Source organism: Syngnathus scovelli, chromosome 5, assembly GCF_024217435.2.
Source record: "Syngnathus scovelli strain Florida chromosome 5, RoL_Ssco_1.2, whole genome shotgun sequence".
NCBI classification, from domain to species: domain Eukaryota; kingdom Metazoa; phylum Chordata; class Actinopteri; order Syngnathiformes; family Syngnathidae; genus Syngnathus; species Syngnathus scovelli.
In genome coordinates this window covers 5,725,057-6,780,883 of record NC_090851.1, presented here as the reverse complement: position 1 = coordinate 6,780,883, position 1,055,827 = coordinate 5,725,057, and the positions used below count along the sequence as shown (strand labels likewise).

Here is a 1,055,827-nt window from a genome sequence, read left to right as displayed (position 1 = left end):
TGTCCGTTAACGACTGGCGGCCGTGCGTAAAAAGAGCGTTGTGGAGGAGCGCCTACACACAGGAGGAGGTTCGACTAGTGAAGGAGTGGGAGCCTCAAGGCTGGGGTTGATGATTGACACAAAAAGCCCATCCCACCACCCTTACGTTTTTCTTTTTTTCCTCCAGTATCAGTGATTATGGTCCCGGTAAGAGCTCTGGGACCGTTAGTTGACGTATGGAGGATGCGTCATGGGCGGATACGCACCAGTGCGAAATTGAAACTCGTTTGCATATCTCCAAAATGTTATTATGATTGGCAATGGTGGTCCCATCTTGCATGGCATCCTACTTTGACTCGCCCCACCCATCCATACATCAACCCCTCTCCAAAGTGGCCATGGAGAGTGAAAAACACTCTGGTTAAGTAAAGATAAAGCACAATGACTGTGGAGCATAAGTGACTCAATTAAACATCCACAGGTAATATTGAACTCAAAAATTAAGTAAAATATTGTTTTTGCCAACAAGCATACAAATGGAAGTGTAAAGGTTTTGAATTTTGAAATGCCCTAATATTTCAGCCTCTTCAAATATTTCCTTAGGCTTCCATGACAGTGCTTGCATGTTCTCGTCTTAGTTTTTTAAAATATTCTGGAAGTGAATTCAGAGATTTGTTTTTCAATACATTGAATACATGATTGACTTTAATTGCTAAACATGTCTATATGACCCCCAAAAAGTTGGGGTGCATTGATGCACTTTGACCCCAACATGAATCATCCCTCCTGCACAGGGAATTTTTAACATGTTCAAAAAATAATGAAAACTGTTGCAGAACATCTGGTGGACATTGGGCGATCTTTTGTGACCTTGAACAAACTGTACATTTGCCAACAGTCGAAAATGTTTGCCCTGAGTGTGATGAGGACTTTAATGACTTTCTGAGCAGGTCAGCCCATCCCCTTCTTTTATGCCCACTCGTGCCAAATGTCTAGTATCTGCCAGGCAAAGCATGTCAGTCCAGCAGGTTTAACTTGATTAGGTGTTCCCTCTTTCCCTCTTCACTAGTTCATCAATCTCCCCCAAACCCATTTGCACTGACACACACTCTCTCATGCACCTCCAATGGAAGCTAGCGGGCCCCCTCATTCACATTGTCATGACCGCACAAAAGGGCTTATTTTGGGTGTGTGTGCATGCTTTCAGAGGGGCCCAGTTGTTAAGAAGAGAAAAAGGTGTGAGGGGAAACATTGGAGCCTCTGGCAAAGTCGATCACTAAGGAAAGAACAAAAAGTGGAACTTCTTAGGCCGAACAAAATCCAATCATCCATCCAATCATCCAATCATCCGATCATCCAATCATCCAATCATCCAATCATCCAATCATCCAATCATCCAATCATCCAGTCATCCAGTCATCCAGTCATCCAGTCATCCAGTCATCCAGTCATCCAGTCATCCAATCATCCAGTCATCCAATCATCCAGTCATCCAGTCATCCAATCATCCAGTCATCCATCCATCCAATCATCCATCCATCCAATCATCCATCCATCCAATCATCCATCCATCCATCCAATCATCCATCCATCCATCCAAACATCCATCCATCCATCCAAACATCCATCCATCCATCCAAACATCCATCCATCCATCCAAACATCCATCCATCCATCCAAACATCCATCCATCCATCCAAACATCCATCCATCCATCCAAACATCCATCCATCCATCCAAACATCCATCCATCCATCCATCCAAACATCCATCCATCCATCCATCCATCCATCCATCCATCCATCCATCCATCCATCCATCCATCCATCCATCCATCCATCCATCCATCCATCCATCCATCCATCCATTCATCCATATATTTTTTTATGAAGTAGCAGACACTCACGCAGATGCATGCACACTAAATATAATAAGTCCAACATTGAGAAAGAACCTCTTTTCAAAGTGGTATCACCTAACCTTTCATATAGACTAAGGGAGGAAAAATAAAGACATCACAGTGAAAACACCCGACTCAGTTCCTGTCGTAATTATGCAGAAATGCTGAGAAACGGAGCTTGAATGAAATATAGCTGCGAGAAAATCATGCCCTACAAGAATGGAATTCAGAGATAATGAAGGTTTTGGACTGGAGTGTGATTGTGTTTGTATGTAAATGAGTGTCAGTAGGTGAAGTGTAATTAGAGATGTTGTTCACCCGTTTCCTCCATATTACAATGAGAAGCACTTCTGCAAACTGGAAATGGCGAGCCAAAAAATGCTGAATAAAATGCTGGCTGTGGGCAACTGTAGACAGGAGTGTGCCATCTTTGTAAATGATGGATATAGAATACATAAAGTTCGGATATTTTTATGTGGCACAATATAGGATACAAAGCTTCTTGTTATTATATTTTATATAGTTGCAAAGCCTATTTTTTAATCCTGTCAATGAGGTCCAAGTTAAAAGAAACATACATTGCACCAATGAAAAACTGTGTAAAATTGTCACAGCTTATAACTAACTACTGATTTTCCCATTAAGTTTTTTGGGCATTTTTTAGGCTGTTGAAGTAAATAACAAAGAAGAAACATTTTACAATTTTACAACGTAGGTGCCCCTTACTCTCAATTAGCTCATTCAATAGATGCACCTTCCTTATAATAGTGTTAAGTGCTTAGTATTTATTTTTATTTTTTTAGTTATAGTTATACATTAATGTCCACAAATGACAAATGAGGAATTCTGGACAAGCTAAACAAGACTTGCCTCGACTTGTTTTATGAATCTTGGAAAAATAAGCTTAACAATAACTTTGCCAATGAATTCCTTAAAGTTTGAAGAAGTTTGGTCTCAAGAGTTTGACTTGTACAGAATTGCTGTTTTGCTCCAGCTAAGACGCCTCATGTTACATTCCCATTTTGAAAGAGAAAAATATCTCACAGCAAGAAATAGTAGTTTGTGTCAAAAATAGTTCCATCTGAGTACAGAGATATGCACACCTATAAACAGTCTTACTGTTGAGAAAGAAAATGAAAACATGCACACTTCTAAAGCCAGTGCAAGAGAAAAGCACAAAAACAGTGCCAGGTTGCGGCAATGACATACACTTACTGTCTGACAACAAAAGATGTGTGGAAAATGTCTTAGCTGCCACATTCAACCGGAGCTTTCAGACTTTTAAACAGCGGAGGGCCACAGATGCTTGTTGTCCTCATCAGAGGATTTGGTGAAGTGAGAGACAAGAGAAGAAGAGTGACTGAATCGCCTCGCCTCCTCATCTCTTTCCCGGCGGAGAGTTTCGGGTGTCTGTGTGTTTTGTTTGGACTTCAGTGTAAAAAAAAAAAAACACAACAAAAACACAGAATCATCACATCATAGTTGTAAGGATCCCTTCCAGACAGAACTTTTTTGTTCTACGCCTCATTCTTCCAATTGCAAGCAGCAACCCTAACCCTAATACCGATGCTACACATCTCAACTCTGAGAGAAGCAGAAGCTCATTGCCTTCTGTAAATGTGGAAATTGAAAAACATTCTGCTTAAAGCTGTTGCTATTTTAATGATTGACTGTGCTGTTTGTGCATGTGTGTGTGTGTGTGTTTGTGAGATTGACCTTGCCGTGCCTGGAAATGTTGACAGATAGATGTTCTCCGAAGAGCTCGGAGGCTAAGTGAAAGCTGCCCTGACCTCCTGCCTTGTGCACATTAGAGCAGGTTTCTTTTGACCAATCAATACAGAGCCCAACGACTGATAAGAAAATACACATGCACATTTAAAGCGAGATATCTGCGCTGTCTCGAATAACAACCCTAGTAATGGAACGTTGCCAGTTTTAGCATTACAATAGCGATATGCAACAACAATTAGATTATGGCATGAGTAAAATTGACTTAGTATTGATTTATTCAAACCACTTTCTCTTCTGTAAACTGAAATATAAAAGTATACAAATATATTGATAGAAGGACGCCGGCACCATTTGAATTTTCTCTGCAGCCCTTGTGGACTTTGCATGTTCGCCACATGTTTGTGAGTGTGAATGTTTGTTTGTCTCTATGTGCCCTGCTATTGGCTGGCAACCAGTTCAGGGTGTCCCCTGACTACTGCCCAAAGTCAGCTAGGCTTGGCTCCAGCGTGACGATAAGCATTTCAGATAATGTATGGATGGAAATGTGGCCAAATGCATATGCTTAAATGATATTCTTATAACAGGCTTTTCAAAATTATTTGGCCGGCTAGTGCATGCTGGACTGGCTGCCAGCCTATAACAGAATAACCACAATTAATTCATCGTTTTAGTCCGAAACCCAGTGAAACACTACAAAGGATCATACTCAATGTCAACAACAGTGATGGGATAAAGTACGTGTGCCACTCATTGAACTACATCGAGTGGCTAACCCCAAAAGAAAAAGAAAAACTTTCACAATATTCTCTCGGTCTTTTGTGACAGACACAAAAAAACCACATGCACGCACATGCCCACAAGGATCATGCAGCACGCCCACACGTGACTGCAAACACCGCTCTCCCACACTTCAACAAGCCACAAAAACACAGAGACAAGCACCTTTCTTTCACATCCGCACACGATCACAACACTGATTACAGGTGAAGCCTCGTACACACACAGCGAGCGTGCGGCAGATGAATGCATCCAAGGAAGGCTGCTGTTGAGAGAAAGGATTTCAGGAAGCACAACAGCGATCACATCACACTCAAGGGAGGGATGAGTAAAGTGATCCATTCCTGTCTCACTCTGACCTTGTTCACGCTCGCCAAAAGACCTGACTTACAAGACCAAACCGAATATGATAGCTTCCATCTTTGCCTCTATTCAACCCCTCCGCCGCTTTTTCCCTGGTAATAAATCGTGCTGTAATTACCAGGCAGGATCAATAACTGTGGCATCACTCGCTCACTCCCCTCATCAGCTCATCTCCCAGCGGGCTGCAGCTGACACTAACATGTTCATCCCTGCTTCCATTGACCCGCTGCTGATAAAACATTGCGTCCACTTTCATGTCCAAACATGCATCCTGAAACACACATTTGAACGCACGCGACGAGTATACGCGAGAGGATCAAGCTATTCCGCACCGATGTGGACCGGGGCATAAGTAGGCGAGCTGGACGCCACACTGGGAGGCCTTATAGGTCTCAGTTGCTATTGGAGACGTCTCCCCGGCTCAGCAACCAACAAAGACGTGCCGTTCTCTCCCAGAATAGCTCGCCAGGCTCCTGTCTAATGAAATGGTGGCCAAGGATGAACATCACATGGGCAGTCACGCAGTGTTGAACTTAGTGTGTTTGCCGTTGACAGAAAAAGAGAGAGACGGTGTGTGTGTGTGCGTGCTTGTGAAAAGGGCACATGAGCATGGCGCCTCATAGGAACAATCATGCAAAGGTAATCAAATGATGTTTACTAGGAAATTTGAAATATCCAGACAACAGTAGCAATTTTCACTCTTAGAAATTGCTGACTTGTAAAAGTCACTCACACCCACATTTCCACAAACGTGTGTCAGCAAGAGGGACAGGACTCATTTTAATCATCAAAATGTTTTTGCCTTCATTCACTGTCAGTGAGAGAAATTAAGATTTTTAGAAATGAATATATTTGTGTTGAATACTATATACAATATAAATACATGCATTTAATTGTTTGATTGATTTGCTTAATTGTCTTTTTTTTTTCAATAAATGCACGTAACACGTCTGTACATTTGAATATACTCTTGACTGACAGTATGTTTTTCAACGAGGGTGAGTAGAAGTTAGTACAGCTTGACGTGATGAGTAAAAAATAGAAGTGTTGATTGGAATGGAAGCTCCTTTGTCATGTTGAAAATGAAAGTGTACATCTGGAAACGTGCGTGTGCGCCTCACACTGGGATGAGACCTACAGAGAGTGTCTATGATTAACTGCTCTGTCAGAAGTGGGTACGCTCTGGGGCGGGAAGGGCAGAGGAGTGGGAGGGGTTGAGAGGGATGGGGGGGCGGGGGGGATCATTAGGGGGGGGGGCTCAGGTCTTTGGGCTTTCTGGAAGTTGGTTTCGGGGAGGCTAACCATGGTCACCCTGTTTTACAGCACGGATGAACATTTCTCGATAACCCGTCCTGCAAACTTCTAAAGCAAAATCTCTTTACATAAGTGCAGAGCAGAATCAGATGGGGTGGATGATTGCGCTGCAAATGTGTAGGTGTGTGTCGGCTCTTATCGCAATCCTGCAGTGGAATGGGAGGCAGGATATTGGTCGACTGAAAGCCTTTTCCTTTCTCAACAAATCAGAATGGCAAACGCATACTCACTGGTCTCACACACACATGTACACACATAAACAATGTGCGCCTCCTCTATTTTCTCCCATTCGTCACAGGGCTTGTTGTTCTAATACCGTGGATATTTGCTCAAGGTCCCCATGGTGGGGAGCTGTGTTGAAGAAAATCTCTGCATTCCGCACACAGCCCGCGTAGACAGGTATTGGAAGAAAGGGCAGGACATTTTTGTTGCTCAATGCCTTGCATCTGCAGTGGTTCCTTAATGCCACAAATGATGCACCCTTAAAATTGCTGGATTAAAAATTGAATCGATTCAACTTTAGGTTGTTCTGCAAAAAAAAAAAAAACAATTTGATGTGTTGTTTTGTGCTAAACACGCCTAAATACCCAACTTCCTGCGTCTATTTTCATCACTTTAAACAGGTTAATAATGTGAAGAAAAAAAATACTAATAACAGGGCAAATGGACTATGTCCATTCGATGTGCAGCAAAGTTCGAACATGATCGAGATTTCTTTTTGACTGAAAACATGGCACTAAGAAACTCCACATTAACCTAATTCAGATTGTACTGTAAGCTAATGTTCATTTTATGTTGACATAAAAAAGATTGATAACAGATTAAAAGTAAACACTGCTGCCAAAAGTTGCCACGTGTTGCATGATGAAAGAAAAACTGAAAAATGTAATCTGTAAAGAAATGGGACAACTCGTATGTTAATAGGACTACCTCAATCATCCAGACATTCCTTGAAATCTATCTACATCACACAATGACCCTTAAACATTTGAAAGTGTGACTAGTTGAGCAAGAAAATCTAAAAATGAACAGAGTTTTACCCTTGATCTCAGCAAGCTCTGCCATCTTGTAACAGATATCCCGTTAAACCGAACAGAGCTTTTGGTTCTGGAGAAAAAAAAACCCACAGTGTTTGAAGATCAGTTGAAAATTGCACCTGGCACTGGACTGAAAAAGAACAAGTACTGTTCAATGACCTCAGCTACCTCGACTATCTTGGATCAAACTATGCTGGAAAATTCATCCATCCATTGTAAACTATTCACCCTGTTCAGGTTCACGGGTAAGCTGGAGCCGATCGCAGTAAAACACTCATCTCCTGACTTTGAAGCAGATGTTCGAACCAACGTGCCACCAATGCTGGAAAATCAAGTTTCAAGTCAAGTCAAGTTTATTTGTATAGCCCTAAATCACAAACAGTCTCAAAGGGCTTCACATAGCCAAAATTGACAATTATTCTCAACGCATCCCCTGATCATAAGCTCCCAAAAGGGCAAGGAAAAACTCAAAAAACCCCTACCAGGGGAAAATGAGAAACCTTGAGAAGGGACCACAGATGGAAGGATCCCCCTTTCAGGATCACCAGGTTATAATGGATGCAGAGAGTACACAAGTAATACATGATATGAAAATCAATGAAAAAAAATGGATGTCGGAGGTGTCCTCGATTGTCCTGGCAGTGTCCTCAAGGGGGCCGAGCCGCAGCTCCCCCATCCCGAACTGGTCCCCGAGAATCCAGCCAGCCGCTAACCGCTTTCGAGCCACCTAACCCCCTCCCCAGCCGGGGAGGAGGTGGGCAGAGAGAACAGAACAAACTCCGGCCAAATCGGCCATCACAAGTTAGTTAAAGGCCATCTCATAGAAATGTGTCTTTAAACGTGTCTTAAATGTTTCTACTGAGGTAGTAGTTCTAATATCCATTGGTAGGGCATTCCAAAGCTCTGGAGCCCGAATAGAGAATGCTCTAGACCCTGCAGACATTTTCTTGGCCCTCGGTATAACTAAAAGACTAGCGTTTTGCGAACGAAGGTTACGAGACGGAACATAAGGAACGACTAGGTCGACGAGATATGAAGGCGCTAAGCCATGCAGTGCTTTATAGGTTAGTAGAAGAACCTTGAAGTCACATCTTAAATGGACCGGGAGCCAATGTAATTCGGCTAATATTGGGGTAATGTGATCAAATTTTCTTGACCGTGACAGCAGCCTCGCAGCGGCATTTTGGACTAACTGTAGACTTTTAATACTGGATTTAGGAAGACCAGAGAACAATACATTACAGTAGTCCAGGCGCGACGTGACGAACGCATGTATAATAGTTTCCGCATCCCCAGTCGAGAGGATAGGACGAATCTTAGCAATATTACGAAGGTGAAAAAACGCAATCCTGGTTATATTCTTAATGTGTTTTTGAAAGGAGAGCGTTTGGTCAAATATTACCCCGAGATTAGTTGCTGTATCACTCTGAGTGATAGTACGGTTATCTATAGTTATAGTGGTTTGCTTAAATAAATGTTGATAACGAGTAGGACCAATTATCAACATCTCAGTTTTATCCGGGTTAAGACGAAGGAAATTGAGAGACATCCATTGCTTAATCTCCGCAAGGCACGCCTCGAGATTACAGCAGTCCTGTGGATCTGTCATCGATAACGGCATATATAATTGGGTGTCATCCGCGTAGCATTGAAAACTAATATTATATTTACGTATTATGCCCCCAAGCGGAATCATATAAATATTAAATAAAATCGGTCCGAGTACCGATCCCTGTGGGACACCACAAGTAACATTATAAAGCTCAGAGGACGTATTACCATGGACCACTCGGTGCGTCCTGCCTGATAGATAGGAATTGAACCAGCTTAGTGCTGACCCTGAGATACCAACACAACTTTTAAGACGCCCTAATAAAATATCGAAGTCTACAGTGTCAAAGGCAGCACTAAGATCAAGTAGTAACAATACAGACGCCGTATTTGAATCCATAGCTATGAGGAGATCATTAGTCACTTTAGCAAGTGCTGTCTCTGTAGAATGATTGGCTCTAAAACCAGACTGAAAAGAGTCATATCGATTATTATCGACCATGTAATCAATAAGCTGCTGTGCTACTACTTTTTCGAGAAGTTTTGCTATGAATGGGAGGTTTGAAACTGGCCTATAATTACTGAGACAGTCCGGGTCAAGATTTGCTCGCTTAAGTAGTGGTTTAATAATAGCGGTTTTAAAGGCCATTGGCACTATCCCAGAGGAAACAGACAGATTGATTATATTTAAGATGGACGGTCCTAAAATTGGAAATAATTCTTTAAGTAGTTTGGCTGGAAGCGGGTCGAGTAAACATGTTGTTTGTTTAGCCGTACTAACCAATTTTGTAAGCATTTCAAGGGACACGCTTTTAAAATTTGAGAGGGTTATTGCATGATCCCCAGCGCTAGTAACCGGCGGAGCGATTGGCATGGTATTCTTGATCTCGTCCCTAATGGACTCAATCTTTTGAGCAAAAAATTTCATAAACTCGTCAGCTGAGTGGAAGGAGCTATCGGGGGTCGGCTGGCGCAGAGTTAGCTTTGCCACTGTATCAAATAAGTATTTAGGATTATTTTTATTAAGATTAATGACTTGCGAAAAATAACGAGTTTTTGCTAAAATAAGCGCATCTTTATATTTCAGGAGGCTGTCCTTCCATGCCTGATGGAAAACCTCAAGTTTGGTTAAACGCCATCTGCGCTCATGCTTTCTACATAATTGTTTAAACGTACGTGTTTCATCTGTGAACCACGGAGTTGGCCATCTACGGCGAGTTTTCAGACGTAGCGGTGCCACAGAGTCGATGGCTTTTAATAATGTCGCATTGAATTCATTTGTAAGATTATCGATAGAGCCACTGTACGCGGGAAACATGGCGGTTGCCGGCGACAGTAACTCAGATAGCGCAGTTGCAGTCATGGAGTTTAAATTACGGCTGCTATAATTCTGATTGCTCTCTTGTCTTTGACAAGGAACTAAAATTTCAAATTTTATTAAAAAATGATCAGACAGAACAGTAGTGTATGGCAGTACTGTTATATTTGAGGTTGCTAGTCCTCGGGATAATACCAGATCTAAGGTATTTCCATTCTTATGCGTTGCTGCCTGTACAGCTTGCGTAAAACCAAACGTATCGATTAAAGTTTGAAATGCCGAAGTCAGTGGTTCCGACGGTGAATTCATGTGGATGTTGAAATCACCCATGATAACTATATTATCTGCATTTGTCACTAGATCAGCCACAACTTCTGAAAATTCATCCAGGAAGCCAGAGTAAGCCCCGGGTGGGCGGTAAATAACAACAAGATAGAATGACGGTAACGCAGTGGATCGCACAATGAGAACTTCAAATGTTTTAAATACGTGAATTGAGCGAGGCCTAAATCTAAGCTCAGAATTTGAGATGAGGGCGACACCCCCACCCTTTTTTCGAGGACGAGCCACATGCGAGCTCACAAAATTTGGAGGCGAGGCCTCGTTAAGTGGCAGCAGTTCATTAGGTTTTAACCAGGTCTCGCAAAGACCAAAAACGTTTAGATTATGTTCCGTGATAAGGTCATTAACGAGAACTGCTTTCGTATGAAGTGATCTAATATTCATAAAACCGAATTTAAGTGTAATTGGTTGATCAGGGTGCGTATCTATCGAAGGATTTTTAAACGGGATGCGAGTAAAATTGTGTTCTCTAGGCCTAATATCACCTCTCAAAAGTTTATTAGGGCGGTGGGATGAAACGACCGTGGGAATTTGATGATGAGTATTTGTTACACATGTGAAGTTATCTAAAACAGGCACCTTCTTCTTCTATATAAAAATCTTTTTTTTTTATATATATATAAACATTCGTAACAATGCCAAAAAGTCTGTCTTTATTCCAGTGGTCGTACGTGATGAATGAAGACAAATAAACTAATCAGAGAAGAACCCAAGCCCTAACATTGACCTCTTCTGTTTTACAGATGAGCTTGAAGGTTGGGGATCATGGCAAATTTTAGCTCAGACTTTCTGTTTCTATTGAATGTATCTTCTGAAGTCTTCTGCAAATAATACATTTGGATGCCCTTACTTATACCGTTTGAAAGTTGTGGCTCACTAACGTGCTCTAGGATTTCTTAACAATGTTTACGTTTGTGTCATCTGCTGTTTTGCTTGATCGTACATGATCATTCATGATCCATCCAACAGCTGTTACCATGAATACCTACGGTTTGCTTCTTTTACTACAGGAAGTTCCAAACGGTAGCAGATCTTCTTGTGGGTTCCTCTGTTCTGAAGGCTCAGCGGACTGTGAGCACATAGCGAAGCACTTCACTTCCTTCAGTAGTATGTGTTTTTTCTTGTTGCTGAGTGTCGCTTATGAAAGGCTATTATTTGCCCACTTCACCTGCACTGGCCTTGGCGCTGTAAATCACCGGCTACCACTTAGCTTTCTAACACCCTATTCACAAGCTGGCCACAATAGACCCACAACACGTTCATTCAGCCGTTCCCTCGCCACCACCCCCTCTTGCTATTCAACTTTCTTTCCTCCCGCCATCCCCTTCTTTCTCAGGCTTCCCTCCTGCCACGCTAAGCTGCTTTCCCCGCTTTTACTTCTTTCTTGTCGACTACTCCTTCCTCCCCCATATGCAACCCTTGTCCGTGGTTTTGTCTTGTGCAGGGGGCAGCGCTTTCCCATGCACCTGCCAGCTCATAAAAGCATCTACACGTGCACTCTATTTTTTTAAGTTTGCCAAAATCAAAAGCAATTTTCTCACCCTTTGAATGAAGCTTTAAAAGTGCTGCTTGTGAAGAAAAACAAATAAACAGCTCCCTCCGGGGAGAGGAGCATCACGTTTGATTGTTCTTGTCATCTTTAAACAATCTCTTTGCAGTTTCACTGGTCGGGGTGTTAAAGTGGCAAAAAGAAACGCAGAAGCACATACGGCTCCAACGCAAATATGCGTGCAAAGACCAGCGTTGAGCGTCAGGTGCCATCATCTTCATGTAGGCCATGTAGCAAGTATGAGCAAAGGAGAGAGATAGATACGAGATAGGAGAGAGAAAAGTGCCAAGAAATGATTTATGACCTGAAAAGACAGATTAACTCCACTGGCTGCCTAAGTGGCCCTGAAACAAGCTGAATTACAGCCTGGACCAGGAGGAGAAGAGAGGTGGAGAGATGGAGGAGGAATGAAACTGAAAGGTCAGCGCTATGGCCGCGTTGAGAAAGAGAGCAGATGACAGTATGGAAGAACGGATTGTCACGCTGGAATTGGAAGATGAAAAGGTCAGAGGTAAAGAGGAAAAGATGGATTGAAGACTACCGGGGGAGGCGTCCACTTGAGAGGGGCGGAGTTTGTCCCAGAGTATTTCGCAGTTGTTTGGGTGAGCTAATGAGGTTGTTTTAGTTATTTTCAGAAAAAGCAAGCAGTGAGTGAACGTTATCTCACCTTCAAAACGTTGGTCTTGAGAATTTTCAAAATAAATGTATTTCATTTTGTTGTGCTGTAAACGTATTTCCAACAAACTTGCCAGTAGAGAACCCTTTTGGTGAGTTCTCCGACATCCAACGTATCCTTGCAAGAACATTTTAGAGTTCTGTCATTTACATGGATCAATGTCAGCCATTTGTCAGAGATGCTAAGGGCCCCTTTGCGGGTATTCCTGACAGCCGCATGTTGTCGTTGCAGTTTTGAAGTAGCGCTTTATTTAGTGATATGGGCCAAAGTCAGAAAGCCCCCGGAGCCCCTTTCAGTATATGCTAATAAAAAAAAATTCACAAATCCTAAAACATGTTTATATATTACTTTTTTAAAAAAAATAAAATCCTGTTAAATTATCTTGTGAACATGATAGTTTTTCCAGCCGGGTCGTCATAGCTCTGGTTATTCAGTCATTTGACACCCTCCAACCCTCCTAAATGGATTAAGGATTAGGAATAGCTCATATCTGAGGAAATAAATGCAGACAACTAGTAATCCCATAATACAGCAAGATTCAAGTGAAGGGAAAAATACACACGCTTGTTAGCTGCAGGTCTTTTCCATCTCGCTTCATGTCACACACGGTGGTCTGTGGTTGAGCAGTTGTGGTCTACATATGTGCTTGTTGACTTCTGCCTGTAGCATTTGAACAATAACAAAAACATTCAGGTAATTAACACTGCAAAATTGAACTCCAGCATTGTTTTAAATGAAAACAAAGCTGGTGGAGAATGGACGGTTTGGGTAGGCGACATCCATGCAGCTATCCACTTATCCTTACTTTGGTCCGAGGTGTGCTAGAGGCAAATCCCGCTAACTTGCGACCTGCTACGCCGATTGGAACCAAGAACTTTGAAATGCCAAGGACATGGCTCCCCATGTTGCACTGTGCTACCCAATTACAATTTTCAAGTCATTTCCTGCTTCGATATCCTCACAATATACTATTAAAGCTCATACTAGTGATATTTGCAAGACGACATGAAGCCAAATGTAAATTCTCCCCCGTCTCCTTAACTCCACGAGCATGTACAAATGAGTGAGGCCAGACCATAAATACAAACAGACCTTTTCGGAAGCATTCAATAGGAGCTGCTGACAAATGAGGAAGCTGTTCACCATTAGCCCCAGGTCCTGTTAATGTCACTTACGTTTATTAACTTACTGTTTTTATGTTTATTCAGCAAGCACACACACACACACACGGAGGGTTACACCGTCTTGTTCCATTAAGCGTGAACGTGTTTATGGTCTCCTGCATGTGAGTTATGCACCTAGTCGCTAATTGCAGACAAATCGCTTTGCCGCACACAATCATTCGTACCTTTTTTGATGTTTAATTTCAACAGTTGATTACCGGCGGAGTTTACCATCGCCATCGCTCTTCCTCCGCCGCCGGGACGACTCATCCGTCTTCTCGTAGGCCCGCTGCTGCCGCGCATACGTAATGAGTTCTCTCTGATGAACAGAGGGATGGATTTCATAAATCACGCTCTTGTTTGTAACAGCTTCTCTCTCTGTTTCCATTTCAATTAATATAGTAGAGCGTAATGGAAACACTGATAGTTTAGAGACTTACAGTCCAGCTAGATCATTTCCTGTTCAATTTGATAGCAAACTTGCTGGAACACCCTTCCAATGACACCTGAGAAAAATATTGTTCATCACTTTTCTTACATTGATTCTTTTACGTCTGTCTCCTTTCCAGTAATAAGTCTGCACCCAATATAAAGCCAGCAAGGCAGGTCACACAAGTATATTTGCCGACTTACAGCAGTAGATATTTCTGTTTTGTAAATGGGACCCGGTGGACTTTTATTGTGTCTGGGTTGTATTGAATCGAACGTCACATCTGAACTCACACACACAAATTGCTGTTTGTGACAGGGAAGTGGTCAATAACACACGCAGACATTACACATGATGAACCCTTTAAGGCTGTCATAAGATGCTGTATCAAAATGGCTGTCAACATTTACTCAAATAACGATGTGCTTACTCAACTGCAGATAGTACAAGCCATCTTGGGAAAAGGCCCATTTCTTTCTTGCTAGGCCCGCTGCTTCCTGTCAATTGGTCAAAGGAGAACTGCAACTTATGTGTTATAAAGAGACTGAATGTGTTTTTGTAGATCCTGATCAAGACTGAATTTCAGACCGACACACTTCCCTCACTTATAACAGAAGATGTCCCAGTTTTTTGGCTGGGGTTACGATAAGTTGACGAAAAGCATCAAAATGACTGGAGACATTTTAGTGTTACAATGTTTAAGTTGTACATATAAGCTCCAATGTGAAGTCTATTCCACTTGCTTTTTTTCATCAAATATTATTTTAATTAAATCATTTCTTATGGCTTGTTGGAAAAAGAAAATGTTCTGTCACTGTTGTGAAGGTTAGAACTCAGACCTCCAGCTGTATGTGCTACCTGCAATGAAGTTAATTGAAGAGATGAGTTTTTTTGTGTCTTGTTTTTCTCCTTTCTGTTGAGTTCATTGTCGTGCCACTATGATGTCACACTATTTACAGAGCTCGTGCAGCGCTCACCTAATCAGGGGCTGGTGAACTGAAACAAACTGGAATGCTTAGTGGATATGTGGCTGCAGGGGGGTCCTAGGTTTACGACAGATTTCTGTTACCGCGGGTGGTGATTTGTGTGCAATCACAACGCGCCGTGGTCCATTACTTACCGACACTAATAAAGTCATAGTTACAGGAAATATTGCAGTGAAACTGTGCTGTACCTGTAATGTTGTGGAAGCTTCTCTTGTGCATTTACACAAAATGCAAAATGTAAGCCAGGCTTCGCCTTGCGGGATACAGTTTTTACTGACTGCTTTCTGCGATCGGAAAATAAACCTGGAACCTAAATTGATTTGCTTGTTTTTATCTCTCGGTCTATTTCACATTGGACACTTGTATAAACCAGGATATGTGGATTTTTACAACCCAATTTAAAAGCATGTGTGAGAGACGGCATGTGTGTTTGTGTATTCCATTTTAGGCTCAATTTTCTTCAGTAGCCTTTTGTCTTCGCTCTTGACCCTCAGTGACTTCTTACTGGATGAAACAAGCAGCCCAGTTCTCCGGGGATATTTGCACCTCCCACCTCAGCGTTCTGCTAACAGATTCATTTTGCTCAGCTAAATAAATAGCATCTTTCATTGTTCCTGTTCGAGACTCCTGCAGGCCAAATAGCTTCAGTCATACAATGTGTTTGTGTGTGTTTGTGGGTGAGTTGTACATTTTGTGTTTTAGGCATCATAGAGAATGCACAACCATGCGTTTCTGCACCGTCTCTCTTGTGCTCCAAATGATGTGGCAGGCTCGCCCCTGGCATTTGGAAATTGGTGTTCGATCCTAAGCGGGGGACGGCGCGCCTTCAGGCTAGCTATTAGCTGTGTGCTAAGCTAAAAGAATGCAAATACATGCCCGGGGTTAAGCAGAGGGATCATTAAAAGGCACTCAGTGTCTTCAATAATACAACAGGTGATGCATGGTCACACCGAGGCGATGCTTATACCAATTGTTCTTCAATAAAGCTCCAGTGACACTATGGCTTGCTTGCTGAGAGGTCAAGGAAAGTTCACTGGAATGTTTTAGACGGGCAATGACTCTGCAGGTTATGGACTTTTAAGGTCACATTGATGTATTTATTACCAATTTACAGACTGCACATGGGGACATGGACTTGAGGGGCTTCTGTGCAGGAGCACTTAAAAACAACTATTAGCCAGGTTAACATGGAGACTTTGAACATCTCTGGCTATCTTTTTGGATGTGACGTGATCTATTCCGATAAAAACGTTTCTTCGGTAAGACTGCGATTTTAAAGTGCGCATGTGATGACGTCACTATGCTGTCATCCACCGACCAGACGCAGCTTGGCTATTCTGATTGACTTCTTTACATTGGAAAAAGGAATACACTACTCCTGTGAAGAAGAATGATTTGTATGTTTTAGTTTACATGGAGCATTTAATTCAAACCAGACTCAATCACTTTCCTTTCACTTCCTCACTGAACTCCCCTGAAGAACAGGTTAATGACACTGCAATCTTCTACTTTCATTATCGTATACATAAGGCCTTACGCTTTCTGTCAGAAGTAAATTAAGGTACTGGTTTCTGGCATTATTGCTCAGGCTTGGAGGAAGTTTGTGCTTTACTGATTGTTCTTGTTTAGCAGTATTTTTGTGGCTTAGAGCCACAGTGTATCATACTATAAAGTCTCTAATGGTGTGCTTTGGTTCAGTTTCCCTTGGGATAAGTGAGTATGAGTGTTTCTCTCTATATATATGTGTCCTACAACTGACGAGCAACCAATCTAAGGTGTAGTCTGCCTTTTGCCTAGAGTCAGCCAGGAACGGCTCTTGCTCCCCACAAAACTAAAAAGGGCTATAGAAATAGATGGATTGAATTTGCTGTGCTTCAAATGATGATTTTCAGACAGCATTTGTCACACTTATTTTTGTCTTATAAGATATTCCTTCATTTGTCTAACATTGGGGAAGCTAAAATGACAAAACATACGATATCCTAATCTGTCTAATAAGAGCGGTCAGGTTGAGTGGGTCATTTCCATCCTGCCTCGATGGGGAGTGTGTCAGCAAATCTACCACAATAACACACTCGCACAATGCAGTGGGAGCATGCTGCGATGGTGTGTCGATGCGGGTGACCAATGATGTTATTTTTTTTTTTTCAACACACTCACACAATGCAGTGAGAGCATACTGTGATGGCGTGTCGATGCCGGTGACCAATGATGTTAATTTTTTCAGGACCGTGTGTTGTGAACACTAATGGATTGTGGCTTTGCGAGTGTGTGTTTATACATGTGTGTCAATGTCTGTAAACCTCAGTGAAAACGTTTTGCACATTACCATTCCACCATTGCTGTGTTTTACGGAGGGGGCTAGTCCATTTTGTCCACTGGTGTATGACCGAGTGCACGTTTGTACACACGCATCACAGCTCCGCTTGTTCCACTGATTCCCATTTTTGCTGACAGGAACGAACACAGTGCCGGTCCAGGAGAGCGGCGAGCCGAGACAAGGGGAGTCAAATGGGAGCGGAAGGGATGCGAAAGGAGGAGGAGGAGAAAGAGCGACAGGAGAGGAGAAGCACATCGGACACGACCTATTTATCACCCGGACTTCTTGCATCCTGCTAGAGAGGAGAAAGAAGTGATGAACACCGCAAGGCCCGGACGATAGAAATTGAAAGCTACACAAACAAGGAATTGGATGTGTATGTCAACTTTAAGGCCTGTCTCTCTGCTTGTGTTGTTGGCCTCATCAGCCTCCAACCCTGAAAGCTTTAACCCCCGGCTGATATGCTGGAGCAGCAGTGGATGAATAGCAAAGGCGGGGTCCTTGGGTGGGGGGTGGGGGGGGAGTGGCTGCTGTTTTGCTAAGAATCTCCCCACAGAGAAAGCCACTGTTACCAAGGAAAGAGTGATGGAATGTGCCCTTCAAAAGAAACCAAATCATCCTGTTTAACAAAATACCAAGAGAGTGCTTAGGCCTCAATAAAAGCCTGTCAATGTCTAAGAAAATGTGATGCGCAGCTACTAAATTATACATTTAACTTCCACATCCAATTTCACTTTCCACACTATTATGTGCGTGTGCGCGTGTGCATGTGAGAGAGAGCCAAAGAGCTGCAGGGTGAACACAATATGGGTTTTTATGCTCACAAACCAATTTAGGGCCTGAAATGAGATCTAAAGTAGCGTCTCAGCATGCTCTCTCATAATTAATTGAATAGAACTAAAATAATGATATCTGAGGAGCGATACTGATTGTCACAGTTTATTTTTGACAGCTGGCTCGAATACTTTCGAGCATTATGGCAGAATGAACAAAAGACTTCAAAATCTGCATGGCCAATCGGAGCTGAATTCTTTTTTTTTTTTTTTTTGTGGAGATCAGGAAAAGAGAAAAAGTGAGTTTTTAAGCAACATTATATGCCAAATGGTATGTTTGGAAATGTGCTTTTGTTGTATTTGTGGAATATAAAATAGGTTGAAGACTAGGGAGAGTTTTTCCCTCTCCTGACATTTGGACTAAGGAAAAGCCTCCTGTACCACCAGTAGGGTGATAAATTGCATGGCTAAAAAGAAGCGACACCTGTCAGCTACCCCCTACCTGGTGCAAACCGGACCGGATAAAAAAAATAAAAAATAAAATGCTCTCACTCAAAACATCATCCAAACACCACTGAGCACAAAACTGGATAGATTGGAGCCAGGTGTCACCTTGAACTGTCATTTCTCTCATCAGGAAATGCACCAAGCTGTCAGTGTACAAATGAAGTGTGCGTTTAACACACGACACCACTCAACAATGTACGCAGGGACTGTGTGCACTTGCGTGGCACATTGTGTTTATTGGCGTGTATACCCAAACCACTTTCCACTCAGCTAGTGTGAAGCCGCCACAAGCAGGGAAGTGCAGAAACGGATGCCAGGCGACAGACAGCAAGTTAATCATGTGATTCACTTTGAAGAGCAGCTATTGCGTGCAAACACACACAAATTCTATTATGGGATATTTAGTGTGTTCAAATTGTCATTTGCAGAGGTGGGCATTTTAGTACAAATAGGTGGAAATTAAGATTTAGTCTCTTGTTAATAACTAAAAATGATTCTGATTGTTTTTGTATTGTTAATTTAAGTGCACATATTAGGGAAGTGTTGAATTAGCTTTTTGTGGCCTCTACAGAAAGCTTGTTCTTCCACAATTTAAGGGCACGGGCAGATTGTAAAGCCATATGGTGATAAGGTCACCAGTAATTCACTTTAAGTCTTCTTTAGCTCTCCTCCATGTGTTGTTTTATTTTCCCCAAGCTTGCAGCTGGCTAACGCACACTCACATCATCTCAATTTAAGCTTGTTGTTTTGTGACTGGCCAGCTTAGAGATTTCAGCAGTTATTGTCTGGCAAAGTGTAACACACGTGAAGCAAATGTGTTACTTTGAACTGTCTTGAGCAGGTGGACTTTCTTGAAGGATTTACATCTGATTTATATTGCATTCAAACCATCGTGTCATGCTAAAAAAAAAAAATCGCATCCAAATTTAGTTATTCTGAATTAAAGAGAGAGAACTATACATTTTTATTCACTTCATAAAATTCATCGTAACATTCTGTATTATTTATGATCTTCGCCTAATGATATAAAATACCTTCCAGGAATCAACATCACAGCTTATGGTGCATGACAGATGAGTTCCTCTCATTTGCATACTGTGCAGGAATCCCCCCGGATTTCTTATTAAACATTTCCGCATGGTGCATTCTGCTTTATTCCACAAATCCAAGCTTTAGGATTAAAAAGGGTGAAGGGCTAAAAAATATGCATTTGAAATTATTTATACCCATTTGTGGGAAAACACCAAGTGGCAAAAGCCACATAAACATGACAAAATGAATTAGATCAATGTAGATTCAGAGCCTGCAAGTATACGGCTCAAAAAGTGGTCACGTTATACATATTTATGTTGTTCTGCTTTTACTTGAAATTAATCAGGATCATATTTCTGCATTTCCTATTGCTTTGCTTACATTAACTGTCTTATTTTGTCTTATTTAACTTGCCACGATACACAAATTTTTATCAAAGCTTTTCAGCTCCACACCCAAATTAGATGACTCCCCAGGACCCAAACTAACAAACCACTATACACCGTCTTGAAACATCCGCAATCTTAGTAATGCCAACTACTAGCATTGCTCAGGAACATTAGTTTACAATATTGACAGATGCATCTTCTTAATTAATATTAAAGTTCTCTTCAATAACTCTATCACTGTATGTTTTTAAAGTGTAGTATTATAAAGTTTTCTTACTGAAAACACATTATAAACATCTTTGTTGATGTTTTGGTGAAGGCTGAAAGGAATTACCGTATTTTCCGGACTATAAGGCGCACCGAACTATAAGGTGCACCTTCAATGAATGGCCCATTTTAAAACTCTGTCCTTATATAAGGTGCACCAGACTATAAGGCGCACCATTAATGCATCATGTCAGATTTTTAATCCAAATCAAATCATTCTCCATTTTATCTTTTTTATTTCAACTTCAGACGCAACAAATTATTTTATAATCACAAAATAATGATCCATAGTCTTTTTGATTCATGATTGATAGTCTTCAGCGGGCCACTTATGACTGATTTCATGACACAATGCTTCAGGCCAGTTTAAATTTAGGAATTTGGTCCATATATAAGGCGCACCAAACTATAAGGCGCACTGTCGGCTTTTGATATAAAATTTTAGGTTTTTAGGTGTGCCTTATAGTCCGGAAAATACGATAATAGCAATCCCATTCATTTAATGAGAAAAGGTGTTTTGAGATAAGAGTGATATGAGTTATGAGCATGTTCACAAACCAAATTAAATGTCCTCTGTTTTTCCACAATATAATCTTCTCACTGAATTGCTGCGCAGCAGGAAGTGGCTGACAAATTGAGAGCCAAGTGACTGACACACTGACTTTGTGGCCATTACATCATCATTGTTGTTTCTGGAAGAGAGGGTATGAAGGACCTGTGCAAGCTGCAAATTAATCATGCGTCATTAAGTTCATATTTCGTGTTCAAGTGTTTCATAGTGTGAAAAAATGGAACAGATTTCATTGTGCTAATTGTTGGCCAGGTGCTAAAGTTCAATGAGAATATTTGGTTCCAAAAGTCTTGTTGCTCTGTGAACCTGTTGTAAGGTCATGAGATTGCCTCGTTTAGAGTCAGTTTGCGTCATAATTTAAGCATTTGAATTCAAGTGGGAATAAAGGTGACGTCAAAGTAAAATAAAGCCTTGTCACATTGTCTGATACGAACACCAATTAAAAGACCCTTATGATAGTGCCAGAATTTGAAAATTAAAATCAATATAAAAATCTTAATTTAATATCAGACATAAATCTCACAAAAAATAAAAATGTCTCAGAAAACATTGTGTATTTGGCTGCCTATGAGGAGAGAATATCACATGATTGAAAAACACTCCTGCAAGATTTGGCCAACTAACAAAAGGAAAATTGACACAGTGTGACCGTTCAAAATGGACAAAAATTACACCCTGCTCACATAAAACTCAAAGACCATTTGTCGGTCAAAATAAAGAAAAGTGTCATCATGTTCATTTTATGGTCCCTACAAAAAGCTTCTGGACAGGACTGTACTGTTTTCCTGGATTATTTTATTATTTTATTTTTTTACTTCAATTATTTCTGTCAGTCTGTTAGTGTTTGGCTTATCAGTACCGGCACTAAAATACTGATGCCGCTATACTAGATACCCACAACAGCCAAGCCAAAATATCAGCATTCCATTTTTAACACTAATTTGGAGTGACAAACAAACACTGTGAGCATCTACCATAGTAGAGTGACAATAACAATGATAAAAGTTGACAAGCTACCAGTATTCCTCTGTGAGTAAAAGTAACTTCTCATATTGGGAAGATGTCAGTGTGTTTTAGCTGTACAAACAATAACCTTTTTTGACACTGCTGAAATATTAAAGCAAATCATTATTATTTTGCTCGTAGAGTTTTGTAGTTCGACACCAATGTAGCTATTTCCCCCCATTCTATTTTTACTTTAAATAAAGTCTGTGTTAATAATAAAGTCTGTGTTAATAATTAATAAACTAGTCCAAAATGGAATATGGGTTATATCAAACGTTCCCGCATTATTTCCTAAATAACTATAGCGCAGTGAAATGTTATCTATCGATTTATTCATTCATTTAAGGTTGGCTTGGCTTCCATTTCCTTCCATCCATTTTCTATGGCTCTTCTCCTCATCGGGGTCTCTCCCAGCTGACTGAGGCGATTATCCCCTGGTTTGATAGATGCTCAAATATAGGCAGGGCACAGGGTTAAAAGACACAGCATGAAAACTATTTGATTGAAATGTATTTTCTGGAAGCAGCAAAAAAAGGAGGAGTCAATAAGATTTTTTTCAATTTTGTTAATCCATCTATCTTCAATACTGCTTACTCTCACAAGCGCTAGGGTTGAGCTGGAACCTATCCAAGCTGACCTCCAGAGGTGAGGGTACACCCTGGACTGGTTACTAGCCAATCACTGGGAACAGATAAACACTGGTTCACAATTTTATTCCCTCTTATGGTCGATATAGATGTGCACGTTTCGTAATGCAGCCCATTGCTGGTGTCGTACTGTGCTTCGCAAGTTGTGACTTAAATGTTTTATTTCACAGTCAATGGCAGCAGAAGCAACATTGAACAATGAAAAAAAACGAGGAAAGTGTTCTAAGGTCTATTTCTATGACACTGTGATAACCGTTAATAGCTCTGTCAGGCTATAAACCTTTGAAAGCTTTGATTGGGTAATTGCCCCAATTAAGAAATAATAGACAGATGAAATAACATTAGCGCAACTTCCCTCGATTCTACTCTCATATTCATGAGCGACACCACACATTACAACAATCCAATGCAGCAGACCCTGTAATGTCAAACAACGTATGTAGTACATTATCTGCACCTCAGAATTTGTCCAAAATTGCAACATGAGGTAACTCAAAAGAAACAAAACTTCAATTTGGTGTGAATCAAAAGATTAACTTTAGAGGTATGTCTTGCATTTTCTTTGGCTTATCTAACCTCAATTGATTCATTTATGTTGTTGATGTTGTTGTTGTTATTACCGTATTTTCCGCACTATAAGGCGCACCGGATTATAAGGCGCACCTTCAATGAATGGCCCATTTTCAAACTTTGTCCATATATAAGATATATACATTTGGCCCGCGGGCCGGACTTTGGACACGCCTGATTCTAGTGGCTCAATATTGGTCCATATATAAGGCGCACCGGATTATAAGGCGCACTGTCGGCTTTTGAGAAAATTGGAGGGTTTTAGGTGCGCCTTATAGTGCGGAAATTACGGTACTCTATTTTTGGATAAGTGACTTTTGTCTCTTCCCTGTCGAGGGTCGCCCCAGTGAGTCACTCGTATAGGTTTGTCACACTTTTTACACCGGATAGCCTTTCTGAAGAAGCCTGTCTGTCAAACCCCAGACATAGAGTTGGCCATTGACCACACGCCGACATCTTTTGTAGTCATACTATATGTGGACTCACATTTTAAAATTTTAATTAGAGGAATACGAGCATTCAAGTTGTTGCTCTTGTCATTTTTTTTTTTTTATTCTGTGATAGTTTCTCAGTATCCTTGCTCATCCGTGGTCTCCCTCGTCCAGTGTTTATTCTTGTGCCTCTAGCTGGCTTCCTCCCTGTGCCTCCCCTGCAAGGCTGTTTACGTTACTGAATCATTAGCCACACAACAATATCACACTCCTCGCAGACCTTTTGACTTTGGAGAAAAAGTAGCTGAGGGCAAAACTGTCAGCCGGGCAGAACATCCGCTTTATGACCGTTGTCTTGGCAACAAAGAGAACGAAAACTCTGTGCAAGTGGTAATATACAATTGTTTGAAAAGTTTCTTTTCACTAAGTTATGCAGGATGTGTATTTGTTTGCATGTACATTGCAGCCACACACTTGGTAACGTGCAACATAAAAAACGTGTTTGTGACTTGACATATAAAGTTCCTTTGCAGTTAGGAGAAAAGATTTTCTTACCCCCCCCCCAAAAAAGAAATCTCATCAGAAATGCAGAACCACAATAATTTCCCTTTCTTTCCCCATGTATCCAGCTCTTTCCTTGTCTATCACTCACACAATGAGGAACCCCTTGATTTCCTTCCTGGCCTGACCCATTTTAAAGAGCTAACTGTTGAGGAGGAGCTGATGAAACTGCTAGTGTGCATGCACTGAACAAATGTAAGGATATACAATTGTATTCTGAACAACCACATGACAGCAAACATACAGAACCTAATGAGATCAAGAGCTGAAATCCAAAATAATAATTTTGAAAAGATTATAAAGGTCTCAATGGTTATTATTGTAGTCGTTAGCAATGGTATACAACTGAGAGGCATCGTACTTGGAAATTCCCAATGAATGAATGAATGAATGAACGAATGAATCAACGAATGAATGAACCAACAAACGAACAAATGACATTAATCAATACCCACGCGTACTATATCTCTATATCTGTCAGTGTATTCATGAAACCATGCAAGCTTGCCGTGGCTTATCATTACCTTGCTTGTAGGTCACAATTAAGTATTCAGTGCGTGTGTGGGGGGGCGTGGGTTTTTTTCTGGCTGTTTGTGTGTGTGTGAGTGTGTGTGTGTGTGTGTGTGTGTGTGTGTGTGTGTGTGTGTGTGTTTGCTTTGTATCTGTACTAGACAGGCACAATGTTGCATTAACAGTGCAGCACAATGAGGAATTAGATGTTATTGTTGTTGGAATTTAATTTAATTCCATTAATAATTCAGATGAAAATATGCCAAGTTTACCTCTTCTTTTGTGCAGCATACTCCATTTTCTTTATTCTCATATTAGTTCTGTCATGCTCTCATTAAAAGTCTATATTGCATTGTGGCATATGCAAAAAGATTGATGTGAATGAGAGGGGAAATGCAAAGATATAGTGGAGCCACATCGCAGCTTTGTCTGCAGTTTCACTCTTCTCGCTGTTTTTCTAACGCCTTAGTGGCCAAAGACATTTCACGAACATTATGCGCCAACGTCAAACAAAATCTGACTTTTGCTAAATATGTGAGGAATTTTCTGTTAAAAAATTCAATGACTGACAAATGATTTCAACTCAAAAGCTTTACAACGATATATCATTTGATTATCGCTACTTTAATAAAAAACGATCTTGACAAAAGTAAAAAGTAAAGTAAGATTTTTATGAGGTTCAACCATTCAAGGTTCATTTCAAATTGCGGTGAGTAAAGGTCATGAACATGGCCTGATTTGGAATAATTTGACCTTTTTCCTCTTTTGGGAGACTTCCAGAATTAATAGTTGTCTTGCCCTGGCAGTGAAAAATAATGTTTGGTGTAGCTTGTCAACAGCTCATGAAATTAGACAAAAAATGCTGTATCATCTTATTATATTTATGAATACCACCCACACACGTGACACAAAGTGCATTTCCGACAATCCTCCTCTGCTAAGATCAAGATGATCAAATCAACTTCAACACACAACTTCAACAAAAGCAAGCTTGAGTTGTCTTCTCGAATCGTTCAATCCTGTCTCCCTCTCAAGGCGAGCCCCCCCGCATTCCCCACGAGTCACGTCGTCATGCCAACCAGACACGATAAGATTGCACCTCAACTTCACTGAGGCACAGGCGCATTTAGAGTCACTGTCGTTGCTTGCGGCAATTCCGCCAAATCTTACGGCTATCCTCAGTAGGAGTAGGGCTTGTTTGGTTTCTGCAATGTTGAAAGCTTTCTAAGGAAGTAGCAGGTCGACCTTTGGACTAGCTGCTGCACTTTCCAAAGTTTGATTAAATAAATAAATAAATAAATAAATAAATAAATAAACAAATAAAGGGGGTTTGGGGTTATTTGAACACTCAGCCGCAATAAAATCCACAATAAAATGTGTATTATATAAAGTTAAATCTCATGAGTCAGCGGATTTTTCAAAAACAAAATGTAAACACCCTAAGAGAAATGCCATTTAGTGCCATTCCCAGATCAAGTCATGGCGTGAAAAACATGCCATTATTCCAAGGCCAGCCTGCCCATTCATGATTCATATACGCTAGGTCCTTGCTGCGTGTGCGTCTTTACGACGTCGAGGCCTGATTGATTCGATCAAAATGAAAGCCATTGATTCTGTCATGAATTAACAGCGGCAAATTAACATAAATTCAAATGGCCGAGTTGCATTTTAGCTGAGACTTTAATGGAGTGCACACACACAAACATGAACCCACGCACAAACATACACACACGTGTGATCCCACGCACAAACACAAAACCAACTGTCAGCGTGCTTTCTGTCATAAGTGCTTACCAAATAGTGAGATGCAAGTATGCAAATTGCACGTGAGACCTTGCAAACACACTTGTGTTTGATACTCTCATCTCAGCACAAACGCAACCATGCAGATCAGTAAAAGGGCTACTTTCAAATTATTTTTACGGAACATCAACGTTTTCAACAAATTACTATCGGTAAGTAACTGTCGACGAGTTTATCCCTGATGGACGACTGAAACAAAAACAATTGTTCTTGGTGAAGTTAATTGACCTTTTGCTCTGTTTACAGTTATTAAAAATCAATAGGACTCATTTCAACCAGGGGCGCGTCGCTATCTTTATTAGTTTAGGAACACGCGTATATATTTGAAAAACCTGAAAAGACTTTAAATGAGAAACCCTGCACATGATAAGCGGAAAAAAAAGTCAAGCCTGTGCTTATCGTACAGGGCCACATTTTCCAGTCATTTTTAAGTAGTAGTACTTGATCTTTTTTCATTATATATATTTGTATATATATGGATATATGGAAATACATAACTCTCCATATGATAATTGCAGTTGATGTAATAGAAGACTGTAATACACTTTACACACTTGTCTTTTAATACTAGCCGGCACCATGTTTGAAGCAAAGTCGCTCCCCGCAGTTATCAAGTCAAGTCAAATTTATTTATTCAGCCCTTAATCACAAAAGAGTGCCAAAGGTCTTTCACGAGTACACCAACTCACAGCTGTCGATGAGCATCGGAAAAGAGACACTATTGCCAATACTCTTTGCCAATAAATATCATGGCAAAAGACAACCCACAGCACCGCTTGGGATCAATGCAACACCATTCTTTCAGTCTCTCTGTGCAGCCTTGGTGGTTGGGGACCACTGATCTAGATTATTTAAATAAATTAATTTAGTATATGATATGCAGATGATTGCTCTGGCCAGAAAGCTGATTTTCCAGTCCATCTACAAAAGTAGGCAGGTATGTAAAAGGTGTATGACGATGTTGACATACTCAGAAAAAAAAAAAAAGATCATTATAAATACAGATTAGGCACTATTAGTAGTTGTGTGTAAAAGAAATAACAAAATTCAGAAAAAAAATAATTGATAGCTCCCTTTGGCTTGAAGCTATTTCAAACCTTTCTTCTGTGCTGTCATTTGCAGTTCTGAGTTTTTATTGCTTTGTTTTTCTTGCGGACAATAAAACTGAATTTATAACATTTTGGATATACGCTCCTTTAACTTGTTATAGATGATGATCATTATTTCTCTGAACTATTTTTAAACATCTTTTTGAGATGTTTATGATATAGATTGTTCCATGCTGCAAGCAGCTTTGAGAAAAAGATGGGAAATCTTTCACTTTGTCAGTTGGAACACAAGTGTGTTCATCTTGCCAAAATACTGAGTCACACTTACATCTGTTTTTTCAGACTTATTCATGTAGCAATGTATTACTGAGTTTGTCCAATAGAAATACTTTTCAAACCTGATTTGTGTTTTCTTCATGCCACATCACATCACAGCCTGAGGTCATTTTGTGCTACAGTGGAACTTCTACAGTTGAATGAACCTGTGGTCTGAACCCTCTGGAATTCAATCAAAATGTTGACGGAAAATAAGATACTCTCAGAGTCTTAACACTCAATTGTATCTTGGGAAACTCACATTCAAGTGTCACTTTGGCAAGATCCAGTTCCTGAGGTATAAGGTGGTAAAATTTAACTGTTCACTTGCATGGTGATTATGAAATGTTAGGACATTATTTGAAAACTTCATGAAAAAGTTTTGTCGGGTCTTTTCTATTTGCAGGAAACTGTTGACATTTTAGGCAATATGATATTCTTCTGTTTCATAGTATCACAACCGCCATTTTTTTTTTTTTGACAATGCCAAAAGAAATCACTAGCACACTAGCATCATCACTAATGTCGATAATCCTTTTCAACAACCTGTAGTACAACATAAACGGCACAGTTAATTCCCTTTAACAGCTATAAACCTGTTGTCGTGCTATTTATGGATTCCTAGGTGCCACACTTCTGTTTAAATGGTTTTGCTGGATTTGTAAGCAATCTTAGACTGCAATTATGGCACTTGATGCATTCAGCTAATCATTGACATTCGAACAGGGGGTTTGACGCACACCATTGCAAACTGATGATTGGTAGGGCAAAGAAAAGATGCAGAGTGGGAGATTAAATGGAAAAGGGAGAGAGATGATACAAGGTGCTCACCCACCCAGATGCCATCCAGTCATTTGCAAGCGTGAGAGTGAGAGCCAGATAAGAAGGAAGAGGATGAGTGGCAGATGAATGAATGATGCCGCGGAGCACTTACTGCTGCCTTAATTGGATTTGAATAGGTTGTCATTGTGTGCAAAAGCACTGCGGAGGGAAGAGACAATTGAAGATGCACGCCACATGTGCATCCATAAAAACAGGCAAAGAGGCTGTAGGTAAAAAGATAAAAATAGGATGCCTTGGATCCATTTGACTTCAGTCATTTGTTTTGCAGTTAGAGAAAAACAAGCCTCTGATGGAAAGTCCTTTAGTAATATACTTGAGTTTGATGGAATAACAACATTTGTCCTCATAAAACACAACTAATTAGTGGCTCTATAACAATGATGACCAATATTATAGCCTCGGTGTTTAGGGGATTGAAGGATTAGGCTGATGAATGCTTCCTTCTTTGTGGCTGTTGGACTCCAACAATTAAACAAGAATATAAAGCTCATTTACATTCACTCAATCTCTTTCGGGGTGTTTGTCGACCTCATCTAAATTGTCTTGGCAAATGTAATATAGCAAAAAAAAAAAATTGATGCAATAAAATATAACTCAAATGCCTAAGTGATGCATGTGTGTAGAATGAGGGACACAGAGTTAAAATTAAATTTGCAAGTGGTCGTGCCTCATCCGTGTGCGTTTTTCTACACACATACACACACACACACTTAATTCCTGGACTTGTAGTGTAATTTTTACCCCTCATTGGAAGATAACATGCAAGATGGTTGCCCCAGTCTATTATTTTTGTCATCAGAATGTGGAAGAGTTCAGTATGTGTACAAACAGTGTGTTATTTATGAACAGCTGTTGTCTGTGTCCCTCAACACAAATCAATGTACGATACTGCTTTGCATGAAAATGGCTGAACAAAGTCATATAGCTCGGGGCCTTGTTGATGCTTCACACTCAAGCGTATCACATCGAATGTTTCGCTGCGCATGACAATGTGGGTGAGACGGGACCGAAACAGACAACGGATGTTTGTCATGTTAGCATCATATCAAAGCATGAGTCAGACTGTAGGATCATCCCTCATCGAGCAGACATGTTGTCTTAACAACTGCGATAAAAAGACGCTATACGAGGATGTGTATGAGAGGAGGTGAGGGAGAACGAAAATGAGTCAGTAAAGGTGATGAAGTGATCCAGAGCAACAGAAAAGCAGACAGGGATAGCGATAAAACGGAAAATTGCCATTGGAGTTGATTAGAGCACATGGAGACAGGTTCAAAGGAGAGGAGACAATCTAAAGGAAATACAGTAAAGGAATGAGGTAGTGCGGTCATTCCGAGAATGAAGTCATTTTCTCCAGACGCGGAGAACGTTACGGGGCTCTGGCGAGCATCTTGGGAGAGGGCTGACAGAGTAATGGATCACCACCAAGTGCACGTGTACGCACACATGTGCACACATGTACACACACAGACACGCACACACAAAAGGTATTATTAGAGTGGGCAAGAGCATTTAATCGTAGGTGCCCCGAAGCCCCGCCTTCCACTCATTGGGTTTTGTGCATAGAAGAATCTCACTTCTTCCATGGGATCGGAGAGATAAAACACAGGATTAAAAGCCCATCAGCAAGTAGTCATTGACTGTGTGAGAATCTAAACTTCACAGCAACTCTGTGACAACCCCCCGAAGTGCACCCTGAGGGGGAGCAGCCAGCCAGTCCACGTCAACTACGGCCTCGATTGCCTCCTGCCACAGGCCACCTCCTCCTATTAGGTGCCCTTAACCCCGTCACGTAAAAAAAAGTCTGTCAAAAAAATTTATGTAGCAATTGGGCTATACTTCCAGCACATTAAAAAGTCATTAATAAAAAATCCATCCAACCATCAATTTTCATGAGGACTTGCCCTTAGTAGGGTCACAGCATGCAGCTGAGAGTCAAACCCCAAATTTCAGAACCGTGAGGGGGTCCACAGTGCTGCCCATATTCATAAAGAAATACACAGTTATTTTACGATTCTAAAATAAAAAGCAATAGCTTTGAAATGGATATATTTTCTCTGTATAAAAATCATTTGAAATCTTGTAAAAACAGCCAACAGCAGGATACACGTAAATGTTAATTTGCAGATTAATTCACTCAGTAAACCAAACTACTGTATATACAAATTTACACCACTGCATAGTACAATTATAGTAATAAATACTCAGTGGGGTATTGTTATTCATCAAAACAGCTCATAAAGGCAAACTTTCTTTAATATGTATTCTTGTATTGTTAGAGTGTGGAATTGTTGTAAAATCTGCACCACGTTAAACCCCCACATGATAAATATTGGGGGAAATAACTCGTTTCTCTTTGGCTGTAAACTGCAAACAGTCAAAGTAATCAATGCACATTTCTCCTCAGCACCTTTCCAGTGCCAGTCAGATATGTTCTTCAAAATTTTATCACAACTTTTTTTTTCAGGATGACTGAATCACTCATGGCAGCTCGGTGGCGCACTGGGTAGCACGTCCGCCTCACAGTTAGGAGGGTGCGGGTTCGATTCCACCTCCGGCCCTCCCTGTGTGGAGTTTGCATGTTCTCCCCGGGCCCGCGTGGGTTTTCTCCGGGCACTCCGGTTTCCTCCCACATTCCAAAAACATGCTTGGTAGGCCGATTGAAGACTCCAAATTGTCCCTAGGTGTGAGTGTGAGTGAGATTGGTTGTCTGTCTCTGTGTGCCCTGCGATTGGCTGGCAACCAGTTCAGGGTGTCCCCCGCCTACTGCCCGATGACGGCTGGGATAGGCTCCAGCACGCCCGCGACCCCCGTGGGGACTAAGCGGTTCAGAAAATGGATGGATGGATGAATCACTCATCACTTGCTGTTCAAAAACAAACTGTCACACTACATCAAGTCTTTTAAGTGTCTTTTGATTGTAGTAAATAAAAAATGCATTGACGTGTAGATGGTTTTACTTCTATTTTTTTCCCATTTTATTTATATTCTTTCAAATCACATTAATGATCGCTGGCCAGCACAAAGGAAAATGAGTGACAACGTTGAAATGTGCCAAGTGTTTTAAGACAACCAATTGAGGAATCCTTGAATAGAAACCAGCGAAGCCAACATGTCAGGAGATCTGACGGCTTTGACAACTTTGCTTTGCATAACAGCCAAGTAATAACACCCAAGTTTGCGTTGCTTTAGAGCTCAATAAATATGTCTTTCTTTTTCTTCACAAGTCAGTGGGAGAACAGCAGCGTGAGTGCACAATTAATAAAAAAAAAAAAAATGTGGGGGAGTGATAATTGTATCACCACTCCTTCTGGCCATGACAAGATATGTGCCTCGGATTTTAACTTTCACTCATTAGGCACAACTATGTTTACATGCAGTCAATGACCCTTTTAAAATCTGAATATTGCTAGTAGTTTTTAAAGGCCATGTAAACAAATATCGGAATAAGAAAAAACTCAACGTGGTTTTACAAGTTCAGGCAGAAATAACAGAGCATGTTATTTTGCACCTGCATAGATTGTACCTCATGTCAGATCAGGAGTGTTTTTCCTCTTCTTACTGCAAGTAAATAATAAAAAATCAGTCACTTTGAAATTCATCTCATGTCTGGCCATATGTGTAACCACTGCCTTGCTCCATTTGATTAGATTTGAATGTTGCTAGTGGTTATGGGGATTGGCAAAACAGAGACGTGACAATGGTCAAGGCAGAAGTCATTCAAACCAAAACAAAGGATTGCATGAGCCACAATAGATGCACAAAAGAAAAAAAGAAAAGTTGTGTTTCTTCTTAGCAAAAATACTCAAGTCAAATTTATGCTGCACTAAAACGACTGCAGAGCACAATTTATCCAAAACGTTTAGTAGATATAATATCATAAATATACAGTAGTGCATTAATTCCCAACTCTGATTCGGCCTGCACTGTTGCAATATCCTAAAAACAGCACTGGGCTATTTACATCCATCACACAGAAATGCTGATAAACATCTGGACAGACATCCAAATTGACAGATGGCTCTTGTATTAGGACAAGCATGCCTTTTGTGAGTGAGACAAATTACCAGACTGACATACACTAAATCTACTGGGATACACTGGAAAAGGACACATGAGGAAGGAAGGAAGCAAAAGTGGGACTCAGTGACAAGCATACGCACATCTTTTAAGTGTGTATGCAGATGTGTGAGTGTGTTAATGTGTGTAGCCTGGGTTCGTATGTGTGTGTGCATGAACGGACGTCTGTGTCATACCACTCCGGCCATTAGAGAGGCACTCAATGAAAGCAGTAACATGGTGCCAAAACAAGGTGCTAAAAGTCTAAATGTACTGATGGAGGAGGGCTAACATGCACTGACACACACACACACACACGTAAGGAGAAGAGGGACAAGAGCTGTACAGTCAACTTATACTGTAGCTCAGTATTCCACATGCGCATAGTAATGTATGATGAGTGGTGCATGTACCCTTAATTCAAATCTGTAGAAAATGCCAGCCATTCCCCTAAGCCTAGTCTAAATGACAAATTTAATTCATTGAGTTAATGAATGCAGCAAAGGAGTGGAGTACAATATGAAATAGTTACGGTGAAGCAATAAGAGAGGCGGCGTAAAGTTCTTTCTTTTCGACCTTGATGTGCAATTTTGCGGCCTGTTCGCCTTAAGGAAAGCATAAACATCCATTTGGAAGCTTAATAGGAAGTCATGAAACTGCTGCTTGTATGCTGTACGTGTGTACCAAAGCCCCCCCACAGGCCCTTAAGTGGTGTGTATTTATAGAGTGTGTGTCTCTCAGGCCCACCGGCTGGTTATATGAGCCTCTTCTAATGGCCGGGAGGATAGGAAACATCTATAGTCATGTTTCCTAAAAACACACACTCGGTTAGAAACATGCACAGGCTTTTAATGTGGCTGGCTTAAACTGACCTTTTATACATGACTCGAAAGCAAGCACGTAGAACGGCATTGGAGTTCGGCAGCATGCTGATAAGAGGTCGAACCAAAACTCGATTTTAGATTTAAAAAGAAAAAAGGGATGCATGCTTCTTAAGTCCGATGGACGGTCCCATTTTTATTTATTTCACCCTGCCTTTGTAGAATGTCCCTCTAGCTTAGGTATCATCCTTTCTCTTGTCCTTCATCTGAACCAGCCATACACAATGTTCACATCTGTACACACCCTCTGTGTGTGTGTGTGAGTGTGTGAGGCCAGGTGGCACTGCAACAGCAGCAATTTAACTGATGCTCCCACCATATGGTTGGAGTGATAGCATTAGAAAACCTGCGCTGAACCTGAAAACGAGATGAAGGAGACAGATCGGAGGGGCGGGCCACAACGCACTACACAGCGCATTGTGCTGAAGTGAATATAGAAATTACAAAAACATATGTTGTGCACTCAGGCCAGAACGTATAAACATCTCCTCTATAAAACATCTCCAGGTGGGCGTGCAAGCGCATAGATGCAAGATGACCAAGATGTTTGCAGGCAATGCTCAGAAGTGTGCACGAGCGCAAGCAAATGCACACACATGGACAAGTGGAGACATAAGCTTGAATGGTTTTTGGTGTTTTCGCAATCCTGGTGATTTATGCTTTAAAACTGATTGAATTTGTCTAGGTGGAATCTCAACCATATGCCCTCATTAACATCCCTCTGTCCTACTCTAAGCTTTGTGTAGATACTATTTTAATCTTAAGTGGGAACTTAAATGTGCTGCTGATGAAACTGTAAACAAAAAACGGACCCAACAATTGCAGTGTTTTCTTTTAAGTCTTACACAATATTGGAAACGCCTTTGATAATTTTAGAACAAATTATGTTTATTATTCATCAGTCAGTAGGACAACTGTGGCGTTGTGGTTAGCATATCTGTCTTACAGTTCTTGGGGTAATTTCTTATTTCAAAATATAATACACCAAACAAATGAGAAAAGTATTACAATCAATAAAAAAAATTACAGGTAATGTAGAATAGTAATGTCAAAATGTTTCAATATGTTTCTAAAATCAATTTAACTATGGATATAATCATCTGTTACTATAAGGCTTTGAAAATACTTTGTGGAAATTGTAAATGTTGTGAGATGGTTCCAAAATAAAATGACAGGTGTTTTATTTTCATATTGCATGTACAATTCCGTTTCCCCTTTAAATTTAACGAGAGGAGTTGGGTAAATGCTTTTTGGAAATCTGTGATGAAACTCAATTAAAAGCTTGAAATACATACTTGATATGACTTCAGCTGCTTCTCAGCTCATTAGTGGTTTTTTTCTGATTTGAATAAAGCTGCTACACTGGCTTCTCAAATGTAAATAAAACATGAAAACTGTCTGAAAAAAAACACACAAATATGTGCATAATGGTGCATGAAAATCTTTTCAGGAAGTCACCTTGACTCGCATTGCACAATCCAAACAACATTTGCACTTCTGAAAGTGAGGAGCAACCCTCGCAGGAATGTTGACTCACAATATGTTCATGTAAACGTGTGACCCACGGAGAGGCTACATAGAGTCATCTCCAGCTGCCTGAGAAGGATGAGCCTCCACTTTAACCCATCCTAGAGAAAAAACAAACAAACTGACAGCGACGATCCCTCGGAGAGTCACAGAGGAAGGGACGCGAGGACTAATTGTGTACTGTATTTGAAATGTTAACCCATCTAAATATTGAAATTGTATCCACTTTCTGAGAGATGTCAAGTTGGATTTTCTACACGCCGCCCCCGTGTGCCTCTCCGAGGAGAGCTGACATGCTTGAATGGCGTGGACATAAGATCATTTTGTGAGAAAGTGAAAGAATGGTTGTGATGAAAATGAAAATTTAAGGAGAGACAAAGCAGAGAGGAAGAAAGGGGAAGTAAAAAATGATGCAGCACCTTAGAAAGAGCATAAAGCAGCAAACTACTGTACTATCTTTTACTGTCCCATGTGCCATTTTATGTTCAATTTCTCCCCCAATGAACTCCAATGAACTGAACTGCACATACACCAAATAGTCTGCGTTATTTATTGTACAACGGTGCCCTACCAGCCATCACAACAAGCAGATGGTGCCGTTTTTATTTCTAATGGGTTTTTTATATTCAATACAAAGGAGTGATTAAAAGCACAAGGGGTGCTGGGGTTGCAATTCCCAAAATCTATTTTATATTTAATACAGAACGGTGATTCCATATGCAAAGCTAATGTCTTTAAATAAACCCGTGTCTTGCAGTTGGTTGCCCTCAGTGCACTTTTGTGTCTAAGGTCCAATGAACGTGTGTATCGAATGTAAATGTCTAATCATTGGCCACAGATGATTTTTTACGCACGAGTCTTGCTCGGGCTCCTCCCAGCCTCGCATGGTCCATTTCTTCTTTTTTAATCTCGGAGGGAACTCGCTCGCAAGGCCTGATTTATTTAGCACCTCCACCCCAGCTGGTTCACTTGTCATTAATTTAGTGGGTGTCGCATTTGCATGAGCAGTCAGACGCCCCTACACGCAACATACATGGACTTCTTCTCATCCATAAACATGCAATCTCTTATTAGTACTCCCCACAGAGCTAAGGCATTTGGTGTGAACCACTAATGAGCCCACAATTTGACCTAAATATTCCAGTCAAAGATGCGCCGCCTACCACCCTGAGTTTGTTATCTGGAATCTGTCTTGTCTGTTGTTGTTCATCACTTCGCGAGACAAATGTGTGTTTTTCTGTTTGTTTCACTAATAGGAGGGACCGCACCATGAACAAGAAACGTGTTAATGTCCTCACGCGAGCAAGGTGAAGGGTATGAATAAATGATCACAAGACAAAGGCAGCCGCCGTCTACGATAACAAATACTGCGTGTGTACGTCTGAAAGAAATTGTACGTATATTTGGCACGTTTGAGCCTGTTCTGTCATTCACGGCTCACTTACCCACTTAATATTGAGACAAAGCATAACATTGATTTCGGCATGACTCCATTAACATTGCCGCCATATTGCACGCACACATTTACAAAGGAAGATGATATTCAATTCTTGATAGACATTTTCATAAAATGCCACGATGAAGCCAGGATTTTACAGTCGTCCTGATACGTGTCAAAAGAAGTTAATTAATGGATCCATAATCATCCAAAATTAGACACCCTGAAAAAAAGCAATTGGTTTGTTTTTTTGGAGTTGCGGTGGAAGCATGTTAAGCCTAATGGAGAGGAGGGAAAGGCAGAGAGGACCAAATGAGGCCGTAAAAATGTCATCAACAGGCGTTAAGGAGATGAAAGTGGAGCCGCGTGTTAGTTGTACACTGCATGTTTGGGAACTTCCCTGTGGACATTTGACTGTAATCTGACATTCAGGGCAATGAAATCAAAGTTCTTGATGCCACACTTTTATGCCATCCTGCTGTACGATAGAACTACTTTTATATTGACCACACATTGTGACGGAAGTAAAAGTTGTGTTTCAACCTCATCTGATGGAGGGAAAGGGAATAAAACAAAACAAACAACTAAGAAAAAATATTATAAGTAGGGTTACGCAATGAATAATGATTTTCACAAAAATCTTCTACCCTATGTGTAGATGATTAATGAATAATCCTTTACAATACAATACTGATACATTTTTCATTGGCCATTCACGATTATGGGTAGTTTCTTCAATTAAGACAAAAAAGCAAGATTTAGTGTGAGGACACTAGTGGGAAAATCCCTCATTCCAAAAATATGCACGTAAGACTCATTCAAGACTAAAGTCCAAGTTGAGATTACATTGACCTCTCACTGTTACACAGCAGCACTTTAATCAATGAAAATTATTCTAATTATGACGCTATTGTAACTCCTTTGACCACAGAATTCTCTGGAGGTACTCATTGGCAAGATTTTCCAGTGCACGTGTCGGTTCCCAGAACAAATTGGACGCATGTGAAAGAGGAGGTCAATGGTCGGCAGTTAATACCCGTCACATACGTACGTATATGCTAACGAAGGACACCCTGTGGACTCAAACCAGCAACCTCGACACCCGGAAGCCTACGATCGCCACATTTAAATACAAGCAGTACAACAATGAGTAGTTGCCCTGCAATAAACGTACAACAGTAATATAATCATATACCGTATTTTCCGCACTATAAGTCGCACTGGATTATAAGGCGCACCTTCATTGAATGGCCCATTTTAAAACTTTGTCCATATATAAGATATATACATTTGGCCTGCGGGCCGGACTTTGGACACGCCTGCTGTAGTGGCTCAATATAGGTCCATATATAAAGCGCACCTGATCATAAGGCGCACTGTCGGCTTTTGAAAAAATGTGAGGTTTTTAGGTGCGCTTTATTGTGCGGAAAATACGGTACATGAGGAAAATGTATGAGTGTGCAGAGCAAGCCTGTGTGTCTCAATGATGGTTTGCCAAGAGCAATAAAATGTCGTTTGGCAAAGAGCATAAAAGGGTTAAATATTTCATTGTAGATACTTTGCCCTGCAGTGACCAGCGTCCATTATGGGACATGGTTCAACATTCACAGGGAACATACACACTGGTATCCATGCTAAGCAATGAAATTTTGGGGCAATACACTTTCTGCTGTATGCATTCTTCCTTTTACAGTAATATTTCTGATTCCTTATGACTAGTCTGAAAGTACCACTGTGAGACGATCCTCCGGGCTGCCGTGTAACATTTACTGCAAGTTTTTATGTTCAGGGACATGCGTTTGACTGATGGCTAATCATTACATTTTGGACTTGGACGATATTGAATTTTGCTTTAATATTCCAATTGTGTCGTCACGAATGCTTTAATGCTTTCTAGTGCCGTTTTCTTCCATTTTTAATATCGCTCTTCAAAAAAGCCTCTAATAACATAACAGTTGTATTGAGTTGATGGATTCATGGTATCACTGTAACCATTATGAGTTGCCAAACACTATTATTGAAATTCGGCCCACTCAGTTGCCTCGGGCTTTTTAAGTAAGACACTCGATACTTTTGAGTGAGTGTTTGCAGGTCAAAGAGGTGAAAATCTACATTTATAGCGGAGAGGAGTTCTTTACTGATGGTGGAGAGGTGCCAAATGCACTTGTTATACATGCACAACATAATATGCACACACTCACACAACACACACTGATGTACACACTTTTTTTTACCGCAAACAGTACATGGGGAACGCTTCACATATACAATACAGTCTTGTACAAGTTGGGTGCATTTGAGTAATATTGTCTGCTGCCATTAAAGGTCTAAAGATGGATACAAAAGGGACTTTGCCAGCATTGGCGTGTGTGCATCTGTGTAGCTGTTCAACGTGACTGGGGAATATTTTGGATATATTAGTGGAGGCCATTTAAAGAAAGTGACCCACCATTGCTCCCAGTAGTTTTCCGAGTCGTCTTAAAAGCATCACCATCTTGTTAGGAAATGTGTGAACTATGACATCTTTCCTCTCCCTACTTCTTTTCCTTGAGCCTTGATTGCAGAGAGAAAAAAAATAACTGCATATTGTTCAGGCTTTTGCAAGGGCTTTATTGTTCTCTCCGGATTTGATTATAACTGGTCATCTCATTGAAAGAGGAGGAATTGCAATTACATCAAGATTTGGAATTAAGCAGGCAAGAAAATGACTTCCAACGAGTAGATCCTTATTTTTCTTTTGGCTGTGAAGGTCAGGCCACTTAAATCCTTACTTTTAATTATGTAGAATAGGTTTAGGGTTGTCATTTAAAGTAGGTGACTTTCACATGTATTTATGTATAAGTGAAATCTAATAAATAATAAAATATTTATTTATTATATTACTTATATATTATTTATTTATTGTATATTTATTTATTTATTCATTTATTTATTTAAGCTTAAAAGATGTGCACGTGCGTGCATGCTGTGCAGAGAAGCCGTGTTGATGTCACGGCAGCTGGCGGGCACGAAAGTCTTGATTAATGATTTGGCATTTTGACAGTTATAAAGGACATTTGAGGCCCTTGGTAGAATGAACGCACAATAGCAGCTGATGTATTACAGTCCAAAATTTGTCACCTACATAATGAAAATACACTCACGCTCACTCACAAAATTAGGAACACCAGCGACATCCAATTATTGCAGATCCAAAAGAGCTCCCAATTCACCCCTTACAAGGATTAACATCCTTGCCGATGATGACAAAACATTATAATTCTACATGCATGTCATCATGTCTGCCTCACAGTTACGGGGAGTTTCATTTCAGCTCTGGTAGTCCTTTGCAAAGTTTTCATGGAATTCCACATTCCTAAAATATAGAGCTTTTTCTCTTGTGACAAGTCTGGGGTGTAACTGGCTGTTCTCCCAAAGCCTGCTTGGATGGATTCCATCTTACTCATAACCTGAGGAAGATGTCTTCCCTTCAGATAATGCTCAGTTTTGATAGAAACTATACACCAATGCTCTTTATTAAAGCCGATTTTTGATGCAACCTTCATAGTCAATATCAAATTTGCCAAGTGTATCTAACAAAAGTGGACAGCAAAGGTTCAGTTTGAAACAAAGCAACTTTTTAAAACGAAGTACAGCTCTTTGGATTTTTGACAGGAGGAAGCAATGGATAAAGAAGCGCATAACATTCACATTCTCTTATCCTCAAACGCACACGCACGTAAACACACAGGCAAAATCTGGCTTTCACGCAGTACATCGATACAGTTCCGATTCTGTGACGGTGTGAATGTGAGTGTGAATGTCTGTCTGTCTCTTTATGTGCCCTGAGATTGACGGGCAACCAGTCCAGAGTGCAGTCGATCTTTTGCCCGACATCAGTTCTCACACACCCTGAACAGGTTAATTGGGATAGTAATAGATAGATGAATATTACAGCATGAATAATAATTTCTTCCTATAGGCAAAACAAAACAACAAAAGTGAGTTCCTTGAATGTCTAAAGATGGATACAAATGGAGCTTTTTCAGCATTGGCATGTGTGTGCGTGCGTGCGTCTGTGTGCGTATCGAGGAGTCGCTGTGAGCAAAAGACGGAATTAAAGTCACCGTGGATCTTCAAAGCTTTTGACAGAGTGTAGAGTAGCACGCCAGGATGAAAGTGACACTGATGACAAGTGCACCACAAGGCACACAAACACATTCGCTCCCCCTCGGGCGCACGCTGATATTATACATGCAACCTGCTGCATACAATGGGAACATACTGACAGATGTTTACGGGAAGGGAGGAAATGTTCATAAAAAATAAACTCGGTGGGGAAATGTGAGTGAGCGTAGAAAAGCGAGTTGTGTTGTTCAAGGGCGCATGCAGCTTAAGGGATTGAAGAAAGTGGGAGAGTCCTCGTACATCATCCTCAGAATAATTGGCATTCTCATGTTTTCTTCATCTCATAATGACTTGGGATAAGTTGCCCACGTGTCATGGTGTTTTAAGTAGCGGTCGACGGAGCTCATGACAGCCACGCACTTTTTTATTAAACCTTTTTGTGAAGGGTTTGTCATCCATTTTTCTTTTGAAGGATTTGCAACTGTGCTCACATCCCATGTTGATTGTGCTCCCACACCAACTCTTATCTGATTGGATCCTCCGAGCGCCCAAAGGGATGGTCCGCAAATAGGTCTATGATCTGATTGGATTGCAGGCCCCCTGGAGGAAGGTTACGAGGGAGGTCAAAAAGAAAACCGATGCTAGCTTTGGGATAGCGCAGACGGGCTTGCTGGGGCAAGCGACACACACCAAACAGGCCAAGGTCTCTCAGGAGGTTTGAGTGAAGTGTTTTGCGACAGTGGAGGGAGCGTGGCGAAGACTAGATGTGCGGTCATGACTCAAATACAGACACACACAAAAGGGCCATTTCTGATTTGAATTTAAAGGTGACATGGAGTAGCTGAATCCAATCCCCATATTCAAAGAATTGTAAGCGGAGAACGTCCTTGAGGAACATTAATGTGATAAATTCATAGATCAGACTGTAAAATGTTTGATTCTTAAATTCTATTGTTTTGACTCTCCACAGAAATCATGCTACTATTTAAATTGACTTGTCTCTGCACACTGAGATTTTTATTTCTAAACTCAACAAACGTCATTGCATGGCCCTTTCCATGTAAGGAAAAACATCCTCTGAAGGATATACTCACTTTTGCTGGAACATGAAACTCAAAATCACCTAGCACGTTGTTGTCACATGCACTTAGTCTAAAAGAGTTACCAGAGAAGTTTACTCTCAGCAAAGCACTCATTTGTGAGCCGCCATAAATATGTAAACTCACTTACCGGCAGAGTTAAAAGGCACGATCAATAAGTGCATTACAGTACGTGTGGCACCACAGATCTAACTGGTAAAAAGGAACAACATTGAAACTAATTAAGAAGTTTTAAGATATTTATAAACGTATAATAATGTGTGCCCATTTCAGGGTGTAGTCTGCCTCTTTAGCAAAGCCAGCTGGGATCGGCTCCAGCTCCCCGCGACCCTGAACGGCACACTCAGTATGATTTTTATACATTTGGAAATATTGACGAAAGAGAATATTGTTTGTGACCTAACTTGCAGAGTTCATTGCAATGAATACCTCGTATAGCAAACCCATTTGTTTTGTTGAGCCACTGTTTTTAAGCAATTCCCTGACATCAGCTCATCCATATTAATGCTGTTATCTGCTTGTTAATAGGCATCCCATCAGGTGCTATGAGGGAGGATGCCGTTAATGATGCACAGGATTGTTTTATCGCATGTTCTTATCCGACATTTAATCTGATGGATATGTTGGCACAATTGCAGAAGGTAGATTAAAGTCGATGAGCAAAAACTGAACTGAATTTGAAAACTGAAGCGGGCAGGGATCTTCTGATTCATGTCACATTCTTGGGAAGTATAGTTGCAATGTTTTAAACATATCGAAGCATCTTGAATTTAAAGAGTGTCTACATGAGTCATTTTGATCAATGAGAGTAAACAAAAAATATGTTTTATTTTTAAATATCATGGCTTCATATGGGTTAATATTGGCCGTACCGAAACAGCCGTGCTTCAAGTCCTATTTTCAAAAGGTTGTTGATGATTTAGAGGAAAGGGCCAAGATCCTTTTTGACACAACAAATGGTGGTGGCCCACCTAAATATGTTTTTTTATACGTCTTGTTACTATAGGCCAATCAGTTTCTTATTTCCTTCAACTATCTTGGTCAGATGACTCGGATTTTGTAATTAGTCTGTCTATTTAGCTCCCTTGTCTCTGTTCAGTTCTTGTCGCGTCATTGACTTTCTTTGCTGATACAACAACATTCAGGTTTTATGAGAAATGTTGTGGCTGATGCTTCTTTGGTTTTTACCCTCTGCTCAGGTTTTGGGTTTTTCTCCAGTGTTGTTTTGTTGTTTTTTTTCTTTGTTTTACCCTTTCCGCAAAATGTCTGATCCAATTACATTCCGCAGACATGTCACACACTACATTGAACAATTTGCCATGAATCTGTTTTATGCAAAAGAATAAACAGAGTAGATTTCAAATCACAATTTTCCAATCCAATTATGGTCACTGCGTTTGTATTCAAACTCAGCAGTTGAAAAAAAACAAAAAAAACAGATATGTATGCCAATAAGTTAATATTGAAATTGAATAAATAAAATTTATTTGACTAATTACAGTGAATGGCTTATGTTTTTAATTCCCAGAAGAGAAGCTTATGATTTGGTTGATGGCGGGCAAAGAAGTGCGCATTCGCTACCAACTTGTGCATGCCCTCTCAATTTCACAAGTACACAAGCACATGTGACAGCCGTCTGAGAAGAGATAGAAATAGATCACGCCCAGGCCTGTCATTGCAGGAGAGAGTCATAATTAGAGAGGCAATGGAGACAGGAGGTGTGGAAGACAAGAGAATGAAAGCAGGGGAGGGAGTAGAGTAAAAAATAAAAAAAATCCAAGGATGAGGAGCGAGAAGGTGACGGAGCGTGTGGGAGGAGAGAAGAGAGAAATGGAATCAAAATGGGGGAGAGAACAGGTTGCATGACGTCTTGTTGGTTGGCTTTCTAAGGAAGAAATCGAAAAGAACAGCTTGTACAAGGAAGGGGAGAAGATGTTTGAAAAGGTTGCAGTCCTACATGTTTCATTATGTGTCAACGAAAGCCTAAATTGTCTGAGATCTCTTCAATGAATTATATTAAGATTTCATACCCATCTTGACAAGGGAATTTGCTGGCTGGAATTGCATGAAAATTTGATGCCAAAACGTGATGATCTTAATTTGATATACCGAGTATCAGGATTTTGAAGTGCTCAATGCTGTCTGAACTGTAGTCATTTTCACTTAAAGCAATAATCCTGAATTATCAACACTACTTCACCAGTTTCGGATAGTCTTGTCAATTTTTCTTCCAAACTATTCTTTCATTCAAAAGTTCCACACTACGGCACTTTAAAGAGCAACAGACATGTGAATATTCGAACAGACTCAAAACAGCCAAGTTATCGGAAGACTAAAGCCTGAATTCAATATTGGATGAATCAAGTGTCACTACTTAGTACTTAGGAGAAAAAAACGGTGCAGCCAAGTAAGCTTATTTTTTTTTCCTGATTTGTTTGGTTGGGCTCAATGTTCTCCGCCAAATGTCGGCAGAGGATGTGCCAAGCTGTCACTAGGCTGGCTGCCAGCGTACCGCTGCAAACTGTCGTTGTTCCAATAGAAATAAAAATAAATGGCCTCTGCGTCTGTGGATATCTATGGTGTTCTGCTAACGCGTCTATCTCCTTTGCGCTACTCTGTCGACATTTCTACTTGACCTTCTCCTCCAACACGGACACACACACATACTTTGGAGGTGCACTCAACATGCACAACGCAAAGCCACTTTGAACAGACGTGTTTTGACGACTTGTATTTGATTCCACATTCTATGGCACACGGGGCGCTGAAAGAAACGAAAACAAATGGCATCTCAGTGTATTGTTAAACAGAGTCACACCTTTGGTGAAGGAGAAAGATGAATGATTCATAATGCAAAGCATTTAAAGTCCACTGAAATAAGCAGGCTACTAGAAATGAGAGGGATGAGTACACAGACACACACAAACGCACACACGTACATACTTTCTGTCTTGACTAACTTGGCTGAGCCAAAGTCCACTTTTCAGCCTGCAGACAGCTAATCAATGAGGAGAACAGCAGAAAATATGATAACATGAGCGAGCACAAAGAGAGAGCACATGCTACTTGTGGACACCACACACAAACCCACAAATACACACCCTGATGCACAAACACTGAATGTAAAGGTCATCAGCAAGTCTGACTGGCTGCCAATCAATAGAAGAAAGAAGCGAAACACTGTAACGACTATTTGGGAATTTGGAGTATTTTGTTCCGCGAAACTCTGAATGTTGTTGTCGGTGTTGGCTGACCTACAAATGTCATCAACAACCCAAATAACATCAGCACATTTAATTTTGTTTTGCCACAGCAGACACCATTTGTCAAAAATCAATTAAGTGTACATCTCCCCGGTTTTGTCTGGTAGGAATGTCATTTTTTTATATTTTTGCACCAGATATTATTGACATGCACGTTTAAAACTGCATTTTATTTTTCACTAGTAACAATTTTTCACATGCTCACGTGCCAAGACAAGTGTTGATAATGTCCCCACAAGTCATTATTTATTTAACATTGAGGATAATTGGCTAACAATAGCTGGCAGTTTTTAAGTATGTAGTGAGAAATATTTATGGCTAATAATTTATTGGCCATCACCCAGGGATTGGACTGTGTATGCGGATTGAGTCTGCACAGGTACAGTTAAAGATTTGCTTGGGGAATTAGTTTTATATTTACTTGTACACACACACAGGCACAATATCCATGCATTGACGGACTCCATTTTCAAGGAAAAATGTAGAATGCTTTACCTCTGCAGAAACATCCCCCTGCCAATTTTATTGGGGGCATGTGTCACCAACATTGGCGGCACAAAGTCGCACTGTATTTACCACATCACCGTCATACACACGCACACGGTTACACACAGAAATGAGGTAGTCCCTAGGGAAAGTCATGTCTTTCTGCTTCATAATCTATCTCCATTAGGCACTAGTGATAGGTTCTGATTAATGTGCACACTGGCAATAAACATGGACGGAAAAATAATACGAATACTGACTGGAACTCTTATTAGCCCATAAAAAAAACATTGCAGTCATGATGATGCATAATTGTTGTGATAGTCACAAATGAAAATTTAGCTTCAAACATTTCAGTTTGAACACATTTTGCTGTTTTTCACATTCACTGCATACACATTTATATGATTTATGGATTGTGAATTAATTTACTGATGGCATGGAATTTAATTTGTTCTCTCTTTTTATATCAACTAAGAATAATATATTGTTGTCCAGAAAATCCCATTTATGTATTTTACGTGTGACTATATTTGTGATACACTGAATGACTTAAAATTAATCATAATGTATAATTAATTTGAGCAAGTGTTATGATAAGTCTGAAATCTGTCATTCACAGCTTCAGTATGAGTTATCATTACGTGGAGATTTCTGACACCTATTAATCAACACCAGTAGACATAATCACTGACAGCCACATGCTGTAAAATCCCATGAATAAAACATATTCATGTATGAATAATTTTTGCCCCGAAACAAAAAAAAAAAAAACTTTTAAATTGAGGAGGTGTATCATGAAGATTATTCAGTCATCAGATGTTTAGTGACCAGTACCTTGGCGGTATCTAAAAGAAAAATATTGCAAATGACTTGTATTGCCTTGAAACAGTACCATCAGACGATTTCTAGAAAACACATCAGACAAAATGAAAGCACTTTAGTTTTCCTGAGATATGACCAAACAAAGTGTCCGAACATTTTCATAAGTATACAGTTCTAGCCAAAATCATATTACACAATACATTACAACTTTATTTATATGGCGCATTTCACAACAGTAATTTGTTACAATTAATTGATTTAAGACAAATCTGGAGGCAGTCTTTCTTCCTAAACAGTGGAGGGGGGCTTTCTCACAGCTTAGTTTGATTTTTTTTTTTTATTTGCTTCAATCAGTCATGCCAACGTAATATTGGCATATTCAACCTTGTTTGGGAAGATATAGCATAGCATATGCCACCGATAAAATACAAGAGTGCCAATAGTTGTGGCCAGAACTGAATGAAAAAGCAACGGAGCCTCTCGAAAACACATCAACGTAACACACAAATACCATTTCTGTATTTCTTCAGACTGTCAGACAGCTACATTCCCGCAATTTCCAACTCTCCAGCTGTACCTTTAACCTGTGCTATCTCCCTTCAAATTCTTCCAAGGTCTATGCAATCTGTCTACTGCCACCTTCCAACCCCAACTCAAGCAACAGATCCAGATAAGTCCCTCACGGTCCTCCTTTCATTATATAAGCAAAAGATAGATTTGAGTCAAGAGCATGTTTGCATCAGGAGCCCAGCAGACAAGCTTCTCCACTCTCTGTGACACAACCCCTAGATGCAGCCATTTAATTTCCACTCATGTCCAGCTTTGTTCGATCCATAAGCGCTCTCCCTGGGTGACATGCATGCCCAATATGTGACCGGTGGACACATGCGCACGACAACACAGATGGACAACTGTGTACTATTTCCCCTGTGAATTTGACTGGCACAGTTGAGTGGGAACATTGAACCAGATGCTCTTTAATCCTGTAATGAGAAAACCAGGCAAACACGTGCACAGTCGCACGTGCATACGCACGCACACAATAATCTGGTAGACAAAATGCTGTTCTTTTAATCTGGGTCCTTGGCCCTTATTATGATGAGACGAAGATTCCTTCCCCTATGTTGCAACTAATCATGTATCGTTTAGCTCATCACACACGCAAACACGCAGAGACACAAATGTTTTTTTTTTGTGTTGCCGTCTGTTTCGTTCTAACAAGAGAAGGACAGCCAAGATGGGGAGCAGAAAGACAGGCAGATGTGTCTGCAACAGTCACACCTACTCAACAATCTGGATTGGTTTGGCTATAAGGAAACGGGTCACCATGCACCAGATTTGTGGATGGAACAAATATTTGTGTGATCATGTAATGCAAGTTATTATTAATATGGATTGACAGTGTTTATTCCTGTAATTATAAAATGTTGTGAACCTGGCACTTTTATAAAAAGTTAGGCTTTTTTTGATTCAGAGGATTATTTCTTGTTTAGAAAGTCTTCCACAAACTCAAATTAGCTGCCACAATTTCTCAACGGCAATAACTTGGTTTAGTCTTTCCTTGAACCTAACAAGAGATTAAAGCAAATCACAGGTTTTGTTTGGGCCAAACAATTGTGATGCCAGTGTCGTGGCACTGAGATATGCATGTTAAGTGAACCTGACAGTGAGATGGCTGCGAGGGTGAAGAAGGGGAGTAATTACAGATGCGCCCAAACACATCATTCCCCAGCATCGCCGGGCAAAAAACAATCAATAACACTTCTCCTCACTTGCGCTGTCACCTGATCTTAAACGCAAAAATTTTCACACTTGACAGAGCAGGCAAAATGCACATAATCGATGCAAGGCTCTCACATGGAGGACCGCATGCTTTTGATTGCCGCAGGATATGAAGGGTTGATCAATTCATAAATATCTGTGTTTAGAGAAGCACCATTGTCTCTTCTATTTGCGTACTTCCTAAGGCTTGCCTGCTAACCGTTTGTATATATATATATACACACATATACTATATATACGTATATATATACACACATATACTAACTATATATATATATATATATATATATATATATATATATATATTCCCAACAAATGTGTCCCTGCGTATCCTAGACGCCTTTCAGGTACACCCGCTGTTTCATGTGACGTGTGTCGGTTGGTTGAGTGGGTGACATATTGCTTCGGTCCCGTGAGTCTAAAACAATGTTGCGTCTGGTGGTGCCAATAAATCTATGGAAACTATTAGCTGCTGTCCTGGGATTCCACCTCATCATTTAGAGACAGTTATTGGCGCACAAGCACATGAACACGTACGTACACGCACATTCCATCCTGCACAATCGTCCAATTCTGTATGTGTATTCCATTGTGCTTGGAGTTTCTGAAAGCCTCGTGCTTCCAGTGATTTGAGCTAATCTCTTGATACCCTCACCACTTTTTTATCTATTCCATCCATCTAAACCGAAGGATTTGTCTGGTGCTGTGCAATCCAGCCAAATACCTGAAGCTAGAGGCTTTGTGTCTGTGTGTATGATGTTCATCAATTAGAGGTAAAAATGGGAACAAATATGTGAACAAATGCAATCACATCTTTGCATTTTTTTTTATTTGTCAACTACTTATTGTACTCTTTCGGAAGAATAATCGCATTATTTGTACTTTTTCCTCAAGCCAGCCAAACCACACACATACGCACGATGGCCTTACTTCCACCGCTAACCCCTGTCTCCATCCCCTCATCTTTTCATTTCGCCAATGTGCTTACCTCTTTATCCCCTCTCTGCCTCCCTCCATCCCTTGAGGAGAAAGATGCTATCTGTTCCCCTCCTGTCACCTCCGCATTTCCCCTCCCATCCCTGTCCTCTTGACCTATGTCAAGGACAAAGCAGCTCAAAACAGCAACTTTATCCATCATTCTATCCGTCTATCAATCCGTTTTCCCATCTCTCCATCAATCAATCTCTCAATCAATTGCCACACCACAAGTACAGACTTGACAATCCATCTCTCAATCAATCCATCTATATCTCAATAAATCAATCAATCAATCTCTCAATCAAATCTATCTCTCAATCAATCCATCTATCTATCTCTCAATCAATCCATCTATCTATCTCTCAATCAATCCATCTATCAATCTCTCCATCAATCTCTCCATCAATCTCTCCATCAATCTCTCCATCAATCTCTCCATCAATCTCTCCATCAATCTCTCCATCAATCTCTCCATCAATCTCTCCATCCATCTCTCCATCCATCTCTCCATCCATCTCTCCATCTCTCCATCTCTCCATCCATCCATCCATCCATCCATCCATCCATCCATTCATCCATTCATCCATTCATCCATCCATTCACCCATTCATCCATCCATCCATCGTCCGTCCGTCGGTCTGTCCATCTGTCTAAATAAAATTTTGATTCCCTGTGGAATTTGTTTGCTCACCAACTCTCCAACTATTCCTGTTGTTTATTGATAACAGGAACGCATAACAAACATGACCACTATTGTGCTTTTATTGAGTGAAAAAACCTTTCGGTCCCTTTCAACTGAATGGTTGGTGGCCGCGTGGCACAGATTTGTGCTCAATCATCAACCTGCTCTCGACTCGTGTGAGTAAAGCATACCTGTTCTAGAAAACTAGTTCTTACCCTCCAATCTTTACACCACTATACCTTTATCCCAATCTTTTAAAGAGCTGTTAAGAGATGTCAGGGATGACACTGATTCTACAATTTGCATTCTGGGTAGGAGTAATGCTCCAGTCAGCACCCGATTATGACGTTACTAATCCACTGGAATGTTAAAGAATAAAAAATGAGAGGAATGGAAAAACAATCCCCTGCTAACTTGTGAGGTAAACCCAAGACACTGAAAGTCAAAGTGAAGCTTTGCTAGCTACACGAAAATGAGGGGACAGAAGACGGCTGTAAATATTAAAAAATGATCTGAAGGCTTTTGACTCTTTGAGTGAACGAAGAAAGAATGTGATCGCATGAGGCAGCGTATAAAGAATGCATGGGTAAACAAAATAAATCAATCATTACCTCCATTATACACGCACGATGCAGGACTAATGCGCAGCGTGCTGCCCACACCAAGATATCAGCAGGTGCTCAAACTACCCCCATTCTGTAGGCCCAAATTATATTTATTTCAAAGACACTTAAAAGCATGCAGTGTAGCAATCTGCTACTTCAGTCTAATCTGAAATTGTTGGACTGAAGGAGTAGTCTAATTTCAGATACGGTATGGCTGTTTAAAAAATAATAGCAGCAACGTCATGGCTGTCTCATTCATATATGCAAACCTCGAGGAAAAGAGCAGCAGTCTGCACACTGAGGCGCAGAACTGGCATCGTTTGAGCAAAGGGAAGAGATAGAAGACTGCTCCTCTCACCTCTCACTTCAGTAGGTCAACAGCATCTTTACTCCAGAAATCGGCCTTGTCAATAATTTACACGGCTTCATCAATATTTCAATCACAACAAGCCTTATTTCTGTCCTGCCTGTAACACTGAATCTTTAATGGTCAACGGAATTCAACGGTAGAGAGTTGAAATGCGCATGCGTGTCCATCTATTGGCACATGAACTGCTGACTGCCATTCACACCAAGCAGCGTTAACATGAGCAGCATTATATCACTCAAGGCTATGCTGCTGATTAAACAGAAATAAGTTTTTTTTTTGTTTTTTTTTTTAACTGCCTCATCAATGGAGAGTGTCTTATCTCTTCTCAGTGGCAAGTGTTGTGAATTCATGCTGCAATGTCTGGCTAGTGTATGAAGAAAGTTTGTGAAGTGATTTAAAAAAAAGAAAAAAAAAGTGGGAAAGCTTTGACATTGTTGACATTGCTGAGAGCTATAACAAGTCAAAGCTCGAGTGCTGTTGCAACAATCGTTTCGGAAACTTTTTTCTTTGTGTATGCGCACAGAAAGATTACAGTTAATAGGGAAAATATATATAACATTTGAATCTTGACTTAGTTCCGACAAGGGGAATTTAAACAATGAGGGAGGGCACAATTTTTCATCACTGTTTCGTCACCCACAAATGATCGCCCGCTACCTGACCATGTGACAAAAATGGAAGAACGTGCAAAGTCCACAAAAGCCCAGATTTGATCCTCAGAACTCTGAGACAAAGAGGCTAATTCTATACGAGGGCCACAAGGACCGCTGCCTTCATTCACTGATTCTTTGAGTTCTTTCCTGTTGAAACCAAAGATGATTAAAAACAAGAAACTTTTGATTAAAAACAAACTTTTGAATACAATATGCTACACATTCCCATTATCCTCGCCTCGTCTCAGACAAGAGCATAAATGCATTGTCTTTACTGATCAGACCGTCTGAATGTAATCATTGGCAAAATGGCCCGACTTCTCGCCAGGTACCATTGAGCTGACATGAATTTGAGATGCAAAAAAAGCACTTATCCTGGCATCATTGACATGTAAATACTAATGGAGGGAAATGGCAGATGGAGAGGGAAGCGGGAAAAACAGAGAGGGGGAGTCAAAGTGACAGAAAAGCTTTTGAGGTCTGAAGTACTGTAATAGTCCTCGTTGAAATGAATCTGATGGTATTCAGATCGACACAATCTTGGATGAGCCTCAAACTCACAGAGAATCGTCTCCTTGCAGTGTCAGTCGTACGCAATTTAGTCGCAGGGTATGCTGAAAATGGCGTCGTCAGCGTGTCACGCGCCAATGGCGGCCTGTGCTGCGTGTCGGGCCCGTGCCGTATGAGTGATGACAGCCGGCAACTGGCTTCCGTTGGGATCTAATCAAATGTGGAGGGCCCACGTGGCTGCAGACCGATAGAGAGGCGCGCTAACAGAGCTGCTCAAGGGAGACTCATCCATCAAGCACAGAGCGCCAGGCTGCCGCTCGCAAAGATGGAGAGCTCGCTGACGGGCTCCTCAGTGTGTGTGTGTGTTTGCTTGAACACGCGCATGCTGATAGGTGCGCGGATATCTGCTGTTTAAGATAACCACATTTGATATCTGACATGAGTGTTTACACAGCGTTTTGAAGGTGGATGATGACTTTATTGAGGCAGCAACCACTCGTGCACTACTCTGTCTACTATGCTGTTTGCAAATGTCAATTTCCCCTCCAACTGTTATGTTATGAATCACACATTCAACACAATTTGTCCACATTTGATACTGCACAAATCAAATTTAAATTTGAGTGAAACCAGTGAAACAGAATTGCTCTGTCAACATTGACAGCCACTTGTTGGGAGGCAGAGTATCTAGAGCACAATCATCTGTGCCCCATTTGCTAACAAACACATTGACATATGTCAGTCACGTTGCTCCAGGCTGTTTGAAAGGTAAACGGGAAGTCATATACCTGTAAAAAACTAGTGACGTTACAATGAAGCTTCAAATTTGCTTCATGAACCAGTTGTCATAAAGGAGTCAAAAGGTTGATGAGGCAAATTTGAAGCTTCATTTTTCCATCACTCTTCTTTGAATCAATGGATTAAGTCAATTTCCATTATTTCCTGCAAAAAACATGTTTTAGGGGTCACATTAGATTAAATTCAGCAAGTTGTAGACAGTAAAATGCCTTCATTCATTCATGTTATTAATGTCAAGCCAGTGTAGCCTGCCTGTTTCAAGGCCCAAAAAACGCAATACATGGCAAGTTAAACAATTGTTTTAGAGTGCAAATCATAGCTTGGATACCTTTGTCCTTACAAATCTGAAAACAGAGTTGTGATCAAAGAAAATGAAATATGTGATTGGGATCAAATTGTACACTGAGCTCAAAGGGAACGTGTGTGCGCGTGTGCAAGTGCGTGTGTTAATGTGCGTTTGCGTAAACAGCACACCTATGAGGTCAGTACCTAATCCCAGCAGCCCACACGTCTCCACTGACCTCTTTGTTATTGCTGCTGTCTGAGATGTGTCAGGGCCGCACCATTCAAATCATACCTTCTTGATGTTTCCAGCGCCGATTAAACGGATAGCAAATCCTAGATGCTCATTGTTGAATTTAGAAAGGACAGCTTAAAAAAGGACTTTTAAACAATTTAAAAGATCATCTCAAACCTTGACACAAAGATTGTATTGCTAAATATTGATTGTTACCTGTAACGAGCCTGAGAGCAGTGGCTTATACTTTCACAAGCTTGTATATTGGGGGGGGGGGGGGGGGGGGGGGTAAGCAGAGCATTTGATACTTTCAGCATGACTTAATGTTTATTTAGTATTTTCTGAAGAGTTTTCAATCACACACATAATTAAACATCTGGCTTGGAAAGTCTCTCCAATCCAATTCGCAATTTATCACAGATATGGAGAATGAGCCTGCACGCTCCGCTTTCGGGGACGTTTGAAACAAAAGTGAAAATATAGGGAGCGACGGCTGGAAAACTGTGGGAAGGAATTAAAGGAAGAGTGGAAAATAAAAGAGGTTGAGTCGAAAGCGGGGAAATTAATTCAGAGTGGAGAGGAGCACAGAGTAAATTACAGAGAGGCTCAATGATTTTTTTGTGCCAGGAGAACATTTGGCCAACTCTCTTCTTGTGGGTGACACACACAAGGCATCTGTCCATTTCAAAGTCAGTGTGTGTGTGTGTGTGTGTGTGTGTGCATGCGTGGGTGCACGTGTGTGTGCGTGCAAATGTAAGATTTGACATGTGGTCACTGGAGTTTAGAGATTACAGTCAGAGGTGAGCCAAACTGACAAGTGTTGACATCCAAACTACATGATTTATTTCTGATTCCAGCCTAATACCCTTTCCCAACCCTTTCACAAACACAAACACACACACACACACACACACACACACACACACACAGGACTGATTGATATAAAAACTGTCAGTCTCTCCTTCTTGCTGCCAGGCTTCTTCTAGCTACATGTTGACACATTGACAGGATTTGATCTATCCATAAACACTGACACAAACATACACACAGATCAATGGGCCAATGAGGAAAAAAAAAAAAAAAAAAAATCACAGGTACCTTCAGAACTCTTCAAATGTTTCTTTTTTTGGTACTTTTTTATTTTTCTTTGTTTGCCGGTATGGGTCCCGGAGCAAACACCTGTTTTTTTTTTATTTTATCGTTTTTTTTTATTTTTATAGAAATGTTATATTGAAAGGCTATAAGTGTTTTTAGTAGAATATTTTGGATTATAAAATCAACTCTTTTCCCACCCATGAATTTCATATCAGATGTCCGTACCGCTGGTGCCCTCACACTCTCGATTGTGACCACAACGAAATTAAATTGGACCACTCCGCCATAAAGGCTGCCTATAACCCACCCAGAAAACACGCAACCTTTATCCCAGAAACAAGAACCATACGAATAACATTTCTGCTTAACAGTATTTTGTACATTTTCACTTTCATGCTGGCTGCCTGAATGGAGAGAAAGCAGTTTGGTCAGAACCAAAATTTTAATCAGCACCCATTATAACAATCTCCTCTGAAGTGTGCCCTTCCGGCCACTTAAATTCTGGCTTGAAAAGTCACAGACGGTAGTTTATGAACTTTAACAAGCCATGTTTCACACGTTAGTATGCACCCCAAGATTTTGATGTTGGCACATTTTTAATTGGAGTATAAAAACTGGGACTGTCACAACGGACTAGAATTACGTCAGCACCACCCTTTCTCCTCGTGCATGTGTTGCGAGAGCTTTGCATCAGATCTTCACAGATTTCAGCTTTCGTCCATACAACAGGTCCTTCAGCTGTTGGTGGGGATAGAAAACTAAAGTGGAAATAGCTAAGCCATTTTTGGTCATGGAATAACACTGCCTTCTACTGGATTTGAAGGAAACTACTCGATGGGTGCAAGTAGACTACCTTTACACAATAATATTCAACTAAGCCTGATTTTTTTATCTTTTATTTTTGAGGAAAACAGGGGAGAGCTCGCACACACTTGTGGACAACACAAATACAAAGATTTGAACCCAGATCTCATGATTTGGAGGCAAACATTCTAACTACTGTAATGCCAAAACAGCATTTGATTATGTTCAGATAAAAGAAAAGAGTGAAGAATGGAAAAGGGCTTAAATTAATTAAGCTTTCTCTAAGCTCACGCAAAAGGGTTCTCACCAATGCTCTCCTAATATTATCATTCCTCCTATCTGTTTTAATTTAGTTTTCAATGAACATGCATGTTTTTTTAAATGTGGGCAGAAGTTGACAGTTGGAAAATCCACACACCAAGACCTGATTCCAGATTTGAACCCAGTGACCTCTTGATGAAGGCAGCCATACTATAACATTTGGAAATCAAGTGCATGTTGGACAAAGATTAATGCAGCAATGCAGTGAGAAGGTCATGATGACACGATAACATCTTCCTACTGAACACAGGCCACCATTAAATCGAGCACTAGGAAGATGTCTTGAATCCTCATCTCAGGCCTGTCTGGTGTGTCAGCAAACGCAAAGGGTGCCAGATTGCACCAGTGGTGGCCACAAAAGAAAACAGCTTGAAAGGTGTAAATTAAACATAGCTGCAGACGTTTGCAAGCATGATGAGCGAAAGAGGTCTGCAAGCCTCCACAGGCAATGTGAATAATTAACAGGACCAGTGAGCGAAGCCGGGTACCAGGCTGGGTGTTTTGTTACCCCACCTTCACTCAGCATGGGTATTCAGCATTAGATAACCGTATCTGTCTTCATGGCTTGTGTGGAGCTGGCTACTTTAGATGATTACACTATCTGATTTCTGTAGAAGCCTCTTGCTGTGAGGTAACGTTTCCAGACAGAAAGTCTATACCAGCGCTCCCCAACCTTTTTTTGCGCCACAGACCGGTTACATGTCAGACAATATTTTCACGGACCGACTTTAATATAAATAATAAATTTATAATAAATATATGAATACGATTAAATAAAATGACAAAACAAATACAAAGCGCATTAAAAAATAAAATAAAATAAAACTCACCATGATCCAACATGTATCTGCTCTGTAACTTTGTTTCGGTCGCGGTGACCGCAGAAAATTCCGATGGAAAGGGAAGCAGGATTTTCCGTACATTTGTGGCGATCGCGGGATCTTCTACCTTGATTTTAATGCAGCTTTCTTTTTCTTGGAAATTGTAACCTCTTCTTTTGCATCCACATTGTAGGCATTTTTCCTCTTTCCAAACATCTCTTTTTCTTATATATTTCGCTCGCTTCGGGACGGGACCGGGACGAGCGTCTTGACCTGGATTTACCTGTGTTAAGAGGCACAGGTGCACCGACGGATGCAATTTGGGGAGAATCCCCCAAATTTTCATATTTTTCAAAATAAATTCTTACTCATTTTTGGTAACTTTGCGGGCTCGACTGGGGAAACATGACCGGGACGAGCGCCTTGACCTGAATTAATTGATCGTCGATAATATATATAATATATATATGTTTTTTTTTTTCTGTGCGGCCCGGTACCAAATGACCCACGGACCGGTACCGGTCCGCAGCCCGGTGGTTGGGGACCGGTGGTCTATACGACCTCTTATCAAGCTGAGACCCAAAACATCATCAACTTGGATATCTGTATTAATCATTTTCTTTATTTATTTAAATGTTGCTTTTAGCAAAGTGACCAACAAACGTAAGCATGACTTCTGCAAAGCTTTTTATTGAGCATTAGTATTTTGTTTACATTGCAATATTTACAACACATAATGGGAACATTTTAAAATCAAGGTAAAGTAGTTTAAAATCCAAACTAAAGAATGAAATGTAGGGAAACACGGTTGAATTCTCATGTTCATTAAAAAAAAAAAAAAGTGAAGCTACAGATTAAAACAGGAGCTACAGTAGAACATCTTTTACAACATTAATACTGAAATAAGCAAATAACAATGTAAATTCATAATTTTGCTTCTGTGTCTTTCCAGACCCTGTTCATAGCTTGTGAAGCACTTGATGGCCAACAAACCTGAGAGCTGCATGTATTACTGATGATGAAAATGATCATTCAGGTATGTTTTCAGCAGGCATAGGTCAGTGTCATTGCAGCTCACAGGAGAAAGAATGACAAGAAAGCTTTCATCAACTTACAATAGGTTGCTGATCAGTTAAATAATTCACTAATGCACTGTAATGTATTACAGGCTCTTTTCAAGAGAATTCATGAGGATTTTGTGTAAAAAATGCATTGATAGAAAATGGCATTATTATGCTTGCTCGGAGAACCCACGTTATTTTAAAATAAACATTATGAAAGTTGGTCCTCACACTAACAAAAAATAAAATGTCCATTACAGCAGCTTGCGCAGGCATGTTGTCAATCATGTTGCTAGGGAATAATATTGTTATGTGCATCATACACGCTTGTAAAATTCCTGAACAAATCAGCACTAATTTCCAGTAATTAATTAAATAGTGTCTTTTTAAAAGGTAGTTAAATAGTGTATTTTTAAAAAGTAGTTTTAACAGGAGACTTTCTTTAAATGCTCAGAACTAATGTATCGAGGCCTTTGTCTGGAAGACTTGGCCCAAATGAAGGTCTGCGAGGCTGTATGGGTACAATATTTTCCTATAACGCAAAGTCATCATTTTCTTCAGACAGTGCCTCTGCTCTTTGCCTCAATTCCGGACACAACAAATTTAACTTACAGAATTGAAAACAACCAACTCATTAATTATGCCCGGCTCCAGTCAGTATAGGTCACCCTTTTGTCTCACCATACAATATACCCGCCCTGCATCTGCATATAGACTTTACAGCAGCCTATTTACATTCCGGATACATATCAAAACGTCATGGAGCAGATTTACACAAAATGAAAAAAATGTTTTGAAATGATGAACTCCTTGATAGACAGACAGATAGACAAACAGACAGACATCGCTTTCCCGTTTGGGAACTAGTGATGTGCCAACAGCTGTCTGCACGATATTCACTAATTCCAGCTTGGAATTAACCAGTTGCCCTAAATAACATATATTCTCTTGTTATTCGTACCTGCAAAGTGATCAAAGCATCCAGACGTGATTTTTACTACGTATTTGCAGTTTCACAGTGAAAGTAGGTCCGTGTGTACTGGCACCTACAATTCAGTTTCTACGGCCCCACAAAAACCTGCAAGAATCATGACAAGCAAGTCTTTTTTTTGTCACATAGACAATTTTACAATGCTTGGTCGTCTTGGTTGTATATATGACGTCAAGCAAAACCCATGAACAGGAGATGCGCCAGCATGCTGTAAAAGCCAGCTAACAATGTTGGAAGGATCGACATTCCCATCAAAGGCATTGAACAAACATGGAAATTAAATTGTAACTTGCTCCTTTCTTAACTGAATTTCATGAGCTTTACTTTTTTTGTCAAGGCCAACGTGTGTCCTATCAAAATAATTTTAAAAAGTTGGTATTTTTATCACACATGAAATGTGTTTAGGACTTTACTTATTCATATCTGGGGTCTTAATACAAGTGCTAATACCCATAATCTATCAAATTACTATGCAGATAATACTTCAATTTTTAAGTATGGATACCCAATTCTGGGAGCGCATAATATTTGAATACAAAGAAAATTTGGGGTATGTGTGTATTGTTGTTGGGACAATACGGTAATGCATCCTTGGGTAGCTCGAAAGATGATATAGAAATTCGATTATTATTATTATTATCATCTCATATTACATATACTCTTATTATTATTTTATTATACACTACATTTGCTTATACATTAAACCTGCATGCATAAAAGTAAATCAAACCATTTCACTCTCAGGTAATCACATCCAGGGTGTACATTTACTTCTGCACTCACCAACCGAACAACATGGAAAGAATGAGATTACAGTTTTATATTTATAAATCTTAATAGTAAATCTAAGTATTCGCAATCTTAGTCATATTAATCCAAATTAGTTTGTCAGCTCCCAATGACAACCACACGCTCACAAATGAGCAACCCAACCAGTGATTCAACCTGGTCAAAAATCAATAGATACTGTAACTATCTGACCGATATATACATTAAATAGATATGGATTCAAAACTACATTGACAGGGGAAATCAGACAAATCAGCAGCTGACCAAACCGATACTACCAATTTCATTAGTCATTCATCATTAATTTTTGAATTACTTTTATTTGTAAACATACACCCTAAAAGCAGTCTAGCAGAAATTGACTCGCATCATGTGATAATAATCTAATTAAACGTGACATTCGGGGGAATTATCTGACAGATTTACTATATTTAAGACAGAGGACGATTTCACAGGTGGGGTGTAATTCAGACAGTAACCATACATAAGTAAAACTTGACATAACATTGGGGATATTAGAGCGACTGCATATCCATCATCATGCTACCACACCACAAAATAAGTCCATTAAATAAATTAAAATAAGATAAAACATCCATTGTTAAAACTCGTTTATACAGTAATAAATAGATGTGCCCTCGGGCTGATGCAGACACTCGGTGAACTTCTCATTAAATATTCCCAAAATTTTAAAAGTTCATGTGTGGTTAGTGATGTCGCCATCATGGTCATTCCACTCTTAGAAGGCCAGAAAGATGTGCTGGAGAAAAGTGTTTCATCCTCAGTGTTCCAATTTGGTGATATGCTGCAGCAGTTGCTATTAGATTTTAAATTCTCCTCGGTGGGCGCACTTTCACACATACACACAGACACAAGCGCTCCATACAGATATTGCATATCCTTCTTCACTTGCCTCTTGATGCAGACCTAACAAGGGCTTTCCTCTGAAGCTTTCATAAAAAATAAAAACCGAGGGTTCACAGCCTTGAGCAACTGCCTCCTCATCCCTCTTGGCCATTTGAGAAAATTAATTCACCTTCTTCTCCGTCTTTAAGGAGCCGTTGCCTTTGTGTTTACCGTTGGACAAGCAGTGGCAGTATCCATTAACCATGTTTCCCTCCTCCCTGGAAACGCCGCCTTCTTGGCTCTTGTCACCATATTTTGCCCTCAGTAACCGTCCCAAATGTCGCAAGGCAAAGACAGAGATAACCAAGGCTGACCCTATGGTGAAAATCACATCCAGCAAGAAGTACTGGTAGAGGGAAATGTCATATACAGCAGAGCGCAGGTGACCCGTGCCATTGTGCCGCAGGGTATAGTTGATCCAGTAGGCGGCTCTTGTCACTGGGTGGTCTGGCTGGTCTTTGTGGATAGTAGAGAGAATGGTTGCCCGCTGTCGGTACCTGCAGAGTGGTAACCTTTTTTAGGTCATGTAAATTAATCGCGAAACACAAGCCCTAATGACAATACACTGAAGCCACTTGCATTTTTTTCTTAGGGGAAAAATGTATCCTAAATGTAGACAAATTGGTCATATTGTATGACAATGATATCAGTCTGCATCATGACATTGTTTTGGCAAGTCTGTACTTTCAGCGCAATGTTGAACAGAACCAAAGTTTATATGGTGTGCTAAATTTGGATTTTCAGGAAAATAATTTGAAATGCAATCTCAGTGTGTCTGGCATGTGAACAGAGGTGATCCTAAAATGCGCAGAAGAAATGAAATCACTCAAAATCTTGTGTTTGCTGAAATACACGTGGTCTAGCGTGTAGCTCATCTTTTTATTATCTCATCTATAGAAGAGATCTAAAGAAGAGCAATTCAGGAGGAGATAGAAATAGAGTACTTTGGGTAAATGAGGCGCTGCTTTTCGCTCTAATTTCATGGAGACGTCAATGAGACGTCTATTTTATGCTTCATGTGAACAAAAACAATAACAATGTGTCAAATTAAATGAAATACAGTAGAAAAGCCATCTCACCTTGGGTCATTTATGACAGTGAAGAGGGCATTGTAGAGGTCATCTGCGCTCATGCTTTTCCAGTGCAACATAATGCCCATACCTTTGGCAGTAACACGGGTCATTGTGTCGTAGTGGTCTCCAAACAGGGGTACACCCACCACTGGCACCCCGTGGTACATGGCTTCAAAGATACTGTTCAGCCCACCGTGACTCAAGAAGGCTCTAATGTTGGAATGACCTTATCAATAAAAGACATGAGTTGTTGTGTGATTATTTTTTTTTTTTATATGTGCAAATAACGCTGGCAAAGGTTTAATAAGATTGACACCAGTGACTCATGCACATTAGAATGCGGCACTATGAATGTCGTTTTGTAGTTGCAATGCTAAAAATGTTTGCCAATTTTTGCATTTTTTATTCAGTGTTAAAAGCTAAAACAAAACAGAACTACTCATACCAAATAAAGTCAAACAGACAGTCATTCAGGACTGCACATTCCTATTTCCTGAGACATCCACAAAATAAAGTAGGCAGGAGAGGAAGGATTTGTGAAGGAGGTGAACCATTGTGGGTACACTAAAATGCATTCTAAACGCTGAGCAGAGCTGTCCTGAAATGCTCTTGTGAACTCACCCAATAAATCATTCTGAGGCATCCAATCAACAAGCTTGGTGTTGCTGCCGATGTTGCTGGGCGGAACACCAGAAAATCTGTTTTGAAAAAAAAAAAGGGGTGTAAGCAAGACCATAATTCACATTTTACATCATGATTATGAATAAATGCAATCACTGACCTACTTTTGCCACAAATCTGTGACAAAGGTCACTGCCAGACATTCAAGTCTAAAAATGAACACCTGATATACTTGGTCTATTATTTAATGGCATCCTTATATTAAGTCTATGATGAATTGTTTTGATTACGTCACCCCCCTCATGCACATTATTCAATAGTCTTAAATTGATGTCTGTATATTATTTTCATATTTTCAGGAAGAGGGGAAAATTTGCATCAGTTTAACACATTTGAATGATGTACAAGCCATGTACAGTACATGATCAAAATAAGTCAACCTTTTTCAAAGATGTGAAGCACAATTCAACGTGTCAGAGATGTATATTACGGAACACAAACATGGATTGCTAATACAAGATGGAAGAAACTGGTCATAATTTCCCATTGTGGAAAAAAGTTACAACTGGTCTTGAATGGGATTTCATTTCCCATTCTAACACAAGCAGCAGCCAATGCAGACACATCCGTTCGTCAAAATCTTTTATCTCACTATCTGCAACAAAACACTAAGTCACTGTGCTGCCAATCAAGGCCTACATTCATGCAGGCCAATGATCAATGACACGATTCATTGGGCTTGATCCCACCTCATTTCCTCAGCCCCCTTCAAAGCCGATTTTTCTACAAATGTAATCGCCTTGAGTGTCATACTTGGTGGCTATAACAACATTGTTAAGAATATCAAAGTCATTCAATATTGGTAGGGGAAAAATATGTCAATACTGACACTCTTAGTCAATGACTGGTTCAAAAAATGAAAAAATAGAATAGTATCTCATATTTGCTAGTCTCTCTTTTGTGTCATTGTCTATGGGTCAGTGTGATGAATAGGTAAATGATTACATAAAATTGAATTCTCTGCTCACGGACCAAGCACAAACATTTACCCAAAGTTCATGTTGAACCCTTTGTTACTGATTTATTTGCAGAGCACATACTCATGCCTGACTTATCATTCATTTTTTTTTGTGGCCAAAGCAAAGAAGTAAAACCATTCACAGAAACCCCAGCTATGCAGCAAACACCCTGTACCGTACGTGAGAGAGTTTACGTTCGACAATGATTAACTAAGTGAATTTTCCAGCCCTTTTGTACTGCCACTTAGTGTGATAAATTGGTTCATTCCATCTGTGAAATCCTTGATTACAATAACACATGAGTCATCAAGAGAAGTGAGTCTTAAGTGCTCCATTTTCAATACCAATTGTCCTCATTCAGGTTCACGGGTGAGCTCAGGGTCAGAGACAGCGTCTTTGAGTATGAGCCACGGTGGCCATGTCAGAGCCCCAGATTGCCAAAAGCTACACAAAAATGCCCAGAAATTAATTCATTCTCATTTCTCATAAGAATATAATTTTCAAAAAGCCCCACCAAATAGTTTCAGGGGAAAAAATATTGTCGCTTTATTTTTTTTTAATGTTCCTGTTTTGATAGCTATTTTACTATTCCAATATACTGTGCAATATCTAATGGCAGTATTATTTACTGAATGACGCATTAATTAAAATGTTTGTGATATCCATCCATCCATTTTCTGAACCGCTTAGTCCCCACGGGGGTCGCGGGCGTGCTGGAGCCTATCCCAGCCGTCATCGGGCAGTAGGCGGGGTACACCCTGAACTGGTTGCCAGCCAATCGCAGGGCACACAGAGACAGACAACCAATCGCACTCACACTCACACCTAGGGACAATTTGGAGTCTTCAATCGGCCTACCAAGCATGTTTTTGGAATGTGGGAGGAAACCGGAGTGCCCGGAGAAAACCCACGCGGGCCCGGGGAGAACATGCAAACTCCACACAGGGAGGGCCGGAGGTGGAATCGAACCCGCACCCTCCTAACTGTGAGGCGGACGTGCTACCCAGTGCGCCACCGAGCCGCCCTGTTTGTGATATTTTAAGCAAATTACTCAAGTACTCAAAACACGATGTTCCAATGAAGATGGTTTCTTGCATAAATTTCATGTGCATAAAAAATCTAGTTGTGTACCCTATTAGTCCAACACATGTTTTTAGAATGCATGTGTTTAGAATGTAGGAAATAACTAAAGAACCCAGAGAAAACCTGAGGAGAGCAATCAACCACTCGAGTGAGACCAGATAAAAACCGGCCGCACAGTTTTAATTCAAAGCAAGCCAGGAAAATATATAGCAGCAAAATCAGAATGTATTACGTGAAATATTCAAATTTCAAAGCAGAGGTGCTTGAGAAACAAGGTGGGAAAATATCAGGACAATTAAGTGGAACATTTCCACCTCATTTACTCTGATAGCTGTGACGAATAAACAAGGAAAGGGTGGTACGTTACCTCCAGATGACTTGCTGGGGTAGCCTGGCGAGAGCTCCTGCCAGTTTATGTGCAATGTCATGGGAAAGGTACTTCACCCCAGCGCCGAAGGACACAACAACAAAGCCGTGCTCTGCTGTATCGTTAACCCATTCTTCAAAGTCCTGTGGGAATATGTAAAAAAATAAATGGAAAAAATGACAAATTTGTATTATAACACGCAATGTTCACTGCTTCACTTCAAGTTATGTAAATTATGTTATTACTTGTTGTAGAGTTTCATCATGTGCAGTTTCAATTTGGAAAAATGAACAACGAACGAAACTGATTTCTGGCCAAATAGGCAAAACTTGCCTTTAAACAAGATTGTAGTTGACTTGTGTTATTTTATAGAGTGATTGTGTCAACAGCAATAAAGATTACAGTATTGATATACATGAGGCTTTATCTAGCGTTTATGATTTAACGGGGTCTGAGGTCATAAAACGGATTCAAAATGTTGTTAGAGGGTTGTCTTGCTGATAAAGAAGGAAATAAGTCAGTCATATAAAACCTCGTTCCAGGTCCAAATTGTTGTCAATGTCAGTTTGATTTCCAGGCTTCTATTTGAATACCTAATGTCCCATTTCCATCTTTACTAAGTGAATAATCACAACAGGATATTTTAGTAAGCAAAAACGCTGCTGCTGCTGCAGCGAAATGGGTACCGATTATCATACTGCAGCATCAAAAGCCAACATGCAGCAATCGTTTTGCACCAATTTGTTTATTTTTGTCATTTATCACTCAGGGATGTTAACAGGATGGCGTGACACTGGTCACTGCTCAAGGAAGGATCAGAGAGGAGCCATGTCTGAGTCTTCCACATCCAACAGACGGCGGTAAATGGTCCAGCTGTGGCAGCTAAAACCGGCCCTGGCACGGAGTAACTGCAATGGCACACTGTGCTCTGTGTCCAAGCGGAGCAGCCTGCTTGTCCCTACAAGGAAGCCACAGTGACCCCATAAAAAGTCTCAGTGTCCCCTGGCTTCTGCCAAGAACAATGGCCTCGTTCTCCCTGCGCTTACATTCTAACTCCCTCACACATTAGGGCACAATGCTCCCTCTTGGCCAAAGAGGCATTCCAAAACGTCCACGCAGAAGATACCAACGACCCGCGCTGTCTTTGTCCAAACCGTGGACTAAGTCCCTCCTACCATCACCCTCAGCTGTCCGTCAGTCTCTTCCCTCTAGTATCTACTACATCGATTTAAACCAATGACATGAGTTCAACCGGAGTCAAATTCCTTATTTGGCATGCACAAACTTGGCCAATAAAGCTGATTCTGATTCCTCAGGCTGCTTTGTGTACAATTTAGCGGGGACATGCAAGTAATAATAAAAAGACACAAAGAAAGCATGACAAATAATATAAATATTTCATAAAATGTTTACAGCAACGACAGTTTGTGCAGAAAAGATGTGAATTAGCTACGACTTCTGTCCCGGACGTTTATTTGAATAAAGTGTCTAAGGTTAATTGATGGTCAAACTGTTAATTTTGACCCTTGGGGCGGAAGCCATCAGTTCATTGTCGATTCTGACAACATGATGTCGATGAATCTTTGAGGAGTGTTCAAAGTTATACTATAGAAGAGAAAACGATTAAATGTAAAGATAGCACATCGTCTATTTATTTTTAGTATGTTGGCACATGGCAGCTTGCAACTCACATGTGGCAGTGGATTTGCTGGTCTGGTGAGGATGCCTCCGACGTACACCACGTGCGGGAGGGTGGGCCGGGGGAACTCCAGCGCCAAGTCGGTGCACAGCATCCACATCTGGCTGCCTCGCACCAACTCGGTCATAGGTACTTGCGGCTTTATTCCATGCTTCATCATGATGCGGTCGTACTTGGGGATCACGATAAAATGGACTCCAAAGTTCTCTAAGAGGTAGACGATTGTGTTGGAGATCCGTTGGAACAGTGACATGCGGTCGGTCAGCAGCGAGTTGAAGACGGGCACGTACGAGAGCGGGGCCGGGGCTCCCACCTCCGTGGGGTACCACAAACCTGTGCTGACCACGGCATATTTCAAGCCGAGAATATGCCCGAGAACAAACCCGCACATTTCATTGGGGTCCACCAGCAACAAGTCAAACTTGACCTGCTTGAGGCGGTCCATGACCTCTTTATTGCCTACTACTGCATCGCAATTCTGACTGTAGTGTTCAAGAATGTCAAAAAGCTCCAGAAATGTAAGGCGGCCTGAAAAGATGTTGTCAACTTTCGACTGCAGGAAACTCTCGGCTGTGCTGCTGTTGAACACGCCAGGGTAGCGCTGTAGTTTATAATGAGGGGAAGGGAGTACCTCGCGACCCTCCGAGACAAGGAAATGGATCTCATGGCCCTCGTGATGCAGAGTGTTGGCCAACGTCTTGAAGATGTACATATGCGATTCAAACAGGGTTGGTGGGACCACAATGATTTTGGCAGCCCACGATGTGCCGAGATGCCACGTCACGAGGCCGAGGAGGACAAGTAGTGATGAGGGCAGGAGCATGGCTAAAATGAGAGAAAATAGTCATATTAAAACACATACTTGTATAACTTATTCAACTGTGCACGCTCCATCACTGACACGCTGTGGGTAGCACTATCGTCACCCCCCCCCCCAGAAAAAAAAGATACAGAAGAAGAAACAGTTGCTCTGTTCACAAACACCAACACAAAGAGCAATTCTTGAGTTTTATCACCTCATCTATGGCATAATATTCATATATTCCTTCTTCTACAAACAGAGGAAATGTTTATCATAGAAAATTATGAACATTTTGTGAATGTTTCATGAATATAAAAAAGGCACATGGTCACACTGTGGCTTTGCAAAAAGATGGAGTCTCACTGGACTGGCCTGAATGCAACACTCGAGAACATGCAACCAGCAAGCATCAAAGTGTGAGACAAAAGCTGAAACTCAGGGTCTGTTTTCATGGGACTTTGTAAAGTGGTGTCGTATGGGCCACAAAAGCACCCATAACATTGTGGTGCAAATAGTGATTTTATTTTGATTTATTTTTTTAAATACTACCTCAGTAGAAACAACTGAAATCAAGTGTATTCTATAATAATTTTTTTTCAGAGTTAATAGAAAGTACGTACATAATATAGAATAAAAAGGGTTTCTAGTTATTATCTATTAGCCTCACATCATGATATTTTACTGGTGCATATTTTAAGCCACACAGGCCCATGCACGGGTAGTGTTTTCAAATACTGCAACTGTAAGAAAAAAAGAGAAGAGCTTGCGGGCATACGACACTGTTGTTCAAGTTCAACCAGTTTTGTTTTTTTTCCCTTGGGATATATCCTAGAAAGTGGTGGTAGTAATATGCATGTATTGCCAAAACTACTGCAGCTGTTGTCATGATGCTATCTGTAACGTCCCGTTTCAAATACATTATCATGCTAAAATGTTAAGGTGGAGCTTGTAAGGGGAAAACAACACTTGCCGTTTTTTTTTTTGCTGAGTCACAAACCAGTTTATAGAAGCAGTCTACACAACATCTCGTCAAGCTTTCATCATCAACAACATTATCTCATCTAATGCAATGACGGTATACGTGAAAAGTTAATATCAGCCGTAAGTATCAAATTCATTTTCTTTCACTTTACACATTCATTCATGATGACTTGCTCTCATACTATCACTCTAAGGATCACCACACATGAACTGGTCCGACAAGCTGTCTTGCTCCATTAGTAGATGCCGACTACACCAACAAAACACAAGTCAGCTGTCAAAGTGCAGATAGCAGGCAAGAACAAGGCCAGAAAGCTCATCCATGCAAGGGTGCATTACTATTTGCAGAACGGGAGAGACGTTGTTAATCCAGGAGCAAATATGCATGACTGTTGCAAATATTTGACGATACATTAACATGTAAAATATGATTAAGAGTCATGTAACAATTCAAATACAATATAAACCTAAAATAGGGTTTTCTTGTAGATGTCAAGCAGCTTCATGTTTCATTTGTTCCAACTCTTGTTTCATAATATCAAAGTGGGTTTTACAATTAGGGGTTTCTGCCTCAGGATAATGCTAAATTGAAAATATTTAAAAATTTAAATGTAGTTAACTATGTCAACAGTTTATTGTAGACATTGACTTAAAAGGATCATAAAAGCACAAAGTTGAATATGTATTGACACCAACAAGTGGAAAAACACGACTCTAACTCAACACGCAAGCCCAAATGCAACTGTAAAATATGATTAAGAGTCATGTAACAATTCAAATACAATATAAACCTAAAATAGGGTTTTCTTGTAGATGTCAAGCAGCTTTATGTTTCATTTGTTCCAACTCTTGTTTCATAATATCAAAGTGGGTTTTACAATTAGGGGTTTCTGCCTCAGGATAATGCTAAATTGAAAATATTTAAACATTTAAATGTAGTTAACTATGTCAACAGTTCATTGTAGACATTGACTTAAAAGGATCATAAAAGCACAAAGTTGAATATGTATTGACACCAACAAGTGGAAAAACACGACTCTTAACTCTTGTTTCATAATATCAAAGTGGGTTTTACAATTAGGGGTTTCTGCCTCAGGATAATGCTAAATTGAAAATATTTAAACATTTAAATGTAGTTAACTATGTCAACAGTTCATTGTAGACATTGACTTAAAAGGATCATATAAGCACAAAGTTGAATATGTATTGACACCAACAAGTGGAAAAACACGACTCTAACTCAACACGCAAGCCCAAATGCAACTTTGTGGAATAATTAGATTGGGAACGACTGATGTAAGCAATAAAGAACAAAAAAAAAAATTAACGAGTTGCAGTAATAGGAAACGCGCCACCCTGGAGCGATTTCACGCGTCATTTGTACCCTTGTGCAGGAGTGTCGGTGAACGCAACACGGTCACCTGGTTACACCTGTACCTCGAGAGGGCTTTGACTGAGCAACAATTCGGGGCACTATAAATAACTTTTAATTTGTAAAATTTCACTGTCGTTTTGCTGTCCGATCGGGGGGGAAATCAAGTTAGATTAACCTGAAAGTGCGTAACACCTGTCCGAGGTGTTTCTGGCCATACCTTGTGACTTGAATGTTGTTCCGGATCGGAGGAAAACGCCTCTTTTGGTTCTGTTCCCTTGAGGTGAAGGTCAACTTGGGAGCCCAGGAGTGGTAGAAAAGTGATATCAAGAGTACAGCGCATGTATGTTGCCAAATGGTTGCCCAGGTTTGGAGGACGGCAACCAGAGGGAGTATTCAACCAACTGTAGCTGGGTCCGGTGGCGGAGGGAGGAAGGCGGGACTAGCAGCGACCCAGGGAGGGATGGAAATACGGGGAGTGGCTGAAAATGGCCCGCGGTGCTCGGTTGAGGAAAGAGAACAATGAGGTGGGCGAGACTCTTGGTTTGTGTTACAGGTTGGTGTTGATGGTGTCAGCATTTGGGATGAGCCCTATAGGGGACGGGACTTCACCTGACTTGTGTTTGACAGCAACAGCCTATAAAAAAAAAGATCTCACTCCCCTTAACATTAAGTGTCAGTGGTGGTCATGGTCCAGGAAAGCTTCCACATCTGGCCCAAGGCCTGGTCAGAACCCTAGCCAATTTATCTAATCCAAATTTACAAAATTAATTGACCTTGCTTGTCTAGCATATTTAATTGTTCATATTAATTTCAATTTACTCTTCTTACCATTTGATTTGAAATCGGGAAATTGGTAATTCGTCTGACTATAAGGTGAATTTTTCCCCGATTTTTGGCGCCTCCTAGAGTCCACAACATCTGCCGTCCTTGGGCCTGGAACATGCACAAGGGTCTTTGAAATCTTAAATGACTGTTTTATCAGTGACACACCACACTCAAAGATTAAAAAAATCAGGCAATGAACAGTTTTATTTGTCTTATTTTATTCTGCTATGGTTATCTCAACACAGAGCACCACACACATAAATATTCTGATGTCTACCTTATTCCAAGGCTCCGGGAGTCTTTGTGTAAATCATGGGTGCGACTTCCGGTATGAACCACAACCAGAAGTGTTTTGTTGACATGGTAACTGGTTGTGCGACTCCACAGTTACAGACTTTAACCATGTGGGAACACTAATTGTCGCCGTTTAAAACATTTCAATCCCACTTCCAATATTTGCAGGATGCGAGGGGGACATTTAAAAAGTGGCCAGCGACAACAGTCGCTGTTTAGCTACTTTCTAAACTTCTCAGAAGTTGAGGCAGTGAGCAATCTCAAAAGCTTTTAGGTCTATCATTACTTGCAGAGTAATTCCGTTTCCTGATAAATAAAACACGTTGCGTTTTTGGGTGGAAAAAATGGGCCACACTGGCCTCATTTAAGAATAAATGGCTTAGATGATTTGAAAAATATAAAGGTGGGAGGAATCTGGCACTTCACAACACTCACTTTCATGTAGAACTTCTAAAGGATTGGTTTTTGGTGAGGCTCCATATTAAAATATTGTGAGTTGGTGAGTTTCCTATTGGTGAATTATCAATCGGGAGTAGTTTAATGTAAAAGGACATCATATTGTTTTTGAAATTTTCCACCACTGAAAAAAACAAACCGCAGGACTAAACATTTTTATTTTAATTCCTCTCTCTTTTAATTACAACTCTGTGCAATTTATGAACAATTAGGTCTCAGGCGGAGCTCAACACCTCCAAACATTCTTATCAGGCAGAAAAGAGTGGGAAACCTTAAGCTCTTCAGGCTGTAGTTTGGTTGTTTTACGCTGATACTGGGATTTTGAGAGTCACAACACAAAGAAGCTCATCTGTTTAAATAGTAAACACACACCCACACACGTGAGGGGTTTGCAAATGCCTTGTAATTTGGGGGATGGGACCCTTATTGTGTGTGTATTTAAACACAAATAATTGTTTCTTTGATAACACTCATCTGTTAGTGTGTGCACTCACACCACCTCCCAACAGCTCCCTATCTTCTTCCATACATCCACAGCTCCAACCTTGGTAATCTTTTACCATGAGACCAAACTAAATCACTACATTAGAGAATATCCAACCTCTTTGCCCTTTAAATAGAAGCCGACAAAGCAGAATAATATGTAGATTTTTGTGTCCATGAAGTCTTACGAGATTGGTACTGGTTTCAAATGATCGCTAGATTCAGGCCTCATAAATCGCTTTTTCTTGGGACACAAAACTAAACAAGAAGTGTAGTAAGAATTTGTTGACCAGATTTGTTGATCTGTACGCAAAACATGTAAATGTCCCATTTCAGCGAGTTCTCTCTGAGTGACAGGTGACTCAATACCAAATCGCCCATGACTCCTTCGATGCACCAAAACGAGAAACGAGAATGCACCAAGACAGTGCAAAAACACACTCATGATTTCTCCTTTTGTACTCTTTATCTTTGCTTCACTCTCTCTTTACACCTCTTTCTTAACACTGCTCTCTTTCACCTCCTTCCTTCCCATCTCCTGTCCCCTCACATATCAGGTGTGTTACCTGAGCTCTACATGAATTCTTAATCACCCCAAGACACCCAATCTACGCAATGACGAGGACAGATATCTCCTGTGAGGACTTATAGTGTTTGTCCATGTCTATACATGTGCATATGGGGGAGTGTGCATGTTGAAATAAATACATAATACATGATACCATAATTTCCAAGTACTCGTGTAATCAATTGTATCACGTTCTGAATTTGGAGAGTCTTCAACACGTATGAGTGAGGAGGTACCATACTCATGTTACCCTTTTAGGTAATAAAACAAGGATGAATGGTTATGGATCAACAACCTTTTATGAGGAAAAAAAATATCCTTCACATCCTCACAGATGCCCAGAATTTAGAAAATTATTTTGTCAATTCACAAACACAATTACTGGGTCACCACATTTAAAAAATTGAAAGATCTTGAGGTGTGGACCAAGCCTTAGTCAAATACTTTACTTTGCATTCAAAGGCTCTCGTGTACATAAATCGTCTCCCATTCTACGTTTGAGTTCCATTAAGATGTCTGCTTATCTTCAGTAAATGACAAAAATGGTCATTATTCCAGATAAGAGCCTCTTTGTGTACTTATCTTATCTTGGCCAAGTGCTTTTTACTGCTTACTGGTAGCTCATTTAATCCCGAGTGAGTACTCTAAACACTATATAACGGCTTCGTGACTTTCAAGTTTTAAACCTCTATGTTCATAAAGTTGACTGACACTTTTGTGATGTCACAGACTTCCTAAACACATCATCATCATGTAGTATCGGCACAACCAATGCAAAATCAACATAAACATTCTGCCTCATCTAGTGCAGTTTTATATAATAAATAGAATTTTAATTATGAACATGGAATCCATCCTAAAAGTTTAGGAAATTCTGTGCAATTCAGCATATATTATTTTAGGAATTCATGGATGACTGGATCAGATTCTGAGGAAAAATATGCATCCAATACAACTATCAGTCAAAAATACAAATCCCAACAATTATGTTTTTCCTGACGTACTGTAAACAAAATGCAATATTGTATCAAGATTCTTTTTGGTAGATAAATGTAATGACAAGTTATGGCCACTAGAGAGAGCACAAATACCTTGGCATAAAGCTCAGCATCAGTCCTTATAATTAGACAAGACATTTTCAATGACAACATGGTAACATTGTTTTTATCCCTGCCAGATGTTACATGTTTGGCATCACTGTACATACAATAACTTGTGACATAGAAACTGCAACTGGCGCCTGACATTTTTACATATTCAATTCAATGGAAAGAAAATATCTCCCTTTTTAGAAAATAGTATGTCATTGTCACGTCAAAGTAAAAAATGGTGACACATGCATCGTTGTTGTTGGTTATTTTTTTGCTTCATTGAAATGACAGAGTTGCCAGTAAAGGTCTTACATCAATGAGAATGGAGGTCAAAACACTCCGCCATCAATTCCCTAGATCAAGTCTGTTGTCTTCCCACTCACACCCTCCACAACTGACTCTTGGGCGACTTTTCCTTCCCAAAGCTCACTCACTGGCTATGTAATCAGTCGTCTCAGCACTGGTCATTTTCTCTCTGCCTGCCTTATCGCTTCCCTGCAGTTTCCTTCTATGTCATTACTCTGCTATTAGCGTTGCATCCTGAGGCTGAAACGCTGACCTTATAGCCACAGCTATGCTCAAAACATCTGCCTGTGCAAGATAACACAATCACCTTGCTTACTTCTAGCTGCATAAAACAATGCCCAAGAACAAATGCACCTATAGATTTGTTTTTTGCACTAAAGAAGTCAATTCACGTATAGGAAGCAAACACCACATTTGGCAAACTGCTTGCTTATTCCTCAAAAACATTTTGATTTTATTGCTTTCCCCCCCCCCCCAAAAAAAAGAGATTTTTGAGTATTTCCTATTAATTCAAATGTTTGAAAATGATCAATCTATGACTTTTATTGGTAGTTAATATTTACAACGTTCATTAACATTTACAATATTTTTATTTATACCACCAATTGGCATGTTTCAATCAGGCCCCCATTGACAAGGCGTAACCAATCATTCTGTTTAACGTGCAGCCACAAAGGACGATGTGAGAGGCACAGACTGCATTCATTACCATCCAACCTTTTATAGTCAAGTCAAGTTTATCTGTATAGCCATTAATCAAAAAAGAGTCTCAAAAGGCTTCAGGGGCTCACAGTTCACAAAAATCAATGACATCTACTGGTCTAGACCCTCTCTAATCAGGCCAGAAAAAACTAAAAGAAAACCCATTTAAGGGAGGAAATAAAGAAAGAAACCATGATAAGCGATCATAGATGCAAGGAGCCCCTTCAAGGGTGAAGAGGCTGTAATGGATGCCAAGTGGGCAGCATTTATCGCATGATATGATGCTGTATGATGTAGGTTAAAACAGCATGACAGTCCATTTAATAAAATGAAGCACCACACTTAGACGCCTCTGGAGAAGTGGCTCCCTTTCGGAACTGCCCCAGTCGATCTATGCAAGAATAGTCTGCAGCATCACCTTTGGAGAAGTGGTCCTCCTCAAATCTTTTCCAGGCTGGTTGATGCAGAATTCTTACAGGAGAGGATAAGCGGAAGTATAATAGGCCAAAATCTATGCAAATATAGCTCAAGTGACAACTCACATAGTCAAATGTAGTAACTTGAGAAAATAAGTAAATATTATTTTCATCATCAAAGACCAGAATAAAAACCAATATAACTTTTTGCGCTGTCCTTCGAACATCTTGATTAAAATATGCCTAAAAAAACGTAATAGCCTTACCTTGACAAAGAACACGTTTAATTTCTTTGGCACTCACTTAATTATCTGAATATCAGTCAAACTGGAACGTTTCACCTTGCAACTGACTCAAGTTCAGTCTGTTTGGTCTCGCATGACAGAACTTGCTTGTACAGTTTTGAATTCTAGCGAGTGTTCCGCTACAGTAAGCTACCCCTTACTCTCTTCTGATAGATTTTCAACAGTTTTTTTTTTTTAAAAACGAAATCCTCTCACTTCACCTCCCTGGTTGCTCTCATTTCCTCTACCCCACAGCCCCCCGCCTTCTTAGTGAGCAGGTGCACCGGGACAAAGCTACTGAGCTGTGAAATCTCCACTCCTTGAGACACATTTCATGCCTCTCCTATCAAAATGCATACACACGGGATGTCGACCTACTTTCCTCCACGATTCGTATCTTTTTTCCTGTGTGTGTGTGTTTAAATGCAAGTATACCATTATAGGTAAGTGTGAAACATTTTTTGGAGGGGGGGGGCAGAGGGTATTTTGATATTAGCATAATTAAGAAGTTTGTAAACTTTTGGGTAAAATTGTTGGTGCTTGTATGCAAGCTCACAGGCATATGTGTGAGCTTGTCTCTGTCTGTTGCTGACCACATCTACATCTTTAATTTCTGAGATTTGAATAATGTATGAGGTCCACACACGCTTACGCACACACGCACTTTACTGTTTCCATTTAGACAAATATCACCCACACACTCTTATCACAAACGTTTTGTTGATGTGAAAGAGCAGAGCATTACGTTAGCTTCTTGAGTTTCCTGAGAACAGATTGCCTGTCAGCTTGAACTACGACCCCACCTCAAAGCTTTTTTTCTGGTATAACCTGTGTGAAGAAATCTTTCAGCAGTTTAGTGGTCCAACCAACCCAAGGAGCTCTCATGATTTAGTGATGCATGCTTCATAATACTAATTTGACTTTCATCTCTCATATCTGAACCCTGTCATCATTCCTGTATGCCCACACGCACGCTCATCTTTGTCCACCACCTTTTGTGAGTATGACTATTTGAAGCTGCAGCCTTGGATAGTCTCTATACGGCAACTGTGCGTACTGACATTTTGACCCCTCTGACTACCTACATAATAGCAATTCCTCCCGTAGCTCATACTGTTTCGTTTTTTTTTTCACGCCGATAGCTGTCTTGCTGGACTGAATTCCTTTCAAATACACAAAACTAAGTCAACTGAGCACTTCAATGAGTGCTTTGATAAGTACCCTTGAAATGTCAGACATTAACCATGTCCACAAGCGAGTCATCACCAGTGAGAGTGCTTCCTGCTGGCATCCCCACCACAACGCACACAAGACAAACCATATGTTGAATAAAAAATATTGGTAAGTATTATCATCATTCCCATATGAATAAATATTTTTGAAAAATACTGTATTCCCACCTTTGCGTCAACAGTGTAAGAAAGGTATAGAACCATTTTTCTGAGAAAATACAAGGCAATAATTAAACTAATGTTCTTTAGTATGTTTATGAACATTTGTAGAAAATATTTGTTATCTTTTGATACAATTTTCCCTGTGTGCGAGTAGCTTGGGATGGATTCCCACTCAGTCATGCAGTGTCTGCTGTACACTAGAGCTTTGGTATCCTGCAAGTACTTTTATAAAAATGTTTTTGTCAGCCCTCCCAACTCTGCTAAAGCAACTATAATAAATATCAAGGTAACAAATCTGCTGTCTACTACCTGTTTCACTTCCAAGCATAAACACAGAAACATAGCATTGTGCCACTCTCCTCCACAAATCACTCTGAGTGGGTCACCAAGGTGCGTTTTTTTTTTTCAACCGGACAATATCATCTCCGAGCATCAGTTTACAGTACTGAGCCATCCCTTGCCAGGAATGTGCCTAAAACCCTCATGAGTCACCACTACCAAGCGAGAGTGTTAATGGCTCTGAGCAGAAACAGGGGATACATAAAGGACACCAACACAGACTTACATTTTTGTGTATAAAGACCTGATTATGATTAACAATAATGAATACAATAATACAATAAAATATTAAATACTCAACAAAGTGCTTTGTTGAAATAAAAATACTAGTCATAATATCAGAAAAATCATTAAAATTGACAGTACAGTAAAAACTTGGAGTAAAGTCATATTAGCATTTCTCTCCCAGGGTGGAATCAAAAATCTTGATGGCATAGGTCAGTGGAGCAGAACAGCAAAAACACTGAATCGGATCCTCTGTGCAGTGGATGTATATATATAAACAATATAAACAATAGTATCATTTGCTTATAAAATGTGATCCTCTGAATAACATTGTATCCTTAACATGATAGAAAACAGACAGTATTTAATTCTATTCAGTAACTAACGTTGTTAATACTCCCTGTGCAGTGTGACATGAAGAGTACCACTGCCACCTACTCTAGTGGATGTGCAACTACACTTTATTCGTTTGCAGCAATAAGAGCACGTACACGTCTTTGGTTGTTTGCACGGCGCGTCATTCAAGGTATGACCATTACTGCTTAAAACATACGTTACGATTGGTTAATTGAAGACTTCTGCCTTAGATCCGAATGTGACTTTGAGTGGTTCGCTGTGATTATCTGGCGGTCATTCCAGGGTGACCCCTCCTCTCGCACAAATTCAGCAATCCTAGCCTATATGTATGATAAAATGGATGGATATTTTAGTTGCGTTATATTTCGAGACAAACGCTTTATTTTCTCAGCGATAAAGCCAACGTAATTCCACTACAGTTACCCTATTGCAGCCTCCTCAAGAAGAGAAAGGAGAATGTCAGCGCGCGCGCACGCACTGTGTCCTGCGCGTGCACGACACGCTGCGCACAGACTGCATGTGTAGAGAGAGAGAGGGGGAGAGCGAGCTGATATCAAGCGGTGACGGCGAGCAGCAGAGAGCACATATAGTTTAGACGAGCGGATGCGACAAGGTAAGCACGGAGGCAAAAAAGCTGAACACCAACACACGACTACACTGCATCGACGTGATTTCCCCTCGTGTTTGTTTTTGCTTTGCAAGACGGACCTGACGTCGTTGTGTTGGTTTGTTTGTGTCCGCAGATGCTGAGCGTCGCCTTGCTGTGCGTGTGCGCCGTCACCCTCGGACGCGTCTCGTCTCGTTCTGACAGTGGCAATTTTTTGGACGATAAGTGGCTCACTGGAAGATGGGATAAATTCAGAGATGTAAGTCACGGTTCGCCACCAGCTAACACCCCCCCCCCCCCCCCCCCCCCATCCTGTTTGTGTGGATACGCGTTTCTCTTTGCGCCTAACGGGCCCGTCGTTGGTGCGTGTACGTGAGCGTGTCTCAGTCACGCGCTCCCGGTTGGATATACTATGCATACAATGCAAATGAACCCCCGCTTGACAAAGATTTGCTTTGACACAACACATACTTGCATTTCCTTCTTAAATGCGTGCAGGTATGAGGCTTGATTGTTACCTGATCTTTGCACGCTTGTGTCGTTTATGTCACAAAATGGCCAAATGACACACTGCGACTAAAGTTCCGGAAGTCTATTTAAAACAATATTATCTAGCCTCTAGTGGTTTCCCTCTTCACCTTCTCTCAAGTAGTGAGTGTGCTTTGTCCATGGTGTTCTTGGTTCAAATAACAGGCTTAAAGTAAGGTGCTGTCAGCCACCATTACCCAGACATGCCTAAGGCCACTTAGTGCTGCTGCTCATTGTCGTAGCGAAAGCATCCAGCCTCTCATCATCATGAGCTCGGCTGCAGAGTGGCCTCCGAGCAGATTCTGTGCTGGCTTCATCATCTTTTTCAAGGGGAGCATGTACATTAAGCGATGGAAAAAAAAATATCCTTTACATGAGTCCTTTAAACACCAGCATCTTTTTATGTGCAGAAACACAGGTATGCCTACAAGAGCAGCATTTAAAAAGCTGTGTTCTTACAAAATATTGCTTTTACAAACAATGCTATCCATTGCTTGACATTCATTTAACAATACGTTGCTTGTTATTGTGGTTGCCATATGGTAGATTGAAGCAGTAGGCTCTGAGAAATAAGATTTTTTTCAGCCAGGGCAAATTTTCATACTCAGCCAAACCTCGATTTAAAGGGTTTAACCCAAATTAAATAGTGTCTCGTCCACTCCTTTGTTGTCAGTCTGTCAGCTCCAGAATTGCTGTTATTTAATGGCGCTGTGGCGCAATTAACTAAGACTAGTCCACATATTTCCATATAGTACATGTATCTATTTACAAGAATTTTATACTGTACTGGGCATATTTATGCCATGAAAAAAACTAAAATTTGGTAGTTTGTTGGGTAGGTTTAGACCGTTAAAGGTGTACAGATTTTGTTTAACAGTCTACTATCTAAACTTGACTGAACCAAGTACATAATGTGTTCTAAATTATATATAACAAACATTCACAGCACACCAGGAAACAAAAATAAGTTGATACACAGTGTAACTACCTTCTGCTATCTTGTGGAGAAACATTTTATTTATTTATGTTTCACCACAAGTTGCTGGCTGAGATAAGAACCAAAGATTCATTATGTGTATTTGAGACTGCAGTGTACCCAATTTTATATAATGCATCCAGTGAAAGTAGAATGTCATGCATTTTAGTTGGAGTGCATGTTTCTGGGTTCAACAAGCAGCAATGATTTGGACTTGCTCGTACTTGCTGAAAATATTGTGTACATGCATGTGGTTAAAAAAAATGCAATGGAGATAGCACACTTTTCACTCCCATCACTTTTAATGGGCGGGTCTTGGCCTTTCATGCTGCACAAATGAAGTTGCATTTTTCTCAGAATCTCCCCTCGTGAGATATTTCGTATCAAGGAGAGAAATTAAAGCAGGGTTAGGGTTAGATTCCTTAAGACCGCATCACTAATTTTACAAGATAGTTCTTGTTTTCTTAAAATTGTTTTCTACTTTGTGTATCACACATAAAACAATTCAAGTGGAAAGTGAGTTGAAAGCCAAAGAGGAATTGTGATTGTGTATGACATCAGTCACATGGTCTTGTATTTGAAGACCGCAGGAAGATTCCCTCTGCTTGCACTTAAAGATTTCTTTGAATTGTATTTTCCGTAGTCACGTGATGGCTTGCAACGCTCTGGGAACTTCCTGTTCCCACTGGACACAACCACAAATGTTTCTTAGCAACAGACACAAAAGTCAAATGTTACCATGCTAATAAGTCATATTTAATGCAATTTTTCTCATTTTGCTATTTGGATTCATTTCAAACAGGACAAAACAACACTTGCAGTCAATCGAAAAGAGTTTCTCAAGCACATTTTATTCTTACTGTATTTGCACTTATTCTATAATAGGCTTTACTTGATTTAAATGTTATTTCAAGCATATACTGTCTGACCTTTATCTTTACAACCATAAGTGGGCCTCCTGCTAAGTGCACAAGATAGGATCTTGGCCACTGATTTAATGGAACTCCTGTTGGGAGAGCGCCTGGGGCTCTCTGAGCTGCATCTCAATTTTTAGACTTTGTAGAATCGAGTTCAGTGATTAGCTGCTGTGGAAGGTTGGGAAAGCCCCAAAAATGAGGTCTGATATAGAGCGTGACACGTCTTGTCGGACACATTATTGCTTGTTTGCTCATAGAGCACATCTTTAAAAGCGGTCTCTTCATTTCTGGTAGGAGAGTTCTAATACAGAAAGCAAACCACTACTTACAACAATACATGTTCTTTGAGCAGAAATTTCTGCTGGTTTAGAAGGTGCAAATATTTGATCATTGCACAGTGCTGGCAACCCGCCCTCCATCACTGCATTGATTTATTACTTTTCAGCAAACTGAGAAAGTTAAAGAGTAATAAAAGCTTAATTTGCTTTGGAGTACAAAATCTCCTTTAGTTCGTGGATAGTGAACAATGCAACGAAGGTAGCGACCTCGAGGCCTTTTTCCACTTGAGAGCACCTCATTGTTGATCTGTGCGTGCGTCAGTGAGTGCGTGCTTGAACCAGACGGGCAGAGTACAGGGAAAACCTGAGCATTTCTCTTGTTGAACATTAAAATGGAAAATAGAGAGGAGGAAGCCATTAGGGCATAATTAGCAATGGATGGAAGGAGTGGAGGGGATCTATTTTGAATACAGTAGATGGAAACAAAGATGATAGAAGCAGTTATTAAATGTAACATTTTTCTCGTGTTTATCACGTGCAAAATAGATGAGAAGCGCTAATAGGTCTTGAGAGTCACAGTATTTGGTTTGTGTGCGTATGTGCAAATGATGAGAGAAGACTAAGTACGAGAGAGAGCCAGAGAGAGAGAGAGGTGGAGAGAGAGGGTGACAGAGGTTGAAAGGAGATGGAGCAATAAAGTGAATATGTTCTATATTTAGACACTCAGGAAGCAATTAGATCAGCCATAGCTGACTTTGGCTTTTCTCTGTTTTGGCAAAAGTAAACAGGTGATTGCATGAGTATTGTGAGGCACATTTTATCCACTCATCTGTCTGTCTGCACAACAACTGTTTTGATGATGATTCTGTATGTTGTTTGTTTATTGAACGATGTGAACAAAGAATGAATCAGTCCGAGAAAGAACATTTTTTGGTTGCTTTGCTGTTCTGATTAAGGTCCTGGCCTCCATTATGCAATGTTTTCCTCATCTATGCATATTACAGTACCTCCTGACTTGAATTCATTTCTTTGTAAGGTAATATGATGACCTTGTAGAGGGAAAAGATGAAAAGTGTGGCACAATTGCATCAGCAATAAAGTACAAGGAGGCAGTAATAAGAACAAAAAAAAAGAAAGACTTGCCCCCTCTTGACATCACAGAAGGGAGGCATGAGGGAAAGAGGAGGAATACTTGACATTAAAATGTCATCCTTTGGAAAAAAAAGAAAACAACACACCAGAACACATACGTATTCATTTATGTATAGACCACTTGCAAAGTATTTTATGCTAATATGCAATATCTTTTTTTTTTGAGTTAGTGGTTAGGTAAGTAGTTTTGAATAAAACAATTCTTTCTTAATCCAGAGTGAATAGATAAACATACTGAATGATACATTATAATGCCCCGAAATGAAAATTCATGGCCGAAACTCAAAATGAGGAACCTGAGGCGAGGCTATAACCAAAATACCTAAAAAAAATTCTAATTAATGCAAACACCTGAAAATAATTTTCTTACCTGGGTTGTTTTTCCTTTAAGAGCTTTGCATCTTCAGAAGGGGGGGGGGATGCTGTTTAACTTTTCCTTTTCACTTTGATTTGCATGGCCTGAAATAAAGTAATAGAAAAGTAGTTTACGCATTTGCAATCCGTGCTATCTAATAATATACATTTAATGTTCCAGTTATTACAGGGATGAGTCGTTCTTATCAATGTGACCAAAACATTTGTTTTCAGGAAAGGTTTCATCAGGCGGCTCCTGCTGATTAATCACATTACGTTTAGGTCACACAGTTAGTCACGTTGTGGGAACACGCTGATCTTTGTTAGTCAGTGCTAATGTGGCCTACGATTTAAAAACGTGTTCTTGTATTTCACACACTGTAAAAGGTTTGAAATGGTCTCACAAAAAAACATACACAACTAACTTATCTTTTATAGTGTTTTCTATAAGCCATTGTTAGTCATGTTATCCAATGTTTGCTTTTTTTTTTTTTTTAGCTGTTCAGTTTGATGAGATTCTCCGCGCTACGCTCACGTCAGAGCATTATCTTTGCTGAACACACGCGTGCCCTGAGCGTTGGTGATTGATGCTCACCGACACTTTCATCCATTTCTCTGATAAAGAAACCACTAACAAAATGATTTCCTTGTGCTCTTTTTCTATCATGCCTTCCCTAAAGGAAGTAGAGGTTCGTATAGATCCTTTCATCGGCTTTGAATTGCTCATGTTTATTTACGTGTCTAAGAAGTCTATTTTAAATGGTGTCCTTATTGTTCATGTTACCTTGTTTCAGGAGCCAGGGACATGGACGCCCTCCAAGCCCTTTGATCAAGGTCAGTGTCAATGGAATACCCACAATGATTTTTTTTTTCACAGTTCCATGTATACACACACACATTTGTAGGGTATAATTGTTACTAGGGTTGGGCAAAATTACCCTAAAATTAAATACTAGATTTTTTCCCACCTCCCAATTCCAAATTTTCAATAGAATTTCCCTCTCTTCAATAAAAAGAATTGCCAGTACATGCCAGTTTGGTTGACTAGTTTTTAATAAACATTTTATGGCAAGGAAAATAAGGCTGTCGACAACATGAGGCTTTAGCACGTCACCCCCGCACAGAAAACTTTCTCTGATGGACCACTTAGGGATAGTAAGGCATTTCTAACTATTTTATTCAGCCTAGATGTTCATTTTTTGTGACTGTACTGTTGAGTCACTCTTGTGACATCACACCACCTAAAAGTAGTTGGTTAAAAAATGAGTGATAAAAAGACTGAAATTCACGGACAAACATGATATCTTAGTGAATATTCATTAACGATGAACCCTGCGATATTATACTCTACATTTTCTTTTTTGTGGGCCACCACTCAAATTAAGTAGAAAAAAAAAGAGTGTGAAAATTTGCAAGGTACGACAGAAGGCTAAAACTCATTCCCAGAGCCTGCCAAGTTTCTGTTGTCACTCACTAGGCCCCGCCCCTTCAATGAAACAACGCTTGTCTGGACTTTCGCTTTGTCCCACCATACAGTAATTTCAGTTTAAATAACCCTCTTTAATTCTCTGTCATTGTTTAATTGTGTATTATTTATACAATACAGTGTTATTTTTCATTATTCTGAACATGTAGCAAAACCTATTGTGGTATTTTGTGTCTGCTGGCAGGATTAAAGGAAGCCGAAAAAAGGAATGAAAGTCTAATTTCTCCTCCTCAGTTGTGCTGGCGTGCTTATCTAATGAAGCCAGCCAACATGCCTGGATAGAAAGACTTAATGGCAATGAAGAGAAGCTGCTTGCTCAGTCACATGCACTTCGTTTGCTCTCAAATTGAAATTTACCGTTCGTTGTCGTGGCCGTTTGTCATCTGACACACGATGGGCTATCTCCCCTTTTATCCTCAGGCGACTAATCATCTAATAAAAGTAAATGACAGCGGCAACATCATTTTTATCCCTCCATTCACCTTGATTCGCCATTGTAGTAGAGAGGGTGATAAATGCATACTTGCATCCCAAGCCCACTAGGACACCAGCGCGTAAAAGTCACAAGTGTAACCTCGAACACATCATATCCACACTGGACATGACAGGGAAACAATAGTATTAGAGAGTGCGTTGGAGGATGGAGGCTGTGTAATCTAGCAAAGCTGCTCAGGGATTACCCTAAGGTTCTTTAGCGGAGAGGTCGCTCACAAACTGTTCTCAGATCAGTTCGGGGCCTCAGATCCTCTCTCTACATGTGGAGTATGTACCAAAGGCAGATCTGCGATCAGTGCCGGCTGCTTTGTGTTTACAAATAAAGATCACACCTTCAGGCTAACGTTGGTATCTTAATCATCTCTCTTAAAAGTTCGGCGTCACTGTCATCTGCTACCAGATCAGTTGAACGAATCTCCGCACTGATGTGAGGTCAGGCGTGGCATCTATAACGAGTTCCGTCTGTTTTTAGCGTTAAGGATACTTACGGTATTACGGATTTAGGTTTGGCGTGGGAGAGACATTAGTGGCTCGAATTACCGTGCGCAAACAGATGTCTCACACATATCCATGCGGCTCGGAAGGATCAAAATGAAAGTACATGCTTTGTCTAAAGAATTGCTGACGCATCTGAGAAAGAACAAAACGAACATTTAATCCTAGGAGATTATTCTCTCCTTGCCTCCGTGTGCTTATTGTTTCTAGAAGCCTCTCTTGGAAAGAGGACCGAGCAAATTCAAAATATACACACTTAAAAGAGTTCTTTTTGTGTTTGTAGGCCTTGATCCCGCCAAAGACCCGTGTCTGAAGATCAAATGTGGCCGCCACAAGGTGTGTGTGGCTGAGGACTACAAAACAGCCACTTGTGTCAGCCAGAGGAGGGCTAGGTAATCAACAACACACACACACACACACACACGCACACACACACACTCACTGGTCATGTTAATTGCAGTCAGATGTTTCCATATGACAAAGCTGCAAATGAAAGATGAATGTTGGCGCATCAGCAGCAAATCAACTTTTTATTACTTGCCATGGCTCCATAGCAGCCTGCTGTGTTGTCTATTCACTTATTTAAGTGGCAGGAAAGCGCTTAGACCAGAGCGCTTTTCCGATGTTTGCGACTCCTCTACTGGTTGCTCGGCTCCCTCGTGACGGCGGCTGTTGAGTCCAATTACCAAAGTACTGATGTAAAAGTCTGCCAAGTTATGTGAATGGGCCTTGAATATGATGAGTTTGTTGTGTGTGTTTGGTGGGGACACTGCAGATAAGACTGAGGACAGCAACGCCATGCTGACCTCATTTCTTATTCATCGCAATACATAGATATCAAATGAGAATATAACCACACACAAATCCTCAATTTGAGCTTCCTTATCACCGTGTTGATTTTCTCCAGCTTTAAAGATGCCAGTGTGTACCAGAGTCCTGGCTCCAAGTGCAAACCTTGCCCCGTGATCCACCCTTCCCCTGTTTGTGGAACCGATGGTCACACCTACTCCACCAAGGTACCATCAAGTGCACTCAGTAGTGTAACAAAATCTCTATATTGTAACTTTGGATGACTTTGTTTTGCCTACGGGGACTAATGACTTATTAATCAATTGGGCATTATGTTTCAAATATTCGTATTGCTGGAACTGTATGTTCTCAACTCCTGTTTCATTGCCGGTGTTCAATTGAGCAGAATGATGCTGCCAGAAGGGTTTTGTGCGAAAGTGTTTGTACCTTGTTTGACTGCAGGTAAAATCATTTTCCCCTTTTAGACTACAACCAACAGAATTAGTTTGTTGTTGTTTTTACGCCTTAGTGCTGCACTACTTGCCACTCAGTTTTATTTGTCCTTGTTTAATTTGTCACAACACCCACAAAAGTGGAGTTGCTCATTGTTTTGTTCCTTTAACAACCAAGTGCTGATGTTATGACAGTAATTGTGCAAAATTAGTGAATAAATTACTCCTTCATAACTAGAAATGATGCTGTTGAGGATTTGAATGAAGGGGTACAGACATTTCTTTTCACCTTTTGTGGCAAAGCTAACAAACAAACTTGCGACCCTCCACAAATGTTTCTTCCCTGGCTCAAAGTTCAACCACCTCAATGAATTATAGAAGTCAAGTTTATTACAGCCTACAAAAAGCCAGCGGTGCCCAAGACTTTGAGACAGTAGGCTACTGTTCCTTCTTCAATTACATGGATATCGTGATTGCATTGCAGAATTTCTGCAAAATATTGCAATAATATTGTATCGGGACTTTTCGGCGATCCCCACCCCTTGTACATATAAACTAAGAAGAAACACGGGATTCGCATTACTTTCCTCATAATGTGACTCACGCTTTTCTCCTTCTACTGTTTCATTGCATTAGTGCAAGTTAGACTACCAGGCATGCATCACTGGCAAGAAGATTATTATCAAGTGCCCTGGCATGTGTCCTTGCCCCGCTCAGCCTGAAGAGAGCTCCACAGAGCGGAAAGGTGAGACCCACCCACACACGTACAGGCTCTAAAAAGATGGATACTGTGGTGCACGATCAGGATGAACAGGCAAATGATATCCTGGCCCCTTTTTCAAGCTCATTGATCACCTGAAGTGATTCCGTCGCCTCTTAGCCACCAAAAGGAAGGAGCGAGGCAATAAAGCAGCATCATTAATCATTACTGTTGTTCTCTCTCAGTGTGCAGCGAGTCTGAACTCAAAGAGGCGGTGGGTCGACTGAGAGACTGGTTTAGAGTGCTACATGACAATAGCAACCAAAACAGAAAGATCCAGAAGAACAGTGAGTAGCAACGTTTACGTGTATCCTCTTAATTAATTGTTTGAATTAAACACATAATATATGATTATTTGTCACTCCCAGAATTTGAGGTTGGGGCGTTACCTGTATGCAAAGATCCTCTCGGATGGATGTTCTCGAGACTGGACACAAACTTTGACCTCCAACTGGACCAATCAGAGATCAAGAGCCTCTACGTGGACAGGAATGAGCCTTGCTCTGACGTCTTCTTCAAGTCCTGTGATACACGCTCTGATAAAGTTATTTCCAGCTCTGAGTGGTGTACCTGTTTCCAGAGGTACACAGGTAATAAATATCACTTGTTAGAACGTAATTCCGTTTGATTATTAGGTTAACATTTTTTTGGGTGTATTTAAAACACTCGCATGTCACATAGACTCACTTCCAAATTTTAAGCACAACACTGGAAAACTTTGCTGACTTGGACTGCTGTAGAAAATACAGGAACACAAATAGTATCACAACGTTCACACCAACGGGAGCCTTTTTAGTAAGGCAGACGTGTGCAGTTTGTAACCACAGTCACTCCTCGTCGCCTTTCAGACTCCCCTTGTAAAGCTGAGCTGTCATCCATCGGCAAGAAGCAAGTGGGAAAAAAGCTACTCGGTAAGCACAAACTAACACACACACCCATGCTAACAATCACGCTGCTTCCTCCAATCATTGTGTGTTTTGGCTCTCGTCTCACAGGCCAGTATCTGCCCTCCTGCGACGAGGACGGATACTACCGCTCGCACCAGTGCCACAGCAGCAGCGGTCAGTGCTGGTGTGTGGATCGCTATGGCAACGAGCTGGCCGGCTCGCGCACCCATGGCCCGGCTGACTGCGGTAGGTAAAGTCATGTGAGAGAACTGAGAACAGGACACCTCTAAGGATAAAAAAGTTTGGAAATTGAAAAACTTACTTCTGCTTAGTTAAGAAAAAATAAGAAATAAATAGCACTGGATTTTATTTTAGTGGCTTTGAGAATATAAAAAAAAAAAGAAATCAAGCATTATACCAAAAGTTAGGAGGCATATAGGTGCTCATGGAACTTGGAAATTCAACTCAAGAGTCAAGCTACCACTGTTTAGGAAATGATCAACATTTTTTAGAGGGCATGTGTCGGACAGCCGATTAATCGGTTAGTTAATAGTGTCAGAACTATTGTGAATGTTTGGATGAAGTTTGTCTGTAGGCAGGCAGAAGCTAGTTTGCTTTGCTAACTAGAAAACAAAGCTTAAATAAATGATGGAGCAACTTCTGCTCCAGCTCGTTTCTTGGCTGATTTGCTGAGCTTCGGAGAGTCACGCTAGCTGAGTTTTGTATTCATTTCAAATCAAACTCTCGGAAGATTGCTTTCACGCACAGAAACGTTTAGACAGTCACTTGTGACATTTTGGATTGTTCTTTGTTTTTAGGTGTGATTTTAGAGTCTTCTGGAGATCTCGGTAGCGGGGACTCAATGATCACCGAAGACGATGAAGATTCCTTTGTTCTCAATGACCAGGCTGGGATGGATGATGAAGACGACGACGATGACGACGACGATGAATATTTGTCGTAATTTAATTGTATTCTTTTTTTTTTTAAGAAAAGAAAAAAGAGAAACTGTTTGTTTGGTCAAACTGCACGTTTCTAGGCAACCCCCCCCAACCCCCAGGCAGATATTTCATTGTACTAACAGCCTAAGGACTAATCTGTGTATTCTTTGTTTTTACCTATATAGCAAAAAAAAGATGTTTCATTTTTCTTTTCATTTTACGCCCTACTGTTAGCTAATGGCATTTGTTGCCACGGGTGCCGTTGACAACAAAAATAGCCAATCCTGTGCTTTGGATGTGGTCACATTTGCAAAACGCTCCCCTTTCATTGGACACGCGTGTCCTCTAGTGTGTCCTGTCCTTGTACACCACTCAAGAGTGTTGATGCCTGAGGCGCGCTATTTAAGAGATTTCCCTCTTCCTCTTTATCCCTCGCTCTCTTGCTCCTTATCTAATGTTCCTGTGTATAGGTGGGATGTCGATGATGTAGATAAGAGACTATTGCACTCTTGAGGTTTCTTTTCATCTCCATTCGTAACTGTGACTGTGGAAAAACGAGCAGGGTTAAACACGCTTTTTTGCTGGAAGCGTTGAGACAAAAAAAATGGAGCTGGAAACCTATATTTAAAAAAAAAACAAAAAACAAATCATCTCAAAAGGCTCAGCTCCCGATTAGTGCTTAGAGGGAGGGAAAAAAGCCAGAGGCGTCGAGGGTGAAAATGATGATGTATTTTTCTAATCCATTGTTGGATGATTACAGAGGATTTGTTGTAGCATGTTCAAACGCTGCGTGATGTTGCAGCGGCCAACTTCAAAATAGCGTGTACAGATTGAAACACGGCTAACAACAAATCACATAAAAGATGTTTACTGAGCTTAGGAGAAAAAAAAACTGCTGTACAGTAAATGTTATGCGATTTTCTTTTTGGGGGTCTTATTCAATTCGAAAAGAAGAAATGTGTTGCACAGGAAAAGAGCCACACAGCCATGTGGGGTGATGAAAAGGTGAAGGTGTGCCTTTTTCTAGCATGGACAGGTGATAGACTGAACGTGGCTTAAGATGATCTGATCGGGAAATTACCTGAGAGGGACTTTACTGTCTGGCATTTCTCATACTGTAGCTCCTGTTCTCCTTTCTTTCGTAGGATCGCTAAAACGTAGAGAAGCACACAAGCTATTTAGGGGCTAAAGATGTTTAATTCCGCTGGATTTAAACATTTTATACATTAGTACACTGACGAGGGAAGATGGAAAAAAAACGAGATTGGAGATTAATTTATAAGATATTAGAAGCTTTGCTCATGTGTGCAGCCAAACCTCGTGGAGTCACTGACAAAGAGATGGACAAACTATGGGTTGGGTTTTTTTCTGTTTAACTTGCTTGACACTTGTAGGAGAAATTGACAGTAATAAGCACACTTTAAAAAGTCAAACTCAAATGCCATATTAGTTGTATGTCTTTGCAGTATCATCTCAGAGCAAAATACCCGGTCAAGTTACCGTCACAGGGCCTCACAAATCAATTCTGCTGGAAAGTGGTGCTCATGGGCAGAACTAAATGTGTAAGCAAGAAGTTTTGAGAATTGTGTCTATAAGGAGAAAATGCCTGTAAATCTGAGTCTGTTTTGTTCAACAGTTGTATTTTACAGAAGAATTGTATTCAAGCATCAGAGAACACAATTAGAACAGTCTTTAAATAGAAATATACTGTCTTTCTATTGGATGATTTTATTGAACTCCAAGGTTTTATTGAAGTGAATATCTGTTACAAGCTTCATAGAAAATAGTAGACATAGCAAAATGTGATAAATCGCAATTCTAGACAATTGTGCGATACATAAAAACATAATAATTGAGAACAGTGGCGTCATCATATGGGATATATATATATATATATATATATATATATATATATATATATATATATATATATATATATATATATATATATATATATATAGCCCATATGATGACGCCACTGTTCTCAATTATTATGTTTTTATTCTATGTAAAGATTCATCGTCTCCCACATCCCACGTTTAAATGTTGTGCGCTCAAGATCGCGACATGAGCTAAAAATTGTATCTCTTGAAGTATGACATTCTTTTTCTTCTCATAGAACCTGTTATTGATTTTTATTTGAAATTTATGGTATAATATCATAAACAAATGTAGGGTGCCCAGTGGGACACATTGTGGTCTAGATCATTAAACGGTTTATTTTTCAAGTAGGTCTTGATATTTCTAAAGTGTGCCATCTGTGACCCTAATAGTTTTTGGTTTGGCTCTCTTAACATGGAATTCCACTTCAAATCAAGAAATTCTGATAAATAATTCTACTTGCAAACTTGACTGGCTTAGAGTAGACACTGTAGCTATTCTTAACACTGTCTTGGTTAGCGTCTAAAGCTTCTGGGCATACAGATGCATTTATTTTTTTTGTTTTTCTTTTCTTTCATTTTTTTTACAGTGTACCTATGATTTGCTGAAATAAAAAGCTATATTGACCATTGCTTGCATCCTGCATTCTTTGCAAACACAATCCCCTCATTGTTTCACTTCCTCCCTGACTTTCATCTTGTATGTACTGTAGTAGTGAGGAAACAAGGAAAGTTTTGTTATAAGTGAAAATAGCATGAGCTGCAAAGTTGATGAAATACACTGCTGATCTTGTCCTGGGATCAGAGTGATTAAAATAAGGCGTGGATTAAGCACACTTATGCATAACTTAAAGCCATTTTAGAGGTGGGAGTGACAAAGCGCTTATTTGTCCGCAGTGACGTGTATGAGCGAGTGTGCGTGTTTAGCGACATCACTGCATTATGTAGGAGGAGAACAGCTTAATATTTTATGACTTATTTCATGACTTACAAACACTATAGGCTACAGTGCATATACACACAGCAGGTATGAGCTTCAGTGAATTCATTACAGTGGGAAGCAAACTCAACATTGCAGTGTTAAGACAGGTACACTGACCTGGAAAGAGTGTTTCCCGACAAGATGCAGGGACCGTCATAACATTTGTTTGTGAGGTAAAATCCTATGATAGAAATATTATTAAGAGAGGTACAAATTTTCAAGCATTAGTTTATTTATTATTGTTAATACTGTATTGGTAGTGGTACCTAAGCTTTATGGAAAAAAGTCTCATTACTGGGGTATTGCAGTCTTTATTGCGGAACAGTTATGCATAATAGCTATTATATAGCTACACAATGAATTTAAAAAGTCTACACACCCCTGTATATATGGCATTGTTTTGTGTTTATGATTTAAACATTGAGACCAAAAAAATGTCAAATGTTTTTTTAGTTTTAGTATTTTTTAGAGTTTAATTGCAAAAAAGCTAAATCCTATGAGAGAGAGAGTAAGTAAAAAAATAACGTAATAAGTGTGTGCAGTCTTAGAATCAGGATGTGGATGTGTTCAGAATCAACCATCACATTCTCATGTTAATGTAAAGGTTGGTACAATGCTGCTACCTTTTAAAGTCTCTCTATTTAAACCTTAGAAAACGATGTCTCACTGGCTTTTTCTGACATTTAAAGTTGCATCTTAAGGCAAAGAGAGTGTCCAGAGCAACAGTTATATGTCACTATTCAAAGGTATCAATTAGTAGAAGTGTACAACATTTAAAAAGAAATAAATATGTCATAGGTCCCAATGAAAAAAAGTCAAGTGTAGAAAATATGACATTACCAAGAATGATGAGGATGAAAATTGGTAGAGAGGCTGGCAAGAGGTACTGAAAGAGTAGCAAGAATTTCTGGCAAGTACTGACAATTTAATTTAATAGTGCATGTGTGTTGTAGTCATATGATCAATCAAGCACTATTCGGAAGCTCGTCTGTATGTAACGTTTTTCATTGTTTGAATTTTGTACATACGCCAGTGTGCATGCCAGCGCGTTGGCAAGCACTTCTGAGTAAATGTCAAATGGTCATTTTAACACGCACTTGTGCGCTCCCTGTGTGCTCAGCCTGTGGAAATATGCATAGATGCAATCTCAGAGGCTCACTTCCACCCAGTTGTTGGACAAGGGCCAACAATACAAAAATGATCTGTGGCGAGAGAATGGTGAAGCTGTAATGGGAAGTGCCTCAATTTGCAGGAAGCACTTTTGATGTTCGGAAATCAGGTTTCTTGGATAAGCAAAGGGTCTGTGACGCACGTTCTGTTTTTCCGGGATTTTTTTTTTTTTTTTTTTTTTAGTTGACTGTTATGGTGGTATAGTGCTATTTTTCATAGAAGTGCATGCAATGTATATGTACAAACATTTCATTAGGTACACACCTGCAAACCAAAGTCGGCATTTTCAAACTTGATATGCTTTCAAAATAGAGATGAATTCCTTTTTTGGGCTTTCCGTGATTTATTGTTCCCTGCCTGTTCCCATGACTGTGAGAGGGGAACAAAATAAATAAAAGGACCTATCCTAAAAGACACCAATGGAAAAATATGGTGCTTTGTTTTTAATTGCCATTATGCCACCCAAATTTCATTATGTAATTTTATCATTTGTTTTATACTCAGTCTCACTAATTGATGTTTGCACAGCTCTTTTGATTGTGCAATTCCAATTGTTAAAAGGAAGGACTGAGCTTTGAGTCGAGGTGCTGAGGAGGCAGGATGGCTCACTTTAATGGTGCCTATGTTGGTCAATACACACTGACACACGCACGCACAGAGGAAGCTCATGTTTCTGTGGCTGAATCAGCACGCACATTAGCGAGTGGGACGGGATAGGTTTAATGGCTTTAAACTATTTTCCATTTGATGTGGGCCTTTTTTCCCCACCCACAGGTCAAATCCTTATTTTATCATATATTATGTTGTGAACACAACACAACACAACAACACAACAAATGATGAACACTGCTTGTTAAGATAAATACCACAAGGCAACTACAAAATCCAGTTCCTATTCTATAATGGGCTCTGGTTGTACTAGGTTCATCTTGTATTTCCTTTTTCAAATCACTTCACTGGTTTCTTTTATATCAAACAAATTATTTTAGGTTCATTACCTGACATGTTTCGGCGGTTTCTTCCGCCTTCATCAGATGAACCTAAAATAATTTGTTTGATATAAAAGAAACCAGTGAAGTGATATAATGGGCGCCGTTATGAAATGCAGTATTGTACATTTGCTAGGTGCCAAATAAGTTCTAATAGTGTCATAATAACAATAGTTATCATTCTGTTAAACTTCACTACCAGGGATGTGGTGGCAATTGGGAAATTTAGGACAAGACCCGAATAGCCAGTCAATTCTAGGCTGATATGGCACAGCAATTTTTCTCTATCCCTATATAATTTCCAATACACACAAAATTATTACAAACTGGTGGCACAGTGGACTGTTTACTTTGAATACATTCTTACTGTTAGTGCCTGACATCAGAGCCAGTATTCGTTTATCAGATAAACCAATGAGCAAGTAAAAATTGTATTTTTCTTACAAGTGTTACAGCATCACTTTTCTACTTTTTGTATGACTCAATACTCACTTATGAAAATGTCAAAGTAATTCAATGTTCTGAGAAAAAAAAAAGTGTAATCATACATCCTGTGGCTGTGGCACAGGTCTGAAAGAAGGAGGTGTTTTCCTGTTTTTTTCGGCCTCTCAACAAAGGGCTTCCAGGAACGACTGGCGCTCCGCGAGTACTAAAGGGATCACTTAGCTGTGACTGGCCATCAAGTGCTGCTCCTCTGTACTCCTGCTTTATGGGAGGAGACAGGCAAAGCACACAAAGAGAGCTTTCCCATCAATAACCTAATGGCTTAGTGGCTTGATTCCGCAATGGAAGTCAAATGGGCACCAGGCAGTAATGTATGCATCAGTGAGATTGTGTGTCATCGTGGGGATGCAATTTGGTGGCAATTTTCTCAAAAAGCGGAAACATTTAATTTTATATAATTATAAATTGTAATTAATTAATTAATTCCGTATCGTATCTTTTTATTCCTTCCTTATGAACTACAGTATGTCTTGTTCATTTAAATTCGATGCATTTCTGCCCCCTGCTGTTTAGGAATGGCGGTGCTTACTTTAAGGAAGAAGGTTGTAGATTACAGAGCTCAACACAGGATATCTTTTTTTTTTTATATTTGAAATACAAAAACAAGTAAACAATCAAACAGTTATTACAAAGCTGAAAAAAGTACACCGACTGTTTTTAGTTTCCAAACATGTTAAACCATGTTAAAACGGTTGTCAGCGAGTTTTAAAACGGAATCAAAACTGCATTTGGGGTTTAAGAAAGGCATTTTGAAAAACTTAGAACACCGCTCCAAAATGTAGTGTCATAAGAACAAAATAGAACAAAACAAAGACTCTTCTGCCAGCCTTATTACTACATTTCTTGCTTCTATGTAGCACCCATCCTCATTTTGAAAAACTTAGAACACAGCTCCAAAATTTAGTCACAAGAACAAAATAGAACAAAACAAAGACTCTTCTGTCAGCCTTATTAATATATTTCTTGCTTCTATGTAGCACCCATTCTCATGTCTGCAAAGTAAAAAAAAAAGTCAATTCATTCATTAGAATAAACTCACACAACCATTTCACAGCTAACATTTGAACTCACCATGGGCTTCATCTCACGTCCACTTCCGTCCTCAGGCTTGTAACGGCCACTTTTCTTACTGTTCTCAATATATTCCTGCCCAAAAAAGCAGATTTCTATGATATAGTGGGGCTTTGCACAAAAAAGACAAGTGTGAAATCAATACAGTATGTAAGCACTGGTACCATTAAAGTTTTGTCCATGAAGTATTCCCGACCGGCGCTGCCGTCGTTGTACTTGCTGTCGACGGCAAAGCAAAGGAAGAGAACGTCCACTACGTTCTCGAACACCGAGAGGAAACAGTGGGCCACCATGTAGGCGAACACGCAAACGATGATGAGGGGAAGGACCCACACGGTGTACTCGCGCTGGTAGTTCAACGCCAGCACGCCGGCAAATGCCGTGCAGGCCACGATGAGCACCTATCATGCAAAAATTAGTCAGGGTGGAACAACATCAATTCTGAGGGATGCAGAGAACTCACAAAAGTGAGTACATGCCTGACATTTTTATATATGTTTATCTTTTATTACTTACGAGTCACATGACTGTGGGAAGAAAAATGGCTAAATAAGCCCATTTTCACTTCGGGGTGGCGGCACTGTTGTTGCCGCATATGGTTGCGTGTAGTTATTTTAGGGGATCGTAAATATACACTCTTATACAATCTTACTACATTGCAGCAAGTTGTTGTTGCTTTTGTGAAAGATTTACAAAAACATGTGGGGTGTTCATATTTTTGGTGAGATAATGTATTTGAGGGCTTAAGTACCTTTCCCAAAAAGAGCACAAAGTCGCCCACGGTGTTGATGGTCGCTACTCGCACGGCATTCTCCACCAGGATGACAAAGGCATCACGAGCTGACGTGCAGAAACTGGTGCTGTTGATGGCTGTGGCTGTGTAAGCATTCTATACAACCACACAAGTCATGAAATCTGAGAATGATCTCACCCGGCCCAAATCCTAACTGGATCTCACTTACTTGATTCAAGTATGCCAGACACTTCTCCAAACACCATAAGCAGCACACGCATGCTTTTAGCATGCAGCGAGCACACGCATTCTCCTGGAAAGAATATAGTCATCGTCACCAAAGTAACTACATGAGTTTAAAATGTGTTAAATCTTTCCCAGGGAGGCTCACTTTTCCCTTGAGTTGACTGTGGATGTACGTCAGAATGAGACGAGGGATCTTGACTAGAGTGATGATGAAGGAGCCTTTGGCCAGAGTACCCAGATGGTAACGGAAGGTACGAACCGTTGCCGACAGGATGGGAGTGGCCGGCATGTTAGATTTATTCCTGCAGAAGAGGAACTTTGAAAATATGGATAGCATCCAGTAAAAAATATTACAGTGGAATCCATTCAACCAAAATATTTCATAAAAGTAAAACTAGGGGAAAAAAAAGAAAGAAAAAAAATGAAAGGAGAATCTACAATATTGATGGGGCACCTCGATCAATGACTAATTAATTAATTACCTCAATTTCCAATTAAATTTAAATTCATTGAATATGCATGGTTAAAATAGTCCACAATTTCACATAATTATTATTTTTATGAATAATATCTATAATTCATACATTTGCTATAGATGAGCAATCTCACAATGTCCCCAAGAACTTTGTATGATACTGTGTACACTACAATTAAACTCTACCAGACTCTGACTTGTCTTTACCGCGTGAAGTAGTAGGTGACCACAGCACCGGCGATGGTCATCTGCTGAAAGGCGAGGATGAACTCGCTGATCCAAATGAGACCCACTGCGTGATACCAGACTAAGTACTGAGCGGGTCCATTCATGGGATACTCCACCATATTTGTAGAGTTGTTCTTCACCGGGTTTCCTGCAGAGGAAAGAAATGATGCACACGTTGGATTACATCATTCATCCTCATCATTTTCACTCTGGTTTAACTATGAAAGTACTGTAAGCACATGAATTATGTCGTACAGAGTTGACTCGCACAGCTTAGCGGCTAAACTTTGCTCAGAATAATTATGAGTCAACTGCACAGCCGAAAAGAGAAGTGGGAGACGAGGAGAGAAATGGCTCTTTGACTTTGTCCTCCCACACCACGAGACTGGCACAAGTTTCCGGATGTGGGAGTTAAGTTGCGCCATGAGATCAGGACAAAATGTCACAAAAGAAACTTCCTGGAAGTTGGAAATGACCTTACCATCAACTTATTTAGCAACGAAATAAAATGGACCGTAACACATGCAAAATAAATGCTTTTTTATGCTCTGAAACCAGAAGGACAGTGCATTCAACCTGCAAGTCCAAGGAGGAGAAACACGGCCAGCCAATAGACCCAGAAGAGCATAAGGCAGAGGAAGGTCCAGAAAGGCTGCAGGACCAGCAGGGGAATGTGTATGAACACTTTTCCAGCCACGTGGAACAGAGAAATGGTGAGGGCCACGCGCTTCCTCAAGAAGACCATGATCAGCAGGAGAACCACCTGGAGGACAGAAAGTGGTTTCCAAAAGCCTTAGATTTTATCTCATGACAACTTTGCATCTTGTGTTCTGAGGCTTTCATTCTTTGAAACCTCGTGTGTTTGAAAACATCAACAAATGTGTTCCGACATACCGTGAAAACAGTGGCGCAGATGGCATACACGAGGAGCGCCTTGACATTATCGGCCGCCACTTCTTTGCCAAAGACAGAGGCGGTGTTGTTCTTGAGGGCGTTCCTGTGGTCCACATACAGCCACCAGAGGACGCCTGTCGCTCCTGCAAAATAGTTGCACGCCCGCTTTTCTATTACACTGTATTTGAGCCACCTACACTTTTTTTTATTTTTAATAATACAACACGACAGCATGTGATGAGTTACCAATAGTTCCAATGACCACCAGAATAGTGAGAATCCACATCAGCACTTTGGAGATGTAACGGATGACGATCATCATGATCAGAGAAAGAACTGCATCAAACAAAACAAAAGGTTTCTTCATAATTCAAATAATGGAAAGCTTGGACACCGTGGCTGAATTTGCAAACAGTTGTTTTGAAGAACGGATTATGTTTGTACTCAGTCATGTGTGCATTGTGAGACAAATGAGACTTCACCTAAGGACAGCACACAAAGTCCCACAATGATGTCCTTGCTGGCCATTACTCCAGCGACGACTCGGCGAAAAACATTGTTGTCACTGATGAATGTGAAAAAGGAGAGGGCCAATTCCGCGTAGCAGCCGACATCCGCTGGTATGCATCGGCGGAACAGTGGCACTGATTTACTGAGGCAAAGAAAGGGCCCAATTGAAAATTTGGTGTAAGCGCGCTGATTGCGAAGAAAACTTTTAAACATTCTTTACCTTGCTGGAACTGGGAGCTTGGGACATTTGGTTAATCGATCAGTGTGGCCCGTGTATCTTGCTGGACTGATATCATAGGTGCAGAGCGCAGATCCTTTGAAGAGAAAGATTAATTACGGAGTAAAAATTAATTATGGAAATAATTGTCAAGCTTGAAGACAGCATAAATGCAGTTAGCAGAATTACGGTCGTTTTTGGCTGCACTTGAATTAGAAATTCAAGCACCACACATTTTTGTGATCCTTTTCTCACCATTAGTGAGCGCAAACTGCTTTAAATCATTATAGGTGTTCAGTTCAGCGGCAGGACATTTGGAGACGCACAAAGCCACACTCTTCATCTTCCTGTTTATGATGTCGATGTTGCATGGGTCCAGAAAGAATACATACCTGACAGAGACAAACACAAATGTCAATGACATGCTACGTCATCTAGTTTTTGTTTAGTTTCGTATAATACATCAAATAAACACACAGTTGCCCATGAGGCCATTAGAATGCAAGACTGGACTTTTAGTGAAGGAAGAAAATAAAAAAAACGGTGACATTAGCCGCCCCGCTGCACAGTTGTCTCTTTGTACCAGAAAAGGCTGGCTGGAAAAAAATCAAGCATCAATAAAGCATGCGCCATTCTTTGAGTAATACTGGCCATGTAGGCTGAATGCTACTAGAACTTTTATAGAAATTAAGTGTAAGGTCACAACCTAATTTCTCAGAAGGTAAAAAAAAAAAACAAAAAAAACATTCAATATATGTTCTTTCATTCAGATATGTGAGGAATGTAGTAAGCAAGAACACACAAGTAAGCACGATGTCCCGAGGGCTGATTTAAAATCAGGAATGATTCAATATTTTGCCAGACCATTATTGGAATTCATGCTTTTCTAAGCACACAGTGTTGCTTTGAAGTTTTAATATCCACCAGCTAACTTCTTTTTACGCTAGCATGACAATTAAGAATGTTGAAGAGCGTCATTGTCTTAAAAAAACATTCCATTCCATTACTTCCTATAATGGGAGGGGTGGCTATATTTGAACTTCCCAGTGGAAGTTGAGCACCATCCCAGCATGAATAATGTTCAACCTGTTTCAACTGTAGGTGTTATTCGAAGCACTTTCAAGGCTACCTTTGGAGCCCAGAAAATGATGATGTGCAGGTTGGGCTTGAAAAATATAGTACAGAGATAGATGCATGCGCTGCAAGCGACTCACTTGTTTTCCAGCATGTTCCGGCCGCTAAGCTCAATGCCCTGGATCTTGGTGTTGTTGTGACCACAAACATTACCGTAGCTGTCATATCCCGATATAAGTCGCGAGGCAGCTCCCGTGGCGATTGTGAAGCCACATATACAAAGCTGCATGACACAAATAATGGAATGTTAACAAAAGGGGATTTTTTTTCCAACATCCTAAGTGTGCCTGCAGGAGAACGTGGATGATTGCAAAGCTATTGTTGTTCATTTATTTGAGTAAATTGTTTCGTCTGCTACTTTTTCGCCACAAACTCTATGGTTTGGTCATGTGCAACAATGCTGACCTTTGACCTTTGCTCTTAATCAACTGCATGTCTTATAAAGACATCAAAGGCAATGACAACAGCACCTGTTGCACTGCAAAACTGTTTGGATTTCTACATGATTAAGCAGTCTTGAGTTTCCTCTTGTCTGTTTTAGAATGTTAATGTCGATCGCAATGATATGTTTTGTGAGGTCACAACAATATAAACATTGCAAAAATCCAACAACATGTCTACCAAGCAACTTTTCAATGGTACACTTACCATTCCAAGGCAGAAGAGCATGAAGATGATGAGCCATGGGATATCCGTACAACTGCGATCCTTCAACGGGCTCCAGTCACGTTTACTCTGCCAAGACATGAACAGATATATACTTGCGATCGATTATTTTAGTTTTGGGTGAGCGGGGCAGTGTCAAGCCCAATGGTGGTTTGCACGATCCCGTTGTTGTGGCTGTGCTGGCTAAACAAGCCGCCTTTGTCTGAAAAGTGACGTGAATTGTTACACACACACAACATCAGACGTGCGCTACTGTTCAGATGTTGCGCCTATCGATCGATTCTTTCCATTTTGGCTCAACCTACCTCCGTGCTGCTGCAACATCCCATTGTAGAAAAGAAAAAGACAGCTGTGCGTGTCGAGTGGAAAAATAAAACTTTCGGCGCGCTTTATTTCACTAAAGTTGAGTTGTCCTGTCTCCACAGCTTATTTCTTTCGTTCTTTGCACCAGTTTAAACTGCAGCCATCATTTAGATCACAGTAAAGTTATGGTATTAAGCGACGGACGCCATTTTTCGCTAACTTCCCCCAGGTAAACACGGAAGACAACAAACTTCTTTTTGGTGCCTTAAGAAGCTACCGGAAATATCAACGCCCCAACGCGATAGAGCCCAGACACACCCACATTGTTGAGTTTTTTTCCCCCTTCAATTTATAAACTTTGTAAAATTATAGCAAATAATATTTATCGCATCTTTAGGTCTTTTATTTGAGAACCATTTCGTCTGCAGTGTGAATGAAAGCTCGCATTTGTTAAAGTTTTGAATTTCCCAGTGTTAGGCAACGCACCAAAGACTGATGCTTAATTCAAACCGTGCGTGTGTCTTTGGGAGGCGTTTGCAAGTAACGAAACTTAAATTGATATTTATATGCTTTTGCAGCAAATGTCTCTCGTAAAACAGCTTTTAAACGCTAATCAAAATGTTCTTCCAGTAGCTGCCAGTAGGCTACACCGCTGAAAACGAAATGTAGGGGGCCTCAGGTCTGCATGTATTCGCTTTTGCCGGCCGTCAATTGAATTAAAAGTAGGAGTGCTTAAGTGGAAGGAAAAAACGTGGTCTTCTAAATAATTAGGGGTAAGTATACTCTATAAAAAAAAACTACTCTCCAATACTAATTCCTGAAAAACTTGATTTGTATTATTTGTTTCAATCAGAACATTGACTTCAACCAGACAGACATATAAAATAGCAATGTGCATATTCCCCTATCATTTTAACTCAATGATTAATTAAATCTTTGGAGGGAACATAATGGAATTGAAATTATTTTATTTGTTTAATCTCATGCAACAACACAAGAGGGAGAGATCATATTAAAACATCTACAATTTGTTGTGATTCTTGATCGATTTGACTTAATTGACTCAAATGAGTCGACTAGAGTTTGTAGACTGAAATGCAGATATTTTAAAGCAGACAGTAGACCTTTTTATCTGGTCTGTAACATAAACAGACTGAATGTGAGGGCAGGGGGTTCTGCCTCTTGACCGCGGGTCGCATGAATTGTTTCTGCCCTGCTTCACATAAATTATAGTCACTTTAAAAACGTTGCTTCTGTGTGGGGGCTGTGGAAAATTCTGTGCATGGTCATGAGAATGCCCGGTTCATTGCTTGTGGACACGCTGAATTGGTGAAAAAGAGTCAAGTGACAGCGCTTCAGGCAGAAGTCTCTCTGATGAACCAAAACAAAAAGATCACTCAAGCAAGCATAAACACCGGTAATGTATATGCGAAATAATAAAAGTACCATAGCTCAATGTAAGAGTGTAAAATAGTGTGTTTTCTAAAAATAAAATAAATACTCAAGTCAAATTGGAAAAAAATATGTTAGATCTAAACTGCATTGACATGTACAATGTATCCAGAAAGTTATATAAGTAAATGTAACACAACAACAAAAACCCCAAATGAAAGCTGAGTGAACGGATAAATAAATAACAATTCCAATTCAAACCCTGTTTTATAGGCATTGCTTTACTTTTAAAAATTATGTAACCATATCTGCCAAATAGTTAGTGGATCTTATATTGTGTTTCGGTGGTGTTGTCCACTCTTCCCCTAAACACAACAGGCCCACTTAGTATTTCATTGAATGAATGAATGAAAAGTCTTGAGGATCACAGTCCATTTACAGGAATTTGAGTTTGGCGTCCCCTACTGCTTGTGCATTGTTATTGCAACTTACCTATTTCCTGATTTGATTAGAGTCAGACAGTGGTTCAACTTAAACTTGCTGATGGAGAACATCGTCCTCATTCTTTGCTGTTGGCTTCCCAGATCCACACTATTTAGTAAGTCAAGGCAAAAGGCTGTCTTTGTTTCCCCTTGCTTTGGAATTCTGAATTCAATTCTCTTGACATCTTAATCGACACACAACTCCCTTTTCATAACATGGCATTTCTAGTTGGGTTGAGTACTTTCCCCCACTTCAAGCAAATGTCTCATCACATGAATGTGGCTTGAATGAATTCATCGCTTCCTAGAAATTAAGGACATTTGATTTTCTCAGAAAGGTCAAGAGTTAACTTTCAGATTGTTTAGTAGCGAATTCAAATTTTAGAGGTGCAATGTCTTTTTGCGGGAGCGGTCTCCACGGTTGCAAGGTTGCAAAGAAATTCGCCAGACATTTGCAAACACTTTTTTGTCAGTTCTTAACAAGAAAAAACTTTTTGCAACCGTTAAAACCGGCGAACATCTCTGTAACCTTTTGCAACCTCGAACGAACCCTGACCAAAACAACAACAACATTGGAACCATACGCAAACACTTACTTTGCCACTCAGTGAGATACGGGCTCATTGTTTAAGCATGGAAGCAATAACGTGTAAATAAATCTTGTAAGACTCAATCAGCTGAAGCGCATTACGCAAAAGAATGAGAGCAGGTGTTGGGAGGATGCAGTTGGCAACAAAATGCAAACATCACATCATGACGCCACTCATCTCCAGGCTTTTTGAAACTCAAAAGTGACAGCACACAAATGCTTTGGCAACAGTATTGAAGGACAACACATTTTCCTGGATCTCTTCTGGAAGAGTCCAAGCCAGTGCTGCACATGTTTTGGCCGACTCCTGGCTGGGTGCGAGAGGGGAAATAGTGAATATAGCACATCACTATTCTGGCCCACTGAGCACAAGGATGGATTGGCCCTCAAGGGAATCCATTTGTCACTGAGTCCAAAGAAACAATTCACAGAAAGCCATCTTTGTGATTACGACCAAGATGTAATTGTCTTGAAGCCTTTTGGATGAATGATTTTGTTGTGTTGGAACATTACGCGTGTTTTCAGTTTCGCGATGAGAAGCAGTTGACCTCTTTTTGTGAAAGCAAACATCATCTGTGCACATTCCAAGTTGATTCTCAATTGCTACGATTCACATGTCAGGAAGACAATCGGTATAAAAGGCTAAATGTGCATGAGACTTTAAGTGAAGTATAGAAAATACAGACCAGATTCTAAACGGGGAACATCTTGCCGTAAAACAATTTGCCCTGGATGACACAAATACATCCAACCAAGGAACACACACACACAGAAAAACACACGCCCCCATTAAACAAAAAAAAGATTAGATAGATTTTTTTAGCCTGGAGACTGTTCTGGTCACTACCCTCAATAACTTGTACTTCCTGTTCCCACGGCAAGTTGCACCATAAACTGTGGTCACAGGCCAAAGCCCCCTAGGGTTCCCCCGGCAATGATTTTTCGTCGGCTCATTTGATACCGCATATGCTTTTAAATTTCCTATACACCTTGTAGCAGCTTGTCATTTTCTTCTCTCTTGTCCATTAGTCGAGAATTAAGATAGAAGTCCTAACTTTCTTCACCAGTTGTTTATTATATTAGGAAATTTAAAAAATTGCTATCCAATTCCCGGCAAGAATAAATTTAAAATTACTGCGTCTTGGAGAAAGCTTGAGACTCCAGTAGATTGGTTAGGAGGAGAACTCTAGTGTCACCTACTTTTCCCTTAATGGGCAGACCCGCTCCGAAACGATTTTCAATGCCAGTGATTTAGAGTGACGTATTTTTCCAATAATAAACTAAAGTGGTTAGGAATGTGTGGCTGTTTCCTTTGGGGCGTCACTGCTCCACTTAAGACGCTAAAGTGAGGGATTATGGAGTGAATCGCAAATGGGTCATTTTTAAACATTTTTGTGAATAATGTTCCCATGTGCTAATTTAAAAGACGTGTCCAAAAAATCGCATCAACATTTGTAATTTTGTAGCTCAGTAAAACACTTCAATACTTCAGCCACAAATTAGAGTCTTGAAAGTAAAAAATGCACAAACAAACCATTCCTTTTTCCTAAACAGAATTAGTACAAGAAAAATAACATTAGGTCATCTGAGCTCAGTTCATCATGGCTGTCTTCGTGCGGCTTGTTGCTCCTGACTCACCATTAGCAAACCTCTGGAAGCTGGCATGATAGTTCACTGTCATGTTAAGTACAGAAACCAAAAAAGATGGTTGCCTCCTAAACTTGTTGTCATTTTTTTAATGATAGTCAAGTCTCCATTCTTTTAAATACATACTGCTTATCCTGTTGGTGGCCATCGGGACTGCATCCCAACTGCACACTAGCTACTGGATTCCACTTCATTTTTCGTGGTCGGTTTTCCATACCCAAATAGTACCACAGGAAACGGTGAAATCCATGTCCCATCAAGCAGGAACGAAGATATTTACTTCTCAGCACATGTGCGTGGAGACTGAGAGCTGCAGTAAAATGGGCCACTGCAGAAAACTGGAGACCGTAGATTATAATACTCCAATGTCAAGCGCTAACTGCGGTGCCGGTGTTTCTTTTCGTCATATTTAACTGTGTATATAAGGATGCGGTGATGACTAAGCTACTTCACTAATTAGCCCCCCCAAAGTGGTTATGTCACCGTATAGTATTGGTTGCAAGAAATAGTGCCTTATTTTTCCAGTGGGAAAATGATCAACAGCATTTTGAGCAAAGTAGGAAAACAGGGCATTATGGGGAAAGGTGAATCACAGCCACCACTAGTTTGTAGTCAGTGGAAATCATCCCATTCAAATTGCATGGATGTCACTAATGTGATCAAAGTAGAAACTAATCCAAAGTAGGGCAGCGGCCGATTGATGCTCCACCACACTGTTGCAGTTCACTTCCAACCACGAGACATTTGTTGTCTCACATGTTGTTGGTTGAACACTTGTTTGCAAAATGTCATTGATAGATCACAGTATGACGTGCATGGCTTACCATGCGGCCGTGCAAGGGGGTCTGAATGCTGTAGGGAGGCTTTCGTTTTTTAAATTATAGAGCTAGAGATAGATGTCTACAGGCGGTAATGAGTGGATTGCCTGAGTCACGGTCACTTCAATCGGCAGCCGCATCCACGGCGAAGCCACTGTGGCCAACCAAATCTGTATTTCGTTACACTGCGCTCGGTATAACCGCAGAGTACATCACGTGATATATTACAGAGAATTTTTTGTTGAACTTGGATCTTTTCATTTAAGTACGACCATCTGTGTCCCTTAAGAGTTCAGAGTGACTGTTTCCCAGCAAGACACCCTCAAAAAAAGCTCATCCGTCGCACATCTGGATGACCCGCAGGTTAAAAGGCCGAGATCGGAGGCATAGTCGAATCGCAGGGTGTTCCATTCCGGTTTTCCAGATTTTTGTGTTGCATGATTTTGATGAATGCGGTCACAATTTGGGATGACTGACATTCAGCAACAAAGCAAATTTTGGAGTGACACAAGTTTGTAGGCAATGGAGTTCAGCTGATTCAGGCTGGGAATGTTGTGCTGCTGTTGCGCCTCGCCGCACAGAGACGGAAAGGCGTCACACAATGATTAGCCGGCTTTGTCGGCAGTAAAAATACTATAAGCCACGTTGACACGTCTCTGTCACTAAATACTGGATTGCGATACATAACACAATGATACAACCCCTTTGTGGTGTTTTTCTTTGCACATATTTATCTACGTCTGTAGTTTTTGCAACCCCATTCTGGGAATTTTGAATTCAAATAATCTGAAAACCAGAACAGAAAAAAAAGTAGGTTCCATCTGTTTGCACTGATTATTTAATGTTGATCTACGGTGCACTACAGTTATGTGTTGGTGTGTTTTATCAGACATTCTTGTGCAGTTGCAGGACTGCACATTTTGGGTAAGAGTATGCCTTAGATAGAATTGCTGGAGTGAAGAGAGCTTTTTTTTTTCTGAGCCCAGTGCTCAGGTTCTTATAGGGCAGTCTGTGTATTATTAAACTCATTGGTAGAAGTATTTTTGCTAGGCTGTAAGAAAATGGACAGGTTCACTGAAGCGAGTAAATCACAGTTTTGTGAAAAAAGGACACATGTGAAGATGTTTCCAAAATAGCGAGGAACGTTGTAAAAGTGGCAAAACGTGTGAGTGGAGATTGAGTTAATATATGCTGTCAGTACGTTGTGCAAGTTATAAACTGGGGGTTGGGGCTGGTAGGATGTGACTCAGACTCCCTGTCAAAATCAGCGGGGAGGAGACCTGATGAGAGAGGGATCGAATGGAGAAGACGAGGGGAGGAGTGGGGGAAGGCAAAGCCGGCCCCTCTTACACCACCCAGCTCTCGGCATTCGGCGTCAGCAAAAACACTAATGTGATCAAGATGGAAGATGTCTTTGGACTTTCCACTGCTTCTGGGCTTTCTGTCCGTCTTTGGGGTGCTCTTCAGCTCGCCGACCGCTTTACGGGGAAGCTACCGACTCCAGTCAGAAACCTCAAGTGAAGACGGCCAACAACTTCTCAGACGGATATGGAATCATATTCCCTGAAGATTGCACTGATTTCACTCAGTGGATGAATGAAAGCGTGAGAGACTTCCACATATTTCTGGCAGACAGCACTCGGAGCAGATCAGAAGCCAATTTGTTGGTTATCACCAGATGTTTTACTGTTGACTTTATGTCTTGATAATCGTATCATAAAAGGCTGTCATCACTTACCACTAGAAGAAGAAAAAAGAGAAGCACACAGGTGACTCTTGGTTGCTGGGCTGAATGAGAGATTGGAGGAGTTTTTCAACTTTCGTCATTCATAAGATCTGCAGGTTCATGCACAGGACGCAGATGACAGTTGGCATCAGCCTATGTGACTTCTAGGAAACAAAAGGTAAAAAAAGAAACGAAAAAGTGAAATAACTGAACTGTTTTGAAGTTGCGTAATTTAAAGCAATCTTTTGACATCATGGGCTTAATCAAAATACACCATTTTATAGCCATTATTTTTGATTATTTTCTCAAAATGTTAATTCTGTCAAGCTGCTAATGGTAATTTCAAAGCATCAGTTTCTTCTGACTGGGTGGGGAAATTGCGCATACATACAAATAAACTGCTTGACTGTCTTCAAGTGTTAAAGAGAAGAAAATTAAACAATTTAAAAGCTGTTCAAATGTTAAATTTGAGTTGTCATGGCTTTCAATGCATAACATTGATAACAAAACCATATTGGTCTTCTCACATCCATGTCTTATTCGTCCTTTTCATCCTCAGTCAAAAGCATCCCTATGGAATAGCGCTGGCCACCAATAATGCCAGTTGCTATTCGCAAGAGAAGTTGGGAGGATCATGTGACTCATCCCTCAGGATTACAGTATAGCTATGATGATCTGGATCTGATCTGTTGCCATGGTGTTGACAGCGAGGGGCTTTGGAGGGGTTCAGGGGCTTCCAAGCAAGGTCGATGGACAAGGTGTACCTCCATGCCAGAGGGCTGCCACCAACTGTTCACAGATGAGCTGACTCCGAGTCCAGATGTGGCCACCTCTGGAGTACATGAGATCCAATCGGAGGATGTGAAGCTGACAGACAATGTTAAAGCTCCGCTTGAGATGAAGTTCATTTGCAGCCTCCACAAATGTTTGGATGGGGCTGTTCAATTTAACTGCGTTTCCCAGAGTGACAAACACGGCGCAATGATTTTCTGTGCAACGGACAAGAGTGCTCAGGAAGCTGTTGATGGTAAAGAGAAAGTTGGCACGGAGAATGACGATGATGTCTTTAAAAACTCACATATCTGTCGCAATGAGCAACAATGCATCTCTATTTCTTCAAACAATGGGCCTCCACTGTTGCAATCTGCTGCTGGACAGCCTGGCAAGCCTCCAAATTGTTCGCACACAAAGGAGGGACATGCAGATAGTGACGGCAGACCTCCTGAAATCTCAGAGGCCACACCAAAGTCGCGCTCTGCTACTCAACACGAACCTCGGAATGACCTCCCAGATGTTGAGGAAGTGATTTCCATCCCTGGCCATGCTGGCGCAAAGATAACCTTGGATGTCGGTGTGCTCAGTTCACTCAATAAAATGGATAGTCTGCTTGTGATGTCATTGGCTAACAAAGCTGTGGAGCCGCTTGTGACCTCAGCGGGAGAAGGAAAATATGACAAAGGAGCAATTGAACCCTGGACCACAGATTCATCTGACAAACTGCTTGGATTAAATAACCCAGAGACTCTAAATGAAAAATCAGGACATGAGCTCCTTTCCAGAGACATTCAAGAAGGAAAGCAAGATCCTGCTGGAGCATGGGATACGGCCCCCGGTTGTGAAATGCCCGCTCAGACGCTGTCGGAGCAGCGTGATTCCGAAACAAGAGCAATGAAAATGTCTCAGGAGGAGGAAAGAAGTGATCCAGAGCGCTGTGAAAAAATTGAAGATGTCAGTTTAGGACCTATCACATCAGCTGATATTTGTGCCAAAGTTCACTGTTGCTTGGCCAACAGTAAAGTGCCGTGTGAGCAAGAAGAATCGCGCAAGTTAGAGGAAGACCAGACACAGAAAATCATTATTCAAGAAGCCGAGCCCATTTTGACGATGACCACTGCAAGTCAGCCAAACAAAGACTTTGATGAAAGTTCTTTATCATTGGAAACGATCCCAGAGGTGAACCAGGTTGAAGCAGCGGGTAGCCGTGCACCTGCTCCAAAGAATCTCACCGCAACTATTCACTGCCAGAAAGATGATGAAAATGCAGCAAGAGAAAAACACCCCCAAAAGCTGCTTCCACTCTTAGCAGAGGTCAACAACGTGATCCCGCCGGAGGGACTCCATGGCAACGAAGCCTCTGGTCGCCTCAATGAGTCACCTGGCTCTGAGATGGCAGATGGTGAATGCCACACGCAATCGGCCGACTCTAGGACGGAGCAAACGGACAACGCCGTGCAGGAGGATATTCCCTGTGACATATCTCCCGTCAATCCGGCTTTTGATGGAATGCGTGAGTCCGGAATTCAGAAGGAGGAGGAGGAAGTGAAAGTGCGCATTAAGAAGGTAAGGATGAAGATATTGATTGAGGTATTTTAACTTTGCGAGACGGTTATTGGGTGTTAGTGGTTTACTGGTTAATGCGGCACACTTTTTTTCTTTTCTAAACTAACATACACAGCCTATGAATCATTTTTGTCCCACACTTGGCCAACTTCTCGGAAAACAATGACTTCACTCTCACATGTGTAAAATATTTGTGTGCGTGTGTGTGTGTGTGTGTGTTTTGTAGTGCTGATATGTGACCTGTTTGTCTATCTTAACAACTCATTTCCAAATAAAGTCCTATAATTGTGTGGCGACTATGAACACAGAGATTTGAATGCGCAACTTCTTGCCCGGATGAAAGGTTCGAGATTCTAGCATAATTGCACACTGGGCTATTTACACTTTCTGGTCTGCTCAGTGAGCACAGTAAAGTGCTCCAAATGGATTTAGGCTCGCTGTTACAAAGAAAAAAATAATAAACAGTCGTTTATTAATTTGGTAATTGTAATTGAAGCAGTTAAAAGTTGGCAGCGAGCCCAAAATAATTAATGACAGCCCAAGAAGCACATTTCAGCATGACTGATTTGTAATTTTTTTTAAAGGTAGTTATGAAAATCCCTTCATTATCTATTACAATTTGTTTTTCTTTAACAGGGTAAGCATATTTATTACCTATAAATCCAAGAGGCTATCTTTTAATCTGGATGGGGTTGTCCCTTTGTTTGCATGTAATTTCCTGTCTAGAGAAGGTATTTCTCAAAAAATGCCCCACTGAGTTTTGGTGAGAGTTTTCAGATTGTAAGCATGATGATTATTATTAAACATTAAAAAGCAAATCAAAGTTTTTAATTCAACCTACTTTGTGTAGATGTGAAGCTGTAATGTGAAACCAACGTTCAGTCAGATCTGAACGAGAATTATTTATATTGTACTTCTTTTCAACACAGACAAACTATATGTTTTATGTTGTAGTATTATGCAATAGAAAGATACACAATCGAGAATTTCCAAACAAAATGTCAAGTACATTAAAATTATAAAAAGAATGAAAATAGGGGATGCGTGTCATTCATCACAAAGACAGTCTCAGCATCTTTTGCCACTTCTTTTGTCACCACCCTGCCAAAAGATATATATTTAGCCCATACAAACTAAAAAATGTCGCCATTGTAAGAATCTACAACTGGACAAAACCGTGAAGCGATTGCCTTACTGAAGGAGTTGATGATTTTGGTGGCCTGCCAACGTCAGGTTGGTTTTATGGCCATTGTTTATATAATTTGTTACATTGTGTCACTGTGCTTTTATTATATGTTTTTAGTGAAGTACTTATTATAGTCCGCACTGGAAATGCTTTAATGCCATACTGGCAACCGCAGTTTTGTTTGCCTTGAGTCACAAACCTGGAATAGGCTATGATGCTCACTCGGTGAGTGACCCATGTGAACAGTGAGAGTCGCCTACTTGACATTATGGTTGTGTGGATTCTTAAAAGAATGTGTACACTGTGCAGACATTACTTCAAACATTTGAGTAAATCAACAATTGGGCTCTTCGTAGCACATCCGGCTTTACTCTTACATACCAGCAGGGATGACGTCAATCCTCCAGGAAGTCGACATCACAGGTTTTGGTGGGGCCTTGCTAAATTAGGTCTGCATCAATATCATAGGCATCCTTAAAATATTGCATTTGAAGAGCAAAGATTCTGACTTGTGGAACTTCTTAGGTGTGTAACCACAAAAATGTAAGACAATTCATTCATGAGCAGAGGCAATTGTTTTACCATATGGTAATTTTAGCCACAAGGTTTTTCACCATTTTATATGAAAATAGATATTAATATTACTGTCAAAAAGAGGAAGTATTTGGTCTCAAATATGCAAAAGATGCAAAAAGATTTTGAAATACTATATGGATTAAACAGCTGGATCTTATGATAGATGATGACAATTCTGTACAAGACGTTCAATTCATGATGACGTCCCACGAGGCGCATGTTGTTGTGGATCGAATTAGTAAAACCAAACCCATCTGGTGTGCGTAATGACTTTAGATTAACTTGATATTGGGCTTTGTTACTGTGTTTATTTGTTTTAGCAACAAGGATTTATCCTGACCTCAGGGCCAATCTGGCTCAATAGTCATCTGTCTGGCAACAGACGACTTGGCTGTAAAAGACCTTTCTCTCTCTCTCTCTCTACATCTGTCTGTCTCAATTTCTGTTCTCATTTCACAAGAAAGCCCTCACCTTTGTGTGAGTGCACCGCTGTAGCCCGTTGTAGATTTGGCAAACTCTCTTTTGCAAACAATTTCATTTTAAGAAAGGAACAGCAACTACGGGGTGTAAGGAAATAAAATCAAAGCAAAGAAAGGGGAGGGAAGTCTCCAGCAGTTTAGTGTGGGAACTGTCTTGCATTAAAAAAAACAGGAAGTGGAGAGGAATGTAATGGGATGAGAGAAAAAGAGCACCCAAACCACCAGAACACCCCATAAAAAGACACAGACTTGCCCTACACTTGTTTTTCCACTTTGCTGTTTTGCGGTTGCTGTTGTTGCTGTCCCTCACCAGATGCGTTTGTTCATTCAGCGAGGCCTCGTGAAGATGTCATTGTTTTACCATGACAGTGTGTCTTTGTGATACTCTGCTAAAGAGGCAGAACATGGCAATGTGCGCCGCTACCAGCCAGGAATGTCAGTGAATGCACAAATGTGAGAGATTTTGTCAAGACACACGAGCCGCAATCTAATGGGAGCACAATTTGGTAGGCCACTCGGGCATTCGCTCAGACAGAAGTCATTAAGACAATAATGTCAAATATTGGTCAAGCTCAATCCACCATAGGATGGCATCAACTTCAGATTTGCTTGAATGAAAATGAAAAGTTCCTTGGCACCAAAATGGCACCAAAACAATACTTTTAAATCACACAAGGCATTAATTGTCTTGAGGACAAAACCAGCAAATACTAGGTGTATTTTTTGGCAAACTAACAGAGAATGGGTCCAGCCCCTAACCCCCCAAAAAGTGAATTTGTGGCACGCCAATTGTGAATAATAGAGTTCTGAGAAAGATAGGGATGTTTCCTTGGCAACTTATTGTGTTGCATTCCATCTATAAGTCACAAACACACAAAATCTGAATGTGATTACTTTCCTCCGTCCACACCCATCGGACCGCATTCGAACATGTTTTCGATTTGTATTTCTTCGCCTACATAATTCAATGTGATTTCCTAGGAGCAGAGGGAGCCTAGTCTTACGTTCACATGTTGCCATGCCTCCCTCCGTACCTTTGCAGGAACATAGAGTGCCTCACTGTCCTATGAGCTCACCCTCATTACGCTTTTTAACGAGTTGAGTTTACGGCGATTGTAACAAGGTTTGTATGGTTCCAGCCTTGTGATGTCATTGGTTTGTTTTTGTGTGGAAGGAGGCTCAGGCTGTTAGTCCCACTTGTTGCTGGAGACAATCAAAAAGAAATGAAAGCATGTCTGCCTTGTAAAGTGGGGCTTGCCTTACTAGAAGAACACCACCTGGGGTCACTGTGAGGCTTTTAGTCACTGTTGAAGAAGTGAGCTGTGCAGGTTTATTAGGTACAACACAGCTGCGGTTGTTGTCTCTTGGCCCACTATGCAATGACACAGTTTGCTATCCATCCATTTTCTGAACCGCTTCAATTCATTAAGGTCAAGTAATCACGAGGACAAACACTCCAGGTCACAAGTTACATTATCTTAACTTCTGAGTAATCACAGAGTATAATCATCAAATGAAAAATGCTTTCAATTGGAAGTTTATATTTATCCAAACAACTATCTGCTATATTGTACCCTTCACTGATGCTTTTGTTTATTTGTCTGAAATGTGTTTTAGACAATATGTCAGTGCTTATGTTTTCCCCCATATACTATATTCAAAGATATTCAAAATAATTCAGTTCAAGTTATTATTATTTTTTCACTTTTATAGGACTCATGCATTATACAAGATGAAAATACAGTTATCTACATAGATAGACTTTTTGTTTTATGTTACTGATATTTCCTTTGGAAAAATGTCCTTTCAGCGAGACCATGCTCGTCTGGACTCGATGGTGCTGCTAATGATGAAGCTGGACCAGTTGGATCAGGAAATTGAAAATGCCTTGAGTGCCAACTCTTCCATAGGCAGCACCCCCACCCTCCCTCGGAGACGACAACTGGTACGAATTCTAATGCAATCTACGTATACTTGAATAAATGCAAGGGAAAACACAGACATTGTATACTTTCTTGATGCAGGACTTTGATTTGGAATCTTCATATATTTATGGTCATGCTACACCAGCTAAAGGCACCCCAACAACCCTTGGAGCAAAGCCTAAGAGTGGGGTAAGTTGTCTTTCTCATCATTGTATAAGTCTGTAATTGAAAGTATGCATGTAATATTGATTTCACAGTGCAGGATGTTTTCATGTTTCATCGTTTGTACTGTTCTGCACAGCACTTTAAGTAGTGAAACAGATTCATTGTGTAATGGTTTGGATAAAAAGAGCAAACACACTCTTTGTGTTCATACACTTACTTGGAGTGAACCTTCCAATTGTAAGAATCTGCCGGCAACACTTAAAGCTCAGCCAAGCAGACGTTAAAACGCTATAATTAGCCGCTTCCAGAGATCTAGACCCATTCGCCCCAACAAAAAGGGTCAAGGGGTGCCCGAGAGTTGAGACACCAGGAAAGGGGAGTCACGAGGGGTGCGCTTTGTGTGAGACACCCCTCCTCAAACCCTTTTGCTTGCTCACTTAATGACATTGTCAGCCTTACAAAGCAAAGTGGACACAAAGCTAATCATTCGAGAATATATTTGGAAGGAATGATGCTTGTTTCTATTCTCATGTCCAAGGTGTTTCTGTTGGGGAAAACAATGGCTTTATCAAATTCCACCATTATCTGTTGTGATTCCATGCTCACGTAGTCACGTCAAGTTTGCGAAGAGTGTAGGCTAATTTTAGACAAGGTATGCAACATACACATGACCTTTGGTGTTCTATAGATATGGGCAACACTTCCCATAACCTCTTTTCTTAAAGTCATCCCAATATGATAAAAATTGCTTTTACAACAAGATTTTTATTTTTATTTTTTATCATAATCTTACAGGAATATATGAGGACTGTAAGGAATTTTGCCTCCCCAAAAAATAAAATGAATAAAGGTGAGAAAATAACTTAGAAACACCAGGTGGCTGCTCACACGTTTCAGGTCCAGTAGGTCTTTCACAAAACAACCTTTATTCTGCGAACCGAATTCAGACAAACAGCACTTGAACTTCAGTTCATGTTGGCACCTAAGGCATTTTTTCCAAAGTCTTATGCCAGATTTTGTAGAATCTACTGGGCAAAAATATGTGTGTATGATTTATAGTTTGGCCATTGGAACCAGGGTGAATTTGCATTAGCATTCCTTCCATCCCGTGCAGGGATAACTGGTGTTTGTGCTATTACTGTCCCCTTCGCACCCACTGGCACATTCTGTAACACTTGGGTGTGATTGTACCTAGTACATACTTGCGGCATTCTGTCTTTTATGTAACCATGATAAGTGAGGAGTTGGTATGTGGCTATGGATGTTTTTGATGAGTGAGCATTCACTGAGCAAGCTCTATATCACTTAGCCTATATACCGCTGTGGGTTGAAGGGAACAGATTATCAGCCTCTTGCCAGCATGCCTATTGTTAGCCTTAAGCAGGTGGCTGTTTTCCTTGTATCAAATTTGTGTCTAATCTCGAGCGGATGTTGTGTCACAGCAGGTGTTATACTCTCAGTGTCCAACTGCTATTCTTTGACCCGAGTGTGTTTGTTGGCAAGATTCTTTTATTTATTTAGTGCAGCAGGTGTCTCATAGTGTTGTTTGGCTCGTATTATTGTCCTGCAACAGGTGGTTCTTCCATAAACCACATTTCTGTTAATGGTCTTGAAATATCGACGTGTGAGAGATGATTTTGAATTATCCTTATGTTAACCAAGTCACACTCTAGATTTGTCGCACCATCTCACGTTGTCAAGATTAATTCATAACACAGCTAAAGACCTCCCACTTAAACATCTAACCATGTACACATGATCACCAATCCGACCAAAGATTGTTCATCTTGCACAATTTCAAATTATCACTTGTTTTGTGTATGGATTCTGAAACTGTATCATAACCGGATGTCATATTGATACCAGCAAAATTACCGTACATGGCTTTAATTATGTAATCTGCAATGACAAATGCAATTTATATGTGGCGTAAGAGCCATTTGTTTTGAGCCTCTATTTTTAGGGGTCAGTGGCTGTAGAGGATATGCCAAGCCATAGAGGCGGGTGGAGGCTGCTGACCCCTGACCACCTTCCTCTCAAAGTTACAGTCGGAAACAACAGATCAGTCACCTTGAGTGCCGAGCTTTCTCACCAGTACAACATATGCGGTATCCCTTCAAGAGATGTACCACTAAACTGGCTGTCAAATTCAGCAAAGAGGTGCATTCTTACAGATACTATGGTGACAGTTACAAATCTATATCAAGCCTCATCCAAACATTCCATTACAGGGAAACTTTTGACCTCTCGCAGGGATTTTTTTTTCTAAAACCCGCCAGACAGAGATGCAGCCAAAACCGACTGAAATGTTGCACACACGTTTTCATGAGTGGCCCACCAAAGATTGAAAACAAGCAAAAATACTAAATAAGTTATTGCGATATAGGTTTGACAACAAACATATATGTTTGAAAACAATTTCATTGAGGGCCGCTGCCATTATCAAAAAATTATGAAAAAAGGTGCTTTGTTTGAATGTCACTGCTGAGTAAATATTTTTTATATATATTTTTTGAATAATGAATATTTATGCCATTAATTTCTGTCTCATCGCATCAATGAATGTGAGACCTTTACTTGGTATTTTTTTTGTTTCACAGTAGTGTGTAGCAGGCATTAGACAATGCTATTTTAAAAGTGACTTTTGTCATCTTTCGGTAGGGTTGTCAGAATTTCACGGTGAAATCCGAATCTCCCAAGTATCCGTTCTAGACTTTTATGTCTTTTGGTGGAACCATTTGTTGGAGATATTTTTATTTTAGTTTGACGAGTACCTTCCTTCTTGTCAGTAGGTTATGTATGTGCATGGCTCTTTATCTGTCTGTAGTTAGTGGACAATAGAAGAGTTGTGGTTTGCGTGCTAAGGTCGTAAGCAGATCTCTGCTCTGTCCTTCCTCTGTGTTCCGGTTTGGTTCCCTCTCAGTCCCCAAACATCCTTTGTCCCCGACAGCCCCTCCTCAAGGTCCTGTGAAATGCTTAACTTTGCTGCCTTTCCTTTAACTCTTCATGGCCACTATGCCTCATGCCTGTTGTCAGTCAACAACCAATGCAAAGCTCTGTGATGGTAACGTTAGCATTTACTTTGCTTGGGATGAATCCAACCACTGCTTGGCCAGGAACTGAATTCCAATGGTTACTCTGGCCACGACAGACACTTTGTATGGTGTCACTGTCCCCAAAGTCACTCACACTCGATTTAGCGGAGCTCTAATAAGGAGACAGATACAGACCTTAAAAAAAGTCACAAAAAGCATAAAAAAGTTGTGATACAGGATATGGAAATTGAACCTCAACTCCCTAAAGGAAATCATGTTTTTTTGTTTATGTCAAGATGAGCACTTCAGGAATGAAAAGAAAGCAGACGGGGTACTAATAGTAGATTAAAAGTTAGGTTTAATCAAATTGATCTTTGCCTTTGATGCTCACGTTGATAAATTGGGCATTCCACTTGTGTTCTGATTATACAGCCACAGAAACATACTTTTAAATGGATCCCTCTAACAGTGTCAAAATTAGTTTTTATATTTAAAGACAGAATTTTGAACACAGCTGTCGCTTCGCCTATAGTGAGTGCACTTGCACGCACTTAGCAGTGCACTTTACATTTTCCCAAATACACAAAATTGTACTGCCAAAATAGTTCATAGTGTGCCAAAATATTTCAAATGTGAACTCTCCCTTTCAGCATCTTTGAGGCGGGCAAATATCCAAGTGTGCTTACTGGCCACTTAGCACGTATTTTATGGAATGGTGATTAAATCACATGCCAAGTATGCTATATTGACTCAGTGTTTTTACAATAAATCATGTGTCAGCCTATGTAAAGACATCACTCAGCTGTTTTGTCACTAACAACCACAAATTGATAGTGTTGGCTCGCAGTGAGTCAGTGAATCGAACCCCACATTTGTTTCATAACTGAGACTGTAAAAAAGTAAATGGAATGGTTACACAGTGATGTACATGTTGACAGTAAATGCTATGGATGACTCTAAAAAGCAAGCATCTGGAAACCCCCCTGCAGCCTGCAGAAAATAAACCGCAATAAATCCAAGAAGTGACAAACAAGATCGCACGCACAAACAAACACACACTGTCTGGTTTCTGTGTTTCGTGGAGACCTTTGTGCTTTGGTACTCTGTTTCAACGCTGCTTTGATATGATCAATGACATCACAAAATACGTCTAAAAGAGTTTTTAGTGTGGTCATGGATTAATGTAAATATTTTCAAGACACCACTGTAGTTGCTTGAAAAATTTGAATGCACATGCACACACAAATACACACACACACACTTACACACATTACTGTATGCTATAAATGCTGAAACACGCACTAAGGAATGCATTAAATAATTTTAAAATTAAGACAAAGTTTGAACTATCGCAGCAGTTAATTATCGGCTGGCCTATATGCCTTAAATGCATTGCTGGAGTCAATGAATAGTCTTCATTCTTAGGTTACAACAGCAACAACAACTTAAGTAAATGCAATAAAGTTTAGACTCAGCTATGTCTAGTCTTCCTCCAAAGACAATAAGCTGCTGTGGTGCCACCGTCGTCTCCCTAAATGTAATCTCTCTTTGTGTTGTTAACCATCTCTGTTTTCTCCTAATAAAACCTGTGGCTAATCGACAATCAGGCATTTTTACTGCATTTGGGATTATGAGGATTATCACTATTAACCCAGGTCACTCAGACAAAAAATTCCACCTAGTAAATGAGAAAAGGTGATGGCGTTGATTTATTGATTTATAATTTAACTAAAAGCTTAGTTGCCTTTTAATTCGATACATTTGATAAAGCTTTCGGATTTTTAAACAATTTTAATTCCTGCCTTTTTCTGATGTTGTGTTTGTGATGCTTCAATAAAATTATAAAGCAGTAAAGTAGATATTCATATGATCATGGTCATCTGCCTGAGTGATGGATATATTGGGTCGTACATGTGCTTTTTCTACCTGAGATTAGTCAAGTTATAGTCTTGCCCGCCTCATCCTGAAGCCTGTTGCATGTGATTACTCTTGCAGACAAAATTGTGTACATACAGTATGTCTTGACTCTGGACCAAAGCTTTGTAACTGTGTACAATGGTTACAGGAAATATAACAGGGAATGCAACACAATTTACACAATCAAATGTGTGAAACGTGTACTCCCAAGAAAGCTATTGAAAGCTTTTAATAGGGGAAGAAATTGAAATGCAGTCAGATCACATTTTGTTTTCACATAGTACAATCTAAGTGTGTGTCCATAAGGCTAATAATCTGGTCAAGGGTACACAACAAGGCCATTTATTCTCTGAATTCCCTTTGTGTATGCATATAATGAATTATATCATCCAAACACACAAGCCACGAGGGAACGAGTTGGACATATACAGAAGTAAGCAGCTGTGGGTTCAGTGCATTGCTCAAGGTCACGGTGGTTCTCAGGAAGCAACTCAGCCACATTCCTCTGTACATAAAGTGCGTTGTTTTTTTTGTATCGATGTTGACCCCAGCCTCCCCGCCGTTATTTTATTTTTTTTTTATAACAAATAATGACCAGTTTGAACCAACATCTGGACACTCACACTTCAGATAGGAATGGTCATACCATTACAAAGTTATCGCATCACGGGCCAACTGACATATGGAAGCTATCAAAATGTGTTAATGTAACATAGAGGGTGAAAGTATGAGTGGAGGAGAGCAGGTGGGGGCAAGATTTTAGAGGAGAAGTGTAACATGAAATTGTTTCCCACGTCCCCCGGCACATGTGTACGTGGGCCTTGGCCCAGCATGGAGAATAAATTCTTCTATAAGTGCAGGGCAGCAAGAGCATATCAGGCTAATAGAAAAATTAAAAGTAATGGGCTCCAGATAAACACTCAAAGGACTCTGTACAAGTGTGCTCATGTGCACCCACAAAACAACCTCTAGGTCGCACGTACACACTTTTACCTTATTTGTAGTACTGGAGCCAAGAGCTTACTTGAGCCATTTGCATCAATTTGGCCGTTTGTGCTAAGCAGTGGAGAAAAAAAGGTTTGGGTTAGCTTGAGCTCCCCCTAATCCTTGACCAGCACAGACCATGGGTGGTCACACGTACACATGCACACCACAGCTGTAGAGCAAGCAAGAGGGGGGGGGCTTGAGCGGGTGTGAGTCTGTGGTGGCCTTTAGTCATGGTGTTTTACTAGAGCGGCGCGATGACGTGATTTATTTGGGTCATTATTTGACACAGAAACAAGAAATCAAAGTTGATACTGAAGAAAAAAAACATATTTACACTGGGATGACACCTTCGACGCAAGAGCCTTTATTGCATAACAGCAAATAAAGGGAACTTTCAAAGGCAATCATAAAAAAATGAAAATATTGAACTCACAAACGCTCATAAAACATAGATATGGACCCAGGATTGGTTTATCACTCAGGCACACATACTTCTCAGTCATTTTATACTCACACATGTGCAAAGCAAACATACCAAACCTCATGTGCCCCCAACAGAACCTATTTCCAGAAAATAAGTGGCAGTAAATGAGGCAGCTGACGCCTATTGCATTGCAATTGCAGCTTACAGCTCCCCGGTGGACACCTGACACGGGCCGGAACAACCTCGCCCCTGGGACCAACCTGCTCTGTGGCATGTCAGAGGGAAATTCAGGGTGAAAATCAAGAAAATATGCGCCCACCGTGCTATGAAAACAGTGGTACTCACTGGTACCCATTCATCCGCATTCCTGCACGGCTCTGCAGTCTCTCACATTTATTTCACTGTAATTGCTATTATGAGGGAAACATAGAGTTGTGTGGAGGGGAAGATTTATACTGTGTAAATGACTTCATGGGTCAATGACAGGAACTCGTGGTGTGGTGTTTACACAATAGCGAGGGTGCACACTGCTGAACTGAAATGTCTTGTTAGCGCCGGACATGGACCTCCCATATGGAGACATTTATACATTACCATTCCATCTTCAAGTGTTAAACTTGAAATGTTGCAATGTTCCAGCGCTAGTATCTCAAATTAGTTTGTTCTCAAGTCAAAGTAAAAATTTATTGATTTTTGTACCACTACAGGATATACTTTATTTGACTATTCTCTGATATTTTGGAAACAGTACCATAATCATACCACACCATAACGTTGTAATCCATAAATTTAGACTATTGGATATTCTTGTGGTCACCAATTACCTATTAGAAAGTTTCCGCTCAGTGAATATGAGCGTAAATGATTTGTCTGTGCCCTTTTTTTACCCAGAGTCAGTCGGAATAGATTCCAGCACACATTTCTTGCATAATATCATACAGTCTGTTCCTATAACCTTGTGTTCTTTCCAGCTAAAATATATCATTTCAACAACATAAAGCCTCACTGACTCCAAATTTTGGCAGGAGATAAATCAGTTGAGGCCAGACAGCCATAGGGGGAGAGAGACCTTTTGTACGTAATACATAAAAAGCCCGAACGATTCATATTATTGTCTTTAGCCTGCCTGCGTGCACACACATACACACAAAGGAATGTAGCGAAGTCGTTTTAGGCTAACATTACTTGAGTCAAACAGCGGCTGTAATAGCACTGAACATAAATTTGTCTCAGAAGTTACCTCAGTCTTGTTCTGCTTATCCTGCTGATTTAATAACCGTTAAGTCTAAGGTCTGTGGCCTTCCCCTTGGGTCTACTTTGGGGTCTTTAGTTGGCAATTAACTGTAAATGTAATTGTCCAAAAAGTCACGTTTTACTCACTACTTAGCCCAACCACAGGCTTACAACATGTACAAACCTGGCAAGATTTATCACAAGTGATAGACTTGCTTTGACTTTTACCTATCTTCGAAAAGAAAAGGATCAAACCGATGAGTGCAAAGACAACACTTCATCTAGGGCTCCATGCCATGAATGAATGAAAGCATTTTCAACAGAGTGTGTCACGCTTGTCACGTTGCGGTGGTTCATAAAATATAAAAGCTCTCATGAGGATGGTGAAACAAAGGCACATGGTTATAGTTAAGCTTTCTATTGTCTTCTAATTCATTTTTGGTAGTAATCCACACAGTAATGTCAATGCAAATGATGAAGATGTCACAAATTATAGCAATAGGCTATAACTGCGCTGTCAGTGTGGTTTGGATGCATTTTTTATGAACTTCTGCACTCAGGGCGGTCTCGCGTGGTCTTCTTTATTCTGCCCATCACGGCATTCTTGACATAGTTTTCAGAAACAGGAGATGAGGTTGAAACTTTTCCAATTCTCTTACCTTTAATTTGCGGAAAATAACCATCCGTTTGACAAGTCATTTTTTACATCAACAATGCTGGTGATGATTCCGTTACGTATTTAATAACAAAGTAAAAAATAAAACTTGCCACTTCACTGACAGAACAGTTCCAGATCTTTTTTTTTGCACTGATGCTGAGGCTTCATCTATTTAGAAAAAAAAAAAAAATCTCTTTATCAGCTGGGGCTATGTTCACTCTTGTCTAGTGGAGTTAGATTACTTTCAGTCTTTATTCACATTCCAAATATAAACTGACACAAAGAACTTTCAAAGGATGTTTTTTCCTGAGAGTAGCCCTTGGTGAGCACGTGCAATGTTTTTTTCTTTTTATACCATCAGCAGCTACTGGCATGGCATGCAAAGCACAGCCGATTTTTTCGCAAGGCAGTGTGAAGAGGGATCATGTGGACATCAGCTGTTTCTATCAAAAGTCATCAGAACATTAGACAAAAAACATCCCAGTTTAGGTATGTCATTTTTGTGTTAGCACAACCCTAATTAGCAACGGGAGCTCATTCTATTGATACAAATACCAGGAGGACACATTCATTTTGTACGGGGGTAAATTAGAAAACAGGGACGACTGCCACAGAGAATGTACCTTGTCTTCCTTCCCTTGTCTGAGCTCTTCCAGCGGAGTGTGGATTAAAACAGGTCAGGGTGTGGGGGTCAGCCAAGGAACCCAGGGTCAAAAGTCAGAGGCAAGAAAGACCTCTGCATTCCAATCGACTGCTGCCCACCATGCACACACTTGCACACGTCTCACACGCACGCAACCCCCCCCCCCCCCCCCCCCCCCCACACACACACACATAAACACAAAAGCCAACCACAATACACATAGAGTACCTGCATAATAGTTTTCCTTGTGCCAACATTATGTTGATGCAGATTTTGTTTGTGGCCAAGCCCAAGCTTGAACCATTACATTCCCAGAATGAAGATGTTATTGCACAAACCTCTCAAGGGCACGTATGTCATCCTTAAGTCAACAATGGATCAAAGCACATCTTGCTGTACTTGGGAAATACTAATGATGCAATATTTATAAAGGAGGGTTTGTAATCTTTGCCATAACAGACACAGCTGGACATTTCTTTATTGTCCAGTCTGAAGGTGTGTCACAATTTAAAACTATTTAGCTCAAAGAGTTTGAAGTTACACAAAGTTTTTGTTTATCAATGTTAATGGGATTTGGTTGCAGTCCGTAATTTCTTTCTTCTTGTTTTCAGAGTTCTGCAGTTCCAGAGAGGACAAAAGCAGGTCAGTGATTTTAGTGTGTTGATACACAGCTTGCATTTGTATAGCCACATACCTTTGGTGTGGTTTCTCATCTGTTAGAACACGTTAGTGTTGCCTTTATTGTTGACAAAACGCAATTGTCTGCATTTGTCCTGATGTGCCTCAGTCTGTACTCATGTGAGGAGCATTTGTAGTACAGTTGCTGATATCATTGTCCGGTAATCGTCGTGGCGCAAGAGAGGGAAGGAGGGAGTGAAGGAGAACAGGATCTGGTCTGATGACTCGCTTGATGTCCGTCTTGATAAGAACCCAGACTCATCTAGCGGACCATCTAGCCTGACGCCTTTCCAAGATAAGAGCCAGACTGGTTGTCGAGCCTGATGCCCAAAACATTTGACCTGCATCTGTTTACCCATTCCAGTCAAATCTCACTCAACTATTTGTGCGTTGGTGTCAGCAATAGAAAAGGTTCATGACAATTCTGCCTGCTGGTCCAGGGAAGTGTCTAACTGTGTGTGGTCCATCACAAATAATACCTGGACCCACATCAGAACATTACAAAGGAGAATTAAATCCATATACAAGTGAATATATTGCATGCCGTCATGCATTAAGACGGATGAAACTTTTAGTCTTCCTTCTGAATGTTGGTTGAATTACAATTACACAACATTTAGGCGATGTCCTACTTAATGCAGCTACAAATCATCAGCTAAAGGAATTTTTCTATAATCTGTTCCGTAGTTATCAGCCCATATGACTTCTTGCAGCTGAATAGCCTTCAGTGTCTTCGCATTATGTCAAAACCTCATGATTCTTTACATCATCTACTTTATGAATCCAATTTAAGAACATTCCCTCTCTGGCTCCACTCTGTCAGCAAAACCAGTCATACATGGATGGACGGCAAGCGGCTGGTGGTGGTCAGCGTTCATTAAATATCCCCGCGTGTCCTCAGTCCTTTGGTAAACATAGCAGGCGAGGTGGTGTGACCTGGGGACGAGGCTTTCATAATGCTCCCTGCTGTTGCAAAGCCTGCTGGGAGTCCTCAGTCACTATTGCTCTGTCTCGCCATATAATTACTGCCACTTGCTGTGAAAGCCTTTCATAGAAAATGTGCAAAAGCTGTCAGTTCATACCCTTCTATCACCCTTTCTAGACAAAATTCACAACCTTTTTTTAGATAACTGAAGTTTGCAGACTTGATGCCAGCTTCCAAAAGTTTTTTCTATCATTTTACTTCATTTAAATCAGTCTGCAAGCAAGTTATGTAAGCACCGTGCTGCTTCCGTGTGCTGCATGGGGGAGTATAGAAGGGGGTGGGTTATGTTGGAAGTCAGTGGAGTTTTTGAGGGCCTTGATTAAGCACAAAGCCTAGTGTTCATTGTGGTACTTCAAAGAGCCCTCTGTATCACCATTAAAGTCCCTGGGAATGACACGTTTGTGACAGTATTACGTCTCACGCAATGCCCTAAAGGCTCCCGTTGCTTTGCCATGAGAGAATTGTCCATTCATGGTTCATTTATATCTCTATGACAACTGAAGCACTTTAATGATCAACGAGAAGCTCCAAAAGCTGTTCTGCTCTGACACTTCATGTCCTCTTTGCTGTTGTGGGTGAAACCAAGCGTGCAGTCAGCGTCACGTCTGTCCTGCCTCCTTTAGGGGGAAAACCTGTCTCGCCATTCACCTACACCAGTCATACTACATTGCATTTTTTTTTATTTGTGGCCTTTATCCAGTTGTGGAAATCTCTAATTAACAAGAAAATATTTTAAAGTGGTTTCTTTATGTGGCAGATTTTTACCGATAGCTTTTCACATATTCTATTTTATGATGAATAAGGCTTTACTGTCGTAAACATCAGTCAATCAAAATCAGCTTCATCTTTCCAAGTCATACAAATGTTTTACACAAGGAATGATGGCTATATAAGAATGTATTTTTAATGTCATAATTCTGTCAGCACCTTGAAGCACATTATTTCATAACTGAATGTGGGTTCTTGCCTTTAATTGCCTCTGAGCTTGTCAGCACCCATTTGAAAGATTCTTGGGATGTCTTCATATTCATCTTGGCTGTAACTGAGGTTTATATCACCACCCTGCTGTCCTGATTTAAATATGAGTCAGTGGAAATGTATAAACAGAACACAATGACGGGCAAGTAAGCAGGTGTGGTCTGACCCTTCACCTTTCACTTTGGACACTCGGTTGACATGACTACCTCGTTTTTAGATGGAAGAAAGGAGTGCTGAAGGAAAAGGGAAAGCGAAAGCATCCTCAATTGTTTTATGCCACGAAGAACTGCTATTTTGAGCTGGCTCTCACTTTTTGTTTTGGTTTCTTTCATGTCATTAGTCTCACTACAACCACTGGAAATGATTTTATTTTTATAATAATTTGATCATAATGCAGAAAAGAACCATCTATTATTTTGTACTTTGTATCTCAGTTATAGAAGTGAAATAAAATAAGAAGCAGAATTTTCAATTATTTTGGCTTGTTATGAGTTGGCTGAGATGAGTCGTCAGAAATATTCTAAATTCTATAAGGAATGCCGCAAAAAAAATATTTCCTGTATCTAATGTCAAGTCTGGAATTAGTGCCGATGGCTTGTCTGGCTCTGTCCTTATCCTCGATTTACTTCCCCTTCAAGTGTGAATTATGACACAATAACGTGCCCTATCTTGCTTGTTTCATCCAGGCACAAACAAAATTCATCTATTTATTAAATTAGGATGGCTATATGGATACATATTCCATATTTCCATTGAGCATATATACAAGGATGTAAACGTGTCACCGTCAATTAGAATTGACAATCTGAATCAATTACATAATCTGAGTTGTTCAAATTTAAACAATGTCCAACCCCATTTAGGATACAGAAATGTGATAATTCTGTTTATCAACATGAGTCACTGATCTTGTGACCGCAGCCCCATCACCATCCTTTGGAATCCACCAAAAATGGATGGCTGAATCCAAATACCCTTTGAGGACCTTGGAGGGTTGAAAGATGAAATAAAACACCCCTAGTCTGAAGCCAAATCCAAATTAGCTCGTGACTGATGTTTGTTTTTCTCTTACTGTTCCTGCTTTTTTAGACTGTCCTATCCTACTTTTTGCCGCATATCCAGAAATAGCACAAGAGTCACTGTCTTTGTGCAAGGTCACATTCCTTGCTTTCCGCATCAGTCTAACAGCCCTCCGCCAAAACACTAGCCCCTCCCCTCTCGCTCGCCTCCGCTTCCTGTGTGGAGACTGGTACTGTATGCATTCTATTATGTTTCACACTTCGCATTTCAACCCGTGGTAAATACATTCGCAGATGCAGGCTTTGGTGGAGTTTAGACCCCAAGGAACGCTTTGTTCCTCCTCTTCTTTCCCATGTATTACATCTGAGCCCCTTTTACGTTTTTTTGACAGATGTCTGTGCTTCACTGGCACTCTGGGAAGGAAACCAAGCCACATGAGGGGGAAGTAACAACAGGAAGCCCTCTTGCTTGACTGCCAGAGTTTTAACAAAACCATCTCTAAAAGAGTTTTTCCAATCTGGAATGTCATTGATCATATGGTTTATCAAGATTTTTGCTGAACTGGACAAAAACATATTTTAAACATAACCAGGCTACTGGAGAAATTTATTCTGAAAACTGATAGGGCTGTGTTTGATTTTGAACTCTTTGTTTTTAATCAAATTTTACCATTGAAAATAAGTGCTAGTGAAAGTAAAAAATATGGGAATCCATCCTTATCAGTCTCTGCAAACCACAAGGGGCCATAAAGTCAACTGGCCGTGATGAGTATAATGCTATCAGCAGACTGTGCTGGGGACATTACCTTCTCTAGTCAGAGCAATCAGCATGAGTGCTTCATTTTCTTGCTTGAATGTGTTTGTCCTCAACGGCATTCTCCACTAAGCACTAACACATAACTGCATTCTCTCCTAAGCACTGTGAACAGTGCATATGACTCACAGTTGGACATGCACACTAAACCCATACATCCAGCCTATGGGTAATTTATTAGGCAACAAACCAATAATGATTATTTCTAAAATAGCATTCTTGCAGCACATTGATTTGTACTGAGTTATCATCAGTTAATTGAAACCTTTTGAGCTGATCATTTTCAAATAACCAGTAGAATCTATTAAGCAAATTGAAATTTCAGATTACTGTTCTTGATATTAACGAGCATGTTATGTACGGAGCACTGCACGGTTTTGTAAAAATGCTTTCACTACCCTGTTATCATTTAGCTGTTCAATAGCTTTAACTTGAAGCACACATTTTTAATCATGTCTAGATCTTTTGTGTTATCGTTATTACTGTATTTAACTAGCAGTGCTGTTCGAGTAAGACGGATGTGAAAAGTGATTACCTTGAATGTTATAATACAACCAGAGGTTCTATGGTGATACACCAATTTTGATGACTACCAGTGATTTCTTAACTGCCATTAGCGGATATCAAATTCTCATAGTACTACCTACAGTCTTATCCCCGGTGCCCCACAACTCCATAGGTAGAATGCCGTTTAGTTAAATCTTCCATTCAAAATCAGTCACTTTCCAAACATGAGCTCTCCCTTTCTTTTAAGAATTTATGCGGCATATGAGTTAACCTGTCTCTTGCCACAGTGTCCCCTAATGGACAATTTGCTGTACTGTGCAGGTATATGCCTAAAGCTGTTTATTCTGGTACGTAAATGGATACAATGACGATGGGAAATGTTAGTTGTACCTTTAAAGCACTCAGATATGCGCTGTGACCACTGAAGCTTGAGTCAGAAAGCACTTACTCACACTTACAGTATATTCACACGCACGCACACACGCGCACACACACACACACACACATCCACTAGAGAGAATAGAATATGAGAGTATTGCGGCACTGGCTGGATGTGTCCCAGCCGTTACCGCATTGAAGCTTGCTGCAGTAGATGGGAGTGTACAGTCCAGACTGGAAGTGAGCAGAGTGAGAGCCAGGAGGAGGCAGAAATCTATGCAAAAAAAACAAAAAACAGGCTGAGTTCAGGTAGACGATTTATACTATATTTTAAATATTCATCCAAACAGAAGAAGGTGCGAAGCAGTATAGATGCAAGATTTAGGAAGGTGCGTAAACAGACCTGATCATCAGCGGACATAGGTGAGGAAAAAGAGATTAGAGGCTGATCAGCTGGAGGTGTCTGCAGCATGTCTCGCTCCATCAGACTACTCCTTCTGCAGAAGTCCTTCAGTGGCCAAAACACACCCTCTAGCTCCAGAACCTTAGATATGATCAACAGAAATGTTTGGGAAAGCCGGTTGACAGGTAAGTGGGCTGACCACAATGTTATCTTAGAGATAATATTCCCTATGCTAGTATTTGTACAGTATGTTTGTATCTATCAGGTTGTTGTGATGTCTTGGTTGTTGACAATATAGTGGTTCACTTGGCTGTTTTTCCTGCAACCGTAGTGGGATCATTTCCCACATGTGTGACTGTCAGTGATTGTCTGTGGTCTATGATTGGATGCTGACTAATCAAGTGATGATCCATATCTGTTTACGTGGCTGGGTATTAGACGCACTGATATAATTTGTCATCTTAAAATGAAGCAGTGTGATTTAATTTGTAGTACTTTGGCCAGTAGTGTTTTTTTTGTGTAGATGGAAAGGCGCATCTTCTCTGGAAATGACAATTACGTTCCATTTACAATACATTTCTATGAAACACATCATGACTCATGCTTATCTCAGAGACATATACAAATTTAGCATCCGACTGTACTCATATGGGTCAATTCGACATTCTTCTGCATGTTGAACCATGCACAGGAGATAATGTTCTATCTCATAGGAGATCGAATGTAAGTTGCAATCATAATAACTTACCTGAAAGATCAATAAATGTCTAGACGGAAATGTTGGAGGCTGCTATATAAATTTGTTCATATATACAGTAGTCTGTCATTAGCTTCGTGTAATGCTTAAAAGTTATTTTGTGCAGCTTTATCTGTGCCACTAGAAGAGCGCGTGTGTGGTTCCTCATCCTTTCAAACTAATGAGCCAGTAGTGCATAGTAAGGATGCGGCCCATTAGTCTGCTTTTAACTCCCTGTAAAGCAGTTTGCCTCTTAGTCTTATGTTTGGTACTCTAACTTAGTATACTGTAAATGCATCAGCAGACTTGATGGCTCAACAGTCTCATTCATGCTGGGCCACACATACTTGACCATCCATACCTTTCTTAGGCACGCTTAACACACGCAGTCCGGATTGTTTGACCTTTGTGAATAATCCATACTCATTCATTTATATATAAATCCATCCATTTTCTGAACCACTAATTCTTCACTAGGGTCTCGGGTGTGCTGGAGCCTATTTCTGCAATCTTTGGGCAGAAGGCGGGGTACACCCTGAACTTTTCGGCAGCCAATCGTAGTTTGTTTATATATATGATGCATGAATGACTTTGGTTGGCAATAATTCACCTTGTATTATAAAAATTATATTATTGATGGAAAAAAAATAACTGTTTCTTTCACGTGCAAAAGATATTATCTACAAGTTTCGGCCACTTCAAAATTCCTAATAGATGGATGTGATTATCTTCAAGAAGTAATAGTGTAATGTGATGTTTGGTTGCATCGTCTGAGAGGCCTCAACACCCTCAGAATCGATATAGGTGAAATAATTTGTTTTTCCTGGCTCACCGTTTGACCTCTCTATTGAAGTAAACTACACGAGGTCATAAATATCCATTTGAAAACTTTTTTTCCAGGATTTCACATTCTATAGGCATCTCTCACAGTCTGTAGCCCGAAGGAAGCCCATCAACCTGCAGTCACTGTTAAATGACCGCAAAAAACAATTCACTGATTGATTCTGACAATGCTAAAGAGCTGCTGTCCTGTTACCTGTCATGGTTAAACCTGCACTTTTTTCCTGTTTAGTCATCAAGCTGTATGCATACTATATGTGTAAAACCTGACGTCCTTTCACTTGATGTATGCGTGTTTCCGGGTCATAAAGTGCAGGAACACTTTGTTTTGTCCCAAGAGGGACGTGCTTAATCAGCGCATTTGTGACCACTATGGCTTGACACGCTTTAAGGCTAAAAGTAATTTTATTGCTCAAGGCACTGAGGGGAAATTGCATTGTGTTGCACAGCATACTAATACTATTGTAAATGTAGTTTCTGCAGTTATGATATGTTTAAAACTAATAATGAGATTTAGCACAGAAGCTGTCAGCTATCAAAAATTTACTTAATATTGGTAATGTTCCGTTTTAAATGATACTGTCAAAGAGCTTTTCATTCAACAATATATTATTGTAGTAGTTTGCAATGGTGAGTTGTGCTACAGCAAACCATTTAGCCTCTCAAGTGTATAGAAATAAACTATTCACAATATTAGAATATGATCCTGAAGCACCACTGGGTGCAGTTAAATAACAGTGTCAATCCCAATGTAACTGTAGCTTGGATGATTGATTGACCGATCGATTGATTGAATGTCAGTTTGGTCATTTAGATAAAGAACATCTTTAATGTTTATACACCATAGCATGTGATGCAGGCATGTGATCCTTAATGACGGATTTAGATAACTTGTATACTTGCGGCATGGCCCAAGTGCATCCAGAGTCACATGTCTTGACATCCAATAGTTGTTGAAACTTCTTTTGATGCCCATGTGATCAACTCACATATTTCAGCATGTTTACAGCTCCAGGGGAAAAAACATGTATCAAAGAACACTGAGGTTATTCATTGACAAAAACCCAGCTGCCTCACAAGTCTTTGTGCGCTCTGTCCACTGGATATTTCCAGCACTGCTTCATCACATCGTCCCCTAATTAAATAATTCCCTTTGTTGCTTTCCAGACAGATTAGTGATAAGCTACGGGTCAAACTTGTTTTTCTGTTTTTTGTTACTTTAACATCATCTCAATTAGGCAATAAGTAGTGTATCCCAGTTCTTGGCAAACAAGGGATGTGAAAGCTGATATCTTTAACAAATATTACAAAAAGTAACATTTTGGAATAGTACCAAATCTTCTATAAGTTCTGAAATCAACTGTTTAGTGTTTTAATATTGTGAAATGATTATCCTACACCCAGGTCTGCATGTTCGGTCCTTCCTGTTCGAAATGGTAATTGCAGCTTCTAGAGAGGTCAAAGGGTATCTGCTAGCTGACTGATAGTAACTAAAAAGCAAATGGTGATCTGTCATCATCCCTGCCTGGAGAAAATATCCTCTAGTCCAGTAGTCCTGTGACCTTTTGTGCACCTGACAAACACTACAACAGCGTGGTTTTCTAGTTAAAGAGTTTGAGTACTAGTCTGGCAGCCCAGACCTGTTTCCTTTTCAAAATGAGACCCCGGACTGTTGAGCCACAGAATGTGATGTGAATTTAACACACAAAGCAAAAATCACAAGACACATTTGTGTCATGCCTGCTAACAAGGTCACCAGGCTAGCAGCTCTGTTACACAACATAACACATAATCAATCTTGTATCTTGGCCCTGTGACCCTGGTTGAGTTCACCCTCGCTTTCAAATATGAGGTGATACTGCAGCAATATTTTTGAAAATTCAAATGTAAACCAAAAGTTAACATTCGGGTAAAATGTATTGGCTCATTAAATCACACAGGACATCCTCTAATAATCAGAGGCCACTTTTCTTTGAATGTTCAGGCAGTGTCTGCGTCACTAAGGCCTTTTTCTATCCACATTGCTAAATCCAGAGAGCTTACCCACTTGTGGACATTTGTGTGGCCCAGTGATGTTAACCAACATGCCAAGTAAATGCATCTTCTGTTCAAAACAAGCCCTCATGTGTTCCAAAGGGCTAAAACAAAAATAATTGCAGGTCGACTGCCACTGGTTGAGAAATGTCAACGAAAGTCAAATAAGTCAGCTTTCATTATGGGTTTGGTTGTGACTCTGTACTCTGTGTAAGGAGGCCATGTGTGCTCCTTACTACCAATTTCACCCATCCCTGTATTGAGTGCATACCAAATTGCGTTAAATAAGCATTACCAAACATAAGACAAATTGTGTGAGTGTATGCTACTCAATAGCCCTTTTCACGCTGCTTATTTTCCACCTTGAACATCACCGACACCATTTTTTGCCAGCTTGTGTGGTAGTATTAGGGACATAACAGAAGCTGTGTTAGTATGTGGAGTAGCAGGATATAATCTGACAAGTCATCATGGAAAATGTCATGCTGGACCGACATCCCATAGACTTTATGTACCATAATTTCTGGACTATAAGTCGCACCTGAGTATAAGCCGCATCAGCAAAAATTCGGGAAAAATTCTGTTTTATTCATACAAGTACGTCACATTTGACTATAAGACGCAGATGTTTAATTTCCATATGTAAGACATTATGCGCAAATTATACAATATCATCGAAATCATGAAAAATCCATAGATAAGGCGCACTGGACTATAAACCGCAGAGTTCAAATCTTGTGCAATGAGTAGATTATAGTCCGGAAAATAGGCTACCTTTTTATAATATTTATTCAAAAGAAGGGTGCTTTACTTTATGAAAAACACCAGAAGAAACACAGCAGAAGATGATACACCGCATATTATTTGAGGTATCTTTGAGTGTTTTCAAATTCTTTTCCACTTGTGTGGCATTTGAAAAGATTTGAAAATTTAATGCTTGAGGCACATCTGCCAACCGACTCGTGTTCACATTCCTCATAAAATTTTGTGGTTAACTTTTTATGCCTGCATAACCATAAGAATGTTAGCATGGTAGTCAGGACTTAACCTACGGTTAAAAAGTTTTCTGATGGTGACAGATAACCACAGAATAATTCCTGTGAATCCTTTTTCTCGGAAGGCGTGTTAGGAAATAATTGTTCTAAAGGTTATCAGTTAATTTAGAAGCTACTCTGTCATAAGAAGTTTATTCAACGGACTTTTCAGAGTAATGTGTCTTGCTGCATGTGCACACCTCCTTGTGCATGAATTGTAATTGTGAAGTGGCAACCAGGCTTTTGTGTGTGACTCAAGAGCACGACAGTGGGGGTCCAATGACATGTTCCGGTCTACTCGGGCCTCGCATAACGTTAAATGACACAAATGTCCTGTGTCCATTGTGGGCCTACGGGGACTCAGCGGGATCATTTCACGCCTCAAGGATGTCCAAAGAGGAAGTCAGAAGGGGCGCACTGCCGTGACATCAGCAGAGGTCTCAGTGAATAAAAGCGCAGCAGGCATCCATGTAGCAAATTAGCCTCAACAAGATATTCTTACCCCAAGAGCTTTTCAGAGCTTTATCTGCTCCTGAAAAACAAACGTCAACAGCGTTCATCCTCTGGTTCTCCTTGACAATTCAAAATCTGAACTCAATTTTCCAGTGAGCATTTTTAAATTAGTGTTGTATTGAACACTTTTTTTTTTCTAGGCTCCTCCAACTAACATGATGGAAAATCTAGATGCTTTCACATTTAGGCCAGGCCCCTCAGTTTGCGTCTATAAAAAGAAACAGATTATTATTTTATTACGGATGGATAAAAGCTCCACTGTCTCCCCAGTGTAATGCCAGCATCCATCTAGTCATGGTGAAAAAGTAGGCCAGCTTCCTCTCATTTCTGTTTGTTCTTAGTAGACCTTTCTTGAAGCCGGCATGTGTCTCGTAAGCATATAGAGCCACACTTAAATGTGTTCGCTGGCTACTGTATGTCTTCACAAAGAAAAATATTCATCCCATGTTTTAGACAGTTTCGAATTTCCGCTCCAATGAACTGATGTCAGTTTGAGTCTCCCTTTCCTCGTAATGTCTGTTCATGTGATTTGAACTGATTGTTGTATGATGATATACGTGAAAGGTAGGCACTGAACGCGTCATTTATATGTGGGACGGTGAGCACTCTTAAAATATTTATGATTGAGTTAGAGTCCTTCAACACGGTTCCTGTTCAGTGATTTAAAGCCCCCTTGTTTCTGCCCCCATGCATTCACAAGGCCGCTTGTTTCGAACCCTCTGGAATGTTTTGCTAAACCCAGTGACTCGAGCAAGCTCACGCCAAACTTGTTTACTTTGCGTCCTTCGCCACCCCCCCCTCTCCTTCAAGTCTTTTCTCACTTTCTCTTTTTAGCAGGTATAGTGCTTTAAATACACCGTCATGAACAGACGTGTTTTATTGATTACCAGTTTCTGATTTATTCTGTCCAATGAGAGAGCCTTACCATTTGATCCTCTGAGTAGCTTGTAGCACAGATGCTTCAAGAAATGATGTCTACTTTCTTTTAAATGAAATCTAAATGATTGTTATGTGTGGTCTCACACTCCATACAGAATCACAATATTACATTGATACTTTATTATGCAGTTAAATACCCAAGGTTGAATACATTATTAACCACTGGGAAATGGGGTGGATGGGGAAAAAAAACAAATACTCGGACTATTTCCATTTCAATTCAATTTTTGGACTGTTCCACTGTACAAAAAGTTGATACTTTGCAGTCTCATAAATGAAAATTATTGGCAATAGTAATTACGTACTAAGAATTTCATATTGAAAAAATATATATATTTAAAATTTTGGTAGAGATTTACTGCTGAAATGAAATGAACAAATCCATTAAGCAAGATACTATTAGTGATATACCTTCCCCTCAATTTCTTCCTTTAAATTAAAAAATGAACAACAATTAAAAATAAATTGTATTTCTGTGGTGCCTTTTAAGTATGCAAAATTCTATTGAGCCACATCATTTATTTCTTTTTCTGTTAGTCCAAATAGTCACTCAAGTGAGACGTTAAGGACTTTTCAGCCATACCACAAGAATCCCACTTGATGCCTGCTCTTGACTTCCCATTGTCATGTTGGCTGCTCATGCCTTCACTCCAGCTGGAAGGCCATGTGATTGTTAGGCATAGAAAAACATCTCCACTCCCTCAAACACTCAGACATCCAGAGAGAAGCTGGAAAAACAAACCCGCTTAAGTAACCACTGACGATTCACTGCAATGGAGCGCAGATCCTTGCAGTGCTGATACTCATTGAAGCCTCGATTCAGCACAGCTTAGAGTCTAAAGTGGTGTGCGCAAATATTTGCACACATTGTGGAATTTGCGCCTGCCCGATGCTTGAGAACGTCTGATTTCACACCGCAGATTTTCTAGTGTGTCTAGCCAACACCTTTGCTCCTGTCAGCAGAAATGCTGCAAGTGCTATTGTGAAAAAGGCTGCTTCTTTGCTTCTGATATCAGTTGCAAAAATAAATGATCATCTTCCCAAAATCTATGGAAAAAGGTCGAACAAGATTTTTGATATATAGCAATTTGATGGCGTGAGAGCTCATCACCGGTCATTAAATTTGAAAGAGTCACATTCCGTTTGAATCTTTTCCAGATGGGTACTAACAACATCTTTTAGTACACCATTAAAGCAACTTCATCTCTGGTGACTTAACTGCCTTTCGGGGTGCCTGATCTCATGGTATGTTGCTTGTTTACTCTTCGGTAGGCCTTCATTTCCTGTGTCTGTTGCCTTTTCAGGGTCTCACGGGCCTTGTTTTTTGTTTTTTTTTTGTGCTTAGTTATGTCGTGTATTTTTTTTAGTAAATCCTTTTGCTCTTGTTGCTATTTCTGATTGGGAGCGTTAATGTAACTCTTAGGGTTGAGTCATTTGTACATTAAATAACATTTTTTTTTTAAAAAAACGCCTATCCATTCATGCAAATTAAACATTGACAAAAATGTTTGTGTCGAAATATATAGTGGTGCAAGAGCACAAGCACATATATAATTACATTTGTAATAAAATTGCGCTGATACGATTTATATAAAATGCATGCATTTATATTTTTACAAATGGCAAATTATTAAACAATATATAGTATGATATTTGAAATGCAACTGTCCCTTTTGATTCAAATGCCGGGAGCTCTTTGGAATTTTTTAGAATTATTTATGTTCTTTGTGCAACAACCCTCTTTGTTGCTTAAAATACGTATAATACATACTCACGTAAAATTATGTATAAACTATGATCATAATATATACAGTATACTGATCGTCTCTCATATGAGCATGCAAAGCTAGATGAGCACCTCTGTGTCTACTTTTTCGTACAAATAAAGTGGACCTGGAAAACGTGATTCCATCTATTCATGCACTTGACTTCCTGGCAGAATTTTCCATTTCTAGTACTTTATGTAAGGATATGGTGATGCAGTTTCTGTACATCAGTGATGGCCTTGAAACTTTTACCAATACATTTTGGGAAATTGTACTCTTCAAACTTTGTGGGAATAGTTTGCGTAAGGCACTTTTCTATTTCAGCATGACCACACAAAGCAACATCCATAAGGGCATGCTTGGATTTGGTGTTTCTGAGAAGCACATCATGGATGCGTTCAGGCTTGCAGGGCCATTTCTAAGAATTACAAAGGTTTTGCCAGGGGGAAATATCCATGTCGTACTGTATCCGTCCGTCTGTCTGTCTGTCTATATCAAATGCCATCATCTATCCGATGTGTAGTTAAAGTCAAGACTGACTGACAAAGCTGCCAGTTCATTCCAATGGAGTCATTTATCGTGCTTCAGCATAATCTAGACAGAGCAGCCACTTAATGTGTCTTTTCCGCCTTGCTTTTAAGATGTGTTGTCACCGACCTTTCACCTTTTGGTCACACAGGGAGTGTAACCCCTATTGTCCCCAGAATAGATGAACACAAGGCGACTGAGTGTCACCCTCCGTGTCCAGGCCGACCTCTCCCTTTTACCTCCTTATTGCTGGTCGAGCATAATACGAGCAGTGGAGCGCTTAGCATTAGCACGTTGGTGAAGTGACACTTTGACAGCCCAATGCCTTTGTGCGTGTGTGTGTGTGTGAGGTCAGGGTCGGTTAACACAAAGTGTGGCTAGCTTTTCCTGAAAAAACACCTTCAAATGTCACACTCATTGCTCTCCAAACACGATCTGAATCGTAACCAAGCAGCAGCCCCTTTATTGGAAGCACTTATGGAAATATTTTTTGCATGATGCCCAAGGTGACGTTGGATACCCATTATAGAATTTTATCTGGGTTTTTTTTCCCCTTTTGTTTGAGTATTTGTGTGTGTGTTATCCGGTTTCTTAAATAACTTTCATTTGAAACTTAATGAGTACTAAACTGCTTGGGCTTTTCTTCTCTTTGACAGACTATGTTGGATTAGTATAGGTGTCATGTGAACCGCTCAAGCGGCCTCTTCTAAAATGCATACAATGAAACGTGAGCTAGAGAGGCTAGTTATGTCTGATGCATCATGAGCATGCACAGTGTATGCCCAACTATAGGTGGTGCTGAGAAAAACTACTGGACTGTTTCCCAGTATTATCCTTCACCCATTGCTGGTAAAAAAAAAAAAAAATTAAAGAAAAGTGTGACATGTTATTATTAATAACTGTGACGCCATGACGTTGACCTACATTTACACTGAAATATTATGCTGAAACATCAAGCCAGTATTTTTCATGTATGGCCTTCCCTGTTTTATGTTTCCTGTCCACTCTAATTTCTTCATTCATGAGAGAAAGGGAGTCAGTGGATAAACAGAGAAAAGGTCAACAACGAAAACCAGAGAAAAAATCTGCTGGGCATATGGTGGATCAGTCACTACTGCCACTATCCAGCTGGACGGGATTAGTTTTCCTACATGCACAGAAGTTGAGCGATCTTCCCCACGGGACTGATGAGGAGCAGGACGATGAGGGCGGCTTCTGTTCATCTGTGAAAAAACTCACCTCAGCACTGTCCATTAGCTCTTCATGTGAATAAACCAACAAATAGCAGAAGCTGAAGTATGGATGAAGGTCTCCTATCCATAAAATGTATCAGTGTCAGATAGCAGACTGTTAATCATACTGGCAGGAAAAGCTCAAACTAAATTTGATTAAATGTCTCACTGCTGTGACTTCATTACAGTATCTTTTAATGTGCCAGAATCTAGAGGAAAAATAATGCATTCAGGTAGAAATTGCTCGCTAAACGATTTCTTGTAAATCATTTTACTGTGCAATTCATCGTGAGGTTCTTTCCACACCGTACTAGGAGATAGCTGAATACCTGCTTTATTTCTGGTGTTTATTTGTATTATACAGAATTCCTTAGATTCCTGTCCACACCATTTGAGTCAGCCATTCATGAAGGCAAACATTTGAAATATCCAAGTCGAGCTGTAATCATCAAGAGCCGTCTCTGTTGGTCAATGTTTATTGAAATCCACCTGAAAAGTACGACAAGCATGCAAATGCGGTGTGCCCTTGTATTTGTCAGTATGCTCGAAACAAGGGGAAAGAAATGTCTGGAACGGTTTCATTCCCACATATGCTAGGCATCTATCCTATTAGTGTCATGCCCATCTCTGGTATAGTAGGTCAAGGTTGTCGCCTGGGTAATGAGTTAATGTCAGGACAATGTCTGCCTTCCTGCTGGGATTTGTCAGATGAGCTAAAGGGCAGATAAATGCTTGCACACTGAGCACAATTCAGGTAAAATCACTTTACCATGAATGATTAATAATGTGTAATTATTTTATTATTATAATTATTGTTATTTTGGTCAGTTTTTAAAAAAGATCATAAAATCAAATTTGAAAACGCGTGCTTAGGTTGTTAAAACGCGATTGTCATAAAATTCTGTTCTCCATTCCATTCAGGGGTTTAATTGCACCCTCAGGAGACACATTGGATTGATAGTTGTTCGCAGCTGCAGAACAGAAGCATTTTTTTTTTTATTTGTCATGTTGAAATTTCGTGTGTGCATGCGTGCGTGCGTGTATGTTTGTTTAACCGTATTAAAGATGTCAACATCGGCCAAAAATGTTGTCTCCTGCTAAGTTACTTTTCCCCACCCCTCTCTGCATCATCTTGAGAAGTTTAGCACCTCACTTGGTTACCTCTAGGACCGCTCAGAATCTCCCATAACGCTGCTGTTTGCTGCCAATCTAGCCATCTTTCAGCTGGTGACCAACTCTCTAGCTATTATGCCCATTGATCTACTTTCTTTCAGTCTTTCATTTATTGGTCGATTCTGTTTACTTCAACGATCAAACTACCAGGTTTTTTCTCTCCACCAGGCTGTGTCTCTGTACAACTTGGTACTTAATGGGCCGGGCCAGTGGTTGAAGACTGCCGATATAGAGAATGGTTGGATGAATGGAAAGATTCTAAGCGTATTTATTTCAGTCCTGGACGTATGGATTGGCCATAGGGCATCCCTCCTCTTTTCTAGCTTTCTTTGATCTGCAGAAGCGTTCTATCATCTTATCTTCAGAAGAGTGACAACAAGGGAGCCGTTAGAAGCTGAAAGTCAGCCAAAATCTCTCCAAAAATTCAAAGCATTGCTGTCGGGGCTGGCGGTCGCACTTTTGCATTGAAGGCTCTGGATCAGTGAGAGGCTCCTGGCTGAACCTGGTTTGTGTTTCTCCTGACAGTCTCGATGTCTGCGTGCTTTGTCACATGCCCCATGAGAGGTCGGAGTGGGTCGCAGGTCAGGGCAGGCGAGACTAAAGCATCAACTTCCTGTGTTACCCGTACGTGATACTGCACACAGAAAGAATGAACTTACGTATTTGCAATTGACTTCATTTGTGTAGGAAGCGATCACACAAGTTATAAGCTGAAATGAATATGAGGAAAGATATTTCTAGTTTTTTTTTTCTCTTTCACAAGGAAAATTGTGCATGGGAATATATGATTGCCGTTTGATTTGAAGTTAGCAGGGCACACAAAAATTACAAAACAAAAACATTGAATTCTTGGGCATATCAGGATAAAGGTGAATGCCTTTCAGACAAATAAACACAAATAGAGCAAACATTTTTCAGGTATGTTTGAGGAATTAATTTTCCCTTTTTTCTGTATGTCTCACAATGGAAGAATTCCCCCAGCCTTAGAACAAATAGCGGTATAGTCTGTTAAATGTGTAAAGTCTATTACCACACTACTTAAAACCGCTATAGTTTAGTCAAAACAACGTTTTATTTCTTCCATGTATCACCCAACATGTTCATCCAAGCTTCTATTCACGCATGAATTGAACCACCTACATAAAGTCATCTTTTGCCAACTTTGTCAGCTCCACCCGCACCCAGGGCAACTCAACATGACATCACCTCACTAAAATCTTCACCGCAGTTTTACTACACTAAGGCGTTAACAATTGTGTGATGACCAATTCGTTTGTTGTGTTGATTATGAGGATGATTCATTTTGGTTTCCTGTGTGAAGTTTTCACATTCTTTCTGTGTCTATATGGGTTTTCTCCGAATACCCATTCAAGTGAGTGTGTGGCTCTGTTTGTGTACCCCTTGGCTCTTGCCTGAAGTCACCTGGGATCGGCTCCAGCTCAGCAAAGACCCTAGTGACGACGAGCACTTCACAAAATGGATGAATGGAAATGTATGCTCATTTTTGAAATATTGGTTGGGTGTGTTCGGGTTGGAAAACCTGACTCGATGCCTTCTAACTTGTTCCAAAAAGAACAGGGATTTTTAAAATTTCCAGCCAGAGCGTCATTCCTATAATATTTAGCTGGTTTCCACAACACTTTGAACATGTAGTCAGCCACACAACCTCCTTCTGTGTTCCATCTATCACACTTTGTTGTGGCTTGTTTCATCCACTTCCTGTCTATAAAAAAAACACGGTGCTATTAAACACTTGAGTTAATGTCCATAATTATCCAACATTTACAATAGTTTTGTAAGCAATAAAGATTGGCATACACTTCCTTCTTTCCTTTATTTTTACAGCCCAGATATACCTGCTCAAATCACGATCATCTTTTTCCTCAAAATGCCTTTCTGTGTTCTCCCAAATTCCTCACAATTACCCTAAGGCTCTGCTTTTCCGCCTCTTTCCTTCTGTTGGCCTAAAGCAACAAATTCATAATCTTCATTTCCCTACCCTTGACTAATGCGCTAAATAGGAGCAACAATCCACTCTATGTGTGAGTTCTTTGGTTTTATTAAACTTACAAGTACTGTTCTAAAAATTGGGAACACATTCTTGAAGTATTCCAGCGATCTGAACTGGATAACAAATATTATCATGGTCTTGCTGATTTCCAACAAGCATGTCTTTGGACACGTTTTAGTTTCTTTGTGCGTGTGATAACCTACACACCTTTCACATTGTTGACTTTAGCTTTTACACCTAAGTGTTGGCCAATCGTTCTCTCTGCCATTGTTAGAATGCCAACGATAAACTGCAGCCACATATGGTTGTGCTTTATCAGAGATTTTCATGCTGAAGGAATGGTATTTATCCAGTAAATCAAAATTTGACATTGTCAGAGTTTCGAAAGAAAAAAAATACAATGTCTGATATGTATCACTAGCCAGTCGTTAGCGCTTACGTAATCTGTTTTGAGCAAGAACCTAAATGTTATGAAAAAATTATCGAGTCGATCCTTTTGTCATTGGTCCACCTTCTTTGCATGTAATGGGGAAAAAAAGTTATTTAACTGATAAATAAAAACGTAATACCTCAAATATCGGATCGCCAAAGGTCACACAGTTAGATATTTGACTGAAATTACCGTGAAGAAGTGTTTAAATTCATGCCAAAAAAAACTCCAAGTTGAACCTCCAGTATCAGCTACATCTCACCAGCTGTCAACAGACTGTCCAAGTCAGTGTTCTGCCTATTGCAGTAGAGTTCACGTCAGCAAGTAGCAAGGCGTCAAGCCAAAGCAGTTAAAACATTGCCTATGCAGTATTTATGAAAGATGGCAGCAGTTTGGAACCCTTTCCATCAATTGAATTAATTTGACCTCACATGCATTTGACATTATTTTCTTTATTTTGAAATCCCAAATTTATGTGACACATCAGGACCAAACAAATAACATGAATGTTTGAAATGTCTGCCTTAAAACCCATGTTTATGTTTTGTAAACGTGCAGACAAGCACATTCTCAAGACACCATCACCCTAAAAGCCCATTATCCTCAGTGCACAAAGCAATTGTTCAGAAAGCCTTCCTGCCTAGCTAGTCTTAGTTTTCCTGCTCCTTCTTGTGCAATATTATCTCCTCTTTCTGCAGCAGTCATCCAGTAGGTCACTTAATAAAAGGGTGATTAGACAAAAATAGCTTAATTTATTAATAAAATTCAAAATATATCCCAGGAAAACGTATGTCGATTGTTTTTGTACGTGTGTGTGTATGTGTGTGTACGTGTTAGCCCCCATTGTGATGGTGGTCAGTCCATCAAAGCCCGGAGAGGGTGTCGGCAAGGCATTTGGGCCGCTGTCTGCCTCACACTTCCTTTGTTTGTGTGTGTGGGTTTGAGTTGGTCTCTCTTGACTTCCTCATCACTGTTGTATGCTTGGAAGCATCTCATGCTCTCTCCAATCACTACCCTCACTGGCACACATAAACACACACTGTTGTTATCTATAATTATGTCAGTGAAATCATTCCTTCAGATTACAATTTCCCCCAAATTTATTTTATATAAAACCTCACAAGAAAATAGATATGCTGCTATACTTACATGAACATATAGAAACCGTGTCTTCCAGGGGTCAATCTCAATGGAGTCCTAATTCTTTTATACCTTTAGTGAGTCTTTGTTGACACGGCCTTGGGTAAGTGTGTGTGCGTGCGTTGAGATGGACTTGCATGTCGCTCCCCTGACCCTCACCTGGCCTCCTTGTTTTAGGTTTGAGAAAGAGCTTACACCCCCTGAAGGTGAGCCAGAAGGAGGGGTGAAGCATTGGAAGGAGAATGCAGGGTAGTTTAGGATTTTTATTATTCTACTTTTCTGCCTTCCCCGTTACAGATGTGTTTTCCACATTAAGTCTAGAAGGTTTGAAAGTCAGTCTTTATGCTCATTTTCATCCTCCAGACGCAACTTCCGTGTTAGGGGTCAGAGGTGGCACTGTAGAGGTTACAACCTACAGCTGCCGCTGCACTCAGCAGCGGCGAGATGCAATTAAAAATAGCTGCAGTTAGTTTTGATTTAAGACCTGGGATCGCAACACCAGTGGTGGAATTGCCTTTTTTTTTTTTTGCAGAGGTTTGGGGGGGCATGGGGTGGCCAAAGAGATCTCAGGGGATCTGCAATAAAATAGTTTTTGTGGATCCCCTGAAAGAAAGAAATGTTGCTTGATCAAAAGACTAAAATGTGAGACTGAGTTTCCCTTGTTTGGAAATGCGGGGGGAAAAAAACTCCTAAAAAGATTTCCTTAAAAAAATAAAATGGCAAACTCCCCCAAACATTTGAACATTCTTAACTGTCACGCAAGGGTAAAAAAAAAAAGAGTTGTTGTGTACGCACAGTAAACTTTGATGACTAAATGATGGACGTGGTGACAGACTGAGATAACTGCTTGCGCTCAGGAGGCGAGTCATTTCAGATAAAGACATCAATAACACGACTCACGTTCCGGTACATTCCGTTCCTCTTCTGTTCTTTTACATTTGCTTAGTACTCCCACTACAGTAAAGACTGAGACATGACCCCCCCCCCCCTTTTTTTTTTTTTTTTTATAAAGACTGTCATCACGGACACCCTTACTGTGTAGAAATTACAAAAACACAAAAAAAAGCTTTTCGTTCCTTATTAAAATGAAGTCCCCCATGCTAAGCAGAAGTGAAAGTTTCTAAGTTGATACAGCTTCCTCTTCATGCTGTTCTTGTGTATTTCTCACAGCAAAACAATGTGAGCTTTACAGCTCCTGCCACCATCATTTCTAAGCAGGCTTGCTTGACCCATGGCTAGCTTAGGGTAGCTCTAAAGTCGAGTTTGTGGTGCAAGCCTCTGGGTGGTCGTGTTTTGTAGCTTGGGGATTTGGCCTTGTTTGGTAATCTCTTCGTCATCTCTCATTCCTCTCTTTGCTTATTCTCTGTGTCCTTCTCCTGCATCAGCCTGAGCTTCCAGACACAACTATATCTGTCCATAACTTTTTTATAAGTTGAAACAATCACATTCCCGCTGTAAACCTTTCATACTTTTTTTCAAATATGTCATCATTACTATTACGTTGAATTTGCCCTTTTCTTACTGGCTAGAAAAAAAATCTGAAAATCACAAACTGCCACACAGAAATTGCATGTCCTTGAGGATGGGGGGTGGAATCCTCGGGAACTGGAAAAGGCTGTTTTGAATTAGATGAGTTAAAACGAATCCTATGCACAAATTTCAAACACGTGCATAGTATCATCTGCCAAAATTTGAAACATATGAGGAGCCAACGTATTTCCCAACCAATGTGATTATGTCCCAAATCATGGTTTGTTCCCCACCATGCTTTTTTTTAATGTCATTGTTCAGGTCACATGTCAAACTACTTTTTTTTTTTTTTTTTTTTTTCAGTGACAGAATGAATGACATTTGTATTGAAAAAACAATTAAAAGGAAAGTGCAATATGTTTTTCATGTTTGCAGAAAAGTAACAGTTTGAACATTGGGAATTATTATGATACAAAAAATATCAAGAGTGGCATTTGTTGGAAGTTGTATTTATATGTCATTAAAAAACAAACACATTGATTGTCATGACGTCCGCTTGCCAGAACTTGAGCTGCGCTATTTCTTTATGAACCAGGTGTTATTGTGCAAGCGAACGTCATGACATTTGATTTATATCATCTTTATAATGAAGACCTACTTTTGAAGAACAGTCAAGTAAATACTGTGATAAGTTACTAAGGGCCACATGAAAATGTGGTGGATTACCAGATGCGCCTTGAGTTTGACACCCGTGATTTAGAGTCTTCAATAAAGTTAACATACATGTTTTGGGATTATGGGAGGAAGCTGGTGTTCCAATAGAAACCCACACAAGCATAGGGAGAACATATCCAGAGCTTCATGTGGGGCAGATGTTCTTACCACAAGGGGTACGTGCTGACCCCACCCACCACCACTTTTTTTCGTGTAAACATACGTAGGTGATCCCATTCCTGCGTTTGTTCTTGCGAGTAGCGCCAGCGCTCGTGTTGGACGTGCGTCAAGCGCCCAGAGGCTGACATCCGCGCACAAAGGAGCGCCTCTCCGGCTCTACTGATATGCAAAGCGCCTCCCGGGAGAGCTGCCTGACATTCATACTGAACGGCAACAGCACTTTCGATTTTATAGCAACTCTTAAAAGTATTTGGGAAAACTCAATTTGGAATCCAAGAAGAGGAGCCAGTGCGTCGTGACGCGTCACGGTGAGGCCGTCCACGTCCAGTATAGCCCGGATTGTTGAGAGCCGCTCCAAAGTCGCTTGGTTGTCAGTCCTCATCAGGTGGAGAGCAGCAGCGGGGTGGGTGTATGGGTGGAGCCACGGCACAGTTGGCCATTCCAAAAGCTTGAATCACTCCTCCTCTCCCCATTCAAGTTCCTGCCGTGGACCGCTCCACGCAAGCAGCCCTCGGCGTCGGAAGAAGTGTAAAATTTTGGGACTGTTTTGCTGCCAAATTAAATGATAACCATGGATTTACAGCGTCCCGCACGGCTCACAGGACATTCTCTGCCGAATTTATAGAGGGACTTATGTCTGGATTTATTATGAGGGCTTTGATGTAACTGAGGACCAAAGTCGTCGCGAGTCGAGATTCTTTTTATTTTATTTTAATGCTAAGGACACGCTGATATGATATTAACACGTAAGTTTTTTTTTCCAATTACAGCATATATATATCTTTACTTACAAAAGGTATTTTATTTGGTGATATTTGTATTCTAAAGATATGATTTGAATTCAAGCAAAACGTTGGTCTTACAACGGTCTTATTCTCAGATCTGCGTTACTTGTGTCTCACTTAGAACTCAGTATGGTTTTACCTGTTAATATATTGGATCAAGCTATACAGTAGCTATTAGTTTTCTCTTTTGGTACAAATAGAATAAACTGCATTAGTATGGAATGTTTATTCCTGCACATCTGGCTAAGAGGAGAATGACTGATCACTAAGATGTGAACTGCGGTTGAGACAACCAAGTACTGTCCTATCTTGTTCAAATAATGACTGCATCAGGACCCTCTTTGTCACTTCATTTACTTTCTTGTAAAGGCTCACAAGAGCCCTTGCCTTTTTGCCCAAACTTAACCTTTTGCTAATGAGGGGAGACGAGATGAAGCTGTATAAAATCCTCTTTTCAGCTGTCCTGCCTGGCTTAACTTGATTTGTGTGCTTTTGCTCTTGAGTTAAGACTCTCTCTCTTTTTTTTTTTTTTATAAGGCACAGGCTTCCTTATCAGATACTGTATCTCGGTCACTGGACTAGATATAAGACGGGAAAGTCCTAACGACTACTTCGGAGCAAGCTCCAACACACTTGTAGACATCATGGCATCACAGCACAAAGTCTTGGCATTGTTTACAATACTAACAATGAGTGATCTAGCTGTTGAATGTTTCACAAACCCCAGTTAGATTTTAGGCTCCACGTCTATGTGATTTATTGACAGGGAATGATTGCTCCAAAGAGAGAAAAAAAACTGAAGGAAACCGACTTCAGCTTCTCCGCTTTGTGAAACAGGAAGTGAGCTGAGGCCTTATCTGCAGGATTTCACATCCAGCTGGCGCACGGCTCACATCCCGTGAGAAAACGCACATGTGCATTAATGCTGTCACCTCTTGGCTGAATGAAACACCGTTTTGGCCTCTGAAGGCAAATGAATCAAGTGGGTCCCGGGCTAGGTAGGCTCCCATCTGTCTGTAGAAAGCTTATCATGAGTTTGAATACGCATGGTCACCTGATCCCAGGATTTAGCCCCTCTGTGTGAGCATTAATCTATCATCGGCAAGGACAGTGTCCATTGGCGTTAACCAACATTGATCCATGCAGCTGTGCTTATGTGTACATGTGTCTCAAAGTGAAAAGAATTATGCTAGTAGTTTCTTTTTTTTTTTTTTTTTTCATGTGTGATTGTGGGGACATTGCTTGAGGCAAGCCAGATGGTGATAGTGCTGCCACTGTCTCACAAAGCAAGAAGCAAGCATGTTTTTTCATGGTGCACCAGCTGTCTCAATAATGGAATAACTCGACACCCGCTCACCGCAGAAATACATATGCCATCGACCATTTTTGCATTCCAGAACAGCGCTGTAGTCCGCTTTTGTACCCTGTCAGTCATGTGCCATGAGTCATGCCCCCTATTCTATGTGCTATTGACAAGTGGCATAGTTTTTCCACTCCGTTAATTTTCTTGCCATTTCAATCATATTATTGGAGTGATTCATGGTGGACAACAGTTTTCCCAAGTTCAATGGGACCATACAATTTGGATTAGTAGGCCAACCAAAGCTTTCAGAAGAGTCCATAGAGAACATAGGACTACTATTAGTCACAAAGAGCCTCAGTGGCAAGACCGTCTTGTTTTTCCATGTGACAATCATGAATTATGACTTCTTGTCTTGGTAAGTTCTTGGTGTTGATAACTTTTGAGCCACAGTCTCATTTATCACCTCCCCTGTCTTGACCCACTTTGCAACCCCTTCAGAAAGAGCCTCTCAGTCCTGCAGTTGATAAGAACCTCACCTGACTGCAGTTTTGGGGTTGCGTTGCAGTTGGCGCTGCGAGGCCTACCAGCGATTAGGTTATTCCAGATAAGCCTCATGACAGTTGTTAGTCAAGCATTCTTTTCAATCTGCCAACTTCAAAGCCTCAGCCATGGTGATAACTGTATTCAGGCTCTTGACCTCCAGTCCGCCGTGTCTGCAGTAGATCCTTTGAGGTGGGAGGCAGCATCCTTTGTTTGCGAGCCGCTGAACAAAGTCCCACTGGATCTGAGCATTCCAAATTGGCCAAGCAAGACCCCGCGGCCTCCTGCGATGGAGGGAAACTCTGGCCGGCAATTGTGAGAATTTCCTGCCACAGGAAAAGAAGAAGAAGAGAAGGGTGAGCGGAGTTGAAATGAACCCAGGGAGAAGAGGCGTTGAGAGTACAAAAAAAGGAAAAGCAGGGAAAATACCGCAATGGTTAATTTTAGAATTGGACAAGAAGTAGCTGGAGAGCAGCTGTGATTGTTGCACTGGTTATTCTAAATAAATGTAGTGGGAAAATTCACTGGAAATTGTAATGTAATCCAATCCCGATTAGGACCAGCAAGGCTCTCATTAGTTATGCACTAATAGTCACTCTCATCACTCTTCCCTGCTCCTTTTACCCGCCATAGTCATTGTGTTTTGAGTTCTCTCTGCGAACTTCATATCTATATCTGATTCTCTTAAATTTACTGGATTAAATAGTTTAGATATATCATTTGTATCCAGACCAGATCAATTCATCTTCAACCAGAGGCAGGATTAAGGCAAAAAAAAAAAAAAAAAACATATAGAAAATGTGTCAGTTCTAATAGCAGAATATTTTCACTCAGGAAATGGCTTGCTGTTGGGTCTTTCTGTTCCTCCTTGAGCTCCAAGGCTGAAGTCAACTGGGTCAAACTGACACAGAGCTGACAAAGTACTTGTCAACTCACAAATGTTTCCGACTCCCTTCATCCTCCACACTTTCTTTCATTCCTCATACATCCGGAAAAACATTTGTCACTACATGAGCTAAATTTGAAGAGGAATTTGTCCTGAACGTGCACCTAAGGAATTCTGTGGTCAGTTTTTACCATAACTTTCCCATGATACCTTGTAATTTCCCTGCTGCTTTAAGGCCTTGAGTCTGTAGTTCTGGTCTGTGAGCTTTCAAGTGATGTACTTCTCCCTGGCACATATAATCAAACGCCAACCTTGTTATCAAAGTGCGGATTGTTTCTATTTCTAACAGTATAAAAGTGCTGTAAAACATTTATGGATTTACAGCCGCCGCAAGCGTGAGGACGTTTGGTGCGTACATATAATCCCAGAAGCCATTGTTTGCCTTGGCTGCCTCCCCACCTATTATCTAGCCAGGAACAAACGAAGGCAGGGCCTTCCAGACAGACTGGTGGTCAACGGCGACTGCAACGCCACTCGCCTCTCTTCCTGTGAGGAAAGCAGGAAGGGGAAGTGAGGCCGTACCCGGGCGAGGCCAAAGGAATTGGGACGGACACTGCGGAAGACCCACAAAAAAAAAAAGATATAAACAGATTAAATTTGGAAGCAAGGGTGGCTCTGGATTGGATTTCTGTGACCGGGGTCTGCCAATATTTTGATTATTTAGTGACTTCTATTGATGGAATGTTTGTGCCAGATTCATCATGCCCTGTCCATTAGCTGTTACAAACCAAACATGGAGAAATGTCCACATTGTGGTTGCTGTTGTAGTTTTGTGTCTTTGAGGCCCACCAAAATCTAGTCACATGGGGTGTGTCATCCGATAGCCTCTCTCCTAAGCCACTTATTGGATCTCATATTCTTTTCAGGGGGATTTGGGGGATGAAACCTAACCATGTGTTTGCATGTCTAATTTGCATTTTAAAAGCTTTACCGTGTTTACAGTGGTTTGTCTTTCAACATGAGAATAGTCCTTGTAAACACACACACAAAACCGTTTGCACACGCAGAGATACAGAAGAAAACTCAAGAATTCCAGCTCTTTTCAGATGTTTGGATATTTTCCCTTTCTTTTAGTACCCCCAAAGTACGGGTGTAAACACGGACACGTGCTCACACAACTACCGACAAATAACGGTGACAAATATAACTCATTTGTCAAATAAAATAGGTGTAAAACACTTGTTAATAAGTTATTTGTCACATAGGTGCATGCTGGTGTCAGACTTGTTGCGTCAAGAGCTGCCGGGCCCCTGCGGAGGCAAAGTGTAGACCCTGCGTTGATCATGTCACACCTTGTTGTTAGTGGGTTAGTCTGCCGTCTAGGCTTGTTGTTGGTATGTAAAGGAATATATATGGTGCAGACAAGACGCTTTGGAGCAGCAGCAGGAGCAGGTTTATGACCCCATGTCTGTCAAACATATTTTTCCCGAAAGCATGAAGTCAGTTTTTAGTCTCACTTTCATCTGTTTTGTCCTTATTACTCATCTTGGATACTGAATTTGTGTTCTTCTGACTTTTATGTTGATTGAGGCTTTAAAGGTTACCTCGAGGTGCCAATTCACATTTTACATGTTGTTAGATTAATATCTTCCTGTAAGTTCATGTGAATAGTTTTCCGTCCATACAGCCCGCTTTCATCTGAAATTCTTACCACCATCCCTTCCTGCCTTTGTAACGCTTGTTTTGTTGACAAGTGTTTCTCATGGTTGTGCTACATTCGTACTAGCTGTCACAACACTTAAGACGGCATTGTAAAGTCAGCTCCTGTCGGCTCAGAGACAGGACCCTGTCTGTCTTCTGACTACAAAGAAACTATTACTGTGGGGGGGACGTAGACAATTGAGGAGACAGGGGTGTGGGCAACCATTTGGCATGTGTCGTCTAAATGACGTTCGCAGGTAATTGAGATGCTTGCTACTGTAGTCCAAAGTGGATTTCATTCAATCATTTGTACTATTTAGTTTAAATGTCTTTACTGCTGAGAAATAAATAAAAACATTACTATCATATATTTGTGAGAAGACCCCGAGATATTTTTGTGTCTATGAAAATTTGTATTATGAATACATGATATTAATTAATGGCCAATGGGAACATGTTTAAAACAAGGCCGTTTCAGAGTTTGAGTTGGGGGGGGAAAAAAAAAAAAACGGTCAGCGTATCAGCTAAAGAGCTTAAGTGGCACACACTTGGTGTGTTAGGGGGTTAACACCATTTGCACGAAAGATGCTTTTGAGTTCCAGCTTTTAAACCATGTGAGAGGAGAGTGACCAAGTGTGAGATAGCTAATGAGGTCAGCAGGTTCAACTTTGATAAGCTGCGAATGTATGAAAGCAATGTGTGCAAAATCGCACATCCACCCATGCATCCCAAAACTAATTGGACCTCGGCTAACTTGGGGCTAGAGCTAGGCAATTTGATTGGTAGTGTATTTGTTCACGCAACTGGTCCAGGCTCAATTCCCGGTTGAAAGCCTCCAGTGATGAGTTCAACGGAAAACTGCACAATCGCAGGGATATTGTCAATGGGCTTCAAGTGAGCATTAGGTCCAGCAACATGACGCAATATGCAAACAACTGAATTAGACATTGTGATGATAAAGTTTGTGTCATGCAATTGTTTTCACATTCTTTGCGCCTGTCATTTTTATTTACATCCTGTATGTATGTTATGAATCATAATTTCTATTTTTTGTGTCATTTAATCTGACAAGCCTCTGGGTTCTTTTGTGTTTTTTCTTCTGCAGAGATTGAAGCCAAAGAAGCCTGTACCTGGCTGCGAGCAGCAGGCTTCCCACAGTATGCCCAACTTTATGAAGGTCAGCATCCTCCTACTGATATTAGTGAGAGTAAATTTGTAATTCTGAGAATTCTAGAAGAAGCAACGACTTCAAGCTTAAGTATTCCTGGCGAGTTGATAAACTGACCTAATTGTATTACACTTAATTGGGATTTAAAGGAGTGCACAGTTGATCTTAGTTTACACTCTTGACAGCGGACCAAACTGTGAGTGCACAGTTTTCTATTCTTTAAGTAGATGTAATTATGCCTTTTTTTTTTTTTAACCGTGCATAGTTGTCATGCATGTTTAGTGCACGTGTCCCACAGGAAGAACATTCCAGAGTTGTGTAGGCGGAGCGGTTATAGCAACAGCGTTAAATGTAGATCAGCACCGCCAGCAATGTTTGTGTTCCAAACATTAACTTAAATTGGACTATATATCAAACTATAACTCTAAGCACCAAAGGTCTTTCTACTTGTCATCCTAAACGCGCCAAAAAATGTCTGACCTATTCACTTCCAACTATGGTATAGCATCACTTTAACCTTCCCTTATGTAACTCTAGGACAAAGTTATATTTTTCAGCAACTCGTACTTCATTCCCACTCTACCGTAAAAGGTTTTTTTTATCAGAGAGAACGACTCTTTGTGTTTGTGAAAAGATGATGGATGAGTCTCAATTTATACACTCGTATGGCACGAAACTGAGAAAAACTAAAAACTACCAACCCTTCACTTTGCTGGCTTCACAACTACACAAAATTGGGAATTTTCCTTCTCTTGTATCCATAGGACAATCTCTATTGTCGGCACTGCCAAGATTATTGCCCCACTAAAGATAAGCAAACTGATAGGCCTGTGTCGGCACCGAAAGATCAGTGCTGGTATTCCCTCAATAGTATTTACTTATCATCACTCCCCTAAGGGTTTGAATGCAAGATTCCCATTTGGGGTTGGGCCAGGAAATTCCAACAAGTAGCCCATGGTGTGTTCTAATAACACTGCTTGTGTACGTGTCTCAGTGTTGGACCTGTGTCCACTTACTTGCACAGTAATTTGTTGTTAATGAGGTTGACTGGAGAGCAGAAAGAATTAGGAGGAAGTTGGCGCTCCAAGCTGCAGTGGAGTGAGTACCTATTGTCATTCTTCAATCAATCGCTCAGTGCTCCACATCCCCCCTGCCTGCTGCCTCTGAAAGCTGCAGCTGGGTTTGTTTGGTCGGATGAGATGCCACTTCCTCTTTTAGCTTTTCATGCCGGCTGTATGGGGGAGAAGGTGGGCCGGAAGACCTCGGTGGGTGTTTGGGTGCGTGTTGTTAGGACTGATCTGACCTCTCTCCCTGCAGATGCCCAGTTTCCCATTGACATCTCTTCAGTCACCAGGGACCACGACTTCCTTGATCGAGATGCCATTGAGGCTCTCTGCAGGTGAGACGCATCCTTTTTCTGACCTCTGATGTTCCATTGCCTGTTTTCTGTACTTGTCTTTTGGCGCTACCCAGGGTATGACTTCGAAAGAAAGTTACTGTTACTGTTGGGATGAAAGAATGACATGATAAGCACATGACTCTCGTCTACTGTTACCTTGTGACTCTTTTTTCAATTCTTTGTTTAAGAAAGCCTGTTTAGTGTGCATTAAAGTAACAATGGTCACATATAGTAGTACTGTATTTTCCGCACTATAAGGCTCACCGGATTATAAGGCACACCTTCAATGAATGGCCCATTTTAAAACTTTGTCCATAAATAAGATATATACATTTGGCCCGTGGGCCGAACTTTGGACACGCCTGTTGTAGTGGCTCAATATTGGTCCATATATAAGGCGCACCTGATTATAAGGCGCATTGTCGGCTTTTGAGAAAATTGGAGGTTTTTAGGTGCGCCTTATAGTGCGGAAAATACGGTATTGCGGTAATAATTAGCATAGAAGGAGAGAGTGAAAGAGGTTAATGGCCTTTTAATGAAGCTTTGTTCATCAAATTCCAGTTTTGAGTAATAAAGCACAGCAGGTGTCCCTTCATACATCTGGAAGCTATCATATCAATGTCTCCTCCCTCAGCTGCTGCCACCCACCTCCTCTTGCTAAACTATTCCTCAGTTTCCATCCCTTCATCTCACCATTGTTACGTGATCTCCTCTAAAAGCTCTCCAGAGGGTCCCCGCCACTCTCGCTCCCCTTCACCAGGTGGCTGGGGGATAAGCTTTCTGTCCCCTCTCCGAGATTTCGTAGCCACTTCAGCAGATTACATTCTCCCCCTTTTGCTGTCTCCCTCTCTTTGGCTTCCCACTCATGTGGGGATTATCCTTCAGCAGTTCATTAGGCAGCCTGGGAGCAGATCACCCTCTGTCTTTTTCTTATATTCCCGCTTTTCGTCTATCCTGAAGGTTGAGGAATCAATATTAAATATAATCGATTGCATGTTTGTCTTTCCTTGCAGGAGGCTCAAAACTCTCAACAAGTGTGCTCTAATGAGACTGGAGATATCACCGCAAAGAAAAAGGGTGGGTTTAAAGTACATCACTCATTCTCCGAAACCACGTTTGCATTTCATCACCTCGACAACCAAACTTTCATATAAAGGAAAAACTGTTCACTTCAAGGAATATAACAAGTTTCTCTGTGTGTGTTTCAAGTCATGTAGAACCTGATGGCCACTTTGAGACAAGAATTGCTGTCTTTCAAGCAAATTAACCTTAATTCTCTAATGGTCTTAAGTGCTACACAGTAACACCCTTGTCCCGTGTTTGGTGCTATTCATTGGGATGACCCTCTGTGTGTCACCTTTCATTTCGGAGTTGGCCAGTCAAAGAGGTCATTTGGCTTCCAAGTGGGATGACAAGCAACCCCTTAGACAACATAGGAATGCATTGACTCCCTGATGGTGCTCTTAAATTCTTGTCTAACCGGCTGTGTTGTGGTAATAGAATACAATAGAACTATCTTCATCTCTCATGAGCACACACATTTGGTCCATCACAGTAGTAGATGCATATTAAGCACCCACGGACTAGTTTAAATTATCAGTATCTTGCTCAAGGACACTGTGACTGTGATTCCAGAGGGGGATGGTCCATCACGGTGGCAGGTGATGATTTTAGCCACTTGACCACAGCTGCCCTCTTTTTGTCCATTCTGTCGGTAATAACAGTTTTCATTCCGCACAGTGATGTTTGCAATATCCAGCGTAGTGGAGAATGATTTGATGGACTGATAAGATATCTGCAGAATGTTGACAAATGTTTGAAGGCGTATTTGGCCTATCAGCTGCTGTCTATTGTTATCTCACATTCCAACCAGCATAATAACATCAGAAACAAGCCACTGTGGAATGTGTTAAAACATCCCCTAACACCCTCCGCTCCATTATCTTCATAAATCATTAATAAAAGTCTGATTAAAATGTGTTTTACACTGACCAAAGTCCTTTTAGCAATTAATTAAAGTGAGCTACAGAATATTTTTTGAAGATCTTTGCATTCGGGTTATTAACTGCTAATTTCCAAGCATAAAAGAGGTTGTGGTTATCCTAGGTTATTTAGTGTTCACAGGGTGGTGAAGTGAGGTCAACAGTGGAATCTGGGAGAACAGACTCGAAGTGTAGAATGACAAACACGGTATTGATGAGCAAGTCTGACGCAGCTAAAATACCGATTTGATAAAGACAAGAGGACGTGACCTGTCTGTCTGGCTGTATTGTGATATATAGGGGCCATAACGGAATTTGCTGAAATCCCTCAAGGGACCGAGATAGATTAACCAAACTGGGGGAGGTATGCGTTTAAGGAAGATGCATGTGTGGTAAATGTGGCTCCTTTATTATCTGGTGCGCAAATATCTTCTGTGAAGTCAGGAAGCTGTAAAACATGTTTTCTGGTCGACATGAATGAAACTGCTTTAAGTTATGCATGAGATAGATGTAATGACTTCAAACACATACGGCTTGAAAGTACGGTTGAGCGTCTGGAAGAGGGAGCTAATTTACTCTCTTGCTGTCTCTAATCCAGAGTGAAGACTCCGATGAGGATGAGCCTTGTGCCATCAGTGGCCGCTGGACCTTTCAGAGAGACAGCAAGCGCTGGTCCAGGATGGAGGAACTGGATGTTTTCTCCTCATTGTGCACAGATGGCGCGCAACCACCTTCAGTAAAGGACCAAGTATCCAAAAAGACTAAGATGGCCCTGTGCGAGGGAAACAGTTCCGAGAGTGTGCTGACTGATCTCAGTGAACAGCCTGAAGTGGGCTCCATCCATAGCAGTGGTAGCGGCGGAAGAACAGAGGAGAAGAGTTTGCCAAACGAAGCCATTCCCGTTGGAGCCACGCGCGCGAACTCTGTTGCGAGCATGTGTTCGTCATCAGGCACGGGCGGGTCAGTGTGTGCTAATGAGGATTCTCTGTCTGATGGGCTACCACCATCACCCTTGGAGCTCGGACAGTTCACCTTTGATCTGAAAATGGGAGAACTTGGAGGAAGTCTAGACCGTGGCGGTAGCAGTGGTAAAAGCACACGGTCACGAGCCAAAAGCTTCCTCAAGAGGATGGAGAGTCTTCGTCTCCGCAGCGGCACCACCTCCAAGAGAAAGAAGAAAGGGAGCATCAGTGGCGGGAAGATAGAAATCAGCGGTCCTGTCATCAAAGAGGGTCTTGATGATGACAAGTTGCGGAAACTGAACTGTGTGGACATCCCGAGTCTCAACCTGAACCAGAACCTTAATCACCATCCAACTCAGACTATGACACTCAACAGGAATCGTTCTGTATCTTACTCGACTCAAACTAGCAACGGTAGCACTGGAAGTACTGGGAGCAGCCAATCAGAAGCCAGCAGCGGCAGTGCAGTGAGCACACCAAGCCCAGTGACCCGCGCTCGTAGCCACAGCATTGCAGCAGGCTCCGGTAAGAGAGGGGGGATGTACTTGGAGGGATTTGATCCCTTCAGCGTTCCCCAGCAAGCATCCGATCGGCAGCCTACACCAACGCCCAAATCGGCCCCGCCTATCCCGTGCCAAGCAAATGTTGATATGAGCATTGACGAGCAGAACCGAAGAAACAACCACAGAGCTCAGGAGAATGGCAGCCAAGCAGAGGAAGGAGATGAAGGCAGGATCTTTTTCTATTTACCAGAAGGTCACAAGCCAGGCACTTTCCCCAAAGCTTTGCAAGATGGGAGTTCACCCAATAACAACGGTAATGATAATGGGAACGCTGTGATCCTGAGGGGACGGCAAAGTAGACGCCTGCGTCGAGTCTCGTCCGGCTCAGTGGATAGCCGCCTCAGTTTTTACGACAACGTCCCATACTCAGAGCGAGAGGAGGCTCCGGAAGGGGAGGTACAAAAACTGGAAGAAGTTCTCCAACATGTGAGCGGCCTGCAGCGCTTTGTGAACGCCTGGTCCGAGGCTGTGGTGGCCGGTGAGGAGGACGATGAGGATGAAGAAGAGGAGGAAGGAGACTCGGATTCAGCGTTAGACTCTGCCTCGCCATGCCCGTCCTCCCCTCTGCAAAACCATCTTGAAGAGGCTGAGAATGGAAGTGACCAAGACAGCACAGGAAACCCGCTAGGGGAGGGCGAGGAAGGGATGAGGGAGAGGAGGGACTCTGGGGTTGGGGCATCCCTAACAAGAACCAGCAGGTTAGTCAACAACCCCGACAACCTATATCTTTCCATTTCTGTTTGATATACATTTTGTACAAACTACTCATGTTTTAGTAAACATTTTTAGAAGAAGAAAGATGTTTTAGTTTTTGATACTTTACAGATCTTTGATTCTGTAAATCCGCAGACAAGCATTATTTGATTATATGGAGAAAAAATGTCATGGTCCAATAGAAAGACCAAGTCTCTACCAACACAAAGTACTCTATGGCAGGAGACAGCAAAGGATGAACAGGGGACACGCTTCCGACTGCTCTCCTTATGTAATTCTCTGGAATGCTGCTTGGTCTCCATAGGGACCGTTGCTGCTTTTCTAGGAATCCGCCGACCGACCGACAGCCTTGCATTTGGAGATTGGGGTTTCTCGACAATCTCTTGATTGATGTGTACACAAATCCCTGTAATCCTTAAAACCGTCACTTGCCTGATAATACTGCAAGAGGTGTTTGTACAAAGTATACATGTGTGACTGTGAATTATGCTCTTAGTTTGTATGCAAACTAAGATAGAAAAAAAGCACAACTGTTTTTTTTCCCCAGCCAACTTTCTTCTTAACATCTGCCATTTCCCTCTTTTTTCCCCCCTGTGCTCCAGGCCACAAAAACTCCGCTGGGTGAGCTTCCATAACTCCCATCGGCCCAGTTTGGCCTCCGCCCAGCTCCAGATTAGCTGCCAGTCTGTACTGCAGATGAATCTTCTTCAGAAGCTCTCGCTGCTACAGCTCACCGCCCTGCTTGAGAGGCACACCCCAACAAACAAACATGGTTTCAGCTGGTGAGTCGATTGGATGACAACACACAGAGTGAAGATTACAGTTTATTGAAGTGTGAAGAAAATTGCAGCCTGGGTCTCAATCAATGCTTACGTCTCCCAAGCCCGTCTCAGTTTCCGCCAACTGCAGGTCATTGTATAGTGTGGTGATGGCTTTCGTCAGAGCTTGGGTTTCACATTCTTTTCCCAGACCTGTAATTGCTGGGAAGGGGCTTACATTGTCTTTTACTCGAAGGGGCAATCATTGTTGTTCACACGCATGGTGTTACAAGAGCTGGAGGCTGGAAATTTCTGTCCTGAACAATTATCGTCCACCTTTCCATCTCAATCACGTCCAATTCCTTTAACTATATCCTCCATTCCCCTTAGCCATCTGCATGTAGTTTCTTTTTTTTTTTTTTTCTTTTTTTTTATAAATATACTCATGTGACTTACACCAAAATTGCAGGGGGAAATCCACAGGCTTGAGATATTTATAGGACCAAAAAATTAAAGTTAAAACAAATGGACAAAAATCATCTATTTTGATTCTAGTTGTAAATTAAAGTACTATACATTGTTGTCTGAATAAGAAGGGTATACATAAAATTTCTGTGAAGAAAATGGAGTCATAATTGATGTGTTTTTCTGAGTCCATTTTTTCCATCTTGAGGTCATTTTTGAGGACAGGAATAGAATTTCTGGGCTTTGCTCAAAGACAGAGGCCACTTGTTGGCAGCTGGAGCCCTCTACATATTCAAAATTCCAAGTCAGGGTCATAATTTTCTCTTTTTGCGATGTACTCTTAAAATGTGCTTCTCAGAATAAGTCTGAGGCTTCATAACGTCGCCACTGACAAAGATGCGCTGGTTTACAATCAAGTTTTAAGCATTGGTATCTTAAACACTCTGATAAAATTGCTAAAAACATGCACAGTCATCAATGTGGTGATACATTTCAGAGCTAGTGCTAAACCAGAGGCTAGCGCTAAAACCAAAGTCCATGGACACACAACAAACACACAAACGGGTACAATTTGTGTGAAGAGAGAATCCTCCCCTTTTGTCACAGTATAGTACATCCCACCACGACTCCAAAATCTACACCTCCCAGTCTTTCCCGCCTCCCCTCTCGTAAATCCGGAGACAGGATTTGTCATGCCTCCGCACTTGCACATAAAATATTCTCGCAAACTCTTTAGATGCCAGAGGTGTGGTCAAGTGTCTTCACTCAGTAGTAAATGTAAACATGCAATGGATAACTACCAGAAAAATGTGACTAAAAAACAATTTTATTGATTGCAGAGTAGATTCATTGTAATCTCAGAATTCATTTGAAAAATGTATTGATTGGATAAGACACGATAAGTAATGACAAGAATGTTAACTTTGGAGTAATACTCTTAAGTTTCCTTCTCATGTTGTCTCGACACCACTTGAGGGCCCTTGTTTTATAAAAATAAATTGTGTTTCATGGTCATTTTGTGCACTCCAGGGGTTGAATTTTTAAGTGTACCTCAATGGCTTCTGACTTCCATAGTAAATATTGATGAGCTGTTTTTTGGGGTGTCTATCTCTTAATTGCAGGGCTGTTCCAAAGTTTATGAAGCGAATGAAGGTGCGAGACTACAAAGGAAGGAATGTGTTCGGTGTTCCGCTGCAAGTCATCGTCCAGCGCACTGGTCAGCCCCTCCCTCAAGGCATCCAGCAAGCAATGCGCTATTTGCGAAACCAGTGCTTAGACCAGGTAACGTGTCACACAACGGACTCTTTTAATAATGTACTCTGGTAGCTCAAACACTCTTATTTGACAGATTTTTCAAACAATTTCTTCTTGAAGAGTTACATAACCCAAAGACAAATTATTATTTTTATTTTTTTTGTAAATATCAAAGCTACTTTATGTGTGCGTCCATGTTTTTCCATTCTGTCACACATGCTGAGGCAAAGGGGCCCAGAGAGAGTCAGCCTGTAGATGTTACATCACCATTCGCTGTTTAACTCAAAACAATAAAACAGATTAGGACTGTGCGTACCTTCAAAAATGTGGGATGAGTGTTTAATGGCAAAACAAAAGGTGATCAGGTGCGTTTTTGCAGACTCCTTGTGCTTTTTTGTTGTTGTGTGTGTACATTTTGCACCAAGTCTTGCTGATGTCCTTTCCAGCTAGCTGTTTCATCGTATCTTTTATTAAAAGGTAACACAACTCGGTGTGACGTAACCATGTTGGAAGTAAGCTAGAGATTTGTTGGATTTGTAACAATTTGTATTATCCAACAGAGGAACAGCATCTCAAAAGACTTTTTGTATTTTTTTGGGAGGGTTGCCAGATTAGAGTTGATACACAATATTGTGACTCATTGAGAGATTAGGCTTCAAAACCTTCCACATGGATGAATGACATAACTGTTGCTATTTCTGTCCAGGTTGGTCTTTTCAGAAAATCAGGAGTGAAGTCACGTATTCAGGCTCTTCGTCAGATGAATGAAGCCGGCGGGGCTGACGGGGCCGGCGTTACCTACGAGGGCCAGTCTGCCTATGATGTCGCCGACATGCTCAAACAGTACTTCCGAGATTTACCCGAGCCGCTGCTCACCAGCAAACTCTCCGAGACCTTTCTTCAGATCTATCAGTGTAAGAATAACGCGTCTGTTTTGAATTGAGTTATTTTGATTTATTATACTCACTGTAATCCCCTGAGGGGGAATTTTATTGTTATTTGTGTTGCATCCATCACTCACCAGCAACCACATCACACACACATTCAAGGAGTATGAGTGAAAGGAGTGCACACACAATGCTGAACTTTAACCTTGGGGGTGGGATTGATGCCTTGCTCAAGGCCACCGCAACAGTAGTCTAGAAGCCAAAAACCAAGTCCCTTCAGATAAATTATAGTGGCCCCATTTTTTTACCTGCTTTCTTTTCGTCTTTTTTTCCAGACCTGCAGGGCACAATTTTCATCATTTAATAACCAAACAAACAAGTGTAGGAAATACCTTTGGGATGAGGTTTCACAGAATTGGTCCTTTTACTCACTGAAGCCTTGTTACGTTGTGAAATGTTTGCTTAAGGTGCAAGAAAACATAAAGCCATACATAACTCACGCACGCGCACTCACACACGCACACGTAGTCTCTTACATAACCCACTTACTCACTCATGTCATATCCCACTTAAACATGTTCCGTCCTCCCAAAGTGTTTCCAGATGCACAAAGCAGATAATGAAAACTGACAGATGTTACTGGCGACATCTTTCCATGCAGACATGCCCAAAGAGCTTCGACTCCAGGCCGCCCGGGCCGCCGTGCTGCTGCTGCCCGACGAGAATCGCGAGGCGCTGCGGACCCTGCTGTGCCTGCTGAGCGACGTGACAGCCAGCGTCGGGGAGAACCAGATGACCCCCACTAACTTGGCTGTTTGCCTGGCGCCGTCTGTATTCCATCTCAACACCCTGAGGCGCAAGGAGAGCTCCTCACCAAGGTACGTTTGTATGTGTTTGCGCATGTGTTCATCGGTTATTTTATTTAAATCAATGGTCGGCGTTGACAGTTAGTGGCAGCTTACATAAGATGTTTGCCATACCTTGCACAAACAGGAAAAGGGTCATACTAAAGAAACAAAAGAGCAGGATACTGTACAGTAGATTCAGAGAGTGCTGTTTGAGAGAGACAGATTATTCTATCGAGAAAGTTTGTTCAGCAGGTGTAAGCAGCCTTTTTTCCACCATAGGTCTCTGTCCTAATGATGAATGCTGTTTCCTAATCTCACTGTGTTCCTCTTCTTGACCGTCTTTTTCCACTCCCTTGCAGGGTGATGAACAGGAAACAGTCTCTGGGAAAGCCGGACCAAAGAGACCTGAATGAGAACTTGGCCGCGACCCACGGCCTGGCGCACATGATCATGGAGTGCAGAAAACTCTTCAGGGTAAGTTTTAATCTACAATTTATAGTACTTGAGAAATAGGCCCATCAAAAAGTAGTGTTTGATTTACAAGTAATTGTCACCCATCATAACAAATGATTCATAATTTTCCTTAAATTCCTCAAAATGGTGGCACAGCATTACTTTGGTCTATAATTAGCTTCTGACTTCACCTCAAGCGAATAGGTGTAACTGAATCACGAATGTACGGGGAAACACTGCATACGGGTTCTAGCCTAAAATGGTGCCTCGGGTGTATCTGTTGACAGCATGTTGCCTCTTGCTAAAGCAGCAATATTATTAGCAAGTCGCTGGTATGCTGGTGTTTGTCCCGACAACAGACATTTGGTTACATAACTATTTGATCCGGTCCATGCTGTCTTCCTCTTCAACACTGCTATGGTAACGCGAGATAAATATTTGCCACTACAGTGCAGTCCAGCAAAAAAGCAGAAATATCTTTGTAAGAGTGTCCGCAAGGAGAGCGCTGGAGCGGATCAACGAGAAATAATCAGCCTACTACACAATTACTAATCCAATTTCAATCCCAAAGTCTGGCGCAGTTACTGCCCGCTGACATGCAACAGCGCTCGCCAAAGGGACGACACGCTGTGGGTCATTAGGGTTGAGCGCTTAATCAGATTGTGGGAGAGCTTCCTGTCATGGTCGCAACCCTCAGTCACTAACAGAGTTACCTAGCCAATAATTGGCCTTTAATTAAATTTTTCTTTCCGGTCAAGGCCCATAAAAGGAGTCTTTAATTGACAATAATTTGTTTGTTTTTCTCCAAACCCTTTGTTATGAATTTGATGCTTTTTTAAGCATCAGTTAGAACTCTGAAAAATGGCAGACAGCAAAAAGAAAGTGATAAATTACCAGAAAGAGGACATGATGTTGTTTCATATGCTTATACTCCCCCGTGCTTGATCCCTTTTCCCATGACATAAGTAAAGTGCTGTTGTCTGGAAAGGCCTGGCCTCTCATCTGTAATTTGTAATCTACTAGATTTTGTGAGTGCAAAAAAAACCCCATCAACCTACTCCTTGTAAAATTGGCCTTAAAAGTATCGGGCTCTATTAGCAAAGGCCTAAAAACTGTGTCGCCCATCGGCAAGATTGGTAGATAACGATCGCGCGTGATATGTTTAGTTATGTAACCTCATAACATCTCCATCTTCCAGGTTATAATTGTACTGACTTATCCCTAGTGATGAGTGTTGCTTTACACTCGTAAGTCAGTGAGTGTGCACCAAATCTGGTTTAAATCATGCTCTCGGGAATGAAAACAAAACATCTGTGCTGATTTTCAATGGAAGCCGTTAAAACCAACGGAATAAAAATCCCAAAGTATCATAACCTTGCTCACTTAACAACTCTGAGTAAAGCTCCTCTTGTGCTCCTGCAGATCCCCGAGGAGATGAGTCGTTGTAGGAACTCTTATGTCGAGCAGGCTCTTCTACCACGACGCTTGGAGGAGCTATCGGGTAGCGACTCAGGTGGATACCGGTCCTACCTGCGCGACGCTCTTGACGCTCTCCTCAAGGAGGCCAAAGACAAATTTAAAGGTTACGACAGCTTCTCCACTCCGGAACAAGCTGAGCTGGCCTATCGCAAGGTAATTCATCACCTCAAACACTTATCACGTATCCTAAGTATGTGCCTCGTGGAGATGGGTCCAGCCTTCGCAAACTATTGATGAACGAGCGTTTAAAAAGGAATGGGTAGTCAGTCAGCATGTCTCCTGAGTGTAAACAGGCCGTCAAAGTGTCTTCTCCGCTGTCTCTGTTTCCTGTCCTGCCTTCCTCGCTGTCCTTTTTCTCTAAATATCTTGTGGAAAAGCAGCAGTTAGCGTTTCCTGTATTGAGGAACGCGTCCGTGTGAAACTAGCCTGGCCCTTGGCTTCTCATTCCCCTCCCCAGCACTGGACCCTGTCCCAATATGACATCAGCTCGCCCCACACACACACACACACTCACACACACACACACACACACACACACCAATCTCCCTAAAGGCAACATTTCCCATGTTTAGTGTGTAAGGCCTCTCAAAGCGGGGTTATCTTAAAGTCACAAGGCTTCAGGATTCAACGTGCCGTCTTTATCATCTGATGGAAGGAAAAAGCAGCTGACTTGGCTGGAGGGCAGTCAGAGCACAAGCAGATTGTTGTGCCTGAACGCATCGCTTCATAAATCAATAAATCAATGACACACATCACTAGCAAGACCCTAAAGCAGAGAACAACAAAACTATAGAGATACACCGATTAATCAATAACTTCATCAAGGGGCAACAGTCAGGCACTTTGCATGGCTAGTGAATTTTGACCTCATCATACACGTTTGGGTGGGCTAGAGCCAAGATTGGGAACCAGCAGGCCCCCTCTCAGGTCCAACATCAACAAAATGTTTTACTGGATGAGTGGACCAAAAAAAAAATCCCACAGATGCACTCCAACATCTTGCGGAAAATTGAGTCTTGATTAGATTCATCTGTTTATTTCTTATTATAGAAAACCAAATCATTTCGCTTTTTCATTTCATTTCACAAACACACTTTGGTAGTGAGCGCTTGGTGTTTCTTTGTCCAGGTACACGACGGCTTCCCACTGAGGCTGTGGAAGGCAACCGTGGAGGTGCCTGCATCTCCGGAGGAGGTCCTGACCCGGATTGTGAGGGAGCAGGCACGCTGGGATGAGGACCTGTACGAGAGTCGCGTGGTAGAAAGCTTGGACGAGAAGACCGAGGTCTACCAGTATGTGCGGAATACCATGGCCCCACACCCCATGAGGGACCATCTGGTGCTCAGGTAAAGATCTCTAAATCTTGACCTTCTGTCAGCTGTCATGCTTGTGAGCTAATATATTTCTTTTACACACTAGAACATGGATAACAGACCTGCCAAAAGGGGCGTGTGCCCTGGTGTCTACATCAGTGGATCACAGCGCAGCGCCCGTGGTGGGCGTGCGCGCCAACGTTTTCCTCTCACGCTATTTTATCGAGCCCTGTGGAGCCAACAAGTCTCGGCTCACGCACATTTCCAGAATTGATTGCAGGTCAGTGTTTTTTTATTATTATTATTATTTTACTTGGACATTGATATTAGTCTCAGGCTTTACTCACACTGACAGCCCTAAATCCTTTTTTATTATAGTCAGCTTGGTTATATGAAGTCTGAACAGCAGAAATCCCATGAAATACAATTTTTATAAGACATATTCAAACCTTGTGGAGGCAGTATGTGGACACCCTGGTCTTTCAGAGCAGTTGTCAGAGACAGAAGTCAAATTGTTTAAACAGCAAGTGATAGACCCCACACATGTCGAAGGGGGGAAAAAATATCACAACAGTCCCCAACCAACAGGACCCAAACATACCTCAGAGAGAGAAGCACCATTATGCCACAGGGCATCCAGATTGATGGAAAATACCAACTAGTAGTAGTGATGGAAGAGGAATGATATTTTGATTGTAGTGGCAAACTCTCCTTGTTATTTTTATTTACACAAACACACATCGTTGCGATCGCAAATACGTATTGTCAATCCCAATTATTTTCCAAGCACCTTACACCACAAGAAAATCACTCGGTAAAATCTTATGTATCTCAACTTTCCATACCCAATCTTGTTGCTGCAGCCGACTATTGTACTCCATTTTGCGTCAAATTATTTAAGACTTAGAACAATGAACAGAATTCTTAGACATGAACATCGCCATCTTATCGACCAAAATGTCATTACCACTGCAACCCGTGCAAATTCAAAGTGCCTGGCATGACTAGTCTTCCGTGACCAAATCAAAGTAGAACTTCGGAAAGGGATTTGACTAACGAACTGGATGAAGCTCCGGTGTGAACAAGGGCTTTTTGAATGACGCTTGAGTGCCACAAGTTGACACGCTCTGCTGTCTGCTTACACAGGGGTCGCTTCCCAGAGTGGTACAACAAACTGCACGGACACTTGTGTGCTGCCGAGGCGGCACGGATTCGTGACTCCTTCGTGTTGCCCACAGATAAATGAGACTCCCGGAGAGAGGAAGGCCATCCTCCATCTCATTACAAACACAGGACAAACCTTGGCTCCTGGATTTGAAGGACTTTGTTGTTGATGTTTTTTTAAACCGTATTATTGATGTTACCATTTAATATGCCCTCTGGTCCTGCCATTTAAGTATTTATGTGGGTGAAAGAACATTGATGAGATGGGATGTGTGGCTTTATCCAAAGAGTGATATTGCTTCTGAGAAGCAAAGGTGACTGACTGCATGCGTAACGAGAGCAAACAATAGTTAAGGTCAACATACTCCAGTGTACATACACTAACTACTCTTTTCACACTTAATATTAATGCTGTCTCTCTTGTTTTACATTCATCTTTTTTTTCTGTTACGTGGGAGGAAGCGCATACAATATTTATGATGTCGTGAGGATTGATGAGTGCATGGGTGAGAACAGACGTGAATGTGCTGGCTCGGTTTGAGATGATTTGTGGATCGGAAAGGATAGGATAACAAAGTGGTGGCTGGCTCACCAAAAGCAGCAGGAAAGCACCATGACACCTCTCTGAACGTTCCATTACGAGGAGTGATTAGTGTTGAAGACCAATTGACACAAGTGGACCAAATAAAAATAAAAAAAGCACCCTTTATCTTTCTAGACATCTCCACAGAGTAAATTTAACAGTATGACGTATTTCCACAAACGTATTTTGAGTCCTAAGAATATTGACTGTCACAGTGCATGAAAACACAACACGTTCAACACAAAAATGAAAACCGTAAGAGAAAAGGTCCTTTTATAAAGGAGGAGATTTTACAGGTTTTACTGTAAAGATGCATGTTAATGCGCTTTTACAAAAAATATGGAAGACAAGTTTCTCACTGTGTAGTTGTTCACTTGTTTTAACAGAGCTTCCTGCATACTTCACCTAAGCCATCATCCATATCGTTCATGTAACCGTCTCTATCAAACAACACATGACTATGATCGTTAATTTAAAACAAATATATTTATACCTCAGATATATGTTTGTTTTGTATCCTTTCGTTGTATTGTATTGTAAATGTTGAGCTCTGTTACGGAAATGGGGAAAAAATGCTTTATCTTTTTTATTAATATTATTTCTGTACAGTTTAATCAAAGTGCACTATTAAATGTATTAAAATAAACACTGGTGATTTTCTGATGTAATATCGGGGGTATCGCGAGGCCACGCCACAAATAATTCCTCATAATCTCGGTGGTAATTTGTTTGCTTGTTCTGATCCAGGAGTGGATTACTTTTATCGCCACATTCAACTATGCCAGTTAAGCACCGATAGTGCCAACAAGGAGCTGAGGGGAGGTCAGTACCGGCCGCTGCATTTCTACATTCCGTTCTCTCAATTGCATCTTGCATAACATGTCGTACAGTACTTTCATATTGCCCAAAACAAAGGGGCTCATTGTAGCACAGCTGCTCCAAAGCCAGCGGCCTGGAAGGGGGCACATGTAATGAGACCTGGTAGAACGCAGACCGCCGTCACGGTTGAAATTGTTCACATTCATAAATGTGCACCTCCTGCATGTCCTCGAATTCTTGAATGATCTCTTCAACAGTCGTAGGAAATCACAATGTTGCAATCTATCGGCCCACGGGCTTTTTACATGTAGTTCTTGGCCACCGTGTTGGTGACTGCTGGTGTAATACAATGAAAATGAAAAATGAAAACTACTTAACACTGCAGAGTGATCATAGTTTACTCAGCAGGAAGACTCTTTTCTACGCCCAAGTTCCATTTCTGGGTCCATCGGCATAATTTAAAAACAAAGCAGACGATGATGTTTTTAAGGCTAAGGTTTGTTTGACTTTTAAACCCTGTCTTTCTAGAACTATAAGTTAATTGTATCTCTTGATGATTTCTTTTTTTTACTTCGAATGCTCCATTGCAGTGGAGGTAAGTTACTATCACAACAACTTGGTTGTGTAATGTTATTTTTGGGTTCATCAAAAGGAGAAAATTGTGTACCCTGTAGACACTGTGAACTTAGGTATCAGGTGCTGCCTGTTGTTGTTCTTTTGACAGTGTATTAACTTTGGACCATGCGTTGAAGCTCGTTCCAAGTGTGACAGCTGTAGCAAGTGGCAACTTGACTGGGACAACTATGCATTTGGTTTACGTGCCGGTGCTCTCGCTCCCTCGATCACTCTTCACTTGGCCATGAGGAGCTGGCAAGGAGCCACAGCCTCCAGAAAGCCTCCAGTTTTGGAGATTTCCTTGTATGTATCTCATTAACAACAAGCGCTGCCAGCCTCACGTCATCCTGAAACACATGCGCTGGGATGTTAAGAGATGCGCATTTTGTGCCGAGAACCCAAACACGGCAGGAAGATTATGGAGGGCCAGATAAGGCTGACCCTGAGTCAGCATGCATTCCTCCACACTTGTCTGAGATTCAACCACAGAAGTGTTCCCACATTGATAAATGAGTACAAAACATCTAAGTGCACGCTTGCATGTGATTGTGCGTTTCTTCATAAGAAACTCTTGTCCTCGTTTGCATCTTAGGCTTAGCCAGATTGTTATTTACATTATTTTCAACAAAGCAAGCACGTAGAGGAGAGGAGGGTCCGTCAGGAGGTCGAATCTCGGATTCAGGAGTGTGGTTTTTGTCCTGGCCGTGGAACAGTGGACCAGCTCTATACGCTCGGCAGAATACTTGAAAGAGGGAGTTGGCTCGACCAGTCCACGTGTTTTGTGGACCTGGAAAAGGCGTTCTACCGTGTCCCTCGGGGAGTTCTGTTGTGGGGGCTTTGGGAGTACTGGGTACCGAACCCACTGATGAGGGCGGTTCGGTCCCTCACCACCAATGTCAGAGTTTGGGCCGCAGTTCCGTTAGAAAGTCAAAAGGGTTCAAAAATGCAACTGGTTCATGAAGCTTCATTTTCCTGTTATATACAGTTTCCGACTAGATAAGTTCAACATATACTAAGTTAACACAAAAATAGGTTGAAAGTCAAGGTTACCATTCAGTGACATCTTGAAAGAGAGAAGAATTTGACTTTATTTTAACATCTCGTGAGTCTATATTACATTCAATAACAGATGTTCAATATAGCCAGAGATCATTCTTAAGTCTACATATTTTCTACATGTGCTCATGCAGATAGATGATCATACCGTACATAGCATTCCGTCACGTCATGTAAGGAGAGCAACATTTGCCCGCTGGCCTCTTTACCACTCTGAACATTTGAGTAGCTGTGTCTGGGTAGAAGGAATCCCACATAGCTGCCAAATATGACACACGTTATGGGTCACAGTTGATTAGTACTGTGCTTGTACGTGTATGTCATTGTTTTATTGCATTAGATTTGTGCTACAGATAACACATTCAGTCGCTTTTTCTAGTTGGAATTCCATGTGAGGATACATTTGATGTTTGACAGTTTTGTTATTATTTTGTTTATTTGCGAAGGCACTGTTGCCGTCGCAACGCTGAGTTACACAACGCTAAAAATGAGGGTTTAAACCTGCATAAAAACTCATAAACGTTTGCAAACACATTTTGCTTAGCAATAGAATCAATATTTCATTAGTTAATTGTGTGATTAAAAAACATTCAGTAGTATGATGGTTATCAGCAGCACGCTCTACAAATTTTCAAAAAAGAAGCCCCAGTTGTACGTTTCACCTTGCGCTACAAAACTGAGGTGGTACATATAAGAGCCATTGAACATATCCACATAAATTAATTCAGCAGGTTGCTTTTGCTGAGCATATCTTGAAAGATCAACCCTGCCCTCTGGTGGCCCTTTGGAAATCATATACTCACCCCAAAACAAATCACACCTTCATCCATCTATCTTCTACCGCTTATCCAGGGTCGGGTCGTGGGGGCAAGAGTTTTAGGAGGGACGCCCAGACTTCCCTCTCCCCATCCACTTCATCCAGCTCATCCAGCACGGTTGAACGCCTTCTCCACGTCCACATAACATACGTGGATTGGTTGAGCGAACCTTCATGCACCCTCAAGGATCCTGCTGAGGGTATAGAGCTGGTCCACTGTTCCACGACCAGGACGAAAACCACAATGCTCAATGACTCAATGATTTGACCTCCCAACAGACCCTCCTCTCCAGCACCCCTGAATAGTTCTTATCAGGGAGGCTGAGTAGTGTAATTTGGACCCACCCTCCAGTCCCCCTTCTTAAAAAGGGGGACCTCCACCCCAGTTTGCCAATCCAGAGGCACTGTCCCTGATGTCCACGCGATGTTGTAGAGGCGTGTCAGCCAGGACAGCCCCACAACACCCAGAGCCTTTAAGAATCCCAGGAAGATCTCATCCACCCTCGGGCCTTGCCATCAAGGGGCTTTTTAACTACCTCTGTGACTTCGACCCACCCCAGAGATGGGAGAGCCCACCTCAGAGTCCCCAGCCCCTGCTTCCACAATGGAAACCAAGGTCTTTGGCCGCCACCCAGCTCACTTTGCATCTGACCCCTTTGGCCCATCCAACAGGTGAGCCTATGGGAAGGTGGACCCACATTGTCTTTTTGGGTTGTGCCCGGCCGAGCCCCATGGGTGAAGGCCCGGCCACCAGACGCTCGCCTTCGAGCCCCGACTCTAGGCCTGCCTCCAGAGGGGGGGGCCGGTGACCCATACCTGGAATAACAGGATCCATTTTTATGCATCACTATAAAGGATCTATAAACTGTGCTTTGTCTGGCCCCTCACCGAGGACCCTTTTACTATGGGTGACCCTGCCAGGGCCTGGTATTACGAGTATGTATACAAGACGAATACTGGGAGACCTTCAAGCACTACTTCCTCGTTAGTATAGTGGACAGTATCTCCGCCTGTCACGCGGAAGACCGGGGTTCGATTCCCCGACGGGGAGTTCTGTATTTTCTTGTTTTCCAATTTTTTTCTTTTCATTTCCAAGACATCACAATTTACATATTGCTGAAGCTCCGGATCGAAAAGTACCAGCGCCAGGTATTTGATTGACACCAGCCTTATTTCAAGGCAATGAAAACTCATAAATCAACACAAACTCTACATATTTAAACGGATCAGCTGATTCAAACTGAAATTTTCTGGCTTTATTATTTCAAAATAAAAGCTTAGATTTAAATGTTGGTGGGTTTCCTTCTAATTTCCACTCTAGACCAATTCAAACCGTTCCAACGCCTAACAAATTGTCTTTTCTGACCATGCATTTGTTCAGCACTGCAGTCTGGTGGTCATTTGGAAAAACATACACCCAAAACCAAACCACACCTCTTCAAACTTAATAATTCAACAAAATCACAAATCTTGCACATTATTTAAGAAACCAAGAAGATAACATTATTTAAGAAACCAAGAAGATAACGGTAAATTCTATTTTCATTCTATAACACTACCACAAATAATGATAATATTGAAATAAATAGAGAATAACAAAGAATTTATATCTCAGATCCGTTTTGAATATGACAAGTGGTTCATGAAGCATCCTTTTTGGGCCATTATATCCAGAGGAATTAGCAAATTCTTAAACATTTATATATTTTAAAACTGCTGAAATGTAACAGCAGTTCCTCGTTAGTATAGTGGACAGTATCTCCGCCTGTCACGCGGAAGACCGGGGTTCGATTCCCCGACGGGGAGGATAACCTTTTACTTGTTTTTCCCTTATGGCTGTCTGGAATTTTGAATTGCTGAAACTATGAATGGATAAGTACAGGTATCGTACAGATACTAGCCACATTTCTCTCTTTTTTAAATTCACTTTCTTAAATTGTTATTTCGGTATCAAGGAACGTCTTGTAGAACCAATAATTCCTTCACGTCCTCTTTGCGGTTATGAAACTTGACTCAGGCATGGTTTTGTAACCCAGTCGCACCGGCCAATCACGGGCGATCCTTTCCTCATGTGACGTGGGTTTTTATGTAACGAACGAGCGTACACAGAGAAAGTCAGTAGAGGACCTACTCGAGGAGATGAATAGTTTCGTTAACCGAGGAGACAGATATTACTCGTAACATTTTTCTTTCATCATGTCGCTCCAGGAGCCAGGTGAGGAAGCGACGGGGGAGAGGAGCGCTTTTGTGATAGGCACCGAAAAGGATGACGTCCCCGAGCAGGCGGACGTAGACCACCATCAGCTCATCCTGCTAAAAGCCAATGCTTTAACCTCGGAAAACTCCCTTAAAGAGGCCATTTACTGGTTCTCGATGGCCTCGCGCTACGGGCCCGTGAAACCCGAACAGCTAAGCACGTTTGTGGACTGTATAGTGCGAAATCTAAAAGATAAGACTGCCTGCGGGTCGGTCTCGCCGCCCAAGCTGGACTCGAAGGAGCAGGATAGCTGCTGGAATCAAGTGTTTGACTGCCCTAGTTGCAACAGTTTTTTAGGGGAACCCGTGACGTTAGCGTGTGGACACTCATTCTGCAAGAGATGTTTGCAACGAGGGCTGCTCTCCAGGTGCAAGTTGTGCCACGAACCGGTCAGATGCGAAGGCAAGCCCAACGTGATTTTGTGCGGACTCTTAGCCAAATGGTTCCCCAGCGAGGTAAAACGGTTCAAAAGACTAAGCGAAGTGGATGAACTGTGTCTGCGGAATCGCTGCGTGGACGCCGTGAGGCAAGCGAGCGATATGATCCAAGCAGGTGAGTTGTAAACTTTATTCAACGGGATTTATTTTGACAGTGGACGTTTGCTTCCTGCAATTGAGCATGAACCTTAGTTACGTAGACACGCCTTGAACGGGTTGGCCCCTCGCCGGGATACGTGAATGCGTCCGCCGTATTGAATGTGGCAAATGTCAACTTTCGCTAGAATTTGCAATGTACACAAAGTCAATCCCCCACTCATACAGTAATATGTTTCACTGAAAATATAAGCGAATGTCGTAAAAGCTAAGGAAGATTTATTTTAAAAACTAAACGTGATATATTACGTCCTTTTGTTGTTCAACTGGGTTTATTGTCAAGCAGTTACCATAGCGACGCCGTTAACGGTCTGCGCCGAGTTTACGAAAGGTTCACACACGGCGCATGCGCGTCGGGGTCAGCTTGCGTAAGTTAGGTCGTGACACTTATTGCAGGTTTTGTAACTTGCGGGGGGGCTGGTCTTATTGGTTATATATGCTGCAGTGCAACCAATGGCTTTTAGACAACGAAAATGGTCATATGCATCACTTGTGACTCATGATTAGGCCTCTTAGGTTTGGTAACACGACAACAATATGAAAGAGGGGGAAAAGGTGGCGACTGTTTTCCTGCAGCAGACTGTGAAAGTAGCAGGCATGCAGTTTGAGGAAATGCATTTGAACATCATTAAATAATCCAATACCATTGTTCTTGCACGACATTGCAATGGTTATTTATAAGTGGGTCAATGGGGTAAAGGTATAGTTACGCCAGCAGAATGCAAATAGTTCTTGAATTGCTCTTGTCATTGCAGAAAGAATCTTGATCATCCCGTTAATGTAAAATGCCAACGTCCCCCAAACAAATGACTACATGAATGCATTTGTTCCTAAACACAGTTTTTGGTTGTATCTTAGTTTTGTGTAAAAATCTAAAGACAGCTGACTAATTGTCTAATGCTCGTGTAGACCTCTGCTTAAAATGCAATACAATACAATAATATACAATAATATCTTTATTTATATAGCGCTAGCACCACTTTCACTTTTTGCCGTAACAAAGTGCTTTACAAAGACCTAAAATGATACAATACAAAAATAACAAATTACATTAAACATTGGCAATAATACAAACATAATAACTATCCCCCCATATGACTTGTTGTTTGAAGCGGTTATACCCTTCACCAGTGGCTCGAAGGGGTCTGCTCCAGCTAAATTGGGAAAAGAAACACTACCTCAAGCATCCATTGACGAAAAGAGAGACTTGAGAGGATGGTTCAGTTCTCCTGTCCCAAATAGACCCGTCCGATTCAATTTCAATTGCCGATTGACAGTTGTCATTGTTGTTGGGTTTTTTTTTTAATCGTGACACAAACCTAACATTCACACAATGTTTTTTGAGCTGCTTGATAATAGGAAAATTCAAAATAATTTCTCTTGCCTCTCTTTTTGCTCCCCATGCTCTTTGAAGAACCCAAAACAACAGCCGATGTACGACTCTCAAGAGCAGAAGCATATACATCTCTAAAACAATTTGATCTAGCTCTGGAGGACATTGAGTTTTGTCTTGCATCTGGCTGTTCCGCTGAGGTAGGTCAATTTCAGTCAAAAATCAATCAGAATGAAAACATTCTTCATTTTTACTTTTTTTTTTTTTTTACCTGCGTGCTCCAAGTAGACCAATCTTTGATCTTTTGTAGCATTTATATATATATATATATATATATATATATATATATATATATATATATATATATATATATATATATATATTATTTAAAAAAGCACACAAGCAGCATCACACCAATATTTTTATCACCAGCTCAAAACAATGCAAATATGTCAGTGTTTGTTTTACTAAAGCAGTGACCACTAATTATTTACGTTTGTTGTTTGCTCTTTGTCAAAATATGTTAGTTAGATGTACACCGTTGACTTTCACTTCAAATTACAAGCGAAGACAACAGCATGGTTCCTTTGTTTTTGTTTGTGCCTTGAAGCTGCAAATTCGGTGATTGTAACAACCTACTAAATTTGATGTTACGTCCTGGTAGGCTTTGTTTAGGAAAGCCACGGTGCTTCAGGAGATGGGCGAAGTAGATCAATCCCTCCAAGTCTTCCTCAATTGCCTTGCTGTGGACGAAAATTTCCCCTGCGCAAAACGACAAGTAGAAAAGGTGAGCTAACACATCTCATTATGTGATGTTGTCTGACTAAGTTGTGGCCACAATCTAATTTTCTGCCTTTTATTACTGTTTGTTGTAAACGCTATAATCTTTGTTGAGAGACATAGACATGTAGTAGCCAATGTGAGTCTTGAGTAAGTCTTTTAGGAGAAGTTAAGGTGTGGCCTACGAGGTAGCTCGAGGTGCATTTAGTGCACCCAAGTCACCAATTAAAACCCAAAGGTGTGGTATTTTTGCCTCGTCATGATCCTGATGACAGATGTGCCATGTTAAGCAGGTCAAAAAGTTAAGCCGACACCCCTAAATGGAACGCAGAAACGAACGCATTAAATACTCAACATAAAAGAGGTAGCAGGAAGTAATTATAGTATTACATTGACTTAACTTGAGAAATAAACCGATAAACAGTTTCACTTGCCACCGCTGTATCATCTTGGTTATGTTCGCTAAAGAGCAGGTCTTGTGACTTGACCAAATTAGCTTTAATCAACAGAACCAGCTCTGTCGCTGTTATGCAAGAGGAACACAGTTGACTCATTGTATACTGTTGAACCTGATTTTTAAAGGCACTTTTATCTGCTCAACATGTTTCGATATGAAATTCTCACTGTTGCCTAATCTTTGTGTAATTCTCTGTGTAAACTATCGGACTGCCTCGTTTAGTATCAAAATGTTTTTAAGAATGATAACGAATACATCTTATGTTGTCTTTGTAACAATGATTCCAAGTGCCGTACGTCATACACATTCATGTGAAAGTGTTTTTTTTTTTCCTGCCTCATGGGGGCATGTCAGAAAAAAAGTTTGAGAACTTTTGCTGTACAACAAGATTGCATAAGCAAGTCTGGTAACTCATCTTATTTTTTTTTCTCTCGCGAAGTTGTTGAATTTGAATTAAACATGTCTGCTGCTTGCAGCAAAGCAGATATATCTGTTTTCAAACCAATTATGATCATTTGAAATTGCAATGAAGTGATTTGATGACATAGTGAATGCTGTAGAAAGTTTTTACCTTACACGCTGACAGGAACCTTGGGGGTGTGACTTAGAGCTCATAATGACTCATAAGAAGCTATTATTAGAATAGGTAGACATACTTTCTTGGCTCTGCACATTTATTCATTTGTAAGTTTAATATGAGAATGAAACTTTTGAAATTGACTGACAGCAATTTGTGCTGTGTTTTTATGAGATACTTGGTTTTGGAACATTTTTTTATGGTTTCCATGAGACTTACCACCTTTTTATTGGACAGTGACAATATTTTTGTTTACACCAATTCCAATTGTTATCTTGTCAGATGATTGTCAGGGTTTCTGCAGTTGTTGAGGCCTACATAATTGACAGACAGATCACATGCTGTTTGTTTTCGACAGATTTTGTGTGACCTGCTCTCTTCGGCTAACGACAACATCAAGGTCGGCCTGAGGGAAACGGCGCAGAATACGTCACCCCACTTGCGCAGTAAAAGCCTTGTGGCCGGTGCCCAAGTTGGGTCACAAATTCCAGTCCAAAGACAAAGCCAACACCATGTCCGCGCTGTGTCGGCACACCAGCAAACAGACAAGCAGGAGGTCAGATAAGTCAAGACAACCATTGTAATTATTTGAATCATATTGCATTGCTTTCCTTGATAGCACATGTAGCACTGTAAATAAAATAATAAATGAATCAAATCTATTATAAAATTAATTGACAACTATTTTAATAATTGAGTAATCGTTTAGAGATATTTAGCTTAACATTTTCCAAATCCTCGGATTTCAATCTCTCAACAGTAGTTATTCTCTTATTTTTGTAGTTCTTCATGAAAGTAGACTGAATATGTATTGTTTCATCAAAAATATATTTGCAAACATCTGCTTTTACATGAAAGACAATGACCAAAACCGGTAACCAAATCTGTTTTTAAAAAAGTGAAAAGAGGTAATCAAACCCTCTTGTGTGAGATTACTTTTTTTTTCCCCCCTTAACAATAAACAAATGGCCAATACACTAAGAATTAGTTAATAAGCAATAATTGGGAAAATAAAATGTTTTTGTAATACACTTTGATGATAAAAAAATTATCAGATTATTTGATTAATTGATCAAGTAATCAATTTGAAAATTATTTGATCGTGACTGTCCCATGTATTAATTTGAATTGTTACCTTTGTGCCACAGAAACGCTGGGAGAGTCTTGAGCGTACCAGTCTGAGTCGAGCTCATTCCCTGCGATGTAGCGGCCCCAGTTCTGGCGAGCTGGGACTGAAGAGGGTGTGCTCCGCCCCTCAGCTTGGGGACCAGGAGAAGGCAAGTCTGCTGAAGAGGAAGTTGTCCATTTCTGACATTGAGCCTTGCATTGTGGACAGCGGAAGTAGCAAGTATAAAAAGCAAGGTATTGTGCGGCACTTTTCTCTCTCTCCTGGTTTTCTTTTGTAATTGCAAACTGATTATTCTTACAAAAAAGTGCATGAGTCATAAAGATTAAGTTAACCTCATGTTCTCTGTCTCCCTCAAGGTGTGAAAACTTCTCCCAAAACAGCAACCAAAGCTAAAGCTTACAAAAGTGTTCTTAAGGATCTCATTGATGCCAATGACCTTGAGTGCTCTCTCTGCATGAGGTGAGCCCACGTGTGCGCTCTTTAGAATCTGAATGATGATATAATTACAGCATTAGTCTCTGGGATTGACCATGAGACAAAGCGCTTTGGGGGCCCATGAAGAACCGAAAGAAAGTAGCAATGAAATGAAATGAAATGAAATGAAATGAAATGAAACACACTTAATCTGTAGGTATATAAAATAGACAGTTAACTACCCATTCAATATGAACTACGCATAAGTAATTCCAAGTCAAAGCACGGCTTAGGTAGGAATCATTTGGGGCATGAACAATGTAGTTTCTACAAAAATACATCCTGCACTGATGAAACTTGATAATGAACCTTGAAAGGCATGTCTAATCAGGCCAATGCTATGTCCAAACCAGGTTATTTTACGAGCCTGTGACGACGCCATGTGGCCACACCTTTTGTAAAAGCTGCTTGGAACGCTGCTTGGACCACACGCCACATTGCCCCCTGTGCAAAGAGAGCCTAAAAGAGGTAAGGGCATGCCTGCATAGTGACTGATCTTTTCTCTATCATGTATGATTAATTATAAACCTCTCCCTCCTCGGCAGTATCTAGCGTGTAGAAAGTACACTGTGACAAGCATACTGGATGTGCTGATCAAACAGTATTTTAGTCAGGAGCATGAGGTGAGATCCAAGATTCACCTGGAGGAGACCAGAGAGCTATCTGAGTAAGTTAGCTATTGCTTCCCTTTCCTTATCTCCATTTAGAGTCAGCTTGTAATTTTCTCCTGTTCTGTTCCGACTGCAGCTTGACAAAGAACGTGCCTATCTTTGTTTGTACCATGGCGTACCCTACGGTGCCTTGCCCGCTGCATGTATTCGAGCCACGTTATCGCCTCATGATCCGCCGCTGCATGGACACGGGCACGCGGCAGTTCGGGATGTGTATCAGCGACCCCCAGAAAGGGTAAGCGAAAGGGTTTTGTGTACGTCGCATTTTCATGAGCTCTTGATACTGGAAGAACTTGCACACAAGGATCATGTGACTGATGACATCAAGTAATTAGTTACATAAGAGGGAATGCTGCCAAACATCTTGACAAAATTAACTCCGTGGCATCCACCGTGACAGGTTTGTCGACTACGGCTGTATGCTCATCATCCGGAGTGTTCACTTCCTGCCTGATGGTAGATCCGTGGTGGACACTATCGGAGGGAAGCGCTTCAGAGTCCTGTCCCGAGGAATGAAGGACGGCTATAGTATTGCTGACATTGAGCATTTGGAAGACACGAGGGTACGAACTGTTCCCTGAAATGTTGCTTTGTCCTACAGTACCTGAGTAATTTACTCTTTCACTTGGCACAACACAGAATCCAACCGTCACCGGTGTGTTCATTATTGGCTCTTAGGTGGAAGCCAGAGAAGAGCTCGAGAGCCTGCAAGAGCTCCATGATGCTGTATACAATCAAGCCCGTGTCTGGTTCCAGAATCTCAAGATCCGCTTTCACAACCAGATTCTTCAGCACTTTGGACCAATGCCCGAGAGAGAAGCTGATATCCAGGTACAACTCTTGACCTCCTCGGTATAAGACAGATAATGGCCAGTGCCTCTGAATCGCTACACAAATGCGGTCCTTCCCAACTCTGGGATCAATTTTTTGAGAAAAATGCAGATTTGACAGTCAATTGCTTGTTTACTTTCGTTTGGGAAGGCCTACATTACTGTGGGCTTAAGAGCCTTAGAGGTGCATAATAGCACGTTGTGGTTGGGGGGGGTGCTCGCCTCTTTACGCCAAAGAGGATTACATCTCGACTCCCTCGACAACCTGCGGGGCGGAGCCTTTTGACAGTATTGGCTCAAGAGCTTTATGGGTGCTTCATAGCTAATCCTACCTCTACTGTTGCATCACAAGTGTCATGGAGAAAATCCCCTTGTCGGTATGGGAGACGGTCGAAGCTACAATGAAGTACAGCTATGATCACATTCATGATTACTTCCGGTTCCCTAGTGGATGTACTTAGTAGATATCCATTTGTGGGTACACAAAATTGAGAAGAATAAACACACACGTCAACATTAGCCTACCCTTAAGTCATGTGCTTGTTTGCTGTCGTATTACAGGTGCAAAAGCATGTGAGAATAATTTAAAACAATTTCCAAAATTGTGGTGTTCAATTCAAATGAGGAAACTCGTATTCTAGATTTATTAAACACATGGTAGAATAAATCTCAAAGGGCCGATTACCCCTTTTTATAAGCAATATTGTAATAAAATGACTTGGTGAATTTTGGGGTTTGTTTGCTGTAACTTTCACAATATATTTAAAATTATGAAAAATATCAACTATTTCATCTATGTGTACTGAATCTTTACATGAGTTTCAGTTTTTGAAATTAAATGAACGAAAATAAATGATCCCTAATCTTATAATTTGTTGAGATGTGCCTGTATACGGCAGTTCCTTTCAGATTTTTTTTTCCTCCCCCCTTTTTTTTTCTTAACAAGGCGACTCCTAACGGACCTGCGTGCTGCTGGTGGCTACTGGCTGTGCTGCCCATCGACCCGCGCTACCAGCTGTCTGTCCTCTCCATGACCAGCCTCAAAGAGCGTCTGGTGAAGATCCAGCACATTCTCACCTATCTGCAGAGCATCCCCAACAGTTAGGAGCTTCCTCGTCTCGCCTCCACCACGCCGCCAATTGGAAACTTTAATGAACCCCTACATCCGATCCTTCCGCTCACAGCTATGCTGTGAAAATATTCTTGAACTTGCGGAAATGTGGCCAAACTGCCTCAGGGATTCTTCCAGTGACGCACAATATTTTGTTTCCGCAAACATGAATCACGACAGATCAAGTGGCTCTCACCTTTCTGGAATATGGTGAGGAACTTCCTGATGCACAGTAGTGTTGTCAAGGCTTGTGTACACCATTGAAGTGGACATCATTGAAATGGACTGAGGATGTTGGTTTGGGTCACGTCCCACCTGTTGAAAGTGGGGTGGAAGGGGAGCGGGCAAGATTCTGTTGGGAAAATCCAGAATGCTGCACAAACAACTACAAGAAGATAAAAGGTCTACATAATACCCAAGTGCAACCAAACTGACATTGATGGTTTACGCTGGCCCTGTTATTGAACAATAATCAGATTGCCCACATGGTTGTTTTGTTTCCACTGTCTTATTCACTCTACTTCCATCATGTCCCAAACTTCCTGTTGACATCAGATATGTTGTTTCCATGTGGCCATGCTCAAATACTCACGACCACAAATTGTCATCCTGAATGCACGCTTGTCAAAATCTTCCTCCCTGGACTATTTACTGCAAAAATCTTCCAAGGCTTGACACTTAGAACGGGAGTTATTTATGAATCCAACTACTTCTCAATATCACAATATTCAGTTACTCCTGCTGAATTAAGTGGAGAGATAACAAATGTTTGTATATTGTGACCTTATTTTTTTGTGTAGACGTTTTGAATAGGGGATATTGCAATATGAAGCCACCAAACCAGTGTATATGCATCTAGAAGGCAAACCTTTAATATTATTAATATTCCATAGACGCCCCTCTCTCTCTGCTTCCATGAGAGAACCTGTTGCCTTACACTCTATGAATTTGTGGTTTGAATTTACACTACACTTGGTTTACCATTCTTTTACATCTTGATGTAAAGTATCATCAAATTAGGATTTATTTTTCCAGCAGTCCAAAGCACCATTTCTTCACTACGTTGGAAAGATACAAGTTCATGGCTGCTTTATGTAAATCAGTTGTAAAGACATTTTTTTTATCTTGCGATTTCCTCTGTGTGTTAAGTTAATAAAAATTCTTTTTTTTTAGTAGGGTCTAGTTGGGCCTCTGTGTTTTCCTTTAACGTTGCCTTTCTGTATATTCACGCTTTGTAGCTTCATTTCCCCTAATTAGCAAAATTGTAATTATAGGAAATATTTGGAAAATACTTCAATGGCCTTAAATTCAAACTACCATATTTATTGGACCATACGTCGCACCTGAATATAAGCCACACCAGCTAGAATTAGGGGGAAATCCAGTTTTGTTCATATATGACACACCAGACTATGAGATGCAGGTGCTTTAATGTTTAATTTTCATATGTAAGAGAATATGCACAAATTATACAATATCATAAAAATCCATAGATAAACCGCACTGGACTACATGCTGCAGTGTTCAAAGCGTGTGCGAAAAGTAGCGGTTCATAGTCTGGAAAATACGGTAAGTAAAAAAACAAAAAAAACTATATGCGTAGCCCCAGTTAACCCATTCCAGCATCTTATTTGAGATAAATATTTATAAATCACTTGTATCAGTCAAGTTTACCCCTTCAGCCCTAGTAGGTAGAAAAAAATCCTAAATTGTCACAGACTGAAATGACTTATCCCCTCTTTAGTGCATGAACGTGTACCCTTTGCTGCCACAAGGGGACGACAAAGCAGCACCAATGTTCTACTATTACTGTGCTTTATACTCACATTGCACTAACTGCCTCTTTATTTTGAAAGCAAAACATCACGGGACAGAAAGAAGTAACTCAGATGAGCAGTGATTGTGGTGCCAGCCTCACCCGCCATCAGAGATCACCGAGCAGAGAGCATCATCATGAACTCTGCGGAAGGAGACAGAAGGTGATGATCACAAAATGATGCTGGTGTACATTATTATCATCTCACACTGGGTCTATTCATACACCTAAAAGTTTCACACATGGTGATGTGATGACATCAACAGCAAGTTAATGAACCACAGAAGTGGCGATCTGCTAGAAAGAACAAAAATAAATGGGTGAGGCCATTTCAGTTTAATATCACTTTTTGGCCCATACCTTTTTTCAGAATGCAAGAAAAACTGAATCAAATACTTACTGCGCCCGTCCAACAAAACTCCGTGCCCCCTGCCTGCCCCCCCCCTAGTGAAATTAGTCTAGAACCGCCCCTGAATTAGAGCCAGTAGAAACCCTGGTCATTGTATTAAAACCAAAGTCCTCAAACTCATACAGAGTTAAAATGAGTTGAAGGCAGCAACTGATTAGATTACCTCCGCCTTTATTAGCTGTATCAGAGATTCTAGTCCCTGCCCATCAAGCCAGCCAATCGTCTCTATGAAATCCATTCCAAATCAACTCACCCAACCTAATCACACCTATTGTCTCACAGGAAGCCTTCTCATTGTCTACATGCACATGGAGCTTTTGACTGGATGGGCACTTAAGTTTAATGCCAGATTAACCCACTATCGTTAGCCTTCATGGAGACTCTTATGTTTCTCTGGAAACCTAAAAGAACATTGCCACTAATTAAAGAGATATTGTTGAAGAATTTTTTTTCATTTGAATTTATTCTTAACAAAATTGATGAATATAGTTGCCAGAAGAAGCAGCCTTTGAATGCTTCTACTGCGCACTCAATATAACATACGATTATTTGTGAATTATGAATAATTCAATATAGCAGTCATCTTTTATACAACTTTATACCACATGCACATATTGTATTATGCATAATATGAATATATTCTTTGCATATTTTCTAACTGATTGGCTGCATAAAGTAGGATGCCTGATTATTAAGATCTACAGAACTTGAAACTGAGCCAAAGGGAGGACGGAAGGGGGCAAAAGTAAAAAGAAAAAAAAAATATATTAAAACATTGTGACTCAGCCGCGTTGTATCCCTGTATATGCTGCAAGCGCTTTTCCCCATATACTGTAAATCAGTTTGATGTTCTTTATACAAGGCTTGTGATGGCTTTTCAAAATGATGATGTGATTTTGATGACACCTATTGTGGTGAGGGGCAGCAGGAGGCACAAATCTATAATCCCACTCAGGGCCTATTGGAAGGTCTACATGCGGGGCATTCATTTATTGTTGCACCTTGTTAGACATTCTGACCATGTGACACCTTCAAACTGTGCCCTAGGGGCTCGTTGATGATGCCGAGAAGGAGTACTTGCTTATGGATCCCTTTTCACTGTGACACGCCTTTTTAAATGTTCTCGATAATTGCAACGATTGGATTGCTGTGACGAGACAAAACAAGTCACACTTTTGTGTGCTAAATCATGCATTCCCCTGCAATCGTGTGTGTGTGTGTGTGTGTGTGTGTGTACGTGTGTGTACATATACGACGTGTATTTCCTCAGCAGGTAATGCAATTTCTGCTAAGTCCTTGAGCTGTCCATCCCAGTGTGTTCTCAATGTGTCGCATGTGACACACGTGCAGGCATGTGTATTGATTGAGGAAAAAGCACAATTAGATTGCAAACCTCCAAGGCAAGGCTCCTTCATGTAATCGAGCCTTTTTGCCCTCTTCCTCTCTCTTGTTTATCGTTTGCTCTTGTGTTGTCTTCTAGTAGCTTTGTTTGTTTGGTGCTTCCTGCCTTGTGTTGAAGTGTTTGTTCAATATATTTTTTGACTCACAGCCAGACTATTAATCACACTTACACTATTAGAAGAAAAATTAGGCATAATTGCCAAATTCTTCATTTTTTCTCACATTGTGATAATGGATGGATGCATTCATATTTTGCTCGTATTTTGTCATATATTTTGAAAGGCATTTCGTCATACGTCTTGGTAGGAAGTGCATGGACCTACGTGGCCCCCCAGTATCACAGATGAAAAACTGTGGCCCCCTCCAGCATTCAATGCTCATTCCCGAGCCTATCCCAGCTGACCTAGGGCATGAGTATTACCAGGTCCCAACGAACTTAAATCATTGCTGCTTGCTCATTGATTTTTCCGGTGACGAATGTTTAAGCCTTGGTGACTTGCAGTCATTCGACTAGCTCTATGTCTCGTTCTGTCCTTGACGTTGTTCTTTCCCCCAGCTCAGCTGCTCACCATCAAAGTCGATGTTGCCGTCTTTGTTTAGGTCAATGTCACCGAGAATTTCCTCTAGCTCGCCTTTCTTCAGCTTCTCACCAAGCAGGGTCTTCATCCCATCCTTCAGCTCTTCAAGCGTGATCTTACCATCCCCATTACAGTCAAACTGCAAATGAAAGTCAAACCAAAGGATGTGGAGGATTAGAAGAGTAGAAGATGAGAGGAAGAAAAGGAAACTTTTTGGATAAACAGAACACAAACAACAGCGAGAGTTTTAGGGGTTATTAAAAGCCGCATTAAACAGCCAATTAAAGTGTTCTTCAGATAGAGAAGAAAGCAATTGGATGTTATGGAGCTTCTACGCAGCTCTGTGCGGCCCCTTGAAAGCTGCAAACAGCTTAAAACTACAGATGGGGCAATGCTGACTCATGACATGTTAGTCCACAAGTGAGAACGTCTTTGGAAGTGAGGAAGGGGCTGGAAGCAAATTTTCATTTGCACCCACCATGGTGCCTAGAGTCACTCATGTGTCTCTCCTTTGACTGATTATTTATGGTGCAATGACGCAAGAAACACTTCACTGAAAACATATGACCAATGTGTTGAAAAATAAAAGTGCTAACAAGCTAGACTGAGAGCAACATAGCCAATTAAGTTGTATTTTTGGTGTTGGCAAAAAGGCTACAGTCACATGAAAATGTGTTTAGTCTTTAAGCCAAGCATCTCTTAGGAGCAGCTCCTTCAATTGTGCAAATGATAACGATTTTTTGGAAGAAGTGATAAATATTAATCATGAAATAATAAAGTAACGTTTTATTACTTTTAAAGTAATCAACTCCAGCCATACAGTAAGGTACTGCTATGAGAGCACATTAATTCCAGACAAGCTCTTAATTGTATTTTTAACTGGAGTGACAAAAGAGTCAAACAAAATCATAAACCAGTTAGTGGATGTAATAAAAGGCTCCTAAAATATGATCCTATTTGATGCATGAGACTATATTCCAAATAAGACTCTACCCATATAAATAAAAACCGAGTGCACCGTAGCATTTCAAGCATTCTTTAATATTTATTAGCATAAACGCCCTTTATGTCAGTGTCATGCATTCGACAGTCATGATTAATAACACCCCCCTCACGCACACACACAGTGCTCGGGTGAGAGGCTTGCTTACAAATTCCAGGAAATAACCTAATTTGTCTTGGCCACATCATGATTTTGCTCGGAGGACGGGGTGGGACTTAGAAATCTTGTTTTTCTGACTTTGGGACCTAGATGGGCCTGCAGTGGGGATTTACACAACTTAATCCACCTCTTTATAATTGGACTATTATAATACAATTACAAAATCATAATAATTTAATACGATACTAAAACACAATATGTACAGTATGTATAATTGTTTTACCTACTTGAGCAGGTCGGGAATCAATATGTGGACTTTATATGTTTCTACCCTTGCTTATGTGGGATGCCAAAAGCATTATGGGTTGGGTTAGATTTTAATTTGTCACTGTATTGTTCGTACATTAAGTTCAATACCATGTGAGCTGTTAAGGTAAATTAATATTGTGTGTGGCACTGTTGGTTTAAATGAAGGGTTTAACTGAATGGCAACTCAGTGTACTTTCAGTCATATGTTCAACTGTCACAGAGGAGTTAAAAAAAATGCAACGACCGGTTCATGAAGCAAATTTGAAGCTTCATTTTCCCTTCACTACTTTTAGTACAACCTCCTCACATAAGACCTACACACTTTCGATGGCATTGAATTTATTTATTTATTTATCTATTTATTTATTTATTGCTGTGATTCTTACCTGTTTGAAGGCGCAGCGGAGCTCCTTGAGCCCAACCATGTGAGCTGTCTCAGCCAGCATCCTCGGGCCCATTAACTCACAGAAGTCATCAAAGTCCACGTGGCCACCCCCTGCAGACGGAGAGCAACGCTTGTATATGCAGGTGGGCAATATTAGCATTGTTTATGCTGATCAAAGCAAAGCAATGACATTTTTACTGCACATTAATCTGTTTTAATGTAATGTTTTTTGGCCACCTGAGGGCAGTAAAACAAAGTGATGGCACAGCAACAAGTCAAACTCTCCTAATGAGTGTCTGCAAACGCTTATTTAAACATTAGCCAGGTGCTTAGTTATCTCTCAGGTATGGTGGATCCATCCACCTGGTTATTTACTTTTGGCTCTGTCTGGATTCATTAGAGAAAATATAGAAACTATCTACCTCGTCAACTGCTCAATACTTAAAAGTGCTATGATTTAATCACTTCTAAATATTTGAATGTGCTGTCATTTAATCACATATTACTGAAAGATGAAGTGTAATTACGACAGAATGGAACTGCAGAATATTACAGCGCAAGAGTCAAACTCATGGCCTGGGGGCCACATTTTGCCCACTACATCATGAAAGGGATCACACAGGAAGACATGCATGATGTGCCTTTAAATGTAACATACAGAGTTCTTGATGTACGTCAAAATGTTATACGTACACCTGACTATCTTGAAAGATTAATTGATGCAAATGAAACACCCATTTTGCATTCTGCTCATACTGTTCAGGGTAAAGTTGGAGAAGCCATGCTAATTGCTAACCTAACCTAACCTAACCTAACATTATCATAAAACACAGGGAAGTGCTTGCATAATTGATTACATTCGGTGAAGATGTGGACTTTTTCCACTGGCTTCTCAAGATAGACATTAGCTCGCCAGCCACTGGTTGACTGGTTAGCTGCCATATGCTTGTCACGTGATTTTTTCTTAATGGTGACAGTTGGAACAAATGATTCCAAATATAATGAGTTTCAAAGGGAAAGAGGTTGAACAGAACAGACTGACATTGGTTCCACTAGAAAAGCTTTGTGGGCATTTAATGAATAAAATGTTGTGTTTCCCCCCCATTATCATTGACTTGCAGCAGCAAATCAAAATGGTAATTTAAAAAAAACAGCAGCTGAAAAACTCAGAAATGTGAGACAGCTAATTATGTGATTTTCTCCCAGCAAATGATTTTCTTAGTTGCCCTTAAGGTAAGGTACATTTTTCTTGTGGAGCAGCAGTCTGGGATTTTTTTTTTTTTTTCTACTTTTAAGTGGGTCAGCCTATAATCACAGTACGGGGAAAAAACTAAAAAAACCCTTAACTAAACGTCATAGGAGAAACATTTTTTTTTTTCAACTGAGTGTGCTTGACTGGTTATGGAAAAAAATATATAATTTCATGGTATTCTTGGCTCCATAGAGATTTAACAAGAAAAGAACTAAAGCCTCCCTGTAGGGTCAATTTAAATGAGTAGCATGCATGAATAATTCAAATCACTGTATACAGTACAAATGTGAGAAAACACAATTTGCTCATAGCTGTGTAGCCTGTAGATGCCTTTATCATCTATGTCTAGATAGATAGGTAAATATCTTTCAATTTTGACATTAATGTTACCTGCTCTTGTCGTTAGGACAACTCAAGCGTTAAATTTGTTGAAAACATGCCAAGTGGCATAGTTACAACGATAGAAATAACATCTGGACTCAGGTCCTCTGAGATTACAGCGAGGATTCTCTCAAAACTTTATGTTTTGTTTGTGAGCAGCATTATTTAGGGAATAAATGCTTTCGTGTCTTGTGTGACATTGACTAAGTATAGTATCGCTTCAGTTCTGATGAAGTCATGATATTTTTTCTGTTACATTTAAGGTTTATGGTCATTTAAGGAGCTGGTCATATTAATGGTGCCATAAAACACATCAATTGATGATCTCCTGTAAGTTAGTGTCTTCTGGAATATCAAAGGCACCCGTTAGATTTGGCTCTCCCTTCATGTCCCATTTTCTCAGAATTCATAATGTAAAAGCTGAACAACTCAGTGCCTGTTTTTGTTTGTTGAAATAGAATCAAGAGCAGCCCCATTTGTGACGACTGAGAGGGAATATCTCAACACACGCTTCAACATACAGGGTGAGGGCCATTAATCAGTCTGCAAAATGTCCCTGGCTTCAAAGACAAACATCATTTCTGCACATGGCAGTAAAAAAGTGCTGCACACATGTCACGATGTTACATATTACACACACTTGCTCACCTGAGATAGACTTATCAATCATTGAATGACTGACATTGAATTCTGAGGGAGGAATGACATGCACGCAGTCGCATACAAAGCTGAAAAAATTAATACAAACATCTCATCTTGATCTGCTGGATGATCTCGATCAGTTCCATCTCCGTAGGCATGTAGCCCATAGTCCTCATGCAGTCAGCAATGTCTTTGTAATGTATGAATCCATCCGCATCATAGTCAAACTCCTTGAAGGCCTCTCGCAACTCTAACACACACAAAGACGCACACAAATCTTTAAAACGGTGAAGAGACCAAGAGATATAAACTCAAAAATATGATATAACAAGATGTGTCACGGATCGATGACAGATGGCAGCATCATAGTAACTCGGTCCTGCTAATACTATCTTTCCTACTGTTTCACTCTATAAAAATGACTGCTGTGAAAATGGTCGTTAAAACAATGAAGCTGTGCTGGGCTGAGACATTAATACATAAGCAGTTCAGTCAACACGTCTCCAGGCAGATAAACTTCCCTCCCTCCTTACAAAAACTCCTGTATCTAATGAGAACCGTTTGAAAGCTTTTTATTAAAGGCAAAATATTGAAATGAGAATGAGAGCAGACTGTGCCTTTAGAACACAACAAACGACAGATGTGATTTTAAGATAGAACTGTAGTCACAAAGCAGAATGGCATATCTTCACAGACGTAAATCTAAGCATGCTTGTCAAAGTTCAGTGATGCAATTGACACGTGGCTGCCCCCGTCACCCAAAAGGCATCTTACCATCTAACTCCAGGGGCATTAACTCTCGCTCCTATGCAGCACAAGGAGGAAAAACAATGGATTTAGTTACATGGCAGGATTGGAATAGAAGATAGAAAAATCACCTTGATTTTTAAAAAGGTCAAATTCCCTTGAGAAACGCTCCAGAGATAATCATTTTGTTGGAATATCACGTAAATCATGTCGGCACAGCCGCATGCTGACAATAAACTAATGGGATTTCACCCTGCAACATTTCTTTCACATTTGCAAAATGACGCAAGATGATACACTCCTTACACACGCGCACACACACACACACACACACACGCTGGTCTACAGCTGCAGCTTCCAGAGGGACCCGGCATATGCTTAAGCTATGTGCATACAAACACACACCCACACGTAAACAAATGTAACGGTGAGGCGTACTGATTTTGCTCTGTTCAGACAGCGAAAGATGGCTGGCTGCATATCCTTGCCAGTACAGGAGCACAAAACACATCATTTGCATATCTTCTTGTGTGTGGAACGTTCTGTATTCTCTGCTGTATTCATTTGACATTTGCTCAGGCTCACTCTCCCTCTCCTTCTCCTTCTGTTTCACCGAGCCATCCACCATAACGCTTTTCATGCAAAACTGTAAGTCAGGAAAACAAACTGTAAAGTGTAGCAAAGGTTGAGTTTCAGTTCTTAAAGACGTGCAGCATGTCTAACAGGGCAGGAATGCATTCTGATCGAACCCTGCCCCCCCCCCCTAAAAAAACAGGCTTGTTTTTGAAAAGTGACAAGTACCTTGTTTGTTGCCCACGAGCGTTAATGGCACCTAATTTGCCTCAGTCCTCAAAACAATTGTCTCATTTGCATATTTGTAAACACGCACTGTATACAATTTGCATATATAATGTTTACTTGCGCTGATTAAAAAAAAATGAACCAAAAATTAAACAAGTATGGTTATTAAGATAGTGCACCTTAAATAATAACAATAATAATAATAATAATAATAATAATAATAATAATATTGTGTTAAATATTATAATAGTGTAATATAATAGTGTTCAAATGGTACAGAGCTACGCACAATTTGTCTCCAAAAGCATCATCACACCCACATAGCAAGGCGAGGAACATGAAAGCTCGCATGTTCTTAGATAAGACTTCTGGAGATGCTGCTTGGCACAAAGCCCCAGGATATCTATAAGCTCAAAGAAACTTGACTGGCACCCCAGTTTAGGAAGCATATAAAAGCCTCTGATCATTTTTTTTCTTTCTTGAAACCGCACAACATTTTAACATGGAAATGAAGGCCGTATAATCAAGTCAGAAGTAACAACTACAACTCAACGTTTATAGCATTTGTGGTTGGCAGTTTTATTGACATTCTTGTTAAATTGACACTTGCAGTCCCTTCTTGGTAATTGGAATTTTTTAACAATGATGATTTGCTTGCCACCAAGGCCTATTGCATGTGGCTGAATATTTTGCTGAGAAACCAAATCTGGGATATGTATAGTCACCACCCCTCCAAACAGTTTTGTGGTTAGGGTTAGGGTTAGGGTTTTTTTTTTTTTTTTACTGATCCCAGAAGAACAAAGAATAATTGTCAATTTTTGTCTATGTGAAGCCCTTTGAGACTGTTTGTGATTTAGGGCTATACAAATAAACTTGACTTGACTTGATTTGAAAAGTAAAGTAAGTAAGTAATTGTACTCCAACTATAGTCGCAGGTTTGCAGGTGTTAATCACATTTGATCTTTGGACCAGAGGTACCTTAAACTGATCAGGCAAAATGAGAAAAACAACCATTCACACCTCATCTTGAGTACCATGCATGTTTTTGGAATGAGAAAAACCATGCAAGCATGGTGAGAACTACACTGGAAGAGCAGAGCCCAGAATTGATCCTACAACCTCTGTAATTTGAGACGGATGAGCTAACCAATAAGCCACAACAAAAACAAATGATAAACAAAGTTGGCAGAGATAACGAAATGGCTTAACTCAATAGAAGTTTCATCCATTAATCACAGAAGGTCATTTTGTAAAGTGCTGCACCGCCTCAGGAAAAGTAGCAACCCCTGTGGTGTCGTAGAAGCTGGGCCACATGGCTGCCATGCAAACAATTATTCTCTGCGTAACATTGCCAACTGAGTTAAAACACAAATCCAATGCCAGCACGCACTTGTGCCAGCAGTGATTCCACTTTACCGTATGTAGAACTCTGCCTCAAACAGTAAAACCGCTCATGATTTATACAAACGTCTTCATTTTTAATATTGTTTTCGACACGGCAACATTAAAGAGATGTTACAACCTGGGGAACCTTGGTTATGTTTATCTTATCAAAGATCCTGTGGTCCACAAGGGCATATTTCGATGGCAAGGTCAACACATTAATTGGATTTTTCTTCCATCCAGAAAGGATTTGATGGCCATGCAGGCTCCCATTGCATTAAACCCATTAACAGTTAATTCCATTCTGTCTGCCTTCAGTTGAGCAGCTACTGCTTTTCAAGCATGAATACAAATATATGAGCAGTACTTTGACGTTAACACACAATCGGATGAGATTTTTAAACACCTGTGCATCTGCAACGCATGTTCTCCCAGTACCCAAATGCAATATCTGTCCTCTGTATCTTCTGCTTTGGCAGTGTCAGGCATGCAAGGCATCAACTCTCTTTCATTATCTATTTGTCTTGTCCAGCCTCCTCTAATGAGGGCTGACAGTAAACTTAGCTAAGGGGCTAATTAATACTGAGGCAGGGATTAGGATCACTGCAGGGTGAATGCTCTGCTCGCTTCAGCCTCTTTGCCACAAAGTACATTGTGCACGGGGAGCCAATGCAGGCCATTCTATTTTTCTGGAGGTGACAGCATGGCAATGACCTAAGTTGAAGGTTATCTTGGAGCTGTTTTCACTTCTAATAAAAGCAATCTAATGTGTCCTGTTAGTTATTGAGAAGCCCAGTTAAAAACATTCAAATATCCAGGCAGGTGGCTCCCTTTGGTGAAGATGGAGCACTTTAGGAAATCCCTCCCCTGTGATGACAAAGAATGAAAACTGTTGGTTTTGTAATGAGGTCTCATCAGGGGCTCATAATGTTCCTTGATGAAAATGATATCACCATGGTGGTAATAACAGGAAACACAACAAAGCTGAATCAAATTCATAATGCTCCTCAACAGAGGTCTGTTTATCTGACTAAACAATCCCTTATTGCCATGATACTCAATTCATTTCATTGAAAAAATACAATTGATTAATTTGAAAGCTCCACACATTATCTGGAAAAACCAAGTCACACAAAACCTCAGACGTGCTGCCCATTATTATTATTATTATTATTATTATTATTGTGATTATTATTATTATTATTATTATTATTATTATTATTATTATTATTATTATTATTATTATTATTATTATTATTATTATTATTATTATTATTATTATTGCATTTCTGTGTCTATTATTAGAAGAAGAGTTAAATAGGGTTAAACAGCAACTCATTCATTTTGTCCTTGGCAATGCAACGTGCCATTAACATCCCAGACTTATTGTTCCCCTGCAATTAACACAAACTTAAACACGCCTCCCACTTTAAAGTGGCATTGCAGGGCAGAGGGCCAGCCAGTTCAGGTTAGTAGAATTATTTCTAGAGGTTTTAGCCTACAGTCTTTATTATTCTGCTCTTTGTTTGAATTATTAGAGTCTGGTACGATATTGAATTTTCATGGTCATTTGACCTGCTCTATAGAGGCAATTACTGACTTGCAAATCAAGCATCCATTTTAGTATTGTCATGGTTCGCTGCAGATATCGCCCAGTGGTTAAATTCTCAATCAATAGTCATTGTTTCTGCACAACAAATGCTTCTACTCTGTAAAACAAAGTAACTATAATGTTAATTCAATATTGTATCTTTTGGAAAATGTATACCTCTTTTTGTACTCCACTCTGCCTTGCATTCTAGTTAACTTTAAGGGTTCTATTTTTGTGCCCAGTGCAAGGTGGGGTCTAATTATGCGCATGGGTGGAGTTTTCCATCGATGTTTTGTAGAATTGCCAAATTGTTAGAAATGGGTGTTTGCGTTGTTGTGGGCGTGAACACAGCTGTCTATCTTCCGGGCCAATTGAACTGGCTCCTGTCATTACCTTTCAAATCAGCGCACGAGAAGTGCACAATCTTTGACATTTCGGAAGCAGAAATAGACTCACTTGTTTTTACGCTTGGATGCATGTGTGCTGTCTATGAAAATAGAGCCCAAGATGTTTGATTCATTCAAAAAAAAATTACTTGACTTATCACTTCAAGCACAAAATAGACTTGACTACATTTTGGGTGCTTTATTGAAACATGAGGGTAATTTGTTAAACTGACCTGTCCAAAAAGTTTATTGAGGTAGGCGACGTAGGCAGCAGCCACCGCCGAGCTGTTGCTGAGACTCCGTTTACTGCGTCGACGACTTTCCCCTTCACCATTGGCGTTGCTCTTTTTTTGAGTCGCGGGAGACTTTGAACTGTGAATTTGTGCAACTATCAGCATCATACCACAGGCTTTTTTAACTTCCCAATGCAATTCAATTAAACACACATTTTCGGGGACAAAATTCTTATAAAGCTACTGCTGCATCAAACCCACTTTGAAGTTGGAGAAATAATTGAAAAACATGAGCAGTCCAATCAGTTGATGTGGCTCATTACATCAGTCATTGGAGAAACAGATGAAGTGCCCTTTAATTTAGCTCTTTAAGGGCTTGTTTTGCAGCTAATCCACCAATCAGTGACTCTAATGCTCTCCTTTTTTTAATCAGTGTTGACGAGAAACAGAGATTGATAATGACCAGAATTTCTTGGAGAGGCTGAGCTGAAGAGCCTTGTTTTTAAATCTGCCAGTGGTTGGGGATCTGCCGGCTGCTGGACCCCGCGCCCCTCGAGGGGACATGCTTAGAGGGGAAAAAGAAAACACGGTTAAGCCTTCAAAACATTTACAATACCCCGACTATTTCAAATTATAAATAAAAACATGTCTGCCTGTTGGCAAATATACAAATTTGTTATCAAATCATTCCTCATTTTTGACCCATAGTGTTTAAATTTACGAACCTGGTTGCAGCTGATGGTCGACTTTCTGGTCCTCCCTTTACACTTTTTGAAGACATTCTGCTAGAATGCAAACAATTTTAAATAGTGAAAAAATCCATCTTTTTCTTCTACTCCTATGTTGGTTGACTGGGGAAAAGACGGCAAATGGTTGCCAATTAATCATGTTGCACATATAATCAATCAACCAATATTTGAAATGAAAATAATGCCTAGGAAGTCACACAAAACCAGAATTTGAATTGTCATCACGCGTAACATCATGCAAGAGCTCATAAATCCAGCACTAATAAGTTCCATAATTGTCTCACAAGGGGAAATTCTATTTCATTATTTTTTTCATGCATATAAACACAAAGCTTGATCTGAATGAATGCAGTCATCAAGGGAGGGATTGATGTCGGCGGCAGCCACTGCCGAGCACTAACAGTGCGGCATCCAAAGTTGTGTTCAAGGGTGCATTGGTAGTGCTCAAAAGTAAACCGGCATCTACCCACCAACCATTTCTAACTTCCCTATTTCTGGACACTATTCCCTTAGTTGAAGCATTGTACCGTAGCTTAACCCCTACAGAGCGAAAGCATTGTATTTTCTGAGGCAACCACGGAGCAAAGCTTAAATTATATTAAAAATTAAGTGGAACTGACAACTTTGAAGTTGTTTTACTTGTGTGACCCCTTTCGTTTTTGTTCCTGCGTAGTACAAGACTTGAGTTACAGAATACTAAAACTTCACACTAAAGTAGCGGGAGAGCAGGAGTCAGACAGATGAAATTCAAACACCTTGAGGTAACAGGCTACATAATGAAATGTTGTGCAATGCAATACAATCACATATAAGCAATGAAAAAAAGAATAGGGCCGAGTTGAATGATTCAAAAACTGGGATGGGTTTTACAGATGGGTTGTGATGGAAAATGCTATGCAATTTGGAAGACAGGGAAGCACGAGAGGGATGAAGATTGAAAAAGTGTGGGGGGACTTGTAGAAGCGTAGAGTAGACACTCATGCTTAACTGTTAGTGGGGCAGATTAATGTTCTGTCATGGACCTCTGTGATTCCATGGCCTGATGATGAAGGACCGTATGTAGATGCGCTATTTGCATAAACGCTTCAATCCACCAGCGCACATGCCACAGAACCGACGCAAAGACAAGATAGCCATGATCTGCTCCAGCGGCTACCACTCGGCCCGCTGCCTACGTGTGAGCCCTAATAGGAAGAGACACGAAGATCAGCCAGTCTTCTGAATTACACCCGACCGCTTCATGTGCCAAACGAACGGCATTGCCAACTCCCAGTGGGTTACAACGTGCCATGACTGAGTAGTGATTGCCTGTCTGTCACGCTTCCATGCAATCAGCATGCATGCTGATTGCAACACGCTGCAAGCATGTTAAACTGTAATGGGGGGGGGGGGGGGGGGGGGGGATGTTCCTGTCCTTGCGATTAAAGTCGGGAGAGCCTCTCTTGTAATGTTACTTGTGACCTTCAACATTCATTGGCGACAACAATCGGTACGCCGAAACAATGTAAATGGATTTATATTTAAAGCTAGAGTTGAATATGAAATATCAAGAACACGTAAAAAAAAAAAATCATACACTGCTTATTATCCTTAGAGTAAGTTTTTTGTCCAGGGTTTATGTTTCTTACAGTTGCAACTTTGCAAGAAACTAAACCAAACTTTACATGCATTTTTCTGAACACATATGGGTTAAATAATATTTGGAGTTTTTGTTGTTGTGATCTCTTATTGTTTTTCCAAATAATTGCTCTCATTGTCATCGCTTGAGTGCAAATCCCATCAGGGTAAACAAGCACACTCCGACTCAACAAACACAACACAAAGCGTTGAGTGACACTGTGTGCCTGCAACTCTCTTCTCTAAGTGGTCAATTTCTGTCAATCATGGAGCGGTCACACACAATTTTATATCCCAATCACGCTAATTGAAACATTGAAATTGAGAGTCACGTGGATTGGTCTCGGAAATTAAAAAAAATAAAAGAGGCTGCTTGAAGGGCCTGAGTGGAGTGTAGGAGGTTACAATCTAATAGGAGATGGTCTAAATATATTTCACAAGAGCCACTGGAGAGAATTATCTCATTGTTGATAATTAACTGTATTTCTATGACATTTGGCGATAATGCACAGATACATACGCATAACTTCAACCTCGGATAGTTTCATTTTCCCCTAATTAATCTAATTGTCTATAATCACAACACCTTCTTATCTAGGCAGAAAGCCCAAAATCAGTCGAGTTCATTGGGAATGTTTATTGACTAAATTGGGTTCAGTTGAGGTAAGGCTTGACATCTCTTTTTATCCTCCTGTCTGGAAACAATCTATCCCAAAGGACGCAACCAGCCAATGCCTAATACAGAAGGAGCCGATAGTAATGCAATTGGTTCTGGTACTCCATTTTACCTTCACCGATTTGAACATCCCTCTACTGCTTCCTCTTAGCAACCCCAGCTTACTCACCACCACTGATTTTGTGTCAAGGCTCTAAAATGAGATTGTCTTCATCAGCATTGACACTGATAAGGGGGTTGGGGGTAATTCGACCTTTTCCTCACCATCACACATCCATCCTTGACTTTGTAATTTAAAGTCCAAGCAGAACATTTTCCTCAGATCGGTTTTAAAATGGAGCGGTGGAGTCGGATTTGAATTAAGTGATGTTGTCGAGAGCAACAGGGAAGAAACACCAGACCAAAACAAAACCCTTTCGATGTGTGGCAATGGTGGATTGAGGAACGAAAAAAAAAACATTTAATTAAGCAGAGAGATATCTGTTAATGTTATTAGTGTGTTGGGAAAAAACATGCTCTGGAACACACTCACAAATGAACCATAGCCAATTCCTGCTGCGTTAAATTATTGAGCATCCCAAAACAAGATGACACTTAACTATCATTCATGAACACAGCAACTTTGCAGTCTTACCTTCTTAAACAGGAACAAAGAGAATATATTTATTTCCTCCTTGCTTGACTGGGATGATAAACAAGATGTGTATGCGAAGCCTTAGCTAACCTGTGGATTATATATTAAAGGTGATTATCCTGATAAATATGCTTGGATTAGAGATGCTGCTGGCCTGTTGTACATAAAGGGCAGTGATAATTTAAGTGGACCGAGGGGGGGCAGTGTGTCTTGAGAGGTATTTACAGTATATTCTATTTCAATTTGGTTTGAATGCCCTAATGATTTTAGTCTATTTGTACATTTGTGTAGTCTTCGTAGAAACAGACTGTCCCTATTTGTGACCCTGTGACATCTTTGAAATGATGTTCAGCCATTTAGTTGCAAACATTGACATCAATGCAGCATGTCTATCATCTTTCCAAATGCAATGTTCTTGCATTTAACTTCCTTGTGCTGTGCTTGATACGAGAACTCAGGTAGTTGTACTTACGGCCGGAGCTATTTGAATCAACAGGGTGGAAAAGGTTGACTTTAAAAAAAAAATCTTTCTGGCCTTTGCAATGCAAGGTCATGATGAAATTGGACAACAGTGCATGAAACTGGCACAGACTATTGCAGCTGCCAAATCTTGGCCCTATGAGATGCTAATCGTAACTGACTTGGTGTCAACAAGCAGATTGAGGTAATGTATTGGTGACCATAAGGGGTGGATGGTGAGTTAAGCCACTGCAGCAAAACAGTGTGGAGAAATTTCCAAGGTTCAGAAGGTTAATGAACTCACAGCTTCAAAACGTAGATGCCATTAAAGCCTGAAGTCCATGTAACAATGCTTGATGTTGATACATACCAAGCCCAGCTAAGGCCAGAGAAGGGCTTAGGGGCTTTTTTTTTCCCCGCATGGCAATTACCTATTGATTTCTCCACTCTTTATTGAATGCCAACTTGTCAAACAAACACTCTGATGTCACTGTGAAGACAGTGTCCATTATTAGAACAGGGTCCAAATTGTTAGACTTCACTCAATAATATCGGCTGTACTTCATCAATGCCGAATTTAGAAGCAAGGGTAATTACGTGTAGATACCTCGAACAAAAGTGATCCAAATGGTTGAGTGTTCTTTTGTCACTCAGTGTGGCAATGTCTCTACTTGACACTGCAGCACAAATCTTGAGCGCAGTGCAAATACAGCTAACCAATTGAATTTGTTGAGATTTTTAAGCTTGATACTTATTGTATTTTTATTTTCGCCTCATTATACAATCTTTCCTCCTTCTCTTTTTCCAAGCTACTGCTCTGTGCAATCAAAATGCAGTCATGCCCAAATCTGCTTAGTGCATACAAACCAAGTTCTTATTTAGCACTTTTTTCAAGAGTAGAAATGGTTCAATCTTCCCCATAAAAACTAGCTCAAATGTGTCGCATTTCATGCAGCAGTCAGCTCCCATTGAAATTATTGACTTGGAGGGAAAATCAGCTTTGATATTTGGAAAGGATTGGCTGGAGGCAGTGTGGCACAGTATGGGCATTTATAGTATTTTTTTTTTTTTTTTTTTAACAGAGACCAGCAAAGAGAAAGCAAGATGGGCCAAGGCAGAATTCATATTCAAGTTAAGAAGGCTGAGGCGATTATCAGGAAAGCGACAGGCAGACAGAGTTGGAAATTATAAATCTATCCGCAGAAGCACACTGGAGAGTCCTGCATAAGAGCAGAAGAATAAAGCAGGAGTCAGTAGGAGGAGCCTAAATACGACTGGCTGATTGATGATTTGAAACTCTTGTGCGCCGAGTTAAGCAGTGTAAATATAGAAGTGGGCGTGGCACAGCATGGAGGAGTGCAGAGGTGAATGGAAAAGCACAAAGAGCACACAGGTAAAACTCTCTAACCAGATTATGAAAACATTCCCCAAATTGTATTCATTCCTCCGGGCACGGGAAAACTAAACTGCGCAACAATTAAACGTGTTTGACAGACACACTCCGAGCATGAGGCATCGCACTTAATTTATTCAGCATAACCTTTAGGGTGTCTGGCCCATTGTATGTTATTTACATGGAAGACAAGGCAAGATGAAAAAAAAAGGCTTTTGGAAGGATTTTGCAGTTAATGATGTGTTCACTTATTGGTGAGTGATAATGTCATATCAGGAACTAATTGCCTGGCCTGTTACCTCATTAAGCACAGCATGACATGGTGCCACGGGGCGCTGACTGCACACTTCCCTGCGATCACTGCTGACTCGATGCCTCCTTACATCCTCCACTCATAACTCATTTGACGCTTTTGTTGCTATTTGATTGCTGGGATGGTAATATGAAAAGATGATGGCATTTAACGACCGGTTCAAAGATTTGATTTCTTGCTATTCTGATAGTTCTGACATTCACCCACAATGCGGAAGTCTATTCTCACTCCTGTCGATTTCTCAGGCATTGTTAATTTATCTCTGTACCTCTTTATCTCGCTTTCACACAGATCTCTCCATCTCGTTCTCAAGCATTTCATTTTTTGCGCATATGCTTCTCTGTTTGATCTCGGTTTTCCATCTTGCAAGTCACCTTTACTCTCCTGATCTGCAATGGTCGGCTCATCTCTGCCCTTCTCTCTCTCGCTCTCTCCCTCTCTCTCGCTCCATCTTTCCGGCCTCTCCACTGACTTGCCTCTGGGCCGCACTGGGAATATGCTGATGGGGCAAACCGAGTTAAAGATAGATTATTTATCATTGCAGGGTGAGGAACAAAAAGGGAAATGGAAAAAGAGGTAGAAAAAAAAGGTGTGTGTAATTAATTATAGCCACCGTAAAGCAAATCTATGAGCAGGTGTTATTTTCAACCCCTTAAGAGAGTTGCCTATTTTCAAATGTTTTACGATGCATCAGCACTATGGCTTTTGTTGAAATTGGATTTGAAACTCTAACAGATACCCTGGAGCCTGAGCATCAAATAAAAAATTATTTAGTGTATGAATGGTAAGTATTGATTATTGTTATTTATAAGCTGCTTTACGTTTAAAACATACTCACTTTTCAAAATGATTAAAAACACGTGTCACATTTGAAAGTAGACAGAGCAGATGATGTTTGCCTGCTAGCTTGCACGTAAAGCCTTCCCCAATCCATTAAGCCTACTAACACTCTTCACTTCTTTTCCAAAATCTATGACAAGGTTCTTTAATCCCAACACTGAATTGCAACAAGAGCGTCTGGTTTCAAGAAAATGCCCAAAAAGAACAAGAGCGAGAAAAATAAAAATATATCCGCTATGTGCCCTTGGAGAATATCACTGTCAGTCAGTCATTTTATTTGACAGGGGTAATTTACTTCATTCGTGAATTGTTACCGGGGCCTGTCACAAAGCAGGAGAAAAGGGGAAAAAATGTTAGGTGACATTGAATTTGAATTTGGATAAGGCCCAAAAAAAAAAAAAAAAAACATTTTGCACATTGCCCCTGCTTGTCAGAGTTAAGGACGAATCACAGGTAGGGTTAATGGGATCTGTCTGTGTCAGGGCAGCATTAGAGCGTGAGAATAAGAGATGACGAAAGACTGATAAAATGTGGGAAAAGGTGGAGTGGAAGGTGAGGTGCTTGCTCGTAGATGGGAGCAATGACGGAAGGAAGCACGAGTTGAGGCAGTGTGCGAGCGGAGTTGTTTCCTTTTTTTTTTTTGCATGCAAGTCCAGGGGGCATGCTGGGCTAAATTTGGGGGATGTGACACATGGTGAAAAGAGTAATGCACCTTGACAGACTGGCACTCCACCGCCAGCTTGGCCAATGATGCTCTCTAAAGCTGAGTGATGTGTAGCACAAGCAGCACCTGTGACACCAACTGCCACCCTGCAGAAGCCTCAACAACTCGCCACCTGTTAAAAATGCACTTGCTCGCGTCCCACTGCTGTTTTATCCATTCATTCATAAAATTCAGTTCATCCACTCTCATTGATATGGATGAGTTTAATTTAAAGTTTTTTTATGCTGATACCGTTGCTGGAATAAAATAAGAACTTGCCTACTCCTTTTAGTGGAAACACATTATTGCAAGCATTTTTTGTTACCAGACTGACTTTCAAAATTAATTGAAAAATAATACAATTGGACAAACTACTTTGTAGTTTTGCATCCATTTGTTGTGTATGTGTGATAGTATGAGGCAATCATACTGCATGTGGGTTCATGGTCATAGTCCTCAGAGGGAAACCATAAGTATGATGTGGCCTGATTTGAGAAATTGAATTTGACACCCCTGCTATAAGGCCTTTACCATAACTTGACCACTGGCACATCTAGAATTTTTCTCTTTGGGGAGAGGGGCGTGTAGTGGTTGGAGCATGAGGAGGCTAAGGATATCTCAGGGTTGTTCACAAAAATAAAATACCCAATCCCCCAAAAATCTTAATAAAACACTGATAAACGTATCATGTAGAAAAAATTAGATTGTAAAATATGACTTCGGCAATTATCTGGCCTGGGACCTGGGAGTCCAAGCCTATTTCAGGGGGCATGTGGATTAGTGCCCCCCCCCCCCCCCCCCCCCACCCCCCCTCTAGCTACACCAGTGACCTTGAACATACATGACCAAATTGCCATTGTAAAATATGAAACTGACAAGAACAATCCTAGGGTCTATTTGTGCAACAAAATAATACAATCTACACGTATTTACAATATATGCAAATATCACGCCACATAGTGCCTGCACTCCCTTGCATTAAACAATCTATTTTCAAGCCATGTTCTTCCTCCTGCAATGTTTCTTTCCCGGTCTGGCTGTTGCAAAGTCGACACTTTGTCTAAGGGGGGGGGGGGAGCAAAATATGTGTCACGCATCACAGTGTTACAGATTCATCTGTTATAGAATTGGTCTGGCTCCTTCCTTGAATGTCGCTGGGGAAATCCTGCAAACTCTATACGACATCAGTTTCCCCACTGTTATAAATAACGGCGACGACCTACATTGTTGACCGTGTAGATTGTGCATAATCATCGTGAAGATTGAATCCGAACAAATCATGAGTAACGAAAAAACATCATTCACCTTGTTATTTCCTCTTCTCTCAATGTCATAAAGAAATTACCCTACTCGACCGGAGCTTAAAACCCTTAAAAATAAACAAAATAAAGTGAGCATTTTTTCCGCTGTACAAAAATGACTTATTCAGTAATATAGACCCAAAGTCAGAAGAGCTTTTTTTCATACTCATGATATCCAATTCTAAGAAAGCTTTTGGCTGTTCATCTCTCACTCTACTCACAAGTTAATTCACCTCTTGTGCTGTTTCTGTGACTTTGAACCTTACAAACTGTATTTGCTAGAGGCCGTTAAAAAATAACGTGGTGAATACAACTTGGAGTGTGTATAAAAATGTGCACTCATTTCCAAGGCAATCTAATTTATTTACCTCTGACAAAAAACATGACGTTGTTTACAGACAATTTTACGGCCCAGCATGCCATTAAACAGAAACGCCAATTACATTACTGGCCTCGGTCGGGAGCACGAATGACACTCACTGAAGAGCGGATAAGATATAAGATCTTCACAGTTGTAATCTAATAAGTACATGTACCACAGAAAATTGGAGCCACTCTTCCAGAAGATACTTTCATTTGGTAAAAGATGCAGAGGAATGTGTTTCCAGCATGAATGAATAAGCAAGATTTCGATCTTTATCACAAAATGAATGCAAATTCCCAACCAGCGCAAACCCAAATGCTAAAAATTCCAGTTGCACAAGTGTGGCAGTCTGCAAACGGGGGGTTACTTAATCTCTGAGTTAATGGCTTGCAAAGAGGCTGGGGAGGCTGCGGTCGGAGTCTTAATGGAAAAACCTTCGCCGCATTGTGCCTTGGTAATGGGAGGAGTTTATCTTGCCATGCAGAGGGATGCCATGAATGCTTCTCCACAAATTGATTGTATCCTCGCTTTCCCTCTATTTCATTCCGGAATCCGGATGTTTACGCTATTATCATAATATATTATACTCGTGAGATGTGTGAGAGCTTTAATTTTGCACGCCATTCTCAGTTTGGTCATGTTTTCAGTTTCGCTATCATTAAGGCGGTTTTACTGTTATTTTCTAATAGAGTAGACTCACTATATCATTTTTATACAGTCAGACTCAATGACCCTACAGTTCGTCGTCAAACGCTTCGGATTTAATTACCGGATCGTCTTAAAGATAATGTCACTGTGGAAAATTTGCAGACGAGGTCAACATAGCTCAGGGTGATTGTTCAGCCTTTATTATGTGGGTGTGATTGATTGATTTCTTCCTCCAGGCGGGTCTGACCACACTGATCCAGACAGGTCCACGTCAATCGACTTGTCTGGTGTTCCATCCCAAACACATAATTATTAAAAATACTGTCATCGCAAAGTAGTTTAATGTCTGAGTAAAGTGTTCTCAACAGAAATGAAAGGAAGCCTGTAGGATTAAGTCATATGTATATCAGATTTAAACAAGAATCAGAATAAGGAAACAGTTTTTGTTGTTGTTTTTGCATAATCCTGTTGACATTTTCTTTTTAAACTCATTCCATATAATCAAATTGGGCGGAGGTGTAAATGATAAATCTTGGAAATATGACAACTCTATCAAGAATTGCTTTACTTTTCCTTAATGCCAAAATAGTTAGGGATGAGGACATTTTGTGTGCATCACTGCAGGAGTTTGCACAAACACAGCGGGACTCGTGAGAAAACTTCTGAATCTAATTAAATGTTTGGATTTCCCTTCTAAATGTATTAAGAACATTGGTCCTTCAGGAAATTGCACATGCTTTTTGCTATTTCCCCCAATGTAAAGAAATGAGTTTTCACTGGTCAGCAGGTCACTTGCGAGCATTTTGCCAGTGCAGCGAGCTCAGGAAGTGCTCACCTTTTCATTTTTAGCTCGGCAGCAGAGGGTAAAAACCCTGAGAGGATTGTGTTATCTATACATTCTTTCCAAAGTGGGAAATCAAAGAAGTCCTGCAAGGTCAATGTGAGAAATGCTTTTTCATTCTTTCCGGGTAAAAATCAAGAATTCACTTACTGGTCAATACTGCAGTTTTGGATCCTCAAATTCAATGACTCTTTCGCCTCATTGTTTTGACAGTACATTTCTGAATGCACACCAATGGTCACAACATTTGCACAATAAGTGAGATTCAGAACTGGGCTGTATGAAAATTGTTTGTTCTGGAAGGCGTTAATTGGGTGGGGTAAATCAAAACAGTCCCAACTGAGATATTTGTGGAAAACTGGGTACTCCTTGGTCTGATTTTGGTGAGCACCAGGGGCGGAGCTACGTAGTTGGTGCTGGCCATTGTCATTCTCTGGCTACCCCCCTTGTCAACCCCACACCTTGGGGAACTTTGATTGCATTGATTGGCTAGCCAATTAATTGGTGCATGAAATAGAAGAGGATTATGTGACAGTGGAATAAAGCAAAGCAACGGCAAAGAACATAACATTATCGAGTAAAGTAAGCTAAACATTGCCTTTTTCTTGCACTTGATCCTGCTAGATTGTGAGTGTGGTGGGCATTGTTGTAAATATGTGTGGATTGTATTCCATGAAACCATGACTGTTGATGGCATGATTTAAAAAAAAAAAAAATGACGCATACGAACACTTGCGACACGCACTCACTAAAAAAAAAAATTCTGGCTACGCCCCTGGTCTACACAGCCAACCAAAAGGAGACATGGAAAAGGACAGATGTGACATCGGGGACTCTGCAACTGCATCAGCCCTCAATGTTATGGGCGTTATGTGCTTTGAAAAAATCTCCAACAATCAATCTAAAATCCCATGTTTTTAAAAAGTCTCGGCATCTCTCTCTTAAACCTTAATTTCACCGCGTTTCATCCTGTCCTGTCTGTGTAGTGCATGGTTGGGTTTGGTTCACTTTATTACCAAGGCTGACGCGTACTGCTACACACGCGCACGCACACACGATTTATTGTGTTCAAGTCAGTCAACGCGTTGAATTTAATTTCCGATCCTTCAGCGAGTGAATTCTCATTTCATCCTTTGCCTTAATGTGTGTTGTGGACCTATCCATCCACAATTACAATATATTCGTCTGTGTTTTTATTACCACCGTGCGCGCACAATCCATACCTTTGGTTGTTGGTCTATTTGTCACCACGCCCCCCCCCCCTTACTCTCCCCCTTTCTCTCTCTCTCTTTCTCTTCCTCTCTCCCTTTCTTGCCCTCTCTCACCTGCTGCGCTGCGAAAGTGAGTGTCCAATGTATGACATGCACAGTCTGCATTCGACTGATGAGGATTTTAAGTGGATACGTCACAAACAAGGAATAGAGGAGAGGGAGGGACGGAGCAGAAGAGGAGAGTAAGCCATGTACGGAGAGCCAGTGAGAGAGGGGGCTATATTGACTCAAAGCTGGTCTTCATGCTCCTTAGTGTGTGTGAGAGAGAGGCAGACGTGAGAGCAATTAAGATGGAGTGCTGGCATAGATGAAGACTGCCCTGGGTATGTATTTGGTGGCTGTCTGTGTCCGTGCATGTGCCTCTGCGTATGTCTGATGCTCCGAGCGGATGAGTTTGTGGGCACACCAAGCTTCCAAGTGCTTATTGATGTCATTGCAAGCAGTGATGTGGGGCTGTCGTTATATAAACGCAATGTGAAATCACTGATCATATTGGATCATGGGCTCTCCATATTGCTGGAGGATTTTAAATTGTGGGATTTCAATTTGGTGACTTCCATGTGTGTTTGAATTAGTTTGCTGTTTAAAATGCCACTTTACAACTAAGTTGTGGCTTTTGTGTAGCGCTATGACATAGAGGCTTTGCAACAATCAGTTGAAGATGTTTGAATTAACAACAGTGATTGTTTTCCCACACTGGGAAAAAAAAGTCCTTTGAATTTGATGAATTTGAACATGTACGGCTACATCGGTCACACATGGGTGAAATGTATTGTTTTGATTTTGAGCCAGAAAAAGGGGGAATTGTGTCATTGAACCAAATTTTAATCAAGTGGACCTTAAGCATCACCCCCACCAAATTTTCCTCTTAAAAAAAGATGGCTTAGAGAGAGGATGGAAGCACAATTTTAATGAGTCGGAGCAGAATTCCTTCCATTTTAAAGACCAAGGCAAGCAACACAGAAAGCCAAACTGACTGCTAAACACAGACTCATTCGACAAAGTTGGTTGATAAATATTATTGCTGCAAATCATTTGCAAGTGAAATCATTCAATGGTTTTCATAAACGTCGAACAAAAAGGGATAATTGTACCCACTGGGATATGTTGCGTTATTTTTTCTGGACCATGGACCGTCACAGAGATTTCTGCATATTGGAGCCTCTGTGACAATTTACGGGATAAGCTAAACACAATACTTGAGATCTCAACATGGGCAGAAAATAGTGTCTCTTTCAGTGTTGATGAATTTATGAAATGTTTTTTTTAGCACTGATGATAGATATACTCTACACTAGATTCAATTTATTACCATCCTCCATCCATTCAAGTGCATGCAGTGAGTTGTTGCTCTATTTAGGACAGAAATTTAGTCTTGTAAAGCTTGACAAGTATACAAAATTGGTAAATGACAGAAGCATGCAATTTATAGGTGCAGGAAAGTGTGCTGATTTAAAAAATATGGCTTCCACTTTGGGCATTTTGGGACGATTAATATAGAAACCTCTTCTTCCACATAGCAGATGTCATTCAAGAAAGTTACTTTGTCTTTTTACATCCCTGCATGGTGAAGAGATCATGAGCTGCTTACAGAGATAGCAGAACTCTGTGAAACAGTGGAGGGCAATTAATTTTGCAAAGCGGTCACATGAGAAACCGAAATGTCTACACTTTAAGAAAATTTAGAAAAAATATTGTATTGATTCCAGAAGGATACTATAGCCCAGTCAAAATCCCTAGTTTAGCCACTCCAGAATTCATTTGATATTCTAGAATATATTTATATATTATTTTCCTCAACCCCCCCCCCCCTATAAATCATTCAAACCGTCCTTTAGCCCCAGGAAAGAAAAAATCCTGGAGCCGTGCTTGCTTGGCTCAACAAATTTCTACTTTTGATATTGTCTGTCGTTAAAAATATGAAATACACATTTAGGTTATTATAGGTGGTCATTAAAATTAATCTTTACACTATGAAAATTATAAGATGAAATTCATGGTCAAGACTCTAATCAGGACTCCCAAATATCCAGATAAACATGAAAAATGATACAGTGAAACCATTGATTTGTGGACAGTATTATCAGGTCAAATTTTCTTGGTCCCTTTCCATCTGTGTAAAATAAAATTGTTGCTAATATTAGCTTTTATTGTTGATAGAGGGGTAAAAAAAGTTACTCAATATATTGAAAACATTGCTAAACTGGCAATACTGCAGACACAAGTTGCAGCTTTTATTCTCCACTTGGCTAGTGTCCTCAGGTGTACCTAAAATAAAAGCATAACTTTCAAAATAAAAGTAACACGTTTGACTTTGGCTTCATGGTCATTGTGAGGGCCCATCCGAGACTTTAAAGAGTCAGAATGTGTCTGTGCGGGCTACGGGCACACCTCCTTGAAAGAATGCCAGGAAATGTCTCATTATCTATTGACCTATTCATTGAGACTCATAGATCACTTTTCGATCATTATCCGGACTGTGACCCTCATTTGCTTTTATTGACTCATTACCCTGTTGAATCAGGCACTGTGCTCATGACCAGAAATGTGCATACTTGCCATATGTTGAGGATATCAGTGATTTTATGTCACAAAAAAAGATATTAAATGGAATAAAACTTTCTTTTCACAATCGGCAAACGGTTTGTATCATCATCATGGGAGTATTAACCACCCACGTCGTGTTTACATGTCGGAGTTCATCACTTAAGCAGAAGACCCGAAACCGTAATCGCAAAATTTTAGTAAAGGGATGAAAGCATGAAGGAAAAAGATGCTCAAATTGCTCAGAGGGAACTAGGAAAATGATGACCTGATAGTAAATAGAGTTTGTTCGCAGTTATTATGCTTCATTTAGAGGTAAATCATGTTAATGACTCAGTTAGACTCTGAGCGGTATTATGTAAATATTGCTGGGGAGAGGCGCAGGAGTGCAGGGGAGAGAAAAATCTCAGGGGGTGATGTGACATCACATGTTCAGACTTTACAGTGTTACATTGGAATATTCATCCAAAGCACAGACTGGGTGCATCGACATAAAGTGTGAGTCACACTTTATGAAGTGGCAAACGTTGTGGCAACTTGGCAAGTTCTATTTTGGCATTTGAGAGCTCCGATTCGCATAGACAGATGAAAAGTGAAACATATTTCTCTCTTTTTCTCCCCGTTGTCAGTGTGGAAGATGTGATGTGAATTCAAACGCAACGGGTGCTGTCCTACAAAGTCAGTTCCTATGAAAAGTTGGACACTCAGACTTGTGTGTTGTTTTGTTTGTCTCCTTGAGGGCCGAGCCGCCGGTTGCTGTCTCCTCAACTTGTCTTCTTTTCCTTCTTTATCCCAGTCCCGTTCAGCAGCCCACATGAGCGTCTCCAAACCACCGCCGCCAGCTTCCGCCTCCCACCTGACCATCCCACCTTCCTCTACTTCCACGCCCTCTTCATCGGCCTCCTCCCCGTCGGCCCCGCCCCCTCCCTCGCCCGTCAAGATTTCTATGCAGGAGCACTTTGCCATCAACGTGTGCCCGGGTCCCATCCTCCCTATCCCGCAGATCTCAGACTTCTTCCCACGTTTCCACGACTATCCCTGCACGCCGCCACCCCCGCGGGAGAAGAAGATCCTTAAGGAGGAAACTTTCAACGGTGAGATGGGCGGAGGCTTCAAAGATGGCGAGAGGCGGGGGGACAACGATGGAGACAGGGAGGAAGTAGCTGACTCCGATGATGACGACAGTAAGTTCCGTTAGAGTTTATGCCTGTGTTTGTTCATTTATATGGAAATCCAAAAGCATTGCAGCAGAAAAAGAACAGAGCCAGCGCTAAAACTTGAAAATGGAGAGTCATCTTTTTCCATTCAAGGCCAGTTTTTCCTCCGGAGAAAACAACATGCGCTCACAGTGTAATTTGGAGAAAAGTGCGCGCCCATGTCACTATAGGTCCCTGCAGTGCAAAGGCGCTCCAGTCGCTGGAATTTCAAGCTGCAAGACGGGTCAATTCTTATTTAGCAACTTCATATTTTTGTGACTCACAGCTTTTGCTTGTGCGGCTGAGTCGCGTCAGTAATTGGTGTCGTCTTTGTTGTTTTCCAGCCTATTTGGGGACGTTGGAGTTCACCCTTCTCTTTGATCAGGAGAATAACTGTCTCCATTGCACCATTCACAAGGCAAAGGTAAGCGCAACTTTGATGTCTTCTAGACATCCTCCCTGAAATGTATCACGCTTCATAGACACATTTATTTGGACCAAGGACACCAGCCTTACATACTGTAAACTGTCGCATGAGTAAGAATTATGTAAATCCTTTTCAAAGAGTCCCTAGAGGTCATCACAATTGAGTCGAGGGGAGTCAGAAACAGTGGCACGGAATAGAAAGGCCCGGTAGCACTATTGTGATGTTTGCTGTCTTTTTCTGACCCTGTTGTTCGTGCGAAACGTTCAAGGGCGTGACGTCACATCCGACACTTCAGTACAGTTGTGTGTGTGTGTGTGTGTTCACAGGGACTGAAAGCCATGGATTCCAATGGGCTGGCTGATCCCTATGTCAAGCTTCATCTTCTTCCTGGGGCTAGCAAGGTCTCTACTCCAACATTACCTCAGTGGCTATCAATAACATGGGGTTACACCTTACGCAAACAAAAACGAAAAATACGCAAGTGTGTTGACTTTTACAAATCTGGGCCATCTTTTCTGAGAAAAGGCTTTTCCCAAAGTGTCACAGAGCAGCGGGCTCATTTAGTGCGTCGTGTCGAGCCGCCGAGCAGGGAGCTTCGCGGTGGGCTCTTTCTTATTGCGCCTTGTTCAATACGTCGCTTTATCGAGCACATACACGTTCTGCTCGGCTGCGCTGCTCTTGTTTTGTCTCCGGCTCAAGCTGGTGGGAAGATAAGGCATGCCACAACTTGCAGCCCCATGCTTTTGGCAACCTGTTGTTGCCATTTTAGCTCAAGGTGGTTATGAAGTGAGGCTGTGATAAGCGAGAGAGGGCATGCTGAGCCACGATAGGTCCAATGAGGCAGCTTTGGTGAGATCAAGATGCCAACCATCGCGCGGTCTGGGGCGTCTTTTTGTCCCGCAGCCCTCTCCTGTGTCTGCTCCCGCATTGTTCTTAGTCTCGCTGCTCGCTTTCCACCGTTATCGTCGTCTCTGTCTCAGCATATCGCTGTGACCTTCTTTGACCTTGAAATATCAACTCAGAGAGGTGGGAAGGGAGAGGGAGGAAAGGAGGGGGGGGTAAGAGAAAAGATGCGGAGTGAGGGGGGGGGGACATAATGGGAGGGCAGCAGCAGGTGGTTGTCATGGAAACAGAGAGGATTGTTACACGGCTCACGTCAACAGGCGAGTGTTGATGGGAGTAAAGCGGCGGGTAGGCGGGACGCAGGGAATGCGTCAATGAGGAGGTAAGTACCCGTGGCCCGTCATTAGTTTAATATCCACCAGACGGGAGCCACGTCACTTGACAAGTGGGAGCGCACACACGCTGAAGTGAGTATGACGGACGCGCTCGCCTACTCATGCCTGCGTTCAGTCGATGCACGTGAAGGAGGGACTTTTGCGGGAACGGAGGTCCACATGTTCCAACTCACAGTTTACTTCGCTCTCGTCATGCTGCATATGTTGTTTAAAGTTAACGCAGCATCTGCTCAAGAATGACTCGTCTCGGCTGTGGAGGATTTAGTCAAAGTCAGAGATTTGATTTTAAATGGACAACCCATGTTTGAAAATAGTTGATGAACATGTGGAAAAAGTTCTGAACTAAAGTATGTAGTACTGAATTCTGGAGATGCAGCGGGTTTTTTTGGTGTTCCAGATTTTTGGGATGATCAGTGGGAGTTCCCCCCTCCGCCGCTATACAAAAACTTGTTGATAAACGGACAAATTATGATGGTTGTGACAAAAGTTTTTAATGGCTTGTGTTAGGTTATGCTCATTAGAATAATAAATATTGATACATTATCAATGGTTATCAGAGTAAAACAAAGAAAATACGGTTCCGCTACAGACTGAGAAGAACAAGGTTGACGATACCTTTTGTCTACTCCAACCCACTCTTTCGCATTTGGAAATCGTATTGACAATGTGTCAAAACCAAGTCAACCCTTGTTTAATCACATCTCTAGGAAAGAGTAACTGAAGGAGAAAAGTGCAACAAGTAGACAATGGATGCATGCGGACAGATGGAGGGAACTGACTGAAAATAAATGCGAACGGGCAGATGGAGGATGAAGATAAAACATTTAGAAACAAAGTTTTAAAAGACGGCTGATGATGAAGGCACTGACACAAGGGAAACTGAAATCGTGCTTATTGCATAACGTGGTGGTGTGAACTGAAACAATCAATCGTAGTCAGTAAAACAAAACGTGACTTATATAATAAATATGTTTTTGTTTTACTTTTCAACAAACAAAGATGAATAATGATGGGGTCCATATTTTGTGGATGTGGGGACAAAAAGAGACAAAGAAGGGGAGAGGAAGGAGCTGTGGGTCTTGAGGCTCTCGCAACAGACTCACTGAGATGATGATATAGCATGAAAGATGGGGTGTTTATCTTCGGAGCTGCAGACATGAGCAGGAGTAAGTGATGGAAGAGCATTTTGGCTTTTTGTAGCAGCTGCAGAAAGTGGTCATAGGGCAAGCAATTCTGGGACATGAGTATTACCCTGCACAACACCTCTAATGAAATATGAGACACCATTGTCCAGACTCAAATACTTACCATTTACAAAGTGTTGTTTCAACAACACAGGGCAGCAACTTGGGCTTCAGCCTTGATAGGTTATCGTCACAATTTTTCTTTTTCGGAGACTATTACCAGAACTAGTGTCCGCACGATACCACAGTTTGGACTTCCCTACATACAATACCTGTATTAAAGGTATTACAGTACCTTAATACCAGGACTGAAACAATAAAAAAAAACATTAGTAAAAGCATTGGAATAATCTTTCTTAATCCATCCATCCATCCGCACCATTAGGAGCCTGCATGCAATTCACTTCCCGGAAAGCTTTAAATTTTCATTCTGATTGTGTTGCGCACTTTAAACGTCTCCTGCATTTGGAACTGTCGTTGAGGCTCTGCCTCATTACATTGCTAGGAAGACAGATGGACAGGTGAAGAGAGGGAGGCCTCGTGGCCTCTCATGCTCGCTCAACAGATGTCCGAAATTTCCTCAGAGGCTGAGATAAATTATTCCCTCGCGGTCATTTTTTTTTTTTTCAATCCTTTGTCCTTTTTTTTCCTCTGATCTGATGAATTTGCTATCCCAGCCCTTTGCACATTTCTCTCATCCCCTTCACACGAATGCTGCTCAGATGTTTTTCCCTCTACAGGCCAACAAACTTCGCACAAAGACTCTGAAGAACACACTAAACCCAGTTTGGAATGAGACACTGGTGTATCACGGAATCACAGCGGCTGACATGACCACCAAAACGCTCAGGTAGGATCTCAGCTTCATATGTCACTATCTTGCAATTTGTGGTGTTCCCCAGGCGGACAACTGACCATTTGCATGCAAAGGTGGGGGGGGTGAGATTCCCTGCAAACTGCCCGCAGCTCAGTGCGCGTTCTTCTGGGCTTTTCCAAGTAATTTATTATTGCAGCCAACTGCCACACTTGCTGCTTCTCCTCAGGTGTCAGCTGTGCTAAGATTGTCTCCATATGGAGTGTCTGAGGTCAAACGTTGCCAACTTGACCCAAAAACTTAAATACACTTTTGCTGTCCCGTAAGATGATTCAGAGACTGGCAGGGAGCGCATACGCTGCGTGCAATGAGTGTCACAGTGGATTCGTAATCGTGTTGGGTGACTTTGTTTATCCTGAGGAAACACAAGCATGCACACACATACACACGCACGCTCAGTGCATTCATCTCCCTTGAACACAAATGCAGCCAGGCAAGTGCGTTCATGTGTGTGTGTGTGTGTGTGTGTCCCCCTTTGTGTATGTCAAGGGCAACTGGTGGAAGGAGTGCACGTACGTACATACTACATATATGGCTTGTCCTCTGGACATAGACAAAACACACCCTGCCAAACAAAACTCATCTGCCACAGACAAAACCACAATTTATACGTCTTCCTGAAATGCACCACCACACATATACACACACGCACGCACGCACGCACACACACGCACCAGCAGAGATCCCTCAAACTAGAGAAAACCCATCTGACCTCTATCCAAGGACACAGACACAAACAGCATGGTGGTGCTGGCGAGCCAAAGAGAGGAGGAGGCGGAGCATGTCCGAGAGTCAGGGGTGGTTCCAGAGAAGAACAAAGTGAGCAGGGTGGGGTGGGATACAGTGTGACTGATGGTAAGTGGCAGATACGGGCTGGAAGAAGAAACTTAGGATGCTAAGACGAAGGAAGATGACAGGGTCAGTGGAGAGAATCTGACTCAGAGATCATTGTGGGATTGATGTATTTGAAGTCTTAGTGAATGGCAACAAACAAAAGAATGGGGACAGTAGGAAGCTGAGCGCAAATGAAAAGCTCACATCCAAAAAGAGATGAGAACTTGAAAGAATCAAAATCTCTCTGGTTGTGTTTGTATGCCAGCGCCACACCTCAGCCAATAAATGGAGTTTGTTCTCATTATTTCACGCAGAGCAAAGCAGTGTTAGGGAACGTCAAAAACAGAGGGGCATCCCCAGAGAGATGTTGACTCACTGGCTCGTGCCCTGCCGCATTCTACTTGGCTGCTCTCTGCTGCGTGTGCGACAAGGGGGACGCTGTGCTGTTTGATCCGCACGCTACATGAGCCAAACACTCTCTAGGGATGGTGCTGCCGGTGTAGACCCTCCAGGTATTAATTAGTCGAGCTGGGTAAAACTGCAAAAAGACCAAACTCAGTTCAGTGATGGATTTCATCAGTAACTTAATCACATCAGGACCTTCAAAAGCAGAGTTGTCTATCGTGTGTTTTGTCAACCATGTTAACCTTTTTTCCCTTCATAGAGACAATCTATGAAAAATTACCTTTTTATAGTCTTGGATACAAATAGTTGGGTCTCTGGAGTACCTGCCCACCTAGGTGTGAAATTAAACTAGCATCCATCTACTCGTCCATCCATCCATCCGTCCATCTATCCCATCCCAACATTTGGATGCTATGGCAAAATGCAATCAACTGTCCATTAAATAGAAGATGAGTTTCCACATCCATCTGCTTTAAATAGTCCACTACAGTAGTACATTTGATACAAAATTGAAAGTTGGCAGAGCAGTCCTGCCAGTTTTTAAGGATGATCCAGCAGAATAACCTAATTAATGTCCTCAGTGAAGACTTCACGGTTGGACTCTTACAAGCTTTAATCCTTTAATTGATGCACAAAGGCTGCCCGAAGTGCTCCGATCTTGATTGAAAAGCCAGACATAGTGGCAAAGATGGACTAAATCTGCCCCTGATTAGCAGCCGTCTGTCTAAAACTTTGACATGTTTATTTTTATTTCACATAAAAGATGTCGTTTTTTTTTTTTTTCATATTAGTGAATGTATTGTTCTGCTTTGACATCTATATATGAATTACAGTAGCTTTTTTTGAAATCATATTTTTTGAAGACTTGATTCAATATCATGTCCAAATACTATTCAATCTGTATCAGTCACTGCGGTCTGCCTCTCCACTGAGACACCTCTGAAATGGTTTAGACAGCCGTGACAATGATAATGTGCAGTTGAAAAAATTCCCCTCACAGCAATTTTTTGTGCAGCTCATTGCGCAAAAAAAAAAAGGTTGTGAACTGCATACCGCAGGTGAATTATGGGTGTCCTTTTTGGATTTGATTGCTAAAATGGCCATCAGGCTGGCAGTTAACAGGGGAGAGATGTAACGGTGCTTTCATGCCTGTGTGTGTGCCTGTGTCTCTTTCCTCGGTTTCTTCTATCTTTCGATCTCCCCGTCAAACTTTCTAATAGACTCGCACTGTCCTCTGCCATGGAGAGATAAAGGCAAATGTAATACTTAATTTTGTATTGGATGCAGTCCAAGGTTGAATTTGGCTGCAGGATGATGCCTCAGGTGAGACATTCAGTCAGGCGCAAAATGGGTCTTGAAGGAAAATATTCTAATCAGAAGTTAAAGAAAGAACTCTGTTTTGTTGTTATTGTTGTTTTAAGATACAGACTTGACCTTTATTGGCAGCTTTTGATTCCTCTGCTTTTTGAGGATGTCGTTATGGGACTTTTATGATGGGCTGTTTCCAAAACAAAATAGCAAAGGGGGAAGGAATTCCCATCTCGAGTTTAAAAGCCTTTATATATTTTTGATTTATGAGGAAACTACAATTCTTTTTCTTGTTGTTCTTTTCACTGAAACAGATACAATAGGATTCCACTAATGTCCCCTTGGAGGGCTAATTCTTCTTCACTGTTTGTACGCTATCAAGAGCAGATAGACGAAGAAATAATCACAAGCTATAAAATGTAGCATCATTGAAAGGATGAAATGTTGGCGGTAGTGATGATGAGAAGCACAGCAACATGTCTGTCGCTGTTGCAGTCCTTTTAAAACATATGTTTTGTGTCGGAAAAGAAGCAGAAAAATATTGTTTCTGTGACTTTTTCATAGAGGGTTGCATATAATCACAATTTAAATTTAAATTTTACAAAAATGAATTACAACTTTTCATTTGTTGCTGGTTGGCTATGTTGATGGCATAAAATCTCTTCACGAGCATCTGTTGAGCTTTTAGAGGAAACATGGGGGAGAAGGTGCAAGGATTTTCATGTAGGCGCTTTTCCCGGAACTGGTGTGACATTTCACCACAACCTTTATCTGATCTCCAACCCATACGACGCATCCAGTATGCGATGGAGCTTATGCATATAAATCACTAGACAGCCGTGGTCATGACTTACGGAGCGACACTGCCGAACATCCAAGGGGACTGGAAGAGTTGAAAAGGAAGGTGTTTGTGTGTTTTTTCTTGAGTACAAGAGAGCGCATATCTGAAAGAATATAAAAGAGTCGCTTCCATTAGCATGAAAAGGAGTTCTTGGTGAATAAAATCCTAGACAAAGAAGCTAGACAGAATTTACAGCTCATAACAAATGACATCGCACATTAGCTTGATATTCGCCTGAGTTTGCTACAGTATGTCATCTTTTTTTTTGTCACACCATTGTAAAAAGTTGGTAAGGGTACCAAAATCTCTTTAATAAATCAGAGCCCGGTCATACTTAATCATCACACATCATTGACTGGCTAACGGAACAGAAAGGATAACAAATGTGCCTTTTCGTGCCAATTGTGTGTCATTGTGCCTTGACTCATCGTGCTAATCGAATCCCCAATTTTGTCTTTTGCACGAACGCATCTTGTCTCGTGTTGGTGTCATGCAGGCTGTGCGTATGCGACATGGACAGACTGGGACGAAATGAATTCATCGGCGAGGTGAGAGTGGCTCTGAAGAAGCTCAGAGAGGGTGACAACAAACGTTACAATATGGGCTTGGAGAGAATTGCACAGGTACGGTTGCGATGCCTTGTTCTGTACATTTTATGATCTCTCTGACATCACCGCATATCCACGTTCTTTGGTTCCAGAACAAAGAATCCAACAATCAAGCAGTGGAGCAGGGAGCGCTGGTGGCAGAGGAGGAGGTACCAGCTTTATCTTTTTATCAACAATAATTTTCTCTCTCATTTTGCATCTACAAAATGATTTCATATCTTCCACGCCGCAATATCCTACAGAAAAAATGCATGCCAAGGAGACATCGGGCATGTTACAGGGAGTGCTGAATTGCTGACATTTGTCAGTTCGGTGTGGTTCTCCACTGGTTGTTATCGAAACCCTTCTTGTGATTTTAGAGACGCGTGTTAATAGCGTTTGGCCTCAAGGGGTAATGGAGCAGTGTCACGTTCCTAAGCCCAGACAAAGCTTTTAACTACAGTGTAGACTTTCACACAGCAAATGCTTCAGGCTTAAAAAGGAAACTGTAATTCTAATCTTCTCTGGGTTAATTCCGGAGTACTACTGCTTTTTCCTAGCAGTGTTGACCTCGGTGCGTGTGTATGTTTTTGTAAAAAATGTGTGTTCTCTGTGGGCAGCGGGGACGCATCCTGGTGTCGTTGTGCTATAACACGGAGAAGGGCTGCCTGCTGGTTGGGATCATACGCTGTGCCCATCTGGCCGCCATGGACTCCAATGGCTACTCTGACCCCTTTGTCAAAATGTGAGTCACAACTTTTATGAATCAACCTTACTTCCTCTCTTTGTTTGTACACACTATGTAAACAGATTTTGGAGGAAATGTTCCTGTTGCAGCATTTGAAGAACATTGCACCGTGTCCACATTTGAGTTCACCATTGATCAGTTCTCATCACACCGTATCAAGAGTAACAAAAGGGTTGCATGCATAAAAATAATCCACACTTTAAAATGTCTCTCGTTAGCAAAAACCTTTTAAGAATTTACTCTAACTACAGCTGAGTTTATTTATGTCTATTCATTCTATTTATGATTTTGAACTCAAATTTAGACAAGCAAAATCATTGATTTCACTTATGTCAAAAATCTACTTTAACACAAAGAAAAATATGTAATTTATAATAATCAGAGCCTTTTTTGATACTTGTTTTGTTCAATTCTTATTTTTAATTCCTAATTTCTGCCTATTTCCTTTTTTTCCCTAAATTCTGACTTAAATTCAAGTCTTGTTTTTTCCTTTTCTTCCACTTTGTCAGACTTGTACTTTTGTTATCATTCTTGAGGTGACTTTTTCCCCCTAGTCAATTTTTTTTTTTTTTATTCGACACTTTGACTCTGACAGGCAATGACATCCTGTTTTGTCCACTGTGATAGAACCGAATAGTTATTTTCTGCAAAATCTGACATCAAATGGACAAAGCTGACGCTTTTGCAGACGTTCTCAGGGCAGACATTGTGGATACGATTTCTCACTGTGTATACAGAAGGGAAAAAAACTTCAGCTTTCTCTCACTGAACTTGAAGTGTTGACCATTGCCGCAGCACATAAGGCTGTAAATATCCTGGATTGAGCATGAGTCACTGAAGGAGCGCACAATGAAGGGTTTTCAAGAAGCATTACTTGGTCAAAGGCAGTTAATGGAAGAGATCTGAAGTGTTTTTTTTTTCTTTTTTCTTCTGCAAAATGCTGAATGACGCCATTGGCTAAAAGCTCCACAAGTGGGAAAGATGTGCTTCACAACCACGCACTTTCTCTGATATGCACATCTTTTCATTTGGCCCTGAGGCATTGATTTGTTACACTACTTCACATTCTAGTACTTCATCCTCCCCATTTGCACTACATGCAAAAATGTGCACAGAAATTGTATCTCATGCTTCTCTTTCCTTTTCATCTCAAACTTTTTATCATTCTCTTTATTCACTCTTCTACCCACGATCGTCAACCTTCTTTACCTCACTTGTTCTTTTAAATCATGTTTTTGTGTTTCGTGTGTGACACATTTCACCTTAAACACCAGAGACCAAGCCCATGACCCTGCTGCTTGAAACATCTGCAAATCTCATGCTACTTGGAGTGCATGTGTGTTTGTCATTTTCGTGGGGTTTAAAATGGAGTCATTTAATAGGGAAATAGCAACTATTGAATAGCTGCTGCTGCTGCAGTTTATTAAACTGGCTTGTAATCAAAATCATTTGATGGTCTGCGCTAAAAGGATTTTTATCAGGATATAAAATATTATCACAGATTAGTTTTGTCAGTGTATATCACGTACATTTATTGAAGTAAAAGTTTTACATTAGAGACCTAAAATTAAATTAAATTGCAGTGTACAACTGTATGAGGACTCGAGCACAGTACAGCGCCATCTATCCAAAATCTTATTTTTTAAAGGTTTAACATGTCACTTCACCTTTTTCCTCACGTTGCTGTGTTTGCCTTTCCCTGAAGATCCGTATTAGAAAACATCGCATGGTACTAGACAAGTATGAATAATAGCTGTGAGTCACAATTAAGCTTTTCTTTCAGTGGAGTGTATTCCGTGTAAAGACCACTGAACATGTTTTTAAAAAGTGAGAGAATAATCCTTCCTATCTCTGTGGACCAGTGTCCTGTGTTCTGAAATATTTTGAATGCAAGCATAGTTGTATTGGGGCTGTGTAGAATGGTTTTGGCTGAGGCATCGCTATTGTCAATATTGCATTTGTTTGTTTTGGAAAACTGGAAATTGGAATTCCCCCATCTGTGCCGCATTGGAGACCATGCAAAATGAGATTTGGCACAGGTTGGAGTAAGACCTCCCCGGAGCCTCATCCCCAAGCTTCTGTTTACCGGTTCAATTGCTACTGCTCTTTGGCTGCCTTCCTCAAATTACTTTTCAAATTATCTTTATTGTACACAAACTTTGTCATTTGAGAGGATTGTTTAGTTGTGTTGAAGAAACCTATGGCATACTGTGCTCCCTTCCAATTGCTTATTTAATGACTCTGCCTCTTGCTCATCAAACAGAAAGATTGAAAAGAAAATTGTTTCTGATACCTGCTTCCCTTTTCATTGTTGACACAAGCGTATGGTGAATCACATTTTTCCATCACCTTGTTGTCTCTCCATTTTTGCATCTTTGGTCTGGTTCCGGTGCCGCTGCGACAGTCCATGCCTTGCCGTTAGCTGTCTGTCACCCGTGGGGTGGATCGGAGAGGTTGCGCAAGGAGTGAGATCTCGCACCACCTGAAAGTCTTAACTCAGAATTCACACAGATGACTCCCACCGCCCTCTGGCAACCTGTCTGGTGCCCCTTTACCGGAGCGTATCTCCTCCTCCAACCTTGGCATGATTAGGATCTCTCTGTGGTCTTCTGTCACTTGTGTTTCTTTGTCCAAAGGACTTCTAGGTCACAATTATCTTCGAAAGAATTATGATGAATGCGATGTCTCCATTTAGTTCCATTCAGCAAGGTTTATTGTCAAATAAAGGCAAGAGATAAAGAGTGGACGGATTAACGACTTCCATTCCAGAAAAGTGTGGGTACAATATATTTGTAGAGCTCTGATATTCAAATGGACCATTTCGTTCCACAAAAATTGTTTGATTCCGTCGTGAAAGTTCACCTGTTGAAGTTTGAGATGTAAGGGTGAAGGTCAGTCATCTTGCTCCTTTCTGCACACTAGAAATATGAAGCGAAAGTACATGCCTGGCCTTTTCCAAAATTGACAGGAGCAATCCACCAACACCAGTTAATTAAAGGCTAAAATCACCCTCAGTGGACAGGTGATAAAAAAGTGCCCTGGAACTAAAAGGGTAATTATTTCAATTGCCTTGATTTGTATTTGGATTAGGGCGGCACTGGTTAGCACGTCCGCCTCACAGTTAGGATTCCATCCCCTGATTCTGGCTCTGGCCCTCCCTGTGTTTGCATGTTCTCCCCGTGCCTGCGTGGGTTTTCCCCAGTTTCTTCCCACATTCCAGAGACAATACTTGTGTATTTGGATTATATTTCTTCATAGTGGCATACTTAGCTATCTATCAGATCATTTCGCCCAATACATTTCAGGTCAGCAATGAAATATTACAAAATCTATTTGCTCCAGAATCTTTTTTTTTTTTTTAAACATTTTTTAATTTTAAGTCTGTTCTATTCGGTTCAGGCTTGAGTGTGCTGTCGTAATGATGTTTATAATGGCACATGGTGGTATTGTCAAGGTCATAGCAGCTACCAACTGTTATGTTTTTTTTCCCCAGGTAGATAACATAGATGATTCACACATAGATAAATTGTGGAGCAGCATCTATTGAGGCAGAAGCAAATATGCAGTATGTAGTGTTCTGTGGTTGAGGTGCCCTTAATCAAGGCGTCTTAGTAGACCACTGTGTCACAGTGTGTGATTATGTTCACTAATTGATGAAGGCTAATAAATGATAACATTTGACGTCTGCATGCAGTGCCACAAATTTGTCTTACTTTTATACCGATAAGTGATGTAAAGTCTTTCTTCTTGTCCTCTAAGCATCTTACAGCCAGACATGGGGAAGAAATCCAAGTACAAGACGTCGGTGAAGAAAAAGACTCTCAACCCTGAATTCAATGAGGTACACGCTCAATGCATGTATTGCAACAGTGAGGCCATTTTGCAAAATACACACACACACACACACACACACACACACACACACACACATACTTTTAGATGAGGCGTATTATTGGAACTGATACACTTAAAATACATTGAAGTGAAAAACACTTAACATTTAGTTGACTTGAGTCTTTTCTTTAGCAGGTAAACGTCACACTGTCAACTGATGTAATTGATGTAGTGTATTTGTGTCTTCATTGTGCACAGGAATTTTCCTATGAGGTGACTCTGGACTTGCTGGCTAAGAAAACCCTTGAGATCTCAGTGTGGGACTACGACTTGGGAATGAGCAATGACTTCATAGGTAAACTGGAATGATATTGCGAAGAATGAAAGAAAGCTAGCTTGAACTGGACTAGTTAGAACCACAATGTTGGTATCTCTTACTGATCTTGAGTTGTACCATTCTGTTGCAGATATCCATAAATAAAACTGAAGCGTTGAAGTTTGTTTAGATTCATTTTAACGCCAATGGATTAAGAATGGAATTTGATTTAAATGGATATGCCAGTCAAGGCGTGTGAGTAAATGCTTTTGGCAATGTAGTCTATGTTGATGATAGAGACAAGAGATGAGAGAATGTAGCAAATTTCAACAAGTATCAAAACCAGGCCAAGCGTGGGTGGGGGGAACGAGCAAGGGAGAGGTGCATTAAAGTAAGATGCATAAAAAGTGCTGCGAGATGAGACTTAATTATGATGCATGGGGAGTCTGATCGAGCTGGCAAAATAGAGATTGAACATATCAAGGAAATGAGAGGCTTAAGAAATAGTTTTTTTTTTTCGCCAGCTCTGCAGTGTTCATGCTTTCATGCTTGTGGAATCACTCCCACTAAACAGCTTTGCAGCAGCCTGGTGTGCACATGCAAAAGATAAAACACATGGGGGGGATTCAGGAGTGATTGGAAGGATGAAAAGTGTACAAAGAAAAAGATTAGAGAGTTCGAGGTGTTCAGATCAGAGCTTTTTGACATGTTCGGTGTGTGCACTGGTTGGTGGGAAGGACTCACTGTTGAGATAACCCAGTGAGTTATTAGCTCCGCTGGGACAAAAGATCGTCAGTCTAACTCAATTGTTTTTAAAATTGAGAAACTAGTGTGTGTTTTGCTTTGCTTTGCTTTGCTTTGCTTTGCTTTGCTTTGCTTTGCTTTGCTTTGCTTTGCTTTGCTTTGCTTTGCTTTGCATCTGTTGCTATTGACAGTGATGATTTTTTTTGTTTACACTTGTTTGATAATTAAGGTATTTTTGCATTGTGCCTTCATTAAAATTAAGGATTTTTTGCTTCAACGTTTCACTTTTTAAAGTGGTTAATCATGTTTTTTACTCTTGTATGACAGTTAGGAGTGTTTAACATGTTAGTTAGTACATTGACCATACAGTTTAGTAAGGCACTATCATTGCAAGAGCTCGAGCTACATACAAAAATGTTTGATGCTCTACCAACTGAGCTACCCAGACTCATGTGGAGTTTTTGCTCGTGCAACAAATTTTACTTAGAAAAGCCTGCAGATGTGTCTAGAAACATGACTGAATGTGTCATGTCAGAAACAGGTGTTTGAGATGTTTGAAGCTGCTGCAGAAAACCATCATCATCATCACCACCACCATCATCATCATCATCGTCATCCTCATCATGGTCCCCATCTTCATCATCATCATCATCATCATCATGAATCTCATCAAGAATGGTGAGCTCTAAAGATGGCAATTTCACATCCCAAAATAGTTACATCTTCAACAATGTGTTAATAATTAACTTGTCTAAGAGTGGCAAGCACTGCAGTAAGCGTACCTGACACGTTTCCATCTTTGAAAGATTACAGGCACCAAAAAACATGGACTCGATCTTGCCTTTACAGTTAGTACAGCTTTTCTTCTGGGAACACTTTCTTCAAGATATTGGGAGTGTGTCCATCCATTAAAAGAACAGTTGTGAGGTTAGAAGACCTGCCCTAAATCTCTGGTCTTCACCCCAAAACAGTTTGATGTGTTGAACTTAAAACTCACTCCAAAGTTCTTTCATATCAAATTCATCCAATTGTGTCCTTTGCGACCTTGCTTTGTGTCCGGGGACAAGAGACATTCCATATAAACTGTTCGTACCAGCATGGAATAGTCCAAAATGTCAAAGGGGTCTATCTAATCGTGCCTCCATTTTTGTACCACTCGCCTAGTTCAAGGGTGAGGCACAGTCTATCAATGTTTCGCAATAGTACCTCGACTTTCAAGACAATAGAATTGAGTTACAATCTCCAAACCTCAGAACTGTGAGGCAAACGTGCTAACCACTAACATACCGGGCTGCCTGTAATCCAATCAATGAGTGATTAATGACTCAATTAAGAGAGCGCTGTTTTGCAGACACCAGTAAAGCGTCATATAAATCCGATGCGTTAATACTTGGCGCCCTTGAAGCGTTTGCAGTCGGAGCCGAGGGAGTAAACATTTTTAGCACGGGAGGTTTTCGTGAGGGGCAAAGTCATGTGAGCGGGCTGCACAGCTGCTCCTTTCCTACCTGGGTGTCAAACTGAACTTCATCATCGCTCAGTTCCTCCTCCTCAGCAGTTCCTCTCCCTCACCATCGAGCGACGGCCGGGTTGTCCCGAGCGACCCTCGGGCTCAGGGAACATCTGTCGACCTCCATTTGGAGTTGGTGGGAGTGTTTGGGTGCCATGATTCTATAAAACCTCCCTTAACAGGTTCAGACGTTGTCTCGCCGATGTGAGCGGAAAGGAACATAGAAAGTGAATGCAGAAAATGAAGATCATTTCCAATACTCCCAGCAGCGTCGTTTCAGGCAGAGTTCATTTCTGAGCCGAGACGAGTTGCACATCAACAAACCGTGGTGGCTTGCGGCTGTCATTTTGTACACCGTTAAAAGGCAGCGCCGCCATAATACTATTTTATGACATTTCATGCTCCTTTAACTGTGCAATGGCAACCAGGGGAAAGGCTGTGTCGAAAATGACCGTGCTTCTCTTGCAGTCTGTTGCTCCATCACCTGGCTCATTTCCTGCATATTTGTCACCTCCCACCCATCATGCTCAGTAGCGTCACCTACTCCTAATTCCCGAGCCAAACATTTTTCATCCAACTCACGTTCTTACTTTGTGGTGTGTTTTCACCCTGTGATTCCAGGTGGCGTGGAGCTAGGCATCAACGCAAGCGGACAGAGACTCAGACACTGGTTCGAGTGTCTCAAAAACAAAGGAAAGAAAGTGGAGTACTGGCATACGCTCACACAGCAAGGAGCCCCGAGCAGCGACAAAACGGACTAAATCACACCAGACACACAGTAAACACACATGCACCCCCCCCCTGAATGATCAAAGAAAAGAACAAAAACTGCAATAATAATAATAATAATAATAATAATGTCATCGTGATGAAGATGAAATCCATCATTTAATGCCGACAGCTCCGATTATTTGTAAATGATCTTCATTATGACATCAGTGATGTTAAAAAGGTGTGGTGTTTATTTTTTTATGGTGAACCAAATTGCCCTCATAAATGTAACAAAAGGGATAGACACAACGTTGTCATTTAGACCTTGTGCAAGTCGCTCTAATGTCCTTGTTCAAATGTACAACTAATGAAGAGATGATTAGAATTCACTCCATGAACGAGGCCAGCAACTGTGTGAAGCGATGTGACTCTTTGGGCCAGATTTACTAAGATCCCAAATAAGAGGCGCTGAATTGTCTGTGTGCGCACTTGTGCACTCTCTCTACCAGACAAGCAACAGGTGTCAAAGTGTTTTTTTTTTTTTTAATGGAAGGTTTTGAGCATTTGAGGTACTGCAGATGGTTTTCACCTTTGCGTGTTTGCTTGCTCCTACCTTCAGAGGTACTTATTCAAAATCAGCCATCGCAATTCGTCTCAGGTTTATTAAATCACACTGAGCTTGCCTAAGACACCGATTGCGTATACTTTTATCAAAATGAAATGTATTTTGTGCATTTGGTGGACGCAGTCCAAGGTGCTCCCTGTTAGCTTCCACATCTGTTTGCGTGACTAGTCAAGTTTGTGCCTTTTTCGCACAAGAAAATCTTTAGTAAATCAGGCCCACAGTGTCAATACACCATCGCTATGCTGGCTTGTATAGTAACGCAGTCTCATTACTTTAAAAGCACAAAAAGATCCATTCGGTGGATTTGTTCCTTTAACATGTCAAGTGTTTTGAACTTTCATTGTCTTTGTGACTGTAATCTATGTGTATGTGTGAAGCAGGCAGTGGGAATTTGAGTGCCTGGATTTTCTGTCTTTGCAGCATCTCTTTTAACATGGTGCCCTGTTCCAAATATCACAACTGAACTTCAAGAAGCACAGTCTGTGGCTCAATGTGAGTGTGTGTGTGTATGAGACAACAGAATAAGGGGGACACAAGGACAGGAATGAAGCAGCGCAGCAGACAGCAACCCTCTGCTGCCTCTAGTGGTTGTTTTCATTCCTGCATGGAAGGCACAACTGACAAGCTGTCAATTACGTGTCATATCATCGGCTCACAATCATAGAAGTATTTTTGAGACGGCTGCACAATCCAATGAGATCCAATACAAGAACTGCATTAAAAGATGTCCGTCACAAAGCTTTTGAGGGAAACTACCAGTGAGGTGGTTGTAATATTTTGCGACACTTTGATTCAGCTCATGTCTTGGTTCTCTTTTGATTGCGTGCCTAATGAAGTGTCCAGTGAGTGTTTATGCCTCAATGCATTCACTTTGCTGCATACTCATCGACGTGCAAAAAGATTGATGTTTGAGAGTTGAGCTTCTCATTGTTACTCCAAGTGTATAATATCAATCAATAAATGATGCAAGTTTTATTTCCTGCAGGCCAATATCATGCAGTAATTCATCCATTCGCGGTGCTGTCACTTGATTTATGGGAATGACATTGCTTTCAACTCCTCTAATACATCCTAATAGAGTGTGTCACTTGGAGACTCACGACATAAGGACTTAATGACCATTTCTGTGATCAGTTCTTTTTATAATATGAGTGAATATCAGGTTTATTTTCATACGCTAAGTGGCAAAGATGACCCAAAATCTGTCTGTGGAAAACGTGAAAGCTGGTTGTAAACAAAAGTATCCCCTGCTGAGTCTTGGCTTGTTGACAACATGTGTGTGTCGTTTATCAACAGCCCTTAACCGGGCTCTGGTCAACTAACGCACGCCCAGAGACTTGAGGGATGTTCAGTCCAATCGATTCATCGAGTCCTTCTACAACCTTGTGAATGTCTTGTTGTTGGCCACAGAAAAAAAAACAGAGTATTCTGAATGGGAAAAAGGACTCAGGTTTAAAAAAAAAAAAAAAAAAAGCTATGAACATGACTATGAAAACAGTCTTTGGATGGCTTTGACAAAAAAAGCTTGAGCTAACATGTTGGCTCCTCCTTTTCTTTCTCTATGCATCAAAAGCTCCCAGTGTGATGAGATAATCAAACCAAAATGAAATGATTGTGATAGATTCTTTGTCAGCGACTTTGCCCCTCTTGCATGCTTTTCTCACATTTGATCTGCAATGTAGCTGCATGCTTAGCAATAATCATCAGCTTGTATTAGTGGAGCGTGCTGATATGTTGACAGTTTGTGGCATCAGCGTGCTTTTTTCTGTGCAGGATGTCATTCAGGATGTTTGTATGTGCTACTTTGTGTTTGACACTTGCCTTCCGAAACGCTCTGAGTGGTAAAAATGCAAAGAAAGGAAGGGGGCTGTGAGAAGTCTTGTTTATTCAGTTACGATCACAGTGTGACTGGCATCATGTGGTCATGTTGTGTCACTACTTCTCAAAATAAACAAAAGTCGTTTCACCACTTGTTTTGTCTTCACCTGTTATAATACCTGCAGTTTCATTCAGAGGGATTATTCACTAACGACATTGGAATCATATGAGTTGGTTCTAATAGTCAACTGGGAACAGTTCTAGAGTTCTAAAATGAATGGATGGAGCAATTGCTGTATCAGATTTCCAGGTGAAGTGTGTTCCAGGGGAACGAACGAACCAGGGGACAAGTAAGTTAAAGCGCTATGAGATACGGCTTTGGTTTGTCCGGGCTATGAGATACGGCTTTGGTTTGTCCGGGCTATGAGATACGGCTTTGGTTTGTCCGGGCTATGAGATTCGGCTTTGGTTTGTCCGGGCTATGAGATACGGCTTTGGTTTGTCCGAGCTATGAGATACGGCTTTGGTTTGTCCGAGCTATGAGATACGGCTTTGGTTTGTCCGAGCCATGAGGCCTAAAAAAGCGCTGGAGTTTGTGTGATTGAGTGTGTGACTGGTAGGATAAGTTGACTAAGAAGCAGTTCTAGCATTGATACAGGCTAGTGATTTGTTGAAAGGTCAATTTAAACCTGCATTGAGGATCCTCAAAGACATAAATAAATAAATAAATAGTAATAATAATAATAATAATATTTTTGAGAAAAATAAATTGTATAACCTAGAACTACTAGAATTAAGATGGGAAATAAAAACGGTAAATCTCTACCTCTTGACGGAGATGAGAAGTACATGGCGAGTAGATTTCTTAATTGCATGCAATATATGCCGAAGTGGAAGAAAAAGTATGGAGTAGAAGGGAAGTTGAGAGTTGAAGTGTGGAAGATAGTTGTTGATGTTTTGGAAGAGAGTGTGGATAAAAAGAAAAATGGACTGAAAAAGAAAAGAAAAGAGAGTGAATTGGATTGTGCTAAAATGTGGTTGAAGGCTTCACAAGAAAGAAGAGAACAAATCCAAAAGACAAAAGATAGAAAGTTGAAAAGTGATGAGGCCGCCATTCAATTGAGATTTGAAAAAGAATTCAGGGTGCATAGTGGCATCCCATTCAATGATACAGCTGAGAGTGCTTATCAACAACAGCTTAAAAATGCGCTCCTCACTAATTTCCGCCCTGAAATGGGCAGTTGGGTGAGGAAACACTTGGTGGAAGCGGACACTGCTTGGTTTACAAAAAACATGCAGTGGCCCGGAGACGCTGATAAAGGGATTGAGATAGGCAAAAGTTCTGATGTATTTCATCTAGATGATGATAATGATCTAAATGAAGATACAACGATCTTCTTCCAAAGTTCCCAAAGGGGCAGAGGAAGAGTTAGATACCAACAAGGTCGCAGGCCGCCATATAATTCAAAACCCCCACGAGATTCTGACAACTGTTGGAACTGTGGGAGACGAGGACACTTCACACGAGAGTGTCGTTTTGCAAAACAATATCAATCAAAGGGTGGAGGAAAGAGCAGAGGAGAAGCCAAATGTTTAGCATGACAAGCTTCCTCCTCTTTGACCGCTTATGCTCATACAGAGAAAGAAAGAATAGATGCCCATATGACAGCAAAACATGTCATTGTCAGATTATTAGAATTTTTTTAGATTATTAGAAGTCCTGTCCATCCAAGAAGTATGACAATGCTGTTTGTATGCCCAAATTACAAATGACTAGAGCTCAAATTGTGTTACACTGAAGTTAAAATATGCAAATCAAGTGGTAAAGAAATGCAACTTGCTTCTAGAAGATAAATAAATAAAATTAGAATGTGCTGTCCTCGTGTGCATGGGAGGGACCAGCTCATGATCGACCACAGGAAATGGCCAGCCTGTGACGAATCATTGTTGCTGGGAACTACCTTTTGCATGCGAGAGCTGTGCATGTGTGTGCGTATATGTTAAAATGATGAACATTGGCTAAAGTTTTAGTATAAAAAAATTTTTTTTGCTAGACTGTGGTCTATCCAATTTGCACCGCAGAACAGAAATGATTTTGAAAGATAAAAATGAGAGGAAAAAGAGAGAAATCTGTTTGCAAGCAGAAACTAATCCACACTAGTGCATGTTAAGTGTCGAGCCCACATGAAAAATTCGAAGAAGAAAAAATGACAGAACATGCTTTCAAGAATTGGAAGAAGCTAAATTGTGAATTTAAGATTTTGCAATGCTACATTTAATAGGAATAATTGATTGGTTGTGTTATAAGATTATACAAAATTCTAAATGCAAGCTAAATCTGAGAGATTGAGTTCTTCAAATTTAAAAACAAAGGAAAAAAAAAAAATCAGATTAATTTGCCAATTGTTTGTTTTAGTTAAGTTTTTTTTTGAATTGGTGGATTGTTCTACCAGGAAACCTGAGTTGGAAATGATATATGAATGTTGTGTGGTGAGCTTGGATGAATTGGGACCAATGTGATAGAAAGACTCCTTTTTGGAGACTGCGTGTGAGATGCAAATGAACATTGATGAATGATAGCCTGAATGAAAAGAAATTACAGGTTGAATGGTTGAAGTTGTTGGTGACTACTATAGAAAATTAGTAGAGCGACTTTGATGAAAGAGTGATTTTGAGCAGGTTGAATGTTAGAAAGAAACACATAGCTTTTGGATTGATAATTAACTAGAAAAAAAAAAAAAACTGGAGAACCAGTAACACATGTAGAAGATGTGTGAACTGAGAAATTGAGAAGCGTTTTGGAAAGAAAGTCAAATTAAATAATGATGGAATCGTATGTAGTAAAGAACGCATTCTCCCAAAAAGTTTGTCAAGGTGTGAGGCATGGGCGTTGCCAAGCCTCAGAAGGGGGGGAGTGAGTAGGACTAGGACAGATAGTGGAAGATAGTAATAATACAACACTTTATGACAATGAATTTTCGAATACATTTGGTGTTATATTGTGGTAAATCTTTTGTTCTGGTGTAGATAGTTTAGCAACACGAGAGATTTAGAGGTTCAAAAGAAAGACAGTTAAAAGAAAACATTTTTGATTTGGACAATTGCAGGCTAACAGGAACATGAGAAAGATAAGAACTACGAGGTGGGATCCAATTTCATTGGGGAGATTGAGAATTCACAGCACCATACTCTAAGTCACATTTTTGAGCAAGCATGACAATAACATGTGATAGGTCAAGACATACAGATCAGGGCTTGATGTGGAACGCAGACCTCGATGAGTTGATTTTCAATAATGATACTGAAGACAACATACTGTCCGATTAAATTGGAACTATAGATAAAATGTAGCTCAAAAATAGGATGAGTTGCAGGATTTACGATATAAAAACGAGACCGCTGTTATTAGGAGAATTTGAACTTTGGTAAATAAATGTTACCAGCAAATTGATGGAAGCAGCTACATTTGGAAATAGTCTTACAAGTTTTTATGTCCCAGCCTGTCATTCTCAGCGTCAGAGTCCCTGAAACCCAATCCGAGTCTCCGCCTGCAGCCGTGAACAACCACAAAATGGTGCCTGGCTCTGAAGCACCTTTGACCTTTGGCGAAGGACAAGAAAAGACTGCTGTTGTGCTTGGAGGAGGACAAGTACACTCCGGAGGAAATACAACATCCTCGGGGACGGAAAAGACAGTGAAAAGCGGAGGAACTCACAATGATGAAAATTGACTCATTTGAACAATGGACTCATTCAAGAGTGATGGATGGGGTCACTCTGAAGCAACAACAAAAGAACACCAACTTGATAGGGTGAAGTGCGGCAAAAAGATATGGACTTGGAGTGTCTGACAACCAAATCGCACTCCTTGCTACGGCGTTCCCAAATTTGGTGAAGCTTGGTTCAAAGTGGAAGGGAGGTTCATTGTGCACTGAGTTTGACAGAACTGAGGAGATTTGATAAATAAATAAATAAAAATTTGAAAAATACGTAGGGCTACAGATTATAATCAGAGATTGAACGGATTTGGATAAAACAAATAGGCTAAAACGGTAGGAAACAAGAGCAAGATCTTATATTTTGGCTCATCAAGCTTAAGACGTAGAGGTCGAGTTATATAAATTTTAGAACAGGACATTTGGCAGTCAGGAGGAAGCTAGGTTGCTCAATGTACCTACTCAATACAATAGTAAGTTTTTTTGCACCACAGTGGAGGTTGGATGGTCAGAAAGTTAGGTACGTTCAATTTTTGACATTCACACAGTCATGCATAGGAGTCACAAGGCGACAGTTAACAAGACAATGACTGCAATAGGGGCCACCTACGACTGCACCGACATGAAAAGGTAGAAGTGAGAGAGCAGAGTATGGGATTATATGCTAAAACGTCTGCTATACATTTACCAATAGGAGATTCTATCAAGAGAAGCTACATGAGAGATGGATTAGAATCTCTTTGTCTGCGTGGGTGCGTGTGTGTGTGTGTGTGTGTGTGTGTGTGTGTGTGTGTGTGTGTGTGTGTGTGTGTGTGTGTGTGTTCACACCCTGTGTGGGTGCGAGCGTGTGAGGACAAAGAAGGCATGGATAAGACAATCTCTTTTAAACCAGGAGGCAATAAATGGGAACGCCCCTGTCATAAATAGTTTTTGGTTAAAGGGAATCATTAGGAAGTGTTCAAACTCTTCCCGCAAACATTCCTATTTGCCAGTTAAATGGGCACTACAATTGACTACGAGAGTTGCAAACAACAGATGAAGAGCAGTCCTTGGCAGATTATATGATCAGGACGCTCAAACTGTGTCAAAGACAAATTTACTGCCGCTTGATCTTTCCTCCTCACAGGTCGACAACCCCATCAATCCAGGAGACTGGGTCTACATCGAGGTCATCAAAGGAAGGAAATGGGCCAGCCACGACGGGAGGGACCATTCCAAGTCTTGCTGACTACACATGTTGCACCCAAGGTTGCAGGAAGTGTGTTCCACTGATATCTCGCAACATAGAGCAAATCCATTGAGAAGCCTTGGGCTACATGCAAAGTGGATATCAGGACACAATTTTTAATAACTGATTAAAAGGTGCTTTCAAGGCCTGAACCAAAGTCTGCAACGCCGCGGCGCTTTGATCCCCAAATACAGTACTGCAGCTAAAGGCAAATTATAATGACTTGGTGGCTCGTCCAGATGTGAACACGAAAGAGACGGGGGTTAAAAATTGAATTATTAAAATAGTCAAGTCAATTTTATTTACAATATGTTGCGCTGATTTATGGCAGAGGTTATCTCAAGGCACTTTACATATGGGGCAGGTCTAAAGGCAAGCACCTCAGCCATTTTCTTACAAAGGAAAAAACTGCCTAGCTGAATAAGTGAGTGTTTTCATCGTTAAAAATATGAAATTTTTCAAAAATGTAAAGCCTCTGGAAAACAATGTTTCTTTATAATGACAAAACAGAACCTCTACTAGGGAATCTTCTTGTTTGTTGGACATGCTCAACCACTTAAGAACTGGAAAACAAATTATTTGCCCACACAGTAGATACCAACTGCAATGAGATTTTTTTTTTTTTTGGAGAGGGGAACATTTTGAAAAGTCTGATTACACCATGAGTTGCCATTAGTTTTTATTAGCAGCACTTTCAAGCAACACTCATTTGTGCTAGTTTCTAGATGAGTGGCACTTAGACCTTGGTACATTTTGAGTACATAATTTATTTTTCCAAAACTACTGCGGGGAGATAAAAACATACTAGATGTTAAACTGAAGTGTTTTAATCATTTTTGTTTGGTTCATGCACTTGACTACCAGCTTTTGATTTATTCCAATGTGAGTTGCTCTTTCCAACATGAGTGCATCAAAAATGAAATACCAGCAGGTCCACCAGCCCCTTCCTCCCTTCAGTTGTAAGACTTGTGAACGAGTCATCCAACTCGTCCATGTAGCTGCTGCTGTGTTGTGGCCAGCGCCAAACACCGAGTCCGAGTGGCCCCTGCATTATTTGTGAAAATTTTACATTTGTCTCCTCCACACGACCTGAAAAGATTAGAGTTGTAATAACACAGTTTACCACTAGATGGCATAAATCAAGCATTTCTTCGTAGAGAAAGAGAACATGGGGCACACCAGCTTTGCAGGGCTCCTTCAAAAATGCCAAGTGAACCTCTACACTGCATCCTTCAGGTGATTGGAAAATCGTTTTTTGAACAATTTGCAGGACAAATATAGTTCAATATTAGCATATTTCAGTGAGTCGCACTTTGTGCGAAAAAATGCACCAAACAGCTTAATTGATATGTAAAAAAATATATATCGTGTTACTTGATATGTTGCAAATATAGTGCAATATTAGCATATTTCAGTGACTCGCACTTGTGGGAAAAAAAAATGCACCAAACAGGTTAATTGATATGTTTTGATATATATTCTGCCACATATAGGCTTTTTATATTTTTCAAAACAATTTATGTAGTTTTGTTGTAGCTCTAAAAATAACTTTACGGTAGTCATAAATTCTCTGGTTGAACTTGAAAGAAGTAAAACTGTGGTCATCAACATGGGTAGCTCCATCGATAAATCGATCGTCGATTGAGTGCGCTCCCGGACATCCACTGGGCGTAATCAGGCATGTGCAATCGATAGCCGGCTGCTGAGGGGGGAAAACAACTAAAAAGAGCGAGAGACTGGGAAGTTTTGGGAACGCGTTTGACGCTCTCAAAGAGCTAGCATCTTGCTACCAGCAGCTTCCGCTGATGTTACTAGAAATTGAGGAGATATGTAAGTCTTGTGTCAAACGTGTTGGAGTCCAGCTGAACTTCTGAGAAGGAAAAAGTGTTTGAAGATAGTAAGTTTTCCTCTTGGTCATCTGATCGTCTAGCGGAAACAAAGACTGAGATCAGAGCAGCTTAGCCTTCCTGTTTGCCCTAACACGCAAATGACTTTTTTCCGCTCACAAGTAAAGATTTAACTGGTGTTAGCTAGATCACGCAGGAAATCAGGGTTAACTTATAATTACTTATCTTTGTACTAACACTTTAGTACAAAAATCCAATTTTAGAATTGCCTTTAAAAAATGCTGTCTCTATTTTTATGCTCATGATTATGAGTTGCGATGACATCTGTTCTTATTTTCCCCCCAACCACAGTGAACCTCAAACCACAAGCCATCAACGTGTAAGAGGCAATCACCATGGCAACACAGTTCACTATCGACGATGCCTTCGTGTTGGAGGTGGATGAAGAAGGAGACATGTCTGGCGTGGACGCTGACGGATGGGATGCTCGGGACAAGGACAGAGAAGCAGAGCTCACGTTCGGGCCTCTGACTTTCTCTAAACCTCAACCTCATCCCTCGCCCGTTTTGCTTGCCTCGGCCGAGCACAGTAACCTGAAGTATCAAGTAAGACTCACCTATTGCACTAATGTGCTTTTGGTGTTTTTGTTGCTTTACCATTTTCTGTTCTATTGTAGAATTTGGAAAATGAAGATCCGCTTACCAACAATGGCAATTCCTCTTTTAACAACTTCTTCAAAATCAGGTTGGCCCAAATCAGTTTCATGTCTATAATGAATCATTACAAACAAAACAAAAACTGCTAACTGATGTGAAATATTTATATACTATGAGTACATGGAGTGCCTGCCCACAAATTACGTGTAAATTTAAACAATCAATTCAGTCATTTCTCTGGCCATTTCCGAAAATGTGTGAGTATTGTGGAAATGTAAGGTTGCACTGTGTTTTTGTGGAAAAGTGAGGTTGTACTGGATTTTTTATGAGTTTGTGTTTTGTACTGATACAGTTGAATGTTGCTGTTTTTTTTGCACAGTGACCCCGCCACTCTGTCTTACTGCAGCTCTCAGTGGTCCTTCAGCACCTTGAGTTCTGTCACACAACTTTCAGCACATTGTTGCGGGTGAGATCGCATCACACACACAAATATACACAGACAACTCAAGCTGGTCCCTCACTGTACATGAATTTGTTGAGCAGGTGGGTTTCTCATCCGCTGGTGAAGAAAAACAGAAGAGTTGTCCTTGCTTCCTTCCTTCTCCTGTTCACTGGAGTTGGTAAGTTTGATGCCCACATGGATCCAAACAGCCCATTTCAATTTGAACCGGACCCTGGTAATTTGCATGTCATCTTTTTTTGTAGCTCTTATTTTCACTGGTGTTGTCATACAGCTGAATCCAAATGCAGGTAAGAAACATAAACATCTGCTTAGAAGCAATAGTGTTTTTTTTTTATGTGAGAACATTTATAATATCATTGTCAACAGGCAATAGAATATAGAAAGTGTATTGTCTGTTCTAAAGGAGGGAGAAATTCCTCTTTGGCAAAACAGACACACACCAACACATTTTGTCCTTCACATTACCTTTTCAAAATCTAGGGCTGGAATCAAACGTGATTTATTCTGAATACAGGCTAAGTATTCTGTTTTCTCACAGGCGTTTCAAGCGCCATCTTTTTTGTGCCTGGATTCTTGCTCTTCATTCCTGGAGGTAACAAAATGTCAAGTCTCACTCGGAATTTTTTTTTTTTTTTTTACATTCCGGATAGTTATATGAATAATAATGTTCCTATTCTATGAACTCTCTCCAGTGTATCATGTGATATACATCAGCTGTGCTGTCCGAGGAAGAAGAGGCTTCAAGTTGTTCTACCTGCCTTATTTTGAAAAATGAGGTTTCACCAAATATCTCATGAACCACTTTTACTTTTGTTCTTTTGTCAATACATTGGCAAAGCACTGATGTATTGGGTAGTTATTCTTGTTGTGATAACCACTGACAGTTCTTGTCTTTGTTGGCTTTTTCCACTACATGAAATGACCAGTGTACTTTCTGGGCTATGTGACTACAGACTGTGAAAATAAAATATTTTTTTTTTGTAAATTTTCATCTTTACCTATACTTTAATTAAAATGCAGGGTAGCACGGTGAGGCAGTGGTTAACGTTTGGTTTACAGTTCTGAGGTTTGCTTTCAAATAGTGTGCCCTGCTGTATGGATTTTACATATTCTCTCTGTGCTTGTGAAGATTTTATCAGGGTACTGTGGCTTCCTCCCTCATTCCAACATGTGGGCCTGTTTTGAACATTTCAACAAGACAAACTGATATGCAACTCAGCTAAACGCACGAAAAGCTTTCACAGTGAGTCACAATCGACTGCAAGCCCACCGACCAGTGTTGGCTCGTGAGTGAACGATTCGTTCAAAAGAGCGAATCTTTTCAGTGAACGAGAGTGGACGATTGACTTCCTAAAGTGATTCCTTCTTTTTTTCAGTTCATATGACTTCAACCAGTAGGTGTCGGTAATGCGCATTTAAGCTGGTGCCACCTCGCTGTAAAACAAAACGAAGAAGAAAACGACGTAACTTCCCGTTCAGGAATGAGTCGCGAATTGCATTTCCAGTTCACCGCGAGAACGGATCAGTGAGGGAACAAATCCTGACTTTCCCTTTCGCGAACGAGTCAATAGGTGAACTGCCTTCCTTCCCGTGCATCAACAGATCAGTCAGTGAACGTGTTGCGTCTCCCTCCTGGCGTGAACTATGTAAGCCAGAATGTCGATTTGCGGGGAGATTATGCTTCTCTTTGGGTAATCTTTATTTCATAACACTTAAAACAACGTGTATGCATATATACCCCTAAATATTGTTATCCAATATATCTACTGCAATTTCACATTAGATTGCTGGTTTGATATTTACTTTTATTATTATTGTTATTATTATTTGAATAAACATTAAAACCTGTTAAAACTTGTCTAGTGTTTTATTCCTTGTTTTTATTTTTTGGGGCATGAAAACAAAAATCCGACATTTGGTTAACTGCTTTATATGATTATATGTATATGTGTTTTACGTTCTGTAATATGTGTTGGTGTCCCCCAAAATAAAGAGTAAGTAGTCAAATACAGATTCTTCACACGTACAAAAAATGCATAGTTATTAGGTACACCTGAAAATGGTGGTGTACCTAATGGAGTGTCCGTGTGACGTCACAGATCAACCAGACAATCAGGAGGTGGGGGTGAGGGCGGGTGTGGTACTTTTCACTTTCAGTTCAGCTTTGGCCATGATTTTTCCCTAATAAAGTGGCCTGTTATTAGGTACACCTGAAAATGGCGGCGTACCTAAAGGAGTGTCTGTGTGACGTCACAGATCAAACAGCCAATCAGAAAGTGGGGGTGAGGGCGGGTGTGACACTTTTCACTTTCAGTTAAGCTTTGGCCATGATTTTTCCCTAATGAACTGGCCTGTTATTAGGTACACTTGAAAATGGTGGTGTACCTAATGGAGTGTCCAAGTGACGTCACAGATCAAACAGCCAATCAGAAAGTGGGGGTGAGGGCGGGTGTGGCACTTTTCACTTAAACCAAGGGTGTCGACCTCCAGTCCTCGAGGGGCCGCGTTCCAATATGTTTTCCAAGTGACCCTCGTTAAGCGCAGGTGCGTGAAAAGTTTTAGCTTCTTTCACGTTCAAAAGGAGCTAAAAGTTTTCACGCACCTGCACTTAACGAGGGAATCACACGGACACTCCATTAGGTACACCGCCATTTTCAAGTGTACCTAATAACAGGCCACTATATTAGGGAAAATTCACAGCTCAAACAGCCAATCAGAAAGTGGGGGTGAGGGCGGGTGTGGCACTTTTCACTTTCAGTTAAGCTTTGGCCATGATTTTTCCCTAATGAACTGGCCTGTTATTAGGTACACTTGAAAATGGTGGTGTACCTAATGGAGTGTCCAAGTGACGTCACAGGTCAAACAGCCAATCAGAAAGTGGGGGTGAGGGCGGGTGTGGCACTTTTCACTTAAACCAAGGGTGTCGACCTCCAGTCCTCGAGGGGCCGCGTTCCAATATGTTTTCCAAGTGACCCTCGTTAAGCGCAGGTGCGTGAAAAGTTTTAGCTTCTTTCACGTTCAAAAGGAGCTAAAAGTTTTCACGCACCTGCACTTAACGAGGGAATCACACGGACACTCCATTAGGTACACCGCCATTTTCAAGTGTACCTAATAACAGGCCACTATATTAGGGAAAATTCACAGCTCAAACAGCCAATCAGAAAGTGGGGGTGAGGGCGGGTGTGGCACTTTTCACTTTCAGTTAAGCTTTGGCCATGATTTTTCCCTAATGAACTGGCCTGTTATTAGGTACACTTGAAAATGGTGGTGTACCTAATGGAGTGTCCAAGTGACGTCACAGGTCAAACAGCCAATCAGAAAGTGGGGGTGAGGGCGGGTGTGGCACTTTTCACTTAAACCAAGGGTGTCGACCTCCAGTCCTCCAGGGGCCGCGTTCCAATATGTTTTCCAAGTGACCCTCGTTAAGCGCAGGTGCGTGAAAAGTTTTAGCTTCTTTCACGTTCAAAAGGAGCTAAAAGTTTTCACGCACCTGCACTTAACGAGGGAATCACACGGACACTCCATTAGGTACACCGCCATTTTCAAGTGTACCTAATAACAGGCCACTATATTAGGGAAATATCATGGTCAAAGGTCACAGGTGTCAAGCTCTAGTCCTCGGGGCCGCGTTCCAATATGTTTTCCAAGTTACCCTCGTTAAACACACCTGCGTGAAAAGTTTTAGCTCATTTCACGTTCTGCAGGAGCTAAAACTTTTCACGCAGGTGCACTTAACGAGGGAATCTTGGAAAACATGTTGGAATGCGGCCCCAAGGACTAAACACAACACTATGGAACCCTGGCTTGTGAGGAATGAAAGATACATGGTTTCATGGAAGACCTAACAAGCGAATAGGGATAATAGATCAATGCCAAAATGGTTTTATGTGGGAGCAACTATGTTGCAAATTTTTCCAATATAAAGTTCGGGTCTTCACTGAGATTTGAACTCAAGTCACTGGGTCCAGAGTCCAGAGAACTAACCACTACACTATAGAACCCTGGGTTGTGAGGGATGGTGGATACATGGTTTCATGGAATATCTGACAAGCGAATATAGAGAAATGCCAAAATGGTTCAACTATGTTGCAAATTTTTCCATGATAAAACGTTTGGTTTTTCCACTGAGATTTGAACTCACATCACTGTGGTCAGAGTCCAAAGCACTAACCACTACACTACAGAAGCCTGGCTCATAGAACATGGAAGATATATGCTAGTACCCATTATTATATTAGCTGGGAGCAAACTACATCCAACCCTAACCCTAATCTCCCCGTTGTTGCATAACGGCGCATCCCTTCTTGCAATAAAGTTAGCCGTTAGCTTGGAGAAAACGTGCATAAAAGAAGTGGTGTTTCAGTGAGTGGTTCTTTCTTTCCTTGGCAAATTGTAAATCTACATTCTGGCTTACATAGTTCATGCCAGGAGGGAGAGGCAACACGTTCACTGACTGATCCGTTGATGCACGGGAAGGCAGTTCCCCCATGAACTCGTTCGCGAATGGGGAAGTCAGGATTCGTTCCCTAACTGATCCGTTCTCGCGATGAACTGGAAATGCAAATCACTCACTCACTGACTCGTTCACTCACACATCCGTTCAGTTGGTGAACGGGAAATGCAATTCACGACTCGTTCGTGAACGGGAAGTTAGGTCATTTTCTTCTTCGTTTTGTTTTACGGCGAGGTGGCACCAGCTTCAATGAGCATTACCGACAACTACTGGTTGAAGTCATATGAACTGAAAAAAGAGGGAATCACTTTAGGAAGTCACTCGTTCTTTTGAACGAATCGTTCACTCACGAGCCAACACTATTTCAGTTAAGCTTTGACCATGAATTTTCCCTAATGAAGTGGCCTGTGATTAGGTACACCTGAAAATGGTGGTGTGCCTAATGGAGTGTCCAGGGACGTCACAGATCAAACAGCCAGTCAGGAGGTGGGGGTGAGGGCGGATGTGGCACTTTTCACTTTCAGTTTAATTTTGACCATGATTTTTCCCTAATGAAGTAGCCTGTGTTTAAGTACACCTCATGGACACTTCAATAGGTACACTACATGAGGTAAAAAAAAAAAAAAAAGAATAAATAAAGTTTAGCGAACGTTTCGGTGAACGATTCTTTTGAACGAATTTTTTGAGTGAACCGATTCTAAAGATGCAGTTCACTTAAAAGAACTGCAATGCACATCACTACCGCCGACCATCAGGGGGCGCCGATCAGCCGAAACGTGTTAAACTAGAATCGGCTGTCTTCGGTAAACATCGTGTTTTGTCGTCATTTACGACTCTGCCAAGGATGGAGGAAGAGGCAAGAAGGCTATTGAACGAAGGGATCAGTAAAAAATTGATTAGCCCGGGTAAAGGACAGCTTTCAACCTTCCCCGATGGAACAAAGGTAAAGTTAGTTTCATTTGTGGGTCACTGCGTTTAATTTAGGTCTTGGGAATACTTAGCAAATTTGACGGAGCCCGTTCGCTAATGCTAACTTGTATCTGTTGTCATATCTCGGCTAACATTTGATTTCTTTTACTCTACCTAAGCATTTTACTTATTCCAAGACATAGCGTCGACGCACATCGAAGAAACTGGTTGTTAATCGTTTCGTGGTTTAAAAGTATTCTTTTTTTTCCTCCCCCTTTCCATGTTTTCCCTTCATCTGATGGACGGATATGGGCGGGACAGTATGGCTTGTGTTTATCACTGCTGATTGGTTGGGTTACTGTAGCAATCAACTTTCCATAGATGTGATTGGCCAGGATGGACCAGACTTTGTCAGCTTTCTGTAGATATTTTCAGTTTTTAAAATAAATACGTAATTTAGAATGTAGACAACTGAATACATCTAGTTCAATTCCAAAAGTGAAGATACATTGTATAATCCATCCATTATCTGTACCGCTTGTCCCCACGGGGCGTGCTGAAGCCTATCCCAGCAGTCACAAGGCATCAAGTGGGGGACACCCTGATCTGGTTGCCACCTAATCGCAGGGCACACAGAGACAATCATTAGCATTGCACCTATGGGCAACCGTTTATTTGTCAAATAATCACCCAAATTCATTTGTGGAATAATCTGTTCTTCCAGGTGGTCTTCCACTACCGCACCAGGCTGTGTGATGGCACCATGCTGGATGACTCCAGGAACATGGGTGGATGCAGCAAACCAATGGAGCTCATCTTGGGCAAGAAGTTTAAGCTAGCTGTGTGGGAACAAGTGATCATCACGATGAGAGAAGGAGAAATTGCAGATTTCACATGTGACGCCAAAGTGAGCGAGCTCCTTCGATAGGATGTCAGAGGTGTTTTTGTACACATCTGGCCTACTGAGATTTTCTGTTTTTTTTATCTCAGCACACCGCACTCTACCCGCTGGTGTCCCAGTCACTGAGGAACATCAGCATTGGGAAAGACCCTCTAGAAGGCCAGCGGCATTGCTGTGGCATTGCTCAGATCCATTCCCACCACTCGCTGGGCCACAAAGACCTGGATCACCTTCAGGCTAACCCACAGCCTCTTGTCTTCACCATTGAGCTGATGCAGGTATGAGCTGGGGGCCTGGTAGACACTTGAGTTTTAAATTATAATTTTTGCATTTCCTGTGCAAGAGATGATTGTATTATCCAGTCGTGTTGTATGCGGCGACTGCAAAAGCTGCCATTGAGCTCCAGTATGCTTGCAGGTTCTTCCTCCGGGCTCATTCCAACTCGATGTGTGGGCAATGACAGATGAGGAGAAGCTGGCCTCCGTGCCTCACATGCACGAGGAGGGCAACATGCTCTTCAAGCAAGGCCGAATACAGGAGGCCACGGACAAATACTACAACGGCATCGCCTGCCTGAAAAATTTACAGATGAAGGTGAGTGAGATCTGCCTCAGCCTGTCCCCTATCAATGCTTTTCCACTATGTCTGACCTCTGCTAAATTTTTCATTTCAGGAACAACCAGGAGATGAAGCGTGGATCAAGCTGGACCACATGATCACACCTCTTCTCCTCAACTACTGTCAGTGCAAGCTACTTCAAGGCCACTACTACGAAGTTATCGAGCACTGCTCATCCCTCGCATTCAAATACGAGGGTAAGGCTCAGCTTATTATTCTCTAACGGCTTGGGCTTCAAGGCAGATGTGATAAGACATGATAAGAGTAAAATTTGATGCATGATGCTCAACTATAAACAGGAGTTGTTCGATGTGAAAATATTGATTTTATTAATTGTCAAGATCGTTAAATGCCATAGGTTATTATTTGTGCAACATAATGTTGGTGGTTCGACCATCATGGGTTTGACATGCTGGTCCTTGTGTGCCAGACAACGTAAAGGCCTTTTACAAGCGAGCGAAGGCCCACGCAGCGGTGTGGAACGAGACGGAGGCCCGAGCAGACTTTGCCAAGGTGCTGGAGCTCGACCCGTCTCTCGGACCATCGGTCAACAAAGAGCTGCGAGCCTTGGAGGAGCGCATACGAACCAAGGAGAAGGAGGAGAAGGGGCGCTACAAAGGCCTGTTCAACTACAACTCACCACCGCCAACTGCTACCACAGTCAGTTCAACGTTGACTCATTGTCCATTCTTCTCAATTGTATTGTTTACAATTATTCTTTTGTTACTCTCATCAGGGTTGAAGAGGGAGTGGAATGAGAAGATGCCTGTGAATTTCAAGACAAAAGCATAGCAAACACCGCATGCTGGTGTTTGAGTTTGAGTCACACAAGACAAACTCTGCCCTCCATTAGACACTCAATGTTCTGCTTTGTATCTCCCTTGGAGTGTTTCATTGCCGATAGCAACTCAAGGCCTCAAGCATCTCGGTCACATGTACTTTTCTGTTCCCTCATGAAAACGCTGTTAAGTGCCACACAAGCGATTTTGATGCAGTCTCTTACTTTCTTCTAATCACTGCTAAATTGGAAATATTAGACAGCTTTTTGTCTCTTTGGAGTTCAATGTCGGGGTTGGCATCGGGAGTGCTTTCTCCTCATCAATTTACCTGGCAGATGGAGACGTTGACAATCATAAAACACATTTGAGCGTTGTTTTCTCCTTTATTCTTAGTTCACGTGAACAACCTATTTAGTTTGTTTCTATACTTTCTGTCACTCTGTGGAAACAATTGTTGAATGTGAAACTAGATGTGTTTTACCCTCATCAAATGTCACGCAAGCACCAATTGTGTAATCCTAATAAATGTGTTTATTCATGCATTTAATTGCCTATTCCCCAGGTGGTCTAATTGTTATTTCAAAACAACTAAATTGATCTTTCAAATGTGGAAGAAAGACACAGGTGCTGAACTTTTTTTTTTATCATTTAATTAAGATATACATACTGAACTGCAAAAGTTTGGTTTACAAAATTCCCACAATAACAAATTGACTTGAGATGTACAGTACATAGTTCTTGTTGAACATTGACTAGAAAATAGGACCGATGCAGGTGAGCAGGAAAGCAAATGGGCTCTATTCATGATACTCAAAAGAGAAAAAGGAAAACATTTCCCAACTTGAGGACAAGTTTTGGTTTTAACTTAAAGGAAACATCATTTGGTATTTCTGGCTGTGTTGACCACTAGGAAATGGTTTACTATGCTTCTTATTCACAGCTCGACTCAAAATCTCCACATCACGCCTGAATATTTTTGGAAAATATTAGTTTAAAGAGAAGGGCCTGGTGGCATGACAAGGACAATGTAACTGTGAAAAGCAACCAGAAAGGAATTTTTAAAAAAAAAGGAAAACCAGATGATGGGAAAGGGAGAGGGGCCAGGGGGGGGGGGTAAAGGTTATGTACGGGCGCTCCTTTCTGTCTCTGCCAGACACTCCCTGACCAGTGCACGCGCATGAATGATACCTAGAAAAGATCAAACTTTTGAGCATGGAATACTATGGTCATTTTCTAAAAAAAAAAAAAAAGATTCAGCCCAAGTCTACTCCACCCTTCATTAGTAAGTCAAACATTTCCAAGAAACCTTTTACCAGACATGCAGATGGCTGAAGCAATTACAGTGAATTAGGCTTGGTGTTTAATAACTATCAAAATATGTGACTTTATTTTCACTGCATCAATTAAGTCTTAATTTTTGTGTTCTCTTGTAGCACTCCTCGCCAATCTTAAATCTACATAAATTGAATAGTGAATAATGAACTCTTGCTACTTTAACAAAGTGTCGGGCATGCAGATGATCAAATGGTGTCTAATACCTCTCTTTAGTCTCTCCATAGCACTTTTGCTTCCAGCATATGTGGGTCGGATCTCACGACTCATTTCCTCTATGACTGACAGAAGTTCGCTGTAAGTCGACCCTTGACTGACCTTGACGGGCTGATCAGGATTTTTCAGAAAGAGAACGAGAGATGCATCAAATCACCAATAACAACTTGACTTGGGCGTTATATGTGACCAGAGCACATTATTGGTGAACTTATTACTCGTATATTCCATTGAGATGAATTAAAAGTGCAATGCCAACTGTGGCTCTTCTTGACACTCATGTAATTTCTCCATTTCCTTTTTCGCTCTAAGCAAGCAGCAGCATATCTGAAGCTGCTTGAAACTTAAAAGTTTGGCTCAAAGAAAATTTGACCAATTGACATGCCCTCCGAAAAATGGCACAGGTTGTTTTCCGAAATTGTCAGCCAGCGTGTGGCAATTCACAAATATCAAAGAAAGTGTTGCTGTTCACGGTCGGGGGAAAAAAGTATCTTCAAAAACAGAGCTCAGCAGTCTCCCATTCAACCGTTGTGACTCATCACGGATATGCTGGAGTGCAGCTAGCATACCTGAACAAAGCCCATGGAGGGTGGGCCAAAGTCGCTGAAAGCTGGCCGGAAGTTCGACGACGACGGGAGGGAAGGAGAGGGCACGGAGGAGCCTGAATACACACCACAAAGTCAGCAACAAAACCCAAACTTAGTCGTACCTTTCAAACTCACACTTGAAGCATGTGTCAATTTCAACAACAAAGTAGATGTTTTGTTAGCTGCGTATTTCTGAAAACAGGTCCGAGTGACTGAAGAATGACAAGCTTATTTGGTTAGTGTAAAAACAAACCAGGCGGTGTGTGGTTGGAGCCAGACGGCGCAGGAGCAATGGGCTTGTAACTCATGACGACGTCCACTGGCAGCTCCCCGTACGACGCACCGCTTCCTTCGTTTCGTTTATACAGCTTTACTCCTGGAGATGAGCTCCTAAGAGCTGAGCATGAGAAAGCATTAGCAAATTCTTGACTCAGGTCCCGTAATCAGACCAGCAGTAGCAATTAGCAATAATCATCATAAGAACATCATAACCACACATAAACACGCCGGAGATGGTAATGGAAACTGGAGACCAGTTCGGGGTGTACCCCACTTTCCGCCCAAAGACTGTTGGGATAGGCTCCAGCCAACCCGCGACCCTCATGAGGATAAAGCGGTTCAGATGGACATTCCCAACAGACCCTCAGATAACAATACTTTATAGTAGTTGGACACAGAGCATGCTGGTATATAGACCTTAAACTGTGCATCAAGAATATTTAATACGTTCCACTTCTCTGTAAGAGAAAATAAAAAATAGACGCTGTTGTCCATGCATGTCTGTCTTGTGTGCCCACAGGCAAAAACATTTGGTATCCATGACAGTTTAACACAAGTTGCAACAAACACGTTTTTATGCCGTAAGAATTTTCGAAACTTTTGTCACGATTCATGCGTTTATCATTTTTGTTGTTGACAAAAGGCAGAGTATAGTATACAGTAGACACTACAATTGTATGCACAAATATATAAATATATATATGAGAATATCACAAGTAACGTCACTAAACACACCAACTTCAAAAGGGAAAAACATTCTGTAGTGGTTATTAGATGATGCCGGTGTACCTAATGAGTTGGCCGCTCCGTGCATGTTGGCGTCTCAAGCCGAATACGTCTCTTTTCATACAGAAGAGATTCTTGTGACAGCCATCATATTAATCACATAAACGCACCGTTAAAGCGATTGAGTTGGTAGGTTATCATTTTGAGTAGTCCTTATGTATGGAGGTAAGCGTTCAAGTTAAAAATGGACTTGACTCGAGAGGGGCATGAATGAAACAAAAGCTGGCGTTAGCTTAACAGGAAGGTACAATGCTAAATGTAGCTAGCTATCGCCGGTTAGCACAACAATGTGAGAAAAGCAATGCTGACGCAGAACTACGAATAAAGACACGTCAGGTGCAGCGTCTAGTTGGAAGTTACATGTAGGTTTACTGTTAAGAGGGCAGAATATCACAACGGAATGTTCTTTGAGTACCTTTTTAAGTAGATTTAATGTCCTCGGGGGGACGCGATGGTTCTTCCTGTGTGTAACGTAGTGCGCATGCGCAAAAGGAAGATGAAGCGTATCGCCGTTTTTATTTATTACATTTTAGGTCACACCATTGGTCAATTATTTGACCAATGGTGGAGCTGCACAGATAATACTAGTATGAATGAAGTGACAAACGGCAGTCTCCCAAACCAGGTTTAATATCCCCAAAATGACAATTGTTTTTTTTTTCGACCTCAAGGAATGGTGCACATTGATGGAGAAAAACATTTATGGATTTATGATGATTCAAAGTATCCTAAAGAAATTTTCAAATTTTTAATATTTTTTAGATAATCAGTTTTCAAAATCCGGGACCCTCAAAACCAAAACCATTAGTTACCATACATTTTACTTATGGAAAGAACACACTTTTGAGTTTATTATGACGTACATTATATCTTTTTTCAAGACGGAAATGATGATGAAAGAATCTCTCTCCATGTAGCCATCTGTGGAGTCACCAAGCTGCGTTCTTTCTCTCTCCCTCTCTCCTCTGCCAAAGGTTATGGTGCTTTGGTTGCTTCTTTCATAATATGATGAAAAACACCCACATTTCAGTCGCTTCCTCTGAAAATGTTAATTTACAGCTTTTCAGTTTGCTCGACATATGATATAAACCTGTCAGAGGTCATCATGGACAATTGAGGTGCATCATAGGAGGTGGTCAGGTGTGACGGTATTCTGCAATTTCAAAAATACCTCTTTTTATGTCCTTTAGGCATGAACCTGATGACATCAATGCTGGGGCAACGCAAGCTGAATGCTATTGTTTACTTCTTTGCTTTGTGACTATTTTATCATCATGAAACCCCAAAAAAGTCAAGAAAATCAAAACAAATAGGCTAGACCAACCAGAGATTTGCAGCAAACATTTAAATGATTCTGACTTGTAAGATGAAGTGTTTTGTTCAGTTTAAAAGGCTCCTCAAGCTCGAGTCAGCATCTCAATATAATCCCCATCAGTCACTGTGGTAGCCCAGTGGAAGTGAACTTTGCGTTGCAGAATGAGGAAAAGGTTAAAAGAATCCCAAAGAGTAATAATTGAGAATAATTGTCAATTTTTGTCCATGTGAAGCCCTTTGAGACTGTTTGTGATTTAGGGCTATACAAATAAACTTGACTTGACTTGACTTAATACAAGAAAGAGGTCAAACCTAAGTCAGTACCTGACCCACTGCAGACGCTATGCTTCTTGCTGTGAATTTCTGGCCAAGAATTCAAGAAAATCAGCAGACACACAATAACGTAGAGAGACACTTGACAACATAATGATGAAAGCCATTAGGTGTCAAGCAAAGCACATATGTCTACTCGTGGTTATATGTGTTGTGAAATTGCTTCAAGGTCAGTAATCTGTGGCAGTGATAAAACTCATGAAAGGATGACGTGTAGTTATCAACGCAGAAGCCATGCTTTGTTCGTTCCTTCGTTCATTCATTCTCTGACCCATTTATCTTCACAATCCTTATGTCATCTGTTTGATTTCACAACGCACCCACCAATAAATTTGAACTCCAAATTGATACATTAGAAATGTTTCTAGGTAAGAAAATACAGTTTGCTGCTATTCACAATGTGAATGTATCGAGTCTGACCCAAAAGGCCAACATGCAGTGCACAGCAAATTGGCTCTCTTCAACTCATCAGAAGCGTGACAAATGAAATACCTTGACCCATCTGAACCTCTATCTGCAAGTAATGAGGCAGCAGGAAGCCAGCAAGAAGGAACAAACAAAATTATGCTTTTGAATGTTTTGTTTGTGGCATTACGCAACTGACTTCAACTGACATTTTCTTAATCACACACACGCACACGCACACACACATATGGCCTATTAATGATGGTCTGGCCCCATCCCCACACATTGGAGTGGCTCTCCAGGAAAAAGTCCGGCTCTCCCGATTACCCAGCATGCCACTAAACCATTGAACCTGAGTGAGTAACAAGTGGCAACAAGTCGAGCTAAAACTTTCCGGCCAGTCAAAAAGCTCGCGACTTGTGCCTAGTTACTGAAGGAGCCAATCAATGCCAGAATTCATCGCCGTTTAGCAGGTTGGTGTTAGAGGCCATGTGCACAATGCAAACGTGTGCGATTCAGTTTCATCCCAGTCAAATATTGAATAATCATTCTAATTGGTATGTAACTACCTCTCTCTGGTTGTCCTTCGTGTGTTCCCTTGAAGGCAAGAGCGGAAATATGAGAGCAAGTCGAATACCCCTTAGCATTTATTGATTACGTTATTCTGGCAGAATAACAGCCTCTGAGTTCAGACTACCTAACCATAACCGGCAGACGCGCACAGGGGAACGCAACCTTTCATCAATGTTACATTTGGGCATCTTTTGTTCATCTTATCATATTGTTTGTCCCTGTAATAGTATGTGTCCTGAAATAAAATAAATCATAGCCGTTCCTGTCAGGTGAATCTGAAATTTGATTGGTTAAAGAAATTCAGATCTGTAGTGTCATTGCTTTGCTACATTGACCAGCAGACTCTGGAGGCTGTTACGATATATCCTCAATGGTATTCTCCTCTCACATGAGCGTGCAATACATAAACACAGGTTTGTTAAGAGACATGACTGAAAAGCAGGTTATGGATTTCAAAGTCAAAAGTCAAAGTCAGCTTTCACACAAACGCCAGCTGGTTTACTAGTTTGATATACTGTAAACATACAGAAATGTAACTCAAGGAACATATTGAAGGGCAGAAGTACATTTCATATCAACAAAGCCATGTCGATGAATAAGGTGAAAACACGCGATACATGATGTTGTTCCTATTTACAGCTAGCATTAGGGGTGGTAAATTTCCGGAGAGTTTCCATGAAATCTCAGTGTGAGGTTAAAGACAGGAATTTTGGATAGGTATCATATAACCAGCATGAATATAAACGTCTGTGTTTATCATAGAATTACATAGCAGACATGTGAAAATATTACAATTAAAAAGGATGGCATTGAAAAAAGATAATTTGAAAATAGGACTGTATTAAGTTTTATTTATTCTGGTAGACAATTTTGGCCGTTGAAGGACAAAAAAATAATGTTGAGTTAAATTCACTCATCTTCCACCCAGCCCCTTTAAAATTGAACAAAGATCATCTGTCTTGTTTTATTTTGTCTTGTCTTGTGTTGTTTACTTGTATGTACATTGTGAACTATGTCTTGTCACCGTGTGATAGTGGGAACGTAATTTCAATCTCTTTGTGTGTCTTGGCATGTGAAGAAATTGACAATGAAGCAGACTTTTACTTTGACATACCTACAATGGCCTTGAACCAAGAAAATTACCTACAATGGGTCATTCAAAACATAAAATAAAAAGTACTCCAGAAGACTTTGAGTGACCATGAGAGATGTTTTGAAATTGGCAAAAGCGTGTTTTTAGGATTGTCTTTGTTGCTCTGAAACTATTTTTCTAGAGACAGTAATTGTTTCCTTGTATAAAAAAAAAAGTGTTTACACTCAATCACGACTACTTCCTAGAAAATTGCTGTCGCATCAGACTTTTCCAATGCAAAGCACGGTCTCGGTGTATATTGTGCACGCGCACAGATATTTCCACAGGGGTCAGAGACTTGCATTTTGATTAATTTATGACATTAACTAGAGGCGTATTTGAAGCATAGAATATTTTGCTTTAGTCTTACAGCTCTTGGATGCGTTGGAATCTATTTCAGGCAACCATTGGTACACATTGTCACACCAATGAACAATTTACAGCCTCCAGTGAACCTAACATTCATGTTTGGAACATGTGAGGAGGTGGGAGAATCCATAGCAACCAAGCAAGCAAAGTTGATTGTGGATAAATTGTATCACCATCCATAATGTATGAATCTTTTAACATTCGGTGTTATTTCCAGCAAGATTCCCATCCAACAAATCAAACTTCTTAATCAATAAAAGTTGAAAAATTGCAGATGTCCATGGAACACATTGTGGTCATCTTCAACTGTGCAGATCTTAACAACTGTAATTTTCAGACTATAAGCCGCAAGTATTTTAAATGAAATTTCCTCATTTTTATTACCCGTGTTACCAAAACAAATCCTCTTACAATATCAGGCTTTTTTTGGCTCTTGTGGCGGGCCGTATCTGGCCCGCCACATAATTTTATGTGGCCCTCGAAGACAAATTTTGCATCGACTTTGTGTCATTACTAAAATTATAAACTGTCTTCACTTTTTAAAAAATAGAGATATTGCCAGCAAGTTTTATTACCATTCATCTTCTTAAACTATTTGAACAGTTTTTATTAGTCTCTGATTTGAAAACTAGTTATCCATCAGTTTGTTGTGTAGCCTATACTGTATGTAGTACATAGAAGACGTTGACAGTTATAATGGCACTCCAAGGGAATCGACGACAACAGTGCATCCCTAAAAAACACCCCTGATCTAGAAGAAAACAGCTAGCAAGGTGAAAAGGTCCAAAAATTGTCAACAACGAGGAGCAATTTTATCAACTCAAAAGCGAGAGAAGTTCTAAGGAAAAAACGAAAACATCTGAAATGAAGCAACGTGAAAAATAATCTGGGAAAGGTTGATCTACAAAGCACAGCATGTTCAAGGATATTCATTTAGAATATTGGATATGACTGTTGTGAGAAAAGGGTAGGAATACTTTTGAACATTGTTGTTTTTGTGAAAATTAAGAATGTAGAAAATAGCATTCCATTCCCCCCACAAATGAATCTTGAAAAATGTCTTAGAATCATTTGACATTTTGTGTTATTTCTAGCAAAAAACATCTTCATCCAACAAATGAAAACTTTTGCACATTATCTTCTTACTCAGTGACCATGGTATGGAAAAAAATTGGTGTCAACTGTGTTTTTAAAATTGAAAGGATGGGTGAAGGATAAAACTAACCCATGAAAGAAGAATTAATAATAAAAATAACATGATCAGGATTAAATAGACATAACAATGAAACTAAAAGGTAGGTCTGTAATTTTGCTTTTAAAAACATTCACATCCTAAATTGTATGTCTTCAGTTAGGCTATTAAACCAATGTACACCGAAATCATAAAAAGATCCTTGAGTGTTGTATTCGTGACTTGACTTACAAAACAACAACAAAAACGAAACATTTTTTTTTTTTATACACAGAAACATTATAAAGCATTTTGATTGAGTTTTTTTTTTTTTTTATGGTCATAGACCAACACAATTATACCACGTGGTGCCTGTACTTTAGAGACAGACAGACAGATAGCTAGATTGATCAATACTCAGTTACCGTGCTCACTTCTCAGTCAGTGATTGAAGTATGAAATGCTGTCCACTTAAGCACACACCCAACTCAACGTGACACTGAACAGCATACAGTACGTCTATTAAAAAAAGTAAATACATATTGTGGACTCCTGACCTTTTCATGCTTAAACAATGTCAATTGTATTGATTTGAGATATCTTAACTATGAAATAAAAGTAAAAGGATCCAAATGTTTTTGATTGTACTGAGTTGTGCAACTGATCAGACTGCTTAAAAAAAAATCTTTTGAAGTGTTGGCAGAAATAAAAAGCGATTCATATCATAATGTTGCATGTCGAGGTAGATTAGAAGCAATAGTCTTTTTGTAGCCAAAGGATGGCCGTCATTATCCATGCTTTCCTTTGTGCTGCAAGATACAGCAATGAGCCATTTTGAGACAATGTGATCTTAAATAGCTTCTGGGTGATAGGCAGGGTGCTGAATGGATCTCCTCCCGATTCCAAGGCAGCTCTAACAACAGTGCTCGAGACAACTTTCCCCGCCTTTCAAAAGATAATACTGCTGGGTTTTGTTTGACACTGACGGATGGGAGTTTATTTAACAAAGTTACGCACAATGGTGAAACTGAGGCCTTTCTATGTGGAGATTGCGTTTCAGTTTTATGCATGCCTTTGGCTTCCCCTCACATTCCAAAAACCCGGATGTTTGGTTCACTGAAGACACTCATTTGTTTATAAGTGTGAATGAGTGTGAATTGGTGTTTGTCTCTATCCATTGATTGCCAATTATTGTCCTGTGGCACATTAGTAGGCTGCGAGAGAACATCAGGGTAGTTATGCGATTTCAGCTAATTATTTGTAAAAACATAATGTATTCTGGCATATCTACTTATGGCAGCAACATATTGTGACAGGCAGAACTATTAAATGCACTTTTGCTTGGAGCAGATGGCACATCCAGTTTGGGTTACATTTTTTCGCCATCTTGAGCTTTGTTTGAAGAAAGAAGAAAAAAAAAGGCTGCAAACAAAGGTCTGTAGTACTTAATTGGCCAGAGTGAACCCTGCCAGCTGGGATGGGCTACACCTCATCCATGAGCTAATGAGGTGCCGCAGAATGTGAGAAGTTGCCGATAATATTTTGCATACCTCAATATGAGGAATAACTCTTATTATGAAAAACTAACAGCGCATTACTTATTGGGTGAAGTCCTATCTCACAGTGTCAAACTTTTGTAAGGGTCAATTATTTGATTCATCCTGAAACAGATTGGGGAAGTGGTCATAATATTGTTGATTATTGTGAATTGCTACGTACCAATATCTTAGCAAGAGGTTTGCGTCTTGTGCCCAGTTCCAGCGTTTCATGAGGAGAAACTGTTTCTTCACAAGCAAATGGTAAATGAATTTTCAGTGAGTTGCTTTGTCCACACTGTAGGAGTTTCATGAAGAAAAAAAAAAAACATGAACTGAGATGATGCCGCTTTTCCCAAAGAACCAAATGGAAATGTAAAAGAGGTCGTGAAGAAGTAATCAAAGATGTCCTGATTGCACTGCGTTACGGGTTTAGTCAGCTCATAGCCACAATGGGCTCGACGGACAGTATGTCAGTTCTCCCCGTGAGGGCCCGCCTGGCAGTGAAAAGAGAGTGCGTGTCCTTGAGATAGGGTGACTGGTCGGATAAAGCGTGGTTCTTCTGCACGGGTGGGTGGCTGGGCTGCGGCAAAGCCTGCCTCTCTCCCAACGACTCATCGTTGTCAGGCCAGGCGGTCCGGCGGCACGGAGGGCGCGCGGTGGCGGGTTGCCGCTCAAGCTCCAGTTCCACCGTCACTCTGCGACTCCTTCTGCATACGCTCAGGAGAAGGCGTAGCTCCTGGCGGAAGGTGGGGTTGAGACAACAGTAGATGAACGGGTTGTAGCAGGTGGAACTCATAGCCAGCCAGTGAAAGCAGAAGTAAAGAACGTTGGATGAGTTGATGGCGTGGCTGGACAGCAGCACCACGTAACAGTTGAGCGGGAACCAGCAGACGGCGAACACCGCCACCACTATGAGCAACATGGCCAACGTGCGGCGACGCTTCTTCCTCTGGGTGGCGTGCTGAGCCCTAGTGGCATCGCCGATGGCATTGTGGTGCCACAGCCGGTGGGCCAACGTAGTGTAAGATGCCGTGATGATGACGAGGGGCAGCATATAAAGGAGTATGAAGGTGAGGAGGTCTATATACTTCCAGTAGACGTCCGATGGCTCGGGGAAGTCTGGGAGGCACAGGCTGCGCTCCTTTTTTTGACTGCAAAGGAGATCAAGCTTGAAATTAGTCAACGATTTTTATTTAAGGCAGAGTAATGACTCAGTTGAAAAAATGAACATGTTGAATTAAACGGGCTTTTAAAGTGGCTTTTCTGGAAACATTCATATGAAACTAAGCAGACAAGTACATTAGACCTTAAAAACGTGACAAGGAGACATTTACTTGAAATTTTCTGAATAAAATATGAAATTTGCACTTCAAACGTTTCTAAGAAAAACAGATACATTCACAAAAAAAACAATCCCTGACTAAACTGCATGACCTACATTACTTGCTGCCTACACCGCTTTTCTCATAATAATGTTCAATTTACGCTATTTAGCTTGAGTGTTTGAAGGGCAAATGACAAAATTTTAAATATCACAATCATCGTAAGTAGACCACTTAGCGTCACACCTCAGAATTTCAGTCTGTATGTGCTTTATTTTGTGGATGTTTTTTTGGCTCAGAGTTGTCGATCAAAGAAAGTGTTCTCTGGGATGCAGACAAAATTTTAGATTGATTACAGCTATAAATAAAAAGTCCCCAAAAAAGTGACAGAAAATGTATCCGGACATATCTTTCACACACGCAATGTAATTTACGATGTATGTCCTCGGGGGGATTGAACATGCAGGCTCCCTTCAATTATTGGAGTTGCCTATGCAATTTATAACAATTTCATCACAGCGACAACTTCATCATACAGCATAACGTAGAATCAATTTTATAGTGCTCGCCTGGAAAAAATGCGCAAATATCAATCAGTACATTAAAACACCTCGAAATCTCCTCAACCGTCTAATGCACCTGCATGATCACTCACGGTCATATCATTAGCTGATATTTCCATCATTATTAAAATATGATAACAGTCAGCAACCACCTTATTGCCATGGTGACCAAAATGTCATGCTCCTATTCTTGTATCAATATAATAACTTTCATTCAATGATTCATGCTAGGTTCGTGTGTGTTTAAGTGTGCGCATGTGAGTGAGTGTGTGAGTCTGTGTGTGTACATGCGCGCACATGTGTGCGCGTGTGTGTGTGTGTGTTTACCTGAACCTGAAAGTGAAGAGTTTCTGATAGATGGCATGTGGCAGGGAGAAACAGCTGGCCATTATCCAGATCACAGCCACCCAAACACTGCCCTGAGTGGGTGACATGCGGGGTCTTAGAGGATGTAAAATAACCTGTAGGAGGTCGCACACAGAGAACAGGTAACTAAATTTGTCTCACACAGAAAGCGAAAGCTGAGAAAACGTTCTCAGAATTCCACAGAATTCTCTGCTATGCCCTCTCCTGCCTTTCTGTTTGAATCACATTTTTGAAGTCACCATGTGATTAAATTTTTCCCCACAGGGTTCAGATCTCACTTAAAATAAACCAAAACCTTTGGAAAGGTTAAACTAAAGTTTCAATAAAAAACAGTGCACCAGAGGTGGCAGACTCAGACCCAAGTAACCAAATTATAGGATTTGCTTGGCTATCTTTCTGAAGCCTTGAATTTTATTTAGTAGTCACGAGACTCAAATTCAACTTCAACTACAAGACAAGAATAGAAAAACTTTGCCAGTTTGCGTTTGGAACTCAGCTGAGGGTACCGAATGAAGAAAAAGTATTACGACGGGAGCTCAGAACATTATTAGAGCCCGATCAGTGACCCATCTTCTAACATTGATATTTTATTGCTCGAGTGAGTCCATGTCTTTGTGGTAATTATTCACAAATATACCGTGTGCGTGCATGTGTGCATGTGTATATATATATATATATATATATATCCTATCGAACAAACGTATAGTGGACAACATTTCTAGAAATTATATGAAATGTCACTGTCAATATTTCATTCTGCATCAGTGTCATTCTCGAGTCTCCAAAGATACAGCAGGTTATTCACAGTGAGCCATTTTCAATGCGTACTTGTCATCACACGACACTTGCCTGAATAGCTGTCCTCCCATTTTTTTTTTGCAGCGGCTACACTCTAAAGTTAAATCAGCCCAGGTCTAGCAATGTCATCATCAGCATTCACTTTCCACTGCTCCCTATATCAAATATATCAGGTGAGTACAATGTTGTGTTGTGGTTGAATGAGTGTTATAGTGTTCCTGTAGGTCCAACAGGATCACTATAACACTAATTTTTTCCAACTCCTTCCATGTGAGAGTCGCTATGGAGAGCTGCTCGATTGTATATTATTAGTAAAACCTCACTTTTGAGCTTTCAGATGATGCTGGCTTTCGCTTTTAGCTCAGCAGTCGGCGTGCTCCACTTACAAGCTGGCAGCGAGGCGGTAGGGTGGTTTTGGATCCCGATAACATCACCAACCGTGTGTAATTTTTTTTACTTTGATCACTTGCCTCTCCCAAAGTTACCGCACGCCCTTGATGTCACATTATTGATATTACATTTTACTTTATTTGTCAGCTGAATTCAAATGAAAGTCAAATATGACGAACACCTTTCCTCTTCTCAAATCTGATCATGAGTGAGTTTGCTTCTCCACCTCGCCTACATCTCATACTCTCATCACGTTACAGGTAACTGTTAAATATGTATAGCATCAATACATGTATTATGCACAATGCAAAAACATTGTACATCAATTGAAAACTTTTAGATTTTTTTTATATGGCCATGGTATTTGGTATTTGACATAATGAGATCCAAATTATTACATATTTTTAGTGCATAGTAACTACTATGGGAATGAGAGAACTATAGCACTATATATACTCATCAAAATGTGTTTAAACTAAAACATCAGATGTTCAGAGAAAGTATTGAACTACAATAGCATGCTTCCGGTCGGAGTGACAAATTGCACTCAGCCAGGATTTAAATGCTGCACCTGGTTTTATACCAAGTTGTAATCGCTGGCTGGCTATATGAGTGGTTATTTGAACACTGTGGTCTGCCTGGGAAAAAATAGCACACAGCTGAGAGAAGATATTAAACAAAAATGCTCTAAAATAAACTGTATCGAGTTGAATCCCTAAAAACAAAAACATCTGTTCATGTCGACCTCAAACGTGTCCCAATTTGTTTGTTTTAAAAGGTTACCATACAAGAATAACGATGTTAGGGTTTTCCAGGTTATCTTGATCCTATGATTATGTTGGAATGTAACCTGTAATACTTAAACTCGCCTGTCCTGTCTTAACAAAAGTAGTAGAACAAAGTGACTAGCTGCAGAGGAAGCAATCAAAGTTGTTTAGTTCACACAACATCGTGAAGGACCCCCTGCTGTGCTTTGATCAGCCAGGGGCTTCGGCCATTTGTCTACTCTGACCCCCACTCTCACCCCCACTCTGTTCCTCCTAATAAATATGCCCTTGCAGGAAGGAGAGTTCAGACTTCATTCGATAATCGCTGTTCAGACAGCGACGAATGGACTCTCCACCTGCAGGTGTCTAAAAGAACTTGCTTGTCTTCTGTTTCGTTCTTGCAAAATAAGTTGGAGTGAGCAAATCTCTAACATTTTGGTGCCGAAACCCGGGATCCTCATACCCACCATCTGACCGGCGAAGGAGGACGTGCTGCATTGTCGACAAGCCAGCGTCCATTAGGAGGACCTGGAAAAGAAAGTCCTGGGAAGAGAATTCTTCGCTGGGCCAGCATCTTAGGTCTGCCTTCGTCTGACAGAGGTGGATTGACGGGATCCGGCGGTGCAACGAACCAGGGGACAAGTAAGTTAAAGCGCTATGAGATACGGCTTTGGTTTGTCCGGGCTATGAGATACGGCTTTGGTTTGTCCGGGCTATGAGATACGGCTTTGGTTTGTCCGGGCTATGAGATTCGGCTTTGGTTTGTCCGGGCTATGAGATACGGCTTTGGTTTGTCCGAGCTATGAGATACGGCTTTGGTTTGTCCGAGCTATGAGATACGGCTTTGGTTTGTCCGAGCCATGAGGCCTAAAAAAGCGCTGGAGTTTGTGTGATTGAGTGTGTGACTGGTAGGATAAGTTGACTAAGAAGCAGTTCTAGCATTGATACAGGCTAGTGATTTGTTGAAAGGTCAATTTAAACCTGCATTGAGGATCCTCAAAGACATAAATAAATAAATAAATAGTAATAATAATAATAATAATATTTTTGAGAAAAATAAATTGTATAACCTAGAACTACTAGAATTAAGATGGGAAATAAAAACGGTAAATCTCTACCTCTTGACGGAGATGAGAAGTACATGGCGAGTAGATTTCTTAATTGCATGCAATATATGCCGAAGTGGAAGAAAAAGTATGGAGTAGAAGGGAAGTTGAGAGTTGAAGTGTGGAAGATAGTTGTTGATGTTTTGGAAGAGAGTGTGGATAAAAAGAAAAATGGACTGAAAAAGAAAAGAAAAGAGAGTGAATTGGATTGTGCTAAAATGTGGTTGAAGGCTTCACAAGAAAGAAGAGAACAAATCCAAAAGACAAAAGATAGAAAGTTGAAAAGTGATGAGGCCGCCATTCAATTGAGATTTGAAAAAGAATTCAGGGTGCATAGTGGCATCCCATTCAATGATACAGCTGAGAGTGCTTATCAACAACAGCTTAAAAATGCGCTCCTCACTAATTTCCGCCCTGAAATGGGCAGTTGGGTGAGGAAACACTTGGTGGAAGCGGACACTGCTTGGTTTACAAAAAACATGCAGTGGCCCGGAGACGCTGATAAAGGGATTGAGATAGGCAAAAGTTCTGATGTATTTCATCTAGATGATGATAATGATCTAAATGAAGATACAACGATCTTCTTCCAAAGTTCCCAAAGGGGCAGAGGAAGAGTTAGATACCAACAAGGTCGCAGGCCGCCATATAATTCAAAACCCCCACGAGATTCTGACAACTGTTGGAACTGTGGGAGACGAGGACACTTCACACGAGAGTGTCGTTTTGCAAAACAATATCAATCAAAGGGTGGAGGAAAGAGCAGAGGAGAAGCCAAATGTTTAGCATGACAAGCTTCCTCCTCTTTGACCGCTTATGCTCATACAGAGAAAGAAAGAATAGATGCCCATATGACAGCAAAACATGTCATTGTCAGATTATTAGAATTTTTTTAGATTATTAGAAGTCCTGTCCATCCAAGAAGTATGACAATGCTGTTTGTATGCCCAAATTACAAATGACTAGAGCTCAAATTGTGTTACACTGAAGTTAAAATATGCAAATCAAGTGGTAAAGAAATGCAACTTGCTTCTAGAAGATAAATAAATAAAATTAGAATGTGCTGTCCTCGTGTGCATGGGAGGGACCAGCTCATGATCGACCACAGGAAATGGCCAGCCTGTGACGAATCATTGTTGCTGGGAACTACCTTTTGCATGCGAGAGCTGTGCATGTGTGTGCGTATATGTTAAAATGATGAACATTGGCTAAAGTTTTAGTATAAAAAAATTTTTTTTGCTAGACTGTGGTCTATCCAATTTGCACCGCAGAACAGAAATGATTTTGAAAGATAAAAATGAGAGGAAAAAGAGAGAAATCTGTTTGCAAGCAGAAACTAATCCACACTAGTGCATGTTAAGTGTCGAGCCCACATGAAAAATTCGAAGAAGAAAAAATGACAGAACATGCTTTCAAGAATTGGAAGAAGCTAAATTGTGAATTTAAGATTTTGCAATGCTACATTTAATAGGAATAATTGATTGGTTGTGTTATAAGATTATACAAAATTCTAAATGCAAGCTAAATCTGAGAGATTGAGTTCTTCAAATTTAAAAACAAAGGAAAAAAAAAAAATCAGATTAATTTGCCAATTGTTTGTTTTAGTTAAGTTTTTTTTTGAATTGGTGGATTGTTCTACCAGGAAACCTGAGTTGGAAATGATATATGAATGTTGTGTGGTGAGCTTGGATGAATTGGGACCAATGTGATAGAAAGACTCCTTTTTGGAGACTGCGTGTGAGATGCAAATGAACATTGATGAATGATAGCCTGAATGAAAAGAAATTACAGGTTGAATGGTTGAAGTTGTTGGTGACTACTATAGAAAATTAGTAGAGCGACTTTGATGAAAGAGTGATTTTGAGCAGGTTGAATGTTAGAAAGAAACACATAGCTTTTGGATTGATAATTAACTAGAAAAAAAAAAAAAACTGGAGAACCAGTAACACATGTAGAAGATGTGTGAACTGAGAAATTGAGAAGCGTTTTGGAAAGAAAGTCAAATTAAATAATGATGGAATCGTATGTAGTAAAGAACGCATTCTCCCAAAAAGTTTGTCAAGGTGTGAGGCATGGGCGTTGCCAAGCCTCAGAAGGGGGGGAGTGAGTAGGACTAGGACAGATAGTGGAAGATAGTAATAATACAACACTTTATGACAATGAATTTTCGAATACATTTGGTGTTATATTGTGGTAAATCTTTTGTTCTGGTGTAGATAGTTTAGCAACACGAGAGATTTAGAGGTTCAAAAGAAAGACAGTTAAAAGAAAACATTTTTGATTTGGACAATTGCAGGCTAACAGGAACATGAGAAAGATAAGAACTACGAGGTGGGATCCAATTTCATTGGGGAGATTGAGAATTCACAGCACCATACTCTAAGTCACATTTTTGAGCAAGCATGACAATAACATGTGATAGGTCAAGACATACAGATCAGGGCTTGATGTGGAACGCAGACCTCGATGAGTTGATTTTCAATAATGATACTGAAGACAACATACTGTCCGATTAAATTGGAACTATAGATAAAATGTAGCTCAAAAATAGGATGAGTTGCAGGATTTACGATATAAAAACGAGACCGCTGTTATTAGGAGAATTTGAACTTTGGTAAATAAATGTTACCAGCAAATTGATGGAAGCAGCTACATTTGGAAATAGTCTTACAAGTTTTTATGTCCCAGCCTGTCATTCTCAGCGTCAGAGTCCCTGAAACCCAATCCGAGTCTCCGCCTGCAGCCGTGAACAACCACAAAATGGTGCCTGGCTCTGAAGCACCTTTGACCTTTGGCGAAGGACAAGAAAAGACTGCTGTTGTGCTTGGAGGAGGACAAGTACACTCCGGAGGAAATACAACATCCTCGGGGACGGAAAAGACAGTGAAAAGCGGAGGAACTCACAATGATGAAAATTGACTCATTTGAACAATGGACTCATTCAAGAGTGATGGATGGGGTCACTCTGAAGCAACAACAAAAGAACACCAACTTGATAGGGTGAAGTGCGGCAAAAAGATATGGACTTGGAGTGTCTGACAACCAAATCGCACTCCTTGCTACGGCGTTCCCAAATTTGGTGAAGCTTGGTTCAAAGTGGAAGGGAGGTTCATTGTGCACTGAGTTTGACAGAACTGAGGAGATTTGATAAATAAATAAATAAAAATTTGAAAAATACGTAGGGCTACAGATTATAATCAGAGATTGAACGGATTTGGATAAAACAAATAGGCTAAAACGGTAGGAAACAAGAGCAAGATCTTATATTTTGGCTCATCAAGCTTAAGACGTAGAGGTCGAGTTATATAAATTTTAGAACAGGACATTTGGCAGTCAGGAGGAAGCTAGGTTGCTCAATGTACCTACTCAATACAATAGTAAGTTTTTTTGCACCACAGTGGAGGTTGGATGGTCAGAAAGTTAGGTACGTTCAATTTTTGACATTCACACAGTCATGCATAGGAGTCACAAGGCGACAGTTAACAAGACAATGACTGCAATAGGGGCCACCTACGACTGCACCGACATGAAAAGGTAGAAGTGAGAGAGCAGAGTATGGGATTATATGCTAAAACGTCTGCTATACATTTACCAATAGGAGATTCTATCAAGAGAAGCTACATGAGAGATGGATTAGAATCTCTTTGTCTGCGTGGGTGCGTGTGTGTGTGTGTGTGTGTGTGTGTGTGTGTGTGTGTGTGTGTGTGTGTGTGTGTGTGTGTGTGTTCACACCCTGTGTGGGTGCGAGCGTGTGAGGACAAAGAAGGCATGGATAAGACAATCTCTTTTAAACCAGGAGGCAATAAATGGGAACGCCCCTGTCATAAATAGTTTTTGGTTAAAGGGAATCATTAGGAAGTGTTCAAACTCTTCCCGCAAACATTCCTATTTGCCAGTTAAATGGGCACTACAATTGACTACGAGAGTTGCAAACAACAGATGAAGAGCAGTCCTTGGCAGATTATATGATCAGGACGCTCAAACTGTGTCAAAGACAAATTTACTGCCGCTTGATCTTTCCTCCTCACAGGTCGACAACCCCATCAATCCAGGAGACTGGGTCTACATCGAGGTCATCAAAGGAAGGAAATGGGCCAGCCACGACGGGAGGGACCATTCCAAGTCTTGCTGACTACACATGTTGCACCCAAGGTTGCAGGACCCGCAAATGCATTAACGACGACTGCTCTCCAGGAGGAAACTGGATGGGAGCTTTGGACATCACCGCTGTGTGCCAGGATGAGAGAGCCGTTTTCAAGGTGTAAGGGCTCTACTACCAACATGGCTGCACCATCGGACGGGACCTACTTCATTCAGAAGTTCAGAGGCACTGCCTCACCTGCATCCTATGAGTGCACGTGCCTGTTCAGTACGGATCATGGTTTTGTGGTCACAAGAGTTGTCCGATGCTGCCTGCCAACTGGACACGAGTGTGTGCGCCGGTGTGTGTGACAGACCTCACCTACAGACTAGAACATCATCAGCTGACGAAAACACGGGCACATATACAACTTCTTAGACGTGACAGATGTGATAATGATAATGAGACGTGGATTGCGTAGATGCTGTTCTGTTGAGCATGTATTACGGAAACTTGTTGATTTGACCATCGAAAATGCTTCACAAGTGATGGATACAATGATGTACTGTTTCTGTGTTTTTCTTTTTATTTTTTGTTATTCATAGCATTCTGGCCGCCTGTGGCGACGGGGCCGTGTAAGAATTTTCCTGCTAATAACATCTGGCCAGCAGGTTTTTCGCTTACACAATAAGTTTGATCTGGGGTATTAAGGTAATGCCTCATCTTCACTGGAAAGTGTTGCTATCATTGTTTGTTGTTTTTATTTTTCCTATTCTTCTTTCTTCATTATACATATATATGTGTTTTTTTCTTACTTGTCTTTGTTGTTTGGGGTGACATAATCATATGATAAAACAGGAGGGAGATGTTAGGGTTTTCCAGGTTATCTTGATCCTATGATTATGTTGGAATGTAACCTGTAATACTTAAACTCGCCTGTCCTGTCTTAACAAAAGTAGTAGAACAAAGTGACTAGCTGCAGAGGAAGCAATCAAAGTTGTTTAGTTCACACAACATCGTGAAGGACCCCCTGCTGTGCTTTGATCAGCCAGGGGCTTCGGCCATTTGTCTACTCTGACCCCCACTCTCACCCCCACTCTGTTCCTCCTAATAAATATGCCCTTGCAGGAAGGAGAGTTCAGACTTCATTCGATAATCGCTGTTCAGACAGCGACGAATGGACTCTCCACCTGCAGGTGTCTAAAAGAACTTGCTTGTCTTCTGTTTCGTTCTTGCAAAATAAGTTGGAGTGAGCAAATCTCTAACAAACGACAAGAGGAATAATCAATGTCTTGGTCAAAATGTTGCTATCATAAAACCTGCACAGGTGATGCTTGATGGAACTGGCAGGCAAATCTAGAGAATAAAAATAGCCTTAGAAACTTCAATATTTGAGAGAAGAAACAAAAATTGAATAGGTTGAATGAAAAAAATAACGTTCTGGGGATGGGGGAGGAAACCGGAGTGCCCAGCGAAAACCCATGCAGGCACAGGGAGAACATGCAGTCCACACAGGGAGGGCCAGAGGTAGAATCGAACCCACACACTCCGAACTGTGAGGCGGACGTGCTAACCAGTGCTCCATGCAGCGATATTTAAAATCTAATTTAATAACATTGATTTAGTTAATTTGTTGGCAGAGCCAGGAACATTTACAGCGACATACAGACACAGTCTGGCATGTAAAACAGAGTTCAAGGCTTGCTGGGTTTTAAAGGCGCTGTAGCACGTTGCAATCAAGAATTCAATTTTATCCACAATTAAACACTTTAATTTATAGGTTCTATCTTGGATGTTATTTGATGAATAACGGAAATTGAAAAGCTGTGAGTGTGTTTTGTGCGCAAGTGTGTTCTGAGGGTGTAAAAGATGCTCACAATAACACAAACTCACAACAAGAGAAAAACAATATGGGAATGTGAGATAAACACAATGTATAAAGTTATCTGAGAAATATTTTTTTATATAACACCCTTAAAAGACAGCAAATCCCCTTATCTCAATCCTCAAGTTTAATTAAAATCATAATTCCCGAGATAAAATCAAACATGATACGTGAGGAGAGCTGCACAAAATTCCAACAGTGATTAACCTGCGAGTCTGTTCTCACGAGAAATTAGTACTTCAACAACAACTGCAAAAATGGCAGTAAACCGGTGTAATATTATGTATTAGTATTAGGTTTTGTGAAAAAAAGAAAATATATTTATACTGAGCACTATGAAATGTCATAGCACTGGTTTAAGGAGAGTCGTTCAGGTCATGCACACAACTCACCTGTCGTCGGTCCAGGGCGATAGCAGTCAGTGTGAGAGTTGACACATGGAGGGAGCAATATTGCACAAAGCGACTAATGTGACACATGGTTCTTCCAAAAACCCAGGTGCTGTGTACAAAGCGGACCTGTGAGACAGACAGACACACACGCACGCACACACACACACACGCACACAGATCTCTTGAGGGAAGATGCATGGTGGCAATGACAAATCTGTCTGCCCCCCCAAAAAAAATGGTGTGCCATGAGAATATGGCCATTATTCTCAAGTTTTCTCACAGTATCTGAGATTTTGGGATGGAGAAGGGTGCAGGGCTGAAGAGTCCCCAGGGTCCAAACGTGCACCACGGTTCAGTAGGGGTTGAGCCGACAAGTTGATGTATTCATTTAACCACGGAAGCTATTGTTAGGGCTTAAGGTCGCCAATCACGTTTTTTGGGAACAATTTGGATTGCCCACTAAAATCAGTAATGGGGGTGTCACTATACATGTTTGGTATTATGTTAAAAAATAACTAAGCAGAAAAAAATCTCACTGGTCATCCCCAGTAATTTTTGGCCTGTCATGTTTGCCCATACCATATTGTTATTCTTAGCTAGCGAGCTATGTGTCATGCTACTTGGCCTGTTGTCTTTACACTACTCTGCAATTGTGGCCTCTCACCCAAAGTGCTGGAATTGCTTGCATAACGTCAGATAAAATGTATAGATTTTATTCACCATAGATTATGCAAATATGTGTAATGCGGCCTTGAAAATTGGAATATTCTATTCAGACTCACTATCGCTTAAGTGAAGTGAGTTTTTTGAGCATTCAAGAAACTTTATGGCCCTTACATGTAGTCAAGGACAGACCCATTGCCGAATGTAATTTAAGTAAAACAAACAAAAGTAACACTCAAAAGACCCACTCACAAACCCACTCCAGCTGTTGACATCATCATCACCCATTACTCTTAAATGCTACATCCAACATACAAATACTAAAGTATGTGCAATAATTGCACTTCAGAAAAACAGCTTATTTTTTTAAAAATTGTGTTTATTGTGTATTATCATGTCTTTATAAAATGCAATATTATTTTTCTTTATTAAAATCATGCAACAAAAACATAATTTGAGGGGTGCTGATTAATTAATGCAATTAATCAACACCCCTCAAATTGTTTTTTTTGTTTTTCGATTAGGAAATCTGATAATAATGTAATTTATATTCATTCAAGTCAATGTTGTCTTTTTTTTTTAACTAATGAGCGTGCACTTACCAGCGTGAAAGGCGTGTTGAGCAAAGTGATGAACACATCGGCCACAGCCAGGTTCATGATGAACACGCTCGTGGCCGACTGAGTGCGCTTGTTTTTCACAATCACATGACACACCAGCGTATTTCCGAACAGGGAGATGATGATGATGACCGAGTAGGCGGCTACCAGCAGCGCCTTGACGCCCGACTCCCTGCCGCGCCGCCCGTCGCCACTGGCCAAGGAACGCCAGTCCTCCAACATGCCTTCGTCAAAATCCAGCAACAAATAAGGCGAAGTTCTGTTGCCCAACTTCCCTGATGTGTTGGCAACAAGTTCCCCGTAAGAAAGCAACCCGCTCGCCTCAGGTGCGCTGTCGTTGACTTTGTTGAGACCCATTGCTGCTGTTGGGCTCGTGACCATACAGAACACCATTGCGGTCAAGCAAACAAACCCACTTCTAATCATATTGGCCAAGCAATTATTCTCCTCGTTTTGGACTCTCCTCTAAGTGGATAAAGGTGTCCGCTGTCCGCCTTGCAAGTGATGTGATGCAGGAGACGACGGAGGGGGAACGCGCAACAAGTTGCGAGGCGCACTGCTTTTCTTCAGCTTCAGTACTGCAGCGTGCGCGCGCGCCCGCCAGCCAGCCTCGCTTGGGCCACAATATTAGGTACACCCGGCTAAGCTGAACTTTCGAGTTGATTAAATACAACCACAACTACACCATGGTTCTTTGTTTGTCTTTTAGGTTCTAGGATGAACTGCCATTATTAAATAACAGCATTTCTTAGCACTGTTGCAAGTTATTTATATTCAGACTGAGTTACATTACATTTAGATTTAACAAGTGAAAATAGAATATTTAATGCCCCCCCCAAATGTAATTTCTTATTGCAGCCAGGTCTCCTTGTTGCATCAACTGATGGAGCTTACTGAAGGGAGAGGCTAATTGTCTTCTAAGAAAAAGACAGAGCGGTCCAGTTGCAATGCCCTGAAAACTTTCAAACTCTGAGGCCGGTGTGTATATTTGACAAAGTTTACATCACCTGACAGCCCCAGGCATTTGAGTCTAACGGGATGACTTCGTTCTGATGAGCGCACTCTGTTAGAATTAACTTTTGATAGTAAGTACTTCAAATGTTCCTCCTTGCATCTTTTGGAAAAGTAGGATCAATATATTGGCAATTGGCTATGTGTATTTGTTTATTAAGAAAACATTTTTTGTGTTCACCGCATTGTTATTCATGTCAAATACTGCCTCAAGCAAACACATCTATATTTTGTGCAACCAAATGTAAAAACCTTCTGGCTGGGTGAACTGTGTGTTTTTCTCTGAGTCTTCCTCATTTTCATAATTCTTCACAGCCTGAATCATATCTAGAATTATCATTGGAGTCCTTATTGTCATTGCTGTTGTATTCTGTTTGGGTGATTTAGTCATTCAAAATGTGTGTGGAAACTCTTTAACTGAATTTTTACTTTCAATTATTCCACAGAGATGATCAGACTACGCATAATGAAAATATGCAGAGCATTTCGTGTTAAATGGAATTATTGTTGTCCCCGATTGAGAGGGACTAGAATGCAGACATGAGATGTAATGATAAGAAATGAAACAAACAACCTTTCTTGAGTTTCAAATCACCAACAGCCACAATAAGATGTAAATTAACATTCCTGCGCTAGGCAACCAGCAGAATAAGTCAGTGTTGCACACATAAAAGTGGCTTTTAAATCCCCTTGTACTTTTTTTCCCTGCCTAAGCAGCTGCCATTGTATTCACATTTTTACATACATCACAATGCACTGTAAAGAAAAATAACTCAGACCTCTTCTTTTTGTATTCTTTGAAGTATGATTAATTATGTTTTTGGTGAATTTGCATATGCAAGACATCTTCCTTATTAAGCCAAACGTGCTTCTGCATCCATCCATCAATTTTCTGTACCACTTGTCCCCACGGGCGGGTCACGGGCACTCACATCACCATGCATGTTTTTGGGCAGTGGGAGGAAACTGGAGTGCCCGGAGAAAACCCACGCAGGCACAGGGAGAACATGCAAACTCCACACAGGGAGGGCCCGAGGTGGAATTGAACCCACTGTGAGGCGGACGTGCTAACCAGTGCCTCACCGAACAGCCCCTTCTCCATTCTAATATTTAAAACAGACACTGGCCCTCATTCGATGCATGCTCACATTTGTGCATGTGCACGGAAGCGTTTTGTTCACATTAGAAGTGGCATTAGTTTTGTAATATGAACGAGGAGAGATCAGGTTTAACAACCCAAAAAAAAATAATCATGCCCTGCAGGGTGAACAAAGCCTTAGTTATTTACTAATCTCTCCAAAACAACTTGATATAAGTGAAAACGCAAGAACGCTTCATTTTCCTTATCAAAAGCTACATAAGAGTTTTTTTGTATGTGAAAAATGGTCCCTTTATCATATGCACGGTGATGCAACAAGAATTAGCAGGTACACTTGTTTCATGAAACCGGTGGTAATTTTTGCAGACAAGTTTTTTTTGTTTTTGCGAATCAGGAACACTGAGATGTACTCCATATAAAACATTTTTGCATTTAGACTGACAATTTATGACGCCTGCTGTGGACATGAGAGTGATCCCTGCTTCGGTTGTTACCAGCTTTGATCATGGTAAGTGACTCATTGCATTATTTAACTTCATACTTTAATGTACTACATGGTGCCTGATTTGGAACCAAGTGAATCTTCCAGCCCTTTCACACGTCTAATAATATGGTTTCTAAGGTGCTAGGGAAATGCAGTAATGGATTTTCATTGTCTGCTTCTCTCATGAACCTGAATCAAATCACGCTGAATAATGCTCAGCAGTGTTCAAAGTGTAACGCCACCTCTCATCCAAAGTCAGTTGGGACAGGCTCGGCACAGAGGGACGTGGATATGACATGCCGCTTTGAGCTATGTGCCTACGGCAACCCTGCATCATTGGGGACAAAGTGTCAGCACATTTCATGTTTGTGGACGGCACAAAAAACAAAATAATAAGGATGCCTGCACGTTGTGCCGCATACACAAAAGTTTTAGCTTACCTTCCCAACTCAACTCAAAACAACTTCATTTATATGTAAGTGCTTTAAAACAAACACTGCTGCATTGAGCAGGACTACTTTGGTAGCATTTTGTAGATGAAGCCCAACATCTCTCCAAATCTTTTGGATAGACACAGGGAAACGTAACGTCGTTGGGTCTCACTTTATTATGCATTTGATGAGGCCTAATTCTCTATTGTTTGAGCTGTGGAATCAGTCGGAACTTTTCACTGTCAATTACGTTCTTTATTTTGAATCACTTGGAGTGTGATGAGTAGCTTTTGAAAGCGGTAATCATCCGATGCTCCATTTTTTTACAAGTATGTAAGGACGAGAAACCGTTTCCACAGCATGTTGATTTTGTCAGATATTTTTAATTTGGTATGGGCTTGATTGGGTTATTATTATCGGAACCGGTGCCAATCCCAGCAGTCTTTGGGTAGACACTCTAAACTGGTTGTCAACCAATCGCAGGGCACGCAGACAAGTATTCACACTCACAATCACACCTACGGACAATTTGGAGTGTTCAACTAGCCTAACATGCCTGTGTTTGGAATGTGGGAGAAAAACTGAGGACCCGGAGAAAACCCACACAGGCAAACTACACAGAATGGCGAGCTCTGGGATCAAATCACTCACCACTGAATACTTCAAGATATTGCTAGAGGCCACATCTATTATTCACGCATAATTAAAGGTAATAAATCCATGAATTTCCACTTCCATTGAGGATAGCGAGTCACAAAATAAAATGAGCACCACACAACTGCATCGATCTCGTGCTTCTATAGCAACAAAGCCACAAATTATGTGCACCCCTGAACATAAACCACAACAATTGAAATAATATTAATACAATAATAGATGATTAAATAGTATATTCTTTAAAAAAATTAACATAAGAGTTCCCTTTACATTGACTTTGGGCATACGGAAGGTACAGCGTTTTATTCCTAACTTGTTGCATGGTCCACATGATGTATGAAGCTGTCAGTAGAAGAGACAGGAGCAAGATTGAGGTCTCCAACAACCAGACCTGAGGACACCAGAATCATAGATGTTGAAATTATATCTTCATAATCACAGCATCTGTGAAAGCCGTCACATTAGCTACAAGTTGAGTTTGAATGTATAGAAACAAGTGTGGACTAACAGCCAAACTGATTAACATCAACTGATGAGTAACATGCAAGGAGTATTTTCAATATGTGCTATTTAAGTGGCAGTGCTCAATGTGTACGTAGTTGTCATTATCACAATTCTTACTTGCAGTACAGAAACTTAGCGATATTTATCTTTCCCTCTGGTTCAAACACGGCTGTAAATCAGAATGTTTATCAGGACCATAAAATGGAGAAGTCCCCCAAGGACATTTATTCTTATTCTTAGTTCGCCTATACGGTTAAAAAACATACTGCCTTCAAAATCCAATATAAATACTGAGGTGCCAACATTTTTTCACTTTCTTATCGCAATAAACAGCCAAGAGCAAATCACCTTTTTAGCATTCCATCCACCATTTAATAGCTGTGAATACTGTTTTACTCTTCAAAGTTCTAAAATCAGGGTCAGCCTTAAAAGCATCTTTAGCAAATGAGAAAGAGGAGAATGATCAAAATAGTTCTTCCTCCACGTGAGCTGAAATCAATGTTGTGAATTCATCAAATTCTTTGCAGATGCCTAGGGCTGAGACTAGATGAGCTATCAATAATAACCGCGGTACGCCACAACAAAGCATACACAAAGCAATATAAGTGATGCGTTACCACTTGCCAAGCAGTACAATGTGATCTCAACTGCTCAACATGTAGCAAATCATCAACAAACTCCAGGAGTGACTATTCTTGAGAAACCTGAGGGAGGACGCAAATTGCACACATGACGCACGTGAACACAGGACCTCTCGCTGTGAGGCGACCATACATAAACAATACCCCCAAAAAAAAGCTCAATTTACAAAAAAATATGTGATTGCTGTTCTGAGGTGCAGATAGGAAACTCTCAAAGAATTTCTTTGTTTGCTTTGTTACAAGCACGGTCTTTTTTGCTGTGTACTACAGAACACAATAGAATAAATGGAATCTTGAATACTGATCCGTGCCTAATCAGTAAGGTTAATTGAAAAGGGAACAAAATGGAATGGAAGATTGTCATTAGCATAATGACCAGTCTGATTTGCGTTGTAAGATTTGATGATGTAATCCATTCCAAATTGATAATAGTATTTGGGGAAACAGCCTTACATGTTTGTTTGGTTTTAATTGGCCCTATGACTGGACGATGATCTGTCTGGGTGTCTACCTGAAGGATAGGCTCCATTTGTGGATGGATGGATGGACGGGTATTTTGATTGGCGCAACATCTTTTACAAGTTACAGACAAGATGAGAACATTTATTATAGCTGTGTGGTGCAACATGGAGTTGTGTTTTCCCCATGAGGATGAACATCAAACACAAATTGATAGTGATGTATGATCATTTCTGAGCTACAAGAAAAGAGCATCAAGTCAGCGCAAGATAAACAGGAAAAGCTGCACACAGGCAAGCATTCGGCTGAAAAATAATACAAAGTTATATTACTTTTGAAGTGATCGAACACACCGAGGGTATTCAATGTTTGACATACTCTACTTTTACTTTGGTTTACATTTGATGAAAGGAGGAGGAATTTAATTCCATTTGATGCTCAGAGGACGACAGAGAAAATCAGAACATGAGCAAAGGTGCCGGCAGCCAGTTACATCATACAAGACTTTTAACACCTCACCAGATTTTAGGGCAGTGAGCCTGTTAAGGAAGAACTCAAAGAGCATGCTTTATTCATCCATCCATCCATCTTCTTCCGCTTATCCGGGGTCGGGTCGCGGGGGCAACAGCTTCAGGAGGGACTCCCAGACTTCCCTCTCCCCAGCCACTTCATCCAGCTCATCCCGGGGGATCCCAAGGCGTTCCCAGGCCAGCTGAGAGACATAGTCTCTCCAGCGCGTCCTGGGTCGTCCCCGGGGTCTCCTACCGGTGGGACATGCCCGGAACACCTCCCCAGGGAGGCGTCCAGGAGGCATCCTGATAAGATGCCCGAGCCACCTCATCTGGCTCCTCTCAACGTGGAGGAGTAGCGACTCTACTCCGAGTCTCTCCCGGATGACCGAGCTTCTCACCCTATCTCTAAGGGAGAGCCCGGACATCCTGCGGAGAAAACTCATTTCGGCCGCTTGTATCCGAGATCTCGTTCTTTCGGTCACGACCCATAGCTCGTGACCATAGGTGAGGGTAGGAGCGTAAATCGACCGGTAAATTGAGAGCTTTGCCTTTTGGCTCAGCTCTCTCTTCACCACAACGGACCGGTACAGGGTCCGCATTACTGCCGACGCTGCACCGATCCGCCTGTCGATCTCACGCTCCATCCTCCCCTCACTCGTGAACAAGACTCCAAGATACTTGAACTCCTCCACTTGGGGCAGGATCTCATCCCCGATCCGGAGAGGGCATTCCACCCTTTTCCGATCGAGGACCATGGACTCGGATTTGGAGGTGCTGACCCTCATCCCGACCGCTTCACACTCGGCTGCGAACCGTTCCAGCGAGAGCTGGAGATCACGGCCTGAAGAAGCCAACAGCACCACGTCATCTGCAAAAAGCAGAGACGCGATGCTGAGGTCCCCAAACCGGACCCCCTCAACGCCTCGGCTGCGCCTAGAAATTCTGTCCATAAAAATTATGAACAGAATCGGTGACAAAGGGCAGCCTTGGCGGAGTCCAACCCTCACTGGGAACGAATCCGACTTACTGCCGGAAATGCGGACCAGACTCTGGCATCGGTGATACAGGGACCGAACCGCCCTTATCAGTTGGCTCGGCACCCCGTACTCCCGAAGCACCCTCCACAGAACCTCCCGAGGGACACGGTCGAACGCCTTCTCCAAGTCCACAAAACACATGTGGACTGGTTGGGCAAACTCCCATGCACCCTCGAGGATCCTGCCGAGGGTGTAGAGCTGGTCCAGTGTTCCACGGCCAGGACGAAAGCCACACTGCTCCTCCTGAATCCGAGGTTCGACCTCCCGACGGACCCTCCTCTCCAGCACCCCTGAATAGACCTTACCAGGGAGGCTGAGGAGTGTGATTCCTGCATGCTTTATTTTTGACTTTTTTATTACAATTTGCTGTTAACCATTAAAATTTGAGAAATATATTGATGACCATACAACGAGAAAATGAACTTTATTGAAACAAAGCAAGTCTCCGTTCTGTGCTTCCCTGGAGAATCGTGTGTCAACAGAATGTGGAACAATGATCAATGTTAAATAATGTAATGTATTGAATTGAACAATACAAACATTTATTTCTGTCAAATGTGTTGTTTTTGTTCTAGCCCCCCACCCCCACAAAAAGGGGGGACATTATTATGCAATTATTATTATTTCAGCAAATATAGATTTTTGTTCTCGTGTATGTATCTTGGATGAATGGAGAGTGGTAAACTTTGAATGTCGCAGTTTATGGAATAACCGCTAGATGTCGCAACATTCACAATGTAGATTCAAAAACGAATAGAAGTCGACGAAAAGGAAAACGCATCACGTTTAATTGTGGGTAATGTAGTGTTTGAAACGTCATTCTCATTAAATTTTGATTCTTAAAAACTACATTTCCCTAACACAGCAAAAAAACAGCTTTGTTTTGAATCCGAAAAGCCGAGGGGTGACAATTCTAAATGTTGTGCACTCGTTCTTTAAATACAAATTAATTTTATGACCATGACATTTGCGTGAGCTGCATTTTAAAATACTCGATGTCCGTGTAATAATCGAACGCCATCAAACAGCAGCAGACGTAAAGCAGCAAATCTTGACAGGTAACGACACTGAACTAAGTACAGTATATTTAAAATGAAACACGCACAAAAACATTGCTCTTGCATATGGGACAGCTTTAGGACCATGCTTTTTTTTTTATTATTATTATTATTATTATCGTGAGCTGTAAATGGAAACCCGAAGATACCTGGAGCAGAAAAGACTCCTACCTTTCACTGTGGGAAGAAAACATTTATAGCATGTATAGGGTTTTATTTACAGCAGCTTTTATTAATACATATGCTGAAGACCCTTGAAAGCAAAAACACGTTTTGTTAAATTGGCTCACCAGAAAGAAGCATGCCAAATTTGTGATCACCATGGTGAAAAATCTAGCTCGCTTCCCCTGTCAAATAGCATGGGCGTGATAGGTGAATGCACTGAAAGCACACCTCGCTCAACTGTTAACCATCCATTCATCCATCCATCCATTTTCTGTACCGCTTTGCTCCAATATTACTATAGTGGAAAATGACGATAGCATGATGTCGAATTCTTAGAAGGTACGTACACCTTCAAAGGTGAAAAGCTGTGCTCTAATCATAAAATAAGTACACAATCCAACTAAACAACTATTCAATTCAACTTGGTTAGCATCGAGGAGGAGCCTTAAGACCTTTTCCCACCGCACTCAGCAGGAAAGATGGACAAGTACTGTATGCCACTATTCATTGCTTTTTTTTTTGTGTTCTTGAACTCACAGACGCGTCAGCATGGAGTTTCCAGATGATTTTAACCAGTTAGAGCTTATTAATACACACAGCCACCTGATTCCACGAGGGGCTAATAGCCACTGGACTGGGAGTAAAGACGAGGAGGGAGAAACGGAGGATGAAGAAGTCCATAGTGAGGAGTGGTATCTACAAAAAGAAGAAAGTCTCAAAGACAAACCAGCAGAACTCATTCTCTGGGCTGCAGAAAACAATCGCGTAAGTGTGCAGAATTTGACCAGTGTATGTAGACTCATGTTTAAAATAAACTATATGTATCTGGCTTGCATTCTGCCATTTATGTACATCATGCAGAGTGCAGAGATAGGTCACACATACAGTAAGTCGTAGCCTTCAAGTCCCAAGTTTGTCTTGAACATGTCAATTATCCCTTTACTCATATTTACAATTTCATATGCCGGTTTCTTTCCCTTGAATTACAGCGAGCACTCATTCACTCGTCCGTCTGTACGAATTGCCGTCACGTGCAGCGGTTCATTGTCATCACTCTCCGGTGACTGCCACCAAGGCGACTGCCGAGTCTCCGGGATAACAGAGGATGACGACAATGAGCCGCAGTGACGTCGTGGCCTTGCTCGGTTTTAGATCCACCTCAGAGGAGGTTCTCAAAAGCTGTTCCAATTTAGCCGTACAGATCCAAAAGGTGTCATGGAAAAGTGATCACTCGAGGCTGAGCAAAACAAAAGCCAAAGCCGTACAATGTGAGTGGGCCTGAAGGCCACATGATGTGTGAGTGGGCCTTGGACACCCCTGGCGTACTTCAGTTTTTGAAGTAGATTGCTAAAGAACAAAGTGCATTGCTCATGGTGCACAAATCCTGTGGAGTCAATCATTTTGCAAGCTCCTTTTTTACTGCTACCTGAGAGCAATTACTATGCAGCCAGCGAGTAAACCATTCATTATTGATTGCCACTGTGATTTACCTCACAGGTGTCCACAGTCCACAGATTGTTATCGGCAGAGGTCTCGTTGGTGCACAGCAGCGATGATGATGCTTACACTCCCCTGCACCGGGCAGCCTATAGCAACCACACGGCCGTGGCCGCTTCCTTGCTGGCTGCGGGCTCTAAGGTGAACTCTCGCACCGTTGACGGTTGGACACCTCTCCACAGCGCGTGCCGCTGGGGCCACGTTGCCATGGCTACCTTGCTCCTGCATCATGGCGCCGACGTCAACGCGCAGACCAACGGAGGTCTCACGCCTCTGCACTTAGCGGCCTCGCACAGCAGTTCGGCCAAAAGTGACTGGCGCCACACTTTGGAGCTCCTCCTCTCTCAGCGCCACCTGAAGGCAGGGCTTCGCAGTTACAGCGGGGAGAGCGCCAGTGAGCTGGCTCGACGTAGCGGCCCCTATCACTTCCTCTTTGAGATGGTAGAAGACTGCGCTAGTATACTTCCCAGCCTGTGAATGTTTTCTTCAAGACCTCGGAGGTAACCCTTGGACAAATTCTTGTTAACTGTTTTTAAAATGTCTTTAATAATGTCAAACTGCATATTATGCGGGGGTCAAATGTGCTGAAGATTCAACTTTCACATTGAATGTTTGTTGAAGTAGAACTGACAAATTTGTTTTTCCCTATCTTTTTTTTACTTTGACCCTGTCCTTTCCTCTCAGAAGAATCAAAGGCCGTTTGCTAATGTATACAACATTGAAAGTTTTTCCTTCTCTTCAGTAACTGCAGACATTTTCGAGGTTACAGCATCGATTTTTTTTTTTTTCGTCCTGTCTGTGGTGACAAATTGTCAGTTTGCGTTTTGTGTAACTTCGGAAATGAACTGTGCTTTGAATTAATTGTTATTATGATATCTCTCCTGACATTTTCCGAGGCATGTTTTAAACTCATAAGTAAGAATACTGTGAATGCTCTGTCTCCTAGCAACCTGAGCACATCAGACGTGCAGGGCAATTGTGTTAACAATTAAGTTAAACTGCAAGTCACTGTACCTAATTAAAGTCGATATCTACATATTCGGAACACTTGAGCCAGCGCATACACTAAAAATAAAAACAGTAAAACTACAAGTGTTAAAAATACAATAAATGTTACCTACTCTGTTTTTCGAACTGTAAGAACTCGGACTGGTCTTTTGTGTGCTCCTGATAATCAAACATCTGTCTGTGTAATTACAATTCGCTCTATAATAAATATGCACAGAAGCAACCGAAGAACGAGGAAGAGGAGCTAGTTGTTTTTGCCCCCGGCTTTTACATCAGAAATTCAGATGAATGAGTCAGCCCGCAGGTAGTTGACCTCGTTTATGTCATGGGTTCTTAATGATCAGCCACATAATTGAATGCTTTTGATTAACATGTAATGGAAAATGATCAGAACCGACTACTGCATGCGTTGAGGATGACGTTTGAATTTAGTGTCGTAATGTCACCGCAATGCTGCTCTTATAAAAGCGGTACATCTGATGCTCAGAAGTCTTCCTATCTCCCTACTGATCACAAAACCTTGGGCATTGCACTCCTTGAACTGCTTTTTGCAGCATCCTCCATCTGTGGAATAAAATGAGACTAAAAAAAAGGTACTCAGTGTTTCCCATTCTTTATGTTAATGAAGAAAATGGGGACCGTGTAGAGTCTGTCCATTTTTGAGAGCGAGTTTAATGGATTCACATTCTCTAATCTCTTTAGAAGGGTTTTACCCAGGCACGACCACCTGACAGTCCCAACGATGAGACGTACAAATATTCCCATAGCGCTTCAGGCAGTTTGGCCTTTTCGCCCTGCTGCCAGAGAGAGAGAGAGAGCAATTGTCTGTGTTGAATGGCAGTGAAGACCATTTGATCTCAAATATGAGGGTTTTTTTTTTTTATACAGATGCAGATTCACTTTGTTCATTTGGCAGTTCAGTTGTTGTGGCAACCTGCGTATATCTACCGGAGTCCATTAGAAATGCGAATGTGAAAGCAATTTGATATTTGCAGCCGCAGGGAAAAGTATTATTTGTTCCCAAGGAGGAAAATCCTTTAACATACTGCCTTCTAATGAGCTCGCCTTTGGTGCATTTATAGTGCATCAGATTTTGATCTTAAATCAAAAATCAATGGTGTGAAAAACAGCAGTGCAGGAATTGATCTCTGAAGTTTGAAGCTATGACAGTGCAAATAAGACTTGCCACATAAAGGTTAAATGAGTCATAACATTGGTTGTTATAAGACTGTGAGTCATAGTTAGAAAAGTACCTGATGTTTGAAATAGTAAATTAATTCAGCGTGGTACTTGCTGGGTTAGGTTGAACATTTTGAAAAGAGGCTTTTCATGACAACGTTCTTCCGTGACGTATAAGGACGAAGGCTACTGAAAATGGTCAAAAATTCTTTCTGTGGTCATCTTGCTCCCTGCATCCATGGCTAGAGTGAGTTATAATAGTGAACCCTATCCACCTATTGTGAAACCGACTGAATCTGCATTTACTTCAAGATTATAAAAAAAAAAAAGATGCCACAAGAAAATCAGCCCACAGGCAGCGATGAAATCCAATGTCTGAATTATGCCAAATGTCTCAAAGACAAAAATGTTGGTTCTCAATTATATGATAACATTTGGTATGTAACAGTCTTCCTAGAAATGTCTCCTTCTAAGTCTTTATCACTAAGCAATCATATGAAAAAAGTCGCTGATAGGCAGGAGGTAATTTCCATTGAGCACCGCCTCTATTGATGAGGGAGGCTGCCAGGGAAGAGTGAAAGAAATTGCAGTGAATGGCTAATTAACACCGTCTATTGACAACATCGTAGTTTTTTGTGTGTTTTTCATTCAATTCATCAGAATTACTATTCCTAATATACTCTCTGGAGTCTTTCAGTGCACATTCCCTGAACTGCTATTGTCTGTTGTCACATTATATAATAAAAAAAAAAAAATTAAAAAAAAAAAGCATTCCTCAGCTAACAGTTTTTATAAAATGATTGTTCTTTCACATGACATCAAAATGACAGTAATCTAACAATATATGATCGAGCGGTAGCATGAGGGTTTTCAATGCCATCTTTGCGGGGTCAAACTAACAAAAGCACTGACTGATTTTTCAACGGATGAATGAATTGATTGTACCTATTTCCAGCCGTTCTCTTCACTTTATAGCATGAGTCATCTACCATTTAATTCATTTATGTGTTCATTTTCATTTGATTTAATCTGATTTCAGGTTCCATGCATTGCACACACAAACACACACAAACACACATGCACGCACACCCACACAAAGCCAACTAAAAGCCACCGCACCCCATTACCGTAAACATATTTGATTCACCTCACTATATCTGTATGGTCACCTTTGGCCATAAATGACCCCTTTCTATATTTCAAGCAAGGATTTTGTCCTTTTTCTAAAGACATCCTGTGACAATAACTGCGGTGGGAGGGATAAATGAGAGGATAAACGGTGGTGGGGGATGTGACAGACAAAATATGAGATTGCGGCACTGAAATAGATGACAGCTATGTCTGACTCATACGCAAAGCCACTGCCACTGAAGTCTAAAAATGCTTAAGAAAGGTGGCCCTGTACCAAAGGTTACTTCTGATCAACTTTTATGAAAGGAAAGGAGATGGTAAAGCTTACAGACGAAGCGAAGACCCTGAAGAGTTTCCCCCAAGTGATTTGATTACAAAATATATATACATATATATTAATAAAAAATAGTACAGAATAGTATTTTGAAAAAAACATGCATAAAAATAGTCAGTGAACAGTAGCAATACTAGCATTAAAAATACCTTAATACTTATAACTTTACCAGCCACATATTAAAAAAACAGCTGTAAATGTGAAATGCACCGGAATATAACTTCAAGAGAAAAAGAATAGAAAAGAGAGTAAGCGAGAGATTTGCATTATTTAATCTTTATTCAGAAAACCAACAGTCGCCAGGGGGTGACACGCAATTTGTGGCCAAATGACAAAAATATTAAGATCACAAAGATTTAACATTTGTCACATTCGTGGAGTGTCTAAATAAATGGCTTGGCATAGATGCTGAGGAAGTCGTGAGCAGAAACGTGTAAGGGTCTTTACAGACAAATGATGTTGAGACATAGAGCAGCGTAGAGATGTTATATTACAGTGACAATACTGCAAACCGGAAAATTGAGCACTGGTTGGGGGTGATAAGAAAAGAATAAAGTAAACTGTAGGAGAGATGAAGAATAAAGATTCTTCACTGGTGATTTATCTCCTCTAAGTGTATATTTAAGATACTGTGAGTGTTCTTCAGATGTTTGTGAAGTATGGATTCTTGACACTTAAGACCAAAACGAGAAATACCAAAATGAAATTTAAGCGAAATTTAATATTTCCATTTCTATATAATAATAAAATTTAAAATAAAATATATATTATTTCTTTTTACTTACCCAGAGCAAAAGCAGACAATAAAGACTATATTGTACGTTTGATAATTGATTTTTTAAAAGGCCAGCTATTCATAGAACGATGGCGTCACACTACTTGAAGAGCCAATGTGCAAATGAAGTCACACTTATTTGCTACAGTGAAGCACTGCAGTCAAGCTACGAAGTAAGCTACCGCTAGCGTTAGCAAGAAGCTAACGAATGCATTTAACACATTGCGTTCCCAAGAATAAAACAGCACCTTCAATGCAATTCATCTGATACAACTACTCAAAATACATCCACAAAAAAAGTGACAATATAGAGCGCTAAAATCAGCAGAAAGGCTGATGCAATGCCATGAAAACGAGGGCATCATAGACATGCAATAATATGAAAGTGAAATACAGCTCATTTAATTTGTGTTATCTCAAGCTTACCGCTTTACTGTGTCCGTCGTTTCCATAGATTGAAGGAACTGAAACATTCATGAAACAAAGTCTTTCGGCAAATCCTTCTCTGTAGTGACTGAGATTTCTGAACCACTCGTCCTCGAAGTGCTTCACACAGACACGCAGGATTTTGCCCCCAAATGTGTCATGAAAATTTTAACCAGGCACTTCTTTGAGGTTCTGATGCTGGGGAAATTAGTTGTATGTATTACTGCATCCAACAACGGATCATTTTGAGTTCTCCACTTCGGCATCCTTGAGTTGTTTGGGCCACAAAAGTCTCTCAGAGTAATAAAGATGGCGGATTTGTGAAACCGTTTGGCCGCACCCATTGCCGCGTTTGGTTGTGCCGCCCCAAAGACTGGGACGTAAGCGATAAAAATACATAATAGAAAGTTGATCAAATTGAACGGAGTAAAAAAAATATCCCCCAAACAGATTATAAAAGTATCTCTGCAGCACCTGGAGAGATTAGATAAAACTTTTCTACATTCCTGGAGACTCAAAGTGCACAATAAAATGTATTTTAAAGCTAAAAAAAAAAAAAAAAGGGGATTTTCCATGATATATCTCCTGTAATATTACTTTCGTTGCCCCAAATAAAATAAAATAAAATAAAAAATACAACTTCGTTGGAATTGGGGTTTGTAGAGAAGAACCAATGGGAACATTGTTTACAGGTATATCTATTAAATAACATGCTTGATTTGTGGTGCACTTTAAATGGGTAAGAAAAACAAAAACAAAGTTGAAGTCCTCAAGCCATCAAACATTACCCTATATGTATACGCTGTGGCTTCCCTGTGAAACTTGTGCCAAATAAACCAGAACTGGTCATAAAGGGCATGTAAATTCCTAATTAGAATTCAAAGTTAAAGATCATGTTTACAAAATAATAAATAAATCACAAGACATAGGGCTTTAAAGTTTTATAAGACTTATAAAAAGAAAACAAAACAACCAAGGCATGTCAAACTGTGTCGTTCCTTTGTTTCTCTGAGAAGTATATTTACAAAACTGTTTTATATACAGATATTAATGACTTAGAAATGAAGGAGGCTACATATAGTCTGTTTTTTTATAGTGATAATATATTTGTTATATACAATGTAGATAGCAAGGACTGGCAATATAGATTCAGCAAACTTGAATTAACTTTTAAGTATTCATCTTGGGTTTTCACAGACTCCTGAATTATGGATGAAGAGATTCTTTAATGCAAAGTTCAGATGTAACTGAAAAACAAGATATGGGAGAATAATATGACAGACATTTTAACCAAGATGGAAACACAGAACAATCACTTTTCAGAGTTTGTAACTGCCCACGCTTGAAGAAACTTAACACGAGGACGGGTCTTTTTGCTATTTACACATAAAATCGATATCCAGCCAATAGGCCGATACTGTTGCACATTTTACTGCTGTGGATAACCATTGTCGCGCCACACAGAAAAACAACAACACCGTTCCTCAATGATAAAACTGCGAAAGGGAGAGTGGACACACACTGGTCCAAACAGCTTTGATAAAGGTTCTGTGAGTGGAAGTTTGAATAAAACATTGCAGGTACTGCAAACCTCACAACTAAACATTCGGATGTCACGTTTACTCTCACATGAAATGTACAACTTCCAACTTTGGAATTGCTCGCAAAATGTAATGTACCTCCATTGAAATATTTTAGACGGTTAACTAATTGAATAGTGAATAGTAGAAGTACCATAACTTACTTTTATTCAAATGTAATAATACTAAATGAAACACTGACATCAACGGCACGAATAGAAGAAAAAATGCGTTTGGATTCTTCTACTCCAACAGTGAACGTCTTTCTCTGCCTCCATTAAAAGAAACGCGGGTGTCTGTGTTAAACTTCCAGTTGCATGGACCTCTAATGCTACTTCATCTAACAACAGTGTAGAGATTAAATGCGGCACACGTTTACACATTAGAAGAGACGTCCAAATGGAACAGTGTAGGCTGCAGTCATTGTCATGTATTGCCTAACACGGCACTGCTGTTTTACCACAATAGAGATTTAAAAAGAAAAAAAAAACCTGGACTCTCCCTCCCGCCTCCTCTCTCAGCACACAATGAGGGGCAGCGGTTCGCTCTCACGGCGCTGATTCTTCTTCAGCAACTGAATGCGATTGTGGCAATAAAACTTAATGGCCCGCCAGTCCCGTTGGTTGCTGACCAGCAGAGGGCACTGTTGCAGGCATCGCTCACAGTCGGCCTTTGCAGGCACGCGCAGCTCGTTGATGTTTTGGGTCAGGTGTTCCTCCACTGCAGCGCGCTCTGCCTCGGACCATGGACGCTTAAGAACACCACGCTTCCCTGCCAAAAGACATTTGAAGGAACACAAATGTTCATCCAGAGTGGTCAGTGATGGAAGCAGTGACTGATTGCAAATATTTTTTGGCTCATTGTAAATATGTTTTTTAATGATGCCTATAATCATATGTATTTATATTTCTCAAAGGACTAGCAGCTTTTTTTAAAAATTGCCAACGCATCAAATTGCAGAAAATGTATTATGTAATGCTTTGGCACCATCTTGGGGCGTCTTGATGTCACCGCACTATGTTGAATTGCTTTGAACTTCCTTTCCTTTATTGCCATCTTGTGCTAGATTGGGCAATTGTCGTCCTCCTCCAATCGAGGGCACCTCCGACATCCATTTTTTTCATTGATTTTCATATTATGTATTACTTGTGCCCTCTCTGCATCCATTACAACCTGGTGATCCAGAAAGGGGGATCCTTCCATCTGTGGTCCCTTCTCAAGGTTTCTCATTTTCCCCTGGTAGGGTTTTTTTGAGTTTTTCCTTGCCCTTTTGGGAGCTTAAGATCAGGGGATGCTTTGAGAATAATTGTCAATTTTTGTCTATGTGAAGAAATCCTTTGAGACTGTTTGTGATTTAGGGCTATACAAATAAACTTGACTTTTTAGGGGGGTGTCAATTATTTGCGGAATTTATATTTACAGTCCGCAAATGAACACTGTAAAGGACAGTTTTTTGAAAAAGTTGCTAACGCTGTCACAAAATATTACAACCAACTTGCCCTCTGACTATTTGAAATCAGTTCCTCTCTGTCCAAAGCCATGTTAAGTGGCATGTTCGATTGCAACAATGAATCCATATTGAAATGAATTTAATTTCATTTCCTTACATGTCTTTATTTAAAACAGGCGATTAACATTTTGATTGAAATATTCAAGAAATTACTCCCATCCTGTTTAGGATTAGGATGGGTCCCTGATCAACCAAAAGTTTGAGAACTCTAACGTCATGTGATCCAAATAAAATGTCATACCTGAGCCTCTCCTTCGACTAATTGGGAGTAGAGGAGGAAGTGGCGGAACATCTGGCTGGGTGTTTCTGAGCTTCTTGGGTCGTCCCACTCTGCCATTGTTCTTGCCCTTCCTCACGTAGAGCAGGGTCGGAGTGGATTTTGGAGCTGAGGCAATGGTGGGGGAATCTGGCTTCTCCTTTACTTGCTCCCCTTCTGATTCTGCCTCTGAATACGAGTCTGCGGAGTTCCCTGACATGACTGTGAATGAACAAAGAGGAAAGGGGCGACTTCAATAATCTACTTATTGAAGTGTTTTCCAACATTATTGAGCCAAGGCACACATTTTACAAACCATCTCAAAGAGCTCCACTCGACAAAAATGTCACAAAAATAACAGTAATTTACTCACAAATGATCATACCCCATGTGAAACGAAGGCCTATTTAGTTGAACAATTCTTCTGCCATCTAGTGGAAGAGCATTGAATTGTTCAGCCTGCCAATTTCTTTTAGACCAAATAAGTGAAATGGCATAATTTCCCATGGCACACCCGGTGATCTCTCACAGTGGTAGGGAATCAACAACGATCAAACACCTCCCATTTATCCGAAGGCAACGATAAATATCATCAGTGTCACTCGCGTGGTCCGACTCACCGTCCAGCTCCAAGCAGATGTGGTTCAGGCTCATGCCTCTGAAGAGAACTCCATCTCTCTCTCCACACAGCACAACACGGCCCACTCTGCCCATTAGACCTGGATCTTGGCCAATTCCGGCACAGTTCTGTGTCACGTGGTACTCTCTCTCCAAGAAGTGCTCCAGCCTTTCTACCGCACCACCTCCCGGTTGCCCCGGCTCCTCTCCTTCTCCGAGAAGCAGCAACTGGGTCAGGATGGCCACCTGCCGTCGTACCCTGGTTTGAGTGAGGGCTCTGGGATTACGGGTGCCGCTGGAGCGGGCCAGGCTTCGGAGGAGGTCTGTGCCTCGCAGTGGCGTGGCAGGGGAGTGGTAGGGCCTGGCGAAGACGTAAGGGTTGACCGGGTCGACGCCCACATCTTGGCGCGTCTGCAGGAGGATTTCCAGGCAGGGCTCGCAGTGAGGGGGCAGAATGAGGGGCTGGATGCGCCCACGCTTGCCCTGGACGCCAACCCGCGGGAGGTGGGAAAGAACCAGCCGCTCAAAGGGAGACAGTGAGGCCTCCAGAGGGGTGAGAGCAGGGGGGGAGCCAGGGGGAACGGGAATGGGGCACTGAGGAGTGACACGCGCACGGTACTCTGTGATGGACAACTTGGAGACCTCGCACTCACGCCGTCGGTTGTACAAGATGAGGAGAGCGAGGCTGGAGTGGCATAGGAGGCGCCAGGCCTCGGCTGACTGCAGCTGGCGAGACAGCGACAGGAAGGCCGAATGCTGCAGCCGGCGGAGGTACAGGACGAGGGACGACAGAGACGACAGAAGGGGCAGCATCTGGTGACGCCCGGAACTGCGGGAAAGCCAGACAGCAAAGTGAGCAGGATTATAAGGCACTTTTTTTTTTTATTATTATTATATTTTGGCAGTTACTGACACTTATTCAGGTGCGACTTTTATATATTGAAATGAGCACAATCCCCAACCCCCAACTGTTCCGTTAAATTTGTAGCTTCCACTTTTAACGGCGGAAAGGTTTTAGTTTAAAAAAGGTTTATATTAACTAGAATCTGATTCAAGACCAATTGACAGCATTTCTTAAGTGTTACCTTAACGATTCTTTTTCTTTATCCTCTGCGCCACTTTCATCATCCACATCCATCACACCATTATCTTCCTCTTCATCCTCCTCTTCTTCCGCTTCCTCCAATTTTCGTTTCGGCATCTCTTTGGACAACTCGTTTCTGAAGGACTGAGCGCAGCCGACCTCGACGTCCTCCTCTTTGGGCCTCTTTGCCTGCACGACCTCAACAACTTCTTCATCTTCGTCGTCATCCGGTCGTTCTTTCTTTAGTCTCCTCCCTCCTCCCTTTCTGGTCCCAGCCACCGGGGGCGGGCTCCTTTTCAGGACCGACACCGCCACAGCGTTCTGCCCTCGCGGAGGCGTCGCTGCAGGTGAAGCCGGGGCCGGCGATTGTTTGGCTGTGGTAGGAGGACATAGGGAGAGGTCCTGAACACCGCTCCGTTCTACTCGGCTCTCTGTCGCGCCGGGTGACGCTGCTGTGTCGTGAAGGGTGTGAGCTGCAGCGTCATTTGTGTTATGCGTCTGCAGGCGGGGCATCTGAGTGTAACGCTCCACGAGGGCAGAGCAGACGTCCGGCTGGTGGGCGTGGTGTTTGTCTAAATGGCAGCCCAGAGAGCGGAAGTGGCGCCCGCAGTACTCACAAGTTTGGCGCATGGAATCAATGGACACACCTCCTCGAGGGACGTCTGTGTTACTCGTGCTGTTGGGGCTGAGAGGAGCAGGAGCTTTAAACATGGGCTTGGTTGAGGTGGAGAAAGAGGAACTGGGAGAAGAAGGGCGAGGACGACTGGAAGAGGCAGGTGCAGGGTGCCCTGACAGAGTCCGAGGGTGTGTCTTTTTCCTCGAAGGGGTACCACGGCGCTTCTTGCGTCGACGTGGGGTGCGCCCGCGGGGGCTTGCATTGTCTTCATCTCTTGCATCGGACTCACTGGCATCAGAATGCGAGATGGGTGAGGAAGAGGGGGAAAGGGACCAAGAGGGGGTGACATAATCCTGGTACTGTTGCTGCTTTTTCACTCGCTGGCTGGTGGACATGGGCTCATCCTCCTGAGAGCAACAGACACGGAAAGAGACAATGTTTAATAATAGTCAGATGGTAATAGTTGATGTGATAAAAAATAAAATTATGTGCATGAATCAAAACAACTTAGAAGAACGGCGATTCAAAAATGGTCAAATTTGCAAGTAAACACTACCAGGAGGACATCTACCTTTTTGACGTTGTTATTCTCCATATCAGAGTTACACTCATGTTGTGCTGGAGACATGGAACCACGGAAACCCTGAGGAACACAGATTATTAATGTCTGCCATTACAATCATCTTCGGGTGACATTTTAAGCCGCGGTGTGATGATGAAATTTCATTGACTTAAATAGAGTTTTTACCAACGCTTATCACTTACATTGGATTTCTTCCAAGACTTTTGATAATGAATGTGATTTTGAGAGAAATTATGCTCTCCTTTCTTAACCACTATCCTCACAATGTCAATTTACTTCTTCGAGTTTAAATGGAAATGGCTAAAAAAAAAAAAAAAAAAAGGATGTAATGGAAGCCATTAAAGAAATAGATATCACCCACTAACAATGGTTACAGCTAAGCACTATAGGTAGGTGTTGGAGCTCAGTCGTCACCATGGTAACCCCATGCCCTAGCTTGGGTGTGCATATGCGTGAGAGATCGTGCTTGTAGTGTTTGTGTGTGCATGCACCTGTGTGTAAAAAGCAACGTGCAACTGTACCCATTGTTGCTTCCTTGAGGCGATCAATCTCTAAGGTTAATTCTTTATGGTTACAAATGTTCCAACACACAACATTTATGCTGAAAACGTACAAATGTGTGTTGCAATTCACATGCAAATAGAAAACTATATTTGTTCCCGGAGACAGTCAGCACAGAGATTTGTTTTGGCACCAACGTTGAATTGTGTATTCATTACTTCCATATTAATACCTTTGTAAAACATTTGGAGGTTAACTTAAAAGACAAGGTCTTCATTACAGCCCAATGACTGGAGGGATTTAGCTTAAAAAATAAAAAAAATAATCGAGGTAAAACAAAAAAAAATATTATGTGAGCAGCATGAGCTTTTCCATCCAATTCGGTCTTCTAATGTTTTTGTATTGTTAAAGCTAATTTGTCCCTGGGTGACGGTAAGACATGAAGGTAAAATAGTGATTCAAGTCAAACGCCGTTTCGTTTGAGTTCTATTCAAGTACTTAGTAATAAAATAATAAAGTTATCTGAATACTTGAATGTACTGACCAGGTTCTCGCCCCATTCGGTCAGACTGTAGTCCACAGTGATCTCCTCCCCTTTGGTGATGTCTCGGATGGCAATGACCACCAGTCGCACTTGGCTTCCACAGTGAACCTCTCTGATGCGGCAGTTAGGGGAAGGTGGGAAGGAGCCGGTTGCCGGGGCGGTTGCGGAGGCGACCGGGGCGGTCGGTGCTGTCGATGTTGGGGTCACAGAAGGAGCTTGAGCGGAGGTCGCCGGGACAGGAGCAGGCACTGGGGTTGGGGTCCGAGCTGAAGAAGAAGCCGGCGTGGAGGCTGAGCTGGAGCTAGCCTTGGATGCGTTTGAGATTTTCTTATGAGTCGACTCTGGTGGACCACTAGAAGAAAAGGCAGCAGAGATACAATCTGCAACTTTTTATATGTTAAATGATAGACTATTGCTGCTTAGCTCCCATGTTATTGAACTGGTTTTCTTCTTTTGACTATCAAAACAATGATGCTACTGAAATAACACAATTCATTCTTACACCAGGACACAAAAAATAATACATTAAATACACGCATGTTAGGTGCATTTAAGACAATAAATTGTCCATCAGCCTGAATGGTTGCCTATAGGCGACCAAACAGATTTTTTTTTTTTTTTTTTTGGTGTATCCTCCCACTTGCCCTAAGTCAGCTGTAATGCTCTCCAGCTCACCCTCAACAGCATAAGCACTGGAAAATGGGCGGCTGGATGGACGGATGGAGGCAATAAGGATATCGTGAGATAACCACCACTTACCAGCTGTTGGGAGATGGTTCTGTCTTGGGGACAGGCCCGTCCACTGCGGGACGTTTATTCTCAGCTGCTTCCTTACGATCACCTGATAAGAGTTACGGCAATCCTTGTAAAAAGGATTACAAGTACGCACAGACCCACTCAAACAAACAACTACACTAACCAACAGACACACACACACAACCTATTCTTCTAGATCACATGCACAGCTGCCCGTATGTACAGAATCAGACACCAACACACAGAAGTAGGTCACACTCAATTGAACTAGCTCCGCCTCTGTAACAATCCCACGAGCAGATGCACATACACGCACACACACAAATACAATTGCACGTCATCAGGAAAATGGCATGTACACACGCACCTCTGCTGAGTGTCTGCTCGGAGTTGTTCTCCTCCTCCGCGGACGTGACAAAGACTTTCACAGGTGTCCCTTTCCGTTTTCTTCCGCAGCCACGCCTAGAGAACAATTTGAATTTAGTCAATCAGATCAGAGATTGATGAATGAGCTGTTGACCGAGATTGATGCAATTGGTCTTGGGTCGTTCTCATAGAAGCTAACAAAAGAGCAATAAGGACACAATAAATAGATGGAAACTATTTTGCTGGGTGCGTGGAGTGCATCTTCTTTAATAGCCGAACTTGAAGACTGTTTTATTTTCACAAGATAGTGCAGGAGAGCTCAACAAAACACTTGTGAGAGCTCTCCAACTGACACACAAGTAACCTCTGTTATATGTGAAGATACGAGAATGAACATTGATTTTATCTTCAGGTGACTCGTACAAATCTCTCAATTTCATTCCTTACCTTTCATTTCTATGACACTGAAGCCCCTTTAGAGTAGACCATAAAAATATGATGTGTTGGATTTAGAAACATCCATCACTGTCTATATAAAGGTGTGATGCAGACATAAGGACATCCAGAAATTATAAAAATATATATTTTGGTGTGGAGGAAGACTTCAATAAAAGAAAAAAGGAGCACAAGCGAAAGCCAACAGAAGAGAGAGAAAGTGTCATTCAGCACAGATATCAAACAGAACCACAGTCTTTGTATTGATCCAATCCACTCCCATCTGGACTCTTGATACTGTGTGTGTGCGTGTGAGTGCGTGTGTGTGTGCACGCACAACTACTGACCACATCAATCTGCTCGTGTCTTTCTCTACTGCCCCTTCTGGCTGTACGAGGCCGAATTTTCTCTTTCAAATAATCATTTGAAACTTGATTTGCAAATCCATGTAAAGCAATTCATGCATAAGGATCGGCTTCATTCAAGAGTGGGCATCCTAAAGTATAACAAGCCCCTATTCAAAATGGCTTTTCCTCAATTAAGAGAATCATTTATGTATTTCCAATGGCAAGCGAGAGTGACTACACCCATATTCAAATGGCTGTTTGTAATGATCCATCATCCACAATGTTTATTCTGTTTGGGGCCACAGGGGGGGGATTTGAATGTCAATATCAATCTCATTTGTGGAAGATGCGCATGTTTGAAATGGCTATGGGTAAGTGATGGATTTCGTCAACTTCCTTTTCATTGAGGTTGAAAAGTTGGTAAATTGTGACAACGCAACCCTTTGTTTTGATAAATGAACATTAGTATTATGAGTGCTGCTTTTGAAAATAATCCCCCTGTAATATTTCCCTGAAGCCGATCCCCTGACCTGGTTCCCTGCAAATTCCCTCTGACCTGTAGAGGGAGACACTGACACAGTGGTCACTTCCTTCATCACCTGTAGAATAATAAAGTTGTCTGCATTCAAGGCGACCAAGGCCGCCAAGTTGACTTGTGTGCACCTCACTGAGCTTCTGTCAACTTTCTTGGTTGTGTTTATATGACTTTGGCCTCCTTCAATCTTCTTTTCTCTCTCACCCTCATCATTGATTTGGTCTTTTTTCTGTCCTTGCACATTTCGCTCCCTTCACTTCAACCCAATGCACACGCAAAAATCCGCACTCAAGACCCACATGTGCATGAGCAAACAGACACACAGCTCACAGTCCACATGTGTGCATGCACACACACACACACGCCTCCCCCTCTCTGGTCCACATGTACGCACACCCACACACACACACACACACACACACACACACACACACACACACACACACACACACACAAACAGGCACTCACTCAGTGACACACACATACACACACACATACACACATACACACACAGAAACAGGCACTCACTCAGTGACACACACATACACACACGCACACACCCCTCCCTTTCAGGCTTACAGGCACGCAAACACACACACACACACACACACACACTCACAAATATCCTCTCTCTAGCCAAGCTTGCACGCACACACACCCTCCCCCTTCACTAAAGCTCACAAACACACACACACGCACACACACACATTCACTCTCTCTCCCTCGCTGCCTCTCCCTCTCCACCCCTCTCTCGCTCGCTCTCGCTCTCTCTCTCTCACACACAAATAACCAAACCCACAGTCTCATGTTCCATCTCACACACACACACACACACACACACGCACATACACACACACTTTGTTTTTCTCTCAAACACACAATGGTGATCCAATACACAACCGGCACCTTCTCAGACACCCGTATAACTGCTGTGATAAATTGTGTAGTCATGTTCATTAATACACATTATTCATTCTCCTCTCCCACACACAAACTAATACGACACGGACGTGCATGCACATATACGCACGCTAGGCACTCACAGACATCCTCGTCATACGCGCCAGCTACATATATGACCAGATTAAACACAATCGCAAATACAAACTTACTTTGTAAGCTTCATGTACACTTTGTACGGACACACATAAACCTACACACACATCTACACACAAAATCTTCCATAGTTAAACAGAAAAACACACGCACATCACCACCCTCATTCTTACATTTACCATACCACCCACACACAGGCATGCACGCACACAACTTTTGCTTGGAGCATGTGTACACACACACACGCAGTCACACAGACACACACATGCACACATAGTGTCCTTCCCTCTTTCATAAACAAAGTAGATGCATAAACACAGTCTCCTTCCCTCCATATGACAAACACACACTCACACACACTGCCCTTGTCTAGTAGACACACAAACCTTCTGCCTGTCTCACCCCTCACTCAAACACACACACACACACACACACACACACACACACACACACACACACACCTCGCTTTCTTCCTGACTGCAGAACAAACACACACACAAGCAAACAACTACACAAAATGTACACACACACACACACTAAACTGCATATGCACTAGCTACCAAGCCCTCTTTTTCAGTTTCCAAAACACACACACACACACACATACGGTTACCCTCCCCTTCAAAGCTTGCACGCACACAAGACACACACACACACACACACACACACACACACACACAGACACTCACCCGCCCCTTCAAAAGCTTGCACGCACACAAGACATATACACTTGCACACTCACACACACACACAAACACTCTCACACGCACACATACACTGCGTCACACACCCTCCCTTCTCTTTTCCTCTTAAACACATACACACACACACTGTACTCTAGCTGCAACACACACCTTCCATCTTCTTTTTGAGACACACACGAGCGTGTGCACACATATACACACGCACACCAAAGCACGATCTGGTTTTGCGTGTGCATCACAAACAGACATTGCACACCAGTCCTTGAAGCCAAACGCACTGTTCAGGTAGCACTTTTTGCCTTGCTTGATGCTGAATTTGTCTATATAGTACACACAGACAAACACACACGCACACACACACGTACCCACACACGCAACAGGTAAACACTGGATACTGATCATACAATTGATTATTGTCCCTTCTGATGGACCAAAACAATGCCTTAAAGTCACCTACACCCACTCACTCACTCACTCACTCACTCACTCACTCACTCACTCACTCACTCACTCACTCACTCACTCACTCACTCACTCACTCACTCACTCACTCACTCACTCACTCACTCACTCACGTACACACACACACACACACACACACACCCTCCCCCACTCATCAGACACACATGTACGTGCAAACACACACTACTCCCTCCCCTTCCTTGTGCCTCTAACACACTTCCCCTCTTTCGTTCTCTCTCTCTATCTCTCACACGCACACACACAGCATTATTCACAAACACATACCATATATATGAGATATACACTGTATAATATATATATGCGTGTGTGTGTGTGTGTGTATATATATATATATATATATATGCCCCATTCACACGCATGCACACACGGCCTTCATGTCACATGTCTGTACGCCTTCTGACACATGGCAAACTCACCTATAGCACCCCATCCACATTGTCATTCAGCACAAACACAAAATTACACTCGCTCAACAACACACACAAGCTCACGCAAACACACGCATACACACACACACACTCTTAGCTCTTTGTCACACACTCCTTGCACACTGCTCCCCCTCCCATCTTGCTCCCTCTCTGGGACATACACACACAGGCACACACACGCACACACTCACACAAAGACACACACACACAGGCACACACGCACACACACACACATGTCTGTGTCTGTCACGCACACACTCACTCCCCCTCCCATCCCTTACACACACTCCCTCCTTCCTCTGCTCTCGCACACACATCCATGCAACAAAACACACACAAGCACACACAAGCACACACACACACACACACACACACACTGCCCTCCCCTCCTCCTTCTCTCCCTTTCCCTCCCTTGCTCTCTCTCTCTCTCTAACACACTCACACACACACACACACACGCACACACACTGATATGCACAACACACGTTTCCATTACTTGAGAGGACACCACATTGACTTGCATTTATTTCTTAGCAAGCAGTCACTTCTGACTTAACCTTTGACCTTGCCCATACTTAACACATTATCTTAAACTTCAGCTATGTCATCATCATTGTCATGGCAACTTGCTCCAGGACCCCAAAAGGCAAAAAGGGCCGCATAAGATGTGACATATAAATGTCCCCATAGCATACGGATAACCACATATTCTCGCTCTTTTGAGCGCAAGCACACACACACACTCACAGGCAGGCACACACACACGCACACACACACACACGGTAGTGCTCCTTTCTCTCACGCTTTCTCCCCCCTCCCTTACGTGTGCGTGTGTCCTCTCCAACTCACACGAGCTCACCACGTACACACTCACACACGAGCACGCACTTCCGCACACTCACGCGCGTCTCACACTAACACACGCTCATAGAAAATAGTAATAGTAAACATTTCTGAAACTTTTTTTTTTTACACATAACGGTGACTTTTGTAGTGTTTATGTACCCTGGACGTCAAGATACCAACATAGTCCAGCTGTAAACTAGGAAATGTAACACAATTTATTCAAAAACACATTTGACCTGTTCTGTTAGGGGTGTTTGGGTGTTAAGTTCACTGTCTTGTCACACACACGTGCGCGCGCACACGCTCGCCTTGCCACTGATGCGTTTGATGTAAATCGTAGAAAACAAGCGTGACACACAAAAAAGCGACTTCTCAGTGCGAGTGATTACAATTCATACATGTTTACAACTTGTTGTCATAAAGAAGACACGCTCCGTCGTACACGCGCATTACACACCCACACCCGGTCTCGCTGTCATTGGTGAACTGACGTGAAATGTTGCCCCCTATGTTTTGGTCCTAACGGTGACAGTTAAACGGTCAACTCACCCGCGCAGCGGTGCTGCCGCTTTGACGCCGTCTCCGTCCCTGTCATGAGCGTGTGTCTCTCGGTACTCGTGTGGTGACCGGTCGGTCTGCGCCATATCTGCCGCTCAGCCTCTCTCGCCTGAGCCGCCGCTCTTCAGCTGCTCAACTGGCTCTCACCAAGGTTATTACAGACGGTACCACTACGGCAGAGCGTAGGGGTGGTACAAGGACCATACCCGGGAAAAAGGGTATTCACGTTAGAATATTTACACTGCTCAATACGCCAAAAGCAGAGCGAGTAAGTAATTATGAAACTGCCACTCAAAAAGACACTTTACTGAAGTAAACAAAGAAGTCGTATATTACATACAAAGGTGATCGTCACCTCCGTGACGGATTGGACGCGCCCACAAAGCTGCTGAAGGGCGGGGGGGAGTACACAGCATCTTCGTAGAGTGATTGGCGAGTATACTTTTCAATGAGTCGTCACAATAAAATGATGCAAACCGATAACCAGTCCACCAATTAAGTGTAAACGCTTGCAAAGGCACACAGAAACACGTATGTTCGAAAATAACAATTGCAAATGTCTTTATTTTAGATGCAAATAATAGCAAGTACATTTGGAAAATATCAACATTTATTGATTATTAACATTATGAATCAATTCTCATCAGAGATGGAGATAAAAACAATTGCCACAGTTTGGCTTTAGCCACAGGTTTTTTTTTTTTTTTCTCAAGCAGGTAAACGAGCTCGAGAGCATGTTCAGCATCCCACTGGCTGACAGCGATGGGTGGGCACACTAATGATCTGGGTTGGGTGGTGGTCAAGTGGATTAGCCAAATCAAGCATCAGACTTAAACCCTATGGAAGGATGCATTTCACATGCTAAAGACTGAAGGGTGTAAAAATTGAAGGAGGTCGTGTATATGCTGGAACACTTTAACCACAAACCGAGCTTTGCTAAAAGAACTATTAGATATGTATTTTATATTAAACTGTATTAGATGCAGTAATACCTGTAAATAAAAATAATGGCCTCACTGTTTCAACACACAATTTGCAGTTTCAACAACTGCATGCACAGACAATCCACAAACACACACTGTTCCAATAGAGGACACTTGCTTACCAGCACATAACCCCACACAACACACACACGCACGCTCGCACACACACGCACACACGGACACACACACACGCACGCACACACACACACACAAACATTAATTTCCCTTTCATTCAGCACAGGCACATATTGTGCTGCTGCAACACTGTAACAGACTGCACATACGCGTGCACACACACTTATACACATTCACACACACTCACATTCAGACACACACACGCACACGCACACACACACACACACACACACACACACACACACACACACACACACACACACACACACACACACACACACACACCATTTGTAGCTCTTGTTCCCAGTTCTCCCTGCATGCACACAGACACACACACTCTCTCTCTCTCTCTCTCTCTCTGTCTCTCTCTCTCTCACACACACGCACACACATACAGGCACGCACATACACACAAACACACACACAGACACACGCACACACACACACACACGCCCCTCCCCCTATCTGTCAGGCATACATACACGCTAACGCACGCACACGTACACACAAACACACGAACATGCATACTCCCTCCTACGCAGCACACACACATACACACGCTTTCTACCTCATACACGTGCGTGCACACACACACACACACACCCTTCCCCCACTCTGTCTCTCTCACTCACACACGCACGCACGCACACACACACACTCCACATACATGTCCTCTCCTACTTTTTTCTTCACTAACTCATTCTATTTTTCTCTCTCTTTCTCTCTGACACACACAAACACACGTTCTGTGCTTCTTTTACATAGCCACCGACACACACACACACACGCACACACACAACCCCCCTCCCCACCACCACCACCACACACACACACACACACACTTGCACACATTCACAGGCAAGCGCTCACAGAAACACGAACACACTTGCACACACTCACTGGCATGTACGCACACAGTATTCTGCTTGCTCTACCCCCTCCCTGTCTGTCTGCCTGTCTGTCTTTCGCACATACGCGCACACACACGCACAGCCCCCCCACACACACTCTTTCCTGCCCTCGCTCCCCTTCTCTTTTTTCATCTCTCTATCTGACACACATACACCCACAGCAACAGCACACACTGACATGCGCAGAAGCACAGAACCACAGAAGTACACACACACACTTACACACGCACTTTTTCCCTCAGACTTTTTCTCTGGACACACACACACGTGCACATGCACACACACAAATACTTTTCCACAGGCATTCTGATTGCCACTCCTTTCCTAACAACCACACTCAAGTGAAAAGATGCAGGCACACACACTCGCACGCACGCACACGCACTCACAAACACACATGATTGTGGTGCTTGTGTTGGTGAGGAAGTCAAAGCCTTACATCATCCTTACCTCAACCGCATTCCAACCTCAACTTTATAACAAAGTCTTTTTAACCTTCAAACGGACTTCTATAAGTCAGTCAGCGAAGGTCCATCCACAAATGATAAGTCAGAGGTGCATCTTGCATGCTTGCATTGGCCCAAAGCAGCATTGTATTCTTAAAATTCCACATTAAAACAAAAATCAAAATGCTATTCTTTCAACACCCAACTGAGACATACACACACACACACACACACACATACACAGAAAGATATGAGAGGCTACCCAAATTAATGAGATGGATCTATTTATTTCAACCCATACATATCCAATCAATAATAAATACAATTTCAAACAATACCAAACATTTGCATTCAAACCATAACCTGCCATCGGACGTACTGTGCAAAAGGCTCCCCATCAAATTAATATTTGGGTTTGTTTGTTTGTTTGTTTCAGCAATGCTATTAAGGCCAACTAGAATGTCACTCAGTAGCGAATACATCTGCGCTAAACTATTAAAGGGGGCGTCAACCTTATAGTGTTCTTTACAATAATATGTTGTACCTGCCCCCACTAAACACAGCATTCTGAATAATATTACGTTTGTAGAATATAAGTTAAGCAGCAAAATTTACTCTGATGATCAATGATTTGGTGTCTACACCCATCCCCAATTCATATTATTTGTCATGACATTGACAATTTGCAATCTGAATACATTGATGTTAAATATCACACTTTGGAACCACTGGAGTTTTATCACTCAAGTGCAGGACTGGGATTATCATTTCTTGACCATTAAATAAAAAAAATGGAGGGTGATGTCAAAGACCGGCATTTATAAATAATTTCTTTTTCAGGCAACCATGTGAATAAACGACATTAATCAAACATTTAATGATCATAACAGTCTTTACAATGTGACAATCCCTTTATGCTTTGATCATCTGTCTTGGATGACCACATCATGATCTGTGTCGTGAAAAAGATAATGCTTGGTTTCAACTCAACAAGTAGTCATCTAACAATGTGTGGATTTTTTCGGCTATATGCTGTGTATGGTAATTTTGTTTTTAGATATTTCTCTGTATAGTATGTGCAGTCACATGAAAATTTCTCAGTGAAAACATCAAAATGTAATATTCCAATTAAAGCCAATGTAATCTCTGTGAAGACGGATAGCCTTAGTGATTTTAATTCGTTCCATACAATAAGAAAAGGAAACCAGGCAGTGTACTAAAATACATTCAGAGAGTAAACACAACAGTAACTGCACCAGGACATCAAGAAAATGCATACAGACACAAAATAACATTTTCTTAATACAGTGAAGTCAGCAGAGCAGACAAAGCTACAATACGTGAAAAAGGAAAACAATGTAGCCATGCTGGCACATGGGCTCTGAGGCTGCATGCAGACCTCTATCTGTGTGCCACACAGTTTCAAAGTAATACAAAGTCATTACATCATTGGCCCAAGCGTGTTGACATTAGTCACCTCCAAGAAAGAATAATTCAAAATGTTTGGATCCGTGTAGTTCTAAGGTTGTAAAACATTACCTGTTCTCCATTCTATGAAAATAAGCCATAGTATTATTAATCAGACTAGAATAACGTTTTCATTTTGACACTTCTCAACCATACTTTAATGGTCATGATGGTGATACTGGGAAAGCATAGTATTTTTTCCAAGGTGGTTCTGAGAACTGCTGAATTTGATACTTTCTCACCTGGAATGTAAATCAAGCCCAGTCCACTTGTTTTGAACTGTATTTGATTTATTTTTGTTAATCTATGATACTTAATTTCAATAGTTATTAATCAATGAGTCAATAGTATTGGTAGTAATAGAGGGACCCCTTTCAAATTTAGCTTCAGGCTTCATGGAGGTGTATTCGGAAATAACCAAGTGTGAGCTCAAGCAGAAACGATTCAATGTAATTCCAAGCAATAAACACTAGAGGGTGCTGTTACTCAAATTCCCTCTGTGCTATGTTTTATGTAGTCCCAAGATGCTAATGTGTTTGGAATGATTTATAGCCAGTGTTCAACACTAGTCGCATTACAGTCTAGACATAACTTGTTATATTTCGTCTCAAAATGTGTCCCTTGACACAGAAAGAAAGAAAGTTCTAAAGAAAGAATAGCTCTCCAGCATGATATCTTTTCATTAGTTTTTCAACCTGATACCATATTATGAATTGATGTTTCCCCCATGCGGTACAGTTCAGTTGGGCACACCAAGATACAGTTGCGCTTGTTAAATCCTGATTAGGCTTGCATTTTACATCACAGTGATAAGGATGGATAAGATCTTCAATCAAGGGCCACGCCTTTTTTTTTTTTACTGTAACAGACAAATGGGCTAGGTCACTAAAAGGTGACTTAAAAAATTAACCTGTATGAAAAAAATATATATATACTTAAACAATAAGATAATTATCTCTCTTTTAAATTCTAATCAATTAACCAGTTAAAGCAGTATTTCACAAAATAACGTGTACATGAATGTAGGTATATATAATTACTGCTAACCAATTTCTTAATGAGATAAATGAATACGAAATAAATTAAATAATGAATAAATATATTTTAACAAACCCATTTTAGAGGGAAAAAAATCACCAGCTAACAACAACTATTACTGGACTCTTGATTATGGAAATGTTGGATGGGCTGGATTTAAGAATGGAGCTAGCCATATGTGGCCCACAGTTTGCCCACCTAAATGTTAGGTTCATAGGTAACATGACAACGTAGCAGCGAGAGTGTGTGTGTAATCCGCCCGTGGATTAAACAAAGATAAAACACAACACTGTGCTGTGTATCCGTAAACAAGATCCAATCATCTATTTTCTATAGCACTCATCCTCAATAGGGTCACACTGACCTGGAAGAGGCATTGCAATCCATATTATTTGGTTTGAGCATTTTGGAAACCTTGAAAAAACGAAATGTGCAAAAATATATAGATACCAAAATGAACTGAACCGCCACGCTCATCTTCACATAATTCTCATCTGTGTGGAAGCATTCTCGCTACGATACTACCTCATCTGCGAGAGCTTCTGGTGCTCCTGTAGCGAGTGTTCCTCACTCGCTCTTTGGGGAGAGCTTGCAAGATGGCGACGGCCGTCTTGGCCCAGTAGTCCACTTCTGTGAAGACGCGGAAGACCCACAGCTTCAGCTCAAAAACGCTCAGGTTGTCCGGCTAGGGATGAGAAGGCATCGTATCAACACCTCATTACCTATTCAACTCTTCACAATGGTGGGAAATACCAAAGTAGCCGACTTCATGATTGTATTGTATTTCTAAGTAGATTTTTCCTGGTACCTGTATGTGAGTACTACTTATTAGTTTTCATGACAACTTAAAAACAGATACATGTACGTAGAAATTCCAAATGTCAAAACTGACCTAGTTTTTTTCCGAGTAAATAATCCTTCAAGTTTCTTTCAGTGGTCAGTGAGAGTACTTTTGACCCCTCTGACGATTCATTAGGTGTCAGTGTTACCTTCCATTGGGGCTTACCTCCAAGCTGTCACTCAAACTTGGGGTCACCACCGCCGGACCGCCCACAGCTTTAACAAGTTCTCCAATGATGTTTATGAGAAACCACAGCCTCTCCTTCACCATTTTCCTCAGGGTTTCGTATTCCCCTGTCCCATTGCCCATCTCCTCATCCTCTTTGGCGATAGCTCGCTCCATCAAGCCTCGACACTGGAGCAGGGCCGTGTGCAAGCGCCACAGCTTGTCCGGGGTGTCCAGCTGGGAAGAAGGAGGAGGGACGGACACCAAACGACTATCCTCTATGACATCTGGGCTGAGGCTCTCCCTCTTGCTCTTTATAGGGAACAATTGCACGAAAACAAAGTAAAGACCAAAATTGACAAAATGATAGAGATGAATGCTTTCAAGTCGGTTCTAACCATACGCTGTACTTGTAATAAATGTGAATGGTCGATTGCGATTGAATGGCGCCCCGCCTCTCAACCAAAGTCCAGCTCACTCATTACCCAACTGAGGATGAAAATTATTGCTTTACGGATTATGATGGATAAACAGGTGAAGGGATTGAATCCTATTTTACATATTCTATCGTCATTCCTGTGCTGTAGCACAATGTCCATTTAAATGCTTGAAATTAGCTGTGACATAAAACTCAAATTACACCGATGAGGATGTGTAATGTTTGCTCTTCTCAAGCAGTTCTATAGTTTTCCACCAACAAATGATTGTTGAATTAATAAAGCTCTGTCAGTAAAAACAAAGATTTACCTTTATCAGCATGTAAATGGTGCAACATCACAGTAGTTTTGTGACAAACTATGACATATTTTTACTTGCATACAAATTTACATTTTGTCACTGTCATTGGAAAAGATTTTTGTCATAAACTGAGTACATGCTTTGGACCTTTATTGCACTTTGTGGTAACTTCATGATTGCTTTTAAAATGTATCCTATTTCACAGATAAAAGCAGAAAACAAATAAAAAGGGTCATATGATATCTGGAGAATTCCCGAGAAAGTTTTGTGCCAAACCACTCCTTCGCTCACAAGCCAGATGCGTGAATAGCGGGAATGAGCAATAAATTGCCTGAGGATAAACTAATTGCTCAAAGAAAAAAAAAACTTCTAGATTGCAGGTGAAGGCGTTCATTCCCAGGCATTGGTGTAATCCTACAGGGGAAAAGACCCACACACGCATTTCTTAAAGCTTCGTAATATCCGGTTCACAAGAAACTCTTTATCTCTCCTTAACATGCATCCTTGTCATGGCTACACTGTAAGAAGTAGCAGTTCAAGTTCAACCAAAGTTGAAAAACAGAATGGTTGCGTAGGAGGGCATCAGTATACTGACATCAGTTTAAAGGATGAATCGAGTTCACTAGTAGTGAGCCTGTTGGGGCAACACCAGAGCATGCCCAGGGCATATACGGGAAATAACCACCTGCTGAGGACATGACCACTAGAGGTCCCAAGTGCAATTAAGAGGCAACAGAGCCTGGAGCCCTTTTTTTTTTTTTTACTATTGAGGAAAAACTCAAGACAGGGTTTGTCTTTATTTGAGCTATTATGTATCAAATATTTCTTATTTTATTTATTTTTTAAAAATCTTCCAGAACAGTAAATGCACTGTACTGGTTTATGTAGTCCTAGATGCTTACTGCATTATTATTTGAAATATTTTGCAAATCAACTCCATTCAACGCTTGTATTTTTATTTACTACAGTCATTATAATCCCTCAACAATGAATGGTCGATAAAATATATTCTTGGCAAAAATAGAGAGTTCCAAACTCCAATTTTGGAGAGGGCCTCATGCATAGAGGAGTGGGCCCGGCTTTGGACAGCACACACAAGCACGTTAAATGTCTTCCTTTTCCATTAAGCCCTGGTTCTCTTCCTCGCACACAAGCTCACGCTCACTCGATGGAAAGTGGAGGCTAATGTAAGCTCTCACTCGTACTCACGTAAAGTTCCAGTAGGTTGGAGACCTCCAAAAGCAAAAGTTCGGCTATAGCAGCCGCTCGGGCCGCGGTTGTCCTGCCTTGATCTGGCTGCCCGATCACGCCGCTCCGCCGGTCTGCCATATCGGACCTCCGCAAAGCTCCGGTAGACGTAAGAGCTCGATCCCACGAGGAAAGACTGAATGACGCCTGGATCACCCCGGCAACGGATTCACGGTCATTTCCAAGTGACTTCAGCCTTGCTTGAAAGTTCTCTTAGGTTCAAACTCCCAAGAGCCTCTTGTATGTTTGGGGGAAAGCCACACGTTTCCGACTCGCTCCGCGCTCTACTGCAGGATTTACGGCCAACTCTCCGCCCATTCCCCCAGGAACCTGATGCCAGCACCGAGGAATTTGGAAGGATGAGCGGGGGCGGAGAGCGGAGCTGGAGGGGAAGACGCAGCTCACTCCACAAAGCTTTTATTTATAAACTTTTTGCTGATTTACCGGTGCTGACAGAGGCTGATCAAATGGTCTAAATAAAAGTATGTTGTTACCAGGTCTTTATTTGTAAGGGGTGTGTATTTGTTATATTCCAGACAAAAAGAAAACTCCCCAAAACCAAGAATAGTGGAAGCCGAGAGCAATAACGATACAGCGTATCAATAAGATCCATATTTAATGTCTCTTACAAGATTAATTTATGCGTATGTATTGTGATGCCTATATGTGGTTAAATGTGAAGTCAATTCGTATGTGTTGCTGCGTAGAAGTAGGTTTTTTTTTCATATATTTGCTATATTTATGACTTCACTGCTGGCTGTCGGTTAGTGATAGACTCGGCCGCGTTCCGATTTAGTCCGTCAACGCGCTGGTGGGAATAAAATCCGTCGTAAACTGAAGACCCCCTGTGCAGTAGGTTTTATGTGATGTTGCGACACAAGGAAGCAATACCAAGCACGCACTGTAGATGTCAGTCAAGGCACCTGGAACGTAAACAACCGTAGAAGAAATTAGCCGCTAACATCCTAGCATATGTTCCATCGATTGAGGAAATGGCGACGATCGCAGCTTTTTATACCTTATCGCTTTGATATTTACCCCTACAATACTAAATGTAATCCAAGTAGAGACGCCCAGACGTCCATCATATAACGAATAGGTTTAGACATGAACGCTCTTGTTGGATACAGCGGGTCATCGGAGTCCGACAGTGATGGAGACTCAGAGAATGTAAACAGTGATCAAGGAGGGTAAGTTAAGACTTACAAATGTATGGATGCTATATTTTGTTTTTTTGGCCTTTGGATAGCCGATGCTAGCTGTTAATTGACATACGTGCTGCTCACATTGCCTCCGCGTGTAGATCACTTCATTTCGACTGAATAATAAGGCTTTCCTTCTCTGCACCTATTTGACCAAATAGCACGAGAACGGATCTCATTAATGGGGCCCCACCGGACAAGAAGACCCGTAACTTCTTGCTGGAGACTGGTTCTGCCACTAGTGAGTCTGATGAATCTGACCACGGTGACCCGGAGTCTTACAAGTCAATCAATTCAAGTAGAAGTCAGACCAGCTTGCCTACTGCCTCCTCCACGACCAGCCCTCACAAACTGCCGCCTCCTAGTCTGCAAGGCTGTTCAGAAAGCAGCGTGTTCGCCAACCCGTTCAAAGCTCAGGCCGAGCGGAAGCTCAGTGCCTTGCAGAAACATGTCCCGCTCACAATGCAGGCCAAGCCCTCTCAGATTGGAGGGAAGAGGATATGCGTTTCCTACAGGAAAAGTGGAAGATGTAGATTTGGCATCAAGTGCAAATTTGCACATGACAGTGACCTCCAGACTGCAGTAATTCCCAATGACTCTCATGCAGATGAGGGGGAAGTTGGGTCACGCACAAGCAGCTCCCATAAACCCCAGAAACAGGCCGTGCAGAATGAATCAGAAGGCCAGTGGGTGAAGAAGCGGAGGGTTGGTGTAAGTGACACGCTGATGCCTCCGAAGAAAGCCATGAAGCAGTACAACATGCTGAGGAGCAAAGAACGCCACAACATGTAATGATCATGTAAACATTAGCTGTCACACTGGTTAAAAGTGGCTAATTCTCATCTGGACAACTAATAAAACAATGAATTTGTTGTTAAGACATTTATTTACATCCTACAAATGAAGAGCTGGCTTATCTGCTTCAACAGCATCCTGACCACAAAGTCCAAACTGAAAACACAATCTGTACAGGTTGTCACTTCAGCTGAAATCCTTGAGCGATGAAAGACGGATTAATTTACGGGACTTACAAGAACAGTCAATTTTCACGTTATATAAATAAACATTCTGGTTTTAATCCTGACAGAAGACTTTGTTATAGACAAAACAAGATGTTTAACAATGAATGATTCAGTTGTTAAAACTAAGTTCATCTTAAACTCATATGTGTTAGTGGCAGCTCAAGTCAGTATATATTGTGGACTTAATAAATAAACACATGGCTTCATTAACACTTAGTCAAACCTGTTCGGTTGTTAGATTTCTACAGTGTGTTTTGGGTGTCGTTTAATTCTCAAGCTTGTATGTGAGAGGACGCATACCGGATGTTATGTTGTGACGCCAATTACTTAAAATTACGCCATCATAGTGCCTATTCATAGTAATAGCGTTACAACACTCAATTAGCATACTCACATAAAAAGCTTACAGGAATACTATGTACAAAGTTACACACGGACTTATGGTTCCCTGATATGCTATTCTAAAAAAAAAGCTAACAAATATGACTATTAGTGATCCTACATAAATCTTTTAACTTTGCATGACAGTATTGTTGTAGGTGACATCATGTGGCTTCTTTAGTCAGCGTGCACCCTCCTCATTTCAAATGGTGATCCGCTGCACGTCTGCTGCAGTGCTGTTGGACAGGACGTCCCCTTGGTCCATTTGTTCCCAAGCTACGGTGCTCGCCCCCACCCCCTCTGTTGAATGGAAGGAGTTTGCTGGTGGAGAAGACAGCACAGGATTGTTCCCGTCGGACGCCACATGGGGCCGGGATGGAGATGGGAGTGGGGGGCCGGAGGTGGTCGTCTGCAGGGTGGTAAGATGCTGAGAGGTGGCAAGGACTGGGATCTGCTGCATGGCAGTCTGGGGCTGGCTGACAGGCTGGAAGGTCATTTGAACGAGTTGCCCTTGACTCTGTTGCTGGGAGGAGTAGGGCTGAAGAGGCTGGAGTTGAGGTTGGGTCTGAGTCACCACCGTTGGGGAGTGCAGGGCGAGTTGCGGGGGTTGTTGAACAAACTGGACAGGCATCTGGAGCTGGAGCTGAGTCTGTTGCTGGTGGTCGGCAGGCGACGGGGGGTCGATGGGAGAAAGAGCAATCGTCACCGGCACCTGCATGGTGTGGAGTGCCTGCTCTTGTCCCAGGAGAACCACCTGGTGACTGACTTGTGGGGTCATGTGACCTACCTGAGCCACTTGAGACCCGGCGTGTCCTTCCTGGCCCAGCGGCTGGACCTGCCCGTCCTGGCCGCCTCGGACCATTTCCAGGCCGCCGCATGCCGCTTCTGCTTGCGCGGGATTTACCGGCAGCTCCAGCATGGACGCGGGGGTCGTGATGAGGGCGCCGGCGTTGGCTGCGAGCGCCTCGGCTATGAGTACCTCTGGGTGACTCTTGGCTTTGTGGGCCACCACACAATCCTTTTTCTCAAACTTCTTGCCGCAAATGGAGCAGGAAAACTGATAGCTGGCGTCGGCGTCGTGCTTCTTCATGTGCCAGTTGAGGGATGCCTTCTGGCGACAGGTGAAGCCACAGATCTCACACCTATTGGGCACAAGAACATGGTCCAATCAACACGTCGGAGAAATGATGTGATTCACATCCATGCAATTTGTGGAAATGACGGTGGCACTAACTGGAGGGGCTTCTCTCCTGTGTGGATCATGCGATGCACAGCCAGATTGTGGGAACTCTTGAAGGCACGAGCACAGAATTCACAGATGTAGTCTCTCTGGTCTAAAAAATTACAAAGAAACATCAATGGCAAGACAAATAAATATCATCCACATTTCACCACCAAATCAGTACCTGTGTGGTGTTTGGCATGACGAAGTAGCTGCTTCTGAAGTCGGAAAAGTCTTCCACAAGTAGGATGAGGGCACACATACTTCTTTTTGAGCAGGTGCTGGTACTTGATATGGTGCTGGTGCAAAACAGAGCAAACACAACAGCTGGAAGGTTACATAACCGGTGTTTGTATAAATCTGAATGGCCCAAAGTCACTGCCACTAACCTATGCTAAATCGGTAGCAACATCAGCATTACAGTAAATATTTCTGTATAAAACACGTGTAGGTCATACATTTAAACAATAAAAAATGATAAATCAACATTAATGACGACGTTCAGAGCAACAGGTAAATTGTAACTACCTGCAGGTAGCGAGGGTGAGCCAGGACGGTGCCACATCCTTCAATTTCACATCGGACATACTGCACTGGAGGCTTCTTTCTGGATAGGAAACGTCATCAATGTCATCAGAGCTGGGCATACTCAAAGCTAACTCCGAGTATTAACTGATATATATAGTGAAAGTAATGAGGGGGAGGGGCTTAAAAGTGCAACCTTTGTAATGACCGTAACATACCTTCTTTTGGGCAGCCGTGGCGTTTTATCATCTTTTTTCCGTCGGCCCCTCCTATATAGGTGTAGAACAAAGTTTGGAAGTTACAATTCCGAGAATGAATGCAATTTAACAAGCTACTTTATATCTTACTTCCTCGGCCCATCTGGGTCGTCCGTTAATTCGTCTTCAAGCTTCACTTCCATCTCTGGATTCTCTAAGTTTTCAGAGCCCTCCATTATTATCTCTTCCGCCTCCTCTTTCTTGGGCGCTTTCTCTTTTTCTTTCTTGTCCTTGTGTCTCTGAAGCACTCGGCGCTTTGGCTTGGGCGCATCGCTGAACAAATGAGATAACGCAGAGTCAAAACTGAACATAGTCAGTAAAAACATCAGTTGCATTATTTTGCAGCACATACACAACTCTTTCCGACTTGGGGTCATAGCTCTGGTCATTTAAATCGTCTCTAAAGGGAACATCTTCGTCACTGCTTACAATCTCTTCCCCGTCTGCTTCACTAAAAAAATATATATATAAATAAAACACACAACATTATGAACGATATTAATATTTCAGTCCAAGTGTTGAGCTTAAGTCACGTTTACCCCTGAGGCTGTGAGACTGAAGGTGCGTTCAAGTCATTTGTGTCACCCTGAAGTTGAGGGTCCTCCTTATCTGCAAACTGACCACCAACACCTTCGCTCTTCTCTCCTCCATTTTTTCTGAAAAGGGAGCAAAAACGCAGCAGCTCAATAATGAGATATGTTGCTGTCATCACACAATTCAAGTACTCAATGTACATGTAAATGTACACAACAGGAGGTACACTTGCAATCAACTGAAATTAAATAGAAAAAAACAAAACAAAGCAGTTTAAAAAGATAACAGTTCGCGGTGGTGTACAACTGCACTATATTGTACAGATTGTATAAAACCATGACCATTTCTAAATACGGTAAGATAAACGTAAACAGCTTTCAGAAAGACGCAGCACAATTCTCTTAAGTACAACCCATTTATTATTAAATAATATAAGAACTGAATTTTTACACCAACCCAAGGGCACCTAACGGTAATTAATGGCGGTTAAAAAAATGGCCCTCAAGTTATGCACGTTAAGTGTGTGTTTGTTTGTACACATGCGCTTTGATGAACAGATGATGCTTGAGTAGTTTTGGTTTTTAATCTCGTCAACCGACACGACAGATTTTAGTATTATATCTGAAACTAAATCTTGTAATGGAAATCAAGTTGCTAATCTATACAAAAAGCAGAATTCTTCAAAAGTCCTACTCTACATTTTGCTCATTCATCATATTTGTAAAGACAGAAAGCTTTCCCAGCGAAACCAACTTGAGGAACCTACGTTCTGTAAATCTGAACTCATTTTAAGGAGCAAAATAAACTTACATGTCATACTTTTCTTTACCGTTCGCCTCCCCTGAAGCGGCTAAGAAACAAGAAGAGAAGGCATCAGTAAATACAACCCAAATCCACCGTCTTTTAAAAAAACACTAATTCTTTTCCCGGTGCATTTCATTATTTTCCGTTTGTTGAGTCTGTTAACGCCCGTGTCATATTTGGAGTAGCAATCAGCTTAAGGTTGCCGTAAGCTCGCATTGACACCAACGGGTTGCTCACCAGCTTGATTCTCTATTCCGAGCTCAGTTTTGCACACTGGCTTGGCAGAGCAGCGGACGGCCCTGCCAGATGGAGGCTTGGCACGACTCTGGGCTGGAGAAAGTCTGGAGACAAGAGCTGGGGAGGAGGAACCATTCAATATTATTTTCATGCCCAGCATGATATTCTATACTCTCCTATACACTAAAAATTAAGGTGAAATTTCAGGATGAATCTAAAATGATCAGAAGAATGCAAAGGTTACAAAGAATTCAATTACCTTCAGCATTAGTGGTGGCTTTCTTGGGTTCCTCTGCAGAGCTACATGAAGAACAGAAGATGCTGTCATTCAACTAATTATTGTGGCGACCCACAGACATTCACCAGGCACAGGGAGAGGTTAAGTAAAAAAGATTCTTTATAATGTGTTCTATACACCACGAGTCAAAACATGGCACGTGGTTGCCATCAGGCAGTGATGGAAAATGAAGCTCTAAACCTGTTTCATGAACCAGTTGCTGTATTTTTGAATCCTCTAGACTAGGTGGTACTGTGTTCAACAGTGGGCTGAAAGTACACTGACTTGTCACACCTTGAAACGCTTTATTTAAATCAAAAGCGCCGTCTAGAGGCAAATATTATAACAACTGGTTCATGAAGTAAATTTGAAGCTTCATTTTCTCATCACTACCATCAGGTAGCGGTACAGACTGCTGTCACAACACCCTTCGGCCTTTATACCATCCTTGCTTGTCCACATGGATGACATCCTGTTGCCAGCACAAATGCAGAGGAACTCCTGACACGCCCTTCCTGCTCTAATTTGGCACTGTTGATGATTATCAGATAAATAATTAATTAGGCTATTTCTTGGAGAGTGGGGGTGGGGGTCTGTAGTGACCCACAAGGGAGAACCATTCACCAGGAATCTGTACCTTTAAGGGAGGGGAAGGACTTGACATGTTTCTTGGGTTTGAAAGGAATTATAGACATAAAGCTTGAAATACAGTCACTTGCTGCGTGCTGTGTAAACAATCAATTCGGTGTGAAGAGTTAATGGGACGAAGCTCGCCTTTATCTCATTATTTACCGAATCTCCACATTGTCTTAATAAGCCAGGTAAGTTCCGCCCCATCCTCCCCATGCAGAGAAGGGGACGCATTGTATGCTGAAGGAGCGTTGTTGACGTTAAACGCTGTTTAAGGGTACGTCAGTAATTCCCAACATGTCCTGATTAACAATGGTGGTCAAACTTACTCTCCGCCTTGCGGGCTGTCACCTGCGACGCCATCACCAGCTTCCACCGACCCCGAAGAGTCACCGTTTTTCCTCCGACGAGAGTTGCAAACTTTCCTCCGCTTGCTGGCCCCGGCGTCCAGGCTGTCCTCGTCTTCGTCCTCTTCACTTTTGTTGTCCTTAAGCCAGGCCGGGACAGCCCTAGTCGAGCGGTCCCGTAAAACCCTTCCAGAGCCTTGCGTAGCTCCATTGACGGCCGCTTGTGTAGCGGGGTCGCCGGATCTCGTGCGGGTGGTTCCCCGATCCCTGAGCCCTCGCCGCGGGGTGACGGACGCACTAGCGGCCGGGGTCTGCTCAGCGGCCTTGTGCTCCACCAGCTCTCTGCCTTTATTTACATCCTCAATTCGGTCGTTCGTCGCTTCCATCACCAAGAACGCTCTCAGCCCGTCTTCAGTTCCACAGAAAGTCCAAAGGGTTTACTTGTAAAAGGAGGAATAGCGCACATCTAGTATCGAGACATTTTGATGTCGGGAGGCCTTTATCCGACTGTGGGGCATTTTCTGCAAATGCGCCAGGCTCATCGCAAATTATACACATCGATTTATTGATGGCGAAATGAAAAGTTTTCACAATTATCTATTCAGAAATAACCCGATATAACCTTAAAGAAGCAGCCACCGTTTTCGCGTTCTTAAAGCTATAGTAAACCTACTTTCTTCGAGCGGCCCTGGAGCGCGACCATTTTGTGCGCTTTGTTGCGTCTCCTTTAAGCCAAATACGAACCAAGGGGGAACGTTAAGGAGAGCCGCTGCGCTGTAGCAGCAACACAAATCACCTGGATTCAGTTGCTCTGTTTAACACTGGCCCGCAGTCCGATGGTGCCAATTATAGATCTGCAAAAAACAGCAGCAGCCGTGAGGGCCGTAGAGCATGGTGGGAATTGGAGTTCACATTGTGGCAACAGTAATTCATTTTCCTGCCCTTTGAACGGATTTTCATTTTTTGTTGTTATAATTATTCTTCCAATGTTTATATGAAGGTTATAGTTAATACTGAATGTTGCCAATACTAACCTAAGACGCAATAAAAGGATACAATATACATGCGTATCATTACTGTATTTTGTTTAGCAATATTATGTTGAATTTTCCTTTAAAATATTTGTCCCCCCACGATACTGTCAACGATAATATCCGTGGAGCCAAAATGGCTGACAATAACAACCTGCACCAATTTTGCGCCTATCAAAATAACGGTTGCTACAGTTTTGTCTAGTGGCCACTAGATGGCGTTACTGACTATCAAATCTGTCGGCTGGCCAAGTTCATGTCATGTGCATCCGTGGCAAAAATACAAGCACCTACTTTGGTAAAAGCATACGTATTGTGAAAAAGAAGAATTTTGGTAAAAGTAGAAGTAGGGCAACTGATTCAACTGTGATGCATCAGTAAAATAAACAAATAACTAAACTAGACAACAGACTAAAATGTATCCTACTTTATTGGCTTACTGACTGGGAATCAAACAGGTGCTGTATAAAAGGCAACAACATGTACCATGTTTGCTTTTTACTCTCCGAGCTCATTGTTTGGGTAAAAGGAAAAAATCCGAAATGCATTCTGCAAATGACCTGCAGCTGTTTTGATACTCTTTTGAGAGCATTTAAAAAATCAAGTCTCCTGGAGCATGGACAAGCTGCTCTCGTCTGCTTGGAGAAAGACAGTGACTACTGTATACTAACAGCAACAATTTTCTTCATCAATAAAGCTCCACTATCTAAAGATGTTATCTGCAGCTAACTTCTCTTCCTCAATAAAAATCTTTTTTTTTTTTTTTTTTTTTTACAGTGTGTCATCGCCCATTCAGGTTGAAAAAAAAAAGCCAGTTGGACAAAATGAAGATGACACACAAGGTAACAGTCATCTGACAAATAAAACTTAACCAAAGTAACAAAGTATTTGTACTTCAATTCTTTCCACCACTGCCCAACAGTTTGCAAAAGTTGGAGAATGTCTCAAAACATTATACTGTATAATATGTTATTTGCATATTATATTGCTGTCTCAAGCTTTAAATTTAAAAATCTGCATATTAACAAGACTGTAGTGTCAGCTGACAGATGGTGACAAAGTTAAAGAACGTTTTGCATAATTTGCTGTATTTCTGTTCTCAAATCAGGGCAGCATGTTTCTAGAGCAAAGTTGACCCACAGCAGAGGAGTTTATGAAACATTTGTCTAAGCATGTGATAATAGTTGATCTACAAAGCCAAGGATGTGTGTCCATTCACCAAGGTTAGTGCCAAAGTCCCCTGCCTTGCAAAACATTTATGACCGCCACTCATTCCACCATTTTTTTTTTTTACTTTCCACAGTTACGTTGTTAAAAGTTAAAGTGTGGCAATCATAGTTTGTAGTTTTTTTCCCGACAGCAATTGTGGCCCCAATTAAAGGGTACAAGAGGCGATCCACACCTGAATGGACAAAAACAAGTGTGGAACCTTTCATTTAAAAGTTTTATGAAAAACATTTGATGAAAAATAACTTGCACAGGCATCAAAATATCGCTAGGGAGTTCACAGTTCTTTGGAAAAAGAGGAAAAGTATGATGACGACCACATACCAAGCAATGACACATACTTATTTTTGAAAATGCTTTTATTTATCTATTTCTTACTATAAATATAACAAGGAAGAAAAAAATGTATTTTTAATACAACCCCTCAGATAGAGGTCAGTCTTCATAGGTCTACAAAGCACATGTTGGCAATAAGGTACAAACTAAGAGTTTGTATGGTGACAGACGCTATGGTTAAACCAGGCTTCTTTGTAATACAGCTCCACACCAATGAGCGGTGTTGTCGTGTGGGTGAAATGTAAGCAAATGAAGAAAAAAAAAAAAGAAGCAGCAGTTTGGAGTGATGCACAACCAGGAAGTGACATTTGTCAAACATGTTTTAATGGCTGTTGGTCCATACTTTTTATAGCTTGGCCAAGACTGAACTACACTGTTGTTAATTAGCACTGCAAAATTGTTGTCCTAGCTTATAAAATGAAGCTTAAAGACCCACTCAAAACACCTAAAATAGTAAAAAAATAAGCAAGAAAAAAAAAAGAACATCACGCAATACAATAACTTGAATGCTTTAAACTATTGGACACTTTGGCAAGGAAAAAAAAAACATCTCTACTTTTGTTACTCAGACCTTTGAAAAATCTCTAACAATGTTAATAAAGAAAAGTTTTCAAATATATTAGACCTTTTCTTCTCACTTCATACACAATATATGTAATGCATATATTAATTAAATATATCCCAATGTTTTGTCATTATATAAGAAAAATAATAAAAGCAGTCATCACCAGTTGTGGGCATAAAATGGTGAGTTTGACTTGTGTGTCTCCTTTTCTTTAACGTATGTGTGTCGATTTTAATTTTTGCCAGTACAGGTCGGATCCCGAGGTTTAGCCAAATTCATAACTGGTCGTGATCTGAAAAAGTGTTGGAAAACCCTGACTTAGACTGATAAGCTGTCCTTCATAATAACAATAATAATAACAATAAACAGTTGAGATAATGCACCCCGGTCAAAATGGCTGTTCTGTCATGTGGTTGTTTGTTTACCTTGGGTAAAAGTAACCCAGTGTGCTCAAAATCCACAGTTACACAGCAAGTGGGCTAGGAAAACAACCCAGCATTTTTTGTGTGTCAAGTAGCCCGAGTATATCTCTTCGTCTGTTCCCATAGTTTAAAGGAGAGTAAAGAAATGAAGATAGTATTTTGCATGGTGGAGGTAGCCTTGTCATGTTACCCCAATATTGCAACACCGCAAATTCACCAGACCTGTGAGTCATATAAATCCGGAACCATTTAAGAATCTTTCCACTTCAGATTTTATTATGAAAGGCACAGTGGAAGATTTAAAAAAAAATCAAATAAAAAATAGAGCAGGGTGGCATAAAAAGTATGTGTAAGGCACCATGGTGAAGCCTCGTTTTAATATTCTCAGACTGCAGTGTACGTAAGCTTAGTGGGTATCCACTAATGTCCATAGAGAAAAAGCCTCCATCCTCTTTGCATATTTGTTCACCTTTCACGAGTCAAACATTAATTCTAAAATTCAGTCTTCGTCCCCAGTGAGATAAAACATATACGTGATGTCGCCATTTTTATACATTAAAAAAATCCTGCTATGTTTGTTTATTATCTGTCAAAAAAAAAAAACTGGGGACTTTTCTTCAAATCAAGCACGAAGTGAGTTCATACAAGTGAGTTGCTTCAAATAGTTCAAGCAGCGACACTGAAACGAGCAAACTAGTTATAGGCCGTTAAACCGTTTGAAAACCTTCATTTGAAAAAAACCACAACACCACAAATAGCACTAAATGAGCCAAATAAGTACCAAACAGGCATATGTGTTTGAAGCATAAACATTCAATCAGCATGGACGGTCAGCGATAGCACTCAACAAGAAAAGAATACTAAAATATACTAGTGGGGGAAAAAAATACTAAAACATTCATTAGTATATGCAAACCAGCCGGCTTCAGTGGTATCCATTCATGTCAGTAGTCCTGAACTTTTCTTCCCCCACTTTGACTTAAAAAGGTTATTTTTACCCCCTAAAATACAAAGCTAAACCTACAGTAATAGAACTTTAAATATATGTCTTCTCTTCATAAATACTTGAATGTACCTTCAGGGTTTTGTTGCCATAGCAACCTGATGATGTGGCCGTGGCTCAGTGACAAGGTGGCGTTGTTTTTGTTAGTTTTGCTCACAGTTGAGAGAAGGCTGCCTCCGCACAGAAGTAAACTTCCTCCATCAGCAGATCGCCCCATCTAATTTGCATAATTAAGTGTGTCATTAATTGCCTTGGTTTAAGATGAAACGAGGCCAATAAGTGGGGCACACGGTTCCACCATGTGTGCTCATAATTGTTTTCTTCCAGCGACTTTGGGTCTGCTCAGAGAGTACCTGAGTCCACAGGTATGTACTTTAAATGCACGCTGTCGAGAAGTCACAGCGGCGGATCAGTCACAGGCAGAATAACGCTGGTGTTTACTTCACGCCGGCCGAGCCACCACACATCAATACTGGTAGACGTCGTGGATGGGCAGCTGGAAGGCTGTGGCCGGGAAGGCCTGCGGCATGGCGTAACCGGTGTAGCCTCCGTACGCCGCGGCCGCAACTGCTGCGTTCTTTTGCAGGGCGGCCAGGGCGGCTGTGTTGGCTGCATAGTTTGTGATGGGGACGTAGCCTGCGCCGTACAGGCCACCGGCTGCCTGGATGCGCGGCACATTGTGGGCCATGGCATAGACGGGAGTGATTGGACGACCCTGGAGGAATGAAGGCCAAAGAAGATGAACGGAAGCACATGGAAACTGGCTGGTGTCAAACTTAAGGACCGAGGGCCAGATCTGGCCCGCTACCTCATTGTAGGTAGCCCACTAAAGCAAGTTTGTCTAACTACTCTAGATTTGCTTGTTTCAAATAGATAGAGACATGTGCTGTGTTGAAAAATCTGAAAAAAAATATTGCTGACTTGATTAATTGACTGAAACTATTATCACATTATATCCAATGACAAAAAATCTTTAGTCGTTCAACCATGCGATGATTTTATGCACCTATGATTTTCAGTTGGTTTTCACTGCATGTTGTATGAAAAATTATGAAGCAAGATGACAAAGTAAACTCTTGAATGAAAAACTCTTACCTCAGATTTTAGTGAAACAATTACTCTAATAAGCTGCACTTACATTTTGAGTTCTACCCGAACGTTCAACATGTTCAACACTAGCAAACTACAAAAATTCCAAAATGATGACCTTTCCAACCAATTATAATTCAACATCATTATTTGCATACTCGTCACACCTCCCTCAAATAGAAGGAAGTTGCATTTCCGTCAAATGTGCCTGCACATTCTTTATTTGTACATATTTTTTAGGTGACGCACGTACCTGAAAAGGTGGAGGAGTGGAAACCGGCAGAACCGTGGCGGCGGCGGGAGGAGCCGTGGTGTGTTCAGGATGCTGCATGGCCAGAGGGTTAATAAGGTGCTCCACTGCGTGCACCTTGCCTTCCTCCATAAGCTTGGCCGCAGGGCCTGCACTGAACACTTGGTACTGCCCGGCCAAAGTCGGCAATGCCACTGCAGATGGACAGAGACGTGAGTGATTGTTTGGATCACAGAAATTTGTATAGAAGGACACGACGTGGCATCTGACTAACAGCAGAAGACCAGCACATTCGGTACATCCACCCATGCTCAAAAAGACACACGGATTAAAACACAAAATGCTACAGAAGCTAAAGGACAGAATGTTAGAAGGAAAGAAAAGCAGGTGGTATTTTAATTTTATATCAACTAGAATGGTTTCAATTGCGGATTAACTCCATTACATCATTGTTTTTTTTTTGGATGGACAAAAGTTTTTCCAATTTGGGGCTGATCTTATAATCTGAAAACTGTTTTTTTTCCCCCTCTCACTTAATCAAAGCTTCAGTCATTTAACAAAACCTCCAATCAACAAATCTTGCAATATTAGTTCAAGACAAGAAAGAGGTATCGTTTATGTGACGGAGCAGACATTGCGTCATTGTTGTGTACTGTTGAAGGCAGAGTTTGTGGCGCTCCCATTAATGTACGAATACATCCTAGAATCAGTGGCTCGGTATTTATTCTACAATTTGCATTTTAAAAGTTCTATATATATCGTGTAGTAAGTGTCTCGAATGGTGTGACGTCTACATCTATAATATGGTTACAAAAGCCAAGGAGCAAAGAATAAAAGAACTACTTGGCAGTTACACATTCCATTGCCGTTGCAAAACCAACACAAACGACTTCCAGGCACCTTCTACAGTTGAGTAGATTCCCGCCCTTGGCCACAGTTTGAGGAAACTCGGCACATGAAACTACTTTTGGAATGAATGTTAATGCTTTCGTTTTTATTCATAATTGCTGACGTCATAAGTAATTCATTTTAGTCGGCAGGAATTCCCGCAAACACAATACCGCAACAAATGTTTTGTTACTATTTTGCGTTACTTGTCCTGTTTTTGATCAGAAGAGTGGACACATAGTAGCGAACAAAGTGAAAAACATTTTTTAAGCTTGAGAAACGTTTTAGACTTTTGATTCCAGTCTTGACTGAAACTGCAGTGAGGTGATTGCACAGAGCACCACCCCTTTAAAAAAATACAAAATGAAAATAAAATCGTACTTTTAGAGTCTGATTAGATATGAAACTACAATTCAGTCAGAGGCTGGAGTTGCAAGTATACGAATAAGAGGTTATGGAAGCACAGGTCTCAATGCATATTATTCACAACTATGTTCAGACAGACAACAGCACCGAGTGATTCACATTTAGTTTCATTGTTTATTTTGCATTATCACTAAAATGTTCTGAAATGACTTAAATTTACTAGCCAGCAAAAGGCTATTAATGGACTTCCTTGATCCCATTTTTTTTCCACGTTAGCACGCAATGTTGGTTACAATACAGCCACCCTGTGAGCCGGTAACATACTGTAGTCACCTGACACTCCAGCTGGCCTGTTTGACAAAAGTTAGTTTCATAAATCTACGTGGGAAAGAGCTAATTGAGACTGGTTGGAAAATGGCAAGTACTTGGACAGCTGCTTTGTCAACACATGACGCTGCAATTACATTTAAAGTTAAAAAGTGTGAACTTGACAGTGAAAGCATGCTTTCCATCAAGCTAAATCTGCTATTGCTCAGTTTTTTTGTGTGGAGAAATATATTTTAAGGTCGAAAACTACCGAACTTACCTAACCAGTTCTGTTGCCATGATCGCATTTGGTTGAATTGCTACAAACTGACTTCCTCATACTTGATTGGTGATTTGACTTGATTTGGTGTGACAAATTTCAAACCTAAATTTCCAGTTTATTAGCAGAATGTTGTTATCAGTCTGAACAATCCGTAAGACAATTTTTTTTTGCGTTACTATCTGAGCACGCAAGAAAGGACAATTTTATTCTTTGAATCATTTGACAGTCCTTTAGCGTGTCCATCCAGCAACAACTATTATTTTGATTTTATAAAGGTGTTATTTAAACCGCACAAGACAGAGACAGGAAGAAAGAGTTCTTCCGGGGAATACGTGCAACGACCACCAATGCCTGTATTCTCCGCAAGAACAGCACGGGAAGAAGAAACAGATGGGAAGGGTTAGTAAAGGCTTTTGAGATGGGTGAGGGTAGGGATGGCTAAGTCTATCTCACTGACTTGTGCCTGGTTTGATGGCAACTGGGTTGACGGAGGCAGCAAGCTCCAGACTGGGCATCAGTTCATAGGGCTTTTCGGGCAGCTTGGTCTTACCCTCATGGTAGCGGCTGTAGATGCCACGACCGGCAGAGTAACCCCCCAGGTACGAGCCCCGAGGACCAGGGGTACGGTTACCTGTGGCGGCGCGACCACGACCTCGCACAGTACCTGCTTGAATACAACGGGGAATGGGATTACCGGGGTAAGAGTTTGGGACTTGCCGTTGAAATTTTTGCGATAGACAACAGGCTAATGGGCAAGGTGAAGATGTAATTGCAGTGTGGATGAAAATTGAGTGGTACAAGCAATGTTGGTTTGAGTTAAGTTGGTATTCAAGGGCCATGTTATTCCCTTTCAGATGTTTTGGATCCTAAATTGTATCTGGGTTCTGTGATGTTCTCTGCCATGTTGTGGATATTCATCCATGAGATGGCGGAAGGAGACAGCGCAGCAGGAAAGGGATGGTGTTAGAAAATGTATAGTTTGTCACATAGCAGGAAGGCTAATTGTTCATTGAGAGAATAAGTAGAAATGAGCGATTACCATTGTTCTGTATCAATGAGGTTCCTTTGGAGAGAAAACCAAAACACAATGATTGTTGAAAGTCAGATGGATTAGCCTGCTTCCACCATATTCAGTCAATCAGCAAAGATAACGGGATTAGCATTCGTAACGTCATCACCCAGTTGTTGACTTTAATGATTTAAAGGACAGACATTTGTCAATTCAAGTTTATCTTGATCAAGATTGAGTTTCCCTTAAATTAAAAAAAAACTTCACATAATTATAGGTTTTTAGCGACTGGATTCCCCAAGACCTGCAACTACCGACATTTACAAAAAAATGAAAGTGTTCTAACCTTTCACAAAGTAGTCCCTGTTTGGTCCGATGAGTGTGTTGTAGGGATAACCGTAGTAGGCCAATGTGTAAGGGTCACACTGATAGACATAGTTTTGCTGAGGAGCTTCTGGAGCAGCCGAAACCCCCTTTGATGCCTTCTGGCGAGAATACTGCTCTTTATCAACTGGCTTGGCAAGCGTGACCTCAATGCAGGAGCCCTCCACTTCTGTTCCATTGAGGTGATCCATGGCCAGCACGGCATCATCACGGGATGTGAAGTGAACAAAGGCATAGTCACGGATTTTCTTCACTCGCTCTACGCAACCTGGGTTCCACTGACTGAACACCTGGTTGATAAAGAAAATACGGTTATTGTTTCTAGAAACAACGTGATTAGCTGAAGTGTTCCATTACTACTGTCAAGGAAACAAACCTGTTTAATGGTTTCCTCGCTGGTCTCCATCATGAGATTCCTGACGTAGAGTATTTTCACTGTCTCCATGACATCTTCATCCACATCAATTTCTGGTTCTGCCCAGTCCACCGCAATCTGGTGACCCCACAGTTGAATGCGTCCGGGCATCAGTTTCCTGCGGGCCATGGCGGCCGCACGGTGCGACTCGTATTCTACAAAGGCAAAGCCACGGTTCTTCATCTTGTCTGCAGCGCTGGCGTAAACAATCACATCTAGCACGCCCTCGGTCACCTTGGAGACCTCCTCCAGAATCTCCTCGCGTTTTTTAGTCTTGGGGATGCCGCCAATGAAAAGACGGCAGTTGTCTACAGAGGAGCAAACCCCGAGGAGCCTACCGGGCCGCACCTCGTAGTTGTTGAGCTCCCGCACGGCCCGTTTGGCCTCGTGTTTTTCCGTGTACATCACAAATGCGTAGCCCCGATTCTTCCCATCAAAGTCCATCATCAGGCGCATCTCATAGATGCGTCCCACAGACTCGAACACGGGAACCAGCTCATCCTCATAAACATCTCTTGGGATTTTGCCCACGAAGATCTCGCATCCCCTCGGCGGGGATGGGCCGTTCCAACCGGGAGGAGGGCCGTATTTACGTTGGCCATTTTCCTGAACCATGCCGTAGCCGGTGCGCTCCATCAAGGCCACCAGTGTAGCCTCATTGGGAGTCCCTACAACACCATCTGGAATGCTAATCTGTCCAAGGAGAGCGTGGTGGGAGGCAGTGGTGGATTTGCACAGCTTGGAGGGGGCAGTATTGTTGCTCATGGTTGAAGAGGAAGCAGGATCTTCGGCTGTCATTCTGACAAAAGCATCCAATTAGATCTGTGGCCTAAGGAAGGCAAAGAGATTGGGAAAAATCATTCTTTAGTTTCTGTCAAAGACTCAGAATACATTTCAGCATGCTTGAATAAAACACCAAGATTATTGGAAACCTAGATAAGGGATGACTTAATACGACAATCATTTATAAATCCTCAAGTTGCCTCACTATCAGTAGTTTTACAACCCTGTTTTGTTCGCTTCTTAAGACACTTTTCTGATCTCTGACCCCCATAACAGAGATTGGCAAGTCATAAAGCCTTAAACTTTCGTTCAAGGTTCACTGAGGTCGGCTCGGTCACATGTTTACTATGACTGAGGGCTGGATGCACCGCTGATCTGATGTGCACTGTACCTCCATGCACATTCAACTGTTTGGCGCACAAGAAGGTGTTGGATATTCAACCCCCCTTGCTCAATATGAATGAAATGTGTGCGCAGGTGCACTTGTATTCATTTTTATTAATACTGTACCTCCATAAAAAGAACAGAGAACAATCAGGCTCCTAAGCGTAAACCTCTTATTGCTTAACACTGGCGGCATTCAGAAAACAAAAATCCACAGCATTGAGTCTCTAATCACCGCAATGTGAGGCAACCAATCATCTCAGACTACGCGTGTGTGGGTTGTGTGCGATTGTGTGGTTTGCGTCTTTCGATTGTTGGGACATTTGATGGTGAGCACGAGGCAGTCAACAAAGGTAGAAACTCTGCAAAGCCAAGCAACCATGGTAACGCACGCATTAATTTGACATGACCCAATATTTCATCACCCCCACCCAAAACACCCACCCACACACATCTTACAATCGCCACGAAGAAGAATCGTGATTCTTTAGTTCTTACAAAGGTGCCGGAGCAAAGAGTGCCGAAACAGGATGTTGCTTATTTTCTATCATCAGTCATTAGCTGAGTGTGACGAGGTTAAAGTGACATATTATTAGACCATTTTATCTTCCTGAGGTTTTATAAGCTTAAAAAAAAAACAATAGTCAAAAGGATTATTAAAACGCAAGGAAGGACAACCTCTCAGACTGTGTGGACCGGTAGTGACAATCTAATCCAATCATGACTCATGAGTGTGTGTGTGTGTGTGTTGTGCCAGAGAGGTCACAGGTAAATGATTAACCCACCACCACAAATTGTAGCTTTTACTCAAAAGTGAGCTTTACTCCGAACCCAGATCTATATATCAGAGCGAGACATCAACAAAAAAAAAAGCCGAAACCACACACTATCTCAAATCTGACCTGTTTCCATTTTATGACAACAGGATCACGTTAAACCTTCAAGTCATTCAACAGCTCTTGTGGTTAAAGGTTGTGAATGAATCAGAAGAGATGTTAAAGGCCAAAGACTTGATTGACTAATCTGCCAGGTTAAAGAGTCACTGCAATGGCTCTGAGGGATCAACCACATGTTTATAATTGATAGAAGCACCTGACTCCGTGTGTACTAACAATGTGTTATAGAGGACCACATTGTTTTATGAGTGCAGAAAAGGCGTTTACGAGTATCCTCTGAACTCGGCCATAAAGTCATCTTACAGTCTGTACACAAGGCTTGACATTGATGAATAATTCCACACAGTAGGAAGAATAAGGATATAATATTCAAGGGCAACGGCATTATCAGTAATTCTGCCTTACAATAATTACAATGCCAAGTTCTGCTAAGGTATTCATTGAACGAAGCAATTCTTTTTCAAAATATGTTTTCATTGAAATCACTGCAGTAAAGTCAGCGACATTTATTACTGTATGATTATGATTATTGTTATTGTTGTAGTTCACAGTACATCCCAATCAGTTATTCTATTTAGCTCCATTTGATGACTATGATGCAACCAATGTATTGGATCTGTTAGTGTTACGCAGGCAAACCTTCAGCTGAGGTGTGTGCAGCAAAATTTGTTGACAAACTGAAGAAGAGTGTTTGCAAAACAACAACGCACATCTCATTTTCTATCCAGAAATTAACAACGCAAACAGGCCCAAATGATCATGCAAGCGTTGACGGAAAGACAAACAAAACCTTGTACTACTTTAACACACATTGCTGCATTTCCACACAGCCTGAAGTCAAAATTGAGTTCCAAATTTCCCTTCCTGGGTTGAGCAAATATCATAGTGACTGAAGCAAGGGACAAATAAGGTGAAGTCTGAATAAAGATGATGGATGGAAAAGGAAAGAAAAGCAAGAGAAGTAAGGATAGCTACCAAAGTTGCTTTTTCACCGCTGGGCCGTCTGCTCTAAGGAGTGCTGGTCCACCTCCATGAGAGACAGGTACAGCGGGGCACTGAGCACACACAGGCCGGCCGGCCTCCTCTACACAAACACTGCAAGCATGAGCGATGATCGGGGTGGAGCTTCAACAGGTACAAATCTCCGTGTGATGTGTTTGTGTGTCAGAAAGAAGGAAGGAGAGATGGCTGATGGGAAATGAAGTTGTCTTTTTTTTGCTTAGAGTTGCAGAAAATGAAAGGTGGAAAATAACAGGAAGCTTTTAGAAACATCCTCTGGTTTTTTGAGGGGGGGGGGGGGGGGGGTGTTTCCGGATGATTTCTGTCCTGTCTGCACAAGATGAGAGCGTCTTTGGGCATGTGTTGTTTTTTTTTTTCTTTTTTGGTCACCGGCTTAGCTTAAGCAAACAACACACACCTTCCTGGGCAGCTAAGTGAGCTAGAGAGCACAAGGAGAGGGAAAGAAGGGTACAAAGTCCCAGATGAGAGGACTTGACTTGCTCTTGTAGTTTCTGTCTAAAAAGAATGCCCTCAAGAGCAGGACAAGAGGGAGTGAAGGACAAAGTAGCGCAGATGGAGTGAAATGAAGTGAGTGAGATTAAAGTCTCAGTGTGTGGTCAACAGTTTGCTGAGTATCAGCTGTTATTGAAACTGGCACCACTCCTTAACGACCAGGAAAACAACTGATAAGGAAGTCTAAATAGCATCAAGAACAAAGGGAAGAAACGAAAAAAATAGTCATCATGGCTTGAAATCTAAAAAAAATATATATCTCCACTTCATTGTGATCGCTGCCCACATTTTACATTTGATCGAAGCACGTAAAAAGTTCAACATTAGCACAAGCCAATTAAAAATTATGACATGCATTTGTTGTTGTTGTTACAAGAATGATGATTTACTTTGAGCATATCTCTTTATGAGAAAGGCACCTAAAAACTAATGGGACAACAGATTAAACTGAGGTAAAGTTGTCACTGTATGACTTTGTTCTCCTTTAAGGACAGGGCCACACACACACATACACACACACATACACACATACAGGAATCTGCCAAGCAGACAAAAAGGCAGGAATAAAGTCAGCAATAAAACAGTGCTTGTAATCAGTATCTTGGCCTCTGAGCCAGTTTGGTTTTGCAAGTCATCCATGAAAGTAAATAAGTAGCATGTCACGTGTGTAAAGGGTCACAAAGAGCGACATGACCTGCAGGAGTGCTGTGTTGAGGCTCACGCTGGACTTTTACAGGAAGCGCTTCCTCCTAATCATATGAGGACACCGAGAACCAGCCTCAACACACTCAAGTTCTTGTTGTGATATCCCACACATGCTCTATAACAGCTGACAAACCCCATCTCCTTTACAACAAAGAGCCAATATAGATTCAACAGCGAGAAGTGATGACACGATATTTTCTGTCTCTTGTGCATTCTCCAAGAAAATGAATGAGCATGTGAAACAAGTCGCTGAAAGAGAAGTCGGAGCTGTGGCTAACATGATGTCCTCACAGCGGAGGTTCACACAATATGTCTGTCAACACCCTGACGACTTCCCTGAAGTAGTGAAGGACTGGCTACATTCTCACTGATAATTTAGTCAGGTGACAATTTGACAAGCCTTTTATTTGCTTGGATAAAGTTAATGTTTATTAGGTAAAGAGAAGGATACTTGTTAAAAATAACCTTGAAGATAAAACTATTGTTTAGTTTACAATGTGTCCGTATAATTACCCTTTGTGTCATTGAGTGGTGCTCGTTCCCTATGCATAGTTGTACCGGTAGTCATAACCCTATTCCAGCTCATTGTAAAGAGATGTACAAGAAATGTAAAATTGGGATAAAATTGTACTTCATCTGCGATTTAATAAAGTGGTCGGTTTGTCTTCCATCCACCATCATTCCTCTGGCTCACTCGAGCTCAAATTGTGTGTGTGTGTGTGTGTGGGGGGGCAAGTTAACATGCAGAACTGTGACAGAACTTAGTATGGCTATCGGGTGCGGGTCATGATATATAGGAAGACTTACGGACAGAGAGAAGAGGGGACTAACTGTTCCCCCCCACGATCTCGTCAGGCCTCCCTCGGAGCTCGAGAGCCCTTCAAAAGTGAAGGTGGCCTGAAGAATTTCAGGTCAGACGGAGTGTGTGTGCGACTGCCCGCAGCCTGTTCCCACTTCACCGCGGAGAGATGATTCCAGCTCATTTACCCCAAGAGCCCCCCTGCCTTTAGGAGCCACTCGAAAAAAAAAAACACTGCAATGTAACTGTAGACTTTAAACTCAAAACAGAGCATTTGGATTGTCTGATTGAGCAATCACTTAAGCCCTGATTCAAACCTTAATAAAAGGTTGCAGAATGAAGTTTGTGTTCTTGACCAACATGCATCACCAATAATAAAAGCTGATTTTGCTTTGGCTCGGACAAAAAATGAGCTTTGCCTTCTTGGCCAAACACATTCCTGGCGTTAATCAGCCGGCCTGACAAAGGCAACAACTTTAAGACAATTATTGGAGCTGACGGTGATATTGTCACTCACTGGGAAGAAACGCTTAAATTCAACACTTAAATTGTGACTTTGTTCAACGACTTTGACGAGGAAATAGTAACAATTTCAATCCTGCATTTTTCTCCTTCAACATTACTCCTCGCCCTTTACCATCAAACATTGGTCCGCCCATTCGACAAACACATCTTGAAAAGTCCGTGTCACTATCTGCGTGTGTAAACCGAGAATTTCAATCAACACAATGTTTTTCAGCCTTTCTCGCAAAGTAATGTGAAAAGTGTTTCTGTGGCATGTTTGGTTTTCCCTTAGATCTAGTTCACACAGTTTCACAACACACATACACACACTTATGGACACAACAAACAGCTCTTTAGTAGGGCAAAAGTCCACAGATTACAAAATATATAGCCTGAACACACACACACGGACGAACGGACGGATGCACACACACACGCACGCACGCACGCACACACACACACACACACACGCACACACGATCATAGCACAGTGTCCTCATGCCACTCCACTGGTTCCACTGGTTTCACTGTAATGGCCATAATGACCTCCAGTCCAACCCATCATTGGTTCCAGGTGTTCTGCTCCTTGTTCACAATAATTTCTCACTGAGTGAATGAAGTAAAATGAAGAAGGAACAACAAGCAACACTTTTCTTGATACAGCGGAACGTTCTAAATGCAATATACTATTTACATGTTCAAATTAGAAAGCAGTTTTAGCCGTTAACCTGTAACGGTTGCTTACTGAAGGCTTCATTAGAAACGTGCCTTTAAAAATTCATATCTAGTAGAAATAATGTCTCTGTCACAATGTCGTTTTAAAATTGTGACAATTGGCTGCTCAGAGACACAGTAAGAAGACAAAAGACTTGAAGGTGAAAGTCACCACTGTACCTGTGGGCCACACTGAGGAGCACAGATGTCAAGCAACAGGTGGTCCAAGATGCAACTTCTGCGTTTAGAGTTTGTCTTCTTGACTTTACCGACGGTAGATAGAGGCAGAGCGGATCTCTGCCTGCTTGCTTCTGGCACTGTGAGTGTGGAGCAAAGTAAAGGTGCTTTTGTGTTTACTCATTCTCAATGGGCAGAAAAGAGAGGTGGGGCCGTTTAGTGCAGGTAACCCCCCCCCCCAACCCTCCAGCAACACACGCAGAGGCACCACCTATTTATTCTTTCTCTCAGCTGATAAGGAATAAAGAGGGGGCAGAAAAGGGTGTGACAAGAAGCGATGATTGGAAACAATCAAGGAAAAGCTTGTCAGCGTGTAGATGTGTTTATAGCACTATCTCACACACGTGACTTCTTGAGAAAAGCTTTCATGAAAATGATCAAGTGAAACAGATAGAGGGGTCTTCTTTGTGGTTTGGAAACATTTCAAGTACAATCTACGGTTTTCAAACTTTTTCTTCTCTTGGACGAAAACAAATGGATCTGAGAGATCTTAGAAACAGCAGTGGAATGCCAATCAGAGAGGACTTGATCTATAAGAAGCAAGATCCATGTTGTTTTTTTAAAAGGTTCAAAAGGTTTTTTTGTACGTTGTCGGCTATACAAATGATTTGTGGTCAATGTCTTATCTGGGTTAGCCTGGAAACCACAAGACAGTTGTGCCATGTTATAAAAATGTGATTTGATATAACTGACAGGCAAATTCATGTGCATGTTTTACTTTGGTGCTTAAATAAATCTTAAATCCTCCCCTCGCAACCTTCAAGTAAAACAGTTCAATCCGAGTATGCCAGAGTATTTTAAAACCACATTGACAGATGACCTGCAGAACAATATTGGCCAACAGTGCAGTGAGACTAAAGTCCAGATTGTAAGTAAATAATTTAAACAGGTTTGAAATAACCGTGGGAGCATTTAGATGCTATGTAGTTTGAACTGATAAAGGTTTCGCTTCTGGAAATTTTGCAGCACAAAAACATGTGATGAGATTACAGCGGCTATTGTTTTTATTTTTTATACTCTGAATTAATTCAGTGTGTTGATTACATCTGAAATTTTCCCCATCAAACAGTCCATCCATAGACGGTAATAGACTTTTCAGAAGGCCCCCCAAAAATAAAATATTTGTTTTCACTGGACATCAATCACTAGACAAAATCTAAACCAACAGGTAAACATTTTAAATAGATGTTAACCCTTTCACAAGCTCCATGTAAAAATACAAAAAATGTAGGTCAACAAACAAATAAGTAAATAACTATAAAATATATTTGCATTTTTGCAAATTGCAGTCTTGGTAGTGCTTCCACTATAATTTAAGTGCAACGCTATCAAATATTTAATATCTAAAATTAAAACAAGCTTGTCCTTAAGTCCACTTTTCAGATGTGGATCATTCATTGACCACAAAATGATCACTCATAAGCAGGCCGGATATCCAAAGTGACTTTGACAATTCACTTTCAGCACTAACTTAACTTTACCACACTTAGACACACATTGAAGTGAGACAATCTGCAATAAAGACTAAACACATCGCATTCCAGTCATTTTTGTCAGACACACACAAGGAACGTGTGCAACTTTAAACACAACCTTGAACAATTTTTAGTGCACAAGCACAACGCTGTTATCACGTGCGCTGCAATTGCCAATGTACCAGTGATACATTAACCAATGGCTCTGTTAATGAAGGACAGGATTCTCCTCTCTCTCTGAATCTCTCTCTCTGACTCTCTCTCTCTGACTCTCTCTCTCTGACTCTCTCTCTCTCTGACTTTCTTTCTTTCTTTCTTGGGCACGCGCATGCACACACACGCACGCACGCACGCACGCACTCACGCACGCGCACACACATACACACACACAACACACAGATAGACAGAGCAAAGTTTGCAAACGGACAAATTCTGTTTTCCTGTCAACATGGTGAAATTAGGAGTGAAGGCCAAACAAAGCCATAAAGCCATTTAAGAGGCGGAGGAGAGCCCAATTCAGAGATACTAAATAGCAGAAACACACACCAAGACAAGCTCATGTCTGCAGACTAGAGTGACGCAGCACAAGCATACAGGTGGATGAGACACAGGTTTAGAGATGATAGCTATCAAACATGGGGGAACTGGCCATACTGGTCTGCTGCAAACCCAGGTGGCGGCACACAAACAGTGATTTGACGTGTGGTGCCATTTTTAATCTTAGATTTAATCTGATCTGAAGATTGGCTTTTTGCTCAAATAGTTCCGTATATCTCCAATATACATGTGCACAGCAAAATTGAAAAAATATGCTGATGCCAAAAAGACATTGTAAGTTAAACAACACTTCCCAAAAGGGAAATGTGTGTTCAGTTGTAACATTTCCTCATTCAAAGGTTTCACCTCACATCCTCAAGCAAGAGTCAGCCAATCGAAATGTCCCCGCTTATCATTAACGAAAGAGACTCAGCACAATCACAGTGACGCTCTGCCTTACACTCACCTCGCACGGGAGCTGACATTTTTTTTCTCCATCCTGACTTAAGCCAGATCCTCTTTTGGCTACTCCTTTGTCTGCTGACACTCCCGTCATGTGCCTTGCGGCTAACCAATAGCAGATCAAGCACAATCAAAAAAGAAGTTTGTCAAACTAAATGAGTCAGACAAAAGCATCAAGTCAAATAAATGCATATGAATCATCAGCCATGAGAGATACTGCAAGCAATGAGACCAAAAAAAAAAACTGAGCTGATGCCACATGGCAGTTATACCACTTATTCTTACAATTTAAACTCGAGATAGTGGTGTCACTGTTTGCATAACATCCTCCAACATTCATTGGAGGACAAATTGAGTAACGCCGAGACAAATCATTCACGTGAACAGCGCTTGGGTAAAACTTCAATCCTCACAGTTAAGATGGGACACTTCATACAATTAAACAAGTTTAATGAAGACTTTTAGTTAACTCTCCATGCATTGTAAAAATTAATGAATAAATAGGCGCTTCGAAAGATAAATGTATAACCGTACCTCATCATAAGAGTAATCCACCACTGTGTAAAAAGGGGAAGTCAAGTCAAAAAATGCTTTTTCCCGTTTTTATCCATTTCAGGGGGGGTGGCCATTTTGCCACTTGCTTCAATCTAATTTTGTAAATTTGCATTAGATTCATGAAATGTTCCAAGTTAAGCTCATTAAGTGTTCCCCCCTGAGTAGAATGCCACTTTTATTAATCCCCTGAGAATGTAAACTGTGTGTGAAGTGAGGTAAAGTTGCAAGCAATCTTTAACTTAAAATGTTTTCTTTATTTGAGAGATGATTTTTTTTCACACACAGTCGCACCCACAAACGCACATACAAAGCAAAGCTTTGCATACTCTGGCAAAGCAAGAAGGATAAAAATAAGCCGGTTGGACTGCCATATTAACACCCTCCAAATACAAATTCCTAAACACACAATGACTAAGCTCCTGAGCAGTGTCACGAAATAAGGATTTTATGACAAGAAACAAAAGGCTGAAAAACAGTTCCACCTCTTTTCCATCTCGTGAAGGATGGACTGAAACTGTTCAGAGCGTGTGAACGACATGTGTAGGTGATGGTTTATATTTGTGTGGCTTTCAAAGCATCTCTTTTTAAATTTGCTATCATTCATTAATTATTTTATCATGCAACTATTTGTACAAGCAGTACACACAACTCTGCACGGCAACAAAGGCAAAGGTCCTGGTTGGTCCAAAACTAAAGTAGGTGATCCAGAGTTACTATCGCAATGCCAATATTCTCCTAATTAGGCTCCAACGTTATGAGCAAAATGATTTAAAGGCAGACATTAATTGTTACCTATTGTTGCTTTATCGCTTTAAGGCATAATATAACTTGTTTTCTCAGACCAAACTAAGCCGTTGAACAAGACAATCAAGTCGACAGAGACAACTCTTTCCGACACCAACCTCTGCGTCACAAAGCGCACCTCTGTCGCCAAGCAACCTAGATGACGGAGGATAACAATCATGAATGGTAACATAACGTAGCGATTCGAGTCTTTGGTGAAACCCAATATGGAAAAGTGCACTGCATTGTTTCCCTTTGGTCTCGGTGGTCCTCTATAAACGCTCCGGGGGGAAACAAGTCAATAGAAATAGATAGATATCAATTTGTTTAGGCCCTTAATGAATTTCAGTGATACACGGGTTCACTGAATGGCCTGCCAGAAATGTGTTCTAAATGTTGTATAGGCAGACATTGTCACACCCTAATGACAAAAAAAATAAAAAATAAATTCACAGCCTAGTAGATTTGGAGAGTTATCGCACAAGCTGGTGGTCATTTAAGTTTAAGTATTAAGGTCAGTCAACAAGTTTGACGCAGTATGTTTGGGTATCTTGACAATCGCACATTCCCTCACCTGCAATTCAAACAACTACCTCATTGTGTGTAGTTACAGGTATGCAGAGAGATCGGCCAATCAGATGCATTTGTGCAGGCTAATATGTCTCGCGCTGATTTAAAACTATTTTTAAAAAAGTCCCATCCCAATAAGAGACAAAAGGAGGAGTGAAATGAAGCGTGATGACAGAGGTAGCGTTAGGGGAAGAGGAGAGTGGAGGGTTCAGCTGTATCACCACAGTAGGTGGCCCGGGTTACGCCGGGGGTCAAAGGTGGGACGCGTGGAGAAGGACTGTTGTTGTTGCAGCCTTCACAATGGGTGGATGTCACCTGTTTACACACGCGCATAGTGCATCACAGAGGCTGGAGATTGCGCAATAACCTTTTTATGAGCAGAATTGAATTGGAACTCATACAAAAGCATGTTATGCTCATCATTAAAAGGATGAATGAGGATATTGACACGCGTGATAATATGCTCAGAAATGGACTATAGTAACATTTTCATCCATCCATCCATCCATCCATCCATCCATCCATCCATCCATCCATCCATCCATCCATCCATCCATCCATCCATCCATCCATCCATCCATCCATCCATCCATCCATCCATCCATCCATCCATCCATCCATCCATCCATCCATCCATCCATCCATCCATCCATCCATCCATCCATCCATCCATCCATCCATCCATCCATCCATCCATCCATCCATCCATCCTTGATTTATGTATAAAAAAAAGTGGATCGGCCTAATCCATTTCCCTAAGCGTCTATGTTAACAACGATTTATTAAACATCAGTTCTTGTCCTACATCACGCTGGCGTCCAATACTGGTTTGAACATTCGAGGAGCTACTGAGGGAGGCCAATAGAGAATAATGCCACCATTGTGCATTTCAGGTATGTGTGTGTTTGTCACTAACAGAGAGAGAGAGAGAGAGCAGCGGTGATCTGATCAGATCTTCTTACAGCTACGTATTTCATAAACAACACAATCAAACCAACCAGTTCCTCCCTTGCAGCCACACGTTTCTTTTACTGGGCAACTTTGGCAGCGCTTTTAGTGGATTAGGCTTATGACACGCACACACACACACACAAGCAGACTTAGTGTTCCGTTTCCCATTGTGAACATGAGATAGTCATGTGACAGTCATGTGACATGGGCCAATATGCTGTTTCTCTGTGATCAACAAGATCTCTTTAAAATATAATGTATATATTACAACATGAGTTTATTTTAATACCAACTGCTCTTTTTCCTTCCCTGAAACCTGATACGGCTGGAAGCCAATTGCTGATACTGCGCTTAGGAAAAAAACACGAGATATGAATTCCTGTCTTGAATGACCGTGTCCCTTTTGCAATGGAGGAGCGATCCTGTGAGATGAGATACTAAGTCTCTCCGTGTTTTTCAAATAATATATTCTGTCATCAGGTCTGACCAGTACTTCGACACAACCGACGCACCTCACAGATCACGCGCTCGCGTGCACACACACACACACACACACACTTGTGGAAGTATTTACAGTATTCACAAGGAAACAGGCTGGAATGGAGGATAACACACAAATAGAAAAATGGGAGTGGAAGCCACATTTCAGTTTTCTGCTGGGAATGATACAAGGAAGTAGTGAAACTAACATTTGGTCAGAGAAATGAAAGAAAAGAAAATCCAATACTAACAAGTGAATTTTTAATATAAGAGTATCCAATGTCCGATCATCTAAATAAATCATGAATGATTTTTGCCTTGTAAAACAATTTACATTGTTAGCTTCATATTCTGATACTTTCCTTTCCTGTTTAACAATACCCATAGTAAATAATCACAAACTTGCAATGTGGCCTGGGTGATGAATAATTTTGGATTTAACTCTTATGCGTCGCTATATTGGACTGACACCAACAATTTCCCGAATGTTTAATACTAAAATGATAAAAGGAAGCAGCTCACATTATCACACGTCAACTTCTCCAAAGTCACGCTGTTACGGCAACCACATCCAACATCCCCGTTCTCCTCAAAAGTGCAGCATCACATACAGAACGAGCAAATCTCGTTTGTACATCAACAAGGTGGCCAAGGCTAAAGTTGCGCCCTGCTTAACCAGTTTTGGGAAAACACATGCGCGAGATGACGAGACAACAGTGAATCACGTACACACACACATGCACACACACACCTCAGCACAAATAAACACAGTCGCTGTCCCATAACCTTGCAGTGAAGGTTAGAGCCGTCAGCTGGGTCAGTGTGAGCACTGGACCAGCTGAAGAAATGTCCTTCTAGATACCCACTGTGTCTATCTCAATCAACCCAAGTGAGAAAACAGCCCATCACAGCAGGACACCCACCTGGAGGATGACGGGATGTGTCGTCTCGCGTGCTTTGGTTTTTCTGCCAACGTTTTGGGACTCAGTGTCCAGGGTCACGCTCTCATCTTCACTTGTCGTCCCTCAGGTTCTGTGCGGTCTCTCGTTGGCTGCCCAGGCACCTCCTGTCTTCAATGAGAGGCCCCCCGCACACCAGTGCCAAAAGCACAATCAGAATTGTTCTATCATATAAAGTATCAAACAAGCGCGCAGTGAAAAAAGAGGACAAGCCAGAATTTCTGTTCCTCTTTTGGCGTTTTTTTGGATTCTGACTCAGATCCTCTGTTTGCCTCTTCTCCAGTCACGACAGCACTTCTTGTAGACGCAACAGCAAGAGACAAGAACTGATTTTTTTTTTTTTTTTTTTTGAGAGACGGGGCATTAGAGCCCACAAGGTCTTCAAACAGAGGAGAGAGCGAGAGAGAAAGAGAGAGAGAGAGAGAGTACAGAATTTGAAGGAGGGAGGGATGGAGGAGTAAGGGCAACGATAATTAGTGAGTCTGTACCTGACTCTCACTGACATAAGCCCCGCATTCCTTGGAAGCGAGGAAAGGAGGAGGGTGAGGAAAAAAGAGGGACAAAGTTCCAGCACACTTAATGAACCCCAGGAAGTCATCAGAAGACCCCTCCACACAGAGAAGAGAAAACCTTCCTTACAGCACACCATCGCTGACTTGTCACTCCAGCTTTCAGGTGGATCCCAAATCACCGCTGTTCTCCGTCCATGGCTTTTCTGCTTCTGTTCTCGATCCTTCTTTCTCTTTCTTTCTCTTTGCACCTGTGTACGGTGTAAACAGTGGCTCCTTCACAAAACTCACCAAACCAGAATGGGACTGCCCAAACCCCCAACACTGCTCCCTCCCGCCCTCCCTTCTCTGCTATCGCTCCGGATGGGAAATGCTATCCTTGTGTGTGTGCGCGTGCGTGCGTGCATGTCCCCAGCCAATCTTTGTTCGAGTGTGCTTGTGCGTGTGTGTGTGTGTCTGTGTGTATGTGTGTGTGCGTGTAAGTCTGCGTGCTTAACGGCACAAACCTGAATTGTAGCCGCCAGAGCAACATTCCACCTGAAAGTAGCACACCTTAGTACAAGCTTTCATTAAGGAACACATCCACCGCAATGCCCGTAAGGCTACAGGTGAGTTTTACACACTCACTGATGTTTACAACATTGAGGTCACCGCCACACGCTGCCTTCATGCTATAGGGTTCCCTCCCGTGACGTAGCTCCCGCTGTAATGACGAACTCTCAGGAATAACAACACACATACTCTCACATTTCTCACTCCCTGTTGTGATCCCAGGGAGAAGATGGCTGCCCATGACTCTGGGGGGAGGAGAGGGGAGGATTCTCACATGGGCAGTTTCTCATTGCTCTTTTTAAACTCATTTTGTATATTTTTCTTTCACTCAGAATTAGGGTACAATTTGTCCAAATTTGCCCAAAATGATTTGACCTCCTCTCGTGTTATATAGGGCAGTACATGAACCAGTTAAAGTACAACAAAAACACCTGCCATCTAGTGGTGATTGGTGATATCGCAACTTAAAACTACACTCAACTCCTGCATATATGCAGTTCAGCACTCCCGAATTCACTTATCACACGGATTTTCTTTTGCTTTTTCAATATTTTTTTTCAGATATTGGTAAATTGATACAATTTAATGGAACAAATTTTAGAATTCAGTTTGAATTTGGTTCGGCCAGCAGAGAAGGCTTTGCTGGCTTGATGATTCTACCATTGCTCAAATTGCGGGGGGCATCCCCTGCATGCTAAAAAACTACCGGCTCAACTGGTGAGGTTTTTCTTTGCTTGTCATTCATACGTTTTCACTTCATCACTATTTTAATCCGGTCGTAGCGCATGTTTGATCATGCAGAGTAGTTTCAACATGTGTGTGTGCGTGCGTGCGTCCGTGCGTGAGTTTGTGTGTGTATGTTTGTGAGCGTGCTTGTGTGTGTGTGTGCGTGTGTGCGTGTGTGTGCTTACTTACCTGAAGATTTCGCAGGAGTCAAAGTGGGGCGGGATCATGCACTTCCTTCTTCCTTCTCTCCAGCTCTTTGCAAACACCTTGTCGTCATGGAGACGAGGACACCCACAACCTCTCCGAGCACTAAGGCAACCAATAGTGCTGAGGATAGAAGAGAGGAAGCTGGATTTCTGTTTAGAGCAGTAACACACATACACATGCATAGGTTAGTGCACGCGTGCACGCACACAATGTGCACACAATGTGCACACACAGTAGGGAACTTGTGTGAATAGGAAACTGAGATTGAGTCAGATGTGTTCACACAGAGAACTAACGTTTCAACAGAGTGGCTGAACTCTGTGCTGGGTGGAGGCAGAGGCCGTTGGATGTGTTGCTCAATGCACAAATGCTTACTTAACACATATTTGTTTACTTAAAACATCTATTAGGCCTCACCAAAAGTGCGCACAAGTATGAGTAACGATACTATATTTACTTCGTGACCAGTAGACAACACAGTTTCGCCCAAGTTATCATTTACAACAGATAATGTAATGATTTAACAAATACAAGATTTAGAGTGTTATATAGTTTCACATTTGGATCTTATTGTTCTTTACATTTTATGACATTGTGTCATTTAAATATCCACACAATAACCTGCAATAAGTTGAGTCAACCAAGCCTGCACATGGGATGGGGTGGGACATTGTACACCTTGTTTGAAAAACGTTCTGCTACATCATACCGTTCCTTGGAATACAAATATGAATATACAAGAAAGATTCAACAAAGGCGCTCTCATGCATAAATAGGGTCAAAGTTCTTACCTAGTACTTTTCCACTTAAGCAACTGGGACTAGTAGGTGTGTGGCTCTATGTAAAGTTATTTGAAGGTCATGCTGAGCGTGTGTGCGTGTGTGTGTGTGTGTGCGTGCGTGCGTGCGTGTGTGTGCGTGTGCGTGTGCGCATGTTAGTGTGGTTTCTCGTACATTGTAATTGGCTTTTGATGAGTGAGAGATCAAATCCAAACTGATTATCATCGGTAACACACATGCACATGCACACACACACGCACGCACGCACGCACACACACACACGCACGCATGCACACGAGGTTGTCATTGAAGTCGAGCAAAGAATCAAACTCGTCCCCGAGTGTTCACATAGCAATATCTATGACCAGTGACATATTTTAGCAACACTGTAATTACAATAAATATATTATATTAGATTGGAACAATGTGACACACTGGAACAATAGACCTGACTCATTGAATAACTGATAAGGAGAGTATATAACCTGAGAATTAAGACTATGATGCATAAGTGCAATAAGGAAAGCAAGACAGCCTTAAAGCAGCATTGTACAGTTTCCTGTAAAGATTAGACCTTTATTGAGAAAATTCCAGGTTGGCTTAAGCCCACATGACCCACCATCCCCAGCTGGGCCGATTATTGAATATGGTGTTGTTAAGGCACACACACACAAATGTGGCCACACACAAACACAACACGCACTGCACAAAGCAAGCAGAGTCCTGTTGTGAGGCGACAATGATGACGCGTGTTGGACGGGATAATCTCTCCAGCTGGACTCCCACCCGTGGACAAATGAGGTTCATTTGGATGAAAACCATGCCATGCTTTTTCCACTTACTGATTAAGCCCCTCATTTTCAATAGTCACTGCACTTGATATTAAACCAAATTATGGAAAATAGCAAAAACTAGATTTAATATATTCTTTATAGCTCGCTGCTTACATAGCCTATTCCAATATTTTGTAGCTCCCCAATTGTGCTGGAGTACTATTGAAAAATTCCTCGCCCTGCTGGTATATTGTGGGAGTACATCCTGTATTTAAACTACTAATGCCAGGTGACATGTTTACTGATAAATAATGGATGGAAAAAGTCTACAAGCACTGTTAACTTCCTGGAATTTTATGATGCAAAACTAAACAAGATCACGATAATCATTTCTAAACTTTTTCCGCCTGCACACTCTCTTAGTGGCCATGTGGCTGTGTTCAGAATCAACACACTTGTATAATCGCATCATCACAGTTGTTTATTTTTATTTATGACCTTAATTTTACTTTTTTGGGGAGTTGTACAGGTCATATTTCACATTAATCGTTTTGTTATTTCACAGAGACAAGGCATTTGAGGGGTGTGTAGACTTTTTATATCTAAGAAGGAAAGAAACCTAACCTTTGTACTGAAGGAGATTGTAAAAACTGCAATAAATTAAATGGAAAACGTCATTGTTATGAAACATGTAAATTAATCCATGATGCAAAATTAAGGGTTTTGTAGGGTGTGAAAATAACCAACCAGTGCCAGTGCCATGAAAGATTGTTTACTACACATGTGGCAATTATAATCTTTAATAGAATAATTTTTAATTGTGAATAATTGTAATTTATCTATGCCAGCAATGAAAAGTGATGGACACAAGTTAATGTTTTTTCACTACAAGGAAGAAGGTGTGTATAATCATTTACGCCTTGTGCTTTGTGTTCAACTAAACAAGCCAAAATTTAAAAACTGTGAATTTGTGAGCAAACTGAGTTAAGTTCCTTTCTGTTAGCCTCCTTGGAATTTTGGATGATGTGCTGTGGAGCTGCGGACAGCAGGTGGCAGAATCGCTCTTATTTGAGACCTTGAGTGGGAAGTTTCAACAGGAGACCAAAAAAAAAAAAACTTTTGTAAAGATAATATTTTTCACGTACTATAATCAACACAGAGACATTCTTATATTATTTTTTTTAAATTGTTGGCGTACATCTATTAGAAATCTCCTGCATAACACGGTGTGGTCTAATAAGCATCTCTGACTGCAGCAAAATTAGGGTAAACAAAATTTGCCATTGGCAGTACAATTCCATTCTACACAATTTCCAACTGCAACACACAATTTGAACAGTGCCTTTATAGTTTCTAAATGCATTTTAATATAAAAATATAGGTTTTGTATGCAATTTCATTAGATTTTGTATTAATGTGAGTGTTGTATTTTTCAAACCAAAAATGCAGACATTCATGTTTCACAGCAAGACAGATCAATCAGATTTCTCATCATTATGTTCTCTTTAAATGGGTTGAAAAATTAAGAGTAAGTAATGTGTTTACAAATGAAAATATCTAAGATCTACCTGATAAAAAATAAAATAAATAATATAATGTATTGTGTTCTATCTGAAATGGTAGTTCTTCTGCTCATTATCATATTGTTGCCATGGCATTATAAACTCGAGTGACCACGTTCCAGCACTTGATCATGCACAGCAGAGGAAAGGAAGGTTATTAAACAGGACAGTGCGGCGAAGGACTACTTTTAGGCAGACAAGTTAGTTTGTGACAACTCTCAATGGTCTCTAGTTCTATAGAGAAAAGCTGAATGGAGGAAATGTGCTGCTCTGCCGAGAGGACTGTGGATGACAAAGGTAAAAGTCTGCTATAGAATTTTAAATAGCTCATCATCACTTATGCAGATTACACTAATCTCCTGTAGCCTCTTCTTCCAAAACCAAAGCTTCTCCTGCAGCATTGGCTGTGCTCACAACAAAAAAAAAAATCTTTAATATTCATGCATTTTCATTTTTGCACATTTGGTCCATTCCAACCATTCTTGACGGCTGTAAAAGCCGATTAGACCCACAATGTTTCTCTGCATTAATATTAATCCACTTTAATCAGAAGTGAGTGGATTTTGGAATTTAATCCTCATTGTCAAGTCATGTCATCAATACTGTGTGTGCGTGTGTGTATGTCATGAGTGAGGCAGGTCACAAAGACGTGTACTGCTGCGCTGACCATTACTAATTAATGCCATAGGAATCCAAGAGGGTGTTTAATTGCAACAGCAAGAGCCCAATTACCCTCCCCAGCCTGCAGACTGAGTCTCACACTCACATACAACTAAAGGTGGATTATTTAAACCACAATAATCCGAGTCTTCGGGTTTCGCTCACTTAAAAAACAATAGTCGTAATTGCTCACATGGTTAGTAAAAGTGAAGTGTCTTACATCTCAGTCACCGTCCACATTCTATCTTTGTCCACTCTGCATAGCTCCACTAAGGATGTCAAACTAGAGGAATCGTCAACTCGTGTCAAAAGCTAATGGAGGCCAAGGAGGCACTCGCCTCTCGTCCACTTGGTGAGATCGAGCTGAGGATAATTCATTATTCATCTCCCACTATAGATAAAATCTACGTATGATCGATGACTATTGATGTATAAAATTTTGTGAATAGGCAAAAGGAGAAGTGTGATGGTCTTAATAAATGCATGGTTGTGCAATTCAGAAGTGAACCATGATTTATTTATATATGTATTTATTTATTTTCCCACCCAAAGTCATCTCTAGGCTAAACTCCAGCTCACACAAGAAAATGATGCTTTACCATGCATTGTCATCACATCCCTCTTCTTTTATTTTGCCACTTCATCCTTGTCTTTACTCTCCCTAGCTATCACCCTCTCCGACATCCCTCCTCCATCAGATCAAGCTTTCCTGCAGGCGGCAGCCATCTTCCAATATCTACGTACGGAGAAGCCGCTCAGGCATCAGTTTCTGAGTTATGAGAAGAAGACGGATACGCCTTCTCTGCCGGGAGGCGGAGACAAGAGAATTGAGCATCAGGCCTTTCAGCTAGCCTTCAGCACTCTCAAATGTACATCAAATTAGGATAATTTCCTATATATAAGTAATAATAATAATAATAAAATAATGAAAACATATCTCAATATGATACAGTGCAGATGTACACCACTGGAAAACTAACCACCATTAATTTAAAATCAATTAATCTGATTTTGATTCAGCTCTTGTATTGAGAGCTTGTACCTAATGTTGTAGCCAGTGAGTGTATGTTCTTCAATAAAGACTTACATGTGTTTTTGCTACCAGACCAAGAGTTACTGGAGGAGATGCTGATGGACAGCCACTTCCACATGGCGCAGAATATTGTGAGTCTCATACTGTGTGACAAAAAGTCCAAACACAATTTTAACGACACTCTCACTGACCATTAAACTGCCTCGTAAGATAGCCGTGTGTCGTCGTTCTCCACCATAGCAGAAAATGGGGGGGAAGAAGGATGGACTTAAAAGGCCATTTGTATTCACATCTGTGTATATCGTCGACCCAGTTACAGTTGTCAAATGATGGATTGGTAACAGAGGCAAGTGGGAGTCTGTAAATGACACAATAAAACATGTCTGAGGACACATCCATAGACAACGAGAGTGTGTACGAGAAGGCAAACGACTGCATTGAGGAGCGTGAGTGAAACGCAACTAACAAGCTGACGGGTTGAAAGTCTGCTGCTGTAAAAGTGACAATCAAGCACACCAGGGAGGTAAAAGTTGAAGAAAAAAATAATAATGGCGACTCCTCATAGAATCACGGAAAACAAAAATACAGTGCAATCCATTGGAATTAAATACAAGAGTTATATCCAAAACTTCACGATAGATTTTTTTTTGTTTGGTTACCCTGAAAAAAATGATCTGGGCCAACAATCGTAACCTGTTCAACAATTACAATTGCAAATCCAACTCAAATTGATCTTCTTTTCAGCCTAATGGCCTCCTGCCACTAGCAATGGTGATGCTATGTGACTTCCGTGATCGGAGGTTTATGCCGCGGGAGCGTTCGACAAAGGAAGGGGACGAGCCTCAGCAAGAAGTGAGAGATCTTGAAAGCAGGCTACACAAGTGCGTATGCGATGAAGCATTTACATCTGACAATCCAAAATGTGTCTAACGCATGCACGCTTGCGTGTCAGGTGGAAGACCAAGCTGGCAGCCTCTCTGGCACGCTGCAGGGTCAAACACAGCCTGCGGAGTATTTCTTGCATTTTGTCGGAGCCCGTGAGGAGCAAACAACAACAAGCCAGACGTCTTCCTCTTTACGCATGGGTCAACACTCTCAAAAGCAGGTCCGACTTGACTTCAATGTCAGATCCACACATCAAGTGGAACCGTAAAGAAATTACTGTCCACCCTCAATAATCACTTTTGATTGTTAACAGCGTGGAGAAAGTATGTGAGGAGTTGCAACTTTGCGGGATGTCCGAGGTGGACCATGTGGCTGGAGTCGGTGAAACTGCATTTAGTCGAGACCCCCTCTGTCTCGACACATTCATCCTTCCCCGAAAGTTACTCGGCTCCCAGCAGCTCAGACACCTCACTGCGACACACATACTTAACATACAGGTAGTGACGTGTGTGTGTCGGACTATTAGTAAATCTAAGCTAGCATTCAATGGAGACCCCAAAGAGCGAAATTTTTGGCCGTAGTGTGAGTTTGTATTCACGACTCACCGCGCTGTTGTGTGCCTCTGTGCAGGACAGGAGCACAAGCTTGGTAATGAGCGCATTATGCCCCCTCTTATTCAACGGCACCGACGTCCTGGTGGCGGGTTCCTTCTCAGCCTTGACTGTGGCCCACATGGCCATCGTGGCGACCGCCATGTCAGTCGGCGTGCTGGTGTGTGGTGGTGATCACACCGCATCACAACTTGAGGACATACACGAGCTACTGGAACACATGGACGTGAAAAGTGAGCAATAAACGAGGTAGAATGTGTAAGTAAATATAAAACAGATCTTGATGTGAAGCTCAAACCCTGCAGATGTGCGCGTCCTCTCTGAAGCATTCTTCAGTCTGGATGAGTGGGACTGTGGGATTGAGCGTTTAAAGGTCATCGTGGTGTTTCCTCAATGCTCGTCGTCTGCCCTCAGTGATCCTGTGGACATCATCCACCGTGAACATGGAGGTCTCAATGAGAAGGCTATGGATAAATGCTTAGATAGACATTTCTCTTTTCTTGACAGACTGGAATCTGCTGCAGGACCTGTCTCGTGGTTTAGTGTCCCAGAGCAGCATAAGCAAACTTACAACTCAGCAAAAAAGACTACTGGCCCGCGCTCTAACCTGTAACCCCCCCCCCCCACACACACACACACACACACAAATCAAGATGGATGAGATATCAGATTTGTATCCACATTTGTTTAAACCCTGATTCTGATCGGGGGATGTTCTATTCAATACAATCTTATTGTTATTCTGCCTTGGCCAAAATTAGAATTGTGTCACTTGAACCATCAAGCCTAAATCTATACTCAGTGGTTGGTTACATTTTTCACACTTTCCCCCCTGTGGCATAATAATAATAATATGATAAAATAAAATAATAATATTCTCTCTCCAAGCATGAAGACATTCATGCTTTTGCATTTATATGAATATAAATATGCCTTCCTTCTTAAGAATCTGCTCGCAACATTTGCACAACACACCTCAACTATGTCAAATGGAACAAACCCTAATGAGTAGTTCTATTTCCTAATAATTTATCCTTGTCATCGTTCTTTCCAAGTCCCACAGGTTCAGACCGTGCTCTACTGCACACGTTCAGTGTATGTCGAGGAAAATGAGCAGCTTGTTAATAGAGTGTTGGAAAAAACACACACTCCCTCTAGACTGCGGCCATTCAGGTAAACGCACAATCATGTGGCTCTGTCACTAATTTGTGTTTCAATGGCTAGTTCTTTTTACCATTTCTAATAATAAAATAAAATACAATAAGTAGAAGAAAGACAACCCAAGTCAAGGCCAGACGCAGCGAGTAGTTTAAATGCAGATATGTTGCCCCTCCTTCCATGCCAAGTGTGTGCAACCATCTACATGGAAGTTCTTCTGCCTTTGGCTTCCTCACATTTCGCTTCAAGCGGCGTAATTGTGATTTCACGGCTAGTTGGATTCTGTCACTCACGATGCATTTTGCCTTCAATACAAAACCTTTGGGCACACATTTAAACTGAAAGTGATGGGGCGGTCACCTTAATAATGGATTTTCTCTAAGCCATAGAAGAAAAATGTGCTTGAGATGAGGGAACTGTTGAATTTTTCAGTTTTTTGCTTGGCGTAACTTATTTGCAGTCTAAAGTGACACATACTTTTCAAATATACATTTAAAGCATGTTCCAATATATTTTTACCTGTCATGTGACTGCTGTTGCTTCCTCAGGGTGAATGGACCTATTTTCCCTGAAGACACTCTGTCTGGAGACACAGCAGCCTGCAAGTTCTTCAGGTTGGAACCCTCTCCGGTCACCAACGGCTGCTTCGTGGCCCGTTTGTCTCGCCAGGTAGACTGTGAAGTGTGTGTGAAAAAGACAAGTAGAACAGACCTGAGTTGAACTAATGGCTTTCCAGGCCGACCCAACTAAGGTCGAAACGGTCCAGGAAGTGCTGGCGAGGGCAGTGGCCAAAGGTCTCCTGGGTGGAATTTTCCCTGGAGAACCAAAGACAAAGAAGGAGAACAAGAAGAATCCTGCGGGACATTCAGACCAGGAAAAGGACAAAGTTGAAGGAGAGCTCGAGGGGGACGAGGATGGAAAAGCCGGATGCAAGAGGAAAGTGCTGAGGAAAAGACGTAAACATAAGATCAAGTCCAAACACGCCAAGGTGATCTCCGAGCAACATTCAACTGGCCACAAGAAGAGGAAGAAGAAAGTAACAACCCAGACGCATCACAAGAAGCGTATAGTGAAAAGCAAAGCAAGAAAGATCCCTCGGCTGACACTCAAGCTGATATCCTCCACTAAACCTTTCAACCACGTGTTTGATGCAGCAGCCAAGCTGGAGTCATCCGTAGCCTCTGCTAAAAAAGATTCCTCTCCGAACAGGCCGCAGTCCAACAAGGCAAATGCAAGACCGGCAACTACGAGTAAAGAAGGATGTTCAGTGAGGAGCTACATGGAGGAAATGGCCACCGAAGAGGCCATCATGTCAGATTTGGTCCTCTCGCTCACCTGCAGCTCTATGAACAGCGAGAGTGACACATACATCAAGCAGACTTCAGCCTCCACGTCCCAGCAAGTTCAGAGGTCTACATCGTCATCATCTTCGTCAAGTTTTAACTTCATCTAATAAAAAACTGGATCAAACATTTTTACAGAGTAATTATGAACAAAAATAAATCATTTAAAATGTCAACAAATGTATTTTGCCAGTCACGTTGAAACGAAAACATGAATACTGCTCATATTGTAATTTCTCACTATCATAATCACGCACATTGTCACCGGAGCTCTCTGACCATTGCGTGATGCCATTAAATGCTTTAGAGTGGACGTGTCATTGCAGGTGACATCGTAGTTAGCGTTTTCACTCTAGTGGTAAAATAATTTAGCAGTAATACAAAATCTAAATCAGCCACATATGTAGACAGACAATATAACACCCGCAGGCATACATTCTTTATCCTCCAAACAACCATTATAACTTTTCATACACATGTATTATACTGTCCCCTGGTGGCCAAGACGAGCATACCAAGACGAGCACAGTGTGGGGCTGGGAACTAATTGTTGACATTTTCATTCATTTCACTGGAGAAAAGATCAAAGTTTTGTGTTACAAACATGGCCAGAGAGCAAATAACTTTTGGGTTGAAACCAGTCAAGTTGCAGATCAGATGCAGACAGATGAGTCCATTTTAAGATGCTGTTTATTCTCACAATTGGTTACATTGATAATGTGTACAAATCGGTGAGCAGCAAACAGGAGCCTACACATCCATTGGCAGGAAATGGAGTGTGTGTTGTTGTTATTGTTTGAGACACTGGGAGTTCTCTGCAGCCTCCTCCTTCCCCAGCAGAGAACTTCCAGCTCTTGGTTAATAGTTGCACTTTTTTTTTTTTTTCTTACTGCAAAGCGGAGCCTGTTGGAGCGTTGCGAGCACTGAAACAATAAGTCAAAGTGAGACTTCACCAGCCTCCATGAATAAAATCAGTATATACCTTTATAAAATAGAATAAATAAAATAAAAATATTTCTGTTCAGTACATACAGTCTTCTCTCGGTCGTCCTGGGGCATGCAAGGCCTTGTAATGAATCTTGCCATGAAAAGAATGCATAGATAATCGCTTATCAGGCGTCAACTTAATTGACAACTGTGACCAAAAAGTCATTATTTGCTTTCCTCATTTTCTTATCTACAAGTTATATTTTACACTTTGGCCATTTGGTAAGTTCTTAAAAAAAAAAAAAAGAAATAAAAGGCAATCAATAAAATAAAATAAGGCATTCAAAATGAAAGGAATAGCTTATGACAACAATAAATGGCAAATGTTACCTTACATGGAGACTATGTACATACATTTGACAACCCGTTCACATTTCAATCAGACAAAAAAAAAAATGGCAATGGTAAGAATGTGCTCATTTCTCATAGCGTGTGTTGCATGGCCTAAGTCAAAACACTTAATAAAAAAAAAAAGTGGGATTTGCTTTTTTCTTTTTCCTTCTCACAATATGAATAAAATGACAGCAACAAGTATAAAAGCACATTGCCGGGGTCCTGACACTGAGCAGCACGTCTTCCAGCAGCAGTAGCAAGCCCACGTTTGCCGGGTGCGAAAGCAGCAGTCTCTCTGTCACCCCACTCAGTCTCGTGCGTCCTCCACCATTATGGCTATCATCCATCATCATCCGAGTGGCGAGTATGTGAGGGGACGATTCGGGTGACAAGTCACCGCTCGTTTTTTTGTTTTTTGACCGTCTGGCCGTTTATCTGTCTTTTCGGACTCCTTCAGTATGTAAAAGCAGCAGTGGTGTACTGGTATTGCCTCTAGTGTAATATTTGTTTAGGAAAGGAAGTTTCATGCGGGATCATGTCGAGGAACGTATGTTTTTTTTTTTTTTTTAAATCACGTCCTCGTTCATTGGAGCCATCATGGTCATACTTCCTTAACCAGCGCATTTTACAGTCTTCGGCCTGTTAGGTGTGAGAGCAAGGGGGGACACCATAGACATAAGTACATAGACAGCGCCTGTAGCAGGTTGACTCGATTCTACGAAAAATCTTTGCTTTCGCCATATTGGATGAGGCAGACAGATAGATATTTGATAGTAATCAAATATTTTTAGAATCCATTATCCCATCAGTTAATCTGACATTTTATTTAGCATGAAAGAGTATAACTGCATCTCTACAACTCTTTCCACACCCAAATCGGCGGCGACGTATAATTCAGTGCTCGAGGTGATGTCTACGTGGAACTGATGTCTATCGGTGACGCGATATCAAACGCTGACGAGGTGGGTGTAAACAAGCTTGGCCGAGTGTGCGAGGTCATGCTGCACCACGTGCAATAACGACGGCTAATCGACGCCGTGGCGTCTTTCTTGCCCCGTCCTGAGGGGGATGCGAGGCGCTTCTATGTACACTGTTCACAATTTGCCGTCTCACATTGAAAATACGCTCCCACTGATGAGCATGATTGAGTCTTGGGGTTTGCTTTTGGCGGGGGGGGGACATGACCAAACTCCGGAGGGTCTTAGCTGTGTTACCATGGTTACAGGAATCCATGGTACTTTCTGCAGCGATGCGGGTAGTTAGTTACCATGGTGACCGGGTGCAGGGTAAGGCCGGGGAAGTCGGTAGCGCTCGGTGCTTTCCCGGTCACTGCGGTAACTCTGTGACGGGTCGCTTCTGTTTGAGGGTGTCGATGAGGGAGAGGACGCCCCGCTTGACGCTGGTCGAGACCCGGCGGGACACAGAGTCGCCCGGCGGTGACGAGCCGCAGGCCTTCTGGGAAAGCGGCCGCGCCACCAAGCACTTCTGATACCGCAGCTGAGAGGAAGGGGAGGGGGAGGGGTCAATCAAATGGAGTGTATATGACAGCAGAGCGCAGCCCAGCGAGTGTGTATGTGTGTGTTAAAGGGGAAGCTGATCAATAACACTGACTGATGACTCGTGTCATTGTGAATTAGTTGACCAGTGTGAGTGCGCACGTGTGTGTGTGCCTGTTCTGAGTGTGTAATATCTCAGTGTGCATGGAAGTAATATATTTTAGGGTCAGATGTTTGTAACCTCGAGCACATAAAAAACTGTAAATATAGACACACAGTTAAATGTCATGGAGGGTGTCCATTTAATTTTTTTTCCCAGGTTCTTTTCCTGCCTTTCTTCTTTGGTTTTGCTTTTTATTTTGCATCCCTGAAACATCCCTTGCGTCCATTATTTGCTAGACCTTTTTTCCTTTCTTTTTGACCTCTTTTCTGCCTTAATTCCTCTTCTGACCCACATTTGGCATGTCTACCTTCCTGACCTCCTTTTTCCTTCAGAACTTCCTTAAGACACACTTTTTATTCATGCAACGTCTTCAAATTAGTAAACCAATTTAAAAAGTATATATGTACTTTCATCCCACCCTGCCACCCTAGCCAAACTACTAATCATCATCATCATCTACATAATATGTCAAATGTCCTGGGAGTGAAATAGATAATTTAGTTCCTCCCTGAATGTTATATTTTCTTTTAAATTATTTTTTTTACATGAAACTTGGATGTAGGGAGATTCCAAACGTCTTTTATGTCTCTTAATTACAAATCAACAAAGTCTGTAACTTATTTCAAGGGCGGCTGCATTTTTTCGTGCTTTGCATCTAAAGTAATTCATCACTCCTGACTTGAGTGCACACATAATACCCCGAATGCAGCCCTTCCATTTTCTTTTTATAAATCGAATGTAGTAATAGCCCTACAAGGCAGATAACTTTTTATCTTCCCATTTTCAGCATAAGCCACTTTCACGCAGCAAATTGGTGCATGAGAGGCATAAAGCCCGCCGTCTCTTTCAGACCCAACTCACAAAAGTGGGGCATGGCTATGTCTGAAGTATGCAATTGCAACAGCTCCTTTTAACAAAAGGTTGCCACAAAACTGTTAATCTTACCTGACATTAACTTGGAAAAGAGAAAATTTGGAATTTGACTTCAACAGACTCATTGTGCATTGGTACATTTTTCACAGGGCAGCAAGCTTGGAAAGAATATGTAAAAATGCCAACGTGGCACCTGGGGAGAAAGCAGCTAGTTTTTTTCATTGATGTTCCGGAACAACTATTTTATTACTTGTTGGGGTAGTATGCTGATCAGGGAAGAACCCATTAATCCGTTTTGTCATGAGAGCCACAAATTCCCCAATACCCGGAGAATCTTCAACAACTTACCATACAAGCAGCCTGAACAGCCTCAGACACACTTCCGGCGTTGGGTTCGCACCAGAAGACATGACAGTCGAAGCGATGCCCTCCGGCGTCCATGATGAAGGCGAATGTACGCACGTCGTGTCCCACGCCCATGAATGACAGGAAACGTACACGGCACTCCACCAGCACTTCCTCTTCATCCTGGTTGCGAGATGTTGTCAATAGTCACGTTTTTTCAAAAAGAAAAAAAAAAAAGGTGACCTCTTAATAAATCGGACCACTGGAGCAGATGAGCTTTGGGTGTTACGGCTTAAATCCATAATCTTTTTTTTTTTTTTTTTATGACTAAAGCTGTTTTAATGTGCGGTGCTGTTCAATTTTCATTAGACGAGCAACTGACCTTGTCTTTGCTGATGGTGACTGTGGCATCGGCCACATTGAGGGCCACTGGAGTCCAGTCCTCTTTGTTGGAAGAACCAACTAAACTACTTATTGCGCCATTTAGGATGTCCATGCCTGTGATGAGAAGCATAAGTCACATTTTTGGTACAAATACAAACTAACTCTTAATATTTGTCCTGTTCTCCAAATTTTCCCATTATCATTTTTTTTTTAAATACAGTTATTTATTATGGGTTGGATAACCACCTACCTATGGGTCTGGCAACAGGCATCATTCCGAGGTAGAGCACCTGAAACTTTTGAACCAACTCAGTCTTTGGTGTGGGGAATTCTGCCCAAAAGAAAAGATAATTAAATAGTATTTGAATAATTTGCTTGGTTTGAATTGCATTTTAAATGGTGAGGTGCCAACCTTGTAAAGGGAGATCTAGTCCCGCCTGAATCCGGTCATGGAGAGAGCCTCCTGCCATCGCTTTGGCATTCTTTCGCTCCGTCATAATCTGAATGTGGTTGAGGGATGTGGTGAAGAAATGGTGAGGAGGGTGAATGCAGTACTTTCTTAATCTTTTTATTATATATATGAAAAAATCATATAAATGTTCAGCTGGTATTCTACAGAATTAAAGAGAATAAAAAAAGATATGCCTCGTCTTACCCGGGAGCAGATCTCATGGAGGCTGGTGGCAATAGCTTTGGCAGGCGTGTCACAGCGGAACACATGACATTTTAGGATCCTTGTATTTTTATCTCGTGCCACGTATGCAAAATCCCTGTGAAGCAAATAGTACAGTAATTTTGTGAGCGCCAGTCAAACAAGAAACATATCACACGCACAGGAGGCAAAAATGAATGATGAATTGAATTTCTTCCACTTGAGTTCTAAGTGCTTCCATTCATCTAGGAAGGCCTTCTAAAAGATTTTGAATTATATTGATGTCAAAGGATCTAAGAGAGGGCTTGGGTCACAATCCAGTTTCTAAGTTAGTAGTTTGCAATTTTTTACACAAAATGCCACCACACCAAGTATTACCATCAAAACATCAAAATACAACCGCATAGTAGGCCTAAGTATTGATAAAAAAAAAAAAAAAAGGTTGTAATGCTTTTGCTTTTTTATTGACTGTTGTTGATCTGAAAATTACACAAACACACCACCCAGGTAAAGATCGATAACGCAGCATGACGTGAGCGAGATGAATAAAGTAAGACGGCAGAACTGAAAAGATGGAATACATGATCATAAGGCAACAGGAAGGAGCGAGAAAGGAATTGGACCACTACTGAGAAAAAAACAGCATGAAATTCACAAACATGCCAAGACATTTACTCAAGAAGGCTACACTGCAATAACCTCCTTGGAGGTTTTCTTTTGTTTTCTCAGTTCGTTTGACGACAGCGGAAACACCAATCTGCCCGTTAACAAGCAGAAAGAGTCTGGCTCCTCGGGGATGATCTTTTCATTCCTCTCTGTCTGTGTCCATACGGCAAAAACATGCTTGTAGGCAATAAAGGACACAAGGGGGTCACCCTCATTTCCTTGATGTCTACAATGTGTTTGTTTCATACACAGTCATTTTGAAGAGGCGCAGAGGAAATGAAACAATAAGAAATGACAAAGATGATATTGAGATGCAAAAGAAGAGAAGAGGAATGCGATTACCTCTCTCTGTATCCACGGAAGCCGGGAGGGAAAGTGAAAAGGTTAGTAGAAGATAAAGAGTTTTTAAATTACTAATCATCATGAGAGCTGACAGACAAAAAGCATCCAGATGTTAACGGCACATTTGAATCTTAAAATAGTTGATGACAAAGTTTGAACACATGCAACTTTATAGCAGGTTCTGACCTTGATCACATTTAGTTCATATCTTTTAAACTTCTTTTTCAAACTAACTTTTATAGGGTATACTTTTATTTTATATGATGTCTTAATAATAAGTCGCCAGTTATTCTCGCATAAAGACAAAAATGAAAAAGAATGAATAACATCTGATAAATAATGATACTTGTTGAAACTTCTTGGCTATGGGGCGAATGCATTGCATGGCTTCTGTTACCATGACAACATGGGTCAAGCTGGGGCGAGGACTGCTCAGAGGTTTTTGTTTATAAAAGTAGTCAAACAAGGAAAGTATTTAATTGTACTAAGTTCATTTTGTTTTTCCTTCATGAAGGCGGAAGAAACCGCCGAAACATGTCAGGTGAATAACCTAAAACAATTTGTTTGATATAAAAGAAACCAGTGAAGTGAAGGAAAGTATTTATTTAGTTGTTTAATTTAACACTTTTTTTTAATGTTTCCTTTATTGCATCTTTACATGTACTATCCATGTGTGCTAGCACCCTGGAAACTCATTGTAAAAAAAAAAAAAAATTTTTTTTTTTTTTAAAAAATCCTAAAGTTGTGAACACGCAAACCCAGTGAACTAGAAATAAATCAGAGCCTGTGAAAACACATCATTAGAGGAAAAATCAATCGCAGAAATTTACAAGCAAAACATGAAAATCCTCTGGAATAAAGTTGTTCAGTGAGAAGGAAGAATGGTGCCAAAGGGAGCTATTGATGCAAGCCCATTTATATAAATGTAGAAGAGCTGAGTCGGGAGAGGAGAACATAGACAAAGACAAGGTTCACTTGAATCACTCAGGTGTCTAATATCCAATACAGTCCCAGCATCTCATGCCAATGCTCCTAAAAATGTCAAGGGTCATTTCTATTGCGAGAATGAGTTTCGCGGTGCGTGGGAGGAGTGGCAGCTGATACAGAGAACGCACACTTTGTTTTGAATGAAAATAAAATATTTACAACCGTAATGGTTTGCATTTTGTATCTCTCATAGCAACAGACCTCATTGAGTACAAGTTCTTGTAAGAATAAAAAGACCTACATGCACAGTAACTCTCCATCTGGTCTGCTCATTTTGGCCCCTACTACTATTTTATAAAATAAAAAACAAGAATGCAGGTAAGAATACTCACAGTGGTTTTGTTCCCCAGTTTTAGGAAGAAATCTTTGAGATGCTCTGCTTATGAGTGTCTGGATGCTGCAGACCCAGTGAGTAGTAAAGAAGACCTGCCCCCCCTTTCAGCCTCATCCCCCTCTCCCTTTCTTTAGTCAACCCCCTCCCCTATCTTTCCCTTCTGAGCCGCCTCTTCCTCCTCCCTCTGATGCAGTTGACTGAGATGCTATCACTTCTCCAAATAAGAATTCTACAAGTAAAGGTTAAGAACATGCGGAGCACAAGGTCGATTTTTCTCACGCCTTTGAATTGTGTGTGTGTGCGTGTGTTAGAATGTGTGTGTATGTGTGTCCTCTGCAGTCGTGTGAGTGTGGTGGCAATGTTGCCATGACGGCATGAAAACCCCAGTGCCTTTTTTTACTGTAACGGCAATGCACAAATTAATCAGTTATAAATTGGGGAAAATGGCTGGCTGCCAAAATTTGTGAATTAAATCTTTTGAGCTATTGCTCAATCTGAGCATCTGCACTGGATTTTTGCCCCCATGTGAGGGAGTAGTTCTCTAAAAATGGTCAGGAACCGTGAGAGACCATATTATATTCTTATCGTAGTTCAAAACAAACACATTAAAAGTTAAAGTTTGTCAGCCCTTTTTTTTAAATTGCAAAATACAATTTGTGTCAATTTAATAATATTTTATTTAAGTTATTGTTTGTTTTTCTTTTAAATGCAAACTGTTTTAAGAGTTTTGATGTGTTTAAACATCACTTTGCATGTCTTTGGTTCTGGGAATTTGGTACATTATTCAAATTCATACATTGCTTTCCTTTAGTAGGATAACAATATTTATGGTACGCACAAACATTAGTTTTTTCATGGAAAGCATTGTACAGTATTTTCCAAACCACAAATCAATGCAAAAAGATAAAAGAAATGTGCTATTTTGATGTCGTTTAACAAGTTGGCCACATAAATCAAATCAATTCTGAGGTCAGGACCTTTGGCCTGCGAAATACCCTCAAATCTTTGCTACACAAAGCTGCCCTCTGTTATTGTCCTTTATTTTCTACATCCCTTTTTATTACTGAATTAATTGGCAGATTGTCAAATACAGTTAGTGTCTTCCTGTGGGACACAGCACCCTCTAGTGGGCATCTTCTGCCAGCAATGAACAAAGAGGTGAAAGTGAAGGAAGGGCAGCTGGTCTGTGGTGTCTTTCTGTCATAAATAATTAAAACGGTAATTCCGCCTTTCCTTTCACACAACGCTTTGTCATAACGAAACGAATTTTCATCAAGTCCCTATGTCAATTATTTGCTGAGCTTGCTTTATTAGTTAAAGTACTAAAACCTTGAGAAAACATGCAACAAAAGAACACCACTAGGAAAACACGGTATTAGAAAATATTAGAGCATGGGTCTGCTATAGGTTGCTCTGGTGTTGCCACGGTAACCTACCTGCCATTATCGCGGCCAACACCCCAGACGCGGATACTGGCGATTGGCTGAGAGTGAAGGACACTGCGGTCCATCGGGTCCACCAGGTTCAACATATTATTCTCCAGCAAGAGGTACATGTCCTTCCCCTACGCACATGAACACACACATTTATAAGGCATACAGTATAAGCGTTTACAAGCAGTGGCAGCTACAGGACCTGGATGGAGGAAGACCTTCTTTACATTACGTCACTTCATTTGTCTGGCTCTCAATGTGGATGGATATAAAAGTGCCACAAAACATTTGACAAGCTCCCTCACCTCGCCCCAGATGCCGACCGTGTCTCGGATGTCGTTTTTAGAGTAGGACAGCTGTCGTATGCAGTTGTTTACAGCCACGCTGCTCTTGCCAGGGGCCAAGTCCTCCTCGGCCATTTCCACCCATCCCAGAGAGCGAACTGCAAAACACTGAGACGCACACAGACAAGGGGAAATAAGATGATTTTGATGTACATCATGTTAAAAAAAAGGTCACGTTTCTGTTAATGGAGTCACGTGTCACGGGTAAATTCATTAATCCGTGAGGGTCTTTTATTCAGTCAAAAAACAATTCATGGGAAATATTGCATTTTTAATGATAAAATGTTTTATTCACGTACACTAATGAAACTTAAGAGACATTTTTCACTTGAGGCCTTAATTACCACGCCATCAATTCCACTAGTTAGTTTCAAGACATGTTAAGCTCATAAAACTCCAAAAGTAGTACATGTATAGTAGTTATCATCCAGCGAGAAAAACGACCACGTCGACATACCTGACAGAGTGAGTTTATTTCAAAAGTTTATTTTAAAATACGACATTGTGGCATGTGCTAATCTTTCATATTTGCATTCCCTGTGATAGTTGTAGCAAACGCTGACGCAAATGATGTCAATTCACAATGTAATCAGACAGAGACAAATGTTAATCTTGGTTGAAACAGATAGGAGACAGCAAACAGAGCGAGCCGCGTCGCCATCAAATATTTATTGCCCTTTCAGACAGGACTCTGTCACCTTGTCCAACCCAATCCAACAAATAGTCACGATCCCAAACAATAGAGATGACCGCCTTGCAACCTTTCTCTGGATTATTTGGAGCAATTAACATTTAAAATGTGCCCGACAGCTATCAACATACAAGAGCAAGCATCTCTTGAGACAGAAGAGGTACAAGATAAAAAAGCAAACACAACAGATGTACCATCTGAAGATTGAGCAAAGTGTGCACCGGCTGACCCAGATTGTAAAGTAGAGCAATGTGTTTTATTTATGGAACACATAGTCCACTCTACATTTTCTATTCAGAGATGTTTGGGTGAGTGGGCCTGTTGAGTGTCTGGCTCACTCTTAACTCCAACACTCATTGCAGGTACACAGGGTATAAAGACTGGCACATATTTGCAAAAAAAAAATAAAAAAGGCTCTCAAGTCTTGGGATGTGACTATAGCAATAATACCTGTATATGCTAATAAGCTCCAGGATGAGTGCCATACAAAAAAAATTCACCTTTAAATTTATGACGTCTGAATGTCACTGCATAGTGACTCTGCATTTGAAGCAGGGGAGGCAGTGAGGCACCATAGCCAGCAGGAGGCGCTCCTTGTCTTTCCAATAAGCATATTATCCACAGACCAGTATTAAAGGAGAGCAAATAACCCCGATTTATAATCCTGATCATGCTCTTCATAGAGTAACCTCCTTCAAATCGCACTATTTGACTTGTTCTCTGCCCAAGGACGGACACGTTCATCATTCAAGCACTCATTTGTTGACCAGACCAGACAGACCACTGTGAGGCTTGTGTTTTTTCTTGGAAGGCAAATCGGTTTGGTTTGAAACTATGACAGGACATCAAAACGAGTTAAACTCAAACTGACAAATGTGTAGCTCATTATTTAGAAAAAAAATTAAATAATGGATTTAATCGCAGAAGAGATTTAAAAAAATAGTCAGTTGACCTTTGGCCAAATATGCTGTCATGGCTTCAGAGTCAGTAGTGCTGAACATTAATAGCAATGTGTCTGTTTGTTCAACTAATCACATTTCAAACCGGCCTCAGACTACGTCATAATAACGTCAGTATTTTTCCGTTCACAGAGAGCAAATAAATGCAGACAGGAAAGCAAGTGGCGCCACTGCACTTCCTGACCACTAGGTTGCGCTATCGAACTTGTGTCAAATACCTCCAACACAGACAAGTCAAACTATTTCTGAGTCTTTACCTTTGATTGTGGGTCACTGTTGCCACTGCTGGAGTCGTCTTCTTCCACTGCTGGACGGTTTCTGCAATAAACGTCAAAAGCAGATATAAAATATAGTGACGATGGAGTGTTGCTGTGGCGACCATTAGCTCCACTGAACACTAATTTACCAGAAAAGTCATTACACTAACAGACATCCATTTCCTGATTGGGAGAGTAAATTTCCTGCTTCATCGGAAGTTATTTAACAGTGATTAAACAGCAGATAGGAGAAACTAACCAGATGTAGTTGGAGCATCAGGTAATTGAGTCACAAGAAAATAATTTAAAACTATGGGAGGAGGGTTGCAAAAAGTAATGTCAATTTACCTTAACTTTAATGATGCATAGCGAAGCGTTGCACCCTCAAACTCCTTTAAACTGGGGTCAGGGTTCACCGTGGCCGCTTGCAAGTCCTGGTGTGTATAAACAATATAGTCAGAATGTAGGAAAACAAGCAAAACACACATAAGACCTTAAAGCCCCCTTCACACATGGAACCACTAATATTGCGTGATGAGGTCATTATCCTTAACCCTCAGGTGCATGAATTGCAAAAGCCTGAGTGAACGATTTTTATGTTGTGTTTTTCCTGTTCTTCGCTTCAGTGCCAAAGCCTCACCACTGACTCAAAATTTCCCCGCCATCCAAGCAGAAAATTTGCTTTCACATAATACGCCAGACTCTTTTCTCCACCTGTCCGGTCCATTTTTTTGCCATCTTACCACACCTACCATTGCTCTGGACAGTTGATTCAAGTATTAAAGTCTTCCGCCCTCACCTTCTCTTCTCCCTGTAGCCTCAACTCTTCCTACTTTATCGCTACCTCTCATTCATACGCCACATGTTCTGTTTTAATTCAGCTAATCTTTATTCCTCTCCTTCCAGAGGAAGGAGCTCAGCGCTAATAAACCGATGTACTGCATATGCTTAGTTCTATTTATCCCTCGAGTGTATAAAAGTTAGCAAAGCACTAAAGCGGTGGAAAAAAAAAACTTTTTGCTTTTTGTACTTTCCGTCATCATAAAGGCACACCACTTCGTACTGCTCTGGCTGTTCCCAAACCTCATTAGAAAAGTTCTGGTAGGCTAATAAATGTCAAACTTGGACACATAGCCATAATCTATTCTCTGCCTTCACCCCCACTTTCTTTTTTGGTATGAACTGTAGGTGGCACTTGTGCAGCAAAAGAAAAGCCTGTATGTTCTTGGACATTTCTGCTCAGCAAATCAAGGGAAATGTCTTGTTGAACATTGAGGCTTTTAAAGGCATTTTCCAAAAGTCCTGTCAGTGTGGGTTCCAACAAAATATGAGCGAACGTATTTACTCGACTGCAATTAGTGTCAAGAAAAATGTATTTGTACAAATGCATGTGTAAGAGTTATCAGCAGTATAACTACAAGAGGACTGAAAAAAACAACAGGAACTTGGCTTGTTCCTTGACAATGACAGCGACTACACAGATTCACGTAGCCGCAGACAGCCGACGTTTTAGAACTACCTCTGGGATAGTTTTGAAAATTCTGGGCCAAGTAAGGCCGTCGTATTGGTGTCAATGAAAAAGCACCATAAATTCCAACAGATTGAGCAAAGCATTAGTTGGGTTGGATAGTTGATGGTTGCCTTTGTTGGGCTCCCAGTCTCATTTTTACTAAAATCATTTGTATAGACTTGTTAAAAGCAAAATGTGTAAATCAACTTCAAGCTCAAACTGACACTTCAGAGTGCTAAAATCAATGCGTCAAAATATCTGTCTGCTCCACCCCTAATTTACAGTGCGCTGATCTTAATGCGATTTAATGTATGTGGAATACCAAAAAATCTTGTGTGTGCATGTGGGAGAAGGGCTAAAAGGAGAAATGTTTAAGCACGACATACCAGCATGCATCCAAAGTGCTCTGGTTGGATGGAGCGATGGCAATGGTGCGCTTATGCGTACAAGGACATGCTCAGACATCAAGTAAAGGCAGTTTGCGTAATATGTGAAAACAGTCTGTGTCAACACATTCATGTCTATGCAGCATGAAGGTTAAGTGAACAGACAAGAAAGACACACGTTCGTTCGGTGTGTTGCTGAAGCAGCCACGAGACGGTTCTGCTCATCAAGCGTATGACACAATGCTGTGCTCGGCCGGTTGATGTTAGCGCTTTAGCCCGCACATGCTGTCCAGGCAGTTAATGGCGAGCATCATTTATCCACACATTCAGTTTGGGGTGGCAATAAGGCTCATTGAATGCATGATACTTGCCTTCCACACCTCACTATCAATCTTTCCGCCAAAATCACCCCACGTGTGTTTCTACAAATGGTGTTTAGAGCACAAGTACACATATAGTTGGGGGTCAAGGTTGAAAGGGGGAGTCAGGAAAGAGAGAGAGAGAACAAAGCTGTTAACTAACTTGCTCACTGCACACATGGTGTTTGTTACAATGAGGAGAAACTTAAGTTCCTTAATCCCATTGAACATTCACCTTTCCATTTGGAATTAGTAATATATATATAAAAAAAAAAAAAACATGACAATCGGCAGGAGTTTCATTGAAAGAAGGGGAATTCAGCAGTTTCCCACCTTGTCTTTGTCTTCTTGATGCTCGGGGGTACACTCCTGATCTGACATCCCCTGTAGCGATGTAGAGCGAGGCTGGACAGAAAAACGGCATAAAATTCAATACGCTATCTGGACCAAATTCCAATATGCTATCTGGACCAAATTCCAAAAGGAGAACGTCATTAAAATAGTTCTGAACATGTTACAAAAAAAAAACAGCTATGACACACATACGCGACTCATTTAGTTTTTTCTCATGTCCTCGTTACTGTTCAATAACTAGGGTGGCTCAAGAAGATTGAAAAAAAGTCAATAAATGAATAATCCGCAAGTTCTCATTTTCTATCCTGTGCTAGTCAAGCATATCAAATACAGAGCAGAGATGTGGAATCATACTAATTCAAACATCCGCACCAACGGCTCGGGCGTGAAAACCTTCAAATTGCTTTTTGAAATTTACATTAGTATGCTAACAATGTGAAAAGAAGCAGCTTAATGTGGCGCGCACATGATGGTGCATTGAAATGCAAGGCAGTAAACATTGACACCTTCACCAGATGGATGTTCTTGTGGCCCATCTCTCTGCCAACATCAGTCAATCGCATCTAAGTCAATGTTTTATCTACCAGCAGCAGCTCTCTATCAATCTACTTTCCTCTTTGTGACTATCCATCATTCCGCATGACTGACTGATTGATTGTCTCACTCGTCTTGTATTCTACTACGCCACGGGATTATTGACCGTCTTCTCCCTGCCTTGCTCTCAAAGCTCGCTTGTCTTGTTAGGTTGTTTCCTGTTGTCAGGTATACAGGAAACTATAGATCACGTCATTAGGACTAATTCTCACCGCATGTTCAGACTGGGTCTATCAAGGACAGGAAAAGAGGCACATGCAGGTTCCTTACAAAATAGCAGCTGTTGACAAATCCACATGTGGGCAGGATGTGTTCGTGGAGAGGCTCCACTGAGCTGTCGGAGGTGGTGCTCCCAGAACGGGTGGAGCCCCTGAAGAAGACCTCGGCCTGACATGCCTACACACACAAAAAAGAAAACCGCAGGCAAGAAAAAGTGGTGAGAGTAGTAAGATGTCAAAGGATTTTTCCAGGGAAGTCTTAAAAACACTCACCAAATTATTAATAAAAAAAAAAGGTGTAAAAGCTGTAAAAAGCAAACCACAAATATGTGGAAGCCTACTGTCAGCAACCAAAATAAAAGCCCCAGCTGTCGGTAAGACGCAATGCAGTAAACTACAAGAAAAAAATCTCATCATCTTTATATGAGCAAAATTAATGGAGTTCTTGCATTGAATCTTAGATTGTGCAGGTGTACCTAATGATACGGCGGATGAAAATAAAATATCACACATACATGCATGCATAATCTCTTATATGTTGGGGAACAATGATGACTATTGGGAACTACTTTCAATTCACTGCATGCAATGTCGACTAATCATATTCAGAAGCTATAACACGACGGCAGTAATTTGTCTCATTGCATTTAAAAATTCTCAAAGGCTTATCTTTCTATCCTAATTTTCAGTAGCTTCATTTGTTTCCTCAAACCAGCTATTAGGATTATTTCAAGCACAAAGGAGAATGAAATAAAAGCATTTTCTAAAACAACTTAGCATATTTTTGCATTCCCCAGTTTCTCACCTCTTGGTCAGGAGTTGGGGAGGGGCTGAGTGAACCTAGCGACTGTTTACGTGGCGTGGAGCTTGTGTGGACAACTGCCGCCTGGAGCTCTGTCTGTCCAGAGGGTGCGGGGTGGCTGACGGGTTTCTCCCACTGGGTAGCGCCCGTGGGAATGTGCCAGTAGTAGTTACCCGCCATGTCTGTGATCTTTTTCCATCCGGGCGGCAAGTCCGGGTCTGTTTGGAATGACTGTTCATTCCAGATATCTGTTAAGAAAAGGAAAGATGTTATTTGACAGAATGGATGGGTAATTAGCGGTTTGTTTTGCTGGCAAAAGCCATACAAGGAATAATTTCATGGCAAAACAGATTAACATGATGTTTTTAGACATCATTTGTATTGGTGGCTAATAAAAGCAGGAAGCAAACGTAAGCTTGTTTTGCAGAAGATTGCTGCTTGACAACTTTTTCATTATGCGCTCTTACTTGTGCAACATTTTTTGTTTTCCATTGGTGAAACTTGCCAAAACAAGCGAAAAGGAAATGACATCATGTTTGCAAACCGCAGCTTGAATGCACCACATGTGATGGCAGAGCACATCTGTTATTTTTATTTTTTGTTTTGCGTCGCTTTTGGTTTGCTCAAAAGGTTTCCTTGATTCATTGCAGATGTCAGAACAAGCTCAGAATTTACAGAGATTTAAACATCTCAGTAGCATAAAGAGCACATCTAGACGACACCAAGCAGATGGCAGATGTAATTTATTTGGCAGTGACACACTTGGAGGAAATACAGCAGGTAGCAAGATGACACAAACGCACACACTGACATGGTGTAGCGATGAAACACAAACTTTAAATCACAGTTATAGCATCTCTTCCAAAAAGTCCCCTCGTCAGAAAGTAGCAAACATTTACACACTCAGCTCTTTATAGGATTTTGGTGTGAGTGAACTTCGTGAAGATGGTAAAAACTCCACAAGGCGGTAAACCATCCAAGACTTTATTAGTTACACCAATTAAATAAGATCCAACACAAATGTTTTGGATTATGGTTGTATTTTGCGGTGTTTTTCCTGCAACTTTCTCTCATTTTACTAAATAGCTTGACCAAAACATTCTAAACACCTCTCAGGATGACGCAAGGGAGGTCAAGTAGTTCAAGAGAGTGATAGAGAAAGAGAGCGAGACTTTAATATGCTGAGCATGCTGATGAAAGGCAGCATGACGACAGTAGGTGATATGTCACAGTGATGGCCTTAAATGGTCTTGGACGAGAATGAAATGCAGGCACTTGCTTGCACACAAACTGGTGTTTTCAGTTAAGTTCGTGTTGTTTAGCCAAAGAAATCACTCGGAGGTTTGAACAAACATCATCTCCTGGCAAGCCTGTCAGCCGTTCCAACAGCCGCTGGATCATTTTGCAATTGGCAACTCTATTAGCAGCGTTAAATATGTCCATATTTTTTGGTCTACGCTGATTCCAGTCAGTGGATATAAACTTTTGAAGTTATGTTATGGTCTTATTTATGTGCGGACATGCACACATGCAAGTACACCCTTTCATGCACTTTGAAAATTGCAGAGACGCCCACAAAGCTACAATTGAACCTTGGTAAGGAGTACTCAGTGGTTCCTAATAAACTGAAGGACAACGATAGCTGACGACAGAATAGACCTCGAAATGTCTGTCATATTAAATTATTCACTCCTCACTGTCTCGCCATAAGTTCTACATCAAGGTCCTCCCAAAGTCTGGCGTAATGCTCTTATAGTTTTTTACAAGCACGGGCCTAATGGAAACTAAGGGTGCTCAGAGAGACGTTTGATTATCGGACATCAATTCCAGCCAGAAAAATATGGTTCTTGACTTTTCGTCCTCTACCAAAAGAGGCTTGTGCTGATTGTGATTCATGAAAAGTGGCCTGAGGAAAGTAGTAGCTTCTGGCGGCAGTCTATCTAAAGCAAAAAATAGGTCAGAGCATCAAACTACAAGTATCTGCAGAGAGCGTTTTGGTGTGAGATGAGACGACAAGTGGATGTGGATTAGGCACATAAACACTCAGGAGAGAGAGAGAGAGAGGAAGAGAGAATGTCAGAGACAGAACGCTCCAGCAGCCTTGGCTTGAAGGCTGCATCGTGATTCAAAGTTTGCACAGTCACCCTCGGGCAGCATCCCTCCATGTAGGTCGGATTCAGAAGTCTTAGCATGACGCCAGCGAGACTAACTGTCAGCGTGCACCTGTGTTGCTCATACAATTATGTGATCCATTCTATTTAGCCACATGAGCTAGTTAGCATGCAGCCAGCTCAGTGGCGAGTTGAGCGTACGGGGGAGGGGAGTGATTGTGGCGCAAAACTGAAAAATTATACAGACACACACGTTATGTTTGATTAATGCAAACACACAAACTTAGATCAATAGCATGCACACTAATGATAGATCAATAGCATGCACACTAATGATAGACATTCAAAAAATTGTCTGGGTAATAAAACTTGGAATAACATTCACTCACTCATACACACATGCCCGTCTTAAACTACCACAGTCACAGAGAGAGCGAGAAACACACCTACCCTCGTAATTAACAATGACAATGGCGAGCATGTAGTCTTTCCCCAGCATCATACTGTAGTTTGCCAGCTGCCTTGTACGGCATGAAAACCCAGAGCTGTTGCCAAACACACACAACCCCAGACAGAGAAGAGCGAAGACGGCGAGGGGGGGCGCAATGCAAGAGAGCGGGGTGACGAGAACTGGAGAGGCGAGGGAGGGAGGAAACGACAAAAGGGGGAGAGATGGCAACAAGAGACGGCAAAAGATGGAGATTACGCTACGTTTCGGTTTGTCCTGCGTGCACATGCTAACGGGCTGAACTACACTCAGACGTCCGTTTTATTCATCCTCATGAAATGTTGATTGCAAAAGTCTTCACCTCACATGGTTGCCCTCAGGTCATCTTTCATGCTCAGGTTGATGGTGATTAAAATCTGTCTGTTTAAGCAATCGTGGTTTACAGAAATAGACGGAATATTCTACTTGAGTTTTTTGGGGAGGGCTGCAGATTGTTTTCAGACCTCTTGTTAAACCACGCAGCATTGTGCGCGTGCATGTTTGTGCTTGCGTGCTTGTGTGTTTTGGCTCCCTCGTGCGAAAGCGCTGTCATACAGGCCCTGGAAACCGCAACATCCCGAGAGGAATCTGACACACACCTGGGAAAATAACACTGCTCTGTCAGCTTTGGAGACATGCACATGGGAAGTATCGACAAATGTGAAATCAGTGTCCATAAATTCAAGAAAGATATTCTTTAAAAAAAAAAAAAAAAAAGAATCTAGGGGATGATGAATTTTAGGGCGTGCAAAACTGTCTCCCCATTTCAATTCCATCAATACTATTCATATTGATCTCTTGAGTCATTGGAGAAAAACGCAATGTAGAAAGTAATTCAGTTTGTTGCAGCAACAAGACTGAGTTGATGTTAAATATACTTGCAACATATTAAATTTGCAGATGTTTCCAAATCACCAGGGGCAGGATTTACAGTTCTGTCCAATATAATTTAGTTTAACTTTGAGAAATGCATAAGAAACGCACAGAAGGGAAAGATATTCCTTTTTAATCACTCAGCTCAACTTCCCGGATCTTTTAGTTGTCAAGTTAATTTAGCTTTTGGAGGTCATTTTTAAAGACTTTGGAAATTGAATTTGCTTTTAAACAAATTACAGTTTACACAATTGAAGATAAATGCTGGAAACGAGTGTACCAGTCATGCACTTGGCCGTCTAAGCGTGAGTCAGCGCTCTCTACTAGATCTAACTTATCCCTGGCCGCAAAGAGCCTTTGCATAAATTGTGGGCACGACTTACTGTAACTTGGATTTTTCTCACATGGTAACTGTTGGCACTAATCAAATTTCTATGAACGTTAGACTTAAACCATGTAGGAACAAAAGTTATCACAGCTTAAAAGACAAAACATTACAGCTTCCTACTAATGTATATTCTGAAGAACTATTTTATATACTATATTTTTAATTCATTTTTTTAAACTGATACACAATATAGCAAATATGATTCTGCTATTTTGCTATTACTCAGCACCACAAAATTTTTCTGATTCACTTGGATGAAAAAAACTCCGCCGATGCACCAGAGGGTAAGATAAGAGGTATTCTGGGAGAAATTAAACAGCTAGTTGGCCTCATAACTCAAAAAGGCTGAAAGCTTGGTGTACTGCTGCACTCATGTCACAAGCCACTCCGAAGTAGATGAATGAGATCGACAACAATAAGAGGCTTTTAAAAGCCCAACTGACATGAACGGCAAGATTTTCACACAACGCTGACGAACAAAAGTGAACGGACCGTTTCAAGAGAGAAGCAATAAAGCATTAAGCGGCTAACACAAATCAGTCAGAATTGTCAATGGCAGTCATCCTCATTGATTTCATTGATTAAAAGGGCACTAGGGATGGCCTTCATAATCAGTTAGTTGTTAAATTGATCATTATGAATGAATAATGCAGACTTGAATGGGGACAACCGGAAAGCAAAATGGAGTGCACTATTATTTAGCTGAGAGCAGACTAAGAAGAACTGTGAAGAAGTGCGATTGACTGGTGACCAGTTCAAGGAGTACGCCCCCTCACGTACAAGATGTGCTTGAATGTGTGCTTAAGCCATTTTGAAAATGAGGGAATGTCCGGTATGCGATTAAAAATTCATGTGAGGCTTTTGTTGAAAATTAAAAATGCCCCAAGTTGATTAAAAACAATGAAAAAAATGATCTAATTATTTCTCTAGCAAGGTGAAGTTACCAATTAAAAGTCAGGTAAGGATGATTATCAGTAGCTATTAATCTGACCCAAATTATATTAAGCCTCCTTAATCAACAACTACTTAAAGTTGTTAGAGTTCAATGTCAATAGTGCTTAGTTCTCTTAAAGGAACAGAAAAAAAATAAATCACACCCGACTGGAGTTGACAAGGAACATTTGGCCAATAATCTGACCATTGACTTGAGTTACTGCTGTCATTTTCAATCAGGAAGACTTTGCTGCCAATACCAAGAACTATAAATTATTGAAAGTTTAAAGAAATTAAAGTGAGCTGACCAATGAAGTCTAATGGTATTGCACGTTTGAAATTAATTCTTACAGGGAGATAAAACTTGTGCACATAAAGCTAAGTTGCTACACAAGAACTTGGGCCTCATCAAGTTTTTTTTTCTTTTGAAAAAGTAGATGTATAATTAGATGTTACGAATTAAGATATTCATTTACTGAAGTCCAAGCCTTCTTGCCTTAAGTCAACTGGGATAGCTCACCTGTGACCCAAAGGACAAAACAGGCAAAGGAATGAAATTAATTAAGATATGAAGATTATAAAATTTAAAATAGGGAATATAAAACAAAAAGCATGTGGCAATTGAGGAAAAAAAAATAAACAAGAGATTAAGCTCTTGACTGGTCTGTATGAAGACACACAAACACAGGGAGACAGATTGAAACAGTCTAAATGTTTAACCACCCATGAGGCTATGGAGGAACTTGCTGTCCCAGAAGGATTGTGGGGGATTTACTGCAGACTGGAGTGTTTGTTATTCTCTTCCAGCAATGTCCCAAGTTGGGAATATGTGCACAAATAAAGTCACCATAAATGGATGAAGGGCACAAGGGATAGTTGAACCAAAACAAACCTACAAAAGTAGAAATTTACATCATGTACCTGTCTCCTCGGGGGAGTTGCTCTCCTGGGACAAAGTGGTCCAACTCAACTCTTCATCGCTGGGGTTCAAGTTCTGGATACGGTTCAGAGCGCAGTCCGTCTTTGCACCGGTCCTTCTGTCTTTCTTTGTCTCTGGAGAGGACGAGGAAGAGGAGGAGCCGGATGCCACCGAAAGTAAGGGTGTGTCCTCTGGGCTGGCTCGTCTGGGTGGGAAAGGTGGAGGGGGCACAGGGGAGTCCTTAGAAAGGAGGTCTGAGATGATCTCCAAATTGGATGATGTATTCACTGGAGACTCGCTTTTGATCAACAATAATGGTTTCTTCTCATTGTCTTCATGCTCCTCTGCCGCGTCATGGTCCTCAGCCTTCATCAGGGACTTCAACTCCTTCTCAGACAGGACGCTGCTGTCATCGCTTTGCTCCGCCTCAATGTTCAAGTCATAAACAATATCTCCAGAGTTGCCATTGAGTTGGAGATCAGCGTCCTTGTTGACATTGCAGCCGCTCTCTGATTCTGAACTTCGGTCCGACTCGGGGTCAGCGTTACCGTTTGGGTGAAGCTCGACAACATCCCCCATGTGACCTTCAGACTCCTCTGGAGTGTTAACGCTCAGCTCTTCCCTTATGATTTCTGGATTACCATCAAGGTCGGTTACATTAAGGTCTGTAGTATTTTTATTGTGATCCTGACCAGCTTTACGAAGCTGGTTGACACCGTTCTTGGCCAGTTTGGGATTGTTGGGGGTCAACAGTTGTGAAGGCGATGATGAAGTGGGTGATGATGAAGGTGGCACCGCCTCCCCAAGGCCCATGGCAGTCTGGATGTTTGTGAGCGCGTATTTTTTGCGACACTTGGGCGGAGTAGAAGAGCCCTGGTTGATGACGTCACTGCTGAGGAGCTGATTGTGAGAGGAGCGTAAACTGAGGGAAGTTGGAGGCTTGGCGGAGGGGCCATTGCGATTGGTCACGTCTACTGACATCATGATGGCAGTCAGTTAGAGCCGCTGAAAGAGAAAGGACGCCAAACGTGAATGCACTAGAAGAAACCTCCGCCAAGACTGAAAAGAGAGGTGGAGCAATTAATCGACTACTAATCATTACTACACGATTTAATATAATCGTATTTGCTATTGTCAAATGAAACTTTGCACTACATTTTATTCGGTTTGTTGTCTTTAACCTGAATGGAGATTAATTAATTGTCCTATTAATTATGATTTTTATGTGCAACTGTAATTTTCATTTGGGGTATCTTATTTTTCCTCCTGAGTTGTCATGTGTATATTTTCCTTACAAAGGACAAAGGTCATTAAGCAGCGGTGGGAAAACTTCTTCAACTTTTGACTTCCCCAGATGCTCAATGTTAACGTCAGCTTCAAAACGTCTCATCTCAGATAGAGGAAAATGGAGTGTGTATATTTGTGTAATCTGGTTTCCCTGCGAGATATGCAACACAAATACACATCAGACAAAGTGTGAGTTGTGTTAACCAATCCCCAGGGATTATGAGGAGTATAAAAAAACGGAGGAAAAACATTCATTACTCGTGTGTGTGTGTAAAACCCTCCCGTTTTCATCCAAACTACTTCTCCAAGTATAAACGTCATCTTGTGACTAGAAGATTACCTATTCATTAAAGCAATCCAGGTTGATATATTGTATCAAAAACTCTAGGCAGGAAGTTGTGCCTTAACTAATAAATAAACTCAATGGAAACATAACCTCCTTGGCAGAGGTAATAAATTCACCGGATACTGCGGGGGAATAGTGTAGAAATCCCTTGCACTCTGTGTTGCCGATCAAATTTAAGGGGTCGCCAAGTTCGTAAACCTGCTGGGACGAGTAATGTGCACCAGTAGGTGTTTTAAAACCCATAAATAGTCGAAACTCTACAACAAAATAAGCAGCGTTGGGGGTAATGCACAACAAAGGTGACACCGTTACATAAATAAAGCATGTTTTTGGTAGAAAGAATGCAGACAGTGCACCACATTACAGATGAGGTGTGTTAAAAAAGTTCCAGGACCAATTACTTTCAAATGTAATGCATTACACTGTTAAAGGAAAATAATAAATATAAACTGTTTACTATCAACACAAGTGTCAAAGAAACCCAATTACGGTTTGGCTATAGCCACAGGGGCTACTTGTCAATCAACAGTTAAATGAGCTAGCTCGTTCACATGACGGCCGGGTTGATTAGAAGCACCTAAAGCTAAAAGCTAAAGCCAAAGTGTGGCTAAAGCGTTGTATTTCGTTGTGTACCTGCTGTACAATGACAATAAAGGCATTCTATTCTATTCTATTCTATTCTATAGCCAAAATGTGCCTAAAGCCAAACTGTGGCAGGGTTTCTACTTCATGGACCTGGATTTGACACCTCTGACTTTCAATATTTATATTTATATATTCACTTTCCATACTTATACTTTTCCTGACAACACATACAATACAGTGGTCTCGTCTTGTGTTTTATTCATGTTTGCATCTATGCTGTCAAAACGTCACAGAATTTTTTGCAGTTCTTCTGAATCCAAATTGAGTTAAAAAAACAGAATGTTTAATGTGCATGGAAAGAAAATTAGTATGTAGCATTCAATAAGTGTCAGGAGTAATTAGAGCAACTGCAAAAATCAACATTTCTTATTAGGTGTCGGCCAGCACTGCAGTCAAACGTTTTATTTGCCCAAGATTAAATGGCGCCAAACCCAAATCCTCAGCTGTCCATTGTGAGAAATTAAAGTCGTTGTTTTTTCTTCTCAAATCATTGACTCTTTTTGCATCATTAACTGTTGATGTACTTTCCCCTACTGCCTAGAGCTGAAACGTTATCTGTATACTTAACCACTGAGCAGTGGGTGTGCGAGCCTGGAGGTTTTCATTTGATTTAAATCCCTAACACAAACACAGCATGTGTGAAAGTATGTGTACATCTGTGTGTGTGTGTGTGTGTGTTTGTGTGTGTGCACGCATGTGTATCTGTCTTGTGTACCTGACAGGAGGTCAGTCATAGAGCATGCGCTGGTCACGGTTCAGGGTTCAGCACACTCAGTTGCACATCTGAACACCGCCGAGGGGGGGGGAAAAAAAGCAAAAAAGAAATGATCAGCAAAAGAATGTGCGGAATCTTTTTAAGTCTTAGGGATCCCTCCGAGACCAAATTCATCTGTGCGAAACCACGACGACAGCTGGTTTCTATGGAGAAGGCACGGCAGCTTTTTAATACCGCTTTTAAAAAATGTAGAGGGTGAAGTAGCAATCAATCCAAGGTGACTTCTTTGCATCGTTGTTCTGCATATTGTGCACAACAATTTCTGATGCATGACAGAATGCAAAGTTTCTCCCTGCCAAGCACAATAAAACCAATCCGTTCATTGTATTACATGATGAAGGTGGAGGCCGATGCGCAGACGATTCACCATGCAAAAAAAAAAATATATATATATATATTTTTTTTTTTCAACGCAGAAATAAAGAATCTTCTTTTTCTCTAAGCACATTCCACCCACTGTGTGGTGTAATGGTTATTTAAGCCACTGTGGTAAATACAAATCAATATCTGTAAATGTGCATTTGTAGGCATGGTGAGTGAGATTAGTTAATTTGTTATCATTAGTTTCTATTGAAAATACATTAGTTAAGAATGGAGGTATGACTCGACTTGGGGACCACAGGATTGGTTTTAATACTTATCTAAATCACAACACATGCAGACACACCTGGACCACACACACACTTACATACCAAGTCATGGTTGGATTGCAAAAGCTTCCTGAAGCCCCGCCAAAGCCCCCAAATGCTAACGACACCGCCCACCACCCTTTCCCTACAAATTGTACATGTATTGCATGTGTATTTCTTTGGCATGAATTATATTTTCCTTGTGGGAAATCATAAAAAGCCATCTTTAGAAAAAAGATAAATCAAGGTTCGCAATTCTTTAAGTAGTGACTGCCTGTCCAATATGTAACTATTATTAGATGCAATATTTTATTAAATCTTGGAAGAGAATGAAGTGCCGTGCGATTATCTTATTACACTACAGTGACTGAAAATAAATATATTGTGTATTATTATTCTAATTTTAGCACTCAATTGATTGGGTTGATTGTTCGGGTATGCTTCATATTTAGTTTTTTCCACAGACTGGTGCTTCCCAAATAAATGCTTCTATTGTATGTTGAAAACATTCCAAAATTTTCTGTACTTACCAGTGGTCGAGCATTATGCGAAATCTAGATGGAGCGTGTCCATGCCGGTAGTCTGCGTTCCGCTCTTGATCCAATCACGATGGCCTAAGCGAGGCAGCAGCGTCCTGAGGGAGGGACAAACATAAAAACGGGATTTATGAGAAGGAGAGAAAGAGGGAGGAGGGAGGTGACTGAAAAGGAGAGAGAGAGAAAGACAGAGAGAGGTCCGCAGGACACCGGAGGGACAAATAAAGATGCATTAATTATTCACAGCCGCAATCAAACATTAATATGTGTGTGTTTGCATGCGGATGTGCGAAAAGAAAACAAGGTTCATTTATGTATAAAGCTCAGTTTGTCTTTGCTTGCTGCAGAGCCTTCACTGACTGGAACTCTCGTAAACTTGATGTCACAGGAGGATTGTGAACTGGCCCCCTCTCCACCGCAATGCTCCCTAACAATCAACACTGCATAGTGCAGACTACACTTCCACACATTTCAAACAACACCAACCTACTGTTTGGTTGGTCTGTAAAAATCTCCACTATGGTTGTTATAAAAAGTAATGGACGTCAAAAGAAAATAATAATAATTGAGCAGAAAGGTCACATTTAGATCTTTGACCACATCTAAAAGTTATGTGGGATCGCAAATGTTTATTTCTCTCGCAACAAAACAAAAAGCAGATTCACAGGATGAGGACTCAGACATTGTTATGACATCATATTCTTCTTTGCGCTTTTAAAAAAAAATCTCCAACGCAAAGTTCAGTTCAGTTTTTAAGATATCAAATGACTTAAGGAAGAAGGGGAAAAAAAAATCTGAAAAATGTATTTGGTTGCATATCATTCCAGTATAATAGAGTGTCATGGAATAAACTTTTGCTTTGTTTTTCACATCAAGCCACTGGCTGAAACCGCTTCCCAGCCACAAATTCCAATGGAGCAGTTTCAAATTGCCCAGATGTGGCCTTAAAACAGAGATACAGAGACTGAACGATGAATTTCAAGGGTTACGTAATTTTTTTTTTTTACATACAAACAACTGAACTGTGCTTACTACTATGGCACTGAATTCTTGCCTCTCAATGGTATTCAAGATCATTTGATCATAGATTGAAGTGTGGGTGAGCCAAATACAGTCACAACTTTCTACCGAGAGAAAAACAGATGAGGAAGATCATTTTTTTTTTCTCAGAGTTTAAACTGGTGAAAAATAACCGTCAACACAATAATACAACATAATCCTCAGCTGTTACTTTTTCTAACACTCTAAATTCAAACAGCAAAAAACATTAGGTCCATCCGGTCCATCTGCCCTTCATGGATTTGACGAGAACCGTCACTGTTCTTCACTCTTGAACTGGATCTCAAAGTGCACAGCTGTAACTTGCGCTAGCCAACCATTGTAACGCACAAGGGAATCATCATTGAAATATTGGCATACAAAAAACAAAGTTGCATTCTGGGACTGAAATTACAAGGCACGTGTGGTCCCTTGAATCCTGCTGCAACAAGTCTGCATACCATAAGTGTGTGAGAAGATACAGTAATGTTTTATAGCGACGTCTACATGATAATAAACATTAAACATTTGCCAGCATACATTGCTTTTGACCTGAGGTTACTGCTCTGATGTGACACTCCAGCCCTTTATACAAATAAACATGACCAGAGGCAGCCATGAGCTTCCTGTAGCAGGAGTCTAAAAGGAGGGAATCAAAACAGTGCAAACTTGGCAGACTTACATAAACAAAAGTCAACAGTGAGGCTTGGAGCACTTATACTAAATCTGGATTAACTAATCTTTTAGTCTCAAAAGAAAAACTGGAAAGTCGCCGATCAATCGCAGACCTCTGTTAAGGTTGAATGGTTTTGGTTGATTGAAAAATGGTTCCAGTAATTTGTATTTAGCAAGACAAATGCCACACACAGCACACTTTTTTTCACCTTCTGCTCGATGTGGTGAGCACTACCCACACTTGACCCCCCAACATTTAAAAATATTTTTAGTTCCACCCCCTAAGACTGATTTTCACCAAAATTTCAATGAAAATATGTTTTTTTTGTGTGATCCTATATGTAATTTTTTTTTAAGTTCTGTAATTTGATAACACTATAACAATCAACAAACAACATCTCTTTAGCTTGTGGAAGCACACTTGTGTTGTACTACCCACTCATCGTTAGAAACCTTTGACTTAGTTTCAACTTGTCAAAGAACAGCGAAATGCTTTTAGTCAGTGCGACTTATTATATTCTGAAAGCGATGGAATGACTTAGGACGCATGCAAGCTGTTTTAAAGTTTAAAAAGCTGCACTTTAATGTACAATGCGTCCTTGCAAACAAACCAATATCTTTATGTGACTAATTGGCGGCTTTGCTGCTAAGCATAAAAGACACTCAAGTACACCCAATGAAAGTAAACACTTTAAATTTAGGGTAAAAGTTTGCACTTTGTGGTGAAGGTCCAAATCCAGATTAGTGGGAGGTGAAGTGAAACCAACTAAACACTTACAGATTCCTCTATATTTTCCACATCATGACTGCAGCTTTTAGAAACAGACCAGAACGAAAAAAAAAAAAAAATCCAGAAAGAAGTTTCCACAAGCGGGGTGGAGTGACCATAGTGCATCAGCAGAACAGCGTTTATGCACTGCAAATGTAGCTTGGAGTCCCCTTCTGCTGTGGATAAGGGGGTCTTGGTGTAATTACAGGGCGCCGCTTTGGGCAGAGAGCCACTGGCACTCAAACACAAACAAGCGTTGCAAATGTGAAGGTGATGCGTAATCACACACACATGCGCACACACTTGCAAAAGCTCCAACAGCCACAAGGGGGAGGGGTGGTAATCAGATCCAGGTTGTGTCACAGCAAAAACTGACTTCTGACCTCTCCGCCAAGCCTGCAAGTGTTTGTGCTAATGTTTGTGCAAATGTCGCTGGTAAAATGGGGGGGTTCGGCTCGCACATGAATGAAGGGAACAGCTGCTACGTGACCCCCCCCCCCCCCTCCCTCCCGCCCCCCTTCCAGTCTCACTTCACATGTGTGCAGAGTGTAGCCACGGACGTTTACAAGACGGTGGACTGAGCTTTTAGCTCCAAAGCACGTGTGGATTCCGGCCAGCAGTTTGCTCGGCCTCTCATCCATCCTTCCTTCCTGCCCTTCCCTCTCAAGGTTTCTCGTCATTCCAGTTCTCCCGCTGAATCCCAACAGACTATAAACGTTTGCCTTTGTCGACAAGAGAATTGCTTTCCTTTCTCATTAAAAGTGAAGGTCTGTAAACTCTCATAAAACCACCCATTTCGTTCTACAACTCTAATTTACAGCTTCTCTGCTGCCAGTCTTCTCCCTAACTGCCCCCCCCACAACTCGTGACAAAGCCCATCTGCTCCCAAAAAGATGGACAAGAAAGCAAAACTGTGCAGGAAGCTGGCCAGGAAATAAACGGCGACAAATTTCTATGTGCAGGCGAGGCACGCAGCTGAGAAAAATTCAGCCATGGGGGGGCGGGGGTGTTCCACCATTTGAGTTAGGATGTTAACGTGTAAAGGCAGTTACACAACAGCAGGCAACCTTCCCAGATCACTCTTGGCTTTGCATTCACCGGCTAAAGCGAAGGCTGGGTCGTCTACATTTAGATGGACGCCACATCCTCTACGAGAGGAAGAAATAAAGCTAAGATGAAAACGTTGTTTTGGATAGAACTACTGACATAAATTATATAGTCATAATATTCTTCATTAAGCACAGTCAATGGAATCTCACATATCAAAGAAACCGGACATCTTGGGAACAATTATTAATTTTTTTACCTAAAAAAAAAAAAAACGGTTTCCGAAGTCCTGAATACAACAAAGCGCCTACAAACAAATGCGTGCGCATGTGTTTCTCCTTGTCATTTCAATCACAGGAAATAACAAGAGGCAAAATGGCACTCAATGATTGAGACTAAAACCTAAACAAGCAATTTTGTCTAACTACAACACCAAACATGCACACAGAATGCTGCTTTGGCTACTCATTGTGGTGTAACGAGTGTGAAAGAAAAACAAAAATAACTTTTAAAATCAACCTTCAAAGTAACACTCAAGAACTTTCTTTGCACGAATGTACCATTGTGTGTGTGCACTGTATACATTACACTTACATTGGTGTGGTTTCACGTTGGGTGGGAAGACTGGCAAGAAAATGACCACAAAGAAAAAGAAAAGCAGGAATTTTCAGGGCGTGCCAAAGAATCTGAGGCATGCCTTTTTTTTTTTTTTTGGAGGACTGTGGGGCATGAACATAATTGCTTAACATACGTGCCCCGGAATTAGTGGCGAGGCTGACCATTTGTGAACATTTAACTGTGAGCGTGTGCAAGGCCATGTCAATGCATGATGATGTGTCATGGCAGTCTCAACCCTTCCCCGATTGTAACACAGGAAGTTGTTGAGACGCTGGCAAGTCCTTCAATCACAAATGAGGTGGCTTAAAAGAACACACATTCCCAGACTCTCAACCGAGTGATACAAGTGATACACTCTTCCTGTATTTTCGAACTATGGGAGCAAAGGAGAAGGGGTTTGCATATGCAATAACCCCTCCCCCGTTTTATCCAACCTCTCTTTCCGCAGGGGGAGTCAAAGGAGCTGAGGAAAAACATATTGACACCAAACTAAACATTCTGCAGTAGCAAACGCGCTCCAACTCTGTCATGTTAAATCCTTGTTGCAGCTACAAATTCAATAAATAACTATCCAAGTCTGATTGTGTACTTTTCCAGATTTACAGACATCTAATTTAGTTATTTATTTTACACTTCTTCTCCCCAAAAAAGTCACTTTTCCTGTTATTGATTTGTATGTGTTTAAAATCACATTAATACGGATCAAGTTTTGAAATGATTTATCTCGGTTTCATTTCTTCACACCACAAAAACCTGACAAACAGGGGTGTTATTGATATTCATCCACTCAGTATGTGTAAAAAGTAAAAGTTTGGGCGTAAACAAAAAAATCTAACGGTCAGTTGGGAACATGTATGGGAATAAAAGTCCAGGCGAGGGAGGAAGCAGCGTGAAGAATAGTCATATCCTATATATAGTTGAAATGTGACAGGATGTCCGACGGGAGAAGGAAGTCTGTGAACAACACACATCTGAGACTGTGTGTGTGTGTTTGCCTTTATTTATGCATCCCCAATGTTGCCTTGCTTCAGCATTTCACCAGAAAGCGTGAAATGTCACAATGCTTTATCATTACCGCAAACGTGTCTAATGTGAGCTGCTGTCGCATGGAAACAACCATGAACAAAAGGCGAAAGAGGTCCTGATACGTGAGGCCATCAAAAAATGGGTACCACGGTAAAAACAAGACGTGAGGAGGGAAGAAAGTGGATCAGAGCGCTAGCTAGGGTGACTCATCAGAAAAGGAATGTCCTGTCGTTGCCAGAGGAGCCACAGACACCACTGCAATGCCCCCCCCCCCCCCCCCCCCGCTTCAGCACTTTCAATCATCCAATCCCCCAACTCTTGTTTTTCGTTTTTCCACCACCGTCTACTTTTGTTGTTAGTAAAGCATGCTTCAAGACTCTTTTTCCATTTATTATGCCCTGTCAGTGGAAAGTCTAAATCCAAATATATAAATACACAGAGTTACTAAGATGGCTTTAACATATATATATATCCAAAACGTTAAATATTTCTGCTTGTTTCCTGGGCTGCTGCTGCTGCTTGACAAAGTTTCATGGCAATCTGGTGAATACATTTTGAGTCATCAGAATAACTAACAAACAAATGGATGAAAGAGTCTCCTTGGAAGAGGAAGTCTATTTTATTTGAGCCACCACAGCCCGCCGGATATGACAACGAATGTGGTGAAAAAGCCAAATGACCACAATCATGATTTCTCATTCACATTCATCCAATAAGAATGTGCTCTTACTGAGAATTTGGGTCTTCTTTGTTTCAACTTAGATTTAGAAACTAATTTATTTCAAACCAGTCTTAAATGAATAAAGAGATTTTTTTGAGGACTCCTTCTTGAGGGTAAAAATACAAACGTCTGCGTGTAGGTCTAAGTGTTTTTTTTTTAAACGCTTTCAAAACAAGGACTCTAAGTGAAGGATTTTTTTTTCAAACGCACTCAACACATTCAAAACAAACGGCTACTTTTAATCATTAGCTGCTTAGGAGTCTGGTCAGAGGTCTCGCAAGTGATATTGTACATCCCTGAGGGCGCATTCAAATGCATTGATGAATAACACTGCCGCTGTAATGTTATGTATTGCACTACATAGCCAGCATTGCTATCGTTTTGACAACCCCACTGTAGCATCGGGTGAAAATAATACCGAAAAGGCGACTTTGCAAGGTTGGTGCTACTATGTACCACTGTGTGATCCAAATAACTCAATATTTCTTTTTAAACAAGCGCTTCGATCCCACCAGTCAATGCAGGGATGCAGAGCTTACCAAAACAACATCCCGACAGCAAGAAAAGATGCCCTGAGGCCAAAACGCCATGCACTAATCTTTACAGTAAGTAGCCTCCTGCATGCTTTCTAATTAGCAGGGTACTGAAAATCACTTGGCAAGGTCTACTTCCACAGTCCTGCTGATTCTGTATGCATTAGAGGTGCCCATTAATAGCTGAACATTTGCCAGTCAGCTTAAATGTTCCTGGAGATCACAGCGAGGAGGGAGGAGGAGGAGGAGCACCTTGCTGAAGAAACCCAACAATATGTTGGAGAGTAGTAATTTGGAGACAAACCTGAGGCCTTTACACATTCTTTCATCACTTTCTAGCTTTCATGTGGTGGCGTGGTTGGAAAGCGAGGTTACAAAAGAAAAGATGCATGGGAGAACCATTATGCACCTGAACTGGGACTGGGAGTGATGGATAAAAATTATTAATTATTATGAGCATTAAATATAATAATTAACAAAATAAGAGCAAAATAATTAAAGACAACAATCTAGAGAATACGTCAACAGAGTGACCATAGCAGGATCACTACAAGATAATTACATTAGTGAGCCGCAAAAACAGGAAGGCCAGATAAGACTTTACTAAACAACATCTAAAAAAAAAAAAACCTTCACAGTTCTGCAACAACATCCAATGATACAAAACTTGTACCAGGGTGATGGGATGAGAAGAGTGAATCTGCTCGTGATTCAAAACATATCTCATCAGTGAAGCATGGTGGTCGTAGTTTTTATAGCGTGGGCATGGACAGCTGCCAGTGGAACCGCTTCCCTTGAGTTTATTGACGATGCGATTGCTGACAAAAACAGCAGGATGAATTCTGAAGTGTTTTGGGGCAATCTCATCTGCTCATATTCAGCCATACGCTTCAGAACTCAATGGACGGCGCTCCACTGCACAGATGGATAATAGCCCAAAGCATACCGTGAAATCAACTAGGTTTTGTTTTTCAAAGCAAATACGTACAAGGTTATGCATTACCTCAGGCTTATATACAAATTGTTGTAATTTCTACACCATTCACCTGATTTGCAAGTGGAAACCCTCAAATTAGAGATGCAAGTCTGCAGTTAAAACAATTTGTTTTCTTTCCAATCCATTGGGTTGGTGTGTAGAGCCCAAAAAAAAAAAAAAAGATAATTGTATGTGAAACTAGTCTAATCAAAAGGCTAATTTCCATTCTGGATTAATTAAAAAAAAAGGACGTATTATTAACGACCAGTTATTAAAAAATGATTTAATGACTCCTTGGACATGTCTGAATGAACCCCACCTAAGAAAATCTCAACGACGAGAAGGCAGCCAACTGGCAAAATGCACCGATTACGAGCATGTGGATGAAAAGTGCCAGAATGGACAAGACTATTAGGCAGATGGAAGCAGAAAATGGTCCCCCCCATGTCATTTAGTGTCCCACCCTGCAGGATGAAAGGGGGCCTCTGAGCTCCTTCTCTGTTCAAACACACCTCACGGGTGTCTGCTCCCTGCAACAACAATGCAGACACACATATATTGCGGCCTGGCTAACGCAATAAGCCTTTTGAGAGTCAATGAAACACACTGCACCAACAAACTGCAATGTGGTCATTTTGCCAAGCTGACAGCCTGCAAGGAATCTATTCTCTGCTGTCTTAAATTCATCATTCATCTGTCCAGTCCGGTCGGGACCTTCACACACGATCATGTGCACATGTTACACATCTACACACTTGTTTGGTCAAGGGCGGACAAGCTGTATTGTTTCGCAAGGGAAGCGGTGCGGCGATAACAGATCTCCACGTTCTTTATCTGATTGCTCACACACACATAGATGCGCGCGCACGCTCGTTTCTCGTCAATTGCTGTGCACAAGCTTAACCACACACACAGATGTACATGTTTAAAGGATGGCCAACATAATTACATCCAAACTGCAGGAAAAGATGTGTCCTTATGTTTTAGGCTTCACAAGATGGCCGATGGCATGAAGTAAACTGCTATTTTTGGGTGCAGTGGTAGATAATATAGGTCTGTCACTAAACTGTTAGTTGTATTAAACGGATCCACTTTTATCAGACAAAAGCAAAGAGCTGTGGTCAGTGCTTGTCATTAAAGGTGGCCTGTAAATGCCTGAGGCACTTTTTTTTCCCCAAAGTCAGCCGCTCTTGATGCAGAGCCAGTGAGTGTACGAGTTTGTGTTTGTGTGTGTGTGTGTGTGTGTGTGGGGGGGGGGGGTATGATATTAAAATAAAAGGAAGGCAAGGGAGTCGAATGGAATATAGCATTGTACAAACACAAACACACACACACACACACACACATTGCATTGCAGGCAGGTCTGGGCAGTGATGGGGTGATGGGGGGGGGGGGGGGCGTCTGCAGGGATGACAGTGCACCATTTCATCTACAGTGACACATTTACTTGTTTGGACCAATCCAATGCTAGCCTGAGCTCACCCTTAAAACTGTTTCTGATACAGTAAACAGATATTCTGAGTTTTCTGTGAAAATAAATGAGCGCCTGATGCAAAACAAGACAAGACTGATGTCGCCAAGAAAGAACAGGAAAAAAAAAAAATCAAGATGTGTCCTTTGGCAATTTTTGTTATCGTCAACAATGTCTGCGTACTTCTATGACAACTGGAGAGGCAATCCCTACATACAATATGACACAGTTGGTGTTAGAGAGAAAAAAATCCCCACAAATGTTCATATTTTAAGGATAAGAAATGCTTTTTTTTATGCCCCTGACTAGATATAGAGATAAAAGTGCACATAGAAAAAGCTCTAGGCTTTACACATTCATCTTGGGACTGATACTAAGCCTTACCAACTTTGCAAATAATGCAAACAGTCTCTCCCTCAATAAGAACATAGAAAGGGAAATAAATGGCTCCATGGGTGTGGACAAAACAAAGAAGCATAATATGTATTCTCTCAAGGGTCAAGCTTGCTGGAGATAGGCTGGGAACAATTATTGCTGGCAAAGTCCGGTACAACCAGCACTGTGCACCAATACAAGCGCCTGAAGCCTCAACACAACAATGCGAGCAAAGTCAAGAGAGTCCTATTTTTATGTGTTTGCTTCACAAAGACCTCGTTTGCACCGACTAGAGAAATCGTACATGGGACAAGACGGGTGTTGTGCACTCTGTGGATGACAACCATGTGATGTGTTGAAATGCAACATGCAACTCCACACAGGTAGGATAGTGCCCGAATATGAACAAATAACTTTTGCACTGTGAGATGGTCATTTTACATTAATTTGTTGCTATAAACTTTTTCTAATCCCAACCCCATATCATTCTATACTCAGCCAATCTAAACCCAATTGGTTAATATATATGGCCACCTCACATTTCACCAAGACAAAACGGTTGCTAAAATCAAAGTATTTTAATTTAACTTTTTAGAAAGAGCATTCTATTGGCGGTACATATCTAAAACTGGCATGACAAGAAAATATTCCAAACTAAAATCCCATGCTTGCAAAGGATTGAGTCACATAGCTTCGTTTATTTTGTCTTCATAGAGTTTATGATTAAACAAACTCATTATAAACATAGGAATCAGGTACGTTTGACCACAAGTCATGGAGGGTTGTCATTTCGTAAACCGTGAATTTCAACTCATAGATCGCTTATTCCGCTAGATAATTATGATGTGCAAGATCATTTTAACGCTTGCTTCGCCATTATGACAGTCATTTAAACAGCCTATGCGTGAATAAAAGGAAAAGCTTTAGTGGCTTGTTTTCAGAAGGAGAAAAAAAGTCAATCACAGTTGACAATGAGACAAAACCCACGATCAGGGTCCGTGAACGCCCCTTCTGAGGCTCCAGCTTCCCTACGCTCGGCCACGACCCGTCCGTCCGCAACACAGCGGGCCCATCCGTGGCGACTATTCCACTCCCCCTCGCTTCATATACATTTCAGAGCAAAACGTATGCACAAGAGAAGAGATCGACGGCGGTCAGCCGCTATTAAAGCGTCAATTCTTCACTCACCTCCTCTCCGGTGCGTTTGCGTCCTACTCGCTGCTCTCTCGATGGAGCTCTCTGCTCTCCTCCCCTGCGTTTCCTCTCGGTGTCTTGCTCTCTTCCTCCAGCCCACCCAGATGCCGCTCTTGGCCGTAAGAGGGAACCAGGGGACGCTGCTCCGGAAGCAAAAAACAGCCAAGGCTCCTCCCCACCCGCAAACGGTCATAATAAAAAATCTCGACACCTCAGTTCAAGTGGCCAGAATTAAAGAACCAATCATTTCCAAACTTTTTCTACCTTTATTGTGAGCAATATCAATACCATAGTTTAATAATAATAATAATAATAATAATAATAATAATAATAATAATAATAATAATAATAATAATAATAATAAATGGTTTATCTTTTTGAAAGCAAAAGTAAAAATGCTGTCAAATGCTGTAATGTGGTAAAAGTGTACACAGTTTACAAATGACATGATGTTCAGAATTGAACTATAAAAACAATTTTCCAAGCATATTTGAGAAAATGTTGTACGGTCAATTGAAACCAACGTTGAACTATTTGGTCCATAACGTATGTTTGGCCTATACACAACACTGCTCATACCTTGGTAAGGTTTACTATAGATGCAATTAAGCAATTAATTTAAATATTGTTAAGACATCCGTTTAGTTTTAGTCCTTTGTTGACATCTAGTGGCCTTTCCTGTTAACGCAAGTCTACGGCTATATCATCAGGTTACTCTTTATTGATGTTTATTAAAACATAATATACTTGTATAAGCGGTACAAATAGTAGATGGGTGGATTTATGTATTTTAAGTCAAGATAATTTTTTCATTACAAAAAGTGACGTGGCGTGCGCTTTATTCGTCACGTTTCAATTCATCCAATCCAACAGGTGGCGCCCCATAAAGAGTTTTACACTTTGTCGACCAATCAGCCGGATGATACTGTTTGAACTAGGAGCGGGTAACACGGGTAAAATTGAGCTAATGATGAGAGCTGTCGAGATGTAAGCAAATGGTCATAAATAAGTATTTCACAAGTATTCACCAAAATGACCACCGCGAAGCCAATTTTTATGCGGACTTACGGGAAGTCAAGGCGAAAACTGACGCCTTGGATTTCACCGAAGGATCACAAGCAGGCCTTTGATAGCTCCTTGTCTTCAGACGATTCCTTGGTTGAACTTGATAAATTCACAAAAACCAGGTAAATAAACAAAAAGGAGCTTCCGATCCTGTATGTTATTTATAGGTTTAAGGTTTCTATTTTATTTGTTTACTTAGGAGAAATTGTTTGCATTACAGGATTGTTGTAATCTTAGTAGGGAATTGCTTACTTTTGCATCACACTAAAATGAATGAATGAAATATTCGGCTTATGTTTTTTAAGTTGTGGTGATTGAGATATTAACAGCTCTAATTGAAGTGCATAAACAGTCCTTAGTCTATATAGTAATTGCAAGCGAATTATTTTTCAAAATTCAACTGAAACTGTGTACCATAGTTTTGGTATTTTATTTATTTATTTAGCCTTTCACTCTCTTTCTGATCTGATTTTTTTTTATGCAGAAAAAGAAAAGTCTCAGTCGCAGCAGCACTCACAAGAGGGAAGACGAGATTGATTATCAGCGAGAGCGAGGATGATCTGTCATTTTCTGTGCATTGTCAGAAAGTGCAACTTGAAAGCAATCCAACTTCCAAGTAAGTCACTATATTACTATGAAGATTTTAAATTCCATGCCAGTGTTGTTAGACCAGAGTAATGCTGTTCAAAAAAGCTTCGACATCTCATCTCAGGTTCCCATAGCTTATATCTTGTTGTTTATCTTTAGACCAAACCCAATCAACAGTGCCTGGTTGTAACCAAGTAGCACTTGTCACTTTTCTTACATTGCTTTGCAAATTTAAAGTCACGCGTTAAGGAGGAGGAAAGAAAATGTGCATCATAAATTAAATGTAAAAACACGCATAATGACATCGGTCACTGGAAAATGCTTTTCAATTTTCAGAGCAAAGAAAGGTGCTTCCAAGGCAAAGAAGGTCCGCCCAATGAGGGGGAAATTGAAAGAGAACAGCACTGATGACGATATTTTCAGCGTGCCCTTCCCCTCCTGCCCTCAACCTGTTCCACGGAATAGAGCAACCAGGTCCTTGCACCGACACACGCATTGATTGACATGATCAACTCCTTAGCCTCACCGTTATCATGCTCATGTTAGATGCACACTGTAAGGACTTTTGGAGCTGTAATTTCAAAACAGTTTTTTCTCATTGTCAAGTTGCAGTCGTCCCATGAGATTCAGCTTACTGATAATTGGAAATAATGAACTAAATTGTGGTTTTAATTAATTATTTCCAATTACAAACAAACAACAACCCACAAACCCTGAAATCACTTAGAATGGACCCTTAATAGAGATAGTTTTTTTTTTTTCCCAATGTCCAAATAGTTTCTTCTTTTCATCTTTATTGATGCACAAGCAGGAAACTAGCACCAGCCAGAGCAGCGGTCACATTTAGACGGAAGGAGCAGCGTCCGATTAGTACCGAGAGCAATGAAGATCTGTCTCCTCCAGCAAAAAGAAACAAAAAACCACTTCAAATCAACACTACTTCCAAGTAAGTCCTTGTATTACAATATTCAAAAGTTCAAAATTTTAAATATATCATATCAGTCAATATTTATTGATTTTTTTTTATTTTATTTTATTCAAAATAAGGAGAAAAAAAAAATGAATTTAGATTTTTTTTCTTGCGATATAATAGTTAACCTTTTATAAAAGATCAACACAACAATGAAAATTTAAAATAAAACTGGTCAGTATAGGTATTAAATAAACACCTATTTAAACAAATAGTACAATGTATGTTATCTGATATTATCACAATATAGAAAAAATTTTGTTGCCAAGTCCAGTCATCCTTATATATTCTATTTATCGTTACTTCCTGTTTTCCAGTCTTCCACATGTTTCTCCAGGCTGTTTTGTGACTCGTCGTCGGCGTCGCCCCATCACCACTAAAGTCCAAGCCTCAAAGGTCAAGGTCTTCAACTCTTTGGAAGATTTCACCTCTGGAGAGGAAAGTCAAGTTTTCCTTGCTAGCAAGAAGAAAAGAGTCCCTCTGGCAATTCTAGAGTCAAGTTTGGAGAATTCCACCAGTGACTTGGATGCCAACGCCTTGCAAAACATTCTCCCTAATGATTCAGCAGGAGATCACAGCCTTAGGCTCCGCCCCAGGAAGCCCATATTTTGCTCCACGCCCTCAGTCAGACTGTCCAGCAAACGGCCCCGTATTGCTCCGGTGACAAATCAGTCCCCGAACCCCACGTCCTTGTCCGTCAGCCGCATAAGTGCAAACGCATGCCAAGAAGACCAGGATTCTCCAAGTCAGCCATGTTGTTCACCACCCATAGTGCTCCACTCCAACAATAAGCAGCAGTCAAGGCTCGATGAGCCGAATGAACAAGCATGCCCGCCTTTCCATGAAGGACATTCAGAGGAGCTTTTTACACACCCATTGAGTATGAACACAACAAATCGAGAGGGCAAGAGGAAAACCGATGGGGCAAGCATCCATTTGCTGACTGCAGACAATTGTTTGGTGTCCATGGTGGAAGACTTGCTCTCATTGACTGAAGTTTTGAAGGAGGAGTGTTTGACCCAGCGCTGCTCTGTGAGAATGACGAGACTAGACAGCTCAACTGTGAGGCTATTTTGCAGCCAGACCACCGACTCCTCCTGCCTTACCGATTTTAGCTCGGCTCACAGAAGTCCAACTCCTGAGCGGCATCCCATTTGCGTGGATATGTTATCATCAGAACAGTCATACCGGTCTAGTTTAGCTGCTACTGAAGATAAAACCTGTGAGCTGTCAACCACTGGGACTGAGCCAGAGTCCCAAACTTCAGATATTTCCATCAGCCTTGCACTGTCACAGTCGTTTTCTGCAGAAAGTGATTTTAAGGAGGCGTCAACATCAGCGCACACCGAGTCCAGTAACTTTGACTCTTTTACTTGTGCACAATTAACAGCCAGCTCCTCCGGGAAAATGTCACCAAGGGAACAGAATGGCACATTTCAAGGAAAAAATTGCAAAGTTGTGCTTGAAAGGTTTGGGTTGGAGGAAATTCAAAGAACAATCTCTCAAAGATTGTCTGTAGAACGACAACACAACACTTCCGAGGGAGAAAGCCTCTTGATGGCATTGATCCAAAAATGCCTAACTGACCAACTTACAGTCAGATTACAGAGACTGACTTTAACACAACTGAAGGAGCTGCAGCAAAGTGGCACCAAATGTCAATCATCCACAAGTGGTTCGGATTCGACCTCCTCTGGTTCAGACATGGTTTTGGGCTCGGACAGAGAAACCATTAAAAAATCCTCCAAAGTTGACCAACGTGCTTCCCGTCCAGTTGGTAAAAAGAAGAAGAAGAAGAAAAAGAGCCCTTTAACAGGCCGGCCGGGCACAACCCGAAAGGCATGCGTCAGTGGTCTGAGCGTGAGTCGCTGGAAGAACGACAGCAGATTGCAAGCGCCGCGTACGTTCAAGAGGAAGAGTGCAAGGAGGGCTGTCGAATGCACCATCAGCGATCTCATCTCAGCTGAACCCGCCGACCTGCAGGTGAACCTGATATATATGACTATTGTGATGGAGCATTTTGTAATTATGGGATTAGCTGGTTAGCAAGTCTTTTGTAAAATGTGTAGAGATGATGCAGTTTCCTCCGAGACTAACTTCTGTCCTGATGTGCAGGGGCTTATACTGAATTTCTCCACCCCAGTGAGGACGTGCCCCCTCAACATGTCATCACTGCTGGACGATGACACGCCGCGCACGCAGCACTGGAATCGATTTAAATCGTCTCTCTCCATTCACCGCAAAAGTACTGCTCATATGTGCCCAGCTATGGATTTATGCTCATTTTGTCTTCCTCTAACCTTCAACTGCTCTCTTTAGTGCTGCTCACACCACAGAGTTGTAGAAAGCCAGTGCCAAGAGACATCAGTCTGGTAAGAATGAAGATGTCATGATATTTTGCCACCACATGGCCAATCCAAATACAAAGCCTTGTCAAATGATTATATGTAAATGTCCTGGACCCCCTCCGCCATTCCACCAACCCCTACAGCTAGATTTGTCAGATGCGGAGAAGGTGTACGCTGAGTGCGGCCAGCCGAGTCCGCTGCCCTGGAAGGAATGCTTTTCCGCTCTTCAGATGAACCAATGCGTCAAGATTGGGGAGGGTACATTTGGTGAGGTCTTCTCCACCAGCAACTCGTCAGGAGAAACAATTGCTCTTAAAGTACGCACGGACATGTGATAAATGCACATATATACATATTTTGAGATGATTGCAAATGATGAATGGGGCGACGCTTCTTCTTGCAGGTCATTCCATTGGAGGGCAGTGAGAAGGTGAATGGGGAAGACCAGAAGACTTTTGGGGAGATCCTTCATGAGATTATTATCTCAAAGTAATTTGTCTTGCATTTACCTAAGATCAAAGCTGACTTTGACTTTGACTTTGATCCACGTGTTATTCACCCTCTATAGTTTTGTTGAAATGTTGAGCATGTATCCCATTTTGTATTGTTACAGGGAGCTGAGCAGCCTGAAAGACAAGCATCATAATCAGACCAGCTGCTTCATTGGACTTAATAAGTAAATCCTCTGTCTGCGTCCTTTTCTCATCTGCGCGCCCTCGTCTCTCGGCGCTTGTTGACTTTTGTCTCGTCCCCAAATAGTCTCCACTGTGTCCGAGGCTGCTACCCGCCCGAATTCCTGAAGGCATGGGACAACTTTGATCGGAAAAAGGGCTCTGAGAATGACAGACCAGGTTTTTGTTGTTCGCACTCCCTTGAATAAGTCTCATTGGAGATATTTTTTTACTAAATATATTCTCTGTCAGAGAATAACCTTGGTGATTGTTTTTGCGACAGTGTGGGAAAAATAAGGGATATTATTGTAAACGTTACATACTGATTCTTCTCTCTGTGTTTTGTAGATTTATTCCAAAATGACCAGTTGTTTATCATCCTGGAGTTTGAGTTTGGTGGTGTCGACCTCGAGAACAGCAATGGAACGGTATTCACAACCCCAACTTTTGATTGCATTCTTTTGTGGTGTCAAATAGTCCTATTTTTTCTACATTTGGTGCTCTCTGCCTCTTACGTCCAACATCTTTTGTGTCTTCAAGTTGTCGTCGTTGGTGGTGGCAAAAAGTATTCTCCATCAAGTGACCGCCGCTCTGGCTGTGGCTGAGCAGCAGTTGCACTTTGAACACAGGTACATGCAAAATCGCTTCGATCAAGCCCTGGCGGCCGAGTGTTGACCAAATGCAACTCGTGGGGAAATGTTCTCGTAACAAACTAATTTGGACTCTCTCAGTTCAATTCTTGAAATGCGTTTGATTTGTTATGTATCACTTTTTCTAAAGGGACCTTCACTGGGGCAACGTGCTGGTCAAAACGACAAAGGAGAAGACAGGAAGCTTCCTTTTCAATGGAGCACCACACTCTTTGGAAACAAAAGGCGTGTTTGTACGCATTATTGACTACTCTCTTTCCAGACTGGAAATCGGTCAGTGGCATTTTCCCCTTGTCTATCACCTCAGGACAGCTACTTTTTTTCAATTTAAATGAGACTGATTGCAAAAGGCTGTTTTCTTTAGATGGTCTGACAGTGTCCTGTGACATCTCAAATGATGAGGAGCTCTTCATGGGTCAGGGAGATTACCAGTTTGACATCTATAGACACATGAGAGAAGAAAATGGGTCAGTTCACTTATTATTTTTTTTAATAACTTATTTGGCAATGTGTGTAGGGAGGAGGTCACTTGGAACGTTGGACAATTCATTACTAAAGGAAAGGCTTGACAAAAATGTCACCTGAAGTATTTAGTATGTAATGAAATAATTATCCTCACAATTTACTCACAAATGTACCAGTGCTGACGAATCCTCCTCATCCACATAGTAACCGTAGTTTTCAGGGTTCATAAATCTGTAACTTGTATTTTTGCTTTGTTTTGTCGGTCACAGTAACGACTGGAATAGCTACCACCCTCATTCCAACGTGTTGTGGCTCCACTACTTGTGCTCCAAGTTGCTCTCCATGAGGTACCGTGGAACAGGCGGGAAGAGCAGCAAAGACGCCCTGAAGGAGCTCACGCATTTTAAGGACACTGTCCTGCAGTTCACTTCTGCAACTGAAGCACTCCAAACATCCCCCATGTTTAAGTAAAAGGTAAAGTGGACAAAAGGACAAATTGTCTCCTTTGGTCAATATTTTCTATGTGATGTTCTTACACTTTGCTGTATATAAACAGTGTTTTGATGGCCTGTTTTCAAATTACATTTAATAAACCAAGAATTTCATTCTTGAATTGCATTTCTAAACTCCTTAGTGCCGTATCAAAACTGTCCAAGTAAACAAATAATTCCTCATATTTTCTTCAGGTCAATGTGTGAAGACAGAACTGCAAACTTTTTTGAACAGACAGACGCATCATTGGCCTTTAGCAGATAAAAAAACATCAAGAAGAATCAAGTACAAAAACAAAATATTTATTCAATTTGTTCATTAAGACTATTGTACATTTTTGCATCAAAACAACCTTCATTTTTGTATGGTAAGTGAAAAGTGTGTGTGTCCATATTAATTAGGATCTCGATTGAATACATCAAATGCCTCCATAGTTGAAGAGACACTTGGTTCGACGACATCCCGAGATTTGCCTTCAATAACCATGTGATCATATGGAAGCAAATGTTGCGTTGAAAAAGGAAGACTGTTTAAAAAAAAACACACACGGAGACATTTCCGACAACACAAACAAGATCGAAGAGGCCGAGAAGAGGTCAGGCATGTGTTTTGAGAAGCACTTTTTGGTTGAGCTTTGAGGCAATGTTGGAGATGGCCTTGCTGGTGATGAGCCCACGAGTCTGTTGAATGAGCACTCCACCGATTTGATACCGCTTGGCGAAAAAGGATTCATATCAATGCAACAGAACCAGATAAACATATTTTCGGCAAAATCCATGCAACCTTATTTCACAGTACTACGTGACCAACTGGAGTGTCTGTGTGGAGTTGTGTGCAGCAATCCATCCGACGGCATCGTCGTTCCATCACATCCACACCACTTGCAGTTTCATTTTCCTTGTCTTTGACCACATGAAAAATGAGTGGAGCTCCCAGTCGAGTGTGTGTATGTGCACGCACGTGTGTAGCAGAAGCGATGAACTGTTGACAATGTTATGTTTGTGCTCAGAAAGAGAAGTATTTGGTGAACCACTCTTGTTTCAGCCCCTCAGTGCCTCTCGGCTCCATATAAGGCCCCCTAAAACATGAAAAAAAAAAAAAGGGTTTATTTTGAATCTGTGTATCATTTGCTCTTTCCATTTTCAATTGGCAACCAATAAAGACAAATGGCATATCAATTCATTGTAGGACAAAATTGCAAAATATCTTTTAGGCAGTGGATCATGATGAAAATTATTTTTTACATCTCTGTATTCAGCATCCTGTCTGTAATAATTCAATAAAAACAAGCATACATTTAACTCCCTCCTACTTAATATCCTACTTGGCTATTTAAGTGATCAAAGGTGCACATTATTGCTTTCCGTACTCAAGTAAATGTTTGACCTATTTTTTTTTTTTTGCATCCTCTAGTGTCTTTATTTAGCACAGAAGAACACAGAGCTGCTATTTTTTCCAAAGTGAACCAACTCCAGTGAGTCACTGTCACCGCATAAAGGTTCCGGAACAAAGCCGTCTGTTGGAAAGGTAGGTTATAAATAATGCAAGTTTAATAGCACAATTGCAAATGTTATATTGGGAAGCGAGTTTGACGCCCCGGAAGAAAAGTCGCTGATGCTGTCAGATGATTTCACACAACAACAATCTGAAACCTTTTCAAAGTCTTACCTGATTGACTGCGCCTGCAAGTACGCATATGGCTCCTGGCAGGAGGGCGACACATAGCGAATGCCTGCCTGTGACGAGGGACAGACGGGCAGCGGCGCGGTGGGCGCCGGTGTCGGGGGGATGCAGGACGTTCGGGATCTGGGGGAGCGAGGCAGCGACGGAGGGGAATTTTGGCTGAAGGAGAGGGAGGTGTGCTTGTGCGGAAGAGACGTGGTGGAGTAGTGTGGAGACGTGTGCGGGTGGGAGGTAGACTGGTGGGGCAGCGTGGAGGAGAAGGACGAGGACGAGTAGGGAGGGAGGCGGTCGTAGGCACCGGAGCAAGAGATGCTGCTTCCGCGAGGGGACGACTCCACATGCTTCTTCTGCGGACACAAATGAACGCTCGATTCAAAAGCACATCAGATTTGAATGAGGATATAATAAAAATAATATAACATGTAATGAATTCATCATTATTTACGACATGAGGGTTTGGCTCAGCAACAGGTGGATTTTTTTTTCAATTTGTAAAGTCAAATTACAGCGCACAGTAAAATCCATGTTATGCCGCAGCTTTTTAGAAAGCCACGTGAATGCAGGTGAATAAAGTCACGTTCGCTTGCCGAGTCAGACCATAAAATATGTTTCTCAAGTCGTTAAATATGTTTACAAGTAACAGTTAATGATTCAAACATGAATATGTAATTCCGAATGAAAATTTCCACACACGCACACACACAGGGGTCCAGATTGGACACTTTGTCTGTGCACCAGAAACAAAACTTGGCTTGAATTCAACAATCCCTTCTGGCAGGAAGGAGTGTTTTTGATGAACTCATTACAGTATGTGCAGGACACACACACACACGCACACTCACCCTCATGGTTGGCGTGGTGCTCCCAGGGCGGGGCTTATTCTCGCGGAGCCTGAGGCCGCTGTTGTCCCCGACAACAGGGGGGTGTAGCTGCAGCTGATGCCGTTCTTCCTGGAGGGAGGGAAGGAGGATGAAAAAGGAGCTTGTTCACAGTTGGTGTTGTCTGGAAGTCTGATTCGTTTGCTTGCTTGCATCCAAAATAGTCAAACTAACAAAAATATATTATTATTAAAAATCTCGTGCGTCGATGTACCACTAATCGCTTAATGAGCTGGTCTCGTTCCGTCAGTCTCTCCTGAAGTTTCCCCAACTGGAGGTCGTCACATCGGGGTTCTCTCCTCCTGCATCGTTCCTCCCGCTCACGCAACCTGAAGCAAGCGTAGCCGCATATGCTATCATCTTAGCATCGCCGCGTTGTCATGGAGATGTCACACGTGCGGGACTTACTCGTTCTCCAGGGCTCCGATGCGAGCCTGCAGCTGCATCTGAGCGCTGCTGTATTCCGACACCAAATTCTGAATCTCCCTCTTGTGCTCCTTCCGGATCTCCTCCAGCTCTTTTTTCCTCATCACGTCCTCCTCCTCTGGCTTCGTCTCTTTCTCCTGCTCCCCTTCCTCCGCCTTGTCGTCGTCTTCTTTCCTCTCCCACAGTTTCTGTGACTCTTCCAGCTTCTCCATCTCCACCCTCAATTTCTCCACTTCCTCCTTCAAGCGTTGCGCTTCGTCTTCCAGATGAGCATCTCGGGTCTTTTCCAAATCTGGGCTCTCCTCTTCTTTAGCTACCATTTTGGGGTTCACCTGAATGGACCTGTGAGGAAAGCGATGCCTGGAAATACTCCTGCAAATTCTTTCTTAGCTTCAGAGACAGGCCAATCGTTTTACATCCATCTACATGTCCACTTACTTCTCCTGTAATTGCTTCTTGAGTGTGGTATTCTCTCGTTGCAGCTCCAGCATGGCGCAGCGACTCTCATCCAGCTGCCGCTCAAACACCTGGTTCTGGTTCTGCTGCTTCAGGTCCTAAATAGCACACACACAAAAGCACACTTAGCATATTTAGGTCAATAGACACAAGGGGAAGAGATTGAAATTGAAAGGAGTGTGTGTGTTACCTGCTGCAGCGCCATCATCTGTGTGTGAGCTTGCAGTTGGGCCTGAAGGTCTTCAATCTGCTGCATGTGTCTCTGGGTCATCTGTCTACTCCACTCTGTGTGCTGCTGGGTCAACTCCGCACGTTGCTTATCTGACATCGCGGGCACGCATACAAATGCGCAAGGAAAAAAAAAGAAAAAATACATCCACTCATTCGTTGTCACAGGTAGCCTTCCGCTTGTTGCCATGGTGAAATGTATCCATGGCAATAAGAACTTCGCTGTTGAATACATAATCTCAAATCGCTGCGTGTCTATGCGCGTGCACGTGCTCGTTTGTCCATTCATCCCGAGGCTTCGCTAGCCGGCGCTGGTGTGTCAATTCCCGATCCGTGTGTGAATGTGCATGTGTTACCTAACTCCAGGTGGTGCATGGTTTGTAGTCGGTTGCGCTCAGATAGTACGTCTTCTTTGGCTTGCCTCTCCAATGCTTGCAGCTGCATGGCGTGATTATGTTTCTCCTCAGCTAAGCACTGGCTCTGTGGCTCCTCCAACACACAAGAATGCAAACAAACCTTACCAAAAAAAAAAGAGAGCCCAACACAAAAAGATGATGGACCTTTATAATATGGAGAAAATAAAATGTGGGCCGTCAATTATTAGAATTTTTGTAATTTACGACATACAACACAAATAGCAGAAGTTATACTTTCTCTGACATTTTTGGTGTGGTGTGATTTCTTTTCAAATCTAAAATATGTGTATTGATATGATGTGCAAGTACCTGCAGCAGCTCCCTCAGCTTCTTGTTAATCTCTTTGGTCTCCTGGACCTCCTTCCTAAGTTTGTCAAGCTCCCGGTTGCCATGGGAATTGTCTTCAGATCCCGCCTTCTTTGTCTCTGTCTGTATTGTCAAGGAAAATGTGGATAAAAGTAACAAAACATGAGACCTTGACATCTACAGGAAATGAAAAATAGAAAATATGCCATTGGTACAAGCATTTTCAATAAACAGAGGTTATTGCTAAAAGTTGCGAAATAATGATGCCAACTTTATATTGTGTGATGATGTCATTTTTATGCACATCATGGTGATTAGTCCTCATTTTAATTGTGAAAATAATATAAAAGCATAACTTGATTTCAGTTCCTACCACTACTGTATTATTTTGGTTTGTATTATGGTTGTTAAGTTAATGATAAACATATTAACTAAATTTAGCAACTCACTATGCATTTTTGTAGCTAAACAAAAAGGCTGTTTTTCTGATTGAATGATTTGTGAATCTCCAAATATAAGCAGCAGCATTGAAAGAGTAGTAAGGTCATTAAACGTTGCACTCACTGGGTGCATTATGTGGATCGTTAACGATGGTGTGCAGGGAGGAGTGAAAAGAGCAAGACTCAAAGCCCAATTAGAGTCAACATTACCGGACATCTGCTTGCCGCATCCACTCTGAATGAGGCCAAAGTCAAAAAGAAGAAGTCGGCTCACCTGCAGCTCATCCAGCTGACTCTGCAGCTCGCTGATCTGAGTGTGCAACTCTTGCTCTTGGTTCTGCCACCTCTGCTCGCTTTCGGCAACGGCGGCGTTCATCTCGATGCGGAACTCTGCCCTGAGGCGATCCTCACACTCGGCTCTAAAGGGAGCATGGCAACAAAGTAGATGGAAAACAGAAAATACTTTTTAACTGTCAGTCAAGTGTAACTTTTGCTGCTTTGGGAGCATGGTTTATTTAACTTGTTTATTTACTATACTGACAAATCGGAGTAACTCTGCAAAGTCGGAAATTTGCTCTCATTTTGCATCTCCTACTCAAGTGACCAGTGTTCTCACCAAATGAGGATGAGCATATTAAGAAACATTTTTCAGTAATTATCCAGAACATAACATTTATTTCCTTCCCTGCTTCATTACTTTAGCGACCCGTTGTTTTATTGGGCTTCACGCAATAATCACAGTCTGCATCAAATAAAATGAGCTATAGTCATTAAAAAAAAGAAAAAAAAAAAGAGAGAAACTGATGGTACAACTAAAAAATTTGTTGCAGTTTGGATTTCTTGATACATTCTGTATTTGGTGTCAACGACGATGACTGGCCCACCTGATGCGTTCCTCGATGTGGCGTTGGCTCTGTTCTAAAAGGTTCCTCTCTGTGTTCAGCCGACTCTGTTCCAAAACTTTCTCCTCCAGCCGGTGTTTGTCGGCCTTGAGGGAAGCGATGTCTCTCTGTTGTCTTTCCCGTTGCTTCTCCGCCTCGTCCTGCATCCGGGTCAGGCGGTTTTGGCTCTTCTGAAGGTCCTCCTGCAGGCGGGAGCACTGCGGTCCGCATGGGGGCGATGTATCTGGCGCTACCTTGTCTTTCTCTTCTTGATGATGCATAGTCGTCTTCAAACGAAAGATCTGAAGACAAATTTGCAGCAGGTGCAAATTTACAATCTAGTGAGGTCATGTAAGAAAACAAAATGATGTGCACTTTACCTCATTGTCTGCATCTTTAAGTTTGATCTCCAGGTCATGTCTGTCCCTCTCCAGCCTCTCATGAAGCTCACGATTTCTTCTCCTCTCCTCTTCTAGATGTGCACATACCTTTGAAGAGCAGCCCCGAAAAAAGATTCCAAAAAAAAAGGTATTTGTTAAATGTCAAAAAGATGACATTGTACATGAAAGAAAAAGAACTAGGGAAAAAAATAAAGCCGAGAATCTAACTCTGACCTCTTGGTTGGTCTTCTTCTCGGAGTTGAGAGCTTCTTGTACGCCGTGCAGTTCGGCCGCATGTCTCCGCATCACCTCCTCAATGGCCTTCCGCACCTGCTCCTTTAGCCGCCTCCTGTCCTCCTCCGCCTTCTCCACCAGCCTCTTCTTCTCCTCCTCCAGCTTCTGCTGAAGACCCGCTCTCTGCACCTCCACCTGCTCGAATCGCTTGTCCAGCTGAGCGCGGACACGGACCCTCTCCACATCCAGCTCCTTGCGAAGGCGCTCCACCTCCTCCTCCTTTTCCCTCCTCACATGTTCTCGGACTCCCTCGGCCTCTTTCCGCTGCGCCTCCTTCTCCTCGTCTCGCTCCCGCCGCAGCCGGTTTCGCTCCTTCTCCAAATGGCTCTTTTCTTGCTCTCTTTCCCTTTGTAGGTTCTCTCGCTCCTTTTCCATCTCCCTCTGAAGTTTGTCTCGCTCTTCGTCTGCATGTTTTTGGATACGACGCAGTTCTTCTGTCTGAGCTCTCACCATTTCGGAACGCAGACTGGACAGGGCTTCCGCGTGCTGAAATACACCGACCGGACACCTCATTAGGAACGCAGCTTACCAATACAATAATTCTATATTCACAAAAATAATGCTCAGTTTTGTCTTAGAGATTGTGTTGTAGGATGGATAGATATTTTGTTACCTGGCGGATTTGGCGTGCGTGGTCGTTATTCCTGCCGCTGGTCTGGAGCTCTAACTCTCTGTTCCTGCTCTGCAGACGACTCAACTGGCTCTTCAGGTCCTCCACGTCAGCGCACACACATGCCTTGCAGCCCACATTCAGAATCTCTTCTAAAGCCCACACAGAATACACACATCATTGCAAAATGCCACTGGCTAGCCAATGCAGTAACTCTAATCTTTGGTACTAAGTAGTGCATGTTTTATTGTTCAGAATGATTTAATCATTCGGAACTATTTGGAATTTTTAGACTCACAGTAAAAAAAATGAAAAAAGCATTTTATTTTGTAGAAGTACATGAGTTTGTGTCACGCCCATGCTAGAGCATGCTCGGCTTTCAACTCCCTTCAACCACACCCCTTTGTTATCGTCATGTCTGTCACCTGCTCCCTCTTGTTACCTGATGTATTTAAACCCTGCCCGTGTGTTCCTCCTTGTCGGTGTCTACTGTTCTGTCCCTGTCCGGTGTTCCTGTCATCTGGTTTTCCCTTGGTCTGTCTGGAGGCTCACGGTCAGAATTTTAACCTTGTCCAAGTGGACTTCTGTCGGTTTGTCTGTCTGTCTGTTTGCTCTCTCTGTCTGTGTCGTCGGTTCCCCACCTGCCTCCCTTCCAACTCCCTTCCCCTTCAATAAATCCTGGTTCAAGCTGCATTTGGTCACCCTGGCTCAACTCACTCCTGACAGTTTGTGATTGAGGTGGTACCTTTAAAAAAAAACGATGCTTTTGTACACTTGACAAATCAGGTGTTCCTCAGGGCTCAGTTCTTGCCCCACTGATTTTGCTAAGAGATATATTCAGCCATTTTCCATTGATAATCACCAAAATCAGTTGAGGTGACTGTACTGCCAAAAACAGTTTTCCCTTCTGTCTGTTACCTTCAATCTTCTCCACTGTTCATAATTGTATTCTTTTAAAGGTTATCAAACACATCATCAGAAGATGTAGTGGAGTCGGCCTCAACGTCCATGCTGTAAGTGGTCCTTAAATATTTAACAATATTTCACTATGCAATGTCCTTTCTTAACTTCACTTCTCTGCTGATGACACGTAACTCAAATCTCATTTCTCTCCTTTCTGACAATCAATTTGAGAGACTCATCTCTGCATGTCTTAAAGACATTAATGCTCGGATGTCAGTGAACGGCCTTAAGCTTAAGCTTGACAAATGGAGCTTCACTTTCCGCTACAAACATCATCACCCCCTTAGCGGCGCAGTGTTGGAATAAGCCTCGCGCTTATGTCAGAGTCAATACATCAAAAATTTTAAAGTTTCTTAAGGACAAGCACAACTGCTAAATGAACACATGCAATGTAGAATGTAGCATGTGATGGAAGTCTCATTAACTACCAGCTCGAGTCTGCAGTTCATCTTCTTGCAGCAGTAGCCTCTCTTTAGCCACGGCGAGCTCCTCCTCTGCCCGTTTAGCCGTGCTCTCAGCTTCAGCGACGCGTTTCCGATCCAGTTCTAGCTCTTCCTCCAGGTTCTAGGAATGGGAAGGAGTGGGCAGCATGGGGGCACAGAAGAGGAAGGCAAAGATAATGCAGACAACAACACAAAAAAGCAAGCAAGTACACATTTGTAGCTTTGTAGCCCAGCTGCAGGATTTTAATGGTCTGCTATCATGTCAGCTTCAGCAGGGGGTCTGAAGCTTCAATGGTGACACTGAAACAATTCTATCTTGTGCAAAGTACTCATTAGGACAGAGCTGACAGTGGAAACAGCACTCAGCAAGCACCGCCTGTGGTTAGACAAGCAAGTTCCCCCGTCTCTGTCTACCACGTAACTCGAGCAATGGTCATTAGCTGGCAACATCAGAGACGGCAGGCTGCAGCATAAACATGAACTTTATCTGTTACATTGGCTGTGGAACTCCAGAGTACAAAGTTACAAAAGGGCAAATATGACATCATAGCAATAAATCTGATAACATTAAAAACGGAAAAAAAAAATTGAGAACGAAGATGAAATCCAGTGAAGCGGCAATTTGTCTCGCATCGGTCATAGCAACATGGTCAATTCCTCTATTTTGGTAGCTGATAGCTGAGCTCTGATGTTTAGTGCACTGGCAATGGGAGGGATGACACAAGTTTGCATTATGGAACAAAGTTTCAAGTATATTACCAAGTGTGAAACCATTTTTTTTCAGCTCCAGATTGTCAACCAATTATTTATTTGATATTGGTATTTGGTATTGAGTTGTTGTTGTTGTCTGAATCGGTTAATTTAGACACTTCAAAAACAAAGGTTTTATTATTTGGAATGTAAACATTATCTTTGCAAATCAATTATTTTGAGAACGTTTGCCACAAGTTACGTCCGCTGCCTGTATAAGAACAAGGAGTTATGGTTTCTACCTGAATGCGTTCCTGCAGTTTTAGTGTGTTCCGTTTGTTCTCGGCCTGCCTCTCCAGATGGCTCTCCACATCGGCCTCGGCCTTCTTCACTCGTTCTCTTAAAGCACTGTGCATTCCTTTCTTCTCCTCTTCCTCTTTCTCTTCCCACCTGCGCTGTTCCTCCCGCCATTCAGCCTCTAACTTCTTCCTCATTTCTTCTTTCTCCTCTTCAAGCCGGTTCATCTTTTGCTCCCATTGCTCCCTTTCCGCATCGGCTGCTTGCCTTCTCTCCTCCTCTCTTTGATCCCTTTCCTCCTTCATCATGTTCACCTCTTCCAAAAGCCCTTTCACTCTCTCTGACTCCTCCTCTGTCGTTTCCCCCTTATCTTCGCCCTTGTCCTCTGTATCCTTCCCATCCACACTAAGTCTCTGCCTCAGCTCGCGTTTGGTGCTCAGATCTAGGATCATCTCCTCGGCCTCTTCCAGTTGTTTGCTCAATCGCAGGTTTTTCTCCTGAGCGGCGCTGATTTGGGACCTGGCTTCTCTGAGCTCCTCCTCTGCCGCCAGGAGCCTCTCCTCAAAATCCCGTCTCAGTTCGGCTTCAGTTTCACGCTCCCTCTCCTCCGACTGCATGCGGAAGAACTCAAAGTCGGCTTGTACCTGGAGGCACAGGTGGCAAGATGTTACACGCCGTGCAGTCGAATGAGCTACAATGCAAGAGCTGCACAGTATTCTGTATTTGCAAAGTTAGGGAATTAATTTTCTGAATTGGAGAGAAGCCACATGTGCTGGCTCAAATTTGGGTCTAAAAAAAATAATCTGGATTAATTCACTGAATTATTAATATATAATCAATTAAAGATAAATGGTTGTCTCGTTGAGTCTCCTTTAAATCCCTTCATGATGTCGGAGGATGTTTCCATTTTTATGACAAGTGGTCTTATTTGTCACGTATATTGCAAAAATAGCAGCTGGAAAGATTTTTATTCCCTTCTTGTAATAATTTGCATGTGAAAAGGGGGATATACACCAAGCTCGTACGACGACTTTCCCAGAAACCTGAATCTCATGCTATTATAATGCAGTTATATATGATTAATGCATATGCTTTATTGAGGCACATTATGCAAATTGCACATGACGAATGGGCTAAGTACCACGCTGTTTTCTCCGGTTTGATTACAGTGAGGCACATTTGATGTGAGTTTGATTTGTGGCTCTAATGCGAGCACATTAATTTGACAGAAAAACAGCATGGCCTTCAAAAGAGGTTGGGCTCATTATTATGGGGATAAGGTTGGCAGGGTCATTACACACATGCGCACTCCAGCTCAAGGACACACATGCGCGTACCTGCGCTCCGACCCTCTGCTGCTCATCTAGAGACTCCTGCAGCTGGAGGAGTCGCGTCCTCAACGCTGAGCCCTCCCCCTCTTGACATGTCTCCATCAGGATGCGGTGCAGCTCCTTGTCATGGGCGTGGTTCAAGGCCTGCAGAGCCGCCTCCTGCTCCTCATTCTTCATGTTGAGAGAATAAATCACCTGGAGGGCATCAACAACACGCAGTTGGGATGATTTGGTTTTAGGGACGTGAACGCTTTTGTTAAATTAATGCGATCACAAATTAATGTATGTTCATGATTCTTATAATCTTACAAAGTATTGAAACTTCAAAATAAAAACTATTTTAATGGCCTTCTTCACAGTAAAACAGCAAAACCAATGAGATGGTGCAAGGAAGAACAATTTACATTTTGATGTTAATTATTGCATTTCTATTTGTCACTGAGTCGCTATGACAACGATGGAACCTTCCACTGCCTGGAATCATACTCCAAAACTGCCTGCTAGATTACAATTAGATGCAAAGCCAAAAATGTGTTATGCTTATTATGCCTCAGACTTAGGACTTTTGGAAAACAAACAAAATGTATATAAAAAAATATATACATATTTATATAAAATAAAAGGAAAAAAGTTGAAACTCTTAGAACCATCCATTTAAAACCAAAAATGACTCGGCCACTTTTTTTTTATTAAGGAGACGAAATTGTAAAAGCATTAGTTGGAATGGTGTGCAAGCATGAGCATCATCAAAACAAGTGTGCACGGTATTTCCAAGCTGTGCGACGGTGGTCTCTTCCCCGTATAGATTGTGACCAACCGATGAAATATGGCCTGTTTCGTATTCACTTTACTGCCGTGCCCACAGTGTCATCATCTGATGACCCTGACGTCTCACTTACACACTCTGGGAGGTGAGTATGCAAGGGGAGGGGGGGTACGGAGGGGCTCATATTTTACGCAGACGCCGCTCTGTCTGCGGCACACAGCTGTGTCGCAGCACATTCCATTCCCGCATGCGTGTCAATATGTGCATGTGTCCCCCACCTTGAATGCACAGTGCATGGCTTTTGGCCTGTGATATCAATGACAAATGTGAGATGTGGCAAAGCTCCCGTCTCACGTTCCTGTCGGCCCAACACTTATATCCAATCATGTCACGGTGCAAGAACTTGGGCTCACGCATTGCGAGTTGGACCGAGAGGCATGAAAGGGACTGTATCGAGGGCAGGCTCTGAGGGAAGAGAAGGTTCACGCTGGGCTCCTCGGCCTCACTTTTTTTTTTTTTTTTTTTTAGGAAATGAGCGCAATGAGCCGAGAGAAAAGGCTGGAATGAGGACAATTTAACAGCATAACACACCAGAACATTAAATCCCATATGCTTCTCGCGCAATAATGTTACTCCAGCCTTTATTTGGGAAGATTTGGTTCATTGGACAGCGTAGTGAATGACTGATTAGCACATTTGCCTCACAGTACCTCAAGTGTTAGAACTCCTGCCTCACAGGAAGGTTCTGGGTTTGAATCTCAACTCGCAACTATGGGGGGTGCGGATGTATCACAAATGGTCGGACTTTAACTATGTAGATTGCGTCTGAAAATACCACAAGAGAAAAAAATTCCACCCATGCACACAACAAAAATCCCAAGAATGAATTCTGCTCAAATGCATCAGAAATGTTTTGCATTCTTGGTTCTTGCTAGGATATACATGATGAATTGGTAAATTAACCCCTGAAAGAGTTGTGACTGGTCGAGTTAAAAACCGATCAGCACTAATTACAACTGACACAGCTCTAATGTGCCGGACATCTATGTAACTCAGCAGAGTCCTTCATTTGAAATATTACTGAAAAAGTTCCAACTGCAATCACCCCGAAAGCCTAAATGCTCAGCCTCTACACCACTCAAATTGTAAAACAGAATTGAAGAAGCCTTTTGGGTTAAAGCTCAAACGTCTTCAACAAATAAAAACTGTCCAATTACTTGTACCGGCCTGACTGAGAATCAATTTTGTTTTTCCATTTAGCAGTTCAAGTTCAGATCTGCTCTGCTGTGTTCTCCCCTGGTTGGGGTAGACTCGTTTCCAATTCAACAAGAAACCCACGCTGCATTGAACACACCGCTTGGAGCGACACACGCTACCGAAGGTCACCTCTACCTACATTTTTCTTAGCAGTACCAACCTAACTAATGATTGGATGAAAAAGAGTCTACAATGCATTGCGTCACTTAATCCGATGTAATTCCATATTATTTATTTGTGTGGCCTCGCAAGGGCTGTGTTTACTGACATCAACTTTATAGTCAGCAAAGTATTTAATTAATATTCTGTGCAAAGTGTAAAGCGGGGCAGCTGAGTGTAAAGCTGCTGCTGCAAAAAAAGAGAGGTTAGACAGAAAGATGCACTCTCGCTTGCATCAGCTCGCCTCCCACACACACACACACACACACCTCCACTCATGTGAGTGCACGGCTGAATTACAAAGCAGGCCCCACTTTGACAGTGCAAGCTGGATAAGAACAGGACATCACATATCCAAAATTAGATCTGCCTATCAAAATGTTGCTATGAACACTCACACCAGCACTTACACAACTGTACTTCTATTTTGAAGTCTATTAATTGTGTAAAAATCGAGACTTTGACTGTGTGTGTATATGCACGCAGAAGAAAAGACCGGTGTGAACATCCACAACAGCTGCCCCGACGGACTCAATTCACACTTTCTTCTCATTGGCTTGTTGTGCCACGTAAACACACTCTTGGTTTATCTTTAGCAGCACCCATTCAACTAGGGCACACTAGAGCAGGCAGAGGATGAAGAGCAAGGAGGGAGGGAGGGAGGGCCAAGTGAGAAACTCTGATTGGCGGAGAGGACCTGAGGAGGTGCTTTTAAGTTCATGAGTTATTAAATATATAAGGTTACTACTGCTGACCCCATTTCCTGTTGCAATCCACTTACCATAAAAGACTACTGAATAGGTCAGATGTCAAGAGGTTGGATTACAGTATACCCCTTAGTTCGCCCCTTCACACTTGATCCCACAGTGAGGAAGGCTTAACCCGAGCAGCCATCAAACACATTTGGAACCAACGTCAAAACTGAACCAACTGATGGCCTTTCAACCCCCCACGGCCTTGTGTCCTCATACTTTTGTCCACCGAGCACACAAACAAAAGGACACAGCGATACTGTAGTTTTGACAAATGTCAAACGTCCTTAACGAGTACAGACACAAGAGCTGACCCATCCAGTGTGTCATCTTTGCGCACATCCTGCGCATCTGCTCGGACAGCTTGAGAGCGGCAAACGCTGCATGTTGCTGCAGAGCACATGCTCCTTGACACACACATGCACACACACACACACACATCCAGGCAGCACGGAGGTGAAGCCACAAGGGAGGACGGCGACTGCATCGTCATCAGTAATCGTCACCTGCTTCTCTAAGCACTATTGTGAAGAGCTCACACATGTGGGTCCCCATGCAGCGCTGAAGAGCCTTGGAAGATATGAAACACAGAATACTGCTGCGGGAAGCACATTGGCTTCATTTATATGCACATTACATGTGTTCCAGCGGGTGAAAGTTATCAGAGTAAGACTGATGATTAACACAAACGCACATTCAATTAGGTACACTTGCACAAGCTAAAGAGAGTCAAGATAGGATGCGAGAAGGTCATCCAAACAGTTGCTCCATTCTATCGTGCTTATCCTCATTAACATTAGGGATGAGCTGGAGAATATTCCCGCTGACTTTGGGAGAGAAGAGACGCACATCTTGGACTGGTCGCCAACTAATGACTGGATGCATAATAGAGACAAAAAATAATTCACAATCACATCGATGGACAATTTAGAGTCTTATTTGCAAGGTGGGATGAAAAGAACCCATGCAACGGCACAAGAAGGAACATGCAAACTCCAGACATGTCAGGAGTCGAACCCAGAACCTTAGCACTGCAAAGTAGATGTGCTACCTTTTCAATACAGTGTGCTATCACAAAAGATTTAATTGGCCCTATCACACAAGCAGCGTGAGATTTTAAGATTTTGCTTCACTATTAATCAAATAAATAAATATTTGCTTAATTTTACTATCTGGTGTGGGTCAATATAATGCATTAGACTACAGCACGATACTGTCACTTACATATTTATATTTTCAAGGGAGACTTTTGTTAAATCTCCTGAAACAGATTTGAAGTGTAGTTATGTTTGTTTGAGTATATAAAACAACGAACTTGGGGATGGGTTGCCATGCATTGACAGCACAGTAATATGCAAATCAGTTGCAATTCATTAGCGCTGCAAGTGTAACAGATTTCAATCATCTCGGATTGCTGGAAATCTCTCATAATTTCCAGGTAACATTTGCACGGGATTTGGGAGCAGGTTTGCATGAAGAACAATAAACGTCCACGTAAGGCACGATTGTGACAGCTCCACCTCAGTGAAGATGGTCCAGAGAGGTGGCGTTGCTTTCAGGTTCGTCCGGTCACGTCCCACCTACCTTGGTGAGCTGAGCGATCTTCTTGCACATCTTGTTGTGCATCTGGAAGTCACACTGCTCCTGCTCGACGTTCTGGAACTCTGCCGCATTCCCGTTGACGGCAGAGCCCGGCCCGGGGGTCTGTATGGCTTTCCCGGGGCCCGAAGCCATTTTGACAGCCGTCTTCCCTCCAGGGAACAACTTTCAAGCCCGGAGGATAATCACAAATGAACCCGCCACCAGTCGACTGCAGAACCCCGCCTAAATTGTGGCAACTTTTCATTCGTGCATGTCATTCCTCCGTCGGTAGGCCCCCTCCCGTGAACGGCAGCCGGTGGGATTGTGTGGAAAACATTTGGGAGTAGATCGGCGGAGCTCTCCGCGTGGAGCGTTCCGGTTGCGGCCCCCGACTCCGGCTGTCCACCGCCCGGCGATGGCGGAGGTTGCACGCTGGAAGTCCATCGGGTACGCGCTCGCAGCGAGCGAGCCTTGCCTTGGTGCCAGCAGATATTTGGTACTCTCGAGCGCCGGGAGGATGGAGGCACTGGACGCCAACCACCTGTCTCCGAGCGGAGGGAGGGAGAGGGGCGTGCGTAACCCGCCGAACATTAGCGGAGAGGAGACACAAGCAGGCGGAGGTTTACTGCTGCAGTGCAGCCCCGCCCCTATCGGTGCTGCTCTATCACTGTCCATCAACGGAGGGTGGATGGGGGTCCACTCGTGTTGTTTTAATCCAACAATAAAAACTACTGGATCTACTACTGCGTGCATGTCATTGTCAATTTCACACCTATGGACAATCTAGAGTCCGATTTTGAATAACTGGCAACCAGTCCGGGGTGTTTAGCCCGCATCTCCTACACTCACTTACCTGCAAGAGTATCTGCACTGAATGAACTATTGTGGCGGACATTGGAGGAGGTCCCTCACCCAGCAGGCACGCGGTTGGGGTCGTGTCTGTGCTTATGTTTTTGTGATGCAATGTGTGCTTCGTTTTTCATGTACAGAATCTTGTTGGCAATCTTGGAATAAAGTCGTGTTTGGAAAGAGCGTGTTCAATACTGCCACATTGTATCAAATATTCTGATAGAAATAACCATGTGCTTTTCCTCACAATTCATCGTGAAAAATTTTCATGGACAGCAATTCTTGTGGCCTATATTTGCACATCCATTTAGATTATAAGAGATTTTAAGAACTAAAGGAGATAAAGTATACCCCTTCATATTACCTATCATCATCTATGTCAACAAAATAATCTAATGTATACCCTGAAAATCCCAAATATCTTTTAGGTCAAATGGAAACAAAAAGAGTGCAACCTAATGAATTGATTTCCAGAGATAGATGGCTGACGCTTGCACAAATATTGTGCACTCTCATGGATAAAGCAGCCTGTTGTGACCTCTATACAGCTTTGGCCTGGGGCACAAACAAAAATACAAAAGTGTCTTCCTGTGTATATTGTTGTTTTGAGATGTGAGGTTGCATCTTCATCATCATAACTGATCATCCATGTCCAACCCACACAGTTTGTTTTGTGTTGCATTTGCTTTGTCAATTATTAGTAGACAGTTGAAACTAGTTTGCAAAGCAGTTTGTTCACTTCAGGACAAGAGAGATCAAAGTCATATATATAAAAGTGTCCCGTCTCCTCTACACAGACAACAAACGGCCTACTTTGAAATACAAATAATGAGTACCAAAATAAAACATAAATTCTGACAAAATAAAAAATACACTTACCAGTATGATTTTAAATCACTGACTACAACAAATTTCAAACCAATAATGAAGTAGCCTTTCCTTTTACCAGTGTATAGAATGCATCACTAGATTGTGCAAGTGTACCTAATGTCGTGACTTTTGCAGCATCTACAAAAAAGGAAAATAATTACATCCAAACAAAGACATGAAAACATTTCACGAGGATTTAAATTGATATACGTAAAGGTGGCCCAAAGTGCCCCTGCGAGACCGAAATGTGGGCAAAATAATTCAATTCTCGCGAGATTGCCACGATGAACGGATTTGAAAACTGGCGGTAGTGTTGCATTACGAACAAATCGGAAAGGTAATTTAACTTACTAAAACTGACGATATTTATGTTGAAAATATAACGTCGATTATTTCATTAAATTCGTGAGTATTTTGTGGAGTCTTTGGTTGAACTTATTTGGACTTAGACGAGCCATGATGTTTTTCTTTGATTTGTTTTTGTGAGTTTAGCGACTTGCTACAGTAGCTAACAATACACTGCGAACAAAACTACTGACAGCAAACGTCGACTAGGGGTAAACAAAGAGAAGCCTGTACACACACACTTGTCTGGAATTGATCGGTTGCTGTTGTCGTCTGTAAAGGGAATACTATGGCCGCGGACAACGAAATAGACATCAAGGATGCCTTTCAGTGCGCCCAAAAGGGACACAGCAACAAGGCGAAGCTGGTGGCGAGCCTGAAGAACCGCTACAACAAAGTGAGCCCTAACCAAATGTTGTTTTTCATTTCAACATGTTGCTGAAAGTTCTTCTATTTGTTCCTCATTCTTCTCTGTCAGCTGGAGGACAAGACCTTGTTCCACGAAGAGTTTATCACCTACCTGAAACATGCCATGATTGTCTACAAGCGTGAGCCCACAGTGGAAAATGTCATTGAATTTGTAGTCCGATTCACCACAAGTTTCCAGCCTCCACCTAAAACTGATGAAGAGCAAAGGGAGGAAGATGAGGAGGACGATCATCCATTTTTGAGTTTCCTTTTTAACTTCTTGCTGGAGGTACATAAACACACACGTAATCATATCCACTTCAAACCCTGCTTTAAGTTTCCCATTGCGGGGGTGGTCTGAAATGTAACCCCTGCAATGGATGGAGGATTTCTGTATGTGATTATATATTTGTTGAGAACAGCACCCTCCCTCGTGTACTCTTATCAGCGAACATCTAAAGGTCAACTGCCCCAAAAGTGCTAAAATCACTGTGAGAAATATCAGCTCTAGCGTACCGTAATGAGGACAAGCATTATAGAAAATGGTGGATGACTCTGACTCACTCTGATTAGTTTATCTGTGTACAGTACTACACTCATAAGCCTTTACCATCCTGCCTGTCTTTTGTCTGAACTGATGCCATCTTCTTGTGTATCTCCTCTCAGTCTCATAGGGCGAACAGCCATGCGGTGCGCTTTCGCGTGTGCCAACTCATCAACAAGCTGCTCGGCAGCATGGCGGAGAACGCTCAGATTGACGACGATCTCTTCGATCGCATCCATCAAGCCATGCTGGTCCGTGTCACTGACAAGTTTCCCAATGTGCGCATCCAGGCCGCCTTGGCCATGACCCGACTGCAGCAGCCAACTGATCCTGATTGTCCCACCCTCAATGGTGTGTATTCCTAGAGGAGTTTATCCATTGATTTTTTTTTTTTTTTAAATAAAATTTGAGAAAACACAACAAATCGAACAGAGGGTCATGTGTAAGGGACATCAATTTGAAGGATAGAATAGTGTAGAATTCATAAGTAGCCTTGTAATATGTAATTTCCACAATACACAGTAAAAGTCATGGCAAGGTTGGTTTAGCCTGCCAACTAACAAAAAAAAAATAACAACGCTAAGTAAAGCATTTTGCCTGCTACTGTTTATCATAATTCTTCTTTTTCTCCCTCGTTTCAGCTTACATGCTGATTCTGGAAAACGACAGTAATGCAGAGGTGCGACGGGCTGTCCTCTCCTGCATTGCCATGTGTCCTCGCACCCTCCCAAGAGTACTCAAACGCACCCGTGATGTGAAAGAAAATGTCCGCAAACAAGCCTACCAGGTAGCCATCTATGCCCTCGCGCACGCTTGTGTTTTACTTCATTTGAAGATATGTTTCATTTGTGATTTTCTTTTTTAAGGTTCTGGCTGACAAGGTTTACGTCAGAGCTCTAACCATTGCACAAAGAGTGAGTTTACTGGAGCAGGGACTCCATGACACATCAGGTAACAATGGTTTATAATCATTGCAGTCTAATTAAAACCGAGCTTAAAATAATTATCTCGACTTGTTGCATGTGTTGTAGAAGCAGTAAGAGAGGTGGTTTGCACAAGTCTACTACCTGCTTGGCTCCTTCGACTGGATGGAAATGTCGTGGAGCTTCTCCACAAGCTTGATGTGGAGAATTGTGCCGAAACAGCTTTGGAAATGCTGACTGCCATTTTCAAAGGCATGGACGCTGATGATCTGCTGCAGAACAGAGTTCAGTTGAACAACAGGTACACTTCATCAACTTGCATTTTCTGCCTTTTGAATGGCTAAACCATAATCGAATTTTTGCGTGTTTGAACAGGAAACTGATCCCAGTGGAGTGCCTGACATGCGAGAATGTTCTTTACTGGCGAGCACTGTGCAAGTTCATCAAGGATAAAGGCGACGACGGTGACGAAATGTTGGAGCAGGTCTTGCCAGATGCTGCCACTTACGCCGAGTACCTTTATGAGTATGAGAGACAATGCATATAAAAATTTAGGGCCCTGTCGATTATGGTCTATGCGCCTTCGCCCAAATGCCCACTGTTTGCTAAATGTTGCTCTTTGGAGGTAGTAGCCATTGCTGTTTTCTAACTCACTTGTGACACGGTGCAGGTATCTGAAGGTGGTTCCGGAGCTGTCAGAGGAGCAGAGAGCAGACTTGACCCAGCTGGAGTTGGTTATGACCAAGGATTTTATCTCTCAGCAGCTCATTCATCTCATCGGTTGCCTGGACACCAATGAGGAGGGTGGCAGGTAAGAAAGACGCCTAGTCTTTTGAGCAAAGTTGTTTGAAATTTGGAGTTCCTTGTTGCTAATATCAGTTCATCTGTACAGGAAGCGAGTTCTGGCTGTGCTGCAGGATATGTTGGCCCTGCCGCGGACGCCCTCCTCGCTGATTCCCTTGCTCACCGAGAAGCTCCTCACACTCGTGCTCGATGACCAGCGACGCATTCAGACCGTGAGATACATTTCTGTCATGCATCTTGGCCTCGCTGTTGGCCATTCTGTGAACGTTTAAAGTCAGATATCTTTTAAAGGAGACAACATTTAGCACAGAATAATCACACAAGAGTCATTTGCTCATTTTTTTTATGGTCATGTATTGTTTTTTTTTCAGAACACCTCTTTATGTCTAACATGTTGACTTTTTTGTTTAGGATATTACTTGATCACATCATAGTGTCGATGGGTTATTATTTAACAATTATTTTGAGTTCATCTGTCAGAATGATGCCTTTATTTGGGCCATTTAAGCAGTTTGAAAGTTAACTTTGTTATGTTTATTCAACATTTATTTGTCTTGATTCATTCATTGTTCAAACATCTGTAACACAACAACGGAAAAAGTTCAACATTTACTGTAGACAATTTGAGTAAAATTTCATATATCAAAAGAACGAATGGAATTGGTACTCGAATGAGTACTTGTATTGTATCGGTCTGAAAAATGTGGTATTCAACAGCCCTGGTAAAAAGGGACACTTATGTAGCACCAACAGCCTAACACTGTTTTTTTTATCACTGAAATGACTGTGATAACAGTGTGTCTCACACTAAAAGTGACTCTTAATTTGCTTGTCTACAGGTGGCAGAAATAATCTCGGATGTGCGGGCGCCAATTTCAGAAGCAACTCAACCGGTGGACGAGAACGTCAGCCGTCGCCAGCAAGTTCAGGTGGGAACATGCCCAAAATCCTCCTCCAAATGTTCTCTTTCCATCCAGCAGATGGCTGTTATTTATTTGAGCGGGCAAAGTGTGTCGGACTGATTCAAGTAGGATCTAATGTGTATGCAGAGCTGCTCTCTGTCTGCTTGAATAAATAGAAAGTCCTGTTTTTTTTTCATATTCTTCTATCAGTGAGAGCCTCTCAGGATTTATGCTCATTGCTTGCATCTTAATCTCAATCAGCATCCTTTGCTCCCATCTGCTACATGCAGCTGCCCCCCTTTCCACTGCATCCCTTCATCCAGCCATCTTTTGTACCCCTGAAATCTTTTGTAATATCATGAGCCCCTCTCCATTCACACGGGTTGATGATGAACCATGGTATAATGTAATGCAGCTGATCCTTGAATGCAAATCAGTTCATCTCCTTAATTGTCACATTTAATTCTCGGGCCTTATACTTGTTCCTCCATCTCCCGTTTAGCTAGCAGAGGTGAAGGTGAGAATCATGGAGGCTAAGCAAGCCCTAGAGGAGAGCATCGCCGCTCAGGACTTTGGCCGCGCCGCCGAGTTGAAGGAGTCCATCACAGAGCTGGAGAACCAGCGCAACAAGGTCCTCGAGGAGATCGCAGCGATCACCCAGCCAACTAACACCGAGATCCGCACTGAGAAGGTATTTATTTCATTTTCAAGCAGGACGCCACTGTCAAAAGAAAACTGATATACGCAGAAGACGAACATTTAGCAGATCCATTGTGTTTGTTCCGTTGTCTAGAATGACCCTGAGACTCTGTTGAGGTGTCTGACAATGTGTGCTGAGCTGCTCAAGCAGATGAAAACCAAGAATCGAATCAGCCCCACCATAAGCGCCTTAATGTCCTCACTGGTATGAACAACCGTCTCAACGGCCTTGACAGTATTACCGTTCATGACTTTTCAACCGTACATGTCATTTGTTGTCACTTAGATGAGTGTATCACTATTAAATTTATACATGGGGAAGTGAGTGGTTTGATAGATTTCTGATTGAATTGACTTCTTAACCTGTCAGATCCTGCCTAGCATCGCAAGTGCTCACCCCACTGTCCGCAGCATGGCCGTGGTTTGTCTGGGCACATGCGCTCTACATAGCAAGGAGCTTGCCAACACCCACATGGTACTTCTGCTACAGGTAATGCAAACTCTATTTTTTCTGAAGTAAGCACAAAGAAACACTTCAAATTTATTATTTCACAATTTAATAGCGCTATATCATATCAGATCGATTTATTTTCATTTTTTGGTGAGGGTTTCAATGACCAAGGCGTCTTCTGGGTTAGAAAAAATAGCCACTAAAATAACTATACAAATAAAATAACTATATTATATAATAATACTGTATTTAATTACTTGCCTATAATTATTATTGGAAAGCTTAAAATAGCATGATGCAGCTACTTTAAGAATTTGTGTGTCAGCTCTTTTGTTACAGCTACAATGCAGCAATTTTGCAGGCTCTCTGTAAAAGAGGCAACAACCAAATGAAAAAAAGTAAATACAACTGCACTTTCTCTTTTTAGATCGCCCAACTCGATGAGGTCAAGATTCGCATCAGCGCTCTGCGGGCAGTCATCGACCTGCTTTTGCTGTTCGGCTTCCAGCTGCTCTCTGAAAGTGGCAGCGGTCAGAAAACTCAGCCACCGGACCGGGGGGAGGAGGAGCAGGAGGATGAGGAGAAAGTGGCAGCACAGAAGGAGGAGGACACCGCTCAGAGCATTTTGATGATGCTGTCAGAACTCCTAGACAGTGAGGTCAGCATGCACATGTAATAATTTGAGTAATTTTTTGGACAACCCCAACACAAAATAGAGAGGATCATAAAAAGTGGAGAATGATGGCTGCAAGAATTTAAATTTTTGGAATTGTGCAACGTGTATGGTACTGGTCCTCCATTTGGACAATTTTTTTTCAGCATGTAAAAATTGTCCCAAATGTCACATGCAGATGTCCGAACTGCGCACGGAGACAGCTCAGGGACTGGCCAAACTGATGTACATGGGACGCATTTCCAGTCCCAAGATCCTGTCGCGCCTGATTCTGCTGTGGTATAACCCGGTCACTGAGGACGACGTTCGTCTTCGACGCTGCCTGGGTGTCTTTTTCCAGCTCTATGCCCGCGAGAGCAGGTCGGGAAAAAAAAAAATACCGTCACTTTCTAAATGACTTTTACTTGTACAGTGGAATCTCAGTTTTCGTATGCCCTAGTCTTATACGATTAAGTTTTCAATTTGAAAAAAATGAATCACACGTGCAGTCACAATTTCTGTAAAGAGGGACATATAATGGCAACTAGATGTTTCTTCAAAATTGTTCAGCCTCTCATGTGGGTAGTTTGTTTAAATGTGTGCCTGAAGTTAGCTGAAAGAGGCGCCACCACACAGGCGACACTAACAAGCATGGCCCCTGTGGTGTTGTTTTTTTTTTATTATTAGAGCCCACCAGGAAGTTGTGGAGGAGAGTTTCCTTCCAACCATGCGTACGCTGATGAAGGCCCCCGCCACTTCTCCATTAGCTGAGGTGGACGTCAGCAACGTGGTGAAGCTTTTTGTAGAACTGACCCATCCAAGTTCCCTCATGAAGCCTTCTGCCAACACTGAGGTTAGCAATCGCTCGCTCACATGAACTCAAAGTTCCACGCTGACACGTTTGGAGAGTGAAAAAACAGGCGTGTTCTTGTTTTTCTTTTAACCTACACCTCTGTTCCCTATCAAAATCAGAGACTTGGAAAATAAAATCTATTCATGTGTACAATATGCCCAGGAGGGCCAGCTCTTCGTATAAGAAACGAAATATTTGTGCTTGTATTGATGAGCTCATCTGCCCAACGACAACAGACTTGACGAGTGCGGTTGTGTGACTTCAGGAAGTGGGCGTCCATGACTACTTGGCGGTACGCATGTGCGGTGAGATGCTGCTGGATCCAACTGCTCCCGAGGTGCGCCTCTACGCCAAGACGCTGAGCTACCTGGAGCTAACCGGGGACGAGATAGTCAGGAAGGACCTGCTATCGCTTTTGCAGCAGCTCGTCCAGGTACGCGACATCTTCAGTGTACAAAAGCACAGCCATTGACTTCTTCCACATCGGCTCCGATTTAAACTTTCAATTTCCAACCCGTGCTGGTCCGCTCCAGGTGGTGAAGGACCGTGTCTGTCTCCGTGCCTTGGAGAAGATGATTTCTCAACTGGGGGCTTCGAAAGAGCAAGCCGAGCTCGTCAACGCCTCAGCGCTGCAGCCGCTTGATGTCAATGCGGACGGTACAAAATGCAAACACAAACATTTTGTCTCCATTGTGTGCTCACATCACATTTATGAAAACTCTTCTTATAAGAGGATTATGCATTTATTTCCAACATGTTGGTAAGCGGATTAAAAAAAATGCCCTACCACGTGGCAAAAAAGGGGACTGACCCATTGAACTCTACAGAATAACAATGTTGTTTCTTTAGAAACTGTAGCCGACGAGCCATTGAAGGCAGCCAAGAGAAGCAGAAAAGGTAATGCGGCCTGTAATTTCACGTTGTACAGCTTCCAGCCGCTCAACATTGTGAGGTAACTTGACTCGTGTGTGTAGGTCAAAGGAAGGCCTCAACTGCCAAAGGAGGCAAAAAGCCCAGCAAAAAGGCAGAGTCCTCAGAGGAAAGGTGAGACTTTTTTTTTTTTTTAAATCCTTCAAATAATCATATCATACATTGTGTATTTTTCCTTTTTTTTTTTTTTTTTTTTTTAAAGCAGCGATGGAGAAAATGTTCCCGACTCAGTTCCTGCAACGCGACCGTCTCGTAGGGCCAAGATTGCAGCTATAGAGAAGACAAAACTGGATCTTAATCCACTCCTCAACCAGGAAGCCAATCTTTCTTAACTATGTCCTGTAAAGTTGGGTTCTGTTGAATTATTCCCCAAGTCCTCCCAAAATACAGCAGGCATGGGCACATTTTAAATATATATAGTCTTATGAGCTTGCATTTGCTAATTTGTAACTGTTTTTACAATAAAGGTTTGATCTGTATAGATTGCCTTCATTATTATTTGAGATCTTGAGACTCACCACAAGGGTTAAATATCTAATATATACATTGTTCCCCATGCTATATTCTAATTAATCTACCTGTGCCTCACTCCAACTTTATGGCAGAATTTGTTTAGGATACATATCAATTTATTGACAGACTTGTGCAGTTCATAGTGATTCAAAATATATATATTGATTAAGTGCTGAATTTATGTAATCTATTGAAAAACAAACAAAGGCTGAAAATAAGTATAAAATTATGAACATTTTAATAGTCTTAAGGAATTTTGTCTTGATGGTACCACTTGTACACTCGTTATTAAGACCACTGTTGTGCCGCACTGCTTTGCTGGGCGGAGGGATATGTGACACGGTCACTGGGGAGAAGATTCGTTTGTTGATCGCATATCTTGTCTGCCAGGCAAATAGTGCCGCACAACTGACACTAACAAGAGACAAAACGAGATCGAGACGGACATTACTGGAGAAAAGAAGCTTTTGTACACAAAACCTCATTATGGGGGACAAAAGAAATGCATATAATGCCGCTTTTAAATTAAAGGCAGTCGATTTGGCACTTAAGGGAATAGAGCTGCTGCGTTCATTGTGGGAGGTTTCCTCCGGCCAGTAGAGGGCACTGGACTACTGTTTATGATAACTTGATGCGTCACCCTTTTCGTATTTTTTTCTTCTTCCGGGTCCTGTCTTTTCCAAAGCATTACGTGGAGCGCGTACAGCATTGCCAACTTTACGCCTGTAAGTTGTCCCATATTATTTATTATTAGTTGTGTGTTAGTTGTGTTGCTAGTGTTCCCTGCACATTAAGTTTATTCTGGTCGCCGCTGAGATTTATACATGTTTGTATGTTTGCAGAGCTCCATCTCTCCTCTTGCAAATGATAAGTAAACATTAAAACACCTGCGGGTTTTATATATATATATATATATATATATATATATATATATATATATATATATATATATATATATATATATATATATATATATATATGGTTGCAATTTTTCAACTTTTATTTCTACAGCCTCATGGATTTTCACTGGTGTTAACGATGAGTTTCATCATGACACTTGAAATTTAGGGGGGGAAAAAAACATCTTTATTCCTCCAAATACAGCCGCAGTTGTATCTTTAAAGGACAGTACAAAACCACAAGAAAAAAAAAATACAACAGAAGTTTAGCACCAGATTATTTTGGAGCGGGTTATTTGCCCCCCAAAACGGGTCACCACACTAAAATGTGACCGCAGTGACATAAATACATGGGTAGTCAGGCACACACTGTTTCTGTACAGAGATATAGTAAAAAAAAAATAGATATAAAAGAAAAATCTTGGATAAAGTCACTCGCTACATAAAGGGGAAGGACAAATTTGAGTTTCATCCAAGATTAGTGTTAAATCAGCATTCATACATCTTGCAGGAAAAAGACAGTGGACCTCAAAAGAAGTCTCATGCTGCAAACAGAAGGCAAAAAAAAAAAAAAAACAGGAGCTTGAAAATCCAACATGTCTCAACTGCATTTAAATAGGATATAATTCTGAAACATTCATTAATGCTATGATAAGGTGTATTTTTCTGCTTTAGTTTGGGATCTAAAACTGTCACATTCTGGGCTGGGACTACATCACTAAGAATTTGTCAAACTTGGGCCAGTTAATTCAATCCCAACTACTTGCCATCGAATCATGGATAAGCGATGGCTACAAGTTGAACAACATGGGCAACTGCTCCTGAAAATTGTATTCTCCTCAACACTGGCATTGAAAAAGAATCTCAGAACATTCAGACAGCTCTTCACACATTGTATTCAAATAATTTTACTCAGTCTAGGAAATTTAGTTCTAATTCCAATGTCCACCCTAGCCTAGTCACCTTGTACACCTAAATACGGTAACAACTGAAGTGACATCCCAGCTCGTGTACATACATATATGTCAGTAATAAAATAATGACTAGATACTGATAGGAAAAAAAAAAAAAAAAAACATCTGGGTCTGTATTGCACCACATACAATTCTCTAGTTGTTCAGTAGGTGTTGGTAGTGGAAAAGAATGTGCAAAACATGGGGGAGGAATCTAAGAAGCGGGCCTCCTAATCTCAAACGGGATAGTGCAAGAAATGTCCCATTTGTGACAATAAATGCTTTGTTTGGGTGAAAACGAGAAAATATGTAAAAATATGCACACAAAAAAACTACATGATGCCAATACCTATATTAAGTATGTTTGTGCTAATTGTGTGTTTGTTGGCAAGACCAACGGCTAATTACAGAGGAATTGTAGTTCCCAAGCTGCAATCCGCCGTTTAAACTGTACAATCAATTATTTCACTGTCCAAAATTTGTTTGCTGGGTGGAAGAGGCAGTCGTGACGAAGACTTAATTCTAGGGCACAGTGCTGTCTTATTACAGTCGACATTTGTCTTACAGACAGCTCTTCAGACAAGGCATGTTTTTTTTTTTTTTTATCAAAGACAAGGGTATTTATCAAAAAATCAAATCCCTACATATAAAAATAGTGCAAACATCAAGCTTTTCTTAAGTTAGACTGCTACATAATTGCTGAGGGAAAGACTGAACCATCAGTCCACACATTCAGCTCAGTGTCCAAAGGCACCACAAAACGCCACAGTTGCTTTCCCACGAAGGACGGAGGCCTTGTGCGTCATCTAGCTTCCTGCCAGAGAAGAAAAACAATTGCAGATGATTTTGTTTGGCTTACAATTATACTTCTGACAGATTGAGTAAAAAAAAAAAAGGTAGTTACCAAGCACAAAGTCGCACCACCTCGGCCCACTTAAGCCCTTCATCCGCGATTGTCTCAACTTTTTAGCAGGTGGCGCTTCAGCAGACACAAGGCCGGGACGTTTGCCCTTCTGCCTCCTCAAAGGCATTTCATCCAGCTTCTGGACTGAATCACATGCGGAATCTGTGCGGCGTTTTTTTTTCACAGCTTTAACGACTTCTACCAGTTGTCTGTTCTTTCCAGCAAACACAAATGCCGAGGCAGACTTATCCAGTGTCACGGTACAAGAGTGCCACTCCTCTGCTGATATGTTGTCTGTATGTCTTTGCTGATAGTTGATCTTTTTCAGAAATACCCGGCATTCCTTCAGGGTCTCAGGACTCCAAGCTTGAGAGCAGACGTTCTGCTCTTTTGGTGTACCCACAGGCTCCTTGGATTGGGATTTAGAACTGTTCTCAGAACCTTCAAAAAAGTCATCTTTTAGTGACTTCAATACTTCCAGTTTTGGTTGAAGTCCAATTGCTACTTTTGGCTTATATGGACTCACTTGTGCATTTTTTTCCTTCTTTGTCCACTTCCTTTCTTTTTGGGTCAGGAAGCGTCTCCTTGCCCGAAGTAGTGTGGCCTGGTATTTGCTTAAGCGCTGCTGTCTTCTAGTTCCTTGACTGAAGATAGCCCTTTCACTCTTGTCAATCAAGAATCGATGCCTGACATGAATTGATTGAGCTTCTTTAATTTTCGTCCATCTTTTTTGAGCCTTTTCAAGTTGGGCAGGGCTCTTTGGCAATGTTCTGGCAAATTTCTTGAGATGTCTGCCAAGTCTTTCTGCCTGAGGACTTTGGCACTTGACACCTTGTTTGTTAACGGAGCGAGGGAAGTGCATAACTTCATAACGATTGCGAGAGCTTTTCCTCTTGACGATAGCCAGCGACTGTGTCTCTGTGGTCTCCATAAACCAGGAGCTGATCTGCCGCATGCTACAGGATCGGGGTTTAGTCGGAGGGCAGTTGAAGAGTGTTTGAACCACTGAAGAATGTTCGGTCTTGGCAACGGATGACCCAGTTTGTTCAGTGTTTATTTTGAACGGGAAGTCTTCCCTCTGGTTCTCCGCCGCATCTGAGACCCAGGTGTCCGACATGAGCTGAATGCGTCTGGCAAGTTCTTGGTCCATGGTTTCTTGTTCAGCTGATGCGGCCCACCAGCGTAGTGTCTCCTTTGGAGCAAAAATGGAGTCTAAAGAAACACCTGCTACTCGAGCGAGATCCCGAGAGATGTTCTTCTTCTCATGTTCGGAACGGTGCCTTTTCACTGCCGAATGTTCGACTCTGTTCTCTTTTTCTTGTTTTCTTTCATTGCAGGCCTTGTTCAGCAGAAGTTGTTTGGAGCGCCGTAACAGAGCATTACTGTGACTATATGTTCGAGTTGTGGAGCTGGCAATGGCATGCAAGAAATAGATTGAGGGTTTGATCACTCTTTTTGAATGACGCACAGCTGAAGGCTGATTGAGGACTTGGTTACTCTTTTTACGCTCGCATTCTCTTTGTTCCTCCGGTTGCGAGTTTTTGCTAATTGGTGGACACCTAACTCTTTTGGACTCTTTAGAACTTTGAAATTCTGGCAAGAGTGCTTTCTTGTTCTTTTGTTTATCAGGAGCATTCTTCTCAATCAATATTTTACGTTGCTTCGGTGACACCGTGGTAACAGTGACCGAGATTCCGGAGATTTTCACTTTTGCTGGTCTACCTGGTTTCCTAGAAGGTAAGGCCTTCTCTCTTTTCTGGCATTTAATCTTACTGCTCAGGTCCCGTGCAGCCACTTTGACAGGGTTGGCATTATCTGACCCTTCAGGAAATTCTGGTGAACCCATTTTGGGATTACCAATATTGATTTTAGAGTTTTGTGCTCCATTCAAGTCGTTTTTAAGACCTACTGCTCGACAAGCATCTCTGAATTCTGTTTGGAGCTGATCAAAACTCTCAGAAACTAATCGTTTGTTTCTTCTTGAACGGCCGTAGACAACAGTTATTTTGAGGTTCTTGTTGACTTTCTCCTCCGTGTCTACGGATACATTTGCCGTGCTTGCCCCTGTTGCTGCGTGTTCAGGCTTCTGTTTCCGTGGTCGACCAATTGGTCTCTTCGCTTTTTGCTCCAGATGCGGCCCCAGCTTCTTTGGCCGCCCTGGGCGTCTTTTCAGGGGAGTGAGTTCATGGAATGATTGCAAGTCGCCTGGTGATCGGCTCACCATTCCAAATGGATTCTTAGGTGGAGTGACTTCACCTGATCGCTTAGATGCGGTTTTGGGGGACGAAGACTTTGGTGAAGTAGATTTTCCAGATGATGACTTGGGTGATGAGGAGAGGGACTTAGCTGGTGAAGAACTTGGCTTAAATGGAGCAGATGCTAATTCATTTGATAAGGAAGCCGACTTTAGTGATGAAGGAGCAAGCTCAGGTGATAAGGATAACTTGACGGTTGAGGAACCACACTTAGGAGGAGAAGGAGACTTAGGAGTTGAGAAAGGTTGCTTGGCTGGTGAAGAATCTGGCATCGGCCGCTTTGAAGGAGACTTTCTTGAGGGCCCTGCATATTTAAAAGGTGAGGTAGAGGATTTGCGACTAGGCCTGAGACGTGGTATGGCACATTCAGTCATCTGGCTTTGCTTCTGTTCGGGTGTCTCGGCCCAGGACGGCGATTTGCATGGGTCAAAGGGTTCCTCTGTTTCTGCATTTGAGCTAGATCTTGGCGACTTAAGACTATATACAATACCTTCTTTATTTTTTAATGGTGATACAAACATTAACCGAATTGGGCTTGTGTAAGGGACTGGAGAGGTACAAGAATTTTGATCACAGGTGGCAGACCTGGTAGTAACCCCAACATTTGGGTATTGGGGCCTTCTTGATGCAGTATTTTCCACTGATTGTCTTTTTGGATATGGTTGTGTTTCTTCTGAAGGTTTAGCAATGGACGTCTTTTTAACTGCTACAGTTTGTTGCACATCCTCGTTTTGCTCTCTTGATTCGGTATGAGATGAACAGTGTCTTTCTCTACTGATTGATGTAGATGTGTCAGGGAGATTAGACGTTTTGATGTTTGATTCAAGATGAACATCATTAACTTCAAGTTTTTTCAATAAGGCATCTGAGGTTGTAGATGTGACAATATTTTTGTTATTTGCTCTCTGGTTGAATATACTTTCAGAGAAACAAGCCGCAAAGAGCATCTTCCTGGTTTCTGTGACGTAAGAGGAGAATCGTTGCGGAGGCACAATGTTCCTCCGTGATCTCCTTGAGTCATTGGGGGAGGATTTTTGACTTTGATGACTGTCAGTAACAGTTGTATGGCTTTGATCTTCAACTGGTCCATTTTCATAATCATCAGTGCCAAGGCCTTGACTTGATGAGGCATTTTCAAGAATCATGGCATCATATATTGCAGTAACCTTGTCCGTTTGGCAATGTGTGTCACACTGAGTTCTCACCTGTGATTCCTCCTTGTCTACTTGAGAATGGTTGCATAATTCGCTTTGCTGGTCATGGGACATTGTTTGGTTTGGGTCTTTTTCTTCTCTGGATGCTTCTTTTTTCTCAATTCCCTCAGTTTCATCATCTTTTACTTCATTTATATTTCTTTCCGGAGTAATAATGTTCAGCCGTGCCCCCGTAACTCCTTGATAGTCCATATCTAACTCAGGTTCTCTTCCCTCTTCTGGCATCACGTTTGAGTCCAACAAAGTGCTACATGTATTTACAGCTTCATTACTTTCTTTCAATTGTGATCTCTTTGCTCGTGATGACTTTCTCTTGTATGGCAAGTTAAACATTGCTAGCTCTCGTTTAATTTGCAAGCTTTGCCTTCGAGTCGAAGCACCATCGGCAGGTGTCGCCAGAGCAGCAAGCACTTCCTGGCGACGACGCAAGCGCGTATTAGGCGATTTGGGATCGTTGGTGTATTGGCGATGAAACAGCTCACTGAGGTTATAGTCACTAGCACTGCGTGTATGTAGCACAGTGGTAATAATTTCAGTCAGAAGGGCATCAGCAGGAAATTTCAAGTTCTGGCTGGTTAAGGAGGACTGTAAGTGCTCCTGTTCAGGAACATCAATAGGTGACGAGTGCAGAGCCGGGTCTTTCTCTGGGGGTCTGATGGTATCGAGTTTCTCAGTGAAGCGGTTCACCACATCCTGCAATAAACTCCCACTTGGGTTCTCTGCAGCTTGACTACTTCTTGGAGGCAACGATTCATGCTCCACTGTTTTTGTTGCGTCACCTTTTAACTTCTGTTGGCTTCCTGGATGATCTTTAATCATTTGGGCGCATTCCCCTTCTTGGTTATGGTGAAGCAGGGAAGGTGGCATTTCATTGGTTAATTTATCAATTGGCAAAAGGGGTGGAGGAGAAGGGCTATGCTCTCTATTCAGGACAGGAGGGAGCTCACAATCTCCTCTTGTTTTCTTAGGATGGGTCACACATGTGTGGTTCCTAGCACATAAATAAGAGTGCTTGCAGTGGACTGAAGAGCAAGGACCAAATGAACACATCAAGGTGTCCATGGGATCGGCAGGCAGCCTTTGGCTAGAAGTACAGTGGAGCCTCTCAGGACAAATTGGAGTGTTGGTATGTATCCTACAAGTTTGCATACAGATGTTGTTTAGGTTCGAAGGAGCTACACTTTCACAGCCTTTTAAAGGTAAGTTGCTCGGATGGCAGGCTGTGCTTCCACAGCCTTGATGACCACAATCAGACAAAGGGTATGTTGAACTGCTACTGGTAAGTGCTTTATGGTCATTAACGATGTCATCTGCTTGTAATTCACAATGACACTCGTGAGCTTCTGTAGGATCAACATGTTTGTGGGCAGGGGAGGGGAGCAATTTTTCCGTGTGTGCCAACTTCAGCATCTGGTAGAGTAAGGAACAATGTGCTGGGCAGAGAGAGCTAAGGACAACATCCAGTGCAGATTGCTGGTGGCACTTCTTCTGTTCTATATCTCTTGATTCTTCTTTTTCTGTAGTAGATGGGCAGCTAGGGGCAAAATACAAAGGAATTAGTTAGTAGTCTGATATCTTGGCTGGGTCAAATTTTGAATAATGAGATAATTGTACAGAGTACCTACAAAGTCTGACTAAAATGCATCCATCAATTCATAAATGGCCCACATATGTATCATAAGATGACCAGGCACACTACCAAATCCAAAAAGGTAAAAATTATGACAAATTAGGACTTTGTTGAGAGCTGTTTTATTGAGTTGCAGAAGGCAAATTAACATTCTGCTAAACACAGCAGGAATGATTGTAGAAACGCTCAAACCTTTGTACAGCACTTTCACCAACAATCTCAACGGATCAACCAACTATTGTAGAAGTCAACAGTTAAATCAGGTCATGACAAAGATTTCACAATAAACAACACAAACAATAACATGTTTGAAATGTTAGGCCATTGCCAAACTCTTAGGTTGAGTTTAAATTTAGACCTCGCCGGTATTGGACTAGTCTAAATCCAGTACAGCAGAGGCCTGCTTGAGGTATGATGCCAGTGTTATATTACCTGTATAATCTTTTATTTATTTATTTATTTACTATCCTTCATGGATACGATACATGGATATTTGATTCGGATTAATAACGACACTATAGTGAAAGCGTACAATAAAATCAGAACAGAAACAAAGATAATTATGTACTCAATGGCAATGTAGCAGCTCCAGTCCTTCATGAATGAAGCTCTTTAGCGCGACAAGCACAAAGCATGCTGGACTTGTGATAAATCTGTTTCTTCCAAAATGTTACGTTCTAGTTTTCCTTTTCATTGTCTACTAATCACTCAATAATCACTTAATCACAACATTCATGGGTGTCATTTGGGGAATAAATTAAATACAATAGATTAACATTTAAAAGCATTCATGCAATTTTTGCAATACACATTTGACATTAAATTTAAGTGCTCTATTACAAATCAATGAATACAACAAGCAGACTAGTAAAACTCGGCCGGCTTTGCAACGCAAATAAATTAATATGTACTACACATTATTATAGGTTTTCAGAGATATGAGTTGAATACCTCAAAGTGCAATAACACCAATGCATAAATGGCAGGATTCTCTTATGATTTACCAACAGGGAAGGGGGAACTAATTAAGCTGGTGATCTAATATACTGCAAATAAATGTGAATACATACTTAATCACTTAGCTTTCTGTTTCTCAAGAGACGTTTAGGTTTGTTTGTAAACAAAGTTGTTTATATAGTAGCAAGCAAAAAAAAAAAAAAGAGACATCTTGTTGCGGTACAGTATAGTTACAGCCACTGATGTTGAAGAAACATCAAGAACATTCACAAGCTGAGATATCCAGTATCAGAGTATCTTCTGATCAAATTCAAAGCACATAAGATGAACAAGAATGTAACCTAAGTTACAAAAACAAGGCAGAGCTGTAAACGCTCGATAAAACCACTAAAAATTGTAGTACGTGCCAAAGATGGGAATAAATTTACAAGGTGTTCCTTGAGAGATAGAACTCGGTAAAATACCATTCCAAAACCCTTGAAACAGACAGTGGTGAAGAAAAATAACCTGACCCCAGGCTTTAGGCAAATTAAGTTCAGAGGTATATGCGACATTGAGGTTAGCTCGAGAGGCATGCAGGCTGACATCCCAGCAAATAGCGAAACAGCTTGTTGTTGGTAACCCTGAACTGAACTGCCGCTTTGGTATTAACGCCGTCGGTGTGGTTGTCGGAGATCAGTCCTTCTCAAGGACCACAACCATTTCAGTGAAACCGTTTCCGAGCAAAAACCCGTGCATTGAGTCGAGCCGCAGTCACACTGCGGCCATCACCACAATCAACCATCAGGACACACAATACGCATTAAGTTACGTCTTTGCATACCAACTCCCAGTCATCTTGGTAGAAATAAACTGCAGACATTTATGGACCTAATGGTTCCGTAAAAAGAGACATTGTAAGCAGCAGTCATGTATGAGGTTGGACAGTAATGCAGCTACAGTAGCAACATTAGTCAATATCTGAGGTCATAAAACATCTTGAACAATACACGTACACAATAACATAGTGCCTGAGCTCATCAGTGCACATTTAAAAACATGCTACACAAATGCATTCCCACAACAAATAGAGAAAAAACAAGGACAACACATGACTTTTTTTTCCTCATACTATTCTATTCAACAAAAACCTCACACTAAAATAGCTATCACAGTAGTTAATTAACAATATACAATCTTCCTGTTTGCAGAGGTGTATAACAATAATTACGATGAGACTTTATTGTTATGATGGCTCTAAGTCACTTCAATGGCCTTGGTCAGATACCCAGAGAGCTAAAAAGCTGCAAATGACAATCATCATTCCTTCATTAACAAGGAGAATTAAGAATTACGGCAAACCTGAAGAACCTATTTTCCTAACACTGGAGTCATCTTTTTACTGTCACTGCGTTTCAGCCATTTGATCCTGGGAAATCTGAGCTCATGTTTTCTTGACTAATGATTTAGGACCAGACTATTACAACCAAAGAAAGACCTACATTAGAAAATCAGCGTTCCAAGTACAAGAGAAAACATTGACGTTTTTCAGGAAATATATGTCAAAATTAAAACCAATGATCTACTCTTTTCCTTTTTGATAATTGTACTAAAATATGGAATTCATTTCCACAGAATAAAAATTATATGAAAAAAATTTCTCCGTGGAGAAATGCCTCTTGAAAATCTCCCCATCACGATGGGAACTCAATGAAAGTCCAGGACCAAATTGCAGAAACACAGCCGAAAGTATGACTATCAAAAACAGACTCACAGTCGAACCTGAATAATATAACCGTATATTTGGAAAGGCATGTGATGTGTTTCATCAAGATCCCAAGAAAACATTAATCTTGTAAGAGGTGGGGTTCCGGACACGTTTCTTTGTCTAGAACATATTTGCAGCAGCGGGTGAGGCAAGAGTCCCTGAGTTAGTAGAACCGGTAAGAGTTCCAGACAAAGTGGAACCAGACGAGAAAAAGATGGCAGGTTTCTTCTTGGGAGGATTTTTCAGTGTTCCGGTGCGCTCTTTAACTTTGTATTCCAGTGTGCTGTGAGGTACCCCATAAACTCCCTGGGCCTTAGATACGCTCATGCGGCCAGCCATCACCATAGTAATGGCTTCCTCCATCAGTTCGTGGTCATACTGACGGTACCTTCCACGTTTCTTTCTGGGTTGCTTGTCTTTGTCGCGGCGGTCTGCTCCCTCCTCGGAATCATCCAAAGAGGAGCTGCGTTGCACCAGACGAAGAGGTGATTGGTTGGCACTTCCCGCACAGCCGTGTACCAGGAAAGGCGATCTGAGTTTGAGGAACGACGAAGGTCTGGCAGTGGTTGTCAATACATTGGCAGCACCTTCTGTTGGTGAGGTACGGCGGTTTTCGGTAGTACTGTGAATCTCGGCTGGGGGTAACCTGCCGTGATTGGACATGGAACGGACCTGAGGGATACGAAGGGGTGCGGGGGCCTCAAGACTGGGAGTGGGGCTTGGAGGGGGCTTGAGAGCATCCCTGAGCTGGGGAAAAGAGGAGTGTAGACCACTTGGCTGATAAAAGGGAAGGGAGGACAGAGAGAAGGTGAGATCGCCGTTCTCTTCGGCATCTCCTCCAATTTCAGCCCGCTCAGCCCACGCCGCCACCTTCTGCAGGACGAGACGGGCTTCGCCACCAAGCGTGGATGACATTGCGCTGTACGTTGTCATTTCCTCCCTGAAATCTCTGTGGCTTTGTGACGCTGGCTGCAGCGCTCCCAACCGTCCTTCTGACCAGTCTTCCAGGCCCCGCCTCAGGGTGCGAAGGGGGATTCCGTATAGCAATGCAGCACGCTGCTCTTGCAGCCTTCCTGAGCGTATGTCCTTCAAGGCCTTGGACAGCAACCCCTCAGACAGCTCCAAACTCCTCTCAATGTACTCCTTCTGCCTGAGCTGCCTCCTAGGGATGGGAGGACCAAACAGCAGGGTCAAGATGGAGGTGATGGAGAGGGTGTGATTTGGGCATAGGAGACAAGGGGGTCCACTCCTTTATGCCTTGTTGGTAACATCACTGCCTGTTATTGCATGCCTCTGTCTGGACCTTCCTCTCTTTCACACACAGCCTCTTCACGTCCAGGTGGGACAGTCTGTGAATGGCTGGCGTTACTCACAAACAACCGCTGCAGGTTTGCTATCCTTCAGTGACAGTCTGATGTACGTGTTAATCGGATTCAGAAGTGGATAGGTTTGAAAAGGAAATAAACTCATGATAGGATATTGTAATGCAACTCATCAGTGTACAATGCTGGCTGGGCTTTTGGTATTGGTTGAGATACGGTGCCAATGCTGTGACGTTACCGCTCAAGAGATAGAAGAGTCAACCCCACTTAACCAAAATCCAAAACAACAACTAAAAATGAAATGAGCCAAGGTGCAGTCAAGCAAAGATGGTGCATACCCGTTCAACAATCGACCCATCGTAAACATTCTTAACTGTACAACCATCATGGCATTCTCTCACTTGCTTTTGGAGAGCGTAAAGATCAGCGACACACCCTTAGCATGTCAAACCAGTGTCTTTCCCAAGTAATTGTCATGTCATAGCACAGCTTCCACTGGTTTTTCAACACAAGGCTCAATAGCATAAATGTCTGATGCGTAATAAACTTCTTACCCTGAGGCTTGGACGTTAGATGACGATGATGAAGTTGAGGGGCTGCTGCCGCTTTTTTTGGAGAGGTCGAGCACAACATCTGCTGCAGGAAGATGTAAGTAGAAGTTATTTAGCTACCAATCAGTGTGATTTTCAGGCTAACACACACTAAGTACAAAGTTATGTGGTTGAATAGTGCTTATTTCAAAAGTCTAAATCCGTTTTTTTAAAGATTGCCACTCACCTGTACCAGATTCCCCTTCTGTTTCTTCCGGGCTTCGGCTTACGGTCAGGTCCAAGGGGGCATCTGATGTTTCAGAAAAAGGCGAGGAGGTCCTTGTTACATCCATTGAAATGGTGTGGAGTAGGCACTTGGATGCATACTCCTTGGCGAACTGGTGTATCATCTTCTTCATAAGCTCCTCGGCAATGCGAGGAATATTGGCATCACAGCACGGAGACGCATCTTAGAAAGGAAATGAAAATCACGCTCTATTATATAAAATGTTTCCACCATTTCAAGATTATTCTGATATCAGGAAATTCTGATTTCAACGCTGCAATACGCAGTTGAAGTCGCACAAAATTTCACAGGATGAACTGCGAGACCTCTGCATGAATTGACGCATTTCAAGATGCTGTAAAACTTGAGCTCGGTGATAATCTAAACAATTACCTCGAAAAGTGTTCTCCAATTCTTGGTTGTTTTTGTGACGCCACCTCAGAATGAAAACAACGAAGGACAAGTTGTGTCTAAACTTGTGCCCGGTTAGACTCACCTTTTTTGTGGAACACAGCTTGAAGGAACTTGTGAGCTGTGTGGCTGCTCTCAGAGATGGTTGGAGCTTGACATGGAGAGAATTCAGAGGGGGAGGAGAGGGGCGATGAGGTGGCAGGTGCTAGATCCTGTAAGGAAAATATATAAATAAACAAAGGAACATTTTGTACAAAAGCACAAAACTTGAATAATGAGTTCTAGACTCTGTTCCAGTTCTTACACTGAGTTTGTCCAGAGGAACGTTACAGAATGAGCAGTGAGAGCAGTTTGCCTCTGGAGACCAGTCAACCACCTCTTCGGGTTCACAGTCTGAAAGGAATGGCAATAAAATAAAATAAAATTAAAAAAAAGAATTAGCAGAGACCAAGTGCTGTGTCTAACCATCTATGTAGTGTTTGTCAAGCCACTGTGATCAATATACGGACGAATAAGGTAATTCTATTTTTTTTCTGACATATAGTTGAAAAGCATTTGCCTGCCACTACACATCAGCGGCATATCTTGATGAACAAAGATGCTATACATTGTGGCGGCCATTAGAACCATGCCTCTCACCCAGCAGCCATGCAGTTGGGGGCGTGTTTATACATATGTTCTTTACTGCACGTTTTTGTGTTACTTTATTCACTTGTTGGCAGGCTTTGATTCAAGACATGTTTTCAAAGTCAGAAGTGTGTGCTTGTTACAAGTCATAAATGAACATTTTTCTGCCCAATTAACTAAAACTGGGGAACTGAAATGATGACCACAGTATTTGGGAATTATCTATATAAGGTTTCCTCCACAGATGTATATTTATCTTTGGTGTACTGCAACATAGGGACTTATTTCGTGTAAATATTAACACAGATACAAAAAGTCGTTTAAGTTAGACAAAGAACCCACCATCAAATAAGTTAAGGTCTCTTGCCAGCATAGAACCATATATACCCTCCAGAATGCTTTCAAACCCTGCAAGACAAAAAAACCCACAAAAAAATCATGGTCAACTATTTTATAAACAGATGATAATCTTGTGTAACACTACAGTTAGTTTTCAGTCATTTGCAAACTATTTAGCCATGTCCTCAATAACTAAAATTACAAAAACAATCATTTATGTATTTTTTTTTTTTTTTTCTTTTAGTGCGAAAACTTAGACGAAAAACGTGCGGTGGGTGCAACGTTGCCAGCTTCCGTTTTTACTCCAACTTTTTAAAAACGCTGCAAGTTTTGATTTATATTCAGGCTTCTCGTTCCTGCTTTATCTCATCCACAACACCCTCCCCCCCAATCAGCCTTAATATTAGCAAGGTATTGGCGATTAGAATTTTCAAGAACCAATTACAGCTGATGGCATATTTAACGACACACCTTCATGCTCCGTGTGTAGTGCCCACTCAAAAGCACAACCTGGTTGAAAACAAGTAGTGTTAAGGACGTTGTTGAGGGAGCCACAAAGAGAATATGTCACCTAGCCAGCTGGTACATTCTCGCTGTCAGTTTTGGCTGCCCACCGACGGAGCTGGCGCTAGCAAGCTAGCTACTAGCGAGCCAGCTAGTTACTAGCTACCGAGTAACATAGCCGGGTGGAGCAAATCTCTTAATGTCTAGCGCTCCGCGCGGTGTAGTTAAATATATATATTTTTTAAGAAAACAACACTCGGATCATACCGACGCAGTGGATCAGCTTATACCGCCAAGAGTCAAGTTCCCGCCGAAAGCCCTTTCTTTCTGCCGTGCACTTGGAGCACGGCACGGCCGCCATTCTGCGTCCTTCCCCCTCTCACTCCGTCCTTACGTCGACTGAGTAAAAAGAAGTGGACGAAGCCTCCCGGACCGAAAAGGCAAGCTCCAGAGTGAGGTAGGTGGCTTCCTCTCACAACTGCATTCTTCCACTTGGCCACTTGAGGGAGACAAACACAAGGTATCAGGGTGTTGAACTATAGAGGACCAAAACTATAAGGAGTAAAAAGTCATCCAAAAAACAAACACGTACAGATAGCCTCCATGAAAATATGTGTAAAAATATTTGCCCATAAAAGAAGTGATGTTTACTTAAAGAACCCAAAATCTAGGAATTTCTTTCACTCAGAAATCCAACCATCACTAGGCCGATGACAAGCTCTGTATAAAATGGATGGGTTTAAATGCATATATATAAGATAATATGTATATAATAAAACACATTTTGTGAGAGATGCAGGATTCATCATAACCCTGCTGTCTGCTTAATTGCTGCCTTTGTGTAAAACAACCACATGGTGGCCTCAGAGCACTTCAGGTGCACATAGATTGTTTTGCTATACTGTAATAGGCAATAATGAGGTCTGATGATGTCAACTGAAGTTGTTTGTCACTCTTTTAAATAGGGCACGAAACATGTTTACCCAACACAACTCAGGTAGATTTGAAAACAAGCAGAAATCCATGGGAGGTAAGAGCCAGAGAAAGGTTCATTCAAAAGCATGGAAAATGGTAGTCTTGAGATCCATTCTGCTGATGCAATCCGTGCAGAGAATAGTGGGTCACATTGGCAAAATGTACGTGTTCACTTATATTGTACATATTACAGAAAGAGGACAACTATATAGCACCGTGGTGGTGGTGGTCCATCAATTGCATTTGCTGCAGCCCAGAGGAACATTCAACACCTCGCCGCCACCATAAAACAGTAGCAATGCATTTCAATTCTCCTCATTTTCAGTTTCTTGTCATTATCAAACCCTTGTCCACCTTCAAGTCATTCATATGTCAAATAACAGTTTACCGTACAGACTAATGGTAACAGGTTGACATTCTCTTAATTGTTATTAAAGGGTAAAAAGGCTACACAGCTCTCACTTAGTCCACCAGACATTCCGATTTTTAGAGTCCACTGTTAACCCACGAGATTGAAATAATCATGACCGTTATCATTACAGGAATAATCGTCTCGACTTGAACAACACCCCAAACATCCATCTTATTTAACTCCGCAAATTCCTGTTTGTCAGCATCATTCAACACGTTTTTCTAGGGCTTTAACATGCCTGCTGGCTGAAGCCTCTCAGACAGGGGTGTTTCATTTAATTCCATTTAAAGGTGCGTTCCATTGGATTTTCAAATGATTAGAACCAGATCTCCATATACCATGAAAGAAACACCTCGCACATTCAATCTAAATAGAATTTAGTTGCATTAGCTGGGGTTTTATTGCCCAATTTAACAACAAAAGTCGCTCAGAATGAAGCCCTCTAGCTCTTTGACTGTGACATGTTTCCACTTGTCTTACTCTGCTTTCAATTAGAAGTTTTTTGATTAATTCTAGGTTCCTTGCCATGGATCCAATTAATCGTTCCTGTTAAGTGTTATTTGGTGGTGTGCAGAAAGAAGCAAGAATCATGTTTAATCAGATGCAGCAAAATAAATTTGAAAAATTAAGCATTTAAAGTTCAGGATTACAGCAGGGGTCTTGCTGTTTCTTTTTTCCCCATGTAAAATTGTTGATGGATTATGTTTGCTATTTATGCTAATATTCTGAACCAATGTGTTTAATCATTTGTATATCTAGTGAATGGAAATAAGTTTTTTTAATGGAGTAGAACCTCCATCGCGGCACACTGAGAAAATCCAAGGTCTCATTGCGTCTTTGGCAAGTGAATCCTTTCAAATTTAGTCACTGACATGAAGCAGACGCCCTTCACCCTTTCAACCGGGCCCTTTAAACGAGGTTTCCAAAAAAGACTTATTTCACTCAAATGGAAAGTTTGGCACTCAATTTATGAAGCAAATGAAATGGAAAGTAACATGAAAAATGAAAAGTAAGAAAAATAAATGAAATGATTACACGAGTGTTTTTTGATGAGTGTAGTACAGAGAGTAGAGTACAAGAAGATTTTGGGGGGTCACTGTAATTATTGGATTTTGGCCATAGTGTCGATAGCCTTTCAGGATCCCAAGAGAAGTCATTACTTATGTTTTACTCATATGAAACTAATTGAGGGGACTCAAATCACTTGAGTAGGCTATATTGAGAAAAGTATTTTACCGAGTAGTGTCTCATAACTTTAGCTGCGTCAAGCTGCTTTCTCCTGACCCCCCCCCCCCCCCCCTTCCCTCTCGCTCTGTAAGCCGTCTGCCTTTTGTGAATCTGGACAGTCTGAAGGTAAGCCAGGGGGCTCAGGCTGACGTGTGTTCTGGACGTTAATGGTGAAAAGGAGCTCGGGGGGGGCTTATGAGTGAGGCACAAGGGGGCTGTGGAGGATTATCATTATTTCTACTCACAATAATGCACTTGCCTGTGATCTCACACACCACGCGGGGAGGAGGTGAAGGTACGTTGTATGACTTTGGAGGTACAGGGTCATTATAAGTGAAGGTGCACGGGGAAAGATCTCGCCCTGGGGGAGTATGGGGGAAGGAGGGACAGGAGGAAATAGGCAAACTGAAAACACATGCAAGGTCAAGTGTACTCAGTAGCCAAGTCCAATAAAGCCGTGTTGCAGTTGTCTTAAGTCTGCTTATTGTTAAGTAGAATTCATGAAGTTGGAGCAAGTTTTCCACTACTTTACTTAGAAATACCAATCGATATGGGAATTGACTGCAGGATTTGTACCATGTTGTCAGTTTTCTAACCATAAACTCAGTCAGTGTTTGGAAAGGAATCATGGCTCCAACTCAAACTTGTACAATTTTGTAGCAAGCAGTAAATCAAGGGCCCTTATGTTCTGCTCTTCTGTGGATCAGCATCGAACTGTACACCTTCATAAAATATATATTTTTGCATATAAAACATGCATGACTAACGAAAAAAAAAAACAGCATGGCACCAAAACTTAACTCAGTTTGATCTCAATTTGTCTCTGCAGTATGGCTGAGGATCAAAAAGGTGGCTTTGTGTAACAACATGAGAACATATTCTGAGGCAAAAAGAAAAAGATCGGCGCCACCTCTAATTCAAATCTGCACCCAATAAAGACTTGGCAACCCTCAGCATGGAAAATCAAGATCTTGGCACTGTTTGGGGAAATATGGTATTCAGATAATGCACCTACACAGGCATAGGTGATAAATCTCATCTGGTAACAATGTAACAGAGGTTGCTACTAACAACAATGTGCAACTCACCCCGGAGTATCGGGAGAACAGTATCCATCACTTTGTGTAAGACATGAGCTGTAAAACACCTTTTGATATTTGAGTGTTGTAACTGCTCTTGCATCTTTATACCACAAATGAAAACGGTGTCGGTCACATAAGAACCAGGACTGCGCTGTTGATGGAAACATGCGCTTCCCTTTCCTTCTTTCCCAGTCTCCAAAGAGACCCCCCCTCTCCCCCGTCCCCTTCCTCAGCACTCCCTCACTGTCCCTCTTGCTCTATATTTAAGAACAATGCTTATAAAGCGCGACAGGCCTGCCTAATCTAACCCACATGCCAACAGTGCTGTGCCCGTTCTCTCATATGTTCTGATGAAACAAGTCTTCACACTCTTATGTATGTGTGTGGGAATACCAGACCTGCCAAAAGAAATTCTACCTAACTCTGGGCCAACAATGAGATACCGCAGGCATGGAAAGCCGAATTTTCTCACTGTAAATCGATTATGACTTACACATACACACATGCGTTTGAGCGCTCATCCATGCACGCACAGATGTTTCATCAAGTTGGTTTGCGAGAGCATAGCGGATACACTCAACTTTCTCCTTTTCCGACCCTGTATGCATTGACATGTTAATCACAAGTTGAATAACACCTCTATACTTCATAACTTTGTCATATTAAAAATAAATCCAGCTAGGAATGAACCACTATGTTGGCATGCAGACGGCATCATTTCACACATTTGTGAATACCAGGAAGTGAGCTCCAGGAAGAACTGCAATAACCAAGCACAAGGTGTAGATGTATATGGCAGTTCTATAGTGACATGATGATTTCACCAGAGGAAGTGAGAAAATCGGTCTCTGTGGAAATTAGAGTACCACGAACTGTACATCAGCATGTGTAGCATTATTGTATGTATGTGTGACGAGTGATGTTTTTGTTCCAGAGTTGGTGTGACATCCTGGAAGGATGGGCTGCATACGATACTCTATAGGTTTTCAAGATGCAAAGTCTTTTTGTGATATTTTGGAGTGTGGACTTTCATCCAGAAGATTTGTGTGGTCAAAGGTGACTGTGTTAAAGGTCATGCTAATGGTGTTTCAGGGGTTTTAGGTCAGGGCTCAAGTCAAGTTCTTCCTCACTAAACTCATCCAGGCAGGTCTTATTTTTTTTTTTAAAATTGAATTGTCAAAAAGATTGTGGTAGCTCAGTACGACCTCAGAATGATAAAGTATTACAATACTTGTGCGTTCAAGAGGCTGGTATTTGTGTGGTGGAATAGATGCAGCCTACGCAATTTATTTTTTCTGTCCCTTTATTTCCTATAGATAATCCTGATATGTGAAAAATCCTGTGGATGCTGTAAAGGTAGGGAAGTAGGTATTGTCAATATTGAGCTATAATTAACATTTAATTCTCAGGCTTTACCTTTGTTTCAAATCCATTAAACATTGACATAAATAATATGAACATGGAATATCTCTGCTTCATTTTTTGTTTTGTATTTTGTTTTTTAAGAAAAGTATATATGAAGTATGGTTCATTCCTTGGACCTTGTAAGCAGTAGTTGACATAATGATTTACCCAAAAGTACTTTACCGTTATCCAGTGAAGAGTTGTCATGGAAAGACAATTTATGATCGGCCATTTTACCAAAGCACCTTGGCCAAGTTAGAATAAAACTAGAGACATAAAGTTCATTCTTAACCTTGAATTGTTGCAATTTCATGAACAGTTGCAGTGAGGCCCATCTGAAGATCTGGTTTTGCTGTATAGCTCACATTCATTAAAAAAAAAAAAAAAACGGCCATTACATTTGTCACTAACTCATTACTTGAACCCAAATGTTTGCACTTTAATTGAAATGACCTCATCCTTTCTTTAACAGGAAAAGTGTGAAATATGTGAACGTTACAGTAAGTGTGCCATGAATTCTCATTTTAAGCGTCAACTTACTTTTTGACTTTTACAAGAGTGGATTTCCAGAGTCCTTTAAAGTGCTCTTGTTATATTTCATTTGCCGATCACAATTTATACGGAAAAGACCATGAGAAAGTGCACATTTGAATTAAAGTGCCAATGAAAGTAAAGTAGTGAATAGTGTTTATAATAATATATATGCATGGTATGCGTTTAGTATATTCAATATGATAGTGCTGCCTTTTGTATTGCCCCCTCATGCAACCTGCATGTTTGTTTATTGGCTTGTATTTAAATGTGTATGGATTTGCACTAATCAGTGTCACCTTCCTGTCTCCTTCTTTGCTTGTCCACACATTCCTGATGGGAATAAGTAATGAGAAAATGCTCACGAGAGAGGGAGGGAGGACATCTGCATCGTGTCAGAGAGTTGGACCGGTGACTCCGGGCCAATAGAGGGTGCTACTTCACCACATTACCTCAAATGAAAAGAGAATAATAAACTAAAGATATTGTAAGATATAGTACGTAACGTGTCTGTTTTTTTAACGGATGGTTATTATGGGTGAAGTTGTTTGATATATTGCCAAAATTGAAAGGTTGGCCATTTTTTGCGATTTGAACGATGCCAGTTCCGATTCCAGTGACTTGTTTCAATTTCAGTGAAGACTCCCTGATGAAACCTTTTACTATTCATGTGTGAACATTGCTATGTTGGCATGCTTGCTCATCTGTGTGTTTGGGTGGATGCTGCAACCCGGGTTATTGATTTGCAAGGGTGAGTATGATGAAACTCAAGGTGGTCTTTCCATCTCTGTCTTCTGTCTGTTGCTCTGTATGCATGTGCTCCATGCACTGTCGTCTCTTATTCATTATCTGGCATGGGTGGAAGTGGCTCTTGAAGCAAGTGTACAGTTTCACCTTTGAGGATCAGTTGCGCAATGCGGCGTAGTAAATGCCATACAGATGTAGAACTTGCAGGACCTCCACTATTGAACCGTGGAACATTTATTGTTGTTCATGCGCCAGATAGAATTTCCTTGAACCAATTAGGTAATTAAAATGTTACACAAACATTCACTGATGCTTGAGTTGTGAAAAAAAGTTGCCTCTGAGCTTAATCTCCCACAGGAATGACTTATGATAAGCCATCCAACAAAATTAACATTTGCCTCCAGGCGCAGCTCAGTAAAGGCTCACGCAGATGTCAACATGGTTGTAAATTATTACCATTGTGTAATTGCCTGACCATCAACTATCCACATCAAGGGTTTTACTATTCATGTCAACTAGAACTTAAATGATACCTAGTCCCAAATGACAACACAAAACCTTGCCAGAAGAAAGTCGTGCACTTTCTCATAGTCAGCTGGATAAATTTGTTGTGTGTTATACCAAAAAAGGGACGGATGAGGTTATGGTGGAAGGAACAGAAAAACAGTATTGTTTGTTTTAAACCGGGACATGACTCCACAATCTAAGATGGGGAAAAAAACCGAAACGACCGAGTTCACTTGTGAGAAATATTGTACGATTGAATCAGAATTCCTGAATTGTGTTTTCTGTTCTGGCCACAGTGTAAATCAATAGTGTACTTCAGTGACAACAAAACAAACCACAAACAATCAGAATTAAAAATTAGATTACTTAATCTAAATTATTTTCTCATGACTCCTTAAATTTCCAGTGTGGCTCACTGGTTTTTGCTCTACATGTACTTGTACCTGTATGGACTATCAATTAGGTCTGGCCATGCTCGTGATAAGACATTGGATGATCTCCCTGATCCCAAACGTGGATCAGTGCATCAATCAGGTCTCTGGTATACAACAAAACGGCATGTCCCAGAGGTGATTGATTGGATTTTCTGTCATACAGGACCTGAAAATTGTCCAAAGCAATTCTAGACTGCCTTTCACATGGTCAACGTGAACACATTCTCTAGGGGACCAAAGCACGCTTTGCAATCACCCTTTGATTGACTGGCGATGAGTTCACAGTATACAGTAGTCTTTCTTCAGCTCATAAAATTGATGAAATTGAGCACTAAACCATCTGCCATGAATTTGAATTGATCGCCCAGTACCTCAAATAATATAAGTGCCACTTATTTTCTATGGTCAATCCTTCAAACACACAACAAATTCCAAAACCATCATTTTATTCATGCTGTTCTAAATGCAGATGAATATGGCACATGACACACGTCTGAAGCTGTCACAACTCAATAAGCTCAAGATTGCTTCTTTCAAGCGCCACCATATTTGATTATGTCTATAAATGCCAGCGAAAACATTGCAGCGCCAAAAGGAAGTTGTAGCTAGGCTATGCCCAGAAATGTAGTCTCTGGGCTCCAAGGCGCCAGGGATGGAGCATCACTCAGTTGTCGAATGAGATTTTGCAAGACATAGAGGTAGCATGCTCTGGACCAAAAGAGAAAAGATCAAACTATAAATTCCAGAAGCCAAAATCTGTCACAATGTGGGGTTTTGTATTGGGCAGTGATTCTAGATTAATGTCGGTACAGTACATACATTACATTCATTAAATGATATACGAGTAAGAGATTTCAAACATAACGTAAAGTTCAGGTTCTCCTATCTTGCCAAGAGTTGTCTGTGTGTGTACACGCACACACACTTACACAATGGTTGATGGTTTCCATGGTGACTGTATTCCAGTGAGTCGAATTTTCCTGGCGGTGTGCAGAACAGAGGCCACTTCACAGTTTGTCCTGTAGGTTTGCTTTGATCCAAGTGGGGAGGTCAGTGAGAAGGGAGGGCAAGCCTGACCTGTAGCTCACACACTTGCATGCACAAAAACACATTCATGAGCACGATACTGTTTTGCAGTTTTTGTCTTAGAACTTAATGCTAAACACAGTTTCGTACCCTTATATAAAATACTTTTGAATTTATGCATACGTTTGAGAAAAGTACGATCATAAAGAATGGAGGATGTAGATATAGATTTAATCAAAATGAGAGATAGATCTTTCTCTCTATCATTCACACCCGCACACACATTCTTAATGACATCCACAGTTATAGTTTAGACTAGACTTGGTTGTAAATTATCTCTCCGGCTGAGTCAGACGAACTAGATTTTAATGGGGCCTTGCGCTGCAGTTGTACGTATTTGTGTGTTTGAGAGTGAACGTGTATGCCCGAAAGCAGATGTAATTAAAGTTGATATGTTGCGTAACATTTATTTATTATCAGTCTGCAAATCTGAGCTAAGAAAGTAGGCTTATGAACTCGTATCAAATTCAGGTTCATAATTTAATTGGGCAGCATCAGCGAGTTGTGACCAATTTTCTTTTGAGTTCACTTAAGGAATGGCAGAACTTTCTTGAAAAGAACTGTGATGAGAGTCGGCAAAAATGTGCTTAGCTTGGATGACTAACCATCAGTTAACGTTGCACATTGAAATTGTTGGACCAGATGTGCAATGTGCGCTATTTTAATGTCCAGCACAAATTTAGCGCAAAGTGTAGGTGGATTCTTTTTCCGATGTTGGTATTTTCATAAACGAGAGTAGTTAGAAACTGGCGCCTGCGCCGTTGTGGGCGTGAACACCGCTTTCTCCCACCCAATGGAAGTGGCTCTTCACATTTGCTTTAAAGTCAGCACGGGATTTCAACTCGTGCTAAGCTAAGTGCAAGAAGTCTTCCTCTTGCGGATGAAGTAAAGTTGGCACTGGCACGAAAATCAAGATGCGCTCGTTTTAACGCCTAAGCTCATGAGCGCTGTCCACGGATATAGAGCCCAATGAGTCAACCCCCTTTGTCGGACAACTCGGCTGACGTATTACGTTATCTACAACAGCTGTGGGAAACACCCAGTCTGTGAAACAACAAGAAACCTAAAGAACATCTGGAAATGAAAACATGGGCTGTTTGTCAACACCATTCAACGAAGGGAAAGCTGTAGTCATAACATGCTAACATTTACAGTTTGCCGTTAATCGCGTAACCATAACATACAGAGGTCCCACTCACTCAGCCAATTTAGGGAAGCCAGTAACTTTATGTGAACCCAATTTAATACAAAGTACCGACACTTGATATGAAACGCCAACCACAAACACACACAGAGAGACCAGCCATGTTTTCAAGTTGTACGTCATGCTAGCGAATAAATGTGCTAATCTGCCATTTTTTTTTAGTAAAACAAAATTTTCTCTGAAGCCCATCTCACATCGCTTCTTCCGTTCTGTTCTAACTTCACTTGCAAAATCATGTCATTGTTTTGAACTTATTTTTCCACTTGTATGGATATTAAATGTGCCATAAAACACTTCCTGTAAATTTAATAAAGCGGTTTGAATGGACACTCTCAATGTTGTGTATTTCCAAGAGACAAATTGTTTTGAAATCTGAACAAATTAATTGTGGACTGCATGTGACCTTTAAGGTTCCATTGTATTTCTTCATCTGATTTATATAAAATGTGTAAAACAGCACCACCCTTTCCGAAAAACACATGTAATTACAGTATTCATGTAATTCTTTTTTTTTTCCCCCTTCCTACCGTAGTTGTTTATGTTTTGCAGTTGCTCAGAGAGCTGACCCACAGATTTATGGGAAAGAGGTGGCACTGAGAATACGCTGATCCTTCCTTCAATTCAGACAGTTCCAGAAACTGTTTGAAAGCATCCCAGTAGACAGGAAATCGGCGTGTGGTTGGTTTTTGTGCCTCGTTAGACACCCTCTGGAGAAATGCACCCACCATGTCTGTTTGCACTGGCAACATCATTTAGAACCACTTTGGATATGGTGGTTTATCTATGACGAACTCTCCGGATATATGCTCCCAAAAAAAGGCCCAGTGTGCAAAAAAATGTGCCACTTGGCATGTCAAGTTGTTCATGAGTCTCCAGAGCTGGACAGTGTCAGATTGAATCTCTGTTTTCAAAAGCAGTGATTGACTTATCTGCATGGATTGGTGATGCTCACCAGTCTTTAGGTTAGGCCAGTACATCTCATTTTCTTTGGCCCCATGACAGTCTTTGTTTGTGTACAGCAAGCGTAGGGGTGTGTTCACTTTTCTGTATTGTACTGGCACTTGTTTCGTATGTGTCATAACCTCACTGTCTTTGTGAGGAACGAAGGGGAAATTTCCTGTAATGTTATCCTGAAAAACACACGTGATGTCTGGGAAAGGTTTTCCAAATGTCACTATTGCGGCTGGCTAGAGAAACAATTTCAACAAGTGGAAATAAGAAAAGTCATACGATGGAAATGATAGAGGTCAGCTTGTATCTTTGTCCATCCGTCCGCCTTGCCCTCTCTTTTGCCCCGTTGTTCGGAGAACACTGATTCCTCTCATTCTCCAAGTGGTAATTTCCTTACTGCTGATGGACGTGTCCTGTTGAAGCTTTAACACATGGTCACCTGGTGTGGGACGGCTGAGAGTTGGGTGACACATGCACAAAGGTCAATGCGGGTGCAAAGGTTATGCTGATTGTTTCTGCAAGATGGATTTCTTTTCCAAAAAGTTACGCAGATTGTCTCAATTTCACTGTGTGAATGAGTTGTGTGTTAAAGCAACATTTGATATTTAATTGGGAGACTCGTCAATTTGTCATTGGCATAGTAACCAAAGACAGATGGAATGGAAGAATTAATTGTTAAAAATTGGAGTGCACTACTTGTCTGCAACCAGTAGAGGTGCTGTTGATTCAAGCTTAACTAGTTTTCTGTCCAAAATAATAAAACATTATACCCTTCATTAATAATGACCCAGAATCATCTACATTAGCATTTCCCTTTTTAAAGATAGATATTAGTTTTAAAAAGTTTTTATGAATGAATGCCTTGATTATGTTGTATACTAAACCGTTAACTCATGATAGATGCCAAAAAATAATGTAACTTGACCAACAATGATGTTCGGCCTGTCTTTTTACGCAAATACCCTCCTCTTCCACATTGTTTTGCTTGCTGGATTTTGAAGACCTAGTTCCCATCCACAACCTTATGTTGGTCTGCATACAATTTGATAATCTCACATCACTGTTCATGTTTGTCATTTCTGTCCAGCTTTTAGGTTGTGTTTCCGATTTGTAACGCTTGATCAAAACCATGAAGACTAGAACATGTTTTTCCATTTAATTAGGCAGCAAAATCCTGCCTCAAATCTGCATGCAATTTAAAAAAAAAAAAAAAAGGATCTTGGACTAGAGAGCTCTTCCTTTGTGGAGAAGTGGGAATATAAATATGCAAACTTTCAACACTTTGAGAATGTTACTTTTGCTGTTAGCAGTCTTATCTCAAGCCGCTATAAAAATCCGGCTGTTGCACGCGAATTTAACATTTTCTTTTAAGCAGATTCCTTATGTATAATGAAAAAACCCATAAGTCCTCCAACAACATGATAGAAACATGGACTTCATGTTTTAGTCATTTTCTGTCAAGCGCGGATGTTATGATCGTAACAGGAGACTGAGCGCTATTTGTTTCTTATCACAGCCATCAGCAGGTGGGCTCTAACTTTTACAGACGCATTATATATACGTACCGAGACCTGTGCATCGATGCCCCCCAAGTTAAATAGCTGAGAGGCAAAGACTGCAATTTTAGCCCCCACCCCAGCACACACACACACAAATTCGTTCTCACATACCGCAGAGTAGAGCGAGCGTAGCTGAGCACACTGTTCCCCCCGTTTAATCTGATTTCACATTCACAAATGGAGGATCAAACACACGTCACGCGTATACATATTCATACATGCATCCGCTACACATGCATACACAGTCGATGCGAAGTTTTGAAATTTTGAAGTCTTGCATAAACACGTGCCACAAATTTTGTGATGTGAGACCTGCCTGCGCTTTTTGTTTACAGCTTGTTTGAAAGCCTCATTTCCACTGGTATACTTTGGATTAGTTAGCGTGCATTTTTCAGCATTTCGATTGTGAAATACCCGGAAATATGATAGTATCATCGAACTGTTCAGCAGGCCTTCATTGGTAACCATTCTCAGGCTTGGTTGTGTTTGTATGGCACATAAGTGAAGAATGATGAGAACAAAATGTATTACTACAGAACTGCTGTCTGGTTTATATACGGACATTTATTTCTGATTAGTTAATGTCACATGAGACATGGAGTGGAAAAAAAGCATCACTAAAACGTTATAATGCATCATTTATCACTTTTGCATTATCAGCATAATGACATTAGTTTTTCAAATAATTAGATGTCCAATTTGATTAGTTAGTAGTGTATTAGTTCCTTTTATTTTCAGCAAAAAATATTAATGGAATGAATTAGACTTGCATACACACGTGGATATGTTAGTACTCTTATACATTTTTTTACTAGGTCACTGTTATATACCCTAAGGCTTTTTTTGAATATATTGCAAACTCATATAAATGAGGTGCCACGTCATTGTTACACATCATTTTGTGCTGCTACCTGACCCTCAAAGGAACTTGTGTGAAGCCTTCAGTGGCTATGTGGTACCGCACAGGATGTAGGGTGGGGATTTTCTGCAGCGGCTACCACAAAAGCCCGGAGGCCATGATTACAATAAAAGCTTATTTCATGCTCTCCATGGCCTTATTCCCGGCCTTCGGTTCACCAAAAGTATCTTTGAGCTCCTGGATGTGGGGGACAGCTTCGGGGCTTGAATAATGTGACACGTACTGCTTCACTGATCTGATTTCCATTGAGTACCATTATGTCCCAAAACTTTACAAGTGCTCCGTCAAAATGATATCTTTTCATAATGCTTAGTTTTTTACAAATATTTTATTACATTTTTAAATATTGTTTTTTACAAATATAGTTTTTGCAGTAAGTTATATACTATATTGTATGCAATACATGCATTTGTTTTATTTCTGTATATATTTAAATTTCAAAATTGAAAAACCACAGAACTATCAAAAAAAAAAGAACTATACAATGTCTTCATGCTAACGCTAAAGTGCCTGCTGCTTACTTAAAGCTAAAGAATAAGCAACCCAAAAATTAGACACAACTCCCAATAGGATGTGCAGCTTAATTTACATCAACAATGCCAAACATCGGAGAAAATATTGTAGCAGCAAATGAGTGACAACACAAATGATGAGTGATGAAGCCGCTGATTGACAGCTCGCTCTATAGCAACATGTTGAGGTCAGGATTAATTTACCTTCATTTACATACCAATCTTCCAAAATGGACACCAGGGTAGTATTGTCATTTCCTTGTGTGTACGGGCGTGTCTGCCCTCTAACTGATATGATGTTTGACATTTCATTTACTGCTCCTGGCCGCTGAGGTTAATAATGCTACCAAAAGCAATCAGACGCACACACACACACATCAACACACACAATTGAGACAACATATCCTGACAGGCACGTGCCATGTGAACATTGCATGCACATGCAGGCTATCCTCAATGATGTGGTTAAGTGGTCCAAAATAACATGTCATTCGAAACCAGAATTGTAAAATACACTCCGTTGTGTTACTTAAATAAACATGCATAGATGACAAATCCTTTCGTCACTATCTCTACAGGAAATTAGTTCCTACAACTTTAATGAACAAAAAGCACTTACATTTGAGGTTGGGCCAAGAAAAAGAAAGTGGAGTGGAAATTGGATGTTAGATCTCAGAGAAGGTTTCAGATTGTTCGGGAGTCTGATGACCTGCGGAGTTTGAGGAATGAAGACGTTGGTCTTCTGAAGGTCATTTGATTGGTTTTCTTTTTCTGTCTGTATTGGCCATGATATAGCCATAGCTGGCAAAAATGTAATGAAATTGAAGAACAGTTTTAAATCTCTTTAAATAGGCTGGAGGTGTGAATACATGTGCATGTGTGTTCATTCTGGGGGCCCAGCGGAAGAAAAAAATTGGATCAGGACCAAGGAAACATGGTGACGGGAAGATGGAGTGATATCAAGGGACAAGTGGTTGAATAGAGAGCTTTGCCATTCAAAACCACGTTCATTATTTTCACATTAAGAAATAAAATGTCATATGTTTGCTTGAGTAGAGAAATTCTGTTATCTTATTTACAAAGTAGCTTAGCAACAGGTCTAGACTGGGAATTTTATTGGAAACATAGAGACACATTCACATCAATTGGCAATTTAAAGTCTTCAATTAATGTTTATGAGGTTGTGGTATACTAATATAAAATCCTGTTTACAGGCTACAGCGTTTGCAAAATCAGAAGTAAGACAAAGTAATCATGTGACCTCTGTATGACAGTAGACTTCATGAAGGTGAATCAATTTATGTACAGAAAGGCCGTGTTGCTTATTAAACAAAAGGCTGACGCACATCTCGGCTAACTGACAGCTATAAACATGAGCAATGGGGCCATCTTGCATCATAACCTTTCCTACAGTTGTCCCCTTGGCTTTGGTTGTATGTGAACACAACCTCTTTATAAGGATGGTAAAAGCATCGTGGTGTTTTATTGTGTGTGCCAGGAAATGCAAGAAACTAAGGAGTTTTGGGTATAAACAAATGAAGACAAGTGGAGCTCACAGGTTCTCGTACGCACAAAAATGAAAGAAATTTGTGTTGCAGAAAATTTAGTGCTGTCACTGAAGTGAGAACGGAACACATGCTGCTTGCACGGAAGTCTGGCAAGTGAACTACAACACTATCAGCACTACTTGCTCATCACTGCTGATTCAGCAGTGTTGAGCAAGTTAATGGACTGAACCAAGCTATTTGACATTAAAGGTATCTTCACTGCATTAGAGCTACCCACCGGAGAACTAGCTCGCTAAGCTACAATAAACAAAAATAACCCTCAACGCTACTTAAATTAATTAGGCCAGTTTTTCTCTTTAATTGCAGGATAAATAAAATACTTAATTCTAAAATCTTTGATAATTAATTCTTCTTGCAATTGCAGTGTCAATGTTAGTGGACTAATACAGTGACAGTGTTATTCTTAACAGTGTGTTCTAAATGATCACTGTATTATAAATATAAATAGTGGAATTAAGTTGCAGGAGTACGCATTCAGAGCTTTCCCGTGTATTTCTATGCTGTCAAATCAGAAACTCTTGCTCTGAGCACCTTCTTGCAGTCATGATGTGTATGTAGCCTTCAGCAACAATCTACAAGTGTTCTTTCCCTTCCTTCCTCCGTCCTCTTGCCTCCTTGTCACTAGTTATCAGCCTTCAAGTCCAACTGTGGTGTTTTTTTATTTTATTTTATTTTTTTGCTGGGAGCTGTCACACACATGTGTCATGCCCGTGTGACACTTAACACGCTGGCTGACAAATGTGCCACTCCATCCTGAGCTCCAATAAATCATTTTGTAATAGCCGGTAGACAACTTTTTGTTATCTATTACCCCTGGTCACGTTATTTCGACAATTGTTTCTGGATAAATTATGTAGAAAAAACAATTTGCAGTTGTGGCTGGTCACAATAATTACTCTTTAACAAGCTCGCAGCTTTTTGCTTCGACCGCTTTAATTTCAGATTTCAATGCTGGCATTTCCATTTAATTTTCAGTAGGTGCCGTCAATAAATAGTCAGGCTCACACTGATAACGTTTATATTTTTTTTAATGAACGTTTCTTGTGGTGGAATGATTTTCAGAGCAACGCATCATATAGCAGATAATAGAAGCAGCTGTCTCACCAATACACACACACACACACGAGCCATCCAAGCGCAAAGGAATAACAGTGTCAATATGGACTCTGTTAATGCAGAAGATGCATATTGAAAATGAAAAATTGCTCTAGTCATCAGACTTTTTGTGCATCTCCATTCATCCATTTTCTATTGCTATTCCATATTCTTGTTCAGAGTTGGGGAACTGAAGCATCAAGCCAATCAATGCACACCCCACCCTTCACACACAAACACAGTGCATGTGATTCACTCAAACTTCACGTCTTTTTCACATCGCACATTTTTATGACTAGTCCGTTGCTAGGCAGGTTTCTGAGCAAAACAGCAATTATACACGCTATAATATTTACAATTTTTTTCTTGCGCTGTTGCTCTGCAAATGAGAGAAAGTGTGCTGGTATGTGTGCATACCAGATGTGGCAAAAGTGCACACGATTGTGAATTGGTTGCCAGACAATCGAAAATTCTGAATTTAAGTACAAAAGTAAAAACTAAAGGACATTTTTCAATGTAAATTGGTAAATAACTCAAAATGTTCAATTTTCCATTGTGTGCCCATTTGTTTTGTTTTTTTAAATACAGATTAAGCAGAGAATGTTTAAACAGAAAAATCTGATTCCTTTAAGACTGGCACAAGACTCAACGAATTTACCACACTCCTCATATACAATTCATGACATTCATACATACAGTTCTCTTAAATAAACCCATAAATAGGAAATATCTTGCTTCTTAGAATCTGTTGTGTTGTTACTACCCCTTGATTTACGTTCCTCCATGTCGCTGCCATCTGGGGGGTTTTTTCCCCCACTTTTTCATTATTCCCTGAGATCTCTGCAGGTTGACATAAAGGAATTAACTTGTCATGAAATAATAAGGTGTAAAATTAACTTTTTCCAAATGTAGAAAGAATACTAAATACCCAAGTAAAGTGCAAATAGCTGAAGATTCTTCTTGAGTGCAGTTCTAAAGTATTGACACTACCTCCACTGGTGCGTACGTACAGTACTCGCACCAGACACATGCTCAGCCGAATAAAATCAGGGTTATTCAATCAGTGAGAATCAGCATCAAAGCAAATAAAACCAGCAGTCACCATGCCACCGCAAGCCCTCTGTCTCCAGCCTTCCACACCCCTTTTTAAAATGTCACCCTGATCAAAGGCACGCACCCGAGAGACGTTTTGGGTGGTGAAACAGGCGGCTGGCTGGCGCGCTGCACGTGTGTCAGTCGAGTCAGCCCCGGAGTGGCACGATTCCATGTGAAATTAAGTGTGGAGAAGGTTATAACCTCACACACTCATACAAACACCCTCCCAACAAGGGGAAATCCTGTGAGCCATCATCCAAATATTCTGATCGCGCGTCCTCGCCAAGCGAAAGTTTGGATTTGTATATTCAAAACAAGGCTGGGTGTAATTATCAAAATTACCCCTTTTCTTGGTTTTCAGACTCATTGATGTGAGGCAAATTATTGGCCCAAAACTGCTGCGTGAGTGAGTCATCAGGACAGCGAAACTCCCAAATTTCATCAAGAGACACTTGTGATTCATTTCGGTATTTCAGGATCCATCAATATTGTTCTTGCGGAAGCTCCAAATTGCCACGATTCCTTTTTCTGGTCGTGTCGCATGCTTGATGCTAGGCAGGATTTGATTCATCAAAAATACTTAACCCATGAGTAGGCTGCCATGCCCCTAAGATGTAGTCCTCGTTGACATCCTATAATCTTTAGATGTTGATGATGTACTGTATGTAATGTTTGGCATCCATTATGGAAAAGAAGTCATCATGCAGACATATAGTGAAGCCCCAAATTATTTGTAGCTTGGCCAAAATTTAAGTGAAAGTGAAATGTTTGACTTTGTGCCGGTTTTGAAGCAATCTTACCGATATTAAGGAAATGTATTTTGAACGTTATTTAAATTCCTGACCTCTCAAATGTTTTGATTCATCACAATCACTCCACTACAGAAATCCGCTAACATTAAGAAGGTGAATTCATAACCAATGAATCATTGATATAAACAATATCGATTGATTTGGTCTACTACTTGTCGATTAATCGTCGCACTTCTACAATTCTGTCAAAATTTAAAAACAATGAAAATAGCCACACAGGCTTACTGTGTTTATTTATTACTCACAATAAATTAGGGGTATTCTGCTTTTGAGTGAAATTTCAAGATTAATCTAAAATACCTTATAACTGTTATACGTAGTTGAATTTGATCTGATCTTCTCCAAATGAAAAGAAAATCACATGGGTGTGTGTGTGTTTGCATGCGAGGACATCATTTGTTCCGCAGTTTATGTTAGTATAAGTACGCTGGTTTACTTCTCCTAAAACGTTCCACACCTCACACTTCCTCACTTCATGTGAGGGTGTGACTCAATGAGAAGAGTTAGGGGGTGAGCTGTGAATGATGTTCAGTCGACGTGGTAAATGGATGATTTTTCTTATAATGTTTAATATGAGTATAATATGACAGGTCTGGTCTGTCCCACACACACATGCAGGGAAAGGGCTGCGTCAAACGTAGTGTATGACGCCATATTGGCAGAGTTCATAGTGACACAAGCGGTAAGAACCGGGAGTGTCTGTGTCAATTAGATGCTATGCGGGCCTGACCAACATTTGGCTTGGCTGGAAGCCTGGAAGTTTTTTAAGCGGACAGCGTTTAATAATGTGTCAAGTGACATTTTGTAGCAAATTTCAAACGCTTCATTTTATAACATAGAACCTGGCTTTTACATCAAAAATATGTGTAATGTATTTCTCATCTTTCTCAGAAATGACATGACAACCATTGTGGAGCTTTGAGATGTTGCCAAGTATTTGACATTGGGACCTGTTCTGCTGGATGAGGTAAGGGTTTTAAATTAAACTTCATTAGATTCAAATAAATCAAACAATTCTATTTAAAGTGCATACCTTTACCGACACCAAAGTCGAGATGAAGTATTTTTTTGTGTAATCAAAACTCAACTTATGTTGTTTAGAAATTATATTAACTTGGAACTTCTATATGTGAAACATTTTTAAAAAACTGCCAGATTAATATTTTTCAAGTCAATAAAGAGGTAAAAAAAATCTAAAACGCTAACCTATAATTTGAAATGACATTTATGGGCTAGTGGAAATTAGCATTGACTTTACGGTAATTATGCTTTAAACCGCTAACAAATGCTACTTCAACACATACAAACAAAACATACTCAAAGTATACTCACAAATATGTATTCCACGGGGGACACACTTATTTTAAATGCCTCCAATGTGTGTTTATGAACGTTAGCCACTTGATTTCTTTCTGCAGTCGTGGCCTCAAGTCAGTATCGTTGTGACTCAATTAACACTTGGCAAAGTAACACTTTGCACCTCTGAGTTGCCCACAGGGCGACAACCCACATGGGCATGCAGACAAGCCTGATTCAGACTTTTAGCATGCAACCACACCACCAGCTGTGTGTATGTTGAATATTTTCAGCTTGATGTCAGTGAAGCAAGCCCTATGCACCCTGACAGATGACACAGTCGGACGTGTGTGTCCCTGAGTGCCGGACTTATGGGAGAATGGGCGCTGTCAGGATGGCTTTTTGTAACTAAAGTGCCATGAGGGACACACATTTCAGAGGAAAGTGGCATCGGGGAACAACACATTAGAAACAACCAACTATCAATAATCATTATGTATTCAATATACACACACACGAACGAACGTCTGTTTCCACTGTTCTTCTATTGGGTCTTTATTTAGAGCGTCTTGAATATATGAAACACAGGATGTTTTGTTTCTCTAAAAAAGTCAAGATATTTTTATGAAACTGTATTTCTGATTTAAATGTTCTTACTAAGAGTGCTATGTTGCACGTTTGAATTGATCGGTTATGGGGGATTTCATTTCAGTATTATTATTATTATTATTATTATTATTATTATTATTATTATTCCTTTTCTTTTCTGAAATTCACATGACTTGTTCCAGAACACTGATCACAATGTGGACCTGACCAACGTTTGGTTTGGCTGAAGGCCAGGAAGCTTTTAAAACAGACAAGTTTTAATACTGTGTCAAGTTTCCTTTTGCAGCAATTTCAGAACACTGGATTTTACAAGAAGGAATCTGGGTTTTACATCGAAAATGTCATGTGGAGCGTGTTCATCACTTTCTCATCTTTCTCTGAGATTAAATGCGAATGATGATGGAGCTTTGACAGTTCCCAAGTGTTTTACATTAGAACCCCGTCTACTGAATGACAGGGTTTTAAATTAAATTATATATATTTTTGCAAAGCATAATAATCTATTGCAGTACATAGAATGTGAAATCTGATTGTGGAAAAAAAAATCCAACATCCAAATTTATGCAATAGATTCTTGGGAATAATAAATCCATACAATTTAAATGACCAAATATTATAATTGAAGTGCTTAAGCAGAGAAGGCCTTGCTGGCTCACCACTATTTCAAACTATCATTTTATTTATTTATTTATTTATTTATTTATTTATTTATTTACTTACTTATTTTCTCCCCAAAGTGACTCTCTTTCCTACTTAATACTACATGTCCATCATGTTTCGACAACTTCTTTTTTTCTTTCATAGCTGTAATGTGCCTCTCTACTCCAGTTTCTGGAAAATGTGTCAAGTGATGAATACAATATAGCGCAGATCCTCTGGTACAGTTTCTTAGTAATTTCTCGTGAGAACGTACTGCCACAGTTTTATATCCATCATCAGTTGTCCATCAATAGTGGTAACGCAAAGGAATTTAGGATGCCAGGAAAAAGAACTGCATGTGTGTGTGTGTGTGCTGGAAGTCGTTGTCAAGGTGTGTTTCACTTTCTTTCCGTGAAAGTACTGAAAGACAAGTGAACGTTGGACATGCGACGCCCAAGGTCGAACGATTCGTGCGTTCTCAGCAGATGCGTTCATTGTGTTTTTGTGGCAGATGGCGACAAGGCTACAGTGGGGAAACGGCTACGCTAATGCCACATGACAAGGTTAGATAGAGTTGACCTGTTCTCCACCATTCTCTCCTTTTTCACATCACTTTGTTGCTCTGTGAACTCAGTTGACAGTGTTTGTATTGAGGGAAAAAACCTTGCGGTGGTGTTTTTCTGTGTCACTTTGAAACGTCGTCATTTAGCCTCAGACGCTTGTGCCAATTGTCGTCAGCGTCCATTCTTTCACCGGGGTGTTTGTTTTTATGGAACGCTACACATTCAAGCAACAGTACGTGATATATTTTGATTTGAAATGAGACAATTAGAGCACAGCGACCAAAGTGGTTAACACTGCTGCCACATGGCATTTTGGGTTGGGATGTGGCTTTGAATCTTGGGTTACAGCCTTTCTTTTTGAAGTTGGCATGTTCTCCTATGTTGGTCTTCTCCGGCGGGTACAATGCTCTGAATTGCCCATAAATGACAATGTGAACATAAGTGGTAGGAATTCTACGGATCAACCTAATACTTATACTTTTGGTTGTGTCCAACATTAACATTCCTAACTCTCAAGCAAAAATATTGCCAAAATTAACAACACGAGAATAGTAACAACTGACAATTGTTAAAACAATAGACAATAACTCTTATTGTTACACCCTGATATAATGCCTGTTTCTTGGAGAAAAATCGTTTCAAAATGTCAGAGGTTAAACGAGGTACGCCGAGTTCACACGGCATCTCGAATGTTTCCAGAAAATGTGTGCCAGATTTCAAACAAACTTAACGGCCTCAGTTAAATGGTTGGCGTTCCGCTGTTCTGCTTACTGCTTTTCGTTTGTGGAATTGTCCAGAGTTTCTGGTCAGTGTGTGTGTGTGCGCGTGTGTACGCATTTCACCTTGCTACTGGCGAGACATCAATTTTGCCTGCTGTGAGATCACGCAATTGTACACCCCCCAAAGTACCACCTCCGGGCATCTCTAAGTCGTTTTCCTTTTTTCTGTTTTCTTCTGATGAATTCATGTGGTGCATAAAACTTGACGTCTGACTTTGAGGGGAGGAGGGCAGAAGAAGAACGCAGATACCGGACTATGATAGCTTAAGTTCGTTGGCGATAGAAAATATTTTAGATTCCAGCGGGAAAACCTCCCAAAATTTGAGGAGTTAACGAAGAGGGTGCTATCAATCTCTCTACTATCGCACACTTTTAATATCATTTCTGCATGTTTACTCACAACAGCCGTAGATGTTTTATTCAAGCATGTTTGATTTTGGAGAGATAGCCTTCAGTTTATCTAACCAAAAATTTACTTTGCTGTTCAATTTCACACTTGATGGGTGGACAGGCAATACAACCAACAATTTTCATACAAACAATAAGCATACAAAAATGGATACAAAAATACTTAAAATAATAGATTTGACTGGATGTACAAACACGTTTTCTTTGCCCTTATCGTGACCTTTCTCTTGTTTCATGGCTTGACTTGAGAATTCCTCACCTGTCAGTGCTTCTCTCCACCTCTCCTCTGAGGATCTGCTTTCTCCATCACCCACTGAGGGAATCTGTCAAGGATATTATGAATGTGATAAAGACTTTTTGCTTCCTGCTTCTGCTGGCCTGTAATAAAATCTTTATCTAAACACAGCAGAGTGGTCCGCAGCAGACATGACACAGATCCTTGTCTTGTTCCCTCATTACCATCTCTGGCTTGAAGGTCGTGATGAAACTGCACAGTGTTGTTTGCACAGCAAATGTAGAACAATCTTCTTCTCCATCGAGCCATATTTTAATTGCTGGTACCTTTTCATTAATGGAAAAAAAACAGTGTGCACTGAAATATTTTTATCTCTATATAAGCAGCTAACCAGTTTTATATGTATAGTATCCATGCTGGGAAGTCATTTGAGAGGCTTTTAATCTTCAAATTATATAGTATTTTTCTGCATTACCTGCAGTCAATGAGGAATGAATAAACTGGTGCTGGAAATGCGCCTTGGTCATTTCCTGACAATATTGTCAAGCCAGCTGTCCCTGTGTGTGTGGTGGGAGCTAAAGTGACCACAGATGATAGCTCACTATATAACAAGAACCCTTGAATAGTTCCAAAAATGGGCGGGCACACACATGCACCTTTCTTACACATTCTTCATATTTTTCCACCCTGCGAAACTAACCGAGGGATAAAAGGTGCCAACAGCCCTAAAACCACAGGGAAATTGCATTTCATAAATCCAATCGTAATATCAATAGCAGCTGATTGGAGGAAGGGAACGGGCTGTTGTCCCAATGACTCCAAAAGCAAAGTAAGTTTAGTAAAATAATGACTTTTTCCATCCATCTAACAGTACCTCAAATTCTATATCACCGAACCAGACAAATCGGTGGTTTAAAAAAATAAATAAGAATTGCGCTTGGTCTTTTCATTTTATTGTTAATATGCAAGAGTGTTTTCAAGCTACTCAGATTGGGAAAGTAAGCATGCACAACAAGCATATCAGAGCGAAATGTACTTGGCACTAGTGGTGGTTCTTAAAACATTGTTTCATTGCTGGCATATTTTTGCGGGCCCGAACATACGTCACTGTTGATGCAAAGGCTGGAATGGAATGGTATGTGTGTGTGTGCATGGGCGTGCATGATTAATGGGACAAGTCTTGAGCAGTTTCAAGTCATCTCTAAACACACATCTATATTTATTTGAACATGCACATGCTTTCTTTGATTTGTGGGAACCTTTATGGAACTTCTATTGACTTCATATGTCTTTCTCCTTCTGCCTGCTGTTGTTATTCCACATTCTTTCTTTCTTTCTTTCATTCTCTCTCTTCCTCTCTGGGCTGCAGTTGTCTTTCCATGTTTAGCCTGAAACGCATTAAAGAAATGAGCTCTAACTTGATTTCTCCTAACTGCAAGCTGCAGGGCAACTCACCCCTTTTATCTTGATTTCACTTTCACTTCAATTTCATCCATCTTTTCCCAGGTACTCTACTTTCCTCCCACATATCCCCAATGGAAAAATCTAAAGTCTTTAATTTACATAACATACACGATATGTTGAGTCAAGATAAGTTTCCCACGAGCGTAAGTGTTAAGTGTTTTTTTTCTCCCCACATATGTGGTCGAGTGACAACCAGTTCAGGAAAAATAAAGAAAATTGTTTAATGTGAAATAAATGAATAAATAAATAAATAAATAAATAAATAAATAAATAAATAAATAAATAAATAAATAAATAAATAAATGCAGACTCGTGCTGAGTTGAAACCCAATCATATTTTGAATACTGAACAAACAACTGACATGCAAATGGCAATATATTTAAATTTACTGATGACAAAATAAGATAAGAAAATAGATTTTAAAATTCCATAAACGTACATAGTCCCACACACATTTCCCATGAGTTCACAGAGCAGTCCACATATCTTAATCCCAGGATGTTTGAGAGACAAAGCAAAGTTGCCCTCCACGCTGCAAAAAGCACTCTGGCTGCCTTTCACATTGTGAACAGTTGGAGAAAGACAGAGTTGCACTTGCACACAGTTTAGGGGAGCAAAAGGCATGAGCCCACTTGAGTTTATTTTCTTTGCCCCAACTACAAGCCTGATTGAAATGTTAATACAGCAGAGAGCGCTGCCGTTGCCGGCTCTCCATGCAGATAAAATGTGCTGCCCGGAGAGCGCAGGAACGACAAAAAGAGCAGAAAAGAGAGAGTGAGTGTGAAGAAGTGGGACAAAGAGGCTGGAATGTGGGAACAAGCAGTAAAAACACGGGAGGCCTACACCCCGTGTAATCGCCAGAGTAATCCTTGTAAAATAACCCTGTGGAGGTGTGTTTGCTGTTTAGAACACTTGGAAAATACAAGCGTAGACATCACTTTCCTATTTTTGAATCGTTGCAATGCTTTGGTGTTGATATTTGTTTGTCACGTGACGCTGATTAGATGTGGTTGAATTTCATCGTTTTAGAAGTTGTACAATCTATTATCCCTCGAGGGACACTGTCGTATTTCGAAGTAAGGAGTAGATGAAGAATTGGTGCCTTGCACAGCAGCAATGCTCTAGATTATTTATTATTATTATTTATTTATGTTTTATTATTTATTATAAATTTATGTTTTATTATTTATTTTAATAAGGACAATGCACATTAATGAGTATAAAAACAAATGTAAATATGCCGGATTCTAGTTACAAAGCTAGTTTTCGTCTGTCGTCCCCAGGCAGGCCAATACATAAAGAAAATATAACATGCAATATAAGTAACCCAATGGAAATGTAAGGAGTCTAGTGGTCACATGACTGGTTTGATTTCAGCCGTAGTTTGAGTTCAGTTCTAAAGCCGATCAGTGTAGGGCTCAACCGGATATGCAAAGGAATCAAAGGGGGTAACTTTGAACCTGCCATGGCCGAATTCTACAAATTTTATCACGCAAACATTTTCCTTCCGCTCATAAGACTCCTTCAACAAATTGTACGTTTGATACACTCTGCTACGGCAGTGTTCATAGTAATAGTGTTCCCCGCTTGCTCTTTCGGAGGACCATCAAGGGTAAAATCCTGCACTGCAGCATTAATAGGATGAATTTAATCTCCGTGAACCTCAGTGGATTGGTAATCAAGTCGTATCGAAGTAACACGCTTTCATGAGATTTGCAGCGCCGCATTAACATCCAAATTCCAACCTTGATCAATGTTCCTCTTGTTCACTCTTCATGCCGATGATGCTTGTGCCGATGTTGTCGACCTTGCAATGTATTCATATACTCATATAGGATGCAGGCCGATCCTTCCAATGTGAACACAAACAAACATCTTGATTGGGGTATTAATCATGCATGAATGCCCGCGTGCATACACAATCATGTGCCACGCCTCTGGGTTGTTAAGCAAATTAATTAGGCCAATGTTCAATAGGCTCTTAGCTTTAATGAATAGAGCTATAGAAATGAAGAAGGGACAGCAGGACAGAGCTGGGAGGAACGTAGGGCAGACGGAGAAAAATGGAGATGGCTGTTTATCAATCCTTCTGGCCCTGCTTCAGAAGTTAATGAAGCGTCTTGGCTGACCAACACTCACTAATTTTTTTTTTATTATAATTTAGTGACTCTTATTGGTCTTGGGATAGTCCCCGCTGGGGAAGCTCTTACGCATCAAACGAAGGATATAAATTTGTATTTATGAGATGGAAAAGGATTGTTTAAGTCATGGCTAGCCATCTCGCTGAGGGTTTTTCACGACACCATCCATCATGAGGTCAAGGCATCTCATATGAAGTGAAAATTGTTGACTCTTTGTTCACTGTTCAGCTGGCACACTTGTGAATAACTTGAGGCAAAACATAATAATATAACGTTTGGACGGTCCCTTCTTCAGTAGCACGGTGCCAGAAAGTTCAGGGGGTGAAGAAGAATCAAACATTAATGATAAATGTTTCAAAAGATTAAATGAGGGAACTAATCTTTCAGTTCTCAATGGATCAGCAGGCACTGTAAGACTTTCCCACATGGTAGTAAATTCCATTTCCTTGTCTATAATCTTGATCATGTTTTGGTCTTTGTCTGCTTCATTTAAGCATTTGTAAACATCTGATTTGAAGTTTTGTGTCATGTATGCCAAAGAAACAGTTTGACAAATATTAGTCTTGTCAATTTCAAGCTGATTTAAAATAATAATAATAATAATAGCAGGATTTTTCCAAAGCTTTGATGGGAAATAATTATTTTGCGATCATTTTTGATCATTTGTGATCATTTTTCGAACATAATTATCTGTTCAAATGACATTTTCAAAGAATTGATGGAAACATTTCGAAACATTCTTATATGATGGAGAAAACTCGGATGACTCAAATATGGGTTTGTTGTGGAAAACCATCATTATGTGGATGGTTATGGGGAATGTTGTGACTGTTTGATTCAAAATATCACATTCAGTTTTTTTTTTTTTACATTGCTATTAAGCATTTTTTTAAATGACAAACACATTTCCATCAGACAGCAACAATATTCATCATCTTTTTGTATTCGCTCTTCTCCCTCATTGCTTTACCTTTAAATTGACCAAATACGTTTTATCAGGTAAAACAAGGCCCCTTTATTGTGACGTGTGTGTGTGCGTGTGTGTGCATTTGTGTGTCTCTTCGTCTGAAAATGCAGACGTGTGGGACATGACCTTTTTGTGTGTACAAGCATGAGATTCAATGTCGATGTGGCAAGCGGATGCATATGCTGCTTTGTTTGAATATGTGAAGTTCTGAAGCGTGCGGTTGTGTGTTTGCATGTGTGTGTGTGTCTGTGAGAGATGTCAGACCAACGTGTAGTTCACATTAGTGGTGTTTGATGTCTCCATCTGAGTCCTCCATCGTCCTACTGTTTGATCTGCACCAATCTGCTCCCCATCATTGTGCCTTTGTTCAAGAGTTTTTTTATTTTTTATGCTCAAAGACACTTTCCCTTTCCGTCATGTTCTACGACGCCCTGTTCACCCGCTCGCTGTCACTTGTCCTGCACGTGTCTGCAGGTTTCAATGTCTTTGTTCCATCGGGGGATGTGTCAGAAGAAAATGCACAAAAGTCAAAGTTCTTTTACATCTGCGTTGCTGTCCTTTTGGCCTGGGCCATCACCCCCCTCCCTTCCCTCTTTTCTGGAATTTCTTTTAACTAAAGTCAAGGGAAAACATGAGTTTGAGACTGAACCTTGTTTTTTTTTTTTTTTTTATGATCCTGATTGGATTTACAAGAAACACGCTGTTGGGACTGAGCAAAAATCTGGACGTGCACTTTTATCTCCTGTTTTTGGAGTTGCAGCATCTTGTACTGTTTTATTCAAAGCAGCCATCAGTTACAGCTGTCAGTCTGCATGCATAAGACACAACATGTGGAATCTAATCCAATGAAATTCAATACAAGAGCTGCATAAAGAAAATAATGTTGAGTTCTGATTGATGCTGTCAAAGTGGTATTCTTTTAAAAACGTAGGAAGGTGATTCAAATATTTCCTTGCCTTATCTTTGTACTTGTAGTTCTCATGTTGGAGCTCATTCATTAATAATGAAGTGTCTGGTGATTGGACAGTATTTTGAACTTCTATTGCGTTCAGGAGCAACTTGGGATTTTATTATCCTGTGTCAGCTCATCCAAGCCACAAATTTATGATAGACCCTGATGACGGGTGAGGTCATTCTTGCATATTGTTCCACTTTTATGACAAAAGTTAAAAAGGAAGGCAAAACTTTCGTGTGTGTCTCGTGTCTGATTTGTGAAAAAAATAATGAAATGAAACTACTGATGCTATGTTAGGAAAAGAATGCGATGCACTTGGTACACAAAAAAATTTGGGGGGATGAATTTATTCCATTTCATTTTGTCAGGTTGGTACAGTAAATAAAATTAAAAGAAAAAACGATCCAGATATATTGTTTTTAGTCAACTATACTGTGCATATACATATCTAGATCCAGATTATTTTATTTTGCGCTACCACTTGACGAAATAAAATGGAATATATTCAACACACCATTTTTTTCCAGTCAACAATTAACGTTTGTGAGACTGGACAGCTTCTGTCAGCCAGGAATCTAGTGATGGATCTGTTGTCATGGTAACACATGTGGCTCACTGTGTTACTTGTTTTAAGGGCTAATCAACTGTGGAATTTGTTACTGGTGGTCCCATGGAGATCTTTTTAGGAAAAAGTCAGCAATTAAGAAACCAATTAACTAAAGCTGGTGGCTCATGTTGGACAAAAGACAGTTGCAGTCAGCCAGCAGCAGGGGGTGTACATGCTTGTGCTCTCTCACGCTTTCACTTTCTGTGTCAGACCTCACAGTCTGCTTTGGAATGAAAGGTTAGACAGTAATAATGACAGTGGTGGGCTTGAATGCAGTAGCTTGTCTTGTCGCTGTCAGTCATCATGCCGCCTCTCCTTTTCACCGCAGAGGACTTGAGCTGATTAGATGGGATGCAATTAGGTCATAGGACGTTGACATAATGGAAATTTGTGTAGTTGTCCCATGTGCTCACGGTTCTTGTGGGACTGAAAAGAAGCTTGTTAAACTTTATTAGGGCGAGCAGACTTGTAGGGTCCACAACACGCTGGGGCCGGAGAGAGAGCCGGGCTACAAATACAATAACAGGTTTCTCTGCCATGCCTTGATGCACTTCGAGACAGATTCTTCGGAGATCCTCTGCATGGCTGTCGTCATAGCCATTTTAAAATCTTCAAAGTAGCTTCCATTGATCTGCCAAAGTCTTTCAAAATCAACATTATGAACATAGAAACAGCACTGACGGCTATGCGTGTGTTTGTTTCAAAATAAATACGGTTCTATTATTGGTTAACAATTTACAACCTAACCCGGTATATATACTTATATTGTATATACAGTACATTTTTTTAAGCAGCAACACACATGAATATAGTGTACTTGGGACATGATGGAGACATCACGGATGGATGGAAGAACGAAAGCACTTAAGATGGTATTTTGTGTGCGCCTGCATGTGTGTGTTGCTTTTGGGGAGGGGGGCTTGGCTGCAATCCTAGTCGTGTGCGATGGAGAACTCGACGAATTTCCAAACAAACAATATGGAAACAATTAAGATGGAGAAGCAGACAAAGAATGAAGTTCACCCCCATGCAGGTTGAACACATCAAAATGAAGCATAACACAGTCCCACAGCAAACTAGCAGCACGTCATTCAAGGTGAATGGAAAAGACACACAAACATGTGCTACGTCGTCTGTGATGAATGAAAACAGACAAGAGTTTCATGTCCATGACACGATATTCCCAATTCACAGGAAATGATTATTTCCAGATCAGGGCAAGTGTGCAGAGTGATATCAGTCAGACGCGGAGGAGAGCTATGCGGACCTCCACATCTTGCTGCTGAGTCATACAACTGGCAAGCAGATATTTGTAAACTCGGATATCCACGCTTGTTCCTAATGGGAAAGCAACCTGGACGTTATTTCCTTCTTCAGATTCTTGCCGCCCATCTGAGCCAGCGATGGCACTCCGAGGATGTTCAAAATCAAGTCAGTAAAGACTTGACAAGCAGGAAGCTTCCAACTTTGAGCTGTTTTTTGACTTTGCTTTCCATCTTTACCGACAGCCCAATGTCATTTTCTTCCTGCAGGATGCTGAGCTGGCTCACTCGTAAAAGAGTGAGTAGAACCAGACTCCCACACGGAACCTGCACCAACTGATCACATCATAGATAACCGCAGCAAATCCAAAATGCTTTTTATGATCGTTTCCTCTTTGAACTTGAATTACTCTCTTCTGGAGTCGACAGTGTACTCACGGGACAAACCATTAGGTACACTTGCAGAAAATAATAGCAACATTTTTTGCTTAGAAGAGACTGCACTGCATAATATTAATATTTTTAATATTAAGTTTCCAAGAACTATGGCAATCCAAAATGTAACCCAAATGACAGAACTGAAAAACAGGAAATATTTGACAGAATTGGGCTGAAGAGTTTGATACATCGCAACCAAGTAGACTTCTCAGAGAGCAAGGATCCATCCATTTCCATTCTTATCATCTTCACAAAGATAGCTGTCACACTCTCACAACTTGCACACACACACACCATAGTGAAGCCCATTTTGATGTTTGTTTGTGTTGTCATGGTAATGCGTGTGTCTTTCCTGCCTCAGTAAAAAGAAAAGTGTAGGTGGCACCGTTTTCCTTCCGTTTAATCTTCTCACTTATCTGTCTCTTCATGTTTATCCTCTCGTTTTATCTCACCAGCTCCTTTATTTTCCTTTCAGCCTTTCTTTTATCCCAGAGATGGTCTCAAGGGAAACGCTCACAGTCTCACCTTCTCTCATGCTGCAGTAGCCACACAGAGACTAAAAATATTGGGCTTTCTTTCTTCTATGGGGGATTGGGGGGGAGGGCTTTCCAACTGCGCATGCCCTCATCATATTTCACGGAGGTCACATCATACACTCGCAGCAGGAACTTCATTTCCCATCGTCCACTTCACGCTGAGCCAAGTCCATCTCGGCCAGGTATGATGTTTGACACGTGAGAAAGGGACTAGTTGAGACATAATGGATGCTGTCAGCGCTCCTAAGTAGAGAAGCAGGGATACGAGATGCGTTTGGCCGACTCTAAGGGGCTTTCCTGACTTTAGTCTCCACTCTATTATTTGTTAGGGAAACATGTGGTCTGAGTTTGTTTTGGAAAAAGAAATAAAGGACAAGGTCACACAGTAGTTGTTCACACAGACATGCACATATTTTGGGCATGCAAATGTGCGTATCATTTAGATGAATGTAAACATTTCGTATTAAGCACAGGATTTCTGAAGTGAGACTTTTCACAAATGTTTCATCACTTTGATTCCTCATTTGGTTATCTTTCTCTCGTCAAATTTCTGTTCTTTTTCAACTCCATCCACCCGTCACTTTCTTCCCACACTTGTTTTTCTCAGTTGGCCCAAGTAGAGACAAGGAAAACCCCGCGAGCGTGCGGTTGCTGATGACAGGGATTGTGCATGCATGGAATTTCATCAAAAAACATTATAATGCACCCAGTTGACTTTTTTATGAAGTGCTGTTGTCTTGTGATTTCCACCTTCAGCCCGTAAGAAAAAAAGAAGGAAGAAAAAGTAAAGCTTTGCTGCGCCACTGTATAGCTGCACTTTACCTTAATGATCTTCTATTTTACATTTGGAGCTTTGCCCAAAAGGCCGAGGAGCATTTATTGTTGTGCAAGCAACGCGCTAAAAGTGGCACACTGAAACTGATTTCATCATCCTGTGACTTAAAGGCAGGCGGTCAGCTCTGAAGTTGAGAGATGAGATAAGTAAGACTCGAGAGTGAAGGAAATCTTAGAGGTTGCATTAAGATGACTCACTCCAGTCCCACGAGAAGTATTATGAAGAGGAGATGAAAACATCCTGAAATGTTAAAATGCTAAAAAAAACAAAAAACTATCGGATATAGTACCAGAGCATAAAACCTTAGCCTAGGAATTAATTTCCTCCTGGGAGTGGGGCTGTTTTGCGAATGACTTTTGAGTTAATTATTTCTTTTGATCATGATATTACTAGCAATCTATTTTTTTTAAATCAACTTCATTAACAGTTCTAAAAAGAGCTATTGACATCACTTCTTCCATGCAAAAGGCTTATTGATGATTAAAAGAGACCTCCCAGGCGGTAAATATTAATTGGGAACGTTAACTGGTGATACTCAATGACCACTTGAACTCATGTAGTGTTTTAATTAGCTATCCAATTCATTTATCTTATTTTCAAAATACAATATGTTGTGCATGTCTGTGCGTGTGTGGTTTAAATTGCCTCCAGTAATATTAAGTTAGATGATGGCATATTTCTTTTGTGACTGCATGCAAGACTTTCTGTAATGTGGAGCTATTAAAGTGTGTGAGCGTGTGTGTGTGTGTGTGTGTGTGTGTGTGTGTGTGTGTGTGTGTGTGTGTGTGCGTGTGTGTGTGCATCAAACAGGAAATCCAGAAAGGTAAATGTCAGTGTTTGATACAAAGCTTCCCACCATGTAACTTCCGCTTCAGTCAGCAACTCTACTGCAACCCACACACACACGCATACACACACACACACACATATAAGCACACATGACAAATACTCACACTCCAGGTCGTATTCAACAAAATTTCGCCCATGTGTTTGCGTAACCCTTTGCATCCAATCTTAACGAGGCAAGAGGCGCGGCAACCACATTATGGCTGTAACACAACCCAAAAGGTCAACTGGCCGTGCCACGATAAATCGTGTCATACTGATTTTGTGGCCATTTTGTTTTTGTGCAGCAACAAAGAATGAACACATTTTATGCAAAAAAAATTCTTACATGACACTGTACAATGAAAGCATATTGTTTAAATGAAACTAAAATTCCAAGACTAAATGAGCTAGGAGAGGATGTATTGTTATTAGCTCATTTATTTTTATATGGTAACAGTATGAATGTCTTTTTTTATTTAATCAGTTGCTGTGTGTCTACAGAGTAAGCTCTATTCTCGTTTCTTTGTTTACAATGATATTGCAAAGTTGTTTTTGCCCCTATCATAATTTCCCTCCTGCTGTTCAGACCTCAATTAACCCTAAAACTTGACAGCAGAGCGACAAAGCAGGCATCCCACTGAAGGGACAGGAAGGATAACCGGAGTGATTGGATGACTCCAAGAGGAGCGATAAGGAGATGATAGGCGACCTTCTCTTATTCTGACCCCCCCGTCAACCCCCCGAGAGGCGCTTGGGGGCAGATGGAGGAACAGAATTCAGTAGTTGGATTGGGACAATGGCGTACTGAGCCGGCTTTACAATTGCTTCACAAAAACATGAAGTGGACGGTGTGTGAAAGCCACTAGCCTGGAGGCGTGCTAAAATATCACATCAATGAAGAGAGGGAGCTCCTTTGGGGACATTTGACCAAAAAAAAATAGAAAATGTGTGCCACAGCCATTTGCTTGCGTGTGAACATGACCTCTTAGGTGGCAGCGACAGAGAAGAAGTTGGTGAGGAAAACAGGTGGAAGCGGGAATGAAGACGTTTGCTGCTCTAAGAGGGCTTTTGTTCCATCTGTCTTTTCTCATAATGTTGACAGAGGGACGCTAATGAACTTTTAGCCCATTAGCTTGCTGGCATTGTACCCCAGTATTGACTTTAACATATTGCAATTGTGCATACTCAAGGTCACATAGACTAAAGGAACAAAAGTATTCGGACACTTGATCGTTATACAGGAAAGTAATATTAGAAGACAAGTTATGAAGTAACTGAATTTTGTTCTGCACAGAAAAGGCTGTAAATACTTTTGGAATAATTACTTCATAGTTTTTTTACTAGTAGTAAATTGGCAAAAATAAGATTTCCTTTATTGCAATTACAGGCTCCTGTGTCAACAATTGTGATGAGAAAAAATTAATTCCTTTATGAATTCATCTGTAATGTCACGAAATGTGGAGCAGGCGCGGCGTTGAATATTTTCTGGATGCATACAGACAACAATTGATTAACTATAATAATTATTATTATTTATATAGATTCGCATCTCCATTGCTATAAATATTTCACTTAATGCGACATGATCACAACATGAAGTCACACAATTTTTTCTTATGGCTAGATTCAGGACTGATTATCTGTCAAATTATTGTGTGTGATTTAAATCATGACGAAATATTGAGCCACCTCTGACTGAAAATCAATGTGCAAATATGTTATTTACACGTGTGCTGGTTTGGACAAACGCACGCATTAGCGAAAAGGGAAACGGAGGGTCAGGCAGGACACATTGTCTTTTTCAGTCACTCCACAGCACTTATTGATTTTTCCCACACTGCTCTTTCTCGCTCCCTCGGCTTTGGTGTTTCCCCTTCGCCCCCCTTTACCTATTTTTCTTCCCGTCCCCACCTCGCTTACCATTGTTACCTTTTGTCTCATACCTCACCTTTTTACTCCCAAATCACCCCCTCCTCGAACCATCTTGCTATTTGTTGGGCCCTCGCAATGCGTTTCATGTGTCTCACATGATTTATTTACACGTGAACTACTCACACTCTCTCAGGACACGGGACTCGGCACTTCATCCTTCACATCATCTGACAGAAAAGAGTCATCTCGTATGAAGACTCATCTGCAGGAGATTTGTGATTTATGCAGCGCGTCAGAAGTTAAGACCCATGTCTTCAGCACAGCTTACAAGGGCTATAACTCATTCACTCACTTGTGCTGATCGCTACTCTCCAAGGTATGCATCAAAGATGAAAACAGACTACAAGCATCAGTGAGGCATCGTTGTTTCACACCGCCGTAGAAGACATAAAACAAATGTGGCAAAACACTTTGTCCAGAATGACTATTTGGCTCGTCGCTTGTTGACAAGTATACTCGGCTATTGTTTTTTCAACAGTCTGATGCTACTCCACCGTAAATGTCAAGCTTTGGAAACAACTTTACTCATGCACAGTGGATGGAATCCGTTTTAGATACTATGAGATCAGCAATGGAAGAAAAGGCTGCATTTTCTGCAACTTGCCTTTTTCAATCCCGCTGATTATAAAAGAATGAGAAATAAATGCAGAATTCGAACTATTTTTATCCTATTTTTAATTGATCTCCTAGTAAATGAGTTGTTAAGGTAGAGTGCTTTGTTTGTCTGGAACCTCTTTTAGCCCTTTTTGCATCTCCATCTTCAATTTCTTCTAAAATTATTGTTCCAATTTTAATTTTGCTTAACCTCGTTTTACACCTACACCTGCGTCCTACTTGTTTTGCTATGATTTATTTGCACAAGTTATGAATCTCCTAATTGGTGTTGCTACTCAATCAGCATACTGAAAAATGAGAATATACATATCATTTAGCACCTAATTCTCATTTGGCTCGATGGAAAAACAACAATGGAACATGGAGGGAAGACAAAGAGATGAAAGCGTCATTAGTAGTCTAGTCTGTCCGTGTTTATTTGCACACCCGCACCTAGACCACAACCACCTCTCCAATTCTGTCGAGACAAGGGATATCTTCTACTCCCCAATTTGGCTTTGGATTCAGACAGAAATCTAATCTCTTGTCTCAGTGTTGCATCTCAACGAGCCGGCACTAGACAGCACACAATTAGCTTCATGCACGTGTTTGTTTTTGTACTTACAGGCTATTTTAACATGGTGGTGACTGGGTCACTTAGTTTGCTCCAGGGAACAGCAGCAGAGTGAAAACAATGAAAGATAATAGTGTGAGAGGATTGCAATAGCTCAGACTCTATTGTTGAAGTTAAGTATGTCAGCATGCTTGCTTAAATGCGTTCTTCTAATCTACACATTAAATTCATCTGAAATAGTGTTTCTCTTCATTGGCTGGGATATCGTTGTGATTGAAATTTCATCATCTCATTGAAAACACATTTAATGCATTCCTCACCCAATTGTAATCGATGATTTTTTTTTTTAAGAAATCAAAAGTACAAATCTCTCTTGTACTTTGTCTTGATGTCTTTCATGTGACGTGCAGTGATGAACTATTTTCCAAACATAGACTTAACTGACACGTGAAACCCGACACGCCATCCTCCAGCGACAAGAAAACGTTTCCGACATACCAGTCCCTTCATGCGGATCCCATTCACCCTCTCAGCATCTCCGCAGGCTGCTTGGGACTGTGTGTGTCTTAGTCCATGTGTGTATGACCATATTCAGTTGCAAGAGAGCTCGTTGGTCTTTCACACACGCACACATGAATCAGTCCAGTTTCAGCACTCCTTCCGGATGCTTCTAAAATTGACAGTATGGAAGGGAAGGAATGTGAGACACAAGACGTTTTTGTTTTTATTGTTTGTGTGTTTTGGCATCACTCTGTCTGCATATTTCCGAGTCTGTATGTGTGTGTCTCTTAATACAGCTGTGTAACCAACCTTTGTGTTGACAATGGCAGTCCAAACGCAAACATCATTGGTTTTTAATGATGCGATAATCAGTCAAAAAAAGACGCACGCACACACACACATACACACACATGCAAATGTGGTTCATTAATACACACTATGTCGTGTGACTGTGTGTGTGTTTCTATGTTTGCGTGGAAGGGCGAGCTTTGAGCTGCATGTGTTTCAGTAGCAGCTGTTTTGAGGCCAGGTGGTTGACCTACACACACACACACACACACACACACACACACACACACACACACACTGACCCGCACCCCAACTTTATTGCATGGCCATAAAACAAACACAAACAGCTTCTAAATCAACAGACTTGATTGAGGAGCATCAACATTGTATTGGACAGACAGAATCTCATTAGCAGCCATTCAGTACTTCCGACCTGCCAAATTCCACATCAGTGCACATTTAATACTGGAACTTGCTTTTCTCCTTTGACCTGATGATGGCAGTGGTGGAGGTTCGACTACAAACCAATGCACACATAAAAATTCAACCTTAAATGAATTTGTGTAAAGGAAAATATTAGCTAAGAACATTACAAATTGGAAGCACTTTTTGCAAACGGTATCAGTATTGGTGAATACTCAAAAATTGAGTAGTCATACTGGTATCGGTCTGAAAAAAAGTGGTCTCAATATTTTTGCATTTGTGATGAAAATAAAATGTAAAAAAATTGTTGACCAGTGGAAGTATTCCGTACACAGGAGGAGGAGGGATGATCTTGGTTGACCAATTCCAGACCAGCTGTTATCGCACTGATTAGCTCTCCAGTGCCTCGGAGCATCCCTTGAAGCAATTCCCGCCCCACCGGCAGCTGCTAAAGGTCAGTGGATCACAAAGGCCGTCATGATATGTACATCCTGCGGGATCAAATCAGCCTCAATTTTTTGTGTCAAGTAGTTTCATTGCTAAACGATCATTGAGTCTCATGTCGCACTGACACACATTGTGACACTCGTGAAAGAAAAAAGTTTTTATTTTATCTGCGCGATTCAGATTGTGTGTAATTGTTGTTAACTTGTGTTTCAGGTGTTATTTGAGGCAACATTATGTGTGTAAGTGTCGAAGGTTAGGACAGGTCATGTCAGGTATGTCCAAACAAGTCCCGTCCCCTGAAGCACCAACATGTCATTCTCTTTCTTCTTTTGGTCTTCCCTCACTTCCTGTATGAATTATTGCCATGGGTGACCCTCCAGTCACACCTTCTCAATAGCTGTCAAAGTTAAACACCTTTAAGTGGGCTTGTCACCTTGGACGCACTGCTCTTAAGAGAGCACGATTGAGCATTTCGATTGGAATTAAAACAAATGCGTCAATGTCAGAGATGCAGCGAGTGTCCGGACGCAGCCGTCTGGCTCTCTCCTTCCTCTCCCAATTTTATCACGCGCATAAATGGTTCATCATGTTTTAATTGAGCCACTACTGCTGGAAATAGACCAAGCATGAATGCACCTCTTCTTGCTCTAGTAATGTAATGTTAAAAGCCAAGTGTAAATCCTCACACGATTCCATTAATGCGTCTCCCAAACTAGACACCGACGCTCTGAGCATGCTAAAAAAGCAACATGGCCTCTCGGTGTCTTCGATACTGCACGTGATTATTTGGCTACTTGGAAGTCCTGCAACTGAACTCCAATGTGGGACGACGGGTGTCCCCCATTTTATCGCCTTGGAGGAGACGCCTAAATAAAGCATCAAGTGAGGTCTGTTTGTATGTGTTGTCTTCCTCTAAATGTGACTTGCTTTCTGAGTGTGTCGCTATGATTTCCTCCCTATGAGTCTTGTTTTTTTTCCCCGGGTAAACTCTTGAGGGATAGAAAGGATGGAATGTGATCACTTGCATCAATAACGTGGCAGATGTGGAGATGCAAAAAATACCCCAGCCCTGATTAATATTGTCAGCTCCAAGAATGATTCATAGCCAACGCATTGTGTTCTGTGCAAATAATACACCACCAACTTTTCACGTCAAAAATTCTCTGTAAAATTAAAAACGCCTACAGGCAAGGTTAATTTTTAAAGTTAATATTATTAGCTAGTTTAGGCAAGGCAAGGCAGCTTTATTTATACAGCACATTTAATACAAAAGGTAATGCATTGTGTTTCACATAGTTACAAAAGAATCCAAGATATCTAAAAGGAATATAGAGAAATCTTTGAGCATTCAAACAACAATTAAACCTGGGTTCATGAAAGTGGACAATATTCTTTGCAGAGGTTTGATAAATGTTGTGTCAAGTTATCAAAAATATATACTATATATTTGCCTTTTTAATTCAGTACATTTAGCAATCTTTCTCTTTTTCCACTTACTAAATATATTTTAGCTCTGCTGCGTCTCTCTCTCTCCCCTCCCTCTCTCTCTCTCTCCTCTCTCTCTCTCTCTCTCTCTCTCTCTCTCTCTCTCTCTCTCTCTCTCTCTCTCTCTCTCTCTCTCTCTCTCTTCCCCCCCCCCTCTCTCTCTCTCCCTCCTCCAGAGTCTCTCAACCAGACATTGTGGACTGCAGCGCTTTGACGCACCAGGCTTACTCAGTTGGATTGTCTTGTTGCGCTCAGCTCTCTGGCGGACTTGAGTCCTCCTTCACGTTACCGATACCACTACCGGTACCTGTGACCGACTGCCAAGCATTCAGAACCAGTACGTCCACATCACCTCTTCTAAGTCGTTTTTTTTTTCTTTCCTGTTTTTCGCTGGACGGTGGTTTGAATTAATTATCACAAGAAAGCTTTACCTGGAGTATGTGCGTGTGAGGGAGTGCATGTGCGTGTGCAGGGGTGCACTTAAAGTGTGTAAGTGCGTGAGGTTTCTGTGGATCAGGACAAGGAGGATCGAGGTACCAGGGGGTTCGGCCGCTGCATGCCGCGGACATGTGGAAGTTTGTCCCGCTGTAGCGCAGCCAGAGTCGCTCCACCGCCTCTCCGAGCTCCCTTCTGGGAGACCCCACTCCCGGTTTTTAAACCATCGCACCCCCCATTAAGGAGATCCCAATGTAAATTTAGGACGTGAAATTTTAGAGACGACGAGGAGGACGGCATCCCGCTGAGTTTGCTGAACACTTTCCAGGATCTTTTTCATTCTCTTGCTATTTTGCGCCTCACTTTTGCACTTGCCGCAATGCCGGGAGCCCTGCTGGTGGCCGTCCTGGCCGTCGCTCTGTCCGGCTGGGGCGCAGCCGGACAACCGTGCCCGACTCAGTGCTCCTGCACCGGGACCACAGTGGACTGTCACGGCCAAGGGCTCCGCAGCGTGCCCAGGAATATACCCCGTAACACTGAACGACTGTAAGTGCATACTTTGACTCCAGTTTAAATGCATGTATTTCCTCGGAAAAAATATAAAACTGTATGAATTATTTTACGATAGATGTCTTAATTAATCAACTGACTTTATCTTAAAAAAAATCACCATTCAATATTTCAATAAGCAGTAAGGGAAATTTCATTTTTTGACAAATCATCTTGTACATAATTTCTATTGACGTGTTAAAACGCCCACCAAAATATGCTTTCACCGTGGGGACCGGCGAAGGGCCATGCATGCGTGATGTGGTCGTGTTTGGTGGTTTTGCACTGTTGCATTAGCGCTGCACCCGAGACCACATCGGTTTTGTCTGCAGACCAGTCAGTTAATCAAAAACGGATTTGGAAGCCAAGTGGGCTTCGAGTTTAACAGGCTGTATTCTATTAGGAAAAAGATCAAATTAAAACTGGCCCTGCCTGCAGTGCAGCGGCAATAGCCCAAGCTATACTTAAATTACATTTATATGCGGGTCACTGTGCAAGTTTTATAGAAAATAAATATTCGACAGGCTGCATTATTTTTACTCTTTCTCTTTCAGGGATCTGTACGCTAACAACCTGACTAAAATCACCAAGGGCGATTTTGCTGGACTGAGGAATCTGCGCGTGCTGTAAGTGGCATTTTGTTTTTCTTGAGTTTTTCCTCCTATAACTCTATCCTTTTGCACTTGCACTTTTTTTTCTCGTCCACTTACCCGACGCGCAATGCGCCAGACTCCGAGAGGGGGTCTGGTCACTTTAAGTGAGTCATGCGTGTGCATTTTAACATATAAGGCACCTGTTCATCTGCCAGTGTTGTGAGGGGGGGTCGTATTTTCAACGGTGGGGCCTCAGGGGCCCATGCGCTGCAATGATTAACGCGCTAGCGAGGAAGTGATGGAGGTTGAGCAGAAAAGAAGGTTGTCATTACGCGCAACCACGAATGAAGGGATGACTGAGGGGAGGGTGAAAGTGGGGATCGAGTCAAGTAAGAACATGTGCGTGTGTTTGCGCGTGTGTGACTCACTATTCAAAAGTGAATCGCAGCGGAGACACATTGTTAGAATTCCTCGGGAGATTATGTCCTTGTTGAGGACATAGTGTGTGCGCTTGCTTCCGGTTTTCCGGTCATCAGCTTGCACGGGTGTGCACCTTGTGTTTGTCATGTGATTGCATCAAAATGTGTGCTTGCGCAAGCGGGCTTGGTCAGCATTCTGGAGTAAGTGAATGAGTAGTCAGAGCTAGAAGGTTAGACATGGACTAAATTGGATGATAGATGAGTCTGCGTTGAGTTTTAAAGTAAATTCCAGGCGGCGATCGACCGCCTGCTGATTGTCTTTTCTCCCTGATGCTGTTTCAACAATCTATCACCTTTCATCTCCATCAATCTCTTTCTTTTTCCGCACCCACAGCAACCACTTTCATCTCAGAGCCCAATCTCTTGTGACTTCTTGTCAAATTCCTTTTTTTTTCTGACTCCGTTAAGACACACTCGCCGCACTCATTTGGACTTCCGATAGTTTTGGGGTCACACATTATCTTACTCTTTTATGCTTCTCCCTACAGGCAGCTTATGGAGAACAAAATCACCACAATCGAGCGAGGAGCATTCCAGGACCTGAAGGAGCTGGAGAGACTGTGAGTGACATTTTTTTGTGTGTCTCGAAATAATAAACAGGTGCAACTCAGGCAGTGGCCATTGAGCCACATTTTTTTTTTCATAGCCTGCAAATTATGTGTGTAGATTTAAAATCTGGACCAAAATTGCAAACTGTCTTCGCTTTTAATAACATCAATAGGAAGTATTTATTTTTCATTGAACTAATGCACTAATGACACACACATGACTTTACCTGGGACATTCCCCAAATCAGAAAAAGGCCAATCTGGGGATGAAGATATTGAGCTGCAAGTAAGCGGCAGTGAAAGGTTGTTGCGGTGCGATGGTGTATTCGCTGGTATTTAGCATCCAACCCTCCGGCAGTTATGGCATAATTAAGCCTCGGTTGTCTGAAAGCGCCCACAGCGAGTCTGGCATAGAGACAACAGCAAGAGAGAAGGGGGGGTGCGGACCCCTGACTGGTGAAACGTCTATTGTGTGGACTGTCAACCTTGCTTGATGTTTGAGCAACTTGTATATCTAAATGTGTGTGCGTGTGTTGTCTGACCAACAAGCAACGACACACTGGAATGCAGTCGACGGAGTCAGACGGGGTCTGGAGTCAAGCTTTTAAGACGTGTTGCAAAATGCAGCGCATGCATCGACAAAGCCGCAGACCAGTATCAGGGCATCAATTTAGAATCAATTTAGAAGTCAATCACGAGTTGAGCTAATCCCCTTAGCTCCCCCACCCCGAATCTCAAAGTCCCTGTAACGTCAATTCGGAGATTTGTTTCTGAATACATTAGAAATGATTGAAGGTACATGTGCAAGGACTGAGATCTCAATTGTGGAGATATAGCCTAAAACCTGTTTGGGTTACATGACCGGGCCCCAATGCACAAAGCAAGGTCCGTTAAGGAATTTTGGTATGTGTCCCAGTACCCCGTCAAACACAGAACAGCGATTGTGAGCCAGACCCTCTTTCACGTCAAACATCAGTGAACAAAATTTTCTTGATAGTCTGTCCGGCAGAGTGGAGGCTGTAATAGGAGAAAAATTCAATTTCCCTCTACGCAAACAGTGCACAGGCTGACTCAAAATTTTCCCGTCAGCTTCATGTTGAGGCTGTTGTGTTGCTCCCAGAATTGCAGAAATTGAGTTTACATATAGTTAAATCAGACTGACCTGTTTTATGTACTGGAGTCTAATCTAAGTAGGATTTTGTGGGCTATCCCATTTTGTTTCCTGGCATGCAAAGAGAAGAAGTGAATATAAAACGTCCAGGGTCAGACTGACCTGCTACACGACTTCTACGCTTAAAACAGACAAGTGAACAAAGAGCGTAGTAATTTTGTGTTGTCTAACAGGATACGCTTGTTTCTTTGTTCATTTCGTCTCCGAAGGCAACAAACAGCTTTGACGGCGGCTAACTTTCTGACACTACATGGTTCTTTCTTTTGCTCCGCGTAAGGGTCTTCAACTGTAATTCACCATCTTTGGCGTTGCATGTTCACAAACACAATGATGGAGCCAGTCATCAATGCCCCCCCGCAGCTGCCGGACAATGGCACATCTCCCTAGTCTGGAGTCTGGGGGCCGATTTCAAAGGCCTCCATCCTCCAGGAGGCAACAGGGAGCCTGCTGGGCACCACTGCCCATAGGAGAGGCTCCTAAGCTGGGGTGATGAATCCACAGTGACGACCCCCCACCAGGCTGGAAAACGCTCCCCCTCCTTTTTTTTTTTTTTTTTTTTCTTAGTGACAGGCCCTGCAGGGCTTAGCCCGGGTGGGGTCAGGTGTGGGCCAGTAGCTGGAGGGTGTGGAGGTGGGGTGTAAGGAGGTGTGCAGGAGATAGGCATGCCACAACATACACGTGCACATACACTAACACCCTCGCAGGTTTGGATACACTCATGCATGTGCATTTTCTTTCGCAAGGCTGCACTGTCACTATCGGTTGGATTCTTCTCCCTACACACACCCACACATTTTCACACACTTTTTCTCCCCCTTTCTTGTGATATTTTTCAATACCCGCCCGTCTCTCTTGCTCTCTATTTCCATTGTCCCGCACATATCGGAATGTCACACATTCTCCCCTCCGGGTAGAAAAGGAAGGCGACGACTTGATCCTCTTATCATCATCTAACATTTGAATCATATACGGTGGCTGTCCAAAACCTGTGAAGAGTCACACTCTAAGTAAGAGACTCTAATTATGGGATTTCGGAACACATTAGAGATGAATGATAAGATAACTAGCCAGTAATTGAGTGATCACATGTCAAATATCAAACTGACAGTGGTGAGTACAGTAATTGCCCGAGTATTATTACAAGTCTTGAAATGCGTCTATCAAGAGAGATTACACAAGAGATTGAATGTAAGTGATTGTGTTGTCATGCTTTGACACAGTAAATAGCACACAATCAGTTGTCTGTCGTGGATACAAAAAATAATTTGAAATAATGTACTATACTTAAATCATTCGCTGGGGCTTTGAGTGATAGCGTTGTTGCGGTTGATGGTGTGTGTGCGTGCATGTGTGTGTGTGTGCACGCTTCGTTTTCGTTTATTGGGCAGCAGAGCCTGAAATTACTTGCGCGGCGTGCTCCTTTGTAAAAAGGCATTGGAGATAGATTTCCCTTTTGGGCGCACTGCAGCAGCCAATTTTTTTTTGTTTGCTAAACACTTGTTTGCTCATATCACACCTAATGAATTTGAATGATGCTTGCTGGTCAAAGCCTGGATGAAGAGACTGAATGCAAAGATGCTATCTGTCATTCTCTTTGAGATCAGATAAGATTGGTTGAATCTTGAGCGCAATGGAGTCTCTTTTGACTCACGCCCGTGTTGGAGAGAGACATGGGCCACAATATTAGGTACACAACACAGACTAATTGGCTTCAGTACAAAAGCTGAAATCGATCAAAGGCAATAATGCTCAGTTAAATCATTTTACAAGAAAAATAAGTTGTAGTGTGTGACAATGTGTAATTTTATGAGAACATCGTCTTTTTTTTTATTATTACATCACATTTGTTTTCAGAACAAATATATTTTTTAGCCCATCCAGTTCTTATTTGGCTCCTGCCATGGGATTTTCAAAAATTTATGAGTTTGAGCTTTATTTAACTGGACTTTTGTAATAACTTGTTTTCCCATGAGGTTCTTTTTCTCGCAACATTATAATCCCTGTTGTTTTCCTTTTCGTCGCCCAGATTCTCAGTACTTGTACAGGTGTGCCAGAAATTGTAGCCATTGAGTGCTTGTGCATGCCGACATTCAGAGAAAAGTTTCGTAAAGGGCTTTGGGCAATTACTAGCTTGTGTGCATTTGTGCTAGATGGTATTTGTTGGTACAAATTTTAATGTGTTAACAACACTGCTGGTTTTGGCGTTGTAATAATTGCTTTCTTCCAGGGTGATTTGTTTGTTTTCCTTGTCGGCCACAGACTGCAACTCACTTCGTATCAGCTAGGCTGTGAAGTGTGAAAACCGACTGAGTGTGTGTTTAATATGTTTTTGAATGCTCGGCCACACAAAATGCCGCAATGTGTACGTGGGAGCTTGTGGGTATTTACTGTGTAGTTTGTGTCGCTCGAGCATCTGTTTATGAGTGCGGGGATTATCACCAAGCTGCAGCGAGACATTCACTAGTTGCAGGAGACTCTCACACCTCCGACTTGTGTCTTCAGCCTCTTTCAGACACACTTTGCCCAATGGCATATTTTTGGGAAATAAAATGTTATTGTGTTTTGATACCTTCTAGTGATGTTTTTCTTTCTGGCATTTCAGTTTATTTTGATGGGATGGACTGATTTGTTATGCAAGTTAATTATTTATTATTTCTGACAGCCTACGAACATATACAAGTGTGCCTCGTGTTTTCCCTCGTGAGTTCTTGTGATTATTAGGGGTCAAGTGTGTATCGGTGCAACAGATTGGTTTGCATCTTCATTCTCTGACAGCATCATATCTATTTTAAGAGGATGAGCTCATAGCACTTCTCCTCCGCACCTTCATCCGAAGCAGCCTCAAAAGCGTCCTCGGGGGAAATGTACTAGCCCACCAAACGGGCACTCCCGGGGATAGGCAAGACCTGCCCGGATTGCGGGGGCCTCTCTGCAGGACGTGGGGCTCTTAGCCTCTTAGCCTCCAGAGCAGCTGTTAAGGGAAAATGGGTGAATAATTTAGAAACATACTTCTGCTAAATGTTAAATATTTAGAATAGGGCTCTGGTAGAACTGCAAATGTGAAGATGTTTGTCAGTAGGGATGCATCCAGAGGGGAGGATTAAGAGTCGCCTTCCAAATTAACAAGGGGAAGTTGACGGCCCAGGTACCTCAAAGTACGGCCCACCTTGAGTTTTGGGGTCACGTTTTTATGTGGACCCCCAATTTCTTTTCCTTTATTTAACTCTCATCCAGTCACGGCTGGCATCTGTTGCTCGGCCTCGTCAATGTGTGTGTGTGTGCGTGCGTATGTGTCGAGGTTAAACAGTTTCAGCAGCCTTTCACTCACTGTGTCACTCAGTTGCCTCACACTCTCCCCTGACTCACATCAAGGCACATCCGCCCGCAGACATCAGCACACAAACCTCTTCACTCCACTCAAGCAGGGTTAAATGATCGCACCCACATTATTAAACTCACCCGAGTTCTCTCGACGCTTCTATTTGTACGTGTGTACGTGTGTATGTGTGTGCGTGATGACGGGCTGTTGTGAGTTCTTCCCCTGTGAGGGCCTTGTTTACTCAGTGGGGTCCCTTTCACACATTCAGTAGCCCGGCCAGACCGCCTGTTTGTTTTTCCCACATCGTCTTCTCTTCTCTCCCTTTGTGGTAAAAAGAAAATCTCCCCCCTTGCCTACATTGGAACTCTTGTCTTTCTCCCCATGCCTTGCCTGCCTTCCACCTTCTCCACTTTACTATTTGCTTGGCAGCCATGTTACCATCAAGAGTAACCTGGAGTCTGTTCTTTTGTCGACTGTCACCAAATAGCATTAGGTGCACCCGTGCAATCTAACGGAACCCAAAGCACGAGCTGCGTCAATATGGCACACACACACACACACACATTTTGTTTGGCTGTTTGTACTGTATGTTTGCAGGCCACTTTGTTTTTGGATGCTCACACAAGATTACTGGGCAGCACCATTTTTGATTGCGGCATGAGGGGGGGAATGATTCATCTGTTTGTTACGCAGGCTCCATCCTGCTTCATGGAGTTGAACAAAATGTGAGGAAGAGGTTCGTTTTGGGGCTTTGGGGTGTGGCGCATGTCCATTGACAAAATGAGAAATGAAGTTGTCTTATTTTCGGTATCCAGATTTTTATGCTGAACGGTTGTGTGGTTTTATAAGTGATGCAATGATGCAGCTTTGATTGACACCATAAGAATGCTAATTATTTTACTACTTATGGCCGTCTTCTCAGTGCAAGCTAATGAAAGCTAGTGAGTGTATCGATCCATGAAAACCTAACCTCGTCCCCCTATAAACTATAAACATTAAACTGTAAACAGCTAATTTATAACATCCTCGGTTTGAAAGAAAAGAAAGTGGTTTCCTTATACGTTTTTCGTCTTTTTCAGGCGCCTGAATCGGAATAATCTGGCTGTTTTCCCTGAGCTGCTCTTCCTGGGCACAACGAAGCTCCACAGACTGTAAGTCCTGATTTCCGTTGTCCCTTTTGACTGATCACGAAACTGCTATGCTTTGTTGTATCAAAGGCATGACATCACTCGGATGACAAATGGCTTGGTGACATTATGTTGATGTCATTTTGGGCAGAATATGCCCAAGAGAATTCCACCCTTTTCACAAATAGGTTACATTAAAAATCCATATCTGTTCCACAGGTCACAATCTAGATAAATGTAGTCCATAGTGTCACTGATTGGACTCGAATTGTTTGTGCAATCTTTCCAGGGCTCACAATATATTTCTTTTGGGCCAATTCTAACACAAATCTGTCTGCATTTTATGACTCAACTAATGTCTAGGGATGGCTATTGAGACCACTTTAACCTTTTACAAATAAATTCTCATCAGTGTAGGTTGCTGCAGATGTGTTGAAATGATCTCCAAACAATCCATTGATGATCTCGATGGACTACATCTTGTAAGCATTCCATTAATCAAGCAATAGTTGGGTTGAACTGGTTAAACTAGTAGTTGGATGGAACCATTTTTGAACCTTGACCTCAACCCCATCAAACATGTTTGTGATGAACTGAGACAAATACTGTAAACCACCAGGCCCAATCTCAGGTTCAATGTCAGTGATCCCAGAAACATTGTTCTGGATGATTGGACAAACATTCCCACAGACACACGTATCGACACGCACACACACGGAAGAGTGGACGTGATAATAGTGCCAATGAGGAAACCAAAAACATATTCCATTAATTGAAACTATACACACAAAAAATGGACTTGGAGTCTAGGAGAAGTATAGTTGTTTAAGCAACTGTAAAATAAAAAAAATGCTGTAATGTCTGAAGATTATTTATTATATATAAAATTGTAAAATGTTGGTAAATTCTAGCAAAAATCATGGAAGTGGATGCACCAGATTTGCTTTTGTGGGCCACAAAATGATGTGGCGGGCCACATCTGGCCCCCGGGCCTGAGTTTGGCACCTCTTACTTTTGACCCATAAATGACTCCTTGTTTTCTTTTACACTTTCCAATGTCGACCGTCCCATTACTTTTTGTCCATATGTTGCATCTTGCATGGAAACAAACAACTGGAAAACCTGAAATGCCATTTTGGTCTGGTGCTTGTGGAAGCTCGCCAACAATGATGTGGTGGAACATAGATGAATGAGAAGGAGTCGTGTGATTTTCAATGACTCTCTATTGAGGCCAGTTCAGTAGCTAATGGAGATTAGCACCCCGACAGCTGCTGTTCACCGTGTGCATGCATGCCCGAGTGTGTGTGTGTGTGTTCATGATGAATCAGGTTTCCCCTCTAAAGTTACATTTGGTCTTTCATGGGTAGTAAATAGTTTTAGTCACAGAAAATCAACAGTTGCATTCAAAGACGTGCGCCGCCGATTGCTCCGCCACCACTGTCGCAGTGCTGAGCGTAAAACGATCTGTACATCTCAGACTGTGGGAACTAACTACTCGTCGTGGTTGTTCGTGGTTTCGGGAAATAATTATGGTGCGGTATATACTGTATATATAGATTTATATATAAATGCAGCTGAATATATTTATCTAAAACAATATTGACACGCTCAGATGATTCACATTGTGTGAAAGTTGTTTATGTTCTGCGGCCGCTCCGGCGGGCCGCTGGCTCGACCTGTCATGTCTGAGGTTGTGTGTCTGTCCGTGCACGCTTGTGTAAGTGTGTGTGTTGCTCAAGGCCAAGACTTGGCATTTTGCTTAGCGTGTGGGCCAAAAGTAAAAATACATCCCAGTTCGACTTCTCCCCATTCAGCTGTCACAGACCACCGGCCTCTCAGTGCGCGAACGCACGTTTGTGGAACGTTGGTGGAATCTGCTATGACAAGTGCGTTTGGATAACAATGATCATAAAAATACACGGAAAGAGACAACAAGTGTGCTAGTCCACAATGAAAATTTTTTTTACCGGCGCCTCTGCGGCCGCAAAGCTGCAAGCGCATTTGTCACAAGTATGGAAGTCATTTAGTGTGCATTTCGACTGCAAAGCCAATATTAATTCTTTTGTGTGTGCTTTGACCCCATGCAGTGATTTATTCTATTTTTAAAAAACATAACATGAAACCCTTGAGAATCTCTACGTGGAAGTGGAACCGTGTTAAGTTTTCTATTGAGGTCAGATGGTATGTGCAAAGTCTTTACTTCTTCCAACAGTGCTGCTATATATACGGACACTTACTCAACCTACTATTATGAACATTCTTGTTTTCACTCTTAGACTTTAAAACCTTGTGTGTGTTATGCTTTTAATCTTTGCTTAGTGCACCAGTTGAAGGACTCAAGTCCCCAATTTTCCTGTAAATTATATACTCATTCTTTTTTCCCTCGCTACATCTGCGTAAATGATGACGTTATTGAGTAAAACTCAATCTGTTGAGGAACTTTGCGGCGTACTTTTAAGAGCTACATTTATCACATTAGTTTACTTAATCTAATGCGAGTGCAATCCAGCTGTTTGTATACAAGCAATTAAAAAGTCAGCTTTCCATAATAGCTCCCTTTTTAAAACGCCGACGTCCTCAACACACACATTGACTGCATGAGGTTACACACATCTGGAGACGCCATGTGGCAGGCAGCACCCCAGCAACCATGTCTCTCTGTATTTGCCACGGCACAGACGCAGACACACACACGCACACACACACACATTCTGTCCCCGCATTCTATTGTCGAGTGCTGAGAACCACAGCTGTGACTGTTTGCTGCGAGCGAGAGCGGAGAGACAGAAAGAGAAGGTGATCGGGTCCAACAGAGCCAGTTCATTAGATGGACTCTGTAAAACATGATGGCCCACTAAAAGATCAGCACCTTTGCCAAGATCCCGGACAACCGCCGAGCCGCTGCGCAAATCATCCGATCGGGCGGGCGTGTGTGTGTGTGTGTGTGTGTGTGTGTCTGTGTGTGTGAGCGCAATCATGGACTTTATGACCACAGAACTGACAAGGTTCACTTCTGGCAACTTTTATGACGTTCTGCTTTTATTAAAACTGTAAAGTAAATGCTTGGGGGATTGATGAAAAGAATGGTGCGCTAGATGAAAAGAGAACATTCTCTAATTCCACAAGTCTGGTTTTGTTTCAGTGTGAGTGAGCTCAGATTGATGGGATGTTTGGATTTTATTGTACGTTTTGTTTTTTTCCTGCCTTGCTTCTTTCCAGTGTCACGCTTATCTTAGATTGTTCAAACATCGCATTTTTCTTTTACAACTTTTTGGCAAACTGGACCAGGCCAACGCAGCAGGAGTGACTTTGAGATGCATCTGGCGGGGTGACGATTTAGAAAGTCGATCTTAACCTTACACCTGCTCAGGCCACATCTAAGACAGCCGCTCTGACATGATGTATTCCGTTCATAAATTTGTTAACGACATCAAACCTTCTGATCAACTTCCAGCCACCCTGTAGAAAAAGAAATGCCAAATTGTGGTCTCCCAAATTTCCCAACCCGCTAAACTAGACTTGCCCTGACATGACAATCAAGATGTGCCCCTTTTTATGCTGAGCGGATGTGTGTTGTCTATGAAAATAGAGCTCAATGTGTGTGTGTGTGTGTGTGTGTGTGTGTGCGTGTGTGTGTGTGTGTGTGTGTGTGTGTGTGTGTGTGTGTGCGCGTGTGCGTGCGCGCGTGTGCATGTAATAGCGGTTAATCCTGAGCTAAACTGTGCCATGATGAGGCTTTACCAAACGCCATTGTTGCTTAGCAGCCTAGTAGGTTGAACCTTTGTCTTTTGTAAACCCTGATGCCCCCCCCCCCCCCCACACACACACACACACACACACACACACACACATGCACTTGCCACCTTGGTCTGGGAACAAGTGTCTTCTTGGTATGTCGACACTCGACAGTGAACTAGGATGATGTTTTTTTTCTTGTGAAAGAATATTTTGAAATCAGCAGAAAACAAATCCGGTGCTTTTAGTTACCACAGTGCTGATGACCTCTCGGGTCCGAGAGGGGTGAAAGGTGAAGAATGTCCCAATCATAACATCTAAGCAGGAGGTAGTATGTCAAAGTTGGAATGTCTTCCTAAACATTTACAAAATTAATCACAGTTGGTTAAGTACGTTTCAATTATTTGCACGTCATGTTTATTCAAAACATTGAGTGACTTTTCGATTTATTTTTGGATGCTGTCCGATATCCTTGACACTTAAGTGTGATGAATGAAGATATATTTAGTGATTGTTCACATATGATGCACTATATAAACTTGTCATAGTCTCGTCCAAGAGAATGACTTAAATCCCCCTAAGCGTCTCGCTCTCCTTCCCATCACGAACAAACAGGCCCGCACCGACTCACCACTTGAGTGTTCCGTCTCATTTCCTGCCCCCTCCCGTTTCTTTCAATGCAGATATAAAAAATTCTCATGCACACGTTCACATTAAACAAAAGAGCTCTTTTCACATCTTCCCAGCAGATGCTGTCCAAAAGTCCAGGAGTCATTCCGACTCACAGGGAAACAACCAGTTTTATTTGTAATTTTTTTTTTTTTTGGTAGGTATTTCCATCTGATCTGTTCCCACACGAGGAATCACCTTGAGTGCAAACAAGCTCTTGCAACGTTAGTGAGTCATTCATTCGCCTTTGCATGAGTAACATGATTGACGTCTGAATTGCTCAAGGCCACTCATTCCTAAGAAGTGATTTTGCCATTCATATCCCCCAATACAATGCTGCAATTCATTCGCAAGGGATTCGACTTTGCCAAAGCCAGAGTGGCATTATTGAGATGGCACCTGTACAAAAGATGATGTTATACCGACAAAATGTAAACGTGAACTGAAAACGCCTTACTTGAATTTGAACAAACTTTCTTCTGGATGGGTTTGAAAGAAGCCCAGATATGATGGACGACCAGCTGCTGTTGATTTATTTAAAAATATGATTTCAATACATGTGTAAAATCCAATATTAGCATTATCTGCACTTCATTAAGTGCTGCCCCCACAAAATTATAGGAATGCGTCTCGCAAAGAGATCAGCTTGACTATTTCCCCCAAGGGAAATAACGAAAGGGAAATAATCCGTTCCAGAGTCAAACGGTCACTATCACATTGTAACATTTGAACATTCTTAACTCCCAAGTGTATATGAAATTGGCGTTAAAAATTACACACTGAATGAATATGCGTACATGTTGTTCTTCAAAAATGTCCTGCATTTGATGACATTGCTAATCCATCCAAGTAATCTTTTCTTTATGATCACCAGTATCACCAACGAAATCAGAAAAAAAAAAAAAACGCCCCCGTCTTAATTATTTCTTCTGACCTGAAGTCACATGGGATTTTTCCAAGATTTTTCTTGGAAATGTTTCGTTGACCTTGACAATAATTCACCGATTCCCAAATGTGAGAAATCAACAGCTTTACGATTTCAAGTCATCCAAAAATAATTTATTTACTGCAAATAACGTATCTTTGCTCAGCTATCTATGTCGGCGACATATAGTGGTCAACAGAACGATTACACGCTCGTCCACCAGATGGCATAATTAACAACCAATTTTTGTTTTTGGTAAACTAATTAATTTGATTAACAGGTAGATTTTTTTTTTAAAAATGCACCACACCATAAAAGTAATCTTGCCTAAAATGACCGCAGTACGTCACCAATTTGACACAGCGGCTTGGTCAATCACCTGTTGGGTGTGCGTGTCAGAGGTCGGTAGCTCACAGGTCAAAGGTCATGGGGAGCATCAAATGAGATCTGCAGGATAATGAAAATGCCAGGCAGAAGTGGCGGCGAGAAGTAGAGAAAGTTATGCTCCGAAAAAAAAAATGGGGTAAAGGGGGACAGCAACGGTGAGCCAGAATGAATGAAGGGTATTTAGGGCAAAGATTAGAGATGTGTTTGCTGTCTTAAATGGTGCGTGGAAAAAGTGGAGGAAGACAATGACGCGTTGACAGAAGCGTTTTGCACATTGTGAGTGAGCTGTAAAGGGGACATGTGGAGAAAGTAAGGAAGTTTTATCAGCCGTCATTGTAGATGGCAGGTAGCCTGAAGTCTGGAGCCTGCATGTCTGTTACACACAATTACTCAGGTGTGTGCGGATGTAACTTGAGCATCCATGATATAGAGTGATACCACCAACTCGATGTCTCGGTGTCTCTGTATGAATGAATACTGGCGTGTTATTAGCGTTTCCCCGGTGCGTTGGCTCCGCCCACTAAGCGTCTTAATTGTGTTTGTTTCATGTTTGTCACTTAACGCACTGCGCTTAAGCTCATTATGCAAGGCGGCGGGGTGCACAGGAGCAGGATGTGCTCGCTCTGCTCTGGCTAGCCTCCCTCTGCAGGCTATCTGCAGGTATGGATCCACACGCAGCGCCTGTTGATGGATGTCCGGGCCCGCTCGATGAGTTATGGGAAGGATTATGAAGTAATCAGGACAATTTATCATGCATGGCTCCTCGACTCACCCGTATCGCATCCACTCAGCAGTATTGACCTCGGCCTTATAGCTCTAGCGCTCTAATAAAGTGTTGAGATTCTCTTTTAAATGACCCAATAATCAGCGTGTAATTAGTCATTGGAGCAACACTTAGGCCTTATCACAGGAGTAGGTAATATTTTGTGTGAATGTGGTTGCAAGTTATTGTTTGTCTTTGTGCCTGTCAGCTTGGATTTTTTTCCTTTGGGCGGGGCAAGGGGATTTGAGAGGATACAAAACAAAAATTTCCAAATCCATACAATTTTTTAAAAAATGATAATAAAGATAGAATATATATTCCTTATGGGGGATGGGTGAAAATTGCAAAGTACCCAAAAGTCTGGCCTGGCACCTGGAGCATCCAAGAATTTTTCAGAGGGGGCAGTGCCCCAGCTCCCCACCTCTAGTTCTGCCAATGGTGCCTCCTCTCACCCAAAGTCAGCTGCGATTGGCTCCAGCTCCCCTGTGACCCTAATGAGGACAAAATGTGTCGAAAACAGATCTTTCAACATAACAGAGTAATAGAAGTCAATGTTGAACATCACACTCCTTCCCCGGCAACACGGAATGCCCTTCCACTATTCTTTGTCTATGTTGTTTATTCAGAACAGCGGCGCCAAAAAAAATTCCGAAAAATGCCGGCTGCAGTGTTAGAGGGGCAAACGAGGGCAGTCACTGTGAAAGGAGAAATAGTTGCGTTGATGTCAATCAGTCAGCAGACCTAACATGGCCGTCTCTCTCCGCCTGCGGGTGCCGGCCTCCTCCCTCTCCTCTAATCCTCCATCTTGGCTACATGTCAAGCCGCCTTGTCCAGTTGCACAATATCCCCCCTCCAGGGCAGGCAACTGCATCGCCTCTCTGGCTCCATTAGTGCCACTCCACAGGCATAGTCGGCATTCTCCAGCGGGACCGTCATCGCTGGCCACTGGCACCCTCAAAAAAATCCCTCAATCTTCTTCTTGGTCACCTTCTTCCTCTCCCTCATCACTCTTCTTCATCTCTCCATCATCCTTCTCTCCCCTCCATCCATTGCGTTGCTTTGGAGAGGGTTACGCAAGACCCTCATGCAGGGTAACAATGCAAAAGAGGAAACTGGAAGCTGACCAGTGATCCCCCCCTCTCTGCAATGTTGCTCACAAGTTTCAAGTCTCCGGCATTAATTCATCCTTAAAGCTGAGTGTGTTTTGAACTGACCACGGCGACTTAGCCTCATTAAAACGCATCATGAGGCCAGCTTGAGAGCTGCAGCACATCGCCCTTTGTCAGAATAGGATGATTTTGAATAAGAATGGAAAGATCAGTGCTGTGAGAAGAACAGAGAAGCTGTAGCCGCTTATATACGTCTAATGATAGCTTCTACCTCAGAAGCGTTATCATCCTATTACTTTGTCATTTCGACAGAGTGCACCCCAACCCACCAAGCACGCCACCCTAATTGAACGACCCCTCTGCAAGTGCCTAGCATTAAAATATTCTCCAATACACACACATGCATGCACCGAGACACATGCCAAGAAGATTGGGTAATGCCGAATTAAACAGATGCTATCTCAACGAGAGTGATCCAATAAACTATGCGAGACAAGTTGGGACTCTGATCATTCATTACGTTCTCCCTCTAACACCATCGTAGTTGTTTTCTTGTTTCTATGGTAATCCATTTGGCAAAAAATGTAATCTATCAAAATAATCTCCCAACAATGATGTCAGAGAAATACAAATATTTGCATTTATTAAGATTGCAAAACGACACCAAATACATTAATCAAAATAAAGTCAGTGATGAGAACCGTCAAAGGCTGTAATTCTCTGGCACATTCTAATATTGCAAACACATCTTGCGCTTGCTGAACCGTTTAGTAGCACTCAATAGTTCTTGAAGAAAAGTCCAATCCAAGTATTCCCTTGAACCTTCTTGGCCTTTGAAACATCTCACACACACACCACAGTGGACTTCACTCAATCTCCCACCCTTGTTTTAACGAGAGACTTCTTCAACTTTATGACTTTCAGCGCGATGGAAATACAAAGACAGATCCTCATCCTTGGGGGAAATTCAATTACGGACAATTGGCAGGCGTGTAGAGACACGGAGGAGGGAGGGAGGGAGGGTTGGAGGAAGGAAGGAAAGAAAGAAGGAGAAACAGGAGGAGTGTGAATGTGCGTGTGTGTATGTTCAGGTCTCTTCCTGTTCTTGGGTCAGATACTGAGGCCTGCATCCCGACAATTCATTGGCAGACTCTCTTATTAGCACACAAAGAGGAATTCTAACAATTCATTCCTCTGAGCCAAAGATAAATAAACAATGAATCCAATTTTTTGTCATCATTAAAGCTGTCAAACAAGTGGCTGTAACATTTGCCCTCCATTGCTTTTCTCAGCTGCAGAAATACTCTTAGTCGGTTGTAATTATTATTTGTTTATATTCTGACTTGGACTGCCTCATCTCATTCTGGCACAGCGACTGCAGAAAAAGTGATAATAATGACCTGTTTATGTTTTGCTTCTTCACTTTCCTCTTTGTTTACTTAATTCTCCTTCCATTATTCTTTAGTTGTGAACAACACTGTGTGTGTTGTCAACTTTAACAAGGCAAAATGTAAACCGATGATGCTTTGGTGCAACGACGGGGGTGGGCTCTTCCGCTATGACTAAAGTCAGCGGTGAGAGTTAGACACCTGCAGGTTAATAAATACACAACTTTTACCGCAATGTACTTGAAAAAAGATGATGTCAGCCTATTTTACGAGTCTTATAATTATAGTTTATGCAAGAGTCTTTAGCAAGCGGGTTACTGTCAATGTCTGTGTGTGTGTGCGTGCTAGCGCATGTCCTGGAGTTAATATCTTCTTTCGGGATTCCATAGTGATCTGCAGAGTAACATTTGTTTCGGATGACGGTGATATATGTTGTCAAATCAATGTATTGATATGTGGAAGAATCCAGTCTGGAATTGGGTTACTTCCCCCCCCTTAATGATTGTTCACCTGCCCAAATTTTTTTTCTGTGAATTCAAACCACATTGGCGTGTTCAAAAGCTTTCATTGCTTGGCTTTGTTTGCACAATTTCCCCACCCAATAGTGAAACTGTATCACCATATCCAATCCATTTGTGTTTGAAAGCTGTCTTCACTGAAATATTCACAGCATAAAACACATGAGAAACGAAAGTGCCTCTTTTTTGACAAAGCAGCACATGTGTTTCACATTCAACGACTCATACAATTACTTTCTCAGCATCGGATGCTTGAGATGCAACTTTCGTGTCCCGCTTGATTAAATAGGCGATCAAATGATAACAATCGGAGAGACAAGGCAATTTCAGGAATGTTCCGTTATTCATGTCATGTTTCACAACAGAGACACATTTGCTGACGTTTGAGTTGAATATAACACTGGTCAACATTTTTTTTAAGCAAGCAAAATTTTCTAGAACCCTTTTCCAGATCTCTCACTTTTTCATAATAATAATAATATTTAAAAAAGAATAATAACAATAATATGAATAACAACAATAATAGTACTACATATAATACATTTATATATATATATATATATATATATATATATATATATATATATATATATATATATATATATATATATATATATATAAAATCAATCAAAAACCTGCTGCACTAGAACAAAATAAATGTTTTTTTTAAATCAGCATACCAAAATACAAAAAAGCCAGTTCAATGATTTCAAAGCTGACCCTGATCTCTTAGTCAAATATTCACAAATCTTGTCATCTGCTGTTGTATGCTTGGTTTTAAGTGGTATTCCATCTAAATCTGTTTATATACAAGCCAACTTTCTCATGGTGGGAGATATCAGTGGAACACTATAATAATAAGGGAGAAGAAGGTGGGAGTGGGTAAAGTTTAGGAGGGGGGTTGATGTGAGCGAGGGGGGGTTGTGATTGACTTGAGGGGAGGGAAGAGGAGGAAGAAGGAGAGAAAAGGTTATTAACCGCTTTATGGTCTGACAGCCAGCATGTACAGACAGAACCCACACAGCTAAAAGCTGTCTCTTGCTATGTGTGTGTGTGGAGAGGTTCATAAGTTTCGTGATGTCATCATGACAAGGTTCATTTGAACTGAATGTACACGCGTGCACATGTGTGTGCGTGTTTGTGTGTTGCTTCTAAAAGCATATTTTAGGTCATATTTTAAAATGTCTTAGGGCTCCCATCATCTCCTGCTTCATTTCCCCCCACTCATCACTGTCCCACAATCATCCCATTCGGGAGATAGAGGCCATCAGACTGGCTTGGCTGCTTCCAATTTTCCTTCCCACTCGAACCTTAACCATCTCTAATGTCCTCTTACTCGCTATTAAAAGACAACATTCTTGAGCTCTTCTGACAAATGATTCCTTCTCCGCCTTCCCACAGGTGATGTGTTGATGGGGATGGCGGCTGCTAGTCAAGCAGAATGGATGCTTCTAATTGAGGTGTGGGGGCAGGGGTGGTGCCAGAACAGCCGTTTCCATGGTAGCAATTAAGCACGCTGAAGTTTCGGGTCAAGCTTAATTAGCATGCAAAGATGAAAGCAGACAGATGAGCATGACTGGACGCGACCATATTATTGTGTGTGTGTGTATGTGTGTGTGAGTGAATGTGAATTTTCCTTTTTTTTTTTTTTCCTGTTGTATTGCTTACAAATTGCATCTGATAAATACATGTATTATATTCTCAAATACCATTACATATGATTTATTTACGAGCTACCGGCGACACACCCAAAATGGGTCCTCCACCTACTTTTAACCCAGAGAAGCACTTTTGCAAAGGATATGAACAGGAGTAAGGTACACTAAATTAGTAATTGTGTTCCAAGTAAATTTGTAAAAAAGAACAATGACAACATAAAACATTTTTCATGAATTTGTAATTGGAATACATTGTCTTTGTCGCAGAATGAATTAATAATGAGGCGAAAGTAAGCTTTTTTAAGTTCACTACACATTTTTTGCCTTGTCTTTATAAAACAAACTCCGAATTTTTTGGAACATTTCCATTAAGATGAATTTCTGCAAACATTTTGGGCGTGAAACATTCCTTCTGGCTGAGAGTCTAAGGTTCAAGGATCGAAAGTCAGCTCCAACCTTCCTGTGTGGGGTTTGTTCTTCCAGCTCTCTTGTGGATTTTCTCTGGTTACTCAGGCTTCCTCTCACATTCCAAAAACATACGTTATGTTAATTGGAGACTGGGAATTGTCCGTAGGTGTGAGTGCAAGTGGTTTTACTACAAAAGAATGTGCCTGGTCCCTTACCCGCCGTCAGCAGAGATAGGCTTGCCCGGAACTCTGAAAATAAGCTTTAGGAAAATCATATGAATGAATGGATTGTGTTTGTGTAGATCTTTGCAGGGGTGAGCAAGACCGAATTTTGGTATTTGTACACGCATCTTGGCGTAGTTTTGCGCCGTTGTGGGTGTGAACACAGTCGACTTAATTCACCTCCAAGTGAAGCAGCTACTCGGCACAAAACAGAATTATTTTCTTGCTTGCTCAGCTCAAGGCTTATGAGGTTCACTAAGATCATATTCACACTGACATCTTGCCTTTTGTCTGACCTTAGATTTCTTTCACCTGAAATTCAGAACACAATTTGTAATGTCCAACCTCCAGGGCTTTGGACTTTATAGATTCCTCTGCATGACTAAATTCTTCCATCTCACATCCCTCTGCTTTTCCTTTCGAGGCGCTAACAGCTCAATAGTCACCGCAGAGGAGGCTGTCAAGCTCTGTTATTCACAGCTCAATGATAGAAAGCCCGCTGTCTGCTTGTGTGTGTGTTTGTGTGTGCGAGCACGCGCATGCATGTTTACGCTGATTGATATGTATTACCCAAGTAATGCGAGCCGCCATTAAAAGCTTGGAGACTGTGGGGCAGCTTTGAGCTGTGACTATTAGGCTGAAAGTTTCCGGTGTTGGCAAAACACGAGGGAGCGGTGAGGCAGATGTTAGTGAGAAGTGTGTATGTGTGTGAAGACTAACAGTAGCAGGTGGTAAGTTTTATTCACCCTACTGGCCCACACTCGGGCTCTCATGGGGGGGATTGTGAAGCCATCTAAAGCTCAGCTGTTCTTGTATTGTAACTACACGTGTGAGCAGCACTGGGACAGCTTTTAGAAGAACATAATACGCTTTAAATTTAGATTTAAACATGATCATAAATATCTCATCCACATTATGTGCTCCCCTTTTTCCATCCTTTGATTGGATTTTTTTTTTTTTTAGTTTGGTGAATCGCAACTGATGTGAGTTTTATCTGATTTTCTCTTGATGAAACCAAGCATCTGGCATGTCAGGTTTGGTTGAGCTCTTTCTGAATCATCACCAAGTATTGTAGATTGCTATCACCGGAGTTCGCCAAAGCTAATTGCTAATCTGGTCACGTGCACACCCAAAAAAAAAAAACATTGAGCCAGAAGGATATGAGGTTTCCAACCTGGCGCCCCAGCCGAGCATAACGTAAATAAGACTCACCCACTCCAGCAAAGACAAAAGATGGCCAAAGTGGCTGTCATAGAAAAGAGGGATGACAGTGAAAAAACCGAAAGGAGAGAGTGTTTGTTATTAAATTTTCTTCCCGAGGTCAGTGACACCGAGGCTTTTAGTGGCTGCTCGGAGGACTCTCCTGTAACACCCTGTCTAATTGGTTAACAACATTTGTCATAACACGGCTCGGCCATCCTTCATCCATCCCTTCATGTTGTTTGCCTCTCCATTTCTCAGAAAGAAGGCTTTATGTCGTTCCTCCGTCCTTCATTCTTCTTCCTTCACCTTCATCCTATCTTTTACTTGAGATGAGTATTGATTGAGGGGAAACAATACTATCTGTCTCCCTCTGTGTTTGTTCCTTTGACGGATCAATACCTGTGTGATAGTCCAAAGTCTCCTTGTATTCGCTTTGGATGAACATCGCTGACACTTTTATGCCTTAGCCATCTTTCATTCATGCCGAGGGCCTCAGCAAAGAAAGCCAAGCAATAATGAGGTTTTAAAAACAGATTTCTACGAAACTAATTGGGGCAGTGGGGCGTAGTCCAATGAAGACCCCAATAAGATTTGGTGCATTTTTGGGCGTTGGTGCAATAATCCTTCAGTGACTTCAAAATGAATCTTAATGACCAAAGGCAGGTGCCAGATGATGTTCTCAACATCAACTTTAATTTTGACCGAAACGACACTATATGACCTTCAACTAACAGCTTCAAAATGCTACATTGGCTTGTCATAACGTAGACAGCATCCTTGTCATTGCCGTGACAATCTCGTCTCACCTTCTTTAGTTGTCTGTAACGTTGGTAAACCAGGCAGGAAACATATCATGTTCTGTTAGCACTAGCATTACTGTCCGGAGCCCGCAATTAGCCCTTGTGCAAACTAAAACTGGTAGGGGGCTTTAAGTTTCCGCTCATGCATGTCCGTCCGTTTGATTTCATCTGTGTGTCTGTCTGGACTTCAGTTACCTAAGAAGCCAGCACCAAAAATAACAACACCCTGTCAGGCCTCTTGCAGCTCCCGTCTCACATTGCACATGAACTTAACAGCTCACCGCTTTGCCTCACTCACTGTACACACACACACACACACTGGGCACACCAGGACCAAAAGTCTGATTTCGTGGGGCCCCGTTTTCCTCCACATAAATGTAATTCACTCATGAGTGACTGCCCATAGTCCAAGTTAACGGCTCATCATTGAAAAGCTCAGTGATTCGTGTCTGCCATACTGATTTAAGTCTACTAATATATCATCCCCCCCTTCCTGAAACCCCAATTTCAAAACACCCCCCGAGAACCCTTGAGGCTGGCAGCAGTGACCCATATGTGGCATGAAGCATCAGAAATACATCTGAACCCCTCTAACCTAGTGTACACCCCCGATGAGCATACACACACACACACACATACACGCACACACACACACTCTTTTCTCTCCCTAAGGAGGCCTAACAGCAGGCTCCACACGTTTTCTTCCTGTAGAATGTATTGATGCAGACATGCTTCCATTCACTCAATTGCACACACACACACACATGTGCACACACACAGACGGATAACACTGATTTTCTGAGGGCACTTCCCAATCATCACAACGAACCAATTGTGTCATACTAAGTGAGCTGCATTTCATATTGAAAGCGCGACAGACAGATTTTACTTACACACACGCATGGATGATATAAAAGGGGCTAATGGTCTTAGCGCAGCAGAGCCTCGTATATGTCATAATCTTGTCATGATACTTTCCTAATCCTCCTCTAATCCACTTCCCCGCCGGAAAAAAATAAAATTAGGATTAGCTCTCTCCGTGTCTCCATTACAAAAGCATCGTCTCGAGCCGCAGCCGTTCCCGGAAGACGCTCCTCTTGCTCTTTTGTTGTGAGCTTGTAAATACAACATTGTAAATACATAGAATGCAAACAAAGAAGCAACTGTTTCTACCCTGGCACAAAAAGTGACATCCAGACAGACGCACACGTATAAGCACACACACACACTTGCATATTGGAGCAGATGGCTGCTGTATGTGCTTGTTTGCACTCAAATGATCATTCATATGCACAGTGGAAATTAACATAGCTAAAAGCTGCCTGCGCGTATGTGTGTTTGTTAGTGTGGCAGTCTTTGATTAGCAGTCCGTCGTGGGACGAGGGGGCCGAATGGGAGACCATTTGGTGAGTGTGTGTGTGTTCGTGTGTTATTAACATAGTCTCTACTGACTATGGCAAGAGGAGGAAACACATCTTAGTTCCTTTTAAATATTCAGTCGGCAAACTATACAAAGCAGCTAGCATGTGGGACGCTGCAAGAGTTTGCGGAGGATTTGCGCCCACTTGTGGCTACTTACCCGGCCACGTGATATATTGTTAAAACACAGAGTTTGTGGATATTTTGAATAATGCCCAATATTTTAAAATGCAAGCACTTCAATCAGCCAGGCGCCAACAGGAATGGTCAGGGGTTAAAATTCACTTCAATTGGAACGGAAATAATTTTCCATCCGTACAATGACTACTGATACAGGTCAAAGTAATAAATGATTTTAATTGACCATTGTGGATGAGGTTAATAGTGATTTCTGTGTTAAAGCCGTGGAATCGAGGAAATGAGGTTAAAGTGGAGCGCAATGAAATGGAGGGTGGGACAAAGAGATTAAGATGAAAGCGCCATACAATATGGCATGAAAAGGCTGCCGGAATGTTTTGCACGCTGGAGGCAGCAAAGATTTTCAAAGATGCACAAAACTGGGTGTGCATTGATATAAATGCGAGTACATGTTTGCACTCCTGCCCTCAAGCTTTGGGCCACTAATGGCCAGTCAAGTCTTTGTTCCTGAGCTGTGTGGCTTTTGAGGTCCCCCGCGCAGCAGCGAGACTCTGTGACTGCGCTCGTGTCAGCGTGCGTATTTTGACTTTGTGTATCGGCTTGTGGTGCTCGATTGCTCAGAGTCAGACTCTTGCAGGTCATTGGCTAACTGTTGCCCTGGGAGACGACTCAGCGGGCCATGATTGGCACCTGACGCTAACACGCTCTGACAACCTTGTTAGTGCAACCTGATTGGTCAATTAGTAACATCGCTTACTATGAAAACCCCAGAGAGATTGAGAAAAAAAAGCATAGTGATAAAACTCTTACATTACGAGTCATTTTGAGTTTTATGAGTGATCGACTTTTTTGTTGCTCGCACCGAGGTATGCTGAAAAAGTGTAATGTATAATTTTGTACGGACAACTATGATGTCTATTAATTATGAATATGTTCCACAACATTCAATAAGCCAATAGTATATACTAAGCCAAGGAATCCAAGCTTCTGTTTGCAATTACCGTAATTTCCGGACTATAAGCCGCGACTTTTTTCCAAAATTTTGAACCCTGCGGCTTATAGTCAGGTGCGGCTTATATACGATTTTTTTCATGATTTTTGTGATGACTTGATCACTTTTATACACTCGCAAAAAGGCTGTGGACCACTGTTGTGCGGTATCTTGAAGAACAAAACAACAACAAAAATACTATTTTGAAACACTACTATGGCCGCTGCTTATTCTGGCTGTGTTGCTTGTGACTATTATGAGCTTTAGTAGGAATACACGCTAGGTGACCTGCGTCAAAAGGCTCTAAACCCTTTTTCATTCTTCTGACATTGTCCTCACCAAAAACAAGTTGTAATGAATGTGAACTTTTAATGCATTTTATTCAGAAGGTTACTTTGAACCCTGAGGCTTAAATGGCGGCGCGGTATATTTATGGATTTTTACGGCTTTCTGTGTACTGTCTTTCTTTGTAAAAAAACTCATGTGCACGTGCGGCTTATAGTCCGGTGCGGCTTATGTAAGAAAAAAACTAAAATATCCCTGAATTTTAGCTGGTGCGGCTTATAGTCGGGTGCGGCTTATAGTCCAGAAATTACGGTACATCCTTGAGCAATTTTAACACGTCTTTTATAAACGGTAACAACAAAACAGGGCCCAGTAGGACTTCATAATGAGTCGCCATTACGCTTTAGACTGCCTTGTTGTCGGCCATATGCACACTTCCCACAGAAAAAGAGGGAAGCGTGAAGAAGGGGAGCTCTCTTTTGTTAAAAAAAAATTTGACAGCCAGTATGTGGACCACGACTTCACATTGGCACGGCCACTTTAGAACGACTCATTGTCACGGCGTGCAAAGGCCTTGATGATCCAGTCGGATGTAATTTCAGTCCCCAAAGGCTTTGGGCAGATATATTTTTGTGGCTCAAACGTGTGGTTATGTGTAGGCATAAGACAAATGCTGGATGAAGTCGCATTCATTTTCCAGGTCATACAAGTGCTACTTGATTGACAGTTGACAGGCGTTGCTTCACCACATTGGCCAGACTACGTTTTAAAGCAATTTTAGAGACTCATTTTATATACGTACATACTTGGCAATTTTTGGCGTTATTTGCAAGACTCTTTTGTAACTACTACTACTCGTTCGTAGTCTTTCCTTCAGCAGCTCCGGCAAAGGGACAGCTACTGTCCTCATGTCTGGCATTGTATCCTTTAATAAAGTTGTCTTACTTTGAAGCTCAGCTACATAATGAACTTGTGATGTGGTCGGCCCAAGCTGAGCCAATTGGCCAGCTAATAAAGTTAGATTATGGGGGTGACGGGTGACCTGCTGCTTGCACAGAAATGCCACACACTGTGTGTGAGTTGATAAAGTTATGCATGTGCTTTGAATGGATGCAATGCAGTTGCCATGGGTGCTACGGCATGCTGACGGTATTGTTATATGTTGAATGTGGGAATTCCTCCTATATGGAGTTTGCATGTTTTCCCTATGCTCACGTAGACTTTTCCAGGGCACTCCATTTTCCTCCCATGTTAGATTAATAGAGTGCTCTAAAATGTCCATATCTGCGAATAGTTTTTTGTCAGTACATTATGTGCTTTCGCTCTCACCCAAAGTCCACTGCCGTAGGGCATACGGTGTGTGTGTGTGCATGTGTGTGTGTGCGTGTGTGTGAATGCATTGTTGGAATGTGTGAATGAGGCTCTGCAGGGATGCAGGCTGTATATGAGATGAATGTGCTTATATGACAGTGATATATGGAGATGTTTACAGTGAATGCAAAAAAATGAGCCACAAAGAGAGAGAAGGACTCCAAATTCTAAAAATGTGTCAATGAATAAGTCGGCTTCATCCATCTCTCAGTATCTCTATTGGAGAGACAATGGAATGCAGCTATCATGACAAGGTCAGAGCATAATGCACACACTCAGAAGTACAGTATTGCCATTACTCATGAGTTTAATTCCTTTCATGCCCAAGCTCGTTAATCAAAATAGGCATATCTGAAATCATCCTTCCCCATCGGAATGAATGGGAATGCAATTAATCCATTCCAGCACGCTCCCAAAAGACACTTCTTTATGATGAGTGTTTTTAGTAGGAAAAAGCACTTTTCCTTGATTTGCTATTATTTGTGTGCCTTTTATGGAAATAACTCTCTTAAAATGGCCTTGTGATTTGGAGTTATAGCACCAACTGTTGCCTTGGCATTTGCTTGACATCCTGCACCATTGTTTTTGTTTCATTTTTGAGCCGTGGAAAGAGGTGGAAATGGTCCAACAATCCCATTACTGCGCAGTGTTTGCATTTTTCAATGCAGAAACAATCCCACACCTTCCATAAACATTCTCACACTTTGTGCCTGTAATGAGAAATTGAATTATTGTAACTATAGATTTTATTATCACGCCTATATTATGTTTGTGTGTGTGTGTGTGTGTGGGGGGGGGGGGGGTTAGAGAGAGAGAGCGAGCAGAGAGACTGGTAAGCTGGGACATTCCCCTCTGTGTTTCCTCTCTGTGCCATGGAAACCAGACAGGAGGGCTATGGTGGCCCACAGGAGCCAAATGAGGCGGCAATAATGCAGCGCTTAACCCCACATTGAAAAATGACTTCATTCTCTCATCAATAGAGCAGTTCCGAACGCCCCGCCACGCTTATGCACCCACACGCATAAACACACAAACATGGAAGCATAGGTAGTAGAAACGTGCTGTGAGTATTTCCCGTGATTAAGGTGTGATGCAATTTGCTGTTATGTGGTTTACATATGACCCCCCACACACACACACACACACACACACACATACCAAATTTTAGCCTCTCACGTGAATACTCATTATAATACACTGCAGTGCTGGAAAGCCTCTTTGTCTATTCGGTCTTGGAAGGAAGGAAGCAATACCATCTCCTTGCAGCATATTTATTTCACTACTACCCAATATCATGAGTACAAGGTCATTGTGACACATAGTGTCGTTTTTTTTTTTTTTTTAGTCTGACTAAGGAAGTTAATGTGCCCAAAATTGACTTAATGCGAGTATAACTGGTCATGCATAATAGTGACACGTCAGCAGAAAATTATTCAAAGATAAGAAGTAGGATTAGATATTCAATTCAAAAATGTCAAGTACATCCAAATATGGCCAGAATGTGTATCATTTTAGGATTACGGTAACTGAATACATTTGTGTGTTTGAGAGAGACACACAAACATGCACCGAGACACATCCAAAGGGGGTTTTAAAGATGCTTCTTCATTTAGTGTCCTCGGGCTCTTTGCTCACTTTGTGTCACTATTGCATGACAGTCTTACATTTGTGTCATGCGTCTGACTGTGTGCATGCATGCATGTGTGTATGTGTGCGTCTGTGTCTTTATACACGCGTCTCAGAGAGACTCAAAGGGTGCTGTAATATAAGTTGAGCCCCCGAGGGGAGCTTTTAAAGAAAGAGCAACAGGGACTGTTGACAATATGGCAGTCGGGCATGGCAGACAGACCGAACGTGAGACCTCAGACAGAGAAACAGACGTGTAAATGAGTAAATGAGAAGGAAAGAGTGCATGAAATGAGACTCTGGAAGAAAAAGGTCATTTAAAAAAAAAAAAAAGTTATTTCTATGGTGCAAACAAACAGTCTTGGGGGTTTCCCCTTCTCTACTGTGTTTGCGTTGGTGCAATTACAGAGGTGCCAGATAGTATGTGTATATTTACCTGAGTAAGAATAGGGCAACCGCTTTACTCAATTATCTGTCAGGTTTGTTTGCATGGGTGGCTATACACATTTTGTGTGTGTGTGTGTGTGTGCGCCCCAGGGCAGCCTCTTTATGATGGCTCCTGTGTGGAGGCTCCAAGTGAAAGCCTTTTGAAATGATAAGCCTGCGTTATCAATGGTTGCACACTGCAGAGTGAGGCGATGTGAGGCCTACAAAGACGTGAAGAGAGATGAGCACAATCAAAGCGAGGGCCGCCTGTTTCAATAAAAAGGAGCATGTAAGGGGAATAAAGTCATTACTGGAGGTGAGAGACTCATCCTATTTCTTTACTCTGCTCTTGTTATCATGATCTGTACAAATAAAAGGGATATTGAACTAAACAATTAAAATATAGGTCGACTCTTTGCTGCTTTTAGCCAAGCGCTTCCGTTTAGCCACTATGGTGGTGTCTGCATTGCATTCAAGTGCAGTCTGAGGCATATACGCAGTCACTTAGATCTCCTCCCAGATGCACAGACATGTTTTAACCACGTCGTGAACTGGCAAACTGGCAGCTCGCACAATTTTGTCTGTTGTCAGCCACGGCGGTTAGTGTGCGTACTCCAAGCAAACCACCATTCCTGCTGCTGGAAACATTAAGCATATCACTTCCTGCATGTGCTCCGCAGCAGTTTTTTTTTTTTTTTTTTCCTGGAAATATGTATGTCACTTTCAAATAGGACTCATGAGGTTGTTTTGTGGGGACGTTGACGACGCAACATGAAAATAAAGCAAAGTTACCAAGCAACTGGTTACAAAGAAATTGACACAAATTAACCAGTTTCTCCTTTAAGAAACATTTTGTGGTTTTCTTTATTTTTTACATCATTCTCATGGACAGGGAAATAACACATGACCAAGACCACATATTTAGAAAATGTGTATTTAAGGAAGGTGACATGCATGTAAACTGCATGTTAATATGAAATTTCACCTGATAGCTTGCCAAGAAAATAAACGGGAATCTTCCACTGTTAATGTTGCAGACTAAACATTGTATGGATAAGTTGACTTTGGTGGTTATGATGTAACACATTCAGAGCAGACTACTGTTGTGTATGCAGTTTTCCACATGGGCAAACTTTCTGTCTCACTTCCATGCACAATGTCTAGTCATTGTCTCAGTGTGGAATTAAAAGTGACACGCTAGTTGTTGCTTTATGATGTTGTGCAAATTGCTGCAGTAATTTGTATATGAAGGAAATATGGCGGGAGAATGGTGTGATGGAAAATGTTGTTTTACTGAACAGCAAACCAAGGTTGGCATGTTAATGTTGTTCATTACTGCATCATTCTTCTTGGCTCTGTTATTCTTTTATTTTGTGGAACTGCAATGTAAGTTGAATGTTCCTGACAGTGAGGAATTAGAGATGAAGTCTATCAAGAATTAATCAAAAGAGCTTTTTTTTTAATACCAAGAGACAACAACAGGCAAAAATAGAAATCCAATGTGGGAATTACGGAAGAATAAGAATATACTGGAGGCAGTTAGAGGAAGATGTTGGCAATCCCCTCCCTGTTACCTTTTATTAGTGTGTGAGAGTGATGGGGAGCACAAACAGTGCAGCACCCTTGAGCTGAAATTTGGGGGCCTTTCTCACGGGCACTTTTACATTGAGAGAGTAGCAATTTTATAACCACAACCGCATGGCTCCAAAGCACATATCCTTACAAATTAGCCACTGTAAGACATTTCGACCTCAGCGCTTTTATTGAAATTTCATTTGAACCTCTTTTGGTTTAATTGACCAGTCGTACCTTGTTTTTTGATGGCTCAGGATATCGAGTCCGCACTTAACAACATTGAAGACCTCGAGGAAACATGTTCCTGCTTTATTCACCAGGCAACTGAGGAAGAGAGTGAGGTTGAAAACAGCAAAAGTGGTGTTTTGGAAGATGGGAGTAAGGAGGGAACAAGAAGGAAATGGAGGCTACAAGTCAATAAAGTTGCCTTTAAAAGGAAGTGGAGAAGAATGCAGGAAGAAGAAACCGAGTCTGATATGGAGCCCGGGCGATGGGAAAGAACGTCAAGACAAAGAAACTCAACTCATTTCATTGTAGAGAGGAAATGAGGAAAGGGCAAAAGCGCCAAGTAGAAAACCGACGGACGTGAGTGACTAGTAAAATTTCAAGAGGAAGGAAATATCAAGGACATATCTGCGGTAAGATCAGGAGAAAGACTGGAGGAACAAGAGCAAACACATTTGAATAACGGGGAGAACCAAGGAAGGAAGTGTAACCCAATGTGTGTGAGTGTGTGTTAGGAGGAAGAGGTCAACGTCTGTCCTCACCAGGATTAAGCTTCAACCGTATTACAGCTTCATTACATCAGTCCACTTTATATCCATTACACACACACTCACAATGAACTTGTGATACAGTATGGACTCTACGTGCATCAACACATACTTGTGCGCACTTGAATATGTAAAAGCAGGCCCCTTGTCTATCATTTTCAGAGAGCTCAGGCTTCAGCATGAGGTATCATGTTAATCACTTTAAATGTGTGTATTTGTGTGCACATGTGTGTGTGTGTGTGTGTGTGTATGCGGTGGTGGGTGGGTGCTTGTGTATGTGCTTCACAGCTGTTCAATGCATTACCCACTCACATGGACACTGCTAATCTAATTTTGCTAACAGCCCTCAAAAAGCAGAAGCTAAGCTTAACTAGCGCCCCCTATGCCCTCATTGCCGGAATGTAGCTTGTCAAAAGTCGCTCGTCAAGCTCGGACATGAGCATATTAGCTATATTTGGAAGAGCCTGTAGCCAGGTGGTTCTTGTTTCAAACCAAACAGCTTGTCTAATACTGTGGTTGGTCAACGGAAGAGCGGCGTCGCTTAGCGCTGCAGCCGACCACGTCAAATCTTTCGACTTGTCCTGTGCGAAATGAGCCATGACCACATAATTTATGGGTCACGGCAGAAAGACGTTTTGTTAAATGGAAAAAAAGTTATATATTGCCTTGACATCAACAAAAATTGTACCGAACTTAATGGTAAAGACTAATAATAATAATAATAATAATAATAATAATAATAATAATAAGGTGCAGGTTTTGATTCTGGCTTCTGGTTTCTTGTGTGGAGTTTGCATGTTCTCCCCGTGGCTGCATGGGTTTTCTCTGGGTACTCTGGTTTCCTCCCACATTCTTCTAGAATCACTTTAAATTACACTTGTGTGTTGTAGTAACACTAGCAACTAGCTAGCATAAAAAAATGAGGGAGGAGGGGCATTTCAAACATGACAAACTGAATTTTAAAATGTTAAGTGTGTGTGTGTGTGTCTGTGTGTTGTCTGGCTGGTGCCCAGGAGACTGTTTGCTTTCACGGCCCATCTTTCCAACCTGCTGCTCACAGGAATGCATCACGGAGGCAAACACACTTGGACACACACCGGCGAGCACATATACACACACACAGAGTATTTTTGCTCACTTCATCAGAAACTGTGTTCTGCTAAAATGCAGTACAAATATACAAAAACCTCAACAACCAACCATGATTACGTACATGAAGTCCAGCTCATGCATAAGCCTTTGCAAATTCACCCCTCAGCTTTTTTCGGATGGTCTCTTCGCCCTTTGCTATGTGTCTCCCTCCCATAATCTCCGCATATTGTATTTGTTTTGACACAGCCCAATAAACACAAATTGTTCTCGGGCGTCATCGGCCTGTGCCAGTAAATGCCGCCTTCAAGTGCCAGGGCTGCGGTGCAGGCCAGCGGACAGATGGTGCGGGACAGCTGGGCCGGGGTGACAAGTGTGTGCGACCCGAGCCTCTGCGGCGCTGAAAGAAAGAAAGACAACATTGACGGAGAGAAACTATTTGAAGAGGAATATTTCAGCTGGTCTCTGATTGCCAGGAGCTGGCAAACAGAGGCGAGGTGGCGGGCGGGCGGGCGGGCTGGCGGGTTGGGGGTCTGTGGAGACATCTTGAATAGATTTGGAGCAAGACAAAGACAAAGAGGTGGAGTAGTGATAAAAGGGAGCACGAACTAGATGCTTTCTGACAGTTGGTTCCTTTTCTTCCCAATAGAGCTTCCATTTCTTTCCAATGGCCACAAATGTTTTATGTTTTGTCTCGCTCCGGCCCAGCCCCCTCCATGTCTGGTCCAAAGGCATCACGCAGGTGTCGACCTAATGACTGTAAACTCTCGTGGGCTAATCATCCTCAAATAGCCAAGTGGCTGACTGATGGATGGCCCATTTTGTTGGATGACTGACGAGGGAGCTCATTCTCACGCTGAGCTCAAGTGAGCGGCCTCTCGGGACGAAAGTGAGAAACTCTCTCGGAGCACACGTGACACATCATCCCAATGTGACCTTCCTCTGCCCCGGTGCTGAAACCTCAATGACCACCTCTCATTATGTCTTCAAACTCAGCACATTTTTCCACGCTAGGGGACATTTGCATGCAGAGACACGGCCGGCGAACTGGACAGAACACCTAAATCATGGAGGATAATACATTAGGAAAAGTCACGTGATCATCAGAGTCATCTTTCCAGTCGGACTGATGAAAACACATGCTTTGAATAAAATAGGTGCAAGGTCAAAAACACACTGCTGAATTTTATTCACCCAAGTAATTATTTTCAAAGAAATACATTCCAAAAGAAATACATTTCAAAAATGCTCTGCCATTTCAGGTCAAGTTGAAAAATGTAAATTGAAAATGTCAGATGCAAATCAAAAAGCCAACCAAGTAAAAAAAATGACCATACTTTAAAAAGAATGTAAAAAAGTGCACGTAGACAAATCAAATAGTCACATTTTAAATTGTTTTCATGACATGCACACATGTACCCTGAAAAAGTAGAGTTACCATTAAGTCTCTAAATTGTCCCTAATGTACCTTCAGGAAAAACTATTAATCCCTTTCACTGTGTCATTTTGCTGCATTTTTTGAAAATAAGTTAACTTTTTACTCAGATCAAATTGAAACTTCTACGGTTGGAAAATGTGAACTCCAAGTGCTGCAAATAGACACTTAGCATCACGATGCCCCATCACGTACTTGTGTGTGCGCCTTTACCCGCTGTGTGATTAGTCTCAATTTTTAGTTTTTTTTTTTTTTTCTTTTCAATGCATGACAGGTCACACACACACACACACACACACTGCGGTTGTGCCACTAATAAGCTACTTTGCCCTTCATTCCTGACAAATTCTCTATAACCACAGAGGCTCTCTTCCAGGGCTTCGGCTGTCAATCACTTAGAGAATACTCCGAGATCTTATTTCATGTTTGTTAAGTAATTTAAATCCTTTTTAAGCTATTTTCGGTCTTAAAGCGTATTTGCAGATTACACCCAAAAGAGCAGAGTCGTTTGTGAATACGATTCAACGTTACGAGATGAATTGTATGGCCAACATTTTCACCGTCTTCAAATTTCGGCTGCTTCGGCTTTCATCTTCAGTCTTTTGGTCGTGTGCCTGAGCTGAAAGTCGGATGACGTTTGAAGAGAATGAGGGAATGACTGATGCATGACAGGAGAGAGAGAGCAATGAGTGAGTGATGGGCAGGATGGTGAATTTGTGATTGATAGATGAAACTAATCGCACAGGAAGAGAAGTCGACAGAAAAAGCCAAGTATTTTTTGGGAGCGCATCAACACATTTGAGACATTTCGACACTGGCTTTTCACCCAGTATTTTTCTTCTGTGTAAAATTAGACAGATGCAAGCGAGGAAGAGAGAAGGTTGCTCCAGTTTATTGGGTCAGGGAGTTTGCGACAGATCAGGTCAAAGATGCGGGTGAAACACCCACGTACGCACTTAGACTAACACACAATTGGTGAGCCATGCGTCTGTGTGCTGTCATAAACTATTTATCTGTTTCATTTAGTATGGAGCATGTAAAAAGCAAACAGGAAAAGGATATGATGTCATGCGGCCACCAAGTGGTCTGGCAGGACGTCCAGCCGTGGCTCTTTTAGCTGTGGTGCATCGCTCCGTGTCTACTCTGGATGTGTGTTTTGGACGCTCCACCAAGCCGAGGTTTGCTTTTAGTGCTGAGCTGGTTGTTTAAATTCACGCGCACGCACTCATAGACTCTGGCATGCTGTCATAGTCAACATGTAGGTGTTAGATTTAACGCTGTTGACTCATAAAGACAGAGACGGCAGTGAGCAATGAGTGAACGCTGTTATCGGAATACGATGAACACTGTCTGGCTGATGGATTAAACTCATTACACAGGGAGCAGGGCATGGGCGGGTGCTGCTGGGTGGGGAGATTTGAAGATGAGACAAAGTCATGACGGAAGGGAAGGAATGGATAAAAGCACAGCCGGGGAATAAGCTACCACTTAACTTACTAGACTTTTCATTAGGTACACCTGCAAAGTGCTCTAAAACAAGACCTGGTACATTAAAATATTCGTAATGATCATTCTATTCATTAAATATTATTTTCAATATGATGTCCATTTTAGCTCTGATTAAATATGCCAGCACGATCCCAAGTGTAAACCTTGGTTGTGTTCATTTCCAACCCTTTTCTATTCTAGGAGCCAAAAAGTTATCTACTGTGCAAGTGTGTGGTTGTTTCATTTTTATGGTGAATTCCAGCCCTAAAAAAAGGGAGCCATTCCTAAAGTGTTTGCACGGGGCATAGTTCCCATAGTTCCCACACAATAAAAACGTCAGAAATCTTTATAGTCTCATAAATCCCTACTTATCTAAGACAGTGAGCGCCACCCCTCCCTGTGACTTTTTTTAGGGGACGTTTCATCAAGTATACAGTATCCATCCATTTCTGTACAGCCGAAAGCTCAAAGACCTTGAGCTGATCCCAGCTGACACCCTCCACCCCGGTCACCATCTCAAAAGCTGACGACAGGACAGTGTGATGCTGATTCTGCAGGTGCCTGCAAAGTGACGAGCGTATGTCTATAAGTCCAAAGATCATTAGACTCAATTTTATTCATTCCTTGGGATTGCTCCCTCACGAAATTCTGGTTCCAGTAGCTTACACAGAAATAGTCCAAAAGACACGAGTAATAAGAAAAACGCACATTAAATATCAGACAATAATAATAACTATAATTTAAAAAAAAAATACATACGTAAATAAATAAATTAACACAAATAAATACATAAATAAAGGTCAGTAGGATGCCCGTGTTCTGGCGAATCTATATTTACTGCATATAATTACTGCATGCATCCATTTCTCGTGTGCATGCACGACAAATGTATTGCGCGCTGATCTCTAATTATATGTGTAAACATTTGAGATGATGTCATGCTCTCAGACCGCTGACTAATGCGTCTCTGGTTTGAAAAGAGATGTAATGAACCTCAGACTACTCACGTTCTGCAGCACATGCAAGATCAGGTTTTTCACTCTTAAAAAAGAGACAGTTTTGTCAACTCAAAAAAAAAGATTAACCCTTCCCAAAAGTCATGATCAAGCGTCCCTGTGAAGCTTGTACAGAAAATGAATTCATGGTCCCATTGCCTAATAGTGAGATGTACTGGCTCTGTTTGTCACACCTATTAAGTCACAACAAATGGTCTGTTGCGAGATACTAAAAGGGTTCAAGGGCTTCAAGATCATGTCGCAATGCAGCAAGAAAACACACACACATTTTTCGGAGGGAGGGTGCGTGGGTCGCCAGCATGGTCACCAGACATACAGTAGGGGACACCCTACAAGGTGTCCAGCCTTGGTGCTGTCGCCATGGCAACCGTCATACCTGGCATTTAAAGTATTAATGTGATGCATGATGGTGAGATGCAGACAATGAGATAGGATGGGGGGGTGGGCATCTATCATTCAACAGACAATTAAAGCCGTTATACAAGAGAAGTATATGTGATAAAGGTTGTTAACATCTTTTTTAAGATTCAAATTTGGTTATGGATTGGCATTCATGGGCGTGAGGATTGTCATTAGTTCCAAATGCGCTTGCTACACTTTCCAAAATGCCTTGCTTTCACTCTGCCTCCTACTTTTTCCCTCTTTTCTTCGGGAGTCCATTTCCTCCTAATTGCCCACCCTCACAAGTGTGATCTTTGGGGGTCCACTTTATAGCATTTCTCCCTGAATGCGCTGAAGGTAACACACGCAGACATGTTCACACTCTTTCCATCCCGTACATGCATCCAAACCTCTCCATCGCAACACCTCCGTCCTCTTTTTTTCCCCCGTCCTACTCTTATACTTTTTTTTTTTTTTTACTCTTTGCAGCTCTGCACTATGCCCATTCACACATTCTTATACTTAATAGGATTAAGGTCTGCCAAAGGGATTTGAACAAGATGATTAGTATACTGCTCTGCCAACTTCGACCTGCACCCTGCCACGCACGGGAACCCCGGTTTGTCCCTCATGGGAAGAAACCCGTGACCATGAGGTCCCAGACAAAAGATTTTCAGAAACTGTATAACAGTAAGCACGAGAGCTTGTGTGTGTGTGCGTGCGTGCGTGCGTGTGAGAGGGAACGGGGCGGAGGATGATGAGGGGTGCATGTGTGAGAATTGAGTGGCGCTCTTTCATGGCCAGGTCTCCTCGAAGACACACAGGGCGTCAAAAGCCCCTCTCACTCTCAAAAGACTCTTTAGAAAAGCAGCACTAAGCTCTTCACATGGGAGACCTGACTCTGACACACGCACACACACAAACGCACACACACGTTATGCTACCAAAGATGAGAAAAACATGCCCTAAGGAAAAACAAATCAACAATTTTACAAATTTGCTAAACTAGCACTGATTAGGCACTTGTACTTACAAACCCAAAAGAAGTTCAAATTCTAAAATGGACTCTAGTACAAAAGTAAATTGAAAATTTGAATTTTACTGTCAATTATATACAATATATACATTCGGATAATTTGGAATAGAAACTAATTTAAATAATAATTTAAAAATCAATACTCGTGTGTAATCTTTTAACGACATTGTACAGAGCAGCCAGGACGGAGACGTGTCTCATTTTTCTACTTGCAATAAGCTGTATTTCTGGTTCTTTTTTCATTATCATCAGCATTACATTTTTTTTTCTTGTTGCCGTAATTTTTTAAGACTGACTTGCCTTGTGGATGTACGGTTTTAGGAGTGCTGGAGAAAATGTGTAGCAATCTGTTTTAGCAGTTACTTGTGTGCTAATGCGTTGTGTGTGTGTGTGGGTGGGTGGGGGGGGGGGGGGGGGGCTTCCACTTTCAGAGGGGGTTCCAAGCCTGGCAGCGTGATACAGTTCCTGTGTGGCTTTCATACCTCCGGTTTGATCAAACAAAAACACACTCACACACACACTGGGCTCAGTTGGAGCCTCTTTTAATGAAGGTAAACGCCCATTTTAGGCACATGGGTGGGGGCAGAGGTTAAGGGTTAAACCTCGGGGAAGCCTGGATAATAAAAAAAAAACAGGCAAATTAGGAAAGGGGAAAGCGAGGTGAAAGAAAGGAAAGTGTGGAGGCGGGAGAGGTAAAAGTAAGAGAAGCCACCAAGTGCGAGAGAGAAGCAAAGTTGTGCTTTTGACATCCACTCAAACTCTTTTAGAAGAAGATGAAATTGAATGAAATGCCTTGGAGGCAAACTGTGGAGGAAAATCCACCCGTAAGACCCTAAGAAGTCAATTTCCTAACTGGAGCAAAACTGGGTTTATTCACCCAGAATACTGACAAGGCTTTAAAACCGCACTTTTACTCCAAATGTCAATCAAGCACATGAATTGGCTCCAACTACTGCCTGCCTATCGCTTTTAAATTTGTGGCTGCGTGCACATGCAAGCTTCTGACCTTTCGGCATATACAAAGAATATCTACACATTTCCAATCATCTCAAAGTAAAGTGTAAATTTATCACACATTATGCATTTACAAAGACAATTCACACACACACTTGAGACATTTTGGATTTCTTCCTCACGTTGTCGATGCAGTCAGTGGCTTGCAGACTGTTGATTTGGTTTTAGAATAGCAGCGGTTAAAAGAGCATGGCTGCTTTCAAAGCCCCTCTGGTCCTGTAAAAACATTGTCAGGATACACTCTGTTTGATTCATAAGCGCCGCATGTGTCCACTACCAAGGCGCGTGTGTGTTTGTATTGTGTGTGTAAAACAACAAAAGTGAAAGCCTAACGCTCCCACTACTTTATGAAGTCTTATTGGAAGATCATGCTGGGGTGAAACTCCATCAGAGAATCTTGGATCGTAACGTGAACTTGAAAAGTGTTTCAACCCAAAATCCATATTGTAAAAAAATATATATTAGGCCGTGACATAGTGGCAAAATAAGTTGACGTGTGGTGAATACGTTCCAGCTGCACAATATCTCTATGTTAATTATTTTATGTTTGCCCCCGAGGACCACTGGCGTAGCTCACTTGGGACATTGTGATTTCCTAAGTATGCTATGGTTGTGGTTATTTTACTTGCAGAGCTACAAATGAATGAAATGTTGTATTGCTGTTTTTATTTTATTGTGAATAATAATTGTGCTCAATGCTGGATTTTCCTTTATTTTCTTGTAGCTAGTTAAGTATGCCACAGTTAACCTTGAAAGGTTTGCTTACATTGTGTCTTTGCAGCCATGCTCTACTCATCTGTCAATCAACCTCCCCATTTACTTTTCAGTTCATGCTTTTGATTTTAAGTGGGCCCTCATTCCCTTTTGAGACTTCCGCATCCTACTTCACGTTCGTAACTTTTCCGTTCACGCTTCATGAGCGTGTGTGTAATGCAGCTGTAGCGGCAGGTGCACGAGGTGGAGGATATCTGAGTGCCTAATTGTAAGAGAGCAGACTCAAGAATGTAAGGAATGTCACCGGGCATTAGCTGTTAGCCGATTAGCACACCGGAGGTCAAGGAGCTGCGGTAAGGGTCAAGAGGTGGGGGTGCGGGTAGGTGGGGGTTAGCGGGGAAAGGTCAAATAGTCTGTCTGGAACGTGGCCCGGATTAGCCCGACGGCTGGCGACCGAAACACACAGAGACCCGCTTCTCCGGACTTTTTCCGTTGAGCATCCAGTTTCTCTCCTCTTGGATAGAAATGCCACAGTGATGTGTTCCTTACAACTCCAAGCAGCTGCATCCATTCTCAGCTACAAAATCTCATTTACATGCCTTTATTTATATCTGCACGTCCCTGTGCCTACGATGATATGATTAACACCTCATTTGTTGACTATTATATATATATATCACTTACTGGCACTGACTGTGGTTGCGTGTGTGCATGTGTGTGTGTGTGCGGCAATTTTCTTTTCAGTATTTCCACTCTTTCCCTGTAGATAGCTTATCATGAATCTTCATCAGCATTTTCTGAAGAATTGGTTGGGTTTGCAAAAAATAATAATAATGGTTTGTTTTGTGACCTCCTGAGATATCCTTTGCCTTGGAGATTGGTTTCTCTGCATCACGCTGGAAAGTGTTTCTAATAGATCAGAAAAGTGATATTGAATACTGTATACTATGAAATTGTGCTTGCGGTAAATCGAGTGGCTTTATTTGGGTTTTAACATTTGTATCAAGCAGAGGCTTACTTTAAATGGCTGAAACGATTTCTTAAATGTATGCCCTTGTTCTCACATGAGTCGAAGGGCAGCGCAGAAAGCTTTCACGCAATCTGAGGTCACTAGTGCCCCCTAAAGGTTGTCTGAACATTTCGTCTCATTTGCCTGGTGTTGGATTTTCAGAGCCAAATAACATTTATCCGACTATATCATTGCAGATAGTGCACTTACTTACACCCCCTCCAGCGTTGTTGGGAAGGAGTGCTTTGTATGCTCTGCAGCTTTCTTGCTGCATTTGCCAGAGGTGCTGCTATAAACAAGTGTCTCTGAGATAGTTCAGCTTTAATAACCCTCTGCCCCCTGTCTTGTCTCCTTCTCTCCATCTCTCTGGCTGCCCTTTCCCTCTGTCCAGTGATCTCAGCGAGAACCAGATTCAAGGGGTGCCCAGGAAAGCCTTCAGGGGAGCTGTGGAAATAAAGAACCTGTAAGTTGGCGCTACTCGGCCAAAGGTTGAGTATGTGTGTGTGTGTTCAAGTGTGTGTGTGCGTGCGTGTGTTGTTGGCATGGTGTGTGTATGGGTTTGTGTGTTTCTTGACCCCATGTTTACTAATGTGTTTGTGCATCAATATTTAATTGCCTTAAATGTCATGTGCCTCCTGCTTGCTGTATTGACTGATCATTAATAAGCCTGTGTGTGTGTGTATGTGTGTGTGTACTTGTGCTTGTGGAGGCAACTGGCTAACTGTTCTGCCTCAATCAGTAACAACAATTAAAGATAATTGTATTGGTGATTTTGAAGGTAAAAGTCATTTGCACAGCAGTCTTTTTGTAAGTACGGATTGTTCGACATCAAACAATTTTGTTGAAATATTGCGCAATTATGATAAATGGACAATAAATTGTCTGTGTGTGAGCACATAAAGAGAGAGGGAGAGAGAGGGCGAGGAAAAAGGTAATGCATACAAATGAATCATCATGTAGAAGAAGGAGGAAAAGCGCACTAACGTCTGCAAAGAACAAAGAGCTGTGGAGACAAGACGAGCTGCATTTACACTTGACTTGACTTTCACCGGAACATTCTCTGTAAGGCAGAGTCGCATTCAACAAAACACAACTTGTCTTTTGTATGCAGCCAGCTGGACTACAACCACATCGGCTGTATCGAAGATGGAGCTTTCAGAGCGTTACGTGACCTGGAAGTACTGTGAGTAACACTTTGTCTGCTTGCACACAACAGAACAATTCATATGAAAAAAATGTCTTTCCTTTTTTTTAAGCATATCAGGATTTTGAAATATTTTCAATTTTTTGTTTGACCTGTAAAAGTTTACGCAAATGGATTTAACATGCATTGTAATTTATAACTATGTACACCATTTTAAAGGGAAAAAAAAATCCACCTGTTGCTGAACCTACCCTTTAATTCATAAATATTACACAATTATTATTACTATGATTATTATTATTATTGTGAAAAGGACGAGGGCAGATTCGGAATCAACCTAGACTAACCAAGGAGTACCAAGGCTAGATTTGTCTTCTCTCCTCAGCACCCTCAACAACAACAACATCAGCCGGCTGTCAGTGGCCAGTTTCAACCATATGCCCAAGCTAAGGACCTTGTAAGTTACACCACAGAGTACGCAACACCCGGCCGGCCGGGGTCGAGTGCTCATTTCACTCTTGTCTTGTTTGAACAATTGATTGCTTCATCTCACCTCTGCTCCATCGTGTACCTGCTGCACATACTCAAATTTATTGTTTCTCTCCTCCATCACCCCATCTTGCCACCTCTCTGCCTGTCCACCTACCCCTCGCCCACCCCCAGTCGCCTGCACTCCAACAACCTGCAGTGTGACTGCCATGTGGCCTGGCTGTCGGAGTGGCTGCGACAGCGCCCCCGTCTGGGACTTTATACGCAGTGCATGGCCCCGCCGCACCTGAGAGGGCACAATGTTGCAGAAGTGCAGAAGAAGGAGTTTGTCTGCACAGGTAAGATGGATCATTGGTTACACGTTACGTATATTCTATAATGTGAAGAAAAGGGCAGTGACTTTGGTTCAACTCTGGTGCTGCTTAACTAACTCAGTCCAATGCTGGCTTGAAAGCAAGCGTTGCTGGAGCCTATCCCAGCTGAATTTGGACAAGAAGCAGGGTAGACCATTTTACTACCTCTTATCTTCTAAAAAAAGTTTGAATGTCTTGACAGCACGGTGGTTAGAACCTCTGCCTCTCACTTTTTTGGGGGGGAAATTGTATGTGTCATCAGATATTATTGGTATCGGTATTTGGTATCGGTACCGGTGACTACTCAAAAATTAGTCATTTTTTCTCACTCAAAGTCAGCTCGGATATGCTCAAGCTCACCCGCAGCCGTAATGAAGACAAATGCGACAGAAAATAGATGGTTGGATATACAGTAATAATATATTGATCCTATATATTCTGCATAGTCGCTTAAAGTCTGTGTTGCTGACTATTGGCGTGTTGTATTGACTCTTCCAAGCTTTGCAAAAAATATTTGTTTTGTCTTACTGTTTCTTCCTTACTGTCTGTCGCTCATCCTTTTCAAGATTCGGATGAAGGCAAGTATTCAAACTCCAATTCATACAGAATGCACAACCATCTTTCTGTCACTTTTTTTTTGTTTCGCTCTTTCATTTTCCTCACTGAATTCTTTTTGCATTTTGCAGATTTATCCACAGTAGCAAAGCTTAATATCGAGCATTGTCTCCGTTTAGGTTACCAGTCGTCGTCTTCGTCCTGCAGTGTGTTGCAGTGTCCTGAATCGTGCACCTGCAGCAACAACATTGTGGACTGCAGAGGGAAGGGTCTGACAGAAATACCCACCAACCTCCCTGAAACTATTACGGAGATGTAAGACACACTCACTTGGCCTCCAGACACACACACTGCACACGCATAAACACACCTAGTCAACAATGGGGACAATTGTTCGTGCTTTTGCCCCATGCTCCTCTTGACTATATCTGTGGTACACAGTTTTCGCTCACAGCCTGTCTCTCTCACTGCAGTGGAATAAAACCACACAGCTGTGAAATGAGAAATCCCGGTCATGCAGCTCTTCTCTGATTAAAGACAGTAATGACAGGATGAAAGAGAAAGAATTAAAAGCTCAATCTAAAGGACAAGGCCGATCATATCTTTATCTGAAAGAACGATTTAAAGTGGCAGAACTTGACTCCCAACTTTTAAAACCACCGGATTGACTGACTGAGTTGTAAGCAGAAATGGAATTAAAGGAAACGTACAAGGTGTTCTTGGAAGCACATTCGGAAGAAATCCAAACAAACTATTCCGGAACGCTACACTCAAATTTCATTTTTTTCAACCCTAATAATTGAAAGGGAAATAAGCAGTTTCAGTGTCACAGGACATTAGAGAGTCCACTAAATTTTCACTGACTGAATGATTTATAAGATTATTTTTTCATTGGTGCCCCTAAAAGATGTCACCACGGTTACCTTGAATTATGAATTTATAAGCACTAATGGTCTGAATTAATTTGGGGATTTATGATGACAGATTAGACTTGACTCAACAAGTTTCAAAAAGTCCATGACTTCTCTATGAATTCAAAAAAAATACTCCAATGGGTTTCAGATCAACTGCTTTTATATCCCAGTTGACTTCAAAAACGTCACTGCTGTAACAAAATACGATTAGACAAATAAGCCTCTCTTGCGGACAGCTGTGAAAAACCAAAACCTATTTTGGCATCCTGAGACATGATGTGGTCTCAGACATGTCTCCAGTGATTTCAGACTGTTAAAGCCGTTCTTATCCAAGCACAGTGTTATTGTTGTAATACAATACAAAATAAAAGAACGCATTCTTCGGTTGTGACATGCAGCCACTAATATTATAGTGCTCTGACTATGTGCACACATTTGGCGTCCTAAAACACACCACTGGCGTTTTGGAGGCTTTGTTTTACCACTAATTGCCATGGTGGTCAGAATTAATGACTATGAATCTAATAATAATGATGTATGTGTAGAAATGATGAAAATCTAAGATGATTTCTTGCTTTTGGGGATGAACTCTTGTTTCCTGGCTCTGGAGGAAATCCCATCGCAGCCCCCCTACAGTATTACACCAGAATTTGATCCATATCAACTCCACAAAACTTCCTTACATTGAAAATGTAAACGTGCTCTGTGAATGAGAAGTGAGAATGGAAAATAAAGTCGGTGGCAGGACATTTTTCACAGTCCAATGGTTGTCTTGCAAATGGTCGCTCTCATCACAGAGATGACATTTGAGCCCCTCCCTAGACTTGAGATCACAAACTGTTTGTGCAATTCCAGAGACCTCCAAAACAGCCATCCTAATTAAGAGTAGCGAAACGATTTCAATGTTAAATTATCATCCATCAATGGTCTGCGTATGTTTGGTTCCAGACGATTGGAGCAGAACGCCATCAAGGTGATCCCAGCCGGCGCATTTTCTTCTTATAAGAAACTGCGAAGAATGTGAGTAGATGACTAGCATCATATTTAGATATACACTGCTCTTCTTTTTTATTTATTTTTATTTTCACTGTTGTTCTTTTTACAGAGACTTGAGTAACAATCAGATTTCAGAGTTGGCTCCTGATGCCTTTCAAGGTCTGCGATCCCTCAACTCTCTGTAAGTACTCACCATGGCCCTTTGTTAAGGGAGTGATGTACATGAGTTTTGGCTAATCCAGTCACTGATTCAGCTAGGATTTGTTTTCTTGGGTCAAGGATATCTCAGGAAGGTTTTTTTGACAAACCCTCGAAATTCCACATAAATGCTTAGAAAGAAAGGGCAACAGGTGGGAATGTTGAAAAAAGAAATCTGGAATTAATTAAAAGTCAATTATCTGGCCTGGCACCAGGGGGGTCGAAGCACATTTTTTTGAGGGGAGGTGGGCAGTCCTCCCATGGCCCCCCTTTAGATCCGCCAGTGAATCCAGCAGCCTCACAATGTTAGCCCGTCTCATAAACTCCATGAAAACATTTGACAAACATCCACTAAGAAATAGAGATGCCGTTTTTGGATGAGACACAAGCAATTTGATTGAACCCAGGAACAAATGTTTATATGACCTGTCTGATAGTGGAGATAGTGACCTGGAATTGACTTCTAAACATTTGCAGTTCTGCTCTTTATGTCGACATGTCAAGTAAATGTGATCGAAGCAGACATTTGATCGCTAATCTCTCCGCTCTTTTAAAAAGAACGACCTCATCGCTGGCCCAGGAGTCGGGTTCGCGTGTGAAGCCGGGCTGAGGCGGTCGAGAGGGTGGGAGGCAATGCGGGCTTATTGTCTGAAGAAGTTATATTAAGATCTCGTCTCTCCAGAATCAATAATTCATAAATGCTGAATTGCTGAATGGAGGCTTCTGCCACCTCATTACACTTTCACCACCCAGCCAGTGAATGGGACACCCACCTTCGTGCTGACACATCACTTAGAGTACGACTCCTACATTAGGCTGCAGTATGCGTACATTGCGTGTTATGTCGATTTAAATGAGCCATCGATAGTGTGTGTGTGCGTGCGTGTACAGTAAGTGCGCTGCGTCGTTTCCCAGCCTCGGGTTTCTCAGGAGTTGCCACTCAGCACAATGAACTAAAAGACAATTGCAAACACATGTCTGTACATGCACAGATTGAGCGGGCATGAAACATAGCAATGACCAACAACTTTGAGCGCAAAAGTGTTTGGTCGAGCAAGAAGTTTGGGTTCTTGACCTGTTTGTGAAGTCAGCGTGAAGAGACTTTTGTTTTTTTCTTTGATAACAGAGTACATTCTTCACGGCACGATGGCCAGCAGATTTATGAAGGCTTTTGTTACACCACTCAGTGTACTTTATATCTTAAATATGTGGTCATGAATGGAGTGGTTGGAACGTTGTCAGAGTTTAAAATCCATGAAATGGAAAGAAGCTCGAATCATTCGTTATCAAGGAAAGGCCATCTTTTGCCATGTCGGCATGCTAAACAAGCCGATATTAGCTTGTCGGAGTGTGGAAAAACTGTTTGTTTTTAAATTGCTGAGTCCTGTTGTACAAAAAAATAACCTTCTATATAGCCAAAAATATCATTTTATTTGTATCCATTTTCATTGGTATCTTAAGGTTTTTTTTTTGTTTTTTTTTTCAAGAAAATGGTCAAGAAAAAAATATTGTAAGGCTGAAGAATGTTCCACAAAGAGTGAAGTGGGCATTTTTTGCCATCCTCGGTCCAACAAATGGCACACGTGAATTTTTTGTTGGGCTTGCTCAATCATGAACCAGCAGTGTTTAAAATAAATATTTATTGTCTTCCCTGGCGTTAATATGACAGGTCTTGTATTTTGACATTTACCCACCAAAATTGCAACAATCTTCTTACTATATTATGACCGTTTTTATTGGGAAAAAATATAAAGTATAACTACAGTATCTTCTGGATATTTTTTATTATTCAGAAAGATAATGAATAATAATGTAATTTAGCTTCTTGCTCAAATATTTTATTAAATGTCGGATTTAATGTTGATATATATTTGTTTTCCACAGCGTTCTGTACGGCAATAAAATAACAGAGATCTCCAAAGGGCTGTTTGAAGGGCTGTTTTCTCTGCAGCTCTTGTGAGTAGACGCGCATCCCCACATTTGTATTTGCAGACACTTTACAATTGATACTCAGCTTAAAAGTCTTCTTTCTAATGAAAAACCATTATGGCTGACTTCAAGACATTCATTGACGAATAATAGCAGGAAAACCCATTATTGTCATTATTCACCAACTTTCAATGCACCTTTTCTGTCTTTCAGGTTACTGAATGCAAATAAGATAGCGTGCCTGCGTGTGGATGCCTTTCAGGATCTCCACAATCTCAACCTTCTGTCACTATATGACAATAAGCTCCAGACCATCGCCAAAGGAACTTTTTCATCACTAAGGGCTATACAGACACTGTATGTAAACACATTTTTTCTCCTTGAGCGACACAAACTGCTCACTACTCCACACTTATCATGATTTAAAAAGTATTTTTGTCAAGTATATCTGCTTGTATTGGGTTCAATGAAGAATGTGAGTGTAAATGGTTAATTGTCTATATGTCCTCCTGTGATTGGCTGGTGATCAGTCAAAGGTGCACCGAACCTCTTGCTCATTATTAATTCTTAATTTAATTAATTAGGAATGAATTCGATAAATAATTTAATGTTAATTTTAATGACTTTTCTATTTATAGAAATTTCGTTTGTAGTTACTTACGATTGAAAAATAATATTTCAGGCTTACTGTTATGAATATTACTATTTGCATTTCTCTTAAACACAAAATGTGGATGAGTCTTTAAATACACACATTACAAGACTGAGCGCATCAGCTGAACTGTTGCTATAGTAACTTGTTCTTAGCTTTGTATGCAGCATTTTAAATGTATCTTTGATAACAATGTTTAACCACAAAGCAGTCATCAATAAGTATGAAACTGAACAGCTTTTTAATCTTCCCCATAGACATGCACAGAAATATGCTCAAAATCTTGTAGAGTATTTCTACACAATAATTATCTAAACCAATTACTGTTCTGTATTAAATATAAATCAACTAGTAAGGAGTAAGATTACGACTTGTGCAAGCAACCTTATCTTTCTTACTGCCTCCATATGTTGTGTGTGTGTATACTTATGTGTACCCTGTATGTGTGTGTCACAGGCATTTAGCTCAAAACCCATTTATCTGTGACTGTCACCTGAAGTGGCTGGCCGACTACCTGCAGGACAATCCCATCGAGACGAGCGGCGCCCGCTGCACCAGCCCACGGCGGCTTGCCAACAAACGAATCGGACAAATCAAGAGCAAGAAGTTCCGCTGTTCAGGTATGAATGAACACACAGCGTGACAGAGCTCATTGTTCTTCTGACTGAACATTCACCCATGCACACACACGCGGGCAATCGGGATATCCAAACTGACAAGCTCCCGTCTCGCTCTCGCTTTCATACTGTGTCTTCCTGCTTGGTATTTCCCCTCAGACTTTTTTCTCTCAGCATACATGCACACAAGCAAAGAATATTTTCTTGGAATCCAATTTTGGATTTGATGTGTTTCCTTCACTTTGACTCTCTCTTTGTTTCCCTGCAATAGCTAGAGAACAATATTTCATCCCAGGTATTGTACATCAAGCATGTGTGTATGTGTGAGAGTGGAGTGTGTGTGCGCAACACTCCGTCACAGAATGCAGTCACGCTTTGGAGTGCCGTGCTTTCACTGACACCTTTCAAATTCTTCACACAACAGTTCCGATTTGAAGTCCGCTTGAAACACAGACTGCAAAGTAATTCTAACGGCATCACATGAACAGAAGTGTTTTTAAAAATGATCTCTGGATCAATATGTGGCCATAGAGGTCCCAGATTGGTAAATTTACATTTTGTGGTACACTCACCTGTTCAAATTACAACTTTATTCTCAACATTTTTCTTGAACGAGTCAGACTTTTTTTTTTTTTATAATATTAAGACTTTATCTTTGTAAAATCCATCTTGGAGCCTCTCCCAGCTGACTTTCATTGGCACATCCCCAATCACGTAAATTTCTCTTATAGTCTTTTAACTAATAATAATAATCTTTCATGCTTTTCTCCATCTACAAGCAGATGTTAAATTTTGAATTTTTACTGCCCCAAACAGTTTCAGGGGTTTTTTGTACACATTTTTGTGTGACCATTGCCTTACTCGAATGTGTCAGATGTTAACATAAACTATTCATCACACTCACTGCACCCACCATTCTAATGAGAATAGTAAAAAATTGATTTGTGAGCTTTGCATGACATGCACGTGGAGCAATAAGACAAAACTTTATTAACCAGCAGCTCACTTCACAGGCGCAAATAAAAAGACATCATGGCCGTGTGTCTGCCAGCAGCTTTGTCTGTTTTGTCCACCGTACAACATCAAAAGGGCACACGCTTGCCACGCACGGAGGGGTGCTGGGAAATATGCAAATCGGACAGTTGTATGGAAGCTGCTGGCGTGGTCATTACTGCAGCGGCACACAGAGCGCAGTGTGTGTGCGCGCGCGTGTGTGTGTGTTGTGTGTGTTCACTGCAGTCATTAACTCAGAGGCTCACTGGGGAAGCGAGGATTTAAAGCTCAGATACCACATGCAGATAAAAACGGAATATTTTAAGAAGATTGTCGGTTTAAAAGTTGACTAAACCTTCGGGCAGCTCATAATTATGATTACAATCCTTACATGTGGCTTAATAGTTTTGATTCTATTGCTGTTTCTATAATTGAAGTGATCTTTTCACATAATTCACTCTGGTAACTTGCTAAAAGCTAAGAGTACATAACGGAAGCGTGTGTGGACAAATATATATATTTTTTTTTACAAATATGCAATTCTCCATTTCAATTGAAAGACGGCTGTTAATTGAATCGAATGTTTTATTTTGTGCTTGGAGAGCAAGCAAATGAACGTGTGTCATGTTATGCCAACACACTCTTTTTCACCTGCCTGTGAAACAAACTTTCCCTACTTTCTTTTCTCCACTTATTATTCGTTTCTTGCCTCCTGTTTTGACTAAATAAGTGAACTCCCTTCTTCTCTCCTCTGTACTGCCTCTCTCACATACTCAGGAGTACACCATGTCGGCTGTAAGTAACGCACACACAAAATAGATGCCATTTTGCGTCGAAACACACACCTGACCCTTGTGCCTCCCCCGTGTACATTTATAAACAACAAGATGATGGTGGCCCTAACAACCAAAGGTTTATCTATTTTTTTGTGCGTACGTGAGTGAGTGCGTGTATGCGTGTGTTCCTAAAAAGCTTCTCTTGGCGCTGTAACTCTCCTCCTCCTCCCCCTGCAATCAGTGTTACTTCCTGTTTCTTATGTCTTATGTCCTTCTCACGCCTGCTTCCGGTTTCGACTTCCTCTCTCCTGCTTCCCTCCTCCACCCTCCCTCCCCTCTTCTTTCTTTCATTCCATTGACTTGATCAAGGCAGCCTCCTCTGTTTTTCAATAATATGCCCCTCGTCCCTCAGTTTTCCCCTGTCGTCTTTGGATTTGTTACTTTAGATTGTTGGTCGCTCTTGTCTTCTCCTTCCCAAGTGCTTTAACTTCTTTCCTTGGCAATTTCTACCAAACTGACTGGCCTCTCCTCCCATCACTCGCTTTGTATGACAATTCTCACAAGTTTGGTCTAAAAACAAATATGTGGAGATGTTAATATTTTTCATTGCTGCAGCATGATTATGGTAAAATATTATCATATAAATGATTCTATTCCTAAAACTGTCTTGAGGTCAAGCACAAGTCGCATGAATTAAGGCTGCAACAACAAAAAAGCCAAAGAAAAAAAAAAGATTTTCCTTTGATGCTCACTGAACTGAGGTTTTGTGAGGTACACTGATGTCATGTGATAGTATCCATGACACGTGCTACAAAAACCCAAAAAATTTACGCCCGCTGAGCTGCTGAATTCATGACGACGCTTCGAGCTCCATGAGTTTTTGATTGGCCAACATTTGTATTTGCATTTTGTATTTTATATATCATCTAAATTTATTTATTTAAACAGTTGCCGGTGACCTGAGTGAGGCTAAACGCTTTGGAAGATGAATGAATTCATATTTGACCTAATTTATCAGCTAAGAAAAAGGTGTCAAACTCATTTTAGTCACGGGCCGCATCGTAGTCATAGTTTCCTTCGAAGGGGCATTACAAACTAATGAATAACTATTTTTGAAATCAGAGAATATAAATTGGCCTTTTTTTTTTTCCTTAGCAAACTTAGTGGGAACTGATCCTTCCTCTCCCTTTCCTGTTCCTACCCCCTTCGTTCCTCGCTCGCTGCCACTACCCTCCCCACCCCCGTGTTCCAGCGGAGGAGCAGTCGGTGAGCAGGTTGTTCCTTTGTGCTTGATCTAACCATGTGACTGCCAAGTTCCTAAAAGTGGAACATGGTTCTGTCAAGCACCATGGAACGGCCCTGCCAATCCCTACAGCATGGCCAAGATGCAAGACACCAGAACTGTCTGCGTGTGTTTGCGTGTGCAAGCATTTTGAATTCAACCTCTGTCTGTGTTTGACAGGATGAAAAAAGCTCGTGTGTATGGATTTTTTTTGTCAACTTTGGAGGCGATTACCAGTACATGCTGGGGTTCGACTCATGCGCGACGGGCATACCGCCAGCTTTGTGACCCTGCCGTTGTGATCGTAACCAGGTACGGAGGATTACCGCAGCAAGCTGGGAGGAGACTGTTTCGCCGACCTGGCCTGTCCCGAGAAATGCCGCTGCGAGGGCACCACAGTGGACTGCTCCAACCAAAAGCTGACCAAAATACCAGACCACATCCCTCAATACACTGCTGAACTGTGAGTCACTTACTGTCGCCGACGACCAAGTGCATCCATCAAGTGGCTATGAGAAGAGACTGCGTCAACCTTCATCTCCTCTTTTTTCTCTGTGGTTGTCCTCTAAACATATTCTGGCTCCCTCTCTCCCCTCAGGCGTCTGAACAACAATGAATTTACTGTCCTTGAGGCGACAGGGATCTTCAAAAAGTTACCCCATCTGAGGAAGATGTGAGTCAGACGTAGTGAGCTTAAGTGGATCGTAGTCGCTATACACACACACACGAGTCACATTCAGGTCATGAAGAGAAAACACTCGTCTTTGCAGAGGGTTACTTCCTCATCCTTTCATGTCCGTTGAATTCCCTTGTTTGCACCCTTAAATGTCTCACATTTCTTTTTTTTTTCTTCCTTTGCCCCTCTTTCTCCCGTACAAGTAACCTGAGTAATAACCGCATCGCTGACATAGAGGAGGGCACTTTTGAAGGAGCTTCAGGGGTCAACGAGCTCATTTTGACCTCCAACAGATTAGAAAATGTACATCACCGCATGCTGAAAGGACTCGGTGGCCTGCGCACGCTGTGGGTATACACACACACGTATAGTACATTTGTATTGCGTATTAGAATTCTACTGTGAGTCATTTGAACTTCATATGTTTGTGTGTGTTTGAGTAGTATGCTGCGGAGTAATCGCATCAGCTGCGTGAGCAACAGTAGCTTTGTGGGTTTGAGCTCAGTGCGTCTGCTGTCGCTCTACGACAACCAGATCACCTCCATGAACCCCGGAGCCTTCGATACACTCCACTCGCTCTCGACTCTGTGAGTACAAGCAAGAAAAGGCAAAATGAGAAAATGAATAAATGTCTGGCCACTTTCTGATCTCCAGCAACCTTTTGGCCAATCCGTTCAACTGTAACTGTCATCTGGCCTGGCTCGGTGATTGGTTGAGGAGGAAACGCATTGTCACGGGCAACCCTCGCTGCCAAAGTCCTTACTTCCTGAAAGAGATCCCCATCCAGGATGTGGCTGTCCAAGACTTTGCTTGTGAAGACGGTATGATGGAGTGAGAATAGTTCTCTGGATGATATTTACCATTAGCTTGTTTCTGTTTTGATTACTTTTCAAAAGCAATTCAACTAGTTACATTTGATAATATTTTTATTATATTTTTATTTTAATTCTCAGAACTGGTACCATTTTTTTTATTTTTTAGACCTGATGGTGTCTTTCAGCAATACATTTGAGTATACAAAGACAGTAAAGTAAAAGACATAAAGTTGAACTTCACTACTACAAATTAAAATAATTTCATTGCGTTAATATTTTGGTCAACTTTCCTACTCAGACAAAGCAAATAAAACTCATCACATCATTTTCTTTTTGCAAAATGAGAGATAATGCAACAGCAGTAGGTGAAGAAAAAAGAAAGCTATCATCCTTCCTCTGCTCTCCCTGGGTGGCTTCATGTCCCATCTATCCATCTTCACTAGGTAACGATGACAACAGCTGTTCTCCGGTGCTGAGGTGCCCGGCGGAGTGTTCGTGCTTGGACACGGTGGTGCGCTGTAGCAACAAGGGCCTCACCGCTTTGCCCAAAGGCCTGCCCAAAGAAACCACTGAGCTGTGAGTGATTTCATCAAATGCACGTTGCAACCTTTGCAACAGGTCCATTTATCATCAGTGAGCACGGTGCTGATTCAGTTTGGATGTTGTTCTATTAGTTAGGTCAAAATGCCACATACTCATGACAAATTAGAGTCTGAAACTGAGATTTAAACACAAAGCCTTTGAGCTGCGTGTCGGACATGATAACCACACACACCTCGCCTAAATTACTAGTGCAAAAATTAAGCAGAAACTCCTTTCATCACGCCATTTTTCATCATTAACATAAGCAATTAATATTTTGGGTTGGTTTCAGGTTGATGCATGTGTGTGCGTGGAAGCAAGCTGGAGAAACGGTGACTGAACTGTAATAGGATGCCTGTAGGAATATTAAACGCTCGTGTTTATTGTGGCTTATGCTGAAATGACTGCACACTCTGCTGGAGATGAGGAATTTCTCACATGATTAAATAACGTTTTTCTTCCTTCTCATTTGCTCTCTCTCTTTCTGTCGTTCTGTCTCTTTTCTCTATCCCTCCACCTGCCAGGTATCTGGATGGAAACCACTTCACTCAGGTTCCTGTGGAGCTCTCCGATTACAAACACTTGACGCTCATGTAAGTGTCTGTGCTCACATTCCACTTTTACACCGAGGGAAACGATACACACATTTAGAATATAGAATGTGCCGGCGCCTTGTGGTTTTGCTCGCTGCCAAAAGTAACCCAATGGTATTTTGTCAGAGATCTGTACAGTATCACTCGGAATGTGTTATGTTCCGCACATGGATTGATAGAACGGCATGTGTGTGTGTGTGTGTTTGTGTGTGTTTATGGACTTGTTATTGTTTCCTTTTCAGTGATTTGAGTAACAACCAGATCAGCACGTTGTCCAACCACAGCCTCAGTAACATGTCTGAGCTGCTTACCCTGTGAGTCTGGCTTTTGATTTGCGCTCTTTGTGTGTGCGTGCCATTTACAAATTCACACAGCGTCTCCTACTAAATCCTGTTTGACTTCTGAAATCACGTGAATATAAAACAACAATCAAACTTCATGCAAACTGATCACCATGTCAACCAAAGCATTGTGTGTTTGTGAGTTAGTCATATTTGCATCTGTCTGTATGAAAGTGGCCAAGCATAACTTGCCGCAAATAATAACAAATAGCTGGTTCTGTGCTCGTGTTTCCATGGCAACATGTTTAATTTGTGTCAAAAAGAATCCTGAGCTACAACCGTCTGCGCTGCATACCAGTGAGGGCCTTCGATGGACTCAAGTCTCTGCGTTTGCTGTGAGTATCTTCAAAGTTGAGCCGAAGTGCAGGAACTCAGCCAGACTCGTCTCACTAAACTCTCTTTCTCAGGTCCCTCCATGGAAACGATATATCACTCATACCAGAAGGAGCCTTCGAAGACCTGTCATCACTTTCACACTTGTGAGCAACACACACATGCACACACACACTGACCATTTCTTTAGGTACTCAAGCTAATGAGAGCTCTGGGGGGAAAAGAAATCTACCTTCAGAAAGGTTGCAAAGATTTAACAATATATTTTTATTGCAGTTGAAGTGCGCTGTGGGTAAGGATAAAACGGCATTGAATGAGACTGAAAGCATCACTAAAGTAGCCGAAAAAAAAAAAAAAGGGAATCAGGTCCACCAAAATTGTTTTGCAGGATTTGATCATGTTTTTATTTTGACTGATTCCACTCAATTGGATTTTGTGAAGGTGCATTAAAACTGAAAAAAATAGTAAAACTGTGATGGGAGTTAAATTGTCAGAAAAAAATAAACAATATTAAGAAAACATAATCGTGAGATGTGCAGGTCTGCCTATGGGTAATATAAAATATGTATTTGAAAATATTTCTTTAAATCATTCATTTGGAGTATTTCAATGGTAAGTTGATGTTGGATCAACATTATATTTTAATGTATAACTATTAAATATGTCTGTGGCAGGGCTCTGGGAGCAAACCCTCTGCACTGCGACTGCCACATGCAGTGGTTGTCCGACTGGGTGAAAAGTGGCTACAAAGAACCCGGCATCGCCCGCTGCGCGGGGCCCGGCGACATGACCGACAAACTGCTGCTCACCACGCCATCCAAGAAGTTCACCTGCACAGGTATGTGGAATGTGCGATGTTTGCTCTACTTTCAACAGCACAGCGGCACGTAGAAGGAGAAACTGCGGAACCTATGAGGTTGAACACAATCCATTCTGGGTTGATTATTTTGGATTTTGAGAGCATTTTGCTAGTTGGAAATTGAAATAATCACTGTAGAGCTGCCATGATAAAATGGCGACAGGCCATGTTGATCTGGCGACTGAAGCGAGTGTGATATAACTGTGTATTTTCCTTCTTCTCACATTCTTCTCTTCCAATCTTTTGTTGTTCTTGGTCCATCTTTTGTGAAAGTGTAGCAAAGAAGCCACAAAATTCCTCAATAAGATGGAGTCAATGCCCGAGGAATTTTTGGAATTTTCTGTGACTTCAGTGGTTTCCTGACGATTATAGATTGTAAGACCTCAGAGCCATTTTGCTTCATAGGTTCCATTGTACACATCTGTAATGTGTACAATGAGCGCAATTGAGGACTCCAAGAGGAGACCACAAGTCGCCAATTCCGAGTTTTACCCTAGAAAACACATTTAAGCTGCTTACATTTTGACACGAGTGATTATTTGGTGGGATGTTGTCTGAAGTTAAAGTTAAATCTCATCTTTCGTGAACTAATACTTTTTTTTCTGACAATGATCACATGACTGAATCCTATTTTTAACCTAATCTAACTGACGCACTGTAGAAGTCCCGGGGCCTTGTGGTTTTCTGGTGCCAGGTAAAGTAGCTCATCACCTATTCCTCCTCAGTCACGCCTCCCCCAGTTCCTTGATATTGGCCCGCCCTGGTTATCCCTCGTCTTATCCACCCAGACTCCTTTTCCCCTTTGCAACTCCGTGTTTGGACCTGTATTGTGTATCGTTCTGACCGCTAAAAGCAAAAGACACTCAGTGCAAGTCGATGTCTGTGCGTGAGTGTGTTTGTGCGCTTGTGTGTCCACGCAATCTAATTTAGCGGTCATGTCTGAGCTTGTTAACTATGCAAACTGATCATCTATGTGGTGTTGGCTGCATGTAATGTGTCTGCAACAAACAGGCCCAGTAGATATCAGCATCCAGGCGAAATGTGAGCCCTGCCTGTCCAGCCCGTGCAAGAATGACGGCACCTGCTTCAATGACCCGGTGCATTTCTACCGCTGCACCTGTCCATACGGATTTAAGGTACAACAGAGGATCTCATGAACGGATTAGAATGTTTGTTGATTGTTATGAGGATTTTTAATGATGAAAGAATGCCTTGTCTATGTAGGGCCAGAACTGTGAGGAGCCCATTCATGCTTGCATCAGTAATCCCTGCCAGAATGGAGGAACTTGTCATCTAAAGGAAGGCGAAGGAGGTAGTTTCTGGTAAGATTATTTTTTTATGCAGATTGTAGTCGGGTATTATAATGGCTTTTAATGAAGAGGTTATTTCTCAACCCTCAGTGTCCCAAAATGTATATCAAATGCAAAAAAAAATCTGACCAAATTTAGCCCTCACTAGGTAATTTGCTTTCAATGTGGATTTTTGAACATAACAGTCAGAATTTAATGATAATAATAATAATTTGATCAGATTTTATGCTTCAAAAAAAAAAAAAAAAAAAAAAAAGATGAGATGCACATAGCAAATTGTACATTGGTCACCTTACCTGACTTTCACGAAAATTATCTTCTGGCCATGCTATTTCCTTCAGTTTGACGTTACATTCATATTACTTGCATTTTCTGCCCACCATTTGTCACAGGGAATTTGTATGTTACATTTTTAAAACATACCTATGAGATGTGGAAATGAAATTGCCTTACGTGGAAAATAAATCAGTATAAATGCTTCTCCCTCCCCTTCTCTCCTGACTTTCTACATTAACCCCTTACTATTCCAGTCTGATTTATGTGCTCGCCGAGCCTGCACATCTATATTATAGAATATTCATCATTATCCAAATCCCCAGGAACTCATTCTTTTAACGGTGTATCACATGATTGGGCAAGTGGCCACAAGGTGACGCCAGCAAACTCTTCAACTTTCCAGCTGCTTTGTCTTCAGTTTCATTATTTGTATAGTAACCTTTCCTGCTTCGGTATTGGGGGATTGTGGCTAGTCGCTGTGAGAAGCTGTGCTTGACAACAAAATGACATATTAATCCTTCTATGCCGCATGAGAGCATTTATTAGTCCCATAATTTACCTCGCCGACTGTGCTCAGTGTGTGAGTGTGTGGATGTGTGCGTGTGAACTGTATTTACAAACTCAAGGCACGCTCATGTCAACAGATTAATGACTTTCTACCGGGAATATGTAGAGTAGATGATGCTGACAATGCAGTGTGTGTGTTTGCTCCAAGGTGTGTGTGCCCCGAAGGCTTTGAGGGCGACTCTTGTGAGTTTAACATCGACGACTGTGAAGATAACGACTGTGAGAACAACTCGACATGCGTCGATGGAATCAACAACTACACATGCATGTGCTCACCAGAATACACAGGTAACAAACAGATGGCTAATGTCGTCTCCATGGTGACACGCACACTCACATCAGTACTCTTCTCCAATGTTTCCCAAACTTTATTGAGCCAAGGCACATAGTTTACATTAGAAAATGTCAGGGCACATCACTAAATAAAAATGTCATAAAAAGTATGTACAATAATTGCCTATTTGAAAAAAAAAATGCAATTGACAAAAACCCCCCTAACATTTTTTTTATAATTGGCTTTGATTAGTAGTTTAAACTGCAATATATATAAAAGTTTTATATATCTTTAAACTAATCTTACAACATTATCCTTAGAAATAAAAGGATTACAGAACAATTGAAACATTATCCTTAGAAATAAAAGGATTACAGAACAATTGATTTTGGACAAAAATTCGAGCACACACACATCTGCGTTGAGACTCTGTAGCTCCGCCCCAATCATAATAATAATAATAAATTATATTTATAGTGCACTTTACATTTAAAAAAAAAAATCTCAAAGTGCTACAGAAAATGCCTTTTTAAAAAGAAATGTCTTAAGACCGTTTTTAAAAGTGTCAATATCCCACACATGTCAAGATGGAGACTACAAACACATACAAACCACACATGCAACGATCACTGCTTTAAAATTTGTGTTATTTTTAGTAAATGCACCGTAATTTTCCAAGCAATGAAGTGGAAATTGGCTCATTTCCAATTTCCTGCCACATCTAATGATCTCTCAAGGCACACTAATGTACCATGGCACATAAGTTGGGAATCACTGCTCTCTACTCTGTTCTAACACTGCTCTGCTGTGTGTCTGCTTTAGCGTTGCGCTAATCACGTGCGACTGCTAACTTTTGTGGCGCTCTTCTCTCTCTATCTCGCTGTCATTTGTCTTTTTCTTCATCTCGCTCTGCTTTCCGCCATCCGCCGTCTTTACTGTGGTTGCAGCTGCTACCAATGAGGTGGAGAGAGGTTAGTTGGTTCGTCTCGCTGTCCCTCCCTCTCTCCCTCCTCCCTTCCTTTCAATGATTTAGCAGTGCTAATTGGAAATTTGATATTCATTCAAGCATGTAATGCTTGTGCACTCTGTTCAAATTGCATGTCCTCAATTTTCGACTGTTATTCACGTTGCACTTTTGTTTAAATTGCTGCTTGCTGCTGAATGCATATTATTATACTACAGACAGTAAATTATTATTGTTATTCAAATGACTTGCCTCACGTGCAATGATTTTGGTCATGCAGTGGAAATGATTAAAGGATTGCAATGTATTTTACGCCACTTCCACGACTGCGTTTTCATGAACACGGCTAGCAATGTTGCAGAGGTGTAGGTAGGTGATGAATTTTGCAGAAAGGTTAAGATAAATGTCAAAATGGGAAGATTCCACACTCATGAAATGGCCATTCAAAATAGAACACCAAAAGAAATATTCTTTCAAAATGCTGTTCTATAAATTTTAACATCACTTTTTTAGGACTAAGTGTTGTAAACAGGCATAAATATCACCCATCACTGAACATATCGCAGACAGATCCTCAAGTAATTTTATAATTATTCCCATTGTGGATGCTGTCATGAGCTCTGTTTTACTCCCTCATGATTTCTTTTAATCAATTTAAAAGTTCTGAGTTTGAGGAGCACCGGTATGCGCCTGGGAATATCATCAGGGACATGACATTCCCACAGATTAGATCATTTGTCAGACCTCTGCGTTAGCCTTGCCCACAAGAGAGCCATCCATCAAACAATACACAAACACACACACACACACACACTCAGTACAGACGCATGCAGCTTGTCAGAGTTGTTCGAGCTGAAAGTATGTCTGTGTGTTTTTGTGTGTGTGTGTGTTCCCAGGAGAGCTGTGTGAAGAGAAACTGGATTTCTGCGCTCCGGAACTGAATCCATGTCAACACGATTCAAAGTGCATTTTGACCCCTCAGGGATACAAGTGAGTGGGCGAGACGTACATGTGCTCACACAATCATTGGCATCATAAGCAGTTCTGTCTTGTTCCTCTCCCACTGTACTTGAGTCAGAGCAAATCTCACATAAAAAGTAAAGAAGTTTTAATGCATGTGGGCAATCCGTGTGTGTGTGTGTCATAGATGTGAGTGCACCCCAGGTTATATTGGAGACCACTGCGAGCTGGACTATAACGACTGCGATGAAAATAAGTGTCAAAATGGCGCTCAGTGCATTGACGCCATCAACGGCTACACTTGTGTCTGTCCAGAGGGCTACAGGTGAGCGATGCAAATCCATTATAATATTCTCTTTTACAGCCCCTATTTTATATATTATGATCTATATTGTAAATTAACAGCCTTAAATGAAGTTAAATAAAATTATGGATTCATTGAGTAGCTATTGATTTGTTGTTACCTGGTCCTTCTAAAACTAGAGTAGGAGGGCTCCCCCTTGTGGTGATTCATTAGCTGTAGTCCCGAAGCGTGTTGCCATCATTCTTACACAATGTGTGTGTGCGTTGCAGTGGGTTATTCTGCGACTTGTCCCCACCAATGGTCCTTCCTCGCACCAGCCCCTGCGACAACCACGACTGCCTCAACGGGGCGCAATGCGTCGTCATGGGAACCGACCCCCGCTGCCAATGTCTCCAAGGCTACGAGGGGGAGCGCTGCGAAACGCTCGTCAGTGTCAACTTTGTGGACCGGGAGTCCTACCTACAGCTTCCCTCCAATCTGATCTCACCACAGACCAACATTAGCCTGCAGGTGCGGGATGTCTTTTCCGTTAATCTGGATTGGAAGTACCTTCTGCATTCTCATATATATCGCGCTGTGTTCTCAGATCGCTACAGATGAGGACAGTGGGGTGTTATTATATAAGGGGGATAATGATCACATTGCAATGGAGCTTTATCGGGGGCGCCTTCGGGTCAGCTACGACACTGGCGCTTATCCTCCCTCTGCCATATACAGGTTTGTGGGACACAAAGAAGCTAAAGTGCGCTCACTAAATTACATGACAGATGATTCCACTGTTTGTCCCTCAGTGTGGAGACAGTGAATGATGGCACTTTCCATGCGGTGGAGTTGGTAGCATCCGATCAAACTTTGTCATTGTCTATCGATGGCGGGGCCCCTAAATCCATCAACTCCATCAGCAAACAGTCCACGCTCAACATCGACTCCCCGCTTTACCTGGGAGGTAAGAACGATGAGCACACACTCACAGGTCGCTTCGTCGATAAGACGGCACATGCTTGATTTCATGTGTTCATTGAACAATGTTTGTTATTGCGATGGTTCCAGGTATGCCAGAGCGTGCCTCGGCATCTGGGGGTCTGTCAGCCCTGCAGCACAGCTCAGGTGGGCGGAATGGCACCAGCTTCCACGGCTGTCTCCGCAACCTCTACATCAACGGAAAGCTCCAGGACCTCGGAGCGGGGCTGGGCTCAGGAGCTGCGGGCGCCGGGGCGGCACAGACCGGCACTCGGCGGTGGCTCGGGCAAGGGGTGGAGCCTGGTTGCCAGCCCTGCCAGAGAGGCGCCTGCGTCCAGGGAGACTGCTACCCGACGGGACATCGTGGCTTTACCTGCACCTGCCACCCGGGCTGGACTGGACCAGTTTGCGACCAGCAAGTCAACAACCCATGTGATGGCAACAAGTGAGTCAGATATTTTGACCTGATGTTGTGATATAGATTCACGATACTTGAATACGCTCCTCTTTTTTCATCCCCAGGTGTATTCATGGTACCTGCCTGGCCATCAACTCCTACTCTTATTCCTGTCGCTGCCAACCCGGTTTCAGCGGCGTCCTTTGTGACGAGCAGGACCAGGAAGCGACCAATCCCTGCAGCCTGTCTCGCTGCAAACACGGCAAATGCAGAGTGTCAGGACTGGGCAAAGCCTACTGCGAGTGTAACAGCGGATTCACCGGAGAGGCATGCGATAAAGGTGACCTTCGTAATACAAAGTGACACATGGAATGGACTCTCATGAGCTTGAACAATCTCTTTATTGAAGAGACTATCCTTTCTGAACAGCTGCTTGGTTCACTGTCTGCATCTAACAATATTTCTTGTTTCTGCATTAACACTTCTAACACTTGCTTTTCCGAATCAGCCTCGCCTGAGCTTCTGCTCACTCCCACACGAGGGGTCACGCAGGTGAGACTACATGGTTTGATTTTTTTTTTCATCCTGCCATGTAGTTTATACAGTGTTCATCCACTGTGTTTATTTTCTGTGAGCAGTGTGAGTGTTATTTTTAAAATATGTAGGCCTACCTACCAGGATACCGTAAACCCACAAAACATTCGATTTTTTTTTTTTAATCTACCTTTTTAATCCATCAATTGATGTGTTGTAGATTGTACACAAAGGGAGAGAATAATTCTGTCTAATGTTCTGAACTCCTTTCAATGAGAGTGTCGGACCAAACAGAATAAAGCTGCTTGGGGGCGTTTCCAAATAACTTCTCTGAAGTGTCACATGCTTCAAGTCTTTGTCTTTTCATTTAACCTAATCTTCATTTACTATCTTCCCCACTTTGTCTGTGCCATTCAAATCCAACTTCTCTATTGTTGGACCACAGAGTGGATAATCACTCCATTTTATTTTGGGCAGAGATGGCCTGCAGAGGGGAACGGGTCCGAGATGTCTACCAGAGACAGCAAGGCTACGCGGCGTGCCAAACCCAGGAGAAGGTCTCCCGTCTAGAGTGCAGGGGCAGCTGCCTGGGGGGAGCAGGAGGACAAGGAACCTGCTGCACCCCCCTCCGCAGCAAACGCAGGAAATACACCTTCCAGTGCACTGACGGCTCCTCTTTTGTTCAGGAAGTGGAGAAAATTGTCAAGTGTGGCTGTACAAAGTGTTCCACATAAAAAAAAAAGAAAAAAAAAAAAGACTTTTCTCTTTGCAAGATATGTTTTGTGTACCTGCCCGCCTTACTTGCTTCCCATCTCCTTCTTTGAGACCCTCCCTCATTTTTTTTTTTTTTTTAAAAACCCTGAAAAAAAAAAAAAGAGACTTAACGGTTTCTTTACTTGTCAGTGCTGGACTGATGATTGATGCTTCCTCGGTGGGGATGTTGAATTGTATTGTAAAGTACAAAAACAGACTTATTTTTTATTATGAAGTGGAGAAAAAGACAAAAAAAAAAGAGTTGACTTTTTCCTCGCATCTACTTCTTTTCATGGATCACGATGACTCCGACCGCTGTCTCGTCCCTGGAGGATCCACGCGTCCTGAAGACTTCCCCGGCATCCTCTGAGAGTCGTGTGTGGTAAGGAGAAACCCAAATTGCCTCACCACAACACAAAAAAGACTGTTTACACAATCCTCAAAAGTTTTTCATACAGCAACTCTCACCCGTAGCAGAGTTCCAGGTTCAATACATTATACAGTACTCCCCAGTCATGAGTATTTATTGTATCATAAATACCTGTACTTATTAAGTAGGTCCTCCCCCCCCCCATGTATCAATTCTGATTCTTTTAATATATATTAATTTATATTTGTCCTTATTTTTGTATTAAAAAGACATAATCTGTCAAGATAGCTGAACTAACAATGGTGTCCTCTATTTTGGTTGAAGCGAAGTTGGTTTTGTTTGTCATTGTTTGTTTTTTGGGAATCTATTGTGTTTGCCAGAGACCTTGGTTACATTTTAAGCTGCAAATGTGACGTGAGGACAGTGTATATTTTTGTCACGTTTCCTGAGAGTTTGTACTGTGCCATTCATTACCAGAAGGTCTTTATATTAGAGTATACGAAACACAGATCTTGTGAGTAGCGTTGACCCTAGAGGATGCCTAGAACTGTTTTTACCTTTTTAACAAATTTATGCTTAAAGGATACTGTGACTTTTTCTAAATGAAACTACTTTGTTAGCCCCATGGTCTCCGATGTTTAACATGTTGCTGCTAAGTTTTGTACCGTAGACTTGGATCCTGATCTGTATGTTATATAGAATCTCCTGCTCCCACTGTACAGGGGCACCATGTGTAACAGATAAATATGTTCCCCACCTCTACACGTGTGCATTGTGCTTGATAGATCCCGTCTCCACACCCCCCAAGACTAATGTCAGTTCCCTGACTGATGTTTGTTAATTAAAACCAATATTTACCTCATATCCTTAACCTCTGCCTTTTTTTGTCACAATAGTATACCCTGGTCTGGAATTTTTTCGGAGGTATTAAAAAACTACACCAAATTGATCATATCTGTAGTAATTGTAATAATTCTATTTTTGAATGTGGGCATTTTGTTATTCCTCACTGAACTGTATGGATTCCAGCGTAAAGTACAGAACCAATTTCTGGATTTGTAGTACGATTACAAAAGTTTTTATGAGATTGCGCAATGGTTTAAAGCTTTTATGTGGACATACCGTATATGCAAAAGTTAACCAAATCATACCAGTTAAAAAAAAATAATAATTGAAACTCTATTATCCTCATCATATGTTCCTTTACATTGTATTTTTTCAGCACACTTACATCATAAAGTCCAAAGAAAAGTCATGATCAAAGCTGCCAAATTTGAATGAACAACAACAAAATATGACCAACAATATGGAATCTGGTTAGAAAATGATGAAAATATGGGCAAGCAAGTTTCTGGACCCCATAGCCCAATGTTGGGTTATGTGGGTCCACATAACAGAGACACTTCAGGCAAACTTAACCATTTATTAAATATAGCAGGCTCACATTATATGACACAAATTTGAGCACATATTTGCTGTTTGACATAAATCCAACAATTTCAACACATGATAGTAGCCTAAACACAAGGAAACTTGAATAACACCAGCAAACTGCTTTGTAAATTAGCAATTGTGGCTGGGAAGATTTATTTTTTATTTTTTTGTTTGCAAGCTAGCTAACTAGGTTTTGCTAGAAATGAGCCAAATATAACAATCGATTTACAGTTGCAAATTGAGCCACTGATGGAACAAAGGCACTCGGTTGTTATCTACTGCGTGGTCAGCGTCAGTTTATCACATTTTCCTAAATCTTTATATTGATCCTTTTCATGACTATCAATCTTTAACCAAAGGTTTTAAATGAACAACAAAAAATTCTGGTTGCCATTTCAACAAGAAACAGGACGTAGAGCTATTACTGGATACAACAAGCATTCCTGGCAACCTGTAAGGATGTATTGAGCCCTGTGAGTCCCATCTCCTGCACAAATCCAGTCACATGCATCACAGTGCTGTCCTTACGTTTCTTCCTGATGATCACGTTGCTCGGCCGTGAAGAACACACGGAACACGCTTCTCTCCGCTCCAACTGTCTCTTGAGGTTCGCTTCTCTGCGTTTATACTCATCTGTCTTCACCTTGAGGAGTTTGAGCTGCCGCATGAGGGATTCAATATTTATTTTGTCTTTTCGTAGTTTTTCCATTTGTGTCGCCCAGTCGTCCTCACTCTGGTGTTTGAGCAAATCCTCCATTTGCTTCTTCCGCTTTTTTTCCTCCTTGTCCCGCTCCTCTGAATTTGAGAAGAGTTTATCCTGCTCTTCCTGCAAAGCTTCTCTCTTTATATCTTCTGTCTGTCTGATGGCAATTTCTTTCCTTTCATTTTCCTCATTATGTATTTTCACCATCTCTTCCGTACCTTGTCCAAGACTATTCTCCCTGCTGGCTGCTTCCTCAAGTATTTCGGGAACTTCTCTCCTCTCAGCCTCCTCCATCTGGATTGGCATCGGTCTTGCCATCTCCTGAATCACGCTTCCACTTTTTTGCTTAAGTCTCTCAAGCTCCCTTTCATACCTGATTTTAATATGTTCCTCGTGTTTCATTTTGAGCTGCTTCTCTTTGTGTCTCAGCAAACGCCGCTCCTCCTGCTGCATGCCAACCAGATCCTCCTCTGCTCTCTGGAGCATCTTACTGGTGTAGCAGGTTCCTCCATTATCCTTCATCATACAGTCCACAATGGCAAGCAGCTCGGATGTCTTCTCCTTGCTCCCGGAGCTTTGGTTGTTGAAGACACAGTACCTTCCGCCACATTCTGTCACCAGTTCCTCCAGGTATGGGCACATGTCTATCATACACTGCTTCACAGAAACTCCATCTTCCAGACAGTCTCCATGGGTAAAAACCACAATGGACAGTTGTAGAGCATGAGAACCAAGGGCCTGTTTAAACTGGCGCACCACCTCTTTCTCCTCCTGAGTTATCCGTGAAATGCGAACAATGAGGAGAAAGATATGTGGACCTGGGAAGAGGAGACTAACAGACTTCCTTAACTCTCTCTGCACCTCCTGCAGAGTCCGTGAAGTGTCCAGAATTCCCGGAGTGTCCAAGAGCACCAGGTGCTTACCGCAGATTTCTCCACAGGCTCTCCGGGATCGAAGGGTGATCGAACAGCTGCTGACTTTTGCGTCAAAGAGTTTACGGCCCAGGATAAAGTTGCCAGTGGAGCTTTTTCCACTGCCGGTCTTCCCCAGCAGAACCAGTCTGATCTCTGACAAGGAGGAACATGACTTTCCACCTAGATTTGAAATTCATTTGGAAAGTGTTTTTTAGTTGTTTAAATTGAAGAAGACAGTGACACAATACTTACCTGTTCTTGTCTTGGAGCACAGTTGCTTGCTAGAGGAGGACATGTTGTTTCTAGTTGCTAACCGGCAAGAATGAAGAGCAACAACACGTTCCTGTAGCTTGGGGTTTTCTTAATGTGGGTGTGTAGGGTCAGTGACACAACAAACCCCTTTTGACCTGCTGTCATCAGCATGATTCAAACATCTTGAGCAAGATTGTCTCAAAAGTCTTGTCAGCCTTGTGTTTCTTATCATTCAGATTACAGCTCCAGGACCATTGGGGGATAACACTACGATGAGAAGTTGCATGACTCGACTGTGGTCATTGTGATCAAAGTCCACAGTTCGGTTTATTTTTAGTTTTAGTTTTTTTTATTTGTAAAGCCAAGGTGATTGGTTGCTGATCCACAAAGCACCAGGGTGCCTTCATCTTTATCCAGATGTATTATGACAATATATCTTTTTTTTGGTGACCATTTGTTAATATCTTGCTACCTTGCTAATAGCCACTGACCTTAAGGACTGTCACGCCTATCGCTGAATGGCTGTCTTTCAAACCATCAATAATGGAGAGTCCACGCAGCTTCTTGCTGTAGCCTAAATTGTTTTAATGATCCCTTCAGGTCTTAAGTGTCAAAGCACAGACAAAATGACGACATGCAAACAGCGACCGCACAGTACTGACATATGAAACACCTTTCATTGTACTGTAGACAGACAGTTCCAATTCATTCCACCTCTAAGATGAGAATTAGGTGACTCAGGGGGGATCATTGAGGATTAGTGTTGAAAACAAACTGTCAGGATGCCTTGGCGATAATCAGGATGCTCATGAGGAACACCATGATGAAGAAGATCCACATGAAAAATCGATCCATCACCTTGGCAACCTTCTTCCACTCCGCAGCCTTGATGCAAGTAGTCCTCTGCTCACGGAAGCAGTTGGCCATGTACTGGATGTTCTTCACCACCTAAAGTAGTGTCATAGAAATGAGACATTGAAACGGACAGCCGCGATGTGACAGTGTGAAAAGTCCAAGCATCGTTGGCAATCTAACTGATGAGCTCAGTTAGCTCTTGTACCTGATTGTGTTGGAGGCAGGGGCAACTGCACGGGCAGGCTGGGATCAGATGTTTCTCCTCCGGATAGAGGATCTGCTCCTTGAGTCCTCCGTTCAAATGCTGGAGGTATGAAGCATGAGGAGCAGCCTTGTAGTCCTCATCATTTGTGATGTGATGGTGGTAGTGTTGTGCGGCCTCTCCCTGCCCCTCCGGTCGATGGCCGTGGTTTTTGTAATGCTGTTTGTTGTTTTCTTTGACCTGGTCCTGTTTTTTGCAATGTTGGCTGTGATGATAATGGATGCTGTGGCCATTGTGTTTGTACGAGTCGCTGCCAAGGTGGTGGATGTCAGGGTCGAAGCTTGTCTCACTCACGGTTTCGTCGGGGTACAGAGGGCTCTTCTCACACTCGGGAGTGGTACAATTCTCTCCTACCTCATAGACAAAAAAGATTTTGGACATGTAGTCTATGATGAGGACTTTAGCCCAGTGAGGGACTGGCTTGGCCTCAGCTCCACAGAAATGGATGTTCATAATGAAGATGGTGAGAGAGGTAGAAGCTGTGATCATGATCATGGTGGCAATGTAGTACTTCCCTGGAGAAAAGGAAGGCATTTGGAGATAGAGGGGTGTTGGACCTGCCATGTTTTTGTGGATCATCTGAAATGCAACTACTAACCTATATAGGGCATGCTTTCCGCTGGCGGCATGCTCTCGGCCACCAGCAGCTGGAACACGGTGAGCGCGAGCAGCACGGTGACCCCCAGCGACACCTTCTCCCCGGAGTCAGCAGGGAGGTAGAAACCCAGTGGTGCCAGGAAGGAGATAAGGAAGCAAGGCAGGAGGAGATTGAAGATGTAGAAGGAGGAACGGCGCTTCAGGAGCAAGGTGTAAGTGACTTCAGTGTATGGATCCGAGCAGCAGCCGTACATCATGACGTTCCTCACCGCCGGCATGCCGTGACACTCCCACTCCACGTTCTCCACAAAGTCAGACAGGTCGCCGCTGTCCATCCCTAAGCTAACAGCAACCTGTGTGGAAAGCAGCACTGAATGAAAACAAAAGACCAGAATGTCCAGAATCTTTCTCCTGAAGGCCACATTGAAAAAATGGACGCCAGATCGGTTGACATTATGGATTATTCACTGTTTCCAACTCATTGGAACAATTTGTGTTCCTACTTTTCACCTGCTTTTCCACACCTGGTTCCCATTGTAAGTCCATGAGCCAAATGTGAGGTTGCACTGCTGCCAGTCAAACGGGAAGTAGGAAACGTCCACCACGCACGTGCTCTTTGTGATGGCTGGTGAGTCCCAGACGATCTCCCCGTTGTAACGCAGCTTCACGTTGGTGTTGGACGGACCTGACGATTCCTCATCTGCTCTGAACACATATCGGACCCAAGTCAGATGGAGATACGACTGCTTTTGAGAATGATAATGACGCTCCGTGCATTGAGGTAAGGGAAGTGATGGGCATACATATCGTGATTTTGTGCTTGCTAACTTGTTATAGAGGACGATGTCAGGCTTCCAAACCAGGTCACTCGGAATGTTGATCATCTCCAGGTCGTCGTAGTCCTCCTTGTTCCACTTAAGGTAGGCATCGTGCCACACTTGCCTGATCCACAGGTATGTGGTTAGCACCTGATTTCGCTCATCCTGCACAAGCACAAAGAAAATAGATTAGAATAAAAGAATGAAATCTGAATAATGATGATAACTTTTGGGAAATTTTCAAGAGAATAAAAACTGCTCTTAAATAAAAATTGCCACTTTAAGAGGAAATACACTAGCAGGCAAGCATTTTTTGACCTGATCCTTGATTTTTAATTTTGAATATATTTTAGTGTTTGCAGTAAATTCTGACACTGGTCAAATTTAAAATGAATCCTTTCTTGGTTAATTAAACTGATATTGTAATCATTCATCTGGAATGACAAGTCAAGAAAGTGGGGAAATTAGTATGTACATTGTTGGATTATTGATGTTAGATACAAATTGTTGTTTTTGATTATTGCAATTATTTTTAGACATTTAATAAGTCACTGACATTTTGAAGAAAGATAATATTTCAAGAATCTGTGTAAATTTGTAACATCATTTAAAGCATTCTGAACAGCTATACAGTAACAGCAGTAGATATGCTTGTTGGTTAGGCCCTTTCTGAGAAAGAACACAAATTATACATTTATTTGTTTAATAAATAAAAATAGCAAATATTTGAATATATTTATACATTTATGTTTTACAGACTTTTTGCCACTGTCCATAGTTTTGTTTGTATCATACACATTTACTGTATTGCCCAAGAGTAATGATGTTAAATAAATTCAAATTGAAAATTAGAAGTATCAATTTAATAGGCATTGCAATTACATTTTTCAGTCTTGTGGCTATGGATGTCTATTATTTTGATACCCTGCCCCAGGTGAGTTTTCATTTAAAGTTGAGTAACTGTGCACTTATCAAATGAGTCAATGATGCTCTCGGGCCGTCTTTACGTGATGAATACGGGTCATTTCCTTTGCACTCACCATATCTTTAATCTGGGACAGCGTGATCTGAAGGGAGACATTGAGGGCTTTGTCAGTGTCCCCTACAGGCCTCAAAGCATTGGAGTAGTCCTCCATCAAGTCATTCAGAAGTTTGCGAGCGTAATGTCCCCCGGCCCCCTGACACACTGATGGAACAAGAGTAGGAAGACAAAAAAACAAGAACATTTCAGTCTGCTCAAGTCAAACAGGGTCCAACATGCAAAACTGACCTTGCACGAGAAGGCTGATCCAAACAATCAGTGCCGCCTGTTTCATTTTCAACAAGATGAGGGCGTGACTTGAACCATATATATAACAATGGGACAACCGCAAAGACAGTGAAACCGTTCAGTTAAAGCCCAAATGAAACATCAGTCTTCTCTGAAGTCCGTTCTGTCCTGCGCAGGCTGAGAACGACTCGTCATAGCGTCAATGCTTCACTAGTTGTTAGTTTGCCTCTGTCACTGTGTGCATGTATGTGTGTGATGGCTGCTCTGTAACAGGAGATGACACACGCACACACACACAAACCCCCCCACAGGGTACAATGGCGCGATCACATATCGCAGACAGTATGTGAAACGGGACGCTCGCTGCATAAGTCACTCGTGTACATGCACACAACCAGCTGTGTGAATCGCTGAACACCACGCTCCAATACAATGGCATACATCAATGTCACACACACACACGCACGCATGTACGCTGACCCTGTGTGTGCCAGGTCAGTCAGCAACAGCACACATATCAGGGAGCATGTGACACATGTCATACACACCAATGGACTAAACACAGATCCAGGATTAGATTTCAACTCACAGTGGGGAGTCTATGACAAAAGCACAGTAATCAGAAGAATAGACTTTGTAATGTAAGTAATCAGAAGGAAAGGCCTCTAAAATTGACTAAATAATCCGTCGGGGTGCTAGTTGATTTTCCAATCCTAATTTTAACATTATTAGGAAATAATCCAAATGAATAAATAATATGTTACAGGCTCTGTGGACTACAGAGGCAAGAAAAATAATAAGTAGTGAAATAAAGCAAATGGACGTAATGCACATTGATTTCAGGCGTTTATTATTGCCACTGTGTGGGGGGAAAATATGTGTTAAAAAAATAGATGTTCAATATAGTAAAATAAAACTGTCGATTTTTCTCACCTTCAGCATGTCTGGCGCACACGGGATGTTGAGTTTTAGTTTGTGGGGATGCTTTTATATCTAATGTGTGTTTATTAACACCCTTTTCAGTATATTGATACTATACTCGAGATGGATCCCTCAACAAACTGCAAAAAAGGTCGATGTCAGTAAGAAATGCTGCTCGCATATCCCAGGTGTTTCCTGTGTGGGCACACACGTGTATGAAAACGAATGTTGCGGGCTTGTGGGTTCTAAGGATGCGCACATCAGGAGTATGTCTTGAGTGCACGCAACGCAAGGGACAATTTGTTTGGATCTCGTTCGATTTTCTGTCTTTACAACTGATTTGGGATCTCAACATGAATGATGGGTCATTCCTTCAGCTTTTTACGCTATGACATGTTTGTCTCGTAGATTTTATTCAAAAGAGTCATGCTTCAGAAGAATTTAATGAAACAGACAAAATTAGGCCTGGAAACATACTGCACTTGGAAACTAATGATATATGTGAGTAATGTAAAGTAGAAGCTAATGTGAGTCCAGCCAATCCTCTTCAATTAGTATCCAAGCATTAAAATGCATGGCTGAATTTAAGATGGTTGTGCTTTGACTTTATTTTCAACAAAAAGTGGCAATTGACTTCCATTTGCTCATAACGCTACCTGTGTGAACTTTAGTGTGTGTGTGTGTGTGTGTGCGTGCAGACTGGAGGATAAGACATTGCGGTGACAGTGTGTCTGAGCAGAACAAGAAGAGACCACGGCAGACTCTGTTATCGTTTTAATAACTGAAAAATTGATTTTAATGCATTTAAATAACTTCAAGGCACATTCAAAAGTACATTGCTGACAATATACTTGAACTTTAAGACTGACAATAAGGCTCCCTTTTTTCTAGAATTCTGACGGATGAAGATTGTATATTGTGTTTGTATTTTTAGTGGCGCAGTATCGAACCTATTATATGAGTGGTGCAAAACGAACGCACCGATCTACAATCAGTGACATGTATCTTAAATTTATATATCATAACACAAACTCAATTCTGTGTTAACTCCTAGCCCATCAGAAAAAAAAATAATATTCCTTAAAATAAAATGTAAACCTTTTGAATAAAATATATTTAAAAAAAAAAAAAGCGTGACATACCACTGATAATGTAATGATAAAAAATTTCAAGCTGTAATAAAACTGAAATGGTCTTGGTATGAACTCGTTAGAAGGCAAATTATCATCTGCGCTTGAAGTTTTGAAAATTTTAAAGCGTCCACTATAAAAGGTCAAAAGACTTTGCACTGGTTCAGGCTGAACATGCGTCGCCTGGCCTGCCTCCTGTTGTGGGTGACGGCGGTCCGCACGGCGCACTCGAAAACCTGTTGGACCCCTCGCTTGGTCAAGGACGAACACTCCAAGTAGCCTTTGGCGTGCACCTCCTGAGCAACACACCTCCCCTCTGCCGCAGAGATGCAGTTGCCCCGATGCGTACCCGACTCCCGCAGGTCCGTGTGGGTGCCCACCATCAGCACCGGCACCGTGGGTAAGTTCTCCCGAACCTCGGGCATCCACTTACTCTGAATGCTTGCCAGAGAGTTGCGGTTGGCCACAGAGTAGCACACGAGCACCACGTCGGCCTGCTGGTAGGATCGAGGTCGGATCTGCCTGAAGTTGTCGTGGCCTGCCGTGTCCCACAGGCCCAGACTGATCAAAACACCGTCCATGTAGACCTCCGCTCCGGTGTTGTTGAACACTGTGGGCTTGTAGACGTCAAGGAAGGTTGCTGATGTGAAGCTGACCAGGAGGGCCGTCTTTCCCACCGCGCAGTCGCCGACCAAGACACATTTGACAGACATTTCTGCAGCCGGCTCAGATCATGTGAACAGTTCTGTTCTGCGGAGGGACGACGCCTCAAGGTTGTCAAAGGCACGTATGTACGTCCATCGTTTTTAAACGTACTGCATGTTTTCTCCTTTAGGAAATTTCCCAGGTGTCTCTTTCGTTCTTATAACGTGAACCTTGTTGGCTCTGTGGTTTGTCAACAGGTGAAAAAGGCCAAATGAAAGGTGTTCTGAGGAAGACATGAAGAGGAAACTGTAAATCATACGTGTTGCCCAGTGTCAAAGGTAATGTTCAAAAATAATCAGAGTATAAAGTTGTAATGTTATTAAAAATAAAAATAAAGACTTAAATTTAGATATTACAATCATGAAAGTGTACAAGCGTGAGGGCTGTTACTTTTGGTAAGTTGACAATGAAGTCACCTTTGTTGTGACCTTCAGTGTACGATATGCAAGCTCTTTTTCTTGCTGTATTACGATTTGCAATCCTTAGTATAATGATATATTTTATTTTTATTCTAAATCCGCCATCGAATTTAACATTTGAGAAGGAACTAGTATAAACGTAATAGTTTCTTTGCCAGATCAAACTTTTAATGTAATTGTGACTATTTGCACAGGGGTAATGAATTTAAAACTCACTTCATTTCTGAGCTGACTGTATTACGTATCACAGTTTGTTTTACCCCCAAAAAATTAAATGTAAAGGAATATATATATGTATTTTAAAAACATACCTTTCTCCGTCGTTTTTAAGTCTTGCCAGTTGCTTGCAGTCTTTTTTGCAGATAGCCGGATGTCTCTCATTGACGACTCTGAAAAGTTTGCTGTTTACTTATACCAATTTATTTACTTACTAACTGATTCCCCCGTCAGGAAGACCGCGCTTAAAAAGTATGCCTTTCTGTCTACGCTATATTTTAACACTTGTCAGGTGACAGTAAAGCCACTGAAAAAAAGAAGGCAAGAGCAGCACATCCGCTTTTTGGTGAGAGGAGGGTCACACATCCCCCTCACAGCAGCAGCATTTCGCATGTTCATATTTCTGCGTTTCAATTTTTTGTCTCAAATTTGAGAAAACAGTGCAACAGCAATTAATACAAAAAACAAAACAATATCAAAGACTCAGGAATTATAATAAATAATTAAATAAATAGTAGTCATAATAATAATAATAATAATAATAATAATAATAAATTGGTTATGTGGTGAGCATTAGTACAGATCAATCCGGACAACAATACATTAATAATAATACTATATTTAATTTTTTATACAAATTTATATTTATATATATTTATATATTTTATATATTATAACTGGCTTCGTGCACTTATATCTGACACAAAATGTGCTTGCAATGCTCTTTGTCTGATTATAATTTTCTACTCATTCGTGTCAACACGGAACATTGCATGTGGACCGGTAAACCTGGGAAAAATCATTTCAATAACATTTATTTTCTTTCAATTATATAGTCTATAAGTCTATAAGTCTACACAACCCGTTTTAATGCCAAGTTTTTGTCAGATAAGAAATTCGGTCAAAGTAATTTCTCACACACAAATAGGATTTTAGCAGCATCTCTGTCGGTGGCTCTAAGTCAGTACTGTATGACGCAAATAAAGTAGAATTGTTCCCAAACAGGTTCTGAATATGACAAAAGTATCTTTAGCGTCAGATGTTAGGTATGAATCTGATCGCAGCCACACCTATTGCACTATGATATTGCCCTTGAATATGTATATAGTTAATAGTTTTTTTGATTAAAGGAACACAGACTTTTCAAATACTTGCTAATGATACATAAATAATTCGTTTTAAAATCAAACTCAGATCTAAGCCCCATTTTTCAAAATCCTTTTTTTTTTTTTTTTTTTTTTTTGGCCCACATGCAAGTGACCCACATACAGGTAGTGTTGAAAGATTTACTTGATAGACGGCAAAGAAGAGGTGTTTTGGGTATATTTATGTGACAACAAGTAGAAAAAAAATGATATAATAATGCAATATGTTCTATTTTCTAAATGAATTTTGACAATTCCTTTTCAGGTTCTGTTTATAAAATTGCACATAAACTTAAAGGTCATGAGTATTCATTTAGATTTAGCAATCCATGACACATCAATCTCAATTATTCAAAAGTACACGTAATGGCCCATCCTGTATTTACTTTGTATCCCATTTATACCTAACATTGCAGTACTGTATCTGTCCAGCAGGAAACTCTGTTCAACCTGCACAGACTGTCAGCCAACAAAACATGAACTGAAGCAGTACAATTAAACATTCAAAAACATTTTATTTCTTGATACAACCATTCGGGTTCAACATAATATAAATTGTATACAAAAAATACAAGCTTCTCTTTACAACGTTTACAATATATTGTAAAATAACTATTATTTCTCAAGTATTTGGCCTTTTTTCACCTTAATCACAAAGCATCAGTAAAACACATGCAATTTACAGAATGTATAATGCAAAGTGTTCATATAATCAAAAAATAAAATAGAAAAATATAAAAAACCCTGAAGCTAAATGTTTCAGTTTACATTCTTTTATAATTTGCTTTGATATTTTCAATATCTTAAAAGACAAAATGTAAAGCCATCACAGTGGCACACAATAAAAAAGAATTTAAATATTTTAAAAATGTATCTATACTTGGTTTCTTCTCGTAAAAAATAATGACATGGCAAACCTCTTAGTCCGATCTACAGAAACATCAGTCTTATGAATAATTACATTTTAGGCTGGTTTAAAGACAGGAGGACGTAAGACACAAGAAAGTATCTGTGATATATGTAAAATGTGAATTAGCGTTGTTTCTCGTAGTGGCTTTCACACAAATGCTCTCCCCAGCTTCTTTTCTACTTCAAAGAGACCACTACGAGACCGGGCTTTGGTTCTGTAAACCTGCAAGATAAGGAATATGAGGAAACCAGCGAGACTATGAGACAAATGTGTGTGCGCGTGCGCTCGTGTACCTGTAGTGTGTGTTGGTGAGGTAGTTTATAACGGCTGGGCGAATGCGGGCCACGCCCCCTTGACTGTGGTTACCTCTTCCTGTGATGACAGAGAGCTGCGGTCGACACAGACCTTGTTCGCAGTCTGCACAAAAGCAGTTCAAAGAATACATTTAAAAAGAAAGCAATCACAACTAAACAGATATTGCAATAATTCAACCTCATCCTTTCTTTCAACTCTACTGCATGTTCTAACTCCATTCCATGTACCTGCTGTTTTATCTTGGAGGATTCGGCGCAGATGCTCCAGGGCCTCGTCCACGTGCAGCCCATGGAGGTCCAGGATGTTCTTAGGAAGAAGCGAGGAGTTGACCCTCTCAAAGATCTGAACGGCTGCACGGTGATTGGCCTCACGCATCCGCTGACCGTGTAAGTGTCCCTATTGGACAAAAGTGACACACGTGACTTTTTCTCAGAGCAGCTCATGCATTTTCATTACATTACACGAGTAAAGATATAGAAGGGTGGAAGATCAGACATTAACTTTTTTTTTTTTTACCTGCTGTGCATAAAAGGAAGCCACTTCTCGGTGTCCTTGCTTGTAAGCTGCTGCAGCTTTGGAAAAACTTTCCAGCTGCCGACTTCTTTGCAGACTGGCTTCGGCCCTGAAATCCTTGTACTCAGGATCATCAATGTTCTGATACTTCTGAGCTACGTCAGAGTCTGGAAGTTTCTATTGTAAAATAAAGGAACATTAATAGAGTCAGAGGAAACAGTTTTTTTATTCTGTTCCAACATGATATTTTGTTCATATGGAGAATATCTTTGGTTGCGTTTGTAAACAACATGTCTACCTTTTCCCTCTCTTTGCTGGGAGCTCTTTGGTGTCCAGAACGAGGCAATTCTGGAGCGACGACAGTCTTTACAGGCCCCTGGTCTAGTAAAGAGTTCAGAAAAAGCTCCGTCTGGCTGAGACAGTAGCTGCAGATATGATAAACATTAAAATTAATCAGTCATGTTGGAGAATATCATTGGTAGTTGACAAATGATTCCAAGAAATGGGAGTGACAGAGAAAATGGATACTTACTTATGATCCCTGAAAATATCCTGGAGAAAATGTCTGTCAATGGAGGGGAAGCGGGCGTAGAGCTGATCTTCTTTTAGCATGGAGGCCCCATCACGCTTGTTGAGTTCTGCTTGATTTTGTCTTGACTGAAGCAAACGGAACGAGAGGTTCATTACAAAGGAAGATTATTAAGAAGTTTAAAGTGACACAGTGCATTACCATCTTCATGTTCTCCTGCATAGCCAGCTCCTCTTTTATGATGTCCCGCAGAGAAACACATGGCTGGGAGAAATTCCAGTGGTCCATCACTGGCATCCCTGCTTCTTTGCCTGGACACATATTTTGCAGAATGAGGTCAGACAGATGGGTATCATAGAATTTGTCCCCCCCAAATGATGTGTTTTAACTTACGGTCCAGAAGCAATTGGTTGGGAAGAGTTGCTTGTCTCTTCCGTTCCTATGAAACAACAGGATTAACTTGCACAGATCCACTCAGATCAAGACACACAAATAAGGTTGGACAGCTACAGCTTCCAAATGGTTAGTGTCAAGGATTTTTTTATTTTCTTCACCTGGATCGAATCTTTCCACTTCTGGTGGAGCAGTTTAGCCAGGTTCATATCCATCTGCACGGCGTAGTCTTCAGAAGAGCATGTACCTAAATATTGTAAGCACATGCTTATCATAAATCGGGAAAGACTGTGAAGTTTGATTGATTAGCATGAAATGTGTATAACTTGTTACCTGGTTCAATTCCAACAGGTCCAAAGAGTTCAGTTAGTTGCAGTGCCAGCTCAGTGGGGAGTTTCAGCTCCACACTGTTGATGTTCAGGACTGGGCAGCCTCTATTTGCAACGGTCCTCTCATTGTCCTTCTTCTGTCTTTCTTCTCTCTCCAACTCTTCCAGCTCAGCCTGCAGAAGCCGGTATATCTCTTCCAGGCTGGCAATGTCATCTGGAGTTGCAAAACTTGACTCCTCGAACATTGCTTGGTTTTGGATTTCACCGTGCTTTTCCATAGTAGGCAGGCTAGGACTAGTTGTTACTGTGTGCAGATGTGTCTCCAGTTGAGTCTTTCTTTTGACTGGAGAAGCTGTGCCAGCAAATCCTGAGAAGTCCGTATCGGAGGTCCCACCAATTTCAGGAACGTCCTCATATGCAGATTGTTGAAGCACATTGGCCACAGCGGTTGACCCTGCATAAGTAAGTTCATCTCCCAACTTGGTTTCTAACGATGTAACTATTAACGGGGTGCTCTGTTCAACTTTACCAGCTTCCTCCATGTGCACCTCCTCAAGAACATCCTCATCTTTGAAGAGCCTTTCTCCAGAATCCAGTAACAGGTTGGTTGTCCATTCCAAGTCTTGGTGGCATTTGTCATACAAGTCCTCCAATGTATCCAAACTAACGAGTTTAAAATGACGACTGAGGATGGTCAGGCTCTCGAGACGGCTTTGAGTTGCCACAAATTCTTTCTCCTCCACCTGTGTGCCCTTCTCGTGCACCATGCGGTATGGTACTGTATTTTGGGTGGACGGGTGAACTGCAACAGCAGCAGAAACTGCCGATGAAATCTCTGGCACGAATCGCGAGGAGACGCCACATAGAACTGTGATGTCACTGAAGGCAGCGGCGACATTATCTGCTCGGCTGTCTTGATGATTTAAACGCCAAAGAAGGGCAAAGTCCTGAGGTTCAGTCTGGGTGGGACAACCTCTTTCCAAAGAGAGAGGCGAGTCAGATCGCGGAAGGACCTCTTCTTCTTCGAGGTTGATGCACGAGTCTAGTTTAGGACTGAGGCTGGTCTCAAAGTCGGAATGTGTGGTGATATCAACCATTTGTGATGTGGTATCAGGATCATCAAGTGTTTTGAAAGGATGAGCTGGACAGTTTTGAGTGAAAGTGAGAGCTAGTTTGCACTGCTTCCCTGATCTGCGACCGTGACGCTGCTTTCCACATCGTTGCGGTTCCAAAGGGGCAGTGCCATCACTAGAATGTTCACTTTGAGGCTGCACTGTCACCTCACTGTCCGTCTGCTCTTTGCGTTGATTTGTGTCCATCTCAGACGCAAACGCTCTGCCATACTCGTGCTCCGTGCCACAGCTCTCTTTCGGCTCTGGAGGTTCAAATGCGGTGACGCCCGACCAGGTATTTGCAGCGGCGTCTGATTCTGTTTCGCAACCGATGTATGAGACTGTGGTTCTACTCGTTTCATTTTCACTCTTTAGAATCTCACCATTATCCTTGTAAGATTCCGCAGCTTTCCAGTCTAAGACGCAATCTGGTAAATCAACTCTGCCAGTCTTATCTGGATTCATATTTTCTTCTTTTTCCCCACCCTCAGACCTATCCCTAAGGGATTCAATTTTGTCATCTGTCTCCAAATTCTGCTCAAGGCAAGGAGAAACGGGAGACACCGATGAAGAAGAAACAGACTCGCAAAAACCTCCTAAATTTTGAATGATATCAAACATTTTCTGCATTTCAGGATTTGGAAACTGCACTTCGCCTGTGTCATTGCTGACTTCTTTAGACACCACTCGGTCTTCACTTGCGTCGCAGTCTTTGTGGCTTTTGTTTCTCCTTGCTTGTCGTTGATCAAGTGGCCCTTCAGAAGGCCAGTCACCTACAAAATGCAACATCTTGGACGTCTCTTTCTCTTCCCCACCTGCCACCAATACCTCTTCTTTATTCATCTGTTCTTTTCCCATTGCCAAGCCATCTGGGTGGTCAAGTTCTTTCACCAGATCTGCAGATTCAAACTTCCTAGTTGTTCTTTTTCTTGGCAGCCTTTGTTTAATAGACTGAGAGAAGGCCACCGGGGGTTCACTATTGCGGTGGTCTTCGTTCATCACTGATTCCACAATACAATCGGGTATCCCCTGTTCTGCACCAGGCTGATTTAGGGCATCCAGCTCATAATCCAGAACCCCCAAGTCTAAGTCAACATCTTTGTGTGAACTTTCTGAAGCACTTCCAACTGACTGGAAATCAAGTGAATCTGTTGATTGGTGGTTGTCACCTTCCAACTTGTGGAACTCACTGGGGTGATCAATAGATGACACGTCAGGAAGGGAGGAAAAGAGATGAGGCTGGGAATTCTTACGTCGGTCCATCAGTCCAGGTTCACTGACAAGGTCGGGGCATTTTGCTTCAGGAGTCACACACCTGAGGGACGGAAGAAAAGTATGATATATGCAGTAACAAACTGGCTAAATTAACAAAAACAGCCAAGACCATAAACTAAAACAATAAGTTAAAAGCCAATCTATTTGATGAGAATCTGCCACAAACTATGCAAAAGACTAATCCTGTCATTTGTGATTGCCACTTACTGTACATTTCTGTTCTCCAGGTGAAGGCGCATTTTACACTCGGGCATAGATGCACCCATGATGGACTCGACTGTTACAAAGCGCTCGTAGTCATTTAGCATGCGCCGAATCCGTTCAGCAGACACACCATGTGTGCTGCGTCTGCACAGGGTCATAGACAAAAAGACAAAATTGCATTTCTGTCTTGATGGGTGACGATTTGAGCAACATTGAAAGACATGGTTATGAAATTGCCAGATCTTGCTCACCTCTCTAGCTCCCTGGGCTTGTTCTTCCACCAAGTGTCTGTCTCACGAAACAGCACTTTGTAATGATATTTCAAAGCCTAACAAGGAAAACCACAGCATTTTTTCAGAGGCATTATGTTTTTGCTAACATTGCTGAAATCAAGAACGGGGGAGTGGTCATTTAAACAAAGGCATTGAATGCAGATGGCTGACCTGGGCCACGTAGGGTTTCATCTCCCAGCCCTGTATGTTTGTATTGTCAATTATGATGGGGCTAGCTCCTCTCTCAAAAGCTTCTTTGGCTATTGGGTGAAGGTGAAATAACAGATAAAATAGTTGTGTCTCATTTAATTAAAACTACCAACTGTACATGTATGTTTATTTACCTCGCTTGTGGTTCCACTCATGAGCTTCCCCCAGAGAAGCAGGATCATAGTGATAGCGTCCTTGAAAAGTAAAGTAGTCATCAGTGCTTAGTGCAACTCCACCTGGATTATTTTCGACAAGAGCTCTGCAGAGATGAATATAGACAATGTATAGACAACAGCTTCTCTCCATGATCTGCGATTTAATTTATCGGACCATCACCATCAAAGTCTTTACTGCGGTTTCTTTGACATATTTTGAACAAAAATGAGGAATTTCAAAGTGAATTCACCTTTTCATAACTAAATTTCATCTGGCCACAAAACTGATGCTATCCATTAGCGACTTAGCCTATCTATGGCAATTTTATTTTGTATCATTAAGAAAAACTGACTCATCTAAAAAGCAAATCTATGTGTTTGATTTGTATACACAACGTGTAATTCTCTTTGTTCACAGCTTTGTTTTACTGTAAAGTGAGTGGCATGAAACAGTTCAAAGCCTTTTTTTTTCATACCGGGCCAAAGTGGATTTTCCAGATCCAGATGCGCCACGTAGCAACACGAGCACCTTCCCATCCAAATGAAGCCTGCTTGACGGAGAAGGTGCAATTCTGGATGGATTATGTGCAGCTGCTGCCATAGCCCAGGATTTGGGAATCGTAGCAGAGGGTCTAAGAGGTGCTTGACTAGCCTGGCCTCCCCAGGGAGAAGGACGTCCAATTGAATGGTGTGAAGGTGCAATAGGGGTGATAAAACATGGTCCTTGATTTCCATGTAAACGGGGAGAGAAAGTAGGAGCATGAATGTTCCACGATGCTGTGGTAGCTCCTGCATCTGCATTTTCGGAGGGTTGTAAAAGCATTTGGGATGACTCATTCTTTTTGTACAACTGAAAAGCAGAGGGACGCCCTGACGCTACAAGATCCAACTGAGATTTTGGCCTGTCTGCAGATTCTTCTGCCACTAGGTGTTTAAAATCCACAAGTGACTTCTGACCGTCGCCACTGCCACGTTCACAAGTGTTGAGTCCATCAAATGGAGACGGAGCTCCAGAATGCACTATGCCACCTTCAAGATGCCCACTCTGAGGCTCCTGGCTGAACTGAAGCTCAGAGAAGACCTGCTCTGGAAACTGTGACGGCGGTAATGATGAACGTGTCATGTCAGCAGACAAACACTGGTTATTTATACGATCTTCCTGTTGCGCCGCCAGGTTTTGAAGCTCCTGATCAACTTGAAGGTCCAACTCTTCTGTCAGAAGACTGGTAGTCGGTGATGGAGAGGTGAGTTGCTCTGACGCTGCCGAAGAGCCTGGTTGAGAAACATGACGAGGACTAAGCAAGGCTGCGGCAGTGCACTCAAAGCCACACATTGGAGAGTCAACGGCGCCGGCGAGTTCAGCAGCAATTGACAGTTCCAACAGGGAATCCATGGCATTTTCAACTGCAACACAGAAATTAAAGTTTGTTAATTGTGATTATGTCAATCATATAGTTATTAAACATTTGACAGTGAGAATGACTTTAAAAAGAGAAAGATGAATCTGGACTGTGTGAAAATGATTGCTCATATATTACAATTGGAGACCACAAACAGACACTTGGTCAGTTTGTTTTCATTAGTTTTATGCACTTTTAATGAACTCCCAGCAATTACGTATTGTACCTTTAAAATCAGCCTCAGACAGCACGATGTGTATAACCTCAGGGTCCAAGTGGGAGAATATCTCTTGCATCTTCAGGGTGATTTTCTGCCTATCGGAGCCTTCTTTGCCTTGTGAAAAGTTGGACGTCAAAGTGAGATCGTAACCCTGAGGTGGTCCAAGGCCGAAGTCTTCCCGGGGAGGAGGACCGCCGCGGACTCTGGTCGGGCTCTGTTCGTTTTTCTTTCTTCGAGGCATAATGGATGGTACGTTTGGGGTAAATCCTTCACTAGTTCAGTTAGCAGAGCTACTCGGAGCTAACAGGGTGGGAACCACCATTGGATTTGAGCAAACATTCGTGACAGGAACGAACACCATTATTCTTCCGTATAATAAAGCGTGAAGTTTAACTCTTCAAGGTTGTAACAATCAGATCAAGGAGTCAGAACTACAAAAGGTGACTATAAACAACACTGCACTGTGATCTACGGTCGATAATGGCCGACCTCGGAAATCATAACATTGCAGACAAAATAAAAGCTAACATAATGACGCAAATTTCAAAATAAAAGATTTACCCGGCGTGCAAAAAACTGTACGTACTGTAATATTTTGACCCATCAAGAAATAATTATAAAATACACCATGTGGCTTTAAAGGCAGACATTTATAGAATTATTGTACTTGAAAGCTGTGACGGTGATGCCCTATTATATAATAATCCCAAAGTTCTGAATTTTGTATGAAATGAGATAGCATAAAACCTTGAGTTTGAAACTTGTGCTCTAGTCCAAATTGTTTATAACTGTGAATGTGAGAGGGAAGACAATCCATTGTTATAACGTCCCCAATAATTGTAATTTGCACTGTACGTACATTGAATCCTGTACATGCGTCCCTGTATTCTGTGTTCCACCAGGTATTTAAAATTGTAGTATTCACTCGAGACAAAGGGGGGCGCTCTTCGCTCAGCCGTCCCACAGATAGCACAGACTAAACGGACGAGCTTTGTGCGGAAAACTAGACCCAACCTGTGTCAGACTAATGAATTAAATCGGCCCGCTCGAGAGGTAAATACAAACAAACGGTTGCTGTGCAATTCAGCTATGTTTATACTCGCGCTGTTTAGAAACATCCGCATGTAGCATTTTTTTTCGGATGCTTAGAATCGTCCGTGGACGCAAGTTGCTGGTGTTAAGAGGAGAGCTCAGGGTAGCAGCCCTTCGCATGTTAACTAGAGGCAGATGCGTTGAAGTACAAAAAGACAACCGCAAGTAAATCAGCTCTATTTTAAACTTATTAAAGTTATTGCATTTGTTGGAAACCTTGGGATCTACCCTCGGGTGTGGGTGTTTTATGCTTAGGTTAAAGCATAATTGACTTCTTCTTTGGTTGTCTGAGGAGGGAGATGTGATGGGTACCTGAAGTAGTTTGCGGCCTAACACTAGCAACTAGCTAGCTAATGGGCTAAAACGCACGGTATGTAGCAGCTACTAGCTGGTAGCTGCTAACCGCGCTTCCCGCTAAATGCCAGTGCTGTTTTGCTTCATAACTCTCTTGCTAGCTAATTTGAAACCCCGTGTGACAGTTGTGAGACACAGGCAATTTAATGTGTTTCTCCCGAAGACGCAGTCTGTCGGGATGGGATTCGTAATTTAAATGCGCTGCTCCGATTAGCTAGACGTTGCTTTTAGTTGTATTTACGGAAACCTGGGACTAAGCTACAGCTGGCGTTAGCTTGCAAGCTAATAATATGCAAATGACTGCTTGAATGTTGGCTTGGTAAATTCAAACTATTCGTCATCCTCTAGTAGTAAATAGTACCACACCATACTAGCAGTGTGTGTTGGGAATTGAACGATTAGAGAGTGAAGTAGTGCTCAAAACGAGTGTTTTGCAAGTGTTGTAGCATGGCGCTGTTGAACTTTTGTTTTCCGACCCATAGAGGCCAGTAGAAGACCGCTTAGTTCCGACGTCTACCAGCATGGAGTTCCCGCAACAGCAGAAAACGGCGGGCGACGGCAAGATCTGCTATCCTCCCGGAGTCAAAGAGATTACGGACAAAATCAGCAACGATGAGGTGGTCAAACGATTAAAGGTACGCACATTGACTTTCTTACTTTGACTAGCATCGTGTCAAAATTCACTTCTAATTTTACAAACCGTTTGGGAAACCTGTTTTTCCCTATCAATTTCGCCGACCCAAAACTTCTGCAATCGTGTTAGAAGTCATTAAATGATCAGCTAAAATAAGATCCAGCTCACCCACTACCCCAATTAGAAATGATCGGTGGACTGACTAAACTGCAGCGCTTTTAAAATATATATATATATATATATATATCACATTTCACAATTATGACAATAAAAGTCAATGCCGCAGGTAGTTTTCAAGATTTGTTGTCCCACATTGTTACCCCTCACATGTGCCATATCAATATCTTGATTAATAGAAAGTCTGTTACCACTGTTTGCCCTGTGCATAAAGTTGAGCAAGTTTATTCCATCCTGTCAAATGCTGGTCCACTCTACTTCAGTGGCATTCCAAATTTGCTGGATATCACAAGGTACCCGAACACTGTGTCTTGTATGTCAATCCAGAACATCCTTAACATGCTCAATGGGTGACATGATCACTGTTGGCAATGTAAGAACCGGTCTGTTTTCAGCCTCAAGTAATGGTGTTGAAGCATAGGGCTGTTTATTATCATGCTGCAATTTGAGATGATGGTTGTGGGTGAATGGCGCAGCGGATCAAGCCTGGGTGAATGAGATGTGTTGCATTGCGTGAGGAAAATAGTCGTCACACCCCTGAATCTCCATTTCAGTAAAACTGCACAATTCAGAGTGGTCTTTTTGTGAGCAGCCTAAGGCACACCTGTGCATTAGTCATGCTGTTCGCTCAGCCTCTTAATACCCCTCCACCCAAGAGTTCTATCTCTTAGATAGATGGATTATTTCAGCAAAGGAGACACAGATTACAATGCACAGTATTTGAGAGGAATATGTGTTTAGTGTATCAGGTATCCCACACAGCTGTTATATAAGGAAAGTTTTGATCAGGGATTTATGATGTCGATTTAGACACCGATAAAGAGATTATATGATTTCAATACTGATCACGGGGATTACCTGCACATTTTTCAGTTTTAGAGCTGCCCACTCAAAATTATTTTAACAAGTGATTAATTGGTCATTTATTTGTTTTGATTAATTGATGAACCAGGTTACAGATGGAATTTTTTTCTTTTGTGCAGCCATGTAAAAATGTGCTATACATATACTCTATATATGAGTGAGAGCTGTACAGTTTGTATAATACAGTCATCCACAGCCTGCATAATTCCTCCGTGTTGGCAGCAAGCAGCTTGTGTGTGCTTCTGTGAAAAGGCGCACAAGTGGTGCTGTGCACTCTGCTTGCCCATCCCCCCTCACTCCTTCAAATCCCTTGAGTGTTTGTCTCGTTCACACTCTCACATTTCAGTACTATAAGTCATTATTTTGTATCGATAGCTGTGGTGCGTTGTCTTTTGTCTACATGTCAAGTCATTTCATTTTATGTTCATCCTGAATGTTTTTCACATTGTTTTGTAGAGATTTAGGAAGCACGGTCGAGCCGATACCAATAAATTGCTGCGAAGCCGATGATTCATTTATTTTTAACTCTGAGTTAACTGTAGTTTTTGCACATGTGGAGGAAAGAAACACTTAAATCAGGGGTCTCTAAGTTCGGTCCTTGTGATCCCGTAGTCAGCCTGTTGGTTTTTTGTTTTTGTTTTTTGTAATGTCATCTTTTTGCACATGTTGCACACACTCTGGGTCTGCAGACTCGGTCGGGTCAATCAGAGGAGCCGAGAGTTCAAAGCAAACATGATGAAGCAGCATTTAGATGTTATGCTGTACATACTTTGAACTAGCTCCAGAGAAAAGTGAAGTCAGTCAGTGAAGGGTGAATGCTTTTAAGTCCATATTAGGAATGTTTTTGTCCCATTTCTATGATTTATCTCTTACAAAGCATTGTTAAAAAGACTCTTAGTCATCTGAGTAAGCATTCAGGTAATCTCTGGCATCATTTTTTAACTTGTTAAAAGCAAGCAGTGATGATAGCGTTCTTTTTTGCAACTGGCTGTCAGGCAGTTTCTTGGGTGCCTTTGTGTGCTTTTAAAACACTGATGACATTGATTGTTTTGTGTGACCTCAATGCCTGTTTCCGGCAGGCCATATTCATTAGAAAGGATGGCTTGATATGACACAGAGAGGCCCCACACAACCTACACTATTTGATACTAATTGTGATTATTCATTTGAGAAAAATTACTTCTTCTTCTTATTTCATCCATCCAGTTTAAACACTCAAAAATTTCGCCTCACATTTTGTTACTATTACAATGCTACACAGATGGTGGTGAAGACCTATATGGACATGGATCAAGATTCTGAAGAGGAGAAGCAGCAGTATCTTGGCCTTGCACTGCACCTTGCCTCAGAGTTCTTCCTCAGGAACCCCAATAAAGATGTGCGGCTGCTCGTTGCCTGCTGTCTGGCTGACATCTTTCGGATCTATGCCCCTGAGGCACCCTACACCTCGCATGACAAACTCAAGGCAAGGAGCCTCTGTTTAACAGCGGTTCTAACATTGCACAGGACAACAATACTCTTCAGAAAAATGTTCGCTTACCAAGCGGTTTGCGCTTCTGTCTGCAGGACATCTTCCTCTTCATCACAAGACAGCTGAAGGGACTGGAAGACACCAAGAGCCCTCAGTTTAACAGATACTTTTATCTTCTAGAGGTGATCTCTTATTGAAAATAGGCCCGGATTAATGTATAATGAGGGTGTTTATTGATTTCTTCTCTTTTCTTGTAGAATTTGGCCTGGGTTAAATCATACAACATTTGCTTTGAACTTGAGGACTGTAATGAGATCTTCACCCAACTTTTCAAAACACTCTTCTCTGTGATCAAGTAAGACCTCTGTTTTTCCTGACTATTTCGTTGCGGTTCATATTTTGAGTTCTTAATTCTGTGATTCAATGACTTAAAGGTCATTTAACCCGTTTAATGTTATTTTAAAAGAGCTAAGGAAAAAACATTAGTTGCTTACAATAATTTGAAAATTTTGTGTGTAGTATTTAAGTCAGAAGTCCATAGTGGTAAAAAAAAAAATCATGGTAGGGCATTTACAAACTTGCCAATATTATTCAGAGACATTATTTATTATTGACCATTTATTTGTGCCCCACATTAACTTGCCACCCCCTTCTCGTCTTCCCACAGTAACAGCCACAATCAGAAAGTTCAGTTGCACATGATGGACTTGATGTGTTCCATCATCATGGAGGGAGATGGAGTCACACAGGAGCTTTTGGATAGCATCCTCATTAACCTCATCCCTGCACACAAGGTGACATTCTATTTGAATCACATTCAATTAATTTTGGAATGGTTCCAGTTAAATAGAAGTAAAAGGCAATGTTGTGTAATTTTCATCAATATGTAACTTTTTTTTGTGCAGAATCTGAACAAACAAGCATATGATCTTGCAAAGACGATCCTGAAGAGAACTGTCCAGACCATAGAAACGTGCATTGCAAATGTATGTGGCAGCATGTACACTAGACTTAATGTCTGGTATTTTGACAATATTTTTCAATATGTTGAAATAAATGTCTTATCTTGTATTTGTTTAAAGTTCTTTAATCAGGTTTTAGTGATGGGAAAGTCCTCTGTCAGTGACCTGTCAGAGCATGTCTTTGACCTCATCCAAGAGCTCTTTGCCATCGATCCTTTGCTGCTTACTTCTGTTATGCCACAACTGGAATTCAAACTCAAGGTTAATGACGCATACACACGAAATTTGACCTTTTTGTCTTATAATGTGCTACTTTGTACGCATACAGTACAGATAAAGTATCAGGAAATCTAATCCGACATAATTTATTTTTTGTTATTTGCAGAGCAATGACGGAGAAGAGCGTTTGGCTGTTGTACGCTTGCTAGCTAAGTTGTTTGGGGCCAAAGACTCTGAGCTGGCCTCGCATAACCGACCTCTGTGGCAGTGCTTCCTAGGACGGTGAGTTGCAGGCACGGGGTCATACCACTCAACTGCTTCTAGGAGAAAGTGAACATTAGACGTGACTTAATGAATTTGAAGCATCATACTTGTGGTGTCGTTTCAGGTTCAATGACATCCATGTTCCGGTGAGGTTAGAGTGTGTCAAGTTTGCCAGCCACTGTCTCATGAACCACCCCGACCTGGCCAGAGACCTTACAGGTGTGCACATGCTTTCACGCCGTCTTTACATCCCACAGTGGATAACTTTGGTTTTCTCCCCCTAATTCAATCTACTTCTACCCACTAACTCCCCACTTAAAGAGTTTTTGAAAGTGCGTTCCCATGACCCGGAGGAAGCCATTCGTCACGATGTCATTGTCACCATCATCAATGCTGGGAAGAAGGATCTGAATTTGGTCAATGACCAATTATTGGGCTTCGTAAGAGAAAGGACGCTGGACAAGAGGGTGAGATAAATGCAGCAGTGTACCATAATGTCACAAGGCAAGGTCACAATATTCCCAAGCGTGTGCATGAACATGAAATGGAGTACGCGGAGCATGTTTGTCATGAATATTTTCCTCCTGACAGTGGCGAGTGCGCAAGGAGGCGATGATGGGCCTGGCTCAGCTTTATAAAAAGTACTGTTTGCACCACGAGGCGGGCAAGGAGTCTGCCCTGATGATCAGTTGGATTAAAGACAAGCTGCTGCACATCTACTACCAGAACAGCATTGATGACAAGTAAGAAAATAGATTTTTCATCTAAATGAAATAACAAATTTTGTCAATGAACTGTAATGCAGGATGACTTGATAGTCAAGAAGATAAGATTTCTTTAAAAATGCACGTTTAATTACAAAATGTAACAAGGTCTCACCACTTCATCCGCTCTCGATCTCTCTTCTGCAGGTTATTAGTCGAAAAGATCTTTGCCCAGTTCATGGTCCCCCACAGCCTTGAGACCGAAGAGAAGATGAAGTGTCTCTATTACCTGTATGCCTGCCTGGACACCAACGCTGTCAAGTCAGTAATTCTTGGTCGATAAAAGTCAAATTGTCACCCTCATAAATTTTCGAGGCGTGAAGATACTCCATAATGCAAGTGGTTTTGTTCATACATATTGTACAAGATAACATCCTGAAATATAAATGACTTAACAAAGCAAAGGCTGTAGTTTTCCACCGTTGTGGCTCACTTGTTCCTTGTGTATTCTTCCTAGGGCTTTGAATGAGATGTGGAAATGTCAGAATATGCTGAGAGGCCTGGTTAAAGAGCTGCTTGACCTTCACAAACTGCCCGTGGTGCGTTGGCTCAAAGGGTCTTTGTCTTGCTTTTAACACAGATGGAGGTCTAACATGTAACCTAATTTTCTTCTCTCCTTCAGTCTGAGGCCAATAACACTGCCATGTTTGGGAAGCTGATGAATATTGCAAGTTAGTATAGCCCATCTGCTCATCTGTTGTTTTTGTCATAGTCAGTAATTGGAAAATAAATCAACACTATTTTTGTTTTGTGCATTTTCAGAGAATCTGCCAGATGCGGGGAAAGCTCAAGATTTCATGAAAAGGTTCAACCAGGTTCTTGGTGAGGATGAGAAGCTTAGAGCCCAACTGGAGATTCTCATCAGTCCGACATGCTCTTGCAAACAAGCGGAGCTCTGTGTGGTGAGAGCATTTGAAATGCTGCATCTTGCACAAATTATTTCTTGCTATTTTGCAAGTATTTGTAAGGCATGCTGATTTATTCAGACCATGAGTGCAACAAGTGGCAATTGCAAAAACTTCCAAACATTGAAACATCTAACCCACACATGCTACATTTTCCCATTCTCACCACATTTTTGAAATTCACTGGTATGAATACAAAACTGTCATACAATCAGTCAAACCATCATGATGTTGTCACAGATGTATGCCAATAGAATACCAATACTGCATGTTGTTTTTACAGCGGGAGATCACTCGAAAGTTAACGTTTCCCAAACAACCGACCAACCCTTTCTTGGAGATGGTTAAGTTCCTGCTTGAACGCATCGCCCCAGTCCACATCGACTCTGAAGCCATCAGGTGTGAAACGTTTATTAAAATATACACACATATTGAAAGAAAATATATGCCTGTGGTGTACAAATTGAAGGATACTGTAAAGAGGAGCACATTTGTTGAACCTCTGACACTTGGGTTCAAAAGATTCATGCTCATGTTTACCATTGTGTAACACCCCCAACTGGCTTTTCTCATTCAGTGAGACACCGTGTGGTTGTCAGGTGTAACTGCAGTATCAGTTATGTTTGAAGGTTAATCCTTTAAAGCTGTCTTGCAAAAAAGACACACCATCATCCGGCCTAATAATTTCTTCTTTTATGTTATTATCTCATGATTATGTTGTAGGTAGAAGAATGAAACATGGACTCATTTTAACTTTTTGATAACCAAGCCTGTTTATATTTTAGTGCTTTGGTAAAATTGCTCAACAAGTCCATTGAAGGCACAGCAGATGACGATGAAGAGGGCGTCACCCCTGATACAGCCATCCGCTCAGGCTTGGAGCTACTCAAGGTACATGATACCAGAATCTCCAAAACAATTCCAATTCTTTGAAAGACCCAGTTTTACGTAACCATTCTCATGTATACTTTTTTTAGGTTCTGTCGTTCACCCACCCCACAGCATTCCACTCATCAGAGACCTATGAGTCTCTTCTCCAGTGTCTGAAAATGGAGGATGACAAGGTGGCAGAGGCAGCGATCCAGATATTCAGAAACACCGGACAGAAAATTGAGGCAGAACTACCACAGATAAGATCGTACGTGTTACTTGACACAGTGAACACACAGCGCTGGTGAATTGCATCCTTACTTATAAAAGATCCTATGCATCCATCAGGACTCTAATTCCCATTCTACATCAGAAAGCAAAGAGGGGGACACCTCACCAGGCCAAACAGGCTGTGCACTGCATACACGCCATCTTCAACAACAAAGAAGTGCAGTTGGCTCAAATATTTGAGGTAGCGCACTCAAAACAAACCCTCCATGTTTGAGATGCATTGTTGGGAAAAAAGAAAATCTTGATGTACTGTGTGTCCTCCGTACCTACAGCCTCTGTCACGGAGTCTAAATGCAGACGTTCCTGAGCAGCTCATCACGCCGCTTGTGTCACTGGGCCACATCTCCATGTTGGCACCAGATCAGTTTGCCTCACCAATGAAGTCCATAGTGGCTAACTTTATCGTCAAAGACCTGCTCATGAATGACAGGGTGTGTGCAAATGTGCTCTCGTTTTATAAGGATTGATTAGAAATAATGAATTTAAAGAGGTGGTAGGTAATATTATGTTTGGTGGGGAAAAGGTTGGGTTTATATTGGTGCTTCTGTGTCTCTAGTCGGTGGGAAACAAGAATGGTAAGCTGTGGACCACTGATGAAGAAGTTTCACCTGAAGTACTGGCTAAGGTGGGAGACCAAAACTGTGTCAACTATTTTGTCCGTGCAAATAAAGAGGCACATTTAAGCAGTGCATGCACTGCACTACTCACCTAATTATTTGTGTTGATATGCTCTTCAGGTCCAGGCCATCAAGCTGCTGGTGCGTTGGTTGCTTGGAATGAAGAACAACCAGTCCAAGTCAGCAAACTCCACGTTACGCTTGCTGTCAGCCATGCTGGTTAGCGAGGGAGACCTTACAGAGCAAAAAAAGATCAGGTAACTTTGAGAAAAGAACTGTATCGGACTTGTGGCCAAATTTTAATCGTAGATTACTGCAGTCTGCTGATTTTTTTTTTTTTTTTTTGCTTCTCCTTTTACAGTAGTCCCCAACCTTTTTTCCGCCCGAGACAGGCTCATGGTAGTGCGTATTTTTTGTGGACCGGCAACTATTTGTAGGCGCTGTGCTGACTTACATTTTCACCCCTTAAAATATATTTAAAAAAATAATAAAATTCTATCACTCTTTCTGGCCCGGTACCAAATGGCTCGCAGCCCAGTGTTTGGGGACCACTGCTTAAATGTGCAGTATGTTCTTGGTAATTCTTTTAACTGGTTGTTTTGTCTTACTATTTGTTTCTCCCAACAGTAAATCAGACATGTCTCGTCTAAGGCTGGCCGCAGGGGGCGCCATTATGAAGCTGGCCCAGGAACCCTGTTATCATGAAATCATCACACCCGAACAGTTCCAGTTGTGCGGCCTTGTCATCAATGTCAGTCTGTCCTTCAACTGCCTTTTTGTAAACTTATTAGTAAGATGCTTTGCTAAGTCAAAACACATTTTGGTGGGAACACCATTTAGGAGGTACTTTCTGTATTTTCCAGCAAGGTAGAATTGAACTGCATCACAATTAACAAACATTGTTTATTTAATACCTCTGACAGTGTCAATCAAAATGCAGCCTTATTTGCAACATTGTTTTTCATACAGCTTTTGCATTGAATTTTGCAAGGGTACCTATTGAAGTGGCCTATGAGTGCACGGTTACAAGGTGTCAGTTCTTTGAGGTGAACGAGTTGATCTTTTTCCTTCTGCGTGCAGGACGAGTGCTATCAGGTGCGTCAGATCTTTGCTCAGAAGTTGCACTTGGCTCTCGCCAAACTCTCCCTGCCACTGGAGTACCTGGCCGTCTTCGCCCTCTGTGCCAAGGACCCGGTGAAGGAGCGCCGCGCCCACGCCCGACAGTGCCTACTCAAGAACATCTCAGTGCGTCGAGAGTACATCAAGCAGAACTCACTCACTCAGGGTAAATATAGTCGCATGTTGATACCATGGCCTGAGAGATCCATGTGATCAATAATTTTATCTTATTCTTTTCACAGAAAAAATGGTCTCCTTCCTTCCAGAATATGTTGTTCCTTTCATGATCCACCTACTGGCTCATGATCCGGACTTCACGAAACCGCAGGAATATGAACAGCTCAAAGACATTAAAGAGTGTGTGGCGATTGATTTATGTTTGTGTAATTTGCTAACAAGCGATTGCTACTCAGCCATGTTTTTGTTTTGCTTAGATGTCTGTGGTTCATGCTCGAGGTGCTGATGACCAAGAATGAGAATAACAGTCACGCCTTCCTGAGAAAAATGGTGGAAAACATCAAACGGACCAAAGACGCACAATGTCCTGAAGACATGAAAGCCAATGAGGTACATGTAGCAACAAATGGCAATGAACCAAATAACAGAAAAGTTGTATTGTGATGTTTCCTCATGGCGTGTTGTTGTATTTTCAGAAGCTGTATATCGTGTGTGACGTCGCTCTCTTTGTCATTGCTAACAAGAGCACCGCATGTCACCTAGACTGTCCAAGCGACCCCTACATATGCCCCACATTCTTCCTAGCGCTAGACAAGGTAATAAAACACACATTTTCTTCACCTTGGACCTTTTGTTGTGAAAACTGCACATACATTTCATTGTGTTTTAATTCACAACAACCATATACATTGTCGTCTTCTACGCTCGTCTCTAGGCCGTTCCAAAATAGACCCTTGATCCTCATTTTATTCTGTTTTCTTTCCTCTCTCCATTTTCATCAGGACTTCAAAAATGACAAAGACTATTTGTCAGGAGAAATGCGACAAATGTTGCTCACAGGAAAGGTAACTATTGCAAACCATTGCATCAGTTACGTAAGATTGTTTGAAACTGCTACAATGTTGTCACTTATGATTTTCAACAAGTTTAATCTTTGTAGCAGTGTTAACAATAGCCCGGCTTTGTCTATTGTCCTTGTTCTGCAGCCTAAACAAGCGCCAGTGTTGGTGACTGTCAACAAGACGTTGACTGTACCTGGCAGGAAAATCTTTAAAGCGCAGCCAGTGTCGGATACAAGTAATACCAGCACCAACTCTTCGCCGCTAAGCTCCTCCACTGTCAACAAGAACAGGTACACACTCCAAACTGTGTTCCTTTGCTATTTTGCGGTTCCCACCACATCACAGTTAAATTATTTACCTTGCTCACATTGTTTCATCTCAAAAACCTGGCATTTGATCGGTGGTGTGTAGACTTTTTTTTTTTTATCCATTGTATCTAAGACTGACACTACAATGAATACAGAATACATTTGTGTGTTGAAATACAGTAAAAATACTAACATTTTAAGTTTATTAAATTTGTGTGTTTAAAATGTGTAGTAGGGGTTAAACGACAAGGGGGGGGGGATAGGAAATGCTTTGTTGCAGATTTTCACTTACTGTGTAGTGGGTTGGTCTAGAATGTACCCCCGTGATGAACCCTGTACTCCAGACTGCACCCACACAAGCAGTGAAAGTGACGTGCCCATGTGTGGTTTTAAACTTGCAGTAAAAGCATCGCAGGCACAGAATCCCCCGAGAGTCAAACGCAAGAAAATAATGAGAACCCTATCATCAAGAAGGAAGACAATAAGAAGGTATGCTCTGATAGTGGGATTGATTGTCAACAAGTACAACTTGCACTGCATATTCATCCAGCCTTCATCTTGCTTCCACTGTCAAAGGTCGAGGGGGGTAAGAATACGACGGCAGACGCTGACACGGAAGCGCTGCCCGCGAAACGGCGTGGCCGACCACCCAAAACTGGTATGGCTGCTTCTCCTACGGCGACAAGCAAAGAGACGGCATCGCCTGGCGGCGGGGCCGCAAGAGGCAAGAAGAGAGGAGCAGATCCCAATTCTAACCCATCAGCAGAGTCCATCAAGATGTCAAAGCAGCAGAATGACGAGGGAACAAATCGACAGATGGACCTGCAAAGGTAACCGTCCATAAGAGACAAACTTACGTGTGTTTCTGTGCAAATATCAACAGAACTGACATTTCCAATATGTTTAATATGCTTACGCTTGTTTTGTTCAAGGTAAAGAGTGGAGCCGCAACTGTCGTAAAAGGGCCCGATTCCTTCAAAGCTTCCCATGCCATCGTACATCCTCTTGCTGACATCCTCTTGGACATTTATGGACCTTTTCTTAAATCTGTTTCACAGATCTACATTTTACCCACACATGGACTATCATGACATCCTAGAAGGTTCTGAACACTCTGTAGTTATCATTTGAAGCTCATTGTATGTAGGTCTTAAACTTATATTTTCCCCCCTTTGTTTGTTTTGTCACGCTGCGCTTCTTTTGTGGACACATTTTTCAGAAAAAAAATCTGACATTTTACAGAAATTTTAATCTGGTATAAGTATTGCTTATTAAATTCCCTGGTAAAAAAAAAATCTTATGTGACTCTTCCTCAATATTCTATGTAAGTGGTACCACGACTTATGAGTGACTTTCGAGGTACGAGCTGTGGCTTGAGGGTGAAGATTTGATTTGAGCGCTAAATGGTAAGAGGAGCAGTCCCGTCCGTTTAAGTTAACTCAAACTAAATATGAAAGAACCAATAATGATAACCACATTCCTTTGAATGTCAGATAAGCTTGGATGTTCCATTGTTCAAAGGCACATCTATTTCTGATGTTCTAAATGCAATGACAATTATGTAGTCTGACCAGCTACGCCAAGCTCTGGAGTACATACATCTACCATGAAAGTACTTTTTTCCTGTTTTACAATTAAATGTAGTTTGTACCTTTTTGTCAGTTATTTGTCCAGGCACTCCTCCTAAGGAAGATTCACCACAGCCTGCATACCCTAACGCTCATGGTGCTTATTACACCCCAGAATTTGATGGCAAATCTCTCACCTGTAAAAGTCAGACCTGAAATGTTATCACACTTTTCTACACAGACATCCTGCAGGTATTTAGAAGCAGTGGCAAATCTAGCACCAGAAATGTAAAAAATCCTGCCAGGCTGCCTGCCACAGTTTGGCTCACCACCCACCATGTTCATTCTTGTGGTTTCATCCTTTGTAATTGTCATGCTCTTTATTTTTTCACCTCGCTAGTAGTCTAGTAGGAAACAGCTCTCAGGCAATTGTGTAATTTGAATTGACCTCAACCTGACCCCCACTTGTATTCTATACACACTATTGCATTTGTCAAATAAACTGAAAGACTTTTGCTAAAAAAAAATAATAATCGCTGAGCCATATTTGATTTTCATTCGATCGTGCTCATTGCAGCGAATTAGAATATGGAAAATTGTCAGCTGCTGATAGGATTACAGTAGTGTTGTTTGCCTGATGCGTGTTTGTTTACTATTATGCACACTCGTGCTACACTATGATTGGACGAAAGTCGTTTATCAAAGGCGTTGACCAATAAGATGCTTTTCCTTTTAATCTTCGCCTTTCGATCCGCCCCCCAATTCCCGGATGTGCGTCGTAAAGAATGGCAACTTTGCTCACGTGCCGCAACACAAACATTGCAGCTTTGACACATCTAGCGCTTCATCACTTCTCTGCGCATCCCCCAGAAGCCATCGGCAACCGTGGAAGCTCCTCACAACACTTTAGTGTTCATCGTGGTCTTATTCATAGCAAAGTAGGTTGTGCCTCAGTTTTCTTAAACCCTGCATCCGATTTTATTTGCATTATTTTAAAGGTCCTCTTTTTGATAGGGGATTGCCCAGTTTGCTTCGTCGCACTAAGATGCTAGGTCATTGGAAAATTAATGGCACACTAATTATTTGAGTATTTAATGCATTCTCGAATTATCCTAAATTTTAATAGTACCGAGTACAACTCTTTCCTGAGTTGTTTCCACCGTAGCATCTCTATGATGTACCTTACGTCACTTTAAAACAAACGATCGATCCAGTAGATGTTTTAAGAACACGTGTACCTGCTTAATAATATCCGACAACATTAAAAACTGGATAGATAGCTCAATGATTGATGGGAGTTGAAAATCAGAAGTTTACCAATAGACTTATTTAAAAAGACACGTATTACCCACTCACTGACAAGAAATCCGACTTTTTTTTTCTCCTCTCGTCTTGGTCAGTCATGATGAAAATTTGAAGAACCCTTAAAATATCCCTCACTTTTTGTGGGTTTCTTTTGTGCCTTTTCTTAAACCCCCTAAAATGGAACAATCGAAAAGAAGTACAAGTATGTTGCGCTCAGCTAAACGCATTTTAATTAATCCAAGTGATCACGGAAGAGATTTTATTTTGTAAGATGACTTTTGAATGAGATCATACTTTGTGGTGTAAGCTGTTATAAGTCAAACAATTGATAGTACGTACATTAAAAAAAAAAATACGATTCCGTTTTGTTAGACCAGTTTTCTCATTAAAATTGGCTTTCGTCACACCCTTAATAGTCAAAATTCTGCTTCGCTGAGTTTAAGTTCTTCGTAAAAGGCAAAGTTGAATGAGGTTGGTTTTTGTTATAGATATTTTGTTGTACTCTTAGCAAAGAGTTCACAACAACAGAACAGAGTGTATTGTATTATGCAGCCATCTGACTAAAATTAAAGCTTCCAAGCATCTAAGCATTATGTAATTTTATGCGCTATGGTACAAATGCTAAAGAGACTTTGATGTGCGGCGTTTTCTGTTTTTAACCTGGGGCCTTATTACAAAGACATGGTTAAAAAAAAAAAAAAAAAATTAAAAGCCAATGATTGATGTCATACCTCAAATTGGTTCCTGTTGGTTAATTAAGACCACCCTGAATAAAATGTGGAGAACGAAACTTTGTGATAATTGACTGAAAAGTAATTATTAAAGACAAGCATACAGTATGTTAACGAGGCCAAGCTGAGGAGTCTCCTCCCCAATTTCCTTTTTTTTTTTTCTCTCTCTTGCTTGCGTGCGTCTATGTATGAGTGCACTGCGCTGACTCCAGGAAGTTTTGGGTTTCCACTTCCAGCAGCAATTTCGTTCAGTTTGGAATATTTTCGCTTTGTTTATTTTCAGGTCACATCATCGTAAAAGACATGGCAGAAGGGGGCTTTGACCCTTGTGAATGCATCTGCAGCACTGAGCACGCAATGGCGCGCCTCCTCAACCTGGTAAGTGTTGGCTATGGATGTGGCAGATTAGGACAAAGCTAGGGTTTACAATACAGCAAAGTATTTCTGTTGTATTAAGAAGAAAATGAAAAGAAAAGCCAAATGCAATCATCAAAAAGGAGAGGTCTGAAGTCACACTGAGCAAACATCCTGGTTCCTGCTCAATGATTTCCATGAGAGCTGCAATCCAATGTAGATTTTACATTGTTTGAAAAATTTGTTTTTAAGAAAGGTATTCTGATTGAGGCTGGTTTTCAAAACATGTCTACAAGGTATATTGAAAATGGAACTAACAGTGTCAGTTTCCGGAAACTCCGCCTGTACAGGTGTAACTTGTACGGTAAAATATATCTGGTTTGAAAACACTCCGATGCTATTTTTAGCGCTTGTTGAAGGGTGTTGTCCAAATAGAAGATACAGAGGGACCTTTCAAGAGGAAATATTAACATTGTAAAAATGAGTTGACCACTAATATTAATGCAAAAGTTTAAAAAAAAAAGAACATTTTCAGGAAAATACTGCTAGAGAGAATACATCTAAAAAATAAACTTCCTAATTAATTTCAAAACATTGACACTTGTCTCTGTTTGCGTCTGTAGAATAAATTGTGTTTAGCGTTTTGCTTTTTTTCTCAGAAATCATGGCAAAATAAAATAGTACACTGTTTTGTAACATATGAGCAATGTGGTTTGTAAATTACACACAAAGTAATTTTAGCAAGCAGTTGTCAATGGTTTATTCGATACAATGTTTCTCTTCCAGCTCAGAAATTCCCAGTCCTACTGCACAGACACGGAGTGCCCTTTGGAATGTACGTATGACCTCTTCATGCAGGCGTATTTCGTTGTTGGAGTATAGAATAGCACCAGAGCAGCATTGTGTGTTTGTGTTTAGTGCCAGGGCCGAATGGAGGTGGGGGGGAAGAGTTTACCTTCCCCATGATGGTGATGGGATGGATGGTACTGGCCGTAGTCCTCTTTGTGCTACGCCCTTCTACTCTCCGAAGTTCCCCCTCCATAGAAAAACCCACCGAACCCCACAATGTAAGTTGTACTCATATCCTCGTTTAAGTCTAATTAAATTTTATTTTATTTTAATTTAATTGAAAACAAGTACATTCACATTCACCCCATTTGTTGTTTTGCAGAGAGGTGGAAGAGAACCACCAGCGCCACCTGTTGACTAGAAGGAAACCATCTGCCCGTGCGTGTTCCTGTGGCACAGATTAACACCTACTCCATGTCATCTTACATTAAAAGATTCCATGCCTATTCCATCGTGTTTTGGATTATAATCGCTGGCCTCAGGCTAAAACTACCTATGTTGTTTCCTCCAATCTATACGAAAGGTCAGTCTAGGTTTTTGGAGGTGCTAGAATTTCACCCACTACAAGTGAAATTGTTTTGACCTCTCACTGTTTTCTAAGACCACTATGGCACAATGTTTGAAAACAAAAATAAGTGATGTATTATATTACACATACACAGACTTAATTGTGTAATGCTCAGTTACCAAAATAAATCACAACTGTCGCTTATTTAAAGCAAGACCTGATGAATTGGATTGTCGTGATGATTTATCTTGAAGTTCTAGTTAATTTGTCCTTGTATTTTTTTACATTGACATTGACAGTATCTTCTGATTATATGGGGTACATTTTTTACATCTCAATGAAAAATTCACAGGGTTTCCAATTGTCAGTATTACTACACATTGCTATATTTTTTTGTTTCAAATTGTTCATTGTGTGTCAATGGCAATTACAGGATGTCCACAAACGTCATCAGAGTCAATTTATTTAGCAAAGATTACTAAAATAACTTCTGTCAGATCCCGATTTTTTACAGTTTCATGTAGCATATACTGGTCCACACACTCCAGTGTGGTGGTTGCAGGTTCCACTGCCGCCATTGTTATGATAAGAATATATAAAATCAAATGATCATGCAAAATAGTGTTATTTTATAATTTAATCCAGGTTTGCAGTATGTCCACACTGTGACGTTAGTACTAGTATTTCACTATTAAACCGCGTTAAAGTCTTATTAGATCATTGGACCGTCATTTAAATACACGTGACGCCATTAAAGCCGTCATAAGTACTATTACTGAAAATGTAACGCGCATGCGCATCGAGAAACCGGAAACGGTGTCTCCATAGGTTACCGTAAACAAAAAAGGCATTTCCATCGTGGGTTTAGGGTTGTGGCAGCATTACCTTTAATTAGCTCAAAACAACAACTTTTGGCAGAAACGACTATACAACGTGATAATGGTGATCATTTAAATCAGCAACTATTGGTGCTCTGTGGCTACTTGTTGCTGTTAGCAAAAGTAGCGAACATGCTAAGTCCTAGCTATTAAGCCTGCTTATAGTTTCAGACATGACGACTGAAGCATTCGACACTCTTGCTTACTCGCAAAGTCCTAAAACAACAAAGAGAACAACGTTCCAGGTAAATGTTGCAGTATTCTTTGAATACCTCGTATGGATAATCGATTCGGGCGATTTAACAGAGTTGCTGTGTCTGCAGGATGAACTTGAAGCTGCTCTCACAGTTCGAGCTAGAAAAAAAACACAATTTTTGTATTCAGAAGATTTGGATGAGGCTGGTGACGGTAAGACCTAATGAATAAAACAGTTAACATATTTAAGTAGGATTAAATTGTTAAGTGGTTATTCCAGCTTCCTTTGCCGTATTTTTGCCCACGAAGTCCTCACTATGTCAGATTAATGAAAACATGCAACAACACTGCCAAAACAGGCTCCTAAGCACACTGTTTATTGGACGTATTGATATCATTCCATTGTTGAAACGGTTATAACAGATGATTAAAGACATTGTAATACTGCATGCCCAATTCCCAAACGATATGCTCTTAGTCAGCAACAGTTCACTAGCTAGAAGAGTTTTGGTTTTGACATGCTAATCGATGTAATAAACGAAACAATCAATTTTAAATTTTCTGTTTGCCACAGATTTTTTGGACACCCTTCTTAAAACAAGAAAAACTAGGTCTGATGCATTCAAAGCCAGCAAGACGAAAAGCAGAATCAACGACTTTGTCTTCTCTGATGATGATGATGACGAAACACAAGGGACAAAAAAGAGTTCCTTCTTGAAATCTCTTAAAAGAATTTCTTTTGAGGCAGATACGTTTGCCCCACCGAGTGAACATGAGGTTACAACCAGATGTCAGTTATCTAATGAAGATGACATACGGGATAACTCCAGTACATTACTATTATCCCAGTCAGATGATGTTCCTCCAGACTTGCCTTTACCCTTCCACAGCAGTACATCTCCAACGCCTATTCAGCTTGATAGTAGAGCAGACACGAGTAGAGAGACATTTTGTAATGAAAGCTTCCGGTCTTCATTGGAACCTGACCTTAAATGTGTGCCAACTGCTGGTGAGTTTATTACATTTTAGAACAAATGCTTTACAATTAAATACGCACACGCTCACCAGTTCTTCCTATGCGTACATATGTAGGTATCCAGCAGGAGACTCCCAAACCCAAACCGAGACAAAGAACTATGGGATTGAACATCCGTGTGACAGAGAAAAACGAAAATTCTCCATCAGGCCCACTTGCTGCCAATATATGCAACGTCACTCACATCTCATCTGAGAGGATCCCAACAAGGAGCCGCAGTCCCCAAGTGCGTCATTTCATATCTTACATTACACAATGTTACCTGTCCTCTATCATCATCTGACCTACTCACCTTCCTGTTTCTAACATTTACAAAATATTAGGAAGCCCCAAGCAGTGCAATAATGCAACTAAAATAAGAATTCATATAATGACTGAAGTCCTTTTTTTAAGATATCAAATGTGTATTGCTGATAAACACTGATAAATTAATATAACACATTAATGTTATTCAAAAATACCATGTCATGTGTGTTGTTGTCCTTGTTAGTTGACAGATGGATGCTGTGCTGATTCATGCGTTTCAAGTGAGCACTCGAACATCATCACCAAATTATTCATTTATTATGTATTAGGCAGCATGATTTGTATTTCTTTTTCTGTTGTTTTTAGATGACGTCACTGTAGGTGACACCAATGGACAAGAGCTGGCACACACCACATTCGTGAAAGAGGCTAATGTAAGATGTTTCTTTTGTGAGGATCCTGCTAGATACATGTTTTTATTTTCTTATTAAGAAGGTTACTCTTTCTTAAGCAGGAAGAGTCGGGAGATCACACCATTGCTCAGGTCACTCAAGTTCAAAACAAATCTGATATTAGGTCAGTAATGTTACCTGACCTACTGTTTGCCTTTATATTTGTGGGGGGAAAAATGTTTTGTGACTTCAGTGTCTTTTGTTTCCTGCCATTCAGAGCATCTAGTTCTCAGTCTCAGAGACCCAGCACTGCATACAACAAGAAGGTCGAATCCAAATATCTGGGAACTCTCAAAATTCTGGATAGTAAGATTTCCCAAGATTGTCAACCACAAGGTGCCGATTACATCAGGGCAACTGTTTACCAGGTCAGTGGGACAATAACAAGGGTCTTGCCTTCAAAAGATACCTGGTGCACATTACATTTGTATTCGTTTCAGAAGAAGGTATCTGTATAGTTCATGCCAGTCATGTAAAATCTTTTTTGTACTCCCCCAAGGAATGGCTCAGAAAGAAAAAGGAAAAGTCCTCTGAGAACTTAAACAAAGAGAAGCTTCTGCAAGAGCAAAACAAAAAGGTGAGCAGCTGAGAAGATAAGAGCCTCTCAGCACAGTGGACCATCCCTTCCAAACTACGGTAAAACCAAATCGTAGTCAATGTTTTCATTTGATACACACGGCTGACTTTATTGCCCCAAACCAAACAGAGAGAAGAAGAAAAGAAGAAAGATGCCGCCGCTTCATATGAGGCTTGGAAAGCAAAGAAAAATGAGCTGCTCAAAGCAAAAACAAAGAAAGACAAACATAAGATGAGCAAAGAGCAAAGAGCGGTGGAAGAGGTTCAGGAAAAAAGGAAAGCAGCCGAACAGGTACGAATGTTTTAAGAATCACTGCAATAGAGCTTGACTTACACTAAAAACAAAAGTAAAGGCAACAAACAGGCAGCAAGCTCTAAATTTCGGAAAGCAAGTTCATCAGATTATTGAAAATTAGGTTTATGCTTCAAAATGATTGTCTAAATTATGCCATGGCAGGTATTTTATCGATGGAAGCGTGAGCATGACGAATTACTCAGAGAAAAGTATCAACAGCAAAGAGCCGCTGAAAGGAAACTTGCACTGAAGAAACAGAAGGAAGAGGAAGAACGAAAGAAAGACAGCAAATCTGCTTTTTCTAACTGGTAAGTCCAAAGCATTGCCCTTTAGCTGTACCTACTAGTTTAAGCAAGCGACATCATTAACTTGTCAACCATGTGATCATTTCCCCAGGTGCGAAAAGAAGACTGATGCCCTGTCCAAAAGAGTCTCGACAGAATGCCTGGAGAGCAGAAATAAAGCAGAGGAGCATCAATATATCCAAGAGGAGAAGGATAAAATGGCGATAGAGACATTTGAACAGTGGCTGGTAAGTACAGTTCCTTAATTGCATGATTGATCCTATTTTCTATTTAATTTTCAATTCCCAAACAGGCAAAGAAGGATATGCAACAAAAGCGTCAGAGAGAGGAAAGGCGTATCCAAGTGATACTTCGAGACAGTCCGCCCCCACCATGGAGTCCTCCCAATAAAACCATTCAATTTCGCAAATAACTCAAATAACTAAATTTGAAACACGGAATGTCCGTGCGTCGTTCAAATAGTTTCATGGAAATGCGCTGTGAGTGGCAGGTGGCAAGTCCGACCGAGAGTGAAGCTGGAATAGGCCACCGAAAACTGGTGAAGGATGCATGTGTGGGCATTTGAAAATGTAGAATAGAAAATATTGCATTTTCTTCATGATTTTCATATTAGTGAAGAATGGAAAGTAATAGAGTACAGAAATGGATTAGAGTAGCATCATATGACAGTGAGGAGCGTGCTGGTCGGTTTTGTAGTTAGAATTTTTGTCATTTCATGTTTGTTTATTCTCTTTACCAAAGTGTAACGCCTAATTCACACCGGGTGCTGAACGGCTGCGTTGCGGTCTTTAATATATGAAAACACCACATATCTACAACCTACAGACCTTCCATTTCAAAGATTGGCATAAATTGGACATTTAAATGGCAAAAAAATGAGCCTGGAATAAATTAAACATACAACAAAATAACCTATCCATGGTAGAAGAGCCAATGTCCCGAAAATTACGTCCCAAAAGCTTGTCAATGTGAGCGAAAGGATGGCTATTGGCGGTCTCATGGGCGGATACTTTACAAAGACACAACGTAGCCGCCGTTTGCAGCAAGTGTAAATTGCTGTCACGATCTTCCGCGAAGAATACGGAACGCCGCAGTTCCGCAGCTGGTGTGAGTTAGGCGTAAGAAAATGACATGAATAACATGTCTCAGTTTAGGACAGCAGGGTACAATGACTTGACTATGTTGTATAAACAACAAACAGATTTTCCCCCCATTCCTTTGTATGTCTGGTACAAGTGAAGGAATTAACAATAAAACAGACTTTGATCTTCAAAAGTGTTGGCTGTACTGAATCATAGGAAGTGAAATGAGGGTAGGATTTTGCTTTTGTAAGCTTGAGTTTTAGCTTCCACAGTTAGGCCAGTGACCATGGTACACAACTTTGCGCCAATGTCAACCAATGACCATGACTTGCTCAACAAATCAATTCCTAACTTTCCCATCAATGTACTACCGTCTGCAAGACTAAAGAGGTGTCAAAAGATGTCACAAAGTTGTTGACCTAAAGAATGTTGGGCTGGGTTACAAAAGCATCAGCAAGATGAGTTGAGCTATTTGAAGTTGACTAAGTAGCAAACTCAGAATTAACCCATTTTGCTTAATACAATTAACCCCAATACTAGTTGCTACCACCGCCATGCTTCACTGTCGGCATGAGTTGAAATGTCAGTCCAAGTATGGTACACGTGAAATTCAGACAACTTCAGAAATCACACAGGGTGGAGCAAAAAGTCTGGCTCACTAGAACTGTCTGAATGTTGTGACACAAAGGGCGAGGCAAATTATGAGTGTAAAAACGTCATTCATCATGGGAAAGGAAATATTACGTTTTATACACAAGGGAGGGGAGGCAAATTAAAACCATATGTGAAACATTTGAGGTAGAGTTGTACACAAGGAAATATAGATGGCACATAAACTGAACTAAACAGCAAATGCTTCTTAAACGCACTAAAAAGAGCATGATTATGCTTTTAATACTTTATATTAAGTTTGATTTCTCTACATGATGTGAGCAAAATATGACACGCGTTGGAATGGATGACTCACTTTTGTTTTAATACAGTCACACTACTTTATTTCCTCAAAATCGTGGCAATCCCAGGGTGCCTCATACACTTGAATGAATAAGTACTTCAATTGGATTCTGGATTCTGCCATGTGTTATAATTTATAGCTATACTGTTTGAGGAAAAACAATCCACCTGTTACTGAACTTAGCCCTTAATTTATAAATATTAATATTAAATGCAGAACATTTACTTTATTACATGTATATAAAACATGTAATGCATAAGAGGCATTAACAGGGTGTGACTTTCTCACAGTTCACGTCTGAACAAACCCATAATTACAATTATTGTTTAAGATTAAGCTTTAAAAAATCCAAACATACCTGTTCTACTTGCCAGTACTTATACTCTTGGCAATACGTTTTTTTCTTTTCATTTTTGTTTCCATTCTGCCAGTTATTAATGAGCGATATATTTGATTTCTGTGTCCATCGTATAGCTTTTTATTTTTTGTACGTCTCGAAAGGATAACGCTTTTACGCTGAAAATCCACACACCGGAAGCTTGCGTGCCTACGTGAGTTGTTGTACGTCACATTAAATGTTACTACGCTGACAGAGCCGCGTCTCATCAGTGGAAACAAGGATTGAAGCGGTCGACTTGTTCACAACCCTTTCGAAGGTAAGATGATTACTCCCTTTTTAATGAATTAGTGTTCCTCGGGTGAATCGCTTTCATCGCGTCCAGTGTATCTTTGAGACACTTTGCAGAAGAGAAGCTAAAGAATTTCCTGAAGTTGGGTGTCGTGTTGGCAGAGGGTTAAATTAAACTTGCGTTAAGCAAGATAGCCGGTTATTCACCTCAGATTTATCATTGACTGGACATGTTACTATGAACCGGCCCGGGTGATGTGTTGCTAATCCGTGGTACTTGACTAGCGGTTTGTATTGCAGGAAGGTGTATGTGTGTGTGTGAGTGGAGCGTTGAAGTGGAATGAAAGGGTCTTTATCTGAACTGGCTATCACGGTTCGACTGGAACTGGTGGTGGGATTTTAGTGCAAGCATTAAGTCTCAAGTCAAGTCGAGTCCCCACTAAAGTCAAGTCATTACAAGTCGTCCAAGTTTCCTCAATGACAACATGTTAAAGTGGATATAAAATGTTTTTTTGCTGATTATAAAAAAAATAGGTTCAACATAGAACAAAATCGAAAGCCCTCACACAGTATAGGCACTGTATCCAGTTTGCTGGCAGAGTGGAACTCCACAGCAGCAGTAGTATTGCGTCTACTGTGTCACAATACCAATTGTACCTTCATTGGATGCTGGAAATGAAATGCTAACCCCTTTTGTCCCAATTACACCCCCTATCCATATGCAGATGTTCCAAATAAAGAGGATTTGTTGCATCGGTGCTGGCTATGTGGGAGGCCCAACATGCAGTGTGATTGCACAAATGTGTCCAGAAATCATAGTGACTGTCGTTGATGTCAACGAGTCCCGAATCAAAGCCTGGAACTCAGACACGCTTCCCATATACGAGGTATGGTGTCAACTTTATTTCATTTCATTGCAGTGTAACTCGCCACTGTGCATGCGTGAAAAAATGTGGCATTGCAGCGCTGTACAAATGAAACATTCAATATGTGCTTTAAGTAGAGACACCCAGCTTTTATTTGGGGATAGTTACATCCAAATCAGGTGAATGGTTTAGAAATTACAACACATTTTATACAAACACATTTGTGTTAGTAAAATATTTTTGCATGGGTTTTACTTCCATTCTTCAAAATAAAGAAATAAATCCTCTGTTTTATAGTCGATTTTTTTTTTCTCATGTAGTACCATACAAAGGAATTGAAATTACGTTTCTCACTATCCCATGGTGATAAAAAGACAGACACCAAGTAATAAAGCTGAGCTAATCAATGTTAACTCCAGCCTAATACTATAGTGGCATTAATCAGGTAAAAATGCACCGTGATTTTCGAGGCTCACTGATTTATTCTCACATGATGAGGCTTTGGACTTCCAGATTTGGTTAGAAATTTTATTTGAACTCTAAATTGGACCACCTTTACAGTGTTGGGCTTTCTTGGGAAAAGGGTGTGGTGGCATCAAGAGCTATACAATAAGCCGCCTGGTGAGGTTTGTTTAGTCATTAATTTGAGTGGCATTCAGGTCACCAACTGATAAGAGGCTGCACGCCAAGCTTCCTTTATTGCCTTGCCCGATTTGAAAGGTCTCAGCTCATCCTGGTTGCTGGGTGTGGTCATAAATAGTGAGCTGGGCAGAATTTTTAGAGGGGCTTCAGTTGAGCAATCGTCGACATGCAACCATTTGTGACCAGAATATTGCAACACCGAGGGTGGGGGGTGAAACAGTTCCAGATGGCTCGTTTCTCTTACATCATCGTGACGAATGCGAGGTTGTGACGCCTCATTCACCAAATTGTTCTCTCCCCACAGCCTGGCCTCAAAGATGTGGTCGAATCATGCAGGGGGAAGAACTTATTTTTTTCCACAGACATTGACTCAGCCATCAAGGACGCTGACCTTGTTTTTATCTCTGTGAGTTCTCCAGTCACGCTCGCACACACCCACGCGCAAATAAATCTCAGCCTCTCCACTTCACTTCAAACTAAAAAGAATGATATTGTAGGTAAACACACCCACCAAGACCTACGGCATGGGGAAGGGCCGTGCCGCAGACCTCAAGTTCATTGAAGCTTGCGCTAGGAGGATTGTGCAGGTGTCTGATGGCTACAAGATTGTCACAGAAAAGAGCACTGTCCCTGTACGAGCTGCTGAGAGTATTCGACAGATCTTCGACGCCAACACCAAGCCCAGCCTCAACCTACATGTGTGTATTATTACTAACATTAAAAATGAAAGTCCGTGTTCTGCTCTCCTACCTTTTCACGATGCCCCTCTGCTTCAGGTGCTGTCCAACCCGGAGTTTCTTGCGGAGGGAACGGCAGTGAAAAATCTGAAGGAACCCGACCGCGTCCTGATTGGTGGAGATGAGACAGCAGAGGGTCAAAGGGCTATCAGAGCTTTATGTGCCGTGTATGAACACTGGGTGCCCAAGGCCAGAATCATCACCACCAATACGTGGTCGTCAGAGCTGTCCAAACTGGTGCGTCCAGGGCTAATAATAATTGTAAATAATAAGAATAGAGTTAAAGTGAGATAGCACGGTGGAGGATTGGTAAGAATGTCTGCCTCGCAGTTCAGAGATTCATTGTTTGAAACTCTACTCTTGCCCGGCTAACAGAAAATCTGACTTGGTAGTGATATATTTGCATTTTTGTATTAATTTCATATAATTTGGTCCATGCAGGCAGCCAATGCATTCCTGGCGCAGCGAATCAGCAGCATTAACAGTATCAGTGCGTTGTGCGAGGCCACCGGGGCCGACGTGGAGGAGGTCGCCACGGCCATTGGCATGGACCAGAGAATAGGGAGCAAGTTTCTCAAAGCCAGCGTGGGTAAGAGAGGCAGCGCTATGAACTCTTTAAAACAACCGTTATAAATGTATTATTATTTTGGCTAAAGCAGGTAAGTCCATATCCGGACCCCGAGTGCCGCTGTGCTGCCTGTTTTACACATCTCGATCATTGATTAAAATGAGCAGCTCATTCGCAAGCTCGAAAGGGGCCTGATAACAATCCGGATCATTTCAATCAGATGTGTTGGATGGGGGAGATGTGGAAAACATGCACACCCTGGCACTAAAGGTCAGATGTGTTAAACATCAAAAGTATTTCAAATATTGCAGTGACGTGACACAGCCAAGAGTTGAGCTGTTTGAAAATTGTGCATCAGCTTCGTTGTTTACTGAAACACGTCATTAAAATCAAAGGAGGTTGACACCTTTATAAACGATCGATTCGACGTTCATGTGCAGCCACTAATTTCGGCTATGACGTTCAACTCGACACCACACCAGATAAGTCAGAATCGGGTAAGTACAAATAGAAAAGGGTTGGGTTAAAAATAACCCAAATGTTTTAGTTTTTTAACCCAAGCGGCTTGGTAGTAGTTAATTTGACCCAGCAGGATGGATTAGTCGATTTTAACTAAACAGGTGAGTTAAATATTTTACCCAAATCCTTGATCAAATCTGTGTTATACAGCTATGGAAAAAAGAGGCCACTGTATTTTCTTCAATTTCTTGTTCATTTTAATGTCTAGCGCCACTAAATGTATCAAATGACTAAATGACAGAAGAAAAGACTACTCTTAAATTCAAATCCCATGAGCTTTTTTTCAATTTCTTTTCTCCAAACAAATGTATGTTTAGGTGTATGGAGCATTTTAGATGAATAGGGAACTGGAGAAACAAGGGTGCTGTCTTTTTTTTTTTTTTTTTCCCCATGGCTGTATATTGTCCCCAAATGCTGGGTCAGATGAACTACAATAATGGGTTGTTTCAACGACTGTACATATTTTTGTTCAGTAATCTTTCAAATCTATATAAAATGATTACAGGATTACAAACCGTTGCCTCCAATTAAAAGCACATATTTGACTACCAATAAAAGTGGTAACTTTACACTCTCCTGGCATTTTATAGACAACTGTTTGTATTAATTCCAACGCGGTGACACTGCTCTGGGTATTGGCGCTAAGGGAAGTGTTTCGATGTTTTGCCCTTGTTAAAGACGAGGTCAAGCCCCAAATTTTCTTAACAATATTTTCTGTTCAGCCCCAACGGTCCAATTACTATTTTCTGATTCATATTGCGTTTGTGCAATATGAATTAAGCAGCAAAGTCCATCTTGCTGCCGATTGAAAATGACATCACAGTTGCTCAGGTAACGACCACCCACAGCTAAAATTGCAAAGGTCACATGACCAAACTCAGACAGCAAGGTAACACTGGTGTCATTTTCAGTCGACAGCAAGTGACAAAATGGCCAAAACAGGAGATAATTGCTGCTAAATTGCTATCCCACAAACACAATATTATTCAGATTGATGTGTTTAGACTGGCCGGGGCGTATAAAACACAAGGAGAAGAAAGAAAACTTTGGGGTTGACTTCCCCTTTAAGATAAATGCTTCACCATGTTTTTTCCCCAGGCTGAAAAAGAAAGAATGCAAGAGAGCAAGTGAGCTAGTAAAATCAAATAACTTTCATTACAGTAAACTCAACGACCACGCATCTGTCTATCCTATTTGGCCGAGGCAATCGGGTTAGGGGGTCATTATTGTTGTAGGAAAAATGTGCATTGTGGGAGAAAAAAGGTCTTGTAAATAATGACCCTGCCAAATTCAGTCTTTAAAATCTCCGTCTGAGACAAAGTTGAGTCAAGATACTCTAACTTGACTTCAAATCTAACCACATCTGAGATGATGGTCTTCCAAGGGTCTTTTCCAAATTGCTTTCATATGTACCGGTAGCATAGTCGACAAAATAAGTGACAGCTTAGTCAATTATTCAAATCTATTGCGTGACTTGCAGCTTAATTGCCGTGCTTGTCGGAGCCATGCAGGAGTTGGCAGCCATTAGACGCGTGAGACAGTGAAGATGTACACATTTAGAGGCCTCACCTGTTTGTTAGCTTACCAATTTTCGCTCATCAAAGAAGTGCTTTTACTGTTGAACATTTTAAAGTACTGTGATTCACTTCTTTATTGTTGTGTTGCAACGCCACGCCTCATTCATCAGTAAAGTTACGTGAGTTTCAACTGATGTATTCCCCTTAAGGTTGTTCAAGAATGACATAAAATGATACAGGTTACATGATCGTGACATTTTGGCCGTTGTGAAAATTACTGGTAATTCAAGTTCCATTGTTTCCAATGGAGGAACAAAAACAGAAATGGTATGTTGACACCTGTCATGGAATGTACCTGCCACGTGATTTGCTGTAGCCCGCTAAAGCATATATTTGTTTGCTTCCTGTTTCCTACTAAAATGGGTACCAAAATTTCAGTTTGTCCTCAAATTTAATAGCGTTATGATTGTGCTCGTATTTTTTTTTTGTTCTTGTTCCCAAGCCACTTTTTAAAACAAATTGAACAATAGCTGAGCAAACTATTTTCCTTGACTTCTGCTTTCAAAACTAGGTACCCATCAATTTGCTGTTTCTAGACTTTGACTTTTTATGGCTTCACCGTCACAAAAGCCTTCTGAGGAAAAGCCTTCTGAGGAAAAGCACAATTAAAGTATCTCCTGTAATAAAACTGAGTGACACACCAGCTCCAAGGTCTCTTGCAATCTCTTGTGGGTTCTATGACGCCTGCTGACTTTGACGTTCTTCAAATTTGAAAAGTTTTTCCATATTAGAAATAGTGTGAGATTGTTCCATACTTTATTTCAATTGTAAAGCTTTTAAACATTTTGTCTCCCTTTTCCAGGTTTTGGTGGAAGCTGTTTCCAGAAGGATGTGCTCAATCTGGTTTATCTGTGTGAGGCCCTCAACCTGCCTGAGGTGGCTTCCTATTGGCAACAGGTGAGGACAGCAAAGCTTCTAATGGCGTACTGTATATGAATCTTGGATGTTTTTTTATTCTTGTTCCGCAGGTGATAGACATGAATGAGTACCAAAGGCGGCGCTTTGCCTGCAGAATCATTGACTGCCTCTTCAACACGGTGTCAGGCAAAAAAATCGCTCTGCTCGGCTTCTCTTTCAAAAAAGACACGGGCGACACAAGGTTGGTTCTCTACCTACGCCCTTGTAAACATTCTTACGTGAATCATTAACTTGTCATTATGCGTCTGACTGTGGGAAAACTTTCTACCTTGTAGGAAATGGAAGGTAATTAATGATCAAATTTGTGAAAGTTATTTAATTATAATTAGTTAATTAGATAATTAGATAATTATTTAATTGACGATGGTGGAATTCTACTGCCTGCAATACAATCAACCGCCACTAGGGACTCCATATTGGGGGTTTTTCCTTCCTTGAGCATTTTTTGTGGTCCTCAGAGAGTCATCCAGTATCTACATTTCCAAATATCTGATGGATGAAGGGGCCAAGCTGTTCATCTATGACCCCAAAGTTCTGAAAGAGCAAATCATTCAGGACTTGTCCCACCCCAGCATCTCAGAGGACAAGCCAGAAAGAGGTAGAGTGCATGCCACATGACTTTATCTGCAAAAATAACTTTGAAAACTAACTAGAAATTGCTGACTCAGTTTCAGAGCTGGTGACTGTGACCAGTGACCCTTACGAGGCTTGCCAGAGCGCGCATGCATTAGTCATCTGTACCGAGTGGGACATGTTTAAGGTCATTATTCACTTTTTTTTTTTTACTTGCCGCCTAAAGTTTAAGAAAGAGTTTAGTCACCCCTCTCGTGTCACCGCAGGAGCTGGACTATGAGAAGATTTACAAAAAGATGCTGAAGCCAGCCTTTATATTTGACGGCCGCAGGTTGCTGGACCACCTTCATGCACACCTCCAGGACATTGGCTTCCAGGTGATACATTTGCGTGATACAATACGGTGCAAAATGTGAGGTACCCACTATAACTTGAACTGAATCTTATGGCAAAAATGTTTTTTCCTCACCGCAGATTGAGACCATAGGGAAAAAAGTGACGGAAACACGAATCCCTTACACTCCTGCTGCTGTATGTCCTCGCATCACTTCCAGCGAGCCTCCTGCCAAAAAAAACAAAATCTAAGGCTGTTGGCACGTACCACATTCCTCCTTCAACTTTTTTGATTGGACTCTTGTCAAATCCTGCCTTACAATCTAAACAAGCCAGACCAGCCATGTGACTTACGACTCCTGCCCGTAATGGGCTGACGATTGAGTTCAGTTTTCAGTCCCAATTTTGACTGTGGTCACCTCTGCAAACACACAAATAGTTTATTGAATACACTAGTATTTATCAAGCTGTTTTACATGTAAATCAAGAATGTCATGAAATAGTGTTTTTTTTTTTTACAGTCGCATTCCAACTGTTTTTAGGACAATTTCTAACTTTTTTTATAAATCCTAATGCTGTAAGTGTCCGCTATATCCGTGACTCAAAGGGCCAATGCAATAAAATGTCAACTCCCAAACAGGTGATTGTTAAATTCCCAAATGTCTCAAAATGAAATAATTCATCAGAATAAGAATCTGAAACATAACACCACTTTTCTCACACTTTTGGGGTTCAAAAGTTTTAATCGTGAGAAACTGAAGTTAAGGTACAAAGATAGTTTGTATATTATAAACATCCATCTGAAATAGGAGACACTTGTGTGCAAATTATAACAGATTTTAAATCCAAGCAGTGATCAGATACAATAAATAATTTAGATATTACAAAGCATTGTCATTAAATAACCCAACTAACAGCAGCCATGGTGGCAGTAAGTATCAAAGTGCCCCTTAAATAGCTGAAAAAGAAAATATCAGGTGCCCCTGAAGAATGGGGACAGGATGTAATTAGTGCAAAGAATGCAATTAGCGGCCCCTGAAGTGCAAAGAATGCAGACGGTCGACACCCGGGTGCTTGTCTGGATACCTGCTGGCCCGTCCCCGCTTGCCTTCTCTTTAATCATCTCAAAAACTTTCATGATAGATGGTCCCCCTTGCTGTTGTTTATTTCATTCAGGTAAGCATGTGCTTTTCTTATCAAGTTCTGTGTCCTGTGTTAGTTGGGCTGTGGCTTGAAATAATGCATGATGGCGCTGGTGTAGCATTTGCAGAGAGGCTGCTATTCAGTCTGTTGTGACAGCTGCTTCTGCTTTTTTCTTCTTCAGCAAATTCTTCAGGAAGAACTCTCCTGTCGAGAGTGCAGACAAAGCAGTTGAGGTCATCTCACTAATGACCTTCCAAGCCTCAGTTCTCACCTGCTTTGTAGGATGATCGAACCAGCGGCCCACTGGCAGTGTAAACAAAGCCCATGTCATTCCCAACTTTCTCCCAGTGTGCAAACTTCTCGGGAGTGATATATTCATCCACCTAAGGCCACACATAAAATGGCATCATTAATATGAATCCAAAGTCATTTGAGTTGTTCTGGACTGTACGTAACCTTTAGGTGGCGTTTAGTGGGTTGCATGTACTGTCCCAGTGTCAGACAATCTACCGCAGCTTCACGCAGTTCTGCAAAATCACCAAAACAGAGTTGCGACCTATGATAACCTCGTGAGAAATACGGCACATTCCCTGAGCACGTACCTGCCAGTGTATTGTGAATTTGTTGGTCAGTTTCTCCCAATCCCAGCATGATTGATGTCTTGGTAAGGAGCGCTGGATTTGCCTTTTTAGCGTGTTTCAGAACGCTCAGAGATTGGTCGAAGTTGGCTCTAGGATCTCGTACGTGTCTAGAATTAGGGGGGGAGAAAATAATTCAAATGTATACAAGCAGATATTTTTATTATATGTACTAAAAGGTTTTACCCCTTAAAAGCTCCACCTTTACACAAATATGTACGAAAGTCTACCTCACTAGACCTCATTCCAGAGAAAAGAATTGCTTTTGGCAAGATTGACATTTTCTTTGGACTTTTTTTTTTTCTGAGCACACCTATGAATGTGCAAGATGTCATGACAAACATCAGCATATCGCATAACCGCAACATACCTCAGGTCAACGACCAACAAAGGAGTGCAAAGCAGCCTGAACCAATTTTTTTTCCCCCTTTTCAAAGTGTGTGTTTTTTTTTCGGTTGTCATTTCTGATTGATCATTTGAATTTTGTATTTTGTGTAAAATTTTGAAAATTAACAAAAGGAATTTATGTGAAGAGTCAAGAATGTGGAACAAGACAATAGTGCTGTGAATTGATAGCAAAGATCATTCTTGTGTTTTTTTTTTTTTTTTTTAAATTGTGTGAGGATGACAAGGAATGAAAAAACAAGATCTGCTTTTCTCTTAATTTGACCGCCATTGTCATTCATCTATTTTACTGTGCATCTCTTCTGGTACTAAAAGACAAACAATGCTCATCTTGCATGACTAAGTAGCTGTAGAAAACAGGTTTTAAAAATGACTAACTTCTGTTGTCAAGTGAAAATGTGCATCCACCCTGAACAAATGCATACAAGTGTGATACCTTTGCAGCTCACGGACCGTCTCCACGTTGTGCGCGTACACATCCAGACCTGACAGGGCGATCTTTTCCACTGCCGCAAGGTCACCCCGAAAATCAGGTGTCAGACATTCAACCAGGATTTCAGAGTTCCTACATGTTGGAAACAGCATGGATACTTTGGAACATGTTTTAAGACACTAGTATTTCTGTTACAATCCATCTGCATCTATTGAACTTTTTTAAAATATTTTTTAGCATGATGTGAGCATAACTCCGCTTCCCATAGCTGATGGCATGATGTTCTTACTTTTAGTCATGTTTTTAACAATGATTCCTCATGTGATTTTTAGGGAGGTACCTGGCGCCTGCAAGCACCATGTTGGTGACCTGGTCTAGGCCATTTGAAATTGAGGAAAGAGATAGATGACGGAGCCTAAAGGAGTCTGCTTACCGTTCCTTCAGGTGAGAAACAGTCTTGGCAAAATGTTCCGCGCCTCCGTCAGCAATATCTACAAAAATAAAATGATGAAGAGATTTGAATATTGAAGAGAAATACTGTAACTCTTAGATGTTGCATTTTTAAATCATTTATATAATCAGATTTTCTTCTCACAAAGAATGTTTTCAATTCACAATTTGATGGCAATGGAACTGTTTGCAACCAATGAAACTGTTTGCAAACATCTTTGCAACCTTTACCAAACCCTGACAGAAAAAACATTCGCTTCATTTGATAACACTCATAAGCCTCCACCTTGGGGAATTTAGGAGCCAATCTTACCATCTCTGTCCACAGATGTGAGCACCACATAGTCCAGCCCCCATGCTGCGATAGCCTTTGCTGTATTGTAAGGCTCTTCGGGGTCCAGAGGTGGCGGCAGGCGAGCAGTCTTGACAGAACAAAAGCGGCACCCACGGGTGCATGTGTCTCCCATCAGCTAATCATAAGAAGAAATGAAATATTACATAACAGATCACAATGGTCCTGAAAATGCAAACATTTCATCATGGAAGTTCAATGGACAATGATTATGTGCTAGAACAGTGCACACATCAAATGTGACGAAATGTATTCAAAAGACAATTTAGTTTGATGTGTGTGCTTTTTGTTGCTCTTACTAGTTTCTGATTGGCTAGAGATAGCCCATGACAGCCGTTGAATTATTTTTCGTGCACATCCATTATACATGGATGATTTTAACTGCATGTACAAACTGACCATGATGGTGGCTGTGGCTGTTGAGTACTCTCCTCCTCCCCAGCATTCGCCGATGTTTGGACACCTGGCTTCCTCACATACCTGATGGAATGAACCGATTCACAATTTGAATTTGTGCATATATGTGGTAGATTAATGTACAAAAAGTGCAATTCACACTTTGTGTGGCTTACAGTGTGAAGATTGAGGTCTCTAAGAGAGTTCTTCAGTTTGTTGTAGTTCTTCCCAATAGAAATTTCTGTCTTCAGCCAAGGAGGCAACCGAAGCCTACAAAAAATGACAGTGTTGACACAAAAACTAGTTGCAATGCAGGATGTTTTTTTTTTTTTAATAGTCTGAAACGTAAACAGCATAGGGTTGTCCAATTGTGACAGACACAAACTCACCTCTCGCCTTTCTGCCTCTTCAAGTTGCCTCTGTACTCTGTCCAGTGATCTTTATCGGACAGTTCCCCTGAAATGAAGTCCTGCAGCGTGGGGCCTTCATTATCGCTCAGTAGCTCTTTGCTCCGATCAGTCGGACTCGGAGAGGAGTTGGGCGCAGATGATATGCCGTTCGTGTAGCCCTATAAAGAAGGAATATCTCAAATAAATCAAATGCGATGCACAAAGTCGAGACGAAACTTTGCCCTTGCTACTCCGATCAGAGGAACTGCGCCTAACCAATGGAGCGATCGAAGGAATAAAAATGTTTCCAAAACGAATACATTTTACAGTGTTGAAATCAAGTACTGACGTGTGTGATACTCGTCGCTCCCAGCCATGGGCGATTGCCGGAGAAACGGCAGAATACAACGACGCTTTGCTTAAATAGCGCCATGACAGCAAGTTGCGGGCCTGGACAGTGTCGAGCACATCGACGAGCGATTATTCTGGTCTGATGTTGCGTTCAAGTAACGGCTCCAGAAGACGAGCAGATATACTTTCAGTTTTGTAGTCGCATTTTCCTCCTTTACGCCTACATTGATGGTCAGACAAAAACTTTATTTTATTTCAATTTCTTTTTCAAGAGTGTTTTAAGCATGTAAAGAAGGATAGTGTTTTTTTCACTGGAAGATGACCATCACTTAAATTATAGACTTCCCGCAACAAACGAATATTTCAGCGTCATTAACTTCGTCATATGATACAATGAGGGCAAGATTAAAATTCAGAACAAGATCTTTCTCATCGTTTTTGTCCAGTTGGACGTTTTGCGGCAAAGTAGCAGTTCGTTGCGATCCATTGCTCACGTCTAGTGACGTCACTCACATACGCTACAACAGCGTGGTGACGTACTTCCTCGCTCTTTTTCCTCCACTACCAGCGAGGTGAGGTTACCCAAAAAATTCAGTCATCGGTTACAATCAAAGTCCATCAAGCGAAATTTCACATTAGTTTTACTTCTACCTCAACGGCCTTTACGATGTGACTAATATTTTTACCCAGGGGGTATTATTTTGTGTCGGGGCCGCGTCTGAGTGTGAAAGATAGGGATGTTTGATAAGTGATCGGGGTTAGCTGTTCGAGGCCGACGGCTATATTAGCAGTTGTGCGGCTCCTGCTCACCGCACTTTTCGTTTCAAAACAAGTCAATAATCTCTGCCAACATTAAATGTGCTCGCGTTTAGCTTATTCATGAACGTTAGCTTAAAACCAAGCAAGCAATCTCACAACTAATGCTAACTTAATCTGATCGTTCCTATCCCAATCCATAGAATGAAGACCATTCTCAGCAGCCAGACAGTCGAAATTCCCGACAATGGTAAAGTAAACGCCGGGTTGCTGTTGCTTCTCTTGGTGGCTTGTGCTAATTTTTTTTTGCATCTTGTTGCAGTCGATGTGAAGCTGAAGGGGCGGAAAGTGACTGTCACCGGCCCCCGAGGCAAACTCATCAGGGAGTTCAATCACATCAACCTGGAGCTTCGTATGCTGGGCAAGAAAAAAAGGAAGGTATAGAAAACCTGGCTGTTTAGACTAGTTGGAATGTTAGGGCACTTTGGTTGTTACTGCAGGATAAACTTTAATTGCACTATAACCTTTAAAGGTTAATTTAATTGGGCCACTACTAATGTATGCAATGAATGAGAATTCATGCATTTCCTGGTGCGGGAAAGTGTGCAAAATGGAAACTAATGTTTTGGAAAATATACTTTATTTAAAGGCTGTTACTACAGCTCCGTATTCTAAAACATACATGAAGATCTTAAAAGATTAATCCACGCATTTTGTACTGAAGCACCACTAAAATGTTATTTTGATTGCCTTTATTTAATCCCAGAGTTTTTTTTTGCTGCAAGCCGCTCGTTTTGATTTGCTCAACTACTCTGTTTCAGCTGCGCGTCGAAAAATGGTGGGGGAACCGAAAGGAGCTGGCAACAGTTCGCACCATCTGCAGTCATGTCCAGAACATGATCAAGGGAGTCACTCTGGTAAGATTGTCACTCAATCTTTCCAATTCTTGGGATTCACTGCAGAAGAATACATCACACTTCACAATGCTGACGTTTCACCATCACCATACAAATCTTCAATAATCACAATTCAACCTCATGGAAATCTCAGCAATTTGGCTGATTTTGTGACAGATCTGTTATTGATGTTGCGTTATACTGTCTCACTGCAGGGATTCCGTTACAAAATGCGTTCAGTGTATGCCCACTTCCCCATCAATGTTGTCATGCAAGAGAATGGATCTTTGGTAGAGATCAGAAATTTCCTTGGTGAGAAGTACATCCGTCGTGTCAGAATGAGGACAGGTCAGTATGCTTTGAATGTTGCCATTTCTATGTTCACTGAGCACTCTGAGCTTTGCTTTCCATCTTTGTGTCCTTTTATGTGTCGTTTCGTGAATTTTAAATAGGCCCTAATTTCTGTACAATTTCCAATATCCACAACCATTTCTATCAAAACATAAACATTGGTTGTATGTTTAAGAAACACAGGGTAGCCTGCACTGCCAGTCTCGCAAACTGGGGAAAAAATGTCTTGCATGTAGGGCTAGATTACTAATTTGGTAAAATCATATAAAGGATGCCTGTCAATAGGAAGAGTTATCTTTTTAGGGTCTGAAATTGGCTACTTCAAATTTTGTCTGAGCTCAGTTTGAGTTTCTGGTTTTCCTTTTTGTTTGATGACGCCTAATTGGTTCAAATTTGTTTGGTGTTTTTACTCCCAGGTGTGATGTGTACGGTGTCGGCAGCCCAGAAGGATGAGCTGGTGCTGGAAGGCAACGATATTGAGTTGGTGTCAAATTCAGGTATGGTTTTACAGTCCGTGTGCACACATTGTAATTTATGAATAATTATTTAGCCAACATAAGCAATACATTTCACTAGCTTCTAGTGCTGTGATCATTTAAATTAGATTTAGAAGAAGAACAAGTCTAAATCAGGCAAAAGAGTGGCCTTCGAGGACTGGGGCTGGACATGTTTGTTATATAAGCTCTTCAATGTTTTAATTCACTCGCTTCTTCCTTTTCCAGCTGCTCTCATCCAGCAAGCCACCACAGTGAAAAATAAGGATATCCGAAAGTTCTTGGATGGCATTTACGTGTCTGAGAAGGGAACAGTTGTGGATTCAGAGAAGTAAAATCTGAGTCTGCTTCAAAGGTCAGGAAATAAAAATTTTACATTTTAATGAACCATGTGGACATTGGTTTGTAAAATTTCTGAAATTTCAACAGTGAACCTGATGAACCAACACGTCAGTCACCCTCATTAAGACATCAGAAACATGCTTAAAACATCCACCAAATCTATTCTGTCATGACCAATAAAGTTGGAATATTATGTTAGAATATCGTCTGTGTTGTTTTTTCTTTCATGTTTTAATCAATGCAATCTTAAATGCATCATTCACTGTGTTGTGTACAATTGTTCAAGGTTCCCTCCTCTGTTCTGGCAATAAACCTACAATGGGTACAGCCAAAGAAATCTCTCACACATCCAAATCAATACCTTCAAACAACAAAACCCTTTAAACAGATTAATTCAAAAGGTTGGGTGGATTGTAGCAATTTGGAGGAGAGAGAAGGCGAAAACAGTGAGTGCAAACCTACAACTGAGCTGCTTCTTACTTTGATGACGGTGCCTTGTGAGCAAGACCTGCTTTCTATTTTGTCAGTTAATCTTTAAAAGCTTGTTATTGTTTTAATTAAAGGTGTAATTTCACAAGCACACAGTATATAAAGCAAATGTCCTTAAACAACTGCCAGTTACTTGTTATTGCAGCACTTTGCAGATTCAATGTGATAATGGGAGTCAACCTACGATGGACGAAAACGTGACACATATACGACGTCATCTTCATGCGACAACTGAGAAATACTCGCGCCAAGAAGCTGCGCGGGTTCCCTCCACTTGACAACAAATCTGAAACGCCGCGGGGAGACGTCTTCATAATGGTAACGTTGTATTTGGGTTTACTGAAATCAAAAGCAGTTTTTCACAAAATGCTAACCTTGTAGAAAAACAAAATTATCCTTTCGTCTCGTTAATCCACTCGAAGCCTCGCTACGAAAACGGCGGGGTCGTTAGCTTAACTGATCAACTCGTGCAAAAACATTGAATACGGTAAATTAGTTTATCTCAATTAAATTTGTTTGATCACAGGACATCCGGCGATTCTTTGCGCCTTCAACACAGAAAGTGACTCCTAATGGAAATGTCAGCACGAAGAGGAAATTATCCTCAGAAGAAGAGTTGAAAAAGAAGAAAGACACCAAGGTAAGAAAATGACAGTTTAACCCGAGGAATGGGTTATCGGTGGCTCATATATTATTCTTAATAATACCCCAGATGAAGAAACAAGAAACACGGGAGAAACGTGTGCCTGACAAAAAACGGAAAAAACAAGCAATCATCGAATCAGGTAATTGTGTTTCTGAGATTTGGTCTTTGTAACTTTGGTAAGTCATGCCCATAAAAGTAAGGTTGACACTTGAAAGGTAATAGCAGTCTTGATAAATGATATATATTATACTGCTACAGTTTCTTTTAAACAAATAAGACATCTAAAGATTTTACATGATATGGAAATGGTTCAAGTTATACACAGATGAGCACCACAGCATTTTTATTTGACTGCCACTCTTAATTCTTTCATCTACCCAGATTCTGACTCAGAGGAGCGAGACAATAAGTCCACGAAATTGCCTAAGAAGCAAAAGATCAGCAAAGCTGCACAATCTCGCAAGAAAGAGCCTGTTAACCACATCTTGCTATCAGGTAAAATGGTTGTCAGGGTTAAGATGTAAAGATGTAAATGTATTCTAGCTTAACCATTTTTAATCAGTCTTTTGCATTCATTGATCTGAAAGTGCAGTTGATATAAGAAGTCGATACACACCTTTACAAATGACAGTATTTTTGTGCCATGCAACTAAGAAATATTTTCAAAACTGTTGTAAAAAGTGTTTTGGGATATTTTTTTTAGATGTGTGTATTTCTTGAAGTCGACAATGCACCTCAAAGTTCTATTAGAGTGGTGGTGATTTGACCATATTTTTAAGTTTTTCTGTAAATACTGCATTGTTGTTCTGCTTTTAAGGTGTGGAATGGTGTTTAGTTAAATAAAAACATATCTTGAACTGTACTTTTTTAATTGTAGACTCAGACAGTGACAACTTTGAATCCTTGAAGAAGTCCTCCATAACCAAACAAAATGGCAACTCTCAAAAGAGCAACTCAAGTCCAAGTGGGAAAGAGGCTGCAGAGTCTTCCATCAAGTCATCCTCTGCTCATGTGAAAATTGGAGCCACGACTCCGGTCACACCAAAGTCGGCACCACCCCCTCGTGCCAAACAAACCCCCACCTCTGTGTTTGACTACTTTGGCAACGAAAGCATCCAGCGCTCGGGGAAGAAGCTGGTCGCCAGCACTAAACGAAAGACTGTGAGGAGTGACCATCAAGCTCTGACATTATTATCTGCTGTTTGATTTTCTCTGTAGTCATCAAGGCTAATAAGGCTTTCTATTTAATGTCCTCCTCAGCCCACCCAGGACACGGATGATCTGAGCGATGAGCAAATTGCGAGACAACTACAAATGGCTGAAGATGATGAGGTAAACCGTGTGAAACAAAACCATCTGTATTACGTAAAAGGGGTCCTTGGTTTACAACAGTTCTGTTCTTGCTGCATTTCCTTCATTTGAATATATCCCAATGACAATGTGAAAATAAGGTCTGTTTGAGATTGAGCTTCGGATACTTAATAAAACAAATTTTTTCAATCGGTCATTACTCAGCTGGAGAAACAGATCCATGAAGATGAAGACTTTGCAAGAACACTTGCACTGCTGGATTCAGAGCCACAGGCCAAAAAGGTGATGACAGTTTGAAAAAGAAATCATTACAGTTTTCCGCCCAGTTGTTGTTTTTTCTTCAAATCCAACTTTTGTTTTGTGTTTTCCTGTAGCTTCGTAAAGGCTCAGACGAAAAAGACGTTGAGGCATTCCCCAGAAAGAGTAATGCACTCAGCCCTTCAAAGAACAACAGAGAGGACAGCATGTCAGAGGACGTGATAGGTCCCTCACCCAAGAAAAGCCCAGCTACACTCAAACCCAGTTCCAAACTAGGGATGATGAAGAGAAGAAATGAGGGAAAAGACGAAGACGCCACAAAGAGCAAAGCGCAGAGCAAACTGAAAGTCTCGCCCCACAAGGAGCCACTCGCTGTGTCAAGTAGTGAAAAGGTGCAGGCATCCAAAATAGGAACTGCACCTAAAACTTCTCCCATTGGACCAGAGGTGAGCTGCAATTTATTCGTTATACAGGGCTTAGCATAAATGAGTACACCCCTTTGAAAAAAATCATCTTTTTTCCATCAGCTGTCACACGTAACACTTTTCTGAATTGTGATTGGACTCGTGTGCGGCTGGATTCTTGTGTCTTGGATTTTTAAAAAAAAATATCAATTTAGCACTGCTTGTTTGGGAAATAACAACACGGTTGGCCTACTAAAAAAAAATCATCCAAATAGCATTTCTGTCAACCATTAGCCTTCACACACCAACAGACATGTTTGAGCACCTTCCAAATCCTGGCGGACTGATTTATTCCTGTTTTCTCCACCCTTTTAGAGCACAAGACCCGATGAGGCAGAAAAGAAGAAACTCAACACTTCCGCCTACAGGAATTACCTCAATCGAGATGGACCACGAGCACTGGGGTCCAAAGAAATCCCCACGGTACTGCATTCACGTCATTAACCCATTGTGGTTTGTGTCGCTCATCATTGCCAACTGTTGTGGGTCTTGCAGGGCGCAGATAACTGTTTGGAGGGTTGTGTCTTTGTGTTGACGGGCGTTCTGGAGTCAATGGAGAGGGATGACACCAAATCCCTCATTGAGCGCTATGGCGGCAAAGTGACAGGCAACATCAGCAAGAAGACCACCTACCTGGTGCAGGGTCGAGACAGCGGCGTCTCCAAGCTGGAGAAGGTGGCCAACACCTCATCTTTTACAATAGCTGGCATGCATGTTCATTGCAAGTGAACTTGTGTCACTTCAAGTGGCTCACAAAGTTTTAAATGTGCATTTATTTGTGATTCTGCTTTTGCCAAGGCGGAGAGTTTTGGGACTAAAATCTTGAGTGAGGATGATCTGTTGGAGCTGATTAGGACCAAACCAGGGAAGAAGTCTAAGTATGAGATTGCTGCAGAGGCTGAGGTCAGCAGTTAGTCTACTCAATTATGTTTTGTTTGATTTGACAAACTGCTTTTGGTGTGTGATTTCCTGTTTGTATTCATGTCATTGTTTATAGATCAAAGCCTCAAAGACCAGGACTCCTCCAGGCTCGGCCTCAAAGATCACCCCTAAAGCTTCAAAGATCTCGCCTTCCAAAGGCAACTCCAAGTCCCCTCAGACTCCAAGTCCCTCCAAGACGGGACAGACAACCAGACGCGGTGGCAGAACCACGCATGGCGGAACACCACCCGGAAGAGGCTCAGCTCAAACTGCTCGTAGGGACTTGGGCCTTTCTTCCTCCTCAACCTCTGGCCCGCACTCTGTGATGAAATCAGTAAACAATGAAGGTGCCAGTCTTCTGTGGGTGGACAAATACCGCCCATGTTCGCTGAAGGCTGTGATAGGCCAGCAAGGGGAGCAAAGCTGCGCCAACAAGTTGCAGCGCTGGCTGCAAAGCTGGTTCAAGCATCACAGCAGCGGTGCCTCCAAACCACCAGGTAACATACAGCCATGTCTATCCGGTTGAGCGATGTTTGCGTGTCCGAAAAATACAAAACATTCATCAATTTGTTTTTCTTGTATAGTGGGCATGATCCCCCTTTTTTTTTTCCCCCTGATGTCTAGTTGCCAGATTTGGAAAGTTTGGTGCAGGAAAAGATGATGGATCAGGATACAAAGCTGCTCTGCTTTCCGGACCACCTGGTGTGGGGAAGACCACTACAGCAGCCCTGGTCTGCGAGGTCCGTGAGAAAGGATAGCGTTGCATTTGTCATTGTTGTGACTCAGACTTAATGTACAATTTGTTCCTTGTATTGGGTTCCACGGTGGATGGGCCAATAGGAGTTGGGCTTCAGCTACGTCGAAATGAATGCGAGTTGCACACGCAGCAAAACCAACCTGAAGGAAGTGGTTGCAGAGTCCCTCAACAACACCAGCATTGACGGCTTCTACAAAGGTAAACTGCTGTCTTTGGCCATACGAACTTGGAATAACTGAAAAAGCCCAAGTATTATTTTTACAAAAAGCATCCTCACGCCAAAAGCACAATTTCTGCAACTAAACATGTTCACTGTTCCGAAGTCTAATGAACGTGTTGAATGCATGATGATCTGGCGCTTGTTGTGTTTAGTTTACTGTGGCTGTAAGATGCTTCATGTATGATACTTAGGCACATCGCAGAAAGTCAGCGCTAAACACGTCTTGATCATGGACGAGGTGGATGGCATGGCGGGCAATGAGGATCGAGGCGGGATGCAAGTACGTGGACCCGCATCGCTTCTTGCTCCATGACCTTTTCCCAGGCTCCAGATACTGACAAGCATTTGTGTCGTCTGGCAGGAATTGATCGGCCTCATCAAAAATTCCAAGATTCCCATTATCTGCATGTGCAACGATCGGAACCACCAGAAGATCAGATCATTGGCCAATTACTGCTTTGATCTGCGCTTCCAGAGACCGCGCTTGGAGCAGATCAAGGTGAGAACACATCTTGCAGGCTTCCGAGTTTTTATCAGAGTTGTGGCAGGGGCTTTGAGAGAATAGTGGACAGGACAACCCTTGAAGATATCATATGATATCTGCCATTTAATTGTGGCTTAAATCTTTGTATCTTGGTACAAATCTCTTTACTAGTGACACAATAACAATTTAATGCTCTTCCACTAGGTGGCATGAGGTGCATCCATAATAACCTGTGTTTCTACCTGTTGCAAAAATACGTACAACAGAATACTAAACAGGCCCGAATAATACACACACTTCAAACAAGGGTCGCGGGTATGCTGGATTCTATTTTAGCTGACTTGTGCAGTAGGCGGGGGAGACCCTGAACTGGTTGCCAGCCAATCACAGGGCACACATAGACACAGGAATTTAAAAAGAAAAAAAATTGTGCCATGAGATTTTATATTAGATTCCTTGACTCACTAGTGCTTTGTAATCACTGATTTAAGTGACCTAGGGTTGTTTTGACATGTCTGTATAGTCCTTGTAAAAATATTTTTTTTTTTGGGAGTGTACAGATTTAAAAAAATATATTTCTGCATTGTTTTACCCTTTGAATTTCGTTCTAATCTGCTCCCGTACCTGCCCAACCCCCCTGACTCCTTCCTCTTTTCAGGCAGCTATGATGTCCATTGCTTACAAGGAAGGCATCAAGATTCCGCCTCCGGCACTTAATGAAATTATCTTGGCCTCCAATCAAGACATCAGACAGGTTTAAAAGAAATACAATCACAATATGTAAAAAAAAAAAAAAAAAAAAAATGTTACGTAAACGTGAGCTGGCTGCATTTTCCTCAGGTGATCCATAACCTCAGCATGTGGTCAGCCAAAGACAAGGTGATGACTTATGACCAGTGCAAGACTGACGCTGCCGCCGCTCGCAAGGACATGAAGTTAGGACCATTTGACGTCTGCCGGAAGGTGTTTGCTATCGGCGAGGAAACGGCCCACATGAGCCTCATTGACAAGTCGGATCTCTTCTTCCACGACTACTCGCTAGCGCCCCTCTTTGTCCAGGAGAATTACTTGCACGTTCGGCCTGCCGCCGCTGGGTGAGAGAGGCCGCCCGCTCTGTCCGCTTGCTTGCTTCAACACTTTTAACGGTCACATTTTAGCCGCAATTGACAAAGCTGTGCACTTTTTAGCGGCAATGCAAAGGCCCACCTCGTGCTACTCAGCAAGGCTGCCGACTCTATCAGCGACGGAGACCTGGTGGACCGCCGCATCCGCTCAGGGCAGAACTGGTCTTTGCTACCCACGCAGGTACCACATGTTTTTCAATTAAGAAAAATCCACAACTCTGGATAATTTACTGTAGTTTTTAGTCTGCACATAATTTCACCGATTGAAATTAGGAAGTGCGTCATGGTCAGAATGCATCTCATGACAGAGGGCAAAACTATTTTTTTTATTTTGTTTGTACTCTTAAAAAAAGAAAATTGTTGTGAGTAAACAAAAATAGAAATAAACAAGTTTTAAACTCTTTCTAGAACGTAACCAGGTAATGATGATCACGATCGATGTGTGTTTGCTCGTAGGCCATCTACGCCAGTGTAATCCCAGGTGAACTCATGAGAGGTTACATGAGTCATTTCCCGTCCTTCCCAAGCTGGCTGGGCAAGAACTCATCGGCAGGCAAACATTCCCGCGTCATCCAGGAGCTGGCCACGCACATGTCTTTGAAGTAAGCGTGACATGCCATGTCTATTACTCTGGCGGGGTGTTTTTTTGGGGGTGCTCAAGATGTATTGTGCTGTGCAGGACGATGAGCAGCAGACAGGCGGTGAACCTGGACTACCTCTACTACCTGCAACAAGCCCTGCTCAGCCCCTTACAGAAGCTGGCGGCGGAGGGCGCTGGTCAGGCTGTGCAGCTGCTGGACGATTACCAGCTCATCAGGGAGGACGTGGACAGTATGATGGAGATCGCTTCATGGGGCGGACAACCTGACCCCTATTCTAAACTGGACTCCAAGGTCAGTGAGGGGTGCTAGATGTGAATCTTGGGTTTGCTCTCAACCTTTTTACTACATTTGCATTTATAAGAACTGTGATTTTATTCAGGCACAGTTTTTTGTTAATGTGAAATACTTTTTAAATAAATCATTATGGAAGTACAATTTTATTTTCCCAAGTTTAAGTGCAGCAACAGTGCATAATGTTAATTATTGTGGCTTAAAATCATTTGATGTACTGTTCATTACCACTCAAACGTTTAGAAACATTTTCTTATCCTATTGAATGAAGGTCTCCGTACTTTTTTCTGGTTAGCTTAATGCTGATATTATACAAAATTTCTTTACGATGCACAAAGGTGCTGTATTCATATAAATCGATTTGTTCCTCAAAATAAGCAGAAAACTCAAAACGTTTTCCTTCCTTTCAGGTGAAAGCAGCGTTCACTAGAGCGTACAACAAGGAAGTTCATCTGACACCGTACTCCCTGCAAGTCGTGAAGAAGGGGCGCCGTGGCGGGGGTGGGGGTGAAGAAACTGAACTGGAAATGCAGGACGGTGAGAAGGACGCCTCAGTGTCTGAGGATGAGCGGGACAACCTCAATGTGGATGCTATGATCAAAGTAAGTTAGGGTAAACTGTTCAGTTTCAATTGATTCCAACCAATATTATATGTCTGCTTGTTTTCCCACCCACAGCAGAAGAAGACCAAAGCCACCAAGAAGGAAAAGACCGAGGATTCTGGAAAGGGCAAAGGCAAGGGCAAAGGCAAGGGCAAGGCTAAAAAGTGACTGCTGATCTAAAACAGAGCATTGTGAGCTACATCCTGACCATAACCACTTCCTGCCCCTTTTCAATTTGTGAAAGCCTCCTAAACACGATCATAGTTCACCTCATCATGTCTGTGTGGGTAGGGGAGCTCCAAATCATGGAACTGCTTCTTGAGAGTGCAACAACATTGCAGTAATGCTTTGGCTGCTCGTTAATATTGTTGGATCTAATAATAATATTGTTGGATCCATAACTTTCCAAATTTAAGGTTGGTCCAAAAAAATGTCTTCATTCCGGCAGCAATGAGCTTGTGGCCAAAACTAGATCCAAGCTTGTTATCATTAGCAGTCATTCACAGGTTATAATTTCATATTTCCACAGTATGTCATAGAAACAGGATATAGTGACAGTGTGGTGTCACAGCTTTTTAGCCAAGTTGGCCTCATTTTGTTTCCTCATTACACGCTGTAAATGCATAATTTGAACTCAAGGACACTGGCGCCTGATGTTAAAGCTTCTCCAGCCATAAATAACACAGCCAAGTCAGCCATCCCACTTCTTGTCCAGTTTACCACAACACTTCATCTTCATTTCAGGCTTACAGCAGTCCACAATGTTAATGCAAAAAACCATCAAGTCCATTGCAGCCTGTAACCTGCTGATGCTGCCAACACCTCTTAAGAATAGCAACACTCCTGCTCTGCTGTTTTTTACGGCTGAGTGTTTCTGACAAATGGAAGAGACTTGGATCGTAAACATGCTGTGTGCCGTACTATTTCACAGGGGCAGACCAAAGGTATGTACTTGCTGCTCAACTTTTATTGTATAAAAGCCACAAGAGCACGTTAAAGCATATACATACATGTGTACATACATCATTGATGGAGGTGCCTTATATGGTATAAAAAAGGTCGCTGTAGTCATCACAACTGTCGTGGTACAAAAATAATCACAGACTATAGTGCAATAATAACCATTTTTGTACATATTAAACAAATGTAGTTTGAGCAAATGTTTATTTTCTTCTTATTTGACTCACAATTTTACTCAAAATTAAGTGGTAGTATGAGGATAACATTTTGATTCAGTAGATGCCTGCGGTGTGACTTGGAAAATGGATGAAAAAATATGGGGGCCATACAGGATATAAAACATATATTTACTTGGACGATTGGATAAAATGCTGAATGCTATTTTCCTTGTCACTAATTGCTTGGCAAATAATTTTTGTTTCATGTAAAAAAAATAAAAATCACAGCTTTTCACTGCTTCAGCATTAATTTGTCATGAGTGCTATGGCAACAATACATGATCCATATTAGTATTTTTTTGGGTCACAAAAAAGGGCTTGTGCTGAAACAGTCTTGACAATATTTTTTTCAATAACAATACAGAAACTTTGTTTTATAACTGAGCTGTTACAATGTGGAAAAAATACAGCAGCAGGCAGAGAGTTTTATAGTTCCCTCAGGTTGTGCTGATTATGTCAAGTTGTTTTATCAGAAGTTGTTTTATGTCAGTCGTAAGAGAGGAAAGCTCTTTGCCAAAGAATACATTAAAATGTTTGTTACAAATCAAGAGTGTAACTTTTTTGACAGCCCCTCGCTAATCTGTCAGCAGAACAGTGCAAGTGTGTGTTTCCTGTAAAATAGGGAGTTGAGGTGGGGAAAGTGCCAGTCGAATGCTTTGGATCATGGCTGTCACTGCTGGAAGAGATGAGGATGGCTGAGAAATTATTGTTCACATTATAAAAGTCCCCTCGCACTTCTAGTTGGCTTTGGTCCTTGCAGCTTGCTGGCCTAAGTGGTGTTATGTTCTCACATTTTGACCACCACCACACTCGCTCCAGCCCGGCCCAGACACAGCGGCGCCACCTGGTGAATGCAAGAACTGCATCATCAGCACATCATAGCTGCACTGAACATGCCCTCATTTATTCTCAATACAACTTAAAAGTAAAAATGTGACGGATTAATTTTCATGAGTTCAACTCAAAAATTGTGGCAGTTTGTGTACCTGAGACCACTCGTTGGTCTGAGGGTCATAAGCCTCCACAGTATTGAGATACATTTGTCCATCGTAGCCACCGACAGCATACAGACGGTCGCCAAGAAGACAGACGCCCACTGCATCTCTGCTGATACTCATGGGTGCCACTGTTGTCCACACATCAGTCTGAGGATCATACCTGTACACATAATAATTATTATTATTAGAAAAATTGTGGATATGCTGTGAATATAATATTTTGTTACCTCTCCACACAGTCACTTAGCCGAGAGGCCAGAGATGATGCAGGAGCATCGTGACCGCCGATGGCGTACAGGAAGCCGTGCCACGTGGCCACGCCCACACCACCTCGCCGTTTTGCCATGGGGGCACAATCGTTCCATCTGGAAATCAAGGTCAGTAGCTTGAAACCACCAGAAGGGTAAAATCATCTGATCAGCAGCAAATGGGAAATAAAGCAGAGACCTGTTGGTGTGAGGGTCAAAACACTCCACTGAACGCAAGCAGGAGGAACCATCACGACCTCCGACTGCATATAATCTGGGAAGAAAAAAAAGGCTCTTATCCTTAGATCCAACAATGACCTCCAACCTTTCTAGAACAAGGCGACAACTCCAGAGTGACTTATAGTTTACAATTTACACAATAACTTACTTGTTATTGAGTACTGCCACTCCCACAGTGCTTCTGGGTGTGGCCATACTGGCAACAAAGCTCCATTGGCGAGCTTGAGGGTCCCACCTAATATTTTAAATAAAAGAATAACAAATTACCCTGTCAATCTAATGAGCGCTAATACAAGAGACATGTTTTTGTATTCAAATACGAGTGTTGCCTCATGATGAAGGTCATTTATTGTCGTCTACTACTGATGGCAGAAACCACTTCTGGCCACAGTGTTGTCACTAAAACATTTTCTAATCTGAAAAGATAGCTAAACAATTCAGGGCAATGCTGAGACACTAAGTCTCAGAAAGAGAACCTAAATGTGTATGTTTATGACACCGCTGAGATAAAGATGCAATAAAATTGCACCTTCCTCATCATGAGATGTTGCAAAGGGTGTAAAACGCTCGCTCACCTTTCTACTGTGCTGAGGTAGCTCCAACCGTCATGTCCTCCTACTGCGTACATCGGCCCTTCAAGGACGGCTACACCTGCAACAGCCCATCACATGCTTTGCGTGAGACTGATTGTCTCACACATGGTTTTATTGTGTACGGTATTTAGCGTGCAGAGTTTACGGGATCGCTACCTTAAGGGTTAATGTATGTATGTAGTCATGCAATCTCATTTGGGTTCCTTACCTAGACCGTGTCTGTGTGTGGATATGGGTGGCATGACACTCCAGGTCTTGCACTGAGGGTTGTAACACTCCACCGTGTTGAGGGTCTTGAGTCCATCTCGCCCCCCCACCACATAGAGGCGGCCATCCAAGACAGCCACGCCAAATTGAAGCCTCCGACCGCTCATGGTAGCCACCTGCTTCCATTTGTCCCGCCGTAGACAGTATTGCTCAATACTTGTAGCACCTGCAGAAAGCCAGATTTAAAAATGAAAAAGAAAATGAGTGAGTGATTTGCTACCTTTTGTAGCGTCCATTCCGCCCACAGCAAACATGGCCCCAACAGTGGCCTTGCGGGGGCGAGTGCGCGGGCTTTGAAGCAGAGGCCGACACTGGGGCAGGAGATGGTACTTCATTCCCTCCATCAACAGCCGCTGGCAGTCCACGCTGTCTCGGAGCATGGGCCTGGTCTCCAGGTCTGCTAAGAACTAAAGCAGACCACACAAAATTCCTTGAACACAGTCACTGAATAAAATCAATTTTCAGCGCATATAGCAGCTGAACAAAATGGATAAGCAGCTTATACCCTGACCCCAGGGAGAATCCTTCAATTGAGCTCACTCGCTGAGAGACACATTAGGGTGAGCTTCCATTAGCTGCATGTATGTCATAAAGGATGACGGAGACACGCAATCCTGATAGATGATGACACATTTTATGTATAATCCTGATGTAAGGTAATCCCCTCCTTGATGCTTCTTGATATTAAAAGAAGATTGTTGATTGCATTCTTGCAGCAGATTGTTCTATTTACAGCTAACGGATGCGACAGCGAATGCCAAAGATTGCGTATATGTGTGCTTGAGAGGATGTAAATGAGGAGCGGGGATCAACTGCATCCTCTTGATGAGTAAATCCCAGGCTAGAACCTGCTAATAAGGTGCTGAAAGAATATTTATGATGCATCTATCTGTGAGTAATTTATTTCAGATTTTATTGCCGTTTTACAAGTCCTGATGTTGCTCAATGTCAATCTATTTGTCAGTTTAACATGGCCGTGGCTCCCGTGAAAAGGCTCTCTGGCTGTCGCCTAGTCTACACTGTCTGCTATCCATCTTGCCGCTGATTATATGTTGCAGCAACGTGACCGGGGCAATGTCATACATCTGAGGTGCGAGGAGAGATGAAGGCAGATAGACGCCGCCCTCACCTGCGGCTGGAGCAACGGCAGTCGGACGTGAGCGAGAAGCGACGGAAGGTGACGTTGTCGGGCGGCCACGTCGTGAGTCACCCACGTCAGCAAAGCGGTTACAACCGTCTCCTCGTCCGGAACGTTGATATCATCAGACATGAGCAACCTCTCCATCTCATCCACGGGAAGCAGCATGAACTCCTGGGCCCCAATCACCTCCACAAAGTGTTCCTGGGGGTGAGGTGAGGGATTAATGTCATTCATTATCCTGGGTTGACTCTTAAGCTTCTCTCGGTGTCAAGATGAAGTTAATGGGCACCCACCATGGTGTAGGTGTGAGCGGCTCTCTGCAGGTCGTGGCAGCCCTGCGCGTTGGCGTAGGAGCTAATGCCGAGGCAATTGGAGGGATGGAGCTGCTTCATGAGGAAGGAACAACAAGCCTGAACAGCAGAAGACAACTGCAGCAGACACGAGGCGGACAGCAAAGACTCAATGGTGTCCTCTCTCAACTCGAGACGTCCTGAAGAAAACATGACAAAAGGTGACAATTACAATTTCAATTACAATTTTAATTTTAAATCCTACCTGTGTACGCATATTGTACTAGGGTCCACAATGCATCTGGGTCAACGCCCTCCATCTTCACCTCGTCCTGTTTGGCCTCACGCACATCGCTGGTGAACATGGCCGCAAAGTAGTCAGACACAGATGAGAGAACCAGCCTGTGAGAGGTCAGAGGTTACATTGTCAGTCCAGATAGAGCCAATAACATATGTTAATATGGAAGATCTGTTTGGAAGTTTATACATTATGAGAATTGTGATTGTGAAGGTCATTTATCTTATTGTACCAATAAAATAGCAGTGTTAACAAATTAGTCACCAGGTCAAAGAGCTTGAAGTTAATTAATGTCCAGTCGGCGTCTTTTGCCAGTAGCACGGACCTCTTGCTTAAATAAACAGGTGGTTGGGTGGCCACATAAAAAAAGGCTAGCTGATAAAAAGTCGAAATGCTTACGTCAACCGTTAATTACCAAATTCACCCGATGCCTGATTGGATCAGAAATAAGGCTGAGAATACATTGTGGCATCTGCTTGGATGATAAAATGGAGATGAGTGGTGGCCGATCAAGAACCTCTGAAAAATAACGGTGAATGTCAGCTGCAATTCCCCCCCCCCAAAAAAAAACATGCAGTTAGCATTTTGCTACTCTTTGCCCTGCCCGTCCTCTCCAGCCCTACTGACTCATCCGATCACAAATCACACTTAGACACATTCACTGCCTCACAGACAGTTTGAATTTATAGAACTCGAGCAAGAATCCACGACAGTCAGTAGCAGGGTCGCCCCAATATATTATTGCGAGCATTCCCACCTCGAGTGATTTTTTTTTTCAAGGGGGGGGGGGGGGTAGACTAGCAATTTCCGACTGCCTGTGAAAGTGTCAGAATGTGAATGGATGAGAGAGTAGAGGCATGGTGCGACTGCATCCAAGGACTGTCAGGTGGATACCTCCTATGTCCAAATCTGGTTGATATCATTTTTTTACATTTATTTTTTATTTGTTTTTTTTATTTTTTGACTACACCTACTATTTGTAATATTTTTTTAAAATAAAAAGGTCAGTGCCACAGCTAATTTAAATATATTCATTTAGTTAAGATGTACGTAGAAGTTTTTATTCTTTAGATGAAATTATTTCCTAATGATAAAATATAATATGGTGTCTATATTATATTTCTATATTCATATTTCAGTGTGCGTTCTCTTTCTGTGCTATTCCTTCTTTGTGCTACCTGTGCGCGGGTATCTGTCTGTCTCCAGCCACCAGCGTCACATCACACAACTGTCGACTCCTCAAGTAGCCCTCCATCTTGCGGAAGGTGATGTCAGCATGGGACAGAGCGGTGAATAAGCCCTCCTCCGGACACGCGCACGGCTCCATCGACATACATGAAGACAGCGTGGCAGTGCTGTTGGACGTCCTGCGTGATGAGACGGACGGACGGACGGATGTGTGTGGGTCGCAGATAAGCAATGAAGTATTGCCACAAGGGGAATCATCAACCATCATGGCTCCCGGGATGGCATTTAATTGATGTGAGTGTTTTTAATTTAGTGGCCCCAGCACAAAGTGATTTAAAAAAAATGTTACCTTGAGGGATAATTGCAATTCATAAACAGAGACATGACATGCAAAATAATGTTGTTCGTGTAATCCAATGTTTTCTAGATTCTTGTGTCGTGATTGTATCATCACAGCACAGATAACATCACACTCCACTTATCTTCAAAAGGGTCGCAAGTGAGCTACTCCGACGTATAAAATCTTGAGTGCATCTCACTCCCTCTCTTAAATGTTGTCACTAAAAGTGGCAAAAATCAATATTTGTACATTTACAACAAAGCGCATGAATGCCTCTACATGTGAGCCGCCAGCATTGGAAGCAAATACCCCCGCAGAGATTTATCAGCCCGCTTCACTTGGGTGAACTTTTACAGCAGCTTTCAGGGAATCGCTTGAACTTTACTGCTTGGTTTCAGCCTCGCTGCTCTCATTAACTCCTGGGGAGGGGAAGGGCTTTCAAAAGCAGAGCCTGCTAGCATCTGGCAGGTACAATAGTGCCTTGGCTTGCTTTCCCATTCTCACTTTTCTACCTTGAGCATGGATTACCTTTGCACTTTATGATGTTTTCCCCATCATCTACCAGTATACCTTTCACTCATTTCTAGGCTAAAACCTTTTGGGGAGACCAAAAGCTAGCATTCTGGTGTATGTGTGTCTCCAGACAGATGGTGGTGCCCCGGGAGATACTTTGAAGTGGGCAAAGGCTGCTTTCCAGAGCCCCTTAATCGAGCTTGGCAGGCACTCGGTATGAAGCGGCGGAGAGTCTGTGGCAAATCAAGACTATGATTCTAAACTGGTACGGCGGCAAGTACAACCACACACAAAACTGTTGTTGTCCAAACTAAGCCAAATGAAGCTAAGACGTGGAAAGGAGCCATTGGCTTGGAAGCATCTGGCCATTTGCCTCTACATTGTAGGAAATGCAAATGGGGGGGAAAAAAGTTGAAGTTCCTTAATTGCTAAGAAAAACACAGGCTGGTCTATGAAGTACAGAGCACAATGACTCCAGATGGAGGACCAAAGGTGATGCATTGGATTTAAAAAAAAAAAAAAAAGACTTAGTGAGACCACATAATTGTTCTAGTGCAATTGCATCCAGAAAGACTGCATTTAGACTCCCATTACATTAGTAAAACATAATCACACCACACTATATTTTTGAAAGCGATTCGACAAGGAAGGTGTCCCCCCTTCCGTACCTCTCAGACTGACTGACACACAACTAGTCCGTATAGTGTAATGGCTCCTTGCAATCTGAGCTACCCAGACAGTATATGCTGCATGGAAGAACACATCTCCGTGTTGGTATGGCAACCGCAACAGGAACATGCCTGCACAATATCCACACAACCTCAATTCATGTTGAAATTGTGGTCTCATTTTTCTCTGCTGTGACCTGATTACATGGTCTACGTATCGATTACATTACATTGGTTTAATTTAAAAAATAAAACAAAACATTGTGGATGGATGAAAACAGACCCTGACTCAGAATATGTGTCAGTCAGTTGTATGACTTATTCAATGTTGTTTTTCACGCACGCACGCACGCACGGAGGCACACTCACGCGAGCACGCACACCATCTTGCGCTCACCCAATCAATCAATAAAGGTATACGTCTGGTTTTGCTAAAGATGAATTTAAAATTGCTTTGTTGCAACATATGAACTGAATGCACAGACTGCGTAACACACTTTCAGTGAAATGATGTCCTTGAAGCTGCACGCAAGCCTTGACCTATCATGTTAATTTGCAATTCATTTCAAAATTGGGTGTGTTCAACAAAGCCTGGCTAAGACGCATCATCAGTAGGGATGTTGATTGGAGGTAAGCGTGGTTCACTAGCTGTTATAGAGGTGTTCCATCTTCCTGACAGCCGGTGCTTTATTGAAGTGGTCCCTCGACCACCGCATCATGTCTGCACGGCTCCAACTGGCTCAGTTCCATTGCACTTTTTATATGGATTCGGTCGAACGCATCCATGCTGAACTGGAGTGAAGTACGTCCGATAACCATAAGTAGATCACAGAATGACTCATCACAACTATTGTAAAAAATACCGTGAAGTCACTTGTGCCACACTTTTCAGGTAAATACACCGCCTCATACCTGCAAGAGCTGGAGTCGGTATCCGGGTGGTTGTTATCCTCGGTGCTCGCCGCTGCCCCCGCTGCCTCCCCGTCTCCGCCTGCACGAGCGGAGGTCTCGGCTCCCAGTTGCAGCACCGGGGCCTCACCGAAGGGCTCCATGTTCGAGACCGGGCGAGAGCGGCGACGTGGCGGCGGAGAAGCCCACGCCGCGGGGGAGCTTCTACACTCTGGCTGGCTCGCCGATCGAGAGCAGGAGTTCGCGGTCGCTCCAGCTCCACCCGAGCCGCCCCGACTCCCCGACGATTCAACAAACTTTCTACTGCTGCAAAGGTTCGATCCGGCGCTGCCGCTCGTCACGAGCCCACCGTGGCTACTACCGACGCCGGCGGAATTCGAGCTGCCACCGCTAAATGAAGAAGGTCCCTCTGAGGGGGAGGAGTGGCCGCCCGATCTCCTCCCGGCTAAATAGTCTCTTAGCGGCGGAGAGTGAGGTGGAGGCACCGCGGGGTGACCGAACCACCTCCATCGGATCCTGAGGATCTGCTTGACATCGAACTCCTTCCGTGAGGAAGAGTTCGAGCTGCCACTAGACATAACAGCCAGGGGGCGAGGCGGAGGAAATGACGGGAGGGGCGCCTGCCGCTCTGCTGTTCTACAGCTGAGATCTGACAGCCTCGCGCTCGTCGCTAACGTTAAATGCTCCTGGACCGAGGAGCACCACGACCAGCAGAGAGAGAGAAATCGTGGGGGGAGGCGGGGGATCTGATCTACAGAATCTCTGCCAAGCATCTCATCCACAAACCCGCAAACATTTGCTTTCTGTGCAAATGAATGACGCCTTATGAATTGACATTACTCTTCATCCAGTGTTTCCTCACCTTAACCTAGTCGATGCACATGCAGAATTGGCACCCCTGGTTAAGATGTATTAAAATCCCATGGACGATTTTGAGAGAATAGTCGAAAAGCCCTGTATTTTCCCATCTTGTGAAATGTTATAGAAGATAGTGTGGTTTCATTGGAAAAAAAAAAAAAGGCCGCCCATAGTATTAAGTCCAAATGTGAAACTAATGACCTCATTTGCAGTGTCCACAAGAATGAAATTATTGATCCAACTGGTGAAATTGAGTTTCCTCCCAGGGGTGAAACCCTTCCGAAATAGAGTGAGATTGAGCTCAGAGTAGAGATCCTCCTCTTTGCCGCTTCAGTGATTCTCTATTGGCTCTTGAGGTCCAAAGTGCTCTATTACAAAAGAGGCTTGCATGTTTCTAAAGTCACACAGCACAAATGCTGCTTCCTCTAAAAATGGAATTAGCTTGTCCTTGCATAGTACATACGTGCCCATCTCCTCTCTCCTTCACAAACCACTGTTCCTCACCGCCCATTACATCAGTGGGAATGGGCCCCGTGGGAAACCATCTCTTCCAGATGCCCAAGGCATTCAGCACATCAGCCAGGCGGAACCTTCACATTCTGCCGTCACCACAGCATGACCACAAGATGTGTGGTATAGTTCTGGATGCATTTTAATCAGCAGGAAGAAAGTGATGCTCTTGAGCAAAATCAATAAGGCAACTAAGGTCACTTTTTAAGTTATGTTGATGTTTACTCATATACTGGCCCTCAAGACAAACAGCTTCATTCATGTTTTTTTTTTTTCTTGCGTGTTCCACACCTTTATCTGGTCAATATTTATGTGACATATATATAGAGGCCAAACGAACTGTTTTTCCATCTTTTTTTTGGGCTTGGCTAAAACGGTAAATCGTGACACATTTCAACTGTGGCATGAGTCGCCCTTTCCCAACCACGTGTTTCATGTTGTTCAGTCTACCGCCTGCTATAATGTGTTGAAATGCAAATTGTGGGTATATACGATGAGGACATAACTTAAAACCAGAATGAGTTGGTGATAAATTTGTGATCATGTGACCACCAGTGATAATAATCTATCACTGTAAATGAATTGATTTCTACAATGATTCATTTTTCTAAATGACATACAATAACATCCCCCACACATGTCCCCGATGGAGCTTGAATAATGGTCAGCATGCACCTCGATGAAATACATCAAATTAAATTTAGACCAGAATTGTTCTGGAAAAGCTTCATCCAATTAATGGCCAATCTGTTGTTATGCTACAATGTTTTGTTCCTACTCCCTTTCTAAAATTAGACGGCAGTACCAAAGTGTACCACTCCCCAATTAAAATGTAGGGAAAAATCATGTACAAAAATATGTTCTGTAGCAAACTGAACTGAACGAGTTGGTACAAACATCTTTATTAGTGAAGCTATGTTTTACTCACTTGGTTGTGCAGCACTTTGACTGTACTTGCAAATGGAAACACACATTACCTCTGCGCGTGCACTTTTTCCAGTAAACACATGCATCACGAGTCACATTTGGCCACGTGCCCTGTTCCCGTCTCAGCCTGACAAAAGAGCTACGATATATTTACAGCCACTTGTGCCCCGAGGAAGGAAAATGCATTTCGCATATCAGTTGTTTGCTGTTGCAGCTTAAAAGCGACGCTGTTGGGAGGTTACATGGGTGACTTTACCTTTTACATTTGCTTTCTAACGCATGCACACAAGCACGTTTGCCCCATTTCAGTCAAAGGTAAACACTGGTCCCATGGCTACCTACATTCGTATTGTCTTGGCTGTTATTGTGCTGTCGTCAAGGTTACCATTCACAAGTCAATTGAGCGTATTTACGAAAAAACAATACTCACAACCACATATATTCATCATCCTCCACGCTTAAATATTACTGCAGCTTCCTGAGGAGCTGTGTCTGTCTCCATGAATTTCTGTAGCTGTTCTCTCGTGCAATTACCCAGATCGTAATGAATAGTTGATGATTTTCTGATGATCAATTATTGCACAACTGCAATAGAAAAATGTTGCAATATTGTGATTCCCACCCTTATCACATACTTGGCCACAAGGTAGAAATATAGTACACATGCTCACTGCCAACTTCAGTTGTGTGATTCTAAATGATGTCTATTGGTATGCAGACAGCTCCTTTTGTTCTCCATATCATCCATCCAACGTGACAGTCACAGATGGAGGAGTGTGCTTTGTGAATTACAATTACACTGATATGGTGGTGCACTAATGAACAGCAAATTACAGGCACACGCACACACACGCTAAAGACTTGGCAACGTTTGAGTCTGCATGTGCACTATTTAAAACGCAGAGCAACTGCACTTGATCATATCCTTATTAACTTCCATCAAATTGGTCCATGTAGAAAGAACATAGATCAAGGACTGCTTCATCAGTGCTGTGTGCGCGTGCGTGTGTGTGTGTTCAGCACTTCATTTGCATGCAGCGAGTGTGATTTAGCTTTTGATTGTTCTGCATCTAAAGGAAGTACACACACACACACGCACACACATGCACACACAAACACACGCACGCACACACACACACACACACACACACACACACACACACACACGTAATAACTCAACTCAAGCTCACTAGCTGTTGTGCCTTATTGGCCCTGTGAGAAAAAAACAGAAGAAGAAAAGATGGGGGTGCAAGCAGAGAATGCAAACTGCCAAATTTAACCACGTTTGTTGTTTCTATGCATATGTTCACCTCTTGAATGTCTGTAATTCTTCCTGAGGCCTCTAGGAATAGCATCTAACTATTAATAACATAGATTTTTAGTCTGTAACAGAACAGATTCAATGTGCCTAAAATTAAAAATAAACTATAATTATTTAAACTATAAATATTCTTGACCAACTCCCATTTAAGCTGGAAAAAATACAATAAAATAACAATAAACATACATCATATTAAATTAAATAACAGCAATAAATAATATTCAATTCAAAGTAATCAGCAACATTAATTCAGGAGCACAATATACTGTATAAAATATTTTAACCTACAAAACAAAAATGAATAAAACAATTTGTGCTCCAAATGAGGCAGCATGACCATATCCACGGCTGCAGGTAGTATCAGCTCTTCTGCAATGGTGTGTTTTTTTCTTGCACTGAGCAATTTGATATGCTACTTTATATGATGCTTACAGTGCTTGCTGGTTGACTGAAGTAGCATTCACAAAGTGGGATGATTGTTGGCAATATTCAGCCCGTTTTCGCTGAAAAAGCATCTTATCAGCGTGATTGGGGTGCAATGACTTTATAAGTGCTGCCCTAATTTATTTGGCTTTATACTGTCCGCTGCCAACATTGTAAGGCACAGTAATCACACCGGTCTTTCCTCGTCTCCCATCGTCGTCGCACTGAAGCCGAGCTCTACGTACGTTTTGTCATATTTCCTTGCCTTAGCTTTCGTGTGACTCTCAATTCTCTTATCTCCGTTTTCGATATTTACATATGTCCCACTGCACTTTTTATCGCCTGCTCTGTGATGCGTGCGTATATTCCGTGCGCTCGAAACTGTAGAGAAGTGTTGGCTCGTCAGTGAACAATTCGTTTTAAGTGAACGAGAGTAAACGAATCATTCCTGAAGTGATTCGTTCTTTTTTCAGTTCATATGACTTCAACCAGTAGGTGTCGGTAATGCCCATTGAAGTTGGTGCCACCTCGCCGTAAAACAAAACGAAGAAGAAAATGACGTAACTTCCTGTTCACGAACGAGTCGCGAATTGCATACCCCGTTCTTCAACTGGACGGGTCTGTGAGTGAACGCATCAGTGAGTGAGTGATTTGCATTTCCAGTTCATCGCGAGAACGGATCGGTGAGGGAACGAGTCCTGTCCTTCCCGTTCGCGAACGAGTCAATGGGTGAACTGCCTTCCTTCCCGAACATCAACGGATCAGTCAGTGAACGTGTTGCGTCTCCCTCCTGGCGTGAACTATGTAAGCCAGAATGTCGATTTGCCAAGGAAAGAAAGAACCACTCACTGAAACAGCACTTCTTTTATGCGCGTTTTCTCCAAGCTAACGGCTAACTTTATTGCATAAAGGGACGCGCCGTTATGCAGCAACGTGGAGATTATGCTTCTCTTTGGGTGAATCTTGATTTTATAACACTTATAGTAGTTTTTAATTAGCGTGTATGATAGTAGTTTTTAAATAACGTGTATGCATATATACGTCTAAATATTGTTATCCAATATATCTGCTGCAATTTCACATTAGATTGCTGGTTTGAAATTTTTTACTTTTATTATTATTATTATTTTAATAAACATTAAAACCTGTTAAAACTTGTCTGGTGTTTTATTCCTTGTTTTTATTTTTTTGGGCATGAAAACAAATATCTGACATATGGTTAACTGCTTTATATGACACTATGTATGTGTTTTACGTTGTGTAACATGTGTTGGTGTCCTCCAAAATAAAGAGCAAGTCGTCAAATACACATTCTTGACACGTACAAGAAATGCATAAAGTTATTAGGTACACCTGAATATGGTGGTGTACCTGATGGAGCGTCTGCACTTTTCACTTTCGCTTAAGCTTTTTCCCTAATGAAGTGACCTGTGATTAGGTGCACCTCATGGACACTTCAATAGGTACACTACACGAGGTACAAAAAAAAAAAAAAGAATTAATAAATAAAGGGTTAATTTCACAATAATAGCACATTTAAACATATTCTCTCACCTGGGATCGAACTAAACTTTCACTGAGCAAGAGCCCGTGTCACTAACCAGTCGGCTATTTCGACCTGGCGGTCTACCGTCGTCTGCACTGTTTTGTACTAGTGATGTGCATTCCAGTTCTCGAGTGAATTGAATCTTTAGAATCGGTTCACTCAAAATTTTTGTTCAAATGATAATGAACTGGCCTCTTATTAGGTACACTTGAAAATGGCGGTGTACCTAATGGAGTGTCCAAGTGACGTCACAGATCAAACAGCCAATCAGAAAGTGGGGGTGAGGGCGGGTGTGGCACTTTTCACTTAAACCAGGGGTGTCGACCTCCAGTCCTCGAGGGGCCGCGTTCCAATATGTTTTCCAAGTGACCCTCGTTAAGCGCAGGTGCGTGAAAAGTTTTAGCTTCTTTCACGTTCAAAAGGAGCTAAAAGTTTTCACGCACCTGCACTTAACGAGGGAATCACATGGACACTCCATTAGGTACACCGCCATTTTCAAGTGTACCTAATAACAGGCCACTATATTAGGGAAATATCATGGTCAAAGGTCATAGGTGTCAAGCTCTAGTCCCCAGGGCCGCGTTCCAATATGTTTTCCAAGTGACCCTCGTTAAGCGCAGGTGCGTGAAAAGTTTTAGCTTCTTTCACGTTCAAAAGGAGCTAAAAGTTTTCACGCACCTGCACTTAACGAGGGAATCACACGGACACTCCATTAGGTACACCGACATTTTCAAGTGTATCTAATAACAGGCCACTTTATTAGGGAAATATCATGTTCAAAGGTCACAGGTGTCAAGCTCTAGTCCCCAGGGCCGCGTTCCAATATGTTTTCCAAGTGACCCTCGTTAAGCGCAGGTGCGTGAAAAGTTTTAGCTTCTTTCACGTTCAAAAGGAGCTAAAAGTTTTCACGCACCTGCACTTAACGAGGGAATCACACGGACACTCCATTAGGTACACCACCATTTTCAAGTGTATCTAATAACAGGCCACTTTATTAGGGAAATATCATGGTCAAAGGTCACAGGTGTCGACCTCCAGTCCTCGAGGGGCCGCGTTCCAATATGTTTTCCAAGTGACCCTCGTTAAACGCACCTGCGTGAAAAGTTTTAGCTCATTTCACGTTCTGCAGGAGCTAAAACTTTTCACGCAGGTGCACTTAACGAGGGAATCATATTTCCCTAATAAAGTGGCCTGTTATTAGATACACTTGAAAATGGCGGTGTACCTAATGGAGTGTCCGTGTGATTCCCTCGTTAAGTGCAGGTGCGTGAAAACTTTTAGCTCCTTTTGAACGTGAAAGAAGCTAAAACTTTTCACGCACCTGCGCTTAACGAGGGTCACTTGGAAAACATATTGGAACGCGGCCCTGGGGACTAGAGCTTGACACCTATGACCTTTGACCATGATATTTCCCTAATATAGTGGCCTGTTATTAGGTACACTTGAAAATGGCGGTGTACCTAATGGAGTGTCCGTGTGATTCCCTCGTTAAGTGCAGGTGCGTGAAAACTTTTAGCTCCTTTTGAACGTGAAAGAAGCTAAAACTTTTCACGCACCTGCGCTTAACGAGGGTCACTTGGAAAACATATTGGAACGCGGCCCTGGGGACTACAGCTTGACACCTGTGACCTTTGACCATGATATTTCCCTAATAAAGTGGCCTGTTATTAGATACACTTGAAAATGGCGGTGTACCTAATGGAGTGTCCGTGTGATTCCCTCGTTAAGTGCAGGTGCGTGAAAACTTTTAGCTCCTTTTGAACGTGAAAGAAGCTAAAACTTTTCACGCACCTGCGCTTAACGAGGGTCACTTGGAAAACATATTGGAACGCGGCCCTGGGGACTAGAGCTTGACACCTATGACCTTTGACCATGATATTTCCCTAATATAGTGGCCTGTTATTAGGTACACTTGAAAATGGCGGTGTACCTAATGGAGTGTCCGTGTGATTCCCTCGTTAAGTGCAGGTGCGTGAAAACTTTTAGCTCCTTTTGAACGTGAAAGAAGCTAAAACTTTTCACGCACCTGCGCTTAACGAGGGTCACTTGGAAAACATATTGGAACGCGGCCCTGGGGACTAGAGCTTGACACCTATGACCTTTGACCATGATATTTCCCTAATATAGTGGCCTGTTATTAGGTACACTTGAAAATGGCGGTGTACCTAATGGAGTGTCCGTGTGATTCCCTCGTTAAGTGCAGGTGCGTGAAAACTTTTAGCTCCTTTTGAACGTGAAAGACGCTAAAACTTTTCACGCACCTGCGCTTAACGAGGGTCACTTGGAAAACATATTGGAACGCGGCCCTGGGGACTAGAGCTTGACACCTATGACCTTTGACCATGATATTTCCCTAATATAGTGGCCTGTTATTAGGTACACTTGAAAATGGCGGTGTACCTAATGGAGTGTCCGTGTGATTCCCTCGTTAAGTGCAGGTGCGTGAAAACTTTTAGCTCCTTTTGAACGTGAAAGAAGCTAAAACTTTTCACGCAGGTGCGCTTAACGAGGGTCACTTGGAAAACATATTGGATTGCGGCCCCTCGAGGACTGGAGGTCGACACCCCTGGTTTAAGTTAAAAGTGCCACACCCGCCCTCACCCCCACTTTCTGATTGGCTGTTTGATCTGTGACGTCACTTGGACACTCCATTAGGTACACCGCCATTTTCAAGTGTACCTAATAAGAGGCCAGTTCATTATCATTTGAACAAAAATTTTGAGTGAACCGATTCTAAAGATTCAATTCACTCAAATGGAATGCACATCACTAGTACAAAACAGTGCAGACGACGGTAGACCGCCAGGTCGAAATAGCCGACTGGTTAGTGGCACGGGCTCTTGCTCAGTGAAAATTTAGTTCGATCCCAGGTAAGAGAATATGTTTAAATGTGCTATTATTGTGAAATTAACCCTTTATTTATTAATTCTTTTTTTTTTCTTTTTGTACCTCGTGTAGTGTACCTATTGAAGTGTCCATGAGGTGCACCTAATCACAGGTCACTTCATTAGGGAAAAAGCTTAAGAGAAAGTGAAAAGTGCAGGCGCTCCATCAGGTACACCACCATATTCAGGTGTACCTAATTTTTCAAAGTCAAAGTCAGCTTTATTGTCAATTTCTCCACAATAACTTTATGCATATCTTGTACGTGTCAAGAATGTGTATTTGACGACTTGCTCTTTATTTTGGAGGACACCAACACGTTACACAACGTAAAACACATACATAGTGTCATATAAAGCAGTTAACCAAATGTTAGATTTTTGTTTTCATGCCCAAAAAAATAAAAACAAGGAATAAAACACCAGACAAGTTTTAACAGGTTTTTAATGTTTATTAACATAATAATAATAACAACAATAAAAGTACATTTCAAACCAGCAATCTAATGTGAAATTGCAGTAGATATATTGGATAACAATATTTAGACGTATATATGCATACACGTTATTTAAAAACTACTATAAGTGTTATAAAATCAAGATTACCCAAAGAGAAGCATAATCTCCACGTTGCTGCATAACGGCGCGTCCCTTCATGCAATAAAGTTAGCCGTTAGCTTGGAGAAAACGCGCATAAAAGAAGTGCTGTTTCAGTGAGTGGTTCTTTCTTTCCTTGGGAAATCGACATTCTGGCTTACATAGTTCACGCCAGGAGGGAGACGCAACACGTTCACTGACTGATCCATTGATACTCGGGAAGGAAGGCAGTTCACTCATTGACTCGTTCGCGAACGGGAAAGACAGGACTCGTTCCCTCACCGATCCGTTCTCGCGATGAACTGGAAATGCAAATCACTCACTCACTGATGCGTTCACTCACAGATCCGTCCAGTTGAAGAACGGGGAATGCAATTCACGACTCGTTCGTGAACAGGAAGTTACGTTATTTTCTTCTTCGTTTTGTTTTACGGCGAGGTGTCACCACTCCAATGGGCATTGCCGACACCTACTGGTTGAAGTCATATGAACTGAACTCTTCACTCCCACTGAAAGAAATTCGTTCTTTTGAACGAATCGTTCACTCACGAGCCAACACTATGATGTACTTACCCAACGCGCGCGTAACGAAATACTGAACGGATGAGAATGACTGAAAGTGAAAGCGGGTCGGCTGCTGAGCTCGCCCCGTTTGATGAGTGGCTCCGTCGCTGCGCTCGAACACTTCAGATTTAGAGTTCGACTCCCCAACCCCGCGAACTGTGCTAATCATGAACGTACTAACGCTTGTCAAACTTCTCCCCGCAGCACTATCCGCATTGCATCGCGCGCTTCTCTCAACTGGGAAGAAAATAAAGTAGTTCATTTTTCTTCTTTTTTGTTATTTACTTGTCTAGGCTGTTCTAAAACACCAGCTCGTATGCTTGTTTTTTTTTTTTTTTACCTCATATTAGATGAGGTAAAAAAATCCCGTCATTTACTTCATATGGTATACCGGCACAAAAGTTTGCAGTGCTGAGGACATGTGGAGCCATAGAACGAAGTTATTTCGAAGCACCACTGGCTGAGCGGTTGGGCACATTGTAGAGAGACTACTCCTTGCGCACACTCTTACAATGATACCGCCACTCCCACCTACTGCAGTGGATGTCTAATTACCCTTTAATCCAGTACAGAAAAACATGTTCCCTGGTGTCACACGCGCCCCCCAGGGGGGTGCGCCCCACTATTTTAGAATCACTGGTATAGGGCCAATGTCAGTCGTCTCTTTGGCAATCAGCGGGTTTGCGGCGTCTCTGACCACATTGTTAATGAAAAGTACACTATCCATAAATCAAATACATAATGTGAGCTGGCAAGTTATAATAACTATGCAGACATCATTAAATGCGGATAGTTTACAAATATTCAGGCCAAGGCCAAGTGTACTGTTTGCTGTGCAAGAAACTAATTTGCATAAAATGCACAAACAATCCATAATCCCCCCCCTTTAGCGTGTGTGTTTGCTTACAGACACTTGTGAGCAGGTCTCTTAGAATGGCTGAGGCATCAGTTTGCGGCTGCATACAATAGAACAGAACACACATTCTGAATTATTAATAGAAATGAAAACAACTCTTTTTTTGTGTGTGTGTATGTGTGTCAGTGATTGTCTCATATTCTTGTCCTTAGGCAGAAGCCACCTGGCACCTGAACAGCTTTCCCACGACTGAGTGCAACACTCGACTGGTGCCGGCATACATGCAGCAATTTACATGTGGCAAGGTTAGGCAATCAAACACATACAGATGGATGGGCAGATAAGGACGCACGCAAACAAACTCTGCAAAGACCTTACAATATATTTCATCAGCCTCTATCTTTTTTCCACTGGTTGGCATCTCTCCTTCCAATTTCCCCAACTGGAAAAAAACAACGATGGTATCTGTGTCATTTCCCTGCTTTTTTTCCACTATAGTGCTGCAGTGCCCTCTTTTCTTGTTCCGTCTCTCCGTAAATGGGCCGAGAGAGGAGAGGAAGTGGAAAACACGACTGAGCAACCGAGCAAGAGATGGAAAATGAGAGGGAGCATTTACAGCCAAATAAAGAGCAGGCCTTAATAATTTAATCTGCCGCAAGCAGCTAACCAATCACAGAGAGCCCGTCGCTCCAATGGAAATGAGAAAGAGATAGCGAGCGCCGCTGACAGCCCCGCCATACTGTGATAAATTATTTCAGGTCAAACACTTGTTTAAAAACTCTAAAATCATCCAAGTCAAATGTCAAAACCAGAGGCAATGAATCATAACACTAAAGGGGAAATGAACATTGTACGCTCCTGGAAAGTTTTCATATTTTCCTGCAAAGTCAAGCTCAATTGCTAGTTAATTTTTTTTTTCCAACAATAGATGTCATTTGTTCAAGACTCAATGAATTTGACACCCCTGCTCTATAGGCCTTTGACTGACAGGTGCCCAAGAAAATGATTATTTTCACATTGTGGCATTGAATGACCCACCCCAACATGAGCAGTTATTTTAGCAAATGCAGTCTTTCTCTGGAATGATGCAATCTCTAGCACAGCCAGTCAAAAAAAAAAAATATTGGTGGTGTGATTCCACATCTAATGGGAGGGCAGCCAGTCCAGAGACTCACATGTTTATACACAATTCCAAAGTCTGTTTTCCATTATACGTCGCCTTAAAAAACGTTATTTGTGTTTTATTTATTTATGTGTTCTTACTACCATTAGCACATTAGAAGTACAACTTCAATTGCTGACATTCAATGGCAAAGCACAGTAAATCCAAGTCAAAGTGACATTTGGAATGCACAAATGAGTGAAAAAGTCACAGGCGGTTTCCTTTATTGCGCGTATAAAGAAAGATAATCATTAGGCTCAGGCGATGGGCAATTTGCCCTCCAATAACCAAAAGGCAGTTTGTGACTAAGTGCAAGATAAAAGAAAAACGCAGATGAAACATGTTGAGAATACAAATGAGCACATTGTTAGCGTTTAGCCAGAGATTGTGACTCAGCATTAATCGGCACTATGTGGGATAATTACTGGAGGGGGTCGTTTCAAGGATATCAGCTCACTACTCAGGGAGCTTTTAGCTTTCACCTTGTTTACTGGCAGAGTGAACGAATGAATTCAATCAACTGAGGAGAGTTGACGGAATACAGTTTCTCATAAAGCCACCAGCTAGACACGGCATGCAAGAACTGAATAACATTATACAGAAATAAAAACCTTTGCACGCCCCCCCGCCGACATCAGTGAGAAGACCAATTTTATTGTCACTGATAAGATTGTGATAAAAGTAGTCTAGACGCGTGATAGCATTTATTTGGCATAGAAATGCTGGGCCCATCTTTCATCTATGCTTTCACAGTACCTCTGAAAGGCTCTAAATATAGAACACAGACACACCCATGCATGTTAATGTAAAAAAAATCTGACTGAGAAAAGGCTATTTCCACAATTTTATCTATCTATCTATATCGATCAATCAATTGTTTGGTCATCAGCAATTTGTCGTTAGTTTTTCGGTGTGTGTTTTGATTGTGTTAATGATCCAGTTTTATTGCAAGCGCCGTCCACATGCAAAAATGTGTTTTCCCAAGAGGCCTGTAAAATTTGATGGTGCAAGTTGAAACCAATAAAGCCCTTTTAAGTGTAAATGTTTATGTTAAGTGATAAAAACACAAGTAGATATTCTCAAGTACCCCGATGAGCACAGAGATTTTCATACAGTCAATTTATGGAGTGGAGGCACTTTTCTTCTTCTATTGCACTGAGAGCTGTTTAGGGGAGCTGCACTTGGTGCGCATTGATTTTTCCTTACGTTCAAAAGATTTTATTGACGCGGGCTTTTCACACTCGGCATAAAAGGTTACAGGCATCGGAGGAGACAGCCAGGAAGGGTTGCAAAAGGGATGCAGCTCTCTCCAGTCAGCAAAGTGACCTTGAGTGACAATAAAAGAGGACCATTCCAACATTTTGAAAAAGAGAAGTGAAATACACACAGCTACAATGCACAGACATCTTTCTGCACACAAAGAGCAGCACCCGAGATGGAAGAGGGCAACCTTTCCACCTCTGAAGCGCACCTCATCTCCATGTAGAAGCCTATAATTGCGACATAACGTTTCATATAGCTTTCGAGGCGACGCCTCACTGCTTACACAGCACTAAATCATTGTGCGCTCCTTCCTCCCCTTCCTCCTCCTCCTCCTTTTCTCATAGATGCTTTCATTTCCCGATACTTTATTGCTTTCATCTCTCTTCCATTTCAAAATAATAACTTAGATCACAGCTATTTAATGAAAAAGCCCAGGGAAATGTTTTCAAGTTTATAGTCAGTGTCTAGCAAAAAATATATAATTCTCTAACATTCTACAACGGTATTGCAGATATTGTTGACTCAGTGCACTTTGACATTACCAATGTTACCAGTAAGCACATCATTTTTTGATTTGGCAAGGCATGTGAGCATGTGAGCCGCAGAATCAAAAAGTATGAGGCAGCGAGGCTGTCAACTGTGTGGTGGAGATAAGACCTCACCTGGCAGCTTTGCCTACAACAGGATATGCGTGTGTGTATTTTATTTTATTTTTTTTAGATTTGAGTGTTGATAAATGGTAATCATTTCCAATAGCAGATGCAACAGAGTGATCATTTTTTAACTGTGGCAATGTTATCATACAAAGTAAAAAAGATTTTTTTATAAGAAGTGTGGATAATTCATTAGAAACAGCAAGTTTCCATTTTGTCCGCAGGCCTTATGCAAATGTTGTAGGCAGAAGGATGATGCTCAAAGTTGTTCCATCTATTTTTTTCAAGTCATAAAATTAGTACTGATTTAACAACTGACTCATTTTCTGTCATTATGGCAAGATTAAGGATGATTGATGTCATCTGATTTGTAATGTCTATAGATTCACTCGCCTGAGTTCTATCAACACCAACACGACACTAAACACATATTAACGCGACCATTTAATCAAAACTCTAATCGCAACACACTGTCCATCATCTACAACAGCGCACACCATTGCTCCTCTCAACACTCTCACTCAGATACATGAAATTTCGACTCACATTGTGCTCGCAGGAGATCACGATCCATTTGTCAGCCTTGGTGTGAACCCCGACAGGAAGTAGGGGCGGAAGAGAAGCGTTGAGCCGCAGCGTGCTGAGTGTAACCCTGTTGCTTCATCGCCTGCCTCGTTCTCAGCCGTGAGCTTGAACGCTCGGCCTGCTGGGATCAGATGAACCAAGAGGGGCAGAAGAGGGAGGCAGATAGATAGCACAGGCTTAAGGTCACACTGGAGAGTGTGTTTACGTCTGCGCGTGTGTATGTGTGAACATGACATGGTCAATTGTGACTAAGCTTCTCATCCTTGTGATTTTCATCGTCATCATCTGCCTCCCGGATTTTTTCACTTCGTACACAGGTGAGGAATTACATTGGTGTGTGTTTGTGTCTTTGTGAGGCCTTCTACAGGAAGTGCTTCTTAATTTGTGTCTTACGGTTTGTCATTTGGTTTATTTGCTTTTCATGGCCACTAATACTGGCTCCTGACTTGTGGTAGCTTCTAGAAAATAAAACTAGAACATTCTAATCAAAGTTACATTTAGGACATTGGACAGACTTGCTGTATTGCAAAAGGGGCAAATAAAGCTGAAAATATACTTTGATTACAAATTTAAAATATAAATTTATATTTCATAAAATATCCATTTTTGGTATGATCATAAAGTGTATATAGCAACGCGATGAGCCAACTTTAAGCCTGAGCTCCAGTTCACCTCCCCTAGTAGACGGTTTCTGTCTTGAGTAATGGTTTCCCCTCTTGCTCACACGTGCTCACACTCGGTGCTTTCCTCACTTCTTACACTTGTCACACGTTTTATTTTCCAATTTTACCCTGCTCTGATTTGCTTACCCGAAAGTCTTTTTCCTCTACTTTCCGCATGTCCAAATTACTGCTCTAATATTTGGATTGTGCAATCTTCTTTCAGTATCAAAAGTCAACCTGGTCTGTTTGCCGTGTGAACGGGACAAGCGAGCCAAGAAGAGGGAAAACTGGCAGAATGTGGAGGCTGAGGTGAAAAGAAAGACGTCATGTGACCCGCCTCCCATTGCAGGAGGTGAGGAATGGCGTGAGAGGTGTGACGAGAGAGAAGCTGACAGCGGCCCCACGTCAGACGATGCAAGCAGCGAAGAGCCTCACACGAGTTGGTATATGTGTGAATCACAAGGCAGTGTGGCGGAATTATATCATAACAACTCATTTTCAGGTACCTGTGAGGATTTAGTTTACTGTCAATTAAATGTGGGAATTTGTATCATTATTGGAAAAAAATGTCTGTCATTGCACCAGTAAAGTGATCCAAACAAACAAGTGACAGTCAAAAATTTATGAATACTGTCATCTCAAGGCCTGCTAGCTGCAAGTCTAACTTCTATTTTTCTCACTTCCAAAAATTAATTTGATACATTTCTCCATTTCTAGCTGCAAATGTCCACATTGAGGTGTCAGTGAAGCTTCAACTAGGAAATAGTACCTTTTTGAAGCTCACCTTAAGTGGCCACAGAAATTCCAGCTCACTGCGGCTTCAGCCACCTGAGGAGACGGACGACGGAGGTTGCAGCGTGGCATCTTATTGCTGTGCGCTGGTCCCGCCCACTTCTGAGACATCCAATCACACCGTTTGTCTGCTAAGACTGTCGAATTACACAGTTCCTCCTGTCACAGAAAACAAAGAGTTACTCAAGACACAAGCAGGTTTGATTGGGAATTTATGACTAACACGTACTGTTGGTAAATCTTTGATATTGAGTGTTGCTGTCTCTGGTCCAGACGAGTGGAGTGCTGTGTTGAGGATTCTCTGGCTGGTTCTCTTGTGTGTGGTATTGCTGACCTTGAGCTCAGCTTTCCTCAGAAAATTGAAACAGAGTGGACACTGCTGCAGTAAGACACACACTCACTTCAATGCACAAAAAGCATCTCAAGTGGCAAATTTGAATTTATGTACCTGCATGTTTTCTGTCCATCAGAGAAAGTACATCCTCTTGGTTATAGCTTCACTGGGCAGCAACTGAAAGGTGAATCTCATTTTCTAATTTCAAAGTAGATTTATGGTTTCAGATGAGGGTTTTCAAATAGAGTTGAAGTGGGATGAAATGATTTAGAATGGACACTGAAATACATTTAATCATACTGGTAAAACCTGGAGCATTAATTGGGGTTGGTTTCAAATTAGGGCTTTAAACTAGAATTAGGCATTCAAACTTGGGTTTTAAACAAGTGTTGTTGTTTTTTTTTAAGCTTATAGTATTTTCCATCACACACTTTGTATCAAATGAAATAATGAGATCTTATTTGCCTTTTGACTAGATGGAAGCAATGACAAGATCAAGATTTTAAAAGGTAACTTCTGTCGCATTTTAAATTCGCGTACGAGCATTTAAAATGACATGACTAATTATTTATTAATATTTTTCAGAGAGAAACCTTCATATGTGTGAGCTTCGCTACACATGGTCAGGTCAGTAAGATAATAAAATTAAACAAAAAAATTAAGTATTTTAAGTGAATTTATGTTTTTTATGACAGGATTATCTACTATTCAAGAGGTCCAAGTAGCCGGTAGGAAATTTCAACATGCAAACACACTTCAGCACGGGTCATAATACCATTAGTCATAAAAATACATTTGGTGCGCTCTGTTCACGATCTTTGTGTCTTAAATTCTCAGATGATGCAGAAACTGTACTGGATGGACCTGTGGAGCACTCTTATGTGACTGGTAAACCAACACATTCGTATGACGATTGGAATAAAAATGTTCCACTTTGCTCTAAACGTGTTGCCATCACTCTTTGCCACCTGAGTCTTCATTTCAAGACAACAGGGCATGAGTCAATCTATAGCAGTGTTTCCCAAACTTAATTAAACCAAGGCACCCATTTTACAATCTCATGGCAAACGACAAAACAATAACCTTGTTGAAAGTATCAATCTTGAAATAATGATAGGATTTTTCATTGATGTGTCACTAACGTTATTTCTCTTACAGCTAATCTTCATCATCGCCCAACAGTGACTTTTTCCCTCACAGAGGAGCTGAGCTGCTGAACACAGCTCGAGTCTCACAAAGAAAAAGAAACACAACATCATCATCCATCCATGACTTAGGGTGTAAAGTGACTTCATTTTCAAATGCTCATTAACATTACAACGCAACGTTTCCACACAAAAAAAATAAAAAATTATGTGGCTAAAAAGCAGGACACTAAAATATATGCAAAAATACCAACAACGAGAACATTGCGAAAGCTCAGAGCATTTATTTCATAGCTATACATGTTATTTGGATCCTAGTAGGGTGAACGTTGGGGAAACACATTTCCTTCAAGGCCATATAATTTGGAGGTGTTAGATGTCATCTAATATCGCACACAAAAATACAGTAATCACGAATACTGGCATTTTAAAAGGAAAACATTCCTCTTGTGTCAGTCAAGGCAAATGGAGTGCAAGTATTATATATATATATATAATATTGTAAACACCAACCCATATTTGCATTTTTGGAGATTATCTTTGTGTGAAGCACTTGCGAAAACAAACATCAACAGGGTCAGCCACACACGAAAGCCCCCTTATGTTAAATTTGTATTATACACATAAATAAACAGTTTCTGACAACATTGATAGAAGCACTTAGTGTGGAATTACTTTACCCTTTCTGTACAACGCGTGCGCTAATGTGCATGTGCGTCTGAACCTGTGCAGGTTTTGCAAGGTTGGCTCTCGATGTGGGCGATCTGCAGGACGGGTAGCAGAAGTTGAAAGGCATTTTGGATGTAGGTGGTACTGTTGGAGCCCTGCAGACAGAGACACAATTTCAAAGTTCAAAAAGGGCATATTTGCGTCACAATGTTAGGTGCATTCATTAACTGTAAGTGGAGTTAAAAAGTTGCAGCTCTCACCTCCAGCAGCACGCTGTCAATAAGCGGAGTGAGCTCCTCAGCTTTCCTCTGACACTGAGAAAGAACAGTTTGTATGAATTCCAACACAATTTGTGATCTCCTTTGAGCACATTTGCGTCAAATCTTGCACACTTACCCCAACAAGGAGCAGCGTGTCAGAGAACTTTCTGGCCAAACATTCCACTTCCTTACACATGGCGCATGTCAACCTGGTGAGGACATGTGCCTGATCCCTTGCTGGTTTTTCCTGCTCTTGCTCTTGGCCATGTAGGATGAGTTCTGCCACCTTGTGGAGCTGCTCAATACTTCGGGCTGTCACTTCTGCCAGACTGCCCACTGACGACATGTAGATGGCCTGCGGATCAAACGCGAACTAAAATGAGATCACAAGTATTGAGTGTTCGAATAATGGCCCACCACAGTGATGACAAAGTACCTCCACAGATTGGTGCCCGTCCTCCTGCTTTATCTCTCCCTCCTCATCCTCCCTCTTCTCCTCATGAGCTGCTCCATCTCCCTCCTCTTTCTCCTCCTCTTTCTCTCCTCCAGGCTGCTCCTGCGTCTCCTTGCCAACTGTTTCTGTAGTGACAGGCCGCTCCACCTTGCTCACCCACTCGTGTGCACTCATCCGAGCCTGGAGATGCACAATTAATGAGCTGTCAGCGCTGCATTTTGATGTACCCTCATCATCATGTTCATCTGCACGATTAAATGCTAAGATGCGGATTCATCATATTGATAATGACACATTGCAGCTACGGATTAAAATGGATTTCCTACCAAGGTGACAAAGCAATACTAATTGAATAGTTCAGACGGTATGATAAAAAAGGGATTACTGTAAGTATTATTTGATTATCAAAATAAACAATTTATATCTTTTAGATATATTTTACAAATGACTTGCCCTTCTGTCCGTTTAAAAAAATGGTTGGTCCCTTGAGCACAGTGAGCGCCCCCTGCTGTAGAAAAGTTGAGGTGCCACTTCTTATGTAGCCCAAAATAAAAACGGTTGTTTTGTCTACTTACCTTATTGAGTTTGTCCGGTGTAGCAGCGATATGAAGCTCAAAGAGCAACTCGGTCAGAACACTCATGAACTCTTCATTTGCTTCATCGGCTTGTGCAAAAAACAAACAAACACACAGGCAAGACAGTTAAAATCAGTTCACTGAAAATGTTTGAGCGTAACTGTGTAGCTAGGATATTTTCCATAATGCTTTCATAGTCAACCCAAAACAAAAAATTTGAGGTTCATATGTCGTTGTATAATGTCACGTGTGACTTGACCTAATCTCAGGAGACTTCAGCAAGCAGCATGATTTTAAATTTAAAATGTCACCACGTGGGTTACCCATGGCCTGCTCTTCATTACTGGTCTCCTCTTTTTCATCCTCTCTCTTGGTGAAGATGTCCTTGATGAAAATCAGCTCCTTCTTCACTTCCTCCAGCTCTTCTTCCTCAAGGGAGGAGAGGTACGCTTGGACCTGTGGGCCACACTCAGCTTTATTTCTCAATTTGCACTCTCCTTGACAAAAGTATAGGCGGACCTTGGCCTCGCTTTCATTGGACAGGATCTCGAGAGCCTCCAGATGGGACAAACCCTGGTAGTCATCAAAAAGAATCCCGTAATGAGCCGTCGGTGCACTGATGAGCTGGTTGCTGAGACGTGCTCGCTCCTTCTCCTTCGCTTCCTTCAACATCTACAGTGAAGACAAATGTGGTAGAACCGTGCCAAGAAGGGGCGTGATCACGCTTTCTTACCATACCTGACTGAGCGAGGCAGTCTTCTGCATCAGTGTCTTGGTCTTTTTGAAACCTGGATCGCTCTCAGCCAGAACGGTCATGGTCTTTTTTCCGATGAACTCCAAAGCATCTAGCCCACCACTGATCACAGATTTACCCTAAGAGTCCAAGCGCGACATAAAACAGAGGAATTTTTTGGGGTCAGGTAATATATACAAATAAAAGAAGAGTTTGCAACATTCCTCCCCATAAATTCATTTTTGTCATCGTGATTCAAACTGATATTTCAAAATATTTTGAATAACTTATTCAACAGCTTGATTTGTGCAGAAATAAAACTGAGTCAAATGTGAACAGGAGGATTTAAAACAAACAATGAACGCATGTGCCTCTGTAACAAAAGGGAACCATTTAGTGGCAGATTTTGATGATGTTTGCTCACCGTGTTCTGCATAACATTGGAGATGGCAGAGAAGACGCCCCTGTTGGAGGCACCAGCGTTGGCAGAGGTCGACTCTTCATGGGCTGTCACCTGGATGCTTTCCTCTCCTCCCTCTGGCTTCTCCTCCATTGTGTCTTCAACTTCCTCGCTGGCCTCTTCCCCCACAGAGGTCTTATGCAGACGCAGAGCTTCTCCTGCCTTCACCTTGACCGATGTCAGACTATGACCTGTTACACACACAAAGAACATGAAAATCCAAAGAAGACAGAACATGGATGGATGAGGCCATGTGTGAGACGGACCCACTGTGGAAGTGGCGCTGCTCAGGAGGGATTTGCCCCATGAACCCCAACCTCCCCAAACTTGATCGCTCTTCTCATGTGGGCTCTGCACACAACCGTTTTCTTGACATGAAGCATTGGCTCAGTTTTTATTTTAGGTTAACATGTGCATCCTCAACATCTCTCAAAATAAATCGAGTGCATCTATCTCATGCTGAATGACCGACCTTCCCATCCTTCTCCTCTTCCGTAGCATCTGGCTCCAGGCTCACTGATTGGTCACATTCCGTCAGGTGACCCTCAGACTCCGGCTGACTCTCTGAGGAAGTTAGGATGTCTCTGGTGTCTTCGCTCGCCTCCTCGGTGGCCTGCAGTATACTCTCGGGGATCTGTGGAGGTTGATGAACTTCAGCGGACTCTGCGGGGGCTTCAGGGACATCGTGGCCACAGTTGAGATCAGAGTGTGGGGGCAGTTCCGGTGCAGGATGGCTCTCTGCATCAGAGGGGGCAGACTGGGACATGGTGATCTGGAAGTGGAGATTATATCTGCTTTAATATACTGAACATGATAAGAGCATTTTGGATGGTATCTATGCAGTGGTGAGCCAGCTGCCATAAACACTATCAGAAGCACTGACCTAGTATCAAGTCATCTCTAATAATCGATAAGCACTGCATGTAAACGAATTTCCTCCCTCTAATGACAAATACGCATACAAATTGTGAGATGTATTCAACTAGTAACCAAACAACAGCACCACATTGCCACCTGCTGGTTACTGACTGTATATATTCACAGCGTTTGTGTCATCCTGTCTTATGTACACACACTGTGTGCAGAAACTTTGATTTTGGTTGTTTAAAGGTCTTCAACATCAACCTGCGTGTCTAAAAGAAACAACGTACCGCAGGGAGGGGGGGGGGCACAATGATTTGCAATTACTCTTATGCATTGTTAATCACAAACCTAAACCGTAATTTAAATTTATGACAGTTAAGTAAAAGCGTGTCATTAGTTCATTTAACTTCTGATAACACTAAAGAAGATGAGAACTTCCAAATAATGTCAATTGCTTTGCATCGCACACGCTTGCAAACGCAAAATTTCTACTTCATCTGATTGTAGGCGTGTCCAAAAACGTCTTCAACAATGCAGATACGTTGCTGAAACATTTTGTCGTGTTTATAAACCGGGTGAAGCGTCTAACTTTGTATTGTTTTGGTGCATGAAAGTGACAGCTCAACTCACCCCTTTGGTACCAGCCGGCGGCTCCTCTTCCGCCTCGCCACGTCGGCAGGCCGGTGAGTCGCCACATCGAAGAGTAACAACAACTATCAAGAGAGGTCCTTGCGCCGTCCATGAACGATCGTCTCTAGGTTGACAGAAAATCACCGAAGAGTAAACGCCAGTCAAGATATTCTCTTGGTCCTCCTCGGAATGCATAGAGGCATCTATGCATTTTTGCATAAAAAAAGTTGTTGCCCAAGATTGAAATCTGTCAAAATTGTAACTTGTGCCTGCCCGCAACTACCGTCCTCTGAGTAACAACACGAGGATCATACTGCTCTTCATCCATCTCAAAGAGTGGAAGTTACTGACCGTTGAAGAGTTATCACACGCATGCTATAATATAATAATATTGTCATTTATGTTCGAGTCGGGCAATGACATCAGTGACGTGCAATTGCAGTACAAGGTCATGCGTGACGAAATTGTGCATGTGGTGCTAAAGTAAAAAGCAGGCAGAAATGGGCTAACGTATGCCTTAAGTTTGGTATGACCAAGTTTAAATTGCACGCCGACATGTGGCTCGTTGGTCTAGGGGTATGATTCTCGCTTAGGGTGCGAGAGGTCCCGGGTTCAAATCCCGGACGAGCCCAATCTTTTCATTTTAATTGATCCCGGAAACGATGTAAAGTGATAAATAGCCTGTACTAGTAATTCAAATCTAATTCAAATCTAATTCAATTGATCAACAATAATAGCAGAAGGTTATCTTTTTACAGTACTGTAGATATTTAGTGATTCTCCAAACCTACTCCTCAAATATTGATTCCATGAATAACTGGACTCATATTTTTGAATTACCGTAGAGCAAACAAACAGAATGCGCACAATTCTGAAAATAGTATCAATAAGTTTATTAAATGGTATGAATATTCTGTTTTAAAAGAAATTGCAGACAGATCTGTACAGTTATGTTCACAGTTTAACACATTCCCTTTGAATTACCAAAATAGATTAAAAAGAGATAAGGTTCATGATAGACACAACATTGCAGAAATGTGTAATATTTTTCATTATTATGAGTATCAAAATCATGCTTAATAAAAACCTGTATTTGCCCTTTCAGTCTAACAATTATAAAATATAAATGAATATAATATATATTACAACTTATATTTGCAGACACAAAAACCTTTACAAGCAAAAACTGAAAAATGCTGATCTGTTGAGCCGCTACATTCGAGTATGTTTAGTTTATGAGTGGATAAATGTATGCCTTTGGGAATGCTGTTTTGAATTTTAAAGTGCACACTGCATGGAGACATGAATACACAGAAATTGTTTTTCTCTTTGTTCTCAGGCGGCTGTAAAGAAGGACTAGCCAAATGAGAGAAAACTGGAATTATTTTGGAATGTAGAAATATTGAAAGCAAACAAGTTCTGTTCGATTCCTTGCCTTAAACGTTGACATTTTCCCAAATAAAAGTGTCTCAGGATAAAAACTTACATTTACATTGCATCACAACCCTTTCAAACAGACCATAATATAAATATACTGTACTGTATAAGCTTGATAAAGAAATGAGAGATTTTGCTGCGCTCAATATTATGTCCTCACCGAAACAGTAATGCCCCAAGTGCAGCAATGTTCACATTTCTGAATAAAATCCATCAAAATACTTTCTAACCCAGATTAAGTGCATCTTTCTTGCATTGTGTTCCATTAAAGTGTGCACATAAGAGAAGGCATTGTTCAAGCCTTTAGAAGCAGATGAGGTGTGTGCTGTTTCAATTTGGGTATTAGCATTAGCTGAGTTAGCCATATTGCTGACAAATAAGTGTGATGTGATACAATGTGGAAATTTCACATTTCATTGGCCCTTGAAGGCAATTTAAAAAAAGTGTTACCTTTGACTGAAATTTGTTCATGTGTGTGGAAAGTACTGAGCATTTGGTCCATAATTTTGTTATCCAGTTTAAGGTCCAGGTACTCACTAGTAAGACAATGACGTGCTCTAGTAGCATGTTAAATTTATGCCCAAAGGAAGTAATAGGAAATGAAACTTCAAATTTGCTTTATGAAACAGTTGCTGTATTTTTGAGTCCTCTAGATGGTACTCTCAGTTCAACAATGAAACAATACAACTGGTTCATGAAGCAAATTTGAAGCTTCATTTTGCCATCACCCGTTTACTTGTACATGGACCCAAAGGTGGATATCAAGGCCTACAGAATAAAGGTCCAAAGGACTTTCCATACGTGTGTTTTGTAAAGCCACAAGGGGGAAGCACTCTCAAACCAGCTGAGATGTTGCAATCCATTTGAAAAGAGAAAATGTCTGGATCCCTAAATTGGAATGGCAACACGCGGTGAATGATTCGAAGGTCTGTATGAGTAGCAGTAGGATCCCAGCTCATATTCAGGTCAAAGAGGTGAAAGCGTCAAAGCTTGCCCTAATACATACATTGGAGTCCAATATTTATACCCCACTCTCCCCAAAGTCAAAGTGGTATAGTCCAACGTTGAATTCAACACCAGGTTTTAATCAAGTTGTCCTGAGCTGGAGTTTCACACCAGGAGGTGGCGCTTTTTGTGCAAGGCCAAGTGGTCGGAGCGGGAAAAGCTGCGCTCGCAGTCGGGACACTGGAAAGGTTTGACTCCCGTGTGCTTGCGAAAGTGCCGGGTCAGCTCGTCCGACCGGGCGAACTTCCACGTGCAGCCTTCCCACATGCACTTGTACGGTTTCTCACCTGCATGAGCACATAAACACGTTCACGGTTCAAAGAAAGAAAAAATGCTTGAGCAATTCTGTAGCACAATCAAATGCATAGTTTGTCAAGCTTCACTGAGCCAAGGTACGCACTTCACATTGCAAAAATCTCACAGCTACTTTCTGAGCCCTTTTAACCCCCTTCGCTAGCCAAAACAGCAGCATTGCTATTTGCATCCATCTTTATACTTTAATGGCCTGTGTAACTTATTTGTTCTGTCCAGATATTGACAACTAGCTGCATTTTATGATTGTGGTTGTAATTCTCAGTGGTACTGCCGTGCAATGTATACTTTTTTTAGTCCCAGGAACCCACAAAGTAAAATATCTGACCTGTGTGTGTCCTGCGGTGCGCTTTGAGGTGCGAACTCTTTGTGTAGACTTTGTTGCAACCGGAGAAATCGCAGCGGTGGATTCTTCTCTTCTTCAGTGAGTCTGGAGATTCAGCGGGGAGAGGATGCTGAGCGGCTGAATGGACAATAACTGACGGGTTGTTGCCCCTGAAAGCACAGCGAGAAGAGAATGGATCATGTTAGGTTAGGTTCAACCAGCAGGAGGCGTCTGCGTCATCTTCTTTGCGAGATGTTGAAATCACACAAGTGGAACTGCTATTTTGGCAGCGGCAGTAACCCTCCCGCGCAATAATAACGTTGAAAAACAACTCCAGCTTTTTCCAGTTCACCACACCTTTTGGTTTTGTTTCATCACTTTTTTGTCTCTGAATAGTCTAAAAATAGGCCAAGTACTGTGCAAAAGTTCGTGGATTAATCATAAGGATTAAGTTTCTTAATAATAATAATTTTTGAATTATTATTGTTAAGTTCATTCAAATGCGGGTTCATAATTTAATATCTAAAAAAAACCTCGTAACTTCTGAAAGTTTGGGGGAGATTTACCAAACCGTTCCACATATTTAAAATCCTACTGGAGATACTGTGTAGCACTCATTCCAATGAAAAATACAGAAAAATAGTATTTTGGTGGCACAAAACTGCTCACACACACCTCAAGTCTCATCAGATATGATGACAGCTCCCTGATGTTTCACACTGACTGAACTTTTTTTTTAACACTCGCGTGTATGAGTACGTGTGAGTACGTGTGTGTGCATACGTGCATGTGTATACAGTGGTGTGATAAAGAGTGGTTGAAAGAAGACGCAAGGTGTTGAAATATGAATCTTTCACATCGGTCCACTGCAAAGGAATGTTTAGTTGTGCACAACACACGCACACACACACGCACGCACGCACGCACACTCACACACACACAGTGGGGAGCCAACGTGACCTATATTTTGTGAGGTGATGACAGAACTGGCCACACCCACAGCCACACTTGGCACATTGACATTCATCTTCCCAACCGCTTATCCTCGATGACTTCCAAACTATGCCAACAACTACCTGACGACACTTGCCCATTAAATGGCGGATGAAAGGCCGAGGAATAAGCACAGATGAGCGATAGGAGAAGCAGAAGAATAGATGTGGGACCTGCAGATGCCAGACGACGAGCGCTAAAAAAACACAGGAAGCGAAAAGGAGGGGGGAGGTTGTTACGAAAGACAGAACAGGAAGTGGAAGAGTGGCGGCGACAGGATTCGGATGGCTGATGTAAACTTGTAAAGCCGCCTCGGCGCATGGAGACTCATACCAAACGACCTCGGTGCCTGGAAGTTCAATAATAAATGGTGCAGCAAAAGAATTTGGAATATCCATTGTATCACCTGTTCACATCCATAATCGTTTGAAGAATAAACTTCTACTACAAAAACGTTTGCCATCATGTAAAATATTACGGTTGCATAATTAAACAAACACATTAATTGACCTGCAACATCTTAATGATGCTTTTATTGTTGAGCTTGATTTTGTTGAAATACCTCCTCAATGCTGCACTTTGTATTTCTTTGTATCCATCCATCGTCAATATAATCAAATATGAAACATTTGTGTTTACAATATTTCCTCATGTTTTTGTGCCCATGTATGATAGCAGATTTAACAAGTAACCATTCTAATACTTTTATTTCTTTCGCCTGAGCACAAAAAAATGATCAAGTATGGTTGTACAAGTGTAAAACTTACTCAAATCCGTGTGGTATCCTGATGACCGATGACTTCATGTCGTGGCTGCTGTGGTGCTCATGGATGAGCTCAGAACGAGGCTCGGTTTTGATTAGCTTGATCAAGTCGTGGGCATCGCCCCGCCCATCCAATGACTTTGTGGATTGAACTGTGCACAAAGTCAAAGTCAAGTCTCTCGCCAGGGTTACAGTTAACACAGGTCCAATTTAAGAAATTGAGATATAAACATGTTCTGAAATGACAAATGTGATTATTGTGATTTGATTCGTGACATGATTTTGTTGTTGTTTTTGTTTTGCAGGAAGCAAAATGGAAAATAAATGAAAAAATGACTGTGTGCATTTTGTTCGGGAGTCTGTTGAAGAAACAAAAGCAACAATTGAGGGCCCACCTGTTTTGTGCTCTCTGCTCCGATGGTGATGACGATGACGGTGATGATGGTCCTCGTCTGTCGTAAGAGGTGGGCTCACCATTATAGGCTGGTGCAAGTGGAGAGGGGAGGGGTACAGGACAGACAAAGGCACCATGACTGGAGACACCATGACCCCCGAGCTCTGGATGACGCCCGAGCCCGCGCCCATCATAGGAGCCACCATGCTGGGGTAGGACAGCGAGGTGGCGTGCGGCGGGAGATTGTGGGACGGCGAGGGGTGCCGCTGGGTCAATTGGGGGGAGCAGCGCGGGGAAACGCGGCTGGCAGTGCTGAAAGGGGACGGCGGGGTGCTTCGTGAGGAGGCCGGCGAAGAGGCGGACGAGCAGTGAGGGGAGGACGAGATGGAGGTGGCGGAGGAGGACGAGCGCTTGCTCACGGACAGATCAACAGGCTCCAGCTGAGCATGCGATGGGTTGCTGGCGGCGTGAGACTGAGCCAGGGCCTGCATGTGGCTGTGGTGGTAGAGGTGGGCCGGATGGGAGAAGATGACGCCGTACGGCTCCGGCGTTTTCACTAGCGATGAGTAGAATGACTGTGAAAGAAAAGAGGAGAGGATGCAGGAGAAGGGAAAGGGGACAAAGGAGCAAAGATGAACATTTCCGCTCATGCCGGCGAAAACAAGCTTCTACCTCCCAAACAACTACAGGCCGCCAAGAAATGTCAGCACAGCTTTGCTTGGGAATGTCTGTCAGAACCGGTGTTGATTAGCCTCCTGAATGACGGCGTGCGCGGCCATTGTATGCAAATGGCCACTGTACTGCAGCGTACTGTTTGTCCAGGAAGAGTCGGAATGTGGGAACTGGGCTGTCTCGACACGTAGCATGAGTGCGGGTCGCTATGTGCTGACTACATGGCATCAAAACATGCTCAGGCATGAGACACGCACACACACACACACATGTGGCTTACCGTCTCCATGTCTGTCTTCAGGGGGTAATCATACATCAACATGGCTGCAATGGCCGAAATCCTATAAAGCATAACACACAGCATGCTTAGCATCAATAAAGGAAATTATATGACATTTAATATTATATGAGCCGAACGGTAGACGGACGAATGGTTCTAAGGTTGGGGGTTCAAATCTGGGAGTCCAGTTTATAATTTATTTGACTTGATCATCCTCATAATTTCCCAAAATAAGTTTCTTAGATGCAATTAAAATATTGTGTTTAATTCCCCAACTTAATTTTTTTTCTCAGTTTGTTAACTTGAAATTTTGAGGTCAACTGACTTCCATTCTATGGAAGATATAATCTAATGGATATGAAATATAACTATTTTCATGCTGTAGACATAAATATGAAATGCATTCAGAAGAGATGAAGATCAAACTTTACAGTTATTTTTCTACTAGGTAAAATGAAAACATTATATACTATTACTCTTTTTTTTTAATTCTGAAGAAACTCTGATGGCTTCTTGTCAATTCTGCTGTTTATGGATCTTATTTATTAACCTATTTGCTGTATCCTCTTCCTCTCAAAGTTTTTAACAACTCACAAACACCAGTTCCTGTCTTGGTTTGCTCCACTGCCTGCATCCATTGTAATGGAGACACACACACAAACACCAGGTGTAACCACAATGACTGTTCCTCAATAAGTGTGTGTGTGTGTATTCACTAGAGCCTTTAGCTAACATGACCTGTACTGAGAGAATTTACCTTAAAGCAGTTGTGTGTGTGTGTTTGCGTGTGTGCATGTGCGTGACCCGATCAAAGTCGACAGTCAGGAGACAAGTTAGCCTTTAATTATTAACAAATGGGACACAAGAACACAGGCCCTCACGCCCTTCCAAAACAGACACACGCAAACAGACACACCGGGAGTCCAGATGGCCAACAGACCAATGGGAGAGCGGGAGGCTTTGCCCGCCGGGTCAGGAAGGGTGTGAACATGACGACAGAGGACTCGCCCATGGCGCGGCTCCACAGAAACACAAAAGAACGAGCAGTCAGGTGTGGCCGGCGTGCGTGCGTGTGTGGCTCTGCGTTCTAAAGCGGGTTTGTATTGTGTTGTAGTTCAACTGCAGGTCAAGCAGTTGTGCTTTTGTGCTTGCCAATCAGGTGGAGCACAAACTGACGTTTTGCGGCGTAGGCAACAGCTTCTCCCCTTCCGACTGTTTGGACAACGCTCAGGCCTACTGTGATTTCAGCAATGAGGAAATAGTTTCATGCCAACAATATATATGCTGCTTTTTATGTTTTGCTGGCTGTTTTAATACAAGCACAGATATGGAAACGCTATGTTGCAGAAAAAGAATCACTTTGGCTGAACCCTTTTATATAACTAACGACATAAATATTATTTCAAGTTTCCCCCTGGGGGGAAAAGGGCTATAAAATATTGTACACTTCTTTCTGGAAAGATTTTTTTGCCAGTTTTTGTGTCACTGACATTGGCCTTGGTTGACATTGTTTTTTGATGGCCTCAAGGTATCGTCCAACCTATCTTTCAATGTGACATAAATTCCAAAGTGACTTAATGTGTCAAGCTGTTCCCAAAATTACAGTGGCAAAATCTCTCCCGAGCGCTCTAAATTCCTGAAACTCCTCAAAAGACACAGTCAAACATTTCCCCTCACATTTCATGTCCTCCGAGGTTGATTTATGCTAAGAGAGTTCAATCTTCTTGTCAGAACATGCAGCAAGGCACACAACAAATTGATGATGGCAGATACGAGGCCACACATAGATGCTCACTTTTCTGCATATTATTTTCATTTATTAAGGTGAGCGTCTTTAGGTCCAAAGATACTGAAGTAATTTTAAATGTAAATTATTAATATTGATTATGATCATCTTCAAGAACATGTGGTAGGTTACTGCTTGATGAGGGACAATCTCTTCTCTAAGGATGTATCAAAAAGCAGACCCGTCTGAAAAAGGGAAGTGGACAATTTGATAAATGCAAGATTTGAACGATGCAACATCAAGTGAAAGTGACAGTCAGCCTGGAAAGCCTACAAAATAATAACATCCAGCGATGCGACGACCAAGATTTGCAGCAAAAGAATTATTTGGTAATATTTGTGTCTCAGAGTCACATGTAAGAAACATTTAAAGAGATTCAGCAATTAAGGTTAGCCAAGAAATGCTCAAGTTGGAGGTAACATTCACACTTGCCACCACATATTAGCCCCTCTTGCGCAATCTCATGGGGCTTTGAAAATGGACGACTGGTTGACCTACAACTTGTCGAGTTGAAATGCGCTATACAAATAAAGCTACCTTGCCTTGCCACATTTAAAGTGAATTTTCCCATTGGAAATAGAATTGATCTGTTCCAGGTGCCAACACTTCCAGGCTGTGACATTTGAACATTCTTCACTGTTATACAAGCCTAAAGAGACAATAGGCAATCTTAACACTGACAAGTGAGGGGAGCGGGCCAAAATACTGCAAACAGATCCAAACCACAACTACAACCACAAGAATTAACTAAATGGATGCCTTTCTGAGGGTGTCAATAAAAACACTACATTATTTGCGATTCAACTCTTCTTCTAGAGATCATAAGTCTGTGCATGGGTAACTAATTTGCTCGCCTGACCTACTTTTATTGTCGGGCATTGTATAAAGCAGGCTTTTTGCGTGCGGCTCAAGTTGACCTGCTGGAAATTATACAACACAAAGCACACTCGAAGCTGAGGTGCCAGTGTGTGCTGCACCTACTTTGTAAATAAAAGTCGACTACCTGTGCACTCTTGATGTGTGTGTTTGTGCATGTAGAGTGTGGTTGGCAAATATTGTCCTTTTAGGTCAGCGGCGCTACTGTGTGCCCAACCTCGCAAGACACCGCCCACTTTAACTTCTCGAAACTTGTCTTCTTCTACACCGCTTGCTTCCTATCTATCGGCACCGCACGCTCTCCTCTTTTCCTCTAGCTCCATGAATGATAAAGAACAACATGACTGAGGGGGGAAAATATTGTGGCTTGGAGTCCCTGGCTACCGACTTAACCACACGCGTGCACATACGCACACACTCGCATGCATGCACACAACCACACACCACGTTTCTGCTTGCTCAACAGAATACACACATTAAATCACTAAAAGCTTAAATTATAACAGACATGAACACATGCTCATGCGTGCACACACACAAACATAGACACACACGCGTGCATACACGCACAGGGGGCTTTGCGCGTGCACGCTCTAATGGCAAAACTGCTGGAGATGATGAGATCACCAGAGAGAGCGCAAACCTCCAGACGACAGCTTTGTCCAAGAAACACGCCACAACTCACATTTCTCCACATTCTTTTTCGTCTTCTCAGTCTTTACGGACTCATTTCCACTCTGAGCTCATTCCTACTTTACCCCCCCTCCTCCAATCCACCCCTCTTAGCCTTACGGGACGGAACTGATTAGTGCCGACTGATTAGAATGCTAACGGCATGATTCATCAAGGTGATGAGCTAACATCAGAGTTGTTTTCATTTACACCACCATGTAGTTGAACTTTGATGTTTATATGCCAACAACCTGGTCAAGATTTTTTTGATATTCATTCATCTTCCGAAACGGTATTGCCAAAATGATCGACGATCATTTGAAGTGACACTGCCAGGCCAGTAGGTGGCGACTTACTGCTGGATGTAGTGCCCTTGTAGGAAATATGTACTTTTCCGGTGGCTTATACTGTGTTCAGCCATTAATGTTTTGACAGTGACATACTTCTGCCTGCCCAAACATTTAACAGTGAACGGTTAGTAGCACGTACATGGAAACAGTAAGTTTTGACAAAAATGTTTACAAATATTTCTTTAAAATCCATAGACGTGTTTTCAGATTCCCACTGTCACGTCCTGATAGATGACATCAACATGCACCGATGAGCTTGTGCTCCATCATTATGATCATCTCCATTATTAACCCTGTTCATCATCACTCCAGTGCTCATTCACCCCAGCACAGAGCCCATCTCTTGCACAACGAGAGTCTCTGGAGAGCCAGACACAAGGAGGCCATCAGTCAGGAAAGATGAACCAAAATCTATCATTACACACACACACACACACACACACACACACGCACACACACGCACACTAAAAGACATGCTACAGCTGACATACGAAGACACCGTGTACTCGGCAGAAAGGTGAAGCTTTCCAGAGAGCAGCGGAAGCCCTTGCACTGTTATTATTTCCACACAGCGTGATGGGTTGAGGGCGCTAAAGAAGAGAGGGAAGCCAGAGAAAGAGAAGGGAACAAGAGGAGGGAGGTGGGGGGGCTGCTGCTGGGGGCCTGTGGTTTCCTGTCTCACTGCCCCCCGAAAAAATAACACTTCACCTCCCTACCTAAATAATAGGAGAAGGCGAATGGAAGAAAAACAAAAAACAGCCACACTAACCTAAACTATGTCAAACTGGAAGAAACAAGGAAGCAAATATGACAAAACCTCAATGAACCTCAAGGGGAGGTGGTGTGTGTGCGTGTAGAAGAGTGTGAGTGTGTGTCTGTTGTGTGTGCTTGTGGGAGGCGGGAAGAGACAGATCCGGTGGTTGAGACGCAGGGCTTGTGTAACAGCCTGTTCGCGTTTCGTTTTACGGCCCGTCTGTGTGTGCTCACCTCTTCGGCTTCTTCGCAGAGGCAGACCAACTATCCAGCAGCCACCAGTTTAATGTTTAGCTCTTGTGCTCCACAAGACGTGCCCTTTGAGCAGTGTGTGTGTGCATGTGTGTGTGCGCACTCTTACGCATTTTGTTCCACCAGATAACATCAGCATGTTGATTCAGGGAAAGAGGCGCAGGGGTGGGTGGATGTATTGCGGTGGTGGAGGTGGGGGGGTTGGCCCTTGAGACAAACTAGTGTCCAAATAATCATAAATAACTTTCCTTAAAGCTCCCACCAGTGCTCACAAAGGACTATGAAGTCAGACAAAGAAGCTGAGGTTGCCCCTGTTCCACTCATCCACCCCCCCACATCCCTTTCTCCTCCCTCGCTTTTCGCTCGTTGGCCTCTAAACAGGATGAGGGCTTCATATGCCAAGAGGAATGCGTGACGCAAGCCTCAGCCTTGAAACAAAGCACAGGAAACGTGGAGAGACACACAGCCAGGGGGATGGAGGGACGGGCCTCGATGGGAGGATGCAGGGGGTAACGCAGCGCATCAGGTGTGACTCACACACCTGTCACCTCACACCGTGTACTCAGCTGTCACCCCCAGTCTGTCTACGTTACTAGCTTTGGCATCATAATCATCTCAAATGGCATCATTAAAGAGCTTCATGCTTTCCAGCACACTCTGAACAATCAGGGCAGGAAAGCGAGGGAACTGCATTTCAAACAACTCACACTCACAACTGCCCAGATGTATCTGTAATTGACACCTTTGAATATTTCTCATGCTGTTGTTATACACAAATATAATTGATGGGAATGAATGGATCATACAGACTGAATAAATGTAATCACACACTTGATTTCAAAGGGTCCACTTGTACATCCTGGGAATCAAACCTACGGTCCTTCACTCCATGTGCGCATTCGCAACCAATTGTCACCATTTGCATTCCATTACAAGACGTCCCATAAGAAGCTACACAGTATTTTAATTTAGACACCAGATGCCAGGAATGGATCCTACAACCATTTGGTCCACCCCCCCTTGTAATCACTTATCACGTTTAGGACAAATACGCACACACTACATTCCGGGAATCGAACCATAATAAAAATTTAAAAAATCCCAGTGTAATATTAAACAGCGTACTTTTCAATATGTAAGACAGAACTAAACCGGACAAAAGTGTCGTTTAAAGATAATTCCATGCCTCTCAAATAAATAAAAGCTATAATTATAATATGACACTAGACTTTCTTCAATGTGTCAACGAGGCAAAACAACAGTGTCAACCCTTTTGTTTTTTTCGTTATTGAATGATGATCAACTCACCTTTCAGACGAAGCAGGAGCCGTCTAATTGCTGGAGATACTTGGAACGACTTTCTCCGCTTTAGTCCGCTGTAAAGTGATTCTGCTGCGGCGTCACTGACATGAGAACAAGTCCGTCAACTCCGCGCGGTGGTGTCGACGCGCTGAGGGCGACAACTTCCCTAACTTAACGAAATCCACTGACTTACACTTTGTGTGTCTGTCAGTGTGTGTGTCTTCGATGTGTCGTGTAGAAACTGCTGCTGTCACATGATCCACACTCTGTTTTCTCCGTGGGGTCGGTCCGCTGGGCGGGACCGAGGCGGGGTGGTCCACGCGATGTGCGTGCGCGCGCGCGCGCGCTCTCTCTGTTATTTTAACATTGTAGCGGACCTTGGGACCAGTAGTTGTGTATAGTTGTGTGTCTTTTACATCATATTGTCTTTGTAGCTTTGATGACTTGTGTTATGTCTCACTTGTTGGCAGTCAGTCATGGAAAAAAGATTGGTTCCTTACTTCTGCCACAACATGATTTATGGGAAATTATTCCTACTTTTATTGCAATATCAAATATGGGAGCACATTTAAACTCACACTGTAAGGATTTGAACCCCCGACCTCAGAACTCTGAAGATGTGCAAACCACTTTCTGCCCAGCTGTTATGTCCACCGTTCCATTTTTTATAAGTTTCTGAATTATATCAAGTTCATTTTGTGCAAGTCAAATTACAGTCAAGGAGTTTTAAGTCCAGCATGTCCGCCATTTTTATGGCAAATATTCCTCGGAATCAGTGGCAGACTATTTGCACATCTTTTTATATTACTGACTATAGTTTCTACTAAATTCTTATGAAGGCAAAAGTAGTCTGCATTTGAAAAATAATTTTGAAGTCTTAAAACAACCACACTTTTAATACATTTATAGGTAATTGTTTTAGTTCCACAGTGCACCTGCTAAGATGTTATCAGCTCAACATGTGATAAATTAATGGTTAATTTTGAGCTATCACCGGTTGATTGTAGTTTTCTTTTCTGCCCTGGTTGCAATTCTCATCACATTAGTTTTAGAGGACGGGTGTATTCTGTGATTGGCTCACAGGTAGAGAGACACTCATAAGTGTCACATGATGAGAAATTCTTACCTCTTTAATCTTAATCAAATTGACATACCTTGTGTGTTTACCCCAAATATTAGACAACATCAGTTATTCAAACACTATGACGTTGGCATCTGTCATCACAGCTCTGTACGTGATGACCGTGCAGACCTGAGATTACGTCTCGCATGATTTACAGGAGCCTTTCAACTCTAAACATACATTGGTGTGGCCTCAGTCAGTATGATATGTGGAGCATTACATGAGAAGAATTAAAAGAGGGAAGGCTTGCAGTGCAGGATGAAGTACCGCCATTGGAAATGGGTTTCTGTGTCAAACGTGACTCAAACGGAACACTATGTACCACACTCCAAAGTACACGAAAAACTTAAAGGGACTTGAGAGAACAACATCATACAAGTTTCCAAATGATGCTTAAAAAAACAGATTTATGTCACTACTGCTACTTCTTTCTCTGGCTTTGATTTAAACTACAGGTGTCAAACTCAAGGCCTGTGTGCCAGAACCGGCCTCCTCATTATTTTACGAGATCCACAAAAGCTTGCTCCAATTCTTGCATAATGTCCGATTAAAACTAGCAATAAAAATGATGAATAAACGAATGCAGGCTCAATTATGTAATACAGGAATGAGAAATTGCCTGGCAGTGGTCCCATCAGTGATTCCCCGCAAAAGATTAAACATTGGGGGGAATTCTAAACATATTCCCTCTATCTCACCATCTCCAACTGCCTGCAGACGATCTTGCTGGTGATGCCAGCGAATTTGTACGTCACTACTTGCATGAAACACGTTCACTCTTATGTGACTGTTAGTTGACAATTATTTGAGTGCAGCGACAGGAATCCCGTCAGGTGGCCTTTGTCCGGCGCCACTCCCAGCCGCTCGCTCAATTTGCTGTTCAAACAACATGATGGTTACTCTGCAAAGTGGTCTGGCCTTCTGCTAAAAAGCGGCACAAGCACACCGACAGACAAACAAGCACAACCTACCATTACGTACCTTGAGTTCTAACTCCATCGACATCACACTCCCATTGTGTTCAGCTACTTTCCTCATTTAAATATGAATAATAAGTAAATCGCTCATGCATCGTAATATTAGTGATTTGTAATTTTTTTGTTTCACTGTAAGATGTTTTGAATATGTGAGATATCTGTCTGTCTATATATATAAATAGATACATTTGTTTGAGTGTGTGTGTTGTGTGTGTGTGTGTGTACTGGGTGGCGTCTCACTGAATCGCCTCCCCGCCCTGTGGGGAGTAGCGCTTCCTCCTCAGTCTTCAGAAATAACTAACAGACAGCTTTATTGTGTAAGAAACCCGCCTGCTGTCAGTCACAATCTCTCGAGGGCAGAACACTTATTTGTTTTGTATTTGTCGAAGCTCATCAAGAAAGGGCGTGATGCACTTTGTGATTCAAGCAAGCCAACACAAGAAACAAAGCGAGGCAGAAACAAAGGCAAGCACTGATGGCTTTGTACTACATGTCCACGTTTCCTGTTACCCAAATGTCACAAGTCCTCACATCCATAGTCAAGCTGCCAAACAGTAGGCCGTGCCAATTCTTGGCCTGACCAACTTTGGAGATTAGTTTGCACTGGCGTGACATAAGTGCGGGCAGACCCCAATGACACACAGAAACCCAACATCGACAGGCCAAGTAAACCCTCGGTAGTGCCGTGAGCCAAGTAGACCAAAGAGCTGGTGCCATGACACCTTGGCTGGGGTCGAGTTAAACAGCCGGGTGGAGGGCACAGTGACAACACCAGCAAGACATCTGCATCCTCTATTTTTGTCTTTTTCACATTGTGTCATCATCTGCCGGGTTGAAAAAAGTAACCAGTCTATTTTACAAAGGAAGTAGTAGAAAATAAAAAGTAGATAAATAAATACACAATTCGACTTGAGTACAGTAAAAAGGTTTTTGTACTATTTAGTCACATAGAGGTTCCAGATTTCAGTTACTATACAGGAAACCCTGGAACCTGTGAAGACTCAAATCTCAGGTTTGTAGACTTATCACGATGGGGAAAAAACACACGCACACACACGCTCAAAAACCCCCCCCCTTCTCCTTCCTGGCTCGTTACAGATGTGAATAAGTGACAAGTGGAGTCCTGGTTACACCCTGGCTCCGAGGAAGGGTGGAGAAGAAAGAGAGAGACATTTTGTGGACGCTGGATGTGCTGACAGGACACAGGCGGTCACGCCCAAACTGTGGCGCCTGACCTTTGCCGACAAATAGTAACACCCTGACACACAAACACAGAACACACACACGTGTGTACAACCGCTATCCCTCCCTGCGGCCGTTTGTCTGTGTGTGCGTGACTCAGCAGGATCACTACAATGCGCCTGCGTGTCCATCTCTTGGCCACATACTTAACGTTGCCATGGAAGTTCACAGGGAAGGTGGAAGACTTGGGAATGGGAAAGTGTTTTGAGGGGCTCGCTCATACGATTGTCATAGTGGAAGAGGTCATCCAAAGGGCAAAGAAGAATACAATGCATTTCAGTGGAATTTTTTTACTTTCAATATATGTATTTGGAAATAAATTTGAATTTCTCTAAACTTTTGAATGCAGAAGTCCAACTGTCAAATGCTTTGGAACTTTTTTGCACTCCGTTCTACTTTCTAACAAGGAAGCTGCACATTTGCATTTGAGCCGTGAAAATTTCTAATGACCTTTCTGTGACCCCTCCAGTCTCTCACAGTCACAAATACAATTTCCAAAGCACCCATTTGAATCTTCTAATCAGCTTGCAGTTGAAATGATCTTTGCTGCTTTGACATGTACGGAAACCAGGAAATGGTAAAGTTCATGTTCTCAAATCATGTCAGTCAGAAACAAGAAGAACTATGCTTAAACACATAACTGTAAAACGGCACGTGTGCATCAATGAAGCCTTAGGCAAAGACAACGTGTTAACTAGCAGTTGGGGCATGTGAGACATTGCAACTTCTGGCAAGTATGAGGAAACGTGGGCTTGCGCAGCCTCGATGAAACGCCCTGGGTCACACGCAGACGCACGCATACACGGCCTTGCCAAGATTTAACATTTTTGATCATCCCCTCGAGGCCAACGTTAATCATGCATCCAAGCTAAAATATGTGAATACATTTGTTGTGTGAAACTTACTAAAGGCCAATTTTCATGTGCTCGGCATTAATTCACTTTATACATGGACCAAATTGTTGGCACGCTTCAGGTATACCAGTGGAAAATTGTTAGCTTTTAGCTCATTATGGACTCATCTGCTAGCGCTAACATCACCAGAGCGACATTTTGTCAATGTGACTCTTAATTGATTAATTGTATTATTTATTACCCGGAAAAACATGTTCCGTCCAGGCATTCCTGTAACAAAATACAGACAATCCGGAATAGTTGGCAGCTATTTTTATGATTAAATAATTATTAACCATTTATTGTGTTTTCGTAATTAGGAGCACTTTGTTACAGCTCTATCTGTTTTTGAAATGTTATCTAGGAATATAGTTGAGTTTAGTGCTTCCTTCAAATTCTAACAATGGCAGTTGTTGTACAACTTGTTCTGACATGCTTTTAATGTGGCCCTCCCTCCCTTTAACCACAAAGAGTTCCTGGAATCAAGTGTATGTTCTTTAAATGCTATGTGTCATACTGTTAATATATTCAATTATTATATGAAGTAGTGTTTAGGAACTCGGCGTGTTTAGACAAGAGGGAGCAAAACACCATCTTTAAGCATGTGCGACATCTGCGAGAGCTTTTTACACACAAATACAAAGAAAACTTGATTTGGGGTGTGTTGAAATGACACGGAATATATTTAAGTATAGATTGGCAATATTAGAACAATCACTTAAAACAAAAGAGGTGCATGGCATAAAACATGCTTACAGTGTAACGCCGACTGATTGTTGCAATCAGTGCACAAACACACTTGCGTACATGGCTTGAAGCTGCAGGGCTGGTGGAAGGAATACAGTGTAAGCCAAATGGCGCAAGGTTCATATATTCAAGAGGTTTCTTTAAAGTAAAAAAAAAAAGTCTGACTAGAAGGCACAACTGTAGACTTTTTTTCTTTTTGTAACACAAATGAAATATGAAATGCATGAGCCGCCAACATTCAGCTTGTGTATTTCTGGACTTTTCAATATTTTCCGAGTGAAATGTACTTTTTCAGTCATACACGTGCTCACTTTTACGTTCTTTGGGAACAAATGGCCGCACAGTGTGCTGGCTGGTCTTTTGGAGCTTGTCACAGACACAAGCACAAGTGCTAATGTGAGGACCGAGGGGGCGGACAGTGCCGCCATCTTTGGGACAGGCTGGTCAAATCACATGCTTGTTGATCACACAAGAGGTTTTGAAAAGATGATCCTGGTTTTGTCCTGTTCCTCTTTTAAAGAGACCCGGATGTCAAACAAAGGATAGAATACATCAAGAATCAAGTTTCCCCTTGTCCATTGACCACCTTCTTAACTACACGCAAGGGTTGGCACAGCGGGTCCAAAGTCCTACCGTCGTGGCCTGCTTGTGTACCCACCGTGGCCCCCGCTGGGACTCGAGGTGCGTGTAATTCTTCATCGACCTGGGGCAGTCTGTGGCCATCAGGAGTCGTTGGTATGCCCAAGCCGGCGAGCAGCTTCTGGAGACGCGTGGCTGTGCTCGCCAACTGCTCCTTATCCAGCTCCAGAGAGGAAACCTGCTCCTTTAGCTTGTTCTCCGACTGCACCAGCGCCGCCAATCGACTCTCTAGGCTGTACACCCGAGCGTACGACACCTGAACAGTTGATGACTGTGTTAAGAGAATGGATGAATGAAAGTTCTATTGATGAGTGTTTTGTATGGACCTGCAGCTCCTCGAGAAGATCGAGGTTCTGCTGTCTCAGGCTCTGATTGGTCCTCTCCATCTGCGCAGTACGCTGCTGTTGATTTAGGGTCGGGGGAGTGTCGAGGAGTTCATCCTGCAAGACGTGGTACTCCACTTCATACGCCTGGAGCTGCTTGGATACATCCATCTCACAAACCTGCAATCAGGCATAAAAATGATGAAATAGATGTTGGCTACTTTATCTTTTACAGCTCGGGAACAATTATATCTTGGAAAAGGTCCAATAATAAAACTTATGGGGTACATTTTGACAACTGTAAATTTTACTTACAGGGACAAATATGGACCCAACTGTATCCCGTTTACCAACAGTAGGTATTAATGATAGTTTGTCCCCAAAACAGTGAATTCAATTTCATTTCTTTTTGAAAGCGAAACAAATCAGAAGTCAGACAGCATTCAAGAAGGTATTTTGTTGGACTGTGTTGTTGTTTGGAATTTTTTTTCTTCAAATACCACATCACTCCACTTTCTGTAGGATGTATGAGCGGTATGAGCGAAACGTGAGTCACACCCCAGGCTGCCTATAGTCAACATGACGTGTCATACTAGCAAGCTACTACATGACTCACTTGCTACTACTTGCGACTTCATTCAAATTATAACGTCAATGCATACTTCCGGAGCTACCTGATAACATGTTTGACTCATACAAAGGTACAAATTACCACTACGCTAAGTATTAGTCAAAATTTCTGGCAAAAGGAGGAAAAAATCATGGCTCAAGGGGGACATGATGAATCATTCAACTCTTTTGGAGTGTATTGCTGATGGTTTTGAATGCCACTGCAGGAGACTAAATGAGCTCCACCCATCAGCAGCTCACATCATCACAAGACACAAAGAGCAGCTTTTTGCGTTTCGTCATGATCTAATGTTGTTGCTGGCAAGACATGAAATCACAACCGTGAAGTGAACCACACGGAGTGGAAGCATTTCTTCAGTAAATTTAAGCCAAAAGAAAAATGCGCACTCATTTACATGTCCTGATAGAAACTCAATCTCATGAATTCCACACCAGTAGATGAAAAGACAAATTTATACCTTTGTTCTTTTCTCACTGTGACTTCTTCAGCTGACCGTTTTGAACTCAGGTGGTCAAAAGTGTATAGGCTTTAGTTAGTAATGGGAAAATTAACATTTAGTTCCAACAAGTCTGTGACAAATTGTTATTGACAAAGATGATGTTGTGTTGCACACAATAACATTATTTATAACCAATGTTCTGAACATCTGATTGTTTTTTATTTTAGTTAATGCCATTGTCTGATCTGTTATCTCCATGTTCGGATTTCTATGACAAATGAAAAAAAACTCTATGGAAAGACAAGACAATTAAACTGAAACAAGAGTTAGGGTGGGTTTTGATTAACATGTAAGATTAAAACAATGATCCATTTTGAACAGCCGTTAAAACCGTAGACGTACCAATTATAGAATGTTTTTTTTTTTCCCCTTGAGATGAATTTCTCACCAGTGTCAACACATCTGGCTGAGCTTTTTGGCCCTGCCTAGCGTTACTTCCTGGCTGCAGGCGTTAAAAGGCAGTGTTGCCACACCCAGACCGGCTAGCTGTAAAGTAAGGCGTGTTTATTCACCTCCGCCAAGAAATTATGCAAAAAGATGGACGAGAGAGAGAGAAGCGCTTTCTCCATATTTATGACCGACCACCCTTGGCTTCTTTAAATTTGACCTATAAAACAGACAACTGCAAGTTAAACAAAAAGCAGCCTGTCCATAGATGAGTGGAAGCGGCTTTGAGGCCACAACAAGTTCAAACAGGCCTGGAAAGAGATGGAGCGCAGCTCTCACAGCTGAGCGACCACACCAAGTGCTCACACTTGAAAGTTGAGCCACTGCTGTCAACGCGGCCGTTGCTTTTCACATAAACATTCGTACTTCATGGAGAGAGGCACCTGTCACTACGGCAACCGAGAATTAGAGGGCAAGCTTGCGGCAGCGTCCCCCACGCAAGGAGACAAATGTTTCTTGAGACAAAAATATTTGAACCTTGCTGCTGCAGAAACTCCATTGTTAACAAATTCATCAACATTTAAATAATTGCTCAATGACGGAAGGAAAGAAATGATGAAAGAGTTAGGAGGTTGCTTTCATCGCTCTCACCTGATTGATGGTTTTTTCCATCTGCACTAGGCCCAGGTTGGGCAGTGTGGTCTTGATGAAGTCCACAATGGACTCCAGGCTGTCATGTTGCAAGATCAGAGGCTTGTGGCTCCCCAGGAGACTTAGGGACACCTTGAAGATGACCTCTGGCCCCTGGAGGAACAACATGTCTGACGAAGGGGGAAAAAAAATGAACAAACGTGACCCGTTGAATAGAATAATTGGACAACGTGGGCTGATGGGACTTTCTATTTAATCAAAGCATTCATTAGTGTTAACAACTTGTTTGAGCAAAGATGAAAACATAATACGTATGGTTAGCTAAAATAGGTGTGTGAATGCATGCTTTTAATACATGAGGGTGTGGTGAAGGTTACATGAGAACATACAGGCATTTAAAAAGAATGGGAGTGGAGGCATCAAGCCCAATGTACAAAACCAACACTTGTCCATACACATACGCACACAAACACAGTCACGCTGCGATGAGCCCGAGGAGACACTGAGTCTCGCTCGGTAACTGAGCCTTGCTCAGTAACTGAGCACCACGCAAGAAATCGGGCGTGAAAAATATGGAGATGAAGTAACAAGGGGAAAGTACAGACATGACACAAGAGTGTGGGTGTGACCAAGGCTCTTTACATGCATGAACAAACATCACATAAGAATCTCAACAGCGGAAATATTGGATTGTTTGATAACAGTACGGGAAATACTTAATTCAATGTTTTGCATTGATTTCATATCTAAATTAAATGTATTTTCATACTACTGTGGTGTACCCTTATTAAGAAAAAAAATCTAAATTGAAATTTTCCAAACATCCTTTTTTTGTAGCATATTGGCCTCATTAGGGTCGCAAGGTCCATTAGAAAATATGCATAAATCATACCAAAGACTCTGGCCACAAAGCCGAGGGGGAAGTGGGACGCAAAGGCGGTGAGGAACCACGGCGTGGCGTACAGGCTGGGCCCGATCTCATGTTCCTCCAAGTGGCTGTAGAGATCCCGGTGATAGTCATGGAGCAGACGTGACAACTGGTACATCTGAATCTTGTAGGAAGCACACATGAAATAAAGTGTTCCTCATTCTTGCTGGCGGTGAGCGTAAAGCCAAACATGTTCCTTTTCATTTCCAAGCAACACGAGTAAGCTATTGTGTGGCTTTACTTAATTAAAATTGTTCATCTTTGTTCATAATCGGCTAACATAATCTAGTTTAATCTTATAGCAACAGTATCAAAACACTACCTTCACAATGATTTCATCACCAAGACAGCTTGATGAGTGTAACTAAATCATTGTAGACTGTGACCTGCGGTCACATCTTTTTGCACAATTTACTCATTGCAAATATTTAAGTGATCCATTAATCCCTTAATTATTGAGAAAAAAAAAGTAGGGATTGGCGGTGCATTTTACCTGCAGGATAATCATATCAGGCCTGTACTGTTTGCGAAGGCCGACGTCATACATGAGAAATTTTAGCATGTTGAAGGCGTCTTCTTCCCCCATGTGTAAGAGCAAAACTCCAGCAATGAAGGACAAGCCCTGGCAGTAGCCCACCTAGAGGAACGATGATGTAAATGTGACATTTATGCAGATACAAAAGGAGGGAGGGGTGCAGAAGCCATTCAATACCTCAGGGTCCAGCAGCGAGTAGGCCTTGAGGATATTATACAGAGAGAGTTGTCCCGCCCCCAGCTGGGCTTGGAAATAGGGATGAGTGGGAAAAGTACGACCTAAGAGACGAGACAAAAGTCATGTTACGCTTATGCAGCAAGAAATCATTAGTCAGTGTTACACGAGATCAATGGCCTAAATACAATCACTTTATTCATACGTATCTAACACCAACTCAGACACCAATGGCTGTATCATCTCTGCTGACGCTAGAATTTTCACTTCCGAGAACTCATGCTTAGAAACACGTGCCGAAAAACACGCACGCGAATGCGGCTTTGTGTACACCCTTCTTAAAAAAGCTTCATGCGAAACCGTTGACGTGACTGACATTACTGAAAAAAATGACAACATAATGAGGAGTGAGGATGGCTACAAGTCATCCCTAGGTGGAAGTGTTGATAATTGGCAGGTGTGGCCTGAGGACTTCTCCACTTACAGCGAGAGACGACAAAACCTCAACAAAGACAATGGCAACCGTGTGAGCGCGTATGTGCGGAATGTGCTGTGGGGGCTATTTTGTTTTTGCTTGTGTCTATGCCTCGACTGACTCCCCTGCCTGAAGGAAAAAGTGTGCGTCTGCACATATTGTTCATCTGATGGGTGAGAGACAGGGTTCCACTTGACAGTCATAATTTGTACATCTTTCTCATGTCACCTTGCTTCCTTTGAGTCTGTGTTTTGAATGTTTTCAAAGTTCCCCACTGTTATTTAACATTATCATAACAACCATCTGATATTGGGTCAGAAGTGGCCCCTTATTTCCTCTGTCCTTGTCATCTTCCATTCACCAAGAGTCATTAAGAGAGGTTAAAGTGGTGTTAAATGTCATTTATTTGACAGTATTTTCCATGCGTAACACTATACTAACTATGAAATACATTTTTGTTGTTGGTTGCATGAAACTCATTTATTGGATAATTATTTCCAATGGGAAATATGGCTTTGGTTTTCGTATGATTAGGTTTTAGTCAGACTGGGTGGAACAGTCTCATTGTGAAAAGCGAGGTTCCATTGCATAGTGCGTAGTGCGTTACCCAGATCAATGAGGATGGCGTGTTGTTGCGATGTGAGCTGTTTGAGCAGTTCTTTGTATGGCGCGTCATTGGTCGGTGGTCGAGATGGAACCGTCTGCTTGAGCAGGTACTGTTCAGAGAGGAACTTCCAGATTTCTCCTCGATGCTGCCTCGGCACCCCTGTAGCCAACAGAACAAGAGTTGCGTAGGGTGAAGAGGAAGTTTGATTGAAAGCTGCTTGAGTGCAGACCACATCCATCGCTGACACAAAATAGTGCCTGATGTGGGTTTGTTTACCTGAATTGGGAGCTCTTAGAAATATTACAAACTGAAAGGATGTTATGTTTTCCCCACGGGAACAGATAATTATTCCTATTTCAAACATATTCGGGATATCCAGACTTTCTATTTATTCTCTGCAATGCATAATGACAATGTTGTATTGTGCAGAACAACCACGATCCAGTTAGGTATTAATACTAGTAGCAGACGAAACTCCCCTTCCTTCACATAAAACATTCTCGCTCGACAAATGAAAGGGGGGAAAAACAAGTAGTTCAAAGAGAACCACGAACGGGATCAAATCAAATTCCTTTGCAGCTCTAGGGGAAAGAGCCAAAGCTGATAAGGAAAGAGGTTGTATCAGTGCACAGTTCTAGTCAGGAGCATTATACATCAAGCTTTGGTCAATATTTGCAGATAGCAGCAAAGCCAGTACTGATATACAAAGGCAAACACACCTTGCGCGACTGACAAATGTATGGTTTCGTGGTCAAACTTGACCTTTGCCCTTCCTGGTGTTCCCATCATCTTCTCCCAGACCAATGTGACCTCTTTTAGACATGGGGTGATTTCCTCATAGTCCAGCTTGAGACGTTTGTTCTGCAAATCACTTTCAGAAGCTGAAACATACACAAACAAGAAACACACATGAAAAAAAAAAAAAAAAAAAAAAACTTTAGTTTTTGCTCTGTGGATTATATTCAATGTACATAAAAGAACCATTACTTTCAATTAATGTTTATAAATGTGTCTAGATCTGTGCTAGCGAGCACTTCTCTGCCCCATGTGGTGAGACCACCAGTTGTCATTTAAATAGAGTTGATCAAGTAGATGATTATGGACTGTGGAATGCTAGTCCACTCATCTTCAATGTCACACGACCAAAGCCACAAAACAGATGAGCAGTGATGAGTCGACAGCAAGTCGGTGGGGAAAAATGGCCGCCTCCAGAGATGGCTAAAAACGGGTGGACTTTTCTACTTAATTCCAATTCCACAAACGCAACCTTAATCAGAATGCAGCGTTAAGACTAGTGGGGGCGCATAGAATATATTATCGTAAGGGGGGAAAAAATGACTTCATTTCCTCTTTAATGCTTAGTGTCGTTCATTCATCTCACAGAGTCACGGAAATACGCATATAAATGGACAACTTGTAAATTTCCGTTAACAGCCTTCAAAGAAGGTGAGTGCACGCCCAGAGGGCCTAATCTGTTCTTGTTTTTGACAACGCCCTTCCTCCCGCTGCCTCCCCAATCTCTTAACTCACAGCCCCATTCTTCTCTTGTCGTCATCGTGTCGAAACTCAACTCGCTTCTCCTGCTCAGCCCATTTGTCTTGTCTGTCAACTACGTTCCCCTCTCCTTTTCTCCAATCTGTGGTCTTCTCTATGTGACCAGCTGCAACTTGGCAGAAGTACTACAAATGACATCATCACGACACAACAGAAGAGTCAGAGACCACAGCATGATCCAGAATGCTTTCCTAACCCACTCCCCTATTATTATTAGCAATTATTGAGCAAGCAAAGAAATGACAAGAGCTCCCCTGTACCAAATGAATTGGCAAAAAGTGACGTGATGTCATTGTGATAACACCCCAGCTATAATCCGTTGAAATGTGTTTTTGGACAGAGTAGAAAGCTGTCTCACACAGGTTAAGAATAGATACTTTGGGTCTTATCAGCAGACTGGAGTCAAGTCCATAAGGAAACACTCAGCGGCTGTGACCCAGGACACGGTCAAACCCAGCACAACCGTATCGCCTCGTATACCAGAGCTGCCTTTCTCTGGGAAACTCCCCCCATGATAACACGCAAAAAGCAATGGTGATACGACACACAAGACTTGGCTGACGCATGCACGCACAGACGGACGCACGAGTGCACTCACTGATGCATGCATACAGACACACACGTATAGAACACACACACACACACAGTTGACCAATTAAAAAAAAACTTTACTTTTACTCGCAACATTTCCCAATGAAACCGGTAGTCCTTAAATAAGTACTGAAAAGTTTTGAAAGCTAACGATCGGATTTGGTTCAATTCAATGGGATTACGATTCACTTCGATATGGTACGGCTCTACTTTTTGTCATGTTCATTAATATACAAGATGCAAGAGCTCTTTGTAGCCCAAACCATCCAAGTTGATTAAATTCAAAGAAACAACAAACCATTTTGTTCTATATCATTCTATGTCTATTATTACGTATCTCTTTGGGGAAATACAAACAAAAAAGAGGTCAACTAGTTTCCAGAAACCTTTTGTTTGCAACTTTAGATTCTTGACTGTGTTTTGGAGGTTCTGGTGTACTGCGTCTGTCCTTGAAATGAAATTTTTATTCCACCAACTAATATGTTGTGGAAAAATGGTTACAAGACAGCAACGAGGAGCCAAGTTCCACGCAGACACACAAGTGCCATAGAGGCATGTCCCAAGCTCACAGAGAGCGGAAAGAAAAAAAAAAAAAAGTTGTGTTTTGACACGTGTCTGACATCAATAAAGAAAGGGCTAAACAAGAGTTTGGTCAAAGATCAGCTTTGATTTTCTTACATCACTCTTGACCCACATATAATATAACCTTGCTGAGTAGGCAATAAATCAGTCGGGGGCGTGGTACACACTTATCAGTGTGTTGGTACAAGCCAACTAGGTCAGGAAATGGGTGGAATATTTAACACACCCTTGGATATGTCAAGTGCCAAACATATGTAGTAATAGAATGTATCTATATGTCTGTAATGTGCTGAATTTACATGGTTAAGGGGGAAAAAAGCTGTGCACTTGATCACCAATCATGCATGTGTAAGCATAACTCAAAATCCAGACTGCCAAATATGAGGATTAGACTTGTGTTACATTATTATTAAGGCATCATAATATAAACTTGTGTGCACAGTCCAAGGGTTTCCTGCAACTTCTCATCCGTTGAACTCACCCTGTAGTTTCTGGTTCTCCCGTTCCATCCTTTGCAGGAGGATTTGTTGCAAGATAGCTGTCCTCCATAGTTCCCGCAGATCCTCTTTGCTCCTTCTGGGTCGCTCTTGGGGCAGCGCCCTCATGGGCAAGTCCACACTTCCTGCACCCACAGCTTGGCCCCCACATGCCCGACTCCCATCTAGACTGTCTCCACGGTCTGAAAGGCACAAGAGGAGATTTGGAAACATTTAAATACTATTAGGTGTTTCTTGCAGCAATGACCATGGGAATGTTGGAATTTTAATCATCGTGATGTGTAATAGTAATTCATTTTACATCATTTCCAAGAAAATTTGTTTTGAAATTAGGATAACCGGCACCTTTGAACAAAATGTGCTCTATTGTCCTACCAAAAACAATCTTGACTACTCCAAGCAACAAAACCTGAACATGAAAACAATGATCAACAAATTAAGTAATGATACAAATATCAAATATATTTTTTATTTGAAGCCAAAGTCCAATAAGTATTCCTTCCATTTTCTCACACAGATGGCAGACCTTTTCCTCTCTCAACCCTTTTGGACAGACACTCAAAAAAAAAAAAAAAAAAAAAAGAAGCTAAACATAGATGTGTATATTTTGACACACATGGGCGCAACACTAAGAATATAAAAAAAAATTGTTGTGAGACTCCACCCTAAAGTACAGGGTGGATCCCAAACCTCAAAATACTCTGTGTTGTCTGAAAGAAGGATGTCCAGTGACAACTAGCCAAATGGCACTTCACCTACATACACTCTACCGTACATCAACACAACACGCTCGATAACAATACTGTTCTTCCCGTCACAGGGCGACCTTGATGTCGACCTTCTATCTGTCTGTCAGGGAGGCTTTCAAAAATGTGCTTGAAACATTAAAACGAAAAGCTCTTAGCTGTCTCATAGAGCAATGTGCTGGTCAGACACACACACACACACATACACACGCACACTTAAACGACGTTGATTCCCAAGACTTATTCTAATCAAATACTGTAATTTACAAATAAGCATCAGGTATACTAAATTGGCATAAAAAAAAAATCAGGGTCCAACATTAAGAGTGGCCCGATGAACCTAAAAGTAATAACAGATCCCTGAATAAACACACCAACTTTATTTGTCTTTACATCCAGACGTAAACGCAATCGCTGACACACAAAGTGGGTCAACAAGGTTGGCGCTGTCTAAGTGGACAGTCAACACGACCTTGAGACACCGCCGCCCTCGCTAACACACAAATACAGTGACACACCCATGAGCTCATGCATCGTATGTATGCACATGCATAAATAAATACACACCCAATTCAAGCAGTTGATACAAAGTTCACCACAATGAAGGCTTTAGGCTTTTCCACTTTCCCTGACACATTGCAAATTAATGCAAGTCAATACCAACATCGATTAAAAAAAAAGTAAGTCACATCTATTTTGAAATTCCACAAGTGAAGTTTTCAGGACAATCAAATTGATAAATCTACATTTTTATTTCTTTACTTTTTGCATCTATTATATTGACAAAAAACGTCTGATTAAATTTACTTTTGTTTGGCGTCCTTGGAACATTTTTTGTCCTTTCGTTTAGTGTCTGTGGAACATTTTATGTCAAAGGTTCATTTTTAACAGTCCAGTTTTCAAACTAATGGCGCAGTGTGACATACCAAACAAGCTCAGGTGTCAACAATTCAATGTTGTACAAAGCTACGCAGATAGCACACGCAGCATTATTATCACGATGAAGGATCTGAAGACGTGCAGGCACAAGCATGATTCCCATAAATGAACGAGAATGACGGTTTGTTGCGATTAGAGTAACTGAAGTCATCCGTAAAGTTTAATTCTTGATAAACTTATTTCATATTTATTAAGTAACCTGTAATACAATAGGAAATAATAGTGTACAAAATGTTAATATGCAGACGACCTACGTTGGCTGTGATAAATGGACTGCACTTATTTTATCTACACCACATGGTGCCCAAAGCGCTTTACAATGCCTCACATTCACCCACCAATGGGAGGCTGCTGCCATGCAAGACGCTGCCAGGTCCAAACAGGGGTTCAGTGTCTTGCTCAAGGACACTTCTACATGGCTCACCACGGTTGAGAATCGATCCCACAACCTTAGAGTTGAGAGGCTAACACTATACCACTGAGCCACGCCGCTCCTGATAATTATAAAATGAAAATATTTCTCAACTAGGACGATAAGCGTGATATAAAGTCCTATTCCTACTAAACTACTTGAACCCTGCTGACTTCTTCTCAACTTCGTGTCAACATCATTTCAAATGAAAGAGTGCCACAACATGGAAAAACTCTATTACTGCATCAGATGAAGTGATTTTTTTCCCCCCTCAAATCTTACATTGTTTTGTGTAGGTTTTATTCAATTCTTAAAACAATTGCCAAAGATAGTTTAAGGCAAAACTTCATTTCATTCATCAGGACTCTTACCATTGACATCTGTGTTTTTCTGAGGGGTTGCGACTCGCAGGAAGATCTGCTGCCTCCACGAGTGTCGGTGACTGCGCAGAGGGCTTTCCCCAACTTCACATTGAGCACTTGATAAATAGAGGGCCGCAACATCTCTAAAAACAACGAGACACAATGGTCTGCTGTGAAAATACACATAGACTACATGTACTGCATCAAACCATTTAGAGGAGGCTATGAAGCATGATGAGTCTTCACAAAGACATTGGTCATGATTATTGGAAATACACGTGTACCTGCTCTTTGTTTCGGGGCAGTCGTATTCTTCGACAGGGGCCAGGAATTGAAATTTCAGAAAATTAGGAACAGAGGATGAGGAGTGGAGTCGAGCGCGCAGTCCACCCAACGGACTGATGTCGACGGGGTGAATGGAAGCGAATGAAAAGAGAGACAGAGGTCCCGTTCACACACAGAAACATTGTATGTTATAGTCACTGTCGGGCGGAAACCTTGATGTCCAAATAGAATATAGCCAATCCATACTTTTTTTTTTTTTTTTAACAAATCAACACTAATGGTCGGTTCATTTGTACAACCTATCAATTAAACTAAAGTCTTGAAAATGGATTTAGTGCAAATCTATTTCATTGTACTCGCAAGGCTGCCCTCTTTTGGCTGTTTTGTGAGGATAACATTTTTAAATGCCAGCCAATCTATTCCTGCAATTCTCTGTGTGAACTGGGCCTCACATGAATAAATGGAAAACAAGCAAAGAAGAAAGCATGACAAATGCTGCATAGCAATTTGAACACAGAAATTCACACTGTATGCAACAGTGCGAGCAAACCAGTGCAACAATCTCACCGTCTTTTACTGAGCCTTGCTCCGGTTGAAGGGGAAGAAGGAGGGAGCAGAGGAGAAGAGGATGAGGAGCAGTTAGGAACAGGAGGAAGGGCGGTGTCGGATGGAACACGTCTGAGAAGTCGTGCAAATGCGGAGAGTCCAGGAAAAAAAAACGAAGTAGTCAAAGACAGTGCACAGCAACATGAGAACATTGACTAAAGGGACAGAAGAAAGTCCACGGAAAGAATGTAATGTGGTTTCCACATTTTTAAACATTGAAATTTGAAATCTTTGAAAGTGATTACTAAGGAGTTCGAGCAACAGAGAGAAATTGCATTGTGATGATAAATACCGCCAAAATAACAGAAGAGTGTGCATTTCAAATACTGAAAAATAACCCATATGATCAAGTTTCGATGTCCTTGTGTTAATGTGAAAGGGGATATGAAAAGGTCCTCGTTGTCACCCGAGGGACACTGAGAGCAGCTACGCCGCAACAAAGCCCTGGATTTTGAATCCAGCATATGCACTAATCAACATCCCAGACCCGCCAAAAATGATTGTGCGTTTCTTACTTGCTCTGGTGCGGTGTGTCGGTGCTGACAGAGTAGTGTCGTAGCAGCTTGTGTTTGGAAGCGGACGTGGCGTCCTGCTGTGGCGAACGGTTTGAAGTGCATGCAGGTGAAGCTTCTGCTGAGGAAGGAGTCGGTGGATGGCTGAAGGTGCTGGCCCGTCTACGGAAACCCTGTTGCTGACCGTCTCCTTCTAGAGAAGAGGAGGGGGAGGAAAACGGGGACGAAAAGGGGTCAAGCTGCTTCAGGTCTCCTGTTGAGTTGTGACACCTGAGGAGTGGGAGAAAAAAAATATTAGTAATGTTTATGTCAAGTGCTTGAGGTTTACAATATAATAATCCAAAGGTTTTGGTATCACATGACCCTTTGGGCATCCATCATACATAAGGTGCACTGGCCCTCTATTTTTATGATTTATTACAATAGCGTCACTTTTATTCAGATGGGTTTACCTGAGCGGGCTGTTGGGGTGTAATTTGGACAGGGGGTCATCTGAGCAGGACTGGTCCTGGCTATTGCCGGTAGAAATGGATGTTACACTGTAGCTTCTTTCGCTGTTGCCCCTCTGAGCAACGGCCTTGCTGCTTCCCTGTCAACAACAAATAAGCGTAGCCGAAGATTGAATGTTGTGACCTACCGTGACCGCATATATGGAATAAAAATACAATACTACTTCCAAACCAGTCTAATTAAATCCTGTTACCTTCCATATACCCTCTAAGGACTCGGTTAAAGAGCGTTTCGCCCGGCTCTTAAATTGCTCAAGTCGCTGTCGACTGCTACTTTGTTGCTGCACCTCAACTGGAGCAGCTGCCACCTCCTCCTCCTCATTCTACATATACACACACAACCAGAAACAGCAGTGAATATTAGAGGAACAGGTCCAACCAAATATGACAGCCATACATCTCTAGGACTTTAACACAAACAAATGATTATTAAAAATGAAATCATACAAATGAAATACACAAATGACCTGTTTGGTGTCCTTTGGCAGTGTGTGATGATGAATCCTCTGTCTCTCCTCATACAAATTCCTCAAAAATGCCATTGTAAGCTCATTTTCTTCCTGTTCACTCTTAGGACGAGACTTCTACAAGACAGGTTATACATTTTAATAATACAGTATGCGTTGAAGCCTTTTCATTGTCCATATTTATTTCTGTGAGTTTGAAGGACTTGAAAAGTTTGTTTCATTTCCATCACTTTCTGTAATGGCTCAAAACAATTTTGAATAGTTTAAGATATGTGGGTACATGTGTGGTACTGCTTTGAAAAAATTTGAAAATGTTTTTCAAGGCCACCAGAAATATGCAGAGCATTATTGCAGTACAGCAAAAGCACCAGCAGGGGGCAGCCAAAGTTTATTTCCACACAAATTTCTGCTAAGTGACCGCAACAAGAAGTGCAGTGCCTTGACCAACAAATTCGTTTTGTAACTAAGCTGCTACCTAAAATGACTCATGCCTCAAATGAACTTTTCTCTTTCAATTCAATATAAATGGTATTAATTCATTCCAGCCAGTATTTAAGTGTATTTAAGTGGAAATTCTCACACACAAGCGCATTTGCAGGCACACGTCATTTGAAAGAAATTGACTTTGCAGCCAAGTCTAAATTACCATGGTACTCTCAAAGACTGCAGCTTGATCCTGGTTGTCAAGAGTAGCCAGGTGTCTCTGGAGCTCTAGTTTGGTTTTACATGCATTTAGACCTAAGGAGACATCCGGAATAAAGACTCCTTCAGTTATTTGTGCTTAGTCAGAACCCGAATCATGTAAAACGTGAGATTTACTGTCCAAAATGAAGTGTAAATTTGTTTTTTTTCTTACCTTCTATTCTCTCACACAGTTTGTGGAGCTGCAGCATGGGGCAGCTGTCGCACTGTTGGCTTTGGCTTTTTGCATTCTGCTGCACAGCTGCTACAGAGAACGCCTGCTTCAAGGTCAGCATGATCTCGTCCACCTACAAGAACAAAACAAAAGCTGCTTTTCAAGATGTACAAAGTAATTATGTAGAGTTATCATTTATTTGATGTCTCTCAAATGCACCTCAACATTAGTTTGGGTGCGGACTCACAACTAGTATTTTTATTTTATTTATTTTTTTACCACCTGCTCCAAAGCCTCAGACCTTGTAAATGAGTCACATTTTAGCAAATTTAATCACACACAATGAAATGTGTCAGTCACATGATCTACAAATATCAATTAAATTTAATGGGGTCTACTTGTACTTTGCATGGAAATAGCCTCTTAGTCACCGAAAAATAGTCAGTCTCTGACTGGCGCAAAGATTTTCCAGAACTCTATTCTCAGTGTTGTTTTTCGGTCCATTGTTGTGTCGACCCGCCGACCGTAGTCTCAATCACATGGCCGCGGGGATTTTAATTTACCCAACATTCCATTCAGTTGACACAGGAGAAAACGCACATTTAGCACTTTTGAGTGCCTTGAAAAATATTTTCTCACCAGAGATTCATTGGTACACTGAAAGATATAGCAAACAAAATGGCAGCTTCCTCTTTCCACTGTCTCCCTGCAAATAAAGCCAAAGTGGTCCACGTGATGAATACCCTGGAAAGACATCATTAGGAGTGTAAGTGACACCATACAGATCTCAATATTACATCGTGTAGAAAACAAAAGGTACGTACTTGTGAGCAGAAAGAGATTTCACGGAAACTCTTTTCGATGGCAACCTTCTTAGTGTCTGGACTAACCAAAAAGATCTGTGACCTGCCCACCTAGAACAGGAAGACCATATTTTTTTTACTGTACTGCATAAATAAATAAAAAATACACTTAATATGCAGTCATAAATCACATCGCCCATAGCCAGATTTCAATGGAGGGGAATTAAACCCTTTGCTCACGTGTCATATTCTCACGTAGCAAATCACATAGTAAGAAGAGTTCGGGATACACTGATAGCACAGACAGGGAATCTTGCTGAAAAGGCAGAAGCGGGCCATTGCATTAGGACTGATTAATGAGAGCAGGACAAATACGGTGTAATCTTTTACATTTCTTTAACATGGTAAATGACCGTTTCATTTCTTCTCTGCTCAGATAGTTCCGCTCCAGAGAATGTCCCCCCATTCAAAACATAATTACGACATGACGAGTCACTATCGCCGCTGAGCCTCAAGAGGGCATTTGGTGGTTTGGAATGAGCTAGTGATCTCATGACTGGTGAGTCCTTCGAATGAGAGGTTATTCTTGTCTGGGGTTCCCCTTCACTGCTCTTTCCCTAGCTCGATGCACACAGAAGGCTTGATTTAACGATTCTACGCAGGAAAGGGAACAAACGTGAGGTGATGATATCACCACAATGAGGTCACCGTCTGCGTCGTGAAGCAGGAGACTAAAAAATGCTTTGTTGGTGTCTGCTGAGATGGATGGCAATGAGTTTGCCTCATTTCCTGTGTCAGTGGTGACCATATCCTGTATGATAGATAAACAGGAAAACTGGTGCTGGTGAGGGGGAGGGGGGGGATGAGAGAGGTCAAATAAAGGTCAATGTGGACTGTGATTCCTGGCTCGGGTTCAGCAGCATTCAGCTTTAGTGGAGCTGAGTCATGACAGTGTCTGTCTTTTGTTCTTTCCCACTTTTGTTTACTGTCTAACTTATGTATGCTCAGCTTCACACACTACTCCCCCCCTCCCATTTCATATATACGTGTGTGTGACTTCTGGAGGGCTCATTGTGGAGATTTGTGTAGATATTACCCTACCGTAAAAAGCATGGTCCTGTTCTCCTGCAGGCTGGTGGGCTGCACCCCAGGCGAGAGAGTGAGTGAATCTGTAGTGTTGGCATGAGAGATTTCTGGTGAGAGTCCGTTCTCGTCCAGAGCCTGCAGAGATGGGAAGCTGGGGTCCCGTTTGAACAGCAGTGGCCGTTTTCCATTGGTGGGGCTCCCAGTAGCACCGTTACCCAAAGTAGGACTGCCAAGTCCGTTAGACTGGAAAGCTAACGCCCTCTTCAGTCCACCAACTAAACCTCCAGTATTTACCGCTCTTTTAGGGGTCCCTGAGCCCTGCGCTAACTGGCTGAACTTCTCAATGCATTCGTCAATCAGTGCAGGGGGGGCCTTCTTGTGAGCAACAGTCACTCGGCCGCAAAAGAGCACCTCAAACTTTTTGGCAAAGGTTGTCGGGGACAGGGCAGCGATGTTCGCCGCAGAGCCTGCCGCGGGAAGCGAAGAAAAGGTGATGTGCGTTTCCGATGGCTTAGTGTCTCCGGGGTCTGTCGAAGTCTTGTTCGGGATGGTGAGGGTGTCATCGTTGCGTGCAGAGCTTTTGCCAGCTTGCCTGAGTGTACTGATGATCTCAGGGACCTGAAACACACACGTGTAAGTGGTGAGCTAAAGTGTCCAAATTTGAGATGTAGGATAAAATAGGATTCAATTTAGTACATCAGTTAATTTAGTATGACTCATGTCAGTTAACTTCATTCTCTTGGTCACCAGCATTCTGAGCTGCACGTGGGAAATAATGGACTTGCTTGCAGGATAGTACTGAATTCAAAAGGTTATCCTGAAATTCATTATTGAGTCCTTTTATTGTTAACAATTTCTATCAGCCGATATTGAGGTCAAAGTGCATAATTGCTAAGTCGAACATGGCAGCTCTATTGAAAAACTTTTCTAGGATTATTCTGAAAAAGATTTGTTGGGTTTTTCATTATAAAAGCAACCAGCCATCCAATGTGATTATTAAAAAAGCTCATATTCACAAATAACAGAAACCCACTGTGTCCTGAAGGTCATATTCTAGTGTAGTGTAGTCTAAATTAACACACATATTCAAATGTGTTATATATGTGACAACAGCCTCAATAATAACGTCAACACAAATCACACGGAAACCTTTGGCCGTCACATATCTGTGCAAGCCGACCTTGTAATACTGCACCACCAGAGCAAGGGAGACAGTGGAGGAAGTTGATTTGATTGAGTCACATGAGTGATGTCATCTACTATGTCAAGTACACGAGCAGCAACTATGACTGTTGACTTCTCTATTGCAAGGTCCTGCTGTGTCTTGTCTGGGCAAGGAAGTTTATGTAGCTGGATTGGGAACAATAGCCATCCCGATATAACTGGAAAAAGCACACTGTTGTTTTCACATTAAGCAAGTAAGCCGAATGCAGACAGTTTGGACCTAAAAAGGAATATAGATATTTGAAACCTCAATTCAATTCTTCTTAATATCCTTGATTGACCTCATATTGCTTTATTGACCTATTCCGTGCTCTATTTCTGTCAGAAACGCTGCCTTAAAAGATACAGAGAGACTATACAGAGGAAAAAAAAAAGTAATGAGGTCTAGATACCTTCCTAATAAAAACAAACTAATTCTATTACACAATGAGCTGAAGCTCTCGACTAATAATGACACAAAGGATGCTATCAGCTGCTTCTTATCATAAAAAAGCTTGTGTGTTAAACATTGGACCAACCACGCATTCACTTTTAAGATAAAAGCTGAAAAACTCATAGATAAGCCCAAATGTAATCTGTTTTGTCAGCAGTATCGATGTTTGAAAATCTTGATTTACAACTGGACTATTCCCCAAGCAATGTGAGAATCACTGCACCTGTACAAACAGACTCCAAAAAATGATGAGTTCTGCTCCAACAAACTAAACTTTGATATTTTTCCAAAATAATTTGTCTTAGAGGTTTACATTAGGGAATGTTAATCACAACATTCTTTTATGAATACAGGCTTTTCTCAAGAAACCCAAATAGGGTTTAAATGGAGTTTATTATCTACTAGTGTTTATTGTTGGGGATTCTGGTCATAAAATAAATCAAGGTTGTTGTTTTTTTACATGATTGTTCTACACCGACTATAAAATGACTTTATGATATATAAGCCTGGCCTAAATGTTTGCTTCGGTCACTACTATAACAATCAATAGCTTTGAAAACCATTATTGGGAGACAGTGATTGAAACTTCACTTTGAACACTTTAACGGAAACCAAATATATTTTCTCAAAGTCATACCAACACACAAACACACCAAAATTATATTTTCCTACATATATTTGGAATAATACGGCCATCAACGTGGACATACTAGCCAACAAAGACCCAAAAATCCCAAAAGACTCAGCTTGACGGGAGAATGAGCTAATGAAAGTGAAGAGAAAAGTTCACTCTCAAACGGCCACCTTGGTTGGAAGCTCAACAAACATGCCCATGAAGGGCGATCTGTGGCAGGAAGTCAGTTGGACACAGCCTGAGTGTGTCCATCCACACAGTCATGGGCTCTCAGCGGCACTTAAAAAGCATGCAGTCTCTCACGAAGGCAGCGTTAAATAGAGCTACTGTAGTTGTGGCTTGAAAAACAGAGAAGTTACACAAGTAGCACCACAGCAAAAGAGAAGCTGCAATATTGGCCGACAAACAACAAAAGGTTCAGTGTTTGTCGAGTTGGCGAGGGTATCCAATAACAACGACTTTTCAACTTTTCTCAGCTCAAGACCCAAGTTTACAGATCTGATTCCTGAGCTTACAAAAATATATTGTGAAGTGTTGAGTTCACTAAGTCATGTGCCTTTGTGAAGCACAGCCAAAGCCAGACCAGCTCAAAGTTCACAAGGCAGATAGCAGGAGAGCGAGAGAAACATGAGATCAGGAAAATGGTTAGCAAGTGCAAACCAAACGTGCTGACGTCACTATTTCAAAGGAGGAGTCAGTTTAGGGCATACAAAATAGAAAGAAAAAAATTAAGGAGGCGCAGATAAAGAAGGCATGGAAGTCTAAGATAAGCTCCAATCACCTCTTAATGAACAAATAAGACCACAAAGGCTCAGTGATAACCACGGTGCTATGATAATTAATTTATATTAGGCGTGGATTTAAAAACAGGTACTCACTTTTAATACAGTTCCTGGAATATGTCACAAGAAGGAACATTGCAACGTATTAATCATATGTTTTTGTGCCTCCACATTGTGCAGACATTTTTTGGGGGATGAGCATATGTCATCTTTATTGCAAAATTTGCAAACATGGATTCCTTTGTGGTTTGGTTTCTTGTCCCACACTATATAATCCAAGCAAATCAAAATACGTCACAAGAAACCATTGGATCGCTGACGGACTGCTTTCCCACCACAAGCAAACCACAGTAAAGTTTGTTTAAAACCTTCCGGGCTGACTGGGTCTTCAGCTGAGCCGGTACATATGGCCCATAAAGTAAAACAGTGAAGCCTTGTGATCATTAACCTCTGCGGATGATGACATGACATGAAAAAAAAGGAAATGGAGATCCAATGACATCTAAATCGATCTTGTGGACATATAAGACAGAAAAAAATAAAGACAGCAATGACAAGAAGGAAATCGAATCAGGGAGCATTAACGATGAGGAGAAGCAAGATATACCACATCCATAGGCTTATTTAGAATAATAATTTGATGTTGTCAGTTACAGATGCTGATATGAAGTGTACTTTTTATTAATAAATGTTGAATTTTTGGTTATTCAGTTCACAACATTAGCACAACTTTTGCTGAAACATGATTTCAACATAATTATCATATTCTTCTATTTATTAGAATATTATTTATTCTATTTATTTATTATTTATTGTATTTATATTCATGAGAACTGTGCGAATACAAGTGGGATATTATTTTGTATTTTTCCCCTTGTGTCAAGTTAACAGGCACTTGTATTTATTTTTACTTTACTTTTTAGTACATTTAAGACTATGACTTTAAGTTAAGGAGTTAAATCAATTCTTGTACTTGTTTATAATATATTCTATACGTTTCAATGTTTATTAGCATTTCTGTATATGAGAACTTCTGCCACTTTGGATAACCTCAACATAGGGATGAAAAGTTCCGTTCCAAAACTTTTGCACGGTGATGTCGAGTGATTTAAGTTAGCTATTGTGCTAATATTCAGAATAAAAACAACTTTCAGAGGCGATTATTTCACGACAGATTGCGACCATCCTGTGGTCACGTCACAAAGTTGTGCAATGTGTATAGTTCACTTTTAAACATAAACGACTACGAAATCTGCATAAATGTCAAACTGCAACAATTTGCCACTCAACGAGCACAAGCGGCGTCGGCTACTGTTAGCCCGAACAATCCCCTTCGCTCCGTCCCATAAAGTTCAGCAAAAACTTCCCAGCGCTCCACTTACATCTTTGGCTCCCTGTTTGGAGTTGAACAAGTTGAATCGCTGGAGTCGCGCTTTCATCCCATCGGCCATAAATCTACCACACACAGCGACTATTAAATTGTAATGGCAAAATGCACCACTCCTACATTATTGCATTGCAACGTTGATCGGGCTCCCAAACTCCAAGGAGGCTATAATGGAGCGTCAAGTTAGCCAACAGGTGTCAACGCAACATCCGTTTTTGACCTTTCAAAGTAAGAACATCCAGTTGATTTGTACACACGGTCCTCGGCACATGACTCGTCTTCTGTTTTTGTTTTGTACATTAAGACGAGTCTTTTCCGTCTTCAATCTGGGTAAAGCAAAACAATGCGGCTAAATCTTCCAATAAGAGGAAAGACCCGCAACTCAAATCTCCTCCAGTAAACCTAATTGCGGCCGTTACACTAGGCAATGAATCTAAAATGTTTCCTGTGTGGAACACACCCAAGCAGAGGGGGAAAAAAACCTGGGATAAACAGTACTTACAAGAACAACTTGTAGTTATATTATTTCCAACTAGGTAATACATTTTTATTACCTTTTTTTTTCATGCATTACTTTAGAATTTAGGTGGTTGATCAGTTTTGAGTTAATAGGTTTCACAAAGTTATTGTCCCTCCATGTGGAGATCCACAAGTGTTTGTTTTTGGAGCCCTCCTTTTCCCAACAATAAATAACTGTTTTGTGATCTTAACCTTGAGTGGTACGAATCTGGGCACAACCAAGCCTTCCTGCTTCAAGCATGCTAGAGCTTTCTTCAGCCTTCTCCCAGACTCCCACATTCCACAAAAAATTGCATTTTGTCTTCACTGAATTTTCAATAGGTCTGAATGTGAATGTGTGAATACATTTTTCACCTTTTGCACAAAAGTATTGGCTCAACAACAGCGTTAATGAGGACAAGCAGCAAAATCGATGGAGGAAACACACTTCCGAATCACACAATAATGAACTTTGCAAGATCTAATATAATCGGCATCTATTACATCTTATTCTGAAGAGACGCACAATCAGACATAGAACATACTGGCAGATTCATTGACTAATCCCAACTGGTGGGATGATAGATAATAAGAGAACGTAAACCATTTAGAAAAAAAATGAAAAATAAAAAATATACATAAAATGACTTCAACTTGTTTGTCATTAATGTTAACTGTTCAACTAACCAAATCCCTGCAAACAAACATGTAATAGTGACATCTAGTGGCTACTTTAATGGTGATTTCCAAATCTGAAAACAAGACATCATACTGCATAAGAAGTATGCATCAAAATGGTTAACTTGTTGCTTTTTTGTGTGTGTGCTTTTTTCTCTTTTTTGTATGGCAGTCATGAGCATAATAATAGCAAATGTGACTTAAGCTAGGTACACACATACCAAAAGGCCTAATTAGAGCATTTTCCCTGTCTTCAAATTAGGATCAGCAAACGAATGATCATTGCATGACTGTATACGGCAAACCTCCAATCTATGAACTCAGCTGCAGGTCTGACTGAGAGCAGATTCTTTTCTATGACATTGTTGCTGTTGTTTAAATTTTAGGTAAAAGTTCAAAGCCTAACAGCTGAGCCCAATGGCCGCATACACCTCTCTGTGTGTGTATGTGACCAAAACCAATGTCAGTGTGACAGAGTTGAACGACAGGTGGTCAGACACCCCACCCCCTTCTCCCTCCGCTCACCCACACACTACCAAACTCCACAACAAACATCACAAAAGCCGCAGGGCCACGGGAAATAGTCTCCATAGTAACATAGTTGTACATCCTGCTTGGTACAAACTGTTCTGAGCTTGCACTAAACACAATAATAAATAATCGTGCATGGTGAAATTCATGCAAAAGTAAATATTAAAACAATATGCAGTTTGTATTAAGATGTTACAGCAGGCTAAGGCCAATAGTGTGCTGTAGATAGATGGTATTGCTTTTTTTGGAATGTGGGGAGGAAACCGTATTACTGAGAGAAATCCCATGCAAGTGCAGGGAGGACAAAACCATTTTTAAACATAAAAAGAGGCTGCTTGAGAACAGACACCTGTGGAACACCACATGGAGGTACTCTGCAGACAATGGAAATGGTAAATGTCAGATCTTTTAGCCACATCTTGGTTCTTTTATTTCAAATATATCGCATTGGTGTTGTCAGCTATGGTAAAGTTGAGCTGAAGCTTTCCAAGGAAAGAAAAACCTTTCCTATTTTTGAGACACTGTTTATGTATACACACTGGCATGTATTTACAGTGCACCACACAGGTCATGTTTGTGCTGGCTGCCTCTTTGTTATGTGTCATAGTCTAACTTAATATGGTATTGCTCATAAACTTGCACTTTATCTTTACTCCTTGTATTTGGCATTGGAGAACATTTCACACACCTACACACACACATTTACCTTGGTGCTATCCTGGCATTTGAATACGTAGCAGGCACAGCTTGGCGCATCTCTGAGCAGGCATCCAAAGCTGTTGGGCTCCTGGCTGTTGTGAATGAGCTTGGTCACCTGGTGGGGTCGACACTCAAACAGCACCGTGTGTGTCAGGGGGTCCCAGAGTAGACCATCGTCCTGCACGCAAACGCAGCGCACCCAGGACGGCGACACGCATAGCGACACTGTCGGACCGGGCTCCTGTGACCGGCTAATGTCGGCCACCACCCAGGGTAGCATCGCCATGGTGGTCATACGGTGAACCGGGAGAGAGCCGATTAATGTCAGCTTGTACTGCACCTCCTCCACTGCCTCTTCCGTCATATCGCCACTAGTCATCTCAGATGAAATTGATGAGCGATGATCAGAAGATAAACGAATATCTCTTGTGGGCTTCACTTCAAAATAAAGTCCCTCCATGGTTCTTTCTGCAAAGCACAACAGGGGAAAATTACACTTTGAAGGAGTGCACATTTAATGAAATTGAATTAGACATCACAATGTAGTACAGAAATTTTCAAAGGCTGCAATTTTGCAACCGAACAACAAGCAGGGGGCCCCAATCTGCTTTGTGTCCCCCAAAAAATATTCCCATTTGAGCCCCTGACAGTAGTTAAAAATGCTGATGGGTGGTCAATCAGAGAGCGTGCTGAAATAACCACCTGGTGTTGTTTGCGCTTGAACTATGACAAGGACACGCACACATGACAAGAATACCACCGGGATCATATTTGGAAACAGATGACCATCAATTTCCCCTTCAACATTGACGAATTTGACAAAACATTGAAGAATATACAATTCCGTCATAAATTGACACGGAGAAACAATCACAGTGCAATTATTTAATCTTATTGGACAGCATCATGAATCTCGTGATGGCCAGTGAATTTGCAATACAACAAAATGATGCTTTTTACGCTTTTGTGGTATTATAACTTTACATCGGGTCATTTACGCACGACTTTACGCATCGAAACATCGCCCATAGGTTTTAAACCATATCGAAACAAAAATCATGAGGAAATCCGTGATAATCTCTTTCTCTCATCTCCTTACTTGTTTAGTTTTGACGCGGAAACAAGAACGACAGATCCAGTCCAGCGCTCCCACGGAATTCGTGACGCCCGCAAACACAATCACACAATCGAACCAGGCGGAGAGAGTGGGATCGGTGTAGTGTCGTGGCGATTAGTTGGAGTTAAAATTAGAAGTGCGGTTCCTCTCTGCCTTCGCGAACTACCAGGCCGAGACACATGACAAGTGCGTGGAGCCTGCGTGCACAATTGTCAGGACACGCCCACGGATACCCAAGCCATATGTATACAGTCCAACAGTATACTCACAAATACTTCAGGGTTGGCAATTTTATGACAAAGTTTCAATGCACAAATATAATTAACAACAAATTATATCATGATGACCATTTTGCGGGTTAAAAGTTGTGAGGCTTTGATAACAGCTCAGCTTGTGTTTTTGGAATTGTATCGTGACCGGTGTACACCCTAAAGCTGAAAATTCCCAAACATTACGAATCCCCCCGCTAGACTCGTGTTTCCCAACTTTTGAGCCAAGGCACATATTTACTGCTCTAAAGAAAGTTTAGGTGAATTGTCTGTATGTGAACTAATTATGTTAAGTTAATTGTGTTAAAGAAAGCTCAAATAAAACAGGAATTAAAATGTTTATTACCACATACCTCACAGAAAATAGGAATGATTATTTGATTATGTGAAAGGAGCCCGAGCAACTTCACAACACATCGTAAAAGCTCAAAATGTACTTTGTACATCAAGACAGTTTGACAATGAACCAAAAAGCTCTCCAACCCATTTGCAATAAGAAAATAAAGACTCAAGTGGCAGTGTGTTAAAAAATAACTTCCTTGATTATGTTTTAAGAAAACAATGCTTTGGATCTGATTTAATGCTGTTGCGTATTACTAGTTGCTACTGGTCCCCTGCTCTGTATGATGCACATTTGTAATTAAGACAGACAAAGCATTATGTAGTTTAACAATATCACTTCTATTTTGGCTTTGGTTGCAGTTTGTTCTTCTGTGGCTCAAAGAAGTTTTCAATGATGGCATCAACCAGCTGGTCCAGTTCCTTCTTCAGGTGCTCCGAATCACTGTCAACGGAAAGTGCCATTATGTCAGAATGAGTAAATTTTTCTGATATTAATTTACCGCAATTGTGCTTTTGTACCTGTTACCGGGGGCTGCACACAACTCAGTGTAATATTTGATTTTGGGTTCGGTGCCGCTGGTTCTCATGGTGGCCACGCCCCCATTGGAGAAGGTAAATGTGATCATCTGACTAGAACGGGAGGTGGGAAGAATCTGGGGACCAGAAAAATGTGGCAGTGGATAGACAGTGAAGGAGAAAAAACAGGAAGGCATTTAGTCAACTGCAGATAGTAGGTTGGGGGTGTCTATATTTGTACATTTGCTTTTCTGCGACCCTTCAACCTACTGATAACACTGACATTAGGATCAGTGGTAACCTCTTCTCATCCAATTTGAACACTCACAAAAATTAACCAGTGTATCAAGTGGTTGCTATATACTATAGATCAAAATAAATACATGTATAAAATAAAGCAGCCCTAGATTTGGCAATGAGTAAGTAAATTTGTAAAGACCATTGAGATGAGACCATTATTGTTTATAGACATAACCTTACTTTTTAAAAAATTTTTGGTGCTGTGCCATTCCATTTTTCTAAAATAAACATTTCCCTTGGCTTTCTAAAAGTTGAGGAAGCACTTGTGTGTGCAATTCCATAGCCAGTCTGACAGTTTGTCTTTATGCTTAACATCCATGTGTTTTTGGAAAAAAAAAAAAGTTTGGTACGTACAGCCTTGTTATCAGGCTGGCTGTTGTCGTAGCCAGTGGTCAGGTCGCGGACGGAAGTGATGGAAAAGCGACCACATTTGCTTGGGTAGGAGTCCTTGCCGCCGTCATAGTTGCGCAGGCGCTCAAACAAGCTACGGATCACATTCTGGTCATGGCAGATGAAGTAGGAGTTCTTACTGTAGTGGTAGCCATATCTGAGAAAGAGAGAGAGAGAAAGAGGAAACTTTCATTTTTTTTAAACTTACGTCATCAATTTAAACTGTTAATTACTCCACTTCCAGAGGTAGCACACATTGCAAGAATCAATCGCCAACTGCCTTCCACAGTTTAGGTTCCATTTTTCAATGAATGGAAATTGATTTGTTAAGCTACTCTGGCAGCAGTGCATAGTGTATCTAATATTCATTGTGTAACTGTGCAATCTTACTCTTTATAGATGGCTGTGAGTTGCTGAGAGAGACTCTTCCGTTCAGCAGCCAAGTAGGAGACCATCTCTCCTGCGATTGCAGCTGCACTCACTCCATCTTTGTCCAACACTGAGGGACTGCACATATACCCTGCAACAAACACGCAGGCATACACAATGTGTCACACGATGCAATTTGATGACTCTTGCTGCTTTGATATCCACCACGATACACAGTGTATAGAACAATGTGCTGGCATAGACGTATTCAGTTTGATCAACAGATGATCCATCCATTGTCTATTCAGGGTCGCTGGGAAACTAAAAGTAATTGTTGTAAAAGAGACCTTTTTTTTTTTTTTTTTTTTACACTCGTCAATGGTTGAACACGTTTTCATCTTTTGTGATGGGTTTAACATAATTGACTGTTACAAAAAACTTTTTCATGCTCATTTTCCCTTCATTACGTGTGAAGGGAAAACCATTGGAGGTCTTCCAATTCTTACGAATTTTAAATCATTTGTAGTGAATCTAAATCACATGGAAACTTATGAGGACACAAATAAAACCAGCTTGTGACATAAATTAGAATGAATGTAATTGAACACCACAAAGACAGACTCAGGATATGTCCTCTATTATATCGCTACCCTAATAGGATAACTGCCAAAGTCATTTTTAGCCTACCATCACCATATCAACATAAAGTACCTATGTGATTGCTAAAAACGGTGCTTTTTCTTTGTGTCTGCATCCTGTAGATTCTCAGTCATGGTAATCCGGACGGGTTTAATCAAAGCAAGTGCACTCTTCTTGTTTGTTCAGTTTGTTTTTCCTCATTTGGCCAAGAAGGACACCTCCAGACTGGACAAACTGGTCAGGCGTGCCGGCTCTCTGATTGGCAAGAAGCTGGACTCACTGGAGACGGTGGCAGAGGCAAGGACACTGAAAAAACTGTTGGACATTATAGACAATGTCAGTCACCCTCTGCACACTGTCATCACTAATCAGAGGAGCCAGATCAGTGGGAGACTGCTCCTCCCCAATTGTAGGACAAGCAGACTGAAGAACTCCTTTGTCCCCCAAGCCATCAAGCTATTCAACTCCTCACTGGGGGGGAGGAGGTGACATGGACATGAACAGGGACATGGAGATGCTTGTAATAACTGTACACATTCACACGTCAATATACAATGTGCAATATTATGGCAACTACTGTGTAGTGTTTTTACCTCCCTCAATTTTTCTTGCCTAGTTTATCTTTTTGCCTCTTTTACATTTCATTGCTAACTCTTGCACTGTGTGTATTTTTGCATCTTCTGTATATCTTTATCTCTTGTGTTTTTCCTTGTGTATTTGTATTTTACTGCTACTGGACACAGAATTTCCCTGAAGGAGTAATCCCAAGGGATTAATAATGTTGAGTCTAAGTCTAAGTCTAAGTCTAATTATGCTATTAGGCTAATGGTGTGCGTGTTTGTGTTTACCGATGGCCTCCTCAAAGGCAAACAGAACGGTCTTGCCTCGATCCAAAAGTTCTCGGGCTCTGTTTCCCATCCATTTGAACCCTGTCAGTGTTTCCTATTCGGAAAGTCGCCACAATTTACTCAGTATTTTTGCGTTTAAAGACATACCCAGAAGGCACTTTAAAGCGGCGGCGGATCTGTTACCTCAAAGTGAAAGCCTTCCTTGAGCGCAATGGCACGTAGAATCTTGGATGAAACAGTGCTGGCCAACATGTAGACGTTTTTCACAGCGCCACTATCGGGGCTTTGCGCTTTCCAGCAGTGGAGCATCCACCAGCCAAGTAATGCTCCCAGCTCATTGCCGCTAAACACTCGCCAGCGTCCACTTGCAAACAGGAAGAAGACAGTATGGCCATGAGGAAAGAAATATTATCATTATGATATTGCGTAAGTGAAGATGAACCATGGGCTATGTTACGTTGTAATCGGTCCATTTTCCATACCATCCTGTTCAGGGGGATCAGGTGCTTCTCCCAGCTGACTGATACGCTCAATATAAACTGTATTTAAACATAAAATATAAATGTACCTCTCCTGCCTCTCGGCGGCAGCCAGCCGATCAGCATCCGGGTCATTGGCCAACACCACAGTGGCCCCTTCCGTCTCAGCCAAAGCAAAGGAGAGGGTCTGCAAAACACATACACTAACTCACCACACCTACAAAAAAAAAACTTGTCCGCATGCGTGCATGTTCTGAACGCACCAAAACTCCCTCTCCCTCTTCAGGATTAGGGTTTATGACAGTGGGGAACTCAGGGTCCGGGTCTTTTTGTTCCGCCACAGCATATGGCGCGTGAAGGTCAAAGGCCTCGAAAGCCGACTGCACAAACGTGTGGCCAACACCGTGCACGGACGTATGGACGATTTTCACCTCGGAACTCTTGTTTAATTCCCTGGAAGAAGAAAGAACCGCACCAGCAGATTTGACTGTTAATGTAGCGTGGCGTAGTAATATTTTGAAATGCAACCAATGCAGACAACTTTTTGCTTTCAGTTTTTAGAAATATAGTCCTCTTCTTTGTTATTTATGTGGTTACCTGTGGTGGCAGTGTTTCTGAATGGCTTCGAAGTAGCTAGTGTGGATGTCCTTATAAGGGTCTTTGAGCAGGGGGCTCTTCAGGGCTCCCTCTGTATTCCAGGACTCTGACCAAGGCTCCAGATTCTCCGCTATTGCCTTGGAGATGCCTTTGTCGTGAGGGGACACAATCTGGGCACCATTGTCCCAGTACACCTAAATAAGAGCAGAAGATAGGAAATTAAGCAAATTCGCAAAATAAAATAAGAATAAAATATAGTGTTACCTTGTAACCGTTGTCTTGTTTGGGGTTGTGTGAGGCCGTCACCATGATGCCAGCACACAGACCGAGGTGTAAAACTGTGAAAGGCTGAAAACGAGGACGCCAAGAAAGATCAGCCTGGGCTTCTTAAACTGGATTAAGCATCTGATCAGATGCAGAGAGAAGTTAAAGCAAACAGCATGTTACCACAAAGGGAGTAGGGGTGATGTCAGAGAAGAGGTGCACAGGAACCCCTCGGCTGATGAACACAGCAGCAGCAAGTCGGGCGAATTGTTTGCTGCTGCCCCCGCTGGGAGGGTGAGCTCGGGCATCGTAGCCGATCACCACTCCTCGCTCCTTGAGGTTGCCAAAACGTTCTTCTAGGTAGCGACAGAAACCCTGTCGAGTAAGAACAAAGGGAACGAGCTGAATCCGAGTGGGTAGTATGACTTTAAAGTATTTATCAGTAAGGCATCTTGAAATCAAAATCATCTCTTTCGCTGTGCCTAATTAATCAGTTCCTTGCATAACACCGGACCTCATATACAAACCCTCTAACGAGCATTCGCATGGAATTTGTTCTTGAGATGGATAGTAAAAAACAAACATCACGTGTTTGTGTGTGCGTTAGGTATTTATCCATTAACCAACCTGTGTAGTCTGGATGACAGTGAGGTCATTCATACAGGCTATGCCGGGTCCCATAGCAGCCCTCAAACCTGCCGTACCAAACTCCATCCTGGATGAGAAACATTTCTTGAGGGTTTCTATGGCGCCGTCTTTCAAAAGTTTCTCCACCGCTGATTTGGTGTTTGGATTCTGGGGTGTGAAAACACATATAAGAATCAACCATTATTATCATATGTATTTAATTTCACAACAATACTTGAGCATATTTACAATTTCATATGTATATGAAACAGGAGATTTTGTATGGCATATATTTGTATGATTTTATTGATAGGTCCTCAGTCTATTTTAAGTAGAGCTCCACTTTTGCTCTTTCACAATTTATTATTTTAAAAGCTCTGACATGTTTATGCAGCAACATTCGTGCACTTTTTCCTCTACCCTAACCCATTAATTGAAAAAATAATCGATTATCAAAATAACTGTTAGTTGCAGACTTGCAGACTGACAACCGACCTTAAGTCTGAGAAGTCTGAATCCATTTTCCAATGTGACCTGATTAGTGGCATCCCTTGTCAATTAAAGGAAATGAATAACTGCATTTGTTGGCCACATGGTTGCTTGCACGTTACATGCATTACAAACAGTGTGTAAACTATCCCATGAAAATTCCTGTCCTGCAAGAGGGCAGTTTTTTTTCATGAATGGCGATGAAAGAAAGATTTGTAACAAAACCTGAACGTTGATCTATTACTAAGATACTAAAATATTAAAACTAAAATAATCTACTAATGAATTAAAAAAAAAAGTGGTTCAATGTACAACATGCATCTTATACTTCTGAAATAAATGTCTTTAAAACAAAGTAATTACGCATGTCTTTGTGAAGGCAAACTTCCTCATACAGACAGTTCTTGTTCTGTCTGTCATTGTAAATATTATAATTAATGGCTGAACCTGATCAAGTGCCCGGGTCAGAGTACACCCTTTACCTTTGTAGGGGTTCAAAGAGTCCATTTTGTTACCTATTCACGTTCTTCCAACGTGGGATATCTCGTTAAAAAAAGAGCATTCTCAATAATGTGTCAAATACAGCTGACTTTATACCAATGTAAGAAATGTGGGAGAAAATCCCAACTTTCACTGATTGCTAGCAGGCTAACATCTTAGCTGTCATCTTTACCTTGTCATATTGCAGCCATTGTGTGACAGCCTGGTCCAGTTGAGTGTCCCCGGTTTTGGAAAAGCCGTTATCCATATTGCTGCTGTGGCCGATGACTGAGGATGTTTCAAAGTGCAATTGCGATCCGACGCGGAAGAGCCCACTCTGTCGTCCCACTTACGCTCGTGAAGCTAGTAGGGTGGTACTTGCTGCATTCACGTTGCGTGGGAAAACCCGGTGTTTACTGGTTTTAGATCGGCGAGAAACACCATATGAACGAGATTTGACTCCTTTTTAAAATGCCAGAATTAATTTGATACATGTCAATTCATTGCCTTTAATGTTACATTAATTTTATTGTACTTTCAGTTTTTACGTTGCGTTTACGAAAGTCAGGGTAATCATTGAAACAATCTATGCCGAGTTTAATGAATGAACACGTCACGTTTCTCGTGTGTTGCCTTCATTTGCTTGAATAAAAATAGTAATATAGACGATCGCAGTTTCATGTCAAGTTCTCCGAAATAATGGTGATTGGGAAAAATATTAGCGGCATAATAGATTTGATCCGAGTATAGTTGATAAGAGTTTTGTTAGGGGAGTTTCTAAGTTGTATATCGTCATCCTAACAGCATAATTGCACCATTTGTGTTCAAATATACATTGCTTCTCAAACAGCAATTTAATTATTATGCTAACCATTGGCATGTAAATGCATTTTTTGTTAAGTTAAACAGACTTTCTTATAGCAAAGGTAATATAAGAGACAAAGCAAAAAAAAACAAAAAAAAACAAACTAATAATCACCCGAATCCTCTTGACATACTTGTTTGTCCAGTACCTGGTAGTTACAATTGTTTGCAATTCTACAGTAAAAACAATAAAAATGTAATGCCAATAAGCAACATTTTATGTTTAATGGAGAAACATTTAATTGAAACAGGATGAAGAGAACAAAAGAATAACAGAACTTTTTCAACACAAAATGACTAGCAGCCAGGGTCCGACGGTAAGCATTTGTGGATGGTCATGCCATCAGTTCTGGCCCTGATTTAAAACAATACTTAACTAAATTTAAAATGTTTATACTGTATATAGGCCTACCTGCGAATGAAATAGTGACGCACATTCAGCCCATAGCCAAAAGCGCAATGCGTCAGTGAAAGCGCTCATTCTCTAATCATCTAATGTACATAGTGGGGGGTAAAAAGAGCACAAATGATTGGTCAATTCACATGGGCAAAACCCAAAATGTCGACTATTAGATAGATATAAGAGCAAGAACCTGTTGATTGTGTCTCATTATTTATGACATATTTTACTGGTGGCTTGGTCGAGCCAGCATCAGTGAACTTTGGGTGGCCTGACAAAGTCACGTAGGCCCGGTTAATGTCGGACCCTGTTTCGGACCCTGTTAGCAGCCCTAACAAACATTCAAACACAGACGTGTACTCACACAGGTTCATACACGTTGCTTTTGCTTGCGTTTCCTTTGCGGTATGCTAAACAGATTCTCATCTGTTGGATACATCTCTGTGTCCTTTTTTTTCCGGAAATTATTTCTCTTTCTATGTTTGTCTTTTCTTGACTTGCTAGGTGTTGTCTCAAAACGACCATCATCCCTGAACTCCACTGATGAAGCTTGGTTGTATTTCTTCTTCTTCTTCTTCGATTTTTCCCCTCTGGCTCCCCCTCTGGAGAAAGGCAACCTTTCATCTATTATGAGTTTGGGTGGTGCGGGGCGTTCTTTGGGCACCGGTCTCTTGGGTTTCCACTGTTTGGCTGCATTCCCTTGTTGTCTTTCCTTGTTAAACCCCCTTTTTGGAAATACCTTAGCCTCAGAGTCATTTCTGTCGTGAAAAAATTTATGTCTGGGGCTGGATTTGTGCTTCCAAACAGTCCTGTCAAATTGATTGTCAAAGAGGTGGCCATTGTTTGCATGGCTGATTTTTTGTTTCTTCCTCTTTGGTCCAGGAGTGGAAGAGTGGGAGTTGTCGGATACAAGGCCATTTTTCTTCAGTTCTGGGGGTGATAGCAGTTTTAACAAAAAATGTATTAGTGGTTACACATGACATCAAATTGAAAACGTTTTTTGATATTTTGTGAGCTTATCAAGCTAAATAAGTGGGATGCAATTATATTAATGTAATATAATTCTAGTATTGGGTCATATTAGCTCAGCTATAAGCATGTATGCTTGTATTGATCAAGTTGAGAGCAAGAATCAGATGAAATTGCCTTTAAGTTTGTGATTTTACATGACTACTTCAATTGCTTAATGTATTCCTTTCCAATCAAACCAACCTTCAGCCTTGTACTTCATCCTCTTTTGTCTGTGTTTGATATCTGCCATGGTGTCATAATAGTTGATGAAAGGCGTGGCAACGTGTATCCACCTGAACATCCTCTGCTGGTTGCACCCCTGAGGTACACACAAAAAAGAGCCTCACTTGTCATGTGAGTTTCATAAAGGTTTCTTTCTAAAAAAAAATCAGTCAGTCAGTAACATGCTTGGCTACAGATGCACGCTTATAGCGAGGTCGGTCAAATTGAAATATCTGTCAGCCGTCAAAAAAGCATACATATGAAACTATTATATATTACTCACATGGCCAAAGTGTCCTATTTTGGAACAGTTGTAGCAGTAGGCGGGGCTTCGGCCATTGTCCTGCTGTTGCCTCGTTGGAGGGCCCGTCTTGGTCTAAGCACAGGACACAATTGAAAGAAATTCTTGACAGGAAGATTTAACATTCAAAATGGCTAGTTGTGTTTGTATATAAGCCTGCTGGATACAATGTGCTTTAATCTTTTGCTTCTCTCCCATCATTCATTCCCATGCTATTGATAGCGGCCTCTGTGGTGAATATGGACGCCGATATAAACCGCTGATTACAGCGGCTATAGGTAGACGCCTGTAATGACCCCTGCATGATAAGTGTGTGTGTGTGTGTGCGTCACGGGGTCCCGTCCCCGATGGGCAAGGGCTCTGAAAGCCTTGCATGCTCCAGTAAGCACAGCAAATATACACTGATAAAGAGCAAGAGCAGAGACACAGCACAGTGTATTTACTGTTGATGTCTCACACACACACACACACACACACACACACACACACACACACTCACATGCACGCACGCACACGCACACGTGCAGGCACGCACGCACGTGCACGCACGCACGCACGTGCACGCACACACTTCTAAAGATGCCCCCTCATCCCCGGATCACAATTCGAAACCTGCCATTCTTAAACATTGCTTAGCTAGCCTTAGCATTAGCAGCTTCCTCCCAGCTTCCCTCCCTCCCTCTCCCTCTCTCTCCCTCCCTTTAACGCTTCAGCAGTTTTGCGCTAGAAAGGATGAATGCTATTAGAGCGTCGCGTCATTATCGGGTCAGACCGGCCGGACCCATCTCCATCACAAAGGCCAGGAGATCACAGACCCATTGCACACTCACCCACGCACACACATCGAACATACGTACACACACACCAGAAATCTCAGTTCTCGTCATCTCGGCCCCACGACTTCCACCCGCCCTACCCCTCGCCCTATTCAGAATTCATGTAAATTGGCTGAAGGTCTTCCTGTATCGCTGCAACTCTGACCTTGAGCTTGTGTTATCTCAACCTGCTAGGATCCAGCACATAGACACCCCCCAATCAGGGAGATCTAACTTGCTGACGGCAGTTGGTTTTGTGATGCTTTCTTTCTTCCAATTTCATCTTTGACTGGTGACGGGCTAATGAAATAAATTACTCAGAAGTTTCCAAACCTAGATAACACTCAACAGAGCACAGACCCGGAGATTGGTTTGCCGTTAATGCATTTAGGAATTATTTGCAAATAAATTGCTAAGTATGGTTTTCCTCTGCAAATGTAAAGGAGACAAAGACTTTCGGTATGTAAAATTCCACATGTGCACACACAGTGTCAAAATGAACCTGATTGTTACATTGTGTAGACCTTTGTATAGAGCACCACGCCAAAGTTGGGGTATGGCGTTGGGGTAATTTGGGGAAAAAAAAGACCCCATCTCTTGTTTGAACTCTTTAGTTCATCCTCTATGAAACCCATAAATGACAAGTGGCGTAAACTACTAGATCGACTTTCCTCAATATCTCTCCGCACGAATGCGCAGATTGAGTCTGAGTGCAATGGCAGCAAGAACAATGTGATCCACTTCCTGCTGAGATGACATGAGGACTTTCTGGAGCGGCGATACTTGAGCCGGTCAGTAAAAAGAAGAGAAAGAACACAGTTTAGGCTGGGCGTGGATAGAAGGTAGAACCAGAGGTTCCTAAAGGCTTGGCTGTGTCGACATACCCAGCCAGCCAACCGTGGCCTCTCGTGCACGCACACACAAGAGTGTTTTCTCTGTGGCGCGGGCACACACGCACACACAAAACTGTTTTCCCACAGTTGTCTGGACACTACAACACTCTGTCCTTTTAAGCCCCACTCTCCTCAGGTCCTTGCTTGGCTGCTGGTGGCAAAGCCGTGATAATCCTTCGGCCAACACAAAGCTTAGGCTGTTACACACGACAATCGAAGGGAAAACACACACACACTCACACACGCAAGCTTGTGTGTGCGTAAGGGGGGCGGGAACAAGCTGGCTGGGGGCAGCAGTACCGTTTTGCATATGGTATTGCAGCATTTGGGAGAGGTTTGCATATGTTACTGGTCCAACAAGAGACCAAAGCCGCCAGCTTTATCATAGCGAACAGCTTCAGAACACGAGATTGCTGGGTTCGTACCAAAACAGACAGCTCATCGTGAGTGAGTGAGTGAGTGAGTGAGTGAGTGAGTGAGTGAGTGAGTGAGTGAGTGAGTGAGTGAGTGAGTGAGTGAGTAAGCTGTTATTAACACTAAAGAAATTTAAACTGCAAATGCTCATAATAAAAAAAACAGCTGTTTGATTAAAAATATATTTTTTGTTGATGAAAATGAATGATTGAATCTCCTCTAGCCTGTTCAGCAGGTGAAACCTTCTTTCTACATCTCTGCCAATCAACTTCACACAAACACCTTTAGCTCCACGCGCACAAAATCGAAACCTTCCAGCTAAGTGGAAAGACACAAAGACCTGCAAGGCCTGCTAGACCTCTGATAACGGCACCTTTCCACACGCGTGTGTGCACTGCTATGTACATTAAAGCAGTGCATGCAAAAACACTTGTTAAAACAAAACAAAAGAGTGTTATTTATAGACATAACCACGCCCTCAACTAATTTCTCACTTGTGGGACATGTATTAAACATATTGACTTGGGAGATGGTTAAAACTCAATGAAAGCATCCAGTGATTACAACAACAATCAATAAGTGAGAGAAGTTCATCCTGCGCATTGGAATGCAGTTCTAAATTTGACCACTGGTTAGCGCTCTAACACTGCGCAGCTTCAGAGCGCTCATGGGAGACAGAAAATAATGCATTTCGTTTCGTTACAACTGTCTGAGTTGTTTGGTTGTTGTAAAAACAACAAATGTTAAAAAGTCAATACCACTATTTATTGAGTTAATTTCATGTGGCGTTTATAACCTCAAACGCAAACTTAAAGGACTACAAATGAAATTATATTGTATTTTCCATCAGCGCTTTTCCTTTAAATTCAGTCAAATGTTTTTGGAAATGGAAGGAAGCCAGAGTGCCCATGGTCCAGGCAGGCACAAGATAATCATGCAAAACCCCCATACCGTCTGTCGTGCCACTCAGCCAGTGGTTAAAAATATTTTTAGACAGGGTACCAATAGAAAGGAGGAAAAAACCTTCTCTTACAAGCACCACCATCATGCCAAAATCAGAATATGAGAGCTTAGTAGGCCTGAGTGTCATAAAAAAAAGTAATATAATTGTACAGTAGGCTACTGCAACATTATGCATAGTTCAAAAACTGCAATATTTTCTATAATTTGAAAATAAACATCGCACGTTATTATATACACTGATTCAATTAAGACTTATTACACCAAAGTTTAGATTAATGTGTAAATAGGTGTTAAAAACAATTATTTTCTAGAAAAAAATACACAAACATATTGTCAAATTCTACTGAACTGTAATTTATAAAAGACATTCCAAAAGAAATGGGAAAAGAGGCGGCTGTACTTATTTTAAAAAAATACGCACAGGTACTGTATTGCCTTTTATGGTCTGACAGCGGCCACATGGGGGCGCCCCAATCATATCATCACGGAAATAGGCGACTGGCAGAAGAATAGGAAGTAAAGTGACTGTGGCTCCTGTGTATTTATGCATGATTTTTACATGTATTAAAGCTGCCCTAGCCTTCTACCTGCACTCGATGTTTTTCCATCTTTCCCACTCATCTTGTCTCCTACCTAGCCCAAGTCACGGTTTCATTTTCTTTGCAGAAAACACCTAAAATTGAACCAAATATAGTAGGTGATATTCTTTTTTTTATTCATTTCATTTCAGGAGTAGAATTCAACGATCTTGGCAGCAGTTGCCAATATCCTAGAAATATGTTAGAAGCAAAAAAAAATATATATATTTTGCAAAATATGACAGGCTTAGGCCATTAATTTAAAGTAACAATACTTTAGAATTACAGTTAAGTTGTATCAAAGTTTTAAGTATGCACAATATATTTGCACTTAATCTTTAAGAATATTTTTTCTTAAATATTTAGGTACAATTTTATTTAATATTCATGTTCAATACATTCATAACAGAATCCTTTAAGTATTCTTTTAAGCTCTTGTGTTCATGCAAGTGTACCAAATATTATGATCGGTGAACATATATGAAGATAAGCTCAACTGGCACCCAGACAAAGGATCTGTGGGAAAGACCAATTTTTACATTCTTAACTAAAGTCTTCCATAACCCGTATGAGCATCAACAAAACTGTTTAGGGTGCATTCTTACTTCAACTGCTTCTGAAAATATTTTAGTGTGTGAATATCTCACAAAATGTTCTCAGTAAGCACCCTAGGGCATTGTGGTCAACCCAGTGTGGTTTGGAGGAGTTTGTTAGTTGAGGGCCAGGTGCACACAGACAACACACATACTCAGGGATATAAACGGACCTCACGCGTGTGCACATGCACTCACACACACTTATGCACGCACCACGTGCACGCACACGCACACACACAGGAAGGAGTCGTAGCAGGGAGGTCTGACAGAATGCCTTTTCACACCTGGCTGAGCCCAGCGGAAGGTGACAGAGTCACATCTCCCAAAGCGCGCGCACACACACACCTTCTCACATTGGGGAGTTCAGGGTCATAAGCGGCATCATGAATAAAATGAGGCTGTCTTAAACAGAAGGAGGCCCCGTGCTCGTGTGTATGCATGCAGAGTGTGAGCGTGGTGGCCAAGTGCGAGTGATTTGGTTTGTTTATGCAGACCCCGCCGAAGCCCCGTGCCACTTTGGATGTGTAACGACCTTCTGTTCCCTGTGCTTAAATGGCTTAAATACTTCAATTAGACCTGGGTCATAATCCACCACCCGTTAAAACATGCCACCGCACAAACATGAACGGGTCGCATCATCTTGTGAGGTGACGGTTCCTTCCCTCTCATTTGAGCAAAAGACGTCCCACGCTAACACGCTAATATGAACATTCAACTCAAACTCCTGTCTTTTCAAGCCGGCGTCTCCCCGGGAACTTTGCTGTCCCGCTCTCTTCTTGGCACTAACGATGCTGCCTTTTCACGAGACAGCCCCTGCTAATTAATCTCCACTGAGGAGAGTGACAGACCTCCCCGAGCACGCACACACATGCGCGGAGTGCACAGCGAGATGTATGCAAATACACACTCTTCTTGCCTCGTTCTCACTCGTTTGTCCCGTGTGGCGTTGGCAGCGCATTTCATGCTTTATCACATCTTTTAATTGACAAACAAGCTGCTCTTTTCTCTTAGGCTGAGGTCTATATCACACCCTCGCAGCCTACACACACTCAGCTGTGAAAAGTAGTTCTCTTTTCACCTATCTGAACAACACGCCTACACGTAAGCAAATATGGCTTCCTGTTGGCATTGCCACTTTAACTATCACACATTTATGTTACAAAATGGCGAGCGCACACACATATATTACCTAGAAAGGTAAAATCTCAAGGTAAATTTCTCCAAGTACATTCCATTTCCTCAAATAGCTTCGCCACGGTCCAATTAATCTCCAGGTCTGTCCTCCAATTGAATTAAATGTAGATGCCACACCTCAAATAACAATAAAAAATAGTAATACGTGGTGCCACTAGGTGGCTGTAATGGCTTTTATTATGACTACTAACTGAAGAGGAGATAAGGCATCTGTAAAGCTGAAGCTGAGGCACATAGCATTTCAGGACAAAAAAACAAAGACTTAAAAAGTATTACTGATCAAATAAAATACAGTGGATATAGAAAGTCTACACACCCCTTTCAAATGACAGGTTTTGGTGGTAAAAACAATGAGACCAAATCAAAACCTTTCCCAGCATTAGTGTGACCTGCAATAGGTACTATTCAATTTAAAAAAGTTTGAGAAGAGAGGTAACAATAAAAGACTGCGATAATCTGGTTGCATAAGTGTGCACACCCTAGTACAACTGGGCACTATGTTCATGTTTATTTTTTTTTAAATCATATTCAATTGACTTCAATTAATTATGATTTAGGTACTGTATGTAATATGTAACATGTTATAAAATAGCCTAAAATGTTGATCATTGTTTTCCAAACTAAGAGCAAATTCTTCATTTTGATTCAACACAAAGACAATCAGTCTGTGTTCATGGAGAACTACAGAAATTGGATGACATTTAGTCCTGAGAAACTTAAATTCTAAGCAATCAATTTTGAAGTAAAATGATATTCAAACGATTCATTGATGATCAAAAAGTATTGATTCATTTGATAATTCATTAGTTGATTAATCTGCTCCACAGCATGGTGCTGTCAACACCATGCTTCACTTTAGCTATGGTCTTCTTTTGCTGAAAATCAGTGAAGTGTTTTCACCCAACATATATATTTTGAAATGATGACCAAAAAGTTCAAACTCAGATTCACTGGACCATGACATGTGGAAGATTTCAACTGTGTTTTTGCAAAAAAAAAAAAGAAAATACAACAAGGTAGTGATAGCACCATCTTATCTAGCTCAGTATGGACAGTTGTGTGTTTTGTTAAAATGTATGACACTCACCGTGATGTGGTACTGTCTCCAGATCTCTGGACATGCCTGCAGGGGAGAGGGACAAGAAAGGTAGAGTTACAATGTGTTGATTAAATGCACAAACAAAGAAAAAAAAAAAAAAAAGCAGTTTTAAAATTCGATTTTAATGTAATCTGAACACACTGCTACCAAAAACTTTCGTGTTCCTCAGCAACATCTCTGCCACCAATATAGTGAGTGAATCTCTCTACAGTCGGCCTTGTCTTGTCGCTCTGTCGTGGTGTGGTTAAAGCATTATCTCCGGGGCTTTGGCACGCTGTTCCCATTGCATTCCGACATCCTCTCTCAAATGCCGGCACTTCCCACTGGGAAATTGAAAATGCCGCAGTTGCCGCCGGCAATAAGGTTTATCTACTTACACTCCTGGTGAGTAGAAGCTACTGTGAGGAGGAAAGATACATTTACCAGCCATGACATTAGAACCACTTGCACATTAAGAGATGCTATACAAGATAAAATAAAAAATAAAAAAAAGATGCCACTTCCAATATAATAGCGTCCAGTCATACAACAATCAAACTAAAACCATAAAGAATTAATTGCACAATGTCAGGGACAAACCAAAGTGAAAATGAGCTAATTAAAATTGGTCAAATTGTGGCCTCATGTATTAAAGCAGCCGGAAAAGAGAGGGGGGGGGGGGCTCTTTACTTAGATATGAACACAAATATAAAATAAATTTCAACAGCTGTGGCGTTCTCCATCTCGTCAAGCGTTCTTTTAACCCCTCGATACCTCCCCGTACAAACACACACACACACACACCGCGTTTCTTCCTCCCTCCAGACCGCCAGGGTGGCGTGTTGTTGTCGAGGGCGACAGGCGAGGCGAGCGACACACTTGCGCTCCGTCAACCGTCTGTCTTTAATGAGAGACACAGAAAGGCCCAAGGGACAGAGACCTGACTCTCGCTTCTCCACGCACACACCTTCAACAATAACACAAGCGTGCACGCTCACAGACGCACACGCACGTATGGAGTCCAAGAAATAGCGTTTTCCCACCCACGAAAACTAATTACAATTCCCACCAAACTTTCACACACAGTAAATGGAAAATCTAGTGTAGTAGGTGAGAAAACCGTTCTGAACGAGAGGGAAAGAGGTGGGTGCGGGGTGTAGCCCGTGCGCTGGTCTCCCTCTGGTGTTCACCTGGTTACTCATCCATCACGCGGGGCACAGTACATGACTGACTGACGGAGTGCAAAAAAGAAAGTGAGGCACACGGAGACATGCGCGGGCTGGTTACATGCGCGCGGGGTTTTCCAGCAGCTCTCTGGCCGCCATAGTGCCGGTGGGCACGGTAATGGATGTTGCGGTGGGATAATTGTCATTGATGCTCATTAGATTCACCCTTCAGTGTGAGCAAACACCCGCACACAAAACAGCCCGTATATGCAGCATGGCAGGGACATAACTAAGCTGTAATTACTCAAGTGTATCAATTAATGTGAACAGCAGCGTGTGCTGACCCCCTTTGAGTCATTATTACTCTGGGAATAAGCGCGAGGACACTTGCCAACAGACACAGTGAAAAGTGAATGTCTGACTGATGCTTTATGCGGTTTATTTGGATTCAGGCTACAATGTAAAGTCAAGTGCAAAAAACAATTTAAACTTTAATTGTATTTGTTTTTAATATACTTGTATATATGTTTCATATGGGCCTTTGTTTGCAACAAAAGATGGCCAACATAGGTTAAAAAATAAAAATAACCCTTGCAGATGGTGATGGAGTGCTAACGGCAAAAGATTTTAGTCCAGTTATTATTTCTTACTAATTAATTGGAGAAAATCCCTTTGAATCTGTACTCACATCATGGAAGTGGCCCGTCATGCCGCAGCGATGGCACTGTTTGAGATAGTAATACTTCTCATTGCAGGAATTGGACACGTGACCTGGAAGGCCGCAGTTGTTGCAGTGCTTGCTGGGACACTCACTGGACGTGTGGTAAGGATTGCCACAAAGAAAGCACACAGGCAACTTTTGGCTTTTGACATTCTTTGGCGTGTAATATCTGTTGGCAACACGTCTAAAGGCTGTTTTACTTTTGTTGAAGATTTGAGCCTGAAACCAAAACAGTAAATACATCGTCAACTTACAATTATAAATAAGTACTCGGATTATTGTCATACAACCATTCGTTGTCCCCTTGTACCTCCCTGTCCTTGTCCGAAACCTTCCAGGTGGCATCGTTGTTTTCTTCAAAATCTGGCAAAACAGAAAATATTGTCTTTGAAACAGGGAATTTTAGAATGAACGAGGCAGTCAGAAAAAAGGGGCAATGAAGAAAACTTGTTTAACAGAGCATTTGAGCAAAAATATCATCACATTTAATGGCTACCAACTTGCCCGATCCCACACCTCAGCAGTTTATAACGCTGATAAACATAAGACAGTACAAATTGTCTTAAGCCAATTTTAAAGACATTTTGAAATGATTATCCTGGTCTTACAATTTTTTTTATATCCGCTGAAATGGGTGTCTGACATCAATTTGATCGCATTCTGTCAACATTTTGTCCCAGCACTCATAAACAGAGGACTCAAAAGTGATAGAGAAACATGAAGACCTTAAGAGCCCGAGGCGCGAGCTTAGTTTCCCAAAAGAGTAGGATCCGCACACACGGGTGCACACCAAAACTGACACCGGCAGCGCGGCACATCTGTACGAGAGACACTAACAGCGCCTCCGGGGAGATCAGCGTATTCTCTTAAGAGGCACAAAACGCTAACTGACATCAAGAAATTGTAACAGAAACACACACAGACACATGTTCTTGGCATTAATTATGAGCTGGTGGCAATGACCCGCCACGGGCTCGCATGCTATTGCACACGCATGCAGACACAGCCGTGCATTCATCTCGCCGATTAGCTGCTTGACAGTTTTTAGCCTTTGGACAAACACGCAGCCTTGAGCCAAAATCAAATATTACACTCTTCTTCTCTCCCTCTTGGTTTTTCTCACTCGCTGTATCCAAGCCCTTATCGCTATTCAGCTCAGCCCCGCTTCTTTGCTTTGACTCCCCGGCCTCGTTTTCTGCCTGAGTCCCGATGTGCGACGGCATAGGGGGAGTTATCAGCTCTCATCCCCCCGTCAAACAAATTAAAATGGTTGTTGTTTGGATGGCACCTCTTTCTACCGTGACCTTCCCATCACAAACAAAATCCAACTCACTGACTCAAGTAAAAGTAGTGCTTAAACTAAACATGACGGTAATGTATCCCGCCGGACATCTTCCAGATTTGAGTGCCCTTGCTGTACTCCAGTGACTTCCAAATAGTGTGCATTACATGTAATCAGGTGTGCTATGTGAAATGATCCGACTTAATTGCTTAAAAATAATTTCTTTAATACAGATTATGTATATTTGGTCAACTTTTTATGTCGTATTGCGACAGGTAATTAATTGTTCATCCATCACGTGTGTCATAAGTTTTAGTGGAATTTTTGTTGGGAGTGCACCCTGAATTTTTTTTGTTTGATTGCTTACAAATGAGATCCTCCAAATTGCTGTTTGGTTCATTATTCATACAAAGAAGCTCTAAACAGACGATAAATAAGAACATGTAGGACTTTTTTTTTCTCCTTTTAAAGAAGAAGTTGACTGAAAAATTTCTTGACAATAATATGGTCTACGAGGCCGCACTAGTCTAAATATGGTTAATATTGTGTTTGTTGAAGAATAACAATCAATCACAGCTAAGCTTGCAAATGTCGCAGATGAAACTCGTGGAAAAAAAGGGAGCCATGATTGGTTGTTATCTGAGCCCTGAGCAACAGTGATGTCATTTTCAGCCGACAGCCAGTGGCAAAATGGCCACCCCCCGAGATGGAATAAAAAACAGTTCAAGTTTGTTGCTTAATTCATATTCCACAATCGCAATAATAATCTGAACGCTATGTTAAGACTAGCGCGGGAACACAGAACATATTTTAATTCACTTCCCTTTAAGACACTGCAAAGGTGTAATTGCAAGGAGGAAAACTAACAATACTAAATGAATCTATTATAGCTGCAATTTAAATAGCTTTGTCTAATAACTGAATGGGTCCAGAAACGGTTGGTCCAATCACATTTAGGTGGGTGCGTTTCCTTTGGGTTTTTACACCTATCGATTGAGTCCGTACCATCTGCGTGTGTGGTAACGTGCATCTCACTGAACGTTATTCCAGTCTACTTAGTTCTGGTTAGTTTAGCACAGAGAAATGTACTAGGAAGCTCTGAAGCGCTCGCCTACTGAGAACAGGTTGTGGGGCCTCAGTGGGATGTGCGCATGCAGAGTTGGCTTTAAACAATCGCTATTGAGTCAATGAGTAGTCTGAATGAAGGTAGAGGTTAAAGGTGTGTGCATGTATGAAGAGGTGGCTCTGATGTGGGTGTGCATGTGTGTGTGTTGGTAACTCAACGAAAGTCCTTCCAAAAGCGTCTCCCAGGGGGACTCCACAAATAAAGAGCAGGAAGCTTTCCCTTAATCTAAGGGCCCCCCATCTCAGCAACACACACCCACATGGATAAAGGGTGAAGCTCTTTGTCACGGCCGAGGAATCAAACACATGCATGGAGAGGGGGGGTAGTGGGAAGAGAGGATTGGGGGGAAAGGTGTGTGTGGGGGGTGGTCTTTGCACGGAGGGAAAAATATGCTAATAAACCCTGCGGCTCCGTTCAAAACAACAGAATGATTTGACCTGCTGGCTACATGCTAACTCAACACATGAAAGAGCTGAAGAGGCAGATGGCGTTGGTTTCACTGCGCCGCCATGTTGGCTGCATCTGAGAAACCCTTTCAGCCAAACTGGACATCGGAACGGATTTTCCGGGCTAAGAAATAATTCCAGCCTCTAATAAAGAGCAAACGATTTTCAAATGATTATTTCAGGGTGTGAGGTGTGTTAACTTGGGAGTCCACCATCAAGGATGGTGGTAAGCATGCTGAAGCCTAGCCTGAGGAGGTCCAGTTAATAAAATGTCTCTCACCACAATAGAAATGCTTGGGAAGAAATGTTGGCAAGAAATTGTCAGGCCCAACAAAGTTAAAACTGCGAGACTAACTATACTACTCCAACTAGTCTGGATGTCCTGGGGCGCGATGCTGCCTCTCACAGGTCAGTCCTTGTATTACCTCAGCTAACCTTTGATCATCTAACTTCCGGTTTGAGAGATGAGACTCCCATTAACTTAAGCATGTGATGTGATGGTGAGCAGTAAAAAACACGATTATTTTTTTGCATGTGCTGAAGATTTTAGTAGAAAATCATTCTAGAACGCTCATGTGAAGAAAATCTAAAGTGCCCCATTCCAATTTGTAAGGACAACTCTCCCATGATCCCATCAGCGTGCTGTCAAGGGAGGTTCAAAACAATGGCGTGCAAGAGGGGGACACACAAGAACAGAGGGAGGGAAGATCAGGAAAAAGAAGGCGACAGATGCTACCTGTCTCTCTCTTAGGTACTCTGATTACTCAGAGATGGAGAGGGGAGGGAGGAGGCTGTGTGAGTCTGTGTGCGTGTGCTGTCGCTGACAACGGAACGGAAGTCTATGTGTGGCTAATGAACCATGAACTCCCGGCTCTCTTGGGGTGACGTGCGCACACACACACACTCAAACACACATGGTCGGGACCATCCTCGTGGGAAGTGGCCCCGACACAGTGGTTTAAAGCAGATAACCAAAGAAGGAGACAAGTGATGTCAAGATCCATATCCATCCTTCAATATGGTCTCAATTAATAAGCAATCGCAACTATTACCACTAACTAACTGAAGTTCTGACCTAAAAACACGAAAGCCTTGCCTTGAAGAGTTTGGATTTTTTTCCCATCCCGACACTTAAACAGGAAACCCAAACCAGCCCGTTCATTGTACCACACTGTTGACTGGGCCCATTAACACACCCAGCAAAGCACGCACACACACACACACACACACACGACGCTGGAATGAAAGAGAGGCCCCCTCAAACAGAGGTTATGTTTGATACTGAAGCGACAGGGCTGGATTAGCAACACTATATACATGACAATGGCGAGGGCTGGGAGGAGTGTGGAGGCTGCCTGTGTGTGCGTGAAAAGTGTTTCCTTTGTGACATCACCCTCGCTCAGTCCGCCGCACTGCCCAGTGCAAGGTTAAACAAGACAAGAGGTTGGCCAACGTACGCGGCTTTCATTAGTTCTTCTTGTGAGTCTGAAAAGTCTCGCCAAGGATGTAAAAATACAATAGCAACAAGTGAGCCGTGAGAAAGTACATGAGGATGGAAATGCATGGGCATGGCAATGATCAGAAGAAGAGCGGTTCAACGGAATACTGACCAAATGAAGAAAAAATATTTCAAATAAAAAACAATAAGTGCCTGGTGGGGGTTACCATCGCAGTTAATCCAAATAGCACCAACATTCTCTTTGACAAAAACAGTGCTGTGTAGTCATGATGGTGCAACCGTCAAGCTCTGATATTCTCCTCCAATCAATGTCACGGCCAACAATGCAGAAAATCTTGACGTACAATAAACTTTAAATGAGAAAAAGGGAACAACAATACACAAAAAAAAGGTGCCAGTTTTGTATTGGTCAATTAGTACGTTTATGAAGGCAACGGTTGGACTCTTGGACAGATTTAAACTATTTTCCTGTTGGAAAACTGAATTTCCGCCCTGGGATCAATAAAGTATCCGTCCATCCATCCATCCATCTATCTATGGGGATTTATTTGTCTATTTCAAAATTTGAGGTTGGCTAGATTCCACAACAGACTGTGTTCAACCTTAGAAGTCCTACCATAGAAGCAGATGCCATTACGCTGGTAGAGTTTCGTACTAACCCATCTGATTATCTAGCTCAGCTCGCCCTTTCCTCCTGCTCATGACATGCTGACTGTTCACCCCCTGCCGGTCCATGCCACCCCCCACACCCCCAACCCTTGCCCACTTACACACCACGTTGGCAGCCATGGCAGGGCAGGTGGCCAAGCTGTCAGTCAAAGCACCGTGGCCACGTGGCAGCACCATAGACACCAATTACCACACAGCAGGGGCGAGGTCTGGCAACCGCATGGCAACCGCATGGCCCAATCAGGGAGCTCATCAATGGGGACCAGAGGAGGCCAAGAAAAGTGAGCTGGCATATTGGTGTGTGTGTGCTGCACAAGTGTGTGTGTGCAGCAGGACTAAGTTATCGAAAAGCAGCTTGCGTGTCCAAAACCAGGTAGGCATTGTGCCCTTTTAATATCCGTTAGCTGCCTGCAACATGAATTTTCCATTCAAAGCGCGATATTTATCTCCATCTATTGGCTGATACTGACCACACACATGACAGCTTTTCACCAATCAAGAATGAGCACTTAAAAAAAAAAAAAAAAAAAAAAAGACAGAGCACTCTAATAAGCATGTTAAGCACAAGACAAAATAATAGCTTTGGATTCGTTTTTTCAATTTTATATATGCTAAGTGTATAAAGACTCGGCTCCATTAAGAAAGTAGAAGAAATTAAAATGCTGATCAATGAGACCATTTCCAACACAAACAAATGAAAAAGGGTGGGTCATTTTATAATAGCGCATATGTGAATGCAAGTGAGGATACCTTGCAATTTCAATTGAGGCTTTTACTACTTAGTAGAAAACTAAACTATATATCGCTGACGACAGGTTTAAAAAGCTAGTACCGTCACGTTAATGGAGCCAAGCGTTTCTTTAAGCCCCACTTTTCAAAGCAAAGGGGCCATAAGGTCAGATTTACCGTACATGCGTGCATATCTACCACCGTGACATACACTGTATTTGTGTCAAGTAGAAAATAGATTATTCGAGGCCTTTCTTTCGCAGCAGAGAACAGAAATACTACGGCACACAAAGTCTGTAAGGGGTAAATGGATTTTAATATAACCAGTGAGTTGCAACCTCAATTTCATTTTGATGATTTTCCTCCTGCGGGAGTGTGCCAGGCAGAGGGCGAGATGGTGGAAAAGCACGCGAGCGGGTGTGGGAAGTGGGAGTAATGGGGGGCTAGAAGGCAGAGAGAATTTTCATGATTGTTATTTTTGTTATTATCCAGAGCGAGAAGGGGTGCGGGGGTGGGAGATAAACTGTGGTGGTTAATCAGAGGCATTTTGTGAAGCGCTCCATTATGGGGGCCAGTAGGGGATGTCATGGGTTTATTTTCCAAGGATCTTTGGCCCCGGTAATTAAGCTCCATTCACTGGGCCCTGTTCCCCAAATTAAAAAAAAATGTCATTAAGTGGAATTTACCATAATGCCTTTTTATCTGCTGGCAGTAAAGTGTGAGAGTGTGGGTTTGTGTGTGTGTTGTGTGTTGAGGGTCGAGGAGTAGGAAGGGGGTGGGGGGGGTCTACGGAAGAACCAGTAACAGTCGCACACAAATACGGATTGTACACAAGCAGACACACATTCAGCGATGTTGCAAATTGAAAAAGTGAAATAATCCTGGACAGCACCGTCTATTTGCATGAGCAAACAACACACAGACACGCACACACAAGGGCACGCCAAATCCACAGCCTCTGGGATAATGAAATAATGGCGCTTTAAAGTTTTCATTTACAGGGAACACACATACGCGCACACGCATGCACCAGGAAGTCCGGTGAGATAGCCTTTGATGGAGAGAGAATGATTGAAGGAGCAGAAAGCTGCGTCTCTGAAGACTTTCTAAAACAATACAATTATTAGTCTTTAATTAGAACGGCCCCTCCGAAGAGACGGGGGACAGCAAAACAATAGAGGATTAAAAGGCGGGCTGCTAATACAGCCTTTTATTGCTTTATTCAAATACAGCACATGAATGCATCCAGCTGTTCTTTTCCACAAGCAACTTTTTGCTTTTTATTGGTTGTGTCATGCAAACATCAATGCCACTGTATCATCACTCGAATAGTAGTGGGGCTTAAGACTTAGAATAAACGAAGATGGTCCATTTCATTTGCATTCGGCCCGGACATGTCGCTCGGTGTACCATTCTACACATGCAACTTCGGGTGAACGGTTTAGGTAAGGAGGGGAGCAGGGGATAGTGTGCAAAAGGTAAATGGTATGTTTATAGGGGCAAGATGGACAGCGTTTCTTTGAAACTTTATTCCGTCTGTGATTATATTATCTGAATCCTTAAAATGTGTATCAATTCCACCCACAGTCAAATGGTTCAACTGAGAACAAAATAAATAAATAAATGATTGACAGCTAAAAAGCTTCGGTGAATAAAGCGATAAAAATGTTGTTTTTTTTAAAGCGATACATCAATTAACTGACAAAATGATCAATAATCGTAGGTTGCTGTTGTAATCAAAGCAAAACAATCAAACATCAACACAAATGGACAGTACAATACAACGAGGAAAAACAGGCTCGAGGCATCTATCCATCCATTTTCTGAACCGTTCATCTTCACTAGAGTCAGTCTAAGTTCCAATACGATTGCTATTGATCAGTCTGCGCTAAAGGGACAAAAATTCAGTCACCTGACAAATGTCCAGCCACAAAATCTTGGGATAAAAATGCGGTTATTTGTTCACGCCTGGGAGTTAACAGTGACCACACAAGAACAGTGCTGGACATCATTGCCGGACGGTGGGCAAGAATGGGGGCGGAGGGTAAAGTTACTTTTTTTTTTTTAATTTAATCCAAGATGCCACACCAAAAAGTGTGAAAAGCCCTGCATAATGTACATGTACACACCAGTGTCACATTTAACACTGATCAAGTGTGTACGTGTGTTTTGTGTATGTGTGTGCTTGTCTGACAGCCAGTTCAGAAATATCAATGACTGAACTCCCCAACGAGCAGGTAACTATCTCCTCGGCTCTGATTTTATCCACTATAATTAATTTTCCCACTCGCTTTGACTTCGGCTTTATCGGCCGCTTGGCGCCACAATCTCGACATTTCATTTAACCGTAATCCCTGGGATGAAGGGGCAGTCTTGGTGTTTTAATACACTGGCGTGTGCATGTAGGGAAAAAAGTGCATGAGCAAAGACTCACAATTGACAGACACTACAATGCTAATACACAAAATATGTCAAACTATAAAGGCATTACGGAGTGAAATGTGCGCAGTGTGGGAAAGCTTGTCCTCAGAGCAGTGCATGTCTTCATATAATTAAAGACCCAAAACACACATATTTATAAAAAAAATTCAAAAATGATTTTCATGTTTGTTTGAATTTATTATAACAGATACTGGTTTTTGTCATTTTCAAGGTTTACCAACCATTTTGCACAATAAAAGCAGAACATCCTCTTCATGAGTTTTACTAAAGACATCTCGAGCTGGCATCAACAAGCATTAACAACGTGGCCAATACCAAAGTAAACAGCTGAGAAACAAGTAGCGCACTCTCAAACGTGCGGCCAAGACGGATGTGGAAATGTTGCACGGCAATTAAAGCGAGTGACGGTTAAACCAGACCGGGCCCAGCTGGTCTGTGCCTGACTAGGCTCTTAATTAAGAGACACCAGGAGAAGTCTTGGAATGGCCAACGTGCATGAAGCTAGGAGCCTCTGGAGAGGACATTGCAACACAGGTACACCAGCGGGATCTTGTAATAAATAAATAAATAAATAAATAAATAAATAGAGTAATAGAGTAATCATATGCGCATGTGTGTATAGGTGTGAACTTCTGATCACAAAATCCCCCCCCCCCCCCCCCCTTTGCTGGTGCTGGTGGTCACAGAAATTTGGGTAGACGAAGAAAATCGCGTTAAGGGATCCATGACCGCTTTGCTCACCGCCCGCCCAGCCCAGCCCTCAACTTCCTGTTCCTCATTTGAAACAAGCATTAATATTAATACATAAACCTCTAAAGCCCCTTGGATTTAATGCCACAACCCCGCCCCTAAAATATAACACCACCAAGGGCTACTAGTTAATAAAGCCCTCTTGACGACGACCCCTGCCGGCCCGGCAATCCAAGACGCACAAGAAGGGGGAAGTTCGCCGGCCAAAATGAAAGTAGAGAAATTAATACAGTCTCTTGGGATGCCCCTCGCTGCGAACGTGCCACTGAACGGCCCCTCCCTACTCCACACAATAATTATATTTCCTATCAAGTGATTGCTTAATTAGGATGATTATTATTGGTTAATTGTAATTGACATTTTCACTTCTAATCAAGGTGAGCCGAAAAGGTCCAAAACTATTCTGCATCAAGTGGTCCACACAGTGTAAACAAAAATGCACTAATACGATTAAAAGATTTTTAAAATATTTATGTTTTGAAATATTTACAAAATGTATGTTTTGACTTTGTACATCTAAATCTAAAGTAAAATGTTTTTAGGTAATTATTATTACAATTTTGGTTAGTACTTACAATGTGTGATTAAGGCGTTATGGTTTTTCTCTTATATTGAATTTAAAGTTTCTAAATGGGTGTTTGTTCATGTGAGTGTATTACTCATTCGCTGTAGGGCATAATGTCCACCGAGTATTTGCTTTAAATAGATCTCGGTGGGATATTCTGGCAAAGTAAAAGGTCACAAAGCATGCATAAAAAGTCAACTATAATTTGGATACACAACTTATTACAGCTTCCTCCGGGCTACAGTAATAGCAACTAGAGACACCGTCTGCCCCCCCCCCACCCACCCACCCCCAAATAAAAAAGATAAGAAAGAACAATAAAAAAATAAAATAAAATAAACATCACTTTAACATGTGTAACTGTCACTATAATAATGTCACCTTTGTGACTATATTAGGAAATAAAGTTATTGAGAATTGACGAGGGCACGCTTATTGGGCTCACCTCGAGAACACCGACTGACATCGGTTTTACAACGGCGTTTATTTTCAAATATACAAATCCATGTACCCAATAAGCCATTTCTTAATAACTACAAACCACCATATAACTGACAACACACATGAGAAGAAGTTTCAACACAGCTGTGCTGCACTTTGGAATATTTTCATGTATACGAAGAGTCTGCTCTTTATAGTGAAGAACAAAAAAGCCGCATTGATACAAATGAGCACCTGCAACCGCAGCCGCAGATGTTTCCGGTTATTTTGACGTTCCAAATAAACAAAAAAAGGACATTTTCGTACATTTGACAAACATTGCTTTGAAACGGAATGACTCCCTACGCCATCTAGCTATCAATTAATAGCACCAATAAATTCAATAACAAATAATACTGAGAATCATATACAGATTAAAAAATGTGAAGAGATGAGTACTAGAAACAAGGGGGAAAAAAAACAATAAATATAAAGACCATTCTGCACAAATGCATGAAATATAGTTGTTTAATTCACTCACAGCTTTAATTATAGTATTACTAGTAAATCACTGACATGTGAAAAAAAAAGAATCGAATGTGACTCGGGTGTGCGCCACAATAAAATAATTTTGATTGAAAATTTTTAGGCGAGTCCATATTTGGCATTTTGCTTGCCCTGGCTGCAGGGCTTCACACACGGAACCCTACGAACCGAAACCAGTCTCAGACTGGGGATGAACCAGCTTCGAAACAAGAGCCAACTCCATTTGCGCAATGCATCAACTAAAAAGTACCTTTGCATAAGAAATTGTCTGAATTGTCATTCACACAGCAAGCAAAAACTTCCCTCATTTATATCGTACAATGCATCTTGGGTCACTACAAAGCATGAATACAGACCGAAAAATGCATTTAAAACACATTTCAAAACCTCAATTATTATACAATCAATGGGAAGAAAAAAAGCAAGAATTTTTGCAAGTGCACGCATAAGAATGAAAAATAGCGCAAGCAAAACATCTGCTCAGTATATGTGAAAGGAAGAAAGCCATTTAACAATTGTAATTTGAATCATTACAATTTTTAATATAGAAGATAAGAGCAAATTTCTAATTATACTAACAAACAAAATTTGATTTTTAAAATTACATTCCTGTAGCCAAGCGCAACAATTAAAAATAAATCTATTTTATTTAAAAATGACTTGCACGTAAGTGTTGCCATTCAAATATATGCATTTGCTCATATATGGTTGATACAGTATTCTCATTTGCATGTGCTCTGTAAAAACTGAATAATTTAAATTTAAAAAAAAATCAAACGGTGGCACAGCATTTTCATAGTGTGTGTGCGTGCATGCGCGTGTGTGCATGCGTGTCTGTTCAAACACACTGTGTGGTAGTGTGGGTGTGGCGTTACACCTCGTGTGGCACTGGGCAGCCAAGATAAGCACTGATCCTATCCATGCCTCCCTTCTGCAGTGCATGCCCGCCCACCCACACACCCACCACACACACACACACACACACACACACACACACACACACACACACATCTTCACACTGCCAGTTACGTGTGACTGTAATCTCATTTTAGAATACGAATGTCCCCAAAAAAAAAAAGAAAAAAATCACAAACATTCAGAACTCCAGAAAACCCATTGTGTCTGTATTTACACTGCTGCCTGGCACGCCGGTTTCGAACCCAGAAAGTTCCAAAGCTACAACTGCCTCGTGTCAAAGATGACAAACGGGAGAGATAAGTATGGAAAACACCCTAAAAACATAAAAATATGCCTCTTTCCTTTCAATTCACCCCAAGCGCGCGCTCACTCTCACACAAAAAGCCTCGTACAAAATTGGTGAGCACTTACCACAACTGGAGGGGCAAAAGGAAACAAGAGAGTGTGACCACTGACGGAGAGTTAACCACTTATTCAAAGTTTAGCTTCAGCCCACTCCCCTCCTTTGCCCAAGATTCATTCAGGGCACGCACACCTCTTAGGGTACAAGCCGGATTTTGGGGAGGTCCGGTTTTGTTCCCCCTGGTTGCTTTTGGATGCAGATTGGCCATGCTCTTCCCATTTTTACTCACTTTTACTCAAGGTTGGAGGGAGAGGCTAAGTTAAGCAAATGTCATTTGAAAGCCACGCTGGGAAGAGGTTAAGGCATACAAATACTATTCGGCACACCGTGCATACCTGTTACACGCAAAAGGACAAAATGCGAGCACAATAATTGCTTTCAGAAACCTACACCCAAATCCAAAGTCAGTAGCATCACTAAAACTACCTCGCATCTAATACACAGCCTGCGCCATTTGTATAGATGAACTCCACGAACCATCACGCAGGCTCACCGGCGGACCTAGCTTGAATGGTGTGCCCAGCAAGTCATATTTTTCTGGCGGATATGTCAGAATGGCTCATAAATCAATCTTGCAAAGCTTCACGTAAATTCAATTTTTGGGTGGCCACACATAGGAATTCAGCAAAAGTAACAATGGTGGCTGCAGAAGAAGCAATTTGATCAAAACTTCAGCATTTCTTCATTAAAACAAAAAGCAAAGAGAAAAGTGTCTCTCACAACACTTACAGGCTACCTTGGGGGACTTCAGCTCAAGGATTAACACAATAATAAGCTGATTATAAAAAGGGCTCAATGTTTTGCAAATATTTAGCTACCCAAAGAAATTACATTGGGGGAACATTAGCCTCCTGGATCCTCAATTTAATTTCATGATTAATATAGCATATAATGGCAAAAGGAGCAATTCTTCTGTGACAAATGCATCAGCTCAAGACAAATGAGGCTCGTCCATGAAATTTCTTCACTTTCATTCCATTTTGGATGGCAAAAAGCACCACACCCTGTCTCGCTCACTTTTGAGACCCCTTTCAGGGCACACATGAACCCCCATGTGCAGACATGAGGTCAAGCTCCAAAGATCACAGAGAAGACCCAGACGACACAGTGAGGAAGCCAGCCAAGAGGAGGGGAGACCGGACCTCTAAAATCCTCCTTCCCCCCCCAAAAAAAGCGGGCCCAAAGTCTCAGCTACAGGCGCCCCCCTTTACAACGCCTGTGTGCGGAAGTCAGGGAGCACTCTTGCAGAAACATCAGCCCAGGGAAATTCAAATGAGGAAGAAGCGGTGCAAGAGACAGAGGGAGGGAGAATGGGGGGAGACAGAGAGGGAGGACAATAGTAAGGAAATTGGATAAAAGAATGAGATGGGGGCGCCGTAGGTAGGAAGGAGGGGGGGGGGGATTCGGCGGGGTCGGCTTGGAGTGGTTGCTGAGGCTGCAGGTTAAGATAATGTGAAGATCTGAAGAGATTTGCGCCAAACATTTTTATTCATTTTTTGATTACTCCCACCTCTCCCGAGCCCCCCCCCCACCTTCTCCTTTGATGCTCTTGTCTCTCCATTTGTTTGTTTTTGGCATTAGTGGTACGAGTGTGCGCGAGCGTGTCCCATGCATGCTGATGAGAGGTAGAATATTTTAGAAAGACAAATAAATTCGCACGAGCCCGCCACGTACATATCAATACATGATGCACAGCAACATATTAAGATGCATCAAAGAGGAGAGCAGCTGACCGGGACAGCACAGCGGATGCAAAGCGCGTACAAATTTGCAGTCAAAGATGCTACAAAACCAAATCCTAGACTCTTATTTTAACTGCCTGTAAAAGGCAACATTTTTTCGTGTCACTGTTCTGCATAAAAGCACACATAGACTGGAGACGACCAAGTTGAGCTGGCAATTTTCCACCTTTAAAGGCAGTGTCAGAGCTATACCAGAGGCAGGATGACAGTTATGATGTCATATGTGTAATTAGACAAAAAAATTTGCCCACTGTTTGTCATTAGTGCTTTAGAGAGTTGTCCTATTTTCTGAATGAGCTGGACCGCCTATGACCACAATAGGATACAATGAGTCTAAGAAACAACTCAGCCATAATAACTATGCACATAAACACACCTGTATTGCTGCCAGTAGAACCTTCCAGGTTGAGTTCAATGGAATGGTCTCCATGCTGGTTGCCTTGCCCCAGGATCATCCAGTTTTCCACAACATAGGAATCAGTGTTGGATGAAAGAGAAGATTCTGAACCAGATTCTGGGCTGCTGGAATCCAAAGTCACTGGATCATTCACCTTTTTACGGGGTGCCTAGAAAAAAATTAAAAAAGAGGATTGAATTGTCCATTTGTATATTCAGCACTATGAAATCTTATATTAGCCACTTGACGGTGAGTTAATGTACCTTTTTGACCAAGGTGGATGTCAGCGTTCGGCGTACACGGCCTCCCTTCAATGCGCAAACTCCTTTGTCGTCGTCATCATCATCAGTGGAGTAACTTTCAGATATGGTTATAACGTCAGAACTTGAGTCAATGACAATAACCTCCTCAAATTTTGGCAATGGTCTTTGAACTTTAGGGACATTTTTTCCCTTCTTCTTTTTGACCTGCTTCTCAAACTTGCTGTTGCATTCCTGCTGCAGTTTGACAGGACTGGATGATGGTGGTCTGGTTTTGGTTTTAACTTCTACATTAACGGCCGTCTCTGTAGTCTTATCAGCCGCATCAATCTTTTGGCTAGGCTCGTCCTCTCCATCTTCCAACTCCAGGGTGTTGGAAGAGTAGTGGAGCTGACTGTAGAGGTGGAACTCCAGCTCACTGATGGCCTCTGACGCCTCAGATTCAGCCCCATCTCCCCTGTAGAGATCATCCTCCAACACCTGCCGGTCCTGGTAGCTGCAGTACATCGCCACAAGGGAACACCCGTACACAGCCGCTCAGATGCACGGATGCACACATGCACGCTGCCCAGGCCACTTGTACTATAAAGAAAAAAAACAAGCACAAGCAAGAAAGGTGTCATACTTATTATTTCACACTATGAAAAACAATGAGCACAAGCTACAAATGTGTCATAGTTGTTTTTTAAAACCATTTTTGGTTCACAAGCATTTACTACACTTGCATGTGAGTTAGGGTTATGTCATGTGCTTTGTGACACGCTGCACATGTGTTTTGCTTTCGATATTAAAATTAAATGTTTTGCGGTTTTAAACAATGCAGTGTTTAAATTATTATTTTTTACTTCCGTTTCTCATTTTCAATGGAGAACAAATATTGAAATCCAAAATGATTATGTTCAACTTTTGAGAGTACATTGCACAGTTTGTGCAAAATTTAATGGGACAACTTAGTGACAAGAAACAGTTCAACATGTAATCTACAACAGAGTTCCTAAAAGTTCATCCATCCACTTTTCCCCAGTCAAAACTGGACATTTTTAGTTGCCCTGGTCTAAAACTATTATCTTCAGCGCTTAGGAACAAGAGTTCAGAAGCTGAGATCAATTACAGGACAAACTTTGGTCTCGGTTCTGAAATCCATGTGGGCTTGTTAACCAAGCTGAGGAGAACACGGTCCAGTTCCACTCTTCCCTCTTGTTTTAACTTGTTTTGGGGGTTTTCTAATCATAGCTCCCGAGCAAAGAAACACATCCTGTCAATTGGTGGACAAGAACAAATCTGCCGGCCTAGGATAATAATTATGTTAGAAGTTAATTTGCACAATCTCTCTTGCGTGCACACGAAAAGACAGTGGACTGAGAAATGGTACTGGCCCATTGCCCTGTCTAGTCCAGCGTGTCTACACCATGATGGCTGGAGATGATTGGCCTCTCAAAATGACCACCGGCAGCAGAAACGCCACGCTAGGTTGTCACAAGCCGCCCACGGGGATTAAAAGGACAGAAAAGAAGAATCTCAGCCAATCTCCGCAAAACCGTCTGCTCTGTACAAAAGTTGAGCGGATCAAAGAAACTGTAATCTGGTCAAAACTAGTACAACAACTGTAAAATTAAAATAAAAGCATTCAATCAAGCAGAAGCAATTAAAATGATGGTAGGACTGAAATCCGATCACGAGGATGGCATAATAATATAATATTTAATCGCTGGTAAACTTGCCTGCAAATGAAGTTAACATGTTGACGTGTTGCAGCATCACTTATTGTACAACAACGTATGTGTATGATTATTCGCACTTAGTATACACACATCCATCCTTGAAAATGCTCACCATCAGCAAATACTAAAAGATTCGCACTCTTTTAAACGTGCATGGCAGCAGCCTCAGTTAGCAAAATGCTAACTAGCTGCCAGACGCATTGTAGCGTATGTTGACACGCTAATATAGCGATTTCAAGTAAAACGAAACTCGCACAAAAGCCGGTTTGCATTTTGCTGATAAACAAATTAAATTTACTGGACTTTAATTGAAAAAACATTGACCGGTCTGGGAATCAAGCGTTCTTAAAGTTGTGCCCACGTGCTCGAAACAGCATAGCAGGATGTAAACAACAAGCATATCGGTCACGAGAAAGTATCAATGGCTGCGGGTGTGTCTACATCATGATGACGTAGTTTGATCTATATACTACACTTCCACGACCTTACCTTACTGTCCCAAATTGACGCGCCTGTGCTCACATATACAATAAAATCTCCACTTCAGCGAAACTGAGACGCGCACATGGACTTCCGGGTTGATTCGCCGGAAAAGAGGTTGGCCAACCAGAATACGTTTCACTGCCGGGCCAACACTCGAGAGTACCGGCAGTTTTGCAAGGAAGCCAAATAAACTGCAATCTATAACTGGCATTAGGGGGGTTTACTCAATCTCGCTTTTGGGTGTTTTTCTTTCACCTTACGTTTGTACGTCAAATTACAGAGAAAATTAAACACTGACATTTTACCCAAGTTTGTGAGTTTAATTTCTGTGCTTTTCTGTCCCCATTAAAAATGTCAAAATACGTTGCAGCTAAATAACACTGCTGATAACAGTAATGCAATATAAAAAGTTGTATCAACTTCCAGCGGAATATATTTGTTCTCATATTATTATGCAGCGTTTGATTATAGAAACATCCCCATTCAAACTGATGTTGTCATGTCCTGCTTTTGCAACAGTCAAAACCCAGCCCAATTTCATCTTCCTCCAAATATGAAATGTCACAATGTGCACAAGACCCTCGCTGTGTGCAGCCATGTCTAAGCAACAGCTCTGACTCCTCCAGCCGGCGCTGTTATTGCACGTTGAGTGGAATGGGAATCTATATGTAAATGTACTTCAACAGACGACCTATCGCCATCAGTCATATTTATAACAAGGTGAATGCAGAAAAATTACACCACCCTGACTTTCATGACAGTGCTGCATTAGCATCCGCCACCTCCTCTCTTTTATATCAAGAGAATAATTGCAAAGTCTGTGTCTCCAACTATGGGAATCACTTTCATAATAGTAGTGAAGAATGTTAGCATAATAAGGATTCAGGGAGTGAATGCCATCTGATTCTTAAGGTGTCTCCATGCGTGTCAACACAGGAAAGGCCATCACTGAGTTGGATTATTTCCTTCCAAAGGTTAGACTGCACATATATGTTCTCTATCAACTCTTTCAGACTGTCTATGTCTGCACACACATTTCTAATCCTGCATCTGCTTTGTTTTTGGGAGGTGCATATTGTGGGAGGAGGGAGTCTGCGCCGCCTCTGCTCCTCATATCTCCCCAAATTGGATGCAGGTTCGGGATGCCTGACTGCCTCAGTGAAATTGTGATGTGGCTGCCTGATTTAGACTTCCATGCATTTGCTGGTATTTACTATTATTATTTTAGAAAAGGTCGGGGACCGGCTGAATGGAGGCATCTGGTTCGGCAGTTCATCTCTAAGTGTGTGGACCAGTGGAGTGTTAAAGATGGATGGAGTGTCCGGGACAGGGATTTAAAATCCCCTGATTTCCAATCAGACATTTGAGGAGAATGGTTCTGCCTGATGAATGATCTTTATTGGGGAAAAGGAGTTAAAAGAAGCATGTCATTGCTCTCATTTGTCGGTGTTTTTGCGCACCTTACACTGTATGGCTCCCACTACCCGTTGCTGTGGCCAAGACATGAAATGTGTCCTCCTGATTTATTGCCAATATTCGGAAGCTGTTTGTCATTTGTTTAAGAAATACATCAGTGTGTGAAAGGACCCAACTGGAGCTTCGGCTATGCTATTGCATGGAGTCACTCGTTGTGATGAAGTGTTGATGATGGCTTTTACTGTTCTCAAAATAACACAAAAACAAGCTTACCTTTCTAAATTTGGAGAAACTGTTGCTGAAATGCATCAGAAAAGATTGAAGTGGAAGAATTACAATAAGTAACACATCAGCTTTGCAGCTGAGTTCAACCAGCTCGGCTTAGGTCGGTAGTTTTTTTTTTTGCTGCAAAAAGTATGAGCACAAAGTTGCTTTCAAAAAAATATTGCAATAAAAGATTAACTTTTTTTAAACGAGTACACAACCACGCTTATCAATTAAATTACTTCTTTTCAAGGTCAAGTGCAAACTATTAGACAGTAGTAAGAAAATGCTCCATGTAGAAAGAGTTTGACACCACCTTTCCTGCGCATGCAAGGCCTGTGGCTGGTGCCGACTTGTGACAAAAGCTCCATCTCCACTCACACAGTCACACACACTTGTACTTCTTGATGCCACAACACCAAATATAAAACAACCTTCAGAGCAGCCTTGTTGGCTCTTGTTGAACGGTCACGCTGAAATGTATACCTTTACATATAAATGGCTCGGTGTCATGTTGTGTCACCTAATATTTCATGGACAAACAATGTGTCCAATTGCTCAATCCGCCCTTCTGCCCTTAAGCCGCCTTCGACAGAATAGCCACGGCAACGGCAAGCCTGGGCTGCAAGAAAGGGAATCTTGTGTTGTTACACACAAGTGCCACTCTGAATTACATCCTGGGGATGTTGAGGTCATCTGGGCGGAGAGCAGACACACGGCACACATAAGATGTCACCGAGGTCTTCAAATAAAGTTAGTTTCATAAACATAAGGGGGAAAAATTGGATTACCTGACACAAAACGGAAGTATGGTTTTGTTACGTTCACGCTAAACAATTCCAAAAGACAAGTCTGCTGGCTAAGGTTCAAAATGAACAATGGACTTTCTTTTTTTACAAAAGTAGGGTGAAATGTAAAGCAAAAAAAAAAAAAAGCGCCTTTATCCTAAAGAGGGAGATAAAATTAGACCATGTTGGCCAAGCAATGAACTTTCTATAAGTTCACACATATAGACACAAAACATTTAAAATAAAAAGCTACCACAAAAACTTTGCCTTTTCAAACAATGTGCAGTTTTAAATGACAGACAAGCTATATTTATATTTTTACATTTACAACAAAATGTTACCACATGAATAAACCTACTGATAAAGAAATACCTCTCAAAATAGAGCATGATCACATCACACAAAAATTACAAACACAATACTGAATACGTGAAGGCAGATCTTTGTGACTTTCCCAACTCTCACTCATTTCACTTTTGTATTAAAAGTAAATTTGCTGCACTTTTAATCAGGCTGGTGAACGTCCCACACCGAGACACCGTGCACCTTCCTTTGTGTTTACGTGTTTACTTATTGACTCACTCTTTAATGCGATTCTTTCCGGTTCCGCTTGGTCACAGCTCGGGTCACCGATCACAAAGCACCCCCCCACACACACACCCCCACCACCACACACACACACACACACACACACGCGCGCGCACTATCATGCCTCCTCAACAGCACCCCCGAATTAATTACATTAATTAGCACGAGGATGAAAGACAAACAAGTGGTTTTTAATTACTTAAAACGATTCCTGACTCTTTTTTGTTTGTTCTTTAAGGGGATCCAGTGCATGCAAGCAGCTAAAACCAAAATGTGGTAATTTTAAAATATCTATATGGTGCAATAATTACTACTCCCAAAAAGTGTAGAAGAACTTTTCTGAAGAGACAAAAGCATAATAATATGAAGATAAAAATACAATGATGTATTAACAGTAACACACTGAGTTCTACTCTTGCAATAATAATAATAATAATAATAATAATAATAATAATAATAATAATAATAATAATGACACTGGTGGAATTAATGTACAAGACGGTGCTTGATTGTCAAGTAATTAAATTCTCAATTTTTCTTATGCTGTGTGCGTGCGCGCGTGCGTGTGTGTGCGTGCGTGTGTGTGTGTGTTGGAGCGTCTGTACTTTGCAATAAGCGTGTGTGACAATAAATATACTCAATCTGCTGTGGGGTGAGAAAATGCACTAAATAATCCACCGTTGTCATGCTCATGCATACAATTTGATATTTTGGGGGTTAAGAAATAAAGATGGCAAATCACGTTGGAGTCATGCTCTCACGAGGTTTGGTCCAATAGTTTCAATCATGTCGATGTCGTCTAATCATTCTTCAGTAAAATGCAACACAATAACAGTTTCAGCAGGTTACCCAAAAATGTTTCTGTAAAAAAATACAGATGTAAATCAACACAATTGTACTATAGATTTTTTTTATAAACTATTCAATGATAAATAGCATAATCTTACCGTGTTTTCTTAATTCATAAACTAAAATATATTTTGATGTGTTGGGGGCGCTCGAAATATAATGTGCCAGGGTCTCTATTGGCAACTAAATGGACTGACGTGTGTCTGCGCTTTGTTCCACGCTCAATTGTTTCTGGTGCGTGCGTGAACCCTGAGACCCGACCTGCAGACCTCCAGACAAGTTCGACATGTGTAACATCGTACACAGAGCCGCGTTTTATGTTTTGGGAATCACATGCTTCCCGCACAAGGCAAAATCTGCTTTCAACGCCTGTAGTCTCAAACTGAAATGTTTATCCAAGTCCTTGATCATATTTACTACTTTCCGTTACCTGTTCGGAAAATAATCGCAGCGAGGAAAAAAAATAACTTAACAGTCAGAATTCATTTTGACCGCACTTTTTGTTCTTAAGCAACTAGAAATACTCAACATTTCACAAGTACATCTTCGATATTCTTCACGCACTATAAATAAACCTGTCAATATGAATTAGAAGCACACACAAAAAAAACTGGTCTAATCCAACAGTCTGCATGATCCGTTATGTTAAACTACACTGTATATGTGTTAAAAAGGCCACCTGAACAAAAATGAGCAAATCTCCAAAAACGAATGAAAAGAACAACTTGTCAAACATTTAAACATACAATACGTGCGTTAAACCCATTCCACCGTTGCGTTTTGGCCAAAGGTATTGTAACTGACACCAGTTTTGCATTTCATTTTTGCATTTCGATTTTTTTCTGTATTGTTGTTACTAGCAGTTAGAATTACTTTTTAGTTTTTCTATTTATCTTAATTTATTACGTAAGACACGATTTAGGGTTACAATTATATTGTTTGCTTTATAATTATCAAATAAAAAATATCATTTGAAATAGCCTACTGAAGTAAAGTTAGTTTTAAAATCATTAACGAGGCCAAAGTACAAATAGGGTATACATTATGCCAAATAAAAAAACTTCTCTCTCCAAAGTTTTTCCCTTTTAAGTTAAAATAAGTAGGTCAGATGATTCCCTCCTTGTATTTATTGTATTTATTTCTGATCACGGAAGCTTCAACTCTTTGTAAACTTTATGAATTTATAACGGGAGGGGAAAAGGAGCAAGTTGAACAGACAGCTTGCAAACAAACTAAAAGTGAAACTTTGGTGCTCAAGTTCTGCACGCAAAGTTGAAGGTTTCACGTGCACACATTTGCGTTCGCAGACGCGCGTGCACGAGACCCACAGAGACTATTGATGTGTGCAGTTTAGTGCCAGCAAAGAGACAGAGGACATGAGCGCACATGGCAAGAACGGCTCTTCTTTTGCTCATTCCACCCCCCCCCCCCCTTCCACTAGGACCCTCCTTTTTTCCACCTAAAGCGTTTAGTTGCAGCTGAGTGAACACTTGCAGGCAGCGCAATAAGGAGCGGAAGGGTCGAATTATTTCAACCTGCATTGCATCCCCTTCCCCCCCAACCACCAACTGTACACAGCTGCTACAGAGAAAGAAGAGAGAGAGAGCAACAGTGTTACAAAGTCAAAGAGAGAGGGAGAGAGAGAAAGAGGAAAAAGAGAGAGAGTGAAAAGTGAGCAAAAACTTTTTTGTTCTTTTCCTTTTTCCCTCCCTCGCTCCACCCCTCCCTCTCCTCTTCTGAGTGTGTATCATGATGGACCCACAAGGGCCCAGGAGACGTGCGCTGCGGCAGGGGAGAGCAGGTAGGCTCGCACTTCCATCTCACACCTTGTCTTCATTGGTTTTTGAGCAGGTGAATCCATATGTTAACAGCAACGTGTTTCTATAATGCTTTAAAAGTCGTTTGCCAAAGTGCTGTTGAGTTGTGCAACTTATGTGAACTATTGTAAAGTTTGGGGAAGTCATTCAAACTCTAAAAGGCTGCAGTGTAACTCAAGTCAAAAGGTGCTAATCAAATTTGGGATTTTTTTTAAAGCAAGATAGCCTACTACAAGTGGAAGATATTTTGCTGACCAGCTTGTTTTGTTAAATTAGGCCAAATATTGGTCATGTGTGCTGGATCAAAGCAGGTGATGGGAAGCTCTTCTGCAGGTTCAATATTATGAAGTCATCAGCGGGCCATACTAAATTCATGATGGATGTTGATGGTGTTATGAGCATGTCATCTATGGGTTCTACGTTTTGGGGCTTTTCATACAGTTCAGAGGTTTTATTTGCTCAGGTATGCTAAGATCCTCCTGAGGGCCATAGATTGCCCATGTTTCGTAGTTTCTCCACCAGTTCTTCAAAGAATATTTTATTAGTGGATTGCTTTCAATGTTCCATCACTGAGTGCCATAATTAAAGGAAAAACCTGTTGATGTCCAAGATGTCATTTTAAAATGGACGCCACAGCAGATGAACCACGTGATTCTTGCCAGCCAATCTGTGAATAAATAAAATGATACCAAATTTAGATAACAGAAGAGATACTATGTATACACTTGTTTATCATTATTAACAAAACAAACATTACTCAAGTTAAAACCAAAACTTTTGAACTTATTACAACAGTTAAAGGAAGTTTTGAAAGTGTTGCATATGATGTTGTCTTATGTTGGTACGTTACGTTACATTACGTTACGTCATGTCCCCCAATTTTGGGTGGGGGCCAGCTTCATGGAGGTACAGTTCAGTTGTAGCTCTTTAACTTTTGAGTACAATACATTGGTGTTTAATCATTTCGAACTGTTTGCTTGTAAAATGTTATTTAAGTACAATTGTAAGAAGATTAATGTGCAATACAATTTTATGGAATCATTATTAAGGTACAGTTTTCCCCCATGTTCAAGCACAGTGTTCATATTCGAACAGAGCAGTATTACAGTGGTTTACTATAATATTAAATACGCTTTTTATGGGGAGAAAAACATCATAGTTCTATGAACACTTGGGCCTACTATGCTACTGTAGTTTAATTTTGGCCCTGATGTTCCTTTTTTAAGGCAGTACTTGTTGAGTTGACTAGTTTGAGAATCTTTTTTTCAAATTGGTTGGTTGTTTTTTGAATGATGACATATCTTTGCTCCTTATTAAAAGAGGCTATTTTCACTCCAGTTTTAAACATCCCAAAATATCGTAATTGGCTTCTGTGTGTTTTCCACAAATGCAAGTAGTTCTGCTATATGGGTCTAGTTATAAAGCAGCAGGGTTTCCAGATCAACACAATCGACCTCAGTATGGCATCCAGATGATAGCACATCATTTCATATCCATGCCTGCTGCTCTGTATTGATAAAACGTCCTTTGGGCTGTGGACGAGTCAGCCTCATTATTGTTTCTCATCATAATAGGTTGATGGACAAGTATACAGACAATATGTCACTTATAGCGGGCGTTATACTTAATGAACAGTGATAAATGAGTAGCCTATAGGCTCAAATTATGTCTCAATTTTCAGTTTTTTAAAGTATATAGGCTTTAGCCACCCAAAAAATATTTAAGGAAAGAGAATATATATGATTGGATAATAACCGCTGAGGAAATCAGACTTTTTAGGAGGCCCTCCCTGTTGACTGCTGCAGTCATAAGGGCCCAGGGCCTCTGCCAGCAGCCTCTCCATGAAATACGTGATCAGGGTGTAAAGAATTCAGTGAGGAGTCTCAAACTGGCCTCTCGTAAAAGTGTGACATTCATTCTAGATTACGCACATCTATAAGCGAGGATTTTTTAAATGGATATGTTCACTGATGTAATACGACGTTAAGGTCTAAAAGGAATTCATTAAATAGATGTCATCAAGGTTTGGCAATAGTTTTACAATGTCATTTTTTTTTTAATCCAACATTTACTGATAAAACGGGAAATCAGGATTTTTTTCAAGTAGCACAGTAGTGTAGTCACATAGAAATGTGATTTTGCGCTGGTCAAATGTGTGCGTGCATGTGCAGGGTGGGGGTGGGGGGGTGGGGCGGGGGGGCAGAGATGACCTCAAGTGCCCCTCAAACTGCATGAGAGCTTGTGGTCAGGCCTCACTTGACTCCTCATTAGGTGCATTATCAGCCAACCAAGTCATTACAAATGGACCGATGAGTGTGATTTGCGAGTGCGCATGTGGTATATAATTTATTTGTTTATTTTTTTAAATATATTTATATTCTGATTTTAAATATATTTTGCACGCAAAATGAAATCTAAGAGTTGAGATATATACGAGGGGGCTTTCTCATTATGTTGACAGCCATGCGGGCGTGTAATAAACGAGCTTGGTGGAGTTAACATGCGCTATTAATTTTTCATTGCTTTTTCGTTTCGAGGCTCGGGCGCAAAAAGGCAAAACAGTCTTTCACGCTGGATGGATGGAGGGAAGGAAGAAAGACACTACAGCATCGCCTCCAATTTGCCTCCCAATGATTATCACGACCACATTTCTTCTTACTAATGTTTAAAAAAGTCTAATCTCCCCCTTCCCTCCTCCGCGCTCCCCTTTCCACCACTGAGAGGTAATGAAATATGGTAATGTCTGCAGGACCCCGGATTAAAGACGTCCCACCCTGATGGAAGTTTTCTCCAAATTTCCAAGCCTAAAGCAACAACAATTTGTATACATGATTGCTTGTTTGGCTGTTTTTAATTGCCTTTGTATTTAATTTGCAAATGAGAGTCATGTGATGAGAAAGTGCATGTTTTGTGGTTCCTAAATCTGTAATACAAACTGCACAAAAGGACACAAAGTTGGGGAAAAAAGAGATATATAGTATATATTTACGTAGATATATAGTCTTTTAATAAAATACAGCCTGTCGTCTTTTTATTTCAAGCATTAAAATGATAATTATTTAACCTTAAGACATAATTAAAAAGTAATGCGATTTTGAGTAAAAAAATTCAACATTAATTTGATTATTTCTATTCAATATGTGGCCTAAATAAAAAGGGCCGTCCGTACGCAAATTGCGTACACTTGTGAGCGCCTAAATTACCCAATTTAGCCTGTCTTTTTTTATCAGTCCCCCTTCTCTCCGCACTAAACAGACAACTATTGTTTAACACTTGCGCAAAACATTTTATAATTCACACAGTCAAGAAAATAAAGATCAAATGTAAAATGTAATGTTATGACCACAGAAACATTAAAACATTGTTGTTTTCTTGTTGATTATGTGCATTTTTTTATGATGATGATGATGATCAGAGGAATTATAAAATGCAATCATATAATCGAATCAAGTGATGTTATTACTTTCGTATACGTATTGTGCAAATGTACTTGCCTGAGTATGTGGACAAGTCACTCATAGTTGAACGCCCCCTGGTGACTCTTCTAGAAAGCACACACACAAAAATATGTTTTCTGAGAAGAGAAAAAAAATAAACATTTATTGGAAAGCATATTTATTTTAATTTGACTGCTTGCGTGTTTGAGTTATAGGATCAGAAAGCTTGCAGACACCAATAACTATCGGGATAAACCAAGACATTTATTGATTGAACATAAAGTATTCCGTATTCCTAGACATCCCGGGTTGGGTTGCCTTTTTAATAAAAAATAATTATTATCAAGTATCTTGGTGTTGTCAATAATGATTCGGGGAAGATTGTTTTAGCTGGGCATATGCTCATGAGGCTGATGGAGAATAACAGAGAAAGTGAAATGATTAGTTGTCTAGAAACAGGAAGCACATGGAAATAACCATTTTCTAATTTGGCTCACGCTTAAGGCTATTTGTGTGCTTAATATTACACGACCGAGGCAAAGATATGCCTTAGAAAATCAGGTGGGACGAACATTTATTGAATCTCCCTTCTCTCCTCTCAGTTTGCTGCAATGCTGGATAATTGCACTTCATTAAAAACGATGCCCGTTTGAATCCGCAATCAGCTAATGGAATGCTTGTTTTATGCCTTAGATTCTTCTCAAGCTAAAGATTTATAAAGTGTAATATTAACGTCAGGCCAGTTTCTTTTACTGTGCCCCCAGAAACATGCATAGTTTATAAATGACATATCTTATGGAAACTACAATCTTTTGTCATAAAATCGTTGTAATTAAGAGTTTAATCTGTTTTGAATAATTGTACTCAGACATCATAAGACCTCGCTGCAACAAAGCTTCATTTTAGTAATACTTATTTAATTAGATATTTAATATTGACACGGATAACTTGAGCGCAAATGCCCACAAAAGCGTGAGGTTTGTACGTGGTTAATTGAAATTAAACGTAAGACGCTATATGACTCCCTCACCAGGGAGGGGTGAGGCCGAGCTCATCCATTGGTTAGGGATTAAAATAAGCGTAAAGCCTCATTGGCTCTCAGCATTATTGTCAACCAATCCAAGCCACGTAGAGCCCCGCCCTTTCTACTCAAAGTTGGAGTGACGCCGTTGCGGCTCTCGCGTTCTGATTGGCTGGGAGGAGGCTGAGTGACAGGCAGCTGGCCGGCGGCTGGACGCCAGGCTTCCAGGGGGTTGCGAGCGCGGGCGCTGTCCGCAAGAGAACTGGTCCTGAAACGCGGGGGTGCACTAGCAAGCAGCCGCTCTCTCGGTGGATGCTTCGCTATTTTCGACACATTTAAAGCACCTCATCCTGCCCCTCCAATGTTTCGGGGTTTGAGCCAAGAGAAGAAACTCCTTTCCAACTCGTGCGGGACAGGGAAGCTGGAGTTGGGCAGAGAATCGCTTTAAAAACGGGGACGATTCTGAGCAAGTGCCTCGCTTGTCTTTTTTTCTTACGAGCTCGGTGGATATGACACTCGGACGGGGGAGCGCTCACTTGCCATTTCGACCTTTATTGATGAGACATCACGCAAGACAGGAATGGAAGACACAACTATTTGTGGATTTGTGACATTTGCAGTTAATGAAACAGATTTTTGATTTGTTTTTTAGTTTTTTGTTTGTTTTCGTGGTGAGACTAAGCGGAGAAAGTTGCGCCAAAGGTGGACCTGCACGACCGGAGACCTGAGCCCGCGGGGGCCAGGGAGGTCTTTTTAAACATTTTGAAACACTTTTGACGTGTTTTCCGATTTGGCATGAACGCCGTGAATATTAGCCGAACATTTTAAAAGATGAGTGTCATTACCGTTCTTTTTTTGACCGACTGTCGCCGCTCGTCCCACTGAGGACAGAATTTTGACACCACTTTTTTCGTTTCCATACAAATATTTTAAATATTTTTTTAATTTCTCAATGCTTCATTCATTTCACTTCAGTTGTGGACAGTAACAAGCGAACGAAACAAACAAAAATAGACTTGGTCTTTTTCTTTTTAAGGGAACTACTTTGCATCAACCGGAGGTCTATAAAATAGAGGTTGGCTCAAGTCTGCACTTTTTCTTTCTTTCTTTATTTTCTTTTTAAACCGGGGCCCTCGAGCCCCACCGCCCACATGGAGATCCACTGTAAGCACGATCCATTTGCGGCTATGCACAGTAAGTTTATCATTTAATTTTCTTATTTCTTGATTTTTGCATGCTCCCTCCATGCAGAAAAATACCAAGCTACACGGGTGCAATTGTAAAGCAACCTATTTGGTGCGCTGCAAAAAATATATTTTTTCCTTATTAAAAGTCTTCAGAACCTAATGACGTTTATATATATTATTTTTTATTCAAATGTTGATATAGTTTTAAATTATTTGGCAACAGAATGAGGGGAAAAAGCTCAAAACATTTAGTAAACATTTAATAATGACGTAGCTGTTTTTCTTTTATTAAATTATTTTTTGGGGAGTGTGTACTTAATTAATAAGACTTAAATTTACACATAGACACCAAGCATGTTTCAATTGTTGACCGCACTTTCCTTTCAAAGGAAAGACGTCGTTGTTGGGGGTGGGCGGTCAGAAAAGGGAGAGCGAGAGAGAAAGAGAGAGAGAAAAGGGAGTGAGGGAAGTGAAGAGCGGTTGTGTGAAGTCCATTGTGCTTTTGCATATAACTTGGATGGACAAACTGAACACGCTGCAGGTGCAACTGCATGTGGTCTTTGCATCAGAACGAGAATGGACGTTGTTGGTTCCTCAGTGGTGGAAACCCCCCTGCTCGGCCTCATGCAGGCATCTATAGCGCCATAGCCATTTATCAATCAAATAATAAATAAATTGATAAATAAGTAGTTTGTTTTTTATTTGCAATGCAAAGAGAATCATTAATTTACAATAGACATGTTTATTAGATGGTTGCTTGCAGAATAGGGGAGGGGAGTCGCGGTTTGTAATACTTGATCTATTTTGTTGGGTTTTTTGTAGTAATGAATTGTCCGGTGCATGGGTGCACGTTAATATATATCACATAGTTAGAACACAAATATGTCAAAAATCTTAAAGGTGCAGCCTAAAATCAGACGGAATTGTTATAAAACATTGACTACATTTATTTACATCGTTTCTTTGGGTTACTGAATTATATATAAAAAATATTTTAAAATGGTTTTGTCCCTGTGATATAATCCACCAATATTCTGTCTCCTTTAACTTTATTTTGGAGTTATAAATATCCACCAAACCTATTTTAAAATCACATAATGTTTGGACTTTTCATTTAAACGCCCACACAAAGAGTATAACAGGCATTTAAAGCATTTAATAGATATTGCATTCATTCATTTATACCACCGGTGAATCCCGGGGAGAAGCGTATTATGTGAATCACACACACACGCACATACACACGCACATACACACGCACGCATACGCACACACACTTGCACACGCACGCACGGAAAAACGCGCGCGCACGCGCACATCAAACGGCTAGAACAAATCGTGTTTCTTCTCACAGTAGTTGGCCCAAAGTCAATGATCCGCGGCGCTTGACGGCAACAGAGAAGTTCTGGGACGCTTTAAAACGATTACATCTAAAAATGTCAAAAGACAGAGTGAGAGAGGTTGCAATGAATCAACTTAGACGCGTGGAAATGCTTTTTTGGAAGTGTGTGTCTGTGTGCGTGCATGGGTGTACATTTCCTTAAACGCCGTTGGTAATATGTATTAGTCTCAGGACTATCTCCTTTTTTCTATGAACATAATATAAGCAGCAATTTCATCTGGCATATGTATGAAAGCATTCTTGAACCGATCCAACAGCTTGGAACATATATGTTCGATTTAAAAGGAACTGCTGCTGGTAATTGTGATGATAATGAGCTGAATATTGTAATGTTAAACATGCTTGCATCTTAAGTATGCATGGGTGTTTGGTGGCCTCAGATCGTGTATAATATATATATATATATATATATATATATATATATATATATATATATATATATATATATATATATATATATATATATATATATATATATATATATATATATATATATATATATATATATATAAAACATCGCACACATGGTGTAACACTTATTTTCTAGACCATAAATGATCCATAATTAGCCACAGTGAATGACTGAATAGCATTTTTTCTTTACGAAAAAATGTCCATAGCATGCAGAATAAAATCAAATAAGAAGAATAAAAAGGAAATTTGGCTTGCACATCACATATCTACACAGTGTTTGCGCAACGAAATTCACCTCATCAGTATTCTCACTGACAAAATCGCAAACAGCCCTGCAGCCCAGTTTTTTTTTTTCTTTTCAAAAACAGAACAAAAAAAGGTTAGTTTGTTGCAATTTTTCAGGCTTCAGGCTGTGACAGGCAGTGACACAGAGGAATGTGGCAGGAAAAGAGAGACAGAGAGCCTAATGGACCTTATTTTCTGGATGGGGGAGCTTAATGTATTCTTCTTTATCTCTGTTATTTTTTTTCCTCCTCCGGAAACGGTGAATCAATCAAACATTTAAGGAGGTGCTTTGCTCCCAAGTCAGCTCCTATAAAGGATATATAAATGAAAATACAACAGGGATGCATAATGACTCCTGGTCCCCATGGCTGGCAGGCTGGCCGGTTGTGTCCCCTCTGATTCTTGCAGGATAGAAAATGAAACTGCTACACGTGCCAAGAGTTCCTCCCTCTCTTGAGGTTCAAGCTTTTAGAGGAAGACCTTTTAGCCAATAGCCCAGATTTGGCAAAAATCTTTGTATCTAATTTGCAACAAAACCTCCCCAGCTGCCAGCTGTGATTGAATTCCTGAAAGCAAGTAGTTAATTTGTTTGGTCAGTGGCTTGAAATTACTTGGCCAATCTGTCACAGTTCGAAATATCAACCTCTAATTTACAACAGAATGTGCAAATGTTGATTTTGGAAGTAAAAGCGTGGCAAAGTAACGAGCACACGGGCATCATCAAATGGTGAGCACACTTTATGGAAGTTTTGTGCTATACAGTAATAAACATGCTCTTTTTTTTTTTGTTAAGGCAGTCGACCATCTCAAAATCGTACTCAAAACATTGCTTGTCCGGTTCATAAAGTTTTGATGATGGTGACACTTTCAGACTTTAGCAAATTCATTCACTTTCTTAATATTTTATATTGGAAAATGGATGCAAAATTGAAACTTCAACGTCAAGCTGTAAATCACAGGACGGATTGTGTTTGAATTGCAGTTGCGCACGTCCAATACATTGTGTTCTTAAAATTCCCCCTCCTAGCTGAGTTTAGAGGATAGAGAAATAAAATATGGACACATAACCCCAAAATCTCCACTCCAAGAATAGTCTAATGCAAACGGTAAATACCTAGCTAAGTGAATAAATAGTTATCTGGAGTTTGTGTGCGTGTCGCTCGGCAGACATTCTTCCCATTTCTATACAAAGCAAGGTTTTTTTATGGTCCAGCCCAGATAGGAAGAGTGAAAGAACCCATTTCATTTGCTCTTATCTGAAAGACGAGGCGAGAGAGAGAAGCAGCGGGAGACTTGTGTGCACACAGCAGGTTGCAGCAAAGTGGGCTTCTGTGGAAGAACAAATCATGATGAGATGAGGCATGGATGGCTTTTTACAAGTTAAGAATCGAGTGGAACCTCGACAAACACAAGGCATTACTTTGCAAGCTTTGATTTGTTCAGATTGCAAACCAATTTCAAAGAAATAGAATTGTAAAAGAAATGAGCTACTGGTGATATTAAAAGTAACAACAATAAAAACAGTGAGCAACGTTGAGGTGCTGCAACATTCTTAATTGTCACACAAAGTAGTAAAAGTAAAATACTGTAAATTAACTGGCACCTTAAGCAGGAAGTTGTGGCCTTTTCAATTTCTCGTGCCACTTCTTCTTTTCTCCCATTTTGCATCTCTCAACATGGTTTATTTTTGACAGAAAAATGAAATGTTTTGATGCTATTTAAGATACGCTAACATCATTGTGACTTTGTACATTAGAAGCGTACTTACATTGTGTTTGGGAAATGGCCGTCAACAGACTCTTGCATTGCTGGAACATGCCTTCAAGAATTCCATTGCTATAGATCAGTTGGTTTGATATTATTGTATAAAGAAAAATGGTTAAATAATGAAGGATACTGTTACCCTCCAAGGCTGAGGATAAGAAACTATTATGATGAGGAAAAAAAAAAAAAAACATCCCCGGGGTTTCACAAGAAGCCGGCTGATCATCATAATACTGCTGATGATTTCGAACAGAAAATTAAAAAAAAAAAAAGTGTTCTTGATCGACTGCCCCAATTTGGAAAGACCTTAGAGAAGATCAAAATGTTTTGATATCCCAATTTGGTTAGCAATACCTTTTTTTTTGTAGTTTGTAGTTCCCACGTGTCAGCATTCCTTAACCTGGTAGTGTCGAGCAATCCTGGTTAAGGCCTTGACGGATGCGACGTTGCTATCTTTGGAAAAAGTGATTGCCTTTTAAACTGTGGCAGCGGGGCATCTGCATAATGACTTTTCTTCTATCTAGAAAGAAATAAAGCAAGGAGGGAAGTGAAATAGCTTTGTTTAATTTCCAAGCACAAGACGTTGCAGACTTTCTCGTTGCATTTATCCCTCATGTGCGGATGTGTTTGTTTTGGAGCCTGCTGTGTGTTTACTTTATGGGGATGCAGAAAAGAAGAAAGATGTGGTCAGGTTCAGGGGAGGGCTTTGTATTTCAGGGGGTATCCCCCTGCAGGGGTCATGTATTTAAAATCTATTACCCTCACAGCTAGGATTAGAGTGTGCATGCGTGCGCGACTATGTGTGTGTGCGTGTGTTTCCCCGGAAGACACAATCACTATGGTAATATAAAAGCAGTGGATTACAGAAATGCTGGATTGCCTTTTGGTGCAACATATACTGTACATGAACATATTGTTGGGGAGAGGCGGAGACGTTGTCCTTTGTACATTTGTCGTGGCACTCATGCATGTTGGATTCATGTCGCCTGACTTGTTATTTTTGGCTCTGAATTAAATGATATATTTAGAGGTGCAATTGAATGAGAATCAATAGAAGCGCTATTTAAAATATTTTATTGTCAGTTTAGCAAACTGCACATCCTGATATAGCTATTTCTAACAGTTTGGTCAACTATGTTCAATATACAAAACTCCAATTGAAAGTTTGTAAACGCCAGTCACTTGGCGGAGGTCTGCCTTCTACATCCTGGATGTCATTAGAAAGGAGAGAAGTTGTGGTGTTTTATTCCAATTTGTTTCTATTCTGTCTCTTTAAACCGTCTTCCCTCAAGGGAATATTATTGGCGTCACTCAGACCCTTGTGGGTCAATAATTAATTGAAATCCCTTCATTTACTTGAAACTTAGCTTAGTCTGTTCTGGATAAAAGGAATAAAGCTAGTATTATGTTGGTAAGAAAGGATTTATTTAGGACATACGTATGCCTGAACTGTGTGCGTCTGTGTGTGTCTCTGTGTGTATCATTGGCAGTGAACTGTTGTGATGCAGTCGAGTTTGACTGTTAACATTTTAGTCATAAATCCTTTTAAATGTTTAGTGGCTTGTTCATCCATGTGGCTTGAACCATGTGACTTCAACTGTCTTATTTTTTTTTTTATAGGACATGGCGGCGTGAACCAGCTTGGCGGTGTATTTGTAAACGGCCGACCTCTTCCAGATGTTGTGCGACAGCGAATAGTAGAACTCGCCCACCAAGGTGTGCGTCCCTGCGACATCTCCCGCCAACTTCGGGTCAGCCACGGATGTGTCAGCAAAATACTGGGAAGGTATGGAAGACACGTATGCGCCGACACACGTGACTTTTGAACTCTGCAGTTATTATATAAAGATAATTAAGTTATTGAGAGTTTGGATCGTCGACGCTGATGCTATAGTGTCTCTGCTGCCAAGTTGCCAATTCCCTGAGCTTGCAAATTTCCACTGCCATCATCTCCTACTTGCTTTGGGTCTTGTTCATTTCCTTTTATACTGACTCACATTTCTCCTTTTCACCTTCTTCTCTGACGACTCTTTCCTTCACCTTTAAAAAGCCAATTTCAAAAGTAAATCCCGGGTCGTTCCGTCTGTCAGAGAAGAAAGGGGCACAATGTGAGGGAAAGATTCATCACTTTTTGGAATTAGCATCAAAATGAAAGTGGCACCATATTTCAGCACCACAAAATATAGCAAAAGGAGAATAGAGACAAGGATGGGGCAAGAAGGGGGGTGGGGGGGCGTGCTGAAGAAGAAGTGAGGAGAAGTAAAAAAGGAATTAGAAACGGAGAGACCATTTGTGGTGGCGGCAGGGAAGGATTAGCCACAGCGACCCTCAGCTATATCAAAAAATGTGTTGCTCATTGTTCTCCCTTGCTTCTTTTCTCTCCCTCTCTTTCGCTCCTTCTCTCAGTCTCCCCCAATCCCTCTCTCCCCCCTGTCCTGGCCGTTCAACTCACTGAAGCGTTACCGTGAGAGGTGGGTGGGTGGGTGGGGGGGAGGGAGGAGATCGAGGGATGCAAGGAAGGAGAGAGGCTTGTTTTATCCTCTTCTCTCTGTCTCTCCACTGCCGGCAGAACAAAAACACCAACTCTGCCTCCTTGTTTGTGAATGTGTGTGTGTGTGTGTCTCACATCGCTGCAGATATCAATAACCATGCTCATTTATTCACCAATGATTTGCCTGTGAATAATTTAAATTGTTTTCCACTACAAAAGAGATTGTTCCTTTTCCTTTAGCAATGTTTAAAGTCCAGCTGTGGAGAGTGAGAATGGGAAGCACGTGCGCATATACAAACACACACATGCACACACACAACAGGGAACTACACACTTAAGGAAACAAACATCACGGAAGGGATTACTCCACCGAGCAGTTGCGGTGAGAGAGAAAGAGCAGCAGGTTTAAGACTGAGTGACAGCTTGCATCCACACACAGCATCCCCCCCTATTCTGCAAGCAGGGTAGTGCATTAGCTGTCCTCCACCAGTCCCCCAGCCCACCCGTATCCCACCTGCCCCTTGCGCATGCAAATACATTCAAGCTGGAAAGAAAACTCCTGGATCTCTCTGTGCGAGCGTGTCTGTCAGTGTCACCCCTCATCTTGCATTTGACTGTCAGTGTGATACGCAGTCACGCCAAACGCGTCTGAGGTCACACAATTTCATATATAACTGGAGTCAAAACAACATTAACTGAATAAATGGAGGTTTTGTGTCACGCAAAAAAAACAGGATTCAAACCACAGCATCTCAGTGAGCATTTTTGTAAATGTGTGTGTGTTTTGTCCCATCTTATGTTTTTTTTTTTTCACAGAATGGTTATAAACAGTAACATATCTGGGAAATTATTGCAATGTAGCACTAGCCTAGCCACAAAAGTAGTGCATATAGGTCTCTGTCTGGTGTTTGCGCCGTTGTGAGCGTGACCACAGCCAACTAGCCTCCCGGCCAATGAAAGAGGCTTCTCTCATTCCCTTTAAAATCAGTCTTTTGCACTGTTTTCTGGAGTCCTCGCTAAAGATCGAGCATGCAGATGTCTTCAAGGAGATGCCATCTCTGAATAAAATTTGCCCACTGCTATTGAACAGACTTCAAAATCTCGCATCATGACCAACGCAAGCTTTCTCCCTGCTTTCCCAGGTACTATGAAACGGGCAGTATTCGGCCTGGTGTCATCGGGGGATCCAAACCAAAGGTTGCTACGCCCAAAGTGGTCGACAAGATTGCCGATTACAAACGCCAAAACCCCACCATGTTTGCCTGGGAGATCCGAGACAGGCTCCTGGCCGAGAGAGTGTGCGACAACGACAGCGTGCCCAGCGTCAGCTCCATCAACAGGTACTAAAGTGTGTGTGACAACTATTTGCGTGTCCTAACTTTACATCAACATAACTGCAGTGACAGTAAGTGTTTAGCAAGCAGCTTGTTGTGTTTATCTATTTCTGGGACAGCCTAGCTAAGAGGCCCCGGGTCTCCGTGTGTATGAAGTGGCTGCAGCTCAGTGGTTCAACACCGCCATACAATGACAAGGCTCTCCCTTGAGCATGCACGGAGCCAGAGAAAAGGGAGAGACAGTGAAACAGGAGAGAGAAGCAATGAGAAAAAGAGGCAGACAAAAGGGAGGAATAAGGGGACACAAAAGACGAAGGAGAGAAAGGCAAAGGGAGGGAAGACGGGGACAGGATGGAGAGGAGTTAAGGAGGAAAGGGAAAGAGGAAGAAAGGGGCTTGCATGAGCAGCCAAGCAGGAAGTGTGAGGCCCCTCTGCCATGTCAGCCGGCCGCAAGCCTCTCGGCGAACACACTCGCATGCTCACACACAACGTGGCTCCCACGACGGTCGTGTTCTCATGTCCTTGATGCCTCCCTCTCTCTTTCACACACACAAATGACCACTTCACACACATTCACGTCTGCTCTCTCCTCCTTGCAGGATCATTCGGACCAAGGTTCAGCAGCCACCGGGTCAAACGGGCTCAGTAGCGGCTCACAATTTAGGTAGGTCGCAAACCTGCTCTTGTCTGTCAAAGCACTTTCTACAGCAGCACTAATAATATCTGGATGTCTCGCGTGAAAGTAAAAATCAATTGATACTTTCTTATTGTTTACATAATTGTTGCCATTAATAGAACCTGCAACATTATAACGGTCCATTTTGGTATAGGATATTCTAAACAGAAAAAATATTAAATATTGCACAATAAAAAGTCTTTCACAACAGTTTGAAAATTTAAATAAATAGACCAACTATTTTTTGCACCCGTTTAAAAAACAAGGTTGTAAATAATTATTATTTTAATAATGGATTAATCAGTGAAGTATTTTACTGATTAATCAATGAATCATATAATAAGCAAAACATGTTTTCATGTCCACCCTCTTGTTCCAAAACAGGATGTTCATTCAAATTGACAGCTGGTTTGGTTTGAGGACGTCAGAAAACAATCATTGTTTTCCAAAGTAAAAAAAAAAAAAAAATTTTAAAAAATTGCAAAAACACAGCTAAAGAACCACACAAAAATAAGTATTAAAGTATTTTTTTGGCCTCTGTAGTTCACCATTCTTCAATTTTTGACTAATTAAAGTAACATAACCTGTGATACACGTGTCATTTCCCACGAAACTAATCATCACACTGCATAAAAGTTGAGCGATGACGAGAATCTAAATAACTATCGTGTCAAATCATGCCAAAGACTGAAGCAATACATCCTGTACTGTACGAGCATCACTGACTATCTCACTTGAAAATAAATATGAAAGCCTTTCTTTCCCCCTTCCGTCATTCTCGAAACCGGATTGTGTTTCAGTGTCTCTCATATCTTCATAATCACACATCGTCTATTAATCTAAATTAATTTCATAGGCACGGCTTGCCGGCTCTTCCTTTTACACACAAACACAGATACTACGCACATACTCACAAGCTTGCAGATTATCCAGATAAACGGGTTCCCGCTCCCAGGTGGAAAATTGAACATTTCGATTTGCAGAATAAAAGCATTACAGTCAGATAAAAAAACAATAAAAAATACAGTGGAGAGGAAAAGAAAAGGAAAATCAGATAATTGAAGTGCTAAATCAACTGATAGGAAAAGGTAAGATATGCATTCATTATCATCTCCTTGTTGACAAAAGTGTGACAGAGTGGTGGGGGGCTTGATCCTTGGGTTTGTTGTGTGTGTGTGTGTGTGTGTGTGTGTGTGTGTTTGTTTGAAAACTTCCTCTTCTAGTTCTTGTTCTTCTGTGTTGTTGTGGGACGGCAAGGGGGGGGGGGGGGGGGGGGGGTCCACTGGGAGGAAGGATTAGGATGTCTTCCTCCTCACCTTTCTGTCTCTCATGGGATACCATACTGTCACTCAGCCCCTTGCTTGCTCATAAGGGCACAGAGATAAGGAGACCAGGCATGAGTGACTGTATGTTGCATATGTGTGTGTGTGTGTCTAAAGAAATGACAAGTATGTTGTTGTCGCGTCGCCTGGCGAAGAACTTGCCCCCCCTCAGGGCGCTTTAAGGCTACAGGGAGCGACAGTTCTTGACAGTGCCCCCCTCCACTGAGTTTTTTTTTTGTGCTTCTGGTTCAGCTTCATGGACATGTTAACTGTGCAAAGTGTTTAGAAAGAGAGTCGGGATTAAAATAATGTCACAAGTCAATGATGTTGACAAGAAATTGGGAAACATGAGACTAAAGTGGTACCTTGAGATATGCCAAATCCAATTTATAAGTTTTTATTAGTTTTCTTTGTGGTATGTGACTATTTATTTTCACTTTACAGGGACTTTAAACTATTTTATGAGAGTACTGCATAATTTAGACAACATAGGGGGGGGTTAAGGTTAAGGTTAGTGCCGCTAACCCGAAGCACCCACATAAGATCTCAGAATGACAAACGTCCAACAAATCAAATTTTCTTTGCCGACAGCGACATCAGTGGCGGCTACGCAGGTCTCTGCGGTGACCAGCGACTCTGCCGGCTCTTCGTATTCCATCAGCGGCATTCTGGGTATCAGCTCAGCTGCTGATATTGGCAAGAGGAAGCGGGATGAAGGTGAGTTTAACAGGAATGTCTTTGCTTACTTACTTATGCTTACTTATTCTGCTCACATATGTATTTTGACAAGTGCGCAACAAACATAAACACATTACAGATCGCCTCAGGATCTCCCTCATTTCCTTTCCAGTATAGAAATCCCAGTTGGGAATAGCTGCGCACATGACGATCAATGACAGATGTGTGTGCACGTGCAACACCTGAACACAACACCATACATCTTCATTCACAAACCCTGCTGGAGAGCCATTTAGAGGAAGTTTATTCATACGCTATTGATCCCAATCGTTTTTACTCTTGATCAATGTTGTACGCCTGTCAGTGGCGGTGGGAACGTGTGTGAGGCCGCTGGCGCACAGTACATGTTACTGTATGTTAATGAGCACGTGTGTGTGACTGTCTATGTGGTTCTGTCAATGGCATTAAAAAGCCATCACGCAGACAGACTCCTACGGTAAATGAGACAGGACCAGATGTCTGAACAGGGGGGTTCGAGTGTTGGCAAACACCACTGGGGGCTGCCATCCAACCCTCCCCCTCGCCCACCTCCACGCACAGCGCAAAACATTAGGTACACCTGCACAATCTAATGAGGTTCAGTACTTGAGCCATATTTAAAATTGTGTCTTTGGAACAATAACTATTTTGATTACGTCAAGAATCATCTTAGGAGTTTTTACTTTTATTTTGTCTGTCTTATGTAGCTTCATTCATGGGATAACCAAAACACCCCACAGTCATCACTGCCAAATACAACTACAACAATAAGCATAGGCCGCTTATCTCTCTACTTGTGTCAATCAAAAGCAAACCCTGTTAGATTTGACAGATCACGTTAGATGTACCTCGTTTGGTGTCCAGTTGTAAAACATCTCAGCAGACAAGAATCAAAAAGCCAGGTTAGGTTACAGGCTTGTTACACGTCAACAGAATACAAGACTTTAAATGAGAAAATCAAAAACCTGATTCTGCCTCATTAAGAATAAGATTGATTTCAGATTTCAGATTGAAATGCAAGGCGAGCTCCGTGGCGTCTAAACTTCAACTAGTTGACTGATTGCTTCACCACTACTGCACACTTTGTTTAACAAGTTAACTTGATTTGCGATTGTTGGCAAAAACTAGCATCTATTTTTCAGTCCATTAACTATCATCATTCTATGTTCACATAGATTTTGGAGTCTGTCAAAGAGACATCATTTACAGGGAACAGAGCCATCCTCATTAGGGTAGCAGTGAATATCTATGCTATTGTTCAGCTGACAAGTCCAAATATCTGCTATGAAAATGACCCATAATTGGGATCCTTTAGTTGGAGACCGGCTTCCTTTGACACGAATAATAATTGTCATCTTGTATAAAAGAACTATTATGCGTACGTGCACTCGCGACTGTGCCACAGACTCAAACACGAGCGCTGTAATCTAATTAGTAGCGTTATTGTTCCACACTGTTCTTTATGTGTAACATGCTGATTGTTCGACTGAACTTTCAAATTCAAATGGCACATTTCACTGAAGCATCCAGGAAGTGTTGTTCGTGCTTGTGCCACCAGCCTCGCTGCAGCAGAGGTCTGCCCGGTTGACTCGGTGGTCTAATTAACAGCATTGCTAATCACAGCTTCCATTAGAGCAACCCCCGCTGGATAATGACACACACGCACAGCGAGGGGCGACAGGAGGAACAGCATGCAGCGACATGGATAGACATACGCAAATAGGATACAATTATTCAGTCTTAGATCCATTTATTGGCCCAGGGAGACATTTGAATGAATGGAGGCAAAAACCAAGACCTGCTACTCAACAAAAACATAACATTTGTAAGTATAGTTTTCAAAAAATTGATTTCAGCACCCCCACTACTAACACCACTACTTTTTATAACAAATTCCAAAGAGCCACATTTTTCTTCAGGCTCGTCAATTTCAGAGTGAAATAAACTTGTGCTCAGGAAATTCACTTTTTTTTTCTCCTATGCTCAAATTTAGTCTGCACCTGCTACTTTAGCACACAACAGCCACAAGAAAGTTGTGTGCGTGTGTGTGTATGTGTGCAGGAAGAGTGTGTGGGGGTAAAGCCCCTGATGACCTGTGCCCCCCCAACCAAAGCAAGGGGAAGTAGGGGGTTGGGGCTAGGCTGGGGGGGGCAGAATGTAGATGAATGCGAATGAATGGAAGAACTTGACTTGTGGGGCCAAAAGGGGACTATTGTATCTTGACCTATTATCTTACAAGTTGTGTGTGTGTGTGTGTGTGTGTTGGGATGTGTGTGTGTGTGTGTGCGTTGTTCTTGTTTTTCTAGTGACACTTGCAAAACACTTTTTAACCACCGATGAGACGATTACATCCAGGTGTTGCTTAAAACAAAACTTTAAATAATTTTAGTGGGAATATTAAACCAGCACGGCAAATTGACCTTTGAACCCCCTGTGCATCCACTGTGACATGCAACAGCTTACCGGATAAAAGATACTGGGAATGAGCATGAGGTGGCTCAGTCAAGAGGGGAGGATGCAGAAGAAGGGGTGGGTGGGTGGGGGTCGTCTCTGCCCTTCACCCCAAGTTCCTCTAGTCTCTCCCACCCTCTCCCCGCCAAAAAAAACTTTGATCACTGGAGTTTGCAAAGGCCATGCACACTCACATGCAAGCTGCCACTGTGAGGTCACACTCACAGCCTTTGTGCTGTCTGTGTCAGGGATTCCCTATCACTGTGCTGCACATTTGTGTCCCATGAGAAAACATCAGGTATGCCACGGAAAATTACCCAGTTTTACTTATTTGGTCTAAATATTCATTATTCTACATTCAGAGACAGTGTACGTGCACTCATAAAAACTGGCCCAATTTTGTGCCGGTGCAAGTTTCCTTTTGTGAGCTTGAGACCATGCTGGGCGGAGTGAGGCCATATGCTTTTACACGACCCTGGCACACCTGACAATTTGGCGGCTAAAAGTAGACTCAACTTTAGACCAGCTGAAATCAAGTCTAAGTTGTGGCGCAAAGAAGATTATACTTTTAAAATCACCCTCCTTGACCACGGCACAACTATATCAAGTTTGTATTCAAGGAAAATGCGAGTAAGCTGAAACAAGATTGTCATTATTTAAGTATCGCGATGCTCTGTGTGGTAAGAAAATTATATTATTAGATATAAATATATCTCCTGCAAACACACATACACACACGCGCAATACTTATATACTCCAACAGGTGAGCCATCTTCCTGATTGTACGTATTCCATGTAGGTGGGTTGTTGAAAAATCTCAACAGTGGGTGAAAAGAATGATAGAGGGAGTAAGAGAGGGAAAGGAGGCGGAAGGTAGAAAAAAACAAAGGCAAAGGATAGAACAATAATGGCTCATTGTTTGTTTTGTTCTGCTCGAAAGAAGAAGGAAGAGAAACACTTCCCTTCTGAGACAAACTCACAGAGATAGAGGCAGCTGTGTGTGTACGTGTGTGTGTGTGTGTGTGTCTGTGTGCATGCGTGAGTGTGTGCGTGTCCAGCGGTGAATAGGATTTAACCCGTCACGGCAATGAGTTTCTTTAGCCATCCATGGATACAATGAAACCAGCCGGATATCAAGCTACGCACCCGCCCAGCCTGCCACACAAGCACTTTTACGCACACACACACACGCACACACACACTCACCCAGATGAATGGCCAATATTGATCATCATAAATACAAAGCTTTGTTCTTACTTGTAGTTTGTGCTGTTTCTCCAGGATCTCCTGATGCTTTGTGGTTGCACAAGCATGGGTCCAACATTGAGAGTGTCTATTTGTATGTGTGTGTGAGAGTGAGTGACGGAGAGACAGCAGAAAGCAATAAGCTGGCTGAAATGGTGCCATCAGAGCTACATGATTGATCAATTGAATTCCATCATGGGGACCGGCCGACAGGATTAAATGGGTCGCCGTGGGTTACCAGGCTAAAGCACCATACTGGCTTTATCTCTACCCTGATTGGTCTGTCACCACCAGAGACCTGCGGACCTTACACCCACACTGCACCAACCGTGCGTGTGTGTGGTTGTGTGTTATGAGAAGAAGTGGAGAACGAGAGATTATGATCAAGGAGTGTGTTTGTCAGAGTAGATGAAAGAGGTTTTGTGTACTGAAGGTAGGGTGACTTCTTTTTTTCTTTCTGCAACACTATATTGTGAGGGTGAACCACCAAGAGTGATGTTGGTGTTTCTTAGACTGTAAGACTGACCTTTGACATTGCAAAGTTAGCATCCGGTCTCCATACCAACAGTAATTGCAAAACTCTACAAGTAATGTTAACTTCCATATAATTTTGCCACTTGCTGTCGACTGAAATTATCATCACAGTTGCTCAGGGCTCAGAACCAATCATGGCTCAGCTTGCAAACACTCACATGACCAAACACAGAAAAGAGGAGAGCCATGATTGGTTGTTACCTGAGCTCTGAGCGACTGTGATGTCATTTTCAGTGATTAATTGTACATGAAAAACAAAAGTTATTATATTAAATATAGACAAAATATGCTTTTGTAAGTAGTACTTAGTATTGGAGCAGATTAATCGACAACGAATCGATTATCGAATTAATCGACGTTACTAATCGAGTAATTGTTTACAGGCATTGTTTACCTTAGTCTGATGGAAAAAATGCTTCTCAAACTGGTGGGACAGAAAAACGTTTTGCAACGCTGCTCTAACATCGATTTGCAAGCCACAGGCAAGGCAATGACGATAGTCTCACGTCTGTCCAAACGATATCGAAAAAAATTAAGTGTTTGGTGACTTTTGAGAAACCCTGAAATGTAAGTGCCATCCTCCTATTAACACATTTTAGCATTCACGGTCATGAGTACGTGGTTATCATAACCAATAGAAACAATGGCCATAAAAATGCATCATTTTTCCTCCCACAACACTCAATTGTTACTCTTCTAGATCCAACTGCTCAAATTCATTTTCAGTCCAAATCGAAGAAAGAAATATTTGAGGCTCCTTGAGCCCTCTTCGCTGCCTGTCTGTCATATCCCCACTGAACAAACACACTCCCTCCCGCACGGTGACCCCAGGACTAAAATAGGCTCTCAGGAGCAGTTTGGAGCAATGAATTGTCTCTATATAACGGGGGAGATTTTCACCCTCATCCCCTCATGCCCACCTTTCCCCTTTTTCTCTTTTTCTATTTCTCAGGTTCTCCCTTTTCTAATCATTTGCGGGCTGCGACTTTTCAGAGTTCTTATAATTGTCTCGTTGGGTCCTTCAGCCTTGCAATAACTGCAGGATACGAGAGCTCACCGTCTAATACTGATACCGCGGCAATATATATTTGGTGTCGGGGGTGTGTATGGATGAGCTGACCGGAATGATGGAGAAGAGAGAGGGGGTGTGCTTCTGAGAGATCAGAAAGGAGAGACAGCGTGTGCCTGGTAATGGCTTGCATTTGTATAGCATTTTCTTGCGGTCTCCACAATCGATGCTTTTAAATCACCCCGCTGAGGTTCATTAAATTCTTTTGCAGAGATTTATTTTATCAGCCGCCTCTCTCTGCCCGCCTCCTTCAAATTTCCCAATCTGATACCCGCAACAGAACCACTAACACCCTCCTCATATCCCTCCTGTAAATTGCCTCTGTCTGGCGCACTTCTCAACATGGACATTTCCTCGGTCCCCTTTCAGGTCTGCAGGAGTCGCCGCTGGCCAATGGGCACAGCCACAGCGGGCGGGACTTCCTCAGGAAGCAGATGAGAGGGGAGCTGTTCTCGCCGCAGCAGATCGAGGTATTGGACCGCCTGTTTGACAGACAGCCCTCCTGTCCGATCCAATCCAGCTCTGACCTCTATGCGAGCCCAGACCCTGGCAAGGTAAGGGCGTGGCACAGTGCAGAGTTTGGGGGACAGGCCAGTAAAACTGTAGGACTTCTCTTTGTCTACTCGGGTTGCGCTTTTGACTCATAGTTGACCTGAGTTAGCGCTCAATAATGGATTCGTTTATGTTTCAAGAGAATTTCTTTGAATGTTCTAATGAAATTAACATAATTCCTTACATAACTAGCAGTGAAGAAGAGACAGGAGCATTTAACAAAGGTATATATTGTACTACTAAGTGGCCCAAAAAAAAAAAAAATCAATTTGCGGCTTGAAACAAACCAGCCAGCAAGTGTTGGCTTCATAAAGTCCAGTTTTTCTTGTAACGTACACCTTGAAAATGAATTTTTAATCATGCCCAATATCATCCTCCCCTATAAATTAGTCTTTGGTACGCATTTTAATCTCAACCAATTAGAGTGATACACAGATTAACCAATCAGATGATTCATGAGAGTGCTGAAAAAAATCTGATTTCTTAAAGAAATTGTGAATTCAACGGTGTGCATGTGGTCGACACCAGCACTTGAAATATTCACATCTCCCATCTGATTGGCTCTTTTGGTTCAGATGAGGTCTGATAAGTAACCATTTCGGACCATACCTCTGTTTCTCTAAACTGCCACACAAGCGCGATTGGATATAGTCCCAAATGTGAGCATCAGACAAAATGTTTGCACGACATTGACTACCTTGAAAGACCTCACCATGTAATTTCAAACAAAATGATTGCTACCAACTAGCTACCCTCATCAAGCCTAAAGTGAAGTTAATTAGTTTTTTTTAGTGCTGCTTTTTATCGTGAGCGAGCTTCCTTCATATGAATGCATCTTGGGAATATGGAGCATGGAGCACAAACAAAAAGACACTGCGTCAAGGTGTGTCCGCATCTTGTTGTTGCATTTATATTGACCTCACGCCCTTTGCCAGCCGTGCAGTAATGTAAATGTGAGTGGAATGGACAGATGTAATAACAAAACAAACAAGAACCTTGCATTTGTATTCCGTCAGATGCTTCTAAAGCGCACTGCTCAGGTTGATATTAAGGAAATAAATTTGCCAAAGTCGCAAAATGACAATTATTTTTGTCCCACCTTTAAATACATGCCTCTTTCACTTTTATTGACTTGATCAGTGTCAAGGGCAAGAGAACAAACACACTGGTCGAGTCCACGGCATGTAGAAACACAAGATAGGCTACAGCCTTAGACCTTAAGGGCAGAGTTGGCTTTTTTAACCCATTCATTTTGTTTTGACCAACATGGAGAGTGGAGTGGCGCAGGGCGAGAGGTCGACAGGGATTGGCTGAAGTAGCTCTATAGACTTTGAGTCAAGAGTATAATACCCGTGATTCATAGGTCAATGTCCTCTCTGAGCCAAGTCAAGCCGCTGAGGTCCGATGGCAGACAGGTTTGTTAAACGCCGGGTCGCCCTGGGGTCAGACTGGCTTTAGCAGCCGCATTGTGATTACAAAGAGGTGCAAGTGAACGCACACACACACATTGAAGTCTACATTCCGATCTGTCCCTCTCCGTCCGCTCCCCTCTATCATCTGGTCAAGTCAACGAACCCCCCCCTCATTTTTTTCCCAGCCTGAATTTCCCAGAGGGAATGATTGACAGTCATACGCTTAACACTGACAGCCACAGCTCAACCTCTTTTTTGCCGGCGATCTTTGTATGTGGGTGTGTGTGTGTGCGTGTGTGTGTGTGTGTGCAGGTTCTTGCCTTTCTATCTTTGTGGGAATCAATTTAAATGCGTGCATAGTTAGAGTGGCCATTGAAATAGGGTTTAGTTGTGTTTCATTTTAAAGTTAGTTTGGGACTTTACTGTGATTTTGAAATTTGCATGTAGGTGAGGAGAAGTCTGTGAATGTATATAAATACAGTTTACTAGTCTAATTTCTAGGCAACGTTAAAGACTATAGCAGGGGTCACCAACCTCAATAAATCTATAATCTAATTCTTTTGACCCTAAATTACCTTTAATTGTAAGTTATTATTAATTCTAAATGAACTTCCTTTATCAAGACACTTATTTTTAAGAACAGTCATGCAGGATGTACTGTCCTAAACTTTCTCCTTTTAAATAATTAGCATATCTTTTTTTTTTTAACAGTATCTCATTTGAGTAGTAATCATTTGCTCACCTCCCTCAGAAGCTGATATTTTTTCCTCTGTCATCAAACCACACTCATCCATCCTTTTCTTTATCTTTTTTTTCTCCCTCTCACCATAGTCTATTAAGCCGGCACAATTAATTTGCAGGCGCATGGTGGAGGGTGTGTCTGCACGTGTGCTTGTCAGACAGAGTTCATTTGAATTTCCCTTCAATCACTTCCCATTAGTCAGGTGATAAATCAGCTCAGATGATGGCAGCTCCCACCCATCTATACCGCACCAGGTCCCAATGCCTACTATTCTGCCTTGTTTTCAATTTGGAAAGCACAATTCAGTCTTCAAGAAGGTAAAGATGAAAAAAATTATATATTTTTTGTTTTATTTAGGAACATGGAAGTGTTGAGTGGAGGTGAAATGCACGTTCCCGTGGAGCCCCATTGCGCTCGTTTTGATGATTTCCTTCCTCCCCACTCCCTTTCTCGGGCCATCTGTGTGAATTGTATTTGTTTACAATCAAGCCTTTTTCCATCAGGAGAACACAAGAATGTGGAGAGTGAAGGCGACAAAGACAGAGATGGAAAAATGGGGTGCAATTTGGCGAATGGGGAAAAGGGGAAATACCATTATGCAAATGTCCTCCTGCAACATGGCAAGGTGCTTGCGTGCGAGTGTGTGGCGGCGGGTCGGTTAAGGCTCATCACTTATTGATGTGAGATCCAAAGCATTGCCTCACTAGCTGCAGAAAGCAATAGCTGATGAGAGCAAATGGCAAATAAGCAAACATGTCACAGTGGCGTGGTGAATTTTCAGTCATTAGACCGTTACCAATCTTTTATTCATTATTGAAATATTTATATCTTATTGACATTTTTGTTTTGACCAGGGGACCATTTATAAAAATGTTCTTTTTTCCCTGACTCAACATTAGATACACCATATTTAATCTAATGAGATCTGTAGCAAAAATTATATCAAAGATTCTGCTTGGAAATACTTGGATTAGGTTGACATTGTCAGGTATTTATGATTGTGATATTAGTTCGCATACCAAGTGTATATGATTTATACATGAGCGTGTAATCGAGATTAGGGCTAAGGGAGGACTTCATTTACTTTTCTTCACATGACTTTTTTTTTTACATTTTCCTTTAGATCCCACTGAATTCATGAATCTTAAAGACAAAACTGATGATTTCTGATACTTTCCAGGATACACAGTACCTATTTGGTTAGCAAGTACTACATTCCATGACTGCTGACAAAGGCAACCTCTCTCCATGGTGCTGAAATGCATTGCCAGTCAATTGTCTCAAACTTTCGTCTCATGCCTACAGCATGCCTCCATTTCTTTCAGCCCACTATCCTGCCCCATACAACTCCCCCCCCCCCCCCCCCCCCCCGTACCATCAACCCCCAAATCCCTGCGTGGCCCCCACAGCTGCGTCCCTCCTCTTTGATGAGGGCTGATGGTGCCGTGTGAGCGGCAGAATTGACAACATTTACGGGGGCGAATGAGAATGATCCATCTTCCTTAGCGGGCCTGTCACCCCACTGGCCAAACTTCATCATGGCCAATTACCACAGCAGTCCCCTTCTTCTCCACTGCTGCCTCCACCCCACAATCTACATGGATACATGGACTCATTAGACATTATTATAATAAGACTGACGGCAGCCAAGAAATGAAGAGGGGAGGGGGACGGCTGGGGTAGTTGCAGGAATGAGGGGAAAAAAAATATACAGGTGTGATGTATGAATGCAGCAGGGAGGTGACGTGGGAGTCATTAAGAGAGGAAGCTTAAAATGTGCGTCAAGTCTTAAGAGAGAAAGAATGGCCAGGCAAGTGTGTGTGTGTCTGTGTGTGTGTACGGGGTAAGCTCTTATTTGGCAGGTCACAGTCCAGTGGTTGTGTTGTGTGCTGACGAGCACAGAGGTGTTTAAGAGGTCAGTGAGCACAAACACACGCTCACACTTACACTTCTTTTCGCACGCTCAAACAAATTCAGAGGTATTAAAAGGGTCACTGCAAAGCGTTCACCTCATCCCCGAAAAGGAAATTCTGATCACTATCGTTAGTGTCTACAATCTGAAAACACAAAGACACGCATTTACTTCTCCACTAAGACCCCAGCGGGGTATTAACAAAATTTCTTCATATTCTCTCACAGACATATTCATATGCCCATTCATAATTTACATACGCTAATTCCACTTAAAAATAATTAATCAAATTATTAATAAACAATACACTAACAACTTTTCAAGAGTAAGCATTCTATTTTCATCTGGAACTTTTAAACCAGTTCTGACATCAATTCCTCATCTAATTTCAAAATGAAACGTTTGACTTTGAGAAACTTGCTAATATATTATATGTACACTGCATAGTGTGTTTATTGGCTATTTTTCCTCATTTGCGGTGCATGACTGACCATGCTGACATTGGTGTCCATACCTATTATCAGTAGCTGAGGATAAATTGATTCTGTGGGGTCAAACATAGGTCAGGTTTAGGGGAACACAACCATAATCTATCAACTTGTCTGCATTTTTGGCAGATGAGGGAGCGGGCTGTCAGTGGCAGCTATGACTTCATAAACAGTTGATTATGACCATCGATTGGGGTGTATAAACTGGACGATCAATCGCTGTTTTTGACAATTGAGCTGTAGGTGTACCTTTATTTTGAAATATGGCCAATTGTTGTCAAGCTAAGCACCCAATGGTAAAATATAAATGGTTAAAGTGGGTGTGCAAATGCAACAATAATGTCAATTGTTTATTTTCTGCAGGTTGTGTGTGTTTGTGTATCAGGCATTAGATGAGTGGATGTGTGTTATAACGATCACAATTCTTATTCTTGTTGTCTTGGGAGACAAAAAGCTTTGTGTACTCATGTATTGTTTATATGTGAGAAATGTGTGTGCGCAGTAGAGATGGATGAAGAAAAACATCAAGTTGATCCTGCGGTTATAAACTGTTGGACTTGGTTGTAGACTAAATCCTCGTCTTTGTAAACAGATCAATACACTCTGCTGTGCGTGTGCGCGTGTGCGTGCTTGAACATAAACCCGAGTCTAGATGAAGTAAGCGGTGACATGCAGCAGGATCAAAATGCGCTCTACATGTCTGGTTAGCAGATAACGTCATGATGTTTTTAAGCTTCCTCTTCCACTTTCTGTTTCTCGCCAGACATCGGATTACTCCTCCATGGCCTCGCTAGCCAGTGGACTGGACGAGATGAAGAACAGTTTGGCCAATCCCGGCACCGGGGCGGAATTAGGAGGCAGCGTGGCCGGCCCACAGTCCTATTCACTAGTTCCAGGTAAGGGAAACATCGGAACATTTGACAATTATATGCTACATGTAAACATTTTATGCGTATCTGCATTGCAGTGTACGTTATATTTTCACGTTGGGCCCAAAAATATTTCCATTAAAATACAGCATCTTTCTTAGTACCGTTGGCAAGATATTTGCATGAATGTAGTATTGTCGGGGAAAATTGGATGCAACTTTTGTATTTAATTATTCATTGGTTTACGGTAAGGGATGGGACCATGTAGATTGTTGCTATTGACGAGCTAACACAACTGATGTCATGTAAATGTGGCGCTGACTTGATTCTAATGTATGGCCCCAGTCTCTTCAATCCATTTAAGAGATAGTATGCGCTGTGTACTACGCATGTGTGTGTGTTCAATATGTTAGTGTGACAGGAGGACAATTTAGTTGTGCAAACACTATTAAATCTGTATATATGCACAAAAACCTTTACCCGCAATGTTTTTCAATCACGCTTAAACCCCCAGTGCACACGTTTAATCCACGTATTAGATGAAGAAATAAAGTCATTCACGTGCCAAATACTGGAGCCTAATCCTTATAAAGTCTACTTGAGCTGCGCCGTGGGCTCCACACTTTCAAAGTGTTTTAATGTCTATAAAGAGCTCAGTGCCTTCCATCTCCAGAGAGACATGCCTGAAGGAAAGGATGGCAAGGAAGATGGACGGATAGCAAAGCGGTATAAAAGCGTGTCTCCATTTAGGGACACAGGGAAAGGCAGTTGTTAATTAAGAGTAGGCCGGGGAGCACTCGGACAAGGCTTCAGTGCTCCCATCGGTAATGAGGGGAATCATAGAGCTGGGAATTTGGGATATCTGGGAATTGCCTCTTTTTGGCCGTCCGAAACCACAGAGGAATACTACCTGGTGGAGCAGAGACAGCGATAGGAAAAAGACATTTCCATTTCTGCTTATGCATGCATACATTCATATTCACACACGCACACATACACGCTTGGAATATTATGCATTACATTGACTGTCTTTTCCCTCAGAATAGAGCGCCCTCTAGGGTTTGTGATGCCTGCGCATTTGGTGCAGTGGTCTTGCTATTCTGCATAGCTTATTTGGTTTTGTTTCTCTTTAATGTCTTCTCAAATCTCAGATGGATGGATGGATGGATGGATGGATGGATGGATGGATGGATGGATGGATGGATGGATGGATGGATGGATGGATGGATGGATGGATGGATGGATGGATGGATGGATGGATGGATGGATGGATGGATGGATGGATGGATGGATGGATGGATGGAAGGATGGATGGATGGATGGATGGATGGATGGATGGATGGATGGATGGATGGATGGATGGATGGATGGATGGATGGATGGATGGATGGATGGATGGATGGATGGATGGATGGATGGATTGAATATGAGGCTAGGGGCATTCTGCTTTTTTTAGCACAAAGTTCCACAACATCATTCATGTAATCAATTTGCTTCTGTTTTTACTACTCCAACAAGTACAAATTGCTAAAAAAGCTATCTTTGTAAATATAACAGTGTAGGGAATGCAGTTTTATGAGCTCAGAGGAGTCTTGTTCACGTTGTGCTGACCTCTACGGCAAAGCTGCGGACAACAGAAACATCAAGCAGCGCTGGCACATATGCGCACGTACACAAACATGCAGACGCACACCTCCGAGGATGTGGCCCTGTCTGCCCCCTCTAAGTCGGACTGTAGAGAGTCCATCTCTGCTCTCTTTCAACCTCTCTCCTTAGGCCCCCCTTCTCTTGCCCTGTGCGCTGACCCTGAGCGGATGAGCAGCCCGCCTGCGCTAATGCCTCGCTGTCGCGTCAAACACTGAGAAAAACTTTACTACACTAAGACGGCAAAGATGAGGTGGAGAGGGACAGAGGAGACGAGTAGGAAGAGGATCAGGGGAGAGGAAACATTTGCAGTCTTTTATAGATCGCATAGGAAAGCAAATGAAAACATTTTACATTTGGTCCTGATTTCATTTATTTTATTACTTCTCAACTCAATTACAAAGGTTTATCTTAACACTAATTTTTCTGTTTTTGTTAAAACCCAATTCTAAAACTGCCAGGATGATTTCCATCTTCTGATTACGCTTGGACTTTGTTAATAACAGTCACGCATTATGAAGTGCGAAATTACAAACAACTGTATTCATTTAAAAATGATTTCCATTAGTCTTTGGATAAACAACAAGCTATGAAAAATGGATTACATTTTTTTATGATCTTGTCTTAAACCTGTGACGTTTGTATCAACGTTGAGATGTAATGGATTTATATGAAACAAATATTTCTATTATTTAAAAATATTATCACTCCTCAAATTTGATATTGCTCACTGTAACTGGTTTTCCCTTCTCATCTTCTTGTCACACCTCTCCCATTCCTCTTCTTCCCAACTAGTTGTGGTTAAGTGTAGGGGAAGTGAATGGGATTGATGGAGTTAGCATGTGATCTGTTTATGATGATGATAAATGCATGTGCAGGAGGCTGTTGATGCATGCGTAGGTACGTTTGTGTATGATGATGATGATGATGAATGGGGGGCTTGCTCTCACATACACATACATACACTCATGCACACATGATGCAAACAGAGAGAAATGATTCGGGCTGACACACTGTCATGTAGTCTATTGCAGTTATATTTTCTATCCAGCTACTGACAGTCGAAGGGGGTGGGGGCTCTGACTCTTAATGGAAAGAATGGGGTGAGTTTGTATGCAGGCAGAAAATGGTGGTTGGGGGGGGGGGGGGGGGGGGCAATAAGGAGCTACAGACATACCTCAGGGTACTAAGTTAGCGGTAGCCAGATACAGAAAGTCTGAGTCAATAAAATGAACAATTAAAAGACAATCGGCATTTCAAATAGGTAGGTAAATTGATTATTTTTTTGCTTTACCATTAGTTTGAGCTGGTACGCTTACGAAAAAGAATGTGTTTGCTAATCAATTTTTAAATGGATGGATAATTCATTTATAGACAGCTATGAGTCACTTATATTTGATTACACGCCGATACCAAATACCGATACTATTATTATTATACCAATACTGTTGATGGTATCGGTCGAGTATTGATGGACATCTCTGTGTTCTTCACTGCAGGTCGAGACCTTGCCAGCACCACCCTGCCAGGCTACCCTCCTCACGTTCCCCCCACGGGACAGGGCAGCTACTCCACCCCCTCGCTCACTGGCATGGTACCAGGTATTTGCAACTCGTGACTTTACACAACATCTCATGGCAAACATCTCAGAGGATGGATCTCGGCGGATATGTGCGGATGTGGGTGTTTTGGGCTATTCATCTAGCGTTGCCGTTTCCTCTTGTTTTGTCTGCCAATGCTACGGCTGACAGTGCTCCCAGTGGGGTGGCCCGTGCACGCGTGTGTGTGTGTCTATGTGTGTGTGTATCATTAGAAAGCAGCCACAGTAGCACAGCTGTCCCTCCTCAACATTAGTAATTTGTTTTTAATGAGAATCACCAGTGACCCACGACTAATTCATTCATTCCCTTCCACTCTGCCTTCTTGGCCGCTTTTGTGTTTCAATCCTGGGCCGCTATGCTTGCTTTCGCTGCTCCTTCCTGCAGCCTCACAAATTTTCACTGGGGGTAAAAGGGGGTTGACAAAGGAAGAAAAGGAGGAACAAGTGCATGAAACCAAAATGCTAAAATAATGTTGTTTACAAGTGTTTGTTTTGGTGTAGGCCCAATCGTTTAGTTTGTGAGACACTCACACACAGAGTCTCAGTGGACGTGTTAGAACAGCACGTCTCAAGATGGCTAACCCTGTCGCCCTGTCCCCACGCGCTCACCCCATCCTGTCCTCAGGTTTGACAGCATATTTGGGAGCGTCTTCACTTGTGCGCCGTTTGTGTGTGCGCGCGTTTGTTTTTGACAGAGTGCGTGTGCGACCTTGACACCGCGCTACACCAGGGAGACCCGCGAGCCTCATCTCTCCTTCTTACCTCCCCTCCCCTCGCCTCGCCTCACTCCCACACACTTGTCTCCTAAACAACCTGACATGTTGCCGTCACCACGGTGATGACAAGGGGAGGATGCCATGGAGACCGCATCCCGACCCCACCTGACAGTTGCAGACAAACACACACACACACACAAACACTTGTACTCGTGGGTAACGTAGAGGGGCTAACTTTCTGACAAAGTCGACTTACACAAACATTCTGAGCGGAATTGGAGATCCTGAAAACTTTGCTCCTCTGCCTCTGTGTTTTTTTTTTATAGCGGCAAAATTACCCTCCTCTTTTTGTCCATCCTGTTTAATATTATACCTTCATTAAGTAAGCAACTCTTCTGTTCTTCTCTCCCTAACTCTCTCTCTCGGTGCAGCAGGGGGCTGACACTCAGAGGGGGTGTTGGAGAGCACTGAGGCAGAACCGACAGAGCGAGAGGGAGAGGAGGGATGGAGGTGGTGTCGGGTGTGTGTTGGAGAGGGGGGAGGGGGGGTGCACCAGGGTCTGTGACTGTCAGCAATGGGAGAGGGATCCCCCGGGAGGAGTTGAGGGTTCAGGAGAGAGAAAAGAAAGAGTGAAAAAGAATGAGCAAGTCAGCAACGGGGTGAGGAGAGAGAGAAAAGGAGGAGAAGAAATGAGGAAGAATGTTGTTTTGATGTGAAGGGTGACGGACCAACTGTAGCCATGCGGGCAGGTCGGGAGTGGGGGAGGAGGGAGAAAAATACAGAAGCGGAGACAAGAGAATGAGTAAACCCCAGACAGTAGGTAGTAAATGAGGGAGAAAAGCTACGCTATCATCCGCTGCACGGCTTGCACTCACTCGCAGCTACACTGCAAAGTGAACCGCAAGGAAAACTTCCATGTTGCCTCTTAAGTCCTGCACGGCCAAATTCCACCATTCCCTCTCATTTTTTGTCCTCGTCATACACTTTTAAGTCATAGTTTGAAATCCTTAACAGACTTTACTTAACAGGCTCGGTTAATAGACTGAAACTAGAATTGATAAAGCATTTTTATAACTTAAATTAATAAGAATTTGAGGGATTTTTACAGTAAAAAAATTATACAACTAACTACAACTGATTATTGTATGCATGCATATTTGAATCTATTGGAGAATTCGTTTAATTGCTGCTTCCTCTTTTGCTTTCCCTATTCAGGAGGAGATTTCTCTGGAAGCCCCTATTCCCATCCACAGTATTCCACATACAATGAATCCTGGAGATTTCCTAACCCCAGTTTATTAGGTAGGTTTTGCCATAAAATTATATGTAAGGGGGAAAAAATATTGTACATTCTTGTCATCTAACAACATGAGTGTACCTGGAAAAGATTATGTTTGAGTTCTCATGGTCACAACATTGAGGATGAGAATCCAGATTATTGCCAACATTTCTTTAAAAACACACACTTTCAGTGCAATTCTACCTTTCAGAACATGATTCTGCCAGTTCAAAAAATGTTAACACCAACAACAGTCCACAGACCAGAAGTGATTGAGACAGTCATTGTCAAGTTGATTGCAGAGAGCCATTTTGTTGGTTTCATTTAAATGTGCAACAATCAAGACAGGGGTCAAGCTCTGCTTACTCACTGCTTCATTAACTCTCCCCCTCTCTCTCTCTCTCTCTCCCTTCCTCCCCCCCTAGTGTTTCAGCAAGATTACGGCTCCATCTTGGGTACTGAAATCGGTTGTTCCTCCAGTCTCTTTACCAGCCAGGCGGGACAGATGCAAGGTAGGTGTAGAACTTTTTTCTTTTTTTTTTAAAGAAAAAAAAAAGTACAAGACACTTTAGACACTTTGAGAGACACTGAGGGGCTTAGCGTGGATGACAAGGAAAAGGAATAGGCTCCTATAATGAGGCACAGGGTGAGAGTCAAGGTGACAAATGAAAGAAAGTGGAGTTAGGAATAAATGGTGAGCGAGGGAGGGAGGGAGGGAGCCTGAAGTCATGAGTGAGACTAAATAGTTTGTCAGACCGGCTTAATGCTTCACTTCCCCAAAGAGCCTCCTGAGATTACCTGGACTGTGGACATAACCCGACAGCACACAGCCAGCGAGATTGATGGATGTGACATAAGTGTGTGTGTCTGTGTGTATGTGTGGGATCTCAGATAGAGAGTTCAAGAGCATCTGCCAGGTTCCACTATCGAATTGACCTCTTCCCTATGGAGTGAATGGACTCAAGGGATCAGAAGCAGTAGTAGAGTTGTCAGCTTTGACTGTCACTTGTGTGATTGGTTCGTGTGCGAGTTAAGCTTATAACAGTTTAGGAGTTTTCAATATAGTTAGTTTTCTTGGAGACAAAGCAAGCGTGTTGGACCACGTGCGTTTCCCCTCAGGGTCGCCGTACTACTACAGTGCGACATCACGTGGGGCGGGACCCGCTGCCACGGCCACAGCCACAGCGTACGACCGCCACTGACTGCACCCGTTGAGAAGAGGTGGCGGCAAGGGAAGGAGGGAGGCGAAAGGATAGCACCAGCACTGCTGCCACCCCCGTGCACGGACCACTCACATTTTGACAATTGTGAATCTTTTTTTGGACTGCCACTGAAACCCACCTACGTACTGCCAGCCTGTAAAAAGGTTACTGTGAGGACACGCAGTGCGACAGGTAGGCTCCATCCGTGCATTTTAAGTACGTACATTTTTTGCAACTCTGAGGACCCTTCCACAACATAAAACGTGGCTGTGTTTGTTTTCAACCACTTACGAATCCAAGAGACATATCCGCCGCAAGCCGTGGTTGAACGTGATCTTGTGGGCTAATTGCTTTGTGACTGTGTGATGGTTAGGATTCTTGTTTTTCTGATGATACAGCGTGGCCTGGCTAGAGCAAAATCAGATCACGCTTTTTTTTGTTAAAAACCAGCGGTCAATCAATTCAAAGTTCTATGCCATGTTACGCTGAAGTAAAGACAATCCAACTTGCAGAACTTTATATGACCAAACCCTTTTAATGCCAGCCTCTTGGATTACAACACGGGTGGGGAACCTACAGTCTGAACTTACAGCATTCGATTTGGACCACCAGCTAAATAAAATGCTCCCAAATTATCTGCAATTGTTCAGAATTTATCCAGCCGTCCGTTTTCTAGATCCATATTAAAGTCACAACCTATCCCTGCTGATTTAGGGCGAGAGTTGGGGGTGCACCTGGAAGGTGTCAAATTCATTTTTCTTGCGGGCTACATTGCCAAGTTTGTATAATTCGATATATTTCTTGGTAACTTTACCTGCATTTCGTGCTCATTGTGTACTTTTTTTTGATAACAGATTGAAATCAGAACTCAGAAAAATTGTGAAAACCAAATATTGCTATTGTACAATTTATGTCAAGAAGAGATTTGATTTAAATGATAATGATAAAGTTGGTCATGCCTACAGTATAACAATTGAGGAAAACTAATTTCAGCACAGATTTTCTGCCCAAATCAAAAGATCAATTTAGGTAAAACATGAAGTAGATCACGTGGTTGACAGATCAGATCGGACATGGACAAATATTCCCACTCATATGCACACCTAAGAACAATTTAGAGTCTTCAAACCTAAAATGCAAATTGGGCGAAAACTCACACAAACACAGGGAGGAAATTCAAACTCCACTCAGGAAGATGAGATTCGAACACCGAACCTCAGAACTGTGAAGCAGGTGTCCCCTCATTCACCGCATTCCCATAGATCATAAAAAACAATAGAAATATGTTCAATTATTTCATTCATTCATATTTCATGCATTCTGCTATTTTTAAGCAGAATGCCCTGATGAAAACCGAATTGGCCTGAGATGGGTTCCCCACCCCTAGATGACAATAAAATAACAAAATAGATGACAAGGGTGAGCCTTTCTGACAAAGCACAGACCTCAAGTGTGAAATGAATACAGACAATGTTGAAATGAGGCCCAACCAAACATAAACAGGGAGTGTTACCATCCAGGAAGGTGCTATCCAACCTACCCCGCCAAGATTTAGTAGTCATCAAGAGCTATTTATAATGGTGGAGAAAGAGTAATATATTGAGAGGCTTTTCTGCGCCGCACTCTGCAATGAGAGTGAATGCCTGTAACCATTTATAATGTGTTGTGCTAGAATAGTGATGATGATGCAGTAAAATCTTGAAAAAGAAAAAAAAATGAGAACGGTTGTTTGTTTATAAATGTGTTCCGACTGAGGTTTTATTGTTTAAAAAAAAAAAAAAAGAAAAGTTAGTCCATAGCCATTTTAAACACTTCCTGCTTATTCTCAGACTCGGGAAATCAGGAAGTTCATAAAGAGTCAGAAAATCAGGAAGTGGTGACAGCCCTATTTCTCCCCTCTCTCTCCCTCTTTCTCTCTCTCTCTTTCTCCCTCTCTCTCTGTTTGTCTTTTAAATTCCCCAAAGATGGCCCCCCCAGTGGATCGCCTGACTAACTACAAAAGCACAAAGAGACTCTGTTAAAGGCGCCATTTTTGTTTTCGGACTTTCTTATTAAATGTAGGACTTCTTGCTTGTTATCCTTGACCTTTTAATTGCTTCGCCTTCAGATGTTTGACATCCCAAAATTGTTTTGTAAAAATATTCCATTTGAGGGGGTAAAAAGATCACAAGAAATATTTTGTTTTATTTCGTCTCCTGTGTTAGTTCTGCGCTGTGACAATTTATGACACCAGGGTTGAGGCCTTATCACTACCCAAGGTAGACAAGGGAAAAGATTTATTGGCCTGTCAACATGGATCTGAAGTCAATGGGCAAAGACCACAACGTTGGTCTGTGGTCATGGGCAAAATTTTCAATAACGTGTATGTGCTTTCTGTCTTACATCCTACAAAATATATACCAGAATGGCTGAAAGAGAAGAGACACATCAAAATATCAATTATTCACATTTTAAATTTAGATTTTAGTAATGATGAATCATAAATTCCTTGGGGTTTAAATTACAAAGAGGTTTTTGCTCTTAGGTTGTTTCATTGTAGCAATTCACTGCTACTGTGATAAATTGGATGCACCAAATAAAATGTATAAACAGTGTTAGCTTTTCAGTCTTTGTTAATCCTCAGATTCCAAATAAGAATTGAGCGTATTCTTTTGTATTTGTACACCTTGAAAGTTGTGTGTGCACAACTCCAAAGAAAAAATCTCCTGTCAGCTCTCTTATTGTGCTGCCAGCACACACGCCACAAGCAGAAGCCTTTTCTCAGTTCTGTCTTTTTTTTCTAGATCTTTCTGAGGCATTATTAAACCTGAACCACACCAGCTGAAAAGGAGGACAGTGCCTTTAACACCCCCTTCAACATGACTGCATGTCATGAAAAACAAGCATCCTGAACAAAAATTCGAAACTAGCCAAGACAGTTGGAAACTACAATAGGATGGACACAGGAGTTTAATCGTGTTTCCTAGTCCTACATCGGCCACAAAGAGGACATTTCAGTCAGTTCTTAGCAGTCTAGTTTTTTTTCCTTGGGGGGGGTCATGGAAGAGTCAAGGGTATATTTCAGGGGGTCCGCAAAATAAAGATTTTTTTTTCTTTTTTAACAAACACATTTTCAGAAAACGCCTATAAACATTTATATGTTCCCTACCAGGCACGTGGAAAAGTTAAAAAAAATTCCCAGAAAATTGGAAAATACTTACAAGTCAGTTATCTCGCCCGGTAGCTGGGAGGGGGGGGCATATTTCGGGGGGAGGCAGTAACACCGCAGCATTCACTCTAGCTCCGCCACTGGATGTCATATCATTAAATATAAACCATAATCAAACTATTCACTAACACATTATTTACACATTTTGCAAATTTTGAACGATTCATTTTTACTAAAAAAAATATAGGCGATGACTGAAATGTTCTTGCTGTGACCATGATTTGCAATACATTCAAGGACCAAGTAAATAACACATATCTGCTCATTTAATCCAAGCCGAACATCTTTTGAACATCACAAACACACGAGCGCACAGACACACTTCTACCATATCGATCGAAGGCCGTTCTCCTTGTGGAGGTGAAGCCAGAGGTGCCTCTTGTCCTCACTCGTAGACGCCTCAGCACTGAGGAGGCCCCAACTGAGTCCGCGTTAACAGGATTATTTGTCAACAAAAGCATAGCCACACAGCACACCTTGCCATTGCTATGACCTAATTGGCTCACACTGGCTGAAAGCGGCCCCTCATTGGCCCACACCAATGGCAGCCATGACATTGAGCAGGGATGAGGGGGTGCTGGGCTGTCTTTGTGGGTGGTACCAGTGGTACTTAGATTTAAGAACACACCCGTTCCTTTTGTCCTTTGCTGGGTGGGATGGAACCCCCCCCCCCCCATGCCCCAGTGTTCCCCCTGGGGAGACCAAAGCTGCTGCGCCATCAGAAGCTCATCCGCCTTCTCTCGCCCCAACTCTAATCTCATCATATCTCCTCACCCCTCCTGTAGCGCCACCACACATCCAGGATTAGGAATATTAAACTGTTCTGTTGTATTTCAGACTCGTGACCTTCTCCCTCTTTTCTCCGGACCACCTATTAATCCTTATTCCTACTTTTCTCTCACTGACTGAATAGTCAGTTCACTCACGATGTTCGCTGCCCTGTCAGAAATTCATAAAAGGAATAAAAGTCAGGCTTTTTGCGCCAAAGCGAGGTCATTTCAATGGCAAAAGTTGCGTCTCATGATCTCCCCTCTCACTATTAAGACCCCCTATGTGATGTTTTTTTTTTTTTCTTGTATTACAGTCTAGGCAAATGAGCTTTTTCTTTATTGGCTTTTTCCTCAACATGAATTCATGAAGATGGCCGCCGCCTTCATATAAAACCTGAGGGGATTTCAGCATCACATTTTGACAGCAATTAGTGGCACAATCTGTTTGTTGCTTGCTGATATGAACCGCGCTTTGGACAGATCTCATAGTGAAGTGTAGCCATGTTGTGTACATCTTAATTTTATTCATAAACAAGACAGAGCCCACATAAAATGAGTGTTAAAAAAAATAGAGGATGATTTTTCACCTTACTGTGGCCTTTCGTATAACAATATGGACTTTATTTCACTTCATGGCTTCCTACCTGGGGTGTTAGAGAGATGTTTATATTGGGAAGAGGCATAATAGTTGAAGAAATTGACGATAATGGAAACATACTCAAATGCCCATCGCTAAGACACATCAGTAAGTAACAAAAATAAGGCAAAGTAGTTTTACACCATTCTCAAACGACAACATATCTGTAACGTTTGCCAAAGCCTGTGATGCCTGTTTGAAACTCTTGTAAAAAAATAAAATCAAATAAAAATGTTTCAGAAGACTTTCCAAGAGGGTAAAAGCCTTCAAATATCAAAGAAGGGGGAGGATTAAAAAAAAAGATGTAAAAGATGAGCTTCTTTAAGAAAATGTGTATGTTTTCTATTCACTTTTTTAGTAGTTGCAAAACAAAACTTGGTGTTTTATCTCTTTTTGTGTGTCGTGTGTTGTCTGAATATTTGAATGTATTTGACTGCAGTGCCAATTTGCCAAAGATATCATATATCAGAGACCTCTCGCCTTTTGCTTTGCTGTTTGCTTTTACTGCCCTATTGTTGTTCATAAAACTAGAAATAAATAGTAGATATGTTATATTATTTTTGTAAATTTATAATGGTAATATTATTGTCATTTTATTTTTATTTGGCATTGAGTTTACACTGTGAACTACCCACTGACAGTTTGCTTTGACGCATCCTTTCAGTCTGTGTATTTGTCCATCTGTCCATCTGAGTGACTGTTGTTGGTGATTTATTCCATTTATGTACCTGTAATGTGAAATGAAGAAGTAATTATTTGTAAATAGTTGCCATAATTTTATTGGTCCTTCAGAATAAAAAAAGTGATAATTTTAGGGGAAGTGTGAGTGCATTGGTGCAACAAGAAAACACAACAAAAACAAGCCTTTGGTGTAAATGTCACATTCCTTGACACATTCCCAGCCTTAGTCTAGACATACAGACATGGAGGGAGGGTGTTTTGAACTCAGTGTGTGCTTTTTCCTCTGTCATCCAAAAGAAGAGGAGAGGTGTCCCGTGGCTCTATTCTTGGCTCTTGGCTCAATCCACACACACCTCTGTCCTCCTGTGGATGTGGAGGAAACAAGAAGGTGGGGGTGGGGGTTGTGTGACTGTGTGAGGGGGGTGTGGCGGTGATAATAGGACACTAGCTGTGACATGGCGACAACACGGCACACACACCAAAAACAGCACATAGCCAGCTTGAGACAAAGGCCGGGCTGGCCGCACTTTGGGCGCTTGCCCAGATGCCACAACAGAAAAATGAGGTGGGCATTTGTGTGTGTGATCTTCTTTTGGGTCCTTGCCAGCTAAAGCCAATCAATTAAGCTTCACATAGGATATAGCATGGGGCCTATAGGGTGATTTGAACCTGAATCTGGACCCAGTTGCCTGATCCTAATCTATTATTAGATCATTTTGGTGAGTACTTATAATATACTCAATGCAACCTTTATAGGATTTATGGTAGTTGTAGTCTGATTTAAAATACACACTCCAGTCAGGTGCCTTGTAACACATCCAGCATGACTAAGTCAGCTAATTAAATCTTTGGTTTTTATTTATTCAGAGCAGCTTTTTGGGATTGGTGTCAATTGCTATGTGAAGCAGGAAAACAGTGAGAAATGTTAAATAAAAATAGTTGAAAAGGAGAAATTTGAGCAAATAATGTGTTATTTGTGTGTATACTTTGCTTAAAAATAAATTGTTTTACATACATAATTTTTTTTTTTTTTTTATCTACAATCCACCCCGGTACAAAGATGATGTCAAGTCCATGGAACAGCAAAGAAGTTGTAGATTCTAAATGCTGATGGTGTCAACTTTCTTCACCTCAACCTTTGCTTTTGTTACCTTAACTTAGGAATGTTTTACCAAGTCATACTCATGAAGTTAAAGTTTGATTCCAACTTTTAATCTCCCCCCTTTAATCACTCCAGATTACATAATATGACATTCCAAGCCCCCAAGCCTCCTTTCTCCTTTTCCTCCGCGCTTCTTCTACAAATGAGAAGACAGACAACAGTGGTACTCATGGAGGCCAAGGAGTCATGCAAATTAACGTCAATCAGCATGTGTACTTTTTGGCCCTCCAGAGCTCCGTTAAGAGAGGAGGTGTGGGGGCCAACGAAGTATAATTGGGCCTCGGCTGATTAGCGAATGAACCAACGAGGAAGAAGGAGCGATCATCAGGAGATACGAGAACGCTGAGAGCAGGCGAAACTGACAACGCATGTAGAAGAGTGGGCGAGAACACAGCATGAAATAATGCATATGGTCCCTATTCATCACTGCAATAAAATCAATGGGTAGACCCCTAAAGGCCAAGGTGAGCACATCAGTAAGAGCAGCGCAATGGCCATTCAACAGCATTATTGCAAGTTATACATCATCATACTTAGATGGGGGGGTCATGCTAAAATCATGTATAGAAGATTAATAATGTTTGCTATGTCAAGATCAGTATTTGTTGAGTCCACCACTACAATTCTTTTCGCTTGCAAATACCTGGGTGTTGGTACTTTTCTCAGTCTGCAACCATAGACCAAAACTTGACAACGCCCTACTTATAGCTTGTCATGCATCTCACAGCAATCAATAAATAAATAAATAAATAAATAAATAAATAAATAAATAAATAAATGAATGAATGAATGAACAAACAAACATGCGGTTGACAAGGCAGGTCCAAACAATTGCTACAGACATTTTTTTCACGTCATTCATTGTCGTCAGGTGAGTAGGGCCAAACCCCAATTAAGCAAACAAGAAAGGAAAATAATTAAAATGGCTTACCTCTTCCCAGGTAAGCACTGGCAGGCAAGGGGCCCGGCCCCGACGAAATGTTTGCAACATATGAAGATGAAATTCTTGAACTCGCTGGCGTTAAACAGTTCTTTTGGACGTCTGCACAAGTTGATCCATCTTTGGCATTAATCCTTCTGAGTTATTGGCTTTGGGAAACGAATAAATAATGCATCCTTCATATGTGGACGATCGTTACGTCTGCAGCTGTTTTTGCAGCACTGTTGACTTGGCATGTTGTTGTTTTTTCACAAGATAAACCGGCAGAAAACAAGCAGCATTGGGTGTCTGCAGACGCGCGTCAAAGTTGACCCTTTTCCGGTGTTGTGCCAAAGTAGGCTCCCCTGTGACGTCAGGCGGCTATGGGTCTAGAAATAGCATTCGTGCGCTACCCAATTGATTGTGCGTGACAAAAACGGTGAAATTATTTTTAATTAAATTAAACGATGTCAATATTGTTTACACATTAATTTAAAGCGTGCTGATTTTCCTCGTGATTAGAACAAGTTTTTGCTGTACAATAACCTTTCAACAACATTTCCAGACCTTTCAATTGGAAAAGATCATTTAAAATAAATGTTTTTTGAGTTTTTTAAGAAACTTGTTTCTCGAGAGAACTGTTAAAAAAAAAAAAACATGATTTCGAAAAAACTCTGATCAGGCTAATAGTCAAAAGAAACTGCTCGCTCAAACTCACTCTTGCGCACGCACGCACGCACGCACGCACGCCCCCCCTCCCCCCCCCCCCAACACACAGGCAGCAGAAAAACATCGAGTTTGACCTTATCACTGCAGACATTTGGACCACACAGAATCAGTCGTTACATGCTTCTCATTGCCCTTTGCAGAAACGCACGCACGCACGCACACACACACATGCACACGATAGAGTGCACATTGCTTGTGATAAAAAAATTAGTGCTAATATCACTCCCCCACCCATTCCCACCTCCCACGCACACATTTAGGTTCATGTCATTCTATTTCACACAACAGCACATGGAGCAAATGTCAGCCGTGAGTATCGTGCACCTACTAATATGTTCAATTGTATTTTTTTATATTTGTTCTTATTTTCACTCTTATTTACTTTTGATTGAGGCAGTTTTGGTCCTCCATAGCCCCTCCCTCCTCTGTGAAAATTGTCATCGATGACGTGATCGGAAAAGTGGTGAGATTTTTTTTTTTTAAAGGAGAGATAGAAGATGAGGAAGTGGTTGACAAGCGGCAGACCCTCTCACCCTCCCGTCTGAGTCTGTCCATCCCTGTACGCCCATCCCTGAGGGTTTGTCTCTGAGGATTGTGCTATGATGAATAGGCCTGTCCAAACTAACCTAGCGGAGACCAATTAGAGTGAAGGAGCGGAAGGAGAAAAAAATGGGAGGAGGAAGAGCACAAGGGGGTAAAGTGGGATTGGAGAGGAAGGGCGGAGAGGTTAAAAAGCAGGTAGCAGGAGTGGGGCAAAAGTGGAAAGTTTAAGTGAGTAGTGTTGTATTCCATTGTGCGTATGTGTGTGTGTGTTTAAGATGTCATGGATGAAGAAGATGAAGCGATGTTATAACCTCAGATGATCCTACTATCGAGAAACACTTTGCCCCACTGATATTAGAGTGACACAAGGCCTGTCACAAGGTCAAATAAGATAACCCATTTCAATGTTATCTATTTAAATCAATGAACAATATAAAACCTAAAACAAAGGGAATAAACACCATGAAAAAAAAGTATAGAATGCAAAAATCTGCATTTTCAGGGGGATTGAAAACCAGAAAAGGCTTTTCTATTGTCACGTCATTGCCCTGCATAACAAATGAATCACCACAAACATCATGATTCAGGTGAGATTAGTTTAAAGTCAAATCTAAAGTATCTGTTAGCCGCAACATGAGGTGCGCCAGCACAGTTTAATGAGGCCCAATACTGCTCAGTCATTGTGTCTCTTGACTCTCCTCTTCCCTCTCCTCCGGGCCATCTGAGAGACAATTACAAACAAGCCGGCATCCATTTATCGCCAACAATTAATCTGCATCAGCGCAAGCCTCCTTCATAAACGAACGCGGGAACACAGAGGAGACGGATGCGAGCGCAATGAAGTCGAGTCGACAGAGAGAGCGAGAGGGGAAGGCTGACAGCACCATTAGGCTTTTTAATTCTCTGCTTGAGTGGGCCGGTCCAGTCTTTATGCTAATTAGAAGGCCACGGACATGTCATAAATCTCTATGATCCTGCCTCATTTACCCCTCTGTCCCGTCTCTTTCGAACACAAAGTTCACTCATTACTTTTTATGTGGGTGCTGTGCGGCGGCTGTGTAAATATACTGAGTCGAAAATTGATTTTTGCCACTTTGAATTAAGCGGAAAGTCTGGAACGTCTCAACAGTAGTTTCTCTGGCTGTTAACTCACTTTATTAATTTTTCAGCCTGCGTTTTTGTGTGCACAAAAACAAATCAACACGCTTAAAAAAAAAAAAAAAAATCTCCTTGTTCTTATTTTCTCACGTCTGTTCATCTCCATGTGACGGACAAGGCTAATGATGAGAAAGCAGGGAAACATTCCGCACATAATTGGGGGTACACATTGAAAGAGAGCTGAAGAGGGAGAATGAAAGAGATCCATAAGTGGACAACTGGCTGCTTTAGCCACAAGAAGCTCATATTTTCACCCTCATTTAGGCCCGCCCTGTTGTGGAGCCAATTTAAACAGAGAGTCTATGGAGCTAATAAATCAAGTTGCATGCTGATTAAGCAAACGAAGGCAATACGAGTGAGATGTTTTTATTGCTTCACACAACCGAACATTGTCTGGTGCTTGAACTTCTCGTGACCGACGTCAACCGTTTGCTGCGTGAGCAACCAAATGGCCACGCCCCCCAGCAAAGCCAAGTGCAACAGGTAGAGGCCCACACACACACAGGTGCGTAACATCGACATCAAGAGGCTGAGCACGCATACGGGCGTCGCCACCAGCAGCAACACGGAGTGACGAACAGCGCTGAAGACCAGAGATGGGATAGCAAGGACCACTTTGACTAGAGTGGACGTCAGGCTGGAGTACAGAGACAGTGGAGACAAGAGGAGGGAGACCACCGTGTCACTCACCGATGCTCCCTGCAAGAAAACCACACACACTTCTAGGGCTTGGCAATTAATCAGGATGTAATTGGGATTTAGATTTTGGCTTCTCAGAATCATAAAAACATTCTAATCAGACAAAAAAAAAAAAAAAATTTAACCCACACAACACATTTGAAGGAATCTGGCCCTGCTGGGAATAAATTAAAATAATTTAATAAGAAATATTAGAATTTAGGTTGTAATTGTAAATCTGTGCTTCTGATAGTGAAATGTTTGGGGTCAATCTGGAATATTTCACAAGGACGCCAAACTTTTTGTCTGACATACCTCACATGGGGTTACATGCATGGTGATGTTGAAAATCCAGGCCCTGTACAGCCCTGTCGTCACCCACAAAAAAATAACAAGTCTCAAAACAGCAATGGCAAATATTACACCACATTAAAGTAAAAAAAATACTGTCAACTTACATGAGAAGAGCACAATTAGAGTGACTGCAATCAGAAGCCTCATTTTCCAACACTCACACCTCAACCAACTTGACTTTCAGACCAGGACGGGAACATTTGTAATGATTTCAGATCGCAAAGTCCCTCTATGGCCCTCGGCCCATCGCATTCCTCACGTTTAATCTTCTTAGGTTGCAAAATACAAATGCACAGGTTGTAAAACAGCTTGCAGGGTTGGAATTAGACTGCCACCTGTCGGAATGGAGGTACAGTGACACGCAACTGACCCTTTCCCCCCCCAAGGAATACTTCAAGTGTAGTGTGTTTAGAATGTGGAAGAGGTAAATGACTGAATTTGAAAATTTGCTTTAATATGAGAGACTTTGCGTTATGTATCACGATCTGAAATGTACAAGGATATTTCACATTTTTTCATTATTTGACTAAATAACTTCCATTTAGATGCAGTAACCATTTATTTTGCTCCCTTTACAATGTCACAAACATGTCAGACAAACATTGATCCACATAAAACTAACAAAGAATTGTAAACACATAAAAACAACATCCAATTAGTAAGTGGTGCTTTTGTTAGTGACCTAAATCAAGCAGATTTAGGGCTACAAGAACGTCCATTAATCCCAATAAAGGTCTGTACACTAAAAGTTCATACATTCTTCTCTCAGGAACTGACAAGTACAACAAAATTAGAAAATGGGGAAGAAGAAAAAAAGAATTGACTGTACATGATGCACATAAATGTAATATTTGTTTTGAAGCTTGCTGGTATTAAAAAGCAACAACTTGTAAAGCCTCAGATGCTGGATGTGGAGAGGATGTCCTCCACCAGGCGCTTGTAGACCCAAGCATCTCCTTTTATTCGCTGACGATGCACGCAGACCACTTCGGGTTTGTGCAGCAGGCACACCTCTAGTTCAAAGGCCATGGTCACCTTGCCAAAGTCATCCCAGGTTCTGCACTTTATGGTGTAGCTGGACAAAAGAAAAAGAAAATGTATTAATGTAGCATTCAAATCCATGGTGAAGATAGACACAGGTGGAGACAATTCTTACCCTTTCTGGCTGTATTGGACATTTTTCTCAGGTAGGACGGCGAGGATCTGGTTGAGCACGTCGTCCGGGTTGGTCTGCCCCGTCAGGGTCACGTTGTACTGAGCCTGGAGGGAGGTGAAGCACGCAGTCAGACACGGCACAGACAGAACAGCGTGTTTGCTGGGGAGGCGAGAGCGTACCTTGATCTTGCGCGGGTTGTCTCGCAGCGCTCGTCTCTTGCTGGGGGTGAGCATGGTGATCACCTTGTCCAGGCCCCTCTCCAGGGAGCCAAACACTCGCCCTCCCCTTCGCTTCTTTCCGCTGTCTCCGCTACCGGCCATGTCCAAAGAGCGAGACCTGTGGAGGAAGACGCAGACAAAAACTAACAGATGGTGTTGGGGTTCAGGTTTGGGTTCTTTTTTCCCTAGAGTGAGACTTGCCTTCTTTCAGGACTAAAGGGAAGGATTTCAATGTTGTTGGACTCTTTGCTCTCTGCCACTTTTCTTTTAACAGGTTCTTTGGAGCCACTGCCTGCAGCTGCAATACACACACACATACACACACTCAACCTGAATGTGACGTCACTACCTCAGGATGCTTACAACAGCAAGACACCGAACTTGCATACACACAGAAGAGGAAAACTAAAGTTCAGCTATAGAAGGTCTCAACAGTTACTTTAAAAAAAGACATACACAAAAAGGCACACGTGCACACACACAGAACAAGAGCTCAGCTCCAGAGGCTGGAGAAAAATCACCTCAGCTCACATGGGAGAGGGCAGAAGAAACAGACAGCTACACCTGTCACAACATGTCTCAGAACACACACACACACAAACCGATTACGTGTGTGTGCGTGAAATGTGGAGAGACTTTATAATGGTTTTACAAGCCAAACTTGGCTGACTGAAGTGCAAACACTAATTTATGGTGAGATTAACCTGAGGAGAGGAGACACCTTTGAAGTACTGCCCCCTATAGGCAGAGTAAAAAAAACTTCACATGTGAATTGCCCACAGAAACAAGTCACTTTTGGATATTAAGTTCCACCAAGGTGATACAGTACAAGAGTTTTCATATGAGCAGCCACAACTAGAGGGAGAGGTGGTTAAAAAGAGTGCAGCAGGCGGACAATATCCGCATCGGATTCCGCTTAGCACATAATTAAGGCTGTAATGAACCACCTTTTCTATTAGCGTCTATCATTTGAGCCAATAGAATTAGCCTCATGATAAGATGAGCCTCCAGCTGACAGTTCTAAGTGTCTATGGTCACTTTCAAAGGCCAAAATAACAAGAAAATCCTAAAAAAGCTACAAAGAAGGCAAAATAAGAACCATGTTCGAACCTTTTGGTGTGCCATTTTGATTAGGTGTGGTCAACACATTCTTAGGGCGCGTGTTCTTCTTGGTGGACGACGGAGTGCGAGGTGGAGGCAGTGCAAATGTGTCCGCATTTTTCTCCTGCAGGACAACATTCTCTCTGTTCTCTTTGGCATGTTGGTGCTCCTTGTGCCTCTTCTCCTGGTGGTGCTGGCCTGTCACTTGATGTCTCTCAAACGGCGGGCTTCGAATACATCTTTTCTTTAATGGAGATGGCAACCTCTGTAGAAATACAGTTGTATTGGAGCACTGATTTAGGATAATAGACACATTGCCCCCTCCCCCTCAGTCTGAACAATTGATCAAATTGGCAAAGCAATGTAGAAGAATGGAATTTAAAATGAATATATCGCAATGAAATTATTTTTGAAAATCTTTTACTTAACCCCACCTTGTCGTCTGCAATTCGTTCGGTCTTCTCGCGTACCCCTTGAGGTGTCTGACGTGAGACGGGTACCCATGGACAATCATCTATGTAGTCTGAGCAAAGATCCAAAGCACCCAGAATTGGAGCATCCTCGTCGTCAGCAAAGTGAAGCGATTTCTTAACCTGGAAAAAAGGAAAACAGTGTCATTTAGTGGCTGAGAACTAGGCATTGAGCTGGAAAGCCATGCTGGGAGCTACATATCGATCAACCTCTAATTGGGCGTGTAGTGGAGAGACGGCCTCCTCGGTGACGTGGGGCTCCATGCGGAGGCGCACCGGCTTGCCTCTCTGCTTCTTCGACAGCAGTAGCAAGTATGTGGCTGTGATGTGGTCGTACCGCCACTGCACACATGATCGATCAGGTCAGATTGGTTTGTACAGTAACTTTGAGAGCTTTCTCCTAGAATTTAGGAAACGTTGTAAGGACAAGTGCTACCTCAACTCACTTCTGAAATACAATTTGTCCACTGGCCAATTTGAGTTATAAGCATTAACTGTTTGGTTCTGATATGAAAAGCTGTCACCTACCTCCTTAACAAGAGCTGTGGTGCTTTCTCTGGAACGTTTCATGTTGACTGCCATCTCGGTGATGCAGTCCTCATCTATGTGACCCAGCTAGAAAATAAGACACTGCCGCTTCAGTTGAACAGAAGTGTAAACACAAACAATTCAAACTAACTTATTCTTCTTATTTTAATAAACCTACTGGCTTCTTTGTGGTGCAAAATATGTGAACAGCTATGTGAAGAGATGTGCATATTTATTTGTTAGGGTACCGGCTGCCTGCTGTGCCACTCCACAGGGCTGTTGTAGTCTTTCATTACCCAAGGGTGCTCAAGCAGCTGATGCACTGCCAGACGCAGCTTGGGGTCCACCTACAGGACAGAAATGGTAACTACAACTAAATAGAAACCGACTATCATTATTTGTCCTTTTTTGATGATACATGTCATCATACCTGCAACATTTGATTGAGCAGGAGGATGCTTCCTGGGGATAGCCATGCAGGGTTATCATACTTTCCTCTCTGAAAACACATTTGTGAAACACATTCATTAGAGGGCAGTAAAATAGTCATTGAAATACAAAATAACAGCTGGTGTTGGTTTGTTTTTTCTTAAATAAGCTTTATACCTAATGTTAGTGACATAAGGTAGCACAGAACACGGTGTTGACCGCCAGGTGACTTCAACATGTGTTCGCCCCCTAGCGGTTGAATGACTGCTACCACCAGCATTCATGTTAATTTATTCTACTCCAGCCCCAATGCACTAACCTAACTAACAAATAACCTTTCTCAGTTATAGTCAAATTTGGGTGAATAAAACCCCAAAGGATGAAACAATGAAAACGAAAAGTAATCTCTTACGGTAATTTTCCTGTAGAGCACGACGCAACTGTCGTCATCAAAGGGGAGATAGCCGCAAAGCAAAGCGAACAGCAGCACACCCATACTCCACACATCCGCCTGGAACACAGCATTGTTTGTTAAAAACCATTAATTCTGACAAGGGGAAACTACAAAAATTGATTTTTTTTTATGATCAGTGGGGGACCAAATGAAGATTCTAAATGTTTATAAAGAACACTCTTGCATGAGAAGACCACCCCCCTAAAAAAGATAAATAAAAAACGGAATAACTCGCCTCTGAGCCAATATAAGCTTTTCCCTGGATGAGTTCAGGAGCAGCATATGCCGGACTTCCACAACACGTCATCAACTCATAACCAAGGCCTCCCTGTGACACACAACAATATTAATCATAATGCCACATACAATGAGCAACTATAAACTTTAGAAATAGCTCTCAGTGTGATTAAGTGCAATGATGCATAGTAAATTTACCTCTCTGACAGTGTCAATCAAAATTGAGCCGTAATATGCATTGGATTGCACACAAAAGTGTACGCCTGTATTTACCTTTGGTTTGGCACACAAGCCGAAATCTATGAGCTTCAAGTTGTGGTCTCCATCTATCAATAAGTTCTCCTAATGTTAAGAGAGATAGCAGGTATGAGATTTGCATTTCCAAAGGCCTAGGCGTAGGCATTTCAAGCACTTTAAAAGCTTCCACTTATGCACACTGGTCTTACCGGTTTTAGGTCCCTGTGTGCGTAACCCTGGCTGTGGACGTAGGCCATGGCAGACACAATTTGTCTGAAAAAGACTCTTGTCTCCTCTTCTGACAGCCGGTCCTTTGCTATAATATAGTCAAACAACTCCCCTCCTGGACAGTACTGCAAGAAATACAGATTATAGAAAGGAGTAGGGAAAGAAGACAAATGCACAACTGCAGTTTATCGACCTCGAGTATCATGAAAATCTGTGTGGGGGACTCAATGACTTGGTAGAGACGGCAGATGTGCTGATGACTGAGGTTCTTCATTGCCTCAATCTCCACCTTCACACGAGGAAGATCATCCTAGGAAATGATGGTTTTAGTTTACATTGACAATGTTATTTGCAATTTCCACCTGCAATGTGGATTAGATTTTTTTTTAAACCCATTCACAATGCTTTAATTTGAAACGTTATGTTGACATGATGTATGTAGATTGTGTCTAATGTAACACTAACCCTTATTAGGGTCACAGGTGAGTTGTGACCCAAAAACACCTGAGAGGAAATTTAGAGCACTTACTTGAAATATGCATAAAAATCAACCATTATCAATTATATAATATCACGCATTAGGCTTCACCCAATCCTACTGAGCACATAATGTTAAAGACATTTATTTGATCTTTAAATTGACCAGTTAATTAGACAATTTCATAGTAGTGTTAATCTCTTATTTAAGGTCAAGTTGTATAATTTCAAATAAATTCCCTAAATGAAGCCTTTTTGCCCCCAGAGCCTTATTTGGAAGAATTAAAAAAAGACATTCGATATAGATCAATATCCATTGATATGAAATAGTATCGTGATAACTTTCCAACCATACTACTCCCTATTCTCTATAACTTAAAAATACCACAAATTTTATCTATTATTTAATTTCTATTTTGGAAAACATTTGCATCAAAAAGACTCACCCCAAGATCCTTTTTGTTCATGATCTTAATCGCCACCTTCTCTCCTGTCAAGATGTGACGACCCAGCTTCACTTTAGCAAACCCTCCTGGAAAAAAAAAAAAAACACGTTTTAAATTCCAGAATTGGAAAAAGAAAGACCCCCACACACACTCAACAAATTACCAGAGCCGATAGTCTCATAAACCTCGTAGTATTTGTGGAGCTTTTCGGCTCCGCGGGGCTCCATCCTCTCAACGGGCATTCCTGCCTCCTTTAGCTGCACGATCCACCAGCCGCCTGCCGAACACAATATCGGCCGAACCAGCCAAGAACACCAATTAAATGCAAACGGGAAATTTGAAATGCCTGACATAATAAATAACGGGTCGTTCAAGTTACACGACCGCTTCATTACTCGCCAATGTGTCCAACTACACTCAACACGGTTACCACTAACAAAAGCAATGTAACTTACGTTAGGAAAAAGCCCACGTTTGTACCGATGATGTTTCTGTCGGTCACCAGAATGTGTGGCGTTGCGTCAAATAAGAACGATCAATCCGTCAACAAACTATCGACGTGCAGAAAAGTGAGTGCCACATACGAATGTTTTGTCAGAGCAATTTGAATTTCGCACATTAAACTTCAACTTCCTGCTTCCGGTTTGGCTCCCGACTGCCTCCAAGTGGCCAAGTTTGCTACTGTCGCCACAATTATGAGCTCATTTGAAATGTAGAATTAATCATTTAATTTTATGAATTCACAAAGGCTTTTGTCCAAAATTACCAAACCTGTTTTAATTTTGTATATATGGGAAAACTTGCATTTTTTTCATATTCCTTGAGTAACCACTTTTTGAATTTCTTCATTTATGCATAGTAAAGATCTGACTATCAAGTTCTCGATATCCAGGAAATTAAATGTAAGCAAAATATAAGATTAGAGACAAATTTATAATATATATATATATATATATATATATATATATATATATATATATATATATATATATATATATATATATATATATATATATATATATAACTTTTTCCAGTGCAAATCAAATTTCCACAGTAGATGAATCTTTTTTCATTTTACCTGGTCAGTAAGATATCACATGCTTTGTACATTTTCCAGATAGTGATAAGATTGCTTTAATGGGCCAGTCAGACGTACAGGGTGTAAGAAGGCTAACATTCAATCACAAGATTTACACGGGAACAGTAAAACAAGGATGACACATGATCTTGTATTCATGCACACCTCGTATGACAATCTAAAAACATGGAGAACCCAGACACACACTTGCACTTTCTAGCTCTAGAAAGACATTTGTCATTCGATGTGCTCCTGAGACTCTGCGTGTGGATATGGACTGCGTTGCGTGGTCCGTGCTGAGGATATGTTAAAAGGTGAGCCTTGACCTTTGGCATTGAGGGGTCAGAATACATCAACATGAATGAACGAGCAACCCCTTAAAACATTCACGACTCTTGTGTTCATGCTAACAAATCAATCAAGTTCCAAACACACAGCAGTATCTCATCTTTTTGTTCCATTACCGCTTTAATATATTGTCAAGCAACCCTCCTCCTAAAAATATACGCCCGAAAGAAATTGAACAATCGCAGTCACTTTTGAAAATACCATGGCAGGGTCTTTTCCAATACACACCATTATTAAACAACAACAAAAATATATATAGTTCAAATTCCATCTGATTTGTTCGGCTTATCGCATGATTCCGTTGTGGTGTCATAGCAACCAACATTCAATGATTTTGAACCTGTAATTTTTTTTTTTTTTTTTACAAAGACAAATATAGCAGAATAAAATACAGTGAAAATACAAAATACAGATATAGTTTATATGATAATTTAGATGCAAAACATAGTAATGGATCTTAAAAGAAACCAAAACAACAACAAAATTGCCCCTGAGGTTAAATGATAAGATGAACCAGAACTTTGTCCACTCGTGACTTTCATATTATTCCTAAGTGGCAGCACTAAAGGCAAAAAAAAGTGTGTCGTGGACCTATGCAAGTGCACAAGCTTGGCTGTCATTATTACTTTATCTGCTGCACTGTGACAGTAAACAAAAAGAACAACCTGAAGGCACCAATACCTGAGGCAGAAGATGTCTCAAGAGGAAGGAGTGATACTGGAAAGGGTTACGGAATAAGGGAAGATGAATCAGTTCAAAGTGGAGTTTTAAGTCAAATTTTTTTTAAATAGTCTAATTCAAGAAGAGCAAAAATGCCAGACTTGCCATGACATCATTTTAAGTACAATTCAGTTTTTTTTTTTTTTTAGCCTGGCTAACTACATAACTCTCCAGCTTTAAAACCATTTTATCAAAAAGCTGCATTTTTGCAGTTTTTCAAGAGGTTATGCACAACGATGTATACATGTAGCTGTATGTTACAAGAATATACATGCTTTCAGTCTATAATATCTTTGTAAGGAATACATCCGAGCATTTGGGGTGATGACTTTGGTTTTGGCAAGTTAGTCTACATATGCACACAATATGAATCATGTAGAAAATGCACCATAAAACATCATAGGACAAAACAAAACAAATAAAATTATGTAATGGCTCACACAGTTATGTCACTCAAAAGCATCCCCTGTGAAAAAGACAATGGCAGATTGGTTTGAGGGTGAAAAGGATGTAAAGGTTTGGGTGGGTTCAAGTTTGCCATGCCTCATGTGCAAGTCAATAGAAAAATGCTACAAGTTTCTTGTCAAGAGGACAAGTGCAGGGCAGGCAGAGTTCCCCTGCCATTTGCTCCGAAATTGGCAGGACACTCCACACGTTTTCCTGGAAAGAGCTTCAGGTCTCCCTGCGTGTCTGTTCACACGAGGGACCAACACGGATCGGAGCGTCATTACATCAAGAGCCAAACCAAGACCTCCACTTCTCTCTGTCACGGCAGTGGAGACGTCGCCCCCATCTTTCTACTCCCAGCTGACATCGGTATCGGTCGACTTCCTGCCCCTTTGCGTCGCTCACTCGCTGTCGGTCTCTATGTCCGAGTCGGACCACTGCACCGGGCTCAGCTTGCCGCGGCGCATGGCGTATTCAATGATGGCGGTGTAGCAGAAGTAGTACTGGTCCCAGGTCTGGATGCTGAAAGCCCTCTGCGTACGCATGCGTCGCACAGTCTGGTGGACGTCTACTGTGCCAATGTCCTCCAGCTGGGACAGGCAGATGTCCAGTGTGCAGAAGGTGCCTAAAGCCAGGAAGGGATAAAGAGGAAATCAATATTAGGAATAGAAAAAGGGAGCTGGATGCCAGTTGGCCAGACACACTAAAGACAAAGGAGACACTCCATTAGTTAATCAATATTGGAATTATTATTTTATATATTTTAGAGCCATTGTTTAACTTAAAATCCCACTTAAAATTCAGACTATCAGCAGTAATTATTCGCCGATTGTTTTAGTCCGCCATAAAAGCAGACTGATAATGTTTACTTAAATTAAAATGTTTGCAAATATATCGCCCCCCCACCCCATTTTGCATGACTGGAAAATTGGCCAGTCATTTTCCAGGTTTTCTTGTAACCATGTTTAACTTTTATATATTGAACATATAGCTATATATATGTATATATATATATTATATATATATTTGTAAAACCAGAATGCTTCAAATTTGTTCAAACAACTCCCATTAGTAAAACCACTAGACAATCATTTTCTCCTTGTGCATCATATTTGAATTCACCTGTCCGGCCGATGCCCGCACTGCAGTGCACCACCACAGGAGGGCCCCCTGGAGGCCCCTTCCAACTGGAGCCTAGACTCTGGACTGCCACATCCCGCCTCCGAAGTACATGCTCGCGAAAGTCCAACATGGCCGATGCACTCTTGGGCACTCCGAAGTCCGGCCAGCTGACATAGAGGTAGTGGCAAACGTCCCGTCTCTCCCCAGACTTGACAAAAAGAAGACCATTACGCTCATGATTTGGAACAGTAGCTACACTGGCAAGGTCTATAGGAGAGATGGACCAAAAACTCTGAATATAATGACTGAAAAAATTACTTTATGAATGTGGTCCCACTTTGGAGAGCAATTTAACCACAGTGTTTATTTCTCAGTCGGAAGGCATCCTAATACCTTGTAATACTAAAACAGAAGCTGTTAAGCCACCTGACCTTTCTATCGGTCATGGTTTAAAGAGCCATTGAGAAAAGAATGTTGGAGGACTGCTCATACTGCAGGTGATACAAACTCACCTGAGTATTATAGAGTTCGAGATGTGAGAGTTTGAAGTCCTGGAAGACCTGGATGTGGGTGTTGGTGACCTGGAAACAAACGTGTTGCTCTGTTCTGCCTTCCTCCAGTGGCCAATACTGACCGCACTTGACACGCCCTCGCTCCACCACTCTGATACGTACAAGGATGAGCACAAATTGTGAATGGCACACCCTTTCTCCACCATATGCGCGCTTTTCCAACAGTTGGTTAAAAAAAGAATTCACCTCGTTGTCATGACAATGATAAGTACCATCTGCTCCCACACCATGCGCCAAAAGTCCCCAAATGTTTTTGGCAAAGGACCTGAGGAACACAAATAGCGTTATAGTATTGATGGAAGCAGCAAGTTTTATAGTACATGAAGTTAAAAAAAAATCAAGATCTTATTTATTGTGTGGTTCTTACCCTGAGTAGCAATATATGTGTTTTTCCTCTTGTAGCCATCCATGAAACTCGCATTAATGTAATCCGAAGTCTGCAGGACACACAGCAAAAGATTTTGGCGGAACAGTCCTCAGCGAGGCTGCAACAGTCAGCTTTAGATGGATTTACCATTACCTCGTCCTCGTCATCACAGAGCTGGCAGAGTCGGACCCTGGACTGGTCCAGACACAGAACATCGCTGTACCGGTTCTTGAGCTGATTGGAGAGTTTCCTGGAAATAAACATGCACAATCTCAAAGATCAAAAGTGGTGATCTTAACTGCACACAAGGGAGGATGAGGACGAGAAGTTTGTCCATCCATCCGTCTGTGTTCTATACCGCTTGCACTGTTCAGGGTCACAAGGGAGTTGGAACTTAACCCAGCTGACTTAAGATGAGAGAAGCAGGCAGAAGCCCTAGAGTGATTATTAGTAAATGGAAGAGTTGTACGAAACGTCAAAGCCAAACCAGTGAAGAACAGCAGCTATGGCCGAGTTCAGAGAAGGTGAGGTTTGTCAGGTCTTCAATGGTGAACTCATGGAGGGCACGTTCCCCAATTTGGATTTTTGGGCATCAACTACGGTACTCCCAGAGTTTCGCTATTCGCTGAAGGGCTCAGACTATATAAATGACGGCATTAAGCCCAAGAACAATTATCAACTTTGAATGTGTGACAGAAAAGCACCATACATATCTGATACACTATTATGAATATTATTCTTATTGAGCCTATTTGACCAGAGGCTATGTGACAAAATAAGCGTCATCTGACAATATCTTACTTGGAGTAGTCAAAGGTGCCTGCTGGTGGCTCCTTGCGAATCTCCTCATATTCCTGATAGATCCCTTTCTTCTTCTTCCTCTTCACATGATCAACCAACTCGTGCATCCCCATACCTCCCCGATCTGGCGTGTGAACGGACTCCTCCATGCGGCAGTCCTCGTCATCGGGACCCCACGACGAGGGCAGGAGTGATGTCTGGGAGGCAGGCTGGTGGGGCGCTCGAGGCAAAGATTTCTGAGGCAACGGTGGAACGCCCTCCTCTTCCTCACCCTCCTCATCTACTTCTTGTATATGCTCACCCCGACGTCCGTGATCCGAGTCTATTTGGCCGTCCACAACATCAGCATCGCCTTTGCAAGAGAGTGGCGTGTCAGGGGGTGTCTCCGACTGGGGGGGTGCTTGCCGTCCACGACCATTCATGTTCGAATTGGGCTTCAAGCCACTAACGGCGGACGTGCTGTTTCCGCTCCCAGCTGAGCCGTTCCAGTGCTGGTGGTTCCCCTGTAGCCTATTTGCAGCAGAAGGCGGGCTCAACTGAGGATTGTCCAAAGTCCTGCCCTCATCCCCACCACAGTGGTTGTGCGGGTTCGCGTTGCTATCGTCATAGAAGTTAGCATTAGCCGCAGCGAGCTCAGAGCCCACCTGGGTACTCAAATAGTCATGGGTCAGCGTTGCGTCAACACTCGGTTCCCCGCTCTCAAGACTATAAGAGCGCAGCAGGCTTCCCACGCAGTCGTGCGTGTCATGTACTTGTGTGTCACCCTCCATAATGTTTGCGTTGATGCAGGACTGGATCCAGGCCACGTGGTTATACTGGGATGTCCCGCCTAGGTGCTCAGGTAGGGAGGAGACTGGGATGTGACTGGCCAGTTCGTGAGCCTTCACAGTACACACCTGGTAGATGGGGAAAAAAGGAAATACATTTCAAGACCTAATATTAAAAAAACAGAAAAAGACGTACCCGTTCTCTCAGCTTCTCACGCACGAAGAGGCGTAGAACCGCAAACGGTGCTCGAAACCAAAGAGGCGAGGAAACGATGAAGACGCATTTTAAACGAGCCGGAAACGCCCCCTAGGGAACAAAAACAGTAAGTGGATAATGAGTGAGTATTTCTAAAATAAGACTAGCGCTTCCTACCCTTTCCATTGGCCAAAATCTCACAGCACATCAAGAGCTACAGAATGCCCCCAAATGGTGGCATATTGCTACAGTATGTGAGCCTGAATAATTTTTTTACTTGTGCTCCTAAAATTTCAGGTTAAGGGCTACTCTGCTCCTATTAAATAAAAAAAAATATAACAATAATAAAGAAAAACAATTAAAATATATATATCTGTATTTGTTCCATGTTTATGCATTTATTTGGGTCAAAGACAGACACTGAGATCTTAATCTTCTGAGCAATAACTCGAATCATGGTAATTTCTTGTGACCCGCTTGAAGATGTCTGATGACATACAAAGTTGCCATTGCAAAGTGGTTGGGAATCACCGATTGGGACACACCGTGGAACTACATTTATTATAATATTTACCTTGAGCAAATTGAGGATCTTGACACAGAGCTCATAGTCAAAATCCCCATAAGTGGAGTTGGTCATGTCATATATAAATACAAGTCCGTCTCTCTGGGTTTGAACACTGGGAAGAAACAAAAGACCAATTAGAAACTGGTGCAAGATGATGCACTGTCAAAAAACAGGGAGTTTTAGAACATAGTGGTTGCCAGTGGGCTGCGTCACCTGTCTATGGCTTTATCCAGCTGATAAATGATGACCTGCAGCACAGCTTTGTGCGTGGACACGTCTCGCCGATGCAGGCGAGCTGTGAAGAGCGCAAGTGCAGCACCATTTGCGTCACGTCCAGGCTGCGGGGAACATGGCATGTAAAATGAAAAGACAAGGATGCATACAAAGACTTATATCGTCGTCGAAAGATATCTCGCTGCAGTTTGAGTTTACGAGTTACTTTGGGGTTCACAGTCTCCACCACTCACCAGGACGGTGAATTTGCCACTGAGCAGCTCAGAACGGAGTGGCTCCTCGTTAGGGTTTATATTGATGATCCCCTCTTTGATTCTCGTGTTCTGATAAATTTGTGGTGGGAGAGAACCACAATGTCCTTAGTTTGAAGTACAGTAGTAAATATTTGAAAGGCTGTGTGCTTTCTCTGAACAGGGACATTCATCGGCGTCCCCAGCTGTACCTTGTATGCTTGGAGGAGGTCGACAGCTCGGGACACGTCAAACTTGCGGGCCATAAGAAACTTAACAGCTGTGGGTTGGGAGACAAGCCCGGCGCATTGGAGCTGCTCTTTGCAACGCACCTCACTCAGGAACTCCTCCACAGCCTGGAACACGACATAGATAGGGAGGAATGGAAAAGAGAAAGACTCGTCTGCGTTCCTGTTTGTACAATGTAAAAACAGAGCCAAGTCCAAACAGAGAGAAGACACCTGGGATCAAAGTATTCGGTCTATCGGGCTTTTCAACTTTTTCTTTAATGGAACTATAATACATGCATTAATTAAGCCGGATGCAAATGCTCACAGCCAGGATGCGCCTCGTGGAAGATGACATGGGTGAAAACGAGTGGTCACAACAGTCCGCTTGTTTACCAGCCAACTGAGCCGCATCTGTCCTCCAATTTATAACTAGGACAAGGAGGGCAATGACGTCCAACAGTACCAGAATTTCCTTTTGCAAATTTCAGAGAAGCAAAGAAACCCACTAATCTCACTGCAGATACAAGATTTGTTTCCAGACACAGAACCATCCACATGCTTTGATTCAGCAATAAGAGTCCACTCGTTGCATTTTAACATCAATCGATACTGCGGTATTTTATAGCTCAACAATCAATACAGGTAATTATCATTACCTGAGACCAAGCACAAGACATACGGTTCATCCAAGTGTGCAACAAAATATCACTCTTTAGACATCAGTTTTGACCGGTCACAGTTAAATTCTATCAGGCGATGAAGGGATTTAAAGTGGAAGTAACCTACAAATAATTTAGCTATGTGCTGTCAGGGTAGCATGAAAGAAAACAATCTTCTCGAGTGCATAAAATGAGGAGGAAGGCAGGCTCTATTGTGGACACATAATTGTTGGACAGCAAAAAGGAAGATGTGGAACAGTCTACCGTACATCGTGGACAATCCATAGCACAGCACCATCACCAAGCAGAGGAGCAGCTTAAGGCTGCTGTCACTGCCCTGCTCCACAAACAGAGGAATTGCCAAGCAGCTTTTTAATTCCACCCTAATATCAAATTCCCTGAACTCTGTACTGTGCTAAACTGTTCACATCTTGCACACCGCGAACCTCATTAAACCTTTCATATTGCACTGGGGTTTTATCCATTTAAACAAAAGGAAAAGTTAAAATCTTATATATTTGTGATATACATCTCTTGATATCATGTTTAATATTTTTCACAAGTTTAATATTATTAGTGATCCTTGTTTGGCTGTGCATTTAAGGGCTTGGTTAAAACATGTCGTACTACTGATGACAGGCATGCTGCACTTGTAATAATGTAATGACAACAACATGCTGCTGAGAACCGGGAGAGTCACTTCTGAGAATTCTCGTCGATAAATTATGACACTACTTGACAGTAAGCTCTTAGCAAAAAACTTGTTACAAGCCCCCGCCCCCCTCCTCAAAAAAAGAAAACAATAACAACAGAAGCTGTAGCGTTAAACTGACGACATTTTATTAAAACGAGTCACTTTGAGTGCAGCCACCAAATAAAGATGGTAGGAAACACTACTGTAAAAGAATCCCCTTTCTGCTTAACAGTAACTGTTAGCAATTGCTAGGGAGCTAAGTCGCATGTGGTAGCTGGATGCCTAACCATAGCTGCACGGACACTTTACGCCACGTTTATCGAAATATTAAAATAAGACCCAACTCCACTAGACGCGAACGACACTTGTAAGTCCATGTGGACATCTAAGAGGAAAATAAGAAATAAGAATCTGTAGTAAACGTCCGCAGTTTGGATTAGCAAACGTTGCTATGCTAGCTTATGCTAACCGCTGTCAGGCACACCGGAGTCAGTCGCCCTGAAGGAGGGTGTGATCGAGCCATGACAGTTCATTGTTTCCCGGAACATATATCATGTTATAGCAACTCGTTAGTTATTGTTTCAATTAACTGCATCGAGTTGGAAGGTCCACACTATGTAAAAAGTGGAGTAAACTCTGTCAAAACAGACTTACCAGGAGCTCCTGAGCTGTCAGGGCTTCCGCCATCTTGAAGCCTGAGCAACGTCTCAACGGGTAGAGGGCGGGGCGGCAGAGGCACGCCCACCGACTGCCTGCTCAGTGCTCACACCCTTCTTCTCCCCATGACAAACAAGCTCCAACACGTTGTTTCACGCGCAAAGGCGTAGCGAGTCATTTTGTGACCCAAGGGAAATTTCCCATAGGGCCCTAAACATCCAACTTTAAAGTCAATGTAAAATGACAATAACATATCTTGTACATTTGATGCACTTGCATAATGATGCACCAAGCATTAAATCACAAACGCGCATGCTTTCTCTCTCACACACACAGGACAACGACTAAATTAATGCAGCAAATATTCTGCCCACAGTCAATGATTTGAGTAATAAAATGTTATCTTACTGTTGTAAGATACAGTATACAGCATGTCGAAATCGTGCAGGAACCTTTACGTGCGAGTCTTATTTCCCGTCGGACTATTTTCCGTGAAAGGACAAAAGAGTTGCAGCGTTGTTTATAAACCGGCAACGGGAAACAAACCGATGTCATGTTAAAAAATAACGACAATCATCAAACACGATCATCAAAATCAGCACAACATGAGTGCGCTTGGTGGTCCTCCTTTGAAAAGAAAATGCTACATGGGAATGCACAAGATCAAGAAGAAAAAGATGTAAGTTTTCTTTTGGAGCTTTTAAAAAATATGTAAAATGATTACAAGCGTTTATGGAGATATGTGATAACTTTTTCCGATCCGATTTACCAGCGATGATCCAGCTTACAGTCACAATGGCACAATGGTGAGTTGCACATGAGTATACTGTATTTATATTCTGTATCTTCTCTCACAAGAGGTCTCTTGATTCCATCCTGTAGGGTGTTGCAGTTGGAGAGTCCACGCTTGCTCTTGATGCCGAGATCCTGCAAGTGGACGACCCTGGAAATAATGCATCTGACGCGCAGAAAAGGGCACGCATTTCTGAAGACGAGGAACTTCTTAGCATTCGAGAAAATAACTGGGAAAAAAATGGCAAGAAACTTACTAGGAGAGCCAATTGCAAAGACCTCGCTCAGCGGCTTCTCTTCAGTGAGGACTTGGCGGAATCCCCGCCTGCAGGGGGTCAGAAGAACAACAATTTAGCAGCAGCTTTTGCATGCCGCAAAAAATATACAAAACGTCAGCGAGGGGCTGACACATCCACTTTGTGAGTCTTAACTTGCACTCATCTCATATACAAGCTTTTTACTGGTGATGTCTTATTATTTGTATTTCAGAAGGCGGAAGCGTGTGTATAACAGGAAAAAAAAGGGACATGAGAAATCGAATGCAGGTCCATCTCATTATGTTTCTGGGGACCACATCTTGTTCAGTCCCACGCACATGGCTGCTGCTGTGAAGAGGTCCAAACTGCAGCAATCATCACAGAATCAGTCTATCTCTGTGCTGACGATTCCCAGCGGCTTAGAGCAGTGTACTTTCAGTGACACCTTACATCAGCCGGGTAAAACATCCTAAGATCAACATGATGGATTTTTTGTTCTGTATGAACTCCTCCCATTTTACTGAGATTTCTCTATGTGCTCTCAACTGCATAGGCTTGGCTTTGTGTGTCCCTGAGTCACAATCAGACAAGCTGTTGTTATCCAGTTGGGGTTTACCCAACCCAGTCTTGAAGTGTTACAACAAACATGGAGTAACCCGCATGTTTGACTGGCAGGCTCAGTGCCTCAGCCTTGGTCAAGTTCTGCAGGGAGGTAACCTGGTCTACTCTGGTAAGACTTCTGCTGCGTTAAAACAAGTCACTTTAAAGATTTCTTTTTTAAAAAATATATTCTTCTCATTTTATAGCTCCTACTAGTGCTGGAAAGACTATGGTGTCGGAGTTGCTGATTCTGAAGCGCGTGTTGGAGACGAAAAGAAAAGCTCTCTTGATTTTGCCGTTTGTTTCTGTGGCCAAAGAGAAGATGCACTACCTTCAGGTGAAGAGTGGGAGGCAAATTATGCAAAATGATGCTCTTGTGTCAATGTTGTTCAAACAGTTCTGTGGCCTCTCAGAGCGTATTTCAAGAAGCTGGCGTGCGTGTGGATGGCTTCATGGGAAGCACATCAGCTGCCGGTGGTTTTGCCGCTGTGGACGTGGCTGTCTGTACCATAGAGAAGGCCAACTCTCTCATTAACAGACTAATAGAAGAAGGCAACATGGCTTTATTAGGTAATACAGCTCTAAAAGCCAGCTTGCAATTGGTGATCATGTGTGACTTTTCCGGATTTATATTTGTGCCTCTAGGTATGGTCGTGGTGGATGAGTTGCACATGGTTGGAGATTCCGGAAGAGGATATCTACTTGAACTTCTTTTGACCAAAATTCGCTACATTGCGCAGAAGCTAAATTCAGCTGGGTTTGTGTCTTCTGTGTGTGAGTGTGTTCGGGTGTATTCTTTTATTTTAGACAGATTTCCTGTTTTGATAGGTCGCTTTCTGAAGGGGTGCAGATCGTAGGTATGAGTGCCACGTTGCCCAATTTATCCCTCCTGGCCAACTGGTTGGGCGCAGAGCTTTACCAGACCGACTACAGACCGGTGCCCTTGCAGGAGCATCTCAAAGTGGGCTGCAACATCTACGACAAGAGCCTCACTGTGGTTCGAAAGTTCACTCCAGCACTCCCGACAAAGGTAAATGATAGTGAGTGTAGGTTAATGTGTGACTCGATTAAAAACAAAAAACGTTTTAATCGTTGATGCTGTTCGTTCTTTAAGGGCGATGATGAGCACATTATCAGTTTGTGTTATGAAACGGTGCGGGAGGGACATTCCGTGTTGCTGTTCTGCCCCTCCAAGAACTGGTGTGAGAAACTGGCCGACAGTATCGCCAGAGAGTTCTACAACCTCAAACATACCGGTTGGTTTGTTCATGGTTCACACATTTTCCATAAAGAACGAAAATCGATGTCCTCACAACGGGTGTTTAATTGCCACCAAAAGCCACAAAATGGCAGCGGCCTACTTGTGTTTGTATTAATTTATTCCCTCAATTTATGTCAGCAAATAATTTAGTTTCTCAGCAAATAATATAGGCTAGTTTAGAAACTGCAAATATGCAAATTTTCACAGTATTACTTACATAAATGTATTTCAGAGCGTGACGGCGATTCAGAGCTCCAAGCGGTGTGCTTGGATCAGGAGGGCTTGGTGGATGTCATAGCCCAGTTGAGTCGGACTCCAGCAGGATTGGATCCTACTCTGAAGCGCTCTGTGCCGTGGGGAGTGGCCTTTCACCATGCTGGTAAATACACAACCAGTTTAAAAAAAAAAAACGACTGAACCAAAAATTAAAATCTCCTCTGCTGAGTGGGAATACAAACGGGTCTCTGCAGGTTTGACTTTTGACGAACGTGACGTGTTGGAGGGAGCTTTCCGTCAGGGCACGGTCAGGGTCTTGGCCGCCACCTCCACTCTCTCGTCAGGGGTCAACCTCCCTGCGCGCAGGGTCATCATTCGAACCCCGACCTTTAATGGACACCTGCTGGATCCGCTCACATACAAACAGATGGCTGGACGTGCAGGGAGGAAAGGAGTGGACACAACGGGTATGAAAGTATTTGGACAACTCACCTTTTGTTGAATCATGAGTGTTTCCCTCAATCCAGGTGAGAGTGTGCTGGTGTGTAAGGAGGTGGAGCGTCAGAAAGGTATTAGTCTCCTCAGAGGTCATCTTCAGCCAATCAAGAGCTGCTTGGTCAGAAGTGAGGGTGAAGGTGTCAACACCAGCATGCTGCGAGCCATTCTGGAGGTCCGATCGTCACGCAATGTCGCTACACCTTTGTCATATTATTACATCACCCTTAACTTTACAGATCATCGTGGGAGGAGTAGCTCGCACGCCTCAGGATGTGAGGTTGTATGCTTCATGTTCACTTCTGGCTGCCAGCATGAAATGCAACAGCAAAGAGGAGTGTGAGGAAGAGAGCAATAAGGGGGCAATTGAGGCCTGTGTCGAATGGCTCATGGAGAACGAATTTATCAATGTCCAAAAGGAAGGTGAAGGTCAGTTGTGTTCAAAAGTATTTTTCTGAAGCAGATGTTTTGGTTCAGTAATAGGAGATTGAGAAGTCATTATAGCATAGTCAGAAGAACAAAAAATTGGTCTTTTTGGCTTCCTTAGCTGTATTGTAAATAAATCCTTTTTATCCACTGATGCATTTCCAGAGGAGCAATACTGTCCCACACAACTCGGCGCTGCCACTATGTCGTCCTCCCTCTCTCCTTCTGAGGCACTAGGAATATTTGCAGATCTACAGCGAGCTATGAAGGGCTTTGTGCTGGAAAATGACCTGCACCTTCTCTATCTGGTATTGATTATAATAAGTTTTCCCAACCCACTTTATACCAATAAATGCACAACTGAGAATCCCTTAACATCTCCTCAAGCATATTACGTATTTCAAATGTAAATGTATCAATGTTATTAATTGCAAACTTACCCCACCAGATCACTCCATTGTATGCGGAGTGGACTACAATAGATTGGTATCAGTTCTTCCGTCTGTGGGAGCAGCTTTCCTCATCGATGAAGCGAGTGGCCGAGTTGGTGGGCATCCAGGAAGGGTTCCTGGCTCGCTCTGTCGGGGGGAAAATTGTCGCCAAGACTGAAAAGCAGCGCAGACAAATGGCAATTCATAAAAGGTATTACAACGTTAGCTTAATGCTAATCCATTTTTCTTAAGGGGAAAATTGCAAAGTTGAGATTGTGTATGCAAAACCAAATTTATATACACTGATACTCATTTAAAAGTCGTTTCCATGAATAAAAAAAACTTCAATTTTTTGGTATCCTTTTCAGGTTCTTCACCACACTCGTCCTGCAGGATCTAGTGAACGAGGTACCTTTGGGAGCAGTGGCCTCAAAATATAGCTGCAATCGCGGGCAGTTGCAGTCTCTTCAACAGTCTGCTGCCACATATGCAGGTACTCATGAATGGATGAGAAAATAAGAAAATACTTGATATAAATTACTTTGTCAAATTCTGTTCCATCAAGATGTTTAAATCTCCCAAAAGGCATAACATTATTTTTTAATGGCTGCTTTATTCATCCCTCAGGTATGGTGACAATGTTCTGCAGGCGTCTGGGATGGGGCAACATGGAGCTGCTGCTGTCACAGTACCAGACTAGACTGAGCTTCGGCGTCCAGCGTGAGCTTGTGGACTTGGTAAGGGTTTCCCTTCTGACTGCGACAAGGGCACGAGCGTTCTATGCACAAGGCTTGACCACTGTTGCCGAGCTAGCCATGGCTTCGGTAGCGGATGTGGAGAAAGCACTGAGGAACGCTGTCCCGTTTAAGAGGTAGGATGGTTTACTTGTGGAAAAATGGGTACGAATCGCGGTTCACAAAAAAAAAAAAAGTTCTGTTGAGCCTTACTGTCCTTTCTCAGCTCCAAGCGTGCAGTGGATGAGAGCGAAGTGGAGGCTGTGGAGCGAAGGAACCTTCGTTGCGTGTGGGCGACTGGCGGGCGGGCTCTGACTGAGCAGGAAGCGGCCGTTGTGATTGTGTCGGAGGCAAAGCGCCTTCTTCAGGGAGACTTGAAACTACTGGGCATTCAGTGGGACCCAGCAACGCTTCCCCATGCTTCGCCCGTTGTCCAAGATCAGACTGATGGTGTTCGAAACCAACAAAAGAAAGCTGATGTTCAGCCAAATAAGACGGTGGATGCTGAACCTAGAAGAGATCACGGGAAATCCAAATCTGACATGAGTGTTATCAAGACACATCTAGAGAAGCAAAGCAAGAAAGACCTGACGATGATGGAAACATCAGGGCATGAAGTTCTTGCATGCAGCGTGAAAGAAGAAATAAATATACAGAGAAAGGAATCCCAAGATGGAGAATCAGGAAATGTAGATAATCTGGAAAAAAGAGAGTTGACAAGCCAGGAGGTGAAATCAGTGCAGGAAGGAGTCACAATTCAAGTTTCAACCAGAAAGCAAAAACATCAGCCAGTTAGAAGTATAACACAAGAACTGGCTGAGATTATGTCCAGCCCGATCCTTCAACTTCCAAAACTTCCTGAACCAGATCTCCCTGTAATGCCTTTTCCTCGCTTGAGAGCACCAAGTTCTAGGTTCGAAGAAGATGCAAGCGTTCCCACAAAGACATCAGACACTGATCATGCTTCTAGGCTTGGCGTATCACCGATGAAGCCAGGGAAACTGAAGCATTCGAGGATCTTAAACAAAGTCCTTCAATCCATACAAACGGACACAAAGCAACAAGACTCAATCGGGCTGACTTCACATACTGCTGACTTTGCACCCGAGCCCGCTCAAGAAGGTCTTAGCACACTTCCTCTGGATAAACAAGTTGACACGTCAGACTCTTCTCGTCCTTCTTCAGCCCCATTATTCTCACCTGAGACTGAGCGAGGGAGAGTGGAGGCTGCGGAGGCGGCCATGTGTTCATCTCCAGAGCTCTATGCCCGTGAGGATCGAAATGAAGAGACGTTTGGTGACAGTTTTGAATTGGACACTCAGACTGAACGGATAATTGTGCAGCCAGAATTTGAACACGCTGCTGGAAATGATGGACACGGGCGGGATTTCAATGACAGGGATCGTATTCAAACGGAGACAATGGCAGCTATTGTGGAGCAGCGTAACAAAGACGGAGGAAGTGCGGGACTTCAAGGCCTGAACGGCAAATGCCCCCTTTTCAGTAGTTCTCTGACCGACAGCCAGATGGAGCTCATCCTTGACACCAGTCATCAGGTGAGTGACGCTATCATCATTGATTTGTCTCCACCAAGTGATACTAAAAACAAATAAATAAACTGGAACCACGATTTAACAGACTCTGAACTAACAAGCAACGGCTCCGTTGAAATAAATGGTAGCTAAGAGGGGTTGTGATGTTTCCGCAGAATTCTGCTGACAATAATGTGCTTGACGGTAATTCCGGTACTACTGCTGCTGTGGAGGAACCAAACAGAAGCAGCAGCTTCTTGTTCGACAGCCTGTATGAGAACTCTCCGCACCAAACGGACCAGGCTGGATCAGCTGACAGGGAGCAGGTCAGCCAGGAAGTGAGAGGCATCCACCCTCGATTGTCCTCCCAGGAGAAACGTCACAGCGAGCTCCTCGTCACCCAGGAGGCTGAGAAGCATGAAGCGATCCAGTGGGGTGAGTCTTTTTTCAATCTGTCGGAGTGGGGCAAATCTTTACTAGTGGGCGAGCATTTTCTGGAGAGGCAGCAGGCCGTTCAACTGGAAAGTGACGTTCATCCTGAGGAGAACCTATCATCTGCGCAAGCTGAGCCGCAAACAAGGCTGAGTGAGGAATGCGACAAGAAGGAACAGGCAGGTGAACTCATCTCTGTACCATCAGACGATGTCATTTCAAAACAATCACCACAGAGCAACTTTTATTGCAGTCCTGGACTACAGGAGATCTTTGATTGCTGGTCCAGTTTTTCTGATCAACCTGTGCAAAATTGTACTTTGGCCCACATAGACAATAATAAGCAAGTTCCTCCTTCAAGCAATGTAGAGACTCCTAGAAAGTCTCTTCAAGGGAGGAGAAAATGCCCAAAGCCTTTCAATACAAACCACCAATCAGATTCTGTTCAGCCTGAAGCACCTAGAGAAACACCAGAGAGACCAGGTTCTGCTGGTGACTTGATACCCCCCACTCAGGAGACACCACCCGTGACACCCAGAATAAAGCTAACCACTACATCTATCCACTCACCTCTCTCCGTCCCACCGCTCAAGCAATCGACACCCTTGGGCATCCTGCCTGGGAAACCTGCAAAATGTCAAAAGAGTGATTTACCAGAAGCTTTTTCTAAATCCAAAAGTATGACGCGGGAATCACAGCAACCCACTAAGGGAGCATCCGGGTCCCGACCCCAGTCTCCCGCAGAGCCGAACCCACGTCTCTCTCCTGACGAAGCCTCGTCCGACTCCTACGAGGGCTTCTCTCTGCAGCTCTCCCAGGATGACGCGCTCTCCCCCAGCAACTGCAACGTGTTCTCCATCATCGACGTTTCAAGTGACAAGCGCCTTTTTGAGACGTTTATCAAGGAGTGGAAAACTAAAGAATGCTTTTCTCTGGCTTTGGCCTGTGAAAAAGTTGCACACCAGCAGGAGCCCAAAGAGGAAATAAGAGGGAAACGTAAGCGAGGTAATCAATGCAGGGTTTTTTTTCTGCATTTGCTGGGAAATGTGTGTTCCATAAGTCCAGTCAGAGCACAGTGTGTTTGCCCGTTGTGTATACAGAACAAGAGAAGCTCCATGATGCTGATGGTTTTCCTGTAAGAGGCAATGATGGACTGCTGCTAATTGGACTGTCTGTCTGCTGGGGAGCGAGAGATGCATTCTATATATCCTTTCAGCGAAACCAGAACAAAGGTACACACACGCACACACACTCACACGGGATTGAGGTCATCCAGTTTTCTTTGCTTCTCAGGTTTGAGTTTAAGTCTCGCCCCACCGGATCTGGATGACAGTTTGCCAGTGGGTGAGAGGCTGGAGCATGTGAAGGCTCTTCTCGGCCGACCTTCAGCTGGCGCCGTTGTTGCGTATGACATCATACAGGTGTACAAGAAGCTGGTGTTGAGCTGCGGCATCAGCTTGGAGGGAAACTGTGAAGACCCAAAGGTAAGACTACCTACAGATATTTGGGTGGGGAGTGGCATCCTCAACAGGAGTCAACAGAAAATATTTGCATTCTTTCTATTCTGATGTTTTTCTCCAGGTGGCATGCTGGCTGATAGACCCGAGCACTGACGAGAGGACTCTGGCCAATATGATCACTGTGTACTGTCCAGAAGAGATCCCTCTTTTGGACGGACTCGGGAATGCTCATGCCTACTGTCCCCGCGTAAGGGCGGCCACCTCCAGTGTGCTCATACACACCGTTATGGACCATCTCAGAACTATTCTCCACAAAGACGGCATGCTTGGTAGGACTGGTTAAGATGTGAAGAGCATGACTATGAGAAACCCTCACATGTTCTTTCCTGTCCAGAATCCTTTAGGAGCGTGGAGATGCCTTCGCAGGTGTGTCTGGCTCTGCTGGAACTCAACGGAGTGGGCTTCAGTGTCGACGAGTGTGAGAGACAAAAGCATGTGATGCAAGCTAAACTGGCAGCGCTAGAATCACAAGCGTACGATCTGGCGGGCCATACCTTCTCCCTTACTTGTATCGACGACATAGCGCAGGTCAGATGGTGTTTTATTCCACATCTGGAAGGTGCCATTGAAATTGAAATCGTGCATGTCCTTTTGTAGATTCTGTTCTTCGAGCTGCATCTGCCTCCAAACGGTGACGTGACCCCGACGAAGACCAAGAAAAGCCTCGGATACACCCGCAGAGGTGGAGGCAGAGTTCGACTCGGGAAGCAGTTCAGCACAACTAAGGTGACCCGCTACCCAAATAAAAGCTTTACAAGAGTCCCTCTAAACTCAACTGCTCTTTTCAGGATGTTCTGGAGAAGCTCCGTCCTCTACATCCGCTCCCAGGCGTGATTCTGGAGTGGAGGAGGATCACCAACGCTTTGACGAAAGTGGTGTTCCCGCTGCAGAGGGAGAAGCAGTACCACACTACACTGGCCATGGATAGAATCTACCCCGTAGCTCAGACACACACGGCTACAGGTCCACACGTCACGCCTCTGTCACTGCATCTGGATCATCCTAGAAAATATTCTGTATTCTTTTTTTCTATTGATTTAGGTCGAGTGAGCTTTAAAGAGCCTAACATACAGAACGTGCCCAAAGACTTTGACATTGACATGCCCACTGTGGTGGGAGAGAGCCCGCCTTCACAAGATGGGCTCTACAAGAGCAAATATGGGTATGTCACATTTCAAAATAAGATCCAGCAATTAAATTGAAATGGCGGTGTAGTAGAACGCAATTTTTAAAGGTTATAAGAAAATGTTATGCTGCAGAAAGAAGAGACGTTCTCTGGCTCCGTCAGTTCCCAGTGATGCTGCCAATCGAGGCCTGTCTTTCTCCGTCAGCATGAGACACGCTTTTGTGCCTTTCTCAGGTCTGTGATGAATTTCTATCTACGTGGTGCCTTTTCACCTACGATTTTTTTCTTGTCTCACATTTGTTGTGATCACCTTTGTTTTGCTGCAGGTGGGATGATATTGGCCGTCGATTACTCCCAGCTGGAGTTGAGAGTGCTGGCTCACCTGTCCAAAGATCAACGTCTGCTGCAGGTCTGGACCGAGGCACATTGTCAACTCTTGAGAGAAGCAGAAATAAATTATTGTGTGTGTGTCTATGCTAGGTGTTGAATGGGGGAGCCGACGTGTTTCGCTGTATCGCCGCCGAATGGAAAAGCGTCGACCCGGACGCTGTCAACGACAACCTCAGACAGCAAGCCAAACAGGTGCTTCAGCGCTTACATGTGACAACGTGTCTAAATCACTCAACCCTCATGTCTGGTTTCTTTGATTACCCAGATTTGCTACGGCATCATTTACGGGATGGGGGCCAAGTCTTTAGGAGAGCAGATGGATGTGGAGGAGAACGATGCGGCCTGCTATATTGAGAGTTTCAAGGCCAGATACAAAGGTAGGTACCATGTTATCTTCTGACATAATTCCACTTCATTTATCTGGATTTTTTTTTATCTTGCATTGGATGTAATTTAATTGTTCTGTGTGTAGGGATCAACAGTTTTCTCAAAGAAACAGTGAAGAAGTGCATCAAGGATGGCTATGTTCAGACTCTGATGGGACGTCGCAGATACCTTCCTGGAATCACCAGCACAAATCCTCATGTCAAAGCACACGTATGCATTCGAGTCGAGTTTAAAAAAATATGTTACTACCCTGTATTGTGGAAAATCTTGTTTCACACGTTAAAAGACTTAGCAGAAATGTTTCTAAAACTAGAATTTTCATCTAGCTGTGCTAACTAAATTAAAAACTCAGATTAGCTCTTTTTTTTCAGTTTCTTGCATAACGCGCATCAAGATATTAACAGTGATGTTTAATTATGCATAGCCCTTGATAACCCATAACTCATATCTAGGCGGAGCGTCAAGCAGTGAACACAACTGTCCAGGGCTCAGCAGCAGACATCGTTAAACGCGCCACCATCAACATCCACAGACGGCTGAGAAAAACATACTCGAAAGCTCCACTCTCTCACCAGCACACACACGCAGGTAACACACAACCAAACATGCTCGCAGTCAAGACCTTATTGTCAAGGAGACACAAAATTGTCTCCTGTAGGTACAGACAGTCATTCTCGGAGAGGCGCACACTTGAGAGGGGCGTACTTTGTCCTGCAGCTCCATGATGAACTGTTCTATGAAACTGCAGAAGAGAATCTCATACAGGTAGGAATGTGTTGGAGATAACTAAATTAACACCCATCTATACCAACCTAAGCTTCAATTTCAAAGGAGATCTTGTACATTTCTGTCTTTTACAAAGATATTAGTGTGATATTTGAATTGAAATGTTTTTATCGTGTCATACCTAACGATATGGTAAAGTAATTATTTTTCCAATTGCTTTCCAGGTTGCTCAGATAGTGAAGAGAGAGATGGAGTCAGCAGTAAAACTTTATGTGAAGCTAAAAGCCAAAGTAAAGGCAGGACCAAGCTGGGGGAATTTGCAGGACTTGGATATTTAATATGCTTTTCTGTGTGGCTATTGTCTGTCATATTTATGTTTTTAATCACAGCGTAAAGAATGAAATGTCAATTAACTGGGCGAACATATCAATTTCAATGCTGTCGACTTGAGATTTTTTTTAACCGAATTGACTATTATTTTAACATCTGTATACATGACACTAAGCAATGAAATAAAATAATCATGATCACATCTTTATTGAACCACTGAATTGAGTGTCATCATTATCATTTCTCACTGACAGTTTTGATTTGTAATTCGGAATATTGACTGCAAATAATGATGTGAAACAGAACGTGTTTGTGTGTAGAGGTGGAACTCAAGGCCAAATTACTTTTTAACAATCACTTTTCAAAACACTTGTAGAAAAGCTTTCAACAGATATGTGCAACACGTAAAGGACTTTAACTTCACAATTCATCCACACAAGACACCAAGAAGTAAATAAATGCAACATTGACATACCAGGTAGAGCAGAAATCTAGAAATAAAATCTAGAAAAATGTTGCTCTTGATTCCAGAAGTGAAGCAGTATAAAGGTGTTAACTGAAGTCCTTCTGCAACTAATTAGCAAGTGTAGAAGTGAAAGCAGCGATGACAATGATGGAACAATGCTCGGAAACACGAGTAAAACCTTTTTTTGTTACAACTGGCTAAAATGGTTGAAAATGACAAATAACTAGTATGTTACACCTCTAAACCAAACGCGACTGTCCTTAAATGTGGCCAAAATGACTCACAAATGAGAAAATTGGTGCTGTGGTGGGAGTCTGAACACTTTTTCAAAATCAGGCTTTCGTACCACAAACAAAAAAGGAGTCTTAAGGCATCAGCATAGCTGTCCAACTTATCGTCAGAGTAAAAAAAAAAAAAAAAACGAGAACATACTGTATGTACACAAATACAGTTAAGTGCTACCCAGGGACCTTCATGTTCTGGTTGGATCAGATGCATGAAAACCAGGAACCATAACTAAGGGAGAGCGCTGTGTACAGCGACCACTTCCCAGTCATTCCGACGGTATACATGAAGGATACAGGACGCGAGATGTTGTCAAGGCATGGGCTCGTCACGGCTGAAGAAGTACCTAACAGGAGGACCGGCGAGGTCTTCTTCTTCGGCTCTCTCCGGAGCAAAAGATACAGTGAGGTCTACGTACTGTCGGCCCGCCGATGGCTTGATCAGCTTCTGCATCCTGCATGCAGAAAAAAAAAAAAAAACTGGGCTTGCTAACCTCAAGTGACCAAGGCCCTTCGGCACTGTGATGTCATTTTCAAGCTTAAACTTGTTAAACTTAAAAATATTAAGCAAAGATATCTAAAAATCTCTATGTGCTAAGAGAAAAAAAATAGAGCATTTTTTTAGTTAGCATCAAACAATAGAATGAGGGACATAAAGAAGCCAACTCTGATTAAAATTTACTTTCCTTAGTGCTATTTTTTAACCCAAAATGGAGACTGGCTCATTAATGTCTGATTGCTCTGATTAAAATTTACTTTCCTTAGTGCTATTTTTTAACCCAAAATGGAGACTGGCTCATTAATGTCTGATTGCCTATCAGGGCGATAAAATAACACTCACGTCAGTTTCAGTCTCTTTGTGTGTCCTGGTATCACAGGTACATAGAGCATCTTCACACCATAGACGACCATCGTGGGTTCGATTCCATACTTCTCCTGAAATGGCGATCGTAAACATTGCAGAAATGACAGCGAATTGCAAGAGTGTTTCTCACCCTGACTGCATTTATGAAGTCAGACAAGGTGAAGTCCTCGTGGCCGCAGATAGTCCAGATGTCCCAGATGGAAAAGGAGATGTTCTCCCTGAAAGACACATCATGAGTATGCCACAATACAATACATGAGGGTCAGAGGCAGGGTGCACACAGCATATTATTGGGGCGGAATGTGTGAAGGCTAACCATAACTCCACTGTGCTGTCGTTGAGTAAATATCTCTGGGGCCTCGAAGCTCAACATACCTCAAATTGTGGCTGGTAAGACAAAAAGATCCGGCGAGATCGTGTTACCTGATGAATGCCTGTTTGACAGGTGCTGGCTCAGTGAAGACTACAACAGGGAGGGCTAAATTGAAAAAGCAGTTCTTCAAAGATTCAAAGCCAAAGCCTCCAACTATCTTGATCAGCTCCAGGGAAACCTAAGGCATAACAATCGACCGTGTCAAACTACTGCATGATGTAATGGGACATGCTCGGAGTGATGATTGTCGCTACAAAAGCATGATCAGAAATAGATTTATTTTTTAGATATTATATTGTGCTATCTTCTCACCAGTCCAGCCACAGCTGCTGTTGCCGTGGCGATGGCAGGTATGATCTTGCCGGCAATGCGTTTGGTCTTGAATCTGTCGGCAGGCTCAATAGAGTACATGATGGCTCTGAGGGCGGACGCCGATGTGACAAAGTCCAAGTGGCCGTTGCTGTCGTCGTCCTTCTCAAAATCCAGTGGCGACATCCGCAACCTCTCTACACATCACATGAGAACATACACTTGTACTGCCTTAAAAAAAAAAAAAAAAGCCATTTCGCTTAAGGTACCTTCTTTAACAAAGTCGCCAGAAATGGCATATTGTAGCTGCCCGATAGCTGCTCTCTCCTCTTCACTGCTGAGAGGCATCTTCAACTGATCCGGCTTCTTCGCCGCCTCATCTGTTTCGATGCACTGTGAAAACGGCGATGAGCAAAGATAAACAGAGCTCATCACCCGTTACAGTTAAATCTTTCGACGTGACATTAAATCATACTTTGACAGAGGGCTGGTATTCGGGGATCTTCACATGAGACAGGATTTCAGCCACAATCTCTTCACAGAGCTCCTGAAAGAAAAGTGAAAAATGACAATGACGCAGTCTGTGTACGTGTTGCATGTGCCACGTACGGTCGTGCACGTAAATAAGTCAGCAACTGACCTCCTGGGAGTAAGGAATGTTATAAATTCCAGCAAAGAGTCGGGCCGTGCTGACAATAAAGGTAAAGTGCCTGTAGGGAAAGCAAGAAACAGTGAGGTATGATGAGCTGTGCGGTACATAAGACCACTAATGTCAAAGCGGTTTACTCACAGGGGTTCTTTTAAGTCAAAATCAATGGGAGATGGCGGTCTTTTGGGAGACTGCCAAAATAAACCTGACAAACAGAGATAGAGGTGTGCTTTGCTGCCAAGTACATGATAGGCTTCTATGGGAATTGGTTGAAAACTTACTTCCGTCTTTTAACCTTGTATCCAGTGGGAATGCGTGCAGAAGTTGCAGGGCCTAAGTGAAGAGATCATTTCATTCAAAATTTCAGTTATGATGCACTAACAATATCTAATACAAGAGCAGTGTCAAAAAATGTCACTTTAAAAAGATAATGATCTTACCTTTCTCTTGAAATACTTTTCAAATTTAAGCCGAGCCAAGGTTATGCACTGTTCCCAACAATGGGGACGCCTGTTGAGCAGTTTAATAACTTCAAACGAGCCATCCAAACTTTCACCCGCCTGCATCCTCTGTACACAAATGTAAAGGGATCATTCTAAAAACCAACTGGGAGACAACCGCGTCATTGTGCGGAGTAGTAACTAAAGTCTGGTTTTGCACCTGCAGCACATGTTCAGCTGATTTGTGCGTCTGCCAGAAAGAGTTGTACATGGAGGGCTTCTGGACAAATGCATTCTCAAACTAGATGGGAAAGAAGAAATGAAGACAATAGTATTAGTTAACAACTAGAATATTTGGTATAATGCGGAAATGAATTCTGATGGGCTTTACGGGGGTCCACCTTGTCCCTGGCCCACTGGATGGTGTGCTCTATGACTGAAGGGAATGATTTGAGGGTGCAGAAGGGAATTTCCTCCTCCGGGGGGTCCCGCTGGTAAACAAAGTTAGGAAATAATCATTCACTCTATCTTTAAGAAAAGTTGAAATTTACAGGAAGTGTGTTTGCACGTATACGCACATGGCTATTGTAGGACTCGGTCAAATTTGGCACAATGATCTCGGTGTGTCCTTTAGTTCCCATTGTCCCAGAGTCCAGGAGTGCTCTCTGATTGGATACACAGCGGCTGAAAAACAGCCAAATAAACTATGTATTGAGTATTGAATGTATTGCCCATTAAAATTTGCAATAACAATCCAAGTTATTATTAGAATGAATTATTTATCACAGCGCACAATGTAATTAGTGCTTGGTGATGCAGGCTAGTTTTGACCTACCTGTCCACATATCTTCGAGCCTCTACATTGTCCAGTGCAGTGACCACCAGGTTTAGGCGTGAGTAGAAGGAGTCACTATAGATGCTCTCTGTAGCAGGACACACCTTATCGAGGTGAGCATCCAACTGCAGGTCAGGGTTGATCCTAAGTGTGGCTTCTGCTGCTGTCGTACTCTTTGGTTTCTGAAATAAAGAAGAAAAGTATATACATACCGTAGGTAGTTTGGGGTAAGTGGATAGGACACCAATATTGGCTACAATTTGCGGACATTTTAACACGGGGTGTACATTTAAGCCAAGTATATTTGCAATACAATGGTTCCGTGAGATACAAGTTCATTTTATTCCATAATCAAGCTCATAACTCAATTTAGAACTCCATATAATACATATGCATGTTTATAAATATAAATGATTTTGAAATAATATATGAACAAAATAAATAATAAATAAGAGTTTGAATAGAAAATGTGGAAACTAATCATAATCATCTCACCTGTATATGTTGTGGTCTGAAAAGAAACTGTCTATTCAGGTTGGACTTTTCGATGAGGTCTGGATCTGTGATACACACCTAAGAACAAATGCAGAATAACACATTTTCAGATGGTGAGAAAAAAAAAAAATCAATGCACTTCAGCTATGTGGTTAAAGTCAAGTAGGAGAAGTAAAGCGTCCACCTGTCCCGAGCTCTGAGCCAGTCCCACTCCGAGCAGTGCAAAGTTTTTCAGCATTTCACAGCCTATGGCACCGCAACCCACCTGCGAGGGAGAAAAATGAGCATGCATCCCAAAATAATCTGAGTGATTGATCCAAGTTTTTTTTTAAGAGCTGGACAAAACATACCATGAAGACCCTGAGCTTGTGCAGCTCCCCGCACAACGATTTGCCAATACAAGCTCGCAGTGCATCATAACGGTCTCCCCGAGGAAGAAACTCTTCAGCAGGCAGAGACTGAAGTGGCTTTACTAGCTCAATGGCATCCAGATAAAACTACATCATAGACAAATAAACCCAAATAAACCAGCGTCACTGTGCCAAGTGCTACTGAGATACGGACAGTATGCCCTACCCATTGCTGCAGGGGTGCAAACTTCCCTGTGATGGCTTTAAGAACCTCCTGACTGGCGAGGCCTCCTACAGTAGCCGCTAAAGGAGGAAGAGTCCCCCTCGCCGTCCTCGCCAGCCATTGCACCAACTCCGCATTCACAGGAGCCTAGACATAAGAGAGGTGGGAATAGCACATTTGATACTTCTGCAATGCAAACATGTTTGGTGGAGGGAGGGGCGAAACTTACTTTGTTCCTGAGTGTTGCATTCACTTCCTCAGTTAACACGAGTAGAGCGTCAGCATCCTGTAAACAGCTTGCGACAGAAAGTACAATCTTTCATGAATCAAGACGAAAAAGCATACACACACAAATATGTTCCATACAAAGGCAAGTTTCGATTACCCAGTGTTAGGAAGTCTGTTGTGCTGTTCCTGAAATGTGTCCAGAGCCAGCATGGCAGCATGGATCTGAAGGGGTGCCTGATGGGAAGATGGCAAGGAAATTAAGAACGAGGCACCGCTACCCGCTACATATTTTCGATTCGCTTTTCCCCAATTAGCTGGTTTATTTTGAAATCTGTCACCTCTGGTTTACTGAAGTCTGGAGTTAAGACCTGAGGATCCCACAGCTGTCGCTCGAGTGTTTCCTAAAATGTTTTGGATAAGTTCAGAACCAACAAAAGTAGATTTTTCTCAAGAAATAACCATTATTTATTATTAAATGCATTTGACTCACAAACGTGTATATCTTTGGGGTTTTCACAAGGACAAAAAAACCGCCGTGTGCATACTCTTGCAGTTTGGATGTGTCTCCGATTGCAAAACTATGAGGTGAAAGGACTAATAGAAACAAAAGAACATAAGTTTCTCACTTATCTTCAACATCACCATCAACATCAGAGATAAAAACAAATACCTGAAACCTGTCTTGTGGTGCCATTGAGTTCCATCATGCCATTGACTTCTCTGAAGATGACGATTTGGCCAGTCTGAAGGCCATGAGGCTGGTTGTCCAGGCAGGTGACCACACCAGGATTGTCCTGAGCACAAAACAATAAATATATAAAAGAAATTCTCCCAACAGTTTGGAGCATCAGTAGAGTACTGCTGAGCAACAATGATCAAAATCCAGCCTGGTCCTCCAAAGTCACTCTAAATAATTAGTGTCAAATTTTAACTGCTCACATTAGTGATGGTTTGGATGAAAATCTCCTTGGGTTCTTCTCCGGTGGGATCGAGCACTTCAAACTCCTCTCCGAAATCACAGAACACCCGCACACAGATGCCGTATGTGTCACAGCCAACGAACTGCCGAGACAGTGTAGCTCGCGTTAACGTTTCATACAATTGTGTGATTTGCCTTGGTAGAACAGTTGTTGTTGGATTGTATTTCAAAGGCCTACTCTGATGGGAGGACGTTGTGCGTGGCAAAACTCATTCACTCTCTTCTGAAGACTTAGCCTGGCTTCAGTCAGAATCACGCACTAGGAAAAAGGAAATTAAACAAACCAGTCATCATTCCATGATGTAGACCTGCATATCTTATCCAACATACCTGATACTTTTGAAGGAAGTTGAGATCAGTGTTGTCATCCAGAGCGGAGACGGATGTGTCAACATGGACATAAGGGTTCAACTCTGCAACTCGCGGGCAAACTGCCTCTGCCCTTAAGGAAAGATCGAAAAGGATGTTCAACACTGTGATGGGTGAGAAAATATAGACGGCTTGTCTCTGGTGCTCATTACCTTTTCCGCTGGCTCAATACATCCTCTTTATGAATAAAGAAGTTGCAGCCCTGATCCCAGGTCTCACACTGCTTTGTGTCATGGAGGGTGACTGACTGTATATACAGTACACAACATTCTTATCTCTTACAGCAATTAAGAAACACTTTCAAAAGATACTGTAGATACAACCACCTATTCACACTCACATTCACATCTATTGTTCTTAAACTAAGAAGGATGTTTTAGGATATGGGAGGAAGTACAAGCACAAACAGAACATGGAAAGTCCACATAGGAGGACTTAAGCAAAGATTTGAAACTCTTGACTGACTTAACCACTACTCCTACCATGCTGCCATGTTCATAATATTACCAGCGCCTACCTTCACACCAGCCAGGACAATGTTCTTTGCTGTCAAAACAAAGACGCCAATAGTCAGATCTCCATTTACTAGGTCACGTATGAAGTAGACACAATGGACTCTTCATTATGTACACTCGCACAATTTCATGCTAAAATAACTCTATAATTTTATGAGGGCAGTAGAACTACACCACGTGATTATACAGCGATGCATTTCGAATATTTTCTCTCACAGTGGCAAAAAAATATATTTGGCATAACTAGAAGGATGCCGGCCACTGTAAACAATAAGAGTGACAATAATGTGCATAATAATTGTAGGGCAGAATCTTTCATATAGCCATTGTATTGGCACTAACTAATACAATCTCAGCTGGTGTAGCTAATGTAGTCAATGAGTTTATGTTACTATGGTGCGGTAACCTACCTATCTCTATTCCCAGCCCTCCCAATCCACTGAGAAACACAGCAGACTGGGCCATTCGGTGCATGGCACTGTCTCCCAACACATAGCGCTGGCGACTGTACAAAGGGGAAAAAATAGTTGTATAGTTATATATATTTTTTTACATGTCAGTAGTTACCTAACACATTATTCTTGGCAACTATGTAATGTCCCACTCCTTCACCGTAACTTTGAGTTAATGTTGATCCCTATCAACAGTGAATAACTGGCGTTTCCTTGCCTGTAAAGAGAGTCATCTATTTCCATCGAGTCTTCGGCCATTCTGGGAGGGGGGAAAGGGTAGGAAATAAACTGCTTGAAAGATAACGATGTGACCTATTAAAACACAGAAGAGTTAGCAGATGAGCTGTCACAAAAGTTGCTGCTTCTGAAAAATAAAAATAAACACAGCGCACCGTGGTTGTAGCTGAATGGCTAACTACATGCCAGCTAACTGCTGTTATCGTTAAAGTGGTATTTACAAAACATTGACTTAGTTAGCAGACTATGAAAACAGCTTCCCTTTACCTGAAACAAAATACAAAATGTGTATTAAAGTATATGTTAGAAAAGCTCTATGTGAGTAGGTGCAGCTAGCTATCATGGTGCCAATGACTGGTACCGGTGACGAGCAACGTCATGGGGCATGCGTAAATTAGTTAAACGTGCAGACACACAATTCATAGAGCGTATCACTGTGGAAAGAAGCAGCAGATAAATACATGATATCACCGAGGAGAATAAGTTAAATTAGAAGGTAAAATAAATAAATCTTTCATACGTAGAGACTTGACAGTGTGCGTTAAGGAGCGGTGGCGAGTGACTGATTGTGATTGGTTAGATATTTGGAATGTTTCCGGGTTACCAAGATTACGTGATCGGAATAGCCGAACGAGCTCGTTTAAATGTACTATTTGTGTGACAAATTTCACGCCGTTTTTTGGTACGTTTTGATCAAACACCTACTAACATTTAATTAATAGATCCTGAATTATACAACAATGGAATTTGTCTTGTTTTGCCAAAACAAAAAAAACTTCTGAATATATACGCTGATTTCAAAACAAACACGTTACTTTAAGTTCATCTATTAATTGGATTTCTTGATTTTTTTTTAAATTGTATGTATTTTTTTCAAATTTTACATGGTAATGATTGTTAATCCTAAACTGTCAGTACTAACGAATGTCCAGACTTCTGGAATTTGGGATCTTTCCTGTTTGAAGAAGCAAAGTTCAACAATCCAGTGAAACATTTACATCGTCCTCAGCCTCATTCAAAACTTTGATATAAGGGAGAAGCGAGCTAAATGTTGTTCTCAATAGAGTCTAATGGTGTAACAGTATGTATGTGTGTCAAGTACAATTAGTCTAGAACATTGCTTAATAATAAAAACATAACACAATCCCTTTCACCTTCAGACTTTCGAGACATCCTCCCTCAAATCATATTGGCTAGTGACCTGCAGGCACCTCCCACTCAACCAGAGGTCTTCACACAGCAGGTAAGACAACCTCAAACAACAACCATCCCTCTGACTGTCACCTTACCTGGTTTACTATCTGTAGGCAATGTGGTGCAGTCGCGTTGCACTTCGTCAGCTCCAGCGAGCTACTGTGAAGCCGTTGATTCTTACTCGGGCTCCAGCAGGCTTCATACATAGGGACACCTCAACTCTTCCTCGGGTGTATGTCACCCGCCAGATCCCACCAGAGGGCCTGAGGATTCTCCATGAATCTGGACAGTGAGTGACCCAGCATCCTGTAAAATTATTGCAATTGTATCTATATGGAATATTCCAGATGGCCGACTTTTTGTACCACATAGTAGTACCTAACCTTTAAAAATCAAACACAAAGTGCAAATTGGAGTAAACAGTGAAGGTGGGAGGAGGTGGGGGCACTGTTTGTCACCCAGTAGGTCAGATAAGACGTGGACTAAAGGGTATCTCCACATACAGTGACTGACATACTATACACAAAAATAATATTATTTTGAGTTGATTGGCTTGAATTTCACTTTTTTACATTTTTTGCAATGTACATTGATTGCAATGGAATAAATCAAGATCTGCATTTTCCCACCAGAGTGCAGTTTGAGCTGTGGGACTCCGATGACGTCCCAGTACCGAGAAAGGAGCTTCTTCAGAAGGTCAAAGGTGTCGATGCCCTCCTCTGTGTACTGACCGAGAAGATTGATGCTGAACTGTTGGATGCTGCAGGTTTGAAGACTGCCCACGCTTAACATAAATGGTCTCAGAGACTCTCATACATTCATGAATGTGTGGGTTGTGCTCCTGCAGGTCCCAACTTGAAGGTCCTCAGCACCATGTCTGTGGGCTTTGACCATCTCTCTCTGGAGGAGCTAAAGAGCAGGTTATTCAATACACACACATACTTGGTCTCCTGATGATCATATAGTGATCTATTAATAAAATTGCGTATCCATGCAGAGGAATCCGTGTGGGTTACACACCTGACGTTCTGACAGATGCAGTCGCCGAACTGACCGTAGCTCTGCTGTTAGCGACTTCCAGGAGGCTCATCGAGGCCACACATGAAGCCAAGACGTAATTTGCACACACACACATTTTGACAAATACACGCATTGTAAGATAACACTTCTGGCTACAGTGGAGGTTGGGGGACTTGGAGAACTCTGTGGCTGTGCGGACATGAGCTGGCCAACAGCACCGTGGGTATTTTCGGCCTGGGGAGGATTGGTGAGAACCCCCGACAACAAACACATCAACCTATCACCAATATTTTGACATATCTGACTCAGTGTGTGTTTCCTGATCAAGGTGTGGCTATTGCTGAACGCTTGGCTCCCTTTAAAGTGAAAAAGTTTATCTATACAGACATGGGCCCACGGCCAGACTTGGCCAGTCAAATTAATGCAGAGTATGGTAAGAACTGGTCCGGTGCCTTTTAAGTTGATCTTCAAAATATGGATTAATGTAATTAATGCAAATTACTTATCCTTTTACTCTAGTGTCTTTTGATGAGCTGGCAAAGCAGTCAGATTTCTTGTTAGCGTGTTGTGCTTTAACACCTGAAACAAATAAGATCTGCAACAAGAACCTTTTCTCCAAGATGAAAACAAACTCCATCTTCATCAACACAAGCAGGTAAAATAAGAACACACATCTAATACTAGAAATGCTTCAGTCAAGCTGGTTAGCAAGGACGGCCTCGCTTGACCCTTTTCAGAGGTGGCGTGGTGAATCAAGAGGACCTGTATGAGGCACTGGCCACGAATCAAATTGCTGGTGCTGGACTCGATGTGACTGTCCCTGAACCCCTACCCACTGACCATCCACTCTTTACCCTCAAAAACTGTGGTAAGGTTTTTAGAAATGTTCATAGTTGTCTCAGGCCACAACTATTGTCGTGCTGCATATTACCGTGAGAGTTTATCAATTGTGCCAGGAGTGAATGCCTTTTTTTCCTTAAACAGAATCTTGTTTGCTCCTCCCACAGTGATTTTGCCACACATCGCCAGTGCCTCCTACAGTACCCGCAACTCCATGTCCAGCCTGGCGGCAAACAACCTCCTACTCGGCCTCCGCGGTGAACCAATGATCAAAGAGCTAAAACTGTGAGCGAGAACTGGCAAAAAAAAAAAAAAAAATCAAAATGACGCAGCCGCCCATTTTAGTATCTTATAGGAAAGATGTTCATAAAAATATATACATCGCAACTATATTTCATTGTTTTTCTTTTTAATTCAGTGTGCATGTACAACTGAACGGACTTTACAATCCACAAGACCCCTAGGTCATCTTGTGGTCACATGATGTTGACATTACAAGGAATGAACACAAGAAATCCAGACAGTTTGCTCTTGATCAACAAATGCTTTTTAAGCAAAAAGGCAGCAACAAGGATCATCATTTCTGTTGGGACCAAGCATATATTTTGCAAAGTGTAATGGATAATATCATTCACTACCCTGATGCTCAAATGAAATTAAATGTGAGCGACACAGAGGTTTATCAGTATTGAGCAATTATATTATATTTTAGACTACAAGAATTCAAAACAATCAAGAAAATAGCTTCACGTTACAACAATGAGTTGTGTAGGTAGAGTTAAACTGTAACGTGTTTGCACAAGAATTCAGTCGGAATTTATGGAGCACTAAAGTTCATGTGTTCTGGTAGGTTTTGAAGAAACTATTTTGTGTTTAGAACCAGTGGAAAAAAATACACTATGAAAAAGAAAACATTTTGTGGCTAACACAGCATTTTCATTTTTTTTCAGTTAGACTTTTTGAGTGCTTTTGATAAGGTTTCCAACTAAATTATCATAGGAAACAATTCCTCAGTACAAAAACGGTGCACAATAGAAATGATTGTGATCCTCACAGAGCATTTAGTGATACAAATAAAGTACACTTTTTGTTTTAATCCACATTTTTTTAAACTCCATTTCAGTTCACTTATGTAACACTGACTAAATATGATTTCTATTCAACAACAACTCTGCTCCTATTTACAACCTGCCAATAAGGCTGTGTGATCTTAATGATGGACAAGAAACAAACAAGCCTTGTACAATGGGTCAACTGGTCGCAGATGGAGGAACACATGAAACCAGCGCAAATACTGTAAACCTATTTTGAAAAGTCAATGATTTGACTAAAAAAAAAAAAAAATACAAAAGAGGGCAGAGCAGAGCGCAACAAACCTGCCCACCGTAACAGTCATAATTAAAAAGAGACAAATTCAGAATCAGTTATTTGCTATAAGACGAACAATAATTTGTCTGCCTAACACATGCACAATGTGAGATGGTTAAGACACGTTTGAAAGCACTGAAATGAAGCACAGTAAACATTTATAGTGTACATTTGTGTTCTTTTAGAATAAAAAGGTTGACCTGCAAATGCTGGATAATTCTTCGGAATTCTTGCTGAATGGCAGTTTTCCTTCACACAATGCTTTGCTTTTAACCCCCATCGGTCACAATTAAGGGTAGAAATACTAGTCATGCTTCTGAATGCAAATTAAGGTGCACTTTGCCTTTTCCAGTGAACCGTGATAAATCCTAAATGGTACCATACACTTAAGAGTGAACAGGTACACTTCTCTGGTAGCTAAGTCCAATCAGTAAAGCGACAAGTCAAAGGTGCAAAGGTATCCCCCGGCAGTCGGGGTTCAGTTGATTTGAAAGACAACCTATCTTACTGATTGCGCAAGTCTCTGGAGCTGTATGGAAAGCTCCACTAAGCAGTCAACAGGGAGATGCATTGTCTGACTAATAAACTAACAATCATGAAATGTTACCAGTGCCTATTATGATGTCTTTAGCTAACTTTGTTCAGGACAACTTAGTGATTTATGTGATGGCTAACCACCATACTTGTTGCGCATGTGATCAAGACTGACTTCAAGCATCCTTCTCAAAAGCTCTAGATTAGCGCATTGGCCATGTTGCTGTTCTGCCATCGAAGACATGTGGTCTTGGAATGCTTGTAGAGGTGTGACGATTGGCTGAAACGCTTGCCGCACTTGAGGCACGCGTAGGGTTTCTCTCCCGTGTGGACTCGGATGTGTTTCTTGCAGTCGGTCAGTGTCAGGAAGGTTTTGCAGCAGATCTTGCAGGCGTATTTGCGGGCGCCCTCCACCACCAAGACGTTGTGTTCCGACAAAGCCTTCTTGCACTTGGATAGCACGTCTGCCGAGGCACGTGTCAGCTGAGGAGGGAGGGAGGTGGGCCTGCCGCTAGCCATGTTGTAGCCTGAACTCTCGTTAAGGAGCATGGGGCTCGCCAGGCTGGACGAGGAGGAGGCGGGATCCTGGAGGGCGCCGCCCTCCTTTGGGGCGATGCGCCTGTAGCCGGGATAACCCAGAACGGTGGGGGTGGCTCCACTAGCACTTCGTGTTGGTCGCCCCAGGGAGTGCAGCCCCAGACTGGAGCGCTGGAAATCCAAACCATAAGGATCAACACCGCGCCCTTCACTGCCCCCACCTCCTCTTGGGTTCCCATAACCATCGTGTAGAGGGCGAAGGAAAAGGGAATCGGCCTCTATGTTGTTTCCAAAAGGAGTGCAACCTTCACTGCTGAGTGGGCTGGACTGTAGCAAAGAGGACGGGGCAGAACCAGACGGTCCAGAAGCCTCCTGTCTCAACAGGAAGTTATGAGCAACAGTATCACCAGTGGTGGTGTTGGGAAGGTCATCCTCTCCACCCATCAAACCACCGCTCCCAAAATTCTTTTGGCCGAGGAAGTTGGAAATGTTGAAATCAGGTTTGCTGTTCAGCGAGTTACTACACCCAAAACCTCCCCTGCCTCTTCCCATGCCGCTCTTGAGGAGAAGTTGGGACCCGGACTGCAGAAGCGAGTTGGAGCTGGGTTGCGGTTCTGAGGTGAAGCTGCGGTCGCTGCTCTCGGGACTCAGCTCCACCTTCTCCTCTTCCTCCTGGCTCACTGGCTCGGCCGGGTCACTGCCCTCCGCCTGTGATGTCACGTCACTAATTTCGTCTGCGGGCTCGGGTGAGCTCAGCGGCTCTTGTTTGACGAGCACCTGAAGAAGACCAGAGGTGCAGCGGACATTCACGTGACAGGAAATCTATTCAGCCAACATTGTTTGTAACTCCAAAATGGACTGGACGAAATTATTGGCAATTGATCAAGATGGCGAAAAATGATTGTATGCAATGCTCCTTTAACTTGTAGTTTAAGCAAATGAGTGCTGGTAATTTAGAAATCTGGCTGTTGTGTTCTTTATTAATAATTTATGCCTCAATGTTTTGGCGATCTGTTTTATTTTATTACTGTAAATTCCACATTTTCAAATTGGACCTTAAATTGGGAAAAAAAAGAAAATACGCTTAATTAAACCAACAAAACGTACCTTCTGTTCTGCCTCTTCCTCCTCCCCCTCGCTCCCTGATTTGATCTTCACCCTATTGCTCTGGTGGTCCCCATCCTCTACATCCTCCTCCTTGCCCACTCCTCCTTGCATCATCCCCATGTCGTTCCCCACACAGCGCCCACTATCTGACTGGCTCGGCATCTGAGGATCATCCTGTGGAGCACACAGCATGCCTGCTTCCAGTTTGGAGTCATCCCCCATCTTGTGGGAATCTGGCGAGAGAAGTCCTCCTTCCTCTCGGTCCGCGATCGCGCCCTCTTCCGAAAGTAACCCCAAGTTTGGGGCGGAGGGGCGCTGCCTCTGTCTGGGCCTCTCCTCTGTTAGGCCCGGTGAGGCTTTGCGCTTATGGAAGCGACGCATAGGAAATGAGGCTCTTTGCTCCACCACTCTGCCGCCCACCCTGTCTTCCTCAATCCCGCCTAAAGCGGAACTCACCAAGCTGAGGCCGAGCTGCTGCAGCAAGAAGGAGCGCTGCAACTTTGAGGTGGCGGCATTTGCGGCCAGGTTAGCATTGGTGGCTAGAGGGGGGTTCCCCAAGTCTGCTACCTGCTGCCTGTGCCTCTGCTGCTCCTGTTGGTGGTGAGGCGGGGGTCTGTCACATGACGGGGACATGGGTAGGGTTCGCGTGGTCAGGTAGTGTTTGCAGGCTTTGACCACATTGTTGAGGTGCAGATGGGAGGCGGCGAGCAGGATGTCCATCACGTTGCTCTCGCCGAGCATTAGGGTGGACGTGTACATCATGTCCACCAGGGCCGCAAATGCTTCTGCGGTCACCACCTGCAAACACACAAAGCTCTTGATTAGTTGCATGCATTGTGCTAAAAGTGGAGCTCAACAGTAAATGTATGCCTTGCACTGGATAATAATTACCAATATTAAAAAAAATGCTGCCTGTCCAGTTAATAAGTCAAATTAATTTGCATAACCCTTAATCACAAAAGTGTCTCAAAGGACAGCAGCAAACCCAAATTTAACAAATATTAGCAGCACCCAACGATCTAGATCCTTTGTAATGGAAACAGTTTAGACTGTGAAACGAATCATCCATCCATTTTCTACAACGCCTTTTCTCATTAAGGTGAGGTCTCAGGTGAACTGCAAACTAATCCCAGCAGCCTTGGGCGAGAGGCCAGGTCCACTGTGACTTGTCACCAGACAATCAGACAAACAACCACTTTCGCTCACACTTACACCTATAAACAAATAAGAGTCTTGACTCTTGAGTGAATTTAACAATTAACAGGAATCTGGAGATTATTCATTTTAGGTGCAATTCAAATGTATTCAAATATCCTACTAAATCAGAGGTCGAATCAGCATCGCGTAACAGCTTGTAATGGAACATGGAGTTACCCACTGCATTTATCACCAGCGTTCTCACCTCGCTGTCCAGCTGGATCATATTCATGCTGGCATCTCCCTCTGCAACCGTGAACAATGCTCGAAAGTGGGTACTGCAGGCCGCCAGCACGGAGCGATGGGCCTTGAAATGTCGGCTGCCCACCACAATGACACAATCGCACAGCTGACCATGCAGCCTCTGATAGTTGAGCTGCTGGAAGATCTGCTCAAAGTGGCTTGGGAAGTCCATGCTCCTAATGATGACAGGATAAAAACAGGTTGATGGCAGATGAACATTCACTTTCATCCTCTGTTGTATTGCATTACAGTCAGTTGTCATTTTGCCTTTTTAGGGTCTCATCTTTGCAAAAACATTTCACATTTTATTTCTCTGCCCTGTGAGCATATTCTACTGTTGAACAAGTGGCAAAATAATAGGCTGGGCTGAAATCACCTTCATCTGTGTTATTTTATAAAGATTATTGTTTATATTAAGATTATTTATGTTGTTTTAGCTCAGTTAATACTTGAGTAATTTTTCACGGAGTACTTTCTTACTTTTGCTCAAGTGATTTGGAAAAATACTTCTTACACACTAAAATACTTCTTGTATATAAATTATGAAAACTGCACTCTGGACCCACCTCTAACAATAAATTTCCTAAAATTGTGAAATATTACGTCAGATTGATAGATGGTAAAAAAACAAATCCCCCGATTTACTATTACTTTGGTCGATCTACTCAACTTCCTGAGAGTGTCACAATACTTTTATCTACAGTGCACAATCCATATGTGTCCCAGTAAATCGACTTGGTTATTAAAGATAAGTCTCATTTTGGATAAACTACAAAAGCATCCTTTCATCATAGACGATAGCCTTGTAGCAGTGCCATTGACATATATGGCCAACAGTTAGCTAGTTCGTTTTGACGCACAGGTAACGGATCAATTCATTGGAAATATACAGAAAATACAGGATGTTGTCGTAAAATTACCTTGACCAGCTAAAAGATGGATGAAAAATCAGCAGAATTCGGGCCCTGGCGAAGCTAAAGTTAGCTGGCTATTGACCAGCTAATTGCCAGCAAGGCAGGGTGATGAGAGGAGAAGCATTAAGTCAGCCACATTGATGTTGCGTCGGTTTAAATCGCCAATTTAAGTGTCTCGACGAGTTGAACTGTCGTCCAAGCTGGGTAAAATAAATCTTTACAGCCAGGATCCACGTCCCCTGGGGATTTACTCGTTTCTATGGCAGTCTGCCTTGTGAGGGGCGAGAGAGCCAAACGGGTCTTGTTCACTCCAGCAACTGTTACGTCCTCAGCGCATTGTAGTTGCATCCAGTGGGACTGGTAGGAATACAAACTATTGATGGAACAGAGAGCGACGGATATATGTCTTTTAAAAACAAGGATATATACACAGTCATTCTATTTGATTGCCCTCCTCAGACAGATTTTCCCGACCAGACTCACAGGGCGGCGCTGTTCTCAGTGACCTCGCTGAGGTGAGCATCCGCAGTTCAACGGTTGTCCACGAGGTGACACTACTGCGGACTCAACTATCGTTAACAAAGATGATAGACATTATCCATATATTAGCCATACATTTGATTGATCTGCTTGACATTCTTTTTCTCCAAAATTTCAATCCATCAAGATCTCAATCACACGTAACTCTCTTCATTTACATATTCCCCCCTCATTTTGGTGAAAGTTGAAAACAGGCAATGAGCCTATTCCGACAAGTAAGCAGTTTTTAAAAAGTAAAAATTTGTCAGAATTTTTTTTAATTAAGGTACACACACAAATAGACTTATTACTCTTAATACATTTTTCGTTTGTTTTATTTTTTATTTTAGATGATGAAAACGGAAGTACTTTTCCTCTTGCCACACAAAACAACAAAGATGGCGGCCTCCTGTTCGATAGTGTGCTGCGAGGAAGAGCGAGACACGGATAAAGCAGTGATATGTAATAATTTTATGTACATATATTTTGTTAGTATGGGTAATGATTGTATTAGAGTGTGTTTTGTTGTTACTTCCTTTTAGGTTTTCTTTCCATTGCTTGTGGTTGTGAGAATCTAACCTGTTCAAGTTGTACAATGCGTTACTTTCCCACTGGCCAACAAAGTCGATTATATCTTCCCCTCTAATTATTATTATTTTTTTATTTTAGTTCGATTTTCCAATGGCAGCGTCCAAAATGCAGAGAAACTGGACTTCAGCATGTACAGGAGTGCCGATGAGGTTAACCCCCGGAAAAAAACTAGGCGGATACTGGTGAGCTTCCTGTTCATTTTTAGGTTCAGAATTTTCTTGACCCCATCCCTCCTTATTTTTTTTTTTAACTTTTTTTTTTAGGTGGCTGAATCAAATAGGTTATCCTATGTTGGGCAAAATTTCGGTACTGGAGCCCTTAAATGCAACAGTCTTTGCAAGTAGGTTTAATTTGGTTATGAAGAATGTCTCTGCAAATAACCCAACTGTATTGTCATTGTTTAAGTGAAATTATAATTTTCTTGTTTAGTTATTATGTTGGAGTATTAAACAAGAAAACCAAGCAAATGGAACTACATAGTGCTCAGTTCTTCAACATGCAACCTGTTATACCAGGTAAGAGGAAACTATGTAATATGTGAATCCAAAAGTATTTTGTTGTTCTTTGCTTGAAAACTGATTTATGAAGATTATGCACGTTTTGCCTAAGAAAATGAATCTTTTCACCAGGAGAAGCATCAGCGACGGATGATACAGACACAACACAGACTTACAAGGAAAAGGTACCACAGTTGGTCATTTTTTTGTTTATCTAAGGACTAGTATTTGGGATATAGGGGTAAACTGAGGTTTAACCTTGGCAACGCAAATTTTTTGTTCGGATTACTTAGTGATGTGACACATTTCAAACTCAATGATACCTTCAAGAAGGGGAAAACAAAAATGGGGGAAAAAAAGTTTCAGGTTCTATGCACTACTTATTAAAAATGCATCCTGCACAATCAAAAGTAACAGTTGAACTGATCAAATGATGCCTGGAAAATTCTAGAATGCATTTTCACACGTGCTTTTAAAGTAAATTTCTTTGTTAGTAATGTCTTGAATTCTCTGCGCAGGTTGAATCTCTGATTGAGGCGTTCGGTACCAACAAACAGAAGAAAGCTCTGACCTCTCGCAGACTGAACAAGGTGGACAGTAACATGCTGCAGGAGGCGGTCGTAAAGGCTGCCAGCACTGTCATTAATGAGAAGGGTGTGGAAGGTAAGCAAAAAGAGCAAGATGAACATAGTGATGAATGCATTTGAGTACTTATTAATAAGTAATTATCAAAGATCAAATTCAAACATTTTGCTTTTAATAATGTTAACGTGCTTCGCAATGATTTGAAAGATTCCATCCCAAATTCCCATGATAATGACTTCAATGCCTTAAACAATAATCCAAATGCATAAACTCCATGAGTTTTTTTCTTTAAAGACGGGTTTTGTTTCTTTGTTTTTCCACAGCTCTGCAACAGGAAGTTGCCGACATGGAGATGCAGGCAGCTTTGGCTCCCCACCTTCCTCCATATAACGCAGATGCAGACTCACCTGAGAACGTTTACCCATTGGACGGACGTATCCTTAATTTAGTGCACTCCCTTTGCGGGTGACGTCGACATCGAAACCTCAACTGTGTTTGAATCTTCACTTTTTTTTTCCTTTATGAATACCCACAGTCCTCAGTCCGATGGAATTCAAGGCTCTGGAAGAGGTTGGATCCAAGATGGCTGAACTCACTGCTGAAGAGCTGCAGGATATGACAGAGAGCGGAGGGTAGGATGACTTAAGTCAAGTTTCCACCAAGTTTTAAAGTTCAATTGAGTGCACCGCTCACATTTAATTAGTGTGACGGGATTGCTGAATGGCAAATCCTAATCCAGTGTTTCTCAACCATAAATGCAAATTTTTACATCAGAGAAATCTCACAACACACTGCCAAGCAAAAATTTCAATATAAATACATTATATAGGAACTAAAGATGATCTCAATTCACTCAAATGTACGTACTAAGGAATGTCGGCTTATTTAATTAACGCAAAGCAATTATTAGGACCAATTAAAATAATCCTTTTTACCCCAACAGATAAAAAATGCTCACTTGAATTGACCCAACTGTACTTCTTGGTGGAATTGAAGCAAAAAGATGTATTTTCTAAACTTTTGATTGTAATTTTCCTCGGTTCAGGCTTCTGTGCGTCGTGAAGCACCTTGAGAACCTGCCCAGTGACGAAGAAGCCAGAAAGAAGATGGCATGCTGTGCTTTTTACCTTTCCATGCTTCTCAAACTGTCACGGCAGAAAAATATCACCCGCAAGTGTTAGTGAACTTACCATTTGCTATTTATCACCATTGAAAAAGCAGCACTTTCTTGAAGATTCACGTGTTTGTGTTTATAGTTGGCACGGAAGAAGGCTGCCCCCGCATTGTGCAAAGCAAAATTCTCAGGACTTTCACTGTGGAGACTTTCAACAATCACAGGTATGATGATCTTGCCCTAATCGATTTTTATTAACTCACTATTATTTAAGGCATCGGAAACCTCCTAAATAACATTTTGTGTCACCTTTCAGAGTCCTTAACATGGTGTCTACTTCAATGCATGCCAAATTAGCAACACACTGCCTGGCTCTGCTGCTCCATATGGGTGACATGACTGCTGACCTCACGTTATTGCATCGGGACATGGGGTTAACCGAGGCCAGGTAGTTGCAATCTTGCGATAGAAAATATAGATGTACTGGCCTAAATGTTAGAAAGATCTTCCATCTAATGTAACTCTCTAACTGACTTTTCTGTGGCTTTATAGGATGATCGAAGTTGCAAAGTCACTAGGGCTGACCTTGCCAAGGTCATACCGTGGTAAGAACATTGCGGATGGCCTTCATGACAACCACAAGCAGGCTTCCCTCATCCTTCCACTTGTCAAATATGAACAATTTGGGGAGAGAAGGAATCGCAGGAAGATGCGTTAGGACCGACAGAGGTGATGAGTAGAACTGTTTATTAGTCAACAAATAAAGTCAACATTTGAAAACAAATGATGTTTTACGGTTGTCGCTTTGACAGGTACAAAGTCAAATGTAAATGCATTTATATAAGCGTACATCTATTGGAGCTTGAAAACGTATAGGCACATTAGTCAATATCATATATTGCACACTCCATGTCTCCTACCCTCTTGTCACCTGCTGCGTCTGTGGTAAAAAATAAATAAATATCCAAACGCATGAAAAAAATTGATTGATTTGGTTGCTGGAGCATAGACTCACAAGAATATCAGACATTTATTATGAGACGCGGGAGCAAGAGTTTGGCTTTTTCAGCATATAAAGTTCACCCTCTAGCTACCATTACTTTACAATATCAAACAAGGCTCAGCTTTACCTCATTGTCAACACTGACAGAACAGTAAAAGTTAAAGAATTTATTTGCATGGAAAAAAAGAGAATATTTTAACTGGACCTTCAGCATGATTTTGAATATAAAAATTCAGAGACTTCATCCAGACAACACAGTATCCAGGCTCCCAGAACCTTTATGAAGGTGAGAACACAACAAAAGCATGACTAAGTTAACAAAAAAACAAAGCGGTAAACAACGAGAATAAATAATTGAAAATATTCAATGTTTGAAACATGAACAAACAAGACCTTACCACCTGGATAACTGCGTCAATTGTGCGTTACATATCATGTTCAAGCAGCTGTGACAGTCTCGGTACAACCACAGGATGAGATTTAATACAGTGATGCTTTGTGATAAAGTCGAAGAAACTCTACATATTAGTGAGAAAAGTCAATTTGTCAAATTGAAAAAAATTCCCCTTGCCTTTAGTGGAAAACACAAGCTTTGGAATTTTCATCGTTTTTTTTTGAAAGATTTGTTTTCATTAAAAAAATATTTTTTTCTCCTCAACATAATTCCGTAATGGATTTTCTTTATTTGGCTCATTGGACTCCATTGTACTCAGTTGACATTAGGTCTCCACTAACATTCAGTTTTTGAAATTATTCAAAAATTTGGGATGAGGCCCTAACATAAAACGTAGAAAAAGTAAAAGACGGAATAGTTTCCAGATATAATGTATGTTTAGATTTGTGACTGACAAGAATTTTGCATGGACTCAACCAGTCTGATTAAAAATTCCGCTTTCGGTGAACCAGATTGTTGATTCAAAATATTTTGTAAAGGACGGTACCATTTTTTTTTTTCTTTTCGCTATATCCAAACCAAAGGGCGAAGGCAATGAGGGTGTCTACTTTCACTTTTGGCAAAGTCATCTTAAAATGTTATACTTCAAAGTTTTTTTCACAGGATAGAGCAGAACATGCTGCCACTGTGGCAACCGCTCTCCACAGTGGCGCTGATCCTATTCGTCATGGAGATTGCCAGTCGTGAAGGGTACTGGGAGGAGGAGAGGCCTGAAGGTGAGCTGGCCGGTGGACGAGGGGGAGGGTTTTCCAGTACCCAAGGAGGGACAGATGTACAGCTATAAAAAAAAAAAAAAAGAACAGATAAAAAAAGATTGGCTTGGTACACATGCAGCGTTGGAGACAGTCTGGCACACTGTGGGTTGCTTAGATACCTGCTATTATGGCTTGAAATACTGTTGTTGCGTAACACACAGCTCTCGTTGCCAGGGTCCAAGTATAAAAGGCTTTTCTTGCCATATGGGTGGCCTTGGAACAGCTGGTTATCGGTGACCACCGCTTTTACTGGTCCCAGTACTGAGATGCCACAATCCAGGGTTGGTTGGATGCGGTTGCGGAGCACCTGTAAATGACGAGCGGATAGTCATATAAATGATAAAGATATTTTTTACATTTTTGTGTCAAAATGTAACACCTTGACATCACCACTTCCAGACACTTGGATCCCGTAGTTCCAGTTTCCAACCAAGTCGTTCTCTACCATCTGTCCGGACCCGGTGAAATTGACGCCGTGGCCTTTGTTTTCATATATACCGTTACTGCGAAGCTCCGCACGGGAGTCTTTCTTCACGGTAACACCCGCTCGACCATTTGCAAGAATGCAGTTTGCAACCAGGCGGGTCAGATGACTGCTCTGTAGCACGGAAACGCCATCGCCATCGTTTTGGTTGACGAGGTTGGCGTAAATGTTCAGTGGCTCGCTGGTTTTAATGAAAAGGCCTACAGCTACCCAGAGGGCGAGAGAAGTATGGGGAAAACATTTAATATTGAGAATGTTGATTTAAAAAAAATAAAAAAAATGACGGATGTTTTTTTACCTCCATTGAAGCTCACGCAATTGCTCTCCACCAGCGCCACACTGATGGAGCGGCGCGCTGCGTGGCGTTCATCCTCACTGTCCAGGTCGCTCTCCCATGCAAAGAGTTCTCCCTCCTCATGTAAGTTTTCTTGCTCTTCCCTCCCATCTTCTTCCACCACGCCCCTCCTATCACCGCTGTCGTCGGGCGCTAGCCAGTTCCCCTCCCTGGCTTCGATGTTCTCTGGGTCCTTCCTGCAGAACACGGCTACGCCGTACAACCAGTTATGGGTGATGTAGTTTCCGAGGAGCTGGGGGAGGCTGGATGACATGACCCACACACCACAACTTTTGTTGCCTAATGAGTATAATGAAAGAAAAAACAACAATCAAACATTTACATGCTGAGAACAACTTGAGCTTTTGATATTGGCATTAAATAAGGGAATAACATACAGTAGACATGATTTCCTTCAATGAGTCCCCGGCCCCGCTCTCCCACCACAATGCCATCAGAGTATCCATGACAGATGAAGTTATTCCTCAGGATTGGGTCACCCCCTCTGCGGATATCCACACCTCCCCACCGATTTTCCTTGATGACATTCTCTGGGATTAAAAATTTGAATGTTTACCGAGCGTTTTACGTGTGAAAGTTTGTCACACCGGAAGGAAAAAAAAAAAAGCCCCAATGCTAGACTTACCCGTTACCATCCCTCTGCCATTCTCATTTACAGCAATCCCTGCTGCCTGCCCTTGGAAGATGTGGTTCCCACTAAAAGAAAACATGAAGTGAAAAAAAATTATCTCCATTATTCGCCTCATGTTGACATCTCTAGTAGTTACTATGATCCTGATAGTGCTTTTGTGATATTTATTGTCTTTGTGGGCCAATATTTGCATACTTTGAAAATGCAATGTGGTATTGCACCTACCAGACGACCGGGTTCCCACTGAAGAGTATATACACGCCTGCTTCTTTGTTGTTATAGATTTGGTTGCTCCGAAGTGAGCCCTTTCCATTGCCAAGCACAACAACCCCTGAGCGGAAGCCACTGTGTATTCTGTTACACTAAGGAATTGACAGAGAGAGGAAAAAAAGTAGCACAGGGTAAAACAAATCCCTTATTTACAAACGAATGCAACCTACTTCATAATTGCCTCTCTAACATGCATGACAGTGTGTCTGTGCAAAAAAAAAACTTTTTTCGAATACAACTGATCATAAACAGAAATTATAGCAAAAATATTAGTTTTAATATTTGTCAATTCATTTTATACATGAACTTTTGTGGTTGGTTTTTTTTCGATATTCCCATATGACTGCACAGAAGTCATTTAGGAATAAGTTTATTTCACGATATTTATTGTACTTACTAATGACACACAATTGCTTTACTGTCTGTGATCGAATCAGTGTGACACTTACCACAATGATGGGGTTTGCTCCTTTCCTGATGTCCAACCCCGCCTCCCCGTTTGAGTGGATGTCATTTTCGGCGATGAGGCCCTGAGCCGACAGCCGCATAAACACGCCTGATGCTCTGCACTCGCACACTTCGTTTCGCAGCATCACTATCTGTAAAAGGTTAACAAGAGAGCTCGTTTGATTGTGTCGTGGGCTACATCTTGAAATGACCTTTAATAGGAATATGAATTAGTTAAGAAGACGCAGGGGAACCTCTGAGGTTGAACACTCCTAAGGTTATATCATTTGCATAAAACCTGTTTTTTTTTTTTTTTAAACTCAATTACGCATACAATGACAAAACCTAAATAATCTGAATAAATTGGAGGTTGTGTTTGACTTCAGTGGTTCCCCTCTGTCATGACCATATTTACTATGGAGTTCTGGATGCATCTGACGGCGTAGTTCAGACAGCGGAAAATGTTGCCCTCCAGTCGAGCTTGTCCGTAATTCGACATATGGACACCTCCCTTCCCGTCCCTGAAGAGACAACGCCGGACGAGACAGCCCAGAGTGGACGATGCAAACATCTGAGCATCTGGGTCTCTTTCTAGTTCCTGCTGAAGGGTGAGTGGTTCCGGAGTCGTGCGTGGGGGATTTGGGGAGGAGGCGGATGGCAAAGAGCCATCTGCAAGGGGCTGCAGTAAGTAGGCCAGTCCATGGTTGTCACATGGGATTTTATATTCTGGTGGAAATTTGTTTTTGGTCATTCCTGCCTCTTTGTTCTCACCATCCTCACCATCACTCCATCCATCTTCAATCACTGTGCCCTGATCATCTGCTTCTGGTCCATTTTCCCGCTTCCAGTCCTCCCAAACGGTGTGCTCCTTTTTAACAGTAGCATCAGAACTGGGTCTGCCAGTGGAAATCCCTCTGTAGGGGCTGCTATTATTGTTCCCACACGATGACAAATTCCTGGCCAGGGCAGCCATATATTTACAAGCCCAGTTCTTCTCGGACACAGGTGAACCTTCCACGGTTACGGAAGCAGTATCGCTCCCGGAAAAGTCACAGCTGTCCAGTAAGCTGAAGGCAACACTGAGCAAATGTACAGAGCTGCCCTTCGAGAAGGAGCAAAAGCGTGCCTGGCAAGTCCCGGGCCCGCGGACTTGCAGCTGAGCCCCTTCAAAGTTGCAGTTATCCAGTTGGACATGACCCCATGATGTCTACAACAAACAAGGGTGGAAAATAAACAAATTATACAAATATATCACCAACCATTACTTATCTTTCAAACAAACAAAATAACTTATTTATTTGTTGAACTACTGTTTACTTGAGTCATTTAATATTATTCCAAAACAAAAGTTGTGGGGGAAAAAAATCTAAATATACCTCACCTTGTAGACCACTGTGGAGAACCACGGTGGCATGAAAACCAGATTACAAAACCTGGCAGTAGGGCACTGCTGCTCCATGCACACCAAGAGGGTCACCTGGCCCAGTGTGCCAAGCCCAACCAACTCCACAGGCACCTTGAGGGCCACCTCAGCCTGCTCTTCATACACTCCCGGATGGAGAACCAATCGGTCATAAGGCCCAGCCACGCTAAGAGCTCCTCGCAAGGTCTCAAACTCAAACCCGGGCCCCACATGCCAAACCTTGCGGTCTTTCCGGCGCCTGAATAAAAGGAGGCAGGCGGTGGATTGGTGCTCGGGTTCATTTTGAGTCCAGGTACGGGTGGCCAAGGCGTGTTGCTTCAGGGCTTCCCTCCACGACGGGGGCTCAAGGTGAGGCTTACTGGGCCAGTTGGGGTGTCGGAACTCGGGGCAGCAGAGGCACAGCTGCCTCCATCGGGTGTTATCAAGAGAGAGGACCAGCTCCCTCCAGGCGCGACACACCTGGCAGCAGCGGCCCAGGTCAGCGAGAGGCAGGTAGGCTAAAATAACCCTCCACAGCTCCACTGGGAGGCTGCCCACCTCCATGACAGCAGGGCCGGCCGGGGGTGCTGCTGCACAAGAAGACACACATGCAAAACAACGTTAGCGGTTACACAAGATAAAAAGCTGACATGAAAATGAGGACAGAAACATTGCAAATATTATGCAAAGATAACAAATAGAACACAAATACTGTTTTCAGCCAAATACCAAAGTGCGTGTGAGGCTAATCAATCGATTGCTCCGGTAGCCTAGCAAGCTAGTTATGAGTCAACCGCGCTAACTATAAAGTTAACATCTTCAGGCAACGCATGCAGATCGGTTACAAAGTTAAGTCCTACCTTATTTTACCGCTTTGCCATGTTTACACATCGAGTCAACACGATGAGCTCACGGCTCGGAGCCGTTCGCCCTCATGCGGTCTGAGACTACATCGACTTTCGTCAAGCTGCATGCAGAGATCAAAACAAAGCGGACAGGCAGGCTGCTGCCAAAGCGCCATACTAGCAAAATTGGGAACATAACTGTCATTCCTCCTCCTTCACTGGATCAATCCAGGTCAGACTAACTAATGTCCCTTTGCCAAGACGACTGTCACAAGACGGCTACCACCGTACTCCGTATATTCCACCTCCCCTCTCCACAATGCTCAACAGGGGCGTATTACTCGGGGGCTCAAGGCACTTTTGGGGGCTTGCCACAGCCGTGTACAGCAAAGATGTTGAAAATGATTAACAATAATAATAACAATAATAATAATAAAGTATTATATTATTATATAATAGTTAATATATAATATATATAAATTATTAGGATTTTAAGGACTATAGTTTTGGAAATGAGAGAATAATCTGAATTTCACATTTTTTGTTGATAATAATAATAAATTATTATAGTAATAATACATTTTTTAAGATTCAAGAGTTTTTTTATTCGCCATGTTTGAGCGTGCCAAACAAGGAATTTGACTTCGGTAAATCACAGCCTCTGTTCAACATTTAGGTGACTAACAACAACACTCAGGACATATGAAAAATGGAAGATATTCTCAAACATCCCCTGATCTTAAACTCCCAAGAGGGCAAGGAAAAACTCAAAACTCCAGCTAGGGGAAATGAAAAACCTTGAGAAGAGACCACAGATGGGAGGGTCCTTCTTCTGGGATGACCAGGCTGCAATGGATGCAGAGAGGACACATAGTACGAACAGTGTAGACAAAAAAGGTGTGGAGAGCAGGATGTTATTGCACAGTAATGACTCTGAGACTCTAAGAGTGGTGTGAGTTCATCAGAGCAACAGCCTGGGGGAAGAAGCCGTCTCTGTGTCTGCTGGTTTTAGTGTACTGAGCTCTATAACGCCGTCCGGAGGGGAGTAGTTCAAACAGACTGCAACCTGGGTGAGAAGGGTCCGTTGAGATGTTACTTGCACGTTTCCTGGTCCTGGACAGGTACAAGTCTTGGATAGATGGGAGGTTGATTCCAATTATCTTAAGGACTATAGTTTTGGAAATGAGAGAATAATCACAATTTCACATTTTTTTGTTGATAATAATAATAAATTATATAATAATAAATGATTATTATCAACAAAAAATGTGAAATTCAGATTATTTTCTCACTTCCAAAACTATAGTCCTTAAAATCCTTCTTGAAGAGCATTATAACCAATAAATATAACCTCAAATAAGGAGTTTGCAGGTTTAAAAAATATTTTTGTCCATTGGATATTAGGAGAACCTTACCAGAAGGTGGCAATGTCTATCTAAGCAGGATTTTAGCCACTACATCACTTCCTCATCCTTCTATTGTTGGACCACAAAGTATTTGTTAGGTTCAAAACAAGCCCGAACATATGCTGTTAATTACTTTGTAGAACACACAAGTTGGTATGTTATTATATCTTATCTTATTTTATTTTATTTTATTCTATAGTCAGTTGGTGACACATGCATGAATAGACAAAAATTCCCACATTCCAAAGTCTTCTCGGAAGTGTGAAAGCTGTTGTAGCTGCACAAAGTGGTGGTGGGGTCCTTTTTTTTTTTTTTTTCAAAAACTATTGCTCAACTTGTGGTTCTCCTCTTGAGGTTTTCAATTCAATCCCAAATACCTTTTGTAGTTGTTAATCATTAGCCTGCTTCCTGGAACTATAACCTAGCAGAAACTGCTTCCCATCAGATAGGAGTCTGACTCCTATCTAACTCTGCAAGTCTGCATAGCTTTTTTGTTGGCTTTTAATAGCTTTTTTGGCAACACTTAAGAACTGGCCTCAACAAGAAGTGTCTGGAGAGCATAATTACGGACGAGACCGGCAACGTAGCGTATCTCCTTTCATTTCGTTTCATTTGTTTATAGGATAACGGCACGGTGGTGCACTGGGTAGCACGTCCGCCTCACAGTTAGGAGGGTACGGGTTTGATTCCACCTCTGGTCCACCCTGTGTGGAGTTTGCATGTTCTCCCCATGCCTGCGTGGGTTTTTCCCGGGCACCCCGGTTGCCCCTAGGTGTGAGTGCACGTGCAGATGGTTGTTTGTCTCTGTGTGTCCTGCGATTGGCTGGCAACCGGTTCATGGTGTCCCCTGCCTACTGCCCGATGACCCCCCGTGGGGACAAGCGGTATAGAAAATGGATGGATGTATGGATGTATGGATGTATGGATGGATGGATGGATGGATGGATGGATGGATGGATGGATGGATGGATGTTTTTAGGATGGAAAAAGTTTAATTTCATTCATTCAATTGAATTATGTCAGACAATAGCTGAAAAAAATTGGAAAGTCAAACAAAGTCCTGATATAGTTAATTTGACCTGTACCACTGTATCGTGGAGGCTCTATTGAATATACTGTATTTGTCATTTTTCCATTTAGAACCCTCAAAAGCTTCATGAGTCTCAAATATGATTCATACCTTGGCCACATTTTGTACATTTTTATTTGAAAGGGTATCATCTGGCCTGAAATGACACAACACATATTCATTATCATTTTTTATATTTGAAAACCTGATCTTATTGGACAGTTTTGATGGAATACAATCACTTAAATCATTCTAAAGGATCCTGTTTTTTTTCTTTTTAAAATTCTTGCCAAATATTCATTTAGAACACCATATATATTAGAAGAAAATATGAATATATACAGTATATGGACAGTGTATAAATATTATGAGGTTCAGGATGTTATTTCCAGCTCAGACGCACCTATATACTAAATTATAATAAAATCTAACATGTCGTTATTCATCCGGTGTATGATTAATTTTGAGCGCAATGTTCACGTTAAGATAAGACAGCACTATAATAATTTTATTGTGTCAGTTATGATATTCTTAATCCCACCAGTGTGTGTACAAATCACACGGTGCGGCTAAATATTTAAAAGTCTGCGTATATGATTAATATATGTTGCGGCATACAAACTTGTCCCGGCATGAAATTAAACGTCACGATCAACAGTTTTCAACACGTGGAATGCAAGTCGTACAGTCTGCACAGCTGGATCCCACTACCCAAACTCCGAAGTGTCATAAAAGGATCTTGACTCCTCCCCCAGGTATTTACCAATCCAAAACTCAGTGACATCTCCAGAAATTCCCAGCAACTGCTCATCAGCGTTTTATTCAGCATGTCCTCACTTCCTCATGTTGCTTCACTCTGGGTCCAAAAAAAAAAGTTAACACATTGTAAGTCTGTGGAATTTATATTGTATTACAATAGGGTGTATATCAGCTCTCACACTGCACAGTAAAGTTTCAGTATCCCTATCAGTTTACCCGTCAAAGGTAAAGAAGGGAAGAAAACGTGAGCGGAAACGTGAACTCTATGAATCATGTCTGATTTTCCCAGCATCTGGTTTAACCTCATTAGCTCTTTGTATGCAGTATCGGTTACCTTTACAGCTCTTTATCTCAATCCTGCTGCCTGATTGTACTTCACAAAAAGGTGAGGGTAGTCAAATAATTAAACAAGTCATACTGTTGTTAAACTTCTTCCATCCATGACTTCCTCCTTAGTGTAAAATGGTCTGTTGTGGTATTTACAATTGTGATGTGCACTGAAGAAAAGTCGTGCCGAGCCAACTGCAGCGGCAAAAACATTTAATATTGCACATTACTATTAGCATGCACTCGAGACCTTATTTTGTATGTAGAAATTAAAATGTTAGCGCAGATCACAAAATAAATATGCATCATTTTCAACATTAGAAAAATCCAATGCTAAAATCGTAGGAAGATTTGAATGTCTCTAATTGCACGTACAAATAGCTGAAGACATAATCATAAGAAAATATTGCAGTTTGATTACAAACAACATGCCGCTCAAACCCCAGCTCCTAAATAACCGGAGAAATATGCTGTATGACATTCTGCCTGCGGGGGACTAATCAACATTTTTATGTCATCTTCACTCCAGACATGTTTCCACATGCAGAGGTCGAGGTCATGGTGCTAGCACAGGAGCAGGTAGAGTAGAGCAACTAATTATTTGATCATATTTTAGCATACAAAGCATACAAAGTTTGTGTATTTGGACCATTTGTATATTGTAACGTTCCCTCCTCAATGCAAGTTTTAATGCAGTTTCTTATGCATGGTATGCAAATTTGATAAAAGTATTATAGAGTCAACTTTTAAAATTTAAATTCAAATCAGGGGCCAGAAGTAGGGCCATTGACTATGGGCAACGGTAAAACAAACAAACAAACAAACAAACAAACAAACAAACAAACAAACAAACAAACAAACAAACAAACAAACAATATTTAGACATTTTTCCCCCACCTATAGTGACTGTTATAGCTGAAATACATTTAAATATTGTATTTTGTTATAAATAATATTTTGAAGTTTTTTTCCATCTTAAAGTCAAAAGTCAAAGTCAAAGTCAGCTTTATTGTCAATTTCTCCACATGCCAAAGACACACAAAGAAACCGAAATTTCGTTCCCCCCTATCCCACGGTGACAAGACATGGCTCACAACAGACAAACAAGTAAACAAGTATAACAAAAGCGTGCTGAATAAATAATGAATAAATAACACAACAATAAATAAATAAATAAGAGGAGCAGAAAAAAAAGGAGCAAGTGCGCATACAGCAGACATTCCCGAAAATAGCGCAACAGTGCCGCGCGCTACGCAGAAGGGGGTAGCGAGTTCAGGGCCTTAAGAGACTGTTACAGCTGAAATAAATTTAAAGGTTGTATTTTTTAGAGTATAAATATTCATTTTTCAGTTTCTGTGCCAGTGCAATACCGTCTTGAAGAGCTGCCACAAAATGAAAGACTGGTATTGAAATTCAACACTCATAGTTCCAAAGGAGAAATAAAACTCAAATGTATTTACATATCTACTTGTAATAATAATTTACTCCAACATGTAGACAAACATTAATCTTATTCTTGTAAAGTGTTTTTAATGATGAGGCATGTTTATGTGAGAGAATGTCTGTGAGTCTCATGTTTACCAGTAAGTGCCTTTCTACTGTAATTCGAAAGTTTTGGCCTAGGTCAACGGGAAGTTTTGGTATGTATCACCTTGCCAAATGGAAAGTCACGTGTGTGAGTTGTCGTAATGAAATTCACCATATGTTTTAACACTGCTAAGCAAGAAATAATAAAAACAATAATTGCTATTCACACTGGATTATAAGAATTTGAGAAAATTAAGTTAATTCCCTACGCATGACACTTTCTTATCAACTTCCTCTCTTATCATTTAGCTATTTCACATCAAATAAGGAAACAACAAAATGTTCTATTCCCTTTTTCTTTTTCATTTAACCGCATCTTCATTTTTTTTTTTTGTCTGTGAGCCACTGATAAATGCACCACCATTGCAAAAGTTGCGTCATATACTTCCTGTTGCGGCATGACTGATGACAGTGAGCTGGCGCGTCTCAGCATGCCAAGTTTACGTCAGACCTCATCTGCTTTATTTTTTCTCATGTACAACACATTACAATTCCCGCACTCATTGTGCCTTTGGGGAAACTTTTACTTTTTTGGGGATGCACAGTCATCAGCAGCCATCGGCTTTATCGTGTCATCATATGTCTATTGTCATTATTGTATTGTCATTTAACTGAGCATTCATGTGCTCAATATTGATTTAAATAAAATTCGACCTCACAATCTGAAGTGAATATTGTGATACAATTTTGTTGCAAATATTTGAAGTGTCCAAATATTTTCGAAAAATTTGAATTTCAATGAAAACTATTATTTTAAATAGTACATGGCAAATATTTTTTTGTTTGTTTTCATAGCTCCTTAGCTGTTATAGTAGTGGAAATTTACCAAAATAAAGTAAGCAAAATAAAGCAGATACGTTTGCATATTGAAAAGCATTATAATTTAATTGAAAGATTCCAATGTATTTAAGTTAACCCGTTAACGATCTTGTAGAGAAGTGCAGTTTTGCAGACTTTTCAAAAATATATCATTGTCTCAAACAATATATCATATGCTGGCAAAATAATTCAATTTTAATCCAAATTTAAGGCAAAGTAAGGCAGGTTTATTTAGCACATTTCATACACAAGGCAACTCAATGTCCTGCCCAAGGTGACATGGAAGAAAATAACAAATTTGCGTTCTCTCACAAAATAATTAGTGTTCCCTCATAATAACTGTGCTCCACCACAAAAAAACTTTCATTCCCTCACAATGAAATGATTGCAATAGAATCAAAATCTTTCCGAGGTTACGCAATTGTCGTGAGGCATTGCGGTTTTTCTGCTTTATTGTAAATTTCTTCACATGTCAAGACACACAAAGAGATCGAAATTGCGTTTCCTACTATCCCACGGTGACAAGACATATTATATTGGTCCACCGACAAACAAAACATTCAAATAAACAATAGAAAAAGTGAAAGCAAGAAGGCACATACAATGAATAAATATTTTTCTTCGATTGTGTTTTTTCCTTTCTTCTAAAACCCTTTTCTGTGTTTAGATGTTCTTTTGGAATAAGCATAGCAATAATGCTCTCAAAATCCAAAGAAAAACACACTTAATTCCTTTGGATTTGACCTGAAAGTGTTTATCAGTTTCTGAAGATTTGTTTAATTTAAGAGGTTTGATTGCTTGTACAATAAAATAATCTCCCTAATAATTCAGCCCTCCGTATGGCGGTTGTCATTACAAGAGATGTGGGAGAGCTGGCACCTATCCTCATTTTGGAGGCGTACTCCCTCGACTGTGAGCCAGCCAAAAGCAAAATATATATTCAAAACTATAAATCATTTATTCGTGGTATTTTACCCACGTATTTTTATTGCAAAAGCTACTGTTAAAAACTGTTTAAAAGCATTCAAATACAATAAAGATCTCCTAATATTTCTTAAAGTGCTGAATGCACAAATTCTTACATAGGTACATGTTATGGTGCTTTTGTGACAACACAATAATATTGCATTTCCTACCTGCATCACGTTCCAAAGAAAGTAGGACAATGATAACAAAGAAAGTTGCAGGGGGCCTCAAATAACACTGCTTCAAAAGGCTTTGTATTGTGAACAGATCATTGTTAACTGGTAATATCAGTATTAAGGTTCTGATGCTGGGGGATGATGCAATGAGTTGTGTGGAGTAATAAAGATTTTATAGATTACACTTTTCTACAATCTTGGAGACTCCAAGTGCACAATGAAATGAATATAAAAGCAAAAAAAGTGGATTTTCCATGACACGTCTTGGAAAGGGTCAAACAAAGGGAGACCCGACCCTCTATTTGTCTTGGTAGCATGATTGTAATGGTGTATCTTTCAGAATGAATATTTGTTTTATTAGCTGTCTTTACCATATGACCACTTGCCTTCTCATATCAAGCACACCTTTATTAATATGCCACCTGTGAATCAGTTAGTAGTCGATCAAATTGTAAGGTGTAAAATATGTTGAACATTCCAATCACGTTGCTGGATATTACAATATTCCAGTCATTGTGTTTTCAAAATGCAATTTTTTTTTTATCAGTGACAAATACTGATCCATGAATATGCCTCATACATTTAACATGTCAGTCGAATTACCTTCCTTGCCTCGCATGTTGTAAATTCCCCCTCTACTGCCAACAATCCCAGTTTGCGCAACATCTGCAAGAGAGGTGACTCATGCGAGTCTCTATAAAAGGAGGAACTCTCCTCTTCAGCACTACATTCACACAGCAGAGCTCAAAGCAACTGAGAAAGCTAGAGAAAGCAAAAGACGATAAGTCAACACTTTCAGTGACATTTTTGAACGGCAACTTCTTCATTTTAAAGTTTGAGCTATCGTGCTTTTTGAGAACAACAAAAAGATGAACAAAGTGATCCTTAGTACTTTGGTGGTCCTTCTGGCTGCTGTGGCTTTCAGCGAAGGTAAGCTTGCTTTGTGGAACTGTTATTATTGCATGTTTAGACTCTGCAGATTGGTCATTTATGAGCATCTCAACAATTGGATGTAACCCCATTCTCTCTTGTTTCCTTGCAGGCAGGACTCTGAGAAGTTTGGGAGTCGAGCTGCACTGCCGCTGCTTCGAGACAGAGAGCAGACCCATCGGCCGCCGCATCGAGAAAGTGGAGCTGATTCCTGCCAACTCTCACTGCGGGGTGCCCGAGATCATGTAAGAAGTTTTTCCCAGTTTTGACGCTTAGGTGACCTTTCACCTATGGAACAACCTAGTTGGTGACTCTCCGTCCAAGTGTGCTTGTTCTGAAGGCAAATTTGTTTCTTGCAGTGCTACGATTAAAAAGACTGGAGACGAGGTGTGCCTTAACCCTGAGGCTCACTGGGTGAAGAAAATCATTGAGAGGATCCTTAACAAGTAAGTTCAAGTCAAACTACTTTGACCATTAAAGTTCATACCATAGCCCCTGCATAAGTCTGATGAGAGTCAACATAAGAGGTGTCACAAAACTGCAATCTTTACAATAAGGTCACAAAGTAAATTTGGAAAGCTAAAACTAAAAGACACCACTGTAGTTTCAATGTAAACTGAATTAAAAGTTAAGCAAATCCTTTTCTCTTTCCTGCAGCAAAAGACGCTGAACAGCCATGCAATGGGGGAACGAATGCTCCACGAGTCCGTTTTAGAAAGCTTGGTACCAAAAAGTGTTTATCTGCTCAAGCCTAATTTAAAAACAAAGGAAAGCAACTTACTTGAGCAGCTGTTGAAACTATCAACAGATTGTTTGTATCAAACATATTTATTTTCAAATGTACACTCCCAGTCTGCGTTGTAGCCTCTAAAGTGGAGCTACTGTGAACTGTTACTATTCTTATTGCTTTCACTTATGATTAACATATTTAAAGTATTTATCTATTTGAATATTTAAAGGTTTATCTATTTGAACACAATTGTTGTATTTTTTCATGCACCCAGTTGATGAATAAAAAAAATGTTTTATTTAAAAATTCTCTTTGTACTCATTGAGTTCCACTTAGTGCAAACATTTATTTGAAAAGATGATATGGTGTAAATTAGACCTGACTTCACCTGATAACATCTATTGATGCCTTTAAGTTGGATCCTGTAAATCTAAAATTGCTCTCAAGTCTATTCAAATGAATATCAATTTCAATCTACTGTAATCTCTTTATATGACGAACGCTCTTCATTAAATAAATGGGATTGAGAACGCATGTAAAAAGAAAACACTTTGTATGAAAAAAAAATTAAATTGAGAACATGCTTAAATAGAATATAGGACATGTGAATCACTATTTTAACATGATAGTAGCACACAATAGCAGGGCATCTGATCAAACTTCACCCCTATTGCCGGTGTTGCGCGTGGCCACTAGAGGGCGTAATTGTAAAGTACAGTATAGGTTGCTATAATATAAATCGTGATGTATCAAACATCTGCTTCAGCCCTCAATCCGTTTATTTGTAGCATTTCAGCTCTGCAACAGCATCTTTCAGCATTTGTCATGAATTTTATTTCATCTCCTTTTCTTTTGATATGAATGCATAATTGTTGATATGGTCTTTTTGTTGACCTAGATAACATGCATGCTGCTTGATGCATCTAATTCACAGGCGTCTGGGTTTCAAAGGATATTTGTGTGTGTGGCCGGAGTGCTGCGGCCGAGGGGGCGGGACTGAGCGCACAGCCGGGGGTAGGTGCGCTAGTGCGGTGCTGTGGTGCGGTGCGCTCAAACAGACCAGCCTCGAAGCACACACGCTGATACCGAAATGCGCCAAAACATGCCACGTCCGGGACAAGACGACGAATAAGACCACCGCGACAAGTCATATCACCGGAAGTGCACTCGTTCTAAGTGGAGCGCTTTCATTTTTTATTTTATTTTTGCTGCAACCAACCATCCTCCTCAATCCTCACTCCTCCTCCTCCTCCTATTCCTCCTCTTCCTCCTCCTCCACCTCTTCATCATCAGACCTCCTGCAGATGAGCGCCGTGTGTGCATGAAACGCTCATTGGCAGCTTCGACGACAAACGCGGACGATTGCGTGCGGTGGGTTTGACAGAGAGAGCGAACACACCCCTGGGCGCCCCTTCCACCATGGCGTTAACTATCTGCACGAGATTTACCGACGAATATCAACTGTTTGAGGAGCTGGGGAAGTAAGCAATCACTATTATTATTATTATTATTATCATCATTATAATTATTATTAATATCATCATCATCACCATCATGTTACGTCATTTCTGTATTAAAATGTCAGCATGTTACGTAATAGGCCGCCTTGGTTTAGGGACACAGATTCCTAGCCCCCCTCATCCCCCAAAGCGCGTGCGTAAATGGCTGTGCGTGTGTGCATGGAACATGAGGACGTGTGTGCGTGTCTGCGTGCGTGCGTTATTGCGCGCGCGCGCATGTGTGTGTTCTGGGGGCGGGGGAGTGCATGGCCATGTTTAATGCAGGGATGTTCAGTCGCATCCCATCCGATTTAATCCCTCATTTTATTCCAAGCTCTGTTTACATCGTTTGCTTAAACGTCTGACGTCACCAGCTCATCATGTACAGTGGCCAGTGTTTGCTTTGTGACATTATGGTGCCACTGCCAGTACGGCCCCCCAGATTCCAACTCAAGTCTGCATGTGTGGAATGGCCAGCTCTGGTGTCACACACCCATAAAATGAGAAAAAATATACATGATCCCATATCACCTATCCTCATGATGGAATTATTATTTTGTGCACAACAGCAAACATATCCAAGTGCATTTGTGGTCACTCGCTGGCTGACCTGCCCGGCATCCCTTGCTCAGTGCGGGTGAAGGCAAATGGAACAATCCCTCTCCATAACCACCATAAAGGCGAAAATCTTATAGTTCTTAGATTATAGTATTCAGACACAGAGTATCCTCTGTTTACAATGGAATTCCATGTATTGGCTAATTAGCCAGTGTACATTTTGGTGACATTTACGTTTGTCTAACAAGAACCTATGCTAACAGAGAAGTGAAGTCATAATTGTAAATATATCTATGGAAAATTCTTTGCGGCCTTGCCACTGCCTGAGTTTTTAGCAATATGCTTTTAAGGATGGACATAATACCAATAGGGGAGATGTTCATTGAAAATTTGGTTGATAGTGTGTCACTGGTTGATTATTAATCGTGTGTTGAAGCAATGGAGATAAAGTGGAGTGCACATGTTGTCTAGAAGCAGCAGAGGTGCTGTTGATTCATTTTTATTCTGCTCAGTTGGACAGCGGCATTGAAAGAGGAGTTCAGAACATTATGTTGAGATTCAACCATCATATTATGGTCATGCTCGGTACATTCATTGATTCTTAATATTCCTCACGGGAAATATAGTCAGATGCCTCTCTGTTGGTAAGGTGGTATTTTCAGGTCTTTACTCATAAAGGCTGAATTTCTGATTCAGGTTTATATTGGATTTTATTGGATTGTGAGGATGGATCGATTGACAATATTGCAATGCTGATTACCCTCAACACACCACTTGCACCTCAATTCAACTGTTGCAAATCAATACATTTCCAACCAGCATTTTTTATATCGTGATGCCAGCTGTCAGTCGTAAACACTCATCCAAGTATCTTAACACCTCATGGTATGCATTTGTCTCCATAGCGTTCCCTCATTTGAAAACCAAACCATTTGCTGTCAAGCCAAGCTCAGCCGCACACAGATGCACTTGACACTGCACTTGACAGTGAATCCGTGGGTAGACAAGTACAGGCGTTATGTAACATGTCACGCTTTGGACATTTTTTTTTTTTACCAAATCCCTTTTAAAATGGACGTAAGCTTTAGTGGCAAGCTGCTCACTTTACTGAATGTGATGCAAGTTTCCTACTACACTGTTGTTTGACTGCACTTGCACAATCACAACTGCAGGTTTCACTTGAGGTGTACGCTATCAGAATCCCTCCCAACAAACTCATCCACCAGTTTCTAATGACCCGTTCTGACGTTATGTGGTCAGAGGTTAGAAAAAGTGCGGAGGAGGAAAAAGATTGGATATGAAGGGGAGAGTGCACAGACCGAGACGGAGGATGAATAGCAAAATGCTTTGTGTGTGTAGAGCTGAGAGGAGCTGAGGCAGGCAGTCCTGTCCAAGGCTCCATTTAGAGATGCATCTCCCTCAAATATAGCTGACCTACTTTTTGGAGGTCTTCACACATGTGCCCCAATCATCACGACAGCATGCATTCGTCGCAATAATTTACAAACCACCTTTGTCTGGTCTCATGGTCTAAATATACCCCCGATGGGACATTGTGTACCTGAAGAGAAACGAGCTGCGCAACACCTGCAAAGCACACCTTTACGATGCTGAAATGCGACTGTAAATTATTTATTTTTAACTCAGCCAACTCAGAGGTGACCCCCCCGTCCCTTTTTTTCCCACCAGGGCAGATGAGGGCTGCTTCATAAAGTTTGACAGGTTCACTAAATCAAGTTTAACCTAATCCTACAGTTAATCTCTCCTGGTGTTATTAGCGTTTAAATGACATTACCCATTTATTTCCTTACTGGATTAGCAAAGTCACTGTCCATTTCTACAACTATTTTACCACTGTCATGAATCATACAATCTTTTTCACGAGACACAATAAACACAATAATCCCTTCACGAATCTAATGACATGTTTTTATTTCATATTGCAAGATTATTGTTGTGTTTGTGGTTTTCATTGCATCATATTCTTTCCTTCACGTGTTGCGAAACAAAGTGTCAGAAAAAACGCAGAGTAAGCTTTTAATGAAATGCAGTGCATTTCAACACCACTGCCAACTAGTGTGACACGAATATATAATACATACTGTTCAAATGTTACTTTACAATAGCTATGTTGCTAAAGATACTACAATAATTATGTCATTGACTAATTTGTCTGTGACGAACACAATATTGCATTTTGCACTTTTCTTTTTTTGCCTAAACCACATCACTCATTATTGTGACCGTTTTGTCCAGGGGAGCCTTTTCCGTGGTCAGAAGGTGCGTGAAGATCTCCTCCGGTCAAGAGTATGCTGCCAAAATCATCAACACCAAGAAGCTCTCTGCCAGAGGTAGGCTATGGACACAAACATGCGCAGTGGCTCTCGAGCAGGAGAACACGTCCCATGTGCAGCCGAGTTACGAGTGCATGAAGTGTGAATATTGCAGCCTCTGGATGATGGCGCTTTGGGATCTTGGAGTGTGTGTTTGTGGGAAGGAGGAGACACAAAATCATCATGATTCTTCACTTGATCATGTTTTTTTATATGACTTGGCGCACAGAAAAGGGCAGCGAATATAGTGTGTGTGTGTGTTCTGAATCGATTCAGAGCTCTGGCTGGTCTTGGCATCCCAGGGGTAGACCTCTCGCAAAGCCGACCCAGTTCTTTCAGGTCCGTCACGGTAATTGTAGCTGCTGGCCTGGTTGTCTGCAGGCTTTAGGGAAACATACGAACATACGGTACATACGTTGAAGTACGGGTATAGTCTTAGACTACATATTCACTTGGAGTGTGCAGCTCTCCAATTACAAGACGGTTCGATACGTGGGGTGTGTAGGATTCAAGAACAGTTTGTTTTAATGTCGAGCGATTCGATTTGGTTCGATTCAATGGCATTACGATTCGATTCATCGTGGTACGGCTCAGTCCGAGAGAGTATGATGCGATTTGTTGTCATTTTGCGGTATAAATGAAGTAGGTTACTGTAAATGTGGCAATAAAATGTTTTTATCCTTAACTGGGTATATTTTAAAGTGGAATGATTTTAATTAGCTTGACTTCTCACACCCTTGATCTGTTTCTTTTCCTTTAGATAGTCAAATTGAATCAAATGCTTCAAGTCACAATTATTCAGTAATCAATATCACAGAATTATAATGAACTGCTTTTGACTAATTAACTCTCATTATGGCTCTTGTTATGATAGTAATCAGGGATAGGCGAGGTATCAGTACCAGGATGATACCGGCTTTGTTTTGAGGTAAGCGGCTAAGCATGGAGAGTGCCAATACCAGCCACCGATACTTGAAGCAAAACAAAAATCAGAAAAAAGTGGTATTTGATCAACATGTCCATAAGTGTTGTGACATCAAAAACAGCACATCTGATCCAGATTTCAATTTTTATGTTTCAACTCCTTGACCATCAAGAAGATTCTCTTGCCCCTTTCGATATGTCTCCCGCCTCCAGCGTACGATTTGCATATTCCTTCCAAGACGAACATGTCACCATCTATTCCTGTCTTCATCCCCTTGTCACACCATGTTTCAAACGTCCTCTCTGACTCCACCTCTTTCTTTCCGCAACAATTTGCTCTTTCGCTCGCTCATGTGATCCTGGAGTGCTTCGCTGGTAATAGACACCTTTGCAGTAGGATCAGCGATCCTCCACATGCATGCTGGGAAAGATTTAAAAATAACCGCAAAGGGATACCTCACTACATATGCATTCAGCTCACACTCGCATACACACACTATAGCTCTGTTTTTTCCCCCCCTCCATTTGTGTGTACATAGCTGACATGCTAGCGTGTCAGATATGGTTTTACCCTCTTTCCGCGATAAGCCCTGGAGTTGCATTACCGATTCCCTTCTCTCTGGCAGGATCACGGCCCACCCCCACCTACCCTGACCCATTACCCCGGTGTGTTTGTGTGCCCAAGCATTTTTGTGTGTAAAGATAAAAAATTAAAAGAGGTTTAGTGTGGGATTGGTTGCAGGAAATCTTGCAATAATGCAGTGTGCAGTATCGTATGTGTGTGTGTGTGTTGTGGTTCGGGTTTTTTGCGTGCACGTGTCTTTCAATCTGCAATCCTGATTATGTTGCATTCCATGAAATCCAGCAGATGAGTCAATGCGTGAGCAGAATCCCTAAAAAAGAGAAGAAGCAAAGGCTAGGAGGATATAGGGGAGAATTTGAACATTACATTATATTCCTCACAGCATATCTGCGCTCTCTCTCTTATGCACGCATCAGTCACTGCGTCGCCGTCTGCCAGCTTTTGTCACTTCGTATTTGCTCGTGATGGGCAGGATGGGGCTCGTCCCGTGCATGCATTTGCAGTGCCTCGTCTGTTTATGATGCATATAAGTGTCCTCGTTTGTGTGTCTGTGCGCTGACTTCACTCCGTGGTTATGTGACCCTCTCAGATTGTCTCAGCTGTTTGTCCAGGCGATAAAGATGCTTTCACATTTGCCTTACTCACATGTAAATGTTGCAAAGCGTTGTGGGAGATGCACTGCTAATGACAAGGGAGTTTGCGATTTGAAAGATAAAGACATATCAGATGCAGGAACCCAACCAATATTACAGTTGTGAAAGTCTCATTAATAGCTTTCTCGATTCAACCAATGCTAATTTATTTGAGTGATGTTGAGAAGTCATACAAATAGAAATGGCCTGAATACCCCAGCCTCAATTGTACAGATGTCACAAAGATTGGTTCTCCTGCTTCTTCTTTTTCTCCTCTATCTTGTCATCTTACATGTCACTATGCGACTGCGCCTTTGGAATAAAAAAGGAGGAAAAGGAGAGACAGAAGTGATGGGTGGGGGAGAGAAAGTGGGGAGAGATTGGGGACTCAAATGACTCACAGCGTACTTGAAGCTAAAAATATATGTTGATTTTTCTTCTCTCTCTCTTGCTCTCTCTCTCGTTCACACACCCGCACGCGCACACACACTGCTTACTTGTCCGGCCAGCTGGATTTCAAGTATGCAACTGAGACTGAATCACAAATTGAAAGGAGAGCATTCGCTTTTGTGGATTTTTGCACATGGTTCAGTTAAGCAATTTCTAGACCCTAAGTTATTCGCTATTGAACAAACTAAATCAATACACTAAATAAATTCAATGAATTAAGAGCAAAAAATAGAGGACACCAAACACGGCTAAAATGAAACTAACATTCAAATATGCCATTCAAATCACAATGGAACTTATAGGAGTCCTTGACAATTGCAGAGACACCAAACACGGCTAAAATGAAACTAACATTCAAATCACAATGGAACTTATAGGAGTCCTTGACAACTGCAGAGCACGTGCTTCAGCGTTTTATTGTTTGGTGGAGCATCCAGAACACATTTCAATTTGGTAAGACTTATCTGTGCTAATATTACCATGCATACTTGTGCAGAGTGCTCGTACATACTTAGGCGGGTGATTTATTGGCTGGTCCATTGGTATTTATTGCTGTGGCTTAAAAGTAAACCACACCTCACATCCGTAGGAGGAGCCTTGAAACAAAGCCAGTAATTTTTACCTGTGCTTTAACTATCGCACACAGCATCAAAACTCTTGTCTTAGAAAATAAACAGGGTGTAAATAAAAATCCACCGATAGAACTGAAAGAAAAAGTTCGACCTCTATGTGTTTGGCCCGTTTGATTGAACCTTTGCCCTAAGCAATCACAGAACATCCTGCCCTCTCCTCCTTTTGATTTTCCTCTGCCGGTCGTGGTTCCGTACTTTTTAAAATCTTCAGTCCGGTCGCCCTCGCTGAGTGTTTAGTAGCGGCGGCATTCACAACAGTCCAGAGTGATCAAGTATTAATAGACTGAGGACATAGATATGACGATGCAGTGAATAGCACTCTCACCTCGCTCAAAGTGGGTCCCCGTAGAAGGCAAATGACGGATGGGTGGTCAATTACCATCTCAGAATAAGCTTGTGAAGACAACTTACAAGAGCCAAAACATGGGTGCACCTGCACAATCCGATTTATTAATAACAGTTTTGATTGGCCCTGTTTCCATTTCGTAATTGACATACACTTGCATTACATCTCATTACATTTGAAAAGTGTAGCGGGTGAGGATTGTGTTGGTTTGATTTATGGAGTGTTTCATTTGTAGTATTTGTCCCGTGAAAGTCTCGGTGGGGCTTGCACTATTTTTACCATTCATCCAGTGTGCGGCTGTGTGTGTGTTTTATGTGTGCCTCTGATGCATATGTACTGTACATTACAAGGCTCCCAATGGTCCTCTGGGGACAGTTTTATCTCTGACACCAGCCACATTTGGTTTCTCCTCCGAAGAGAAAGCAAGGGAGTAATCAGTCTCATAATTCCTCCTCTATTGGGAGCTCGAGGAGAGTGACAGCTTTTCATTGTCCCTCGGGGTTTCATTAGAACCGCCGGCTTCTGCGGGGCTAGGATGCAACCATATGGAGGAGGACTATTTAGTTGCTGGCAGGCAGAGGATTTCGCAGTTACCACACAACATCGTTTTCATTTAAACACTTAATTAAATTAAATGAAAGCAGTTCCTGATGCGTGTGACTTGAATGCTTTTTGGGAAGGGATGTTGACGTTAGCTTAGTTTTCAATAAATTATGAAATTGTTTATCAACTTCTTACTTGAAACCAGCTTACTATGTATGCTGTGTCATGCATTTATTTTATTTTTCTAAATTTTCAAAAGCCCCCGACTCATTAGTCTGTGCTTCCCTCTGCCAGGTGTTTGCTGTGCTTCACTTTGCATTTCTGTCTCCTGCTGGATTTCCTCTTGCTAACGCGTCACGTCAACTCGTGTTTTCTCTCACTAAATATGGTCACAAAGGACTCCCAGGAAGTCAAAGTACTATAATATCTTGCAATGGCAAAGAGCATGCGCACACACACACAGATACACACCTGCAGCTTGACACACTGCTGCAGTGCGGTTGCCAGATGCAAGAATCGATTTCAATTTGTGGATTTGGTTGTCGAGACGTAATTTGTATAAATGACCTAGATTAATTTAGAAGATCTCAAGTTCTGTTGAGTTTCTTGTATGCTCCAGACATTTATAACTACTATTTTGCACTGTTTACTGTCATCAGAATTTTGCACAAGTTGTTACAGTTAAAGATGAATGTGTTAGATTATAAACTCTTGTTTTGGGATTCTCTCTCTTCACTTGTGTAGAGTTTGATAGTTTTGAGCAAACTCTGTCGGCCATTTGCATGCAAGGCTGGTTCCACTGCAGAGAGAGGAGAGGAGAAGCCTGCCAGCTCTGATTGGACGTGGAGTTGCTAGACAACAGATGTCCAGCAGGCTGAGGGGTGGACTACCTGTGGACGATTGAAAGCAAAGAAAAAAGAAAAAACAAAAGCGAAAGCAGAAAATGATAGAATGGATTATGGAAGTTTCAATACGTGTCAAACATGCCAGAATTTCCTTTTTTCTATATTTACACTTTATTTCAGGAAGTGATTACAAATGTGAATGCAAGATTGTCTGCATTTGATATATTTTTCATTTTTGCCTTGAATTGGTACTGTTGATGACTAAATGTGGACAATTTACACTATATAACATTAAAAAATATGAATATACGTACATTTTGGACATAATTGTACACACTTAATGGCGTGTGTTTTTTTTTTCAGCAAACAGCCTTTAACACATGTAATAATTTACACTTCTCCCCAAAATTTTTTTAAAGTCATGCTAATGTTACACTAATTTAGAATAAGTTGCTCACATTGTCCTCACATAACTTCTCAGGTTGTGTTAGCACTCGCATCAGCGCTCTTGTTTTGTTTCACAGTTTTGTGCAGTGCTTGTGCATACTTTGCTGCACACTGAATTGATATTAGTATAACCCATTATTTTAACTTATTTTGCCAATGCGAGAAAGCTTTATTTACATAGCAAATTTTATACATAAGGTAACTCAATGTGCTTCACATTATTAAAAAGATATTTAATGTCTGACCAATGCACATTCATCGTGATCGATTAACATTTACCTTGAAAGTATATTCTCCTCATGACACTAGTGATTGTTAACAGTTGAGGAGTTCTGGGTTTGATTCTCGACAGTCCCCGTCCACCAGCCCATTGTTTGCCCGAACGACTGGATAGGTTATAGTTCCCCCACAATATTAATGAGGCGTGTAAGAGACAATGGATGGATAAAATGCAAAGGGATTTACAATTGTAGATGTAGTACCATTCCTAAGCTACATGGAAAGACATGAGGCTGTGATAGAGAAATTCCTCAGTGACCTTGCTTAAAGGGTTCCACTAATCATCCACTGATGTGATGACTGAGCGGCCCCATCTCTTTAGCCTGCCTGTGTTTGTCTTCTGGGCTGATGCAACATCCCAAACAACATCTCATTCCCAATGTTCTCAACGGCAAAACAGCATTAAGCAGGTCATTGAAAGTTAATCATTCTGTCCTCTCTAATTTCCTTTCATGTGGAAGCCAACATATGTCAAAATGTCACGCTATGCAATAAAAGAAATGGCGGCAATAAAATAAATTTGCACGGCACACATGTTGAGTGAAACACTTACAGCTTCTTTAATTAGAGGAATCACACGTTCATATTGAAAAGATAGGAAGCATAATGAAGGCAAGATTAACATAGCAGCTGGCACAAATCTGTCTCCTCGTCCATGGCTGGAGAATTTGTGCATTCTTGTTTTGACGGTGGTTTTAACTGCAATATTCTCTGCATTTCGCTGCTATTTTTTTTCCCCTTTCTGTGTGACAAATATATTTCACCCTGTCGCCCAACTTTACTGTAAATAAGCTACATTCTCAATTTTGCATGCTGCTCTGGGAAGATGCGGCACATAAACAAACACTAATGATGCCAAGAAGTCAGCTGGTATTCTGAGCTGAACTCATTAAAAAAATAGCAAGAAGAGCAGAGGAAGGAGTAAAAAAATAGGCGTCCTATTTTATTTTTTTAAAAAAAGAGAAAGAAAGTAGAACCCTCTGCTCTTTTTCGCTTTCCCTCCCTCTTTCTCTTGCTAGCAGTGTCCCGAGGCGAAGCTGTGAAGTGGGTCGCCTCAACACCGTGCTTCATCACTCATTTTAACCACAGCGCCTTCCAATCGTTTGTTCCAAATGGGAATCAGCAGATTTAGTTTTCCAGCAAAGTACACTCACGATTTCAATGGGTACGCTGTAACCACACACCCAATCCAAGAGCCGGATGAGAAATTAAGCCTTCATTAAAATAACACATGGACACTGCTTGATTTTTCTCTTTCCTTCTAATAAATGTATTTATTTATTACTTTTTTTCAGTAGTATATAACTGAATGCAGTGACATGCATGGTGCGTGGTGAGGTTCATGACTGGGGAGGCACTGACGTCGTAGCCTCCCTTGCCTCCTCTGACCGCACATCCCTGCCTCATACTTACCCCCCGAGTCGCTTTGACCCTTCGTTAACACCGCTAGGTATCCAGGTCAAGCCACTCAGGGCAGAAGAGCTGGGTATCAATGCACGCCGATCAGAGAGAACCAGCTGCCTTTCTCCTCCGATCAGGGTCCAAGAGCACTGGAGCCCGTCCTGACTAAGAAGTGCCTCCCCAGTGTTCTCCTCCCGGTTGTACCTATAAAATAAAAAAAAGGTTCATTCTTCTTGAGCATTCTTCTTTGTCCCATGTCAACGCACGACCTAAGGAGATGCTGGCTCCATTCCTCCAACTTTGCTGTTCTTCCTCCACCGCGAAGCTCCAGGGAAGTCCCAGTACCTAGAGGGAACTCACCTGTATTGCAATACCTGTGGAGGGAATGGCTGAAAAAGGAACCCTACTCTACATCGCCTAGGTCCCGGTGCATCCTCGGCCTAGTCACCTAAGCTGGACTAGGGGATGTGAGTAGTAGGGGTAACAATTTGGAATCTGCGCCAATTGGCCATTTAGGGTCCAACATTAACGTGTGTGGTGCAATGTGCTGTTGCATGAGCGAGGCTACCCCTCATAGAAGACTGAGCCTGGATTAAGGTCCTTCCGCTCTGGACCACCACACCCTGCGTGCTTTGTCCCTAGAGTCGGAACTCAGGGGGGCCGCATACGTACCCCCTGAGTTGCATTGACCCTTCGTTAACACCGCTAGGTATCCGGGTCAAGCCACTCAGGGCAGAAGAGCTGGCGATCAATCCTCCCCAATCAGAGTGAGAACCAGCCGCGGTGAACCGCTGCCTTTCTCCTCTGATCGGGGTTCAAGAGCACCGGAGCCAGCCCTGACTAAGCAGTGCCTCCCCAGTGCTCTCCTCCTGGTTGTACCTAGAAAAAAAAGCTTCTCCTCCAACTTTGCTGTGCTTCCTCCACCGCGAAGCTCCAGGGAAGTCACAGTACCTAGAGGGAACTCACCTGTATTGCAACACCTGTGGAGGGAATAGCTGAAGTCAGGGGGGCCGCATACATACCCCCTGACTCGCATTGACCCTTCGTTAACACCGCTAGGTATCCGGGTCAAGCCACTCAGGGCAGAAGAGCTGGCGATCAATCCTCCCCAATCAGAGTGAGAACCAGCCGTGGTGAACCGCTGCCTTTCTCCTCCGATCAGGGTCCAAGAGCACCGGAACCCCTGAGCACTTACACCCTGAGTCACCTTGACCCTTCGTTAACACCGCTAGGTATCCAGGTCAAGCCACTCAAGGTAGAAGAGCTCAGGATCAATCCAACCTGATCAGAGTGAGAACCAGCCTACAAAAGTATGCTCCTATCTTCTTCAGCAACCTCCTTTGTCCCATTACAACGCACGACCTAAGGAGATGCTGGATTTAATTCCTTCTACTTCCCCGTGCTTTATACACCACAAGGCCCCAGGGAAGGCGAAGGCCAACCTGTTGTTGTTGCCAGAGGGTCACTATTTCAGAAACTTCCTACACTCACGGTTCCCATTCATCCAGGTTCCTGATGGCTCCCTCTTGTGATTCCCTTGTGGCCTACCTTTCATTTACTCAGTTAGCCCAGGTAATTTGGATATACTTTCGAGCGGCCCTGAGCGTGGCTTTAATGGATTTTCGATTATTAATTAAAACCTATTTTAATATTCTCAACCCTGAGGAGTGTGTCTTCAAATACGGCTGCGTCCTTTGTCCCTGTTGAGTACAAAGTTGCTTATTCACTTCATACCATCCACTATCTTGCTATTTTACTTTTTTCATCCCCTACACTTTTGAACTCATTAATTTTAGTATTCAGCATTAAATTTTAGTTGGTCAATTACTGTTTACTGGTTTTGTACTTTTGTTTAAACTAAAATATCTAACTATCACATTTCATTACTGTACTTTAGTTTTGACATGTGAGGATCCCATTGGCAGAGTGTCCCATTTGCTGTGATCACTTCAGATCACTGCAAACTCCACAGCATCTTTTGTTGCCACCCGATCTTACCTCAAGGTCTTTATTTTGGGTGTCCCTTACACTCACGGTACCATGATTTTTCCAAAATGGCCACCACGCCGTCCGGTCACCCTCGGTGGCTATCCCTAGCATTGCGTCCGATTGAATTTCGGTTGGTACATTTATTTAGATTTTTTTAGGTAGTTTTTGGGGGGGATTTAATTCTGCTTTAAAAAAAAAAAAAAAAAAAAAATAGGATTAGGGTTAACCAAAATTAAATTCGAATCGGTCATTCCTTATTTAGAATATTATTGTAATAATTGCACATTCACAATATAAGAATACAATTGACGTGCGGTGACGTTCATGACTAGGGAGGCACGACTGGCAGAGGTAGCCAGCATCATGTGAGATGTTTAAGGCAATTATTATTATTATCATTATCATTATTATTGTTAAAATATGACTTGGGCCATTAGTTTAAGAATGTGAGAATAATATAGTTGCTTTATACAGTATTTGGGTTTAGATTTAGCTATCTATCCTGTCCACTTACTTTTTACTCAGATGTTTAGTCCATCCTAACAATACCTAATAATAAATACATTGCTAGAATGAATTGGCAAACATTATGAATCAATTAATGAACTTGTTGCTCAAGGGAGAGCAGTCAGTAACAGCTCACTTGAAGTCGTGACAGTAGTGAAGGTTGATGTGCACACTGCGGTGCTGTCTGTTAAAGGCCCTTTTCCAAGAACATGTCAGGTCACGTTATTTTGTCCAACACTTCAGTTCTGATAAGAGAAGAGCTACACAAGCACACGCACGCAACAATGCAGAGACTCTCGCTGTGACAACAATGCAGCCGACGCCACCTCAGATGATTCGGGAAGCCAATCACTGCACTAAAAATAACTCAGTGTTTTTCTGTTTGTGTCGCTTGTGTTTCTCTTTCAGATCATCAAAAGCTGGAAAGAGAAGCGAGGATCTGCCGTTTACTAAAGCACCCCAACATCGGTGAGCCGTGATTGCCGCCTCTCTGAATACATAAACGTTGGGGTGATTCCCAGTTGTGGTTATTCTATTTTGTGCAGCGAGCATGTGAGGGAAAAAAAAACACACACATGAGTCTATGTGTGTGCACGTCGTACCTCATGATGATTTATGTGTGCAATTTCTCAGCTGAGTCATCAAAGAGACACAGAAGCATCAAATCTTTGCTTCCTTATGAAACCTCATGAACCCAACGCCCCCTCTTTTTCCACTCGTACTGTCACGTCATAGCCCAAAATATATATTTATGTCATTTATCCAATCATTTTTTTTATGGTGACCAATATGACATCATTTCTTTATTTTATTTCCGTCTTTGAATTCCACTTCTCTCCACAGTGCGCCTCCATGACAGCATATCAGAGGAGGGCTTCCACTATTTGGTGTTTGATCTGTAAGTCGCCCATTTGTCACACCTAAACATTAGATTAGATTAGATTCAATTTTATTGTCAATGTACAGCGCAAGTACAGTACAGCGAAAAGAACTTTGACATCCAACCAGAAGTGCAAAAAGAGTAAAAAGTAATACATAAACATGAGTCTTTTATAACAAAACCATGGTGTTGTTTTTAGATATTCAAATGATAAATTCTTTAGGAAATTTAAAACCTAACCTAAAATAGATTATATGTTGTCTCATGTCCATCAGCGTGACAGGGGGTGAGCTCTTTGAGGACATCGTGGCCCGCGAGTACTACAGTGAGGCCGACGCCAGGTACTGCACACATTCTTCTCAAGCCGCCGTGCGTGTCTGGGGTTGCCTTTGCAGAAAACAACTGCGTGTGGGTCTTTGTGTATCACGTACGGTCGTCTCTTAGGTGTGATGCAGCTGCCTCTCCTCGGAGGCATGTCGGAGAGCTATTTATAAAGGTGATTAACGACGTATAGCCAACGGTATTAATCATACACTGCCTACTTCACCGTGCCAGCTATTTCTCCCGGGACCGGATGGGAGAATGAAGCACGGTATAAGAGTGTTCTTGCGCCGTAGCTTTTGGTTTGTCTACAATATCATACATAAATGTCTGATGAAGAGGAGATGATGAATTGCTTCGGGCTTGTTTCCTCACCCCGCTCTCCTCATCCTGTCCTTGCCATACTACATAGAGTAGTGTATTATTATATAACATATGCTTATTCCTGGTCTCCTTCTGCCCTCAGCCACTGCATCCAACAGATTCTGGAGAGTGTCCATCACTGCCATGTTAATGGGATCGTCCACCGGGATTTGAAGGTTTGTATGTCCCCTCCCCTTTCGTCCTTGGTTACTGTCTCCACTGTCTGTAACAGACATTTATATTCAAAGAGACAGTAGGGGCGGAACAACTTTAAGAGGTACTGTATTGTGTGAGATTGCCACTTTGCTGCTGATGTGCACTTGCACAGTCGAATGAGATCCAGCACAGGCGCTCTACCAAAAAATTTGGCTGTGTTTTTATGTTAATTGTTTTAATTTTGGCATTTACTTGAAAGGTATTTATAGTTAAACAAGGCAACTCAAATCCAAGTCTTTTTCTTATTAGATTGTGCTGATATCTAATGCAATGGCGGCTGACTGTATATCGTCAATACACTGGCCGTAAAAAACAATCCTCATCTTAATTTAAATAGACTCGATCACACAAAGATCCCCTCTTTAGTTTATTTATTTAAACTTTAATCATTTTATTTGTTTAACCAGAGGATTCAATGTGAAAAATAGCACGTGACTTTTTTTTTTTCTCTGTCCTTCTCATTGTTAACTTATTTCATGTATTTCCATCCATTCAGTCATTCATTTTCTATTTCGCACATCCTCAATACGATTGCGCACGAGTTGGAGCCTATTCCAGTTGACTTTGAGCCAGAGGCAGGCTACACCCCGGACTGGACACCCAATCACATGGCACATACAAACACTCAAATTCACAAATACGGACAATGTATCCTGTTTACTTCCCATAGCTTACAATTTTTGGGAATGTGAGTGGAAGCCGGAGTAACTCGGAAGAAACCGTGCTCTACCGTACTACCAGTTAAATAACTGAATAAAGATATTTTCCCCACATTTATTTACAAGAATTCAGCTATTTGCTATTTGTTTCTTGATTGGTCACTCTTGGTTCAAGACATGTTCTTGTCAAGATAAATAATAATATGATTGAATTACGAGCTTTATCGCATTTCTTTGTTAAGGCTGGTGTCTCAATAGCAGCGCTGGAGTGACAGGAACAGGCGCAATCACAAATCAGGACCGCCATTTGCATAATTATGTAAAAGCCATGCTGTGATTTGAATGATTTTCCTTGGTCATGAATATTCCAACGCTCGTCTGCATGCTTAAAACCTCCCGCGGGGTGGTTGTATGTGAAGGAAAGAGGCAGCCAGAAAGCACTCGTGAATATGTTCTAGCAAGTTCTGAACATGTACGACAGGAAACAGAATGATGCCGAACGGCCGTTTTCATCCACCAATTTGCACTTGAAGATTTCAGATGCTTTTTAATTCGGCATATTATATAGTAGACATGTCCATTTGTCCTTTTGAGTCCCAAGTCTGTCTTGTCAGTTTCTTAGGATGTCTGTGCTTAGAGTCTGTAAATGTTAGAAAATGTATAATTCATGATACAATGCTGTCTAAAATGGCCTGAGGTTGAAAAAGACCTTTTCTGCATCTGTATCTGCGAAGAGGTAAAGTTCAGTTAAGCTTAATGTGGTGAACACTGATCCCGCTCATGCTTCTTACATGGATGAACTGAGGGATGGCAATAAAAATCGTGTGATAACTGTGTGACAGCGTAACCCGACAAATAATTCTCACAACACAGTTGAGTTTTGTGTTGCTCCTATCACATTCTAGTTGGCACACTCAAGTGACCATTCCCATCTTGAACATTACAGAGCGTACAGATTTTGGTATGGTACACAGCTTTTGACAGTGGAAATGCAGATAAATTGGTGCGGACCTGGCATTGCGCTTCACGGGAAAGGAATGACCAAATTTGGAGCTGGGACATGCTTAGTTCCTGGTCACTGTACCATTCACAATAGCCCTGTGATTTGCCTGTGTTCAGTACAGAGTGTAGTCCCCCTTACGCCTTCAGGCTTCAGTTCATCACAACCCTGAACAACATAAACGGCAGAAGGGAGTCCCCCAAGGCACCGGTTTAAGACCATTTTAGTTATTTCACCCCTAATCAATTAGGATTTGGTTGGACTGATCTGGTTTTAGATCTGTGTCTTGGGGCCTCTTGCGAGGGTGTGTGACCTCTCACCTCTAACCTGTTTGACTCCGCCCCCCTGCAGCCTGAGAACCTTCTATTGGCCAGTAAGCTGAAGGGGGCGGCTGTCAAGTTAGCTGACTTTGGGCTGGCTATCGAGGTGCAGGGGGACCAGCAGGCATGGTTTGGTGAGTATTCGCAAATCAGTTCTCCAAACTGACTCATTTGTTGCTTTGTCACAGTTTCAGTAGATCATTCTTCATATCTCTGCCATTACTTTATTTCACTCCTCCAGGCTTTGCTGGTACCCCAGGGTACTTGTCTCCTGAGGTTTTGAGGAAAGATCCATATGGGAAACCAGTGGATATGTGGGCCTGCGGTAAATAAATTGCTGTTTGTATAAATTGAAGCAAGCCTCAGTCATTTTTAATTCTACAATATGAACATAATACGCAAAAACAGACCTCCAGAGTTTTATTGCATCGGTCTAATGTCACCGGGCAGTCATTTATGTGCTCTTTGTGTATTAAACCTCAATTCTCATACCACCCCAGGAGTGATTTTGTACATTCTGCTGGTGGGCTACCCTCCATTCTGGGATGAAGACCAGCACCGCCTTTATCAACAAATCAAGGCTGGGGCCTATGACGTAAGTGTAATTATACGCTCCTAAGCAGACACACACACACAGCGAGACTACTTGGTGGGAAATATATCATTTTGGCATTGATAAATATTATTGAGATACATTTTTGAACATGTTTGATTTAATTATCTTTACCAGTGTACTCCATGTTTATTACTTCAATATCGTCTGACAGTTCCCATCTCCCGAGTGGGACACCGTAACCCCTGAGGCCAAAGATCTGATCAACAAGATGCTAACCATCAACCCCAGTAAACGCATCACTGCCTCAGAGGCCCTCAAACATCCCTGGATCTGCGTATGTGTCACATTAGCACAGGCGTAGCTTCGACTGTTTGATTTGCCCTCATAATTCTCCAATTTTCCTCCTCCTGTAGCAACGATCCACTGTAGCTTCCATGATGCACAGGCAGGAGACTGTGGAGTGCCTGAAAAAATTCAACGCCAGGAGGAAACTCAAGGTGAAACATCTGGCGAGACGGGTTCTTTCTATTTTTGCCATGCTGTAGCCATCTTTGACTGCTATCTCTATGTCTTTGACCCTCAAGATGCCTCTAACATATCATAAAAGTATAATGACTCACTTTCTGAAACCCTCACATTGCAACACTCTTTTTTTCTCGCTGTAACCTTCTAATCAGTCATCCTATCCTCTTCTCCCTTCCTACTGTTATCATCGCCTGCCCTTTCTTTCCCTTCTTGTCACTGCAGGGGGCCATTCTGACCACTTTGCTGGTCACAAGAAACTTCTCAGGTATGTCTCCTTCAGTGTGCTGTTCAAGGCCTAGATAGAAAGTTAAATAATATATAATAAAGCACCTTGGTCATTGCCTACTTCAATAGTCTATATCAGTAATTTCCAACTACTGAGATCATCAGATTATTTCACGGACCATATTAAATAGTTTATTCTAATAGTACCATGTGTTGATAGATTTAGTGCTATTATGCTAGGTCAGTCATACTAATTTCACCATAGTCCAAGTGTCAGCAAATTCAGATTTACTTTCTTGATGTTCTGTCAGTCTGATTGAAATTCAATCAAACCTTTGAACTAATAAGTTCAAAACCTCATTTGGAAGGCCCTCGATCAGTTTTTTTTTTTTGTTTGATTATGTACTAAGATGATCTTGACCAAGATGCCATACATAAATAGTTTCTTTATCATCTCGACTTAAGCTCTACTCCATCTGTGATGTAACCTGTTCCTGTTTTTTTTTTTTATGACATTTCAGTTTTTTTCTATCTTTCTGTCTTTTACTTGCATGCTCTCTCTCTTTATTCTACTTTAAAGTGTCAAAGCATTTGTGTCACTTTTAATTCATCATTTTCTTCCTTTTTTTTTTTTTCCAAATTTCTTTGCTTTTATTTGGATTGTGGTTTCAATTTGAGGTAAGAATTTTTCGGGAAGCAGGAATGGGCCTGATCAATTTGTTACGTTACCCGTACTTTTTCCCCCCTCAATCCTAACAGACAATCCCTTAGAGTATGCATGGAGACAAAATGATTGACTGGTTAAGGCACTGCACGCTTTGCAAAAAGGCTATACTGTATGTGATTAAAGGAAAATCTTTAGCCGAATATAGCATGCACTTTTAAGACGCTCTTCCAGCTCTGACAAATGTCACTGTCGAGAATAAGAGCATGCTAATGTGAGTGCAAATCACCAACTTATCACTCCTGCGGGAGCCTTGAAACTCATCACTTGCTAAATACACCCAATCCACTATACAGCCATGTGATTTAATACCTGGAAAAAAAATACCCGCATCAGAAGTAAATGCTGCTTGGATTTGAGATTTTTGCAGTTGATTTTGTATCACACCGCAATGTACTGATATGCTTGCTGCATGTTAGAAAATATTGACGCTCCACATCGTTGTATTGTCACTTTTGCGCTGAAGTTTGTTTTCTGTGTTTTTCACCCACAGCAGCCAAGAGTTTGCTGAATAAAAAGACAGACGGCGTTAAGGTGAGTGGCTAATACATAAAGTGAAGTGGAAGCTTTGTTTCGTGCATAATTCTGATGGAACGTTTGGTGTCTGAGGAGCATCAAAGATAATTATTATGCATTGTGCACTTAGCGACATCATCATTCAGGGAAAGTCACGCCAGGCGGCGGGCGACCGTTATTTATTTGCTTGATTTCACAGTGGTGACGCAGACAACATTGGCTGAGGTACATTTCTTGTAGGATCATCCCTTTCTTTTCTTCTCCTGGTCGCACTCTAGATGACAATATTATCACGCTGCAATGTCCATTACGATGGGAGGTAATCCATCATCCATGTGACCTCATCCCATTACAGCAAAATCAAACTAATCCTCAGACAAAAGTAGAAGAAGCACCGAGTAAAAAGGACTTCCACCAAAGGATGCGTATCATGTAATTACTCATAAGTCGACTTATTTAAAGTACAGTACAGATCATTCTTTGTCATTCTTTCCCAATATGAGACACAGGTTGATCTGGGCTTTGTTCTGATTTCTAAAAACTTTTTCCCTCACGAATGAATTGGAAATCGATACATCCTTTTGAGAGACAAAATGTTGCCGTTTTAAGATTTTCGTTACTGTACATGGAATGTTTTAGATAACCCTACGCATGTTCAACCATCATAAATGTGTAAAAAAAAAAAGTCAACTGCGAATTATAATCAGAGATAGCTTTGCATCTATAGAAATATTTTTTACGCTGATTTCACTTTTAGTTTTTTTAATAGAACATCAGGTATATGTTTTTTTTTTGGTACAATATGGATTGTAATTTATAGCTATGACATTTCATCGTAGGAACCACCTAGGATTGTTTTTTTGTATGCAGATACACAAAGCTTTATAACCACGGTGACAACGTTGGATATTTCCACGACAAATTTTAAGATACATTAGTTAGGCCAATCATGTGCTCAGGTTGTATGTGTGAGTGTGCACGGGCGTGTTTGTGTGCGTGTGTATGAGTGTCATATTCCCTCTACACTGCCCCCTTGCAGGTAAACAACAAAGCAAACACAGCGACCAGTCCTAAAGACACTGGCCCCGCCCCTGCACTGGTATTCACACTCACCCGCACCCACACCTTCATCCACTAATGTGTGCATTTCATAAGGAGTCAACCTTTCTCATTCCTGAGTGTGGATGAGTTCACCTTTGTCTCGCGTCATTTTTTTTATGTTGGATCTCAAACTTCCTCGTGACCATTTCACTTAACACACAGTATACATTATATGTCTTGTCATCAGGTCTACCTGCATCTTTTAATGAGACTCAATACATGGACTACATCTAAAATGGATAATCAAAGATTGAACGAAGTGCTCATCATCTAACAATAGTTGTGGTTTAGAACTGTGATGTTTTAAAAAAAAGGAGGTGTTGCTGCCATTAGGTAATTGTTAGACATAAACCAAAAACAAAACAGTAAAATCATGAACAAAGTGAGTGTTTCTATAATATTATGGAAAAGGTAAAGTACCAGTGTTATAAGAATAAAGTGACTACAAATGAGAATCTAGATTAGTATTGAATTATTATTTTATTTAGTCTATTAATGGATAAATCAGATTTTTAAAGGTATGTTTTAATTTGTAACTCTTCATCCAAAAATAGGACATTTTTATCTATTTGACAGCTCCGAAAATGCATAAACGTGATTCTTTTACTGGTTCGATTGGTAACAAAAAATCGATCATTGTTTGCCAAACTTAAGCAGTTGTTTGTAAATGTTTTTATTGTAATTCAACATAAATCAATAATCAGTCTACTTTCATGGGGACTAAAGAAATCTGAGAATATTTCATGTCAAGGCAGTGAAGTTCTGACAATTTGCACAACTGTAGGTCTCTGAACGATTAATTGATTATAAAATAATTATTTCTTATTATCGATTAGTCGATTAATCGATTAATTGTTGCGCCGCTATGATTTTCCTCCAACCTACCGTCTTATTATGATGCGACACAGCCATCGTAAAATGTTGTTAAATGAACAGATGAAGAATTATCCTCTCTGTAAATTCACACCAATGAATTTTGATACAGTTCTTGTATTGGAGCTCATATGAATTTAAAATTGTAGCTCATGCTGCAGCCTTTTCACTATCCAGGGTCATTAGATGAGGGGCAAAAATGTGTCGGTCATGTTTGGGCTATCCCTGAATGAAATAGCTTTTATGGCTGTGCCACATTTGAATGAGAAAAGCATGCATGTCGGACACTAAGAAATTACTCCTTCAATCAAATTTGAAATCTGTAGTCTACCTCAAAAGCACTTTTCTCTGAGAGAATGCCTCTTCTGTTGTTCCACTCCATTCACATGCACCTACACATGCATGTAATAATTCAAGGTCATATATGTCAGCACTATCGTCATCAGTGTCTGCATGCAATTCATGACAAGAAGGCATGTTCCGTGATTGCTGCTGTTTAAGCGTGTCCCCAGTTGGCGTGTGAGGATGTCGGCTCGATGTGCATTCCCTAATGGTTTAGTTCTATGTCTGTAATGTGATTGGTCAAGCATATTGGGTCACACGACCGCCATTCTGCATGACGTTAAGACTCTGTGCTCTGCTCCTGTTGGTGTTTGGCTGATGACGCATGAACATTGGGACATCACTTTCTTGCTCTATGTTCTCTTCTGTGTTAAAATATAAACGCATACATGCACGCACGCACACACTAATGTTGTAATCTAGTGTAATCTGGGTTAGTGATTAGAAGGTCAGAGTTGGCCAGTGGGAGGGATTCTACAAAAGCCAAGACATTTTTGATTAGATGGATGGAGAGAATAGATAGATAGATAGATAGATAGATAGATAGATAGATAGATAGATAGATAGATAGATAGATAGATAGATAGATAGATAGATAGATAGATAGATAGATAGATAGATAGATAGATAGATAGATAGATAGATAGATAGATAGATAGATAGATAGATTTGAACCTCACAATAACTACTACTATAAAAATACAGTAATCATTAGGAACACAATGTACAACATCAAATCCAAAGTCATCTATTCTTTCACCTTTTTGTTTTAATAGCTACAAAGATTCTGTAGTATGTTGATGATGACACTGATGATGATTAAGTCACACATTGTCTCACATGCTCTTTTTAGGAACCACAGACGACTGTGATCCACAATCCTGTGGATGGAAACAAGGTAACATTTTAGACTTGATTTCAAAATATAATTTGTGTTGTTTTGGGCTGTTTTTAGAAAACAAGACAAAAAAGTCAAGATTTGCAGATTAGCATGATAGATGACTGTGAATCGACACAGACACAAAGAAAAACACATTTTGAATCCAATTTCTGAATGTCCACTGTTATTATTAATGAATGCTATTTTTATTGCTTAGGAGTCCATTGAGAGTGCCAACACCACCATTGAAGACGAAGACGTTAAAGGTAAGACAAGTTGTCAGTGGTTCACACCTACACAGCCAGTCCGCAGCCGTACGGGTGACGCGGATATTTCCACTAGGTGCTTTCCTTTTTTTCCTTTTACCAATCAACAATGAAAGCAAACTGCACCTTGTTTCCTTTTGGCAGCAAAATGCATACTTTCCCTTCCTCCAACTGTCATGCCACTCCTTATTTTCTTGCAGATGCAATAACTTCAGTTTTGCATATTTTTGCAACATTTTGTCTGTCCTTATTGTTTTGTCAAGAATATAATTTTTCTTCCCACATAATCCTTATCTACGCTTTCCTCACACAAACACACACGCACACTCTCCACCCAACCCCCATGCAACTTCTTTCAGCCCTTCGTCTGGGCAGCTTAGTGAGCGGTATCTTGAGCTCTAAGAGCCGTTCCACACAGATGTCAGAGTCAAGGCAGACTCCCACCTCCTCATTTCAAAGTAAGTCCCTCTGTTGTGATGTGATGGGGAGGGAGGATGCGCCACCCGGTTCCTCTTGTGTCACCCGGCCTTCTACTGGAAGAAAACTGCTCAATATAAAGTGCCTCAAAATGCCACCATGTTCCTCCTTTTGAAAAATCTGATTAAATGTTAATGATTTATGATCTATGTCAATTCATCAATCTTCCACATTGATTTTTTTTTTCTTCTCCAAATTGATTTGGATGACTTGCATTGCTTCCCAGCTTCATTCTTGTGTGTTGTGGTTGAAGAAAAATTGCATATGCTTTCTGGCACACCCTACTCTCCTCTTTCCCTGACATTAACTGTTATATATTCTGTGCTAGTATATACAGTATTTTCCACCTTATAATAAATGTTTTTTTTATTGCATGAAATAAGTCATGTTTTTAATATTCCCCAGCCTGCACCAATAACACTAAAGGTAATCCAACATGTTCCTTAGTCAAATAGTTCGTTTTGTTCATTTTGTTGGGTGAAAGGAATTGTCAATTCCAGACCCCTGTGTCATTATTAGCCATGGGAGGCTTTCTGATTTGATATTCACATGAGGAACAACAGAGATTTTTGTTTTAAGTGCCTTCCATTTCTAATATGTTTTCGAGTAGACCATCATCTGAGGCAGATTAGATATGAGATGCAAGTGTATTTGCCTGCTCTCAAATCATTTCACTACAGTTTGATGCAGTCGTGGTTTTCTTGTGATCTTCTGTTGCAGCTCGTAAACAGGAAATTATTAAAGTCACCGAGCAGTTGATTGAATCTATCAACAATGGAGACTTTGAGGCTTATGCGTAAGTCTTTTCTTTCCAGGCCTTGCACAATCATGATTTGTTGAGTGTCCTTTGCTCATTCTTCAGTATTCTCCATAACAGGAAGATTTGCGATCCCGGTCTGACTTCCTTTGAGCCCGAGGCACTGGGCAATCTGGTGGAAGGACACGACTTCCACCGCTTTTACTTTGAGAATGGTGAGTTCGCAGATATAAATGATGATGACCTTTTAGCGGTACGAGTCGCTGTCTCGAGATGACAAACTGCATTTTGCTCAACATGTAAATTAAACAGACCATTAAAGTCACAACAGTGAAATATGTCGTAAGCAGGTTTTACTCAGGAGTGCCAACTAGCTGACCCATCTTGCAAACCAAAAGCATATTGTTGGCTCTGTCACTATTCCTTCTAATCAGATCACAGCTCCTGCAGGTATGCTAAGATCTTGGGAACAAAATCCCTGAAGAATAATGACTGTTGCTATAAATGGTGAAATGTCTGCAGCCGAGGTAAAAATAATTCAGATAAACTGGTAATGTCCCAGAAACCTCAATGGCTTGACAAGCCAACGTCAACATAATACTGAATAGAGTTCTTCATTTTCCCACATCAAGCTGGCAACCGGTGATTTCTCAATAATCACAGCTGCATTTGACATGAGGCTTGCCGATTGAACTATTGATCAATCAATTAGCAGTTTCCGTAGTGTGTCACCACTGACATTTGTTCTCACTGTTCGATTTGCAGCCCTGTCTAAAGGGAACAAGCCAGTGCACACCATTCTCTTAAACCCACACGTTCATCTGATCGGGGAGAACGCGGCGTGCATCGCCTACATTCGCCTGACCCAGTACATGGATGGCAGCGGCATGCCACGCACCATGCAGTCTGAGGAAACCCGTGTGTGGCACCGCCGTGATGGCAAGTGGCAGAACATCCACTTCCATCGTTCCGGCTCACCCAGCATCCCCTCTCAGTAAGAAACACTCACTAGCTTCCAAAACAGCAGGGAAAAATTTTGTTTTTGCTGCCCTCCAGTGACACTTTAGCTTCAAGACACCCTATATTGTAATTTTCATCCTTTAATCCATTAAAATCATAAGAAAACATATTTAAAAATAATTTGATTTATTAATTTCAATTGTAATTTTATTCTGCTCCATTTAGTCTCCTGTGTGCTGCCAGGTCTTCATTACAAATGAAAATATATTCTCAATTTGTCATGAAAGGACTGGAGCTGGGCGACCAAATGCAGCTTGGACCAGGGTTTATTGAAGAACTCAAAAGACAGACTAGCGGCTTGACTAGGGACAAGACTAAAACAGACCAGACTGGAGACTAGAAACAAGAAGATGAGAGACAAGAACAATCCGACAGGGAGTGACACGCAGACAGGCCGCAAATGCATGATAGGTAACGAGAGGCCGGTGACGGCGATTACATAGATTGTGAGCACCGGAGGGGAGGGGCGAGCACACAGACACGTGAACCAAAACTATGACATTAAAACAAGGAAACAAACTGTGACAGATATTGTTTGACACAATTGCCTTACCTTGATAAATAAATGTTTAATCAATGGAAACCGTAATGACAAATGAAATGACAACATGAAATTCGTCCTTTTTTAAAATATTTTGGAGACATACATTACTCACCCATGGTGCAATGGTGATAAGCTTGAAGAGCTTGAAGAGCACAAACACGCACGTCCTTTTCCAGTTCTATGATCATCAGCACGTGAGGCGGCAGGGTTTTTCTTCTTCTGAAAATTGTGGTCAATGAATTGGGCCTCAGGGAATTTACAATTGGGAAATTCCACATTAGCCTTTGCTTAGGTCCACATTTCCAGTTAAACACAAAGTGTTTGCACATTCTACAAAGCAAGTCGTAGTGCTTCCTGTATTTGTATGTTTGTATTTGCACTACTTGATGCTCTCGCTCTATGTGATTTCCAGTTAATGGAACATGATGTGGTTAAAAAAAGAAAGAAGAACATCCCATCCCATCAGCAAATGTGTGAGTAGGGCAGTTAAGCCAACCAGTGACGACTGCTCTGCGACCTTTGACCCTCTAAAGACATGGCACAGGACACAAGTATTAATACTACGTTTTACAGTTATGGCATTTAATCAATGGACTTCATTCGTATTAAACCACCTGCGAGTGGCTGCACACAGTATTAGGACATTATGAAATGAGCATATGAGCAACTTTTTTTGTTTTGTTTCGTTTTTTAAAATGTTTTGGTATGCATTTAAAATATATCAGTTTGAAATCAACTGCTGTAACCTCTTCTGGAAATTTATTGTGTATTTTTATGTGTATTTCTGTGCGTGTAAAACAAAACAAAAACAATTGGAAAGATCCGAATGTTCAAATTGAGCTTGCTTTAGTTCTGGTGATGTATATATACATTGTGATCGTTGAAGAAAACAAAAACAAATGTTGAAAGTGCTATTCTTGCTATCAGAGGAATTAATAGTTTATGTCAAATCCAATTGACAAATTATATTTGTGTTTGCTATGAGCTATAAGTCATACTGTTCCAATTGTCTGACTTCAACATGTAATACTAATTTAAATGTAAAGCAAGCAGAGCTTACACTTTGCATTGGAATATGTTTGCCTTTATATCAGTGATATAAGAAATACGAGAATGTAGCATATATGTAATATATGAACATCCAAGACTATTGTGTAGTGCATGGGGGGGGGGGGAAATAATGAGTAAGAGCATATGAAACTATAATATCTTCTGTTTGAGTTGTGACTCACTGACTTGTTTGTTAATGTTGTGCACCAGTCCTGTCCCAAACGATTCTGCTGTCCTCCAGTATCATGGAACTATTGTAAAAACAAGAACACAACAAAGTTCAAAGCTGCGTATCGAATAGGAAATGTGGAGAAAAGAAAAAGGACAAAAAAAAAAGCACCTCTTGCATTTTGTATAAACATGTGTAGGAAGTTAGCTCATTTTTTCATAATGTTTGTACTTGTGTATTGTATGACCGTACGTAAAGGGTTTTCTGTTGTCATTTTTTCCAGTGTGTTACATTGCCAATTGCACGGAGATGATGACAAAGAAGACAAAGCAGGCATCTTCACATGAATTGTCAACTTTGCTAAACTTGCATGAAAAATTTTCAAGGTGTAGCCAGACGACATGTGAGCAATGTTTTCCTTGAGCATTACTAGTAGGACAACACCCGTGCCCTTATCATCTCATGGATTTGTCTCGCTCTATTTTTTTTTTTTTTTTATTGGCAAAATACAGAAAACCTTCCTTTTGATGAAGCGTACGATGTCAATTCAATGCACAGCTCCTTAACTGGTTTGGAACTGTTGCCGGCACGGCAATGGATGGCTTATGATGTATAAGAAGTAAATAAATGAGCTTAACAGTGTGATCCTGTAAGGGTTTTTAGTTTTGTTTTTTCATCCCAAATACAGTTTTTGCACAATTTAATATTTTACATGAAAAATTTCCCCATTCATTCAACTCTTCAACATCACATCAATACAATTCAATACACTTTGAAACTAGTCATTTTTCACACAGATGATATTCTGCAGATAGAATAACTGACATTATAGAATGTTTTCAAAGTGACACGGAGAAATGTTGAATTATATTGGATTGGTGTTTTTTGTATTGGCCCAGCAATCTACAGAAAACAGACAAGCACCAAAAGTCACTTACTTTGAAGTCTTTTATTCTCTATCAGCCAAACGCACTGCAGCCATTTTATTTGTATCTTTTTTGAGTTTTGAACAGCAATACATGCCTTTATAGATGTTTATACATACGTATGTATGAGTATATAACTGTCTGCATCACAGAAAAAGGGGGGTGCTGATTTCTTTAATTAAAAGTATGCTATACCTGTCACAGTGATCTTCCACGAGTTTTTTCTCTTCCTCTCGCAAAAAATAAACAGTGAAGTGGTAGTGAAAAATTAAAAACATTTCCATACAGGACTGATACTCTGAGCGGGAATATCGGTTTATTGAAGCTCTCAAACGTTCTCATTACGCTTGTGTCACAATCTTCCAAGTACACTCCATTTGTCCTGACAAAGAATTAGACAAAAAGTTATACTTGATTGTAACACAGCTTGCGCACTAAAAGCATGGAAGGCGATCCATCCTGACATTCAGGAGTGCAAATAAAGATTGTGTACAATAAATCTCTTTCTACACTTTGCGTACATAAATTAGTGAACCCTTTTGTAATCACCCAATGCAGAACTTTCACGCATTCAACACAATCGAGCATGTTAATCATAAATAAATAAATACATCAGAACCAACATCACTTTACAACAGCAACATATGCCATTATTTTTCATTAAATAGCTTGTCACTGGCAAAAAAAAAAAATGAAAAAAATGACTCAAAGTTTTATACTCAGTGAGAATCTACCGGAGTCACTGATGAGACAAAAGGCTATTTCAATCACCCCTTTTTCTGAGCACACAATTTAACCCTTTAAAATAAGACATAAAATGTGCTTGGAAAAAAAAAAAATCAAATTAATCAAACACCAAAGGACTCATGCATGGACCGACAACATAGTAGATCAACAGTTCAGTAAAACTTCCTCACACACTCACCATTCATACCAGAAGAGCCGTGATCAATAATTTAGGACACAGTGCCAACAAAAGTCTGTTTGAAAACAAAAATACAAAAGGATTCGAAGGAGTGACGTGGGATAAATGGACAAAACTACAAATCCAGGACCATAATGACAGATTTTGATTAGTCATGCCTGTCCTACTTCACATGATTGATTAATCATTTCTAGGCTACAGATGTCAGTATTATCTAGAATAGGTTAGATACGATCAGAATGCCCGAGAGACACATTACACATAGCCGACACAAAAATACAACAGCAGAAGCAGCAGCAGTAGTAGTCGTTAAATAAACACACTCATGTTTAATCAAACTTTTCTTAGCCAAGATCTCGCTAAGTCTGGCGGTGAGAGGCAGTGTAGCATGAAGAATTGTTTTGTGTTTTTTTAGTTCAAGCACCCACTCAGGAGAGTATTTTTTTTTTTTTTAGGTGGATAGACCAGTGTGGGCTAGAACGGAGAAGCATTTCTGATGTCTTTGTTGCTCTACCACATAATAAAGACGAACAAACGTAGACTATGTTGACACAAAACCTAAAATTGATCAGGAAATATATTCTTTGGTCACAAAAAGGCAAAATAGCAAACATAATCAGAACAAAGAAATCAATGAATATGTAACACCACCAAGGGAGGGAAAATAAAAACAAATAATCAGAATTTAAATGGGAAGACCGTGGTAGCTTTGAGGTGCACGCTGGGATTGCATGTGGCAAATGCATAGGATAATTTGTGTAGCAAGGGAGTGTGTTACACATTCTACTGTTTCTCTTCTTCTTCACTATCGTCGTCCTCCCGATGTTCTTCATAGTAGTGGTGAAACAGCTGGTGCAGATGCTGCTGGAGTTCATGCGGTCTGGAACCTTTTGTGGGGCCGTCCACTTGTTCGAGAAGGACCTGTTTGGGCTGACCACCTCCCTGCACCACTGTCCGTCTGAGGGTCTGACCTTTATGCATGTGGGCCCTGTGCAGGGAAAACACCAAAAGCATTGAAGTCCTCAGGAAAAAAAAAATTGTAGGTGAATGCTGTTATCAACAAAGAACACAACTAAGAACTATAAGCCTGGTTACTGCATCACTGCACAATGTAGCAAGCCTTAGATACCATGCAAAGATACCATGTGAGAAGTTTTACACAGAAATCTGATTGGCCACGATCTAAGTGATGCAATAATAACGGCGAGACAGAGATATAACTGCCGGTCGAAGAGACGCAAACTTTGGTTCACATGTAAGAGTTGAAAAATGTACCAAATCCACTTTTGATATTATTAGAGTTAATATGAAAATTTCAAGCAGAGTTAAAAAGTATTTCCCTGCTTCTTTAAATCACACATTAGCTCTATGAGAATAAAATAGCTTCTTACATCCCACTTCAGACCAAGACCAATGTGTTAGTATTAAAGACAGCAATCACTAGTCTGAAAGCGAGAACACACCAACAAAACCAAACACATGCACTCCAGCTCCCACACACCTCCTAATCACAGTTCCATCATCTTTGACAGTTTCACTTTCAACCACATGGGGAAGCTCTGCTCTGGTAAAATCCCCAATATAACCAAGCGCCTGGTGGCATTGAAGGAAGCAACATATCATCGACTGCGATTCAATTGATGATTTGTTCAATTGCGATTTGTTTAAAACAAATGTGACAAGAGTGTGTGTGTGTGTGTGTGTGTGTGCGTGTGTGTGTGTTGGGCTAGGGACAAACCTGGTTGAAGTCCTCTTCGGCTGAGGGGAGGTCAGAAGCCAAAGACAAGTCCCCTTTGTGTGCCACTGTTCTTTTACCCTCTACCACTGTGGTTCTTTCTGCTAGACTGACTTTACGCACCTCAGCAGTTGCTTGTGATGCTGAGAAACCCTCACTCTCAGCAAAAGTAACCTAGGAAACAAAACATAGGGCATCGTAACAAAAGTCCAACTCGCAAAATCATTACCACGAGAAGAGCATGAGGAGTAGCTGCAAGGGTCACACTAGACAAGAAGAGGTAACAAGGGAAGGAGAAGCTGGTAATAATTGTATGCCATATCTCATACACACGTACCTCTGTATGGTCTCCCTCGCTCTTAAGAATAGTACGCTTCACCACTTTTGAGTATCCGTCTCCCTCTGTGACACTAATGGACCTCTGGGGGGATCCCTCTATTGAGACCTCCTCCCGCTCCACACCATCCGAGGAAACACACTTGCGAATAATCTTTCGAGTAACCTGTGAAAGGTGCAAAATTCACCTTGAAGTTTTTTTGGAGGTTTTTTAATTATTTGAAATAAATTCCTCTCAGTTCAAATACACAATACAAAAGCAAAATGGCACTTTAATAACACCCTCACCAATATTTATTGGGCTCTTCAATGCCCACGTACCCCCCAAAAAGTTTCATGGATAAAGGTTTTATTGTACTTGTGTGATCCTTATAACTAGATCTGTACTAGTCAGAAGAATTTTCGTGTCACACCGCAGTGAAATGGCCATTAAAAGTATGTCCGGTTCAATGTGCCAAGTCTTCACAGATAATCCTACTGTACCGTTCTGATAACGATGTGCCCATCTTCATCTTGGTACTTTTCCTCTGTCACAGTCTGAGTAGGAATGTCAGGCATTTCATCAGCCTGTAATGAAAGAAAGACACATTTCCAGAATGAAACCTGAGGAATATGAGATTTAAAAGCACTTCAAAGACAGCAAATCCAAAATGCATACTCAGGGAAAAATATGTGTGCAAATGAAGAAATAAGCGCCGCTAATCATAATAGCACACTTGATACTCCATATTTTATCCACTTTGATTAGTCTAAAAATGTTAGACCGGTATTTTACACTGAAAACCTAGTTTGGTTAAAATCACACCCTTCATGCTCCATCCATCCACCATCAAACTTGTTGGGGTGGATACCTGAATGACAACTCTTCTTCGCACAATTCTGGTACTCAAAAATTCATCATCAGAACTTTCAGACATTGAGCCAATCTCTGCGTTGATCTCCTGACCAAGTAGAACAAAATCCATTACGATTAAATGTAAGAACAAATCCAATTGAATACAAAATTGTAAGCAAAGCAAGCAAGAAACAAAGTAACATGGTGTACTTTCCAGAGATGTTTTATATTTCATACTCTGGACAGTTCAACACCGAAGTTTGTTAGTCTTTCAAAAGAGGAAATACAAAAATAATAAAATAATAATAACATAAGCACCCTTGTGTTTGCTCCATGAACCGATGGGTGATTATGAAAGCTGTCAATTTTGAAAATGATACATGCAAAGTTAGGACTGGTTAAATGAGAAATCCTAAATAAAACTGTGGGTTATAAAAATTTCATGAACATGACCAGAGGGTTAGCAGTCTTTCTTTATAAGGTAACTCTAACGTTTGGTTAAGATCAGCCTTTAAAAAAGCTTGCAAGGCCAGGACAGTCCACTAAATCTGGCCTTACCCTCGTCAGAGAATTATTATCATCATAGGCTCTTAGTTTAGAGCTGGGCAGGTCACACAGAGTGAATTCTTCAAGAGATGCATCTGATTGGAATAATACATCTTCACTCTCAGTGGGTACAACTTCTTGAAGAACAGAAGCATCTTCATAATCTTCACTTCCAGAGGAGAGCAACATGTGTCTATACACAGTTTTTTTCTCTTCTGGGTAACTCCGGTCATCCCAAAGCTGACTTTTATTTGAGCTAGATGGTATCTCTTGTTCATCAGGCTCAGTCTCTGAGAAATCTGACACAGCTTGTAAGCAGTCAAAGTAGTGCTCTGGATCTGAATATTCAGAAGATGGCCCATGTTTATCGATGCAGACATCTTCATATTCAGGGGGCACGTGGGTTGAAGTTGCTGTATCGTCAGGGAGGACAGTGTACTCATCAGAAGTGGATGAAGTCAATGTTTTTGTTTCAATGGAGCTGGGTTGGGAATCAGGTATATCGTTGTCTACTGAAGCGAGGGATTCTTCCAGGTCTTCCAAATTAGCTCTTGAGTCCACCTCATCTGAATACTCATCAGTCTGGAATTGATCTTCAAAAACAAAGTGACTTCCAGAGGTAGTTGTTTCCAGATGATGTACGCAAGCCAGTGAACTAATCTCATGTGAGGACATCTCAGACTTTGCTGAGGTGGAGCATGGTATCAGTTTCTCAAAGCTTGCAAAAGTAGCTGTTTCTTGGCTCGGCATTTCTGAAGTTTCTTTGGATAAATCTTGGAGACTCTTCCTTGATGGTTCCTCTGTTTCAGAGGACAACAACTTTGACTTGTGTACTTGATCCTGAACATCACTTTTAAAATATTCTTCGCTCAAATTACTTGGTATATCTTCAGAACCTTTCGAGTAACTAGCTTTCCTTACATCTGAGGTAAAACTCTTGTCTGTATCATCTTGCTGCATACTGGCACTTACACTAAGACATCTAAGTTGAAGCTCTTCGTATTCATGAATCTGATTGCCCTTAGAGCTTTTGTCGTTGGGTTGTGAGGAATGTGGACAAAGAATTTTGGAGCTGAGCTCATCTTGTGTCATTTTTATTTCTTCTAGATCTGACGGCAAATAGTCCAGTTGTGTTGATTCAAAACCTGGTAGAGTTGGTGTGGAGCTTGATGATGTCATCATTTCCTCCTCAACACTATCTTGAGCTTTAGCCATTGAGCTGAACCCTTCACATTTCTCAAGGAATATTAGACCTTCTTTGTCGGCAGTTTTTGGTAAGCCAGTTTTAGTAGTCGGTGAGACCTCAGATTGTGTTTTACTTTGATAAAAAATATCTGCAGTAGGTAATTCTATATTTCCACAGAGTGTGCTTTCATTAAAATGCATTGACTGTATGTTTGTTGCAAAGCACTCAAAATCAGGATGTTTTTCGTCTTTAGGCTGGCAAAGGTTTGTCTTGGAAGATGATGTTGACACCTGCAGGAAATGATGGAATGGAAAAAATGAAAATGATTTGTGATTGATGAAAAATGTCAAATGAAACATGCTTTTCTTCAAGGCCAGGTGTCAGAGCGGTGTCTCGGATGCAAAAATTCACTTATAGCCCCCTAACATCTGTTGTAGACCATTCCAGTAGTATAACTACAAACTATATCCAAATCAAACACATTACATCAATTGACTGGAGATAGAGAAATTCCCATTGACTATTAATAGTAAGCTGAATTAGAACATGCCATTGAAAATCCAATGACATTTTACAGGGCTGGGCGCAAGTGAACTTGTGTCAAAATCTGGAATATGTATTAAATGAAGCTGGACATGCACCTACTGGGGGGTCTTTGGTTTCTGTTCCTACGCCGGTGATGTAACCTCAATTTGTACGTAAGTCAGAAAGTACTATAGTCAATCAGTAACATGAAGAAACACAAGACTTACATACATGACATATTTTTTACGCCGTTGTGCAAGCTAGCTAAATTGCATTAGTAAACTCCGAGTCCGAACTTCGTGTGTCGGACAATTGTAAACCAAGGAACCCCTGTAAATTGCTGATGCTGTTATAACATCAGTGCAGAGAACATCACATTCACCATCAAAATGCTGAACACATTACTTGATAACAATTACAACAGTTGTCCCCCATCTCTAAAGAAACCATTCCTCCTGCTTTGATGCAAACGCGCCATGACAGTGGGGACACTATGTGCAATTAGTAAAAGCTTGATGTAAAAGTTTCATTCCAACAATATACAGTCTACGGCCAAAATTAGGAATTATGTGAAGCAACACTGCATTCTCTGCAGAACAAGACCTTCTGCAGTCTTACCGGCAGAGATGAACTTTGGTCCATTTTTTCTGACTGTCTTGTCATGTCTTTAAAAGGCACATCTTGGTTGTATATCATCATTAATGGAGATATAGTGGCTGTCCCTTTATGCACAATCGAAAGTGGTCTTTCTTCCATTGTTTCATTCCTTGTTTGAGTTTGTTTGCTGAAGGCCTCTTTGACTTTGAAATCGTCAGGAATGTCCATGTTTTCTTTCACAGATGGCATGTGACTCAACTCCGGTTGACGATTATTGTCAGATGTGGCCTCATTCAGTTGAGGCTTAATGCTGTTTACGAGTTCAAAATTACTAGATTCTTTAAGAAATTGATTCTCCTCATTAGCTGTTAAACATTTATCGTTGCTTTGCGCAGAAGTCTTTTCAAAGCCTTTATCAAATGCAGTTACACCTGACATGAATGTGTCACAGACATGTTCTCGCCTATAGACTGGATCATATATGTGTGCCATTAATTTCTTGTGGAATTGCTTGTATAAAGGTCTTGGGTCTGTGTCTACACTTTGATCAATGAGATATTTTTCAGACTGTTGTTTTAAACATTCTTCTGAGTCCAGAATTTCAGGGACAGATGGTTTTAACTCTGACAAACAGGGGTCAATAAATGACTGGTTATCCATATTTTGATGGGGTGTTAAATTTTGTGTTTCAATGTCAAGGACAGGTTTAGATGAATCTGGTTTGATTTCGTCATGACATTGACCCACAAACTTTTGATCCAATACAGATGCATCTGATGAAACTGGTAATAACTGGTAAGAAGATGGTAAGATCTGACAGTCTGAAGGACAGCTTTGAGTCGTGAAATTGTCAGTGAAGCAGGTGGATTGCTGGATTGGAAGATTAGTGTTCATAGTGGTAAAACTACATAGAGATACCTTACTTGGCTCTTCTACAACTAAAAAGGAAGCGGCTGGTTGAGGATCATAATTAGACTTTTCTTCTTCATCTAAATTTAAAAACATTTGGAAAGAGGAACAGTTTCCCTTATAGAGGGGATCTAACAAAGGTGAAATTAATTTTTTATAAGGATGGAGGTCTTTAAATACTGGGGACATAGATGACACATTTGCAGGCGTAAAAGTACTTCGATGGAACTGACATTGATCTGCATTTGTGACACTATTGTCATCAGAAAAATACTTAAGACAAAGTTCTGAAGACTCAGCATATGATAATGTTGACGGAAGAGGAACTGGTCGATCTTCAGAATACCTTAAGTAATAATTACAATGTTGTCTATTGTTCTGATCAAATATCATATCAGAAAAAAATGAAAATTCCTCAACTGATGCCGCAGAATCTGGGGAGGATGCTTTAAAGTCCAACAGGACTCGCTGTAGCGACGTGTCTAGCGCTGAAGAAACCGAATCTGGAGACAACGCATTGTTAATAAATAAGAGATCTAGTTCCATGTCTGATGAAACAGATTTTGGAGAAAGTGGTCTGGTCTCATCAAATAGATTGGTGAGACAGAAATCACGACCCTCCCAATCTGAGACACTTGACTGGGGTGTGTATGACCTTTGGTTAATGCCACGATTCTCAATTTGGGCTATGTCAAATTGTGGAACAGGTGAGTCAGGAGAAAGTGCCGTGAGTTCATAGAGAGACGCTACAGACTCTGGAGAATATGGTCTCTCCCCAATGTCCAACTCAGTAGTGGAGGAGTCAGAAAACTTATCAAAGGAATCAGTCATTAGTAATATGGGCCTGGACTCAAACGCCGTGACATTATGCATGGCATCTGCTGTTTTTTCTTGTGTGAAGCCACGGACGACATCTGCATATGTAAACGGTCGTGCAGATGACTGAGGCTGGCCTGACATTAAAGGAACTTTAGTTTCTTTTCTGAAATTTTCTGATGATACTGAATCTGGTGATTCTGGTCTGCTGTCATCAAAGAGATCCTTGATACATAGTTCTGAATACTCGACATCAGACAAAGATGACGGCGAGAAATCTGGCCTATCCTCGGAATACCTTAAGTAATAGTTGCAATGTTGTAGGTTGGGATAAGATAAACATTTCTTAACTGATGCCACAGATTCTGGGGAGGATGCTCTGAAGTCCAGCAGCCAGTCTCTAAGAAGTGCAGTGTCCAGATCTGAAGAAATAGAATCTGGAGACAACGCTCTGTTACTAAATAAGAGATGTAGTTCCATGTCTGATGAAACAGACTGTGGAGAAAGTGGTCTGCTCTCATCAAATAGATTGCTGAGACAGAAATCACGACCCTCCCAATCTGAAACACTTGACTGGGGTGTGTATGACCTACGGTCAATGTATTGGCCTTGATTGTCAATTAGGGCGATGTCAAAATGTGGAACAGGTGAGTCAGGAGAAAGAGCTGTGAGTTCACAGAGAGAGGCTAAAGACTCTGGAGAATATGATCTCTCCCCGACGGCAAACTCAGTAGTGGAGGAGTCAGAAAACTTATCAAAGGAATCAGTCATTAGTAATCTAGGCCTGGACTCAAACGCCGTGACATGATGCATGGCATCTGTTGGGTTTTCTTGTGTGAAGCCACGGACGACATCTGCATATGTAAACGGCCGTGCACATGACTGAGGCTGGCCTAACATTAAAGAAACTTTAGTTTCCGTTCTGAAATTTTCTGACGATACCGAATCTGGTGATTCTGGTCTGCTGTCATCAAAGAGATCCTTGATACAGATTTCTGAACACTCTACATCAGACAAAGATGACAGAGGGGAAACTGGCCTATCCTCGGAATACCTTAAGTAATAGTTACAATGTTGTAGGTCGGGACTATATAAACATTTCTTAACTGATCCCACAGATTCTGGGGACGACGCTCTAAAGTCCAGCAGCCAGTCCCTAAGAAGTGCAGTGTCCAGATCTGAAGAAACAGAATCTGGAGACAATGCTCTTTTGCTAAATAAGAGATCTAGTTCCATGTCTGATGAAACAGATTGTGGTGAAAGTGGTCTGGTCTCATCAAAAAGATTGGTGCGACACAAATCACGACCCTCCCAATCTGAAACACTTGACTGGGGTGTGTATGACCTTCGGTCAATGCCTTGATTCTCAATTTGGGCTATGTCAAATTGTGGAACAGGTGAATCAGGAGAAAGAGCTGTGAATTCACAGAGAGACGCTACAGACTCTGGAGAATATGGTCTCTCCCCGATGTCCAACTCAGAAAAGGAGGAGTCAGACAACTCATCAAAGGAATCAGTCATTAGTAATACAGCCCTGGACTCAAACGCTGTGACATTATACATGGCATCTGCTGGGTTTTCTTGTGTGAAGCCACGGACGACATCTGCATATGTTAATGGTCCTGCACGGGACTGAGGCTGGCCTAACATTAAATAAACTTTAGTTTCTGTTCTAAAATTTTCTGACGATACCGAATCTGGTGATCCTGGCCTGCTGTCATCAAAGAGATCCTTGATACAGATTTCTGAACACTCTACATCGGACAAAGATGACAGCGAGGAATCTGGCCTATCCTCGGAATACCTTAAGTAATAGTTACAATGTTGTAGGTTGGGACAATATGAACATTTCTTAACTGATGCCACAGATTCTGGGGAGGATGCTCTAAAGTCCAGCAGCCAGTCCCTAAGAAGTGCAGTGTCTAGATCTGAAGAAACAGAATCTGGAGACAATGCTCTGTTACTAAATAGGATATCTAGTTCCATGTCTGATGAAACAGACTGTGGAGAAAGCGGTCTGCTCTCATCAAAAAGATTGCTGAGACAGAAATCACGACCCTCCCAATCTGAAACACTTGACTGGGGTGTGTATGACCTTCGGTCAATGCCATGATTCTCAATTTGGAATATGTCAAATTGTGGAACAGGTGAGTCAGGAGAAAGAGCTGTGAGTTCACAGAGGGACGCTAAAGAATCTGGAGAATATGGTCTCTCTCCAATGTCCAACTCAGTTGTGGAGGAGTCAGAAAACTCATCAAAGGAATCAGTCATTAGTAATATAGGCCTGGACTCAAACACTGTGACATTATGCATGGCATCTGCTGGGTTTTCTTGTGTGAAGCCACGGACGACATCTGCATATGTAAACGGCCGTGCACATGACTGAGGCTGGCCTAACATTAAAGAAACTTTAGTTTCCGTTCTGAAATTTTCTGACGATACCGAATCTGGTGATTCTGGTCTGCTGTCATCAAAGAGATCCTTGATACAGATTTCTGAACACTCTACATCAGACAAAGATGACAGAGGGGAAACTGCCCTATACTCGGAATACCTTAAGTAATAGTTACAATGTTGTATGTCGGGACTATATAAACATTTCTTAACTGATCCCACAGATTCTGGGGAGGACGCTCTAAAGTCCAGCAGCCAGTCCCTAAGAAATGCTGTGTCCAGATCTGAAGAAACAGAATCTGGAGACAATGCTCTGTTACTAAATAGGAGATCTAGTTCCATGTCTGATGAAACAGACTGAGGTGAAAGTGGTCTGGTCTCATCAAAAAGATTGGTAAGACAGAAATCACGACCCTCCCAATCTGAAACGCTTGACTGGGGTGTGTATGACCTTTGCTCAATCCATTGGCTACGATTCTCAATTTGGGCTATGTCAAATTGTGGAACAGGTGAGTCAGGTGAAAGAGCAGTGAGTTCACAGAGAGACGCTACAGACTCCGGAGAATATGGTCTCTCCCCGATGGCCAACTCAGAAATGGAGGAGTCAGACAACTCATCAAAGAAATCAGTCGTTAGTAATATAGGCCTGGCCTCAAATGCTGGTTTTCCTTGTGTGAAGCCACGGACAACATCTGCATATGTAAAAGGTTGTGCACATGACTGAGGCTGGCCTAAAATTAAAGAAATAGTTTCTTTTCTGAAATTTTCTGACGATACTGAATCTGGTGATTCTGGCCTGCTGTCATCAAAGAGATCCTTGATACATAGTTCTGAATACTCAACATCAGACAAAGATGACAGCGAGGAATCTGGTCTATTCTCGGAATACCTTAAGTAATAGTTACAATGTTGTAGGTCGGGACCATATAAACATTTCTTAACTGATGCCACAGATTCTGGGGAGGATGCTCTGAAGTCCAGCAGCCAGTCCCTAAGAAGTGCAGTGTCCAGATCTGAAGAAACAGAATCTGGAGACAACGCTCTGTTACTAAATAAGTGATCTAGTTCCATGTCTGATGAAACGGACTGTGGAGAAAGTGGTCTGGTCTCATCAAATAGATTGGTGAGACAGAAATCACGACCCTCCCAATCTGAAACACTTGACTGGGGTGTGTATGACCTTTGGTCAATGCATTGGCCTTGATTGTCAATTTGGGCTATGTCAAATTGTGGAACAGGTGAGTCAGGAGAAAGAGCCGTGAATTCACAGAGAGATGCTACAGACTCTGGAGAATATGGTCTCTCCCCAATGTCCAACTCAGAAATAGAGGAGTCAGAAAACTCATCAGGGGATTCAGTCATTAGTAATATAGGCCTGAACTCAAACGCCGTGGCATCTGCTGGTTTTTCTCGTGTAAGGCCACGGACAACATCTGCATATGTAAAAGGTCGTGCACATGACTGAGGTTGGCCTAAAATTAAAGATACTTTAGTTTCTGTTCTTGAATTTTCTGACGATACCGAATCTGGTGATTCTGGCCTGCTGTCATCAAATAGATCCTTGATACATAGTTCTGAATACGCAACATCAGACAAAGATGACAGCGAGGAATCTGGCCTATCCTCGGAATACCTTAAGTAATAGTTACAATGTTGTAGGTCGGGACCATATAAACATTTCTTAACTGATGCCACAGATTCTGGGGAGGATGCTCTGAAGTCCAGCAGCCAGTCCCTAAGAAGTGCAGTGTCCAGATCTGAAGAAACAGAATCTGGAGACAATGCTCTGTTACTAAATAAGAGATCTAGTTCCATGTCTGATGAAACAGACTGTGGAGAAAGTGGTCTGGTCTCATCAAATAGATTGGTGAGATAGAAATCACGACCCTCCCAATCTGAGACACCTGACTGGGGTGTGTATGACCTTTGGTCAATGCATTGGCCTTGATTCTCAATTTGGGCTATGTCAAATTGTGGAACAGGCGAGTCAGGAGAAAGAGCTGTGAGTTCACACAGAGAGGCTATAGACTCTGGAGAATATGGTCTTTCCCCGATGTCCAACTCAGTTGTCGAGGAATCAGAAAACTCATCAAAGGAATCAGTCATTAGTAATATAGGCCTGGACTCAAACACCGTGCCATCTGCTGTTTTTTCTCGTGTGAAGCCACGGACCACATCTGCATATGTAAAAGGTCGTGCACATGACTGAGGCTGGCCAAAAAGTAAAGAAACTTTAGTTTCTGTTCTGAAATTTTCTGACGATATCGAATCTGGTGATTCTGGCCTGCTGTCATCAAATAGATCCTTGATACATAGTTCTGAATACTCGACATCAGACAAAGATGACAGCGAGGAATCTGGCCTATCCTCGGAATAGCTTAAGTAATAGTCACAATGTTGTAGGTCGAGACTATATGAACATTTCTTAACTGATGCCACAGATTCTGGGGAGGATGCTCTAAAGTCCAGCAGCCAGTCTCTAAGAAGTGCAGTGTCCAGATCTGAAGAAACAGAATCTGGAGACAACGCTCTGTTACTAAATAAGAGATCTAGTTCCATGTCTGATGAAACCGATTGTGGAGAAAGTGGTCTGGTCTCATCAAATAGGTTGATGAGACAGAAATCGCAACCCTCCCAATCTGAAACACTTGACTGAGGTGTGTATGACCTTTGGTCAATGCCATGATACTCAATTTGGGATATGTCAAATTGTGGAACAGGTGAGTCAGGAGAAAGTGCCGTGAGTTCAGAGAGAGACGCTATAGACTCTGGAGAATATGGTCTCTCCCCGATGTCCAACTCAGTTGTGGAGGAATCAGAAAACTCATCAAAGGAATCAGTCATTAGTAATATAGGCCTGGACTCAAACACCGTGCCATCTGCTGTTTTTTCTCGTGTGAAGCAACGGACCACATCTGCATATGTAAAAGGTCGTGCACATGACTGAGGCTGGCCTAAAAGTAAAGAAACTTTAGTTTCTGTTCTGAAATTTTCTGACGATACTGAATCTGGTGATTCTGGTCTGCTGTCATCAAATAGATCCTTGATACATAGTTCTGAATACTCGACATCAGACAAAGATGACAGCGAGGAATCTGGCCTATCCTCGGAATAGCTTAAGTAATAGTCACAATGTTGTAGGTCGAGACTATATGAACATTTCTTAACTGATGCCACAGATTCTGGGGAGGATGCTCTAAAGTCTAACAGCCAGTCTCTAAGAAGTGTAGTGTCCAGATCTGAAGAAACAGAATCTGGAGACAATGCTCTGTCACTAAATAAGAGATCTAGTTCCATGTCTGATGAAACAGACTGAGGTGAAAGTGGTCTGGTCTCATCAAAAAGATTGGTAAGACAGAAATCATGACCCTCCCAATCTGAAACGCTTGACTGGGGTGTGTATGACCTTTGGTCAATGCATTGGCCATGATTCTCAATTAGGGCTATGTCAAATTGTGGAACAGGTGAGTCAGGAGAAAGAGCCGTGAGTTCAGAGAGAGACGCTACAGACTCTGGAGAATATGGTCTCTCCCCGATGGCCAACTCAGATATGGAGGAGTCAGACAACTCATCAAAGGAATCAGTCATTAGTAATACAGCCCTGGACTCAAACGCTGTGACATTATACATGGCATCTGCTGTTTTTTCTTGCGTGAAGCCACGGACGACATCTGCATATGTAAAAGGTCCTGCACATGACTGAGGCTGGTCTATAATTAAAGAAACCTTAGTTTCTGTTCTAAAATTTTCCGACGATACTGAATCTGGTGATTCTGGCCTGCTGTCATCAAAGAGATCCTTGATATATAGTTCTGAATACTCAACATCAGACAAAGATGACAGTGAGGAATCTGGCCTATCCTCGGAATACCTTAAGTAATAGTTACAATGTTGCAGGTCGGGACAATATGAACATTTCTCAACTGATGCCACAGATTCTGGGGAGGATGCTCTGAAGTCCAGCAGCCAGTCTCTAAGAAGTTCAGTGTCCAGATCTGAAGAAATAGAATCTGGAGACAACGCTCTGTTACTAAATAAGAGATCTAGTTCCATGTCTGATGAAACAGACTGTGGAGAAAGTGGTCTGGTCTCATCAAATAGATTGCTGAGACAGAAATCACGACCCTCCCAATCTGAAACACTTGACTGGGGTGTGTATGACCTTTGGTCAATGCATTGGCCTTGATTGTCAATTTGGGCTATGTCAAAATGTGGAACAGGTGAGTCAGGAGAAAGAGCTGTGAGTTCACAGAGAGAGGCTAAAGACTCTGGAGAATATGATCTCTCCCCGACGGCAAACTCAGTAGTGGAGGAGTCAGAAAACTTATCAAAGGAATCAGTCATTAGTAATATAGGCCTGGACTCAAACGCCGTGACATTATGCATGGCATCTGCTGGGTTTTCTTGTGTGAAGCCACGGACGACATCTGCATATGTAAACGGCCGTGCACATGACTGAGGCTGGCCTAACATTAAAGAAACTTTAGTTTCCGTTCTGAAATTTTCTGACGATACCGAATCTGGTGATTCTGGTCTGCTGTCATCAAAGAGATCCTTGATACAGATTTCTGAACACTCTACATCAGACAAAGATGACAGAGGGGAAACTGGCCTATCCTCGGAATACCTTAAGTAATAGTTACAATGTTGTAGGTCGGGACTATATAAACATTTCTTAACTGATCCCACAGATTCTGGGGAGGACGCTCTAAAGTCCAGCAGCCAGTCCCTAAGAAGTGCAGTGTCCAGATCTGAAGAAACAGAATCTGGAGACAATGCTCTTTTGCTAAATAAGAGATCTAGTTCCATGTCTGATGAAACAGATTGTGGTGAAAGTGGTCTGGTCTCATCAAAAAGATTGGTGCGACACAAATCACGACCCTCCCAATCTGAAACACTTGACTGGGGTGTGTATGACCTTTGGTCAATGCATTGGCCTTGATTGTCAATTTGGGCTATGTCAAATTGTGGAACAGGTGAGTCAGGTGAAAGAGCAGTGAGTTCACAGAGAGACGCTACAGACTCTGGAGAATATGGTCTCTCCCCGATGGCCAACTCAGTTCTGGAGAACTCAGAAAACTCATCAAAGGAATCAGTCATTAGTAATATAGGCCTGGACTCAAACGCCGTGGTATCTGCCTGTTTTTCTCGTGTAAGGCCACGGACAACATCTGCATATGTAAAAGGTCGTGCACATGACTGAGGTTGGCCTAAAATTAAAGATACTTTAGTTTCTGTTCTTAAATTTTCTGACGATACCGAATCTGGTGATTCTGGCCTGCTGTCGTCAAAGAGATCCTTGATACATAGTTCTGAATACGCTACATCAGACAAAGATGACAGTGAAGAATCTGGTCTATCCTCGGAATACCTTAAGTAATAGTTACAATGTTGCAGGTTGGGACAATATGAACATTTCTCAACTGATGCCACAGATTCTGGGGAGGATGCTCTAAAGTCCAGCAGCCAGTCTCTAAGAAGTGCAGTGTCCAGATCTGAAGAAACAGAATCTGGAGACAATGCACTGTTACTAAATAAGAGATCTAGTTCCATGTCTGATGAAACAGACTGTGGAGAAAGTGGTCTGGTCTCATCAAATAGATTGGTGAGACAGAAATCATGACCCTCCCAATCTGAGACACTTGACTGGGGTGTGTATGACCTTTGGTCAATGCATTGGCCTTGATTCTCAATTTGGGCTATGTCAAATTGTGGAACAGGCGAGTCAGGAGAAAGAGCTGTGAGTTCACACAGAGAGGCTATAGACTCCGGAGAATATGGTCTTTCCCCGATGTCCAACTCAGTTGTCGAGGAATCAGAAAACTCATCAAAGGAATCAGTCATTAGTAATATAGGCCTGGACTCAAACACTGTGCCATCTGCTGGTTTTTCTTGTGTGAAGCCACGGACGACATCTGCATATGTAAAAGGTCGTGCACATGACTGAGGCTGGCCAAACATTAAAGAAACTTTATTTTCTGTTCTGAAATTTTCTGACGATACTGAATCTGGTGATTCTGGTCTACTGTCATCAAAGAGATCCTTGATACTTAGTTCTGAATACTCAACATCAGACAAAGATGACAGCGAGGAATCTGGCCTATCCTCGGAATACCTTAAGTAATAGTTACAATGTTGTAGGTTGGGACTATATAAAAATTTCTTAACTGATGCCACAGATTCTGGGGAGGATGCTCTAAAGTCCAGCAGCCAGTCCTTAAAAAGTGCAGTGTCTAGATCTGAAAAAACAGAATCTGGAGACAATGCTCTGTTACTAAATAGGAGATCTAGTTCCATGTCTGATGAAACGGACTGTGGAGAAAGTGGTCTGGTCTCATCAAAAAGATTGGTGAGACAGAAATCACGACCCTCCCAATCTGAGACACTTGACTGGGGTGTGTATGACCTTCGGTCAATGCCATGATTCTCGATTTGGGCTATGTCAAATTGTGGAACAGGTGAATCAGGAGAAAGAGCCGTGAGTTCACAGAGAGACGCTACAGACTCTGGAGAATATGGTCTCTCCCCGATGGCCAACTCAGTTGTGGAGGAGTCAGAAAACTCATCAAAGGAATCCGTCATTAGTAATATAGCCCTGGACTCAAACGCCATGGCATCTGCTGTTTTTTCTCGTGTGAAGCCACGGACGACATCTGCATATGTAAAAGGTCGGGCGCATGACTGAGGCTGGCCCAAAATTAAAGAAACTTCAGTTTCTTTTCTGAAAGCTTCTTTTTCTGAAGAACAGGAGTAGTGTATTTTTGGTTTGCTGTTTTCAAAACTATGTTTGAGAGAAAGGTCTGAGTGTTCGTTTCTTGGTTGTAGATTATCTCCATTATAGTTTAAGAAAAAGTTGCAATGTTTGTCTTTTTCTTGTTCGATCAATTCAGAGCATAGAAAACTATTTATAATTGATACTCCTACCTCTGTCGAGGATGATACCGGATATTCTTGCCATTTGCTTTGGACCAAATCCTCAACATCGGAAGGTGTTTCTTTGCATATTGTCATTGTTTTATCTTTTTGAAACTGTAAAGTGTACTGTGGTCTTTCCACCAAGTTAAAGATAACTGGTTTCATTGATTGTATTTGTGATAAACTGGTAGCCATCTCCGTTGATGGTCTGTGTAATTTGTGTTCTGAATAAATATTTACTTCTGTTGATTGTTTCATCCAACTAGATTCTACAGAATCTTTATTTTGATTATCTTCTACTGTGTTTTTTCTTAAATCTGATATACAAGGCTCGGGGTCATATGTTGATGGTTGTAAGGCACAAGGTTGAGGTGCGAACTTGGAAAACCAATAATCAAGATAGGATTCCAATGTATTTTTGCTTTCCTCAAGGTCTTGAGGACGAGATTGAATCGACATTTGTTTTCCATTAACACTTTCTCTCCCTACTTTATCAATCATTACTTCTGTGATTCTTTGCAGTGATTCAGGCTTTTCTGCATTGAGGTCGTTCTCATCATAACATTCAGTCTTATGTGATCCGGACACATTTGCGTAATACTGGAGATCTGATTTTTCTCTTGAATGTGCTACATCTTGTGACAAAAAGGCATTTGACGTTTTGGAATTGTCATCTTGTGGATAAATACGACCTAAGGACAATTTTATTTCGAAAGATCTAACATTGGTTAGTTCTGTTGGGTCTTGTGTCATTTGAGGTAAGGGTTGAGTATCACCTGAATACTGTAAGAAATAATCACAATGCTGACTCATAAGTTGGGAACGGGTCGATTCAGAATGCAAGAGCTCAAGGAATGAGAAGCTGTGCTGAGAAGTCTGAGATTGTGGTGAAGAGGGACGCCAATCCATATCTGACAACTCATATTCACGATTAATTGTGGCTAAACCAAGCAAAGCATTTCTATTGAAGGAAGTTTCTTCATGCAAACACTCGAAAGGGAGAACGTTTGAAGACAAACTCGGAAAGTCTTGCTGGATAAGAACACTATCAGGTAGAGATGAACTGTGTTCTGCAACTCGAGAGACAAAGTTCTCTGCAGGTTTATCTGTTCCGCCAAATTGTGTCTTACTATCACACACATTAGGATTGGGGTCTGTAATATTTTCAGTAATTTTCAGATCGGGTGAAGTACATTTATAAGAGCTTGAATAGAGAGCCCAACTAACATCCATTACAGGAAGGTCTGTAAAACCCTTCCTTTTGCTGAGAGGAGAGTCAGGAGACATTGCCCTGTAATCACTGATTGACATGACAGATTCGGGTGATGCCAGTCTCGGTAAAGTCTCATTTAATGTCCAAAATTCTACTGGTGAGGAACACTTTTCATGAACGCAAGTGTCGTAATCTATAGATGTGGAAGATGTTTCATCATAGTCAGATGTTTGTCGTGTATAGATAGGCAGATAAAGGCTGGAAGAGACAGTCTTTGCCGTGCATTTCTCAGTGTTTGGACTGATTGAACTACAAATATCAGAACTCTCTGTTGAGTCACACGCCATATGAGTGTTCTTACTATCATCCAATAGTTGGTACTTGGTTGGAGCAACAGTGGTTGCCACTGTCAGAACATCATCGTCATCATCAATGAAGTATATGTTATCCTGAAACCCAACATTATTAACTTGGGTTTTTGGGTTTCCATCGCTTGATGTAAATGGATCATAGCCCATGTTCACGTTATGGCCCCATGGGCTCTTGGGATGACCATGGAATTCTTTGAAGAGCGGGACTTCAAATTCATCAAGACACTTCTGTAAGACTTCATTGTTTTTATCTATATCTGTGTTATCTTCAGTTATCTTGAGAGTTTCTTGGTGAATCTTGGGTGAAGCAAACTCGGTAGGACCAGAGGTTCCTTTCAGTCTTTCTGTGGGGAGTTTTAGAGTGCTAATCTGCGAAATATAATTTTCATGAATTTCTTCAAAGTCAGTCTCAGCTTGGTCTGACTCAGATAAGATCAGACTAATGTCACTGATAGATCCAGATGATGGCAACTTTAAAGTTTCAGGTGACCACTGATTCTTGTTAGCATTCAAAGTCCCAGAGATGTTTTGGTTGCTTTTCTCCTTGACTTGGCATTGATCACTACCATGAAACGGCTTGGAGACACGAGTACTGCAGGAAATTTGCTGGTCTTTCACTTTGTACCCGACATAAACTCGAGTTGCTTTGCTCTCCATTGCAGCTTCTGTTTTGATGGGGAGCGTACTTACTTGCTCTTCTAAGTTGACATAGCGTGCATGTTCATGTGAAATTACATCATCTGAAGTCCACAGGTTAGGGTTGAGTTCACTGCAACACAGAAAGTAGACAGTCACATATTAAGCTTTCAAAATATATGTAAAATCCATATACTGTACAACTGTCAAACACATATTAGCACAAAAAGCATTTTTATATACAGTATAACGAAACCAACTTACATAAAATGCCAGTGCAGTTTATTCAGTGAGTCTTTATTTTTTGAAGATCAGTTCCAAAATAAGCTAATTGGTAGCACCTTTTCAGCATTTTCATTGAACGTTAAATAACAATAATAATAATAATAATAATAATAATAATAATAATAATAATAATAATTTTCTTATTCTCAAAATAATAAATGATTTAAAAATTAGCTAAATTTATCCACGCAGATATACACCTCATGTTTAGAAATTAGATAAATAAAATTGGCAATTTACTGTGAGATCTCAAGCTCCTCCAAAAGGTCCCCATGCATGCTCTCTGAATGGGTCTGTCCAGCAGGCTCTGCCCATGAAGGAATGTCAAGTAGAGAAGCTACAGAGAGGTCCTCTTCAGAAACAGCTGGGGGAGGTTTGCGATCTGATTCAACCCTTCTCACAATTCTGGGGCTGTCCACATCTTCTTGTACTGAAGACAAAGCAACTGACACTGGAAAAGCAATTCATATAGTTACACACGTACATAATAACAAACACACTTATTTAGTATACTAAATTGAAAAGCCTTTGACAGAAAAAAAGCTACCTTCACTATGGTCCAATGTCTTCTCAATCTCTGCATATGTTCTTGAGGTTTGTTCTTGAGTCGACTTGTTCATCTGGGTTTCAATTAGATGAACAATATCCATTCGATTGATCTTGGTCAGTCTCTTAATCAGGCAATCTTCTGTGGAATTATTTCACAAAGATTATCAGCGTGTTCAGTATATGTGTTGTATATATACAGTATGCAAATTGAAAATGATTAAAGACAAAGTCCCCGTGAAATGAAAATAAAAGGTTTTAAAGTTTTAACAAGCTTGTTAAATTTAAATGACTAGAGAAAAAGCCAAGTATATAGAATGAGGGTGTGTTCACTGAAAACACACCCTGCCTTCCTTCACCTCCTTCCTAGTTTGTCCTTTCAAACAAAGTTAATATGTACCTGTGGCATGTTTGCCTTCCCGTTCAACCCAATGTTGAAGCAAGGCATGGCTTTGTTCTTGAAGTGAATTGGGATTCTGTGTTCTAACTAATTGGATATCATCCTCATTGAATTCCAGTTCTCTTGCCAGCTCTGGGGACAACAAAATACAAATACTGAAAATATATACACATATTTTGCTGACAAAATCACAACATATATTTGAGTAGATTCCAAATATCAGCATTAGGAAGAAAGATTTTGCTACAATCATTGAGCAAAGGACATCTTACCAGTCCAGCTGAAGCCAAGGAGATCTGCAATGATAGATAATGTCTCCTCTTTCCTGTCAGCATCATCCTGCCAATCCACTAAAATACCACCACAGTAAAATAAAAATATTTTTCAATGTCACTGCACACATATTTTGCTGAATTTGCTAAATACATCTACAAGTGTCATTTTCCTAAGACTATGGCTATTGTAACACACCTGAAATCAAATGTGGAAATGTAATGTTGACATTGATGAAAAGATAAAGGTTGGATTCATCACTCTAAAGAGTTTCCAAAATAAGATCAGCAGATGAAACTTAGTAATATTAGGAAGCTAAATTAGTATCAGAGATACCAATAGTGTGCATCAACATAAGATTGTTAACTAAAACCAACATGACCATTCAATCTTGAGATAGGACAGAGACACAGATGAGATGAACAAAAAACTCACCAACATGCAAAAATGTCACAACATGCACACACGTGATGTCAGAATGCTCTTACAAAGAAGAAAAGAGTTCTTGTTGCCATGGAGAAGAACTAGGAAAGCAAAAGCTCGTTTAGACCTGGCCATACCTGCCATGCATTGTGGAGTTTGTTCATCGGTGATTCTCCGCATCGGATTTTCCACCGTGTCATCCCAGGTAGGCCTAGATTCAAACATATCTGCTGTACCAGAAGACGGTTGCACAGCCGTCAAAGGATCCAAATGTAAACTGCTCGATGTTGGAATGTCGTACGTAAAGATGACAGAATCGGGACTCTTGTGACTTGAGCTGCTGATGTCATCAGTATCCAAAGAGGATTCTTCAGTCTTAGAGATATGGATTTCTTTCACTTGTTTTGTTGAGGGAAGAGCTGAGGTAAGGCTAGATTCATATGTGGGTTGAGCACTGTCAGAACAACTCCTGTTGTTTTTACCCGAGGTTTTGCTTGGAGCACCATCGGTTTCAGATCTTGTTCTGCGAATCATGGCCGGGTCTTCTGTTTTGCTAACCAAATCATGCTCAGAGAACTTTTGAGCTCTGTCCAGTTTTATTTGACTATCCTCCTTTGTTATGCCGCCTTGATTGACAATAGTCTGTGAACCTGAAAAAGACATTTCAATGACTGAGCATTGATCTTCCTCATCCTCATCTGCAGAGGAGTATAATAAATCACAACTCTGCTTTTGGTATTCTAATGTATCCATTTTTGTGCTTGACTCATTGACAGCGATTGTGGGGTCAGGATAGTTTACGCCAAGGCCAATAGGTCTTTTGTCATCACCTTCAATAATGGTTAGCTTATCCAATTCTGTTGGGGAACCGAGCTGAACTTCTGTTGAGCTACCAAGATCAGCTTCAGAAATGTGCTTGTCACTCTTTGACTTCTCACATGAGGGTGTTAGAAGAGTTCTGGGTTTGGGAATAGGAACAATTTGCTTTGTTGGCTTCTGTGGAATTTCCTCGCCAACTGAATCACTATCGTCAAATTTTGACACGGTGCTTTGCTCATCCTCAGTCTCCTCTGAAACTTCATCCACTTGATGTCCCTCTACTTGAAAAAATCCATATCCTTCAACCTCTTCATCAAAACTTCTTGTCAGATCAATTGCTCCCCCTCTCGTCATTTCAAATAGCTTTCCTTCTTCATATTGAAATTGTTCAGGGGTTTGGTCATCACTTGGTGATTGAGCAGGTGATTGATGAAGTTCGCTGTCCTCTGCATGATCATAATCCCTCTGTTCATCAGCCCGTTCGTTGTAGGCTACAGAATCATCAAAACCTGATGTAAAATATTGGGGTTCTTTAGCACACACTATTGTCGAAGGTTCAATGATTCCTTGCAGAAGAATATCGTGATGTGGTTGTGGGTCACCATCAGATGGGCTTTCTTCATAGATTTGTAGAGCCTTTTCACTTCCTTGAAATTTTGTGCTTATTTGCGACTCAGATTCTTCCCTCTCTTCGTGCATACTATGACTTGAATCAATATCTGTTTCGGCAACTGTTTTTTCAAAAGATTTTTCTGGTGAATCTTGGAACGAAGATGGCATAGCTGGGCCCGTTTGTTTGTCAAGCTCAACATCCTCATGGGCACTTGTACATGAGGATGTAAATGGGGATGTATCTCTTTTTGTTTTAGCTTCTTGTTCGATTTCATCAAAGGTTTTGATCTTTGCAGCCATTTTAAACATCTCCTCTTCTGGGGTAAATTGATTGGTTGTCGAATAATCCTCTTTTTCATCTTCATGGACAGAGGGAGTTTTGTCACCTTCCATTTGCGTGACACATTCTGATTCATTGTCATCTTTGCTTATATTTGTGTCAAAAGCAAAACATGCTTTAAGTTGTGATGCATAATCTTCGTAAACAGCTGCCTTGGCTGGCAATGCCCCGTCTCCAGTGCTGTATGATTGAGTGGGGCTTCCGTCTAAAGAATCTGGACAAGGAGATTCCCTAGAAGGACTTGGCTCGATGGAATCAGGGGATTTCCTGGAAGATATATCTTCCATGACTGGACTTGCCTCCAGAGAGTCTTGTTGATAATGTTCTTGAACAAGTCCATCAAAACCGACAGTGTCAAGGTTATTGAGATCAACTGGCCTTTGTGGCCATTCACTCAATGTTTCAACTGGATTTGTGAATTCCACAGGACTTTCGCCGTAGTTTTGCTTGTTGGTACTTTCTAGTTTCTCCTCATAAGACGATTTCACTTCATCAGAAACAAATGAATCAATGTCCGTCTTTTTTTCCTTTGCTAAGTTAACTTGTTCAAACATTTCCTCTGTAACCTGTCGCTGTGGTTGTTCATCAAATTTTCTTTCAAAACACTGATTCAAGTCAGTTGTCATTAGGGAGGCCAATCCTGACATATCTTTCACTGCTGTGGGAGCCTGGTTATCGATTTTCTTGCCGATGTAGACTTCTTCAAATAGTTGTTCATCAATTGTGATTTCTTCATTGTCATTGTTCATGTCAGGGGCCACTGATAGCGATCTTGTTTCCAGACTGTGATCCAAGTTGTTTTTCAGTATTGACACCAAACCTGACATATCTTTGTTTGCTGTGGGTGTCAGTTTTTTGGGTTTTCTCGCAATATGTACTTCTTTAAGTAATGGTTCATAAATTGTCATTTCTTGATTATCATTGCTCAACTGAGGGGCCACTGTAAGTTCTTCATCTCCCAAACTGGAATGAGGAGTCTTATTTCTTTCTTCTCTGAACTCAGTTTCTTTGAAATATTTCGGTTCTGTGTCAAATCCAGCCTCATTAGAAGCGAGTGTTTGTATGTCTTTCTCTTTTTCCTTTATTAGGATAATTTGTTTAAAATGTTCCTCAATGATCTCCTCTTGTTGGGGTTGATTTGTTACAGGACCAGATTCGAAACATTGATCCATGTCCTTTTTCATCATGGACACCATCCCTGACATATCTTTCACTGTTGCAGATGGCCGGTAATCTGTTTCCTTATCAATGTGGACTTCTTGAAATAATGATTCACCGGTTAGGATTTCTTCATGGCCCACTGCAAATTCTTCATCTTCTCCCAAACTGGAACGTGGTGTCCTAATTTTGTCTTCTGGTATGGCAAAATTTTTCTCTTCTGCGCTAATTGTTCCTTTATCAGACACAAATAGGTGAATGCCTTTCTCTTTTCCCTTTAAGATAAGCTGTTCAAAATGTTCTTCAATTATATCCACTTGTGGTGGTTGATATAGTTCAAACGTTGTTTCTAGACTTTGATCCAAGTCATTTTTCATTAAGGATGCCAAACCTGACATATCTTTCATTGCTGTGGATGCCTGGTCCTTGGTTTTCTTGCCAATATGAATTTCTTCAAGTAGTGACTCCTGAAATTTTATTTCTTCATTATCATTGTTCATTTGAGGGGCCAAAATAAGTTCATCATCATCTCCCAAACTGGAATGAGGTGTTTTATTTATTTCTTCTCTTATATCAGTTTCTTCGAAATGTTCATATTCTGTGCCGAACACAGTTTCATCAGAAGCAAATGGGTCAATGTCTTTCTCTATGTCCTTTGTCAGTATAATTTGTTCAAAATGTTCCTCAATTATATGCTCTTGTGGTGGGTGATCTGGTTGAAACCTTGATTCTAGACTTTGATCCAAGTCATTTTTCATTAAGGATGCCAAACCTGACATATCTTTCATTGCTGTGGGTGCCTGGTCCTTGGTTTTCTTGCCAATATGAACTTCTTCAAGTCGTGGTTCATCTATTGGGATTTCTTCATTAAAAGTGTTCACATCAGAGACCACTGTAAGTTCCTCATAGTCATCTCCTAAACTGGAACGAGGTGTCTTGTTTCTATCTTCTCTTTTTTCAGTTTCTTCGAAATGTTCATGTTCTGTGTGAGATGTAGCCTCATCAGAATCAAATGGGTGAACGTATTTCGCTATTCCCTTTTGTAGTATAATCTGCTCAAAATTTTCCTTGATTATGTTTTCTTGTGGTGAGTGATCCGGTACAAACCCTGTTTTTAGACTTTGATCCAAGTCATCTTTCATTAAGGATGCCAAACCTGACATATCTTTCATTGCTGTGGGTGCCTGGTCCTTGGTTTTCTTGCCAATACAAACTTCCTCAAGTCGTGGCTCCTCAAATGTGCTTTCTTCATCATCATTGTTCATTTGAGGTGCCACAATAAGTTCTTCATCATCATCACCTGCCAAACTGGAACAAGGTGTTTTATTTATTTTACCTTTTATATCAGTTTCTTCGAAATGTTCATGTTCTGTGTGAGACATAGCCTCATCAGAATCAAATGGGTGAATGTATTTCTCTGTTCCCTTTTGTAGTATAATCTCCTCAAAATTTTCCACAATTATGTTTTCTTGTGGTGGGTGATCCGGTACAAAACCTGTTTCTAGACTTTGATCCAAGTCATTTTTCATTAAGGATGCCAAACCTGACATATCTTTCATTGCTGTGGGTGCCTGGTCCTTGGTTTTCTTGCCAATACAAACTTCCTCAAGTCGTGGCTCCTCAAATGTGCTTTCTTCATCATCATTGTTCATTTGAGGTGCCACAATAAGTTCTTCATCATCATCATCTGCCAAACTAGAACAAGGTGTTTTATTTATTTCTCCTCTTATATCAGTTTCTTCGAAATGTTCATGTTCTGTGTGAGACATAGCCTCATCAGAATCAAATGGGCGAATGTATTTCTCTATTCCCTTTTGTAGTATAATCTCCTCAAAATTTTCCACAATTATGTTTTCATGTGGTGGGTGATCCGGTACAAACCCTGTTTCTAGACTTTGATCCAAGTCATTTTTCATTAAGGATGCCAAACCTGACATATCCTTCACTGTTGTGGGTGCCTGGTCCTTGGTTTTCTTGCCAATATGAACCTCTTCAAGTCGTGGTTCATCTATTGGGATTTCTTCATTAAAGGTGCTCACATGAGAAACCACTGTAAGTTCCTCATAGTCATCTCCTAAACTGGAACGAGGTGTCTTATTTCTATCTTCTCTTTTTTCAGTTTCTTCGAAATGTTCATATTCTGTGACGAACACAGCCTCATCAGAAGCAAATGGGTGAGTGTCTTTCTCCTTTGTCAATATAATTTGTTGAAAATGTTCATCAATTATATTCTCTAGTGGTGGTTGATCTGGTTCAAACGTTGTTTCGAGACTTTGATCCAAGTCATTTTTCATTAAGGATGCCAAACCTGACATATCTCTCATTGCTGTGGGTCCCTGGTTATTGATTTTCTTGCCAACATGGACTTCTTCAAGTGATGGTTCATCCATTATGATTTCGTAATTGTTAATCTGAGAGGCCGCTGAATAATCATCATAGTCATCATAGTCATCTCCCAAACTGGAACGAGGTGTCTTATTTCTGTCTTCTCTTACATCGGTTTCTTCAAAATACTTGTCTTCAGAGGTGAATGTGTGAATGTCTGTTTCTTTTCCCTTTGTTCGGATAGTTTGCTTAAAATATTCTTCAACGATCTCCTCTTGCTGGGGTTGATCTGTTACAGGACCAGATTCGAGACATTGATCCATGTCAGTTTTCAATCTGGACACCAATCCTGACATATCTTTCACTGATGCGAATGCCTGGTTATCTTTTTCCCTGTCGATATGGACTTCTTCAAGTAGTGGTTCATCTGTTGTGGTGTCTTCATTATTATTGATTACCTCAAGAGCCACTGCATGTCCTTCATATTCATCTCCCAAACTGGAACGAGGTGTCCTATTTCTGTCTTCTGGTATGGTATGTTTCTGTTCCGTTCCAAATCCAGCCACATCAGAAGCAAGTGGGTGTAGATATTTTTCTGTTCCCTTTACCAGAATAATTTGTTCAAATTCGTCCTCATTGATATTCTCTTGTAGGGGTTGATCTGTTACAAGTGGAGTTTCTAGACACTGATGCATGTCGGTTTTCATTAAGGACACCAAGCCTGACGTATCTTTTGCTGAAGTGCATGCCTGTTTATCTGTTTTCCTACGAATGTGGACTTCTTCCAGAAGTGGTTCTTCAACTGTAATTTCTTTAACTTCATTACAATTGTTCATGTGATGGGTGAATGCAAATCCTTCATCAAGCCTTTGATTATCAGGATGAGAAATAGTTTCTGTGAATGAACTGCAGATTGGTAATCTATCAACCAAATTTTCCTCATCTGATCTCTCCAGTTGAAACCTCACATCTAAGGCTGTAGATGTTTGCTTGAATAACTGGTACTCTGGACTTTCTTCAAGCTCAGCCTTTATGTCAGCACTGAAGTCCTCAGAAGGCCTGCGGTCAGGGCTTATCTGCAAATCTTCAGATAAAGTCATACGGGTGCTGATGGTTTGCTCTTCGACTTGCATCATTCCCGAGCTCGTCCCCGTTAATAGTTCTTTCTGAGGACTAGTCATCCCCTTGTCAGGATGAATTGTATCTGCAGTGTCTACCTTGTTTTTCAGACAAACATCTGGTGCATCAAGGGACTTGTAATTTGTAGTTTGAACGTGAGATTTCTGTGTGCTAGCGGCATCTTTGGGAGCGACTCCTTCCGGTACCGCAATTCTTGGAGAAGCAATTGAATTGTACTCAAAAAGTCTATCTTGACTTTTTGAAGGATCGTTCCCAAACTGGAATGCTTCCGTTAGCTCCTTAACAGACATACTTTGCTTTTCAAAAGGCTCCGTTGACTTTCTGCCGATGTGAATTTCTCTCTCATCACAAAATGTGACCATCTTTCCAACATTTGCATCTGAAATCAGTTGTGATTCTTTAGAGGTATCTTTAAGTATGCCTGTTTTCAGATTTCCAGAATCAGATTTGTCACTTCTCTGAAAGTCAATCTCATGCTGAGGAACTTTGAGCTGCTGAGTTTTAGGTTTTGGTGGTGATTGGGGACTTTGGTCAGTCCCCTTTTTCGCGTCAAAATCCGCCAGTTCGCTTTTTTGTGTGGAATCGCAAGATGCCAATGCTTTGTGCTCAAAAAGCCCTGACTTATTTTTTGAAGGGTCCTGGCCAGTCTGGAATGCTTTCATCAGCTCCTTAACAGACATAGTCTCTTCTAATCTTTCTGTTTGAGATCTGGGGGATTTGGGAACGCTGGGGAGCTGTGGCATTTCACTCTCTATTTTCGATTTTGTTAGGGACGATCTTGATATTTGTACTGCAGAGTGTTTTTGGCCTTCATCCTCTTCAACTTTGCTTTGTAAGGCTTTAACCCGGTCTTTTATTGATCCTATAGGTGTTTCAACCACACGAGGAGAAGCTGGCGGATCTATCGCTGGTGTGAAAACAAGGCCACTCTCATTCAGAGCAGCGTCACCATCTAGAGACTCCTCAGAGCTCACCCTTTCCATCTCTCCTTCAGAGCTACTATATCCAGACCGATCTCTGTCTCGTAGCTTCCTCCTAATAGGTTTTTTGATGTCAGGGGGCCTTTGTTTACCATCAGATTTCACAATAAACTGTTCAACAGATTCTTGGACAACCTCCTTCTGAGAATCAGACATCAATGGGGATTCCATTTTTTTGTCTATGCCAACGTATGACTCCATACATGTCAAGTCTCCATCTTCTGTGGTAAGTCTGCTTAAAGTGCTCGTCGTCTCAACATTCCTTTCTTCACGTGACTCAAAACTGGACCTCTTTGCTTTTCTCGCACTATCCTCTCGCAATTCCTCTTGAGTGTTAGTAATCCGGTTACTCTGAATCCCTCCAACTTTTCCACGCCTGTCTTGGAGTTCATAAATGGCAAGAGTTTCCTTTTCTTCATTCCACGCAGAACCATCTCCTTCCAAAGTTTTTATGTGGTCTAAGTGGTCAGAATTTGAAGCAGGGATTTTTACGTCTGACATGTCGGAGAGAAGATCCGGGCTTGCAAGGGTGGCAGGGTCCAGAGGTTGACTCGTTTTCAGTGAGAAAGTCTCCATTGATTCAGATTCATCATCTTCAGTTAAAAAAGGTTCATCAACCAAAAAGGGTAAATGACAAGGGACAAATGAAGTGGGGAAGAGAGACATCAGAAAACTTTGATCAAGACAATGCTGTTAAAATCCAGACTGAGTTCAGAGATCATGGAAGGACGAAAAAGACAGAGAAAAGGAAGTCTTCATAGACCAAAAGATGGGGAAAAAGACCAAAAAACAGGAAAAAAGTGATCCAGGAGAGTTTTAGACGAGTAGAACAGCGGATAGCAAAAGCAAAGCCAAGAGAAGTACTTGATAAGGAGCTTGAATGCCTTTAATAACAATAGAAAATAATAGCAGTGTCCCAATTAACATGAGAAGAAATGAAATGAAACAGAAATGAAATTGGCAAACAGAACAAAAACAAACAACAAAGAAAATAACCAAACACTGTATAGAACAAAAGGACAGGGATGAAGAACCAACAAACAAAAATCTCTCAAGATTGTCACTGACATGGAGAGTCATGCCTGGCAACAAATCAAGTACTAAATCCTATTAGAGTAATTTTTAACTAATTGATTAATGACCCCCCCCCCAAATCTGGTATTTGCAATAATTCTTTCTGTGTTTCAAGTACTATTTGATGAAATCAATCCAGACCATCTTAATTACAGATAATGTATTCTCAAATAAAGTAATTAAAAAAATAAGACTGCTGTGTCACTTAATGATCAAATGTGTCAATGAATAAAATTTACAATGTAGCGAATAGATGAAATGTAACTGAATAATCGATAAATAAAACAATTATATAGGATGAAGTGATAACTAAGGGTAAACTTATATTAAAAAATAATTGTATAATAACGTGTAATGATTTTAATTCAATTTAATGATTAATATATTAATATAATAACATATTTTTACAAGTATTTCTGTACAGACCAAACACATTTGTTCCTAGTTCCTAAAATACCACTTATATTTCTCCATTATGATAAATATGTTATTCTCAAATATGTTATTCTCTAGCATGGCATCTAAAGTGGTTTAGGTAGATTTAAATAAGTACAATTCAAAGACTTTGAAAATTAAAAGAGGGAAAGGGAAGCAAAGAAAGAGCCACTCAGGAGGAATTAGAGAAAGGCAAATGCACAGCCAGAGCATAGCTACTAGTAACGACGTGTTAGTAGAGCAAAGTCACACCACATTCAAATTTGAGTAGTAACGCGTCAAACAGTGCATATCTTGGCATATACATGTTTTCAGTGGCTAACACTGCGTGTCACAACCTTTATGATCAGTTATCATCTGTTAATATTGTCAACATTATGATTATAAAATGTGTTATATAACATGAAATTGCAAATGAAAAGCACATCTGTCCAAATCTTTTTAATCTGAAAATAACCTTGCGTTGGTTACCAGTACAGTGGTGTCTTGAGAGTTGAATTTGTTCTGTGACCACGCTAGTGACGCAATACACTTGTATTACAAGTTGTATTTCTTTATTGAAATATGTGGAAATGCAATGTATTTCCACTTCCTAAAACAGATTTTTAAGGAAAAGTAGTCCCTTATAAAAATCGCATTTTATACAAACATTGGCACAATTAATTAGAATGTAAAGAATTAATCGGAAAACTTGTGAGAGAAGGCACTCATATTTCAAGGCACCACTGCATGTGCTTTTCATTAGACAGTGACAATTAAATAGAATGTAATTGTTGCAGATTATAAAATGACACTTAAATGGTAATGCCAGTGATGCTGTTCTCCTAAAATATTTAGCAAATTTTTTAAAACTGTAAAAGTTTCACTTACATTTCTTGTCACTCTTCTCACTCTGCAAGAGAAAGGAGATGAAGCATGATTATCAGCAAAATTTTACTTTCTCCTGCGATAGTGCATCAAGAAGGTTTTGTTTACCTCGTCATCCATGTCTTGCTCTGAATCAGACTCCTATGAGAAGGTAGGAAACAAAACAAATATTTAATTATGACAAATTTCACAACACATAATTTTAATTCAATTTTAGACTGACCTTAGAATATGTTGGGAGGGTTATGTTAAGGTTGCAGATTGCATTATGGTTCAGACTGCGGTATGTGCGAGGTTCTTTTGTGAAGGAAAGCCGACCACATGGCTCCTGTGCTGTGTCCCTAATCTGTGAATTGATTCAAAAACACTCAATGAGTAAATTGGTAGGAACATTTTAAAGGGGGAAAAACTCCTGTGTGCTAATATACTTTAATAAAAAGGGCTAGTCGGTTCTCTTTGAAGGCAAAGAAGCTGAAGACATGATGCTGCCCACTCTTCGTTAGCGGCACCAAGTTTCCAAAACAGTCAGCAAATATTGGTTTTCCTTCCAGGACCTGAGTTAACATAAGAATGATCATTATTCAAAGACACAAATAAAACCCAAAGGTCTGCTATTCCCTTCATATTATACACCAAGCTCACTATTTGGCGCTCCATTAGTTGTAATATTTAGCCCCTCTTATGTTGTAAATGACATGTACTGATATGCAATTATCTCCATGGAGCAAAGATTTAAGAGCAAATCTCTTTTTCAAGGTGACATGGGCCATGAACGACCACGATAAATGCCATGAATGATGAAAGTCGCCCATAATAAATGACATAATAAAAACATTCAGTGCCAAGGTCAATTATGTTGTCTGATGATTTTTTCATTGGGATGGGTTGATATGCGACTGATGCACTTTTTCTTTGAAATGCAAGCACGTGAGGAGTGGTAATGAGCCAAACCACCACTAGAGGCTAGTTATGCACCATTTCCTCTGTTTACCGACCACTTACAATATGTACGTATCATTATCACATAAACGAAAAACGTACAATGACGATCTTGGAAATAGGACCAGGATGACAAGGTCGTTACATGACCAGCCATCCTTGTGAGATGGCCCCACTCTAGTAATTAACTACTTCCACTCAATTAGACACTGCACCTCAACATCTCGGCTTCGTGCGACTTCTGTGAAGTTTTCTTGCTGCTCTAGCGTCTTGTCCATTTTGTCATCGGTCATGCAGAAACAGCGAAGTCGTGCTTCAATGGGGTCCAACGTCTTGGCAAAGATGACAAACTTGGCCATGTATGGCACACAAATGATCTCTCTGTATAACTGAGAGCCAAAACTAACAGAATCTTGAACTTGTCGACAGTCTATCAGCCAGAATCTAAAAATGTAAACGTGAGTCAGTTGGATGTTAATCACGATAAGTGAACGTGGAGGTGGACATTTGAGCTTTACCTCGCTGACACATTGGTCGTGAAGGAAACACACTGATTAACAAAGGTAAGAGGGGTAGAGCCAGTGATGTCTTCCCATTGAGCCGGCGTTGTCCCGCCTGCAACACAATTTTCGTTACTACATGAGTAAAAAATAAATAAATCTCAGACTTACCCGTAATACTGCAAAGCAAACGTAAGGTTGGTGTTTCCCCGCTGTACACCGGTCCAACTCCTTCATTGTTTGCACTCTTGGGAATAGGGATTGTCATGGTGATTGGTTTGTGGAACTTCCTTCTTCTTGGTTCCAGTGTGACTATTGGACTGAATGTGGCCTTGTTGCCAAGGATCTTTCTCACGACATCAACTTCAATGGGTTGAGCCTGACATTTTCCAAAAACCATAAAAATTAGTCATATTATCAAACCTCTTTCTATTTCAAAGAACTTATGTACGGTACACACCTGGAGCCCAACTCTGATCTTCTTAGTGAGTGCTCCCTCAGGGAAGACAGCCTGTACCTGAGGAACAAGAGTGCTACTGAGGACGCCGCCCTCTGGACCAATAAGATGACTGTCCTGCTTTATTCTCGACACCACAGCAAAATACTGTGGGAAGTCTCGTGTGATGATGCGGCAGATTCTTTTCTTCTCAAGCTCCTCAGGGGAATCCAGTTCTGTGAAGTCCAGAAATATTCAACATGAGCAATGATGATGACGTACTTTGGCAAATTCTTTCCAAAATTTATGCAACTGATATAAAATATGACAAAAACATTTTTTTTATTGTGGTGGCTTTAAAATCACAGAACTGTTACTCTGCTCAAACTTATAAAAGTCATCATATATACTGATATATTTTTTTTCCATACAATTGGCATACCATCAGTAATTCAACTACTTTGAATCCTTACTTTCATCCATTCCATTAAGTATTTGGTTGAGCTCTTCTTCAGTGAAGTCACAGTGATGCTCCCTCCAGTTTTCTCCCGTTTCACTCCTTAAGATGACTAACTCCCTCTCAGTGCCCCTCAAAGCGGCAAAATGTGGGATCTCCACAATCACCGGACTAATGGAAGAAACAAAATAAGCAAATTAGAATGATTTAATCCATAAAGTCACAAGATGTCAAGACTGGTTCAATATAGGTGTGAAATTATGGACCACCTTCAAAAGCAAAATAAAAGAATTTCAAATAATATTGGATGTAAGTCATGCAGGATAACACATTTTTTGTAAAAAGAAGGAGGAAACTATCGGGTTCTGTATTAACACGTTGCAAAATAATAAAACAAGATCAGTGGCTGTACAGCATAAAATCAAGGGAATAACTAAAGCAGAGAAAAAAAACAAGCACGGTTTAAAGTGATACTCAAAACATTTAGAAAGGCATAATTTTAGTCTGAAAAAGCACCAGTAGGTTGTCTTATAGTGTCACTTTGTTCCTGAAGGGGCTGTGCCCAGAAGAAAAAGCCAATTAAGAAACAAAGTTTCTGACTCTTTTGTTACTTTTAAAAAGACACATTTGAATAAATATTGTGGACTACAAACCAAAAATATATTCATGAGGTCATTATGATTGTATACCAGCCCAAGTTTTCAACTCGATAGCTCATCCAGACAAATTATACCTTTAACCATATCATAAAAGACAGAACAACATAAAAAAATAAATAAAAATACAGGATCTTGGATGAATACTGGATCTTGGGCTGAGCAGGATAGGCCCCTCCTACCCGAGGAACTTGGTTCCTGGAGGACCCAGTTGCAGGATGCGACTGACCAGGCTCTCGCCCTCATTCAGAGGGGGCGGAGCTGTGGGAAGGTGAAGCTTACTGATCCATGTGCAGCACAGGAAGGAGTGAAGAAGACAGTATGAAAAGAACACACCTGCGTAAAAACCACTAACACACACACACACACCCCAGCAACCATTCATACCAACTCCGACTCCAACACACTTACCCCAGGAATTGAGCTCCAGTGGGTCCCACTTCAATGATGCGACCAGCCAGCCCCTCACCTTCGACCATAGGGGGCATGGAAGCCAGACGGTGTCGCTTCACTAGCCTGCATGTCACCCTCGTAGGTGCGGAACACTTTCTTGGTGGCACGATGATTCTTAGGCCATTATGACGGCAGCCTCGCATGGCCCCGCCTCTTGCGTCTACCATGAAACTGACCAGAAAGCTAAAAGACAGGTGCATCCCAGAATTAGAACAAAAGCGAATCATTTTGTTGACTTTGCAATTCCATGCAGACAATGCAAAGACGATAAAACGGTTCACGTTCCATCATCAGTACCGACACAAGGACACGATGGTCACAGTTGGTTCAAGGCAATTCTCAAGTTTCATTCCACTCAAAATGTTATTTGCACGCAAGGCAGGCTGTCTCGGAGAATTATAAATCTTCAAAAAAAAATTAGCAATTTAAAAACATCCTGAAGCAAACAGTCACACTTACAACAAAAATGTTCAGCAAATTGTCTCCAAATGATCATTTTAAGATGCTTGCAATAATTAAACATGATAATTTACACTCTAGGTCAATTTATCATTAATAAACAAAATTATTAAACTATTAAAAAATGGTAATGGTTATTATTGCTATTAATACATAGAAATAAGTTGAAATATTAGAAACACTGCCCGGTTTATGAAGCTGGTCAAACTATATACAACCAAGAAAATAAACATAAATGAATCTCTGAAAGTGTCAATCAATTAATTATCAGAATTTAGGATTCAGCTCTTGTACTGCATCTCATTGAATTATAACAATGAACCGTAAGAGACCAATCTAGGGGTCAGATTTAGGACATCTGTAGTTAGCAAAATCGTGCATTAGCAATCCATGCATGGAGTAAAATCGAGATGGAGGAATGTTTTTACTCCTATTATATGCCGAAAATAAAAGTACATAAACTAGAAGAGGAGGAGACAAGGCAGCTAAAGAAGGCAAAGAGAATCACCTGCTGTTGTCATGGTCTAGGCAAGGAGACGAACGGCTAAAAGCAGAATATAACACACGAAATCACAGATCACAAAAGTGTGTGCACACAGAAGCCACAAGACAATGAAAAAGTAAAAAACATTGAAAAGTGAATTAAAGTGAGAAAAATAAAAGACAAAGTAAAAAAAAAAGTGACTCACTCTAAACATACAGTAAGATAGATTATTTATAAGCAGCTTCATTTATATAACAGCTGCAATGTCACTTCTCCAAGGAACCACTAAAAGTGTGTGTCCGTGTGTGTGTCCGTGTGTGTGTCCGTGTGTTTGTACAGAGTTATACCCAGAGTGCAGCAGACTGGAGGACAACATCACATTATCGAGGTGCTCAGCCCCCCAGCTCAAGCGGAACGAGTCCTTATCTTGCTCTCTTGATAGTGCCGACACCTGAAGACAAACAAAACAATACTTGTCTTCAACTACAATTTACAAAAAATGTCAGTGTATTATTTTCTTTTAAAATATGATTTGTCCTCACTTGATGGCTGGTAATCATGTCCTCAATGAGAACGCCATCCCTCTGATGGAAGCTCTGGTGCTGAGGCCTGAAGCGAACGGGACACACAATAATAATAATAATAATAATAATAATAATAATAATAATAATAATAATAATAATAATAATAATAATAATAATAATAACCATCTGTTTATCAATGAGTATTATTAGTATTATTTTTTATATTGACAATATTGTACATCCCTCAATCATACTCTATTGTAGGTTAGCTTAGTATTATTAAAAGATAATAAAATTGTAAATGTGGCACCTCAAAATATTGTTTCACAGTTTATCAGTTGCAGCGAGTTGTTTTATGTTTTCGAACGTCAGTTGCATTTTTTTTCAACTATATTCTGTTTCATCACTGAGTGTGTGGTTGGCATTAGCGACCTGTCCAGGTTGTGGCTCATGTAGCTGAAGCTGTCCAAGTAGTGTCCTGGCAAAGAGTCATCGCCAAGCTCTCGAAGGTCCTCCGCTCTCAGGTATTCGCCTCCATCACCAGTCATAGTGTCCTCACCTGGACAACAGTGTTTCAAACGTTATTAATATGTTTGAAATCCAAAGATTAATTACAAAAACAACACACTATGGCTGAAAAGGAAGAGAAAACCTACAGATTTTCAACACAATGGTAGTGGTGCATAACACATTAGTATAACACCACACCGGGTGGTCAGGCAAAATACAGCAGTACCTTCCAGCTCTAGAAAGACCTCTGAGAAAGGGTCATCTTCAAGCCCCAGAGCTATGAAACATGATGCTTTTAACACCAAATCATCCAGAATATATATGTTTTGAGGACAATGACAAATCAGTGGTTCAATGAAAAAAATAATAATAAATGAAAAATCCTCACCTTCTTCATCAGAGACATCAAGGATTTCCGTCATGGTCTCTGGAACGTTGAGTTTGTGTTTCTCTGTGACCGTCTGACATAAAAAGGATTGAAGAATTATTAAAGCATATTATAAAAAATGAAACATTAAAAATGAAAACTGTTACTGTTGTGGTAGTGATGACTTCTTCAGTGACTACTTTCAGTGTGTCTACCACTGAGATGTAACCCAGACGCCTGGCAATGGATAGAGCAGTGTTTCCATTCTAAGAGGAGGAAATATCATTGAGTTTTTTTCCCCACTCAAGGATTTTTTTTTTTTTCCCTATCCTTCTCACCACTGTAGTAGCACTTGGTTTGGCCCCATTCTGCAGCAAAACATTGATGATGTGTGTGTTCCCTTGTTGTGCTGCCTGGTGGAGAGGTGTGTATCCATTCTACAAGACGGATAGAGCACAAGTGTTTGTAAGTTTTATTTTGTTTACTATGACAAGTCAAACATTTGTGCGCTCATATATAGCGATTTGGCTCTTACCTTAGTTTTGGCGTTGACACTGGCACCTTGCTGTAACAGGAAGTTGACCATCTTGGCATTTCCATAGTGACAGGCTACTATTAGAGGTGTATAGCCAAGCTGATGTGAAGACAGAAGAAAGTTAGCAGATTTTACAATAATAACTTTTGTACACATGTTAATATATTTCATGTTACATTTGGATATATTTAATATATTTAACATTTTTTTCCCACAAATTATTGGTCAGTTCACACGTGTAGATGTTATTTTTTTTAAAGGAAGGGCAGATTCAGGATCGTTAGAAAAAAAATAATTGTGAAGAGTTAAAAAAATTATAGAAAGAAAAACTAATCCTCTTTGTGAGTGGTGTTAAATGTGAGCGTAAAGCTAATGAGCTACTTGGCAGAATACGCTTCTGCAAGAAGTAATGTACAGTTTAATAGAAATACTGCAGTACTTCCTTCGGGCCAGTAGACAGCAGAAATTCTCTTAAATGCTTGTTACAATTTTCAGACATGCTTTTTTTTTTCTTCTAACACTTTAAAACACTCCCCATGCATCTTAATGACATGTATGCTTTTGTCAAAACACACCAAGGATTAAGAACTATAATTTCAGTAAAAACACATACTGGCTTAGTGATTGATGTATTTCGTTTGTGTGTGTACCTTTGTTTGCTGGTCCAGGTTGGCATCATGTTTGGCTAATACTTCTGCAGCACTGACCCTATCCTCTTGTGCTGTGAGATGCAGAGGAGTCAGTCCACTCTGTAACACAAAATGACACTGCAGGTTACCATAAAAAGCAACGGTTGGTTCATTACACATGCGTCATAGGGATGACATCAGAACAAAGTCATGTGACACGTTTTAAGGACTGTACTCAGGATTTGAGTACATTGCTGGTTACTGCATTGTTTTCTGGCTTGTGGTTACTTTCGGAACACTTGTAAAAAAGAATCTGATTCTCTGAGCTTCAATACAAAAATATTTCTTGGACCTTGGTTGCTGTGTTGATGTGAGCGCCTTTGCCCAGTAGCAAGCTGGCCATCTCAGCGTGTCCCTCCTGTGCAGCCAGGTGAAGAGGACTGACTCCCTGCTTGGTCAGAACATTGGTCTCGGCACCATACTGGAGAAGGGCTAGCGCAATATTAGTCTGGTTCTTTTTGGCTGCGATGTGAAGAGGAGTGTAGCCATTCTGGAGAAAGAAATATGAACAGTGTGAATTCTTCATTAAGAGTAAGGCGGAAAACCTCCCTGCAAGATTGAGCCATCCAACCATGTGACACTTTTGTATGACTTTATGACAATGTCCTCACCTTTGCAGTAGCATGAGGTGAGGCTCCTTTGTCCAGCAGCAGGAGCGCCACCTCTTGGTTGTCATAATGAGCCGCTACATGGAGCGGCGTTAGTCCATTCTGTGTGAGCAAGCATTTTGTTACACAATTGATCTTTATGTCGAGAGCTTCTTAGACGTAAGCCGACAAAATGCATCAGCAACATCTGCACAATCTAATGAGAATCCAAAACAATGTGTAGTCCTCAAACTATATTTACATAAACCTCTAAACATCTCACCTTGCCTGCATCATCAGGGAGAGCTTTGCGTTGAAGCAATAGTTTTGCCACATCAAGGCTTCCATACTTAGCGGCTACATGTAATGGAGTAAATCCTTTCTGTGGTAGTGGAAAACCAGAGTTTAATTGAAGTCAATTTGTTGAACTGTATATTATAACAATTATTGCATACCTTGGTAGCCATGGAGTGTGAAGCCCCGGCCTCCAGAAGCACGGCGGCTGTCTCCACTTGCCCTTCCCTGGCTGAAATGTGGAGTGGAGTGTAACCATTGATGGTGGCAGCATCTGGGTGAGCCATGTGCTGTAGGAGCAGCTGGACAATGTCAGTTTTTCCTAATCGGGACGCAATGTGGAGGGGAGTCTGGTCCTCCTATGATTGAATGACAAAATGTGAGCTGTGCATTTATCACATGAGTTACACCCCCACAATCTAATGAGGAGGTCCACAACAAGAATAATCCAATTCCTATGACATTGTGCAGGTGTACCGAATACGGATATGCTTTTAAGGAGCAGAAATATGGTCAATGCCGACTGACCCTGGCCATGGCGTCCACCAGCGCGCCGTTCCTCAGCAAACAACGCACCACCTCCATCTGGCCTGCTCGGGCCGCCATGTGTAGTGCTGTCTCGCCACGCTTTTCACCAAAGACAAAATGTCATTATACTTGGAAAAATTAAGATTCAAGAACCAGTGGATCAGTGAAACACCAGATTTGATTTAACGGATATTTCACTGATTAAAATATGCGTCTCAATACTTTACAACAGTTTTAATTATTCATCTATTGTACAAACAGTTAAATACATGAATTTAAACCATCTGCTATAGTTTCAAACTTACAATGTTACGGACATCGGGAGAGGCTCCATTTTGCAGTAGAAGTAGAACAATGTTGAGGTGGCCCATGAAGGCGGCAACATGGATGGGAGTCAAGCCAGACTGAAAAAAAAAAAGAAAAGAAAAGACAAATATATTATTATAGTTATTTAGCAGCAAATATTAGACTACAAAAATGTAAAACTGAAACATTCTTAGCGCCTCACCTCAGTAATAGCCTGGATGGATGCTCCGTATTTCACCAACAATTCCATCACTTTCACCCGATTCTTTTTACAAGCGATGTGTAGGGGAGTGAATCCATTCTAGTAATGAGAGACATAGATATTTTTCAAATTCATGCCACACAAGCTCATGTTATGCCCAATTTGTATGCATACTAGTGCTCTGGCATTGGGATTGGCCTTCTTATCTAACAGCAACTTGGTGACCCTGTAGTGGCCACAGTGAGCTGCGACGTGCAACGCTGTGAGGTAGTCCAGTGTGACATCATCAACTGGAGCTTTGTCCTGCAGCAGCAGCTTCACACACTCCACGTGGTCGCCCTGGGCTGACATGTGCAGTGGGGACAATCCATTCTGTAGAGGATGAAGAAACATAGTGTCATCCGTTATTTCCTCATTGACAAATACACAGAGTTGCCTTTTTAGAGGGCCAGGTAAAGCTGCATGACGTGAGTTTTTTGAAGGTATAAGCGATCACATTACCTTTGTTCTGGCTAAAATAGGTGCGCCTTTCTCCAGCAGCAACTCCACTGCTGAGTCATGCCCACTCCTGGCTGCACAGTGTAGCGGAGTAAGCCCATCCTAGGATGATGAAGTTTAAGTTAGCTATTTTTCAAAACCAGAAAAGACCAAGGCATATTTCTGCAATATGAGTTATTACATGCAGGCATATTTCTGCAACGTGAGTTATTAAATGCAAAGAGCCCATTAATCTGTATGTACTTGTTGCCATTCAAATCACAGACTTCACCTACATAGGCTGAGATTTTCTGCTGAGTAAGTACTTATGCGAGTAAATTGATACGCGATCATCATTTTGTTTTCACGACATATATCATTTGGATTATTTTTCTTTGTTGTTGTAGATTTTTCTGTAAAATATAAATGCCTTGGCTCAAGGTGCAGAGGAAAAATGGTCTGCAGTGTGCAGACTCACCCTGGTTTTAGCGTCGATCTGAGCTCCTCGGTCCAACAGCAGGACCACCATGTTGGTGTTGCCTCTCTTTGAGGCCACATGCAGAGGCGTTATTCCATTCTGACAGGACAGATGAGAACACAATAGGAGGGATATAAAAAACATTATTACAAGATTACAGCAACTCAGCGATTCTCAGCCATTGCCAAAATAATGGCTTTAAAATAAATTTAACCAAGCTTTTTTAGTCTAGATAAAATAATTATGAATTTAATGTGTGGTTATCATCTCAGGGACATCGAGCAGAGAAGACATCAAATTCCACAATGACGTGAAATCTTTTGTCTTTTACTTGTACTGCCCTCTAGATGAAAACATTAAATTGTACATTTCATTGCCCCTCTAGATGAAAACATTAAATTATACATTTCATTTCCAGTGCCTCAATTTTAATTTGAAGTACATATAATGGCGGTAGCTGCTGAGTAATAGCGCACACAATCGTTTTGATGTGATTAGCGAAAGTAGTGGAATAGGGCGGCTACCCTGGCTGTGAAGTCCACAGCGGCTCCTCTGTTCAGCAACAGGGTGGAGACATTCACGTTGCCATAGTGAGCGGCGATGTGCAGAGGGGTGAAACCGCTCTGTTTGAGACACAGGAGCAGGAGAGCAGAGGAGAGAACAAGAAGGAAAGGAGAGGGAGTAATGGTGGAAACAGCAGGTGAAAAAAGGAGAACACTTGCAAAAGAAAGAAAAAGAAAAGCTGCGCAAGAACAGAAAGCTCATTCAACTGTAGTTGCATTACCATGAGGCAGCATGCTTGAAAACACACCCACTCATATAAATTGACTTAAGAAGCACACAAAATGAACATGCGCAGAATAATACATGCCATGTTTTTTCTTTACTGCTATACTAGCGAAAAAGTCAAAAGCGTGTGGGACAAAAAGACACAAACTGCACAAAGCATCTACTCGTGAATCTGCCGACAGACAAATGGACACCGATCGGTATAAGCGCTAAACTAAAAACAAATCTACAGTACAGTCAGTCGTAGATATGTTCACTCCTTACCTTCCCGTTCTGATAGACATGGTGCAATTTGATTAAGAAACAGAGTTCACTTAAAAATCGTAAAACACATCAGATATCATCGGGCTTAGGTGTACGCATGCTGCAGGTGATGGAGAGAAAAAGAAACGCAACTAAATAAGAAGAAAGTGAGATTTTTTTTGTAGTGACTGCTGCTAAAAACTAAGCATTATTTTAAATAAGGAAATAAACTTTGCTTTGTATACATAGATAAGAGTGTGAGCCATGCTGGGTAATTTAGATTACGTACATGCTGTCATATTATTTCATACTGTAATTTTAACATGCATGACTACAAAGTCCTGACAAGGGGAAAGCTAAAATCAACAGAGATGGTCAAAGAAGACAAAAAATGAATTCGAGAGAGCGGCAATGAGTTGGTAAGGTGTACCTCGGTAGTTCTATTGACCATCATCTGGTTAGTAGGCATAGAGAAATGGAAGGATAGGATATTGGGCTGGTAAGGAAAGGGCTTTCACCACCACATATCAAACAAGGTAAGTCAACAAGGGCACACTGAGGAAAAGACATGGACACTGTTGGTAATGCACTTTTGAAAAGGCCAATTAGGGAAAGGAAATCAATAGATACCCCGCCAATCGCCCCAAGACTGCTGGGATAGACTCCAGCACGCCCGCGACCCTCGTGACGACAAAGCGGTTCGGAGAATGGATGGACTATCATTAATTGATAATATAAAAATATTAATATATTAATTTGAATTAGAATTAATAATATAAAATTAACAATAAGAAATAAATGCAGAAAATTTGAGCAAATGTGTTATTTCAGAAGTGTGGAACAAACAGAGCCAGCATTATCCAGTACCCAATGTTATGTAGCTCTCAGTTTCAAAAAGGTTGTTGACCACTGCTCAACACTCGCTAGGTTCCGCCATAAATCTAGCGCTGTGGCATCCTCTCACCTTGGACTGGACGTCAGCGTTGTGGTCGTTCTGGAGCAGCAGTGCAGCTGACTTGGTGTCGTCCTTGCGTGCCGCGATGTGCAAAGCAGGCAGACGCACTTTGCCTTTAGTGTCGTGCTCCAGCAGCAGAGACACCACTGCGTTGTGACCCTGCTGGAGTGCGATGGCAAGTGGTGTGAAGCCGTCCTTTTAGGAGCACAGAGAAGGAGATGGGCTCATCATATTGAACGTGAATGTAAAAATAATAATAATAAAAAAAATCTCTTGTAAACAATCAGCAGATATGATACACATTAATTTTCTACTCAAAGTATAATTTCATTCTACACTATATATAATTTCAAAACATTGGCATGTCAATAATATATACATCGTCAATATGTATTCATAGATACCCCCAGTCCCCAGAGTTCAACACACTGATTCCTTTCGATCAAGTTACCTCTGTTGCAATACTCTGGTTTCCATCATTTTCCAGCAAATATCTAACAACCTCCAAGTGATTCTCCTGTGCGGCCATGTAGAGCGGAGTGAAGCCATTCTGTGTGCAGAGTGACACAAATGTCGCTGTTTGTGTTACAATCAACCCAAGAACCTTAAGATCAAGCCAAGACTTCTCACCTGAGACTGCGAATTCACATCAGCTCCTCTCTTCACCAGCAAGCGGACCACCTCTTTTTGCCCAGCCAGTGAGGCAATATGAAGTGCGGTGTTTCCTTTCTGTGGAGTTAACTAAGGGTTAAACTCTTAGTTAAGCCAGTTGACTTAGCCAGTATGTAAGTATTTTATTTTAGCATCAACAGTATGTGACCTAAAACACACACAACTCAAGTGATACATCTTGTTGACCAAAGTGAAAGGATGATGATTGATGCTTTTATTTTGGGGACCTAAAGGTTCCTGAAAAGCTAATATCAAAGGCCACACTGGTGTCTTGAGTGACAGATTCTCTGCTGGCTGCTAAGAACAGAGCACGGCGGCATGGAAAGAGTCACATAACAAACAGCTTATCTGACATTCACTCCTGTCACAAGTCCAGTGTGACAGTCCTCCTTCCCTCTTTCCCCTTCTGAATCAAAGTAAAAATTACCTCAATATAAGAAGAGGCTCGGAGAACCACTAAAGTTTGTATGTATATGAAACTACACCTTAGTGGATGAGTCAACAGGTGCTCCTCTCTCCAACAGTTCGTCCACTAGATCCTGGTGCCCCTCTTTGGCTGCCAAATGCAAAGCATTCAGACCATTCTACAAGAATAACAAACACAGAGACCACGTGAGACATTAAATATTGATTTAGAATATCTTCTAAATCTTATCTAAATATCTTCAGGTATGGGGATTAGTAAACTTGAAATGGGGTTACAGTCAATCAAGATCATCCATGATGGAAACTTATTATGAATGTGCATGTGAATGGGTGAATGTGAGACACCATACGGTGTAGATAAAACGCAATAAAAGTGCAGTCCATTACTGTCATATTTTGTTCTCAATTCCTAAACAACATAAGGTTAGTACAGTGCGTAACTCCACCAAGGCTGAACATGTCTCCCTAAACCTTGGATTTGTAGTTGGCAGAGGTAATACAAAACAAATATAATCCTGGATGCAAACCAATATTAAAAATTCTATTTTGGCTCACAGCACAATTCTCAATAAACTTTTGTGAGACAGTCAACTCAGTGGAGAATAAAAAAACAAAATAGGATATTCACCTCATCTTCCTCTTCTTCCATTGTCCAGTTTTTTTTTCAAGCTACAAAAGTAATTCAGTGCAGTCCTGTCTCTACCCAAAAATTCTTCTTACGACTCCTTAAACTATACTTCCAGGTGGATTCTGGAATAATAGAGCAGTAACTCTCAACAGTGGTCCACAGGTTCGGGTCCAAAGTTGTAGGCGTGTACTCGTCCTCTTACCCGTGCCTGCTGGCTCGGAAGATTAGCCTGGCACTGATGTCAATAAGGAGCTGCAATGTTGCTAACACGTCCACTACCGGCGTCCCCTTTCTTCACTTGTCGGGCATGCGCACACACACACACATGCACACACACACGCACACATAGACGAAGGCAAAAAAAATAAAAGTGGACCCGCACACATGCACAGGGGTAAGTTCCAAAATGCCACAGCGGGTGTCATGTTACTGCCCTCTTTCTGCGCAGTCATAGAGGGTAAGTAGGACACCCAAGTACATAAACAGGGGTACTCATATTTAGAGGCAACTTAAATGTCATCATTTCAAGAAGAAAAGAGGGCAGTCCTCAGGGAGTCCTATGCCAATTCCAGTGCGGATCAGTGAGCAACTTGAGCGACTTTTAAAAGGGTTCATATGAAGGTTGCCATTATGCGAGCTGCAAAACCATTCAAAAGATAAAAAGTCACAAATGAAAGCGGGTGCTGGTAGCCCCTGAGGGATCCATTATTTCTTTAATTAGTGAAATGTGGCCCTACGATTACACAAGACACTAAATTGCCCATAGATGTGAATATGATTGTGAATGGTTGTTTGTCTAAATGTCATAAAGCCCAGCCTAACTGCTTGGTGGAGTTTTCTATTGTTCTGTATTTTCCTGGCCTTTGCACATGTAGAAATAAGCGCAAGGGGGTGTTTGCGCCGTTGTGGGAAGAAACAGAGCTGACTCCTAGCCAATTGTAGCGGCTCACTTCATTTCCATTAGAATCAAGGGGGTCAAAGCACACAGTGTTTGACATTGCAAGCAAAAATAGAGTCGCTGGGCTTCGTGCATGACATTGACCCGCGCAAATTGTTTTTTTTCAGATAAACTGCAGGATCTCCCCTTGTGGATGATATCATTTATGACCACGTTGCACCCAAGACTCATATGAGGCGGACTACACCAAGGACTGGATGCCAGACAATCAGGATACAATCATTACTTTCAATTATGTTGTTTGAAAAATAGAAACATGTTAATTTGATGATCAATATAAGGTACACCTGGTATTATTAATGATTATCTTTGTAGAGGCAGCATGTGCAGGTATGCCTAATGATATTCTTAGTGAGTGGATTGCGTAATGTGCAATGCCAAAATCATGTGTGCAATAATCATAATCCTCACGGCGACAATCAGGTCGGTGTGGTTACGCTGAGCACATCATTCGCAGAACAGCGTTTGTATGGTCACGATGCCAGTGCTCTAATGCCGTCGGCCCATCAATGAATTATAAATCACGCAGCCTAGTGAGTCAGCGATATTTTTGTCACTGCAGTGCCAAAAAGGCAAAAATGAAGCTGCTTCCAAATGTGCGTCAAGATGATCCTCGCTGCACATTTGAATGTGCATGCAGGTTTTAGCTTGTCATCAAAAGGACACAAGCAAATCCCACACATCAATGCACGTGTTTTGGGGATATTTCACTGACAGTACACTTAATAACGTACGAACTTCACATTGCATCTTGTGCTTATTAAAGAAGGCCGAGTCATACAAATGTTGGCTGTCAAATATCGTCGCGACTCCACAAATTCTGTAAATCACAAAACCTAGAGAATCTTGTGTTCATGGAGATCTTGTGTGGAGCAGTCAAAATATCCACACAAATACAAATGTTTGTGTTCAACAACAGCAGAATGTCAATTTTGGTGCCCCGCAAAGATGGAGAGACAAGAGCGTGCGTGTGTGTGTGCGTGTGTGCAAACATACACGCACTTTAAATCTCTTTTTCCTCTGAGCCGTAACTAAAAGCTTCATTTAGCTAATGGATATGCAGCGAGTAAATAGACAACATTTAAGTGAACTCTAGTTCACTTAAGTGAGATTAAACGGAATGTCCGTGTGACCTTATCACATGCTAACTAATGTCCTATAGTCCAAAGCTTCCCATGAACTTAATAAGTGCAGTAGAGGACATAATGTCAACATGCATGTTTAAGAATAACAGAGGTTTAACATTTGGGCGGATTAACGAGGAAGTATGGCCTTTTAATTGTGGAAATGTGGGTATGACAGATGACATTCTCATATAAGAAATTTCCTTGTTATGACAGAAATGAACGGCAAAAAATGAATCGAGAAATTTCATTCACGAAATCTGTGAGGACTGTTGTTTTGCCAATCAGGAGGTGTATCTCTGACTCCAAACAACTTGGCAAGCTTTGGCTTTTGGCGCCACACTTGATCTCCCTGATGCTTTCCAAGATCTTTGGATTGACTTATAAATGAAGGGTATGACGTTATACCATCTCTGAGAATTTAATGATGCCACCTTTCCTGGATCTCACTGAACTAACATAACAGATAGCAGGCGACATGTTTGGAGAGGAGAATGAAGATATTGTAAGTGCAGTGATAAGCTTTGAACAATAAGCTCCATGAAGTCCATTACAGGGTTTGGTTATATAATATCATGACTGCTGATGCCCTGACTCAGCTGACCGTTGCGGATAATGGCTCTGTAATTGCATTGAGTGCTTTTCCGCAGACATAATTTGGATCTGCTCATTTCCTTGGAAACAATAATATCGCTGCTAATCACGGGGAAGCCAATGCTTTATCAGTAGGCCTCAAAAGGTCACTGTAAGCGGGGCTCCGGCTTGCAATACCACGTGGGGTGATATCTCTCTAAGGCAGACTGACTTGGTCATTTACGATGGAAACATAACAATGTAAAGAAGTAAACAGGTTTTATAAAGCATAATCCCAATTTTGTTAAATGCCGTAATAATAGTAACATAACGTTATCAAGCAAGCATTATGGATACTGACACGTTTGATTTGCTTTTTCATTGCCTTATGCCTTTGCCTTTACACACAACACACACACACACTCGGGTATAAATAATATAATGTCACGCACTTTTTGGTCACCTGACAAGGGGTTGAATTTGATCATCTGACACATGACAGCTATTATGAAGGGCAAGGGTCTCCTGTTGCAGAGATCACGGTGGTCCCAGTGTGTGTGTGTGTGTGTGCGTGCGTACGTGTGTGTGTCTAAGTGTAGGTGTGTGTGTGTCTAAGTGTGTATGAATGGGCATGCTGCGAACAAACAACAGCCATGGTGCTAGGGACAACAAACAGTAGAATTGGAGGTGGGTCCCAGCCACTTGCTCTCAGCTAACCAATTAGAGCCGAGAGTATAAATAGTTGCTATCAAGAGATAACAGTGTAATGAAACAGCTATTTGCTTTGACACACGAGATACACACCTCTCCCTCCAATGGTTTAATCCACTTTATGACAACTGTAAATCATGTTGGTGTCTGACTTTTAGGTGGAAGATATTTTGCACCCGCCCCTTTCCTTACTCTTATGCGGAATGTGGGTGAGGATGGGTGCAAAGGGGTAGCAAAGACCAGCTGTTGGGGAATATCGCTGACATTGCTGGGAAGAGTGAGAGTGGTGGGTTGCAGAGGCATTGGGAAGGATTTGTTAATGTGGTAGCTGGATTAGATGTGAATGCTGAGCAGGCTGAGCAGGAAACTACTGTGACACACCACTGGCTCTATTGAAAGTTAGATTTTGATATTCAACATTTAAAACACCACTATGCACTGTAAAATTGTATTGTAATTTGGTGTGTCCAAAAAAATGCCCAGTGCAGTGCAAAATTATTTGCAATCTCAAGTGGTGCCTCCATAAATTAAAAAACATTTAATGATTTTACATTTTCTCCATGAGGGATCGATTACACATCACAATGTATAGTAGGCTTGATTTTATTTCAAATTGATGATTGCTTTTTTTTTTCAAATTTCTTTCAAATACTTTTCAATTTGTTTTCAAATAGTGATGGGAAAATGAAGCTTCAAAATGCTTCATGAAACAGTTGTGTTTTGAGCTCGCTAAATGGCACTCTCTGTTCAGCATAGGTCTGAAATCGCAGTCAGCCTTTTCTTAAACCAAGAGCAAAAGAAGATTGTTTCAAGTGCATGATCTCTGTGCCAAAACCCGATTTTTTGATGTCAGACAAACTATGTTGAGAATGTTTCCATTTCTTACCTGGTTGGAGGTGCTAATGTCAACTCCATTTTTCAAGAACTCAAGGACTTTATCGATGTTTCCAGCTCTGGCAGCCCGCAGGAAACTGGTGTTGCTGTCCGACTGGGGGGAGAGAAACACATTGAAGTGCTTATTAGAGAGTGTTGACTTTCACTCTTTCATAGCTTTTGGGCTGTTGCATTTATGTAATATCAGAGTAGTTTTCATATATTTAAAATGATGTATTATTTAGAAAATTATTTTGCTGTGACACTAAGGCTGTTTGTCTGGGTAAGTTTTTTTCTATGTAAATATATTTACTCCTTCCTTAAAAATGCTGACCTAGTTATCGTCTAGACTGGGAAAGAGATGAGTGACGTGGTTCAGATGGACTTGGATCCTCTGACCCGGATTCTGGATCATCCAGAAATACTCTGCAGGACAACCTGAGTCCTTCCAACTATCTCACTGAAACATAAGATACAAATATCCAGACCGGTTGTGGTTTTGACACGAAATGATTCTCTATTTTTGGAAAGTCAATGTATATTATTTATATGTTTGAACCTGTTCATGTCTAACATTAGGTTTACATAAATTCCAATTTCAGTATTATTAAGACTATTACTCCTGTGAACAATTTTGTTTCAGTATTTATCACATTTCATATGCTATCACATTTCTTCTCATCATTATTACATATTTCTGCTTATAAATATTGCTATCATTAATACATGCAACATGCTAAATATTTTTTACGTTCAATCAATATATACTCATACGGGTATTGCTTTGAGTTGACATAATTTGGGTTCTTCAGTTGTATGAGATGAAAGTCCTATCAATTTGCAAAGGCATTATCATTTCAGTACAGATTGTACAGTTTATGCAAAATATATAAACAACAGACTAAGTCACATCTGGGATAAAGCCACACCCCCAGTTCAGGAGGCGGGGCCTACTTACGCTGAGATGTTCCAGGACACAGAAAAAGCCCACCTCCATGTAGAAGATCCATTATGAAAATGAAAGAAATAACACTCCCACACAAACAAAACCACCTGGTCTCTTACCAGTGAGTCATTAGATCCAGACGCCAGATACAGGTCGATTTGTTGACTCAAATCTTTTTCACTCCAAGTAGTTTTGAGCGTTTTATCTGATCTACAAGACACGCACGTTGCTGCGTTTCCCATGATTGGCAAATTAAGTCCAAAAGTCACTGCTCAGCTCCCAAGGTCCACGTCTTCCCATTCAAGTCAATTTCCGGACATTAGGCTGACAAATGGTCGATAAATCCTACAGGCCATTAAATGTGTCCATAATTTCAACCGACTGCTGCTGCGTACTGGATCTCCTCCGCAGCGTTCGGTAATACCATCACTCTGTCCCGTCTCAGCCAAAAGACCCCTTAGCCTCTCATTTCCCTGGCTGATTCTGAGTTCTCGCCAAGGCCTACAGTCCAGCCTCCTCTTCCTCTACCAATGCGCTCTCCCTGTCAGCACGATAACAACTGTCAAGTCTCCTGCCTTGGTTATTTTTACTCTTCCAGACCGTCTCTTCCTCCATTGTGTGCGCCCAGAGTGGCGTACATGACAGCTGGGTTTGACTTGGACTAGAGCGTGCACGGGCTTCAGTGCTACTCCTCTTCAGGAACGTCAAAAGTCATGTTGGCGTGCAGGAGGTCACGACTGGACAAATGACTCAGGTCAGGTTTCAGTCATTTGGAAATCTTAAGGAAATGCCTGTGTTAAAAAACTAATGGAATAATTTGGTGCTTTTAAAACATGGGGACTTAAGAAAATGTATTATTATCTGAACATATGACAGGCTTCTGAGATATTTAATTTCCATTTTTGGCCAGGGTGCGGAAAAATTCAAACAGCAGAAAAATGAACAAAACCAAACAGCAGCTATGTGTATCCAATGAAATAAAATGATATTTTCGCATGATTATCTCAATTAAAATTAACCAAGAGCAGATTTGTTTTACCTTCCGCTTCCGCTCAGCTCTCTCCCGTTGGCGCCGCCGCCTCTCCCTGGCTTTCTGCAGCGCCTTGTAGTCTGGATGAAGCTCAAGCTCTCGCGCCTTTTTCAAGTGAGCAGCAGCATGGGCCATGACTGCAACTACCTAACTCTGACTGTCGCTACAAATCAACGAATATTTGTGAAAAATGTCTCTCATCAATGTCTGCTAACAATTTTGACCTTGAAGGTCAAGCGAAAAGACAACGTTTTCTAATATAAATTAATCCAAATTGGATCTGAGAGAATCCTGGAAGTTAAGTGTCTCCAAAATGACCCTCACTGGAATATCCGACAAAAAATCCCCTTCAACTCCTCTCATCCTTTTTTTACTAATATCTCCACAGTTCTCGTAGAAAAATGAAGATGCTCCCACTGGATCACGCTGCTGGATTTTCACGCACACACATCTACCGTACTTATGCAGAGCCCAAATGAAGCATTTATGTGTGCAAGCATGAGGGAAGGACATAATGACAGAAAAGGGGTGGTGAATAATGACAGTAAGACTCATCCATTCAGCAATTATTTATCCTCACACACACGCACGCACACACACACACACATCATATGACCCAGTCCAGATGTACAGTACGTAAAAACCCTCCTCCATGTGAACAGATGTGGCTTTAAAACGTGTGTTCTTTAATGCATTTGTGTGTGTGTGTTTGTATGTGAGTCACAATGTTCAGTGTGTAAGGGGTTTAACGCTGCTGCAAGCCAACAGTCAAACTACAGCGGCAGCCTAAGCTAATCTCTCCACTGTTGTGATAAAAACGCATTAAAAAAATAAAAAATCCTTGGCGTGAGAAGTTAAATGCGAATAATTTATTAGAAGGGGCCACCAGTGAAATAATTCAGGATTAGTTCTCACACACTTCTGCAAAAGGCTATCACAGGAGCCCTTCACAATTTTCAATGTAAATTTAAGAGGTTTGTTTTTTGTGTGATATAATTTAACAGCATTACATGTCTGTAAAATTTGTACGTATATTTGTAAATAACTAGAGACGAATGAGTATGCTGCGATAGAAATGACACACTCACAGAACGGCAAGTGAGCATGGCCTTTTTATAAAGTCAATATTGGTATCATTATAGGGCAGGTGTCAGTGACTCAAATTCATTTGAAACCGTTTCATACGGAAAAGAAAACATGGGCAGCACGAAAGCTTTTTGATATCTAAAATGAAGATTTGTTTTTATTTTTTTCTGCAGACTATGCCTTGAGGGGGTTTCTGTTTTTGTGCAATATGTCAGCAATATGTCAAGTTTGTAAAATGAATGTCTGAACACAATCAAAAGTAATGGTTCAGTCTTACGCCTATGAGTTCTAGCCTTGAATATAAAAAGGTTGTTCCATCTTCATGAAGCATATGAACAAGGCATCTTCACAGATCACAGATGTTTCTATTTCTGTAGCATCAATGTGCAGTATGATTCTGCCCTCAATGCAGGGTCTATGCTAATGTACTGGAAATATTGTCTATGCAAAACTTGCCATCGTTCACGTGTGGCACTGCTGCACAAATAGACTTGCAATAGCTATGGGATCAGCAAAAATAAAGCAAAATAAGCACTGTAATAATTGGGGGCCTTCATGCATTTCATGTGTACCACTTAAGTGTGAGGTCTGGTGATGGGTCTGTATTAGAGAATTTAAATAATGTTCCTAATCATAACGCCTCCTAGTGGTAGTATCAAAGAAGCTACTCCCAGATGAAAAATAGCTGACATGCTCCCTTAGGATTCATGTGACTGCTTTGGCCATCATCTTTGCGGTGAATTGCAGGCGATTGAGTGTGCTGAATCTGCAGCTTCCAAGGCCTCACTTTAAATGAATCACTCTAAATGGCCACTCATTGCGAGGAAAGCAGAAGCAATAGCAATTCTTCTATCATAGATTGCACAGGTATTTTTTCATGCTTTGCCATGTTGCTTGTCATCTAGGTGCAATCAATCATTTCATCCCTTTGATGCTGGAATAATGCATCAAAGATGAATTGGAAGAGAGGAGAGGAGCAGAGGGTGAACTTGGGTACACAGTGTCTTTCTATGAGCCATCAGAGATGCTGGTGCATACCACTCAGGCTGCATGGGGGCAAGAGTAGACAAGCAATGGTGGCTTCCTGATATCTGCAATGCCGAGCTCGCCTCCTCCCCCCTACATGGTGGTTAAATGGATCCATCTGCATCGCACCCTCCACACCACTGATGGAACACGATTTGACAGGTTGAGTGCATATGCGCCCAAGTGAATAAGTGTACATATGTGTTAAGTCTTCGTCAAATTGTCCAATTATTATCGCAAGGTTCAGTCAACAATACATGTCATAAATGTTGACTGACACTAATATACTGAATCACTCCACCATTACCGAGTATTATCTGTTATGATGTATGCTGCATTTGCATTTGACAAGAGTCTGAACTGTTATGTAGACAACAGCTGCAGCTTTAGCACCTCCTGCTGGTGGCATTAAATTTATGCACACAGGTATGAGCATACTATCTTGAAAAAGCTAAGCAGTAGAGGTACAAAATTGTAAACCAACCATATATAAAACTAATACTTACGTTTATTTTATTTTTTTAAATATATTTATATGAATCCATACCAAATTCCATCTTTCAGTTCAGCTCAAGATTGTCTTTTCATGTGTGACATTTGTGTGATGCATAGTTTCCAATTATTATATTATTCAACCTATTTAAAGTTTAATCAAATGCAGAAGCAGTTACTGTAACACCCGCCCGTCTCTGAGCCACATTTCACGGAGAAAAATCAATTAAGGGATCGATTAGCATGTAAGCTGATCCTAAAATAGTAGTGCACTAACGATAGATTGCTGTATGAGTGTTTCAGGAGGAGGTGGGGGTTGGGCGACACATAAAGAACAGATTCTCTTAGGTTCAATCATTATTGAACATTGTTAGGGTTCTAATGATGATGCGAAACCAACAGATCTGAGATGTAAAAGTCAGACGGTGTGTTATTATCCACCCCCTGATGATCATGTATAGATGGGGAAAATTAAAAATGGAAATGCACCTATAAATTCAATGTTTTACAACACCAGTGCTGCCACTTAATGTTGGCTATTTCCGCTTCCCACTATCTGGCTCTTCAGCAGTATTGCAACATTGCAAATCTCTCAAAGGACAGACATATCACAACAACATTCACACATGCAAAGCGTGCTCCATCACCAAGCAACAATCTAACTTCAACTGCCTTTAAGCATCTTGCGGGTTTATTTTTAGAACATTCTGACCTGAACTCCAACAAACCTGCAGCCTGCACAGTGAGGAGAAAACAAGCAGATTGCTGTGTTGACAATTAAGATCTGCACTCTAAAATAGCCTAGAAACCTCTGCTGCAATTATTATGAGTATTTCTGAGATTATTATTATTATTGTTGTTTATGATGTGTCCTCCAGCTAATGAAGGTGCAGCTCTGACTCATGGCTATTTGACAACATTACAATGCATGCCATGATTTAATGGAGGGAGGTTTATGCTTCGAGACTGCTTAATTTGACTTGGAGAAGGCCGTTGAATAACGACAACACTCACCGCTTGGTCCTACCTCCAGCCAAGGTTCAACCACAATGACAGAATCAATGATGTCCCATTTAACAGTAAGTTTTGTTTTAAACCTTATTAGCATTTATTTGTAAATATTTCTTTTGTAGCCATCACAGCATACAAAAACATTAGTATATGCACACATCCTAATGGAAACATAACCTTAGATAAGAAAGACAACATACTGTATTACACAATCTATTCTGGAGACATGGACGCGCCCACAATGAATTCATACGCAGACACAGTTTGTTTTCTCCCCTCAGGGTATTGATTGTGAGCTTCAGCTAAACCCTGCATCACATGATTCCAGAACAAGATATACGTAACTGTCTCAGTGTTTGTGTATTTCAGGCTTGTCCAAAAGCAGATTTGTGCAAACTCACCTCACGCTCCTGATGTGGGAAATACGCTACAAAAAGAAGTTGTTTATATTTGGGTAACATTACATACAGTAGATGTTGAATGGATTTATTTAGAACTGTAACATTGCAGATCACTCAGACTGACTGACAATTTTAGTATAATTAATTTTTATTTATTATCGTCATTAATGATCTGTGTATACGTGTGCGTGTGTTGGCATACAGGGTGTGGCAGTGTTTGTGTGCAATTTGCAAGAGGAGGGAGGGGCTTCACAGCGATGATGTCACACCAGTCGAGATTCAGCGATCGATGACGGTTAGAAATCGACAACCAAGCCCTTTTATGATAGCAATTCTTGTAAATATTTATAGTGACAAAAATACAAGCCTCTAAATCATGTCTGCCACACTCCCATTTACAGACAGTAATGGATGCATGCATTCACAGATATAATTTACTAAATGTCATTTTTCAGAACTCATGTAGCTTTATAAGGTCAAGACCATAAAGCATGCAGAGTGCAAGCAGTCTCTCCCAGGAAACCAACTCACTGAATTAAATCTAATACCACGTGGGACATGAACTCCCATGAGACCACGCCTATGAAACAACATGGAGACCAGGCTGAAGGGGGGGAAAGCAGGATGGAGGCCCCTGGAGAAAATAGGTTAGACTAAAAGACCACACCCTGTAGCAACCAAGTCATGACTACTTCGACAAATGCAGACACACTTTCCGAGACGTCTGATGGATGACATTATCAGTAACACGACGTCCTTCAGTGTTGTTGAGTAAACAAGGCATCCCAGCAGCCTTTCAGGCGGAGCATCACATTAACTGATTGCTTTTGCTACATCAAGACACAGACCTCACAGTGCTTTTTTTTCCATCGCATAGAGTAGTCTAAAATAATCTATACCATAAAATATGCAACGTACACAGATTTTTACATCAATAAAGCCATAATTTCCTTCCTGGGTTATTTATTGTTAAATATGACATGCTACTATTAGTACAATGCAAAACAAGCGTAACAAATATCCACAAGGTTTCTTTGGGCCGATATAGTCGTTATATTAATATGCAACTTTGTCTCTTTCTCTTTGAAATAAATCACTAGTCCCTTGGGTATGCTTGATGTATGCCATCCCCATTAATATGAGAATAGGCCCTATAGGCTATAGCCCAGGAGGAAATTAACAATTACTATAGATTGTGTCGACCGAGTCATTAATGAGAATATACTGGACAATTGCTATGGTTACTAATGACATTGTGATCTTGTATGGATAGAAAAAAAGCAAGAAGATCTGTCACCTTAATTTGATTTTACCCCAATCACCAATGAAGAAGAAAAATTATGAGAAGAAAAATTGAGCAGCAATTAAATTGTATATCCATCAATCCATTTTCTATAACGGCATATCTTTTTCAGTGAGTGAGCTGGAGCCTATTCCAGTTGACTTTTGGTAAAAGGCTAGGTACACCTACTAAAATATTATTTACATGGAGCCATACTAAAAAAAGAGAAATCTGGGTTAATTCCAATTTACCATTCGGACTTACTGTTTGCGTGCACAATTAGTTAAAAGCGAGTGACTATATTCCCCATCTGAATGCTGATCTCATCTGGCGTCAGCTTGCTATATTTACTGAGGCATAAAATGATTTCACCTCTAGTTGAATGTATCAGGAACAGTCAAGCATGTGTGTGACCTAATACTCACTGACGCAGCAAACAACACAGCTACACAGGGTTCATGAAGGCAGGCAATAAGAAAATTGAGGGGGGGGGGGGGGGGGGAGCTGAGCACTTCATCTTTCTAATAGGGTAAACATGAGGTTGCTCTGAAGTTCTGATGGGAAGTTTTAATCATGTAAGCAGCCGACGAGCGTTTCGGAAGCTTCTGAGATCACGAGCCACACCTCGCTATCTTTCTGCTCATCACTTGCAGGAGAAACAATGCAAAGGCCATCATGAATAATTAACTTCTAAATGTGTCCCACTGCTGCAGGTCAAAAAACACCTGGCCTCTATGGAATATGAAATCTGCACTGTTCCATAACATTCTTAAATGATAGATTTTCATTTAGTAGCTGTCATACAAAATTGAAAAAGAGAAAATATTTAAAAACAAACCAGCTTCATGAATTAGCTCACAAAGTGAATGTTTATCTGTTCCAGCGCTGGAGGATATCCGTCGATGTACTTCGTAAGCGTGGTTACTTAACGGTGTTTTATTGCTCCTGTAAATACAACTATGTTAACATGTGTACATTAAATAGAAGCCACAACTTGGCAAATATCCATGTGCGGGTTTGTTGTGGTACTGTGGTCAAACATGCTGCAATAGTTATTGAAAGAGAAAGTAAAGTCCTACAATATACTAACTGCTCTGGAGAAAGGAAGGACGATATAGGCGAGAGTAGACAGAGTGGTAGTAAAAAAATGTTAAAAGGCTGCAGTAAAATCTGAGCTGAAGAGTATAGGAAGTGTAGGAGAATTGAGGGAGGGATCAATTGGGAAGCAAGCCGGAGACAATGAGAAATTACAGTACCATATTTTCCGCACTATAAGGCGCACCTAAAAACCTCCAATTTTCTCAAAAGCCAACAGTGCGCCTTATAATCCGGTGTGACTTATATATGGACAAAGTTTTAATATGGGCCATTCATTGAAGGTGCGCCTTATAATCCGGTGCGCCTTATAGTGCGGAAAATACGGTAAATAAGAAAAATTATATACTAAGTCACCATTTAAGGTGTCGATAGGAAGTGAAGATAGTGTATAATCAGAAGCCCAGGAGCTATTTTAAAAAAAAAATGTACTCTGAGATAAACTTTGCGTCGTGTCAAGGAAGAAATAGGTCATGTTGTCTCGTCAAAAACATCTTGCACCAACACACTGTTTCCACATCACCATTCTCCTTTACACTGCTGACCACCATTGTTACAATGAGTGATGACATCTTTCATTATATTGAACCAGCTTTGCCCTTTTACAGGCTTTGTCATTGTTACTCTCATCTTCTCCGCCACCTGAGACCTGCATCCTCACAAAACTCTTGTCACCTTGCAACATCACCGCATTCACACCAAAAATAGACAAACTCCAAACAGCAATTTTGGGGTCATTAATTCAACAGTTGCTATGCGAACGCTCATGGGAGTTGATAGAAAATCCTGCAAATTATTAAATATTAGCTCAGAATTATGTAGAATTATAAAGTGATTACAAAACTAGACAAAGGGAAACGGTCAGCTTCATATTGAAACCAAAACCAAATCAAAACCAACATGTTGGTTTTTCATCTCGTGGGTCTCAATATCACCAGCGAGGTAATGAGCAATTGTTTTGCCACATTTTTCACTTCTTTATTGAGTACTATTTACAAGTTTTAGTGTTTAGTTGATGAAAGCCTGCTGAACATTTATTGCCTTGTTTTCAAAACCTATCTTTGTAACTTCAGACTTATTTTTCATATTGCTTATCCTTAATAGGCTCATGAGTGTGTTGGAGCCAAACCAAACATGCATATGTTTAGCCTCATATCGGCTGAATTAATGCTAAGTCCAAGGCTTAAGGGAAAAGTTGATGATTCATTAAGGTGCTAATCAGACTTTTATGCCAACTGGAAAAGGCAAAAGCATCTTATTGCTGGATAATAGAAGATGTGAGCTCAGTTAAATAAAAAAATCTACAAATGTCCACATCCATTTTCTATTGCTTATCCTATTCAAGGTTGCTGGGAAGGAGCAGCCTATCTGACTGCAGGCAACAAAAAACACAGATTACAACCTGAATTGCTTGCCCAATCAAACACAGAGGCACATAAAGAGATAGAAATTCATTCACACCTCAGTGTGAATCTGTTCCTGACTGATTGCAACAACGCCAGCCGTGTGCACAACAACACTACTGGGGAATTGTCACTACGCTAAGACAATCAGAATGGGACAAACACAAAACGCAACTTTCCTCAGATAAAGCTTGCCCTCTTGTAACAATAACTAAAATGGAAATAGAAACAAAACACTGGCTGCCCAACAATGATGGCTGTCAACACTCACAGTCAGTGGCCAGGCAAAAGGCACAAACATTTACCCTCATGTCCAATGAATCTGTGTGTATTTTCTCCTATTGTGTCACACTATTACTACTGCAAAACATCAAGCTTAGAACCAAAGTCTTAAAAACAACGACACAAACACCGTGGTGGGTAACGATGAAAGCAGACAGCACAAATGTGGCTACAGGAATTATTAGCTCAGAAGGCAATAAAAATGTTAATTTTATGGTGCATGCTACACCAGGAAGCCCGAATGAAATCATAGCAATTAATATTTCAAGGTTTTTCATATTGAAGTCTCTAGATTGCATCCAAGTATGCTCGGTGGCCCCACCCAGCAATGATGGAGGAATAAAGTATGCTTAGCACTATACAGTCCATTACTGGAATCACATTAGTGTCAGGGAGAAACATAAGAGGGAGTAAACATCCACATTCAAAACAGACAACTGCCATCACCATAACACATGACAACGCCAGATTCTCCAGGCTTATTAGATGTTAACATTTTATATAATGGGGGTTTTGTTTAAACAGAAATGCAGGATCCGAATGTTTCATCTTGACTTAATGGGGACTAGTAGCATCAATACAGGCCTTGTGTTGTTGACAATTCATTCTGTTCCCTTTAACACTCCCCCTGATGCACAATCACACACACATCAAGACATTTTTTTATCCACTGTCACGTAGGTTCTCCTCATAAAGGAAAATAAATGCACTTAGGATATCTGAGTGGCGGTATCGGTAAGCTGCGCAAATGTGAGGAGACGCGGCAACGCCTATCACCGCTCCCAGCAAGCATCAGTGCAGCTGAACGGTCCCACAAACCGAATGACACCCACCTGACGTATTCGGCCCTGGTGCAGCGGCAGCGGCTGTCCGCCCTCCGGTGAGGTGTTGTTTGAGGAGGCGAGTTTGAGGTCGGAGCCACCGCCCCTGGAGAGAGCGTCTTCGGGGCTGCTTGACATTTTGTCTGGCTGCAGCTGGAAGCGACGTTGTCAAAGTCGAGGAATAACAGGGGTGCTTTTGCAGGTCCAAGACGGATGTTAGTGCATGGGTCTCAGAATCCACACAGTTGGGGGGTGATCATCCCGTGGCGTCTGTGATCGGAGGACAAACGCGAGTGTTGTTTGAAAAGGGTAACGAGCGCTTCCTGTATTCACGGGATGCTGCTTGAGCGCGTGCACGTGAGCGCGCATCTGACGCGCTTACCGAAACGCTGCAGAATCGATGATGCATTCAGGGTCATCCCGTGACACCGAAATGTCCACCACAGCAATTATAACAAGTCAAAATATGTATCAGGCACCTCTCTTAAAACATATATTACATTTTCTATTTGCTTCAGAAGTACACTGCACAATTATATGAGCAAGAATGTAATTTCTTTTCGATTGGTATGACGGCGTTACACGTTACTTTCGAAAGAGATGCTTGTGTACTTTAGTTTCACCGATGGAACGTAAATGCAATGCAGGACCCATCGCATTCTTGTTTTGCTAAGGATGCCTCCACCCATCATATATTCCACTGCAGTGTCTATGGAAGGTAAAGTTAATTGCTTGTTTAATGTCCCTTCCACATTAAAAATAAAAATTAAAAAAGAGCCTATTCACTGAGCAAAATTTAATGAAGGCTGACAGGGAGAAAAAAATAATAAAAAGCAATCATTCAGTAAGTCTTGGGTATTGAGTCGAGCAAATCTGCAGGTGTTGTTTATTTTAACCGATCTTCATTGTCACACAACCTAGACCATAAAATAGTAAATTATTCTTGGTATAGATTGGAATTGCATCCATGTATTTGGATCTGCATGATGCTTTGAGTGACTAGTAAACAATGTAACTTTAGTTTCATACAGTACTAGTTTTAGTTAGTCATTCCGTAGTCACTTATCTAATTAACTGTGAAACACTGCCCCCTGACTCTTCCACATGGAATTACTACGTTACATGCCCTTAGTATAAAATTACTTGTCAATAAACAAAGGGAAGGTCAGTGTATTGCACTCATTATGCATACATCAACTAGAAATTATCAAGAATATAGACAGGACAGGTTTTAAAAATATAAAAAATACTTTATTTTACATTGGAAAAAAAAAACTGAACAGAACCTATTAATAACAGCAGCACCAATACAACCAATGTTGACAAAAGTTATCACATGGAGGAGAAATGTTAACGGAATTGTAATGTACTTATGACACATTTAAGAAGCTGAGAGCTGGTCCAGGTTGTCACGGTTACGGCTGGTAAGGTGGGCCTCCAGAATCTCTCCAAACAGATCCCTGTTTAGTAAATTATAGGCCATGTGTAAAAGTTGCTTGACAACCTTGTGGAAGTACTATAGGAAAAACAAGAGACAATTAATGAGATAAGTTTGATACAAATGTATCATGTCGTCATAAATATTGAACAAAATTCAATTGAACCAAGTAACAATGATGGTGAGGGAGCAGATCAATAGAATGTAGAGGTTTGTTTTGAGAACTTGTTTTAACTGACCTTTTTTGTCAAAAATACATGTCATGGATTAATTGACAAGATAATCAACAGAATATGATTAAATTAATTACTTGTTGCTGCTCGAATAGCATGCACATTTTAATGCACACTACTCACATGGGATCCAAAACAGAAAAGGTCCACTCCTAGCTCATAGCCCATGCCGTAGTCACATTCATCGTTGGCGAACTGAACATATGTGATCATCTGCTGAATAGGGCTAAAAGCTTTGACGCGCTCTTCGTCATTCTGGGCTTCGGCAATGGCCTTGCAGATCTTCTTGAGAGCAGCTACATGCAGAGTAAAGAAAACAAATAGAAATAGAAATTGATTTAGAATAGGAGAATATGGAGATGCCACCCTAAGTATATTGACTGACCATCAGTTTCTGGAAGTTCTCTGTAGCCCACATCATTCTTGTCAACAGGTACAACAATACCAGCACCATGGAACGTTCTGGTAACAACCTAGGGAGGATCATAAAAATACGCAGTAAGCAGAGGTACAGTATGACTGAGGTAACAGGGCGACTTGAACTTTGAGGGACCTACCTTCTTGTCCCGCTGCTTCATGCCTTTGGTCTTCAGCTCTAAAGACAAGTTGAGGGTTTCTGCTCGCTCGCTCAGCTTTTCCTCCAGTCTTTTGAAATTGTCTTCCACGGTTTTCGGCCTGCTTTTGTCCTTCTTCTTTTTTAACAGGAACAGGCTGTCAATCAGTAAAACAAATAGTAGTTCAATATGATCATTGCACATGTTTGTTGGCTTATTTTGCAAAGAGTAGAATGAGATATCTCTCTCAGTACTTACTGAACAGCAGCAAACACATTGTCTCCCATCTGTGTTATAGTGCACCCCTTCTTGGCTTCATTCTCCCCAACAAAGGAGGGAAGGGAGTCTGGATTATCTCTAATGAAAGTTTGAAGAAAAAGCACAAAAGTTGTTACCATGCATCTAACAATGACTGACCAAGTTAAAGAACCTCTAGAGGTTCAAGACATACATTGAAGTTGGAGTATTAGCACGAGTACATTTGGTTACCTGTAGTAACCGATGTGATGCTGGCTTTCTTCACTGCCCTGAAGAATGGTCTGGAACTCTGGTGGGTCGTAGAAATACCTCCAGTGAAGGTAGAAGTTAGGAGAAGCATTCTTGCAGTTTTGGTGAGCTCCAGCCAGAATGTCAAAAGGACCGACTAGCTGCAAACCAAGTGTGTCTTTCAGGGCACCTAGAAATTATGATAACAATAATAATAAATGATCCAAGGGACATGGTGGCACGGTTAGCACGTCCACCTCATTGTTCAGCGGTGCAGGTGGAGTTTGCATGTTCTCTAAACCCACATCACTGTTTTGTTGCTTCCTCTATCGTGATTTGGTGATATTACCACAATCGTCACTCAGTACATTACTACTTTTTCATTCCTTTTATTGTAAAACTGGACTCAAAATATAGCGATCAAAACAGTGATGACCTTACCACAGGGGTTGTCAGGGCAAAGCTCCTTGCATAAGTCCCAAAAATGATACAGGTCCTCGGGCATGTGCAGTTTGTAGAGCTGCAGCATCTCTTCACGTTGCTGTGGAGACACCTGGGATGGGGGCGGGGCCTTGACATCATCAGGACGTGGTTTCTTCACATCTCCCTTGCCTTCACCCGTCTCCTGACAAAAACAGAGCAACTGAGAAATTGTAACGTAATGCATGCTAAGAAGAAAGACACGGAACATGGTTTGATGCTCTTCAGTTTTTCTGTCTTCTGTAGTTTTTGCTTTAAAGTGGTCTGCTGGAGTTTTCTTTGTGGTCATACCCTCGTTTTATTGCGTTTTTGCAAGTTACTACCCTTCGTACATATCTTGCAACCTTTACATTTTGCGACCTTTGAGGATGAAGCGGTTCAAAAAACGGATAAATGCTTCGACTTCACCTAGAAATATTTCCAAAACAAAAGAGGCGAAACGGATATGACGTCATTTCGCCGTCATTACAAATGAATGAAACAATACTATCTTATAGTTTAGGTTGTGAATAAAAGTCTTTAAGCACGCACAAACGGTTTTGCAGGCCCAAGTGACTCACCACTTATTATAGTATTGTATTGTATAATGCATCAAAGTTTGCTAGCACACGAAGGGAGTTCACAGCATTTGGTAACTCATACTATTCATTCTCGCTTAGCTGCACCGTACACGGGGCAGACAATTGATCCTGTTAAAAGGTGACGCCATTATTTACAATAGTTGTTTATGCACAAGCGTCCGCTCGTTAAGCCTGCTGCCATGTTGGTGCAGCACTGTCCACACAGCATGCCCAACAGCCCTAACCCGAAGCACTTTGCAACCTATTCAAAACCCCAAAAGAGAGACAATTGCACAGCTACAGTATCACTTATGGAATCAGTACGCGCATGCACAATAGAGGAAGGTTAGGGTTGCAAGAATTTACCTGAATGGATTTGGGCTTTCTTTTTGCGCGCCCTGTCATTTTTTTCTCCCCTGTCGCTCGATTTAGTTCTTCTTCGATCAAATATAACATGCAGCCACTTTGTCATAAGTAAACGAACTACTGCCGTCTAGAGGACACAATTGGTAACTGGATGTATGAAAACCCAGTGTAACCACGGTACAGTACCCTAAACTTGTGTTTATTCTGTTTCAAATATGGACAAAATACGTTCTCTTAATATACCGGATTTCATTTGTGACAGTACATTTTTCAATGCATGTACTATGCATACAATAAAAAACATATAAGTTGCCCATCCCTGCTCTAGCCCGGCTACATGAATTAACTTGAAAATTCTTTATTTCAAACCACATATTATATTTTTATATATAAAAAAATTGGATATTGCAACTGCAATATATATGATTGAAAAGTACAAAATGTAGATATATTCTTAACATCCTTGTTAAAGGAGAGTTTGATTGTAGCTATAATGTTGTGGCTTGTCAGAGTTACAAGCATTCATTAACAGTAACTTTAACATTCACTTTTTTAAATTACCCAATTAACTAATATACTACAACATTTATAACAATAACTCTCTTAACATATTTGATTGTGCATATATGACATGCTCACTAAACAGTTGAACACATCCTGATATGTACACTGTATTATATTTGTTTACTAATAGGGTCAAGGGGAACTAGAGAGGAATGAAAACTGATCTGACTGCAGTTGGCAGGAAATTGCTTACTTGTCAATAAGAAACAATGGAACCTTCCAGATATGAGAAGAATAAAGAATCACTGAGTCATTGAGTAAACGGAGACCACGTGTTTTTTCTTAATTCGACTGTGCCTATACGGTCAATGTACTTAAACCATCATGCAACCAATGAATTTTAATTCAATTTTCTTGAAAAAAAAAAAGATGCTGGATTTTAGCCATACACGCATCATTGAGGGTTTAACTGCTCCCCCTACTGGCCTCTTCCACCTCATCAGCTGCAGTGGGAGGGCTCTCCAAGGACATCGGCTCTGTGATTGGCTGCCTGTCAGGCTGCTGCCATGACACAGTGGATGCTGCACGGGATCACTTCAGCACCATCATTGCACAGTGCATCCACATCCTCATTCTTATCCCCCACTTGTGCTCATTTTTCTCCACCCCCCTTCTTACCGCTATCCTTTCTCCCCTGTTATCGTCTGTCAGCCACCTTGCAGAAGACCTTCACTTCCCATCAGGAATATAGCAGCAAGGAAGCAGTCGATCTGGTAGGTGTGCTGAGGCCTGTCTACCTCTTTTGCTTCCCGTCCTCCTGCAGCACAGGCAAGACATCACGTTCTCCTTTGCTCTCCACCAAGGACTATCTATTTGACAGTGTGTGTGCGAGTGTGTGAGTGTCACTGGGCAGCGATCCGGAAAGTACGCAGGGAAGGCTACCACACCCTTGTATCTACTGGCAGAGCAAATAGTAAATATTCATGTGGGGATTTGCTGCTACTGTATATTGTTAGATATTTTGCATGGACACGTGTGTCTTCGCTAATGGGCGTGTTACACTAAAGGTCATAACTTTGGCAAGCTGTTCCAAGCTTTGTCAGTCTGCCTTATGACATGCCTATTTGTTCTTCTCCTCATCACCAGCAATTACATTCATTTGGCCCCTCCTCTACTCTTCAACTTCTCCTCCGCCATCCATTTTCATTTGCTTTCCACATTCCGGCATCCTGAAGCTTCTCCCCTCAAGCTTATTATCCATCTCCATCTGCTCACTACCACCTTTTCCCATTTCCCTCTGGCCTGCTGGTTACCCAGGATGCCTTGTTCCAGGCCCCTTCGCTAGGCCCTAGCAGCATGGGCGGAGCCTGGGCGGGAAGCGAGAGAACGGATCGGACCCTTCCCCTCAGGACGGGCACGCTGGCGGGTCACCCTCCTTCAGCTTCAGATGGGCGAGGACGCTGAGAGCCCCAAGATCAACCACACCTTCCTACGAGACTATGTCACTGAAGGTAGAACAGATGGCATGTTGTCCGTCTCCGTTTTGTACGGCCCAAAAGCCGCAATACATCTTTAAATGGATGAGAGATCTCGTACGTTTTATTACCGTCAACCACTCCCGTTTTATTCTTTTCCAAGCTGATGTCATCTCCACGGTGGAGTTCAACCAGACAGGGGACCTACTGGCCACGGGGGACAAAGGAGGCCGAGTGGTCATCTTCCAGAGAGAAACAGAGGTCAGCAGATAATACTATTCTGGTCAGCATTGACAAACCTCGGCGGAGTCAAATGAGGTTTTGATTTCTCCTCCTATTTGACAGTCTAAAGGGGAGTCCGAGGAGGTGTTGGAGATCGGGGACTCAGGGGAGTATAATGTATACAGCACCTTCCAGAGCCACGAGCCAGATTTTGACTACCTGAAGAGTCTGGAGATTGAAGAAAAAATCAACAAGATTAAATGGCTGTCCCAACAGAATGCTGCTCATTTTCTCCTTTCCACCAATGGTGAGAATCCCATCCAAACTATGAAGGCAACACAGATCACTCATCGTTTGTTAAAACATCTCACATCTGAATTTAAATGGAACTCATCTAACGTCTAGCAATGTAGAAAATTGTTCCAATTGCTTTTCCTGGTCACAAACTGTTTAGTTACTTGTACTGGGAAAATGAAGCTTCAAGATGCTTCATGAACCAGTTGTTCTTATGGAGCCCCCTCAATGGCATTCTCTGTTCACCATAGGCCATTTCTTAAACCTCTTTAAATCAAGTGCCACCTAGAGAAGTCAAAAATACAACTAATTCATGAAGCAAACTTGTTTTCCCGTCACTAGCCACTTGTTGCTAGGCAGAACTGATAGGGATGGATCACATCCCTCCCATAGTTCATTGACAAAAGCCCTATGACTGTCATGACCCTGAGGCTGTTTGAATGGCAGACTAAGAGCACCAGTAAGTCAGTCTGACACATAAATAATATTACTCCAAAAACATAACTGGCTGCATTATGAGAAATGACACAGTTTAATAGAAACTGTATTTTAGAATTGAATCACTGCTCTGTATTAAATACAATATTATTAGTTGCCACTAAGCGAGGTCTGGCAGAAAATGACTTATGGTAATGATGCCAAAACACAGACTATGCCCTCCATCTGATTTATCTTTACACTATTGACAGCTTCTCGGGGACATTCTTTCACGTTATCTTAGCCATTGCTATGACATGCTGCGATGTATCCTCTATTCATCGCTTTTGTCAGAGTGCAGTAAAATAAGATAAGTGAATTGTTATTTATTATTTTTTATTAAATTCACTCTTCACGACATCCCAGTGGGTCTGCGTTTCTGTTTTATGTCGCTATAATCTAATTTTTCACCTGAACTATACTCAAATCCATATGGTGTTGTAAAAATTTGATTTTGCATGCCACAGATAAGACCATTAAACTGTGGAAGGTGAGTGAAAGAGACAAGAGACCAGAGGGCTATAACCTGAAAGATGAGGAGGGCCGCCTCAAGGACATCTCCACCATCACCTCCCTGCAGGTGCACACACACACACACGCACGCACACACACGCACATTAAATGCATTATACTGTAATTCATTTTGTTTTTTAGGTGCCGGTACTGAAACCCACAGATTTGATGGTGGAGGTCCGCCCCAGACGAGTGTTCTCCAACGGTCACACCTACCATGTCAACTCCATTTCAGTCAACAGTGACGGGGAGACCTACCTGTCAGCTGATGACCTCCGTATCAATATGTGGCATCTGGGCATCACTGACCGCAGCTTCAGTATCCTTCCTGCTTTTTACTTAATCCTTCTTAGTTCCCTGTGAAACTTGTACGAAAGAGGATTAGGGCCAGTGAAGAAGAAAAAAAGGGTGGGGGTGTGTGTGTGTGTGACAGGATTCTGACTTTTTTTCTCAAAATTCTGAGTTTAAAGTGAGAATTCCACAAGTTTTCTTCACTGGCCCTAATCCTCTCCTGAAGACTTGAGCTCATTTATTTACTCATTTATTTTTCTCCAACTCAAGAGGTTATAATTTTAATTTTAATTATTTTGTATACCTACAAACGATTTTAGAAGAAAAATGTCCTTTAGAGACTACTCACATTTCATAAAAGAAGCACATGATCCCGCATAGTTGCTGGAACACATGCATGTATCAACATGCACAAGTTTTAATAGCTAATGCTACTGCATGACGCAGCCACCAAAGTGCCAAGTTTGCATTTTTTTTTTTTTGTTGCTTCGTGTGCCAGTATATAAACTGAGCAGTTATCATCCGGGGGACTACTCCCCTAACATTTAACACTTTAAATGCTGAATAGAAACATTCAAAAAATTTTGTAATATGAATTCAATATCTATATTTAGAATAAGAAGCATGTTTTGATCAATACTAAATATACATGCTGCAGTCTTTCATGCTGTTGGTAATTTCTCATTACAAGAGAAGCTGACCTAGAAAATCGGATTCTTCTTCTTGTGTGGAAGAAGTGTTTAAATAATTCACAGGGCAAGTACACGCTCTTCTGAACCACTCGGGGCCACCACAAATAGAACAGAGAGAGGAGCAGCGTGTGCATGCATGCTGAGATTGCTTGAGGTGTATGTTTGGGTTCTGATTAAGCGCCGAGGTGTGAGCTAGGCTATTAAAATGAGCGATGTGTGTGTTGGACAAATATGCTGACCATTGGATCATAGTAGTTTGCAGAAGTGCAGAATGGCCCGTTCCAACGAAACCAGACCAACAATCTGTCGGGAGGAATGTTGTCCCACCAGAGTCGTGTATGACCCCTGACAGTGCATTTTGCTAGACATTGTGGACATAAAGCCAACCAACATGGAGGATCTTACAGAGGTAATCACAGCAGCAGAGTTCCACCCGCAACACTGTCACCTGTTTGTGTACAGCAGTAGCAAGGGCACCCTGCGCCTCTGCGACATGAGATCCTCTGCGCTTTGTGACAAACACACAAAACGTAAGCCACCAAAATTCTTGAAAAAAAATGGGATAGTTTTTTAAACAGCTGAAAATATGTGCCAGAGATTACTTAAACGTACCTGCCATAAATGTCAAACTGTTTGTCCAGTATTTGAAGAACCTGAAGATCCAGGGAGCCGCTCCTTCTTTTCCGAAATCATCTCCTCTGTGTCAGATGTCAAGTTCAGCCACAGTGGGCGCTATCTTCTGACCAGAGACTACCTCACTGCCAAGGTGTGGGACTTGAACATGGACAAAGGCCCTGTGGAGACATATCAGGTGAGAATGTATGAATCACAGGAAATAGTGGGTTAGTGTTATGGCTGACTAAATGGCGGGAGGAGATCCAGCTCCAGAAATACACTTATTGTGTTTCCCTGTATCCAGGTCCATGAATATCTAAGGAGTAAGCTGTGCTCACTCTACGAGAACGACTGCATCTTTGATAAATTTGAGTGTGTTTGGAACAGTTCAGACAGGTGAGTGTTAGCAAATGTAAAATAATGGAAATGATTAACTCTTTTGCAGAGCATTTTGAGAACTATTTTAGATGCTCACTGAACTAAAGTCTCAGGATTCAGGAGATAGTTTTCTAGTAATCGAGATGTACTGTGGCCTTGTGAAATAGACTTCGGACAAAAATTTAATTCATTTTCCCTTTCCTATTGACAGTGTAATCATGACCGGCGCATACAACAGCTTCTTCCAGATGTTTGACAGAGAGACGGGCCGGGGTGTGACCCTCGAGGCCTGGCGAGAGACCAGCAAGCCACGGGCTGTGTTACGTACCCGTCGGGTTTACACCGGAGGAAAACGTCGCCGAGGAGATGTCGGCGTCGATAGCTTGGACTTCAGCAAGAAGATCCTTCACATGGCTTGGCATCCATCAGAGAACATCATCGCTATAGCAGCCACCAACAACCTGTACATTTTCCAGGATCGTGTCAACCCGGATACACAGTGACACAGATGGGGGACTAAATGAACAATGGACAAACATGTCAGTGTGCTGAAGTTGTCACACATGCACAGTGAGACTTGAGGAATAACCAACGAACGGTGACATTTATTTGATCCTCTATAAATTGTGTGTCTCCTACACCTCCCATACACTTTTTCTAATAGAGGTGCAGGGACATCTCTCCATCTGCAATGACCATGAAATGTTGACTCCTCACTGATGTGCTCTAGAATTCTTTAACAAGTGTGTTGGGTAGCACCACAGAACGATTGTTTGATACTACAAAATGATAGCTAAGTTGTGGTCTTCACTTAGCACAATCGTGATAGTGGTAATCCTGTATGATGACCACAATAACCCAAATGTATTTATCTTTTTTTTTTTTTTTCCTTTGGTCACAATTGCAGCAGAATTTCTCTCCTTTTTGAGCAGCGCTCTTGGAGATTGCATGCAAAAAGTGACCCGGTATCTTGTCCACTTTGCAATAATAGCAATTCAAAACAGTGCGGCAGTATTTCTGCTTTAAAATCATGAGCTCTTCTGCAGGTAACAAATGTATACACTTTTTACTGTATGCTGTAAATACCCAGTGTTATTTTTTACGCTACTTTTGTTTCTAGAGTGCTAAACGTATAAAATAGATTGTTAAATACACTACAAGTGAACATGAACCACATTTATTGACGCAACTCACTAATCCAAAATATTTGATGCAATAGCTTTGGTATATATTTATGTGTTGCTGGTTAGAGAGAGAGAGGTATTACGCACAAATCAACAATTGAATTTATTGTACATAATTGCCATGTTGGGCTTGTCTTGACTTTTAGATTGCTGCTATTCTCGTCGTGGAAAAAAAAAAGTTACAAGGACACAGATCAAACACGCCAATATTAAGCCCGATCAAATGAAAAATGGGCTAAAGTTGTAATTTGTAACATATACATTTAAATGTGAATGTAAAGTTTACAATCATTAAGACGGAGGAATCTAAGCACACCGTGCATAAATAAGCCCCTTGATTCAACTGATTATTAAGGTTTATGTGCATGAAGGTCAGAGGTCATTATAAATACCATAGCTCAAAGTAAAAGCTCACTGTTTATATATCTCGCTGTAGATTCTTTGACATTGAAACTGGAATGTCATGTAAATGTATCTTTGAAATTATGGTTGTTATGGTCATCACACTTTTTACCTCACAGTGCCACACGCAATGTTGGGGTGCACCACCGAAAGCCACAATGTACAGTGTCGTAATAAGGTGACGTGTATTGGATCGAACGGTGTGACTTGATCACACATTGATTGTTTACAGTGAAGTGCTTTGTTTTTAAGTGACCTTGGTCCCAGTGTGACTATTAGAACTGGTTTTGGATGTGGGACGGTCTCAGTGCAGGGTTGGAATGGAGTGTGTTGAATCGTTGCTGCAAAAAGTGTTCATTGTATGAAACCATGCATCCCAAAAAGAAGTCGTTGGAACCGAACGACATTTTCCTCACAATCATCCACACACTTTTAAACTACAGTATTCTTATTGGTGTCGGCTAGGTATCTCGAATATAGAGCGCCTTGAACTATCTGGTTTGGCAGAATATTATCCATCACCCACAAGAAAATTGTTTATGTAATAGAAAACATTATATAAGTTTCAGAACTTTGTGCTCCAATGGTGAGTTACAACCTGTCAGTTGTGATTATGTCATTAAATACAACGCAAGAAAGGATTTTTGTTCAGGGGTGCAGCAGCAGCAGCAGCGGCATGTTGCCACTACTCAGTATTACTCAATTGTATATTAAAAATGTTTAAAGATTGAAGAAAAAAATGTGAATGATGGAATGTGCATTAATAAAATGAATCTGACTTCATTTAGTGGTACTCTTTCCATGTCTGTGTTATATTGAATCTAGCTATAGCCTTGCTAGTGTTTAGGAAAACAAGGACACATCAAGTTCCAAATAAAATAAACAATAACAAATAAGACTTCACGGACCTCAGTAATAGCCTGGTGAGAAATGAAGCAAAAATGATTCAGCGGTGGTGCAGAAATATAAACCACGTTTTTTCCTTTTCGGCTAGTAAGTAAAATTAATACAATTCTAACAATAGCCTGTGTTTTCAAAAAAACAAAACAAACAAACATACAAATATGGTTTCTTTTGACGGCCAGGCACTTTTATATTCATCGCATAGACCCATAAATAGCATTGCTTGGATAAAAGAGGACACAGTGTACAGATGAAGTACCAGTGATCGCTACACATCCATCATGCACCCATGTAGAGTATACCTCACAATATATTAGATTGCAACATACACAAGGCCAAGAAAAGGATACTTCCTCCTTGAAATAATAAGGAATGAAATAAAATAAAAAAACATTACACATTTTAGCTGGTATGCTTACTCTAAAATGCGTATGAAACCATTCCTCTTTTGGTTAATTAAATTTTCTGATTAAGCGACATACCTGGTATCGTACATCATCAGATAAGACATGATGGATGTATTATGTAAACAGCAAAACTCGATAAATCTTTTACTTTATGTGCCAAAATATTTGATACACTCAAAGTTAAAATACTACATCTTTTTATATGGTTTCCCATGTTCATAAAGCATGTGGCATTGTGATCATTTGGACATCAGATAATAGTCCCTGAAGTTTTAAAGATCAATTGATCTACAGATGCCATCGCTTACTTTATAACACCCAATTAGGTTTCTTTTCATTTACCCATTATAAATGGTAATAAAAATACATGTGATCCAGTTTATTGGTAGTGCAGTGGTTTGCATAAGTGACTTCAATAATGTTGGCATGTGTTAAATTTCCACTCTTTACAAATCCCAGAGTGTAAATACCGTAGCTTTCCTGTTTGGCACCACCAAAATTATGAGTAAAAAACTAATTGCTGTATTTACATTCTAAGGTAAACGTTACTCTTATCACAGTCATGTCTTTTGGTTGACATGAGTGAACGTCATCACGAAAATAAATTCAAGGTGGCTCTCTGAAGTTAAAATAAGATTGAACAAGACAGCTCTGCAGTTTTGCCTTTGTTTTAGGTCTCTTCTCAGCCAATGATTTTCGCCGACAGGAAGGGAGAAAAGAAGAAATCAAATGCGAAATTCAAGGCTCGCACTGTGGTACGTCTCCAGTCTCTCTCGATTTTTACCTGCCTGCCTCCAGGCAACAGTGGGGAAACACAGTCCAGACAGTTGATAGCCTTCAATTCCAAAGCCGGGGCCTTAGCTCCGAGACGGCCCTCCAGCTTGGTGCAGAACTCCACCATATTACCGGGTTCCAGGTTGAGCAGGACCTGTCGGAATTCATGGCTGGCCATAAGCACGATATCCCTGCCTTGGTCATCCGCCTCTGTGCTGTTATTCCTAATCATCCCTACGGTCACTTGGAAGCGGTAGCTGTCAAAGCGCTTCACGTGACAGGTATGTTTGGCCAGAGCCTTGATCTGACACATCTCCTCCTCTTCTTGCATTCGTAGGAGCATGGGCAATGAGACCTCACCTGGCGTAGAGCTAGAAATGGTCATATTCTTTGGCTCACATTTCGGGTACGTCTCCCCATAGAGGCATCGCAGCCAGTCCCCGAGAAACACTGGCAACATGTTAATGACAGACTGCGCCCCGTTCTCCGTCTCGGCCACAGTGACCTGCCTAAAGCGACCCGTCCAGGTCACCCTGTGTCCCTGCAGGTGGCTACAGAATATCTGAGTCTTGGCCAAACCTTTGGATTGCCAAGCAGGAGGTCCGCACACCTGACTGTACTGATCCCACGTCAAGGTGGAGTTGTAGACTTTCTGACCTTCGGCGTGATACACATAGATGGAGAAGAAGAGGATCACCATGGAGATACAACTTAAAATGAGCTTAACAGGGCCACGGCGCGCCGCCGAGTGGAAAACACCCAGAATAGACGTGCTGAACCGTGTCCAAAGCCGGAGGATGACTGGGATGGCGCATACGACTAAAGTAACAATCATCTTGGTGAGCTCCAGCTCCAGGAACCACTTGAAGAGCTGGATTAAGAGCATAATGGCAAGGCCCACTGCCAGAACAGGCAGAGCAAACAGGAAGAGGAAATAGGCCACACAGGTGCGGATTATACCCACAGCCGTGGAATTCTGGAGGAGCACCACTGAGAATTCACACCACATGAAACACACGAGGTAGGGTACCAAGATGCAGTATGTCCCCCGGAAGCCTCGTTTTCTGGCCATTCTGATCACAGAGAGAAGACAAATTAATAAATTGCAAAATGGGATCTCAACTGTGAGTGTCCATGAAAATCTCCTGTGATTAATGCTCACCTGAAGAACAGGTAAAAAAGGTAAACATACAGCAAGCAGGGAATACTGAGCTGCAGTACCACAGACTCCCCTAGGGGCAGAGTTGCAAATGTGCGTCCCAAGATGCCAAGCAATGTCATGTTTCCAGGCAGAAGCTGAGTCAGGCCACAAAGTGATGACGCAACCTGAAATTAGTCAGTTTTGTTAATTAACTCATTCGTGCTATTATTTGTTTTTTTGTATCTATGAAATATTTCGGTTTTATTTTGCTCAAAACAAATAAATTCAACAAAATAATATCAATGGTGTTTAAGCACTCTCACCTCTATGATCATTGCTCGTCGTGCATATGTGGTAGCCATGGGACTGAGGCTATGGTAGCTGACGGCCGTAAAGAAGATGGCCACCGTGGAGAGTTCTGAGCAAGGGATCCAGCCCTTGTCAGCAACGGGGAAGGAGAATATGACGAAGAAGACAGAGAATATGAAGTAGAGGTACGGCTCGAGGTTATTCCAGCCAAAGTCGGTCTCTGCTTGCTCGACATCCAGGCCAGGTTCAAAGCGGGTTAAGAGAGACGTCAGAGCTCGAAAGTTCTCCCAAGTCTGTAAAAGCAAGAAGCATTAAGAGTTAAAACAAACAAAAAAAATCCCTAGAGATATTTTTTCAACAGATTTTTATAAAGCGCAGACATTTTTCTAATAATTTGCTATTCTGCTTGTGATTATCACAATCAATTTACAGCAAGTAAAATCTTATTATAATTTGTACCCTTAAATTCTGAATAAATTCAAAATCTGATTAAAACTTGAGCCCTTGACAAAAATCCTCAAGTCAATCACAAACTATTCCTACATATCCTAAAAGAAAAGAACTCACCTTACTACTCTGAACAACACGCAGTGTGCAAATAATCATGGAGATGAAGGAGAGATAGAAGACCAATAGCGGGATGACAAAGGCAAACAAGTCAACGGTGAGGTTACTGATGATGAAGAAGAAGATAAGCGTGTTGACATGTTGCGTGGGGATGATGGTGCTCAGCCATTGGACGCCGGCCCGCGACGCCCAGTCCACTAGGTGCTCCTTCATCTCCATCACAGTATCAACCGGATAGTGAAGCATCTGATGGTACCAGACACACCACTTGAAGAAGGACTCTCAACATGAACATTAATGGTCATTTTTGAAGAAGGTACCATTAAGTGTGATTTCATAGCCATTGCTTTTTTAATGGCGACAGTATGCTTTGTGTCCAGCAACATTCCCCTTCTGCCAAAACCCCAAGAGCCTCTATGCAGCTGATTGTCTTCTGAGGAGGGCAGCTCAGCCTTGCACAACAAAACACAGATAAAGCACTTTACTTGCTGTTTCTGTGCTCATGTTTTTTGTTTTGTTTTTTACCTCGGTGGCATCAGGATTTTCTGCCTCAGATGATGACGAAACAATACCACCAGCGTAATTTTTAGTCATCTCGACAAAGTCGTCCAAGTCCACCATCTGATTGGCTGAGGTGACAGAGCGTACCGTAATCTCCAAGTGCAAGTTTTGTTACTATTTAGCTCGACGGATACTCACTCTCATTGCTGACCATGTTTTCCAGTATTTTCTGAGTCTCGTCCGAGGTGGGGCCAGATATCCTTTTTGCGGTGTCCCCTAATGTTCAGGGCCAATTAAAATGATACACCACGTTACTGAAATGTTAGATAGTCAAGAAAAATGAGCAATATTTGATTAAAATGTCATATTTGATTAAAATATCAAGTATTGGTATACTCGTATTCAGTCTAAAAAAATATTTTTAGCAATTTTATTTTGTAAATTTTAATTTTCAAATTATTATCCACACATACATATACTGTACTGAATGTGTGTGCGTGTGGCTCCTACCCAGTCCTTTGTTGACCTGGCTGACATTCTCCAGCATCTCAGCCATGGCCACTTTGGATTTCTTCTCTGGATTAAGCTTCCAGTACATCATCATGGCTGCTTTACGCACCGCCCTCTCAAATTTAGTCTCTGCCGACAATTTTCGAACATCTTCCTCGTTCTCTGCGGTGATTCCTGGGTGAGAGACTCCAAAAATCAGCAACGCAAATCCCCCACTGCCCCACCCCCACCGACACACTGGTCCACATATGTATTGGCACAATAACCTATTTTACGAATCCAGCATCGCTGCAAGGCTCTTGCTGCAGTCTTTCTTCCCTGTTTTGCCGCTTTTACCAACCAATTAACAGCCAGACGATTATTTAGATCTTTATCCTCTTCTTCCGCAAGTATCAAGTAGTGTTGACCCAGCTGATGGACAGAAGAGATGTAAAGAAGATTAAGTCACTGTGTGTATTGTCGCTTAACCTAAATCCAAAGAACATTGACTACAATATGACCGTTGCATGAGCTATAGCTCAAATTCATGCAAAAAAAAAAAAGATTTGAACATGAATTAGGTTATTTTGGTACAAGTGCACAATCCAGTATGATGCAATACTTTCAGGCGACTATTTTCTAATATTAACGGACATTATATAACGTCTTTCTCACACTATTAAATGTGTTTGATTCGGGATGGAAAAATATCATTTTAAATCATAAAAATATGTCCAAACTGTATCCAATGGCTGTTCACATGCACACACCCTCTGTGGTTATTTAAGTATGTCTTGGTATGTCCAAATACATGATACACTCCTTTGCCTAAGTACTATCCACGCGGGACCCGAGCCTGGTGGCTCTTGAAAATTCTAAACCCATATTTATTTCTCCATTAATCCCCAACGGTTTTACATTCATTAATTGTACTAATATTTGTACAATTTGCTATATTTGATTGAAGTTATTTAATCCACTAAAATAGCACCAAATTTATGAGCTTCAACACTTGGTGACACCACATTTGACGGCAAAGCAACATCTTGTGTATCATTCTGGGCACATGGCATCATGTTGCAAGTGGATAAAAATAGACACTCTCAGCAGCAGACAGCATGAACCAGCACAGTTGAAAACAATGCCAAGAGCGGTTCTGCCCATACTCACCCGAGTCTGAGCTCTTGCATCACCCGCTTTGGCTTTCTCTTCCATCTGGTCTTTCGATAGGTCTTCCTCTGGTTCTTCATCTGGAGGGGAAGCCAGTGGGATCTTGGTTATGTATTTATTAAAGCTATATTATATTTGACATCAATGCTGGTCCATAGCAAACATAAATGAAGGCCTAGTAGCTGGGTGATTGTGCAAAACAAAAGTTATTTGTTCTGTAACCTGATCATGTATTATTCTTCTTACCTTCTTCTTCATCGGCATCATCTTCCTCGTCTGCTTTTCTGAGTCTTTCCTGTATGATCACTCGTTGGGCTACAGAGGCGAAGGTTCTTCTCCTTGTGGTAGGTTGGGAAGAATCAGTGGAGGGTGTGGTGTTGTGACAGTCTGGGCCAGCCGAAGCAGGGTTGGGAAGTTCTGACGATTCAGATGAAGATTCAGAGGAAACCTCCAATGTTTTCTTATTTGGAGCCATGTCAGAAGAGGAGAATTCATCTGAAGAGCTTGTAGACTCCATCAGTACAGAGATGAGTAGCTTGTGAGGGTGAGAGTCGAAGGGCCAAGAGAAAGTGGCAGATCATTTATTGGAAATGGGAGAAGAAATATTGGGGTAAGTGGGGGGAGGATGTCCACGCAATCCAAGGCATAACTCCTAGGTGTCATAGGTGGCCAGCAAATGTACAAAGTCCTCTTTTGGTCTGTCCTAAAATGAGAAATAGGAGGAGTCATACTGTAAATGAGGAGCAGTATCTAAAATCCAACAGTAAATCCACACATGATCTGTTCATTAACTTAATGCAATTAATGCTTTCACCATTCTGTCTTTACAAAAATAAATACTGTTTATTTTACCGTTTTAATTGCCATATCTCTCAATTGGTCAAATTGGGTAACTTCAAATCTTAGAAGCAAATATTTTATATTACACATTATAAAATGATTACCTCTATGACGGCGTTAATAGCAAGTATAAGTCATTGTCTTTGTAAAGACGTTTATTTACTCCAGCTCGCAGAGTCTCATGCACTTTATGATAGCCATTGGCTGCATTGGTGCAACAGCGTGCAGCAGAAATAAGAGAGCCGCAAAAGTAACACAGTGGTTGTTAATATAATGAAAGAGAGAGCGCATGATTTGTATACAGTGATTTTGCATGCAAAAACTTTACAACTGTGAAGTGGAGAATTACAACCAACTCGATCCAGCGAAGTCAGTATTGCATGCCAATTGATTGAAAGGAATGACTCCTCAAGACAGCACAAGCTCGAACAAACATAAATTGTACTCGGATTTAAATTCACCTGATATCTTCAAAATAATGAGGTGATCTTGTGGGACCAAAGCAGAACTCTGACGGTGAATCGCTCACGCGTGTGGGTTAAACGCTCCCGTCCAAAAACACAAACTTTACGACCCGCCCTCTTAAAGTAGATTATATGATGATTGGCTAGTAGGAACCGCAATCAAACGTCAGATTCGTCTGATTTGCTGTCTCCCTATGGCCTTTAAAAAAATCTGTATTAAAATGAGAACTGTCAATGTAGAGTTTTTTTTAAATATATACAATCGGGTAATAGATGTTCCATGTTTGCAGCCTCGCAGCTACACTGCAAGCTTGAAAGAAACAGAACCACCACAGTTGACACACCAGCAGAACTGATCCCACCAGCACATATGTCAATGGTTGAACTATAAATAAATAAATACATTAATAAATTAATTTATTAATAAATAGGACCTGACATATCAAAATACTTTTATCTGACCTACAGGTATGTGCATCTTTTTAGCCAAAAGATGTACTATGGGACGCCTAAATAAGTGAGGGCGCATGAAGCATTTTTAAATCTGTCCTTCCAGATGTGGGTCAAAAAATGACGTGTTGGGTAATCCTTTCATCACCCCCACTTTAGCCTTTGGAGGGAGAGGGAAACAAAGAGCATCCTCTTTGCTGCAGAGGTTTGTAGCATCAAAGAAACATAAAAACGGCATTATTATATGTTATTTTGGAGCTTGCATCTTCTTCTATATAGCCCGGAGACAATCATCCAACCAGTACCACAAGAGGAGGCGGAGCCGCCTGTCCGGGTTACATCGCGTGTTATCACCATCCTCTCTCACCCTGTAGTGTAGCTGAAGCCTGGGGTGCAAGCCACAATGTCGGACTGCAGGAGGCAGTGGAATCGGGAAGATGAGCTACCGGTCTACTTTGCCGGACCAATCGCCACCGGACCGAACCAGCGCAAGAGCTTCGGCATGTTCGAATCCGTGGAAGGGGCATTTGAAAGCAAAACCATCGACTTTGACAATTATGCAGTTGGAAGGAAAGGGGGCCGCACCCCGAGGAGCGGGAGTCAGGAGAGACTCCTGGATATCTGCGACTCCAGCGGCGGTGGAAAAACCTGGGAAGCCCAAAAAGGTTCACATACCACCTCCACCGAGGGAGAACATGGCTGTCCAGGTGTTCAGACGGGGTTCTCCTCAGGGTTGGAAACCACACACGGAAAGGTAACTTCTGAGACAGACAGAGAGATAGATCAATTACTCACATTTGTGTCAAGTTATCAAAAGAGTCCCCCCAAAAAATGAAAGTGCGCAGTCGCGTGCGGACATTGTGGTGCTGAAGTGGACAGCAACCATGCAAAGCTGCAATGGTCGTTATGCGCGCTTCTTTGTGCGCCACGAGATTGACCACATGTATACTTAAAATAAAAATATAATACTGCAGTATTATAACCTGTCTGCGTTTTGTACAGTAGCTCACTGCTGTAATCACTGAAGAAAAGTCTGAGGGCGCTAGTGTGCACACCATCTTATCTTTACTCGTGCACATTTTACCCGTGGACGCGCACGTACACAGAGCTAGTTGCGTGTGTTTTTTTCTGAGCGCGTTCACGCGTTTTTCAGTAGGTGGGGGACAAAGGGGTGCACCGCGACCCGGTTGTGAATATATTGCACCTCAGGGGAAGAAACCATCATGTCTGGGACCAGTTGTCAACAGAACAACCTCCCCCATGTGACGGTAAGAGGGTGCTTTGGTTGGAACTGTTGGAAATCCCTGCTGCCAATGCCGGAAAAGGAGATTAAATTCTTAGTGAGGGTGCAAATGCTATCCTGTATTACCAGGCCTCTTCAATTTAGTTTGAGCTGTAACCGTCATTTTCCTATTGTTTTGACATTGAATGTGAGTAGACGAGGACGCATAAGTGACAGTTTAAGCTCTTCTGTCAGAAAGATTTATTTGAGTGTCGTCAATGTCGTGATGGTGGACCCGTGGAACTAGGATTTGTGCAGCGTCAGGCTTTGACTGTAAAACATAAAATCCCGTTATCATTCAGATGGATTAGTATAAATACCATTGGCCCCAAACCATATGCCTGACATTTCATGATGAAGACTTTTAAATAAAAAAAAAAAAATTAAAACGATTTTCTGCCATCATCAGTTACCATGGAGACATAGTACCACCCTCTGCCTCTCTCTCTTCCTTGCTCTCTCACCTCTCTCTCGCTCTCTCCCCAACCATCCGCCAATTCTTACATTTGGTATTTTTCCAGCAACCAGATAATACTGTACATAAAATAATGTGACATGGATTGCATTCATCTTCTACATATGACTGGCATTCATTGCTACCTGTTCAATGTATGACATCTGTTCAACTCCTGGTTTCCTTGTACCCTATTAGGGCAACAGCCTGCTGATTAAAGGAGGGCGAGTCATTAATGATGACCAGTCATTTTACGCAGATGTGCACATTGAAGATGGCCTCATTAGGTATGATTGTCACATCCTGTTATTGCTTTTACACTGATGCTCATTTATGATTCTCTTATGAAATTCAATGATATGCACTACACGTCTGCAAAGATCAGAATCTGTCTGCCTGTGCCTCAATTAAATCCAGCAAAACTTGCCACCCGCTCCACAACAACTTTCCTCACTTTGATTGCACCGCCCCTTATTACATCTGTAGGCAGGTAGGAGAGAATCTAGTGGTCCCTGATGGCATCAAAGTGATCGAGGCCAATGGCCGCCTGGTGATCCCCGGTGGGATTGACGTCAACACCTGTCTGATGAAACCCTATCTCGGTGTACGCCCCGTTGACGACTTCCTGCAAGGAACCAAAGCGGCGCTCGCTGGAGGCACGACAATGATCAGTGAGTCTGCATAACATATGATGATACTGCAAATGTCATGCATACTTTTGACCTCTGAGCCTCCCCTATTCCAGTTGACCATGTGACCCCTGAGGTTGGGGAAAGCTTGCTGGAAGCGTTCGAAGTGTGGCAGGAAGCTGCAGACAAAAATGCGTGTTGTGACTACTCCCTCCATGTTGACATCCCGCAATGGAATGAAACTGTTAAAGATGAGCTGGAGATGCTGGTGCAGGAAAAAGGTACAGCCCATCTTCACATTTTTCTTCCAAAGAGTACTGGTGGCTTCTCTAATTGTTGTCATGTTAATCCCGATTTTGGCAAGAACACCAGAGAGAGATTTGCAACAATTTGGCCTTGTTCTGAATCCTCTTAAAGGGAAAGCACAGAGGACATTGCCCGCATTATAGCGTTGGCATGGAAGCCACACATTTTGTTTGTAATCTTTTCAAAGACAAAATAACTTTTCTCCTGGGGTAGCATCTGTGACATGTGTCCTTCAAACAAATACATTGTCCTTAAAGACAAAATAACACTAATATTATTTTTGTGAATTTTGTTTTCCTTTCATGACCAAATCAACTTGTTTTTTTCCCCCACTTCTGGCAGGTATTAATTCCTTCCAGGTGTACATGGCCTACAAGGATTTGTACCAGATGTCAGATTCTCAGGTGCGTAGGTCTTATTATCGAGAAAAATCATGGAATCTTTACAATCAATATTAATTTACTTTATGTGCTATTACGTCATTAACATTCTATTTGCTTGCTTCTCCAGCTATACGATGCCTTCTCCTACTTAAAACAAATTGGAGCTGTGGTGTTAGTTCATGCTGAAAATGGAGATTTGATTGCTCAGGTAAGTGCAGCCTAAATTTGCTTGGCCATTGTGGCAGCTTTTCAGTTTTTAACTACACATTGACTCCATGTAGCAACTTCCCCAGCAAACTCAAGGCTCATAAACAAAGACTTTGCATGTTCCCACTGAGTGTTTCTGTTGAAAGATAAAAAGATAAAACAGGTCACCATTGACTAAAAGTGATCCTGGAATTTGTCTAAATATTTAGAGGCTATATCACGACAATAGCACACGTGTGATTTATTTGTAGGTCAAATACAGCATGCATGCAATTGCATGGGAATGTAGAAGAAGAAGAAGAAAAACCCTGGATTGAGTCATAATATGTTTTCAACAATTATATCTCAGAACCTCTTAAGGACTGTCACCAACTTTACACAGTTATTTTTTTCATCCATGATTTAGGAACAAAGAAAAATCCTTGGGATGGGAATTACGGGTCCGGAAGGTCATCCTTTGAGTCGTCCTGAAGAGGTGATGCAATCCATCCGTCCGTCCATCCACCAACTAGTTCTGATCTGCCCTCGCTTCTTCCCAGCACAGGTGGAGGCTGAGGCGGTGTTTCGTGCAATCACCCTTGGTAACCGCGTGAATTGTCCTGTCTACATCACCAAGGTGATGAGTAAGAGTGCAGCAGACACCATCACCCAGGCCCGAAGGAAAGGTCGCTCTCTCATTCCTGCACCCTCAGTCCAAGTTCATTATACACAGCACCAGCGGAAACACCTGTCTGCATTCTAAATGCTGCATTATGTAAATAGATGTAAATTCCTTTTTGGTTGAATCTTCAGGGTCTGTCGTTTTTGGAGAGCCAATCACAGCCAGTCTGGCCACTGATGGTTCGCATTATTGGAGCAAGAATTGGGCCAAAGCTGCTGCTTATGTGACATCCCCACCTTTGAGTCCTGACCCTACGACCCCAGACCACCTCCAGACACTTCTGGCCTGGTAGGACTTGAATGTGATCAACACCTTTTTTTTTTTGTATTTGTGTTTTTTTTCAAGGATGACGATACTGAAACGGGTAAAAACTTTGAAATGAATGCAGAGTTATTTATAGCGCTAATCGCTGTATAATGTGGATTTTAAATCAGATCAGCGACACCAAAGGATACGCATGCATGGTTTAAATGCTCATTATTTGTTTGGTATTCCAGTCACAGCAGCTGCTCGCATAATATGCAATGTCAAACTTGATTTATTCAAAGACAGTGAGGGTCATTGTTTCACAAATTGAGGTGCAAAAAAGCCTGAAATATGGGAACAAAAATGACTATATGTAAATATAGTCTACAAATGTCAAACAATCTCTGAATAGAATGTACAGAACTTCTTAAAGTTCATTTTTTAGTGCCCTTAACTCTATAAATAGCACAGGAATGTGAATTCTTCATCCTCAGTTGCCTTGGCTACCAAGTGCCTCCCTCCTCCTCTCTCCTCTTTGGTCCTGCATTTTGCCTCTTCATGCTAGTCCCACAGCACCTCTTTTAACTGACAGTGTATTATTATTTTTTTTTTTTCACAAAATGTTAAGGCTGGTCCTTATCCAGATATTGAAATTTGATGACACTAAATTTATAAAAATGATTTAATGACTAATGCGCAATAGTTAGAGTATTCACTTTTTAATTCACACCAATGTGATCATGATTTATGAAATACGGCATTAGCTATAAAGTACAACATTCTCTCCTCTGTGCGTTATTAATAATATATCATGCTATGACGCAGTGGTGACCTGCAGGTGGTGGGCAGCGCTCACTGCGCATTCAGCATTTCCCAGAAAGCAATCGGCAAAGACGACTTCACCTTAATCCCAGAGGGCACCAATGGAGTGGAGGAGAGAATGAGTTTTGTTTGGGACAAAGCTGTGGTAAGAGCAAACCATATATGTGTGTCAACCTCCAAAATTTATTTTTTGTAAAGGAATTAATAGCTTCAAGCTGACTATGTTTAATATTTGAGTCTTCTGTATTTACGTTGTCCTCCACACAGGCCATGGGGAAGATGGATGAGAACAAGTTTGTGGCTGTCACATCTACCAACGCTGCCAAAGTCTTCAATCTGTACCCCCGTAAAGGTCGGATAGCGGTGGGCTCTGATGCAGACGTCGTCATCTGGGACCCCGACAGCACCAAAACCATCACGTCTAAACTGCACCACTCGGTGAGAACAAAGAAAATAGGACTGGATCGAAAAACAAATCAAAGAAGCCATCCTGCATGTGTTAATGTGCCAGAAATTACAAATGTTCGACACGCATGGCAGACTACACAGATGTGTCAATCCCCCTTGACAATTAATTACTTCAATTCCTTCAGGATTGCATTAAAACATCAAAGAAGGCATCCTAAATCCAAATCACATTTTCAACCCATGGACGTGTAAAAAAAACGAGACTCATGGGATGTTGCATGCATTTAAATGACCTTTACATGAATTTAAATGCAATTCATAACTCACAACATCAGGCAGTGTTTGATATATTTCGTCTGCAGCCCGACTCTAATCCAGACTGCTGTCAGCTTTAGGGTCTAATCCCCCCCAACCCCCCGCACCCCTTCACCCATTTTGCACAGGCATCTTCCTACCCATCCCCCTATTTTTTATTATCTTGCTCTTTGCCCCAAGGTTTTCTTCATCCCCCATCTCAAATGCTGCAGTTTTACTGCATGCATTATTCTCTTTCATACAATGAGTGCAGAAATAAATACGCCTTGCTATTTCTTTTATTTTTCTGGTCTAATATATACTATGTGTGTGTTTGTGTATGTGTGTGTGTTTGCTGTGATATAAGCAATATTAATCTCAGCCCAAATACTTCTTGTTATGGCATCATCAGGGCATTTACAATTTTAATTATTATCGTTGCTCATAGCCAGTAGAGGGTTATTTGCATCTCATTATGATTATTTTATGATGTGATATACCAGACAGTATTATTACCCTAATATATTTTATATACGGCCTTTTTCTTCCTTGCACAAATTTTTCACGTTTTAGTATGTAACGTTTCAATTCTCTTCTCACAGTCTGCAGAATTCAACATCTTTGAAGGTCTGGAGTGTCGTGGGGCTCCAGTGCTGGTGTTGAGTCAGGGTCGGGTGGTCTATGAGGAAGGAAAGCTTCAAGTTCAGCAGGGTACTGGACGATTCATCCCTCGCAAGCCCTTCCCTGATTTTGCTTATCAACGTTTGAAGTTCAGGGACCAGGTACAGTACAGGAAGGAAAGCTTGAAATACATTCCTTATGCAATAGTAGCCACAACTTTTCCCTCCCATGTTTCTAAACAGATTAAGGAAAAAGGGGTCGCACGTGGCATGTATGATGGGCCCGTGCATGATGTCATTGCTCCCCCCAAATATATCACACCTTCACCTTCGGCCAAAACTTCCCCGACCTCGCACCAGCCTCCACCAGTGCGCAACCTTCACCAGTCCAACTTCAGCCTATCAGGTTAGAGACACAAATACTGTATATGTTTTGGATTCTATAAATGTTATGTAACTCTGTATTAGGTAGTAAAACATTGGGGACCATTGAAAGTGCAATTTTTAAATGTAATTTAAAATATTCTCAAATTCACATTATGCATACAACTATTAATATTTTTATTATATATGTCCCCCCTGTGAGCTTCAAACACTACGGTATACTTTTAATTTATATTTAATTTAAATAGCATTATTGATTTTGTTATAATATGATTTATGACTTCAATTCTATTTTATTTTGATATTTATAAAAAATGACAACAGAAGTCTCTTTGCCCTTGGAGCAAATCAAAGCCAATGCTAATCATTTATAAAAATATTTAACTAAGACCCAACTTTTTACATCGTATTATGAGAATACAACATTTTTTTGTCTCAATTTAAACTAATTTACTACGTATTGTCTCTTGATTTAAATTTACAGGGGCTCAGATTGACGACAACATCCCTCGCAGGTCCGGCCATCGAATTGTAGCACCTCCTGGTGGCCGTTCCAACATTACCAGCCTTGGTTGAACACCCTGCACACTGCACAGTTAGAGTTTTACGGGGCTGAATGTGAGACCCTGCGTTATTTTTACTTTGTTCCAGCAATGCGTCACGCACAAATCACACCATAATGATCTGCCTTGTGAGTATACTCTCTGTATGTAGATGCACATAATATTGTGATTTACAATCAGTAAAGTCATTCAAATATCAACATTCACAAAGTAACTCACTAAATGATGGTTTACAATCAGTATTGTCATCTCCTTTTCATAGCACAACTTGCACTAAGTGTTAAGCTCCACATGATGGTGCTGTTGCTGTTGGCCTCTGTCTCCGCATCCGCATTATCTGCACATGAGCAATTGATTCAATGTGACTTTAGATTCTATTGCATGGGCAACCCTTTAAATGTGACACTGTGGTTGTGTGCAATTGTATTCAGATGCTGTTTGTAAGCTTTGAGCACTCTTTAATGTTCATAAAAAAAGATCATATTTTATCTGAGCCAGGCATCATCACAATCACGCACTTCCTGCAAAATGCAAAAGGCGGTAAGCCACTGCAATAAATGAAATGATCAATATAGCATTATAGAGTCATGCAGTCAAGAATTCTTTTATAGTTTTCACTCATGCTAGATTTTTTTTAAATCTGTTTATCTTTGCATTTTGAACGAAAAATATCTTTAGGGTGTTTTTACTTAAAGTTACGTATTTATTATTGTTGTTGCTGTTGTGTATGGTACAATATTTAAAATGTTTATGCCACTGTTTTTCTTTTTCTTTTTGCTGTTGACTGAGTCATTCATCGATGAAAAATAAAGACTGTTCCCAAAAATGGAGAATCCAAACCTATTTCAAGTTTACAAGTTTGCATAACACTCACCAGCCACAGCAGGTGCTCTGTTTTAAAACTTTACTTAACTAACTTTACTTACTTTACCATGCATTTAAGGGCTGACCACCAGTGAGCCTGACTGTACTTAACTCAAGTACTGCCAGGATTTCTGAACATATATTGGACTATCAAAACTCTGATAACTTTAATTGATAATGATTATTACTGAGATAGAATTTACGCTATGCATCACGATGCAAGTAATATATATGCATTAATCTATTACTGGCGGTTATCATCTTGTAATGATCCACAGCAGTGTATTACAACACAGTGTAATCAAAGCATCTGTATTTCAAGCCATCTGTGATCCCAGAGGGCTTTTAACTATACCGCACGACACGCCTCGACACAAAACAGCTAATTTACTCTGCTTAATTGTAAGCTTTTATCTGGCAGACATTCACTTCTTTTGAAGTCTGATTGCTCATGTTTATTTTATACACCAGAGGTGAGAGTAAAGTTGTAGCTGATGTCAAACTAAAATGCTCACTACCACTTGATTATTGGCTTGTTGGAGTCATTGGTTGTGATTTTAACATGGGTAATAAAAAAAGGAAAGTATAAAAATGTCACACTTAAGGGTATGATGTCACTGAAATTCGCCTTGAACATCGTTTCTTTTGTCGAACGTCAACATTAAGTCACTGGTTCCGACATCGTCGCAATCTAAGGGCACTCAAATACTATAAAATCCATTAAGAATGTACTAAATACATCTAACTGTCTCTCTTTAAGTGAAAAAAGACCCTCATTGTCGAGCTTCCTCGCCACACAGCGTCACCTTCACACAGCCGTTTGTGTTGCACGGCCATCTGTTGTGGGAATGAACTAAAGTGATGTAATGTCAAGTTTGTGAGGCAAACAAAATGCAAATGACTCGTATACAGCAGCAGGTCATAAAATTATATAAACTGAAAATTGTATGTGAGAGTGGCGTAACTATGTGAAAATGTGCCATAACAATGCGGATATTTGTCATTCCTTGAGAGCATCGGGCAGCTGTTTAGGAAGGGAAATGACATTTGGGCAATTTACTGAGCCAGCTGTGCTCATTGTGCTGAGAATCCCTCCGGCCTCTGTTGTGCATAACCTAAAAAATGTATCAAGCTTGGGGAAAAAAAAAAAAAAAAAAAGTTGTATTTCTCTCACTGCCATCTAACCCTGACAAAAATAGGAATATTTACCTGGGATGTCCATAAAGTCTTAAAATTAATTTGTTAGATTGAAACCACGTTATTGTCTTTGTTTTCATATGTGCAGACAAACATAATGATTGTATTAAAAAAACGTAGTGTTGCGCAATGCTTTACACATCACTATCAAACCAGTTCCTAACATATATGTTTTCCTTAATCCAGACCCAAACCACAAACAAAAATCCCTAACCCTTAAACTAATCCCAATCTCATAACCCAAGCAACAAACGTAACCCTAACCTAACACTAGCCCCCTAAAATCTGCTACCATAGAGTATTAAATACTTCAATTGTCATCCATCATTTCACACTGCAGCTTTAGGCTCTCCTGTGTATACTTTACTAAAGGATTCAGTATGCTTGGATATGTCAGGGCAGTTGTTTGATGCGCTCAGGCCGATGTGACCGTGGAAAAACAGATGAAGGGACAGAAAATAAAAAAGCCCACAGAGGATCAAATAGCACATCAACAGCACATCAGCAAAAGCGGCTGTTTATGGCTCTGCTGCAAGGTTTTCTTCAATAGACAAACACAAAACCCTGTCTTGGCAGCAATGATCCTGAACTTTGGTGTTGACAGCTTGCGTTTGATGTTAACTATGATTTATGTAGGCCATGCAAAAAAGGAGCAAGGTAAGGAAACGTATTAATCATGGAATACATTATTTTTTAACTGGCACATAAAACTGATTCGATGACACTTTCCTTTTGTTGCATCCTGGTGGATATAATATATGTTATATATGCAATATGTTCTACTATCCATACTAACTAACTAACTAACTAACTAACTAACTAACTAACTAACTAACTAACTAACTAACTAACTAACTAACTAACTAACTAACTAACTAACTAACTAACTAACTAACTAACTAACTAAATAAATAAATAAATAAATAAATAAATAAATAAATAAGCACATCCGCAGAGTCTATCTCAGGAATTTCATTGATGCTCCTGTGAGGGTTTGTCAGGGGTTTTTACTGTTACACGCCATTTGTCCACTTATCTGTTGATATATCTGCAAAGCCCACTGTGGATATTGTTTATGTGTGTTCAGGAGCAACAATATTGAATTTTATTTGTGATAGGTCATGAGTTACATATTTTAATAAAGGTGGCTTATTAGGCAGAGTTTTACGACGCTGAGAAGGAAAATTAGTCCTTTGGGCTGTCATGTCCAACGTTAATAGACCTGAACTGTGGCCTGTAATTATTATATTAACTCTATACTATCCATCTGTCTGTCCATCCACACATCCATCTGTCTGTCCCTCAATGAGTTCTGATCTGCCCTTGATTCTTATAACTGCAGGTGGACTAAAGGCAGTTGACCTAACCACCAGGCCATTAACAATAATTCCATCATTTAATGTACATTATTTGAATTGAATAGGTCATAAAGTTAAAGTGGTTATGTTAATGTGATTTTGAATCCAGTGCACCGGTGCTCAGGTTGCTTAAGAATTTTGCTAATGAAAAGAAGCAGAACAATTGTGGCGTTTTAAGTAGAGGAAAATTGCATGTTGCGATTCCGATATATCAAGTAATAAATAAGGTCATCAATAAGTAATGTGAGTGGTGCTCTAAAAGGGGTTATTTACAGATATATAATGACATCTTATTAAAGGTTTTACTATTGGATAGTCAACAAGACACATTTCTCACTTTCCTTTCTAATAATTGTGAATTATAAGTACTTTATGCTACTCTTTTAATCTTTATACCACACATTCCATAAAATGTAAAGGAACATAAATAAATGACCAATGAACACTGCGTGAATTCCGCATTAGTTTTCGATTTTTAACAACAGAAGAATGTGTAAGGGCAGTCTTGGTAATAAAACACACACTAAGAGGCATTTTAAGCACAAAGCTTTAAGACTCGATCCTTTTTATTCTTGTTTCCTTATACATAATTGAAACCAAATATATATATAAAAAACTGCGGCATTGCCTGTCTGTTAAAATAGTATATATAAAATAGTAGCAAACCTTTTAATAACCACATGGTGTCAGTGTTGCATATTCATTCAAAACAATACGCTTGCAGGACCTGATGACATTAGGAGTCCTTCACGCTTGTCTTCGATTAGAGCAATTAAAGCCTGCAAGTATGCAAATCTTTCACCGAAAATATACTCCAGTTATTTTTTTTTCCCAGCTGAATATTCACTGCAACGATGCATTTGTTGAACCCATCTAAAAGAAAAACAAATGCATAAACAATATAAAAAATATTCTAGCGTCCTCGTCCCTGTCGTGATTTGAGCGATTTGTTATTCTTAGATTAGTCACATTTCCGACCTTGGAATGACAATGGCACAATCATCTCTTTTCAGAATGACATTGTACCCATAATAACCTTCACCATTCCGAAACTGCTACAATAAACCCTTGCAAGAAAATAAAGACATTAAAATGAATTTCATTTGGCCATAAATGAAATGAATTACGTTTGTTAATTAGTGGCTGTAGCGAGAGCAGTAACTGACGCACAACTCCACTCTGAGGAAATAGGAACTGTATCAAATATCTGCTTTTACAAGATAATCATCTTAATTCTGCGTAGTTTTGTTATTATTGGATACATCTCACTTGAATTTCCCCTCTGGAGATGAATAAAAGATTTCTTATCAGAATATTGTGTTTCAATATGACCATTAAAAGCAACATTAAGGACAACCTTATCATTCCCGGGAATTATGAGAAGCAACCATGCCATGTCTGTAAATCTAGTATTCATAGCCATTAATTATTGTGTTTAAATTTTAATGTGCATCTGTATGGCCTGCAGACGTTTTGTGTGTGTGTGAGGGGGAGGCTTTAAATTTAATGAATTAATGAAGAATTTTAAAATTCAAAGCCAACTGCTGACAAAACATTTTTAAATCCATATTTCTAAGAAATTCGTTTACATTAAACTGTTTTGTACTATTCCTGATAGAGTGCTTCTTACATGTGAGAACAATACAGCGAAAAGATTCAATGCACCAGAAGTCAGCTCAGCTAAAATTTTCAAGAAAAAGAACAAATCAAATGTGGGAGCTCAAAAGGTTGTTAATCTCATGTAAGTGCGCGAAACAGAGTCATCAAAGAGCAGACAAATGAGTGTTCGACGTTTTTAATGTCAAATTCAAACTTTTACAGGATTCGTCTTCATACCAAACCGTGTGCCGACAGGTCCTTTGCATCCTTGTCATAGCAAATGCAATTAGTTCTTATGCTGATAAGAGGAAGGGAACAGCAAAAAACAGTGAGCCGCGTAAGAAAAAAAAAACAAGAAGAGAAAAATTATAATAAGAATTAAAAAAAATCCCCACCACCCATTTTTTTTTTTTTTTTTTGTTCACTGTAAGTGCAGATTCGAAGAGTTTAAGCATGCCATTGTCCTTTATGGTCTCCAGTTGTGTGTTCTACAGTGTCGTTTCATCTGTACATGGCTATAAGTGAAACAGCGCAAGAGGGATGACGAATGTCCACTGTCCCATCTGACAAAATATCCTCCCCTCTTGTTTTTGCAGTAGTGAAACATGTTTAAACGTGCAGTATATTATATAAAAAAAAAAGCATACACACCCACATGGATTCATTTACAATAAGTTCCCTTGAAAGGTGCAATAATGAAACTGCCTTAAAACAGCAGTTTGAAGAGCAGGGTAGGGGTGAAAAAAAAAAGTTCAAATCCTGATTAGACAGGAGCATTTCCAACAATCCCATCCGAACGTCCATGTCAGTGGATTGATCCTCAGTCCATCAGGGGCAAAGCTCAGTAGATTTGGAGATAAAGACAGCTCCAGGATGGATAGTCAAGCTCAGGGGTGTCCATCACATATTTCTTGAGGCGAGGTTATATACATGTATACAAAGTGTCATTATGCACCTAAAACGTGCCCCTTTCCATCTTATTTCCCAACTTAAAGTTCCTTATCAAGACTCCCATCGGAATCATAACAAAACCGTGGCACCAACCTTTGAAACGTCAGCGTTTCCAGAACAGACACGCTTCCTGACAATTTCCGCTTACATTCACACGTTGAGACGTTCATAATAAGATATGTGTAGATCAAGGGAGGAGAAGAGCCAGAAAAGGAACTCATTAAGAGCAGAGGGACGTGCTAACCCTATTATCCCTATCCACACTCTGATGATGGGAATTAAGATGCGCTGGCCTCGATCCACAGCCGATCCTCCGCGGGAAGGATGAGGGAGTTCATGCACGCTTGGTTCGGGTTGGCACCATTTGGTAATCATAATAATACAAAAAAGAGTTCTGAAATCCAGGTTGTTTTGTGCACCCTCCATTTTATGATGTCGCCTCTCTTTCTGCCAACATTATCTTCATTTCCCGGTAAGCACACACGTATAATACAGCTGTATCCAAATAGGCATGTTATCCCAAAAAAGGCTCGTGGTTTTCTATCTTTCTTTTTTTTTTTCTAAAAAAAAAAAGCAAAGAAGTAGTTAGCATTATCTTTCATGCAGTCAGCTTTTATTTTCAGTCCTTTTCCTATGAGTCCTACTTACATTATGCTGAATATGTCTTATCTGCGCGTTGTCTAATGTTACATACAGTAGATGGAATTCCTTTTAATGGAGCAAGATGTGATTTGAATACATTGCATGTTTAAATATTGGCTGGAGGGGGATCAGGCAAAGTGTTGCACTTAAACAGCGCATAATGACTGCACAGCCTCCGAATGATAGTGTGCTTGCTTCTGCATGAAAACCGAATGCCCATTTGTCTTTATGTTACAATGTCACTGCATGTAAATTCCAGTTTGTGTAAATGCTTTTGCTTGGGTCGTATTATCTTCACGTGGCCGCAAGCTCACGTGGGTAGTGGGTTATGAAGGTGAGCATAGAATTCCGCTTTGTTCTCTAACGCACACATACTTTATATACATACAGGCTGGATGCAAAGGCAACACGCCGTGATATTATTGATGCGCTGTGTTCTGAGTGGTTACATTATAAAAAAAAAATCACATTGTTGCAGTCTGTTAATACAAATGAAGGCGAACCTGCATTAAGGATCATTAATGATATTTCGGATGTAACTGTACACAGTGTCAGAAGTTAAAGTACAGTTATAATCCATTTTAAGGTACAAAGTATGTTTCCAAGCTGTGAGCTACTCTTCAAGGTATCTTTATCTATTTTGTGTCTAACTGGTATAAATTAATGCAGTATTAGGGCCACACTGAAAAACAGACTTGAGAAGAATAAAGTCAAAATATTACGTAACACAGGTTGTACTGTTATGGGGAAATGCTAATTTTTATTAGCATAAAGTGATAATGTTATAATAGAAAGTTGTTATTCTATGACGATGTACAGTTCGATGTGATTGTGTGGAAAAGTATTCCAAGAAAAAATTAACCTCACTGAAAATATTTAATTAATTGAGCAAGGTATTGCTATTATTTGGCTTTTTCTGTAATTAATATAGAGCGGGCCTCTACAAGAGAGGAGATATTGAACTTGGACTGTTGCCTTTACTGTTCTCGTGAGAATTCACTATTTACAGTAAAATAACAAATTCACTTTCTCGATATAAGCTGACAAGTATAATCTATGACCTTTACAATTTATTTTCGCAATATTATGACTTTGTTCTCGTACTGCAGAATTATTATTGTACTTCTCTCTTAACTTTTGAATCAATTTTTGCAACTTAGCTGACTTTCTCTCTGGAATATTACAGACGTTTTATTGTAACATGCTCACTCTATTAGTGAAACATCACACATACCTTGTAATATTACGCTTTTATCTTACTCTTACTAACGAATTTTCCTCTAATTTTCCTTTTATTTTGTATTCCAGTGTGGCGCTAATAAATGCGGAAATAGAACTAAAATGCCCCAGTTAATGTTTTTTTTCCCCTACTTATTTATTCTGACTGGACGTGACTGAATGTTTGACGATAGAGTCTTAAAAGTTTTAGTTTGTACTGAAGCCTTTATGGCACTGTGATTTACTCAGTCTCTGTCTTTCCCGCACTCTATTCTTCCCACAGTTGCCTCAGTGGCAGAAGGTCAGGCATGCATCAGGTTCAGGTAAAAAAAGAAGAAGAGATGAAGTCTTCCTCCCCCACATGGACGTAATAGAATCATTGCCTGCAGGCAGCTTCCACACCTGATTTTTTTTTTTTTTCTTGTTTTCTTTCTTTTTGAAAGGGAAATACTCCAGGCAGGAGCTTTCAAAATATTTGATCCATCACTCGGTGAAGTTTAAGTGCCTATAAATATTTGAATCCTGAAGTTTCAAATGCATGTACAACTTTCGGGAAACCAATCAACATTTTCACATCCGAACAAGTTCTTGGGATTGGGCCGCTTGGAGTGATTGCTGCCGTGGGAGGAGGTCACAGGTAGACTTCACGGCGTGACAACGTGAGGCAGGACGTGGTCTTGTAGTCCCCTCCAGTCCGGGTCAGCGGTATGACCTCTGCTGGGTTCTGGCCTCCTTCTCCTCCTTCTTCATCTGGATGGCGCCTCCCGAAGCCAGCGCTGCTGAAGGTGTCGTAGGACGCCGAGGTCATCTTTCGGTTGAGAAGGTTCCGATTGTGGTCGCCCATGTTCTTGTTGGCTCTTCCCAGGGTGCCCAGAGGATCGCCGTTGACTAGTGGTAACCTCTGACCTTCTCCCGCCATGACCACACCCGGTTCTGAACTCCCGGCACTGCCCGCGCTCTCGCTGTCGCTCTCGTGGTCGTTTCTGCGCAGATTGTTGTTGTCGTCACCGGGGGCAAAGGTGGAGAGTCGCGGGGGGTCGCTGCCGTGGCGTTGGCGTTGGCGAGGAGACGGGCGGACGGGCATCCAGCATGTATCAGAGTGGCCGAACTCATCACACTCCCGCGTACACTTTCCGGTTAGAGCCACATCTGGCAGCTGCCTAGCATCTAAAGGCATAAGAAAAAGTAATTTAAAAGAAAAATAAAACTGATGGTATCTTGACTTACAAGTGTTTCTCAGGTTCTGAGTTTTTTTTTTATTTTATTTTTGTTGCCAGCTAAAATTTAATTCCTGTTTATTATTGATTATTGGACTATTGACACTAAAATCTATGTGTGTGTGTGACTTTCAGTGCAAATACACCTTAGGAAAGCTGCTTTTAAATCTTTTATTATATCTTAATGTTTCTATTTCACTGTTCAGTGCTGTTCGCTAGTTTGTGTGTGTGGCTGGAGCAAATCAAGGGCAAAATTGATATCGTCTACAATTAAATTGTGTTATCAGCTAGATCATGAAACCGATGAAACTTGAAAGTCAAGGTACATCTGTAATCACATATACACTTAGGAATACATAAAGCAGAAGAAAACAGAAAAAAGAACCAAGTGAAACTGCTTAGCTCAAGATTAGAGGTTGAGAGGTGAAAGGTCGGCTGGAAACCCAACCCATTACTGAGACAGAAGAGTGTGTCAGGATGACATCATGACAAATTAAAATGTAATGCCATGCAAGGAATATATTAGGTTGCGTCTCAACCCATTAATATCCTGTCATGTCAAGAGGTTAGAGATGCCCCATCACACCCGGTTAGCATTTTTTATGTAAAGCATGTTTCGACCTATACTGGCTTTATGTTCAATTACTGTAAATCGAAATTAAAAATAACTTTCTTTGTCCTTCTTTGTTAAAGCCATGTCAATTTAAAGTTGTAAAATAGTAGCTGCACAATTAGATAATTATGAAGAAAGTTCATTATTTCTATTAAGCTTTCTTTTCTCAACAACAACAATAATAATAATAATGATAATAATAATTAATAATAGGCTCTATCTTATCCATGATGTTTTCTTAATCAAACACCCTTTTGCCACTGGTGTTATTTTCATCTAAAACTGAACAAATGAAAATTCACGTCACGCTCAAGTTTCTTCTTTGTCATCAGAGTGCAAACTGCAAAGTTCTCTACATTTAATCTTGTGAGCTGAGCAATCCTAAAGTTCATATTTTGGATGAGAAGAAAAAAACTTTTTTTGAAATGAAACCTTTCTTTGAGTGTTCTCCCCCTCTCTGGCTTCTCGGTAAAACCTAAACAGACATAGTGTCTCCTGGCTAAATCCCCCTTTTCATCTGACTTTGGCGAAAAGTTATTACACCCTCCCTTGCCAGAATTCTCCTGTCTTTTTGAAAGCAACATTAAACCGCATGCACAGTCCCAAAAGGATCTCAGGTCACGGTGACCTTCATGCATTACCAAAGTTCTTCCAGCTCTGTCATGTCCATATGCTGTGCAGGGGAAAGATGAAAATGAAAAGTTTTGTCTTTCAGTGACCTTGATGGGGACTTGATTTGAAAAAAAACTAAAAGTCACTGCCAAAACAAAGATTTTACCTGCTGTCAGATATCAAAAGCTTGAATTTTGTAGAAAAAAAAGTAACGTAGGAGCCTATGTAGTGCATGTTATAATATGAACGGGGCTATGTGTTTAAAGTCAGTCAAGGGTAAATAAAAGGTGTTCAAATGAAAACTAAAAAGTCTTTCATGACGCGTGCAAAGCCTTGAGGAAAAAAGATTCTGCTTCTTCACTTCAAAAGTAATATTTGTGTGAGATGATATACTTTTAATAGCACAACTATTGACACAGTTTTGCTGTATGCACGCTCCTTGCTTGGTCCAAAAAAAATGCTAGGATGACCTGCTTTCATCCTATTAGACAAACTTTAGATGTGTGTAAATGTATGTGTGCCCACTAACCATTCTCCACATGCTCCTCCTCCCCCACACTACCCTCGGGTGTGGTGCGCTCATAACCCTCCTCGGGCAGTGGCAGAGCTCCTAAACGTGGCCCAGATGAACTCTTGCTGCTGGGGGTCTCCGAGTCCTCCAGGCCGCTGTCATAGCAACTAGGGTCCTGGGCCTGGTTTACCACTGAGAAGGTCACCCGGCGAAGGGTCCCCTGCGGGCCAAGCGCAAACAAAAAACACAAACAATATGGGATTAATCATCAGGGAGACTCCTAATCTGAAATTCTCAATCTGGGGGATTAGGTATAGGCAGTAGCCTGCAAAGACATATTGAGATTATCTGCTGGTGTTTATGTGCACGACTGATACGATGAAGGATAATGTCATCTACCAATCACGGTGGCTTTTCCAACTTTTTGAGTAATCCTGTTTAAATTAAAACTGTCTGCCAATAGCTGATGTTGACAAATCTTTTGGCCTGCCCCAAAGCGTTGATTCATTATTTGGAATTCGACATTGCTGCAGCACCAACAGAACTCAGTAGAACTGCATCAAAAATAAGACATTTAAAAAGAATACAAATGATCACTTCCGAGAAAATCACAACGTCCTATCACTGTTTTAGAATAGCCCCCCTTATATATTCTCTTTTTTTTTTCCACTTCGACCTCTGAAATCTCACCTGAAATTGAACTTCAACACGTGTTTGAGTAGCTTTAAGCATGTTTTACCATATCAACCATTTCTTAGTTAAGTACGATTCATTTACATAAACGTGCCAAAGGCCTTCTTTTGCACTTAGACTGAACTTGAAGCACCATATGACGAGCAGTTTTATTTAAATAGTTTTTAATATCATAAGAAAATATTTTGGTTGGTTTGTCACCACATTGGAATGCAATCAGTATGTGTCCAACAGTGGGCTGTACAGGACCACCGGTGACAAGGGGAGGGGGGGGACGATGAATCAGATCACATCATTCCCTCAAAGCCGGCATCACACCTGCTGTGATTTCCAGCACACAAATCACCTCCGTGTAGCGAACGGAGTCGAGGAAGCGTACATCACAGAGTGTTAAATGACTCCTCGTGGCCCTGAGGGATCACTCGGTACCCAGAAGCCAATTTCTAGAACACACAGCTCATAGCTCATCCCAAACCCATTTACCTGAACACCTCAACATTACAACCCTTTGCATTTACATCAGCTTTGAAACGTGCCGTGTGCGGGGGAGGAAGGAATTGAAAAGGGTAAAAAAAAAAAAAAAAAAAAATACAAATTCGGATTAGGGCGGGAAAGACCGCAACTCGTTACAATGTCGCCTTGGGATAATCTGGAGAAAAACGTGACGGACGGCTGAGATGAAAAGCCCTTTTTCTTTTCTTCCAGACAGAGAATTTTTGAACATTTCACCTCATAGATACCACAGCATAAAAGACAGCAAAATTAATTAAGACTACGGTCCCAAGCTTGGTTTGAGATGAAAGCTGTTTTCATATCGTCGTGGCTTCATCTGGGAAACATGAAGAAAAATGTGTTTGGAATTAACTCTTAATCAAATATTAATCATAGTTAGCCCCCTTATATTTTGGAAAAGCTAACTTGCTTATTTGTTTGCATCAGAAGGAAGAAACAAATTTGTCACTGCAAAGCTAAAATTGATACTATTTAGTCTTATTTGAGTCAACAAGTTTATTTTTCTGACGTCAGTGCTATTGACATCACTAATAATTGATCCGTAGCTGTCAAACTGTTTTCCTCTCTTGGATAAATAAAAACTCAAGACCCCGATGCCCTTTTACTATGTGCACAAGTCAGATATTCGATGCCTTCTCTGAAAAACATCCAAGTTTAGACTCGAGAGTGTGTAACTATGGCAACTGAGCACAGGTTAATTTCCTCAGCCGTATTACCTCCTCACCCCCCTGCCTTACAACAAATGCATTTGATTAAAAAACAAGTTGGCTATGGTTGCAGGTGGAATGAAAGAACATGATAATGTAGAAAAAAGATTGCAGATTTATTCATTCATTCATTCATTCATTTTTTCTTGGCAGGTTGAGTGCCTCACCGACATTTTCTGTTCTGGAACTGCCACTTGGGAATTAAGATTGTTCCGATGCCTTCACACTGGTTAACTTATTTTTACACTTTTATGAATGTTGAGATGATATGCAGAACACTTCCTCCACTGTAATGATTACTTATTTTGGAAAATTGGAATAAATCTGAGATTTTACAAGCTCCTGGAATAAATTACATTCACCCATTGAAACAGTCAATAATAAATTTGATAATTTTGTTTGTAATTCATCACGGACTAAGAATGATGAATGGGACTAGAATTCAACAGTTTGCTATCATAAAAATAATACAGACAAGGACGTAAAGGTAAAAGTAGTTTTATTCCAGAGTTTAGATTTACAACTTGAAAACTGTGGGTTTTTTTTGTTTTGTTTTTTTAATTAATGATCCCGAGGTACCTGAGGTGTGTGTGCGTTCCTGTGCGCCCGTGTGTCTGTCTGTTCCGCTACAGATTTCATCAGTTCAGCCATAATTCAATGTAATTCAATTTCCCTCTGGTTCCCTCACTGGTCTGAGGTGCCCTTTTTCATTCTTTCACCCTGCTAATTTTATTTCCCCCTCCACTCCGTTCTGGCGCCCCAATGAAACTCCTCCCCCAGCCTTCCTTCTGAATGCAGTCAAGTCTGCTTCTCGCAACAGTAACTCTCCCTCTTTGCTTTGGACCGCCTTCTTCCGACCGAGCTTTCCTTCTTCTACTTCTTCTCCACACTAGTCAGCTTTATGATGTGCCGATCAATAATTTGTCCTTGACCTCGTTATGAGTCCCTCTCCTCTTCCCTACGGCAGGGTTTATTGACCCATAACTCCTTTACTCTCCCTGCCTTGCTCGCTCTCATCCTTGAAGAAAAAAAAATCTACATGGATCTTCAGCAAAGAATTTGACTCGTTAAATTCAATTAGTGTCCAAGCTGAATGTGTTATGACCTTCGCGGTTTTGCTTTTAATCAAGTCCGACCGGCTACATATTTTTCTTTTACATTAGACTTTAATCTTGAAGTCAATAAATTGATGTCAAAGTGGTGTTTTTAAAACTATTCCGTTGACTTTGCTCATTAAAATGTTTTTACTAAAAAGGTGATGTTTCCATTGTGCTTTGTCGGAATTATTGGTTGCACACGTCCTTCAAAGTTTTTGGTTTGGTTTGGTTTGGTCAAGTCAAGTCAAGTCAGTTTTTGGTGGATTAAATGAATCATTTTTTGGTAGTGTATGAATTTGGGGAACAAATCCTCTGAAAAAACATCGTTTTTACTTTTGCCTTGAGCCGAAACCCAGGTTAAACATAAAAATATTGCTTAAGATTTATTTTCTCAAGATATAACAGCTCATTAGCTAAAAGTACTATACGCCTTTCAAGCGAGTGTCAAATATTGTACTATTTTCATTCCCATCCTACTTCTCTGTAGATGACATTTGTTTACTGACCTTACTCAATCTCACATTGCTGCTCTCAAAATGGAAATTGTCTCTTTACGCCTGATGCTTTTTCATTTTGTCTAGAGGTTTTATTTTGTGTTGTTTGAATCATATTGCACAATTCTGCTATTGTAAGTCACTGTCACTGCGAACCACAAAGTGTTCTGCCAACACATGGCTGAACAAACAATTTTCGTTGTTGGGTCATGAATCTTGTTGAGGTATGTCTGATGACTCGATGTAATGTTCTGGCATGAGGCGGGGTATAACTCTGCAGGGGGGCGGGCTGAACCGAGTTTTGGACCTGGGCAAGGGGGTGCGGCGTGGCATATTTTAAATCAGGCGCTTTGCAAGGAACTGCGAGCAGTCCACCTCACAGGCAGATGATATGAATTTGGCAGATATGATTACTGATCTATGAAATGGCCACTTGAACACCAACTTCCGCCCTGATCGATCATGGCTGTGTAGGACACCAGCAAGATCAGTATGCTACTGTTGTTCATACTTGCAGCTGGTGACACCAGCAAGACTAGCACAAAACAAAACTAGCATATGCTGGATATGGGGTCAAGCAGTCACGCCCTCGGTACACCAGAACGCCCACCATGAATGGTGTGGAAGAAAAAAAAAAAAAAGGCCAAACAAGACCAGCACTAAGAATCCAGATATGTCAGTTTTCACGCTCGAGTGCAGCTGCGCCGTCTTCGAGCATCGAGCCCCTATGAACCTGTGCAACTTTTGGCTGATCCAAATTAGAATTGTAAGGCCCCAGGGTGCTATTGTAGCTGCTCTTCAGCGTAACTAGTGTCTCCATTACGCATAGGACCACACACATGCACACACACACTGATGAATGGTGAGAAAGGTGCAGCCTTGCCACGAATTCATGCCTGATGGAATATTAATTGAGTTTGACAGAGGACATTAAAAACCCCTTGCCGTTCATCTTACACAGGCCATTAGTGTTCAATAGTGACATGGGAGCTCTACTCTACTGTGCAGTGCTGTGTGTTGGCCACTGTGTATAATGTGCGAATATAATGCAGCTGCACTATGCAAACATATGCAATAGGAATCCGCATTTTAGCCTTTCTGTGTCAAACAGAAGCATGGTGACCCTGAACGCATCTGGCAGATAGGCATAATAATCATGAAAAAAAATAATCTTAAAATAGCTTTCATTTTTATGCCATTTACGCTACTTGTGTGTGTGCGCGTGTGCTTCTGCATATGCTTACCAGCCAAACGTTCACACCTTTGTGTAAGCGCACTTTAAAAGCGTGCATGAGTCTTTCAACGCCCGCAAGATGTGTTATGTCAGGCCGTGAGGATGCTCCAGCTACCTTTTTAATGTGAGGATTTGCATGTCTATGTGCGTGCACAGGTTGCCTCAGTCATCAAGGTAATTAGTGTGTAAACCTCCTCACCAGTCGGTTCAAAGAGAATTAACGAGCTTGAGTTAATTAACAGTCTCCCTCTCTTCTTGTTACATGTGTCTGCATATTCAACACGTGTTTGGATATATACAACATCTGCGTGCGGTGTGAATCGTGCACTGCAGTTGGATGCGGAGTTTGTGTCCTGCTCCATGCTGGTTTGCATAATGAATCAACTGGACGAGCTTGAGACACAGCAAAACAACAAACAGGCTTGTCTGGATGAGACGCTGCTTGCCTGCGATCTTTGCACATTCTGAATAAATTTGACAGGGAGTTGTCCATCGAGATCAATCAGACCTCAGTCTTAAAAGGGGGGGGGGGGGGGGGGCTTATGAAATGCTTGGGGGGGCTACCGTACACTCATGCATCAATCCATCCATCTTATTCTCATGCTGGATATATTTGATTCTCCTATACTACATTCTTGGTGCAACACTGATGCATGTAACGAAGTCATATGTGATCACAATATATAAAATATAAGTTGAGCAGACTCATGGGGGGGCTTTGACCTGCCCAAAAGACTGAAAGGACAACTTTTAGGAATATAGACATTCAACATTTTAAGGATAGATGACAACATTTTTCTCACATAAATCTTACCTTGCCGTTGGCCGCTATCACAAGGGATACCTCTTTTATCAACTCACGATTGTATTTGTTACCGAGTTATTTTTCTGCCGGTGTTTTTGTAGTTTCGCGCAGAAGCAGCCAGGGGCCGGCCGTCAATCAAGCAGACACCTGACATCCTCTTTGCAATCTCACCTGTCACGTAGTTGATATTTTGCTAACAGAGATTGAGGGGTGAAACTTTGCATCCCAATTACGCTGCTCGCTGTCCTTAAGAATCGAGTTCAATTTGTGGGCATGTCTTTGCTTGTTCAATGTGATTATTTCCATGGCAAAAAGTGGATCAGAGCCATCCACATGGGATCTTGTAAGACTCAATTAAAGGCCAGATTTAACAAATACTTTGAAGGGGCTTAGCAGTCCCTAAAGGGAGGGAAGACCCATTCATTGTGTCGCTTGTTATAGCCATATTAGCAAAAACTGAAAATTGGGTTAATTGAATAAATACTCTCTACTGAAAAAAATAAATGGCGGAAAAAAAAAGTTACTATTAAGGCGGGGGCTGCCAACATATAGAAATTCAATTTTAGAAAAAAAAAGATCTGAATTACCATTTTGTGAGATTTCTGTCTTACTAAATTCCGCTGGAACACCCAGCAAGGCATAGCCCATCTGCCAAATTCCCAAAGATGAGCTCAGGTTTGTGCCTATCTACAAAAAATAGGGCCCAATGTCTCCAAACTGGATTTATCTCTGTTAGCTTGACAACGAATGCACTCTTACCACTCCTGATTTGTATTCGCTGCAGCATCTTAAAAATAAATTTGACTTTCTCAACTGTATTCATTGCCGCTGCTTTGATTAATGGATTTAAACTGCTTGAATTATAATAAAAACTAGAGAAATTGGGTGTTCTCAAATATTCAACTAGTTAACATACTTCTGGCACTCCTTAGCATTTCACCATGAATATTTCATTAGATCCACTACTTCTTATTTTATCTTTTTCTCCCTCACATGTGCCTTAAGTGTGAAATTAACTTGTGAGATATACTAAAGATGAATATCTTTGATGCTTTGTTTTATCTCATCAACACAAACTAGTTCACAAATCTTAACACTCTGCTTTATCTTCACTTTACTCTTCCATTTTATCACTTTGCCAAAGGGAACAGAGCAAACTCACCTTTGACCTCCGAGTGACTGAGTGCACTCGGGCTTTGTTGTGAGTTTTAAGATGCATACATGAATCTTTTGAAGCCACTAGCAGCTTTTGTTTAAGTTATGCATCAAACACCTTAAAAGGAGACAGAGTGAAATACACTGACAGGAAGCGTAATAAGTCACGCCAACGAGACAGACGCGTTAACAATTCATTTGAAGGTGATATATTTACACTGCTAATTTAAATATAGACGTGCATGTGTATCTGCACAGTGAGTGGCATGGAATGCGTTTTCCTTTGAGATTTGGCTGCAAAGAACAGATGTGTTGTTTACTACACGTAAGCGTGAGGTCAAGGGGACAGGTAGAGAAATGGGTCAGGAGATGAAGAAAAATGCCCGATCAATGAGGGAAACGGCACAAAGCGTTAACACTAAATTGTACACTTTGTACGCATGCACATTGAGACTTACCCCGGCATTAGCTAGATAAGATTTTTTTAATTCATTTTTTCACATTTACATTTTTTATAGAACATCTGCTTGCGTTTTAATTATTTAATCAAGGATGATGTGTGGGGTTATGTGCCTATACGTTTGAGTTTGTAGCTTCAGTTTTCATGTTTGTGTTTAATATTGTTTTTAAATTTTTGTAATGATCACTCATGTATTTTATGTCATGAAAAAAAATGTCCTAATGTGGGGCTACCGTATTCAAAAAAAAAAAAAAAGGCCCTAAAACCTAGATGATGCATTATGACCATTTTTCTTTTTAAAAATGAATGAAGACAAATGCTGTTGCGATGTTTGACAAGTGGAACAATGTTGTTTGAACTCCTTTTGGCCTCATACCGCTCCTCTGCAGGACGTTTTCATGCAATTATGCTTACAAACAAAGATTAGAACATAGTGAAGATAAAAAGAAGGAAAGAAATCGTTTTTGCGACTGTGTTGCTTGGTGGGGTGGCCATAAGGTATCTTTTTGGTATTTGCAGAATGCAGAAGAAGACTTTGAGCAAGTTGAAACAGCTGGTGGGAGGAAGGACGATGCTAAACAAACAGCAACTGTCCGCTCCCACATGTTGATGAGCCAAGGCGCTTTGTTGCCACAACACACACTCGGCCACCATGCGAAAAGTGGAAAGACATGCACATTATGCGCACTTATTTTGCACACACACACACACACACACACACACACACACACGTTTATTTCTAGTTTGTTGCAGTGGGACCACCTCTGCAGCTCGTGCGATCGTCACTTTTTCATGCTATGGCACTCTTTCGCCTAACGTCTACCTATCCACAGTTCTCTCTGCGCCTCCACACACAAACATGCACTCTCTCTCTCTCTCTCTCTCTCTGCAGACCTCCTCCTTCACTCTCTGTGTCTGCCTCCCTCCATTGCTCCCTCTAGGAGCAGGTGATGTAGAAGGGTGCTCAGCAGTATCTGACTATCAGGCCTGACTCTGTGAGAGGAATGATAATCACCATGCTGCACTGCAGAGAGAGGAAGAAGAGGGGGAGAGCTAAGGAGAGGCAGAGAGGCTTGGGAGGGAGGAAGAGAGGGGCATGAAGTGCAGAGAAAAGGGGGGGGGGGGTGCGGTACAAGTACAGAAAGACTCAATAAAGACCGAAAGAAAGAGAGAAAGAAATGTGTTAGCTACTTACTATACTTACTCTGTGGCACATGGGCCCTTGTTAAGACACACACACACACGCACACACACGCACACACACACACACACACTGGTAGCTTGTAGTACAGCGGCCCTGCGGTATGAGGGAGAGCCTTAGCCTTGTGTCTGAGTGCCAGAGAACATTAACTGCAGCGGCGAGGTCATCTGATCGCCCTGATGCAGTCTCTGCCTCTCTCTGTTTCGCTCTCTCTCTACTGCAGCAGTGCGGGCCCCTCATGCGGGCACCACCGGTACTACCCTGATAAACACCATTGCAGTACAGTGCAGAAACTCAAAGACTGTAGATCACTTTCTCTTCCTGGAAGCAATTAAAGCTTAACCGCAGCTAGTGCCCACTTAACTAATGATAATGGTCCGAGCTAGTTACTGTACAAGTGTGTGTGTGCGAGGGGGAGGGGGTGATCACTTCTGGCCTACCACATTGCTATCCACTACAGCTTTGTTACCAACAAGCTGTCCATTTTGGCATTGGCCTAACTTGCCGAATCCCAGCCTCCATCTGGGCTTGCGCATGCATCCCCAGAACCCCCCCCCCCCGCCTCCCTCGCCACAAAGACACGCACCCTCTAACGCTCACATCCACGCATGCGCACACACAGAAAAACAGCCAAAATCACTGACTCTGTTCGCTGGCTTTTGAAATGTTTATCCCTTTGTGCAGCCCGGGCCATGTATAGGGGCTTGAAAACAAAACAGCAACAAAAGCGCATAGAGTCTGATGTGAGGCCAGGCTTACCGGACAAATGCCCATGACTCAGATTAGCTCTTTTTGTTGCAGTGTTTTTTTTTTTTTTTGTGTACGGCTCACTCGTGATGCTCATGGCTTTCCACTGCTCATCCCCATAACAGTCATTTTGTTATAAATATCCATGACAACGAGCATTGTGGGAAAAAGACGGCAACAGGATGGTGGCGCACAAGGGACCTTGTGTGCGTGCGAGTGGCGCCCATACATATGTATGACTGCCCTCGAGTTGTGTGCACCATTAGACCCTAATTGTGTACACGTTAGGAGCACTGCTAATGTCCATTACAGCTTGACCAGAGGAGGGTGGACAATGGCATCACTGTGGGGAGCCAGTGAATGGTAGAGTAAAAGTGAGGATGAGGATGTAGTCACTCATACACACACGGAAGCACACAATCATACACACACGTGCACCCTGTTGAGAGTAATTAGAAGTGCTGCTGTGAACAATAGACAGTCAATAAAGGAGATCAGATATCTGACTGCACGCTTTCTCTTCCACCTATATAGACGCTTCCTATTTCCTTGCATTATGTCCGCTCTCTCTTTCCATATACTGTCATTTTTATCTTCAACAAGCCACACTTGTCTTTTTCACATTGCACCCTTGGTCATTTATCATATCTGGCCACGTCTTTGCTTTACATCTTTTGCCGTCCTCTCTCTCTCTGACATCAAGTCGTCGCGTTCCGATGCTCGACGGGCTGAACCGAGAGAAGGGTGACGTGACGGCGCGCTACAAACAAACTGAAATCCATCCCGCTGGTTTAGAATCAGCGTCACTCAAGCTACAAGGTTAAACAGAGCTTGGCCTAATGTGCTGTCAGATAGGAGGAAGCGCAGCTCCGCGAAGACCACACACTCTAATTTGTAAATAAGCAAACATATGGAACCTCCATATTCAAACATCTCAAATGTCATACAATCAACCTTTGGTCCAGCAGATTTGTCAATGCCATATCGGTTAAACCTACAAATAGCCAGATATTAGATGCTAGCTATGAATCTCCTGAATGTTTTGGCAAAGTGTCGAAATTTTAGAGATATTAAAACACAAAACTGCTCATCACCAACCATGGTTTTGGGTTTTAGTACAGTACCATAAAGTGATATGTATTTAATTTCAAACTTTAGAATGTGTCCAGTGGGTTGAAAATGGGCCACAAGCGACCCAAGGATTGTAGTTTGAACACCACTGACTTAAGTGAAGCCCCCTCTTGTCCTTTTGTGACGGACAGAGTGGCACACAAATGCCCTTGGGGGCGCATCGGCCAACGTCTTGACAATAGTCTCAGTGTGTGTGAGTGACACTGAGTGGCTTGGGAGACACAGAGAGGGCGTTATACCGGCGAGACAAAACACACGCACACACACACACATAAACATGAGTGCGCATGGTTAAGGACAGTGCACTCTTTCTCTCTCACTGCACAATTTACTATTTGCTCTCCCCCCTGACGCAGAGCGAGTCAATCATTCTCACACTCGGACTCCTTTGACGCAGAGGAAGAATAGAACACAAGTGCACCCTCACTCTTTCTTACCATATGTGTGTGCGTGTCGTCTGCATAATTAATAGGGCTTTCAATTTCTTTGAGCTATGAAATATGCTTTTGGTATGCAAACAGACTTCTTGCATGCGTGCGTGTGAGCATTGATGTGGGTTGACGTGTACGGCGCTTGGCGTGCGTGTGCCATTCGATACACTAGAGACAGATAGCGCACAGCCGGGCCATCGAACGGAGGAAGGAGAAGGAAAAGAGGCGAGTTAATGAGAAGGCTTGGGAGGATTCAGCCCATTCCCATCAATAACCTTACATCACACTTTGTTGCTTTGGCTCCAGTTTTGCAATTGACTTTGAAAATTACAGCCGGGCATTAAGAAATTACGTCCGTTGTCGTATTCGACGCAGACTTTCGCCGAGGAGTTGAACTGATTAATGAGTGAGATAGTTATGCCGGGCTGAAAGTAATGTTTGTTGCGTAGCGAATCTGCAGGTGAAAACCAGAAACGAATGACCTAATTTTTTTTTTCTCACTCTTCCTTGTGTAATAATTCACAATGTCTGTTTTGCTCAGCGGTATGAATGAATATTGTATTATCTCTAACTGATAAGGAATAATGATTGACGGTTGTAATTTCGCCAAAGATGAAAGAACGAAAGGATTTGCTCAAGTCAGTGAATTTGTGTGGGAGTCTTGTGTGTGAAGTGACTTGGTGTGATAGTGGAATGTGCATTCTGTTCCAGCTTGTTGACAGGAAGTGACTGAAATGGATCAGCGATTGTTTCATTCTTAACCCTACAAGGGCATTAAAATATTTTACCTCAATTAAAATGGCAAAGTTCGAGTTGCAGCACTTTGCCAAATTTTACTATTGTCTGCATGTTACTATAATCCTTTCAGTAAGATGAATAAAAATAAAATATTAATATCAGAATGTTATCAGCGGTTGGATGGAGACCAAAATGTAATATGTTCTACCTTGACATATTCCTCAACCTTACTAAAGGTTTTAAGAAAATCAATCGTAAGGTTTTAGGATAATTATGCTAATAAACACAAAATTAAATGAAAGAGCGAAGACCTGTACCAAGGCCTAATTTGGATCAGCACCAAACTGGCCCATTCACATTAAAAATGTGACATTTTTACTTTTCATCAAAACGGTTTCATTAATGTTGAAAGAAGCTTTCTAATCGGTTTAAGTGTTCGGCGAGGATTCGATAAGTAGCATGACTTTGTTAAGGTATGATTGCCGATGGCGATTCTTGAGCTATGCACTCACTCTGCCTCCTCCGTTGTCTCCATTCTGCATTATCAGATAATTCCGGAGAATCTTTTTATACACCGTCCAAAGCAGATATGGATGTCATGTCAAATGGAAGATAGTTTTCGAACTGCCTGGGGAAAGGTAGCTTCTGTTTACGCTACAAAGTTTATTTGAATGTACGAACCTTGCTACTTATAATGCGGCTACTGCAGAACTGAGAAAACACTTAGTCTGATACAGCAACTGCAGGCAACAATATATCAGATTATTTACTGGTTATTTGTAATTTATACAGTGTCTGGCACAGCACTGAGTCGGTTGCCTGCTGCGTCAGCCTCACTAACACAGTATGACACCCACAACAGCAGGAGTTTATTGTGTAACAAATACCGCTAATCAAAAATATGGACCATAATGATGACCCGAGTTTAACAAATATTGCTACCAGCTGGAGACAAATATATTTGGGTTAATGCATTTGTTAGAATGTAACACCAAGGCATTGATTTTGGTTAGGTGAGATGAGATCCTGTCGGTCTGGCAAAAAAATAATCCTTCAGCACGACAAGACAGATGAAAAATGGAGAAAGCCTTCATTGTTTACTTTTATTAGTCCTCCCAATCATTCGTTGTGAGCCTTTTGTGCTGCATCCTATTCATAATCTCACTTGAGGAGCTTTCAAATTGTGGAAGTGACTCACGCCGGGATATTGGAAATTGGAAATTGATTTTCTGCGCAAGATGTGAGCCTGTGAAAGAAAATCACCAGCCTGCTGAATGTCGGCTGCATTTAGAGCAACAATTTAATTGGAAGCGTATCCCTACCTCTGATCAGTCACAGCTCACTTTTGCCACTGGAGACTTTTCATTTCAGATATTCATTTCAGTTGAGTGCGCGGTAACGCCATTCATAAGTATTATTACACTCTTAAAACCGCTGGGTTAAAAATTGGACTAACTCAGAAAGTTGAGACAGTTTGAGCCAACTTTGGGTTGTTTTGCAAAAAAAACCAATTCAATTTGTTTTCTACCAAAAAAGTGGGCTGACAGGAAGTTGGGTCAATTTGACCCCAAATTGTTTAAATCATACTTTCACATACATATTGCTAAACTATATCAACATACTTTCCCCCATAGGCTAGTGCAGGTTCCTCCAAGCAAGATTCACACTTGCCTGAGGGCCGCACACATGGCTCATATAAAGCAAATAAGCCTTCCCAGAGTGAACTGTCCAAACAAAACATTGCACTGCATTCGTATTCAAGCTGTCTAAAATAATTGTGTGAGCAGTCATTATGTTGGCGGGTACAAAACACAAAGTGCTATTGAGTGCAGAGGAGTGATTGCAGAAAGGCCCAAGGCTGCTCATATAGCAGCCAACATGTCATTGTTTCTGGAATGAAGTGAAATGTTTCTCCCTGGATGATGTCAATTCTGAAGCATCCAAGATACTGAGAAAATACATAGGCCCCTATTTCGTGTGCTCAGCGTAACAACTTCATTTTCCTGCCAGGGCAAGTCTAGTTTACCATTTGGGGGAATTTGGGGAATTTGCCAGATGCCGCCAGACAGAGGGCATTGTCTATTACAAGTCCCTGTTGCGTAAAAAAAAATACGGTAATTTCCAAACTATAAACCGCTACCTTTCGCACAAGCTTTGAACCCTGCGGTTTATAGTCCAGTGTGGCTTATCTATGGATTTTTCATGATTTTTATGATATTGTAAAATGATTTTCTTTGGTAATATGGGTAAAAGAAACCAGGACATTTCATTTTCCACACATTTTCGCTGGTGAGGCTTATAGTCCGGAAATTATGGTACTTTTTTCCGACTCGAATTTTGGGAGCAAAATATTCTGAGGCAGTTACAAGTTACATGCGTGGTCTTGGAATTATAATCAAGGTCCTACTTTAATTTAGTTTTCTCTCTATTAACAATGTTTCATTTCCATTCATTCCAAAATGACATTGCTTCATAAAGCTCACAGGTGAACATGGAAATAACAGAAACCCCTTTTGATATTCAATTGGCAAGTGTGTCGTCAATTATTTCAAACAAAACGTTTGATCATTCTTGAAAGTGATGTCGCTCTGTGCTTTAAATTTCCTGAAAGTGCGACCATATTTGGTACAAGATTCAAGGGGAAAAGAAAAAATGCAGAGGTGAAATATTTGATTCAACATTTTTTGACAGAAGGCAACCTTGCAACGGCTTTGCTGGATTTAAAAGCGTCGTCGTCAGCAGCGGCCACGGCATTACCAACGCTCACACAAATCACATTCTAATCAAAGCCGGCTCTTTTAACAGCCATGAAAGCTTTCATGTTAACACGGCATCACAGCCGCTTCTTTATTCAGGCTTTAAAAAAACACGACTGTCCGGTGAGAGAGTGTGTGCGTGGGTGAGCGAGGCAATATCGGTGTCAACACACTTTATCCTTGCTTCTAATCTTACTGTGTGTGATACTGTGTGTCACATGTGTTTGTGCCTATACATCCAGGTATAGCATTTCAGTTTGTCAAGCATTCTTTTATCCGCACGATTAAAGGTTGCTGTTTCATCCACATAGAAAGCTCTCAAGAGCCCTAATTTGGCTGGTACATTTGCATGACTTTGATTAAAACGTGTTTGTGTTATAATTTCACATCTGATATTCAATAAGAGTGCTGTGTTTTTTTGTTTGGGTTGGTTTCATTTGCCTCCTTTTTTTACCTTAAGGGCTGTGAGTGGCTATCTACATAATCGCTGTGTGTATTTGCAAAACAAGAGAACAGAGACTTTTAAATAATGCACAAGTGATTTGCGCCGGTGCGGCGTTGACCCATTAAGTGCCAACTTTGCTGTAATGTTTTGAAATTGGTCTGCTGAACTGGGGCCAAGCTGTTGTTATAATTCTCAAAAATCACTGGGATTAGGCAAGAGACGAACGTGTTGATGGGAAGGAAATTGGTATGCAATGTGTAGAATTTTAATTAATTTAGCTAACGAATTGACAATCGTACAAACAGAAAAAAAAGAATATATCGTTTGACAGTTCACTCTGATGATTTTTACCTTTTATATTAACATTCGTTAACTTAATTTTACAGTTGTCTGACAAGTAAGAATATTAAATGTTACCTAAAAGATCTGTACTCTCAATAAAGAGTCAATGAAGACAATTGCCTTTTCCATAATTTTCCATTAGAAACAAAAAGCATTGCAAAATCCAAATGGTTCAACTGTTATATAGTTATAGAATTGGTCAAGCAATAAATCTCAAAATGTCCACTGTGTGTGGAACTATGGTTTTCAGCCACTTGTGCTGTATGTGTGTCAAATAGGTCAGACTATCTTAATGTGTTTTGAGCTTTGCCTCCAATGACTTGAATGGATCCAATTTCACGTAATTTAGCTCTTAAGCATTTTTTTGTTACTGTTTGCGCCGATAGCTTTCTTGTCTGATCTACTCCTGCACTGAATAGCAAAGTGGGGTTGAGCAGAATGAGGAAAAAGCATGGCCGCTTGCACTCATAAATACCTGCTTGCGTAGATTAAGGAAGACACGGGTCAATAACACTATCTGGAACATCGCTGCAGGCCGAGGCCTGCCCACTCACATTTATGTAACCTCCACACCGCAGGTAGAAAGCTTTTCATTCTCTCTTCATTGAGCGTGGCCTGACTTAAGCCACCCCCATCTCCCTTCCTCAATAGAACCTTAGACCCACTTACCGCTATCTTTTTCTTTCCATCACGGGATAGTTCTGCGGCTTCTCGCTCTTACTGCCCCAACCACACATTGCATCGAAGCATCATGTTTTATCCGAATCATCTTATTTCATCTCCCTAGCATCACTCTTGTCTCTCAGAGCCACCGACCCACAATCCCGTGAGTCCTTCCCACTTATTTTCCTTCTGCCCCACACACCCGCACCGCATTTCTTTCTCCATTTTGATCTTGCGATTTATCTATCTTCCACTAACAAGTCTAAAACAGATGGCTACATTTAGCCCGGGGCTGTAACATTGACTTTGGACTGAAGCTCTACCATAGGCAGTCTTTCACGCTCACACGAGATCTAATAAGCCGATACCCGATGAGAAATGTGCTCTGATTTGCCGGTAGCGAGAATTAATAGAAAGATACAGCATCTTACTCATATTCCCACTTAAGGCCTGTTCTTTTGTTCCCTAATCTAATCAGAGAAATGACAGCAGTGTGGCCGACTTAAACAACAGCCGAAAAACAGAAGGAGGGCGTGGGTGGATTGTTAGGAGTCATTTATTATATTTAAAGACACCATTAAGCTGTATTAAAAAAAAGAAATCTTCAATGTCATTAAAAAAAAAATGGTTTTTAAAAGATGGCTCCTGATATCCAGATGGAGAGCGATGAAAAGAAATGAACACACTCGGGGGGAACTAAGAGATCAATCAAAAGGAAGACAGACGGTGGATGGGGTGTGGATGCGTGTGTGTAGGGTGGTTGTGTGGGAGTATTGGAAAGCGCCCCCTTTTACTGGCTGATTTACAGAGCACTTGGTTCAGAAGAAGAGAGTGCAGGTGTACAGTTTATGGAAGAGCCAGTCATTCATAATAGACGGCTTGAAAAATAGACTTGTTTTCTTCATCTTTTTCAAAAATAGTCTCTTTATGTGCTGATGGTCCTGGAGTGCAAATGCACCGCACGATTCAACCCTCAAGCTATTTTTACGTCTTTGCATAACTACTAAAATAACCTTTTTGTATGTACTGTCCAACTGAGTGCACTATTTTTCCTTCCTTGTTCCTTAATGCAAGTTACAAATTACATATACGTACAGGACTAGAATTCTAATGGTCAATATTTGTTCTGAAGAACATGGATCCTTCAAAATATGATTTAAAAAAGGTAGCGAAGCTCCCCAACACTCAATTTGGTGATTGCCAAATCATTGGGCCGCTTGTACGCTTGTGATAAATCATCATGACTGGCTTGCGATAGCTATGATAGGAAATCTGTCCTGTCACGTTTGTTATTTTCTGCCAGTTCTTTTCCCAACTGTTCATTCCTTTGGGAAATGTGTGTTTTTCTTTAAACTCGCTGTCAGTAAATTAGCCTAAAGACGAGTGAGAAACAATCTCACGATTCGTTCCAGCCAAACAAAGTTGATAGTGGAAAGGCAATAATGAAAATCGTCCCTTGACGGCTTTTAAACTCCCACTTGAAATCGGCGTTCTGGCAGGGTCAGCAAACGTACACAACCTCATATGAGTCTCATTTACTTTAAGTTGACACCATCTGACACCACGTTATTTAGCTCGCTTCCAACTGTTTCAGATCAATTCAAAATCTATTTCTTTCAGCTGAATTCAAACTGACACTTAATGCACTAAAGAGTCATTTGCGTAGGAGGAGAATGCCAGTCCCGAGCCAGCTAAACTATTTTGATTCCCGGTCGACTATGAGGAAGGTTGTCTTTTGTTTAGCGATATTGGGCAATGTTGTTCAACCCCCAGACAGCCATTAATTTAATGCTGTAAGGCACACAAGCTGAATGCAGACCTACACACTGAAGCAGAGAGCCTTGTAGACAACAAATAAAAGGCAGCATTTCAGTGTGGGGCTTGCTATGTAGATCTTTTTGTGTGTGTGTGTGTGCCTCCATCCAGAGGGAATGGAAGGAGAAACTGATGTAAGAGCAGGAAAACTTTTTATCCTGACTTGTGTGTCATCACATTCTTATCAGCGCTTTGTGGTGAATGGGGAGTATGTGCATAAGAAATGGATGTGTGTAATTATGCATCATTATGTACTCATAAGAGCGTGTTTTAGTGGGTTGGTCTGTGTGTGTGTGTGTTGCAATCACACATCTGACGGAGTCTGCGGTGCGTATCCCATGCCTCAGCTTGTCTGTGAGTGAGAATGACATTCCTGCATTCTTGCCATTTTCTCAGAGAACTTGAAACAAAGGCCAAGGAGAGGAGTTGCTACCACTGTGACATTATCAGCATGTGTGTTTTATCTGCTGTGCTCAACAGACTAGACAGACATGCAACTTGTAATCACATTCCAGACCAGGGTGACCTTGATCCACGAGTTGGGGGGTGGGACTCCTGCAAGCTTTCCAATTCCCTTTTTTTTGTTGTTTTGTTTTTTTAGGAGGGTTGTCTTGCAGAAACGACTCCCCTGTGGTGACCGAATGTCATTTAGAGTGAGGACTTACTACTGACTTTCATTCTGTGAAGCCTACAAAGTAGCCTTAACCCTTACCTAAATACCTCAATAAAACCTTTTGAGGTCTAATCCTCATATCCCGTGGAGGACATGTGGATTTACATGATGATGATGTGTGTGAGAAGCAGCACAGCAGCAGCTCTTCATTCCTTTCTTAAGTGGATGTGGAGAGCCGTGGCAACCAACTTCTGCTCTCATACAAGTACAGATTGTAGTGGACGATGACGTATTAGGAAATAATTACTGAATTGGATTAAGAGAGGTCAAAACCAGCAAAGACCTCATTCTATTTGGAGCATGCTAGTTGAACATTTACATTTTCCTGCTGGTTAATCTTAAAATGATTCACACCAGAGATTTGAAGATTTGTGGTTGAATCTCTGCTAAAATAAAGTCGAGTCGGACAAAAAATTAAAATGTGGTTGTCATGAAGTGGGGAATGGATGAACCAAGTTCAGAGAAACAAGCACGTGAGGATAGGGTTCAATAATAAAAAAAAATAATTCAAAGAACAAAATCAGGCGAAGAAGAAATCATGGTAAAACTAAAGAAACAAGAGATCAAAACGACAGGCAACAAAGTATCAAAATACTTAGGAAATAATTACTGAATTGGATGAAGAGAGGTCAAAACCAGCAAAGACCTCATTCTATTTGGAGCATGTTAGTTGAACATTTACATTTTCCTGCTGGTTAATCTTAAAATGATTCACACCAGAGATTTGAAGATTTGTGTTTGAATCTCTGCTAAAATAAAGTCGAGTCGGACAAAAAATTAAAATGTGGTTGTCACGAAGCGGGGAATGGATGAACCAAGTTCAGGGAAACAAGTACGTGAGGATAGGGTTCAATAATAAAAAAAAAAAAAATTCAAAGAAAAAAATCAGGCAAAGGAGAAATCATGGGAAAACTAAAGAAACAAGAGATCAAAACGACAGGCAACAAAGTATTAAAACAACAAGCAAAACAAATTTGGACATGGCTTGGTGGTGGAGAAAAAGGACAGGAAAAGACACACAGCATAACGCATAGGACAGAGGACAAAGGAAGACTGAACAGAAAGGGAGGAACTATATACAAACAAACTGACAAGACAACTCGGAACACCTGAACAAGAGACAAGTGGCTGAGGGAGCTGATTGGAAGACAAAAGGGGCGGGGCTAACGAGAACAGGTAGAAACAATGGTCAGAAAAGAACACAAGGACATATATATATATATATATATATATATATATATATATATATATATATATATATATATATTCTTTTTTCTCCAACTCTATTCCTCCATTCTTATTTTCTTGAGGTGTGATAACCAACTGTCCCAATACTTGTGTCCATGTTGCGTGCCAACAACTCCATCTAACAAACTTTGTAAGCAACTATCAAAAAAGTAGGCACAAGTTTGAAAATGCAGAGAAGGATCACGGCAGAGGCCACCACACCCCCAGTCTAGTTCTTCCCATTATTAGTTTACTGCTGATTTTTTATTTTTAAAAGAATAAATCAAATTAGTCCATGCAATTTTTTTCAACTGACCTCACTAGTGAATGTGGGATGTAAAAGCGCTGGCGTAAATCTTTTGTTAGAACAACAGAGCTGCGGAGGCATCTTTCAACCCCAAATATTCCCTTGAGTTCTCATATGCGGCAAGTGTAAATCAATATTCACAAGGCACTGAACAAAAACAAGCATCTGGATCCATTTGAACCTTTCTTCAACCTTGTCTCCCAATCCTCTCCCACACTTGTGGCTCATGTTCCCACCCTGATGACTGCACCAACCCCACAAGCACCCTCCCTGCTTGTCACCCTTTGTCTCCAGGTCACTAGATCCTTTTTTTTTTGCTCTGGCTCATTGGGTGATCTCCGCTTTGCTTACCTTGTCCTACTTCACCTCTCGCTCACTCTCAACTCCCACTCAAGTGTACGGCCGAATGCGTGCCATGAACTCACCGTGACTTTAATGAATGTGTCGGTGTTTTGGTATCATGCTGACAGGGGGTTACGGGTCGGTGAAGGCGGCTGTGTAACAGCCAGAAAGAAGAGAGCGACAGGAACGCCTTGTGCGCTTCCCGCTTACATGGCTGACAGCGCCTTCACCCCTTCGACCTTAATGCGGATGCGCTCAAGTGACGTGCCGGCCCCGGTGTCAGTCCGTGACAGACGCTCATCATATTTAATCCTGAGGGGATTTCGCAGAAATGAAAAGCTGCTTTTCAATTTTATAATCCTAATCGCTTCACCCACATCCGTCCATACAGTCCAATTAGATGAACAAGACTGTCCGGATGATTCGTGACAGACTCATTTTGGTAGTTTGTCCTTGGCCCGTCTAATCAAAGAGGTTTCTGATGTGCTGAGACGCTAGCGATGACCTTCTCCTGTTTTGCCATCTAAGGAACTAAAAACTGCAATGTCAACCCACCTGAAGTCCTGGCCTTGTTAAGGCACCATTGATTACTCCTTAGATGTGTGTGTGTGTGTGTGCGCGTGTGTGTCCCCGGTTCAATACTGCTTTGTGGACCTCTCGCTCGGTGGACACATTTGGAGCAAAAAAAAAAAAAGCTCACTATGGTAAAAGAAGCAGTGAAAACGCTGAGTCCATCTATTGGAGGTCAGAGCAGGCCGAGGGACGGCACAAAGGTAGCCTGCCCACGCATATGGCGGACACAGCGGGGGAACAAAACAAGCGCCAAAGGTCAAAGTCGAACTCAGGTAAAAAGGGGAGGAAAAGTGCTGTGTTAGAATGGAAAACATTCCTCAAGGTGACATTACACCTTATATAAAGACGAGTGACAAAAATGACGAGAACTGCGAATGAATAAATGGACACAGCAGAGAAATGATTGCGGACATTAGTCAGGAAGAATTGCTGGACCCTGTGTGTGTGTAGCTTTGTGTGTGTGTGGTGCCAGTGGTTTGAGGGCAAAACGAGGCCACTTTGCCCATATTGACTTCAGTGCCATGTGACCGCTGTGATCATTAATGTGTCCTGATGCCACCGGGTATCCTGATGACCCACATCTCAGCAGTCCACTCTCGCTCTTTGGCTGCCACCCAAACCAGACCCACCCTCCCTCACCCCCTCCATCTCTCTCTCTCTCTTTCCCTCTCTCCATTTGCTCGGAAGCTATCGTGCAACCTTCTACTTTTAATGGATATTTTTGGGACTGACCGAAAAACGTTGGTACGAGCATGAAAAAATATCCACTGGAAGGACATTACCCCTTTTTTCATTTTTTTTGTTGAGTGGCGTTGAATGATTTAAACCGTGTGACGGTATCATGTGGCAACTTCTTGACAAAAAGTCCTTCTTGAAAACTTGTTCACCTTCACAATGTAATTAGATCAACGAGTGGTAGGATAATAGATCTCAGTTTTGATTAATATTTCATTTTATTTTATTTAAATATAACATTATAATCATAATTGTAGTGATATGGAACAACAACGCAAACATTTATCTTCATTCCAATTTTTTTTTATACAGTTCTAACATTTTGTGCTGTGAAACCTGCTCAGTGTGTCTTTTCCTTTTCTTTATGTGCTAGCAATGTAAAAAAAAAAAAAAAAAAATCTGATCTAAAGTGTTGTTAAGTTAATCTTTTGTCATCATTTTATTCTGTTTGTCTATTAGCACAGGCATCTTGGAAGTACCGTACAAAAAAAGAATGTCGGATCCACGTGCCCTTGACCTTCATCCTCCAAATGCCATCAGTTCATCCTTAAATAGACGTCTGTGCCAGATGCAAGCACATTTGCTCCAGGTGTTGTTAAGCATGGCAGGGACAGATGGAAAACACAAAAACACAGAGCCGTTGGACGCTGTGGTTTTGGATGTATTTAAAAAGCAAAAGCCAGTGATTGAACAGATTTGCCATGCTGTTTTTTCCCGATGCAATCCAACCCGTCATCCAAAATGCCCAATTGTTTTGTCCAATCAGCCATTTTTACACTTTATTTGGAACTCCCTAGTGGCTCTGATTATGATTTTTCATTTATACTGTCTTTTTCTGGCGTAGTAAAGTAGCTCAGGAATTTAAACTTCATCCTCCCATCTCGTTACTTCATCTCCCTGCTTCGCATAATTCCCTTCCCCTCCCTCTGTACTGCTACTCCCAATTCTGCCACATTTAGCACATCCCCGCCACCTTTTAGTCCCCGAGTCTATCTCTCACTTGCATTCCCATATAAAATGCATTTGAATTAAGCCATCACCCGAGCACAAAGTCACACCCCAAACAACACAAACCTCGGTGTGGAAACGGTTTGTGTTAATAAAGTCAGACACCTACAAGCAACCGCAGTCTTCACGACAAGGAACGACTGCGTGTGAAATGTTTTGGGATGGACTTGGGATAGCGGATGGTATACCCAAGGCTGCTGCGGAGGAGTTAATTACTCCGTACAATCAATAATTCATTACGCTGTCAGTTTGTGTGTCTGCCCGTCCTTCAATGTGTGCTGGCATGTTTTGAGTGCACGTAAGCATGAAGACCAAAACTCTCCCAGTAAGCATTTTCTTACCCTGGGAAAGGCAGATTAAGAGGATTGACTCCGTAATGGATTAACCTCATAAGTGTGTGTGTGCATTATTTTGCGTGCACTCCTTCACGTGTGCGTGTTTGTGTATTTGTGAATGTGTGTCTTCAGCAGGATCAGCGGGTCCTGTGTATGAATTGATTAGCCTAAGAAGCTCCTCTGGTTCTCTTTTAATGACCACATCAGCACTTTTTCACCACAGGGAGGATAAATCTCGAGCCGTCAGTCACACAAACAAGACGCTGGCCCTTTAAGAGGGTTGAGCTGTCACTCAAGCATCACTCAGAGCAGCACTCCCCTCGGACTTGCGAGACCATGCTGTGTCAGTGCATCTAAGATGATAGATGAGGTTGATGCGTGTGGGTAAAAGCCGAGGTGGACTGCAGTATTTATTTGTCAGCCGGACTTCCGTTTTTCATATCCTGGCACTGCTTTGGAAATGCATCACTCAAGGAATACACATTTATTCTAAAGTCAAGAGAAAGAAGCGATTGACAAGATGGAATGAAATATAACATGACCGATTAGTCTGTTGGATGCAGCTATCTGCCGACTCCCTTTATGGCCACCCATCCTCTGAACACCTCAGGGTGTATACAAGCAAAAACATCTATCCGTCCATTCACATGTACTGTGGTTCAGTGGGGGTTCGACTTATTGTCCCTTTTGTTAGATCTTGCTAACATATGACACTGAGCGCAAACGCATTTAAACAGCAGGGTACCAACACATGTCTCACAGGCGTTGGATGCTGATGTGTGCATGGCTGCGCACACACTGGCAGCTATTTTGCGGAGATAAAACGGTGTTTAGATGTGAGCTGCGGGGTGTGCGGTAGAGTATGTCAGCTGATGTGTAAATACGAAGACATGAAGCCAGGGAGGAGACGACGGCAATCCGCCGGTATGACGCGGACAAAGAGCACGACAGCCAGACAGAACAAAGTGGCTTAGTGTCAATATTCAGCATGGCTTTGAATTTTAACACAAAAGGGGCAGCCGAGTCAAAGCAAATTAAATAGGACTCGGAGTAACTTCTCAAAGTGTTCTACCTGTTTGTTGTACTTGTTCCCAGTCTGGCACCCGTACTCCGAGCACTGGTCTGATCCCAGGGACATGGCGTCGCCATTCCCGCTGCCCCCGCTGCTGCTGCTGCTGGAGCCGGTGCTCCCCACGCAGCCCCCGCTGCCTACAAAGGTGTTGGAGGGGGGCAGCTCCTGGACTGCCTGATGCTTCTTCCCTTCAGCTGGAGGGGAGTGAGGTTGGAGATTGACTGCAGGGAGAGGCGAGCTGGACTTGTAGTGCCTGGCCAAATCCGGGCTTGACTGGTGCCGCCTGCCACCGCCCATTCTCGGACTGCCGGGGTCACCGTCCACGGCGCAGTAGCGTGCTGCCAGACGTTCACTCGCACTGCTAATATCCTCCTCATCATCATCATTAGCGTGGCGGCGAAGCCCGTTTACGGTGACGATACCGCTATAGAGTGACCTGTCTGACTTGCCAGCTCCGGCTGCGGTGCCACCACCGCTTCCATTGCGCTTGTCCCGTCGCGGTTTACGGCCTCGGTCGGATCCTCCGCCACGGCCGACCTGCGGTTGGGCCCCTGACGGAGTGAAGAAATCTTCTTCGGGCTCCTTCTTACCGGCTTCGTAGCCATTCTTGCCTTGAGCACCACATTGCCTTGCCGTGACTACAAGGAGGATGACCAGGATGACAGCGGCGGCTCCCGCCAGGACACCGATGGCGACACTGAGCCGCTGTTTACCTAATGCACGCTCACTGTCTGGGTCTCCTGCAATGTCCAGCGACAGTGGAGCCTGCAAGCTTCGGCTTACCTGGAAAGAAAACAACAAAAGAGAGCCACAGAGTTATAAGGGTTAAGAAGCAAATTTGGACTAAGCTAAGATTTTCAGCAAGCAAACAAACTCAAACCTGGGACAACAGCCAACAATTACTAAAATGACTATTGTGCATTTCTTTTGTAATACAGTGAAAGATCTGAAGTCAAATTAAGGTCTGAGCCAATAGAAGATCCCACACAAAACATTCTAGCGGTGAGCCACCGGTGATAACCACTGTGCTGCCAAGAAACAAATCACAGTCGGGTTTAAAAAATAAAAAAGCCTTAATCGACAATGACACAGTAGGTGTGAGACACAGAAAAACATCAAACAGCATCTTCATCTTAATTAAACCTATCACTGTGTTTTATGAGGATCCTCTCCGTTATTCCAAGACACGTGGAGTGTCACTAAATATATAATTTGTCTTGCGTCAAGGTTGTAGCATTTTAAATTACGTCCGTAATCCGATTGTATGCATCATCTAGGCCGAACGGGAAATAGCTCAGATTAAGTGGTTTAAATCAGATGTTAAAAAAGTAATGAAGGAATGTGCTGACTTCAAGGTCACACAGTCAAAGAAGAAGCAGCAGTCAATACGTGTGCACAAAAAAGGACAAATACAAAAAAGTCAAAGGCAGAAAATGACTGTATCCCCATTACAAGCGTTGTCTCTTCAGCATACAAAGCTGGTATTGTGAAGGCAAGTGTGGGAGTGGATTTATGCAAGATTTGTTATCCTTTTTTTCCATGGAGATTTGGAAGGATAGTGATGCGTAAGCCTGCCATACATTTCTCCTGCTGACGTGAAGCTATTTGAACCAATATGCTTTACACTTTAAACACGATTCCAAGACTGCAATCTTCCAGTTATGGCCAACATTGATATCAATGCATACATATACTCTAATCTCATAACAAGAATTGTTTCAAGAAACTGATTTATCACTGGTTATGGACTTCTGCTTGGTTGGTGACACTGAGCTTTGGCAGTTCTGCTTTTCTAATTTGACGACACCTGATCAATATCTTTAAAGCAATACTGAGAAAATCATTTTATATAGACAAGAGAGAAACGGAGACACATGCTGATATATATGTCCGCAGTTACATGACTCCACATGTAAGCTGTCTGTTCGTTAGACACCTCATTATGCAGCCCTGACATGTCGTCTCAAAGCTCATGTGACAATTTCTTCTCTCCTGTCAAGGCTGGAAATGATATCCTCAAGTAATCCCTGCAACATTCTGGCGGATTAATTCTAAGACTATCCGGGAATGAATTGCAAAAATAGCTAGGGTGAAGGTGAGTACGTGGTCCGGGGTTTGCAATAACCGTGTAAAAGACTCTTCCCCAGCAATGCTTTGGTGAGTGCTACTCTGTGTAACTTGCTTGGTCAGAGCTGCCAACTGTTACGGATTGTCTGCATTTTGTCACAGAAATCACTCAACTCTGCCTTGTTACGGCTATAACATTATTAGATTTAAAAAAAGAAAACAGATCACATTACTCAGACAGGTTTAAAATGAGCAAAAATATCTGGTAGAAAATTGTGATTTATCGTGTTTGACAAGACGTCGCAGACTGGCGTTCTTTGGCTGGTGTGGTTCTGACGATATAATGAGTAATTGGAAGTGTGTTTCTACTATATATATATATATATATATATATATATATATATATATATATATATGTATATATATATATATATATATATATATATATATATATATATATATATATATAAAATCCCTGTCAAACTCCCAAAGGAATCTTCCATTCCGCAACAAACTTTGTTCTAGCTGAGCTTGACACTTGCATTTCCATACTGTGCTCTCATGAGACTGATTTTATTCCCACTACAGAAGCTGATGCTGCGACCATAACATGTTCTCCTGTGACCATGCTATTGATTCCAAATTTAGATCTCAGTTGTAGCTGGGCGTATTTGCAAGAGAGCTGCAGTTTGGAGGCGTCAGCTATTATAATTAATTCATCACTTAATTATCCAGGTGGGGAATGTGTAAAGCGTAAAACCTCAGCCAAGGGTAGTGTCAAGTACCACTTCTTTTAATGATGAAGGATAAAGGAGCCCTGCACCAAGGCAATCATGCAGATATGTTAGGATGCATTCACACGTAGAAACAAAAGTAATCATAGCCTTGAGATGAAAGAAAAAAAATAAAATATTTGGGAACTAAAGCTCAATAATTAAATTTAATATTCATTGATTAAACTTAAAAACACAAAGTACTTAACTATATTTCCATTGATGGGTTCATGTGATCAATTATTTGAAGCAAACAATTAGCTCAGAATATTACGGCATGTCACTCGAGCTATTCTTGAACAGGCTTGCGTTTTACTCGTGGTTCTTTGGGTCTAGCAGGCACCATTTTAGTGACCATTTATAGTTGTAGCATTCACCCAAGAAGTATTAGGCCCTTTCTTGGGTTTGCATGCCCAGCTAATCCAGTTTATTGCCACAATATACTGTCTCTGGTGAGTCCATACTGGATGAATCAAATTAAGCCTCTAAGTGATATACTAGACTCTGCTTGGTATATTTCCCATCTGTAGTGCTAGTGCACAGTCTCACCTGCCAATCATTACAACCAGCATACATGTTTAGTCAATGAAAGTTCATGAACTCTATATTTTGGGTGAACATAAACTGAACGTAGGCTAATGTGCTTCGGGAATGTTACTGTAAACGAGCTCATTCTGGGCGGACTTTTAAATAGCAGTTCATTTCTTCCCTTGTTAGACTACAAGGAATGAGACCTGCTCTCAAGAGATGAATTTATAATTTACTACATATACTACTATCGTAACGAATATTATTTTATGCAGTTGGGCAGCTCAACGTTTTTCACATTGTATTTAAGACCTCCTAAAATGTTGACACTGTTACTTTGAGGTCAACGAACATTGTTCAACACATTACATTACTGAAAGACCAAAGTGTGGAGTTTTGTTTTAAAGCCCTAATTATGTCTTTGGCCACATGTAGTCCATGTCAGAGCAGTGAGATTTCAAAGTTGAGCTTGTTTGAAGAATTTGTTTCAGCTCTCCCATAGGGTCACGTTCATTTTGTATGCAATAAAATATTCATATGAAATCAGCAAGCTAACCAATCTGGTGAAATGTGAACTGGGTCTTTTTCTTCATACTCATGCTTTAACACAGAGTTACATGGAAATGTTCTTGCTTGTTTCTGCATTATCATGATCTCGGAATCTTCATTCAGATTTACAAAAGAGTGCAATTGTGATGTACGTATAAAAGCATGCTCAAGTTGAACCATGACAACAATGTCTAAAATAACTAGCTCAGACAGCATCGTTGTATGGTTGGTAATTAGTGAACACCAGCGCTGATGGATTAAAAAAAAAAAAGACCAATTTCCTGTCATGATGTTGTGGCACTAGCAGGCTTCCCCCCCCCCCCCCCCCCTGCCTAATTACATCTGGCATCTATCCACCACTCAGTTTGACTTCATTATTCGATGGAGGTATTGCCTCTTCACTGACTTCTACTCAATTTCTCCTTCTCTGCAATCACATTAAACTATGAATATATTGTAATCAAATACGGACACATTATAGCCTATTGTTAGATTCAATGGCCCTGGTCACTTAGGCCGATTGTCTTTTATTTCTCCTGTCAGCACCATTGTTACAACACTTACCAAATGTTCAGCTGTAATAGCCCCCAAAGCTCTCTTGTTGTTCATTTTGCCCTTTGTCGTTCTACTCTCGAGTGAAACCTTGGTGATTCTAACGTGTATTGGCTTGTATCCAATTACTATGCCTTGATAGACCCAAAATTGTGAATTTTCTATGGAGTCAATGGAAGACATTAAGTCAAAGCAAAATTTATCGGGGACTATCAGATGTGTCAGTTGGAGACCTTTGTAGAAAAACACTCTAAACTAGATCACCTTGTGGGAGAAAACAACACGCTTTTTGGAACATATGACATTACCACGTGGCCCCAGAGTCGATTTAATTACTAGTCAATTCAATTTACTTGATGCACACCAGAGAGGGAAATTTTTGTGGTTATTACCTTTCAGCATTTGTAGATTAACTGAGCCATTTTTCAAGCATAATGGAATGGGGATTTTGTTAATATAATGAGGACTAGGGAGAAAAACAGGGTTTGTGCCACCACTACACAATCTTAATTTGGACTGCTGTGGTTGAAACAGTAATGCTGTTTTGTCAAGTCAATTTGCTCTACAAGCTACTTCCACTTGTCGTAAACTTTTTAGTTCCACAAGACCACACTTATTGATGAGTGCAGATGTTTTATTTTTTCACATTCTAGTCCTTCCCCTTGGAAAATGACTTATTTAGAGTTGAACCGTGTTCTCAGGTACTTTGTTTTATGTCTGAATACTAATGCACAGCATGCGCAGCAACAGAAACGGCAAAACCTCATCAATATTCAGGCCTACTATAGCGAAGCGACCCGGCTTAAGTGCAGCTTCCATTCAAATGAACATACTTCAACAGACTCTGGGAGGCCAAAACTGGGACAGTCAGTCCCTCTCTGTCTCCCTCCAACACAATATCACCGTTCATGCTTTTGCTCCGTCGTCCTCGCTATCCCTTTCTCACTCAAACAACACTCGCACACACCTATTCCCCTCGGCTCTGCGTTCAATGTACCGTAAAGGAAGGACCACTTTGGTAAAAACTGTTATTTTAACAACTCAGTCATTATTAGAAGTCATATTGGACAAAAAAACACCTAGGATTCAAACTACAAAGAAATCAGCGTTGTCAATAGTCTTCTTTATCTGGGACAAATATAGACGCAATTTAAGTGCTAAAAAATGTTCCGAAAATTCCAAACCTAGAGTGGAGAATCCATTTATTTAATCCTATCAAGAAAATAATCGCCTTAGCACTTTAGTTTAAACAGCTACAATCAGTTTTAATTAGTACCCTCCTCTTTTGTAATGCGATATCAGTGTCGCCATTATTGGAATGGATCAGAGAACAGAATCATGTCTGGCTATCATTACCATCTCGGTAGAACGATTTGCACGAACCAAAACAGGACAGCTCATTGCCTCTTCCAATTAAGATTCTTTTCATTGACGTTCTGCGTACTTGAACAAGCTTTCTGTGGAGGTGTAGGAGCACTATGGCATGAAAATATTACCTGGGCGTCCACTAGAGAGGCGTTGACCAAGCTCTCGTTGATGAAGACGTGGACCAGGGCGGTGGCGCACAGCGAGGGGGCTCCGCTGTCATTGACCCTGACCACCAGGCGATGCAGACCTTTGTGGCGCCGTTCCAGTGGCTCTGCCAGTGTGATCACACCATTGGAGTGGCCGATCTCAAACAATCTGAAGGGATTCCCTCCAACTAATGCATAGTGAAGATCCGCATTTGGGCCGGTGTCTGAGTCTATGGCTGTGACAGTCCTAACGATTGTGCGGGCACTACTTGCAGGTGGCAGCAGCGTGTAGGAATCGTTGGCTGGAGATGTGATGGAGGGGGCGTTGTCGTTCTCATCGGTCACAAAGAGTGACACGGTGGCTGTGGCGGTTTTACGAGGCTCTCCTCCGTCAACGGCACGTACACGGAAGGTGTAGGTGGAAAGCTTTTCACGGTCAAATGACAACGTGGAGAAGATGGTGCCCGTGTTGTTCTCAATGGAGAACACCTCCCCTTGCTCCTTCTCTCCATCGTCTCCCATACTTTTCTCTCCAGACTTCTTCTCCTCCAGTCCGTCCATTTCAACAAAAAGAGTGAGTTCGGCATTCTCACCTTCATCGGCATCTGTCACGGTGACCATGCCGACTGGACTGTTGGCAAGCAGGTTTTCTTTGACATAGAATGTAAAAACTTCCTGGACAAACTTCGGCGCATTGTCATTGCGGTCAGTCACCTGAATAACAACAGTTGCTGAACCTTGTAAAGGAGGGGTGCCCTTGTCCTTCGCAATAACTTTGAGTTCATACCTCTCGCGCTGCTCTCGGTCCAGGACGCCAGTAGCCCGGATATCTCCATTATCCGGATCTATATGAAATGGCCCGTTTGAAACGGGATCCAGTGAATACGCGATCTCTGCGTTCTTGCCACTGTCTGCATCTGCGGCCACCACAGTGACGACCCTCTCGTTGGGAGAGTTGTTTTCTGCAAAGTGGACTTCCACTACACTCTGGGCGAAGATCGGGGGATGGTCATTGTAATCAACAACTCGCACCATCAGGGAACTGTTGCTGGAAAGACTCGGGCTTCCGGAATCTACTGCCACAATAGTGACGCTGTACTCTTTGGTGACTTCGTAGTCCAGCAAGGCCGAAGTATGCAGGAAGAATTTTTTCTTGTTCCTGTGAACAAAACGTCAAATATACATTGATGTTGTATTCGGGTGCTTTTCAAGAATGCACATTGTTAAAATAATCCACATTCCATAACACGGTATGATGACGGTTTACATTCATTGTTCTGTGCCATAATCAATAAGTCAGCCTCAAGTAATAATAATAGCAGAGGGGCATAATTATTGAGCGTTTTCCTGACTCATTATCTCTTGAGTTTCTTGTCAAATACAATAATAACGTTCAGTATAATAACTGCAACACTGTAAAGTATTGTCGTAGCTGTATTTTTCTTTGCTTACTCTGCTTAGTGTTTTTCTCACTCTCTCGTCAATGTCTTCAGAAAATAATTTTACGACTGACTTGAAAACACTGACATTTGGAGTATGCCCTGTTGCAATAATACTACTAAATGAGTGAGAAAACCCTTGACTTTATTGAATAATTATGATGCAATATTGCAAATAGGGTGACATTTTACCCACTCTGGTTTTAGGGAATGAGTGGCCTCTGAACTTAGTTGAAATGAGAAAAAAAAAATAGAATGAAAACACACTTCGGGCACTCTTCTTTGGATTCACTGTGAAATGTAGAATTTGCTCCGATACATTTTGGAGCAATATTGAGGAAATTATCCCTTGCACTAGATTTTGTTCTTTCTCAGAGAACGTGGTGTATCATTTTTCACCCCATTCCTCAGAATGCTTAATTACTCCTTCCATTATTGAGTATTTGTATTGTCCTATAAGAAGAATTTTACTAATTAAACTTCTTGTTCATGAACATTTCATATTTTCAGACTCACCTGTCAAAGGCTTCATCTGCAGGTAAGGGTGGGAGAGCTGTTTCACCTGCTGGCTTCAAAGTGAATGGCACATCTCCGACAACGGTACAGGTCACGGCTCCATTTTCTCCTTGGTCTCTGTCCGAAACTTGAACCAGAGCGACTGGAGTGTCTACCAGAACGTTCTCGGGTACCAACGCTGCTCCATCTCGTACTGGGATTCGTCCGATCTTTCGAATCTCGACAACCGGGACGTTGTCGTTTTCATCGCGGACTGCCAAAATGACCGTGGTTCGATCAGAGCGTGGCGGCTGACCCCTGTCCCGTGCCGTGACCGTGAACCTTAGCTGGGCCACCTCTTCCCTGTCGATCCTGTGAAGAACACTCAGCCATCCGGTTGCCTCGTCCAGTCGCAGCAGCCGCCTGACCGATTCTGTGGCCGCTCCAAAGACGTACTCCACCTGCCCGTTCACACCAATGTCACGGTCTGAAGCCCTCACCTGGAGCACTGGGGTTCCCGGAGGAGCATTTTCTGCCATTTCCGCCTCATATGTGGGCCTTTCAAACACTGGGCTGTTGTCGTTTACATCTGTGATGGAAACCCGCAGCAGAGCTTGAGATGATCGTGGAGGGTTCCCTCCATCTCGAACCCGTAGGATCAGTTCGTAAGAGTCCTTTAGCTCGCGGTCCAACGTGCCTTTGACAATGAGTTGAGGTTGTTTTTCACCATCTGGTATATCTGCCACTTGGAGTTCAAACACAGTGCTCCTGGCTCCTCCCACGTTATCTCCACTCCTACCCCTCCTATCCCCAAGTCCATCTACTCTACCAATGGGATTTCCACCCGTCGCCCGTCTTGCTGAACTTGACCCAGTTGCACCTTCTTGGATCAGCTCGTAGCGATCGATACCGTTTCGCCCAAAATCCCTATCTGTAGCAGTGGGTAGCAAGTAAAGCGTGCCGATTGGGCGATTTTCCTCCACTGAGAGCTGGAGCACCGGTGATGGAAAGGAAGGAGTGTTGTCATTGATGTCTGTTATAACGACACGGCCTTCAAACAAGTCCACCCAGCTTTGTAGGGGGCCAATCACAGACACCTCAAAGTCCAAGAAGCACTCATTCTCATCAAAAATCATCTGGCATTGGGGCATCTTCTCCCTGTCGATACGTCTCGGCCCTGTAGTCAGCTCACCGGTCACGTTGTCGATCTTGAAGAACTCGGAGCCACTTTCCAAGGCAAATGTGACGTCCCCACTGCCCGTACCCGCTGTAAGGCCCAGGTCTGCGGCCACGTTGCCTATCTTAACATCAGGGGGGCCCTCCTCCGCTACCCGGTATCGGAGGGCTGAGCGTGCACCTGGCAGCTGAGTCAGCAGCTGCAGCAGCAGTAAGACCACGAGGCTGAAAGCCTGCACCGAGGAGTGCACTGCACCAAGTCGATGCATGGCTCCGTCCTGCTCTGCTTGCCTCTCTCCTCAGTGGTTTCTCTCTTGAATCACCACCTGGCCTGCCTCTTCTTTCTTTATCTGTCTTTAGTGAAGTGTTGTAGCCCACAGCGTGGGTGTTTGATTTATTCTTTCTCCCTTCTGACCGACACTCTTTGCAACTGATGGCTGATGTCTTATTACTTCCTTTATTCTCCTGTCTGTTCAACTCCTATTGCAACTCAGTCCTGTTCTTGCTGGGCTCTTCAACCAGCGTGATATATTCATATATAAATCCAACGTGCTGCAGAAATAAAAAAAAAAAAAGGAAACATTTAATTAAGTGACGCATCACTCAAACGTTAGAGCTGTGTTATAGTCGTCACTTTTCATTATTCCAGTCACATATGGGACAGCAGCTTTTTCTCGCGTGTCTCACTTTACCGAAACTGCAATGCAGCACCTTCAGTCTACACAAAAGAGGAGGCGAGCTGCGCTTCATACTCACAGACAGTCCAAGAGAAAGCCCAGTAACAACTCAAATCTAACATTACTCAAGGGGGCAAAAAGTATATATTTCTTTATAAATTCATCGCAGTCATTTATAGTCTTACCTCAAGAGCCGGCGGGTGCCTCTGCTTTCTTTCCCCGCAGTGGCGGAGCAACGTGCCAAGCCATCGGAATCCGACGCGCAACTTGGAAGGGGACACCAGTGCTTCTTCCCGCAGCCACTTTATTAAATGCTCACGGTTAAAAAGTAACCAAGCGAGGCAGTTAGTCTAGCGCCTTTTCTTGACGAGCAGAAGCGGGAGATCCCAGCTCGGGCATCAATTACGCGTTAATCCTCGCCAGCACCCTGCTCGGGATGTCGGTAATGGACCGAGTGAAGATGCGTCTTTTTCCAAGAGTCCCGCATTCTCTCTCTCTCTCTCTCTCTCTCTCTCTCTCTCTCTCTCTCTCTCTCTCTCTCTCTCTCTCTCTCTCAACTTGCACCTCCTATTCCTCCTCCTCCTCCTCGTTTGGCTCCCCCCCTCTCACCTGCACTGCTCAGGACTGCTGCCGTGGAGATGCTGCAGTCTCTCTCTCTCTCTCTCTCTCTCTCTCTCTCTCTCTCTCTCTCTCTCTCTCTCTCTCTCTCTCTCTCTCTCTCTCTCTCTCTCTCTCTCTCTCTCTCTCTCTCTCTCTCTCTCTCCTCTCTCTCTCTCTCTCTCTCTCTCTCTCTCTCTCTCTCTCTCTCTCTCTCTCTCTCTTCACCCCCCCCCCCTGCAACATTCTCTGCTCTAACTCAACCACTGGGCTGGAACAGGAGAGGCATCAGAGGCGGTGTTTGTTGGGTCGTTGTGTGTGTTTGTGGGGTGCAGAGGAAAGACCTTCAACCCCCGCTACCATTCATCCATCTCCATCCCTCTATCCCTGCACCGCATGCTGTCATACAGTGAGATTAAATGGCTTGCTGTCCCGACTGCTGACATCCCACTCGCCCCGTCCATGCATGCTGGCTTCACATCTTTATTCTCATATTCATGAAATAAAAGAAGAGTGATGCAGCTTTGTCAGCCTATTGCAGACCCGTGTCACATTTGTGCTGGTGCAGCTATTTTGGTGGTTGGTGTGTGTGCAGGGGGGTGGGGGGCACACAACAGTGGGGAAAGGCTTCATTCATTCTTTGTGTCAAAGAGGCGTACGTTGGCACACATCCTAGTGGGAAATCATAACAGTGGCATGCTGCAGTAATTTATACTGGGCTTAAGCCTGCAGTGGCAAATGGTAGCCAGCCTAGACAATGCATTGCAACACAATGCTGCCGTAAGTCATACAGTGGAACACACCAGGGTTTTTATAGAGAGAGAGAGATCGACGATAAAATCATAAAAAGTAACCTGCTACCTGAGCAGGTCAAATCAAAATCAAAATTAAAAAAATGTGTGATGGAGAAATACTTGGAATCTTACCTAACCCTACAAGTATTTTTTTTAAGAAACATTTTAACATTCTTAATGACAATCTTAATAAATGGCTTATTTTTTCTACTGTATTCACAGGCATTGCGTACACAGAAAAACGAAAACACTATTTTCTAAACAAACGACGTGTACAGAAACAGCCAATTAAGTTGTGACTAACGTGCAGTCACCCTCATCGGCTAAATTGCGTTTCTCTTCATGCCGCCTCACTCAGAGTCTGGTTACAACACCAAACTTCTCGCATTCTCTTCATTCATGGACACATTTAAATTTGGAACAAGCTGCTCAAACCCTAAACTAATATTTTGTTGAAACGCTTTTTACTTTAATGACAGAATTGAGTCTCGAGTAGGAGTCCATTAACATGGCAATAATTGCCCACTCTTCCTCGCAAAAGCACTTCAAATGTGTTAGTCCGTCACATTCCTCATCTGGTGTGCACGGTTACCTTCAGTTTGCACTATTGATTTTCACTCGGTTTTAGGTCTGTGCTTTGGCTGGGCCGTTCAAAAACCTTCTTATGCTGAACGCTGTCTAATGTGAATTTAAGTCCATACACAACAGATTTGACAGCACAGCTGAAAATGGACTATTTGGACTTCCTCAAAAGTCTCATTGCTTCACATTGGTGTACTGGGGAAAAAAAAAAAAAAACGTAACTTGAGTCCCAAATGGGGGGAACTAGTCATCCGGTGTTGGGTACCAAGTTGTGGATGTGCAGGATAAACACAGATCTATATCGTATCTTCTCAGATGGGGCAGTGAGCTGCTCAGTGAGGAACGCAATGCAGTACCACTGCTGCTGCTGTTGTTATATTGAACCCTGCATGAGCCAGAGCTTCCAGGCTGCCGCTCTGTTAAACCCCCTCTGCATTTCTAATTTCCCCATTAGGTGAGCCAGGCTCTTTCAGGTGAAATCCCCTGCAGAAAGCCATCAGAGCATCTGGCATGAGTGAACGAAACAATGTTTGTTTACGTGGATGGAGTTTTGTGTGACAAGTAGAAGTGAACTGGCGGAGAGGGTAAACGCAACCTGACAAACTGCAGGGAGGTCACTCACACACACACATACACGGACATTCTCACAATGTGTACTGGGGTGAAATTTGAAAGGCTCACTTACGCCCCCTGTTGCTTGACCCACACAGCTTTTGATTGTTTTTATTTTGCCCTCCTCTGCGTGTGTTTGTTTTAATAACACAAAGGTGAATAATACCCAGAGCACATTTTCAAGTTCATAGGGTCACCTCAGGTCACTTTTATTTCAGTGGAGACAAATTGGACCCAGAGAAATTAAACTAGTGGCTGTTATGCCCAAACTATTAAGCTATAGCTGAGCTTGGATCCTCTTTCATCAGCAAATGAAACGCTGTTCCAATTTGTACGTTGAACGTAAAGTGCATTTGTGTGTGTGTATGTGTATGTGTGTGTGTGTGTGGGGGGGGACTTAACCCGTGTTGACTTCCCGTCAATGTTAAAGACCTAATATAGTGTTTGTGCTGCCACAAAAGAGGATTTGGGCTCTAGCACATGGCCAGCAAGGATAAGTGTAGAGAAAATGAAGAGTGTGGCGTGCTTAATAGCATTTAGCAACAGCAGTTGATATTCAAATGAAGTATCACAGATTGGATTTGCTTGATGTCCTGCACGCTTGCGACCAATTTGTCTGACCTCAAAACAGAAGTTTTAAGGCATTCGTCCTATAACTGTGGCCTAATTTGCTGTCCTTTTAGCTTGGGCATTTTGTATTTTTCCAGCATCACTATAGCAATATAGTACACCAGGACATATTATTTATGATTGTATTTTTCCAGACCTGACAGTTTTAACTAGAAGGGCAGTAAAGCTCCAAAATGACAACATATACACCTTCATTTCCTCGTCAAATTTAGGTGTTTCGTTATTATTACATTAAAAAGTGAGATGCATGCATCTTTGCTGGGTGATTGTCAGTGTATTTTAATCTGATTTAATTCTGCACTTGAATAACAGCTAGAAATGTTTGAATGTTACTCGGCCATTGAGTTAATCAAGGTCTTATGTACCCGGAACAAAATATTATTATTTCTATAACTCACTGGGAAAATGGTTTCAAATTGGTTCAAATATGTTTTGACCTTTCAGTCAGATGCAAAGGGCTCAATTTTATCTGTGACTCCTTACATGCTGCTAAAGTTTTTAGACATGTTTCCAATGATTATTTTATGCATACAATATCATTTCATAATTCAATTAGCTCTGTATTAAATATAACATATGTATTAGAAAAAAGAGGAAAAAATATTGTCATCTGGAAGGGAATACAGTGGCTGGTGTGCAGTGACATTTCCCAGAAGGAAATGTTTGCATGCCACATGGGTACAAACAGTACAGTACAAGTCAGAGATTGGATTTCTATACAATATATTGTTTCCCAAAAATGTCCAGACTGGTCCACAAACAAAGCCAAGTACCATTGTTGAAACATAATACAGAGTGGAACGATCCCAAATCCTTTGCTTATCCCCAAATGCAATCCTCATGTCAGGTGGGAGATGTACTGCCTCTAGCTTACTCTGGCACATCTGCTCACGTTCTTATCCTCCTCTTTACTCACACCTTTAGGCTCTTAAGGTATCCTACTGATGTGATGTAAGTGGTCAAACACTAATCCTGCTTTGAAAAGCATGTACACAAACGATAAAGAAGCCTGTGAAATGTCTGCTTCATTGCATCTCTGTAATGACAAATGGCACTTTGTCGGGTTTACATCGCACCGGCGGCAAATAGACGTGTTGTTGGGTAAGGCTTTAACAAACAGGTAGCAAAGTCATTAACTGCCTTAGCCGCTCTGATCCAAAGAGGTGGTTAAATGTTTCCTCCTTGAAAGCAAATCCCTAGAGTGGAAGACATTACTTTATTGATGACACGAACTCAACCGAAGCATTTTATGTCATTACCTTAACAATTGCCCACTTTAGTCTGGCTGATTACTGAGAAAAGAATTTGGACCATTCTCATTTATTCTTCAAATGATCTTGTAGATTTTTTTTTTTTTTTTTTTTTTAAAGGAAATCTGTGCCAAAGTGAATTTTCCGAGTCAGAAGTATTGAATTACAATAACTGGATTTCACAAGAAGCTTCATTAGGTACAGTGGGATCCAATTCAAGAGCTGTGAAATAATATTTCCCTACATTCTGACCTTATACTTGTGTTCAGTTCTAATTGGTACGAGGTGTTGGAGATTTGATTTCGCCCTGTGAGCTCTTAGATGTCACAGTTGGTGTTCAAACCATTGTCATGATTTGCGAGTCAACCAAACCTCGTCTGACTTTAGCTCAGTGAACAGCTAAAGGAATACTCATCGGGTTTAAGTTGTCCTTAACTTTCAATGTGTAGCTTTATACATTTTTGTGTAATTGAAGGATACGGCAATTGTTGTTATTTAATGAAAATGAGCGAGTACTCATCTCTCGCACTCCATTACAGAACCAATGCTAAGTACTGCTTTCATTACCATGACGACTAGGGCAGAGCTTGGTGGTTCAAGGAGGAAAGCGGCTTATATTTGTAGCAGCAAAGCATAGAGTGCGGAAAAAATAAGAAAACACCTGCAAACAACACGAATGCATTTTCACTTGTGAAGGCAGCACTTCATACATTACACTTGACAGAAGTTTACTCGATAACAGTAAAGATGGTGCTGAACTAGGAGGTTCTACTGCGAGATTAAAAAAAACCTGCCAACAGGTGATGTGATAATAAAAAAGTAAAATGTATTGTGTAGTCATATCAACAGTGATATAGAGTGGAGACGTGTAAAGCCATCTGCACACAGAAAGTGGGGAACAGTCTATTGCAAAATTAATTACATTTTTGCCTAAGGCAAGCAACGAATAAAACAGACACAAAAAAAGAAAATAAAAAATATATACAACCTATATATCACTCAACTAAGTAATGATGATAAATAATTATAAGGGTGCCAAAATGCAAAGACTGGCGTGTCACCAAAACCAACCAAAATAATTCATCAGATAATGAGAGGGAGGTTGCGTGTGTTTGTCACACTCCATGTGGCAGTCACAGCTCCCCATTCCCGTGTTGACCATCTTTCCTAGCCAGCTCTTGACACAACGCTTTGAAAATGCTGACAGCTGCAAAAAGCAGCTGAGTCATTTTGAATGAAGATCATGGAGCAGCTCTTTCTTCCTCCTTTCTCCTCCATCTTGGAATAACAAGCAAGCTGGCACAGACAAGCCTAAATTCATTCCTCTGGAAGGATTGTGCACGCCAACAAAGGTTGTCAGAAAGTTACAGCTTGTTGGCAAATTAAAGACAGGGCCAGAGTTGATTTTGACATGACACATCCCCCTTTATTTGCTTAGAGCACGATTTCCCTGCCAGTATCGATGTGCAACGTTCAACACTTCGTGATGTGTTGAATACTAAATGAAACAAAAACATTCAATCATTCTGCAAAGAGACAGCCAAGTCCGATTACAAATTCACTCCAGAAGAAACCACAGCTGAAGATAGAATGGGATTACATTTTATTGATTTTGTGGGAGGAATTCAATAAAAATATGATCAGTACATGTTTTGCATGGTACTTTTCAAGGGTTCATATGCATCCATTTGACACTTGAGTTGGTCCAGACTTCACATTCTGCTCTAAATTTATATGATTGTAAATTTTGTTACTTTGAAATGTAAACATAGCCATAGTTATTTGATGTTTTGTTGTTATTATTTTTGTACATTATTTTGTGATCTGGTGGCCTATTAAGAGGTGGATTAAAAAAGCCACTGAAAGCCCAGATCTGGAATTTACTACCCGACCCTGAAAAAAGGCATATTACAATCAAAAGTAATGGTTTTTAAATAGAGGGCTGCAGCGATTATCAAATATTTTGGTATTTGTACATCATACAGAAAATTATATTGAATTAATCAAGTAGTCAGATAACATGAATATGCTTTTTTTTTGTTTTTCATTTTTAGGTAATCAAAATAAATCTAATCTGCACATCAGAAAACTAAATATTAGTCAGATTTTGCAGTATGAGACCATATGACGTCAAAACCACATGAGTAATTTACTGGTTAAAACAGCAGCTGGTTTGTTAAAAATTGCTCAATAAAAAATCCAACTGTTTGGAATCATTTTTGCCTAATGAATTACTTTTAAAAAGAAATTTGACGGCTCTTGCCAATCAATTGGCGCTTTCATAGGTGCTAACTGCTTGCCATTCACTTCACTGGCTTTTTTTTATTCCACAAAATTTCACCAAAAGAGAACAACACTCCACCATATGACATTGGAAGTTATATAGTGACCGTACCACAATGACACAAAGCCTCAGCCATACAGTTCAGGAAATTAAAGGTGGGAAGATGATCCTCTACGATAAAGAAAAGTCGGTTGAGCAGATTAAGAAGTGCAATGAAAGTGTTGTAATCTTGGGAGCTCTGATCTCATTATTTGCTTCTTTTCTCATCACACCTGCCTAGACACTCTGTTCCACAATGTTTCCTCTCTTCATTAGAGGCGAGCCACTGCTGCGCACTAATGTATGTTCTCCACACATGCTCATGTCCTCACCGTTTGTGTGTACGCGAGCGCGTGAACAGGCCGCCATATTTTTTCCCTCTGATTAAACTCCCGTGGTGGAGCGATACGGCCGGTTCTCTCCACAACCTCTCTGTGTTTTTGACCTTTCTGTCACACTCACACATGTTGGTGCCGGGGCCGCTGATTGATGGCGTTATTACTCAAAGCTTTTAAGGGGCAGTAAGGAGCGTAAGTGAACAAACACACCTGACTGTTAGTGCTTCATCATCATGAATTAACACACTGATGCACTCTCTATTATATACACACACACACAGACACACACACATACACTGAGTTCTTATTTCTGTTGATGTTTGATGTATGCTTGATTTTTATCAACTTGAAAATGTATTTGTCACCGTTCTTCAGGGCAGAGATTGTCAACTGTTGTAATCCTGGGACCAAATGTTTCACATTGTTGCAAAGTCACTTCCCATTCATGAATGTTAAGGATAATGAAGAAAATGCATTTGAAAATTTACTGCTGTAATAATATGAGACGTGTCAGAAAAAAATCACTACCATCATCTCCATGAACTTGTAAACCAGGAGAAAAAAAATCACATGAACTCATGTGGGGTAAGTAGCAAGGTTGATATGGCAAAGTTCTTCTTGGCCAGGAACTCTCAGATGCTCATGGCATTATGAGCGGCCACAATCCGTTCTGCCACAACTTTGAGCTTACAGGATCTCTTTGTTGATGTCATATTTTTGCACTGTGCTAACTAAAAGACAATTTTAAAGCTAATTAAGAGACACAGCAAGAACAGTCTAGCTATCTAATTTCTTTTCACTGATTTTTGTTTTAAACTGCTAAATTGTGCCATTTGATATTTTTATATTATCACTTCTTGCTGTGACATGTTTGTACTATTATTTTCGATTATGCCAGTTTACCTGATGTTGTGAAGTGTGCAAGTTGATGATGCTGCTGGTTATTGAAAATGCCTATCAATTTGCCGATAGTCTACATGTCACCCCAGGACCGTAAGGAGACACATGGGTTTCATCCTTCTCTTTCTAACGTTGCCACCTGTCTTCACCCGCGGCCCTACTCGCTGTCTCCTCCATCTCCATTTTTGCTGATTGCTTTGCCCCATTAATATTTCATGTGTAATGTGGCTCTTTTTCGATCGGGTGAGCATGTGTTTGTGCCCCTGTGCATTTTTGCATACACGCACACACACACACACACACACACGCACACACACACACACACACGAGGGGGGGGGGGGGGTTGTGTGTGGGCCCCACAGGATCAAATTGCGCTCTCACAGCTGTTGGCTCTTCTTAGCTCAGTTGTGATCCGTCTACCTCTCTCAGCCTTCCACCTCGCCTTCTGTTTCACGCACATCCTCCTCTTCTTGCAAGTTTGTCATCAGCATCCGCTGTGAGGTGCCTCTCATCTTCCCTCATATTTTCCATCCACTCTCCCCTTCCTGCTATCGTCCATGCCCCTATCGTTCATTCTGACTGGCTTTTGTCAAAAAACTTATTTTCAAATGTTTCTCTCTTGGAAAATGAATTTTAGTTTGTTGCCTTTTGACTGGTCATCAGTCAATCACAGGTTACAACCACTAACTTTATCACCTGTGAGGCTTATGAACTCACGCTATATGTTTAGTCAGACGAATTAATCAATGAATCAGTTCATCAGTGACTTGCCACATTTATGCAACACTATTGATAATTGTAATTCGTTGTCGGAAAAAGACGAGATAAAGAAGCATTACATCTTGAACAGTGAAGTGCAGACATTCGCCAAGGTCCAACAGTCTTAATTTGCTTCAGCCTTAAATTGCACACCTTCTGAGACAATTACTTTTTGCATATGCCTGAGTTTTCTCATTAAGGTGAATCTTTTTGTCACTGAACAGCATTTCACAGACATTAGTTGGTTTGCGCACTCCTGCTCACGAATAAGCAAACTAGCAACTTGACCTCACCTAACCTACCTAAATTGTGACTGCATAAGAGTGTCAGTGTCATTATTATTTATTTTTTTGCCAATATGCAAGTTCTACCGATTGAAAAGCAGCTCTGGAAGAAAAACATGCAAACAGACGGACCAACTTATATAGCTCTGCTTGCACTTTATCAAGCCAAGTTAAATCAAGTTTATTTGTATAGCTCTTAATTGAACTGTTTGGCAAACAGCAAAACAAAATGTCCCCAGACTGGTCGCATAGCAAAGTACGAATAAAATATTGACTGCCTTACAGAAGGGCAGTTCTTTTCAATAATCACTTTGCTCCAATGTAACTATTCTATCTGCTATTACAAGCCCTAAAATGTTCAATAATGCATTAAAGTGGGATTGTGAATTGGTGTTTACAGTAGAAAATTTTATCACTGTGGGAAAATGAATGTAATTGACTGACGGGTAATGTAGACGTCTTAATACTGACATGGTGGGTGTTCTTTGGTGACAGTGCACCCTCCTCAATTCTTGATGGAGTCCTGTAAAGTGATCGAGGCTGCAGCAGCAGGCAAGTGACAGCCTCATATTGGACAGGACGATGTGATATGGCCAACAGACATGCTCGGATCGAGTTCGACCTCTCCGGAAAATGACAGCTGATAGGACTCATAAAAAAAAGAAGAGGACAGTAGAAAAAGGCGGTCAGTAAAATATATCGTAGGTCTGGGCAGTTTGTTGAGGGAAGTTTCATATGCGGCAATTGCTCTGATGTTTAAATGCTTTGAATTGCTACTCATAAAATATGCCTGAATGTCGCTTTAGGCAGCCCCCCCGGCTGGTGTGAGGGCGCGAGTGTGTTTCAACCTTCCCCTCCTAATTGCAGCAACACTGTGTATTGCATCTCAATGAAAAGTCACTCAACATATACATTCCATTTATTAGGCTTGTTCCTCATTAGGGAGTACACCGTACTATTCCTCATGCTGATTTCTTACAGTGGACAATGGTACACTTCATTAGAGTGTACAAAAAAAAAAAAAAAAAAAAGACTGTCATTCAATGTGGCATAAAACTTGGGCTTGAAGTCTTGTAATACTGTTAACTTTTATTCTAAAGTTTGCATTGTGCATCTGTCAGCCATTTTATGATTATTTATTAAAATGAAGAGCGTTTCAAGATTTGGTGGGGTGGGTTAGTTAAAACATTGCCTGTATACATACATAAGAAAAGTTTTTGATGTTGGCAAAACTATTTTTTTCTTCCTTTGAAATTCAAATGGGATCGTTTGTTTCACAAATCAGAACGAATTGGAAGCATCTCAGACTTTAGTGGTACACTGCAAACTGAATGAATAATAATAATAATAATAATAATGATAATACATTAGAATGTATTACTCGTACAATGAGATTACTCTCCTGATATCAGACACAGGAGAGAAGCCCCCCCTCCCCAAAAAATGCTGCAACCGGTTTATAGTTTTTGAAGCGCATGCTGTCAAAAGTCTGTTTTCAGTAATCAGACTATGATCAAACAGAATATAATAATTTTGTAGTTCCAGTGTGTACACGACCGGTGTGTGTACATTAGCTCAGTTACACTGTGATGATTGGTTGTGGATGAGAGCTCAGGTTGGCACTGAAACATTTCCGCAGAAGGCTGTAAAGCAGTAGGCCTGCAGTGCCGGCAGCATCTGCCCCTCTGCTGTTGCCAGGACACCCCCCACATACACACATTTACGCCGATGGATTTCCATCCATGCCCACCAATATTCTTCTAAATCTGCACATTAAATACATCATGAGTTCACAGCTTATCCGCTGCAAACCATTTGCACTAACCTAGTCCTGTGCAGGTATTCTTACTGACTTGTTATTGACCTCGGTAAGGCTCTCTGCCTCACTAATATGAAATGCTGCAGCTCTCCATTTCATTAGACATTTCTCCAAGCGATCACACAGGCTGAGCTGAACCGCTGTATCTCTTCTCAGACCTTGTGCTTTCCCCTTTCCACCTTAACTGCCCTGCGAGAGCCCCATACACTCATTACATTTCTGCCCCTGTCCTCTTGACACATGCACACACAAGCGCACACATGCACACACAATCATCTGGACCACCCACGCTTAAGGTTGTTGTGGCCTGCCCAGGAGATCCTGGCATAACTCAAAACTTGACCTCCTCCAGACAGATGAATAACTCTACCTTCGTGAGTGTGTGTGTGTGTGTGTGTGTGTGTGAGCGAGAGAAAGAGAGAGTGTTTCTGCGCTTGTGGACAGAGTGGTACAACATCCTAACTCCCTGCCCGAGATTGAAAACTTATTGTGTACAGTTTCAGCATGTGTGGATGTATTTCTGGGAGCTGGTTGAACATCAATACACGCATAACGCACAATATTATCATAAAAATTGCGTGCTGTTTAACAATGCGGAAAGCAATGAAAAAAAACAACAACACATGATAACAAGCAGGGGAGAACTATAAAAACACAGCGAAAATGTTTTGCTTCTAATTGCAACTGCATCCCTGCATTACTGCTTTTAATAATTAATTGATATTATAAATACATGATAAAATGAATAATTCAACTATTTTGCATATATGAACGAACACAAGCGTGCATGCTTGTTTTCCAGGCAAGGTTACTTGTCTTCAAGTTGTGTTCTCTTGGAGCCTTCCGGACATGTTATGTTGTGCCTTTTATAGTCGGCTATATTTGCATCGAGGGAATATGTGTCTGTATTTCTTACTCCGGCTGTCTTTTTCACATACAACATGCACACATATGCATATGCACGCAGACCTATGCACAGACCTCGAGGGAACATCATCATCATTTATCGTCATCATCATCATCGGTTGTAACCAGTAGGCTACATACAAAGGGGCAAACATGGTAGTGCCCCACTAAATCCATCTGATGGTGCTGTGGTGAAGATTTATTTTGCGTCTGTGTGTAATTAATATGTATGAGAAATCATTTGCTACAATTCTTGTATTTCTGGAATTTTTGGAATACTGCTAAACACTCTAACTTCAACAATATCCATTTCTGGTTACTTTGATGGTGTCTGGAAAATGTATTTATTCATAGCAAACCGGAACATGGAAACAGAAACAACATAATATAAAATAAAATGTTTCATGATCACAAGATAGGTACCATGTTTACTCAAGTAATATGTTTGAGAAGCAAACATCTCAAGACTAAATTGATGCTTTAAAATGACTCTCAGGTCGACTTAATGTTCTCAGAGTGCAAAAGGAAAAAACAATTTTCACTTTGGATGCACTTCCTCTGTCTTCTACCGAAGCCTTGGTAACAATGTTGCCATGAGCACCCTGAAACCGCTGCTGGCAACCGAGTTCACAAGTAGGACGTTGAAAACATGTCCAAAGGACACAATGTAACACATCAGGCTCTATTTTCATTCTTAGTGCAAGACTAGTGTGAAGAGTGGTCTAAATCTGCGCCAGGTTGTGTTAGACCAAATTAAGGTAGAACATTGACACCATTCTCGTTCTGCAGTATTTACCAAGCTGCACATTCCCATTCAGTGCCAATTAGCTCTGCCTCCTCGTCAAACATCTTAGCAACTAGTTGACACCAAGATCTGTCATTTATTGACTTGCCATCAAAGCCCCTATCATAAACACATTTTAAACACACACACGTACACACACCCACACTAAACTTCCTGACAGATGCTCATAAGAAGTGAACATAAATTATAGATCACGTACCCACTTAGCGCTTGCGGTGCAGGCAGACAGAGTTGCAGGTTAAAATGCTGACACAGTGTTTGAGCGTCTCATCTTGCTTTGGGAAAAGAGACATGGCCACATTGACACAATTTAACATTAACATCTGTAAGAATTCTTTGCTAACCAATTGACTTGGAGTGAGAATGACAACATTTCATTCTGTATACACGAATGCATCTGTCAAAAAATAAAAAACAGATGGTTATGCTTATTAGCACAAAACCAGAAAAATAAAATAGAATAAAAATAAACACAGGCTGTACCAGGCTCGCTTACTAAAAGCTGCTTTCTAACATCATACACACAAATCAAACCAAATATATTTTTCTTCTGGTGGGCAACAGAGATTCCCAACTGCAACATGCATCATTATCTAAATACACAATACGTTCGCATCAAAACTGCTGACGCTACAAAGTTTTTGCATTGACCTTCGTTCTAATTATAGAACATGTGTGAATATGTTGGACTGGTCTTTGTATGTGTCCTGACTGCTAACCTCCATCTTCCCTGGAGAGTTTAAATAGCGGCTTGAGCATAGGGCCATCCATCCAGCACTACAGCATAATGCATAGTATGCACGTTTATGTCCTTATCCCTGCATGTATGCACACCTGCCTTTTGAAGCCTCATTGAAGTTATTCTCACATGTACCCCCCCAACCCCCTCAGGGTGTTGTTTTTATCCATTTGAATGTTAAGGAGATAAGAAAGGAGAGTCTGTACGAGATTTAAAATAAACATGTAGACAGTTGTGGGAGTGAGTTTGGACTCCAGGGAGTCATTAGGTGAAAGAGGTGAGGAAGAAAAAGCGTGATGCACACAAAGTGAGTTTAGAGGGGTGAGGGGAAAAGGGAAATGCAGAGCTGGGAGACATAAGAAAGTGACTCAGGTGTTCAGCTAGAGCTATGGTTGGGGGAAAAAAATATATAAATGTTCTTTCACTGTGTCTAAGGGGAGGGGTGTCAGACAATGCTCTAAAATGTTCTCACACAAAGCTGGCCTAGAAACCTGCAAAGAGATAAAGAAGTACGTAAGAGGCAATAATTGGACAAATGGGGATACAGTTCGTCATTTCGGATGATTTTCTTTAAAGCTTTGGCATACATCGTCTGATTCTGTCATAGAATGTTAACAGGGCTTTGATTTCACACACTGCAATGATGTATCATTAATGATCAAAAAGAAAATAAAAACAACAATGATTTCAGGGTATAAACTTGTGCCTGCAGATTTTCAGAAATTATTCTCTTGGCTGTTTTAGTTCTAAGCAAAACCCTTTTAAAATCTACTCAAGGACAAGTGAAGTAAAAAAAATAAAAATAAATTCCGGTGCTTCAAACAGTACACTGTAAATCAGGAGGCGGGAAGGATGTTGTAGCATGTACGTAGGGTGTGTACATAAATTGTACAACAGATGCTGCTGTTCAATACACAAGGTCAAACTCAAACTGTTTTAATATCATTTTTCAAGCTTTTCCGATACTTTACAACTGAAGCATTTATGAAGGTTATTTATGACACCATTAAAGAAATACTGTACATAGACTGTGTCATGCCATGTAGCAGGAGTATAAATTAGGGAAAGCCACTTTATATTTGATAAAACTGAGTCAGAATAAAATGAATGAATTTGAATTCTTTCCAAAAAAAAATCATCTATCATTTCATAATGTGAAGCATACGTCATATGAGCAATTTCAAAGCGGTTTGAGTTGGCCGAAAATATACTGTATACACACTATTTTTTACTTTCTATGTTACATCTCAATTTGTAATGATAGGCAGCTACGTGAGTCGAAATGTTGCCCCAAATCTCAAACTGCCATCGAGTACTGCACAGAGACTTTGATTAAATAACAGTGACTACTAGCCGAATAAAATTAAACAGAAACATGCAGCACAAAGGAGTCAGTTATGCTTAATTGTATTTGCTGGCCTTCAGTATAGATAGATATGTACAGCTATGAATTTTATGCACATCCATATATTGGCAGCATTAATTAGAGCTACTGTATAATCAAAATCTGTCAAGATGACTCATGATAAGATTGTTCTCTCCCTGCTCCAATGTCCCAGAGATGTCAGTTCTCCACTTGAGAGTTGTGATAAAAAAGATGACTCAGCAGACAAACAGCAGAGACCTTTCACACCGAATTCTGTCCACCTCGACAATAAATGATGCTTGGCGCAGAGAAGTGGGACATTTGCGATTGCTGTAGTCAAAAGTTTCAAAATTTGTGATCGAGTTGTCATCGTCATAGCAACAGAACAGACCTCAGCCAAGAATTGTGTCTGATGGCCAGTCCTGGATGTGTAACGTATGATGATAGGTGAGCGTTCCGTGTGAATGCCAAGACAATTTAGAATTTGAAGTACACTTTTGTTTGAAATTATTCCTTGTCAACAGGGTTGTTCGGAAACCGAGTTGCCACTGTACATATTTGGATATTGAAAATCTTTAAATTGATTTGAAAACTGAGTGACTGTGTAGCTAAAGCTGTTTCGGAGATTCTGGATAAGGAAGGAAGGAAGGAAGGAAGGAAGGAAGGAAGGAAGGAAGGAAGGAAGGAAGGATGGAAGGATGGATGGATGGATGGATGGATGGATGGATGGATGGATGGATAGATGGATAGATGGATAGATGGATAGATGGATAGATGGATAGATAGATAGATAGATAGATAGATAGATGCTTTATGGATCCCAGGGGGAAATTCAGGTGATATATAGTATATATATATATATATAGACACAATCCACAAATCTTGAGAAAGAGATTGAGAGAGGGCTGGCAAGTCATGGAGAAAAAGTGAGGTGGAGAGAGAGAGAATCAGGCCATTCATCCATGCCTCTGGAGACGGACGCACTGTGAATGCAAGATTCCAAACGCCAACTCCATTTTGTCCCAATGCAACCCTGAGAGTTTTTGCTTTAGTTAGTGTTAGCCTAGCCAGTGCTTGGGACATCCAGAATATGTTAACATTATGGGGTGTCACAGTTTCAAATTGCAGTGCATGACCTCCAACTTCGCACATTAGCACATTTTAGTTGAAATATGTTTGGGGGGGAGCATAAACATGGTAAAAGTGTCTATGTTTACAATAAATGTGTCAGCTAATGAGTTTTTCGAATGATTAATAATGCAGACACACATGCATATACATGCAGCAGGATACACAAACAGCATGCCGGAGGAAATTTGCTGGAGCCGTGTCAAAGCCCCACACAATCTCTCATTTCTGGTTCTGGGGTTTTTCCTTAACCCTGGCAGATAATTGGTCTCTAGTGATAGCAGACGGCTTAAAGCTAAAACATTAAACCTTCACAAGGCTTCACACCAATAATGCAGAATGCAGAAATGAGGCAACGCATATGGCAATAATTTGTGTTATCTCAACAAACATGACAGCTGCTAAGAGACATATTGAAAAGCCCGAGTTCAGTCTGGCACCTTCCTGGGATTAGGAGCACTACAAACATTGTCTTGGTCGTTTTCAGACAGACAATCATGTTCTCACTTTACCCCCCCTCCTTTCAACCCCTCTCCATTTTTTTTTGCTTAGCTGTTTTATATCTTACAAGCAGCATCATATCCCAAAGGGTTTTTTGGACCAGCCTCTCTGCGTGAACATATCTCTGTATGACCTTGTCAGCAGTGTTCCCTTTTAATCATCTTGAGGAAATCTCTGACTTTCCTTTAAAAATTGAACATGAAAGGTAACCTTCTCTATTTTTACTTGCTGCACCTCTACAGAGAATCTGGGAATTATCTATTTCCCTCTACCTGGGATCTGTGCGAGGCACATGAATAGGCTGGAGGGAGAGGGAGAATAAGGAGGATGGGACAAAAGTTGGAGTGAGTGGGTAGATGGAAAAAAAAAAGAGTGACAGCTAGAACGAGAGAGAGGCAGAAGAAAGGAAAAACGAGAGATACGGAGCAATGTACGAAAAGGGGTTGCCGGTATGGAATAAAGGCAAGACAAATATCTTGTGTTATGCTGAGCGCTGTGGCACTGATGTGCAAAATAAGATGCCCTTTTCGTTTAGCAAAACAGGCAGACGCGCTTTAATGAGGATGCGGTTCACAGAAGACTTTGGGGGGAATCAGACTAACCCGGAATTTAGACAACACTTTAATGACAGCGCGTCCCAGAGCTGGCGAATGATTGAGTGCTCGACAACAGAGCTGCAGAAGCAGCTTGCGTGGTGGGCTGGACTCACCTCTAACTTTATGATGGCTGCACGTAAGGAACAAAAAAAAAAAAACATCTGCTCAGGGTATTAAAAGCTTATTAGACGGATCAAAAGTTGCACTCCATCACCTTTGAGAGTACTTTTTGTCTGAAGAAGTTTAGAGACAAAAGTATTAGGACGATTAGGAGACTGCTGAGAGGGTTTATCTCCCACATTTCTCATGTCCTTCCACATCAAACTGATGTGAACGTCATTTGGTACATTGTTTCCCAGAATGTTCACACTATATTTGAAGCATTAAATGGTCTAAAATGTCTTGTAGCGATGAACAATTCAAGATTTCATGGTGATATAAAGGCAGAGAAGAAAAACCTTGATTGATAATTTAATCAAGTGGGTGAATACAGTCATAAATTAGAAACCCAAAAAAAATCATTCTAAAAGAGGTCAACTTCAATAGAGGAACTTTTTCTCTTTATTACTTTGCAGAGCCGTTGGCTAGCAAATGTAAGGCTAAAAGAAATCACCTGCTACGTATAATAATGACATTCGCAAGTTGGCAGGTTTATTGTTGACGCTGTCACATAAAAGATTTTGATTGGCTTGAGTTGAAAGGAGGGCTTTATTAACAAAAGAGAAATCAAATTCTCTCACAGATTATGTTCTGATATTTAAGGTAGTGTTGAATTAATACCTTTCTTAGCTGCACTCAATTTGCTTCCTATTGTCGAATCCAGCAATTAATGAACAAAGGTTAAAATCATCTTTGGTGGTCAGGAAAGTGGTTTAAAACTCTAACTCAAAGACTCAAGTCTTGCGTTGTACCCAATATCATTAGCTCCAATTGTGACTCATAACCCCCTCCCCATCTCAAAGGTTTTTGAGTGTATGAAAACAGCTCAAGATGTCACGTTGTGCCTCTAAGGTGTTCTTTCTTGCTCTCTGTCAGAAGCGAGGTCAGCCGGCTAAGTGAGCCCGAGGCGAGAGACCTCACGTTTGGCCAGACTGAAATATTTAAAGGCGCCGTTCAACGTTTGGCCAAACCCAGTGGGTCTTTTCCATCAGAGACCAATTACAACTACCGCTGGGCCATGGATGAAAGGTTCCATAAAATGGAGAACGCACAATAGCACATATTGTATTGACACATGAGCATGAAGCTCCACACATACATTTTCTCTCGCTTTCCTTTTATGTCTAATGTCCTCTCTCAGTAGGGCTGGCTATGTGTCAGTTAATCCTTATTTTTCTGTCTTTTCAAACACACAATAATCCTTCTGTCTTTTAATGCTCAACCAAATCCCAGCGGCTTCACAGTAACGCTCTCAGACACCGGCAAACCACATGTTCCACGATCAAACCGTATTTGCCAAAGGAGAATCTTTCATGATTGCAGAGTTAAGCAATGACAGTAAGAGGTGGGCAGAAACATGAAAAAAGGCAGACGGGAAAAATAATAAGTGAGGCAGCAACCACAAAGGTAGGCGACATAATAATAGATGATATATAGAATGAATTTAAAATACATTTGTAACCCTCACCAACTTGCAAAGTGGATTTTTTTATAATACAATGATATATAGAGTGAATTTAAAATACATTTATATTCCTCACAAAGTGGATAACACACAATTTGAAATTCAACAAATTCTTTCTTGTAAACATACATGTCCACATTGAATCCTAGATATAAAGTATAAAAGAACACAAACAATTACCAAACATGGAGTTGCAGTGCAAATTCAGCCACAGCATAAAATTTTCCACAGAATGGTGAATTACTACCTGAGCACATGAACACCTCATTGTGGCATGCATGCTCATAGAGCATAAATCATTCATAATCACAGTTATAAGGGGAGAAGAAAGGGTTATAGGAAGGTGGAATAAATTGCCCCTCTTGCCCCTTTGCTCAGTCACAGTGATGCAAACTGACAGGTCACCATATAAGGAGCAATTACCCTGAGTCATTTGGGCCATGATAAAATACAGACACACACCTCAATGGACACACACAAGGAGGTAAACAATCACTGCATGCGACAACACACACACGCACGCACATATTGACATACATTATATGCCACATATGCACCACGCTTACTTTGATGTATTCATTTTTGATTTCCTGGCCTTGGTATCACCCCACATCTCACTTTTTCCAATGCCCTGGGGACAAAAGGCTCTTAAGATAACATAGCAAGCGACACATGTTGAATTGCGCCTGCTGCCGAGACATACGCGGCTAAACAGAGGCAAGAACAAGAGAGTGCTGTTCAAACAAAGGCAAACGACAAACCTCCAGGCTGGCACTGGATTGGGACGGTTAGCACTTTCTATGTTTACATTGTACTTTGCTAGTAATGAACATCCTTTATCTGGAAAATACGATTCATGGTGGGATTTAAATCAGACCTCAATCTGTCTCATATCAGCAACAAATACACGAAAACATCATTTAATTATTCATCCCACCTCCATTTCACAGTCAGGGGTTTCACTTTTTTCAACAAGCATATCCATTTCAAATGAGAGAGTGTCTGAGTATTTTGGAAAATCCTATGCATGTTCATTTTGTCGTAATTTTTACTTTATGATTAACACCTAGTGTAACAGATGGAGACGAAAACTAGAGATGAACCAAATGCGCATTTTCAAATTTCTTTCAAAAGTGGTGATCTGTTGTGAGTGGGTTGTCGACAGCAAGCCTCAAATTATTGCACACCCCGATCCTTATTCAGCTCAGAGTTCTGCTCTCTTTACAGATGGTTACAGAATTCGTGGGGAGATGAGAAGCGAGACCTCTGGGCCAAAGGTCCTCCAACTGTTCTCAGTGTCACGCCACCCATGGCGACAAAGGTGGAGTACAAAATGTTTTCAGGATGCGAGATGATGGTTCCAGCTGACCTTTGTTTGCTTGCAGGTAGAAGAGGCCTCAGAGAGCCAGTGTAATTATTTTAGAGCAGCCTTTGACAGTGCTCTGCGGGCAGCTCGTCTTCCAAAGTCTGATGAAGTGAAAAAGGGGTAAACGAGAACCATGTGAGAATCGTTGTTTGAAGCAATAATCTGCTTTGAAGGAAGAATATTGAGAGAGTACTGGAGAATTGTGATTGCTAAGAGATGATGTTCAAACTGGATGCTTTTGCGTCACCAATTCGTCATTGTCTGCTGTCTGCATTTTGGCCGCCGTGTCTTATAGGAGAATCACAACCCCGAGGTCATTTGGGATTGGGATGTTATTAGTTTTTCATACTGAAATAACTGTGGATGGGTTTTCACAGAGGAAAGTATATTAACATGCCGTAGAAGATTGTTGCTGATGCAAATTTCACAAATTGATCTAGGGAAGACAGAACAGTACCGCCAAGATTTCCATTTGTGGCATACTAAAATGTTGGAACTTTCTCCGGAATGTCTTGGTAGCTTTTTTAGATCATAAGTGAAAATAGTAATACATCACCGATTACCAAGATTTATTGAAGTGACATATCTCCAAAAATGAGAAAACACAAAATTCCAAAATTCGTTGGTTTGAATCCATTAGAGGCCAATCAGACCAAGAAGAAAAAAATTAACAATTTTGTCTCTTTTGCTTGAAGCCACTAAGGATAAGAGAGAAGAAAGACCTTACGTATGGTTCTTTGAATGAAGCTATGGTCTAAAGTTTTGAGAAAATTGCTGTTTTGACAGCATCTTTGTACGGCAGTGCTTGCGAAAGCATTTTGCTTTTGGCTACCGTTTCTTCAAAGGAGTCAGTGCTCCTGCCCATTTTCCACAAAACTGATTTATTAGACTGCTCACACTGCTCATCTCATTTTTGCAAAGCCACCTAACTTGATTAGAAGGATGTATCCCTGGTTATGGAGCTTTGCAACATTTTGGAACATATTCTCTGGGTGCTACTACCAAAGGTCATCTTAAGGATTTTGTGTTTATGAAAGGATTGAGGTGGCTGAATCAATCCGGGTACTGTCGTACGTTTGGATGCCGGCGAAAGGGAATTTAAGGTATTAGAGTCAAGCTGCTTGGCGGTGGAAGAACTTCCTTTTGTTCAGTCTCTGAGGCGGTTTGTAGTTAGTCATGTTGAAACTCCCTTGTGCAGATTTTGTTGCTTTGGATATTATAACTTATAGCAGGAATTATGTTATGTGATCATTCTACCACCAAAGGTCATATGCATTGTGAGTATCAATACGAGCTGCAGCTATTTTAAAGGCCCTTTCATTTTAGTTAAGAAGAGCAATGTGGTAGGTTGACTTATTTTTCCTAAATTCTGTGGAAAACTCTTCAGGTGGAGTCTGCATAAAGGACTTCAGTAGACATGAGGGTCACTCACAGAAAGAGATGGAAAGGTCAAATTAAAATCAAGAGGTTACCCTTCCATTTGAAATTGGAACTGAATACAAAGAAATGTTTTCTACCAACCATAATACCAAAGAAAAAAACAAGGACAACAGCAAGTCAAATGTTTCTTTGTGTTGAATCCAAGGCCAGGTATGCAGTGACAAAAAAAGCATCTTGACAAAAAAGCACAAGTACACTGGTTAAACCTTGTCATTTAAAAAAGAAACAAGAAGTAACTATGAACATGTTAACAGAAATATTGTTAGATTAACTGAGAGGGATCTGTAGAAAAATATTTGCGGATATTTTTCTTTTTCCACAGTCATCCTTCCTTCCCTCGGGTGTTATGTTTTATCATGCACCGAGGTCTGTCACTGCTGTGCTTCATCAACAGAGCGAGTCCTTTCCTCTTTTGTTGCACCTCCGGTTTTCCTGTATACATGCTCCTCTGTTTGTACTTGCCTTCTTATATGGCATCGCAATAGTGAAATGATCGAAATGATTCAAAACTGCCTCTTGCTTCCGTCCCTATGATAAAGAAGGATGCCACTAAAGTGCATGATTTGAATTCCTGCAGAGGATATGAAAAGTGCTTCGAAATACTTCAGTATATGATATGGATGGAGACACAATGCCTTAGGGCTCACTTGTGAGACTATCACTGTCTGTACCAAACAAGAAAACATGTCAAACTCACACCAATATAGTCTAAATCACAAAATACGGATGGGTATGTAAAAAGAAATGGGGACATTACTTGAAATTGTAAAATGTATAAGTCTCTTATGTATAACTCTTGTGTCTTTAAACCTATTCAAAAACCTTTGAGTGCTAACATAGACCGTTGTTTTCATGTAAATTCAAATGTATCAAATATTCCCGGGCTATAAGCCGCACCTGAATATAAGTCGCACCAGCTAGAAATAGTGGAATATCTTGTTTTGTCCATATATAAGCCGCACCGGACTATAATACGCAGGTGTTTTAAATATGAGGGCCCATCCATTTCTATTTACGTCATTAATGGCCCCTTGAGGGAAACCGTAACTACCATCGGCCCGCAACAAAAATGAGTTCGACACCCCTGGACTTTAGATGAAGCAATTTTATTTCAACTCGACTTTAAATAACGTATCTCTTGAGTTTGTATATTTGACCACATGGCTTGGCATTCTCAAGTCCATCATTTACACACGAGCACCTTATCATGTAAAACATAAAATCATTCAGGGACGTACATAGTAGGTGTGAACAATTCTACACTTTAAGATGTACGTGTGTGCATGTGTGTGACTGTGTGGTAAATCAGCCAATTCCGCAGTGAAAGTAACTGTCAGCCCTGACTATTGCAGGGATGTGCTGATAGAGAGGTTTTAAAGTAGCAGACTACTGCCTAAGGCCTGGAAGAACCAGGAAAGGAGGAGGAGGGCGTGAGGACAGGGGAGGTGGGGGGGTGTAAACAGTGGCAAGGGTGGAAAGCAACACAGATAAAGAAAACAGGAATGCGGCAGAAAGTAAACATGAAATAGGGAAGGGATTTCAGAGAGGAAGGAGCCAAGGTCAAGCCGGACGAGCAGAACAGGTACAGAGCGGAAGATAAAGGTGAGAAAGGAGGGTCAAAGTGAATGAGTGACAATGCGGAGAGCGAGAGAGCGAGAGAGAGGAGAGGGTAGAGGGGGGAGAAAAGATACAGGATGCAAGCCTATAGGGGGTGGAGAGCGAGTCCTTGCATGATAATTTGTTCATTAGGGAAGACCTTGACCAAGAATGTTCTCTCCCTATAAGGTGATCTGATGACTCTCCATCCCTGAACCTCCACCCCAACCCCTCGCGACCCCCGCAAGCCACTCTGCTTAGTTTTCTCTTTTACTCCTCCTCCACGTCACCGGTCTCTCATTACAGAATCCCGACTCAGCAATTCTAAGACACTGGGGGCACGGTGAAGGAGGGAGAGAGAGGGGAGAGACTATGACAACATATCATCCACGTGACCTCTTTGTCCACTCCCTCCAACACACACACCTCTCACATGCACATCAAGTATGACATCTCTGCCTGTAATGGTGGACTTGAGTGACTCGTGCTTAATTCAGATAAATACGTCCTTTCAAAGGTAAATGAGAAAGTGAGGGAGGAAAAGTGATTCTATTAAAGGTATCCCGTTTGGCAAACAAGTGCAAAATCAATCGTGAATACTGTGAGATGCATACATCTGCTGCATACTAAAGAACAGCAAAGATTTTGAAGCTAAAAAAAAAAACAATTTCTTCCCATACTCTCTGTATCAATGTTTATAGATGACAAACAATAAAAGATGTGGTACGTTCGAGTTCGGTTCAGGGCAGATGCTGTATTAATACTGAGGTCAAATCTGAAACGTGCAAAGAAATTCTTGATAGTATGAGATATGATTCACCTGCAATAAGAGTCGGTATGAATTTTATAAGCCAATAATGTTCGGTGAAGCCATCGAATGAGTCGAGCTGCTCACTCCCGAGGCATGAAATAAGCTAGAATACTTTGCTTATTTTCCTCCAGGTAGAGTACTTCATTTCAGCTAGCCATTTAAGTCGTTTGTGCGGCGCACAGGCTATAAAGTAGCAGCATGGAATACTTCATAAATCGCTCCAAACTTGTTGAAATGGTCTTCTTTCTTGATATATAGAAAATGGAGACAAACAACGGACGCTGTTTTCTTCTTTGAGCATTGATGAGACTCGAAAGCTGGGAAAGGGTTGGAGATACAACTTAAGATGAAACAATCCTAACTGAAAATGTTGGACACTAATGATATTGTTTGTAGCTGGGAAACGGTTGGAGATGCAACCCAAGATGAAATACTGGAACGATATTGTTTGTAATGAGGTAAGAAAGTTAGAAAGTCTCAAACATCGATAGACCTTGGCTAGTCCAATTAATAAGGAATCAGATAGCTGTGAGACAATTGCTTTTGTGTATCTGTTTTTGTCTTTATACTTATTCACTAAAAATGTCGGCCAACTAATCACCCCCCTCCATTTTTTCTCAGAAACTGTTGTAGCTGCAAAGGGGAGATTAACTACACACCGGTTCGGTTTCACTTCCATCGATTTCTTCAAGAATGACAAGGACATCTTTGTTGTTTTCTTCCATTTTTGTATTATGTTCAGAAAATAAAGACAGATGGTTCGTATGTACATCTCAGCATAGTACTGGCAGCAAATTAAGCTTCACGGCATATGTTGTGTATGACCTTGGCTAGACTTTACATCAACAGGAAAAGTGTGAGATATCAACAAATCAAATGAAGTCAAGAAAGTGTAAATAAAAAAAAAACACAATGATTTGTATACCTTCTGTTCTATTTTTAATTCTATACATTACGAAGGCAAGATGATAAATGTCATATATTTTCTAAATGTGGGTCCTGGGCGAGCTGGTCATATGTTTCAGAGTACTCAGATAAGAATCTTTAAGTTTTACAAATGATACAGTAAAGTTTTTTTTCAGTCACTTTAATGTCCATTAAAATTGCCCAGCTAATACGCGGTAATTGTAATAAATTAATCAAAGTGGCATTTATATAAAAAAACCTAAAATAATAAGATAATGACTAAGACAAAGCTAACAATATGAAAAGAGCGATAAGAGCAAATTTATTTTGAAATATAAATGCAAAATACAAGAAAGGAGATTTTTTTTTTAATGTTCCCTATTCAAGGTCTTTACACTTTGTATCAGTGTTGATTTTCACCGTCAACAACTTCTATTACTGTAGATGTTTCTTTTGGCAGCAAACCGTTGGTGCAATTTGGCTATTACTGCTGTCAAAGTGTCAATATCTGCATTCTTTGTGAAAGTTTCAAATCGCACTAGCAGCAGTGACTTTTAAGTGAACCAGGCTGTGAAGTGGAGGTATTGTCCTTTGTTCCTTGGTCAGGTAAGTGTGGCTGTTTTCACGTCACTGTCAGCTAGAACACCACTTGTGGCTAGACTCAGAGGAAGAAAAGGGTATAAAAACATTAAGGCAGATAGATGTGAAGGCTTACATCTGAAAGGCACGACCTGCCACTGGTTTCCAATGAGGGTTGGACTCCACCAAGTATCTTGGGGATGGAATGAGAGATCAAGAGGCGGATCGGCAAGGCGTCTGCAGGGATGCGGACTTTGTATGGGTCTGTCGTGGTGAAGAAGGAGCTGAGCCGGAAGGCGAGGCTCTTGATTGACCGTTCGAGCTATATTCCTACCCTCACTAGCTGTGAGTTGCGACTGGAAGAATAAAATCCTGGATACAAGTGGCAGAAATGAGCTTCCTCTGCAGGATGAGAATCTTGGTCATCCGGGATGAGCTCTACGCATTGAGAGGAGCCAGATGAGGTGGCTCGGGCATCTTGTTCCCTCTCTAGCGAGGCGTTACGGGCAAGTCCCACTGGGTGGTGGACCCAGGGACGACCAAAGACACAATGTACAAAATTGCAATTGTGACACCTTTCCGATGAGTAGGCACAATAAATGTGCAAGGCACTGAATCCCATAAAACAGGCATACAATTATGCGTGAACAGCAAGGAGAAAATAAGAAACAAAGTCAACAGCTTGCAGTATGTGGACCACTCTGTCCATATTGCATTACACGGCACACAATCACATAACATGACGAGGATTTTAATCATCACAAGCAATCCGAATGGCAAAAACATCGAGCATACTTTGCTCCATTACATCTCATGGGAAATTCTTCCCCACCCTTCTCCCTCAAACTATAGCGCTAACATTCACAGTTCTGCAGCAAGGTGCCTATCAGTCAGTATGGATCGATATGGCTCATAATAGATTTGTTTGGGTATGTTTCACGCTCTCCTGTCCATACTCATCTTTATTGCACATCCCTCAACTCAAATTTCCCCCCTCGGGCTCAGGTAACATTTATTGGACAAAAACAATGCTTGTATGTTTGCAAGCACCCTCCAGGTTCCAACGATTTTACTCCTTTGTGGCTACGTTAAAAGTTAGGAATGGAACAAGATTGATCAATTTCTTGGTGTGAAATAGCAATAACTTTTAAAAGACTGCACAGAAGTCCCTCAGATGAGCATTTAAATGTCGGCGGTGAAAAAAAAAGTACCTTACTACCTTTTACCTTCTTTCTCTGAATGATGATTAACATAGATTGATTTATTTAGTCCTTTTAACTAGACGGATAGATTTCAATGCAGGTTTTAAAAAAATGGTTGGATCTAAAAAGAAGGGGCTCATCACCAGACAAATCAATCAATCAATCAATCAATCAATCAATCAATCAATCAATCAATCAATATGTTTTTTCTTTTTGTGTGTGTGTATATATATATTTATATATATATATATATATATATTTTAGTACAGTCTAGTATTTTGATAGTAGTCACATTATTTTCAATCAATGTATACATGCTATAAATAAAAGTGTTGCACCACATTGATGCCGTTTGGCTGCGTATCCTTGTCTTCATTCAAAAGATACACAGAAGAACGGTTGACCCTGCAAAGCCCGAGCAACCCTGTTGGTGGAGGATAAACCTTGAAAATGAAAACAATTTGAAAGCGGTCAAAAGAAAAGCAGAATAGACGACTTGGATATTTGAATACATGCATTATGCCATACGCCCTTGGGCAGCTTTAGAAAACAACACACACGGTATCCACCCATGTAATCATGTCACACATAGGAAAGATGCATGCACACACATATGTCAGAAAAATAGCATCTTGATATCCGTAATTGGTTTAGTGCATTTGACCTTGTTCACTGTGCATGTGTGTGTGCGTGTGTGTGTGAGTTCAAGTGTCTATGCAGGTTTCGTTCATGCAAGTTTCAGAAATTTCTCATCTGGCTGTGTAAGCATTTTTTTTATTCCTCCCGTATTAAAGTTATATGTGATGGATGGAGCTCTAATAGATGGAGCCCCCAGGCTGTGTATGTGTGTGTGTTATATGTGTGTGTGTGTGCATATGCGTGTGTGTGATGACAGAAAAACAGATACGGGGTCCAATATGATAGCAGAATCCATGAAATTATAAGAAGCATAATGCATTGTGGGAGATGGAGTCAAGGGCATTGCAAAAGGAATTTAAAACTTGCACGGAATTCTGTGATCTTAGAAAACACAAAATCCACCTTAAGCAGACTTAGTATACATTTCAGGAAGCCGAGATAGAAAGTATAAGCATACACACGCACTTAGGGCACACACACACACACTGCTTTCCAAAACACACACGCCTTTGAATGTAGAGTGCTGCGATGACAATTGCCAGAGGCAAGAATCATCCTATCTAATAAAACCCTAAAATGGAGAACAGCGGTGAAAAATGGATCTGAAGAAATGGAGCAAAGTGCTGAAAATGTAATTTAAACACACTGGCGTCGGTACGGTGCGTATGCGTTGACACACAAAACAACACAGTTAATGCAATGCAATGCCACATATGTCAGAATCAGTTAACAGGGCTGCATACAAGGGTGACCCCCTGCGGCCTGAACAACATGAACATGCACACGCAGACGCACGATGTGAACTCTAGACATTGCCAAAAGCACTTTGAAAAGCACAGCCATGCTAAAACATCCATGAAAGCCTTCCTGTTTAATATGTCCGATGAAAAATAGAACATGCTCACTGAGTAAGTTCCTCAGTGCGAAATATCAACACGAGGAACACGCTTGCAATAAAATAAAGTAAAAAATTCAGGACGATCACAATTTCAGGGGTGTCAAAATAATTTTTGTCGCCGGCCTCATTGAAGTCATAGTTTCCCACGGAGGGACCATTATGACTGTCAACCCAAATAAATGTATAAAGGCCTCATATTATTTTCAGTATAGGCTACACATCAAATTGATAACTAGTTTTGAAATCAGAGGCTAGTAAAAACTGTTCAAATATTTTAAAAAGATCAATAGTGTCAAACATTGCTAGTGATATGGCTCGTAAACACTGTTCAAATATTTTAAAAAGATCAATGGTGTCAAAAATTGCTAGTGATATGTCTATTTTTAAAAACTGAAGGCAATTTCTTTTTTTCGTATTGACACGTCGCCGACGCACAAATTATTCTCGTGGGCCACATAAAATAATGTGGCGGCCCATATCTGGGACCCTGGGCCTTGAGTTTGACACCTGTGCAATAATAGTTTCCAATTCTTAACCAGATTGACCGAAATGTGATTATTTTCAACATATTATAAAACAAATATTCAAAAGTATCTATTCTTTGATAATACATCCATTTTGCATTGACCTTAAACACTGCGAGTCAGGCCTGCCTAAACACTTGTAATGTGTTTGCAATGATGAAAAGGGACGCTTACACATAAGACTTAAAAGTAGGGCTCAGCGTGTTGGAGCCCCAGCCTTGACACTCAATAGGGGCGCGTTTGCGCATCTGTGGCATGCAAGAAGCAGTAGAGATGCAAGATTTCCTTTTGACTGAGAATCTCTGCCTATGGGGGAATTCCCTGAGCAGCACCTTTCATTGACGGCCTGAGGCCACGTACTCACACAGACGCACTCGCCCTGCTTTCATCTAACACCTGGAGAAATCCAGCAACTCCACAATGCCGATGCATAATTGAAAGCATTCCTCGCTTTATTTTACCTATTTTGGTACGGATACGACGATGTGAGGAAGAAATTAAGTTTGCGTAGTTTGTGTCGAACCTTACGCGTCACGGATAAGATTGGCAGAAGCATTGCACACTCCTGACATGCTAATTCTGTTTATTTTTAATCTGCGTTTCATTTGACTTGACGCATTCTGCCGCATTCATATATTAATGAGGGATGTGGGAGGATAGTACACCTTTGAAATGGAAATGTATTTTAGCTACAAGCCGTGCTTTGTTTAAAAGTTTGCAGAAAATAAGCTAGAAATATTTTTTTAAGAGTGTAAAATTAATAAATAAAAAAAGGTGACATCCAGTCATCAAACCAAAGTGCCTACATGAAAACACAACAATAATAATAATAATAATAATAATAATTGGAAAAACAGACACGGAAATTATGTTTTTTAAAGTTCAAGGCAAGGAGGAAAACCGTTTTGATGCAGACCGCAATACAAGATTTTTCAGCGAATTAATTTTAATACGCTTCTCCAAATTCTCATATGCTCCTTTGCGATGGTCTACTGGGTGCCCATTTAAATTTATTTCACGACGGCTGCACTGACGTTACTCCAAGTCTCCCATTATACCACCTTTGCTTGTTTATGCCAAACTGGTAATCATTGTCGAAATGCTGACGCAGCATGTCATTTTATGTAGCAATCTGTTCTTTGGTAACAGAAGTTTGTCGGCGGGATGTGTGTTATGAATGAGCTGACTTCCTTGAACATGACTATTACTCTGCACAACATCAACATAACGTTTAACGACATCACTTCATCTCCATGCAGTTTGTACAGAAGGCTGATGTGAAATAATCATTGGCTCCCTGTCACTTTGCTGTTTTACATTCCTCACTCACTTTCTGAGCTTTGATTCCAGATTAAACATTTTCCCAGTTGTACAATACGTCATATTCTATATATCTAACAATCATCAGTATCCGTGCCTTGAATGGTCTCTTAGATGTAGCTTCAAGGTTAGAATGGTGGCCATTTTTATAGTAGTACATTTCATTATTTCCACCTTTCTTCAATATGGTATTTTATGACATTTATTAAGTCAGCCTTTGTTCATTTTTTAAATTTGAAACAATTTTTAGGAACGTTTGTTAACTGATGACTACTTGTAATTTGATATTTGCTCCTAACTACTATCTGGGTGTAACGCCAGAGTGATGTTTGTTGATGTTAATATAATTCATGTAGGGCGTTATTTGTGGATAATTTATTTATGGCTTGCTTGCCAAGGGGTGGAGAAGTTTAATGTTTCAAGAATGCCATAATCTGAATTTAGGCATCTTTATTATTATTATTAATTACTATTCGCTTAATTTCACCATATGAGTCGGAGAAGAACATCAAAAGACTGCCTTTCTAAAAAGAATTGGAATTTAGAAGCTTTCGTATAATTGATGACGAGAACAGAACATAAGAATATTTTGGAGGGGTGGGGAATGAGCCAAGATCCATATTGTATATTTCATGAGAGATTTACAGGGGCATTTTACAAATGTGCCAGTTCCTTAGCGAATAATGCATAAAACTTGATGTTTGTGTGTCTTAGAAGAAATATGTAAAACTTCATAAATATGTGAACGTGGTGTTGATTGCAATGAAATTTGTTCAAAATTGATGGATATCTGTACTCATTTGATTTGACAACCACGTTTCTTTGTTGATTTGCCTTTGTTTGAGCCTGCACCCGTTTCCTGTGTAGACGAATCCTATAAATAATAAATAATGAAGTCCTTCAATTGAACTGAACAAAAAAAAAAAGCAAGTCAGAATGTGATGCCGCCATGTGTTTGAGGCCAGGTGGTACTGGGTCGTAACTACCCAGAAGTTAGACGACATATGTATTTGCCGATACTTTTCAGTGGTGACCCCTAATTCCCCTGGCTCGTCTCTGGCTTCCAGAATGACACACGTGCACAAGCAGACGGCATGCCTGCATCGTAAATCGGGTTTGATCTGTCAGAAAAGCGTGTCGACGCTGTCAGTCAGCAGCGTTTGAGTGTCAGACCAACGTTTGGAGTGTCAGGAGATGTGCGCACAACGCTTCTGTCTTAAGTTGTGTTTGAATCAGCACCCAAAAAGATAGAAAGGATCAAATAGGAATGTTCGTGCCTGGTTTTAACAATGAGTTTATTGAAAGTTAAACAGTCATTGGTGACAGTATGATGGCACTGTTAAGACCGTGACACTGATAAGTGTTTTTTTTTTATGCACAAGTGCAAAGTAAAATACGGGAGGCGCTACAAGTGGGTGACCATGGGTGGCTAAGGTCACCCCTGAAAATGTACTGGCCACAGCTACTGTTTTAGAATGAAGTTCCACATTATGATTTATTTCTTCGTTACACAACCTCAAAATATTAAGTGTAATATTAATAGTCTGACGCATACATTTCGGCTCGAGATGCCCGCCCGCCCCCCCTTGACGGCTGTCATGAGGTATTGAAAATCGGCTTTTATTTTTGGTGTGCCATCTCAAGATTTGATGTGGCCATGCCTATGAAAGATTTCTGGAGGCGCCCCTGCCAAAATCAACCAACATTTATTGACTGACATATTTTTGTATGGATGAATTAGAATGAGATATTTATTTCAATAATAATAATTTCTTTTCTATGTAGGGTCTCATACATCTGAATGTCTATTTTGTTGTCGCCACTTATCGTTATTAAATGTCGCATTTAAGATGCATTTGAACTGTTTTGTAAATAACAACCAAATTCTGGCTATCATTAGTCCTGTTGTGATGAAACCGACTTCTAGACAACGCGATGGAGACGTACTAAAAGCAAGCAAAGGCAATCTGCTTATGTGAAGGACCCACAATGTGTTACAGCCCTGGGCAACTGTCACTATCAAGGCTTCAGCACGCCATCAGTGGGTGCCAACCAGCCCTCCTGTCTCTTGTGGGGTGTGCAGGGGTGGCAAGTCTTTGTGTCTGTAGCTGTCTAATTAGCATGTGTTTTTGTAGACACATTCAAATATCTCGGGATGTGGGTGTGTTTCATAATAACAACGGCTACACTGTTGTTAAAATATGTTCAAGTATAATAAAAGCCACCTGTCAGCAAGACAATAACCCACACCACAGTTAACATCAGAATATTCAAATATTCAATGTAAAATAGACACAAAAATAATGGCAAGGCTTTTTGACATGCTAACAAAGCAGTTGTCTCTGACACATTCATCACTGGCAAAAATAAGTTATTCAAAGCGACTATCATATTTGTGTATGCAGTACAGAGCCTTCTTTTGTGTTACTCCTTTCCACTGCAAAAAGCAATGAAAAGTTACTGGGCATGCCGTTGATAAATCAACACCAAATTTTACGGCAAACCTAACAACAAAACTGTTCTAACTTTACGAAAAAAGCACGGGTTGTTTCAAGAGTCCCCCCCGGCCATCATTCTGAATGGAACCTTTTATATGTAGACTTTTTAAGGTGTTTATCTCCGTGTTTGGCAAAATACCATTTTATAAATTGCACATTGTGTTCTATTGATGCACCACTTTATATGCTGTAGATACACGGACGTCTAACAAAACAATAAAATATGTTCTTTGCATCACCCCAGCTTTTTCTCTTCAATCAATGCTACTTCCAATTCTCGAACAAGACCTCTTGTCTTTGCTGAGAATGTCAAGCAGTGTGCGCAATAGGCATCACGAGATTATGTATTCATTCATTTCGCGAGGCGCTTGCAAGGCTGCCGAGTCCCAAGTTAGTTTAGTACCGCTACCTAATTAAGTGTTCCAGGGTTTTAAATCCCTCTAAATTATTTCCTCCGTCTTCGTCCCCAAACTCCAACTCGCTCCTTGTCTCTCTTCTTAGCCCGTAGGCATTGCCCTATCCCACTCCGAATCGTTTTCCATTTCATCTTTGTGTTAAACATTAATATACCCCCTTTGTATTTTTTGTCTTCCCTCATTTCATCTCCATTACAGACAGACGAGCAAAGGCGCTTAGCTCCCATTCAGTGAGGCTTGATGAAGGAGAGCAGGTTCTAATTCTATGTGAGCACATAAACATGATTTGATCCGTGCAATTCATTATTTCAATCACATATTTAACAGCAAGCATTATCTTAATGCTTAATTACCAATTAACAGTGTCTGATTAAGTAGCAATTAGCAGCTTAGAATAAAAATGGAAGTGTCCCAACACAGGGACACGTGAAAATTAGAGAACGTTTATCTTCGTGTCATGTCAGTTTGAGTGCGCACCTTGGTGGACATTTTTCATCCTGGCATTGTGAACGCTGTCACGTTTCATTCGCCTCCTCCATTAATGGAGATGAGATCCAGAACAGCTTTTCCTGTCATTAGGGAAACATGACGCAAACATCATTTAAGACTTCATTGCCATCATATCCAAATCCTTTAAAACGCAGTAATGCGCAAGAATTATGTGTTTTGATTTACTCACAGTGGCCACGATTCAATAACTTAGATGCAATCTTTTTATGTTTGTCTTCATTTATGTCATCATGTAAAAACAACCAACAACACCCAGATAACACGTGGCTGCCATTCGGATGGTGGTGTGAAGTTCACAGTCTAACAGTATGTCAGTCAAATGGGATGGAACAGGCTGCCATAATGTTGAAAATATGTGTGTGGTTGTGTGTGTGTGTGTGTGTGTGTGTGTGTGTGTGTGTGTGTGTGTGTGTGTGTGTGTGTGTGTGTGTGTGTGTGTGTGTTTACAGGTTCGGTGTCCAAATTGTTAGAAGGGTACAGTTATTAGTTTGCTATTTTAAAAGCAATTTGATGGTGAGTTGTGGGTGTTCTCGGCAACTACATGGAACAGTGAGCTATTGAAATACTCTAGCGCGGCGCATATATTTACATATTCCCTCATGGATTTGGAATTGAGTTAAAATTGAGCTCAGGAGTTTCTGCCTCTGGTGAATTAAATTTCTTGTGACACCTTTCCTGCTGAACTTGACTGAATTATCGTGTGTGTGTGAGTGTGTGTGCACATGTGCCCGCCCACATTGAAACGTCGATAAACCTCAACTCATTTTAAATCTAATAAGTGATGATGGGCACGAAAACATACATTAGTCCCACACCTCCACACACATACCTGTTAACTTTGAACCTAAAGGGTTGACAAATTTGGAAGTTGGCAGTGCGGACATCCCGTGCCTTGGAGATAGCACACTTTTTCGGACTTTTGCTAGGACCTAAGAGTGAAATGGGGAAAAAAACAAAGCATTATTATGAAGGACAAAATATTTTGTGGTCATTTTAAAAGGAAGCATTACTAAACAGCAGGTTTTAGATTATGTTTAAAGACACCAGCTACTGTCATATATTTGTATAGAGTCACGCTGCAGTTTAGGACTTAAATTTAAAATCCAAGGAATAGAACGCCTTGTGCCACACGGCTTCAACAGGACTGTCACATGGCTAATAAGGAACACCATGTTCATATAATGCACCAACACTTGAATTTCTCTCAGGCGACACATTTTAATGGTCCACCCTTTTACCTGTAGCATTTTGCCACTCATAAAAAAAAAGGAATTGCAGTAAATTCAAAGGTAATACACATGTTTGCAGGTCAACAAGCATAATTTAAGACCAATCCCAATTTTATCCCTTTGCTCTTGTTTCAACCTTGCAAATGGTGAAAACATGACCATTGGTGGAGCTACGATTTTTTTCCATGGAGGAGCCATGAGGTGGCCAAGAATATCAGGTGGTCTGCAAACCAAACACATTTTTTAAAAGTCCCAAAACTTCTTCAGAAAACACAGGTGAATATTCATTTTGTTTCCTTTGGGATGGTTAAATGTGGGAAAAATATCCTTAAAAAAAATCTTAAAATTCCCCAAAGTCAATCATCTGGCCTGACACCTGGCAGTCCAAGCATATTTCAAGGGGGCGAGTGGGGTCAGTAACCCAGCGAAAAGTTGGAATGTTATAATCCGTGTAAATATTACAAAAGGGCTTTTTTTTTTTTAGGAGTCCTAAATGATCAGAATCAGTTCATTCAAAAGATTCATTAAAAAGATACCTTCAATGAATAGTTCTATATTTTCCCCGTAATAATATTCATTTTTAGTACTGCATAGCGAGGAAATCTCCTGGCAAAAATAAGAGGCAATGGGGAAACATAACGTTCGCCCACCAACAGGTCTCTCAGCCTGTTAGCACCCTCTCTTTGTGATATGTTTAAACCAAGCCCTTTGTGTTAGAAAATGTGCACTTGTGCACCACGGAAAATGGAAGGCAATTGCTGTTGACTGACAAGCAAACAAAAGCCTGGCCGTCCTTCACATGTAACCTGACTTGCTCCCAGTGCTACAGTTTAGTTACTATTATTCCAAAAAAAATCCTTGGAAACCTCTAGCAGCCTGTTTCCTTTGCATGGAAACTATTTGTGACAGAGTCTGCCATGCGTGCACCGACAGCCCGAGGACTTTGCCACTTACCTACTGTGGGACGCCCACAGGTCTACTTTCTAAAGGATTGACCCCTGATCTTTCCTTTCTTCCTCCTTCCATCACTATCTTTCTTTCCAAGGTTCTGTGCATCCACTATGAAATTGTTGCTGCACTCAAGAAGAAGCAAGTCACTCAGTTTTAGCATACATAAAATGCTATGAGATCATAGCCATCCTTTCCAAATGCTCCACCATTACCTGCAGGGAAATGAACATTACTGCATTAGTTCTAGCAGTAATAATATAAAAGCCTTCAGGGGTTGTTTGAATTATATTCAGTTCAAACACAGCGCTATGGACTCGGGAAAAGCACAGAGAAGTGAGCAGTTTTCATATTTTCTCTCCTACTTTTCTCACTCTGATTCAATTTCTCTTTTCTCTTAAAGAGCCCATTTGTTATCACACTCGCAGTATTAACATCCCAAAGAGGTAATACTTCATATTGAGCAACTGTCGGTATCAGAGCTTGACAAGGAAGATCATTTCAAAGCATCCGTCGGCTCGTGTAATCGACTACTTTCTGTGTGATAACACTTGGTTTGAATTGTAGACTTTCTGCCCATAATAAAATCATTTGGGGGGAAGTTCTTCATGATTTTGTACACCCCAAATCTTCTTTTTACCTTCATCTGTCACATTTCCAAATAATCCCACGTGTGCTAACTATCCACGTCTAGACTCATCCAGTTTTTATGAACTCTCTCACAGACTCGATAGATATGTATCAGCCAGACTGAGTCCCTTCCATGATCAATAATTAATTCACTCCATCCATAACCACAATCACTCACCCGCCGATTCGCACACTCTCAACCTCTGTAAATCCGACTTTATTTAGCTACTCAGTGACGTCTCAAACATTATCTGACCATATCAAGCCCGTTTGGATCAAGATTTTATTCCGAACAAGAAGGGGATTTGTGTTGATTGAAAATCTAATCGTTGCGTATGATAACACTTATTTTATCAGAACAAACCGCCTTTAGCGTTGTTTGGAACGGCATGCCTTTCTGTTATCAAGAAACTTTGTCCAAAAAGTACCAATTAATTTATTCATACCTAATCACACTCCCACTGTAAAACATACTAATGACCTAACTCATTCATTTAGTCATTATTATTTTTTTCAACCCACCTACAACCTCACATGTGAATAGTAATTTAGTAAACCACCCACAAAGTAGCACACTCATTCCAGCTGTCCTTGTCACAAACAGAATCTGAATCATCAATAGATCAATGACTGAATGACCTGCACCCACTGAAACACACTAACTCAGAGTGCCACCTATTCACAAAGTCCCTCCCAACAATTGCTCAAACTCAATCAGTCAGTCACCCACATACAGCGATTGACTCAGCCACAGTTACTAAATCGTTCATATTGGCACACTAACAACTCACTCACTGGCTTATCATCATCCCCTCACTCACCTGACTCCCTCATGGACACGTGCGTCAGTATAGTGTAAGTGCTGCTGGAGCGGGAAAAAAAAAAAGAAATATCATTGAGCCCTTTTTTTATTTTTAATTCCCCCCTTAAAGCTAGTTTTGATGCAAAACAAACCGCTATTTTACAGAAAACATTGATTATCAACTATTATTCATATATTTAGCTAATAGTTGCACTATTTAGTGTTGATTGTGTTAAAAGAATTAAATACACATGTTTAATATACTATATTATGTGTTTTAATTGAATATTTATGGTGATGGTTGACCTTTTTTGGGGCTTGGGCAACTGCCCTCAAAATTTCAATGCACATGCCTGCTCAATTAAGCAAATAAACATTGGTCAGAGATATACGCCAACGTATGTATAAACACATCTCCGTGTGGATTTAATTGCTTTTTGCAGAAAATACAAAACAGTCCTGTGTGCCCTGCAGTAAAATACATTCAGAGTGAACTTTGAGAATTACTGCAAATCAAAGCTAAAAAGGTCAAAATCACATTGTGTCTGGAGAACAGAACAAGCCAAATGGTTTAATTTGTTCTTGTAATTCTGATTCATTAAATTTATGTGTAGGAGGTGGAGATTTTTATTCAATGTGATAATTGTCACCTCAGCTTCTTCTGTGAACTTATTTGTCCTCCCCCCCTCCCTTCCCCTCCCCAACAGAAAAGATCAAGCATATATTCCTCTACTGGAGCAAATTATTAAAGCAGCACAGTGTTTATTTTGAGTGTCATTTTTTTTTTCACGGCAAATTTGTCCGGATGGCTGTTTCAAATTTAATTTCAGGTCAAATATAAAAATGTTTCTAATGTTTAATTTGAAAACGGCTTGTGTTCTTAGGAAACTTGTCTGATTTTGGGATAATATAATTAGCATTTCCTTGTAAATTTGCATGCTGGTTTTTAAACATCCTTAGTATGGAAACAGACTTTAAAAAGTGTCTTTTGATCGATGAGTAAACCAAAAACAGGCAACCAAGCTCAAGCTTTTTACTACAGCGCCACAGGTGTTTGCTGGATATTTACCAAGCGACCAATTCCAAGAGAGAGAGAATGGGGGACAGCAACTACAAAAAAAAGTCAGCCAGAGAAAGTGAACCCTAATGGGCCATAGTTGGAGGGAATTAGTCCCACTTCATACTTGAGCACATTTTTCAGATGAACAGCACTCTTCTCAACCATCTTTCGGTGAAGTCCAAAGTTTTTCACATGCAGTATGAAGTTTTGGTGGGGCTTTAAATATCCATCTTGCTGGCACACTACAAAAATAATATTAATTTGGAGCTATGCACAGGCCTCAAGTTCCATATTTTTCAATGGCTGCCCTTTTGTGCGTCTTTAGAGTCCCATTTCCCTCCAAGTGTTTTGATTTTAACCATCTAAGACTTATACTACCGCATCATTGCATTTGACGGTGCTGCATAATGCAAACGCTGTGTTACGCTCTCCAAAGTTGTCTTGTAAGTATAAATATACAGTAAAAGGTGGCTCCACTAGTTTGTCACTACTGATGTCAATATGCAGCAGAAGGCCCAGCGGGATAAAAAACAGTAGTTGAATGCCAGCATTCCGGTGGGAAGATAAAATGGTAGGCATGCTATTAGACAGAATTGACTATCATTGTCCCTCAAGAACATTCTTTGTGTACCGAGGACCTTCACATGATTGTAAGTGTGTATGCTTTCATTAGGACTACACTGCATGTATTCGGCTAAGCCAATACCAATTACGCTAACATTTCAATCATGATTACAATTTGGCACCACTGTTCACAAGCAACCTTTCAATATTCACCTATCAAAGGGTTATGAAAGTCAAGGTTGAATCCTGTGTTTTCACAAAGGGAGACAGAGGCAAGTTAGAAATCATACAATATTTAATACCTCAGGAAATATAATTAATAATGTCATGATGAAGATAGTGGTGATGGATGAAAAGGCGTACTGAGGCTAAGGAAAGATGGAGAGACGCACGGAGACTAGGAAAGTTGGACCGGAGCAAATTATTACATTATTCAAATGCAGTTGAGGAGATTCCCTCTTGCACCTGAAGCACTGAATGCCAGAGACTAATGTGTATGTGTGTGTGTGTGTATGTGTGTGTGTCGACGCTTTCTAAAGCACGAACAATTAAAAGCCTCCAGTTATCGTGAACAGAAGGGTATGACAAGCTGTTATGGCAAAGGATGGATGAATTTACAGATTTTATATTTGGACCGGAACAACAAATATTTGTTAATTAGATTGCATGAATGGAACACTTATTGGTCACAACATTAGGTATCATAAGAATTTAGAATTAAAAGCAACAGATTTGGGAAAAAAAAAATTATGTTGAAAGGGACTATGGAATGAGAGAAGTCTTTATATTGCTGGTCATTGTTTTAATAATTTATAATTCACTTTGTGGAGAAAATCCAATGAACATCAAGTAGAAGGAAATGAAAGAGAACTTTATGGTTAAAATCAAAGATGTCTGGGATAACTCACATGGATCTATGTCAAAACATTTGAGACAAATGTTTAAAGAAAATATAAAGTAGATGCATAAGGGATGAACATGGAATAACTTCTGATAGGCAGAAAATGGCATGCAGGAGGTCTGCTAGATGGAATATGGTTAGACCAGAAATGAGATCAATCCAGTACAAAGTGCTAGCAGAAGTCAAAGCCATACTCCGCTTCAATAAAGACAACAATGGTTAGTCAAAGTGAAGTGCTGTTTTGATTGTAGTAAAAAGCAAAGTGGAGTTCATGAATTTCATTTGATCTGTGGAAATTATTTGACGAGCAGCTTGCGGGAGTTAAAGAGCTTGTGAAGGCTGTGCCTGAATCATTATCTGTGTTTTTGTGCTCCATCATTGTTTAAAGCCAACACAGAGCAATTTCATGTTTGTATTTTCATCACAAATGGGAACGACTTGGATGATTATGCAGCGGCTTTCTCAAACGAGAACCGAGGCAGATGAGAGACACAGCTATAATTTGGTCTCTTCGATGTTCCATTGACAGTCGCGGCACACACACACACACACGCACACACACGCACACACACACACACACACACACTCGCGCCTCCTCTCTCTCTGTCTGCTGCTGATGGAAAGTCACGACTTTTCGAGTCGAGGAAATATGCGAGCTCACACTGACGCACAAACGCACACACAAAAGTGTGCACTCATAACTTCTGCATCTGTTTAAACTAAAGACTTTTCATATACAAACATATTACACTAACACATACATAAATTCAAAGGCAGTCACAAACTCACATAATGAATAGCAATTATAAGCATTTCCAGAATACAAAACATAATCGCCCAAGGAAGTTCAGGTGATTAAGCCAAGGATATAAATATAAATAAATAACCCCAAAAATATAAATAAATACATAAATTAAATTTATGACATCAACAGCTAGAGTTGACGTTTCTTGTGCCTGTGCACATACAGGTCTCTATGGATCATAAAATACCAGCAATGTGTTTAAATATCCATCTGCAGGTGTGTGTGTGTCCGCGTGTGTGTGTGTGTGTGTGTCAGTGCGTGTGTAATCTAAGGGTTTATGCAGTGAAGTTAAAGCTTATTAAAGGGAGTGTAAAGCAGAGAGAGTGTAATTACCAAACATAAATGAGAAGCTCTCACCCAATGCATTAAATTACCCCGGGAGAGGAATGCCAGCTGATAATTGGACTTTCTCATCTTTGTGTGTGTGTCTGTGTATAAGTGGAGGGAAGGGAAGGGAGAGTCAGGTAAAATGTGTGTCAATAGTAGACTTGACTGAGAAAACACACACATACAAAATGTGATATGGAGAGAGTTAATGTGTGTATGTCCTTCCACTTTTGGAGAGAGTGTGGTCCACTGGCTGATAAATTCACTGACACCCCAGTTATGACAAACCATGAGTCACGTTCACCTTTGCCTCCCGTGAGTGTGTTTTTATGGGATTCAATGTGTGCAACACGTTTTCTTCTTCATGCTTAATGCTGTTGATAAGAAAATTCAATAAGATATTGTATCAAATTTGGAAAAGTATTTTACAAAGAATGTTCAAGTGTGTATATTGTTCAGTAACAACTTTTACTGTAAGTTTATTTTCCATTATATTTAGTGATCGTCCCCCCCCCCCCCCCATAAATATGCTTGGACCCCACCCCCTCTCCTACACTTGGCCCTTATAATAAACAATTTTTTTTTTATTTACAAAATATTAGATAATAAAACATAAAATACAGCACAACACGTCATGTTTTGCTCCATATTGTGGCACCATTTATCATTTTTTGCAGTGGCTGTCAGGCTCACTCAGGAAAGAGACACTCGAGGCTGATAAATAGACCACTTAGGTCTATAATATAGTAGTGTTTTAGTATTCGTCAAATGATATACTTAATTCTCATAGTGCGACGCTGTATTTATGTTAGTGTGTCAGAGGAAATAAGCACAAATAGGAGTCCTGGGATTGACTCAAATTGCAAAGACTTATTGTCGGTTGTCATAAAGTCTGCCATGAGGCCAGTTATGTGTGTCTGTAGTGATGATGTGTATGCAAAGGTGTATGCTGTGCGTGTGTGTATGTGTCCCTGAGTGCATTTCCTTCCTCCAGCTCCTCTCTCGCTCATTCCTCTGCACTGTCCTTGCAATGCCCTTCTCTTTTTCCTACATGCACCATCTCCATTCTCCTGGCCTTACTTCCTCAATCCCCTCCCTCCTCCCCTTTCCACTTTAACTGTTCATTCTTGGCTCCCCCCTCCCTCCTTTCCTTCCTCTTGCTCTCTAACTTTCTGTACCAGGGGAATAACATGCATCAGAGCTTTCAGATGAAGACAGAGAGAGTAGCTTCGATCAGAACTGCACCAGAGCTTTTAAGTAAACACTGCGGCAACATTGTCAAGCACACACACACACACATGCTCGCACGCACGCACACACACACGAGAGAGAGAAAGCAAGGAGAACTCACTGACACAAAGTATGACGCTCAAATTTAGACGTGCCCGAATGCATGCTAGAAGTTGTGCAAACCGGGGTTGAATGAGAACCATGGAGAAAAATCACCTCCAAGAGTCAGAGTGCAGGGCAGACAGTACTGAGGCAGAGAGATGAAACAAGCTGTCAGGGAGCAAAACATGCAGCAGATTAGACGAGAGAAAAGAAAAGAAGGAGCACGGGGCAAAGCAAACAGTAAAAGACTAAAGGCTTGCTAGACATGAGAATATGAGGAGGAATGAAACAAGGTAAACACACATCGTCTGGTTTGATCACGGTAAGAAGGCAGAAAGTAAAACAGAGGGAAGGGGATAATGGGGATGGAAAAGTGGACATGAAAGCAGACAGCCCACAGAGATGAGGCGCAGACCGATGGTGGGATGAGCCGACAGAGACATAGAAAGGGTTAGTTGGCTAAATGGGTCTGCTTGATAATTGTGCTCCGTGACAGCTGACAGTAGTGCCACTTAATTAAAGCCAAGCAGGAAATGACTATTTATAGAGGCTCCATCCCATCAGCACTAAATGACATGGTGTTTTATTTCCCTGCATCCGACTGGCTGCAAAATGCTGACTTTATTTAATTCGATAAGTGTCTGTGTGTGTATGTGTGCGTGCTGTGGTGTGTGCATGTGTGTCGTCTGTGTGTGTGCACTGAGGGCAAAGTGTCCATCTGTGTTGGCAAGTAATCTGCAGTAAAGTGGCTTTAAATATGCAGGAAAAGTATTTAAAAATATTGTGTTTATGTGTTCAAGGCAGTGTGGGGGGGGGGGGGGGGAGACAACATCCATTGAATACACACACACAAGGATTGAACGATTATGGATTTTTTTTGTGATTGTAGTCATGATTAATAAAACGATGGATATTTGTACCCTTGAGTTTTGAGGAAAGGACAATACCTTAAATCCTGAAAAAGTTCTCAATATTCAAAATGACTTGAAATGACAAAGCAAAATAAGAATACACTACAATAATCGAAAACACATCGTTACATTAATCGTTTTTCTTCAATTATATCGGTTGAAAGATGGAGAGAAGAAGAAAATGACGATTACATTTCGATTAATTGCCGCGACCTAACACACACGCACGAGCAAAACACATCAAACACTGTCGCGCACCACTTACTGACTCGTCACACAACAACCCACACTTTGACAACATTCTGTGTGACAGTTTGGAAATGTCAGCCTCAAGAGTCTGACCTCCAGGAGCAGATGAATGGATGTGTGAGGATGCACAGCCACTGGAAAGGAAAAGTAGAAGCGCCGCCCGCATTTCTGCAACAATGCATTCGGTTGGCCTCGTAATTAAAGGATTTGAGACCAAAACGCTTGAGGGCTAGCGTGACGCGCACTGCGATAGCCATTTGAACACAATACCACTTCAAAACAACTGCGGTTACAACTGTGCCACTAAATGGGTGGAAACGCTTGCTGATTGCTTGGTGACAATTCACAATTGGCAAATAGGACTAATCCGTGTTACGAGATTCTCCGTTTTTTTAACAGGGGTCAACAAAGGACGCCGACTCCAGATCAGTATCTTGAGTCAGTGTCCTCGTCAAAAGAACTTGCAGAAAATGTTTGTTTTGATTAAGCATGAAACCCAGCGGACTCCAAAAGGTCCTTAGTAAAGAATATTGAACTGGCTTTCTTGTGACACTAGTTTTATTTAGCAAATTTGCTGACTCAATGATAAGTAGACCTCATGTGGTTAAATATTTTTGTACTCTGCTTTCCACAAAAGTAATTAATTCCCATAAACATTTGTGAAGTGGTAGAGCACGTGTGATCCAAGAAATCATTCAATTTTTATGCACACCAGGGTTTCTTTTTCCCCCATTTCCATTTTTGTTAAGGTTGCATTTTTCTACATGCCTAATCCCTAATTTCTCTGTGAATAATTCATGAATCTTAAATTGGTTGGTATTTTTTTTAAGTGGCACAACTTGGTGATGATCCAAATTTGAAGTGTTTGCTCATGGCAGAGGTCAGTGTTTAACTGAGCGCAATAGAAATCCCACAATTCCGCATGATGCTACCACTGATAACGTTAGTCATGGTGGAGAAAGGACTACAGTACTCTACATTTACACTCAGGTATTGGTTTAATCTGAATGGATAAAAATCCAATAGACGATTACAAAATGTACAATCACTATTTGGAGATTTTGAATTTGTTCTGTACAATGTACACTTGTAGCAGCATGTGACATAAAAGATGGAGAGATGATGGCCATGCACTTCCATCTGCTCACTTGGTGGAAAAAAAAGAAAACAATTGTAAGTCAAAGGGGTTCTTGAATGTGTCTGTCTTTGACTGCACCAAGATGCGCTCTCCTGATAAATGCCTTCTTAACATCTGTTTCATCTCCAGTTCTATTGTGATCTTTTCTGTCGCACTTGCTGCTGCCGATAACTCCATTTATTTGATCTGTTGAGGTGTCAAGACGGGTACGGTATTGTGATCAACACCTGCTTATTAAAGTTTAGCCTCCACCTTTCATATTGACATGTCACCCAATTATTTTCTGGGTTTGTTTATACCCAACTTTTTCTATTCCCTCTTGTCCTTTTGTTTTTACTCCTTGAACTCTGCTCTATTTGCGGCCCTCCTTCTCTTAATGGCAGTACACTCCAATATCTCTATATTTCCTCTTCTCTCTCTCTCTCTATCTCTCTCTCGCTTTCTGTCTGTCTCTCTCGCGCTCTCTCACACTCTCTCTCTTTTTCTCTCTCTCTTTGCACCTGGATGTGTCCCATGGCAGTGCTGGCAAAGCATCGAGCAGATGAGGCAGTGTTAAACATTGCTTCTGCCAAAAGCTGTAGCGTGTTTCTTCCCACATCCGCAGGAGGATCTGGAACATTTGCGACTCTGTGCATGTTTTGCTGCAGGTGTGTATTACTCATATCCATATAATGAAGGTTGGACATTTACAAATGTATTCAAAGCAATGTGCACTGCCAAGTTGTGATGTGGCATTGCGTGTAAAGTGGGAGTAGCGACACACTGAGCCTGTTAAACGGCGCTACTGCCTTGGTTTTGAACGCCGACAGCCTTTGCCGCTGATGCCACACAGAGCCGGCCGTCAGCATCTTGACTGGCAAATCAAAGGCATGTACCGCCAAGTGGTGTAATGCAGATACATTTAATACCAAATTGCTCTGCTCCATTTAGCTAAACCCTGCTCGGCGCACGGTGACAAAATTCTTCTAAAGCTGCCTGAAAGCCACTCTGCTGAATGCTCCAAGAAAGTGGTTCGTTTATTTATTTATTTTGCTGTTTATGGATAATGTAATATTATGTATATAGTATTATTTGTAATATTTTATATATATATATATATATATATATATATATATATATATATATATATATATATATATATATATATATATATATATATATACATAGCTAAATAACCGTATTTTCTGCACTATAAGGCGCACCGAATTATAAGGCGCACCTGATTATAAGGCGCACTGCCGGCTATATATTGCTATTGTCAACCAAGTTTAGACTTTGGTCTCCTCATGGATACAGACATTATACTCCGTATTACAAGCCACCTTGAAGTTCAGACAAATTGTCCGTTACCCGTAACTTCAAGGTTCCAACTGCCTCAAAAGTCACGGAGTGAAACATTACAAAGTCATCATGCATCAGCGGTCATAATGCTATTTTTTTGATGGCACGAATCACCATATTTCAGTGGTTGATTAATATTCTGCTTGAATGTTCCCGCTTGTTATGAGGCATAGTGACTGGAGGTCGCAACCTTGGTGAATGACTGCAGTGCTGTCGAACGACAAGGGGATTTGTTTGTGCAAGTGTGGCTGTGCGCTCATTCTCTCAGTTCATGTAAAGTATACAACGTGCAGGCTATACTGCTATTAATACCCATTCAGCCTCCACCCTGCAAATCACCTGCTTACTGCAGGGTGTCAGAGGAAGAGATGGTTATGGTGGTGGAAGCAAGTGTGGGAGAATGCTCGTGATTTGATTAGTGGAAGAGAAAAGGGGGTGGACCAAGTGTGGATGGAAGTGGCGGGTGCATCTGCATTAAAAGGGTGGAGTGTTGATTCTATACCGAGCCACGGGGATTGGGTGGGAGGAGGGGAGAAAGCTGGGGCAAAAATCGAGGGGGATTAAAATCCTCCCGGGATGCAAAAAGAGAGGAAACACTTAGGATGACTCTATTCATCACAATCACTGCTACAAAAGAGAGGGAAGCAGAAAAAAAATGAACAGAAGAGATGCAGGGAAGACTAAGTAGTGTCATGCATTAGCAGAAGTGGAATAAATGCATTAAGAGATTGAATGCATTGTGTCTTGGAGCGTCAGAATTCAGCTTTGACAAAGATAATAAAAAATAATAATTTTTAGTGATGGTATGCTCTCTCTTTCAATGTCAATAATTCCTTTTTCTATGCCAGTATTGGTATTTGCTGCCTCGATTGCAGAGGTGTGCGTGGCTCAATTTGTCATCACTGACGTCATGTTGTTCTTCGGACAACAAACTCGTGTAGACGAAAGCCACTTTCACACCGCCTTCACGGAAACTGGCGCATCAGACAGAATTCACCGAGCATGGACATTGCTTTATGTTGTGTGGATTTCTACAGATATTCAGGATGTCCACACATTGACACAAAAAAATCATTTCAGCAGAGAAGGCTTGCTAGGTAACAAACATAGGGCATGTTATCTCGTTTTAGAACCGGGAAAGAAAAATACCGGAGCTGTGACAGTTTTAGAAGCTGTATAAAATCAAATCTGCGCAAACACAGTTGTCAGTTTGTCGCCTGTTTCGAGTGAAAGATTTGGTTTTATTGTGATGCATTTTTCTTATTAAAGATGCCAACCTTTAAACTAAATAAACATCATGAGCCTCCATCTGGAAAACACTTGTTTCAAATAAGCGTGACATTTTTTTCTCCAGACTGTGGACTACGACTCAGAAGAAAAAAAAAAACATAGTTGAACCTATTTATTTTTTTATATTATTTAGTTTGTTTATTCATGCAGAAGTCTTTGGGTGGATGCTTTGATTTGCTGCCGCATTTTCATAATTGTGGGAAATGAGTAACCGAGAACAGAATCAGTCATGATTTTTGCTTCATGAGAATATTGTGGTTATTTCAATAAATACGATACTTTAGTGTAGCTAAAGGTCTATGCATTCAAAATCACAACCAAGTCACAAGAAATTATTAATGTTGTAATGTAAGGGCAAAGCGCTAAAAAGGACAAATTAAATGTTAAATTCGCCCACAGCCTTTCGGTGGCAATAATACGGAGGCTTTTAAAATGTTCTTATCTGATAATCCACACAATGTATTTCCAGCAGGACATTCAAGTCAAAGTTAAGTTAAGCCTTTACAAACTCAATTGAGACACTTTTTTTGAATGCCGTGGGATCTCTGCCTTGCACGGTAAAAAAAATAAATCAATGACAAACAGGCGACAAGGTTCATCCAACCAATCGCCGATTGGCTTTATTAAAAATGTACCAAGGACAAACAGAGGACTTGGTTTTGGATCTCTAAGGAGAGAATGTGAACTCCAAAAGGCTTGGTGTGTCTTTCATACTTCTGGGTTGCAGAAAACCCAGGCTTAGGTCACGCACATACAGAAGGGAGGCAAAACTGTCTGTGCACACTTTCTTTGAGAGGCAAAATGTGCCAAAGAGAGTTGCAGATGAAAAAGGGGTTAGGGAGGCAAAGGCGCCGTGAGTCCCAGAGAGAGACTAAGAATCGACGCAGCAAAGAGCAAGAGAGATCCAAAGTCAACTGAACTACGTGAGGGGAGGGGGGCGAGCTAGAGGATGGGAAAGGATGGAGTTGTGGAGAGGTTAATTGGAGGTTGCCGTGCAATGATATGATTCAGGGAGATCATTAGCATTCCGTAGCTAAATATTAATGACGGGCGGTGCTCCACTTGAGCTGCAGGAACGCGACGCTCCTGCAGGTGAGCCCCAAAGACTGAGTCAGAAGAGCCGCTATGAATGTTTTACATTATTATTAACATAATTTGATAAAAAAATGTGACTGTCATTTAAATTAGTCTGTTCGTGATAAATTTTATGGAAACAAGAACGTCCTTTTTCTTAATGGATGCTTTGCTTGCAAACTCATTTTTATATGTAAATTAAGCCAGGCTTCGGATTTTTCGAGTTTAGTGTTTGGATGGGGGTATTTTTATGGCATCTATTTATGGGAAAGTTTATTAGTTATAAGTATTAATCCTCGTTAACTTTATAGTCAAACGTGAAGATTTGAGTGAGTTTTTTTAAACATACATTTCGGAATTAGTATTTTATTATCGACCAATGGCCACTCCAAATTCCAGTGGTTAGATCACGACATTTATCACGACATTTTCAAAAAGTCAAACAAGTGTCCTGAACAACTTGAACAATAAAGGGCAAGCCATAGCTTCCTTCAGCTAATCGCCTTCCACTTTTTCTGTGTGTGTATACGTGTGCGTGCATACCCTCTCACAAGGTTATCAAGGATGATAAGCCAAAGAAAAAATATGGTAATGACAATGATAAGACCCCAAAAAAAGTAAGTGAAGAAAGTAGTTCTACTCTGAGAAGTGCCTCTCTATGTTGCTTTTATTGATTCGAAGCTTTATTGATAACAGTTTACTAACAACTGCATGTCAGCAATTCCTAATGGTCCTGAAGCAGATAGCGGGGGGAAGTTCAAAAGTCCACTGTGTCATATTTCATATATTTTTTTAATCATTATTATTATTATAAATAAGTGGATAATTGCCTAGAAGCAATCTTATCACACAGAGCCATTCTGAACACCCTTAATGTTACTAAAAATGGTTCCTTGCCCATTAAAATGTTAATCAAGCAACAATGTGGGCACTCCGAACAGATAGGAGCTTGTGCTTTGAACACGCTGATGCAGTTCATGGTGGATATTGAGCTGATGGCCCTCAGTGGCACTGACACACGCAGTAATTAATCATAAGCACCAAGATCAAAGTAACCCACTAAAAAAACTCTTCCAGATGGGAATACTGCACTTAACGTGGGCTTTGCGTGACCAGACAGCGACATGCTTGCACACCGGTTTCGTGCATGTCCAAAACTAAATTTCTATTTTACATGCTCTGACCCGCTTGTGCATGGGTTCTTCATCGCCATAGATTGTCGCGGGGTTCTTCCAAATGCGTCGGGAGACATGCATAAGGAAGTAAGTGGCTTTGAAATCCACAGTGGCGTGGTATTAAAGAATTTCTCCTATTAGTGAGCTGGCAAATGCTCACTGGAATGGCGACAGTTTACATGAATCACGGCAGATATTCAATGTGAGAGTGTGTTTATGCGGTATGGGGTCTGTTTCAAAATGGAAGGGGGATGGGCGAATGAATTAAAGGAAAAAAGGCATTACTCTTGAGGTTGGCAGCACAAGAGCACATCTAAAAAACTATTTATCTCTGCCTCTGATTCTACCCCCATACATCCCCAAATCTCCTTTTTTTTTTTTTGCCTTTGCAGCTCTTCTGTTTTTCTCCAGAGCCCTCTGCTGCATTTGTTTCATTAATCCAAATCTCCCATCTCTTGCTACCCATTCCCCTTTTCGGCCCTCCCCCTCTGCCCTCTATCTCCCTTTGTCTCCATCATGACTTCTCTCACTTAGTTACACTTGTGTCTTCTTCATCTCCCCTGTACTTTTTTTTGTCCTCCTCTCTTGGTTTAATCTGTGTTTCCGGCAATATTTCATTTTCCTATTCGGATCACTCTGGCCTCTCTCACCAATTGTTAGCCCATGCCAGAGATTCTATGCCAAGTCCAACCATTGTTGTACAAACAGACCTTTGTTTCACTCTGCTGTAAATGCATAATTTAATTTCCACCGGGCGGAACTCTTCAGCACGAAATGCCTTGGTCTTCATTTTTAAACTGTGCATTTAATTTTCTTGCCTTTCAATTATTTCACTGTAGATTTTAACATGAGCAGAAAATATGAAAACTTTTTTCTACAGCTGCAGTTCTTTTGTCTCTTTTGCACTGAGATCTAAATGCTCCACTCCGTCTTTTCTTTTCACCCCCTCCTGGTCCTTCCCCCTTGCCCATCCAATGACCCCACCTTTGTCTCTGTCCCTTTATTATCCTCCTCCGCAATCAGCATGCTCAGTGTTTTTCCCAACTGTACATCCAGCTGTCTCTTCCTATATATCCACGACCTCCATTCTGCCACTTCCATGCACCTTTCCCATTCTGGAGTGTCACCCTTCAAGGCCTAACCTTGCAGCTAACCTTGGCTATTGTCTGTAAAGAAATGCATGGCTCCTTAATTTTCTCACTCTGCACCACTAGTCATTGTCACACGCGTACACACTCAGGCATTCATCCTCATCACGTCCCTTTCGCACTTGGCTAATCACACCTTCTCCCACTGTATCCTCCTCCTCTCTCACACACACACACACACATACACGGCTCTTCTTACTTCCTGTTTGGCTGCATGCCACACTGCTCAGGCCATTGGGTTAGACTGAATAGTCAGTGATGCAGTCATACCTCCACCACTTCATTCTTAGGACGCCCCAGATGCTTTCTCTGCCCTACCATGGCCACCACCATCACCCATAAACACCCCCCCCCCCTTACCCCTCATCCCATCATTGCTTTGCTGTAGGCCCGCATTCCTATAAACAGGCAATAAAATGATCTTGCCCCCTGGCGACCTCTTTAATCTTATTCTGTCTGGATGTGTGGCTCCCCTCTCTCTTCTCACCTCAACCCTAAACGCACCTCCCAATAATAGAGCAGCATGTCCTTCTGTCTACTTTTAAAGATAATTGTTGTCACCAACGCAGAGAATGAGGTGAAAGCAGAAAGGATTCTTGACATTGGAATTTTTTCACCAACATAGCTTTAGCATATCCAAACTACCATTGGGTGAAAAGCAGACAATTGCATCATTTTAACCGAGTTGCTCTTATTTATTCATTGTATGTCCCTTCTTATTTTTACTTTTTGTATTGTTTGCTTGAATGTTTTGTTTGTCTGTGGACCAATCGGGTGTAATATGTCTTGTCTCCACCGTGGGATAGTAGGAATTGCAATTTCGATCTCTTTGTAGTATGTCTTGACGTGAAGAAATTGACAATAAAGCAAACTTTGACTTTGGAAAAAAGAAAAAAAAAAGTAGTTGCTAGTTAATCACAACGCACACAGACACAGACAATCATTCATAACGGAACACACGCGGCCAGCACAGCAGTCAAGCGAGTAAACAACCATACCACCGGTGACTCTCGATTATATTCTTTAATCAATATGTACAAGCACTTGCATGACGGCAGGCTGACAAATTCATCACAATATTACATAATTAGAATACAGTAATCAAGGGCAATGTGCTTATAGTGACAGCATATTTCAATGGAGGATTGGACTTGACATTATTTGATCAGACGTATCAGATAAAATATGCCATAATATTAGAAAATATGTAAATAATAAAAATAGTTGTCCACATATATAAGAAAGAACAATCTTGAGGGTGGGGCTTACAAATAATGTGCACCAACATTCGAAAATAAACTGTGAGAGAGAAGCTGCATACCAGCGCCTAATATGGCTAAATTGCATTTTCTAAACCGCAGTTTCAACTTTAATATGTTTTATCACCATTCGTCAATGGAGTCAAGCCCACTGAGAAACTAAATATGTAGTGGAATAGTTCCACGATGTGTCAAAGCACAATAATGTTCTTATGATGTTTTTTGGGGACGGGCATTATGCTTCTGCTCCTGTATTTTGAACACTCCAAAATAATTTCTGACTAGATTGCACTCGTAAATGGGTGCTTAAAAAGTGACGAGTGACTGCTTATTTTCCTGAATAAGACAGGATGAGATTTGTTAATTGTTTTGAGAGCGCAGTATAATTTCCCAAAATAGACCTCTAATTTACCCACGTATTCAGCGTCTGTTTTTGATGGCATATAACAATATAAAATTGTTGTTTTCTAATCTGCTTCTATCTTCACTCCTCCACCAAAGTGAAGGCTATTTCACCTCTTTAAGTGCTGCATTATTAATCGCCCTGCATCACTTGTAAATACTCCCAGACTGAGACATACAACCATTCATACAAAGGGAAAATCTCCACCACTCTACATGTAAAGGCAAGAAAAATATTCTTGCCTATATTTGCTGGGTCTTTTGTTGTATTGCATACATTCGACATCTCAGTCATATATGTTAAGAGTAGCCTCGGGCGATTCTTCTGTGAGCTTTTATGGTTCCTCCTTTGGTGATCACAGCTTCATTCTATTGTGCTCGACGCCTTCCGTGTGTCTTTGCTTTTGTCCGCATGCCTTTGTTAGTCTGCCGTGAATCTGCGCCTCTTTTCTTTGTGTCTACAGTATACATTGACAACCTTAGTAAATAGCCTTAAAATAGAATCTCGTTCAAAATGCCAGGTGATAAACCAAGTTCTTATAAGCAACATAATATGATCGAATCATCTGCTAATTTATTTCAAGTAAAATATTCAACCTTGTTGTGAAGATTATCAACTACACTAATGACCACGGTAATTAATGCCAGTTGTCGTGCACTAAGTACCTTTAATGCTTTCTCATGTATTTCCCCCCCTTTTCCCAGTTTGTAAACAAATTTATGTAAACATTTTATCATCTGGGAGCCACTTAACGCATGGGCAAATGATTTGAATTTAATTTACCTGAATGCTTTGCAATTGGTTGTGGAGATTTAGGATTTCCATGCCCTGTTAGCCAAACATGGGCGTTTGAATATCTGACAGATACACACAGTTAAAGCGTTTTATCCTCATTGGTCACGGCCGTAATCTTAAGACTTGTGATTGGATACGGAGATATTGCTCAAGTGCTTTAATTTTTTGAAGGGTGTAATGCGTGTGCCTTTTGGCCACAGGGAAGTTGGTGTGTGTTTGTGTTATGTCGCCACTATTGTGCAACTGTGAAAAGTTCAGCACAGGAGTTGGCTCAGGTTTTTTTTTTTCTTCTCCCCCTTAAATCCAGTTTTCACACTCATACACTTCACTGCCCACACATGGCCGCACACACAAACAAGAACACAAACACAGACGCAGTAGAGCCGATGGCCGCGTGTATGTAGGAATATATATATATATATATATATATATATATATATATATGAATATATTTTTTTGGGGTGTTTCTTGGTGGCAAATGTTTGACAACCACTGCTTTAAATGCTAATTGAGTCTCAATAGATTTGCTGCCATCTCATCAGAATTTTGGTTTAACTGGAATCGACCTTGTAAATTTCACAAACATGTAAATAGGAGGTGTGTTGACTGAGGAGCATCTCATTTGACTGACAGATACGGTTTGCCATTGCAATCTAATGTCCCCACGTTACCCGCCTTCATCTCTCCTTTTCACCCTTTGGAGAAGTATACCAACCCCGCCTTCGAAATAAATACACCGAATCGCACCGCATCAAATCTAACGCTACCCTAGAGTGTCATCCATCACCAGCACAGCCTACCCACCACTCTGTCTTCAAACGCTTGTCTTCTTTTTTTTCCCTCACCTCCCTCTGTCTCATTCTATTTGCTTCATTTTGAGCCAATCAGTGGTTCGTTTTTTTTTTAATGGTTGACATTGGTGAGATTTCACTTAGTTCTCAAATTTAATCAAAATGTTATAATAGTGGGTTTTTTTATTGTTGGGAGAGAAGATTTGTCTTCAAAGCATGTTTTAATAGTTAAAAGGTCACGTGTCTTAACATCTCTGTGATCTACGTTTGTGAAAATTCCCAGAGGATTAAGAATTAGAGCAGACTTCACTTTCTTTTCTCATTTTCCTGGAACTACCCTCAGACTGGAGGCAGCAGTAATTCACGTTGGTCACAAAGCAGCAGTACTGAAGGAATGAGCCGCATTGATTTGTGGTAACTAATTTATCCTTTCATCCGTCAAGGTTCTAAAAAGTAAAAAAAAACTTTTTACACTGTAAATCGTTTTGTAAATTTCCAATCCAGATCATCTTCACATTTCTTTCCGTTTTTTGCATTATCGGCTGCAACAGCTCTTCACATTACTCGTTATTTTCATGACAACACTTCAGAGTTTATTTTGCAGCTCTCAAGCAGGGACAAAGCTAACCTCCGTGAAATAGTTGCATCACATAATAAATACATTCAAGAGGCGTGAAACTGATTTTTCTTTTTTTTTTTTTTTTACTGTGGTCACTGTAGTTATCTTCCAACATCTGAGATGTCCTAAGCCGTCTATTGTTTCCCTCTTAACCTGCACAAAGCCCGTAAATGCTTTGTGCATGACTCTTTATCTTTTGCCAGTTTTCTCATTACCTTTTGAAACGCTTTTACAGATTAGCCTCTGTGTGCACCCTGGCTATCCTCTCTTTTCTTGCTACACTTCCTTCGCTCGCTTCCTCCTCTCTTGTGACAGGATAAGAGCGTCGGGTGATTCATGTGCTGTAGATACTTTACACAAAACACACACAAACGTATTTTGTGCTGCTGCAGACAAGGACACAAGCAAAAAGCTACCGAAACAAACTGGAGTTTTCAAACTAAGTACAGTATTACTTTGTTGGCCACATAAAAGTAGTACTTTGGCGTTAATACCGACACTATGCAGTATCACATAAGAAGTCATGGTGTGTATTTAATTGCGCTCAAAAGTGACGTTAGCTATAATGATCCATTTGGTCAATTTTCATTATCCATAAGGAATAATAAATGGTTCAATTATTCCTTCCAGGGTTAAGGTTACTGTTGCCATCATGAAATCTCACTAACAGGTATTTTAAGTAACCTTCTTTCCTGTCATAAAAATATTAAAATCCAGTGAAAATTTGAGTCACAGGAATAAAAACTCTCTGAGTTAATATCAACTCAATTTGAGGTTAAATGTGAGACCATTGAGTAAACATTTAGGACTGAAAAATGAACTGGCAGGTAAAAAAGTAGCAACTCCAAATTAAAGTACATAGAATCCTCATTTTTAGTTATAGTTAGTTCAATTCTATATCTAATCATATACTAAAGGAATTGCAGCATTGAGACAGCATTATACAAAATATAAAATGAAAGTTGGCTTTTTCTTGCGTCGTTCAAGTTTAGTTGGCTCAATTCAGCAAGAAACCAATTTTGGACAGGCACCACATTACCTTGTCTTTAATTTATGTTACACCCTCGGCAAGGCAAACACTGGATGCCGAAGCAATGTGTAACTTCAGACAGCAGGGAACAGTGATAAAGCACAGGAAAGCATTGTGTCTACTATAGCTGCGCCATCACCACATGCATTTTTCTAACATCCGAACAGTGAAAAATTAATGTGCATGTTTTTAACTTCCTTCGCAACATTAGGTTTTCTGGTAAGACCGTGTTTGAAAACTAATTATTTGTCAAACAATGATAAAGCTGCAGTTTTATTCAGTATTTTGGAATTAAGACGCTCTTCTCATTTTGCTGCTAATGGGAAAAAGTAATTATGTTCCTTGTAAAAAAAAAAAAAAAAAAGATTCTGAAAACGTGTCACAATAATCTGGACAGCAGGGAATCTTGTGCGTATGTGGGTGAGTAATGGCAGGGAAATTTTGGTAATGAGATGGATGGATGGATGGATGGATGGATGGATGGATGGATGGATGGATGGATGGATGGATGGATGGATGGATGGATGGATGGATGGATGGATGGATGGATGGATGGATGGATGGAGCTAAAGTCTCAAACTTGATTATCATGAAACGTATTGAACTACTGTGTTTTAATATTGGTCATATGGTGGTACTTCATTTTTCATTTTTGAGATGGTACTTAGACGGCACCGTAACTGTCTATGTGGACAGCAGGGAATCTTGTGCGTATGTGGGTGAGTAATGGCAGGGAAATTTTGGTAATGAGATGGATGGATGGATGGATGGATGGATGGATGGATGGATGGATGGATGGATGGATGGATGGATGGATGGATGGATGGATGGATGGATGGATGGATGGATGGATGGATGGATGGATGGATGGATGGATGGATGGATGGAGCTAAAGTCTCAAACTTGATTATCATGAAACGTATTGAACTACTGTGTTTTAATATTGGTCATATGGTGGTACTTCATTTTTCATTTTTGAGATGGTACTTAGACGGCACCGTAACTGTCTATGTGGGCAGGGTTGCTTATTTGTTTTAAATCCCACCTGGTCACTTAACTAAAGGGCACAATTTGCTTGTGTGACCCTCCAGACCAATATACTGTCAAGCCAATTTTTACACAATAGACGAGCTGCCCAAAAATATGCACTCCGAGTCTTCATCACAACATGTGTGCGTATATGCGTGTGCACTGTGTGTATATCAAACACATTTAAATCCTCACCTCTGGGCACACACTCATATTGTATGACCGATCAACACATTTGGATGTGCACATGCTTCATTTGCAATTTTGTATGCTCGACCCATAACGCGGTGAAGCCAAGCAAGCCTAACAAATATATAACACACGCGCACACATACACACAATGCTCTATCAAACAAAGTTGGGTCACACCCATCTTCATAAGCTGCCACTTTATTAGGTTCATCCATGCAGTTAGCTAAAATTCCATTGTTATGGTCTGGTAGCCAAGCACTCAAGTTTGATATTGAGCATTTAATACATGCACATTTATGAATATTGTGTGAAGTTAATTACAAAATAGCAAGTAAAAGTATTCAATTTGCAGTTGTTCGTTTTGATTGCGTTCACCGCACGATGTTCATCCCTGCAAGCCAAGGAGAGTCATGAGTGATGCCAGCAATTAGAATGGAATGAATGTATTTGCACACCGATCGTGACCCACAACTGAGTCAATGAGATCTTCAATTAGGCTGTTGGGCCTTTTATCAAGTGGCCATGACACACACACTGACACGCATAGACACAAATTATTGGTTTTCGCAAAGAAAGATGTGGCGTATAAGCACACGCACAAACAAACACACACAACTTAGAGCGCACTTCTTTCATATAATACACATTCATAGACAATCTCACGCGCACACACGCTCACAACCAATTAACCACAATATTGATTTTAAGTTCTTCCCCAGACACGTGTCAGTAGATACCAGACACTTCAGCAGTTCTGAGGAGTAAAACTGTATAACAAAGCAATCGTGCTAAAACACAATTGTGGTGTTGACATAAGTGCTTAGTTGCATATCCTGTAAATAAATCAATACATGTGTTAGTGTGGGGCAAAAAAATTATAAAGCATTGGTAAAAGTGAGTTTACCTGTTTAAAATATCACATTTTCTAAATACGTCATCTTATTTCAGGAAAAAAGTAGTAACAGACACCCGAATTGTTGACATCAGTTAATCAATTGACATATTGAGTTGTTCCTCTGTATTCCGCTGAGGCTAAAACCAATACATTGCTTTTTCTTGCATCATTTGTTTTTTCTCCTCTTAAACTCAGATTGAATTTGGAAATAAAAAGAAAGATGCAAGCAAAGAGGAAAAAAAAAAAAGAAAAAAAAGTTAAAGAGAATGAATAATGGAAGAAGACTGCAATCTAATTATCACTTGTTCACCGGAACCAACAGAGTCAAAGGAAACCAAATGAAACAATGAATGAACGAGCAAATAAACGAATGAATGAATGAATGAATGAATGAATGAATGAATGAATGAATGAATACATTTGTTTTCCATTTATACATTTAGTGTTGTTCATATGATGAGAGCTGCTCTTCACTGCCACCTATAGTCTGGGAGAATATCAACTAACAGTGGGCTCAAGCCACGTGCAGAGGATAAAAGGGTGTAAAAGTTGTTTCAGGTTGATGGTGCATGTCTCAATTCAGCATAGAATGTACATGCATCAAGCATAAGCCAATCTTACACTACACTGCATCGACAACACCAATAGAGCTCAGTGCTTGCTGGCATACGCTGGCTCAATGTTATACTCCAATGAGGGTGCGCAACTCTAAATTCAATCTTCGTCATACCTTAAAAATATTTCATCCAGCATCTAGTGTGTCACATAACATTGTTTTTTACTTTGGAAACGCCATTGTATGTTACAGTCCGACACGGTTGGGTGTGACTAATCCCATGCCGGGTCACTGAAGCCGGACTTCATTGTTCAACCTTTGGGGTGACTCACCAGTCACCTCATTTTCACTTTTACTCCTCAGAATGTGTTTACTGTGCCTGGAGAGCATCTCGAAACCACTTGACTCGCACCTGATGCTAGACACACAAACTGTTGCTCACTCGTCGCACAAACATTAATTTCTCTCGCACTTGACTGAGCTGAACAGACGGGCTGTGGCGATGACTTTGAGAAGGGTGAAAAACACTTTACGCTGCAAGCAACACAGGCGTTTATTTTCAGAAATCTCCACCAAATTAGTTTTATTTCCAATGCGCAAGTGTCTGTGCTCACTAAACCATGCCCGTCTGATATTGAAGCTGAACATATTGAATTCAAACTTACTGAGAAAGATGAAACAATGCTTGTATCATTTGCTAATATGGAATTTTTATTTGATTCCAAAACCATAGCAGGTAATACAAGTTTATTGTGTGAATGTTGCAAACAAACCAAAGTTGGCGTTGTAAGAATCAGTACTTTACTTGCTCCATCTTTCTTTTATATTTTATTTCTATTCTGTCCGTTTTTACTGCATTTACCAGAGGCGCCATGGAAAATATGGACTTTTTATTTTAGACGAATGAGCTATTTCCTGTTCGTTTTAAAACACATATTTTTATGATAGAATGTTTTATAGTCCCTCAATGCAAAAACAGAAAAAGCAAATAAGAACACAGTGTTTTAAGATTACCGTATACAGTAGCAGCGGAGCAAAGCAGTCATATAATGCAAATTAATTTCCTTTTGGATTTGTGTGACAATTAAGAGTATCAAAAAAAAAAAAAAAAAAGACACTTGTAAGTTTGTTCATGATGTTGATAGGTTGACCCCAGAACAAATTGGATCTCAACCAAGGCCCCCGAATAAATTGTGTTCCTCATGGTAAATAGTTTTAGTTAGTAGGGTGTTACCTTCTGGAGTAGTTATTGTTTTCTCTTTAAAGTGGTCTCAACTATGAATGAATCATTATCATATGATTGCTCATCTGAATATTCTACCATTACTATGATTCTTTTCATTGTTGACTCCAATCATCCATGTATCTATATATGCATTAAAATGTCAACTCATGAATTATTGAGGTACCTCAACCAACGTACACAACATATGTATACATATAATGTGCATACTAAATAACGCTAGCCCATAGAGAAGGCCTCCGATTTAATGCCTGTCTGTTCGTTTTAGCATGGCGGCTGAGTAAATGACTCAGGCAGACAGAGACAAGCTGTGTGGAGACTGATGTGAGCGGAGTCATTGCCTTTTCTGACGTCCAGACAGCTGTGTTGTCCTGCCTTTCTGGGTCATTCTATTTGGCTCGCAGTCCCAGTGGACCAAAGAGAGACGAGGACCCCGCACGACAGACAGCGGCTAAGCCCGTGACTTCTTCTGCTTCATGACACACGAGGATGTTAGTCATAAGTTTCTAGGACAATGTCATCCTTGGTGGGGCTTGGAACACCCCCCCTTCCCCCCTTTACCTGTCGTCTTGTCCTATTTGTTCACTTGTTTTATTTGAATAGATTCACCTGGCATTTTGCAAACAGTCTCAAGACCCAAAATCAAGAAAATAATGAAAAATTGACTGCAACTCTATTTAGCTATTATGAATTAGGTGTGTAGGGGGAAATTAGGCTAGCACCAATTTGGGATTTCTCCCGAAACAACTTGGCCCTATGTTATACAAAATCGGCTTGGTTTTTACTGATTAATTGAACAAGATTAGTAAATCATATCAATTAGCAGTCTGACAATGATGGACCATTATGACCTTATCTATCTACCTCAGCCCCCTCATGCTGTACATCATCTAGAATAAATTGGAATATTGCTCAATATAGAAAAATGAGCCCATATAATTTTAGTGAATTATGATCAGCGCTGGTAAACCTTTCACAATTCATTTCGACACCGCTATGCTTACCTGGGTTTCCTTACTACATTTAAAAAACATGCAAATGAGAAAAGAACAACAAAATTAACAAACGCTGATATCCTCTCACTACTTCTCGTTTGTTGGAGGATCTGTGATTTGCTTGGAGCTTTTACCAATAGAAACAATAGCAATGCCGCTTGGAAATAGGTGTAATCATGTCCTTTTAAGTGATGCTCTACTGTTTGATGCAACCCCACCCTCCCGGTTCCTAAACCCTCCATACAGCCTCTCCATCTCGCCTTCTCTGGAGTATTACTAGCCTGGAGGAGCAGAAGGTGACAGATGTACATTCTACCTGCTGTGCTCCCCTCTGACCTCCCATCCTGCCACCCTCCACCCTCTGCACTTTGAAGACGAGGCGACTATCAATTCTCCAACCGCCTCTCCGTCTCCTTGTAATCCTCAATTGCCCTTTCCACCACTTTCCTTCATTTGCGGTATAACGCAGACTCTGGCGCTGTACACAAACACCCACACATGCAGGAAACCGATAGGTTGACAGATGCAACCCTTGTACTCGCCACCTTTCCTTCTGTCCAACTTTGTCTGGCTCACTGTGGTTCCTGAGTTGCTGCTCTGATAGCTGATTAGCACAACACACACACACACACACACGCACACACACATGCTCTGCCACCCCACCTCCAAAAATGCCAATGCCTCTCTCCACTCTGCAGGGGTACAAGATGACAGATGTACCTTCCCCTGAACTTGCTCTCTTCACCATCTACAAATCACAACCCCCCGTTAAGGAACTCACATCGGGTACAGTGGCATCTGCACAGCCCAACCTGACTTATGGATATTTCATGTGGTGGAGTTTTGCGCAGTTATACTGTAGGTAGGCCAAGTGATGCGGCACAGTCAGAGTCACACCCATGCTGTTCTGGTCCACAGGCAAACCATGTATAGAGATGATGTTGGCTCTGCAGAAACATTTAGAAGTGAGTCATAAGGCTGACACTGAAGTATCGAACTGAATATGATGCAGTGGTTATATGAAGTCTTGGGGTGGAATGCTGGTTTTTGATCTGTTTATAGATAGAAATGCATAACAGTGGATCATGTGGAGGAGCAATCCAACACCAAAAACTTTCAAAACTGTAGCAGAGCAACTGTAAGATTCACTATATGCTATATTTTTTTCTATATTCAACAATCCACTAACAGTGAGATAAGGGTGAAAAAAAATCAAAACCTTATTAAAACGGGAAAAATTGTGTTGATCATTAGCAGCTAGTAAGATGTGAAGTCATGTTGTTAGATTTTCAAGAATGTCTGTGCTAATTTGTGATTGCTCTATTTTCATTCATACAAACGGTGATTAAGGTTGCTGAGGTCTCTCTGGTTTTATCACACCAAATGGTTTAGTGACTAAACCACTAAAGGGGTGTCAAACTCATTTTTGTCGCGGGCCGCATTGTAGTCATAGTTTCCAGCGGAGGGCCATTCTGACTGTCAACCCAAATAATTGTATTATATACAATGTAAGCTACAAACCAAACTGACAAATAATTCATTTTCAAATCAGACTCGTGAAAACTTATAGTTTAAAAAGAAGATTTTTAAAAGTGAAGACAGTTTGCAATTTTAGTAATGACTTGAATTTGATGCGAATATGTCTTCGCGGGCCACATAAAATAATGTGGCAGGCCGTATCTGGCCCCCGGGCCTTGAGTTTGACACCTGTGGTTTAGTCCAACCTGTTAGGACCTAATATGACCTTCCTGCTCCTCTAATTGTTATATATATGTATGGACAGGATATCAAAGAGACACAGCAACAAAATGTCATCTTCTAGCCACCACATTGCATTAAATGGAAGCATTCATAGCCAGTCCAACCAGAAAATAGCCCCGGGAATGGAGATTGGCGCAGTGTTCGGAAGGCTTTATTAAATATAGCCACAGTGCCATATAGCTATCTCCCTTCACTTAAAATAGACCCGCCACTCCCGACTGCAGTGCTCTCACTGGAAATGGCCTGTTATGAAAGCGCAGACCGTAAACCATCACAGAGAATTAAATACTTCTCTTCTATCAAAGTTCAGATAGATTCTGTGAAGGAAATTTGCAGCAACCTGGGAAATAGAGTGCTAGGATGGTGAGAATCGAGATTAAGGCAGAGTGGCGTAGCACTGCAATAATTATCGTCTTGCTCGTTTAAAGCCACACACAAAGATTTAATATTTAGACTCAATATTGAAGCATAGGACACATTTGAGTTCATTTAGAACGATTGTCGCGAGTTCTATAATGTATATGTGAAAATGAGGTAAGACTTTTAACATGTTGTAAATGGGCCTACTTTTCAGAAACATTTATTTTAATGGCTGCTTAATAAGGCTAATGCACCATTTCATTTCGCACAGTGCTATAAAAAAACACGAGTCGTTTTAGCTTGACTCAGTATTTTCATTTTAATATAATTTTAAAGGTTTTTATAGTGTTGGTTTGGTGCTTTTACTTAAGGGATGGTTTCAAAGATTCTAATTTTAGCATGTTTTCAGATCTCTAAGGATGTGATAAAATTTTGCACAGCGGATTTATGGAATTATTTTTGAGCAATGGGCAGCATTTAAATATAAATCATGTGATTGTCTTGCTTTTATGTTTCCTTTCACAGCAGGGAATGGAAATAAACTTGAAGCCTCATTTTTAAAGATTTGTTTACTTTCTTTCAAACTGCTGCTTGTTACGCAGAGAGTTAAACTCACTGTCACAATGCGACATTCTCAAATATTCGTTCACGAATCAAAGCACAAACGAATGATGGTTTAGCTCTAAAAAAATAACTCAATAATTGAGTCACTAAGAACACAAGATCTCTCACTGAAGTCACATGGTTGGATGGAGTTGGTTGGTGTATTTCCATATATAAATACACCATATGCATTAATCTGTCGTATATTGGCCACGCTGACAAGTGCACTATAGCACACAGTGTGTGGGCTTGGCAATGAGTGCCTCAATGGCTCTTACATGAGCTCATGCACTGGAAGCAACTCGAAATCCCTTTCATTACTCGCACATTAAGTCTTCAAATGTACAGAAGATTGTATACTTTTACAGTCACTTCAATGAGTGACCACCTAGTTAAAAGTGTCAGCTCCGCGAGGGTCAGCCAACAGCTAAGAAACGGAGGTTTTTTTTTTAATTCCTCAAGAAAAGCTGACAAAAGAAAGCCCTGTTAGGAGTCATTGCTTCACTTAGGGGGATGGATGACAATAACATCACTGAATGTGTGGGTGGGCAATATGAGTGTGTAGGAAGAGTAACACACTGCCATTTGTTAAAGCTGTGCGCTAATGCTATTGTGGCACAAACACACGCAAGCAGCACCTTTGTAGGACTGTGTAGGAAGATGTTCAGCAGATAATATACATTTATGCGGATATTACATATACAATCTACTTTTTGGGAGTCATAGAGTCATCAGTTACAGAGTTGAGGAAACCAGCTCACCACATTCCTTCCCTCAGTTATGTTTGAAAAAAAAAAAATAGAAAGAACATATTTGATGAAAAAGTTAGCTTTCCATCTGCTGTTTATGGAGCGTCTCCAAAAAGTCTCTGCATTTGGCATCCAAAAAATTGCAACGATGGCTCCACTGATTCCCAGTGCTGAGAGATATTTGCTTTTGTAAACATTGGATGAATGCTCAATGTCAAGTAGAAACATATGTAGCGCAGATATATATATATTTTTTTTTAATTAACTGGTGAGAGCAGAAAATTCTACTGTATTTTTTTTCTTTCGCTTCTCCTTAGAACCAATTATAGTGCGTACTAAACACGAGAAGTGTTTTGGCTGCTCTACTAATATTATAGAGGACTAAAGCAGGTGATACAAACTCATCATAGAAACAACAGAAAAGCTGTTGTCTTTATTAAACTCAAGCATCACCATAACAATGTCACTATTATTTTCGGTACTTATGCTGTAAACGTATATTAGAAGTACAAACACATACAAGCCTCATTAACTTTTGTTCCATATCTCATTGGTTAAATACCAAGTGCCCACACCAGCTTAAGCGCATGACAAAGCGCAATATCACACACTCAAAAGCACTCACTAATGTTCACACCCGGTGACACCGCAAAGTAATCGATGATGCTTCAGTCACAGCTCAGTCCTCCACTTTAGTTCCTCACAGTGGGCTTTTCCATTACTCTCTTTCAGCATCCATTTTCCACCTGTCCCTTCTCTCTAAAATACCCACTTTTCTCTACTTTTATGACCTCTTGTCTCATCATCTCTGACTAACCCCCCCCCCCCCCCCCATCAGTGCATCATCTCCCATTCTGTATGTTCAACTTACCTCCTCCACACCAAAATTTTTATTCCCTCTTTGTCGCCTCCACCTGTCCCTGCCCTTCTCTGCTCTCCCTGTCCTCTGTTCCCTGTCCCCATCATCATTTGCATTTAAAACATGTGCATGGGGCCACAGTAACATTTACCTTCCTCCTGATCTAGTCAGAGAACAACAGCAAACAACAAGAATGACCTACCCAGGCCACATCTTTAGGTACACCTGCACGTGAGACTGAGCGACTTCAGAAAATTCAGCATTTGACATACCGTATTTTCCGCACTACAAGGCGCACGGGATTATAAGATGCACCTTCAATAAATGGCCCATTTTAAAACTTTGTTCATATACAAGGCGCACCGGATTATAAGGCGTATAGAATAAATAACTCAACGTTGCTCAAATATTATCATATTATTAATGCAATCACAAGATAGTAACACTCAAAATAGTGAAAACAATAACAATATATCAATAACTCAACGTTGCTCAAACGTTAATATCACACAACACACAAAATAAACATCTAAAGCTTATTTTAATAAATTAGTCCTCATCCACAAATCCATATTGGTCCATATATAAGGCGCACTGGATTATAAGGGGCACTGTCGGCTTTTGAGAAAATTGGAGTTTTTTTATAATAATTGTATATAAATTAATTATATAAATTGGAAGTGCACCTTATAGTGCGGAAAATACGGTAGTCACATATTAATGTTATAGTAGTAGTTTACAGTGTAAAAACAAGCTGTTTTGCAATGTTAAGAGCTGTAGATTCCGACACACACACACACACATCTCATTGTCACCTCTATCTCGCCCCGCTCTTCCAAGGCCTGCCAGTCCTCTATTCCCAGTTGCTATCCCGGCACTACAGTGTATTTGCATTTTAACAATGTCCATGCATCAGGCTACACTAACATTGCCTTTCCCTTGATTTAGTCTGAGAACAACAGCAAACAACAGTCGCAGAGTGACACCACAGAGACACATTGTGTACAGAGCACGTGCACCCGCTCACAAAACACAAAGGGCCAGAAACACAGCTTGGATGGATTAGATGCGCAAACAGCGATTCAAAAGTGAAACAAGGAAAGTGTAGTAATGATGCCAGACAAACTTGCTGAAAGCATATGCGGCACAGATACATATGTGTTCCAAAACGGCCTTGTGCTTCAAATGGTTGACAAACAGTGAAGTGCGTCCGAAAAAGATAGTGTGGCGGAAAGGTGTCAACGCAACGCGGCCGACACATCAGTCAAAGCCAACAATGGCCCTGAGCAGATTCACTGAGCGCATGAGCGAGTATATAAGAGTGTGTATGTACATGAGCTGTCCCCTTAGGAGGGGGGACGTCAGTCACACACTTAACAAGTCCTCCCAACAAAACGCAATATAGGTCAGATAAAAGTCCAGGGAACTGGAGCTTTTCTTGCAACTTCTCAAAGTAAGAGTGAGAGCGAGGGTCTTAAGTATGCAAAAGTAATAAATTGCGGTTTGGATTTAGGGGATTTGAGCAACAACGTGGTAATCATCTCAAATTCCTTCACCTCTGATTTCCTACAAGACTATGTTTTTTTTAAAGTATTATTATTATTATTATTATTATTATTTTAGTATGTATTTGTATGTATGTATTTTAAGTATTATTTTAAGTATGAAAAAATAATAAATAGCAGTTTGAACTTGGGAGATTTGAGCACCAATCTTACGTGGTAATCATCTCAACCTCCTTCACCTCTGATTTCCTACAAGACTTTGGTGTTCTTATTTTTATAAGGCGTGAGGCACATCAGACGACTTAAAGCGTAGCTGCACGAAAAAAGAATAAAACAAAAGAATTTTTAGACTTGCAAAGACACCTGCAGCTATGTTAAAATGGATCAAAGTTTATTTCCCAAAGGGAGCTTTGAAAGGATTTACATACAATGTTGCAATGGGGAAAAAAAAAGGAAAACCAACTATGTGCAATGATGAAATATTTGGATGTCATGCCCACTATAAAAGGTGTGTTACGTTGTACAGTGACTTTTTAAATTCCTATTAAGATAACATTTTCTTAAACATTTAAAGAGTAAGTATCTTTTGTAGGTGTGCCTTAATGTTGTGGTCAGAGTGATTATGTTTACTTGCGGCAGAAGCAGTCCATTTGATCAAATCGATATAAATGTTTGATGAGCCGTGAAATATTGCGTCAACAGCTGCGTACGTTTATGGCACGTTTCAATGCACAACTAGGCTTAATTATGTTCATGAGTCCCATAGATATTCAAATACGAGGGGGATGTCGCAGCCACCTTCGTAATCCTGCGTGAGATTCTTAAAAGCAGATGCAAGGTCGTGACAGGCTTGTTAAAGAAAGGCCACTGATTTTTTTAATTTCTTTTTACTCTCTATATTTATTGTAGCATTTCTGAGGTTTGAGGCCAATTCAAATGTTATAAAAACAAAAAGCACTTAATGTCCTCTAAAATTCAAGTCAGTTTTATTGTTGTTGTCAGGCTAGTTTACAGAACTAGAGGCAATTCCAGTTAAATACAAGCTGTTGAAACATCCAAGAAGTATGGAGCTTCAAATCAACTGTGCCTATAATGCCCAGCACAATACACTACTACCTGAGATGTTCACTAAGACATTTATACTTTACCTCAAAATTCACTACAAGTTCACTGATCTCCAATTGTTGTGTTTTTGGCTAAGAAAACTAGCAACTTCAAAAGTTGCAATTGATAGACCATTGAGTGAAAAATCATGTACACAGCATATTTTGTTGATGTAAGTGCTATATAAACATTAAGGAATAGGAAATTTGGCTAAATAAATCAAGGACAAGAACAATGTAGTGTAGAGCCGCCTCTCAATTTGTCATTGTTAAGGTTGAGATTTTACTTAAAGATTTTACATCTACAAAGGCTTCGTTCAATTTTCAGTTTTTCTTTTGAATAAAATATAATCAAGATTTAGATAATGGTTGGGTGGTTCGAGTTGACTTCTGAGAATCCGCTATATATTTGTATTCAGTGAAAAAATAATTAGACAGGTTGACAAGTGTTGACTTGTCTTGGTGTCATGTTTCCCCGTACACTCAGACTATATCATTTGCAATCCACTTATCTAATATGCTGCGGTTTTTCACCAGTTGAGCTATTCATTTTTCATGACACATTTTCTGCACAGTTTAATGTTGACAGTATCAGAGTGCTGCCTCCTAACAGCAAGATTGCGGTGGCCTTTTCGGTTGCTTTTGTGTCAGCTGTATTTAATTTCAGGTGAGCCATGTTTAATCTGGAGAATGTAAAACTGAATACTTTAGCATTAGACAACAACAGTAACATGACGATAGTCGAGTAAATTACCCGCCAAATCTTCATACACACATTCATAAAGAGCATTAGTGCGCTCATGCAAGTAATGGACCCAAATGAAGGAAGCTGCTTGAAAAATGCAAATAAAAAAGTTTGCAGGAGCATGGCCTCCCTCTTCGATTTGCATCCCTCATCATTCTTCGCAGAGGTTAAAGTCAGCAAGCATCACTTTGTGTGCAGGAGCGTATGAATGTCACAAGCGCAGCACTCGACTGGCTCATCATGGCTAAACCTTTTTGTGATTGTTTGTTCGTGTTAGCGTGCATGTGATTCAGCTCTGCTTTGTATTCACATCCTTTGCTTGATTGTGCTCTGAATGGCATCTCATCCTGCTGGGGAGAGCAAGGGTAAAGGCACAGATGAAAGCGGGGAGCAGAGGGAGGATTAGCAGATTGGAAACGTGCATGTGTGGGGATTTTGCCCCCCCAACCCCAACCCCTCCCCACTTGATCAGGTGCAATGCGGAGAGAGTGTAAAGATCTGCTGAATTTGCTTAGCCATAAGCCCTGGTGGCTTGCCACAAATAAGTCGCTGCTCAGAGCAGGAAGTGGGGTTTATTGCAGAAGATGTCGGATGGAGGAATAATGATGCATTGAAAAAAAATAATAAAAACTGGGGAAGTAGAACATTTCAGAGCGTTGACTCGGAAAAGTGTAATCAAATGCTACACAAGAGTCAGACTTTTTACTCATGGGAAATTCTAAGCATCTAACCATCACCGAAATGAAGCAGTCTAATGATAGTGCCATCCACAAAGTTGCAGGAAATAACGGAACGAAATGTACTCGCACATTTCTGTTGCACTGGATACTGCATAAATAGCCCCGGAAGCCAAGATGACCTTTTTGAAGTAAATAATTCCATTTTTTTTAAAAATCACGGCCATAAAAATGATTGACAGGGATTGATTGTAAGGACTGGCGTCAATCAAACGGTCTCTTCATGAATAAAGCAAATATGTCCTTATTTTTTTTTTTTAGTTTAGAGTAGGATAGTTCTGACTTCAGAGCACTTCAAAACCAAGCATGAAATATTCCATTTTCCAACGGCATCATCAGATGACAACCTATGAGGCGTTTAGCGCAATACCTCTTAAAATGCTCCGAATTTCACCAATTACACACATAAAATCATTCACAGTCCCTGCAAATGTTCCCTGCAAGCATGATTCTTTTTTTAAACTTCAAAACAGAAGAGTTAACAAACTTAGACAAGTGAGAAATTACAAGTAAAGCCTTACTAACGGATTCAAGAAAAAGCATGAAAATGGTTTGATCCACTGGCTGCAAGGTTTCACTTAAGAACTGGAAATGTCATGGACCAAAAATGTGTGCCAATATCCGTCAGTCATTTTCAAAGTCAATCACTCCTGTTAGTCTGATGACTTGCTTTGCTTAGAAAAGTAGACCAAAGGTGCTTCTCCTGAATATGACACATAATTTTGCATAAAACTCGATTACGAATTACTGATGTAAGTCCGTCACATCCTACATATAAGTCTCCATTTCTCCTCTTTTATTGGTTCATTTATCAAAGGCTGCTTCCTGTCCTCCATCTCCCTCCAGAGCCAATTTGTTCATAACCCCTTCCTGGAACTCTCGCTCACTGTGCTAAGGCAACCAGCACTTCATAATTAGTCTGTACAAGGTATTACAGCCACAGCCATAAAAAGACGACCTTCCCCAACCAGAAGGTAATTCTGGTTATGCAGCAAAGCAGCCATAAAGGAAATGAGGACGTATGCATAGAAAAACGAAGCAAAAATTATGAAGTACATCTTTGTATTTATTTTTTGTTCCTTTTATACTTTGTTTCATGTGCAATGTTACATCTGTGTTAATATCTATAATTTGTATTTCACTATACAAAACTGATAAATAAAGTTGGGGAAAAAAATGATGAAGGCGGTGAAGGATTTTTTTTTTTTTAAATTAATTAATTAATAAGGTGTTAAGGAACTGATAACAGTGAGATGAGTGTGGAAAATCTGTTGTGGAACCTGGGCACAGTAAAAAAAAAAAAAAAAAAAAGTATGATGAACCAGTTACTGAAAATGCGCCTGCACGGATAATACAGATGAGCGAGCGTGATTCGAGGAAGGTGTCAAAAATGAAAGTACTACAAGTGAGGAATAACAACTGCTTGGTGGTGTGAACGCTGATAAGGGGCAAGGACAATCTGTTTCAGATGATGGAACATTGCAAAAAAAAAATTGAGCACATTGAAAATTGTGTCTGGTAGAATGCCAACAAAGAATATCAAAGTACAGCACAACTTTTAAAGTTATAAAATAGGACCGTGACCTTGTGCATTTTTTTTATTATCTGTGGAAATAGCACCTTCAATGTTCAAGTTTACACAATCAAATACTTGTTAACAAACTTAATTTCTTAATTTTTCTGTAATGTGATATCACAATTTTTTGACTTCAGATTATCATATTGATTTTCATTCAAATTTCATAAGAGCTATTTAGCTCAGCAAGACTATTACCTGGCACATGTTCCACAAAAAAAAAAAAAAAATAGGGTAGGAATAAACTTAAATATAAAAAAAGTAAAGTTGTATGTGTTGACAACTATGATTTCTCCAGCACGTGAGCCTGCGTAGATTTATACATGGATAAAGTCAATCTTGCTGCTTCATTCTACTTGCCTAACATGAGCAAAAAAAAAAAAAAAAAAAAACCTACTTGACTGAGGGAGGTGCAAAAGTTTAATAACCACTCTTAATAATTTTGGATTAAAGACCCTGTAATGAAATCAAGGAGCTCTGCTCAATAAATTGTGTCCCACTAGTAATGCTTCACTTCAGATGATTAAGATTTATATCTCCACTATAATTTGGTATATTTATTAATTTATTTTGTTAGAAATTTCAGATAATTGGAAGTGTGCTCCAATAAAGTCAGTTAATGAAATGGTCTAATTTATGTTTAATCGACCTAGCCCCAACAACACCAAAAGAAAAGGAAATCTCTTTTTATCAGTGAGATGCCTGAGGCTGTAAATGGCTAAATTCAGGTTATGCCTCTTATTTTTTTAATATGTGCGGGGGCTGATGTTTTTGTTTTGATACTACAATGGTGAGTCACAATGGAGGGTCCAAAATGCTAATGAAAGAACTGCATGGGTGGTAAAATATCACAAAAGTCATATTGTCTGACAAGAGCATCCTCGACCTACATATTTATGAGCTAGGACAGAACCTTTACCTCAACTTGCTCTTCAAGCTTAACGGCTGAGAAGGGCATGCCAAGAAACAAACATTTAAAAAATAAAATAAAATAAAAAAATTCATTCTGTAGAGTGTTGTCACAAACCAGACTAATGTGAAATAATGGTATTAATTAATTTGGTTTAATTTGTGCCGTTAAACTTTAGATTTTTCAAATTTTTTGCAAATTGTACAATAGAAGGTCAGTCAACATATTTTATTAGAGATATGGAAATGTAATCTAGCCCCCTGAGATCTTCTGAAACTTGTTTTGATGTGCACCTTTGTTAAGTGAATTTTTCAGCGCGTCAAGGCCACCGTGCAATCTGTTTGCCGCCCAAATATTTTCATCATTTCCCTCACCAGAAATCCTACACTAAGCAGATTAGAAAAAGATTAAAACCTAAAATAAAGCAGTCATGTGCGACAGACACCAAGGCCACAGAAGCGTGCAAGGGCAGAGAGAAGAAGAACCGTCAACATGCCTGGAATAAAATTCCTTCCCACAAAAGCATAGCATGAAATATGATTTGTCTCATCAGACCCGCAAAGCACAAAAAGGTTTCGTTTAATTTAGCCATTGCAACCCTGCTGGATTTTCCTTGTGCATCATTAACACCTGAGCCACCAAAGAAGGATTAAAAAGGTTCCACGTTGATTAATTGCAGCCCAAATGAGTAATTGTCCTGCTGTGATATTGAATGTGTTGTTTTGGTACCAGAAGGTTTAGTCTGGCAATGCATCACATCGTTCAATCTATTGAAGAAGATCTGTAGCTCACACTTTTTATATTTACAATATACTGTAAATATAAACCTGTGATTACATTTAATACTCTTCTTTTTAATCGAAAAACTTCCTGTCATTGCACCTAAAAGAAAAATAATTGGAAGCAGAAACATTGGCAAGTAGAACTCTAAAAGCACTTTGTTCTTGACTTTCTCGCGTTAAAGCTGAGCATATTAATTGGAGCAACAGATGGTTGGTTTCATTATTGCATCTGGAAATTGCTGATAGCTTGGAAAAGCGCCGAAAGTAAAAAAAGAAATATACAAAATATTAAGCGCTAATCAGGTCAACATTAAAAACTTAACATTAGCTTGTTGACTACCTCTTGAAGAGGAAAATTAAGACATTCATACCATAAAGACTTTTAGTTCTTTCTTTTTTTTTAGTGAAGACCTAATACTAAAAGAATAGCTGGGCATTTAATTAAATGTTTGTGATTAAATTGGGGGAAAATTAACAATTAATTGCTTCAGGGCACAATTAACAAACAATCAATTCTGACTGTTGATTCAATTCAATAGAATGCAGTTGTCTTTTCCTTATAACATCAAAACCATCGATCCACACTTTCTATTTAATGGCCAGCTTTATCTCATCCATGGCTATCTTATCCCCCCGCCACCCCCACGTTCTCAAGCCTGTAAAAACGATCCATGCAGTCAAGACATCGGCGCTTGTTTTGTTTTGAAAGAAGGCAAAAGTAATTAAATTCATACTATCATAGACCCGAAAATTGCTTTCGTTTGGTAATCCATCTCAGTAAACAGTGAAGTTAATTAGATTTCATAGAGCTGCTGTGTCATTGTTGTCTAATTGGCAGCTGAATTTATTCATAGCATTTCACCCTTCTACTGTGCGGACTGTCGATCACCTGACATCCGCAGAGGGGGGCAAACTGTCTGCAGCAGAAATTAATCCCTTAGAATAATGTTGTGCTTTCAAATTTGTGTCACTCATATCATGTTATTAATGGATTTTAAATAAAGAATTATACAGTCATCAAAAGGTTGACCAAGTAAGTGTGGCATAGTGTTAGCATATTGTTAGTATAAAAAGTAGAGGATGGTCTGATGTCATGGAGCAGATTAGTTTATTGAAATAATACTAGATGATCAAAGTAAAACTTCAGGCTAAAGTTGGCACTAACGTCTGAATTTCATAGAATCCTTGCTGATTTAATGCGATGGATACAAAACAAATACATTCCTGGATTCAATAAATAGAATGTCGTTGTTCAACAAAAAGATGTGGCATCAATATTTTACCAATTTGAGAGTGACATTGCAAAGCGACCTTTACCCTCATTAAATACTTTTGCTTTCTCAACACAATAGGTTGCCAAGGCAGCGGCAGCGGCTGACTCAGCCAGGTTGGCCAATAAAAATCTTCATTGTGATAATTTTGCTTTCTGTTAAAGACTTATCTCCCTCACATTGTCTTTTTATCTTATCAGTCCATATCTGTAGACTCCATCTCGAGGTGATTGCTGTCTGCTACCCGCTAAAATGGACCACCATTGTCAGTGTGCAGAAAGAGTCTTTCTTTTCATTTCAGCAAAATACGGCTAAAAGCGTTTTTTCTAAAAATCACCAAATATAACTTATTTTTGCTTTGTGAATTCTCCAAATGGATTTGGAGTATCATTTTGTAACTGAAGGCTATTATATTAACAAAATGTCGATCGAATATGAAAGAGCACAGCCGCCTGCTCAAAAATCAGGCAATTGGTGGCCTTTGTACATAAACATTTTTGAAATGATGCAGCTACCAAGTGTGAGCAGGTATTTTCCATCACTTTTATGATCTTTTATAGTTGTTATCACATTTGGAGTGCCTCAGGGATTTTCGCTTTTAGCTCCATGAAAGAGCATGCAGACAATTTGGACTTGGTGGTTTGACTTAGTGAGCTTCAATTTCGGCCAAGTGTATATGAGAAAGTGGTGGCCAATGAATGCCTGTCTATAAGTTAGGAAATTCTCTTTGCAGGTTTTTGCTGGCTTATGCAACACAAATAGCAACTTTATAATAAATATTACCATCGAGCAAGTTCTACAAAGTGATTTATTGTGATCTGAATATTCAAGGTAACCTCTGTAGTCCCCTTGGCAGTATAAACAAGTTTTTATTTTGGTGGAAATATAATATAAAACAAAATTAAACCAAGTTTTTGGCCCTTTGAGTCAATACTATTATCACAGACCAATGGAGACAGATCTCATCTTTTTAAAAGTAACCTTGAATTATTATTTGCCGTATAAATAAAGGCAAAAGAAGGGGATCCAAAAAATTTGTGCAGGTGCTATTTGTATCTGTTGGTGAAGAATGTCAACATCTTATTTGGAGTTTATTGCAGTACTACCACAGTATTAGCATTTTTGCATTGATCTTCACTTTGAGCTATAACCTAAATTTATGATGTGACTATTTAATCAGTATACTGTATTTCAACAAAGTCTTTGTACAGCAAAAATTAAAAACTCATTTAGGAAATGTATGTCCCTCTTTTGATTAATCGAGATCATCAGCAAATCTGCTCTGATCATTAAAACACTAAATCATTGCAGTTATTTCAGAATCAAAGAGAAAAATATGAAAATATTTTTGACACGGTTGGTCAAGGTAATATAAATTGTTCCTGCTGTATGCTGTCATTAAGATTCCAATCTGCAGTGCAGAACTCAATCAAACAAGGAACAAGTCAGTCGTGCAGCTCCGGCCAGGTGGATGATTACTTTTTCCGACACTTATTCGTTACATTATTGGAATTTTTTTTCTGCATGCCAAAATAAAATTAAATTATGCAAGAGCATTCATATATATATATACGCATTTCCTGGGGAAATTTCAATTTCCATTTACTTAAACTGTGCTGACATTATCATACATAGCCAGCCTGTACAAAATCATAATAAGAAACATAATAAGCTAGGAATGCTATATAGGACGAAGATACCTTCTGTATTTTATTCTGTATTACAAATTGCTGAAATTTGCTTGAAACCCTATCATCCAAAACTGTAATAATTTCATAGAAGAAAAAAAAAAAAACACTGCTCATTTAGATGGATTAAAAATATATATTCTAGCTCATAGGTGTCAAACTCAAGGCCCGGGGGCCAGATACGGCCCATCAAATCATTTTATGTGGCCCGCGAAGACAAACAAATTGTCTTCACTTTTGAAGACTAGAGCAATTTTTTTTTTTTTACCATTCATATTTTTAAACTATTTGAAAAGTTTTTACTAGTCTCTGATTTCAAAACTAGTTATTCATCAGTTTGTATGTGTATAGAAGACGTTGATAACGTCATAATGGCCCTACAAGGGAAACTATGAGCGGCCCACGACAAAAATGAGTTTGACACCTCTGTTCTAGAACATGAATGTTTCATTTTACGTATGTTTCAATACTAAATAATAGCCAGTCAGTGCTGGATTGTCCTCCTCACATTCTGAGATTTCTCTAGAAATGATTACATTCACTTGAGAGGGAAAGGTCTTGCACTTGAGCTTTAAAGCATTTTGATTGCACAGAACAAAGTGAGGAATAGTGCTGTGCCAAAGACTTGTCAGCACACTCTGGCTTATAATAAAGTGCAGTGCAATTTTATTAACCGGCTAGAGATCTGGATACAGTACATAGTGGATGGGAAATATTATAGAAAAGAATGTCAATATAATAAAGAAAAAAAAGGATGAGTTTGGGCTTTGTCGGGGGAAGTTTTCATCCAAGCGTTCAATATTTCATCCAAGAGCAGCTGCTATGTACACTTGAACACACATTACAGACACTACAGTGGAGCCCGAACACCCCACGGGGAGCAATGCCTTCTGGGAATATGATTGATGGATCTAAAGAGAGCAACATTTGTTTTCAAATGTTTTATCATTACTTGCAAACACTCACAGTCAATTCACAGCCTTTGAAACGTGTTTGTTTTGAAGAAACACACATTTCTGAATCGTTTCCATATGAAATACACATTTGCCGTAAATAGTGACGCTTGACAAGGTATTCACATAATTTTTTTTAAAAGATGTTTTTCAATTGTAGACAAAATAAGTTAATGACTCAATTTGTAAGTAGAAAGCAGGTTGTTCAGTAATGCACAAAATTATATTTTTGTTCCTCATTTCTACTAACATTTTTATGATGCTCAATTTAATTGGCTCAGTCTGAACAAAGTCAACAATAAATAACAAATCTCATAATAATGCTAATTAAAAAAATATGCGTAGGCTTATAATATAGTACATGCAGTGGATTTCTTCAATTTTAACTACTAATTTTAGCTAAATTGAGTTACATTTCTTCATTTCTACTTGTACCACAAAACCCCCTTTGGTGACATGCTGCCCTGCTACTGATTACAACTTGGAAAATAGATGCAATAATGGAGCCCAGAATGGGTTGAGGACAACAAGGTCAAGCTCGGTAGACAGCCACGATACATCAGCCGATCCAAAGTCAGCCCTCATCACTTATTAGCACCTTTCCTACTGCGCTTCAAAACGAGTTTGCTAGCAAATGTCATCCGAGGCGTCCAATTTAAGCATCTGCCTGCTCCTTATGTTTTCTCTGCATGTTCATCTCCACCCCCAGATTCTCTATATATGCTGTTTTAAATCCCACTTCATTTCAATCCCACTTTATCATTGCTCCATAGCCTGCATAGTATGTGCTGTGTTATTTTTGCTCTTGCCACCAGATCAGTTAACAAGCACACTCCTAATTAGTGTTACTTCTCATCTACTGTACAACCTGCACGTTTTCATTTGTGGATTTGCGCTTTGACTTTGGTTGAGCTGCAACTGTTCATTTGTTTTGTTGATCCACTTGGAACATATTTAATAAGTCGTCCGGGGAAATTGTTCGAAAGAAAATGCATGAGGAAAAAACACCCCATAAATTACACAATTGTATATAAAAGTCTTTTTTTTTTTTTATTCCAAAAGCATGTTTTTAATATGTAACATATTCTTATTTTGCCACATGTAGAAAGGCATAAAGTAAATATAACAAACACAATAATCATTGTGCTGGTGTCATTCTCTACAAAGTATTTTTAATCAAAAAAACATTGATTTTTTTGGGTTGCAAAGAGCTGAATGTGATGAATAAAATGAGAGTTCACACTTTTCATCAGTGAATAAGACATACACTGTCCAGGTTGCCTAGAAACCTCACAGTTCTGAAATAACCCCGACTGTTAAATTAATTTGAAACTATTTTACACTTTCTGCAGATCCTTCATGTGGTTAGTCCTTTTTTGCCATCATGTATTGAACTAATGATAATTCTCTTGTCAAGCAACATAAAATTATGCACCGCCGTCCTGTCCAAGAAAATTGATGATTTGCTGAGTCCAATTTATTCCGACAAGCATTGATTATGTAAAGACGTCAGCTCTGCATAATATTCTGAAATCATATATTTGATTTTCTGTGTGACTTGGCTCATTCATATTGTTGTTATTATTTGACTTTCTCAGAAATCCCGCGCTGTTATTCTTTGACTTTCTCAGAAATTCTGTCCTCGCTCCCTTTGCACACACACACACACCAAAGTATAAACACACACATACAACACAGACACAAGGGGGATAGAACATTAGCGTGCGATTCAAATGTAACTGCATCTTTGCCAAGAACGCAACAATCAAACAAAGCTGTTCCAGAAAGGAACATGAAAAAAACAAGCATTGTGGGAATGTCTTTGGCTGTCAAAGTGGGACAAAATTACAATAGAAATATCAGTTGTTGTAAATGTAATTGTGAAGCAAGTGTGGAGAAACTTTTCATCCTTAATATCAAAATCAATGCATAATTGCAATGAAATTGATATCGATGTGAGGACAAACATCCAAACAAAACAAAAAACAAAAAGGTTTGAATTAATACATCTACAGCATTCACATATAACATGCATTAAATCAAAGTTGTTGAGAGAAAGAACGGTTGAATCAAAGCTTTGCCACTTTATTGATTGTACAGCGCTTCAGCCTGGTGCAGAAGGAGTCTGCATTGCATACTAATAGCTCCTTAGCGACTGGGACACAATCCAGCAATGTTTTGGTCGCTTTAGCAAGTAGTCACCATTAGAAGATGATCTGTCCTTCATAATTGTGCCGCACATCAGTCAAAGTGGGCATCTATCCACATCTCTGCGACACTCCATTTTCACAGTGAAAATTGTGGCCTGTGGCAACTTCGCCCCGCTGTCATCATCAAAGGTCTCCCAGCACAATGCATTCATTTGATTGCACTCTCATACATGTTCATTTCTCCAAAATATTAAAGGGCATTTCAGTCCTCCCAGTATGTTTCTCAAAATGTATTGTGACTCAGTGTTTGACCTAGACAAATGATCAATGTTTCGACTTCGTGTCTATTTATTGACAATGTGATTATGAGAGTGAATAGTGTCTCATCCATTTGGCTGACAAGCAGTCCGGAGTAGAGTCCACTAGTAGGCTCCAGCTCCCTTTAACCCTGAATGGGATAAGTACTAACTGGGTGGATGGAAGAAAATCAATATAAAGCACAGACCAGAGCATTACATTGAAAGTGCATTGTTTAGTTTTTTCTCTTCATGATTGTGCCTCCCCTGACCGCACGTCCCTCGCCGACAACTACGGATGCATTGAATGATTAAAGATTGCCTATGTCAACATGAATGTGGATTTTGTCATCTAAGCCATTTTATCATAGCTAAATAGAGAAATGCCTCACTAACACATATTTAACTAATGCGTCATTGACAAATATGGCATTGACTTTAAAGATTGCTATTCAAATTTGATTAATTTACCTAAAATAAAAAAAATATTTAAAAAAGTGGAAATAAAACGAGATCATGGCAAAAATACTCTGACTGACAATTAAGTGTTTTTGTTTTGTTTCTTCAAAAGCCTGTTGCAGGCCTTATAGGAAGCAACAAGCCCTAACAACTGAAAAGGTTACTTCGGCATTGAATCAATATGGTTAGCACCACCCTAGAAAAAAAACACTTAAACATTTATAAGGTCTAGCTCTTGAATGATTTATGAAACTGCGCTTGCCAAATAATAAAAAAAAAAAAAAAAGGTACAAATGGCACCACCAACATGTAAACAAAAGTTGTGCTACAGCGCTACCCCGACTATTGCGAAGAGTAATTTGCAAGCAACTATGGTATTTGGAATTTGGTTATAATATTGATGCGTCTGCCTGAACACCCATAAAAAGCAAATAAGTCCCCCAAAGCAACCAGGATGAAATAAAGATAGAAATGATTGTTGAAATTCCTCTGCACAGCCCGCAGAAGTACGTGAGCTAACCCATAATGTATTACAAGTCATCATTATTCAAACAGTAACGATTATCCACTAAGGAGCTTAAATTTCATACATACTCATAAGCAAAAAGAGCCGATATTCACATAAATTATACTCACAGAGGATGAGACAATGAAATCTCCATTAAGTGGGGTTTTCATGAAATTAGTTTTCATCCAATTCTGCTAATTTTGAACGCACAGGGCCTGCGCAGGAACAAGAACGGAAATACACGCAGACAAAAGACACTCACTCTAACCCAAACTATAATCCCAAACCGCCTAACTAACTTTAACCCCCTAACACTCATCCATAATTGTCATTGTTCTTGTGAGTACCTTAACATCATAGTCCAATATAGCAGTTAATCAAAAGTGTTGTTTAGCAAGACTTCCAGCAAAACATCTACCCACACCTTTAAAAAAAAAAATAATTCAATTGCACCCTTTAAACACGTCGTGAAATGAACTAAATTGATCCTGAAGTGATAGCAGATTAAACCAGAGTGTGGAGGAGATGTTATTGTGAAGTCTCGAACTGAGTTTTAAATGGAGGTAGATATCACGCCTTAATTAGCACCTGACAGGTTAACACATTTGAAACTTTTTTACTTGTTTGCCTCCTCTTGACCAAACTTTCAAGAGTTTTTTCTCTTTAATGAACGGATTTCTTGCTCACTGCAAAGTCAACGTGCAAATTTTGTGTTTTGTTTTTTTATGCTATATGTATTTACACAATGGACTGTGATAATAGCAAAAATCAATTTTCTTCAGGTTTTTCTATTGTCACTTCAAAACAGAGATGGCAATAAATAATCTGTAACCCAAGTTTTGACCTTCAAGTCTCAAGTTTCTGTGACAAAAATTAAGTGAAATCTTAAAGTTTCTCAGCACCAAAACATAACAGTTCAAAACCTGCCCAAAAAAAAAACTGAATTTAATGAATGGTAGGATTTTGCCAGCTCAAAGCTTGTGTGAAAATTCTAATACAGTCCTCAACCGCGATCCCTCAATTGGAGAGATGAAATATTAAAAAGCGCCATTCTGCCATGAAATAAACTTATGAAAACTCCAGAAAATGTATGAGATTTGGCCCCATTCTCCGAGCACCCCGCCTCTCCGCTCCAATTTCTTTTTCAGAAGAGATTGAAAAGTCTCTTAGCGTCTTCCGTCTCATTTCTACGCCTGTCACAGATCTTTGCTATGGAATAATGAAGAGGGGATGCTTAGAAGTGTACGTATAGATCAAACGCTTTATAATGCAGTCCAATAAAACCGGGAACTCTAAACGGCATTAACCGTAATGACCTGGCGCCAAATCACCACCAGCTTTTAAAAAAAAACAGACATACTGTACTTTTTGCGTTTGCCAATTGAGGTTTGAAATTTAGCGATGGAGGAAAAGAGGAAAGGAGCAAATGAGAATGGGAGGGGTTGTAGATAAGATGAGGAATAATTGCTTCTTTCATAAAAAGGAGGGGTAGTGCGCAGAGGACGGACGAGGAAGGTGGTTATATTAGAGTCACACTCTCCAGCTTTTAAAGGTCACCTGTGATGTCAACGTGTCTAGTGAACGCATTCTCAACTTACCTTCCAGAATTTTGGAAATTTAGCATTTTACGTGACAATTTGGTGTCATAAAATAAATTAGACCAGTTGAAACCAGGTTTAAGTTGGTGCGCAGGTGATTTTAGTGTCTTTGACCAAGGCACAGACAGCCAGATTTTGCCTTCCGCTGATAAGTGTACTGAATCTCAACGTATTTCATTTCATAAATATGACAACATGAAACCTTCTGAATTGCTGTCAAAGCATCCTGCTTTTTAGTCCTACATTGATCACAGCTCCCTGAGGGTGAATCGGACATTCACAAAGGTAAAATCACAGGCAGACATCACATCATGTCATGTCGTTGTCTCAAAGCGTTTTAAAATGTGCAACAAAAAAAAAACTCAGTTGCGGTTCCAGAGGGGCATTGCTTTGATATACTGGCACATGTTAATCAGCACTGGCTCTGCCAGAAATTTGGATCCCTGTGAAAATAATAATGCCAGAGATTTTCCAGTTCGAGGGCTTCTGTCAGTCGCTTGGAACGGTACGGCAGGTTTCTTAATCAGCATTGCAATATCGCCGCGCAGGAGGCTCCATGAGCAGTCCTGCACTTTTCACAGAATGAACAGTTCTAGCGTGCGTAAAAAACACTTTTCTTTTGCTGAGAATCTCTTATGTGGCTTGTCACCTTTGACTCTGCTGCATTCTCACCATTCTATCAGTCCTACAAATCGGATGTTTGAATGTTTAAGTGGCTAACCCATCTTCACCTCTGTTTGCCTTATGCTGCACTTAGCTGACCCAGCACCTCCACTTTCTCACAAGAGCCACTCACCCTTTGCTCCCATCAGCTTTGTCTGCATTTTCTTATCGTCATTGACACATCTCTTCCCTTTGAGCACTTTCAAGTTTTTTTTGCCCTTGCCCAACAAGCAACTCTCGTCTTGCATTGTGCTGAATTTTAGCCTCATTTCATGTCATCCCATTTGCTTAATCCTCCATTTACCTTCCATTTTACATTCTGCCCACTCACATTTACCCTCCCTTACATTCGCTACCTCATCATCTTTCCCGTGCTCCCAATATCATTTTTTTAAAGAAGGGACGTTAACTCATTTTTGTTGTGGGCTGCATCGTAGTCTTAGTTTCCTTCAGAGGGCCATTATGACGATCAACGTCGTATATTATATACACAACAAACTGATGAATAAACTAGTTTTGAAATCAGAGACTAGTAAAAACGAAAAACAAGATTTTAAAAAGATGAATGGTAATGAGAAATTCTAGAAATGTCTCTTTTTTATAAAAGTGAAGACAATTTGTAATTTTAGTATTGACACATGAACTTGATGCATAATTTGTCTTCAGGGGCCACATAAAATGATGTGGCGGGCCGTATCTGGCCCCCGGGCATTATGTTTGACACCTTTCTAGAAGCCCCTTCACCTCTTTGCTCAAATACACTTGATCGACATCTTCAGTTAGTTGATTGACTTTGAATCTCACCCTTGTTTATTCAGTTTTAAATGCCTGGGTTTAACTCCAGGTACATTTTTGGGGGGTAAATGCTCATAGGAGTGTAATTCAAGAGGTCAGATTTGAACATTTTCCATGGTTTTCTTAGTAATAGCCAAAATCACTTGGGCAGTATGAGTAAAACCCCACAGTGACCCCAGGCCTGGCGAACCAGAGATGGAAAAACGGAAGGGGCACAATAATGCTTCTGGTTGCCGCTGCAGGATGTTCCAAATGGGGGGGTTTAAAGAATGAATTGTCGTTCCAAGGAAGTGGAGAAGTTGACCTCCTCCACCTCGAGCATGCTGTCAAGAGCTGTAGACTGGATGAGGTCGGCACGGAACATCTTGAGCTGTAATACAATCCCCACAGCAACAAACTCGCTCGTACTAACGTGTTGTATGCACACAGACAAAAAAGAAAATCACAAATGGTTGGCAGCAAAATGATATGACAGGTAATAACCCTCGATAAGGTCATACACATCTGACAAAATATTCATATCAGGAAAAGCCGTCGTCAATCTCGCGGCAAACACAAAACGGCCTGCATGGAATGCCAAATCCATCGCCCACCTGCAATCGCACACATGCATGCACACACACTATAGTCCCAGTGGGCACAACGGCGCTGCATCTGTCTTGTAGTACAGCCCGTGGCTCTCACCAATTAGCAGAGCAGAAGAAAGAGATTTGAAACATGATGACACTATAGTGTTTTTTCCTCCACAAGCCACAGAGGCCCCCCAAAGCACAAATCACAAGTGATCAGATCACATCAAAGTCCCAGCACAGTCCAAATGGCACACACACACACGCACGCACGCGCACGCGCACACACGCGAATGCATACTAACTTCGCTCAGTGATGTCGCCCATTACAGTATGTAAATGTCCCTAATAGTCATGAATGATTGTTTAATAATAATGTCCCCAAAATATAGCATAGCAGCTCCACTAAGTTACCAAAACTGCCAAAGCCAGCTAAATATTCTAAAATAAATCTACAATATATTAATAAGATGCCCGCAGTCTCCATGAGTCATTGCTAAATGTTTTTTTCTTTTTTCTTTTTTTTACTACTAGCAGCTGCAAATGTCATTTTTACACCAATGTGACAATAACAATCTCTGAGGCAAATACTTTTACCATTTATATTTATCTTTCACCTTTAAATTTAAAGAGCACTTGGTTGCTTTCGCGATTAATATTACGCTGCTCTGTCAATGGCACATGTTGACATGGGAATTAAATATTGTAACCTAAATCAGCGGTTCCCAACCTTTTTTTTGCGCCACAGACCGGTTAAATGTCCGACAATTATATAAATAATACATTTATAATAAATATATAAATACGATGAAATAAAATGATACGACTTGCATAAAAACAAATGCAGAGCGCATAAAAATAAAACTCACCATGAAGTTTCTGCTGTGTCGCTTTGTTTTGGTCGCTGTAACCGCATAAAATCCCGTTGGAAAGGGAAGCAGGATTTTCAGTGCTTTTGTGGCGATCTCGGGATATTCTACCTTGATTTTAATCCAGCTTTCTTTTTCTTGGAAATTGTAACCTCTTCTTTTGTCTCCACATTGTGAGCATTTTCCTCTTTCCAAACTTCTCTTTTTCTTATATATTTTGCTCGCTTCGGGACGGGACCGGGACGAGCGTCTTGACCTGAATTCACCTGTGTCAAGGACAGGTGCACCGACGGATGTAATTTGGAGAGAATCCCCAGATTTTTTTATATTTTTCAAAATAAATTCATACTCATTTTTGCTTACTTTGCGGGCTTGACTAGGGAAACATGTCATGTGACCGGGACGAGCGCCTTGACCTGAATTAATTGATCGTCGATAATATATAATATATTTTTTTTTCTGTGCGGCGCGGTACCAAATGACCCACGGACCGGTACCGGTCCGCGCCCCGCTGGTTGGGGACCCCAGACCTAAATCATTATTTTGAAATCCAGTAAAACAGACATTGATCAACATTATTATTAAATAAAAATAAAATGTATGATTATCTCAGAATAGTGTTAAAGCCTTTAAAGTTTTA

At 41.3% G+C, this 1,055,827-nt stretch overlaps 59 protein-coding genes, 7 long non-coding RNA genes and 3 other non-coding genes across 163 annotated transcripts; 35 read left to right on the top strand and 34 right to left on the bottom strand.

Annotated features, from left to right (window-relative positions):
* Nucleotides 1-12,642: 12,642 nt before the first annotated feature.
* Nucleotides 12,643-14,020, bottom strand: LOC125969314 (uncharacterized). The gene is made up of 3 exons (XR_007481518.1): nucleotides 13,932-14,020; nucleotides 13,100-13,197; nucleotides 12,643-13,027 (listed from the first exon to the last, which is right to left on the bottom strand). It is a non-coding gene; the product is annotated as an uncharacterized lncRNA (long non-coding RNA).
* A 42,985-nt stretch (nucleotides 14,021-57,005) lies between these two features.
* Nucleotides 57,006-69,553, bottom strand: ugt8 (UDP glycosyltransferase 8). The gene is made up of 6 exons (XM_049720381.1): nucleotides 69,316-69,553; nucleotides 65,933-66,765; nucleotides 64,242-64,384; nucleotides 61,773-61,849; nucleotides 61,158-61,377; nucleotides 57,006-60,575 (listed from the first exon to the last, which is right to left on the bottom strand). Exons 2-6 carry the CDS (start codon nucleotides 66,761-66,763, stop codon nucleotides 60,200-60,202), a joined length of 1,647 nt encoding a protein of 548 aa, XP_049576338.1. The 5' UTR covers nucleotides 66,764-66,765; nucleotides 69,316-69,553; the 3' UTR covers nucleotides 57,006-60,199.
* Nucleotides 69,554-77,298: 7,745 nt separating this feature from the next.
* On the top strand, nucleotides 77,299-89,671 carry spock3 (SPARC (osteonectin), cwcv and kazal like domains proteoglycan 3). The gene is made up of 11 exons (XM_049719909.1): nucleotides 77,299-77,451; nucleotides 77,582-77,704; nucleotides 82,445-82,484; nucleotides 84,410-84,518; nucleotides 85,034-85,142; nucleotides 86,004-86,112; nucleotides 86,313-86,414; nucleotides 86,496-86,717; nucleotides 86,976-87,038; nucleotides 87,123-87,260; nucleotides 87,833-89,671. Exons 2-11 carry the CDS (start codon nucleotides 77,582-77,584, stop codon nucleotides 87,976-87,978), a joined length of 1,161 nt encoding a protein of 386 aa, XP_049575866.1. The 5' UTR covers nucleotides 77,299-77,451; the 3' UTR covers nucleotides 87,979-89,671.
* Nucleotides 89,672-94,039: 4,368 nt separating this feature from the next.
* On the bottom strand, nucleotides 94,040-100,219 carry slc44a1a (solute carrier family 44 member 1a). Its single transcript, XM_049719908.2, has 16 exons — nucleotides 99,960-100,219; nucleotides 99,637-99,723; nucleotides 99,069-99,211; nucleotides 98,110-98,246; nucleotides 97,858-97,951; nucleotides 97,610-97,779; nucleotides 97,374-97,463; nucleotides 97,128-97,270; nucleotides 96,810-96,996; nucleotides 96,213-96,381; nucleotides 95,676-95,832; nucleotides 95,514-95,597; nucleotides 95,303-95,440; nucleotides 94,716-94,952; nucleotides 94,552-94,626; nucleotides 94,040-94,472 (listed from the first exon to the last, which is right to left on the bottom strand). Exons 1-16 carry the CDS (start codon nucleotides 99,981-99,983, stop codon nucleotides 94,467-94,469), a joined length of 1,941 nt encoding a protein of 646 aa, XP_049575865.1. The 5' UTR covers nucleotides 99,984-100,219; the 3' UTR covers nucleotides 94,040-94,466.
* Nucleotides 100,220-106,260: 6,041 nt separating this feature from the next.
* dlc1 (DLC1 Rho GTPase activating protein) lies at nucleotides 106,261-166,534 on the top strand. Of its 3 annotated transcripts, XM_049719533.2 has the most exons (18): nucleotides 106,261-106,789; nucleotides 107,171-108,951; nucleotides 113,003-113,137; nucleotides 113,217-113,306; nucleotides 122,791-122,821; nucleotides 151,002-151,073; nucleotides 152,382-152,463; nucleotides 153,477-153,540; nucleotides 155,044-156,668; nucleotides 157,287-157,466; nucleotides 159,029-159,188; nucleotides 159,868-160,075; nucleotides 160,710-160,926; nucleotides 161,256-161,370; nucleotides 162,772-162,981; nucleotides 163,957-164,174; nucleotides 164,248-164,421; nucleotides 165,288-166,534. In XM_049719533.2, the coding sequence occupies exons 2-18, from the start codon at nucleotides 107,209-107,211 to the stop codon at nucleotides 165,385-165,387; spliced, it is 5,424 nt and encodes a 1,807-aa protein (XP_049575490.1). In that variant the 5' UTR covers nucleotides 106,261-106,789; nucleotides 107,171-107,208; the 3' UTR covers nucleotides 165,388-166,534. The 3 variants fall into 3 exon arrangements, with proteins under 3 accessions (XP_049575490.1, XP_049575491.1, XP_049575492.1); XM_049719534.2 differs by lacking the exons at nucleotides 106,261-106,789; nucleotides 107,171-108,951; nucleotides 113,003-113,137; nucleotides 113,217-113,306; nucleotides 122,791-122,821 and adding an exon at nucleotides 127,672-128,126; XM_049719535.2 differs by lacking the exons at nucleotides 106,261-106,789; nucleotides 107,171-108,951; nucleotides 113,003-113,137; nucleotides 113,217-113,306; nucleotides 122,791-122,821 and adding an exon at nucleotides 144,763-145,427.
* A 3,640-nt stretch (nucleotides 166,535-170,174) lies between these two features.
* trnad-guc (transfer RNA aspartic acid (anticodon GUC)) lies at nucleotides 170,175-170,246 on the top strand. The gene has a single exon. It is a non-coding gene; the product is annotated as a tRNA-Asp (tRNA).
* Nucleotides 170,247-170,929: 683 nt separating this feature from the next.
* trnad-guc (transfer RNA aspartic acid (anticodon GUC)) lies at nucleotides 170,930-171,001 on the top strand. Its single transcript has one exon. It is a non-coding gene; the product is annotated as a tRNA-Asp (tRNA).
* Nucleotides 171,002-171,271: 270 nt separating this feature from the next.
* On the top strand, nucleotides 171,272-180,579 carry lonrf1 (LON peptidase N-terminal domain and ring finger 1). The gene is made up of 12 exons (XM_049720386.1): nucleotides 171,272-172,004; nucleotides 173,460-173,578; nucleotides 174,043-174,165; nucleotides 175,551-175,748; nucleotides 176,341-176,554; nucleotides 176,678-176,780; nucleotides 177,149-177,263; nucleotides 177,341-177,462; nucleotides 177,543-177,701; nucleotides 177,867-178,029; nucleotides 178,145-178,297; nucleotides 179,243-180,579. Exons 1-12 carry the CDS (start codon nucleotides 171,392-171,394, stop codon nucleotides 179,399-179,401), a joined length of 2,241 nt encoding a protein of 746 aa, XP_049576343.1. The 5' UTR covers nucleotides 171,272-171,391; the 3' UTR covers nucleotides 179,402-180,579.
* Nucleotides 180,580-180,818: 239 nt separating this feature from the next.
* On the bottom strand, nucleotides 180,819-196,619 carry cabp4 (calcium binding protein 4). 2 transcript variants are annotated; one of them, XM_049720387.2, is made up of 9 exons: nucleotides 196,500-196,619; nucleotides 193,549-193,608; nucleotides 193,287-193,388; nucleotides 192,824-192,962; nucleotides 188,457-188,487; nucleotides 187,789-187,932; nucleotides 185,409-185,518; nucleotides 183,603-183,750; nucleotides 180,819-181,367 (listed from the first exon to the last, which is right to left on the bottom strand). In XM_049720387.2, the coding sequence occupies exons 2-9, from the start codon at nucleotides 193,602-193,604 to the stop codon at nucleotides 181,339-181,341; spliced, it is 759 nt and encodes a 252-aa protein (XP_049576344.1). In that variant the 5' UTR covers nucleotides 193,605-193,608; nucleotides 196,500-196,619; the 3' UTR covers nucleotides 180,819-181,338. The 2 variants fall into 2 exon arrangements, with proteins under 2 accessions (XP_049576344.1, XP_049576345.1); XM_049720388.2 differs by having other exon boundaries at nucleotides 193,549-193,605; nucleotides 196,500-196,585.
* A 1,651-nt stretch (nucleotides 196,620-198,270) lies between these two features.
* doc2g (double C2-like domains, gamma) lies at nucleotides 198,271-226,524 on the top strand. Of its 5 annotated transcripts, none has more exons than XR_007481419.2 (12): nucleotides 198,271-198,351; nucleotides 207,973-208,360; nucleotides 208,717-208,796; nucleotides 209,126-209,200; nucleotides 211,962-212,071; nucleotides 215,980-216,106; nucleotides 216,184-216,240; nucleotides 216,691-216,815; nucleotides 220,578-220,659; nucleotides 220,911-221,007; nucleotides 222,254-222,390; nucleotides 223,841-223,988. XR_007481419.2 is itself a non-coding variant. In XM_049720737.2 (11 exons), exons 1-11 carry the CDS (start codon nucleotides 198,307-198,309, stop codon nucleotides 223,978-223,980), a joined length of 1,326 nt encoding a protein of 441 aa, XP_049576694.1. In that variant the 5' UTR covers nucleotides 198,273-198,306; the 3' UTR covers nucleotides 223,981-226,524. The 5 variants fall into 5 exon arrangements, 3 of the variants coding, with proteins under 3 accessions (XP_049576694.1, XP_049576695.1, XP_049576696.1); XR_007481418.2 differs by having other exon boundaries at nucleotides 222,248-222,390; XM_049720737.2 differs by lacking the exon at nucleotides 222,254-222,390 and having other exon boundaries at nucleotides 198,273-198,351; nucleotides 223,841-226,524.
* Nucleotides 226,525-232,976: 6,452 nt separating this feature from the next.
* Nucleotides 232,977-235,267, top strand: tmem134 (transmembrane protein 134). Its single transcript, XM_049720897.2, has 8 exons — nucleotides 232,977-233,213; nucleotides 233,515-233,768; nucleotides 233,840-233,907; nucleotides 234,199-234,285; nucleotides 234,363-234,439; nucleotides 234,525-234,569; nucleotides 234,821-234,874; nucleotides 234,975-235,267. The coding sequence occupies exons 2-8, from the start codon at nucleotides 233,559-233,561 to the stop codon at nucleotides 235,055-235,057; spliced, it is 624 nt and encodes a 207-aa protein (XP_049576854.1). The 5' UTR covers nucleotides 232,977-233,213; nucleotides 233,515-233,558; the 3' UTR covers nucleotides 235,058-235,267.
* Nucleotides 235,268-239,510: 4,243 nt separating this feature from the next.
* On the top strand, nucleotides 239,511-242,489 carry aip (aryl hydrocarbon receptor interacting protein). Its single transcript, XM_049720513.1, has 7 exons — nucleotides 239,511-239,678; nucleotides 240,369-240,551; nucleotides 240,635-240,823; nucleotides 240,963-241,139; nucleotides 241,219-241,360; nucleotides 241,594-241,823; nucleotides 241,900-242,489. The coding sequence occupies exons 1-7, from the start codon at nucleotides 239,580-239,582 to the stop codon at nucleotides 241,903-241,905; spliced, it is 1,026 nt and encodes a 341-aa protein (XP_049576470.1). The 5' UTR covers nucleotides 239,511-239,579; the 3' UTR covers nucleotides 241,906-242,489.
* Nucleotides 242,490-242,570: 81 nt separating this feature from the next.
* Nucleotides 242,571-245,683, bottom strand: cdk2ap2 (cyclin dependent kinase 2 associated protein 2). 3 transcript variants are annotated; one of them, XM_049720514.2, is made up of 6 exons: nucleotides 245,558-245,628; nucleotides 245,146-245,216; nucleotides 244,331-244,474; nucleotides 244,060-244,151; nucleotides 243,481-243,601; nucleotides 242,571-243,130 (listed from the first exon to the last, which is right to left on the bottom strand). In XM_049720514.2, exons 2-6 carry the CDS (start codon nucleotides 245,168-245,170, stop codon nucleotides 243,063-243,065), a joined length of 450 nt encoding a protein of 149 aa, XP_049576471.1. In that variant the 5' UTR covers nucleotides 245,171-245,216; nucleotides 245,558-245,628; the 3' UTR covers nucleotides 242,571-243,062. The 3 variants fall into 3 exon arrangements, with proteins under 3 accessions (XP_049576471.1, XP_049576472.1, XP_049576473.1); XM_049720515.2 differs by having other exon boundaries at nucleotides 245,146-245,196; XM_049720516.2 differs by lacking the exon at nucleotides 245,146-245,216 and having other exon boundaries at nucleotides 245,558-245,683.
* A 4,646-nt stretch (nucleotides 245,684-250,329) lies between these two features.
* LOC125969069 (G-protein coupled receptor 83) lies at nucleotides 250,330-265,469 on the bottom strand. Its single transcript, XM_068650887.1, has 4 exons — nucleotides 264,910-265,469; nucleotides 263,645-263,770; nucleotides 254,190-254,323; nucleotides 250,330-253,128 (listed from the first exon to the last, which is right to left on the bottom strand). Exons 1-4 carry the CDS (start codon nucleotides 265,351-265,353, stop codon nucleotides 252,411-252,413), a joined length of 1,422 nt encoding a protein of 473 aa, XP_068506988.1. The 5' UTR covers nucleotides 265,354-265,469; the 3' UTR covers nucleotides 250,330-252,410.
* Nucleotides 265,470-272,630: 7,161 nt separating this feature from the next.
* Nucleotides 272,631-275,625, top strand: ankrd49 (ankyrin repeat domain 49). The gene is made up of 3 exons (XM_049720898.1): nucleotides 272,631-272,820; nucleotides 273,525-273,750; nucleotides 274,483-275,625. The coding sequence occupies exons 2-3, from the start codon at nucleotides 273,535-273,537 to the stop codon at nucleotides 274,957-274,959; spliced, it is 693 nt and encodes a 230-aa protein (XP_049576855.1). The 5' UTR covers nucleotides 272,631-272,820; nucleotides 273,525-273,534; the 3' UTR covers nucleotides 274,960-275,625.
* A 4,636-nt stretch (nucleotides 275,626-280,261) lies between these two features.
* Nucleotides 280,262-293,338, bottom strand: si:dkey-117m1.4 (serine/arginine repetitive matrix protein 1). Its single transcript, XM_049720517.2, has 9 exons — nucleotides 293,133-293,338; nucleotides 287,751-287,845; nucleotides 287,387-287,468; nucleotides 286,628-286,979; nucleotides 285,571-285,642; nucleotides 284,385-285,406; nucleotides 283,302-284,128; nucleotides 282,667-282,903; nucleotides 280,262-281,686 (listed from the first exon to the last, which is right to left on the bottom strand). The coding sequence occupies exons 1-9, from the start codon at nucleotides 293,225-293,227 to the stop codon at nucleotides 281,433-281,435; spliced, it is 3,036 nt and encodes a 1,011-aa protein (XP_049576474.1). The 5' UTR covers nucleotides 293,228-293,338; the 3' UTR covers nucleotides 280,262-281,432.
* Nucleotides 293,339-295,883: 2,545 nt separating this feature from the next.
* On the bottom strand, nucleotides 295,884-301,459 carry cntf (ciliary neurotrophic factor). The gene is made up of 3 exons (XM_049721498.2): nucleotides 301,075-301,459; nucleotides 299,128-299,439; nucleotides 295,884-298,806 (listed from the first exon to the last, which is right to left on the bottom strand). The coding sequence occupies exons 1-3, from the start codon at nucleotides 301,192-301,194 to the stop codon at nucleotides 298,648-298,650; spliced, it is 591 nt and encodes a 196-aa protein (XP_049577455.1). The 5' UTR covers nucleotides 301,195-301,459; the 3' UTR covers nucleotides 295,884-298,647.
* Nucleotides 301,460-302,010: 551 nt separating this feature from the next.
* On the top strand, nucleotides 302,011-303,187 carry si:ch211-113e8.11 (uncharacterized). Its single transcript, XM_049721496.2, has 2 exons — nucleotides 302,011-302,303; nucleotides 302,477-303,187. Exons 1-2 carry the CDS (start codon nucleotides 302,221-302,223, stop codon nucleotides 303,105-303,107), a joined length of 714 nt encoding a protein of 237 aa, XP_049577453.1. The 5' UTR covers nucleotides 302,011-302,220; the 3' UTR covers nucleotides 303,108-303,187.
* Nucleotides 303,183-309,414, bottom strand: zfp91 (ZFP91 zinc finger protein, atypical E3 ubiquitin ligase). The gene is made up of 12 exons (XM_049721478.2): nucleotides 308,534-309,414; nucleotides 307,557-307,597; nucleotides 307,298-307,414; nucleotides 307,067-307,106; nucleotides 306,262-306,378; nucleotides 306,075-306,173; nucleotides 305,813-305,995; nucleotides 305,684-305,734; nucleotides 305,469-305,547; nucleotides 305,125-305,239; nucleotides 304,953-305,052; nucleotides 303,183-304,860 (listed from the first exon to the last, which is right to left on the bottom strand). Exons 1-12 carry the CDS (start codon nucleotides 308,935-308,937, stop codon nucleotides 303,921-303,923), a joined length of 2,286 nt encoding a protein of 761 aa, XP_049577435.1. The 5' UTR covers nucleotides 308,938-309,414; the 3' UTR covers nucleotides 303,183-303,920.
* LOC125969440 (uncharacterized) lies at nucleotides 308,194-311,628 on the top strand. Its single transcript, XR_007481577.2, has 3 exons — nucleotides 308,194-308,395; nucleotides 310,360-310,424; nucleotides 310,691-311,628. It is a non-coding gene; the product is annotated as an uncharacterized lncRNA (long non-coding RNA).
* Nucleotides 311,151-333,546, bottom strand: rbm47 (RNA binding motif protein 47). 16 transcript variants are annotated; one of them, XM_049721479.1, is made up of 9 exons: nucleotides 333,408-333,546; nucleotides 332,071-332,191; nucleotides 331,396-331,538; nucleotides 318,087-318,954; nucleotides 317,673-318,000; nucleotides 317,357-317,380; nucleotides 316,775-316,984; nucleotides 314,478-314,668; nucleotides 311,151-313,850 (listed from the first exon to the last, which is right to left on the bottom strand). In XM_049721479.1, the coding sequence occupies exons 4-9, from the start codon at nucleotides 318,921-318,923 to the stop codon at nucleotides 313,602-313,604; spliced, it is 1,839 nt and encodes a 612-aa protein (XP_049577436.1). In that variant the 5' UTR covers nucleotides 318,924-318,954; nucleotides 331,396-331,538; nucleotides 332,071-332,191; nucleotides 333,408-333,546; the 3' UTR covers nucleotides 311,151-313,601. The 16 variants fall into 16 exon arrangements, with proteins under 16 accessions (XP_049577436.1, XP_049577440.1, XP_049577439.1 ...); XM_049721483.2 differs by lacking the exon at nucleotides 333,408-333,546 and adding an exon at nucleotides 324,603-324,739 and having other exon boundaries at nucleotides 332,071-332,256; XM_049721482.2 differs by lacking the exon at nucleotides 333,408-333,546 and having other exon boundaries at nucleotides 331,396-331,542; nucleotides 332,071-332,255.
* On the top strand, nucleotides 321,221-323,470 carry LOC137840319 (uncharacterized). The gene is made up of 2 exons (XR_011086883.1): nucleotides 321,221-321,322; nucleotides 323,261-323,470. It is a non-coding gene; the product is annotated as an uncharacterized lncRNA (long non-coding RNA).
* Nucleotides 333,547-336,392: 2,846 nt separating the features above from the next.
* On the top strand, nucleotides 336,393-342,339 carry LOC125969439 (putative methyltransferase NSUN7). The gene is made up of 12 exons (XM_049721499.1): nucleotides 336,393-336,836; nucleotides 337,865-338,068; nucleotides 338,305-338,363; nucleotides 338,977-339,113; nucleotides 339,185-339,337; nucleotides 339,431-339,614; nucleotides 339,748-339,961; nucleotides 340,034-340,177; nucleotides 340,236-340,337; nucleotides 340,784-340,901; nucleotides 341,435-341,555; nucleotides 341,623-342,339. The coding sequence occupies exons 1-12, from the start codon at nucleotides 336,791-336,793 to the stop codon at nucleotides 342,337-342,339; spliced, it is 2,199 nt and encodes a 732-aa protein (XP_049577456.1). The 5' UTR covers nucleotides 336,393-336,790.
* On the bottom strand, nucleotides 342,257-378,230 carry apbb2b (amyloid beta (A4) precursor protein-binding, family B, member 2b). Of its 6 annotated transcripts, none has more exons than XM_049721474.2 (18): nucleotides 378,065-378,230; nucleotides 367,622-367,725; nucleotides 366,403-366,470; nucleotides 363,412-364,414; nucleotides 357,702-357,946; nucleotides 356,949-357,074; nucleotides 356,064-356,135; nucleotides 355,743-355,793; nucleotides 353,824-353,909; nucleotides 353,476-353,536; nucleotides 351,530-351,676; nucleotides 351,228-351,355; nucleotides 347,466-347,580; nucleotides 347,223-347,310; nucleotides 347,061-347,141; nucleotides 346,809-346,924; nucleotides 346,430-346,609; nucleotides 342,257-342,346 (listed from the first exon to the last, which is right to left on the bottom strand). In XM_049721474.2, exons 4-18 carry the CDS (start codon nucleotides 364,391-364,393, stop codon nucleotides 342,332-342,334), a joined length of 2,493 nt encoding a protein of 830 aa, XP_049577431.1. In that variant the 5' UTR covers nucleotides 364,394-364,414; nucleotides 366,403-366,470; nucleotides 367,622-367,725; nucleotides 378,065-378,230; the 3' UTR covers nucleotides 342,257-342,331. The 6 variants fall into 6 exon arrangements, with proteins under 6 accessions (XP_049577431.1, XP_049577429.1, XP_049577430.1 ...); XM_049721472.1 differs by lacking the exon at nucleotides 342,257-342,346 and adding an exon at nucleotides 342,902-345,046 and having other exon boundaries at nucleotides 378,065-378,229; XM_049721473.1 differs by lacking the exons at nucleotides 342,257-342,346; nucleotides 355,743-355,793 and adding an exon at nucleotides 342,902-345,046 and having other exon boundaries at nucleotides 378,065-378,229.
* A 754-nt stretch (nucleotides 378,231-378,984) lies between these two features.
* Nucleotides 378,985-388,936, top strand: haspin (histone H3 associated protein kinase). 3 transcript variants are annotated; one of them, XR_007481373.2, is made up of 18 exons: nucleotides 378,985-379,257; nucleotides 379,620-379,751; nucleotides 380,060-380,197; nucleotides 380,535-380,669; nucleotides 381,011-382,676; nucleotides 382,809-382,938; nucleotides 383,013-383,065; nucleotides 383,185-383,358; nucleotides 383,445-383,530; nucleotides 383,655-383,717; nucleotides 383,801-383,892; nucleotides 384,061-384,140; nucleotides 384,253-384,341; nucleotides 384,493-384,635; nucleotides 384,727-384,829; nucleotides 385,097-385,301; nucleotides 386,733-386,846; nucleotides 388,789-388,936. XR_007481373.2 is itself a non-coding variant. In XM_049720211.2 (17 exons), the coding sequence occupies exons 1-16, from the start codon at nucleotides 379,103-379,105 to the stop codon at nucleotides 385,296-385,298; spliced, it is 3,441 nt and encodes a 1,146-aa protein (XP_049576168.1). In that variant the 5' UTR covers nucleotides 378,985-379,102; the 3' UTR covers nucleotides 385,299-385,301; nucleotides 385,514-386,620. The 3 variants fall into 3 exon arrangements, 2 of the variants coding, with proteins under 2 accessions (XP_049576168.1, XP_049576167.1); XM_049720211.2 differs by lacking the exons at nucleotides 386,733-386,846; nucleotides 388,789-388,936 and adding an exon at nucleotides 385,514-386,620; XM_049720210.2 differs by lacking the exons at nucleotides 386,733-386,846; nucleotides 388,789-388,936 and having other exon boundaries at nucleotides 385,097-385,440.
* fam184b (family with sequence similarity 184 member B) lies at nucleotides 385,601-401,166 on the bottom strand. 5 transcript variants are annotated; one of them, XM_049720204.2, is made up of 18 exons: nucleotides 400,560-401,166; nucleotides 396,048-396,236; nucleotides 394,716-395,354; nucleotides 393,709-393,844; nucleotides 392,321-392,469; nucleotides 391,648-392,193; nucleotides 391,414-391,521; nucleotides 391,037-391,335; nucleotides 390,427-390,571; nucleotides 389,716-389,835; nucleotides 389,347-389,506; nucleotides 388,953-389,083; nucleotides 388,745-388,860; nucleotides 388,289-388,678; nucleotides 388,095-388,209; nucleotides 387,845-387,952; nucleotides 386,988-387,349; nucleotides 385,601-386,397 (listed from the first exon to the last, which is right to left on the bottom strand). In XM_049720204.2, the coding sequence occupies exons 1-18, from the start codon at nucleotides 400,707-400,709 to the stop codon at nucleotides 386,325-386,327; spliced, it is 3,936 nt and encodes a 1,311-aa protein (XP_049576161.1). In that variant the 5' UTR covers nucleotides 400,710-401,166; the 3' UTR covers nucleotides 385,601-386,324. The 5 variants fall into 5 exon arrangements, with proteins under 5 accessions (XP_049576161.1, XP_049576162.1, XP_049576165.1 ...); XM_049720205.2 differs by having other exon boundaries at nucleotides 388,289-388,666; XM_049720208.2 differs by having other exon boundaries at nucleotides 388,289-388,648.
* Nucleotides 392,793-395,575, top strand: LOC125968799 (uncharacterized). Its single transcript, XR_007481374.1, has 3 exons — nucleotides 392,793-392,870; nucleotides 393,277-393,330; nucleotides 395,199-395,575. It is a non-coding gene; the product is annotated as an uncharacterized lncRNA (long non-coding RNA).
* Nucleotides 401,167-402,513: 1,347 nt separating the features above from the next.
* ncapg (non-SMC condensin I complex, subunit G) lies at nucleotides 402,514-410,265 on the top strand. Of its 2 annotated transcripts, none has more exons than XM_049719754.1 (22): nucleotides 402,514-402,612; nucleotides 402,902-403,017; nucleotides 403,099-403,317; nucleotides 403,695-403,923; nucleotides 404,214-404,359; nucleotides 404,439-404,523; nucleotides 404,604-404,796; nucleotides 404,871-405,020; nucleotides 405,166-405,306; nucleotides 405,388-405,511; nucleotides 406,139-406,228; nucleotides 406,704-406,892; nucleotides 406,995-407,105; nucleotides 407,271-407,390; nucleotides 407,779-408,009; nucleotides 408,203-408,384; nucleotides 408,691-408,856; nucleotides 409,122-409,289; nucleotides 409,390-409,513; nucleotides 409,706-409,753; nucleotides 409,831-409,900; nucleotides 409,992-410,265. In XM_049719754.1, exons 2-22 carry the CDS (start codon nucleotides 402,910-402,912, stop codon nucleotides 410,116-410,118), a joined length of 3,021 nt encoding a protein of 1,006 aa, XP_049575711.1. In that variant the 5' UTR covers nucleotides 402,514-402,612; nucleotides 402,902-402,909; the 3' UTR covers nucleotides 410,119-410,265. The 2 variants fall into 2 exon arrangements, with proteins under 2 accessions (XP_049575711.1, XP_049575710.1); XM_049719753.1 differs by having other exon boundaries at nucleotides 409,989-410,265.
* Nucleotides 410,266-411,362: 1,097 nt separating this feature from the next.
* lcorl (ligand dependent nuclear receptor corepressor-like) lies at nucleotides 411,363-425,287 on the bottom strand. Of its 5 annotated transcripts, none has more exons than XM_049719724.1 (8): nucleotides 425,145-425,287; nucleotides 424,377-424,442; nucleotides 423,712-423,800; nucleotides 423,493-423,619; nucleotides 422,958-423,179; nucleotides 422,735-422,816; nucleotides 413,056-418,058; nucleotides 411,363-412,965 (listed from the first exon to the last, which is right to left on the bottom strand). In XM_049719724.1, the coding sequence occupies exons 1-8, from the start codon at nucleotides 425,236-425,238 to the stop codon at nucleotides 412,958-412,960; spliced, it is 5,691 nt and encodes a 1,896-aa protein (XP_049575681.1). In that variant the 5' UTR covers nucleotides 425,239-425,287; the 3' UTR covers nucleotides 411,363-412,957. The 5 variants fall into 5 exon arrangements, with proteins under 5 accessions (XP_049575681.1, XP_049575682.1, XP_049575683.1 ...); XM_049719725.1 differs by having other exon boundaries at nucleotides 411,363-412,961; XM_049719726.1 differs by having other exon boundaries at nucleotides 422,735-422,813.
* On the top strand, nucleotides 425,196-527,223 carry slit2 (slit homolog 2 (Drosophila)). Of its 6 annotated transcripts, XM_068650780.1 has the most exons (43): nucleotides 425,196-425,334; nucleotides 443,889-443,964; nucleotides 462,208-462,326; nucleotides 462,533-462,591; nucleotides 463,036-463,201; nucleotides 463,981-464,785; nucleotides 465,343-465,414; nucleotides 466,349-466,420; nucleotides 471,978-472,049; nucleotides 503,987-504,058; nucleotides 504,707-504,778; nucleotides 505,125-505,196; nucleotides 505,403-505,566; nucleotides 506,316-506,451; nucleotides 507,999-508,070; nucleotides 508,156-508,227; nucleotides 510,129-510,200; nucleotides 510,387-510,530; nucleotides 511,282-511,445; nucleotides 511,714-511,737; nucleotides 514,806-514,956; nucleotides 515,092-515,166; nucleotides 515,373-515,516; nucleotides 515,613-515,756; nucleotides 515,824-515,990; nucleotides 516,428-516,560; nucleotides 517,091-517,159; nucleotides 517,402-517,473; nucleotides 517,764-517,835; nucleotides 517,908-517,979; nucleotides 518,508-518,671; nucleotides 519,704-519,828; nucleotides 519,917-520,014; nucleotides 520,994-521,133; nucleotides 522,067-522,090; nucleotides 522,980-523,073; nucleotides 523,231-523,368; nucleotides 523,617-523,857; nucleotides 523,934-524,064; nucleotides 524,139-524,293; nucleotides 524,398-524,752; nucleotides 524,830-525,044; nucleotides 525,716-527,223. In XM_068650780.1, exons 6-43 carry the CDS (start codon nucleotides 464,619-464,621, stop codon nucleotides 525,970-525,972), a joined length of 4,683 nt encoding a protein of 1,560 aa, XP_068506881.1. In that variant the 5' UTR covers nucleotides 425,196-425,334; nucleotides 443,889-443,964; nucleotides 462,208-462,326; nucleotides 462,533-462,591; nucleotides 463,036-463,201; nucleotides 463,981-464,618; the 3' UTR covers nucleotides 525,973-527,223. The 6 variants fall into 6 exon arrangements, with proteins under 6 accessions (XP_068506881.1, XP_049575695.1, XP_049575691.1 ...); XM_049719738.2 differs by lacking the exons at nucleotides 425,196-425,334; nucleotides 443,889-443,964; nucleotides 462,208-462,326; nucleotides 462,533-462,591 and adding an exon at nucleotides 525,213-525,256 and having other exon boundaries at nucleotides 463,035-463,201; nucleotides 525,716-525,954; XM_049719734.2 differs by lacking the exons at nucleotides 425,196-425,334; nucleotides 443,889-443,964; nucleotides 462,208-462,326; nucleotides 462,533-462,591; nucleotides 511,714-511,737 and adding an exon at nucleotides 513,213-513,230.
* Nucleotides 527,224-528,216: 993 nt separating this feature from the next.
* Nucleotides 528,217-530,088, bottom strand: LOC125968830 (GTPase IMAP family member 4-like). The gene is made up of 2 exons (XM_049720274.1): nucleotides 529,665-530,088; nucleotides 528,217-529,592 (listed from the first exon to the last, which is right to left on the bottom strand). The coding sequence occupies exons 1-2, from the start codon at nucleotides 529,705-529,707 to the stop codon at nucleotides 528,217-528,219; spliced, it is 1,419 nt and encodes a 472-aa protein (XP_049576231.1). The 5' UTR covers nucleotides 529,708-530,088.
* Nucleotides 530,089-530,225: 137 nt separating this feature from the next.
* Nucleotides 530,226-533,715, bottom strand: chrna9a (cholinergic receptor, nicotinic, alpha 9a). The gene is made up of 7 exons (XM_049719770.1): nucleotides 533,467-533,715; nucleotides 533,237-533,382; nucleotides 532,207-532,361; nucleotides 531,903-532,083; nucleotides 531,380-531,731; nucleotides 530,725-531,296; nucleotides 530,226-530,612 (listed from the first exon to the last, which is right to left on the bottom strand). Exons 1-7 carry the CDS (start codon nucleotides 533,510-533,512, stop codon nucleotides 530,442-530,444), a joined length of 1,623 nt encoding a protein of 540 aa, XP_049575727.1. The 5' UTR covers nucleotides 533,513-533,715; the 3' UTR covers nucleotides 530,226-530,441.
* Nucleotides 533,716-535,148: 1,433 nt separating this feature from the next.
* Nucleotides 535,149-537,184, bottom strand: rhoh (ras homolog family member H). Its single transcript, XM_068650781.1, has 2 exons — nucleotides 536,953-537,184; nucleotides 535,149-536,445 (listed from the first exon to the last, which is right to left on the bottom strand). The coding sequence occupies exon 2, from the start codon at nucleotides 536,228-536,230 to the stop codon at nucleotides 535,661-535,663; it is 570 nt and encodes a 189-aa protein (XP_068506882.1). The 5' UTR covers nucleotides 536,231-536,445; nucleotides 536,953-537,184; the 3' UTR covers nucleotides 535,149-535,660.
* Nucleotides 537,185-538,497: 1,313 nt separating this feature from the next.
* On the bottom strand, nucleotides 538,498-546,080 carry n4bp2 (NEDD4 binding protein 2). Of its 3 annotated transcripts, none has more exons than XM_049719729.1 (16): nucleotides 545,846-546,080; nucleotides 544,696-545,623; nucleotides 544,199-544,323; nucleotides 544,026-544,114; nucleotides 543,834-543,910; nucleotides 543,586-543,726; nucleotides 540,996-543,418; nucleotides 540,824-540,909; nucleotides 540,663-540,708; nucleotides 540,471-540,580; nucleotides 540,273-540,397; nucleotides 540,039-540,165; nucleotides 539,744-539,917; nucleotides 539,455-539,623; nucleotides 539,206-539,329; nucleotides 538,498-539,134 (listed from the first exon to the last, which is right to left on the bottom strand). In XM_049719729.1, the coding sequence occupies exons 1-16, from the start codon at nucleotides 546,078-546,080 to the stop codon at nucleotides 539,089-539,091; spliced, it is 5,025 nt and encodes a 1,674-aa protein (XP_049575686.1). In that variant the 3' UTR covers nucleotides 538,498-539,088. The 3 variants fall into 3 exon arrangements, with proteins under 3 accessions (XP_049575686.1, XP_049575688.1, XP_049575689.1); XM_049719731.1 differs by having other exon boundaries at nucleotides 540,471-540,574; XM_049719732.2 differs by lacking the exon at nucleotides 545,846-546,080 and having other exon boundaries at nucleotides 544,199-544,258; nucleotides 544,696-545,019.
* On the top strand, nucleotides 545,939-559,419 carry pds5a (PDS5 cohesin associated factor A). Of its 4 annotated transcripts, none has more exons than XM_049719742.1 (33): nucleotides 545,939-546,088; nucleotides 547,768-547,920; nucleotides 550,222-550,425; nucleotides 550,527-550,613; nucleotides 550,689-550,786; nucleotides 551,099-551,225; nucleotides 551,337-551,417; nucleotides 551,514-551,654; nucleotides 551,779-551,894; nucleotides 552,001-552,095; nucleotides 552,198-552,343; nucleotides 552,468-552,619; nucleotides 552,788-552,901; nucleotides 553,098-553,179; nucleotides 553,263-553,311; nucleotides 553,403-553,542; nucleotides 553,829-553,944; nucleotides 554,331-554,436; nucleotides 554,523-554,683; nucleotides 554,764-554,887; nucleotides 554,979-555,137; nucleotides 555,263-555,331; nucleotides 555,444-555,580; nucleotides 555,951-556,074; nucleotides 556,404-556,608; nucleotides 556,685-556,799; nucleotides 556,877-557,009; nucleotides 557,096-557,215; nucleotides 557,402-557,464; nucleotides 557,606-557,751; nucleotides 558,171-558,258; nucleotides 558,346-558,599; nucleotides 558,702-559,419. In XM_049719742.1, exons 1-33 carry the CDS (start codon nucleotides 546,086-546,088, stop codon nucleotides 558,703-558,705), a joined length of 3,912 nt encoding a protein of 1,303 aa, XP_049575699.1. In that variant the 5' UTR covers nucleotides 545,939-546,085; the 3' UTR covers nucleotides 558,706-559,419. The 4 variants fall into 4 exon arrangements, with proteins under 4 accessions (XP_049575699.1, XP_049575700.1, XP_049575704.1 ...); XM_049719743.1 differs by lacking the exon at nucleotides 545,939-546,088 and adding an exon at nucleotides 546,771-546,892; XM_049719747.2 differs by lacking the exon at nucleotides 545,939-546,088 and adding an exon at nucleotides 546,953-547,096.
* Nucleotides 559,420-560,111: 692 nt separating this feature from the next.
* smim14 (small integral membrane protein 14) lies at nucleotides 560,112-563,298 on the top strand. The gene is made up of 5 exons (XM_049719785.1): nucleotides 560,112-560,275; nucleotides 561,657-561,751; nucleotides 562,514-562,562; nucleotides 562,646-562,794; nucleotides 562,899-563,298. Exons 2-5 carry the CDS (start codon nucleotides 561,677-561,679, stop codon nucleotides 562,935-562,937), a joined length of 312 nt encoding a protein of 103 aa, XP_049575742.1. The 5' UTR covers nucleotides 560,112-560,275; nucleotides 561,657-561,676; the 3' UTR covers nucleotides 562,938-563,298.
* Nucleotides 563,299-563,883: 585 nt separating this feature from the next.
* map9 (microtubule-associated protein 9) lies at nucleotides 563,884-568,342 on the top strand. 2 transcript variants are annotated; one of them, XM_049719768.2, is made up of 13 exons: nucleotides 563,884-564,207; nucleotides 564,286-564,370; nucleotides 564,732-565,166; nucleotides 565,250-565,419; nucleotides 565,684-565,720; nucleotides 565,806-565,873; nucleotides 565,951-566,015; nucleotides 566,109-566,259; nucleotides 566,391-566,468; nucleotides 566,598-566,759; nucleotides 566,925-567,070; nucleotides 567,159-567,294; nucleotides 567,360-568,342. In XM_049719768.2, exons 1-13 carry the CDS (start codon nucleotides 564,136-564,138, stop codon nucleotides 567,477-567,479), a joined length of 1,725 nt encoding a protein of 574 aa, XP_049575725.1. In that variant the 5' UTR covers nucleotides 563,884-564,135; the 3' UTR covers nucleotides 567,480-568,342. The 2 variants fall into 2 exon arrangements, with proteins under 2 accessions (XP_049575725.1, XP_049575726.1); XM_049719769.2 differs by having other exon boundaries at nucleotides 563,885-564,207; nucleotides 565,954-566,015.
* Nucleotides 568,343-569,591: 1,249 nt separating this feature from the next.
* Nucleotides 569,592-577,102, top strand: ugdh (UDP-glucose 6-dehydrogenase). Of its 2 annotated transcripts, XM_049719771.1 has the most exons (13): nucleotides 569,592-569,760; nucleotides 570,458-570,619; nucleotides 571,545-571,646; nucleotides 571,738-571,938; nucleotides 572,017-572,214; nucleotides 572,419-572,566; nucleotides 572,986-573,042; nucleotides 575,444-575,538; nucleotides 575,610-575,740; nucleotides 576,018-576,157; nucleotides 576,228-576,319; nucleotides 576,399-576,509; nucleotides 576,607-577,102. In XM_049719771.1, the coding sequence occupies exons 2-13, from the start codon at nucleotides 570,458-570,460 to the stop codon at nucleotides 576,715-576,717; spliced, it is 1,548 nt and encodes a 515-aa protein (XP_049575728.1). In that variant the 5' UTR covers nucleotides 569,592-569,760; the 3' UTR covers nucleotides 576,718-577,102. The 2 variants fall into 2 exon arrangements, with proteins under 2 accessions (XP_049575728.1, XP_049575729.1); XM_049719772.1 differs by lacking the exon at nucleotides 572,986-573,042.
* Nucleotides 577,103-577,188: 86 nt separating this feature from the next.
* Nucleotides 577,189-581,180, bottom strand: lias (lipoic acid synthetase). Its single transcript, XM_049719776.1, has 11 exons — nucleotides 581,021-581,180; nucleotides 580,672-580,850; nucleotides 580,459-580,552; nucleotides 580,286-580,366; nucleotides 579,848-580,004; nucleotides 579,518-579,575; nucleotides 579,088-579,216; nucleotides 578,211-578,356; nucleotides 578,065-578,135; nucleotides 577,880-577,991; nucleotides 577,189-577,812 (listed from the first exon to the last, which is right to left on the bottom strand). Exons 1-11 carry the CDS (start codon nucleotides 581,102-581,104, stop codon nucleotides 577,748-577,750), a joined length of 1,176 nt encoding a protein of 391 aa, XP_049575733.1. The 5' UTR covers nucleotides 581,105-581,180; the 3' UTR covers nucleotides 577,189-577,747.
* A 320-nt stretch (nucleotides 581,181-581,500) lies between these two features.
* Nucleotides 581,501-584,062, top strand: rpl9 (ribosomal protein L9). Its single transcript, XM_049719782.2, has 8 exons — nucleotides 581,501-581,594; nucleotides 581,982-582,028; nucleotides 582,101-582,216; nucleotides 582,600-582,695; nucleotides 582,890-583,022; nucleotides 583,442-583,522; nucleotides 583,748-583,874; nucleotides 583,949-584,062. Exons 2-7 carry the CDS (start codon nucleotides 581,983-581,985, stop codon nucleotides 583,852-583,854), a joined length of 579 nt encoding a protein of 192 aa, XP_049575739.1. The 5' UTR covers nucleotides 581,501-581,594; nucleotide 581,982; the 3' UTR covers nucleotides 583,855-583,874; nucleotides 583,949-584,062.
* Nucleotides 584,063-584,507: 445 nt separating this feature from the next.
* On the top strand, nucleotides 584,508-593,756 carry rfc1 (replication factor C (activator 1) 1). Of its 2 annotated transcripts, none has more exons than XM_068650925.1 (23): nucleotides 584,508-584,668; nucleotides 584,877-584,990; nucleotides 585,063-585,135; nucleotides 585,378-585,491; nucleotides 585,874-586,157; nucleotides 586,257-586,328; nucleotides 586,512-586,589; nucleotides 586,682-587,011; nucleotides 587,345-587,452; nucleotides 587,525-587,704; nucleotides 587,828-587,932; nucleotides 588,027-588,447; nucleotides 588,575-588,690; nucleotides 588,791-588,905; nucleotides 589,119-589,207; nucleotides 589,289-589,426; nucleotides 590,070-590,165; nucleotides 590,252-590,505; nucleotides 590,599-590,716; nucleotides 590,992-591,137; nucleotides 591,215-591,428; nucleotides 591,839-592,030; nucleotides 592,109-593,756. In XM_068650925.1, the coding sequence occupies exons 1-23, from the start codon at nucleotides 584,573-584,575 to the stop codon at nucleotides 592,196-592,198; spliced, it is 3,543 nt and encodes a 1,180-aa protein (XP_068507026.1). In that variant the 5' UTR covers nucleotides 584,508-584,572; the 3' UTR covers nucleotides 592,199-593,756. The 2 variants fall into 2 exon arrangements, with proteins under 2 accessions (XP_068507026.1, XP_068507025.1); XM_068650924.1 differs by having other exon boundaries at nucleotides 592,106-593,756.
* On the bottom strand, nucleotides 592,978-601,674 carry klhl5 (kelch-like family member 5). Its single transcript, XM_049719758.1, has 13 exons — nucleotides 600,905-601,674; nucleotides 598,462-598,650; nucleotides 597,251-597,387; nucleotides 596,989-597,185; nucleotides 596,684-596,896; nucleotides 595,775-595,961; nucleotides 595,496-595,720; nucleotides 595,270-595,345; nucleotides 594,843-594,929; nucleotides 594,654-594,728; nucleotides 594,434-594,571; nucleotides 594,195-594,366; nucleotides 592,978-594,052 (listed from the first exon to the last, which is right to left on the bottom strand). The coding sequence occupies exons 1-13, from the start codon at nucleotides 601,672-601,674 to the stop codon at nucleotides 593,996-593,998; spliced, it is 2,523 nt and encodes an 840-aa protein (XP_049575715.1). The 3' UTR covers nucleotides 592,978-593,995.
* On the top strand, nucleotides 595,957-601,842 carry LOC125968577 (uncharacterized). Its single transcript, XR_011086926.1, has 6 exons — nucleotides 595,957-596,445; nucleotides 596,613-596,907; nucleotides 596,999-597,206; nucleotides 597,273-598,765; nucleotides 598,899-598,970; nucleotides 599,455-601,842. It is a non-coding gene; the product is annotated as an uncharacterized lncRNA (long non-coding RNA).
* Nucleotides 601,843-615,046: 13,204 nt separating this feature from the next.
* LOC125968572 (uncharacterized) lies at nucleotides 615,047-618,628 on the top strand. 2 transcript variants are annotated; one of them, XM_049719781.2, is made up of 10 exons: nucleotides 615,047-615,365; nucleotides 615,934-616,212; nucleotides 616,428-616,700; nucleotides 616,776-616,886; nucleotides 616,973-617,020; nucleotides 617,313-617,345; nucleotides 617,422-617,458; nucleotides 617,532-617,564; nucleotides 617,674-617,724; nucleotides 617,995-618,628. In XM_049719781.2, exons 1-9 carry the CDS (start codon nucleotides 615,278-615,280, stop codon nucleotides 617,675-617,677), a joined length of 906 nt encoding a protein of 301 aa, XP_049575738.1. In that variant the 5' UTR covers nucleotides 615,047-615,277; the 3' UTR covers nucleotides 617,678-617,724; nucleotides 617,995-618,628. The 2 variants fall into 2 exon arrangements, with proteins under 2 accessions (XP_049575738.1, XP_049575737.1); XM_049719780.2 differs by having other exon boundaries at nucleotides 615,050-615,365; nucleotides 617,422-617,463.
* Nucleotides 618,242-622,836, bottom strand: fam114a1 (family with sequence similarity 114 member A1). 2 transcript variants are annotated; one of them, XM_049719763.1, is made up of 12 exons: nucleotides 622,627-622,836; nucleotides 621,605-621,904; nucleotides 621,399-621,483; nucleotides 621,097-621,323; nucleotides 620,678-620,812; nucleotides 620,459-620,611; nucleotides 620,254-620,395; nucleotides 619,940-620,028; nucleotides 619,347-619,544; nucleotides 619,047-619,265; nucleotides 618,911-618,964; nucleotides 618,242-618,805 (listed from the first exon to the last, which is right to left on the bottom strand). In XM_049719763.1, the coding sequence occupies exons 1-12, from the start codon at nucleotides 622,819-622,821 to the stop codon at nucleotides 618,683-618,685; spliced, it is 1,920 nt and encodes a 639-aa protein (XP_049575720.1). In that variant the 5' UTR covers nucleotides 622,822-622,836; the 3' UTR covers nucleotides 618,242-618,682. The 2 variants fall into 2 exon arrangements, with proteins under 2 accessions (XP_049575720.1, XP_049575721.1); XM_049719764.1 differs by having other exon boundaries at nucleotides 620,263-620,395.
* A 349-nt stretch (nucleotides 622,837-623,185) lies between these two features.
* trnap-agg (transfer RNA proline (anticodon AGG)) lies at nucleotides 623,186-623,257 on the top strand. Its single transcript has one exon. It is a non-coding gene; the product is annotated as a tRNA-Pro (tRNA).
* Nucleotides 623,258-623,504: 247 nt separating this feature from the next.
* On the bottom strand, nucleotides 623,505-635,065 carry klf3 (Kruppel like factor 3 (basic)). Its single transcript, XM_049719777.2, has 6 exons — nucleotides 634,805-635,065; nucleotides 628,808-628,868; nucleotides 627,857-628,430; nucleotides 627,466-627,613; nucleotides 625,709-625,875; nucleotides 623,505-625,355 (listed from the first exon to the last, which is right to left on the bottom strand). Exons 2-6 carry the CDS (start codon nucleotides 628,847-628,849, stop codon nucleotides 625,174-625,176), a joined length of 1,113 nt encoding a protein of 370 aa, XP_049575734.1. The 5' UTR covers nucleotides 628,850-628,868; nucleotides 634,805-635,065; the 3' UTR covers nucleotides 623,505-625,173.
* A 4,621-nt stretch (nucleotides 635,066-639,686) lies between these two features.
* On the bottom strand, nucleotides 639,687-664,602 carry tbc1d1 (TBC1 (tre-2/USP6, BUB2, cdc16) domain family, member 1). Of its 3 annotated transcripts, XM_049719739.1 has the most exons (23): nucleotides 664,402-664,602; nucleotides 663,310-663,770; nucleotides 656,452-657,054; nucleotides 655,372-655,461; nucleotides 655,187-655,291; nucleotides 654,548-654,680; nucleotides 654,338-654,429; nucleotides 653,692-653,808; nucleotides 653,419-653,547; nucleotides 653,168-653,304; nucleotides 652,719-652,985; nucleotides 652,165-652,275; nucleotides 651,597-651,710; nucleotides 651,322-651,455; nucleotides 648,838-649,035; nucleotides 646,349-646,510; nucleotides 645,630-645,788; nucleotides 644,551-644,651; nucleotides 644,332-644,475; nucleotides 643,803-643,962; nucleotides 642,911-643,080; nucleotides 640,746-640,922; nucleotides 639,687-640,675 (listed from the first exon to the last, which is right to left on the bottom strand). In XM_049719739.1, exons 2-23 carry the CDS (start codon nucleotides 663,760-663,762, stop codon nucleotides 640,340-640,342), a joined length of 4,092 nt encoding a protein of 1,363 aa, XP_049575696.1. In that variant the 5' UTR covers nucleotides 663,763-663,770; nucleotides 664,402-664,602; the 3' UTR covers nucleotides 639,687-640,339. The 3 variants fall into 3 exon arrangements, with proteins under 3 accessions (XP_049575696.1, XP_049575698.1, XP_049575697.1); XM_049719741.2 differs by lacking the exons at nucleotides 663,310-663,770; nucleotides 664,402-664,602 and adding an exon at nucleotides 660,892-661,071; XM_049719740.1 differs by lacking the exons at nucleotides 651,597-651,710; nucleotides 652,165-652,275 and having other exon boundaries at nucleotides 664,402-664,601.
* Nucleotides 664,603-665,012: 410 nt separating this feature from the next.
* pgm2 (phosphoglucomutase 2) lies at nucleotides 665,013-671,420 on the bottom strand. Its single transcript, XM_049719765.1, has 13 exons — nucleotides 671,222-671,420; nucleotides 670,060-670,227; nucleotides 669,616-669,807; nucleotides 669,433-669,516; nucleotides 669,169-669,362; nucleotides 668,835-669,024; nucleotides 668,661-668,758; nucleotides 668,276-668,456; nucleotides 668,093-668,186; nucleotides 666,627-666,756; nucleotides 666,201-666,393; nucleotides 665,550-665,683; nucleotides 665,013-665,472 (listed from the first exon to the last, which is right to left on the bottom strand). Exons 1-13 carry the CDS (start codon nucleotides 671,294-671,296, stop codon nucleotides 665,370-665,372), a joined length of 1,836 nt encoding a protein of 611 aa, XP_049575722.1. The 5' UTR covers nucleotides 671,297-671,420; the 3' UTR covers nucleotides 665,013-665,369.
* A 672-nt stretch (nucleotides 671,421-672,092) lies between these two features.
* zcchc7 (zinc finger, CCHC domain containing 7) lies at nucleotides 672,093-698,756 on the bottom strand. The gene is made up of 9 exons (XM_049719766.1): nucleotides 698,609-698,756; nucleotides 696,402-696,980; nucleotides 696,118-696,307; nucleotides 682,555-682,607; nucleotides 682,212-682,463; nucleotides 680,367-680,402; nucleotides 673,809-673,901; nucleotides 673,505-673,622; nucleotides 672,093-673,222 (listed from the first exon to the last, which is right to left on the bottom strand). The coding sequence occupies exons 2-9, from the start codon at nucleotides 696,903-696,905 to the stop codon at nucleotides 672,663-672,665; spliced, it is 1,806 nt and encodes a 601-aa protein (XP_049575723.1). The 5' UTR covers nucleotides 696,906-696,980; nucleotides 698,609-698,756; the 3' UTR covers nucleotides 672,093-672,662.
* A 5,194-nt stretch (nucleotides 698,757-703,950) lies between these two features.
* On the top strand, nucleotides 703,951-707,703 carry LOC125968578 (uncharacterized). Its single transcript, XR_007481337.2, has 2 exons — nucleotides 703,951-704,308; nucleotides 706,862-707,703. It is a non-coding gene; the product is annotated as an uncharacterized lncRNA (long non-coding RNA).
* Nucleotides 707,704-708,912: 1,209 nt separating this feature from the next.
* pax5 (paired box 5) lies at nucleotides 708,913-738,150 on the top strand. Of its 2 annotated transcripts, none has more exons than XM_049719775.2 (11): nucleotides 708,913-709,976; nucleotides 715,455-715,620; nucleotides 717,468-717,665; nucleotides 718,259-718,323; nucleotides 720,249-720,374; nucleotides 726,043-726,143; nucleotides 731,543-731,675; nucleotides 734,792-734,893; nucleotides 736,824-736,910; nucleotides 737,313-737,399; nucleotides 738,007-738,150. In XM_049719775.2, the coding sequence occupies exons 1-11, from the start codon at nucleotides 709,934-709,936 to the stop codon at nucleotides 738,087-738,089; spliced, it is 1,191 nt and encodes a 396-aa protein (XP_049575732.1). In that variant the 5' UTR covers nucleotides 708,913-709,933; the 3' UTR covers nucleotides 738,090-738,150. The 2 variants fall into 2 exon arrangements, with proteins under 2 accessions (XP_049575732.1, XP_049575731.1); XM_049719774.2 differs by having other exon boundaries at nucleotides 726,043-726,227.
* Nucleotides 738,151-749,421: 11,271 nt separating this feature from the next.
* Nucleotides 749,422-755,571, bottom strand: melk (maternal embryonic leucine zipper kinase). Its single transcript, XM_049719762.2, has 18 exons — nucleotides 755,365-755,571; nucleotides 755,073-755,186; nucleotides 754,910-754,995; nucleotides 754,180-754,296; nucleotides 753,968-754,111; nucleotides 753,795-753,863; nucleotides 753,520-753,612; nucleotides 753,243-753,341; nucleotides 752,832-752,900; nucleotides 752,650-752,748; nucleotides 752,402-752,488; nucleotides 752,084-752,215; nucleotides 751,838-751,996; nucleotides 751,413-751,668; nucleotides 750,504-750,600; nucleotides 750,264-750,420; nucleotides 750,085-750,188; nucleotides 749,422-750,003 (listed from the first exon to the last, which is right to left on the bottom strand). Exons 2-18 carry the CDS (start codon nucleotides 755,149-755,151, stop codon nucleotides 749,826-749,828), a joined length of 2,025 nt encoding a protein of 674 aa, XP_049575719.1. The 5' UTR covers nucleotides 755,152-755,186; nucleotides 755,365-755,571; the 3' UTR covers nucleotides 749,422-749,825.
* A 447-nt stretch (nucleotides 755,572-756,018) lies between these two features.
* Nucleotides 756,019-764,755, bottom strand: ptpn9b (protein tyrosine phosphatase non-receptor type 9b). Its single transcript, XM_049719760.1, has 13 exons — nucleotides 764,597-764,755; nucleotides 762,572-762,715; nucleotides 762,363-762,452; nucleotides 762,109-762,233; nucleotides 761,902-762,007; nucleotides 761,328-761,438; nucleotides 760,365-761,260; nucleotides 759,717-759,813; nucleotides 759,564-759,633; nucleotides 759,383-759,461; nucleotides 759,137-759,287; nucleotides 758,625-758,832; nucleotides 756,019-758,127 (listed from the first exon to the last, which is right to left on the bottom strand). The coding sequence occupies exons 1-13, from the start codon at nucleotides 764,627-764,629 to the stop codon at nucleotides 757,904-757,906; spliced, it is 2,334 nt and encodes a 777-aa protein (XP_049575717.1). The 5' UTR covers nucleotides 764,630-764,755; the 3' UTR covers nucleotides 756,019-757,903.
* A 321-nt stretch (nucleotides 764,756-765,076) lies between these two features.
* Nucleotides 765,077-776,467, top strand: polq (polymerase (DNA directed), theta). 2 transcript variants are annotated; one of them, XM_049719723.2, is made up of 36 exons: nucleotides 765,077-765,278; nucleotides 765,372-765,405; nucleotides 765,482-765,810; nucleotides 765,881-766,107; nucleotides 766,202-766,378; nucleotides 766,455-766,585; nucleotides 766,662-766,818; nucleotides 766,894-767,005; nucleotides 767,077-767,278; nucleotides 767,363-767,504; nucleotides 767,742-767,888; nucleotides 767,980-768,192; nucleotides 768,253-768,395; nucleotides 768,460-768,649; nucleotides 768,812-768,954; nucleotides 769,095-769,288; nucleotides 769,446-769,570; nucleotides 769,705-769,948; nucleotides 770,038-771,367; nucleotides 771,520-771,954; nucleotides 772,042-772,780; nucleotides 772,876-773,007; nucleotides 773,069-773,259; nucleotides 773,357-773,564; nucleotides 773,630-773,823; nucleotides 773,893-774,021; nucleotides 774,084-774,258; nucleotides 774,337-774,457; nucleotides 774,555-774,655; nucleotides 774,748-774,830; nucleotides 774,902-775,003; nucleotides 775,077-775,188; nucleotides 775,284-775,408; nucleotides 775,651-775,786; nucleotides 775,857-775,963; nucleotides 776,149-776,467. In XM_049719723.2, the coding sequence occupies exons 1-36, from the start codon at nucleotides 765,205-765,207 to the stop codon at nucleotides 776,260-776,262; spliced, it is 7,518 nt and encodes a 2,505-aa protein (XP_049575680.1). In that variant the 5' UTR covers nucleotides 765,077-765,204; the 3' UTR covers nucleotides 776,263-776,467. The 2 variants fall into 2 exon arrangements, with proteins under 2 accessions (XP_049575680.1, XP_049575679.1); XM_049719722.2 differs by having other exon boundaries at nucleotides 771,520-772,780.
* uba6 (ubiquitin like modifier activating enzyme 6) lies at nucleotides 776,438-784,914 on the bottom strand. Of its 3 annotated transcripts, none has more exons than XM_049719750.1 (32): nucleotides 784,844-784,914; nucleotides 784,304-784,398; nucleotides 784,045-784,139; nucleotides 783,637-783,665; nucleotides 783,272-783,366; nucleotides 783,081-783,192; nucleotides 782,929-783,009; nucleotides 782,711-782,833; nucleotides 782,442-782,565; nucleotides 782,262-782,365; nucleotides 782,110-782,172; nucleotides 781,929-782,005; nucleotides 781,773-781,839; nucleotides 781,547-781,690; nucleotides 781,321-781,467; nucleotides 781,155-781,235; nucleotides 780,971-781,048; nucleotides 780,476-780,657; nucleotides 780,219-780,324; nucleotides 780,042-780,131; nucleotides 779,861-779,941; nucleotides 779,641-779,769; nucleotides 779,482-779,533; nucleotides 779,342-779,405; nucleotides 779,192-779,261; nucleotides 779,027-779,098; nucleotides 778,821-778,944; nucleotides 778,555-778,748; nucleotides 778,293-778,420; nucleotides 778,000-778,087; nucleotides 777,846-777,940; nucleotides 776,438-777,459 (listed from the first exon to the last, which is right to left on the bottom strand). In XM_049719750.1, exons 2-32 carry the CDS (start codon nucleotides 784,342-784,344, stop codon nucleotides 777,318-777,320), a joined length of 3,078 nt encoding a protein of 1,025 aa, XP_049575707.1. In that variant the 5' UTR covers nucleotides 784,345-784,398; nucleotides 784,844-784,914; the 3' UTR covers nucleotides 776,438-777,317. The 3 variants fall into 3 exon arrangements, with proteins under 3 accessions (XP_049575707.1, XP_049575709.1, XP_049575708.1); XM_049719752.2 differs by lacking the exon at nucleotides 784,844-784,914 and adding an exon at nucleotides 784,591-784,701; XM_049719751.2 differs by lacking the exon at nucleotides 784,844-784,914 and adding an exon at nucleotides 784,479-784,617.
* grhprb (glyoxylate reductase/hydroxypyruvate reductase b) lies at nucleotides 784,912-787,701 on the top strand. The gene is made up of 11 exons (XM_049719778.2): nucleotides 784,912-785,005; nucleotides 785,484-785,566; nucleotides 785,631-785,806; nucleotides 786,150-786,283; nucleotides 786,365-786,437; nucleotides 786,515-786,631; nucleotides 786,696-786,784; nucleotides 786,866-786,970; nucleotides 787,057-787,192; nucleotides 787,275-787,405; nucleotides 787,545-787,701. The coding sequence occupies exons 3-11, from the start codon at nucleotides 785,634-785,636 to the stop codon at nucleotides 787,664-787,666; spliced, it is 1,080 nt and encodes a 359-aa protein (XP_049575735.1). The 5' UTR covers nucleotides 784,912-785,005; nucleotides 785,484-785,566; nucleotides 785,631-785,633; the 3' UTR covers nucleotides 787,667-787,701.
* A 68-nt stretch (nucleotides 787,702-787,769) lies between these two features.
* Nucleotides 787,770-793,795, bottom strand: LOC125968557 (zinc finger and BTB domain-containing protein 5). The gene is made up of 4 exons (XM_049719761.2): nucleotides 793,284-793,795; nucleotides 792,326-792,539; nucleotides 790,924-791,721; nucleotides 787,770-790,593 (listed from the first exon to the last, which is right to left on the bottom strand). The coding sequence occupies exons 2-4, from the start codon at nucleotides 792,533-792,535 to the stop codon at nucleotides 789,478-789,480; spliced, it is 2,124 nt and encodes a 707-aa protein (XP_049575718.1). The 5' UTR covers nucleotides 792,536-792,539; nucleotides 793,284-793,795; the 3' UTR covers nucleotides 787,770-789,477.
* Nucleotides 793,796-793,999: 204 nt separating this feature from the next.
* polr1e (RNA polymerase I subunit E) lies at nucleotides 794,000-797,367 on the top strand. Its single transcript, XM_049719773.1, has 13 exons — nucleotides 794,000-794,032; nucleotides 794,147-794,258; nucleotides 794,466-794,569; nucleotides 794,651-794,727; nucleotides 794,817-794,902; nucleotides 795,017-795,069; nucleotides 795,403-795,547; nucleotides 795,793-795,903; nucleotides 796,005-796,101; nucleotides 796,515-796,645; nucleotides 796,726-796,807; nucleotides 796,900-797,031; nucleotides 797,136-797,367. The coding sequence occupies exons 1-13, from the start codon at nucleotides 794,015-794,017 to the stop codon at nucleotides 797,299-797,301; spliced, it is 1,314 nt and encodes a 437-aa protein (XP_049575730.1). The 5' UTR covers nucleotides 794,000-794,014; the 3' UTR covers nucleotides 797,302-797,367.
* fbxo10 (F-box protein 10) lies at nucleotides 797,314-803,515 on the bottom strand. 2 transcript variants are annotated; one of them, XM_049719756.2, is made up of 11 exons: nucleotides 803,245-803,515; nucleotides 802,364-802,974; nucleotides 801,398-802,189; nucleotides 800,985-801,134; nucleotides 800,491-800,627; nucleotides 800,260-800,330; nucleotides 800,012-800,164; nucleotides 799,578-799,913; nucleotides 799,175-799,485; nucleotides 798,915-799,102; nucleotides 797,314-798,818 (listed from the first exon to the last, which is right to left on the bottom strand). In XM_049719756.2, exons 2-11 carry the CDS (start codon nucleotides 802,946-802,948, stop codon nucleotides 798,638-798,640), a joined length of 2,904 nt encoding a protein of 967 aa, XP_049575713.1. In that variant the 5' UTR covers nucleotides 802,949-802,974; nucleotides 803,245-803,515; the 3' UTR covers nucleotides 797,314-798,637. The 2 variants fall into 2 exon arrangements, with proteins under 2 accessions (XP_049575713.1, XP_049575714.1); XM_049719757.2 differs by having other exon boundaries at nucleotides 802,364-802,971.
* A 7,534-nt stretch (nucleotides 803,516-811,049) lies between these two features.
* On the top strand, nucleotides 811,050-812,304 carry cxcl8a (chemokine (C-X-C motif) ligand 8a). The gene is made up of 4 exons (XM_049721152.2): nucleotides 811,050-811,268; nucleotides 811,381-811,513; nucleotides 811,628-811,714; nucleotides 811,926-812,304. The coding sequence occupies exons 1-4, from the start codon at nucleotides 811,208-811,210 to the stop codon at nucleotides 811,936-811,938; spliced, it is 294 nt and encodes a 97-aa protein (XP_049577109.1). The 5' UTR covers nucleotides 811,050-811,207; the 3' UTR covers nucleotides 811,939-812,304.
* A 713-nt stretch (nucleotides 812,305-813,017) lies between these two features.
* camk2d2 (calcium/calmodulin-dependent protein kinase (CaM kinase) II delta 2) lies at nucleotides 813,018-840,395 on the top strand. 11 transcript variants are annotated; one of them, XM_068650813.1, is made up of 22 exons: nucleotides 813,019-813,479; nucleotides 816,312-816,406; nucleotides 826,375-826,434; nucleotides 826,810-826,864; nucleotides 827,122-827,187; nucleotides 827,634-827,706; nucleotides 829,757-829,859; nucleotides 829,967-830,050; nucleotides 830,226-830,320; nucleotides 830,493-830,615; nucleotides 830,695-830,778; nucleotides 831,029-831,071; nucleotides 832,252-832,289; nucleotides 833,311-833,370; nucleotides 835,441-835,485; nucleotides 835,685-835,733; nucleotides 836,093-836,191; nucleotides 836,616-836,636; nucleotides 836,931-837,006; nucleotides 837,088-837,182; nucleotides 837,733-837,961; nucleotides 838,944-840,395. In XM_068650813.1, exons 1-22 carry the CDS (start codon nucleotides 813,418-813,420, stop codon nucleotides 838,945-838,947), a joined length of 1,659 nt encoding a protein of 552 aa, XP_068506914.1. In that variant the 5' UTR covers nucleotides 813,019-813,417; the 3' UTR covers nucleotides 838,948-840,395. The 11 variants fall into 11 exon arrangements, with proteins under 11 accessions (XP_049577594.1, XP_068506914.1, XP_049577593.1 ...); XM_049721636.2 differs by having other exon boundaries at nucleotides 832,249-832,289; XM_049721637.2 differs by lacking the exon at nucleotides 838,944-840,395 and having other exon boundaries at nucleotides 813,018-813,479; nucleotides 832,249-832,289; nucleotides 837,733-837,965.
* Nucleotides 840,396-840,684: 289 nt separating this feature from the next.
* On the bottom strand, nucleotides 840,685-901,371 carry ank2a (ankyrin 2a, neuronal). 16 transcript variants are annotated; one of them, XM_068650801.1, is made up of 50 exons: nucleotides 901,013-901,371; nucleotides 890,139-890,240; nucleotides 885,318-885,416; nucleotides 884,791-884,889; nucleotides 884,612-884,710; nucleotides 884,170-884,355; nucleotides 883,636-883,659; nucleotides 882,698-882,796; nucleotides 882,174-882,272; nucleotides 881,720-881,818; nucleotides 881,393-881,590; nucleotides 881,219-881,317; nucleotides 881,016-881,114; nucleotides 880,711-880,809; nucleotides 880,344-880,541; nucleotides 880,172-880,270; nucleotides 879,913-880,011; nucleotides 879,594-879,791; nucleotides 879,263-879,361; nucleotides 878,613-878,711; nucleotides 878,416-878,514; nucleotides 878,245-878,343; nucleotides 878,099-878,171; nucleotides 877,937-877,987; nucleotides 877,633-877,759; nucleotides 877,219-877,285; nucleotides 877,024-877,127; nucleotides 876,701-876,736; nucleotides 875,692-875,916; nucleotides 875,463-875,561; nucleotides 874,641-874,795; nucleotides 874,192-874,403; nucleotides 873,903-874,110; nucleotides 873,750-873,846; nucleotides 873,447-873,675; nucleotides 872,721-872,846; nucleotides 872,516-872,638; nucleotides 872,401-872,433; nucleotides 872,296-872,317; nucleotides 862,680-870,509; nucleotides 862,119-862,196; nucleotides 861,847-861,978; nucleotides 861,448-861,588; nucleotides 861,141-861,330; nucleotides 860,670-860,748; nucleotides 844,156-844,239; nucleotides 843,674-843,838; nucleotides 843,340-843,510; nucleotides 843,103-843,194; nucleotides 840,685-842,589 (listed from the first exon to the last, which is right to left on the bottom strand). In XM_068650801.1, exons 1-50 carry the CDS (start codon nucleotides 901,136-901,138, stop codon nucleotides 842,385-842,387), a joined length of 13,671 nt encoding a protein of 4,556 aa, XP_068506902.1. In that variant the 5' UTR covers nucleotides 901,139-901,371; the 3' UTR covers nucleotides 840,685-842,384. The 16 variants fall into 16 exon arrangements, with proteins under 16 accessions (XP_068506902.1, XP_068506900.1, XP_068506901.1 ...); XM_068650799.1 differs by having other exon boundaries at nucleotides 861,141-861,351; nucleotides 901,013-901,370; XM_068650800.1 differs by lacking the exon at nucleotides 901,013-901,371 and adding an exon at nucleotides 892,111-892,245 and having other exon boundaries at nucleotides 861,141-861,351.
* An 858-nt stretch (nucleotides 901,372-902,229) lies between these two features.
* hpf1 (histone PARylation factor 1) lies at nucleotides 902,230-905,263 on the bottom strand. Of its 3 annotated transcripts, none has more exons than XM_049721656.2 (8): nucleotides 905,118-905,263; nucleotides 904,153-904,336; nucleotides 903,715-903,901; nucleotides 903,484-903,582; nucleotides 903,229-903,382; nucleotides 903,057-903,144; nucleotides 902,749-902,967; nucleotides 902,230-902,516 (listed from the first exon to the last, which is right to left on the bottom strand). In XM_049721656.2, exons 1-7 carry the CDS (start codon nucleotides 905,205-905,207, stop codon nucleotides 902,777-902,779), a joined length of 993 nt encoding a protein of 330 aa, XP_049577613.1. In that variant the 5' UTR covers nucleotides 905,208-905,263; the 3' UTR covers nucleotides 902,230-902,516; nucleotides 902,749-902,776. The 3 variants fall into 3 exon arrangements, with proteins under 3 accessions (XP_049577613.1, XP_049577611.1, XP_049577612.1); XM_049721654.2 differs by having other exon boundaries at nucleotides 902,795-902,967; XM_049721655.1 differs by having other exon boundaries at nucleotides 902,795-902,967; nucleotides 904,153-904,333; nucleotides 905,118-905,212.
* A 911-nt stretch (nucleotides 905,264-906,174) lies between these two features.
* Nucleotides 906,175-912,947, top strand: ppp2r2ca (protein phosphatase 2, regulatory subunit B, gamma a). Of its 3 annotated transcripts, none has more exons than XM_049721653.2 (10): nucleotides 906,175-906,394; nucleotides 906,954-907,132; nucleotides 907,260-907,357; nucleotides 907,442-907,625; nucleotides 908,557-908,669; nucleotides 908,744-908,921; nucleotides 909,951-910,115; nucleotides 910,227-910,396; nucleotides 910,505-910,596; nucleotides 910,790-912,947. In XM_049721653.2, the coding sequence occupies exons 2-10, from the start codon at nucleotides 907,069-907,071 to the stop codon at nucleotides 911,079-911,081; spliced, it is 1,356 nt and encodes a 451-aa protein (XP_049577610.1). In that variant the 5' UTR covers nucleotides 906,175-906,394; nucleotides 906,954-907,068; the 3' UTR covers nucleotides 911,082-912,947. The 3 variants fall into 3 exon arrangements, with proteins under 3 accessions (XP_049577610.1, XP_049577609.1, XP_049577608.1); XM_049721652.2 differs by having other exon boundaries at nucleotides 906,939-907,132; XM_049721651.2 differs by having other exon boundaries at nucleotides 906,768-907,132.
* Nucleotides 912,948-913,232: 285 nt separating this feature from the next.
* On the bottom strand, nucleotides 913,233-919,868 carry wfs1a (Wolfram syndrome 1a (wolframin)). Its single transcript, XM_049721630.2, has 12 exons — nucleotides 919,727-919,868; nucleotides 918,672-919,128; nucleotides 918,426-918,505; nucleotides 917,543-917,687; nucleotides 917,277-917,450; nucleotides 916,965-917,042; nucleotides 916,791-916,894; nucleotides 916,586-916,717; nucleotides 916,266-916,511; nucleotides 915,713-915,991; nucleotides 915,411-915,574; nucleotides 913,233-915,321 (listed from the first exon to the last, which is right to left on the bottom strand). Exons 2-12 carry the CDS (start codon nucleotides 918,940-918,942, stop codon nucleotides 914,157-914,159), a joined length of 2,838 nt encoding a protein of 945 aa, XP_049577587.1. The 5' UTR covers nucleotides 918,943-919,128; nucleotides 919,727-919,868; the 3' UTR covers nucleotides 913,233-914,156.
* Nucleotides 919,869-920,348: 480 nt separating this feature from the next.
* Nucleotides 920,349-928,281, top strand: crmp1 (collapsin response mediator protein 1). 2 transcript variants are annotated; one of them, XM_049721631.1, is made up of 14 exons: nucleotides 920,349-920,933; nucleotides 922,114-922,202; nucleotides 922,402-922,586; nucleotides 922,661-922,825; nucleotides 923,193-923,254; nucleotides 923,361-923,441; nucleotides 923,847-923,915; nucleotides 923,985-924,105; nucleotides 924,233-924,389; nucleotides 925,173-925,314; nucleotides 925,437-925,607; nucleotides 926,474-926,653; nucleotides 926,735-926,897; nucleotides 927,360-928,281. In XM_049721631.1, the coding sequence occupies exons 1-14, from the start codon at nucleotides 920,583-920,585 to the stop codon at nucleotides 927,449-927,451; spliced, it is 2,028 nt and encodes a 675-aa protein (XP_049577588.1). In that variant the 5' UTR covers nucleotides 920,349-920,582; the 3' UTR covers nucleotides 927,452-928,281. The 2 variants fall into 2 exon arrangements, with proteins under 2 accessions (XP_049577588.1, XP_049577589.1); XM_049721632.2 differs by lacking the exon at nucleotides 920,349-920,933 and adding an exon at nucleotides 921,000-921,447.
* A 4,355-nt stretch (nucleotides 928,282-932,636) lies between these two features.
* On the bottom strand, nucleotides 932,637-972,262 carry pcdh7a (protocadherin 7a). 2 transcript variants are annotated; one of them, XM_049719491.2, is made up of 7 exons: nucleotides 971,875-972,262; nucleotides 969,858-971,564; nucleotides 967,885-969,061; nucleotides 961,920-962,702; nucleotides 938,239-938,440; nucleotides 937,739-937,770; nucleotides 936,257-936,434 (listed from the first exon to the last, which is right to left on the bottom strand). In XM_049719491.2, the coding sequence occupies exons 2-7, from the start codon at nucleotides 971,279-971,281 to the stop codon at nucleotides 936,405-936,407; spliced, it is 3,648 nt and encodes a 1,215-aa protein (XP_049575448.1). In that variant the 5' UTR covers nucleotides 971,282-971,564; nucleotides 971,875-972,262; the 3' UTR covers nucleotides 936,257-936,404. The 2 variants fall into 2 exon arrangements, with proteins under 2 accessions (XP_049575447.1, XP_049575448.1); XM_049719490.2 differs by lacking the exon at nucleotides 937,739-937,770 and having other exon boundaries at nucleotides 932,637-936,434; nucleotides 971,875-972,253.
* Nucleotides 972,263-990,289: 18,027 nt separating this feature from the next.
* LOC125969340 (uncharacterized) lies at nucleotides 990,290-1,055,468 on the bottom strand. Of its 2 annotated transcripts, none has more exons than XR_011086882.1 (4): nucleotides 1,055,188-1,055,468; nucleotides 1,005,777-1,005,876; nucleotides 1,004,915-1,005,006; nucleotides 990,290-990,873 (listed from the first exon to the last, which is right to left on the bottom strand). It is a non-coding gene; the product is annotated as an uncharacterized lncRNA (long non-coding RNA). The 2 variants fall into 2 exon arrangements; XR_007481525.1 differs by lacking the exon at nucleotides 990,290-990,873 and adding an exon at nucleotides 993,166-993,576.
* Nucleotides 1,055,469-1,055,827: the final 359 nt, after the last annotated feature.

Coding starts and splice junctions, on each gene's coding strand:
- ugt8 (XM_049720381.1), bottom strand. CDS start 66,763: ATGCTCCTGCCCTCATCACTACTTGTCCTCCTCGGCCTCGTGACGTGG. Junction 61,850..64,241: donor CCCCAGCAAGTCATCTGGAG/GTAACGTACCAC, acceptor TTTTCAAAACAG/ATTTTCTGGTGTTCCGCCCA. Junction 60,576..61,157: donor ACTGTCATAAATGACCCAAG/GTGAGATGGCTT, acceptor ACCACTCTGCAG/GTACCGACAGCGGGCAACCA.
- spock3 (XM_049719909.1), top strand. CDS start 77,582: ATGCTGAGCGTCGCCTTGCTGTGCGTGTGCGCCGTCACCCTCGGACGC. Junction 85,143..86,003: donor GTCACACCTACTCCACCAAG/GTACCATCAAGT, acceptor TCATTGCATTAG/TGCAAGTTAGACTACCAGGC. Junction 86,718..86,975: donor CTGTTTCCAGAGGTACACAG/GTAATAAATATC, acceptor GTCGCCTTTCAG/ACTCCCCTTGTAAAGCTGAG.
- slc44a1a (XM_049719908.2), bottom strand. CDS start 99,983: ATGGGATGTTGCAGCAGCACGGAG. Junction 99,724..99,959: donor GATGTTGCAGCAGCACGGAG/GTAGGTTGAGCC, acceptor ATGTCTTGGCAG/AGTAAACGTGACTGGAGCCC. Junction 99,212..99,636: donor TGCTCTTCTGCCTTGGAATG/GTAAGTGTACCA, acceptor TGTGTCATGCAG/CTTTGTATATGTGGCTTCAC.
- dlc1 (XM_049719533.2), top strand. CDS start 107,209: ATGCCAGTTGCTATTCGCAAGAGAAGTTGGGAGGATCATGTGACTCAT. Junction 157,467..159,028: donor AACAAACATGGTTTCAGCTG/GTGAGTCGATTG, acceptor TCTTAATTGCAG/GGCTGTTCCAAAGTTTATGA. Junction 159,189..159,867: donor GAAACCAGTGCTTAGACCAG/GTAACGTGTCAC, acceptor ATTTCTGTCCAG/GTTGGTCTTTTCAGAAAATC.
- lonrf1 (XM_049720386.1), top strand. CDS start 171,392: ATGTCGCTCCAGGAGCCAGGTGAGGAAGCGACGGGGGAGAGGAGCGCT. Junction 176,555..176,677: donor TAGCAAGTATAAAAAGCAAG/GTATTGTGCGGC, acceptor GTCTCCCTCAAG/GTGTGAAAACTTCTCCCAAA. Junction 177,264..177,340: donor GCAAAGAGAGCCTAAAAGAG/GTAAGGGCATGC, acceptor CCTCCTCGGCAG/TATCTAGCGTGTAGAAAGTA.
- cabp4 (XM_049720387.2), bottom strand. CDS start 193,604: ATGTCTTCAAAAAGTGTAAAGGGAGGACCAGAAAGTCGACCATCAGCT. Junction 193,389..193,548: donor CGACCATCAGCTGCAACCAG/GTTCGTAAATTT, acceptor TTCCCCTCTAAG/CATGTCCCCTCGAGGGGCGC. Junction 181,368..183,602: donor CGGCAACATCGACTTTGATG/GTGAGCAGCTGA, acceptor CTCCTTCCGCAG/AGTTCATGATGATGCTCTCT.
- doc2g (XM_049720737.2), top strand. CDS start 198,307: ATGGAGGAGTGCAGAGGTGAATGGAAAAGCACAAAGAGCACACAG. Junction 216,816..220,577: donor TCTGACCCCTTTGTCAAAAT/GTGAGTCACAAC, acceptor TTGTCCTCTAAG/CATCTTACAGCCAGACATGG. Junction 220,660..220,910: donor TCAACCCTGAATTCAATGAG/GTACACGCTCAA, acceptor CATTGTGCACAG/GAATTTTCCTATGAGGTGAC.
- tmem134 (XM_049720897.2), top strand. CDS start 233,559: ATGGCAACACAGTTCACTATCGACGATGCCTTCGTGTTGGAGGTGGAT. Junction 234,286..234,362: donor CTTTCAGCACATTGTTGCGG/GTGAGATCGCAT, acceptor TTTGTTGAGCAG/GTGGGTTTCTCATCCGCTGG. Junction 234,875..234,974: donor CTTGCTCTTCATTCCTGGAG/GTAACAAAATGT, acceptor AACTCTCTCCAG/TGTATCATGTGATATACATC.
- aip (XM_049720513.1), top strand. CDS start 239,580: ATGGAGGAAGAGGCAAGAAGGCTATTGAACGAAGGGATCAGTAAAAAA. Junction 239,679..240,368: donor CCTTCCCCGATGGAACAAAG/GTAAAGTTAGTT, acceptor CTGTTCTTCCAG/GTGGTCTTCCACTACCGCAC. Junction 241,361..241,593: donor CCTCGCATTCAAATACGAGG/GTAAGGCTCAGC, acceptor CTTGTGTGCCAG/ACAACGTAAAGGCCTTTTAC.
- cdk2ap2 (XM_049720514.2), bottom strand. CDS start 245,170: ATGCACGGAGCGGCCAACTCATTAG. Junction 244,152..244,330: donor CTCCAACCACACACCGCCTG/GTTTGTTTTTAC, acceptor GTGTGTATTCAG/GCTCCTCCGTGCCCTCTCCT. Junction 243,131..243,480: donor TATGGAGAGACTAAAGAGAG/GTATTAGACACC, acceptor GATCTTTTCTAG/GTATCATTCATGCGCGTGCA.
- LOC125969069 (XM_068650887.1), bottom strand. CDS start 265,353: ATGATTAGAAGTGGGTTTGTTTGCTTGACCGCAATGGTGTTCTGTATG. Junction 263,771..264,909: donor TCAACACGCCTTTCACGCTG/GTAAGTGCACGC, acceptor TCTGTCTCACAG/GTCCGCTTTGTACACAGCAC. Junction 253,129..254,189: donor CTCTTCACTTTCAGGTTCAG/GTAAACACACAC, acceptor TCTCCTTTGCAG/TCAAAAAAAGGAGCGCAGCC.
- ankrd49 (XM_049720898.1), top strand. CDS start 273,535: ATGGAGTTTCCAGATGATTTTAACCAGTTAGAGCTTATTAATACACAC. Junction 273,751..274,482: donor GGGCTGCAGAAAACAATCGC/GTAAGTGTGCAG, acceptor TTTACCTCACAG/GTGTCCACAGTCCACAGATT.
- si:dkey-117m1.4 (XM_049720517.2), bottom strand. CDS start 293,227: ATGGCGCAGACCGACCGGTCACCACACGAGTACCGAGAGACACACGCT. Junction 286,980..287,386: donor GAACCATCTCCCAACAGCTG/GTAAGTGGTGGT, acceptor CTTTTCTTCTAG/TGGTCCACCAGAGTCGACTC. Junction 284,129..284,384: donor AAAGAAAAAGAATCGTTAAG/GTAACACTTAAG, acceptor GCTTTCCCGCAG/TTCCGGGCGTCACCAGATGC.
- cntf (XM_049721498.2), bottom strand. CDS start 301,194: ATGGCAGACCGGCGGAGCGGCGTGATCGGGCAGCCAGATCAAGGCAGG. Junction 299,440..301,074: donor CCAACCTACTGGAACTTTAC/GTGAGTACGAGT, acceptor TTCCCTATAAAG/AGCAAGAGGGAGAGCCTCAG. Junction 298,807..299,127: donor GTTTGAGTGACAGCTTGGAG/GTAAGCCCCAAT, acceptor TCTCATCCCTAG/CCGGACAACCTGAGCGTTTT.
- si:ch211-113e8.11 (XM_049721496.2), top strand. CDS start 302,221: ATGAACGCTCTTGTTGGATACAGCGGGTCATCGGAGTCCGACAGTGAT. Junction 302,304..302,476: donor GTAAACAGTGATCAAGGAGG/GTAAGTTAAGAC, acceptor TTGACCAAATAG/CACGAGAACGGATCTCATTA.
- zfp91 (XM_049721478.2), bottom strand. CDS start 308,937: ATGGAAGCGACGAACGACCGAATTGAGGATGTAAATAAAGGCAGAGAG. Junction 305,996..306,074: donor CCCAAGTCGGAAAGAGTTGT/GTATGTGCTGCA, acceptor TCATTTGTTCAG/CGATGCGCCCAAGCCAAAGC. Junction 304,861..304,952: donor ACAGGAGAGAAGCCCCTCCA/GTTAGTGCCACC, acceptor TGTGCCCAATAG/GTGTGAGATCTGTGGCTTCA.
- rbm47 (XM_049721479.1), bottom strand. CDS start 318,923: ATGACAGCCGAAGATCCTGCTTCCTCTTCAACCATGAGCAACAATACT. Junction 316,985..317,356: donor CTCATTGATACAGAACAATG/GTAATCGCTCAT, acceptor GTTGTATTCAAG/CAGGTACTGTGCGAGGTCGT. Junction 313,851..314,477: donor CCACTCCTCCACCTTTTCAG/GTACGTGCGTCA, acceptor TCATTCCTCCAG/GGTCGTCCAATCACTCCCGT.
- LOC125969439 (XM_049721499.1), top strand. CDS start 336,791: ATGGAGGAAATGTGCTGCTCTGCCGAGAGGACTGTGGATGACAAAG. Junction 339,615..339,747: donor CACACATACTTAACATACAG/GTAGTGACGTGT, acceptor GCCTCTGTGCAG/GACAGGAGCACAAGCTTGGT. Junction 339,962..340,033: donor GGAACACATGGACGTGAAAA/GTGAGCAATAAA, acceptor CAAACCCTGCAG/ATGTGCGCGTCCTCTCTGAA.
- apbb2b (XM_049721472.1), bottom strand. CDS start 364,393: ATGATGTCAGTAGACGTGACCAATCGCAATGGCCCCTCCGCCAAGCCT. Junction 356,136..356,948: donor TTGTCAACAGCTGCTATTTT/GTAAGGAACCTG, acceptor TTTTCTGTCCAG/CCTCGCTCTACATCGCTACA. Junction 345,047..346,429: donor CTGTTCAGGCTGCTTGTATG/GTAAGTTGTTGA, acceptor CCTTCCTCTCAG/CTGCGGTATCAGAAGTGCTT.
- haspin (XM_049720211.2), top strand. CDS start 379,103: ATGACCACCGCGAAGCCAATTTTTATGCGGACTTACGGGAAGTCAAGG. Junction 382,677..382,808: donor CTGAACCCGCCGACCTGCAG/GTGAACCTGATA, acceptor CCTGATGTGCAG/GGGCTTATACTGAATTTCTC. Junction 384,830..385,096: donor CACATGAGAGAAGAAAATGG/GTCAGTTCACTT, acceptor TGTCGGTCACAG/TAACGACTGGAATAGCTACC.
- fam184b (XM_049720204.2), bottom strand. CDS start 400,709: ATGGCTTCGGGCCCCGGGAAAGCCATACAGACCCCCGGGCCGGGCTCT. Junction 390,572..391,036: donor CACATCGAGGAACGCATCAG/GTGGGCCAGTCA, acceptor TGCTCCCTTTAG/AGCCGAGTGTGAGGATCGCC. Junction 388,210..388,288: donor ATCGGAGCCCTGGAGAACGA/GTAAGTCCCGCA, acceptor CGCTTGCTTCAG/GTTGCGTGAGCGGGAGGAAC.
- ncapg (XM_049719753.1), top strand. CDS start 402,910: ATGGCCGCGGACAACGAAATAGACATCAAGGATGCCTTTCAGTGCGCC. Junction 404,360..404,438: donor TCCGCAAACAAGCCTACCAG/GTAGCCATCTAT, acceptor TTCTTTTTTAAG/GTTCTGGCTGACAAGGTTTA. Junction 407,106..407,270: donor GCGCCTTAATGTCCTCACTG/GTATGAACAACC, acceptor TTAACCTGTCAG/ATCCTGCCTAGCATCGCAAG.
- lcorl (XM_049719724.1), bottom strand. CDS start 425,238: ATGGCGGCCGTGCCGTGCTCCAAGTGCACGGCAGAAAGAAAGGGCTTT. Junction 423,180..423,492: donor AGCTGTGTTCCACAAAAAAG/GTGAGTCTAACC, acceptor TTCCTTTCTAAG/ATGCGTCTCCGTGCTGTGAT. Junction 422,817..422,957: donor AGAAGGGGAATCTGGTACAG/GTGAGTGGCAAT, acceptor ATCTTCCTGCAG/CAGATGTTGTGCTCGACCTC.
- slit2 (XM_068650780.1), top strand. CDS start 464,619: ATGCCGGGAGCCCTGCTGGTGGCCGTCCTGGCCGTCGCTCTGTCCGGC. Junction 522,091..522,979: donor TACCAATGAGGTGGAGAGAG/GTTAGTTGGTTC, acceptor GTGTGTTCCCAG/GAGAGCTGTGTGAAGAGAAA. Junction 524,294..524,397: donor CTCCCCGCTTTACCTGGGAG/GTAAGAACGATG, acceptor CGATGGTTCCAG/GTATGCCAGAGCGTGCCTCG.
- LOC125968830 (XM_049720274.1), bottom strand. CDS start 529,707: ATGTCCTCCTCTAGCAAGCAACTGTGCTCCAAGACAAGAACAG. Junction 529,593..529,664: donor GTGCTCCAAGACAAGAACAG/GTAAGTATTGTG, acceptor TTTCAAATCTAG/GTGGAAAGTCATGTTCCTCC.
- chrna9a (XM_049719770.1), bottom strand. CDS start 533,512: ATGAAACAGGCGGCACTGATTGTTTGGATCAGCCTTCTCGTGCAAG. Junction 532,084..532,206: donor GACATCGTCCTCTATAACAA/GTTAGCAAGCAC, acceptor ATATGTGTTCAG/AGCAGATGAGGAATCGTCAG. Junction 531,732..531,902: donor GGACTTACAATGGGAACCAG/GTGTGGAAAAGC, acceptor CTTTCCACACAG/GTTGCTGTTAGCTTAGGGAT.
- rhoh (XM_068650781.1), bottom strand. CDS start 536,230: ATGTCTGTCAAATGTGTCTTGGTCGGCGACTGCGCGGTGGGAAAGACG.
- n4bp2 (XM_049719729.1), bottom strand. CDS start 546,080: ATGCCTCGAAGAAAGAAAAACGAACAGAGCCCGACCAGAGTCCGCGGC. Junction 545,624..545,845: donor GTCTGAGGCTGATTTTAAAG/GTACAATACGTA, acceptor TCTGTGTTGCAG/TTGAAAATGCCATGGATTCC. Junction 539,135..539,205: donor CTCACCAACACACACTACAG/GTACACGAGCGC, acceptor CTTATCTTGCAG/GTTTACAGAACCAAAGCCCG.
- pds5a (XM_049719742.1), top strand. Junction 552,096..552,197: donor CCTGGCCAGAGACCTTACAG/GTGTGCACATGC, acceptor CCCCACTTAAAG/AGTTTTTGAAAGTGCGTTCC. Junction 553,945..554,330: donor ATCGACTCTGAAGCCATCAG/GTGTGAAACGTT, acceptor TTTATATTTTAG/TGCTTTGGTAAAATTGCTCA.
- smim14 (XM_049719785.1), top strand. CDS start 561,677: ATGGCAGAAGGGGGCTTTGACCCTTGTGAATGCATCTGCAGCACTGAG. Junction 562,563..562,645: donor CACGGAGTGCCCTTTGGAAT/GTACGTATGACC, acceptor GTTTGTGTTTAG/TGCCAGGGCCGAATGGAGGT. Junction 562,795..562,898: donor AACCCACCGAACCCCACAAT/GTAAGTTGTACT, acceptor GTTGTTTTGCAG/AGAGGTGGAAGAGAACCACC.
- map9 (XM_049719768.2), top strand. CDS start 564,136: ATGACGACTGAAGCATTCGACACTCTTGCTTACTCGCAAAGTCCTAAA. Junction 565,874..565,950: donor CATTCGTGAAAGAGGCTAAT/GTAAGATGTTTC, acceptor CTCTTTCTTAAG/CAGGAAGAGTCGGGAGATCA. Junction 566,016..566,108: donor CAAAACAAATCTGATATTAG/GTCAGTAATGTT, acceptor CCTGCCATTCAG/AGCATCTAGTTCTCAGTCTC.
- ugdh (XM_049719771.1), top strand. CDS start 570,458: ATGTTCCAAATAAAGAGGATTTGTTGCATCGGTGCTGGCTATGTGGGA. Junction 573,043..575,443: donor ACCAGATAAGTCAGAATCGG/GTAAGTACAAAT, acceptor TCCCTTTTCCAG/GTTTTGGTGGAAGCTGTTTC. Junction 576,320..576,398: donor CCGAGTGGGACATGTTTAAG/GTCATTATTCAC, acceptor GTGTCACCGCAG/GAGCTGGACTATGAGAAGAT.
- lias (XM_049719776.1), bottom strand. CDS start 581,104: ATGGCGCTATTTAAGCAAAGCGTCGTTGTATTCTGCCGTTTCTCCGGC. Junction 579,217..579,517: donor GTTTCTCACCTGAAGGAACG/GTAAGCAGACTC, acceptor TCCAACATGTAG/GAACTCTGAAATCCTGGTTG. Junction 578,357..579,087: donor ACGGTCCGTGAGCTGCAAAG/GTATCACACTTG, acceptor CCCTAATTCTAG/ACACGTACGAGATCCTAGAG.
- rpl9 (XM_049719782.2), top strand. CDS start 581,983: ATGAAGACCATTCTCAGCAGCCAGACAGTCGAAATTCCCGACAATG. Junction 582,696..582,889: donor TGATCAAGGGAGTCACTCTG/GTAAGATTGTCA, acceptor GTCTCACTGCAG/GGATTCCGTTACAAAATGCG. Junction 583,523..583,747: donor TGAGTTGGTGTCAAATTCAG/GTATGGTTTTAC, acceptor TTCCTTTTCCAG/CTGCTCTCATCCAGCAAGCC.
- rfc1 (XM_068650924.1), top strand. CDS start 584,573: ATGCGACAACTGAGAAATACTCGCGCCAAGAAGCTGCGCGGGTTCCCT. Junction 587,012..587,344: donor CTTCTCCCATTGGACCAGAG/GTGAGCTGCAAT, acceptor CCACCCTTTTAG/AGCACAAGACCCGATGAGGC. Junction 592,031..592,105: donor ATGTGGATGCTATGATCAAA/GTAAGTTAGGGT, acceptor TCCCACCCACAG/CAGAAGAAGACCAAAGCCAC.
- klhl5 (XM_049719758.1), bottom strand. CDS start 601,674: ATGCTTGGCAGAGATTCTGTAGATCAGATCCCCCGCCTCCCCCCACGA. Junction 595,346..595,495: donor CACACACAGACACGGTCTAG/GTAAGGAACCCA, acceptor GGGCTGTTGCAG/GTGTAGCCGTCCTTGAAGGG. Junction 594,729..594,842: donor GTGGCAGTACTCAATAACAA/GTAAGTTATTGT, acceptor TTTTCTTCCCAG/ATTATATGCAGTCGGAGGTC.
- LOC125968572 (XM_049719780.2), top strand. CDS start 615,278: ATGACATGGTCAATTGTGACTAAGCTTCTCATCCTTGTGATTTTCATC. Junction 616,701..616,775: donor GTTACTCAAGACACAAGCAG/GTTTGATTGGGA, acceptor TCTCTGGTCCAG/ACGAGTGGAGTGCTGTGTTG. Junction 616,887..616,972: donor ACAGAGTGGACACTGCTGCA/GTAAGACACACA, acceptor TCTGTCCATCAG/AGAAAGTACATCCTCTTGGT.
- fam114a1 (XM_049719763.1), bottom strand. CDS start 622,821: ATGCATTCCGAGGAGGACCAAGAGAATATCTTGACTGGCGTTTACTCT. Junction 621,905..622,626: donor CGCCGGCTGGTACCAAAGGG/GTGAGTTGAGCT, acceptor CTCCACTTCCAG/ATCACCATGTCCCAGTCTGC. Junction 618,806..618,910: donor TTGACAGCGTGCTGCTGGAG/GTGAGAGCTGCA, acceptor CTCTGTCTGCAG/GGCTCCAACAGTACCACCTA.
- klf3 (XM_049719777.2), bottom strand. CDS start 628,849: ATGTTGATGTATGATTACCCCCTGAAGACAGACATGGAGACG. Junction 628,431..628,807: donor TGAAGACAGACATGGAGACG/GTAAGCCACATG, acceptor TTTCTTTCACAG/TCATTCTACTCATCGCTAGT. Junction 627,614..627,856: donor GAGCAGAGAGCACAAAACAG/GTGGGCCCTCAA, acceptor CTTTGTGCACAG/TTCAATCCACAAAGTCATTG.
- tbc1d1 (XM_049719739.1), bottom strand. CDS start 663,762: ATGGAGGGACTTTATTTTGAAGTGAAGCCCACAAGAGATATTCGTTTA. Junction 651,711..652,164: donor GCAAGGCTCAGTAAAAGACG/GTGAGATTGTTG, acceptor CGTCGACATCAG/TCCGTTGGGTGGACTGCGCG. Junction 644,652..645,629: donor CGCCATCCTCATTGATCTGG/GTAACGCACTAC, acceptor CTCGTCTCTTAG/GTCGTACTTTTCCCACTCAT.
- pgm2 (XM_049719765.1), bottom strand. CDS start 671,296: ATGGATAACGGCTTTTCCAAAACCGGGGACACTCAACTGGACCAGGCT. Junction 668,457..668,660: donor GCCGCCGAGAGGCAGGAGAG/GTACATTTATAT, acceptor CCTGTTTGCAAG/TGGACGCTGGCGAGTGTTTA. Junction 666,394..666,626: donor CTCACAGCCATCTATAAAGA/GTAAGATTGCAC, acceptor TCTCTTTCTCAG/ATATGGCTACCACTACAGTA.
- zcchc7 (XM_049719766.1), bottom strand. CDS start 696,905: ATGTACTGCAGCTACCAGGACCGGCAGGTGTTGGAGGATGATCTCTAC. Junction 682,608..696,117: donor TTCTACTGGCAGCAATACAG/GTGTGTTTATGT, acceptor CTGTTTTGCCAG/ATTTTGAAGAAAACAACGAT. Junction 682,464..682,554: donor TTTCGGACAAGGACAGGGAG/GTACAAGGGGAC, acceptor TTTTGGTTTCAG/GCTCAAATCTTCAACAAAAG.
- pax5 (XM_049719774.2), top strand. CDS start 709,934: ATGGAGATCCACTGTAAGCACGATCCATTTGCGGCTATGCACA. Junction 720,375..726,042: donor CAAGAGGAAGCGGGATGAAG/GTGAGTTTAACA, acceptor GTCCCCTTTCAG/GTCTGCAGGAGTCGCCGCTG. Junction 726,228..731,542: donor CGAGCCCAGACCCTGGCAAG/GTAAGGGCGTGG, acceptor GTTTCTCGCCAG/ACATCGGATTACTCCTCCAT.
- melk (XM_049719762.2), bottom strand. CDS start 755,151: ATGCCCGTTGAGAGGATGGAGCCCCGCGGAGCCGAAAAGCTCCACAAA. Junction 754,996..755,072: donor TTATGAGACTATCGGCTCTG/GTAATTTGTTGA, acceptor TTTTTTTTCCAG/GAGGGTTTGCTAAAGTGAAG. Junction 750,601..751,412: donor TCAAAATGGCACACCAAAAG/GTTCGAACATGG, acceptor TGTGTATTGCAG/CTGCAGGCAGTGGCTCCAAA.
- ptpn9b (XM_049719760.1), bottom strand. CDS start 764,629: ATGGCGGAAGCCCTGACAGCTCAGGAGCTCCTG. Junction 762,716..764,596: donor TGACAGCTCAGGAGCTCCTG/GTAAGTCTGTTT, acceptor GTCGTGTTCCAG/GCTGTGGAGGAGTTCCTGAG. Junction 762,453..762,571: donor ACCTCCTCCAAGCATACAAG/GTACAGCTGGGG, acceptor CAAATTTATCAG/AACACGAGAATCAAAGAGGG.
- polq (XM_049719722.2), top strand. CDS start 765,205: ATGAGTGCGCTTGGTGGTCCTCCTTTGAAAAGAAAATGCTACATGGGA. Junction 766,819..766,893: donor AGGCAACATGGCTTTATTAG/GTAATACAGCTC, acceptor TTGTGCCTCTAG/GTATGGTCGTGGTGGATGAG. Junction 774,458..774,554: donor CTCTACAAGAGCAAATATGG/GTATGTCACATT, acceptor GTTATGCTGCAG/AAAGAAGAGACGTTCTCTGG.
- uba6 (XM_049719750.1), bottom strand. CDS start 784,344: ATGGCCGAAGACTCGATGGAAATAGATGACTCTCTTTACAG. Junction 779,406..779,481: donor TACAAGGTTAAAAGACGGAA/GTAAGTTTTCAA, acceptor TCTGTTTGTCAG/GTTTATTTTGGCAGTCTCCC. Junction 779,099..779,191: donor ACATTCCTTACTCCCAGGAG/GTCAGTTGCTGA, acceptor CTTTTCTTTCAG/GAGCTCTGTGAAGAGATTGT.
- grhprb (XM_049719778.2), top strand. CDS start 785,634: ATGTGGTGCAGTCGCGTTGCACTTCGTCAGCTCCAGCGAGCTACTGTG. Junction 786,438..786,514: donor CTGGAGGAGCTAAAGAGCAG/GTTATTCAATAC, acceptor GTATCCATGCAG/AGGAATCCGTGTGGGTTACA. Junction 786,785..786,865: donor TTTCGGCCTGGGGAGGATTG/GTGAGAACCCCC, acceptor TTCCTGATCAAG/GTGTGGCTATTGCTGAACGC.
- LOC125968557 (XM_049719761.2), bottom strand. CDS start 792,535: ATGGACTTCCCAAGCCACTTTGAGCAGATCTTCCAGCAGCTCAACTAT. Junction 791,722..792,325: donor TGATCCAGCTGGACAGCGAG/GTGAGAACGCTG, acceptor GTGTGTTTGCAG/GTGGTGACCGCAGAAGCATT. Junction 790,594..790,923: donor AGGAAGAGGCAGAACAGAAG/GTACGTTTTGTT, acceptor GGTCTTCTTCAG/GTGCTCGTCAAACAAGAGCC.
- polr1e (XM_049719773.1), top strand. Junction 794,570..794,650: donor AAAAAACTAGGCGGATACTG/GTGAGCTTCCTG, acceptor TTTTTTTTTTAG/GTGGCTGAATCAAATAGGTT. Junction 795,904..796,004: donor CGTTTACCCATTGGACGGAC/GTATCCTTAATT, acceptor GAATACCCACAG/TCCTCAGTCCGATGGAATTC.
- fbxo10 (XM_049719756.2), bottom strand. CDS start 802,948: ATGGAGGTGGGCAGCCTCCCAGTGGAGCTGTGGAGGGTTATTTTAGCC. Junction 802,190..802,363: donor TCTCCACAGTGGTCTACAAG/GTGAGGTATATT, acceptor TGTTTGTTGTAG/ACATCATGGGGTCATGTCCA. Junction 799,914..800,011: donor TGAAGGAAATCATGTCTACT/GTATGTTATTCC, acceptor TATACTCATTAG/GCAACAAAAGTTGTGGTGTG.
- cxcl8a (XM_049721152.2), top strand. CDS start 811,208: ATGAACAAAGTGATCCTTAGTACTTTGGTGGTCCTTCTGGCTGCTGTG. Junction 811,269..811,380: donor TGCTGTGGCTTTCAGCGAAG/GTAAGCTTGCTT, acceptor GTTTCCTTGCAG/GCAGGACTCTGAGAAGTTTG. Junction 811,514..811,627: donor TGCGGGGTGCCCGAGATCAT/GTAAGAAGTTTT, acceptor TGTTTCTTGCAG/TGCTACGATTAAAAAGACTG.
- camk2d2 (XM_049721636.2), top strand. CDS start 813,418: ATGGCGTTAACTATCTGCACGAGATTTACCGACGAATATCAACTGTTT. Junction 830,321..830,492: donor TCAAGGCTGGGGCCTATGAC/GTAAGTGTAATT, acceptor ATCGTCTGACAG/TTCCCATCTCCCGAGTGGGA. Junction 837,183..837,732: donor CCGCTTTTACTTTGAGAATG/GTGAGTTCGCAG, acceptor TTCGATTTGCAG/CCCTGTCTAAAGGGAACAAG.
- ank2a (XM_068650795.1), bottom strand. CDS start 860,636: ATGGAGAGCAAAGCAACTCGAGTTTATGTCGGGTACAAAGTGAAAGAC. Junction 844,614..845,065: donor ATAATAATTCTCTGACGAGG/GTAAGGCCAGAT, acceptor CTACTTGGTCAG/GAGATCAACGCAGAGATTGG. Junction 843,839..844,155: donor GGCACATCGTTATCAGAACG/GTACAGTAGGAT, acceptor CACCTTTCACAG/GTTACTCGAAAGATTATTCG.
- hpf1 (XM_049721654.2), bottom strand. CDS start 905,207: ATGTTATATTTGATCGAAGAAGAACTAAATCGAGCGACAGGGGAGAAA. Junction 903,145..903,228: donor TGAAGCAGCGGGACAAGAAG/GTAGGTCCCTCA, acceptor GATCCTCCCTAG/GTTGTTACCAGAACGTTCCA. Junction 902,517..902,794: donor TTTTCTGTTTTGGATCCCAT/GTGAGTAGTGTG, acceptor TTTTTCCTATAG/TACTTCCACAAGGTTGTCAA.
- ppp2r2ca (XM_049721653.2), top strand. CDS start 907,069: ATGGGCGAGGACGCTGAGAGCCCCAAGATCAACCACACCTTCCTACGA. Junction 907,358..907,441: donor TCTTCCAGAGAGAAACAGAG/GTCAGCAGATAA, acceptor CCTATTTGACAG/TCTAAAGGGGAGTCCGAGGA. Junction 908,922..909,950: donor CATCACTGACCGCAGCTTCA/GTATCCTTCCTG, acceptor GCATTTTGCTAG/ACATTGTGGACATAAAGCCA.
- wfs1a (XM_049721630.2), bottom strand. CDS start 918,942: ATGGAGTCTACAAGCTCTTCAGATGAATTCTCCTCTTCTGACATGGCT. Junction 916,718..916,790: donor AAAATCCTGATGCCACCGAG/GTAAAAAACAAA, acceptor TTGTTGTGCAAG/GCTGAGCTGCCCTCCTCAGA. Junction 915,992..916,265: donor GTGTTGTTCAGAGTAGTAAG/GTGAGTTCTTTT, acceptor TTGCTTTTACAG/ACTTGGGAGAACTTTCGAGC.
- crmp1 (XM_049721631.1), top strand. CDS start 920,583: ATGTCGGACTGCAGGAGGCAGTGGAATCGGGAAGATGAGCTACCGGTC. Junction 922,203..922,401: donor ATTGAAGATGGCCTCATTAG/GTATGATTGTCA, acceptor TTACATCTGTAG/GCAGGTAGGAGAGAATCTAG. Junction 926,898..927,359: donor GTCCAACTTCAGCCTATCAG/GTTAGAGACACA, acceptor TTAAATTTACAG/GGGCTCAGATTGACGACAAC.
- pcdh7a (XM_049719490.2), bottom strand. CDS start 971,281: ATGCATCGACTTGGTGCAGTGCACTCCTCGGTGCAGGCTTTCAGCCTC. Junction 969,062..969,857: donor GCAGATGAAGCCTTTGACAG/GTGAGTCTGAAA, acceptor TTTTGTTCACAG/GAACAAGAAAAAATTCTTCC. Junction 962,703..967,884: donor CCTCTCTAGTGGACGCCCAG/GTAATATTTTCA, acceptor TTTTCTTTCCAG/GTAAGCCGAAGCTTGCAGGC.